The sequence below is a fragment of the Hypanus sabinus genome, chromosome 30, assembly GCF_030144855.1.
Source record: "Hypanus sabinus isolate sHypSab1 chromosome 30, sHypSab1.hap1, whole genome shotgun sequence".
Classification (NCBI taxonomy): domain Eukaryota; kingdom Metazoa; phylum Chordata; class Chondrichthyes; order Myliobatiformes; family Dasyatidae; genus Hypanus; species Hypanus sabinus.
The window spans coordinates 12,339,536-13,492,968 of record NC_082735.1 but is presented as its reverse complement, the minus strand read 5'-3'; the positions used below and the strand labels follow the sequence as shown (position 1 = coordinate 13,492,968).

Here is a 1,153,433-nt window from a genome sequence, read left to right as displayed (position 1 = left end):
TGCAATGTTTATTCACAAAGAGACATTAGCAGACAGTTTTCCAATTTATTGGCCTTCATGATCACCAATTCAATCTTCCAAATTCTTCCATGAAAACTTTAAACAATGGCTACAAGCAGTTTCAGCTAAAGCTTCCATAACATTGATGATTTGTGCAGCTGAAAATTCTGTAGGATCTCATGAATATTATGATGAATGTAATAACAGCTCATGAAAAAGGCTGAACAAAAAAAAAATGGTACAGGTTTAGTGATAAATGCTGTCAAAATCCGCATCAATCTTAGGGCATGAAATTCAGACAAAAGCAAAATGAATTGCATCACAGTACTGGTGTAAGTCACGAGCAGGTCTATCTGATTGTAGTGGTACAAACATTGGAATCAACTTAACTCCTCGATGACCTCACGCTGACATGACTTACAGGTGCTAATAGTTCGTTGTACTTTATTGAGTATTCACTGTCCACATGTCTTTGACAGCAAGTGGCAGAGGCTAATCAAGCATTGAAACTACTATAACCCTTGAACTAAACTCACGCAACTCGTAATTTTCCAAAGAAATACTATTCTACTTTTGATGACTCTCTACTCCGGGGATCCTGAAGTTAATTCGTCTCCCCACTTGTCCTGACTGAGGCTAGAGCAGGTACCAAAGATTGGTTTTAGAGATCCTGGGTTTCTCCAGCTCAGTGCTGCAATGGAACTGCACAATGCAATGCAGCTGCACAATGGAACATCATGGATTCTGAACATTTACACAATAACTAAACATTGATTTTTGAAGTTACCCAATTTCTTTACAAAGTTGAAGCAGCAATTAATCCTCCCCATGTTACACACCAACTACTAATGTCTTGATTGCTGTATTCTTTACCTCATCTATTCCAGTGCATCCCCACCTGTCCTTCCTCATTCTAATCTTCAAAAGTCAAAGTTCAAAGTTTATATACTTTATGCAACCTTGAGATTCATCTCCATGAAACAAAGAGCCCTAATAGAAACCAGTAAAAATAAAAAAAATCAAACACCCAATGTGCAGAGAAAAAGTAATAAAGTTCATGCAATAAGTCAAGACAACAGCATTCAGAACTGAAATTCACAACACTAGGTATCACTGCGGCCAGTTCAGAATTCTACAGAAGCTGACTGAGAAGGACCCAGTCCAGCATGGAGTCAAGCAAACCCTACAGGGCAGCGAGCTGAACCAGTCCGTCTTTCACCTCTGACCCTGACACCCCGACCACTTCAATCTAGCCTGGCGCTTAAATTGTCCAGATCTCGGGCCATCCTCACCCTCGGGCTAGGGCTCCGTGACCTCAATAAGGCCCTGCACCTAACCTTTCCAATTCAGCTCGGCTCTTAAATCGATCAAACCTCAGATGTCTCCTTGCCTCACCTCACCTCCACTGCATCAACACTCACAATTCTTGATGCCAGTTAAAACTGATGCTTATTTCTTATCTCAGACCAGGTCCACCTCACCTGTCACCTCTTACTTGTGTATCTATATTTGCACTCAGTTCGTTAACTCCTGGATCCTCAAATTCTCATCTTAATTTTCAAATCCCTCCTTGATTTACCCTCTCCTTTTGTCTGTAATACACCACAGAACTCAAACTATGAATATCTCCATGCTCCACAAATTCATCACCTGTTTGAATTGGCCCACTAACAATAACCAGAACTTCAGCTGTCAAGACTCTGAGCTCTGGAGCTCCCTCCCTAAACCTGCCCACTAGCCCTTCTTCCTTCATGAAACTTCTTTGAAACTTGTGCCTTTGACCAGCCTCTTGCTCATCCACCTTAGTATCGCTTCGTATAGCTGGGCATTGATACAGCTGGGATAGAACTCCTGTGAATTAACTTGGAATGCTTGCTCTGCATTAACAGCACTGCATGAATCAAAGTTGTTACAGCTGTGAATTTTCCATGCATGGGAGATGTACTGAAGTTCCCGATAGTAAATTTTAAAGCAGAATATTTCTCATAGGTAATCTTAATTAAAGGCAATCTAAGAGAATGGGAATCAGGTTTGTTATCACTGATACATGCTGTGAAATTTGTTTTAGAGTATTGAACATGATAGCACAGTTCAGGCCCACAACTTTGTGGTGACATTTAAAATCAATCTCATGAGTCAATTTTTCTAGGAGACCAAAATTTTGTTGCAGCAGCACAGTGCAAGACATAAAAATTATCATGTTACAAAACAAAAACAAATAAATAGTACAAAAGGTGAACAGGTGGTGCTCATAGGTTAAAGGGCCATTCAGAAATCTGATGATGGAGATGTTGTGAAAACAAAGAGATATTTTCAAATCAAATAGAATTAACATAAAATGCATACGTTTTGTGAATTGATGGTCACACGTAAGATAAACATAAAACTGTTTGAAGTGAGAGTGTATCTGCAATGAAACTTTACTGAATCTGAACTAGCCTCTCATTGCTGGTCTTGCCTTCAGATGTAGAAGGCCTAATCTCTGGAACTTCAGCAAATCTTCTTAACTCACTTCCTCCTTCAATGTGCTCCTTAAAATCTTTGACCAGATGTTGTTCATAGCTCATCATGAAATTTTGCTCCTTGAAGTAAGTCAGAGAGCTTTATAACAATAAAGGTTTTATATACCGTTATCTGAATGATGACTGTGTTGGGAGTGACAGACATAGAGTTGGTGACAAGATGCATGGGAAATCTTTGTTCCCATCCCCTGCTCTTCTGTCCCATGGATCAAATACATAGCTCCACAATCATAAAAACTAGCTCAGATGGATTCCAGGGATGCGAACCTAAACGGTTGTAACCGCAACTTAGGTTGTATCATTCTTATTCACTTTCTCCAGCACACTGGTGAGTGCAATACTTCGTCTTTATTGATGCAACTGATTTCCCAAGCTAGATACCATTCAGCTAATAAGAGACCATTCTTAAATAGGTGTTTTCCAAGCAAATAATTCATAATTACTAAATGTTGAATTCTGACAACTTATATTATACGATTGAAGTTAGAGTTCATTGGTGACCAAACATTGCAACCTTTATTCTAGGGTGATGAGCATAGGTCTAGAGAGCTGAAACAACCTCTCTGACCAGCACCCAAAATCATTTATGATTAGGTTGCCTTCCATTCTGACTCTGAATAAAATGGTTCAGTTCCAGCCAATTCTCTCCAGAGGTCAAGTCTCCACTATCCTCAAATAAGAGGAACTACTCTGGTAAGCTGTCATTGTATCCAACCTAAGGCAAGTATATTCTTTCTTTGAAAAGGAAATAAAAATTGCAGATAGGCCACTAGCTGCCTTCTCAACAAGGCCTGGTATATTTGCATTAAGACTTTATCCCTTTACTTCAGCCCTTTTATAATTATATCTGAAGTACTACTTATGTTCCTAATTCATGCAGCACTTGCATACTAATGATGTGAGAAGTCTTTGATGTGTGCAAGATCCTTCCGAATATTGAAAGCCCCTAGGCTCTCATCTATTCAAACATAAGCTCAAGAACTGGACTCAGAACATGCTTTCATCTCAGTGCTACCATCGAGGAGGAGGTACAGGAGATTGAAGACATGCATTCAGCATTTTAGGAACAATTTCTTCCCCTCTGCCATCAGATTTCTGAATGGATAATGAATATATATACAATACCTTACTATATTTCTGCTTTTATTTTGCACAACTTAATTAATTTATACATATATATACTTCTTTCTGTAAGTTATAGATCTTTTCATGATGTATTGCACTGTACTACTGCTTAAAAAAACAAATTTTATGATAAGTGCCAGTGATATTAAAGCTGACCTTGATTCTTATTCATTTACACATTTTAATGCACAAATCATGACCAGAAGGTGACCATTGTGAAAATGGACAGGCGTATCTGGTGAATACTAACACGATGTTTATCTCTGTTTCCCTGACCTAACCAGAACAGAGCGATAATATGCAATCTCTGACCTTTGATGTTAACTTCCAGTGAAACATGGAGTAATGTCTGTAGCATGATGCAGAACAGAATCAGAAACAGAAAAATATTACAACCAAGAAAGGGGTTGCTTGGTAAGTGGCTGCTGGCATTTGCCTGCCTGAGCTTTCGTTGTTAGGTGGCATCTGGAATTTCCAGTTGGCGGACGATTTCCCTCCACACCGCTCTGTTCCAACACTTGTCCACAACATCCCTAGTCTTGTCCAGCTTGGTCCAATCCTTGATGTTATCCAGCCATGTTGTTCTTTGCCTTCCGCTTCCTTTCCTTCCCTCCACCTTTCCATATAGCAAGTCCGACAAGATGTTACCTCTCTGCGTAACGTGTCCACATTAAGCAACTTTTAACTTCATAATCTTCTCCAGCAGTATCCGTGGTCTATCAACTTCGGACAAAACCAACTCATTTGAAACTTTCTCTGCCCAGCTGATCGTCAACATTCGCCGATAGCACCACATTTCAAAAGTATTAATTTGTTTCATGTCATCCTTTATGTTTCTGATCCATACCTTAGTACTGACCATACGTAACACTTGAGGAAGCAGATTCTACTTTGGATATCTACTTTCCGATTACATAGTAGATCTTTTAGCTTCATGAACTGGGTCTTAGTCATAACAATTCTCCTTCTGATCTCAACTTCCCATCTCCTGTCATCTGTCAGACAACTGCCAAGAAATTCAAACTTTCGCACCTGTTTAGTGTCTTGTCCATTCCCTTGTAATGATACCATCATGAATGAGTCTTTAGTGTTTGTTTTGCTTACCACCATCGATTTGGTTTTCTTAAGGTTGATTTTTAGTTCGTACTCAAGGCTTTTCTCATTCACATTATTCAGCATAATTTCCAGTTCGCATTCTCTGTCAGCTAACAACGCAGTGTCAGCCACATACCTGATGTTATCCACCTTCCGGTCTCCGATAGGAATACCTATCTCCTGATGGTCACGTTCCTGAAAAATCCATTCTCCGTAGAGGTTGAACAAATCTGGCGAGCCAACACAGCCTTGCCTTACGCCTTGTTTAATAGATGCCCATGGTGATAGCTCATTTTCTACCTTGACTCCTGCTTTCTGTTTCCAATACAAGTTCCTTATTATCTGCACAGTCTCCCATCTCAGATTGTACTTGTTCAGCACCTCTATTACTTTCTCGTGTCTTACTTTATCAAAAGCCTTTTCATAGTCAATAAAGCATAAGTAGATGGTCTTTTGTGCCTCAATGCATCTCTCCTTGATGTTTCTCATCGCAAACATTCCTTCCCTTGTTCCTGAGCCTTTATGAAAATCAAACTGTGCTCCTCCAATTTCCATGCTGATTTTACCTTTCATTCTGCCGAACACTATTTTCAACAGTAGCTTGACGCAATGAGACATTAAGCTTATCGTCCTGTGTTTGTTACATTTTATTTTTCTTGGCTTTTTTGATAAGGTGATAAATACTGATTTGTGAAAGTCCTCCTCCTCTTCAGCTCAGCAGATGATTGCATTTGCTACTTTAATGGCTGAAGATCTATTTTATTGAATTGGAAAGAGATGAATGCTCCAACTACATCTCAATAGTTTTCCCAAACCATATCCTGTTTAAATAGAAAAAATTAGAAGAGGTACCTTTGATCCCTTGGTTAAATTTGAAGAAACTTGGAGGCCATTTATCCAATAATTACATAGAATGTAATTTGACCTCTTCCAATTCCTTTATATTATTTATTAATTTGAGTAGAGGAGCAGAATTGATGACATTAATGATTTTATCTGATATAATAGATTAGCCCAGCTTTGTTTAGTTTAGCTTTAGTTCTGTTTAGTTTAGTTTACTTTGTTTTTGATTTTTCAATTTGGGTTTTTTTCCCATCTTTTTATTTCCTTGTATCTTGTCTATATCAAGAGTTTGGGAGGTGGACTATTTTGTTGTTACCTATAATTTCTACTCACATGTATTAATTGCCAACAATGTAATCCCACTCCCTTTGTACTATTATGACCACTATGTATTTGTCTAGAAAAATCCAATAGAAAGATTGGAAAAAGAAAAGAGCAAGTCCTCCAGAAGATTTCCTGTCATATAACTGTTGTTTAATATCGCGAAAAGCTTCGTTTTTCCCTTCAGACCAAGAAATTTCAGAATTTCAGTGGAAATCTTATCTTCGCTGGCTGCCTGAGCTTTAACACTGAAAAACTCGGACCCCACCACTGGGTTTCACAGTATCGTAGGTCTGGGGAGGGTAGGTGCCACTGCATCCCTTGAATTGTGTGATGACTGCATTGGAGAGGGTACAGAGAAGATTGGCTGGGATGAAGTTTTATTTATGAGGAAAGACTGGTTTGTTTTTGTTGGAGGGGGAGGAAGATGGGATTATGTATAAAAGTTATGGAGAAGGTAGAGTATCTAAAATGAGAAAGCATCCATTTGGGTTGAGACGGGTTGAGGAGGATTCTATTGTCCACTCAGAATGCAGTTGGAGTCTGGAACACACAAGTTGATGTTTGTGAAGGCAAAGATTCATTCATTTAAGCAGTATCTGGCCAAACACTTGAATCATCATGAAATACAAGCCTCCAATTTAAGGCTGTAAGACCTAAGTGTTATTGAGGGTGACACAGCAGCACTGCTGTCATGGAGAAAGACTGGGCCCTGCTCCCCCTCAGCTTGGGAGGCAAAGACATTGAAACTACAGGTAACTGCCATTGGGAAATGGCGAAGCTGCAATTAGGTGTGGCAGAAGGGGTGGAAGGAACAAAAACAATTCTTTAAAAAGTAGAATTTCCCAACTCCAACAATTTTAAAGAGATGCTTAACAGGGTGCTAGCTTTCATCCCAACACCAAAAAAGAGTAAACTATTTCTAAGCACTTTGGTCTTGTGGCTCCCTTAGCAAAACAGGTAGCTTCACTTTTATCCATGATAGGTTCTGTCTATGGACTTTATTCTCAATCACTTAGCTGAACAAGCTTCTCTGTAGCATTTTGTTTGTTCTTCAGAGTCATATAGAATCATATAATACTGCAGCACAGAAACAGGCCTTTTGGCCATTTGTTCCATGGCAAACTGCCTGGTTCCATCGATATGCACCCAGACCATAGCCCTCCATAGCTCTCCCATCCATATACCCATCCAAATTTCTCTTAATTGTTGACATTAAACCTGCATGCAACACTTCTGTGGCAGCTCATTACATGCTCTCACCACCCTCTAAGTCAGGGGTTCCCAACCTGGCATTCACAGACCTGTGCATAATGGGTATTGGTCCAAGACATAAAGAAGGTTGGGAACCCTTGCTCTAAGTCAAGAAGTTTCCTGTCATGTTTCCCTTAAACATTTCACCTTTCACTCTTGACCTATGACTAGTTCGAGTGTCACCCAACAGTGGGAAAAGCCAGCTTGCAATTGTCCTACCTATACCCCTCACAATGTTGTATACCTCTACCAAATCTTCCCTCATTTGTCTGTAGGGAATAAAGTCCAACCTTTCCCTATAACTCAGGCTCTCACATCCTGGCACCATTCCTGTAAATCTTCTCTGCATTCTTTCAATCAACTTGATATCTTTCCATAGGTAGGTGACCAGCATTACCCACAATACTCTAAATTAGGCCTCACCATCCCCTTAACAACCTTAACATAACATCCTAACTCCTGTACTCAATAGTTACACCTCACACTTCTCTGCTTTAAATTCCATCTGCCATTTTTCCACCAATTTTTCCAGCTGGTCGAAATCCCATTTCAAACTTTGATAGTGTTGCTTGCTGTCCATTACACATCCAATTTTGCTGTCATCTGCAAATTTGTCAAGCCAGTTTATTACATTATCATCAGAGCGCTGGTATAGATGACAATCTCTGAGGCACACCACTAGTCACAGGCCTCCAGACAGAGAGGTAACTATCTACTACCACTCTCTGGCTTCTCCCACGAAGCCAATGTCTTTTGCAATTTACTACCTCATCCTGAATGCCAAGCGACTGAACCTTCTTAACCAACCTCCCATGCGGGATAATATCAAAGACCTTGCTGAAGTCCATGTAGACAACATCCATTGCCTTGCCTTTATCAACCTTCCTGGTAACTTCCTTGAAAATCTCTATGAGATTGGTTAGACACCACCTACCACACACAACACCATGTTGACTATTCCTAATCATACCCTGTCTATCCAAATGCTCATATATCCAGTCTCTTAATATTCCTTCCAATAACTTACCCACTACTGATGTCAGACTCACTGGCATCTAATTTCCTGGAGAACAACCTCCTCCTCCTCCTCAGTAACCTGTATGTGGTCCATGACATTACTGCTGTATTGCTTTCCTTCTATAGACTCTGTGCCCACTTCCCAAGGAAATATAGGGAAAAATCTATTTAAGATCTCCCCAATCTCTTTTGTCCCCATACTTAGATGATCACTTTGATCAAGAGGACCAATTTCGTCCCTTGCTTGCCTTTTGTTGTATATATTGCTAATATATCTACAGAAGCACTTCAGATTTTCCTTCACATTGTCTGCTGGAGCAAACTCATACCTTTTTTTAGCCCTCCCGATTTCCTTCTGAAGTGTTGACAACTCCGACCATGCTCAACCTTTTGATTCCTGACTTTGTATGTAGGCTTAAGAAAGTCTTTCCTCCCACCACTCCCCATCTGCTCTGATGCTCCGGTTCCTATCCCCCTCTAACCCTAGTTTATACCCTCCCATGCAGCATTAGTAAGCCTTCCTGCAAGGATGTTAGTCTTCCTCTAGTTCAGGTGCAAACCGTCCTGTTTGTACAGGTACTAACTTCCCTGGAAGAGAGCCCAGTGATCCAAAGATTGGAAGCCCTCCCTCCTGCGTCATCTCCATCGTCACTGTATTACCTTCCTATTTCTGTCTTCGCTAACACATGGTACAGGTAGCAATCCTGAGGCCACAACTCCGGAGGTCCTGATATTTAATGTAGCACCTAACTCTCTGAATTCACTTTGCAGGACCTCATCATACTTCGTATTGTGCCATTGATAGCAACGTGGACCACAGCCGCTGGCTGCTCAACCTCTCACTGTGGATTCAATCTGAGATGTCCCTGACCCTGGCAGCCAGGAGCCATCATACCATCTGGGAATCTCATTCTCATCCACTGAATTGCATGTCTGTTCCTCTAACTATTGAATCACCCATCACCACAGCTCACCTCTTCTCCCCCGTACCTTTCCAAGCTCATAAGCACTGCACTTATACTCTGCACTGGCTGCATAACCCCTTTCCTTTGTCCTACACCTTACATGTAACTACCTCCTTGTATCGCCGTGTCGACGAACCCTCAGGCTCCTGAGTGCTCCGGAGTTCATCCAGCTCGAGCTCCAAGTCCTTAATGTGCTTTGTAGGAAATTGCATCTGCTTGCACTTCTTGCAAGTGTAGTCACCAGGGACAGCGGAAGTCTCCCTGCCTTCCTATATCCCACAATATGAGCGTATTAACTCCTTGTCAGTTGTGCACCTTGGTTTTACCTCTACAGTCTAGTATTGGAGAGTGAAGACTTTACCATAGTACAGGAACCCGAAGGATTGAGTAAAGTTCGGTGGTTTTATACAGGATCTTCCTGATTGAATCTTTGTTCAGGAGTGGTGGCCTGCATCTGAGATCAGGATGGTTTGTGCAGTGTTCACTCTCCAGCAAAAGGTCAGTTCCTTTAAGCCGTTTTATTTCCTTCATTGTGAATCCTTTGGACAAGGCATCGCTCGGCATCATGTCTTTGAAGAAATCAGTTTTCAGGGAAGTCTCTCCTTACTGACTGTATAAATCACTTGGACTTTCAAATTTACCATTTTAAGACTGCGTTCGAATTTACCACTTTAAGAACTATTCCCGAGTTTGGCTGTTTGTTAAATTGCCGTATAGCAGTTAACTTCTGGTTAAGTTAGTCCTTTGTTTACTTTTCACTTTTGTTGAGCGGAGTTTAATAAATGTTTATGTTTGTTTATAAAACCTGACTCAATTCAATATTCATTGTTGCCGACCACATAACAATAGTCACACTCAGGACAGCCCAGGGTGCGGCTGAAGTACGCCACAATGCATTCTCCTTGGTTTCCCTCTGGTGACAGCACTACGCTGAGACCCCTGTCGCTGGTGTCTGTGCCAACATTGAAGGGGCATGCTGGATTAGGGTACACCAGCACTGGGGCTTGCATGAAAGCAGCCCGGAGTTTATTGCAGCACTGACGTCAGCCCAATAAAGGGGCCTGAAGTTCTTGGTGAGCTGATGCAGGGAACTGCCGATGGCGGTGAACCGTTAATAAACCGTTGGTAGTATGGCGCCAGCCCCAGGAAGTTGCGGAGCTCAGAGACGTCATGTGGGCAGGGGTGGGCCATTCCTTGACTGCTGCCTCCCTCTCAGGGTCCATCACCACTCCTTCCGCACTCTCCACATGCCCAGGAACTTCGCCTGGTGGCCCAGCAGGCATCATTTTTCAGGGTTGAAGCACCGGTTCACCTGGCAGATGGCGTTAAAGACCCCTTCCAGGTTCTGCAGAGCACCATCAAAAAGGGCAAACATCTTGCTAGCGAGGTCAGACCCAAACCAAAATTGAGATTTTTAAGACAAATCTGTGCTGACCATCAAACACCTATTTGCCCAAATCCCATTCTATTCTTCCCATGCTTCCACCAGATCCTATCACTCACATCCACATAAAGAAAATTTACAGTAAGCGATTAAACTACCAACCCTGCACCTCTTTGGGATATGGGGCAATCCAGAGCAAATGAAGGAAATCCACATGGCCACAGACGGAACATGAAAACTCAACACAGATAGCACTGGAGATCAGGATTAAACCTATTGTGATAATGAGGCAGAGTTCTACAATGTCACACATTTTGTAGATGGAATCCTTGCCACTGTTCTTGTATACTTGTTTGAAGCCAATGCTGTGATCTACCTGGTGGAGTGGTGGGGGGGGGGGGGGTGCTACTACTACATGTAATAGCATTTTAGTCCAATTATTAAAAGTGAAATCAAATTTTTAGTCACTTTTTGCTGCAGTTTTGTGCTCAAGGAGACTCTGGGTCAGCTTATAAATCTCTCACTAGACTCACTTTCCAATCTCAATTCCCTCTTGCAAGTGGGATAGTGTATAATATAATTATAGATTAATAATGCAGAGTTAATAACTTTGTATTGCAGAAAATGTACTCTGGTTGATAAAGACTAGACATGGTTTAAATGAGATCATTAAGGTTCCCCACAGTGATGACGTGTGACCAGGAGGCACCAGTTTAACTTAATTTCAGAGGCATTAGAAGAGCTTGTTCAGTCGTCAGCAGAGGAAACAGTTCTTTGTCACTTTGGTTATTCTGATAAGGCATTTATAAACAAGCAAGTTTACTTTAAGATTTCCATTGAGAATAGAGTATAGGCAATGTGTCGTTATCCAGAGGTGTGACAGCAAATGACAAAAAGGTCACATGATTACAATCTCAGATTCAGAGCAACTTATCATACAAGAATAATAAGTTGCATTCATTTAGCTCCTGCCCCATTGCTAAATGTCTGACAGCTTTAACAAGCATATTGTTCCACAAGGCTTGACACTGAGCTGCACAAGTTTGGTAACAGCTGGAGTGCTGTCTGCAGTTCTTGTGACTACATCATGAAAAGAATGTCGTTCTGTTGGAGATAATGAGAGATGATTGATCAAGATGTTGTCTGTATTAGATCAGAAGGATAGGCTAATCGAGTAGGTTTGTTTTCCTTGAAGTGGAAGAGGCTGACAATAATGCAATAATAGGATACGAAGTTATGAAAGGGGGTAGGTGGGGCATATAGTAAGAATCTTCTTCCCTTGGTGGGGGAGTTGAAGACAAGAAAGCACAGGTATTAATTGAAAGGTAGGAGGTTGTGAGGGGGATCTGCTTTTATTACAGGGAGTGGCTGAAAACTGGAATACTCTGTCAGTAAAGGTACTGATCGCAGGTACTCTCATAACATTTATGAAGCACCTAGATAAGCACTTGGATTGCCAAGGTTATAAACTGTTACAAGTCAAGTTGGAGATAAATGACACGAAAATAGATAAACACAATGATCAGCATAGACATAATAAGTCAAAAGGTCTGTTTCGATGCTTTATGACACCATGATTCTTTGATACTATAAAGAGACAATGGTTGGGTGGTGAAAAGTTCTACCGCAAATGCTTGAGAATCTCTTAGGATGAAAGGGTTTACAAAGGGAACTTCGTACACAGGCAGTGGAATGTCAAATGTGTGAAGCCATTTAAATAAGGATGATTCAGTAGCCAGAATTGAAGGACTCCTGTTAATATTTTAAATCAAAAGCTTAACCAGGGTGACAATAGGAGTCATGGATATTTGGGGGTTGATACGAGTTAAGATTTAGGACATGGAGCATTCAATGAGTTGGTAATTCAGCCATGCTTTTGAACACTTAATGCTAAAATAATTATCAGAGGTAATGTAAAGGTAATTGAACCAAAATTCAAGGATTATCCTGTTAGATAGCGAAGAGTTGCTTTACAGAAAGCTGGTACAGCTTGGGCTCTCGGTCTCTTTTTGTCTGTTTCTGAGAAAGACCACTTTAAGGTTGTGTGACTTGGTTACATCCGGTAATATTCTTTGTATAGAGCCTGACTGCTGGAATAAATATCTTGGTGACTTAATGTAAGAAGCAGCTATGATGATGGCTAGTTCTTCAGTTGCGAAGATCTGGAGGGAAGAATAGTCCGCAAGAGTGACAGTACGGGGGACGTCACGTGATGACGTAGGATCGAGACGCTGGAACTCAGCCCTCCCGTAAAAAAGTTAATAAATTAATGTTTAAGTGAAGAAAAGTCAATCAATACTTTTTTAAGGTTACTCATAAACTACTCTGGATTGTTTTAAGCTATGCCTCATAAACAGAGGATGAAGAAAACTACTTCCGCGAAGACCACTCAAGTTGGAACAGAATCAAGGCCTACTTCTACCGAAGAACCGCGGACTCAGGTACAATACACCACCGGTGAAACAGAACAGGAGACCGCGGCAGCATCGGCCATTTCTAAAGGAAAGGATCAACGAGAACTGCGCATGCGCAAAGGCACGAGCATGCGCAAACGAGTGCAACCAGAACTACAAAACCCAGCAACGACTGAAACCGACAGTGAAAGTGAGTCTGAGAGAGAGTCGGACTCTCTGGAAAAATCAGACGAAGATGGAGATGAAAGTTCCTCTGAAAATACAAAAAAGACATTGAGGCAAATAATGCATAAATTACATGTATTAAAAGTAATTAAAAGAGTGACAGCACGATCCTCTGTGACTGTCGAGGCCAATTCTGAATCTGGAGACTCTGGAAAAGTAAGGACATGGGGACAGTTGGGATGCGGTTACTTGGATAGAAGGATACTTTCTGCATCTCCTCTTCTCTTTAGCAGTAGTTCTTCTGGATTCCTCAAAACTTTTGACTGAGCCATGGATCAGCGTTCTCCAGTGGGCTCTGTCACAAACCTGCTGCTGCCCCTCATTGACCTCGATATTTGGCTGGAGAGGTGCTGCTTAAGTTGGTCTTCGTCCCTATTGTGTGTGGGGCACCACGCTCTCTTTTGGCCTGAGAGAGTCCTCTGTGCAGTACTGCCTTAGATAACCTGGAGTTGTCCACACGAGACACACAGCCTGACCAGAGGAGCTGGAGGGGCAGCGAAGTGGCTTCAATGCTTGGAGGCTGAGCCTTCTCCGGGACCTCACTGTTGGAGACACGACCCTGTCAGCTGATACCCATGATGGAGCTGATGGAAGTGTTCGAGCAACCAGATTTTCTTGCGGTACAAGACCCAGAGTTCAGAGCCATATAGCAACGTTGTGACCATAGCAGCCCTCTGCACCTGAATTTTTATGGACGGATGGAGTTGGTAGCTCTTCCACAGACGTTTATGAAGGCACCCGAAGGCACTGCTGGCTCTGGCAAGTCGATTATCAACGTCCCTTACTACTGTGGCATCGTAGGAAGTGAACTTCTCAACCGTGGTGTTTGTCAATAGTGATCTGAGGTGGATTGTAAATGCCACAATGGAGCTCCAATAGAGGATTGTTGTTTTCCTCTGACTGTTAACCCAAGAGCCCTCGCAGATTTGCCGAACTGAGTGACTGCAGACAGTAGTGCATCTTCTATGTGCATGAGAACAGCACAGTCATCCGCATATAGTAGCTTGAGAATGGGCTCTTGCATTGTTTTTGTTAGGGCAAGAAAGCGGCAGAGGCTGGAGATATATCTGTCAGTGCAGAACTGAATATAAATAATCTCTGAGACGGTCTCTTTCGCTTCCCGTAGCATCATTGTTGAAAAAGATGGCAAAGGGCATTGGTGCCAAAACACAGTCTTGTTTCATGCTGGTACTGATGGGGAATAGGTCAGACAGGTTGACGTTATGTTTAGCCTGACCACTTTGGCCTTCATAGAGCTGCTGCAGGTTGGTGAGGAATTTCACAGGACGGCCGAGCTTTGACAGAATTTTCCAGAGACTAGTCCTGGGTCAGGCCAAGGAACGCTGTGTACAGTCCCATTTTCTGACAGGACGCTTCTCTTGTACCTGCCGGAGGACAAAGATCATGTCCAATATGCCTCTGGTAGCTTTGAATCTGCACCGATTCATTGTGAGGTTGTCTTCAGTAGTGGGAGAGACGATTCTGTCCAAGAGAACTCTGGCGAGGATATTCGCAGTGGTGGACAGGAGGGTAACGCCTTTGTAGTTTGAGGAATCTGATTTCTCCCTTTTGTTCTTGTACAGTGAGACAATTATAACATCACGTAGATCATTTGGGACTGAGCCTTTCTCCCAAAACAGTGTGAACAGGTTTGTGAGTTTGCTCAGGAGAATGTCTCTGCCTGTATTGTACGCTTCCACTGGGAACCTACCAATGCCTGGGGCTTAATGGCATTTCAGCTTGGAACAAGCAGCTTTGACCTTGTCCCGAGTTGGTGGGTCATCAAGTTTCAAACCTGACCTCATGATGAGTGATCATTTCAATGGATGCTTTGTGTACATTGTTACGTACTCGTGACACATGACAGTGGTACCCTTGTCACGTGACTGGGGTTGAAGCTATACTGGACTTGAGGTAATGGTCTTGTGATGGTGGAGTGACGCCATTTTCCTGCCAGTAGAGGTCATGTGACAGGTTTTTTTTACAAGGTATAAAAGGAGGACCCCTCCCTGTGAGGAGGGGGCAGTTCGTGGCTGAATTTGCCATGTTGACTTCATGCCACTGCGTGATTTAATGTGATGACGCAGTTTAGTTGAAGGATGAAGTTTTTATCTAATGCCTAAAGTTTAAAAGGTCATTGCCAGCAGTTTCTTTACAATACTGCTAGTTGAGAATCAGTGGAGAGTGAAGATCGGAGTTCGGGAGTTAAAGATCGAGGAGAATCGATTTTCGACAGTGAAATGGGTTCAACCTTGTTTGATCCTTATTCGGAAGGAATTTGTTGACTGTTCTCATGTTAATCTCTGCGGGATAGCAGAAGATTGAGGACAGTGTGATAAAGGAAAGGTCAGTGCCTTTAAGCCGTTTCGTTTGGTAAATTGTTTGTGGGAAAAGTTCGATGTCGGGGATCGAAGCAAAACGACGTGAAAGAGAATTTAAATCATCTTAAAAAGTCTCTCCTTTAAATGGACTGTGAGCATTCTTGAACTTTTGGCAATACTACTTTAAAGAACTGTTTTTGCAACATCGCTTTAAGAACTGTTTGAGCTGCCACACAGCAGCTGACTTCCGGTTACGTTAGTGTTTGTTTACTTTTGGGGGGTTTGTTTTCAGTGTTTAATAAACGTGTTATTTGTTATATAAACCCTTGCCTAACTCATATGTTTATTGTTGCCTGAATACGTAATGACATGATGTTTCTCCCTGAACAGGCTCTTGTAGTGCTCTGTCCATCACCTCATAATGGCTTCCTTGGCTGTCAGCAGGCTGGAGCCATTGGGTGAGCATAGAGGAGCTTAAATCTGATGAGCCACAGCGCTTCGTAGAAGGCTCGAGCGTCACCGGTGTCTGCATGGTGCTGCATTCCCTCTGCTGGGGCAGTTCACCAATCATTTTGCATCTGTCTCAGTTTGGCTTGGAGGGTGCTGCATGCAGCTCTGTATTCTGCCTTGGCTGCTGGACAGCACCTTTCGATCGGAGAAGTGTTTCTTCTGGAGCAGGTTCCGGACTTCGACGTCATTTTCAGCAAACCCGTCCTTGTTTCTTCTTGAGGAGAACCCATCTACCTTGACAGCTGTATCTTGGCTGGCAGTCTTCAGCTGCTCAAATCACTTTACTGTGCTTGGAGTGTCTATGCTGTCCAGTTTCTCCCTTAGCATGATCTGAAACACAACTCAGAGGCCAAAGATCTTTTCCACGTGGAATCTCTCTGACCATGGTCTCCATTTCCTTATTACTGGCTTGATAGCCAGTCTGACTTTTACCCTGACTAGTCTGTGATCTGTACAACAGTCTGCGCTGGAGTGTAGAACATCTGGCACATCCCTTTGGCGCACCAAGATGTAGTCCAGGAGGTGCCAGTGTTTGGATTGGGGGTGTCTCCAGGTCATCTAGAACCTGGTTTTCTGTTGAAAGAGTGTATTTCTTATAACCAGGCCTAATTCTGTGCAGAGCTCCAGGAGCACCCTTCCGTTGTCATTGCAGTTTCCAACACCATGATGACCTAAGACTCTCGGCCACACTTCAATATCTCTACCCACCCTGGCAATAGTCACCTAGGACGATGATTTTGTCTGCCTTATGTGTTTCTAATAGGAAGGATTCAGCTCCCCATAGAACACCTTTTTGACTGCAGGATCTGCTTGCAGTGTGGGTGGGTAGATGCTCTCAAGGTTAAAAATTGGTTGTCTTGCAGCAGGAGTGGCAGGGACATAAGTTGATCTAAGTGTCTGACCAGTAGGGTTTGAAGCTTATTGTAGTGCTCTCGCTCAGGAGTAACGGAACGCCAAACTAAACACCGAGATAAACCATTGTCAATGAAGACAGGATCACAGTAAGATTAACCGTTTACTGTTCACTCTTCCACATTGACGTATGGTGAAAACTGTTGATAAAACAATACAAGATTTGTACAGCATTTGTTTCCTTCTTGATATTACATTTACATTGTAAATACTTGCAAAAGTAAAACTCCAACAACTACATTACATTAAAGTGCAGCATACAGTCAGAATCTACCTATGCCATTGACTGCTTTAAATACACTTCAACGCAAACTATCCACAACTCTTTAACTAACGAAAACATAAACCTTATCGACCGTCGTTACTTTTAACAGGATCAGCGTTAACATTTTAATTCAACATATCGATTATCTGATAACTTACGGCGTTGCTATCACTATGTTCCTAGTGCGTAGAAAGACAATGTTTCTTGCGCTGGACTCGCACATGTGTGGCCCCCACCTTCCCATTTCTCCAAACCGGTATTTTCCCACAGGACGCGGCAAAACTGGGTGTGATGTCATCGCATGCTGCGATATATCACAGACAACGAATTTACTTTAAGCAATCCTAACTTTAACTAAAATGCTAACAAACGAATTACTAAGCGAAAATATTATAAACTAAATAACTGCCATAAAGGCAACACACTCCCCGCTTGACCTTCGTAGGGTCACAATGAACAGAATACAAAACTTCAGTCTCTAAATCAGTCCTTAGGTAGAAGTAGAATGATTTCTGTAACTGGCCTTCGGTAAATTTTCACATCACCTTGGTTGGTAATTTTCAACTCAACCTTCCTGACACGTCCATCCCTACTAGGGAATGTAGCGAGACCAGAACCGATTTGCCAGAGCCTGGACCGGTCTCCATTGCTTTGTGCACAAATCCTTATCAGAGAAGTCCCCCGGTGGGAGGGGGAGCTCCTGCCTTCTGCGTAAGGAGCATTGATGGCTAGAGTATGAAGGGGTTTTCCGGGTCGGAAGACACGAGTAGGAGTGGTCGTGCATTTATAATGGCTGTGACCTCTGCACAGTACCTCGTGGGTCAATCGGGTGCATTGCTGCATCTCAGGTTTCCTTTTCAAGGTTTTTTGCAAGGGCATGAACCACTTGACTGCCTGTTCTGTGTTGTTTGGCAAGCACTGGCGTGGTTCTCTGAAAGGTAGTGGGGCGACCCCATTATTTGCTTCATCGCTGAAGACCTTGGTGTCCTTTGTTTTTAAGAAAATGGCATCTTGAGTTGATTGAGCAAGTTTATTATCATGCTTAGTTTGAGCGAAGACTGACTGACCCAGCGTCTCGTCAGTTACTTTACATTTGTTAAAGCTTTGTCATGCTTCCTTAATACACGTGACACTTGTGCGGGGTTGAGTGCTCTAGCACATTGGTCTTGAGTGTGCTAATCATCGGCTTGTGAACATTGCCAGGACACACCTCTCCTATCACCACCCAGCCCAGATCCAGGCGTTGCGCAAAGGGGGCGTCGTGTGGTCCATTGACCTGCGGCCTAACCTTGTGCACCCGAAGAACATCTCTTCCTAATAGCAAGAGTATTTCTGCTGTTGGAACCAGTTCTGGGATGTGTTTGGCGATGTGGTGGAGATGTGGCTGGTGTAGAACCGCACTTGGCGTCGGGATCTCAGTGTGGTTATTCAAAATTTCATTGCACTCTAAGAGTGGAGGGAGACAGATGACGACTTTACTATCCAGGGATTCGAGCTGGAAGCCTTCTGCCTTCCTTCCATGAGTTTCCATGTTGCCTGAGCAAGTTCTAAGGTAGTATGGGAACTGCTCACTCTCAATGTTGAACAAGTTAAAGAACTCTGGACTGACTAGTGAGCGATTGCTCTGATCGTCCAGAATTACATAGGCTTTGATGGCCTTGTCTTTGGCTAGGGTACACCTTAGTGAGGCAGATCTTTGAACAAGAACAGCTTGACTGAGCTTGACCGCAAACTTCTGTACAGCTGGAGCTGACAACAGTTGTCCTGGAGTGAGCCTCTCCCTCCCCACCATCCTGTTGTGGGGGTGAAGGAGCGTTGTGGGTTTGCGGTAATGGGCCGGGATGCATGGCCCCATCATGATTAGTGCTATCACATTCCGGACACTTCACGGCGATCATACACTCTCTAGCAAAATGAGAGGTCGAGGAACAGCATTTAAAACATATTCTTTTCTTTTTGAGAAGGGCCATTCTCTCTTCAAGGGGTATTTCCCAAAACGTTCTGCATTTTCTGAGGGGGTGGGGTTTGTTATGCGATGGACAATTCTTGTTAGGGTCATGGTTAGTTGTAAAGACTTCAGTCTTAAGCACTGAGACTGGTTTATTAATGTTGAAATTATTCGAAGAGGATTTATCTGGCTTGGTGTAAATTGTACTGCTTCCTTGACCCATGATGCTAGGGTCGTTTCGCTTCTTCGCCTCCCTGCACACAAACCTAGTGAAATACTCAAAGGGAGGAAATCGACCATTGTGGTCTTCTTTGTACTCTGAGGCAACAGACACCCACCTGTCCTGCAGCCAAATGGAAATTTGTCCACGATTTGTCTAATCCCGGATGGAGTATCTAGGTATACTAGACCGGTTGAGTAACCATCTTCTTTGGAGCCTTGAATCTCCATGAGTAAATCTCCGAGCTCCCTTAACTTAATGTGGAACTTGGCTGACACCTTAGGAAAATTTTCCAGACGTCAGTATAGTGCCGCTTCAATAATTTCAGGGGCTGCATAGCCCTCCTGAAGTCTCTCCCATGCTTTGCTTAAGGCTATCTCGGGGTTGTTGATGTACAAGGAACGTATGCGTCTCACCTGTTCACATAATTCTTTCCCCAGCCATTTCGCCAAAAGATCCAACTCTTAGGTTGCTCTGAGCTGGATTCCGTCGATTGTGTTGGTGAATGTGGAGTACCATGCACGGTAATTTTCAGGTTTATTGTCGAACTGGTACAGTTCTGAAGTGACGAGATCTCGTCGTGCTAAATACTGTGCCAGGGGTTCAATTGCGAGTGGCATGCAGGCTGGGGAGATATGTCGGTGGGTATATGACCGAGGGTGTAACTCTGTTATGGACTTTGCTGTTCTGAATTCAGCCTTTGCCTCTCTTCTCGCCAAATCTGGTAAGTTTGGTGTCGAGAAGTATTTGTCATCAGCTCTTTCATTCTTGACTTCATCGCAAGGGTAAATTGTCTTCCTTGGATGGATCTGATGCAATTGGGTCTCTCTGAGACTCCTCATAACATGGGGTGTTATCGTATAAGTATGAAGTGGAAGAACAAATCTTCCAGTCCATTTGAGATTGGACATAGTCGCTTGTGCGTTCCAACCTGGTCTTTTCTGAAGTAGATTTTACGTCAACCAGATCTTGCATTTCTTCAGCATCTTCTATGAACTCTGCTTCCACCCTGGCAGCTTCTTCTTCTCGTTCCAGTGTCAGCACTTCTAACTCTGTCGCTATCCTTGCCCTTTCCAACTGGTTTTTGGTTTCTCTGGCAGCCACTTCCTTCTGGTTTTCGGCTTCTCTGGCAGCCTTTTCCATTGTCAATTTTGCTTCTCGTTTGGCGTAGCGCACTCGCACCTTGGCGGATTCTGCTTTAGCTCTTGCATGGGCGGCGTTACTTAATGATGCCCTACTGCCCCTGTCGCTGGATGGCAATGACTTGATGTTGGATCGAGTTGTCATTGTAGCAATTGAAACACCTGATAATGCAGCCTTTTCACTGTAGTGTTCTCGCTCGGGTGTAACAGAACACTGAACTAAACACCGAGATAAACCATTGTCAATGAAGACAGGATCACAGTAAGATTAACCATTTACTGTACACTCTTCCACATTAACTTATGGTGAAAACTGTTGATAAAACAATACAAGATTTGTACAACATTTGTTTCCTTCTTGATATTCCATTTACATCATAAATACTAGCAAAAGTAAAACTCCAACAACTACATTACATTAAAGTGCAGCATACAGTCAGAATCTACCTACGCCATTGACTGCTTTAAATACACTTCAACGCAAACTATCCGCAACTCTTTAACTAACGAAAGCATAAACCTTATCAACCATCGTTACTTTTAACAGGATCGGCGTTAACATTTTAATTCAACATATCGATTATCTGATAACTTACAGCGTTGCTCTCACTATGTTCCTAGTGCGTAGAAAGACAACCTTTCTTGCGCTGGACTCGCACATGTGTGGCCCCCACCTTCCCGTTTCTCCAAACCGGTATTTTCCCACAGGACGTGGCAAAACCGGATGTGACGTCATCGCATGCCGCGATATATCACAGACAACATATTTACTTTAATCAATCCTAACTTTAACTAAAATGCTAACAAACGAATTACTAAGCAAAAATATTATAAACTAAATAACTGCTATAAAGGCAACACACTTATTGACGAAGGTGGTTTTTATAGTGGAGCCCACCCCTAAGGGTCTGTTCTCATTGCTGCTTCGGCCTGACCAGGAGAGAGTGCAACCTACACCATACTCTATCAAAGATCCTTGATCAGCAAAACGTACTTCACTTGTACCAGCAATGCCAATGTCCATCAAGCTGGTTCTCCTGCCACAAGTGTTCAGCGTCTTTAGAGTCGGTTACCTCTGTAGAGTCCTGAATTTTGCGGATTCCAACTTTTACTTTTGAGAAATGTTGACTTTTTTTATTTAATGTCCTTTTTCTTACTGCTTGAGTGAGATGCCCATTGGCCATGGCAACCCAACCAGGTAACTGGTGAGGCAAACTTTTTTGGGACCACCTTTTGTAGGGTCCATCTGCACCTACCTGCAGATTTGAGACTGAGATGTCCAGTTTCATCTACCATCTGTCGTTTCACCCATTTTCCATCTGATTTTTCTTCCTGCCTGCTCTCCGCAGGTTTATAGTGAGGATCGGTGCCTTGTGCCAATCATTACTTCTAGAAAGAAGAGGCAGGAGGAGATACTTCACCTTCCTTAAGTGAGCAGGACCACTGTTTGACTTGCCATGCAGCAGCCACTCACATATGTCCTCTCCTGTGCTACTGTGCCCATAGCAAAGCCTACACTGTTCTTTCAGAGTTTGCTATGTCATGGTGCAGCCGAGTATACAGCGGTATAACTGGCCAGGCAAGCTGGGCTCATCAGTTTTGTTTTGCAGCCAGTTTAGGAGAAGGACAACTCAGATTCCAAACCCAGAGAGATGAGACTTATTCACCATGCTAGGCAATGGGCACAGGTGAGTCCTGGGCTGGAGGTCAGAGCTCGTACATAGCAAATAAACAGTAAATTCTCCCTACCAAAAATGCTTCATTAATTCCTTTTTAATTCAGGTTTACTAATTCCCCAATGCTCTAAGAATAGAACATTGTTCACAAAACATCCCTACTTTTCCACTTTTAAATCATTTAAGGTTCTTTAAAGATTCTCTGTAAAACCTAGCTCCTTTCTGTTTTATCTCATTATGTAGATTTTTGTCAAAGTTTTTTTCAAAAACGGTCTTGTAAAGCACTACAAACATTTGCTGCATTAATCATGCTCCATAATTAATCATCTACGAGATGTCCCATGACCCACAGGAACAGAAACTGGGTTGATTGAGATTAAGTGAAGATGTCTTTGCATCTGGTAGTGATCCCCAAGCTGTCCTTGTCACTAAAGAAGGGAATGGTCCCATTTTTACAATTAACCATCCTATTTTCAAGAGGCAAGCAAAAAATACTGATTAAAGTGTATAAGAATGAAGAATCGTGCATTTACCCTGCATTTGGGGGGATATCAGAAGTATATTTTTCACACTGAAAGTGATGTGTGTGGCATACCCTACCATGGATAGTGGTAAAAGTAGATGCATTAGGGACATTTAAGATAGGTATGTGGATGACAGAAAAATGGAATGTAGGTGTTGCAACGAACGAGGCGAACCCAAATGCAGGACACAGGCATGGAGCTTAAGCTAGGAGCAGACATGGGCATGAGCTCTGAAAGGCAAACAGGAGGGAGTGCAGGAAATCAGGAGGCAGGCAGAATTTATCTTGACATGGAGCATAGAAAGGGAAGTGGCAGACAAAACTTTTCATAGCACGGAGAGACGGAGTTAAACAGGTAAACCTCGGTACTGGTGTAAACTTGGAATCCTTAACTTGACACGGAGCAACAGAGTTTTACAGGTAAACCTCGGAACTGGAGTTGAACTTAGAAAACCTACCCTGACTCAGCGAGACTGAGTTGCACCAATAAATCTCAGTACTGAAGCAAAACTTAGAACACATAAACCTAAGTGGCCGGGAAATGTTAATTACTACAATGGCAAAACCCAACGATCTGGCAACTAGTGGGTGCAAAGCTAGGGTTCTTAAACTGCAGGTCTTGAAGAAAACCAGGTGTGTCGCCATCAAAGGAAATTAGGAGAAAATGGGGAATTAACGGTCGGGACTGTGACAGTAGAAGTGAAGAATTAGATTGATCTTAAAGTAGAATGAAAGGTCAGCTCAACATTGTTGGTCAAAGGACCTATACTGTATGTTCTATATTCTACCTAACATTTGCTTAATCTGCAGATGTTCTTCTGTAAAGTTACTGGCTCTGTATTCCAGATTGTGAGATAGACTTGTGTGTGGTCAAACTTTATTAGCAAAACTTGTTAAAGTTTGGAATTGTGATGGGCAGGACCACAATGGGATTACAAGAGTTCTGGTAGAAACATTGGCTCAGTGCATCAACTTTTCTCCTCTAACCTTGCACAAGGGATGATATAATATTAAACAAATGAAAGAGATTAACAAGATATATAATATAGGAGTTTACTGGTTGGCTATTCATGAAATTTGACCGCATTTTGAAACCACTGTAGTTCTGAAAGTATGTACAGGTGATACCTGGATAATAAACAGCCTCCATTTCTACAGATATGTCAATTTTATGCTGAAGTTCGAAAATATCTAAAAATCACTCATGGAAACCAATCTTCATAAAAAGCTCATAAAACTGAAAGAACAATTTCTGAAAGGGGAGAGAGAGAGAGAGAGAGAGAGAGAGAAAGAGAGAGAGAAGGAAATAATTCTGCCATTTGTAAGGAGGGATTCATATACTTATGTTGGACTTTTGAATATAATAATATTATCAGAGCTCACCTGTGTGTAGCATATGTTCATAATCAGGGGATGATCTGTATTGCAAATTCTAAAGTCAATACAATACCAAACTTTCAGAAAATTAAATACATAAAACACATCAGATTTTCAAAAAATCTTCACTCCTTGCACATTTCTTTCAGAGGGTAAACATTTCTCACTCCCTTGCTCAGGAAGCTAGGGTCCTCCCTCAAAACTTAGTGTCCTTACGGGATTGGCTTTATCTGGCAATGGGTCATATTGATGTATGTGTTGTCCAGTTTTGTAACTTCAAAACATTAAAGTAATTAAAAGTAAGTCATGTGTCTGGAAATACAGGTCTAGGTCGAGCTTACTTTGAACAAGGTGTGCACATATGCACGTATCACATCTAGAGCATAGTAAATTTTAAATTGTCCCATTCAGGTCTAAAGATTTAATGGCTGTGGAGGATTTCCTTCTCTTGTGGGATAACATTTTTCCTGATGAGGGGGGGATCTCTCTGCTTGGCAGGTAAGACTAGTGGCTGTGAAACAATCCTGGGTTCTGGGGCCTCGTTCACAGTGGTTGTATGAGTACCTGAGAGTGAACACTTCCTGAGAGTGCAGGAAGTGTTTCTCACAGCTCCAGACACATTTCTTCTCCTTTTCTCTCTTCAGATCTACTTCAATTCTTTTCTTTTCCTGTCTTATGCTCCTTTCTCTTTCAGACCTTTCTCTTCCTTGTTCACATTCTTTCTCTTAGTCTCTTCCCCCCTTTTTCTTCTTCTAATTTGTGCATTTTGATCTTGGGAAGGTCCATTTAGTTTACTGGAGTAATCTTTTATTGCTCCCTTTGTTATCTTATCTCTCCCTGTTGGTTTCCCCAGCCACAACCTCGGCTGAGGAATCCTCTGTTTTCGTATCTCCATTGTCTCTTATCCTTCTGGCCTTCCATTCATCCAGCTGGGCTTATACAAGCAGTTTTTTGTCTCCCAATTGATGTTCATTTGATAAGCTCAATGCACACAGAGTGTATTCTGGTTCTTTATACATACAAAAGCTGGAGGCTTGCATCTTCCCTGAAGATCCGCAAACTCTCTTCCAGCTTAAAAGAAAGCCACATTTCACAAGTAACTGCTTGAAGCTTTCTCAGATACATTGCCTACAAAAACTGTTGCAGTCAGACCACAGCTTTCATCACTTCCACACTTCCTTTCAGCAGTGTGGTTCTTCCTGCTCTCCAACCAGAGATATAGAGGTTAGCACCAATACCTGTTTGTCCTTTATTGGGTGATAGTTCATGGTGTTCAGCATGGTGACAATTGTGGCTAAGGATGTGGCATGCAAGTTGAGGATGGATCTCCAATAAAGTTGTAGATGTTACAGCCAATCATGCCCCTACAATGCTGGTCCTCCTTTTTGTTAACCACATGCAGGCTCCATGTGGCTTGTTGATTGTTGTATTTCACTGGTACGGAGGTGATTCCCACAAGAGTTACCTTTGCCCCAGTAGGTTTTTAGTTGGAGTTCTGCCTGCTTCAGTTTGTTATCTTTGAAATGCTGTTCAGTCATTTTGAGGAATGACTGAAACAGCTGAGTCAGTGTCCAATTTCATTTCAATTGCTTGTCTATTGTTAATTTTAACACTGTTAATCTCAAGGCTACACAGTACTGTGTCACTCTTATCACTATTGTGGTGATATCACGTGTCACGTGTCAGAACATGATTGGACGGAGTTCTGAGCATGCACAGAAATGCAAGAATGATCTAGAAGTGCGGCAGTGTTAAAACGTCGTTGCTGTTTGCTGTTGTAAATAAAAGTTCTAGTTTTAATTCTTCCAGAATATGGTTTGTTCTTAGTAACCTACGGTATGTATAAAGAACACAACATGCTGTCAGAAGTCGGTCTGGAAGAATAAAAAACGTAAACAGGAGAATTGAAGATAATCAGAAGAAAAAGAGCACAAACTGTTTTAGTGTTTGCTAACAGCTTTACAAATGGAAGGGTTGCAACCTCCAAAAACACCAGAGCTGACTGGAAATATAGCTGAAAACTGGAAAAAATGTAAACAGCATTTTGAAGTTTATTTTTCAGCGATTGGAGCAGAAAATAAATCAGAAAAAATTAGAGCTGCCATTCTACTCCACATGACTGGGGACGACACAGTTGAGGTATATAACCATTTTACTTTTGAGAATGGAGATGATTTGAATCTAAAAGCGATAATGGACAAATTTGACACATTTTGTATACCAAAGCTCAATGTGACGTGTGAACGGTATAAATTTTTCAAATGTCCGCAGAGACCTGATCAAACGATTGATCAATTTGTTATGTAAACCACAGTAAAACATGTGAGTTTACAGAGTTGATGGACTCTCTCATTAAAGACAGAATTGTTTGCAGCATTATGGATAATGCTCTGAGAGAAAGACTCAAGAGAACAAGACATACATTTGGAAAAAACTTTGATTCTCTGCAAAGCTTTGGAAACCATAAAGTCACAGGCTAAAGAGCTTTTTATTGAGAACTTCAACGTACATGCTGTGAATAACTGTGAACATGTTATAAAAAATAATGAAGCGACAACAAAACCAACAGAGAGCAAGACGTCATTTGAGAGAAAAAAAAAACCTTGTGATCACTGTGGGTGGCAGCACCAACCTAAGAAGTGTCCAGATACGAAAAAATGTGCAACAACTGCGGTAAGGTTAATCATTTTTAAGCTGTTGCAGAAGTAGAAAGGAAATAAAACACGTAAATGCAGTGCTTGAAAATGAATGTGAGGAATTTTATATAGATGTGCTTTGTGAAAACAATCAAAATAAGAATGACTGGACTATGCTATTGCAAGTGAACCAAAACAATATTCTGTTTAAATTGGATACTGGGGCACAAATAAATGTTCTTGCAGAATTTGAGTTTAAAGTATTAGAACCAAGACCAAAGTTTCATCAGACAAATATAAAAGTGTCTGGGTATTCAGGAGCAGATATTCCAGTTAAAGGAACATGTGTGGCAAAAGTATCACACAAAAATACTGAGCACATGCTTTCATTTGTGGTAGTGCCAAAAATATACAGCCAATATAGGTTTATCTGCCTGTGAGAGACTGAATTTGGTGAAGAGTGTTAGTCCTGGACAGTGACACTCAGTCAGAATACAATGATTTGATGAAAGAGCGAGAGAGAACAGAATTTGATTCCAATGTGGCAAAAATAAAAGAAGTCATAAAGAAAGATCCCCGACCCATCCCGTTGTTACCAGCATCTGACAAAGCATTGCCACCAAAAACAAACTTACTGGTACAGTACAATATGGATCTGAAACCAAAGAGTGACAAGAATCAGGATCCAATGGAAGAATTGAAAGCAAAAGTGAAGAACTTGAGAAGTTTGATTGAAATGCTGAAGTCTCAGCGTATAAAAGAGATTACACAGTTAATGAATGAATTGCAATTTCTTCTCAAAAACCTCAGAAAAGAGCCAACTTCAGAGTTTTTGTTAACTGATGCAGACTAGACGAAACATGAAAATAACAACAAAACACAAGAACTGTGTGAACCACATAGAAGGTCTGCTTGTGTTCATAAACCCCCAGAGAGACTGATAGAGATGTGTTAAATTATGCATTTGTTTTGATTAATGTTGCTAGTTGCTTCTTTTAAGGAAAGGAAGATGTGGTGATATCATGTGTCAGAATGTGATTGGGTGGAGTTCTGAGCATGCACAGAAATGAAAGAAAGATCTAGAAGTGTGGCAGTGTTAAAACGTGGTTGCTGTTTGCTGTTGTAAGTAAAAGTTTTAGTTTTAATTCTTCCAGAATATGACTTGTTTTTAGTAACCCATGGTACATATAAAGATCACAACAATTATTGGATTTTTCATCAACAGTATTCAGTTTATTGACCAGTTAGCCTAACCTCAGTAGTAGGAAAGATGTTAAAGTTATTGTTAAGGATGAGGTGATGGAGTACTTGGTGACACAGGACAAGATAGTTCAAAATCAGCATGGTTTCCTTAAGGAAAAACCCTGCCTGACAAACCTGTTGGAATTCTTTGAGGAGATTACAAGTAGGATAGATAAAGGGGATGCAGTGGATGTTGTATATTTGGACTTTCAGAAGACCTTTGACAAGGTGACACACATGAGGCTACTTACCAAGGCTGCTTGCCCATGGTATTTACAGGAAAGTTACAAACATGGTTAGAGCATTGGGTGATTAGTAGGAGGCAGTGAGTCGGAATAAAAGGATCCTTTTCTGGTTGGCTGTCAGTGATTAGTGGCGTTCTGTAGGGGTCAGTGTTGGGACCACTTCTTTTTAAGCTGTATATAAATGATTTAGATGATGGAATAGTTGGCTTTGTTGCCAAGTTTGCAGATGATATGAAGATTGGTGGAGGGGCAGGTAGTAATGAGGTAACAGGTAGGGTGCAGAAGGATTTAGACAGATTACGAGAATGGGCAAGAAACTGGCAAAAGAAATACAATGTTGAAAAATGCATGATCATGAACTTTGGTAGTAGAGATAGTTGTGCAGACTATTTTCTTAATAGGGAGAAAATCCAGGAATCTGGGATGCACAGGGGCTTGGAAGTCCTTGTGCAGAACACCCGGAAGGTTAACTTGCAGGTTGAGTCAGTAGTGAGGAAAGCAAATGCCATGTTAGCATTCATTTCAAGAGGTCTATAGTACAAGAGCAAGGATGAGAAGCTGGGGCTTTAAAAGGTACTGGTGAGGCCTCATCTTGAGTATTGTGAACAGTTTTGGGACCCTTATCTTAGAAAAGATAAGCTGGTACTGTGGGGGTCCAGAGGAGATTCTCAAGGATGATTCCAAGAATGAAAGAGTTATCATATATGAAACATTTGATGGCTCTGGGTCTGTACTTGCTGGAATTCAGAAGGATGGGGGGGGGGGCATCTCATTGAAGTCTTTTGAAAGGTAGTAATCTTGGGATTACTGCCTGTGCCATGTGACAGTGAGTATAGGAATAGAATGAGGTGGAGGATAAATGCCTGGTTGAGGGATTGGAACAGGGGGCAGGGATTCAGATTTCTGGATCATTGGGACCTCTTCTGGGGCAGGTGTGACCTGTACAAAAAGGACAGGTTACACTTGAATCTGAGGGGGACCAATATCCTGGCGGGAAGATTTGCTAAGGCTTTTAGGAGAGTTTAAACTAGAATTGTTCGGGGGTGGGAACCGTACTGAAATGATGGAGGAAAAGGAATTTGGCTCACAAATAAAGAAAGTTTGGAGACAGTGCCAAAGGGAGGATAGGTAGGTGATTGAGAAGTGACACGCTCAGTCCAATGGTTTGTGATGTATCTATTTTAATGCGAGGAGTATCATGAATAAAGTGGATGAACTTAGAGCGTGGATCAGCACTTGGAGCTATGATGTTGTGGCCATTACAGAGACTTGGATAGTGCAGGGGCAGGAATGGTTACTTCAAGTGCCAGGTTTTAGATGTTTGAGAAAGGATAGGGAGGGAGGCAAAAAAGGTAGGGTGAGGCACTGTTGATCAGAGATAGTGTCATGGCTGCAGAAAAGGAGGAAGTCAGGGAGGGGTTGTCTATGGAGTCTCTGTGGGTGGAAGTTAGGAATAGGAAGGGGTCAATAACTCTACTGGGTGTTTTTATAGTCCACCCAATAGTAACAGGGGCATCGAGGAGCAGATAGGGTGATTCTGGAAAGGAGTAATAATAACAGGGTTGTTGTAGTGGGAGATTTTAATTTCCCAAATATTGATTGGCATCTCCCTAGAGTGAGGGGTTTAGATGAGGTTGAGTTTGCTAGGTGTGTTCAGGAAGGTTTCTTGACACAATATGGAGATAAGCCTAAAAGAGGAGAATCTGTATTTGATCTGGTATTTGGGAAATGAACCTGGTCAGGTGTCAGGTCTCTCAGTGGGAGAGCATTTTGGAAATAGGGACCACATTTCTATCTCGATTACCATAGCATTGGAGAGGGATAGGATCAGACAAGTTAGGGAAATGTTTAATTGGACTAAGGGGAACTATGAGTCTATCAGACAGGAACTTGGAAGCATAAGTTGGAAACAGATGTTCTCAGGGAAATGTACAGAAGAAATATGGCAAATGTTCAGGAGATATTAGCATGGGGTTCTGAGTAGGTACGGACCAATGAGACATGGAAGGAATGGTAGGGTACAAGATCCATGGGGCACAAAGGCTATTGTAAATCTAGTCCAGAAGAAAGGAAGAGCTTATGAAAGATTAAAAAAAGCTAGGTAATGATATGAATCTAGAAGATTATAAGGCTAGCAGGAAGGAGTTTAAGAATGAAATTAAGAGAGCCAGAAGGGGCCATGAGTAGGCCTTGGCAGACAGGAATAAGGAAACCCCCAAGGCATTCTACAAGTATGTGAAGATCAAAGAGATAAGACATGAGAGAATAGGACCAATCAAGTGTGACAGTGGAAAAGTGTGCATGGAACCAGAGGAAACAGCAGAGGTTTTTAATGAATACCTTGCTTCAATATTCACTATGGAAAAGGATCCTGATGATTCTAGGAATGACTTGCAGTGGACTGAAAAGCTTGAGAATGTAGATATTAAGAAAGAGGATAAGCTGGATCTTTTGGAAAACATCAAGTTGGATAAGTCGCCAGGACTGAATGAGATGTACCCCAGGCTACAGTGGGAAGCGAGGGAAGGGATTGCTGAGCCTCTGACAATGATCTTTGCATCATCAATTAGGACAGGATAGGTTCCAGAGGATTGGAGGGTGGCAGAAGTTGTTCCCTTTTTCAAGAAAGGGAGTAGGTATTTGTTCAATTTAGGTTTCGGTTTTATCCCTTCAATATCACCTAGTAAAAATAATATTGGGTTACGTGGAAGTTGTATTCCAATAATTTGTTCCAATAAAGCTCTTAAATTTATCCAAAAAGGTTGAATTTTAAAACAGACCAAGTAGAGTGTAAAAAAGTACCGATTTCTTGATTACATCGAAAATATTGATCAGATAAATTTGGGTTTAATCTATTTATTTTTTGTGGTGTAATATATAATTGATGTAAAAAATTGTATTGTACTCATCTAAGTCAGACACTTATTGTATTTGTCATGCTGTCAAGACATAGTCTTGACCAACTTGTTTCATCAATTTTAATATTCAAATCAGTTTCCCATTTTTGTCTTGACTTATGAATTCCTTGTTTAATTGTTTGTTTTTGAATCAAATTATACATACAAGAAATATTTTTTTAATTTTTCCTTTTTGAATTAAAGTTGCTATTTCATTAGGCTTCGGCATTAACATTGTTTGACCCAGTTTATCTCTTAAATAAGCCCTTAATTGGAAATAACAGAAAAGAAAATATCAGAAAGAATTCATAAAAATTGCATTGGCAGTAGCCAAAAAGACTATTGCAGTTACTTGGAAATTGGATTCATACTTAACTATGGACCGTTGGAATAATGAAATTTTTAGCTACATTCCACTTGAAAAAATTACTTATAATTTAAGAAATAAATATGACATATTTTTGAAAATTTGCCATCCTTACTTACAAAAGATAGGATTAAGTATATAGGTGCTCTGAAGATAAAGTTATTAGCCATCTGGGGAAAGAAATAAATATATATGTTAAAGCTATTTTGAACTCCATGGAGCATGTGGGGATCTTCCGCTATCCTGGCAATCTTTCTTTCTTTCTTCTTTCTTTTTCTCTTTTTTTTCCTCTTTTTTTTAGACAGGGATGTTAAGGGGGGAAGGGTTAAGGGGAGGGGGAAGGCTGATATTGCACTACATTATTCTATCATTCTGTTCATTCTATGTAACTATCTTAAAAATTGAATTAAAAGAATATATATATATATAAAAAGAAAGGGAGTAGGGATAGCCCAGGAAGTCATAGACCAGTGAGTCTTAACTCCGTGGTTAGTAAGTTGATGGAGAAGATCCTGAGAAGTAGGATTTATGAACATTTGGAGAGGCATAATATGATTAGGAATAGTCAGCATGGCTTTGTGAAAGGGAGGTTGTGCCTTACGAGCTTGATTGAATTCTTTGAGGATATAACTAAGAACATTGATGAAGGTAGAGCAGTAGATGTAGTGTATCTGGATTTCAGCAAGGCATTTGATAAGGTACCCCATGCAAGGCTTATTGAGAAAGTAAAGAGGCATGGGATCCAAGGGGACATTGCTTTGTGGATCCAGAACTGGCTTGCCCACAGAAGGCAAAGAGTGGTTGTAGACGGGGCATATTCTGCATGGAGGCTGTTGACAGTGGTGTGCCTCAGGGATCTGTTCTGAGACTCTTACTCTTCATGATTTTTATAAATTACCTGGATGAGAAAGTGGAGGGATGGGTTAGTAAATTTGCTGATGACACAAAGGTTGTGGATAGTGTGGAGGACTGTCAGAGGTTACAATAGGAGATTGATTACATGCAAAACTGGACTGAGAAGTGGCAGATGGAGTTCAACCCAGATAAGTGTGAGGTAGTTCATTTTGGTAGGTCAAATATGATGGCAGAATATAGTATTAATGGTAAGACTCTTGGCAGTGTGGAGGATCTGAGGGATCTTGGGGTCCGAGTCCATGGGACACTGAAAGCTGTTATGCAGGTTGACTCTGTGGTTAAGAAGGCATACGGTGCATTGGCCTTCATCAATCGTGGGATTGAGTTTAAGAGCAGAGGGGTAACATTGCAGCTATATTGGACCCTGGTCAAACCCCACTTGGAGTACTGTGCTCAATTCTGGTCACCTCTCTAAAGGAAGGATGTAGAAACCATGGAAAGGGTGCAGAGGTGATTTACAAGGATGTTGCCTGGATTGGGGAGCATGCCTTATGAGAACAGGTTGAGTGAACTCAGCCTTTTCTCCTTGGAGCGATGGAGGATGAGAGGTGACCTGATAGAGGTGTATAAGATAATGAGAGGCATTGATTGTGTGGATAGTCAGAGGCTTTTCCCCAGGGCTGAAATGGCTAGCATGAGAGGGCACCTGTTTAAGGGTGTTTGAGAGTAGGTACAGAGGAGATGTCAGGGCTAAGTTTTTTACACAGCGAGTGGTGAGTGCGTGGAACGTGCTGCTGGTGGTGATGGATATGATAGGGTCTTTCAAGAGACTCCTAGATGGCTACATGGAGCTTAGAAAAATAGAGGGCTATGGGTAAAGCCTAGGTAGTGCTAAGGTAGAGACATGTTCGGCACAGCTTTGTGGACCGAAGGGCACGTATTGTGTTGAATGTTGAAAGGCCTAGAAAGAGAAGATGTGGAAAGCATGTTTCTCATTGTGGAAGAGTCTAGGACAAGAGGGCACAGCCTTAGGATAGAAGGGTGTACTTTCAAAACAGAGATATGGTGAAATTTCTTTAGCCAAAGGGTTGTGAATTTGTGGAATTTGTTGTCACATGCGGCTGTGGAGGCCAGGTCGTTGGGTGTAATGATAGGTCCTTGATTGGACATGGCATCAAAGGTTGTGGGGAGAAGGCTGGGAACTAGGGTTGACGTTGAGGAGGAGATAAAAGAACAGATCAGCCATGATTGAATGGCGGAGCAGATTTGATGGGTCAGATGGTCTAATTCTTCTCCTATGTCTTATGGTCTTATGGTTTATGATTGAGGTCCTCTAATCCAAACAACATTCTGGTGAATTTCCTCAGTACTCTCTCCACTACATCCTATTTGGTGGAGGGTGATGGCTAAAACTGCACACAACACATGACGTGTGATCTAACTAATGTTTTTTAAATCTACAACATAATCTCCTAATGTTTTCATTCCATGTCCTGACTATGCATACAAGCATCCCATCTGGCCTTTTCATCACCTTATCTGCCTGTGTTACCACTATCAGGAACCTAAGGAATTCACTTTGTTCACCAAATTCTATGGTGCTCCAGCATTACCTGTATATGACTTACCTTATCTGACATTCCAAAAAGGGCTATTGAACTTATAGCAATGAAATTCTATCTTCTAATGCTCGACATAACTTTCAATCTGATCTAAATCCTTCTGTACCTTTGGACATCCTCCCTCACTATCCACAACACCACCAACTTTTATGTTGTCTACTTATTTAGTAACCATGCCTCACACATTTGCGTTCAATTTGTTCATGCATATTACAGTAAATTCCAAAAGACAAGGGTTCCCAGCAGCAATCCCTGCAGTCCTGGTCACAGACTTTCAATAAAAAAATGTATCCTTTTACAAGTACCCTTTGCCTCCTATCATCAGGCCAGTTTTGGATCCAATCAACCAGTTTCTCTTGGATGCCTAGTGCCTTAACCTATTCAACCAGCTTAGATCTGGTACTATGTTAAGCACCCTACTAAACTCCAAATCAATAATGTTTATCTTTCTGTATCCATCAATATTCTTAATTACTCCTCAAAAATGTATTCAAATTAGTGAGACAGATTTTCCTCTTACAAATCCATGCAGACAATATTTGATCAGCTTCCATCTTCCTACTCCTTAGGATTTTCTCCATTGATCTCCTGACCACTGGTGCATGGCTCTCTGTCCTCTAGTTATGCTGCCCTTCTTAAGTCAAGGAGCAACATTAGCTATGATCCAGTCTTTTGGCTCTTCTCCTGTGACTAACAAAGAGGCATACATCTCCATCTGGAACTGGAATTGTTCATCCAACCTTGGATATATAATTGTAAGTATTGTTCACTGACCCACAACAAATGCTACAGAATAATTGAATTATTCATAACATTGGGTAGTTTCTGATGAATTAGTCAGTGATTTGATGATAGGGATGGCTGATAATATCTGCTGATAGTGCTGATTACTTAATGCCTTCAATGCCAGAGGTTTTGTTTCGCACTACGAGACACACAGTGAAGCCTTTTCCCCACCTGAGATGTAAATATAAGCATATCTTCAATATAGGGATGAATTCTGGAGTCTGCTGATCATCCGTACTGGAAAGGAAATGAAACTCTGGGTTCACCTCCCAATGCACTTATCTTAACCACATGGAATTGCTGAACTGTGATTTGGACTTAGAGAAAATAAACTGATGGACAGCAGTTTATGGTATTTATTCAAGGGATGTGCAAGTTCTTGGCAATGAGAACATTTATTTCCCAAACTTAATTAAGCTCCTCCAAGAAAGTCACAATCTTGACGTGGTTTGGAGACTTGTGTGCCTCAGTTGGAGAGATATGTTGCATGGAGTCAAGGTTAGAAACATAGAAAATAGGTGCAGGGGTAGGCCATTCGGCCTTTCGAGCCTGAACCACCATTCAGTATGATCATGGCTGATCATCCAACTCAGAACCTTGTAACTGCTTTCTCTCCATACCTCCTGATCCCTTTAGCCACAAGGGCCATATCTAACTCCCTCTTAAATATAGCCAATGAACCGGCCTCAACTGTTTCCAGTGGCAGAGAATTCCACAGATTCACCACTCTCTGTGTGAAGAAGTTTCTCCTCATCTCGGTCCTGAAAGGCTTCCCTTTTATCCTTAAACTGTGACCCCTCATTCTGGACTTCCCCGACATCGGAAACAATCTTCCTGCATCTAGCCTGTCCAATCCCTTTAGAATTTTAAACGTTTCAATAAGATCCCCCCTCAATCTTCTAAATTCCAGCGAGTATAAGCCCAGTCGATCCAGTCTTTCTTCATCTGAAAGTCCTGCCATCCCAGGAATCAATATGGAGAACCTTCTTTGTACTCCCTCTATGGCAAGAATGTCTTTCCTCAGAATAGGGGACCAAAACTGCACACAATACTCCAGGTGCGGTCTCCCCAAGGCCTTGTACAAATGCAGTAGAACCTCCCTGCTCCTGTACTCAAATCCTTTTGCTATGAATGCCAACATACCATTTGCCTTTTTCACCGCCTGCTGTACCTGCATGCCCACCTTCAATGACTGGTGTACAGGTCTCGTTGCACCTCCCCTTTTCCTAATCGGCCACCATTCAGATAATAATCTGTTTTTCTGTGCTTGCCACCGAAGTGGATAACCTCACATTTAGCCACATTAAATTGCATCTGCCATGAATTTGCCCACTCAACTAACCTATCCAAGTCACGCTGCGTCCTCTTAGCATCCTCCTCACAGCTAACACTGTCGCCCAGCTTCGTGTCATCCGCAAACTTGGAGATGCTGCATTTAATTCCCTCGTCTAAATCACTAATATATATTGTAAACAACTGGGGTCCCAGCACTGAGCCTTGCGGTACCCCACTAGTCACTGCCTGCCATTCTGAAAAGGTCCTGTTTACTCCCACTCTTTGCTTCCTGTCTGCCAACCAATTCTCTATCCACATCAATACCATACCCCCAATACCGTGTGCTTTAAGTTTGCACACTAATCTCCTGTGTGGGACCTTGTCAAAAGCCTTTTGAAAATCCAAATATACAACATCCACTTGTTCTCCCCTATCCACTCTACTAGTTACATCCTCAAAAAATTCTATGGTTTTATGCTTTGGCTTTTGGTAAGGTCACCCATACCAAGCAGGTCCAAGGGTAAAGGACAAACTAAGAGTGGTCCACTGGTCCTCCAGGTTCAGAGGTTTATCTCAGAGCAACAACATCAATTATTATGGAATCCTCCTACATCTGGGTGTGATGGTATTCCCGAGTCTCTACCCAGAACTTGCATGACTGACAGTAGTGAAAACCAAGAGGAAGCAAATGACACCACCAAGGTGAACGAAAGAAGCCCTGAGCACCACAAGAGATGGATGACCTACATTGCTGCCTTAAATGCCAGCGGTATAATGGGCAGAAAGTTTAGTTAAGCTGTGGGAGGGCTGCTTCTTTGAACAGGTGTAGCACCTGGGAGAAGGTACTTTTCGATATGGGGCTCCTGTATTTTCATCAAAAAACATAAAGGAGTGGTAACATGTGTCCAAAATAAGATCATGCATGACTTGTAATTGTCTTGGAAGCTGTTGGATTTCTTGTTCTGTTATACTGAATGGTAAAGCACAAAGGTCTAGGAAATAGTGTCAAAGATTGGTCAAGCCATTGAGACCCTTCCCTGAGTGTGAGGAGATCTCTCATAATTTTATATTTTCTCATGATGTAGAGGGAGACTATTTGGCCCATGAGGGGTATACCAGTTTCAGAGCATCCAAACTCCAGCAGTTCCAATCGCTCATTTAGTTCCTGAAACCAATTATACTCACATGTCAATCAATTCCTTCCTAATTCTCCTACCAAATAGCGACTCTAGGGATAGCTGATTAATCTTTCTGCACATCTTTAGGATGTGGGTGAAATAGGAGCATTGGGGAAGTCCGCATCTTTGCAGGGAAACGTGCACATAATTCCCAACTGCACTGGAGGTCACTATCAAACCTGCTGCGTGACTGTGTTGTCGTCATGTGGTGTACCATACTTTTCAAGTGTGTTCTATGCAGTAGTAGGTTTAAGGTGAACATAAGCCACCTCTCAGAAGGCACAGGCATTCATGACATCTTAGTAGTTTCTTCTCCCAAGCAGTTCTACAATTCTAGCAATTCCCCCCACCCCCCTCTATCACTGCACTGCACTGAAAACTTTTTATCCTCTCTTTACACTGTGGTTTACATTAAAAATACATGCTGGTATCTAGGTATTTATGCACATTTTATTCAATATTAATACTATAAATCTTTAATGTTATACTTTATATAGCTGTTTATACTTTATCATTTTGAACGTTAATTTTTGATCCATATCATGCTAACACACTGCAGCAAATTCCTAATGCATGTTAAACTCCCTGGGAAAGGTTTCACTGCTAACGTAATGGTCGCCCTGGAGAAGCAGAAGCAGTGTTTGGGTTATGGCTAGGGATAACGGGGGCCTTGGAATGTGAGACGTCCAATGAAGGGACTGTGCTTTCATGTTGTGTGTGAGCTGGGTCTTTTGTTTGGTGGGAGATGAAAGGACAAGATGCCGGAGAGAAGAGGTCATAGTACCCGACCCGGAGCGGGGTCATGATTCGATGAAGCCCGGGGAGATCGAAGGAGGATCAGCGAAGCGGGAGCTGTGAGCTCCAACTTTTCCACATTTGACTGTTTTGTTAAAATGAGCCCTTTTCTATTTTTTTTTTGCTTTTTCTATACTAACCCTTTAGTCAAATTAAGAATTATGAAGCTAAATTGTTTAGTTGTATGCGGTGTACCGCCTGTTATTTTGCAGTACTTATTTGTAACAGGGTAACGAATCACGCAGCATCCACACAAACAGGGGGTTCTGGGGTGAGATCGCGCCTCGATCTCACACGTTTGGTGCGGCTAACTTCCCTTAGACTTAAGCAACCAGAGTGTGAATGTATATGCTGAATAAAGTTCATCCTTCATTCTTAAGAAAATAAAAGCCAAATTGAATAGTGGTGCACCTTGCATAATTGGCCAGTAAGTGGTTTTATGTGAAAAAAAATTGAAGAATCAGACCAACCAGCTGAGCAAGAGCAGCTTTCAAAAGCACAGGGCACCAAGTGAAGCTGCACTCCACAGGTTGAGCACAAGGGCTTTCTCAACAAAAGCATCACACTGACATCAATTGATAGCTGGTAAAGGTCAAAGTGTAACAAAAAAAAAGCAATAAATCAAATAATTCACAAAGAGGGTGAACTGGACAGTTTCACTTTAATGTTTTTAATTAAGCAATGCACCAAAGATATTCCGTTTATCTAAAAGCTAAAACAAACCAGCCCATAAAAAAGAATATTGTGCCAGGTCAGAACCATGGTTATTTGATTATTTTTTATATTTTCCAATTTATTCATTCAGCTTAGATTTATTATGGCATTTTTACTCGGTGGTTCTGGATGTAAGGTTACCATTTTTCAAGGTGACAAGTGAGCACAGTACCATGCATCATCCTGAAACACATGTTTAGCCTGCAGGGAAAGGCTGATTATTACTCGTCCATGATGAATGTTTCATCCAAAGTTACAAGATAAGATGCCCCAGTTGGAAAGATTAGGGTTGTGATGCCATGTTCCCTGATGAAGCACCATCCCCCCCCCACTTTCCTTCCCCACCCCTCCCTTCCTCCACCTCTTTGTCAACTCTGGATCTCGGATGTACTGTCAGGAATAGAACGGCAAAATCTTGCCTCCTCAATGTCACACACTGATGTCTCTATTGCGCTAAGTGCACAACGTGCCTACAGCTGCAGTTTTCTGCACCTTTACAGCAAAGAAAAATTAAATGGGAGTTTTGCCTCATTTCTTCCAAGTAGCTTGTTGGTTGCGCACTAATTCACCTTGGGATGAATTGTATTTGAACAACGAATATGTATTTCAGTTATAAAAGGTTTGTAGGATCAGTTCCACCTGGCGGAGGGGTAAAATCTGGGGTACAAATTTAAGGTAATCGGCAGAAGTATTAGAGAGTCGAGTCGATCCAAATAGTAATTTAACGTATTGCTATTGTAGGCCCTTAAGTCCATCGAGTCCATAAGACCATAAGATATAGGAGCAGAATTAGGCCATTCGGCCCATTGAGTCTGCTCTGCCATTCCATCATGGCTGATCCCGGATCCCACTGAACCCCATACACCTGACGAAGGGTCTCAGCCTGAAACGTCAACAGTGCTTCTCCCTATAGATGCTGCCTGGCCTGCTGCGTTCCACCAGCATTTTGTGTGTGTTGCTTGAATTTCCAGCATCTGCAGATTTCCTCATGTTTGCCCATACACCTGCCTTCTTGCATATCCTTTGATGCCCTGACTGATCAGGATACTATCAACTTCCACCCTCCCAATGGACATGGCCTCCACCACAATCTGTGGTAGAGCTTTCTACAGATTCACTAATCTCTGGCTTAAAACAATCCTTCTTACCTCTGTTCTAAAAGTTTGCCCTTCAGTTTTGAGTCTGTGCCCTCCAGATCTGGGTGCCTGCACCATAGGAAACATCCTCTCCACATTCACCTCATATAGTCCTTTCAGCATTCAGTAGGTTTCAGTGAGATCTCCCCACATTCTTCTATATTCCAATGGGTACAGACCCAAAGCTGCCAAATGCTCTTCATATGTTAACCCTTTCATTCCTGGAATCATCCTTGTGAGGAGGGTCTCTGGACTCTGTCCAGTGACAACATATTTCTTTCTGTGATATGGAGCTGTTGACAATACTCCAAGTGCAGCCTGACTTGTGTCTTATAAAACTTCAGTTTTATTTCCATTCCCCTTGAGATAGATGCCAACCTTGCATTTGCCTTCTTTACCACAGACCCAACCTGTAAATTAACCTGCTGGGAGTCTTGAACAAGGACTACTGTGTCCCTCTGACGTTTTAACCTTCTCCCTGTTTAGATCATAGTCCACACTATTACTCCTTTTACCAAAATGCAAAATTGTACATTTCTCAACACTGTATCCCATCTGCCACTTTTTGCTCATATTTCCAATTTGTCTAAGACCTGCTGCAATCGCATTGCTTTCTCAACACTACCTACCCCTCTACCTATCTTCAGATCATCTCCAAATCAATTCTGTTATCCAAGTCAATGACAAACAATGTGAAAAGTAACGGTCCTAATACTGACCTCTGAAGAACACCACTAGTCACTGGGAGCCAACCAAAAAAGGCCCCCATTATTCCCACTTGCTGCCTCCTGCTTGTAAGCCATTCCTCTATCCACACCACTATCTTTTCTGTACTGCCATGCTGTCAGCATAAATCCATGCTGACTATCAAGCACCCAAATCTACACTATTCCTATCCTAACCTATTTTATTTCCTCCACATCCTAATCGTCAACTCTTCTGTACAATGAACAAGAACACGGGATATAAAAACACAAAATCAAAAGGCATATTCAGTTCAGCTCATTGTTCATTATCTGCAGGCCACTGTGACTCAAAATTGCCCAGGATTGGCCAGGAAAACTAGAAGCACATCAGATGTCAATTACAGTCCACAAACTGTGTTGATTAAACCCTGCTCATGACAGTCCCTCAACAGCATCAAGGGAGAGAGAGAGATCACTTGAACACAAGTACGGTCCCTCAGGAGTAGTGATTCAGACAGAGAGAACGACATCCACATGCAAGCACCTTCCTCCAGGTGCAGCGAGCGAGAGGCTGTAGAAGATGCTGAGCACCCGGTCACCTCCGCACCCACCTTGATGATTTTCAGTCTTCCTCAGCGAGACCAGCGAGAGATGGAGTCGGTCATGGGCTCACACCCCGCCTCCAGGTTTCCTGGCTTCCAAGCCGCACGCTTTGCCCGTGGAATCCTCTTGGAGACAGCAAAGCACCAGGTCATCCGAATGGCCTGAAAACACACTGCCCGAAATAGATAACAGCGTCCATCAGTAGCAGGACAACATCTGAAATAAAAGGAAGGCATTGAGGAAGTGAAAGGAGTTGCTCCGTGACCCGTCTTGAAGACGTCACCTTCGGTACGTTGTTTGTTGGCGTCACCTTCTTCTGGAACATGAGGGGCTAGTCATTTAAAACTGAGGTACATGGAAACTTCTTCACGCAGATGTGGTGATTCTCTACTCTAACTGGATTGTTTCGAGTATTTAAGGTGGAGGTTGGTGTATATTTTAGAAAAACATACAAAACCTACAGCACAATACAGGTCTTTCCGCCCACAAAGTTGTGCCGAACATGTCCCTACTTTAGAAATTACTAGACTTACCTATATCCCTCTATTTTACTAAGCTCCATGTACCTACCTAAAAGCCTCTTAAGAGACCCTATTGTATTCGCCTCCACCATTGTTGCCAGCAGCCCATTCCACACACTTACCACTCTCTGAGTAAAAAACTTACTCCTGACATCTCCTCTGTACCTACTCCCCAGCACCTTTAACCTGTGTCCTCTTGTGGCAACTATTTCAGCCCTGGGAAAAAGCCTCTGACTATCCACACGATCAATGCCTCTCATCATCTTGTACACCTCTATCAGGTCACCTCTCATCCTCCTTTGCTCCAAGGAGAAAAGGCCGAGTTCACTCAACCTATTCTCATAAGGCATGCTCCCCAATCCAGGCAACATTTTAGACTGAGGAAGAAGAAGTATGAAGAAGTAAAGTCGGTATAGGTCAGCCGTGATCTTACTGAACTGTGGTGCAGGCTTGATGACCTACTCCTGCTGCAACTTTCTTGCTAACACAAGAGATTCTGCAGATGCTGGAAATCCAGAGTAACTCAGACCACATGCTGGAGGAACTCTGCAGGTCCGGCAGCATCTACGGAGGGGAATAAGTAGTCAACATTTGGACTGAAGTCCTGAAGAAAGCTCTCAGCCAAAAACATTGACTGATTCAGTCAGTAATCAAACCAAAAATAAATGTCAGCTTAATATTTGAATTGAATCTGAACACCAATAAAAAAGAAATGAGATTTCTGTTTTCTTGCAAACAGTTTTGATTAATATGCAGTATTACTTATACAAAATAAACACTATTCATTCCATAATATTTATTTTTTGTTTCTATTGAGACAACATGACATGGTGAAGAACTCACTGTGGATTAGTGTTACAGTTTCTCTTTCAGTTTAGTAGATTCATGCAAAGGACAATGTAATATGGAAGTAAAAAGTAAACAGAAAGTGGTAGAAATGCTCTGTAGGTCAGTGTAGACCTGTGGGAAGTGCAACCAAGTTAATGCCTCAGGCCAAATTCCTTTGTTGGAACTGTAAAGGAGACAAAAGAATGTTAAATGGAGGGTGGGGAGAAGATGTCTCTGATACAGTAAAGGTGGAGGGATCTGCAAACAAGATTATCTGACTATTGAGTGACTGGGAACAGGTAGAGAGTGAGAACACAGGTAGGGGATCTTCAACAGGTAAATGTTGGCATTCCAGAATGCTGAGCAGAAAGACGTGTACTCAGGCTGAACACATCCTCCACTCTCAGAGGGGGAGAAAAAGAGAAAAAAAGGGAGAGGCAAGGAGGGAAAAGGAACAAACACAGTGATCCCAATATCACACATAGACAATTGATACAGAGAAATTCAGTGCCCTGAGGTGGTAGAAAGTCCAGAAGGTGGCATACTCAGTCAGACTCCACTCTGCCCTATTGGTATGTGGCCTCCTGGACTGTTACAGTGAGTCCCAACACAAGGCTGGGGAACAGTACCTCGTCTTCTCTCTGGGCATGTTTCTCTGTTTTTTTCCCCCCCACATATTCACTTCTTTTGTTTTGAATTTCTTGTCTCAAGGGCTATCAGATCTGCATTGGATATTGTGGACTAATACAGAATCCTACAGCTTCAGGTGACATGATTTCTTGTCACAAACAAGAGTGAATCTGCAGTTGCTGGAAATCCGAGCAACACACACAAAACGCTGGAGGAACTCAGCAGGCCAGGCAGCATCTATGGAAAAGAGTGCAGTTGATGTTTCAGGCTGAAAAAAATGCTGAGGAGTAGATTTGGAAGATGGGGAAGGGGAGAGAGAAACACCAGGTGACAGTGAAACCTGGAGGGGGAGGGATGAAGCAAAGAGCTAGGAAGTTGACTGGTGAAAGAGAAATTGTATTTCACTGAAGAAAGTAACTTATATGACTGTGTGGCTAGGTACAGCTCAGTTACCATCTATAAGTTTGCTGATGATACAACCATTGTTGGTAGACTTTCAGAAACAAAGCCAAGAGGCTCACCCGTGCTCAAACACATAAGGACTGGGGTGCTGAACTATAGCAGCAAGTGATCCGGACAGTTGAGTCAAAATTTGAAATTTTGGGCTCAAACAGGATGGAGTTTGTCCATAAAGGAGCTGGCGAGTCCTACGTGGATGAGGGTTCCCTCCAAGTCTGGGGCTGCATTCCTGCAAGTGGAGTTGGTGATCTGATCAGAATTAATGGAAACCTTAGTGCTGAGAAATACAAGCAGCTTCCCATCCATCACACAATGTCATCAGGAAGGTGACTGATCAGTCCCAACTTCATTCTACAGCAGGACAATGACCCCAAGCACAAGGCCAAGGTCATAAAGACCTATCTTCAATGAAAGGAAGAGCAAGGAGTTCTGCATGAGATGGTATGTCTTCCATAGAGACCTAATCTCAATATCATTGAGGCTGCCTGGGATTATCTGGAGAGACAGATGCAAGCCAGGCATCCAAGGACTGCAAGAGAAATGCGGAAAATTCCTCAAGGTGCTTGGAACAACTTACAGGCTAATTTTCTTATAAAACTGCACAACATTGTACCTAAGAGAATTGATGCAGTTATAAAGGCCAAGTGTGGTCACACCAAATATTGATTTGATTTTGTTCTTTTTTACTGTTTAGTATTCTTTATAGTAAGTTTTCGACATCTAGAAACTTTCATTTCATTATTTTTGAAAACATCTTCAGTTTACAGATTTTTTTTACATGTACCTAATACTTTTTGCACAGTACCATCTGTAGAAAGTTTTGCTGTGTTCAGTGACATGCATGTGTACTTACTTGCTGATTTACACTGATACCAAAGGCATTATCTGATAACTTCTTTAGACTGAATACCAATCTGTTTACCAGATTGGTCCATTGATACTTTCCTGTAACCTTCTGCTTTACTGATGACTAAATAGTCAATGTTCTTATTGTAATCATGCCCCCAGATCTTAACTCTAACTCAGTGATATTTGCCACAAAAAGCCAACAGATCTCACTCCAAAAATCTACAGATTTTGGAACTACAGATGCTGGAGACGTTCATTAGTACAGCACAGAGAGACAGCCAAAAACTTGGCTCTATGTTTGTTCATCAGATTAGGAAAGAGAGAAAAATAAGGTAGTTTTCAGTGGGGCTAGGAATGGGTAAGATAGACGGATTAGTCTAATAGAGCAAGTTCATAAGATGCAGATTCAAACACTTTATTGCATGGCACGTGAGTGGTCAGTGCCAGTGCAATCACTTTACAGGGTTTGATTCCCACGGATGTGTGTAAGCAGTTTGTATGCTCTCCCCATGACAGCATGTTTCTTCCAGGTGTTCCAGTTCCCTCCTACATTTCAAAGATATACAGCTTAAGGTTAGTGAGCTGTGGACGTGCTTTCTTGGCCCTGCAGGCACAGGTGAAGGTTATGGGCTGACCTCAACACATTCTCGCTGATATGATTTGATGCTGCATGTTTCGATGTTCATGTGACAAATGAAGGTAATCTTTATACTTTATGTTGACTGTGTCGCATGCTGTAAGTGGTGAGGCTGTGGGATAAGTTAACTAAATAAATAAAGATGATGAAAAACTGATGGGAAATCTAATTTCAATCCTTGTGGAACCCACCTGAAATGAGTCTACTCGTTTCTAAAACACCTTCACCTCTTACTTTTTGCCTTCTACCAGTTTAGGATATGACTTGTGACTTTCCCTCATATTCCATGGGATTTTACTTTTCCCGCCACTCCAAAGCTGTCAAAAACCTTGCTCCACCATGTCCTGCTCCATGGGAGCTGTCAAAGGTTGAAGTTTTCTAAATAGTAACATCCAAGGGTGTGTCCATCCCAGCTGTGTAAAATGGTGAACATGGATAATTCAGCAGGATTTTGACCTGCTTTATAGATTTATCTTCCTATCTGCTAATTAAAAAATAATGTTCTAGATTTAAACAATAAGAACAAAATGCTTTTACACAATATGGAATAGATATGCAGCTGACAGCTAAGAATATGCACAGCCTCAGTTGTGGAGCTGACTTAGATTCATTACATTATGTTATGCTGGTTTTATCCATCTGATTATACAGGAAATGATTGGCTGGTCTTCCCTTGACAGAGTCGCCTCAGCTATTTAGCTGCCATCTGTACTCTTGAATTCTGGATATTGATGGGACATACTTGTAAATTCATTGGACCATCCCTTCCCAAGCTGCCACACAAGTTATTCCAAGGTGTGGGCGCCTTGGAAATGTAAACAGTGCGACTTTTTCTTTTCAGCAGTTCCTGGATTTATCTGAAAAAAAAGAGGAATTTAATCCAGCCATCTGTATATTTAATCTCCAAAGACCCCATCCAGAGATTTCTGTACTAATAACAGAAGAAATGTGCACATATGTAAATTTTCAGGATCTCAATATGGCCCAAATTGTTTTACGTTTAACAAAACTGAGGTATCTTGACTGCCATGATAGAGAAGCCAATCGGCAAACAACAATCTCTAGATCACCTGTTTCAGTGATGTTGGTTGATCTGCATATCTTGACTCAAATACAGGGAAGAGACCTCCCCTGCTCTTGGATGAGGTGTTAGTGTATCTTTGACATTCATCTGGGAGAGCAGATGGGCCATTGGATTGCCATTTCATCTACAAGCAGCAAGAAACTCCCACAATGAGATACAACATTTGTTTCTCTACTAGTGCCAATGAGGTACATTGCAAGTACTTATACTATAAAAGTAAATAAAATTGGTAAACTGTTGTATTATGGTCACATATTGAGGTACAGTGAAAATCTTCTCTTGCATACCATTCATACCGATCAGTTTATTACAAGATAGAGCAACAACAGATTGCAGGAAAATGTTACAGTTCTAGAGAACATGCAGTGCAGGTAGACAGTAAGAAACATGGTCACTATGATTAGATTGTGAGGTTAAAATTCTATCTTATTGGACCAGGGAACCATTCAATAGTCTTATAAGAGTGGGACAGATGCTGTCCTCGAGCCTGGTTATACAGGCTTTCAGGCTTTTGTATCTTCTGCCTGATGGGAGGGTGTAGAGTGGAGGATGCCCAGGGTGGATGAGTCTTTGATAATGCTGGCTTCTTTACTGAGGCAGTGGGAAGTGTAGACAGAGTCCATGGAATGAAATCTGGCTTTTCTGCTTTGCTGAGCCGTAGTCCACAAATTGGGTCTGTTCTAAAGTCACTCTGCTTCAAAGGACCTCAATAAATCAAGTGTACAATGGAAGTATATTTTCACTAAAGACACACATACTGTATAGCTACATCACAATGATTAAACATGAAGTGTAGAACTTAAGGGGAGATGGTCCAGTAACTTTATGATAAAAGTTTTCCAAAGCGACAGAGATCCTTACATTTAGGATCACAAATCAATGAACTTCACTGTCTGCTTTTTGGGAAGTGCAATATGTGCAGTACTGTACAATGGATGAACATTTTGACATGAATACAATCATACAATCATAATACTTACTCCTTCTCTTCTCATCTGCCTATCATTTCCCTCTGGTGCCCTTGCTCATCTCCTTTCTCCCATGGTTCACTCTCCTCTCTAAGCAGATTACTTCTTCAGCTCTTTACCTTTTCTACTATTCACCTTCCAACTTTCTCCTCCATCACCTCTCCACCACCTATTTACCTTCCCCCTATCCTGGATGCACCTGATCACCTGCCAGCTTGTAAAATCCTACTCCTGCACCTTCTTATTTTGTCTTTTTCCTCTTTCCATTCCAGATTTAATGAAGGGTCTCTGCCTGAAATATCAACTATTTATTCCTCTCTATAAAATGCTGCTTGACCTGCTGAGTTCCTCCATCAATTTGTGTGTGATTTTCTCATTCTTCTTGGCTTCTTCAGCAGTACCATTGCACTTAGTACTTCCCTTGTGTTTGCTATCTATATTGGTGATCTAACTCTCCCCAAGCTCTTTGCAATATCTCTTTGACTCTGCACCTCCAACTCATTCTGAATTGCCTCTTCTCCTTATGACTACATGCTGAGCTTCAACCTACACTAAACACCTCTACCAACTGCAGTTTCACCCTGTCGAATTTTCCAGGGGAGAAGCATATGGTCCACATGCACCTTATGCTGCAACTGCCATTAATTTTTATAGAGTAATTCATGGCATCTATACAATGACATTGCAGCTTCAATGTGTCCAGGAGTAGTGAGCACCTTCAGCTGGTTGCCAACCTTGAACCATTGAGCTAACTTTGGAATCTTTGGTTAGGAACAGTCCACTTAGACTTTTCTGCTCCTGTGATCTTCCATCTAAACTGGGTCATATAAGAGCCAGTCTTATACACAGCTGGAAACAGTTCAGCTTCTTCGATGGGGCTTATCCAATGTTGGAGCAAGCATTCATTATACATGTAGGAGGGATGGCATAGTCTTGTGGTCCATGGGCCAATGATATCTGTTATAAAGTCATAAGGTAACAGAAGCTTACAGCACAGAAATGGAAACCTTGACTCATCCCTTTTAGACTAAGCATATTAAGTAACTTAAAGTAACTTTTAACAGTACTTAGTCCTAAACTATGCCGATGCTTGTTTAGACATCTCTTAAATGTTATGAGTGTTTCTATCTCATAGATAGTGTTTCTATCTATTTTCTCTGACATTGCTTTCTAAACTCCAACCATCCTTTAGGTGAGAAAGTGTTCCTTACAAAACTTCCAAATCTCTTTTTATCTTAAACTTCTGTTTTCGGAAACTTTTGTTTTGGGGAAAGGTTCATTACTGTCTATCTGCCCTATCTCTCCATAATTTCTATACATCCATCAGGAATCGTCTTCTCCCTACCCCTCAGCCTCCTGTGATTCAATGAAAAACAGAAAAAGCCTATTCGGGCTCACCTCATAATGGCACACACCATCCTGGCATTTGCTTCCTTCAGCAGTCAAAGCCACATGTTGAATTTCTCCATTGGACATGGCGTGTAAGGGGTGGTGAAAGTGTGCTGAATTCCTTTAATGTGCATGAGTGATCTATAGCTGATCAAAGCCAAAATGTGGATGGTTGTCTGAAACCAACTAACGCTGTCGAGTGAAAGTTGCCAACGTAGGACTGACTGTTTGATTTATGGAAACACACAAACACAATCACACCTCCCAAGCCAGTTGGAGTGACTATCTATCAAGATGAGGAAATAGCTAGATCATACTGGCTATGTTGGCTGAACTGACCATCTCAATGTCTGCGTCAGAGTTTTGGCTGGTTGCAATTCTGGTCAGTAGAATAACTTTTGACTCAATACCTGTTTCCAGCTTTATATAAACACTAGAGATTTTTCAGATACTGGAAACTCGGAGCAACACACACAAGAATGGCCAAGGAACTCAGAATTTTAGGCAACATCTATAGAAAATATAAACATGATGACATGTCTCAACACGAGCTGTCGACTGTTTATTCCTCTCCATAGATGCTGACTATCCTGACCTTGGGCCATCATTTTCATGCTGTTAATCCCCATATATTAAGCAGAAATTTTTACCAAGAACATGGTCTTGCAACTCTGTCAGGATGAATATCACTTCGTACAAATCTGGGTCCTTGTGCAGTCACACAACATCTGCCATGACACTTAAATATCTCTATTGATGCCCTCAGGTCATCTGGGAAGAGTTGGGCAGCAGACTGTCCCTAAAGAAAGTCTCTCTGAATTCCATGGCCAACCTCATTGTCTGTATCCAGCGCTATAGAGATTCCTAGCTTCAAACTACAGACTGAAACTTTGTACAGGACCTGCAACAATATGACTACTATGGCAGTCACTTTAAAGGTGATCACTGCCTTGCGCAGTGGAGCTCTGAGAACAGACTGGCCCAGGACGGTAGCAGGGAAGCTGTCATGGTTGAAATAGCTAATTCTGGACCATCAACGAGCAGCAGAGTTTTGTGGACTGCAATCAAGGTGAATGAACATCAGAGCAGATTATTCCACACATGAGAATTAGTGCCTCCTACTCAGTCTGGGTACAATCTCTCTCACTGGAACCGGGCCCATCCTGGCTGGCTTTACATTTTAGATCTCATTTCTACTGCTCTCCATCACGTTTCCAAGGTTGTTCATTCTGTGATGGTTCAAGAAGAGTTTGTGGTATGGTTTGGTAAAAAAAAATTGTGCATAATATTTATTCATTTAAAACAGGAATGGCATTCAGTGCATCTTTCAGCTCTCTCACAACCACCAAAACTTACAATTGTTCCCACTGGGTCTACATTATTTTATCTTGTATGAGGAAGAATTAATTGTGCATTGTGCTAGCACATCCTCTTCTCCTTGGCCTTTCCTTCTTGGAGTGACGGATGATGAGAGGTGTCTTGAGAGAGACGATGAAAGGCATTGACCTTGTGGATAGCCAGAGGCTTTTTTCCCTCAGGGCTGAAATGGTTAACATGAGGGTACATAGTTTTATGGTGGAAGCAGGTGCAGAGGGGATGTCAGGGGTAAGTTTTTCACACAGAGAGTGGTGAGTGTGTAGAATGCACTGTCAGTGACAATGCTGGAGGCGGATACAACAGGGTCTTTTAAGAGCCTCTTACATAGGTACATAACAGTTAGAAAAATAGAGGGCTATGTGGTAGGCTAATTCTAGGCAGTTTCTGGAGTAGGTTACATGGTTGGCACAACGTTAAAGATGGAACGGCTAGTAATGTGCTGTAGATTTCCATTTTCTATGCCCTACGTTCTATATCCTCATTTCCATATGATGCTATAAAGATGTCACTTTGATTACACAATAACACACACAGTATTCTGAAGAAACTCAACATGTCAGGCAGCATCTATGAAGAGGAATAACCAGTCAATGTTTTGGTCCAAGACCCCGTGGTGAACTACGTGTGCCTGTCTGGACACGCCCCCCGCTGACTGTTCTTGTGGCTCTTCCCACAGACCCCGGTATAAAGGCGATCATGGCCTGAGCCTGGCCTCTCAGTCTCCAGGATGTAGTATGGTGGTCACTCACTGCTTGTTCCTTCTTCCAGTCAATAAACGGCTGACACTCTGGAAGCTGCTCTGCACAACGCTGATGCTGTCCAGCCGGTTCCTGCGAACGAATTCACCAATGCCGCTGCCAGCCGTGATTCCACGAGCTCCCCGAACCCGACCACGGCTGCGGCCCGTCAAAAGCCCATGCTTTGTTATTTCTGTGGAGTCGGAAAACATCCCCGAAAACGCTGCCCGGCGCGAGAAGCGACCTGCTCCCGCTGCGGAAAGCTGGGCCATTTCGCCAAGGTCTGTAAGTCTGAACTACGAGCAGAGTGCAGCGGTGCGGGTGAGACATGGGGGCCGCCATCTTGCATGCCCGGATGTGCGCGGCCATCTTTGTCGGCGTCAACATGCCCGGCCCCCGACCCACCGATGCTTACCGGGTACCCCGGATGTGGGCAGCCATCTTTGTCTGCGTCAGCATGCCCCGCCCCCGACCCGCCGGTGTTTACCGGGTACCCCGACGGCTCAACTCTGGCCACCGTAACCCTCGACCAAAGCGCCCCACATCAACTTGCAAGGTCAATGATGGACATCCTGGTGGAGGGGCACAGGACTAGTTGCCTGTTTGACACAGGCAGCACTGAGAGTTTTATTGACCTGGACACAGTGCAACACTGTGGACTCGTGACACGGCCGGTAAGTCAGAGGATCAATTTGGCTTCTGGGTCGCATTCCACAGACATCCGGGTGGGTTGTGAAGCGACATTGGTGGTGCAAGGCACAGAATATCGGAACTTTGCACTACTGGTCATGCCTAAACTGTGCGCACCTGTGCTATTGGGGCTGGACTTCCAGAGCCATCTCGAAAGTGTGACTATGGCATATGACGGGCCCCTCCCACCACTCACTGTCCGGAATCCTCAGTTTTGTGGGACTTCATCACTACTGACACCGCGCACACCAGGCCCTACACAGACTCCTCACGACACTCATATACCAGGCGCCTCGCACATGCGTGAGGGATCACTGACGCCTAGTGGGCTGGAACCAACACAACCTCTGTCTCCTGTGCAATCACCAATGTCGCCGGCATCTGTGCAATCACAGCCGGTGCTATGTAGATCGCAGCGACAGATTCGACCACCTGATAGACTTAACCTGTAAGAAACTTCGCCACATGGGGACTCTTTTAAAACAAAGGGGGGATGAATGTGGTGAACTACATATACCTGTCTGGACACGCCCTCTGCTGACTGCTCCTGTGGCTCCTCCCACAGACCCCTGTATAAAGGCGTTGGAGGTCTGAGCTCGGCCTCTCAGTCTCCAGGATGTAGTATGGTGGTCACTCACTGCTTGTTCCTTCTTCCAGTCAATAAAAGCCGATATCTCGCCTTACATCTCAGAGAGAGTTATTGATGGCGCATCAGACCCTTCATCAGGCCTAAAATGTCAACTGTTCATTCCTATGCATAGATTCAGCCTGGCCTGCTGAGTTCCTACAGCATTTTGGATTTCCAGCATCTACAAAATCTTTCTTGCTGAAGATTTTCAGTGCATAGGAGCACTTTGTCCATTAGAGTCTGAAGGAACCATACAGACATAGAGGCTAGTAAGGGTGTCAAATACTAATGACTAGCCCAAAAATTGTATTGGATTTCAGCAGTGTTGCTCAGCACTTTAAACCATAATTTGATTATACTTCAGTCTTAATGATCATATCTAATTATTTAAGATTCAGTCAACTATCTCTCACATTCAATAAGAATTACAGAGATTCACTATGCTCACAGTGATGTTTTCACCACCATCCTTGTCACCAGTATAATGAGTTCACTACTTCAATTGCACATAAGTCTAAAGAGCCTCAGACAATCAAGGTAACCTCAAGAGTTATCGTGGCAATCCTTCCTTATCTGCTGCTGGAAGTACTGTACAAGGACATCACAATGAGGAACACAACACATTCTTAAGGTGAAAGTAACTCGCCAACCTGAAGGGAGTATTTAGATTTGTATTTAATGTCACTGTTCAATGTACCACACTCAACAGTGCATGTTACCTGATTTCTTACAACATGGTGATGGATGTAAAGTCTGGCTAGATCGTGAAATCTTATTTAAGACATATTTAGTTTGTTCAGCTATCTACAGGCTGTTTGTTTGTAGCATGTGTTTAGGCATAAATTATGGTTCCTTTACCTCATATAACCATACTGTATACGCAGCATGGAGGGGTGGAGAATCATCTCTACCAAAGGAGGTGTAAGGCGCCTCTTCCCTCCAGTAGCTTGCAGATCACTCTGGGACAAGGTGAAACACTAGCTAAGCCCCCTGATCAGGGTTACATGAAGCCATGGGAGCAGGTGATGGATGGTGCATAAGACGGACAGACAAACAGACAGACATACTTTGTTGATCCCGAGGGAAATAGGGTTTCATTACAGCCGCACCAACCAAGAATAATGAAGAAATATAGCAATATAAAACCATAAATAATTAAATAATAGTAAGTTAATCATGCCAAGTGGAAATAAGTCCAGGACCAGCCTATTGGCTCAGGGTGTCTGACACTCCGAGGGAGGAGTTGTAAAGTTTGATGGCCACAAGCAGGAATGACTTCCTATGACACTTAGTGTTACATCTCTGGAATGAGTCTCTGGCTAAATGTACTCCTGACACTCCTGTGTCTAACCAGTACATTATGGAGTGGATGGGAGTCATTGTCCAAGATGGCATGCAACTTGGACAGCATCCTCTTTTCAGACACCACCGTCACAGAGTCCAGTTCCACCCCCACAACATCACTGGCCTTACGAATGAGTTTGTTGATTTTGTTGGTGTCTGCTACCCTCAGCCTGCTGCCCCAGCACACAACAGCAAACATGATAGCACTGGCCACCACAGACTTGTAGAACATCCTTAGCATCATCCGGCAGATGTTAAAGGACCTCAGTCTCCTCAGGAAATAGAGACGGCTCTGCCCCTTCTTGTAGACAGCCTCAGTGTTCTTTGACCAGTCCAGTTTATTGTCAATTCGTATCCCCAGGTATTTGTAATCCTCCACCATGTCCACACAGACCCCTTGGATGGAAACAGGGGTCACCGGTGCCTTAGCCCTCCTCAGGTCCACCACCAGCTGATGCATCCAACTATGGCAGAGTCATCAGAAAACTTCTGAAGATGGCAAGACTCTGTGTTGGAGTTGAAGTCCGAGGTGTAGATGGTAGCTGGTGCATATCACAATTCCTGGTTATGCAGCCACTGACACTGGGCAGACAGCCTCTGAAGGGTAATGAGAATAGCTGGTATCACTCGACTTGTAACAGCACTGCCCAGAGGAAGGCAATGGCAAGCCGCTTCTGTAAAAAAAATCTGCCATGATCACGTAGACTGTGATCGCCTAAGTCACGTGACACGCCACGTAATGATGATGATGATACACTTATTGGCTATAAAGTGCGTGAGTATCCCATGGCTATGAATTATTTTCTTCCCCATGAAGTTTATAAGATTATGAGAGCATAGATAGAGAAGACAAGTCAGTGTTCTTTTCCCAGCGTCTAAATATCTGATACTCAAGGACATGCATTTAAGTTGAGAGGGGGAGAATTTAACGGAGGTGTGCAGAACACGGTTTTTACATTGAGTGATGGGTGCCTGGAATGTGCTGCTAGGGGTGACAGTGCAAGCAAATGAATCAGAGGCATCTAAGAGGATCTTTAGGTAGGTACTTGAAAATACCTAAATATGTCAATGATCCTGCTGTTACTAAGAACCCTCATAAAGACAATAGACAATAGGTGCAGGAGTAGGCCATTCAGCACTTTGAGCCAGCACCACCATTCAATGTGATGATGGCTGATCATCCACAATCAGTACCCCATTCCTGCTTTCTCCCCATATCCCTTGACTCCACTATCTTTAAGAGCTCGATCTAACTCTTTCTTCAAAGCATCCAGAGAATTGGCATCTTCTGAGACAGAGCATTCCATAGATCCACAACTCTCTGGGTGAAAAAGTTTATCCTCAACTCTGTTCTAAATGGCCTACCCCTTATTCTTAAACTGTAGCCTCTGGTTCTGGACTCCCCCAACATCGGGAACATGTTTCCTGCCTCTAGCATGTTCAAATCCCTTAATATTCTTATATGTTTCAACCAGATCCCCCCCTTCCTTCTAAATTCCAGTGTATACAAGCCCAGTCACTCCAATCTTTCAACATATGACATTCCCACCATCCCGAGAATCAACCTCGTGAACCTAGGCTGCACTCCCTCAATAGCAAGAATGTCCTTCCTCAAATTTGGAGACCAAAACTGAACACAATACTCCAGGTGTTGTGGCAATGAGGGGCATACAGGAGTGAGGCTGATTGGCTGTTGAATAGTTCTGTACTGAACTTCATCAAGACCAAGACATTGATTACTGTCTTCAGGAGGGGGAAGTTGGGAGAATACAAAACAGTCCTCTTTGAAGGATTAAATGTGGAAAGGATGAGCAGCTTCACATTCCTGGACAACAACAGAAGACGATAAGATGTAAGAGCAGAATTAGGCCACTTTGTCCTTTGGGTTACTGTTGCCTTCCTATCAACTTGAAGCAGTCTACCCATTCTCTACTGACCTCTCTCATTAATAAGGCATTTTCGCCCACAGAGCTGCTACTGACTAGACGTTATTTTTGTTTTTTTTTAACAGCAAGACCATAAGATATAGGAGCAGAATTAGGCCATTTCGCCTATCGAGTCTGCTCCACCATCTCACCATCTCATCTCATCATCTGATCCAATTTTCTTCTAAGGCCCAAATATCTTGTTTTCTCCCTGTATCTCTTCATGCCCTAACCAATCAAGAATCTGGCAAACTTTGCCTTAAATATACACAAAGACTTGGCCTCCACAGCTACCTGTGGCAAAGAATTCCACAAATTCACCACTCTCTGGCTAAAGAAATTCCTCCTCATCTACTTTCTAAAAGGATGCTCCTCAATTCTGAGCCTGTGTCCTCTGGTCTTAGACTCTCCCACCATAGGAAACATCCTCTCCACATCCACTATCAAGGCCTTTCACCATTCGATAGATTCCAATGAGATCACCTGTCATTCTTCTGAATTCCAGTGAATATAGGCCCAGAAAATCAAACACTCTTCATGCAACAGGCCATTCAATCCTGAAATCATTTTTGTGTACTTTGAATCCTCTCCTGTTTAAGGGGCCCAAAACTGCTCACAATAGCCTAAGTGAGGCCTTATCAGTGCTTTATAAAGTCTTAACATTACATTCTTGCTTTCATATTCTTGTCCTCTTGATAGGAATGCTAACATTGTATTTGCCTTCCTTACCACAGACTCAACCTGTAAGTTAACCTTGAGGGTATCCTGCACAAGGAGTCTCAAGTCCCTTTGTGCCTGAGTTTTTTTGTATTTTCTCTCCATCTCAAAGGATTCATTGGGGTCAACTGATTGACGCAATCATGACAAAGACACACCAGTGACTCTACTTCTTTGGGATTTTGAGGAGATTCAATCTGTACCAAATCTCCTTGCAAATTTATGTTGATTGAAAGCATGTTCATGAAGTGGTACTGCAAGAAATTGGCATCAATTACCAAGTATTCTCACCATCTGTGACACAGTTTTTTCTTGTTATTATGATCGGAAGGAGGTACAGGAAACTGAAGACCCAACTCAGTATTTTAGGAACAGCTTCTTCCTATTCACCAACAGATTTCTGAATTGGTTCATGAACCTAAGAATACTACAATTTTATTCCTCTTTTGCACCATATATTTATTTTTGTAGCTTATAAAAATGTTTATGTCTTGCACTGTACTGCTGCCGCAAAACAATAAATTTAATGACATACGTCGGTGATTATAATCCTGATTCTTCTTCTGAATCTGAATCTCATTTTGATTCAGAGAATGGAAATATGTAGCTGCTGTGTCGGCAGAAAGGACTAGTTTAATTAGGCTTTTAATTACTGGTTTAATAAATTCTAACACAGTGGGCTGAAGTGCCTTTTCCTGTGTTAGACTATTCTATAAGTCTAGTGATGGCATCAGGAGAGTCTTTGAACTTATTATCATGGTCTTTAATAAGCTCTTGGCACAAATCTCTAGAGATTAGCTGGAGAGAAATCTTATATATATATATATATATATATATATATGTACACACACACACACACACATACATATATATATATACATATGTATATGTGTGTGTGTGTGTGTGTGTGTGTAGCCACCAGCTACTGTAGACACAGAGCTCATCCTGTAATAATGAAACACTTCATTTACAAGCCACTTAAGGACATAGAAGGGATGATGAACAAGTCTCTTTAAAATCTCCCTGACCAACAACTGGAAGTAATAATATCTCACTGACTCTTTGCCAATGAATTCTTCACAGATGCCCTGAGGCGAAATTAGATGGCTTGGGACTGATATAATGTTTAAGTGCTCTCGAATTCAACTTTGTTCCTACATTATCTGATTTACCAGGGAGAAGCACTATCATCATTTGTTTCACCGATAAGGAGCATCCGGAAAACCTTTGACAAAGATAAACTTCCAATCACCTTGAAACTGGAAATGGAGTAAAGTCAGTAGACTGTTTTGTCATTCACATCATATTCAGACTGTAATGCAGGAAATAATTTCATCATAAATTGTCTGATGATGCATTCCTTTCCATTTTCAGAAAAAATCACTTCATCATGTGCATACCACTTAGAGTGCACATAAATTCGATTTATTCTAATAATTTACTGTACTTCACAGCCCACCAGTACAAGGCGTAAGGTGATGAGCAAGAGTCTTAGATTTAACCTAAAACATTAATTCTCTTTTCCTCTTTACAGATTTTGCCTGCATGTCTGCAGCACCTTTTGTTTTTACCAAAGTCTTGCAGTACTATTTTTGCTTTTGGAGAACATTGAAAAGTTAGCACAAAACTTGCTGGAGAAAATCAACAGGTCAGGCATCATCTGTAGAGGGAAACGGACAGCCTGCATTTCAGGTTAGGATCTGGTGGAGCGTCTTTGTGCTGCCTAGTCAGCTGAGTTCTTCTGGCAGTGCTTTATTTTGCTCTCAAACTAACAACTGCATTCTCTTGTGTCCCAATTGAACAAGTGCGATTTTGATTTCGACATTTAAAAGAAGTTTGGATAGGCACATGGATGGGAGGGGTATGTGATGCACTATCAATAATTCCAAAAGACTGGAAGTAGAGTAAATACTGAAAGGCTTTTATTAACAGTAAAACGGAGCACGTCCATGCCAGATGACTGCCCTGGACTGTGGGAGGAGCAGTGACACAATCACCTTTATACAGGGTCTGTGGGAGGAGCCACAGGAGCAGTCAGCAGAGGGATGTGTCCAGCATGGACTAGATGGGCTGAAGGGCCTGTTTCTGTGCTGTAATTTTATAGAACTCAATGACTTTAAGTTGTCACCTTCCAAAGCACAGGAATATTGTCCATGACTGTGAATTTAAATCTCTTGAATCCGGTATTATTCAGGCAATGCTCCTTTCTAGATAGTGCTGTACAGTTATTAAACCAAAAGCTTCATGCCATCTTAGAAGGTTTTTCCTCCAGGCAGTGAATCTGATTAACCATTAGCTCCCTCCTCCATCTATTACCCTCATCACCCTACTCTCCTGTAAACAATTTAAACCACTTTTTTATAATTCTATTTCTGAAACCAGAATCAGAGTTAGAATCAATAAATATACAATGCAGAGTAGGCCTTTCATGCCCTTTGAGCTGCACTGGCCAGCAACCCCCGATTTAACCATAGCTCAACCATGGGACAATATACAACGACCAACCAGTACTTCTTTGGACTGTGGGAGGAAACCGGAGCACCAGGAGGATTTGCACGCGGTCACGAGAAGAATGTACAAGCTCCTTGCAGACAGCAGAGGGAAATGAACGCAGGATGTTGGGTATGGTGAGGGTGAAGCGTAGCGGGAGGGGTGTGGGACGGGTGGCAGAGAAGGAGTGCCAGGGGTGGGACAGGGTGTGGGTGCAGCCGCGTCCAGGCAAGGCCATTTGATTCTGAACAAATGGTTTATTGATCACTACTGAATGTCTCTTTAGCGCTTCCTGCTCCTTCCCACTCTCGGTTTGTAATAGAGACCCATATCAGAATCAGGTCTATCATCACTCAATACGTGATGTAGTAATGAGGCAGAGTCCATGAGTTGCTTCAGTGTCTGTTCAGAAATCTGATGTTGGAGGGGGAGAAGTTGTTCCAAAAACATTCAGTGTGTGCCTTCATTTCCTGTACTTCCTCACTGGTGGTAGTAGTAAGGGGAGAGCAGATCCTGGGTAATGGGGGTCCTTAATGATGGATGCTGCCTTTTTGGAACCATCACCTTTTGAAGTTCTCCAGGATGCTGTGGAGGTTAGTGCCCACGATGGAACTGGCAGAGTTTGCAACCCACTGCACCTTTTCCTGATCCTGTGCAGTGACTCCTTCATACCACGTGTTGATGCATCCAGTTAGAATGCTCTATCAGGTTGCTGGAGGCTTTGGTGACATACCACATCTCCAAATCTGTAAATTCTTCTTCTTCTTTTGCCAGTTATGCTGCTAGTGTTTAGGGAAGCAATGAAGGTCCTTCATCTCTATTGGCTTCACAACTTCCTTCCTCATGTCAACAGTTTCCTCTCCGTTTACTGTCAGTTACGCAAGACCGGTGAGGAGACCCAGGAATATCATTACACACAGATGTAGGAGGATTCTTCATTGCCGTTTCTGTAACAGCTTTGTATGACTAGTCAGGGCTGCTAGCCCTGAGCTGAGTCCCCGAACCTGGAGGATCAGTGGACCACTTGTAGTCTAGTCTCTACCCTTTGACCGGTTTGGCATGGATGACCCCAACAAGAGCCAAAGCTTGAACTCCTGACTCCAGTCAATATAGCTCTCGAGTCACTGAGGCGCGCAAACCTCCAACCATAACAAGTTTATGGTCCTCTTGAAGGAAATCTGTAAATACATGCATTTATTTATTTATACACATTTTATTCTGTATCTCTACTCTGACCTTCTAACTTTATTTCTTTTATATAATTCTTTATTCTTTACAATTGCTGAAAGCAGTTTTCTGCTGCCTATCATGTCCTGACCAACACACCATGGCAACTTCTTAATACATATAAACGCATACGGTGAATAAAGTTGACCCTTGAGTATATTTAATATTAAATTCTTACATTCTTACAATTCCACTGCATATGTCCATATTTTTCGACTTTGTGGCTTCTAGGAATGCTTGGAGCATGAATTTTTCTGTGAAGGAGTTAAATAAAGAACATTTGCCTAATCCAAATTCTGTGCAACTGTTCCTAATTACAACTCTATTTTGAAATCAGAAGATTATTTAAAAGGCAGAATAATCTGACTTTACACAGCAGAATGCCAGCTCTTATTTCTCTAATAAAGATTGCAATGTTTCTGGAAGGCCTGATTTTCTAAGACAGAAATTGAACCAAAAATGAATTTAATGAATAATAGTGTGTTCTTGGGATTGACTGATGTAAATTGGGTTACTGTTAAAACATTCCATGCATCAACTTCATTGCTTACTTACAGGCCTGGAGAATAATTTGAAGATTTGAGGTTGGAAAGTAGAAGTGCTAGAGATACAAGACTGCAAGGTATAAGAGCAGAATTAGGCTATTCAGCCCATCGAGCCTGCTCTGCCATTCGATCATGGTTGATTTATTAATCCTCACAATCCCACTTTTCTGCCTTCTCCACATAAACTTTTTTTTATTAATTTTTTATACATTTTCTACATAACTACAGATAAAAAAACCCCAGATCAAAATGAAGAACATTGATACAGTGCAAAAATAAACATACAATAACAATATGATACAAAGAAAGATAATTGAGAAAGCACCCAAATTGAAGACATGTAAAATTAGTAACCTCCCCAAGCCCCGCAACAAAAAAAAACTCCAGACCAACCACAACACAATATAGAGAGTATAAATCAGGACATTCAAACCCCCAAAGCTGTAAATACACTTAGCAACAGAAGATATTAATGCCTACTACCAAAAAAAAGGAGCTGAAAGCAAGGGACCGAATAAAAATCCTTAGTTAAGAGGAAGGTTATGAAAGTACTCAATAAAAGGTCCCCAGACCTTATGGAACTTTAAATCCGAATTAAGAACTGAATAATGAATTCTTTCAAGGTCTAAGCAGGCCATAATATCGTTAAGCCATTGAGCATGCGTGGGCAGGGCAACATCTCTCCATCTAAGGAGGATTAAACGTCTAGCCAGGAGAGAGGCAAAAGATAATATTCGACACTTAGTCGAACTCAGACATAAATCTGTCTCACCCCAGAAACCGAACAAAGCAATTAAAGGGTTAGGTTCTAGGTGGTGATTCAGAATATACGATAACGTTATGAAGACATCTTTCCAAAATTTCTCCAAGCTTGGACAAAACCAGTACATATGAATGAGAGAGGCCTCGCCTCTTTTGCATTTATCACAGAACGGACTAATGTTAGGGTAAAATCAAGATAATTTAGATTTAGACATATGGGCTCTATGAACAATCTTAAACTGTAAAAGGCAATGGCGAGCACAAAGAGAGGTTGAATTAACCGATTTGAGAATTGAGTCCCAAGTCTCATCAGATAAGGAGGTATTTAAATCATGCTCCCATGCCATTTTAATTTTATCCACAGGGGCCCATCGTAAGGCTGCTAATTTATCTCGAATAAATGATATTAAACCTTTACCTAGTGGATTAATGGAAAGAAATAAGTCCATAACATTTTTCTCAGGCATTTCAGGGAAGTTAGGAATTAAAGGAATAATAAAGTGTCTAATTTGGAGATATCTAAAAAAATGAGCATTGGGCAGATTGAATTTAGCAGAGAGCTGTTGAAAAGAAGCGAAGCGATTATCAATAAAAAGATCTTCAAAATGTCTAATGCCCTTCCTATACCAATCATGGAATGCTGAATCATACGTAGTAGGTAAAAAAAAGGTGATTATGTAAGATGGGGCTAGAAACGGAAAAAGCATGGAAACCATAAAATTTCCTAAACTGAGCCCATATACACAAAGTGTGTCTATCAAGAGGATTAACTATTAATCTGGACAAACTACTAGGGAGTACAGAGCCAAGAAGTGCAGAGATAGATAATTCTTTAGTGGAGCTCAACTCCATTGCCACCCAATTAGGGCACTCGGGTTGGCCATGGAAAAAAGACCAAAAGGTAGGACAGCGTATATTGGCTGCCCAATAATATAAATGAAAGTTAGGTAAGGCCATGCCACTCTCTTTTTTAGGTTTTTGGAGATAGACTTTATTAATTCTAGAGCGCTTATTCTTCCACAGATATGACAAAATAATAGAGCCTAAGGAATCAAAAAAAGATTTAGGAATAAAAATTGGGATTGATTGAAATAAATATAAAAGTTTAGGGAGAACATACATTTTAACAACATTAATACGACCTACCAAAGACATAGATAGAGGTGACCATTGTAACAGACTCTGTTTTATAGTTCATGAAAGATTGGCCAAATTTTCACGAAAGAGATTTTTAAACTTCCTTGTGACTGTAATCCCAAGATAAGTAAATTGATTATGAACTACTTTAAAAGGGAGATCACGAAATGTTAATTCTTGTGCTTCTTTATTAATTGGGAAAAGTTTGCTCTTATGTAAATTAAGTTTATAGCCAGAGAACTGGCTAAACTGGTCAAGATGTGAAAACATTGGAGGTAAGGATATAGACGGATTTGAAAGAAAAAGTAATAAGTCATCAGCATAAAGAGAAACTTTATGCTCAACACCTCCTCTCCAAATCCTGGTCAATTCAGGACAATTTCGAAATGCTATCGCCAAAGGTTCTATAGCCAAATCAAAGAAAAAGGGACTTAAAGGGCATCCCTGACAGGTGCCACGTTTGAGGTTAAATAACTGGGATTTCTGAAAATTAGTTAAAACAGAGGCAGTAGGACACAAATACAGCAATTTGATCCAAGAGATAAAACTTTGACCGAAGTCAAATTTTTCTAAAACTGCAAAAAGGTAATTCCACTCTATACGATCAAATGCTTTCTCTGCATTGAGGGAAATAACACATTCAGGAATCCCAGTTGGAGGTGAATATAAAATGTAAACAAACACCAAATATTTAAAAAAAAGGAAGACGGTTTTTAATAAAACCAGTTTGGTCATCAGAAATAATAGAGGGAATAACACTTTCTAATCTATAAGCCAAAACTTTAGCCAAGATTTTAACATCAATATTAAGCAAAGAAATCGGCCTATACGAGGAACACTCTGTTGGTTCTTTACCCTTTTTAAATAAAAGAATAATAGATGCCTCATTAAAAGAGGATGGCAATTTGCAGTAATTAAACGAGTCAGATAATACTGAGAATAACTGAGGAGAAAGAAGTGAAGAGAATGATTTATAAAATTCTATGGGGAACCCATCAGGTCCAGGAGATTTCCCTGAGGACAACGCAGAAATTGCAAAAGATATTTCTTCTAATGCTATAGGCGCATTAAGTTTGGCTTTAAAATCAGATGAAAGCGAAGGAATATTCAGATTATTTAAAAAATGATCAACAGAGATATTGTCATTCAAAGATTCAGAGGAATAAAGTCGAGAATAGAAATTTTTAATTACGTCATTAATTTCTAAGTGATCCGATGTAAAGTCTCCATTCTCCTTCCGGATCTTTGTTAAATGTTGTTTGGCTTTGGAACGCCTCAGCTGATTGGCTAGAAATTTACCAGATTTGTCACCATGAATGTAAAAGCGACTCTTACTTTCAAGAAGTTGGCATTCGACAGGTTGAGTAGACAGAAGATTAAATTTAGTTTGAATTTCTACACGGTTCTTGTATAGTTCAGGATTCTTAGTTTGAGCATACAGTTGATCCAATTCTTTAATCTATTTAATAAGGTCTAATTGATCTGCACAGGACTTTCTATTAAGATTTGCTGTATAGTAGATTATTTGACCCCTCAGATATGCTTTCATGGCATCCCAGACAATCTGGGATGACACTTCAGGTGATGTATTGGTGTTAAAATAAAAGGTTATCTGATCCTTAATAAATTTTAGAAAATCATCATCCAATAATAAAGTCGAATCAAACCGCCAGTGTTTATTTCTCTGAGGGAGACCAGGAAAGTTTAAAGACAGAGTAATTGGGGCATGGTCAGAAATCAGTATACTCTGATAATCACAAGAATAGACAAATGGAATGAGTTGATTATCGAGTAAGAAGTAAACAATTCTAGTAAAGGTATGGTGAACATGTGAAAAAAAATAACCTGTCTCAGTAGGATGAAGGAAACACTATATATCAGAGATACCATAATTAGAGAGAAACGATTGAATAGCTAAGGCAGATTTAGTAGGTGGTCTAGTAACAGAGGACGATCGATCCAAATTAGGATCTAACCAACAATTGAAATCACCACCCAGTATAAGAGAGTATGAGTTTAAGTCTGGTAGTGAGGAAAAAAAAATGCTCAAAAAATTAATATAGTCAAAATTGGGGGCATACAGGTTTGCTAGTACAACTTTAGTATTATATAGTTTACCAGAAACAATAATAAAATGGCCATTTGTATCAGATATCTTATTATGGAGTTCAAAAGGAATATTTGAGTTAATAAGGATGGAGACCCCCCCCCCCCCCCCAGCTTTGGCGGCAAAGGATGAACGAAAATGCTGACCCGCCCACTTTGACAAAAGCCGGGAGTTATCAAAACAACCAATATGAGTTTCTTGAAGGAAGGCAATGTCAGCTTTGAGTTGTTTAATATGTGAGAAAGCCTTCCTTCTTTTAACAGGGTGATTCAATCCCTTTACATTCCAGCTCACAAATTTAAGTGTATTAGCCATTATCAATTGTTAATGCATAGAAGGCAGCAGGCATATAAAAAGTCAAGCAGTACAATAACAGTCTGGGAGCAAAAATGTAAACATAGATTCATAGAATCAAAACATAGACATGTCCTGAGTAACAAAGGAAAGCAAAAGAAACAGTGAGTAGTGTTAGAACTGGAGAACTTACCTCACCCTCGCAACCCAAAACTAGACGGCTACCAAAAAAAGCAGCTAGCTCTACCAAAAAAATTAACCCAAATATGACTTCCAGATCTGTGTCATTAACAACAGTTCCGTATAAATACTATAGCAAATGGTAACTAGTTTATGCACTAGAAAACATAATTACAAATAGGAACAGCTTCAACAGAAGTATAAAACTTAATACAAAGAAAATCAGAAGAAAACCAAAACTAACCTACCTGCGAAAAATTATAGAAGATTAAAAGAAAAAAAAAGGAGGGAGAAAAGGGGGAAATTATAGATTCGAGGAGAGTACTTAACAACCGTTTACAGAAAAAAAAAGAAGCAAAACTTAAACTGTGAATCAACCAACAGGGAGGCCTTCAATAAAAACTCCAAACCTCCAAAACAAGTTAGAGTCAATTGTAGAACTCTATAGATAAAGTTATACCAGAATAAAATAGATTACACAAGTACAATCTAAAAGTCCGCAGGGAAACATTAAACTCAGATTATCTATTTAGAAAAAACGCACCAAGTCCAGGGAGAGATTGTCTACAGCCCTTAGAGTTTCAATAGATAATGTCTGAATTATTCAAGTAAAGTCTGAGTCCGGAAAAAATAGTTTTACTACGAAAGATACTTATCCACCATTTTAGAAGGTCCGACTGTGTTCCGAAGGAGACTGGATGGCCGGAAGACCTCCAACAAATGCCTCAGCCTCCTTCACTGATTTAATCCACTTATATTCATTGGAGCGTAGAAGGTTGAGGGGGGATTTGATTGAGGTATTTAAAATTTTGAGAGGGATAGATAGAGTTGACGTGAATAGGCTGTTTCCATTGAGGGTAGGGGAGATTCAAACAAGAGGACATGATTTGAGAGTTAGGGGGCAGAAGTTTAAGGGAAACACGAGGGGGTATTTCTTTTCTCAGAGAGTGATAGCTGTGTGGAATGAGCTTCCTGTAGAAGTAGTAGAGGCCAGTTCAGTTGTGTCATTTAAGGTAAAATTGGATAGGTATATGGACAGGAAAGGAGTGGAGGGCTATGGGCTGAGTGCGGGTAGATGGGACTAGGTGAGATTAAGAGTTTGGCATGGACTAGGAGGGCCGAGATGGCCTGTTTCCGTGCTGTGATTGTTATATGGTTATATGGTTATATTCTCCAGTAGTACGCGTAATTCGGAGATCGGCTGGGTTTCGAAGTGAGGGTCTGAGTCCACGATCAAAAAGCCCTTTCATTACACCTTTAATCTCAGCACGCATCTTCAGAACCTGGGGGGCAAAATCCTCCACAAAATGAATGTCTGAATTTTGAAAAGCAAAAGTACCTCTGCAGCGTGCCTCCATAATCAAACGGTTTTTCACCTGGTATTGATGAAAGCACAAAATTACCAGCCATGGACGGGAACCCAGAATTGCACGGGGAAAGTAGATCCTGTGTGCCCTTTCAAGCTCAGGTGGATTCGGAAGAAAATCTTTCCCAAAAATCTCACAGAGAAAATCGGAAAAAAATTTCACGAGAGAGCCTTGTTCGGTGGCCTCTGGCAAACCAAGAATTCGTAGATTGCAACGTTTGCTCCAGTTTTCAAGATCCACTATTTTGGAAAAAAGTTTACAATTCTTCTCCTCTAGACTGGAGCAGAGGGTTTCAAGGTATTGAACACGGCGTTTTAAATCTTCAGAAGTCGAGTCGATGCGAGATAAATGTTCAGTATGTCCGTCCACTCTAGCGTTGATCCGATCCAATTTGACATCCAGCTGGTTGAAAGAAGTTCTAAATTCCTTTAAAATATCTTCTCGATGCTGTTCCAAAGCAGCGAGAATGTCAGCCGGCAAAGCCGTCGAAGAATGCTTTTTCCCGGTTTTAGTACTTTTGGTAGATATTATAAGATAGATGTGTTCGCAGGCAAGTAAAAGAGACCTAATAAAATACCTAACTAAGGTTTAAGAATGGAGACATATAGTGCAAAGATAGGGAGAATGACAGAGCAAAAGTTCGGAGCAGCTAAACAATCGCCATCTTACCGGAAGCTCCCCTCCCCATAAACTTTGATGCCCACAACAGACCAGGCCTCCACAGTCCATCTGTTGCAATGAATTCCACAGATCCATCACACTCTGGCTAAAGAAATTGCTCCTCATCTCTATTCTGAAGGGATATCCTTGATTTCTGAGGCTGTGCTTTCTGGTTCTACACTGCCCCTCTATACAAAACATCATCTCCACATCCACTCCAGGTAGGCCTTCCAATTTTTGATAGATTTTAACGAGACTCCCCCCCCCCCCCAATTCTTCTTCTATTGCTTATTATTGGCGGTGGGCAGACAAGCTAAAAAGATGAATTACTGTCACCTACTGACCTGGAAGATTCAGGAGAGTGGTCCTAACACCTACGACCACCCCAGGAAGATTTATGCTAATAATAAGGATAATAATTGTAACTAACTACCTAACTACATAAATGTCCAATACTATTGACTTAAATTACATTAAACAATCCACCAAGTTTCAAGGATTTAAATACTTGCTTGTGCTTCTGTCATGTTTACCAAGGGCAAATCATGCTTGACTAATCTGTTGGAGTTTTTTGAGGGTGTAACAAGGATGTTAGACGAGGGTAAGCCAGTGGATGTTGTGTACCTAGATTTTCAGAAGGCATTCGATAAGGTGCCACATAGGAGATTGGTGAGTAAAATCAGAGCTCATGGCATTGGGGGCAGGGTTTCAACATGGATAGAAAACTGGTTGGCAGATAGAAATCAAAGGGTAGCAGTGAATGGGTGTTTCTCAGACTGGCTGGAGGTGACTAGTGGGGTACCACAGGGCTCTGTATTGGGACCACAGCTCTTTACGATATATGTCAACAATTTAGATGAGGGCATTGAAAACTATATCAGCAAGTTTGCTGACGATACTAAACTGGGTGGCAGTGTGACATGCGAAGAAGACGTTAGGAGAATACAGGGAGACTTAGATAGGCTGGGTGAGTGGGCAGATACTTGGCAGATGTCATTCAATGTGAATAAATGTGAAGTTATCCACTTTGGAAGCAGGAACAAGAGGGCAGAGTATTGTCTGAACGGTGTAGAGTTAGGTAAGGGAGAAATGCAAAGAGACCTAGGAGTCCTAGTTCATCAGTCAATGAAGGTGAATGAGCAAGTGCAACAGGCAGTGAAGAGGGCAAATGGAATGTTGGCCTTTGTTACAAGGGGAATTGAATACAAGAGCAAGGATGTCCTTTTGCATTTGTACAGGGCCCTGGTGAGACCACACCTGGAATATTGTGTACAGTTTTGGTCTCCAGGTTTAAGGAAGGACATTCTGGCAATTGAGGAAGTGCAGCGTAGATTCACTAGGTTGATTCCTGGGATGGCAGGGCTGTCTTACGCAGAGAGATTGGAGAGATTGGGCTTGTACACGCTGGAATTGAGGAGATTGAGAGGGGATCTGATTGAAACGTTTAAGATAATTAAAGGATTTGATAGGATTGAGGCAGGAAATATGTTCCAGATGTTGGGAGAGTCCAGTACCAGAGGGCATGGATTGAGAATAAGAGGTCAGTTATTTAAAACAAAGTTGAGGAAGAGCTTCTTCTCCCAGAGAGTTGTGGAGGTGTGGAATGCACTGCCTCGGAAGACGGTGGAGGCCAATTCTCTGGATGCTTTCAAGAAGGAGCTGGATAGATATCTGATGGATAGGGGAATCAAGGGATATGGGGACAAGGCAGGGACTGGGTATTGATAGTGAATGATCAGCCATGATCTCAGAATGGCGGTGCAGACTCGAGGGGCTGAATGGTCTACTTCTGCACCTATTGTCTATAGTTTCTTGCCCATACCCCATCAAACTATCCAAAGGAACAATATTGCTTCTCAGGGTCTGCTTTCTGTCCCACTCATATGCCCCACATTCCAGTAACACATGTGGGACTGTCTTTAGAAGCTGACACTGTTTACATTCACCTGAAGTATGTTTACCCAGTCTAAAGAAAAGGGCATTTAAACTAGCATGGCCACGTCTAAGCAGAATGCTCCTCATTCTTCTAAACCTCTGCAAGTACAGGCCCAGAGCCAGCACGCCCTCCTCATGCACTAACCCTTTCATTCCCAGGATCATTCTCATAACCTCCTCTGGACCAGCACATCTTTTCTTAGATATGCGGCCCAAAACTACTCATAATACTCCAATTATGGTCTGAATAATGACTTATAAAGCCTCAGAATTACAACCTTTCTTTATAGCCCTCTTGAAATGAATGCTAATATTGTATTTGCATTTATTAATACAAATCATACCTTGTTACTACTGCTTTAAGAGCATGGTGGGCTGAAGGTCTTCTCTCTATGCAAGGGGTCGGCAACCTTTACCACTGAAAGAGCCATTTCCCACAGAAAAGAAAACACTGGGAGCCACAAAACCCATTTGACATTTAAAATGAAATAACACTGCATGCAACGTTTTTTTTTGCCTTTATGCTATGTATAAACAAACTATAATGTGTTGCATTTATGAAATTGATGAACTCCTGCAGAGAAAACGAAATTACATTTCTGCATGCAACAAAAACATTTTGAACTCCGAAAAAAAAGACGTTGGGTTGAAAGTTACTTTTAAGTAAAATACTCAATGTCTATTTGAGTCCTTCTTGTATTTATGAAAAACGCCGAACTTAAATTGTCCGCCAGCAGCAAACCAAAAATAACATCAGCCAGCTGTCAACCTGAAAAATAAAAGGACTATTTCACTGAACAATAAAAAATATGAATATACGTAAAATAATAGGCAATTAAAATATTTATCATACTTGGTTAATGGGATTTCTGCTCCTGGACCTCAGCGCTCAGCGTCTGCACATCAGGGCTGTATGACATCACCTTCATCTTTACACAGGATCGCAAGCTGTCATCTGTGAGGCGTGCGCAATGTTTGTTTTTAATAAAGTTCATGTTGGAGAACACCTGCTCACATACATATGTGGATCCAAAGATCGACAGGACTCCAAGCGCATACTTTTTAATGTTTACATAAATGTCAGGGATAGCATTCCATGTTTCGAACACAAGTTTGTCCAGTTTGAAGAGGTTTTCAATATCACTCCATTTGTGTTCTGAGCAAGAACGGCCTTCTGATGGGTAACATCTTCAAGGTCTGCCGTCAAGCGTCTAAACTTGGACACCCATATGTCTTTGTCGGCTATGTCGGCCAGTTCCATCTCAAGATCAGGTTGACTCACACCTGCCAATGCAGTCGTATTCAGTAGGGAAGGATCGATGCTTAAGGGAGTGACCGGGAAGGATAATGTGTTTTTTTCCTCTCTGAACTCACAGAAGCATTTCCCAAACAATGTTTGCATTGCGATGATTGCAGAATGTAAATACTCCGAATTTATCATGTTGTGAGCTTGTTTGAACTCTTTCAAATTGGGGAAGTGAGACAATGTGCCTTTCTGTAAATCTCTGGCAAGCACTGTCAACTTGCGCTCGAATGCCAAAACATCCTCCAACATGTGCGGGGCTGTGTGTCCTTTCCCCTGAAGAGCTGTGTTCAGCGTGTTCAGGTGCGCTGTCATGTCTACCATGAAGTGTAGCTTTTCCAGGCACTCTGGCTGTTCCAGCTCAGGAAAGGTGAGACCTTTGCTGCCCAGGAAAGTTTTCACTTCTTCCAGACACGCAACAAAGCGTTTCAGCACCTCCCCTCTTGACAGCCACTGGACTTTGTTGTGCAGCAGGAGATCAGAATATGCGCCTTCCAGCTCGTCCAGTAACAAACGGAATTGACGGTGGTTTAAAATTTATGCCATTATTTTATTGATAATCTGAATGACAACATCCATTACTTCTGTGCATTCCGGAGGAAATGTTTGAGTGCACAGTGCCTCTTGGTGCAAGATGCAGTGAAAAGTCAGCAGCTTTCTGTCCAGCGACTTCTGCAGTAAAGCCACAAATCCCTTGTGCACTCCTGTCATACTTGGTGCCCCATCAGTAGCTACTGACACCAGGTGGGTGGTCTTTATTACTTTGGCTCTTAAACAATTCAAGACAGCCTCACAGATGTCCTCCCCCCATGTTTGGTGTATTAGAGGTATCAACTCAATCATTTCTTCCTGTGGCCCGGCAGAGTTTACATACCGGCAGAACAGCGCTGTTTGTTCAATATCACCTTTGTCTTTAGAATCGGCACAGGCAATCGAGTAGGCCACAGCTTAATTGATGTCTTTAATTTACTGTCTTGTGATGTCTTCTGCCATTTTTATGGTTCTGTCTTTGACAGTCTTTGCAGAGAGGGGCATATCCCTAATTTTCTGCACAATTTCACTCTTGTTTTTAAAGTCCGTGAATAGATGTTCTGAAATCTTAATGAAAGATTCTTTTATATATTCACCATCTGTAAACTGCTTCCCGTGCCTGACTATTTGCTGAGCGGCAAAAAAATAACATACGTAGTTGATTTTCCAGACTTCATCCACTTCTTGAAATGATTTTTGCTCAGATCAACCTTTCGCATCAGTTCCGAAACGGCTTTTTTTCTCTCATCTCCATCCAGATATTTTTGAGCAAAGGCTGCGTGTTTACTCTGGAAATGTCTTGCGACTTTTGACTTTTTGTTGTTTGCTAGTTTCTCATTGCATATTAAGCATACTGGTAAACCAGTCTCGTCAGCAGTGAAAGCAAATGAATCTGCCCACGTATCATTGAACGTTCTGTTTTCTTCAGTAACTGTTCTTTTTTTAGGATTCTCCATAGTTAGCAGACCTTGGATCGAAAAATTAAAGAAATCGCGCACTGGCGGGTGTCAGGCATTGGCAGTAGTGATGTATATTAATAGCGACAAAAAACACGTTTTATTTAGATTGTACAAGATCACCATATTCTTCAAATTTAGAATTACATTTCAAAAACTAACAAACTAACATAAAATACATTTTAATTAAATACTCATCATTTATTTTCCAAAGCCACAGGGAGCCGCAGCACAGAGATGAAAGAGCCGCAGGTTGCCGACCCCTGCTCTCTGCTATCAAACTCTAATGTGGCCTTCTCTGTATTAGATAAATCAAATATAAATTGAGTGAAAGCTTTGCAGATCACATGTGTTCAATTCTTTAGGGAGCTTGAGCTCTCAGTTGCCTGTCACCATAGTTTTCTAAAGCCTACTCCCACTATGACCTCTCTGCCTCTTCCTACAGTGTTGTAACAAAACCCAACATTAATTTGAGAAGCCTTATCTTACTAGTGCTCAACACTGCATTCAACTATTTCAGATAACCAGCTTTTTCACTTCTGATGAAAGGTAATCAACTTGAAATGTTAACTCTGTTTTGTGCTCTCCACAAATCACTACCTGACCTTTTGAATATTTCCAGTACGTTATTTATTTCAGATTTTTTATAGATTATGTTATATCCTTGATGTTATTGTCTGAAATTAAGGTTCCTTTGTGGAACCCCACTGGGGACAGTAAATTGATTTACAAATTTCCCAAGCACTTAGTCATAAACAAAGAACTTTCATTTTTCATGCACTTCTTAAATGAATGATGCATCGTACCGTAGTTATAATGGAAGAAATGTGGCAGCCAATTCCTTCAATGCAGAGTCCCAATGTTATAATAACCAGATAGTTTTCAAGGATTGGTTGAAGGATAATTGGCAAAAAAATGAGGGGAAAATCTTCAAAATAGTGTTATGGAATTGTTGAAGTTCACTTGAGACCGCTAATGATTTACATCTGAAAGACCTTGAGCTAGTAAGATGCTTTGGAATTTTCTTGAGGTCGGACATGAAGTCAAAGCCTTCTAAATTATTATAACACTGTTTCCCCAGCATTTAATTTACAAATTAATTTAAAAATACTAAATCATTCACTTACACCATTATACTTTGTACTGTTTGCATGTGGCCAAGTGGTTAAGGTGTTCGTCTAGTTATCTGAAGATTGCTAGTTCGAGCCTTGGCTAAGGCTTGCGAGTGTGTCCTTGAGCAAGGCACTTAACCACACATTGCTCTGTGATGATACCGGTGCCATATGCGTCTTAATGACGTTCCCTTGGACAAAATTGCTGCCGTGGAGAGGGGAGGCTTGGGCAACTATGGTCTTCCATTAAAAAAAAACCTTGCCCAGGCTTGTGCCCTGGAAACTTTCCAAGGTGCAAATCCATGGTCTATCGAGACTAACGGAGGCCTACTACATATATACTTTGTAATAACGCTATCTTGGCGTTAGGACAAAGCAAAGGACAAATAAAGGACTAAACAAAGGAGAGAGCCCATGGCTTGTCAAAGTGTTGGGAAAAGAACAACATATTTTGATGGATTCTTTGGGGGGCTTTGCTATGGCTGGCATGGTGGGTTGTGGGAAGAGTGTGATTGTTTTGTTGAGACAGGTTGGGGAGGTGAAGGATTGATGCTTTGCTGCTGCTTGTGTGTGGGAAGAAGGAGGGGGTGGCTTGTAGTTCTAACATTTTTCTGTCATTCATTCTTTGGGGTTTCTTTTCTGTTTCGTGGATGTCCATGAAGAGTATGAATTTCAGGTTGTATACTGTATACACTCTCTGATATTAAATTGAACCATTGAACCACTGAATTGAGAACCATCTATCTGTCATGTTTAGTATATTTACATTACCATTTCTAATACAGAACTCAGTTTATCACACAAAACAAAGAGTGACAGTTTCCATTTAACAGGCCCTATTTTACCTACTTTACATCCCATCACAGTCCCAGTTTAATTCCCAACCTCAGTTCTTCACTGTTGTTCAACAAGTCTGAAAGAAAGTTACAACAACTGATATCACAAAATTCACATCTCCCTTTGGAAGTCACTGATATGTTTCTGAAAGAGAGGGAATAGCAATCAAACAGTTCAACAAATAACTGGCAGAATTAAAATCTGTTGTTTTTAATTAAATATAAAAGCAGTTCTCTATGTTAACAATTTCTATATTAACAGTTTGTAGATGTAGGAATCTTAATTGCATCGATTCTGCTGAATAGAGGCCAATTGATTGTTCTGGATGTTTTTGTTATAATTTGATTAATTTCCTTTATGAGTAGAATGGCAAGCAGGTGAAGAAAAAGCATAACATAACAAGATGTTTGTCAAGATCAATTACTTCAGCTGGAGGGGCCTGGTTAAAACTAATTTATTTGATAGACACTCGAGCTGCAGAGTTCTTGCCAAGATTTGTTGTGTTTGACATCATTTGTGATGCTGACTGTGTTCATGAAACTTATTGATTGTAAATGTTAGGTGCAGAGTAAAATCAATGCAAATTGTTTGTGTCTGTTGTGTTTTAAAGACCCAGCATGGAAAGTTGAATAGATGGACTCCATATAGGCTGTGATATTCAATGATGAAATTCATTTCTCTAGAATACTCAAGACATTGACTTTAAGCCATTCAGGATATTCTGAAAAGCTGAGTGTGTTGTCTTTACGACAGTTATTTAGTTTATAATATTTTCGCTTAGTAATTCATTTGTTAGTATTTTCTAGTTAGAATTAGAAGTGTTTAAAGTATATTCATTGCATGTAAAATATATCGGCATGCGATGACGTCACATCCGGTTTCGTCGCGTATTGTGGGGAAATACCGGTTTGAAATTAACGCGAGGGTGGGGGCTCACCACGAGGCACACCTGAGCAGAAGTTGTTTTGCAAGCATTAGAAATCACAGTGAGAGCAACGCTGTAAGTTAATAGATAATCGATATATTGAACTAAGATGTTAACGCCGATCCTGTTAAAAGTAACGACGGTTGATAGTGTTTATGTTTTCGTTAGTTAAAGAGTTGCGGATAGTTTGCATTGAAGTGTATTTAAAGTAGTCAATGGCGCAGGTAAACTCTGCCTGTATACTGCACCTTAGTGTAATGTAGTTATAGTCACCTTTACAAGTATTTACAATTGAAATGTGATATTAAGGAAGGAACAAATACTGTATCAATCTTGTATTGTTTTATCAACAGTTTTCACCATATGTTAATGTGAAGAGTGAACAGTAAATGGTTAATCTTTCTGCGATCTGGTTTCATTGACTGTGGTTTATCTCGACGTTGAATTCGGCGTTATTAGTTACACCCGAAGGAGAACGTTACAGTGAAAAAGCGGCATTATCAGGTGTTTCAAGTGCTGCAATGTCAGCTCGATCCAGCATCAAGTCGATGCCGCCCAGCGACAAGGGCAGTAGAGCGACATCAAGTAAGTCCACCCAGGCAAGAGCCAAGGCAGAAGCCGCCAGGGTGCGACTGTGCTACGCCAGACAAGAAGCAGTTTTGAAAATGGAACAGGCCGCCAGAGAAGCCGAAATCCAGAAGGAAAAGGCCGCCAGAGAAGCCGAAATCCAGAAGGAAAAGGCCGCCAGAGAAGCCAGAGAAGCCGAAATCCAGAAGGAAAGGGCCACCAGAGAAGCCGAAATCCAGTTGGAAATGGCAAAGATATCAACAAGGTTGCAAGTGCTGCAGCTAGAAAGAGAAGAAGAAGCTGCCAAGGCGGAAGCAGGGTACATAGAAGAAGCTGAAGGGACGCATGATCTGACCGAAGTAAGATCTACTTCAGAATGGGCCAGATTGGAACGCACAAGCGACTATGTCCGATCTCAAATAGACAGGCAGGCTCGTCCTTCCTCTCCATACGTATTCGATAACTTCCCAAGATACAAGGAAGACAACTTACCCTCGCGACTCCGCGATGAAGTCAAGAATGAAAGAGCTGACAACCAATACTTCTCGACACCAAACTTACCAGATTTGGTGCGAAGAGATGCAGAGGTCGAATCCAGGATGGCAAATTCCATAAGAAACGTACGGTCTCAGTCATATAGGCGCCAACGTACTTCTCCAGCCCGCATGCCGCTTACAAGTGATCCCGTGATGCAGTATTTAGCACGACGGGACCTCGTCACTTCGGGACTGTACCAGTTTGACGATAAACCTGAAAATTACCGTGCATGGTACTCCACATTCACCAACGCGATCGACGGAGTCCAGCTCAGCGCAACCCAAAAGTTGGACCTTATGGCGAAATGGCTGGGAGAAGAATCACGCGAACAGGTGAGACGCATACGTTCAGTGTACATCAACAAACCCGAGCTAGCCTTAAGTGAAGCGTGGGAGAGACTTCGGGAGAGATATGGGGCCCCCGAAATTATTGAAGCGGCGCTATATCGACGTCTGGAAAACTTTCCTAAGGTGTCAGCCAAAGATCACTTTAAGTTAAGAGAATTCGGAGATTTACTCATGGAGATCCAAGGCGCCAAAGAAGATGGCTACTCAGTTGGTCTAGTATACCTAGATACTCCATCTGGGATTAGACAAATCGTGGACAAACTTCCATTTGGGCTGCAGGACAGGTGGCTGACTGTTGCCTCAGAGTACAAGGAAGGCCACGGTGGTCGATTTCCTCCCTTTAAGCACCTCACTGAGTTTGTGCGCAAGGAGGCGAAGAGACGAAACGACCCTAGCCTCGTGGGTACAGGAAGCAGTACGATTTACACCAAGCCAGGTGGATCCTCTTCGAATGTTTTCAACATTGATAAACCCGTGTCAGTGCTCAAGACCAAAGCCCTTACAACTAACAACGACCCTAGCAAGTATTGTCCGTTGCATAACAAACCTCACCCCCTCAAAGGATGCAGAATGTTTAGGGAAAAACCCCTTGCAGAGAGGACGGCCCTTCTCAAGGAGAAAAGAATATGTTTTAGATGCTGTTCCTCAACCTCTCACCTCGCCAGAGAGTGTACGATCGCTGTGAAGTGTCCGGAATGTGATAGCCCAGATCACGTTGGAGCCATGCATCCCGACCTGTCACCGCAAACCGACGATGCTCCTTCACCCCCACAACAGGACGGCGGGGAGGGAGAGGCTCACCAACAGTCATCAGCTCGAACTGTACAGAAGTTTGCGGTCAAGCTCAGTCAAGCCGTTCTTGTTCCACGATCTGCCTCACTAAGGTGTACCCTAAAGGGGCCAAAGACAAGGCCATCAAAGCCTATGTGATTCTGGACGATCAGAGCAATCGCTCACTAGTCAGTCCAGAGTTCTTTACATTGTTCAACATTGAGAGTGAGCAGTTCCCATACTACCTCAAAACTTGCTCAGGCAACATGGAAACCCAAGGAAGGAAGGCAGAAGGCATCCAGATCGAGTCCCTGGATGGCAAAGTCGTCATCTGTCTCCCTCCGCTCTTAGAGTGCGATGGAATCATGAATAACCGCACTGAGATCCCGACACCAAGTGCGGCGCTACACCAGCCACATCTCCACCACATCGCCAAACACATCCCTGAACTGGATCCAAAAGCGGAAATACTCCTGCTATTAGGAAGAGATGTAATCCGGGTACACAAGGTTAGGCAGCAGGTTAATGGACCACACGACGCCCCCTTTGCACAACGCTTGGATCTAGGCTGGGTGGTGATAGGAGGGGTGTGCCCTGAAGACGTACACAAACCGATGGTTAACACACTCAAGACCAATGTGCTAGAGAGTGGCCGCCATTCAATCTTTCAACCCTGCCCGAGTGTCCCGTGCATTAAGGAAGCACAACAAGATGTTAACAAGTGTAAAGTAACTGCTAGGTCAGTCAGTTTTCGTTCAAACCGAGCACGGAAATAAACTTGCACAATCAGCTCAAGATGCCATTTCTTTAAAAACAAAGGACACCAAGGTCTTCAGAGATGAAGCAAATAATGGGGTTGCCCCATTGCCTTTCAGAGAACCACGCCAGCGCTCACCAGATAACAAAGAGCAGGCAGTCAAACGGTTCACGTCCTTACGGAAAACCCGGAAAAGGAAACCTGAGATGCAGCAATGCACCCGATTGACCCACGAGGTACTGTGCACCCTAATGGCAGAGGTCACAGCCATTATAAACGCACGACCACTCCTACCTGTGTCCTCTGACCCAGAAAACCTTTTCATACTTTCGCCATCAATGCTCCTTACACAGAAGGCAGGAGCACCCCCTCCACCAGGAGGCTTCTCAGATGAGGATTTGTACACAAAGCAATGGAGACAAGTCCAGGCTCTGGCAAATCAGCTCTGGTCTCGCTGGAGACAAAAATATCTACCTTTGTTGTTACAGAGACAAAAGTGGACAGAACCCCGCAGGAATCTTCAAGTTGGAGACTTAGTCCTGCTCAGGGACAAGCAAATCGCCTGCAACAGCTGGCCAATGGCCAGAATCACTGCTACATTCCCTAGCGAGGATGGACATGTCAGGAAGATCAAACTGAAGACTACCGACCAAGGCGATGTGAAAATTTACCAAAGGCCAGTTACAGAAGTTATTCTACTTCTACCTAATGACTGATTAAGAGACTAAGTTTTGTACTCTGTTCATTGTGACCTTACGAAGGTCAGGCGGGGAGTGTGTTGTCTTTACGACAGTTATTTAGTTTATAATATTTTCGCTTAGTAATTCATTTGTTAGTATTTTCTAGTTAGAATTAGAAGTGTTTAAAGTATATTCATTGCATGTAAAATATATCGGCTTGCGATGACGTCACATCCGGTTTCGCCGCGTCTTGTGGGAAAATACTGGTTTGAAATTAACGCGAGGGTGGGGGATCACCACGAGGCACACCTGAGCAGAAGTTGTTTTGCAAGCATTAGAAATCACAGTGAGAGCAACGCTGTGAGTTAATAGATAATCGATGTATTGAACTAAGATGTTAACGCCGATCTTGTTAAAAGTAACGACGGTTGATAGTGTTTATGTTTTCGTTAGTTAAAGAGTTGCAGATAGTTTGCATTGAAGTGTATTTAAAGTAGTCAATGGCGCAGGTAAGCTCTGCCTGTATACTGCACCTTAGTGTAATGTAGTTATAGTCACCTTTACAAGTATTTACAATTGAAATGTGATATTAAGGAAGGAACAAATACTGTATCAATCTTGTATTGTTTTATCAACAGTTTTCACCATATGTTAATGTGAAGAGTGAACAGTAAATGGTTAATCTTACTGCGATCTGGTTTCATTGACTGTGGTTTATCTCGACGTTGAATTCGGCTTTATTAGTTACACCCGAAGGAGAACGTTACACTGAGCATACACTATAAGTAGTGCAGACTGCAGACTTTGCATGAATCTGGAACAGTTAGCAATCTGCTGGTGGAGCTTAGTACGTTGGGCAGCCTCTGTGGGAGAAAAGGGATTGCCAAGGTTTCGGATCGAGACCTTGTATCAAAGTCAGTAGTGACTCGAAACTCCTGTGGATCAGCCACTAAAACAGCATAACTAACAACAACAATTTAGGAACCAGGTATCCTGCCATGAGTGACTTATTCTCTGACACCCCAAAATTCTTCTGCCAGCCATAAATGACGTGGTGGAATTCTGTCTACTTGACTGGATGAGTGCATCTTTATCATCACTCCAGAAGCTCACCACTTTCCAGGACAAAGCAGCCCATTTGCTTGATACCCTATTCACCACTGTAAATAGTCATTTCCTTCACAACAAGTGCAACACAGCTGCAGAGTGTTTTGCCCACAAGTGCATTTCAGTACCCAACCAGGCTGCTCCACCACTGAGAGTGACGATAAGCTCCTCAGGCATGTGGATACACCTGCACACCATCACATTCTATCATTGTTCTGTATTTGTTGTGACAACAGGACGATCTGGTCCAAATAGAGTCAATGGGTAAATTACTCTAATAGTTGGACCCATACCTCACACAAAGGGAGATCCTGTCCTTATGATCTTTTAGTTATGGTTAATGAACGTGTTGTGTTCTAGGTGCAGTGGTCTTCAGTTGCCTCATCAATGAGGTAGAATCATGATGAGTCAGAACTCATTATGGATTACACAACATTTTATTCATTTTCAATTACTCAGCAGAGCCTAGTCAATACACAAGGTAGGGTTCTTTAGATTTCTGGATTATTGGCATTGTTTCTGGTCAAGTAAGGGTGTGAAGGGGGCTTTACATGGGAGGGGAGCTCCAACAGAACCAGATTGGTTCCAACACCTTTGCAGGAGGATTTGTTGGTATGGTAGGGGAAGGTTTCAATTTGACAGGGCAATGGAATGCAGAGTAGAAGTTCAGAAGAGGGCTGTGGGACAGTCAAAGACCAAAAGAAAACAAAGTTAGTTCACCAGGCAAAACCTTACGTGAACTTGATGAGGAACATGGGAAGTCTACAACGCTGTTCTACTTTAATTGTAGCTGAGGGGGTCTGACGAGTAAGATGGAGAAACTGAGGACGTTGGTTAGCAGCTGGGAATATGATATTGTTGCCAGCACAGAGATGTGGTTGAAAAAAAAATGGGTAGGACCGGCAACTCAGCATATTGAGTAGCAAATTTTCAGGAGGAATGAGGGGTGTGATGAGGGTGAAATATAGAGAAGGAGATGGTCTATTTTTAAGGAAGAAAAATGTTAGAGAAAATTCTTCAAGAGTGCTCATATGGATGTCAAGAATAGAAACAGCAGGAGGATGATCACTGTCTGGGATGTACTACAGGGATGACCCTAAAAAAAATCAGTGGGGGACAGAGGAGCAAAAATTTAGTCATTTATTTCCATACTCTGTGATAACTTGAAAATTCATTACCTGTCCTTCATCATTCCTTGGTCTAAGTCATAGAACATTGTGATGGTACCTTCAAAAAGGACCATCTTGTTCACAAGCAAGAAGGATTGTGATAGCTCACACAACCTTCTCGAAGATAGAGAGGAATGGGCAATAAAGGTCAGCTTGACAGTACAGCTTAGATCTTCCAAAATTAATAGTGCTATTAAAAAGTCAGTAAGGTGCCACGGGAAATTGGTTTGAAAGGTCAGAAGGTCACTAACTTGCCTGAGTGTGTAACTAAGTGGTAGAATTCAAAGAATCAAAATACGTTTAAAGAATGCACTATACAGAAATCAACTCTGAGATTTATCTTCCCACAGATAGCCGCACAACAAAGAAACATCATAGAACCTGTTCAAGAAAACATCAGACAGCCAACATGCATACAAAGAACAAACAACACACACAAATTGCTGGAGGAACTCAGCAGACCAGTCAGCATCTATGGATAAGAGTACCGTCGACATTTTGGGCTGAGACCCTTCAGCAGGTCTTGTTTGTAAAAGTAAACAAATTGTGCTAATGGCAAAAAGCGAGCAAACAACATGTGGAATATCAAACATCAAACCAAGAATCAAGTAGTATCCTCCTGCTTCAGTTTAATTCAATTCAGTTCTGCTCTGCTAGCTCGCTGCAGGCTGCAGAGCTGTCCTGTGCTGAAATGCCCCAGTATGCATTGATCACCCAATTAAACTGCTCAAAAACAGTGAACAAAAAGAGTAGCCAGAATTCAGAAATACATGTAACATGAGTCTCATAGTCCCCCAAAAATGAGTCCACAGCCTCACTGGCCAACCCTTGCAAGGTGGCTCCAGCTGCATCTGGCAAGAGGGAAAGGAAGACCGGTCAAATCAAGGCAGACAGCCCATCCTTTTCTTGATGCCTCAGTTGGAGAGAAACCATGGGGCTGATCCTGGGCTTACGCCTGCCTCCAGCCTTTCAAGCCTCCCCACCGCACTCTCTGCTCCAAACCACCGACCTCCCTCAGTGAAGTGCCAGATCACTCAGCTGGCCCAAAGCACTCACAATCAAAATGAAAATCACAGGTTCCAATTGCATGCAGCTTAGTAGCAGAATCATATCTGAAAGAAATAAAAGAAGTCAAGGAAGTAGTTTTGCGAATTGCTTGCAGGACATCGCTATTGGTCGTGGTGTGCCCTGGCACCATCTTGTAGGTGCTGGAGAGAACTGATGGGGAAATTGGGAGTAGAGCGAAGGATTACTATAAACCTGCTCAGTGGTCTGAGAGATTTCCCATGTCGTATTTCTTTGTGACTCTTGAGGCTCCGTGACAAAATTGTGTCTCACAGGTTGGACATCCATATATTACAAAGAGTGAGAAGTGGTTATTGACTGGAAAACAGCACACAGAAATATTGAGATAATGTCCAGATAAGCATACTTGACTAGTGACATACATCCTGTGACAGTGATTAACCATCAGTTATTTATAACCTTTGAAAGACAGAGATCAGCTTCATTTGCCACATAGGTATTGAAACCGAAACATTCAGTGAAATGCATTTTTTTGCATCCATGACTAACACAGTCTGAGGATATGCTCAGGGCAGCCCACCAGTGTCAGCATGCTTTCACCTTCAACACAGCGTAATGCCCTGGTTAAGATTTCTACTGCTATTCGGTGCATATTTCAATTTAGTAGTTTTCTGTAAAAGCAGCGTGTCCTGATGGTAGAGTATTTTGGTTTTGGCTAAAGATAAAGAGCCATGTTATTCAATTTAGGAATGTTGTGTCAGCCAATCAGGATGGTGGGATCAGGAGAAAGTTCTAGAGGGAGCTGGGCGGAGAGCAATTTGTGACAGACAGAGTGGTAGTAACTGTGGTGTTTTGGTGGGAGACGTAGAGAAGAGAAGATTGGGAAAGATGCCCAAGGGTTCAATCTGATGGGAAGATGCAATTTCAAGGAGTGCTTCACAAGATGAAGGAGTCCAAGATGGGCAGTTCCAGTGGTGATTTGTGATTAGTGATCGGTACCGTGTGAAATGGTTACGCCCAGCTTTTGGAAGAGATAAGCTCCACTGTCATGTGCACATTTAACTGTGATGGTCCCTTTTAATTTTTCTTTTCTTTTGTTTGATAACTGTTTGATAAAGCTGAAATTGGCAAATATACTTACTTAATAATTTTATGCTGCTGTATGATTTGTCATATCTTGCCCACCGGTAATTCTGCATGGGCCATATTTACACAGCATTCACTCAAATCGAGGTTCCGTTAATCCTAACCTTCCTGTTTGGTTGAACACCAGATCAGATTGACCCCAGACATGGACTGTTATAAAGATGGCCTTCTCGCTGCTGAGTCACAAGGCTGCTAGCAGAGTTAGCTTATCGAGCCAAGTGTGCATATGACTCCAGTGAAAGTGTTACATTTCTGGAGTACCAATCTGGGTTTTGCTGAATGCTCTCAAAGAATTGATTAAGCGGTTTCTGTGTTTAAGCCAGTGTTTAAACGAATGTTGGGGAAAATTATTAAGATACTTCATTATGGACACCACAGGGATTAAGATCTGGTGCCTTTCGAAGAGATTATCCACAAATAATGCTTTTGTTCTGAGCGGGGTGGATATCAGAATCCCTGATGAACTGCTAATTAGAGTGCTGAGTTCTGTAAATGAATTGGGGAAAGTTACATAGAAGCATAGAAAATAGTTGCAAGAGTAGGCCATTCAGCCCTTCGAGCCTGCACCACCATTCAGTGTGATCATGGCTGATCATCCAACTCAGAACCCTGTACCTGCTTTCTCTCCATACCCCCTGATCCCTTTAGTCACAAGGGCAATATCTAACTTCCTCTTAAATATAGACAATGAACCGGCCTCAACTGTTTCCAGTGGCAGAGAATTCCACAGATTCACCACTCTCTGTGTGAAGAAGTTTTTCCTCGTCTCGGTCCTAAAAGGCTTCCCCTTTATCCTTAAACTGCGACCCCTCGTTCTAGACTTCCCCAACATCAGAAACAATCTTCCTGTATCTAGCCTGTCCAATCCCTTTAGAATTCTATACGTTTCAATAAGATCCCCCCTCAATCTTCTAAATTCCAGTGCGTATAAGCCTAGTCAATCCAGTCTTTCTTCATATGAAAGTCCTGCCATCCCAGGAATCAATCTGGTGAACCTTCTCTGTACTCCCTCTGTGGCAAGAATGTCTTTCCTCAGAATAGGGGACCAAAATTGCACACAATATTCCAGGTGAGGTCTCACTAAGGCCTTGTCCAACTGCAGTAGAACCTCCCTGCTCCTGTACACAAATCCTTTTGCTATGAATGCCAACATACCATTTGTCTTTTTCACCGTCTACTGTACCTGCATGCCCACCTTCAATGACTGGTGTACAATGACACCCAGGTCTCGTTGCACCTCCCCTTTTTCTAGTCGGCCACCGTTCAGATAATAATCTGTTTTCCTGTTCTTGCAACCAAAGTGGATAACTTCACATTTATCCACATTAAACTGCATCTGCCATGAATTTGCCCACTCACCTAACCTATCCAAGTCACCCTGCATCCTCTTAGTATCCTCCTCACAGCTAACACCGCCGTCCAGCTTCATGTCATCCGCAAACTTGGAGATGCTGCATTTAATTCCCTCGTCTAGATCATTTATATATATTGTAAGCAACTGGGGTCCCAGCACTGAGCCTTGCGGTACCCCACTAATCACTGCCTGCCAATCTGAAAAGGTCCCATTTACTCCCACTCTTTGTTTCCTGTCTGCCAACCAATTCTCTATCTACATCAATATCATACCCCCAATACCGTGTGCTTTAAGTTTGCACACTAATTTCCTGTGTGGGACCTTGTCAAAAGCCTTTTGAAAATCGAAATATACCACATCTACTGGCTCTCCCCTATCCACTCTACTAGTTACATCTTCAAAAAATTCTATAAGATTTGTCAGACATGATTTTCCTTTCACAAGTCCATGCTGACTTTGTCCAATGATTTCACCTCTTTCCAAATGTGCTGTTATTACATCTTTGATGATCCACTCTAGCAATTTTCCCACCACCAATGCCAGACTAACCGGTCTATAATTTCCCAGATTCCCTCTCCCTCCTTTTTAAAAAGTGGGGTTACATTAGCCACCCTCCAATCCTCAGGAACTAATCCAGAATCTAAGGAGTTTTGAAACATTATCACTAATGCATCCACTATTTCTTGGGCTACTTCCTTAAGCACTCTGGGATGCAGACCATCTGGCCCTGGGGATTTATCTGCCTTTAATCCCTTCAATTTACCGAACACCACTTCCCTACTAACATGTATTTCCCTCAGTTCCTCCATCTCACTAGACCCTCGGTCCCTTACTATTTCCAGAAGATTATTTATGTCCTCCTTAGTGAAGACAGAACCAAAGTAGTTATTCAATTGGTCTGCCATATCTTTGTTCCCTATGATCGATTCACCTGTTTCTGACTGTAAAGGACCTAGATTTGTCTTGACCAATTTTTTCTTTTCATGTATCTATAAAAGCTTTTACAGTCAGTTTTTATGGTCCCTGCCAGCTTTCTCTCATAATCTTTTTTCCCTTTCCTAATTAAGCCCTTTGTCCTCCTCTGCTGGTCTCTGAATTTCTCCCAGTCCTCAGATGTGCCGCTTTTTTTTTTGCTAATTTATATGTTTCTTCTTTGGACTTGATACTATCCCTAATTTCCCTTGTCAGCCAAGGGTGCACTACCTTCCCTGGTTTACTCTTTTGCCAAACAGGGATAACAATTGTTGTAGTTCATCCATGCGATCTTTAAATGCTTGCCATTGCATATCCACCGTCAACCCTTTAAGTATCATTTGCCAGTCTATCTTAGTTAATTCACGTCTCCTACCTTCAAAGTTACCCTTCTTTAAGTTCAGAACCTTTGTTTCTGAATTAACTATGTCACGTTCCATCTTAATGAAGAATTCCACCATATTATGTTCACTCTTACCCAAGGGGCCTCGCACGACAAGATTGCTAATTAACCCTTCCTCATTGCTCAATACCCAATCTAGAATATCCTGCTCTCTAGCTGGTTCCTCGACGTGTTGGTTCAGAAAACCATCCCGCATACATTCCAAGAAATCCTCTTCCTCAGCAACCTTACCAATTTGGTTCACCTAATCTATACGTAAATTGAACTCACCCATTATAACTACTGTTCCTTTATTGCTCGCATTTCTAATTTCCTGTTTAATTCCATCCCCAACCTCACTACTACTGTTAGGTGGCCTGTACACAACTCCCACCAGCATTTTCTGCCCCTTAGTGTTATGCAGCTCTACCCATATCGATTCCACATACTCCAGGCTAATATCCTTCCTTTCTATTGTGTTAATCTCCTCTCTAACCAGCAATGCTACCCCACCTCCTTTTCTTTCCTGTCTATCCCTCCTGAATATTGAATATCCCTGGACGTTGAGCTCCCACCCTTGGTCACCCTGGAGCCATGTCTCTGTGATCCCAACTATATCATATTCATTAATAACTATCTGCACATTCAATTCATCCACCTTGTTACAAATGCTCCTCTTATAACACACATTGCCTTCAGGCTTGTTTTTACAACACTCCTATCCCTTATACAATTATGCTGAAATTATACAATTTGCTTTTTGCCCTGGATTTGCCTGCCTGCCACTTTTACTTTTCACCTTACTACTTTTTGCTTCTACCCTCATTTTACACCCCTCTGTCTCTCTGCACTTGTTCCCATCCCCCGGCCCCCTGTTACACTGGTTGAATAGCAGTTTGATCAATTTGCTGGTCAGGATGTTATGTTAGTTCAGATAAGCAGTGATATAACTGAAGTTGTGCTGCCTGGTAGGAAAGGGGGACCTTGAGAGGCAGGGTCATGGAATTTAGAGAAGGCAGAATGTAATCGAGGATGAAGACTTTAAAGGCAATTTGTTCTCATTTCTGCAAAGTGAGGGAAAGGAGTTGTCTGATGTGAAAGAGTCTAATGGATACTTCAGCGGTGAATCAAAATTCTGAACTGACTTCAGCTATTAGTGTTGATAATAGTTCAGTGGTTGATAAATGCCAGCGTGTACCTGTGGAGAACCAAAGTTATGGTAGTCTGAGAATGTACCCTGGCAGCAAGCCCACCCTAATGGGGAGGAAGAATATAGGACTTGGGTGGAGCAGACTGCTCAGTTACTGGATGAGTGGCAGTGCTCAGATACTATGAAAAGCGATTGATTGGTAGAGTGTCTAAAAGGTCCAGCTGCTGAGGTGGAGAGGTCTGTAAAGGCAGAAAACCCATTGTTCAAGTCCATGTACTACATGCAAGCATTAGAAAATGTTTTTTGGCACAATGGATTACAGGAAAAGGGGGAGAAACCTCCCACCTACATCTTCAGGCTGGAGAGGCAGTTGCTTGTGCTCTCAAGGGGCCATTCGACTGACTGAGATAAATTGATCAACAATGGGGCAAGTTGTGAAGGGGGCACTATCATGTGATGTAATTGCTTTGAGGGTTTGAATGTCTTATAAGATGTGTCCTCCTCCCTTGTTTTGTGGAGCTGAATCAGAGAAGTAGGGGAGGAGGAAAACACAATGGATAGGAGGAGGCCTCCATCGGCAGTGCAATGTCCTCAGTAGTAGCCCCCGTGTCCAAAGTGACCCCAGATACCATACAAGCGGGGGGCTTTGCAGGATGTAGTGAAAAACCTTCAAGCTGAGGTACCTTGGCTGATGTTGGCTCGTGCTGTCACCAAGTGTGACAAGTCCGATTGGAAACCGGACCCACCGGTAGATGGTACTGAGCAGAGAGATGCAGGGGTCTCTTGATGAGGGAATGCAGCTGGTGTTTTCTGTTACAGCTGTGGTGAGGATGGACATTTCAAGTGGAGTGCGAAGGACAGGAAAACCTTTGGAAAGTAACCCAACAGTTGCTTAAACAGAAAAGGAAGTTGTGAAATTTTGGAGAGACCCGATAAGGGCGTTTCAGAGAGAAAACATTTCAAAAATGTATCAAAGGAAACACTGAAGTCCAATACCATATTCCTGAAGGCTTTGTGGGGCCAAGCTCAGGTGTATCCATACGGATTGAGGGTATTTATGCCTGAGTCATACAGGTTCTCGGGTTAATCTACTCTACAGATACTTTTACAAACGTTATTTGATGCATTTACTATTGACGCCACTCTGGGTCTTAGTACTGATGATTACCCTTATGGTTGTTACTTGTCATTGAAGCTGGAGTTTTTGGAAGCAGGTGATGGAGTAGCAGGGGCTCTTGATTTAAGGGTGTTGGTCTGTCTGGAACTGGTTGAAAAAGATGAAGCTTCCGTTATTGTGGGAACAAATACTCCCATCGTGAGAAGGCTCATGGGAACATGCAAGGGGGGAAACAGAGAAAAAGTTTTGAAAACCTTGTCCATTCATCCGGTGTTCAGAGCTGCTTTTGAGAAGGTGCAAGTTCTCCCTAATCAAGATGATGAGCATAAACAAGGAACCGTGTGGCATACCCAGTCCAAACTCATCGTGTTACATCCTGGGGAAAGGAGCTGGAATGATGAAAAACACCAGGTTCCCAGGAATGCCTGATGCCAAGAACCTCCTGGTGGATATTCCAGTGCATCATGAAGAAGAGCCACGCTCACTTTCTGGTGTGCTGGTGAGACCTGAACTCCAGATGCCTTTGAACGTACAAGTAAACAAGGTGATAGTGATTGTCAGGATCACCTCGGAGAGAGACAGGTCACCCTCAGATGTCTGATACTGATGGCACATCTTTTCCCAGCGTCCATGATGTCTAGTTTTCCAGTGAAAAAACCAGGACAGAGACAATCTCCTGGATTTGGAAAGTTAACAACAAAATCATTCCATGTTGACTCCCCGGTAACTGAGGAATGATAAAGGAGACTAACGGAGAGGATGTTGAAGTTCAATGTCTTTTTCACTGAAAAGTTAGGTATGGGTTACTCCAAGAGTACTTGCCACACTATCTGAGTGACAGAGGACACCCCTTTCAGAGAAAGATCTCAACTGTTAACGTTAGTGGAGGTGGAAGATGCTCCTTCTGCTGAAACTGATGTAAGCTGGAATTATCCCTGAGACACGGAGTCCTTATGCATCACCCATAGTGGTGGTGAGAAAGAACAATGGGAAGGTACGAAAGTGTGTTTGCTATTGGATACTGAACTGGCGTACAGTCCTCGACCAATATACTGTTCCACAGATTGAGGCTGGCCTGCCTGAGTGGAGCAAAATGGTTCAGTGTGTCGGACCTATCTCAACTTCACTCAGATAACCATGTGTAAAGCTGATAAAGAGTAGACAGCATTTATATATCCACTTGAATGCTTTCAGTTTGAAAGAATGCCACAGTGTATATCAGGAGCACTGGCTAATTTCCAACATCTCATGGAGAAGATTGTTGTGGACGTGAACTTGCTTGAGGTACTGGTGTACTTAGATGATCTCAGAATGTTTTGGTCGACACTGCAGGAGCATTAGGCAAGGCTACTGAATGTGCCAGACCACCTGAAGGCTAAAGGGTTAAAACTGTTACTGGATAAGTGCCAGTTCTGTAAGACATCAGGCAACTACATCGGGCAAGTAGTCTTGTAGGATGGCGTGGCTACGAATCCATTCAAGATAGAGGTGGTGACCACCTGGCCAAGGCACAAAATGCAAGTGCTTTACGTTCATTCTTTGGATTCTGTGGGTACTACCAGAGATTTGTTAAGGAATACTCTAGAGTATGCCACCTGAATCAGCTTTTGTGTTCTTACCCTCCCTTGAGGAAGAAAGGGAGGAGAATGAATAGAGATGAAGGCAAAGTTTATCCTAGCCCTTTGGAGATTTTTGGGGAACGATAGGATGCAAAATGCAAAGAGGCCTTTCAGCCACTGAAAGTGTGGCTGACTAAATCACCAGTGTTGGCCTTCGCAAACCCCAGTTGCTGTGTGTACTGCATACCAACGCCAGCCATGAGGGTTTAGGTAGTGCTCTGTATCAGGACCAGGGCAAAGGGCTGATACCTGTTACTTTTGTCAGCTGGAGTCTGTCACCCTCCGAACGAAACTACCCTATGCATAAATTGGAGTTTCAGGCATGGAAATGGCCGTGACAGATAAGTTAAGTGACTATCTATATGGTACCAAGTTCAAGGTGAAGACTGACCACAATCCATTGACTTATGTCCTGGCTTCAGTGAAGTTGGATGCCACAGATCATCATTGGTTGGTGGCGTTGTCCGCTTATGATCTCAGTCTGAAATATCGGCTGGAAAGTGAGAAAATTGATGCAGATATGCTATCCCGATACTCGCGTGAGGTGCTGGAAATGGACAGGGGGTGGGATGGCGCTTTTGCCTCTGGTGATAATGCAATGTGCCAGATTTCCACAGCGGGGACATCAGAGTCAAGGCTATGGCATGATAGAGCTGTGGATCATGTGGGAGCTTTTGGTTGTGTCGCTCCACACGCTTACTGCATCTTGATCGCTTTGGATACGAAGCAGTTGTCAGCCTTGAATACTGTGGAATTGGCAGCAGCCTGTGAGACAACACTGGTCATGGTGTCATTTGGTCATCTGTTGCTCAAGATATGCCTCAAGTATATCCTACCATACCCCTACCGATAAAAGAATGGAATAAACTGGAGTGGAGGAAAAAAATTTTTATATGGGGTCACATCTCCTCCAGACAGGACTCAGCATTCCCAGTTTGTTTTGCCTGAGAAGCATCAGAGGGCTGTGTTAGAATCACTCCATGAAGATTCAGGTCACTTGTTGTTGGGCAAGACCTACATTTGGTCTGAGATTGGTCCTATTGGCCCTGAATGAAGCCAGAGGTTGAAGAGTATTGTAAGTCATACATCCCATATATTCGCAGGACAATGATGCCTCTGAGAGATGTTCCATTATCTCATTATCTCAGAGTGCGGGGCCACTTTGATTTAGTGTGTATGGATTTCCTTCCCATTGAGCCAAATCCCAGCAACACTGCAAATGTCTTGGTTATCACTGATCACTACACCAGTTGTGCTCAACCCTTCCACCCAAGTGATCAGAGGGCATCCACAGTTCCCAAAATGTTACGGGAGAAGTATTTTGTTCATTTTGGCCTCCCAGGAAGGATACACAATGATCAGGGAAGGGATTTTAAGAGTCGGCTCATCCATAAGTTACTGAGCATGTTTGGAGTTGAGAAGTCGAGGACCATGCTCAATCACCCTCAGGGTGATCCCCAGCCTGAAATGTTCAACCGGACATTGTTAGACATGCTTGGATCCCTGGATATCAGCAAAAGGAACAAATGGAGTCAGCATATTAGGCATGTGCTACAATGCTGCAACTGTACACAGAATGAAGCTACCAGATTCTCACCATACTATGTGAAGTTCAGATTGCCTGTAGACTTCTGTCTTGGAGCCGGCAGTGAAGACTTGCCACAGAAGACGTATCACAAATATGATTCTGACATGAGGAAAGAACTGCAAAAAGCTTATGATCTCGCAGTGGTCTCTGCTACCAAACAAAGTCGAGGAAACAAGAGAAGAAATGATCAAAAGATTAGGTTCTCTCAACTTATGCCTGGGCAACATCAGATGCTGTATTTTGAGCCAAAATATCAATAATTCCCCTCCCCCAAAGCAACCTGCAAATGATGCTCAACCTGCTGAATTCTTCCACAAATATTTTGTTGCTCCAGATTCCAGCATCTGCACTCTCTCGTGTCTCCAATGAGTTTGTAATGATATATCATGAAGAATAAATAAACAGCTACATTTATGTGGGAATGCAACTCTACAGTAGATGTAATTTATTGCTCAGATAAACAGAAATTAACCAAAAGTTTTATATCTTAGCCGGCCAAGGAAAGAATCAGAAATGAGTTTATTATCAATGTCTTTCATAACATGAAATATTTTGGTCCATGGGAGCAATACAGACATAAAATTACTATAACTTACAAAATAAATAAATAGTGCCAAAAATAGTTCGAGGAGTTATGGACCATTCAGATATCAGGTGGTGGAGGGGAAGAATCTGCTTCTAAATCATTGAGAACCCCTCATACAAACTTTTCTCCCTCCTGCCATCTGGCAAAAGGTACCGAAGCATTTGGGCTCTCACGACCAGACTGTGCAACAGTTTCTTCCCCCAAGCCATTAGACTCCTCAATCCTCAGTGTCTAGACTGACATCTACATCATTTATTATTATATTGAAATTTGTCCTCTACTGTGCTTATTGTTTGTTTATCATTTATTTATTTATTAATTATTGTACTGCCCTGCACTGTTTTGTGCACTTTATGTAGTCCTATGTAGGTCTGTAGTCTAGTGCAGTTTTTATGTTGTTTTACGTAGCCTAGTGTAACCTTGAGTTGTCTCACATAGTCTAGTGTAGTTTTGTGTTGTTTCATGTAGCACAATGGTCCAGGAAGATAATTGTTTTGTTTTTACTGTGTACTGTACCAACAGTTTATGGTCGAAATGGCAATAAAAAGCGACTTGACTTGACTTCAATGTGGATCTTGCAGAAGATTAACTGAATCAACAATCGATTAAACTATATTAAAGATGAAATTAGGAACGGGACAAATACTTGATCTGAATCTTGACCCGGAGCCAAAAAAGGTCACAGTGTCTCTGCCAGAAACATCAACTGTACTCTTTCCCATAGATGCTGCCTGGCCTGCTGAGTTCCTCCAGCATTTTATGTGCATTGGAACAGTTTTGGTTCCAGTTTTAGTCAGACGTCAGTGAATAATATGGAGTTGGTGACAGGAAAGGGAACTGATGGCAGATAATGAAGAAGGAGGCACGGGCTTGCCAGAATTGTCATAAACTTCCAAGAAATCCCTCTGCCTTTACGCTTTCAATGAGAATAATCAGCGAGGAAAAGGTGAGGGAAAGTCAGGGATACTTCGTTTCCTCTTCATCCCTGTGAATCAAACTTAAACCATCTGGTGAAATTCTCGTAAGGATTGCAGATTGACAGCTAGAATTTGGGATAAACACACCAAGGAATTCTTCAATAAATTATCAAAAAGTGTTCCACTTGTTCCAAGTCGATTATAGTTACAACTATAGAATTGAATTTAATAGTGAGTTAGTGTTTGTATACTTTGTAATATCACAAATTGCTGAATGTTTTAGCATTGATTTCATGACAAGATATTTGCTTAGAAGTAATATAATATCATATTTTAGTGCCTAAATTAGTGCTTTGATGCTCCAGTAGTTTGTCGACTTGGTTAAAATGCATAAGAGCAGCAGTTTACTCACAGAATCATATGCCAGTGCAATTACCATCAGAGGTTGCTTGAACATCACGGTGTTGGTCACCTGACCTTAAAGGGACCATTCACAGGGCAAGTAGTGTCCTGTTGCATCAAGGTTGCAATAGAAATGCTGGAACACACAGGGCAGGTGGACATGGTGAATGTTGATGTGTTTAGGCTTCCTCGACACAAAGACCCATCCTGAGAGAGTGGCCCCGTGATTGGGCAGCACATGGCTCTAAAATGTTGGCCATCAGAAAAAGAAGGCAAGACAGCTCCTTTTCCCTCCTTAACGGCTTGTGTAGATTCAGCATATCACCTAAAAGTTTGACAACTGGCTACAGATGTACCCTGGAGATATTCTAACCGGCCTGGTATGGATACACCAATGCCTGGGACTGGAAACATCGACCGGGACTGGTTGATATAGCTCAGTCCATCACAGGCAAAGTCCACCTCATCAGTGAGCAGATTTACAGGGAGTGCTACTGCAAGAAACCGCATCTATCATCAAGGATCTCCCAACATCCTGCCACCATCAGATTCCTGAACCAGACTGGATAATTCAATCTCCACCTCTCTGATTATGCACTTCCAAGGACTCTACAACTCATGCTTCCCGTACATTTTAGTTTTTTCATTTGCACATTTGTCTTCCTTTGCATATTTGCTGTTTTTCAGTCTTTATTAATGTATCATTTTACATAAATTCTGTTGTATATTTTCCTGTAAATGCCTGCAAGAAAGTGAATTTCATGGTAGCATATGGTGACATGCATATACTTTGATAATAAATTTATTTGACTTTGACTTTGGAACAACTGAGTTATCTGAGTAGAGTCTGCGTGTAACTGTGAGGGATTCCTCCAAAGATGTGGATGTTGGTAGGTTAATTGACCAGGGTAGATTGCTGCTTGTGTGTACAAGAGAAGAGGAATCTGGGTGGATGGGTTCATGAGAATGTGGAGTTCAGGAGATTACGTGAGATTAATGTATGATTAGTGTACATGAATACTGGATGGTCGATAATGCTAGAGGAGTTAATTTGGTGCCAGACTTCTTTGAACTTATCTGTGAAACAGCTTAAAATCTTCTCCTTAATGTCTCTTTTATTCTTTCTATGATGGCTGTGGTCCTGTCAGAGTCCATGATCCACAACTGCACTCAAACTGTGGTTCTATAAGGCGGTGAGTTCCTGCTTCCAGAGCACACTGAACAGTTTAGTGCTTTTGATATCTCCAGAAACAGCATAGAAGATGTGCGCCTCCGGCAGCCCCTGCGAACGACTCGATTCCTCGCCAGTGTCGCCGACTGGAACGTTGCGTCGAACGGAACATTGAGACTGGCGGTGCGGCCTCCACACTTGCAGGGTCGCATTCACTCTCCCTCTCGTTGAGGGAAGGGCGAGTCTGCTGGTTCTTGAATAGACTGATGCACCATCAATAACTCACTCTGAGATGTAAAGGCGAGATATCGGCTTTTATTGACTGGAAGAAGGAACAAGCAGTGAGTGACCACCATACTACATCCTGGAGACTGAGAGGCCGGGCTCAGGCCTTGATCGCCTTTTTACAGGGGTCTGTGGGAGGAGCCACAGGAGCAGTCAGCAGGGGGCGTGTCCAGACAGGTGCACGCAGTTCACCACATAGGTGTTGCTTTAGATTGTAACATCAAAAATACTGATCTGTTGGTTTCCCTCTCGCTTTGGAAGGGTAATCCCTCCCTGGCCTTTGAGAGAGCATTTCAAAGTGCCAGGTTATGGACTGTAGTTTTTATTGAATTGCTGATCATGGGTTCTTTGGAAGCTTTGCTTTTGCTTGCTTGGTGGGTGTTGATGCTTCCTGCTGGAACAAATTGGGGAGGGGGGTTGATGCTTTGCCACTGCTTGTGCATGGGAGGCAGATGGGGGAGGCTTTCTAAAGCTTTCCTGTCATTCATTCTTTAGGATTTTCTTCAGTTTTGTGGATGTCTGCAAAGAGAAAGAATTTCAGGTTGCATACTATATACATTCTCTGATATTAAATGGAACCTATGAATCGTCAAACCATAAAGACTAAGTGGGATGAGGGGCCTGCTTCTGTGCTACATAAACCCATAACTAAGGAGAGGAGATTGCAACACACTTTTTTGTCCTGACTTGTGTAGAAGGCCCATGAACACAGAACTGGTAATTAGTGATGGTGCTTTCGTTATCTTGAGCATTGAAAACTGATGCAAGACAACTATGTTGGAACGGAGACCTTTTTTAATTGATGTTTTAGCACTAATCTTAGTGCCAGTGCCATATGTTTGTGTAAGTGCTCAATAAAGGCTTTAGGTCACACCCGAAAGCTGCAGTTTCTGCTGATAGTGGAGGATAGCGTAGCACGGAACTACTGACATTTCCAGGTATAAATAAAAACTAGGAATATGCCAGTTTCATCAAGGTAAATCTTACGCCAATGTGTCTGGACCGATTTCCCAATGGATGGAATTTCATCCAGAGATGATTGTATAATCTAAGTCAGATTCAATTATTTTGTGCACAATTTTATACACACAAAAACAGGCTCTAATGTTTACAACTTCTAGCCTATTATGTTACTTACTGAGCATGATGTCAATAACTTGCTTTGTTATGAGATGCATCCTACCAAATTAAAAAGTATCACTGGGAATCATTAAGGAAGCAAGTTTGCCTTATTACACCAATTAGCTTCAACAGTTATATAGCCATCTCACTACAATAGACTGACACAGCTGAAATGCAGAATCAGAATAACTATATCTAATAGCTTTCACATTTGTCAATTTCCATTTGTGTACCAGAAAGAAAAAGGGTGAGAGAAAGTAAAATTACGGATCAACACAATTTGCTTTCATTAATCAAGCTGTTATATTCACATCAAAATTGCACATACAGAGTGTTCCTAGTCCTAAATGCCAATGAACAGGCAGTTGGGAACCTGGTTTAGAGGACAGTGTGGCAGGTGACTGTGAGCAAAGATGGCTTTATAACTACACAGCAGGAATTAAAAGTGGCAGAGTTAATAAAAAGATTTTGATTCAGGATGCTTGTTCCCTTAGTCGCAAAATCATTCAGGGAATTGCTGTTACAGATCAGCTCACCTTTAAGGGCTTTGGTTGAAAATGGGTTGGTAATCAGGAGAAAGATCTGTGAGTTAATGGCATAATCCTGTTTTTAGCTATAATGGAAGGAAAACACTATAGCTGTACCTGGGAGGGTTCAAACTGCTTCACACCTTTGACCCTGTCTGCCCCTTTCAGAGCTATTGCTGCACCCCAGTGATGTTGTGTCCAGATTGATAAGTAACACGTTAAGACCTTCATGCTTATTTTGAGATCAACAGCCATATGCGGCTTAAAATGAAATTCCACGGTCTAGTACAATATCAGCAGTGAACCTGTGTGTGCATTTTGCACATCTGTAACTTCTGAGCACATGCTGAGTTGTTGCAATGTTTTGAGACATGCAATTAATAAACAGAACAGTCATTGATCATGGAAGGAAAACTGAATAGTGGAGGCTTATTCCTGTACCATTTAAAGGAAACATCACTCCCTGGACCACTGCGGGGAGTCTGACAGTGGATAATTCTTGTCCCATGTATCATTTTCACCTGAGACCACTTCCTGTCTGTCTCCACTTCCTGCCAATTCACCCCAGCCCAATATGCATAAAACTGCCCTATGCATCCACCTCCAGCAATAACTCTGTTTTCCCTTCACAGCTGTTTGATCTGCTGGGTATTTTCAGCATTCTCACTTGCTTTGATTTCTGCCACTGCTGTGTTCTAAAGTCTGTCACATTTTGCTTTATTTTTGTCCGTCATGATCCTCACTCAACCATTAATCAGACAGCATCAGTGCTTTTTTATTTATTGAGACACAGCACGGATTAGACCCCTCCAGCCATTCAGGCTGTGCTGCAGGCAGCTCAATATAACCCAAATCTAATCACAGGAGAATTAACCTACCAACTGGTACGTCTTTGGACTGTGGGAGGAAACCGGAGCAGCTGGCGGAAAAACCACGCGCTCACAGGGAGAACATACAGACTCCTTACAGGCAACAATGGGAATTGAACCCTGGTCCCTGGTACTGTAAAGCTAACCACTATGCCACTGTGCCGCCCTGCAATATGACTGTGTTACCTGTTCAGCCTTGAACTCCTCCCGCTTGCAGCTGCTCCCGGATTCAAGGACAGCTTCTAACCCAATCTTACACGACTCTCAAATGGTCCCCTTGTACGAAAAGGTGGACCCTTGAACACACAATTTACCTCATTATAGCCTTGTACCATACTGTTTGTCTGCACTGCACTCTCTGTTTAACACTTTATTCTTTATTCTGTTATTGCTTTCCCCTCAAATTGCCTCAATGTACAATGTGATGAAACATTGGACTGCAAAACAAAGTTTTTTTCCATACATGTACACCTCATACATATCTCAAACACAAGTTAACTGTTTACTTTGTCCACGTCACCTTTCCTTGTTGATGTAAATTAAAAACACTTGTTTTTTTTTCGTTCTACCAATTCAAATTGAGAAAGGAAGCTCCAGTGATCATAAAAAAATTCAAGAACAGTTGTAATATGCTCAACCTATGCACCTTGCATATTGGAAAAGGAACATGGGAAATTACAATAGTGTAGGTAGTTTGCCAGCCACGTCAGAGGAGGTACTGTCAAATTGAGATGAGAGAAGTGCTTAGACAGCAAGGCAAGGTTGCTTAGAGTCATGATAGGAGTTAGAATATAGCTCTCTTCACAGAAAAGAAACGTCACACGATAAGCACAGATGTGTTTAAGGCAGAAAAAGAGGTCCACAAATCCTTCTGTGCATACAGGAGTTGTTATCTACAAGAAGGATGTTGGACCTGCTGTCAGGCAGTCCCATGTAAATCAATAATTAATGATCACAATCTACAAGGAAAACAAGATCTTAATGATTTATGGTGCAACTATAAAATCTGCATGTAACTGTAGTAATGGAAATGCTCTAAATTACTGTAAGTGTTTTTGAGTGTTGGTGGAGTAATTTTGAGCTCTCACCCAAAGTGTTTCCCAGTGTTCACAGCAGCAGGGCCAGAGTAAACTGACTCACTCAAGACCCTCACCACAGCTGTGTGAGTTCCTTCACTGTGCTGTCTTGCTCTGAACTGTATTTAGAAAGGTGGGCCCCACGCAAAAGACCGATCTTCAATGTAGGTAAGCATACAAAAAAAAGGAGTCTTTGGCCAGAAACATTAACTCAGTTGCTCTCCTCACAGATGTTGCCTGACCTGGTGAGCATTTACAACATTGCCTGTTTAATTTACGTCAAGATTTGTGTCCAATACTGTCATCACAACCGTACAGGTCCAGAAGGATAGGATTTGATTACAAAGAATGATTATTTTTAGCAATCAGATCTCAAGTACTTCGTAAAACAACAAAGCTCAAGTACATTGGAAAACAGGAAATAGATTCTAGTCAACACAAACAAAATGCAGGAGGAACTCAGCAGGCCAGACAGCATATATGGAAATAGTTCAGTCGCCGTTTCGGACTGAGACTATATTTCATAGATGCTGCCTGGCCTGCTGAGTTCCTCGAGCATTTTGCATTTGTTGCATGGACTTCCAGCATCAGCAGATTTTATTTTTTTTAATGAATAGTGTCTAGTTTAGACCTTCCATGAGGACAGATAGAATTCTGTTCTCATGGTTCCCTTTGGAACTTCCTCGAATAATTTATAGAGCTTGAAAACTACAAATACTGAAAGTTGCAATAATTAAGAAGGAGAATCCAATTTCACCCAACATCTCAGGATTTGATTAATACATTTTGATATTCACTGTACCAATCAAAAAAAAAAATTACCTCAACTGAATTTCTGATTTTGAAGACAGCAATCAGTATGGACACAGTCTTAAAGATGTCAATAAAAGATATTTATGGAGGCTTCCAAACGTCTTGCTTGTTAAGTCACATTGGCCATGAGGTTCAATTCAACTGCACTTATAATGGTCAATCCCTTCATCTTGTACTGAGAGTGGAGAAAACCCTAGGTATCTTTAAATGTTATCTTCTCCTTCATAGTTCTTCTGGAAACTTAGTAAATCCAGTCAATACCTGCTATAATCCCCAGGCAAGGCTTAGTTACTTCAATACAAACTCATTTGAGCTAAGGAATATCTCAAATGCTTATCAAAGTCTTAGGAAGCTGAAATGCTTTCCCATAACTTGACAGAATGATAACTTTCTCCACACATTAATGGTATTTTCTCTCTGACAGGTAGAGAGATTTTTGGAGTTTCACTTGGCTATTAAACTTAAGGATTTCCAAATCAATCACCTAAGTGGCTGTCATTTGTCCAAAAGGTATCATTGTAGATGCTCTGAGAATGGTGAGCACTGAGTAATTTCAGGAGCTAGAAAGTTTTCTCAATCTGGTGCCACACCCCACTTCCCCCCACAGTGTCAACAAGATGTTGACAGGTTCCAGCATTGGAGTTCTGTACAGTTAGGAGGAGCAAGGCCTGATGGCCCCCTGGGTATGCAAGTTGTTGAGACCAGAGTTTGATATCTAAGGTTCGGGGTCCTGCCATTGGCAAGTCTGGAATTTGAGGCCTAGTGTTCAGTGAGTCCTGGGGCCAATGCCAAAGATCGAGGCCTGAGGGTCGACGGAAAGTCTGGACGTCAAGGCCTGTTGGCCGGAGCCCCACATCTGTGAACCTTCGAAATTGAAGGCCCAATTGAAATTGAATGTGGGGAAATTGAAGGCCCAACGTGTTCAAGGCTGAGGGAGTTGCAGGACTGTGTGTGGGTGTGTGCTCTGGAGGACTTGGACTTGTTTTGCTGGTTTCATTGCTGTTGTCATGTTTGTTCTGTTCTGCGTGTGATGTGTCCTCTTCTCACTGTTACCATTGGGAAAGGGGTACAGAAGCTAGAAAGCACACACTCAGCAATTCAGGAACAACTTCTTCCCCTCTGCCATCCAATTTCTGAATGTGCATTGGAGCCCATGAACACTACCTCACTACTTTTTAATTTCTGTTTTATGCACAAGTTATTTAATCTATTTAATATATATATATATTCTTAATGTAATACAGTTTTGTCTTTCTCTCCCTACGTCATCAGACTTAAAACTACACTGCAGTACCAGTACTGGAACCTACCTGACCTCTTTACAAAGATGACTACAGTCACAAAGCAGCCCAGCCGACTTTGGAGAAAATGATGGAGTGAAAGAAGGTGCCCTTGTTTCAAACAGCGATTAAGTGAGTAACTGAGAATGATCCCTGCATAAAATAGCAAAGAGTAGTATTGATTTCCAGAAAGATTATTAAAATATATATGAAAAATAAACTATGCTGCTTGTAGGAATAGAGTTTTAACATGCACCATTGAATTGCCAATATAAAATGCTGGATTTCCATTGAATACCAGACTACCAAGTGTAACCAGAATATAATATTTGAAACTCAAGAGTTGAATTTATATTACTCATGATACATATTAATTTGTGATATTCTGTCCTGAAGTAGTAATTAACAATTCAAATCAAATTCAGTGGTGATTTACAGGAATGCATGAAACATTGATTTGCAATAATGTTTCATGCATTTCTGTAAAATATTTCTCCAATGCTGACCTTGAGATCCTTGTAGAAAATGTGGGCGCGGAAAAGAACGAACCTTCCAAGGACCTCTTAATGTTAATGTTCCTACTTGGCAGAAACTATACGAGTATGGAGTGCAATTCTGTTGGTTTAATACAAAATGCATGGTTTGATGAGCACTGTGGAGTGTAGCCCTCAGTGCCAGCTGTCCATGAGTTTCTAGAGGCTTCTTGGTTTAGACTTTCTTAGCCAGGTGCACATTTTCAGTTTGAGATTGGAACCGTCTTCCTTAAAGGGAGACGAGGGCTGAGTGCTGAACCACATGGAACCTAAACAAGGAAATGAAACTCTGTCCAGATAGCAGTGACTGGAAAATGCAGATAAGACAAAAGATAAAAGAAACTGGACAGAAAGGTTAAATATATTGGCCTTATGTCTCCCCGGTCTGCTGTTTTATTCCCACGAAACACCTGCCTTCCTAAGCACTTTCCCTTACAATCACTGGCAATGGCACACTCGTCCTTTTCCCCCTTCCTTTCTCACCATCCACAGATGCAAACAGTCATTCCAGATTTCACTGTACTTAGTACAGGGTGTACTGCATCCTGCGGTCTTCCTTACATCGGGGAAACCAATAACAGATTGGGTGGTGGCTTTGCAGAGCACCCGCATTCAGTCTGCAGGGATGCACTTGATCGTCCTGTTCCCTGCCACTGTCATTCTCCATCCCCCCCCCCTCCCACTCTGACCTGTCAGTCTGCGCTCCCCCATGCGGTCACAGTGAGGTCCAATGCAAACTTGAGGAACAGCATCTCATCTTCCACCTGGGAACATTACAGTCTTCTGGACTCAGTACTGAATTCTACAGAACTCCTGGTCTGTATCAGCCAGCCGCCTGTGGTATTGGCACAACTATGGTTTTCTTTATGGAAAGGAAGAATGTGCTGGGCTTTTCCTCCTGCACTGTAATTCACAACTCCCACATTCTTTGGATCAAGTCTTTTGTCTGTGTCCTCACTCTCTAACTGTTCCCCTTTACTCAGTGACCAGAAAGCTGTGTTTACAGTTTATCCCCATGGTCACCCTGGTCTCACCCTTCCAGAAACATCCCCTTCCACCATTCCTGCGCTTTTTTCAAGCCTCTTTGATCTGTTTTTTTTTTAACCAAAGGTGTATTCACTAACCTTGGACAAACTTGGAGCATTTGGAAAGTTGTCCACTAACTTGGACAAACTTTATCTCTGGAGCGGCAGAGGCTGAGGGGAGATCTGATAGAGGGTTATCAGATTATGAGAGGCATAGATAGAATAGACAGACTTCTTCCCAGGATTAGAATGTCTCATACCAGAAGGCATGTATTTAAAGTGAGGGGGGAAATTTCAGAGATGTTTAGGGTAAGTTTTTTTTTTACACAGAGAATGGTGGGTGCCTGGAATGGGCTGCCTGGGGTGGTGGTGGAGACAGATACATCAGAGACTTTTAAGGGAAGTTTAGAAAGCGGCATGATTGTGAGGAAAGTAAAAGGATATGAACATTAAGTGGACAGAGCAGATTCATTTAGTTGGCCATTTGATTACTAATTTAATTGATTTGGCATGACATTGTGGGCCAGATGGCTTGTTCCTGTACTGTATAGTTCCATGTTCGATCTTTTATGTTAATCTGCGGAGTTACTTCAACAGTTCTATGTTTCGGTTTAAAATTATAGACCTTGTGACCATAAGACATAGAAGAAGAATTAGTCCTTTCAGCCTGTCAAATCTACTCCACCATTTCATCCGGGCTGATCCATTTCCCTTTTAACCCCGTTCTCCCCATAACCATTCATGCCCTGACTAATCAAGAAACTACCAACCTTCGCCTTAAATGCTGGCCTCCACCGCTGCCCATGGCAACAAATTACACAGATTCACCACCCTCCGGCTGAAGAAATTCCTCGTCACTGTTCTAACTGGACATCCTTCTATTTGAGGCTGTGCCCTCTTGTCACAGACTGCCCGACCGAAGGAAACATCCTCTTCACATCCACTCTACGACATTCAGCGGGTTTCTATGAGATTCACACCCCTCTTTCCTCTAAATGTCAGCGAGTACAAGCCCAGAGCCTTCAATTGCTGCTCATATGATAACGCTTTCATTCCCAGAGTCATTCATGTGAGCCTCCTCTCCAATTTCAGGACATCCTCTCACAAATAAGGGGCACAAAACTGCTCACAATACTCCAAGTGAGGCCTCACCAGTGCCTTATACAGTCTCAGTGTTACATTGTTGCTCTTATATTCTAGTCCTCTTGAAATGAATACTAGCATTGCATTCACCTTCCTCACCACTGATTCAACCTGCAAATTAGAGAATCCCGCACGAGGACTCCCAAATCCTTTTGCACCCCAGATTTTTAAATCTTCTCCCCATTTAGAAAATTGTCTATGTCTTTATTCATTCTACCACAGTGCATGACTATATACTTCCCAACACTGTATTCCATCTTCACCTCTTTGCCCATTCTCATAATCTGTCTAAATCCTCAACAGCCTCTCTACTTCCTCAACACTACCTGCCCCTCCACCTATCTTTGTATCATCCACAAACTTGGCCACAAAGCCATCAATATCATCAACCAAATTATAGACATACAGCATAAAGAAGTGGCCTCAACACAGACCACTTGTAGAACACCACTGGTCACTTGCACAAAGGATCCCTTTATTCCTTTTCTCTGCCTCCTGCCAATCAGCAACTGCTCTATCCATGATAGTGTCTTTCCTGTCATACCCCGGGCTTTTACCTTGTTCAGCAGCCTCATGTGCAGCGCCTTGTCAAAGGCATTCTGAAAATTCAAATACACAACATCCATCCATTCTCCTTTGTCTATCCTGTTCGTTATTTCTTCAAACAATTCCAGCAGATTTATCAGGCAAGATTTTCCCTTAAATATAGGCCTATATTGTCATGTGCCTCCAAATACCCTGAGACCTCATCCTTAATAAAGGAGTCCATCATCTCCTCAACCACTGAGGCTAGGTTAACAGGCCTATAATTTCCTTTCTTCTACCTACTTACTTTTTGAAGAGTGGAGTGACATTTGCAATTTTGCAGACCTCCAGAACCATGCCAGGATCTATCGAATCTTGAAATATACCTCTTTGGTCTCTACAAGCAACTTCTGTTAGAACCCTGGGCTGTTGTCCATCAGCTCCAGGTCTCTTAGCTACCTTCAGAGCTTTCAGTTTCCCAGGTACCACCTCTCTAGTAATTGCAACTGCACCCACTTCTATCCCTTGACACTTTCGTACTTCTGGGATACCACTGGTGTCTTCCACAGTAAGGACAGTTGCAAGCCACTTATTCAGTTCCTCCACCATTTCCTTGTCTACTGTTACAATCCCTCCAGCATCATTTTCCAATAGTCTACTCTTTTTTACTTTTTATGTATCTGAAAAATATTTGGTATCATTTTTAGTATTATTGGCTAGCGTATCTTCATATTTCATCTTTTCCCACTTATGGTTTTTAGTTGCCTTCTGTTGGTTCTTAAAAATTTCCCAATCCTTTAACTTCCCATCAGTTTTTGCTCTATTACATGTCCTCACTTTGGCTTTTTGTTGGCTTTGACTTCCCTTGTCAGCCACAGTTGCATCATCCTGCCTTGAGAATACTTCCTCTTCTTTGGGATGTATCTATCCTGCAGCTTCCAAATTGCCTCCAGAAACTCCAGGCATTGCTGCTCTGCCATAACCCCTGCTAGTGTCCCCTTCCAATCAACTCTGGCCAGCTCCTCTCTCATGCTTCTGTAATTCCCTTTACTCCACTGTAATACTGATGCATCTGACTTTATTTTCTCCCTCTCAAATTGCAGGGTGAATTCTATCATATATGATCACTGCTTCCTCAGGATTCCTTTATGTTAGATGCCTTAATCATATCTGGTTCATTGCACAGCACCCAATCCAAAATTGCTGATTCCCCAGTGGACTCGGCCACAAGCTGTTCCAAAAAGCCATCTCAGAGGCATTCCACAAAATCTCTCTTGGGACCTAGCATGAAATTGATTTTCTCAATCTAGCTGCGTGTTGAAATCCCCCATGACTAATGTAACATTGCCTTTTTAATATGCTTTTTCTCTCTCCTGCTGTAATTCGCAAAACCCATCCTGGCTACTATTTGGAGGCCTGTAAATAGCTCTCATCAGGGTCTTCTTACCCTTGCAGTTTCTTAATCCTACCCAAAAGGATTTTACATTTTCCAACCTATGACAACCTTTTTTAAGGCTTTTATTTTATATATTTTTTCACCAGCAGAGGCACTTCTTCTCCTCTGCTTACCTGTTGGTCCTTTTGATAGATTTATATCCTCAGATATTAAGCTCCCAAGTGCAATCGTCTTTCAGCCATGTCTCTCTGCTACCCAAAACATCATCTCTGCCAAATCACTGACTGTGTTACACGATCATCCACCTTACTTTGTATAATGAGTGCATTATAGTGTCTGTCGTCCTTTTCAATTTTTGCCCCCTTTTACACTGCAGCCCATCCCACTGACTGAAATTTAGCCCCATTATCTGCCTGCCCTTCCTGACCATCTCAATATACATGACCTCTGCTTGAAAAACAACATCCCTATCAGTCCAGCTCCCATCCCCTCATCCAAATTAGTTTCAACCATCCCCAACAGCTTCAGCAAACCTGCATGTGAAGATATTTGCTACCCCTTGGGTTCAAGTGCAGATGGGTCATACATTCTCCAGAAGTGATCCCAATGATCCAGAAATTTGAAACACTGCTCCCTGCACCCTCCTCAGTCCTGCATTCATTTGCCAAACCATCCCATTCTTGCTCTCCTTGGTACATATACAGGCAGCAATCCAGAGTTTGCTACCCGAGAGGGCCTGCTTTCTACCTCGCTTCAAAATCTCTCTTTAATTCTTTCTTTTTCAAAACTCCTAAGATTCTGGATTAGTTCCTGTGGAGTGGAGGGTGGCTAATGTAATCCCACTTTTTAAAAAAGGAGGGAGAGAGAAACCGGGGAATTATAGACTGGTTAGTCTGACATCGGTGGTGGGGAAAATGCTAGAGTCGAATATCAAAGGTATGATAACAGCACATTTGGAAAGAAGCGAAATCATCGGACAAAGTCAGCATGGATTTGTGAAAGGAAGATCATATCTGACGAATCTCATAGAATTTTTTGAGGATGCAACTAGTAGAGTGGATAGGGGAGAGCCAGTGGATGTGGTATATTTGGATTTTCAAAAAGCTTTTGACAAGGTCCCACACAGGAGATTAGTGAGCAAACTTAAAGCACAGGGTATTGGGTGTATGGTATTGATGTGGATAGAGAATTGGTTGGCAAACAGGAAGCAAAAAGAGGGAATAAACAGGACCTTTTCAGATTGGCAGACAGTGACTAGTGGGGTACCGCAAGGCTCAGTGCTGGGACCCCAGTTGTTTACAATATATATAATGACTAAGACGAGGGAATTAAATGCAGCATCTCCAAGTTTGCGGATGACATGAAGCTGGGTGGCAGTGTTAGCTATGAGGAGGATGCTATGAGAATGCAGGGTGACTTGGATAGGTTAGGTGAGTGGGCAAGTTCATGGCAGATGCAATTTAATATGGATAAATGTGAGGTTATCCACTTTGGTTGCAAGAACAGGAAAACAGATTATTATCTGAAAAGTGGCCAATTAGAAAAAGGGGAGGTGCAACGAGACCTGGGTGTCATTGTACACCAGTCATTGAAGGTGGGCATGCAGGTACAGCAGGTGTTGAAAAAAGGCAAATGGTATGTTGGCATTCATAGCAAGAGGATTTGAGTACAGGAACAGGGAGGTTCTACTGCAGTTTTACAAGGCCTTGGTGAGACCACAGCTGGAGTATTGTGTGCAGTTTTGGTCCCCTAATCTGAGGAAAGACATTCTTGCCATAGAGGGAGTACAAAGAAGGTTCACTAGATTGATTCCTGGGATGACAGGAGTTTCATATGAAGAAAGACTGGATGAACTAGGCTTATACTCGCTGGATTTTAGAAGACTGAGGGGGGATTTTATTAAAACGTATAAAATTCGAGTCCAGAATGAGGGGTCACAGATTAAGGATAAAGGGGAAGCCTTTTAGGACCGAGATGAGGAAAAACTTCTTCACACAGAGAGTGGTGAATCTGTGGAATTCTCTGCCACAGAAAACAGTTGAGGCCGGTTCACTGGCTGTATTTAAGAGGAAGTTAGATATGGCCCTTGTGACTAAAGGGATTGGGGGGGTATGGAGAGAAAGCAGGTACAGGGTTCTGAGTTGGATGATCATGATCATACTGAATGGCGGTGCAGGTTCGAAAGGCCGAATGGCCTACTCCTGCACCTATTTTCTATGTTCTTTAGCATTTCCTCTCTTTTCATTCCTATGTCATTGGTACCAATATGTACCAAGACATCTGGCTGTTTACCATCTCCTTCAGAATCTCATGGAAACAATCTTAGATGTCCCTGATTCTGGCACCGGTGAAGCAGCATCCCATCTGGGTGTCTCAATTGTATCCATGGATTCTCCCATTTACTCCTCTAACTATGGAATCTCCTCTGGCCCCTTCCTTTTGAAGCCATAGTGCTAGACTTAGTACCGGTGACCTAGTCACTGTATCTCCCCTGGGAAGGTCATTACCTCAACAGTATACTTGTTTTTGAGGGGAACAGCTGCAGAAGTACACTGTCCCAACTGCCCATTTCCCTTCCCTCTCTTGATAGTCCCCCATTCACATGCCTCCTTCAACCGAGGTGTGACTATCTCCCTGTAGCTCCTATCTATCATCTCCTCAGAGCTGAAGAGCCTTGTGAGCTGAAGGTCGTTGAGTTGCAGCTCCAGTTCTTTAACACGTTCTCTGAGGAGATGCAACTCGGTTGTCCAGGAGGCTGGAAGTTTCCCAGAATTCCCACATCTCACACAAAGAACAAAGCACAGCTCCTGGAGCCATTTTTACTGTCCTAACTGTAAACTTATAGATGAAGAATCTGCAAGAAAAAGCTCATGAAACACACCTGTTATTTCCCAAACCTGCTGAGCCAAAGTCAAAAGTCTATCCACTCTACCACTGCCTTATTCCAACAACGGCCACTCTGCCTGCCCCTGCCTTGTTTTCATTTTAACTTGCCAATGAATCCTGAACTCTGATTGGCTGCTCTTCATGCTCCGAAAAAGCAGCTACACTGCGCTAATTTTTAAAGTTCTCTCCTCGACCTGGGTGTAGGCACCGTTACTTTTCGCCTCCGAAATCTGATTGGCTACTGTTGTGGTTGTGGATAGAAGGTACCATGGATTAATGGAGCAGCCACAAGCTAATGTCAGAATGCAGAATCAACTGTGGAAAGGAAATGGACTCATGGACCTTTCGGAGGATGGTGGGTGATATCCTGCTCAATGATTAGATTTGCAAGATGTCAACAATGAGCTATCAAACATTGTCACTGTGGTTAAGGAACTCATGTGGATACAACAGACTAGCAGAGTGGAATTGGATACAAAGCCAAAGAACCTAAAGTATTGAAAAGCAGTAAGCTGTGCACATTGAGAAGTAACTCTAGTGTCTACACAGATGAGAAGGATGCTGTGCAGAACAGAGGGAATGGAGACTGGGAATAACAACAGCACTGGCTGGTCACTCACTAAAGGAACAGAGAAATTTCAATGTAAAAAAAAAGGAGTAGCAGGATTTATGAGAATTAGGGGAAAACAAGTATAATTTATTTGTATGAGACCAGCATCTGGAGAACATCAAGAGTAGCACAAACCAATCAGAGGCAGCCCAGAGTGGTGAAGTATGCCAATGCGGAAGGAAGAAGGGTTGCAGAAACCAAGCGGTAGGAGCGATCCGGGAAAAAGAACAGTCCACGTGCAAAGATTCAAAAATAAAAGTGGTTCAGATAGTTCCGTTTATTATACAACCTGAAAAACTTGGTCTTTGCAACCATCTGCAAAAAAAAAGAACCCCAAAAGGATGAATGACAGAAAAACATTAGAATCTCCAAAGCTCCCTCTCCACCTCTCTCCCGCACAAGCAGTAACTAAACATCTGCACATCCACATCCCTCCCCCCCACCCACCTCAGCAAAAAGGAGTCAGTGCCCGCCACCCACCAAGCAATAGCAAAGAACCCAAAGAGAGGCGATGATCTGCAGTCAGCAAAAGACTGTTGTTCAACATGCCACAGGCTCCCTCATTAAAAAGGGACAGAGAGATGTCACCGATTTCACAGTGAAAGAGGAGACTGACAGTCACTATTACGGTATTACAGTCTGCCACGTCATTTTTTATTCCGAGATTCTCCGATTGGAGAATTGGCAGGAAGCTGTCACCAGCACTGAGAGAAGGAGAGAGAGAGCGCAACTGCACAACTACTGAGAACACCGTCCATATGTTCGCCACAGCAAAATCCGTATGTTCCTTCTCCTGTGACACCTCAGTCCACTACACTGGCATGGAATCGGTTGACCACAGGGCAGCACTCTGGAGGTACCATCTACCATGCCCTGCCTGGAGAATGTCCGAAAATGGCTAGCTGAGGAGCTGCAGGAACGGGAACTCATCCGCCATGAAAAACAATGCTGCTGTAGAGCAGGAACCTCAATAGCACCCCAGCCAACTTGAAAAGGTAAAAACAGACTTTAAGGAAAGGAGTTTAAGCTATTTCTGTAGATGAGCTTGAAGAGGTAACCACTTGGTTTTCTTACCTCTATCATAATAAACCCAGTGGAAAGACGGAATTTGACCAAAGAGTAGAAGGAAGGTCAATGCTTTATATTTATCCCAGGCTGAGGCTGAACTGAGATTGTCCTAACTGACACTAGATAAAGAAGTTTTCATTTTCTATTTTCTAATAATTTTCTAATTTTCTAATAATTCCTCATTTTTGAAAGATCTTGGTCTGTCAATCATTTCAGAACAAGCAAAGAAAAAATATCAGATGTAAAAAAAATCAATGAAAGTTAAATGACACAATCAGTTTATCAGTGTTTGGGTTTCAAAAAAGTAGATCCGCTGCTACTTTCAAACAGGGTCCATCACATTGGCATAAATTCCTGAGAATAATTCTAAACCTGTGGCTAGTTATTTATTTTTTAAAAATCCATTCTCTGCAATAACAGGGGGCAAAAATAAATACTCCAAAAGGAAAGATGAGAGAGATTAGTTACATAATTAAATGTTGGGCTAATAACTGAGACATTAAAATGACAGAATAAACAATCAGTTGGACAGAATTTTACTTGGGAAGACACAGTGCCACAAAGAGGTATTTTCTACAGAATTTATGATTTATTCCAAGACCTCACTTTTTGTAGTACTCTGATTGGCTGATCTACGAAAAGCTTGGTATGTAATATTCATTATGTAAGACACCCTTCAACATTTAATAAAATATGTCTGTCACTACATATAGTCATTTAAAATCTATGACATATTAGGTACTGGGGATTATGAAATGTAATAAAAGTAATACACCAATTACACAGATGAATTCTTCTTGCTTGATTTAATTTCTGATGCCTACTAACAAAATATATTTTATTGATTGTTAATTCCCAGCTGAATAGGCACAGGAGATGAAAATGAAATGAAAATTGAGAGAAATGTCTAAGATGGCAGCTGATGTGAAATCTACCATTTTGTACCGACATGTACCTTTACTATCCTTCTCTGCCCCCAACCCTCCTGTAGTTTCCCAAATCATCCTGTTACTACGGCAACAAGTTGTGGAAGCCACATCTTGATGCTCCTCACCAGTATCCAGGATCTCCAGATGTTAACAACAGTGTGCCTTTTTGTTTTCAAACTTCATTGTTAATCCAATAATAACCAATGATTGAATTTAAGATGAAACAAAAATTTGTACAGAATGACATATCTCTGAGAAACCCAATCTCTGAGATTGGTTCCCAGAGACTGAAAGGACACTTAACATTGATTTTCTCAGTAAATTCCGAAACCACAAACTCAGAGTGGAGGCAAGAGTCCTTCAGCTGATCGGTTTTCTCCCTGTAAGTAGGGTGGGTGAGTGGGTAGATGCTGAGGTGTTGACCATCACAACAGGTCAACAGCAGATGTCATTCACCCAGTTCTGGAACATCTGGACACTGAAGATGCACTCATCAGGATGCACTTAATTGACTATAGCTCAGCATTCAACGTTATTATCCCTTCAAAATTCTTCACTAAGCTCCAAGACCTGGACCTCATTACCTCGCTGCGCAATTGGATCCTCAATTTCCTCGGTCAATGACTCTTTACAACTCATGCTCTGAGTATTATTATTTTTTTTTATTTGCACAATTTTCTTCCTTTGCACATTGGTTGCTTGTCAGTCTTTGCTTATGAATAGCTTTTCATAAATTCTATTGCATTCCTTTATTTTCTATATGGGTTTATTGATGTGTACGTGAGAGGACGGGGCAAGAAGCCAGTGTCGTGGGGTGGGGGCGGGGGGAGATCAAGACTCTTATTCCGTGAATGTGTTCTTAGGTTACTATTGGAACTATATTTTGGTGCCTTGACCCCATGGTAACTGTCTCATTCGGCTGTGTTCATGAGTATTCATGTATAGTTGAAAGAAATTAAATTTGAATTGAATTCAATTGTTATAAATGCCTGCAAGAAAGTAAATCTCAAGGTAGTATATGATAACTTTGACGTAATCCAGTCCTCCTGTACATTCCTAAAACACGGATCTAAGTTTCTCATTATAGTCTGAAATATATTACCCACTTTCAGCAGACCTGAGCCATGATTCCCAGTGTATAAAGGGGACATTATATTTCTTCAGGACTTTGAACATAAATGTTCCCATTCTCTGCCTTGTAACCTGCATGACTATTACAGCATTTTCACAGTTTGGAGATTATGCATATTTAGCAGGTCACATCAATGGATATGCTCAGTGCTTTCAGGAACAGCATGCATTAATGCACATTAGATAAGTGAAGAAATAGCATTGAGAGCTGACAGAGTCATAGTGCATTTGGTGACCAAGAGTCAATAGAGTTGTTTCGGGCTTGAAGCAGTGCACTGGTCCATTTCAAACCTTACATCTGACATTACTTTAATCAAAGATCAATATTGATGGTTGTTACAACAGCGATTTAATTAAGGCAGCACTGGGTACAAAGTTGCAATTCTTTGAAGAAATAACAAGCAGGATGGACAAAGGAGAACCACTTGATGTTATGTCCTTGGATTTTCAGAAGGTCTTTGACAAGGTGCCACACGTGAGGCTGCTTAACAAGCTGTGAGCCCATGGTATTACAGGAAAGATTCTAGCATGGATAAAGCAGTGGCTGATTGGCCGATGGAGCTCATCATCCTGGGAAGGCAGTCCATCTAAGAGGGGGAAAGGACTGATTTCAAACCTCCACTGCCTTGCGGTCATACACACTCAAGGAAAAGGCTTCGGGAGTAAACCCTGAGGACAAATCCGGAGCTGGAGTCCCTAAGGCAGTCCGACATTGCCTTCAACCTCGCTCTGGCCACTCCTGCGACGTCACTGGTGGCAAGCTATATTGGCCCTTGCCCTTCCCTTGGACAACATCGGTGGCGTGGAGAGGGGAGACTTGCTGCATGGATAACAGCCTGTCTTTCATACAACCTTGTCCAGGCCTGCGCCCTGGAGAAGACTTCCCAGATGCAGGTCCAAGGTCTCATGAGACTAATGGATGCCATACATACATGATTGGCAGGAGGCAAAGAGTAGGAAAAGAGGGAGCCTTTTCTGGTTGGCTTCTGCTGACTTATGGTGTTCCATAGAGGTCTGTGTTGGGACCGATTCTCTTATAGTTTTATATCAATGATTTGGATGATGGAATTGATGACTTTATTGCTCAGTTTGCAGATAACGTGAAGATAAGTGGAGGGGCAGGAAGTAGAAAGGCTGCAGAAGGACTTAGACAGATAAGCAGAACGGGCAAAGAAGTGGCAGATGGAATCTAGTGTTGGGAAGTGGCAGATGGAATATAGTGTTGCAAAGTGTTTGGTGATGCACTTTGGTAGAAGAAGTGAACGGGTTGACTATTTTCTAAATGGAGAGAAAATGTAAAAAACTGAGGCACAAAGGGGCTTGGGAACCCTCGTGCAGATTCCCCAAAGAATTTACTGATTGAGTCAGTGGTGAGGAAGGCAGATGCAATGTCAGCATACATTTTGAGGACTAGAATATAAAAGCAAGGATGTAGTATTGAGACTTTATAAAGCATTGGTGAATCTAAGACCAGAGGATACAGCCTCAGAATAGAGGGGTGTCCTTTCAGAATGGAGATGTGGAGGATTTTCTTTAGCCAAGAAGTGGTGAACCTGTGGAATTCTTTGCCACAGACAGCTGTGAAGGCCAAGTCTTTATGTATGCTTAAGGCAGAGGTTGATAGATTCTTGATTGGTCAGGCCATGAAGGAGTATGGGAAGAAGGCAGGAGATTGAAGCTGAAAGGAAAATCAGATCAGCCATGATGAAATGGCGGAGCAGACTCGATGGGCCAAATGGCCTAATCTTACTCCTATCTCTTATAGTCTTATGGGCAATTTTGAACTCCACCTTAAGAGTGATTTGAACTTCATTTGATTGTTTCTTTTTTTCCTGAGTACTTAATTCTTGTATTAGCAATCACAACTACAAGTGAATTTTGAACAACTGAAAGTTTTAGTTTCCACTTTTGCCCAATATTTCTGAGGGAAAAAAACTCTCCAAAACTTGAATTCCAGAGTTGGGAAATAATGGATAAAGAGCAGACATTGTTGATGTCAAAACAAGAGTGGGATTATTAGAGCTCCGTATTGGGATGGGTAAATGACCCAACATCATTGTGCAATGACTGAGGCAAGGGTGTCAACACTCAAATTTTGTACCATTCTGCAGTAATCTTTTCAAAATTTGCACCTCATTCTTTGCTACTATGTTAAAAATGTACATTTTCTAATCAATAATAACTCACAAATCTCAACATAGTCATGTCATTATGAGTTAAATATCATTTTAATAAAATGTATTAATGGCAACTAGTTAATTTGTGTGGTGTCTAATATTAAGCATTAAGGTTTATCATTTTACATTTTCCAGGGAGATGATTAAAAATATCATTTTTAAAATTTTCTTTTCTCCTTTAGCTAGACTTTTTCCTGTTCTTTATTTCTCTTTCGGTGCTTGATTTGATATCAAATTCATTCTCTTTTTCAGTCCTTCCTGTATTTATTGCCTAAATGTTCATCACTTGTTCAACAAGCCTAACGTGTTGGAGAAATCGTATACATGTTGCTGTGTTCACTCAGGCTCTACGTATATAGTTTCTTTCAAAGCATGGGAATATCTGGAGCGACACCTTTTTGATATGATGTGCAAAAACAACTCATTCCCCTGTTTCAGTATGTGTCATCGAAATATTGAAAGATTAAATAAAGAAATGGGGCAGGCAAAAAATGATGCTGTAGGAAAACTCAATCTTATTTTGTGCTGAAAACATTTCATCAGAACTGTTTTAATTATTCACTTCTAAAAGGTAATGAGGTGGGTTGGACTATCTGAAGGACAGCTCCTCCAGTCAATGTATTATGCACTTATTGCCTGAAAAAGATGGGAGCAGAAGTCCCCAGTATAATATGATGAGCTCTTAGAGAGCTATTACCTTCAAGCTTTTCAACTTAAAGCTTGGATTTAGTAATATTCTGAATAGCTTGTCTTACTGCTAGACGGACAAGATGATGTCAATAATAATAATTACTTATTTATAGAACACATTTCGTAACATCATTGTGATTCAAAGAGCTTTGCAATGGAGTGAAGTGCAAACATGAAAATAAAATAAAAAATAAAAGACAAAAATAAATGTGAAAATAAAAGACAAAAAGATGTTAGTTAAAAGCAAAGTTAAACAAAGAGGTTTTGTGCTCGTGTTTGAAAACGTCAAATGAGCCTGCATCCCTTATAGTTTTAGGCATAGACATTCCATGATTTGGGAGCATAGTTCAAAAAAAGCTGATCTGCTAATTACTTTTTGAGGGAGATTGTTTAGGTTTAAGAGATGAACATAAGAAGACCTGAAAGCACGAGAAAGATTATAAAACAAAAGCGATTCTGTGTTGTACTCCGGCTGCAGACCGTTAAGAGCTTTCAAACCAAGTAAAAGATACAGGATACCAAGGATAGCAATGCAGAGTAGCTAGGACAGGAGTGATAAGTTCTTTCATCCTGGTTTCAGATAAAGGTCCAGCAGTGGCATTCTGAATGAGTTGGAGCTTGTCAATAGATTGCTTTGGAAGGCCTGTTAGGAGTACACTGTAGTACTCTAGTCTATTCGATATAAAGGCATGAAATAGTTTTTCAGAATGCTTACATGACAAAAATAGATGTACTGTGCAATATTTTTTAAGTGTAGAAATGCTACTCTGGTCATAGTCTTTCTGTGGGATTTAAAATTCAAATCAGAATCAAGGATAACACCAGGCTTGTTTTTTTGGAACCAAGTTCCAAAGTTTATCAAGAAATGTATCTCTTTTGGCATTGGGACTAACCAAAAGTGTTTCAGTTTTATCTTCATTTAGTTTTAGGAAATTATTCATCATCTATTTGTTTATTCCAGTCATACCAGAAGTCAGAGAAGATACGGTGTTATTATCATCAGGTTCAATTGAGATGTACAATTATTTGTCATCTACATAACTGTGGAAATCAACATAATGTTCTCTAATGATGTGTTCTCAGCAAAGTAAGTATAAAGAGAAGGGTAGGAGACAAAGACAGCTTCCCTGAGCAACACCAATAGACGCATCGTTCCTCTAAGAAAATCGGTTTCCATGACACAAGAGAAAAGTTTCTCTAAGCTGTGAGTGAAACCAATTAAAGGCACTACCAGAGAGGCCAGTCCAGTATCAAGGCAATCAGGGAGACTGTTGTGGTTAATTGTATTGAAGGCAGCTCTTAGATCTAGAAGAATTAGAACTCTGTTGGCATTGGTGCTGACAATTTTGGTAAGGTACGTCTCAGTGCTAGGGATTGCTCTAAAATCTGACTGAAACTTTTATAGAATATTGTTCTCATTCAGAAAGTTGTTGAGTTGGTTGAAGATGATGTTCTCAAGAACCTTGCCCATAAAGATGTTACGTAACCCGTAATGGGTTAAAAGTACCAGCAGAAATGGAACACACCTGGAGTCTGAATCTTCTGTTAACAAATACTATTTTATTAGTATCTACATAATAAAGTAATACCAAACAAGATAAAGCAAACAGGTTAGCAGAGTTTATGCATGGAAATATAAAACCCCAAACTTCTTCCAGAGTAGGTGGTAAATGATACAGTCTTACAATGGTATAGGAAATTAAGTCAGTTCAGTTCGTGATATTGTGTTAAGTAGATTGAGGAAAGAGAGAGAGGTGATTTGCTTGTCAAGTAAGCTGATGCTGTCGATTCTTCCACATTGTCCTCGAAGTCCTGTTAATGTCACCGACTGTGACCACACAACAGGTACCATCTTCACACAGGCAAGGGTTAAACACACCAATAGCCTTCCACCAGTCACCCCTTTTCCACATTACGAGCAAAACCTACCCTTTCGTGGTCACACAAAGCTCATCCAGTATGTATTTCTTCTGTGTCTCCTGTGTTTCTTCTGTGTTTCCTGTGTGCCTTGTCTGTCTGAAAAGCCAGCTGACCTTGTATACATCCCAAACATGCTGAATGCCAGCTGTCCATCATATAGCTCCGTCCTTCTGTAACCATGGCAACTCATGGACTGTTCGGTGCTCTCTGTCGCTGAATCAGTACACACACACACACTCTTTTTTTAAAAAGAACAGTCCATATTGAATAAACCTTAAGATCTCATCACAAAGGTAAGATGTGATAGATAGATACTTTATTGATCCTAAGGAAAATTACAGTGTCACAGTAGCATTAAAAGTGCACATATATACAAATATTAGAAGCAGAAAGAGAAGGGGCAAAGATGGATTACTGGCACCTTAAAACCAGTTGCTTCGGGCAGATGGGACTTACCAGCCACGGTTGACAGATCATCTAAGTGAAGAAAAGCTCAAACCTCCACTGCCTTGTGGCTATACCCACTCATTGTGAAGGTGTCGGGAGTACACCCGAGGGAAAAATCTGGAGCTGGAGTCCCTAAGGAAGTCTTACATTGAGTCCAATGCTGATTGGCAACTCCTGTGATCCTGCTGGTACCAAACTGTATCAGTCTTTGCTGTTCCTCTGGGTTCATCAGATACATGGAGAGAGCAAGCTTTCTACAAGGGCAACAACTTGCTCTCCGCATCGTACTGCCCAGGCTTGCATATCTAGACAGCTGGCATTCAATATCCATGGTCAACTCTGACCAACGGAGGCCCTCAAGTCAAGTCAAGAAGAGTAGTAAGAAAGAATAAAAAATAAGTTACCTCAAACAGTCTAACAGGAGAAGATCATCATTTCCCCAGCTACTCGTTGACTCAATATAGAGCCTAATGACCTCATGTAGTGCCGTCTAGAGCAGTACAGTCTAATAGTAAAAGGACTCCTCTTTTCAGCCAAGATGGCATGGATAAAGTGAGAAACGTTGTCCAGAATTGCCAGGATTTTCTGTATTCTCCTTTGCTCTACCACAGCCTCCGGTATGTCCAGTGTGACTCCTATAACAGGGCCAGCCTTTCTAATCATAGATAGCTGGTACCTCATTACCAAGAATTGACTTTTTAAGTAGGGGTTTGAAAGCCACAATTTTGAAGGCATCTAGAAGAAACCCCAGTTTCAAGTGATATGTTAATAATTTTCCTAAATATAGTTAGGAGTGCTGCTATAAAAAGGAACATCTGTTATCAAGGATGGCAACCATCCAGACCATGCTCTCTTCTTGCTGCTGCCATGGGGAAGGAGGTGCAGGAGCCTTAGGACCCACATTCAGGAACAGTTATCATTAGAAGACTAGAAAGTTCTTGACAAGAACAGGCCATTCAGCCCAACAAAACTTGCCAAATTCCTATCCCTATAATGTGTTGAAATAATTATTGAGTTTAAATCTATAAATGTCTCAGGTACTACTCTCAACTACACATCTAGGTAGCTTGTTCTATGTGTCCACAACTCGCTGTGTAAAGAAATGCTTTCTGATGTCTGTCTGAAATTTCCCTTTAACCAGTCTCCTCCTATGGCCCCATGTTCTTGTTGATGGACTAATTTTGAAGCAGCAGCTGGCATCCATCTTACTTATGTATACCCTTAAGGATTTTCAACATTTCTATCATGGGTCCTCGCATTCTGTGTCTACTTAGGTTAAAAAAACTTTCAATCTTCCTTCATTGCTCAAACTCTGTAGACCTGGAATGAGTCTCATCACCCTGCTCTGAACCCCTTCCAGTACCTTCACATCCCTCACAAAATATGGAGACCAAAATGGTACACGGTGCTCAAGGTGTGCTCTCAAAAGTGCAAAATGCAGCTTAAGAAGAACTTCTCTAGACTTGAACTCCTCTGAGCACGTTCTGTTAGCCTTCCTGATTGCTTCTGTGTATGGTCTAGATGTTGACAGTAATGAGTCTACCAGGGAATGCAAAACCTTCTCATACAGTACACATTCTAACTTAAGACCCCACTTTCATAAAAATAGTTACGAATATATATGATAGATAGTTATAAAAAGATATAAATATACCCAATGTTACATTTTACATTTATTTACATTAAATTTCTCCTGCCATTTATCTGTCCACATCTGGATTTTGTTTAGATCCCCCTAATTTTGTGTCATCTGCAAACTTTACTAGTTTATTTGTTATGGTCTTATCCAAATCATTAATGTAAATTAAAAACAGCAGTTGTCCCAAAAATGATCCCTGTGGAACCGCACTTTTAACATCTTCTATGTGAAAAATGATCCTCCCTCCAGAACTCATTGTTCTCAATTTTTGAGCAAATTCTACACTCATTTGCACACTTATCTCCTGTAATTTGGTTATTAACTCCATGTGGAGTACCTTGTCAAAAGCTTTCTGAAGGTGAAATTAAATTATATCAATTGCTCTATTGTCATCATAAATTTTAGTTGCCTCTGCATAAAATTCCAGCATATTAGTAAAACATGATTTCTCTTTTCTGAACTCATGCTGGCCTTCTCCTAACATGCCTGTTCTTATCAGCTGCTTTTCCATTTCATACTTTATTATGTTTCCATTATTTTACCTCCAATACACATTAAGCTTATTGGTCTACAGTTACCAGGGTTATTGATGTCATCCTTCTTATATATCTGGACAAAGTTAGCCCATTTCCAGTCCTTAGAGATTTCAGCAGTCTTCACTAACTTTTGAAAAATTCATGTTAAAGGTTAGTATATATAATAACAGACCTCTTTAAGTCTATAGATGTAGTTCTGTTCTATCACTGAACGTTGCAGAATTTCACACTTCCTTAATATCTCTAAAATATTTTCAATTTTCACCTACATTGATTTTATTCCAGAGTACTGATCCACTCCACATTTTTCATCAGACTCCAGCATGACTTAACTAACCAAAGAACAGTGCATGATCATGACAGCCAGTTAGTATTGATTGCATTGATGAGTTATTTTTCAACATTACATTTAATCTGTGTTCAGACCCCTTGTTCACCACATGTGGGACATAAAAAGGTGTAGCAGTTAACCAATGCACTGTTCAATTGTTTTTATTTTAAACCCAGTAGAGCACTGGAGAAAAGAGAAAGGTTCTCAAATTCTGAGCTGCTAGGAGAGTTTCTACTTTGTTCTACTTTTATGCTGTTACCTTTCCATGGGTCAGATCTGGTCTATCAAAAGACATCTCAAAATTCTCTCTCTATTGCCCTTCTAAAAAGTCGCCTATGTTCCATTCCAAAAATTCACCAACAACAGAAGTCTAACTGCTTCCATCTCTTCCCATTCTATTTCCCAGTGAGCCTCCCCTTCACTTCCTCTGTCTCCCCATCAGGCTGGAAAGTTTTGTAATGGAGCCAGTCCTGTAAACTCACCTACAATTAGTAACATGTTTTTCTTCTTATTTTGCCCATTACGCCTGTGGTGAACTATGTGCCTGTCGGGACACGCCCCTGCTGACTGCTCCTGTGGCTCCTCCCACAGGCCCCTGTATAAAGGAGACCTGCGGCCTGAAGATCGGCCTCAGTCTCCAGGACCTTGTATGATAGACACTCACTCCTGGTTCCTTCTTCCAGTCAATAAAAGCCGATATCTCGCCTACGTCTCAGTGTGAGTTATTGATGGTGCATCAACGCCGTTGGCACTTCGGGCAGCGATGGAAGGTCCTTCATCTGTGGCAGGATTCACGTCTTCCTTCATCGTGTCAGTAGCTTCCTCTCGGTTTATTGTCAGTCATGCAAGTCCCGGGCGGAGCCTCAGGAATATCGTCGCACAGAGATGTAGAAGGATTCTTTGTTGCTGTTTCCATAACAGCTTTGTTTGACCAGACAGGATTCTTAGCTCTGGGTGAACCCCTGAACCTGGAGGACCAGTGGACAACTCTTAACCCAGCCTCCACACTTTGACCTGTTTGGCTTGGGTGGCCCCAGCAAGAGCCAAAGCATGAAGCCCTGACACCAGCCAGCGTATCCCTCCAGATTATTGAGCCTCCAAACCACAACAAGGTAGTGATCCTCCTGAAGGTAGGGACATGCGCTAATTTTTTATGACAGGCACTGCTAATAGGACTGGTAGTTTACAGCTCCAGTGGCCCAGGTTCAATTCTGTCTGTGTGGAGTTTACACATTCTCCATCTGACCATGTAGAGTTATTTTGGATGCTCCAGTTTCTTCCCATGTGAAGTCAAGTCAAATTATTTATTGTCATGTTTACAGGTACTCTGAGGCACAATGAAAAACCCACTAGCAGCAGCAAAACAAGCACATAGATTCCATCAACATGTGGAATATAATTTACACTTAAATTACGCATAATTTTTACACTCAGTGGCCACTTTATTAGGTAGACAGTCTCGTTAATGCAAATACCTGATCATGTTGCTGCAACTCAGTGCATAAAAGCATTCAAACATGGTCAAGAGGTACAGTTGTTGCTCGGAACAAACATCAGAATGAGGAAAAAAATGTGGTCCAAGTGATTTTGACCATGGAGTGATTGTGGTTTAGGCATCTCAGATACTGCTGATATCCTAGGACTTCCCTGGACAGCAGACTCTGGAGTTTACAAAGAATGGTGGAATAAACAAAAACAAATCCGGAGAGTGGCAGTTCTGATGGTGAAAACGACTTGTTAATGAGAAAGATCAGAGGAGAATGGCCAGACCTGTTCAAACTGACAGGAAGGTGACAGGAACCATATAACCAGATAACCATATACCAATTACAGCATGGAAACAGGCCATCTCGGCCCTTCAAGTCTGTGCAGAACGCTTACTCTCACCTAGTCCCACTGACACGCACTCAGCCCATAACCCTCCGTTCCTTTCCTGTCCCTATACCTATCCAATTTTACTTTAAATGACAATATCGAACCTGGCTCTACCACTTCAACTGGAAGCTCATTCCACACAGCTACCACTCTCTGAGTAAAGAAATTCCCCCTCCTGTTACCCTTAAACTTTTGCCCCCTAACTCTCAACTCATGTCCTCTTGTTTGAATCTCCCCTACTCTCAATGGAAAAAGCCTATCCACGTCAACTCTATCTATCCCCCTCATAATTTTAAATAACTCTATCAACTACTCCCTCAACCTTCTATGCTCCAAAGAATAAAGACCTAACTTGTTCAACCATTCCCTGTAACTTAGGTGCTGAAACCCAGGTAACATTCTAGTAAATCTTCTCTGTACTCTCTCTATTTTGTTGATATCTTTCCTATAATTTGGTGACCAGAACTGTACACAATACTCCAAATTCAGGTTTACCAATGCCTTGTACAATTTTAACATTACATCCCAACTCCTATACTCAATGCTCTGATTTATAAAGACCAGCATACCAAAAGCTTTCTTCACCACCCTATCCACATGAGATTCCACCTTCAGGGAACTATGCACCATTATTCCTAGGTCACTCTGTTCTACTGCATTCTTCAATGCCCTACCATTTACCATCTATGTCCTATTTGGATTATTCCTACCAAAATGTAGCACCTCACACTTATCAGCATTAAACTCCATCTGCCATCATTCAGCCCACTCTTCTAACTGGCCTAAATCTCTCTGCAAGCTTTGAAAACCTATTTCATTATCCACAACGCCACCTACCTTAGTATCATCTGCATACTTACTAATCCAATTTCTCACCCCATCATCCAGATCATTAATGTATATGACAAACAACATTGGACCCAGTACAGATCCTGAAGGCCCACCACTAGTCACCGGCCTCCAACCTGACAAACAGTTATCCACCACTACTCTCTGGCATCTCCCATCTAGCCACTGTTGAATCTATTTTACTACTTCAATATTAATACCTAATGATTGAACCTTCCTAACTAACCTTCCATGTGGAACCTTGTCAAAGACCTCACTGAAGTTCATATAGACAACATCCACTGCTTTACCCCCATTAACTTTCCTCGTAACCTCTTCAAAAACTTCAATAAGATTTGTCAAACATGACCTTCCACGCACAAATCCATGTTGGCTGTTCCTAATCAGACCCTATCTATCCAGATAATTATATATACCATCTCTAAGAATACTTTCCATTAATTTACCCACCACTGACGTCAAACTGCTAGGTTTACTCTTAGAACCCTTTTAAAACAATGGAATCAAGTGAGTAATACACCAATCTTCCAGCACCATCCCCTTTTCTAATGACATTTGAAATATTTCTGTCAGAGCCCCTGTTATTTCTACACTAACCTCCCTCAAGGTCCTAGGGAATATCCTGTCAGGCCTCTGAGATTTATCCACTTTTATATTCCTAAAAAGCGCCAGTACTTCCTCCTCTTTAATCGTCATAGTTTCCATAACTTCCCTACTTGTTTCCCTTACCTTACACAATTCAATATCCTTCTCCTTAGTGAACACCGAAGAAAAGAAATTGTTCAAAATCTCCCCAGTCTCTTTCAGCTCCACACATAGCTGTCCACTCTGATTCTCTAAGGGACCAATTTTATCCCTCACTATTCTTTTGCTATTAAAATAACTGTAGAAACCCTTTAGATTTATTTTCACCTTACTTGCCAAAGCAACCTCGTATCTTCTTTTAGCTTTTCTGAAATCTTTCTTAAGATTCTTCTTACATTCTTTATATTCCTTGAGCACCTCATTTACTCCATGCTGCCTATATAAATTGTAGATATCTCTCTTTTCCTAACCAAGTTTCCAATATCCCTTGAAAACCATGGCTCTCTCAAACTTTTAACCTTTCCTTTCAACCTAACAGGAAAATAAAGATTCCGTACCCTCAAAATTTCACCTTTAAATGACCTCCATTTCTCTATTACATCCTTCCCATAAAACAAATTCTCCCAATCCACTCCTTCTAAATCCTTTTGCATCTCCTCAAAGTTAGCCTTTCTCCAGTCAAAAATCTCAACCCTGTGTCCAGTCCTATCCTTCTCCAAAATTATATTGACACTAATGACATTGTGATCACTGGACCCAAAGTGCTCCCCAACACATACCTCCACCACCTGACCTACGTCATTCTCTAACAGAAGATCCAACACTGCCCTTTCTCTAGTTGGTTACCTTTATGTATTGCTGCAAAAAACTAGCCTAAACACATTTTACAATCCCCAAACCATCCATCCCTTTTACAGTATGGGCTTCCCAGTCTATGTGTGGAAAATTAAAATCTCCCACAATCACAACCTTGTGCCTACTAGAAATATCTGCTATCTCCTTGCAAATTTGCTCCTCCAATTCTCATTCCCTATTAGGTGGTCTATAATATACCCCAATAAGTGTTACTACACCTTTCCTATTCCTCAATTCCACCCAAATAGCCTCCGGCCTCCAAATAGCCTCCAATTCCAACTAGATGAGCCCTCTAATCTATCCTGCCTGAGCACCACTGTAATATTTTCTCTGACAAGCAATGCAACACCTCCCCCTCTTGTCCCTCCAATTCTATCACACCTGAAGCAATGAAATCCAGGAATATTTAGTTGCCAATCACACCCCTCCTGCAACCATGTTTCACTAACAGCTACAACATCATATTTCCAGGTATCAATCCATGCTCCTAGCATTAAAATAAATGCATTTAAGAATTTCTCCGCCTCTTCCTCTCTGCTTATCTTTAACAGTACAAAGAACTTTACTGTCTTCTTTTTTTTCCTTCTCCCATACATCTGTCCCCACACTTTGGTTCCCCTCCCCCCTCGTATCTAGTTTAAATCCACTGGAGCCTCTCTAGCAAACTTACCAGAAAGAATATTTGTCCCCCTCCAGTTCAGAAGTAAACTGTCCCGCCGGAACAGGTCCCACCTTCCCTGGAAAACTGCCCAATTATCTATAAATCTGAAGCCCTCCCTCCTACACCATGTCTTCAGCCACGTGCTGATCTGCACTATCTTACTATTTCTAAGCCCACCTGCATGTGGCACTGGTGGCAATCCTGAGATTGCTATCCTGGAGGTCCTGTCCTTTAACTTGGCACCTAGCTCCCTAAACTCACCTTTCAGGACCTCCTCACTCTTTCTACCCACATCATTGGTCCTTACATGGACCACGGCATCTGGCTGCTCACCTTCCCTCTTAAGAATACTGAGAACTCGATCCGCGATATCGCGGACCCTGGCACCAGGGAGGCAACAGACCATCCAGGATTCTTGATCTCTTCCACAAAACCTCCTAACTGTCCCCTTAACTATTGAATCCCCTATCACTACTGCTCTCCTTTTTTCCCTCCTTCCCTTCTGAGCTGAGGGTCCAGTCTCGGTGCCAGCGACGCAACCACTTCAACATGTCCCTGGTAGGTCATCCCCACCAACAGTATTCAAAACGGTATACTTATTGTTGATGGGAATGGCCACAGGGGTGCTCTGCTCTTCCTGTCTATTCCCCTTCCCTCTCCTGACAGTCACCCAACTACCTGTCTCCTGTCTCCTAGGGGTGACTATCTCCCTGAAACTCCTGTCTATTTCTGCCTCTGCCTCCCGAATGATCCGAAGTTCATCTAGCTCCAGCTCCAGTTCCCTAACACGGTTTGTCAGGAGCTGCAGCTGGATGCACCTTTTGCAGGTGTAGTCATCAGGGACAGCTGTGCTCACCCTGATTTCCCACATACTGCAATCGGAGCAATCAACTGCCCTAACTGCTGCCTCCATTACCTACTCCTAAACTAATTAGATTAATTAAAGGAGATTACCCGGCCTCACCTCACCTGGAGTGAAGCTCGTACTCAGCCTCTGCTCGCTTTTTAAACTCCCCCGCTGATCTCAGAGGCCAACTTTCACGCACTTGTTCAGTTGTACCCCATTCAAACCTCGCTTCTGCCTGTTCTCGCCGAAGCCTGATCGAGCCAAAGCCGTCCCACTCTGCCTCAATCCACTCCGACAATGGCCGCTATGCCGATGGCCACTGTATATGGCGGTCTTTCTTTTAAACCTTCGGCACGCTATGTCACGCGCCTGCACAGTCTAGCCTCTTTGCCCCGATCAGTTAAAAAAATAACTTCTCTCCGAGCTTCTTTTACCTCTTCCCTCTCCGCCTCTTGCTTCGATTTAAGTCTAACTCAAATGGTGTACAGGAGATCATCTCTGAATGCACAGCACATCAAACCTTGGTGATGGGCTATGGCAGCAGAAGACCATGAGAACACAGTCAGTAGCCTCTTCATTGGGTGCAGGAGGTACCTAATAAAGTGGCCACTGAGTGTAAAAGTCAGCGAAGATTGAAAAGTAAGACATGGGCAGGATTGGTAGACTTAATTGGATACTACCATACCTTGCAACTTGCGTGTAGGTGAGTGGTAGAATCTGAAGGGAGTTGATTAGAATGTGGGGAGAATAAAAATGGGATGCTGTCATTTGAGTGCAAATGTTCCTGGTGGCTGGAAGGGGCTCGGTGGGCTGTAAGGCCTGTTTCTGTGCTGTATGACATATGACATAATAGCATCAGAGTACATTTAAAGCATAGTAGAGTATATTAGACAATAGACAATAGACAATAGGTGCAGAAGTAGACCATTCGGCCCCTCGAGTCTGCACCGCCATTCTGAGATCATGGCTGATCATTCACTATCAATACCCAGTCCCTGCCTTGTCCCCATATCCCTTGATTCCCCTATCCATCAGATATCTATCCAGCTCCTTCTTGAAAGCATCCAGAGAATTGGCCTCCACCGTCTTCCGAGGCAGTGCATTCCACACCTCCACAACTCTCTGGGAGAAGAAGCTCTTCCTCAACTCTGTTTTAAATAACTGACCTCTTATTCTCAATCCATGCCCTCTGGTACTGGACTCTCCCAACATCTGGAACATATTTCCTGCCTCAATCCTATCAAATCCTTTAATTATCTTAAACGTTTCAATCAGATCCCCTCTCAATCTCCTCAATTCCAGCGTGTACAAGCCCAATCTCTCCAATCTCTCTGCGTAAGACAGCCCTGCCATCCCAGGAATCAACCTAGTGAATCTACGTTGCACTTCCTCAATTGCCAGAATGTCCTTCCTTAAACCTGGAGACCAAAACTGTACACAATATTCCAGGTGTGGTCTCACCAGGGCCCTGTACAAATGCAAAAGAACATCCTTGTTCTTGTATTCAATTCCCCTTGTAACAAAGGCCAACATTCCATTTGCCCTCTTCACTGCCTGTTGCACTTGTTCATTCACCATCATTGACTGGTGAACTAGGACTCCTAGGTCTCTTTGCATTTCTCCCTTACCTAACTCGACACCGTTCAGACAATACTCTGCCCTCTTGTTCCAGCTTTCAAAGTGGATAACTTCACATTTATTCACATTGAATGACATCTGCCAAGTATCTGCCCACTCACTCAGCCTATCCAAGTCTCCCTGTATTCTCCTAACGTCCTCTTCGCATGTCACACTGCCACCCAGTTTAGTATCGTCAGCAAACTTGCTGATATGGTTTTCAATGCCCTCATCTAAATCATTGACATAAATTGTAAAGAGCTGTGGTCCCAATACAGAGCCCTGTGGTACCCCACTAGTCACCTCCAGCCAGTCTGAGAAACACCCATTCACTGCTATCCTTTGCTTTCTATCTGCCAACCAGTTTTCTATCCAAGTTGAAACCCTGCCCCCAATGCCATGAGCTCTGATTTTACTCACCAATCTCCTATGTGGCACCTTATCGAATGCCTTCTGAAAATCTAGGTACACAACATCTACTGGCTTACCCTCATCTAACATCCTTGTTACACCCTCAAAAAACTCCAACAGATTAGTCAAGCATGATTAGCCCTTGGTAAATCCATGCTGGCTCGGCCTAATCCTATTTCTGCCATCTAGATGTGCCACTATTTCATCCTTAATAATGGACTCAAGCATCTTCCCCACGACTGACGTTAGGCTAACAGGGCGATAGTTCTCCGTTTTCTCCTTCCCTCCCTTCTTGAAAAGTGGGACAACATTAGCCACTCTCCAATCTTCAGGAACTGATCCTGAATCTAAGGAACATTGGAAAATGATTACCAATGCATCCGCAATTTCCTGAGCCACCTCTTTTAGAACCCTCGGATGCAGACCATCTGGACCCGGGGATTTATTAGCCCTCAGTCCTACCAGTCTACTCATCACAGTTTCTTTCCTATTTAAGTAGATTTAAGTAATCTATATTTAAGGCACAAAATACGTAAGAAAGATCTGCAAGGACCATTTAGTACATAGAAGTGACTGCTGCTTGTTTGGAGTTCAGAGATTTATGAAAAAGTTCACTAGGACTGGAAAACTTTTAGACAAGATAAGTTTGACTGGGCAAGTTGTTTTGTTTGGATCAAAGGAGGGTGAGGAGAGATTTAATTGAGGTTATGAAATTATGAGAGGCTGAGTTAGATTGAATTAAAAGGAGTTATTTCCATTAGCAGAGGAACCAAAAAACCAATGAGCAAAGATTTAAAGTAATTTGGAGAAAGATTAGATGGAAGATAATGATAGAAACATTTTCACATGGTGGGTGTTGGGATCTGGAATTCACTGTCAGAGAGGAATGTTTATCACATTTAACTTTAATTTCAAATTCTAACTGAACTTTAGACGTGGACTTTATATGCATTAGTACAGTGTGTACTGGTACAATAAAGAACTTACTTGTAGTAGAATCACAGGCAATTAGCATTAAAGACAGAACATTTAGAAGAAAAACATGAATTAAACATAAATCATACAAGAAAAAAACACAATTAGAACATTAAAGAGCAAACACGAGGACATTAAAGAGCCAATTTTAGTGCAAAGTTCTCAAACTGGTCATAGTGCTCCTGTATTGAGGCAGCAATTAGAGGTGTGCAAGTTTGTTCAAGAACCAAATGTTCGAAGAGAAGAAATAGTTGAATTTGGGGCTGTAGGACTTCAGCTTTCTAAGCCTCCTACCTGATGGTAGCTATGAGAAGATAGCATATCCAGGATGGTGGAGATCTTTGATGAGGGATGTTGCCTTCTTGAGGGAGCATATCCTTTTGATACTTATGATGGTGGGGAGAAATGTGCCAGTGATACATTGGAATGAGTCTGCTGCTCTGCAGTGGCTTGTGTTCCTGCATACGAATCATTCCATGGATGTCTACTTGTATTGGGCTGCATAATTAGTACAGGAAGGCAAGATTACCACAAGTATGTACACAATGGACTGAATGGACTTCCAGCTTTTGAATAATTTTATTCTCTATGATTTTTGAGCATAGTTAGAATGAAATGAGCATGAGGGATCAATGAACAATGTAAGAGTGACAAGAGCATTCTGTCTAATTCTGTACTGCAAAGCTTTGCAACATAATTTAATTTTCTCTGAAGGTGCCCCCTTTCATTCAGTAAGTTATTGCTGATTTCTATCATAAATTACTTTAACAAAGCCAGCAGACTTTTATAGATTACTCATTATGATTGCGGTGCTTTATTCACAAGTTTCTAATATTAATGGATTTTACCTGATGATGAGATACTACTTAAAATCCTGGGGGGGGGGGTGGGAATGGTGTGAGAGTTGGAGTCGAAGTGATGAGGACACTGTGCCATAAAAGCATAGCGTTCCAACCAGCCAGAAAGCACAGGAGTTGATCAGAAAACTTACTTTACCTCTTTCGAGTTGCATTTGTTGGTCCACCTGCCCAGGTCACCATATAAATAGAAAAAGAAAGCTCAAACTCCATTCATTGGCTGGTATGTTTTGATTTTTCAGATCTGCTACAGTTCACTTACAGAGCCAACAGATCCGTGAATGATACTGTTAACATCGATCTGGACTTCATACCCTGGTAAATAGATCGAAATTCTCTTTGTCACTTTCAGTTTAGTCTTCAAAACCCATCATCCATGAGCTTCTGCAATGGAAACTCTTTGTACCAGGTCCCATCGGCAGGCGAATTGCAAATTTCCTCTCTAACTGGGAGTAGTATGTGAGACTAGGCAAGCACATCTCCACCTCCTGCCCAGTCAGTGCTAGTGTGCCCACTGGAGCGTGTTCTTTCCCCTCTCCTATTTTCTCTATGTGCTAATGGCTGTGTCTCTAGTGATCCAGTAGTTAAATTGATAAAGATTGCGGACGATATTGCAGTCTTCGGACTAATCACCTAAGGCAACAAATCCAAGTGCTGCTAGGGAGTAGACAAGCTAGTACCCTGATGCAATCACAAAAGCTTGGAGCTGAGTGCCTGCAAAACTGCAGAGATGCATATCAACATCAGGAGAAATCTGTCACCTCTCCAACCACTCATCATCAACGACTTCACAGTCCGCGCTGTTTCAACATTCAGGTTCCTGGGCGTCGTTATTTTGCAGGGACTCATGTGGGAGAATCATATCTTCTTCGTTAACTTAAAGGCTTGGAAGAGGATGAACTTCTTGCAGCAGTCGGTAACATTCTATTTTCCCCAGAACGTGTTGGTGTAATTCTACAATACCGTCATAGACAGCACCCTCACGTCAGCCATTTCTATCTGGTTTGGTGCAGCATTCTCTCACAATTGTTACATAACCCGTAACTGGGTGTCTGACCAGCAAAGATAGAAGAATCCGTTGGAGTCTGGTGGTACTATTTTCAAACAGTGTTTATTAGTAAAATATACAAATCAATATCAACAATGCAAATATATAGATAATACACATTAGCAATACTAAACCTAAAAGTGTGGGTAATATAATAATCAATAATAAACAAGTTCTGTCGATGTCTAGGGGGAGAATGAATTGTCATATGTGAATATAAAGTTCAGTTCAGTTCATACGTGCTGAGGTAGTTGTTGGTGGTTTTGTTGTAATTGTTGGAGAGAGAGGGAGAGAGCGAGCAAACAGTGACAGCTACAGTCAGGCAAACCTTCCTTTACGTTCTTGATCTGTCGATGTGCTGTGGCCTTTAAGGTATGACCCCTCTGTCCTTCAGCTAGACCGTTCTTCTGTGGTGGACTCGTCACCCAGGCGAGGGCGGACACACACACAAGCTCCCACCGGCCCTGCTAATAACACTGTGAGTTAAACTGACCAATCCTTTGTTCGGTCTCCGATGCCCCACACCTTCTCGTGGGTTCCAACACTCAAGCAGTGCTCACTAGTGTGTCTCCTGGTGTGTCTGAGGGATGTCTCCCCAGACCTCACTTTTATCCCCACACACAGGGTCTCAGGTGTCAATCAATTTTGAATGGCTTAGCCCATCAAACCGGCCCACTCTGGCTGTCCACTGAGGAATTTTAATGAAAAGAATGGTACCAAGTAAACAGCCCTCTCCAGAGCCATAAGTCTTTCAGGAGTCATAATATAGTGGCTCAACAAGTCTCTCTCTCCCGGTGTTATCTCTCCCTTATCTGAAGCAGATGTTCCAGTCCCAGTATGTTTTCCCTTTGTCTCTCTTTCTCTCTCATTAGCAGCATGGTAACAGTAGCAGTTTGTGATTCTCCCGGGAGGGGGGGGGGGATATGGGCATCTCTGTACCCTTCTGCCCATTAGAGTTGTTCACCCTTCATAACAGAATATACAAAAATTAAAGTGAACTGTCAGGACAGCAGAAAAGGTCATTGGCTGCAGTTTACCATCACTGCAAAGAAGGGGAAAAGGAAAAAAAAAACATTGTGGACTCTACGCACCCAACAAACTACCTTTTCCAAAAGCTCCCACCTGGAAAGCACTATTGGAGGATTAAAATGAAAACTTCACACCATTTTATAGGTTTCTTATCCCAGCAGTTAACCTGAACAATCGTTTTAATTAGTCACCCCAACATCCCCCACCTATTATCTTGGTCATGGCTGTGCACCGTAAACACTTTAAACCACTTTTTATGATGTTGTTTACATTGCAAATACATGCTATTATTTATGTATTTGTGCACATTTTATTCCATATTCATATTGTTAACATTATTTTTCTGTAATTCTTTGTTTTTTAAAAATGTTGAATGTTGTTTTCTTGGTGCATGCCCCACCAATGCACAACAGCAAATTCCTAATAAAAGTAAATATAGATGGCAAATAAACTTAATCCTTGGGCTGTACAACTAATGTTAGCTGTCTTGTTTGCAGTTACAAATGTCCTTTGGGAATGCTGCAAATTGGAATTTGGAGAGCTCCAGTGGCCCGCAGGAAGGATATGCAAGCAGAAGGCAAGGACAGGAAGTCCATATCTTCAGCCTCCAAATAAAAGACCCAAAGATGCTGAATGTCTTCATCAATTTAATTGGTGCTCCTGATGCTGTCAGGGACCAATCCAATGACACAAATACTCAGCACCTGGGCAATAGTCAATCTCAGTGAAAACCTGAAACATTGTGCAGATGATGAAAACCTAAAATAAAAACAGAAAGTGCTGAAAATTCTCAACACCTTCAACCTGAAACAATCACTCTGATTCTGTCCTTTATCTGCTTGAGTACAGACCTCGCAGCACTTTCCATCTTTATTTTAAATAGTCTGCCTATGTCCAAAATTAAAAATTCAATATTCAAAGTAAATTAATTATCAAATTACGTATATGTCACTATATACAACCCTGAGATTAATTTTCTAGTGGGCATACACAGTAGATCCAAGAAACACAATAGATTACACCCAACAGGACATACTAATGTGCAAAAGGCAAAAAACTGTGCAAATACATATGTAACCCCCAAGATCGGTAGGCTGCATTAGTCTAGGGAAAGACCCTCTCTGGCCCTCTCCGATGTGGATGCTACATGACATTTTCCCCTGTTACAAATCAGTAACACGAAATAGCAAACAGTACACCATATGCAATTGAACAATTTAGCTTTATAATTCTTAATTTGACTAGAGGGTTAGTAAAGAAAACAAAAAGAAAACAGCCCATTGAAATAGTCTATTGCACGTGTTGGAACTCACAACTTTCCTGTCCGTTCACTCTCCATTGATTTCACTCGGGCATAGTTGACTCCCGACCCCACTTCACGTCCACTCAGTCCTGTAGTCTACGACCTCTCCATTTGGCACCTACTCTGTCCATCTACCAGTGAACAAAAGCCCGCGAATATCTTCACTCAGACACACAATAAAGAAACAACACGTCTCTCATTGGACGGCGCACTTTCCAAAGCCCCCGTTATCTCTAGTCACATCCCAAACATTGCTGCTACAGAGAAACCATTACATTAGCAGGGAAACCTTACAGAGTGTTAGACACACAAAAATAAATAAATAGATAGATAGATAAATAAATAAGCATTAAATATTGAGAACTTTAGATGAAGAGTCCTCAAAAGTGGGTACATAGGATGTGGGAAGAGTTCAGTGATGAGGCAAGTGAAGTTGTGTGAGGTTATACACTGTGTTTGAAAAGTCTGATGGTTGAGGGGTAATAACTGTTCCTGAACCTGGTGGTGTGGGTCCTGAGGCTCCTGTACCTTCTTCCTGTTTGCAGCAATGAGAAGAGAGCATGGCCTGGGTTATGGGGGTCCTTGATTATGAATGCTGTTTTCCTGTGACAGCACTCTGTGTAGATGTGCTCAATGGTGGGGAAGGCTTTACCAGTGATGGACTGGGCAGTATCCACTGATTTTTGTAGGCTTTTCCATTCAAGGCATTGATGTTTCCATATCAGGGTAGATACAACCAATACTCTCCACCACACATCTAATGAAGTTTATCAAACTTTTAGATGCCACGTTGAATCTTCACAAACTTCTGTGAAAGTAGAGGCACTGCTGTGTTTTCTTTGTAATGGTGCTTGAGTAAAAGGTTGTTGACAACATTCAGTCTCCCTCCTTATGATGATTTGTCACCAACTTTGATTTGTCCATCAACAATGTGTTGTCAGCAGACTTAAATATGGCATTAGAGCTGTGCTTAGCCTGAAAGTCATAAGTATAATGAAAGTAGAGCAGGAGGCCTATGCATACACCTATGCTGATGGGATTGTAGAGGAAATTTTGTTTCCAATCTGAACTGACTGGGGTCTGCAAGGGAGGAAATTGAGGATCCGATTGCACTAGGAGGTTTTGAGGCCAATGTATTGAAACCTATTGATTAATTTTGAGGGGATGATGGTACTGAACGCCAAGCTTCCTGATAGATGTATATTTGCTGTCCAGATGTTCCAGAGATGAGTGGAACCACCTGGAAGAAACTCCATCTGCAGTGGACCTGTTGTTCCAGTAGGCAAACTGGAGTGGATCCAAGTCTCTTCTCAGGCAGGAGTTGATAGGTTTCATCACCAACATCTCAAGAACTTCACCTACTAGATGAATGCCATCGAGGTATATTACCACATTCTTCTTTGGGACTGATAAAATTGAAGGCTACCTGAAGCAAGTGGGTACCTCAACAAGAGGTGAAAGACATTGGTGAACACTCCAGCCAGTTGATAAGCACAGATCTTTAGTACTCAGTCAGGTACCCCATCTGGACCGAATGCTTTCTAGGAGATCCCCCTCGTGAAGGATGCTGTCACGCTGGCCTCGGAAACTGAAATTACAGGGTCCTCATTTAGGTTCCTCAATGTTTCGGTGATCGAAGCAAGCACAGACCTCAGCTGGCTACAGAAATATCTGAGTGGTATGTTGACTTTAAGCCTCACATTGAGTGCACACTTCCATATATAAAGATTATAAAAGTCATTCTAACTCATTTCATCCGTCTTTCCATTCACACTGGTCTCCTTTCAACTGGTATGGTGCTACTAGGACCTCCGGCATGTTCCCTAATGATATCAAACTAACATAAAAGTCCAGATATTAGTCCTGTCTGTAAGGAGTTTGAATGTTCTCCCCATGACGAAATGGGCTTATTTTGGATTGTGATGGATATTTACTTCCTGGGCCTCTTGCTCATGTTTTGCCAAGCTCGCATTGTAAGATCAAAACTGCTGACAGTATATTTTCAACTGTATATATTTGTCACAAACATAGACTCTGCCATGGAGTCTAGGCACCCTCGCAGATGGGCCACTGAATGGTGTTGGTCGTCATGCCCATGAGAACACACATTCTAGCCAATTGGTGGCTGTAATTAACTCCCTTTCTTTCGCTGCACACTATGTCAGCAAGACTTGAACATCAAAGTAGACCCAGTGGAAGGAGAATGGCTGACCTCGGTCCAGAATTACATTGATCAGATAGGGTTGGCAGAGGTGAGCTACACAGTCTGACACCTACGATCGGAGTGGCAAGCCCAGACTAAGTGGGGAGAATAGGTGTCAGCACTCATATCGATGGTTTAGCAGCTCATATCAGACAGCCAGAGTCAGGTCACAGGCATTATTGTTGTGCTGCTACTATACAACAACATTCTGCCAGGGCAGTTCCAGCCCCAACATCAGCACCTCCCATGTCCTCCTCTATGGCAGCTTCTAATGCCCCAATTCCCTTGGCAGCTATGGGACCTGAACCGAGCATTCCTCCACCACACAGGATTCTCCAGGAACTTAATTACCCAGTGTGAGCTGACTTTCCCACCTCAGTCCGGTTGGTTCAGTGATGATGCACATAAACTGACTTACATGGTAAAACTCTTAGCTGGATCCCCACTTAGCCTGTTCACTCACTCCAAGAACATGATTGCCCTGCAGTCCAGTCTTCAAGCAATTCGCGATCAAAAACAAGAGAATGCTTGATCTTCCAGTGCAGGGCCAAGAAGCTGCTCACCGAAAACTGGGCCTGCACCAAGAGAAAGAGACAGCGAGGGTGTATCCGGTAAAATTCCATACACTTGTAGTTGAGATGGGGTGAAACAAGAGATCTCTTATCACTGATTTCCAGTGTGGGCCAAGTGCCGGGATCCAGCTTGAGATAGCGCATGATAAATAGGACTGCCTGGATGAGCTGGTAAGTAAGGCCATTCGAATAGACAATTGGTCAACTGAGTGGCGCAGAGAGAGAATGCCTCCTACTCTTTAGATCATTGTCTGTCTACAGTACACCCTTTCCCTTGTTACCCAGTAACAGTCCACAGAGGAACTCATGCAGGTTGGGGACCTACAGCTCATTCAGGAGGAACAAGATTGGCACAGGAGAAACAGCTGCCTCTACTGTAGCTCCCCAGGACACTTCCAGGCATCACGTCCCAAGCACCCAGTAGAAGAGGATTCCTGTCAGCAAGAAGGGGAATTCTGATGGGTCGATTCTCTCTGCAAGTATCTTCCCCTAAATGAGTAATGCTTCGAACTTCCTTGTCCCAGCCCCATGAGCCTCAGGCACTTATTGACCCCAGGGCTGCCAGAAACCACAGGAATGACTCTCTGGCTCAAAGATGGGGAGTTCTCACACAACAATTAGGAGAGGATATTGATGTCAAGACCCTGAATGGTCTGATAGCACTGACAGTATCCACCTTTCCACAGCACCCCTCCAACTTGTGCGAAAGCAACCATGAACTCTAAGATTTGCACATTGCTTACTACTTGGCTTTCATCTGAGAAGGGACTGAACAGAAGAGCACATTTAACGCACCTCCAGGGACCACAAGGAGTGCCTCATGATGCCCTCGGTCTGGCCAACACCCCTGCTGCTTCTCTGGCACTGGCCAACCATGTGCTCCAGGACATGTTGAATTAATTTGTTTTTGTGCACTTGGAAGATATATTTATCTATTCCCACTTTTGCCAGGAAAAGGTCCAGCACGTCCGGAGTGTGAGTTCCACAAAGAGCAGGTGCTATTCATCGGCTACATCCTCATCCCTTGCACTGTTCAAATGGATCCACGTAAAGTTCAGGCAGTCACAGAGTAGTTCAAACCATCTACGGTCAAACAGGTGAGACACTTCATGGGGTTGAAAACTTTTCTGTCTGCTCCATCACAGCTCCCGTAAGTACCCTGATCAGGAAGACCTCTGCTGGATAAGTGAAGCAGACCAAGCACTCTCAGAGTTTAGGTGATGCTTCACCACCACCGCACTGCTGCAACATCCTGACCCATTCTGCCCATTCATTGTCAAGCTTGTTGCATCAGATGTCATTGGAGCTGTGCTCTCTTCGGTAGATAATGGGCTACACCTATGTACTTTTCTTTCCAGTTGCTTGAATCCTGCAGAGTGTAACGAAGATGCAGGGAGCTGAGAACTTCTGGCTGCCAAGGAGGCCCTGGAGGCATGGTGACCCTAGCTGGAAGGTCAGAGCACTCCTTTCTGGTATGGACAGAGCACAACAGCCTCTCCTACATTCATGACGCCAAGGACTCAACTCCTATCTGCCCTGTTGGGCTCTCTTCTTCATCCTCACCTACCATCCTGACAGCAAAAACACCAAGGCCAATGCTCTCTCCCAGCAGTTTGACTTCTCTGAGAACACCAATCCACGAATATCCATCCTCACTTGTGTATGTCTGCTCTGGTGATTTGAGGAATAGAAGCAGAGGTGAGGGCTGTAGAACAGTTGGTTGAAGGCCCTGGTGGAGGAATCTCCCAATTGGCTGTTTGCTTCTGCGTCTGTGCAAGCCAGAGTATTGAACGAGGTCACTCTTCCCGTCTGGTTGGCTATCCGGGGATTCAACAGACTCTGGAAATAATAAAGAGATGACGTTGGTGGCCACCTATGTCCCAAGGTGCTTGTCTCACTTGTGACCAACACCCTGCTTGTCTGCACTGCCTGTTTCTTGTGCCTCACCACCTCTGGTCCCTCATCACAGGTCTAACTCCGTCAGGTGGGAACACTAGCATTGTGGTAGTTGCGCACTGGTTCACCATTGTTCTCCCCAGGCTCCTATCAGCTCGGGAAGCTGCCACCCTTATGGATCAGCATGTGTTCAGGCTTCATGGCTTCCCTCAGGACATGGTGCATGATTAAAGACCACAGTTCACTTCTCATTTGTGGAAGGCTTTCTGTTCCCTTTGGGAGCCACAACCAGCCACTCCACAGGCTTCCAACCCCAATCTAATGGCCTACCTGAGAGAGTGGATGAGGAGCTGGAGGTAACTCTACACTGCCTTGTCTCTTCCAACCCCACGATCTGGAATTCCCAACTGTGTAGGCAAAGATTCCTCACAATAATCTCCAGTCATTCCCCTACTAGCATGTCCCCGTTTAATGCCAGAAGAGATTCCAGCCACTGCTCTTCCCTTATGAAGTGCTTGACATTGGAGTTCCTGCTGCTGGTCCACTGCTACAAGTGCACATGGAGAAGGGCTAGGGCTTTTCTGCTGGACACTCAAAAACAATATCCCAGCAGGCTGATTAGCTCTGCTGACAGGTGAATCCTCTCCAGCCAGAGGAAAAGATATGGTTGGTGTCTAGAAACCTTCCTTGGAGAGTAGAGAGCCACAAGTTGGCCCCTTGCTACATGGGACCATCTGTAATGGAGAATGGTATCAACAGAACCTCCTACAACTGAGCTTACCATCATCAATGAAGATTCACTCAATGATCTATGTTTCCCTGCTCAAGCCAGTGATCTCCTCCTCTCTTAGTCTATGTGGTGCATCCTGGCATCTTTCCGGGTTCAGACAGGGTCCAGTACCTCATGGATCAGGAAAAGTATGGCCCAGAGGAACTCTCTTGGGTTCCAGGTAATGACATCCTGGATGAGTCTCTCATCTGGGACTTCTAGTGGGCACAGATCTCTGCCACCATAGGAGCTACTCCTAAGGAGAAGTCCCTGTCACAACCACAGATTCTTTGCAGGCAGGCTGCTGAAAGTGCTCAGCAATCAGGCTCGTAAAAATGCATATTCCCACCAATTAGGGTTTCTTGGTAGTTGTATTTAGCTCATTTCAGTCTTGTTGAGCCTTGACCAATGCACAGCAATGGCAATGCTCCCAGCTTACCTTAGTCTGCATTCCAGGAAAGAAGAGGGGTCGGATGGTAGCTTAGTGGTTAGCACGATGGTTTACATTACAGGCAATGCAGGTTCATTTCCTGCTGCTGCATTTTAAGGAGTTTGTATGTTCTCCTCATAACCGTGTAGGTTTCCTCCCACAGTACAGAGATGTACCAGTTGGTAGGTTAATTGGTGATTATAAATTGTCCCATGATTAGGCTAGGATTCAAATTGGTGGATTGCTGGGTGGCACGGCTTGAAGAGCCAGAAGGGCCTTTTCCGCACTGTATCTAAATAAAAAAAATTATAGTTTATATTGACATTGTGAAAGAGCAGTATTGATTTAATATTAAGTTACTGTTTCCAACCCGTAGTGGTAGCATTAGATCTTAGTTTGAGAATTTTAGTAAGCAGCACTGTTGTTTGGCCTAGTGTTTCTTATTTTGCTTTTATTCTGTACGGTTCATATTAAAACTCAGTGAACTGTCCATTCCGCTTCTGTGTCTCTCTCTGCACTTGGGCCATCACCTAACACAGTTTAGTTTAGTTTCTCTTTGTAAATGGGAGTCTGTCTTCAGTTCTTAATATGCAAATGGTAAGTAATAATCAGATTGAAGATTAAAAACACAGCTTTGCAAACAAGCTCTGTATATAGCAAATGTTCTGTCTGCGGAAAGAAAAATGTTAGCTGACTGCACTTAATTTAATGCTGTTCAAGTATACAATATAAGACTATAATTTGGCTTGTTTCAAAATAGACAAGTTGATTAAGTTGCTTTAGTTCAAGTAAGCTTGCAGGTCTGCTAGATTGTGACATTTAGTTCATCAATAACTGATGTGTTTATTCTTGGGAGTTTTATGTACTCAAACAAGTTAGCTTTACAGCATTAGCTGAGAAATATAAAAAGCTTTTAGACCATTTGTGTAAATCGGCTCTCTGAAGATGTAACATTGCAAGGAAATATCATACTCTATGTGCGTGTGAAATTGTCCAAGTGGCAAATGAACCATATAAATGTACAAATCAGTTCAGGAATGGAGCAAAGATCATCAACAACATGAGAGAAACACAGAGTGAATTTGAATCTATTCCCCGGCTTTGATTTCTGCGAAGGTTGATTCGTTCATTTGCATCATCGGTGTGCTTTTTTAGTTTATAGGAATTGTTCCCGTATTTTGGAAATCCTTTGTGTTTAGGAAATGGTTTTTAATTTGAAATGATTTAACTTAGAAATCCTCTGTGAGTTTTAAATGTGTTTTAAGAATGTTGCTTGGATTTAAGCATGGAACAGTGAAAACATATGAACAGAGTTTTAAGCTATTTGTTAGCTGGAAGTATCTTCTCCTTGACAAGGAGAGAAGGTATCAGCAGCTGAACTCACCATGGAGAATACACAGAAGTAAACTAGTCTTTGAAGATTGGTTAGTTACAGGATTATTTCCCTTTATCTGCGTCTCACTGAATGCTTTGATGTACATGTAACAAATACAGCTAATCTTTAATCTTTAATTTAAAGTTTACCATTTTTTGCAGGTACATTGTAAATACCCCCATTGTATCCCACCTTGCATTAATTAGCTCCGGAAGAGGTAAGAGATAATGTTCAGCGTTAACATTGATGATAGTGGTGTGCTGTTGGCTGAAGATTGGAGAGGTGGATGACTGGAAATGATGAAGATGTAAAGGTGGCTTCCACCTGGAGGAAGATGAACTCCTCAGAATCTCTGGCAACAGCCAGGGTAAAGTGTAGCCTGTTATATACCCAGAGGGCATCTTGTGACTGTCTCATGTCCATGATGTAATTGAGTACCTGGTGCGCATGATGTAATTGTCTTGTGATGGTGGGGTGATATAATCTGTTGCCAGTGTGAGGTCACATGATGTAATTTTCCCACCAGTGAGAGTCATGTGGTGGCCTGTTTCAACAGATATAAAATGGGAAAGCCTTGCTGTGACACAGGTCAGTTCATTGTTTAATTCATCAGTTATTCCATTATGCTGTGTATTCGTCTCAAGACTCAGTTTTGTTTTGAAGTGGAGTTTTACTTTCTATCTTAAGTCTCAAAAGTTATTGCCGGTAGTTTTGCCACAATGCTGCCAGCTTTGGTTCCTACCTTTGCAGTCCAGTCTGAGAGTGAAGAATTTACCGAGGTATGGAGACCCGAAGGATCGAGTAAAGTTTTTGTCGTCAGCGGTAATACAGGATCGACCTTATTGAACCCTCATTCAGAAGGTAGTAACCAGCATCCAAGATAGCCCCAGCATTGTGAAAGCAGAAAAGGCTGGGCGCAACATTATTCATCATGGAGAAGGTTAGCTCTTTTAAGCCGTTTTAATTTCCTTTGTCGTAAATCCTTCGGGCAAGGCAGACTTCGGCTGGGATCAGCAGTAACATCACATCATTGAGGTATTCGTTACTTCAGGAAAGTCTCTCCTAATTGGCTGTGTAAATCATTTGGACTTTTGCATTTACCACGTTTAAGAACTGTGTTTGCATTAATCACTTTAAGAACTGTTCGAGTTGCTGTATAGCAGTTAACTTCCGGTTAAGTTAGTCGTTTGTTTACTTTTCATTTGTTGTTGAGCTGAGTTTAAATAAATGTTTCTTTGTTTATAAAAACCTGTCTCAATTCTATATTCATTGTTGCCGTATCATAACAAGCCTTACTTATTGCCCATTATGCTGCTAGCATTTAGGGCAGCAATGAAGGTCCTCCATCTCTGATGGTGTTCAGGGCTTCCTTCATCATGTCAGAAGCTTTCTCTCAGTTTCCACTACTGTCAGTCATGCAAGTCCCAGCTGGAGACACAGGAATATCATCACACTCAGATGTAGAAGGATTCTTCTATTTTGCTATTTCAATAACAATTTTGTTTTACCAGTCAGGGTTGTTAGCCCTGAGCTGAACCCCTGAACTTGGAGGACCGCTGGACCACCCTTAATCTGGCCTCTACCCTTTGACCTGTTTGGCATGGGTGACCCTACCAAGAGCCAAAGCACAAGGCCCTGACTCCAGCCAACATAGCTCGACAGGTCGTAAGGGCATACAAGCCTCCAAACCCTACAAGTTTGTGGTCCTCTTGGAGGAAAGTGTGGACTTACAACCAACTAAAAAATAAGGGACTGCAGTGGTTCAGAAAGGCAGCTCATCACCACCTTCTCAAGGGCAAATAGGAATGGCAATAAATGCTGGCTTAGCTGGCAATGCCCACATCCCATAAATAAATATTTTTTTTTAAAGAAACTGAAAAAAGCCTCAACGCTTCATTTGAAACCTACTTCAGTGATGGAAACCTATGTATATGTTAGAATTTTCTCCAAGGAATATTAAATGAGTGCTGGTCAATTACATGTTAGCAGCAATTACAAACCACTATCTTTTACTCCAATTTAAAAATTTCCTTCAGGCTGAAAAAAAATTACATCCACTAAGGAGCTCACATAATAAAAGTATATCCAATCATTGTATGCCTGACACTGAATTAGCTTCACAGCTTGGAAATAAATGATTCAGAACACTGACTATAGGTTCAAATTCCAACAACTCATCGGCGCTTAAACATTGTATTACTCCTACAAAATTCAAATCCATTAGTTTCTGCTGTTTTGCCGTTGGGTATCTACTTTTGTTTTCCACATTTAGATTTGGTATAAACCAAGAGAATACTTCATCTCCCAGAGAATGCTATCTATGTCACCATTGCAACAAGAATAGTTCCATGCAGCTGGACATTCTTTGATTAACTTAAAACTGTGGTCTTAGCATTTGCCAGATCTAAACCTAGATGCTGATATATTTGTGCAAGTTTATTTGTTATAATTGTATATAAACTGATTTGCCTTATGATATCAGAGTAGCAGTACACATGCTTTCATCAATTTGGCATAAACCAAAGCCTCTTTGGGGCAAAGCTGTCATTTGCTCACTGACAGAAAAACCAGGACTACATCACACAGGGATCAGGAATAAGCTGGCAATGAAAGTTCCGGCTCTCTGGCATCACATTGTGCACAAAGCATCTCCCAACTTCAGTTTTCAATGTTCAATGCTCTAGCCGCATCGGCAGTAAGGAAGTGTTTAACTCAAAGGTGACGAGATTGAGCTTCAAATCTCTACTTGTTATGAGGAAATAAAGGGACTTCTAAATTAATTATTAATGCATGCTGAGAGATGACAGGAATGTGGGAGGTGTAATTGTTATAGAGAGAGATGATGAAATTACCTTAAAATAAACAAAACAGTGCTAATGTAATTGGTCATATGATGATGTTCAAAGTTTAAAGTTATTTTCATTATCAATGTACATATGTGTCACCATATTCAACCCTGAACTTCATTTTCCTGTGGGCATACTCAGGAAATCTATAGAATAGTAATTATAACAGGATTGATAAAAGATCAACCAGAGTGCAGAACACAACAAACTGTGCAAATGCAGATATAAATAAACAGCAATAAATGGTGAGAACACGAGATAATGAGATAAAGAGTCCTCAAAGTGAGATCTTTGGTTGTAGGAACATTTCAATGATCGGGCAAGTGAGTGTAGTTATTCACTTCTATTCAAGAGCCTGATGGTTGAGGTGTAGTAACTGTTCTTGAACATGGTGATGCAAATCCTGAGGCTCCTGTACCTTCCATGTGATGGCAGCAGTGAGATGAGAGCATAACCTGGATGGTGGGGATCTCTGATGGTGAATGTTGCTTTCCTACAATGCTAGTTTGTGTAAATGTGCTTATTGGTTGGGAAGGCTTTGCCTGTGATGTACTAGGCTGAAACCACTACCTTTTGTAGTATTTTCCAGTCAAGAGCATTGGTGTTTCCATTCCAGGCTGTGATGCAGCCAATTAATATACTCTCCACCACACATCTATAGAAGATTGTTGAGGTTTTAGATGTCATGTCAGATCTCTGCAGAATAAAGTAGAGGTACATCTGTGCTTTCTTTATAATTGCACTTATGTCCTGGGTCTAGGAGAAGTGCTCTGAAATAGTAACACCCTGAAATTTAAAGCTCTCCACCTCTGATTCCCCGATGAGTACTGGCTCATGGACTCTGGTTTCCCTCTCCCGAAGTCTACTATCAGTACATTGTTCTTGCTGATGCTGAGTGGCACCACAGAGCCAGACTTTTAGTCTCCTTCCTGTATGCTGATTTATCACAACCTTTGATCCAGCCCACAACAGCGCTGACATTATCAAACTTAAATATTGTGCGGAGCTGTGTTGAGCCACACAATCACAGGTGGAAATCAAGAAGAGCAGGAGCCTAAGCACACAGTCCTGTGTCGTACCTGTGTTGAAAGAGATCATGGAGGAGATTTTGTTGCCAATCGGAACTGACTGGGGTCTACAAGTAAGGAAATCCAGGATGCAATTGCACAAAGAAGAATTGAAGCCAAGAGCTTGGCGCTTATTGATTAGTTTTGAGGGGATGATGGTATTGAATGCTGAGCTGATGTAGATCACGTTCTCCAATGCATCAGTTTCCTATAGTTTGGCTATTAACTAGATTTGCATTCCAACATGACCAGTGACAGTTGGTCCCACAATGCCTGGATCTTCTTCCACAGCTTCTGCAAATGCTAACATCAGAAGCATCGACAGACTCTCCATTACCTTCTTCTCAAAATGGTGGTAAACAAACTTCAGATAGAATGAGATGAAAATAGACTACAGTAATTCTCTGACAAAAGAGTGTAAGAAGCCATCTTATGGCTTTTAAGCAAATGGATAAGATATTACAAAATAAATAAATAGTATAAAAATGAGTAACAACAACGCACACAAAATGCTGGTGGAACACAGCAGGCCAGACAGCATCTATAGGGAGAAGCCTCTGCCATAAAAATGAGTAATAAGGTTGTGTTTCTAGGTTATTGGACCATTCAGAAATCTCATGGTGGAGGGGTAGAACATGTCTCTGAATCATTGACTGTGGGTCTCTAGGCTCCAATACCTCTCCCCAGAAGGTAGTAACGAGCAGCAGCCCAGATGGTGTGGGCCCTCAGTAATGGATGCTGCCTCCTTGAGGCAATGCCTTTTGAAAATATTCTCGATACTGGGGAGTGCTATGCCCATGATGGGACTGGCTGTGTCTACAACTGCTGCAGAGCATATTCTCAATGTTCACTCTGTGAATCTTATATGTTTTAATCAAGCTCTCCCTCACACCTCTAAATTCAAGTACTAATAAGCCTAGCTTTGCCAAGTGTTTTTCATAACAAAGCCCGCTCATCTTTGCCTTTGTGAATAATGCTCTAGGACACGCAGATTTCTCTGTATCTCAGAAATCTATACTCTTTCATAATTTAAAATAATATTTCTTTTGTTTTCTTGCCAAACTGGACCATTTTACATTTTCTCCTTTTGCCGTTCATTTAATCTTATCTATATCACTTCGTACCTTTCTTATGTTCTTATGTTACTGTAATTGCACATTTGAACAGAGATATAACATAAAGATTTTTACTCCCCATGTATTTGAAGCATATAAGTACTACAATTCAATTCAATACTCCTACTGATCTTTGTGCCAACACTAAATTAGACAATCACACTTTTGGTACCTTGCATACAATGTAAAAAGCTAAAAAAGTATTAATCATTGTGTTGTGCCACATATTGCATCTTGAAACCAGAAAAGTGACCCATTAATCTGGAGTCTCTGTTTTCCTGTTAGCTAGCTAATCGCTTATCCTCCTAGACTATTAGTTTTTTTTTCATTATCTTTTGATACGGTGCCTTATCAAAAGATTTTTAGACTTCCAAGTATACTCCACCCACCTGCTCCCTTTTATCCACAGTACGTGTTACTTCTTGAGAGAACTCCAAAAGATTGAGCAGACATGATTTCCCTTTCACAAAATTCACATTGATTTTACCTGCTTACTTTGAATGCCCTGAAATAATATTTCTAATAATAGCTTCCAACATTTCTCGGTTCATATTTTCTCGTTTATCATCTTTTTTTCTTTCTTGCTGCAATCTATCTATCCTCGATATTTTGAAATATTCCCTCAAATGTCTGCCCTAAATCAGGTTACGGAATCAGACAGGTCATTTCACCTGTCTGATTCCTTAATCCAATTTGCAAGTGTTCTATAGCCAGCTCTGTTTTCATCCCCTCATTCTTGTCACACTGATAAAGTGGTATGTGGCTAATGTGGATTGGGAGCACGGGCTATTTGGTAGGACAGTTGAGAAACTGGAATACTTCCAGAGATTTTTTACAGAGCTCAACAAAAGTATATTCCAGTCAAAAGTAAGGACAGTAAGTGTGGCAGAGCCAGCCTTGGATAACTATGGAAATAAAAGATAGCATCAAATTAAAAGCTCATGTGTACAAAGTTGCAAAGATTAGTGGGAGACTGGAGGATTGAGAAAACTTTAAAAAGCAATGAAGAACAACTAAACTTGAAATAAGGAAAGAGAAGATAGAGTATGAAAGCAAATTAGCACAAAATATGAAAACAGATAGCAGAAGTTTTTTAAAAACAATATAAAGCGGAAAAGGGTGGCTAAAGTTGACTGAGGTTCCTTGGAAGGTGAGAAGGGGAAATTGGTTTTGGGTGATAAGGAAATGGCTGAGGCATTGAACGACTATTTTGTGTTGATCTTCATGGTGGAGGACACATCTAATCTGCCGCAGAATGATGTTATGGATGAAATGGGAGCTGAGGACCTTGATAAAATCACTGTCACTAAAGAGATAGTGATGAAAAAACTAGGGGGCCTGAAGGTAGATAAGTTCCCTGGTCCTGATGGGATGCATCCCAGGGTGCTGAGGGAATTGGTGAAGGTTATAGTAGATGCGTTGGTAATCATTTACCAAAATTCTCTGGACTCTGGGCAGGTCCTGGCAGATTGAAAGACAGCAAATGTCACGCCACTTTTTAAAAAGAATGTAGGCAGAAGATGGGCAACTATAGGCCAGTTAGCTTAACATCTATAATCAGGAAAATGCTTAAAGTTGTCATTAAGGAAGAAATGGCGAAACATTTAGAAAGGAGTGTTTCCATTAGACAGACACAACATGGATTCAGAAAGGGCAGGTCCTGTTTAACAAACTTACTGGAGTTCTTTGAGGACATAATGAGTGCAGTGGATAGAGGGGAACAGGTGGATGTCGTATTCTTGGATTTCCAGAAGGCATTCGATAAGGTGCTCACAAGAGACTTATAAATAAGATAGGGATGCATGGAGTCAGAGGCAGTGTATTGGCATGGACAGTGGATTGGTTAACCAATAGAAGGCAAGGAGTTGGTATAAGTGGGTGTTTCTCCGGTTGGCAGTCAGTGGTGAGTGGGGTGCCGCAGGGGTCGGTGCTGGGCCTGCAGCTGTTCACCATTTACATTGATGATTTGGAAGAGGGGACTGAGTGTCGTGTAGCAAAATTTGCTGATGACACTAAACTGAGTGGAAAAGCAAATTGTACAGAGGATGTGGAGAGTCTGAAGAGGCATATAGATAGGTTAAGTGAGTGGGGCAAGGTCTGGTGGATGGAATACAAAGTTAGTCAATACGAGATCATCCACTTTGGAAGGAATAATAGAAGAGCAGAGTATTATTTAGATGGTGAAAGATTGCAGCATGCTGTTGTGCAGAGGGATTTTGGAGTTCTTCTTCATGAATTGCAAAAAGTTGGCTTGCGGGTATAATAGGTATTAATCAGGCAAACGGAATGTTGGCCTTCATTGCTAGAGGGACTGAATTCAAGAGCAGGGAGGTCATGCTGCAATTATACAGGGTACTGGTGAGGCCGCACCTGGAGGACTGTGTGCAGTTCTGGTCTCCATACTTGAAGAAGGATATACTGGCTTTGGAGGCAGTGCAGAGGAGGTTCACCAGGTTGCTTCCAGGGATGAAGGGGTTAACCTGTGAGGAGAGATTGAGTCGCCTGGGACTATACTCTCTGGAATTCAGAAGAATGAGAGTGGATCCTTAGAGAAACATATAGAATTTTGAAATGGATAGATAAGATAGAAGTAGGAAAGTTGTTTCCATTGGTAGGTGAGACGAGAACTAGAGGACATTGACTCAAGATTCAAGGGAGAAAATTTAGGATGGAGAAGAGGAGAAACTGTTTTTCCCAGAGAGTGGTAAATCTATGGAATTCTCTGCCCAGGGAAGCAGTTGAGGCTTCTTCACAAAATATGTTTCAGATATAGTTAGATAGAGTTTTACATAGTAGGGGAATTAAGGGTTATGGGGAAAAAGCAGGTAGATGGTGGGGCAGGCTCAGTAGACCACATGGCCCATTCCTGCTCCTATTTCTTATGTTCTTATAATCTACCTTCTGATTGTTCGGCAATCCCCATGGTTTGTATCTGGCTCATCTCACAAAAATAGGTTCTATTTTCCTTACTCTCCTTAAGCACACCAAGGACCCATTTCTCTATATAATCACTTTGGTTCCACTTCCAATACTCTTTTGAACTCTGTAGTGACTCATTTTCCCACACTCACTGTGCATATCAGCAGGGCCCTGTTCTATGTTCCACTTAAACTTCCTTATTTCCCTCTCTGTTTGAAATCACCAGAGCCTTGTTTTCCACACTCCCTTTAAATTTACTGCCACCCCATTTCTCACAAAATGTAGCAGACTCTAAGAAAAAATTTGTATACCTCCATTTCATTGTATCTGTTTCCACCAATTCCTCTGGCACTGTATTCCAGATATCCACTGTGTTAAAATTGCACTCCTCAGATTCAGAGAGGAGGATATTCAAAATGGACTGACAAGGAACATTATAAATTATATACTTACTTCTTGATCTGCAAAGGACTCATGTTTAAAATGTCTCCTTCAAGGCAAACTTGAATGTTTTTGACATTAGTGTTGATTTTTAGGATCATCTCATTTATCTGGCAAAATTTAATTTACACAGGAGCTGTAGTCTATAATCAAAGGTTAGAACAGGAGGAGGAGCTGGTCAAACCACACAACAGAGTATATCTGCAGAGATGCATCAGTGTATACAATTTATTAAACATAATTGAAAGTTCAAATTATTCCAATCAGCGAAATGGCTGCTCAGAAAAAGCAAGCCAACTGTTAATGCCATTGTCATTTTCAAACTTAAAGGAAGAGGAAGATAAGTCTTCTGCAAAAATGGATGATTTGGCTTTTTTTTTTCACGCGGCTGCTTGCGTGATCTTGCTGTGCATAAAATGACCTTGGCACATTCTCCATTCAGACTAAAAGCCATGAAGAGCTTTCGTACATTATGCGATCGTGAGACACAAAAAAAAAAATTAGGGCTCAGCATGGTGTTTCAGTTGTGATGTAGCTATGTCCTCTCAAAGTAAGCCGAAGTAAATTCAAAAGTGTTAACCTTTAAACAACACAAATCAACAGAATAGATTTTTATTTTTTTATACTCTTCAAGAAAATATTTTTGTACCGTTACACAAAAGTAGCTCCATGGTCATAAAAATGCAGACTAAATCTCATAATACCTTATGTGTGCAATACATTTCTTTTCATCAGCCTATAATCCTCTCCTTATTCTTCTGATTGCCTTATAATTCAGGTGGAACAAGACAATCAACATCTGTTAAATGCCAAAATTTAGCTCATAATTCATAAGGAGTTTTATTTCTTTGCTTGACTTTTCAGTCTACTTGATTTGTTTTTTTTTAAGCCATTGTCCATATCCTGTGAATACAAAAGAACTTCAATTTCTTTAACTTCTTTTTGTTTTGTTTCTGTCAGGGATATATTTGGATCAGTTAAATGGTTGGTAAATTGAAGCTGTGTTTGGAAGTGATAAGGCAGTGCTTTGTCTGATGTCCAAGGCATCTGCCAACGTAAGTGAGATTAAAGCTGAGCTGGCTTTCTAATTATGAAATTAAATTGCTCTTGCAAGGGAAGCAGTCTTCGAGGCATCCATTCCTGATGTGTAGATGAATTCATTTCAGCCAATCAATAAGGAGTGAACAACCTCCCCAGGTTATTACCTAACTTGCGCTTAAATATGCATTGTCTCTTGACACACCAAAGTTGACTTGTTTATAGAGTCATTGAGTCGAACAGCAAGGAATCAGAAACTTCAGACCATTGAATCCTCACCGACCATCAAGCACCACTTGAAATTAATCCTCCATTATTCCTACTGTATCATCCTCACAATCCTATTACTATTCTATCATTCACCTACATACCAGGACCAATTATTCTGTCCAGCTAGGCAGCAGAGGGACAACTTCTCAAGCTGCTGCAATGAGATGGGCTCGATCCAACTCTCTAGTGCTGTCTGTATGTTCTCCCTCTGACCACGTGGATTTCAATTCAATGCAAGTTGAATTGTCATTCAGTCAGACTGAATGCCCATGAATACAGCCAGTGTTACTCCAGGGTCAAGGTGCAAAACGCAGTACCAACAGTCACACACAGCACAAAGCACACGTAGCACACATAAGATAGAAAGATACAGCCACTCAATAAAAACGTCCAAGCTCAAGCCATCCTATGCCACCGAAATCTGCAGACGACCACCACAGAGCTTGTCTTCCGCCGAGCACGAGTTCCAGCCTGAACGCCACGCCACACTGTCTCAAGTGGAGCGCACCGGTTCCAACGCCTCTCTCCCGGCAGCTGTAACTGGGTGACACTGTGGTTTGAGGCCTACTCCTCGCACTGGATGCTCCAGTTTCCTCCCCTATCCTGAAGACGTGTGGGTTGGTAGGTCAGGAGGCTGGTGCAAGTTCAGACAAATGGTAGAATTAGTGGGTAGTTGATGATGTGGGAAGAATAGAACAAGATTAATGTAGGATAACTGTAAATGGGTCTTCGTCATCAGCTTGGACTTGGTAGGCTTAAGAGCCTATCTCTGGCCCAGAAGACCCTATAGCTCCACAGTCCTAAATCATTGGACTATGGGAGGAAACCGAAGCTGTTACATGATGAATATCTAATCTCCACAAAAAGATCAGAATTGAACCAGGCTCATGGTCACAACTGCTTGCTGGATAAGAATGATGTTATATTATACTATGTGTTGGCGCGTGGCCTAGTGGGCAAGACATCAGACTAGTAACCCAAAGGTCACTGGTTCGAGCCTCAGCTGAGGCAACGTGTTTGTGTCCTTGAGCAAGGCACTTAACAACACATTACTCTGCGACGTCACCGGTGCCAATCTGCATGGGTCCTAGTGCCCTTCCCTTGGACAACTTTGGTGGCATGGAGGGGGAAGGCCTGCAGCTTGGGCAACGGCCACTCTCCCATACAATCCTGCCCAGGCCTACGCCCTGGAAACTCCAGGTGTAGATCCACGGTCTCTCGAGACCGACGGATGCCACCACCAATATTATGCCACTCAATGAAGGAACAATTTCTGCTGCATGGTAATATTTACTTTGTCATTTCACGTTCTTAATGTTTTGACCGAATACGTACTAAATCAATAAAGCTGGTTGTGATGTGTACAACCAAAGATCTAGTTTATAATTAAAGGAATATTCCCTCAAACCATAGTGTCAGACAACAATGGACACATACATTTATCAGCAGTTTTCACATCAGTCCCATTGAAAATATTCTATTTGAAAACATGTGCCCCTTGACATTATCACACACTACTGCTATCCACAGCCACTTTATTAAATACAAACAGCAAATATTTAAAACACTCAGCAGATTAATCAGAAAGAGTGGAACAGTTAAACTTTTAGTTGGAGACCCTCCATTAAAACTTTGACTTGAGGTATTGATTGCTTCTCTTTCCAAAGAAAGTATCAGTCTTGCTGAATGTTTCTAAAATTTTCTATCAATTTTTGGCAATGGCAGTTTTTAAAAGATACGTATATATTTCCTTCTTGGCTACAATTAGTCAATGAAGCAGAGGTCTCACTTGGACAGCCTCTGGGAGGCTAGTACAGGAAATAAATGTGCTGTTCCTATATTCTGTGTGCTCCTGTGGCATGTCACTGAGATGAAGCCAAATGAGCTTCTGCATCATTCTTTCTCTGGAAGAGAAAGGAAGAAAAATTTTGCACTTACATAGCACATATTGTGAACCTATGATGTATGGGGTGTCTGGGGTGTTGTAGCATCTCTGGTGTGAAAATCTGTCTTACCTTCCAAGGTAGGTCTTCCACCTTTAGTCTTCACCTGGTACCTACCTCTCACCTGTGGCTAAGTAAGTCATTTGCATGCAACAGTGGCCACACCCCAGGTAACAGCTTTGACAAGATGGCCAAACCAGGTCAGAGTAGCCAACGGGGTGTTTTTTGAACCCTTGGTGACTCTAGGCTTGTCTACCCAAAGCATATGAAGACGGGATTTAGTGGACTGCATGGAGGAAACCACCAGCTGGTTCAAGGGCAGGAAGGCATTTCCCAGTACATGCTGTGAAGCATGAAGAACATGGCATGGCACATAGATTGCTCTGGTCATCCTGACCTATCTCCAGTCACCTTGACTCTTGTCTTGCCTATGGATCCAGATAGACCTGGACGAGAGAGTAAGGTTGACGACCTGCGTAACTCTCCCTTACTTTAATCAAACTTATGCACAAGTCACAACATCTCAGTCACCTCCGGACACAGAAATAACAAACACACCCACCCAAGGATGTCGGTGGTCATCATTGCTCACAATGGACGTATACACACACACACACTTGTAAATTTGGGACTTCTTAACTGAGTAGCTTTGAAGGATAGGAATGGTACCATCCAATCTGTTTAAGATTTTCCCATTGTGACACTGCCACACAATTGATAAAATTATTCCAAGGAATGGGGCAGACGGAATTACTGCTCATATGAGTTTTCTGGCCGCTGTGTGTCTGCTCCTTCCTTCCTCCCATCCTCCGATCAAATGAATGCTACAGGTAGATAAGGAGATTGGGAGAATGTTTCTCAGAAGATTGAGATGAGGTCTTCAGCTGGCAAAACGTATCAGATTCTTTCTACAAGAGTGAATAATGTCACACTAGTGGCAGAGCTTGACCAACAAAGTAAACTGTAAAACTCCAACAATGTTAATCCTCTTTAAAACTTTGCGTTGGCAGATCAGGCACTTTGTTTTAGGAGGTTGGTGAGGTGATCATGCCTGGTGCTAGGATGTTTCTGAAGGAGCAGTTTAGGAGCGTGTGTCACTGTTGAATCCTGCCTGCTCCCTGGCAGGTTTGCCATTTCAGTGTAAGCACTAACCATTAATTGTGTACTCATTGTGGGAACGATTAAATAATTAATAGCCTGATATATTCTTAAAGGGAAAATGCCTCCAAGGACCAAACACAGTGGTGTAGCCTGTTTAGGTGCTGCCTCACACAACTGCTGATCCAGGTTCGATCCTGAGCTCGGGTGTTGTCTGTGCAAAGTTCTGTGACCACATGGGTTTTCCCTTGGTGGTCCTGTCAGTTTTTTTGGAATGTGGGTGTGGTGAACTACGTGTGCCTGTCTGGACACGCCCCCTGCTGACTGCTCCTGTGGCTCCTCCCACAGACCCCTGTATAAAGGCGATCAAGGCCTGAGCCCGGCCTCTCAGTCTCCAGGATGTAGTATGGTGGTCACTCACTGCTTGTTCCTTCTTTCAGTCAATAAAAGCCGATATCTCGCCTTTACGTCTCAGAGTGAGTTATTGATGGTGTGTCAGTGGGAGAAAACTGGAGCACTTGGAGGAAACCCACACGGCCACTGAGAGAACATAAAACCTGCTTACAGACAACGATGGGAATGGAACCCCTGTCTTCCAACTGCTGGCGCTGAAAAGCGATTGTGTTGACCACAATGCTACCATTCCACCTGGCAGGTTAACAGCTGCTGTCATGCAGGTGACAGTAGAGTTGAGGGAGAGCTGCTGAGAATGTGGGGGGGGGGGGGTTCAAAATGGGACTAATATACGATCAATGTAAATGGATGTTTGATAGCCAACAATGGATTCAGTGGGTTGAAAGATCTGTGTCCATGCTGTATCTCTCTCCATGAAGCTATGACCAATTCCGATGAATTTGACTACTCTTTGTTGCAGTCATGTACTCTGTGCTGTACATTTGCTGTGTGTATTACAATAACTGGTCACATTAGTGGGTGCATGGTAAAAGCGGAGGGATTAAGTTACGTGTTCATATCTATTTCCGTGACAGTTTGTAGCGTGGAAGTCATATTTTTTTTGACTGCTGAGATAATGCTCAATAACACTTAGCTGTATGTTTGTTAATTTCTAATCAAGGAATAGGGAATTTGATTCTTTGGAGCAATCATTAGAGCCGTGGGTATGTCACACAAGCGTAACAACTCTGTGTTGTAATTGCTGGCTGGCAGCAATTGTGTTGTTTTAGTTTTGGATCAAATCTACTGCTACGTTCTTGGGACTGCAGCCAGTTCTAGCTACCTGTTCGAGAATAGGAACCCATCAGTAAAGTTGTTCCGCATTGGATCAGCTAGTATCTGACCAAAGCAGAGCATACAGACCAGAAATGACAAATGGTCAATCTCAAAGAATAACCTTGTTTATGCCAACCATTAAATGCACATCCACACTAATCCCATTTACCAACATTTGGTCTTTACCATCTTATGATTCAGGAGTGATTCTAGACCCACAGTATTCCTAAATAGTGTGAGTTGAGCTATCTTAACCACCCACTCAGGCTGTGTAAGTACTCGCTGAGTGAACAGGAATAACTCCTTCAGAGTACCTCTGAAACTTTTTTTTTCCTTTATTCTAAGCTTTTGTCCTCTTGTTATATGGACAAGTTTACAACTATCCACCCTGTCAATTGTCCCCAAGAATTGTGTCTACATTAGTCAGCCTTTTCCAGTCCAGGGTCTTTACTCCCTCGAACACAGGAGAAACAGGGGAGATTTGATCGAGGTGTAAATTTATGAGGGGTATAGATAGGGTAGTAGGCTTCTTCCACTGAGTTTGGGTGAGACTCAAATTAGAGGTCACAGGTTAAGGGTGAAAGTTGAAACATTGAAGGGGACCATGACGAGGAATCTTTTTCATTTTGAGGGCAGTGCGATCGTGGAGCGAGCTGCCGGTGTAAGTGGTGGATGTGGGGTTAATTTCAACACTGAAGAGAAAATTGGATAATTACATGCATGGGACGGGCCTGGAGAGGTTGATGGGACTAGACAGGATAACAGCTCGGTACAGATCAGAAAGGCCAAATTCCTGTGCTGTAGAGCTCTACGACTCTAAGGAAAGCAAACACAGCCTATCCAGTCTCTCCCTGTAGGTGAAACGTTCCACCCCAGGCAACATTGGGGTTAATTCCTTCTCCAGTGCAATCACAACTTTCCTATATCACAGTGACAAGAAAAGCACACATTACAGCAGTCATGGCCTAACTACCATTACTTCCCTACTCTCATATTCTATACCCTACTAAATGAGGCAGATCTCCTATCTCCCCTTTTCACCACCTTGTCTAGTGTGTTGATATCCTCAGAGATCATTGGATTTCTACACTAAGATCCCTCCATTCCTCAATACACATTCCCTAGGGCTGTATCATAATTCATCTCCAGTGTTTAATAGAATAATCAGCACTAACAAAGGTGCTGGAAATGACCAACTTGTCACTCATGAGGGTATAGATGGGGTAAATGCAATGGCTTTTCCATAGAATATTACAGCACAGAAACAGGCCTTTTGGCCCTTCTTGGCTGTGCCTGAACATTTTTCTGCCTAGTCCTACTGACTTGCATCTGGACCATATCCCTCCATACACCTCTTATCCATGTACCTGTCCAAGTTTTTCTTAAATGTTAAAAGTGAGCCTGCATTTACCACTTCATCTGGCAGCTCATTCCACACTCCCACTACTCTCTGCATGAAGAAGCCCCCCTCCATGTTCCCTTTAAACTTTTCCCCCTTCACCCTTTAACCCATGTCCTCTGTTTTTTTTCTCCCCTAGCCTCAGTGGAAAAAACCTGCTTGCATTCACTCTATCTATACCTATCATAATTTTATATACCTCTGTCAAATCTCCCCTCATTCTTCTACGCTCCAGGGAATAAAGTCCTAACCTATTTTACCTTTCTCTGTAACTCAGTTTCTCAAGTCCCAGCAACATCCTTGTAAACCTTCTCTGCACTCTTTCAACCTTATTAATATCCTTCCTGTAAATCAGCAATCAAAACTGCACACAATACACACTTCCACTGAGGTTAGGGGAGACCAGAACTAGAGATCATAGGTTAAGGGTGAGAGGTGAAATACTCAAGGGGAATCTGAGGGGGAACTTCTTTACTCAAAGGCTGTGTGAATGAGCTGCATTTTGACAGTTTTTTAATGAGACATGTCAGAGTCTGAAAGTCTGACTAGTCTTCTGTGCACTGAAAGCCTGCTCGAAGAAGCTATTCGGAATTCATTGGACCCACAGGTGACTATATCCTGACATGAGTTGAAACAAATGAAAAGATAATGAAACAAAATTGAGAAAGCTGGACTGATAGCCCGCAAAAGTGGTTGATTAAAAGTGATCCAGCATTTGAAATTTCCATTAATCTGAGTCATTTAATTTAAATCTCTATCAGATACAGGCACAATCATCCCTTCTCGCTGGCAAGGCTGTCATTTGGCACCAACCTCAATATGTGCTGGCTGATATTCACAGGCCCATGGGTGTACAACGTCTGTGGAAGTTAGAAACTTCATTTTATAACAATGAATTGCAATTAACATTGATTGAAATAAATTCAAATTTGAGACACTAAACGAAGCATAGCTTTTCAATAGTGGGCAGAAATCTATAAAGGATTCAGCAGATAGACCTCTTGACTTTATTGGCCTAAATGAAATTTCCAATATTCACAAGTTTCTTCTCAGAAGGCTTGATGTTGTCACCAAACTGTCTACTACCTACTCATTACCTACATCCTGCTGGCTCCCTAGCAACACCCACCTCCTTCGGACTTTCCATGGGGAGTATAACTTCTGTTTTATAGCAGGTGGCCTCAAAGGCATCACTTGCTACAACTTGAGGGTGAAGATGCTCTTGTACGATCTTCCTCTCCCTTTATTTCAGCCACATAGCGCATCCATTGATGGCAGTCAATTGGTAAATGTTCTACGTCAATACTCAAGCACCAGCCTGAATTGCCTTTGCCCTTTTTGTTCAGTGGGTTGTAAATGAAGGTTTCTAAAAGCTCCACTCTTCTTTTCCAAGGGAAGTGTTATAAATTAGATATTATTTCCTTACATAAACACAGAGAATACTGATGTCCACCTAACTAAAATGTTAACTCCTTTTCTCTATCCACGGATGTTCCTGACCTGTTGAGAATTTCCAATCTTTTCCCATTTTTCAGATTTGCAACATGGCAGAGTTCGTTTTGAATAGCATACACAAAATGCTGAGGCAACACTTCACCTGCAAATTAACTGGAGTTGTCTATCATATCTGGTGCTTCCAATGCAGTCTCCTCCACATTGGTGAGACCCCTTGTAAATTGGGGGACCACTTCATCGAGTACCTTCACTCCATCTGCCAGAAGTGGAACTTCCCGGTAGCCCAACATTTTAATTTCCCATTCCCATTCCCATTCCAGTTCTGACATGCTAGTTCATGGCATCCTCTTATGCCACAATGAAGCCACCCTCAGGTCCTTCCCTTCCCCAGCTCCCTTATTCTATTTTCATTCTGGTCTCTCACCTCTTCTCTACCTGCCTATCTCCTCCTCCTGGTGTGTTTCCTCTTCCTCTGTCCCCTATGGTCCATTCTGCTCTCCTATCAGATTCCCTGATCTCCAATCCTTCCTTTATCTTTGCCACCCACTTGGTTTCACCTATCACCTTCCAGTTTTCCTTCTTCCCACACCCCCTCTTTTTTATTCTGGTGACTTACCCCTTCCTTTCCAGTTCTGAAGAAGGACTCAGCCCGAAACATCGACTGCTTTTTCATTTCAAAAGATGTTGCCTGATCTGCTGAGTTCCTCCAGCATTTTGTGTGTGTGCTGCTTGAACTTCCAGCATCTTCTTGTGTGTTTTATTTAGCATTATTTTTTGGCTATCTCTTTGTTTCTTTTCTCATTTTTTCCTTATTTTCATAATTTACCATTTTTTTAATTTCAGAGTTAGAGCACTGTCAGATTTTAACTTATTTCTCCTTACGTGCCATCACATTTTGCCATTCCTGGGTTGTAAAGGTGTTGTAACTCAGTACTGCAGAAGAAATATAAAAATGAGGGGGGTGGGCGTCACCCATTTTACACATTTGAAATAAATACTTATTCTCGCAATGTCATAGGGCTTTGCAGTTCTCTTCATCAAAGGGTACGTTAAGTATCTTTAAGGCCATGGTAGATGGAAATGCAATGAGCAAAGGCTGTGAAATGTTGCCGCGGGAGAGAAGAACGTAGAGTTAAGGTTACAATCAGATTAGCTGTGATCTTAATACATTGTGGAGCAGGACTCAGGAGCTGAGTGATCAACTGCTCCCTATAAGTTGCAAATTTGAATCACCCTTGACATAAAAAAAAATATATTTTAAAAATGTTGTGAAGAAAAAGGTTTTCAAACAATAAAACTACAGCATAAAAATTGACTAAGATTTCAAGTAAACTGTGGAAAAAGTCTTTACTTCGGGCTTGCAGAGGTGATGTGTTGAAGAACAGATCGTCCTGACCTTTGGCTTTGTCCGTTAATCATGGTGGTGCATTGATAAGAACATTACAGATTTAATCTTTGATTGAGCTGCAAAGCAGTGAACAGAATCCTCTGCACATAAATGAATTTATTCATTGATTTAGTCAGTATGAATTTTCAACAAGGGCTTGGATGACATTCCCACCCTGTTAGCCAAATGTATGTTAATGCGCCTAATAGAACAGATAGCTGAAAAATTAGCAGAAATTATTTCTCCCAGGCTATCTTAATCTGTTGTTCGACAAGACAGCTTGTGTTAAGGACGGCAAAACTGATAACTTCATTAATAGAACGAAGAGCCAGACTATGTTAATTCACTTCATGACCAGAATTAAATAGCAATTACAAAACTGATGTGAATCTTTCCTTAAATATCGTGCTGTTCAATGGATTTGCAACATAATGCTCCAGTGTAAAACAGGCAATGAGGATCTGCTGCTTGTAATAGAAACTAGCTGAATTTCACTTCTACTAATCTCAACATAATGTCAATCTGACTAATAATCTAACAAATAGAAAGCATTCCTTCCATTTTGGTAAACACAAGAGATTGTGTAAACACAATGTGAATAAATGTGAAGTTATCCACTTTGGAAGCTGGAACAAGAGGGCAGAGTACTGTCTGAACGGTGTAGAGTTAGGTAAGGGAGAAATGCTAAGAGACCTAGGAGTCCTAGTTCATCAGTCAATGAAGGTGAATGAGCAAGTGCAACAGGCAGTGAAGAGGGCAAATGGAATGTTGGCCTTTATTACAAGGGGAATTGAGTACAAGAGCAAGGATGTCCTTTTGCATTTGTACAGGGCCCTGGTGAGACCACACCTGGAATATTGTGTACAGTTTTGGTCTCCAAGTTTGAGGAAGGACATTCTGGCAATTGAGGAAGTGCAGCGTAGATTCACTAGGTTGATTCCTGGGATGGCAGGGCTGTCTTACGCAGAGAGATTGGAGAGATTGGGCTTGTACACATTGGAATTGAGGAGATTGAGAGGGGATCTGATTGAAACGTTTAAGATAATTAAAGGATTTGATAGGATTGAGGCAGGAAATATGTTCCAGATGTTGGGAGAGTCCAGTACCAGAGGGCATGGATTGAGAATAAGAGGTCAGTTATTTAAAACAGAGTTGAGGAAGAACTTCTTCTCCCAGAGAGTTGTGGTGGTGTGGAATGCACTGCCTCGGAAGATGGTGGAGGCCAATTCTCTGGATGCTTTCAAGAAGGAGCTAGACAGATATCTGGTGGATAGGGGAATCAAGGGATATGGGGACAAGGCAGGGACTGGGTATTGATAGTGAATGATCAGCCATGATCTCAGAATGGTGGTGCAGGCTCGAGGGGCCAAATGGTCTACTTCTGCACCTATTGTCTATTGTCTATTGTCTATTTCATAGTTGCGGGAAATCTTGAGCAACAAACAGAAAATGCTGGGAGAGCCCAGCAAGTCGAGTAGCATCTATGGTGGGGATGAACAGTCAATATTTTGAATCAAGACTTCCTCATGACCTCAGGTGACGAGTCTTTGCTTAAAATGTCAAATTCAGATACAGATTTGCATTTACAGTATTTAGCACATGTGACAGTGAGATGTGACGTTTACATTAGCACCCATCAGAACCCAAGAACGAGCTGAGGGCAGCCCGCAAGCTTTGCCACATATTCCAGTGCCAACATAGCACGTCCACAATGTTGACAGAACAATGCAACCAATAAAAACAGAACAACAGCAACAAAATAACAACAGTCAAACAAGCCCTGTTCCTCCCTGCCACTCACACACAGACAGTTCTTCAACCCCAGTAGAGGCATTCTATGGCCTCCAGCCTCCAACGGAGTTGCAGACGAGCAGACATTGAGCCTTCAACTTCCAGAGCGTATTCACTGATGCAGTCTCTGGCCATTGGGCCTTGACTAGAAGGGAGCCCTGTTCTTGCTGATCTGCTGGTCTGACGTCCAACCATGAATATCCTATGCCCCATGTCTACATCACTGGCCTTTGAACACAGAACATGAAGTGCAGAGTGAAAGCCTGGACTCTGGCTTGCCCCTGAACCCTAATCTAACCCCCAACTCCTCTCTCTGTCACCAAAATCATCCCTATGAACCTAAAAAACAACAAAATAGAGAGAGTACAGAGGAAATTTACTAGAATGTAACCTGGGTTTCAGCACCTAAGTTACAGAGAAAGGTTGAACAAGTTAGGTTTTTTGAGCGTAGAAGGTTGAGGGGGGAGTTGATAGAGGTATTTAAAATTACGAGGGGGATAGATTGAGTTGATGTGGATAGGCGCTTTCCATTCAGAGTAAGGGAGATTCAAACAAGAGGACATGAGTTGAGAGTTAAGGGGCAAAAGTTTAGGGGTAACATGAGGGGGAACTTCTGTATTCAGAGAGTGGTAGCTGTGTGGAACAAGCTTCCAGTAGAAGTGGTAGAGGCAGGTTCAGTTTTGTTATTTTTTAAAAAATTGGATAGGTATATGGACAGGAAAGGAATGGAGGGTTATGGGCTGAGTGCAAGTCAGTGGGACTAGGTGAGAGTAAGTGTTCAGCACAGACTAGAAGGGCTGAGATGGCCTGTTTCTGTGCTGTCATTTTTATATGGTTATATGTTATAAATCTGAGCCAAAACCTCCACAAATCCCACAGCTTGGTACCATCTTGACCAGATAACAAAATGTCAATCTGTGCATTCTAATTTGATATTTTTGGAGTCGGTGGTGAAAGACTATAATCTACTCCACTGGGTCAACTGTTCAGAAATCCTAAACTGCACTTAAAGTGTCCACTGAACATCAATGGAAAATGAAATCTAGGAATGACCGAAGAGTTCATGATTGAATGCTCAAATGCACTTCTCTATAACTAGGAAACATTTCAGAAATGTCACCCAAATCTTAAGCAGTCTTTGACAAAGATTTAACATCCTAAATGGAAGTTTATCATAACTTAAAAAGGGAACTATAATAGAGAGCTAGTGGGTAAGTGTAAGGGATTTGTAGTAAAACCTGTAGGAAGTCTAATCAGGCCTCTATTAATGGGGCTGGACAGCTGCATGCTGATAAATGACCGTGGCCCACATACTCAGTAACTGTCCAAAGATCTGACTCTCCAGCGTGCTTTGAGAGAACTAAGGCTCTGTGAACAGGAACTGTGAGAACAGGATTAGAGAGTAGCTATTGATGAAGGCTGCAATATTCACAATACACTGTAACATAGCAGATCCATTGCTGGGGTTCTGTCCTAGAACTTTTACAAAAGCTAATAGACTATTATTGAATAAATTTAAATCCTCTGGGAAAAGATGTCAATGGGAGTGTTTGGTTACACAGGGCATTTCATATGCATATGTGATAAGTTTTGTTTGAACCAAGAACAAGTGCTGAAAAAAACTTTTAATGTTTTATTTTCCCCCAACCAGGCATGTTGTTTTATTGTAAATGTGTAAATCTGGTGAAACTATTTTTCCACCTGATAACTTTTGCAGTGGAAAATGCATCCTTGCTATAGCTATGAAAGTTGTGTTTGACCATGTGGACTACGATTCAGAATTCCGATATTGTCATTGTCAAATGGCTAACGTAAATAGCGGGCATGATAGAAGAAAATAACTGAAACCTCCTTTGCAGAAGCCATGAGGGGAGATGGAATAGAACAGGAAGAGTATAGGGTTTACTGTTAAAACAAAGGAGATCCAGCAATTATAGCTGTTTATGTCATGTGGAGTTTTACCTTAAACTTTTAAGGTAAATCCCTCAGCCGTAAAGATGGTACAGGTCAGGGAATATCTGATCAGTCACCAGGAGTCATGCCTCACTGGACAGTCAATAGATTGATCTCTAGAACAGTTTTAAGTGCACTATTCATGGGGTGGAAAGATAGAGAGAAACAGAAGGGTGTATTAGTGCCAGTTGTAAAAGTTACTGATGACAGGGTAAGACATCAGTCCTATAGTCTAAAGCCAGAAAAGATGAAATAGTCAGACATTCCCCTATTGTGTTGCTTTCAGTAAGGAGAAGATCTCCTTGCCCTGTCAGCTAATAATGGGCCAAGTCACAGACTCTGAAAGTTAATTAAACAAGAATATTAATGGACAAACATAATCTAGATGTTAGCAATTGTCCTAACAAGCAGAAGACAAGTGTTTGTCTTCTCTAAAGTAAATTTCACCATTTGAACTTCTACAAAGATCAGGAGAAGAAACCTTGATTGATTTTTGTCTGCTCTCTATAAGGGTAAAACCATTATTTGCAAGGCTTGGATTTGCAGAGCAGCTCTACATGAAAATGTGGTAGCTTGGTGGGAGATTTTCAAACAGCTGGCAGTAAGCTGCAACTGAGTCACCTGCCTCAGAAAGTAGTTACTTCCAGACAGGGCAGACATGATTGGTTTGGTGCTGGCATGGTAGTAGGGTAAGATCAGGGCTGATATTCAGGACACAGTTAAAACCTCTATGTGACAGCTGGGGATGTTAACTTCCATTAAAATTTTGGGATTCATTTGGGGATCGAATATCAAAGCCTCAAGATAAGATTGTTGAAGCTCTTTACCCCAAAGCCCTGGGCCTGAAAGAGGAGACACAGGCAAGTAGCAGGTAAGGCTGTTGTGGTAGTTGAAATAAAATGTCACCGAATTATCAGCTAATTAAATAAAGTAGGACTGCTGCAGGATCAGGTGATGTGCTGTCGCTGCATGATGTTTGAGCTAGTGAATCCCAATGTGACCACATCTGCACCAAGCTTTGGCTGCTCCAGGACCTCAGGCTCAAAGCAGATGACCTGGAATCTGAGCTTCAAACACTGCGGCACATCAGGGAGGGGGAGAGTTACCTGGACTCTCTGTTTCAGGAGGTACTCACACCCTTTAGGTTAGCTGCCTCAAATTCAGTCTGGTCGGGGACAAAAGGGTGTGACTGTGAGTGAGACAGTTAGTGGGATCCAAGACAGAGCTGGAGGAGTCCCAGCCCTTGAGCTTGTCCAACAGATCCTTGCTCCCTGTGTGGAAGAGAGTGGGGGCTGTAAGAAGGTTGGGGAACCAAACTGTGGCACCACAGTTCAGAGAGCCATTCAAGATGGGGGAGAGAAGAGAAATGTAGAGATAATTTGAGATAGTATAGTCAGGGGAATAGACAGAGTTCTCTGTCACAAGGATAGACCATCCCAAAGGCTGTGTTGCCTGCCTGGTGCCTGGGTTCGGGACATCTTAACTGACCTGCAGAGGAACTTGCAGTGGGAGGGGCAAGATCCAGTTGTCATGGACCACGAGGGTACCAACAACAAAGGTAGAATGAAGAAGGAGGTTCTGCTGAGGAAACTTGAGCAGCTAGGGACTAATTTAAAAAGCAGAACCAAAAAGTTAGAAACCTCTGGATTACTACCCAATCCACGTGCAGAATGGCCTAGGGTCAAGAAGATTAGAGAGTTAAATGCTTAGCTCAAGGATTAGTATGGGAGATGTGAGTTTGAATTCATAGGAAATTGGCAGCAGAATTGGGTAAGGAGGGAGTTGTACCAATGGGTCATAACAAATTGTATTACTAGGGCTTTTGATAGGGCTTTAAACTAAGTAGTTTGGGGGTGGGTTCAACGGATTGGAGAAGTATGGATAAAGTAAAAAAGAAAAGTGTGGATAAAGTAAAAGAAAAAGATAAAAAAGAGAAAAATAAGAGTGAAGTAAAGAAAAGTCAAGTGCAAAAGAGTAAAAAATTACAAGATTTTAAAAGCACAACGAGTGTAAGGGTACTTCATTTGAATGCCCATAGTATTCGAAACAAGGTCAGCAAACTTGTGGCACAAATCTGTACAAAGAGGGAAGACTGGGAATTAATATCAAAGGAGATCAGGTAATACAGAACGTTAAGCAGGAAGGTAAGGGAGGTGGGGTAGTGTTCTTAATTAAAGGTGGGATCAGGGCGATAGTGAGAGACAATATAAGATCCTAGGAGAAGAATGTTGAATCCATCTGGGTAGAGATTAGGAATAGTAAGCGGAAAAAAAAAAATCACTAGTAGGTGTTGTCTATTGGCCACCAAATAATAACATTACAATGGCACAGGCAATAAACAGAGAAATATCTGAAGCATGTAAGAATGGAACAGCTGTTATCACAGGGGACTTGTACATAGATTGGGCGAATCGAGTTGGTCGGCACAACCTTGAGGAGGATTTCATAGAATGCATCCATGATGGCTTTCTTGAACACCATTTTACTGAACCTACAAGGGAATGAGTTATCTTAGATCTGGTCCTGTGCAGTGAGACAGGTAAAATGAGTGATCTTGCAGTTAGGGATCCTCTTGGAAAGAGTGATCACAGTATCAGTTTCTCATATAAATGGAGAGTGCAGTAGTTCAACCTAAAATCAGTGTATTATACCTAAACAATGGAGGCTACAATGGGATGAAGGAGGATTTGGCTACTGTAAACTGGGAACACAGGTTCTATGGTGGGATGGTTGAGGAACAGTGGAATACTTTCAAAGTCCCCTGGTCCTGATGGAATGCATCCCAGGGTACTGAAAGAAATGGTAAAAGTTATAGTAGTGGCTTTGGTGATAATTTACCAAATTTATCTAGACTCTGGGCAGGTCCCGGCAGATTGGAAGACAGTGAATGTCATGCCACTGTTCAAAAAAAGGATATAAGCATAAGGCAGGTAACTATAGGCCAGTTAGTTTAACATCTGTAGTTCGGAAAATGATTGAAGCTATCATTAAAGAAGAAATAGTGAGGCATCTGGAAAGAAATGGATCCATCAAACAAAGGCAGGTCCTGTCTGATAAACATATTGGAGCTTTTTGATGATATAATGAGGATAAAGGGGAACAGATGGATATTATTTACTTGGATTTCCAGAAGGTGTTCGATAAAGTGCCGCATAAAAGACTTATCTGTAAGATAAGGATGCATAGAGTTGGGGGTGATGTATTAGCATGGTTAGAGGATTGGTTAACTAATAGAAAGTTAGGATACATATGTATTACTCTGGTTGGAAATCAGTGGTGAGCAGCTTGCTGCAGGTGTTGATGCTGGGTCTGCAACTGTTCATGATATACATTAACAATCTGGAAGAGGGGACAAGTGTAGTGTATCTAAGTTTGCGGATGATACTGAATTGAATGGAAAAGCAAATTGTGCAGATATGGAGAATCTGCAGAGAGATATATACAGTAGATAGGTTAAAGAAGTAGACAAGGCTCTGGCAGATGGAGTACAATGTTGGTAAATGCGAGGTCATCCACCTTGGAAGGAAAAATAGAAGAGAAAATTATTATTTGAATGGTAAAAAGATTGCAGCATACTGCTGTGCAGAGGGATTTGGGAGTGCCTGTGCATGAATCAGAAAAAGTTGGTTTATAAGTGCAGCAGGCTATCAAGAAGGATCATGGAATGTTGGCCTTCATTGCTAGAGGGATTGAATTTAAGAACAGGGAGGTCATACTGCAAATGCATAGGGTACTGGTGAGGTACTTGTTTTCATTGGTGGGTGAGACTAGAGCTAGAGGATATAGCCTCAAGGTTTGGGGGAGTAGATTTAAGATGGAGATGAGGAGGAACTGTTTTTCTCAGAGAGTGGTGAATCTGTGGATTTCTTCCTCAAAAAGTATACTTAAGACAAGATTGGATAGATTTTTGCATAGTAGGCAAATTAAGGGTTATGGGGAAAAGGCAGGTAGGTGGACATGAGTCCATGACCAGATCAGCCATGATCTGATTGAATGGCGGAGCAGGCTCGATGGGCCAGATGGCCTACTCCTGTTCCTATTTCTTACGTTCTTGTGTTTAACCTTCCACAATTTGGTCATCGGTCTCTTTACCTCCATCCATGATAAATGCACAATGTTCTCTTTAATTTGCAGATCCTGAGCAATCGAATAAGCTCATGCATGCATGTAGAAGGGCTGAGACAACATCAGACACGAGCTGATAAATGGAAAGTAACATTCATGCCAGAGAAGTGTAGCTGTTGCACTTTATTCTGCATTGTTATTGTTTCACCTTGTTCTACCTCTGTGCATCGTGTAATTATTTAATTTCTAATAAGAGTATACGCGATTAGCTTTTCACTGTAACTCGATACATGTGGTAATAATAATAAACCAATTCTTATGAGAGTCCGCAATTATCCACCCAACTGTCTTGCATCCTCAGTATCCTAAAAATCAACATTGAACAATCTCAGAACTGGACATTGAAAGCAAAAGAGAGGGCATATAGTATAACAGAAAATTAGTGGGAAGTTAGAAGATTGTGAAGCTTTTAAAAAACAACAGAAAACACCTTAAAAAAAGCAATAAGGAGAGAAAAGAATAAATATGAATGTAAGATATCCAATAATATAAAAGAGGATACCGAAAGTCTTTTCTGATATATAATAAGTAAAACAGAGGTGAGAGTGGATATCAAGACTACTGGAAAATGACATTGCAGAGGTAATTGCTGCAGACTAAGAAATGGCAGACAAAGAATTTGTAGTTTTTGTCAATTTTCACTGTGGAAGATACTAGCAGTATGTCAGAAATTCAAGCATGTAAAAAATGCATGTAGCTAGTATTACTAAGGAGAAAGTGTTGAAAAGTCTAAAGCTGCTGGAAAGCTGAAAGGTCTAAAGTTAAGTAAATCACCTGGCCCAGATGGACTGCACCCCAGGGTTCTGAAATAGCTGAAGAGATTGTGGAGACATTAGTAATGATCTTTCAAGAATCACTAGATTCTGGAATGGTTGCAAAGGACTGGAAAATTGCAAATGTCATGCCACTCTTTGAGAAGAGAGGACAGGAGAAAAAGGAAATTATAAGCCACTTAGTCTGACTTCAGTGAGGATGTTGGAGTCTATTATTAAGGAAGACTTTTTGTGGTCCTTGTAGGCACATGATAAAATAGGCCAAAGCCAGTATGGTTTCCTAAGGGGAAATCTTACATGACTCATCTGTTGAAATTCTTTGAGGAAATAGCAAGCAAGACAGATTGGGAGAATGGGCGCTGAAGTAGCAGATGGAATATAATGCAGGAAAGTGTATGGAGGTTGACGAGAATGATTCTAGGGATGAAAGAGTTAATGTGTGTACTATTTAATGGCTCTAGGTCTGTACTCAATAAAGTTTAGAAGAGTAATGGTGAATCTCAATGCAATGTATTGAATGTTGATAGGCTAGAAAGAGTGGTTGTGAAGAGCATGTTTCCTACAGTGGCAGAGTCTAGGACCAGAGGACACAGCCTTTGAATAGAGTAATGAAAGAACACAGATGAGGAGGAATTCTTTAGCTAGAGGGTAGTGAATCTGTGGAATTCATTGCCATAGATGGATGTGGAGGACAAGTCAATGGTATATTTAAAGCAGAGGTTGATTAGTTCTTGATTAGTGAAGGCCTCAAAGATTACGGGGAGAAGACAGAAGACTGGGTTTGAGAGGGATAGTAGAATAGTAAATCAGCCATGTTGGAACAGTATGCTAAACTCAATTGACTAAATGGCTTAATTCTGCTCCTGTGTCCTGTAAAGATAAATACCCCCTGGTAACAACTCACATCTTGGCACCCTTTCTGTTATCCTCAGTACTATTCACTTGTCTGGATGAGAGCAGATCTAGCAACTCTCGAGAATCTAGACAACATCCCGCACAATGCAACACATCCGGCGCACTAAACTTATTCACCGCACCTCTAACTTAGAATGTTTACAGCACATCTACAAAATGCATTTGACTTAGGCCTCTGGTCTAATCCTAGAGCAACTCCCTAATCTGTCCCTAAATTATCCTCACATCAGAATATATGGCTGGTCTTTCACTAAGCTGTGGCAAAGTCTTTGGATGCTCCCTAAATGTTTCAGTGATATACTTAAATAAAAACATAAATTGCCCCCGAAAAGACAATGTGTAGTTAAACCTGGGGTGTTTAACCTAACCATACATTTATTGCTACTAACCAATGTAACGTATCCCGTAACTGGATAACTTACCAGCAAAAATAGAGAGGTCCGTTGAAGTCTGATGTCACTATTTTCAAACGTTTTTATTTATAAAGGGGCACAAAAGTAAGGTTAATACAAACATTCAGATAATGCACGTCATCAATACTCAATCTAAAGTGCGGGTATAGTAATAATCATCATTAAGAAGTAATCTCGACTGTTGCCTAGGGGATAATATTTTGTCCATTGGAAATATAAAAGTCACTCAGGAGTCTGCAGACTTTAGCCTTTTGGGGAATCGCTGGGTTTCACGTGTTTTAGAGGGATCAGTGAAAAATGAAAAAAACTTGCCCGGGTCTTTATGAAGCCACTCCGTAAAATCAGGGGAACATTGTTTCCCCGTTGTTAGTTCGAAGTCCTTCTTGGTATTATCAGCCACCCGCTCCCCAGGCAAGGGAGTTAGGAGCGCACGTGGCATTGTGGATTCCAGCCACGGGAGCACTGAGCGAGGGTGTCCTTCTAGTGCGTCGCTGGGGTACTGCCTCCTGCAGTCCCCTTTTATCTTGACTTGCAGAGTTGTAGATGTCCATCAAAGTAGGGTGATGCAATCTCCACCCCCACATTGCCCGAGGGTGCCCATATCCATGGTAGCTGTCACGTAGAAGGGATATGCACGTCACACAGGTGCCTCTAAGAACAATGGCCAAAACCGTTGCATTGTCTCTCACTTCCTTGGTCCGAGACCCGAATTAATAGCGATCTTGCGATTCTCCGGAAGGAGGGGGCTGCTCCCGCTCCTTCGGCCCCTCAGAGCTGTGGTACCTTCATAACACCAAGCAGAAGATAACTGCAAACCCTCAACAGCTAGCAAATAGATCCTGGGGTTAAAACCAGGGTGCTTAACCCAACCATTCATATATTGCTACTAACCCATTGCAGAAGATGCCTGCAAGCCCTGAACAGCTAGCAAATACATCCTGTCAGTCTGTCAAATACTCATCAGCATATATGGAGTGTACACAGTGGTTGTAAACTGTACATTTGTTTCCAAACACATCAGCAAACGTTAACGCATATTGGACAAAGGACCGGGTATTAGAGGCTTCTCAAAGGTACGAATAGGCAGACTTGTTTATGGAGGAATCTCTAGAACTCAGGGCCAATGACTGACAATGCAGACCCAAAGGGTGTCTATAAAGCCTTCCACAGGAGGAACAAGGTAAACAGACAGGATACCAAAACAAGGAAATGAGTATAAAGGTATCATTTGTATGGGACTTGTCTGGATGTGGGTTGCAGAATATTTGGGAAAGCATAGTTTGCAAGGAGGGAGCAGTTGGCTAAAACATGTTGATTTAAATTTGCAAGACTAAATAAAATACTCTATTGTTACCATCTTGGTTCCCATTCAAATCAGATTATTAATTTACTGGAAGTCTCACTCAGTAAACCTCTTCTCTTTCCCATCCTTGGCTTTGCCCCATGCATTCATCCCAACATTTGCTATCTGCATGGTGTCAATCACATTGGTCAAACCAATACGGATCATTAAAGGAGAGACCTCATTACAAGTGAAAATTCTGTCAGAGTGGCAATCACATATCCTAGATAAATAAAACCAGGCAACCAGAGATAATGGCGACTAGAATTGGAACTCAGGTTTCCCATTTCATAAAATAAATTCAATCAGTCTCTCAGATGGTGTCAGGAATGAATGGGCAGTGATTTAGTGCAGAGAAACTCCAAGCTGGAAAGAAAACTACTTTGCATGATAATGACACATTCAGAAAATAATTGTAGGCAGAATAAATAGGTCTCTGCTCACGATCTGCAGCTTTCAATGTCTGTGCCCTGAAAATCTATTTTGTCTACAATGTGCATTTTACCTAGTCATTTCCAGGGACAGGACAGTCTTCTATTTCAGGCACCTGATGTTGGTAATGAACCCTTCAGCAGAACTTCAGCGACGCACACTAGACTGGGAGAGGAACGAGTGCCCACAATGCATCACTGTGGCATTTATGATTTTTACACTCGTTACCTCTTTGTCACAGGATCACTTTATTAATATTGTCTCAGAATGAGGATAATATTGATAAAACCTCACTATACACCATTTTCTCATCATTTTAGTAGCTGGCTGTCTTGTGGAGTTAACTCCTGAGGCAAAACAAGTTGATCTCAAAGTCCAGAACTAAGGGTACACAGCCAACAATGAGGCAATAGGAGGAATTCAAAAACCAAGTTCTTTTCCATAAAGGACAACTTGAGGTATTATAATGATTCAACAAACTTGGTCAGAAATGAATACATTTGTTGAATTTGCTATGTGAATGCAAGATCTCTGTGGTTCTTGGGTAACACTAAGACCACAGCCACAACTCCCAAGCCTTCTCTCCAGTGAGTTCTAACACTGATGAAAAGCCAGCTAAAGATTCTGTACATGTTGGAGAATATTACTAAAGGATGGATGCACACCATTGCTGTGACATATTGGGTGCAGCAAATTACTGGAACAAACTGTAGGAGACAAACAAGATGTGAGAGATCTTAAACAGATTTTTGCATCTCCCTTTACTTCGGGGAGTCTATAGAAGGGAGGCAAAGCAGCAGCAAGGTCATGGAATCAGTACAGGTTCCAGAGGAGGAGGTGTTCACTATCTTGAGGCAAACTCAGGTGGATAAATCCCTACAGCCTGTCAAAGTTCTCCCGTGGACCCTGTGGGATGCAAGTGCAGAAATTGCAGGGGCCCGAGCAGAGATATTAGCGACAGGTGAGGTACTGGAGGATTGGAGGGTAGCCAATGTTATAATACTGTTTAAGAAAGGCTTTAAAAATAAACCAGGAAATTATAGGACAGAGAGGCTAACATTAGCAGTGGGCAAGTTATTGGAAGGTGTTCTAAGGAACCAGATATATGAGCATTTGGATAGCTGGCGTCCGATTAGGGTTTGTCAGCATGGCTTTGTGCGTGGTAGATTATGGTAGGTTTTGAGGAAGTTACCAGGAAAGTTGATGAAGGCAAGTAAGTTGATGTTGTCTACTTGGACTTTAGCAAGGCATTTGACAAAGTCCAGCCTGGAAGGTTGGTCAGTAGAGTGCCGCAGTGGTGCTGGGCTTTTGTTGGTTATCATCTATATCAACGACCTGGATGATAATGTGGCTAACTGGATCAGCAACTTTGCAGGTGACACCAGGACTGCAGGTGCAGTGGCTAGTGAGGAAGACTGTGACGGTTTGCAGCGGGATCTGGAACAGATGGGAAAAAAAACAGGCTGAAAAATGGCAGATGGAATTTAATGCAGACAAGTCCAAAGTGTTGCACTTTGCTCGGACCAACAAGATAGGACTTATGGAGTGAACAGTAGGGCACTGAGGAGTGTTGTAGGACAAAGGGATCTGGGAATGCAGGTCCATAATTCTTTGAAAGTGGTGGCACAGGTAGATAGCAACATAAGGAAAGCTGTCAGCACTTTGGCTTTCACAAATCAATGTATTATGTACAGGAGAGAGGATGCTATGTTGAAGTTGTATAAGACATTGATGAGGCTCAATTTGGAGTACTGTGCACAGTTTTGGTAACTACCTACAGGAAAGATGTAAACACATTAGAAACACAGAGAAAATTTACAAGAATTTTGCCAAAATTGGAGGACCTGAATTATAAGGGAAGATTGAATAGGTTAGGACTTTATTCTTTGAAACATAGAAGATTGAGAGGAGATTTGATAAAGGTATACAAAATTATAAGGGGAAATGCAAGCATGTTTTTTTTCCACTGAGGTTGGGTGAGACTGGAACTAAAGGTTATGGGTTAAGTGTGAAAGGTTAAATATTTAAGGGGAAACTTGTTCATTCTAGTGAGAATGTGTAGCAAGCTGCCTGTGCAAATGGTGCATGGACGTTCGATTTCAACATTTAAGAGAAATTTGGATAGGTGCGTGAAGGGGAAAGATGTGAAGGGCCATCGTCTGGTTGCATGTCGATGGGATGAGGCAGATTAATAATTCGACATGGAATAGATAAGCTAAAGGAAGCATGTATTCTATGACTAATATAAGCTCTGAAGAACAAACACAAATGCTGCAGAGAAGTTTGTGCAGCTTAAGAGATTGAAAATTAATCCTTCAGATCGAACTATTGTGGGTAAGTGTGAAGTTGTCATCTTACAAGGCCAGCGTGCTTAAAAATAACTCACTCTTTTTTGGTGTTTGGGTTAAGTTAGCACCCTGTTAAGGTTCTCTGACAAAAACTGTTGCAGTTAGGAAATGTTACTTCTTAAAGAATTATTGGTTTATGCCACCCTGAGGGGGTATAAATTGGGAAAATGCAAGCAGGCTTTTTCCACTGAGGTTGGGTGAGACTGGACCTAGAGGTTATGGGTTAAGGGTAAAAGGTGAAATGTTTAAAGGGAACATGAGGGGAAACTTCTTCACTCAGAAGGTCGTGAGAGTGTGGATCTCTCACGACCTTCTGAGTGGAGAAGCTTCCCCTCGTGTCCAGTGCAAATGGTGCAAGCAAGATCAATTTCAACATTCAGGAGAAGTTTGGATAGGTACAAGGATAGCAGAGGTATGGAGGGCTATTGTCCTGCGAGAGCAGTCAGTTTAAATAGTTCGGCATGGACTAGATGAGCCAAAGATTCTACTTCTGTACTGCACTTCTCTAAGACTCTACGACTCTATGACCAATTGAATCCAATTTACTGAAGTCTGGAACTGATTATAGCATGTTCACTTTAGTGTGGGTCACTTTGAGCAGTCCATTTACTCCTTGGAAGAGTCCTCGGTCAGTTTGTTCCCTTATTACTCGGGGAGATGTTGTATCACCGAAGGTCATCGCTGTGTGCGTCTGAGTTTATTATTGACAGTGCATCAAAACAATTAGATCTAACCACTAATTCCATGAAAAATGGTTGCACCGTGCGATTAGTAAAGGTCAACCTGAAATGCCAACTGATCTGATCCATTGTACACATAAAGGCACTTCTAAAGTCACATTCAGGCCTTGAGTTGTGGTGTGCTCATAAAACTACGTAACTATTATTATGTTATAATATATATCAAATATAATATTAGATAGCATCATGTATTATTACTGCAATTTAACACTTTATGGTTTGCACTTTTTAGCAGATTTTACACTTTATTCTGCAATGTTGTTTTACCTTATTCTAGCTCAACGCATTGGGTAATGATTGATCTGTATGAACAATATGCAAGACAATCTTCTCACTTTATCTCATGCATGTGACAATAGTAAACCAAAATCAATACCATTACCGCATAATGACCATGTATTCCACTATTATAGGCAACTACATGATCATTATGTGCGACCGCAAGAATCATTTTGGCTGTGAACCTGCCACTTCAAACACTAGCCGTTGTTCATGGTCTGCTAGGGAAAATTGGAGAGGTCAATGGTGAAAGGTAGGTTATAGGAATGCTAATCAAAGCACACAAAATGTTGGAGGATCTCAGCAGGCCAGGCAGCATCTATGGAAAAGAGTAAACAGTCGACGTTTCAGACCGAGACCCTTCATCAGGACTGGAGGAAAAAAAAAGATGAGGAATAGATTTAAAAGTTGGCGGGAGGGAAGGGAGGAACACAAGGTGATGGGTAAAACGGGGAGGGGGAGGGGTGAAATGAAGAGCTGGGAAACTGATATTCATTTATCTTTCAATGAAGACCACTCTAGATATGCCATCAATGGTTGGTGCAAATCTAAAGGGCCAGATGTTAATTCTGGTGCAGAGCAGAAGGATATCAGAGTGGATATGTTCTTGATGAGCAAGGGAATCCAATGTTACGAGGAGAGCCTTTGGCAAGAAAATGGAGTTAAGAAAGATAGTAAATAATAAATCAGACCTGATGGAACAGCAGAACAGACTAGATGGAGTGAATGGCCTAATTCTGCTCCTATGTCTTATGATTTTATAATTTGCCTCTTGTACAGATCTGCTAACATCTGCCCTCTATTGCAATCATTACTCCAGTGTGGCAATGCACAGTCATATAAGAATGACATATGAAGAAGGTATTAGGAGCAGATCGACTTCTTCTTTTCAACTAATTCTACAGACGATATCTCCTGCGGAACACTTTGGGACACTTTTAAAGCGTATATACGTGGACAGATTATTTCTTATTCTGTTGGTTTGAGGAAACGTACTAAGATGGAAACTCTTTTATTGGTTGATAAAATTAAAGAGATTGATAAGAAATATTCGATTGCTCCTAGTAAGGAGCTTTACAAACAAAGGGTTGAACTTCAAATGGAACATAGTTTATTACTTACATCCTCGATTGAAAATCAATTAATGAAAACTAAATCTGATTTTTATATACATAGTGATAAATCTGGTAAACTGTTAGCTAGTCAATTGAAGAATGCTTTGGTTAAACGTCAAATCACTAAGATTGGTCAGCAGAATGGGAATCTGACAGTTAATCATGATGAGATAAATAAGGCATTTCAAGACTTCTATACCTCCCTGTATCAATCTGAATTTCCTCAAGATCATAATACCATGTCTGATTTTCTTGGGAAATTAAATTTTCCAAGATTATCATCTGATGATCTTTTGATATTGGATATTCCTATTACGGATGTAGAAATTAAAGGGGCTATTTCCTCAATGAATTCTGGGAAAGCACCGGGTCCAGATGGTTATACAGTTGAATTTTTAAAGTTTTTTTCCGCTACTCTTTCCCCTTGGTTAGGTAAGGTTTTTGAGGAAGCCATTAGATTGGGGAATTTGCCACAATCTTTTTATAGAGCTTCCATTTCTCTAATATTGAAGAAAGATAAAGACCCTTACTAACTGTGCTTCCTATAGACCTATATCTTTATTGAATGTAGACTCCAAGATTTTTTCCAAGTTACTGGCATCTAGATTGGAGAAGGTATTACCCAAAATTATTTCAGATGATCAAACCAGTTGTATTAAAAATTGTTATTCTTTTTTTAACATTAGGAGATTGTTGAATATTGTTTATACTCCCTCACATGACACTTCAGAATGCGTGATTTCATTAGATGCGGAGAAAGCATTTGATAGAGTTGAATGGCCTTATTTATTTAATGTGTTGGAGAAGTTTAATTTTAGTCCAATATTTATATCATGGATTAAATTGATTTATCATACTCCAGTAGCCTCAGTGTTTACCAATAATCAAAGATCTCCCTTTTTACGCCTATTTCGGGGCACTAGACAAGGATGTCCTCTTAGTCCATTACTATTTAACATTGCCTTAGAACCTTTGGCAATTGCCATCAGACAATCACAGGATATTTTGGGTATTAATCGTGGGACAGATATTCATAAGTTATCTTTGTATGCAGATGATTTATTACTATTCATTTCTAACCCGGAGAAATCCATCCCAGCAGTTTTATCATTATTGGCTCAATTTAGTGAGTTTTCTGGGTATGTTAAATATTAATAAAAATGAATTGTTTCCTTTGAATAAATGGGTCCCAATTTATGGAAATTTACCTTTTAAATTAGTTAATGATTCTTTTACTTATTTAGGGATCAAAATCACAAAAAACCATAAAGATTTATTTAGATTTAATTTTTTACCTTAATTGATCAGATTAAAGGTTTGTTTACTAAGTGGTCACCTTTATCTTTATCCCTAATAGGTAGGATTAATGCTATTAAGATGGTTATTTTACCTAAGTTTTTATATATTTTTCAAGCGATACCAATTTTTATCCTGAAATCTTTTTTTACTAATGTTGACTCTAAAATTTCTTCATATATATGGCAGAATAAAAATCCCAGGTTAGGTAAAACATATTTACAGAAGACAAAAAAGGAAGGCAGGTTAGCATTACCTAATTTCAGATTTTACTATTGGGCAGTTAATATTAGATATTTGTTATGTTGGTTGAAAGATGGGGGTGGATCTTTCGGCACTTGTTGGGTGAGTTTAGAAACTAAATCTGTATCAGCTTATGCTCTGGGTTCTACTTTAGGGACTTCTCTCCCTTTTGCTCTTTCTAAATTGCCGAAACAAATTGACAACCCGATAGTTAAACTTACTTTGCGTATATGGTTTCAATTTCGGAGATTTTTTGGGTTGATTCAATTCGTTTTAAATAGTCCTATTGTATCTAATTGTTTTTTCCACCCTTCCATTATAGATCAAGCTTATTCGGCTTGGAAAACTAAGGGATTACTAAGATTTTCTAATTTATTTTTAGACAATTGTTTCATGTCTTTTGAGCAATTATCCAACAAATATAACTTGTCTAGATTTCATTTTTTTAGATATTTACAGATTAGACATTTTTTAAGTTCTGTACTCCCTACGTTTCCAAATTTTGTGCCTTCAGATATTTTGGAGAGTTTGTTTGAATTAGACCCTTTTCAAAAAGGGCTTATTTCAAAACTTTATAATATAATTATGAAGATATGTTCAGAGCCTCTTTATAAGACTAAAAAGGATTTGGAAAGAGAGAGTCTTATTATTTCTAGTGAGAATTGGGATAGAATTCTTCAATTAGTTAATGCATCATTGTTATGTGCCAAACATTCATTAATACAATTTAAGGTCGTACATAGGGCCCATATGTCCAAGGATAAATTAGCTCATTTTTACTCTCATATTAGTCCTATTTGTGATAGATGTCAATCTGAAATTGCATCTTTAACTCATATGTTTTGTTCTTGTTCATTTTTGGAGAAATATTGGAAAGATATTTTTGATATTATTTCTGCCGTTTTGAATATTGATTTACAACCTCAACCTATTACCGCAATTTTTGGTTTACCAATGTTAGACTCACTGCATTTATCTTCTTCAGCCCGTCGAATGATTGCATTTCTAACTCTGATGGCTAGAAGATCTATATTGTTGAATTGGAAGGAAATTAATCCTCCCACTGTATTTAATTGGTTCTCTCAAACTATGTTATGTTTAAATTTAGAAAAAATTAGAAGTGGTACTTTTGAGACTTCTATTAAATTTGAAAAGTTATAGAGACCATTTATTCAACATTTTCATATGATGTAATATGACCCTGTGCCAAGTTCATTTGATTTCCCAGCTTTTAGCTTATGTATTTTGAGAGGACCGGAAGTGACGGCATTGATGAATACTTATCTTTGTGAGATATTATAAACAGCCCTCCTTTTTTTCTCTCTCTCTCTTTTTTTGTTTCTTTTTTCTTCTATATTAGTTATTAGATCAGTAGATTAGCTAGTTTTGCATTATATTTTTTTAATTTTTTTTCTTTCTTTTTTTGTTTTCTTTATATCATATATTATGAAATATTTAGATTTACCATGTTCATACATATATTTTATGGCTTATGTCTTGGTAAACTCATTTATATTGTAACTATTATGTATGTTTTTTTTCATATGTAATGGAATTTGTATGTTGGCAATTTCTTTATCAATATATCATTTGTATTCTGTCCATATTACTAATAATAATAAAAAGATTTAGAAAGAAGGTATTAGTGCCATCTCTTGTGGATTGAGGCAAAGATTTTTATACAAACAAGGCCACATTTGTTTCCATTTATGGATTTACCACTAAGAAGACATAGTAAATTTTGGGAGAATACATTCTCATTTAGATTGGATTGAAAAACATGGATAAACCTCCACTCTACCCCATGCAGACTTGTTCTTGTAGTCCTTGAGCTGTCACACCATTGACATCCACCATCTTGTTTAGTACTAATATTTAAATTTTTAAAAGTAAAGTAATAACTTTACAGACCATCTTTTCTAATATAATTATGTTTGTTGCGGCAGGTTTCCAAGATCAGAGTTTTATGTGGGCAGGAGGAATGAAGGCTGGCCACCCCCCTTGGTATTTGAATTGGCGAGACTATAGTTCGAGGCCTAGTGTTTAGGTTCCGTCATTAGCAAGTCCAGAGATTGAAGACTAGTGTTCAGGATTTTCATCCAGGATCCTCAGTCAACTGGAGAGTCCTGGAGTTGCTACCAAACATCGACGCCCAAATGCTGATCGGGAATCTGTAAGTCTGTGGAAGTCTGTATCTGCAAATCTCAGCGAGACAACTGGGGAAGCTTAATCTCTGCAAGTCCATGATTCCAATGGAGACCAGAGATGGCTTGGCCTGGTGTTGGGGGTCTGTGTATGTTCATGGGTAAATGGGCGGAAGGGAGGAATGGGGCTTGTTTTGTTATGTCAACGCACACAAAATGCTGGTGGAAAACAGCTGGCCAGGCACCATCTATAAGGAGAAGCACTGTCGACGTTTTGGGCCGAGACCCTTCGTCAGGACTAACTGAAAGGAAAGATACTAAGAGATTTGAAAGTAGTGGGGGGAGGGGGAAATGTGAAGTGATAGGAGAAGACCGGAGGGGTTGGGATGAAGCTAAGAGCTGGAAAGGTGATTGGCGAAAGTGATACAGAGCTGGAGAAGAGAAAGGATCATGGGACGGGAGGTCTCGGGAGAAAGAAAGGGGGAGGGGGAGCACCAGAGGGAGATGGAGAACAGGCAGAGTGATGGGCAGAGAGAGAGAAAAAAAACAACTAAGTATGTCAAGGATGGGGTAAGAAGGGGAGGAGGGGCATTAACAGAAATTAGAGAAGTCAATGTTCATGCCATCAGGTTGGAGGCTACCCAGCCGGTATATAACATGTTGTTCCTCCAACCTGAGAGTGCCTTCATCTTGACAGTAGAAGAGGGCACTCTTCCCACCTATGTTCGTGACACTTCTCATGCTTTGAATTTTTTCAATGATTTTAAGTTCCCTGGCTCCCTCCGTCTTATTTTCACCATGGACGTCCAGTCCCTATATACCTCCATCCCCCACTAGGAAGGTCTCAAAGCTCTCTGCTTCTTTTTGGATTTCAGACCTAACCAATTCCCCTCTACTACCACTCTCCTCCGTCAAGCGGAATTAGTTCTTACTCTCAATAATTTCTCCTTTGGCTCCTCACACTTCCTCCAAACCAAGGGTGCAGCCATGGGCACCTGCATGGGTCCCAGTTATGCCTGCCTTTTTGTTGGCTTTGTGGAACAGTTCATGTTCCAAGTCTATACGGATATCCGTCCCGCTCTTTTCCTTCATTGACGACATTGACGACTGCATTGGCGCTGCCTCCTGCACGCATGCTGAGCTCGTTGACTTCATTAACTTTGCCTCCAACTTTCACCCTGCCCTCAAATTTACCTGGTCCATTTCTGACACCTCCCTCCCCTTTCTTGATCTTTCTGTCTCCATCTCTGGAGACGGCCTATCTACTGACATCTACTCTAAGCCTACAGACTCTCACAGCTACATGAACTATTCCTCTTCCCACCCTGTCTCTTGCGAAAATTCTACCCCCTTCTCACAATTCCTCCGTCTCTGCTGCATCTGCTCTCAGGATGAGGCTTTTCATTCCAAGACAAAGGAGATGTCTTCCTTTTTTAAACAAAGAGGCTTCCCTTCTTCCACCATCAACTCTGCTCTCAAACGCATCTCTCCCATTTCCCGCACATCTGCCCTCACCCCATCCGCCCACCACCCCACTCAGGATAGGGTTCCCCTTGTCCTCACCTACCACCCCACCAGCCTCCAGGTCTAATGTATAATTCTCCATAACTTCCGCCACATCCAACTGGATCCCACTACCAAGCACATCTTTCCCTCCCCCCCTCTTTCTGCTTTCTGCAGGGATCGCTCCCTATGTGACTCCCTTGTCCACTCATGCCCCCCATCCCTTCCAACTGATCTCCCTCCTGGCACTTATCCTTGTTTAGCAGGACAAGTGCTACACCTGCCCTTACACTTCCTCCCTTGCCACCATTCAGGACCCCAGACAGTCCTTCCAGGTGAGGCGACACCTCACCTGTGAGTCAGCTGGTGTGGTATACTGCGTCCGGTGCTCCTGGTGTGGCCTTTTACATATTGGTGAGACCCGACGCAGACTGGGAGACCGTTTCACTGAACACCTACGCTCGGTCCACCAGAGAAAGCAGGATCTCCCAGTGGCCACACGTTTTAATTCCACATCCCATTCCCATTCTGATATGTCTAACCATGGTCTCCTCTACTGTCAAGATGAAGCCCCACTTAGGTTGGAGGAACAACACGTTATATACAGACTGGGAAGCCTCCAACCTGATGGCATGAACATTGACTTCTCTAACTTCCGTTAATGCCCCTCCTCCCCTTCTTACCCCATCCCTGACAATATTGAGTTGTTTGTTTTTTTTTCTCTCTCTCTGCCCATCACTCTGCCTGTTCTCCATCTCCCTCTGGTGCTCCCCCTCCCCCCCCTTTCTTTCTCCTGAGGCCTCCCATCCCATGATCCTTTCCCTTCTCCAGCTCTGTATCACTTTTGCCAATCACTTTTCCAGCTCTTAGCTTCATCCCACCCCCTCCGGTCTTCTCCTATCATTTCACATTTCCCCCTCCACCCACTAATTTCAAATCTCTTAGTACCTTTCCTTTCAGTTAGTTCTGACGAAGGGTCTCGGCCCGAAACGTCGACAGTGCTTCTTCTTATAGATGCTGCCAGGCCTGCTACATTCCACCAGCATTTTGTGTGTATTGTTTGAATTTCCAGCATCTGTAGATTTCCTCATGTTTGTTTTGTTATGCGCTGCGTTTTGTTGGGTTCTGTGTTGTTCTACTGAGCACTGTGGGCATATTACATATGTTAACGCCAAAATGTCTGACGATACTTTTGGGCTTCCCCATCACAGTATGAGGTAGCATTGACACTTCATACTATGTTTCAATGTACGTATGATAAGTGAATGAATCCAAATCTGAATCTGTTCTGAGCACAGCTTTTTCCTCTGTTATTAAATTTTAAATACAAAATCAACATTTATGAAACACATTGATCCAAAGGCGTGTGTTTAAATCCATTCATAGTAATTTAATCTTAAACATTCAAATTAAAACATATTATGAATTTATGATTAGTTTTAAAAGCATAAGCAACAAAAAAAAAGCGAGCGATAAAGCAGACCACTAGAGGGACATAATGGGTCAGGCAGTATCGGGAAGCAAATGGACACTGAATACTCCGGGTTGGGACCGTTCACCTTCATTGATAGAAGGGAGAGAACCAGTGAAAAGAGTTGAAAGGAAAAGGACAGCAAAAGATGGCAGATGGATCCATGTGTTGTGTATTTCATATTTCAATCATATTTGAGTAATCTTGAAAATATATATAATGTTTGATTAACCATTACTGTTCATTTAAATAATTAATTATGGGTTGTATGTAAAAGTACGTGAGTTGCATACATCATCACACTATCATGTGATATGTGGGCGTCTTGCTTTAAGTAACGACAAAGCCAGACTCACATTTCCTGACACCTGTGTCTTCCTTTGGAATAATTTAATGCCTTGACGTAGCAAAACATAACAAAAGCAATGAGGTATTTTTTTAAGTGCATCTGAAACGGCTATCAACCTGTCGGAGTGCGGCAAGACGTTCAAAATAAAATAAAATGCAGTGAGAACAACGTCAAATATGTTCTTTGAAAGGGAAGACACGATCGAGTTTAATAAAAGGCCAGAAACGGAAGAATTCAGGGTTCATAATGAGAGACTACCAGATGATAATAATCATTGGTAAAAATCAGAAGTGGCTGGCTACATCAGAAAGATTGACGAGTTTGTTTGCACAGTAGGTAATTGGCTCACATATACTGAGCTATTGGAAGCAAATGAAATAGCCAATGAGAAGTGAGTACCAATTTTGTGAAGTATATTGGATTTAAAGGCATACAGTTTTCTTCAAAGTTTAACCGCTCCAACCAAACTATCAGAAATGAGCTTTCTTCTATTGTGAAAATGATGCAGAAACACTTGGAACCAAAGCCATTGTTGAGTGCAGAATGCTTTTGGTTTCATAAGTGAAATCAAAAGGAAGAGGAATCCATTTCAGCTGAATTGTAGAGATTACCTGAGCATTATCAGTTCCATAATGGGCTTAATGATATGCTTAGAGATCATTTAGTTTGTGGAACTTTAAAATAAAGCATTCAAAAAAGGCTCCTAACTGAAGCACAGCTTACATTCAAAGGAGCCATGGAAATCACTATTTCAATGGAAACCACAGACAGGGGCACAATCAAGTTGTAATCAGGAATGAAAGTGAACGTGAATAAAATTGCAGTGTCTAACAAGAAGTTAGCCTGGCCAAACATATTGTGTTACCCTTGAGGCAGGGGCTCACATACACCAAACAAATGCAGATTTAAAGAGGAAACTTGTAGAAAATGCAACAAAGTAGGATGAATGCAAAGAGTGTGCCAGGCAGACATGCAGACAAAAGATAGATGGACTAAAAGCTAAAAGGTTAAATTGTAGCTTCAAAAAAGAGCACTAATCTGCATGCTGTTGATGAGAAATCTGATAATGACCAAAGTGACACAGTACTGGCTGGACTTGAGATTTACAATCTGGAAACTAACAGTAGACAAGCAATATGGCTTGTACTAGAAGTGAATAGCAAATTAATTAAAATGGAATTGGACACCGTTTCATCTGGTTCAGTCATTCCACAAAATGAGTTTGAATGGCATTTCAAAGATACTAAACTGTAGCCTGCAGATATTCAACTGAAAACATACACTGGAGAGAATATAACTCTGGTGGGAATGAAATTCATAGCGGAGAAATACAACAACCAAAAAGTCAAATTAAGCTTGAGTGAGGTTAAAAAAAAAAGGAGACCAACATTGGCTGAAGCGTGCACAACTTGACAGGAGATCTATCTGCTATATGCAGCAACATCCCCTGCAATGAAGCCATCTGGAAGTGAATTGAGAAAGATACTACTGAAAGATGCCACTACTACCTCCATGTCAAACACCATGAACTGTTGCCCAACAGAGGACAAACATGTATTAGTGCCAACCTCTGTGCCTCTGGTTGGAAAGCATTTTGGACAAAGGAAGGACCGTGCTGCTCAGAGGTGTGATAGTGACAAAATCAGTGGACGACTAGAAACAGTTTTTGAGGGCAATGTATCTGAGAAAGCTTCTTCTATGCTAACAAGTCACTCTTCTGCGAAATGTGGCTTGGCTGTAAGCTGGAAGAGAATTCAAGGTGCTTCAGAAAAGTTGCAAGCATTCGGCTTTTGTGAGTACAGAGTGCTACTCTGAGTGCATTAAGGTTATTGCATGAACTTCAAGTGGGAGACAAAAAGCTGCTAGTAAGAGTAAATGCAAAGACAAAAGCCCAGCTGAATGGAAGGCCAGAAAGAAAGGAGATATGAAAACAGCGGACTTACCAGATGATGTTGTGGAAGAGAAAACCAAGAGGAGAGATTGGATCGTAAAGGGAGCAATAGAAGGATTAATAATAGAATACTCCAGTGAACTAAATGTACCTTCCTGAGATCAAGATGCACAAACCAGAAGAAGAAACCTGGCTACTGCTGTCATAACCACTTATTCCAGTCTCAGAGTCAATGCCGACATCCACCATGGAGGATGTCCCAGAAACTGAGATGGTCTTCACAGCTACAAGTCTCACCTGCCACATAGAGTGACCTCCCCTGTCATGGCACAATGATGGGGAAGGCATCAGGGTGTGCTGTTTCATTCAGATTGTTCAGATCATCTAGATCCTGTTTGACGTTGGCCTGAGGTGGAATGTACACTGCTACCAAAAAGATCACTGAAATCTCCATGGCAGATAATATCGACAGCACTACGCACACTTTACATGTACAGAAATATGCCAAAGTCTTTGATCAAAGGGCTTGATCTTGATCTTTAAATTCACTCTTAAAAAGGACCCCACTCTGCACTATCTGCACCATTATTAACCTCATCAACTCTGGAGATCTCCCATCCACTGACACCAACCTCTTAGTTCCCTGCTCCCTTCTCTCTCCCACCCAGGATCCACAAACATGACTGTTCAGGTAGGCCCATCCTCTTGGCCTGCTCCTGTCCCCCTGAACTCATGTCTACATACCTCAACTCCATTCCATCCTCTTTGGTTCGGTTCCTTCCCATTTACATCCATGTCACTTTGTATGCTTTTGACCTCCTCAGTAACTTTCAATTCCCTGGCCCTAACTGCCTCAGTTTCACCATGGATGTCCAGTCCTTATACACTTCCATTTCTTCATCAAGAAATCCTTAAACCCAAAAATCCCTGCTTCTTGCTCAACCAAAGAAATCCGTAAAGGTCTTTGCTTCTTTCTCAACAGAAGACTGAACAATTTTTCCTTCAGCTCCTCCCACTCTCTCCAAGCCATAGCACCCAGATGTTCCTCAGCTATTCCCTGTCTGCTTGTTGTTTATGTGGAACAGTCCACGTTCCAAACCTTCTCTGGTAAAGATCCCCAGCTGCTTCTGTGCTGTATTGACAACTGCATTGGTGCTGCTTCAGGCACCCATGTGGAGTTCGTCAATTTCATCAACTTTGCCTCCAACTTCCACCATGTCCTTAAATTCACTTGGACCATTTCTGACACCTCTTTTTCCTTTCTTGTTCTCTCTGGCTCCATCTATAGAGACCAAATGCCTACAGTTATCTTTTATAAACCTACTAATCCCTACAGTGCCTTGGCTGTACCTCTTCTCGCTCTGACTTCTGTAAAAATGCTCTTCCCTTTTCTCAGTTCCTTCCTCTCCACTGCATCTGTTCCCAGGATGGACATCAGAGATGTCCTCCTGATTTAAAGTACAGGGTTTCATTTCCTCCTCCATTGACGCTGCCTCTTCTCCAGTTCCCAGACATTCTCACTCACCCCATCTTCCCATCTCCTTAATAGCGATGGAATTCCTCTTGTCCTCACATTCCACCTCATGAGCCACACAATCTAACACATTCTACACAACTTCTGCCATCTTCAATGGGAGCTTATCAACAAATGCATATTTACCTCCCCTCTCTGCTTTCCACAGGGATTGCTCCCTCTGTGATTCCCTGTGTCCATTTGTCCTTCCCCACTAATCTCCCTCCTACTATGTATCCCTGTGAGTGATAGAAATGCTGAACCTGCCCCTTCCTCCCCTCCCTCACTTTCATTCAGGGCTGCAAACAGTCCTTTTAGATGAATCAGTACTTCACCTGTACATTTGTTGAGGTTATCTACTGAATCCTGTGCTCCCGATATGGCATCTTCTACATTGATGAGCCCCGATGTGAACCGGGCTACCTCTTTGTCAAGCACATCCGTTCCATCTGCAAAAAGCAGAATTTCCCAGTGGCCAGCCATTTTAATTCCTATCTCCATTCCTGTTCCAAAATGTCGGTCCATGGCTTCCTCTTCTCCCATGATGAAACCACTCAGGGCAGAGAAGCAACACCTCATTGTCCATCTAGGTAGCCTCCAATCTGATGGCATGTACATCAATTTCTCCTTCCAGTAATTTCCCTCTTCTCTCTTCTTCTTTTCCCCAGTCTGGCCTCTTACCTCTTCTCCTCACCTCCTCCTGGTGACCCTCTTCTTTCCCTTTCTCCTATGGTCCACTCTCTTCTCTTGTCAGATTCTTTCTTCTCCAGCCCTTTCGCCATTTCCACCTTCCCCTCCACCTGGCATCACTTATCGCCTTTTGTCTTCCTTTCCCTCCCATCACCTAACATCTTCCCCCTTACTTTCCAGTCTTGATAAGAGGTCTTGGCCTGAAGCGTTGATTGTTTTTTTCATCTCTGTAGTTGCTCCAGCTTTTTGTGTTTGAAGCTGCTCCACTTTCCAGCACAGACCCTTCAATGAGAACTGGTGCCTGTTCCATAAAGCATAATGAAATCTTTGCCATGTCATTGAGTAATGTAAGAGGGAAGATTTCTGAGGCTTTGGCTGAGATCTTTATGTCCTCTTTATCAAAGGCCATTTCCCAGAGTACTCGAGAAAATCCCGTTTTGTTCCTACATTGAAGTATGGTGATAGGGATAATCCGGAAAATTGTAACCTGGAAAACCTTACATTGGTATTAGGAAAATTAATAGACAAGTTGTTAGCAATTAGATTTGCTTGTATTTGTAAAGACTTGATTCTTGAGCGTGCCTCTATATATTGCAGTACAGGTCTTACAAACATAATTGAGTTTTTTGAGAATTTAACAGCTGACTGATGAGTGTAGAGAAGAAGATATTGTATGCATGGGCTTTAGTACGGCTTTTAATAGGTGGGTTGATTAAGGTAGGATTAACTTTGGACCTCTGTGTATGTGGTGGGCTGATTGGTAAGTTTGCAGCCAACATGAATAATGGTGGAGGTGTGGATAGTGCAGAAGTTTGTCAAAATATAGACCAGTGCATAGATCAGTTGTAAGTTTTCCGGGGAATTGGCATACGGAAGTTAATCTGGACAATGAAGTGTTGCATTGGGGAGGACAAATCTAAGGTTTATCGTTCCAGAGTATAAGAGTTTGGCAGCATGGAAACAGGCCCATTGCCGAACTTACCTAAACTAACTGTGTAACCGAAAGAGCGAGTTTCACCTGCCTATATCCCTCCAAACCTTTCTTATCCGTGGCTTTTAAATGTTGCTAATGGCATTTCTCAAACATTATTTTTGACAATTCACTCCAATAACTCCACACCCTTTATGAAAAGAAGTTGCCTGATGTCCCTTTTAAATCTCTGGCCTTTGATCTTACACCTCCTGCTTTTGGAAGCTTTCACATTGTCTATGCATCGTATGGTCCCATTTACCTCTATCAGGTAACCTCTCCTTCTCCTCTGCCCAGACCCTATATCTCTGTCATGGAGGCTGATGTCAGGCTGACTTTCAGGAGGATGAACCCTCGTAAGGCGGAAGCCTCTGATGAAGTGCCTCGTCAGGCTCAAAAACTTGTGTCAACCAACTGGCGGAAATGATCAAGGATATCTTCAGCCTCTCTTGCTTCAAAAAGGTAACGATTATACCAGTATGCAAGAAGAGTAGTGTGAGCTGTCTTAATGACTATTGTCCAGCGCTCACGTCTCTGGTGCTGAAATGCTTTGAAAGATTTCCACAGGCTTACTCTTCGTGATTTTTATAAATGACCTGGGGATGAGGAAGTGGAGGGATGGGTTAGTAAGTTTGCTGATGACACAAAGGTTGGAGGTGTTGTGGACAGTGTGGAGGGTTGTCAGAGGTGACTGGGGGACATTGATAGGATGCAAAACTGGGCTGAGAAGTGGCAGATGGAGTTCAACCCAGATAAGTGTGAGGTGGTTCATTTTGGTAGGTCAAATATGATGGCAGAATATAGTATTAATGGTATGACTCTTGGCAGTGTGGAGGATCAGAGGGATCTTGGGGTCTGAGTCCATAGGACACTCAAAGCAGCTGCACAGGTTGACTCTGTGGTTAAGAAGGCATATGGTGTATTGGCTTTCATCAATCGTGGAATTGAATTTAGGAGCCAAGAGGTAATGTTGCAACTATATAGAACCCTGGTCAGACCCCACTTGGAGTACTGTGCTCCATTCTGGTTGCCTCACTACGGGAAGGATATGGAAGCCATAGAAAGGGTGCAGAGGAGATTTACAAGGATGTTGCCTGGATTGGGGAGCATGCCTTATGAGAATAGGTTGAGTGAACTTGGCCTTTTCTCCTTGGAGCAAAGGAGGATAAGAGGCGAACTGACAGAGGTGTATAAGATGATGAGAGGCATTGATGATGTGAATAGTCAGAAGCTTTTTCCCAGGGCTGAAATGGTTGCCACAAGAGGACACAGGTTTAAGGTGCTGGGGAGTAGGTACAGAGGAGATCTCAGGGGTAAGTTTTTTACTCAGAGAATGGTGAGTGTGTGGAATGGCCTGTCAGCAACGGTGGTGGAGGCAGATACAATAGCGTCTTTTAAGAGACGTTGAGATAGGTACATGAAGCTTAGTAAAATAGAGGGCTATAGGTAGGCCTAGTAATTTCTAAGGTAGGGACATGTTAGGCATAATTTGTGGGCCGAAGGGCCTATATTGTGCTGTAGGTTTTCTTTGTTTCTATGTTTCTATTAGTCATGGCCAGAATTAACTCCAGCGTCAGCAAGGACCTGGACCCACAACTATTTGCCTATTGTCAAAATAGGTCTCAGTAGATGCAATCCCAATGGCTCTTCACATGGTCTTAGATCACCTGGACATTACAAACAGCTATGTCAGCATACTGTTCACTAACTGTAGCTCAGCGTTTAACACCATCATTCCTACAGTACTGATCGTAAAGCTACAGAACCTGGGTCTCTATACACCCTGCAATTGATTTCCTAACCAGAAGACCACAATCTGTTGTTGTCGAGCTGATACGTAACGAGTGAAAGCAGCACACTGAGTCAAGCAGGGTCTGGTTGAACTCTTTACCGTTTCAATCCGCACGCGCTTAACTGCCCGCTTCCAGCTTCCCCTACTCTTTGCGGGGCGGAAGTGATACCAGCTTCCGGGCTGAGGCCTGCGCTGCACTCAGAGCCCTCTCGGTTGCCGTTGGCTGCGGACTCGCCCGCGACTGTTGGAGCCGGTTCACTTGCCACAAGGTTGAGCTGCCACACGATCCCCCCCCCCCCCCCCACCACCACCCCGGAGTCCACAGCCTGCACACTGTCAGTTCTTTTAGGTGGCCGGCCTCGTGGTGGAGTTGGCACCGCAGCCCGGCGTTCAAGGTCTAGATGCGCCGGTTTGAGATGGTCAATGTAAAAGTCACTTCACGACTGCTGATGTCGAGAACACAGGTCGTCCCATTATGGCGCACCACCTTGTAGGGTCCTTCGTATGGTCACTGCAGGGGTGGTCTGTGTGTGCCTCGGTGAACAAAAACATACTTGCTCTGTTGTAGGTCCTTGGGCACGAAAGAGGGTGTTGTTCCGTGATGGGACTGAGGCAAGTGTTCCAAGCCGCTCCTGGTAGTTAGGACCGCCGTAGGCGTGTCCTCCTGGCCACATGGTGCTGGCATAAACTCACCGGGAACTGTGAGCAGGGCACCGTAAATAAGTTTGGCCGATCATGCGGCCAGGTCCTCCTTGGGTGCCGTGCGGATGCCAAGCAGCACCCAGGGGAGTTCGTCAACCCAGTCTGACCCTCGGAGGCGTGCCATCTGGGCTGACTTCAAGTGCCCGTGGAGACGTTCCACCAGGCCGTTGGACTGCGGGTGGTAAGCAGTCGGTCGGTGGAGCTGGGTTCTGAGGAGTTGTGCCAGTGCAGACCTCAAAGCCGATGTGAACTGCACACCTGTCTGAAGTGACGTGGGCTGGGAGTCTGAACCGTGCCACCCAGGTGGCAGTCAGGGCTCAGGTGCATGTCTCCATGGCCGTGTCAGCGAGAGGGATGGCTTCCGGCCACCTTGTGAACCTGTCCACCATGGTGAACAGCCGGCAGTGAGCCGATGATGTCCACGTGGACACGTTCAAAGCTTCTATGTGTCGGTTGGAAGGGTTGCAGTGAGATCCTCACCTGCCTCAGGATTTTGGAGGTTTGACAGTGCGTGCGTGTCCTGGCCCAGTGGCCGACCTGCTTGTGTAGGGCATGCCACACAAACCTGTCTGCGATCAGCCGGATGGAAGGGTGGGCTAAACCATGCAAGGCGTCAAAAACACGGCGCCTCCAAGCGGTCGGGACAATGGGCCGAGGTTGGACACCGCAAAGGAGCTCATTACCTTCGGGCCCAATGGGTATGTCTTCGAGGCGGAGTCCTGAGACTGCAATTCGGTACACTGGCATCTCGCTGTCCAGTCGTTGAACCTTAGCTAATGCTGTATAATCCACCCCCGGAGACAGAGAGTGCACTGATTGGACGGAGGTGTGTGACAGTGCATCGGCTACCACGTTGTTCTTCCCGGAGATATGCTTGATCGTTGTGGTAAACTCCGAGATGTACGACAGGTGGCATTGCTGGTGGCCCGACCACGGGTCCGACACTTTGGCAAACGTGAAGGTGAGGGGCTTGTGGTCTGTGAAGACCGTGAACTCCCTCCCTTCCAGGAAATACCTGAAGTGCCGGATGACAAGGTGCGGGGCCAGCGGCTCCCTGTCGAAAGCGCTGTACCTCAGTTCCGGGGGTCGTAGGTGCCGGCTGAAAAGAGCGAGCAGCTTCCACTGGCCTTCGATGAGCTGCTCGAGCACACCGCCAACTGCCGTGTCAGAGGCATCCACAGTGAGGGCAGTGGGGATGTCGACCCGGGGGTGGACCAGGAGCGTGGCGTTTGCTAGTATGTTCTTGGCTTGTTCGAAAGCTACCATCGCCGACTCTGTCCAGGTGACCTCTTTGACCTTGCCGGACATCAAGCCGAAAAGGTCCGGGCCGCTGAGGGCAGGAAATGGTGGTAAAAGTTAACCATCCCAACTAATTCCTGCAGGCCTTTAACAGTGCTGGGTCTGGCGAATTGGAGGATGGCTTCAGCTTTTGCTGGCAGGGTCACAGCTCCATGGCTGTCAATCCGGTGTCCCAAGAAGTCGATGGCGGGTAGGCCGAACTGGCACTTGGCAGGGTTGATAGCCAGGCCGTAGACGCTTAGGCGACGGCACAGCAGGTGTAAATGTGCTGGATGTTCCTGGCGGGAGCAGCTGGCAATAAGTATGTCATCCGGGTAGATGAACAGAAAGTCCAGATCTTGCCTTACTGCGTCCATCAGGCGCTGGAATGTCTGCGCCACGTTTTGGAGCCCGAACGGCATCATGAGGAACTCAAACAGGCCAAAGGGGGTAATGAGGGCCGTCTTAGGTACATCATCCGTGTGGTCTGGGACCTGATGATACCCTCGGACCAGGTCAATCTTCGAAAAGATGCGCGCCTTGTGTAGGTTGGCCGTAAGGTCCTGGATGCGCGGTACCAGATAGCGATCGGACGTGGTGGCGTCATTTTGCCTCCTATAGTCACCACAGGGTCTCCACCCTCCCGCGGACTTGGGCACCATATGGAGTGGGGAGACCTACGGGCTGTGAGAACGCGGCACAATCCCCATCTCCTCCATCTTCTTGAATTACGCTTTCGCAAGGCGGAGCTTGTCGGGCAGTAGCCTGTGGGCCCAGGCATGAAGGGGAGGTCCCTGTGTAGGGATGTGGTGCATCACGCCGTGCTTGGGGTCAGTTGAGGAAAACTGCGGCGTGATGATAGACGGGAATTCTTTTAACACTCTGGCAAAGTCATTGTCGGAAAATGTGACAGAGTCCAGGTGCGGGGCCGGTAACCTGGCCTCACTGAGGGAGAAAGTCTGGAACTTCTTCGCATCGACCAATCATCGTCCCTTCAAATCCACGAGCAGGCAGTGCCTGCGGAGGAAGTCCGTACCCATCAATGGCTGTGATACTGCGGCCAGCGTAAATGTCCATGTAAAGCGGCTGGAACCGAACTGCAAGGGGATGGTTCTTGTGTCGTAGGTGTGGATGGTGCTGCTGTTGGCTGCTGTAAGTTCCGGTCCTGTTCTTTTAGTTCGGGTATCGTGGCTCAAGGGGGGTAGGACACTGATTTCCGCCCCTGCGTCCACTTGTCCCAAACGTAGAGGAGGCCATCATGGTGACCCGCCGCCGTAGGCATCAGTGACGGCTGGTCCTGACGTTTCCCAGGAAGGAGCATGGCAGTCGGCAGCGGTGGACCCCGGAACCCCACCTTTGGTGATAAAAACACCAAGACTCAGAAGTGATGCCGAGCCTTGGTGTGGATGTTACGTGCTCCGCTGCTGGGGTGTGGGAGGGCTGGGCTTACGGCCGTGCCGCAGCACTAATTTGGTACCACCGTTTTGTTTGGCGTGCCAAAGCACGTCCGCACGGGCAGCCACCCTGCGCGGGTCTCTGAAGTCTTCATCTGCTAGCAGGACGCAGATGTCTTCAGGCATTTGCTCCAAGAAGATTTGTTCACAAAGGAGGCAAGGCTTACGGCCATCTGCCAGTGCTAGCATGCTACTCATCAGGGCGGAAGGCGTGCGGTCACCCAGGCCGTTTACATGCAGTAACTGCGTGGCCCGTTCGCGGTAGGAGCGGCCAAATGTGCGGATTAACAGGGCCTTGAATGCCTCGTACCTGTCTGTTGCCGGGGGCTGATGCAGAAAGTCAATAACACGGCCCGCTGTCTCCTGGTCGAGGGCACCCACCACGTAGTAATACCTGGTGGCATCTGAGACAATTTGCCTGACTTGGAACTGGGCCTCTGCTTGCTCGAACTAGACCAGGGGTTGAGTGGTGCAGAAGGTTGGCAGTTTAAGGGAAACTGCATTCTGCAGAGCCGAGTCGTTCATGCTGGGTCCAAATGCCGTTGGACCGTCGGGGTCACCAATGTCGTCGCGCTGATATGTAGCGAGTGAAAGCAGTGCACTGAGTTGAGCAGGGTCTGGTTGAACTGTTTACTGTTTCAATCCGCGCCCGCTCCCAGCCTCCCCCGCTCTTTGCGTCGTGCTTCTGGGCCGAGGACTGCCCCGCACTCAGAGCCCTCTTGGTTGCCGCTGGCTGCGGACTCACCCGCGACTGCTGGAGCCGGTTCACTTGCCGCGTGGGCAAGCCGCCATACTGTGCAGATTAGTATTAATAACTCCTCCTCACTGATGATCAACACTTGTACACCTCAGGGATTTGTGCTTAACCCACTGCTCCACTCTCTCTATACCCATGATTGTGTGGCTAGGTATAGCTCAAATATCAACTATATAGTTGCTGATGATATAGCCATTGTTGGTAGAATCTCAGATGGAGATGAGAGGTCATACAGGAGTGAGATATACCAATTAGTTGAATGGTGTTGCAGCAACAACCTTGCTCTCAGTGTCGGTAAGATTGAAGAGCAGATTTTGGACTTCGGAAAGGGTAGGACAAGGGATCATGGACCAGTCCTCAATTTCAAGTTCCTGTGTGTCAAGACCTCTGAGGACCCAACCTGATCCCAACGCTTCAATGCAGGTATAAAGAAGGCAAGACAGAGTTGGAGGAGACTTAGTTTGTCACCTAAAATACTCAAAAACTTCTACAGACGTGCCATGGAAAGCATTCTGACAGGCCGCATCACTGTCTGGTATGGAGGGGTGGGGGCTTGCTACAGCACAGGATTAAAAGAAATTACAGAAAGTTGTAAAATTAGTCAGCTCCACCTTGGCTACTAGCCTCAATAGTATCCAAGACAAGGAGCCGTGCCTCAGAAAGGTGATATCCATTACTGAGGACCCCATCACTTAAGACACACCCTCTTCTCATTGTTACCATCAAGAAGGAGCTAAAGCTAGAGGTAAAAAAGCTAAAGGTACACACTCAGTGATTCAGGAATAGCTTCATCCTCTCTGCCATCCGATTCCTAAATGGACACTGTATGAATACTGTACTACCTCACTTTTATTATTCCTGTTTCTGCACTATTTTTAATTTAACTATTTAATGCGCATATACTTACTGTAATAGATTTACTTTTTTCCTTATATTACCATGTAATTGGATTGTACTGCTGCCGCTAAGGTAATAAATTTCATGAGATATACCAGTGATATTAAACCATGTTTTGCATCTGGAACTATTGTGACTGGTTACATCACAGCTGCCATGGAAACTCAAATGCACAGGAATACGAAGGGTGATAGACTTAGCCATTTCCATCAGGGGTACAACCTTCCCTCCTGATGCACCATCAATAACTCACTCTGAGATGTAAGGTGAGATATCGGCTTTTATTGACTGGAAGAAGGAACAAGCAGTGAGTGACCACCATACTACATCCTGGAGACTGAGAGGCCGGGCTCAGGCCTTGATTGCCTTTATACCAGGATCTGTGGGAGGAGCCACAGGAGCAGTCAGCAGAGGGCATGTCCAGACAGGTATATGTAGTTCACCACATTCATCCCCCCTTTGTTTTAAAAGAGAGTCCCCATGTGGCGAAGTTTCTTACAGGTTAAGTCTATCAGGTGGTCGAATCTGTCGCAGCGATCTACGTAGCACCGGCTGTGATTGCACAGGAGCCGGTGGTGCTTGCACCGGAGACGGAGGTTGTGCTGGTTCCGGCCTAACTGGAGGTGTCAGCCCACTAGGCATCAGTGATCCCTCACGCATGTGGCTGGTTTATACGCGTATGAAACACCCGGTATAGGAGTGTCTTGAGGAGTCTGTGTAGGGCTTGGTGTGCGCGGAGTCACCTCGGGTACAGGGTTCATAGTTACCGGGGAGTGTTCGGGGTCTGCTGCTCCTGAGGGCACCAGGTCGCGGACGTAGACCGTGTCCTCCCACCCATCAGGTAAGACTGCGTAGGCATACTGGGGGTTCGCATGTAGAAGGTGAACCCTCTCCACCAGCGGGGAGTATTTATTGCTCCTCACATGTCTCCGGAGCAGCACTGGCCCTGGGGACGTCAACCAAACTGGTAGGGTGGTCCCAGTGACAGACTTCCTGGGAAAAGAGAATAGGCGTTCGTGAGGGGTGGCTTTGGTGGACGTACATAACAGAGAGCGGATAGAGTGGAGTGCCTCAGGGAGGACCTCCTGCCACCGAGAGACCGCAACCCTTTTGACTTAAGGGCTAAAAGTGTGGCCTTCCACACTGTGGCATTCTCCCTCTCCACCTGTCCATTTCCCCGGGGATTATAACTTGTGGTCCGACTAGTAGCAATGCCCCTATCTAGCAGGTACTGGCGCAGCTCGTCACTCATAAAGGAGGACCCTCTATCACTGTGGATATAGCAGGGATATCCGAACAGAGTGAAGAGCTGGCGCAGGGCTTTTATGATGGACGTGGCAGTGGTGTCGGAGCAGGGAATGGCAAAGGGGAACCGCGAGTACTCATCGATAATATTGAGAAAATAGACATTGCGGTCGGTGGAGGGAAGGGGGCCCTTAAAGTCAACACTCAGTCGCTCGAAAGGGCGGGTGGCCTTGACAAGTTGCGCCGTTTCAGGATGGTAGAAGCGCAGTTTGCACTCAGTGCAGATTTGGCAGTCCCTGGTCATTGTCTTGATGTCCTCCAGGGAGTACAGCAGGTTCCGGGCTTTCACAAAATTGTAAAATCGGGTGACCCCCGGATGGCAAAGATGTGCATGAAGGGTGTATAACTGGTCGAGCTGTGCACTTGCACACAGTCCCCGGGCTAGGGCATCAGGGGGCTCATTGAGTCTGCCAGGCCGGTACAGGATAACATAGTTGTAGGTGGAGAGTTCTATTCTCCACCGCAAAATTTTATCATTTTTGATTTTGCCCCGCTGTTGGTTGCTGAACATGAATGCAACTGAGCGCTGGTTGGTCAGCAAGGTGAACCTTTTGCCGGCGAGATAGTGCCTCCAGTGTCTAATAGCTTCCACTATGGCCTGGGCTTCTTTCTCCACCACAGAGTGCCAAATTTCAGAGCCTTGAAGGGTACGAGAAAAGAATGCTACTGACCTGCCTTCCTGATTGAGGGTAGCAGCCAGTGCGAAATCGGAGGCATCACACTCTACTTGGAAGGGAATGGTCTCATCCACCACATGCATCGTAGCTTTGGCAATGTCCCCTTTAATGCAGCCTCAGGCCTCAGCAGAGAGGGGAAAAGTGGTAGACATGACCAGGGGGCGGGCCCTGTCTGCGTAATGGGGGACCCATTGGGTGTAATAGGAAAAAAAACCCAGGCACCGTCTGAGGGCTTTGAGAGTGGTGGGAAGAGGGAGTTCTAACAGGGAGCGCATACGGTCAGGATCAGGGCCAATGACCCCGTTTTCCACGACATACCCAAGGATGGCGAGTCGGGTGGTTCCGAACACACAATTGTCCCTGTTATAAGTAAGGTTCAGAGCTTCGGCCACTTGGAGAAATCGTTGGAGGTTGGCGTTGTGATCCGGCCAGTCACGACCACAGATGGTGATGTAATCCAGATAGGGAAATGTGGCCTTCGGTCAGTACTGGTCCACCATCTGGTCCATTTCCCTCTGGAAGACAGAGACACCATTTGTGACATCAAAGGGGACGCGCAGGAAGTGATAGAGCCTGCCGCCCGCCTCGAAGGCGGTGTAGGGGCGGTCCTCTGGGCGGATGGGGAGCTGGTGATAAGCGGATTTCAGATCTATTGTCGAGTACACCTTGTACTGAGCTATCTGGTTGACCATATCCACGATGCAGGGTAGGGGGTACGTGTCAAGCTGCGTGAACCTATTGATGGTTTGACTATAGTCCACGACCATCCTATTTTTTTGCCCAGTTCGAACAACAACCACCTGGGCCCTCCAAGGGCTTGTGCTTGGCTCAATGATCCCCGCCCTGAGTAGCCACTGCACCTCTGACTGAATGAAGGCCCTGTCCCCCGCACTGTACCTCCTGCTTTTAGTTGCCACAGGTTTACAGTCGGGGGTCAGGTTGGCAAACAGCGGTGGGGGAAGGATCTTGAGGGTGGAGAGGCTGCAAGTGGTGTCGGTAGCGCAGCTGTCGGCATGGTGCAGGGTGGGATGTGTGGGTCGGTGTGTGTGTGTGTGTGGTCAGTAGCGGGGTATGTGACGAGGTCCCACAAAACTGAGGATTCCTGACAGTGAGTGGTGGGAGGAGCCCATCATATGCCATGTTCACACTTTCGAGGTGGCTCTGGAAGTCCAGCCCCAATAGCACAGGTGCGCACAGCTAAGGCATGACCAGTAGCGCAAAGTTCTGATATTCTGTGCCTTGCACCACCAATGTAGCTACACAACCCACCCGGATGTCTGTGGAATGCGACCCAGAAGCCAAAGTGATCCTCTGACTTACTGGCCGTGTAACGAGTCCACAGTGTTGCACTGTGTCCGGGTCAATAAAACTCTCAGTGCTGCCTGTGTCAAACAGGCAGCTAGTCCTGTGCCCCTCCACCAGGATGTCCATCATTGACCTTGCAAGCTGGTGTGGGGCGCTTTGGTCGAGGGTTACGGTGGCCAGAGTTGAACCGTCTTGGTGCCTGGTAAACACCAGTGGGTTGGGGGCGGGGCATGTTGACACCAACAAAGATGGCCGCGCACATCCGGGCATGCAAGATGGTGGCCCATATGTCTCACACAGGTAGGGGGCAGGGTATGGTGATGCCGACAAAGATGGCCGCCCACATCCAGGCATGCAAGATGGCGGCCGCCATGTCTCACCCGCAGCGCTGCCCGACCCCGCTCGTAGTTTAGACTTACAGACCTTGGCAAAATGGCCCAGTTTTCCGCAGCTGGAGCAGGTCGCTTCTCGTGCTGGGCAGCGTTTTCGGGGGTGTTTTCCGACTCCGCAGAAATAACACAGCACAGGCTTTTGACGGGCCGCAGCCGTGGTTGGGTTTGGGGAGTTCGTGGAATCGCGATTGGCAGCGGCGTTGGCGAATTTGCTCACGGGAACCGGCGGGGAATCGTGCGACTGGACAGTGTCAGCATTGCGCAAAGCAGCTTCCAGCGTGTCGGCCATCTCGATCGCCGAGCGTAAGGTAAGATCGGCTTTTTCCAGCAACATCTGACGCACATACACTGACCTCACTCCTGTAACGAAGGCGTCTCTTACCAGAAGCTCCACATGCTGCGCTGCCGTGAGCGTTTTGCAGTCACAAGTTCGGACAAGTGTCTGTAGGGCTCGGAGAAACTCGGCGCACGATTCGCCAGGCCGCTGTCGCCGGGTAGCTAAACGATGTCTTGCATAGACGTTGTTCATCAGCTGCAGGTACTGTCTTTTGAGGGCATCCAGTGCCCCTTCATAGGTAGGCAGGTCCCTGATAAATGAATAAACTTTTGGGGTGACTCTCAAGAGGAGAATTCTGTGCATAACAGTGGGTTCAGTTGCACTAACCTCCTCCAAGTATGATTGGAAGCATGCAAGCCAGAGTTTAAAGGCAAGAGCTGCTTCAGGGGCTTGGGAGTCCAAATCCAATCTTTCCAGACGTAAAACGGTTTCCATGTTTTAAAACTTCCAGTCAATAAAATTGATGCACCATCAATAGCTCACTCTGAGACGTAAGGCGAGATATCGGCTTTTATTGACTGGAAGAAGGAACAAGCAGTGAGTGACCATCATACTACATCCTGGAGACTGAAAGTCCGGGCTCAGGCCTCGATCGCCTTTATACAGGGGTCTGTGGGAGGAGCCACAAGAGCAGCCAGCAGGGGGCGTGTCCATACAGGTATATGTACAGGTATAAGGGGTTCACCACACCTCCTAACCCCATCGAGAGCATCTGCACTACCAGAGATGAGTGACTTTCATCATCAAGGACCCCATCAACCAAGCCATGCCCTCTTCTTATTGCTGCCAGTGCTTAGGGAACAAAGCAGTGTAAGTAACTGAAGTGGCAGTCAGAGTGCACGTCAACTCTGATGACCAGAATTCAATTAGTTTAAACACAATGATGGAAAAGGATAGGACAGGTCCACGGATTAAGGACCTAAACTAGAGCAGGGCTAATTTTTGGGGGAATTGGGCAGGAGATGGTGTAAGCCTGTTGGAAGAGAAATGAACGACTAGCAATATGAGTATGATAGCAAGTGTTCTGGAACAGCATGGCCTTTTAGAGTGAAGGGTAAACCTAGCAAATTTTGGGAATCTTGGCTGATGAGAAATATTAAGGCTCTGTTCAAGAAAAAGAAAGTAAAATACATCGTATTTTTATGATGACCATGAAAAGGTTAAGAATACTCGTAAATGGGAAATTAGGAGGGCAATGAGGGGGTATGAGATGAATTGGGTATGTTGGGTTAGAGATTCTAAGGCTATATTAATCTGGTAGCCAGGGAGAGTGTAGGTCCTTTTAGAGATCCACATATCTACATATGCCCTGAACCACAAGAGCTGGGTGGGATTTTTAATGAGTTTACTGAGAAGGTATTTTATGTGGCAGAGGTGGCAATAGTGAGGGGAGAATGTGCAGAGGACGAAGAGTGAAATAACTCAGGAAAGGAATGAAAGGGTATCTGGAAGGAAAGAGGAGGTCATGGCAGGGTGAAGGGACAGGACAGCTGACTGAGGGAGGATGGGATGCGGTTAGAGAGCAGGTGGACACTGCAGGAGAGGAAATTCAGTGCAGAAGACTGATACATACTGATGGTTATCAGTACACTCATCTGTTACACTATAATGATTAGCTTTATTTGTCACATGTACATCGACACATAGCAAAATGCAATGTCTATGTCAACAACCAACACAGTCTGAGGATTGAGCTGGGGGCAGCCCATTGGTCTTGCCATGCTTCTGGTGACAATATAGTATGCCCACAACTTGTTAACCCTAGCCCATACATCTTTGGAAGGTGGGTGCATTATGTTCTGTAACTTCAGAAAGAAAAACACAAGAGTCGGGATAAATGTCTACTTAGTTTATTTTCCTTTTTTTTAAGTGAGACGGTGACATATGGCACGGTGGTGTAATGATATATAACAGTCACATACTTCTTACATATAACCCATGATAAATTATGTAAATGAACAGAGAATGCTTAGTTAAACTATGTATTTACAATATTACTCAAAAATTGCAAGGTTTTGATCTGAAGTATCGACAATGCCTTTCATTCCACATAAGCTGCTCCACCTGTTGAGTTCCTCCAGTAGATTGTTTGTTACTCCAGAAATCCAGCTCTGTTTTTGTTCTGTCTATCTCAAAAGGCAGGATTTCCTGGTGGCATTCCATTTCAATTCAACTTCCCATTCCCATTGTGACATGCTGGTCCATGACCAACCCTACTGGCATGACAAGATCTCACGGGCCTGGAGAACTGCACAACATAGTCCATCAGGGTAGCCTCCAACTTGATTGCATGAACAATGATTTCTCTAACTTTAAGTAAATTCTCCCCCTTCTCCTTCTATATCGCTGGTTCCTCTCTCCCATTTTCTCTTCTCCTCACTTACCCACCACCTCTCTGTGGTGATGTTTCCCCTTCCCTTTCTTCCCTGGTCCACTCTTCTCTCCTATCAGACTCCGTCTTCATCATCCCTTTATCTCTTCCACCTATCACCTCCAGCTTCTTATTTCATTCCCCCTCATCCACCTTCCCCTTCACCTGTTCTCATCTATCACCTGCCAGCTTGTACTCCTCTCCATGTCCCTATCTGCTTATTCTGGCTTCTGCCCCCTTCCTTTCCAGTCCTGTTAAATGATCCCACCCAAGGATGTTAACGGTTTATTCTTCTCCATAGATGCAGCCTAGGTCGGTGGTGTGGTGGCACCCTCACCGGACTTTGAGGCAAGTGGTCCTAGGTGGCTCCTTGCACCTTTCCAACCATGCTGAGCCGAGCATTGAGGTAGCAACTCAGCCTTGTAAAAATCAGACAAACGCTAAGGAAACAACGAGGTTGCTGCCCGATGTGACACAAGGCGCGGAGGGGAACAACAACAGTAGGTGCTGCCTGACCTGCTGATTTCCTCCAACACTTTGTTTGTGTTATCCAAGATTGCTTTCTATTTCGGGTTTGAAAAAGCTGAGACAGGCCTGGGCCACATTCACATTTTGTTGTGATCCTGCTGCCATAGACAGCATGTCTGTCTGGCAGGTGAATTGGCTCCCCAAGTGGCAAACAGCGCAGTTGAACTTGGCACCATGTTGGTACAGGCACTGTGAGCTGAAGACCCCATCCTTGTCCAAAACTGTTCACTGTCTGGTCAGAAGACAACCCATCCACGGTCCTCATCCTGAAACCTCTCAGAATCTGTGCTGCCAAAAACCTGCTTCAGTGCATTAACCCTTCTCTGACAGTCAGAGATAATACTGATTGGAATAACCTTAAAGGTCACTACAAATGTTGAAAGAACTGAATTTAAATTAAATTAAAACTACTAATAAATAATTAATAACCAAAAGAACAAAATAGTTTCACTATTTAATATATACTGTATACTAACTGTAATTCTATTTTTTCTCTATTATTACGAATTTATTCTGCTGCTGCAAAGACAACAAATTTTATGACATATGCTGATGATATTAAGCCTGATTCTGATTCTAATAAAGGAAAAAACAAACAAGAAGCACAGTCAGACGTGTCTTCATAATAAAATGATTGGGGGTTGTCTCTCGGGGTCTGAGGAAGACTAAGCACTGTGCAGTCACCTGTGGATACGAATGTGGCTTCGGAGGCCGAAGGCTGGACATGGAATGGCGGTTGTTGGAACAGCTTTGTGGCGTCGGTCTCGTGCTGCTGCAAGGCGCCGATTTCGGTCATCCTCAAAGTGTTATGAATGTACCACAGCTCTGAGGGGCCGAAGGGGCGGGAGCAGCCCCCTCCTTCCGGAGAATCGCAACAGCACTATCAATTCGGGTCTCGGACCCAGGAAAATGAGAGACGGTGTAACGGTTTTGGCCATGGCTCTTAGAGACACTTGTGCGAAGGGCATGACCCTGCTACGTGACAGCTACCACGGATATGGACACCCTCAGGCAACGTGGGGGTGGGGATTGCATCACCCTACTTTGATGGACATCTACAACTCTGCAAGTCAAGATAAAAGGGGACTGCAGGAGGCGGTACCCCAGCGACGCACCAGAAGGACTCCATCGATCAGCACTCCCATGATAGCTGGAAGACATTCAAAAGCCATGTGCGCTCCGTAACTCCTTTGCCTGGGGAGCAGGTGGCTGATAATACCGAGAAGGACTTTGAACTAATAACAGGGAAACAAAACTCCCCTGATTCAATGGTGTTGCTTCGTCAAAGACCTGGGCAAGTTTTTCCGTTTCTCCTCAATCTCTCTAAAACACGTGAAACCCAGCGATTCCCCAAAAAGACTGAAGCCTGCAGACTTCTGAGTGACTTTTATATTCCCAACGGACAATATATTATCCCCTAGACAACAGTCGAGATTATTTCTTAATGATGATTATTGCTATACCCGCGCTTTAGATTGAGTTTTGCCGATGTATATGTTCTGAATGTTTGTTTTAACCTTACTTTTGTGCCCCCCTTTATGAATACAACCGTTCGAAAATAGTGCCATCAGACTCCAACGGACCTCTCTATCTTTGCTGGTGAGTTATCCAGTTACGGGATACGTAACAAAAGTCAGATGCAGCTTTTCTGGTCAGGGCGCGCCACGCAGCCCTGTCGGCTGCGGACTCCTCAAGGTGTCGAGGCTGGGGGTCTCCCCATTTGATGTACGAATTCAAATTGTCTTTGAATCTTTTTTGGGGGCGGCCCTGATTGCGACTGCCACGCTCAAGCTCACTGTAGAGCAGCTGCCTGGGGATTCTTGTTTCACCCGTGTGATCCACATGTGAATAAAATGATTAGGGTTGTGCTAAATGTACCATAAATAGAAGGTATAAATAGAAAGTATACTTCAGCACAGTAAACTATAGGGTCCTTTGGCTTTAATGGTGAAAACAGGAGCAGGGCAAGGGGACATATTTGCCATAGCAGACTCCATTGATCACTTTTTGAAGAAGACAAGAATGCATTGAACCCACAACGCAGCTCACTATATTCTCCATGAAATCACTAGCAAACCACAGCCCAAGGACTCAGTCTCCTCTTCTCTCCAACTTCAAGAATTCCAAAAATTCATAAGCCTTGAGAGAAGAAATTCCTTTACATCACCATGCTTGCGGGTAGTACCAGCTACATGGCCTTTTTAATGCTCTGCAGCAGAAGGCAATTTTAGACAAACATACTTTTTTTTTTCGATTTTCACCCAGGGCACTTCTGAGAGGATATTAACAGTAATCTCCAAGCTGTCAGCAGACAGATGATTGAACCAAAGCATACTAGACGGTATCAGTCTGACCCTTCCCCAGATCGGAAACTTGCTTCTGGCATGACACAGCATGTGATGACATGGTCAGGAGTTGATGGAAACTCGCCCAACCATGCCAAATAAGTTCAAATAACAGGCAGACTTAGCATTTGTATTCCCTACTTTCTGCTTCCATGCCAAGGCACTGATCAAATGTACTAATGGTCTCCCTCCAGTAGACACCCTTGGCAGATTATTATTGTCAATTGCAAAGATATAGAGATTACGAAATGAGGATGTGATCAAGCATATTTCTTACAAATGCATTCATGAGATAAAATCCGTGTGTCAATGGTTCAATAAAAGAAACTCTGCATTATTCCTGCCTGAACTGTATACTGAAAAGGCAGATTGGTTTGTGTCTTGCTGCTAATTATCACTGTTTAGATATGTCGTCAAAATACTTTCAGTGTCTTTTAATAGAATTAATTTCTAGGGATAGGTAGCTTCTCAGCCCAATAAAGAGTGGTGGCTTTGTTTTAACAAAAGTTTGAAGGTGTATGGATTTCGCTTCAATGCACCATTCCACAAAAACTTGTAAAAGTGAAATTTCACAATTTTACTGGCATGAAGGTAATTTTATGAACATCAAAATGAAGTAAGTTTCCAGAAATAACCAGCAAGCCAGGCAAAGCTTACTGAAGGAAAGGTGGCTGAATGATTTGAATGTTCTTATTTGTCCTTTTTTTAAAAAAAGGGAAACATCAAAGTCCAATTTTACTTCATAATTTTGATTTTTTTTTCCACTAGCAAGACGAATTCATCTGCACTTTAAAGTTGAGCGGAACAGGATTTACAACACGCAAATCAAATCGGGATTCGAAAATGAGAGTTGGGGCCAGAACCTTAAATCCTGTTTCCGAGTCTTGACATCGAACGGTTTCACTTTGTACAAAATGAAGACTGAGCAAGCCTTCTCAGAGTTTGCAGGTGTGTAGATTTCATTTCAAAGCAGTTCTTCAACACTTGAACAAAGTCAAACAGGAAATTACAAACTAGGAAGGAATATTTGAGATTTATTGAATCTGCGGAAAATGCACAAGGCTGCCCACAACTTACCAGTAGGAAGAGAGAAACATAAATTTAGAAAACACTGAGAAATCTAAGCACATCAGGTAGCATCTGAGAAAGGAAAAGCAGAGAATAATTTTTCAGGTCGAGTACCCCTTGTTAGAACTGGAAATGGCTTTGGGGGACGATGGGCGGTTAGGAGAGAAGGAACGTCCTTGATAGAGCCATGGTGTTAAGAGATGAAGAATCCATCTGGTTGATAGATTAATGTAGAGTGTGAAGGAGAGAGGGAGAGACGGGAAGGGAGAGAGGGAGGGGGGGAATGGGAGAAAATTAGAGGGGGGGAGGAGAAAAAGAGGGCGCGAGAGGAAGGCCAGTGGGGTAGAAGGGTAGACAGGTAGAAGTTATGGCAGAGAAGACAAGTGGTCATACAAGTGCTATGAAATAAAGATCGAGGCTGTAGAAAATGCCCAAAAGACCCAAATTATGGAGGAAAGCTCGTTAATTGGCATGACAATATACTCTACCATTCATGCTTGTGCATTACCATATTGAGGGTCCACAACAGACTGGAAGACTCAAGTATTAGTGACACTTAAGTGCAGAGTCCTAGTGTGCCATGAGACTAAAACCACTTTGAACATTCCTTTAGAATTTTTTTGAAGTCCCTCCGAGGATACCCATGAGATTGACAACCACAAGGCCTCCTACTGCCACACTCAGGTGTCGAGTGATGTTTCATTGTCCTGCAAAGCCAGCTGAGACATTGTCCAGTAAAATGTGTATGCTGGCAAGTTCACCTGGAACTGGCATAGAGCTGGCCACCATTTTAATTACGGGTTCCAAACTCCACCCAAAATGCCATCCCGGTTTGCCATGATGCCCCTTTTGCTTCTTGGTATAGGATAGGATAGGTAGAGAAGAATAGAATTAGATGAGAGGATACCATCAATTTCGTTGCTGTCTGGGCCAAGGCTGGGTAGAGCTACTGGGATGATCAGTCTATGCAGGAGAATAGAAGCAGCAGGAGGCCACTTGGCTCCTCCCTTTTGCTGATCAAACAGCCAATATCCTTCATGAACCAACGTTCTCTGAACTTACTAGAGTTACCTCTTACAAACAAGAGGAAGTCTGCTGATGCTGGAATTCCAAGTGACACACGCAAAATGCTGGAGGAACTCAGCAGGTCAGGGCAGAATCTATGGAAAAGAGTACATTCGATGTTTTGGGCCAAGACCCTTCAGCTACTGAAGGCTCTCGGCCCGAAACGTCAACTGTGCTCGTTTCCATGGACGCTTCGCTGGCCTGCAGAGTTCCTCCAGCATTTTGTGTATATTTGCCTCTTAGTCTTACAGGGACAGGTTGATTCTTACTAACTCATTTTTATATGCTCCCCATTTATCAGATGTTCTTTTCCCACCTGGAAGATACTCCCAGTCTTCCTCTCCTAGCTTCTGCCTGACACTATCAAAATTTGTATTCTCACAGTTTAGGACCTAACTCGAGCACCAACTTTATCTTTTTCCATGACTATGTTGAAGATTACATAACTATAGTCCTTGTCTTCAAACAGTTCCTTATTCCCAAAGATCTCAAAGAACCAAAACAAATATGAGGAGAACTCTATAAAAAGAGGTGGTGGGGGGGGGGCGGGAAATTTCTGGACACTGGACATAAACCATGGTGCAACAAACATGTTGCCTAAATAGATGAGTAAAATCTCATTTAACACAGTTTTTTTAAACAAATAAATCACAACATGATCCAGTGTTACTTCAACACATATTTGCCATCATAGTTTAAAAAAAAGAAATTCCAAGTGAAATCAAGGAGGGAAAAAAAAGGCTGTGAAATGATATTATGAAACATTTGAGCAACTAATAGTGGTACTTGTTCAAAACCCTTCCCTCAGAAACAGGAATGTAACATGAGCCTTTCAACAAACTAGTTAATTAAGGAAACTTTATTAACTGGTGCTGGAAATCTGAAGCAAGGAAGCAGAAAATGCTAAAAGCATACTTCAGGCCATACAACAAGTGAAAAGAAAGTAACTGTTACAATTTTAGGGATAAAAAAAAATAGTTCCATTGAATGGACTTGCTGCAATACTGATTCTGTTTCTCTTCATCAAGATGCTGCATGACATTCCGAGTTTCATTGTCATGTTCTGTTTAATGCAGATTGGTATTTGAAGCTGAACTACAGGTCAGTTATAATCAAATTGAACAGTGGATCACGGTCAAGTTATTGTAAAACCTTTTGTTGGTCCTTTGTTTCTCCAAGAACAAGGCAAGCAGAACACATATTTAATGCAAACTTATTGAACCATGAAAAGCTTCATGTGAATTGCTAGCCATAACAGCACTGATGAAAAATTACCTAACTCAGCTTTCAGCTCGGATTAATTAGTTTATTATAGTCACATACTGAAGCACAGTGAAAAACTTGTCAACTATATACATTTCAATTCATTACCTAGTGCATGTGATAGTATGAAGGAAAGCAATAACAGAGTGAAAAATAAATAGTGACCGCAACAAAGAAAGTGCAGTGCAGTGAACTGCAGGGTGAAAGACCAGAGCAAGGTAGATTGTGCAGTCAGGAGTCCATCTTATACTAACGAGGTACTCAAGGCTTTAAACAGCTGTCCTCGAGTCTGGTGGTACAACCTTACAGGCTTTTACTTCTTCTGCCCGATGGGAGGGGGGAGAATACGAAGTACACCTTTACCAAAGTGAACTTCCTCAAGGTATTTTACAAGGCTGCCATCAAGCAATTTTGACGCCATTCACATAAGAAGGTAACAGGAAAGACCATCACTAGATTGATGTGAGGGGACTCATAAATGAGGAAAGAGAAAGTTGGGAGTCTGAAAGGTCAGGAAGATAATTCCTGTGGTAGAGTTTAGGCAACTAAATGACTATACACCAAAGCTGGGGCAATGAAAATATAGTGCATAAAAGCTGACAAAAAGAATGCTGGTTGAGGGGGCTTACCAAGATTGAAAGGGGCTAGGGGGATGTGAAAAGATAGTGAATATTTTGAAAATGAATTATTGATATCATGGCCTTATCCAACAGCATGGTAATCCAGCTCATGCCACTACATTCTATTGGTCCAGGAGTTTTGACTTTATGACAACCAAAACTGTTGTGTATTTAATATATCAGTAATATTTGAGTAATATTGCAAATATCTTGTTTGATTAAGCATTCATTTTTGTTTAGCTAATCGTAATGATTATATGTATGAAGTAGGCATACGTCATCACGCCACCACGTCTAAAGGTAAAAATGAAGTTCAACTCACATTCTGGACACCCCCTGTTTTCCTTCCAATCAATTTAATGTTTTGGAGTTACAGAACAAAATGGTGGTAACAAGGAAATTTTAAATGAACTCGAGTGGACTACCTACCTGTTGAAACACAGCAATAAATAGTCCAGTAAAAAAAAGCCCCCCCCCCAGCGAGAAACGGTTGAGTTTAAAAAAAAGCAGTGCAGCACTTTTTTCTTTCCCAGGGTAAAAGTCAGCTGAGCTTAAAAAAAGGCAGGGAATGGACAAATTCACAGGTTTGTAAACAGTGAGTACTAGATAAGACTATTCATAAATTTAAAAGAAAGAGCAGAAATGGCTGGCTACATCTGAAAGACAGACATGTTTAATTGCACAAGAGGTAACTGGATTTTATATACTGAATGGATTGAGTAGGATTTGAAGCAAATGAAATTGCCAATGAAAAGCAAGTGCCAGTTTTGCTGAGTGCATTGAATTTAAAGGCATACAGTTTTCATAGAAGTTTAATTGTTCTAACCAAGTCAGCCAAAATTAACTCTGCTGATATTGTGAAAGCAACGCAGGAACATTTAGAACTGAAAAATATTGTTGATTGCAGAGCAACCAACACACCTAAGAATATGCTGGGGGCAGCCCGCAAGGGTCACTACACATTCAGGCTCCAAAATAATATGCCCACAACGTTCGGCAGAACAACGTGAGCTCAGAAATACAGAACATACCAAGCAGCAAAGTAGCAACAGTAAAACAATGCTCTACACATCATGCAAAATTTGTGGAAAGAAAATGTTAATCTTTCAGGTCAATAAAGTTAATCAAAATCAGTATTTGTAATAACATTTTCTGCCTCTGTGAATCTTCGGTGCTGACTTCAAGTTCAGCCACTTACGAGGCAATTAGTTCCAAAATCCTTTACTTGCCATGAAGTACATCTAAGAGGGAGTCTGTATCAATGATGAAATGCTAAGGGCAGGATATCTGGAAAATAATCTCATACAGCTATGAGGAGTGCTAGTAATTGGACAATTCTTTCAAAGAGCTAACAAAGGCACAGATGGCCCTGTGTGTTTTCTCACTCTGAAAATTGTGTGAGTTCACTTGCTGCCAAGAGATTGAAAATTGCCACATATGGCAGGAGACAGAGCATCTCTATTAATAATAGCTACTTGATAAATATTTACATATTTATTTGGAATTGGACATTTTGAAGGTGTTCACTTCATACGTTTTCATTACCATATGATCTAGAGTTGTTGCAATTCAACATCACAACGTACTCCATCTCCATAAATTCTCAGGTGTCCCCAGAAAAGATAAAATCTGTGAGCTAACTTCATGAAACACCTATGAGGCTGAGAAAATGCTCCATAATGTTGGAGGGTTCACAAATAAATGTAAAATGTGAGAATTGCATCTGGAGGTGCAGCTTAAGAGTAAAGATGGTGCCTAACGGTGACTCCTTTGCTTGCATCTTCAGAAACAGCTCTACTTCCACCTTTACTATCTTTATTTTTTTCCTTTCAAGTTCTTTTGAAGACCCTGACTTGGAGTTACATGCAGGCTTTGGTTCTTTGCAGAAATGGGAACCATTCTCAAGGTTCCATGAGAATCTCAATCATGTTCGGAAGCTTAAGATCTCAGAGCTCTGAAAATGGGCAGATCGAGGGTCGGTGTCACGGCAGGAGACTCGCGTGTCATCGAGGAGGCTGGTAAATCTTTTGCTGTGGGCCCAAAGACCCAATGTGATATTTGGACACAGAGCTCAACAAAAGTGACGAAATGGGCTCTTAAAATCGTAACCATCAGGTTGTTGGTATGTCTCCTGTTCGCTGTGAAAATGGGGGACACCTCCCTCTCCCTTGCCAGAGAGAGAGATAACCCGTGGTTTGTCGAATTCAGATGAAATGCGAAGCTTTTGGGATAACTGCAAGGTCTATGTCTTTGCTATCACTTAGCACACAATTTGGCTCAGGGATTGTACCATTGCGTGCTTATTTTCGCTGGTGGGGGAGGGGTGACGGTTGTTCGCTGCCGCCTACACACGTGAGAGGGGAGCTGGAGGGACTTTGGGGTTCTCACGTTTAACTGTCGTTCATTCTTTGGGGCACTTCCCTGTTTTCGTGGATGCTTTGCCAAAAAAAAATCATTTCAGGTTGCATTTTGTATACATTTCTCTGACCTTGAATTTTGAACCTTTGTCCAGTCCCGAATGACATGGTCTCATGACGACAAACTTTCTCCTCAATGTTAGCAAATCAGGAGAGCTGGTCTATAAATTCAGGAAGAGGGAGTGGTGTACATGCTCTTATTTACATCAATGGTGCTGACGTTGAGAGGGTTGAGATTTTCAAGTTACTAGGAGAGAACATTGTCATTAGCCTATTCTGGTTCATATCACTGCCTAGAAAGCTTCCCAGCACCTCTACTTCCTCAAGAAATTTGACTTCCATTTGACCATCAACGATCAATGCACCATAGAAAGCATTTTATCCAGATGCATCATTGCTTGGTATGACAACCACTCTGCTTGTGACTACATGAAACTGCAGAGTGCTGAGCACATGGGTCAGTACCTGTCAGAGACCAGGCTCCCTTCCCTGAACTCTACACACCTTGCTGCCTTGGTAAAGTGGCGAGAATATTATCAACACCCAACCAATTACCCAACCAATTACCCAACCAAATACTTGGAACTTGGTATCCCAATCAATTTCATTTCTAATCTTTATAACAAATTGATTCTCATCTTGGAAGTGTCTGAACTCAAAAGTGTTTAGGTATACACACATCAAAAAAGGTGATGGTGTTTTATTTTCTGTGGTAGATACTTAGTGTACTGTATCTGTTGAAGCTTCAAGCTTCACCATGTTCTAGTCAGTTTCATTGTTACAAAGCAAACACATTACGTGACTCTCATACACAATAGAATCAATGTACGTCCAAATGCTTAGACATTGAGTACTGTATCTTTTCCCTCTTGGCACTTATTCCCATTATGTAGCTCTTTGTACTTTTGTCATCTCATATGTCTGAAGTACCAACCAAGCAACAAATCCAATGAAAAAGCAGAGAATGAAAATTGGGCCATAAACGTGGAGCCAGTCCTCACTCATATTCAAAAATTTTATTCAAAGAAAAACTTTGGGCACTGGCACTGTCATCTCTGCAATGCATTAACACTGAGATTCATTGATGTTTGATTAATAGAGAATGGATTATGTTAAAAATTCTATTAAGGTGACTAGGCCCAGTAACAGATTAATGAATCAAGAAGTCTTTGAAGAAAAGAAGTACATAAAATACTTATCACTGTTTGAGTTCATACAGTGAAGGAATGGATTGTAGAAATCAGGATATGGTTTGCAACATCATAAGCTAGAGGGTGGTGAATCTGTGGAATTCATTGCCACAGAGACCCGTGGGTGTATTTAAGGCTGAAATTGTTAGATTCTTGATCAATAAGTGGGGGTGTAGGTTCTCTTGTATTGAGGCGAGTTCATTCTAGTGGCCATGCTCCATTCAAGCCTCCTATCTTTCCTCATTCCTTCGCTCCTTCTAGCTCCTAATCCCTCCCTTACATAATTATCCAGTCTTCAATTAAATATATCTGTAATGTTCACCTGAACTACTTCCTGTGGTTACGAATTCCAAGCCTGAGTAAAGCAATTGCTTCTCTGGTGTATTTTGGTGGTGTACTCTGGAGATCTTGGGCCATAAATTTGGTGCCAATCCTCACTCATTTTTAAAGTTTTTGTTCAAAGGGAAACAATAACCCGGACCTGTGCAAGTTTGAATTTTGGTCGATGTGAAATTGTAACCGCAGCTATTCATTGACTCTGGCTCAAAGGAACAGCCATCAAGACTGTTTTTTTTAAACACTTCCAGTCGATAAATAGCCCAATGAAACTCATCCATTTCTATAAACAAGGAATGGCATTTTACAAGTACCCTGGCACTGCAGGACTGGAGTCAGTAATGGTCTTCTAGGGACAAGAGATGGAGAAAAATACTTTAAAAATGATATAGGATTGAGTTGTACCCAGATGCTGACTCTTGAGTGTTGTGTAGTTAATATTACAGTAATACTTGAGTAAGCTTGCATATATATAGTTTGATTAAGCATTCTTGTTTGTTTAAATGATTCATTACAGGTTAGATGTATAAATTGCCTACATCATGATGCCTCCACATGATACTTGAGTGCCTCACTTAAAATAAGCTCAAAGTTAGACCCGTATTTTTGGACACCCGCCTTCATTTGAATTAGTTTGATGCTACAAAGCATAACGTTAAGTACACTACATTTCCTTAGTTCACTTCTTTCACAGAAGCCATATTTGTGCTAATGTTGAAGATATGGGCTTTAGTGATCTTGCCGTTGGATCTTTCCCTGCTGCATCCCTTTCAGGCACAAACCTCACGCGGTGGTTTTTGAATAAGAGCAGATGAACTCTCCAAGACAAATGAATCTGAATGACCAGCTGGGCCATGGCTGGTGAGATATCAACCCCATTACAAAGTAAGAACCAGAGAACATTGGAGCAGGTGTCGGCCACTCCACCCCTTCTGCCCGGCATGCAGTATGATCGTGGCTGATCTACCCAAGGCTTCATCTGCTTGAGACTCCTGCGTAGTGAGCTGAGTGCTTCCATAATGTGAAACCTGGCCTGTCCTGTGTGAGACAAAAAACTGTATTAATTTAGAGTTTAAAGTTCAACACATGCTGGTCAATGTGCTCCAAATCAGTTCACTCCTATCTACCTCCTCGTATCAGCAGATCTTTCTCCTTCATCCACACAGATAATTTATCTCCATTTAAATGTATCTAAGCCACTCACTTCAACTGTTCTGTGTGCTAACATGTCTTGCATTCCCATCTCTTTCACAGGTAAAGAAACAACATTTGAATTTCTGATGACAGGCCTTGACTGTTTACTCCTTTCATAGATGCTGCCTGACCTACTGAGTTCCTCCAGCATTTTGTGTGTGTTAATTTGAATTTCCAGCTGGACTTATTAGCGATAATATATCTTTCCCTAACCTCCAGTTTTAGTTGAGCCTAGAAGTTTATACATTTTCTCTGTGCTTATCTTGAAGTATAATAAAATCTCAGGTGCCCGTGTTATTATCAATTCCATTTTAATCTCATTTTGTCAATAAAACCTGCAATGAGTCTTCTCCTTCTTGCCATGTAAATTAGCGACATTTCAATTTGGTATTTTCCTCCATAAACCTGAAAGCTACACAATGGGGAGATTTGAGAGCAGAAACAGCATTTCATTCTTCACTGTCAGGAAGGGAGAGGGTAATAGCATTCATTTGCTCTTTACTCCCTAAATAATTGTCAACGTGGCAGAGGAATTGTTTGCAGTACAATTTTATTCAGGGATGCAGCTGAGTCTGCTACTGTACAGACCTCAATCAAAAGGAGCAAAACTAGCACATCACAGGCTGCGACTTCTTAAGGAGCTCAGTATCTCTCTCTGTCAATCCTGCCTCTGCTACGCAGGCACTAGATATCTTATCAGTGAAACCGACTGGGCACTGCATTGATTTCCATAACATCTGCAGTCAATGGGATAGACTGACAAAATGAAATGAAATACTTCGTACTCATGAGCATGAAATACCTTTAAGGAAGATGAACATTCATACCACGATTTGTCATTTCCAGCAATACAAGGAAAATACAGTGAAAAAAGACAACCTATTTTTCACTGGAAAATTAACTATTAATAAATGGAAAAGTTGGATATTGGTTCAATTTCAGCATTTAGGAGGAATTTGAATAGGTACATGTAAGGCAAGGATACAAAGGTTGATGACACTAGGCATGGACTAAATGGGCTGAAGGGCCTCTTCCTGTGCAGTCGTGGTCTATGACTTAAACAACTCTAAAAGGTATTCAGCTATAGGAGGAGTTTTGGCTGAGTCCAATCATCCCTTTTAAGGAGGTTCTGTAAACTGGATTGGGATCAGTTTAAAGCCAGGAAGAGAGATCTACACTGAATCTGCCTTCATCAGTCTGGGTGCAGTTACTCAGAATCCTAATGAGATGTGTTATGATCAGAGATTAAGGGAGCTAGGGCTTTACTCTCTGGAGAGAGGATGAGAGGAGACATGATAGAGGTGTACAAGATATTAAGAGGAATGGATAGAGTGGACAGCCAGCGCCTCTTCCCCAGGGCACCACTGTTCAATACAAGAGGACATGGCTTTAAGGTAAGGGGTGGGAAGTTCAAGGGGGATATTAGAGGAATGTTTTTTACTCAGAGAGTGGTTGGTGCATGGAATGCACTGCTTGAGTCAGTGGTGGAGGCAGATACGCTGGTGAAATTTAAAAGACTACTGGACAGGTATATGGAGGAATTTAAGGTGGAGGGTTATATGGGAGGCTGGGTTTAAGGCCTGGCACAACATTGTGGGCCGAAGTGCCTGTACTGTGTTGTATTGTTCTATCTTCTATGTTTGTTCTATGAGATGAGTATTTTGATAGGTTTCATAATTAGGCAACTCTTTAAGAAAGTAGGGGAAAATGTGTCAATCATTGTATGAAATGATGAGGTGAAAAGTTCGTAGAAGTAAAGTCTTAAAAGAAATACTAAATGAAAGATGTTATAATTCTTCTATGAGGATAAAATCTTCTATTTATTTAGTACCTTGTCCCTTTGATGAGTTATCTTTGTCTTGGAGCTTTATGAAAGCAGGTGAAGAATCTATTTATGAAAACAGGTGATGTCCCACTGAGAGAACAGAAGTGGTTACTCTGTGCACTCCTGGTATGGCTGTTTGTTGGCCTCAAACACAAATAGTAAGTAGGCAAGTTTAGTCCAACTTTCACCCCATCCTGATTTTAACTTTTCATCCCAGAGATCAACAGAGAAATAAAATGCTTGGTTAAATTCAGCAACACAGTAAAGGCATGCCCTGTAGATGAAACTACTATTAGTGATGCTATCCTCCATGTATTCCTCTCTCCATGTATTTCCACTTAATGCAAATGAACTAATGACTGTCTTATGAATTCATGTTCAAAGTGTGATATCACCAGTAAGACCACTATTTATTGCCCAACTCTAGTTGTTTCTGGGGTGCTAGTGGACGGCTAAAGGATACCAAATTAAGCTACATGGGGGAAAACAACAAAAAGTAATCCTATGAAACTAAAGGATCAGAAGTATATTTGCATTTTGGAATGGTGCATAACTTGGAGGAGATACGTGGAAGCAATGATACGAGTTTCATACAAACAATGAACTCCATTGTACCTTGGAAATAATTTGGAAAGCATATTGCTTGGGTGGTTGATGGTTGGGTTGAGTTGTTCTCCCATCGTGCCAATTGACTTGCAAACATTTTCTCATCATGTGAGTAGGCATTGTCAGTGTGCAGTTGATTGTGGTGTATCCACTGAATGCTTGGCCTTTATATACGTTTCAATCTGCTGATTGGACGTCATTTCAGAAGCTTAGTTGTGATGTGTGGAGGAAATCTTGTCACTGATTGGCTGTGTGGCGAACTTCTTGCGCTGCGTTCTGGAATTTCGAAGATTGAGAGGGGCATAAATTCGTGAAAGTCATGGTGTAGGCGAACACGTGACATGCATGAGAATCCCTAGAAGCATGATTTTCTACAAAGAATTCTGCAAACAAACACGTGGACCTCAATCCTACTTATGAGCCGATGCAGGCAAAATTCCGAGCCTCCACGCACAAAGTCCACCACGCAGCCAATCAGCAACAAAGCTTTCTCGCCATATCACAAATGTATTTCCAAAATGCCTTCCAGTCGGCTGATTGAAAAGTATATAAAGGCCAAGCGTTCGGAGAACAGACCACAATCAATCAGACTGACAATGTCTCCTTGCACGGTGACAAACGTTTACAAGTAAATTGCCAAGATCAGAGAACAGCTCAACCCAACCTCCATTACACTCTGTTGTATATGAGAATGAAATAAACTGAAACATGGTTCCTCTAAGAGCAATTGGAATGATGGACTACTAAGGAGTACAATATAAAAACAAATCCTTTGATCCAATAAGTCTATACTGACCATGTACTACCCATTCTAATCCTTCACAAGATTTAGGAGATGAGTGGATGAAGCCTTGGGAAGAAGAATAACAAAAAAATGTCATGGTATGTGCTGGCAATGTTGACACCCAGTATGGAAGAAAGACAGACTCCAATGTAGAGACAGAAACCAGCGTTTATCCAGAAGATTTCCGACAGAACATCTGTAGCTCATTCAAGCAACACCACAAGATGTTCTCAATACCACAACTCCCGATTATTGCTAATCAGGCATCTGTTTAATATCATTTGCTGCCTGATGGTTGTTTATTATGGAATATTGAAATGTCTCCTCCAAGAAGACCACAACCTTGTTGTAGGATTTGGAGGCCTGCATGCTTCAATGATATGGAGAGCTTTGCTGGCTGGTGTCAGGGCTTTGTGCTTTGGCTGTTGGTAGGGTCACCCATGCCAAACAGGTCAAAGGGTAAAGGCCAGACTAGGAGTGGTCCACCTGTCACCAGTTCCGGGGTTTCAGCTCAGGACTAACAACCCTGACTGGTGAAAACAAACCTGTTTCAGAATCCTTCTGCATTTGAGTCTCAACCTAGAACTTGCATGACAGACAGCAGTGAAAACCAGGCTACCGACATGATGAAGGAAGCCTGAACCACTGCCAGAGATGGAGAACCATTTTGCTGCCCTAAACATCAGCGTTGTAATAGATAGTAGATTAAAATATCTGTGGAAAACACCTTTGTCCAATGTAAGATACAAATATGATGGTTAATGCCCATAGAAAGAATTCCAAGGCAGAACCACAAGCACCTGAGTTACTGTCAAAGATACAACAGATGCCATGACTGTAAACTGAAAATAGCAAAATGTTTTAACTATGAGAATAAATGGCACATGCTTGCAGCAGGACAGACAGTATCTAAGGAAGGAGAAACAGTTATTATTTCAAATATGCTACCTGACTAGCATTTCCTATACTTATTTCGTGTTTCCGGCACCTGAAGTTGCTTTGATTTTCACAAAAAAAATGTATTTTAGTTTGGAAGCAACTACGATGTCGGGAGTACAAGCTCCTGGCTGGCAGTGCAGTGTGTGATTTGGAGGGTGCTACACTGTAGAAAGTTCCACTTTAATTTGTTAAACCAAGAGCATGGCTGTCTTCTCAGGCAATGTTGAAGGTACGGTGGCATTATTGGAAGTAGAGACAGGAAGTTGTTCCCGGTGTCCTATCAATATGTTATTGCATTAACAATAGGCAATAACTGCCATCAGATAGTTGTTAGTGGGGCCTCAATGTGCTCAGATTAGCTGCTACATCTCCATCACTACAACTACAATAACACTTCAGGGGAACTTAACTGGCTGAAAAAGCACTTAGGAGCATCAAGAGGTTATGAAAGGTGCTACGCGAACACAAATCCTCCTTCAGTCTGCTCAGTCTGTAATTAGTTGCCTTTGTGGATGGCAGCCAACAGAAAGTTCAGTTTGAAACAAAGGTTTTGCTGCAGGCAAGGACCAGCATTGGGAATGGATTTCCCTGTGTACCATCAGGTAAAGGAGACATGTAGCAGCAACCACAGCTGAAAAATTCCACAATGATGTGGCTTAATGATGTACAATGCACTTCCACTGATGTACATTCATCAACTCAAATAGCTCCATCTTCACTTACTCAGTGACCCACCTGAGTGCTTTACAGCTTAAAATGTTTTTTTCAACGTACAAAATGTACAAGATTGTGCTGTTGACAGATTCCTGTGGTTCAGAAGGACATTCATCACTCTGCCTCAGATCTGATTAACTACACCAGAATGATCTCTCCTTCACCGAGGAGATTCACATGTGACAGATGAGGAGACTGGGAGCATCAGAGGGTAAGCAGGAGTCATCTACATGCTGCTGGATGACGTTCTCAAGGTAGTTCAGATTCATCACAATTCTCAACACAATTCCATTTAGGTTAAGTAGAAAGCTAAAATCTAAAGCAGGGATGGTTTTAGCAGAGATGTGTTTGCTACTTGAGAAGGGAATTGGAGTGGAGATTGGATAACCAATCTACTCACAGGAGATGGCCAGTTAGCGAGCCTTTCACCAAACTTGTGTGTATTTTTACAATATGTTTACTATTTTTCAGGAACCTCGCAGAAGAAAGGGCCGTGGCTACAACTAGTCTAGCTGAGGATCTGGCAAGTCAGGGCTGTGCCCTACCTTTCAAAGCACTTTGTAATTCTACCAGAAACCTGCCCTACCCAACTCAAGCTACAGCTGGGATCTCTGCACTGACCTTTCACCCAATATTATATCCAGTCACCAACAATGATTTCTCACTACACCACCGCCTGGCCTCTATGGATCCTCTCCCACTATCCACCAGATGTAACCTCACCTGTTGCTCTGCTGGGATCTTCAGTCTTCCAACCTGACCACCAAAGCAAAACATGGGAAAACATTTAAAGGACATCTGCCAACTGCAGACATTTTCAAGGCTGGCTCTACCTACCTGCAATCCAGATCCAAATACACAGTGACTCAAATATTATAACCACTTCAAAATATACTTTCTTCAGCATCTAGACTCTGCTGGACCTGAGAAGAGTTGGAAAACTATTACACTGATTATTAAATTGAGGGGTATGTTTCTTTAAACTCACAGAGGTATCCAGAAAAAAATTAACAAAGAGATCATGCATGGTACAGCTGTTCCTTTACATTTCCTTTGATACCGGCTCAATTTTGACCTCTAGTGCCGTGCGGAGACTCAACATTCTCCCTGTGACCATGTGTGGTTTCTCGGAACGCTCCAGTTTCCTTCCATGCCCTAAAAAATGTGCGAGTCAGTAGGCTAATTGGCCACTGCAAATTTCCACTAGTGCTGCACATGAGAGGTAGAATCTGGTAGGAGTTGAGAGTAACGTGGAGAGAAAGAAAATAGGATTTATGTTGGATTAATGTAAGTAGGTAATTGATACCTGTGCAGATTCAGTCTCTCAGGATAAGGGCTTTTGGAACACATCCTCAAAGGATGACATAAAAGCAGATTCAATGAATACCTTTAAGGCAGTGGTGGATAGGTTCTTAATAAGGAAGTAGGGGAATATTCACTTGCAGTAGATGGCAATGCAGATTAGGGACTACAATTACACCAGCCGTGATATTATTGAATGGCTGAGCAAGGACAGAAGGCTGCAACCTACTCCTGCATCAGATTAATTTATCTGAATTGTGGCCAGTAGCAGTCTCACTGTCTCTGTGATTGTAGTCACTATCAGGATTTCATACATTTGTCTCATTATAGTCTTGTTGCAGCGAGGAGAGAAAAGTGCTTATTCGATTATATGGGTTTCCCACTGTTCCCTCACTTCCACTCGTGCTTTATTTAAACTATTCATGTAGCAAAAAAAATGCTTTCTTAATCTCATTATAAAGCTTGTGTGAAGGTTCTAGCAAGGAATCAAATAACTACAAATTAATAGCTTATCATATGACGTACAGTTTAAATCCAAGGTGAGCTGAAGGTTCTTCCTGGATCTCAGAAACTAGTGATAACCAGAAGTCACAATTCTGTGTCTTGTATACTTTCACTGAATGTACAGTGAATTAAATAAATTAAATCCAATCACAATTACCACCCTAGTATTCTTGTACTTATTGTAGATTTGCCTGCAGCTTCACTTTAGCATTTCCTTTGGTGTTTGGAGATCTATTGTCTATTTCCACCATTTGTTTGTGCTTTTTGGTTCCACACTTATTATTTTTTCTTAATGATCTTAACACAACATGTCTTCTCACATTGCTTCTTGAACCAAGAAACAGCACGTCTCAATATCCTCTAATGAGTGACATTCAGCTTCTGGGACATAAGAGACAGCAGATGCTAGAATCAGGTGCAATGAACAAGTTGCTGGAGAAACTCAGCTTGTCGAGCAGCATCCGCAGGAGAAAAGAATTGTCGACATTTTGAGATGAAACCCTGCATCAGGGGTGGTCATGACATTCAGTTTCTAATTTGCACCTCTTTAAGCCAAATTTCAATACAAGCTACAATGCCATTCTGGCATGTCTCTTTCAGTGCCTTCAACTAACGTGCTTTATACCCATTGCATGCAGATTTACTTCTTCCCGCCTGTTCTCTAAATTAAGTTTGTTGTGTGTTACAATTCTTCTCATTAATGCCATCTGTTTTTTAAAAAAATCCATTTTTAAGAATAGCTCTTACCTTTGCTCATTTCCCCATACTTTTGCTGAGTCAGTTTAAACCCTTTCCTTTTGCACTCTCAAATCAGCCTGCAAGGATTGTGTCATCTGGCCTGAAACTTCTCTGCCCATATGGATCCATAAGACCATAAGATATAGGACCAGAATTAGCCACTTGACCCATTGAGAGTGCTCCACCATTCTATCATGGCTGATTTATTATCCCTCTTATCCTCATTTTCCTGCCGTCTCTCATTTCTCTTGACACTCTGACTAACCAAGAACCTATCAACATCTGCTTTAAATATATTTATTGACTTGGCCTCCACAGCATGCACAACAGTGAATTCCACAGATTCACCACCCTCTGGCTAAAGAAATACCTCCTCATATCTGTTCTAAAAAGACATCTCTCAATTCTAAGGCTGTGCCCTCTGGTCCTAGACTCCCCCCACTATCAGAAACATCCTCTCCACATATCTAGGCCTTTCAATGTACAATAGGTTTCAATGAGATCCTCTCTCCTTCTTATAAACACCAGCAAGTACAGGCTCAGACTATTAAATGCCCCTCATATATTAACCCATCATTCTCGTGAATCTCTTCTGGACCTTCTCCAATGCCAACACATCTTTTGCTTACAATTCTCCAAGTGAAGGCTGACCATTGCCTTATAAAGCCTCAGCATTACATCCTTAGTCTTTTATTCTAGTCCTCTTGAAATGAATGCTAACATTGCATTTGCCTTCCTTACCACTAACTAAACCTGCAAGTCAACCTGTAGGGAATCTTGAACAAGGTCTCCTAAATCTCTTTGTACCTTTGATTTTTGAACAACTTTCTGGTCTGCGTGCAACACTCCTTCTGTCAACATCTTCCGGTCAGGTCAGTAAACCATTTATTTCACTTTTTTTATGTTGTTTACATTAGTTTTTTTGTCTTGAACGTGATTCTGAAACTGTTGGAATCTGTGATCTGCAGCTTAAAGGTTGCTTGGTTGTTTCAATGCTCTGCAGTCTCCAAGGAAATTCCAGGAAGCACAAGCAATATGCAGGACCCTTATGGTGAGAAGGCTGTGTGCCAAAGTTCTACTCCATTTCACTGATTAAAGTTTCCATTTTTTGCCAATTAAATCAATAAGGGAGATTGAAACGCTGGCTATCTCCTTTTTTATCGCTGGTGGATCACTTTGCTTGGAGATGGGAGGCTGCCTTTTTTTATCACTGATGAAATTGCTCTGCTATGGAATGAGAGAATGTTATCCAAGTTTTCTGTGTTTTGGAGGTGGACTGGGACTGTAGATTTTTTTCAGTCTTTCTGTTTTTTTTGTAATCTGTGGTTTTCACCTGATCTTTCTCATTTTCTTTTGTGTGGGGGAGGGGAATAATAAGGTCCATGAGCCTGTTCCATTTCTGTTAATTTTTTGTGCAGGGAGGATGGATTTGGGGGTTAATGATCGTACTGCTGTTTTCTTTCTTGTTTTGTGGCTATCTGGAGAAGAATCATTTCAAAGTTGCATGATTCTATAATAAATGAACTTTTGAACCTTTGAACCTTTGAATTTTCTCCCCATTTAGAAAATAGTCTACACCTTTATTCCCTCTGACAAAGTGCATGATCATACACTTCCCTATGCTATATTTCATCAGCTGCTTCTTTTTCCATTCTCCTAATCTGTCTGTCTTTCTGCAGACTCCCTGCTTCCTTAAAACTATCTCACTACCTGCCCCTCTACCTTTCTTTGTATTCTCTGCAAAGGAAGCTACAAAGCCATCTATTCATCATCCAAATGATTAACATATAACATTAAATGTAACAGTCCCAATACTGACCCGGTGGAACACCACATGTAACCAGTAGCCAACCAGAATAGATCTCTTTACTCTGACTCTGCCTCCTGCCAATCAGCCAATCTTCTATCTATTACAATTCCTTTCATGTAATACCATGAGCTCTTATCTTGTTAAGCAGCCTCCTGTGCAGCACCTTGTCAAAGACCTTCTGAAGATAAAAGTAAACTATAATAACTGACTCTCCTTTGTCTATCCTGCCTGTTATTTCCTCAAAGAATTCCAACAGTATTTCCCCTTAAGGAAACAATGCTAATTTTGGCTGATTTTATCATGTGCCTCCAAGTACCCCAAAACATCACCCTCAATAGTAGACCCCAACATCTTTCCAACCACTGAATTCAGCCTAACTGGCCTATAATTTCTAGTCTTCTGACTCCCTCCTGTCTTAAAGAGTGGAATGCCATTTGCAATCTTCCAGTCCTCTGGAATCATTCCAGAGTCTAGTGATTCTTGAAAGATCATTACTGATGCCTATAGAATCTCTTCAGCCACCTCTTTCAAAACCCTGGGGTATAGTCCATCTGGTCCATGTGACTTATTTATTTTTAGCCCTTTCAGCTTCCAAGGCATCATCTCTTTAATAACAGTAATTACACTCATTTCTGCACTCTAATATTCTCAGATTTCTGGTGTTCTGCTAGTGTCTTCCACAATAAAGCGTGTCACAGAATACTTATTAAATTTGTCTGTTATTTCTTTGTCTCCCATTACTACCTCTCCAGCATAATTTTCCAGCAGACCAATAACCATCCTCGTCTCTCTTTTATTTTTTATATATCTGGAAAAGAAAACCTTTTGGTATCCTCTTTGATATTATTGGTTTCCTTACTTTCATATTTCATATTTTCTCTACTTATGGTTTTTCTAGTTGCCTTCTTTAGATCCCATGTTCTTCAGTATTGTTCTAACACTCTGAGTTTAAAGTTGCCCCACCCTTCCCTCCAGACTTTCAATATCCTACTTCCACATTCGTTTGTAAACGGCAACGTAAGTAATTCAGGAATTACTTCTTTTGAAGAGCTGCTTGTTGTTCTCTTTCTTTGCTCCCTGCATTATGGATTAATGGAATAATTGCAAATGTGTATAGGATTAAGCATGTCATAATGATATGGTCAGGCTGAACTACAGAGGGTGGGGAGGTGGTTTGCCCCTGCACATGTAGCACGCGGGCTCACAGGTGTGTGGACACGCCCTGGTGCTCGTGAACCAGATCCCCAGCTATGGGTAAATAGCCCCCACTGCCTTGTGGGCAGCCTCGGGAGAGACAAAGGCTACGGGAGTAAACCCAGACAGAAAATTTGAAGCAGAGCCCAGGAGGCATTTGGATGTCATTGAACATCCTTCCAGCAACTCCTGCAGCCGAGCTGGTGCTGAAAGTATTGCTTCATAAGCTTTCCACTGGACTACACTGAGAGGGGGATCTTGATGTCTGGGCATCTCAGGATCTCCATACCTTCCACCCAGGCTTGTGATGATGATGATCATCATCCCCTGTTCTTCGAGACAGATGGATGCCTCCCAACCAACCACTGATATTTATATGATGTCATTTACCTAATCTGTTACTTCCCTTACTATTATTTGTCTCATTAATATGGCATAGAAATAATCCATGCAGTATGCCATGCCCATGTCAAGCAGTGGGCACCCATCTATATTAATCCCATCTTCCAGCACTTGGCTCATAGACCACTATGTCTAAACAATTCAAGTGCCCATCAAGATACCTCTTAAATACCGTTACTCACTCTGCTGTACCAGAAGTGTGTTCCAGCTGAAGTCTATGCAAAATTAGAGGACAATTTAGAATTTAGAATTTATTTAAAATCTTGCATCTATCCCACAATGCGAGGGAGTAAATATCTTTGTGTTATGACTCCATTGCAATGTACAGACTTGTGAATTTAAAAGTCTAATGGCTTGTAGAAAGCGGCTGTCCCATAGCCTGTTGGTCCTGGCATTAATGCTGCGGTAGCATTTGCCAGATGGAAGCAGCTGAAACAGTTTATGGTCGGGGTGACTGGTGTCTCCGATGATCTTCCAGAGCTTCTTTCTGCACCTGCTGCTATAAATGTCCTTAGTGGAGGGAAGTACACATCCACAGATGCACTGGACTGTCCGTACCACTCTCTGAAGAGCCCAGCAATCAAGGTTGGTGCAGTTCCCATATCAGGCAGTGATACAGCCAGTCAGGATGCTCTCAATGGTGCTCCCATAGAAGGTCTTGAGGATTTGGGGGCCAATGCCAAACTTCTTCGGTTGCCTGAGGTGGAAGAGATGCTGTTGTGCTTTTATCGCCACAAAGCCAGTGTGTACAGTCCAGGTGAGATCATCGGTGATGTGTATACTGAGGAACTTGAAACTACTCGCCCACTCAACAGCAGTTCGATTGATGTTGATCAAGCCGAGCCTGACTCAGTTCCTCTTGTAATCCACAATCAGTTCTTTTGTATTTTTGGACTTTGAGGGGAGAGGCTGCATAATGTTAATATTAATTGTATAATGTTAGAGATTTGCATCTTTGTAAGTTTGCACTTGTAGTCCTTGTTGGCTGGTAACTTGTTCACTACTCTTTACTTTGGGTTTCACCACAACCGTAGGGCTCCAGTTTCTCATTTTACAGATCCTTTCTGATCCTTGGCTGTATCCAGCAGTTTCTAATTTTAGCCACACAATAGCTTTGGTTCCAATGTGGATTAAAAAATTCAATTCCAGAGTCATAATGCTATTGGAATTTGCAGGACAGTGCCCTAGACTCAACCTGTATGGAGAGCGTTGGCAATGGCTGAATCCAGTAGTAAAGGAACAGCAGACTCCCATACAGAGAAGGAAACAAGAGGTTATACATAGGAATTCCAACAGAACTTCAGTGGGATGACTGAGTTTCATCGCAAGACAAATCATTCTCCACACAGGGACCCCACGATGAGTTCTAAGGGTGTCTGCTTTAAATCACCACAGAATGTAGAAACCCTGTGCCAGTAACAATTACCTTGACAAAATTAAACAGAAAACACAAGAGCTTAATGACTCTAGTTTTGATAACGATTTGTAAATTCAGGTGCTCAAGAAACATAGAAACCCAACGATCAATGGCATGCCCCAAAGGCCCCCAGTAGCATATGACACCATCATTTTAAGCAACCGAGTCAGTGACCTTTCTCATGGCTTAAGGTGGGATAGAGAAATGTTTGATGATGATTATGCAATGACTATTTTCAGTGGGAGCTCCTAAACTAATTAGGTTTCTGTGACGATTCTTGCTATCAAGATAGCTAAGTAAAATTGTAGTCTATCTATGGGAATTGTGGGAAATGGGTTCACACTTATGTCTAAAAAGATAGTTCATATTTTCAGAAGGCTAGGCTCAGGAACCTGCTACAGTAAGTGAAAGCAGCACAAGAAATACTGCAGATGCTGGAAATCCAAAGCAACACACATGAAATGCTGGAGGAACTCAGCAGGTCTGGCAACATCTATGGAAATTAACAAACAGTCGATATTTTGGGCCTGGACCTCCAACCCACAATGTAGTGTTCTAGAGACAATCATTTTAATTCTTTCCCTCCCACTAAGATGAGATGTTTGAAGATGGTTAGTTTAATATTCAGATTCAAAAATAATTAAGCTGTCTATGCGACATGCAGAAAGGTTTGGATCACAGTTAGGCGGGGGCTAGTAAATGAAAACCTTCTAGAGAAACTCAGGGGATCAAGCAGTGGTTGGGAAGGCAGAGGGATGGTCAAAGTTTCAGTGAACTTTATCCTCATATCTCAACTCTATCATGTCTGCCCTTGTCCAGCCCTTTCCCTCCTACATCTGGGACAGCTTACATGACTTCCACTTCTGATGCAGGATCTCGATCTGAAGTGTCAGCTGTCCTTTTGCCTCCACAGAAACGGCTTGATTTCCTGAGCTCCCCCAGCAATTTGTTGCTCCAGATCTCAGCGACTGCCTTTACATCTCCATGGGCAAGTAAAAGGTGCACTCACTATTCACATCAATCGCAAACTATAGGCAAAAACAGTCTCTAAAAGAATGTTTATTGCCCCTGACTCCAGCATCTGCAGTCTCTTGTCTCTCCTTAGTTACTTCATGAGCAGGTCCAAGGTTGCATATTATTTGTCATGTGACTGACCTTCTGCGCTCCCCCAGAATCTTTCTGGGGTCTACAACTCATAGTGAGAATATGACTAAGTTATTTTCATTTTCCTAACAGTGATTTTCAACTACATTCAAGAAGTTCCCACTGGGCAAAAGAACCCACTGGATTGGCAGCTTGTCCACAAACCTAAGTATTTAACTCAATTGCCTTTGGCACAGTGTGATAGCGTTGTGAGCCATTGTCAAAATACCACGTCTTCTCCAGCTTTTTATCCCCCAAACATGCAGCCTCTACTACCCATAGGGTACTTAAAGATAATACCTTTGTTTGTCCTGTGTACCTTGGAACAATGAAATCCATCATTTTGCATTAAAACACACCAAGTGAGGATTCAGCTGGGAATTCAGCTACACCTTTGGAGCGGGGGAGAAAGGCAGAGCACACAGAGGAAACCCATGGGGACAATGTACCAACTCCTTACAGACAACAGCAGGAATCAAACGCTGATCTTGCAGCCGATGCTGTGATGCACGACACTACACCATAAACACCATCCCCGTGATGCTTGTGAACAACACTGGCAGGTTCCTACACGGACTTGGAAACGATACAGGTTTTCCATTACCACTAGGTCTATACCTCAGAATTGCTTACATTTCAGCAGCCGATCAAGAAACTTGCTCTCCACTGCCTTCTTAAAGACAGAGATGTCCATTAAATGTTAACTTTGCTAACAATATCCGTGAGGGGTAGCGAGAATGCAGCGTAGAAGGTCAGATTGTGACACGCATCCTAATATATCTTCAGCTAAGAAGGATCCAATCACATTTGCACAGAATCAGAAAGTATCCGAGAGAAGCAACCACTGATACGAAACAGATTGCTTCTAGTGGCAGGAATAAGAGTCAATGCTCTGCCTGCTCAACTATGAATTTGTTTAATGCAAGGCAAGATAAAAAGAGATCATACACATTATTTTTAAATATGAAATCATGCTTCCTGGGGAGGCTTTGCTCTGTTTGTGTTTGCCACTCCACTGGGCAATGAAAATGCTATTCATACAAATAGAACATGAAACAGATTCTACAGCAAAGTGCACCATTTTTTTTGGCTCACGTGCAGCCATGCCTGAAGCTCTTTATATGTTAATATAACAAGGCTAGCAGAAGATGAATTATTCTCAGGGTTTAGAAAGCCACCTTGGCATGAGAATATTGGGACAAATAGATATAAGAGCTCGTGTTCATCACGTTGAGCAGAAGACTGGACATTTTCTAATAAACAAATAAAATCTGAAGGATTGTGCAGTTATAGCAATAACATTTTAAGGCTGATGAGGGATAATTCATTGGTCCCTATGAATACCACAGCGAAGCTTACAAGTGACTGGTTGATGGAAGAGAGAAGAGCTCGATTCCTGTCGCTAGTACGTATTCCTATTGGAAAAGCTGTCACAACCCACCGACTAAAGTCAATTGCTTATGTGGTAAAGTAACTCAGAGATAGGATTGAATAATGTACAAACATGACAAGGTGGAGCAATCCTTTAGTGATAGCAGAGTAACATAACTTTATATTAGAGATGTTAAGGAAAATAGTAGAATGATCAAATCCAATTCCCCTTTTCTACTCATCAATTGATGCCGAGTCTCACAAAACAACAGAAGGTTCCCATGCGCTAAATACTGACGCATGAATTCAGTCAGCAAAGAGTCTCCACAAAGATTCAAAGTACATTAACTATCAAAGTATGCATAGAGTACAACCCTGAGTTTCCTCCTCCTGCGGACAGCTACAACCTGAGGAAGTTGGCACTAAGGTGTGAGGAGGTTGCATCTGTCAATGTGTGAGGATTTACATATCTGTAAATTGGACTTTCCCTTTACTTGCTGCAGGGCAACTGAGCCCCGTGCAAGAAAACTGATGTAAGTGTCCAGAAGGGTGTTCAAGAGGATGTTAAGATAGTTTTCATGCCCAGAAGAAGGCAGTGGAAATGGCAAGTGCTATCATTGATGGGATAGCACTCAATCCAACACAGATGCCCACACTCACCCCTTAAAGACATACAGCCAAACAGCACACGCTGGCTGTCAGGGAGGAGAGAGATGATGGGGGAAAGCGAAGCACAGAATTCCTAAAAATCAATGTGTGGAGCTACAAAATCCTAAAGTAGGAAGGTTGTCTTGACTGAGCTGAAATAAAAGCTCCATTTCTTTTTTAACAGTTGCTGCTGAGTGCTTCCAGAAATTTCTATCGGTATATCCTCAGCATGACAATGTAATTGCTACAGTTTATACTATCCTGTGCAGATATGAGGACTGGCCCCCTCTTTCTTCTTCCCTGAAGAGCACAGGGACAGCACAATATCCCCACTACATCATTGCTAAACATACAGAGACTAGTAGCATGAGAGACGAGAGCGATTGGTCAGAGGGATGTGTGCCATTGGTAAAAGTAGTGAGCATCCGCAGGCTGAAGGCAGGAAAAGGAGATTTGGTGCAGGGGCATGCTGGAGGTGGGGTCCACAGGTTACAGGTGAGAAACACGAATGGGTTGCTATCATGACATGGCTAATGTAGGTAAAAGTGAGATAAACCTGTACTGTTAGTCCTGCATTACAAAGGGCTATCTTCTCTGGAGTGGCAGGATTGGATGGGAAAATGGATCGAAGTTCATGAGAAGCAAAGTCAGAGTAGACAGCCAGCATCTTTTCTGCTGGATAGAAAAGAGGGTATGCATTTCGGGTCAGAGGGGTAAAGTTCAGAGATCAAGTTTTTTTTTTAGACAGAGATGGTGAGAAAGGAGTGCTATGGGAGATGTGGGACAGGTGGCAGAGAAGGAATAGTAGGGACAGAGGGTGGTGAGGGTGCATATACACCAACACTGAGACACCAGGCAAGGTGATTTGATTCCACAAAATGGTCTATTGAACATTACAGAATGTATTTCTGTCTGCCTCCTGCTCCCTATCCTCTCCCTTCCCTTTTCCCCAACTATGATTCTCCTCTCCCTGCTCCCTTCCCACCTTCAATCCAGAAATGAGACCCCTAATAGAATCAATTTATCATCACACATATGTCATGAGATTTGTTTTTTTGGTGGTAACAGTATAGTGCAATATATATAATTACTACAATACTATGCAAAAGCCTTAGACATCCTAGCTATATATATGTGCCTAAGACTTTTGCACTATACTGTACTTTCACTTGTTCATGTTTTACAATTTGGTTTAAGGGTGCTTCTGATTTAATAGCAATTGATGCAACAAATGGGGTAATAATGGGGTACCTGTTTACTCAATAAAGTTGCCACACAGACAACATTCATGGACTTCTGCTGCTGCAGCCCATCCACCTCAAAGTTCAATGTCTTGTGCATCCAGAAATGCTTAGCAGGGATGTGATGCTGAGGCTTTATAAGGCACTGGTGAGGCCTCACCTTGAGTATTGTGAACAGTCTTGGGCTCCTCATCTTAAAAAAGATGTGCATTGGAGATGGTCCAGAGGAGGGTCACAAGGATGATTCCAGCAGTGAAAGGGTTATCAAATGAGGAACATTTGTCAGCTCTGGGTCTGTATTTGCTGGAATTTAGAAGGATTGGGGGGGGGGGGATCTTATTGAAACCTTTCAAATGTTGAACAGTCTAGACAGATTAGATGTGCAAAGGATGTTTTCCATGGTGGGGGAGTCTAGGGCAAGATGACACAGCCTCAGGGTAGAGGGATGTCCATTTAAAAGAGAGATGTGGAGAAATTTCTTTAACCAGATTTTGGTTAATTTGTGGAATTTGTTACCACAGGCAGCTGTAGTAGCCTGGTCGTTGTGAGTATTTAAGGTATATTGATTGGACATGGCCGCAAAGCTTATTGGGAGAAGGCTGGGGAGTGGGGCTGAGGAAGGGAAAATGATCTCTTCTGCACATTACTGTTGAAGTGCATAATTATGTGAGTTACTGTTGCCTTCCTGTCAGCTTGAATCATTCTGGCCATTTTCCTCTCTTATTATCAAGATGTTTTTGCCCACAGAACTGCCACTGATTAGCTTTTTCTATATTTTTTGCACCATTCTCTGAACTCTAGAGACTGTTCTGTGTGAAAATCCCAGGAGGTCAGTAGTTTCTGAACTTGTTGTACCACTCCATCTAGCACTAGCAATCATTCCATGGCCGAAGTCACTTAGGTCACATTTTTTCCAATTCTGATGTCTGGTCTGAACAACAACTGAACCTCTTGACCATGTCTGCATGCTTTTATGCATTGAGATACTGCCACATGATTGGCTGATCAGATATTTGCACCAACAAGCATGTGTATAGCTGAACTTAATGAAGAGGCTACCCAGTGTATAGTCTTTCTGTAGTATACGTAAATTCATATTAACTTATGTTTGTCTTGTTATAATGTACTCCTGCTACTGTTGCTGCTGAAAAACATATATTTTCACAGCGTTTATATCCTGTTGGTGTCTATGACAATAAAATTAAACTTAAAAACTGTATACTGTGAACTATATTACTGCAAGACATAAATTTTATGTGGACGTAGTTTCTCATGCATTTCACATGATGCTTACATTTAATGTCATAACTGAGAATATTCTTTTCCACAGCTTGAAGAAATTGTTTAAATTACTTTTGGTAAGTTTATCAACAGCACAGAGTAATGTTAATTTCTTGTCTACTGTTTCCAAATTAACTATCCGTATGTTTTAGAAAGAGAGATTATGGCATTTGACACAGTTTATGGTGTGAGCTGATCATGCTGGAGGTTCCAGGGTTAATGAACCCTTCTTGAGGGTCCTGAATACATCATGTTTATTATGGTTGAGGCGGATAATGAAGAAGTACATACTTTGTGGCCAGCAGTTTCTGAGATACTAAAACCACCCTGTCTGACACCAATAATCATTCCATGGTAAAAGTCACTGAGATCACGTTTCTTCCCCATCCTGATGTTTGGTTTGAACAGCAACTGAATCTCTTGACCGTGTCTGCACACCTTTATACGTTAAGTTGGTACCACGTGATTGGCTGATTAGATATTTGCATTAACCGATAGGTGTACAGGTGTACCTGATAAAATGGCCACTGAGTGTAATTAGATCATTATCAAAAAGGTTTGAATAACCTAAGTGCATATTTCAAAGGTTGACTCAGAGTGAAAGTGAGTGGTGGTTGTCAGCCGTATTAGGTACTTCTTAAAATGAGCATTGAAAGTTGACAGTTTTGTAGTCCTCTCTCTCTTCAGTCTGCAGGGAAGTTAACAGTCTGAACAGCCAATATAATGTAGAAAAATTGCAGCTGAATAATACATAGAAAGCTTCAATAAACAGCGACCTGATAATGACCTAGAAATAATAATAACTTATTTACAGAGCACTTTCCGTCCAAATGATGTAGTCCAAACTGCTTTACATTGGGATAAGGTGCAAACATGCAAATAAAATAAAAAATAAAAGCAAAAATAGATGTGAAAATAAAATACAAATGATGTCAATTAAAAGCAAAGTTAAACAAAGAGGTTTTGTGCTGGTGTTTCAAAGTGTCAATTGAATCTGCACCCTCGTAGTTTTATAATCAGTTGAAAAGAAACTTGTGACCCCCCCTCCCCCCTTAAGCAAGAGCACCATAACATTCTCAACTAACTTAATCAGAATTCAACATCTCTTTCCAATCTAATTTCAATTTCATTCCTTTGGTAAAGTGTGAATGTGTTCAACTCTTCCATGATGCATCTGTTAATTGGATAGTTTCTCAATGGGCGATGTGCCATTGCTATGATTTTAAAAGCTGTTGAATCCTCTTGAACCACGTCGACCATTACATAGTATGCAGCTTCCAAATACCTGAGCATACCCAGGACTCAGTCTTTAATGTGAATTCGCCCTGCATTTTCGTATGCTGGTTATCCTCCTCTCCTACCGCTTTCCTAATATCATTCTGCACCTGTTCTCTGATGTGCCCCTTTCTTGGGCTTCAGGTGAACTTATTCAAAGAGTAAAAGTCTCCCATGTCAACAAATTATTTTCCTGGAGGACTTGGAATTTCTTATTCTATGGAATTGATTGAATCACTGAATATATTCCCAGCTCAGATATATGGATAGGCCAGGACATTTTTCTAGGGCAGTAAGGGCTAATACCAGGGGACATAATTTTAAGGTGATAGGAGGAAAGTATACGGAGGGTGTTAGTTTTTTCACACTGAGAGTTGTGGATGCATCGAATGCCCTGCCAGTGGTAGTGATGGAGGTGGAAACATTAAGGGCATTTAAGAGACTCTTAGGCTCATAAATGATTTTAAAATGGAGGGCAGTGAAGGAGTGAAGGTTTAGATTGATCTTAGAGTAGTTCATAAGGTCAGGAAAACATCACAGGCTGAAGGGCCTCTATGGCATTGTAGTGTTTTACACTCTGCGTTCAGAGAGGTAGAATTTTGGACTACAGTAGAATCAATGTAGAAAAGTAGGGAAGAAAGCAGAGCTGAGGACCAGATCAGATTAGCTCTGGGTGATGGAATACTTCTGTTTCTTTTATGACTATTTTTCAACGTGGTATGGGTATGCTGTATATGATGGTCTTTCGCTACTGCTCCCTTCCCCTAAGTGTCACAGGCTATAAAATTAATTCGATTGGATTAGGCGAAGAAATAGTATCTCCAAATAAAACTATCAATTAATGATGGTCATTTACACTTCTCTGAATTTCAGTGGCACACACATTAATACCAAGCTGTTATCTTCTGCTACATTACTGCAAGTTAATATATAATTCATCTAAGAAAACAATTTTAAAAGAAAATTCCCTTTGATATTAATCAATTGTTTAGCTCAAGAAAAATCAATTGTGAGTCATTTCAAGCATGCAAGGAAATAATTGGTTAAGTCAAACTATTCTATCCTCACTTTGGAGAAATAAGCCATTGAAATTAAGAAGCTTAAAACTTCATAAGACATAAGACTATAAGACATAGGAGCAGAATTAAGCCATTCAGCCCATCGAGTTTGCTGTGCCCTTCCGTCATGGTAGATCCCAGGTCCCACTCAACCTCGTACACCTGCCTTTTCGTCATATCCTTTGATGTACTGACCAATCAGGAAATGATCAACTTCCACTTTAAATATACCCAGAGAGTTGGCCTCCAGCACAGTCTTCGTGACAGAGCATTCCACAGATTCACTAATCTCTGGCTAAAAAAGATTCTGCCTTACCTCTGTCCCCCCTCAGTTTTGAGTCTGGGTCCTCTGGTTCTGGATACCCTCACCATAGGAAACATCTTCTCCACAGCCACCTTACTTACTCCTTTCAATAAGATCCGCCCCCCCCCCCCACATTCTTCTAAAGTCCAGGAAGTACAGGCCCAAAACTGCCGAATGCTCCTCATATGTTAACCCCCTTCATTCTCAAAATCACCTTTGTTAACCTCTTCTGGACTCTGTCCAATGACAGCACATCCTTTCTGAGAAGTGGGGTCCAAAACTTATGACAATAATCCAAGTATGGCCTGACAAATGTCTTATAAAGCCTCAGTATTATCTCATTGCATAAATATTCTATTCCCCTTGAAATAAATGCCAACATTGCATTTGCCTTCTTTACCTCAGACTCAACCTGTAAATTAACCTTCTGGGAGTCTTGCATGAGGACTCCTAAGTCCCTCTGCACCTCTGATGTTTGAACCTTCTCCCCATTTAGAGAATAGTCTGCACTATTGTTCCTTTTACCAAAATGCATTATCATACATTTCCTAACACTGTATTCCATCTGACTTGTCTAAGTCCTATTGTAATTGCATTGCTTCCTCAGCACTACCTACCTCTCCACCTGCCTTTGTATCATCTGCAAACCTTGTCACAAAGCCACCAATTCCATTATCCAAATCACTGATAAACAATGTGAAAAGTAGCGGTCCCAATACTGACCCCTGAGGAACACCACTAGTCACTGGCAGCCAACCAGAAAAGGCCCCCTTTATTCCCACTCATTGCCTCCCACCTGTCAGCATTTCTCTATTCATGCCAGTATCTTTTCTGTAACGCCATAAGATTTTATCTTGTTAAGCAGCCTCATGTGTGCCACCCTATAAAATGCCTTTTGTAAATTCAAATAAATGGCATCCACTGCCTGTACTTTGTCCACCCTGCTTGTTACTTCCTCGAAGAACTCTTAACAGATTTGTCAGGCAAGATTTCCCTTCACAGAAACCATGCTGACTTTGACATATTTTATTATTAGTCTCCAAGTTCCCCGAAACCTTAGCCTTAATAGTAGACTCCAGCACTTTCCCATCCACTGAGGTTAGGCTAACTGGCCTGTAATTTCCTTTCTTTTGCTTTCCTCCCTTCTTAAGGAGTAGAGCGGCATTTGCAGTTTTCCAATCCTCCAGGACCTCGTCAGAATCAAGTGATCCTTGAAAGATCATGACCAATGCATCTGTTACCTCTTCAGCAACTTCTCTCGGGACTCTGGGATGTAGTCCATCTGGTCTAGGTAACCTTAAGACCTGTCAGTTTGTCTAGTCACTTTTCCTTTGAAATAGCAATAGCACTCACTCCTGCTCCCTGACACTCACGGACCTCTGACACATTACTAGTGTCTTCCACAGTGAAGACTGATGCAAAGTACTCATTAAGCTCATCTGCCATTTTCTTTGTACCCCATTACGTCCTCACCAACATCATTTTCCAATGGTCCAGTATCAACTCTCACCTCCCATTTACTCTATATAACTGAAAAAAAAACTTGTAGTGTCCTGCACTCTTGACTAGTTTGGCCTCATAATTCATCTTTTTCCTTCTTGCAGCTTTTTCAGTTGCCTTTTGTTGGATTTTAAAAGCTTCCCAATCATCCAACTTCCCACTCACTTTTGTTACCTTATATGCCCTTTCCTTGGCTTTTCCTTAGCTCCTCTTGTCAACTAGTCAGACTAATGTTTTTTAAACAGTTGGTAATATAAAGTGATTTCTAACGCCAGGACTTTCAGACAGTTATGATATTTAAACAAACTGAATAATCTCAATTTTTTTTTTTGAAATTTCATTGTCAGCCAGAAAACCTGTTAGAAGTACAAAGCAGACAATTCTGATATGTGATAATAAAACATGTGGGATTGGGGATATTCACACCATTTGTACATTGACCGCGTGGGCTCATCCAGTTTTTGGGTGACACAGTAGCGTAGCGGTTAGCATAATGCGGGTTCAATTCAGCTGCCTTGTGTAAGGAGTATGTACATTCTCCCTATGACTGCATGGGCTTCCTCCCACACTGCAAAGATGTATAGGTTGGCAAGTTAATTGGTCACATGGATGCAATTGGACGGTGTGGTCTCATTGAGCTGGAAGGGCCTGTTAACATGCAGTATCTTTAAATGCAAAACTTCAGTTAAAATTCAGATTGATTGAAGACACCATACTCCTCTTGCATTAACAGCCATTGTTAACTCTTTTCCAAGTGAAACAAAATTCTTCAAAAATGATTTAAAACCAGACATTACTACCCTGCAGCTGCAGCTTACAAATGACCAGACCTTGTAGAACAGTTAGAAATTGGCAAGTATGACGTTGTGGGCATCACTGAGTCAAGGCTGAAAGATGGTCACAGTTGGGAGCTGAACATCCAAGGATATACATTGTATCAAAATGGATAGCAGCTAGGCAGAAATAGGGGGATGGCTCTGTTTGTAAAAAAACCCAAATCCCCAGAAAGAAGGGGCATAGCATTGGAAAATGTAGAATCATTGCGGGTAGAGTTAAAAAATTGTGTGGCTAAAAAAAAAAGACCCTGATGGAAGTTAAATACTGGCCTTGGAACAGTAGCCAGGATGTGGGATAAATGGTAAATTACAACATGTGATAGAAAACTCATACAATAAGATCAATTTTAGTCATGGGGAAGATTAGTCATGTGAAGATTGGGTGAATAAGGTAGGTGCTGGATCCTAAGGGAGGAATTTGTAGAATGCCCATGACCTGGCCTTTTAGAGCAGCTTGTGGTTGAGCTACTTGGGGAAAGACAATTTTGGATTGGATTGACCATAAGACAAAGGAACAGGATGAGGTCAATGGCCCATTGAGACTACTCCACCATTTCATCATGGCTGATCTATTTTCCCTTTCAACCCCAGTCTCCTGCCTTCTCCCTATATTCCTTCATGTCCTGAACCGTCAAGAATTATCAACCTCTACCTTAAATATAGCCAATGACTTGGGCTCCACAACTACATGTGGCAGCGGATTCCACAGATTCACTACTCTGGTTGAAGAAATTCCTCTTCAACTCCATGAAGAGGATGCTCCTCTATTCTGAGGTAGTGTCCGCTTGTCTTAGACTCATCCATCACAGGAAATATCCTCTACACATACACTCTGTTGAGGCCTTTCAACATTCGATAGCTTTCAATGTGGTCACCTCTCATTCTTCTGAATTCGAGAGAATGATTCATTTCAAGAGAACGAGAATATAAGTGACAAAATGTAATGCTGAAGCTTTACAAGGCATTGATCAGACTGTGTGAAGTATTGTGAGCAGTTTTGGGCCTCTTATCTAAGAGAGTATATGCTGGCATTGGAGAGGGTTCAAAGGGTGCTCAGAAAGATTCCAGCAATGAAAGGGTTAAATGGATCTGGGCCTAGACTCCCAAGAATTTAGAAGAATGGAGTGTGGAAATCTCATTGTAACCTATCAAAGGACTAGGCCTAGATAGAATGGAAGTGGAAAGCATGTTTTCTATAGTGGCTGAGTCTAGGACCAGAGGGCACAGCCTCAGAATAGAAGGATCTCCATTTAGAAATGAGATGAGGGGGAGTTTCTTTATCTAGAGGGTGGTGAATCTGTAGAATTTTTTTGCCATGGATTTCTGTGGAGGCCAGTTCATTGGGTATACTTATAGCAGAAATTGATAGGTTCAGGATTAGTCAGGGCAGCAAAAGTTACTGGGAGAAAGCAAGAGAATGGGATTGAGAAAAATAATAAATCAGCTATGATGGAACAGTGAGGCAGACTCAATGAGCCAAACAGCCCAATTCTGCTCCTTTGTCTTGTCTTATGTTCTTAAACAAATTCTGATGCCATTAAAATTTACAACATTACTTTGCTCAAAATCTATTAGAGCCTTTAATATAATATCAACATTCAAGGCTTTTCTGAAAGCACAATCTCCAATTGAAATGCAATGATGCATTCTAACTTACACATTTTCACAGAGTCATATGGTATGGGAAACAGGCACTTTGACCCATTTCTCTGTCAGCCTGTCCAAGCTGGTCTCATTTGTCTCTGTTTGGCCAATACCAGTCTAAGTACTTCCTATCCATGTACCTGTCCAAATCTCCATTGAAGCAAGGAAGTTTACTATAGAAATGGGAACGTAGTACTAAACCTAGAAATTCTAAGGTGAAATTTTAGCAGTTCTACGGTTTGTGAATTGGATTCTGTGGTTCACATTGTGATATGTTTTTACCTACTTTATTTTGTTCTTATTTTGGACGATTTTGAATCAGGGTGGCTTGCAAGATAAAGAACACCGAGCTAAACTGAATATGCCTGATTATATCACAAACAAGACAAAATCTGCAGGTACTGGAAAACTAAGCAACGCAGGCAAAATGCCGGAGGTGCTCAGCAGGCCGGGCATCTATGGAAAAAAAAGTACAGTTGACGTTTCAACCAAAACCTTTGTTTCGGCCTGAAACGTCGACTGTACTCTTTTCCGTAGATGCTGCCTGGCCTGCTGAGTTCCTCCAGCATTTTGTGTGTGCTGTGTTTCATATTCTGAGTTTTTTGTTCGTTTTTTTTTTGGTTGCCGTTTGCACGATTATTTTGTGTGTGTGTGTGGGGGGGGGGCGTGTTTGATGCTTTTCCTTTGAGCAGGTTCCATGGTTTTCTTTGTTTCATGCTTGTCTGTGGGGCAAATCTCTGTGTGTATATAGGATACCTACTTTCATAATAAATGTGCTTTGAGCCTTTGAATTTCACAGATGGTTGAAGTCTTCAGGAACTATGTATATGAAACATAGAAAATAGGCCATTTGGCCCTTCGAGCCTGCACCGCCATTTAGTATGATCATAGCTGATCATCCAACTCAGAACCCTGTACCTGCTTTCTCTCCATACCCCCGATCCCTTTAGCCACAAGGGCCATATCTAACTTCCTCTTAAATATAGACAATGTACCGGCCACAACTGTTTTCTATGGCAGAGAATTCCACAGATTTACCACTCTCTGTGTGAAGAAGTTTTTCCTCATCTTGGTCCTAAAAGGCTTCCCCTTTATCCTTAAACTGTGACCCCTCGTTCTGGACTTCCCCAACATCAGAAACAATCTTCCTGCATCTAGCATGTCCAATCCCTTTAGAATTTTATGGTTGCCTTTTGCTGATGGACATTGGTGAATTCATTTCATAGACAGTACCTTCAATTCTGTAACTTCCCTTTCGACTTGGAGGCAATTCGATGTGGCAGAACCAGGCAAGGCAAGGTGTTGGGCGAGCGTAGAAGAGCATGAAAGGTTGGGTATATGCCGAATTGAAGCCAGGGGGTCCAGACAGACCCCAGAGTGTGTCGATGCTACTGGTTGGATATTTACAGGCTGAATTGAGGTGGTGAAATCCAGCGTATCCAGGCAGCAGAATCCGTTGTTCAGACGGAGATTTACATGCCAAATCAAAGCGTTAAGGTCAAGATTTTCCAAGTTCCAGAACCTATTACTCAGACAGATTTGAGTGATTGCCAGATTGAAAGAGTCAGGGTATCGAGGCCTGAGGCGACATACGGCCGGTTCAGGTCGCAGCTCAAAGCAGCAGAGCCCAGTGTTTGGACGGAGAGTTAAGTGCTGGGCGAGGTTGAAAACGTCATGGCGTAGGGGCCCGAGGCAAGGTGGGGGCCGGTTCAGTTCGCTGCTCCATGGCGTTCACTCAGCTCTGCACTGAACTATGGGTCTCTCTTGCAGACCTCATTTCAAAAACACTACTTGCTTGCAGTTACTGTTAGCATGTTTTTTATTGTACATATATATGTATGTATTTATGTATATGGGTTACTTAATGAGTGTCTTTGTTTTACGGCTGCTTGTTAGGAGACAAATCTGAAGGTTGTATAATGTATACATACTTTGATATTAAATGTACTTAGAACTTTGAATTTCTCATGCTTCAATCAATATTGACTTGGGTTCCAATCCATGATGCACTTACACCATGGGATGGCATCATCAGTTCCAAAAAGTTGGAAGGCTTTGGAACATGGAAAAGTTTTGCAAATTTAAAAAAAAAGTGGATTCATGTACAAACGTAGTTTGTGGTAACAAAGAGAAGTTTCATGTATCACTTCCAATTCATGAGCTCAAAGAATAAGCATCCAAACTACAATCAGAGGACTCTGCTCAATGGAGTGCAAATTATTAAAAAACATGTCAGATACAGACAGACAAGTTAGGCCACAGTGAGCTATACACCAAATATTACTGTCAACAATTTTACACTTCATTTAACAATGCATAGCTTTGTACAGCCATTCACTGTCGACAACCAAACAATATTAACAGATAAAGGATAATATGATCTCAGTTAATGATTTTCTAATAATTTTGTAGAATTTCCATTCAATTAATTACAGGAATCTGGAACAAAATGCTGAAATCATTAGTGGTGACTAAGAACTCATTGTTACTTTCTCTTGTTATTTCAAATCCCAAAATTTGTTGCTCTTTCTTTGATTTGTATAGCTTGAGCTGATGTACACTCCCATGGCTACACATTTGATTTGCAGTTACGAGTGGAGCCAAAGAAGAAATTGTTTAGCAGGAATTCTACCAGGCAAAGGAAGATGGGGGGAGAAGCGGGAATGTTAAAGGACTCTGTTAAAGGAAGCCTTGAAGAGCTTACAAGTCATCCTGGTGTGGTGATGGAGGTGCAAAGGGACTGGCCAGCCATGAAAATGAGCCAGATGGGGCCAGCAAGCTAAAAGCTGTCAGACTGGGAGAGAGGTGTTTCGAGTGTAAATGGGAACGGAATAGACAAGTGCAGAAAGAAGACAGCCGAGGTAGCAAGAAATATTCAAAAAGACAAAGTCACGGGATAAATGACAGAAGTCTTTAGGGTGTGATAAAGACCTTGATAGCTAATCACAAAATCAACCATTGGCCTTAATAATTAGCTAAAAAGAGTAAAAAAAATCAAGCCCTCTTCAAGCACTCGTGGAATGTGCTCCACAACCCCAGTAGTAGGAGAATATGCCAACTTGGCCCCACTGTCAATCATTCCTTATTTCTGCTTCAGATTTGCTATCTTCATGGGTCAAAACCAGAAATAATTTCCCCTCACCCACACCCACACCCCCATGCCCATACCTCCCAGGAAGAGAAGAAAATAATTTGATTCTTTCTTTTCTTTGGACCAAGGCTACTGATCCACCCCTTGGGAAAGCAGGTCTTCTTCCTTATCCATATAAACCAGTTTCAGTTATGCCAGTGTGCTAAGCTCTTGATATAGCTAAGTTTATCTTAGTATGTAAGTTTGGTTCTTCATTTTACAGCAGTGACCTGAAAACTTGGCAAAAGTGGGACAATTCAAATCCTCTATAGCTTCAGAACTCAGCTATGACTATGACAGTCATTTGATGTCACAAGGTGATTGAAGCTCAGATGATGACTTCACAGTTGTGGTAATTGTGACAAAGGGAAGACGCTGAAATCAGAAAATTGGTACGTGAATCACCTGCAGGGACGGTGGCAGCAAAGGGAAGGCAGGATGGTGAAAGGAGGAAATGACTCCCACCCTCAAATACCTCTTTGCGTATGGGGTAATTTTAGCAGGCTTGCTGAGAATGACTGTCCACACCAGTGAAGTACGGCAGCAAGCAAATCACATCACAAGAAGCCCACTGCTGGATGACCACTCCTTGGAACAAGAAGTGATTGGCTCTGAGGACAGTCCCGTGAAAGTCTACATCAAGGTACACGAGAGTAGCCCACCAATTCTTTGCGCAACACCACAGCTCCGGAGCATGGAACTGATGGACCCCAACTTCAGCTGGAAAGGACCGAGGGGGATGCGACTTTCCAACAGAGCAGATGTGAAAATATCGCTGACAGGGACACTGACCATTGAAAACTTCCATAAGGAATTATCAGGAGTATATGAATGCACTATATATTTCTACAGTACCAGTACTAAGTCATTGCAGTCCTTGAATCTTAAATATGTCTTGTACGCTTACGTGGACCCTAACTATACCTATGAATTTCAGGCTCAATATCACGCAGCGGACTGTCACAATACATACAATAGCCTTTTCTTAAAGAGGTTGATTACCGCTCTGAACCAGCTGACCACAGACTTGGCCTATACAATTAGTATATATAAGTCAAGGTGCCACACACTCAAAGTGCCTTTGGCTGGCATACAATATGAGCTGTTTCTCACCCTCAAGCTGCATCTTGACATGGCAAAGTTAGCCAGCATCTGCGAAAAGAACTTGAGCGAGTGTGATCACAACTTCCGGCTGGAGAAAGCGCGGCACAGGGTGGAGACCTTCTTCACCAAGCAAGCAGAAACGTACCGCGAGATCTTCGGCCTGCTGCCTTTCGTCTACTACATTGACGGAACGCTGCAGGTGATCCGTGTCGACCGCTGCAAGCCTGGCTTTGGCAAGGACCACAAGAAGCACCCAATGTGCCCAGAGTGCTGTGTGGTCTGCAGCCCGGGCACCTATGGTATTGGCTATCACGTGAGCTGCCTGCCATGCAGTGAAGCGATTGGTTACGGAGAGTCTGACTGTGACATGGATTGAGTGATTTTCCAGTGCACTTTGGGAATCATTAAAAACTTGCCCAGTCATTAGAGATGACTACTTAAAAAAAAACTTTGGACAAGCAAGGATCAGGAAAAAAAGACCCAGGCCATGAGTACGGAAAGGTGGCATGCTGAATTTTCAATAAAAGTAACATGTGCAAGTTGCTTGCTTCCATAAGGTCTGTTGTAGGATTCCATACTGGGGCGGAAGAGGGGAGCGAGTTTATTTTAAAGAGAAATTGATATGAATTTATGTTTATTGCTGAAATTATTCAATCTGTCTCTTATTCCTGAAGAAAAAATAATGTTTTGTTAATAAAACTTAGGAATATAATGTTAGTTGGATGGAGTTTTTCGCATAGTTCACAAAGTCTCAAGTGGGCACAGGAGGTATGACTGTACGTTCATGGTCTCCTGCTGATGTAGCCTATCCACTTCAAAGTTTTACATGTGTGTTCAGAGATGCTCGTCTGCACATCACTATCGTGGCTTGTGTTTATGAGTTACTATTGACTCCATGTCAGCCTGAACCAGTTTGGCCAATCTCCTTAAGGTTCAAAGTTAAAAGTTCAAAGTAAATTCATTATCAAAGTACATTTATGTCACTATATACAACCCTGATTAATTTTCTTGTGGGAATTCACAGTGAATGCAAAAAGCATAATAGAATCAATGAAAGATTGAACCCAACAAGATGAACAAACAGCCAACGTGCAAAAAGCATCAAACTGTGCAAATACAAAAAGAAAGAGAAAGAAAAAATAAATAATAACAAGAATAAATATCGAGATCATCAGATGAATTCATGGCAGATGCAATTTAATATGGATAAATGTGAGGTTATCCATTTTGGTTGCAAGAACAGGAAAACAGATTATTATCTGAATGGTGGCCGATTAGGAAAAGGGGAGGTGCAACGAGACCTGGGTGTCATTGTACACCAGTCATTGAAGGTGAGCATGCAGGTATAGCAGACGGTGAAAAAGGCAAATGGTATGTTGGCATTCATAGCAAAAGGACTCGAGTACAGGAGCAGGGAGGTTCTACTGCAGTTGTACAAGGCCTTGGTGAGACCACACCGAGAATATTGTGTGCAGTTTTGGTCCCCTAATCTGAGGAAAGACATTCTTGCCATAGAGGGAGTACAGAGAAGGTTCACTAGTTTGATTCCTAGGATGGCAGGACTTTCATATGAAGGAAGACTGGATCGACTAGGCTTATACTCACTGGAATTTAGAAGATTGAGAGGGGATCTTATTGAAACGTATAATATTCTAAAGGGATTGGACAGGCCAGATGCAGGAAGATTGTTTCCGATGTTGGGGAAGTCCAGAACAAGGGGTCACAGTTTAAGGATAAAGGGGAAGCCTTTTAGGACCGAGATGAGGAAAAACTTCTTCACGCAGAGAGTGGTGAATCTGTGGAATTCTCTGCCACAGGAAACAGTTGAGGTCGGTTCATTGTCTATATTTAAGAGGAAGTTAGATATGGCCCTTGTGGCTAAAGGGATCAGAGGGTATGAAGAGAAAACAGGTACAGGTTTCTGAGTTGGATGATCAGCCATGATCATACTGAATGGCGGTGCAGGCTCGAAGGGCCGAATGGCCTACTCCTGCACCTATTTTCTATGTTTCCTGTGACAATGCTCTGTGTAAATGTACTCAGTGATGGGAAGAGTTTTACCTGTGATGGACTAGGCTGTATCCAGCACTTTTTGTAGGGTTTTTTTCATTCAATGTTATTAGTGGTCCATACAAGACTGTGAACATAAATGCCAATCAATATAAATGTCACTGCATATTTGTAGAAGTTCCCTGCCTCTCTCATTAACAAAGTGGTTTTGCCCACAGAACTGCTGCTCACTGGATTTTATTTTGGTTTTTTTTTCACCATTCTCAGTAAAATAGAGACTGTTGTGCATGAACATCCCAGGAGATCAGCTGTTTCTGAAGTAGTCAAACTACCCCGTCTGGCACCAAAACTCATTCCACTCCACAGCCGAAGTGACTTAGATCAGATTTCATCCCCTTTTTGATGTTTGGTCTGAAAAATGACTGAATCTCATCATGCCTGCATGCTTTTATGGATTGAGTTGCTGCCACACGATTGGCTGATGAGAAATCCACACTAACAAGCAAGTGTATCTAATAAAGTGGGCACCGGGTGTATATCCAAGAAAGTTGTGCCAAAGTATCTGCTTCTCTGCTGTATAGCTCTAAATCTAGAAGAAGGTGAATGATCTTTTCAAGCCATTCCATCAGTCTGAACTATCTACTTCATCTTCATTGATTTGTTAGAGCACAGACATTCATCAGTTGTGGTCTTGTGAGAGCAGAGATCATTTCTGCTCTCACCAGTTGCCAAATGAGAAGAGTTTCCAAGATACATTAAGGACACTAAAGAAACTGTTAGATGGACATATAGATGATAGAAAAATGGAGGGCTATGTAGGAGGGAATGGTTAGATTAGACTAGTGAAAAGGTCAGCAAAACGTTGGGATGAAGGTCCTGTACTGTGCTGTAATGTTCTATGTTCTACATTGCATTAGATGATTCCCCTGCTCACTCTCTAACCTCCACTGGTCAAAGCAGTCTCTTCCCTACTCTAATGGGTGACCAGAACTAGAATTGATGCTCATAATTGCTCTTGAATTGCCTTCTTGAGGCATAGCATTCTTTGAGGTGTTGGTAAACCCATAATGCTGTTAGAGTGGCTAGGATTGGTAATTGATTGACAGTCCTTTATCATCGCTCATTCGAAAACTGATAAATCTCTCTGTCACAGCACTGTGAGGGCATTTCACCAGAACAAGGAAAACAGCTCACCGTGATCTAATCAAGCACAATTAGTGATGGGCTCTCCTTGCCAGCAATGTTCTGATGCCAAAATATAAAAGGAACATAATATTCAGTTTACAATTCCAGTTGAGATGTTCATTTTTCTGAAGATCGCTTTCTCCCAATGACCTCAAGGAAGCTTAATCCTTGACCCATGAGAGGACTAACATAATAACACTGTAAAAAAAAATCATTGAGTAGAGGTATTGGCTTGGATCAAAACAAGCAGAAAGAGATTGACAAATAAATCTGGTATTACACAATGTTAGCAAGACACTCTGACCAGAGAAGTTGCATTCTAGGTCAATGAGCAAACTGGAAGAGATAACAAGAACTATGACTACAATCAGATGCCACAGAAGGTATGGATGGTTGCAAATTTTACATACTGATATAAGTAAGATATAAATGGATGTAGTTAGGCAATATATAGCCAGGATTGCAGTGAGTGAGGAAAAGATGTTGGATACCAATGTCAGTCAAAAGGCACTATAGGTGTATATACTAAAAAGTAATGTTGACTAGACATTATTAAAGGAAAGCAATATGCGATTAGTGTGATTGAACAGAATATTCCTTAGTATGGGCTAAAGCAAAATCTCTATATATTTATTTAGTGATTCAGCTCTTCCAGCCCAACAAGCCTCATCTCCCAACAACCCACCTTTTAAAACCCAGCCTAATCCCAAACAAGAGAGCACACACTAAAGGCTGCAGGAATTCTGCAGGCCAAGCAGCATCTATGGAAAAAAAGTACAAATGACGTTTTGGGCCGAAACCCTTCAGCAGGACTGGAGAGATAAAGATGAGGAGTAGATTTAAAAGATTGAGAGGGAGGAGAGAGAAACACAAAGGAATAGATGAAGTAAAGAGCTAGGAAGTTGATTAGTGAAAAGAGTTACAGGACTGGAGAAGTGGGAATATAAAAGAATTGAAGGAGGGGGACATTATTGGAAGTTCGAGAAATCGATTTTCTTGCCATCAGGTTTGAGACTACCCAGTTGGAATATAAGGTGTTTTTCCACCAACCTGAGTGTGGCCTCATCACAACAGTAGAGGAGGCCATGGATGGACATGTTGGAATGTGAATGGGAGGTGGAATTAAAATGGATGGCCACTGGGAGATCCCACTTCTTCTGGCGGCTAGAACATAGGTGCTTAGTGAAGCTGTCTCCTAATCTACATAGGGTCTCACCAATATACAGAAGGACACACCAGGGGCACCGGCCACAGTATATGAACCCATGCCCAGCCCTATCACAGTTCAGTTAAAAATGACAAATTAACCTACTAATTTGTGATGTGATGGGAAACCCATGCATTCATGGGGAGAATGTAAAAACTCTTTACAGATGGTATCAGAATTGAACTGTGAACTCCAATCCCCCCCCCCCAAGTTGTAATAGCATCACGCTAACTGCTATACTATCATGACGCCCCAAAATCAATCTATCATATTGAAGTCCTTGTTCCTGGACATTGTGCTGTCCTGCGGGTTCCAACTGGAATGCAATGGAGCAGAATGGATGGCTTCAGAGCACTGGCTGGGAAGTGTGACATTGTGACTGCACTCAGATATACAAGTACAGTAGTCCCATTGAAACCACTGGGAAGAAATGGTGGCCCATTGAGCAGTGGGCAGACTCTTTGATTTGGATTAAGTTAGTGAACCTTTTTAAAGCTTTCAACATTTTTAAAATATTTCACTTTTTAAAAATATATTCCAGTAATTTTCATTTTCACCCATTGTATTGCTGCTGTGACTCAATGTATTTGCTTTCATTAACCACTCCCACAGCTGGTGAGCTAGAGATAGGCTGATTGGTGGGGACTTCCTGGCTAGAAAATTAATTCTTAGAAGTGCTGGTGACCATACTCCCACTAAGCTGGTCATCTGGAAGTTGGCCATGGGGCACTTGAAGATACCAGCTGAAGAGGGTGAAGCACCATTTTGTTGTCAACAAAGAGCCAGCCCCATTACATCTTCTACAATGAGATGATGAACTATGGAATGATCTTCGAAGACATCCAATTTGGTTAATATTAAGAAATAAGAAAGATACTGCCTGTGAGAAAGTATTTGATTTTCAATGGAAAATAGTGAGAACTAGAGGCACCATTCAAAATGGAAAAAAGCCCTTTAAATCTGTTCTGCTGTTCAGTGTGACAGTGGATGATCAGTTTCTTAATTCTATCTGCCTTGTTTGGCTCCAGATCCTTTTATGTTCTTCTAATGTGGTATCTTTAACCTGAAGTATTCTCTCTCCACAGAAGCTGCCTGATCTGCTGAGCTATTTTTTCCTCTTTTTTTCTTTATATTTTCAGCAACTGTATTTTGATTTTTCTTTGATATCCTTGGTTATGGAGTCATACAACAGAGAAATAGGTTCTTTGGCCCATTATGTCCATACCAAACTTCAGGCACCCATCTTAACTAACCCCATCTATCCAATTGTTCAGTGGTTTCTATGTCTTGGTAATTTAAGTATTTGTGCAGATGCTTATCAGTGATTGTAAGAGTATCTGCCTCCACATTGACTGGTAAAAATACATTAATGTTGGATTTTAAGTGATTAATTGATCTAACCCCTTTTGTTGAATTCAGGAACTGCATTCTCATAATGCACTTTGTATAAAAAAGTAAAACAGAAAATACTGGAATTACTCAGTAAGTCCAGCAACGTATGTTGAGAAAGAAGCAGAGTTAATACTTCAGATCAATATCTTCGATTAGGACTCTGCAAGGTCATAATGATAAATATGAGAAATCCTTCAGATGCTGGAAATCTAGAGCAACAGACAATAAATGCTGGAGGAACTCAGCAGTTCAGGCAGCATCCATGGAGAGGAATAAACAGTAAGTGTTTCATGCTGAGACCCTTCTTGAGGACTCTGTCTGTCTCTGATAGGACAGAGACCAAAAGAGAAAAGATGACCACGGTCTGATGAGAGCAGGTGGTGAAGACGTACATTAGCAGATTATCTGACTGAGGGAAAGTGTATGCAGAGGAAGATAAGACCATAAGACCATGAGATATAGGAACAGAATTAGGCTATCTGGCCAAACAATTCCGCTTCATCATAGCTAATCCCTTTTCCCTCCTAGCCCCAATGTACTCACTTCTCCTCATATCCCTTCATGCACTGACTAATCAAGAATCGATCAACCTCTGCCTTAAATATACCCAATGGCTGGGCCTCCACAGCTGCCCGTGGCAATGAATTCCACAGTTTCGCCGCACCCTGGCTAAAGAAATTTCTCCTCATCTCCATTCTAAAAGACATCTTGTGGCGACCCACTTCCTAACGCACTCGAACCGGCTCACAAATAGCCAGCGCACTGGCATAAAGGCCAGTCCCAAAAGGGTGCCAGGTCTGCTTCACTAACAAAGGGAAAAGCTCATGCGGGACTGTGAATATGTGCCCCCTACAGCATCCGCGCCCGGGGAGGCGGGATCAGGGAGGCTTTAAATTGAAGCCGCGAAGTTTGAATAAAATCTTCTTTAACTGCAGTTTACCGACTCCGTGTCGTTATTTCAGCGCTGCGTGTAGCACACCGCTACAATCTCTCTATTCTGAGGCTGTGTCATCTGGTCTTCGACTTCCCCACCAAAGGAAACATCCTCTCCACACCCACTCTGTCAAGGCCTTTCAACATTTGGTAAGTTTCAATGAGGTCATCCCTCATTCTTCTAAATTCCAGTGAGTACTGGCCTATAGACATCAAACACCCCTCATACAACAACCCTTTCAATGCCAGAATTATTTGTGCAAACCTCCTACGAAACTTCTCCAATGTCAGCACATGTTTTCTTAGATAAGGGAACCCAACGCTACTCACAATGCTACAAGTGAGGCCTCACTAGTGCTTTATAAAGCCTCAACATTACATCTTTGCTTTTACTAAGAACAGAACAGAGAGAAAGATTAAAAAAAAATGTAAGGCATATGACATTATAGAAGAAAAACCTGCTGTGGCTGGAAATCTGAAATAAATGATTGAAGAAAACAGCCAGTTAGACAACATTTGTAAAAAGAAAACCCTCTGTTAACATTACACTTGGTGATCTTGCATACAGACTGGAAGGGCTGGTTATATTAAATAGTTAAATTCTACATTGAGTTCTGGAAGCCAAAACATGACTTACTGGAAGATGAGATGCTGCCCATTATGTTTACAATGTGCTTTGTTGGGGGAAGTGTAAGAGACCAAAACGTGAGCCTCAGGAGTCTGTAGGTGCTGGAATATAGAGCAACAAACAAAGGGCCAAATGGTATCTGTGATGGGAAAGGAACTGTTAACGTTTCAGGTCAAAGGAAAGCTCAGTGCAGGATCGAGATGGAGAATTGAAGTGCTAGACAACTGGGAGCTGATTTTAACTTTTCCTCAAAACAGCCTTCCTCTGATTTTATGGTTCTAACCCCTATTCCAAGCAGAACCTAGAGCAACGCTTGGCTTGGTGTTAGCTATTTTTGTGGGTACTGGAGTTATCTATAGAACTTCAAAATGGCAGCTGCAGGAGGGTCTGCACTTCCGTGGGAGGAACCTCACCAACAATATACTTGTGAGAATATTAATACAGGAACAGCAATTGTTTACCAGAAGTCTTTAGAGGATGTCAGTTTGTGAACTGGTGAGTTCTGGGTTATATCTATGTTGTCATCTACACTCAGTGGGCGTTTTATTATGTACTCCCTGTACCTAATAGAGTGGCTACTGAGTTTGTGTGTGTGGTCTTCTCCTGCTGTGCTTCCATCCACTTCAAAGTGCGACATGTCATGCAGTCAGCGATGTTGTTCTGCACACCACTGTTGTAACACATGGTTATTTGAGTTATTGTCAGCTTGAACCACACTGGCCATTCTCTTCTGATCTCTCTCATTGAGAAGGCATGTTCACCAACAGAACAGCTGCTCACTAGATTTTTTTTTCTTTGTGAAGTCCAGAGACTAATATGCATGAAAATCCCAAGACATCGGCAATCTCTGAGGTACTCAAATAACCCCAACCGGCACCAACAATCATTCCACTACACAGTCAAAGTCACTCAGATCACACTTCTTTCCAATTCTGATGTTTGGTTTGAACCTCTTGACCATATCTGCATTTTTTTGTGCATTGAGTTGCTGTTACATGATTAGAAATTTGCATTGATGAGTATATGTACAGGAGCACCTAATAAAGTGGCCAGTGAGTGTATTTCTGCAGCTGAGCTGTATCTGAAGATGACTACATTACGGCATCATGGAAAAAGCTCTGGAACACTGGATGGAATTGGAACACTGCGTCGTTCACCAGTCTGTTGACCTTTGGTACTCTGGTTACGTTTAAAGCCATCACTCATTCTCAGCCTCACAGCTGCTTCCCCTTGCATGGATATCATCTATGCTCTCCTCAGCACGTGGAAGTTAGGTAAGAGAGCATGGTGAAGAACTGATATACCCAATCACCACCCTCTCGGCCGTGAGCCAGTGTAAGATCGGAGTTCGATTCATGTTGCAGCCTGCAAGGAGTTTGTACATTCTCCCTGTAACTGTGTGGGCTTCCGCTGGGTGCTCCGGTTCCCTTGCATTTCAAAACACGTACTAATTAGTGAATTGTCAGCATTCTATATTACCACTGGCAGTGTGGCGACTCTTGTGGGCTACCCAGCATGATCCTCGCTGATTTGATTTGATGCAACACAATATGTTTTGATGTACAATGTGTCAAATAAAGCTGAACTTACCTTCTTAAGCCCCTTCCTCTGTTTCCTCCAGCGTCATTTCCAAGAAATATTGGAACTTCTTGTGTCCCTAAGACTGAGACATTGGCTCAGAAGTTCCTTCTTTTCCTTAGTCTATTGACATCTGACCTGCTCTTGAATATGTGCAGTTTAAGAGTTCCCCCCCCCCCCCAGTCTCCCTTTGTCCTCTCTCTCCCATCTCAGTTTATTCAAAGTGGACTAGTGACAACTCAGCATTCCATCCTAGGTAATGGTTTTGTCTCCTCAGGGATAGCCTTCACCTCTTGAAATCTATTATTACTCCATCGTCAGTAATGAGCCTTGGCTTCCCATTTTCATTGCAAACAACCTTTAACCTTACACTTAATCATAGTGCTTTGTCAAGTGGAAACTAATTTTCAAATTCTTTACCTTGTCTTAAAATCTACCCATGACCTTCCTTTGTAAAGTGATCCGGTCATATCGACCTTCAATATTTTAAATTCCTCACATTCTTACCTCTGGATCACTTCTGAACTTAAATCCCTTCCCAATTATTGTTTGCACCATCAATTGTTGTTGCCTTATGATCTAGAATTCTTCCCTTGAATCTCCTTCTATATCCCTTCTTCAAAACCTACTTTCTTGACAATTTTGATCATTTGTCCTGATGTCTGTGAACAACACTTGAGAGACATTTTATGGTGCTCTTCGATATTACAAGCAAAATGAATCTAAGATATTGTTGTAGATACTCAAGGAGCCAGTATGGGTAGAGGGCCAAATGTCCTCTTATACCTTGTATTTCCATTCTCAATAACTTCAATAGCATTGATCTTGACACTGTTTCTCATTTATTTCAATAGAACTAAATTATTGCCAGCGTGCGTTTGCACATTTGTTACTCCTGTTGATTGACTTCAGAAGAACATAGAAAAAAGTTTACAGCACATTACAGGCCTTTCAGCCCACAATATTGTGCTGACCTTAAAGCTTACTCAACAATCAATCTACCATTCCATCCCACATCTTCTTCTTCTTTAGCCCATCAACTATACTGGGAACAGGCTGCTGGCATCAGCTTGCCAGAGTCCTCAGGCCTAGGCTGAAGGTTTATTGACCCTGGGGTGATGCATCATCAATAACTCTTGGAGACGTGAGTTAAGGTAGGCTTTTATTGGCTGGAAGAAAGCACAAGCAGCAAGCGACCGCCACACAACATCCTGGAGACTGAGGAAGGAGCACTGCCTCCAATCGCCTTTATACCGGGGTCTGTGGGAGGAGCCACAGGAGCAGACAGCGGGGGTGGGAGGGGGGTTGTCCAGACAGGTATATATAGTTCACCACATGGGGCTTCTGCTTTCACCACACGACTTCATACAGCGAAGATCCTTCCTCTCCCAGGAATGAGGTCTTCTGTTGGTGCTTCTGCAGCAATGGGCTTTAAATTGAATACACTCTGCCTGGAAATCTCTTGTTAACCTTAATAGATCCAAGTCCACCCCTCTCTATCTGCCTCAGTGAACTTATTGAAACAGGATTTATCTCTTGTATTGTCTCTTGCAATTTCTCTTCAATATTCTCTTAATGACTTCATGAAAATATTGGTTCTTTCTCTTTCTATCTCTTTTTCTCTCTGCCCCACCCAGCCTTCCTCTCAATCTTTCTCCCTCCCACTCCCATCAATGCACCTGAATATCTGCAGCTTTGAACCAGGTGACTTATGCTACGTGTCCACCTGAATGTGTCCGTGTCCAAGCCAAGTTGCCAGTCCTTCGTTTCCTAGCAGTTCACACAGAAAGGCCTCACAGTCCAGGACCCAATCCAGCCAAGTGCTGTAGCTAATGGAGTTGCTGCCCTATGGGGTCAATGCTGACCTTTAGTGCCCTCTGTATGGAGTTTGCCTGTTCCCCATGTCATTGTGTGGACTTGTCCCAAATCTGGTTTCCTCTCTTGTCTCTGCAGGTCGGTACGTTAACTTGCCACTGTAAATTTCCTCTAGTGTATAGGTTGGTGGCAGATTATGTTGGTGAATTGATGGGAATTTGGGCAGAGTAGGTCATAGGGAAGACCAAAGAGGCAATGGGATGGATTCAAGGGCTATTATATTATAAGGAATTAATGGCATACCTCTGAACACTTTAATGTGTGTTGACCAGGTGGATGTATTCTCCTACAGGAAACTAGAGCTAGTGGAAAACCTAAGTGGTCATCCACTTAAAACAGCTATGGGATAGAATTTTCTCCAAGAGTTGTAAACCTAGTCAGCTCCATCATGAGCACTATGCCTCCACTGTATCCAGGACTTCTTCAAGGAATGGTGCCTCAAAAGGCGGTGTCCATCAGTAAGGACCCCCATCACCCAGGTCGTGCGTCTTTGCTACCATCAGGAAGGAAGTACAGAAGTGTCAAAACACACACTCAATGATTCAGGAACAGTTTCTTCCCCTCTGCCATCTGATTCCTGAATGGCCATTGAACCCTTGAACTCTACCTCACTACTTTTTTAATTTATATTTTTGCACTATTTATTTAATTTAATTATTTTATTCTATACACATAATAAAAAAGTGAATTACAGGAAGTATATATACTTCTGGTAATTCACAGGCTTCTTCTATTATCAGGAATTGCATTGTACTGCTGCCACAACGTCAACAAATTTCACGACACCTGTCGATGATGTTAAACCTGATTCTGATACTGAACACACTTTCTCAAAGGGTGGTCACAGGAAAAGTGCTTTCAGGCAAAGGACTCTTCACAAGCAATGGAGTAAAAGGTTACCAAGGGTAGACAGGGAAGTAGAATTGGCATTGTAATCAGATCAGGCATTTAAATGGTAGTCAATAAAATACCAGGTATTTGAAAGGTGTTTTAGTTTTAACTTGTGTACTTACCTGTGAATTTGGATTTTATTTCAGTTTTGCTGTTTTATAGTTTCCTTGCACCAGCATAATGCATGGTGTTGCTAGCACCTGTGCAATAACCTGATGCGCTAAGCAACAGAACACCTTAAATTCTGTATCTTTAACCAGAAACCAATGGTTAATATTAAGTCTGAGACCTTCCTTTACTCAACATGCTTTCTCTCTCTCTCTCTCTCTCTCTCTCTCTCTCTCTCACACACACACACTCTCTCTCTCTCTCTCTCTCTGTTTCTCTTTCTTTCTCTCTCTGACTCTGCCTGTCACTCTCTCTCTCTCTGTCTCTCACCCTCTGCACACTAAAAAAAGAAAGAATACACCGAGCAATTAAAATATTTTGATGTTTGACTAATTTTCTTTATTAACATTCAAAGCAATATCTAGCTTTGACACACAGTTAATAAATGTGAAATAAATGTCAAAATAAGTTCCCATTTTATTATTTGGAAAACAGTTGATCCAGTTGTAACTATCACCAGAGCTAAATGTGATAGCAAAAAAAAACTTACATAGTAGTCATTAACATATTTGTACACTTATTGAAAGTAAATTAGAAAAAATAATTCCAAGTAGAGTTGAAGTAACAATGGCCCCCAGTAATAATGCACAGAATGTGATCTTGGCGTGTTGTACCTCCGGATTTATATGTACTGTCCTCTTAAAGGCAATGCTTCCTACTTGAACTGCTGCCTTTGATTAACTGATAGCTGTAGAACTAAAAGTTCAGCAATCCACACTTTACCTTCATTATATCATTCACTTCCCTGCCTGGAGAGTACTACCAGTGCCAATTTATTTGGGTATTCCTCAGCTAACCAATTTCCACCCTACCAAGAGGTCCCTTGACCAGATTACTTCAGTGGGGCAAAATTATTTTGTGCTGATGCAGGTGTCCACTGTGCCTCCGAGTAGCAGCGTACTCTCACCAGTATTTGTTAGGCAATATTTTGGGCAACAGAATACAGGCATTTCATCTGAAAACAGCTGTTATCCCATGTACACTGACCCACAAGAAAACTATAAAACATTTTGTGCCACTCCTTGTTGAACATTCCAAATGTGCTCACCTTATCTTTTTAAGAAGGCATAGACTTGCAAATAATATATACTTATGCCTGTCTGTATTTGGAAACCTTAAGTTAAAGCATTCAAAAACAAAGATCTGAAACTCTTTCTCTCTTTTCACTCATACTGAACTGTGTTCCACTTCTGCTTAAAAAAAAGAAATCCTCTGATTTAAAATTATCAGCAGGTGAAAAATATTTAATCAGCTTTCAGTTTTGTTCTTGTTTTGGTATCCTGCATATTCTGATATTCTTATTACCATGATATCACTGTCATGGTAACAAAAATATCAGTGGATACATCACCTATACCCAGTGGGAAAACATAAAGAGAAATTTCAGCTAAAATAATTGACTTGGTCCTGCATGTTTTAAATGATTATATTTGCATGAAGGTCAATGAAAAAGTTTCTTTTCTGTCTCTGCACTTCAGAGTACCACGACCTTGGATTTCAGTTAAAAATACTGAAAGCTATCAACTAAAATTTCATTTAAATTTGTGTTTTTTTTTGCCCAGGTAAATAATGGCTTTGATTAACATGCTATTGAATTGCTCACTTTTCCAATTCGGGTACTTACAAGAGAATCCTGATCAGCTTGTCAGATTTAATAGGAGACTCCCTCACAGGGACTTGCTTTTCTAGAACAAGCTACATCAACTCTTTCTCAATTCTTACACAATAAATATAGAAAATGGAAATGCAATGGTTAAGCTGTTCAGAGTCAGAAATATAAATTCAAAACCCACCAGTGCAGCTCGAAAATTTAAGCTCAGTTCTGAATTCTGAAATGTAAAAGACAAAAGACCTTAACAAAATACAGGTTTATTGCACAAACCCTGTATCTTAGTTCACTATTATCCTTTGGGGAAAAAGCCAGATGTGCATACATAGACCAAACTGGCTCTACGTGACTCCAGTCCTTCTCTTAGCAAAGCACACAGTTTAAGGGCAATCATCAATAGGCCTAAACTGATGGTCTAGACCAGGGGTCGGCAACGTTTACCACTGAAAGAGCCAATATGGACCCATTTCCCACAGAAAAGAAAACACTGGGAGCCACAAAACCCGTTTGACATTTAAAATGAAATAACACTGCATACAACAGTTTTTTTTTGCCTTTATGCTATGTATAAACAAACTATAATGTGTTGCATTTATGAAATTGATGAACTCCTGCAGAGAAAACGAAATTACGTTTCTGCATGCAACAAAAACATTTTGAACTCCGAAAAAAAAGACGTTGGGTTGAAGGTTACTCCATAGTTAGCCTACCTTGGATCGAAGAATTAAAAGAAAGCGCGCACTGGCGGGTGACAGGCATTGGCAGTGGTGATGTATATTAATAGCGATAAAAAACACGTTGTAGCGGTGTGCTTCACGCAGCGCTAAAATAAAGACACTGCAGTCAAGGTAGCTTTATTCGAACTAAACAGCCTTGCTTTAAAGCCTCCCTCAACCCGTCCCCATGGGCGCGGATGCTCCAAAAGACACGTACTCACAAACCCCCGTAGGCTATCTCCCTTAGCCGGAACGGTGGCTAATTGTAAGCCGGTTCGGATGTGCCAGGAAATTGGGTCTCCACAACGTTTTTAGATTGTACAAGATCACCATAATCTTCAAATTTCAAATTACATTTCAAAAACTAACAAACCACGGGGAACCGCAGCACAGAGATGAAAAAGTCACATGCGGCTCCAGAGCCGCGGGTTGCCGACCCCTGGTCTAGACAATGATGCCAACATCCTGCTGGCAAACTAAAATAAAATAAAATGATATACAATCCATAGTCAATTTTTCTACCTTGATGCATGCATTGGGAAATTACAAATATAGCATCATATAAATTCCTGGCTGCTGAATGTTATAGATATAGACTTGTTGTAGTTAGAACACAGAACATGGAAATCTACAGCACATTACAGGCCCTTCAGCCCACAATATTGTGCCGACCATGTAACCTACTCTAGAAACTGCCTAGAATTACCCTACTGCTGAACCCTCTATTTTACTAAGCTCCATGTATGTACCAACCTAAGTGTCTCTTAAAATACCCTATTGTATCCAATAGGTGTCAGGGTGAGCAGGAAGCAGAAAGGTAGGTTGAGTTACAATGGATCATTCTCAACACAGTATGAAAATAGATTAAACTGATAAACTCTCCTCTTATGATATTTCACATAATAAAACTGCAACTTAAATAAATGCAAATTACAGACAACTATTGTCTAAAATATACTCATTGCTGCCTTTGGTCCTTCATAATAGTTAAGAAAGGATGCGTTCCTGTCCTTCATAAAAAAAATACTCCACCATGTGGGCATCTCATATACATCACAAAATGTTGAACCAGCCGTCCATCAACTTGTGTTAAGCATCACATTTTTGTACCTGGGACAAGGGAAAATATGTCTTGACACAGGCTACAACCCACTGAAGGCGAGCAATTTTAAGTAATTTTCAAGCTGATGCATTATTTCACAGGACCACACCATAATATTAGATTCAAAATGACAGAAAAACAGCTGCTGGAGAGGGAAAATGGCTTCGATATGTCAAGTCAACCATGAAGTTTCAATAGCTTATGTTGTATTCAATATTCCATTTATTTTTATTATCGCAAGTCATTAAGTTTTCAGAAGGGGAAGAAAATAATATAATGTTCAGGGCGCAAAGAGTCATCTGACAACACCCACCTCAGGTACTCGTTAAATTAATGCAGATGAGCAGACAGCCAGAATTGGTCAGTTCTGTAAGGGTCAAGTATAATTGAGAGGTTAAAAACAGTGCAAAAGGCCCAAGTTCTTATTTTGGATTCTATGTTAAGGCTTCCTCATATTCTGCCTGATTTTTCTCTCTTCTAAAGTTGAGAATGTCTTTCTAGCTGGATATTCACAGCAAAACCTTGCCCAGTCATTCTCTACAGAGAGGAATTAACTTAGCAGCATATGCAAAATGCTTGAGGAAGCCAGTCAGCTAGCATGGATGGATGGGAACCAATACTGTTCAACAAGCTCAGGAGTTAGAGGCAGCAGCAAAGGAAACCACTACACTAGAGAACATGTCTAATGAGGATGGGCTGAGCAAGCGAGGGCTTTTCTCTTTGGAACGATTGAGGATCAGAGAGAACCTTACAGAGATGTACAGGATAATATAAGGTACTGGTCTAATGGATAGCCAGAGACTTTTTTCCAGGGTGGAAATGGTTAATACAGGGTGCATAATTTTAAGATAATTGGAGGAAAGTATTGTGGGGGGGGAGTGTCAGAAATAAGTTTTTTTTTACAGAGTGTGATGGATGCATGCCTGCCAGGGGCAGTGGTAGAGGCAGATACATTAAGGTCATTCAAGAAAATGCTTAGGCAGGCACATGGATGATAGAACAATAGAGGGCAATGTGGGAGGAAAGGGTGATATCGATCTTAAGAGTAAATTAAAAGGTCGGCACACCATTCTGGACTAAATGATTTGTATTGTGCTGGAATGTTCTTTGTTCTCTGACGGGAGGCAATTTTCATTTGGTGATGTCAAGCTCATGTTGCAAAAGTCTTAAGACTGTAGAAGAGACAAAGGCAGAGGAGAGTAAAGGAATCCCTGGTAGTTAGCGTAATTCATCATCCAACTCAGTTAGAGCTCTTGGAGCTTTAGTAGTAAAAAACTGGGAATTGAGATAAAATCTGGCTAACAGCGAACAGCAAAATAGCAAACAGTGCGGTGGTGTATTTGGTACTCTGCCACAAGCATCCAATGACCAGGGTTCAACCCTGACCTACAGGGTTATCTGCGTGGAGTTTACGAACTATCTCCCACGTGACCATCTGGGTTTCTCTGGGTGCTCCAGTTGCCTCCTACAGACTTGTGGGTCAGTAGATTAGTTGGTCACTGTACTTTGCCTCAAGTGTGTGGGTGAGTGGCAAAACTGTGGTGAATGAGGGCAGAATTAACGCAGGATTAACATAAACGGGTGTCAGGTGGTCAGGCCAGACCTAGTGGTCTGACAGGCCTGTTTTTATGCTGTACGGTTCTAGGACTCTAGGACGGGGCTAGATAAAGCCCTCTGAGCAGATTTTAACTGTATCTTGTTTAAAAACATCAGACAGTCTTTTTACCAGCCACCAACAGTATATTCATTAAATATTTATCTCTTTTCAACCATTCTTGAGGTATATATCCAAAATATATGGTTTTACTCTCTAAGGGTATTTCACATTTAAAGATGTCTTGTAGGGCATTGTGTATCCCCCTCCAATAGTTTTTGATAACAGGGCAGTCCCAAAAAATATGATGATGATTTGCATTTTGATTTCCGCAATTTGTCCAGCAAACAGGGAGGTTTCCTACTTGTACATAGTTATTTTCCTTTTGCTTGTTTTTTCTTTCCGCTCCTTTCTATAAGTGTATATTTCAGATAAATACTTTGTGGAGATTTGTGATATATATGATTATATGATATATACGTACAATGTCTGAAATACATCTTATGGAAATGTTTGTTTGATGATGAACTGCAATAAAAAAATAAATTGCAAAACAAAAACATCAGAGAGAGTAAGAAATCATTTTGATCATTGGATCTGTTATTAATCTTGGTACAATTTGCCAGATAAGAGCTCTGGCTTCAATTTGAGAGGGTTTGGAAACACTTTGAATGATAGGGTTCAAAAGGGAATTGGGCAGAGAGCTTCACAGGAAAATAATTACAGAACTATGCGAAAGAGCATTATTGTGGGATAAACAAACTATCTTAAGGTGAGAGTAGTCAGAACTATGTCTTCTGTTTTATGTTGCTGTTAGGTTAAAACATTTGTGAGGGCATGGGTGATTTAGGAGCTCTACAACACATTAGAGAAGAAATGCAGACCAAGTGTCCTGGTAGATGAAGGTCAAATCTTATAGCTATCAAAGGCTGCTGATCAAAGTGAACGCTGACAACGGGAAGGAAGATAATGCATGCAAAGTGGAGTTATTGGAATAATTGCAGCCAGGGTTGGATGATGAATTGAAGAGGTCAGTGATTTGGAGTAAGAATAAACGAGAAGGCAAGTCTCAGGGGAACCTCTAAGCTAATGGAATATGAGTCAGGGATGAGTCATTGACTATAATACAAAGTAAATCGAGAACAAAATGGATAGTCATGAACATGGCTTTGATGAGAGACCATAAAATGCTAATTCATTTAGTAATGCACCAAATAGCACCCTGTCAAGAGGTTTGCAAGTGCTAAGTGGCTTAAGAGAGTGGATTTTGATGAAAGTTGAATTCTTCTTAACTCTTAGCAATGCACAAATAGGGACAATATCTGATGAAATCTACGAAATGCAGATAAAGTGATAGCAAAGAATTCTTGGAGATCAATGGGTTGACCTTGAATAGAAGATAAAAATGACTGAGAACCATGGGATAATATAGCAAGAAGATAATGACTTGGACTATCACACTCCTGACTACCTGATTAAGCTAGTTAATTTATCCTACATCTCTGGCTTTCACATAACTCTAAGTATTTTCAAGTGAAACATTTGTGGAATTCCCTTTCTCCAGAATTGTGGAATTTTAGAGTGCTGCCTTTGAATAGGTTTTCAAACCCTTTCAATCAATGCATCAGAAATTATGACAGTTATTGGAAAAAAATGTCTCTTCACAGAATCCGTGGTTTTGTCAATTATCATTAATCCGTGTCTTTCAGTTATTAGCCTATCCATCACTGGAAATAGCTCTGTTCTCAAAACTGTTCTCAAAACTATTCACAAAATATTCCCTTAAATCTCAAAGGATATCAATGACAATTTCATAAGTCTCACTGGAGAACTGAAACTCCTCATCCCTCCTACCATTCAGGGTGACCTGCGGTATATCCTTCCCAAGACCATGCCACCCCTTCTAAAGGACAGAGCTCAGAATTTAAGACAATAATCTGACTTGATTTTAACCAGTATTTTATGAATGTTTAGCATAACTTTCTTGCATTGTGCTTTATGAACCTTTATAGAGAAAGGCCAAAAATCCTATGTTCTCCATAATGTGTTACCCATGTATTATTTTATATTTACCTTAATTAATTTAATCAATTAATTAATTGAGATACAGTGTGGGATAGGCCTGCACCACCCAGGGACCCCTGATTTAACCCTAGCCTAATCACGGGGCAATTTACAATGACCAATTAACCTATGAACCAGCTCATCTTTGACAGTGGGAGGAAACCAGAGCATCTTGAGAAAACTCGGGTAGTCACGGGGAGAACGTACAAACTTCTTACAGACAGAGGTGGGAATTGAACCCGGGTCGCTCGTGCTGTAAAGCATTGTGCTAACCACTGTGCTACCATTATTTTTTTAAACAGTCGTCAAAGATAGTTGGACACAACTCCATCGGTAATATTTCTGCACCAATTTTAAAATTTCACAAATGAGTCGATATTACCTTTCATTGTTTTCTAGTAACATGAATCATTTCAAATCCATTTTCATTTAAAGTCATGGAACTCAATGTTACAGATGTTATTATGTGGCATCTTACATCCATTAACACTGGTATCATTTTCAATGCTCTGTAACTCCATAAAGTTAATAAAACATTATTTGCCTTTAATATTCCTGTGCATTTGCTCGCCCATACTTTTCCAAGTTGTGCTGCACATTATTTCCTGAGTATCTCACCCCGTACTGACATTCAGCTGAAAGGTCTTCAGTTGCTGCTTTTACCTTTCTTTCAATGTACAATGATCTATCCATCAATTTGATCATTTTATTGCCAAAGAGGGTTTTGACATTTTATTTCCACTAATTTATTTGGAAATGAATCGGAAAGATAAGGAGATTAAGCACAATCAAAATCTCACCTCATCTGTTCACTTATTGTCTCATGGAAGCAGACTTACAGTTTCAGTTCTTGGCTCCATCTTTTTTCCAACTATCCCTTCCACCTCACCATGTCTTTCTTTTAGCCAACTCCACAGAAATTTCTTCCTGTCTGCATTTTCCTAATTTCCTTCGATTGGCCCAAATTGTGACTGTTTTCTCTTTCCTAACTCTTGATTGTTGCCAGTATAGTCACCACTATGGAGGGCCGTAGTCCAGCTGTGGGTAGATGGGACTAGGCAGAATAACAGTTCAGCATGGACTAGATGGGTCAATGGGCCTGCTTCTGCGCTGCAACAATCTATGAGCCTATAACAAATACTTCAAGCAATCAACAGAACTCAGCTTTCTCTGGATGGACCAATACTACATCCTCTTGCCTTCCAGCAGTTACTTCTGCAACTCCAATCCAGATTGTCTTTCTGTTGATTGAGTACCAATATCATCATCGTAAGGGCAAAAGACAAGAGCCCTTTGATCCCTTGTGCCTTGATGCATGCATGATACATAAAATAACTGACTGTTGACCACACTCTGTTTTCCTATATTATTTCCATATCCCTTAACTCCCTTCATATCAAGACTAATACCTCAAATTTTAATGTACTCCACAACTGAGCCTTCACAATTTTTGGATTGAAAATTCAAAGATTCACCAAACACTGTCTTTGCATCCTTGTCCTAGATGCTCTTTCCCTTATTTTAAGGCAGTGAATTATGGTTCTAGTCACCTTGTCTATGACAAACATTTTCACTGTATCTTTTTTTGGGGAGAATTTAATATGTTCCAATGAGATCACTGGCTTATTCATCAAACTAGAGAGGTAAAATCTACCTTACTCTCATTGTCTCAGGAATCAGGCATGTCATTACTTAGGTGGTTCCATGGCGATCTCTTTAATTGTCTAATAATCACAGCAGGCCCACATCAGAAACAGACATAAAGTTTCTGAATTCACCTGTTGTCAAACTGCTTAGACTTCCATCATTGTAATTAGGTAATTCCCTTGTCCCTCTGCACTCTTTTCCAGCCTCCTGAAGATTAAAAACAACTGCATCTACCATCTGCTAAATGCAGCAGGCATTGTTCAACTCATGAACAATCAGGGAGAATGATTTGTGTGAATTAGTCTTGGCAGCAGATCAACCCAGAGATGTCAGGAACAAAAGAAAGGAAACAGTTCAACTTGGTCTACAATTACACCAGATATCAAGGGTGCTGTGCTTGTTTTTTTACACAAGCACTAATGTTGACATAGTCCTACTCTCACAATGCATAGTTCTATCTCAGACTCTGAGAGTTTACTGCCCTGTAATGCATTTTCGATATAGAGTGATGTTGCAAACAGTGTCAGTTCCCGCTAGACTGTGCTGGTGGAGCAAATAAGTCATAATTCTGGCTCGAAGGTCGTAGAGGGGGTAGGGTGGGGTGGCCTTACAGTTGGTTAACTGGGGAGATTAGGACCTTGAGAGCAAGGTAGGGTCAGGAAGGTGTGCAAATCAGCAGCTGGGAATGAGGGGAAATCATGATCAGATAAAGACTATGGGAGAAGAGTAAACTCTGACTCATTTGCATTCTTTTTAAACCAATTTGTTTTCTTCAATGGAATTGAATTACGTAGGTTGCTTTGACACCATATTATTATATCACCGTATTAAGACTTACAAAGAGAAATGAAAAATGGCATTTTCAGTGATGAGTCCACTTAATGGCAGTGAAAAAGAACATTGTGGAAAGAGATCGGCTCTGTGTCATTCACTTGCATCACTCACTTACACATTGGCCATTCCTACATTTCTGGAGGAGATTATGTTCGCATTCTTCTATCATCTTCATACATACCTGAGCAGCTGGTTAGGTCACCTCTGAATACGGTTAGAAGGAAATCATATTGACATGGGACTGGAGTCACATAGAGAGCAGACACAGTAACAACCGACGTCAAAGTTCCAAACCTCATTGATGGGATATTAATTCTAGTTTATTACTCTGATGATGTAACAACTTTAACATCACAGGTCGATGGTATTTCTGAACCAAGTTTTTCACAATTAATTGACTTGAATAATTAAAAATGACATTTTCGTACACAGTTCACAGGTTTTTCATTGATTAGAAGACAAGATGGGAAACTGGAAATGTCACCAAATTCTGCCTTTGGAAACTGTTCTAACGCAGCCATGAAAAATGTGAGACCTCACTGTCAGTCGTAACTTATTCCTTGTTCTACCTGTTATTGTACATAATGTTACAACATCCAAGTTACTATCAATGAAAGCAAAATGTCCCTTATCATTCTCCTAAAGGCTGTGGGGAGCTCAGCTGGGGCCTTTTCTGTAAACTTCTGCCCAAGAAGAGTAAAATTTAATCTCAGTACTGTGAATCGTCAAACCTTTTTAAACCCTGTACTCTGTTCCTTTGTCTTACAGAGAATAGAAGCTTTGATAGGATTCCGTTTTTAGACGACTCGCGAGATCATATTTCTTCCTAATATTTCCATAAGATTTATTGCGATTCAGTTGAGGGAGGGTTTTACTGGATGCAGCTTGGCACTTCACTGGGATACCATGGAGTGCACATTTCATGATCCAGGGGTTCTGGTGATGGGTCCTCGAAAAAGAACATGTTTGTTTCTCAATCTTTGAATCTCTCATGTTTATTAGCATAAAATGAAAACTTAGAGAAGGAATGAACAAAGTTGTGCAATAACATAATTTCATCCTATTGTTAATAAGTCCCTTGATAATATGTTTATTAAATACAGAGCAGAAGGTTTGATTGAGGCACGTCTGCAGTGAATGTGAAAAATGTTGTAGAGGACGGACAGAGGAAATCATTCCTCATGTCCTACACAGGTAGGAGATCACTGCGGAGTTAAAACAATTCTAGCTACAAAACAAACACAATTAACAATGAACTTCCACATACGCACTCACACAGACTTAAAATCCACACATCGTGCACTGTTTTTATTATATATTGGACCTGCATCGTTTCAGCTGCAATCACTGCTCTAATATCATGTCTGATTTTTATTACCAGCTCTGCCTCCCTCACTCCTCACTGTTCCAAACTCTTGGCACATTTTCAGACTAACACATCTCACACTTCATATTTTTCCCAAGGTCATTACTCAAGCTCCACCTAGATATTATTTTTACCACTGACTCCACCACAATTTATTTGTTTTAATCCATCATCAAATTAGAAAAATATATTGCATTTTTAAATATATATTACATTGTTTCAGATAAAGGCAATGAATATTTTTTAAAAAAACAAGGGAATCTGAACCAATCTGATTTGCAGCATCAGCATGTTATTTCTCTGCTGAAATAAAGTTTAATCTCTGTGTGGGATGTAGCAAATGTCACATGGGTCACTGATCCCATATGCAGAGCGCTAATTATTTCCAGTGATAACCTTGGAGATCTTTGTGCTGTGTATAAGCTTCTGAGTCGCCACAGGGGGAAACCCACTGCCATCGGAAACGCAACTGCCCCCAGAAGTGAGGTCCCATTAATAAAGACGAATGAACTGCTCAAACTGAACAACACTTGGCTGTAAAGTTGGAAATTTGCTTTGATGAAGCCATGGCCTGGGATGCCCATGTGTCATCAATCACTTCCCGCGACTGCACTGGACCAACTCGCGGTAGTCCTGTGTAGTCATCTGGGCAATTTAAGCAGATGCCAGTGCTCTGTTTGTGTTTGACAATGTAACTCAGATTTGTGTTTAGTAAACAAAATATCAGTGCCTAGAAAATAACTAGTCTTTCCAAGTCAAACAGTGAAGATGCTGTTTCAGACCATAAAACACAGGAGCAGAATGAGGCCATTCAGCCCATCGGTTCTGTCTGCTATTTGATCATGGCCGATGTATTTTCCTTCTCAGCCTCATTCTCCTGCCATCTCTGTGTAACCTTTGACAACCTTACTAATTAAGAAACTATCATCCTCTGCTTTAAGTATAATGAAAGACTGGACTTCCATAACTGTCTTTGGCAATGATTTCCATAATTTACCACCCTCTGGCTGAGGAAATACCTCCTCATCTCTTTTCTAAAGGAATATCCTGAGAAGTGTTGTAAAGAAAGACTGAATACCTGGATCTCATCTGCAAGCAGAATTTTTAACCTACATTTAAATTATTCTCTGGTTGGTTAATTTAGATAGATTGGGAATGCAAGGTATGAGTTTGGATGTACAATGCTTGGCCGCAAATCGTTTCACCAATATCTCGACCTGAAACATCAACTGTTAATCTTCCTCCACAGATACTGCCTGATCTGCTGAGTTCCTCCAGAACTTCCCTCAGTGCTTTCACTCGGATCCTCAGTATACTTCCCTTCACCCTCAATGTTGACAGAACCTTAGCTGGAAGTTGCCAAGTGTGGATAAGCGGAATATCAGTAATGGTGAAAACTGATGCTGAAAGCACTCAGCAGGTTTCTGCATTGGTGAGAATAAAGGTTTACATTTCCAGATGACTGGGACCGGGAAGAATATTTTTAAGCCTCAGGTGGGGTTTGGGCATGCCTCTGACAGGGTAGAATCAAGGTAGCCATGGGGATAAGCTGTAAACAAGATTATTTGGTCAGAGAGCAAATGGGAGCAAAAGGAAAGCAAGAAGATGGACAGAAGAACCTGAACAAAGCTAGAACATGCAGAGCAGGAAGACAGGCTGGTCAGGTCAGGCTGGGCATCATGTCCAATCCCAAGGGAAAACAAAGCAATCAAGCTGAAGTAGTACCACTGATGGATGATTCTTACAAACAGAAAAAAAAGCAAGTCAGAATTGAACGTTAAGTCCAGGGGAATGTAATGTGCCCAGGCAGAAGCTAAGGTCCACTCCTTACCATAACAATGTTGGAGGCCACAGACGAATAAGTCAGGGTGGGTGTGGATGGGGGAATTATTGACGTGGGGAGCTCAGAGTCATTCTCGTGAGGTGAGTGCAAGTCTCCCCCATCTGGATTTGGTTTCTCCAATGCAGAGCAGACGGCATTGTGAGGGATGAGTTGGGATTGCTCCAGACTGGATGGAGTGTAAGTGGATCTCTGCTTCACCTGGAAAGTCAGTCTGGGCACCTGTCTGGTGGGAGAAAAGGGGTGAAAAGACAAGCAGTGAGAGGTTGCAAGGGAAGTGACATAAAAAAAGGAGATGGTTGATGGGAATGGACGAGAGGACCAGGGGTTTACAAAAGGTATGGTTCTGATGAAATGCTAAAAGAAAAGGAGAGAGGAAAATGCATTTCGCTTGGTTGGAGGTTGCCTAGACGGAATATGAAGTGTTGCTCCAACATCCTGAGTGTGGCCTCATCACGGCAAAAGTGGAGGCCAGGGACTGACGTGTCGGAATGGGAATGGGGGATGGAAGTTAAAATGGTTGGCCACTGGGAAATTCCCGCTTTTGGTGGATGGAGCGGAGGTGCTCGACAAAGCAGTCCCACAGCCTATGTCAGGTCACATTGGGAACACCAGCTACTATAGACAACCCCAAATGATTCACCTTACGTGGAAGGACTGCTTGGGCCCCTGAATGGAGGTAAAGGAGGAGGTGTAGCATTGGGTACTTAATCTAGTCTTTCCATTTCATTTGCCGAACGAGAGAAAGCTACACCACATAGAGATATCATCTTCTGGGGACATTAACAGAGTATCTTTACTGCTACCCATTTGGACAGACCTAGAATATCAGCAGTGAATGTAAAGGTCGATGTCTGACCAGTTATCCTTCAACTGGTCAGTCATTACATTTGTGGGACTTTGCTGCTCAAATTGGCTGCAAGTGTAAATATATTTAATCGGTTAGCTTTGAAGTGGACTGCTGTACACTGCTAAGATATGAAATAAAACATTATATCCCATTTATGACAATATAAAGACTGCACTCACAGGCATATGTAAAGTAACCACGGTGACACCTAATCACTACTGCCTAATCATTACCTCTTTGACACTGGATATAGGAGCCCAGACCTGTTTAACCTGAGAAGAGGTTAACAAACCAATTGTTCATGCAGTTCTAATGACAGCTCAGGAAGCAAAGGGTTAATATGCAGATGCTGTGGCAATCAATTTGGTTCAGCTTTTAAACAAAAGTTGAATGGTATTGTATTCCAAGGCATCACAATTCTTTTAGAAAACTCCCCTTAGAAAACATACTTTTTTCTTTCAGTCATATACCCTGTGTGCTTAGCAACCATAATAGGAGTGTGCCAAGTCAGCTAACTCCTTGCTAGAACCAACAGCACCCTCTAAATTCTGGTCAAGTTTCACAGAGATTACTGGTCTTGTTGCATGCAACAATCTGAAATGATAATCGGTGAGATAAAGTGTTACAGGAGCCTTTACTTTCCACCATCTTGTAGGCCGTCCAGACCCACATGGAAATCCAGCGTAATTTGACAGTGAGGGACAAAACGAATCATAGGACCAATTAACAGCAAGAAGGAGCAGGAATTTTCACCGTATCTGATTGGGTACTTGGGCAGCTGAGGAAAAAGTATTTCTCTTGAATTGATAAAAAGGCTGAGAAGGCACGAAGACAAATCTGGTGAAAATTGCAGATGTTGCTGGGTGGAGGTGTATTGGGTAAGAGTGGGTAGAGAATCAGAAGCTTTCAAGTCACTTAATGTCCACCATCAGCATACATCAAGATATAATAATCCAAAGCAAGCACCATCAATAATTAAAAAGTGCTACTCTCCACCCGCAGAGCTCTTTAGTTTTGATAAATCACCGCTTTCACATGGAAAGAAAGCTATTAGCTATCCTTGTTCTAATCACTATAAAATGGGATTAGTGTAACACTGCCCACAACTGCTACTTATACTGAGAACTCCTCTAAACATTTTCTTAGTAATGTACATTCACAACAGAAAAGGGAACAGGTTAGGAAGAGGATCTTTGTGCTATATTAACATTTGATATTCAGAAAATCTGCAATATAAATGCATATAATATTAGTATAATTTGATGATCAATAGATAATAGGCAGTATTGTGCACCATATAATAGATTTTCACTTTGAGCCTAATTGGAATAGAATCTCCAACTCTCGGACAATTAAACAAAGGAAGATGAAACTTGTTGCTACTCTCAGTCAAGATACAGACTGTTACCATAATACTGGAGATCACTCCAATTCCAATCTTTTTTTTAATTAAACCAATGCAATACGAGTCTATGCTCTCACTTAGCAATGGTCAGATCTTTTCATCCCTGCTGGAGCGATTCACTGTGAAACACAACTTCCATATGACTTGCTTTGCCTAGGTTGACCAGCTTTCTAAAACATGTAAAATACTATCCTTCTTAAACCAATTGAGAACTTAGATCAAGTTATTACACTGGCCTTGTGATTCATGTTATACAGCCATAGAATGTGATTTATATTATTACACAAATAAAATAAACTATTCTGGAAACATTAAGAACAGAACTAATGTGCAAAGCTTTCTAATACTCATCAGCTGGTCAGTAAATCTTATCAATGGTTGCACTTCTTACCGATTAATTATTTTAATGAATTTGTATTTGCCCAGTGAATGATCAAGTCTCTCAGGAACAACTAATAATATTAAGCATTTTTAATTGGTGTTTTTCCTGCATGAGGTACCCTCACATGTTAAACTGATCCAGCTACAATTAGTGAGGTTCAGGCCAGGGTAACAATAGGATCAAGAGTGGAAATGAAACTGGTATCTCAAACCAGCACGCACACAAAGTGCTAGTGGAATTCAGCAAGTCAGACCAATCAGACACTTTAAAACTTTTTGGCAAAAGACCAACTAAAAGAAAATTCTGATTCAGATTCAGTATCAACGGGAGTAACTTCCTGTCAACTCTGTTTCACATTGGTGTCTTCAGTCGGTCTTGTGCGAGGCAAAGCAGCAAATCATTAGGAAGCAGAGAAGATGGCTGTGGTGAAAATGAAAGCAGATCTTAATTGCCAGAATATCCGAGCATTGTAATGGAGAACTGGCAAATATGTTTCCACTAGTAAAGTGTGATACCAGTGGTAAAGCAAAACCATGGATTGTTTAAGTATGCAATTAGCATAAATCTAAAATGTAATTAAAATAATTTATTAATTCTTCCTCCTTGGGGCAAATGCTTTCTGTTTCCATTAAATATATGGAGCAATGCTTTTATGTTTAATAACACTTTTTTATTCCTTTATGCTATTGGCTCTGCCCATCCCAGTCACCTTTGGAGTGGTGTTGCTGTTTATCAACAGTGTATCATGAGGCTTAATGCGAAGGGGCTCAAAAATTGCCACTGAACAGAGCCTGAATGACATTAATGTTCAGTACTCCTAATGTAGGCTCGACTAGTTCATGTAATATACGCTAAACTCTTAGGATAGGCCCAGGTTTTGTGTCAGAGGAGTGTCGGTAAAAAGAAAAGGGGAAAGATGAAATACTTCCTCTTCATCTTTCTAAAAGTATTAGATTTTCTATTTGATTTTTTTCCTTGAGTCATTGTTTTAGAAACAGGAGATATGAGGTATATTTCCACATTCTGAATGCTGTATAACATTCGGATTTTCCTGCATTGAAGGTCATAAGGTTTATTGCTTAATGACCTATAGGCTGTGACCAAAATGTTAAATTATCCAATCCAGTGAAAATGGTCCAATTCAGGCACATGCACAAATGACCCAGTTAAACCTTCAGGTTGCCAGTGGTTGTCCAAACTCCTGTTGTGACAAGGTGTAAAGACTTGACCAGAAGTTAAATCCCACAATGCACTTGTCGGGCTTAAGGATGGTCGGGCACTTGAGAGATAAATGACTGAAGATATTTCCATAGGTGATTATGTAACATAATCCTGGACATTCAAAGAATGCCAAACAAAAGGCTCAAACAAAATCTCAAGTCCAAGCTTATGTCTCTAGTTCACAGTCTGTTGACACCGAGTCTCCCGCCTATCATAGCGAGCAATGTTTACTGAACCACAAAATGACCAAACAAAAACCGAGCCAATACAAAAGAAAGGTAACCCAGCACTCTTGCCTGCCTCCTGTACTTTTCCTATTTTATCTGAGTTATAGGAATGCCATGTATCCAGTTGTACTAACAACCCATTCGGAAAAGCCCCTTGCTGAAATCACCTTTTTTAAAAAAATATTATAATAAAGACTGGCCCTCTGGTCCTCTTCACCGGCCATCCCACACACAGGCCTCATTTTGCAAACACACTGCTTTCAACCAAGCAGTTTTTGTCGACATCTCGTCACGAATATAACTCGCAGGGAAGATCCAGCTGGATGCCTTTGTCAAACCTGAACACCCCGGCCATGCATTTGTATAACCTGTGCTCGTAGAGTCTGAATGCTGCTCAGGATTTGTTTCTGATGTTCAACGCATGTAATCCCCAGGCTCATTACATCCCTGTGGAAGAAAATCAAACAGAATTTAGTGCTGGCGGCCCATGTGCTCGTGCCTATTACAGTTGCGAGGAAAGAGGACCTTACAGGTGATTGAATGAAAGGACCACCTAAGAATAATAATCATACCAACATAATCAGTCTGTACTTGTTCCCACTTCTGGTGGGATTTCATCCATTAAATTACCTGCCACGACTCTCTTATTGAAATCTCTCACAAATGACCAAAGATGAAAAATCAGAATAGACTCACATCCCATCCGAAAAGACTAACGCTTAAAGGCTGTGCGTTGGTTGATGGCTTCAATTGAGATAGATGAGGCAACCCTGGTATTTGAGTGAGGTGGTGGTGGGGGGGGGGGGGTGGGGGGGGAGTGTGGTCTGATATGTTCCATCAAGGTCAGTCTGATTTGAATGAGATTTATTGCGAGTGATCACGTAATTCTTTCCAGCTGTTTTTCAAATACTGTACTCCAAACCCTTAGTATTCTTTCATGAAATTTGTTCTTCCAAATGTTCCATTCTCTCTAACTTATCATCCTCCACTAAAGTTCCAACTCTGATAGACATTCACAATAATGTTAGAAAGAGTACATCCTGATTTTACCTGCCACTGGGACACAACGGTAACAATCAGCAGTGTGAATATGGATATAGTTTTAAATTCGTCTCTGCATACAGTCAGAGAGAGACACATTCCAGATTTGGTCTCTTCACCTGACTGTCTCCATGCCAATCATTGGTCATTTGTACTAATCCAAGATTCTCGTAAGCTCTTCCCGGATTTTTCCACCCTACAGAGCACCCAGAAGATGTGGATGTGATCACAGGAAGAATGTTTAAACTCCACAAAGACAGCACATGAGGTCAGTATCAAACTCAGGCCACTAGTGTGGTGAGGCAGTGGCTCTACTAGTTGTGCCACAGTGTAATCAATCATCTTCGAAAAGCTTGGTGATCTGATAACCAACTGGCTTTTAGCTTCATGCAGGGTGATCTATACAGATAAGTAGTTACTAACAGTGGAAGAATCAAGGCACTAGGGCAACCAGACATTAATTTATAAATCTGTAAATGTTTTTAAATATCATGACACTCTTTGATAAATTACAAGTCTTTAAGAAGAAACACAAGACGTGCTGGAAAACTTGAGCAGCACACGCAAAGTGCTCGAGAAAGCCAACAGGTCAACGCTGACAGCTCGGGGCATTAGAGTTCAGAGTTCAATCCTGCATTCATTTTCATGAAAATCCTTTGAACCCTCTCCAGTTTCAGCACATCCTTTCCAAGATAAGGGGCCCAAACCTGCTCGCAATACTCGAAGTGAGGCCTCATTAGTACTGTATAAAGTCTAAACATTACATCTCTGCTTTTACATTCTAGTCTTCTTGAAGTGAATGCTAGGATTGCATTTGCCTTCCTCACCACAGGCTCAACCTGCAAATTAACCTTTACAGAATTCTGCACAAGGACTCCCTTTGCACCTCAATTTTTTTTATAATTACTCTCCAGTTAGGAAATAGTTAACCCTTTCATTTCTTCTACCAAAGTGCATGACCATAAACTTCTTGACACTATATTCCATCTGCCATTTCTTTGCCACTCTCCTTCTGTAGCCTCGCTACTTCCTCAAAGCTACCTGGCCCTCCACCTATCTTCATATCATCTAGAAACTTTGCCAGAAAGCAAGCAATTTCATCATCCAAATAATTGACATATAACATAAAAAGAATTGGTCCCAACGCAGATGCCAGTGGAACACCACTAGTAAGCCAACAGCCAACCAGCAAAGGCTCCATTTATTCCCACTCTTTCCCTCCTGCCAACCAGCCACTGTGTTATGCATGCTAGAATCTTTCCTATAATATCATGGGCTCATAGATTGTAAGCAGCTTCATGTGTAGCACCTTGTCAAGGGCCTTCTGAAAATTCAAGTACACAACATCAACTGATTCCCTTTGTCTATCCTGCTTGTTGTGTCCTCAAAGAATTCCAACAGATTTGTCAGGCAAGATTTTCCCTTGAGGAAACCACGCTGACTACAGCCTATTTTATCATGTTCCTCCAAACACCCTGAGACCTCATTCTTAATAATCGATTCTAAGACATTTCTGACGACTGATGTCAAACTAATTGGCCAAAAATTTACATTCTTCTGCCTCTCTCCCTTCTTGAAGAGTGGAGTGACATTTGCAATGATCCAGTTTTCTGGAACAATTCCAGTATCTAGTAATTCTTGGATGATTATTACTAATATCTTACAAATTCTTCAGTCACCTCTTTCAGAAATCTGGGGTGTATATCAGCTGGTCCAAGTGAATATCCACCTCCAAACCTTTCAGTTTCCCAAGAACCTCCTCTCTATTTATGGCAACTTCACACACTACATGCTCCCTGACACCTGGAACTTCGACCATATTGCTAGTGTCTTCCACAGTGAAGATTAATGCAAAATATTTATTCAGTTCATTCACTATTTCATTGTTCCCCATTACTATATCCCCAGCATTGACTCCCAGTGGTCCAATATCCACTCTTGACTCTCTTTTACACCTTATTTAGCTGAATGAACTTATTGGTATCATCTTTAATATTATTGGTTAGCTTACTTTCATATTCCATCTTTATCTTCTTAATGACTTTTTTAGTTACATTCTGTTGGTTTTTAAAAGATTCCCAATATTTTTTCCTCTATCATATGCCCTCTGTCTCTCTTATGTTGGCTTTGACTTCCTTTGTTAGCCACGGTTGTGTCATCATTCCTTTAGAATACTTCTTCCTCTTTGGGATGTATATCTCCTGTGCCTTCCAAATTGTTTCCAGAAACTCCAGTCATTGCTGCTCTACCGTCATCCCTGCCGGTGTTCTTTTCCAATCAGTTCTGGCCAACTCCTCCCTCATGCCTCTGTAATTCCCTTTACTCCACTGATAAGTCTGCCTTTAGCTTCTCCTTCTCAAAACTCAGGGTGAATACAATCATATTATGATCACCTGCTCCCAAGGGTTCTTCTACCTTAAGTTCTCTGATCAATCCTGGTTCATTGTACAACATCCAATCCAGAATAGCTGATCCTTAGTGGGCTCAACTATGAGATGCTCTAAAAACCCATCTTATATGCACTCTAGAAATTGCTCCTCGCGGAATCCAGCACAAACTTGATTTTCCCAATCTAGCTGCATATTGAAATCACACATGACTATTATACCATTGCTTTTCTGGCATGCATTTGTAGACCACATCCTTACTACTTGTATACAAGTCCTATCAGCATCTTTATACCCTTGTAGTTCCTTAGTTCTATTCACAATGACTCAACACCTGCTAATCCTATGTCACTTCTTTCTAATGATTTCATATTTTACCAACAGAGCAACACTGCCTTCCTGCCTGTACTCGACCTTTCCAAAATGGCGCAGTGCCTAGATGGATCAAACCTTACTCCAGGTGTAGGTTGGCGCATTCTGAAACAACTCCGCTTCACTTGCTCTAACTTTGTTTCTGAAATTTCAACTCGTCCACTTCTCTCCATCTTCCCCGGAACATGATTCAACCTCGCTCCAACTCCTGCATACCTCGATCCTCAGATCTGCTTCGCTCGGCTCTTCACTGTTTGCGATGATCGTTTGCCACAATCTTCGATATAAAACGTGTTATTAATAGAATATTTACTCAAATTTCATGCTTTGAAAGCCATCACTAAGCTGTCGCCCACCTTCAGTAGTGCCATCTTAAACCAGATGCAAAAGGGTGGAAGGAATCAATGCTGATGGGAGAAGATCAGCAGTGAAGAGCAGCCTCGGGTGGAACACAGGCTTGATGAGACAAATGGCCCGTTACTGCACTGCGGCACAATGTAATTTCTTCATTCTTCATAAAGTTTTATTTTAATTGACTCCCATTGCTATCCTGGCTTCACAATTATTATTCAACATTTATTGACTTAAATGGTCAATTAATGGGTAATGTCTGGATGATTTGACTTTGGTTTGCAAGTATCCTTTCATTCTATTAATGTGCTAATCTACTGGAAGTACAGAAGTGGTTTTAAAACACTCAGAGGCTGGTTGGGAAACTGCCTTAATGGAGGATGTCATGGTTTGTCAACAGATGCCAAGGCCAAACTGCCATTAAAGACAGCAGCCATGCCTGCGGGTTTTGGCATTAGTCTGCCTACGACTGTTGAGACCTGGCCCCTGTGGGCTTCAGGAAGCCAAGCACAGACCTGTGCCATCTGTTAGATGCCTGGCTGGGGCAGCCAGCCTTATTGTTGGTGGCAATCAAGGTCACGTCCTCCTTTGGCTTTGCTGCTTCCTTGCATTCCATCTCTGGGGTTACAGGTCGGGCGAGTACCACACCAAGCAGCTCAGTTCGACAAGGCCCTTTCCTGCAAGTTAGATGGGTTTCTCCACAAGCACTATATCCTAATTCAGTTGGTCAGGGAAGGCATTCTTTGGCTATAAGATACTGTACACCACAGAGGGTACTTCGACTTTTCTAATAACGTTACGAATGAGACTCTTAATAAAATAAGTGTCTTATTTTCTAAGTAACAATTTGCTAAACCATAGAATTTATTTTAACAATGAACAATTACCTTTTACCTGCATTCAAATCTCAGCTTTTTATATGAATTCTTCATAACTATGAGTTAATAAATCTTAGTAAGTTTTCAGAACATCACTAAATGTAGGAGATCTAGAGCAGGTGTGGGCAAACTTTTTGACTTGTGGGCCCCAAAGGGTTCTAAAATTTGACAGGAGGGCCGGACCAGGAGCAGATGGACGGAGTGTTTTGGTAATACACCTCATAAGAGAAAATAAAATATCATGGGATATGTAGAAAACATGTGCTTTAATTTCAATTGAAAATGAACAAATGTATTACAACAAAATATCTGTCTTTGAAGTCCCATGGTATATAGCTATTTATTGAAATGACTTTTAAAACACTGAAAATTAAACGAATAAAATACAGTTTTTTTTAATAGTAACAGTTATTGTTTTAAAGCACTGAAAATTCTGTTATCCTTCAAGATATTATCATCATCACTCTCCTCCTGACTGTCTTTATTTCAAAAACGGTAGGAGATGCAGGTCTACTTGTCCTGCTCCTTCTTATTCAATTGTCCCCTGTGCCAAAACTCAATAACGACCAGCACAAGGACAGAACAGTGACAGCGTGCCAGTATGCGGAGCGTGTTATTTGATCTGGTGTGCATTTTTTATTTTGAGAACGTACATGCACCTGCGCACTACTCATGTCCATCACTTAACAGAAATGACATGTAACATGTAAGTCTTATTGAAAAAAATATTTTCAAATGCATTTTTTACATAACACAACGAAGAAATTTATTTTTAATTTCAGTGGGAACAGTGTTGTTGGTCTCCCTTTTTAGCCAGCGCATCAAAGTGTGGATTTAGTTTTGTTGTGGCAATTCTCAGGATGGATCTGAGGTGGTGGTCAGTTAACTTGGATCTGTGGCTGGCTTTGTTGATGTTCATGACGCTGAACTAATGTTCACACAAATAGGTCGAGCCGAACAAAGAGTAAAGCGCAAATGTGGAGTAATATGCTGCACCTCAACAAAGGTCAATGTATATAGAGTGCGTCATCTATTGGGAAAACGCCAGAATTGCGGGGAAAAAATGTGAACAAGGTTTATTAATATAATTTCATCAAGTTCTGCGGGCCGCATATGGCCCGCAGGCCGTAGTTTGCCCTTGCCTGATCTAGACTCTAGTGAGGCAAGGTTCATGTGCATTACAACTAAAAATTTGCATACTTCACACACAGAACATTCACACCTCTCAGTGGTGATTCATATTACAATGAGGTTTCAATAATCAAAGAATATTTGCATGCTATTTAGCAGTAAAAATATCCAAATTGTGTGCTAGAACACTACAAAATAACGCCTGTTCAAATTATAGCTTGAAATAGCACTGTACCACCAAGGTATCACTAGCTATAAATAAAATTATGAAACTAGCTTGAACTAAGATTATATTTTGAATGTGATATTATGGTTGTTTTGTTGATAACACTGGAGTAATATGTTAAGATTTTCCAGTTTGACATTATGTAGAGAAAATGCTAGACTATTTTTGAACCTGATTTCCTATAAGTAAGCAGCAACCAATATCCTTGCCTCTCCTCGGGTTGGCTAGAGCTGTTCGGGAGTACAGTATTTAAACTAATTTGGCAGGGGAGTGGGAACTGCCATGATAATGCTGAAGATGAGGGAGCTGGTTTACAAACAGAAGCAACATGTAGTGAGTAGAGGCTGTTGACAGGGCAGAATTGCAGTCGACAGGATAAATTGCAATGTAAAAGGCAGACAAAACCAAAAAGGGCGAATACTGACAGGACTGAAGGTGTCATATCCAAATGCACACAGTGTACAGTATAAAGTAGATGAACTTCTAGCACAGTTATAGAAAGGCTTGTATAAAGTTGCAGGCCTCACTGAACCGTGGCTGAAAGAAGATTTAAGCTGGGAGCTTGAAGTCCAATGATACAGATTGTATCAAAAGGACAGGAAGCCAAAGGGCTGGTGGGCTTTGCTATGTTGGTAAAAAATGAAATTAAATCATTAGAAAGAGGTGACAAGGGGTTAGAGGGTGCTGAATCATTGTGGATAGGGCTAAGTAACTGTAAGATCATAAGGAGCCTGATGGGAGTTGAAACAGTAGTAAGGATGAGATCTACAAATTACAATGGGAGATAGAAAATGCATGCCAAAAGGGCAATGTTACAGTAGTTATGGGGGTTTTCAATTTGTTGGTAGATTGGGAAAATCAGATTAGTGCTGAATATTAAGAGGAAGAATTTTTTAAAAAACTACAAAATGGCTTTTTAGAACAGCTCATGGTTGAACCCACTAAGGGATCAACTTTTCTGGATCAGATGTTGTGTAAGGAATTTGAATTAATTAGAGAGTTTAAGGTAAAAAGACCCTAAGGGGAAAGTAATGCGCTTGAATTCTCCCTGAAATATGAGAAGGTGAAGTTAATGTCAGGTGTATCAGTATTAAGTGGAGTAAAGGAAATTACAGTGGCATGGGAGAGGAGATGGCCAGAATTGAAAGCAAAAGAACACTGGCAGGGATGATGGTAGAACAGTAATGACTGGAATGTTTGGAAACAATTCAAAAGCTACAGAATATATACATACCAAAGAGGAAGATGTAATCTAAAGGAAAAAAATGACACAACTGTGGCTAACAAGGGAAGTCAAAGCCAACATAAATGCTAAAGAGAGAGCATATTATAAATCAAATATTAGTGGGAATTTAGAGGATTGGGAAGCTTCTAAAAACCTACAGAAGGCAACTAAAAATGTCATTAAGTGGTGAAGATGAAATATGAAAGTAAAGTAGCAAATAACATTAAAGAGGACACCAAAAGTTTCTTCAGACACCTAAAGTGTAAAAGAGAGGCAAGAGTGGACATCGGATCGCTGGAAAACAATACTGGAGAGGTAGTAATGGGAAACAAGGAAATGGTGAATGCTCTGAATGAGTATTTTGCACCTAGCCTCACTGAGGAAGACACCAACAGTATGGTGGAGGTTCAAAGTGTCAGGGGTCATGAAGTGTGAGAAGTTAACATTTCTAGAGAGAAGATTCTTGGGAAACTGCAAGATCTGAAGGTAGATAAGTAACCTGGACCAGATGGTGTACAACCTAGGGTCCTGAAAGAGGTTGCTGAAGAGATTGTGGCAGCATTAGTAATGAGCTTTCAAAGAAATCACTAAATTCTGGAATGGTTCTGGAACACAGGAAATTTACAAATGTCAGTTCACTCTTCAAGAAGAGCGAGAGACAGAAGAAAGGAGACTATAGTCCTGTTAGTCTGAGCTCAGTGGATGGGAAGATTATTAAGCATGAGGTCTCAGGTTGCTTGAATGGATTTTATAAAATAGTCTGTAGTCAACATGGTTTCCTCAAGGGAAAATCTTGCCTGACAAAGCTGTTGTAATTCTTTGAAGAAATAACAAGCAGGATAGACAAAGGAGAGTCGATTGATGTTGTGTTCTTGAAAGCCTTTGAAAAGGTGCCACATATGAGGCTGCTTAACAAGCTGCAAGCCCATCGTGTTACAGGAAAGATTCTAGAGCTGATAAAGCTGTGGCTGATTGGCAGGAAGAAAAGAGTGGGAATAAATGGAGCCTTTTCTGTTTGGCTGCCGGTGACTTGTGTTGTTCCACAGGTGTCTGTGTTGGGACCGATTCTTTTTACGATATCTGTCAATTATTTGGATGATGGAATTGTTGGCATTGTTGCAAAGTTTACAGGTGGTATGAAGATAGGCGGAGGGTTAAGTAGTTTTGAGGAAGTAGAGAGATTACAAAAGGATTTAAACAAGTTAAGGGAAGTGCCATATGCTATAGAGTGTAGGGAAGTGTATGGACATGCACTTAGGTAGAAAAATGAAAGGGTTGACTATTTTCTAAATGGAGAGGAAATACAAAAAAAACTGAGGCACAATGGGATTTCGGAGTCCTTGTGCAGGTTTCCCCAAAGGTTAATTTGAAGGTGGAGTCTGTGGTGAGGAACACAAGTGTGACATTAGCATTCATTTCAAGAGGACTAGAATATAAAAGCAGGACATAATATTGAGACTTTATAAAAGCACTGGTGAGGCCTCACTTGGAGTATTTTAAGCAGCTTTGGGCCCTTTGTCCTGGAAAGGATGTGCTGAAACTGGAGTGGGTTCAAAGGAGTTTCACACAAATGATTCCAAGATTGAATGGCTTGTCATATGAAACACGCTTAATGGCTCTGGACCTGTATTCATCGGAATTTGGAACAATGAGAGCTGACCTATTTGAAACCTATTGAATGGTAAAAGGCCTTGGCAGAGCGGAGGTTGAAAGGATGTTTCCTGTGGTGCGAGGTTCTAACACCAGACAACACAGCCTCAGAGCTCAGGGATTTCCTTTTAGAACAGAGATGAGGAATTTCTTTAGCCAGAGAGTGGTGAATCTGTGGAAGTATTTGCCACAGGCAGTGGTGGAGGCCAAGTCTTTGTGTATATTTAAGGCAGAGGTTGATAGGTTCTTGATTGGTCAGGGCATGAAGGGATATGGGGAGGGGGCAGGTGATTGAGGCTGAGAGGAAAATTGGATCAACCATGATGAAATGGTGGATCAGTCCCAATGGATCACATGGCCTAATTCTGTTCCTGTATCTTACAGTGGTTTTATAGTACAATGAACCGACAGGTGTGCTGTCCTCAAAAATCTGAATGAAAATGTCATAGTATGGTGATGTGAAGAGCAGTCAAAGCCTTCAGAGTCATGCACCAGGTAGCGTACATACTGTAGGTCAGAAAAGCTAACTGAATAAGAGACTGGTAACACAAATTAAAATCTCACACGAGGAGATCTGCAGATGCTGGAAATTCAAGCAACACACACAAAACGCTGGTGGAACGCAGCAGGCCAGGCAGCATCTATAGGAAGAAGCACTGTCGACATTTCAGGCCGAGACCCTTCATCACTGTGTGTAGAAGTGGGCATTTAGCTGAGGTGGGGTTAGGACGAACTACTCAACAGATCTGGTGAACCTGCAGTCTCTCTGTGCTATGCTGGCCTGCAAGTATGTAGTGCTTACATTATGTCATTCTCAAATTGGAGAGCAGGTAGATGTACAGAGAGTATATCGGGTGACAATCACCAGGGGTTGTCTTGGTATCATATGAGTTAGTGTAACTCTATTACAGCACCAGTAACCAGGTACGTTCTGCTGCTGTCTGTAAAGAGTTTGTACATTCTCCCCATGACTGCATGACCCCTGGTTTGCTCTCACATTCCAAAGACGTACAGGGAAGTAGGTTAATTGATCACATGGGTGAAATTGGGTGTGCAGGCTGATTGGGTTGGCAAGACCGACATTTCTAAATAATGTCTTCACTTAGAGCTCTCAGTAGAGAGACGGGCAGCTTGCGGATTACTCATCTATGCCCTGAACTGAGGCTGCGGCCTGCAACTAAAAGGCTCTTGGAGTGGCTGTGACTGGGTTTTTGTGGCTGTAAACTCACTTTTGTGAACTTCAGTTCTGAATGATATTTGCTTACTTTTATTGTTTACACTATTTGTTTTTTTTTCTCTGCACACTGGGTGTTTGACGGTCTTTCTGTAATGTGTTCTATTGGGTTTCTTTAGTCAAGGACTTCTGGTCAAGATGGCACCTGTGTCCAATGCTCCTTCGGTTGACATCTTTTGGATAGAACATATATTTCACTTCTTTTATGTCTTTTACGTTTGTTTTTCAACTTGAATGTGACTCTGGAACGGTTGAAGCCTGTGATTTTGCAGTTTGGAGATTGTTTCCAGCATTCTGCGATCTTCTTGAGGATTTCAGGAGACAGGCAGTGTGTGTTAATCTCATGAAGGGAAGACTGCAAGCCCATGTTCAACCTTATTTCACTGATTAAACTGTTCATCGATTAAACAGTTGAGGGAGATTGAGACCTCGAGGTGAATGTGGAAGGTAAGCGCCAGTTGCCTGCTTAATGATCGCTGGTGGGATCGCTCTGCTTTGGAGAGGGGAGACTGCCTTTTGATTGCTGGTGGGATCGCTCTGCTACGGAGAGGGGAGACTGCCTTTATATCGCTGGTGGGATCGCTCTGCTACAGAGAGGGGAGACTGCCTTTTGATTGCTGGGGGACCACTCTGCTACGGACAGGGGAGACTGCCTTTATATCGCTGGTGGGATCGCTCTGCTTTGGAGAGGGGAGACTGCCTTTTGATTGCTGGTGGGATCGCTCTGCTACGGAGAGGGGAGGCTGCCTTTATATCGCTGGTGGGATCGCTCTGCTTTGGAGAGGGGAGACTGCCTTTTGATTGCTGGTGGGATCGCTCTGCTACGGAGAGGGGAGGCTGTCTTTTGATTGCTGGTGGGATCGCTCTGCTACAAAGAGGGAAGAATGCCTTTTGATGGCTGGTGGGATCACTCTGCTACAGAGAGGGGAGACTGCCTTTTGATCACTGGTGGGATCACTCTGCTACAGAGAGGGAAGAATGCCTTTTGATGGCTGGTGGGATCGCTCTGCTACAGAGAGGGGAGACTGCCTTTTGATCACTGGTGGGATCACTCTGCTACAGAGAGGGGAGACTGCCTTTTTATCGCTGGTGGGATCACTCTGCTATGGAGAGGGGAGACTGCCTTTTGATTGCTGGTGGGATCACTCTGCTACAGAGAGGGAAGTATGCCTTTTGATGGCTGGTGGGATCACTCTGCTACAGAGAGGGAAGAATGCCTTTTGATGGCTGGTGGGATCACTCTGCTACAGAGAGGGGAGACTGCCTTTATATCGCTGGTGGGATCGCTCTGCTACAGAGAGGGAAGAATGCCTTTTGATCGCTGGTGGGATTGCTCTGCTACAGAGAGGGAAGAATGCCTTTTGATGGCTGGTGGGATCGCTCTGCTACAGAGAGGGAAGAATGCCTTTTGATGGCTGGTGGGATCGCTCTGCTACAGAGAGGGGAGACTGCCTTTTTATCGCTGGTGGGATCGCTCTGCTACAGAGAGGGGAGACTGCCTTTTGATCACTGGTGGGATCACTCTGCTACAGAGAGGGGAGACTGCCTTTTTATCGCTGGTGGGATCACTCTGCTATGGAGAGGGGAGACTGCCTTTTGATTGCTGGTGGGATCACTCTGCTATGGAGAGGGATAGGCCTGCTGCTGTGCCTGGACAATGCTATTCAGTATTTCTGCATTTTGGATATGTGCTTGGACTATTGACATTTTTTTTTCAGACATTGTCTTTTTATATTCTCTGCTTTTTGTTTGATTTTTCTGATTTTTATGTGCGGGGGAGGGTATTTGTGGGATGTTCCATTTTGTTTGTTTTCTTTGTGTGGGGAGGAGGGATTTGGGGATTGATAATCGTGCTGCTGTTCTTTTCCTTCTTGGGTTTTGAGGCGAAAAGAACAATTCCAGAGTTCTATACTTTAATAACAAATGAACCTTTGAACTTTTGCTTTGTGGCTGCCTGTAAAGTTGTACATGCTTTGATAGCAAGTGTATTTTGAATATCTTAATGACACTACAATCACTAAAGATGTTCCTGAAAGTGTTCAGCTAACAGGCAAACTCCCAAACTTTTAAATAGGCCCAAGGATGGTAGAAATATGGAAGGCTATGTAGGAGGGAAGGTTAAATTGACCTGAGAGTAGATAAAAAGGTCAGCATAACGCCATGGACTGAAGGTCCTGTGCAGTGCGGTAGTGTGTTAAGTTTTATGCTTACAGCTTCAAACCACGGAGTGGAGAAGTCAGATTTGATTCGAAGAATGAAGTCCGCATAAGATCCAATATAGATTGAAAAGTATTCTGGGCATATAAATTAACAAATAAGCTTCAAGTACAAGGGATGTGTTGCACAGGTTGAGTCACACTATACACTTCCACACTCCCACCAATGAGGAAATACACAGGTGGCTGGCAGAGTTACTTACTGCACTGTCATTCTTGCGACGGACTCCAGGTAACAGTATCCTGCAGCGGTGAAGTTGTCTTTATACCTGCTCATCTCAATGGCTTCCAGCCACTCTCCCACCGAGTCAAAGCACGGGAATGTAGCAAAGTTCTGGTCCATGAGAGGAATATGCAGGTTTTGAGGTCTGCTGGTCAAAATAGAAGAGGTGAGATCAACAACAAATCCCTGTAATAGAGAGGACAGTTTTTCAGTGGTCCCTGTACTTCGCAAACAGGATAGTGCAATATGTTCTGCCATTTGTAAGCCATCCATTCCCAGCAGTGTTGCTTGTCGGCTCTGGTTTGTCATATTCCATCATCTACTGCCCTATTTTGCCTCCACTTATGATCTCCTGGCCTCTGTGGCTATTTTCACTCTTACCCCTTCCATCTGCCTCCTCACCTGGATTCAACTTACCACTTGCCAGCCCTTGCCGCACCCTTCCCTCAAAATGTAGGTCTAGATCAAAGGTCCCCAACCTGGGGTCCACTGACCCCTTTGTTAATGGTCAGGTTCTGTGGCACAGAAAAGGTTGGCAACCCCTGATCTGATGCAGAGTGTCAACCTGAACCATTGGCTGCCCATTCGCTCCACAGATACTGGCTAATTTGCTGAGATCTTCCAGTAATGAAAGCAAGCATGCAGGTACAGCAGGCAGTGAAGAAAGCTAATGGCATGCTGGCTTTTATAACAAGAGGAATTGAGTATAGGAGTAAAGAGGTCTTTCTGCAGCTGTACAGGCCCTGGTGAGACCACACCCGGAGTATTGTGTGCAGTTTTGGTCTCCAAATTTGAGGAAGGACATTCTTGCTATTGAGGGAGTGCAGCGTAGGTTCACAAGGTTAATTCCTGGAATGGCGGGACAGTCATATGTTGAAAGATTGGAGCGACTGGGCTTGTATACACTGGAATTTAAAAGGATGAGAGGGGATCTGATTGAGACATATAAGATTATTAAGGGTTTGGACACACTGGAGGCAGGAAGCATGTTCCCGCTGATGGGTGAGTCCAGAACTAGAGGCCACAGTTTAAGAATAAGGGGTAGGCCATTTAGAACAGAGATGAGAAAAAACTTTTTCACCCACAGAGTGGTGGCTATGTGGAATGCTCTGCCCCAGAAGACAGTGGAGGCCAAGTCTCTGGATGCATTCAAGAGAGTTAGATAGAGCTCTTACAGATAGCGGGGTCAAGGGATATGGGGAGAGGGCAGGAACGGGGTACTGATTGTGTATGATCAGCCATGATCACAGTGAATGGCGGTGCTGGCTAGTAGGGCTGAATGGCCTACTCCTGCACCTACTGTCTATTGTCTATTCTGTTTGCTACTTTAAGTCAACAATGTGGTTATGAGATTCTGCAGATGCTAGAAATTCAGAGCAACACACAAAATGCTGGAGGAACTCAGCAGGTCGGGTAGAATCCATGGAGAGGAATAAACAGTCCACACTGGTTAGAACATGGGAGGAAAACAGAGGACCAGGAGAAACAGGCAAACTTCACACAGACAAGGTCAGAAGGGAACTTGTTTGCTGGGGATGTGAGACAGTTGCTCGATCTATAGGGCCTTCAATTTGAAAGGCACAAACTCTCAACTGGTTCACTAACGACCTTCCGGAGGGAATCTACCACCCCAGGACTGGCCTAAATAAGGGCTGAAACCCGTGCTTGCTTTATGTGATTATGTTGCTGGGCTGGTAATTATCTCTCTTAATAAGTCAGAAAGAGAAAAAGAGATCCCTCAAATGATACCTAAATTTTAAACTTACAAAAGTCTGGAAATTTAAAAAATATACACATAGATTCTTTGCTTTGGATAGATTTGATGATTCCAACTGAAAACTAGTCCCATTTTGAAAAGTGTTCTGCATTTGTACATCGGTCACACAGAAAATCTGCACTGATCCACTCAATTGGGAAATATCCTAAAATGTAATTTGGAAGAAATTTGCTTCAGAAGAAATATTTCATGATATATTAAAAGTGATGGCTTGCTAACGTTTGATTAACACAGTTCAAGATGGGATTATTGCAAAATGATAAGCATTTTATACCAGAGCAGGAATCCACCATCTGTGAGAAATCCTATTTTAATATATATTCAAATAAAATTGACCTATTTTTGGGTTAGAATGTGGTGCAGTCATCTGCTCTAAGCAACTGCAAGACAAAATGTTCAATTTAAAAAAATAATTAAATGACTTTACCAAAAAACTCCCTTTTCTTTAATGCCTCCTCAATTTAATGAGTGCAAACTGCAGATGCCAAAAGAGAATCATTCATTCTGAGGTGTTTAGATAATGCCATGAACAAGCTAGCTTCTGATGTAGCCCAAAAGTTACCGCAAAGACCCTGAAAGATCAAGCTTTGTTAAGGACAATAAGCACCTACTATTTGATGAGCTTTTGAGTTGTTTATGCTGATATCAGGGGAATCGCACAAAAGAAAAATCGCCACAATCAAATGGAAACTCCCTAATCAAGTTTTTGTCAAAATGTCAGCAACTATTTCAAATATTTCCTAAGGACACAGGGCATTCAGCCTATTGAGTCAAAGCTTACTTTTAACGTAATTCCATCAATCCATTCCCAGCAATTTTGTCAAACATGCTTCTGAACTTTACATTGACTCTCCTGCCAAAAGCATGCACACTAGAGGCAATCCACACTATTTGGAACGTGGGTGGAAAACGGAGAACCAGGAGAAACCCACACAATCATAGGGGGACGGTGCAAACTTCACACAGACAAGGCCAGAAGTTAACCTGTTTGCTAGAGGTGTGAGCCAGTTGTTCTTCCTGCAGTTCCTTCGACTTGAATGCCACAAACACTCAACTGGTTCACTAATAGTCAATCTCCTGAGGACTGGCCTATGTAGACCTCCAGTTGCATCTTTGCGATTGACCCTCAAACACCTGCTGCATTGCATCTTCCCAGTGGAACTTGGAGTGGGTAATAATTGAATAAAGACAGGCTGTGTTGAGTCAAAACATCGAAGAGTTTCACTATCCCATGCTTGATTTATGTTTGTGAAACTTGTATCTATTGGAGTACCTTGTTGGTTTTCTTGGATGTCGCATAGACCGGAAATCATGATTGGTGCCAAAGACTCAAGGGTGGTTTCACGAGTGAGTAGGAATTTAAAGTCCCTCAACAGCAACCACAATCATGTGGTGACTAAAAATCGAGAGCCCTGAAATCTTTCTGAATTGCTATGTAGTATTTAGTGCTTTCTGTTTCTACGATAATAAATTGGGCTTAAGCTACATTTCTATGCTTGTTGGCTTATTACCACATCACCTAGACACTCAACGTGTTGGGTCTAATTAATCCAGCCCATTACAGCCGCAATTCCTTAAGGATGAGGGGAAGACGAGGACACTGTTAAAGGCAGGAGTAAGTTGATCACCTTGATAAATGGGCATGAGGATTAATGCTCTGCTTTAGGATAACATGACACAGATAGTAAATGTGATAATGTTGACCATTATTCCCTTCCACATTTGCAATTAAATAATATTGAGTAATTTGGGCTCAGTTATCCAAATTATCTTTGACAGCAGAAGAGTTTCAGCTGCTGTTGGAATATGGTAAGCAGTCTTGGGCCCTTTATCTAAGAAAAGATGTGCCAGCATTGGAGAGGACCCAGAGGAAGTTCATGAGAATGATCCCAGGAATGAAAGAGTTAACATAGGAGGGAAATTTAATGGCCCTGGGTCTGTACTCACTGGAATTTAGAAGAATGGGGGGGGGGGGATCTCTTTGAAATCAATCAAATAGAGAATGGCCTAGATATGGAGGTGGATGTAGAGAGGATGTTTCCTGCAGTAGAGGAGTCTAGGACCAGAGGGAACAGTGAGGATGAATATCTTTAGCCAGAGGATTCTGAATCTGTGGAATTCATTACCACAAACGGTTGTGGCGGCCAAGCCATTGGGTATATTTAGAGCGGAGGGTGATAGGTTCTTGATTAGTAATGGTGTTAAAGATTCTGTGGAGAAGCCAGGACAATGGAGTTGAGAGGGGTAATAGATCAACCATGATGTAATGGCAGAGCAGAATAAATGGGCGGAGTGGTCTAATTCTGCTACTCTGTCTTAAGGCTTTGAACAGTCCTGCAGATCATTGTGGCAATGAAGAGAACTCAGAATAATGAGAAACACCAGCAAGCAATATTGTACAAAAACCTTTCAAAGGAGAGTGCCTCAGCTTGCCAGAAACCTAAATGCAGAGATTTAGAATCAAGCTTGCAGATATCAGAGAGATGATAACTCAATAACATTTTTTTGTGTTCAATTTGGAACCATAATAAATAGAACACTGTTAAATCCCACGAGCAGCTGAATTACTTAACTCGTTGTTCAACAGAGCAGTTGTCAGGGTTTAGACAGAAGAATTCAAAGGAAGCTAGGTCACTTACAAGAGAAAGAAAGGATTACACTTATATATCTGGATGGTGAAGCACTGGAGAAGGCTTGAGGGGCACATAAACATCACCATATACATTAGGACTTCCAGGACATTTCTCCACTGTAGACTCAATTTGATCAGTGTACCCCTGGAGTTAGTCAACAATTTGAAAGGCTTAAAAACTGCAAGAGATACTAAGACTTCCTACAAAGGGTAAATTTAAAAAAAATCTCAGGTATTATACTAAAAAAATTCATGAACAAGCACATCACTTGTTACTTTGCAATCAATACAGTAATAGACTTCTAGTCCAGCATTCCGTAAAACATCACATATTAACCCTCTGCTGATACCAGCACCAAGAAAGCACAGAGATCGTTGCAAGTGGCCATCTCTGGGTGACCCCGTTGGCAACTTCTGTGTGAGCTGCAGCATTTTCAGGACCGCAATGTTTTTGATTGGCATGGGAGAGGGATAGAACACAATATGGCTCGAATATTTATTATTGGACGTGAGCACCTGGGGCAGAAATTGCAAGGGAGAAAATGGACACCTTGAATTGACCACTAGGAATAATGACTTTGTTGTAATAACATACAGCAGTATAAGACTATAAGACCATAAGATATAGGAGCAGAATTAGGCCATTTGGCCCATCAAGTCTGTTCTGCCATTTCGTGATGACTGATCCAATTTTCCTCAGCCTGAAACTCATATCAACTCATGCCCTGACCAATCAAGAATCTATCAATCTCTGCCTTAAATATATATAAAGACTTGGCTTCCACAGCTGCCTGTGGCAAAGAATTTCACAGATTCACCACTTTCTGGCTGAAGAAATTTCTCCTCATCTCCATTCTAAAAGGATGCCCCTTAATTCTGAGGCTGTGTCCTCTGGTCTTAGACTCTCCCATCAGGGGAAACATCCTCTCCACATCCTCTCTATCAAGGCCTTTCACCATTCGATAGGTATAAAGTGTAGCTAGTTAAAGTATTGCTTTGCAGTTCAGAAACCTATGTTCAATCCTAATTTCGAATGCAGTCAGTGTAGAGTTTGCATATTCTCCCCTTGGCTATGTGGTTTTCTGCTGAGTGCTCTGGTTTCCTCCCACAATCCATAGATATTCATTTTAGCATGTAAATTGGCCACTGTAAATTGCTCCTAGTGTGTAGGCGTCACGGTCCGGTCAGTGAAGTCTGCATTCCGGTACAACCGGAAAACCCGGTACAATCCGGTCTGTGGATTCCATATTCCAGCTATTCCTTGTTTCTGTTGTTCCGTTGGGTGCCTTTATTGAGGCACCGGATTCTCGTTAATAGCTCTGGGGTCCAGTGTTTCCTTGCTGGACCATCCTCGTCAGAGTCTCCATCAGAACCCACACCCAGAAGCTTGGCTTTGTGTTTTGTATCCAAGAAGGGTCCCGGCCCTGTGTCCTGTGTTCAAGAAGAGTCCCGGCTCTGAGCCCGAGTCAAGTCCAAGCCAAGCCCAAGTCCTAGTCAAGAGCCAAGTCTAGACCTGAGATCCAAGTCATGACCTGAGTTCCCTGTCAAGTTCAAGTCCCAATTCCACGTCCAGGTTTTCCGGTTTGACACTCTATGTCTACATTCATGTTGTCCTTTTGTCCTCGCTCCTTGGCTTCCCTAGCATTCTTTATAAACATAGTCCAATTCCTAGCACTTCGGTGTCTGTGTCTTGCATTTGGGTCCGCTACCAACGCCACCTTGTGATAGTAAGTGAGTGATAAAATCTGAGTGGGGTTGAACCAATATTGGAATATCGTAACATTTATGTAAAATGGCTTAATGTAGAGTTAATGTAGAATGGGTTTATGTAGGGTTAATGTAAAATAGATGATTGATGGCTAGTGTGGGCTTGAAGGGCTGAATGGCCAGTTTACATGCTGCATCTCTCCAAGACTCATCCTTGTAGCCCCTCTCACCAGAGATTTGACCAAGAGCACAGCAAGACTTCACCATCTGGATGACACTGTTGATTTGGTGCATGTTGACTGACATCATCTAACAACCTTTGTGAATGAGCATTGATTAAGCATTGAGGACCACCAATACATATCTGACAAGAGACCATGTGAACGTCAAGTACCCATGGTTAACAATCAACTTGCAACTGAACTCCGTAAAAACATTGGGCTGTCACAATGCACTCCTGACCTAACGTGTTTTTCAGACTGATCTTAGGTCATATTTAATCCTCTTGAAAAAGCTGGTGTCCAAGATGTGAGATAACATTGCTGGGAATGGACTATTCTCTCTACTTATATTCCTCTTTGGCAGTCTGATGTTCTGTCAAATTTTCAGTGTGGATTGTGGGTGACTTAATCCATCAGTCACCCCTAGCACTTAGCTGCAGTCCAAGGTAGAAATCCACAGAACTACACTGCGGATAAGCAAAATACACGGCCTTTCTCACACCCAAAATTGGAGTAATACTGACTAATTGTGCTGCTGAATGAATGTCTTCTGTAGTTGCTAAGATATGGTAATTACTGCAATTTTAATTGCATTAATGATGAGCTAATGGGAACACTGTCCAATTTAACTCCAGAGCAGAACTCTTTGCTTCACAAACAATCATCACTCAGATTAGTTATTCAAGGCTAAATTAAAACTGCCTGAAATCTGGAGCCAATTGAAGGATCTCAAGTGATTAAGAAACTCAAAGCAGTATCCTTCATGTTGACTGATTTATATTTCTACAAATGACTTTGAATAAGAGGTAGTATGATGTTTCCAAATAAGTTTCAATTGGCACCATGGGCATTTTGTCACTTCTGAGGCAGACTTTACACTTGCAAGTCAACACACGCAAAATTGTGGAGGAACTCAGCAGGCCAGGCAGTACCTGTGGAAAAGAGTAAACAGTCGACATTTCGGGCCGAGACCCTTCATCGGTGCTGCCTGGCCTAAGGAGTTGCTCCAGCATTTGCTTGTATTGCTTTAGACTTCCAGCACCAGCAGATTTTCTCATTTGCACACTTGCAAGTGCCAAGTTAGATGCTGTTAAACTGAAGGTAATGGGTAAATTTATTTATTGAGATACAGCATGGAGGAGACCATTCCAGCCCGTTGAGCTACACTGCCCAGCAGCCCTTGATTTAACCCTAGCCTAATCATGGGAGAATTTACAGTGACCAATTAACCTATCAACTGACCCTGTGGGAGGACCCAGAATAAGTCCATGTAGAGACGGAGAGAAAGTACAAGCTCCTTTGAGGCAGTGGCGGGAATTGAACTCTGGTTACCTGAAATGTAAAGGGTTGTGCTAACCACCGTACCACCCTGATTAGGGACTCACAATAGGACATTAATGGCAATCTCTGAATGTAGTTCAACAATTTCCACATGGAGTTCTACAATCTCCAGCCCAAGGCAAAACACAGTGAATCAACAGGAAAACTATCCTTGGTTTGATTGAGTGGTAGACTAGAAACTCAGTAGAAAATCCCAAGGCTCTAGTTGGCATTTACCTGACGCAGCCATTTGGGATGTTTTTCAGGGTGTCAGGATTGCGCCCCATCTTGTTTAGGATGCTGACGATCTGTGCAAATTTGGGCCTGTCATTGCGATCCTTCTGCCAACACTCCAGCATGAGCTGGTGCAGCCGAGATGGGCAGTTCATTGGCGCAGAGAGGCGGAACCCTTCCTCCACTGCTTTGATCACCTACAAAGGCAATACGGCAAGAGTGAGCACCCAAGAGCTGTAAAACTTTACAAGCTGTCATTTAACAAGTTTAACCTGTGTCAAATCTACAATAATTCCACAATTTTGATGCTGCTGTAATGTTACAAGACTCCAGACCAAAATATCATACACTTGTATATTTAGTAATGTTAATAGTCAATTATGGATCATAAATATTTTGGAAGATGGCAATGGAAAATTAGATTATGCAAGAAATATTTAAAGATAGCCAGCAGATCCATGAATGTTGAAATATTATGTTCTATCATTGAGTTTAAAAAATTCTCATCACACTTTTTGTTGGATACATGCCTGAATTGAATATTTACAATTAAAACATCAAACTCACATCTTGATTGGACATGTCCCAGTAAGGTCGTTCTCCATAGGACATCACCTCCCACATAACAATCCCAAAGCTCCACACATCGCTTGCTGGGCTGTATCTGTGGTATTGGATAGCTTCTGGAGCTCCCCATAGGACTAACGTCTTCCCACCCTGTTTCGGAAAGAGTTGCCAGATTCTAAGCCATTGAAATCTCCAACATCTGGTGAATAGCAGATCCTGCACTCAAACGTTTCCTAATTTGGACGCAGAGGAAACTTGAAAGTGCTTGAGCTCATTGAGAGAGGTTCTTAACTTATTTTACCTGGGGAGGATGAGTGTTGCAGTCAGTTCCGAGCACCACTCTCTTGGACGCATATATTGATCTGGGAGCGATAGAAATTCAACAGAACAACACCGTGACTAAAAAGATTGTAAAGACTAGGCTTGCATTCTCCAGAAATAGAAGATCAAACGATGATCTCACTGAAGGGTTTAGATGGTTAAAGGGGTTAATACAACAAGCGGGTTTACCTAAAGATTGGGGCTTAAGGTTTTTGAATGATGTCAGGAGGTGATTGATCACATGGTATGGTAAAGATATGGAATACATCCTAGAGTTAATTGAACGCTCTGAAACCAAAACTGAGTTTGTTAAATGAAGAGCATTCAGGGATGAGAGATAAAGAAAGGGTGTTGGAGTTAAAATTTACGATGGCCAAGATCTAACAGAAATTCAAAGTGGCTTTGAGAGGACTCCTCAGCTTCCTTCTGTACCTGAGATTCAGAGCAACCCCTGTAGGTGTTTTACAAAAAAAAACAATGAGAATGTGAGTAGTGGGAATTAGTCAGGAAGAACTACCTTCAGGAGAAGAAATAGTTTGTTTACTCCTTTACTTTTATATACTTTATAAATTGTTCTGAGAAAACATGTACCAATGCTTGTCTCTTCATGGAACTGATGAAAAAACAGATAAAAAACAATGCAACAAGGGCACAAGAGGAACAGGAGGTTGAGGAGGCGGCAGGTTTGCCTCAGTGTCACTTTACATCTTAAAAAGGGCAAGAGCTCCACTTTCCTGCCAAATGCTTAGTGATCAAGAACCAAATCTTGGATTATATTCCTTGTTCTAGACCCTGCTAGTAGTGGAAGCATCTGCTATCCTGTCAAATCCTTAAGAATGTTTAAACATTGCAATAGATCTCCTCTTAATCTTCAGATTCTAAAGGATATAGCTCATTTTCTTTATACTTTCCTCAACAGACATTTCCATCAATGTAGTGCCAGGGAGCCTTCAAGGTAAATATATTTTTGTATTGTTACTAAGACAAAAGAAGTTCTACTTCACAAGATACTTTTCTCATTGTGTCGTATGTCTGGCACAGAAAATATGTTAATGTCCTACTTAAGCCTTTTCCCATTTTTTCTCATCTAAATCTATCAACACAACCCTCTTTCTCCCTCATATACTTGTCCATCCTCCCCTTAAAGTCACAAGTTCCACTTTTTTTGGGTAAGAAAATCTCCTTTCAATTCCCTGTTCGATTTCTGCGTGGCTGTTTTATCTTGATGCCTTCTCCTCCACAAATAGAATCACTCACTTTGTATTCACTGTCAACAGATTCCATAGTTTAAAAGCCCTCTGTTCTCTCATCCCTTAACCTTTTTATTCTACATCTATTCATTCTTTCCTAATTGGAATGCCCTCTCAATCCTGGTGTCGTTCACTGTTTGTTTTCCTTTGCCTCTATGTTTTATGTTAGGGTGAGCAAAACTGCTTGCAATACTCTATGTATTCTAACCAAGAATCAATGCAGATTTAGCATAACTAACCTATTTTGCTTTTTTTTGCTTTGAAAATAAATGCCAATGCTTGTGTTTTATTTATGGCTACCTACATCTTGAGCAACGTTCCATGATTAATCTGTTTTCAAAGCAATATTCTTTAAAAGCTGGAACCAAAATTTTCACAAGCACAACAAAGTTGAATTTGAAAAGGATATCAACATTACTTGTTTGAAGGGTGGAGATATGCCTTTACCAGAGGAGGTGTAAAGTGCTTCTTCCCTTTGCTGGACTGCAGGTTACACTTGGCCAAGGTTTAGTATCTGCCTTTACCCCCCCCCCCCACCACCCCCAATCAGGGTCATGTGAAGCCATGAGAGCAGGTGGTGGATAGTCATATGAGCAGCTGGTGCATATTACAAATCCATGTTATATGACCATTGACGTCATGCAGACCAAACTCTGAAGAGTATCGATAATGGCGGGAGTCATCGGTCTTGTAAAGCCTTTGCCTAGAAGAATTTGCTAGGAACAAGGAAAAGACCATGATTACCCATGTCATATGAAATGGCACATAACGAACGAACGAGATACTTCAGAGGAGTTGGTCAACAATTCACAAGTTATGGGAACAGTTGTTATTTGGTTGCTGGAACCATTATTTTTAAAAATGGAGCAGTCTCTTTCTAGCTTATACATTCTTGGCATAATGTTGAGTCTTTATTTCCTGTTGCTCTGATTACATCCTTTGACAGAACTGCTTGCTTTTAGAATATAATTTAAACAGGAACAGTTTCCAGCAACAAATGTCTCTCCTTACAGGAATAACCTACAGTCTCAAAGCATGTCTCCTCTGGGTAATCTGCTTTGGGTTTAACGTTCGGCTTTATGAGAGATCAAGGAGAAACACTGCTCAATTAACAGGGTGCAATCACCAAGTGCCCTTAAACCAAATGATATGTAATTTGTTGGCATCAATTAAAGTTTGTGGTCAATCATCAACCAAATGATCCATTAACATTTCTGGATTAAGTAATTAGCCATGAAATCTGCAAATTCAGCCACAGAACAAGCAATAGTTGGCATAACTCTCTAAAAGCCATAATTGAAAAAGCAATTTTAATTGAATTCTCCTTTATTTGAATGATGTTCATATTTCCTTAAGTTTAGAAAGCTGAAATTTGACTTAAATGAGCTGTTTAAGGTTATGAATTTGATGAGGTAGGTAACTATTTAAGAAGCTTAGCAGGAAGAAAATCATTCCAAAAAGATTGAAAGAAGTGGAGAAAATTCAGGAATAGAGGAACAACCTCTTTGCTTAGCATCTCCAGTCTAACATTGTTGATGAATCCCCTTATTCCTGGAATCAATCTGATAAATCTTTTTTGTTCTCTCGATGGGATCTATACATTTTTCCTAAGAGATGGTAACGAGACCAGGAAGCAAAAGTATTGATGTTCCCTAAGCTATGTTTTGTACGGGTTAAACATAACTTCCACTTTTTCCTCATTCCAGCATCCCATGTACCTTGTAACCAAACTAACAATGTGCTCTGCCATCTTAAGCGCTTATGTATCCAGATCCCACTATTCGTGCATGCCCTTCAGAACTAGGCCACAAAATCTATATTCCCTCCCCTTATTCTTTTTTTTTCCAAAGAACGTTCTATCACTGACCTCTACGTTAAATATCATCTACCACTTGTTATGCTTCAACTCTTTTTTTGATTACTTTGGCTGCAATTTTGCTAAAAAGCCTTGAGCATTGGGATTTATCAACAAATGCATGCTGGCAAGACCTGCTGCACCCTCTTCATCAACCATCCTTCTTACCTCATCAAAAACATTCAACCAAGTTTCTTAAAGTCCATTTACCATCAACAAATCATGCTGAAGTTCCTTTATCAACTGAACGTTTCAAAATGGCCACTATTATCTTTCCTGATTATTATTTCTAAAAGCTTCTTCAGATCTTGGTCTACGGTTTGTCTGCCATGTCCTTAACTCTGTCGTTTTGAACAAAGTGTTACTTCTGTCATTTTCTACACACGTCTGATGTCTAGAGAAGGTTAAAAAGTTATGACAACTTCTTGTGCGACAGCCACTCACTCTCTCCCTCAGGAATTTTGGAAGCATCTCATCCAGACCTTACAGCCTGTTCACTTCAAGCAGAGCCAGCAATTTTCACCCTATTAATTATCTCTCCTACCACTTCATGTGCTTGTCTTTCCAAAGGCTAATTAGAAAGCAGCAACACCTTCCTATTCTGACCACACTGTTCGTATTTATACCCAGTTAGAAATCTGAACTGTGAGTAACTCTTAGCAACTGGAGTTATACAGGCTCACAAAGATGGAAACTGGCCCTTTGGCTCACCATATCTATTCTGCCCAACAAGCACCCAACTGCACTAATTTCATTTACTCGCACTTTGGCTGTAGTTTACTGGACAATGACAATTCAAATTTATTTAGACTTCTTATTATATTGAAACAGACTTCTTTATCCCCTTCACCCAAGTTGCCCATCTTTCCAGTACCCTCGCTTGCCTAATCTTTCAGATGCTTGCATTTGCACTCATAAAATATTGCACACATTATGGTCAAGTTTCACAGTTCATGTCAGTAATTACCAAGTAACCAGTTCTCTCTGACCACCTAACTAACTGAGACTCTGTTTCTGACACCAGTAAATAACACGATACAAAAATAGAATTAAGGTTAACTAAAATCTGGGAGCACAATGTTAAATTGAAAGCATAAAGAAGGTAATGGAAGTTTCAAACTTCTTTCTCAAAGGGCTGAAATAATTAACTGAAACATTCAAAGCTATGATTAACAGCTTGGATTAGGTATCCACTTGAAGGAGCATAGAATAATGATACAGTAATATGATTCGGGCAAGATATAACTAAACTGGGTAAAATAAAACAAGGGGTGACTAGCTCCTCCAGCTACTGATCATACCCCTGCACATCTTTCCTAGGTCAGATATTCTCGCTGCTTCCTATCAATTTTATACACGATCCATCACGAGGAGCTAGACTAGGATTCAGTATGACTTTTCTCTTTGTCATACGATCCATGTTCCTCCTATCTCCTGGCTGCTAAAGTGATATGCTGCTATCAGAGGTTTAATGCAAATTCTTCAAAGAGAGGATAACAGGATTTGGCTTACACTGCCTTTGGGGTGATCCTGTCTTAATGTCATCATTAACGTAAGAAATTCTGCAGATGTTGGAAAACCAGTACAATGCAGGCAAAATGCTGGAGGAACTCAGCAGGTCAGGCAGTGTCTATGGAAATGATTAAACAGTATTAGTTTTGGGTTTGTACTCTTTATCATGACTAAATGACAATATGTTAACATCATAATTTGTTTTTGGGTTGAGGCACCTTCTACACTAGAGCTCTCTATGTTCTTCTGTATTTGTTTAGCCTCCACTCTGAAAATATGACCCTGTAGCTCTCCCCTATTCCCCACTGCCCCATTCTGACCTTTCACCTCTTCTCACCTGCCTATCACTTCCCCCTGGGTCCTCTCCCCCTTCCCTTTCTCCTATGGTCCACTCTTCTCTCCTGTAACATACCTTTTTCTCCAGCCATTGACTTTTCCCACACATCTTGCTTCACCTATCACCTTCTAACTCTCCTCATTCCTCTTTGCCCAACTTTTTATTCTGGTCTCTTCCCCCTTCCTCCTCAGTCCTGAAGAAGGGTCATCTGTTTATTAATTTCCATAGATGCTGCCTGACTGACCTGCTGAGTTCCTCCAGCATTTTGTGCATGTTACTTTGAATTTCCAGAATCTGCAGAATTTCTTGTGTTTAGTGTCTTCAAGTGACCTTTTCTTTTTCCACTAGTATATTGCAAATAGCAACAACCAAACTGATTCAAATATGATGGCAGAATATAGTATTAATGGTAAGACTCTTGGCAGTGTGGAGGATCAGAGGGATCTTGGGATTCGAGTCCATAGGACACTCAAAGCAGCTGTGCAGGTTGACTCTGTGGTTAAGAAGACACATGGTGTATTGGACTTCATTAATTGTGGAATTAAATTTAGGAGCCGAGAGGTAATGTTGCAGCTATATAGACCCCACTTGGAGTACTGTGCTCAGTCTCTGGTCGCATCACTACAGGAAGGAAGTAGAAGCCATAGAAAGAGTGCAGAGGAGATTTACAAGGATGTTGCTTCGAGTGGGGAGTGTGCCTTATGAAACTAGGTTGAGTGAACTCGGCCTTTTCTCCTTGGAGCAACGGAGGATGAGAGGTGACCTGATAGAGGTGTATAAGATGATGAGAGGCATTGATTGTGTGAATAGTCAGAGGCTTTTTCCCAGGGCTGAAATGGTTGCCACAAGAGGACACAGTTTTAAGGTGCTTGGGAGTAGGTACAGAGGTGATGTCAGGGTTAAGTTTTTAACTCAGAGAGTGGTGAGTGCGTGGAATGGGCTGCCGGCAATGGTGGTGGAGACGGATACAATAGGTTCTTTTAAGAGACTTTTAGATAGGTACATGGAGCTTAGTAAAATAAAGGGCTATGGGGAATTCTAGTAATTTCTAAGGTAGGGACATGTTCGGCACAACTTTGTGTGCCAAAGAGCTTGTATTGTGCTTTAGGTTTTCTGTTTCTAAACTGAAGTCCAAAGCATCATGCTAATTTCAGCCAAAATATTTAACGTCTATGAATAGAACAAAGCAAGATGGAGTGAAAAACAAGCTGCAAGGACTAGATTAAGTATATGAAACATGCAAAAGGAAAATATATTTAAATGCGGTGAACCAAATGAATTTAATGTAAGAGAGATCTTGGTGTGCTAAGTTAGTTAGAAACTAAACCTGCAGGTATACAAAGTAGATAGGCTAATCATACACTGGTATCCATTGCAAACGTGTTGAAGCAAAAACAAATGTCTTGTAATAATTGTATGTGACTTTTCTGAGATCACGTCTGTGTGAGGTTTGGATCTCCACACCCATAAAAGGATAGAGCAGCCTTGGAGTCATTGCCCTGTCCATTCATTGGATTGTCTCCTGGGATGAGTGATTTGTTCTGTGAGGAGAGGTCGAGGAAGATTAGCCTCTGCTTGGTTGAGTTACATGACATTAAGATATGCAAGATTTTGACAGGGACTAACCAAAGAGATATTGAGCATCTGTTGCCTGTTGCTGGAGATAAGAACAAGAAGACACTGGTTTAAGTGAAAAATTTGACTCATTTTGGATTCATGTTGGAGACATTTCTTTACTCAAAGGCACGTAAATCTTTGATAGCTTCTGCCTCAGATGATCGTAGATGCTCCATCTCTTTGATTATATTCAAGGCCAAACTTGCAAATGTTTTCAATCTTTAAGGAACCGTGGGATTTACAAACAGCAAAATATCATCAGCACTGCTTCGAGATGTGTGACGCAAATCCTGAATCTGTTTCCCATGTCAGAAGCTCGTTTATTTTCACTGTTGTAGATGATGTGAAACTTGTTGTTTTGGTGCATCAGTACCGTGCACAGATATAAAATGACTAAAAATTAGAAAATAGTCAAAAAAATTGTTCTCATATACACCTTCTACATTCTACCACTTCGGTTGGAATAGAGATTAAATTTCAACAATGTCGTACAACCTCTTTGGTGCAGTTAGAGGGTCTTTGTGTGGTCCAGTTAAGACTGCTTCACTTGTGAGCTTGCTGCTGCAAAACACAGGACACTATTAGTCTCAGGATGCCCAATGAAAAGGCAATGTTCACTTTTTGTCCAGTCTGCAAAGCAGCTGGAGCAAAATTCAAGTCCAGGACTTGGGTTGAAATGTGGGGATTCACTGAGCTGGAGAAAATACTGCATGGATACAGGCTCTTTGGCCCAACTCATCAATGCTGACCTAGAAGCCCTTTCTAAGGTAGTCCCACTTGCTCATGTTTGGCTCATATCCCTGTAGCTCTCTATCCATATACTTATGCAAACATCTTTTAAATGTTGTTATTATATCTGCCTCCACCACATCATCTAGCAGCTTGTTCCATATGTATACCTCCTTCTGTGTGAAGAAGTTGCACCTCAGGTCTTTTTTTAAATGCCTCCCCTCTCACCATTAACCTATGCACTCTATTTTTTTATTCTCTTTCCCTGGGGGGGAAACATTTGGGGAAACATTTATAATGGTCCTGAGGGGCAATTTCTTCACTCTATTTATGCCTTCATGATTTTATGCATGATATTCCTTAGTTTCCCACTTCTAAGGAAGAAAATGCTAGTCTGCCAAATCTCTCCATATAACTCAGGCCCTCACTTATCCGTCAGATGTCTGATTGAAGTGTGTGAGGAGATAGGGTGTGTGGTAGAGATTACCCAGAGTAGCAGGGAGGGTGGCCTGTTGGGTTTGGTAGTGAACAGAGGCCAGGATATAGTTCTGAAGATAATGGTGGTGGTCAGCACGTGAGGAGGGGTGAGGACAAATTCCAGGAAAAGCAGTTAAGTTATATATGTTAATAGGGATCTCCTTGGAAGACTTTGCAACCTAGTCCTCAAAGCCCCGGCTTTAAACATGGCTGGTTTCAGAATGAAAAACAATGGTTTATTCTTGAAGCAACAAGACATGTTTTTCCTGGCAGTATTGCTTAGGCAGAGGATAATAAAGTCAATGAAATCCACTGTTATCATCCCGTGCTTTGCTGATACAAAAATGATGCTGTAAGAGTTCTCTGAAAGCACAAGTGTTTGGTTGAATTTCTAGAACGGCCAGTTCAGGCTTATAATGGATGTAATGGCTTTCCATTCTGAAAATTAATGCTTTCCAATGACCTAGTTTTGAATAAATCAGCACCATACGGTATATATTATTTTCTAGTCAATATAGTTAATATGAACTGACTATTATAGTGAATTCAGAGTCATTGACTGAAGCAACAGATCAGAAGTACATGTAACAAGCATTCATAAATACTGATGTTTCAACTTGTTCCATTTATTCTCATAAAGTAGATGTCATTATTTTTACAAGCCAATGCCATTTATTTATTAAGTGAAAAGAAACAGAATTTCCTTGAATACGGCACATTACTCACTAGGAATGGGAAGAATAAGGAATGTGGAAGAGAGGAGAAAATAAGTAAAGAATGAGCTAGATTGGAGGAGGTAGTGCGTTGAGGAAGAAAGAGATAAAGCGACAGAGAGGAAAGAGATGAAGAAGGAAAAATGAAGAGGTATAGGCTCTAGGAAGCAGATACATGGAAGGCAAGATGAGGGATAGTGAGATGAGGGACCACAAAATGTGCTGGTGGTAGATGACTGCCTAACCTTGATATACTTTGCTTAATAGCAACATTTACAGAGGCAGAATGTGTGAATATGGAATAGGAACTGTCAGCAAGATAACAGACATGAACTTCCTACTATTAAATAAATACCATGGAATTTTCATACACTTATGAAGTTAATCCTGATTGTATTTCAATGCGAGCCAATTAAATTACTTGTTACAATGTGCACATTGTTACAAAGTGCAAGCCTACAGTTTGGTTTATGGTTCTACTCACCATGGTGGTGAACACAGAGTCCACTTTCTCTTCGTGTGCTGGTCTGAAGCCGGACACTTTACACACCAGGTTGCTGTTGACCAGGATTTTGTGCGCTGCCAACATTTTGTGAATGTAGCCCATCTCGGAGAGGTACTTCATGCCAGAAGCTATTCCACACAGCATCCCGATCAGCTGAATAACTGTGAACTGGCCTTCGTGTTTCTGAGGGAATAATCCATAATTTCTCAATATCACAAACATTATACAAGAACATCAGTAAGAGTAGACAGAACATGGTAGACACAGCTTTCTTTCTGCTATTATATTCTACATGTCTTCTAATTGGCCAGAGATAGTACCTAAGGATTGAGTTGTTGTTGTGGTGGAACATGTGGTGGAAAATAACAAATGTAGTTTGACATTACTTTTTCACAACTAATTTCGGAATAAAACAAGCAGCAAAACTTCTTGAGCAACAACCAAAAATTTAAGGAGCAGCTGCCTCAGAAATTCAGGTGGGATGCACTCAACAGATTAGATGGGACATACGAAGCAGAATCTTTCATCCCTCTGTCACATTAAATTTGGAACATCAAAAGCACTTCCAAATGTTAACCTTCACAGGCTGAAGTAGATATCTTGATTGTAAGTATACTGGCACAGATTTAAGCAAGATGGATCCTCAGATCTATGAATTCTACCTTATTCAGGAGATGGTCATGTGCACCACATTGTCATTGTCTTGCCTAAGGATCGCGTACATCTGGAAGAGAATAATTGCAGATCTCATTGGCTATCTCTACCTTTTGACCATGGAGAGGGAAGCTTTGACAATGTTTTGAACCGAATAGATGAATACTTTGTAAAGTTGCAGGTGTGCGCATTCCAGGATAATACTACCTTCTAAAATGCGGATAGCCATATTTATAGAAAGTGGAGAATAAAATATATTTCAAATCTTTTACAACACTTTGTTTCCCATGAACTGTTTCCATATGTAACTGCTACATTGTCTTTAAACTGAGCAAAGTTTCCCAAGAGGCTGACCTTCAACACAGACACTACACTTATTTAAAATATTTCCTTCATTGTCATTGGTGTAAATTGCTAGATGCCCCCCACACACAGACAGCAGAAAGTAAGTGCACTGCACGCCCCTGTGGTTCCAGAAGAAGCCCACCCCTTCCTGCAACAGCCAGTAATACAATCTCATCATCAATATCTGCAATCTAAATGTGGAAGGAAATCAATGCATTGAATACACGGTCAATCTAATGTTAGAGGTGTTGACTAAAAGGCAAGTATGAGTGAGGGCAGCTGTGGGTTCTCTCATCTTTTCTAAAATAATGCCATGGGTCCCCTTAATAACCGTTTAAACACCAGAGCAAATAGACTAAGACTCTGTAGGATTCTGTAAACCAGAGTGATAGGACTGAGGATGATGTTTCAAAGAAGCAGTGTGCAGTAGGACTGCTAGCAAGCAGAGAATGCTGATAGGGCAAAAATGCAGCCAACAGGATGAGTTGCAAAGTAAAAGGAGGACAAAATCAGAAAGGGTGAATACAGGACTGAAGGTTTTATATTCAAATGATCGCTGTATTGGGAATAAGCCAAATTAACTTGTAGCACAGATTGGCATGTTGTAGGCATCACTGAATTTGCAGCTGAAAGAAGATTATGGCTGGGAGCTTAACGTCCAAGGATACATATTGTATCAAAAGGGCAGGCAGGTCGGCAAAGGGGGTGGCATGACTTTGTTGATAAGAAAAATTAAATCAGATCATTGAAAAGAGATGCCACAAGGTCAGAAGGTGTTGACTCGTAGACAGAGCTAAGCAACTGCAAGGATAAAAGACCCTGATGGGAGATACATACAGACCCCCAAACAGTAGTAAAGATCTGGTCTACAAATTGCAATGGGAGATACAAAATGCTTGCCAAAAGGGTAACGTTATGGTCGGCATGAAAGATTTCAATTTGCAGGTAGACTAGAAAAATCAGTTTGGTGCTGGATTACTAGAAGAGGAATTTTTAGAATGCCTACGAGATGGCTTTTTCAGAGCAGCTCGTGGTTGAGCCCATTAGAGGATCGGCTTTTCTGAAATGGGTGTTGTGCAATGAACCGGAATTGAGTAGAGAGTTTAAGGCCAATGAACCCTGAGAGACAGGTGATCATAATATGATAGAAATTACTCCACAATTTGAGAAGGAGAAGATAAATTCAGATGTATCAGTATTACAGTGGAGTAAAAGGAATTACGGAGGCATGAGAGAGGAGCTGTCCAAAATTGGTTGACAAAGAACACCAGCAGGGATGATGCAATGGCTGGAATTTCTGGAAGCAATTTGGAAGTCGCAGAATATATACATCCCAGGCAGGAAGAAGTATTCTAAACGTAGGATGGCACAACCATGGCTAACAAGAGAAGTCAAAACCCACCTAAAAGCCAAAGAGAAGGCAAAAATTACTGGGAAGCTGTTAGAAACCAACAGAAACCAAAAAGTCATAAAGAAAGAAATGTTGGAATATGAAGCACCTGAAGAAGATGCCAAATGTTTCTTCAGATACTTAAAGTGTAAAAGAGAGGTGATGGTAGATATAGAACCACTGGAAAATGATGCTGGGGAGGTAGTACTGGGGGACAAGGAAATGGCAGATGAACTGAACAAGAATTTTCGATCAGCCTTCACTGTATTGTGTACTTGGATTTTCAGAGGGCCTTTCACAAGGTGCCTCACATGAAGTTGCTTAACAAGCTAGGAGCCCATGGTATTACAGGAAAGATACTAGCAAAGATAAACCAGTGGCTGCTTGGCAGGCGGAAAAGGGTGTGAATAAAGGGAGGTTTTTCTGGTGGGCTGCCAGAAACTAACAGCATTCCACAGGGGTCTGTGTTAGAACAACTTCCTTTTATGTTATATTTCAAAGACTTGGATGATAGAATCGATGACTTTGCGGGTGATGTGAAGCTAGGTGGAGGGGCAGATATTTTTTAAGGAAGTAGAGATGTTACAGAGGGACTGAGACAGGTTAGAAGAATGGGTAAAGAAGTGGCAGATGGAATACAGTCCCCATTGATAGGAAAACAGTGATTATTATGGTACTGTTTAAAACAGGATGCGAGCAAAAGGTGGGCAACCTCAGGCATTTAGCTTAATGTCTGATTAAACATGAGTAAGTCTGTAGATGGTGGAAATTCAAAGTAACATCAGAAATGCTGGAGAAATATAGCAGGGCAGGCAGCATCTACAGAAAGTAATAAGCAGTCGATGAATTTGGCTGCAACCTTTCTTCAGGTCTGTGAAGGAAGGGAGAAGATGCTGGAATGAAAAGGTGGGATCTGGGGAAGGAGGCTGGCTAGTAGGTTGTGGTGAACTACATATACCTGTCTGGACACGCCCCCCGCTGACTGCTCCTGTGTCTCCTCCCACGGACCCCGGTATAAAGGCGATTGGAGACACAGACCTGGCCTCAGTCTCCAGGATGTAGTGTGGTGGTCATTTGCTGCTTGTTCTTTCTTCCAGCCAATAAAAGCTTATATCTCTCCTCACGTCTCCGAGAGTTATTGATGGTGCATCATAGGTGAAGGCAGGTGGGTGGGAAAAGTTGAGGGCTGGAGAAGGAAGAATCTTATAGGAGAGGAGAGTGGACCATATTTGCCAACTGGAAGAAGAAATCAATATTCATGCTGTCAGGTTGGAGGCTACCCAAAAGGAATATAAGGTGTTGCTCCTCCACCCTGTGGATATCTTATTCTTGGCACAACAGAAGGTCATGGACTAACATGTCGGAATGGGAATGGGAATTGGAATTAAAAAGGTTGACCTCTGGGAAGTTCTGCTTGAGGCAGATGAAGCAGAGGTGCTCATCGAAGTATTCTCCCAGTTTACAACAGGTCTCACCAATGTAGAAGAAGCCATATCAGGAGCACTGGACACAATAGATGACTCCAGCAGATTCACAGGTGGAGTGTTACCTCACTGTTTGGGGCTCTGAATGAAGGTGTGAGAGGAGATGTATGGGCAGGTCACTTGCAGGGGTAAGTGCCGGGAGGCAGATTAGTGGGGAAGGATGAATAGACAAGGGAAATGCGGAGGGGGTGATCCCTGAAGAAAGCTGGGGGGTGGGGGAGGGTAAAGATATGGATCTCTTTTAAAATGGCAGAAGTTGTGGAGCATAATGTGTTAGAACACTTTATTCTCCTTTTTCACAACTCTGTAGTCAGGAAAAAGCTTGAAGCTAATTTTAAGGAAGAAATACCGTAGATTCCGGACTACAGAGCGCACCTGATTAAAAGCCGCACGCTCTAATTTTAGAAAGAAAATCAATTTTGTACTTGTACAGGCCGCACCGGATTTTAAGCCGCAGGTGTCCCACGTTGTAATATGAGATATTTACACAGAAAGATATTACACGTGAGGATTTTTTTAACTTTTAATTAAATCCGTATGGTAACATAAACAAATACATATTGCAAATGCTTTTTTTCGAACAGTGCCTGTAACACAGCTACTTTTAAATATACATACGTATCGGTAACACACAAATTACGTTGCGTATACTTTTTTACTGAACAGTGCACGAACAACATTCCAATATCTCCTAACGACTGGTAAGAAATATATATATACTGCAGCCTACCAGGAAAAGTTATTGATCGCCTTTAACTTAAAAGCTGCATCATATGCTTTTCTTCGAGTGTTTTCCATGTTGATGGGGGTGAGTACAAATGACTGATTTACAATAATTTAATTGTGAAAGTGCGCTTGATTTATCGTACAATTTCATTGGACCTCTGTGAACTACTCATCAATTTTATTGGTCTTGCTATGATCCCAGCCCCCTCCTTTGTGAGAATCGCAAGAGCACCCATTGGGGGGGGGGTCAGTAGACCCAGGAAGTGAGAGAGAGAGAGAGAGAGAGAGAGAAACGTGCCAAATTGCACGTCCCACCCGGGATACAGAATAAGACGACAGTGACTATTGTCTCATGGAGACCACGTGAAAAGCCCTCGGGCAAGGTGGGCTGGTTGAGAGAGAGATTGCATCATCCCAACCTGATTGACACCTGCGACCCCGTGAGGAAGTATAAAGGAGAGTCTCAGGGGGACAGCCCCCTCAGATGCACCAAGAAGACACGAGAGTGTTCCCGCAGCAGCGGGAAGCCATTCTGAAGGAAGCCACATGCGTTAGATTCCGGGATTGGAATTTGTGGCTGGAATCACAGCAAACCGCTTTTAACTAACATCGGGGAGAGGAAACCAACGCTCCCCCGATTTTACGGAAGATTCATCAAGACTCAGCAAGTTCTTTCTCTTCTCCTCCAATCTCTCTCTCTCGGTCGCCCCACGTGAAACCCAGCGATTTTCAAAGGGCTGAGGCCTGCAGACTTTCTGAGTGACTTTTATATTTCCAACGGACAATCTATTAACCCCTAGACAACAGCAGAGCTCACTTCTTAATGATATTACTATACCCACGCTTTAGATTGAGCGTTGACGATGTGCACTATCTGAATGTATGTATTAACCCTACTTTTGTGTCCCTTTATAAATAAAACGTTTGAAAATAGTGACATCAGACTTCAACGGACCTCTCTATCTTTGCTGGTAAGTTCTCCAGTTACGGGATTCATAACAGTCTACTGTTACGAGGCAAAATGTTTTTGGCGGCATGAAAAAAAAACATGCATTAGCCGCACTGTAGTATAGGCCGCAGTGTTCAAAGCGTGGGAAAAAAGTAGCAGCTTATAGTCCGGAATTTATGGTAATAGAGGTAGCATGGATTCACAAAGGGAGTGTACTGTGTGACAAACTTATAGGAGTTCTTTGAGAATGTGAAGAGCACAATCGATAGTGGGGAAATTTAAGTACACTTAAATTTCCAAAAGCTGTCAAAAAGGGTGCAGCATAAATGGCTTATCCATAAGATAAGGATACTGCGCATGGACTTGAGGGCACTATATTAGCATGGATGGACGATTGATTAACTAATGGAAGGCAAAGTGTTAGGATACATGGGTGTTTCTCTGGTAGTCAATCAGTGGAGAATGGAGTCTCGCGGGGTCAATGCTGGATGTACAATTGTTGATGACATATATTAACGATTCGGAAGAGGGAAATTAATGTGGCATACCTGCATAAGAATGACACTAAATTGAATGGAAAGGCAAATTGTGCAGAGGATGCGGAGAGCCTGCAGAGAGTTATAGATAAGTTAAGCGAGTAGAAAAGTCTGGCAGATGGAGTACAAAGTTGCTATTCCACACTGGAGGGAAAAGTAGATGAGATTATCATTTAGATACTGAATCTGTTGTGCAGAGGGACTTGGGAGTGCTTGTTAATGAATCACAAAAAGTTGGTTGACAGGTGCAACAGGTTATGAAAAAGGCAAATGGAATGTTGGTCCTCGTGAGTGCGATTGAGTTTAAGAGCAGAGAGGATATCCTGCAACTGTACAGGGTACGACTGAGGCTGTAACTGGAGGGGTGCAGGCATGTTTGTTTCCTTACTTGAGGAAAGATATACTGGCGTTGGAGGTGATGCAGAGGCGGCTCACCACATTATTCCACAGAGACTGGGTTGCCTGGGATTACACTTGCTGGAATTCAGAAGAATGGGACATTTGCATATGCATTGAAGCATATAACCTGATTAAAGGGATAGATAAGATAGCGGCAGGAAAGTGGTTTCTCTGTGGGTGAGACTAGAACTAAAGTGTGTCGCCTTAAGATTTGGGGGAATGCATTTGGGATGGAAATGAGGAGAACGTGCTTTTCCCTGAGAGGAGAGAATCTAGAATTCTCTGTCCATGGAAGCAGTAGTTGCTCCTTCATTAAAAATACTCAACACACAATTAAATAGATATTTGCAAAGTAGCGGAATTAAGGGTTATGGGGGGGGGGGGGGGGTGGAGGATATAAATGGAACTTAAGTTCAGAGCCATATCAGCCATGATCTTATTGAATGGAGGAGCAGGGTCAGCAAGTAAAATGGTTTACCCTTGCTCCTATCTCTTGAGTTCCTATGACTGATGTTCTATGGTAATCCCACCACACCTCAGCCTTCTCCACACTGAACTCCACCTGAGCTGCCTCTGCCCATTCGATGATTTCCATTTTGTTGATTGTGGCCCACTTCAAACTTCAGAACACACCACCCGCTCACCAGAGGAAATCGTTTCTCTGTAGCTCCCTTATCTCAGACTTTCTACCTTCCCCCAGTCTGCCCATCAAGGAATACAAGCTAACTTTATATTACCTGTAATCATAATTTATTTTATAAAGCCCTGGTATTATTCTGGTTAATCTGTGGTGCAGGAATACACCTCATCCAAGGCCAGTACTTCCTCCCTGAATGCGATGCCCCTCATGCATTACTGCAGATGGGATCATACCAAGGTTTCACACAGCTGATGCACCATGTTAACTCTGCTTCCCAGCACCCATCCAGCAATCTTATTGAGACATTCCATTAGCCTTGATGGATAGGTGACAGAAAACCTTGTGTCCATTTGGCACAGAAAAGAATTGAAGGTGTACAAAGGCAGACTAAAGAAAAAAATGTGAATCGAATTGAAGTAATTAATGAATTAGAAGGAAAACCTCATTGTTCATGTATTAACAGTCTGCTGGCATGCTTCAAGCAAACTGAGTCCTGCCTAAAATATTTAGGCCTAAGCAAAACACGGAGCTGAACATCAGTGAGAAAAAATGAAGCTGCCAACTGGTGTCAACACTTGATCCAAATTTCTTTGTCAGAATTATCTTTCAGCCTAATGAGGGGAAGCAAACTCCATTAGAGAGTGCAAAAGAGGATGAGGCTCTTCTGCAAACAAGCAGATGTTAAAGCGAGCCCGGCCTGCCTGCACAGGTGGTATTATTGGGAAGTAATGGGTACTCCCAGAAGTGCAAGCAACATCACTCCCTGCATTCCAAGGGAAACAGATTACCCAGTCATTTGCTCGAATGTTGTTTGAGACATCTTGCTGAGTACACTTTGTTCAAGAGTTAACCATTGATTGCAAAGCACGTTGGATTTCTGGGACTCTACAGCTGCCGTACAAAAGCAAGCATTTCACTTGCTTTCCTTTATATTTTAATGATATTTAACATCCTTTTAAAGACTCTTGCTTCCGTTCCACTCATTTAATTGGCAAAGCTAAAACTAGTGAAAAGAAGGAAGTCTGTTCTTTCATTAGTGTGTCTCGCTATATTCTAGTATCATGTTCAATTATGAATACTTGGCATTGTCTACCATTAATCTGCTTTCCCACACAGCAGACATGATAATACTTGGAAGTATCAGTATTCCTGCACAATAAAAACATGACAGAGTTTAAAAACAGTGGCTGCTTTTGTGGCAAAGTATTTATCTAATGATCAGCTCGGCTGTAGACTTCAAGGAAATCTTATAGTTTGGATTATATCATATTTCTATATTCTTAAGACACAGGAGGCAGCAATTGAGCCCACTCAGTCTATACTAGCTCTCAGAACAATCCCATCAGACTTATTCCCTGACTTATTTTTCAGTAACATAATATTTTTCTTCCATGCAAATCAGTAAAAGGTTTAGAGGGGAACCAAAGAATAGCTTTTTCTCCTAGAGGGCAATTGGAATCTGGAACCCATTGCTTAACAATAGACTGCAGACACTCTCACAATGTTTAAGGAGTATCTGGGTGAGTACTTGAATGGCCAAGGTACAGAAAGTTATGAAACAAGGAACTTATTCCACTCCAATTTCGCTACCATCACAACATCTCAACAGCAGGTGCCATTTCATTGGCTGTTCACTCAACCCTGGAACAGCTGGACAGTGAAGATGCATACATCAGGATGTTCTTCATTGACTACAGCTTAGCCATCAATAAAGTTATTCCTCAAGACTAATTGATAAGCTTCATAACCTGGGCCTCAATAACCTCTTGCACAATTAGATCCTCGATTTCCCAGTCAGTTCGGTTTGGCAACAACATCTCCTCCAAAATCTCAGTCAGCACAGATGCACCACAGGGCTTTGTGCTTAGCACCCAGCTCTATTCACTCTATACTTATGACTGTGAAGCTAAGGACAGTACCAATGCCATATTCAAGTTTGCTGATGACATCGCTGTTGTTGGCGAAGTCAAAGATGGTGATGAATCAGTGTACAGAATGGAGACTGAAATCCTGGCTGAGTGGTGCCACAACAACATCCTCTCAAAAATGAACTAGTGCTTTGATTGTAAGCAAGGTGGGAGAGTGAAAACCTGATTGGAAAAGGATTAACCAATCAGGAGGGACAGACAACTGTGGTATATATGCCACCAGATTAGGCATGCCTAGGCATGATCCTTGACGAATATGGTAGAGTTTGTCATCGAAATGTTAGTTATAATCGATACCTGATACCGTCTGGAAGCCCAAGCAGTGTTTATTCAACAACCTCTCATTCAACGTCTGCAAGACCAAGGAGATGATCATTGATTTCAGGAGGAGAAAATTAGAGGTCGATGAGCCAGTTCTTATCAGGAGATCAGAGTTGGAGAGGATCAGCAAATTAAAATTCCTCAGTGTTATCATTCCAGAGAATCTGTCCTGGGTCCAATACGTCAGAGCCATTATAAAGGAAGCACAACAGTGCCTTTGCTTTCTTAGAAGTTTGCGATGATTTGGCATGTCATCTAAAACTTTGGCGAACTTGCATAGATGTGTGGTGGAGAGCTGCCGACTGGTTGCATCACAGCCTGGTATGGAAACATCAATGCCCCTGTACTGAAAAGGCGATGTAAAGTAGTCCATACAGCCCAGTCCATCATGGGTAAAGCTCTCTGCACCACTGAGTGCATTTTCACAGAATGCTGTTGCAGAAAAGCAGCATTCATCATCAAGGGCCCCTATCATCCGGGCCATGGTCTGTTCTTGCTGCTGCCATTAAGAAGAAGGTACAGGAGCATCAAGACCCACATCACCAGTTTCAGGAACGGTTATTATTCCTCAACTATCAGACTCTTGAACCAGTGGGGATAACCACTCAACTTCACTCACCCCATCACTGAACTGTTCTCACAACCTACGAAGACTCTTCATCTCTTTGTTCTCTATATTTATTGCTTATTTATTGATTGTTATTATTTTGATTTATTTTTTCTTCTCAGCTCAAGCTGGTAAAACCTAAGGTATAGGCATAGCCAAGCACACTCATTTCTCAAATTTTAGTGTTCTAATGGTGTTAACTATTGTGGATTTCTGAAGATTTATTTAGATATCGTTGTGTAGCCCTAAATGTTTAATGCTATTGTGTAGTGCCTTTGGGATGATACCAATTATAGATATTATATCAGGACAAGTTATGCCTTGTTCATGTTCCAAGGTCCTTCAATTTCTTCTTTTAATTCAGCATATTTCTGGTGGGTTTCACTTATTGATTTCCGTAAGTTATGTGTGTTTGGAACGGCTATATCTATTAAATAAGTTGTTCTTGCTTGTTTATCCTGTACTATTAAATCCAGACAGTTATTATGGATTGATCTATCTATAATAACGGATTGGTTATAATATAATGTGTGGTATTCTGACTTTAAAACTGGATCAGGCTTGCATTTATAGTAAGGTGGGATTACTTTTATAATTTTGTATTTTAGAGGGAGATTTTGCTGAATAATATTTGCCACTTGATTTTGTATTGTAAGTAATTAGATTGTGTTAAACTGCTACAGGATGCAATAATGTGTTGGATTGTTTCTGGGTTTGCTTATCTATATTTGGCAATGGACAAATCTTATCTGGCATTATTTACATTCATCATCTTGAATTTGTTGGTCTTTATTATGTACTTTTGATCACTCTTTATGTTAACCACCTTGTCCTGTATTGCCACGAGGAACCCTTCTGTTTCTGAGAAGAGGTCTTCAACGTTTGATGCTTCCTTGTTGACAAATATATTGCTTAGTTTGTGGGGATGTCTTCCATGAGGATCATGTTCTTCCATCGGTTAACTTTTTCAATAGTGATAAAGGCTTCATTTTTCTGGGTTGTGTTCTCGGTTAAATTTAGTGGTGTATACTTCTTATCAGAATTGTATATGCTTGTATGGAGTGCTGATTCCTGTTTTTCTGTTTTTGCCGATGAATGTATTTCCTTAGAAGTTTTATCTGACTGTTGTGTAGATGCTGAATGTCTGTTATTCTTCTTCCCCCTTTTGTTCAAGGCAGTGTTAATCTAAGGACATTCCAGCGTATGTATAACACTTTCTGAAATTTGTCAGTTTAGTTCTTAGCTTTCTTTGTAAATTTTCCGGATTGGTTTTGAATCAACCTATTATACCAAAAGAAAACTTTAATATAGGTATAGCAAAAGTGTTCATTGCCTTTGTTATATTTTTACAGTTGAGCTCTGTTTGGCAGATTTTCTTAAACCTAGAAGTAAACTCTGTCCAAAGTTTTTCATTTATCACACTATGATTAATTTCTGTCCTTGTTGATATCACAGATACATAAAACTTTCATATTCATCCATCCACTGTATTGTATCCTGCTGCTCTGTTTGTATTCTATTAGCTCTATTGCACCTTTCTTTATGTTTAATGTTCTGCATTTATTCAGTCCAACGTTCATGTTTATATCTTTCAAAAATAGTTCAACTATTTAAATTAATTGCTTTAGCTTGGCTGATGAAGGAGCATATAACTCAATTCATTGTTTCTGATTTGATGCCCAATTTTTATCCGATTCAATAAATTAGAGAACAGGTTTAAAGCTGGACAGATCCATAGAGGGCTTAGAGAGTTACCTTGGAAAATGACTTGGTTTATTTTGATAATGGTGGCTGAGCTTTTTAGGTTGTTAATAGATTAGGTGATCATAATACACCAATGTTTCATCAGATGTTGAAAGAATTTCACAAGTATTGGGTATAGTTTGTACAAATTAAGAACTTCTGTTCACCATGAGTGTGGAACAGAGTTACATGCCTTTTGGTAGTCAATACAGCAACATGAAAGATGTCTGCCTTTCCACTGGGCTTGATTTAGAATTCCAGAGTTTATTATCAGTTGCTCTTTACTTCCTTTTGTACCTTAATGGCATCCTTTCTGCTCTTCTTTAAGTATATTGTGGTTATCTAAATGAGTGGTGATTAGTTTTGAGATACATGATGTTACAATTTTATATACAGTTGGGAAACAAGTAATAGGATGAAATTTTGATGGATCTTTTGTGATTTTTCCTTCAGGTAAAAGGTATGTTTTGCCTTCTGTCAAAAGTTCGGGCAACTTTTCAGGATTTTTAAGAAATTTGTTGATATGCATTAATAGGTATGGATGAACGCTGTAAATTTTTATACCAATAATTATAAATATTATCGCTGCTGGTACCTTTCCAGTTGTGGGTATTTTTTATAACCTCTTTTAACATATCCATTTTAACTTCAGGTATTTGTATTTTGTCAATTGTTTGTGTGCACTCTTTTTACTCCCTAATCCAGTATGCTTCTTGATTGTCCATCACCCTGTTTGAACAGATATTAGACTAAAAGTTAATTATCTCTGTGCTTGTTCGTAATTTGACATTTTGATGCACTGAGCTTTTATTTTAATGAATCTATAAACTCTATAGTGCTTTTGTTCAGTTGATCATATCTTGTACAGGCCTTATATTTCCTCAGAATCTCCTTAGTTGTTCACTTAAATTTCTTGCTTGGGTTCTCTGTTTTAAACTCCATTAGGCAGGCTGTTTCCGATCTAAATGTTTCAATTTTGTTTTTTAAACTTTTCTTCCATTTCAGTGTTTTCACTTCATTACTCAGTTTTGTGTTTCTTTTAATGAGTGCCTCTATGTTGGAGCCCATTGCACTGCACTGCCTTTAGTGCTGCACAGTATGTCGTTGTGTGTGGTTCTTCAAATTTTTCAAGTTTTCCTAAATATTGTGGTAATATAATATTGTTGAGAATATTAACTTACTTTGCAAATTTTGATTACGTGTTTTGTGTTGGTCAGTAGGGTCTTTTTGTTGGGTCAATGCCCATACGAGGGGTGATTGATATGTTTGTGGCCTAAGATAGGAGTCAATTTTAGAAAGCCTAGCATATTTATTTTTCAACATAGTCCTCTCCTACATTTACACACTTAGTCCAACGATTGTGGAGCATACGGATCCCTTCTTTGTAGAAGCTGGCGTCTTGGACCTCCAGAAGTATTTCGCAGCAGGGGTAATTGATAAGTTCATGGCCCAAGGTAGAAGGGGATGAGTTATCCAGCTCTCGTTACATGCACGTGCAGTTCAACTCCTTGAGCAATTATGCAGAAAGTTTGAAGTTAATAACTCATCTCCTTCTACCTCAGGCCACAAACTTATCAATCACCACTTGTATATTCTGTTAAATATTGGGATATTTTGTCTGTAAACTCAGTTTTATCATCAGTATTCTGCAGAGGCCCTGGATCTGTGTTATTGCTGTTAACATCTGATTGTGAAGCAGTTGAAATAATTGTATTTTTATCAGTGCTTGGGTGGGGGGGGTGTTGCATCTTCATTATTTTCTTGCATAGTGTTGTCATGGTCTTTAGGTTGGTTTCTTTCTAGCTTCTTGTGCAACTTCATGTTTTATTCAGTTTAACATGCCTATAGGGATTAAGTTATTTTTTACTATCACTCTACGTTCATCTTCTCCACTGTTTGGAAGTTTATTGTGTTATAAACTGTTGATGAAGTTTGTCTCTGCATCCTGTCACATCAGTCTCAGGCTCCATTGCCTGGTAGTATACACACATTATGAATGTTTTTACTTCTAATTCCGTGCATGTCGTTCTTCTCTTAACTGACGAGTGGTGTCAGTTGTAAGTGGACTGCTCCCCTGGGAAACACTTGCAGCAGTCTCTCTTCCCTGTCTATTTGCAGTTTCATTCTTTGCTGCTTTTCTTTTGCAGATCGGTTATTGTCTATCCTGTTGGGTGCGGTCTTTCATTGATCCTATTGTGGATTTTTGTACTTTGTGATTGCTCACAAGGAAATGACTCTCTGGGTTGAAAATGGTGTCATATACTGTGTGTACTTTGATAATAAATTTGCTTTGAATATTGAAGCCCTGGCAATGCAATTATTACAGATTATTTCTTGACTTCTGTGTTGCATGATTCTAACTTCTCCCTGATTCTCCTACCTTACACCTACACTAATTGGTAATTTATAGTGGCCAATTAATCTATCAACAACATTGTTGTGATTTAAGGGGAAACTGGAGCCTCGGGGAATCCCACTGGGTAACAGGAAGAACTTGTAAACACTGCATAGACAGCAGTGGGGATTGGAATTGAGCCCAGTTTGCTGGAACTGTTTCATCCCTATTCACCGACTTAGCTTCCCGCAGTCTGGGCACTCACTTACCTCTTAATCAAAATTTCCTTTGTTCATAATACAAGAATAAAATATGCAATGCCTTCTCATTGATACGTTGACAGATAATGTATTGTGTAGTGTTTTCTTACATTGCTTAAAACCAATGTTGCTGCGCATGTGACTCTCTGGGGTAGTACACCAACACAATAATTGTGGGACTTTAACACTCAACCTGCCCTCTCTGTCCAGTAGCAGAACAACTCTATACTGTGGTCCTCCTCCACCTAGACCTTGCAGTGTCTTCTGCACCAAGTTTCAGTGGGTCCCTCAGCATGTAATCCCTCAGCCGGGATTGTGCCAGTCAGCAGCATTTCTTTACAGACATCCAAATATGCTAACAGGTCAACGTGTTTTGGGCAGTTCAAAGAATGTCTTTGACTGAGTCGATAATCTTCTAGAAGAACATCCAAGCATCAGGGAGGTATAGAACTGCAGATATGGAAGCTTCATGTTGCTGACTATCTTCACCCTCCATTGCAGAAAAAGTTGATTTATATGTATCTTATGTCTTGGTGATTTAAATGCCTGTCCAGGTCCTTAAGTATTATGAGAGTAACTTTCTTTATCTACCCCTCAGGTAGTTGCATTCCAGATCCAACTAACAGCTAGATGAATAAACTTTGTTTTTAAACACATCCAGTGCTCCTGGTGTTGTCTCCTGCATATCGATAAGACCCAAAGCTGATTGGGAGGCAGCTTCACCAAGCAGCCATGCTCCATCCGCCAAAAAAAGCAGTATCTTCTGGTGGCCACCTATTTCAATTCTGCTTCCCATTTCAATTCCGACACGTCAGTCCGTGGCCTCCAATTCTACCACCCTGAGGCTATACTCAGGTTGGAGGAGCAACACCTTATATATCCATCTGGGCAACCTCCAACCTGATGGCATGGATATTGATTTCTTGAACTTGCAGTAATTCCCCTTCATCATTCCTGATTCCAATTTCCCTCTCTCAACTTCTCCCCTCACCTGCCCACCACTTCCCTCTGGCTCTCCTGCCCCGTCCTTTCTCCCACGGCCTTCTCCAGTCCTTTATGTCCTCCACTAATTGGCATCCCAGCTCCTTACTTCACCACTCTCCCTCTTCTGGTTTCAGCTATCACTTGTACTTCTTCCTCCCCTCCCCCTAATTTCTTACTCCTCATCTCTTTTTTACCAGACCTGATGAGGGGGCTTGGCCTGAAATGTCTACTGTTTGCTCTTTTCCATAGATGCTGCCTGGCCTGCTGAGTTCCTCCAGCATCTGATTTCTTGCATCTGCAGATTTTCTCTTGTTTGAAACTCTTTCTCAAATTCCCTCTGAATCTCTTACTCCTTATCCTGATTGGCATGCAAGCAGATACAGACTACAAGAAGAAGGGAATAGGACTGATAAGAACGCTCTGAGACCTCGGTCATTTGCAATGGTCAGTTTCTGTAATGTAAGAAGATAAGAACCTAGATATGAATACTGCCTGTTATGGGAATTGCAAGGCATCTGACCCCAAGGCACTACAAAGGATTGTGAAGACTGTTGAGAGGATCATTGGGGTCTCTCTTCCACCCATCTCAGGTATTTATCAGGAACACTGCATATGGATCATTGGGCTCTCTTCCAGGGAAGGAGAGGCCTGTTCAGAAGGGATGGTTTGCTCCTGAACCAGAGGGGAACTAATACTCTAGCAGGAGGGTTTGTTAATGTTGCACAGTGGAGTTAAAACTAGAATTAAAGGGGGATGGGAACCAGAGTGTCAGAACAGTTCATGAGGTTGCGGAGGTGGATGTTGGTAAGACCTCGGACAAAGTTAGGAATCGAAAGTTTGTTCACACTGCAACTAGTATCCTGAGCTGCCCATATTTCAATGCAAGAAGTATATTAAGAAAGTCTGATAATAGTGCTGAAGATGAGGTAGTTGGTTTACAAACAGAGGTAATGTGTAGTGACGAGAGGCTGTTGATAGGGAAAAGTTGCAGTCAGCAGGGTGAATTGCAACATAAAAGCGGTCAAAATTGGAAGAAGTTGAATGCAAGACTGAAGGTGTTATATCTGAATGCGCACAGTATATGGAATAAGATGGATGAAATTGCAGCAGAGTTGCAATTTGGCAGGTACGGTGCTGTAGGCATCACCATGGCTGAAAGAAGGTTTTAGCTCGGAGCTTAACGTCCAAGTATACACATTCTATCGAAAGGACAGGCAGAAAGGCAGAAGGGGCAGCATTGCTCTGTTGGTAAAAAAAATATATCAAATTATTAGAAACAGGTGACATAGGGTCGGGAGGTCATTATGGATAGAGCTAAGGAACTGCAAGGGTAAAAAGATCCTAATGGGAGTTATATATAGAGCCCGAAACAGTAGTAAGATGTGGCCTAAAAATTACAACGTGAGATGGAAAATGCATGTTACAATAGTCATGGGGGACATCAATACACAGGTAGATCTGGAATATAAGGTTGGTGCTGGATTTCAGAAGGGGAGTTTCTAGAGTGCCTACAAGATGGATTTTTAGAGCAGCTTGTGGTTGAGCCCACTAGGGGATCAGCTTTTCTGGACTGGGTGTTGTGCAAAGAACAAGAAATGATTAGCAAGCTGAAGGTAAAAGAATCCTTAAGGGTCAAGTGATCATAATATAATTGAATTCATTCTGAAATTTGAGAAGGAGAAGCAGAAGGCAGATGTATCAGTATTACAGTGGAGTAAAGGGAATTTCAGAGACGTGGGAGAGGAGTCGGCCAGAATTAGTTGGAAAAGATCTCGGGCAGGGATGACGGCAGAGCAGCAATGTCTGGAATTTCTGGAAGCAATTCAAAAGGCACAGGATATATACATCAGAAAGAGGAAGAAGTATCCTAAAGGAAAGATGACACAACCATGGCTAATGAGAAGTCAAAGTCAACATAAAAGCCAAAGAGAGGGCATTTAATAGGGCAAACATTAGTGGGAAGTGAGATGATTGGGAAACTTTTAAAAACAACAGAAGACAACTAATAATGTCATTAAGAAGGTAGAGATGAAAAACAAGAGTAAGTTAGCCAATAATATTGATGGGAATACCAAAAGTTTCTTCAGATACATAAGAGAAGCAAGAGTGGATATTGAGAATAATGCTGGAGAGGCAGTAATGGGGAACAAGGAAATGGTGGATGAACTCAATAAGTATTTTGTGTCATTCTTCACTGTGGAAGACACCAGTAGAATGATGGAAGTTTCATGTGTCAGGGTTATGAAGTATGTGAAGTTACCATTACTAGGGAGAAGGTTCTTGGCAAACTGAAAGGTCTGAAGTTAGGTAAATCATCTGGACCAGATGATGTACATCCCAGGGTTCTGAAAGAGGAGGATGAATGAACTTTGTTGGCATTATTAATGACCTTTCAGGAATTAGTAGATTCTGGAATAATAATGTCACTCCACTCACAAGTCACCAGCAGCCAACCAGAAAAGGGTGGATCTGTGATGGTGCCGATTCTTTTTACATTGTATGTCAATGATTTGGATGATGGAATTAATGGAGTTGATTGTTAAAGCTGAGGTCTCAGGGTACTTGGAGGCACATGATAAAATAGGCCACAGTCAGCATGGTTTCCTCAAGGGAAAATCTTGCCTGACAAATATGTTGGAATTCTTTGGAGAAACAACAAGCAGGATAGACAAAGGAGAATCAGTTACGTTGTGTACTTGGATTTTTAGAAGTCCTTTGACAAGGTTCCACACATGAGGCTGCTTAACACGCTACTGGCCCACGTTACAGGAAAGATTCTAACATGGATTAAAGCAGTGGCTGATTAGCAGGAGGCAAAGAGTGGAAATAAAGGGAACCTTTTCTGGTTGGCTGCCGGTGACTAGTAGTGTTCCACATGGATCTGTGTTGGCTCCGATTCTTTTTACATTATATGCTAATGATTTGGATGATGGAATTGATAGCTTTGTTGCAAAGTTTGCAGACTATATGAAGGTAGGTGGAGGGCAGGTAGTTCTGAGAAAGTAGAGAGGCTACAGAAGGACTTAGACAGATTAGGAGAATGGGCAAAGAAATGGCAGATGGAATGCAGTGTTGGGAAATATATGTTCATGCACTTTGGTAGAAAAAAATGACATGTTTGACTATTTTCAAAATGGAGAAAAAATACAAATAACTGAGGCTGAATGGAACTTGGGAGTCCTTGTGCAGGATTCCCTAAAGGTTAATTTGCAGGTTGAGTCTGTGGTGAGGAAGGCAAATGCAATGTTAGCATTCATTTCATGAGAACTAGAATATGAAAACAAGGACGTAAAGCTGAGACTTTATAAAACACTGATGAGGTCTCACTCAGAGCATTGTGAGCAGTTTTGGGCCCCTTATCTAAGAAAGCATGTGCTGAAACTAGAAAGGGGTCAAAGGGTGCTCCCAAAAATGATTCCATGATTGAAAGGCTTGTCACATGAAAACCATTTGATGTGTCTGGGCCTGTATTCACTGAAATTCAGAAGAATGAGGGGTGATTTCATTGAAACCTATTGAACGTTGAAAGGTCTGGATAGAGTGGAAGTGGAGAGGATGCTTCCTATGGTGGGAGAGTCTAAGACCAGAGGACACAGTCTGAGAACAGCGGAGCATCCTTTTAGAACAGAGTTGAGGAGGAATTTTGTTTAGCAGAGAGTAGTGAATCTATGGAATTCATTGCTACAGGTACAGGTACGGAGGCCAGGTCTTTATGTATACTTAAGGCAGAGGTTGATAGAATCTTGATTAGTCAGGGCATGAAGAGATATGGGGAAAAGGCAGGAGATTCAGGCTGAGAGGAAAATTGGATCAGCACTGATGAAACGGTGGAGCAGACTCAATGGGCCAAATGGTCTAGTTCTGCTTCTAGATCTTGTGGTCTTATAGTCTTATATACAATGACCTTAGCATTGTCAAGGATCCTCCCATCCATCACACAGTCTCTTTGACTCTCAAACTATCAAGCAAGAGGAACCATAGCATTATAATTGTTAGGACAGGTAACAGCTTCTTCCCCCAGTTTATGAGACTATGGAATTGCCTGCAGCCACCCAGGACTCGAGTATTATGAAGTGCCTGTAGTGTTATTCTGTATAGTTTCTATCCTGTGTAATAAATGTACCTTCTGCTAAGTATCACTCTTCTGGAATATATTTTATTATTTGTTAACTTATTTGTGGCAATATTACTCTATGTCTTGTGTGTGAGTTATATTGACTCTGTTCTGCACCCTGGTCCAGAGGAACGTTGCTCTATTTGGCGTTATGCATATATACATCTGAATGACAAAAATCATGAACTTGAACAATACTGTATAGTTCAGCCCACAACATCTGCACATATGATCTAATTTGGATCAAGACTTGAGGCTTGGTGAGAACGTGGAACAAGCTATCAACAGAGGTGGTGAATTTGGGTTCAATTCCAGCATTTATGAGAAATTTGGATGGGTACATGGATGGGACAGGTATGAGGGCTATGGTCCAAGTTCGGGTCAATGGGGCTAGACAAGATGGGCTAAAGGGCCTATTTCTGTGCTGTAGTTTTCTATGACTCTTCTATGGCATTCCTAGAACTAACAGGCCAGCTGCTCACCGGGTGAACACTATGCCATAAAAGAAGAGTTTCCACACTTCTATTATGTTAAATCTGTTTGGTGTTTGTACTGTGAAAGAATGCTGATGCATGGAGGTTAGACGCATTTAGACCACCATGGTTCTGTCTTGATGAGATAGCTAGCCCAGTGCTCTCTCACAAGATTTAACCATGGAGATTGGTTCCCAAAATTACAATATTCTCATGAATGTCCCTTGTCCCTCCACCCACGTGAGTGCAAATTTTTCTTTATCTACATGTTCTTTTCTCAGGATATCCAAGTGTGTAAGATATCTCATTAACAGGAGATCCTGATGAAGGGTCTCTGCTGGAAACATCAACTATTCACTCTCCTCCATGGATGCTGCCTGCCCTGCATAGATCTTCCAATATTTTGCGTGTGTTTCACAAACACAAAGTACTGCAGATGACAGCTTGGATGGAGATGCCAACCATGAATAAGCTATTTTACAGACAAGTTAAATAAAACCAATGGTTTACCCTCAGGAAGGAATCCAACACTGCGTTTCCCATGTATTCAATTACAATCATCATGGGTTTACCTGCAAACAGGAAATCAGAGTGTTAACAATGGAGGTGTGGAAACTGCAAATTGCGGAGTTCAGCTGTCAATCAACTGTATTGCGGCACTTGCTTCAGAGACACAAAGATACAGTAAATAAATGCAAACTAAGTAAATTCCAATATTTTGTGCATTGAGCCCTGGACGGCATAATAATACAAATGATTCACTTTCACTCATTACACTGGGGCTTGCAACAATACCCAAAGCTAAGTGTCACAATAGTAAAGTCTGGGTTTGGATTTTAATAATGTTTGGTGTATTTGCTGACGGTTTCAGTAATAAATAATCCAACCCATCAACAGCAGCAATCAAACCTCCATGCCAGCATGGATGGGCCTAAACCCACTCCAGAGGTCAGAGTACAATAGATTGGATAGGTGGTCACAGTCTGTATACCAAAAACAAAAAGGCATGGCTTTAAGGTGGCTGAAGGAGTTTTAAGGGTACCTTTGAGTAACTTCTTTGTTGCACATAGAGTGGTTGATATCTGGATTGCACTGCAGGAGGACGTGGTGAAATCAGACACAATTACTCTATATAAGGGCAACTTAAAATAGCTAAATAACCAGGCAATACTGCCCGTAGGATACAGTCCAGATGAGGGCAAGTGCGGAAGGTCGGCATGAGACTGGTAGACTGCAGGGCCTGCTTCTAAGCCGTACAACCCTATGACTCTATTATCTAAGGCTAGACTTCAGTGTCATACTGAGGCAACGTTTCACTATTTCTAAAGAAACTTTACAGTGCGCCAGCACCTCCCTTTGCTGAGGAACAGCTTTGATGCAGAGTGGATCACTCAACCGATTGAGCCAGCAGTTAACCCACTTTATGTAGGGTTTTTGCATACTGCCTACCATGCTTTCTAGCGTGTTTACATATAAAAACTGTATCCTTTTACTCTGCTCCACAGTTGCTGCTTGACCTGCTGAGTTCCTCCAGCATTCTGTGTGTGTTCCTTTGGATTTCCAGCATCTGCAGACTTTCTCTCCTTTGTGATTTATGCATAAAATGTATTGAATTGACTGAGAATCAATTTGAAATGAACCAAAACAACGAAAGGCTCCATATAAGTCAAAGTTATTTCTTTCCTGAATAAACATTTGTATCACTATCTTGTGTCCCTATAAGATCCATCCTTGCTTCCACTCTTGAACAGTGCTGATGCAGAACAATCATTTCTTTTTGGAAAAGACTAACATGAAATCTGTAAACTTTAATACTGCAAACATTACCAGATCACTGGAGACATTTTTTAGTCTTTAAAAAAGAACAACTGCTTACTGCTCATGCAATGATTTCAAGCAGAACAGGGAAGCCATCAGATGAAACTAAAATCACATGTTAAGTACTGGTATTGGTTTTGGTTTACTATCATCACATAGAGTGAAAATTTGCATATTGTATATAGAAATCAAATCATGACACAGTGTATTGAGTGAGAATATTAAAACAGTAACACTGAAGAATAAAGTCCAGCGCAGGGAAATGATAAAGTGTAAGATGATAATTCAGTAGATGATGAAGCCAAGCATCTATTTTGGGTCTGATTACAGTGGATAGAAACTGTCTTTGAGCCTGGTGGTACAAGCTTTCAGGCTTTTGTATCTTCTGCCTGATGGGAGAGGGGAGAAGAGAAGAACGTCTGCGGTGAGTGGGGACTTTGATTATGCTGGCTGCTTTACTGAGGTAATGGGAGGTGTAGACTTCCCCATAAGGGGAACGTTGATTACTGTGATGGCTGAGCTGTGTCCACAACTCTCTGAAGTTTCGTGTTACATGCAGGGCAATAGCCATACCAAGCCATTATGCATCCAGACCAAATATTTCCCATGAATGCATTTTGTAGACTACTGCAATAAAGAGAACAATATAAAAGTATATATTCCCACCTCTCTTTTGCTGTAGAGGAGGTAGGGGATTCGCAGTAGTATTCTCATCTGTCATTCCTTTTCTCTTGTTCACTTGCTGAGGGAAGTTTTGAGTTGGGGCAACATATTTAATATGGTGATTGTTGAATGATATTTATCTACTCAAATTAAATCCAGTTTGCTGTGTTTCTTTGCCCTCCTGTACTCATAGTAGCATTTCTTGATGCCATACTAATTGCACTACATAATGCAGTTCCTCATAAAGACAAGAGATTCTGTGGATGCTGAAAATCCAGAGTAACACATACAGAATGCTGGAGGAACTCAGCAGGTCGGACAGCATCTATGGAAAGGAATGAAGTGTTGACTCTTCCTCCTTATGTCCTGATGAAATGTCAGCACTTTATTCTCTCCTTTAATGCTGTCTGACCATTGAGTTCCTCTGGAATTTTGAGTGTGTTATATTGTAGCTCCATGTATTGCTCCATAATTGAACATTTATAATTCCCCTCCTATATTGAAATGTATTTCTCCATGGAGATGCAGATCTCCAATTTGTTGTTTCACCCATTGCAAACTCAGATAAAAGGTTGTGTCTGCTGACATTAAAGACCTCACGTCTCAACAGCCAAAAACAGAGCACCCTGGGAGTTCAATACTTGGCATTTCATGTTAGAAGGTGTGGCCCACATAGGGGAGAAAATTTAAAAAAGCACAATTATGTAGGCTGCTCGTAAGTTCTTTACACCCAATGGAGGATTTCAAAGAAGCAATTACTGATATAATCGGAAATGCATCTACAAACTTGCATTCAAAATGTTCCACTGATAATAATGGAAACAGAGACAAGGAGTGTTTTGAACTGTTCCAAAACATTGCATATTGGCCACATTTTCAGGACCTTTCACATTAAATACCTTCTTTGTTCCCAATTGGATGCTTTGCATTGTTACTGAAGAGTTGGATCTTTGGTAATACACATGTTTTCCCAAGGGTTATTCTGTTAGAAGCATTCCTTTAGCTTCTTCAATAAATTTCTCATTTATCTCCTCAAGACTACATAATGATCACCACTTTAGGTTAGATAATACCACATTGTTTAAAACTCAGCAGGAGTGACCAGGAAATAAGGGGTGAGAAGGAAAACCATTTGGTGGGGTGGGGGGATGCTGGACGTGTAAGGCTTGTAGTGTATAAAGATGAAGTGGTACTAAAATTGACAAGGGTTCATGAAGGTGCAACGAAGAAGTGTGGACTGAACTGCAACATTGCTATAGCAACATACACGAAGGCAACTTGTTCAACTGCAGAAATTCCAGTGAAGTAGCCACAAAGTATATCTAGATATCTAATTTACCCAGCTCCAAGGTTCAAAGTTCAAAGAAAATTTATTATCAAAATACATATATATATCACTATATACAAACCTGAAATTCATTTTCTTGCAGGTAATCAGAGAGAAACACAATGAAAGATCATTCCCAACAGGGCAGCAACAAACAATGTGCAAAAATAAACATAACAGACTGTGCAAATACAAAAAGAAAGGGAAAAAAAACTGATGATAATAATAAATAAAAAGCAATAAATATCGAGAACATGAGATGAAGAGTCCTTTAAATTGTGTCCATGGGATGTTGGAACAGTTCAGTGATGGAATGAGTGAAGTTATCCCCTCTGGTTCAAAAGCCTGATGGTTGTGGGGTAATAACTGTTCCTGTTTCTGGTAGTGTGATATATGAGGCCCCCGTACTTTCTCCCTGATGGCAGCAGCACAAAGACGGCATGGCCTAAATGCTGGAGGTCCTTGATGATGAATGCTGCTTTCCTGTGACAGCGCTCCGTGTAGATGTGCTCAATGGTGGGAAGAGCTTTACCTGTGATGAACTGGGCCATATCCATTACTTTCTGTAGGCTTTTCTGTACAAGGGCAATGGGGTTTCCACATCAAGCTGTGATGCAACCAGTCAATATATTCTCCTCCTTACATCTATAGAAGTTTTTCATAGTTTTAGATGTCATGTCAAATCTTCACAAATTTCTAAGAAAGTCAAGGTGCTGCCGTGCTTTATTCATAAGAGTACTTAAGTGCTGGACCCAGGACAGAAACACTGAAATGAGTACACCAAGGAATTTAAAGTTGCTGACTCTCCACACCTCTGATGCCCCATTGAGGACTGACTCATAGACTTCCTGTTTCCTCCTCTTGAAGTCAGTAATCATTTTCTTGATTTTGTTGACATTGAGTGAGAGACTGTTGTTATGACACCACTCAATCAGATTTGCATTCTCTCTCCTACATGCTGGTTCATCACCACCTTTGATTCAGCCAACGACGGTGCTGTCGTCAGCACAGTTGAACACAGCATTGGAGCTGTGCTTAGCTTCACAGGATTTGTTCCTGGATCCATCAGGAAAATAATACACAGAATAACTAGCAGTTGATTAATTATTCAACTAATTCAATTCAAATAATTTCACACTTCTGAAGTTAAATATAGATAATGTAAGAAGACTGGAATAAATTTAAACCAGTTAAAGGTTTTTTGAAATACTTTCTTTAAATGTTTTTAAAATTTGGTTTTGGAAAAGTAAAACTTAGTACCCAGTGGCTGAGAGTTGTCACATATTCACTCATGCTGACATGCCTACCTCTTGTAATGACTCCTTCGAGACGGATAACGTTTGAATGGTCAAATTGTCCCATTATACTTGCTTCTGTCAGGAAGGTACGCTTTTGCTTTTCGGAGCACCCAACTTTCAGTGTCTTGATGGCCACTGGGAGCTCCCTTTTACTGGGGAGTTTAAGGCACCCTTTGCAAACTTCCCCAAATTCCCCTACAGAAGACAAGAAACACTATTAGCATCTGAACACCGGTCTCACTTCTTTCTGTAGAAGCTGGGTCTCAGTATGGTCTTGGGAGGCAAGAGGAGAAGTTAGCATAATTATGACTGTCTGACTTTTTCTGCGTGTGTTTGAGAGAGAGAAAGAAGAGAGACAGAAAGACAGACAGAGATCAAAATGCAGTGCTGGTTAAGGTGTCAAGAATCACCCTGTATGAGTGTTACTACTTCTCTATTCTACATGTTAGGGTAAAACCTATCATTTGCATTGACTTCCTGACTTCACAAGCAGATCCACCACCCAAGAATGGAAAGGTCAGGACACGATGGATTGTAGGGTGGCATGATAGCACAGCAGATAGCATAACGTGATACAACACCACCAATTACAGAAATCAGGGTTTGATTCCCTCCACTGTCTGTAAGGAGTTTGTACATGCTGCCTGGGGCCATGTGGGTTTCCTCCAGTTGGCGCAGTTCTCTCAAGATTTTAAGATAGTTAAGAGTGAGTAAGTTGTGGGCATGTTATGTCGGCACCGTAAGTATGGCAAAACTTGCGGGGGTGGGGGGGGCATCCAGCACAATCCTCAGACTGTGTTGGTCATTCATGCAAATGACACGTTCCACTATATTTTCAGCATGTGACAAATAAAGCTAATCTTCAACCTTTGAAGAATCTCATCTTGCTTAAATGAGTGTGGCTGAAATTTCTAAAGTAAGGACTTGTTCAGCACAGCTTTGTGGGTCGAAGGGCCTGTACTATGCTCTAGGCTTTCCCTCTTCTATGTAACACGTGAGAAGCCAGGCACCATATGGAACAAAGTGGCCTCTTGGCTTGGAGCCCCTCATTGTTTTGCATTCTTTCCCTCCATTACCAGCTCAGTGTGTCTACAATGTATACTACAAAAACTGCAGTTGGTTATCTAAGCTAATCCAACAGCACCTTGCAAACTTGCAACTACCCAATATGAATGAAAACACAGTGACTTCTCCTCCAAGTCACACACCATCCTAACTTGAAAGTCTTTTGTTAGTCCCTCATTATTCTGAATTTAAATCCCAGAACTCTCAACCCAACACCACCATGGAAGAGCCTTCACCAGGTCAGCAATGGTGATTCAAGATGGAATTTCCCCTCCACATACTCTGGGGCATGGAGATCAGCTAATAAATGCAGACTTTGCCCAGCGAAGTGCATTTTCTGAGATTATAAATAAAAAAATGCCAAAGGATTTCATCCTTATTTGCAGAAGTGGGGAAGAAATTTAATGGGCATTATTATACATTTCTGAAGTTGGGTTTTGCCCCACAATTTTGCAGAACAGGGAATGTCAATTTTTTGGTTGCTTGGGTGCAGGGACACATTCCTATGAATTGATTTGTATTAGCAGGTTGCTATTGTTAATGACTTTTAATAGAGGATGAGGACCATTACTTAGCACATCATTTTGTGATGTTCTTGGAGGACAGAATGCTTCATGACAAGGGAATGTCCTCTCATGCTCACAGCACAAAAATAAAATGCAACAAGGATGTGATTTGGATCTAATTATGTAGAGAACATACAATCATGTGTCCTTTCCCATCTCATTCTGAATACACATTGATGTAAATCGGCATTTTCTAATTGCACATCTAGAATTCTGATTTAAAAAAAACATTTAGAAAATTAAGAAACATTTAGAAAAATAAGTTAAGGCTAATTTTAAAATGTATTAGAACTACAAATGAACTACACCTATTTATAGCAATTTTCACAAGGAGAGTAGTGGTATTTTGCCTGAATTTCAGTGGAGAAAATAGTCTAAGTGGGTTTCTCTCCTACTGCGGCACCACTGGTCCATTGATAATGATAATGGGTATAATTCAAGAGAGTTTTTCAATGAAAGCAAATAGCAATAATCCCTGCCCCATTATCACAGTAGCTATCTACTTGCCCATTATTTCGTCTGCTTAGAACCTTGCAATTTACAGAATAATCATTGCAAACTTCTGAATTCAGTAACAAATTGGGCTTCAAAGGCAATATAGGGTATGCAGTTCTAAACTCTAAAAGCTAAGTAGCTTTCTAAACAAAATCAAGTGCCCTAAATATTCATAGGGGTTGCCTAATGTACAGGTAAAAGACAACTATGGCAAGAGCAAGGAAGGAGGAGTGCTGGGTGGTAAATGTTTGGACAATGAGAATTTGAGGTAGAACAGCGGGTGCATCAAAACTAGTGATATTCTAGTGAGACAGCCTGCCATTTCCTGGTGACAGGCAGTTTGGAGTTGTTCTAACACCACTTTTAGGTGCACAGCCCATTGCAAGTTGAGTGTCTTAGAGTAGTACCATAAAAGCAGCAACCATTAATATAAAGCAGGGGTTCCCCAACTCTTTTATGCTATAGAACCCTACCTTTAACTGAGGAGTCTGTGGACATCAGGTTGGAAACCCCTGGTTTATAGGTAAGGTTACAAATTATGCAAAAATTAACCAGTTATTGAGACAGGAGATTCTTTTTCTGATGATAAATTTCTTCCCCAGCCAAAACCTAAACAAGCAACCTTACATTAGAGATCAGTCAATCAGGTATGAGCCACCACAAATATGTGTGAGAAAAATCTGCAGGGTTACTACCTTTCCTCTCAGCACACAAGTATTCAGCCCATAGTCAATGATGTCCTGCAATAAGTTGGAAGGCTTTAAAGATCTCACTGATGGGAAATTGGGAGGACACTTGTCCAGGGTGCACCATTTCTCATTCTCATTCATTTCCTATTAATCAAACAAGGCAAAAACTTCACTCATGAAAGGTCCCTCTTTTCATAAGTGATGCTTGACCTGCTTAGCTTTTTCTAACATGTTCCACTTTATGTTTCTTTTTACTAATATTATTGCAGTTCTTCTTATCCTAATCAGTTAGCCTGGCACGTTCGGCCGTGTCCAAAAGACCATAAGACATACAAGCAGAATTAGGACATTTGGCACATCAAGTCCGCTCCGCCATTTCATCATGGCTGATCCCGGATCCCGTTCAACCCCATCCACCTGCTCTCTCACTATATCCCTTGATGCTCTGACCAATCAGGAATCTATCAAATTCTGCTTTAAATATACCCACGTACTTGGCTTCCACCACAGTCTGTGGCAGGGCGTTTCACAGATTCACCACTCTTTGGCTAAAAAAATTCCTCTTACTTTTGTTCTAAAAGCTTGCCCCTCAACTTTGAGGCTGTGCCCTCTATTTCTGGATACCCCCATCAGGGGTAACTTCCTCTCCACATCCATCCACTGTGGTCCTTTCAACATTAAGTAGGTTTCATTAAGATCTCCCACACATTCTTCTAAATTCCAGTGAGTACAGGCCCAAAGTTGCCAAACACTCCTTATACACTTCATTCCCAGAATCATCCTCCTCTGTACTCTCTTCAATGACAATGCATCGTTTCTGAGGTAAGAGGCCCAAAACTTTTGACAGTTAAGGAGTCAAAACCTTAACATTAGCAACTCATTGCATTCTCTTTCCACAGATGTTGTCTGGTCTGCTTAGATTCTTCAGCACTTTTGTTTCAAGCACCTATTTTCCATCTATTTTGGATACCTTTTCCATGCCACAACTGTACCTTGCTGTGGGTTCTCCCCACAACCCAAGGACATGCAATTTGGTAGGGTTATTGGCCACTTTAAATCACCCCCATTGTGTAGCTAAATGGATAGAAACTGGGTGGGGGGAGGTTTGATAAGGGTGTGGAGAGAAATAGGATTACTGTTTAGTGTAAATTGATGGATGATGTTTGGTGTGGGCTCAATGGCTGGTTTCCCTACAACTTTGTTTTCATCTGATTCACATGGCCTTATTTTGTAATTAGTCCTCAGATTGTTCTGTATTTATTGAAGCTTTTCTAAATTTCTGTGCTCTTAAATCCTGGGCTGTTGATGGGCAAGTGGTTTGGGGTGCTGTCATTGTCTTTTGAGTGCCAAGTGTCAGGGAGTATAAGCATGTTCAGGTAACTCGTTACCTTACTGCTTGATGTACTTAATGCCAATGTTTGTTTGTCATGGCTGTGCTCCAAACACAATTTGAAAGATACAATATGTCCATTGCTCCCTTTCTCTGTGTGCTGGATATAAGTAAATGTTCAATACCTCCTCCAATAACTCTCTCAATTTTGATACAGGAAAGGTCCAGTTCTTTGGCAAAAAGATGCACTGCTTGGACAGGGTCTTCATAGGTGTCTGGATCAATGTAGGTTCTTCGACTTGGGATCTTAACTGTAATAGAAAAATAATCCATGTTCACAGAGCTGTAAACACAAGTTTCCAACATCATCAAAGTACTGTAACTGGCTCCCAAAGGGATCTTGAAGCATCCTGGACAATGAACATCCCTCGGTTGTCACCTACCTAGAATAAATTGCCACTGATACTCGTGCTTTGTTGCCTCCCATGCACTGGAACTGAATAAATAAATAAATTGGCTGTAAAGGACCAGAGGTGCCCAAGCAAATGACCTTTTGTTAAAACTGTAGACTTTTTTCATTCAGTGTACATCGTTGTTTACATATTGCCTTCTATTCAGTCCTCACCCCGCATCCCTCCTGTTGGATTAGACTGTATAATAGCAGTTTTGGTTACTTAGTGTTGTCATAGCTGGGGATGAGCTCCCATTATCTATTCAGTGCTTCCAAAAACATGCACCTCAAAGAGCCCCCGACAATCAAGTCAAACTCCTGGCCTTCACGTGTGGCTTAGTTACTAAGCCTGGCAAAATGGTTTCTACTGACAGGAGAAGGGACAAAAGAGGGATCCTGATGCCATAAAACAAGTCGCTTTGGGCAAGTGGGGCTCATCAACTATGGTTGGCAGCTCATCTAGTAGAACGAAAACTCCAATTTCAAACCTCTGCAGTCTGGTGGCTATACACACTCAAGGGGAAGGCTTTGGGAGTGAACCCTGAGGAAACGTCTGGAGCTGGGGTCCCTAAGGCAGTCCTGTGTTGAGTTCAACACTGACTGGCAACTCCTGTAATGCCACTGGTGCCAAACTGTATCGGTTTCTTCTCTTCTTTTGGATTCATCAGGGTGAGCCAGCTGCATGGAGAACAGCTTGCTCTCCATATCGTACTCCCCTGGCTTACATAGATCGCTAGGGTACAACATCTGTGGTTGACCTTGATCAATGAATGGCTTAATTAATTATTTATGCCTTCTTATGTTTTATGTAATCATTTATATACATGTAACTGCTCAGTATGTTTCCTAGTGGTCACAGAATGTATATGCAATTGTTCTGCGTGTCCCTTAATTCTTTGTATGATTCTGGAAGCTTCTTAGGTATTGCATTATTTGAGTAAGTGCTACCAGATTGGTTAATTCTTATCTACAAAATTAAGTAGAATGATTGGATCTACAGGGTATAAGAATGACTGAACATGTTGCCCCACTGTCTTTAGTCCTTATTCTTTTTCTTTGTTCGTAGATACTAGACTTTTGCAATCCTGCATTTCTAATTGGCTTTGTTCTATTAGTGCTTAATAAAATGAATATGGAGCAAAAACTTTTATACTTTCTTTACTTCCAAAATAACCTTGCACTAAAAACATCATAATCCTACATTCCTTAGTGAGTGATTGAGCTTCATATTGTTTCTAATGAGAGAGAAGTAACTGCTATGCGGGTCCCTTCAGGTGAGGGACAAATGTAGCCGATTCTCACTTCTCTATGACATCCAACTCATCTTTCATTTGGTTGTTTTGGGATTGTTGCTTGAAGTAGAATGGACATTGGTAAGTAATTTGTGATTCTTTATTTTGCCTCCTCACTGTTGCCACCTAAATGGGTCTTAGCATTCTCAACACCCAAGGTTATTTCCTGCGAATCTTCCAATCATGCCTGCCTGCCAAACCTGATCATGTCATTAGAGATGACAAAGGTAAGGATGGTGATCAGCTTGATGGCAGGTTCAGGTTCAAATAACAAGTATTTATTATGTCCCCTGTAAAGACGTTATTCAAAAGGTAGGGATTTCATTAGAAATGGAGTCAATATTTACAAGTGCCAAAAATAATTGCAACAGGCAGAATTTTTTACTCAGAACAAAAGGTGATTTTTAAAAAAATGGTTATTCCTCGGTTTCCTACTCAACATCCCATATAATGCAGAAATAAATTAAATATCTTTTTGCTTGTAGTCTGTCAATATGACCACAAGACATAGGAGAAGAATTAGGCCATGGGCCCATTAAGTCTGCTCCACCATTTCATCATGGCTGATCCATTTTCCCTCTCAGCCCCAACCTCCTGCCTTCTCTCAGTACCCCTTCATGCCCCGACCAGTCAAGAATCTATCAACCTCTGACTTAAACATACGTAAAGACTTAACCTCTACGGTCACACATGGCAACAAATTCCGTAGATTCACCTTCATATTGACAGACATATATAAACCAATTTTACTTATTATTTGAAAAAAAAACAAATAACCATGTCATGTACATGTAGTTAATCTTATATTTGGATAACTTTTAGATTATTTTCCAAATCACTGAATAAGATCAATGACCAGAGATTGCACAGGAACTGAAAAATTATGATAAATGGAGTCATCATAACAAATTCAAGTCTAATAAATTTACCTCTATGCATGACCTGAAGCCAATAAGGTCCGCCTAAAATCTTAACTATGGCAGTGAGTCTTTACTTACATCAAATTGTAAATGAACAGATTTCTCACCTAGACATAATTCACATGCAATCACAGATTGGAAATAGCCTATATTATAGTTGGACAACTAGCCACTAAGCTAAGACTGGATCAATTTACAATCATGTATCTGAACTTCATTAGACACCAGGAGGAAAGGGAGAAAATTAGCAGAGAAAACTGGAAGAATAAAGAACACTTATTGCCAATGGATTCTGTGAGATTTACTTTCCAGTGTCATGTTGTTTTTAAGAAAACTATATTGGTTAACAAGAAAACTGAAAGGAGATATCTTTAGGCATTGAGCTAATTTGATAGGTCTGAATTTCATCATTGTCCACAGGAACATAACTGATTTTTCTTCACCATAATCCCTGCAAAATGAAACCCCTTCCATGGACAAAATGAAACACTGGTCCAGATCGGAGATGAAAATGCACTCCACTCTCCAAGGGCACTGGGGGATTTTGCTATGTTGTTCTTTGATCAGCCTAGATAGACTGAAAAGACAGGGTATTTAGATCTGGGGAGAGAGCCAATTTTGCTCATTTTTCACTTTGGTCACTCCTCTCTCCTTGGTGCTGAGGCTATGGAGACTGCCCAGCTGCAGCCTGCTAATATGATTAAGTAATAAGTGAGGCTTTTGGCTACTCTGGGCTGCTCCAAGGTTCAGATCTGAGGGCTCAGTTTTGGTTGCGATTGTTTGTGCTCACTTCAATTGTTTGCATGATTTGTGTTGTTTCTTCTTTCTCCTGAACATTGGCTGTTGGTCTTTTATTTTTATTATTTATTCTTTTTTTTCCTTTAATTCTTTTTTCAGGTTTCTTGCTTTGTGGCTGGCTGTGAGCAAACAAATCTCAAGGCTGTATAAATGATACATTCTTTGATAAGAAATGGACTTTGAATCTTTGAATCTTTGTAGGGATCAGCAAATAAATATCAAAGTGTCCCATCTATCCCTAATTGTCCTGTGCTGCATCACCAAGGTATGAGAAATACTAAAGAATTTTGAATCTTAAATCATTGTGCTTATTGAATATTTATCTCCAAGGTGAAGTTACAAATTAAACCTAGAATAAATATCTAGTCTTTGCTTCAATGTCACCTGCAAAATTTCCCACTTGCAAGAATAACTATCGAGTCTTTGCTTCAATGTCACCTGCAAAATTTCCCACTTGTAACCTCTACTTTAAACAGTCATTATATGTTAAAATGTAGTACATTGGCACCAAAGCCATTGAATGGACCTGAGGGCAGGAAGGGTTCTGTTCTTTATCAAAGGTTATCCAGGGCTCACGGAGAGCCATACCACAGAAGCAGCTAGAGTGGTGTGGATGATATTGGAGGAGTAAGTGCAGGAAAAAAGGCACGGCAGCAAGAGCTTGACAAATTTGGGAGGATGGTGAGCAGCTGATACATCCAAGTCTTAAAAAAAGAATATATTGTGGCCAGCGTTTGAACCATAATGATAGACCAGGAAGCTTGTTAAGTCAACAACCATTTTACTGTGATAAGAGACCGGGCATCATGGCCGAGAGAGAGAGAACAGTTCAGTTTCACACAGACCAGGAAAGTGACCATCACACACCCCAGCTACAGTTAGAGTGACCCACAACCACACAAGTGAATGACTGTATAACCCAAGCTAAAACATATCAATAAATGACCTGGAATCTCCCAGAATAATTCCATGAAATGATCTTAATTCAAGAACAATAAACAGTGTTGGTCATTCAAAATGCAGGGGTGGGCTGTCGACCACTCCTCCTCCAACCTCATCCCAGAGCGTCACAATATATATCGTACATATTTAAAAAGTCTAAATAAATAACATGTTAATATACACTGACAAAAGCATCCGTCTTGGTAAAAGGAGAAACAGAAAGCGCTTCCGTAGCTACACCTCCCCCCCCCCCCATCATGCTATTCCATACAGATGGAGTCCCTACATATTAGGAAATGTGCCTATTAGTGTACATTTCCTTCATTCTACATGAGTAAAACTGAGGGAAACGGGTGTGCATGTGTGTCTTTTGACCAGCATATTGTATTTTCAAGCTCACATCCCTCATGATAAGGGCAAGAAATCAAAGTAGGTGTAGGTTATGCCACCATTGAAAATGATTCCAGCTGATTTATTTAGAAATAGATGGAATAATTACTATATGGCAGAATAGGGATTTATAAATAGCCACTGCTCATAAAAAATGCCACCAATTATTACTCTTTTGTACTAATTGATGATTTTTTGAAAAGCATTCTAATATGGCAATTTCAAAATGAAAACCAGACATAGTTAAGAAGTAAATTAATGATATCATCTTGTAAACATACAGATGTGACATGACACTTGATATTTAGCTCTTTTGCCTTCAATAAAATTGCATTCAGAGTGTATTCTATAGAAAGTGGCCAATAGAGTTCTTTCTTGTATCCAACCCATGTTCAATTTTGGCAAAAGTATCTGTATTTTATCAGCTACATGAGGCAAAGCCTCACCAGAATGATTCTGAGGATGCTGTCTTTCATTCTTGAAGGGATTAAAAAGAATGGACCTAACTCTATTGAATTTTGAAAGCTGAAAGATGATTTTTATATACAAAGTTCTTTTACAGTACTTGTGAATGTTGATGTAGGGATAATGTTTCTCATGGTTGTAATGTCCAGAACTAGGGTTCAGAGTCGCAAAAGAATGGGTCAGCCATTCAGGACCATGAGGGGAAGTAACTTCTTCACCCACAAGTAGTGAATGTTTGGAATTCTTTACCCAAATGGACATTCGGGGCACAATCACTGAGAAAGACATTCAGGAAAGTGAGCAATCATTTTTTTAAATTTATTTAGAAAGTCAGCAATAATAGATTTGGTGCAGTTAAATGGCACTGAGGTAAAAGATTGGGCATTGCCTTATCAAATTATGTCCTATGCAAAAGAGGTTGAATGTTCTACCAGTTCTGCTTCCTATGTAATTAAGATTATAGCCATGCACTAAGTACAATGAAAAATACTATAAGATCCCAGCTGCATACAGTATAATCAATAAAGAAGAAGGAAGGAATGTTGAAATGTGGTTCAAATAGAGTTTAAACTTTAGAGTTGACATACATGCCAATTGGAAGTCTGCCATTAGTTTACAGACTGACAGCATCTCCCCATTTCTCTGCATGATCCATGATAAAGCTTGCTGAGTTATATCAAAATATTATGGTGTAATGTCCGGTATAAAGCTCCCTAATCTTTCAAAAGCATGTCTGTATTAATGCTGGTGAACCAGTGCAATACTGTCTTACTTTAATTGTGCTGATTAGATCAATGCTCCATTTATATCATCCACGTCTCATCCAATCAATCTTTACATAACAGCGCAATCAATGTTGAGCTCACTAAAGGGCACCCGTGAATGGAAAGTGTTTCATTTGAAATGAAATTAAATCATAATGATTTCATGTGCACCAAAACAAATGCCCTTTCTTTGTCAACCCTCTCTTGTTATTATAACAACACTTTACAGTGCCTATTTGAAATGTTTTTTTTTTAATTTGTCTGATTCATCGTATGATCTCAAAACTCTTTCCCAGCAGCCTGTGATAATAAACTCAATTAAGACCAGAACTGCAGCACCAATGATTGAACTTGCAATGAAATGATACCTCATAATTTCATTAGCTTCACTGCATCATGTTACTGAGCTTTTTTTTTTATTTTCACTAAATAAGCTACTCAAGCTTCTTATAGGAAGCAAAAGTTCTCATTCAGAGTAACATGCTGCTCAAAGTAAGTTATTCGCATATCAGTTTTATTTAAAAATAGTCTGAATATTAAGTGGGTTACTTAGTTTATCCTGAAGCTGAAAGCATTAAGTTCAGAGATTTTCCTCAAATACTGTGTGTTCATATTAATCCATATTAATTCAAAATGACTGGATGAAAAAACTGCCATGCACTCATCCCAAATTTTAATTAATTCAAGGTGATTAATAATGGACAGTTAGATTTGTAGCAGTGTAGAGAAATTTCAGATACATTCCTTATGATTCCAATAATTGACCTTCTTTCTGAGAAAGGAGGCAAAACTAATGTCCAGAGAGCCAAATTCAACTGGTTTCAACTAAAGAGATTCATAGGTGCCTCATAAAAATCCCAGTCTTTCGGCGTGTCAATATAATGCATAAGTTACTTAGGATTTAATCTTTCCTAACTCGCTTCGTGTATGTCTCTTTGTTGTCCAAAGCAAGATTATTGGAGTGGGTCTGTGCTGAGAATGAAAGAAAGGAATGCTCAAAGTGCTAGTTTTGAAATACCATCCACTTTCTGATATTTTATGATGCAGGTTCCATTCAATCAGTAGAAAAAACAAATGGCTGTTATAAGCGCAAGAGTGTCTGAAAATGCTGGAGATCAAGAGACAGATACACAAAATGCTGAAGAAACTTCTCTCTGGAAATGAATAGACAGCCGACAGTTCAGGCCAACAGCCTCCAGTAAGTGGAAAGGAAGGGAGAAGAATCCAGTAACTAGAATGGCTTCACTACATTGGTACTTCATTTTAGGTAAACCCTTTCAAGAACTTAAGTACCTCCCAACTCTTCTCTTCCAAGAAAAATAATCCAATGGCCCCAAAGGCTCCAGACCACAGATACTGCTGTTGCCAACTTTGGTCCCAACAAGCCCAGAAGCCTTCAGATCACAGATTACACAGTCTCCAGCTCCAGCCGTGACCTTGGCACCTCCACCTCCAGGCTGAGATCTTTCTCACTGCCGCTAGGCTCCTGGGTTCCATTTCCCATATATCTGCTCCCCAATCCCTTGTCTTTCAAGCACCCCTACCATTCCTTGGGTCTTCAGAGCCTTCCATCTTCCTCCCTCCCTACCTTCTTTGAACACCTTAAGCCTCCCCTCCTCTGATACCAACTGTATTCCCCCTTCTCTCTAATCCTTGTTGTGTCTTCATCATTCCCTTTGGCCGTTTCCTCTCTGTGGCAGAATGTTCTGTCCTCAGCAGTGGCTTTACTTTTGCCCCCTTCCCCTGCACCTCAGTGAGTTCCGCACCAATCACAAAGTCGAGTTCTTCTTCTGATGCCTCCATCTCCAAGCCCACTTCTTTGATGAGTATTTCCCATCCCAAACAGGTGACTCTCCTTCTCCCGTCTCCAACCCTCCTCCTCTTCTTGGACAACCCACTCCAGTTTTCTGTTTGCTTGTACCTTTTCATCTCTAATTGCTGATATGACACCAACCGGCTTAACTTCAGCATTCCTCTCTCCTCTTCAAACCTTAACCCCTCAGAATGTACTTTTGGCCACTCTCTCGGCACTAATCCAAGCCTCACCATTAAACCTGCAGACAAAGGGGGTGCAGTTGAAGACTTGCACTCTGACAGAGGGCTAAGACCAGAGAGCAACTCTCAGATAACTCCTCTTACTTGCCCCTTGATAAGACCCCTCTCAGGACTATCAAGATATTGTCTCCAGCTGCTACTCTTGTCCATTCACCTCCTCCCTCACTTCCATTCAGGGCCCAAACAAGTCCTTCCAGGTGAGGCGACAGTTCACTTGCGACAGCTCTGTGGTCGTCTACTTCATCCTGTGTTCTCGATATGGTCTACTTTAGATTGATGGATCACTTTGCCAAGCACCTTCAGTATATCTGCAAATAGCAGAATTTCCTGCTGGCCAACCATTTTAATTAAAACTACCATTCCCTTTCCAACATGTCAGACCATGGTCTCCTTTTCTGCCACAATGAGGCCACTCTTGGTTTGGAGGAACAACACCTCATATGTCATCTGATGCTTCCAACCTGATGGCATTGACATAGACTCTCTAACTTCCGATAACTTTTTCTCGTCTCCTTTCCCACTTCTTCAATTTCCCACTCTGGCCCCACACTTACTTTTTCTCCTCCTGACTATCGCTTCCGATTGATGCACCTCCTCCTTCCTTTTGTTCCACGGTCCGCTCTCCTCTCCTATCAGATTCCTTTGCCTCCACTCCTTTTCCACCTATCACCTCCCAGCTTCCTATTTCATCTTACCTCCCCACCCATCTGCTTCACCTGTCAACTTCTAGCTTGTACTCCCGCCAACTTTGTATTCTGACTTCTCTCCCCTTCCTTTCCAGTCCTGATGAACGGCTTTGGTCCAAAATGTTGACTGTTTATTCATTTCTATAGATGCTGCCTGACCTGCTAAGTTCCTCCAGCATTTTGTGCGTATTACTCTGCATTTAATCTCTCGAATCTGATTTGCAATTTGATGACTGATCTATAACCAAACTTCATCCACCTAACCCTATGTCCACTCTAAAAACATTGCCTAGCAAAAACCCACCACTCACTGAAAGTTATTATCATTATTATTCATCAGTTTTAGAATTATTTATCAGCCAAACATATGAGAGAGATTGCCATATCATTCAGAGTTCAAGGAATAGTTCCCTTCCTTGAATGCTTAAGCACTGACTTTCAGGGGCTGTCCTATTTTTTTCTCTAACTACACCATATTTAAGTATTCTTAAAATGCAATTAAATCACCCTTTAAATTTCTGCATTCTGTATAAGGTCAACTTACATAATCTCTCCTGTTAGAGCAACTATTGGTAACATTCCCATAGATCTGTCCACCACTTTATGATCGAGCTGCCTGGTTAGAAATACGTCAGGTCCAAAATGTCTTCTGATTGGCTGTGCTGGTTGACTTGACAACTTGGGAATCTCTATGTTTTTTTGTATTTGTTCTAAATTTGCATGAATTAAAAAAAAACTCTAATCTATCTAATTTTAATCTAAATGCACGATTTCCATTAAAACACTGCATCGCCCTGCTCCTCAATTCATAACTAGATTATTTCTGACTTACATATTATGACTCCAATCTTTACCTCATTGACAAACTTTGATTGTACTCTCTAAGTTATTAATAAAAATAATGAATAATTGAAGTTTCAGCACATATCCATGTGGATCACTCCGAGACATTGTCTTTCAATTCATGTTCATATTCATTTTCCCTACTCCCCCTTCCATTATCCCAGCCAATCTTATAACCAGGTCAATAATTTTTGTTCAATTCCATGAACTTCAATTATAGCTCATAGTCTCTTCTGAGGGACCATATCAAATGCATTTTGACAGACCATATAAATTAGATCCATAGATATTCCCCTGTTTATTACTTTTACTTCTTCAAAATTTCAATTAGTTTTGGAGCACATGACCCACCCTTTACAATTTCACACTGGCCTTTTCTGAGCACTGTAACATGCTCTAAGTACTGAATTAGTCTGCCTTTAATTACAGTCTTCAGTTGATATTCAGCTAATTAGTCTTCAGTTCATACTTCTTTAATTAACTAACTGTATTTACAGTGTTCCAGTCTAAAGGGGTAATTCTGAAAACAAGACATTTTTATGCATAAACCATTCCTGATCTCTTCATTTTTATTTATTAAAAATTTACCCATCGGGTCCTTCAGGAATGATTTCTTTTAGAACCTTTCTTTTTATTAATATAATTTTATAAATTTTCTGTAAACCTTGATATCCCTTACACCATTTGTATTTACATTTGTAGTTTGTACTATCATTTTTATATTCACTATACCTCTCTGAATTATGCTGCTCTCTGCATACTTACAATGTTTTCTTCTTTAATTTTAATGTACAGTTCACCTCCTTTATTTATTGTGGATCTTTCATTTAGCAAATAGAACTCCTATCCCTTGGAGCTGTGTACAAGAATACCACCAATTACAAAAGACTAAATAAACTCGTTTGAAAGACCAGGATGAGTGTATTAAATGTCACACTAGTTTGAAAAAGTGATTAAGTATAGAGCTGCTTTGTTATTGATGCAAATTTTTAGCTATTTATAATTACATCTCATTAATTACCCATCAAATTGCCGTGACAGGACAGTGGCTCAATGTATTATAGTAAATGTGTTGTCCCAGAGGAATAAGACATAAATGCCTTTCTCTGGATTTCGATTCAGATTTCGACACGCGTTGACAACGCGCTGTTAGCACTAACACTCGAGGATGCGCATCTTAACAGGAATGGGTGCCACTCCAGAACCAACATAGGATGTCCTCCATGCTTGACAGAACCCGGAACACAATAAAACAGAACAACGGCAAAGTAGGCCTCATTGCTCTCCAACATTGGCCGGCCCATACATGTACACAGACCTCCAACCCCAGGGCAGGGCTATCTTCAGCTTCCAGCCTCTGCACCATCATAGTTAAATGTACAATTGAAGCTACACATTCCTGTTAAGATGTGGGAAGAATCAGAGCAACAAGCCAGGTCACTCCTGAACAGCAGCTACTACAGCAGAATTTATTGTGTCAATGCTGAACTAAACGATCAGTACAAAAGCAATAAAAGGATCGTGTTCAAGTCTCATAGTTATAGACACGTCAACTCATTGTCTTCATACTAACTGTTCAGAGCCTAGCTGTACTAATCCTATCAATCAACACTTGGTCCTTAGCCTACTATGCTATTATAATTCAATGTTGTGGTCACCACACTACAGGAAGGATAAGGATGCTATTGAGAGAGTGCAGAGGAGATTTACAAGGACGCTGCCTAGATTGGAGGGTGTACCTTACGAGAATAAGTTGAGTGAACTTAACCTTTTCTCCTTGAAGCGACGGAGGATGAGAGGTGACCTGATAGAGGTGTATAAGATGATGAAAGGCATTGATTGTGTGGCTAACTGGAGACTTTTTCCCAGGGCTGAAATGACTAACAAGAAGAAGCGTAGTTTTAATTTCAAAACGTACAAAAAAGCTGGATGTATTCAGCAGGTCGGGCAGCATCCGTTGAAAGAAGCAGTCAATGAAACCCTGATTAAATAGTCAATGATTAAAGAAGGAGGGGGCAGGGGCCCTATAAAGAAGGTGGGGAAAGGGTGGAAAACCAATCAGAGGAAAGATCAAGGGGTGGGGGAGGGGAAGCAGGGAGGGGATAGGCAGGAGAGGTGGAGAAGGAATCCAAGGGGAAAACACTATGGGTAGTAGAAGAAGGCAGAGTCCTGAGAGGTGATAGGCAGCTAGAAGAGGAGACAGAGTGAAGGTGGGATGGGGAAGGGAGAGGGAGGGAATTACCGGAAGTTGGAGAATTCGATGTTCATACCAAGGGGCTGGAGTCTACCCAGACGGTATGTGAGATGTCATTCCTCCAACCGAACTTTGGCCTCATCATGACAGTAGAGGAGGCCGTGTATGGACATATCTGAATGGGAATGAGAGGGAAAGTTGAAGTGAGTGGCAACCGGGAGATCCTGTCTGTTGTGGCGGACGGAGCGTAGGCGCTCGACGAAGCGATCCCCCAATCTGTGTCGAGTCCCGCTGATGTAGAGGAGGCCGGACCAGGAGTACCGGATGCAATAGATTACCCCAACAGACTCACAAGTGAAGTGTTGCCTCACCTGGAACGACTGTTTGGGGCCCTGAATGGTGGTAAGAGATGAGGTGTAGGGACAGGTGTAGCACTTATGCTTGCATGGATAAGTGCCAGGTGGGAGATCTGTGGGGAGGGACGTGTGGACCAGGCAGTTACAGAGGGAACAATCCCTGTGAAAAGCGGAGAGGGGTAGAGAGGGAAAGATGTCCTTAGTGGTGAGGTCCTGTTGAAGGTGGCGGAAGTTGCGGAGGATAATATGCTGGATCCGGAGGCTGGTGGGGTGGTAGGGGAGGACAAGGGAAATACGGTCCCTGTTGTGGTGATGGGAGGATGGAGTGAGGGCTGAAGTGCGGGAAATGGAGGAGATGCGGGTGAGGGCATCATTGTTGACGGCAGAAGGGAAACCACGATTCTTAAAGAAAGAGGACATTTAGGATGTCCTGGAATGGAAAGCCTCATCCTTGGAGCAGATGCGGCGGAGACGGAGGAACTGGGAATAGGGAATAGAATTTTTGCATTTGGCCGGGTGGGAAGAGCTATAATCAAGGTATTATAATCAAAGTAGTTTTAATTTGCAAGGGAGTAGGTACAGAGGGGATGCCAGGGAAAGGTTGTGGGTGCACGGAATGCACCGCCAGTGACAGTAGTGGAGGTGAATATGATAGGGTTTTTTAAGAGACTCTTGGATAGGTACATCAAGCTTAGAAAAATAGAGGGCTATGCAGTAAGGAAATCCTAGGCCATTTCTGGAGGAGATTTCATGGTCGGCACAACATTGTGGGCCAAAGTGCCTGTAATGCACTGTAGATTTCTATGTTCTATGATTATCCAGATACTTCCTAAATGTTTCAGAGTATCTCCCTCTGCCACCTTCCAGCAACTGTCCACTAGGTGAAAGAAATTCTTCCTCAGATCCCCTCTAAACAGATCCCTTCTTTTTGCTTTAAACTGAAAGCCTTTAGTTTTAGACCTCTCCACCATGGGGAGAGGCTTCTTACAAGTACATTATGTTACCAGGTTTGGATATGGCCCAAGTGCAGAGTGAGAAACACTGAAGCAGGTTGATAGTTCACAAGCTTCAATGCGAACAGTGTTAAAGGAAAAATAAAAACGTAAATTCCAGGTCAAATAAGGCCATTAACTAAAACTCTCAAGTGGAAAACAAAGCCTAGACTGCGGCTGAAAAGAAAATGTAAACATTAAACAAATACCACTAGTCTTCAGAGTCAGTTGACTCGACAGTCCAATTTCTCAGGCAAGACCGAATGCAAGCAGGCAGCAAAGCATTGCTGTGCTCTGTCCAAGTCTCAACAAGCACTACAACGACATGTATGGAGTTAAATACCATTACCATTAAATAATAATTAGCCGATGCGTGCATATTCACAAGCACAATTGCCATATCTACTGCGCTGTTGAATCCGTGGTTGTGACACATTATCTATGTTTCATAATTTGGTACATAGCAATTGGCCAGCTTCCACTGCTCCACCCAGCCTATCCAATCTCTTCTCACAGTTCGTGGTGTTTTTCTTTCTAGGATTCATGTACAACACTCCTTCCCACGTACTCCACCTTCTCCTCTACCACTAAATCTTCAACTAGGCTGCAGCACCAAGATATAAACTTGAAAGAAGGTGTCAGTAATCACATTACCACTTGTTATTAGAGATGGGATCATTGGTAAAGAATGCTGCTGTGCACACCATACTCAGGGAAACTGCTCCAACATTCTCCATTGAGGCTTTCCTAAAGATATGTTCCTCTTTTCTGCAGATAGTTGTAATTCACCTTATTGGATCATGGCAATGAGTGGAAGAGTCAGAGAATGAAGGTTTAAATTTCTACTGTCACAATGAGGCCACAAAAGGTTGGAGGAGCAACCACTTATATTCCATTTGGGTAGCCTCCAACCTGATGGCATGAACATCAATTTCTCAAACTTCTGATAATGTTCCTCCTCCCCCTTCACCATACCCCATTCCCCTTTCCCTCTCTCACCTTATCTCCCCATCACCTCCTTCTGATGTTCTTCTCACTTTTCATTTTTCTATGGCCTTCTGTCACTCCTATCAGATACCCCTTCCCCAGCCTTATATCTCTTTCACCAATCAACTTCCCAGTTCTTTACTTCACCCCTCCCCTTCCCAGTTTCACCTATCACCTTGTTTTTCTTCCTCCCCTCACCCCACTTTCTTACTTTGACTTCTCATCTTATTTTTTCCAAAGATGACGTTTTTTAGCCCAAAATGTCAACTGTTCTCTTTTCCATGGATGCTGTCTGGCCTGCTGAGTTCCTCCAGCATTTTGTATGTGTTGCTTGGATTTCCTGCATCGGCAAATTTTCTCTTGTAAAAATGTCTTATTCCTTCACATAACTTCCTGTCAGACAAGCTATAATTTGATGGTCTTTGGACTGTTCTGTGGAAATATATCTGTAACCCTGAAGTCTTAATGAATTAATAACTTTTGTAAAATGTAATGTGACAAAATGGAATCACTGTGATCCCAGAGTGCTTTACTGGTTTGGATGGAGGCTTACAAGAAGTGTGTTAGTGTTATATAGCAGGGGGTGTGTTTATGGTAGGGAGTGGCAAAAAAGAAGAAAATAATATAGCTGTCTTGAGGGGAAGAAGCTTCAAAAGATAAGTGAACTGATTAAAGACAAATGCACAGATGCAGATAAAGAAGGAACACAATTATGGGATGGAACAACCTCAAATACATGAACTATTGGACATTGTAAACATATAAAAATGGCTTGTTTTCTGTTGTAAGATCGAAGCTACCTACCAACAACTTAACATATGGAGGGAGACTTCCCCTTGCAAGTGATAAATATAATTTGATCCACTATGAATTACTTGTAGTTTGTTACTGTGTATTAGAAGGCCTAGCTGAACCGTACACAACAATTCCGTAGGATGTACAAAAATGAAAGACAGCTTTGAAATAGTCAAAATAAGATTTGAAAACTTGTATTGGGTTTGGACATGAAACTGCCTATCCACAACATTCTCCTGTTCCCTCAGCTCTAAATTGGAGAAATGAAAATAATGCAAGATTGCAAATGTTGATTTTCGTTATTAGGTACTATACATCAAAGAGATACAACCTCATGAACATCACATCTGAGAACTGTATATCAAGTCCTGCCTAGCTCCAAATGGGTAAACATTTTAAAAGTAAATTGCAGCAAATGTGACAGCATTTCCATACTCTAAATTGCAGGCATTTACTGCATTTGTCTTTCTTTTTCTGAATGGCCATCAACATTTTTCAGAGCACTCGCATTTAAAGTTGCTGCAACATCCAAATTCTCCAGTCCTGCTCCCTGCACATTCCACATCTTTCCTACACCCTACGATTGGCACTTGTGATGTCAGCCTCCTAGAAGCTAAGGGTTGGATTTATCGCCCTCGGCCTCTTCTGTCTCCTCCTCTCTATTTTAGGTTCTCACATAAACCTACTAAATTAAAGTGTTCATTTTTCATATGTCCTTCCTTAGCACAGCATGTTATTTTATTTTTGTATGGAGAGACTTTAAAAGTGAGACATTGAAATGGTAGACGAGGGGTGATTGATAAGTTTGTGGCCTAAGGTTGAAGGTGTCAATTTTCAGAAAACCTAGCACATCTATTTTTTAACATAATCCCCTCCTACATTTACACAGTTAGTCCAGTGGTCGTGGAACATATGGATCTTGGAGCTCCAGAAAGTGTCCACAGCAGGGGTGATTGATAAGTTTGTGGCCTGAGGTAGAAGGAGATGAGTTATACAGCTCCCTTTACATGCACACGCAAGTCAACTCTTTCAGTGATTATGCAGGAAGTTTGAAGTTAATAACTCATCTCCCATGTTGAAAAATAAATGTGCTAGGTTTTTGAAAATTGACTCCTACCTTAGGCCAAGAACTTATCAATCACACCTCATAAAGTACAATATGAATCATAAATTAACATTTTTAAAATAGCACAAGTAGTGAGGTAGGAAATCTGATGGTGGAGGGGAAGAAGCTGTTCATAAAATGCTGTATATGTGTCTTTGGGCTCCTGTACCTTTTCCCCAAAGGTAGTAATTTTCACATACAGTCTCAGTCCGATGCAGGGTCTTGATCCTTCATTCCACGGATTCTGCTTGATCTGCCGAGATCTTCCAACAATCTTTACTTCTTGCTCCTGATTCCAGTAGCTGCAGTCTTTTCTGTCTTCTATTCATATGCAAAATGGCATTGCAGAAGAATACTCCTCCATCAAGATGCTTTGCATTGGTTATTGATTTTTTTAATAGAACCTCTTTCTAAAGGACCACATATGTTGAGTGGCTTCTAAAACTGCTGAGCCTTGACAATTATTTCTTATCTGTGGTTTGCACAATACAGGAAAGTACTGAAAAGTTTGAGACAGTATTTAAAATTGAAGGGATTAACCTGACAGTTAAAATCCCTTGTGGAGCTAAAACTATTTTAAACAAACCAAAGTGCTGATTCAGCACCCTTTGCTCATCAAAGCAAGTTTCAGGCAACCAGATCTCCCCCACACATTTGTCCAATTAGCTTTTACACTAGAATTGGTTGCACAATAGGATTGAATTGAGTACAAAGTAACAGACTACAATGTTGCCTCGCGATATAAAAGATTGATACAGTAACCATTCCTAGAAGTCTCCATTGGATGGGTTTATAATCTCACTTCTGTTGAAAAGAGGATGCACAAGGAAATAGCCAATAAAGCTGTGTAAATGTCACAAGATGGCAGCTTAACCCAAGTGCTATTCTGCTACTCAATTTAGTGGACTCGTAAGGTTGTGGTAGGTCATATAAAGTATTTTTAGACTGTCATTCTTCAGTAATTAAATGATTCAGGAAGATTTTTAAAGAGAGTAAAATGCTTCTTAAGTAAATTTTGGAAAATGTTTTTCTTGTTAATTAAAGCGATATTGAGAGGTGTTTTCTGTAAATTCTATGTTCTATGTTAAATGTCATATAACCCTTCAGCCGATGAGGTCCATGTTATTAGTTACAATATGTTAGACCATAAGACATAGGAGCAGAATTAGGCCATCTGGCCCACGGCAACTGTTCCGCCATTCAATCATGGCTGATCCTGTTTTCCTATCTCCTCCTCAACTCCAGTTCCTGGCCTTCTCTCTGTAACCTTTGATGCCATGTCCAATCAAGAACCTATCAATCTCTGCCTTAAATACACCCATCAACCTGGTCTCCACAGCTGCATGTAGCAACAGATTCTATAAATTCACCACCCTTTGTCTACAGAAATTTCTCCGCATCTGTTTTGAAAGGGCACCCCTGTATCCTGAGGCTATGCCCTCTTGTCGTAGACTCTCCCAGCATGAGAAACATCCTTTCCACATCTACTCTACCTAGGCCTTTCAACATTCAAAAGGTTTCAATGAGATCCCCCCCTTTACCCTTCTGACTTCCAGTGTCGGTGTGGGCAGTGGAGCGGGAATAAGGAGTACTCGAGGATGACAGATGACTGGAGATCGGAGGATCGGAGGATCAGCCGTTGTAGGAAGGCCAAGACCGTCGGACCTACCTGGACAGTACCTGAGGAGAGGTAAAACTGCGCAGGCACGGGTGACGTAAGCGGCGAGCGTGGGGTTTAAAAAGAGGCACACTTTCAGGAGCGGGCAGTATCGGTGCGGGCAGTGGAGTGTGTAGGAGCAGAGTTCTGGGCTTTGGCTCAGCGGGCTTCGGCGCAAGGGGACTTCGGTGAGAGGAAATCAGTGAGCCTGAGTACGTGCTTGCTGAGGCAAAAAAAGGTGAGGTCAGTAGGTACTTTTTTCATTTATTCTGACTAATCTGGGATCAAGTAATGGGGGAGACAGTTAGAGCAGTGGTGTGCTCCGTATGCTGTATGTGGGAGGTCAGGGTCAACACAGTTGTCCCTGATGACCACACCTGCAAAAGGTGCGTCCAGCTGCAGCTCCTATCAGACCAATTTAGGGAATTGGAGCAGAAGCTGGATGAACTACGGATCATTCGGGAGGCAGAGGCAGAGATAGATAAGAGTTATTGGGAGGCAGTCACACCAAAAAGACAGGAGGTAGACAAATGGGTGACAGTCAAGAGAGGCAGGGGGAGCAGACAGAGAGAGCAGAGCACCCCTGTGGCCATTCCCATCAACAATAAGTATACCGTTTTGGATACTGTTGGTGGGGATGACCTACCAGGAACAAGCTGCAGTGGTCCTATCTCTGGCACTGAGGTTGGACCCTCGACTAGGAAGGGGAGGAGGGAAGAGAAGAGAGCGGTAGTGATAGGGGATTCTATAGTCAGGGGGGAGGATAGGAGATTTTGTGGGGAAGATCGGGAGTCTCGGATGGTATGTTGCCTCCCTGGTGCCGGGGTCTGAGACATCTCAGATCGGGTGCAGGTTATTCTCAAGAGGGAGGGCAAGAACCCAGATGTTGTGGTCCATGTAGGGACCCGTGACGTGGGTAGGATGAGTGAGGGGATCCTGCATAGTGAGTTCAGGGAGTTAGGTGCGAAGCTGAAGGGCAGGACCTCCAGGGTAACAATCTCAGGATTTCTACCTGTGCCACGTGCGAGTGAGGCAAGGAACAGAAGGATTATACAGATTAATACGTGGCTGAGTGGATGGTGCAGGAGGGAGGGCTTCAGGTTTTTAGATAATTAGGCTTTGCTCCAGGGAAGGTGGGATCTGTTCCGACAGGACGGTTTACACCTGAATTGGAGCGGTACTAACATTCTTGCAGGAAAGTTCGCTAGTGCTTCTCGTGGGGGGTTTAAACTAAATTTGCAGGGGGCAGGGATCCAGAATGCGAGAGAGGATAGTGAAATGAAGAATAAAGGACAGGTGGGGACTACATGGTTCTGGAATATTAAGTGTGTAGTACAGAAAGGTGAGGCGGAACAAGTGATAAGGAGGACACATGTACAGAGGGATGGTCTGACAGAACATGGAGTTAAATGTGCAGAAAGAATAAGTAAATTTAGGAAGGACAACAAAATTCAAGGGGCGTATAGCCCGATGGGAGTTCGGGGAGCTGGGTTAAGCATAATAGGCAGCGATTTAAACAGAGAGAGGAGAAATGGGCTAAAAATTCTATATCTGAATGCACGAACTGTCAGAAATAAGGCAGATGAGCTTGAAGCCCAGGTGTGAATGGATAACTATGATTTTGTTGGGATAACGGAGATATGGCTGCAGGGAGATCAGACCTGGGAAATGAATGTACAAGTAGGGACAGAAATGTGGGCAGAGGGGGTGGGGTGGCCCTGTTGGTGAGGAATGAGATTCAGTCCTTTGCAAGGGGGGGACTTAGGATCAGGAGAAGTAGAATCTGTGTGGATAGAACTGAGGAACAGTCAGGGCAAAAAGACCCTAATGGGTGTTGTCTACAGGCCACCAAACAGTAGCATGGATATGGTTGAATAGGTGCAAGTTGAATAGGGAGTTAACATTGGCATGTGGCAAAGGTAACGTCGCAGTAGTTATGGGGGATTTCAACTTGCAGGTGAACTGGGAGAATCAGGTTGGTGCTGGACCCTAGGATAGGGAGTTTGTAGAGTGCCTACGGGATGCATTCTTGGAACAGCTTGTACGAGAGCCGACCAGGGACAAGGCTATTCTGGATTTAGTCTTGTGTAATGAACAGGATTTGTTAGGCGATCTTGAAGTAAAGGAACCATTAGGAGGTAGTGACCATAATATGATAAGTTTTTATCCATAATTTGAGAAGGATAAGGGCAGCTTGGAGGTGTCAGTGTTGCAGTTGAACAGGGGAGACTATGGAGCCATGAGGGAAGAGCTGGCCAAAGTTAACTGGATGGATATCCTAGCAGAAAAGACAGTGGAACAGCAATGGCAGGTATTCTTGGGAATAATGCACAAGGTGCCAAATCAGTTCATCCCCCAGAGAAGGAAGGATTCAAAGGGGGGAAAGGGGCCACAGTGGTTGACAAAGGAAGTCAGAGATTGCATAGCATTAAAAAAAAGGAAGTATGACAGAGCTAAGGTGAGCGGGAGGACAGATGACTGGGAAATGTTTAAGGAACAAAAGAACTTAACTAAAAAGGCAATACGGGGAGAAAAAAAAATGAGGTACAAACGCAAGCTAGCCAGGAATATAAAGGAGGATAGCAAAAGCTTTTGTAGGTATGTGAAGAGAAAAAAGATAGTTAAGAACAATGTTGGGCCCTTGAAGAATGAATTGGGTGAAATTGTTATAAGAAACAGAGAAATGACAGAAGAATTTAATAAGTACTTTTATGGATGGGCCAAGGACATAGGGTAACAGAGGAAATGAAACAGATTGACATTAGGAAGGAAACGGTGATGAGTAGACTGATGGGACTGAAGGCTGACAAATTCCTAGCTCCAGATGGTCTGCATCCTAGGGTACTAAAGGAGGCGGCCCTGGAAATTGCAGATGCATTGGTAACCATTTTCCAATGTTCCTTAGATTCAGGATCAGTTCCTGAGGATTGGAGAATTGCTAATGTTATCCCACTTTTTAAGAAAGGAGGGAGGGAGAAAACAGAGAACTATCGTCCTGTCAGCCTAACATCAGTAGTGGGGAAGATGCTAGAGACCATTATTAAAGATGAAATAGTGGCATATCTAGATAGCAGTGATAGGATTGGGCTGAGCCAGCATGTATTTACCAAGGGCAAATCATGCTTGACTAATCTGTTGGAGTTTTTCGAGGATGTAACCAGGAAGTTAGACAAGGGAGGTCCAGTGGATGTAGTGTACCTCAATTTTCAGAAGGCGTTTGTTAAGGCATTCCACATAGGAGATTGGTGGGTAAAATCAGAGCTCATGGCACTGGGAGGAAGATATTGACATGGATAGAAAACTGGTTTGTGGATACAAAGCAAAGGGTAACGGTGAATGGGTGTTTCTCGGAATGGCAGGTGGTGACTAGTGGGGTGCCACAGGGCTCGGTATTGGGACCACAGCTGTTTACAATTTACATAAATGATTTAGATGAAGGCATTGAGAAAAACATCAGTAAATTTGCTGATGATACTAAGCTGAGTGGCAGTGTGACATGTGATGAGGTGACTTGGATAGGCTGAGTGAGTGGGCAGTTACTTGGCAGATGACATTTAATGTGATTAAGTGTGAGGTTATCCACTTTGGTAGTAAGAACAGAAAGGCAGATTATTATCTGAACGGTGTAGAGTTAGGTAAGGGAGAAATACAAAGTGACCTAGGAGTACTTGTTCATCAGTCACTGAAGGTGAATGAGCAAGTGCAGCAGGCAGTGAAGAAGGCTAATGGAATGTTGGCCTTTATTACAAAGGGAATTGAGTACAAGAGCAAGAAAATTCTTTTGCATTTGTTCAGGGCCCTGGTGAGACCACACCTGGAGTATTGTGTACAGTTTTGGTCTCCAGGGTTAAGGAAGGACATCCTGGCTGTAGAGGAAGTGCAGCGTAGATTCACGAGGTTAATTCCTGGGATGTCAGGACTGTCTTACGCAGAGAAGTTAGACAGACTGGGCTTGTACATGCTAGAATTAATGAGATTGAGAGGGGATCTGATTGCAACATATAAGATTATTAAGTGATTGGACAAGATAGAGGCAGGAAATATGTTCCAGATGCTGGGAGAGTCCAGTACCAGAGAGCATGGTTTGAGAATAAGGGGAAGGTCATTTAGGACAGAGTTTAGGAAAAACTATTTCTCTCAGAGAGTTGTGGGGGTGTGGAATGCACTGCCTCGGAAGGCAGTGGAGGCCAATTCTCTGGATGCTTTCAAGAAGGAGCTAGATAGGTATCTTATGGATAGGGGAATCAAAGGACATGGGGACAAGGCAGGAACCTGGTATTGATAGTAGATGATCAGCCATGATCTCAGAATGGTGGTGCAGACTCGAAGGGCCAAATGGTCTACTTCTGCACCGATTGTCTATTGAGTACGGACCTGGAGCCATCAAACGTTCCTTGCATGTTAGGACATGTTCTGAAGTTAGGTTATATAGCAAAATATTAACTTTGATTACCTATCTTTAGACCCACTTGTGGATTGCAAGTTAAATGTAAAATGCAGCCCTGGAGCTGGGGACATCAATTAATTGAAATGCAGACAATGCTGATTAACATTCAGTTTGAGTGTCAGGAGTATAGGTGCGAAGGAGGAGGTGTGAGGATTACATGTAATTCAAAGGAAGCTTTGTAGGTACAGTGTAACAGTAGAATTGTCCTGCTGCTACCTCTGATCTTTAGCATGTAATATTGGGTCAAACGAGCCTCTTCCCCCGGAGGTGTCTCACTTTGTTGAATAAAACACTTCTGTATTCATTAGCTTCAGTAATGCTCTAATAACTTTGCTCAAATTACAACACACTAGTCTTACATGAACTCATTTTTTATTTTCCTCATATTACCATTGTTCCCCCCCCCCCAAGTTCTGCTGCTCACCTACACAGTAGGGCAATTTACAGTGGTAATTACCTAGCAACCCACACAGTCTTCAGGATGTGGGAAGAAACTGGAGCACACGGGGGAAACCCATGTGGTCACAAGGAGAGACAACTCCACAGCAAAGAGCTGAGGATTTAACCCAATCCCTGGAGCTGTGAGGTAGCAATTCGACTAGCTGCTCTACAATATCACCCAAAATGCAAGACATTGCAGCAGAAGCAGAACATTAAAAAACTTTGGAATTTCCTATACCGGTTAAAAAAATGATGGATGATATTTAACTTTATATTGTCTTTCTCCCCCTTACCTTCATATCCTTTAAAATGCAATGTTGCCAACCTTGCACCGTATACTGGAATAGGATCAACAATCCTCAACAATGAAAAAATTTCTCCTTGCTTTAATCCGAACAGGATAACCCATTATCTTGAATTAATGCATAGTTTTCTCAGCGAGAGATTACAATTCCCCTTCCCATCACAGTCTCTGGAATGTTTACACCTTACAAACAGTTCATCCATCATCCTTCTAATTCCAGACAATAGAAGGCCATTCTATTTATTTTCATCCTTTGTAAGGCTCTTCCTTTCTAGAAATCAATCCAGTGAATATCTGTTGCAATCCTTTTTGAAGGCAGCACATATTACCTGGTAGGACAACCAAAACTCTGCAGAGCAGAGCTTCCTAATTATACTATACACCAGGACTTACCCTCTTTTCTGTGCTGTCATCAGGGAGGAGGAACAGGAGCCTGAAGGAGGAGGAGGAACACACCCTTGCTGACTATCTCACTGTTTATTTCCCCTCCCAAGTTCTGCATTGTTAGCAAACTTACTCTGGCTCCTAATCCAAGTATTAATATGAATTGTAAACAATTCAGAAGCAGGCACTTACTCCTGCAGCAATCCACTAATTGCAGTTCTCCATTCTAACAGGGATTATTTATCCCTACACGTTCAATGTTTAATGCATGTTGATACCTGACTCTAAGTACCACGAGCTGAGCTTGAGAGTTGTACATAAGTAGGAGGGAAGGAAGGAGAGTGGGTGGAATTGTTAGTAACTGATTCATGTACTAGTTTGGGGAACATTATCGGAGAAGGTGAATTACATGGGGAGTTACAGAGTCCTGTGTGTGATTGGCATGCAAGTTTCATCAGGAAAGTAAGCGGGGTGCACACCACAATCTGCCTGGTTGAGTTACTGAAGCTTCTAGTAATAATTGTTATCTTACTTATTTCACTTCAGGAGAGAAAAAGCATCCAATTACAAAGTAATAAAAGTGAAACCAGGATTTTGTATCAGAATACCTAGGCAATGATTTTGCATGGGAACCTAAGAATATACAATAAACAGAAGCAGTTGGAGACCATCTAGCCATTCTATCTTGTTCCAATGTTCAATAAGATGACATCTGAGCTGGTCTTGATCTCAGCTCTGTTATCTTACTATTCCACATAACCTCTAACTGATCCACTTCAGGCTTGTATCCATCCAGTGGTTCAATCTCCACAACTCACTGGACATGCACTAAACTATCATCGTTTCGCTTTAAATGAGTGATCCCTCATTATGGGTCCTGATTCTTAATTCCCATAAAAGAGGAAGCATCCTTCCAGCAACTGTCATGACAAGTTTTGCCGGAATTTATGTTTTCATAAGATACATATGATTTTATATGAATCTCTCATTGTTCTAAATCGCAATGAGTACAACATACAGAACTTTTCCTTGCAAGTTCTTCTTCCCAGGAGTCTCTGATTTGCCTCTAATGCAGGTATATTCCTCCTTAACTGTGACTGAAACTGTATATGGTCCTTAGGATTACAGGTCCAGGTGAAGGGTCTTGATGCCAAAATATCAACTGTCCATTTCCTTCCGTCGATGCCACCTGATCTGCTGAGTTCCTCCAGAACTCCTTTGTATTGCTCTAGATTCCAGCATTTTCACTGGGTCTCTCACAAAAAAAAAACCTCTTACGTCTTGTTACCATGTACTTAATGATAGATTCCGTCATTGTCCCCACAAATGACATGAGGTAAACTGGCCCACTGCCCATCACCTCGCTCTGGTTCCCATATCGTTCTCTCTTTTCCCTGGTTCCCTGTTCTTTCCATCTTCTTCAGCTCTTTACCTGTCCCATCTATCATCTCCCAGCATTTTACATCATCCCCCACCTGCCCACCTTCCCCCTCACTTGGACTCACCTACCAGCTGCCAGCTTGCCCTCCCTCTCTCCCACCACATTATTCTGGCTTCTGCACCCTTCCTTTCCAATCGGAATGAAGGATCTTGGACTGAAATGTTGATTGTTTATTCTCCTGCATTGATACTGCCTGACCCGCTGAGTTCCAACATTTCTACTATATAAATTATCACATAGCTGTCCTGCTATTTACAGAAACATCTCTCAACAACTGGTCACTAATTAATCGTGAGACATTTAATGCAACATTGCAGATTAAACAGTGCTCTATCTTCACCATTCGATACTACAGATTGACAAATCATGTCGATGCTCTTAAGAGACTGGTAGCATTTAAGGTTAATAACTTTCACTTTCTCAACAAGGCAATGCACAAACTGCTCGGGCTCCTTTTTAAAATCGGCGTAGAAAGAATAAATAGTTTTGCAGGTGTTTACATTAATTTGGAACTCAGAAGGTGTTAACAAGAGAGAGGCAGAGCGATAGGGAGAAAAACACAAATTAAATAAAGAGACAAAGATAGACAAACAGATTAAAAAAGGTGCTGGCACAACGTGCAGGCAGAAACAATAGCACCGAAGTGATGTAATGAAGCAAAAGTGGAATGCATAGATGAACGTCAGAGAGAAGAATAAATTGCAGCTATGATCAATGCTAAGCCTGGATTTAACTAGCTATTTCAGATCAAGTGTGTAAGATCTCTTGCTTGTCTCTAAGTATGTACTTTAGGATTACCCAGACTATTCACCTGCAAATGCTCTCTTAATACCTTCTTGCAAGGTCCACAAAGCCAAATCAATATCGCCGAGATGGTGATCAATACTCTGAAATCTTCTACCAGACACAATGACGTTGCCATTAGACATTGCAATACAACACTTTCCCTGACATTCCAGTTGGGGAGTTTACAATTTATAACAGTTACGGTATGTATTTTGTTTAAATTTTCATTGTTGGTCATGGCTTCATTTTTACTGGAATCAGCACACAAATGATAATCCAGCAGCACGGAAGACCTGGATTTGAAAAGGCACACCACTTTTCCCAGTTACTATGTGACATGAATAAATAGTCTCAATTATAAACCCACTCCATCATCCTTATCTCTTCCATCCAATCTAATCTGGAATATTAACTGTATCTCCCTCAATGTTAAAACCAACTAATTGAAGAGCTCTACAATTCTCAGTGCCATGTTTTCTGTTGTTCTTAGCCTGAAATTTCTAACATTACTTCTGTATTCAGTATCATTTAACTACACAAAACATTTTGATGCCAATTACATCCTTCTGTGATTTTACATCCATTTGTGATTCTGCAAATTTACCTATTAAATTGTGTGTATTCATATCCATGTTATTTATATAAATAATGAAATACGAGGACCCTGACACTGACCACTGAGCCGCACCACTGGTCAGCGGCCTCCATTCTGAGAAACAACATTGAACCACCATCTGCAGCTTTGAACCTCTAAATTAATTTGGATCCATCCAACTAGTTCTCCCCGTATTTCTTGTGACCTAACTTACCAGACAAGACTAGTATGTGAGACCTTGTCAAAAGCTTGCTAACATCAAAATAGATAATATCCATCTTTCTGGTTAACTCTTCAAAAATCACAGCAGGGTTTGCCCAATATGTCTTTAAATGCACCATATCATGCTGATTCCGCCTAAACAGCAATCAGACTATCTCTCCATGTGCTGGTAGATCCAGTCCCTCAGAATTCCCTCCAGTATCTTCTCCACCACTGATGCTAGGCTGGCTGGCCTTTTGTTCCCTAGCTCATCAGAGATGTCTTCCTTCTTCAAAGAATAAAGTTTCCCTTCCTCCATCATTGATTCTGTCTTCACCTGCATCCCCTCCGTATCCTAGATATCTACGGTCTTTCCATCTTCCTGCTGCCTTAACAGGAAGAGTTTCTCTTCTCCTCACCTACCACCCTATGACCCTCTGCATGCAGCGCATTATTCTCTTCAACTCCCCCCATTTCAAAGGGATTCTTCCACCAAACACATCTTTACCTCCCACTCCACCCACTTTTTGCTTTCAGCAGGGATCAGTCCCTTATTGATTCCCTTGTCCATTCATCCCGCCCCAGTAATCTCCACCCAGCACATATCCTTGCAAGTGACAGAAATGCAACACCTGCCTATTCATCTCCTCTCTCAACTCCATTCAGGGCCCCATACACTCCCTCCAGATGAGGCAACACGCCACCTTCAAATCTGTAGGGTTTGGCCTCTGTATCTGATGGTCCTGATGGGACATCCTTTAGATTGCTGAGACCCCATGTAAATTGGGGTCAAGCATCGCCACTTCATTGCAAAAAGTGGATCAACCATTTTATTTCCTATCCCCATTCCCATTCTGATATGTCGGTCCATAGCTTCCTTTTCTGTCACGATGAGGCCACTCTGAGGTTGGATGAGTAACCTCTCATAAACTGTTTAGGTAGCCTCCAATGCAATGGCATGAACATTGATTTCTCCTTTCAGTATTTTTCTCCCATCCCCTTCTCTCTTCTTCTATTCCCCACACTGAACTCCTACCTCTTCCCTTCACCTCTCTATAACCTACCCTGGTGCTTCATCTTCTTCCCTCTGACCTGTGGTTGACTCTGCTCTGCTTCCAGATTCCTTCTTCTTCATTCTTCTGCTTTTCCACCTATCACTTTCTAACACTTTACTTCACCCCACTTCCCCCCATCCATCTGACTTCACCTGTCACCTTTTAGCTTTTCCTCCACATTCTAATTCTGGCACTTTCTGCCCCTTCCTTTCCTGATGAAGGGGCAACTGTTTATTCATTTTATAGATGCCACAAACAGCATATTTCCCTGCAAGGGTGGTTCAAGAGCAACCCATCCCTTTGCAGCCCTCACCTCTGACCCAAAGAAAATCCCATATGTCCCAAAACCTGAACCACTGTCCCCTGCACCAGCCTCTCCGCCATCCATCCTATCCTTGCTAGCATACAGCACTAGGAGAAATCTGGAGCTAATGAACCTCAAGGTCCTACTTCACAACTACTTACCTAACTCTCTATACTCATTCTGCAGGATCTCATCCCTTGTTCTACCTACTATATCATTTAGACCAAAATGCAGAATGACCACCCTGGTCACCCTCTCCCTGAAAATTTTCTTCAGCTGCTCGCACTGCTGATTCCTGACTGTGCTGCAGGATTCAGCTCAAACCGTGTTGTCAAGATTATGGACGACAAGATAACACAACGGCGGTTGGCCTCAGCAACAACAACGAGGAGACGGAGTATAACCATATAAGCATATATAAATCACAGCACGGAAACAGGCCATCTTGGCCCTCCTAGTCCGTGCCGAACCCTAGTCCCACCTACCTGCACTCAGCCCATAACCCTCCACTCCTTTCCTGTCCATATACCTATCCAATTTTACCTTAAATGACACAACTGAACTGGCCTCTACTACTTCTACAGGAAGCTCATTCCATACAGCTATCACTCTTTGAGTAAAGAAATACCCACTCGTGTTTCCCTTAAACTTCTGCCCCCTAACTCTCAAATCATGTCCTCTTGTTTGAATCTCCCCTACTCTCAATGGAAACAGCCTGTTCACGTCAACTCTATCTATCCCTCTCAAAATTTTAAAAACCTCGATGAAATCCCCCCTCAACCTTCTACGCTCCAATGAATAGAGCCCTAACTTGTTCAACCTTTCTCTGTAACTTAATTGCTGAAACCCAGGTAACATCCTAGTAAATCGTCTCTGCACTCTCTCTAATTTATTGATATCTTTCCTATAATTCGGTGACCAGAACTGCACACAATATTCCAAATTTGGCCTTACCAATGCCTTGTACAACTTTAGCATTACATCCCAACTTCTGTACTCAATGCTTTGATTTATAAAGGCCAGCGTTCCAAAAGCCCTCTTCACCACCCTATCTACATGAGACTCCACTTTCAGGGAACTATGCACAGTTATTCCTAGATCTCTCTGTTCCTCTGCATTCCTCAATGCCCTACCGTTTACTCTGTATGTTCTATTTGGATTATTCCTGCCAAAATGTAGAGGAAGTGAAGCAGCTGGTGGATCGGTGAGAGAAGAATAATCTTTGCCCGAACGTGAAGAAGACCAAGAAAATCATTGTAAACTTCAGGAAGGTGCAGTTGAACCATTCCACTCTGCATATACATGGCTCCTTCATAGTCAGTACACCAAGTTCCTGGGAGGTCACATCACAGATGTCCTCACCTGGTTCCTTAATATCAGGAAAGGAGTCTCCACTCCACAGAAGACTGAAGCAGTTGCATCTCCATCTTGTATAGGAGCAGCCAAGTATCGGACTGGAAGTCCCTACAAAGGACTGTGAGAACAGATGAGAGTACCATAGGGGTCACCCTACTCTCCAATGGAGATATTTATCAGGATCAAAGGCCTTGGTGTTATTAATGATTCCACCCCATCCAGCTAGCATCCTCGTTGACTTTCTACCATCAGGCAGGAGACAATGATGCACGGAAACAAACACTGACAGGATGGGAAACAGTTTTATTCCCCAGGTCATTAGGCTTCTGAACTCCCTGCCGCATCACATTTGGTGTCACTGGTTAATTTGTTCCGTGCCTTAAAATATTTAATATTAATGCGCTTTAGTATGTTATTTATGTGTGATTCATCTGTAGATTTTATCCTTACCTCCAGAAGTTATAGAGTGCTACTGTGCATTGCACCCCGGTTCGGAGAAACATAGTCTTGTTTCTCTATACATTATATGATTATATATGTTATATTCATCTATATAGTTAAATGACCATAAGCATGACTTGACTTGACTCGATATTCCTGACCCTGGCATCCAGCAGGCAATGCACCACCCTGGCCACAGAATCTCATGCTTGCCCCCCTGCCTGTCGAATCCTCTATCAGTATCACTACTTCTGACTGTTGTCTTTCCCCCTGAGCCTCAGAGATGGTTACAGTGCCAAAGACTTGACAACTGCTGTTAGCCCCTGAAAGATCATAGCCCTCAAGGAATATAGTTATTAGTTTAGGGAATGGCCACATGGGAACCTTGCACTAACTACCTCATCCCCTTATTTTTCCTGTCTGAAGCCTATACCTTGGGTGCGACCACCTCATTAAAAGTCTCATCTATAATGATCTCGGCTTCCTGGATCATTATTAATACATCCATATATCCTCCTGATCTTCACAGATCAAACAAAAAGTCTCTCCCCACCCCCCCCCAGCCTCTTCCCCTATCAGACAGCTTCTCTGTTTCTATATTACATCTTCCCAATATCTTATTTTTTTTTCAGAAATTGGAGCTGACAATGCATTCAGTACTTCAGACCTTGTTAACATATAATGTTCACAGTTTAAGTTCCTGCATTTTAGACCTCAACATGAGTTGCCACTTGAAACTAAAATGGCAGTTGGAGATCTAAGTGAGGTGATCCATCTCTGTAAAAAAATTTCCATCCACACAAGGATAATATGAAATTATCTTCTCAGCTTGATCAAAATGCCAGAAAATATTCTGATTGTAGACATTCTTTGGACAAGCAATTGGGGAAAATATCAATTAGTATAATGGAATAAGGCAGTTGAAAACTTGTCATGACTTGACATATTTTACACTTTTAATACAGCTAGAGGCCGATACCGCTGTCAGCAAAGAAAATACAATCTAAACACATCACTCCCCATCAGGTTAAGGGGCGGCACAGTAGCATAGCGGTTAGAGTAATTCTTTATAGCAGGCCGCCATAAGAACAGGGTTGATTCCTGCCATTATCTGTAAGGAACTTGTACGTTTTCCCGTTTGCCACACAGGCTTCCTCTGAAATGTTCCGGTTTTCTTGCACATTCCAAAGACATACAGGTTAGGGTTAGTGAGTTGTGGGTATGCTGTGTTCGTGACAGACGTGTGGTGACACTTACAGGCTGCCGAGCGAAACCCTTGCTAATTTGATTTGATGCAAAAAAAGTGCATGTCACTTTACGTGTTGATGACAAATAAAGCTATTCTTTAAAACAAAATCAAATTGGAAGTACCATCTCGTCTTGCATTTCTTTCACTCTTAATACCACCAATTATATTCCTGACCTCTGTCATTCTAAGCATTATGTTCCTACTGGTTATGCCACTTACCACTGGCAGGTCATTTAAATTCCACTTCCCATCAGTCCTAACAGAAATAGTATTTCTTCAAATACCAACTACTGAAAGATGTGTCCTTTTGAATAGTTTTATTCAGCGTTTTTGCAACAGAACCAAAGAATGTTTCAGCAGAGGAGGAAGGTACCCAGATCATTTCAGTTTCAACTCTTTGGAAGAGTTATCCAATTAGTCCTATTGCACTGAAAATATCTCCTCTACAAATACACAAACATACCCTTTTGGAAATTTGTTTTTTTCTGAATCTTCTTTCACTGATGTTCTATAAAGCACATTCCAGAATACAATATCTAATCATAGATTTTTTAAAAAACTATCTGTCATTCTGTTTTGGATAATCTGTGAATATCTTAAATCGTTGATCTTTGATTACTGAATATGCAGCCAAAGGAAATATTGATCAAACTGTATCTTTGATTACTGGTATGAACTACGTCTGAGCTGATCAGTTGCTTATTTGATCCCTTGCATTACAGTGTGCTAAAGTAGGTGGAACTGAATGTGCCGAGGTGTGGGATTTTACATGACTCTGAACGAACTTACAAAAGATGAAATATATCTCTGAATCTCTCTGGTGCCATACTCATTTTTGCTATGGTTGGTTTTAGTTTAGACATTTGAGATCCTGACCCTGAGGCCTTACTGCATCTCAGGGAGATCATCGGGGTCTCTCTTCCCGTCATTACAGACATTTACACTACATGCTGCATCCGCAAAGCAAACAACATTATGAAGGACCCCACACACCCCTCATATAAACTCTTCTCCCTCCTGCCATCTAGGAAAAGGCACCGAAACATTCGGGCTCTCACAACCTGACTATGTAACAGTTTCTTCCCCCAGGCTATCAGACTCCTCAATACCCAGAGCCTGGACTGACACCTTACTGCCCTATTGTCTTGTTTATTATTTATTGTAATGACTGCACTGTTTTGTGCACTTTATGCAGTCCTGTATAGGTCTGTAGTCCAGTGTAGTTTTTTTCTGTGTTGCTTTTTACATAGTTCAGTCTAGTTTTAGTACTGTATCATGTAACACCATGGTCCTGAAAAATGTCTCATTTTTACTATGTACTGTACCCCAGCAGTTATGGTAGAAATGACAATAAAAAGTGACTTGACTTGATCCTGTGAGGTGCATGCAAGGCAGGAGAGAAAATGACCATCGGAAGCTCTCCAATACTTCAGCTTCAGACTAATCAGAATCAGATTTAATGTCACCAGCATATACTGTGAAATGTGTTAACTTTGCAGCAACGAGCAATACATGAGAAATATAGGAAAAAAAACTGTGAATTAGATTAAAAAAAAATATATATATACACATATGAATATTAGATTGTTTAATTAACTAAGTAGCGCAAAAAGAGAAATTTTAAAGAGGCAGTGAGGTAGTGCTCATTGATTCAATCTGAAGGCAGTGGGGAAAAAACTGTTCTTGGATCATTGTGTGTGCCTTCAGGCTTTTGATGGTAACACTGAGAAGAGGGCATGTCCGGGGTGGTGGGGGTCCTTAATGGTGAGCAAAATTAGATCAACTCATGTACCTTCTTGTGCTCAGAGTAGGGTTAAAATAGTTCTTATTTCTTTCTTCTTTGTGCTTAGCTTCAGGATAGGCTAGAATGATGACTGTCTCTCTATCCACCACTGGAATACATTTCTGACTCAGCTTTACTCCCTTATGATTGACACCTTTTATTCTTGGTTCCAGGACATAGTGGTGAAGAGTGGGGAAGGAGCAGAGATGAATGGAAGAGCAACTTCAATTTTATAATTTTATATTTATTAAGTAAGATTGAAGAGTTGGGGTCTTTTTATCTATAATATAAAAGTTTAATGGATGATCAGATCTTCATTGATTACGAAGAGGAGTTTCTTACTTTTTTCAGATTATCCGAAACAAAGGGACATAATTTTAAAATTTGTAATTATAATTCCAAAAAGAGACTGCAGGAGAAAGCTGCACACAAGTTGTTAAGAATGTGAAACCCATAACCAAAGAGTTTACAAAACAAGTATCCAGATCCTCCAAAGTGAACCCAGAAGAAAATAATCCAAGAAGGAATGAAAGAATAAGCTGACGAGTTAGACATTAAAGGCACTTCTGACAGGTGAAGAACACCACAAACTATTCATGTCAATATATGCTGCAACATTCATGTAATTTCAAGATCGATGTGTTTGATATCTGGCCCTGCACAAAGGTTGCATGCATGAAACAGAGAGAGAAGGAATTGGGGACAGACTCCATTTTAACAAGCATCCATTCCCCATAATTACAATTAAATATCTGTAATACAGCAACATCCAGTGAAATCATATTCCCAAGAATTGTTTCACAATTATCAAGAATTAAGAATAGGAAGTTGCAGATTGTAAAAGAAAGCAGATAAAAACTCCCAAATGTTTGAAGAACATGAAGACTGAGCATGTGAACAGGTCTACCACTGGCTCAGATAATCTCCAACATCTATTGCATTTAGTTGTATGAATACCCTCCCTGTCATCAATGTACAGAGACTAAGGCACCTGGAGCTATGAAGTTGTTAATGCAATGCAGTCTGGAGTCCTTTATTACAGTCCCACCCAGGTAGCACACATTAGGGGAAACAACAGTGTCCAAAGCACACAGAAACTTCTATTCGGGGAAGCACATTATGAAAACAATATTAAGATGGTAAAACACAGTTTGTATGACTCTGAATATTTACATAATGTTACTTACAGTGGAAATAAAGCTCTTCATCTCCATCTTGACTGGCCTTGCTGTACCCACAATGCCTGAAAGAGATGAATTTCACAGTTCATGTTAAGTGTTATTGATTATGGACGAGTTTCCAGAGAATTTATTTTTAGACCATGAAACCACAAGATATAGGACCAGAAATAGGACATTTGGACCAACAAATATGCTCCACGATTTCATCATGGCTGATCCAATTTTCCTCTCAGCCCCAATCTGCTGCCTTCTCCCTGTACCCCTTCATGCCCTGACCAATCAAGAATCTATCAACCTGCCCCAAAGAATTCTACAGATTCACCACTTTCTGGCTAAAGAATTTGCTCTTCATCTCCAGTCCAAAAGGATGCTCTCCCAGCACAGGAAACAGCCTCTCCACATCCACTCTATAAAGGCATTTCACCATTCAATAGGTTGCAATGAGGTCTCCCCTCATTTTTCTGAATTCCAGTGAATTCAGGTTCAGAGCCATCAAATGCTCTTCGTATGACAAGCCATTCAATCATGGAATCGTTTTCATGAGCCTGCTTTGAACCCGCTCCTGTTTCAGCACATCCTTTTTAAGATAAAGGGCCAGAAAGTGCTCAGAATACTCCAATTGAGGCCTCACCTGAACTTTATAAATACTCAACATTACATCCTTGCTTTTGTATTCTAGTCCTCTTGAAATGAATCACATCACATTTGCCTTCCTCACCACTGACTCAACCTGCAAATTAACCTTCAGGGAATCCTGCACAAGGACTTTCAAGTCCTTTTGCACCTCAGTTTTTTGTATTTTCTCCTTGCGTTTAGAAAATAGTCAACCCTTTCATTTCTTGTACCAAAGAGCATGACCATGCACTTCCCAACACTGTTTTCCATCTGCCACTTCTTTGCCCATTCTCTTAATCTGTCTAAATCCTTTGGTAGCCTCTCTACTTCCTCAAAACTACCTGCCCCTCCACCTATCTTCATATTGTCTGCAAACTTTACTACAAAGCCATCAGTTCCATCACCAAAATTATTGACATATAACATAAAAAGAAGTGGTCCCAACACAGGCCCCCTGTGGAACAGCACTAATCACTGACAGCCAACCAGAAATGGTTCCTTTTATCTCCACACTTTGCCGCCTGCCAGTGTGCTGTTGCATTATTCATGCTAGAATCTTTCCTGTAATACCACAGACTTGTAGCTTATTAAGCAGCCTCATGTGTGGAACCTTGTCAAAGGCTTTCTGAAAATCCAAGTAGCACCATCAACCTATTCTCCTTTCTTTATCCTGCTTGTTATTTCTTCAAAAAATTCCAACAGATTTGTCAACCCTTGAGGTTTAGGGTTAGGGTGACTACAACTTATTTTATCATATGTCTCCAAGTACCTTGTGACGTCAATAATTGACTTCAACATCTTCCCTAACACTGAGGTCAGACTAACTGGTCTATAGTTTCCTTTCTTCTGCCTCTATCCTTTCTTGAAGAGTGGTGTTACATCTGCATTCCAGAATCAAGAGATTCTTCAAAGATCACCACTAATGCTCCACTACCTCTTTAGCCACCTCTTCCAGAACCCTTGGGTGTACACCATCTGGTCCAGGTGACTTATCTACCTTCAGACCTTTCAATTTCCCAAGAACCTTCTCTCTAGTAATGGTAACTTCACACATTTCATGACCCTTGATGCATGGAACTTATCCCTACTGCTAGTGTCTTCCACAATGAAGACTGATGCAAAATACTTATTCAGTCTGTCTGCCATTTCCTTGTCCCCCATTATTAGCTCTCCAGCATCATTTTTCAGTGGTCTGATATCCACTTTTGCCTCTCTTTTACACCTTATATTTATGAAGAATCTTTTGGTATCCTCTTCAATATTACTGGCTAGCTTACTTTTATAATCCATCTTTACATCCTTAATGTTACTTTAGTTGCCTTTCGTTGGTTTATAAATGTTTCCAGTCATCTAAATTCCCATTAATTATTGGCTTTTATGTTGGCTTTGACTTCTCTTCTTAGCCACTGTTTTGTCATCTTTCCTTTAGGATACTTTTCATCTTTGGGATGTATATATCCTGTGCCTTTTGAATTGTTTCCAGAAATTCCAGACATTGCTGCTCTGCCATCATCCCTGCCAGTGTTCTTTTCTAATCAATTCTGGCCAACTCCTCTCTCATGCCTCTGTAATTCCCTTTACTCCACTGTAATACTGATACATCTGCCTTTAGCTTCTCCTTCTCAAATTTCAGGACGAATTCAATCATATAATGATCACTTGTCCCCTAAGGGTTCTCTTACCATAAGCTTTCTAATCAATTCTGGTTCTTTGCACAACACCCAGTCCAGAATAGCTGATCCTCTAGTGGGCTCAACCATGAGCTGCCTAAAATACCATCTTGTATGCACTCTAGAAATTCCCTCTTCTGGAATCCAACACCAACCTGATTTTCCCAATCTAACTGCATTGAAATTTAATTGCATGGGAACAGGAATGAGCCTGGCAGTTCCTCAAAAGAGTTCTGCCATTTCATTAAATGGTGGCAGATCCATTTGCCCACCTTGGTTCCATAACCTGTACTGTTTCACTGAACAAAAATTAATCAATCCAAGTTTTGATTCAGTACAGCCTTACATGTTTTAGGGAGAGAGTTGAAAACCCCAGCATGATTAAATGAGAAAGCATAACCTTCGGTTCACAATAGGCTGAGCCTAATGAGAAGGTTATGCCTCCTTTTTGTGTATTTTATGACCAGGAGACTTAATGTCTCTCAAACTAACCTAACAAACTAATTCCATCTGCTTCTTCTTTGCCCATTCTCTTAATCCATCTAAGTCCTTTGGTAACCTCTCTACTTCCTCAAAACTACTTGCCCTTCTACCTATCTACATATTGTCTGCAAACGTTGCAACAAAGCCAGCAATTCCTTCATCCAAGTCATTGGCATATAACATAAAAAGAATTGGTCACAACATAGACCCCTGTCGAACAGCACTTGCACTAACCTAACCTCTAATCTTCCTTAAATGGATGCATCTAAGACCAAGTTATCTTTGAAAGCTTTCAAAGGTGCATTTAATGTCAGGGAAATGTATACAATATATATCCTGAAATTCTTTTTCTTTGTAAACATCCACAAAAACAGAGAAGGGCCCCACAGAATGAATGACAGTTAAACGTTAGAACCCCAAAGCCCCCCAGCTCCCCCCTCCTATGTGCAATCAGCAGCAGAGCAACAATCCCCCACCCCCACCAGCAAAAAAGCATTGGCACCTCCCCCCCCCCGACTCAAGCCTGCAGCAAAGCATCGATAGCGACACAGACTTGCAGTACCCCAAAGACTACTCGTTCACCTGGTAATTCAACATACCACAGGCTCTCTCTCTCTCTCTCTCGCGCTAATAAGAGAAAAAGAGGTGTCCCCATTTCACAGCGAGAGGGGAAACATAACAAACAGCTGGCTGATTTATGATGTTAGAAGTCTGTTGCTTCACTTCTTCCGAGCTCTGTGCCCAAAGAACTCGAGTCTCTGGGCATACAGCCAGCAGCCATCTTGCTACTTTCGATCTTCTGTCTTCCATGATGCACCAATTTCCGGCTGCAGCACCAACCTCAAGTTGGCCTGCCTCCAGAGCCACAAAGGCCAGGAACCCTGAAGGCACACTAGTCTTCTAGGCCACATTGTGTAACTGGCTTTTAATAATTTTGGCTTTGTACCAGTAGAGTTATCGAATCTGACTACAGCGCAGAAACAAGAACTTCAGCCTATCATCCCCACGCTAATCATCGAACAAGCACTTACATTAATCCTACATTAATGCCATTTCATTGTCCCCACGATCCTGTCTACTCCCTCCCTAAATCTACTTCTCACCTGAACACTTGAATCAATTTACTGCAGCTCTGAATTAACCTGTCAAACAACACGTCTTTGGGATTGGGAGGTAACACAGCACCCTTTGGAGGAAGCTGACATGGTCACTGAGAAAGCACACGAGCCTCCTGGAGACAGGACCCGAGTTCAGGCTCAAACCCAGGGTGCAGCAGCTCTGTTCACTGTGCCACATTTGGTTATGTTTGAGGTCTACTGACTATAAGCCTAATGCATCCTTCCTTGGGCGCAGAGCTTAGACCTTGGTTCTGGAATACAGATACAGTCAAAGCAGGACTCTAATTAGATAAATGAAATATACAGGTGATCCACTGAGCTGGCCCATCAATCGTGCTGTTTATAGCTCACAAAGGCCTCCTCCGTTCCTACTGTAGTATCATCTCCAATGCCTCTCAAGCTCATTTGTTTATCTGTGATCCCCTCGGTACATGAATATTACGTCTAGAAATCACAAACTGGGAAACTGGTTAAGATTCTCTCACACTCACGGTAATGAAGAGTCATTTCATTATTATTGAATTTATTATTTAATGTTTAACAATAATATGCAATAGTTATTCTTATTAAATTTATTGAAATCTTTATTTACACTTTATACTTCTTTACCTTGCAGGTTGAGTCACTGGTGAGGAAAGAATGTTAGCATTCATTTCAAGAAGTCTAGAATACAAGAGCAGGGATGTGATGCTGAGGCTTTATAAGGCACCTCACCTTGAGAGTTTTGTAGTTTTGGGCTCCTCACCTTAGAAGAGATGTGCTGGCATTGGAGAGGGTCCAGCAGAGGTACCAGGAATAAAAGGGCTATCACACGATAAATGTTTGATAACTCTGGGTCTGTACTTGCTGGAATTCAGAAGGATGCTGGGGGGATCTCATTGAAACCTTTCGAATGTTAAAAGCCCTAGACAGAGTAGGTGTGGAAAGGATGTTTCCCATGGTGGGACAGTCTAGGACAAGAGGGCACAGACTCAGGACAGAGTAGCGCCCATTCAAAATGGAGAAGCGGAGAAATTTCTTTAGCCTGAGGGTGGTGAATTTGTGGAATCTGTTGCCATGTGCAGCTGTGGAGGCCAGGTGATTGGGTGCAGTTAGGTTGATAGATTCTTGACTGGACATGGCATCAAAGGTTATGGGGAGAAGGCTGGAAAATGGGGTTGAGGAGGAGAAATAAAGGATCAGCTATGATTAAAAGGCAGAGCAGACTCGATGGACCAAATGGCCTAATTCTGCTCCCATGTCATATGGTCTTATGGTCTTACTCTGGTTTCTTGAAACCATTGAAACACTAATGTAGGGTCTCCTCCAAGCAGAGAAAGATGCTCAAGCTGCTGATATCTGTCAAGTTAATTCAAGTTTCTTGTAAAAGCTCTCACTGCAAAATTGTGCATAGTTTCCCTCCCCCTTCTTCTCTTCTCTCTTCACCCTTGTAGACTGAGGGAACAAGCCAACATAGGCAAATGGGACCTGCTTAGATGGGAATCTTGGCTGGCATGGAGCATTTGGGTTAAAGGGCTTGTTTCCATGCTCTATGTCTCTATAACCAGCCTTCACCAAACTCTCTAAACCAGTGTCATCTTCATCTTGTCATTTAGTGTCTCTTGGTCCCACCTAATCATAGATATTATTTCTATACTCCAATTAAAACATGTTCAGTTTCTAACTTATTTTAGTTCTGGTGAATCGTCTTCAACTTGAAGCACTAACTGTGTTCCCCTCTCCAGATGCTGCCTGACAGACTAAGTATCTCCAGCGTTTTCTGCTTCTTTTTAATGTATTTCAGTTTTCAATCATTTGCAGGCACTGCAATGCTGCTAGCTCACAGTCCAGCAATCCAAGTGCTGGATCTGTGCTGCTGTCTACACGGTATCACTGTGACCACAAGGGTTTCCTCCTGGTACTCTGGTTTCCTCCCTAAAATTTGGGAACTGGTTAGCTTATTTACCACGGCAAATTGACCTGATTGTTTAGGCAACTGGTAGTATCTAAGGAATTGACGAGAATGAGGCAAGAACAAGACACAGGCAAAATTAGTAGGGGAATGGGATTGTTTTATGAACAAGCATTTGCTTGATGGGTCAAAGTGTCCTCCAGAAATTGGAAGGAAACTTGGTAAATATGACATGTGGAAGTGTTGAATTGCATAATGAGTCAGAAAGATTTTTAATGTGGCAAGATGAATGGACGTTCTTCAAACTTAAGTCTGGCTTCATTAGAACAGAGGCATCATGCAGAAAGATTGGAGTGGGACTGGAAAGCAGAATTAAAGTGACGAGATTGGATTGACCTTGCAGCTGCCCTTGCATTCTGCAAACCAGTTCACCCGGTCTGCGGCTGGAAATTAATAATAGGAACTGTGTACACAGGAAATACTCAGCAGGCCAGGCAGTCTGTGCGGGGAGAGAAATGGAACGAACATCTCAGGTCAATGGCCATTTGTCAGGCCATCCGACATTTTCTGTTTTAAGTTCAGTTCACATCATTTGCATTTGCTTTCTCCAATGTGAATGCAATCATACAGAGAGCATCGAATGCAATACAATATATTGGAGGGAAGTTCAAGAGATTCACTGGTTAATATAGGAGGGGTGTTTGGGTCCCTGGATGGAGAGGTGGAAAGAAATAGAAGGGCAAGTATTGCATCTGTAACTAGTAAATGGTAGCAGATAACTGGATCCCACACACCGGATAAGACATCTACAGTATCCTCTGCCTCATTAACAGAAGCCTCACATTCACTGTCAAGTTTGTTTCTGAATGTGTGATTCGCTTTCTGGACTGTGACTGGAGCTCAGTTGAGATGGTAGGCAAATGTGACTGCTTCCCATTCAATGCTAATACAACGTGGTGTATAAGAAAGTCACACGTGCGGATCCATAAGCAAATTGACTTCCTTTGAGAAACATTCAAGAAGTTGCTGATCACTTTTCAGCAATTGATTTTCCAATTAAGTTCTGTCATGCAGTACACACAAAAATTACACCATGTGATAGAATTTCTAGATCCGCATCTCCATACCCATTCCATCAAAGTCTCTCATAATCTTAATCACAATCAGGTCACCTCTCAGTTTTCTCTTGCCTATCCACTCTAGCTTTTCTGAAAGCTGCCAGCTCTGTTATCATACTTGCTTCTGCAATAGTTCCAGTGCATCCAATTGATTTCAATACATGGAAACAATGTTCTAAGTTTGGGCTAGTAACAAGTTTAGTACAAATTCTCTGTATTTCAGTTTTATTCCTTTCAAGAGTCCTGGAGCTTTTTTCAAAGACCTAACTGGAGTTATTATTTTGACTGCATTCTTATCTGCACTTGGATTCCCTAGCTCCTCTACTACAGTTATATCCTTTTCTTACTTCTTTCCAAATTTGAACATCTCCTTTCAATATATTGCCAATTAAGTTTATCACTACTTCTTACTTACTGTCTGTTACTCCGCTGACTTTCAGGGCATTAATGCACGTCCTCCATCTCTGCCTGTATAAAAGGATTTTTCATTGTTGTTTCTGTAACAATTGTTTTTCAATCAGTCAAGGCTGTTAGTCCTGAGTTGAATTCCAAAAACGTGGAGGGCCAGAGACCACTCTTAGTCTTTCCTCTACCCTTTGACCTGTTTGGCATGGGTGACCTTACCAAGAGCCAAAGCATAAGGACCTGACTAGCCAGCATAGCTCTCCGGGTCACTAAGGCACGCAAGCCTCTAAATCCTACAACAAGGTTGTGGTTCTCTTGAGGTGTGCAAGCCTCCAAATATTACAATGAGGTTGTGGTCCTCTTGGAGGTCATCATTACTGATTACTGCTACTTTATGATATAATGATATAGTCACCCAGGTGATTCGCTACCTGCTAATTCAGTGCTGTTTACAAGTTCAATCATTAACTATAGATTTCTCAATTCCCTTTTCATTGCTGTTTTCGTTTAGCAATATGGTGGTTGTCTTTTACTTGATCCAACTGATCCCTTCAGCTGCTTGGGGTTCAATAACGGCTCTCAAGTCCTGATAACGGGTCGCATCCTAAAACATTGACTGTTTATTCCTCTCCATAGATGTTACCTGACCTGCCGAGTTCCTCCAGCAATTTGTGTGTGTTACTCAAGTTTTCTACCATCTACAGAATCTGCACTTTTCAGTAAATAATGTGCTTTTGAACATTCTACACCTTTCAACAGGATAGGAATCAAGGCCAGGATCGTGAACCACTTCTTCTCTCCGCAACACCCAGCCTTGAATACGCAGCTCTGTCTTATAGCCAAGCTGTTTTGCCGACACAGCAGTGCTGGCCATTGTCTGAGCAGAGATCTTTATGGCAGTGTAGAAGATGTCATTTGCTGGAAATGCTCCCACCTAGCATTGAGCAAGAGAAGACAGTAGGAGAGAACAAGGTTGGACTTCAAACTTGTGATGACATTTCTCTTCTTGTATGAAGATTCAATCATAACCTTCCTCCCTTAAATCTTCTGCTGTTCCTAGACAGGACGTAGTAGACACATCACCAGTAGCAGAGAAAGGAACCCACCCCATTTTCCCTAAATGTCCTATAGGATAACTTTTACTCTTTGATCGGATGGGACTCCGGGGCTGTATAATGGTGTGGCACAGCAGGAGGTTGTTCGGTCCATGTAGCCTGCGCTAGCTCTTTCCTCAAGTGCTCTTTGATTGTTAACTAAGTTTTGCAGACAGAAAGGCCTGATCAGTTTTCACAAGTCAACGGGGAGCCATGTCACCTTAAATTGCTTGCTTGTAATAGCTCTGTTAGATTCAGAATGAGCCAGCATTACAATTCATGACATTACAGGGCCAAGTAAATTAACAAAAACATGCAGTGTCAATCTTCATACTTTCTAACAGGGAGAGGAAAAGCAAAGAATTCATTAAGAACACACTGAAAGCAATGCTATTAAATTCCTCAGATATTGCACTCCCAGATCCTAGAGATTTCATTAGTCAAGCAAGCATGTAGTTTATCAAACTGGGTTGATGACACTGATTCTTCCACTCCCCCACCAATGAGTCTTATACTTGGAATCTAACAGTTTCAGCATCCACACTATCAGGTTTAGCATATTCCCCATGAAAATCAAAGGGCTGGTTGGCAGAAGGTCAAAATAGCTTTTCTCTTCATAGGGGGCATCTAGTTAATGAGAGGTGGTAAAGTTCTGATGGGGGTTTCAACAGTACCTTGTACATTAGTCTGTCCACTCAACAACCTTTTCATACCTGTCTGTATTTACCTTCTCCAAATGATGAATCCAAAGACCATTGAGAAGAGAACGATCAGGCCAGCCACCGAAACCACAGCAATGACAATCACTGGATTTTGCTCACTGGATACCATGGCGACTATGGGAAAAAAAATGAAAGCAGAGTGATATACGGTATTCAACATGCACAGGCATTAACTTGAGTAACAAAATGGTGGAGCAGCTTGAGAAGTACAGTTCATTGCAAAACATGAAATCAGTGATTCATTCAGCATGGATGAATGTTCTTCAGCCTAGTGCAATCCTGCCACTCATCAAGCCCTCATTTTACATAAACATGGGATTACTGTATTAATCCCATGTTATTCTCCCTCATTCCCATCAATTAGCTCACTCATACCACTCCACCCCAACTTTAGAGATTCTACCACTCACTACCAGGGGCAATTCATAGTGGAAAATTAACTGCCTACCTCACACATCTTTGGAATGTGAAAGAAAACCAGCTCACTTGGAGAAAACCCATGCAGTCACAAGAAGAATATGAAAATTCCACACGGACAGCAAAGGAGATCAAGACTGAATCCGGGTCATTGGAACTGCACTGCTGTGCCATCCTGAAACTTAAATTCTAGTGCTATGATAAAGGGATTTGAACTCATTTCCCAGTCCCAGCACTACCACCATTATGCTACCTAACACCTTTCACATCAGATTAAAATAAGAACTAAAAGTATAGCAATGCCAGCTGAGTTTTGTCAATTAGCTATAATGCTAAAAATAATGATTTAACTATTGTTGCTAAGGCTACTCTGCTTCCAACCAATGGGAGGGTGGGTTCCTCCACCTCATTGCCCAAAGCAACTTCCTGGGAGTGGCTTTGTCAGATCTGAGTTCAGCAGAAATGTTCATCGGACGTTTCTCCTTCATTTTGACAATTTATTGTTTAATTCCAGATGTCATAGTTGCAGATTTTATGTCACAACTTCACCTTCCTAGAAAGAACAACTTACATTATTAATTCTGTGAAATTACCTTACCTTGACACACTTCATCAAATTCAGTACCTCCACTGGAGTTGCAAGGCTGTAGAGTTATCCCACTGTTGCTAAAGTTAAAACTGTTTAAATATTGACTAATGAATGACCTCAACCATTAAGGACCCAAATCTTTAATTATATGTTTCCTTCTAATATAAATTCATCCATCTCCTCACTCTACAATGCTGCCATTTTAGAATCAGGACCTAAGCTAAGCTGTATACTAAATAGTAGCCTCCTCTTGTGTCAAGAGGAGGCCACCCTCAGGATGGAGAAACAACACCTTATGTTCTATCTGGATACCCTACAACTTGATGGCATGAATATCGATTTCTCCTTAAGGTGAACAAATCCATCCCCTTCCCTCCTCTGTTCTCCTCTCTTCTCATCTGTCTATTACTTCTCCATGGGTCCCCTCTTCCTTTCATTTCTCCAATTGTCTACTCTCCTCTCCTATCAGATTCTTTCTTTTTCTGCTGTTGACCTTTCCCACCCACCTGACTTCACCTATCACCTTCCAGCTAGCCCCTTTCCCTTCCCGTACCTTTTATCCAGTCATCTCCCCCTCCCCCTTCCTTTTCAGTCTTGTTGAAGGGTCTCGGCCCGAAACTGTTTATTTACTCTTCTCCATAGATGCTGCCTGACCTGTTGAGTTCCTCCAGCATTTTGTTGGTGTTGCTTTGGATTTCCAGCATCTGCAGAATTCCTCATGCTTGTGGTACACTAAGTAGCGGTTTGTTACATAACGAGATGAAGGGTCCGATAGATTTTTTTAAAACTAGAGATTAGATGACACAGATTACATTTTCCCGGCATAATACATTCCAAATCTAATGAAACCAAGCAAACATTTCGGTGAAATTAAAATAATTATAAAATAGAACACCACACTTTCAGTCACGGTCTGTGCTATTCTGTCAAATGTTTAATGGTGATAGAACCCTGAGTGATTTGCCCCTCCTGAGTGCACTGTGGCTAAGACCAAGAACCTCTCACTGCCTGATAGCAGATCATTCAGCACACATCACAGATCCAGTCAGGTACTCTTTGGCTCAAATTAGTAACTGAGTGAGTGAGTAAGGGGTCACCGAGGAACAACATAGGTAGAAGTGCATATACTGTGCTCTAATGTTCTATATTCTATGTTCTCTGTTCTATGAAGCACACCTTCAGAAAAGGGACAAGAATTTAGTGTTAAGTTGGCTAGAAAATTTTTCACTATATTGCTGAAAAAAAGGTAAAGTCTGTCCCGAGCATTCTAGGCTCATCAGGCCGGTGCTTATGCCGGTTTCCGTGGCGCAAAGCGATTGAGAGTATGATTCTGCCCCCTGGGTAGGAAGTCAGTCTATCGCGAGGTTAACCCCCAGCATTTGCTGGTGCTCATTTTCAGCTGGGCGGATTGGAGCAATGTGTGGTTAAGGACACAACACGCTGCCTCAGCTGGGGCTCAAACTCACAACCTTCAGATCGCTAGTCCAACGCCTTAACCACTTGGCCAAACGCCACACTATATTGCTGAAATAAGTACAAATTCCTTTTCTATTAACGTGTGTATGTCCAACTGGACAGAAGCTGATTTCACAATCTTAGTCATATGCTTGATATCCGGTACTACTTGGTGAAAAAGTTTTCAATATTCCTTAAAGTTTGGTTATTGTTCTTTGCTGCTAGCCTTCTGTTTCTTGGCTACCACCCAGAAACCTGGTGCGCTCAGAAGGATCCATTAGGTGGCAAATGCAGCAATTATCATCACTTTTCCCCCACTAAAAGCTGGGCCTTATAGAGCAACGTAAGAGGCACTTAATCACCTGGTCCTTCAACACCAACTCTTTAGTCAAGAAAACACAGCAGCGTATCCAATTCCTGAGGAGATTGAGGTGAGCAAAGTTCCGTCTCCCCTCTCCCCCCATTTTAATTCATTTTTACAGGAGCACCATTAAGTGCATCTGTATCAGGTCTGGTATGGGAACTGCAAGGCATGTGGCCACAAGATCCTACAAATAATCACCAGGACTGCTGAGATAATCATCAGGGTCTCTGTTCCACCCAACCAAAATATTTTTCAGCAGCACAGCGTACACAGGGCCCTTAGCAATGTCAATGATCCCTCCATCTCTTTGGCCCTTCCCATCAGGCGGGAGATCCCATATCATTAGGACAAGGACTGTGAGGATGGGAAACTACAGAACTCCATGTCAACACCCAGGTTTCATTACATATGAACCACCAGTAGCATTGTACAGATTACTTTTTAACTTAGAACTTTATTCTAAATGTCAATCTTCTGAAGTATATTATTTGTTAATACTTTTTTGTAATGTTACCTTATATGCCATATGTGAGTTATATGTACTGTGTTGTGTATTTTGGTCTGGAGGAAAATTGTTTCTTTTGGCATTATACATGTGTATATGATTCAATGACAATAAATTTGAACTTGAACTTCAACTTGAAAAATGTCCTACATATCAATTAGAGCTGGCACTGGTTTAGAGAGCGGTAGGAAGGGAAGGCAATAGAGATATGATGGTCAGAGAGTGGTAACTAACAGCCCCATAAGGCCTGTGTTTATATCTTGAAGATCAGCTGGGGAAAGAAGGAAAGAGCTAAGGATACAGCTGATGAGTAGGAAGTAGACAAGGAATTGAAGCCCCTTGGTATGCTCAGTTGAAGGAGGATGGGAAGAGTATGTAATGAAGCTGAGGACCGGAGATGCCGATAAATGGGAAGAATATAAGACAAAGGAGCAGAATTAAACTTTCAGTTCGGCCATTCCATCTTGAGTGATTTATCATCCCTTTCATCCCCATTCTCTTGCCTTCTCTCCATAACCTTTAACAACCTGACTAATCAAGAAACTATCAACTTCCACTTTAAATATACCCATTAACTTGGTCTTTAAAGACATCAGTGGCAATGAATTCCACAGATTTACCATCCTCTGGTTAATGAAATTCCTTCTTCTTTTCCGGATGTGGGAATTACTGAGAGCCTCATCTGTGACTCCATCTTCTCCAATGATTCCTCCACCTATAAAAATATTCCTTCTTGAGGTGGTTTCAGTCAAGGTAGCGCAAGATAGAACTTATATTTTTTTGCACTCCTGACAAAAGGTAAATGTCTCTTCCTTACATAAATCAGGACCACTTATTCTTATTCTTGATAATCTTCCATTTGCTGCAGGCAGAATAAAGAGACATTTTCTTCTGTATGGTGGTATTGCAAAAGTCGCTTGGGCAGAACCATTTATACTCAGCGGCCACTTTATTAGATACCTCCCATACCTAATAAAGTGGCTACTAAGTGTATGTTTGTTGCCTTTTGCTGCAGTACTCCATCCAAGATTTGATATGTTGTGCACTCAGACATGATCTTCTGCAGACCACCATTGTAATGTGTGATTATTGGATTACTGTTTCCTTCCTGTCAGCTTGAACCAGTCTGGCCATTCTCCTCTAACTTCTCTCATTAACGTGGCATTTTCGCACTCAGAACTCCCACTCACTGGATGTTTTGTTTTTCAGTTTCCTTGAGAACTCTTGGGACAGTTGTGTGTGAAAATCCAGGAAATCAACAGTTTCGGAGATACTCAACCCATGCCATCTGGCTCCATCAATCATTCCATGGTCAAAGCCCCTCAGATCACATTTCTTCCCCATTTTGTTGTTTGGTCTGAATAACAACTGAACCTCTTCACCATGTCTGCGTGCTTTTATGCACTGAGTTGCCGCCAAATAATTAGCAGAGTAGATATTTGCATTAATGAGGCGTACAGGTGTAACTAATAAGGTGGACAGTAAGTTCACTGTATCTTCTTGTAATGAATTATAAGAGGGAATTCAGCCCATCAGTTCCATAGTGGTTTCAAAGAGGAGCAACCATATTGAGCCATAACATCTAGAAGCAGGAACCAGGTCCACTGCACCAACCATCAAGTACCCATTTACATTAATTTCATTTCAATTTCCCCACACAAATTCCACCACTCATCTAGGCACTAGGAACAATTCACGGTGACCAACTGTGCACTGTCAGGATGCAGGAGGAAACTAAAGCTCCCAGAGGAAACACAGATGGTCATTTGAAGAATGTGCAAAGTATACATCGACAGCCGTGGAGGTCAGCATAAGAGTGAGCTTGCAGGTTTGCTAACTGTGCCATGTTAATCCCATCCTTCCTTCCCCCATTTCTCTGTACCCCTGCAATTAATTTTCTCTCACACATACCCTTATCCTTTTTGAGTTGCTCTAGGGTTAATTTACAAGACCAATGAACCAACCAACACATCTTTGGGAGATGGGAGGAAAATGAAGAATCTAGAGGAGACCTGGGAGAATGTACAGACTCCACACAGTCAGCAGCTGAGGTCAGGATTAAGCCTGGGTAGCTGGAGCTGTGAGTCAGCAGCATTAACTGCTGTGCCACCATGTCACACTAACTGGAATCTAGGCATTCTGTGGTGACAACAGTTATCAAGCACCCTATTATACTTGTATAAGTAAAGTGTTAACCTGAATCCTGGAATTATCTCTTCAAAAAAAAAACAAGACCTCAGTCCTTTCCATCAACTTCTTGTTCACTCACCTCATAAGGTAAAGGAACTAGTTACAGACCCATCAAGACTAGCCACTGTCAAATCCCCTTCTACTTACACAGAATATCTTGTCAATATGTACGTTGCCAAGCCATCTGGCGAATTGTGTGTAAACATTAAAGACTCGTAAGCCCCGCTTCAAATATGGTGTAAGATACATTGGTTTATTATTGTCACATGGACCAAGATACAGAGAACAACTTTGCTACACTTGGCATCCATTACAACAGCACATTGGTATAGTACAAGGGAAAACAATAACAAAATTCAGAATAAAGTATTACAGTTAAAGAGAACATTATGCTGGGATCATGCTGTGCACAAATCTTTTAGCTTCCTAGGCCAGCTGCTCTGTGTCCACTAGTTCAAGAGGCTTCTGCAAAAGACTGAACAAATGGTCAAAAAGAAAGTCTATGTTGAGAAAAAAATCTACTTTCCAAATACGTCTTCATTTATCGCACAAGCTCAATAAAAAACTGCATCCAACTTCCATTGGCGCACTGCAGTGGTTAGTACAATGCTCTGCAGAAAAGGTGACCCGGGTTCATTTCCTGCTGCTGCCTGTTAGGAGTTTGTATGTGTTCGCAATGACCTTGAGGGTTTCTTCCGGGTGAACATTGAAGAGTACAGCACAGGAACAGGGCATTTGGCTGATGTGGACTTGCCAGAGAAAAGCTGTTCCCAGTTACCGTTCCTTAGTTCCTGCCTTATGCCCTTGTAATTTGCCCTACTCCAGTTTAAAACTCTCCCACAAGGACCATACCTACCCTTGTCTATAGCTATACTGGAAGATAAGGTGTTGTGGTCACTTTTCCCTAACTGTTCATCCACTGAAAGGGAAGTTACCTGGCGACGGTCATTACTCAACACCAGGTCCAGTATGGCTTCTTCTCTCATTGGATCACCCACATACTGATTGAACAAACCTTCCTGGATACACTTCACAAATTCTGCCCCATCTAAACCCCTTACACTAAGAAGGTCACAGTTTATATTAGGGAAGTTGAAATCGCCCGTGACAACAGCCCGATATTTTTTTTCACATTTTCTTAATCTAATTACATATCTGTTCCTCAATAGCCCAGTGGCTATCAGGGGGTCAGTAGTACAATTCCATCAGCACGATTGAACCCCTCCTATTCCTGACTTCCACACAAATGGACTCAGTGTCCGACTTCTCTATTATATCCCCTCTGAGTACAGCTGTGATATTGTCCCTGATTAGTACTGCAACTCTGCCCCCTCTTTCACCTCCTCCTCTATTTTTTCTAAAACTTTGAAAACCTGGTACATTAATCACCCATTCCTGCCCCTCTCTCAATCAAGTTTCACTAATGGCTACAACATCCTAGTTTCATGTACCGATCTAGGCTCTAAGTTCTTCACCCTTACCCATAATATGCCTAGTATCAAAACACTTTGAACCAACCGATCCATAATACCTGTCATTTTGATTTGGACTTTTAATAATTTTCCTGACAGTTACCTTCAAGTCCGATATTTCCTTTACTGACCAAGGGCTCTGGTTCCCAGTCCCCTGTAAAACTAGTTTAAACTCTCCTGCACAGCATCAGCAAACCTCCCAGCCAGGACATTGGCTTCCCTCTAGTTCAGGTGCACCTGTCCCTTTTGTTCAGGCTTCCCCATGAAAGATTCCTATTATCCAGGAAATGGTAACCATGCCCCTGCACTATCTCCGCACCCACTCATTCACCTGTGCTATCTCTCCATTTCCGACCTGCACTAGCTCATGGTACAGGGGGTAATTTGGAGATTACAACCTTGGAGGTCCTTTTCTTCAGCCTCTTTCCTAACTCTATATACTCATGTAGGACCTCCTCCCCTTTTCTACCTAAGTCATTGGCGCCAATGTGCACCAAGACCCCTGGTTGTTCCCACTCCCCCTTGAGAATATCCTGCAGCCACTCTGATACATCATGCATGCTAGAACTGAGGGAATAACACACCATTCTGGTGTCTCTATTTGTGACCACAGAATCTCCTTTCTGTCCCCTAATCAAATCCCTTATAACTACCACACTGCTGGCTTTATCCTTCCCTATCGAACCGGCCACAGTGCCACCAGCCTGGCAGCTGCTGCTGTCATCTGATAGGACATCCCCCCAGCAGTATCCAGAAGGGTATACTTGTTGCCGAGGGGAATCACCGTACGGGAACCCTGCACTGACTTCTGAAACCCCTTTCTTCTCCTGATAATCAACCAGCTACTGTCTGAAGCCTGTACTCCGGGTGTGACCTCCTTTTCAAAAGTCTCGTCTATAATACCTTCAGCCTCCTGAATTATCCTGTGTATATCCAACTCCAGCTCCAACTCCTTAACCCGGTCAGTCAGATGCTCAAGTTGGGTGCACTTCCCATGGATGAGGTCATCAGGTAATCTTATAGATATCCCAAACTCTCACAACTGACAGGACAAACATTCCATCCTGACTACTCTATACCAAAAAAGACTTGCCTCTTCTTAACTGTGCCTTCATGCCGAAGTCTGTTGAGCCAAAGCCTTCACACTCTATCACTGGCACACTCCAACAACGGCCACTCCACATGAGCCTACCTCTTCTTTTATTTGCATCTGAGGTTAGGCCTCTGATACTGATGCTTCCTGTGCCTGTGCAGTCCAAAAAGACTGGCCTGGCCCAAATCTGCTCCTTTTATTTTTTCTCCTGACTTCCATAGGGCTCTGACTGAATACACACTCCTCGCCCTGGAGACCGGCTTTACCCGAGTCTGCTCTTTTTATACTCTGGTGCACTGGTTTCCTCCCAGAGTCCATAGACATATGGTCAATAGCTTACTTGGTCATTGTAAATTGTCCCTAGGATTATATTGGGGGTTATGGGCCAGTATGGCTTGAAGGGCCAGAATGGCCTGTTCCATGCTGTATCTCAATAAATACATTAAACTAAATTTCATCTTCCTGAAAAACACACAGCACAATTTCTGATCTGCCATTTGGAGATGGACGCTAATAAGCTTTCAAATTGACTTGATTTGCTTTATAACATTGAATTGCTAGCTGACCTGATTGAAAGAAAAAATTATTAAAATGAAAGCTGATATATTGTTTTGATTTTAATAGGCATCTGTAAAATAACACATCACTAATGATTCAATTTGATGCTTATTATAGTTTCTAATAATCATGTAGGCAATGGAGTAAAAAAAATCTATTTTAATTTTTAAACTCATTTCTGTTCAGCTTGTTGTGACCAAAACTTAGAGATGGCATGGACTATAATTTGTTAAGTACAATTTGCTATGACATCACATTAAAGGTAGAATCTGACTGAATTGCCTGATAACTTTTAGCTGTTATCAAATGGGTGTCCTCCTTCTGCAGCGGATCCTCTCTATCACAGGTGTCTGCTCTACTCCACTTTTGTGAGGAGTCGAAGATGCCCGTGTATGTTGACGCCACTGTCCTGTGCACACTGATGGTGAGGTACAAGTACATTGAAAATTTGCTTCCAGCAACAGATGTGGGTTCAGACACACGGGATGGAAATGGTCCATAAATTATGCAAGACAGGTGAAGAAACAGAAGTTTGGGGGGGGGGCAGCTCTGTTCGATCCCCCCCCCCGCCCCCTGCTGTCTTTAAGGAGTTCGTTCGTTCTCCCCACGACAGCGTGGGTTTCATCTGGGTGCTTCAGGTTTCTCCCACATTTCCACATTCCAAAGACGTATGGTTAGGGTTAGTGGACAAACAAGGTTAGCGTTGGAATCAAGGCAACACTTGCGGGCAGCCTTGATCAAGGGCAATCCTTGCTGATTCGATTTGATGCAATTGATGCTATTCACTGTATGTTTCGATATTTCAGTGTACATGCGACGAATAAAACTAATCTTCGGAAAGACAGTCCACCGCCAGAGATGAGTGCATGGTGGTGCAACAGGTGGCCGGTGGGGTTCCTCTGCTGGGGTAGGATTATGGTTTGCAGGCTGGGTACAGGAAAAGATCTGAAACTGGTTGGGCTTCTATATTTCTTGCCCAATGATAGCACCAAGAAAGAGGCGATGATATGGATGGCCAAGTTCCTGGATCAGGCAGCACCTGGTGTAGATGCTGCCAGTGGTGGACTGAGCTGTGTCCACTACTCTCTTCAGCCTCTTGCATTCCTGTGCATTGGAACTGCAGTAACAGACCATCAGGAAAACTTCAAATCTTATTTGCTAACGTGCCAGATCTCATTAAGCTTCTAAGGAAGTAAAAGCACTGGAGTGTCGTCACCTCGACTGCATCTAGGTGCTGCCCCCAGGACAGGTCATCTGAGATGTTGTTGCCCAGGAATTTAAAGTTGCGTTCTCGCTCTAGCTCTGACCCATTGATACACAGTTACTTTAGGAACAGTTTTATCCCTTCAGCCATCAGGCTCCTGAACTTGTGTGGATAACGTCACTCGCCTCAATGCTAAACTGAGTCCACAACCTATGGACTCACTTGCAAGGACTCTTATGTGTTTCATTAACACACACAAAAAGATGGAGGAACTCTGCAGTCCAGGCAAGCATCTACGGAAAAGTGTAAACAGTCGACATTTCAGGCCAAAACTATTCCTCAGGGCTGGGAAGATGCCCGAATAAAAAGGTGGGTGGAGGGGAAGGAGGATACCTAGAAGGTGACAGGTGAAGCTAGGCCTGGCAAGGAAGGAATCTGATAGGAGAGGAGAGTGGACCATAGGAGAAAGGGAAGGAGGAGGGGACCCAAGGGGAGGTGATAGGCAGGTAGAGGTCAGAGTGGGGAATAGAAGAAGAGGGGAGGGGGATTGAGAAATCATTATTCAAGTCTTCAGGTTGAAGGATACCTAAACGGAAAAGAAGGTGTTGCACCTCCACCTTGAGAGTGGCCTCATCTTGGCACAAGAGGAGGCCATGGACCGATATGTTGAAATGGGAATGGGCATTACTTATTTCCATAGATGCTGCATTCGACTGCTTATTGATTTCCACATAGATGCTGCCTGACCTGCTGAGTTCCTTTAGCATTTTGGATATGCTGCTTTGGGTTTCAAGCATTTGCAGACCTTCTCGCATTTATGATTAGTCACTCCGACTCAAAACTGGCTCTTAGCTCCACTCATATACACTAATCTTGTATACAGTGCATTTTTTTACATTCCCTGCAGTCTCATCACCTCCTCTCACATTCTACCACTCAGCAACAATCTAGAGGCAATTTGTAGCGGGCAACTAATCTACCAACTCCCACATTTTTGGGAGCTGTTGGTGCAAAAGAGGCAGTCAGAGGACATCAATGGGGAGTCTGAGCAAACTCCACACAGACAACACCCGAGATCAGGACTGAACCTGGGTCTCTGGCACAGTGCAGCAATGGCACTACCTGCTGCACCACTGTGCCAACTACTCCAAGATGACCTCAGAGTTGGAGCAGGCAGGATTGGTGGGAATGGGTAGTGAGGCGATCAGGAGCTGTAGTACTCTGGAAGCCGAAAGCCTCTGATGTCAGAATCAGATGGGTCCATCCACTTAGAAGCTTTTGGCACCTACCTGGAGACTGTTTGAGTGCAATGGCTACCCCACCATTAATTACCTCAGAATCCTTCCAAGGCACAACCAGAATGTTTCAAAGACTTCACATTTGGCTTCCACATCTCCATGGAGTATGATATCCTACCACATAATATTTCTAGGAGTTCTGCTATTTCTTCAACTTTCTGGTGAATAACAAAACTTTGATAAATGGGTGTGCCAGAAGTTATACTGTATCAGATGGATTGTGAGAGTGTGGCGAGTAAGCATACAGCCGATCACTCACACAGTGAATGGATAGGGCCTCCTACATGTGGAAGGCATTCTCTTTGGGGTGAGGGCTTTCAAATGCACGTATTTTTCATCTTGGCCAGACTGTTTCATAGCTCCTGCTATTCTATTCTCGATCAAAACAAAAATGGCCTCTCTACTCCAAGCACCCTATCCATTTAGTGCAACAGCAATGGCAAAACCGACTGCTGGAAGCTGGTTGCAATGGAAGACAACCATCCTAGACTACATCAAACCCCTCCCAATTTAAACACTAGCAGCAAAGCTGAAGGAAACAATGAAACTCAAGGTGCTCCACATGGAGAACTCAGGCAGAAATACTTCAATGCTCTGTGACTACAGAAAGAATCTGAACTAACAGGTGCACTTGAGGCTTTGGACAATGTTTGGAGAATGCAGGACAATGCCTTAATGGCACATTTCAGGTTCTCACAGCTGTGGCAGACTCCCGATGAGAACGTTGATGATTTCATCACAAGGCTGACCCCAGTAGCACAGGAATGCAAGTACAAAGATATTCCCCCGAGCAAGCTTGATGAAGCGATGCTTTTTCCAAACGTTGACTGTTGAGGTACAAGATGGGAGAACACTGGAGAGTCTCCTCTCTGAAGTGCATGATTTGTCCTAGGACAAAGCATGCTCCATAGCTCATTGTCAAGAGTGGCCTTACGCAGATTCATCCCCCTCCATAAAACATCAATATTTGCCAGCAGATACCGATACATAGCCCACAGCCAACATCACGTAAGCAGCCACAGAGATGTCACTGCGGTGGGGAACGTCTTGCTCAATGATCTGACTGCCAGCATCAAAAGACAGTCTGTCTGATCCATTGGAAGGTAGGGTACCTCGAAAAGATGTGCTTCGCTACATGAGAAAATGGCAGAATTCAGCTATCAATACCGCACAAGGGAACAGCCGGAGTGAAGAAGTGGCCACTATTTTCCATACACATGGCACGGGCAACCGAAACCCGTCTCCTTCCTTGATTGCACTTGCAGTAGATTATCAGCCCATGAAATCTGAGCTGGATACGGGGTCAGTTGTCACCTTGCAAAGTGAATTATCCTTATGCCAGATTCCAAAAATTCAACTGCTGAACTTGGTGTTCTGCAGCTTAGTGAAGACGTGTGAGTGTGTAGAAGTGGTTCACCCACAGGGCTTGCTTCACTTAACTGTGCATGGGGTCAGGGAAGGCTCACAGCCTAATTTGCAGAGCAGAAAATGAATTAAGAAGATGCCATCAGTGCTGTCCTTTATTGGTGTGCACTCCACATTGAATTCTCTATTATAAAAGCATCCTCCGATTGATTTTCCAGGCTGACGCTTCAGGCCAATAAGTGGTCAAGCAGCTAAGTTCAAGTTTAAGAAGATCTGCCAGCTGGTGTGGTGGGCCCCAAGGTAGAAGGAGAGCTTGTTCGACTACAGAAAGCTGAGGTGGTGGAGCCAGTGCAGCACCTGGAGTGGCAGCACCGAATGTACCTGTCCTCAAGTACAACAGCTCAGTTCATATCTGCTGATTGATTTCAGACCCCATTACAAAACTGAATGTGTGTGTCCTTCAGCATGGATCATGGATCTGTGCAATGCTGTTGGAAGGTCAACAGTTCTCAACACTAGACTTGAAACATACCTGCAATCAGATCACTCGGGACAATGACTCTAAGGAGGTTACAACAACAAATATACTCAGAGGACTGTTTCAATACAAGCAGTTCCCATTCAGGGTGAGTTCGGCCCCGGGTATATTCCAATGCCTCATCGACAACTTGGTTAAAGATATCCCCCACTTCTGCACTTATCCTGATGATACTTTAATAACCAGGACATCAGTGGCCCATCAGTTCTCAGCACTGTACAAAGTATTTTCCAGTTAGAGAAGGACAGTTTTATTCTAAAGAAGCAGAAATGTATATTTTCGGCTGATTCAGTAGATTACCTGGACTTAATCGACAAAGTGGTTCTTTATCCACAGGAGCACAAAATCAAAGCCTTAAAAGAAGCCCCATGTCCCCAAAATGTGGCACAGTTACGCTCATTCTTAGGACTAGTCATTCATTGGTTCCTGAGTCAATCACCTACCCTGTTTAATCCTTAAAGTGATTACTCCAGAAGGACCAATGCTGGGTATGGTCAGGAAATGAGCAGAAGACATTCAAACAGATAAAAACAGAACTCAATTCTTCATCTGTGTTGATACATTATGATCCAAGCAAAAATATAGTGATGAAATATGATGGCTCTTCATATGGAGGTAGGCTGTCATCCAACATTGAATACCCTGTGGAACAGAAATGCTTGTTGCTTTTGCTTCAAAGACAATGTCTCAGGCAAAGACAAATTATTGTTACAGCTTGAATGAGAAGCCCTTATGTCTGGCTTACATTTGTCTTATTTGGGCATCTGTTCAAAATCTATATAGATCATAAGCCTCTGCTAGGATTAATGGTGGAAACACGAGGTATCCAACAGATGTCAACACCCAGAATGCAACAATGGGCATTGACCTCATCCTCTACACTTACACAGTGTAGTGTACCCCCAGAAAATAAATCAGAGTTGCAGACACCTTACACAGATTACAAAGACACTGCATCCATCACTCCACCATTTGAAGTTTTTGCAAAGGCTAGAGAAATGTCCCACCACAGGTGAAATTAGGTCGGCTGTTACAGGTCGACTGGTCCACCAGCACTCCAACCGTGAACTAAGCCTTCAAGATGGCTGCATATTTACGGGGCCGTTGTGTGAGGTTCCTTCACATAACCACGAGTATGTACTCAGTGATCTGCAATATCTCCAGCCAAGGGTACTGAGAATAAAGGCACTCGCAAGAAGCTATGTGTGCTGGTCTAAAATGGACAGTGATATCAGAAAATGCACGGTGTACATCAGCCCTACGTGTTAGCAGACACAATAAGCATTGCCAAAGACCCCCTTAAAACATAGGCCTGCCTTCATTCCCTAGGGAAACCTCCATTTGATTACTTTGACCATACTTGGGGCATATGTTTCTAGTTACTATGGATGACCATTGGAAGCATATAGAGACGTTACCCACTAATTCATCATGTTCCTCCACAACTATCATCACCAAGCTACAGCTGGTCTTCGCCACATTTGGTATTCTGGAAATGATTGCATCTGACAATGGCCCGGTCTTCACAAGGGCAGAATTTAAGAAGGTTATCAAGAAGAATGGCATTAGACACCTGAAAATGGCTTCATATCACGCAACATCAAATGGCCGATCGGAGCGAGCTGTGCAAACAATGAAACAGGGCCTTTCCAAGCAAACATAGGGTAACCCCAAATGTACTTACAAGTGCATCACCTGCTGAATTAATGTTTAAACACACATTATGCACCAGATTGCATCTCCTACAGCCTTAGATCAGATTTACAGAAAGGGGAGGCCATGAAACAAAAAAAAATATGGTATGTACACCAGACCACAGATACTATGTGTCAGAGACAAAGTCTGCATATGCATCTCTCAGGAAGAAAACCGGCAATCAGCTGTCATACTGCGTTGTCACAGAACTGGAGCTGACAGAAAGATGAACTGCGAGGTGACATTTGGATCAAATACACCACTGAACTTAAGAGGAACCCAGGGAAGTTATGGAAGCATCCTCTGTTGATGAAGCCAGCAACCCAGCAGATGAACCAACTGGCATTTCATGAAGAGAAGAGAAGATCCACAGCCCACTGAACTTGACATCAGCTAACCAGGAAGGCACTGAGAGAGAAGCTGCCCCCTGCCGTGGTCCATGAAGGTGTACCAGCTACTTGACCGGTACCAGGTGGGGTAAATATTTCATCATTTTTCTCAGTTAACCTCACTTATTCCCTTCCTCTGTGGTTCCCAACTATAGGAGTGAGGGATGCACCATATCAGATTGATAGCGCGATCATGGCGAGTGTGAATTGCATGGTGAATAGATTGGGCCTCCTAGACGTTGGAGGCACTCTCCTTTTGGAGCGGAGTTTTAAATGCACTGGTTTTTCAAGTTGGTGAGCTTGCTTTGTCACTGCCACATTGTAAATTGCCCTAAGTTTACTGCTTTGAAAAGCGTTTATCCATTTCACTCCATTGCAGTTCTTGCTCTGCGCATATGCAGCAAGTGTCATTAACTGAACTTCAGGGAGTGATAAGGACAACTCTGCAGAAAGTCATGGGCCTCAAAAGGTTTTACTCCATCAAGGTTCCTCTTCTCAACCAATCCATTGTGCAAGTCTCCGCTGACCCCTCAGGCCACTGTCATTCTGTTCCTCTTCCAGAAGAAGAAATTTTGAGCAAATAATGAGAAGGAAAGAATCCTCTGACCACTTTAATCATAACAATGGGTCATGCTTTATAACTTCACCATGCCCTCAGTAGCTATAATAGCATTGGTGCCTCAAGGAACATAATCATTGATCTTTAAGCTCTGCAATCAATTCTCCATGTGCCTTGCTGTGTCAGGGGAGATGCCTTGTGTTATGTGCTGCACTCTCAACACAGTGTCCTGAATATTAGCAGCCAGTTGCAGCCTACACTACACTCAGTAGGTCTGGAGCTTAATGAGAAACACCTTAAGACTCGTGCTCTGATGAGGAACAGGTGAGCAAAGCTGGGAGAGATGAGGGGCTATAGGTTGAGCTGTGTAATTCAGCTTTCCAATAAAGTAACAACAGCCCTTGTCGTAAATGTCCTGATCTGCTCAGTCATCAAACCCTTCACCCTACATACTCCAAGTATAAAGGCACTCAGCTAACCTTTACATTATAGAGGTAATGAGACAATACTGTGGATTACATTTAAGGAAACTTTTAATAACACTCAAATGCAATCATTACATTGAATGATAAGTCAACTTATAGTGCCTTTACATGCACTGCATCCAGGAACATTATCAAAACAATTCTGGATAAGAACATTCATCTGGTCAGGTCATGGTGACATGGACAGATCAGAAAGTATTATATTGAATAGGACAAGGCAGGTCTTCTGACTCGAAAACAAGTGGAAATTTTCAAGGTACATGAGAGTTATCAAGCAACATATAAGCCTCTGCAATTTGCAGAGTGGACCCTTTTAGAGGATTTCAAGAATTGAGGAATGAAAGAGAACTCTTGACATTTTCTCTGCCACGAGGAAGTCTATCTTAATTTGGGACTGTGAGTAATGAACTTGCGGCTGCCATCATCTGCCACTTAGAAACAACTATCTTAGTAATGGCAAGTTTACTTCTGGTGTTCAGAGTACCAATCAACTTCTGCTGTTTCACCAACAACCTTCCTTCAATCTCAAGGTCAGAAGTGGGGACAATTGCTGATTAGCACATAAAGTTAAAATCCATTTGTGTTTCCTCAGAAGGTAAAGTTGACCATTCTTGCATCTGTCAAGACTTGAACAAAATTCACGCATGGGTTGATAAGTATCAAGCAATTATTATCTCAAGCTAAGAAGAATTTAACCACTCACTCTTGATGTTCAGTGGCACTTACCATCACCGAATTCTCTGCCTTCACATAATGAGGACACCTAATGAAGAGAAGTTCAATAGGACCCATCACATAAAGACTACAGCCACAGTATAAGGATATCTGTGAGGAGACACTTCCCACCATCTACGCAATACAAGTCAAGAATGCAATGGCATAGTCTCTGCTTGTCTGGATGCATATGGCATTACGAACACTTAATAACTCAATGCCATCCAGTCTGCTTGGCTACTAGCCAATCCACTACCCAATTCACCCATTACCCACACCACAGATGCAGCATCTACAAAGTGCCCTGCAGATGCTAACCCAGCTTCTCCAACAGCAATTTCCAACTCTACAGTTTATACCATCAAGGAGGAGAAGGGCAGTAAGCACATGGGAACACCACCACCAGCAGGTTCTGACCAGGAACTATGCTGATATTGTTAAGAAATCCCATAACTGGATCACTTACCAGCAAAGATAGAGAGGTCCGTTGCAGTCTGATGGTACTATTTTTAAAAGTCTTTATTTATGAAAGGGCACAAAAAATAAGATTAATACGAACATTCAGGTAATATACGTCATCACTACTCAATCTAAAAGCGCGGTCTAATAATAACCATCAATAAGAAACAGCTCGATCGTTTGTCTAGGGGATAATATATTATCCGATGGAAATATAAAAGTCACTCAGTTCATGCAGGCCTCAGCCTTTTGGGGGGACTGCTGGGTTTTCACTTGTTGGAGAGAGAGAGATTGGTGAGAAAAAAAACTTGCCCAAGTCTTTTATGAAGTGAATCCGTTGAATCAGGGGAGTGGGCTTCCCCGTTGTTAGCTAAAAGCTGGTTCCCATGGTTCCAGTCACCGATTCCAGCAACAGAATCGAACGCACGTGACTTCCTTCAAATGGCTTCCCGCTACTACGGGATCATTAGCGTTTCTTCTGGTGCGTCTGAAGGGGGTGTTCCCCCAGACCCTCCTTTATACTTCCTCACAGGGTCTCAGATGTCAATCAGTTTGGGATGATGCAATCTCTCTCTCAACCAGCCCACTTTGCCCGAGGGCTTGCACGTAGCATAGTCCCCAATCCACCAACGTGGTCTCCAGGAGACAATGGTCAATGTCGCATTATTTTGCATCGCGGTGGAACGAGGTATTCGGCACGTCTCTCTCTCCCATTTCCTGGGTCTCCTGAACGGACTCAATAGTGATCTTGCGATTCTCACAAAGGAGGGGGCTCCTCCGCCCCTTAGGCCCCTCAGAGCTGTGGTGCATTCATAACACTATTCCTTCATTGGTCAAAATCCTGGAATTCACTCCTCAACAACACAGTGGGAGCACCATCACAAAGATACAAGAAGTGGATCAAGAAAATGGCTAACTGCCACTTAGGGTGGGAAGTTAATGAGGTCTTGCCATCAATGCACAAATTCCATAGAGAATGAAATCAAGGTTCAAAGCAATACATACAACATGCTGGAGGAGCTCAGCAGGCCAGGCGGCATCTATGGAAAAGAGTACAATCAATGTTTCAGGCCAAGACCTGCTGAGTTCCTTCAGCATTTTATGAGTGTTGCTTGGATTTCCAGTTTCGGCAGATTTTCTTAGGTTTGTGATCAAGATCCAAAGCAACCTGGTCTTGGTAATGTTCTTAAATTAGTCATAAACTGTACCTCAAATGGTTATCTTTGGAATGAAATTTGAGTTCCAAGGAATCAATACAAGTGGCTTCCATGGTCCCACCATAAATCTTGTTCTGATTTATTATTGGGTCCTCGAAATATCCCTTCAACTGCAGAGATTCATCATCATCATCATCATTATGTGTTGTGTCGTATGACATAAGCAATCATGATCTCCACGGCCATGATTGTTCTTGGCAAACTTTTCTACAGAAGAGCATTGGATTCTTCTGGGCAGAGCCTTTACAAGCCAGGTGACCACAGCCATCATCAATAATCTTCAGAGATTGGCTGCCTGGCATCAGTGGAAGTGTAACCAGGACTTGTGATATGCACCAGCTGCTCCCATGGCTTCACATGACCCTGATCAGGGATGGAAAACTGCAGGTTATTTCCTCTAATTCTCCAGACCAGACTCGACAGCTCACCAGATCCCTTCAGAATCCACAAAACTGCAATCATATCAATCTTCAACATGTTTTTTTTTGTGTCTCAGTGATAACATGCCTAATTAATGTAACCCCTCATTTTAATCCAAGCCCCTCTGCTCCTCCATTAATTAAGTTGACAAATTTGATTGGGGTTTGAACAAAACAAGCATTTTACCAGGTTCATAGCAGCTCAACCAGATGTGCAATTTCTGATGTTTTCACTGCCTTACAAATCTGTCTTACTTAAACGTTGAATTGAGAAGAGCTGCCAGATTTCTCCTGTCATACAAGTTAGATACATTAATCTGAATATGCTGCATCTGTGGTTCAGACTCTGCACAGTTCTGTTTCTCCATTTCCTTCTAATGGAGCTCAGAAAACCATGTCAATTTACTATCTAATCCTTGTTTCAGGGATATCCGAGGCAGCAAATTGTCTGCTCTGGGGAGATATGCATGACGGCCTGTGCAATATAATGACAATTGATAAAAACCTCTTCACAACACTGTCAATATTTATTAAAATGAGAAACAAAACCATACTTTAGAAAACCTGGATTTTATCCTTCCCCTTCCTCCACCCATACTGACAAGGAAGGTTGCATTATCTACATATTCTGTCCATTTTGAAAATTTAGACCAATTCTACAAGGACATGTCTTGGTTTACATTGGCGCCATTCTTGATTGGCTGGTCGCAACATTGCCTTGCAAGCAATGGACTCTAGAGGCTGGCTGTAGATAAAGTCACTATCTGATTCCAGTCACTGATGTCCCAGATATTGTTATCATGTGGAGTTAATATAAATAAGACTAGGGAGTTAACATGTCCAAGGCTGTCCAAGTTAACATGTTGCCAGATTGATCTGATCTTAAATACTAAGTAGAATGTCCAATTTAATTACTGCATCACAAAGACAGTATTACACTGGAGGAGACACTGCAGATCTATTGAGTGTCTCTCCTTTTTCACAATTTTAACATGAGAAGTTCCTAAACCAAGGCTCTGAAATGATTTACCAAAGACCTTGCACTTTTATTGTTCATAAATCTGAAGAGAAGGCAATGGAAGAATAATAAGTGGGATGTCATTGGTAAAAAGTTCTTATGTACCCTGTGTTGTGTAGTTAATATTTCAGTAATATTTAATTAATATTGTAAATATATTGTTTGATTAAGCTTTCTTTATTGCTTATATAATTCATTACTGATCATATATAAAACTATGTGAATCATATACATCATTACCCTACCACATCAGAAGTATAGTAGTAGATGATCCTTTCTGCATCTTGAGGTACGTCAGGCAGCAACCTACTTCCTCAGCATTCTTTTTTTCATGAGGCCGAGTTGCTAGCTCGACGTTCAGCCCAGCACTGATGGAAAGCACACAAAGAACCGGCCGGATTCGAACCCGGGACCACTCACCTCGAAGTCCGGTGCAGATGGCACAACAGCAACGGCTGGCTATGTCAGAAGTATGCATCCCACTTAAAGTAAAAACAAAAGTGAGACACGCATTCCTGGCAGTGCGTTTTTGCTTTTTAATTAGGTTGATGTTTTGGAGTTACAAAATATAACACCCAGAGTGTAATGGTGATCTGTTGTGTCCACCTACAACAGGGGTTCCTAAACTGGAACCCACAGACCACTGGCTTAATGGTCTTGGTCCATGGTTTATAAAAGGCTGGGAACCACTGCTCTAAAATGAAATGGGTTATATTGTCAGTGTCATGGAGATGGAGAATATGATCAGAGTTTGAGAACTGCAGTGTGACATATGGTGACATGGTGACAGGAGAGGGAGGGTGGTGTAGTTGAAAGCCTGTGATGTATCATGCACTGCACTGCAGAGATACTCCTGGCCTGCTAATTGATCAAAAGGCAGGTTTCTGTGCTCCTGGACTCTTTGACTCTACATCAGCTGAATGAAGGGCATTTTCCCCTTTTAGTTGAATCAGGGCAGTTCTACTAGCGCTCACAGAGCTGAACAACGTTCAGGTCAAACAGCCCACTCACCAACCTATACACTTTGACCCCGTCCATAACCAGAACACCATGGCTGCAGAGTGTGATGTGTGCCTTGTACAAAAGGCACAGCACTTAATTGTCTAGACTACTCCTACTGCATCTCCTAATACAGTGACCTCAAATGCCAAAACGAACAAAAATGGCAAGTACTTAGAACACCAACGACTTCACGTTCCGTACCATCCTGACATGGAAGTATGTTAGTAGCGATTTGTTATTGTCACATGTGCCAAGATACAACTGCTTATACAGATCAAACCATTACACACTACATTGAACGGAATAAGTAAAAACAATAACAATGCAGAATGATGCACCATCAATAACTCACTCTGTGACGTAAGGCGAGATATCGGCTTTTATTGACTAGAAGAAGGAACAAGCAGTGAGTGACCACCATACTACATCCTGGAGACTGAGAGGCCGGACTCCGGCCTCAATCGCCTTTATACAGGGGTCTGTGGGAGGAGCCACAGGAGCAGTCAGCAGGGGGAGTGTCCAGACAGGTATATGTAGTTCACCACACAGAATAAAATGAAAAAGCTATCAAAAAAATTCTATGCAGGTAAACGATAAAGTGCAGGATCACAACAAGATAGATTGTGACGCCATGAGTCCATCTTATTGTACAAGTGGTTCATTCCTGAGTCTGATAGAAGCTGTCCTTGAGCTTGGTTGTATATACATCCAGACTTCTGAATCTTCAGCAAGATGAGAGGGGGGGGGGGGAAAGAGAGAATGTTCTAGGTGGGTGATGATGCCGGCTGCTAATAGATGGTGTCCATAGATGGGAGGCTGGCTCCTGTGAGGTGCTGAAGTGTGTCCACAACTCTCTGCAGTTTCTTGTGGACGTGGCAGAGCAGTTGCCATACCCAAGCCATTGTGCATTTCGAAAGAATGTTTTCTGTGCTGGATCAATAAAAATTGGTAAGATTCACAGGGGGCATGTTGAATTTCTTCATCCTCCTGTAGGTAGACTTCTTAGCGGTGACACCAAAGTGGTTGGAGCAGGACAGGCTGCTGGTGATGTTAACATCTTCATGTTACCATCCTTCACCTTCAATGGATGTAAATCTTGCATCTCTAAACACAGCAAAATCACAAGAATACCTCAGCCAACTGAGCCCGATGATTCAAGACAGTGGATAACCACCACCTCCAAAAGGAATGGACAATGAATACCAGCCTTGTCAGTAAGACCCACCCTGGCATTGCCCATTGACTGTTAAGGAATGGACAATGAATACCAGCCTTGTCAGTAAGACCCACCCTAGCATTGCCCATTGACTGTTAAGGGATGGACAATGAATACCAGCCTTGTCAGTAAGACCCACCCTGGCATTGCCCATTGACTGTTAAGGAATGGACAATGAATACCAGCCTTGTCAGTAAGACCCACCCTGGCATTGCCCATTGACTGTTAAGGGATGGACAATGAATACCAGCCTTGTCAGTAAGACCCACCCTGGCATTGCCCATTGACTGTTAAGGAATGGACAATGAATACCAGCCTTGTCAGTAAGACCCACCCTGGCATTGCCCATTGACTGTTAAGGGATGGACAATGAATACCAGCCTTGTCAGTAAGACCCACCCTGGCATTGCCCATTGATTGTTAAGGAATGGACAATGAATACCAGCCTTGTCAGTAAGACCCACCCTGGCATTGCCCATTGACTGTTAAGGAATGGACAATGAATACCAGCCTTGTCAGTAAGACCCACCCTGGCATTGCCCATTGACTGTTAAGGGATGGACAATGAATACCAGCCTTGTCTGTAAGACCCACCCTAGAATTGCCCATTGACTGTTACTTTACAACATGATTCATTGCACTCCACCCCAGCCCCTTACCCTTGTGGTTCACCGACCGTCCAGGTCCAGTTAAACGGAATTCAGAGAGGTTCCAGGAATCTCTCCTCACAGTTGGCCACATGGCTGCTGCAGCAGATCATAACTGTTCTTGGAAACCTGGGCTGCAACGGCATTTTGTGGCAATGTGGGCATCCACGGGAGCAGCCGCAGTGGAAGCTGCGATCTGCAGAACCCAGGTTACAGAGCAGAGTAACTGATGTTTAACACACCTTGTGCCTCATCCAGCAACCTGTTCAGCCAGCAGTGCCGTTTTCCAAGTCAAGTCAAGTCAACTTTTATTGTCATTTCGACCATAACTGCTGGTATAGTGCATAGTAAAAATGAGAAAATGTTTTATGTTTTTCAGGACCATGGTGTTACATGACACAGTACAAAAAACTGGACTGAACTACGTAATAAAAAAAACAACACAGAGAAAGCTACACTAGACTACAGACCTACGCTGGCTGCATAAAGTGCACAAAAACAGTGCAGGCATTACAATAAATAATAAACAGGAGAGTAGGGCAAAGTGTCAGTCCAGGCTTCCAGAGTCCGGGGATGGTGGATGTCCAGGGTGAAAGAGGGCTCTTGTGCAGCTCAGGAGGGTGAGCCTCCATGTCATACAAAGTGGCTTACTCGTGAGCACAGCCCGGTGATATCAGCTGCCTTTATCCTGTGCCTCCTGTTCGCCTCACTGAGCCCTCTCCATCTGCCACAGGCAGTATATCTGCATTTGCATGTGATTCACATGATGAATGGTGACATTCAGAGTTGCCATTTGTTTTTTTTCTTCATCAAAGAAGAGAACAAGTGGTGAGCACAAGCATATTTTAGATGCTGTGTTATGGCAGATGAAAGCTAATCTTTATACTTGAACACACAGTAATACGTCAAAACACGTACAGCAGATAATTACATTAGAATGATTTCTGACCACTGTAGCACATCCAAACCAACACTCTGAAGCTCATGGAGGTGTTTTGTTGAATATGTTTTCTTTACAAATAGCACAATGTACACATCTATTTGACCTACTACCATCTTTCTTGCTTTGTCTCTTGCATGGCATTTCAGCAATACGTCCAAAATACTGGAGGAACTGGGCAGGTCAGGAATAACCAGTAGAAAACTGCCGATCTCATTGGATTTAATGCATAACAGTCTCTAGGGTTTACAGAAAGTGATATGAAGAATATCTTGTGACTGGCAGCTCTACAGGCCAAAAAGCCTTGTTAATGGGAGAGGTCAGAGGAGAATGGGCAGACTAGTTCAAGCTGACAGGAAGGCAACAGTAACTCAAATAAACATGTGTTACAATAGTGGTGTGCAGAAGAGCATCTCTGAACAGACAATGAACCTTCAAATGGATGGGCAACAACAGAGAAACACAAACATACACTCAGTGGTTTCTGAGTGTGGATCACTAAAGAAGTGGGGCAAAAAGAGAATAGAAATAGTGAGGTAGTGTTCAGGGATTCATCATCCATTCAGAAATCTGATGGTGGAGGGGAAGAAGCTGTTCCTAAAGTGGTGAATGTGTGTCTTCAGGCTCCTATACCTGATGGTAATAATGAGAGAGGGCATGCCCTGGGTGGAGGAGGTCCATAATGATGATTGCTGCCTTTTTGACGCATCACATTTTGAAGAAGTCCTCAATGATAGGGAAGGTAGTGCCCATGATGAAGTTGTATAAGCTTACAACTGTCTGCAGCTTTTTCCAATCCTGTGCAGTGGCCCCTCCAAACCAGTCAATGATGCAACCAGTTAGAATGCTCTCCACCATGCACCTGTAGAAAATTACTAGAGTCTTTGGTGAGGTTTCAAATATCCTCAGATTTCTAATGAAATCTGGCCACTGGCCACACTTTCTTAGAAACTGCATCAGTACAATGCGGCCATGATATGTTTCTTCCATTACACTCGGGCTTAGTGATGTTCTTCTACCATCACTACAGGACTTGTATGTGTCCAAGACAACGGTAAAATCATTGTGCAGACTAACTACCCTGCAAGCTGCCTTTTGCAAAGACTCTCTTCTGGGAATTACTACAGAGCTATTAAAACAAATAACTTCAGGGCATCTTAAAACTTTCCTCCCCCCAGGCAGTTAATCTGATTAACCTTTCTAGCTGGCCCCCAACACCACCTTCTACCCAGTCTGTTGTCACCAGCACAATCTTCTATGCAGTGCTGTAATGGGGCAATGGCATTGGCACGGGTGAGGGCAATGGGCTCAATAAGCTGATTAGAAATGCTGGCACTGTTATAGGGGTCAAACTGAACACACTGGAGGCTATGATAGAACAAAGGACCCTTCGGAAAACCCTGACAATTCTGGACAATGTTGCTCACCCTCTGCATGCCAACTTAGCTGAACAGAGGAGCATTTTTGGTAATAGACTAACACAACTGTGCTGCTCCAAAGAATGCTATATTGTGTCATTCCTACCCTTGACCATTTGGCTCTATAATGAGTCAACCTATAGCCAAGGAAGTGATGACCCCTTCCTGTTAACCTGTTTGAGGTAACTTATTTTTTATTCTTTCTTACTTCTCTTCTAATATTTGTGTTTTTGTATATCTGTGCACATGTAATACTACTCTGGCACTGTAATTTCTTTTGGGATCAATAAAGTATGTATGAATCTATCTGTTACATTAGACACTGCACTGCACTGTAAACATTTAACCCCACTGTTTACAAAGTTGCTTACATTGTAAATATATCTGATATTTCTGTATTTATTTATATTTTATTCCTAACTTTATTTTGTATAATTCATTTTAATGGTTGAATATTGTTTTTTGTTGCATGTTGTGCCAACATACCACAACGAATTCTTAATCCATGTGAATGTATATGGAAGAATAAAATTGATTCTTCTAAACCTTTCCTACCCATGTTCTTATCCAAATGTCCTTTAAATGTGATTATTGCATCTGTAAACATGGTGCACACAAACAGTGCAAGAAGACATTAGTGTAGGTGGGTGTTGGATGTGGAGCACGATGTGTGGAAGTGTTGTTTCTGTGCCATGTGACATTTTGTGCTTGGCTGAATGACATGAGCAGCAAGGCCAAAAGAAAAGCTCACTTCAAAGCCTAGGCAATTATCCAGTGCAGTATGATGAAGCTAAAGAACTCTTGGTAGACTGAGAAAGCCCTGGAAATCCAAAGACTGCAGACTCTGGTGACAGGAGAGGCTTCTTCAGTGTTACCAAAACAGTCTATGGTCCAAGTTACTTCAGAGTGAACCCCCTGCACTCAAAGGATTGGAAGACTTGCTAAAGGATTGGAAAGCTATCAATGGTCATTGGAGAGAGCAGTTTCAAGAACCACTTAAACACGACAGCACTGCTGAACCAGAGGACACTAGCCAAATCCTCCAGAGACCTGTCAGAGGAGATGAAGGGGAGCTTCCCGGTATGAAGGAGGTCCATGATGCCATCAGGAGCCACGGGGCCTGAGAGGATCCCAGTACAGATCCTCAAGGAAGGTGGACCAGCACTCCTGCACTACATAGAAGCCTTGCTCTTGAGAGTCTGAGAAAAGTAACAACTGCCCTCAGAGCTCAGGGATAATCTGATTAAAGAAGGAAGACATGGCAGATTACACCAATTGCAGAAGCAACTCCCTCCTGTCAACAACAGGCAAAGTGCGTTCATGTATACTTGTCAACCAACTCCTTCTGCTATCTGAAGAAGTATTCCCTGAATCACTGTGTGGTTTCCATCCATCTAGAGATAGCACAGACATGATCTTTATAGCTCAGCAATTGCAGGAAAATGCTATGAACAAAGCCAACCCTTGTACTTGGCTTTCATTGATTAGAAAAAGGGATTTGATACAGTAGACCTCTAACACTCTGGTGTATACTATTAAGACAATTCAATTCTGACAAGTACTTAGAAATACTGAGGATACAGCATGATATCATGTCTGCCACAGTACCTATCAATAGTGGGGCTGAACCACAACTCATTGCTGTAAAGATAGGAGTCAAACAGAGCTGTATCACTGCACACAAAATAATTCTCATTTTATTGCTGCCATTCTTCACCTTATTGGCCAAGACCTGCCACAAGGAACCCAAATCGTGCATAGAATAGACAACAGCTCACCCTCAACCAGCTCAAGCCCAAGCACAAGAGCAGCACCACCATAACTCTGCATACTGAAGATGTAGATGATCAAGAGTCAGAATAAAGGGGACTTTTCTGGTTGGCTGCCAGTGACTACTGTTCTGTCACTGAGGTCAGTGTTGCTTCTTTTTACGCTGTATGTCAATGATTTGGATAAGTCCTGATGAAGGATCTCGGCCCAAAACACTGACTTTACTCTTTTCCATAGATGCTGCCTGGCCTGCTGAGTTCCTCCAGTGTTTTGTGTGTGTGTTGCTTGGATTTCCAGCATCTGCAGATTTTCTCCTGTTTGGTTGAAGGAATTGGTGGCTTATTGGCCAAGTTTGTGGATGATATAAAGATAAGTGGATGGGCAGACAGTCTTGAAAAAGCAGGGAGGCTGCAGAAGGACTTGGACAGATTGGGAGAATGGATAAATAAGTGGAAGTGAAGTGTAGTGAAGTGCACGGTCATGCACTTTGGTATAAGGAATAGAGGCATGGACTATTTCATAAATGGTGAGAAAATTTAAAAATTGCAGATGCACCTGAATTTGGGAGACCTTACACAGTTTTCCCTAAAGTTTAACTTGCAGGTTCAGTCTGTGGTGAGGTGGTGAGGAAGGCTAACGCAATGTTGGCATTCTTTTCCAGAGGACTAGAATACAAAAGCAAGGATTTAATGCTGAGGCTTTATAAGGCAATGGCCAAACTGCACGTGGAGTATTGTGAACAGTTTTGGGCCTCTTACCTAAGAAAAGATGTTTGAGCAGAGGCGGTTCATGAAAATGATCTCAGGAATTAAAGGTTTAACTCATTGTACTCATTGGAATTCAGAAGAATGAGGGAAGAGTTCAGTGGAACCTATCGGATATTGAAAGTCCTAGATAGAGTGGATATGGAGACGTTGTTTCCTAAAGTGGCTGAGTCTACGACCAGAGGGAAGAGCCTCAGAATAGAAATATGTCAATTTCTCACAGAGATGAAGAGGAATACCTTTAGCCAGAGGGTAGTAAATCTGTGGAATTCGTTGCCACAAAAGGCTGTGGAGACAAAGTCAAAGATCCAAACATTTAAAGTGGATCTATTATCAATTTATGTTTAAATTATAAAACCTTGAGATTTGTTTGCTGACAGGCAGTTGCAAAGCAAGGAACTTGAAAGTACCCAATAAAAGAAAAATAGACCAGCCCTCAGTGCCCACAGAGAAAGAGAAACAAAAACAAAGCAAATCATGCAAACAATAGAAGTGAGCAACAACAACAACAGTCTGAACCAACTTGAGTCCTTAGATCCAAGTCCCCAGAACAGCTCGGAGCAGGTTCAAAGCCTCGGTTTTCAATTCATCATATTCGTAGGCCAAGTCTCCACAAAGTTTGCAGACACGAAGCACAGCAGCCAATAATAGTCTCACAGCCTTAGCGTCATGGAGAGAGGAGCCCTCAGACTATCTGGGCCAGCATTTAAATAGTCCAAACCTCACTCTAGGAACTAGGCCCCACCACAGCAAATCGCTCTAGCCCTATATTTCACTGCTGGAGAAGGCGCTCTCAACCTCTTCAAATTGGCTCAAGATTTAGAGCAATCCAACGTCGTCCGACTCTCAACACCCTGCCTTTCCAATTTATGTGGGCCGTCATTTAGATTGTCTAAAGAGCATATTGTACCTCGCATTATGACCTGGGACCTGATGTGGTGAATTGCTCCAGGTCTAGAACATGCCACCCAGTGACTTGCTTCGGATCTGGATTTCACTGCTATAGAAGCCATTCTCGATCTCACCAAATCAGCTCAGTGCTTAGAGCAAACCAATCTTGCACCTGGGTAAGTTGGACAGGCATTGGAACTCCTCCGTCCCGTCTTCTCCCCTCTGAATCATCTATGCCAACCAGTGCGGCTCCAGTTCCAAGTGCATTGATATTGCAGTATACCAGCAGGGCACATCTCTCGAGTTCACTTTACCCTCACTTGCCTCTTTGCGCTGACAGTTTACCACAATTCACTTCAAGAAAAAGTGTTATTAATAATGTTTTTAATCAAATTCCTTTGCTTTCGAACTACAAATAAGCTGTCCCACGACTTTGGTTGCACACTCTTAAACCAAAAGTTCACTGGGTATATTTAAAGTGGATGTTGATTGGTTCTTGATTAGTTAGGGCATGAAGGGTTATGGAGAGAAAGCAGGAGAATGAGGTTGAGAGGGCCCCATATTAAATTGGCCATGATGGAGTGATGGAGCAGTCTTGAATAGCCTAATGCACCTATGTCTTATGGCCTTATGGTCTTATGTCTCATAACACTATTGCAGCACACTCTGAATAAGTCCTCCAGTGTGTTCTGAATACCTTTGCCAAGGCATATAGAGCCCTGGGTCTTGCTTTGAATGTAAAAATGATACAGGTCCTACATAAGCCACCGCGTAACCCGCCACTTACCCAGCCCTCCGTAAAAGTTGACAACATAACCCTTGAAAAAACAGACCACTGTCCCTACCTTGTTGCCAAGGCAGAGAAAAAGAATCCAAAGACTGCAACCTTGCAGATCCAAACAAAACTTTTGATCTATAGAGCAGTCATCCTTCCAATGTTACCATATGGAGTTGAATTACCCACAGTAGATGACTGAAAGCCCTGGAATAATGCCGCTGAAGAAGCTTACGAAAAATTTTGAGGACGTGTACAGCAATTCTACAATAGTAAAGCAATACCAACTCTGATGTACAGGTCATGTCATTTGGATGCTTAACTCATGTCTCCCCAAACACATCCTTTACTCCTAGTTGAAGGGAGGTCACTGAGCCTCTGGTGGTCAAAGGAAACATTTCAAAGATAACATCAAAATCTGCCTGAAGACATTCAACATTACATCTAAGAACTGGGATGATATCTTTCTCAATAGATGCACCTGGAGGAGATCTGTTCAAGAGGGAGCTGCGGTACACGACAGCAGCCTCCACCAGGCCACAGAGAACAAGCAGCTGCTGTGAAAGGAGAGAATGCCCCAACCATACGACCCAATCTCTAACTGCTGCCAGCTCGTACCCGTGTCCACAGTGCACCAGGGTATGGGGATCCTGGAAAAGCCTCTATAGCCACCTGAGGACTCAGCAATAGACAACCCCCTGAGGAGAACATCATACTTGAGTCGAGTGATCGCAATACTACGACTTCCAATGTCTCTGCTCTGGAGACCTTATAGACCATAACATATAGGAGTAGGACAAGGCCATTTGGCCTATCGAGTCTGCTCCGCCATTTCATCCTGGCTTATCCATGTTCCCTCTCAGCCCCAATCTCCTGCTTTCTCCCGCTATCCCTCCATGCCCTGACCAATCAAGAATCAATCAACCTCTGCCTTAAATGTACTCATTGACTTGGCCTTCACAATCACCTCCATAGATTCACCACTCTCTGGCTAAAGTAATTCCCCCTCATCTCCATCCTAAAAAGACACCCCTCTATTCTGAGGTTGTGTCCTCTGGTCCTAGACTCCTCCACTATAGGAAACACCCTCTCCACATCCACTCTATCAAATTTGTATTGCTCAAAGTGTGATTGGCTGCTAATTTCCATAGGCACCAGCAAAGTGGAGGAGCCATGTTTCAAATCTGTGCCTAATACACTTTAATAACCCATCAATTATAACCATAAGGTTGTCAAAGTCTCTCTTACTAAGAAAATCAAGTCCAAAATATAAATTATGTTAAATATATATCTTTGTTGCCCGTGTGTCAAATTCCTCTTTTTCTCTACTATTCACTCTTATTTCTACTTTTAGCATGGTACCTTTATTTCTTATAATTCTTTATACATATGCTGAAATATATTGCTTTTATTTTAATAAAGCTTAAGTTATAGCCGTTTGATTATCTTTCTAGCCCTCCATCAAAAGATGAAATAATTTGTCTAAACTGCCTGAACATGCACCTGTCCCCAAAGCTCACTAAATTGCAAAGAACAAAAACTTATTGCTACCTAAATTGCCAAGAAATAGTTAAAGTCTCTATACTGCACAAAGCAGCAGATTTTAATGCAATGAAGATTTTAATACAATGAAGATTTTAATACAATGAAGATTTTAATGCTGCCGTGACCTGAACGCATATTGCTTTAACACGACTGGCATTTTAACACTGATGGTATCGGTAAAAGGCCAATACACAACAGAACCAGGTACCTTTAGAGTTAAGTATCTTCTGCTGAAGACTGATTGAAATGTTTTAAAAAAGGAACTGTAATTGAATGAATATCCACCTCATGCTGACATTCGTACTCTGATAATCTTTGCATAATTCCTGCACCCTAACTCCTATCAGCATCCTCTCCCTAGTGGCATTGTTGGTCAATGTTATCAGAATGCATCAGCACCTAGTACACAGGTATTTCCCTGTCATGATGCTTACAAGAACGATGTGAATGTGAAAACATATATGTATTTTGACTTACTTTGCTCAGCTTCATTATCTTCATAATTAACCAATTCCATTAGGGCATAATCTTTAATCACCAAGAGAATAAACTGCATTTACCCCTGATTTCCAGAATACATATAATACATGTTCGAATTTGAATTGCAAAATATTTGCACAATGTAGACGAAGGCTTTCAGGGGAGACAGCTCACAGCATACCCAGTCAGCATTAGATTAAGATATCACTGTCAGAATAGTTTCCGTCACACAGGAGAGCATCATTCCCTATCCTTTTATAACCACAGATGCCCGGGAGTACATCCAGTGATACTGGAAGACCATCAACTCGGTGAAAGATGCAGGGAAGGACAATAACCTAGGGCCCTTGGCCACTACACATGAGAGGTGACCATCTCAACGGATGTATTGCTAAAAGGGGAATCATGAGCGGCATGTGGTTCATGGTAAGAGTGAAATGATTTCAATGCGCACTGAGGACAAAGAAAATCTTTCTGAATGCGTATCTGCACAACATGAATAGACTCTTGAAATAAAGTAAAGGAAGTTCTCTCTAACCAATCTGAGACTTCACTCGTTGACACAGAAAGTACTAACAAGCTGAGGGAACACTTCATATTACACACTTTTCCCCATTTTTCATTAGGATGTAAAAGAAGATCACTTGAATCCAAAAGGTTGCTCTGGATTTGATGGGCCAAATAGTGCGAAAGAAAAGGTGGCACAGGAGTGTAGTGGTTAACGCTATGGGTTACTGAACCAATGTGACCCAACAGGTAGGCTTCAATAGGTACACTTCATGTCAGAGAAATGTATACAGTATACATCCTGAAATTCTTTCTCTTCGGATTCAATTCCCATCAATGTCTGTAAAGAGTTTGCACATTCTCCCCATGACGGTGCAGGTTTCCTACTACAGCCCAAAGTCATACTGGTTGGTCATTTAATTGGCCATTGTAAATTGCCCCGTGATTAGGATAGGGTTAACAGGGTTTGCTGGGTGGCGTGACTCGAAGGGCCTGTACTGTGCTGTATCTCATTAAATTAGTACATAAATAAATATCCTGGAAGGTTGGGGTCCTTATGCTGTTTGCCTCCTTCTTCAGGTACCACATCTAACGTGGCACAATTGCATTCTCCCTGTGGCCTGTTCTCCTCACTATTGTTCTCCTGTAATCCTCCCAAATTCTAACACTCACCTACACACTAGAGGAAATTTGATATGACCCATTACCTCCCAACCTGCCTGCCTGCCTTTGTGGTGCTGGGAGATACCTGAACACCCGAAGCAAATGCACGCAGTTTTGAGGGAGAAGGTGCAAACTCTACACAACCTTGTCACTGCAACTGTGCGGAGCTCTTTCTGCTAGCAGCACCATTGGTTGGCATGGGGTGAGGATGGGTGGTCTTATGAGAATGTTTCCCTTCATACTCATAGTCATAGAGAAGTACAACACAGAAAAAGGCCCTTCACCCCATCTAGTCCATGCCAAACCACTTAAACTGCCTGCTCCCATTGACCTGCACAAAGACTGTAGCCCTGCCACCTATGTACCTATCCAAACTTCTCTTAAACATTGAAACCGAGCTCGCATTCACCACTTGCACTGGCAGCTGATTCCACACTCTCACAAAGCTCTGACTGAAGTAAATTTACCCTCATAATGCCCTTAAACTTTTCACCTTTCACCCTTAAACCATGACCTCTAGTTGTAGTCCCACCCAAGCTCTATGGAAAAAGCTTGCTTGCATTTACCCCATCTATACCCTTTATAATTTTGTACACTCCTTTCTAATGTCACTTCATCTCCTGAGCAAAACCATCGGTCAATTCAGATGGAAGAGAGCCCAGTGATCAAAAGTCATGACACCATCGTTGAGGCCACAGTGCAATTTAACTTACCTCTCCTACATGACAAAAAAACTGCCTGCTAAACCTAGAGGGGTGCAGAAGAGAGGTTGAGATGGAAAGGACCTTTAGTTTCTATGGCAATTACCAGGATTGTCAGGAGGTAGAGTAGTTCACAAGGTTCCAGAATGTCCCCTTTAGCCCCCTCATTCCATACCTTCCTGTTCCCTTCCTATACCAGACTTGTTTGAAAGAATCTCTCCAAGTCATCTGCATACTTGCCCCACGCTAACTGATGCTCCAGCCCATCCCTAATATGAAGGCTTTGATACACAGATAATTCAAAGCTCTCTGGAAAATCTGAGATCCCATGCCTCAGCTTGTGTTCCCAACAATATATGCAAACCTCCTGAATATCTGGTTAAAAACAGTACCCCAGCTCTGAGTAAATGGAAAAGGCACTCAGTGTAATATAAACACTCACAGAAGATGTACTGTCAACCTAATTGCAATTATTTTGTACTTGGAGATACTTCTCTAATTGATACTGCTATATTTGGAATTTACTTTGGTCTCTAAAAGCAGAATAGTGTAATTAATACAAAGTATCCTTTTATGTGGTGAGTAACAGTTCCACCTTCAAAAGGCCGTGGACTTCAATTGACCTAATGGGTTGTACATTGATGTGATTACATTAAGTTGACTCTAGAGCATCAATAAAGGGAATACTGTCCAATTGATTGTTTTGCAAATGCCTCCTTGCCATCTATTGGCATACCAGTTCCCTCCCTGTCCTTACCTAGATTCCAATATTCACCGTCACTACTCCTCTACTACAGAGTAGTGTTCAAACCTACATATGACATTTAGCATGTAGTAGTTTGAACAGGTATTCAAGCTATCAAATTGTGGAAGAAAATTTCCAATATGGGGTTAAAAGTGCTGCTTGTTGCTAAAGCTTTGTGACCTTGTCCAAATCCTGTGTTTTTCCAATTAAGCTGCAAGTTTGCATAACTAAGATAACTGTGCTGACCACAGGCTCTCCTTAGAGCGATAATCTCACTGCACAAATAAGATAAGTGTAGATGCATGAGCCATGATTCACAAGAAAGGACATTCTGAACTAACACCTTTGTTCTGCTAAGGTCACGCACACTTGTCTGCTACTGATTTCCTTGCAACTCAGAGCTCCACACAAGGCTGTGCCGCATGGCTCCACACTTTGCCATGATATCATGCTAAAGTAAATGGTTCACCACTTGAAGTCTGGAATCAAGCTTTATTTTAAACATTCTCTGACACATATACAAAATATATTATACGTTTGACCATAAGACGTAGAAACAGAACTATTCCATTTGACCCATTGACTCTGCTTCGCCATTCCATTGTGTCTGATTTATGCAATCATGGCATGATCTGGCCCTTGGTAATGGATTATTCTATGAGTGCAACAATCATCTCTTCATGATTGTATTGCTCTCTATAAGATCACCCCTTAGCCATTGCTTTGCTTGTGAAAAAAAAACCCTGAGTTTCCCCAGAGTCCTGAAAACTATAAGCACCCAGAAGGCCATTACATGTGAATTTATAGTAACAGCCTTCTGCAAGGCATGAAGATGAATAAAACAAAAATACAATCATACAGTTTGCCTACCATGCCTTTGCAAAATAACAGAACCAGGCAACTTCATATTTAAAATCTTGCACATTATGAACAGCTCTTCCTGGGAAGGAAAAGGATTTATCAACAGGATACAGATTTCTTTCTCAAGGGGTACCTGCGTTTAGAATAAATTTAGCATTATAGACTTTGCAACATGCAATCAGCCAAACAAATAGGGAATAATAATGTTTACGTACTCAGAGTTTAAGCACGCACAGAATGAAAATCGGGATGTATACTGCGTCTATGCATGTCTCATCAGGCGTGAGTGCAGAAGGTTTCACTGAACTAATTAGCTGAGTGTATGAGGTGACTTCATTTACTGTTTAAAGTACGACAGCCAGAAGCATCTCTTCTGAGCACAGCCAGACTGCAGATCTGAAATTACTGATTTTGAAAAGGCTAAAGCATTTTTTTTGCAGAAGTCGATATAATGAAGATGTGCCCCCTTTGAAGTCCTCATTAGAATTATAATAGGAACTAATTATAGTGCAGATCTAGAGCACAAAAAATGTGGCAGAGCCTTATTATTTTGTTTTTATAAAATTAGCATTTTATATAAAATTATGTTTTTCTCTTGTGTTTAATAAGGACAATTATCCACTAGATATGACACATGATGTAATATTGATCTGACTAGAGACTAGAAGCCAAGGGAAGTTAGACAGATATTACTCACTTGTACAACAAAAGTACTTCACAGTAATGTTATCAGTCAAAATTGCATTAAGCCACATAAGGAATAAATTAGGTAAATGACCGAAGGCTTGTGCATGTTATATTTTAAGGCAGGTCTTCAGAGGAGAGGGAGGTGGCGAGATTTAAGGAGAACATTTTAGAAAAATATATCTTGGTACCTGTTGATAATTGGGAGTGACATACACTAGGGATGATCAAAAAGTCTGAATTGGAAGAGAATTTAATTGGGCTGGTGAAAAATCACAGGGGCAAGGATGGGTGGACAAGGTAGAATTTAAAGCAACAAGATTCATAGCTAAGGCAGCTTTATTATAACAAAAACGGATAAAGGAAAAAGAAACATACTACTCGAGAAACACTTTTTTTTTTCCTTTCAATACTACTTACGCTCCCCTAATGTCTGCACCTCAATACTGGGGCTGTAGTTCCCATAGTTCGTGGTTGAGGAAGCTCGGACTTGGAATACGTAGAGAGTTCCAGGCTTCAGGTTGTTAATGGTCACAGTTGTTGAGGAAGTTTTCACAGTTGAGTAACTCTGATCACTTTGCTCCTGCAGGGAAAACACACAGTTTCAATGACAGGTTTTCCACATTAAATATCAAAGGCAATAATAATAAACAATTATGTATTTATAATCAGGCTTCTGGGTACTTGTCAAGGCACATATGAGAACATCCATGCATACATATATGTGTGAGCATGCTTAAACCATACAGGTATGATGTCAGAAAGCACCAAGGCAAATGGAACACTGAAATCATCGCTTACGAAAACTTGCCTGCACCCTTCCTCGTAACCTTAAAGCTTTTGAAAAACAAGGGATCTCCCAAGTGTGCCATTGAAGGTTGGAGAGATCCCATGATGGAATGGGAAGGGAGATACACAGATGTTAACTGGATTAAAAAAACAATAGTCTGAGGGTGTAGGTCATGACAGCACTTAAGCAAATGGATTATCTAGGCACAGAAGCTGATGGTGCATTGACAGGTTTAAAAGACACCTAAGACAAGAAGAATATTTAAAATATTCAGTGATGGAACGTTTTTTGTAGTTGGAAGAATATCACACATTCAGAAGAAGGACTTAAAATTTAGTTGGTTCAGTTTGTGGTGTGGCAGACTGATATGGGGCAGAAAGATACTATAACAGAGGCTAAGTGATTAAAAATAGATTGTAATGGTTAAATCGGTTTTCCTAGTTCATCAACATTATAAAATAGTTAACTTACAGAAGGTTAGAAACGATAGTGACATCTATTTTGGTGACCTTCCAGAATTATTTTGCACTGGATGCAATTGCAAAATGGTAAAAGTAGAAGCCAGTAAGACAATTCCACAGTCATGAATGGATGAATCTAAACTACAATGAGAAGCATATGAAAGCGGGGAACCTCATAAAGGACTTCTTCCATCCTGCGCACGGACTGTTTGAACTGCTTCCGTCTGGAAGGCGCTTCAGATCCCTCCAGACTAAGACCAATAGGCACTGGAGAAGTTTTTTCCCTACTGCGGTCACTTTGCTGAACAGTTAACTGCCGGTTAACTGTCGGCTAACTATTACTTGGATTGCACTACTTGTATGTATAATCTATATTTTCTTTTATATTTATCATTATTATTGTTATGAGCAGAGAGACAACATCTGCCGGAAGTAAATCCCTTGTATGTGTACAGGTACTTGGCGATTAAAGTCTGATTCTGATTCTGAAGATAAAGGAAAGAAACCTTGGCACAATTAAGCAGTTAGTAGGAAGTGATTCACATGGAGCACGTAAGCATCAAAACTGACAGAACTTTTCTGCCGTAAGGGCAGAACTCGCTATAGTTTAACAAAGCCCTAGTTATCTATTGCATCGGTTTTAATAACTGCCAATGTATACAGAGTGGCCACTTTATTAGGTACACCTGTACACCTGCCCATTAACGCAAAAATCTAATCAGCCAATCATGTGGTAGCAACTCAATGCATAAAAGCATGCATAATCAAGAAGTTCAGTTATTGTTCAGACCAGTATTAATAATGGGGAAGAAGTGTGAGCTAAGTAACTTTGATTGTGGAATGATTGTTGGTGCCAGATGGGGTAGTTTGAGTATCTCAGAAATTGCTAATTTCCTAGGATTTTCACACACAACAGTTTCTAGAGTTTACAGAAAATTGTTGGGGGGGGGAAGCAACATCTGGTGTTCTGTGGGTGAAAATGACTTGTTAATATGGAACGTCAGAGGAGAGTGGCCAGAGTCACTCGAGCTGACAGGAATGCAATAATAACTCAAATCATCACGCATTACAACAGAAGTGTGCAGAAGGGCATCTCTGAATATACAGCATGTTTAACACTGAAGTGGATTTGCCACAGCAGCCGTTGACCATGAACGTACTCAATGGCCACTTTATTATGTAGTGGAGGTGCCTAGTAAAGTGGCCACTGAATGCACTTATGCAATTGATTCCTAAAGATGCATTTGGTAAGTATGCTTCTATTCTAATGAAAATTGGATTACATTTCAATTAAATTAACAGGATTCAGATCTTGTCACAACATTGGACAGGGGAGGACAAGATAAAATATATTAGCCCCAATTAATATTCTTCAAACCCCAGCCTATTGCAGATTCCTCCCTGTATCTTTGCTTGCTTTCTTTTAAAGGCATGCAGCTTTCCATCTGTCTCCTCCACACATGACTGCGGGGCTAATGCTGCAACCAAAATTTTGATTACCTTCTTGAAAGTCTGTTTTTATTGGCTCATGACAAAATATTGTTCCTGATTTCATTTCTGTGGAGTGCTTGGAGATATTTTCCTACATTAGGGGTACGAAGTGTATGCAACATGTAGATTTTACAGCAATTCATACCCTGGACAGTGTTGTAAATTCAATCAACAGTGGTTCAGTGGTCAAGCACATTTTAGCTCTATGACACCAATTGAAAATTGAAGCATTGAGATCAGTACCAGAACAACATTAGTGCTCATTTCATTAACATCTGTTCTTTGAAAGAGAATGAAATTTTTAAGAATGACCCAAACTGATGTTACTGTTACACACCAGAAACTGAAAATTAATTGTTTTAAGAGATGGAGACTCTATAAAGGAACATTTGAATTATGAAGCTGGAGGTGGGGAAGGTAATCAATTATTCAGATAGCTTAACTTCAGGTCACTTTAGCAAAAATTATCTGCCATGACTTGCAAAGTCAATTGCTCATACATTGTACAGTGGATTTGAATGCTGACTATTCTTCGTCAAAAGATTAATCGAAGAAAACAGTTTTTAATCATTTGAATATTTATCTAGAACTTTTTAACTGGGCCCATACATCAATGAAAAATGTCAGTTAGTCACCCATTTTGAGTTTGACTTATCAGAATCGAATCAGCTTTAATATCACCGGCGTATGTTGTGGAATTTGTCAACTTTGCAGCTGCAGTACAAAGCAATACATGATGAATATAGCAAAGAATGGATAACAGCTAAATGTGTATGTTAAATAGTAAGCTAAAATACATAGTGCAGAAACAGAAAAAATCAAAAAAATAGTGAGGTAGTGTTCATGGGTTCAATGTCCATTCAGAAATCGGATGGCAGAGGGGGAGAAGCTGTTCCTGAATCGCTGAGTGTGTGTTTTCAGGCTTCTATACCTCCTCCCTGATGGTAACAGTGAGAAGCGGGCATGTCCTGGGTGGTGGGGATCCTTAATGACGGATGCCACCTTCGTGAGGCACCACTCCGTGAAGATGTGTCGGATACTACAGAGGCTAGCATCCACAATAGAGCTAAGTTTACAACTTTCTGCAACTTACTTCTTATTTAGATTGATATAATCTCCATATGCCAGCTGGGCTGCAGGGCGAGAGGTCCCGAGTTCGAATCCGGCCGGCTCCCTTATACGCTCTCCATCTGTGCCTGGGTTGAGTGTCGAGCTAGCAACTCGACCTCGTTAAAAAAAAACCTGGAGACGGATGGGCTCCACCAGGTTTCTGATGCCCAAGACATGCCGTACGATGAGCAATCACCAAAAAAGATTGTTGTGATGGCACCCCGACAACTCCATCTCTCTCTCTCTCTCTCTCTCTCTCTCTCTCTCTCTCTCTCTCTCTCTCACACACACACACACACAAACACTCCCCATATTAGTTAACAAGCTAAAGATTTCCAATTAAAGTCTTTGAAGCAACAATGACAATTCCTCCATTCAGACAATTATATATTCACTATCTTTCAAGGTGCCTTTTGACTCATCTGACTAAAATAACTTTTAAATCCTTCACTGCAGCATTCATATTGTTCTGGTACAATTCCAAAGATTTAAAGATTTCATCACTAATCCTTGAGAAAATCATTCCAATCATTGGTCACACATTCGGTGAACAATAGCTGTTGATACCTACTCTAAATTTCACTTATCCATGCTCACAATTTCAATTAAAGGATGGTCTCGGATTATCTTTGCATACTGTGAATAATGGTTTGCATTCAAAGTTACAAGACCCAAACGTCTCCAGGTTTTTCCTCATAAGCCAAAATTACAAATAGAAGCTTGAAGAAATAAGTTCATGCTCTTTCTCGATAGATAGGGAATTTGAATTTAGTTAATTGATCAACAATAAGAATTAGAGGCTGGAATTAGGCATGGTACCTGTTAAACTATCCTTTCATCTCTGTGAATGTGCATTGACGGATATGCCATCGCTTGGACAACACGTTGAACAGTTGGTCTCTCAGCCTGTGGCATAATTTAAAAACAGCGCAGGAAATTTTCGGCAGCGACCAAAATTTATCCCTCATCCAATGTCACTAAAACAGATCACCAGATTACTAAAACTCTGCTACTTTGACTGTGAAAGTTCGTATTTCCCTTGTCAGGAAATTGACCACTTCCCTGAACTGTTTCTTTCACTATGATGCAAATTGGAATGTGCTGAGATTGTGCAAGCACTAATCTAATTAATTTCCTTTTGTATCAGATGCTAGATATGAATCTGAGGATGGAGTTTAAGTTCCACTACGGTGCAAGGGAATTCACATTCTAGCAATACGAGTAAATATCTCATATAAAAAGGCAGTAATCTTAATTGTGAAGCAGTAAAGCTATTGGGATGTTGTTTAAAACCCATTTGGTTCACTATCTCCTTTCTGGAAAGAAAATCTGCCATCCATGCTCGGCCTGTGAACCCAGATGGTAGCCAATATGGTTCTAACGTTTTCCTTAATTGGCAAGTCAATCAGATAAAGGATAATTAAGAGTGAGCAATAAGTGATCCACTAACCAGCACCTGCCTCATCCCACAAATTAAATATTTAAAAAGTAGCTAGCTGTTTCAGGAAGCAACATCAGATACTAAAGAGAAATCAAGATGTTCCTTCTTGCTATATCATCCATTAACTTTTTCCTGTGATTCTGTCCCATAATAGCACAGAGCAACTCTTCTGGAAGAGAATCAAAAGGCTACAGGTGATGGAATTGAGAGGGAAAATGAACACAAGCTGCTAAAGGAATTTGATGTGTCAGGCAGCATCTGTAGAGGGAAAATGGACAATCAAAGTTTTGGGTCAAGATGTTCAGATGAAGGCTCGTGACCTGAAACATCAGCTGCCCATTCCCCTCTTCAGGTGCTGCCTGACCCACTGAGTAACTCTTCTAGTAGTTCTTCATTCCTCTTCACCCATCCCTCCCCATCCTGCTGCCAGTCCCAAGTGAATCTCTAATGCAAGATTACAATTGCTATTCCTTCCTTGTTCATGCTCATTGGTCTAAGTAGCTTCATCCTATGTAGTCTGTCATCCCACTTTCCCTTCTGTGAACACTTCCAATCATCTCAGCTTAATGCTCTTGAATCCATTCCTCAAGATCCGGGGACTGGTGTTCATTATGCAAATATCATGAGCAATGCCACCTTCAGCTACAAGGGAAAGGATGATAAGAATGTGAAAATGTGGAGAAATTGGAGCAGGGCTAGATCATCTGTGGTCCTCTCAAGTCTGTTCCATCATGTAATATGATCATAGATGATCCTTCCTCTCTGCACAGTATTTTCAACCTTTTTCCCACATCCTTGAAGTGAATTTATGTGTGGATGGTATGGTTATTTTCTGGTGCACCCACAACAGTTGGTACGCTATCCTGCTTATCTCCTCTGTTGTCAGTTCAAACATCCTTTACAGTTGAGGTAGCGAACCACTTGTGCTCTACACATTTATTGGAGTGCATTTGTTACAGTGAACCCAAAAGAAGATTGTATGACCACTTTGAATATCAGCCTTCCTGAATAGGGAAAATTCACTGTTCACACCACTGTGCTGTATGCTACCACAGAGGATATGAGATGCTGTTCTAGTTTGTATTTGGCCTCACCATGGCATTGGAGAAGACTGAGAGCAGTCATGTCATTGCAGTAATGAGAAGGAAAGTTAAAATGACATGCAACTGGAAGCCCAAGCTGGCCATTGTGGACAAAGGATAGATGCTCCACAATTAACACAAGATGCTGGAGGAAATCATCTATGTTAAAGAGAACAGTTGGTGGTTTGGGTCGAGACACTTCATGAGTCCTGATGAAGGGTCTGATCCCAAACTGTGGACTGTACTCTTTTCCATCGATGCTGCCTGGCCTGCTGAGTTCCTCCAGCATTTTGTGTGTGTTGCTAGGATTTCCTGCAGATTCTGTCTCGTTGGTTCTCCACAATTGTTAATTTAGTCAAGCACTGAGCTCAGTGATCAATGTGTGGGGAATTCAGGAAATGGAGCTTTGAGTATGCTCCTTCAAGGTTGAGATTAATCTACAGGCCGAGTAACTGATAGAACCAAAGGCCTCTTTGGTCTATTGAGTTCAACTGTGTTTGGCTTATTAACTAATGAGCCCTCTAGGGGTAGGAGCTTCTGTTTTAATTGCAGCTGGATTCTGAACAAGTAATCTCCTTTTACAGAGTCCCAGCAAAAGTAGTTACTGCGGAACAGATGGCCAGTTTGTGAATGGCTGGCCTAGTTACAATCATTGGGTTCTACAGCACAGTCCACGGAAGTAGGTCCTTACACCTCATTCACAAGAAAATAGTAAAATAGCAGAAGGACTAGGCCATTTGGCTTCTGCATTCGGTATGAATATGGCTGATATTGTAATTAGAACTGGTTTATCATTTCACATGTTCTGAGATACAGTGAAATGTTGCATGCTGATCACACAGATCAGATCATTATGCAGTACATTGAAGTAGAACAGAAATAAACAATAACAATGTATAATGAAGTATAACAGCTACAGAGAAGGTGCAGGTAAACAATTAGTGGGGAGATCATAATGCCACACACAAAATGCTGGAGGAACTCAGCAGGCCAGGCAGCATCTATGCAAAAGAGTAAACGGTCGATGTTTCAGGCTGAGACCCTTCACCGGGACTAGAAAGGAAGGGAGGAAGTCAGAATAAGTGGTGGGGCGATGACAAGAAGAAGCACAAGGTGGTAGGTGATAGGTGAAATCAGGAGAGGGGGAGGGTGTGAAGTAAAGAGCTGGGAAGTTGATTGGTGGAAGACATAAAGGGCTGGAGAAGGGGGTATCAGATAGGAGGGGACCAAAAACCATGGAGGAAAGGGAAGGGGGAGGAACACCAGAGGGAGGTGATGGGCAGGTAAGGAGATAAGGTGAGAGAGGGAAATGGGAATGGGGAATGGTGAAGGCAGGGCACCATTACCAGAAGTTTGAGAAATCGATGTTCATGCCATCAGGTTGGAGGCAGAATGCTAGGTGTTGCTCCTCCAACTTGAGCGTGGCCTCATCCTGACAGTAGAGGAGGCCATGGACTGGCATGTCAGAATGTGAATGGAAAGTAGTGGAAAGGAAAGGTCATACTAGGTGGATTGTGAATGTAAGAGTCCATCTTATCGTACTAGGGGACCATGCAATGGCTTCTAAGGACCAGGCATTAGCCTATTATCCTATTGTCTGGTATATGAAAATAAATCTATATTGCCTGTTCATCCATTAATCTATTAGTTTCAGACAATAGCACAGTTGTAGTAGTAAAGATTGTGGTTCAGACTAGGTTCATCTTGTTCACAAATGGGAAGCAAGAATGGAATTTTGGCACGTGTTTTCTCCTTCCAAGGTCATTGTGTTAAGATGACAATGGTGCAAATTCTTGCAAGTAGAAGTTAGTATCCTCACATTGGTAATATCTACAGAAAGTTCTGCCTCGAGGGCAGTATCAATCATCAAAGATCTCCATCATCTGCGCTGTGTCTTCTTCTCAGGAGGTACACACCATCATGTTCAAGAATAGTTATTTGCCTTCAACCATTGAGATCTTGAACAGGTTGGCACAACCTCAAGTCAAGTCAAGTCACTTTTTATTGTCATTTCGGCCATAACTGCTGGTACAGTGCATAGTGAAAATGAGACAATGTTTTTCAGGACCATGGTGTTACATGACACAGTACAAAAACTAGACTGAACTACGTAAAAAAAAACACAGAGAAACAAACAACACTAGACCACAGACCTACCCAGGACTGCACAAAGTGCACAAAACCAGTGGAGGCATTACAATAAATAATTAACAAGACAATAAGGCAGTAATGTGTCAGTTCAGGCTCTGGTTATTGAGGGATAGCTTGGGGGAAGAAACTGTTACATAGTCTGGTCGTGAGAGCCCGAATGCTTCGGTGCCTTTTCTTACATGGCAGGAGGGAGAAGAGGTTGTATGAGGGGTGCGTGGGGTCCTTCATAATGTTGTTTGCTTTGAGGATGCAGCGTGTAGTGTAAATGTCAGTAATGGCGGGAAGAGAGACCCCAATGATCTTCTCAGCTGACCTCACTATCTACTGCAGGGTCTTGTGATCCGAGATGGTGCAGGCAGTGATGCAGCTGCTCAGGATGCTTTCAATACTACCCCTGTAGAATGTGATAAGAATGGAGGGTGAGAGATGAACTTTCCTCAGTCTTTGCAGAAAGTAAAGACACTGCTGGGCTTTCTTTGCTATGGAGCTGGTGTTGAGGGACCAGGTGAGATTCTCCGCCAGGTGAACAGCAAGAAATTTGGTGCTCTTAACGATCTCTACCGATGAGCCATCAATGTTCAGCAGGGAGTGGTCACTCTGTGCCCTCCTGAAGTCAACAACCATCTCTTTTGTTTTGTTCGCATTCAGAGACAGGTTGTTGGCTCTGCACCAGTCCGTTAGCTGCCGCACCTCCTCTCTGTAAGCTGACTCGTCATTCTTGCTGGTGGACCCACCACGGTCATGTCATCGGCGAACTTGATGATGTGGTTCGAGCTGTGTGTTGCAGCACAGTCATGGGTCAGCAGAGTGTACAGCAGTGGACAGAACACACAGCCCTGGGGGGCCCCCATGCTCAGTGTGATGGTGTTGGAGATGCTGCCCCCGATCCGGTCTGACTGAGGTCTCCCAGTCAGGAAGTCTAGGATCCAGTTGCAGAGGGGGGTGTTCAGGCCTAGTAGGCTCAGCTTTCCAGTCAGTTTCTGAGGGATGATTGTGTTGAATGCTGAACTGAAGTCTATGAACAGCATTCGAACGTATGTGTCTTTTTTGTTCTGGTGGGTTAGGGCCAGGCGGAGGGTGATAGCAATGGCGTCATCTGTTGAGCGGTAGGGAGGGTACGCAAACTGCAGGGGGGCAGTGAGGGGGGCAGCAGGGTCTTGATATGCCTCATGACGAGCCTGAATCAGAATTAGGTTAATCATTACTCTCTTATATGGCGTGAAATTTGTGGCTTTCTGGCAGCAGTAAACCAAGCCACTACTTCAATACGGCAACACCACGACCACTTAGTTCACGCTGGACTTTTTGTTCTAATTGTTTATTTGTAAAAATTGTGTATATTTAATGTTTAGTTTATGTTTTTATTGTGAACATTGCATATTTGATGCTTATGTGCCTGTGCTGCTGCTGTAAGCATTCTTTTGCATTACACCATGCATACATGTATCTGTGCATACAGTAATAAAGTCAATTTTGACTTTGGCCACAGAGATCACCATGCACAGTGAATTTAATATCAGGTTCAGCAGCAGATGCAAGTAAACTCGGTCTCCATTGTGAACGGTAAAACGCCGTACAACACCAGGATTTACACCATCAGTTTGTACAAACCTAATGTCAGAGCAGTGCTTTGCTCTGATTTTTTTATAAACAGTCTAAGATCCCCAGAGGTAAATTTCTACGAGGCTTTGAAAGACTCTCACTAGTCCTAATAGCTGCCTTTGGTACAAGACTGAGGAAGACAGGAGATGTCGTTTCTGTGTGTAAGGGAAGCTGCTAATCGTCTCCCACAGGAATTATGATAAGGGACCAGGATATCGACTAGAAGCTTTAGAACATGGAATTTGAAACAGGAATACTGAACTATCTTCTCAGAGTCATAAGATCATTAGATATACGAGCAAAACTGGGCTATTAGGCCCATTTTGTCTGCTCTGCCATTTCATCATAGCTGATCTATTTCCCTCTCACCCAAACCTCTTGCATTTTCCCCATATACCTTCATGCCATGACTAATCAAGAAGCTATCAACATCTGCCTAAAAATACATAAAGACTTGGCCTCCACAGCTGCCTGTAACAGTGAATTCCAGAGATTCACCACTCTCTGACCAAAGAAATTCCTCCTCATCTCTGTTCAAAATGGAGGTTCCTCTATACTGAGGCTGTGTCCTCTGGTCTTAGACTCCTCCACCATAAGAAACATCCTCTGCACATCCACTCTAGAGGGGCATTTCAAAAGTTGAGCAGTTTCAATGAGATACCGCCCCTGCCCGCCATTCTTCTGAATTCCAGTGAGTGCAGGCCCAGAGCCATCAAACGCTCCTCACATGACAAGCTTTTCAATCCTGGAATCATTTTAGTGAACCTCCTTTGAACCCTTTCCAACGTCAGCACATGCTTTCTAAGATAAAGGGCCCAAAACTTCTCGCAATGCTCCCAGTGAGGCCTCACCAATGCCTCAATAAAGCCTTAACATCACATTTTTGCTTTTATATTCCAGTCCTGTCAAAATGAATGCTAACATTGTGTTTGCCTTCCTCACCACCGACTCAACCTGCAAATTAACCTTCCAGGAACCCTGCACGACAATTCCCAAGTCCCTTTCCACCACAATTTTCTCTCCATTTAGAAAACAGACAGTCATTCAGTTCAATATCAGACTGGGAACTTCTTATTGTCCCTTTGAGGGGCAATTTGTGTAACGTGTGTGTCAGCAGCTTTCTGGCACCACTGAACACCCATCAGGGTAAGCTAAGGAAAAATTGCAGTCAGATTTTACAGCAGTGTTCTTGCTCTCCCAGGACCTGGCTGACTTAACTGGGCCAACCTAACCATTTTTATTAAATAAAAAGACAACTTCTAAAATTGCCTATCTTCCACTGACTGTGGAAACAATCAGCTAAATACTCAGAAGTTACCTGTTATAAAATGCAGCTTTCATTCATATGGGGGCATCCATTGGTGAGGGAGGTGCCCAGCCAGGACACATAGTAATCACTGAATGAATTAAGGACATACACATGTATGAAGTAATTTGATGGTAGTCAATTACATACAGTATAATCACGCGAGTCATTAGATTGATAGAATACTATTATGTGGTGAATGGCTCCTGAGATTCTCTACTTAAGGAAATATAAGACCTAATAACCAAAGGTTTATCCCGACGTACAAAGAGAAGAAAATCCAAAATTGCACAATCCATAGTAGTGGGACAATGAAACATGACCAGAATCAGATGAGCAAGGATTATCGGGCTGGAAACTGGTACTAGAAGAGATTAGAAGGCTGACGCCATGTACAGGCCTGTAAATAAGGATGGGAGTATGAAAATCAAGGCATCACTTGACTGGAATCGAATGCCAATCACAACTTACTCATCTGGTGACCAACGAGGGAGCTTCGAATTGTCAGTCTGTGGGTAGATCAAAAGTGGAAGGGGATTCCAACAACAGTTGTAGTAGGTTGGTCAGATTTAAGCCAACCATGGAGGTCCTGTACTTTGTTAGTCCTTTTAACACTACTGAATAAGGGAGAATGAACAGAAATATTCATTACAACACTTTTTTTTTTTGACTGTGTGTCATGAAGCTAAAATCCAAAACAGCACAACAGTTTGGTTTGCTTCTTCCTTGGTTTACTCAAGTTATTAATCACCATCTACTTGGGGACATCTAAGCATATTACCTGGGATATTGGTAGATTGTCAGAAATAATTACATCATCTCTACACATCCTGCTATATACTTTATCAGAGGCACTGACCTCATGCATTTGGACAAATGTATCCTGTTAAAGGCCTCCAGCTGTATGCCACATGAGGGTATTTGTTTTCCCAGGTTTGTGGCTTTTGAGAGAACTTATCAGACAGACCCTCAGTTCAGCTGTTTCTGCAACAGACGGTTGCTGTGGGAATTGAAGGACAAGCAGTCACGTCTTGTTTAGCTCTCATGTATCCTCTGAAAAGAGAGGCACATGGCAGGTGGAACAATAGATGTGCATTTGGCACTGAAAACGAGAAGTATCAAAGAATTCACGTACATTTTCCCACATTAACTGTACCCCTCTAACTCTCAGTGCTGACTGTGATTTAATTTGGGCTCGCTAATACCTCAGAAGGCTTCGATTAAGAAATATGCACGCTGCTTGCACAGTATCTCATAGAAGGAAAATGATCACACCTTAACCCCAGAGGATGCTGCTTAATGTCTCCTTTACACAACGATGGGAGGTGCCCCCCCCCCCCCCCGTGCGTTTATTGTGAGATAGGTACATTCAATTACCATTGCACCGTTTGAAAGCCTGGAAAATGAAGTCAGTTCAGAGATGCTTAATATGTTGCTTCCTTCTCCCTATGTAATTGATTCATCAAATAAAAGTGAATGTTCTTCTCACACACAGAGTAGCATACATCAGACAACATCATTTTCCTCAATTGCTGAAGTAGGCTTGGGCTCTGGGTTATAATCAAGAACAAGTAACCAAAAGCATTCTACACTCCTGCACTTCCTTGGCTTTGATCATGTGTCACATATCCTGGCTAGAGCTTCCACTCGTATATTTTCATAGAAGCAGGTTGGTGACACCAGCTTAAGGAAAGATCAATGTAATCTGAATTGCTTCAGAATGGTTTGACCCTTAAAGTCAGAATTTCTTATGCTGTATTAAGGTACTTAAAATCAAGAGAAGCCTTTACAATCTTTTGTTTGAAAGTGGTTTGAAGTTTAAGAGTCTTTTAAGGTTGACAACAGATTTAAGAATCAATGGCTAAGAAGTCGATGAGAAAGCCACGAGAGGAAGGTATCCAACATGGAAAACATATATAATAAAGTCGAGAAAGGTAAACCAAGTGATGCAAAAGCAAAATCAGCAGCATGTGGCATCTTCTGAACTATTATCGTTGCAATTTGCAGCCTTCAATTTCCCTTTAAAAACTTTTGTATATCTTAAACGCAGTCACAATCTTACAGTCCTCGATTAGTATGAAGGACTCGACAAATTTGACTCAGGAATACAGGTTTGGCACCAGATGTCTGCCACCACTCCATGAAAATCAGGTCCTGTGGGTCCTTCACAACAGACTGGAATGACAGGGATCACAACCACTGCTCCCTCGCATCCCCGTGGCCAATGGAGAGCCAGAGGACCTAAGGGCAAGGTCACTGTATTGGAGGGAAATGAGGGAGTGATATGTTCTCTGTTTCACTGAGACATGTCTCAAACCCCAGACTCTGAACCCGAGCTCCAGTCCGAAGGGTTCTCAATCCAGCAGCCTCAGGAAAGGGCAGAGGTTCTGCATTCTGCTTTAAGATTTACTCGTCATGGTGTGTGGACATAACGGTCTTGACTCACTGTTGTTCTCCTGACCTAGTGATTAAGTACTGACCGTTCTACTTCTCCACTGTTATCCTGACTGCAGTTTACAAACTGCCAAAGGCACATGTCAAGCAAGCACTCGATATATTGAATGCTGTGATTAACAAACAAGAAAGTGCTTACCCCAATGCCTTCTACATCCTTATCCTGACCAATCAGGATAGCTTGAAGAAATCCCTGCCCAACAACCACCAGCCCATCACCTGCAGCACTACACTGTGCTCTCAGTATTATTTATTATTCATTTGTACAGTTTATTTTCTTCTGCACATTGGTTGTTAGTCCATCTTTGTTCATTGAATTTTGAATTGAATTGACTATTTCTTACATCCTTCACATACATGAGGAGTAAAACTCGTTATGTTATGTCTCCATTTAAATGTGCAATGTGCAATAATAGTAATTTCTAATAACATAATAAATAGAACAGTCAATGTAATATAGAGTACACTCAAGTCAGCGTGAGTTCATCAGTCTGATGGCCCAGTGGAAGAAGCTCTCCCGGAGCCTGTTGGTCCTGGCTTTTATGCTGCAGTACAACTTCCCGGATGGTAGCAGCTGGAATAGATTGTGGTTGGGATGGCTTGGGTCCTCAAAGATCCTTTTCACACACCTGTCCTTGTGAATGTCCTGAATCGTGGGAAGTACACAACTACAGATGTGTTGGGCTGTCCGCACCACTCTCTGCAGAGTCCTGCGATTAAGGGAGGTACAGTCTCCATATCTGGCAGTGATGCAGTCAGTCAGGATGCTCTCAACTGTGCCCCTGTAGAAAGTGCTCGGGATTTGGGGGCCCATACCAAACTTCTTCAAACATCTGTGGTGAAAGAGGTACTGTTGTGCCTTTTTCACCACCCAGCTTTTAAGCATAGTTTTTCATGAATTCTAATGTATTTAGTTTTTTCTCCTGTAAATGCTTGCAAGAAAATTAATCTCTTTTTCAATCTTTTTATTATTATTATTAATGTCAACAAAATAAAATTGATACATAGATAATGGGATTACAAACATACACATTTCAACTGCACATGAAAGAATACATAAGCAATGGTTACAGTATAAATGAGTATTCCCAAATCATGGACGATACAATTTACAAATAAACAAGGCAAACCTAGATATGTCATAATATATATTAAAAAAAACAGAAAAAAGAAAAAAGAAAAAAATATGCAAAAAAAACTAATCTAATAATCTAATAACTAATAAGAAAAAACAAAAAAAGAAAAAAGAGAAAAAGAAAAAATGGAAAAAAAGAGCTGTTTATAATATCTCACAAAAATACAAAATCATCAGTGTCATCAACACCGATCCTCTCAACATATATAAAATCGAAACTGGAAAATCAAATAGGCTTGGAACAGGGTCAAGAAAATTAATCTCAAGGTAGTATATAGTAATATATACATACTTCTGTAATAAATTTTAAAAATATGTGTATAATGTCACAACACAGAAAAATAAAATTGAAGAGGTGATCAAAACCTGAATTGAAAACAGAGAAGCCCGGAGCTGCTCAGTAAGTCAGGCAGCATCTGCGAAGCGAGAGTTAAGATTTCAGGTCAATGGACTCAACAAGAAGCAGAAGTCAGCAGCCCCATCCGACACAGGCTGGCAGTCAAAATGAGACTTTTGTCTCTTTTCACATTTGTAAGGCATGCAACATGGCAGGCAATATTTGCACGGCAAGAATCAGCATGAAGAAGTATAGTAGGAAGTGAATTGTTTGCATGGTATGGTGTGCGTAGAAGTTAATGTAACAGCACCAGTAATTTCATTTGGGGTTCAATTCCCTGCACTCTGTGTAAGGATTTTGTATGCTCACCCCTGTGTCCGTGTGGGTTTCTTCTGGGTTCTCTGGTTTCCTCCCGCATTTTAAAGGGGAGGGTTAGTAAGTCGTAAGCATTATATGTTGTTATTGGAAGTATGACAACATTTGTAGGCTTTCTCCAACACACCATCTGACAGTGTCGGTTATTGACACCAGCGACGGTGTGTTTCAATGTTTTGATGTAAATCTGACAAATACGTAAATTATCTTTATCATAGAAACATAGACAATAGGTGCAGGAGTAGGCCATTCGGCCCTTTGAGCCTGAACCGCCATTCAGTATGATCATGGCTGATCATCCAACTCAGAACCCTGTACCTGCTTTCTCTCCATACCCCCTGATCCCTTCAGCCACAAGGGCCATATCTAATTTCCTCTTAAATACAGCCAATGAACCGGCCTCAACTGTTTCCTGTGGCAGAGAATTCCACAGATTCACCAATCTCTATGGGAAGAAGTTTTTCCTCATCTCGGTCCTAAAAGGCTTCCCCTTTATCCTTAAACTGTGACCCCTCATTCTGGACTTCCCCAACATCGGAAGCAATCTTCCTGCATCTAGCCTGTCCAATCCCTTTAGAAAGATCCCCCCTCAATCTTCTAAATTCCAGTGAGTATAAGCCTAGTCGATCCAGTCTTTTTTCATATGAAAGTCCTGCCATCCCAGGAATCAATCTGGTGAACCTTCTCTGTACTCCCTCTATGGCAAGAATGTCTTTTCTCAGATTAAGGGACCAAAACTGCACACAATATTCTAGGTGCCGTCTCACCAAGGCCTTGTACAACTGCAGTAGAACCTCCCTGCTCCTGTTACTCAAATCGTTTTGCTATGAATGCCAACATACCATTTGCCTTTTTCACAGCCTGCTATACCTGCATGCCCACCTTCAATGACTGGTGTACAATGACACCCAGGTCTCGTTGCATCTCCCCTTTTCCTAATCGGCCACCATTCAGATGATAATCTGTTCCCCTGTTCTTGCAACCAAAGTGGATAACCTCACATTTATCCGTATTAAATTGCATCTGCCATGAATTTGCCCACTCACCTAACCTAACCAAGTCACCCTGCATCCTCTTAGCATCCACCTCACAGCTAACACCGCCGCCCAGCTTTGTGTCATCCGCAAACTTGGAGATGCTGCATTTAATTCCCTTTTTTTAAATCATTAATATATATTGTAAACAAAGGGGGTCCCAGCACTGAGCCTTGCGGTTCCCCACTAGTCACTGCCTGCCATTCTGAAAAGGTCCCGTTTACTCCCACTCTTTGCTTCTTGTCTGTCAACCAATTCTCTATCCACATCAATACCGTAACCCCAATACCATGTGCTTTAAATTTACACACTAATCTCCTGTGTGGGACCTTGTCAAAAGCCTTTTGAAAATCTAAATATACCACATCCACTAGCTCTCCTCTATCCACTCTACTAGTTACATCTCAGTGAGCCTATCTTTTGATGCTGGCTCAGAGGTTCAAGATGGAGGAGAAAAATTCCACTTCTCTTCTTTAAAATGGCGTGGCTCCATTCTTAACGTTTCCCTGAAGGGGCAGGAAAGCAACCCCTCCTGACATACAGCAATGGGAATTACTTTTGATTTTGTGCTATATGTCAGGAGTGGTGCATGATCACCAGATTCAGGACAGAAACCTGGTACTGAGCCTCAGACAACTCAATAAGCTAAGCATCTCACTGACGTTCACAACATTGTCCATCTGCTATTTGTAATTCCGTTACTTCGTTATGAAACAAAGAACAGACAAATTTTTTGTAGGATTTATTTATGGTTTTAGTAGCAACATTTATGCTTTTAATGAAGTCAAGTTATACTAATTTTGTTTAGGTGAACTGAACAGCACCTGCCAAATATTCCAGCCTGGACACCAAGAATGCATTTTAATTGGATCATGAATATCTTTTGTCCTTGGCTTGCCACTTCGAAGATTCTGGAGGGCATGAAGTCCAGGTTGCTCTGTGCTGCTGTATCAGGGATCAAGCTGATGAAGAGGGGTCAGGGTGAATGTTGGCAGCCAGGGATCAGAGGACAGAGCGGAGGTTAACGGTGTAGTTTCATGCTTACAGCAAGAATGCACACCTCATGGGTGAACCAAAATTGACTGAAATCCCTATCCTATGCTGTGGGGAGACCAGTGTCAACTCTGTTTACTTTTTCAAACTGACTGTAAGCAGAAAGGAAATCCTGGGGAATCTGTCAGTACAAACACATCTTTATCTTCTGGGCTCCTAGTGCTGTAATGTCACCAAAGGTTCCATGCTTAAATAACAATATGGACCCAGTGAGTCTGATTCTGTTGACGTCATTTGAGTAAGACTCGTAAGCAACCATAGAACCACGGAACATTACAGCACAGAAACAGGCCTTTTGGCCCTTCTTGGCTGTGCCGAACCATTTTTCTGCCTAGTCCCACTGACCTGCACTTGGCCCATATCCCTCCATACACCTCTCATCCATATGCCTGTCCAAGTTTTTCTTAAATGTCAAAAGTGAGCCCGCATTCACCACTTCATCTGGCAGCTCATTCCACACTCCCACTACTCTCTGTGTGAAGAAGCCCCCCCAATGTTCCCTTTAAACTTTTCCCCCTTCACCCTTAACCCATGACGTCTGTTTTTTTTTTCTCCCCTGGCCTCAGTGGGAAAAAACCTGCTTGCATTCACTCTATCTATACCCATCATAATTTTATACAACTTTATCAAATCCTCCCTCATTCTCCTACGCTCCAAGGAATAAAGTCCTAACCTATTCAACCTTTCTCTGTAACTCAGTTTCTCAAGTCCCAGCAACATCCTTGTAAACCTTCTCTGCAATCTTTCAACCTTATTAATATCCTTCCTGTAATTAGGTGACTAAAACTGCACACAATACTCCAAATTCGGTCTCACTGTTAACCTTATTAATGCTGGTAATATCAAATCGTTCTTCAAACAAAAGCACCTTTGTTGTGCTAATAACAGGACATCAAACATTTTTAGACTGGACAGTCATTTTCAGATAGTTGGGAAACAGGATGAAAATTCTACATTCAAAACTCAAGTCAATCGAAATGACATGGGTGCGATCGTGGATTTTAAAGTGAAGAATACACTTGGGCAAATTATCTGAAGCTATAGGCTAAAATGTATGACATCTGATTGCAGTGTGAGTCCTGTCCAAAATAATCTCATATAAAACAGTGATGGATATTTAAAATTAAAGAAAAGCTTGCAGGAGAGTAGTCAACAAGGTTAATCACCTCTGCAGAGTTAGGGTGAGATTTTTTAAAATATATGCCATGTGTTACAATTACGAGTTTAGACAATGAATCCACCAATCACACTACTACCAATTGTTTGCTGGGCTTTATCTCAAACCTTGGTAATTTTAGATAACATTTTATATCACATCATTTACTGTGTTTACTTTGATATTATATTGCAGCACTTGCTCAGCTTTTTAAAACAAATACGTTTTTAAAAGGAAAGCTATCCTGCTCTGTGACACTTGACTAGAGTTACCACAGCAGGACAACTTCAGCCCAAACACTGAAGACAGATGTAAGAGTGTGGTTGCTTGGTCCTGCAGTCACAGGTGGAAATTTTCTGTCAATTTTCTGAGGTTCAGTAGTCACAGAGTGAACAAGGGCACTGGAAGATGGAAATCAGGAGTGGGGAATTGTTAGATGAAATGGCTATGAGAGAATAAGATGGCAGAGGAGACAAGATAAACAATAACTTCAAAGTTCAAATGTCACACATCTTATTATCAAAGTTTGTATGAGGGGTGATTGATAAGTTTGTGATCTAAGGTAGAAGGAGATGAGTTATACAGCTCTTGTTACATACACATGCAGTTCAACTGTTTGAGTGATTCTGCAGAAAGTTTGAAGTTAATAACTCATCTCCTTCTACCATAAGCCACAAACTTATCAATCACTCCCATGTGTTATTAACTGATGAGTAATTAACTTCAAACTTTTTGCGTAATCACTCAAAGAGTTGACCTGTATGTGCATGTAACGAGAGTTGTGTAACTCATCTCCTTCTACCTTAGGCAACAAACTTATCAATCACCCCTGCTGTGGACACTTTCTGGAGGTCCAAGTCCATATGCTCCATGACCGCTGGACTAAGTGTGTAAATGTAGGAGCAGACAATGTTAAAAAATGAATGTGCTAGGTTTTCTAAAATCAACTTCTTTCTACCTTAGGCAACAAACTTATCAATCACCCCCCCCCCCCCCCATATATGTCACTAAATGCAATCATGGATTTATTTTCTTGCAGGCATTCACAATAAGACACAACAGAATCGACGAAAAGCTGCTCACAAAGAATGACAAGCAACCAATTCATGAAGGAAGACAAACTGCTTAAATACATACATACATTATACATACATACATAAATATAAAATACTGACAGCATGAGGTGTAGAGTCCTTGAAAGTGAGTCCATAGAATGTGGAATTCTGCAGTGCTGAGATGATTGAAGTTATCCAGACTGGTTCAGGAGCCGGAAAGTAGAAGGGCCTGTTCCTAAATCTGTTGGTGTGTGACCTAAGGCTCCTGTACCTTCTTCCTAATGGCAGCAGTAAGAAGAGAGCATGACTTGAACGGTGCTGGTTCTTGTTTATGAAGGCGGCTTGCCTGTGACTGCGCTCCGTGTAGATGTGCTCAATGGTGGGGAGGGCTTTGCCTGTGATGGACTGGGCCAAATCCATCACTTTCTGGAGACTTTTCCATTCTTGGCCAATGGTGCTTCCATACCAGGCTGTGATGCAGCCAGTCAGGATGCCCTCCACTGCACATCTATAGAAGTTTGTCAAAGTTTTAGATGACATGTCGATTCTGCACAAAGTTTTAAGAAAGTAGAAGCACTATCACGCCTTCTCTGTGATGGCACTTGTGTGATGGTCCCAGAATAGATCTTCTGATATCATAACACTAAGGAATGTAAATTTACTGATCCTCTCCACCTTGGTTCGATCCCCTATCTAGTACTGGCTCATGGGCCTCCAGCTTCTCCCTGAGTAATCAGCATTTTGGTGCTGCTGACGCTGAGCTGTAGTTATTGTGGCACTATTCAATCAGATTTTCACTGTCCCTCCCTCACAACAATTTGTCACCATCTTTATTTGGTAGTAACGGTGCTGTCAACATGCATGTCTGATTAAGCCAAGCAGAAATGGGTTCACAGATTTTTTGAAAACCTGACTCACATGATTTGCCTACAAACTGCCCGGAGCATCTGAAAATTATGATAGTCGTGTCTAGATACTCTTTTGATATCACTGGACCGCACTACGTATTTCCAGAGTTCTCCATTTGTTACTGCACGAAGGAGCTACAATGTAAACTGCAAACTTTAAGAATCACGTGGTAAGCCCTTTGAATTACAATAATAGTTCGCTTTTCAGAGAAAATGTATCATTTAGCGTGCACAAACCTGGTACCCAGTAATCCTATTCAGAGGATTGCACCACGTATTAAGTTGCGGTCTGTTCCTTGTTACAATGCAGACACCGTCAGTTCATTTGAATTGGTCAAAATGGTTATCTTTAGAATAGGTTTTCGAAGGCAGCCATGAGTAAAATAATTACATGTTAAACCCTTCACACAAAGAAATAATTTGCAATTTCTTTCTTGGATTATATACATTAGTTTAAATAGGCGAGGAAAGAAGCTTTAATCTGATATCACCCCGGAACAGAAACTAAATGCTGGGATTTTTCAATACAAGGTGGTGGCTTACACATGATTTACCACACATCGCTGAATTCATTATTTGCTATCAACCTCTTCCTCAATTTCACTGTCATGGATCAACCTGTGATGGCTTCTGTCGTAAGTGACCCAATTTCTCAAGCTGCGGTTCAAAGTATTGTCAACACTTATTAACTCCTTCCAGTTAAACAAAGCCAGGAATCTGAGGGAGAAAGCTGGATTAGGGTATAGAATTATTATTTTTGTTCGTATTTTTCTTGTAGCTCAACAACTCTAAATGTTCCATGTCAAATTACCCATTTTGAGGTTTAACTGTAGATTATGTTGCAACAGTTAATATGTCAGGGTGTTACATTCTACAGAATGGAGTGTGGTGGTTGGGTGGGTGAAGGACATTTTTCCATTCATATTTCGGATGTGAATGGAAAACATTGTTCAACCTTTCCTTGTTGCTGTGTGGCAAAATTATGAAATTATTTATGAAAGAGCCACTTCGACTTTTATATGATGGACTGAGATTTCATCGGGGCTTATAACAAGCAAGCAATCCCTTATATATCACTGTCATTCAGTCCCTCAATGCCAATGCTGAACTTGTCAGTGACCACATTCTGTTTAATGAATTATTTTTTTAAGATTCAAAGAAATCCTTTGATGGGGCAGAATTTTTTTGATGGCAAAGTAATTGACTTCTTTCCTCTCTTGCCCAAAGTAAACTGGCTTCATAAATTATTTTTTTAAAAAGTCCTACTTTCAGACATGTATCATTCTACCCAGTTCATCATAGAGCACCTTTTCGTAAAACTTGATCTCGTACTCCGTGCCATTGCTGCTGGGGTAGTCTGATTCCTGCCACGCCAAGCTGATGCTCTTCTGCTCGATGTGCTCTGCCCTGATATCAGCCACGTGTAAGTTCCCTGGGAACAGGAGGAGACAAATAAAAAAAATTAGCAACCTGAGGCATAAAAATATAGAGATTAGAAAGCCTTTAAGACAGCAAGCTGTTGGTCTCCCCTCTCGCTGTGACAGGATTGATTCCTCTGTCTCCCTTGTTAGTGAGAGACAGAGCCTGTGACTTGTTGGGTGAGCAGTGGTTTTTGACAGACTCTAGATCATGGTCTTTGGGGGTTTTGCTATTGCTTGCATGCTGAGTGGTGGGGGGAGGAGCGGCTTGTGCAAAGGGGGGGTGTTTTGGGGTTTTAACATTTTCCTGTCTTTCATTTTTTGGGGCTTTTCTCTGTTTTGTGTAAGTCTGAGAAGAGTCAGATTGTATATTGTATACATTCTCTGATATTAAATTAAAGATGTTAATAATTATCTATAACAAAATTTGCTTTAGTTGCATTTCCAGATACTTGAAGAGGATGAAATCTAATACTTTGATAAATAAATCCAAACTGCAGTACTCTCCAACACTAAATGTAAAGCAAGATCCTTTTGTGATCAAATAATTAACAGATAGAAAACACTTTTCTCTGTCTACTTTGCATGTTGCTGGGATACACAATTATCTCTGGAGGAGATTCACAGACTGGTGAACTATTAATATTTATGCTTTAAACCTACCCACTTGCTGTAAGTACATCATGCAAAAGGACAGAATATGTATCGTATGAAATTTCCAATAACCTGTTGCTCATTGCTGTTACATTTGTGGCCTCTGCAACTCCATAATCTTTGACCTATTAGAAGAAAGGCGGGTTGGAAATAATAGATTTCAGGAGTAGTTTGTGCATCTGTGTATTTGTTCCTTTCACTGCGAGATACCCCACACAAACCGTGAAGCTCTCGCTGCACCACAAGTGGCCCAGACAACAGCCATCAGCACACTGTCTGACCATTAGTGACCTTCTCTTGACATTAATTCCTGAAAAGGTCAGCAGACGATAATTAGGACCAAGAATCTTGTGTGTTTATAGTGGCGTAATGTCGCACAGTGCAGATACAGGCCTTTTGCGACCCTGTCCACCCCCAACAAGCCCGTAGTGACAAGCAAACACGTTAATAACATAAAAATCTCTATTTTTAAAAAATCCCACATTTCCATCAACTCCCCTCAGATTACACACTCGCACACTCAGGGCAATTTACAATGGCCTATTAAACTAGCAACAGGAAATATAGAACTGTACAGCACATTTCTGATCCTTCAGAACACAATGTTGTGCCAACCTATATCAATCTACTTCACTGTCAATCTAACCCTTCCCTTCTACACAGCCCATAACTTTCCATTTTTTTCTTATATCAACATGCCAATCTAAGAATATTTTAGAAGTCCCTATTGTATCAGCCTCTACCACCACCATGTCCAGTGCATTCGAAGCACCCACCACTCCCTTGTGTTAAAAAAAAACCTACCTCTGACATCCCCCTAAACTCCCCTCCATTCACCTTAAGTGGGTGTCTTCTGGTTTTGGCCATTGTCACCCTGGGGGGATAAAAAAGGTGCTAGGTGTCCACCCTCTCTCTATGCCTCTCACAGTCTTACACCCATGTGAGTTGTAATGAAAACACTCATTCAAATCATAATCACTGTGTGCATAAGCCACACAGCCTCGGAAGTCAAGGTTGAACTCGCCAGCTATATCACCGGTTCTTCCTGCGAGCTCTGTGGCAAATATTAGTGATTTAGTCAACCGCACCATACTTACAGAAAGCTGATCAGCGTCTCTTATGTAAACCTGTTGCTTGCAAATGGTTGTGAGTGATGACTGGAGAACGGTGACCTCCACCATCAGGTTTTTGAACGGTAAATTAACCAACCCAAAATCACTACCCGACCAGTTTAAACAGGAGAAAGCCTGCTGATGCTAGAAATCCAGAGCAACTCACGGAAATTGTCGGAAGTGCTCAGTAGGTCAGGCAGCATCTATGGAAATAAATAGATAATTGATTGTCTCGGCCCAAAGCGTTAACTATCTATTCATTGTCATAGGTGCTGCCTGACGTGCTGAGTTCCTCCAGCATTTTGTCTGTGTTACTTCACTCTTCTGTTCTCTTTCTGCACTATGTATTTAAGTAAAAAAAATTTATACATGTACCTTAATGTATTTCATAGTATTTTTTATGTTACACATTGCTGCTGCAAAACAACAAATTTCATGGCATATGTCAGCGATATTAGAACTGATTCTGATTCTGACCGGATTTAAACAAATAATTAATCACCTCGGATAACAAGGATGTGATTACTGTGTTATAAACGGGAGTCTCTTTAGCCCACTAACCTTCTTGATTTCTGTGACTCGGAACGAAACAATGATGGATTTGCCCGTTGACTCTTGAAGGTTGGTAGGGTCAAGGGTCCATTGGGAGGCAGGTCAATGATCTAGAATGATCTTGTATTGCATTTTATGAAGGCAATTATGCTGGCTGTTCAGGGTGACTCACAGCTGGTTAATTTCTGCTCCAATCACAGAAATTACTTAATAACACTTAAGAGAGAAATAAAGATGGGAAATCCAGAATCATAAACATTATCTTCATGCATTTTTTGCTGCAATCGAATTGACACTATGGGGCATGTGTCCTGAGTTTACAAATCTACTTTTAGCTATAACAGATAACACACCACTCTACCTACGAGAATATACTGTATCAAATGCCTAAGATGTATATTACCTAGCTCTCCAAACACATTTTCCAGAAATGCATCCTTTACTAAATAGAGGAATAACCTTTTAAAAGCTGTTGTAATCAAATAAATGATTTTATAAGTAGAAACATAGAACCTGGGCACCAAAGTGCTATTCAGGGGAGCTGGTTACCATCAAAATTACATAAATTAATGCTAATTCTTTTCAAAAAAGCAATAAAATCATAATAAAACAAATATCTCAAGATTTACATGAATCATTAAACTATTTGATTTGATTTATCCTATCTGGCACTGTTACAATTATAGCAAATTAAAATGGATTTATTTGGAAGAACTTTTGAAAATGGCTTCCACAAATATGGCAGTTTAATGACCTTTTCAAGATACCAATGAACATATTAAAAGTAATGAAATATTTCTGAACTGCTGTCATGTCAAAATATACAAAATGCAGCAAATAATTTGCCAATGAGATCCCTATGTTTTTGTATCCATCTGAGGTGATAAATAAGTTCTCATTTTAATATTCCATTGGCAGGTCAGCATCACTTACGCTGTAGAAATCATTACGGGACAAGAATAGCTGAAGGGATCCTTAAACCTACAATTTCCAGACTCAGAGATATCAGTAAAGCCAAGCAAGACACAGCTAATAAGCTTTCCTTGTCTTTTACTACTCTTTTAGCTGGTCTATCCTAGTAACCCGATGCATCTCCTACACATGCCCCCCCAACATTAGTTTTATCTACAGGAGGTGCTGCCTCAAGAAGGCAGCTTCCATCACCATCATCTATGTCATGTTATCTTCTTGCAGCTACCATTGAGCAGTAGGTACAGGAGCCTTAAGTCTCCCAATACCAGGCTCAAGAACGACTACTTCCCATCGACCAATCTGTTCTGGAACCAACTGGTGTGGCCCTAATCAAGACTTCAGTATAGCAACACTATGGCTACCTTGATCACTTGCGCAGAAGCGGACTATTTTTTGTTATATTTGAGATCTTGTAATTATATTCTTTTTTGTAAAATATTTTATTATTAATTTATGTTTTTATTGTGATTTCTGCTTATATGATGCCATGTGCCTACGACGCTGTTGCCAGTAAGCCTTCCATTGCAATTGTGCATGTAATAACAGTGGTCACATCATTAGGCACCTGTTGCACCGAGTTAAGTGGCCACTGAATGTATGTTGGTGATCTTCTGCTGCCATTGCCCGTCCACTTAAAGTTTTGATGTATTGTGCAATCAAAGATGTTCTTCTGCAAACCACCGTTGTAACATGTGGCCATTTGAGTTACTTGCTGTCAGCTTGTACCAATCAGGCCATTCTCCTCTGTCCTCTCACCTTAACAAGATGATTCCTCCCACAGAACTGTCACTCACTGATTATTTTTTTTCCTTTTCACACCATTCCCCCATTCCCTATAAACTGCAAATACATGCACAAAATGCTGGAGGAACTCAGCAGACCAGGCAGCACCTATAGAAAAAAGTTAAAAAAAAAGGTACAGTCAACATTTTGGGCCCAGACCCTTCATCAGGACTGCAGGAAAGAAAAGACTGAGTCAGAATTAGAAGGTGGGGAGAAACGCCAACTGAACTCTGTTTCCATAGATGCAGCTTGGCCTGCTGAGTTCTTCCAGCATTTTGTGTGTGTTACTCAGATTTCCAGCCCCAGCGATTTTCTCTTGTTTGTAAACTGCAAATACAACTTATTTTCTGAAACAACCAAAAAATTACACATATATTGTATACTCTTGCATAATTTCCAACAAATGGTTGTAAATTGAAGGCCAGTGTGAGAAAAGAAATAAAAAAACTTCTTTCAAATCTTCTGGTATAGATCTAGAAGCCGTTCTACTGCAACAGAACTATCAGAATCAAATTTATTATCACTGATGTATGTCATGAAATTAGTTGTTTTACAATAGCAGGACAATGCAATACATGGAATATTCCATAACTTCTGATAAGAAATATATATACAAGTAGTGGAAAAAGTGATCAAAATAGTGAGATAGTGTTAATGGGTTCATTCACCGTTCAGAAATCTGATGAAGAAGCCGTTGCTAAAATGGTGTGTGTCTGTGTGTCTGTCTGTCTGCTTTCAGGCTCTCCTACCTCCTCTCTGATGGTAATAATGAGAAGAGGGCATGTCTCACTTCATCAAGGTTTCTGATTTCAATGTGGATCAAAATCTTTGCTGGAACATTAAAAACTTTATAAGTCTACTAGTCATTAGGTGGAAATAAAAAGGTTATTAAATTGTTTAAAAATAAGTAATGATGAGTTTTGTTCAGACCTGGGGTATGCAATTATGGATTCCCACACTGACCTTGTATCCACAATAACACGGCAATTATTGGAGTGGATAGATTCCTGTTTCATGCAGTTGCAAACACTCTTGCTTCAGTTAGAAGTGAATGGTTAATGCTGCACTTGAGCATAAACAAGGCTAATGCTCCAGAACAGCAGGAACGACGACTAAAATTGGAAAACTTCCACAATCTTACACTATCACGATTTATAAAGCACCAAATGAAATACTTCTGATTTATAGTACCTGCCGAAATGTTGTAAATCTGAGGCAAATTCAAGATTTGGCTCATAACTCGATAAGCTAATCTTTTATTAATTTCAGTTGAAATACAAATCAATTGCTGGTCGTTAGGCAGAACTGCCAAGTAATGCTACATGGATATTTTATATTTACCTCAGAGGGAAGTAAAGTTCTAAGTTTAACATTTTATTGAAAGAGCATTGAACTAAATGTCATCCTGAATGAAAAGCTGTTTCAGTTAATAAAAAAATACCACTACACAGGGAAAAGACAAAATAACCTACAATTCGGCTTAATAGAAACTTAAAAGTATCAATGGTGCTTGAAATACACAAACCTATTCCGTAAATGCACGACTTAGTGTAGCTGACTGGTAGAATTTATAGCTTTTTTAATGCTATAATTGCCAGTTGGTTTTTAGAACGCAGAATTGCTCGGTGATTGAAGACCAAAGTCCATCTAATGAAGCTGTTGACTAAGCACAACAATCAATCTCTATCAATTAGTCAAGGCAAAATCCAAGGAAAATCCCAGTGGGCTAACGGCTTTGGGAAGCAGAGGTCCAAAGTCACTTATTTCCCCCATACATCTGCAACATCTCGTGTCACCAATTACCCACACCATGTAATACAAAGTATCACTTTATGAATTCAATTTGCATTTGAATGAATCCGTCTCCACCATTTCCATCGAGAGCCTGCTCCACTTGTTTACCATTCTTTCACTGGAGTATGTTTTTTTGTAAATATTCATCAACTGATTTATTTACAACTTTCCACTCTGACACAGAGAAGCACCAACTCAACAAGCTCTCACAGGGTGAATTATGCACATCAACAGATCCTTTGGTTACATGCACAGTTATATTTCTCTACAATTTATAAAACACAAATCACACACAGCTCCAGGTCTATATGAAGCACCTCATATAGTTCTATTGAATGTTAATTGCCAAAACGAAAGGAAATCCTTAGTCAATGACATACATTAGCAAACACTCTCCAAAATGCAGAGCTAGTGGCAATTTATGCATATCAGGCCCGACGAGAAAGTGCACTAAGCGCGGCCGTTAACAAAGTTTAACACCCAAGAAGTAAAATCAGAGTTGTTGGTGGAATGAAGGCTGCTTAGTGAAGGTTTGACTGTCATTTAGTAGGGGATTGTGATCATAATGGACGCATCAGGAGTGGATGGTATCAAATAAATTGGGAGGGAGGAGCAAATGAGCCCATGTTCCCAGAGGGCTTAAATGCTTGGCTTGTTGAGGCAGGAGGAAATATTCTTCCCCCAGTCCTCCTGAACCGTAAAGGCATACACACTTTTCCTTTCACCTGATGGGCTTATTGAGCAGCCTAAGACATCTAGCTAATATAACTTGAAAATGGAAACTTTGATAAAATGGAATCCGTTTGCTCCTTTGAAATGGTCACGACTGATCTTCCACCTGAGAAGATTTACTCCCTGAATCTACTTTGTTCAAAAAAACCTTTGCTTTGAGGAGGGTAAAGTTTATGTATATATTTTTTAACATCTTTGCTTCTCATAAAATGCAAAGCTACCATTCACTGCTTCTTTCTCCAACGTCAACATTGAATTTTCAGACTTCCTGTAATCACACCCTCTCTCTCCCTCCTGATTCCAGAGAAACCCATCACTGTATCTCTCTAACCCTCCCCTAACCCTCCTCATCTGCCCATCACCCACCCACTCCTCCCATTTGTTCCCCCTCCTAACTTCTTTCACTTTATTCCATGCTCCACCTAACTGTTAGATTCCAACTTATTTGACCCTTTGTCAATTCCACCCTTCACCCCCTGGCTTCTGAAATCCTTCCCACTCTCCACACCCCTTATCTGTCCATCAGCCACCCTCCCAACTTGGATCCACCTGTCATTTCTTGATCTACCTCTTCCTCTCCACCTCTTTATATTGACTATCCCCCCTCTTTCAGTCCAGATGAAGGGTCTCAAAGCAAATACTGATGCTTTGTATATATCCAGCCTGATGCTTTGAGGTCCACCAGCACTTTGTGTTTTGTTCTAAATAACAGCATTTGCAGTCTCTTGAATTGCTATTCTCTATTTCTACCCCATTAAATTATTGTCAAAAACATCTGCTAAACCTTTTGTAAAAATAAATTGATTTACAATTTTAGAAATTATTGATATTTTGATGCGGATAATGAATTGTACAATATTTGAGCAATTCCAGCACAAAATGATATTAGATTATGTCATTGAGCCCTTCGTAAACATCTCATTTTTGAAAATTTGAACAAACACAGTGAATTACACTTTGCAAAATGGTAAGTTCATTGAAAGCTTCCCCACTCCACCCACTTAAATGTATCCAGTCTACCTCAGTGACAGTGGAACTGCTGGCTGCTGCCTCATAGCTTCAATGACCAAGGTTCAATCCTGATCTCTAGCTTTATCCATGTGGAATTTGCACATTCCTCTTATGACTGCATGGATTTCCTCTGGCTGCTCCATTTTCCTCCCACATACCAAAAAATGTCTGAGTTGTGGGTTAATTGGGCACTGTAATTTATTCCTTCAGTGATGGGGTAGAGATATATCTTTACCAAAGGAGGTGTAAGGTGTTCCTTCCCTCTGCTAACCTGTAGGTCACCCTTGGGCAAGGTGTAGTACCTCCTTAGCTGCCAATCAGGGCCACATGAAGCCTTGGGAGCAGGTAGTGGTATATATGGGCAGCTGGTGCATGTCACAAGTCCTGGTTATGTGACCACTGACGCAGAGCGGACCATCTCCGAAGAGTATTGCTAACGGCTGTGGTCAGCTGTTTTGTAAGGACTCATCCCAGAAGAAGGCGATGGCAAACCACTTCTGTAGAAAGATTTGCCAAGAACAATCACGGTCATAGAAAGCCCATGATCGCCCATGTCATATGACACAGCACATAACGACCTAAGGAATTTGTGCCTGGTGTACAGATCAGTATTAGAATCTTGGGTGAGTTGGTGGGAATATGAGGAGAATGAAATGGCTTAGAGTAGTGTAAAATGGCACGTGTTGGCCAGTGGGCTGAACAGCAGATTTCTGTGCTGTATCTCTCTAAGGCTTAATCTGTCTCAGCTATGTTTTGTGGCAACAATTTCCTCAATCTTCACACACTCTGAATGGTGGAATTTATTCTAATTCCTTATCAGAATTAGTGAGAATGATCTCCTTTCTGCATTATTTTAGATCACTCTGAAAAATGCAAACCTTTATTTTAACCTATTATATTCTTCCATAACTTTAAGGAAATAAAATCCAAAGAAGCTTTAGACCATCAGTATACTGAGCTCCACAGGGTTGGAATACAAGAACATAGAAATAGGAGAAGGAGTCAGCCATTCAGGCTCACAGGCAAGATCATGGCTAATCTAATCATTGACAATTTCTCTGCTGAATCCCCAGGACCAGAATCAGCCGTGATGGAATAGCAGAGGAGATTTGATGGGCTAAATGGCCTAATTCTGCTCCTATGTCTTATGGTCTTAGGGATCAAAAGCTTTGAGACAGCAGACCTAGTAGCTATATCACGTAAGTAGACTGTATTCATTTGAGGAGGAGGAGCTAATGCTATAATCTGTGTTTCTTCCTATGTAAGAAAATTAAAATGTATATGTTTCTAAAAGGATTTAATTGTATAATTAAATGTTACATTGAAGACTGAAACTGAGCAAATATTGCACTTTTACTGCTCCTACAGTTTAAAAATCTGCCTATTTCTCAGTCATTTACCCTTAAAGATGCAGAACTGTTGAGGTGGGGTGCAGAGGATTTGTCAGCTGCTCACTGTGCAGAACCTCCTCTCTCCTTAGTGTTATGAATGTACCACAGCTCTGAGGGGCCGAAGGGTGTGGGGTAGTCCCCTCCTTTGTGAGAATTGCAAGATCACTACTGATTTGAGTCAGGCGACCCAGGAAATGAGAGAGAGACGTGCGGAATGTCTTGACCCTCCCGGCGATATAAAGCTACGGGAAACGGCCATTGTCTCTTGGAGACGGACTTGTGTATTACAATACTGTGCAACGTGGAAGCCCTCAGGCAAAGTGGGCTGGTTGAGGGAGGGATTGCATCACCCCCAACCTGATTGACATCTGAGACCCTGTGAGTCAGGATAAAAGAGGGTCTGTGGGAACAGCCCCTTCAGATGCACCAGAAGAAACGCTAACGATCCCGTAATAGCGGAAGCCGGTGGGAGGAGGCCACGTGCGTTTGGTTCCATTTGCCCCGGAACCGGTGGGTTTTACCACGGAAGAACGGCTTTTAGCTAACAACGGGGAAATCAACTCCCAACGACTCTCAAAGGGTTGACATCATAAAAGGACTGGGCAAGTTTTAACCCGTCTTTCTCTCAAACCAAAACACTGCAGCTTGAACGAACTAACAGTGACTTTTATATTTCCATTAGACAATACATTATCTCCTGGACAACGAAAGAGCTATTTCTTATTGATTATTATTATATCTGCACTTCTAGATTTAGTATTGATGACGTGTATTATCTGTATGTTTGCATTGATATTATTTTTGTGTATCTTTATCAATAAATACTGTTAAAAATAGTACCATCAGACTTCAACCGACCTCTCTATCTTTGCTGGTAAGTGACCCAGTTACGGGGTTCGTAACAACTTGGGATTCTCGTCTCGGGATTTGATACCAAATTGGAGGGCCAGTGAATCATGCTTGTAAATCCAAACTTGGATCTGGTTACGCGGGTAGCCAGACGGGAAACCAGCAAAGATGGACGTGGGTGAATTTATAGAAAACCCGACTCTGGAGGCGCTAGAGGCGGCCACCAAATCAGAATTGATAAATTTGGCGAAGGGGTTAAACCTCGCAGAGGTGAGGTTGTCAATGAAAAAGTGGAAGGTGCAAAGGGCAATAACTCAGTATTCTATTGGGAAGAATGTGTTTGCAGTGGAGGTATTGGAAAATATTCCTGAAAAGGTACCAGCTAGTGGGTTGGCGAAATTAAGGTTGGAGCATGAAATTAAAGTAAAGCAGCTGGAAGCAGCTGAGAAGGAGAATGAAAGAGACGAGAGAGAGAGAGAGCATGCGCTCCAGCTAAAGGAGTTGGAGGTGAAACGGGAGCAGGAAAGAGCTGAGAAACAAAGAGAGCATGAAATTCTGTTAAAACAGCTGGAAGCAGCTGAGAAAGAGAGGGAAAGAGCTGAGAAACAAAGAGAGCATGAACTTCAGTTAAAACAGCTGGAAGCATCTGAGAAAGAGAAAGAGAGAACCAAGATGGAGAGAGAGTATGGGGAGGCAGAGAAACAACGGAAACATGACTTGGAGATAGAGAAGTAAAGGCAAGGGTGAAGAGATCAAGGGTCAGACAGAGAGGAGTGGTTTAATGTTAGTCGGGAGTTGAGGTTAGTATCTCCGTTCGAGGAGACGGATGTTGATAGTTATTTCTTTCTTTTTGAAAAGGTGGCAGTGAATCAGAAGTGGCCCAGAGATCAGTGGGTGGCGCTGTTATAAAGTGTGTTAAAAGGGAAGGCACTGCGGGCATATACGGCAGTGTCCATGGAGGAGGAAGAGGAGGAGAGTTATGACAAAGTAAAGGTGGCCATTCTCCGGAGTTATGAGTTAGTACCTGAAGCGCATAGACAAAAGTTCAGAACTTTAAAGAAAGGGTGGAATCAGACGTATACTGAGTTTGCCTATGAGAAGGGTGTGCTCTTGGACCGTTGGTGCACAGCAGAGATAGTGGAGGAGGATTATTGGCGTCTCAGGGAGTTAATCCTGATTGAGGAATTTAAAGGTTGTGTTTCGGAGGATATCCGGATGTATTTGAATGAGAAGCCGAATAAGTCCATCTCAGAATTTGCTAGGTTCGCAGATGAATATGCCCTAACCCATAAGACAAAGTTTTCCTCGAATAAAAGTTCCCAGAGAGACCGTGGGAACGATCGAGAAAGCCCGTCGGCTGAGGTAGAGGTCCCGCCGGGAGCTAGTGGTAAGATTGAGGAGGAAAGGCCAGATGGCCAGAGATTACCAGGCTTGACCTGTTTTAATTGTGGAAAGGGGGGGTATTTGATTCCGTTGAAAAGGAAGGCCGTCCTTGTGGGTCAGATAGATTTGGTTCAGTGAAGAAAGGGTTAACCTTGGTAATAGTGGGAAGTGAGAGTTCCCAGGTGTTTGTGCTCGAAGGTGTGTTTAAAGTTAATGCGGATATCAAAAGTGGGGAGATAAATATTATTGTTGAAGGAAACGGGAAATATGTAGTTCCCAAATCGAATGAACAAAATTTAAAGCCCGCGGATCACTTACAGATTGAGTCGGAAGATGGCGGGGGCCCCCCCCACCCCGTGCTATTGTTATTCCAGAGTGTGGTGTGAAAAGGCTGAATTTGAAATGCTGCTTGAACAAAGTGTTTGAACTGAAAACTAATAGCCTGAAGGGTCCTGAAGAGAAAACTAGCAACTGGTGTAAAATTAAAGAATTGGGTGGAAATTCCGAAGATGCTCTAAGTATGGGACACGGTGTTGATAAAATAACTCCTATGAAAGAAGCGGGCGAAAGCCTATTTCGCCAGGGTACCCAAGCTCCCATGTGGGAACTAACCGGAAAAGAGGCGAGGGTTAATGGGGACGCCATTTTAAATAGCAAAAGCTGGTTTTATGGGATTTTGACAAAGCATATGAATAATAAAGACAACCCCATGGAAGCCTGCCTGTTAAGTTTGAAAGCAACAGAAAGATTAGTATTTGCATGAACTTTTGTGGATACACGTAAGCTAAGATCACAACTCCTTAGTTTTTGTTTGCTGAAGGAAAGCAATAAAAAAAAGGTGGTTATTAAATTGAAGTCTGATGCTACAAGACTTTAGTAAGGTACAAGATGTTAAGATATTAAAGGAAGTGACACTGTAATCGTTAACTGTTTAGATGCTGAATTGAATGTATCACTGTATTACTCTGTAGTGAAAAGGATAAGCTTTTGTATTGTGTTAGATTCTAAAATCCTGTAAGACTCTGTACTACTTCGTTTTCGTTGCTGGTGAAAACGCTTTGATGAAAGGGGGTGTTATGAATGTACCACAGCTCTGAGGGGCCGAAGGGTGTGGGGTAGTCCCCTCCTTTGTGAGAATCGCAAGATCACTATTGATTTGGGTCAGGAGACCCAGGAAATGAGAGAGAGATGTGCAGAATGTCTTGACCCCCCCCCCCCCGGTGATATAAAGCTACGGGAAACGGCCATTGTCTCTTGGAGACGGACTTGTGTATTGCAATACTGTGCTACGTGGAAGCCCTCAGGCAAAGTGGGCTGGTTGAGGGAGGGATTGCATCACCCCCAACCTGATTGACATCTGAGACCCTGTGAGTCAGGATAAAAGAGGGTCTGTGGGAACAGCTCCTTCAGACGCACCAGAAGAAACGCTAATGATCCCGTAATAGCGGAAGTTGATGGGAGGAGACCACGTGCGTTCAGTTCCATTTGCCCCAGAACCAGTGGCTTTTACCATGGAAGAACGGCTTTTAGCTAACAACGGGGAAACCAACTCCCAACGACTCTCAAAGGGTTGACATCATAAAAGGACTGGGCAAGTTTTAACCCGTCTTTGTCTCAAACCAAAATGCTGCATCTTGAACGACCTAACAGTGACTCTTATATTTCCATCGGACAATACATTATCCCCTAGACAACGATAGAGCTATTTCTTATTGATTATTATTATACCTGCGCTTTTAGATTTAGTATTGACGATGTATATAATCTGTATGTTTGCATTGATATTATTTTTGTGTATCTTTATCAATAAATACTGTTAAAAATAGTACCATCAGACTTCAACAGACCTCTCTATCTTTGCTGGTAAGTTACCCAGTTACGGGGTTCGTAACATTAGCATTACAGGGTTTGCCAAAAATGGGCCATCAGTACCATCACAGAGGCAGCTAGCGCACCTCCAGATAGTTATGGATCAAGAGTTGTGACCCACGGACCAATGCTGCTGGGATACAACCCAGGGCCTGATCAACCCTGGCTGGGTTGCCTGGACAAGGCTGTCTCATGTTGAAAGTCCTGAAATGCCCGATGACCCTAGGATGCATTACTGATGATGTGTTGCAATGCATCCCGGGATATATCTCAGCATCAACATTCATTACACTCTGAGATAGAAAGTTCCAAAAATCCACACATCCTGAGAGACGAAATTCCTCATCTCATTTAAAATCAGGATCTTTATACTGAGAGAAAACTCCTTTTCTAGATCCCTGCAGCAAGGAAGATAACAGCATCCACCTTTTCAAGCTCCCTCATAACCAAAAATGCTTCAGAAAGATCACCTCTCATTCATACAGACTGCAGGAAGGGCCTCATACGCACAATCTTTCCACAATGAAAAATGCCTTCCATCCCTTCAATCCATCTAGTGCACCTTCTCTGCACAACTTTCAAGGAATCAATTCCCTTCCATAAAAATGGAATTAAAAAATATCAGTCAGTCTTAGTCTTATCACAGCCAGTCTTATCAAAGCTGATCATGCAGCTATAACAAGCCTTCCATCCACTCGCAATAAAGACAAACATTCCATTTGCCTTCCTAATTACTTGCTCTACTTGCATGTTACCTTTTTGAGTTGTACTGTATCTACAATGACATCCAGAACTCTTTGAGCACCAGCATCTGTTCAGTTCGCTTCATTTTGAAGTCCCGGACATGACTCTAAGTGAATGATATTATCAAATGACTGCTCTACAAAAGTTTCCAGAACAAACGGCGTGGGGCTGTTGTCAGCAGGATGGTGTTAATGAACACAGGACACATCTCACTGCCTTGAAAATGAGCCAACATTGCAATAATTATCAAATCAGTCAATAAAAAAAATCCCAGCAACCAAAAATAAATTGATCTAACATCAGTAACAGAAAATCTAATGGAACTGATTATCAAAAGATCTATATTAAAATGACCTCATAAATAAAAGCCAATATGGCTTAGAAGAAAAGGTTCTGGCAAACTAGTCTACATGATGTTAAGATAATAATTCACAAGTACCCATTCACCAGTCTTGATATATATAACTAAATGGACCCTTTTGTTACAATACTGCAATATATGCCTCAAATTCATCCTTCATAATTTAGGGTAGGTAATGCTCTTGCTTAAAAGAGAACAGACAGGAAAGTGTGACCATGGATGTGGATGTTATTTATTATTTATCAGAGATACAGCATTACAACAGGTTCTTCCACCCAAATGAGCCCACAATACCCAATTACAATACCCAATTGTATCCAATTATCTTAATAACCTGGGCAACGGACACAAAATGCTGGAGGAACTCAGCAGGCCAGGCAGCATCTATGGAAAAGAGTAAACAGTAGACATTTCAGGCCGAGATTCTTTATTTCCACAGATACTCCTTGACCGATTGTCCTGAAGAAAGTTTTGGCCCAAAACATCAAGTGTTTACTCTTTTCCATAGATACTGCCTGGCCTGCTGAGTTCCTCCAGCATCTTGTGTGTGTTGCTTTGGATTTTCAGCATCTGCAGATTTTCCCATCTTTGTTATCTTACTAACCTGTACGTCTTTGAAATATGGTAGAAAACTAGAGCAGCCAGATGAAACGCATGTGATTACAGGGAGAATCCGCAAGCTTTTTACAAATAGCGACAGGACGGTACCCAAATCGCTGCCACTGCAATAATGCTGGGCAACCGCGCTGCTCTAAATTTGAATTCCGTGGTGGAATTTGAAATCATATGTTTGTTCCCAGATTCTGATTACTCGTCTGGTAATCTAACCATTATATCCTGACCTGGTTGTTTGAGCATCTGGTGCATACCACAAGTCCTGGTTATGTGACCACTGACGCCATTCAATCTCTGAGGAGTGTTGATTATGGCTGGGGTCACCCGTCTTGTAAAGACCCAGAAGACGGCAATGGCAAACCACTTCTGTAGCACAATTTGGCAAGAACAATCATGGTCAAAGACCATGATCACCCACGTCATACGACACAGCATAAAATGATAATGATGATAATGACACCACTACACAACCACCACTAAAGACAACTGAAAATGATAATGTTCAAGCCACGTTATACTATGGTATAGAAGGAAGCCAACAGGCCCATCTAGTGTAACAAAGAACCCAAAGCGATCTCAGAGTAGTTTAAATAGAAATGTTGGTAACCCAAGTTGTAGTTCCATAAAACTTTTGTTGTACTACATTCAGAGAATTGCATGCAATTCTGACATTCCCCTATGGGAAGGATGTGCAGAGGTTGGAGAGGGTGCAGAAGAGTTTCACCAGAATGTTGCCTGGATTAAAGGAATTTGGAAAAACTTGCATTGTTCATAGGAGTACATGAGGAAATCTTATAGAATTACATAGAATTATGAGACTTATAGAATTACATAAAATCATTCTGGCATCTTTCCCTCTTCTTTTGATCAAGGGTCTCGGCCCAAAATGTCGGCTGTTTATTCATTTCCATAGATGCCGCCTGACCTGCTGAGTTCCTCAAGCATTTTGTATGTGATTCTCTAAAATTATGAGAGGCATAGATTGGGCAGACAGAGACTTCTTCACAGAAATGCATCAGATATGAGAGAACATAGGTTGAAATTGAGAGGGAGGAAGTTTAAAGGGACTTTATGGAGCAAGTGTGTTTTTTAGAGGAAGAGCAGTAGGTGCTTGGAATACCTTTGTGATGTGGGAGGAGGCTTGACCGTCAGTTTGAGGAGTTCAATGTCAGTTCAGGTGAATTGGTATTGTCATAGACACATAAAAACAGTAAATCTACAGTGCATTAAAGGCCCTTTGGCCCACAATGTACTGCCTACTTGAGAAGCTACCTAGAATTTCCCTACTGTATATCCCTCTATTTTTCTAAGCTCCATCTATCTATCTAGGAGTCTCTTAAAAGACCCCATTATATCAACCTTTACCATCTTTGCTGGCAGTGCATTTCTCGCACCCACCACCCTCTGTGTGAAAAACTCTGACATCCCCTTGGTACCTATTTCCAAGCACCTTAAAACTATGCCCCTTCATGTTAGCCGCTTCAGCTCTGGGAAAAAGCCTCTGACTATCCACACGATCAATGCCTCTCACCATCTTATACGCCTCTATCAGGTCACCTCTCATTCTCCTTCAGGGAGAAAAGGTGAAGTTCACTCAACTTATTCTCATAAGGCATGCTCTCCAATCCAGGCAACATCCTTTTAAATCTCTATATTTTCTCCACAGTATCCACATCCTTCCTGTAGTGAGGTGACCGGAACTGAACACAGTACTTCAAGTGAGGTCTAACTAAGGTCTTGCATAGCTGTAACATCACTTCACGACTCTTGAACTCAATCCCAAAGTTGATGAGTGCCAACACACCATACACCTTCTTAACAACACTGTCAACCTGCGCAGCATCTTTGAGTGTCCTATGGACATGGACCGCAAGACCTTGCTGATCTTCCACACTGCCAAGAGTCTTAACATTGATATTGCCATTAATATCACTGAGACATCAGCTGCTGTTGTCCTTCCTCAAGTAAGGTGAGATGATTCACTTTACTGAAAAGAGCCAAAAATGTATCTAGTTGGAGATAGGCATATGATGTTGTGTTGATGTCTGTGCAGATGCCTTAAATTTAAAAAAATTCCCTCATGAAACAGTGGAATTAGTTTGATAATTCATATATTAATTTTGAGAGCAATTTGTTGCTTAGTATACCCAAGGCTGCTTCCTTCTTCCTCCTCAGACTTTGCTCCATAGGACACAAATGAGGGCCCACAAAGCCCTCTACACCATGTGAATGTTGCACAGCTGTACCAGGTGTGTCCTTCACAATGCACTAGAAAGCAGATAAAAGCAGCACTGAGGCGCTGATGGTATTTGTGCACTGACTGCGCACAAGGTTATATCCGGAGGAAAGCTTTTGTCCAGCCAACCCTTGAGACACAGCCAATTGTCAGCAAATGATCTGAAAAATGCCGCTGCAAAGACAGAAGGGTAGTTAAACCATTTGCACAATGATGCTTCTCTTTGATATCATCCGTGCGGTCATTACAGTATTCGGTTAATTCAACAAACCACCTTACACCAATTAATAAAGAATTTAATTACATTCTGTGTGGAGATGCAACATGTTAAGCCTTTTTATGAACGTCCTTTCAAGTTATCATTAAGCAGGAAATCAACCGGATCATTATCTAATTAGCCATTTTCTCTTCTTGTTAAAAATGAAAACAAGTGAAATAGTTCAGTTAGAAGAAGAACATGACCAACTGCGGCTCAGATTCACAAGATTCTCCAGAGGCCAAAGCTGGATCTCTGGCTGGGATTCACCATTTGCTTTTACTGTTGTCTGTTTCCATGTTATTGGATTTTCGTTACGTGTCTGAGATTTCAGTACAAGAGTTACCTAGAACATAGATAATCACCAAATTCTCTGAGCAAGTTTTTGTTAAAGATCCCCCTAGTCTCATAGTATCACTCAGGGTTGCCAGTTATTTCTGGAGGTTTCATTCATTAACCATCTGCTGCTCAAACCCCTCTCTCCTGTTAAGTCCACTTACACCACCTTCCAATAGCCAATTGCATGCTCATTTGCCAGTTGGTTGATTCATAGTCAATAGCCTTACTTCACAATAATTTATAGCTAATAAAATGCATTCCATAAAAAATCAAAAGAAAGACACATTCTACTTGCCTTAATGATGTTACTTACACAAGCCTACAAATTAGGAGCCGGAGTCTAAATCAGCCACTGTGGTGAACTACGTATACCTGTCTGGACAGCCCCCCCGCTGACTGCTCCTGTGGCTCCTCCCACTGACCCCAGTATAAAGGCGATTGAGGTCTGAGCCTGGCCCTCATTCTCCAGGAGGTAGCATGGTGGTCAATTGCTGCTTGTTCTTTCTTCCAGTCAATAAAAGCCAATATCTCGCCTCACGTCTCAGAGAGAGTTATTGATGGTGCATCAGCCATTCAATTCCAAGCTAAGAGCCCCACCATTTAACAATGTCATAGCAGATTCGCTTGTAACCTTAACTCTCACATTGCTATCTACTCACAAACATGCTTCATCCTCATCAAATATCTGTGGACTTCTCTATTGGAAATATTCAACAACTCAGTTACCACTGCCCTTTGAGGAAATGAGATTGAAAGACATCTCCCTAAGAGAAAACATGATGGCTCCCAAAATTATGAGGGGTATAGACAGGATTAATGCAAGCGGGCTTTTTCTACTGAGTTTAGTAAAACTTGAACTAGAGGCCATTGGTTAAGGGTGAAATGTTAAATATTTAAGGAGAACCTGAAAGGGAATCTTCTTCACTTAGAGGTGTGTGTGTGTGTGTTTGTGTAACAAATTGCCAGGTGAAGAGGAGGATGTGGGTTTGTGGGTTGGGTTCACAGACAAGGACAGGAGGCGTGTGGAAATCCTTGGTCCAGGCATGGATTGATAAAACTACGCAGAATAACAATTTGGCATGGCCTAAATGGGCCAAAGGGCCAGTTTCTGTGCCATGTTAGTCTATGACTCTATGACTCATTCATAAATAGGTTTCCCTCATGTTAAATAATGAACTTGTATTCTAATTCCCTCATGGTAAAAACATCCTTTCCTCAACCAGCCTATCAAGATGCTATACATTTCAAACAAGCCACTTCAAGCTCTTGTGAGAACCAACAAGGTTAGCCTGTCCAAACATCTCTTATAAGCAAACCCATCCATTCCAGTTATTAGCACACCCAGCAAGTTTCTACAGACATACCGTGGAGAGAATTCTGACTGGTTGTATCACAGTCTGGAACAGAAAGCCATTGAACAGTATCTAAAAAAGTTGCAGATTTGCAGACTCAGTCAGCTCCTTCAGGGGCACCAGCACTGAGGACATCTTCAAAAGGCAATGCCTCAGAACGGTTGCATTTATCATTAAGGACTCCCATCACCTAGGATGGGCTCTGTTCTTATCATTACCATCACAGCAGAGGTACAGGAGCCTGCAGACTCATTGTTTCAGGAACAGTGTCTTTCCCTCTACCATCAATTTTCTGAATGGACACTATCATTGCTTTCTTTTGCACCACTTATGTAATTTAATTGTTATATTTGTATTTCTTATTGTAATTTATGGATTTTTTTCAGTACTGCTGTAAAACAACAAATTTCATGATATACTGTTTGACAGTGATATTAAACCTGATGTTTACTCTGATTAGACTTAGAAACCTTCTCTAAATGGCTTATCTTCCCTCCTTCCTCCACTAAGGGGACCCATTCTGTGAACAGCACATCAAGCAGTGATCTCAATAACACTATAAATAACTGAATATAATCCTCCTAATTTTTATATTCAACATCTTTGCAATGAACAGGAATCTTATTTTAGCTTCTCCAATTATTTGTAATGGGTCACTGGGATCCCTTTACATCTTGGAGCTCTGTAACCTCACAGCATTTAGATTTTTGAAAACTTTCCTGCTAATTTCACGTTTTCCCTTTTAAACACTAAATTCCAGATCAACTTGAAACCACCTTTCATCTTGCTTACAACTTATTTCCCTACCTAACTGGTAGCATCCTCAAATTTAGCAAACATACCACTGGTGCCTTCATCCAAGTTACTTATATGAAACCCCAAATTCACACCCTGTGACATGACTTGTATGCTTGCCAACCAGAAGAAGGCTTATCCACATTTCCTGATAGTCAGCCAATTATTAACAACAGCAATAATTTACATCCCACACCATGAGCTTCCGTTTTTATTTTTAGCTTTTTTATTTAGAGGTAAAGAACCTTAATAGGCCCTCCTGCCGCGAAGAGCTCATATCATCCAATAATTATTTATTTTTAAACTTATATACACTGTGGAACTGGCCCTTCTGGTCCATCGAGCCATGCTACCCAGAAATCCGCTAATTTAATCCTGATCTAATCATGGGCTAATTTATAATAACCAATTAATCTAACCACCAGAAGCCAGAGCACATGGAGGAAACCCACAGGGACAATGGACAAACTCTTTATGGGCAGTGGCGGGAATTACACTCATGTGGCCAATTAATCTACCGACCCATATGTCTTTGAAACGTGGCATGAAACCAGAACATGCAGAGGAAAGGACAGATAGTCGCAGGGAGAACGTACAAACTGCTGGAGCTGATAGAAGAAGGTTCTGGACCTGAAAAAATTGATCTGCTGACTGTTTCCAGCATTCTTGTTTTGTTTTTACCTCAGAATACGTGCAAATTCCATTCCAATAACTCTACAACATCGCATGATACAGCACAGTACAGGTCCTACAGCCCATCATGTTCTGCTAAGACCTTTCGACCTACTCTAAGATCAATCTAATCTTTCCCTCCTACATAAATTAGCCCTCAGTTTTCTATAATCCATGTGCCATTCGAAGACTTTCTTAAATGCCCCTGAAGTATCTGCCTCTGCCACCACTGCGGGCAGGGTGTTCCATGCACCCACCAGCCTCTGTGTGAAAAACATACCTCTGATGAAAGATCACTCACCTGAACTGTTAACTCATCTTGCCTGACCTGAGGACCATTGCAGACTCCAGGCTGATGCTTCAAATGCATCATCTCCCTGGTCACTTACCGGCAAGGGCAGCATTAAGCTAAGGCCATGTCTTCCATGGCATTACTTGAGGAGCAGAATAAAGGGAAAAATACGTCAATCTGTAAGGAAATTTTACGTTCTCCTCTTGACCATGGGGCTTCCTCTAGGTTCTCCGCTTTCCTCCCATGTTCTGAAGATATTTGGGTGAGCTCTGGGCATATTATCTGGTGCTGGAAGAGTGCCGGCATTTGTGTGCTACGTTCAGAACAATCCTCGGATTGTGTTGGTCATTAATCGCTAAATGCATTTCATTGTAGGTTTTGATGTGCATGTGACAAATAAAGCTAATCTTTAACCTTTAATTAGCTACTTTTACTGCTATCTGCAGGTGGACTATGACTGCAGTACAGACTACAACACATCACGTAGGTGTCTTTGCATCTAAATTTTGGCCATGCCAGGGCTGTGATAGGTGCTTTATAGTAGTGCAAACTATATTATTTTTTGTACAAACATTGAAATAGGCAGGAAAGACAGAGGAGTTCCAGGTATACCATGCAGTTAAAGTCCTGATGTTCTGCAAATGCCACTCTGATTCCTTAGGGAAAGTGGGAAAACCGCTGAGGAACCATATGAACGGCTAATTTCCCATTTATTTTTTCTGCTGTCTATACATCACTGTTCAGAGGCAGCTAAATGAATTATTCATGTTTCTTCTTGCTCTGTGAATCTCAGTGCTCTCCTGCTGGGCCCTTGCACAGACGAAAATGGCTGGAGTTCGTCTAACTGGTTAGTGATGGATCTATGGCTTTTTCAATGGCGCCGAGCCATGCAGAAAAGAGCCTGTGTAACAGTAGGTTTACTGCAGATAGCTTGGGGGTTCTGGGACTGCAGAGAGGAGGGTAGAATTATTGGTGGAGGCATCAGTGGTACCACAGGTACAGGCACAACCCCTTCTGTCAGAGAATCATTACATCAGCAAAATGGTAACAACACAAACTGAGCCCATTCAGCCCACTGTGCCTTTTCTGGTCTAAATAGAAGCACCTATTCTGACCTCACAGTGGATCAGGGCTCCCCAAGTACACTCCATGCTGTTTAAGTGTGATGAGAGTTTCGTCACCTACCATCTTCTCAAGCAGTGATTTCCAGATCCTCAGCACCCACTGACAAACAACCAATGCTTCCTCATCTACCTTCAATGTCTTCTACCAAACACTCGAAGTCTACCCGTCTTGGTTTTGACCCCTCCACTCAGGGAATGAGACCCTCATAAGGCCCCTCATAATATTAAACATCCATATTAAGACTCCTCTCAGCCTCTTGTGTCCTGAGGAAAACAATCCCAGCCCCAGGCGCCATAGCAACAGCGACCATTTTACAGTCTTGGCAACACTTACTCTTGTACAATCACTTCCTTCCTGTGGTGTGATGGCCAGAAACAATCACAGTAAGCTGTACCTTACTTAATGCCTAGCTAATAAAGAAAAACCGGTTATGCCTTTTTAACCGCATTTGACCTATCTTATGGATTGATGGATTCCCCTCCAAGAGGACCACATTGGGTTTGGAGGCTTGCGTGCCTCAATGACACAGACAGCTATTTTGTCTGGAGTCAGGGCCTTGTGCTTTAGCTCTTGATAGGGTCAACCACGCCAAACAGGTCAAAGGTTGGAAGCCAGACTAAGGGTGGTCCATCGGTCCCTCCAGGTTTGGGTGGAGCTCAGGGCTAACAACCCCGAATGGTTAAAAAAAAACTGTTACAGAAACAGCAATGAAGGAATCCTTCTACATCAGAGTGCAACGGTACTCCCGACTTGTATGATTTAAAGTAGTGAAAACCGAGAGGAAGCTATTGACATAATGAAGGAAACCCTGAACACCACCAGAGATGTAGTACCTTCATTGTTGCCCTAAACATCAACAGCATATCGGGCAGTAAGTAAGATGTAGGTTCCAGAAACCCTTGTTAGTTCGCATGATTTCCTCCCATTTACTATGAATATTCTTTTGCCTAGTTGTTGCTTCCTAAATGCATTACCCTTCACTTTCACAATATTGAATTCACGCTCATTCACCCCAGTACAATCACAGCATCATCCATCTCCACAAAGTATTCTGCGCTCTCATTTATGACTCATTCCTACTCTCACCCTCTGCCTCCATACACAGGACACACTCTCAGTCATTCTAGTGACCCTTGCTCATTATGTGCTTATAAACCATATTTAAATCTTATTTAATTTTACTTGTTACTATATTTTCCATAACATCTGGCTTTGTTTTTTGCAACTCCCCCTGTAATTTCACATATACACTTCCTGTTTTTTTCTCTAGATTCTAAGCTCTTACCATCTTGCCTAAACTTGCCTTGTGGGCCTTATCCTGCCTGTTTGCAATCCTGGGTCTCGAAATGTCACAGCTCATTATTTTGCGCTGTGGAATCACGCTTAGCCTGTCAAATCTCTTTCTTTGCCTCCTGTTGATCGGAGACTAATGTTCCTTCATGCAGCCATTTCCACACCATTCTCACTTCATAACATTGGACTTAACAAAAGATAGAATTTACACAATTGTTTTATCCTTTTCCTCAAATTATGCAAAATATATTCAAATTATGATCATGGACTCAAAAATACCAATTAACACTACTTCCGCCTGTCCAGTTTAATCATCTAAACCTCTAATCTGAATTGCAACCACTCTCAACTTGTGGGACATGCTACATCAAACAAAAGTTCACTTGAATGCAGTTTTTGAATATTAGGTCATCCATACCTTTTAATCTGACTATATGTCTGCCCATAATTGAATTCTCCCAATTGCTTTTCCAGTAATGCTGTTGCACTTATGAGAAATGTGCTTACCAATCAGCTTATCTGTGTTCCTTGAACTGTTTACAGATCGATGGTAGACTCTCAGTGTGGAGATTACCTCGTTTTTTTGAACTATAGTTCAACCGATGGAGCTTCATTTGATATTGTCACTTCTGGAAGCTTTGATTGTTTCTTTAACCGATATTGCCAACTTCTACCCTAGATTAATCTCCTCTCTACTGCGTCTGGATACCCTATAAGCAGTTCATCTTTCAATCATCTGCATCTTTAAGCCATACTTATACAATGCTTGCAATATATTTCTGTGATCTCATTTTATTTGCTTTGTTCATGAAACTGAGTATTTAATGATATGTAATTAAGCACAACCAGGTTCTTTCCACTGTCTGTCACCTTCCCCAGAAATCTAAAGCTCTCCCTCCTGCATCATCCATCAGCCACAGGCTGACTGGCACTGAACGTCTGCTTACACTGCACCAGGAGTACCCAGAGATTACTGTCTTTGAGATTTGGCTTCTTCAGCTCTTCTCCTAGCTGCTTAAAGCTACCTGCAGGATGTCATCCTTTTTTTTCAGATTCAGATCTCTTTATCACTAGAGAACAGCTGTCAAGTTTTAAGTTTATATTATTACATGTGCATCAAAACATACAGTAAAATGTGATGTTTGCGTTGACAACACAGCTAAGGATGAGCTGGGAGGGAGGTGGCCCACAAGGGTCTCCACACATTCCAACAGCAACGTAACATGTCCACAAGGGTCAGCAGAACAACACGGAACACAACAAGCAACAAAATAACAGCAAAACTTGTGGGCAGTCCTCCAACTGCATGAAAGGTGTCCAGTCTCCAGGCTTCAGCCATTTTAATCTAACTCATTGGCACTGATGTGGATATACCTGCTGTCTGATTACAAGACGTGTTGCAGTCACTCAATAACCAGTAGGCTGGGTCCAAATTCACCAGTATCACCATCAGCACTTTGCATATTCAGAGCAAAGGGTCTCAGGACATGAAAGGTGACAAAGCAATCTAATGAAGAGGTGTAGGAGTGCCATTATCTTCACGTCAACTCACCAACACTCAAAGCTAACACTGATTTTACTGTCCAGAAGAGCAATATCCCCACATTCTAAATGAAAACTTTCTCTAGGTACGAGTAGAAACAAGAAACATTTGATAGCTCACCAAGTTCCAATTGGCAAAGAGTAGCCATCTTTGAAACTAGCAAAGGGTTGAGAACTTTAACAAAAGTGGTTTAAACTTGTCGTGATTGCCCCCCCCACCCCCGTAAGCATTTACAACACACGGGCATTAATTTGTGGTTGTGTCGATAAGGTGAAGGACATAAATACAAAGGACGATGTAATCTGACAACAATGAGTCTTGTATTACAAATCAATTAGCATACAGCAGTTGGCATTTCCCCAATAAAAAGCGATTGCATCGTGCCATCAATATTGCACTAAACATGTTTCATGTAGCATCAATTTGCAAAGTCCCAAAGGTTCTTTCCAGAGAAGAATGTATTTTTCAGTACAGTCAACCAGCGAGGGACCAAGATGGAACGAGCAAATGATGCACCCCCCCAGCTCAAAATTAAACTCCAAAACACTTTGCTCATTAATGATTTAGTCAATCTCGCCCGACTACTATCCAATAATACATACAGAGAACCATTATATTCAACTCAAAGTAACTCATTAAAGAGTTTGAGATTTGTTGGATTCAGCATCAATGCAAGATATATAAATAGCATCGCTGCTCACAGTCCAGAGAAGAAATGTGTATTATTTAGTTTAGCGAAATAAATCAGTTCAAACATTCCTCTGAAACTGGCAGTCCTGTGGTTATTATGTTTCAATTAGTTTTACCATGGCTCAATGGAGTGAGTTTAATGTTATTTTATTTGCAGAGCCCAAATGTTAAAAAAAACTTAGAATGTAGCAATAAGGCCACACTCAGTTTGGAGGAACAACAACCTATATTCTGTGTGGGTAGCCTCCAACCTGATGGTATTAACATCAATTTCTCAAAATTCTGGTAATTGCCCCGCTTCACTATTCACCATTCCTGTCTCTTTCTCTCACTTTATCTCCTTACCTCCCTCTGGTGTTCCTCCCCCTTCCCTATCTTCCACGGTCTTATGTCCTCTCCTGTCAGATTCCTCCTTCTCTAGTCCTTTCTTTCTTTCACAAATCTACTTTCCAGCTCAATTCTTCACTCCTCCCCTCTCCTGGTTTCACCTACCACCTCGTCCTTCTTCTTCCCTTCCTTAGTCTGACTCCTTCTGCCTTCCTTTTACAGCCCTGATTAAGGGTCTTGGCCTGAAATGTCAACTGTTTACTCTTTTCCATAGATGCTGCCTGGTCTGCTAAGTTCCTTCAGCATTCTGTGTGTGTATTTGTTGCTTTGGATTTCCAGCGTCTGCAGATCTTCTCATGTTTGTGAAACTTACAATATTGTTCTGTTCAGAGGGCACCAAAATCACCCTGTACAATTAGTATTGGTTCCCAGTCAGTGTACTGGTACCAACTCACAGAAATGGAGGGGGTTCGGGTCGAAAAACTTGATAAGATATTTTATTACACCCTCTCAGAAATCCCATTATGATAGTAACATCTCTGTTTGCTGGAGAAGTTGTGGAAATCAAAATGCAAACTATTATCATATTTTCTGGGAATGCCCCGTTATCAAAGCCTATTGCAGTGGGATACAGAATGCCCTACAAGACATCTTTAAATGTGAAATACCCTTAGAGAGTAAGGTCATATATTTTGGGTATATACCTCAAGAATGGTTGAAACGAGATCAATATTTAATGAATATACTGCTGGTGGCTGGTAAAAAGGCCATTACCAGGAAAAGGTTATCACAGGAGAGCCCAACTTTAAGTGCATAGATGGAAATTACAATGGACATTTACAAAATGGAGAAGATAACAGCATCTGTTAATCATAATTTGGAACAATTAGATACATACTGGGAAAAATGGTTTAACTAAGTAACATCTCATAGGCCTAATTTTATTCTCACGTCAATGAACATGTTGTAAAATCACTTCCTACTTTGTACATAGTTTTCTTAATTCAATTGTTCTCTCTCTCCTCTCCTTTCTATACCTCAGATAATTATTATGTGGAGATTTGTGACAAATATGATTATATGATATATAGGTACAGTATCTGAAATGCATCTTATGGAAATGTATGTTTGATGATAAACTTCAATAAAAAATAAATTACAAAAAAAAAAGAAAGTATCCTTACACAGTAACTGGTGACTACAGTGTCAGCATGAAGAGGGGCTTCAGCCTTAAAGACAAACTCACTATGACAGCGGGACAACATTATAGGTGTTATACTTGAGAGCTGGGAGCATGGTGTGCAAAAGGGAGAATATCTAGATTCCTAAACGTCTTGATGGATAAAACCTTTGCTCAGAGGGATGATCTCTGTGGCAGGAGGGCAGGAAAAGCTGCTGGCCAACCACTGTGACTCTTGGCAGAAAACATAGAAACATAGAAAATAGGTGCAGGAGTAGGCCATTCGGCCCTTCGAGCCTGCACAGCCATTCAGTGTGATCATGGCTGATCATCCAACTCAGAACCCTGTACCTGCTTTCTCTCCATACCCCCTGATCCCTTTAGCCACAAGGGCCATATCTAACTTCCTCTTAAATATAGCCAATGAACCGGCCTCAACTGTTTCCTGTGGCAGAGAATTCCACAGATTCACCACTCTATGTGTGAAGAAGTTTTTCCTCATCTCGGTCCTAAAAGGCTTCCCCTTTATCCTTAAACTGTGACCCCTCATTCTGGACTTCCCCAACATCGGAAACAATCTTCTTGCATCTAGCCTATCCAATCCCTTTAGAATTTTATACATTTCAATAAGATCCCCCCTCAATCTTCTAAATTCCAGTGAGTATAAGCCTAGTCGATCCAGTCATCCTTCATATGAAAGTCCTGCCATCCCAGGAATCAATCTAGTGAACCTGCTCTGTACTCCCTCTATGGCAAGAATGTCTTTCCTCAGATTAGGGAACTAAAACTGCACACAATACTCCAGCTGTGGTCTCACCAAGGCCTTGTACAACTGCGGTAGAACCTCCCTGCTACTGTACTCAAATCCTTTTGCTATGAATGCCAACATACCATTTGCCTTTTTCACTGCCTGCTGTACCTGCATGCTCACCTTCAATGACTGGTGTACAATGACACCCAGGTCTTGTTGCATCTCCCCTTTTCCTAATCGGCCACCGTTCAGATAATAATCTGTTTCCCTGTTCTTCCAACCAAAGTGGATAACCTCACATTTATCCACATTAAATTGCATCTGCCATGAATTTGTCCACTCACCTAACCTATCCAAGTCACCCTGCATCCTCTAAGCATCCTCCTCACAGCTAATACCGCCGCCCAGCTTCGTGTCATCTGCAAACTTGGAGATGCTGCATTTAATTCCTTCGTCTAAATCATCAATATATATTGTAAACAATTGGGGTCCCAGCACTGAGCCTTGCGGTACCCCACTAGTCACTGCCTGCCATTCTGAAAAGGTCCCGTTTACTCCCACTCTTTGCTTCCTGTCTACCAACCAATTCTCTATCCACATCAATACCATACCCCCAATACCGTGTGCTTTACGTTTGCACACTAATCTCCTGTGTGGGACATTGTCAAAAGCCTTTTGAAAATCTAAATATACTACATCCACTGGCTCTCCCCATCCACTCTACTAGTTACATCTTCAAAAAATTCTATAAGATTCGTCAGACATGATTTTCTTTTCACAAATCCATGCTGACTTTGTCCGATGATTTCACCTCTTTCCAAATGTGCTGTTATCACATCTTTGATAACCGACTCTAGCATTTTCCCCACCACCGATGTCAGACTCACCAGTCTATAATTCCCTGGTTTCTCTCTTCCTCCTTTTTTAAAAAGTGGGGTTACATTAGCCACCCTCCAATCCTCAGGAACTAATCCAGAATCTAAGGAGTTTTGAAAAATTATCACTAATGCATCCACTATTTCTTGGGCTACTTCCTTAAGCATTCTGGGATGCAGACCATCTGGCTCTGGGGATTTATCTGCCTTTAATCCCTTCAATTTATCTAACACCATTTCCCTACTATCATGTATTTCCCTCAGTTCCTCCATCTCACTAGACCCTCGGTCCCTTACTATTTCCGGAAGATTATTTATGTCCTCCTTAGTGAAGACAGAACCAAAGTAGTTATTCAATTGGTCTGCCATGTCTTTGTTCCCTATAATCAAGTCACCTGTTTCTGACTGTGAAGGACCTACATTTGTCTTGGTCAGTCTTTTTCTTTTCACAGTCAAAGCTTTTACAGTCAGTTTTTATGTTCCCTGCCAGCTTTCTCTCATAATCTTTTTTCCCTTTCCTAATTAAGCCCTTTGTCCTCCTCTGCTGGTCTCTGAATTTCTCCCAGTCCTCAGGTGTGCTGCTTTTTTTTTTTGCTAATTTATATGTTTCTTCTTTGGACTTGATACTATCCCTAATTTCCCTTGTCAGCCACAGGTGCACTACCTTCCCTGGTTTATTCTTTTGCCAAACTGGGATGAACAATTGTAGTTCCTCCATGCGATCTTTAAATGCTTGCCATTGCATATCCACCATCAACCCTTTAAGTATCATTTGCCAGTCTATCTTAGTTAATTCACCTTCAAAGTTAGAAGGCTCACACACACTAGTGGAGTGATGTAGCCTGCGACGTGCAGCAATGTTGGAAAAATATCTGTTGAAGACAACCCATTTACACTGGCACTAAATTAAACACGTTTCTTTTTAAACGTTAGCTTCATTTGCCCCACATACATCAAAACATGCAGTGAAATCTGTCATTTGTGTCAGTTCAAATAAGCGGAAATTGTGTCGGGCAGCCCACAAGTGCCACCACAGTTCCAGTGTCAGTATTGCTTTCACCCAACTCACTAACACTAAACTTTGGAATGTGGGAAACGTCCTGGAGGAAACCCACAGAGTCACAGGGAGAATGTGTAAACTCATGGCAGACAGCAGAGGGAATTGACCGTCAATCTGCGATCACTAGCGCTGTGAAGCGGGGTGCTAACTGCTGTGCTATCGTGCTGCCCTGTACAAACCCCTCCTTCATCACCCTCTCTCTCGCACACATTTCCATGCACACACATACACACGTTATTTAACCACTAAAGTTCAGGATATCATCACGTTCCACCTCTGCACTCAAGGGGGGTGTGGGGTGTTGGGATGGGGTGGGAAGCTCACTCTGTTGCTCTGCATCTCACAAGCCAGGAGACCAAGACAGAGGGCTACAAAAGCCCAGGTTGATAGAATTATGCTCAAGATTCACATCAAATTTCCTATTCATCAAATTAAACCCAACTGGGTTTGTCTATTGTAACCATGACCTTAAATGTGCATGACAATGAACTTCACTGTGGCTCCAATAATGCTGCAAAATGTCGGGTCCTCAGCTTTAAATAGTTTCCAAACCTGGCCAGTAAGATCAGCTTTATTTGTCCACGTACATTGAAATATCAAAAGATACAGTGAAATACGTCCTTTGTACCAACAACCAACGTAGTCCGAAGTTTATACTGGGATTAGCCTTCAAGTGCAGCAACACTTCCAGCGCCAGTATGGAATGCTCACAACTTACTAACCCTAACCCTTACGTTCTCATGGAATGGGGGAGGAAACCACCACACAGAGTCACGGGGAGCACATATAGACTCCTTATATACAGCAGCAAGAGTTGAACCTCCATCGGTGATCACTGGCACGTTAACTGCTCCGCTACCCTATTGGCTCTCGCAGGCTGGGGTCTGCAAAGCCTCGACACAAGGTTGTCTGAACAAAACACTGCCAGGGAAAGGCTCTGTGCTGTGGGTGAGGCTTCTGCATGAGGCATTGCAACTCCTTCCTCCTGCATAGTGAGGGAAAGTCATATCTCCGCATGGCTTTCATTGTAAAATGAGGAATTCTGCCCGAGAGAGCGAAAAGTGAACATCTATCACAAGGATTTCTTGCTGAGTGAGTAATAGTATCTCATTAATTACAGAATAATGAAAATTGATAATGTTTCTCTGTAGCATTCCCTGACCATCATTTTTTGGGGTTTCGTTTAGACTGATGACATTAACTTCATCCCACTGACTAGAAGGAATCACACTTTGATATTTGAGCAGAAATTTAATTTGGAATGGAATTGGAATTGAAACTTGGAAATTATTTATAATTGTCACATGTACCAGCATACAGTGAAAAGCTTGAAACTCTTCATACAGATTTGTCCATTATAAAGTGCATTGAAGCAGAGCAAGGCGAAACAATAACATGCAGAGCAGGTAAGGAGGAAGCGTATTGCAGGTAAACAATAAAGTACAAAATCACAAAAAAGTTTTGGACCGAGACCCTTCGTCAGGACTGGAGAAAAAAGATGCGAAGTCAGAGTAAGAGGTGAAGGAGAGGAAGAAGAGATAGGGTGGAACCAGGACAGGGGGAGGAGGTGACGTAAAGAGCTGGGAAATTCATTGGTGAAGCAGATAAAGGGCTGGAGAAGGAGGAATCTGACAGGAAAGACGAGAGGCCACAGAAGAAAGGAAAGGGGGTGGAGCATCGGTGACGGGCAGATAAGGAGATAAGGTGAGCGAGGGAAATGGGAATGGAGAATGGTGAAGCGGGGGGCAAGTGCTGGAAGTTCGAGAAGTCAATATTCATGCCACCAAATTGGAGGCTACCCAGATGGAACATAAGGTGCTGCTCTCCAACCTGAGTGTGACCTCATTGCAGCAGTAGAGGAAACCATGGCCTGACATGTCAGAATGGGAATACCTGTTTTACTCTTTTCAGTAGATGCTGCCTGACCTGCTGAGTTCCTCCAGCATTTTGGGTAGATTGTGAGGGCAAGAGTCTAACCTATTGTATGATGGAATTATTTAATAGTCTACAGCAGAGGGGTATAAACTGTCTTTGAGCCCGGTGGTACTTACTTTCAGGCCTCTGTATCTACTGCCTGATGGAAGAGGAGAGAAGACGAAAATGTCCTGTGTAGGTGGAGTCTTGGATCATGCTGGCTGCTTTACTGAGGCAACGAGAAGAGTCTATAGTGGGGAGGTTGGTTTTCGTGACGTGCTGAACTGTGTCTGCAGCCCTCTGTGGCTTCTTGCAGTCACATGCAGAACAGTTGCCAGACCAAGCCTTGATCAGTGGTGACTGATGAAACAGTGGCTACAGCCCAGGTCCCGTCCTGTCCCTGCACGCTGTCTGTGTGGAGTTTGCACGTTCTCCCGGTGACTGCACAGGTTTCCCCTCATGTCCTCAAATTTCCTCTCACATCACAAAGATGTGCAGGTTGGCAGGTTAATTGTTAACTGTAAGTTTCCCCAAGTGTGTAGTTGATTGGTAGAATCTGTGGGAAGTTGACAGGAGCCTAGGGAATAAAACAGTTCTAGTGTAGTTTGAGTGCAATTGGATGAGTGCTGATTAGTATAGACCTGTTTCTATGCTGTGAACCTCTTTGACTCTATAATATTATCTATTAGAGATAGCATAATGAATATTATAAATTCCTTTCATTGCTCCCAGCTGCTGTCACCCAATGGGTGAGCTTCAAAGCTATAGAATGATGTTTGACAAATAACAAAAGGCGTTCGACCACTGGATTCAATTGCAGAGCAACTTAGCTGTGAGGATTCTCAAGACAGATTGACAAGGATGCACCCCTTTGATGAGTGAGTGGTCCACAGGTAAGAATAAAGTGAGGGGATGGATCTGGGAGAGTTTCTATTTTGTAATTAAGTTGTGTCAATGTGTGGCAATTTCCAGGTGTTGTGTGCCGGATTGGCTCATTGTATGGGTGTGGAGAAGGGCAAGTTAGGAGATGAAGACTCTGCAGCACATTGTGACAGCCCTACATGCAACCTGCATGTTGCACAGCGTCACAAGATGTGCCAAATTCTATTCCAGTGGGACGTTACAGTGCCTCTCCCTCGTCTGCATCCTCCATCAGTTCTCTGCCTCACATACCTTCAGCTGCTGTGGAGAGACACAAAGAGAAACTTACATCCAGAGTATGCTGAACTTCAGGAATTCTCAACCCAAGAGCAATGGATACTCAGTCACTCAGTTTAGTCAAGGCAGAGGTCAATAGCTTGTCAGATACTATATTCTGTTTGTTCATTTTGTGCTGTGCCATATGACGTAGGCAATCATGGTTTTTCCATGATGGTGATTGTTCTTGACAAATTTTTCTACAGAAGTGTTTTGTTCTGGGCAATGTCTTTACAAGACCGTTGCCCCTAGCCATTATTAATACACTTCAGACGTTGTCTGCCTGGTGTCAGACCAGGCAGTAGTCATAGACTCAGGACTTGTGATGTGCACTAGCTGCTCATACGACCGTCCACCACCTGCTCCCATGCTTCACGTGATCCCGATCGGGGACGAAGCGCGTGCTACGCCTTGCCCAAGAGTGACTTGCAGGCTAGTGGAGGGAAGGAGCGCTTTATACCTCCTGTGATGGAGACGCATCTCCACCCAGCAATCTGCGTCAGAACGTAAAGTAATCCAAAGGGTATATAGTTGATGCTTGAAAGTGGTGCTGAGGTAAAAAAGTAACTTATTGAATGGCCAAGCAGGCACAAGTGACCTACATCTCCTAAGATCCATCATCCAAAACACCAAAGGTACTGCGGGTGTTGAGCAATGCTGGCTTCATAAGAATGAAAGAGTTTCCACAGAACATTGAACTTACAATGGTATAATTTTTTTTGTTATGATGTCTGGCTACATAGATTTGGGAAGGGATATGCCCCTCTGGTTTACAAGCTGAATAGGGCTTTTCAAAAGAATCTGCGATGTGGTGATTGTAGCCTGCCCTTGGGGAGGTTACTGGTAAACCCAGCTGTCCTCCAGGTAAGGGCGATCCAGGAACATCTTTGTTAAGCATAGAACAATACAACACAGGAACAGGCCCTTCGGCCCACAATGGTAAATAAGAAAATCCAAAAACGTATCCCTCCTAACGGAACATAGAACATATTTGGAAGTTATTCCACAGGATGGCAGTGACAACTGGCCCTGCAGACCAGCTTTCTGGAAACATGATATGATCTTGTATTTCTGAAATTTCTCCATAGGTAGAACCTCCTCCTGTGTGTATCTATGCACCCCTCTCCTTAAGGATCAACCCGGAGCATCTAGCTGAGATTCCCATTCAACAAACTGTGATCTTCATTACATTCAGCAGAACAAAAACACTGGACAGAAGCTTCAGATGACTCTGAACAGTTTAGGAGATGTGAGCACAGTGAAATTTGAAACAACTTTCCAATGCCAACCTGAACAAGGCAAAGAGCTACAAAAAGACTCTTTAGCGACAGACAGACAAACAAAGAGTTTTTTGCAGACCCATCAGCACAAACTTGCTCCATTTGAGGATCCCTGGAAATGGAGGAATGTGCAGCCGTACAAGGGTAGGTTCCGACTGGATGTGTCTTTCATACTTCACTGTAACTGGAAACTGCTGGACGTGTGATAAACTCCGGATTTAGTCACGTTTCACCAAAAGGGTGCTAGATGATTGGAATCGATTTCTAGTAAGTAATACTACAATTTGACTGCCTATAATATGCATTGATCAAATAACAAATAATTCCTTGAAACTAAGTAATTACAAAACATCACAAATTTTAAATGAACCTTGTTTTATTATACAAATAGTGACTGGGAAGAAATCCTCCAATTTAATCGGTTCATGTTGTGAGAACAAGCTTAACTTAAAGAGGAAAAATCACTCTAAATTAAATTATGTCAATTAAAGCAAAGCTTATGGATTTCTTGGTTATTGTCTAGAAATTAAGTGTCTGTGCAGGATAAAGTGGCTGGATTATTATATTTTGCTACTATAGTTTTGAAATAGTTGCTAAGTTAGAGCACCAATACATTGAACTTTCACCATTGATGTCTTAGCTTTCAATACAGTTTAGATCCATAAACTTGTCTTTGCTGAAGATTATACAGTTCAGTCTTAGGAGAGGAATCTGGTTTGTGGTGAACCGATGTTGATAGTAGCCAATCAATAGCGGGACACCACATAAAAACCACTGCAATAAATTAAACTACTACTGGAACTGCAGCAGCTGAGAAACAAACTTTTGTTTTTGGCTGGATAAGAAAAAAGAAAATATTACATTAATCAGTAAGCTGTTAAAGTCAATGGTTAAAAAAAACATATATTTCTGAGAATTATGTTAGAATCAGAATCAGGTTTAACATCTCCAGCATATGCTTCATATCCTTCCTGATGGTAACAATGAGAACAAGGCATGTCCTGGGTGGTGGGGATGCTTAACAATGGACAGTGCCTTTGTGAGGCACCACTCCTTGAAGATGCCTTGGATACTACAAAGGCTAGTGCCCATGATGGAGCTGACTAATTTTACAACTCTCTGCAGCTTACTTTGATCCTATGCTGTAGCCCCCGGCCCCCGTATATTGGTCAGAATGCTTTCCAGGGTATAGCTGTAGAACTTTGTGAGTGCACCCAACGCAGAATCATGTTCTTTCCAAATGCATTTCCAAGGTGACAGGCCAGAGCTGGTTGTTGAGTTTGAATGTGTAGGCTCTGGAGTCAAGAGTCTCCAAGCAGAGAAGTACTTCATGCAGAAAATAACAATCAGCACCAGTGCATAAACACCAGGGCTAATTATCGGTGTCATCTCCTCAAGTAAAAAAAGATAAGTGAAACAGATAGATTTTAAATGAGCATAATCATTTTGTACTCAGTGCACCTGACAAACATAAGCAGATACTGATGGATTTTAGGAAGAGAACATCAAAATATTGAAGATCCATATTTCATGCTAATCTGCTCTTCCTCAAAAGAAGGTGGTAACAAGATGATTAAATGGAAAGAAACTGTTTTTGTTTCCAAATATAAAATCTCTCAATGAATGACCTAAGGTTATCTAAGATTTGACTGTTCTTAAAATTGATATAGCCTGGATGTGGTTGTGGGATAGGCTCCCACTATCTTTTAAATGCTCCCAATAGCATGCGTCTCAAGTAGCCTCTGACAATCAAGTTCAGCTCCTGCCCTTCACGTGTAGCTTAGCCACTAAGCATGGTGGAATCATTTCTCCTGACAAGAGAAGGGGCAAGGGCAGGTTATTGGTGCCTTAAAACCAGTCACTTTGGGCAATGGGGCCCATCAGCCATGGCTGGCAGCTCATCTAGGGGAAGGAAAACTCTGATCTCAAACCTCTGCTGCCATGTGGCTCACGGGGAGGTTTTGAGTATTAACCCCAAGACAAAATCCAGAGCTGTAGACTCTAAGGCAGACCTATACTAAGTTCAACGCTGACTGTCAACTCCTGCAACGCCGCTGGCGCCAATCTGTTTTGGTCTCGGCCATTCCTTTGAATTTACCTGCTGTGTGGGGAGGGGGAGCTTGCTTCATGTGCAACAACTTGCTCTCCAATTCATACTGCCCTGACTTGCACATCACGCAGGCTGTTGGGATACAGCATCCATGGTCAACCCAGACCAACGGACAGCCTCAAGACTTACAAATGAGGAGATGATTTGGAAACAACACCCCAGCAGTGAGGGTGGGTGATCTTGGTCAAGAGCCTGATTATTGAAAACCCATTATTGTCTTACATAATCCTTTGGAAGTCTTACTATTTGGTTTAGAGTGAAAACCATTAAAAACAGATCATCTTACAACTGAACAGCAAACAGAGTGGCAAGAAAGGGAATGCATGGTGTGGTAAATAAAGTAATAAAAACTGAAATATAACAACTTATCTCTAGTGATAACGATGTTATAAATTGATGTTCTGCAATTGGATTGCCATCTTAACCTGTTCAATCTGCTAACCGATCAATAAAATGTGATAAAATAGATTTGATATATATGGGGCCTGGTTGCAAAATGGAAACAAATGCCAGAAAGCATACTTACTCCAAAAGGCAGAATTTTTGGTGTTGTTTAAAAGACTGGATTGTATTTCTCTTCTGCTTATATTGCTCATATATTCAAGCAAGTAATTTTAATCTGAGCGTTAGGAAAGGAGGAGACAACAGCGCAAAGTGGTGGCCATCACTGAGATTCCTCTGAGAGAAGCATGTTGCTGATAGTGAGTGACTGCGTAGGCAAAACCTGCTCACCGACAGCAGCGAGGGAGAGTTCATTGAGAGCTTGTTAGCCACACCTCATTAGAAAGATGAAAGCTACTCGTATTGATGTATATTAATCACAGCACCTCAGGCTGCATTTTCTGAGCACAGAACGAAGGATAGACTGGAACCTTTTATCCACAGCAGGGGTTTCCTATTTATTTTATGCCATAGGCCAATAGCATTAAGCAAGGGGTTCGTGGACCCCAGGTTGGAACCCCCAACCCTGAGGGTGTTTGGGATCTGGACCACACAGCATGAAAAAGTGAGGAAGGTGGAAAACTTCATTGTATTTATACAGAATGTAGATGTGTTTCTGAAAAGCTCTGGTCTCCAGGCCTATAGACTCAATGCTGGAAGGTAGACTGGGGTAATAAAACAAAAGAACCAGTCACTGACTTCAGGAAGGGTTGGGGCAGCACGCGTGCTCCTATCATGGTAGAGAGGACTGCAAGCTTCAAGTTCTGAGGATTAAACATCACCAATAGCCCATCTTGGTCTAACCATGAAAATGCCACAGCCAAGAAAATTCTCCAGACTTCCTCAGGAGGCTGAAAGAACTTTAGCACGACCCCTTTGACCCTCACCAATTTTTATCAATGCACCGTAGACGCATTATGTCTTTATGTGGCAACTGTTCCGCCCAAGACTGCAAGAAACTGCAGAGAATTGTAGATGTAGTTCAATCCACAACAGAAACCAGCCTCTCCTCTATGGACTCTATCCACTTAAAGCAACCAAAACCTCCGATTCTCTATTCCATCCTCCCTTCTCTCAGGTAGATGATACAATAGCCAGAAGGCACATACCATCAGGCTCAAAGACAGCTTCTCTCCTGGTGTTATTAGACCATTGATCGGTCCCCTAGTACAGTGAGATGACCCTAGACCTCACAATCTACCTTGCTATAGCCTTGCACCACACTATAAAACTGCACTGTACTTTCTCTGTAACTCTGCACATCAACCCTGCTCGGTCTTCCAGCTGGGTCAAGGTGTTGACTTTAGCCAGAAGGGAAGCCAAAGAACAAGGAAGCCTCACCTTCTTTATACGCAATGATTCAGTGCTGAATATCACAGTGAGCCTACAAAGGACCTGGTGCTTTCCTGACCTATGTGATTCATAAACTCTTCTCAGGCTTCCAGCCGGGTCCAGGTGTTCTCCACAACATTCATCGCTTCGAATCACTGCGTAAAGACAAGGTGCGGCTTCTTTGTTCCTTGGCTTTCCTTCTGGTTAAAATCTACACCTGGACTCAGTCAGAAGCCTGCGAAGAGTTTATGCATCATATCACCCGGGAAAGCACTATATCCTTTTTACACTGCTCTGCATTCTGTCATTACTTTCCTTTGTATTATCTCAATGCAAATGTAATGAAATGACCAGTATAGGCAACATGCAAAGCAAAATTGCAGCACGCACCCTAACCCTCCCCCTAACTGAGAATGATTTATCAGTCCATTTAGACTTAAGTTCTGATCATTGTGTTTATATTCATACAGTAGAGTGGCTTCTGTACTGAGGGTGAAACAGTCGTATATCAGTTAGCACAATGGGTCCAATTGTTGCCAATATCTGTAAGGAGTTTAAAAGTTCTCCCTGTGACTGTGTGGGTTTCCTCCCACATTATAAAAAATGTTTAAATTAGGGCTGGTGAGTTGCAGACACGCTACGATGGCGATACTTGCACAATCCCAGCACAATCCTCGCTGATTCGATTCGATGCAAATGACGCTCTAAGTTTTAATGTAAGTGTGACAGATAAAAATACTCTGTTGTTCAAAGTGCAGGGATCAAATGGCGTACCGGTTTCCAAAGCCAGCCTGCAGAAGCAAGTCTGCACTTACTTTAGATTGAAACTGAACGACTTGCTGGAAACATTCAGGGCTAAGTGCTGCAGGGCGAGCTGTAATTCACTGCGGCATGTACTGGAGATGGGACAAGTTACAGTTAACGCGCATCACTGTCTGAACGTCCTTTGTTAGCTGATCGTTGTCTTTATGGAGGGACCAGGTATAACCTATTCTTTGACAACACAGAAATTGTTACAGCCAGGGAGATGTTAAGTATCCCATCAGTGTCCGGGAGGAGAGGATGGATGGAAATAGATGCTGGGAATCCCAGAACAAAGCAGTACAGTGATGGAAGGTTATCCGATCAACAGCTGGTCAGTATTCTCTGAGAACAAGGTAGAGTCGACTTTAGTTCTATGGACTAATACACTGTCAACATTCCAGCTAGGCAGCTTCCAACATGACACCATAGAACATAAGAAATAGGAGCAGGAGTAGATCATCTGGGCCATCGAGTCTGCTCTGCCATTCAATAAGATCATGGCTGATTTGGCCATGGACTCATCTCCACATACCTGCCTTTTCCCCATAACCATTAATTCCCCTACTATGCAAATATCTATCCAACCTTGTCTTAAATATGTTTTCTGAGGTAGCCTCCACTGTGCAGAGAATTCTCTAAATTCACCACTCTCTGGGAAAAACCGTGAAAATTGGTTTCTCTAATTTCAGGTAATTTCAGTCCCCTTCCCCTTCTCTCTTTTTCCATTCCCCATTCTGGATCATCTCTTACACCATCTCTTATCCTCATCTGCCCATCACCTCCATCTGGTTCTCCATCTCCTTCTCTCTATCCCATGACCAACTCTTCTCTCCTACCGGATTCCTTCTTCTTCAGCCCTTTACCTCTTCCACCTATCATTTCTCAGCTTCTTACTTATGACTCCCCTCCCCAACCACCCACCTTCGTCCTTACCTGATTTAACCTGCCACATGCCAGCTCGTACGTCTTCTCCTCCTCCAACTACATATTATAGCTTCTTCCCTCTTCCTTTCCAGTCCTAATGATAGGTCTCAGTCCAAATGTTGTCTGTTTATTCTCTTCCATAGGTACTGCCTGACCTGCTGAGTTCCCCTGGTATTTTATGTGTGTTGCTCTAGATTTCCAGCATCTGTAGAATCTTTTGTGATTATGATCCCACTCAAAGTTATCCAGGAAATGGAAGCATTTGACATCTTGGGGAAAGGACAGTTTGACCAATTTCAAAAGAGCACAAGAAAAAATGATGAAGTAATTGTGGGATGACACCTGCAGAAACTTAAACCTGTTTCCAAAATGACCGGAACTATAGCTTTGCAAATGGCAATGAAGAACAAAGCCAGGTTTGGAAGACGTGCAAAGAAGTGAAAAAAAAGGTGTCTTATAAGATGACAAGAAACAGCAGCTCCAGAGACCTAACACCAAATTTTAAAAAACCCTAAGTCACGGATGCAGGAAAAACTTACCAAGGTCAATCTCTGACCAGGTTCATCAAGAGGGGTACTATTTGAAAATAAGCAGATTGGTAATGTGAAAATAAACTAAAGAGGTGTGTAATTAAAACAGTTTGAAACTAAAAAGTAATAAATCCCATTTCAATGTACAGAATAAATCTTTGTCAAAATGCTATTTCCTTTTCTCAGTTCCTTCATCTGTTCCCAGGATACTGATTCCATTTCCAGGACATCGGAGATGTCCTCCTTCTTCAGAAACTGAGGTTTCCCTTCCTCTATCATTGATACTTCCTTCACACATGTTTCCTCCATTTCACAAACATCCGCACTCATCCCATCTTCCTGTCGCCTGTTGATAGGGTTCCTCTTGTCCTTACCTACCACCCTACCAGACTTTGAATTCAACACATCATTCTTTGCAGCTTACACTATTTCCAAAGGGATCCTACCACGAAACATCTTTCCCTCTCCTCCTCTCTCCACTTCCTTCTGGGATCACTCCCTTTGTGATTCCGTCCCGGCACTTAACCCTGCAACTGCCCAAAGTGCTTCACTTGCTCATTCACCTCCTTGCTCACCTCCATTCAGGGCCCCTTCCAGGTGAGAAAGCTCTTTACTTGCATATCTGCAGGGGTTATGTATCGTGCCCGGTGCTCCCGATTCTCTACACTGGTGAAACTCGTCGTAAATTGGGGGGCCACTTCACTGAGCACCTCCGCTCCATCAGCCAAAAGCAGAACTTCCTGGTGGATTTTAATTCTGATTCCCATTCCTGTTCCAACTCGCCTGTCCATGGACTCCTCTTATGCCAAGATGAGTCACCTCAGGGTGGAGAAGCAACACCTTATTTGCTGTTTGGGTAGCTTCCAACCTGATAGAATAAATATTGAATTCTCCTTCTGGTATAAAAAAATCCTTCCCCCTCCCCTCTTCTTCTATTCCCCACTCTGACACTTACCTCTTCTCACCTACCTATCACCTTCCCCTGCGTCCCTTCTTCTTCCCTTTCTCTCATGGTCCACTCTCCTCTCCTATCAGATTCCTTCCTCCCCAGCGCTTTACCTTTCCCACTGGTTTTACCTATCCTTCTTCCCCTCCCACCACCTTCTTATTCTGGCATTGTCCCCCTTCCTTTTCGGTCCTGAAGAAGGGTCTCAGCTCAAAACGTTGACTGTGTCTTCATTTCCACATATGCTGCCTAACCAGCTGAGTTCCTGTAGCGTTTTGTTGCTTTGGATTTCCAGCATCTACAGAATTTTTCATATTTATAATAAAACTTTTAAATTGTTTTATTTATTGTGATCAATAAAAGTAATATTAATGTGCTGCATTTAATTCCTGTTGGTCCCCAGAGCTGTTCAGTATTTTCTAATGAAATTCTCTACCAAGAGTCTACACATAGGACAGAAAGATGTTTGCGATATTGGCCTTCCTTACTGACATCTATTTTGCCTTTGCATTCTCAACATCTAGTGTCACTGACGACTTAAATTGATACTAATTGGAACCATAGCACATTGAGCGATCCTTGACTGCACCTGCCTGGATTTATCAAGATTACAATGTCCCAGTTCCAATTCAGGGCCAAATCTTATTTTCCTTTTCAGTTTTCCATTTGCCTTGGGTAGATGAGAATCAGTTTTGATTTTCGAGATTCAAGATTGTTTAATGCCATTTCCTGTACAGAAGTGTAAGGAGGATGAAATAATTGTTACTCTGGATCTAATGCAGCACAAAAAACCACAAAAGATAGAGAATAAAGAATACAATAATAATAAAAAAAACACACAATAAATATAAATAAATTAGACAGCTTATTGTATGTCCATAAAGTGATCTAGGCTGTACTTAAGGTGACTGACATGCAATAATAAAGTAGTGGTGGAGTTAGTGTGTAGAGGTGCTGATCAGTCTGATTGCTTCAGGATTGTAATTGTTTTTGAGTCTAATGGTCCTGGATTAGATGCTATACAGCCTCCTCCCTGATGGGAGTGGGACAAACAGTCCAAGAGCAGGGTGTGTGGAATCAATCATGATGTTTCTGGCCCTTTTCCAGCACCCTTCTCTATATACGAGTATGGACATGCAACGTCTGGCTGTCCTCACCCTCCTCAGAAAGTAAAAGCATTGGTGAACTTTCTTGTCAGTGTAGGATGTGTTCTGGGACCATGAGAGGTTGTGTGGGATGTGCACTCCCAGGAGACTGAAACTGCTTGCAGCTTCCACTGCGGTACTGTCAATGTAAAGGGGGTTGTCAGTGGTTCGAGTTCTCCCAAAGTCAGTGCTGACATTAACGAGAGGTTATTTGCCTCAGGCCTCGAGCTCTTCCACCTGCTCTCCACAGGCTGTCTCATCATTGTTGTGTCATCACCGTCCACTAGCGTGTCATCCGTGAGCTTGACAATGCGATAGCTCAGATGTTTGGCAATGCAATCACGTGTGAGGAGAACGAACAGCAATTTTCAAAACTGTAATGGTGCCATCATCTGGAGCGCATCCCCTTCCTTCCATGTTATGCTGAGAAGTTTTCTGCTTTCTAATTGCGCCAATCAAAATTTTTCACCAGACAGAATTCATAGCTGTAAGTTTTATGTCAAGCAAAACCCTATTACTTAATATAATATCCCTGATAATTTTAACACGTCAGAATAATATTCAAACCTATCCCTGTGAGATTAACTCTGCTAATATAGACCAGAATACTCCACTAAGTTGTAAACTGAAATAGCTGGTTCTGATGAAAGGTTTTGGCCCAAAAGGGCTGCTGTTTATTCACATCCATAGATGCTGTGTGATCAGCTTGAACTCACATTGTGTGTGTTGCTCCAGGTTTACAGTATCTTCAGTACCTCTTGTGTCTAGCCTTTACTTTATATATGGCAGGTGGAGTTGAACACAGATAAGTTTGATAGCTCATTTTGGTAGGTCAAATGTGATGGCAGAATATAGCATTAATGGCAAGACTCTTGGTAGTGTGGAAGATCAGCAGGATCTTGGGGTCCGAGTCCATAGGACACTCAAAGCTGCTATGCAGGTTGACGCTGTGGTTAAGAAGGTGTATGGTGCATTGGCCTTCATCAGTTGTGGGATTGACTTTAAGATCTGAGAGGTAATCTTGCAGCTATATAGGACCCTGGTCAGACCCCACTTGGAGTACTGTGCTCATTTCTGGTCCCTTCACTACGGGGGGGGGGGGACGTGGAAACTGTAGAAAGGGTGCAAAGGAGTTTTACAAGGACGTTGCCTGGATTGGGGAGCATACCTTATGAGAATAGGTTGAATGAACTCGGCCTTTTCTCCTTGGATTGACGGAGGATGAGAGGTGACCTGATAGAAGTGTACAAGACATTGAGAGGCATTGATTGTGTGGATAGTCAGTGGCTTTTTCCCAGGGCTGAAATGGCTAACAGGAGAGGGCATAGTTTTAAGGTGCTTGAAAGTAGGTACAAAGGAGATGCCAGGGGTAAGTTTTCTGTGCAGAGTCATGAGTGTGTGGAATGGGTTGCCGGCAGCAGTGATGGAGGTGGAAACAATAGGGTCTTTTTAGAGACTCCTGGAAGGATACATGGAGGTTAGGAAAATAGAGGGCTCTGGATAAGCCTAAGTAGTTCTAAGGTAAAGACATGTTCGGCACAGCTTTGTGGGCCGAAGGGTCTGTATTGTGCTGTAGGTTTTCTACGTTTCTAATGCTGCACAATAGAAGTTGCTGATGAGTCAATCAGGCAATATAGAAATATACAAACAGAAATAAAGTTGAAATGGAGAAACAAATATGGAGATGAGTGAAGAAAGTGAGAGAGATATAGAGAACAGAGGGAGGTAGAGCAGGATGCCAAGAGGGAAAAGGAGGTAATGTGGGAGATGTAGAGAGCTGGAGAGAAAGAGAGAGGCTGTGTGAAAACTCCCCATGTGAATGTTAGGATTAATAGGCTTTTTCTCATCAATTGCAAAGCTGCAATGTTCCATTAACAAATAACAAACCTCAGCAGCCTGCCCAATGTGTGAGAACATGACTGACTGGAACAAATGCCTGTCACAAAAAAATAGTGGTTAGCACAATGCTTTACAGTACAGTCAACCTGGGTTCAATTCCCACCGCTGCTTGCAAGGAGGTTGTATGTTCTCCATGTGACCACGCATGGTTTCCTCCCGGTGCTCCGGTTTCCTCCCACAGTCCAAACAAGTACCGGCTGGTAGGTTAATTTGTCATTGTAAGTTGCCCTGTGATTAGGCTAGGGTTAAACTAAGGGATTGCTGGGTGGCATGGTTTAAAGAACCAGAAGGGCCTATTCAGCATGGTATCTCAATTAATCATTCACCCACTCAGTCAGTGACTTAAGAACAACTATTAGATTGGATAATTGCTTCCGTAGAAAATTAACTTGTAAATCCTTGCACAATTGAAAGATAACATTTATCCAATTACTTTCGTCGAGGCTTTGCAGAAATTCTTCAGATTGATTACTGGGATGAAGGGCTATCCTGTGAGAATGGATGGAGTGGGAAGGAGCGGAGCCTAGAAAATTGAAAGATGAGCTTCTGAGAGGGATTGGTGCTGTATGGGAGAGACATCTTCCTCTAGCTGGAGAATCCAGAATTAGTGGGCACAATATGGTGACAGAAGTAGGAGTTGGAAGTATTTGGAATTCTCTACCTTAGAGATCTTTGGATGATCAAGGCATACAAAATGCTGGAGGAACTCAGCAGGCCAGGCAGAATCTACGGAAAAAAGTACAGTCGACATTTGAAGCCGAAACCCTTCGGCAGGACTGAAATCCCGAAGCGTCAACTGTACTTCTTTCCGTAGATGCTGCCTGGCCTGCCGAGTTCCTCCAGCACTTTGTGTGTGTTGCTCTGATTTCCCGCACCTGCAAATTCTCTCTTGTTTATGGACGATCAATCCTTGAGTGTGTTTGAAGGATTTTGATAGATTTGTGGACATTAAGGAAATTAATGAATTTGTGGATCAGCTGAAAAAATGAAGTAAGGGATCAATAAGAATCAAATTAAGGAACAGAGCTAGCCAGAGCAGCTGTGAGGGCCACTCCATATCCCTGATTTGCTGAAGGATTTTATTTTTGTTCTGTAAATGCAGAACTAATGCAGTCACAATAATCATAACACACTTTTACACATTCCTCTTTATGCATTTGACATTTACATGTACACAGTACGTAATTGTCGATATTATAATCTGAAGCCCAAAACCTATATCTAATATTAATCTGAATTTATTTATCAAAATTATAATTTAACACGTTTGCATTTGCTGCCTGTGGCATATGCCTGACTTACAGACAAAGCTGCTTTCAGCTTCAAGAAAAGAATGTCTTCATTTATTAAATGCTGGTGCAAGGTATTAAGGTTTCTATCACCTGCCCAGCCAGGAAGGCTCCATATTACTTATAGTTATTTGCTCTGTAATTGAAAAGTGCTACCCATGATATTACATGATTCCCAGCTGCCAGGCAGAGAGATTAGAACTCATGGATGAAAAATCATAGGCATCACGCTTTCAACTCCCAGGAAGTACAGTTAAGAGTCAGATGCGCGGACTGATATCATCTAATGAGAAACATTGTTCCACACTTGATGTATCTAAGACTGCCATTGTATCATTTTGTGTTGCACTAGAAATAAATATCAAAAGGAAAGAAGCATCTTGGGTTTAAGTAGTCTTTTATAAGTTGACGCCACATTGTGGCTCTCACCCAGTATGTGCAAGTATATCAAAGGATTTCAAACCATACTTCAGCCCCAGCACAGTGGGAATGAAATCAAACGATATCCCTTAGCACTGAGAGTGGTAACGTTCTCAGAACCCCGAGGTCCAGTGGTGATATCCTGCTCAACTTAAAAGATCACAACCGAGCACTCGTGACAGTTCAGCAATTATTTTTGATATATTTCTTGTATACAATTCTGACTCACCACTAAACTTCATAAAACAACTTTTTTGACATATTAACAAATTACAACAGTTACAACTGCTTGAAGCTGATGTACTTGTGTACCTTGAAATATCCATTATGAGCTCCCTACAATGTAAACTGCTTGTTTTGCAATCCCCAAGGAGGATACCAATTTCTTTCTGGTTTGTAATTCAAAGTGTGTGATTTGGACAAGCATACAACATGAGGTAATTCTCTAAATAAACACACACTCATTCTTTCTGTAACTTAGAATCCCAGGCCATGTTTCACATATTTTTCAAACTACTTTACACAATAAAGGCCATTTGGCACTCAATAGACGATAGGTGCAGGAGTAGGCCTTTCAGCCCTTCGAGCCAGCACTGCCATTCAATGTGATCATGGCTGATCATCCACAGTCAGTACCCCGTTCCTGCCTTCTCCCCATATCCTTTGACTCCGCTATCTATAAGATCTCTATCTAACTCTATCTTGAAAGCATCCAGAGAATTGGCCTCCACTGCCTTCTGAGGTAGAGCATTCCATAGATCCACAACTCTCTGGGTGAAAAAGTTTTTCCTGAACTCCGTTCTAAATAGCCTACCACTTATTCTTAAGCTGGACCTCTGGTTCTGGACTCCCCCTACATCGGGAACATGTTCCCTGCCTCTAACATGTCCAATCCCTTAATAATATATGTTTCAATCTGATCCCCTCTTATCCTTCTAAATTCCAGTGTATACAAGCCCAGTCGCTCCAATCTTTCAATATATGACAGTCCTGCCATCCCAGGAATCAACCTCATGAACTTACGCTACACTCCCTCAATAGCAAGAATGTCCTTCCTCAAATTTGGAGACCAAAAGTGAACACAATACTCCAGGTGTGGTCTCACCCAGGGCCCAGTATAACTGCAGAAGGACCTCTTTGCTCCTATACTCAACTCCCCTTGTTATGAATGCCAACATATCATTAGCTTTCTTCACTGCCTGCTGTACCTGTATGCTTACTTTCAGTGACTGATGAACAAGGACACCTAGATCTTGTTGTACTTCCCCTTTTCCTAACTTGAAAGTTGATGCTTGCCCTCAGAGCAATCCCATTAGTCCCACTCCTTTAAATCTTAATTTATATCTTTTATCTCTCCATCAAATCCATCTTTACTCCCCTTCTGTATACCAAGGGTAATTTGCAATATTCAATTAATTTACCGAGCAGCACATTTCTTGGAAGGGCAGGAATCCTCAGGAAACTCACAGATAGAAACAGAGCTCAGAATCAAACTTAGGTCACTGGAGCCACGAGGCAGAAGAAAGACCTACTGTGATATTCACCATTATCTATTTCAACAACACTTCCTAAACCTTCACCACCTGGAACTACAGAGCAAATGGGCAGGTACAGTACATCAAGATGCCTAAGTTCTACCAGCCCCAGTGTCTGTTTATTCTCCGACACTGGATGAAAGCACTAGCTTTCTTTAATCTTTAATTTTTCTTTAAGATTAAACAAGATTGGGGAAAGGAACTTAATTTGACTTTTATAACGGAGGACTGGATGCGGATCTTGAAGTTGGTTAACTCTTCCTCGATTTGTGCTAGCCATTCACTGATTCAATTTAAAATTGTACATCGTTACTATTTGATGAAGGAGAAATTGTCTAAAATCTTTCCTAATGTTGATAGTTATTGTGATAGATGTAAAACTGAGACAGCTACACTGACACACATGTTTTGGTCTTGTTCTATACTGGAACAGTTTTGGAAGTCAGTTTTTTCTACAATTTCTAAAGCACTTAAAGTTAATTTACAACCTAACAAATTAACTGTGCTCTTTGGAATAATATCTCAAAATATCCGCGGTTTCCTTTATCTGACCAACATGTTATTGCGTTTGTTACATTGATAGCTCGGAGGGCCATTCTGCTGAAGTGGAAGGATACGTCGTCTCCCACTCAGTCACAATGTCAAGTGATGTTATGTATTAGTTTGGAGAAAATTAGAAGTTGAACCTTCAAACCTATGTTTGATTTTGAGAAAAGATGGGGTTCATTTGCTCGTTACTACCATTTGAGTTAATTGATAGATTTTCTCCACAATCTAATTGTAAATTTTGGTATAATTTTTTTTGCTGGCGGTTTAAGGTTTATCTTTAGAAGCTTTTTGTATGACGCGTGGCTCCGGGGTTGAACACCCAATGGGTTCTTCCTTTTTCTCACATTTTTCTTGCTTTAGTAGGGTTTTTCTGCTTCTCTTTTTTTTTGTGTCACCATATTTTTCAATCCTTATTTTTTTCTCTCTCTTTTAAGACATTGTAAGTGTTACTTACTTTGATGTACTCTTGTATTTTGGATAATAATAAAAAGATTTAAAAAGAAAGAAAGCACCAGCAATCAGAACTGTAACAGACTGCCATTCAATGAGCTGACTGGGCGATAAAAGCCAGACTTACCAGAAGTAACAACAGAATTATTGCAACAAATATTTAACAATCTTAATTACACCATGAATCATTAATAGGGTTAAACGTGGCATGGTTAATCCAGCATTGTATCTTCATGCTGGATCATTATTAACCGATATGTTGCTAATGTTTAGCCGATTGCACTGAAACTATTGATTTCAGAGGGAGAACTGATTTTCACTTTGCATTTATGCATCAACGGTACAATGAGCCTCTCAGTTCAAAGCCTTGAAGAATAAATTGTCATGTATTGAATCACCTTGCAGTCCCAGAGCTGCTAAAATTATTTCTAATTGAGATGCATAATTCTATTTCTTTTTTTGACATTGGCTATCAATCACCACAACTTTACAACTGAGAACACTTAAACAACTGGCACATTTTTCTCCTCTTCCAGAAAGAAAATTGCAGTGGTCAACCCGAAGTTGTTTAAGTTGTTTAAACTTGCAGCAAAAAAAACTTGCTGGATTTTGGGGAAAGGGGAGAAAATCTGCAGGTACTGGAAATCCAAAGCAACACACACAGAATGCTGGAGGAACTCAGCAGTTCAGGCAGCATCTATGGAAAGGAGTGAACAGTCAACATTTTGGGCCGAGTCACTTCTTCAGTACTTTTAGGAAGGTGGAAGGTTATATACTAGTCTTCACTGATAGGTCAGAGGTGGGGGAAGAAAACAGCTTCAAACTCCTGTGTGTTAACTTCTGCATTGTCATATCCTGAGACCAGCAATTAGATGTACCTCCACTTCCTTACATTAAGGAGATTTGAATATATCACCCAATAATTTAACTGAGGTCTTGTCATTGTATAGTGTTATTCCACCCCCCGCCTTCATTTGGGTACAGACACACACAGAATGTAAATTATATATAAATTATACAAGGCAGTGTGCTCTCTGTGCCTCTTTGCCTGTGGTGCTGCTGTAGGTTTTTCATTATACCTGTAACTTGCAATACTTGTACTTAAGTGTAGGTTATATTGTTTCTGATTTAAAATAGCAAACCTTTGGAAAAGAAAATGGGAACTTATGGATGTTGAGGTGAGTGGCATTGTTGTCTTTACTAACACACACAAAATGCTGGAGGAACTCAGCAGGCCCGGCAGCATCAATAGAAAGAAGTAAAGAGTCAACACCTTTATCAGAACCTCAGCATTCCTCCAGCATTCTGTGTGTGTTACTCTGGATTTCCAGCATCTGCAGGATCTCTTGTCTTTATTATTGCCCTTTGCCCCATGGGTTTCCCGGCCAATGAGCAGGCAGACTCCCCTGTGTAGTGCCCCGGTTTGGTTCAGATGGTTCAAATGCATTTCTCTGGTATGCTGTTCTGTTCTGTGTACACTGCCTGTTTGGGTTGCTGTTGAAGATAAGAGATAGGAGAGTTGTAGCCCATCCAATTAGGATGGCCAAATTTAGAGAGGGATTCTCTGGTGAGGGGCACCAAGGTTGGGCTTGGGGCCTTGTTGGGGGAAAATAAAGAAAATGCCGGAGAGAAGAAGTCATAGATGTCGACCCAGAGTGGGGCCGTGATTCAATGAAGGCCGGGGAGATCGAAGGAGGATCAGTGAAGGGGAGGTCATGAGCTCCAACTTGTGCACATTAGACTGTTTGATTAAAATGGGCCCTTTTCTTTTTTTTTGCTTTTCCATTACTAATCCTCCAGTCAAGTTAAGAATTTTAAAGCTAAATCTTCTAATTGCATGCGATGTGCTGTCTGTTCTTTTGTAGTACTTGTTTGTAACAGGGTTGCAAATCGTGCAGCATCCACACCAACAGGGGCTTGCACTTCAGTCTCCCACGTTTGGCAGACCGGAGATGATCTTTCCTGGACTCACACGGCCGACCGAACCGGAGTGTTACACCTGCATGACAGATTTCTATCTCACTACGGGACATCTGTCTGCTCAGTCTGGATGCAGGCTAAGGGAACAATGATCATTCATTCAGCCAGTTCACAATGAATGCTAGTGTGGGAGTCAGAAATGACAATACAGGGATGCCTTGCGAGCTGGGCAGAGCCAGGGTAAAACGGGAGCGTTCCCTGGTGGTAGTCTGCACTACATTTGAATATGTATGTTGTATTGATATTCAGTGTCTTCATAGCACTTAGATAAAAACTAAAGACCAAAATCAACAAATAATAGTTTTCTCCCAGAATTATCTTGCTGTGCAGCCACACATAAATTTAACTCTCTTTTTTAAAATCGCACTCGGATTCCAATGTGCAATTTAATAATTAGCATGCAGTTCAATAATATGAAACATGAACTAAAATTCATGAATGCATAAACTTCACAACTCAAAAACTATATGCAATGTGCTACAGATTGCAAATATATATTTTCTCATAAAATGAAATATTTATTAATAAACATCTAGGAAATGACAAACAGTGACAGAAGAACATCATTTTGTGCTGCAATGGAATACAAGATAAGCATGTAAAGGTGAAATTACAATTAACGAAGGCGGAGGTTAGGAGGGTTAATGGCTCCTAATGGCGACTCCTTTGCTTGCATCTTCGGAAACTGCTCAATTTCCATCTTTACTGTCTCTATTTTTCCCTTTCAGGGTTCTTTTGAAGACCCTGACCTGGAGTTTTATGGTGAATACAGCTCTTTGTGGGGATGGGACCCGCTCTTGGGGTTTCATAACTGGCCGTTGTTCGGCACGCCAAGGCCTCAGCCCAATAGCTCTGCTCGCCTTTGGAGGAGTGACTTTCTGTGGCTCTGGAGACGGGGGGGTTTGGAGGTCAGTGTCAGTGTCCGAGCAGAAGACTGGTGTGTCGTGGGAGGTGGAAGATCTAATGCCGTGTGCCCCGAGACCTCAAATCTTTGGGCGCAGAGCTCAGAAAAAGCGACACGGTGGACACTTAACATCGTAAACCAGCGAGTTGTTTGTTATGTCTCCCCTCTCTTGAAATGGAGACATCTCTTTCTCCCTTATTAGGGAGGGAGAGAGAGCCTGTGGTATGTCGAATGCTGGGTGAACACGCAGTCTTTGGGGTAACTGCAAGTCTGTGTCTTTGCTGTTGCTTTGCTCATGCTTGGGTGCTCAGAGGCGGGTGCTGATGCTTTTATTTGCTGGTGGGAGAGGGGGGGATCGTTGCTTGCTGCCGCTTATGCGTGGGAGGGAGGGGAGCTGGGGGGTGGGACTTTGGGGTTCTAACATTTAACTGTCATTGACTCTTTTGGGTCACACCTCTGTTTTCATGGATGGTTGTGAAGAAAAAGCACTTCAGGATGTATATTGTGTACATTTCTCTGTCATTAAATGTACCTTTGAAACCTTTGAGAAAGGAAAAGTTATTCAAGAATTTCTTCATATAAAGATATTTTAAGCCATTTTATAGGTCTCTGGGAGAATATAATTAAGGGCAAAATAAAATAAGAACAAAATGATCAAAGATGGAGAATGAACCATATGGAACCACTGATATTAACAAGTACTGGAGCACATGGGTTGACATACAAAGAAAAACGCGGGCAAGGAACAGATGCTGAAACTGGGAGCTATATCTATCAGAGTAAACAAATTCAAGGCACGATCAGAAGAGATTGGGAGGGTATTTGGTAAATTTACAGCTGAAATTCACAGAAAGAATGAAAGAAGGTGGATTGGAAATTCTGCAAGAACGAGCTCTGTTTTAGAGTCAGAAATGCGACGCAGAACAAAATATTTGATTTAAGAATGATTTATGAATGGGCAATTCAAATGAAGAACAGAATGCTTCTATGCTTCACAAGTGTTAAGAACACATCTTGACATAAAAAGATTAATGGATGCTTTGCAAGTAGCTGGAGTGGATGGGAAAGAATTTCTTTTTAATGGGAATAGCAAGCCAATATAATGGGGAAGATTCTTCACTCTGAAAACTTAAGGTTGTCAAGGGAAACGCTGCGTACCAGACAAAGGTTCAGGAGTACACTGCCTTGCCACTGTGGTACACTTGGAACCTGTGCAGTTGCAGTACAACATTCACTGCTTCCACCCTTCCTTCCAAACCCACCTTTCCAGCACACAGGACACCACAGAAAGCCAGCACCTCCCAGTCTGCCATCAAGGAGAATTCGCAAAGTGCATCTGAGTTATGACGTCATCACGGAAACCAGCCCTTTGGCTGAAGTAGCCCATCCAACCACAGCACCCTCCCTGTTTACATTCAGCCTATAAGTCTCCAATCTGATACACCGCCCCCCCCCCCGTACTAATCCAAATATTGAAATTGTTCCACCTCAACCACCTTTTCTGCCAGCTCCTTCAGGGACTCACCACCCCCTGTGTAAAGATGACACCTCTCAGGTCTTTTTTAACATCTCCCCATGCTTATCTTGCATTGTACCCTATTGTCTTGACTCCCCACACTCTGGAAAGTGACAATGACTGTCCATTTATCCATAACTCTCTCACAATTTTATCAGCATTTATAAGGTCATCTCTCTCTCTCTCTCTCTCTCTCTCTCTCTTCCCCCCCCTGCCCCCCCCCTCAAAGGGACAAAGATCTAATGTGGCCATCCTCTCCCTCTAGGCAGGATTATATAAATCTCTCCAGATTAACTATGTATTTTCTATATTAGGATAACCCAATCTGTACACAAGATTCCAATTGCATCCTTATCAATGACTTGTATACATATCTGAAACATAATATTCTTAATCCTACACTCAGTACCCTGACTGGATAAAACCAGCATGCTAAACACCTTCTTCAACACCCTGTCACTTACGTGGCTGCTTTTGTAATGGATATTTAAGGTTGATTTATACTTATACATATGGGCTATGCCACAGCCTGCGCCGTAACCCTGATTTTCACTTCTGCGTCGCTCTACGCAGTAGCGAGCATGCGTTGGTGTGTGCCAAAACGCTAGTTGGCGGTGGGGTTTCTATGCCAGTGTGTTGAGTGTCTTTGTGAGAGACATGGACGAAGAAATGCATTTCAAACATTTTTGCATGTGGGCAGGTAGATTTGACGATTTGGTTCATCTATTTCACATCGGTGTACACACAGTCCACAGACACGACAGAGAAGAAGCAACCGGAAATGCGTAGGAGGAAATGCGACGCTACCAAGCGGCCCAATCACAGTTGTTGTGGTCTGCGTTGCCACGACACTTGGGTAGCTTTTCCAGAGAGGTGCACGTCACCCTAAAGTGTAGGGTGCAGCGTAGGTACGGCGTAGGGTACGCGATACCTACAGTGTAGATGCGACGCACAAGTATAAATCAGCCTTTACTGGCTAGAGCCAGGGGTCCTTTTTGGCCAAGCTCAGCAGCTGACACTTACAGGAATCAAAGAGTTGTTTTTGAGTAAGTTAAATTCCCAGCCAATATACCTTGCTCAGCTTCTTGTCATAAACAGTTCTTAAAGTAAATTGAAACCAATAATCGGTCTGAAGTTAAAAGGACAGCTTTTCAAATGAACAGCACTGTCTAGAGCATAGACTGCTGACCTATAAGCACATGGCTGGCTGTTCAAGAGATGTGGTGTACAACAATGGGATTATATCAATTGGGCCTGCAGCAAAGTAAGTTATTTAGCTTTAAGAAGTTTGCCTACCAGACTGATACTCTTACTCAGCGTATCAAATAGCTGATACCAATAATTGGGAGATTTATATACTTACAGCCCTCGCAGCATATATTTGGGGTTTCTGGGATCAATATCCCCAGAAGCCATTTGACCACGTGTGAATTTCCCAAAGAGAAAGATATCTGAAAGAATATCACACCTGTGTGAAGTCACCAAGTAGTGTAAATAAAAAAGGTATAAATATAAGAGAGCAGTCAGACCTGTCAGGAATGGTCAATGAATGATGAGAAAAATGACAAAAAGGTGTGGTGACCTGAATCCATTCCTCTGCCTTCGATTGCTGTGACAGATGACTTGTTCAGTTGCAGCTCGTTGGTATGTCTCTTTAGTTTATTATAATTGTTTCTGTGTTTCAGAAATCTTTTGTGATTTAGAAATCATTTGTAATTTGGAAATATTGTTTTCGATAGAAACCTGCTGTGGGTTTTAAATGTGTTTTAATAATTTTATCTAAGTTTAAACATGCATCACTAAAAATATATGAAGAGTGGTTAAATGACTTTGCTAGCTGAAAGTACTGCTTCCTTAGTGGGGAGGGGAGAACCACCTCTCAAATAGTGGGTATTGGCAGCTAAACTCACCGTGGAGGATAAACAAGGAAGTGATCCAGTCTTTGACAATTAGGCGGCTACAGTGTAACCTCCCTTTAGTGAGGATACCTGTCTCTATCTATATCAGATAGGGCTTATGATCTTTGTTTAAATTCAGGACTTCACAGACAGCAAACCTAATACCATCACACTTTCAGTGAACTGTGCACTTAATCAGCAAACTTGCTACTTGTGCCATATAAACCTGGACCAAAGATGTGATGCCTACAGCCTTAAATGACTCATTTGTTAGCAGGAATGCTTTTGTTTAAAATATCTGAGTAAACTCGCACTGTTGTAAGCTCATTAGATAAACTGAGCAGTGATTATTCTGCCACTATATCCGAATGTTTCCCTTGCACCAATATGCTTTCAAGCATCCTCCTTGACTTTCTACCATCAGAAAGGAGACTCTGATGCATAAAGACAGGAACGGTCAGGATGGGAAACAGATTCTTCACTCGGGCAATTTAGTGTCTGAACACCTTGCCAGATCACTTTCAAACTGACATGGTTAATCTGCTCTGGACTTGACAATATTTAATTTATGAATTGACTTTATTTCTTACATCCTTCACATACACGATGAGTAAAAATCTTTTACGTTACATCTCCGTCTAAATGTACAATGTGCAATTTATAGTCATTCGTAATAAATAGTATGTACAACAGGACAGTCAATATAGCTTAGAAATACAATTGTGTCAGTGTGAATTAATCAGTCTGATGGCCTGGTGGAAGAAGTTGTCCCAGAGTCTACTGGTCCTGACTTTTATGCTGTGGTACCGTTTCCCAGATGGAACAGTTTGTGTTTGGGGTGATTCGGGTCCCCAATGATTCTTTGAGCCCTTTTTACACACCTTCTCTGTAAGTGTCCTGAATCGTGGGAAGTTCACATCTATAGAAGCACTGGGCTGTCCGCACCAATCTCTGCAGAGCCCTGTGATTAAGGGATGTACAGTTCCCATACCAGGCAGAGATACAGCCGGTCAGGATGCTCTCAATTGTGCCCCTGTAGAAAGTCCTTAGGATTTGGGGACTCATGCCAAACTTTTTCAACCACCTGAGGTGAAAGAGGCGTTGCTGTGCCTTTTTCACCACACAGCCAGTATGTGTAGACCACATGAGATCCTCAGTGTTGTGTATGCCGAGGAACTTAAAGCTGTTCACCCTCTCAACCCTGGATCCATTGACGTCAATAGGGGTTAGCCTTGCTCCATTCCTTCTGTAGTCCACATCAACTCCTTGTATTTGCGACATTGAGGGAGAGGTTGTTTTCTGGACTCCACTGTGTCAGGGTGATGACTTCTTCTCTGTAGGCTGCCTCATTATTATTTGAGAAAAGGCCAATCAATTTAGTATCATCAGCAAATTTAATCAGCAGATTGGAACTGTGGATGGTGACACAGTCATGGGTATACAGAGAGTAAAAGAGGGGGCTTAGGACACAGAGCTGAGGGGCTCTGTGTTGAGGGTCAGAGGGGAAGAGGTGAGGGAGCCCACTCATACCACCTGCTGGCGATCTAACAGGAAGTCTAGGATCCACCTGCACAAGGCAGGGTGAAGGCTCAGGTCTTTGAGCTTCCTGTCGAGCCTGGAGGGAATTATGGTGTTGAATGCTGAACTGTAGTCCAAGAACAGCATTCTCACATAAGCATCCTTCTTCTCCAGATGTGAAAGTACGGTGTGTAGAGCTGTAGCTATTTATTTTACTTTCTTCATTTATGCATAATTCATATCTGTAGATTTTATCCTTACTTCCCTAAGTTATTGTGTGTTATGTGTACTATAATGCTTTACACCCTGGTTCAGAGAAACATTGTTTTGGTTGACAGTATACACGTATACAGTACTGTATAGTTAAATAGCACTAAAGTTGACTTGATTTGACTTCAGAACCAATTGTAGTGTCATATCCTTTGTCTCACAATAAAGGACCAGTTGCGTAAAGTCTGCTTTGACCAGAATGCTGAGCAATAGAAAGGATACAGCAAGGAAATGGATCCTGAGGTGCACTGAATCGATGCCAGCCATCATCCGCCCATTTACGCCAATCATACATTAATCCCATCTTTTTATTCCCATTTAGCTGCATAGCAGGCAGTTTTCAGTGGCCAATTAACCTACTCATCTGAATAACTTTGGAGCGTGTGAGAGGAAACTCCAACACCCAGAGGAAAGCCATGTAGTCTCGGGGGAACAAGGAAAGTCCACAGAGGCCGCACCCAAAGTCAGAATTGAACCCAACTCTCTGGCACATCCGGTAGTCGCTTTACTCACTGCACAACTGAGGTGTAATTGTTCAAGTATATCTATTGAAACTGAGTAAATGCAACTTGGAACACATTGGCTAAGTTATTAAATATTCCTCTTGTTTGTCTCTAATTATCTAAATGAAGTTATCCACTCAAGAGAAAGAGCATTGGAATTTATTTTAAATTACAACACATTGCTGCCTCTCAAATTATTTTTAATAACTTGAGAGACAATGTCCTATCAGGTGAGATTACAGTTTAATAAAGTGGGTTGCTTCACACATTGGGATTCTGCCACTTGAGTTATTGTTCCCGCTCTATGATTTTCACTGCACACACAATCTCCATGGCAACAGTTGCTTCCTGTATATATTCTGTCACTGAAGGAGAACGGGCTATGCTTAAGCCATTCTCATCCTTCTGGAAATGGATGATGAGTAAACAGAGCAAAGCTCCCAGTGACAGCTGAAGTGGAAGTGTGAGTGATTGCAGACCTTAAGGCTACGTCCACACTAGATCGGATAAATTCGTAACCGAAGCTTTTCGTTTTGACCCTCCATCCACACTGAAAAGGCATTTTCCTCCCCCTGAAAATGGAGCTTTTCTAAAATGCCCTCCAGAGTGTGTTAATTTGAAAACTCCGCTTGGGCAAGAGTAGTGTGGATGGGGTAACCGGAGATTTCTAGAAACGCTGTCATGACGTGCCGGAACAGATGGTGGCATTTCATTGCTCCCCCCCCCCCCCCACACACACAACCTAACAATTTTAGAACTGACAGCTACGAGACTGCAGCCAGAAGAGTTAGAAATGTACTCACCAAGTACTTTGACCCATAACTTACTGAAAAAATAAGTATACTCACTTTGCCCATTTTCTGTCTGTATGATGGTGGTTTACCTATTTATGCAAGTACTTCTCTGACAATAGATGTGTAACTGCCTAATGTAACATTGTATGGAAATACAAGATAACACTGATGCAGACATGTTTTACACATTTAACAAGGTACTTTATTAATGCAAAAGTGTTAATCAGTTTTTCAATGTTCGTCGTCAGCGGGGTCATACTGCCTGTGAACTCCCTATCGGTTGTCTCCTGTGCGAGAGCCAACAGTTGTCCATTGTTTGGCAATTTCCTTTAAGTTTTTCTAGTCCGTAACTGCACAAACACGCACTTTTTTCAGTGAGATTCGACACCAAACACGTCGCTTGTTTTCTGTAGATGTGCCCTGTGCATGCCCGGTAGGAGACGATTCACCCAAATACCCGTTTTAATGTGGACAGAGGTATTTTCAAAAACGCTTGGTGTGGACGCCTATCATTTTTACGCAAAACCAACGTTTTCAAAATTATCCCATCTAGTGTGGACATAGCCTAACTTTGGTCATTTAATGTGAATACAAATAACGACTGATACAAGCGTCAGCCATTTTATTTGCCCAGGGAATTTCCTGCCATTGTCTAGGTAGTGGGTGTACATTCCACCTCAAGCCAACATCAGACAGTCTCTGGAGGAGCTGAGCACCGTGAACAGCAGTCATGAATCAATACACCCTGATGCCAACTAGATTACAACCAGGACAGTTAGAAGGAGCCTCTGAACAACTATGACCAACATATCTTTTGAGGAACTGGAGGTGCTAACACACTTGGCCACTGTTATATTGCCATCAAGAGCACATATAACGCCCTCCCATGCCCACACTTCGGAAAGTCCGATCTCTGGTTATACTTCTGCTCCAGGCATAAAGTCTGCAACACCAGTGACAAGAGCTAAGAGACTACGGTCAACAGAGGCAGAGGAGTGCTAACAGGACTGCTTTGCGTTGGTGGACTGGATGATATTCAGGGATTCATCTTTGGATCTGACTAAATATGCCACAGCTGTCACCAACTTCATCAAGACCCGTGTGGATGAGTGTGTGTCTTTGAGAACATGTTACACATACCCAAAACAAAAGCTGTGGATAAACCAGGACAGTCATAGTCTACAGAGGGCTAGATCTGTGGCATTCAAGACTGGTGATCTTGAACTACACAAGAAGTCTGGCTCTGACCTAGGGAAAGCTATTTTAAGAGTAACAAAACAATTCGAATTGAAGGTAAGGATAGAATCGGATGCACATCAGCTCTGGCAGGGTTTAAAGGCCATTACTTCTTACAAGGCAAAACTTAACTTCATGAATGGCTATGAAGCGTTACTCCCAGATGAGCCAAATGCCTTTTAAAGCACATTGAAAGGGAAAATAAAATAACACTTATATGAATCCCAGCAGCATGTGGTGACCTTCTAATCCCCATCTCAGAGGCTGATGTCAGAACGTCCTTCATGAGACTGAACTCTTGCAAGGTGTCAGGCCCTGATGCTGTACCTAGTAGGGCATTGTAGACATGTAACAACCAACTGGCAGGAGTGTTCAAGGACATCTTCAATCTTTCACTGCTGCAGTCAGAGGTTACCACCTGTTTCAAAAGGGCAGCATTCTTGCCAGCAGCCAAGATGAGCAGGGTGAGCTGCCTCAATGTCTGTTGGCCAGCTGCACTCAAGTCTACTGTGATGAAATGCTTTGAGAAGTTGGTCATAACCAGAACCAACTCCTGCCTAAGCAAGGAGCTGGACCTGCTACAATTTCCCTATTGCTACAATAGGTCTACTGCAGGTGTGAACTCACCGGCTCTCCACTTGACCTTGGATTCCCTTGACAATAACAATACCCAAGTCAGGCCGCTGTTTATTGATTACAGTTCAGGGTTCAACACCATTGTAACATCAGTACTAATCAACAAGCTCCAAATCTTGGGTCTCTGTACTTCCATCTGCAGGTGAGTCCTTGTCTTGCTCATTAGGAGATGACAGTCAGTCTGAATTGGAAATAAAATCTCCTCCTCGTTGCCAGCCAACACTGGTTCACCTCAGGGATGTCTGCTTAGCCCATTGCTCTACTCTCTCTATGCCCATGACTGTGCGTCCATAGCTCAAATGTCATCTATAAATTTGCAGAATTTCAAATGTTGATGAGAAGGTGCATAGGATAGATCAGCTGGTTGAGTCATGTCTAAATAACATCCTTTCACTCAACATCAGTAAGAGCAGGGAATTGATTGTTGATTTCAGGGAGGGGAAGTCGAGGGACACACACCAGTCCTCATCGAGGAAGCAGCAGTAGAAAGAGTAAGCAGTTTCAAGTTCCTGGCTGTCAACATCTCTAAAGACATACCCTGGGCCCAACGTATTGATGCAATTACAAAGTACAACTGTGGCTATATTTCATTAGGAGCTTGAGGAGATTTGGTATATTCACCAAAGACAATCACAAATTTCTACAGATGTACCTAGAGTTCCTTCTAACTGGTTGCATCATCTGGTATGGAGGGGACACCGCACAGAGTCATAAAAGGCTGCAGAAAGTTGCAAACTCCGCCAGCTCCATCATGGGCACCAGCCTCCCCAGGATTGAGGTCACCTTCAAAAAGTGATGACTGAAAAAGGTGAGATCACCCAGGACGTGCCCTCTTCGCATTGCTACCATCAAGGAGGGAGAAGAGGAGCCTGAAGACACACACTCAAGTGCTTTAGGAAAACCTTCTTCAGCTTCTTCCTCACTGCCATCAAATTTCAGAATAAATCCACATAGAATACCTCACTAATTTTTTTTGCTTTCTCTTTGCATTACTTACTTCAGTTATGTTTGAGGGTGCAATTGTGAGGAGTACTTCATTGGCTGCTTCTAGCATGCTGCCTGATGGAATGTTTTCACTAAGTCTGGGGAGCCTAGTCTGTTGATGGACAGTCGCCAGTTTAGCTACGATCTTCTCTCTGATTGCAGCAGACAGCATGGATATGCCCCGAGGTGAGGTTTGAACTTGCCTGTCCCATGTCTGAGGGGATGCTATCACTTTTGCACCATCAGTGAGCGGGGGGGGGGGGGGGGGGTCTGAACTCTCATTTCCCGATCAGCTGTGTTCTGCAGTGATTTTGCTGAGGAGTAATGTAATTGGAACCTGATACATGCATCAGCAGCAGCTGTCCTAGAAATGCTGGGCTACAAAATGAAATACAGTGGTGAGCACCGTTACCACCCTCTGGAGATGACGATGGAAGCCAAAGTGAAAACGACAAGGGTGGCAGTCAGCAGACTAACTGAAAGGTGGGAAGATCAAAGACTCATCTCGGCTACTAAGGAAGTTCAGAGGTACAGTATGTCCATAGCTAAAGCCCTGGAAACTGACAAGCAACAGTTAACAGCTCTGGCTACCAGACTACAGAGGCACACCAAGGATGCAGAGTCCAAGCGAATAAATGCACTCTTCTCCAAAGAACCAGGAAAAATATTCACACTGTTCCAAAGCAACAACATGCTAGAACCTGAGCCAACCTAAACAGCAACTGAGGGGTGCTGGAGGAGTATATGGGAGAAAGAAGCATCACTTAACAGCAGTTCCCAATCGCTGAAAGACCTACAAGGAGGCCTCTGCAATCTTCCAGAGGAAGAACCAATCACCATCACAGCAGTAATGTCCAGCAGCTGGAAGCAAGTATGAAGAAATGGACATCACCAGGGCCTGACATGATCCACTCCTATTGGCTGAAGAAACCAGCAGTATTACATACACAGCTGGCAGCTCAAGTGAACCAGCAGCTTGAAGCAGGCTCCCACCCTGACTGGCTAACTCGAGGAAGGACAGTACTCACAATGAAGGATCCTCACAAAGGAGCAACAACATCAAACTACTGGCCTATAACCTGCCTGTCAATGACACCAAAACTCCTATCAGGCTGAAGGAGCATGTGTGTAAATTCCTGAGCCCTGCTCAGAGGGGGATTGGTAATGGAACCAGAGGCTTTAAGTACCATCTACTGGTAGACAAAGAAGTCATGCGAGACTCCAAGACCAGGCAAACCAACCTAAATACAGCCTAGATCGACCACCAGAAAGTTTATGACTCAATGCCCCATGCACCGATCCTGGAACGCCTGTCTCTGTACAAAGTCAGCGAAGCACTAAGGACCTTCACCGAGAACATAATGGGCCATTGAAGGACTACGCTAGAAGTTAACAAAAACCAACAGCACAAGTGACCATTGGATGTGAAATACACCTGGGTGAGCTACCTTTCAGTCAGGTCCGCATTCAAGATTTAACAGCATTGCTTCACGCTAGTTTTCTCTAAGTTGGACAATCCATGGTAGGGAGTGCTACCTTTTAATCAGGATGGCAGTCAAGATTTTAAAGACAGAGTTTCACGGCAATTTACAAAAAAGAGTGACCAATCGGCATTTGGGATTGATTATCAAGAACAAATTAAAGGAAGGCAGTCACAAGTGTAGCGGCCGTCGTCCGAGCGGACAGAGTCAACGTGGTCACCTTGAGGCTTCAGTTAGAGAAACAAAAGAAAAGATCTCGGTAAAGTTTTTCTTTCCCTTCTTTACGTCTGCTCAGCTGGGACAGTAGAGATGTTTGGCAGGATAGTGGAATGTTCCTCTTGCAGGATGTGGGAAGGCCGGAAGCCTTCCAGTGTCCCTGAAAACTACAACTGCAGGAATTGCTTCTAGCTGCAGCTTCTAACAAAACTCATTAAGGAGTTGGAGCTGGAAATGGATGAACTCCAGATCATTTGGGAAGGTGAAGGGGTAATAGATAAGACATTTAGAGAGGTAGTTACACCCAAGGTGCAGTACACAGGAAGCTGGGTGATTGTCAGGAAGAGGATAGGGATTAAGGAGCCAGTGCAGAGCAGTCCCGTGGCCATCCCCCTCAACAACAGGTATATCATCTTTTGGATACTGTTGGAATTGAGAGGGAAGTCACAGTAGTCAGGTCTTTGGCATTGAATCTGGCTTTGTGATTCAGAAGGGAAAGGGGGAAAAGTGGCGCACTGTGGTGATAGGGGATTCATTAGTTAGGGGAAAGGACAGAAGGTTCTGCAGGCAAGAGTGAGATTCCCAGCTGGTATGTTGCCTCCTAGGTACCAGGGTCTGGGATATCTCCGATTGAGACCTCAGCATTCTGAAGAGGGAAGGTGAACAGCCAGAAGTCATGGTCCATGCAGGTGTCACTGACATGGGTAGGAAGAGCAACAAGGTTCTGCACAGAGAGTTCAGGGAGTTAGGTGCTAAGTTAAATGGCAGGACTTCCAAGGTTGTGAACTCAGGATTGCCGCCCATGGCTCGTGCTAGTGAGGCCAGAACTAGGAAAATTATACAGTTTACTATGTGGTTAAGGTGTTGGTGTAGGAGGGAGGGCATTAGAATTTTAAATCATTAGGCTATCTTCTGGGAAAGGTGGGACCTGTATGGAGGGGGGCGGTTTTCACCTGAACTGGAGGGGGGCTAATATCCTAGTGGGAAGGTTTGTTGACACTGCATGGTGGGGTTTAAACTAGAGCAGCAGGGGGATGGGAACCAGAGTTCCAGAACAGTTAGTGCAGAAGTTGTGAAGGTAGATGTTGGTAAGACCGCAGATGAAGTTAGAAATTAACAGGTTGAGCACGGTGTGACCTGTGTCCTGAGCTGCAAATATTTCAAAGCAAGAGGTATCAGAGCAAAGGCAGGTAACAGTGCTGAAGATGAGGTAGCTGATTTACAGAGGCAATATGTAGTGAGGAGAAGATGCTGACGGGGCAAAATTGCAGTCAACAAGTTGAGTTGCAACGTAAAAGGCAGTCAAAATTGAAAGGAGTGAATAAAGGACTGAAGGCGTTATGCTGTATTTGAATGTGCGCGGTATACTGAATAAGCTATTCAAACTCAGCACAGTGGCAGATCGGCACTTATGATGTTGTAGGCGTCTCTGAATCATGGCTGAAAGAAGATTATAATGGGGAGCTTAAAGTCCAGGGATACACATTGTATCAAAAGGGCAGGCAGGAAGGCAGAGGGGGCGGCATTGTTCTGTTGGTAAAAAATTACATCAAATTATTAGAATGGGATGACGTAGGGTCAGAATGTACTGAATCTTTGTGGAGAGGACAAAAGTAAAAACACCCTTTTGGGAGTTGTATAAAGAGCCTCAAAAAGTAGTCAGGATATGGTATATAAATTACGTTTGATAGAAAATGCATGACAAAAGGGCAATGTTACAACAGTCAGGGGGATTTCAAAATACAGGTAGACTGAGAAAATCATGGGGTGCTGAATTAGAGGAGGGGGAAATTTCTGGTGGCTATGAGATGGCTTTTTAGAGGCTGAGCCCGCTGGAAGATCTGCTGTTCTGGACTGGGTGTTGTGTACTGAAACAGACCTTAAGGTAGAAGAACCCTTAGCAGCAAGTGATCATAATGTGATCAACTTCACCCTGAAATTTGAGTAAGGGAAGCTAAATTCAGATGTATCAGTATTCTCGTCTTCTTCGGCAGTCCATCGATTTTCGATGATGACTGAAGTCTGGGCAAGGTTGTATCGAAGATTGGCAGTTGCCCATGCTGCAAGTCTCCTCTCCACGCCATCGATGTTGTCCAAGGGAAGGGCACTAGGATCCATACAGCTTGGCACCAGTGTCGTCGCAGAGCAATGTGTGGTTGTGCTTTGCTCAAGGTCACAACATGCTGCCTCAGCTAAGGCTTGAACTAGCGACCTTCAGATCACTAGACGAACGCCTTAACCACTTGGTCACGTGCCACACTGTATCAGTATTACAGTGGAGTAAAGGGAATTACAGAAGCATGAGAGAGGTCAGGAAAGGAGAAGTGAGAAGAAAGAAGGGGAAGAGAAGGAAAATGTGGATGGAGAGAGTGGGGAAAGGAGAGAAAGGAGAATTGTCATCAGTTCTCTTTCTCCTCAACCCTCTTGAAACGGCTGAAACAGGCCAAACTCCCACAAAAGCTGTTGCTTAACTTCTACAGAAGCACAACTGAAACCATCCTGACCAATAGGGCCACAATGTGATATGCCATCTGCACAGCCGCTGAGCGACAAGACCTGCATCGCGTGGTGAAGGCGGCCCAGCGAATTGTCAGGATGGAGCTCCCAGGACTGGACACCATCTATTCCAGCAGACTCAGGAGGAAAGCAATCAACATAGCCAGAGCCACCACACACCCCGGCCACTCTCTGTTTGACCCGCTGCCATCCAGCAAAAGATTCAGGACACTAAAAGCCAGAACAAATAGACTGAGGAACAGCTTCTACCCCAGAGCTGTGGCCTCCATCACACCACTCCCTCAGAACAATGACTGAAACTGTGAGCACACACAAGGACTCAAATACTTGCACAAACGGCACTTTGTGCATTACTGTGATATTCTGGTGCTGCTCCAACTTATTTTCTGCTACTTATCTACTTAATATTGTTTTTCTATTACTGTCTTGTTTCCATCTACTGCTTTATTTAATTACCTGAGAGGAAGCCAAACAAGAGTGTCATCGTATCTATGCATAATGATAATAAAGATCATTCAAACTCAAATTCAAATGATCATTCGAACTTTCTCCCATCTCCATTCTATTCTCCCTCTCTCTCTCTTCCTTCTGTCTTTCCAGTGCTCCTACTGTCCAGAAGAGCGTGAGGAAAGAGTCAGGACAAGGATTGCTACCTGATATCCTGGGCTGTCAGCAAGTCCTGCCAGGTTGAGCTGTGCTTTCACAGGACTGGAAGGCGAAGAGTGACGGAGCCACGCCCAACAACCTGGCGGGAACTCTGACCTTCGTGGCAGTAACTGGGTTAAAAGTGCCCTGCTGATGTCATTATGATTATCTTTCAATGTAAATAGCTGTGTTAACATGAGTGAATAAAGCGTAACAGAAACCTAACATTAACTTTCGATGGATAAAAAGGTTCATCACTAGGAAGGGCATTTTTACGAGAACTCAAGAAAGATAGGACAGAGTTGGCCATGGAATTAATGGGGGGTCCCACTGAAGTGGGATGTCTGATTAATGTTGAGGAATTGGAGCGCCATTTTAAATCTCAGTCAGGTTAATCATGCATGTTATCAGCAATTAAATGACAGCCCTAATTTATACAAGGGCTCCTCTGTGTTCCGGGCTCAATCTCAACCTTCAAAATGCAAGCCACAAGACAAATAGCAAGCTCAACGAGATTCAGCGGAGTTTATATCGCATTCAATGAACGTTTGAATCTGTGCTACACCGAGTCACAAAATAGGTTGAAGTATTACAGCTCACTCAGTCCGGGAGAGCTCAGTTGCAGGGGAGGAGTAAAGAAATGATGATGGAAGTCGAGTCTCGATGGTCGAAGTCCTGGGATCTGTGAGCCTGTCAGTTCACTGGAAAAGTCAGAGCCCCGATGTCCGTGAGACAGCGAGTCCGATGGAGGCAGGAGGTCAGAAGGCAGCCTGTCTGCATCGTGTGAGACAGTGGGATGGAGGGAAAGGACTTGCTTTTGCTGCTGCATTAGTGCCAGAATACCTGACAACACTTGTGTGCTATCGGCAGCACATCCTGAGGCTGTGTTGGCCGTTAATGCAAATGACACATATCACTTTTTATTTCAATGTACACATGATAAATAAATCAATCAATCAATCAATCAATCTGAAGCTGATGGTTTGGTTCACCCTCAGGACTCAGGACTGTCTCCGGATCAACACCGTGCCAGCAAGCAGACGACTCCGCCCCTCTGCTGAACCGAGCCTCATACTGTAATCAAGACACATTCTGCAAATGTAGTGCAAGAGCAGGTTCACTTTCTGTCTTTGTTTCCATCCGTTCCTTCCCACCTCTCTGACCGTGAGTTCCAGCCTGCTCTCTGCCTTATTATTCACATCAAAATCCAACACAACACCACTTTATCTAACCGAAACACTACTGTGCATGGCACAGGCATGTGGCAGCTGATGCAGTGCTCTACGGAGCCATTTATCGGCAATCGGTTTCAGCCCCTGCTGCTGTCTGTAAGAAGTGTGCATGTTCTGCCTATGACTGTGTGGATTTCCTCCATTTGCTCCGGTTTCCTCCCACATTCCAAAGACGTAGAGGCTGGAGTTAGTAAGTTGTGGGCATGCTACGTTGGTGCCAGACGCACGGAGACAGTTGCAGGGCGACCCCAGCACATCCCCGCACGACGCGGTTTGTTGGTGCAAACAACACATTTCACTGAAGGTTTCAATATGCATGTAACAAATACAGATAACGTTTAATTTTTCTTTTAACATCTATCTGACTACAACGCACGACCGTGTTTTTGAGGAGTTTCACTACCACTCCTATTCTCTGCCGTCCAAACAACGCTGGATCTTTCCTGGTAGAAGTGGACACATCTGACGTGTGCGCCGGGGCCATCCTCTCCCAGTGAGGACAGGATGGAGATGCCTTCTTCTTGTTCAAGTGGAACTCTACTCAGCGTCGTTCTGGAGTAGAAGATCGTCAGCTGCTTGCCATCAAATGGATCTTAGAGCAATGGAGACGTTAGGTGATGGGAAACAAAAATGAACCGATGGAAATAGCACAGGGTGTGCAGGTTCCTCATTGACTGGGAGGGGTATGGCCTGGAAGAAAGGTCTTGGGTGCTGTCCGGGTTCATCTTGGATCCAGGATACAGTATGGAGGAGTTCCACCGACTCAATCCACATCATCCTAGGCAATCGGGTGCTGGAAGTAGAAAGGTGGTGGTCCTGACAGGGGTGCACAGGCAGGCACTGTCCTATCTCCAAGCAACTAACAGAAGTCTCCTGCCACTCATTTCCATCTCACCACCTGCAGCCTATTTAAACCCAGCTCCAATCCACAATCCTCCTTCACTCATATGAGCCAGACAGCCCCAACCAGTTGCTCCAATTACTTTGTTACTTGTGAACTTAGAATCTGTTCTCTCTTGTTTTGTGGCCCCTTGTTTCTTATTATTTTATAGTTTATTATTAAAGTTATAACTGATAGTAAATCGTCACTGCTGCCCCGTGTTTGGGTCAAGTCTCCTCTGCATTTCCTGACAAGGGATAAGTGGCCTTTCATTTTGTAAGCTTCCATGATGTCTCTACATGTACCCAGCAAGAATCTGAGGAACGTATTGGAAGTGAAACATCTCCACTTTCCTGCACTGTTACTCTTCTCCTATTGACAGTAGAGCACTCCAGTTTGGGTCATTTGCTAAAACTGTACTTTCTGAATTGTAAATTGCTGCTGTCCAATCTGTAACAGTTTAAGACCAGCTGAGTGGATAATTTCAACAGTATAAAACATATAAAAATCAAGCAGGGCAACATTTTAAGTATATTAATGTGCAATTAACAAATAACACTTCCAAATCTCTGTATCAGTAATAAATTAAAAGCCATAAAACTCTCAGACCAATCATTGCTTAAAAAGAGAGGATAATAAATTCTTAAAATTAGCATACTTCTTGTAGATTCATCAGAGGAACACCAAGATTTAAACAATTTGTTGAATGGAGTTTACCCAGTTTCATTTTCAATACTACCTACTATACACTCAATGGCCACGTTGTTCGATATTTCCTGTACCAAATAAAGTGTCCACTGAGTGTATGTTCTTCACCTGCTGTAGACCATTCACTTCACGGTTCGATGTGGCGTGTTCAGAGAGGCTCTTCTGCACACCAGTGTTGCAATGTGTGGTTACTTGAGTTACCGTCACCTTCCTATCAGCTTGAACATCTCCTCTTACCTCTCTCATGAACAAGGTGCTTTTGCCCATGGAACTGGTGCACCTTGGATGTTTTTTTTCTCACTCTTTTGTTTCCCTGTGAATTCTGGAGGCTGTTGTGCATCAACATCCCAGCGGATCCACAGTTTCCGAGATACTCAGACCACCCCATCTGGCACATACAATTATTCCACGGTCAAAGTCCCTTAGATCACATTTCTTCCGCATTCTGATGTTTGGTCTGAACAACAACTAAAGCTCTCGACCAAGTCTGCATGCTTTTATGCATTGGCTTGCTGCCACATGACTGGTTGACTAGATATTTACATTGATGAACAAGTAAACAGGTGTACCTCATAAAGTAGCCACTAAGTGTATTTCTCCACTGAACTGATCAAACCGACAGTTCTTTTTGAAATGTAATTTGTACAGGCAGTTCCCGGTTTACATAAGGGTTCCATTCCTGAGAACTCTTGGCAATCCATTTTTTCCATTAGTCAGAAATGAACAATTTAAGTTACAGTTGATTAACATGAACAGTAATTTGACTTCCTCTGTGTAGTCACAATAGGACAGAATCAGATCCAGTGATTAGTTTCAATGGCGCAGAGTATCAATGGATGTTACATTGTTTGATGGAGTATTTTATAAATGTTAATTTAACAGATTTTCCCCAGTAATTTCCAAAACAAATATCTCAATTGGTCCCCCACTGTGAATCAGCACCTCTATTCTTAACACACTAGTATTTGTAATTACTGTGGGGTGATTAAACAGTTTTTGTTGAAGACTGGTTGCACAGTGATGATTTGCTGGTAGCAAACAAAACAGATAAAACTATAAATTACTGTATTAATCACACTTTTCTCAGATACGATCACTGCCGTCAGTACCCTGTAACTTTCCTTTTGAAGATGAGCTTTTGAACCACCGGTACGACCTGGCTTTCTTGCTGTGTGAACAGGAGTCTCAAAGGTGCAGGACGCTTGTGGTGCAACGTGTAGAGGCTGAATTGAGGCAGTGGATCCCAGACCTGAGAGCGGGGAGCGAACCAAAGATGGCCTTTGCTAGAGCAGACTTGGAGGTGATTTGATCTGGCAGAAGCGAGTCAAGGCAAATGGAGCCTGATTCCAGGCCTGAGAGTGAGCAGAGGCCGAAGGTTTGACCGTTATAAGCACCGGGCCGAATTGGAAGGGCTGGCTATAGGCCAAATCAAGGAGGTGGGGCCCAGGTCTGAAGGCATATGGAAGTGGCAAGGCCCGGATTAGAGAGCAAGGAACGCTCCAAGGTTTGGCTGATTTAAGTACCAGCTCAGATTGAACTGGTTAAGATGTCAGCACCAGAGGGCTGGACCGGTTTCAGCTTGCTGCTCTGTGAGATTTACTTGTCTCTACACTGAAATGAGGCTGTGGCCTGCAACTAATGGGCTCCTGAATCAGCTGCAGTGATGATTGGTTTCATGGCTGTGAACTAAGTTTCATGAACTTCAGTTCTGAATGTTGATTGCTTACTTGCATGGTTTGAATGTTATTTGCATGATTTGTCTTTTTTCCCTTGAATATTGAGTGTTTGATAGACTTCTTTATTTAATGGGTTCTGTTGGGTTTCTTTATTTTGAGGCTGCTTATAAGGAAACGATTCTCAGGGTTGTACATAGTATACAGTGATATTAAATGTACTTTGAATTTTGTTGGATTAACTAGCTTCCACTCTTATTCCATAACTCTTGAAAATATTTGCACCTCCGCAACTAACATTCCTATTGTGAAAATTTCTTTAAAAGATTATGGGAGAATTTGCATAAAATCAGATTTCCATAAATCAGGATTTCAATAACCTGGAAAATTTGTAAATGCACCTGTGAGCTTGTCACCAGGCACGTATATAAACCTGGCTTGCCAGCTGGCTCCACCAGCAGCCACAGGACTCAGTGATGAGAAAGCCACCTTTGAAAACAATATTTGTCTAGGGTCTGTATGATTTGGGGTTCAACCAGACAGGAACATTGTGATGTTTTGGTTAAAGAAACAACAATCTGAGTGAAAGCTGTGTAAATATCGGCCATGCAGAATTGTCGGGCAGTCAGAAATAACTGATCGTACGTTGCATAAGATTATAAAGAAAGTATATTTACAAATTTCAGCTTTAGCAAACAGTTAATAGGAAAAAGAAAATAAAAGGGCTCATTACAGATAAACCAGTCCAATGTGCACAAGGTTGTTGGACCTCACACTGGAGTTGTCTTTTACTCAAGCGCTGGGCCCGTGGTCTGTGTGAAAGCATGCACCGCACACCGAACTTCCCACAAAGTCCAACTCGAAGAAACTGGCTCCCTCTCAGGAGTAGTGCCCCTTTCCCCTCGGAGCCATCCTCCTGCACAAAGCACTTTGTGCAACAGGGGCTCTACTTCCAACGGCAGCTTCCTTTCCGTCCTGCTCCGCAGCTCCCGCCAAAAGCCCCCAAACCAGACTACAGTCCTTCAGAAAGCTCTTCTCCAAAATCCTGATTGGCTTAAGTTGGGCAATATGTGTCCTTACCTTAGACAAAACCAAAGCACACTTTCTAGCATGGCACAGTGCTATTAGAGAAAATTGCTAATATAAACTACCTCACAGCATTGCAGAAAAATTCATAACCAGGGCATTACACTGCTTTTACATGTTTACAGAAATATAGTATATTAATATCTGTACAATCTCTGTGTAGCTAGCAATAAAACTAAATTTCTATGGTCATATCATCCTAAATGTTTTAATTATAGAGTGATAGAGCAATACAGCACAGAAATAAGCCCTTCTGCTGAAGAAATTCATGCTAACTATGGTACCCAACCAGCTAATCCCAATTTCCTGGATTGGCTACAAGCCCCACTCCCCCATGTACCTATCGAAGGATTTCTTAAATGACAGTAACGTTCTTGCCTTTAACTATTTCCTTTGCTAGTTTGTCCATACGCTCATCACCCTCTGCATGAAAAACTTGTCTTTCAATCCCTTTTAAAATTTTCTCCCTCACACTAATTCTATACCCTCTAAGTTTTGGACTCCCCCCTACCCTGGGGAAAAGACTGTTTCTGTTCACCTGTCTCTCATGATTTTGAATATTTTTACAAGATTACTCCTAATTCTCTTGAATTCCAAAAAAAAAATAAAGACCTACATTGGAGAAAAAATACAAAAAAAAAGAAAGGTAGGAACTTTTCTAAGGGAATGAGATTTTGTGATTTCAAATGAGTCAAGATGTGGAACATGTGGAAGTTATGAAGCCAAAGAAATAACTTCAGCTTGTGCTATTGAACTGTCCTTCAAATGTCCTCCCTTTTTCTTGTTTCAATCATTCAAGACAAAGCTTTTACAACACTTTTTATTTGTGTTTTATTGAGAGAAAACAAAGTCTTTGCCTGTGATAAAATTCTGAAATGAAAAAGAAAGGCATTGGCACCACAGCCTGTGTCAGAAAGAGGCTGGGCTCCTGGAGATCAGTGTCACCACAGCCTGTGTCAGAGAAAGGCCCAGCTCCCGAAGATCAGTGTCACCACAGCCTGTGTCAGAAAGAGGCTGGGCTCCCGAAGATCAGTGTCACCACAGCCTGTGTCAGAAAGAGGCTGGGCTCCTGAAGATCAGTGTCACCACAGCTTGAGTCAGAGAAAGGCCCAGCTCCCGAAGATCAGTGTCACCACAGCCTGTGTCAGAAAGAGGCTGGGCTCCTGAAGATCAGTGTCACCACAGCTTGAGTCAGAGAAAGGCCCAGCTCCCGAAGATCAGTGTCACCACAGCCTGTGTCAGAAAGAGGCTGGGCTCCTGAAGATCAGTGTCACCACAGCCTGTGTCAGAGAAAGGCCCAGCTCCCGAAGATCAGTGGACAACTTACTTACTAATTAGACATCAGTGACAATATGAAAGGTGTGCAAATTAGATGGTTCATCAAAGCATTGAAGGCATTATGAATCAAGATGACACTAACACAATTAGAAAACACATAGCCCTATTACATTAGCAAATCATGTTACAGAATATTGTTACCTACACAAAAGCATGATAAGTAATAAATTACAAGGTGTAGTAGTCAGCTAGACCAGAAAGATATCAGAATTGATTTATATTCTCTGTTAAGTTGCATTCCTCAGTAAGCAGTAAATTTATAAAAGAAATGACCTTGGTGTTCCTAGGGAACAGGCTAATTCACTCAATGTCGCAAAATGCTTGCTAGAAAATGTACTTTTACAAACAACATTAAGTTTACTGTGGATATTGGACCCAGCTTTTAACAACAGATGATTATAGGAATAAACTAAAGGAGACCTTGAGTGGTATGAAATTAGTTACGTAGTGGACAAAAATTAATTAATTCACATAGCATGGTATAAACAAAAGAAAGATAGATCAATTTGGAAACTGGCATAGCTGATTGCCAATCAATCAATTTAAAGATCCTCAACAATATGTTGACACTAATAACACTTTCCAAGCTGTTATTAACAAATAAGCTGGAGATATTGGAGATGATGATCATGAACTTGGAACAAGGTCAATATTTAAGTAACATCTTGAAGGAGCAAAGGACGAGAAGGGATTTGAAAGGGAATTATGAAAGTAAAACATGGCAGGTGGTCAGATTTGGAGGTGTACAGACATATGACATTAGCAAGACGTTAGGGGTAAAAAGGTGAGGACAAGGAGGGAGTTAAACACAAGTGTTAGGGAGTATTCTGGAGTTATGTGAATATAGCAGATGTAAATTCAAACAAAAGCCAAGCTTCAGTCCTTATTGCAAATGTAAATAAGTTCAGGAAGATTCTGATTAGCCTTCAGTAAATTGCAAGAATAAATTGAAGTTAAAAGCACAGGCTGCTCCACAGACTAAGAGACTGCATATGCATCAGCTAAGCATTGAGACAATGGGGTTGCATTAATAGTCCTACATCAAACCAGGCAACATGGGCTAAATTATTTGCACCATTGAGATTAAGTTCAAGCTGACAGACCAGATGGATGTTGCCATTTAGCAAACAAACATGATCACAACTATAGTCAATCAATAGCTTTTGATTACATATGATATTCACGTACTCAAGGACAGCACTGACAACTTTAATTTTGGGTGTGTGGGATTTCTGACCCCAGAAGCTTTTAGACTACTTGTATGAATGAGCTTGTGACATTTGTGTTTGAACATTGAAGCATCTGTCACTGTAGATATCTAATTCAAAGGAAGCATTGTAAACCAGAACATTGAAGGAAACAATGTCATTGTAACTACTGAAATTTTATTGTATCAGCTACTGTTACTTTTGATCTTAAGGTTATATGATTTTGCTCTCCCCTCTGAGTTTGTGGGCCTCCATGAGAATGCCTGTTTGTTGTGATATACATATAAATAAAGACTTCTGTATCACCAACCTCAGTGACCTTGATCACGGTTACCACAATGAAAACATTAAAATTAGATCATTGTTGAATGCACTAGTGAAAGTCAGCAATCACAGTGTTGTCAGGCATCAAAGCAACTTGCAATTCCTGGTTGAATTTGTGTTGGCGGAGGATGAGAGCTGGAAAGCCACCAGGAATCAGTGACAAGAGTCAAACCCAGAGGTAGGTATGAAGGTTTCAGCAGAGGCAGGGTTGCGATAGATAATGTCACTGGGGAGGGGGGCTGAGGAGGTATTTGCTTTGGTGTGGTGTATACATGGCTTCAAATTCACTTCAGGGTTAAATGTAAGAATGTAACACCCAAGTTTCAATCTTCAGCCCATGCTGGCAGTACTGAGGGAGATGGCTGGAAAAAAGTCATGGCCAGGAAAAGAAGGGTTTGTGGCTAGTAGCCAGAGAAGGCAATGGGTGGCCAGGGACTGGAACTTATATTGTGTCCAAAGAGAATGATTTTAATCTCTCCAAACATTTGAAGCTGGCATTGACAAGCAACCACACAGAACTACAGCCACAACCAAGAGGCCTGTTAAATAAAAATGTAGATGTGAATGTAGGCATTTTGTACAGGAATACACTCCAGATCAGGATTAGGTGAGATGACCTTTCAAAGCTTCTCCTCAATTCAATATTATCATCTTTAAACTGCCCCAGGCTTCAACTCCTCTTCTGTGCCACACCCATATCCCCTTCATTGCCAAGCAGTCTCAAACCTAACTATTTTCTCTTTAATACCCAGTGGTTTAGACTCCACAATTCGCCAGTGTAGAAAAGGCCAATAATTTAGCTAACTCAAGTGAGAAATTATTATGCACCCCACCTTTATTGAGGGCCCCACTACCTTGTAACTATACCCCTTCACTTCAGCCTTCCCATCAAGTAGGAACATCTCAATATCTAACCTATAAAGCTTCTTTGGGTTATGTATGTTTCAATAAAATCAACCTCCAATCTTCTAAACTGTCAGTGATAGAACAACTGTTTCATCCCAGAATTTTGCTGACTGAACCTTTTCTGTCTTTCCTCCCATGCTGGTATGTCATTTCTTAAATAATATACTGCATATTGTATTCCCTTTGCAGCCTTACTAACATCCCATAGAGTTGTAACAAAACTTCTTTATTTTCAGACTCCAACTCCCTAGCAACATGCCACTAGTCTTCTTAATGACTGCTTTCACTTTCAAGCTAATCTTTTGTATTTCATCCTCAAGAATACTCAGATCACTCTTTGCTTTTCTCATCTATAATTTATCTCTATTTAGATATCAGCTTACTTCTTCATTCCTCTTAATAAAGTGTGTGATCTTACACTTTCCCAGAATAAACTCCATTTGCCTAGTTTTTGCCCACTCACTCATTCTACCTTTTCAAGGAGGATGACTGGAAAAAAGTCATGGCCAGCAAGGAGTCAGAGACCCTCCCAACAGTTACAGTCAGACGTCATTCTTCTCCGTGGTGGGACCTGCTCCAGGGGTTCATATCCAACGGCTTTTCAGTATCCCAAGGATGCAGCCTAGAAGATGAGCATGCCTTTGGGGTTCTGAAGCTTTGTGGTCTTCTCGACAGGCTGGTTCTAAGCTGGTGCAGCCACCTGAAGCATCAGGGGGAAAACAGGACATCGGGTACAGTGGATCAGCTGTCGGAGGCTCGGTGAATCACTCTCTCTCTCTCTCTTTCTCATTGGTAGGGGAGAGTTTGTTGCCGATTATCGAGTTGGAGAAATCGGGGTGGAACAAAACGACATGTCAGGCTTAATCATCGCAAATCAAGTTAGTTGTTTTGTTATGTCTCCCCTCTTGCTGTGAAAGGGAACACCTCTCTGTCCCTTTATTAGGGAGAGAGAGAGAGAGCCTGTGCTATGTCAAATTGTTGGATGAATGATTAGTTTTAATTGTACTGCAGATCATAGACTTTCTTGGGAGTTTTGCTATTGCTTGCTTGGTGAGTTGGGGGGGTACTGGTGCTTTTATTGCTGTAGTAAGTGGGAGAGGGGGAGGGCAGCTGTTTCGCTGCAGCTTGTGCATGGGGGGAGTGGGGGAGGTTGGGCGTTCTAACATTTATATTGTCATTCATTCTCGGGAGCACTCTTCTGTCTTCGTGGATGTCTGCGAAGAACAAGACCTTCAGGTTGTATATTGTATACATCTCTTTGGCATTAGATGGAACTATTGAGCTGTTTCCTCATCATCAGAGAACTCAGATACATTGAACCTTTGCCATCATCCAGGTCATTTATGTAGGTGGCAAATAGAGTCCAGTACTAATCCTCAGAGCACTCCATCGGTAAAAAAGAGCCACTTATTCCAGTTCCCCGTCCCCCATTAGAACAGTACCACAGAGGAACAGGTCCTACAACCCATAGTAAACAGCCTTCATATTCACACACTTTCCCCAATACTGTGAGTACTCTTTAGTTCAGTAACTTTTTAATGATACACGTTCTTGAATACCTTCTGGATATCCAAATATACTATATCAACATGTTTCCTTCTTTTGATTTGACTTGATAAATTCTTGAAGAACTCAAGCACGTTTGACATATTTTTTTCCATTTCATAAGGCAAATTGACTTGCTTGACAGATAATCTGCTGGAGGCATTCGACGGGCAAAACAGTGGCAGTGGGAGGAGAGGAAATGGCACCTTGCCTCTTCACTCTCAGTCGTGTTGCAAGTTTTTGACCTGAAAAATCGAACATTTTGTTTCCTCCCACAAATTCCGCTCAGTCCTCCAAGCTCCATCAACAGATTGCATGTCACTGCAAATTCCTTTCTGCCTTCATTGACTTAGTTTGATTACAATCTCTTTTAGATATCAAGCTATCTCCTCATTGATTATAGACTCTAGCATATTTCGAACCGCTGAAATTATATTAAGTGGTCTATAGCTTCTCGGTTTCCATCTCCATATGGTTATATGTGTTACTTACCCCGTAACTGGGTCACTTACCAGCAAAGATAGAGAGGTCCGTTGAAGTCTGATGGTACTATTTTAACAGTATTTATTGATAAAAATACACAAAAATAATATCAATGCAAACATACAGATAATATACGTCGTCAATACTAAATCTAAAAGCATGGGTATAATAATAATCGATAAGGAATAGCTCTATCGTTGTCTAAGGGATAATGTATTGTCCGATGGAAATATAAAAGTCACTTTAGTTCATTCAAGCTCCAGCTTTCTGGTTGGGGAGAAAGACAGGTTAAAACTTGCCCATTCCTTTTATGATGTCAATCCTTCGAGAGTCGTTGGGAGTTGATTTCCCCGTTGTTAGCTAAAAGCCATTGTTCCGTGGTAAAGGACACCGGTTCCGGGGCAAATGGAACCGAATGCACGTGGCCTCCCCCCACCGGCTTTCGCTATTACGGGATCGCTAGCGTTTCTTCTGGTGCGTCTGAGGGGCTGTTCCCACAGAACCTCTTTTATCCTGACTCACAGGGTCTCAGATGTCAATCAGGTTGGGATGATGCAATCCCTCCACCAATCTCCCCCTCGGTTCATTGCCTGGGGCTCCGATACATCGTACAGGATGCAATACACAATTCAGTCTCCAAGAGACAATAGCCAGTATCAACGGTTCTGTCTTTCGGAGGCCAGGAAACATTCCAAATTCTTTGTGGATTCTGCATGTCCTTCTCTCATTTCCTGGGTCTCCTGAACTGACTCAATAGTGATCTTGCGATTCTCAAAAAGGAGGGGGCCACGGGCGTAACATATGGTTATCTCCCACATTTATTGGGCAGTCACGGTTTTCCACATCTTCCTAAAAACACACTCATAAGACCTAACAAAGCGTAGGAGCCAAAATAGATATGAGTGAGTGAGGACCGCTGTCGGTCAGAGTTGACCGTGGATATTGTGTCCTTGCTGTCTTGATACTCAAGCTGGGCACTACGATTCGGAGAGCAGGCTGTTGGCCATGTAGCAAGCTCCACCCCTCCACGCAACTGATGAAGCCAACGGAACAGGAGAGACTGATACAGTTTGGTGCCAGCAGCATTGAAGTTGCCAGCCACCATTGAAGTTAATGTAAGACTGCCTTACGGACTGCTGCTCTAGATTTTTCCCTTGGGGTTTAAGCCCGAAGCCTTCCCCATGAGCAGGTATAACCACAAGGCAGCAGTCTGAGATCAGAGCTTACCTTCTCAACCATGGCTGACAAGCCCCATTTTCCCAAGGCAATTGGTTTAAAAGGGCCAGTAACCCCTTTTGCCACTTCTTCTGTTAGTAAAAACAGTTCTACAGGGCTTCGTAGTTAAGCCACACATGAAGGCCAGGAGGTGGACTTGATTGTCGGAGGTCATTTGAGGTTAACGCCAGGGTGAGCATTTAGTATGTAGTGGGATCTTTTCTGCTTTATCACCACCGGCTAGAACAACCTTAAGTTCTACATAGATATACAACTTCCTTTAAATTAATGAAATACAGTATTGGCATTCTTCTCAAATGGGAGAATGCATTTTGGAGGCAGGCTGCTTTCTTTTTTCATGCCTGTTAATGATCTACCCGCTTAGCCTTGAACTTTAGATGATTGTCAGTCTGGAATATGATAAATAATCTTTTCCTTCTGTAGCAGTTTTTACTCAATCTAATTCAAGTGATGAATGGGTGGTTTTAAATATAACATTTAATTTGTGTGGAAATAAAAGGCTTATTCACATGACACCCCATGAAGGGCTGCCGGAAAAGAATGTCAGTGAGAATAGATACCTTCAGGGGAGTGAAAGAAGAAAGACATGAATTTATTGAGCATCTGTCACAACTTCAATGCCTCCCAAGTAGCTTTCTGACTTTGGTACGTACATAGCAACAGTCTCTCAGAACCATTTGTTTAATTAAACCCATTCCACCATTTAATAATCTCATAGCTGATCTAAGAGTAACAATATTCCTGCCACCACATGATCAGCTTTCACCTCTCTGTCCAGCTCTGTCTTTAAAAATATTCAGTCCTTCCATCACCTTTCATGCAGTGAGTTCCAAAGACTCATGATTTTCTGAGAGAAGATATTTGCCTTAAGTGGGTCAGCCCTCATTTTTAAATGGTGATTCTTGGTTGTGCTAATCTCTTCTCTGATTTGCCAACACTTCATCACAGTGTGAGGGGACATCATCAGTGTGCTGTTAATTTATGGCAGTTCACTGATGACATCTCCCCTCAAGCTGATGAAATGCTTGCAGATGAATTGCCAAGATTGGAGCATAACTCAGCCCAACATTCAACCACCTGAGCTACACATTTTCCGAGTTACTTCCAGTGATCTTTGGTTCGAGACTCTCCCACAAATGGAAACACCCTCTCCATAACCAACTTATTGAGACCCTTTTATACATCCCAATCAAAGCCTCTCTCAGTCATCTGAAATCCAGCACTAAGGAAGGGGTGGGTGAACCAATGGCACAAATGCCCAAGGCGGCACACGCAAAAATTTTGTCGGCATGTGGCATGCAGGGCTGCCCCTCGATTCTTTCAACTCCTCTCATAACAGAAAGACACATAATGATTATCCTTACTGGCAAATGAAGCTGCGATTGAGTTATCACAACCAGAAAGCAGGGGGATGTTTAAACAGGAAATGTCTTACTCCAGCTTGGTGACAGCTAGACTGCTTTGAGAACACGTGACATCGTGTCCTCATACGTTTAGATATCCTCGCAGCCGTGGTGTACACATCAGTAGTTGGACAGTCAACAGTTACAATAACAATATTGTTTAGAAATTATGATATTTTTCAATAGCCTTTTTAAAAAGATTAAATGTAATAGCATATATGAACTGGTTTTCTAAAATGTTTCATTTATTTTAATCTGTCTCTGTACACTTTTATTAATAGTAAAACAATAAATACACAGTAATAAGCAATAGGGCTCATCATTATTCCTTACAAAAGGTCCATAATGATTGTTACTAATTCATTAATCAATGATAATCTCTGGTCAAAATTACCATAGCACACGAGAGAATTATTTAGATTATCACCAATTTGGGGATGTGTTCTCAAAAAGGTTTGTTAGTCCTTCCTTATCTAACAGATACAAGCCTAGCCCATTTAATCATTTCTCATAGGGCATAAATTTAGTAGGAAACAAGAGAGCCAACTTGTGCACAACAAACAAAGTGATAATGACCAACTAATCTGTTTCAGTGGAGGCAGAACAGACTGCAGAGGCTGGAATCTCAAGCAAAGTGCAATCTGCTGGGGGAACTCAGTGAGTCTGGCAGCATCTCCAGAGCGAAATGGGTGTTTGATATTTTGGGTCAAGACCCCTCATTGGTGTTTGTTGACAAATCTGAAAGTTACCTGGGATTCCCAGTTGGAGCCTTTATAATCCAGACATTCTTTGCAACCAGGAGTAAAGTGAATGTAAAATGGTAATTTAATTATTATTCACTCTACTGCTTATTTTGAAGTGATATACTAACTCCTTCATCAACAATAATGTTAGTATTTTCTCACCAATATACATAAAACAGTATATAAATGCACAGTTTATTCAGCCCAAAACATTGTGCCCATCTTGATGCAAATTTATACCAAATGTCCTTTCCTGAGGATCATCCATATGCCTCAATTTCCCTTCATATTCTTACATCTATCTAAAAGCATCTTAAATTCCATCAAGCTACCTGATTCCGCTACTAACCTTGTGTGTAAAAGAAACTTATCTCACATCATAGAGGCCCGTTCAGTTGTGTCATTTAAGGTAAAATTGGATAGGTATATGGACAGGAAAGGAGTGGAAGGTTATGGGCTAAGTGCGGGTAGGTGGGACTAGGTGAGATTAAGAGTTCGGCACAAACTAGGAGGGCCGAGATGGCCTGTTTCCGTGCTGTGATTGTTATATGGTTATATGGTTATCATATACACAGAAGAAGGTTAATGCAAAAACAAATATTTAAGTACAGGAGACCATCTTTTAAGAAGCCCCATGAAGTATAGTTCACATCTCTATAACAAGGAAGCACCCTGATTTCAGATGGTTTATTAAAAAAATAAATAACCTGAAATCAGGGCAATAAATAGCTTCTCGATTTACACACAAAATCTACAACAATATCCTAAATATTAAATGAGGAGTAATAATTTAAACATCCAAAAGTTCCGTTAATGATTCTTCTGTGATGTGTAAAATTTAACAAAAGTGGCATTACAAAAATACAATTTGTATAGCAGGCATTGTGCTGTAAATCCATCTCCCTCGTGCAAGGAACTTGCTAGTTTTTGGCTGCTACTTCATCACTCCTTCATTCTGTTCTTTCTCCCCATCTCTTCCCTCAGCAATTCTTCCCTACCATCTCTCTTTCACTCCACCCCCCTCTCGTCCGGTGCTCTAAATAGACGGTTGCCTGGAGAACACCAAACTGTGCATTCCTACCGTGAGAGGATATAACGAGGAAGTGATTGTTATTGCGGATCACTCTGGGAAAATATTATTTTGAAATGAAAGCACTCGATCTATGTATTCATTGCTCACACAACATTTGAATTGTCAAAGCATTTTACTACCAGGATGCACCATGAAAGCTTGAAGGCAATAGAATTTCTGCTGATGACAATATTAGTATTTCAAGCAGATTCCTGTACATAACACTATTGGAGGGGAATTCATTTCTATGCAGATTTTTTAAATTAGTATTGATGCATTGCCTGATTTTTAACTGGTTAGGGTAGGACTTTCAAGAGCCAATGAAGGTATTAAAAGACTAAACAGTCTCTCAGTGCCTGAGATGTCGACTGTTTACCCATGCAAGCATGTCCTGGAGTTCTTGAACAATTAACTGATTCTTGCCAGGTTATCCAACACTAGTTTGCAAATGGATCTGAAACTTGTTAGTTCAGAGGCTAGAAACTTTAGTTGCACACTGATAATCTGCTACCTGACTATTTGGAAATTCCATTGCTTCCTGATCTGGTTCACCACATGCTGTTTGCTGCTCTCCCTATCAACGTACAGAGGTCCCAGTTCCTGTGCTTCCTTTGAACTTATACAGTCCACTGGGAAATTTATGATGTCACTGTGTAACATCTTGAAAAAGTGAATTTGAAGGAATAACATTTGATAGTATAGAAACTCAGCCAGCACAGAACTACTAAAGTCTCAACTGTGCCAGATGATCGGACTGTTTCTATCACCGATTGCAATCAAAATACAAAATCACAAAATATTCCAGAACAGAAAAAGGAGAAATACCAAAAACAAGAAAATGCTGGAAATATTCAGCAGGTCAGGCAGCAACATTAGAAAGAGAAACAGAGTTAACATCTCCTGTTTGAGATACTCTGTCAGAACAAAGAAACATTGGCCCTGTTTCTCTCTCTGCAGATGCTGCTGGGCCTGCTGAGTATTTCCAGCATTTGTCATTCAATTTTGATTTTGCACTGATAAAAGGATTTGGACTTTGGTGCCGGCTCATTGAAACAACTAACATTGCTCTTTCAAACCTTTTCCAAAGTATATATCAATTTCTTTTGAGGTTGCAATTGAATCTTCTGCCTTTGCACTTCCAGCCAGAACATTCCAGAGAACACATCATGAAAAAGAATTCTATTTTGCTCTTCCCACGCAGCAGTCCCTTTGCCCAACTGTCTTAATTCAGCATTCACCACTTATTGATTCACCCATCAAAAGAAGCAATTTCTCCCTGTTTACAATGTAAATCTTACCATGGTTTTCAACATATTTATTTAATCTCTGCTCAAAAGAGAGCAATTCCAGCTGTTCAAGCTATAATGAAGTCCCTTATGCATGGCACAATTCCAGTAGCTCCCACCCACCCCTCCCAACACACTCTGGAATCTCCATATCCTATGTCATCAGAAAAAGAGGTGATTGCTGTGATTGGGCTTTTAGCTGCTGTGGAAACATTAAAGCCAGAGTAGGCTAGGCCAAGGGGGATGTGATTAAGAAAATTGCAGGAAGCCCATTTTCATTTGAAACACCAATAGGAAGGCCTTGCTCGTTATAATTAAATGGTGTTTTAAATTCCTTTCAAAAATTGTTCATTTCTATTAACCTTGGATAGAAAATAGATTGCTATGCAAATGAATAAAATAAGTTGCAGAGGTTTGAGGTAAGAATGTAATGTACAGATTCCAGATGTTTTATGTAGAGTGGTACATTCCTACTGTACTTTGATTCACATCGATTACTTAGACCAACAAATGTAAACATACTACAGAAAGATATACATGTATTTTATAAATTTAACATCGTACCAGTGGCTCCGTCAGCATCCACAATTCTTTTTCCTGAAAATGTTGCTGACCGTCAAAGAGAAGAGTCAGTGATATAATGCTTGGGTATTAACTACCCAGAAAGCTGGTAACAACGTACATTAAATGGCAAAGTAATTAAGGCTCATAATGCAGGAAAATAATTAATATAAGGATTGATTGGCATATAAATCAAAACCATTTAAAACAATCAGATTAAAGTGGCCACAGAGTTCATTCTCAGCAGACACCTGATACTCAATTATAGTCATTAACCGCATAGAAAATAACTTGGCATCTCATGTGACCACTGAGAGGAGTCGAAAATCAAAATGAATTGAAAAAAAAATCATCCTAAAACAAAAAATAATTAAGCTAATATCTGCAGAAAAGCAATAGCTTGATTTTTTTTGGGGTGGAAGGAACATCTATTAAGATTTCAAGGTGTAATCTTGTCACATTGACGTGGAAAGAGTCTATTAAATAGTCAATAAGTTGCAAGCTAATAGAAAGAATTGTGAAATATCATTATCTGAAAAACTATGTAATTCTAAATGGCAACAATGACCTTCGGACCATATTTTCAGCTTCCTGCCGATTTATAAGCAGTGCCATACTTTTTCCATCATCTCTGCTTAACTCCTGCACAAAGCATCTATCTGAAAAAAAACCAGACTCAAGCCAGTAATTGTGACATATGTTCCTTGGATTAAAATTGCAGCTAGGCCCATCACACGTTAGGCTATAACATCTAATGATCCATTCGCTACAATATTTATATGATGATTGAATATGTATGGTCCATCTGTCAGTGTCAGTGATATTAGGAAGCTGATGTATTTACACAGCTGACATATAGACACAAACTGAAGGAGGGCAAACTAGACGAGCTGCAATCAACAAAGAGTGCCCATTATTTTCTGTTTACAGCATTTATGAAATTTCAGAGGGTCAGCTTCAGAATTAATGAATCCACTTTGACATCAGGGATACTGAAGATAACGTGAATAATTTTTAACCCGTGTAGAACAATAAAAATTGTTTTAATGATTAATGGGAATAAACGGGACCTTTTCAGAATGGCAGGCAGTGACTAGTGGGGTACCGTGAAGCTCAGTGCTGAGACCCCAGTTGTTTACAATATATATTAATGATTTAGACGAGGGAATTAAATGCAGCATCTCCAAGTTTGCGGATGACACGACGGTGGGCGGCAGTGTTAGCTGTGAGGCAGAAGCTAAGAGGATGCAGGGTGACTTGGATAGGTTAGGTGAGTGGGAAAATTCATGGCAGATGCAATTTAATGTGGATAAATATGAGGTTATCCACTTTGGCTGCAAGAACAGGAAAACAGATTATTATCTGAATGCTGGCCGATGAGGAAAAGGGGAGGTGCAATGAGACCTGGGTGTAATTGTACACCAGTCATTGAAGGTGGGCATGCAGGTACAGCAGGCAGTGAAAAAGGCAAATGGTATGTCGGCATTCATAGCAAGAGGATTTGAGTACAGGAGCAGGGAGGTTCTACTGTAGTTGTACAAGGCCTTGGTGAGACCACAGCTGGAGTATTGTATGTAGTTTTGGTCCCCTAATCTGAGGAAAGACATTCTTGCCATAGAGGGAGTACAAAGAAGGTTCACCAGATTGATTCCTGGGATGGCAGGACTTTCATATGAAGAAAGACTGGATTGACTAGGCTTATACTCGCTGGAATTTAGAAGATTGAGGGGGGATCTTATTGAAATGTATAAAATTCTAAAGGGATTGGACAGGCTAGATGCAGGAAGATTGTTTCCAATGTCGGGGAAGTCCAGAATGAGGGGTCACAGTTTAAGGATAAAGGGGAAGCCTTTAAGGACCGAAATGAGGAGAAACTTCTTCACACAGAGAGTTGTGAATCTGTGGAATTCTCTGCCACAGCAAACAGTTGAGGCCAGTTTATTGACTATACTTAAGAGGGAGTTAGATATGGCCCTTGTGGCTAAAGGGATCGGGGGTATGGAGAGAAAGCAGGTACAGGGTTTTGAGTTGGATGATCAGCCATGATCATACTGAATGGCAGTGCAGGCTTGAAGGGCCAAATGGCCTACTCCTGCACCTATTGTCTATGTTTCTATTTTTTCTATGATTCCAAATGGAATTAATGCCATGGCAAATCAAATAAATTGGGCTATAGTTTCAGCTTAGAACTAAGTAGTGAGGAGGCTGGTTCTCACTGGTGAGAGGGTAACAGAAGTAAAATGGAACTGTGGATTGTGAGCAGCTGAAACAGGAAATAGCAAGGGAACTCAACAGTTCAGGCTAGATCTGTGGAAGGTGAAATAGGGGTGGCATAGTAGCGTAGTGGTTAGCACAATTGTCTACAATAGTGATCACCAACCTTTTGAAGCCCAAGATCCCCTACCTCGGCCTTAGTGAAAGGCGAGATCGACTCCAAATGGATTAGTTACACGCATGCGCACCGGGGCAGAAAAGACCGGAAGTAAAACCCTGCAACCCAGAAGTAGAAATAATGCATAAGCACCAGGGGTACCCACCCTTTTTTGCACCGTGGACCGGTTTAATATTGACAATATTCTTGCTGACCGGCCGACCGGGGGTGGGGGGGGGGGGGGGGGGTTAAACACGACAGGAATACAGCAATACTCAAAGCAGGTTCCTTATGTCCAGTCTATTCCGCAATTTAGTTTTCACGGCTCTCGGAACTTAGCTGCTGTCCCGCACTACTCACACTTTCTCCACTGAAAAAACTCAACACGTTTGTCTTTCAGTGTGGGGTGCCTGGACTCAGGGTACCGAAGCAGTTTTGAGGGCTTCATTGCCTCATTGGACAGCCTCCTGGCCTGAACTCCAGCCTCCTACCTGCCCGCCGCCAGACGCTTTGGCCAGGTGCAGCTGGTCGTGGGTGGGGTGAGAGGACAAGGTCAGGACCGGAGGTCCCCGTACGGGGGCTGCGGTGGTCGCAGTCTGCAGCGAGCAGCCAAACGAGTGAGGAGAGCGACCGGTCCGCGCCTGCCCCCCTTGTAGGATCTATTGGCCAATAAAAGTTTGTTTCAGTAGATCGCAGCGAGGTAGCTGCTCTGCTACTTATGAAACCTTGAGCCCGAATTAGGTCGGCTGCAATATTTTAGCACCGGGTTTCCCACGAACATTTGGTGTGGTAAACAGGTTTAAAGGCGGCGCCCATCTGTCCGCACTCCAGGCCCATAGCAACAGCACTTCCCGCCAGCCATACTTCGGGCCAGTATCATCGGCACTTCCCGCTGGCCACGCTCCAGGCCAGTAGCATTGGCGATTCTCACCGACCACGCTCCGGGCCAGTATCATTGGCACTTCCCGCTGGCCACGCTCCAGGCCAGTAGCATTGGCGATTCTCACCGGCCGCGCTCCGGGCCAGTAGCATCGGCGATTCTCGCCAGCCGCGCTCCGGGCCAGTAGCATCGGCGGTTCTCGCCAGCCGCGCAAGGGTGTCACTGTGTTTAGGCGACTGATAACCTCGCGTGGGTTCAAGTTCAACATCGGGCGTGACAGCGAATGAGGAAAGGTGCAACTGACTCACATTGTTTCCTCGCGGCCCGGTGCTTGGGGACCACTCAAGTGCCCTGTGTAGTGCGGGGGAGCAATGTGCATGCGCACTGGGCAGAAAGAACTGTACGAAAACCCCGCAACCCGGAAACAATCTCTCAACAGTATTTGTGTATTTATTTTTCATTTTTTTTCGGGATCTACTGGGAAAGTCTCAAAGATCAACCAGTCAATCGCGATTGATGGGTAGGCGACCTCTAGTCTATAGTCACAGAGACCCAGGTTCAATTCCCACTGCTGCCTGTAAGGAGTTTGTACGTTCTCACGTGAATGCATAGGTTTCTTCCGGGTGCTCTGGTTTCCTCCCACAGTCCAAAGACATACCGGTTGGTAGGTTGATTGGTCATTGTAATTTGTCCTGTGATTGGGCTTGGATTAAATCAAGGGATTGCAGAGCGGTACGGCTCGAAGGTCTGAAAGGGCCTATTCCACACTGTATCTCAGTAAATTAATTAATTACTTCAGGTAGATTGATAAAAGTTTGGGTCATTGGCCCTTTGTCAGAGCTGGGGAAGAGAGAAAGGGCACTGCTCGTGCAGGTGGAGCATGGGAACGGAATACAAGAGAGCACCAACAAATTAAGTCAATCCAGGGAACATTTTATGCCTATGCAAAGCTTGAGCAATAATCTGAAACAGTAATCATAACAAGATTAATGACAAGCTTGACAAAATATTCCTGTGTGTGATCCAACTTGTCGGTAGATGAATGTCTCACCATTACTATTAACACACAAACCAAAACAGTGGGATTTAACTTAACTGATTGCTTCTCTTGCTATTACTACCGGAGATTGAAACTCTATAGTTCGGCAACTTTGTGCCTCTTCATCTTCACAGCATCGGGAGGTCTGTTCTTTTAAAGTACAGATACTTCTAGGTCAAAGTTCAAAGTGCATTTATTATCAAAGTATGTATACATTAAACAACCTTGAGATTCATCTCCTGACAGGCAGCCGCGAAACAAAGAAACCCAGAAGAGCCCATTAAAAAGAAGACGACTGAGCAGCGCCTGATGAGCAGAGAAAGAACACAAATCATGCGAACAATAAACGCAAGCAAGGAGTGATCTGAACAGCGGTCCACAAAGCGAGTCCGTCTACAGACCCTAAGTTCAGCGCAGAGTGGAGCAGAGAGCCAAACCGGCCCGGCTCTTGCCTTAGGCCCCGACACCCTGACCTCTTCAATCTGGTCCGGTGGCTAAACCATCATCCGAACATCCGGTTCAGTTGCTTCTCTTCTCTCTGGGGCCTGGATCCCGCCGCCTCAGTTTGGCCTGTTCTTGGCATCTCCAATTCGGCCCAGCGCTTGAGTCAATTGAACCTCGGGCCTTCCCCGCTCTTGGCAGTGGGCCCTCTTCCTTGGTCCGCCACTTTGAATTGCCTCCAAGTCCAAAGGAGGATGCTTGTGATGATCATTTACCAGAAGAAGATTGATTAGCAAAGCATTGAGTTGCTTTCCTTGTTTCATTGGCCACTAGCCAGAAGCCTCTGAGATTCACCAGCGCCATCTTAAGTGGGAAGATGATGGAAGGGTTTCTAATATCCAAAGTTTCTCTAAGTCAGGAAGTGTCATCTGAGATCATGGAATCAGTAAGGTGGTTTATTACTGTTACAAAGCACAGTGAAGAAGTTTATTTTGTGTGCCATCCCTATAGACCCTTTCATCACCCCAGTAACTGGGGTAGACAAAGGAAAAACAGTAACAGAACGCAGAATATACTGTTACAGTTACAGGGAGAGTGCCCCACACACAGGCAGTGAGGTGCGAGGGCCACAACATGCTACAGTTTGAGATTAGGAGTCCACCTAACTAGATAAGAGATCCATTTAGTCTTAAAACAGTGACGTAGCAGCTGTCCTTAAAGCTGGTGATATGTAACTTCAGACGCGTACTTTCTGCCCAATGGTGGAGAGGAAGGAGTGGATGGAGAAGGCAGAATGGCTGAGATTGTTGGAGCTTTTGATAATGCTGCCTGATTTAATGAGGCAGGGAGAAGTGTGGCAGTGTTCACGGAGGTGACACTGGTCTGTGTGATGTGCTAAGCTGTGTCCATACCTCTCTGCAGCTCCTGTGGAGTAATTGTCAGAGAAAGCCGTGATGCATCCAGGCAGATGCTTTCCACGAAGCATCTATAAAAATTGGTCATGGTCAATGGGGACATGCAGAATGTTTTTAGCCTTTGGTGCAATAAAGGAGCAATTTCTTGGCCACAGTGTGTACGTAGTTGAAACAAAGCAGGCTGCTGGTGCTGTTTGTTCTTTTGTTTGTTGACATTGAAGGAAAGGTTGTTTCTATATCACTAGGCTCTCCATTTCCTTCCTGTTCTAGGATTGATGCTATTTGTATCTCACTCAGCATAGTGGTATCATCTGGAGTCATGTAGATAAAGTTGGAGTAGAATCTGGTCACACAGTAGGGAGTAATGATGCAGCCTTGAGGAGTACCATTTGAGGAGAAACTTGCTGAAAGTGTTGCCGCCAATCCTTACTGATTGCAGTCTGTCGGTCAGGAAATTGAGCATCCAGTTGCACAGAAAGGTGTAGAGTTCTAGGTCTTGAAGTTTCAACATGAGTTTGATTGGAATTAGTATTGAATGAACTAATAGCTAATAAACAGTAGTCCAATGTAGGTGAATTTACTGTCCAGTAGGGAGATTGTTTCTGCTGTGGACTTGATTTGGTGGTCTGCAAATAGCAGTGGGATGAGGTTGTCTGGGAGCCTGGAGTTAAGTTGAGCCATGAACAGCCTCTCTAGGTGCTTTGTGATGCATGATGGTGGATATCAGAGCAACTGGGCAGTAGTCATTTAGGTGCAAGACCATAATTTTCTTTTTTACTGAGGCTACGTCCACACTACACTGGATAAATCCATAACTGAAGCTTTTTCTCTTCGTTTTTACCCTGCGTCCACACTAAAGCGACGTTTTCGTCCCCTGAAACCGGACCTTTTCAGAAACGCTTTCCAGGGTGGGTATTTTTGAAAACACTGCTCGGGCAGATCAGTGTGGACGGGGTATCCGGACACTTCTGAAAACGCTATCAGAAGCGTGTTATTTCATTGTTTTCTTGAATGCAACCTAACAATTTCAGAACAGATGGCAACGAGACTGAAGCTATTAGAGTTAGAAATGTACTCACCTAATACTTTGACCCATAACTTACTGAATGCATAAGTATACTCACTTTGCCCTGTTTTCTGTCCTTGCTTGAGTGAAGGTGGTTTACCTATTTATGCAAGTACTTCTCTGACAATAGATGCATTACAGCTTAATGTAACATTGTATGAAAATACAAGATAACACTGATGCAGACGTGTTTTACACATTTAACAAGGTGCTTTATTAACGCAACAGAGTTAGTCAGTTTTTTGATGTTCGTTGTCAGCCGGGTCAATCTGTCCGTGAACTCCTTATTGGCTGCCTCCACACGCTCCGGTATTTGTGTTTTTTTTTACTTTTAAGTCCTCCTGCATGAGAGCCAACAGCTGCTCATTCTTTAATATTTTCTAGTCTGTAACTACACAAACATGCACTTTCACGGCGAGATTTGACACCAAACATGTAGCTTGTTTTTGGTAGATGTGTCCTGCACATGCCCAGTAGGAGGAGATTCACTGAAATCTCCGTTTCAATGTGGATAGAGATATTTTCAAAAACGGATAGTGTGGACACCTATCGTTTTTATGCAAAATCGGCATTTTCAAAATTATCCGGTCTAGTGTGAAGGTAGCCTGAGATAATAGTGATCTTCCAAAAGCTGGTGGATATCTCAGACTGATGTAAGGAGTCATTAGACACGTGTGCAAGAATACCTCGGCTGGCTAATTTGTGCAGGATTTAAGGATGCACCCAGGGACACCATACCACAGCTCCAATATGTTAATTGAATTTGCTGATGATACTACATAGATTGGCCTTATTTCAAATTATAACGAGGCTTCCTCCAGAGAAGTCATTACCCAGACACAGTGCTGTCTAGAAAACAGCCTCTCTCTCAATGTCGCAAAAACAAAGGAGCTGGTTGTGGACTACAGGAGTAATGGTGACGGGATAGCCTCTATTGAGATCAATGGATCTGGGGTTGAGAGGGTGAACAGCTTTAAGTTCCATGGCATTCACATCACTGAGGATCTCACATGGTCTGTATGGTCAGTACGTACCGGCAGTGTGGTGAAAAAAGCACAACAGTGCTTCTTTCACCTCGGACGGTTGAAGAAGGGTTCCCAAATCCTGAGGACTTTTCACAGGGAGCATCCTAACTGGCTGCATCACTGTCTGGTATTGGAACTGTACCTCCCTCAATCGCAGGATTCTGCAGAGAGTGGTGTGGACAGCCCAGCTCATCTGTAGATATGAACTTCCCACTATTCAAGACGTTTACAGAGACAGGTGTGTAAAAAGGGCCCGAATTATCACTGGGGGCTCGAGTCACCCCAGCCACAAACTGTTCCAGCTGCTACCATCCGGGAAACGGTACTGCAGCATAAAAGCCAGCACCAACAGGCTCCAGGATAGCTTCTTCCACCAGGCCATCAGACTGATTAGTTCATTCTGATACAATTGTATTTCTATGCTATATTGACTGTCCTGTTCTACATACTATTCATTACAAATTGCACATTGCACATTCAGATGGAAAAGTAATGGAAAGAGTTTTACTCCTCATGTTTGGGAAGGATGTAAGAAATAAAGTCAATTTAAATCAATTCATTTCAATGCCTTTCTCAGATTTATGCTTTGGAAGATTGATATGACATCTGTAATAGAGATTGTGGGTACAGGCGTATTGGAGACTGCTGGGGTGGGTGGAAACATTCAAATCTTCTTTATGTTTGAAACGTGCATAGAATGCATTGAGTCATTAGAGATGTGTGTGTATATTTGGCAATATTGCCCAACTTTATTTTATAGCATTTTGAAGCTCATTATAGTATAGTTCTGTAACATAGATTGAAAACAATCAGGACCATGGAAGTCAATGGACCACTGAATGTTGGACTAGAGAGTTTTAACCTTTACTACTATGAGGATATTTACTATATTCTTCACAGGCCCCTCCCTCCTTCAGCTGCTGCCCTCCCCACCACGTGAACTCTTGTGACTAATAGCATTCAGGGCTTGAGTGCTATCACCTCCTACAAAGAGAAATCCAGTGACATAGGTGACAACTGGGCTTTGCTTCCAGAGGGGCACGCCGTTTTTTTGTCTTGTTTTGACCATCAAAACATGGAGGAACCATCATGATCTCCCACAGGCCCCTGTGATCCTGTGGTTTTTGGTCTCTGGGGGTGATGTGAGAGCACCCCTCGGGTGGGTGAACCCGTGGAAATCCTGGCCAAAATACTAAGGATCTGTTCAAATCAACTGGCTGGGGTAATCACTGAGATCTTTAAACCGTCACTTTGGCCGTCTGAAGTGACCAGCTGCTTCCAGCAGGTTTCAAATATACCAGTGCCCAAGAAGAATGCGATCACCTGCCTCAATGACTATCACCCAGTAGCACTTACATCCACGGTGATGAAGTGCTTTGAGAGGTTGGAAATAACCGTATCAACTCCTGCCTGAGAAGCAACTTGAATCCACTCCAGTTTGCCTATCAGCACAACAGGTCTATAGCAGATGCCACTTCATTGGCTCTTCATTCAACCCTGGAAGCAAAGATGCAAACACCGGGATGTTCTTTATCAACTATAGCTTGGCATTCAATATAATCATCCCCTCAAAAAAACTCCAAGACCTTGGCCTCAATGACATCCTCATGCAACTAGATCCTTGATTTCCTCACTTGCAGACTCCAGTCAGTTCAGATTGGTAACAACATCCTCCGCAATCTCCATCAGCACAGGTGCATCACAAGACTGTCTGCTTAACTCCCGCTCTACTCATTTTACACTTATGACTGCGTAGCTAAGCACTGCTCCAATGCCATATTTAATTTTGCTGACAACACCACTGTTGAAGGCCGAATCAAAGGTGGTATTGAATCAGCATAAAGGAGAGAGATTGAAAATCTGGCTGAGTGATGCCGCAACAATCTCTCACTCAATGTCAGCAAGACCAAGGAGCTGATTATTGACTTCAGTAGGAGGAAACAGAAGGTCCCTGAGTCAAAGGATCAGAGGTGGAAAGGGTCAGCGACTTTAAATATAATTTCAAAGCACCTGTCCTGGACCAGCACTGTAGATGCAATTGCAAAGAAAGCACAACAACACCTTTACTTCCTTAAGAGTTTGTGAAGATTTGGCACGGCATCTAAAACTTTGACAAACTTCTATAGTTGTTTAGTGGAGAATATATTGACTGATTGCATCACCACTTGGTATGGAAACACCATTGCCCTTGAAAAGAAAATCCTATGAAAAGAAGTGGATACCACCCAGTCCAACACAACTAAAGCCCTCCCCATTATTGAGCACATCTACATGGAGCGTTGTTGCAGGAAAACAGCAATTATCCTCAGGGACCCCAACCACTCAAATCGTGTTCTCTTCTCACTGCTGCCATCAGGAAGAAGGTGCAGGAGCCTCTGGACTCACAATACCACATTAATAAAAAATTATTACCCTTCGATCATCAGGCTCTTGAAACAGAGGGGATAACATCACTCAACTTCACTTGCCCTACCTCTGAACTTTTCCCACAATCTATGGGCTCACTTTCGAGGACGCTTCATCTCATGTTCTTGATATTTATTGTATTGTTTTATTTATCATAATTATTTCTCTTTTTCCTTTCTTTTTGTGTTTGCTCATTCTGTTATCTTTTGCACATTGGTTGCCTGCCCTTTTGATGCCATCGTTCATTGATCCTATAATGGTTAATGGATTGATTTAGTATGCCCAGAAGAAAATACTTCTGGTAAGACGGCGGCGTGTATGTACACAGTAGCCTCTCGAGGGCCAACCAAAAGTGCTTTTCTTTGTTAAAAATGTTTTTATACATAGTAAGACTGTTCTTCACTCTAGTAACTGTCTCTACAGCAGATCCACAGGATCAGTGAGCTGCTTATTCTTTGGAGTAGCTATCATAAGAGTTGGCTGGCAGTTCAGAGCAGGCAGACCAACTCATTGGGCCGAGAGAGTCATGGCAGGCCAGGGAGGTCGAGATGGACTGCCAGGCTGAGGGATTTGAACCAGGCCGTTGGGCCAGGGAATTTGAGTTGGGCCATCGGGCTGGAGATTCAAGTTGGGCCATTGGGCCAGGAGATTTGAGTGGGGCCGCCAGGCCTGAGGAAAAGCCAGATTAGGTTGGAAGAGCTGACCTGGGAGTGGATTATACTGCTACGTGCTACTCGGAGACACTGGAGATGGTGCCTTCAAGTTGGCATGAAGTGAAACCGTGAGAGACCATCTTGGACATTTCTTTTGTGATCTCAAGGCTCTGTTGGACGTTGATTGCTGCAGGCCTGCTTCTCTTGTTTGGTGCTGAGACAGGCAGCAAGGTAGCTGTGACGCTTCAGTTGTAGCGAGGCCTCATCCTCAATCCTCATTGTAGTGTGGTGTCTGTGCTCGGTTGGGGGTTGGGCGGGGTGGGTGGCCTCCCCCTTTGGTGCTGCCCTCCAGTGCCAGATCAGTGGAATTACAGGTCAGGAACGATCAGTTGCTGAACCTGTCGCTCAGGGTCTTGGACTAAAAATGTGCTTTCTTATGCGACTATGTTCTTTTTGGTTACATTCCCGTTATTTTGAATGCGCGGGTATGTTTTTGTACCTTGGCCCCAGAGAAACGCTGTCTCATTCAGTTGCATCCATGTATGGTTTGAATGACAATTAAACTTGATTTGATTGATTTGAATCCCAAGGCTGTATATGGTGATATACATGCACTTTGATAATAATGTCTAACAGCCATCAATGCCTGTCCAGGTATTTGCATGGATAGGGGACGTTCAGAGGGATATGGGCCAAAAACAGGGAAATGGGGTTAGCTCAGTCAGGCCACTGGTCAGTATGGATGAGTTAGGATGAAGGGCCAGTTTTCCTGCATCACTTTAGGGACCAAGGGCAAAACAACAATGCAGAACACTCGTTGTATTCTTTTTCTTTCCCAGACAGAACAGTTGGGAGGGAAGGAAAGGACCTAATTCAAGTGAGTACAATTCAACCAGAGAAGTGAGGCTTTATAATTACATCACTAATTGGGGCTTTGTGTTATTGTAACCTCCGGATGCAGCTAGTGCAGTGCTGAACAAGTTCAGGTCACGGTGTGTCCCAGATGTGGATCTTCTTGAGAATTAAGCACTTCAAAGCTTGAGCAGAGTAATGTGCTTGCGTGCCGATGTGCGATACATTACAAGACAAAGAGATAAATACCGAGGGATAAGAGGTGACCAGAGAGTTGAAACATGTTATGTCCCATTTAATTGATTATAAGTTACCGTTCTTCAGATCCCTGACACAGCCACAAGCTCGCTGCTAAGGCTGCCTGCCTCAACATCCATCACCAGCCCTAATGCATCAGATGAGCACTCACAATTCCCTGTTTGCCTTTTGTTCTCACTCTGTCTTCACAACGCCTCGCTTCAATCTCATTCATCATCCTTGCCCTCCCCCCGTTGGAGCAGATTCCCATCCTCCCATGCTCTAGTCAGCACCATCCCCCACCCCACCACCGCCACCACCCACCCCCCCACCACACAGGAGCGCACAGTTTCCAACAGGGACGCGCTGAATATTAGCTGTAATCAACTATTCATGAACTGTATAATTTATGAGCTAATAATCATTAACTTTGCCTCGAGGTTTCCTGCTGTTCCATTACAACAAGATCACAATCACTCTGAGCCATATTAATAAGGAATTCAGAATTTCAACACCCTCTATAACCTATAAAGACTTAATTTGAAGATTTCCATCCAGCACACCATTTCATATGCAACTAAACATTGAATCTATTAAAACTGAAGCCACTAACCCTTCCAGCAGTTATTTGCTCACTCACCTTCCTAAATCAGCCTCTAAAGCATTGCGCCATGTTAAAGTTTAGTTCTCCTCACCCAGCAGATCTATTAAACAGGGGCCTGTTTTTGTTTCCCAATAACCTGTTAATTTGCAGAATCAGAATCAGGTTTATTATCACTGACATATGTTGTAACATTTGCTGCACTGCCTGTTGAAGGTGTCCTCGATGGTGGGGAGGCTAGTGCTCACGATGGAGCTGACTGAGTTTACAACCATCTGGAGCTTTTTCTGATCTGGGCAGTGACCCCTCCATACCCGTTAGAACGCCCTCCACAGTACATTTGTAGAAATTTGCTAGCATCTTCGGTGACATGCCAAATCTACTCACCTCCTAATGAAATATAGCTGTTGGCAACCCTTCTTCATAATTGCATCAATATGTTAGACACAGAGTAGAGAGTCAGATCTGTTGACAGCTGGGAACTTGAAACAGCTCACTCTTTCCATTGTTGGCCCCTCGGTTGGGATTGGTGTGTCCTCCTGATTTCCACTTTCCCAAGTCCATACTCAATTAGTTGGTCTCACTGATGTTGAGGGCAAGGTTATTGTTGGGACACCAGTCAACTAGCCAACCTATCTCACTCCTGTTTGCGTCTCACCACCATCTGAGATTCTGCCAATGGCAGGTATGTCATTGGCAAATTTGTGGATGACAACAAAAGTTAAGTAAAAACTCAAAGTGTTGATTTACAACCAGACCTAAAGACAGAAAGGGCTGGAAACACTCAGCAGATCAGAATACATCAAGAGGCTCTGATGGAAAGTCTTTGATTTGAAACTTTAACTTTCTTTCTCTTCCACAGAAGCTGCCTGCTCTGTTGACTTTTTCCAAAATTCTCAGTTTTTATTTCGGATTTCCAACATCTGCTGATGAAAAGATATGTTGTATTTGCCACATGCTTCCATTTTTACTTTACGACACAATTACACTACGTATCAGCAGCAATCAGTATCAGCACTATTTATCAGTCTAGGGGCTAACATTGAGATCTGAACCACAGAGTAAAGCTCAAGAACAACAATCTACCAGGACGGGGTTTCCCTACACTATTAAAGCAATGGAACAATACCAATCAGCAAGGGATCCATGGACACCAGGTTGTTGTCTCGAGGAATTCAGTGGATTTAGCAGCATCTGTAAAAGGCAAAAGACTGTCAAGGTTTCCGTGAGAAACCTTGTATTAGGGCATATCAGTTGCCATGTCACATGCAGCACTTCAGCTTGAAAATTTGACAATCCCTTCCACCTGACAGATTCTTAATCAGGACTTACATTTATCCAAATGGAGTCTCACAGTTACTCCAGAAGGTAGTTTATTATAAGGCTCAAGAATTTTTAGATTATCAGCTGGCCAATACGCTTAAAATTGTTGTTGGCAATATACGCTAATTTTCCCATGCAACTATAAAAACTTGGTCATTTCTGTAAAAACAAGTGTTTCCTCAAAAAGGAAACATCAAAAAATGGAAAAAATAAATTAGTTTTTGGAACCTTTACAACTTCAAGGCTCCTATGGCTTTTTGCCACCAGTGAAGAGGACACATGATGTTGCAGGAAACACAGCAACTGCTACATGCCAATGCGATACTGAACTGATGGTTGGATTCTTTATGCATTGTTAGCTGAGAAATAAATATTCCCCAGGATGACGGAGAAAGCTTTCTCTATCTTCCTTAATACCTTATAGAGCAGATGGGGGCAGGTGCTTCATTCAAATGGTTCGCATTTTGCCAATGTGGAACTGGCTCAATAACCCATTGGACCGTTTTCCTAGACTTTGCTTTCAAAAGAATAATCACTATAGGAATGCAATGCTAGGAGGAGCCATGAATCTGATGGGCCATATGGTTCCCTTCTGTGTTGTGAAAGGTAAGTCTCAACACCAGTTTGGTAAATTTCATGGAAAGTGCTCAAAACCATCTCTTCTAACGTAGAAAGATCTACTGAGAATAATAGGCACTTGCTATTCGGTTGGTCTTGGTTCTGTTTCTGATTGGGCTGTGGTGGATCTCCTCACCTGTAGTATATGCTGCCCACTCAGACTAAGTCCAGCTGCAGGGGACCCAGGAAGCCCCCATTCAGAAGACACAGGGCCACCAACATTGAGGTCATATCTAGCCAGTCTTAGCATGGAGCACTGGTTTGTCATGCTATTGTAACATTTTTAAACATGTCTGATGTCCATAAAAGGCTACAAGATAATGTTAAATTATTAAATTAATATTATTTTCAAAAATTATAGCATTGTCATTATGAAATAATAAAAGTTATGTTAAAAATAACATCTATATCATGCTAATTGTCAGCTTTCTCCATTCAGATGGACTTGGGCCCTGACTGTTAGTCAGATCCAACTGGTGCAAGACTGGAGAGGCAGGTCGCAGCAAGGCAAGGGCCAAGATTGGATCTACCTCTAGTCCAGCAACAAGAGCTAGGGAGCAGATTCACCATAAAGCACATCCCTTCTCACAGTAAGTCCACATATCTGGGGCTGACTTATTAGAAGCATGCTAATGTCACGTTCATGTACTGAACACAATTCAACCAAGGCATCATCTATATTTTTTGAGTCATAAAGTACATGACATAAGTAACAGAAAAGTATTTGATGTACTGTACAGTCTGTAGTACTGTGTATCATGTACTACTGCATAAAATTCCTGAGTCTGTATACGACTGAAAGAACAGTGCTTTTTCACTGCTGTGTCCAATGCATTTTTAAGTAAGATAGCCTACCTTTCAGAACAGAATTATGATCTCTGAAATGTTATGACATTCCGATTCAAAGTGGGATTAAAGTAGGATTAATAAAATGGGTGCCTGATGATCAGTGTAGACTCAATGGGACGAAGGGCATGTTTCCAAGCTTTATGATTGCTGTTCCACTGATCTGCTCCAACTCACAGGTATAAATGACTGAAGAATTTCTCCAGAAGGAATGCCTATAATTGGAATTTATAGATGGCAGGATAGAGACCAAATTTAATCTAATCCTACTTTAATTCCACTTTGAATCAGAATGTCATAGCATTTCGGAGATCATAATTCTGTCTGGCACTTAAAGGTAGGCTATCTTACTTAAAATGCCTTGGACAGAGTGGTGATAGAGCACTGTTCCCTCAGTAACATACAGAAACAGAAAGCGGGGGACCAATATTCTCACGGGCTAGTGCTCTTGGGGAGGGTTTAAACTAATTTGGTGGGGGGGTGGGAATTGGAGTGAAGGGACTCAGGATGGTAAAAAGGCAAAGGGAGCATGCAATCAGGCTGTCAGGAAGGGCAGGCAGATGATAGGACAAAAATTGCAGCCAGCAGGGTGAGCATTAAGGATACAGAATCAAAAAGGTAGCAAATATGGTACTCAAGGTGTTATATCTCAATGCACGGAGTAGAAGCAGTAAGGTGGATGATCTTGTTGCACTTTTACAGATTGTCAGTATGAGGAAGTGTCCATGACTAAATCGTGGCTGAAAGATAGTTGCAGTTAGGAGCTGAATGTGCAAGGTTACACACTGTATTGGAGGGAAAAGAAGGTAGGCAGAGCGGGTGGCATGGCTCTACTGGTAAAGAATGACATCAAATCATTAGAAAGGTGTGACATAGGATTGGAAGGTGTTGAATCCTTGTGGGTTGAGATAAGAAAATGCAAGGGTGAACGGACCCTGATGGTAGTTATATACAGGCCTCCCAACAGTAACTGGGATATGGGCCACAGATTGCAATGGTAAATAAAAAAGGAGCATCAAAAGGGCAATGGAAGGTATTAACAGGTAGATTGGGAAAATCAGCTTGACAATGGATCTCAAGAATATTTGTTGAATGCCTAAAAGACGGCTTTTCAGAGCAGTTTGTCATTGAGCCTTTTCCTGGATTGTCACCTTGTCGTGGTAGAGAAGCTTGTGTGGTCCTGAGATCCTGAGAGCGATGTCGTCTGGAGCGTGCTCCTGGTAGGGTCACCCATGGCGGTAAGGTCGAGGGTGAGGTCCCTGACAAAGAACAATCCAACCAAGACCTCAACGGTGGAATAGGCGGACGAAGTTACTTTGAACTCAACAGCTGTGAAGGTGGATGAAGGCTGCAACAAATCCATCAGCTCCAATCGTCATGGTTTCCATGCCATTGGAATCAGTTGTTTGATTTGTGAAGTATCATGTGCTTCTTGGAGTGCAACACTGAGTATACGTTAAACAAATACACGCACAGGCACCTTCACTCTGTGGGCCATACAAGATTGGACTCATAAGCCACTTGAGAGCCTATAAGTAGATGAACAGAATGAAAACCACCATCCTTGACCTCGAGGGATAGCCACGACGACGTCATTGAACCTACCAGGGATCAGCTATACTGGATTGGGTGTTATGTGCTAAACCCGAGGTGATGAGAGAGCTTAAGGTAAAAGAACCCTTAGGAGGCAGTGATCAAAACCTCATTGGGTTCAACTTGAAATCTGATAGGGAGAAAGTAAAGTCTGACATGGCAGTATTTCAGTGGAGTAAAGGAAATTACAGTGATAAAGAGCGGAGTTGGTCAAAGTAAATTGGAAGGAGATGCTGGCAGGGAAAATAAAAAAGCAGCAATGGCATGAGTTTCTGGGAAAGATGGGGAAGGTGCAGGATAAATGCATTTCAAAAATGAAGAAATACTCAACTGGCAAAATAGTACAACCGTGGATGACAAGGGAAGTCAAAGCTAATGTAAAAGCAAAAGAGAGGGCATACAACAAAGCAAAATATAGAGTGAAGAGAGAGAATTTGGAAGCTTTTAAAAGCCTCCAGAAAGCAACTATAAGAACCATAAGGAAGGAAAAAAAAGAAATATTAAAGAAAGCTACCAAACAATATCAAGGTGGATACAAAAAGCATTTTGAAGTATATAAGAAAATAAAAGAGAGATGGGAGTGGATATAGGACTGCTTCAAAATGAACTGGAGAAATAATAATGGGGGACATGGAGATGGCAGATGTACTAAATGAATATTTTGCATCAGTCTTCACTGTGGAAAAGACTAGTACCATGTGTCGAAGGGTGTGAGGGAAAAGAAGTGGGTGCAGTTACTATTACACAGGAGAAGGTACTCATAAAGACCTAAAGGTACATAGGTCACCCAGATCAGATGAACTGCACCCTAGGGTTCTGAAAGGTAGCAGTACAGATCGTAGAGGCATTAGTAATGACCTTTCTAGAATCATTGGACTCTGCCATGGTTCTGGAAGACAGGAAAATTTCAAAAGTCACTCCACTCATTAAGAAAGCAGGGAGGTAGTAGAAAGGAAATTATTAACCAGTTATGGACCTCAGTGGTTGGGAACATGTTGGAGTCAATTGTTAAGGATGAGGTTATAGAGTACTTAGTGGCACAGGTCAAGATAGGACAAAGTCAGCATGGTTTACTTCAGGAAAATTCCTGCCTGATGAACCTGTTGAAATTCTTTGAGGAGATTATAAGTAGGATGGATAAAGGGGATACAGTGGACATTGTATATTTGGATTTTCAGAAGGCTTTTCACAAAGTGCTATACATGAAGCTGCTTACCAAGTTAAGAGCTCATGGCATTTTGAGGAGGGTTACTAACATGATTAGAGCATTGGCTGATTGGTAGGAAGTAGCAAGTAGGAATGATAGGATCCTTTTCTGGTTGGCTGCCAGTGACGTGGTATTTCGCATGGGTTGGTGTTGGGACCACTTCTTTTTATGCTGTATATCAATGATTTAGATGATGGAACAGATGGCTTTGTTGACAAGTTTACAGGTTGAAACGGAGATAGGTGGAGAGGCAGGTAGTGTTGAGGAAACAGAAAGGCTGCAGAAGAAATTAGACAGGTTAGGAGGATGGCTAAGGAAGTGGCAAATGAAATACAATGCTGGAAAATGCATGGTAATGCACTTCAGTAGATGAAATAAATGTGTAGACTATTTCCTAAACAGGAAGAAAACCCAAAAATCCGAGTTGCAGAGGAACTTGGGTGTCCTTGTGCGGAACACTCTGAAGATTAACTTGCAGGGTGAGTCAGTTGTGAGGAAGGCAACTCATAATGAATTTCAAGAGAACTAAAATATAAGAGCAGGGATATGACCCTGAGGCTTTTTAAGTTTAAGGCTCCTTATATTAGAAAACGGAAGATATGCTGGCATAGGAGAGGGTTCAGAGGGGTTTCACAAGGATAATTCTGAGAATGAAAAGGTTAGAAACATAGAACATAGAAAACCTACAGCACAATACAGGCCCTTCAGCCCACAAAGCTGTGCTGAACATGTCCTGACCTTAGAAATTACCTAGGGTTACCCATAGCCCTCTATTTTTCTGAGCTCCATGTACCTGTCCAGGAGTCTCTTAAAAGACCCTATCGTATCCACCTCTACCACCGCTGTTGGCAGCCTATTCCACACACTCACCACTCTCTGAGTAAAAAACTTAGCCATGACATCTCCTCTGCACCTACTCCCCAGCACCTTAAAACTGTGCCCTCTTGTGCTAGCCCTGGCAAGAAGCCTCTGACTATCAATGCCTCTCATCATCTTATACACCTCTATCAGGTCACCTCTCATTCTCCATCGTTCCAAGGTGAAAAGGCCGAGTTCACTCAACCTATTCTCATAAGGCATGCTCCCAATCCAGGAAACATCCTTGCAACAACACACACAAAATGCTGGTGGAACACAGCAGGCTAGGCAGTATCTATAGGGAGAAGTGCTGTCTACATTTTGGGCCAAGACCCTTTGTCAGGTCTCGGAGGGTCTTGGCCCGAAACGTCGACAGCGCTTCTCCCTTTAGATGCTGTCTAGCCTGTTGTGTTCCACCAGCATTTTGTGTTTGTTGTTCGAATTTCCAGCATCCGCAGATTTCCTCGTGTTTGCTCTTTAAACATCCTTGTACATCTCCTCTGCACCCTTTCTATAGCTTCCACATCCTTCCTATAGTGAGATGACCAGAACTGAAAACAGTACTCCAAGTGGGGTCTGACCAGGGTCCTCTATAGTTGTCAAATGAGGAACATTTGATGGGTCTGGGCCTGTACTGACTAGAATTTAGAAGAATAAGGGTGTATCTCATTGAAACCTATTGAATGTTGAAAGGCCTAGACAGAGTAGATGTGGAAAGGGTATTTCCCATGGTGTGGGAGTCTAGGGCAAGAGGGCACAGCCTCAGAATAGAGAGTGTCCATTTAAATGAAGAGTGGTGACCTAGATCACACAACAATGAAATTTCACTCAGCAAGGTCCCACATGACATTGACAATTAAGCATTGTTTTCATAAAATAAGATGCTTTTTGAGGGACTGTTATCACAGAAGAAGTCAGTGAAAACCCTCAACTGCAAGCTGGTGCTAGATCATCTTTTACATCCAGCACTTAGGGCTTTAGTTTAGTGCTGCATTTAAATGATTGCATCTTTCGTTATAGTAATTCCTTGAGTGACTTCTCTATCATATTTAGACGATATCTGAGTGGTCTTGCCCTGACGTGCAAACTGACCTTTCTGGTGCCAGAAAACCATTTTTTTTCTCACTCCATCTCATCTTTATTTTCCTACAACAGCAACAAGGTAGTTATAGCGGGGTCGGGTGTGGTTGTGGGGTTGGGGGGTGGTAGTGAGGATAAACTTCAACTGTTAGATAAATGGCGTGTCATAAATAGCCACTGACAAGCAAGTCCAGCTCCTGGCCTTCATGTGTGACTGAACTACTAAGCCTGGCAGAACAATTTCTACTGACAGAAGGAGGGGCAAAGGTAGGTTACTGGCACCTTAAAACCAGTCGCTTCGGGCAGATGGGGTTTGTCAGCCATAGCTGGAGGCTCATCTATGAGAAGGAAAACTCTGATCCTAAGCCTCCGCTGCCTTGCGGCTATACCAACTTATGGGGAAGGCTTTAGGAGGAAACCTTGAGGGAAAAAAAAATGAAGCTGGAGTCCTTAAGGCAATCCTGCATAGAGTTTAAGGCTGACTGGCAACTCCTTTGACACCGCTGGTGTTAAACTGTACATCTCTGACCCTTCCTGACGAAGGGTCTCGGCCCGAAACGTCGACAGAGCTTCTCCCTATAGATGCTGCCTGGCCTGCTGTGTTCCACCAGCATTTTGTGTGTGTTGTTGTTTGAATTTCCAGCATCTGCAGATTTCCTCGTGTTGTCTCTGTTGTTCCTTTGGATTCATCAGCTTTGTGGAGATGGGGAGCCAGCACTTGAGCTCTTTCAGGCTCTATCGCATTGTCCCGACTTGCGAATCGCACAGACAGCTCGGATGCAACATCCATGGCTGACCCCAACCAACAGAGGGCCTCACAACAACAGGGTTGGAAAGCTCTCGTCTTGTTGCTTCCAATGGAAAGAATCAGGACCATTCTTGGAGCAGAGAAGGTTATGGGAGTATCATTTGGGGTTCAAATTTGAGGGCATTTGATAGAACAAGTGAAAAGAAAATTTTTAAAAAAGGCAAAAACATAAAGTTGGAGTAATTTTTAAATGATGCATAAAATGTGCTCAAAATTAATGTGCAGATACAACAGGGAAGGTAAGTAGTACATTGGCCTTTACAGCAAGAGGATTTGATCAGAAAAGTAGAGCCCTCTTGGTCCATTTATCTGTAGCAACACACACAAAGTATTGCAGGAACTCAGCAAGCCAAGCAACATCAATGGAGAAGAATAAAAATCAAACCAAACCCTTCATCAAGACTGGAATGTAAGGGGGGATGAGGCCAGAATAAGACTGTGGTGGTAGTGGTGAAGGACAAGCTGGACAATGCTAGGTGGGGGTGGCAAGATGAAGTAAGAAGCTGAGAGGTGGTAAGTGGAAAAGACAAAGGGCTAGATATTGGAGAAATCAATGTTGATTGTCCTTCTAGATATTGCCACTCCAACCTGAGAGTGGCCTCACTCCGTAGATGGAGCTGAGGAAGATGATGAAAGTAAAATGGGATTAATCCCAATGGGATGAAGATCAATATCTATTTGTTTGGCTGAAATGCCACTCTCTGTGCTGTAATTACTCCATCTCGGTGATGGTTGTAAACAGTGGAGCTGATGTGAGAGGCTGAACGTGACAGAGGTTAATTTGTTAAATTAATTTCCACTTTACTCCTCCCATAAATGATACTTGACCTGCTGAGTTTCTCCAGCATTTTGTGTGTGTAACTCTCCATTTCCAGCATCTGCAGAATCTCTTACAGACATTAATTTTTTAAATATGTTTTACATTTCTTCTGAGGAAGTATTCGCAATCTGCTAGGAATCAATACTACCGAATGGCCACAGATTTTAAGATCAGAATTTCTTTCATACACAGCAAATCAATAAGGTTCGGGAATGCACTGTCTGGAAGCTAGAAACTCATTCGTTTATAATTCTTGAAAGGAAATTTAGTAAAATGTGAGCATCCTGACAAGCTGCATCTCCCGGCATGCGAGCAGCTGAGCATTGGGTGGGGTAAATCACTGTGTGAATGGCTGAGAGGATCATAGGGGCCTCCATACCATCTATCAGGAGTCCTTGGTAGTAACAAGGATCCCTCCCATTCATCCAGCATCCTATTTGACTTTCTACCATCAGGCAGGAGACTCCGATGCATAAAAGCAAAGATGGGCAGGATGGGAAACAGATTCTTCCCTGAGGCCATTAGGCTTCTGAATTCCTTGCTGCAGAGTATTTGAAGTGTCACTGGTTAATACGTACACTATAAATTTAATTTACTTACTTTGTTTATTTATGCGTAATTCAACTGTAGGGCTTATCCATATTTTCCGAAGTTATGTGTGCTATGTGCACTACCGTGCTTTACACCCTGGTTCGAAGAAATGTCTCATTTAGCGGTATACATGATGATATAGTTTAATGACAATAAACTTGACTTTTAAAGGGAACATTCACGGAGCCGCAGAGAAAGAAGGGGAAGCGAGATTCATTGGATCACTATCTGAAGCGATCAAAACAAGCTCAAATTGTCTCACCCCATCTTTTTCTGAAAGATTCTGTGATTGTCAACCTAAGCCTGGATCCAGGAGGATGAGCACATATAACAACAGACACTGGTATGCAAAAGACTCTTAGAATAGGGAGCAGTGAGTGAGAGTAACAATGCAGGGACCAGCAAGCTCCCAGTTACACAGTCCCCTCCAGCCACAAAGCAATTTACTGCAAAAGGCACCTTTATCCTCGCTCAAGATATTGTAGGAGTATGAGCATATTCTTCTCTCATCACAACTTCGATAATATATTAACTTTTCATTTTAAACGCATTTGAATGGAAGGCAGAGGCAAAGCAATATCAACATTTCATATCCTATTGTAAATGGAATAGAAAAATCGCAACACAACTCTCAAATTGCACAGGGATTTAAAATTTCACAGATGAATTTCCTGATTGTGAAGCTGACAGACAGGAGTTACTTTCACAGAGTGAAATTTTAATAATAAATATACCACATTCGTCCAGTGAAGAATAGATGGGGTCCGTGGAGTAATTCCCATCAGCTTTATCAGATTTCACAAAAGCGGCGGCTTGATACATTTCATTAAATTACATGTATCACTTATTCAGTAGGAGTAACTCTACAGAGTTGATAATTAGACTATCCAACTGACAGTGGCACCAAAATTTGGAGAGGTGTCGAACTTCTAAATGTGCCTTTTTTGTTATTCAATGAATTATAAATATACCCAATGAATGGTATGATAAAAAAATCACAATTATTTTTCTAGTTCTGTTGTGCATGACATCTGCTTTTTCACTAACAAAAGAAAATCTTCACATCTTGGAAATCCAAGCAACACACACGAAAAGCTAAAGGTACTCAGCCAGCCAGGCAGCATCTATGGAAAAACGCACAGTTGACATTTTGGGCCGAGGCCCTTCATCAGGACTGCCTTTTTTATTACCCGTTATGCCACTGGTGTTTAGGGCAACAATGTAAGTTCTCTATCTCTGGCGAAGTTCAGAGTTTCTTTCATCATGTCAGTAGCTTCCTTTCGGTTTTCACTACTGTCAGTCATGCAAGGCCTGGTGAAGACTCAGGAATACTGTCGAACTCAGATGTGAAAGGAACCTTCGTTGCTGTTTTTGAGACAATTGTGTTATATGAATCAGGGTTGTTAACCCTGAGGTGAACCCCCTCTCCCCCGAACCTGGGAGATTAGTGGACCACTCTTAGTCTGTCCACTACCTTTTGACATGTTCGGCCTGGGTTGAGTGTTGACTGCTGTTCGTTCAGAGATGCTCTTCTGCAATCAGCTGCTATGTGTGCTTAATTGAATCACTGCTGCCTTGCCATCAGCTTGAACCAGTCTGGTTATTCTCCTCTCTCATTAACAAAGCATTTCTTACCCACAGAACTGCTCCTCACTGGATGTTTTGTTGCCTTTCACAACATTCTCTGTAAATTCTGGAAACTGTTGTGCATGAAAATCCCAAGAGATCAGCAGTTTCTGAGATACTCAAACTACCCTGTCTGGCACCAACAAACATTGCATGGTCAAAGTCACTTTGATCGCATTTCTTCTCCCTTATGTTATTTGGTCTGAACAACAATAGAGCCTCTTGACCATGTCTCCATGCTTTTCAAAGTTCAACGTAAATGTATTATCAAAGCACATATATGTCACCATATACTACCCTGAGATTGATTTTCTTGCAGGCATACTCAATAAATCCATCATAGAATAATAACCGTAATGGAATCATTGAAAAACTGCACCAACGTGAGCATTCAACCAGTATGCAAAACACAACAAACTATGCAAATACAAAATAAAATAAATAATAATACTAAATAGCTAAGCAATAAATATTGAGAACACTTGATGAAGAGTCCTTGAAAGTGATTCCACAGGTTGCGGGAATATTTCAGTGATGGTGCAAATGAAGATTGAGTGAAGTTATCCCTTTTGGTTCAAGAGCCTTGATTGTTGAGGTGTAATAACTGTTCCTGACCCTAGTAGTGGTGAGTCCGGAGGCTCCTGTACCTTTACTTGATGGCAGCAGCGAGAAGAGAGCATGACCTGGATGGTAGGGGTCCTTGATGACGGACTCTGCTTTTCTGCAACAACACTGCATGTAGATGTGCTCAATGGTGATGGACTGGACCATATCCACTACTTTCTGTAGGATTCTCTGTTCAGAAGCATTGGAGTTTCCAAACCAGGCTGTGATGTAGCCTATCAATATATTGTCCACCACACATCTGCAGAAGTTTATCAAAGTTTTACATGTCATGCTGAACCTTTGCAAACTCCTAAGGTTGTAGAGGCACTGCTGTGCTTTTTTCATAATTGCACTTACATGCTGAGCCCAGCACAGATCATCTGAAATGTTAACAGAAGGAATTTAATGTCGCTAACCCAGTCCACCTCCGATCCTCCAATGAGGCCTGGGTCATGAGCAACTGGTTTCCTTCTCCTGAAGTCAATAATCAGCTTCTTAGTCCTGTTGACATTGAGTAAGAGGTTGTTGTAATAGCATCACTCAGCCAGATTTTCATTCTCACACCTGTATGCCTATTCATCACCACCTTTGATTGATTTGGCTAACGGCAGTGGTGTCACCTGCAAAGCTGAATAGGGTATTGGAACTGAACTTAACCACATTCATAAGTGGAAAGTGAGTAGAGCAGGGAGCTAAGCACGCAACTTGTGATGCATCTGTGCTGATAGAGATCATGGAGGAAACATTATTGCCGATCTGAACTGACTGTTCATCTTATTGTAATTTATACTTATATGTATTGAGTTGATGCCACATGATTTTCTCGACCCCTATTACCACCTTTCCAGCATAATTTTTCAGCAGTCCGATATCTACTCTCGTAATTTTTTACATTTTATATACCTGGTATCCTCTTCAATATAACTGACTAGCTTACCTTTGCATTCCATCTTTTCTCTCTTTATGACTTTTTAGTTGCCTTCTGTTGTGTACTTAAAGCTTCCTAATCCTCGAATATCCCACTAATTTTTGCTCTGTTATATGCCCTCTGATTTTTATGTTGACTTCAACTTTGACCGCTCTGTCAGCCATGCTTGCGTCATGCTACCTTTAGAATTCTTCTTCTTTGGGGTTTATCTATCCTGCACCTTCTGAATTGGTCCCAGAAACTCAAGCCATTGCTGCTTTGCAATCATCTTTACTAGCATCTCCTTCCAATCAGCTTTGGCTAGCTTCTCTCTCATGCCTCGGTAATTCACTTTACTCCATTGTAACACTGATGAACCTGACCCTTAGCTTCTCCCTCTCAAGTTGCAGGGTGAATTCTATCATATTATGATCACAAGCCCCTAAGGGTTCCTTTACCTTCAGCTCTCTAATCATTTCTGGTCCATTTCACAACACCCAGGCCAGAATATCTGATCCCCTAGTGGGCTCCACCTCAAGCTGCTCCATAAAGCCATCTTATAAGCATTCTACAAATCCCTCCTCTTGGGGTGCAGCACCAGACTTAGAGCCAGAGACCTGATTGATGCAGCTACCCCCAGGTAGGTCACCCCCTCAACAGTATCCAAAATGGTCTACTTAGAGGGAAGTGCCACAGGGGTACCTCTATACTGGCTTCCCATTTCCTTAACAGTCACCCAGTTACTTCCCTCCTGCAACTTAGAGGTGACCATCTCCCTTAGCTCCTATCCATTATTTCTTCAGCCAAATGTCATCGAGCTGTAGCTCCACTTCCTTAACACATTAAGGAAAAGTGAGAGGGGGAAGATTTAACAGGAACCCAAGGGGCAGAGGGTGGTGGTACGTGGAGCAAGGTGCTAGAGAAAATGATAAAGGCAGGTACAATTACAATGTTTAGGAGACATTTAGACAGGTATATGGATAAGCAAGACTGAGATGTACGTGAACCAAATTCAGCAGAATGGGCTGGCTCATTATGACATCTGGATCAACCAGGACAGCAAGTTGGACTGAATGGACTACGTCTATGCTCTGTGACTCAAAGTTCTCTTAATTTCTTCTGACCGTGACAGGTAACAATCAACATGCAATGCTATCAGTGACACATAAAAAGGGAGCTAGAAGGGTGGAAAGCGATGGATCTGAAAAGTAACCAAACTCAAGATGCCACATATTTTAGTTTAGTCTTCTGCTCCATACTAACAATGAAAATGGCCAGGGCATATGGGATATTGCTCAACATTGCCCTCTCTCAGCGATTCACGTTCCACTGGTGTTGGAACCAGACGGGCTGATGATTTACGCAGATTCAGAGCAAGTTCGAGGATCCTGTGGCAAGTACTGAATTAATCCAAGGCTCCAATGTAAATTATGAACTAATAAACAGACGTTGGATTGGATTGAGTGAGAACATTTTAAAGGATATTTCCGAAAGAACTATACAATTGCACAAACAGCACACAGAGACATCAAGAACTTTAAATATTTACGAGCTGTTGAAAGCCAGCTAATCACTGAGGAGCTAAGATTGAGCAATAAACCAGCACATTAAGCCTAGTTTAACTTATAAGCTTGGAACCATTTCTGTGCATAGCGTAGTTAGTGAGATTTTTCTCGCAAATGAAAGAATTGGGCCATTACAGCTGCCACCAAAGTCAATATGATGCTGAATAGCTGCAATATAACAAATGGAATACAACATGTGCTATAAAAGTTTAATGTATATATCAAAGAGGAAAAGAAAATTTTCTGTATTGCAGATTTAGTTCAATAAAGTTATTTCCTACGTGATATTCCCATATTAGAAATATAACAGAAAAAGAATGGAAGTGGACACCATTGAAGTTGCATTAAATGCAAAGCCTTATTTCAAATGGTATGTACATGCAGTATATACGTATCTGCAATCTGCAATCTGTATAGCGCATATACATACTGCAAATGGTACATACATATGCTCAAGATGCTTTATTGCAAATGGTATACATATCTCCAAATATTCGGTATTGGAAATATTTTAATTTTGACTGTATCATCGAAAATTAAAATAAGCATTTTTAAAACAAACTTGTTGATCTCTAGGAAAGCAACCCAAGCTGGAGGAACCCAATAAGTCAGGCAGCATCTCGGGAGGGAAATTGTCCCCAAATGTACTCTCTGTTCTCTCCACACCCATGACTTTGTGGCTAGGCACAGCTCAAATGCTGATGATACGACTACTGTTGGTAGAATTCCATATGGTAATGAGAGGGTGTACTGGAGCAATATATATCAGCTTGTTGAGTGGTGTCACAGCAACAACATTGTATTCAATGTTGGTAAGACCGAAGAACTGATTGTCGACTTCAGGAAGGGTAAGACAAGGGAATACGCATCAGTCCTCATAGAGGGGTCAGAAGTGCAGGGTATGAACTATTTCAAGTTCCTGGCTCTCAATATCTCTGCTGCTGCAAAAATTACAAATTTCATGACATATGCCAATGATATTAAACCTGATTCTATTTCTATTAATTTCCTCCCCTCCCCCCCCCCCCCCACTGCCTGACCCACTGAGCTCCTCCAGCATTTTGTGTGTGTTGCTCAAGATTTCCAGCATCTGCAGGATTTCTTGTGTCTGATCTCTTGAAAGCAGATCTAAAGCTAAGCTAGGTGAACTTTAGATCATGAACCTTAGCTTATCCTAAACCCAAACCCCATGGTATTAAAAAGTGTTTCACAAGGTTTGGGCAGGTTCCAGTTTATAGCCATTGAGCTGATTTGTGGGTTTAATGCTTAATTGTAATTTTCAGCATTACTGTTTGTTCTTTTCATAACTGATACAGAAACCGAGTTCTATCTAGGTGAATTCCTTGTTCATGTCTGTTCAGCAGTCCCCTATAATTAATCTAGCTCCTTATGTCAATTCATTAGCATTATTCTACACCCACACTTGTAGAAGGTTGTGCCTGTAGTCAGCAATCTCAGTTAATTTCAACAAATCTCTAATGGGCCTTGATTACATGGCCTTAATGCAGGTCCTGCGGCAAGGAAAGAATCTTCCTGGCGCCAGTGGACGGGGCTGCCATTGCAGTGTTGCAGCTTCAGATGGCGTGGAGCATAGCAGTTAGCACAACGCTTCACAGCGCCAGCAATTCGGGTTCGAATCCCTCTGCTGACTGTAAGGCATTTGTGCGTTCTCCCCACGAACATGTCGTTTTCTCCCTGATTCCTCCAGTTCCCTCCCACATTTCAAAAACATATGGGTTATGACCAGCAAGTTGTGGGCATGCTACATTGGCACCAGACACTTGCCAGTTGCCCCCAGCATATCCTCAGACTTTCTTGGTCATTGATGCAAATGACACATTTCACAGTATGCTTCAATGTCCATGTAACAAGTAAAGCTCGTCTTTATCTGTTGAATAGATTGCCAGCTTTAACACTTAATTGTTTCTGTTGAAAGGTTAACATTCTGAAACAGCAGCTGTTTCTTCTTCCACGGATGCTGTCTGATTTGTATTCCGAGCATATATCTTTTCCCTTTTATGACTGATTCTCTTAAAATAGGTTTTCTAAAGATAACAGGGCAATCTACAAATACTTCTGATGTACATATAAGCTGGAAGATCGTAGGAGCTGAATTCTTCTTCCATAGTGTTCAAAGATTCAAAGATTAAAAGCACATTTATTATCAAACAATATATCAATTATACAACCTCGAGATTTGTTTGCTCACAGCTAACCACAAAGCAAGAAACCCAAGTTAAAGAAAAAATTAAAAGACCAACACCCAATGCACAAGAGAAAGAAAATTAACACAAATCATGCAAACAATTGAAGTGAGCAACAACATCGCAAACTAAATTGAGTCCTCAGATGAACCACGAGGCAGCCGGGAATAGCTAGGCCCAAAGCCTAGTTTATCAGTTCATCATATTAGCAGGCATGAAGCTAGCAGCCAAGGCATCTTTCATAGCCTCAGCGCCATGAAGAGAGGAATGATCATCACGGAGAACGAGCAAAATCACCTCTTGCCTCAGATCCCAACACCCTGTCTTTTCAGTCTGCTTGGGCTGGTATTTAAATTGATCAAACAACAAAACAGCGAAAGGCCCTGGTGCCCTGCAGCGAGGAGTGAACATTTCAGCGAGTGAGTGAAATCGCCTCTCACCTCTGATCTGAGCCGGCATTTAAATTGTCTAAACATTAGATTGTATTTTGCTCTGGGATTTGGCTGCTGCAAAGGGCTCAGGAGCTAGACCACGCCACCCCGCAACTTGCTCCAGGCCCAGATTTCACCACTCACCCAAAGCCGCTCTCAAACTCTTTAAGTCCGTTCAGTGCCCAGAGCGATCCAACCTCACACCCAGGCATTGGAATTCCATCTGTAGCACACCATCTCAGACATCCCACTCATTTCAGGGAGGTAGCACCATCAATTTGCAGAAGACTTCCGGGAGAGGTGGGATGTCTGTAATAGAGTTGCTCCTTAGCAGTGAGCCAGCTAGTTTAAATAACGTTAACTATGCTAATGAATGAATGACACCTGTTAAACTCACCTCAGCAGTGATTTAACCCACCATGGGCAATAGAAAAGTCACTGTTGCAAACAGTGCAACGAGCAACACTGTCGTTATTTTTTACCCCTATTAGGCAAGGGTACACTTTAGTGTAGTCTGGAGTGAAGTACGTTTTATATTTTCTTTTTTTATAACACTCTGACATGGCGCACCGTCTTTCTATCTCTCGTTTGCTCTCTCCCTCTCTCATTTTCTCTCTCTCTTTTGCTCATTCTCTCTCTCTCTCGCTCTCTCTCACTCTCTCTCTCGCTCTTTCTCACTCTCTCTCGCTCGTTTTATCTCTCACTTTTGCTCATTCTCTCTCTCTCTATCTCTCTCTCTCACTCTCTCTCTTGCTCTCTCTCTCTTGCTCATTTTCTCTCACTCTCTCTCGCTCTCTCGCTCTTTCTCACTCTCTCGCTCGTTTTATCTCTCACTTTTGCTCATTCTCTCTCTATCTCTCTCTCTCACTCTCTCTCTCTTGCTCTCTCTTTCTCTTGCTCATTTTCTCTCTCTTTTGCTCATTCTCTCTCACTCTCTTTCTTGCTCTCTCTCTCTCTCTCTCGCTCACTCTCAAAAAATCAATTTCTGGGATATTGTGGGAGACTCCTGGAACTTCCAAGAGAGGTGGGATGTCTGCCATTTTGGCTCCCCCCCCCCAAACTCACCTTGTCATTGCTCACCCCTTCACAGTTTGCAGTGACAATTAAACAGAATTTACCTCAGATCAAGTACATAGTTCCCTGACAGTGGCAAAAAGTGTGATCATTAAAACGCATGGCATATTTGGCTTTATTGGGCAAAGCAATAAGTTTAGACGTCATGTTACAATTGCACAAATCACTGAAGTATTGTGTGTTGTGCTTGTTGCTAGACAACAGGAAAGATATGATCAAGCTAGAGAGAGTGCCGAATAGATTCGCAAGACGTTGACTAGATTGGAGGGTTTAAGTAAAGTGAAATCAGATAGACTGGGTCTGTTTTCCCTGTAGAAGGTTCAGAGGTGATATATACAGGCAGAAAATTATGAAAGTCACAGTAAGAATAAATAGCTTGAGTCACTTTCCCATGGTAGCATTGCCTAAAACTAGCGGGCATAGGTTTAAGGTAAGATAGAGGAGGTATAAAACAAATCTAATGGGTAAACCTTTCACACTTTGAGGAGTTGTCATCTGGAATGACCTGCCAAAAGAGGTGTGGAGAAATAGCAATAACATTTAAGAAGATGTTGCATGAGCAAGGCATGCAGGGATATGGAATTAATTCGGTAGACTGGCTTTGTATAGATGGCCAGAATGGCCAGCTTTGATGCAATGAGTGGCCTGTTTCAATGCTCTGCAATTCTATCACCAAACAAGCGAAAATCTGCAGATGCTGGAAATCCGAGCAACGCACACAAAATGCTGGAGGAACTCAGCAGGCCAAGCAGCATCTATGGAAAAGAGTACAGTCGACATTTCAGGCCGAAACCCTCTGGCAGCACTGGAGGAAAAAAAGATGAGTAGAGTTAAAAATTGAGGAGGGAGAAACACAAGTTGATAGGTGAAGTAAAGAGCTGGGAAGTTAATTGGTGAAAGAGATACAGGACTGGAGAAGGGGGAGTATGATAGGAGAGGACCAAAGGCCATGGAAGAAAGAAATGTGAGGAGGAGCACCAGAGGGAGGCGATAGGCAGGCAAGGAGTTAAGGTGAAAGACAGAAAAAGGGGATGGGGAATGGTGAAAGAGGGGCCATGACCATAAGTTTGAGAAATCGATGTCCATGCCATCAGGTTGAAGGCTACACAAACAGAATATAAGGTGTTGTTCCTCCAACCTGAGTGTGGTCTCATCACAACAGTGGAGGAGGTCATGGATAGTCAAATCAGATTGAGAATGGAAAGTTAAATTGAGAATGGAAAAATTAAAGTGGGTGGCCACTAGAAGATACCATTTTTTCTGGTAAATGCAGCATAGGTGCTCGGCGAAGCAGTGTCCAAATCTATGTCAGCTCTGAATGATACACAAGAGCATCAGACACAGAATATGACCCCAACAAACTCACAGGTGAAGTGTCGCCTCACCTGGAAGAACTGTTTTGGGCCCTGAATGGTAGTGAGGGAAGTGGAGTACTTGTTCCATTTGGAAGGGTAAGTGTCAGGAGGGAAAGCAGTGGGGAGGATCACATGTGCGGGTCCACAATCCCTTATCCGAAATTCTGAAATCCGAAAAGCTCTGAAAACCGCAGTTTTTCCCGTGGAGTGTGGAGTGTGGCGCAACAAGGCTTGTTTTTTTCGCCAACAGCTGATGTCACTCAGATGTGACGTGGCAGCACTAGCAGAGGCTGCCAGACGTCAGTTGTGGCTCAGCGCTCGTACTGGTTCCGCGTGCATTTGCTGTTTGCTGATATTTTGTGTTCGCTGTTGACTTTGTGTTTAATTTCACTGTGAAAATGTCAAAAAGAGCTGCAGATACCCCTATGGGTAACAATGAGAAAAAGAGAAGGAAGCATCTATAACACAGAAAGTGGAGTTATTGCAGAAGCTTGATCGTGGTGTGTCTGTGCGGCGTCTTACTGAAGAATATGGTGTCGGAACTACCACTGTATATGATTTAAAGAAACAGAAGGACAAGTTACTGAAGTTAAAGAGAGATTGCTTAGACATGTAACTATGTTAATGAGACAGATGACACTTGAAGAAGTCTTTAAAAACGCCGTCTGTCGTAGTGCAGCTTCATAACTTGAGAATCCTGATCCTGGCCCATCAGGTACCTGTAGAGTATTTAGGTTTGTTTGCCAGACGTAATGCAACTTAACTAGAGGTACCTGTATGTATTTAGCTTAGTTTGAACCTGTACATGTCCTATGTCCTAGAGTATTTATGTTCTACATTTATTTCAATAAGTCATTTATCATGTGTTTGATTTGGTTCATTTGAAGCTGTATAGTTTTATATTTTATTGAATGTTTTTGTTGGAAATAAAATGTACTAGTGTACTTATGGTCTATAGTTATTCCAGTATTTCATTTATCAGTATATTACTCTATAAATAAACTGTAATAGTATTTGTAAAAGAGCGCGGATCGGGAAAACCCTGAAGTTCTCTCTCCAGCACTCGTTGTTTGAGCATGTACAGACTTTTTTTCTTGACATTATTCCCTAAACAATACAGTTTAACAACTGTTTACATAGCATTTACATAGCATTTAAAGTATACAGGAGGATGCGTGTAGGCCCGGAGCTCCCCCGGGTCCTAAAGTCCACCCGCACTGATACAGGTTAATTATCAATATAATTATCAATTTTTTGAAATGTGAAAAATTCTGAATTCCGAAATGCAACTGGCCCCAAGGATTTCGGATAAGGGATTGTGGACTTGTACCAATAGACAGTGAAACCCCCACCACCCAGGACAAGCCCTCTTCTCATTGTTACCATCAGGAAGGAGGTACAGAAACCTGAAGGCACACACCCAACGATTCGGGAACAGCTTCCTCCCCTCTGCCATCCAATTCCTAAATGGACATTAAACCTGTGAACACTACCTCACTTCATTATTTCTGTTTTGCACTATAATTAACTACTTGATACACACACATGTATACTTACTGTAATTCATTTATTTATTTTTCTATTTTATCATGTATTACATTGAACTGCTGCTGCTAAGTTAACAAATTTCACGTCACATGCCGGTGATAATAAACCTGATTCTGATTCTGATTTGCAACTTAGCGGGTGATATTGAACCTGATTCTGATAATGTTGGTTTTGCTTGCCATGTATATGAATTGTAGAGGAAGCACAAAGGCAAAAGCAATAACTGAATGCAGCACAGTGTTAAAGTGCAGACGCACAATATTGTACAAGGTTGATGAAGAAGTAGATGGCAAGGTCAAGAGATCACTTTTATCATACTGTACAAGAGGTCGGTTCTTGTTTTATGACACTGGAATGGAGCTGTCCTTGAGCCTGGAAAAGCATGTTTTCAACCTTCTGTATCCTCTGCCTGATGGGAAGTGGGGAAAAGAGAGAACGTCTGGGGTGGGAGGGGTCTTTAATTAAGTCGGCTGCTTTCCCCGAGACTGTGAGAAATGTAGACAAAGTCCATGGAAGATAAGCTACTGAGTACTGTTTTAAAGTACATGGATTATTGTGTGGTAATTGCTAGCATTTATAACGCAGCCGGTGCAATTCTTTAAGTGTTCTAAACCTTAGTGAACAGCTAAAGTACTGAATCAATGTCAGCTCAAAGGCGTATGGACCGCATTCCATATTAGCCTAATGCACGGACTACTTTGCAGACCACTGATGTCAGGTTTATAATTGCATCTCAGCAGGAAAGTCCATTTACAAAGCACCACAGCTGTCCCAGGACATCCACATGTTCAAAACAAGCTCTAAAACTATTCTAATGATTGAAGTCCGTACTTCCAGGCCAGATTTTTATCCTTCAGTGACTCTCAACTAGTAACTGGAGGATGGCCAATTTAAGAAGGGAGTAAGGGAGTTAAGTAGGTCGGAAAAGCTGTAAAAATTTTTTTTTTGGTTAACTTAGAAAAAAGAAGTATTTTTGAGCAGTGGGGGAACAATAAATGGTGAGACGGAGTAATTGAATTTAAAACCAGACCTTTGAGGAAAAACCCAGTGGCAGCAGTAGAGGGAGACAGCATCAGTACAAGTGGCTCCTTTACAAAAATGTTTGCCTCTCACAGGAAGGTAGGTGCAGCCTACTTACCGAAGTTCTGAGGTAACTGTATTTGCAACTCTAATGAGGAAACTCTGTGGACGATGAGTGCAGGCCTGTGCTTCACAGCGCCAGCAATCCAGGTTCAGTCCTAACCTCAGTCTGTGCAGGATTTGCATGTTTCCGTGTGACCGTGCGGGTTTCCCTCCAGTGCTCTGGTTTCCTCCCACATTCCAAAGATGTCTGTGTGGTAGGTTATGCGGTAAATTGTCCATAGCATGTGGGTGAGTGACAGAATCTGGAAGGATTTATGAGAATAAAATTATTTTGACACAAGATTAGCATAAATGGTTGTTTGAATACTGATATAGTCTGTTTCTATGTTGCATCCTATTTGATTCTGTGAGGCTTTTTGTTGATAAAATATAGAAGGAGTTAAATGAAAGGCCTTTGTTACAACTTATAATACAAGAAACAGCTTAAATAAAGGGTAGTTAGATAAAGGGAAAACAATGAAAGATGGAATATTAGAATATAATAGGAGTTGACTTGAATGTGAACCCATCAGTCTTTTATCAAAGCAAACAGTGGAGTGATTTGAGACAGAGACTATAATTATCATGTGGAACCACAGAATGTAAGAACATAAGAAATCGGAGAAAGCATTGGATCCTCGAACTTGCATTTCATCTTGCACTTGCCATTCAGATCTGATTGTGGCCCTGAAATCCGCATTCTCCTCATCTTTGTTGCCCCCCCTGTCAATGAGACCGCAGTTGATCTGATTTCTCCTTCTCTGTACATTAACTTTAACCACCAACTCCCCTGCAAATCAACAGTTTGTGTCAGGCTTGAATATATATAGTGGTTCAGAAATTCTACCTCATTGTGTGGTAAACCTTTATTCTGAAACCACGTCTCCAGCCCTGACTGTCGCATGAAGGGAATCAGCACCTGCACATTTTATTCTGCTAAGCACGCTCATTGTTTGCATTTTTCAAAATCACATAGGTATAGGGGCACAATAACAGGAGGTGGGTGGTTTGGAAGTTATAGCAGGAGAATGCACGATTTTATTAAATGCAGGTTGAAGAGGTCAAGTGGCCTATTCCTATTCCTAGACTCTGTGCCTGAAGAGGTAAGTAGTTGACAATTGGCTTAATTGGAGAAGAGAATACTGCTGATGCAGTAGTAAATACGAAGGTAATCTCCATACGGAACTGGATAAAAATAGATGAGTTCACTCCAGAGTCTGGCAGCCAGCAATAGTCCAGCTGAGAAGCATTCTAGACAACTGAGATAACTCATGCTAGAAATTGCTGATGCCCAGGTTATGCGTTTCCAAACCTCTTTAGCTAAGGGCAGTGTCAGACCACTGAAGACTTGTGAACATTCCAACCAGGTTTAAAAGAGAGATTGTTGGGGAGCATTGCATTGACTTTTCTGAGACCTTGAAAGTTCAAAGTTCACAGCAAATTTATTATCAAAATATGTATAGTACTGGGCCAAAGTCTTAGGCACATATATACTGTTCGGGTGCCCAAGACTTTTGCACGGTACTGGAGTAATTTTATGTATTGCACTGCACTGCAGCCACAAAGAAACAAATTTCATGACATATGTGAGTGATGGTAAACTTGATTCTGATATGGTTCACTACCATGGACTGAAAGTGGGAAGGGGGCTGGGAGAAGGGAATGATGCTTGAGCAAAGGGGAAGGGAGAGGTGAAGTGTGGGAAGCACCAGAGAGATATCCTGTAAAGATCAATAAACCAATTGCTTGGACTCAACTGACCTTGTCTGGTGTCTTGCGTGTATTTGCCCCTGGCTCTCTTCTCTTGCCACCTGTCCCACATCTCCTGTGGTGCTCCATCCTTGTCATTCCCAATACCTTTCTGCAGATTTACAATTTCATTCTCCACTCCACAATGATTAAGTACAGGACTGTGCAAAAGTCTTAGTCACCTCAGGTATAAATATGTGCCTAAGACTTTTGCACAGTACTGTATACAGCACTATATACTACCCTGAGATTCATTTTCTTGCAGGCATTCACAGTAGAACAAATAAATACAATGGAATCAATAAAAGTCTACACACAAAGACTGACAATCAATGTGCAAAGGAAGACAAATTGTACAATAATAATAAACAAATAGGCAAATAAATAAGTCTGAAAACATGAGTTGTAGGGTACTTGAAAGGGAGTCCATAGGTTGTGGAATCAGTTTAGTGTTGAGTAAGTGTATCCACTCTGGTTCAGGAGCCTGATGGTTGAAGGGTAATGACTGCTCCTAAACCTGGTGCTGTGGGACCAAGACTCTTCGCAAAGGCAGCAGCGAGAAGAGAACATGGCCTGGGTGGGTGGGTCCTTGACGACGAATCCTGCTTTCCCGTAGCAGTGCTCCTTGTAGGCTTTTCATGTGATAGAATAAACTTTTTTCCATTTTGGACATTGGCGTTTTCATAACAGTCCATGATGCAACCAGTCCGGATAATTGCAACTGTGCACTTTTAGAAGTTTATCTATGAAAACATCTACAAAAGCAGAGGTACTGTCATAGCTTCTTTGTAATGGCACTTTTGTGCTGATCCCAGGACAGATCCTCTGAAATGATAATGCCGAGGAATTTAAAATTACTGACCCCTTCCACCTCCAATCCCCTCGTGAGGACTGGCTCATGGACCAATGGTCACTTCCTCCTATTGTCAGCTCTTTGGTCTTGCCGACATTCAGTGAGAAGTCATTGTGGCACCATTCAACCAGGTTTTCAATCTCCCTTTGTCACCGCCATTGATCTGGCCTACAACAGTGGTATCATCAGCAAACTTAAATATGGCATTGGAGCTGTGCTTAGCCTCACAGTCATAAGTATAAAGTTAGTAGAGCAGGGGGCTAAATACGCATCTGTACAGCTGGTGATTGTGGAACAGATGTTGTTGCCGATCCGAACCGACTGGGTTCTGCAAGTGTGGAAATAGAGGATCCAGTTGCACAAGGCGGCATTGAGGTTTTAGAGTTTCTTGGTTAGTTTCGAGGGGGTGATAGCTGTGGTCAATGAAGAGCATCCTGATGTTTAGATGCTCCAAGGCTGAGTGAGGAACTGATGAAAAGGGACCTGTTGTTGATTTGTTGTGATGGTGGGCCAATTTGAGTGGATCCAAATCAATCCTCAGGTAGACGTTAATAAGGTTCATGACCATATGGACAAAATGCATGGATGTAAGTGCTTCTAGATTATAGTCACTGAGACAGGTTATCATGTTCACAAAAGTCCACTAAATTGATAAAAGGGGAACTAAAGATTAAAGAAACGTGAGAATGCTGGTAGTACTGCTTGTTTCACAGACTGGGGGAGCAAACTGACTGGGATTCTCCAGATGCCAATGCCACAATAGCTATATTTTCTGTTTGAAAAATAAACTCACTGGCCACTTTATTAGGCATAGGAGGTACCTAATAAAGTGGCTATTGAGTGTATGTTTGTGGTCTTCTGTGCTGTAAGCCATCCACTTCAAGGTTCAATACGCTGTGTGTTTAGAGATGTTCTTCTGCACTCCACTGATGTAACAAGTGGTTATTTGAGTTACTGTTGCCTATCCTGTCAGCTTGAACCAGTCTGGCCATTCTCCTCTGAGCTCTCTCATTACAAGGCTTTTTACACCCACTGACCATATAAGGATCTGGAGGTGCAAGTGCAGCACAAAGTTTCAATGTTTGGAGATGACATAAAACTTAAAACAGTAAATGAAGAAGATGATGATAACTGCAAACATCAAGTGACAGGAAACTGAAGAACTAATTAGGTAACTTGCAGATAGTCTTCACACATAAGGTTGTTGATGCATTTTTAGACCATAAGACCATAAGATATAGGAGCAGGAATAGGTAATTTGGCCCATTGAGTCTGCTCTGCCATTCAACCACAGGCTGATCTAGTTTTTCCAGTCATCCCCACTCCCCTGCTTTCTCCCCATGCCATTTGTTTCCCTGGCTAATCAAGAACCTATCTATCTCTGCCTGAAATGCACCCGATGTCTTGGCCTCTATAGCCGCTCGTGGCAACAAATTCCACAGATTTACCACCGATTTACCACTTATTTTGATAGACGAAGAATCACAATGTAAACCTGGACTAATGTAAACCTGGTGGTAAAATAAGATGAAGGGTTTTATAAAGCATTGCAATTTCTGCTTTTATTAATGCGGGCACAGACTGTTAAAGCAAAGGAGAGTCATAGGTTTGTACAACATAGAAAAAGGCCTTTCAAACCATCACATGACCTATGGTCTATCTTTACTAATCCCACTGGTTTATGTTACTTCTATATCCTTCTGTGCCTTACTCATTCAACAGCTTCTTGAAAACTGCTATTGTTTTTCCCTCTGGCAACCCTTTCTTGATGCTAATATGGAATTAAAAAAACTGGATAAAATACGCAGGTGAAGTTTTCATGCCCGAGAACAACAAGAGATTGCCATTCCAATTCATCCTTTAGATCTGCACACCCCTGAGTCAATGAATAGCCTTCTGTCAAACACTCCAGAGACTTAAAATAAAATGACACTGACATCTAAATTGACACTGGAGGATTGCACCACTGTCAGAAATGTAACTTTTCGATAAGGCATTAATTCACTCCACCTGCACTTGGATGGAATAGTGACATTTGGAAATGGAAACATAACAGGTTCTAAATCCATGTTAGTTTGTTTTTCACTGTTTTTCATTCTAGTAATAGCATATAATCAAAGGGCTTTACAAAGGGCCTAAAATATCCATCAACAAGAGAAATAGACACAAGTCAGACTAAAGACTGAAATATTCCCTGGGGCCAACAACCTGAATCCCAGGGACTTAAAGGAGGTTTTTGCAGAAATAGCAGGTATTGTTTGGAACCTATTAAAATCTCTTGGACTCTGAAGAGGGTCCAGAAGATTGGAAAAATGCGAATGTAATTCTATCATTAAAAACTGGACAGAAAGCAGCAAAATATTTACCAGTTATTCTAACATCTTTCTTTGGAAAAATGTTGGAATCCATCAAGAAATGGGTAGTTGAGGAGTATTTAGAAAATCCTAAGAGAATCATACTGACCTAAAATGATTTTTTGAAAGGAAAATTGTGCTTGACAAATTTGCTTGAAGTTCATTGAGAACGTAATAAACAGGGGACCCAGTAGATGAAATACGTTTGTATTTCCAGAATGCTACATAATATGTCATGTCACAGAATACAGAGCATGAGATTGGGAGTAATATACTGGCATAGAGATCGGATGCTTAGAACTAACAGACAGCAAAGAAGTGGGATAACTGGACTACTGGCAATCAACATCAAAGTTGCCACAGTGATTAGTGCTGAGGCCTCAATTAATTACAACATATATTAATGACTAAGGGGATACTAATGATAAGGTATCTAAGTGTTTTGTAACTAAATTGGATTCAGGTGATAAATAGCAAACTGTGAGAGGCATACAGAGAGGGATATAGATAGTTAGAGTGAGTGGACCAGAAGTTGACAGATGGAGTATTCAAAGTTCAAAGTAAATTTTATTATCAAAGTATCTATATGTCACCACATACAATCCTGAGATTTATTTTTCTGAGGGCATACTCACCAAACCTATGGAATATTAACTGTAACAGGATCCATGAAAGATTAACCAGAGTGCAGATGACAATGAACTGTGGAATTGCAAATATAAATAAATACCAATAAATAATGAGATAAAGAGTCCTTAAAATGAGATCATTGGTTGTGGGATCATCTCCCAGAATGGGTAAGTGAGAGTAATTATCCCCTTGTTCAAGATCCTGACGGTAGAGGGGCAATAACTGTTCTTGAACCTGGCAGTGTAAGCCCTGAAGCTCATGCACCTTCTACCCAATTGCGGCAGCGAGGAAGTGCATGGCCTGGATGGTGGGGATCTCTGGTGATGGATGTTGCTTTCCTACAAGAGCGTTTCATGTAGATGTGCTCAATGATTACTTGTGATGTACTGGGCTGAATCCACTACCTCATTTAGATACTTTTTTTAGTTTGATGTAGGAAATACGTGAAGTTATCAATTTAAAAGAAAGAGCGAGTATTTAAAAAGGTTGTGGTGCATGAAACACAAATCTTTAGCATGCAATGATTAATAAAGGTAATGGATTATTGGACATTATTACAAGGAATATGGAGCGTAAACCTAGAGAACCACTGATGCAACTTTCAGAATGTTGGCGAGTCTATGGCTGCAGTAGTCAAAAGATATAATCAATTCCAGGATAATAAATATGACATATACGAAGACATTAAGTATATTAGCTCTATTATTACTGGAACTCAGTAGAATGAGAGGCAATCTCATGAAATTATATAGATTCTGCAGGGTATTTACAAGGGGGATGATGAGAGGATGTTTCCCCTAGAAAGGAAAGTTTAGAGAGTTTAAAATAAATGTTACCCATTTAATAAATTTATTTATTGAGGTACAGTATGGAATTGGCCTTCACCTTCTTTGAGTTGTGCTGCTAGGCAACACCCGGTTTAATCCTAGCCTGATCACTGAACAATTTACAATGACCAATTAACCTACCAACCAGTATATCTTTGGACTGTGGGAGGAAACCAGAGCACCTGGAGGAAACCCACACGGTCACAGGGAGAACGTACAAAACTCCTGACAGGCAAGCAACCTGAATTAAATCCAGGTCACAGGTATGGTAAAGCATTGTGCTAACCTCTCCACTATTTAAGATGGGGTTAAGGAGGGATTTCTTTTTCCCTTTCAACTTTTGGATATTTTCCCCTAGAAAGTTGCGAAGGCGGAGTTATTGATTATATTCAAGACATGTGCTGGCAGATATTTGTACTACTCAGAGGTGAAAAGTATGGAAAGAGAGCAAGAAAGTGGAGTTGAGTGGATTAGCCATGATCCACCTGAATCAAACATTATACTTAAGGACCATTTGGCAAATTATTTGCTTTATTTCTTCCATTCATGCTTAGGTGATCCTATTTTGATCTTAACACCACTATTTTTAAGAAGCACATGCTGTATTAGATCTTCTGCACATTGTGATCTGAAGTTGTGTGTCATGCAGCAAGATTAAAGCAGATAATTTGCCCGTGCTCTCATTCCAGCTTTGGGATCTTGTTAACAGTAAATTGGCTGATGAAGTTCCCTGCATTTAAGCAATGAGGGTATTTAATATGTACCTTAGGATGCACTGAGATTGTCAAAAATGCTCTGAAATCGATATTTGCTATTTACTTGCTTTATGTGACAGATATAACAATCAACCAAACTTTCATAAATGTAATGGGTTGAATTTTCTGGAGTTACATTGTCAACCCACAGGCTCCTGAGTATTCTCACAAGCTGCATCCACCAGAGAAGGTGACAGGCAATTTTCGACACTTCAGAATATCTGGGGCTGTTTATGGTGGGGATATCTCAGCAGACCAGCACCGACAGGGTTGTGTGCACACTTAGGATCTCCCTGCCTTGCTCCCGCCTCACTTCAGGGCAGACTCCCTGCATTTTGCTCCGCTTCTCAAATTTTCCCTTTCTCTCTGGTTTTCTTCGGAAAATATTCATGTCCTCTTAGGACTTAACTTTTATTTCCACACATGCCTGTCAGTACCTGAATGAAATGGTGCCTCGTTTATTTTTGCCCCCGGAAACAGCACCTCATCTGGACTCTAAGGCTTTACATAGAGTGTCCATCACTGTTTTGTTGTAGCTCTTAGGATTCAATATTAAATACAGCTATTTTTGTTTGTGGCTGAACCAGCCAATTCTAATATCCGAATTTAAAGCTATCCGCTCAGCTTACTTTCCCACAGGTATATCTGCTGAATGTTTCCCATGTTCTTTATTACTTCTCTCAAATGCTATACTCTCCTGTCACTGTTCTCCACACCCTCCTCCCCATATCTACAATCAACTTTCATCTTCAACTTTTAATTCTTTGATGGATCAGCAAAAACTTAAGTGCACTCAGTTCCTTCTCTTCGAGAGCACCAAAATCACACGTTAGCTGGGCAACCTTTGCCTGTATCCTATCACAGTCATTCATCTTGTTTGTACCTCCTTTCCGCCTTCTGCTTTTTAAACAACATTTACCTCTCATTTTAAGCACAAGTCCAGAGCAACAAACACAAAATGTTTAAGGAACTCGGCAAGCCTGGCAGCATCTGTGGAGAGGAATAATTAGTCAATGTTCTGGGTCCAGACCTCTCACCAGAACCGGTGGGTCATTTATCTCTAACTTAACTCAGTTTTTCTCCCCATAGATGCTGCTTGACCCGCTGAGACTTTCCAGCAGTTCTGCTTCTATCACATTGATGTCATTATTTATAATGATTCTTCTACTCAACACCTTTATAAGGCTTTCTCCTCTTCTCCCTGTCTCTGTCCTTATAAAGAAACGGCGTGCATCAAAGAAAAGGTTGTTAACTCATTCTCCCTGTCCACAGATGCAGGATTGCCTGCATGTTTATACCTTAAATTTTTGGTGCTTAAAATCCAGAATTCATAGGGCTGTCCAGGGAAAATGGGACAACATCAAAACGGGCATATGCCATTATTACTTTTGACTCAATGAACTAACTGTTGGCAGACTTACACATGTTGTGGCATTAAACAAAATGACTTCTAACGTTTTCTTAATGTCAATAAAACACTAAAGGTACTGATGTAAATCATCAGCACAGAAAGCCTACATAGCACATTTAGGTGTTATAAATTACATTCTGCAGTTTGCCCTTCGGTATGCTCTATACATCATTGAATGATGCTCCCTTAGCCATGCAAGTTAAATCCGGCTTCAACAGTTCTCCATGTCTGTTCTGGTAACAGGGTTAGCTAATAATTACGGTCAGTAATTGTTCACATAACTGGTAGCAGCGTGCGTAATTTGATTCATCACTTTAATAGGGGAATATGACAATGAGAAATGGAACAGTGAACTTCACAATGATCCCTCAAGACACTAGAGCTGTTCAGTTAGTGCAATGAGGAGACATTTTCCAGATGCCTGTAACAATAGTTGCAAAATGCACCGAGGGGCATCAGATAATGCTTATCTGGAGCTTGCTGGAAGAGTGGGAAAAACTCACGCGTAATCAGTCAAATAAAATGATCTGGGTATGCTTGCTTTGCTATTAAAGATTAAAATTGTTTACAAAAAGTCAAAGCTTTTAGTTTCTTTTTGGCTTTTTTTCCCCTCTTTTGGACATTCTGACTTAACCTTCATTCCCCAGCTGTGAGCAACGGGAGAAGCCAATTCTTAAATACGTGAGATTCTGTCGATGCTGGAAAAAACGCACGCACAAATTGCTGGAGGAACTTGAAGATCCTGATGTAGGGTCTCAGCCCGAAACATCAGTTGTTTATTCCTCTCCACAGATACTACTTCACCTGCTGAGTCCTTCCAGCACTCTGTGTGGTATGCAGCCAATTCTTAATCCTCTGGACACTTGATAATTGGTACATAGAGGTTGGGCCGAAGGGTGTTTTCCATGTTGTGTGAGTATCAAACTTACCTGTAACTCTTAGTAGAGTGCACACTGTCCTGAAAGTTCATTGCTCTGTTTATCAAAGATAGATTGATAGATTTACTGCGGCATCATCCTTTGGTAATGCTGAATGCAGTGGGAAAACCATGTCAGGTCACTTATCAGAGCAGCGGTAAAAATCTAGGAATGTCTAAATTATGCAGGTATTTTAGGTAAATCCAGAACACAGGCTTACAGAAGTCAGTAAATAGATTTATATTAAAACCTACTGGGTTACCAAGTCACTTATGACTCTCATGGAAGTAGAAAATGCTAAAAATGCTCAGCAGGTCAGGCAGCAGCTGTGGAAACAGAAACAATGTTTTGAGCCGGGGAATCAGAATCCAGGACGATATTCTGACAAAGGGTCTTTGACCTGAATCATTAACCCTTCACTTTCCCCAGATTCTGTGTGACCTGCTGAGTATTTTAAGCATTTCCTGTTTTCACTCCTGAGTTCTTGCCCCCATGAGCTGCCACAGGAGGTGGCTGAGAGGGGTATCATTTCAGAAGCACTTGGAGAGGTGCATGGAGAGGGCAGGCCCGGAGGGAGAGGGGCCATAAGCAGGAAATTGAAACCGGCCAGATAGACAACGGGGTTGGGTCAAACTGGTTAGTCTGAAGGGCCTGCAGCTGTGCTGAGTTGCTCCATGTTTCCAGTTTTCTTTTACTTAGACAGTTAAAATTGCTATCTATTGGTAACAAAAGGAAACATTATAAGTGAATGTACTTACTGTCTCTTGTGATTAACACACTGGATTGCTTGATTACTGGTAATTCACAGGGGGCAGTCTGTTCCTTCCAGCTTGCAAATCTTCCAAAAGAGAGGCCAGACCTCAACTGATTGGTGAGATTCTGACCAAGAGTGGCTCACTCTGCCTCTGATTCATCTTATCTGCCAAAGAGGGGCCCACAGCTGCTAAGCTGCTGTCCCTGCTGTCAAATGGCCAGCCAGGATATTCCCTTTCATTGTCGATGTAATTAACTCCTGCTGGATTTTTTTTGCCCTTCATTCGAAAGGCCAGTGATGTTGGGGTGGAACTGGACTCTCTGACGGTGGTGTCTGAAAAGAGGATGCTGTCCAAGTTGCATGCCATCTTGGACAATGACTCCCATCCACTCCATAATGTACTGGTTAGGCACAGGAGTACATTCAGCCAGAGACTCATTCCACCGAGATGTAACACTAAGCGTCAGAGGAAGTCATTCCTACCTGTGGCCATCAAACTTTACAACTCCTCCCTCGGAGTGTCAGACACCCTGAGTCAATAGGCTGGTCCTGGACTTATTTCCACTTAGCATGATTAATTTATTTTATTTAATTATTTATGGTTTTATATTGCTATATTTCTTCACTATTCTTGGTTGGTACGGCTGTAACGAAACCTAATTTCCCTCGTGATCAATAATGTATATCTGTCTGTCTGTCTGTCTGTCTGTTCACCTTCAAACACATTATAGGTCTCTCCAAGTTAGAAAGACCCAACTTATAGAAATCTAATTCATCCAAATTCACCCATAAACCTTTTACATGATTTTGACATGATGATCTGACTGAGACCCAGACAACTATCTGACACCTTGAGAGGGAGCCTAATCTCACAGAGAAATCAGAATCAGGTTTAATATCACTCGCAAGTGTTGTGAGGTTTGTTGTTATGTGGCAGCAGTACATTACAATATGTAATAATTCAAAAAACAAGAACTACAGTAAGTATATATCGTCATCGTCGTGGCTATCCCTTGAGGTCGAGGATGATGGTCTTCGTTCCGTTGATCTATCACAGAGCAAAGACGCATGTGCGTGTATTTGTTTAATGTGTACTCGATGTTGCACTCCAAGAAGCACACAATACTTCACAAACCAACCAACTGATTCCAATGGCATGGAAACCATGACGGCTGGAGCTGATGGATTTGTTGCAGCCTTCATCTGCCTTCACAGCCATTAAGTTCGAAGTAACTTCATCCGCCTGTTCCACCGCTGAGGTCTTGGTTGGATTGTTCTTTGTCAGGGTCCTCACCCTCGACCTTATCGCCATGGGTGACCCTCCCACGAGCGTAGTTCCAAATGCCGTCACTCTTGGAATCTCAGGACCACACAAGCTTCACCACGACAAGGTGACATTCCACAGTAAGTGTATGTATATATTTTATAAAAATTAAATTAAATATGTAGTGCAAAAAGAGGAAAAGAAAGTAGTGTTCATGGGTTCAATGCCCATCCGTAAATCTGATAGCAGAGGGCAAGGGTAGTTGAGTGTGTGCCTTCAGCCTCCTGCACCTCCTCCCCAATGGTAACAATGAGAAGGGAGCATGTCCTGGGTGATGGGGGTCCTTAATGATGGATACATCATTATTTTAGGACATAGCTCCTTGCCGATGTCCTGGTTGCTGGGGAGACTAGTGCCCATGATGGAGCTGACTGAGTTTATAACTTGCTGCAGCTTATTTCAATCCTAGGAGGAGGACATTTGGGCTTTGCCTGAATGCATCGATGTAACTCAACTCTGTGTGTTCATATTCCCCAGACCCCACTGAAACTGGGTCATATATCCATACGCTTGGTTTGAAGATGATAATTTTTGTCTTAACACCAGTCTATATTTAAATTGCACAGCAATATAAAACTAAATACATTTAACCACATCTATGTCTGATTTACTTACTGGCCACAACTTAACGTCAAACCTCACAACACCCAGTTATTCTGTGTTATTAGGAGGTGTGAACAAATGAGAGCCTTGCTTCGATTCAGAGGAGGAATGAAGGGAGGTTAGCTTGGACTGGTTGGACCAAATGCCGAAACTTACGATATCTGTGCCAGATATGGAATATAATTCTATGATTTGTTGCATTATTTCCCATTTTACTGTCTAAATGAAATTACAGGTTAAATGCTGTTAAAATCTGCCGTACTGACTGAAGTATCCATAAGTATCAAATGAGTTTGCCATTAACTATCAGCACAGGACATTTTTCTCTGTAATGCGGTTCTACTTGCTCTGCTCATATTGGATGGCCCAAAGTCAGTGCCCTGTAAGAGATGAAGAGGAAGTTCTTATCACAGAGGATTATGAATTCTTGGAACTCTTTACCTCAAGAATTTGTGCTGGTAGAGTCAATGAATACCTATTAAAGATGAAAAGATATTTAAAACACAAGGTAAGGAAATCTAATAAAGTGCTGTTGAGGCCAAGATTGGATCAGACATGATCTAACTTGAACAGCAGAGCAGGCTTGATGAGATTGACCAACTCAAATACCCGTACTTTTAAAGAAGTGGAGCTAAAGATGGCACCAGAGCAACTTCTTCCAGCTCATCTGCGAACTAATTTATCTTCTTTAATATTACTTCCTTCCCTTCAAGGTGGCTGGGGTCCTGTTGGAATCCATGATCTACAGCTGCACGCAAGCTGCAGCTCTTTATGACAGTGGATTTCTGCTCTCAGAGCTTGCTGAGAAGTCTAGTGAACACTGAGGCTATCTACAAGAAGGGGCAGAGCCGTCTCTATTTCCTGAGGAGACTGAGGTCCTTTAACATCTGCCAGATGATGCTGAGGATGTTCTACGAGGCTGTGGTGGCCAGTGCTATCATGTTTGTTGTTGTGTGCTGGGGCAGCAGGCTGAGGGTAGCAGACACCAACAGAATCAACAAACTCATCCGTAAGGCCAGTGATGTTGTGCGGGTTGAACTGGACTCTCTGACGGTGGTGTCTGAAAAGAGGATGCTGTCCAAGTTGCATGCCATCTTGGATAATGACTCCCATCTACTCCATAATGTACTGGTTAGGCACAGGAGTACATTCAGCCAGAGACTCATTCCACCGAAATGTAACACTGAGCGTCATAGGAAGTCATTCCTACCTGTGGCCATCAAACTTTACAACTCCTCCCTCGGAGAGTCAGACACCCTGAGCCAATAGGCTGGCTCTGGACTTATTTCCACTTGGCATGATTAACTTATTATCATTTAATTATTTATGGTTTTATATAGCTATATTTCTTCACTATTCTTAGTTGGTGCAGCTGTAACGAAACCCAATTTCCTTCGGGATCAATAATGTATGTCTGTCTGTCTGTCTGTCTAGTATTTTTGATACCAACAGGAGTGGCGTGGAAAATGCGCACCTTCAGGGTGCAGTCCTGCAGCCCTGCAGACCTGCGTGCGACCCGATTCCTCACCAGTGATGCTGACTGAAGCATCACAGGAGATCGGAACATTAAATCAGCAGCGCACACTGCTGTCGAAATAAGCAACACTGCGGACTGTGACACTGCAGCAGTGAGCTGTTGGCCTCCCCTCTCACTGTGGCATGAGTGCTACCTCTCTCTCCGTCGTAGTGAGAGAGAGAACCCACGGAATGTTGTTGAGATGGACTGTGTTTTATTTGATGGACTCTAGATCATAGACTCTTAGGGGGTCTTTGCTTGCATGGCGTGTGGGGGGCAGCTGATGCATTTTGCTGAAGCGTGGGGGGAAAGGGGCAGCTGATGCTTTTGCTTATGCTTCTGTGAGGGAAGCAAGAAATGGCTTTGGGGTTCTAGCATTTTTCTGTCATTCATTCCTTGGTGGTTTTTCTTCTGCTTTGTGGATGCCTGCGAAGAGTAAGGATTTCAGGTTGTATATTGTATACATCCTCTGATATAGAATGGAGCCATTGAATCGTTGGAATGGGCAGTAGATCAGTTAGTTAGTTAGTTAGTTTTATTACCATTGCTGAGGATAACGAGATTGAAGTGCTTCTCCATTTGGTGCAAAGCAGGACACTGGCAATTCAATTACTCAAAATACAAAGACTAAATTTAAAAGAATGTCTGAGTTATTTAGAACGACATCTAAGTTACAACTGAATTAAAAGCAAACAACTCTAAATTGGGGCATTGTTCAGTTGCACAATAGCCCTGGGGAAAAGCTACTTTTCAGTCTGGATGTCCGTGCAGAGATGTCTCTGTATCTCCTGCTAGATGGTAAGAGATTGAACAGGTGAATACTGGGGAGGGAGGATCCAGCCATAGATATTGCGAGGTGTAAATGGTTTCCATATCTGGTGATTGTGTATATTCTCAATGACACACCAATAAAGGTTTACCAGCAGTTCTTGGGGCAGTTCTGCTCTCTTTAAACTCCTGATAGTATGAGCTATGCTGAGCCTTCCCTACTATAAAGCAGGTGCTAGTGGCCCAAGAGAGTTCTTCTGTGATTTAAGAACATAAGAATATATGCAATAGGAGCAGGAGTAGGCCATTTGTCCCATTGAGCCTGCTCTGCCATTCGATAAGATCACAGCTGATCTGACCATGGACTCATCTCTACCTACCTACCTTTTGCCCATAACCCTTAATTCCCCTTCTAGGCAAAAAGCTATCCAACCTTGTCTTAAATATATTTACTGAGTTAGTCTCCACTGCTTCATCGAGCAAAGAATTTCACAGATTCACAACTCTTTGGGAAAAGCAGTTCCTCCTCATCTGTATCCCAAATTTGCTCCCTCAAATCTTGAAGCTATGTTCCCTAATTCTAATCTCACCTACCAGTGGAAGCAACTTTCCTGTCTCTATCTTTTCTATCCCTTTCATCATTTTATATGTCTCTATCAGATCTCCTTTCATTCTTCTGAATTCCAGTGAGTACAGTCCCAGGGGACTCAATCTCTCCTCATAGTCTAAATCATTCATCTCTGCGCTCAACCTAGTGAAGCTCCCCTGCACCACCTCCAAAGCCAGTATACCCTGCTCAAGTAAAGAGACCAGATCTGTATGCGGCACTCCCAATAAATTAAAGCTGGGGATGGTTTGCACTGCCTCACAATTTATGAGTAGTGGAGCTTGGTCATACGTTTGTGATTTCCCAAAATCAATAACCGCTTCTTTGTTTTGTTTGATGTTGAGTGAAGAGTTGTGATTATTACATCATTCAAATTGTTTCTGCACTTCCTCTCTGTGTTGCTGTTCTGTTGTTATTTATAATTAATCCAGTCACTGCATCTGCAAGTTTGATGATGGAGCTGGCAGCACAGGCAGGGTAACAGTCACGGGTGAACAGATTGGAAAGGAGCGGGCTCAGTCCACATCAGTGTTCAGGATCAGGGAGATTGAAGTGTGCTTGACTGGTCTGACTGTGTGAATGCGATTGTTAAGAAAGCCCAGAATCTAGTTGCAAGTTGCCTTCACCCTGCCTTGTGCAGCTGGTTCCTGGACTTGCTGTCAGACTGCTGGCAGGTTTTAAGAGTGGGCTGCCTCACCCCTGCCCTTCTGACCCTCAATACAGAGACCTCCAGGGTTGTGTTCGAAGCCCCCTCCTTTACTCTCTGTACATCCATGACTGTGTCGCTGATCTGCTGATTAAATTTGCAGATGATGCTCCACTGATTGGCCTTACCTCAAGTAATAACAAGGCAGCCTACAGAGAAGAAGTCACTGCCCTGACACAGTGGTGTCAAGAAAATGACCTCTTCCTCAATGTCGCAAAAACAAAGGAGCTGGTTATGGACTACAGGAGGAATTGAGACAGGTTCACCCCTTTTGAGATCAATGGATGTGGGGTTGAGAGGGTGAACAGCTTCAAGTTCATGGTGCACACATCACCGAGGATCTCACTTGGTCTGTGCATACCGGCTATGAGGTGAAAAAAGCACAACAGCGTCTGTTTCACCTCAGATGGTTGAAGAAGTTTGGCATGAGTCCCCAAATCCTAAGGACTTTTCATAGGGGCACAATTGAGAGCATCCTGACCTGCTGTATCACTGCCTGGTATAGGAACTGTATTTCCCTCAATCACAGGATTCTGAAGAGAGCGGTACGGACAGCCCAGCGCATCTGTAGATGTGAACATCCCACTATTCAGGACATTTATAGAGACAGATGTGTAAAAAGGGCCCAAAGAATCATTGGGGACCCGAGTCATCCCAACCACAAACTATTCCAGCTACCACTATCAGGGCAATGGTACCACAGCATAAAAGCCAGGACAGCTTCTTCCACCAGGCCATCAGACTGATTAATTCATGCAGATGCGATTGTATTTCTATGCTATATTGACTGTCCTGTTGTACATATTATTTATTACAAAATACTATAAATTGCTCATTGCACATTCAAATGGTGACACAACATAAAGATTTTTACTGAAGGATGTAAGAAATAAAGTCAATTCAATTCAATTCAATTCAAATTGATGTATTGAGTCCCAGATTGCGTAGATCAATTGTCTTCTTGCTGGTGAATAGTGTGTTGAATGCAGAGCTGCAGTTGATAAAAAGCATTCTGATGTCGGTATCCTTACGCTCCAGGTGTTCCAGTATGATGTGGAGAGCGATGGAGGTGATGTCCTCGGTTGATCTGTTTGCCTTCTAGGCAAAGTGGTGCTGTTCCAGAGTAGCAGGGCTGGTGTCCTTAATGTGGGACATAACTAGTCTCGCCAGGCGTCTGGCAGCTATGGGGGAATGAGTTCAATTGGTCTGTAGCCACTGAGGCATGTTATCACCGACTTCTTTGGGATTGTCATGATGGTTGACGTTGATAAGGCAGTTGTTATGAAGTGTGAGGCAGAATTAATGTTTCAATCAGTTACTTTTTTTTTACCAGAGAAAGAGATATCGAAAGATGCTCCAGGTTCCAAAGAGCGCAGGGAACAAGTTGATAGGAGTAGGAGGAATAAAATGAAAGGTCTGCGGTGGGGTGGAAGGCAAGAAAAGTTGGGGTTACATTACAAGGCAGTGAATGGTTGTATTTGGATGAAAGTAAACAAAAGATGAGACCAGAGAAACCTAATTGCAACACCACCAAAATCACTTTGAAATGATGGGTCGATGAATAGGAAAGAGTCAAAGAACCAAGTGCAGTAAAATGGGTCTAACTCAGGTAGGCATGTTAGTGGGAATGGGTAAGCTGGCTTGAAGAACCTTTTTCTACGCTGTGTAACTCTATAAACGCTATCCAAAGTACAAACGCAATGGTTATAATAGCTAACTTACTCTTTCCAATCAACATCATAATTCAGTGGGAAAACAGATTATTTTGATTGTACGAAAAGGAAGCCAATAACATTTATAACACAAACTTCAAGAATTTTTATTCTTCAAAATAAATTGAGTAGGTAAGGGCTAGCTGGGTCCACTGCTCAGTGCCACTAAACCATTTTAAGTATCCTCAGCTTCCAATCACAAATGAAGTGAGATTACCTGTCAACATTGGGCACATTTGAGGCAGTGTATTGTCAAGAGCAATGATGTACAAAACAGTGCGATCTTTCGCTTCGAGCCTTTGCATTAATCTTTGTACCTTTACACTAATCAGGATAAGAACTATAGCTCAGTCTACAGGTACATTGCTTCCTTGTGACTACACTGTTATATTACTAATGCTAATGTTATCTCAAGCTCGAAACACAAAATGTTAACTGTGCTTTGCCAATTTGAGCCACTGATGAGATTTAAATGAGTGCAGTTGTTTACGGAACTGCATTGATTGTGCCTCAGTAATTCAACAAAATTAAGCTGTTGTAGGCAAGGTGCAGACGAAACGTTACCAAGCAACACACACACACACACACACACACACACACACACACACACACACACACACAAAATGCTGGAGGAACTCAGCAGGCCAGGCAGCATCTATGGAAAAAAGTACAGTTGATGTTTCAGGTTGAAACCCTTCGGCAGGTGAGAAGAAATAAAAGGGTCATAGTGGGGAATAGAGGGGGGGGGGGAGGGCAGAACTGATCACCAGAGAGAGAAATCGCTATTCATGCCATCATGTCGGAGGGTACCCATATGGAATATATGGTGTTGCTGCCACATCCTGAAGGTGGCTTCAACTTGGAATAAGAAGAGGCAATAAATCAACACGCTGGAATGGTAATGGAATGGGAATTGAAATATTTGGTGACCGGGAATCCCGCTTGTGGTGGATGGTGCAGAGGTGTTTGCCTCCTACACTGGACTCTTATTTTCCTGCTAACAGATTTGGAGTCTCTAAATGGACGCATTTTGAAACAGGCTACTTAAAAATTAAAACACATCAGACAATGCCATTAGATGTTAAAATCAGCATAATCCATGCCATAACGACTATCACAAAGAGGATCAAATCTCATTAAGTGGCCAGGCCAATGCTAAACCCACAGCTATGTCTTCTTTCTGATATATCTACCAGGAAAGATTGAACAATGTTATTCCTGGACGACTGCAGATTGATGAGTGTCAGCAATCAGTTCATACTGGTGTCTCAGGGCAGGGTTAATTGCAGCAACATCAAGGCCTTGTTCCTTGGCAACTATTTCAACTAATTCTCTCTCTTCTTCATTGTCAGGTCTGATTAGCTGAAGCAAAAACAGTAAATCTTGGACAGCCTGTGTGTCGCGTGGCATTTGTGAAAAGGGAAATAGAAACATAGGTCTTTTATCAAATCAGGAAAGATAGAACAGGCAATATTAAATTGCAGAGAAGATGGTGGGAGGAATGGACGGGCAAGTGGAACGTCCATGATTGGATGGGATCAAGTGAAACGGGGCAGTTAGCAGGTGATTATGTTCTTTCTGTCTGTGCTGCATGTTGCTAATTGCAAAGCTGAGTGACATACCAGAAGAGAAAGGAAAACTTATAGGCTTCAGCAACACATACAAAATGCTGGAGCAATTTAGCAAGTCAGGCAGAAACCAGTGGAGGGGAATGAACAGCAGATGTGGGCTGAGACCTTTCAATAGGAGTCCTTAAGATTTCCGTTCTTTAATTCTCCATCCCACTCTGACCTACCTGTCTGTGACCTTCCTGCATTGTTTTCATGAGGCTCATGTTCTGTCCAGACAAATTGCAGCCTTCCTGACTCAACATTAAACTCTCCAGCCCTAAGTATCTCACTTTTTTTTAATCTCTGTATCAGAATTAGCCATTAGTTGCAGAACTGGCCATTTCTGTTGTAAGCCATCTATCTATGAATTTGGCTCAATTTTTCTTACACCCGAGCTAGAGGCCTACTGTCAGGCCTCTAACAACCAATTCCTTAATGTCAACAAGACAAAGGAGATGGATATCAGCTTCAGGACACCTCATACCACTCACAACCTCTTTTCATCGGCAGCCCAGCAGCGGAAATTACGTGCAGTTTCAAAGTCCTACAAGTGCACATCTCACGCAATCTCTTATGGTCCCGGAATGCATCCTACACAACCTGGAAAGCTCATCAACACCTCTACTTTCTGAAAAGGATGAAGAGGGCTAGACGATGCACATCCATACTCAAGTCATTCTATAGATGCCCAGCAGAGAGCATCATAACAAACTGCATCTTTGCTTTGTCTGGAAACTACACTACGGCTGTCAGGAAGACCCCACAAAACTGCCCAGTGCATCGCCAGCACTAGCCCACCCACCATCAAGAACATAGACGCAGAAAGCTGCTGGAAAAGGGTCAGAATGTCATGAAGGACCCCATCCTCCCAGCTCATGGCCTCCTATCAGGAAGGAAGCCACATAGCCACATACACCAGGGCCACCAGACCAAAAGCAATTACTTTCCCCAAGCAGTAAGGGTGCTCAACACCACCAGCCACCTCTCCATGTCTCCAACCACCACTACTCTATTATTTCCTGTCAGTCACCATATGTACAGACACTCCTGTGCCTAGCGTCACTTAATGGACATACAGTCTAACTATTTAAATTATCTTATGTACTTTTTTTGTGTTTTTATTATTATCATGTTCTTCATCTTTTGTGTTTTTTTCTGCACTGCATCAGATCTGAGGTGATAATTATTTTGTTTCCCATTATGCTTGCATATGGGAAATAACATTATACTATCTTTAATCTTGAATCTTAGCCATCACTGAGTAGGTCTCATGGTCGTGCTATAAGCAACGCAGAACACAGAGAGAAAGACAGAAAGGCATCATCCCATCCTATCTGCATCATTAACTCATTTGACTTAATTAGTCTCACCTTAAATACGGCTCTTCTCATAATGGAAGGGTGAGCCAGGGATGGTGGGACAGACCGGGATGGATCTCTGTCTAGCTATCGCGGAGGAGGCAGTGGTCTGGGAGCCAGTGCTGTTGGAGCAGTTAGAGGAGGTTGTCTAGCTGTTAAAGCTCTGAGTAGCTGGGATTGGGATTGGAATTGAGGGTCTAGGGTTGTACTGATGAGTTGGGTTGGGGGTTTAGGGCTGAGATTTGTGTTGAAGAAGGTGGGATGGCTAATAAGGAGGGTTAGATTTATCTTGGAGGAGGTTAAAAGTCAGCACAACATCACAGGCCAAAGGATCTGTATTATGGTATACTGTCCTATGTTCTGCATAGCCACCTCACCACATTTTCTCAGTAAATTGAAATTATCTTTGTTATTTTTGCTCAATTCTGACAAAAGTGCTCCAACCTAACATACTAATCCTGTTTCTCGGTCAGGAGGTGATCCCACTGGTATGTCCTAGGCGCCCTACAGGAGAAGAATTCTGCAGACTGGTTTCCCTGAGCAGACTTTGCAAAGATTTGACAAAATGCCTCATCACCAGAACACTTAAACACATGTAGGTCTTGTTTGGCTGGCAGCATGAGGGGCCCTCACTGTCAGATCTTGTTAAACCCCACCGCACGCTGTTCTTGGGATGGCTCTGCTGGAGGTGAGGTGATCATCCTTCTTCTGTTTTGCCATACGGTCTGGAAAGGAGATGCAGTGGTTTTTTTCGTTGAGGCTCACTCCAAACACGCACCTTGTGGCACTCTTTTCTCCATGGCCTTTTCCAAGGGACACAGACACCTGATACGCTACCTGATTGGCCTAAAACTTGCAGATCTTCAGTGTAAAGAGCTGCCTTTTGCCTGACAGTAGACAAATTGTAGTTCCAAGATGCAGGAATACATGCTGAGGCTATGTTGAAGCTTGGTTCTGTTGGCACCCTCTCACCATTGTACCTCAAAGGCTGGAACCCTGTAAATTTTGCTCAAGGAATGTTCATGAAATAAAACTGATCTCACGTTAATGTACTATAAATAGAATGATATGCACTGGAAACATATAAATAGTCTTTATTATTTATTTGCAATATTTACAAATAAAATAATACTTTGTAATTAAAGACTAAAGGCTGCACACGCTACAACACATCATTCAAAAATTAAGTCTGCTCCATTGAAGGTTTTACTGGGTTCATTTGGGTAGATGCGCAGAAATTATTTTGGCTTATGGGATAGCACTAAGTCCAAGATCAGGAGTTGGGAACCTTCTTGCTCGGGGGAGTGAATAATCTATGTAACTTGCTCATACAAGATGCACAGACTGTGAAAAGCAAGCAGGCAGGAGAACAGCAATGTGGGCAGAGTTGTTTGAAATGGAGTGAGATGACTCTGATGAAGAGTATGATACTGGCGTGCACTATTTGGACCAAATGACCAGTTCCTATACCATAACCATTAATCCTTGATTATCTTCTGATTTTGATAAAGAACACCCATAATGTGGCACTATGTATTATGACTCTACTTTAACATCTGTGCTAACGATTATAGCAGGCAATTTGCAGCTAGTTTGCAATGCTTTTATGTTTAATTTATGCTACAATCTACCCTTAATTCAAAAATCACAGTTTATATTATCTGATAAATTTTTATTTTATGCAGCACAGGTTCCATTTTACATGCTTTATGTTGCTTAGTTCAAACATGTGAGTCTCTCAAATATATTTTAATGGAAAAAAATTACTCCAAGCCACCAGAAGTTGGCTACAATCTCGAGGTGAAGGCTTAAATAGAAGAACTGTGTTCTACAGCACTAACATCCCTTATCTTGATGAATAGAAATAATGCAGTAATTGAGAATAAAGATAGGGATTCAAACCTGCTTCTTCCTCAGATGGTACATTAAACACAATATTATGAAAAATGACAAATTGCCCACTCAATCACTTACTCTGTTAAACTAAAAAAAAGACTTGACTTCAGATGTCTAAACAAGGTTAATGTACTAGATCTCATTGCAGATTCAAACATTCCTTATTAAATTAGGGTTTTTATCATTCAACATTTGGTAATTAGTTGAGTATTTAGTGGATCGTTAGGAAATAAATTAAAGAAATGTAACGTTCTAAGAACTTTTGCCTTCCACGCTAACATCTCTGTGCCATTTTGTAAACTCCTAATCATTAACATACAAAATAATACACGAATAATTCGCATTTTGCTGTTTGGGAGTGGTGAGAAGGGGCAAGAGAATAAACTAAAGTAAGATCGGAATCAGATTCACTGACAGATCAATGAAGTGACAGCAGCTGTACTTCATTTGGAGTTTGAGGAGATTTGGTATATCACCAAAGACACTTGCAAGTTTCTACCAATGTGCTATGGAGGGCACTCTAACTGGCTGCATCACTGTCTGGTATGGGGTGGGGAGTGCTACTGCACATGATCGGAGTAAGCTGCAGAGAGATGTAAACTCAGTCAGCTCTGTCATGGGCACTAGCCTCCGAGGTATCCAGGAGATCTTCAAAGAACAATACCTCAAAAGGGTGGCATCAATCATTAAGGATCCCCATCGCCCAGGTCATGCCTTGTTCTCATTGCTTCCATCAGGAGAGAGGTACAGAAGCCTGAAGGCACACACTCAATGATTCAGGAACGGCTTCCTGAATCATTGCTATAAAAAACTATTAAAAAACCTATAAATTACTATAATATATATATGAATATGAACATCACTTTCACTTTTAAGGCAGATGAAATAAAAAATTATTTGATAAAGTCAGTCTAGATCCTATAATCTGCATAATCAAGGGTAAAATCTGGAGCACCATTTAATCCATTACTGTTGGAAGTAAATGCTTACAGAACAAGATAACAGTAAAGGCATGAATTAATTATGGTCTTGTAATCAAACAGGTCAGGATCTTGCTAGACGTCCCATCAGGAAGCTGCTGATGGATCTACAACACTGCACATGAGAATGAGAAACGGAAGGATTGGACAACAAGGGCTGCAGTCGGAAAAGGAGTCAACCCCGACAGCCCACAGACTCCGCGAGGGAGGCGCATAAGCGGTAACTATCAGCTAGGTTATGGATCTTTGATTTGATAGTGATTTGGAAGTAGTTTAATTGATTTGCCATAGCGAAAAAGTAGCACGCAGTAAGATGTAGCACACCACCTCAATAACCTCTTTACTAAAGCTCATAATTTCTTGCTAAATCACAAAGATGATGGAAAGGTTGGTGTAGCCCTAGTTCCTCATGTATCCCTCAATGGCTGCTTGTATGAAAGGATTCAAAAATGCTGAATCGTCATGTTTGGACAGTCACAGAACATTTACAAGTGGTATTTTCATTCAGACTGGTCTATTAAAGGACTGACACCATCGAGCTCCATGCACAAATTGTGCATGTGCAGAACTGTGCTTCTCAATTACTGCATGACCAACACTCGACAGCTACCGCCCCTCACCTCCCAAACTTCTCTGCTGCCATTAACACAGACACCAAGCCCTTTTCAATATCTCTCCACCAAGTTCCACCTTTGGCCGATGTTCTTTTTCAGATTGTTTTTACATAACTCAAGCAAAATACCACCATACTCCCGATAATGCCTGAGAGCTGTAATTCTGAGTCGATATGGATAGATTTTTAAAAGCGCAGGGTTCTGAAAATTAGGAAGGAAAGGTGGAGTTGAGGGCAACTACTATGATATGGAGTAGATTCCACACTTTCTCCCTCTCACTCTGCCATTCAGGAAGATTATGCCTGATCTGTTTGTAATCGCAATTGCACAATCCTGCTTACTCATGGTAACTTTTGACCACTACCCTTCCACCCGTGTTTGTATATATAAAAGACATGCTTCCATTGAGGACGAGAGCTCCAAAGCTCTCTGATCCTCTGAGGAGAAAAGGTCAGGTAATCTCTGCTATAAAATGAAGAACTCTTTATGCTTTAAACATTTACCATTTGTATTAGATTCTCCTGTGAAAGAAAACACCCTTTCCATATCCACAATATCAAGATCCCTCAGGACCTTAAACATTTCAATCTTCTTTCATTTTCCTTATCCCCAGTGGAAATGAGCCGAGCTTGTCCAAACCTTTGTGAAAAGACGAGTTGCCTTTTCGGAATGCTGGAGGCCTCAGCACATGGGCCTAACTCTGCTCCAATTTCTTTTATTCCAGTTTATTCTTATTATTGAATTAGCTGTTCCTTTTCCTGCATCTCAGCAGCTTGACATTCACTTTTACCGACACCTGATGTAACGCACACAGTTTAGGCAGCATCTACAGAGGGGAATAAACAGTCAACTCTTAGGCAAAGCCCCTTCATTAGGATCTCAGCCCAAAAAGTCTACCGTTTACTCCTCTCCATAGATGTTGCCTGACCTGAAGAGTTCCTCCAGAGTTTTTTGTGTGTTTCTCTACATTTCCAGCATATGCAGAATCTCTTGCCTTTATAATAATTTTTACATCTCAATTTACTCTTGACCTCTCCGTGAAGAAACTAGTAGCATAACTTTTATTGCTATGGTTCGCCATCACTTGCAACGTAGAAGAGCTCTGTATGTTTTTAAAAATAAATAAAATACCGGGAGACTGTGACAGACACTTAGAATTAAGGAGAACAATAAGTTCCCATTTTTACAATCCATTGAACAGTTCTGATTGACCCACGATGTCTGACTACCAAACAAGTGGCTTGGAAGTAAACTGTTCACTTGGAACTGGGTCCTCACAAGATGGCGCGGAAAAGTGGCGACTGCGTGCAGCTCCGACGGGAATGATCAGATACTCCCATTTAGGGAATACAGCTGAAATCCAGAGTCGCAGTCACAGGCTCTTCGGTAAGTTTCACCTCACTATTTTATACTCCATTATTGCGCTATATTTTAATATTCATTTCTTATTGTAATTTATATTTTATGTAATTGCACTTTACTGCTGCCACAAAGCATCAAATTTAACAACCTACCATTTGCCAGCGATAACAAGCCTGATACTGAGCTGAGGGGCATTGGGGAGATTTCTCCTGCTCTTCAATGCAATGCCAAGTGATTTTCGGCATCCAAATGAGTGAGGAAGCTAGGTGTGAGACTTTGTTCAAAAGACGTTGTCTCCAACAGGTATACTTCAGTACTGCATTGTTCAAGGGTATTCCCTCAAATTGCTGGAAAACCACAATTTCCCAAACTGGAGACTGGAATGCAAACACAGTTGTCTCTGGTATAGTTCCTTACAGTCCCAGTTCTATCCCCACTCCTGCCTAATCTTACAGAATAATGAAGAATCACAGCGCAAGTGACAGGGTTAACACCAGAAACAGCAGTTACCACTTTGGGAAGAAAAGAGTGAACTGGCCAATGAGGATTCTTTAGCACGTACATACAAGTTTAATGCCTCTTTCTGGTCTTTACTCTGTTTAATGCACAGATAATGCAAACTCATGCCTCTGATTTGATTTTGGTCTCCTTGAGATTACTACAGAAATCAGAGTACGTTCAGTAATTACTGCAGAATTTTTCATATCTTGTACTTACAATGCATTGTGAGGCAGGGCGGTAGTGTAGAGGTTAGCAACACGCTTTACAGTACAGGTGATACGGGTTCAATTCCCACCTCTGCTTGTAAGAAGTTTGCATGTCCTCCCCCATAAACACATGGCTTTCCTCTGGGTGCTCCAGCTTCCTCCCACGGTGCAAAGACTCACCGGTTGGTAGGTTAATTGGTCATTGTAAATTATCCCGTGATTAGGGTAGGATTAATCTGGGGGGGTTGCTGGGTGACATGGCTTGAAGTGCTTTAAGGGCTTGCTCTGCGCTGTATGCTGATAAATAAATATTGATGTGCAGCTGACAAGAGGCCCAGTTCTGAGCACACGTTCCCCACAGAAAGGTCAGTCCAAGTAATTTGCAAAATTATCCCTAGGGCCTCGATTTAATAAATGCTTCCATTGGCCAGGCTGTGCCACGTCTCCTGAAGCAGCTCTGCCAAATTCATCTCCAAGGAGAATACAAGGGGTCGCAGGGTGGATAGGCAGAAAGTCAAATTAAGGCTTAAATTCACAATGAGCTGGTGATGGTCAAAGCAGCATTGCATGCTTTTTCATCTCTGGTTCTATGTATAGATATTTCATTACTATCTGCAGTCGATGTCTGCCGCTCAAGTTCAATGAATATTAAACAATTGGAATAAAAATATTAGACAATGCTGGCAGGCAGTACGGAAGCGGAATATGTCTTCTTGTCAAAAGCATGTCACATAATTGAGGTTTTAGAAGTTATGGATCTGCCAGGCAGATGGTCTCCTTAGCTAACCTGCTGAGAAATTGAAGTTATGAAAGTGACTTCCATAAATATGCTGCTTTATTATCTGGTATAAGGAACCAACTATTGTGCTATAAATACAAATCTGGGTTACCCGCTATCACATTGAGATTCACTGCTAGTATGCTTGGCTTCTTAGGTTACGACTTCAGGTCCACTCCAGTTTAAAAATTCCGACGAACACTCAAGAGCTGTGCTGATTAATATGTATACGTTAGCCCAGATGATCCAGTCATTATCATACTGCTGTTCGCAGGAACAACTAAACACGGTAGCGTAACAGTTAGCATATCACTTTACAGCTGCAGTGACCCAGGTTCAATTCCCGCTGCTGTCTACAAGGAGGTTGTACGTTCCTGAATTGACTTTATCACTTACATCTTTCAAATGCATGAGGAGTAAAAATCTTTACGTTACCTCTCTGTCTAAATGCGCAATGTGCAATTTATAGTCATTTATATTAGTTGTATGTTCAACAGGATAGTCAATATAACATAGAAGTACACAGTTGTGTCAGCATGCGTTACGCAGTCTGATGGCCTGGTGGAAGAAACTGTCCCGGAGTCTGTCGGTCCTGGCTTTTATGCTGCGGTATCATTTACCGGATGGTATCAGCTAGGTCAGGGTGAATCGGGTCCCCAATGATTCTATGGGCCCTTTTTACGCACCTGTCCTTGTAAATGTCCTGAATCACGGGAGGTTCACAACTACAGATGCGCTGGGCTGTCTGCACCACTCTCCGCATGGTCCTGCGATTGAGGCAAGTATAGTTCCCGTACCAGGCAGTGATGCAGCCAGTCAGGATGCTCTCAGTTGTGCTGCTGTAGAAAGTTCTTAGGATTTGGGGACCCATACCAAACTTCCTCAACCATCTGAGGTGAAAGAGGCACTGTTGTGTCTTTTTCTCCACACAGCTGAAGTGAACGGAGAGATATGGATGATAAACAGGAGGAGAACGTTTAGTATAAATTGGTATCAAGATCAGCAGAACATCATGGTTCAAATCGCCCATCCAGCGCTGTACTGTCTCCAGAGAAAGTGAGTAAGTGAACAAGTGCGATGAAATGTGGGCTTTGTAGCAGAGAACAAGTGAAATTGTGAACCACAACATATGCTCCTGCAACATATTTCACAGTAATCATCTATTCTCTAGGCAGCTGGGACAGGTAATAAATGTGGCTTAATCAATGTCCTGAGCCCAGCCTCACATAAATATTGCTGAATTAACAGCCTCAATTGGCAAACAACAGAATATAATGGATGACAACAAAATGTAGTGTACTGCCCCTCGTAGCAGGCGTTAAGATCAGAGAACATTTTCTTGGAGAGCTGAAGCATGGAGAAGAAGCAATGATTATTTCTGTCTGTACAGTGATAATGTATAATGTAAAATACAGTACAATGCAACTATTGACATAATGCAACAGACTCTAAGGGCATAGTCTGCTATGTAGAATAGTACAGAATAGTCCAGGCCATTCAGCCCACAATGAGGTGCTGACCCTTTAACCTCCTCCAAGATCAATCTAACCATTTCCTCTCAAATCCCACTCTAATCATCTTTCATCCATGCATTAAACATTTTACAGCATCTGCCCAAAGTTAAGGCAAGTTTATCTGTAGGGTTGCACTTTACCAAGGAAGAGGCAAGATTCTCTTTACTTCCTGGAAACAACACACTAAATGAACAAACCAGGAACAGACCCTTCTATCCAACTGATCCTTCTCTGTCCTGCCTCCTCCATCTTCCCAATTTGGTACACCTGGCCATATTCTTCCACCTCTTATGTGGACTACACCACAACTTTTTGCTGGGTGTCTTTTCACGTGGGCTGCAAAAGTGTGCTGACTGGAACACATAGAGTGCATCACACAAAGAAAGGTTGTACGGCACCAAGCCAATCACTCCCCCCCCCCCTGCATTCTTTCATTCCTCTGTTTCTGATGTATCTGCTTAATATTTTGAAGTGCTTCGCTCTGAACGATCGTCTGAAGATTAAAAGAGAGCATCATGTGTATAATTTCATTTCTTTTTTTGGGGGGGGGGTATATTTGACAATTTTGCCATAAAGTTAAGGCTATTGTGATCTGCGCTGTTTTTCTTTCAGAATCAGAATCAGCTTTAGTATTACCAACATATGCCATGAAATGTGTTGTTTTTGCGGGGGCTGTGATGAACTACATATACCTGTCTGGACACGCCCCCTGCTGACTGCTACTGTGGCTCCTCCCACAGACCCCGGTATAAAGGCTATTGAGGTCTGAGCCCGGCCTCTCAGTCTCCAGGATGTAGTATGGTGGACACCACTGCTTGTTCCTTCTTCCAGTCAATAAAAGCCAATATCTCGCCTTTACATCTCAGAGTGAGTTATTGATGGTGCATCAATTTTATTGACTGGAAGTTTTAAAACATGGAAACCGTTTTACGTCTGGAAAGATTGGATTTGGACCCCCAAGCCCCTGGAGCAGATCTTGCCTTTGAACTCTGGCTTGCATGCTTCCAGTCATACTTGGAGGAGTTTAGTGCAACTGAACCCGCTGTTATGCACAGAATTCTCCTCTCGAGGGTCACCCCAAAAGTTTATTCATTTATCAGGGACCTGTTGACCTATGAAGGGGCACTGGACGCCCTCAAAAGACAGTACCTGCGGCTGGTGAACATCGTCTATGCAAGACATCACTTAGCTATGTGATGACAGCGGCCTGGAGAGTCAAGTGCCGAGTTTCTCCAAGACCTACAGACACCCGTCCGAACTTGTGACTGCAAAACGCTCACGGCGGAACAGCATGCAGAGCTGCTAGTACGAGACGCCTTTGTGACAGGACTGAGGTCAGTGTACGTGCGTCAGAGGTTGCTGGAAAATGCCGATCTTACCTTACGCTCGGCAATCGAGACGGCCGACACGCTGGAGGCTGCTCTGCACAACGCTGATGCTGTCCAGTCGCGAGATTCCCCGCTGGTTCTGTGGACGCCTCAGACCCCGCCGCCGGTTCCCGCGAGCGAATTCGTCAATGCTGCTGCCAGTCGCGATTCCACGAACTCCCCGAACCCGACCACGGCTGCGGCCAGGCGGAAGCCTAAGCTGCGTTATTTCTGTGGACTTGAAAATCACCCCCCGAAAACGCTTTTCGGCTCGTGAAGCGACCTGCTCCAGCTGCGGGAAGAAGGGTCATTTCGCCAAGGTCTGTAAGTCTAAACTACGAGCGGGGTCGGGTAGCGCTGCGGGTGAGACATGGGGGCCGCCATCTTGCATGCCCGGATGTGGGCAGCCATCTTTGTCGGCGTCAGCATGCCCCGCCCCCGACCCGCCGGTGTTTACCGGGCACCAAGACGGCTCAACTCTGGCCACCGTAACCCTCGACCAAAGCGCCCCACACCAGCTTGCAAGGTCCATGATGGACATCCTGGTGGAGGGGCACAGGACTAGCTGCCTGTTTGACACGGGCAGCACTGGGAGTTTTATTCACCCGGACACAGTGCAACACTGCGGACTCGTGACACAGCCGGTAAGTCAGAGGATCACTTTGGCTTCTGGGTCGCATTCCACAGACATCCGGGTGGGCTGTGTAGCGACATTGGTGGTGCAAGGCACAGAATATCAGAACTTTGCGCTACTGGTCATGCCTCAACTGTGCGCACCTGTGCTATTGGGGCTGGACTTCCAGAGCCATCTCGAAAGTGTGATAATGGCATATGACGGGCCCCTCCCATCACTCACTGTCAGGAATCCTCAGTTTTGTGGGACCTCGCCATATACCCTGCTACTGACCACACACACACACCGACCCACACATCCCACCCTGCACCATGCCGACAGCTGCGCTACCGACACCACTTGCAGTCTCTCCACCCTCAAGATCCCTCCCCCATCGCTGTTCGCCAACCTGACCCCCGACTGTAAACCTGTGGCAACTAAAAGCAGGAGATACAGTGTGGGGGACAGGGCCTTCATTCAGTCAGAGGTGCAGCGGCTGCTCAGGGCAGTGATCATTGAGCCAAGCACAAGCCCTTGGCAGTCCCAGGTGGTTGTTGTTCGGACTGGGCAGAAAGATAGGATGGTCGTGGACTATAGTCAAACCATCAATAGGTTTACGCAGCTTGACGAGTACCCACTACCCCGCATCGCGGGTATGGTCAACCAGATAGCTCAGCACAAGGTGTAATCGACAATAGATCTGAAATCCGCTTATCACCAGCTCCCCATCCGCCCAGAGGACCGCCCCTACACTGCCTTCGAGGCGGGCGGCAGGCTCTATCACTTCCTTCATGTCCCCTTCGGTGTCATGAATGGTGTCTCTGTCTTCCAGAGGGAAATGGACCGGATGGTGGACCAGTACTGACTGAAGGCCACATTTCCCTATCTGGATTACATCACCATCTGTGGTTGCGACTGGCCGGATCACAACGCCAACCTTCAACAATTTCTCCAAGTGGCCGAAGCTCTGAACCATACTTATAACAGGGACAAGTGTGTGTTCAGAACCACCCGACTCGCCATCCTTGGGTATGTCGTGGAAAACGGGGTCATTGGCCCTGATCCCGACAGAACTCCCTCTTCCCTCCACTCTCAAAGCTCTCAGACGGTGCCTGGGTTTTTTTTCCTATTACGCCCAATGTGTACCCCATTACGCAGACAAAGCCCGCCCCCTGGTCAAGTCTACCACTTTTCCCCTCTCTGCCGAGGCCTGCACGGCCTTCAGCTGCATTAAAGGGGACATTGCCAAAGCAACGATGCATGCGGAGGACGAGACCATTCCCTTCCAAGTAGAGGGTGACGCCTCTGATTTTGCGCTGGCTGCTACCCTCAATCAGGAAGGCAGGCCAGTAGCATTCTTTACTCATACCCTTCACAGCTCTGAAATTCGGCACTCCGTGGTGGAGAAAGAAGCCCAGGCCATAGTGGAAGCTATTAGGCACTGGAGGCACTATCTCACTGGCAAAAGGTTCACCTTGCTGACCGACCAGCGTTTGGTTGCGTTCATGTTCAGCAACCAACAGCGGGGCAAAATCAAAAATGATAAGATTTTGCGGTGGAGAATAGAACTCTCCACCTACAACTATGATATTCTGTACCGGCCTGGCAGACTCAATGAGCCCCCTGATGCCCTATCCCGGGGAGCGTGTGCCAGCGCACAGCTCGACCAGCTGTACACCCTTCATGCACATCTTTGCCATCCGGGGGTCACCCGATTTTACCATTTCGTGAAAGCCTGGAAACTGCCGTACTCCCTGGAGGACATCAGGACAATGACCAGGGACTGCCAAATCTGTGCTGAGTGCAAACCGCACTTCTACCGTCCTGAAACGGTGCAACTTGTCAAGGCCACCCGCTCTTTTGAACGACTGAGTGTTGACTTTAAGGGCCCCCTTCCCTCCACTGACCGCAATGTCTATTTTCTCAATATTATCGACGAGTACTCGCGGTTCCCCTTTGCCATTCCCTGCCCCGACACTGCTACCACATCCGTCATAAAAGCCCTGCGCCAGCTCTTCACTCTGTTCGGATATCCCTGCTATATCCACAGTGATAGAGGGTCCTCCTTTATGAGTGACGAGCTGCGCCAGTACCTGCTAGCTAGGGGCATTGCTACTAGTCGGACCACGAGTTATAATCCCCGGGGTAATGGACAGGTGGAGAGGGAGAATGCCACAGTGTGGAAGACCACACTTTTAGCCCTTAAGTCAAAAGGGTTGCCGGTCTCTCGATGGCAGGAGGTCCCCCCTGAGGCACTCCACTCTATCCGCTCTCTGTTATGTACGTCCACCAATGCCACCCCTCATGAACGCCTATTCTCTTTTCCCAGTAAGTCTGTCACTGGGACCACTCTACCAGTTTGGCTGATGTCCCCGGGGCCAGTGCTGCTCTGGAAACATGTGAGGAGTAATAAATACTCCCCGCTGGTCGAGAGGGTTCACCTTCTACATGCGAACCCCAGTATGCTTACGTGGTCTTACCTGATGGGCGGGAGGACACGGTCTCCGTCCGCGACCTGGTGCCCGCAGGAGCAGCAGACCACTACCTCGAACACTCCCTGGTAACTATGAACCCTGTACCTGAGGTGACACTGCGCACACCAGGCCCTACACAGACTCCTCACGACACTCCTATACTGGGCGTTTCGTACGCATATATACCAGGCGCCTCGCACATGCGTGAGGGATCACTGACGCCTAGTGGGCTGACACCTCCAGTTAGGCCGGAACCAGCACAACCTCCATCTCCTGTGCAATCACCACCACTGGCACCTGTGCAATCACAGCTGGTGCTACGTAGATCGCAGCGACAGATTCGACCACCTGATAGACTTAACCTGTAAGAAACTTCGCCACATGGGGACTCTTTTAAAACAAAGGGGGGGGGGGGTGAATGTGGTGAACTACATATACCTGTCTGGACACACCCCCTGCTGACTGCTCCTGTGGCTCCTCCCACAGACCCCTGTATAAAGGCGATTGAGGCCTGAGCCCGGCCTCTCAGTCTCCAGGATGTAGTATGGTGGTCACTCACTGCTTGTTCCTTCTTCCAGTCAATAAAAGCCAATATCTCGCCTCCCGTCTCAGAGAGAGTTATTGATGGTGCATCAGGGGCAGTACATGAAATACTAAATAACAAATCTATATATATAGTTAAATTAAGTAACTATTGCAAAACAAAAGTAGTGAGGTAGTGTTCTTTCAGAAATCGGATGGCAGAGGGATCAAGCTGTTCCTGAAACGCTGAGTGCCTTCAGGTTTCTCCAACTTCTTCCTGATGGTAGCAATGAGAAGAGGGCATGTCCTAGATGATGGGGGTCCTTAATAACGGGTGCCACCTTTTTAAGGGATCGCTCCTTGAATATGTCCTCGATGCATTGGATGCTAGTGCCCATGTTGGAGCTGACTGCGTTTACAGTTCTCTGCATAGTCCCCCCCACCGGGGGGGGGGGGGGGAACTATGTGTATTTCTTTGTGTATTGGGGGGCAATACCGGGCAGCGATACAGCCAATTAGAATGCTCTCCATGGTTCATCTGCAGAAATTTGCAAGTGTCTTTGGTGACATAATGACTCTCCTCAGACTCCTAATAAAATTTAGCTGCTCTTGTGCTTTCTTTGTAACTACATCAACATGTCAGGCCCAAGGTAGACTGTCAGAGATGATGACACCCAGGAACTTGAAATTGTTCACTCTTTTCCACGTCTGATCCTGCTATGAGGACTGGTGTGTGTTCCCTTGTCTTACTCTTCCTGAAGTCTAGAGTCTTTCCCAAGTTTACTTTTCAAATTCATTTAGTTCCCACAAGACATAAGACACCAACAGACACCACTTAAAAATATATTTTTCTTTAAAAGAACTTCTTAGTATATTTAAACATAATAACTTGCTGGAAAAATGGCTGAAAATGTTATTATCTTAGCAAAATACCTGGTGCAGCGTCTATGAGTTACTCAATTTAAAATAACTGACATGAACCTTAATACAACAGAACAATGTAATGTATGTTGGGGTACAATAGGCAGCAAGTGCAGGATCTGCAGACAGCACCAATCTCTACTGAAAGATGCAAGAAATTTGATGTGTGCTTTTTGACTCTTATTTCCAGTAGACCTTCAGTCTCTTGCAATCAGATTGATTTTGGACCTACTGATTAAGACAATGCAATTGTGCGCAAACTCTGGCTTTAAGAAACGTGGAGATGAACATTTTAATGACATATTGAATCTTCAGGCACTCAGTTGCCTGGTCATTTATCTGACTGCCTGCTTAAAAGGAATTATTTAAATATTGGTCTTGCGCACGTGTGGAAAGAATTATCTAACTGCTAGAATGGCATCGGAATATCCAGAAATGACAAAGGGTCATTATTGTCCAGAAAAGTAAGCGAACAGAAGAATTCATAGCCTAATTTGCTTCTGAATTAGTTACCAATGATTGCATTCTGTAACGGGGAAAGGAACTGGTTTCCTGTTCAATGTAACTAGTGTTTACTGGTGAAGAGACAAATGGTTTTAGTTATTCACTGTTGGGAAAGACTACTTCAGCTTCATTAACGTCACGGCATATCTACGTCTGATAAGGATAATACTTATTTCAATATATAGAACAAACAAAGGCTTGGGAGAAGATGATCGGTGTTGTTGCGCCTGAAGCTTAAAAGGACACAGCCTTGACGAGCCCAATTCGGGCAGACACTGGGAGTAGACCAAATGCTTTTTAGCTTGAAGTTCAGCAAAAGCATCTATTGAAGAAAAAGATTGTGCAAAATCACGAATGCCTGTTTTCAGCTTGAGTAAATGCTTTCTAATTTTGTTTCAACGGCAATACAAGACAGGGCGCTGTTTGGTCTCCTGATTATACTGCCCACGGGATAGAAACTAGTCCACTCACCTTTAATAGACCATTAACCACCTGGCAGCACAAAACCTCTTCTTTAATTATTTTCAGCAGCAATTTATGTAATCACTCTGGCTCAGATCAATAACCCACTTTCGAACCAAGATATATGGATGTCCTGAGCAATTCACAGAGGCTCCTTGCCTTTTGTAGCCTGCATTGGAAGCGTGTGGGCCTGAACTCGTTTAGCAAAAAGTCAAAACCAAACTTTTTTAACCGTTTCGATTGAGGGAGCAGGTTTCATCGGAAGTTCCTAAGGTTCTAAAGTCCTCTTTTATTGGATGAACTACTGTAAGTAGGTCTGAAAACTGACTTCTTACAGAACCTGGACATCAATAGAAACTTAATAGAAAGATTTAAATTTATGAGAGGCAGAGATAGGATAGATAGTAAAAGTGTTTTACCAGGGTGAAACAGAACATAGAAGAGTACAGCATAGGAACAGGCCCTTCAGCCCATAATATCTGCAACAGACACAATGCCAAATTAAACTAACTCTCTTCTGCCTGTGCACGATCCATATTCGTCCATTTCCTGCATATTTGTGTGTCTATGAAAAGCCTATCATCTCACCATAATCACACCCGTTTCCACCATTACCTCTGGCAGTCCACTCCCCGTGTAAAATAACTTGTCCATATATCTCTTCGAAACTTTCCCTTATCTCCTTAATGTGTGTCACCTTGCATTTGAAATTTCTACTCTAGGAAATGGGTGGCAGGGTGGAGGTAAGTTTCCACCAAAGGAAGTGTAAGGCAGTCCTTCCCTCTGCTAGCCTGTAGGCCGCCCTTGGGCAAGGAGTAGCACCTACTTAGCCTCGCCCGCCCCTCTCACGTGAAGCCATGGGAGCAGGTGGTGGATGGTCGTGTCAGTATCTCAAGTCTTGGTTATGTGACGATTGGTGCCAGGCAGACAATCTCTGAAGAGAATTGACAATGGTTGGGGTCACCCATCTTGTGAAGACACTTTCCAGAACAAGGCAATAGCAAACCACTTCTGTACAAAAATTAGCCAAGAACAATCGTGGTCATAGACTATGATCACCCATGTCATCCAGCATAAAATGATGATGGTGGTGATGACTGTGGGAAAAAGATTCTTATTACCCTGTCTGTGCCTTCCTTAATTTTATAAACTCTACCATGTCTCCCCTCAGCCTCTGACACTCTGAAGGAATTAACCCAGACTTCTCCAAATACTTTTAGATCATTAGAGGAATCCTGGTAGACCTGTCCTGCAGCATTTCCAGAGCTTTCACATTCTTCCGGAAATGGGGTAACAATATTAGACACAACATTCTGTGTGGCCTAAACAAAGTTTTACATGCTATACAGTAGCTGCAACATGACTTCCTGCCTCTTAGAGTCAGCACCCCAACCTGAGGAAGCCAGCACATTGTGCACCTTCTTAGTTACTTTATCTACTCGTATAGCCACCTTCTGAAAGCTATAGACCTGGGCCCCAAGATCCCTCTGCACATCAGTGCTCTTAAAGTTCCTTCCATGAACTGGATATTTTTCCTTGCATTTGATCTCCCAAAGTGCAACACCTCACACTTCCATGGATGAAGCCATTTCTCTACCCATATCCTGCTGAACTACCAGCAATCCGAGTGCAAAGCTTTAACTCGAGAAACCAAAGGCATGCAGCAGGGTAGATTAGTTGCCCACTGTAAGTAACTCCTCATGTGTAGGAGATAAAATCAGGGGGAGTTGATGAGGATAAATTGGGATTAATGTAGGATTAGTATAAATGGGATCTTGATGGCTGATGTGGGCTATCAGGCCTGATTTCCATGCACTATGACATACTACGACCAAGTTTCCTCTAAATCCATTTTAGTCATGTCAACTGATAGGTCACAAGAGAAGAACAAGGTTATTGCTGAGCCTGGAGGGAAACATTGAATAGGTTAAGACTTCAGTCCTTGGAACGTGGAAGAGTGAGAGGAGATTTGATAGAGGTAGACAAAATTCTGAGGGGTATAGATAGGGTAAATGCAAGCAGGCTTTTTCCACTGAGGTTGGGTGGGGTTACAATTAAAGGTCATTGATTAAGGGTGAAAAGTGAAAAGTTTAAGGGGAACATGAAGCAAAACGTCTTCATTCAGAGGATCATGAGAGTGTGGAGCGAGCTGCCAGCGCAAGTGCTGCATGCGAGCTCAAGATGGAAGGGAAATGGAGGGCTTTGCTCCCAGTGCAGTTCGATGGGAGTAGGCATGTTAACTGGCTTGCCATGGACTAGATGGGCTGAAGGGCCTTTTTCAGTGCTGTACTTTCCTGTGACTCTCTAACTCCCATTTCAACTCTCGAAAAATTCCACTGAGTCTCCATTCATTAACCCTTCATCCAAAATAAGTCATTAGTACAGTGCTGCACACCCTAAAGTTTCAGTCTGGAATATTACTGTATATCTCTTGACAGTATTAGACCATCTATGCTTTAACAACCACTCTAAAGTAATTTAGGACCTGCAAATGACAATGTATCACAGAAAGTAGCAATGACTCACTACACATCAGATCTTAAAAACAAACATAGCTAAACCTATTTAAATAGATTAGTAATCCAAGTCACCTTTTCCAATTATCAATGTCATTTTAACTCCACTCTCTGACTAAGACAGCAGAGAACTACTTTTTGAAAGTCATCTGCATTTCTGCTTAGACTACTGGCAAGCAAATAGTGATGAGGCAAAAACTAGATTCAAAGTACATTTATCATCAAAGTATGTATGTATTATACAGCCCTGAGATTTATCTTCCTGCAGACAGGCACAAAACAAAAGAAAAACATGGAACATATTCATGGAACATCACCTCCCACCCCCAGTGCAAAAAAGATCATGCAAACGGCCAAAGAAATGAGCGAAAGACACAGAATATAAAACACAATATATGAAAGAGTCCAGTGTAGCGATGTAGAGATGACATGCAGTCGGTAAGTCGTTTCGAGACTAGTTTATTCAAACTTCGCAGCGCTGGCATTTAATCCCTAGCGCCCACCCTCTCCAGGCAGAAATGACGTCAGAGGTGCTTTACCAAAGTGTCCTCCCGCGCGCTGGCTATTTGTGAGCCGGTTTGCCTGCGCAGAAAGTGAGTCGCCAAATAACCCTCCCCCAGAACCAGCAATACACCCCCCAATGTCCACAGTCTGGATCAGCCTCTGTTTGGGAGGTCTGCCTCTGCACCCCGGTGCCTGAACCTCGACCGGCTGCGCCAAGTCCACGTGGGCTGGTTTGAGTCGGTCCACGGTGAAAACCTCCTCTTTCCCCCCAATGTCCAGAACGTACGTGGACCCGTTGTTGTTGATCACCTTGAACGGCCCCTTGTACAGCCACTGTAGTGGTGCCCGGTGTCCGCCCCTTTGTACAAACACAAACTTACAGTTCTACAGGTCCTTGGGTACATGGTTTGGGGTCCATCTGTGCTGTGAAGTCACCATGGGGGCCAGGTTGCCGAGCCTTTCGCGTAGTCTGTCCAGGACTGCTGCGGGTTCTTCCTCTTGCCCCCTTGGGGCTGGTGTGAACTGTCCTGGGATGGCCAGGGGTGCGACGTACACCGACTCAGCCGACGAGGCGCGCAAATCCTCTTTGGGTGCTGTGCGAATTCCAAGCAGGACCCAGGGAAGCTCGTCCACCTAGTTAGGTCCTCTCAGGCGGGCCATGAGAGCCGACTTCAAGTGACGGTGGAAGTGTTCCACTAGTCCGTTTGACTGTGGGTGGTAGGCAGTAGTGTGGTGGAGCTGTGTTCCCAACAGGCTGCCCACAGACGACCACAGGCTGAAGGTGAACTGGGCGCCTCTGTCGGAGGTAATGTGGGCCGGTACCCCGAAGCGTGCTACCCAGATTGCAATCAGTGCTTGGGTGCAGGAATCGGCAGATGTGTCGGTGAGCGGGACGGCCTCTGGCCACCTCGTGAACCGGTCTACCATAGTTAGGAGGTACCGCGCTCCTCGTGACACTGGTAGGGGGCCCAAGATATCCACATGAATGTGGTCGAACCTCCGGGGGTGGGTTCGAACTGCTGCGGTGGGGCTTTAGTGTCCCGCTGCACCTTGGCTGTTAGGCACTGTGAGCACGTTCTGGCCCATTCACTGACCTGCTTGCGAAGTCCATGCCATGTGAACTTGCTGGAGACCAGCTGGACAGTTGTCCTGGTAGATGGGTGCACCAAACTGTGTATGTAGTAGAAAACTCACCACCTCCAGGCTGCCAGGACGATGGGGCGAGGTTGGCCAGTAGCCACGTCGCACAAGAGGGTCCTCTCACCTAGGCCTACGAGGAAGTCCTACATCTGCAAACCCGAGACTGCGGTCCTGTAGTCTTGTTGTCTGCCTGCTGCGCCTCCGCCAGTGCTGCATAGTCCACCCCCAGGGACAGGGCCTAGACAGCTGGTCTGGAGAGTGCGTCTGCCATGACGTTGTCCTTTGCCGAGACATGCTGGATGTCCGTCGTGTACTCGGAGATGTAGGACAAATGTCGCTGCTGGCAAGCCGACCAGGGATCGGACACCTTCGTGAACGTGAAGGTCAATGGTTTGTGGTCCGTGAACACGGAGAACGGCCTGCCTTCTAAGAAGTACCTGAAATGCCGGATTGCCAGATACAGTGCCAACAGTTCCCGGTTGAAAGCACTGTACTTGAGTTCGGGTGGTCGTAGGTGCTTGCTGAAGAACGCCAAGTGCCCCTCGATGAGCAGCTCCAGCACCCCACCGACTGCTGTGTTGGATGCGTCCACCATGAGTGTGGTCGGAACGTCCGTTCTGGGGTGCACCAGCATCGCGGCATCTGCTAAGGCTTCCTTGGCTTTAATGAAAGAGGCTGCGGCCTCCTCATCCCAAGTAATGTCCTTGCCTTTACCCGACATCAGGGCGTACAAAGGGCGCTGAGGGGAGGAAACGGTGGTAGAAGTTCACCATACCAATGAACTCCTGTAGACCTTTGACCGTGTTGGGCCGGGCAAAGTGGCAGATCGCGTCTACCTTGGTGGGTGGAGGTGTTGCCCTGTCTTTGGTAATCCTGTGGCCCAGGAAGTCGATGGTCTTGAGACCCAACTAGCATTTGGCCGGGTTGATCGTGAGGCCGAAATCACTCAGGTGGGAGTAGAGCTGGCGGAGGTGGGACAGATTCTCCGGGTGACTACTGCTGGCTATAAGGATGTCGTCCAAATAGATGAACTCAAAGTCCAGGTCACGTCCCACCGCATCCATTAGCCACTTGGAATGTCTGTGCGGCATTCTTCAGGCCAAATGGCATTCAGAGGAACTTGAACAGGCCGAACGGGGTGATAAGTGCTATTTTGGGGCTGTCTTCAGGGTGCACCGGGATTTGATGGTATCCCCGGACAAGGTCTACTTTGGAAAATATTCTTGCCCCATGCAGGTTTGCTGCAAAGTCCTGTATGTGCGGCACGGGGTAGCAGTCTGGTGTGGTAGTCTCATTCAGTCTGCGGTAGTCGCCGCATGGTCTCCAACCCCCAGCTGCTTTGGGCACCATGTGCAGGGGGAAGGCCCATGGGCTGTTGGACCTCCATACGATCCCCAATTCCTCCATCCTCTTGAACCCCTCCTTCGCCAGGCGGAGCTTTTCCGGGGGGAGCCTTCGTGCACGGGCATGGAGGGGTGGTCCCTTGGTCGGGATGTGGTGCTGGGCATGGCTGCCGTGAACTGCGGTGCCGCGAACTGCGGTGCCGCAATCAATGGAAAGTCCACCAGGATTCTGCTGAATTCGTTGTCTGACAGTGTGATGGAGTCCAGGTGTGGGGCTGGCAACTTGGCTTCACCCAGGGAGAATGTCTGGAAAGTCTCGGCATGTACCAGTCTTTTCCCTTGCAAGTCGACCAGCAGGCTGTGAGCTCACAAGAAGTCCGCCCCCAGGAGTGGTTGGGCCACGGCGGCCAGTGTGAAGTCCCACGTGAACTGGCTGGCACCGAACTGCAGCTGCACTGTGCGGGTGCCGTAGGTCCGTATCGTGCTGCTGTTTGCGGCCCTCAGTGTGGGTCCTGGCTTTCTGTTGCGGGTGTCGTACCCCGTCGGGGGCAAGACGCCAATTTCCGCTCTGGTATCGACCAAGAAGCAGCGTCCTGACTGTTTGTCCCAGACATACAAGAGGCTGTCCTGGTGGCCAGCCGCCATAGTCATTAGCGGCAGCTGGCCCTTACAGGGCGGGCGACAACGGCGGGCTTTTGTGCCCCACTGCTGGTGGTAGAAACACCACTGTTCACTGGCCTCCTCACTCCTGCCTCTGTGTTGTGTGCGCCCCCTGCCAGGCCTGGTCTGGTCTGCTGTTGGGCGCGTGGCCTGGTAATCTGACTGACAGATGCCACGCTCTCCCTCTTGGATTTCCGCAGCACGTCTGCCCGGGCCACTACCTTCTGAGGGTCGCTGAAATCTGCATCGGCCAGCAGCAGATGTATGTCCTCGGGCAGTTGCTCTAGGAACGCTTGCTCGAACATGAGGCAGGGCTTGTGTCCATCAGCCAGGGCCAGCATCTCGTTCATCAATGCCAACGGCAGTCTGTCTCCCAAACCGTCCAGGTGAAGCAGGCGGGCACCCAGCTCATGCCGTGAGAGCCCAAAGGTCCCAATGAGCAGCGCTTTGAATGCTTCATATTTGCCTTCTTCCGGGGGCGACTGTATGAAATCCGCAACCTGGGCGGCTGTCTCTTGGTCAAAGGCGCTCGCCACGTGGTAGTAACGTGTGGAATCAGAAGATATCTGCCGAATCTGGAACTGGGCTTCTGCTTGGTTAAACCACACGCATGGTCGCAGCGTCCAGAAAGTTGGCAGTTTTAGCAAAACTGCGTGAACAGATGAAGAGTCGGTCATCTATGGTCCAAATCCCGTTTGGACCGTCGGGGTCACCGACGTAGCGATGTACTACATACGGAGCTAGAGGCAACACACAGTCGGTAAGCCATTTCGAGACTAGTTTATTCAAACTTGGTGGCGCTGGCATTTAATCCCTAGCACCCGCCCTCTCCGGGCGGAAATGACGTCAGATGTGCATTACCAACGTCCCCCCCCCCGCGCGCTGGCTATTTGTGAGCCGGTTCACCTGCGCAGAAAGTGGGTCGCCACACCAGGCACATTCAGTTCAGTTCAATCCAATCCAGCTAACAGTGAGTTTTGGTCAGATGCAAATTAAATGCGCCTACCTCACCACAATATAACAGCAAGTAAGCTTGCCGCCTCTCTGAATGTAATATTACTTTGGAATTGGCCCACCCCTGTACTAAACACTCTGTATCAGAGCTTGCTACAATCACACTTTAATTCAAATTAAGGCTAGAATTTCAGTCGTTTAACTGGAGGCCTTTTTCAGCTGTTTTTTTTAAGAGAAATAAAGGGTAAATAGAGCAAGAAAGTGGTGGCCAGATAAAGAATCAGCCATGATCTTATTGAGTGGGGGATCAGGCACAAGAGCCATTTGAGCATCTCCTGCATCTTTTATTTATGTCAGCACAAAGTTTTGCTTTATTTAGCAATTTTCTCGGTTGAGTCTAATTCATGCTAAATATTCTAAATCATCCCTGATTGTTGATTGATGTTCCAAAAATTGTGGCAAATTAAGCGCAAACTTTGCTTTGTATACCGCAAAGAAAAATATGATGTCAGTTCGACACCCCACTTGGACCTGACTGGTTCTACCAGCCTAGGATCATTTTCCATTCAAGTAGCATTCTGTTGGGTTTGACAGGATATCTGGGTAGAAATTGCCATCGGATGTATGGCTGCATTTTTAGGTCCAATTTCCAAGTAGAGTCCACAAAGAAAATCGCAGGTGAAGTCTCCTTCCGACGGGTGAGATGGTAATAGATTGGCGTCTGTAATTCCATGCTGAGGGGATGTTGACAAAGTTGTGGATGCTTTGGTTTTTCCTTCCGGTTGCTCTATTACTCAAGGAGAATGTCGAAACCAGTCCACTTAGATTGGGTCTGAAAAGTAACAACATTTCTGAATTGAGAGACATTTCTGGCACCCAGCTGACATTGATCCACAGGAACTCTCAGTCTATTCTTTCTGTTAATATATTGCTTCTTTTAACCCTTAACACTTTGTTGATTTTTTTATATATAAGCAATTCATGACAAATACACTTCCCAATCACTGGTTAAAAGCTCTCTGTTCTCTTGAATTTAACCAATGATTTTTTTCAATTATCCCACTATATAAAATTCTATGGGATGCTGCTTTCGAAAGATTACTTCAGTGTTCTAGCCAGCATGGTTTCTGTGTCAGTAAACAGACTTATTTCTTAATGTACAGTAGGGTCTAGAGATTAAACCACAACTTTTAGAAATGAATTGAATTTGACTTTATTTAATACATCCTACACATACATGAGGAGCAAACATCTTTATGTTATGTCTCCGTCTGAAAATGCAATGTGTAAATTATAGTAATTTCTAATAAATAGTCTTGGTCTTGGTGGCATCTGTCGGTCTTGAGAGACCATGGATCTGCATCTGTAGTTTCCAGGGTGCAGGCCTGGACAGGGTTGTATGGGAGACCAGCAGTTGCCCATGCTGCAAGCCTTCCATTCTCCATGCCACCGATGTTGTCGAAGGGAAGGACACTAGGACCCAAGCAGCTTGGCACTGGTGTCATCGCAGAGCAATGTGTTGTTAAGTGCCTTGCTCAAGGACATAAATCCACTGTCTCAGCTGAGGCTCGAACCAGTGGCCTTCAGGTTACTAGTCTGATGCCTTGCCCACTAGGCCATGCGCCAACACTAATAAGTAGTAGATACAGTAAAATATATAACAGAACAGCCATTATAGCTTAGAAATACAATTGAGTCAGTATGAATTACTCAGTCTGATGGCCTGGTGGAAGAAGCTGTCCAAGAGCCGGTTGGTCCTGGCTTTAATGCTGCGGTACCATTTCCTGGATGGTAGCAGCTGGAACAGTTTATGGTTGGGGTGACTTGGGTCCCCAATGATTCTTCAGGCCCTTTCTATGCACCTGTCACTGTAAATGTCCTGAATAGTGGGAAGTTCACATTCACAAAAAGGGCAATAACACTTTTGACTGACCCCGCAGAATCTGCTACGACTGAACACACTGACATCTTACCAGAAGTCTTCCACTGAAAAGCGAGGTCTTCCGTCAGCGAGTTGCTTGTTGGCGGCGTAAGTGAAGGAATTGGACTGGATGCGTGAAAGAGGCATCGGAGGAGATGGCGCACGAAGGCGGAATGCAGTCTAACAATGAGTGACTGTCTTAGCTTTTCTTGCGATCGCAATGACTCGTTAATGTGGTATGCTGCAAGTCCAATTCACTGATTTATTGGCGGGTGGCAGGATCGGCCAGCGGGGGAGCAGTGTAGCCTTGGCTGGAGCGAGGACTAGGCCTGAAGCCATGGTGTCGCCTGCTTCCAGCTGCCTGGAGAGAGGCAGCAGAGCCAGGGCACTCCATCAGAGGAAATGTGGTGTGGCATCCGAACTGGAGTCAGTGCTGCCCCCAAGTGTTAGATCAGCAGAAGTCAAGCTATATTGTGTTCAAATGCAGACTCCTGCAACATTGAAAAAGGATCTAGGACTCAGGCTCTTGGACTATACTTTTGTTTGTGTGACTGAATTTTACTGATATCTTGTATGTGCAATATGTGCCTTGTGCTGTGTGTGACCGTTGATACTGTGTCTTGCACCTTTGCCCCGGAGTACTGCTGTATTCATGTCTGGTTAAATGACAATTAAGCTTGAACTCAAAATTTCAATTCAGTCATAGCCAAGTGCTCAATGATCTTAAATTCTTCCTCAGATTTCCTTCTGCCTGTACTGTAAGAATATCTTTATAGCAGTGTTCTATCTATATTTCATTACTTCATTTCATCTCCCCTTGGAACTGAATCTGAAATTCCACAACATTTGGAAAAATTAGAATGAACATGTCAGTAGCAAGTTCACTCTTCAGTTTCATTTGCAAAGTGGTGAACTGGAGAGCTGCCAACTAAACTCTGGTGCAGCCATCTGTGTCCACTTCAATCCACTTGTTGGTGCCGATTCATCTCCACCCATCCGTTGATGGTTATGGATATGCCAATTTCTAAGAGATAAGCCGCAACTGTGCTGGAAGAGCCATTCTACTGAGTCTCTCATACCACCTCTGTACACACTTCATGGCTCCATGCTCTTTCTGAAGAATACCAACATAGACGGAACACAATCGTCAAGCTGGCTTAGCATTACCTTTATACAATGTTCTTACAACACCAAAACAGGGCATTTGTCCATGTCAGCATTTATACTGTATATCATCAGGTCTCTTCTCCCTCTCTCAGCATACATTTTGTCCTCAACTATCTCAGGAACAGAAACTAGGAACTTGCATGCTTTATAATTTAACAAATCTATCAATATTTCCTATCATTCTTACGATGATCTTCATCAAAGAACCCAATGTTTCAACTAACCTAACTCATTTTTAAATTTCCTGTCACATTTTTTGGGCATTACGTTTCACATACTTTCTTCATGGTACTAATCTCTCTGAGGTCTTCATTCTCCAATTAGTTACAATTTCCCGTACTCCTTTTCAACATACTTTTACAATAAGAGTAATATATTTGGAGTAAATTAAGTATAAAAATTCACTAGTTCATTCGAAGTGTTTTCACAGATAAGAACTTTATTGCTGTTATAAAGGCTGCATTGATTTTGAATGCTTGCTTAGAATTGGCAAAGTGGCTTAGAGTGGGCTTTCTAAGTCAGGTTTTGTTTATCTGAGTCAGGGGCTGGTCTGTATACAGTCACGAAGAGAGAATCCATCCCTGCAGAATCTGGATTCCCAGAAGGCAAACCCAGGGGACTTCTTCCAGTTTGTCCACAAAACAGCTTTTACTTCTTTTCTGGCCAGGCAGCATCTAGGAAAAGAGTATAATTGACATTTCGGGCCAAAACTCTTTGGCAGGACCCAAAACGTTAATTGGACCCTTTTCTCAATGTTGCCTGGCCTGGTGAGTCCCTCCAGCATTCTGAGTGTGTTGCTCAGATTTCCAGCATCTTCAGATTTTCTCAGGTCTCTCCTTCCATTTCAAGGTGGCTGGGGTCCTTTCGGAGTCTGTGATCTACCAATCTATGCTCCTCCACAGACAGTGAGTTCTTTCTCAGACTCGCCGTGCGGCCTGGCGTTTCAATACCTCCAAGTGCAGCCTGGAAAACGTGCGCCTTCGGGGTGGTCCCGGGGACAACCCAGTCCCTTGCCAATGACACCAACTGAAATATCACGGGAGACTGAAAGATACGTTGTGCCTGCTGCTGGAAGAAGACCCCTGCGCTCAAGCAATCCCTCCCTCAATCTCCCTCTCCCTTTAGCTGGTGAGTGAGAGACTGTCGGGACTCGGACAAGCAGCGTGGTGGACATCGAAATAGCCAGCTGCTGGTTTCCTGCTCTTGTTTGTCGCTGGAGTGATATCTCTCTCCTTTGCAAGTGTGAGAGGGCCTGCATGATATGTCGAAGTGCTGGGATAGACAGTAGTTTTTTGATGCATTCTAGATCATGGTCTCTTTGGGGGCTTGGCTATTGCTTGCATGGTGCATGGTGGGGTGGCTGGTGCAGGTCTGTGCTTTTGCTGGAGCAATTGGTGGGGGGAGGGTTGGTGCTTTTGCTGCTGTTTGTGAGTGGGAGGGAGGAGGGGTGTTTGGGTTTTTAACGCTTCTGTCATTCATTCTTTGGGGTTTTTTCTGTGCTTCATAGATGTCTGTGAAGAGTAAGAAATTCAGGTTGTATTTTGTACATATTCTCCAATATCACATTGAATCATTGATCCATTGAACCGCATTGCTGATGAAACAGACACCACAACTAAAGAGGGAAGATAATCCTGAAGAATACGTGCATTTTAACACTGAAGCTCATAAACTAGGCAACTGTCCCCATCAAAGAAGAGTGTCAGGTCAGGGAATAGACAATAGACATTAGGTGCAGAAGTAGACCATTCGGCCCCTCGAGTCTGCACCGCCGCTCTGAGATCATGGCTGATCATTCACTATCAATACCCAGTCCCTGCCTTGTCCCCATATCCCTTGATTCCCCTATCCATCAGATATCTATCTAGCAACTTCTTGAAAGCATCCAGAGAATTGGCCTCCACCGTCTTCCGAGGCAGTGCATTCCACACCTTTGCAACTCTCTGGGAGAAGAAGCTCTTCCTCAACTCTGTTTTAAATAACCGACCTCTTATTCTCAATCCATGCCCTCTGGTACTGGACCCTCCCAACATCTGGAACATATTTCCTGCCTCAATCCTATCAAATCCTTTAACGTTTCAATCAGATCCCCTCTCAATCTCCTCAATTCCAGTGTGTACAAGCCCAATCTCTCCAATCTCTCTGCGTAAGACAGCCCTTCCATCCCAGGAATCAACCTAGTGAATCTACGCTGCACTTTTCTATCCATGTTGAAACCCTGCCCCCAATGCCACGAGCTCAACATGGATAGAAAACTGGTTGGCAGATAGAAAGCAAAGGGTAGCAGTGAATGGGTGTTTCTCAGACTGGCAGGAGGTGACTCCTATGTGAAGAGTAAGAAATCTCCTATGTGGCACCTTTTCGAATGCCTTCTGAAAATCTAGGTACACAACATCCACTGGCTTACCCTCGTCTAACATCCTTGTTACACCCTCAAAAAACTCCAACAGATTAGTCAAGCATGATTTGCCCTTGGTAAATCCATGCTGGCTCGGCCTAATCCTATTACTGCCATCAAGATGTGCCACTATTTCGTCCTTAATAATGGACTCAAGCATTTTCCCCATGACTGACGTTAGGCTAACAGGGCGATAGTTCTCCGTTTTCTCCTTCCCTCCCTTCTTGAAAACATTAACCACTCTCCAATCTTCAGGAACTGATCCTGAATCTAAGGAACATTGGAAATTGTTCCAATTGGAGCAAGACTAGGATTTCTAACTCTGACAGAGGATAACAGAGGTCCATTTGTAGGAGCCACATACCACTGGTGTTTTAACTGCTCCCCTCTTGCAAGCATTCCATGCCTCCACAGCCCTCCTGAAGAAAACCCTAAACTGGATACAGGGTCCATCTGTAGAATGGAGGAAAACTGAGACAGCAACAGCCTACCAGCAGTGGACAGAAAGAGCTGAATGGTGGTTTCCCAGAACATAAGGTGAGAATCAATGACGTGTCTCATCATTTGGTGCTGACATACTTTCACCTGCTCGGCCCAAGGCCATTCAGTACAAAGTCTCCCAGAATCACTGCAATTCCGTAAAAGATTGAAGAGCATGTTGTTGTCAATTACTGGCCACACGTAACATATCTGAAGCACAATGTCTTAACCAGAAGAATCCAGTCTTCACGTCATCGCACGTCTTATCTAAATACCCCAGAGTAACAGCTTATAGTTAACTTCAAGGAACTACCTGTCATGATTAAGCGTACATAATTCCTAACCTCAAGAAATCTTTCAGATGTTCATTCACAGCATTTCTGTGAAGAATATGATAAATTCTAGATGCGTAACTGGTACAAAAGATACATAGTACAATCAGTAAGCTGATTGGAACTCTGGATTTAATGTTGTCTGGAAACAACAATGCTTTAAGGAGCATTACGCTTGTACATTTAAAGAATACCATATGGTGTACGCTCAGGAGAAAATGCCAGCACTTACCTCCTTGGCTGAGGATGAGAGTCATCTCCACGTATCGCCGTGGAGACAGGCTCAGGCTGGACACTCCGTTCACAGCTTCTATTCTGAAGGTGTAGTTGACGTAGGGCATCAGGTTAACCACAGTGACAGTAGTGTCAGCCAACCCCAGCTGCTGGGGTACGTACCCAACTCGGCCGCCACATGGCTCACAAGACTGTGGTGTCATTGCACACACACTGCACAGAACGTTGTAGGTAATGTCCGTCCGACCCCCACTGTCCTCAGGGGGGTTCCAGTCCAGGCGCACTGCTGACTGTCTCGTGCTGTAACCCAGGGCTCGGGGAGCAGAAGGAGGCTCTGTGGGAGAAATGAGACAGAGCAACTGAGTTAGTACACAGACTGGTCTTCTTTCTTTCCTTTCAAAATCTCCATGGCACCCTTTGCGAATTACCAGCTTGATACATGACCCACTTCACTTGTATTAACTTGTATTGTAAGGGAGGTCATGCTGCAACTATACAGGGTACTGGTGAGGCCACACCTGGAGTACTGTGTGCAGTTCTGCTCTCCATACTTGAGAAAGGATATACTGACTTTGGAGGCATGGCAAAGTCAGTTCACCAGGTTGATTCCAGGGATGAATGGGGTTAACCTGTGAGGAGAGATTGAGTCGGCTGGGTCTATACTCTCTGGTGTTCAGAAAAATGAGCGGGGATCTTACAGAAACATACAAAATTTTGAAAGGGATAGATAAGATAGAAGTAGGAAAGTTGTTTCCATTGGTAGGTGAGACTAGAACTAGGGGACATTGCCTCAAGATTCAGGGGAGAAGATTTAGGATGGATATGAGGAGAAACTCTCTTTTCCCAGAGAGTGGTGAGTCTGTGGAATTCTGTGTCCAGGGAAGCAATTGAGGCTTCCTCACTAAATATACTTAAGAAACAGTTGGATAGGTTTTTACACAGTAAGTTGAAGAACGAGGTGAAAGGTCAAGGTGGTGAGACTTTGCTGCTGATCCTACTGTTTCCATTGAAAGGAAATCGTTCATATAACCCACGAAACGGCTTGCACACTCAATGCAGAAAACGGCTGTCAGCTCAAACAAACATAGTTCTCTACACAAGAGATTCTGCAGAAGTTGGAAATTCAGAAACACACACAAATTGCCAAAGGAACTTTGCAGGTCAGGCACTATGTATGGAGAGGAATAAACATTTGAATTTTCAGGCTGAGGTCCTGAAGAAGGATCTAGGCCCAAAACACCGACTGTTTATTCCTCTCCATAAATGCTGTCTGACCTTTTGAGATCCTCCAGAGTGGTCCTTTGTGACTTGATGTGATGTGGTAATGTGAGGAAGGAAGAATGTGTCTTCCAGTTTAGGTCAGTTCAAGTAAACGGCTCTCCTATTTGCAATTTTTTGGACTGGAAGAGAAACATAATCATGGGTCATGCTGGATTTCCAGATTTGGGAAAGAGAAAAACCCATATGCCCAAAGTGAGGCTCAGGAGAAATGGAGTGGGGGTGCAGTTTGGAATGATTAGCGATGTTAAATTCAGGATGAGTCCTCCAAATTGAGACCTCTCAATGAGTAACATTCAGGGGTAGCCCTCGAGGCCCTAGAAAGTAGGGGATCTCTCAAACACCAACACACCCATGGGGATGGTAAACACTTCATTTCTTAAAAATAATCTTCGAATGCTTCTGTCCAATTAGTTACATGAAAGCCTTTGTAATTGTCCATTTAGTTACATGAAAGCCTTTTGGAATTGAATTAATGCGAATTTAGTTTCCAGTATTAAAATTGAAAATCAGCATCTGCCTGTGCATTGGCTTGTGCAAAGAATAATGCAAAGTCTTTGCACGGTGGTGTGGGGGGGGGGGTGCATGCATTTCCAAGAGGGGAATCTCAAAAGAGCAGAGTTCGAGGTGTGAGGTGGAGCAAACGAAGACATAGGTCAGTTGTGAGACTTTCAAGAAATTGTTGAACCAGAACTGATGACTCTACTCTCCCAATCCTCATCGCAGCTGAAGCAGTAACAATTATGGCACAAACCCATGACTCAGTTGTCTAACCTGCAGAAAGGGGCCCGTGGGGGAGGGCTGTGACTGAGATACAGGACTAGCTAGGAAAATGAAAAGAAAATAAGAAAGTTTGGCTCAAAATCATGTTAAATGTTTATACTTATTTGGCAATAAGTGAATATGTCCAGATGCCATGTGAAAAATGTTCAAGTATGTAAAAAAAAGAGAGATGAGAGTGGATATAGGACCAGTAGAAAATGAGGCAGGAGGAATAATAGTGGGGGACAAGAAGGTGGCTGAAATGCTAAATGAGTATTTTGCATCAGTCTTCACTGTGGAAGACACTAGTAGTATGCCTGATGTTACAGTCTGTGAAGGAAGAGAAGTGAGTGCAGTTACTATTACAAGGGAGAAGTTGCTCAAAAAGCTGAAAGACTGAAAAGTACATAAGTCACCCGGACCAGATGAACTGCACCCCAGGGTTCTGAAAGAGGTCATGTTAGAGATTGTGGCAGCCTTAGAAATCATCTTTCAAAAATCATTGGACTCAGGCATTATGCCAGAGGACTGGAAAATTGCAAATGTCACTCCACTCTTTAAGAAAGGAGGAAGGCAGCAGAAAGGAAATTATAGACCAGTTAGCCTGAGCTCAAGTGGTTGGGAAGATGTTAAAGTCAACCGCTAAGGATGAGATGATGAGTGCTTGGTGACACAGGGCAAGATAGGACAAAGTCAGCATGGTTTCCTTAAAGGAAAATCCTGCCTGAGAAACCTATTGGAAACCTTTGAGGAGATTACAAGTAGGATAGATAAAGGGGATGCAGTGGATGTTGTACATTTGGACTTTCAGAAGGTCTTTGATAAGGTGTCACACATGAAGCTGCTTACCAAGTTAAGAGTCCATGGTATTACAGAAAAGTTACTAACATAAAGTTTCTACCCTCACTAGCGCGTAGCACAGGCAGCCATCCAGAAATTACTCCCTGGAAGGTCCTGCTTCTTGGCATTCTACCTGGTTCTCTAACTTCTCTTTTCAGGACCTCATTGCTTTTCCTTCCTATGCCATTAGTACCAATATGTACCAAGATATCTGTCTCCTTCCCCTCCCACTCCAAAATGTTGTGGACGTGATCTGAGACATCCCTGACCCTGGCACCCGGGAGGCAACATACCATCTGGGTGTCCCATTCACGTCCACAAAATCTCCTGTCTGTTCCTCTCACTGTCGAGTCCCCTTTCACTACCGCTCCCTTCTTCTCTCTCTTACTCTTCTGCACCACAGACCCATGCTTAATGCCTGTAACCTGGTTGCCATGGCATTCTCCCGGGAGGTCGTCCCTCACGAAGGTATCCAAAGTGATATACTTGTTTTTGAGGGGAATGGCCACGTGTGTGCTCTGCTCTAACTCCCTATTTCCATTTCCCCTGACAATCACACAGCTACTCGCCTCCTGTAACTTCAGGGTGACTACGTCTCTGTAATTTTGATCAATTATATCCTCTCTCTCCCATACAAGCCAAAGGTCATCCTGTTGCTGCTCCAGATCCCCAACATGGTCTTCAAGGAGCTGCAGCTGGATGCACTTCACGCAGATGGAGTTCCCCGGGAGACTCTGGTTCTCCCAGTTCACCAACATCCGGCATGAAGAACATACCACAGCCATTTAAATGGCACAGTAAGAGAGGAAAACAAAACAAAATGGAAACCTTAACAGACACTTTACACAGGCTGAAACCTCCTTTGAGCCAAAGTCTGTCACTTCTACTCTCGCCACTGGCCTACTCTCACCAATGGCTGCCCCGCTAACCCCTTTTGTACCTTTATTTAGTTCGTAGAGCTCTGTTGATGCTGCTGATAGGCCATGTACATGAGGCTGCTTACCAAGTTCAGAGCTTGTGATATTACAGCAAAGTTACTGAGATGCTGAAAGCATTGGCTGATTGGAAGAAGCCAGCGAGTAGAAATAAAAGGTTCCTTGTCTGGTTGGCTGCCAGCGTTGTTCCACTAGGGTCGGTGTTGGGACCACTTCTTTTTATGCTCTGTGTAAATGACTTAGATGACGAAAGTTGCCAAGTTTGGAGATGATACAAAGATTGGTGGAGGGGCAGGTAATGTTGAGGAAACAGGTAGATTGCAGAAGGACTTAGACAGATTAGGTGAATGAGCAAGAAAGTAGCAAATGAAATATAATGTTGGAAACATTAGGCAGGCAATTAATTGAACAGTTGTATTCTGCCACCACACAAGTGAAAAAAACTTCCTCAGCACCTCTACAGGTCCCTTGAATCTCACTCCGTGCATTCCAGACCGTTACGCATTTCGGGGTGAAAAGTACCTACCACATCACCTCTCCAGTTCCTATCACATACCCTCTGGTTACTCAGCCTTTCCCCAAGGGAAAAAGTTTTGCCTTACCTTTTATATGCAAAACCTTCTATAGTCTTGAGCTCCTTTGTTTAATCACAATTTAATCCCATTTACTCCAGTACTGCCTTATAACTGAATTCACACATTGGAAGAAAAAGGTTGATCAATGTTTGTTATGATCCTATACTGATTGCAGAATAGAACTTTTTCCACTTACACAAATGTCAGCCAATGAAGACTTTGCCCAGATCCTAAGGAGGGGAAGGAACTAGACACACAGGATGTTGGTAAACTGTCTCTTACAGAAGGATGGATCTGGGCTAGATCACCCCATCCGTTTCAGGAAAGCAGATGTACGGATTGCCACTTACATGAGGGACTGAAGTGTGGAGTTCTTTGGGTCTTGGAGATAATGCGGACACAGAGAATACCAAGGTCATATTGGACAACAATTTTCTGGAAGTACTAGGTAGGCAAAGTGAAGATATGCAGCTGGATGTTGGGGACACCTACACATGCATGTCTGCAAATACACAAACACAGACATGATCTCGCCAGTAAGGCAGTAGCCACAAATGTCTGGGGTCAACATCTTACCTATTGTCTTTTAATATTTAGATAACAGTCCTTCTTTCAGAACAAACACAGCTTTCATTAAACTGGAAGTAACCTCTGAAAGCATATGACACTGATCAGTGGTAGTGTCACTGGCAGACACCTTACACTTCCATTCAAATAACTTTGTGGGAGCCACTTTTAGTGGGTGACATGACGGTGTTCACTGCAGACCTTATCAGCTGCCATTGAAGGTCTAGTCACTCCAGAAGTCTGATCACTCATTTCTAAAGAGGCTGCAAGATATGTACACATTTTCCCATACTCACATAGGGATTCTGTGCTCACACCTGTCAGTCTCACCAATGGATTCAGTGCCTCACAGTCCATTCAGTGGCAACACTGACGTCGCACACCAATTCCTCCAGTTCTACACATGGATTCAGTGTGCACACCCTCAGCACTCATACATCCAATCAGAGGAGTCCATTGTCTTACACACTCATGATGCTCGACTCAGCGTGGGAATTTCCACGCTCAAAACTTAATGCAGCGTGCTCACTCTGCAGTTGCATGCTGGATTTAATACACACACACACACACACACACACACACACACACACACAATTACTGTGCACATTCCCCAGTCTCACAATATTCAGCACGTACTCTAAGCCTTCGAGCATCCATTCAGCATACACACTCACTCATTCAGTGTGTGAACACTCTGAATTTCACACTCAGAATCAGAATCAGGTTAAATATCATTGGCATGTCGTGAAATTTGTTGCTTTGTGGCAGCAGTACATTGCAATACAATATAACAAAACATATATATAACTTACAATAAGAAATAAACATAAACATTAAATTAAGTAGTGTGAGTAGAGAACAAAAAACAAAAGACATTCTTGTGGTCAAGGATTCATTGTCCATTCAGAAACCAGGCAGGGGAAAGAAGTTCTTCCTGAAACATAGACTGTGGTCTCACAGTGAGGAAGCCAAGGATCCAGTTGCAGAGGGAGGTACAGAGGCCCAGGTTTTGGAGCTTGTTGATTAGAACTGTGGGTACAATTGCATTGACCGCAGAGCTGTAATCAATAAACAGCAGCTGCTATTGTGTGGGTGATCAAAGGCCGAGTGGATTGCATCTGCAGTAGACCCACTGCGGTGACAGGCAAAGTGCAGCGGATCCAAGTCTTTGCTTAGTCAAGAGGTGATTCTGGCCAGGACCACCCTCTGAAAGTACTTCTTCAGAGTAGGCGTGAGTGCAATCAGGTAGCTGTCATTTACACAGCTCACCCTGCTTTTCCTGGGCAGTGGTATGTCTGTCGCCCTTTTGAAGCTGAAGCTGAATCTCCAACTACAGCGGTGAGAGATTGAAGGTATCCTTGAACACTCCTGCCAGTTGGTTGGCACAGGTTTTCAGTGCCCTCATCAGGGGCTGATGCCTTGCGGGAGTTCACCTTCTTGAAAAGTACACTGATGTGGGCCCTCGAGACAGGGTCACCAGATGCTGCAGGGATTAGCACGGGTGTATTTTTTGTTCCCCCTTTCAAAGTGAGAACAAAAGGGGTTGAACTCATCTGGGAGTGAAGCTTCATTGCTATGCATATTCATTGTGCAGACTCTCTAGACACACACATAGATTCAGAGTGCATACAGTACAATGAAAAAGTTTTAGACACCCTCGCTATATTTGTGTGTTAAGACTTTTGCACGGTACTGTAATCTCCCCCATCATGTATTGTTTCAGCATACAGACTCTGCATTCTCTCATGTACATTTCCCACACCAGTCTTGCTCACTAATTCAGTATGTCCACTCTCCATTATGCTCTCTCCAATCCCACAAGTCCTCCGAGAGGGGCACAACCTTGTCGTTGGGCTTGGAAGCTTACAACTCTGAGAGTTATGTTGTCTGGAAGCAGGGCTTTGTGCTTTTGTCTCTTGGTAGGTTCACCCACGCCAAACAAGTCAAAGGGTACAGGTCGGACTAAGAGTAGTCCACAGGCCCTTCAGGTTTGGGGGTTCAACTCTGGGCTAACTACTCTGACCGGTAAAACAAAACCTGTTATGGAAACAGCAATGAAGAATCCTTCCAGATGTGAGTGCAACAGTATTTCCGAGTCTCCACCCGGGACTTGTAGGACTGACAGTTAGTGAAAACCGAGTTACTGACACAATGAAGGAAGCCCTGGACACTGCCAGTGATGGAGGAGCATCATTGCTGCTCCAGATGGCAATGGTGTAATGGGCAGAAGAGATTCCCCCATGGGTTCACACTCACTTTCTTCACACTTAGATTTAGTGTGCACATTGTCTGCTCTCACTCAAGCACCTGTGTGCACTTGGGTTCATGTGCACACACATACCAGTGTCTTATTTCCATTCATATTGTACATTACCTCTCTCACAGTTTAACTCAATATTCACACTCTCCAGTCAAACATATCAATTCTTTGTACAACCTGTCACCCCAGGTCAGTGCAGAATATCCAGTCCTAAAGACTCACTGGATTCAACATATATCAGATTATGTATTTCCGCACTTATATTACGTTGGAGAGAGGTTGGAGGGTTTGAGCAGTTAGAATAATCTTATTGCTCTATTGCTAAGGTTTGTAGACACTACAGATGATGGGTTTGTGGCAGCCACGTTCGTTAATATTTTATTTAACATCCAGCTGATAAAATTAAATCAAATCAGCTGTAGTATAAAGAGATTAATATTTGCTCTTGGTCATAAAGTGTAAGGAAGTGAAATATTTATGCATGCAATAAATATTTAATTCTTCTCAGCAATTTTGTCATTTAATCTTAAATCAATATTGTAGAGGTCAAATGATTTCTGTAGAAGTTCCATCAGTATATCCCATTGAGCTATGTTGGGCAGAATATTCAAGGTCAAGTGTAGCATGAACTGTCAATATACATATCTCTCAAACAGCTGAAGAGCACATTTGTACAATGCCAGCCCAGTGTGGGCACAGTAACATAATGGTTAGCATATTACTTTACAGTGTTAGCTGTAAGATTGGGATTCGATTTGCTCTGCTGTCTGTAAGGAGTTTGCACTTTCTCTTCCTGACTGCATGTCTTTCTTCTTGGTGCTCCAACTTCCTTTCCAAAAACACACAGTTAGGGTTAGTGAGCTTTGGGCATGCTATTCCCAGCACAATCCTCGCTGGTTTGATTTGATGCAAACGTCACATTTCGCTGTATGTTTTCATGGACACATGACAAGTGAATAAATAAAACTAATCTGGCTCCGTTGCTGTATACAACCTACAGTTATACACATCCATTGTGGTAAAGAAGGTTTTCTTTGTTCCTCTCCAATGACACAACCTTCTTTATCTAAGTAGTCAGGTCTCGGTCTTCTTACATCGGTAAGGAGGTGAAGGGGCATTACCAACTATTTTCAAAAGAGCACTTCGAGGATGAAGTGAAGCAATTAACAGGTTGACTTGGCTTGTAATAGTTTTTGCAGTTTGATTTCTGTGAAGCGTGTTGTGATTGTCATTACTAGAAGGGTTCTTTCTAGGTGACTGAGAGGAGTTGAATAATTCATGCAAGTAATTATTCAAGCTATTGAATGGTAGAAAGATCGAATGCTGAAGTGAATATGGTTCCACAGACTCAGGTTTAGTAAAACAAAAGGCACTGACAAGCAGCTCCTTTTCAAATTCCCAATGATCGGAGCCAGAAGTCCGAGAGATGGAAAACTCAATAAGATAATTATCGGTTTATCTTTGTCTGCAGTAATTATTGTAACCTAAATACTGTAATTGCCAAAATGTACACCAGTTTTTGTTTTCAAGGCAACTTCTGATACAAAAACACACCAAAATGCTAATACTGAAGAATTTTCCCGTGTAACCATTCACAGATTTTCACAGTTGCACATTTGCATTTGTTGTCAAAAAGCAGCTCAAGATAAAGTAAAGTGATAGAGACAATTAAATAGGAAAGCTGGTGAAGAGAAGTTCTCATACATCTGGAATAGCCTCAAAGACATCTTGGACCATGGAAAGGTTTTGGTAAAGGTGGACAGAGACTAAGAAATGGAGCGGAGGAGGTGGAGTCTCATTATCAGTCTCAGCCTTTCTGCATTGGCAAGGAGGTGCAGTGGACATTGAGGCACCTGAATTGTTAAAGGATCTTTACCAACCATTTTCATATATCTCCTGCAGTGTATTCTCTTCCAGTTTGCAGTTGGCTCAGGAAACCTTCAAAGTGTTAGCTGTGGACAACTCTTGCTCCCTATTAACATAAAGCTAATAGAATGGTGAGTGAGAAAGCACCAAAGAATTTGGACCTGGGTCATTTCGATGCCGAAGGTTGTGTTATTGGGGAGAGGCAAACAGAGCAGGTTTGGCCTTAACACCCTGGGCTGTCAGCATTAAGCAAAAGGAGGGTAGGCACGTAACACAAACTTGAATGAAGTTCAGAGTTTATTATCAGAGTATGCATGTCACCGTATGCTACCTTAAGATTAATTTTTATAAGCATTTACACAAATATAAATACAATAGAATTGATTAATAAAGACTGACAAACAACCAGTGTGCAAAAGAAGACAAATATGACCAACTTCCCCTATTTGTCTCTATCGCTTCACTTTATCTTGAGCTGATTTTTGACAACTAATATAAATGTGCAATGGTTAAAATCTGAGAATAAAAATAAATAGGTAGTTCTGAGAACTTGAATTGTGGAGTCTTTGAAAGTTGAGTCGGTAGGTTATGGAATCAGTTCAGAGTTGAGTGAAGTTATTCAAGCTGGTTCTGAACGTCTGTAATTTCAATGAACTATGAGGAAAGTTTTGCAAAACGGGCCAATTCATCTCCGCAACAGAAGATTTACGTCTGTAATAAAAATTGCAAAGAATTTTATTCATTTCTCTGTCCTCCCTCCTTCTTTCTGGTGTTTTTAACTTTTACTTTTGTGCTTTGCTATAGCAGTTTTCTCAAGAAGACAATCGTATTGGCCTTATATTAAATGATACACAAGATATTCTTTTTAGAGTCAGCACAAACCCCATGGCAGAAGAAGGGGAAAGGACAGACTCCACCTGACAACCAACTAAGCACATTTATACCCTGACTGAAATACTAATAGATTTTGATTAACACACGCACGAAGTGCTGGCAGAATTCAACAGGTCAGACAGCATCTATGGAGATGAATAAACAGTTGATACTTCGGGCTGAGAGCATTCTTCAGGACTGGATAGGAAGGGGGAAGACACCAAAGTAAAAAGGTGGGGGTAGGGGAAGGAGAACTAGCTGGGAGATGATAGGTGAAGCCAGGTGGGTGGGAAAGGTCAAGGGTTGGAGAATCCTAAGGGATCTAATAGGAGAGAAGAGTGGACCATGGGAGACAGGGAAGAAAGGAGGGCATATTGGGAAATCTGATAGGAAGGTGAGGTGAAGAGGTAAAAGGTCAGAGAGGAGAATAGAAGAAGAGGGAAGAGGAAGGGAAATAATTATTGGAAGGAGAAATCGATGTTCATGCAATCAGGCCGGAGGCTACCTAGATGAAATATGATGTGTTGCTCCTCCACCCTGAGAGTGGCCTCATTGCCTCAAAAGAGAAGGTCATGGGCTGACATGTCAAATAGGAATGGGAATAAGAATTAAAATGGCTAGCCACTGAGAAATTCTGCTTTTGCTGGACGGAGCAGGGGTGCTCAACTAAATAGTCATCCAATTTACACTGGGTCTCACCAACGTAGAGGAGGCCTCATCAGGAGCAGGGGATACAACAGATTCATAGGTGAAGTGTTGCCTAACCTGGAAGGGCAGTTTGGGGCCCTGATTGGAGGCAAGGGAGGCGATGAATAGGCAGGTGTAGCATTTTTGTTACCTGCAGGGATATGTGCCAGGAGGGAGATAAGTGGGGAGGGATGAATGGACAAGGGAATCACAGAGGAAGTGATCCCTGCAGAAAGCAGAAAGTGTGGCGAGGAGGTAAAAACCGTGTTTGGTGGTAGAATCTCGATGAAGACAGTGGAACTTGTGGAGAATGATGTGTTGGATGGAGAAGTTCATGAGGTGGTAGGTGACAACAAGAGAGATTCTAACCCTGCTAAGGTGGTGGGGAAATAGGGAGAGCGTGGGTGTCCAAGTAGAAGAGATACGGGTGAGGGCTGCATCAATGGAGCAGGAAAGGAAACCCCATTCTTTGAAGAAGAACATCTCTGACATCCTGACAAGGAAAACCTCATCCTGGGAGCTGATGCCGGCACAGTCGAAGGAAATGAGGAAAGAAAATAGCATTGTTAGAGGACACAGGGTGTGAGGATAGCCAAGAACATGGAGCGGTAATTTGTAGAGCTGCCGTCTCACAGATCCAGCGACTCTGGCTCTAACCTGATCTCTGTCAGCATCCGTGTGGAGCTTGCAAGTTCTTGTTTTGACTGTAGATGTTCCAGCACTCCCCCCCCCCCCCCCACTCTGCCAAACCAAACTTGCGCAGGTCGGTAGGTTAACTGCCCAATGTAAATTGTGCCTAATGTGCAGAGGAATGATAAAATCTGACGGAAGATGATGTGAATGTAAGGAGAATGAAACAGGATTAAAGCTCGATGAGTGCAACTTAGTGCTTGATGGTCAGAACCAACTTGGTGTGCAGACGCTGCTGTATCCAGGCCCCTTGACTCTGACTTTAATCATCATGACTGGAAAAGTAATTGGATCTGTTTCTATAGCAACGTGCACAAAGTGCCGGAGGGCTCAGCAGGCCAGGCAGCATCGATGGAGGGGTATAAACAGTTATTTCTTTGGACTGGGAACTTCATCGTGAATAGTGAGTCCAGATGAAGGGTCTCAGCCCAAAACATCAACTCTTTATTCCTTTCCAGAGCTGCTGCCTGAATTGCTGAGCTCTTCCGCCATTTTGTGCATGCTGCTGAAGACTTCCAGCATCTGCAGAATCTCTTGTGTTTAAGGTTTCTTTCTCAATACGTCAATACATGCAGGAGATAATAATTGCAGGCAGACTTACTCGTGCAAGGAGCCGCTGCAGGGTCCGAGGTCAGCTTGTAGTAGTCTGCCTTACAGTAACACTGGACTGATCCTGCTTCTTCAGTGTAGCTATGCTCAGGACACCAGGAGCATTCAGTTTCTTGAACGGACGACTTATAGGACCCTGGTGGGCATGCTGAAAACAAAGTTGACACGTTGAAGGTGGCCTGTTCAGATACCTCAGGGTTTAAAGCAACTGCACACTTTTTAACTCCACTTACCCATACGCTAAGCCCCCAAACCCTCCACGACATCCCCATCTCAGGTATGTGACAAAAGGAATCTTAAATCCTTCAAACCACTGAGAAATCTCAAGCAGCTAGGAGAGGCACCATGTCATACCACTTCGAACTGCTGACTGCAAGCTCTACCAATGCTGATCATATAGAGTTTTTTTTTACATTCACTCCATGACTACTCGTGTTTCCTCTGGGTGCTCTGGTTTCCTCCCACACCCCACAGAAGTGTGGGTCAGTTAACTGTCTACTGGGAAATAATCCCTTCTTGTCGGTACGTGACAAGAGTGTCAAAGGGGAGTTGGTCAGAATATGAGAGTGAGAGCAAGAGAGTCGCAAGGAAACAAGGGGGGGGAAAAGGAACTGAAAAGATTGTTCTGCTGGAAGCTAGCATTGGCTCGTTGGGCTGAATAGCCTCTGTGCTTTTAGGTACAGATAATAAAAGTGATTTTCATTCCTTCCAACATTGAGGAATCTCAAGGATCTAGGAATACACAATGACTTGACTGGGAGAACTAATATCAAACGTGAGGAGGGGAAAAAAATCACTATGGACACTACTACAGAACAGGTATTGGCTCATTAGTTTAATGCTTTGTCGAAATCACTGATGCTGAATATCATGCTGGCTTTACGAAAGGACCGCGTTCATTTTGGCCCATCGATGCCAAGGTTTGTTGCCTCGGCACCAGGTGCCCAGTGGATCCCAAGCAGCCCTTCCTGTAATGTCCAAAAATACAAATGGTCGACTCCCATTTTAATAAACAAACGCTGTTTCAACACTGCTTCCTCACAGCATGGAGTAAAGCAAAGAGCTGGCAAATCTTTTGTGCTTGCAGAACCTAATCCCCGTGCAATAAAGAAGAACTGGAAATAAACTAAGGTCAAGGGAACGATGAGAAGAATACAACTAAAATAAGAAAGATTCATAAAGAAAATCTTAACAGTATTACAACACATGTTCTGTAAATTAAACAATAAAGAAAAATGTCAGAGCAAGATCAAACACTTTGGAGTGTACCCTCAAAGAAAAAAATAATGTCTGACTCAACTGTAATAATTCCTTGACTACTGGTCCCCTTTTCTCCCCTCACCAACAATTAGACCCTTGCCTTTTATTGACTGAAAAGGTCACAAGAACTGCTGAAGCTCCACTCTGATAACTCAAGATGAGCTGGAAATATATTGTCTCCCTGAAATCGATCCGAACTAAAAGAAGTATCATTTAGCGGGTAACGACCTATTCAGTTGTAACTGGGTCTGGACCCTTAGGCAGACAGCTCCCAGCATGTCTATCTTCAAAGAAACATGGTCTGTATTTACTGATGAATATCTGGGGAAATGAGCTTGTTGAAAATGACAAGAGCACGGGTGGACGGCAATTCATTCGCAGCTTATGACAGTCCTGAAGCCAACAGAATGCAGCAAGTCAGGGCTGTGTGTGAAGTTTTCTTAGAAACCTGAGCAAGTGCATTGTTCTTTATTAAAGACTGGGTTAAAACAGTTCACTCAGTAAATGGCATACAGCATGGTGATTAGTGCGACCAAGAGCATATAATGATGTCTACAGAGGGTTCGGCTTAAATCTAGCTGTGCACCAATTATTTCCTCAAAGCCCAGCAAAGGTTCATAGCAGATCTTACAAGCTTCTTTTTTGGTTACGCAACAGTTGTCAATCTCAAATTATATCCAGTGACCGGAACATAGAGGAGCACACCAGGGTTATTTTGTGGACTCCACTCATCACAGCAGTTGAGGAGTTGTGCATAAGATGTGGTTGTACACAGACGGTGGGGCAGAATGGGTGAACATGGTGTTATCAAATATTAGATAACTTTCAAAGCACACAATACACAAACTTCAAAGACTTGGAGTGACCAACAACTTCTAATGCAACTTTCTTTATGCCATGGACCAATACCATTAAGCAACTGATCCGTGGACTCCCAGTTGAAACCCCAGCTCCAAAGGAAAGAACTACATTGTCATTTTTGCAAAACACGGCATGTGACCTGTATTGTACCAATGTGTCTACAATCTTTCCAGTTTCCTGTCAACTTCCACAACCCTAATTTTGCTTTCAGAACCGAAATGTAATATTAGGTTATAAAAATATAAGGTATGCTCTTCAAAAGACCAAAAGACGAAGGAGCATTTTTGGCCCAACAAAAGGAATGAACACCCACTGAAGTACACAAACAATTATTATGTATTATCTCAGAATTTTCCTTGTTGCTCTACCCCCCAGTCTAGCCCATTTTCCTAATGCCTTCCTTTAATGTAACACTAGACAATATGCTCTCAACTGCCTCAGCCTCAAGCTCTGAAATTCCCTCCATTAGCCTCTCCACTTCCTTTGTGTTTCTATCAGATTATGCTTGCTGACAGCTGGATGAAGATAAGGCTGAAAGAAAGGAATGTTTTTTTAAAATTTTCCGGACCAGCCTTCCTTGAATACATTCCCCAGAACGTGCTTCTTCCAGATATTACCAGGTACAAAATCCTGTACCAGTCCATGGGATGGGCTGAAGGAGTGGGTGAAGGATAGAGAGATGGTGAGGACAGAAGGTGGAATTAAGGATGGGAAGAGGGGTGGCATGACAGATGGTGAGAGAGGAAGGGGGAGGATTTTGAAGGAGACAGATGAAGAAAGATGAGAGATGAAGTGCAGTATGGCAGGAAAGGAGAGGAGAGACATGGAGGGTAGAGAGGAGGTGAGTTGGGTGAGGTGGTGGGGGATGGTGAGGAAGGAGGGGAAGAAGTGAAGAATAGAGAGTTGTGATGGAGGAAGAGAGAAGGGGGAAGCTAAGGTGGAGGGGAAGGGAGCAGTAGTTTTGGATTCAATCAGAAAATTAAAACATGTCAGTCCATGTCCCAATTCAGCCACTGTATTGGTATCAACCATTGACAATACCTCTAATGGAAATTCACCTGCACATTGGACAGACATTGTATTAATATGCAAAAACAATCTTAACGACCTGAAGCAAACTTGCTCCCGATATAGACCGAGGAAGGCTGTCATATTGTAGCAAGACTAGCTTAGATAGGCATCTTGTTGGCATGGATGAATTGGGCTGAAAAGCCTTTGTTTCCATGCTGTGTATCTCTATGACCGAGCAACTTCCTGAGATCTTCATTGTCAGAGTACAACCATCAGCTCCTCATTTCAGTGAGGCAAGAGCCAAATGTATGAGAGCCACAATAAGGTATAGATGGCATGTTTCCTTCCCTAATGGACTTTTATGAGCCAACTGTACTTTTACAATAGTTTTATGGTGCCTCTTACTGACACTAAGAACTATCTTATTTAAAGTGGAAAAGTTGGTTCACTTCTACACACCGCAGTTTCAAATTTTCCCTCTCTTAAAGGAAAATTTGTGCCTCATGTCTCCGAGAGAGATCCTTTTAAATTCTGTTATTAAGAAGTTGAAAGTTCAAAGTAAGTTATTATTAAAGTACCTGTATATATACATCACCATACACTACCCTGATATTCATTTTTCTTGCAGGCATTTACAGTAGAACAAAGGGATCCAATAGAATCAACGAGAAACAATGCACAAAGACTGGCAAACAACCAGTGTGCAGAGACAGACGACCTGTGCAAATACGAAAAGGTAATAACAATGAATCTGTAAATGAGTAATACTGAGATCATGAGTTGTAGAGTCCATAGTTTGTGCAATCAGTTCTGAGTTGATATAAGTAAAGTTATCCACACTGGTTCAGGAGCTTGATGGTTGAAGTGGAATAACTGTTCTTGAACCTGGTGGTGTGCGATCTAAAGCTTCTGTACCTTCTTCCCAATGACAGCTGCAAGAAGAGAGCATGGCCTGGATGGTAGCGGAGCATGATGATGGACAGTTCCGAGAACTATATCAGTGAAAACACTTCAGTCATTCTTTTCGTCTTGTCTTACAACATTGGCGGAGGCCATTCGACCCATCGATCCACACCTGTTCTCAGAGCATTCCTCACAATCCCACTGCCCCTCTTATTCTCCTGCAACTAGTCCCATTAAACTTCTTATCAATACTCTGCTGATTCTTTTGCCACCCATCCATATGAGGAACAAATTTCAGAAGCGAATTAGTGAATTCAGAAGCAAAGACCAACAGGTCTTTGTTGAGCTCATTGAAGAATTGGGAGCACAGGGGGGAAAACCCAGATGGCCACAGGCAGAATATGCAAATTCCTTCTAGTCAGCACCCAGATTAAACCCAGGGCCGTTTGCTGCTGACAGGCTGACAAACAGCCCAGAGCATCACTGAAAATGTAAATAAAAAATGACTGTCCGGAACGTGAAATGTTCTTCATGAGCAGAAAAACATCAACATTCATCATTACGTTGGAGAAATTCCGAAGGTCACCGATGAGTAGTTAGTGGCTGCTGTCAACAGCTCCCCGTTCTTCTGCAGGCTGCAATGCTTCCTGATGTGATTATGCATCTTAAAACTATTGTTGTTGCTGAAAAAAAATTTACAATGTTGTGAATTGTTGAATCAGATTTAACAGAAATACAAAAGATACTACAGATGCTGGAAATCCAGAGCAACAAACACAGCACGCTAGAGGAACTCAGCAGGTCAGGCAGCATCTTTAGAGCAGAATAAATAGTTGGCATTATTTCAGGCCAAGACCCTTCATCAAGCCTGGAAGGGAAGGGGGAAGGATACTGATAAAGGTGGTGTGGGGGGGGGGGGGAGGAGGAAGGAATACAAGTTACCACATGATAGGTGAGGGGAATGGAAGGTGGGTGGGCAAGGGGGAGGGTGATAGTGAAGCTGGGTGGTAATAAGTAGAAGAGGTAAAGGGCTAAATAAGAAGCAACCTGATAGGAGAGGAGAGGTCACCATGGGAGAAAGGGATGAAGGAGAGACACCAGAGGTCAGTGATAGGCAGGTGAGAAGAGAAGAGAAGAGAAGGGCAACAGTTGTGTGTGCAGTAACTCCCATTTCAGCCACTGAAGCATATAACTCCTCCAGCATTGTCATAGGTTTCCTGGTGGCCTCCCTCACTAGTCCCCTCTTGCATGATCACTCAGTTTTTGAGGATGATTTACAGTTGTGCCATATTCTTTCCATTTCTTGATGACTGACTGAACTGTACTCCAAGGGATATTCAGTGATTTGGAAATTCTCTTGCATCCATCTCCTGACTTGTGCTTTTCAATAACCTTGCTGGGAGTGTTCTTTTGTCTTCATGGTGTAGTTTTTGCCAGTACATACAGCTTTTACTGCAATGAATTGAAACACCTTGACTACACACAGGTTCGTATATAGCTGGGACACCTTAGCTAATTATACGATTTCTAAAACCAATTGGCTGCACCAGTGATGATTTGATGTGTCAAATTAAAGGGGGTGAATACTTACGCAATCAATTACTTTGTGTTTTATATTTGTAATTATTTTAGAGTACAGAACTGTTTTCACTTTGACAAAAAAAAGTCTTTTCCTGTTGATCAGTGTAAAAAAACAAATTAAATTGACTGTGATTCAATATTGTAAAACAATAAAACATGAAAACTTCTGGGGGGGGGTGCTGAATACTTTTATAGGCACTGTAAAACTACCATTTCCCATGGTTATATTGACTATATCTCTTCCCAACCTATCTCCTGTAAAAATCTTATTTCCTTTACTCAGTTCCTTCCCTTCCGTCACATCTGTCCTCAGGAGGCATCTTTCCTTTTCAGAACTTCAGAGATATTCTCCTTCAAACAACTAGGTTTCACTATTAATACTGCCCACACCAGTATCTCCTCCATTTCCTGTACATCTGCACTCACTCCTTCTTCCCGTCATCTTAAAAATCAGAGAGTTCCTCTTGGCCTTACCTACCAGCCCATGAGCCTTTGTATCCAACAACTTCTGTCATCTCCAATAGGATCCCACAACTAAACATATCTATACCTCCGCCCCCTCCCCTCAGCTTTCTGCAGGGATCTCTCCCTTTATGATCCCCTTTTGCATTTGTCACCCCCCCCCAAATAATCTCCCATCCAGCACTCATCCCCGCAAACAGTTTAAGTACATCACCTCCCCCCCCCATCTTCATTCAGGCCCCAAACAGTCCCTCCAGGTGAGGCAACACTTCACCTGTGAACCTGCTGGGGTTGCGTATTATCTCTCAATGTAGCCTCCTATACATTGGTGAGACCCATTGAAAATTGGGGTACCACATCGTCGGGCATCTCCACTCCATCTGCCAGAAGTGAAACATTTTAACTCTGATTCCCACTCCCGTTCCCACATGATGCTCCGAGGTCTCCTCTTATCCCGGGATGAGTCCACAAGCAGGGGTCCCAGGGAGAGGTATTAGCCAGACGAGATAAGATAAGAGACCACAGCAGGGAAGAGGAGGAGGGATATTTTTTATATCAGAAGGAGAAATCTATATTCGTGCCATCAGCTTAGAGGTTACCCAAATGGAATATAAGGTGTTGCTCCACCCTAGAGCATAAGGAGGAACACCTTATATTCCATTTGGGTAACCTCCAAGCTGATGGCATGAATATAGATTTCTCCTTCCGATATATAAAAAAAATTATCCCTCCTCCTCTTCCCCACTGTGGACGCTTACCTTATCTCACCTGGCTAATACCTCTCCCTGGGTCCCCTGCTTGTTCCCTTTCTCCTATGGTCCTCTCTCCTCTCCTATCAGATTCCTTCTTCTCCAGCCCTTTATCTTTACAACCCGCCTGGCTTTAACTATCACCTTCTTGCTATCCTCCCACCACCTTTTTATTCTGACTTCTTCCCCTCTTCATTCCAGTCCTGAAGAAGTCCTCTTCATTCCAGCCCGAGACATCAACTACTTATTCTTTTCCATAGATGCTGCCTGACCTGGTCAGTTCCTCCAGCATTTTGTGGGTGTTGCTCCTAATTTTAAGGTGACCGGAGGGAATTATGAGTTAGGGTGTCGTAGACAAGTTCTTCACACAAGAGTGGTGGGTGGGTGGAATACACTGCAGGGGTAGTGATAGAGGCAGATACATACGGGTCATTTAAAAATCTCTCAAATAGACAGAGGGATGATAGAAAAATAAAGGGCTATGTTGGAGGGAAGGGTCAGATTGAAAGGTTAGTAAGTTAAAAGTCATGGGCAGTAAGGCCTGTAATGTGTTTTCAAGGTCTACATTTCATGTACACCTTTGTGGTTCTGATTCTAGTTTCCTAAACTCATTTTATCGGGCTTCATCTCTTTTCCAGCTTTTCCCCATTCTAGAGATTCCACTGCAAGCAAAATGAGGACAAGTGCAAATACATTTTAAAAAGGTCACGAATAAATACGACAAGAAAAATAAGGGTAATTTTTTTTATATAACTCAAGTGTTTCTCTATGAAATTCTGTAAAACAAACCGTAGTTGGATGATGTGCTTGAATGTAGTTGAGGGAGAGCCAGGACATAAGGCTCGATGAAGAGTAGAGGTTGTTTATATGAAAACACGAAGTATTGTTCTTTGGAACGAAAGGCCAGCTTCAGTGCTGAAATTGTTTTGTAATAAGTCCAGCACATCTTTTCTGGAAGTTTTCAGATGATATTCTATTTATCTTAGTTTTCAAAATAATCTAAAACCAGATTTGAAGTAAAGGGGACATTTGGTGATGACTTGTAGATTCTTGATGCTTTGAAATGTACTTTTACAAGCAGTAAATATGTTTTACATAGCAATCTACCAAAGTTGCCTTCAATAATTCTGTATTAAAATGTTGGCTTTTCCCTGACTTTTTCTCAGAAAAACCGCATTAACTGCCATTTAGTTTGGTTAATGCTTAAACTATGAAAGGATTTTCAAAATACTTACCTTGACTGATAAAGGGAAGAACGTTAATATGTTGAATAAATGTTATTCTTGTCACATTTACATATTTCTCATTTATATAATGAAACACAAAAAAATAAAGTAAAGCCTTCTGGGACATGGGAATGAGCAGTTCTCTACAACAAAGTGGCAATGAAATGTTAGACTGTATGCCAGCTTGTCAAAACTAGAATTTCAATCTGTGCATTAAGTTCTGCTCCCTTGAAAATCCAGGCGGCTCCAATTGTATATCCTTTTAAGAAGTGCTATATATATTTTATAAGGTGACGGTATTTTAAAGCTAATTAGAGCAGCTACGTGATACAATAGTGATGAGTGATACAACAATACACCTTGCACTTACGCCTCACATTACTACAATATAGAAAATATGGCCACTGGTTTAGAAAACAAAGGGAGACTATTCAGCCCAGCTTGCTCAAATCTGACAAAAGACTTTTAATAATAACCTTACACTTTAAAGCTCAAAGCAAATTTATTATCAAAGTACGCATATGTCGCTTTATACAACCCTGAGATTTATTTTCTTGCTGGCATTCACAGTAAATACAAGTAACACATTGGAATCAATAAAAGAACGCCCCCAATAGACCAGACAACAACCAATGTGCAAAGGACAACTAACTCTGCAAATACAAAACAAGAAAAGAATAATAGTTAATATATAAGCAATCGAGAAAGTGAGTTCCTAAGTTGGGGAAACAGTTCGGCTAGGCTTTGTGAAGTTCTCCACTCTGATCAAGAGCCTGGTGGCTGTGGGGTAATAACTGTTTCTGAACTGCTGGTGTGAGTCCAATTCCTTCTTCCTGGTTACAGCAGTGAGAAGAGAGCATGGCCTGGGTGGTGGGGGTCCCCGATGATGGGTGCTGCTTTCCTGCAGCAGCGTCCCATGTGGATGGGTTCAATGGAATATTAAGATATTAAGAGGAATAGACAGAGTGGACAGCCAGCGCCTCTTCCCCAGGGCACCACTGCTCAGTACAAGAGGACATGGCTTTAAGGTAAGGGGAGGGAAGTTCAAGGGGGATATTAGAGGAAGGTTTTTCACTCAGAGAGCGGTTGGTGCGTGGAATGCACTGCCTGAGTCAGTAGTGGAGGCAGATACACTAGTGAAGTTTAAGAGACTACTAGACAGGTATATGGAGGAATTTAAGGTGGGGGTATATACGGGAGGCAGGGTTTGAGGGTCAGCACAACATTGTGGGCCGAAGGGCCTGTAATGTGTTGTACTATTCTATGTTCTATGTGCTATGAATGAAGGGCTTCACCCAAGATGAAAGGGACTATATCTACTACTCTTTGTAGGCTTTTCATCTAAGGGCATTGGATGTGTTCATTCCAGGCTGTGATGCAACCAGTCAGTATATTCTCCACCGCTCATCTTCAAAATTTGTCAAAGTTTTAGATGACATGCTGAACCTTCACAAAATTCTAAGAAAATAGAAGAGCTGCCGTGGTTTCTTCATAGTGGCACTTGTGTGCTGGGCTCAGGACAGATCCTCAAATGGTAACTCCGGGAAATTTAAATTTGCTGACCATCTCCACCTCTGATCCCCAATGGAGGCTCCTGGATCTTCAGTGTCCTCCTCTTGAAGTCAATAATCATCTCCTTGATCTTGCTAACATTAACTGAGGGGTTGTCGTTGTGGCACCTCTCAGCCAGATTTTCAATCACCCTGCTATGTGCTGATTTGTCATCACCCTTGAGCTGTGTTAGTCTCACAGTCATAAATATAAAGCGACAAGAGCAGAGCCTTATGATGCAGCTGTGCTGAAGGGAGATGTTGTTGCTAATCCGAACTGAGGTCTGTAAGTGAGGGAATTGAGGATCTGGTTGCACAAGGACGCACTGAGACTTGTAGCTTATTGATTAGTTTTGAGGGGACACATCTTCCTCTTCATGTAGCTCGTCATAGCACGACAAAGATGAGCTCAAGCGCCATATGAAGAACACTGACATAAATGTCAACACCTGGGAGAAAGATGCTTTGAACAGAAGAAGTTGGCACTGCATTGTCAAGAAGTCAATCCCAGCTATCAAGGAGAAAAGGCCCCACCAGGAGGCAGCTTGATCACTAAGGACCTTTACCATCTGCGACATGCCCTCTTCTCATTACTACCATTGAGGAGGATGTCCTTCTTAGTAGCAAGAACACTTCGGGAACAGCTTCTTCCTCTCCTACCAGAGATCTCTGAACAGTCCCTGAACTAATGAATGCTACTTTGTTATTCTTTTTTTTTTGCACTGTTTATTTACTTTTGCAATTTATACGAATTTTACAGTTTTGCACAACAGTACATTTCACATCATGCAGTCAGCGATAGCAATGCTGTTACTGATTCATTTTGCTGATCAGCCCACTATACAGCTCTTAGATGAACACTTTGCTAAAACGTATGAAGAGTTCATCAAATACCCAAATACCTAACAGTATTTCACTAAGGATCAAGAAGTGAAAGATAGTGAGATGGAGACACAAGAAGCTGCAGATACTGGAATCTAGAGCAGAAAACACACTGCTGGAAGAACTCAGCAGATCAGGCAGTATCTGTGGAAAGGAGGAATTAGTTATAATTTCAGCCTGATTACCTGAATCAGTCCTTGGGAGATACAGAGTAAATGATGGGACACTAAGGAATGTTGATAAACTCAGGAACCTTCAGCAAGTCTAGGCTTCCCGAGGTGGCAACACAAGATAGGACAGTGAAGGCTTACAATGTGCTTGCTTTTATGTCAATGTGGAAAGTATAAAAATTAGGACATTATGTTGCAGCTTCAACAAGTACTGGCTAGACCACATTTGGAGTGTTGTGTGCATCTGTGGTCACCATACTAAAGCAAAGATGTGAGATGTAGTTGCACTGGAGAGAATGCAGAAAACGTTTACCAGGATGTCACTTGACTTGGAGGAATTTTGTTATGAGGAGAGATTGAATAGATTGGGTTCATTTACCCTGGAGCAAAGACCTGCTGAGTTCTTCCAACAGTGTGCTTTTTGATCCAGATTTCAATCTGCAGCTTCTTGTGAATCCATCTCGCTATCATTTATGTCCTGATCCTTGGAGATAATAGTACATAACATTTGTAACAGGAATAGATGGGATATATATCAGATTTTCTCCATGTTCAGTGTATTAAAAATAAGAGCACATATGTTTAAGGCAAGAGGAAGGAGTTTCAAAGGGGATTTGAGAGGAAGGCTTTTTCAAATGGAAAGTAGCAGATATCCGCAACTCACTGCCAGAGGATGAAGTGGAATTAGGTACAATTACCACATTTAAAAAAAACATTTAGACAGGCACTTTAAATAGGCTGAGCATGGAAAGATGCAGACATAATATGGGCAAATATGCTTAATGCCAATGGACAAAAAAATGCTCAGTATGGATATAGTAGGTTAAAGGGCCAATTTCTGTTCTGTGTAGCTAAAGTTCTAAATTTCATTAGCTGCCTCCTCAAAAGATCCAATTAAGTTAATCAGATAGTATATTCTATTCAGAACTGCAGTCTTTTATGTCTGCACCCACTGCTATTTAATTCTATAAGTAAAATGAATAAGCACTTAGAAATGTCAGATTAATCAAGGAAAACGATCATGAATTTGTTGTAGGGAAATTATTTTTACCAAATTACATGGATTTTTTTTTAAGGCTGTAGGTGTTCTTTGAAAGCCACAAGTAGCTCAATCCTAAATGATAATCATACCGAAAGATATGCAAATTGAAGCACAGTAAAGAGAAGTCAAATAATGGTCTAACAAGCTGCAAATATGATGCAAACTGGTTGAACTGCTACTTCACAGTTCCAACAACCTCTCACTCAATGTCAGCAAGACCAAGGAATTGATCGTAGACCTCAGGAGAGGGAAACCAGAGGTCCATGAGGAAGTCCTCATCAGAGGTGGGGAGGGTCAGTAAATTTAAATTCTAGGGTGTTGCTATCTCAGAAGACCTGTCCTGGACCCATCATATAAATGTAATTGCAAAGAAAGCACAACAGTAGCTTTACCTCCTTAGGAGTCTGTGGAGATTCAGCATGTCATCAAAAACCTTGTCAAAGATGTGAAGTGGAAAACATATTGGCTGGCTGCATTATGGCCTGGTATGAGAACACCAAAGCCTTTGACCAGAAGATCCTACAAAAGACAATGGATTCTGCCGAGTACCTCACTGGTAAAGCCCTCCCAGATACTGAGCCCACCTAAATGAAAAGCTGTCATAGGAAAGCAGCATCCATCAGCAAAAACTCTCACCAATCAAACCATGCTCTTTTCTCACTGCTGCCATTAGTAGAAGGTATAAGAGACTCAGGATTTACACCACCAAGTTCAAGAACAGTCACTACCTCTCAACGATCAGGCTCTTGAACAAATGACAATAATTATACTCATCTATTAAGATGTTCCCACAGCCAATGATCTCACTTTATGAACTCTTTACCTTATTATTTCATGCTCTCATTATGGATTGCTGTTTATTTATATTTGCATTTGCACTGTGTGTTGACTTTTATGCTCTACTCGATCTTTCATTGATCCTATTTGTCGTTACTATTCTATAGATTTGCTGAGTATGCTCGCAGGAAACAAGGAATCTCAGGGTTGTCTGTGGTGACATATATGTACCCTGATAATAAACTTTACTTTGAACTTTGACCTAGATCATGGCTTGCATGTTATCATGTAGCAGATGTGAAATGGTCAGATCCCTATTCTGACAAATGCAAAAGTTGTCAAGGATGTTTTACAGTCCTGAGATTTTCTATATTCTTCTTTTCCCTGGATTTGGGGAAAGCTCCATAAATGGCAGGGAAATAGGAGGAGATCAGAGACCAGTTGGTTTAAGATACAACAAGAATGTGTTAGATGCTACAATCAAAGACATTACAGCTAGGTATTTAGGAATGCCCAACGTAAATAGAAAGACCACATGATTTGAAAATATGTTTGACCAATTTATTGTAGGTTCTTTGAAGTAACTTACTCTGGATAAAGAGGGAGCCCTCCCAAGCCCCCAGTGGATTCACAATACTTTCAAAGGTACATTTAATGTCAGAGGAATGTATACAATATACATCCTGAAATTCTTTTTCTTCACAAACATCCACGAAAACAGAAGAGTGCCCCAAAGAGTGAATGACAGTTAAATGTTAGAACCCCAAAGCCCCCCCACCTCCTCACTTCCACACACAGCAGCAGCAAAGCAATGACCCCCCCACACCAGAAAAAAGCAATGGCACCCCCCCACCGAGCACTCAAGTGTGCAGCAAAGTATCAATAAAGACACAGACTTGCAGTAGCCCAAAGACTACTCGTTCACCTGGTAATTCAACATGCCACAGCTCCTTCTCTTCCAAATAAGGGAAAAAGAGGTGTCCCCATTTCACAGCAAGAGGGGAGAGATAACAAAGCAACTCGCTGATTTATGATGTTAAAAGTCTGCTGTGTTGCTTTTTCCGAGCTCTGTGCCCAAAGAACTTGAATCTCTGGACACACAGCCGGCAACTTTCATCTCCAATGCCGTATCAGGTAGCAGCACCAGCCTTGAATCCACCAACCCCCAGAGCCACAAAATCCGGCAGCCTGAAGGCACACTAGTCTTCCAGGCCACGTCCTTGCCATAATCAGAAAGTGGCCAGTCATGAGACCTCGAAAGCAGGTCCCATTTCCATTAAGAAATGAAGTGAGTGTGTAACTCCAGGTCAGGGTCTTCAAATTTACTTTGAAATGGGACCACATCAAATACCTTCTGAAACTTGAAGGTTGTGCCAAAATATGAAAGCTTATGATGTAGGAGATTACATATTGGCAAGGATAAAAGACTTGCTGGCATAAAGGAGCAAAAGATGCATAAGTTGGTCAGGGCAGTAGGTACAAGTGGTAAACTCGCCAGATTAGTTATTTTTTAATTTTTTAAAATAACTTTTTTTTTATTGAATTTTCAAATAGGTTACAGAAAGAAAAAAATTATCAACCCTTTCCCCCTCCCCTTAACCCTTCCCCCTAACATATCCCTATAGAGAAAAAAAGAAGAAAAAAGAAATAAAGAAAGAATGCCTGGATATCAGAAGATCCCCACATGCTCCATGGAGTTCATAATAGCTTTAATATGTATATTTCTTTCTTTCCCCAGATAAACAAAAATTTAACCTTGGAGCACCTATATATTTAATCCTATCTTTTGTAAATAAGGGTGCCAAATTTTCAGAAATATTTCATATTTATCTTTTAAATTATAAGTAATTTCTTCAAGTGGAATGCAGCTAAAAATTTCATTCTTCCAATGATCTATACTTAAAAATGAATCCTATTTCTAAGTAACTGCAATAGCCTTTTTGGCTACTGCCAAAGCAATTTTTATGAATTCTTTCTGATATTTATTCAATTTGGATTTTGATTTTATCCCTTCAATATCGCCTAGTAAAAATAATGTTGGATTACGTGGAAGTTGTACTCCAATAATTTGTTCCAGTAAAACTCTTAAATTTGTCCAAAAAGGTTGAATTTTAAAACAAGACCAAGTAGAGTGTAAGAAAGTACCAATTTCTTGATTACATTGGAAGCATTGATCAGATAAATTTGGGTTTACTTTATTATTTTTTTGTGGTGTAATATATAATTGATGTAAAAAATTGTATTGCACTAGTCTTAGCTGGACACTTGTTGTATTTGTCATATTGTCAAGACATAGTGTTGACCAACTTGTTTCTTCAATTTTAATATTCATATTAGTTTCCCATTTTTGTCTTGACTTATGAATTCTTTGTTTAATTGCCTGTTTTTGAATCAAACTATACACACAAGAAATAATTTTTAAAAATTTTCCTTTTTGAATTAAAATTTCTATTTCATTAGGTTTCGGCAATAACATTGTTTGACCCAGTTTATCTCTTAAATAAGCCCTTAATTGGAAATAACAAAAAGGAGCGTTGTTTGATATTTTATATGTATTCTTCAATTGATCAAATGACATTAATATACCTCCTTCAAAACAATCTCCTATATATCTAATCCCTTTTTGAAACCAATTGTATAAAGTCGGTTATCCATTGTAAAAGGAATAAGTTTATTTTGAATTAAAGGTTTCTTTGTTAATAAAGATTTCTTTATCTCATCATCAACATTTATCTTATTCCATAAATCAATCAAATGTTTTAATATAGGAGATTCTTTCTTTTCCCGTATCCATTTAGATTCCCACTTATATATAACATCTTCTGGTATATTTTCTCCTATTTTATCTTGTTCTATTCTAATCCATGCTGGTTTATCTTCATAAAAAAAATGCAATAAATCTAAGTTGATTTGATTTATAATAATTTTTAACGTTTGGAAGTTGTAACCCTCCTAGGTCAAATTTCCATGTCAATTTTTCCAACGATATTCTTGACATCTCACCTTTCCAAAGGAACTTCCTCACACATTTATTTAACTCTTGAAAAAACTTCTGCTGTAATTGCATTGGTAGTGTTCGGAATAAATATTGTAATCTAGGGAATACATTCATTTTTAGCATTTACTCTGCCTACTAATGTTATTGGTAATATCACCCATTTATCAAGATCTTCTTGATTTTTTTTCAATAATGGTAAATAATTTAATTTATATAAATTCTTTATATCATTATCAACTCTTATACATAAATATTTTATATCATTTATCAGCCATCTAAATTGAGTTATTAATTGACATTGACTATAATCTCCCTTAGTAAGGGGTAGAATTTCACTTGTATCCCAATTTATTTTGTAGCCTGATATTTTTCCATATTCTTCCAGTCTAGAAGATAATTTACGCAGCGAATACAATGGGTTTGTTAACTAAAGCGAAACATCGTCCGCAAATAAATTAGTCTTATATTCCTCCTGGTTAACTCTGAAACCCATAATATCTGGGTCTGTTCTAATTAATTCAGCTAATGGTTCTATCGCCAACACAAATAAAGCAGGTGATAATGGACAACCTTGTCTAGTTGACCTTGTTAACTGAAATGATGTTGAAATTTGACCATTTGTCACTAGTTTAGCTTTGGGATTAGTATTTAAGGTTTTAATCCATCTTATAAAAGATACTCCTAACCCATACTTTTCCAATATCTTAAATAAAAAATCCCATTCCAATCTATCAAATGCTTTTTCTGCATCTAAAGCAACTGCCATACTCATTTCCTCCCTCTTTTGTGCCAGATGAATTATGCTAAGTAACCGAGTTACATTATCTGCCGATTGTCTATTTTTGATAAATCCTGTTTGATCAATATGTATCAATTTTGGTAAGTATTTAGATAATCTATTAGTCAAAATTTTTGCTATTATTTTATAGTCAGTGTTCAACAAAGAAATAGGTCTATATGCTGTTGACTTTAAAAGATCTCTATCTTTTTTTGGCAATACTATTAAAATAGCCGTCGAGAAAGATTCTAGAAGTTTATGCGTTCTTTCTGCTTGGTGTATTAACTCCATAAAAGGAGGAATTAGTAAATCTTTAAACTTTTTGTAAAATTCGGGCGGAAAACCATCTTCTCCTGGGGATTTATTACTCTGAAGTGATTCTAGAGCTTCTTTGACCTCTTTTAATGTAAAAGGCACATCTAATCCCTTCTGTTCTTCCAAATTCAATTTTGGGAGAGTTACTTGTGATAAAAACCTTTTAATCGGAAAGTTGTTTTAGTTAATATTTATGCTCCAAACTTTGATTGTCCTGAATTTTTTAAACGTTTATTTACTTCTCTTCCTAACTTGAATGAATATATGTTGATAATGGGTGGAGACTTTAATTGTTGTTTGAATCCTTCGATGGATAGATCTAAACCTATTCGAACTCTTCCGAATAGATCAGCTTTACTTATTAATTCTTTTATGGTTGATTCTGGAATTACTGAAATATGGCGGTTTTTGAACCCTAAAGATAAAGAATTTTCTTTTTTTTCACATGTATATCATAGTTATTCTAGAATTGATTATTTCCTTATTGATCATCGTTTATTAACAGATGTTATTGATTGTAAATACGATTCTATTGCTATTTCGGATCATGCGCCTTTGAAGTTATCTATCAAGATTCCAGACTCTTCTATCAATACTAGATCTTGGAGACTTAATGCTACTTTGCTTCAAGATCCAGAATTTATTACCTTCATAAAACAACAAATTGACTTATTTTTTTCAACAAACTATAATGAAGAGATTGATAAAGGAATACTTTGGGACTCTTTCAAGGCTTTTATTCGTGGACAAATTATTTCATATTCCGCTGGTAAAAGAAAACAAAGATATTCAGATATAGCTTTATTGGTGGATAAAATTAAAGAAATTGATAAGATTTATTCCGTTACTCCTACCAAAGAACTTTATAAGAAGAGAGTTGAGCTTCAAATGGAACATAGTTTATTATTATCTTCTTCAATTGAGAATCAATTAATTAAGACTAGGGCTCAATTTTATATTCATAGTGATCGAACTGGTAAATTGTTAGCTAATCAATTAAAAGCTATTTCGACTAAGCGACAAATTATTAAAATTCGTAAACAAGACGGTAATTTAACTACTGATTATAAAGAAATCAATAACACTTTTCAAGATTTTTATAAATCTTTATATCAATCAGAATTTGACAGTGACCGGTTTACGATGGATAATTTTTTTAATAACTTGAATATTCCTAAACTGATAGATGAAGATTGTAGCTTGCTTGATGCTCCTATTTCTATGGATGAAATAAGAGAGGCTATCTCATCAATGAATTCAGGGAAAGCTCCTGGTCCTGATGGTTTTATTGTAGAATTTTTTAAAACTTTTTCTTTATTGCTTTCTCCTTGGTTATGTGAAATCTTTAATGATGCGTTTGTTAAGAAGAGACTACCTCAATCGTTTTATGAAGCTACTATCTCTCTAATTCTTAAAAAAGATAAAGATCCTACTTTATGTGCATCTTATCGCCCTATATCATTATTAAATGTAGACTCTAAGATTCTTACAAAAATTTTAGCCATTAGATTAGAAAAGGTATTACCACAGATTATTTCAGAAGATCAAACTGGTTTTATTAGGAATCGGTATTCCTTTTTTAATATTAGAAAATTGATTAACATAATTTATACTTCATCACCTACAACCCCAGAATGTGTTATCTCATTAGATGCTGAAAAAGCCTTTGATAGAGTTGAATGGACATATTTATTTAATGCATTGAGAAACTTTAATTTTAGTCCTAATTTTATATCATGGATTAAATTAATATATTATAAACCTGTTGCTTCTGTTCTTACAAATAATTATAGATCCTCTTTTTTTCAATTATCTCGTGGTACGAGACAAGGTTGTCCTTTAAGTCCTTTATTATTTAATATTGCATTAGAACCTTTAGCTATTGCTATTCGTGAGTCTCCTAATATTTTTGGTATTATCCGTAATGAGAAGTTATACAAATTATCGCTTTATGCTGATGATTTGTTGTTATATATTTCTAATCCTAGTAGGTCTATTCCTGTTATTTTATCCTTGTTGGCTCAATTTGGTAGCTTTTCTGGTTATAAGCTAAACTTAGATAAGAGTGAGTTATTCCCTTTAAACGCGCAAACCTTATTGAGTGATAGGATGCCATTTAAAGTTGTTACTGATAACTTTATTTATTTAGGTATAAAAATCACTAAGAAATATAAAGATTTATTTGGACTGAATTTTTTACCTATGCTTCATCAAATTCAACAACTTACTACAAGATGGTCTCCCTTATTTTTATCATTAGTTGGTCGGATTAATGCTATTAAAATGATAATTTTACCGAAATTTTTATATTTATTCCAAGCTTTACCAATTTTTATTCCTAAATCTTTTTTTGATAATATTGATTCAAAAATTTCCTCATTTGTGTGGCAAAATAAAAATCCTAGGTTAAGCAAAAGGCAATTACAAAAGTCTAAAAAAGATGGTGGTCTAGCTTTACCTAACTTTAGATTTTATTATTGGGCGAATAATATTCGTAACCTAATGTACTGGAAACTAGATTTGGATTCACCTGTGTGCCCACAGTGGGTAAATTTGGAATGTAGTGAGGTTAAGGGATATTCTATATTTTCCGTTCTTGGTTCTTTTCTTCCTATTGATTTAGCCAAATTCAATAAACAGATATCTAACCCTGTTGTTAAACATACACTACGAATTTGGTTTCAATTTCGCAAATTCTTTAATCTGAAAAACTTTGTTCTGGACAGCCCTATTTTATGTAATTTTTTTTTCAAACCTTCACTTCAAGCTTTTAGTATATGGAAAAGGAAAGGTATAAAATGTTTTCGTGATCTTTTTTTTGAAGGTACTTTGATGTCTTTTGATCAACTTTCTAACAAATTTGAATTACCTAAATCTAATTTTTTTAGATACTTACAAATTAGAAATTTCTTACATAAAATTCTTCCATCTTTTCCTAATTCAACTCCATCGGATTTTTCAGATTTGATTTTTACTTTTAATCCTTGTCAGAAGGGATTAGTAGCTTTTATTTATAACATGATTATGAAGATACAGCCAGAAATATCGGATAGAATTAAACAGGAATGGGAAAAAGAACTTCGATGTAATATATCAACAGATAAATGGGAAAAAATTTTACAAATGGTTAATTCCTCTTCTATTTGTGCTAAACATGCTTTAATACAATTTAAAATTGTACATAGAGCTTATATGTCTAAAGATAAGCTTGCCCGATTTTACTCGCATATCAATCCTCAATGTGACAGATGTCACTTAGAAGTGGCTTCATTGACCCACATGTTTTGGACATGTCCCACTTTACATAACTATTGGAAGGACATTTTTGATGTCATTTCCTCAGTATGGAATATCGATTTACAACCCCATTTTATTACTGCAATTTTCGGTATACCAAATGAAGATGGCAATCAGCTTTCCCCTTCAATCAGACGAATGATTGCCTTTGTAACATTAATTGCCAGAAGGTCTATATTACAAAACTGGAAAGAAGTAAATCCTCCTACTACATTTCAGTGGTTCTTCCAAACTATTTCTTATCTGAGTTTGGAAAAAATTAGAAGTACTATCTTTGATTCTTCAATTAAATTTGAAGAAACCTGGGGACCATTTATTCGACACTTTCATATGAATTAATTTGGCCTATTTCAGATCCTTTTCTCTACTTATCCTTGTTCAGGTATGGAGTTCCGGAGTTCTTTTCTTGACACCTTCATATATTTATAAAGTGCTATTATTGCCCATGTTAGTTTAGTTTAGTATTTTTTTCAATATATATTTTTCTCATATATAATTTCAATTTTTTTTTTCTTTTTTGATGATTATTTTTGTTTTTTTTTCATATATATCTATATAGACTTGATTGATTTATGTACCTTTTGTTGATTGATGTTTAATAGGATATTATTATCCTATTACTAATGCAATCTCAAGTTTATTGAATTTGTAATCTATTCATTATTATGTGTTGTTTTTTTTATATGAAATTTAATAAAAAGATTGAAAAAAAACCTTTCTATCTCAACATAATCATTTTGTGATTCTGATTGATACAGTTCAGAATAAAAATTCTTAAAAGTTTCATTAATTTCTAAAGGTTTATAAGTAATTTTATTTACACTTGTTCTAATTGCATTGATCGTTTTGGAAGTCTGGTCTATTTTTAACTGCCAAGCAAGAATCTTGTGTGATCTTTCACCTAGTTCATAATATCTCTGTTTAGTTCTCATAATTGCTTTTTCTGTTTGGTTTGTCTGTAGTGTATTATATTGTAACTTCTTGTTAACAAGTTGTCTTCATTTTTCTTCTGTCATATATCTTTGAGATTCTTCTTCTAATTTTGTAATCTCTTTCTCCAATTGATCTGTTTCTACCATATATTCCTTCTTAATTTTAGAAGTATAACATTATCTGACCTCTCAAATATGCCTTAATTGCTTCCCATACTATAAATTTATCATCAACTGAATGTAAATTTGTATCTAAAAAAAACTGAATCTGCTTTTTCATAAAATCACAAAAATCTTGACGTTTTAATAATACTGAAGTAAATCCCCATCTGTAAATCGATTCCTCTTTATCCATCATTATCATTGTCATTATCAAGGGGGAATAATTTGACAATATTCTTGCTTTACATTCCATATTTTTCACTCTGTCTTGAATATTAATTGATAATAGAAAAATTCTATCCTTGAATAAGTTTTATGTCTATTTGAATAGAATGAATAATCTCTTTCTTTTGGATTAATTCTTCTCAATATATCAATCAAATTTCAATCTTTCATCAATGATAAAGTCAATTTTGCTACTTTTGATTTTGTAACAACCTTTGTTGATCTATCTCAAAATGTGTCGAAACAAAAATTAAAATCTCCACCTATTAATATTTTGTCATATGCATCAGCCAAATTCAAAAAGGCCTCTTGTATAAATTTTACATTATTTTCATTTGGTGCGTAAATATTCATAAGAGTCTATAGTTCTAAAAAAAATTTACAATGTATTATTACATATCTCCCCGCAGAATCAATTCATACATTTTGTATTTTAATTGGTAAAGTTTTATTAACCAAAATTGCAACTCCCCTCGCCTTTGAGTTAAATGAAGCTGCGATAACATTTCCAACCCAATCTCTCTTTAATTTCTGATGTTCTATCTCTGTTAAGTGTGTTTCTTATAAAAAAGCTATATCTATTTTCATTTTCTTAATATATGTTAAAATTCTTTTTCTTTTCACCGGCCATTAAGCCCATTAACATTAAAACTTTAAAAATTCAGAAAATTAGTCATTATTTTTAACTGGGTTACTCCAATCTATAATAATACCTAATCTTTCAACTTTCATAGTACCTTGGGGAATCTTTTTAAAATTCTCCATGTTGCTATGTGTCTCCCCCCCGATTTTCCAGGCAAAGAAAGAAAGATGAAAAAAAAACGTCACGTGATGACATAGGATCGAAACGTGGAAATCCAGCTCTCCCATAAAAAAAACAGTAAAATAACATTTAAGTGAAGAAAAGTTAGTAAATACTTTTTAAAAACTACTTATAAACTATTCAGGATTCTCTTAAGATATGTCTTCTAAACAGAAGCAGAAGAAAACTACTACTTTGAAGACAACACAAGTTGGAAAAGAATCAAGGCCGGTCGTCATGAAAGAGCTTCGGGCTCAAGTGCATTTTACTTCTGGCGATACAGAACAGGAAACTGCGGCAACATCATCCGTTTCCAAAAAAAAGAGCAACAGGAATTGCACATGCGTGAAGGAAGGGGCATGCCCAAACACAAGCAACCCAAACTACAAATCCCAGCTACAATTGGAACTCAAAGTGAAAGTGAAGATGAGGTGGAATCAGATTCTCTGGATAATTCAGACGAAGATGAAGAGACAAACAACGAAGAGCAACAGGAAGAGGTTGGAGGTGATATTGAAGACATAAAAAAAATCTTTGGTGCAAATAATGCATGAATTAAAAGTAATAAAAATATATTAAAATATGAAGATTATGTTTGATAAAATGATGAAAAGACAGGACAAAATGGACAAGAAAATTAAAAACTTCGAAGAAACAATGGGAGACACCATTGATAGAGTGAATAAAATGGAAGATAATATTTCTGCCTGGACATCAGAAAGAAAACAATTGTTGGAAAAAGTGGATGTGCTTAAAAATTTTAGCAGACGAAACAATATTAAGATTGTTGGACTTAAAGAATGTTTAGAGGGAGAGGATCCAATAATTTTTTTTTCAAAAATGGATCCTGGAAATTTTGGAAATGGCAAAAGGAACCCAGTTAATTGAAATTGAAAGGGCTCACAGAGCCTTTAGACCAAGACCTCAAGTTGATCAAAACCCACGATCAATCTTGATAAAATGCTTAAGATATCAAGATAAAGGAAAGATCCTGAAGGTGGCTGCCCAACGTGCCAGAAAGAGAAATGGGCCATTGATGATAGCAGGGAAAACAGTTCTTTTTTATCCTGATATAAGTTATGACCTTTTGAAGAGAAAGAAGCAATTTAACCCAGTGAAAAAACTTTTATGGGAAAAGGGCTATAAATTTATATTGCGCCACCCGGCAACCCTGATAATTCTTGTGGATGACGGAAAAAGAAGATTTTTTACTAATTATCAGGATGCAGAAGAATTCTCACAAGAACTCCCAAATATTCGCTAATTACAGTCAAAGATTAAAAAGTGAAACGGATTAAAGATGAAGATAGGGACAATGAATGGAACTGATGGACGTTTAAGGACAGAAGAATATTTAAATATATTCTTAATTATATGATACAGAGGGAGAAAGGTTAAAAATTGAGAAATATTCATTGAGACTAGAGATATTATTTTTTTCTTCTCTTATATATACTTTTTTATGTTACGGGGGAGCTGGGGGAACTTTGGATCGATTGCTATGGGATTCATGTGTGTAATCATGGTGATCGCCATGATCCATACAATAGAGGGGGGGTAATGTTGTGTTTTTTTTTATTCACAACATTAGTGGGGGGGGGGTATTTTGTTATTTTTTTTATAATCCAGTTTTTTTTAGCTCTACAGATTAGTAGGGAGGCCTTAAGTTCTTTCAAATTTTTTTAGATCAGTTGGATGAAAGCATTGAAGGAATGGTTAATTTTTGCTCTACTCTTCATAGATACTTTCCTACATTGAGGGCATGCTACGTTGGCGCCAGAGTGTGTGACGATGTTTGTGAGCTGCCCCCGGCTTTGGTTGTGCTGGTTGTTAACACGATCCATCCATCTCACCGTATGCTTTGATATATGTGAAAAATACCTCTGAGTCTGAATTTGTACCTGCATTGGATTTATTTCTTTCTAAAGATGTACATTGGTTGAGTGGGCAAAGATATGCCAGATGGTGCATGATGAAGAAAAAATGTTAAATTATACATTTTGGCAGGATGAATATTTTTTAAAAAATGCATATTCTCTAAATGGTGAAAGATTTCAAAGCTCTAGAATGCAGACACATCTGGATAACCTAGCACATGATTCCCAAAAGACCAGCAAGCAAACACTGCAATTAATCAGGAAAAGTAAATGAATGTTTTAGGGAATCAAATTAAAAAGTAGGAAGATTATGTGATAATTAAATATTGGAACGGTGAACTGTATTGCAGCTTACTTAAAGTGAGAATGTTAATGCACTGGACACAATTCAGGGAAGGTTCATTAGATTTTCATCTCAAATGGATCAGTTGCCTCATGAGGAAAGTTTGGCAGCTGTAGTTTAGAAGAACAACAGGAAACTTGAATCAAAACATATAAAACCCTGAAGAATCTCGTTAGGTTGGTTGTCGAGAGGATGCTTCATCTTGTGGAAGAATCTAGAACCAATGGTCATTGCTTAAAAATATTAAACCAATCACATAAAAGAGAGATGAAGCCACAAATTTTTAGTTTGCCTGCCACGAGCATTTGCAACTCCCTGCCTCGAAGGGCAGTGAAGACAAAATCTTTGAGTACTTTTTGGGCAACATTTGATTACTGACAAGTAAGGAGAAGAACAGTTACTGTAGGAAGGTAGGAACGTGGAGTTGAGGCAGCAATCACATCAGCCATAAATGGTGTAGAAAGGTTAAAGGACTACATGGCTGTTCAGAATCAGGAGCAGAAACAAGCTTGTTATCACTGATATATGTCAGGAAAGTTGTTTTGTGGCAGTAGTACAGTGCAAGATAAAAGAAAATTACTATAAATTATAATATAAATAAATAGTGCAAAAGAGGAATTGTGAGGTGTTGTTCTTGGATTGTTCAGAAATCTGCTGGTAGAAGGCAATGTTGAGGGTGCATCTTCGGGCTACTGTACCTTCTCCTTGATGGTAGTAAAGAGACGAGGGCCGTTGTGTACAGTGAGGGTCCTTAATGATATCTAACTTCTTCTTGTGGTACCACCCTTTGAAGAATACTTCGATGGTAAGGAGGATGGTGTCCATAAAGGAGCAGGCAGAGTCTACAAAATTCTCCAGTCTCTGTTGATCTGGTGCATTGGAGCATCCATACCAGGTGGTGAAGCAACTAGTCGGAATGAATTCCACCATACATCTGTCGAGGTATTCTAGAATCTTTGGTGACATACCAAATCTCCTCAACTCCTAACGAAATATAGCTGTTGGTGTGCTTTTTCCCTCATGGCATCAATATGTTGGGCCTCGGATAGATCTTCTAAAATGTTGATGCCCAGGAATTTGAAACTGTTCTCCCTTTCCACCACTGACTCCTGAAAGGGCATTGCTGTGTTTTTTTTCTCCTGACTTCTCCTTCCTGAAGCTCACAATTAACTCCTCGGTCATGCTGAAGTTGAGTGCAAGGATGTTGTTGTGACAGCTTTCAACCATCCAATTTACTTCACCCCTGCCGAGCACTCTGGGTACGTTACATTGGCACTGGAATGTGTGGTGACACTTCTGAGCTGCTCCTGGCACACCTATTTCACTCTACGTTTTGATATACATATGATTAATAAATTTGAATCTTAAATCCTGTACACCCCCTCGTCACCATCTGAGATTCTACCTACAGTGGTGTCATCAGCAAATTTATAGAAGGCTTTTGAGCTGAGCCCAGCCACACTGTCATGATTATAACTACTGATTTCTATTCTTGTATGTTTGTATTGTTGTTGACTGTTGAAGATAGGTTGGTAGTGGTAGTCAAGTATAGTGGCTGGTGCTGCTTTCTCTTGGAGATATCAAGCCCTGAAGATCATATCCATTGGTCCTTTTGATGGGCAGAACAGTCACTTTGAATCAAGAGCACATTTCCAGCCACCTGGGAGGTGATAGTTAACATCAACTCCTTTTCTAATCACTACAACCTTTCAGGTATTAAACCAACAATACAGGTAATGTTAATGGTGTTTATGCCCCATAAAGATAGAAATCTCCATCAATAAGATTCACAGAACAATGATGTTCTAGCATAACTCACTGCTGTGTCTGCTTTATCAACAGCTTCTCCTCTTGATTTGTTGCAAGCATTCAAAGCTGTTAGTGTTTGGCCTTGCAGGCAAAAAAACTTTCCATTCAGACTGTAGAAAGAGAAATCACAACGCAAGCAACCAACTTCAACCTAAAGACAAGTAATGCTGCTTAATAAATTGATAACTTCAAAGATGGGAGGATGTAGGAGGGAGCATTGAGCTGAAAAGGGGAATGATTGTTGCTTAGAGGGATCTGGGCAAATTTAGCAAAGAGCGAAGTTAAGGAGATGGTTTCATTAAGTAGTGGGGCTACAGAGACTACTGGGTTGCTACAGTGATTTGCTTCAGGCAGGAGTTCAATTAGAGAGATGTCTTTGAGGGCTAATTATACATGAATACTATCTATGCAATCCAAGTAGACACCTATGCCCTCCTGAGGTACGACAAAAGACCATCTGTTTTTTTCTCTTTGAATATGGAATTTGGGGAAAGCAGCAAATAGTGAGGCATAGCACACATGCCTTTAACGATGCAGAGTTTAGGAAATCGCCGGTAACTCTGTCCTCCTTGGGCAAAGCAGACCAGGCACATCTGAGATCAAAGCATATCACAGATCTGAATGAGGCCAAGGAACGCATATTGAGGGTTCCTCATTTAAACAGCTTGGTTTCAGGGTCATTAAAAGCTGCTGGCTCAGAGAGGTCAATAGTCACAGTGGAGATGAATTTTGCTTTTTGCACTAAGATGTACCTTGTTTGGAGGAGTTTTACTTCAGAGAAGAGTTATGAGGGCTATTAAACCTCTACCCCCATCTACTACTTCAGTCACTGCACTGTAAATACATTTAAATGTTTTATAAAGCTGTCTACATTGTAAATACTACTTGTATTTATGTATGTATGCACATTTTATTCCATATCTGTTCTTTAAGTTTATTTTTATATAATTGTTGGATGCTCTTTTTTGTTGTATGTCATACCAACACACTACAGCAAATTCCCAATATATGTATATAGCAAATCGAGTTGTTTCTTGATCCTTGATAATCCTGCCAAGAAGGCAGAAGTCGAATTTCCTGAAGGGAAACAAGATGTCGAGAAATGGATTCAGCAAGTCTGCTCAGTTCAGCTGAATTTTCATCTGCACACCACTGTTTATTTTTCCAAAGTAATTTTTGGGGGCTACAATATGCAGCATGGAAGCTCTAAGGAAATACTGACTTATAAAGATAAAACTAACTGAGAATGATTTGAGTCCAGGATTCAGAGAGACAAGAGCAGCTAGCCGCCACACACCTTTAAAGCAAAGAACAAGGATGACACTGCTCTCAAGACAAAGGTTCATATAGTTACCACACACTCACCATTACAGCGCAGAACAACGTTTGCACAGCTGTCAAGGCAGAAGTTCAAATAGTCTTCACACACTCACCATTAAAGCAAAGAACAAGGATTACACTGCTCTCAAGACCAAGTTTCAGTCACCACACACTCACCATTAAGGCACAGAACAATGTTTGCACAGTTCAAATAGTCACCATACACTCACCATTAAAGCAAAGAAAAAGGATTACACTACTCTCAAGGCATAAGTTCAAGACCTCACGATAATTATCCCATGTTAAAGGTTGCTTAGTGCAGCACCAGTGTGTGCATCATACACACAGGGCCTCTACGGAGCAGGAAACTTCATTAAATTCATCACTTTTTGACTGGTTCTCATTGAAACAACAAAAGGACAAATCAGGCAGTGATGTGCCCGGGTTACGAGACTAGTAATCCTGTTAATCCTTTGAAACCACTAATTGGCTCCCGGAATGGATGTGAGTTACCACTTGCGGTGGGAAAACTTTAAATCCATCCTATAGCTGATCTGCTCTTTAGCCCCACCTTATCAAGGGTGAACCAAACAGTGTAGAGAAGATCTCCTCAGAATTTGATGCTTTTGCCTTCATTTCATGTTGTGCCCTGACCACCTGGAGGGAATTGTGAGCTATCGACCTCTGTTTCTCTGTAGTTTCCTGCAACGCAGACGCACACTGTGCAATTCAAAAGAAAATTGAACTGTAAATGGCAATTGTAGACACTCTAGAGGTGGTCCAGTTTATTTTTCCTATTCCAGGTGAGACCGGCTGCCAGAAGTGCTGTATATTGTACTGAAGCGATTAGTGTGTAATGAGTCGTCCTCTCTAAATACATGAGGCAAAAATAAAAACATACGTACAAACTTCCACTTCCATAACCATGGGGCAGCACAGTCATTGAACTATTTTGGATGTGCTGCTTCCATGAAGAAAAATGAAGAAACTTTCATCTCCTCTTTGTCACTGAACAAAATCTTTTCTTGTAGTTTACAGGTAGAAAGTTAAATGTGCAATCTTTTTTCGATTCTCCTTGACCCATTGGTACCCTAATGTTGTCAAACATCTTCTACAAGTCTGGATATACTGTAACTAGCTTCTCATTCAATGGCTTAACCATTCCTCACTTTTCCACTGCACGGATGAAGGCTACTTGACCTGGAATTTTAACTCTGTTTCTCCCTCCAAAGAGGCTGCCTGACCTGCTGAGAGTTTCCAGTGTTTGCGTGGTTTTATTTTAATTCCAGACTTCCAACCTATGCAGATTTTATTTGAATTTTCACTCTGGTGTATATTTGAACATATATGTACTTTGATCATAAATTTACTTTGAAATTTGAATTTGAAATGTAAAAAGCAGATTCCAAGTTACCTTTAATCTAGAACCACCCTTGAATATTCTTCATGGGGTGTGCCAAATGTTGCAGATGCTAAAAATCCAAAACCAGAATCAGAAATGATTGTCTACATTCCCAGGACTGGCATCATCTCACACAACTTCTTTGACATGCAGATAAAGCATGCTGCAACAGATTCTTAGGTATGCTTACCCAAATCTTCAATTGAGGTGCTTAATAAATACTTAAGCAAGCCAGATGAAACAAGGGCTGTTGACATAAAATGGACAGTACTAAATTAATAAATGGTTTTAAACTTTGGTGGGTGATTTCCATGTAAATTCAGGGAAGGATGTGGAAACCATAGAAAGGGGGCAGAGGAGATTTACAAGGATGTTGCCTGGTTTGGGGAGATCACCTTACACGAATAGGTTGAGGGAACTCGGCCTCTTCTCCTTGGAGCGACGGAGGATGAAAGGTGACCTGACAGAGGTGTACAAGATGATGAGAGGCATTGATCGGGCAGATGGTCAGAGGCTTTTTCCTGGGTCTGAAATGGCTAGTACGAGAGGGCACAGTTTTGAGGTGCTTGGAAGTAGAGGAGATGTCGGGTTAAGTTTTTTTATGCAGAGAGTGGTGAGAGCGTGGAATGGGCTGCCGGCGACGGTGGTGGAGGCAGATACGATAGGGTCTTTTAAGAGACTCCTGGATAGGTACATGGAGCTTAGAAAAATAGAGGGCTATGGGTAACCCTAGGCAATTTCTAAGGTAAGGACATTTTCAGCACAGCTTTGTGGGTCAAAGGGTTTGTATTGTGCTATAGGTTTTCTACATCTCTATAAAATAAAAATCAGGCGTGGTGTAAAATAGCAGTTCCAATCAGACATGATGTGCTACTTCCCAAGAACCACTTCCCTCCACTGATCCCCTTCATTCTTCCGAAAAGAATATTTCCAGTTTTGAGTTGGACTGTCTGTAATAGTACAAAATAATGTATCCACTGTAAATTGACCCCTTCCTCCATCTGAAATGTGGTGCAGCTTGGGTTATGAAGAAGGTTATTTTCTAACTATTCAACCTAGCATAGAGAGTCTGAGTGCAAGGATGCATGAAAAGTTAGTGTGTTTCTCCGTCTTCCTTTTACCTCTTGCTGTTCACAATAGGAAACAGCCTATAATGGAATTTGCGGGGCAAGGGATTTCCTCACATATCAGATGTGAGATATTTATCAATTTCTGAGACAGCTTAGCAAGTAATCTGTATTTGATCTTTTGAGAAATCAGATGTGCCTAATTCCCTTTACTCATCTTTCATTTCTGTGTCCTAACAAAAGGCATGAAATGAACTCCGATTTTCTTTCTCCATTTCCATAGCCACCAGAATTGCCATGTCTCCATTTTACTTTCTACCTCTGCCAGAGAGGCTGCATTCTCTTTTGTTTAATATTTCCTTAGGTTCTGCAACTCAGCAGGTCAGGCAGCTTCTGTGGAGAGGAGAACAGACTTACCATCGAAATCTGAAATATTTACCCTCTTTCCTCCACAAATACTGCCCAACTTGATAAGCATTTCCAGCATTCTTGGTTTTTATTTCAGATTCTAACATCACCTTTTTTTTTGGCTTTCCATTTTCTATAATAAGCAGCAGTCATTGCTAATAATTTATTTTATTTCAAAATGTCAGTAGTTTGGAGGTCACTGTGGAATTGCTCGGTGAAAAAGAGGCAGGAATTGCATCGACCCTCATTATGATAGAATGCATTAGTTTGCCAATATACTGCCCGACCTGATGGTTACACGTTACATCATGCTTGAGTCTGAAATTTCCACAGGTTCAAAGTCACAGCAATCAGGAAATAATGGCCTAATAAAGCAAAGAATGCAAAACTGGATTCAAGTACTTTAGCTATACAGTATTACATCAAAAAATGTTCAATCACTCAGAGAAAAAGAAACTACAAATGCTGGAAACATTGAAAAAATGATTGCTTTTCTATTCCAGGGTGACAGCTACTGACAGAAAGAGCAGCATGGTAGCGTAGGGGTTAACAATGCTTTACTGTACCAGCAACTGGAGTTCAATCCCCGTCACTGCCCGTGAGGAGTTTGTACGTTCTCCCCCCGTGGGTTTCCTCTGGGCGCTCTGGCTTCCTCCCACCGTCCAAAGGCATACCGGCTGGTAGGCTAATTGCTCATTGTAAATTGTTCCGTGATTGGGCTAGGATTAAATTGGGGGATTGCTGGGTGGCAGGAAGAGTCTATTCTGCACCTGATCTTAGTAACAATAAATAAAAATAGAAGTGCTGAATATTGCAAGAAAGCAATTAGGGAGTAATGATTATTCCTCTGGTAAAAGATCAGTAACCTAAAATGTTAATTCCTTTTCCTCTCTCCACAGAAGCAGCCAAACCTGCTGATCATGCTCAGCATTCTAAGTCACTTAGAGTCATTGAAATAGTGCACTTGTGTTACACATCACTTCCGCAAATCGAGCCTTTCCATTTTCCTAATATTTTTACATACAGCTTTCCCTGAACTTCACACTTTTCCAGATCATGCTGGAGATAATGAGATAGGAAATTCCTGAAGCCAACAAGCAACAGAGTGAATGGTGTACCAGTGAAAACAACTGACTGTGTGTTATAACACGTCAAACATAACCTGCCCCAAGTTGTAAATAAAATAGTAAACATTCAACAAAAGCACATTGAGCTGATAGCAACTAAGCTTCAACATTCTAAAATCCTATCCTATGTAAAATTCCTTTCCTACTGTTCATTCTTTGGAGTTTCTTGTTTCATGGATGTCTCCATGAAGAGTAAGAATTTCAGGCTGTATACTGTATACATCCTGTGATATTATATTGAACAATTTGAAATATTCCTGATATTATTCTATGATTGTTGTTCCTTTAAACAGTGAATAAGGCAGGAGACTGCAAGCAGTAGATAGAGCAGGTATTGATAAATTAAAGTTCAAAGCAAATATATTATCAAAGTACATATGTCACCATTTACAACCCTAACATTCATTTTCCTTCCATATTCACCTCCGTGTAATTTGTTCTTCTGTAACAATTATTCCATTTTGCATTTGCTTAATGTATTGTATTGCAGAATAATTAATGATCATTCTATCAGAGGACAAGCAGAAGGTTATCCTAACGAAATTCCTGAAGCAAAGCTGCTGAATATTTTCACCATGTCATAATTACCAAGATTCAGATATTCATTCTTCATCTATTTCAGGTTCTAGAGCACTTTCCACATTACATCAAGCACTTTACTTCTACAGACAGAGTATCACCGATTTCACATTATATTGCACAGCAAGTTATTTTGCCCATCATACCTGTGATCGTTGTTTGAAACAGCAATCCTTTTAAATCCATTCCCCCTGCCACACTGCCTTATAATTTGGTTCTATTTGGGTATTTAAGTAAAAGTTGGGTGCATCTGGTTTAAAAGAAAACAATAAACAATCTATGTTTTGAGGAGAGAAAGAAGAAATGGGTACAATTCCATCAGAGGAAAGTATTTAGTTCAGGGTAGGAACTCAGATGTGCAAGCTTCCACCACAGTAACAGTTAAGCTTTGTTTGGGTTCAGGTTGAGTGTTTCTCTGGAAACTGTGGACATATGTTCTGAAGCTTCTTTACAAATTCCACTCATTTCACCCAGTTAAGCCCAAAGGAACTGAAGCAATTAAAATCAAGTATTGACTTAAGCACAAGAGATTGTGCAGATGCTGAAAATCCAGAACAACACACACAAAATGCTGGAAGAAACTCAGCAGATTAGTCAGCATCTATGGAGAGAGGAATAGACAGTCAACATTTCAGGCTGAAACACCTTCATCTTCACCTGTTGACCCAAAACATTGACTGCTTATTCCTCTTTCTAGATGGTGCCCAACCTGCTGAGCTCCTCCACTATTTGTGTGTGTTACCAGATATTGACTTCCTCGCAAATCATTAAACAAAGCGCCCTTCAGAGGAACCTTAAGAGCTTGGTCCTTTGCTCCCACAAGGAAGAGAAAAAATAAAGGAAGGTAATGTTCTTCATCATCACTCATATCCCAGAAATATGTCCCATTTTGCAAGACTTCCTGCTACCATGAAAGCCTATAATAATCTTCAGTTCTGTTCCAAGGGTCCCTATGGGGATGGGAACAGCTCAAAGCAAGGCTCCAAAATCTCCTTTTGCTGGATTAATAGAGAGCCATGATACACTACTCCCCTTGAATTCAAATTCCAGGTAATAAACTTAAGACTTAAGATCCGAGTAACATTTCCTTATCCAACCAATGTACACTAGCAGTATAATAACACTGCATGCATCCAATAAGGCTTAAATAGAAGCATGCTTACATCTGTTCTAGGACAATAAAGGTTCAGGACCTACTCCAGTATTGGACATCAACTCTGGTGTAAAATTTTCACTACTGGCTAGATTTTGGAAGACATCTTCTTCTCCTTTTGTATTTTCTCTTTGTTGGTAGTCTCTCAGGATCAAGCATGGATTTTTTATATTCTGATCAGGTCACTGTGGCAACCATAGACTCTTCCACAGTTACAGCATGAGATGTCTGATGGGTTGATGGTTAGCTTATGAGATGCAGTATTGCTGCCATCTAAGCTAGACTCCCATTTGATCGCAACACATGGACCCCAGGTTCTCTTGCATCATGAATATTCCTTCTCCACTTTGAGCAGCCATAGGACAAGAACAGCCAAGAGCTAGTGAGGATGTTGCATATTCTCAGTACTTGAGAAGATACCAAAACACTTTTCTGAGGTATGGGGAAATTCTCTGAAGTGCCCTGATCTGTAATTATCCCTCAGCCAACATTAGGAAACATTATATATTTCAGCATATTTCAATATATTTATAAAAAGCAAGCAGGAAATATCAGTGGATTTACTGTGTGGTGTGCTAATCAACTACTGAGTTTCCTGCATTAGATCAAGTGACAGGTCAAATGCTTGAGGGACCAGGCAGGAAGTTAGAACCCACAACAAGCTTTCTTCTGTTTGGATCTGGTATTAAGCTAGGATTTGGGAAATAACACTTATCTTCAGAATTCATGCTATACATTGAAGGAAAAAGGAAGGAGATTTAGGAACAACATGTTCTCCATAAAAATCACTGCCAAACCAAAAACGTCATGTCAGCTAACAAGTTCATTATTTCTGGGGTGTTACAGAGAGAAAACGTATATTGCCATCTGATATTTCTCGGTCCAGGCGTTGAGGAACAATTAATGCACAATCTACTTCAAAATAGCTTCAGCTTAAAGGGGTCTGAGATATTGGAAAATAATGGATACAAAGACAACATTCCACAGGAACTAGTAATCAAGATGAAAGTATTGGAGATTCAGCAGATCAGGCAACATCACTGGAAAGATATAGAATCAACATTTCAGGATATGAGCAGAAATGTTGACTGTTTTCCTCTTCACAGATACTGTCTGGCCTGTTAGATACCTGCATCATGTTTGGTTAATTTTATTTCCAGTGCTTACATGACTGATGAAGGCAAAATAGGCTGGGTTCAAACCCACATCCCAAAAGTGAGTGGGCAACATTTATTAACGACTCTTGTCTTTCCTGGAGAGTGTCCTCTCCCTTTAGTAGACAGTTGTATCTCAGACCAATGAACAAATAACACACTCTTCTGGCAAGTTTCAGCAAAATATGCTTCTGAAAATAAGCCAACTAACTTCAGCAGATTTACTGTGCAATTCTATTTTGGGTTAGAGGACAAATGGAGGTATGCAGCAAGCTGAATTCTCAGCTCAACATCACAATTTTTAGCTTAAACATTGCATTCCATTGCACTGCCAACTAAAAACCCTTACAACAGCACCAAAACCCCCAATGTAAAGAGCACAAGTCATTGTTTAAACCTCTTCAATCCTTGCATAATACTGTAGTAAAATCCAAAACTGATGCTATCTAAGCAACACACACAAAATGCTGGAGGAACTTTGCAGGCCAGGCAAGCTGCCATTCCTTCAGCATTTTCTGTGTATCGTTTGGATTTCCAGCATCTGCAGGATTTCTCTTGGTTGTGATTGGACCGTCTAAGTAATGCTTCTCACATCAACCCTCCCAATCAGCAATGTTGTTACAAATTGCTAGTATCAATTTAAAACGCAGCAAATTCAAAACTTTAAAAAAAGTGTTATTTGTACAATTGGAGAACAAGAAATCTCGTTTGCTTCACAGATAACAGTGTAACCCAAATTAGCAGAGTGAAATGGGAGGTAGGTTAATCTTCCAACAATTTGCAATATGTGATCCATTTGTTTTCCCATACATCACATGCAAAAATCTTGCTAAAGAGAGCTATAGGTAGAAGCTGAGGACTAATAAGTCCAATTAGGAACTCAGGATAAATATCATGAAGACAAAATTAGCTCTATTTGTCACAAATACATCGAAACATTGAACCACAGTGAAATGTGGTGCTTGCGTCAATTCAAATCACGGAGGCAGCCCACAAGAGTCACCATACTTCTGGTGCCAACGTAGCATGCCCACAACTCGCTAACCGTAACGATACAGCTTTGGAATGTGAAAGGAGACTGGAGCACCCAGAGGAAACCCACACAGCGACAGGGAGAGTGTGCAAACTCCTTACTAGCAGTGGCCGGTACTGAACCTTGATCAGTGATCGCTGGCACTGTAAAGCCATCCACCGTCAGCTACGCTATCATGTTGCCCCCACAACCAAGTAAGGAAGAATTTGAAAGCAAAAGCATAGAGGAATCATTGAGGTGAAGAACACTGGTGGACTTAAGCTGATGCTAACTGCATTCTGGGATGAAGGGATGGAAAGCAGTGCCAATAGGCATGATGATGCGAGGGGAAAGGAGCCCGGCTGGACCCGTCAAATCAGCTTGTAGAGAACTTGAACCCAAAGCAATCCCCATCATAACTCTGCTTTTATTACAGCTGACAGAATGGAGGTGGTTAAATCAGAGGAAGAGAAGAAGCAAAATCAATTGTGGACAGACATACAATCACCTGATGTATTTTTCCAGATGAAATGCGACTCAATTACAGATTCGCAGTAAGGGTGATAGAATCATGGATCCGCCCATCATGGGATCAGCACGTCAGCCCAACTCAGCCATGCCAGCCCGATGGCTTTCTGAATTAGCCCTAGTTCTCTGCACTCGGCCCATGTCCCTCGAAACTTTTCCTATCGATAAAGCTATCCAAATGTTGCAATTGTACCTGCTTCTACCACTTCCCCTGGCAAAAGATTCCATAAGCCTACCACCATCTGTGCGTAAGACGTTATCCATCAACTCCCTTTTAAATTTACCCCCCCCCCCTCCACATTAAACCTATGCCTTTCAGTTTTAGTTTCACCTGCCCTGGGACCATTCACCTTACCCATGCTCCTCATGACCTCATATATCTCAAAACGGTCACCCCTCACTCCAGGGAATGAATTCCTAGCCTATCTGGATTCTCCTTAAAGTGAAACCTTTCATTCCCTCGTCCCGGTTAGTAGGTTAATTGGTCACATGGGTGTAACTGGGAGGCAGTGGCTCGTTAAGCCCAAAGACCTTGTTACTGTACTGAATCTCTAAAAAAATATATTTAGCACCATTTGAATTTAATGATATACTTCCTATAGCTGAGTGACCAGAAGTGCACACTGTGGTCTCACCAAAGACCTTTACACTTGCACCAGGAAAAGTGGTTTATCTATTGGGTGACTGGAGCAATTATATTGAAAATACAAGGAAGAGGCTTTTAAAGTTGATAGAATTAGCAATATACTAGAGGATAGGGAGCATTTTTAACTCTGTAAAGGGAAGACTAAATAAAGGAAGTTAAAATAATAAGTGTAATTTGGCCAGAAAATGACTGTATTAACTGTTAAAGAAATGTAAAAGAAAATATTGAATGCAAATGCGAGTTCTTTCCAGTCGGAGAAGGGAAATTTATAATGAGGAATAAAGAATTCACAAAGGAATTAAATGCCTACTTTATGCCTGCTCTTCACAGACAACTCAGAAAGTATCAGATATACGAGAGAATGTGGAATCTAGGAAGAATAATCAACTGAAGGAATTAAGTATTAGTTAAAAAAAAAAGTACTGGAAAAGCTGGTGAGACTACATGTCGATTAATCCCTAGGAAGTAATGATCAACATCCCAGAGTTCAGAAGGTAGTGAGTGCTCTGGTTATCAAAATAGATATTTCTATTGATTCTAGAATTAACCCTGTGCATTTGAGATAATTAAACCTGACCCTACTATTTAGGGAAGGTAGAGGGAAATCATCGAATTGCTAACTTGTTAGTTTAACATCATTAGTAGGGGAGTCCAGGAGGCTGAACTGAGGAATGCAATCACAGAATTCCTTGAAACAATAACAGGACCGAAAAGGTCAGATTGGATTTCCGAAAGGAAAATTACTGGTCTCATTTGTTGCATGAATCCTTTGATGATATAACTCTTAAAATTAATAAAGGGAAACCATTAGATTTAGATTTCTGGAAGCTTTTAATAAGTTCCCCTAAAGGAAGTTGGCCAATAATGTTAAGCACATGGAGTTGGCGGTAAAATACCAACAGAGACTGAGAATTTGTTATCGGATAAAAGCAAAGGACATGAATATACAAATGTACCTCAGATTGGATGGCCCTGTCTAGTGGGAACAATGCTTACTTGGGTGGCGTCCCTATCAATGATTTGTCTAAAGAGGCTTGATGTTTTATTTTCACATGTGCTGATGGTACAGAACTCAAGGGTATTTTGCTTAGTGAGGCTTCGAGGGGACATTACCCATCCAAGTGAGCGGTAAAAAATGGCAAATACAATACAATATGGGAGAAAATTTATCTACCATAGTGCAGGGAATGCAGCGAAGATTCACTAGGCTGGTTTAGGGGAGGTAGTTTAGCTATATGGAGAAAGATCGAGTAGATTTAGGTCTTTATTCCCTAGAATTAAAAAAAAAGAGCAAATCTTATTGCAACTTTCAAATGCTTGACTTTACAGTGCAGATGTAGGGATGTTGTGTCCACTAGCTACAAAGCCTAGGTCTATAGACCCTGGTCTCAGAAATAGACTAAGCCATTTAGGACTGAGATAGGTTAAACACATCACGTAGCAATGGTGAAATTTGGAAATCTCTACCCCTCAGGGCTATGTTCAAAGTAAACTTATTATCAAAGTACACCTATGTCATCATATACAAACCCAAGATTCATTTTCTTGCAGGCATACACAATAAATATATAGAATAATAACCACAAGAGAATCAATGAAAAACTGCCCAACTTGGATGTTCATTCTGAGTTCAGAAGACAACAAATACACAAAGTAAATAAACACATAAGCAATAAATATCAAGAACATAAGATGAAGAGTCCTTGAAAGCGAGTCTATTGGTTGTGGGAATATTTCAATAATAGGACAAATGAGGTTGAGTGAAGTTATCTCCTTTGGTTCAAGATCCTGATGGTTGAGGGGTAATAACTGTTCCTGAACCTGGTGGTGTGAATCCTGAGGCTCCTGTACCTCCTTCCTGATGGCAGCAGCAAGAAGAGAGCATGTCCTGGGTGGTGGGGGTCCCTAATGATAGATGCTGCCTTCCTTGACAGCGTTTCATGTGGATGTGCTCAATAAGCAATTGGAAGTTCAGTCAATAAGTTCATTCAGAACAGGAAAGATCTCTAGATTTTAAGGGGATAATAGAATATGAGGGTATTGCAGGGAAATGACCCATTTTTAACCCATCTTTCTATTTGGTGCACTGAATTCAGCCGGAGCTGTTGCATCATTGTTTATCTGGTATCTTGTCTGGTTTACATTTGTCTTGAGGTAATTTCGATATGTTACAAAAGTAGGTGTTCATGTTTTCTCATGGTAGGGAAGTCTAAATCTAGAGGGCATGGGTTTAAGGTGAAAGAGGAAAGATGTAAATGGGGCTTGAGAGGCAATACTTTTTACAGAGAGCGTGGTGGGTATATGGAATGAGCTGCTCGAGGAAATTATAGCCATGAGTATAATTAGTATGTTTAAAGGACATTTGGATAGGTTTATGCATAGGAAAATTTTAGAGTGATATGAACCAAGAGCATTCAAAAGGACATTTTGTTTAGTATGGATAACTACTGGGGGCTCTCACATAGTGGACACATCTTTAAAGAACAATGCAAGCAATGATAAAAACCAGTACCAGTCTCAATACGCCTGGACAGCTTGTAGGAAGGCTAGGCGAAATTGTGGTCTCAATCACCAAAGATGAGAGGTCCTAGAATTTTCAATATAAAGTCCTCAAAGGTTAATTGAACAGTTGAATTACATTTTGGTAGCAATAACCTGCCTTTTAATTTGCTTAAATCTTGTATTGTGCAAGACTGTTTTGTTCTCCACATTGGTCTTCAATATCGATTTCACAGAAACATCGATTCAATTAGAAAAAAATATCATGGACTCCAGCTGTGCCTGCTTTTTTGTCACCATCACAAAACAGTCCACGTTCTGAACTACACTGGTAATGCTTCTCAACTTTTTCTTTGCTACATTGATGCTGTTTCCTGCATCCATGCTGAGCTCATCAATTTTTGTCTCCAACTTCTACGCTGCCCTCAAATTTACTTGGTCCATTTCAGACCCCTATCTCTGTCTCTGGAGAAACACTGTCTATTGATATTTTTTAATAAAACTACTGAATCTCACAGCTATCTTGACTATCTTGACTTATCTTCCTACTCTGTTATTTGTGAAAACACTATTCCTTTTCTCAGTTCCACCATCCCTGCTGCATCTGTTCACAGGATGGGACTTTACAATCTGGAATATCTGAGATGCTGATAATTGTGAGGTGCTACATTTTGGTAGGAATAATCCAAATAGGACATACATGATAAATGGTAGGGCATTGAAGAATGTAGTAGAACAGAGTGATCTAGGAATAATGGTGCATAGTTCCCTGAAGGTGGAATCTCATGTGGATGGGGTGGTGAAGAAAGCTTTTGGTATGTTGGCCTTTATAAATCAGAGCATTGAGTTTAGGAGTTGGGATGTAATGCTAAAACTGTACAAGGCATTGGTAAGGCCGAATTTGGAGTATTGTGTACAGTTCTGGTCACCGAATTATAGGAAAGATGTCAACAAAATAGAGAGAGTACAGAGAAGATTTGCTAGAATGTTACCTGGGTTTCAGCACCTAAGTTACAGGGAAAGGTGAACAATTTAGATCTTTATTCTTTGGATCATAGAAGGTTGAGAGGGTACTCAATAGAGATATTTAAAATTATGAGGGGGATAGATAGAGTTGACGTGGATAGGCTTTTTCCATTGAGAGTAGGGGAGATTCAAACAAGAGGACATGAGTTGAGAGTTAGGGGGCAAAAGTTTAGGGGTAACACAAGGGGGAATTTCTTTACTCAGAGAGTGGTAGCTGTGTGGAACGAGCTTCCAGTAGAAGTGGTAGAGGCAGGTTCAGTATTGTCATTTAAAGCAAAATTGGATAGGTATATGGACAGGAAAGGAATAGATGGTTATGGGCTGAGTGCGGGTCAGTGGGATTAGGTGAAAATAAGCGTTCGGCATGGACTAGAAGGGCTGAGATGGCCTGTTTCCGTGCTGTAATTGTTATATGGTTATGAGGCCCCACTGCAGCGTAGCAGTTAGTGCAACGCTATTACAGCTTGGAGACTCCAGCATTTAGAGTTTGATTCCAGTGCTGTTCTGTAATGAGTCTCCATACATTCTCCCCTTGGAAAGCATGGGTTTTCCTCAGTGCTCTGGTTTCCTGCCACGGTCCAAACACTGGATAGGTCATTGTCATTGTAATTTGCCCAGTGAGGAGGTTTGGGTTAATTGGGGCTATGGGGTTGATGGGGTGCCGAGGCTCGAATGACTGGAAAGGCCTCCTCCATGATGTATTGCCAAAATAAACAAATAAATGTCCTCCTTTTTCAAAGAATGAAGTTCCTCTTCAAATAAACTCAAAGTTACCCCCACCAGCATCAATTCCCGCACATCACCCTCATCCCATTTTTCTGTTGCATTAAGGGGAGGAGGTTCTCCTTCTTCTTACATAGCTTTCCATGAACTTCCATGTCTATCACATCAGTCTGTGTATCTTCTGCTGTTTACAATGGGATCCTACCACTTATCTTTACTCCCCTGCCCAATACTTCCATTAATGCCCCTCCTCCCCTTCTTACCCCATCCCTGATATATTTAGTTTTTCTCCCCCCCTCCTCTTTTTTTTCTCTCTCTGCCCATCACTCTGCCTGTTCTCCATCTCCCTCTGGTGCTCCCTTCTCCCTTTCTTTCTCCTTAGGCCTCCCATCCCATGATCCTTTCCCTTCTCCAGCTCTGTATCCCTTTTGCCAATCATCTTTCCAGCTCGCAGATTCACCCCACCCCCTCCGGTCTTCTCCTATCATCTTGCATTTTCTGCTCCCCATCCTACTTTCAAATCTCTTAATATCTTTCCTTTCAGTTAGTCCTGACGAAGGATCTCAGCCTGAAACATCGACAGTGCTTCTCCCTATAGATGCTGCCTGGCCTGCTGTGTTCCACCAGCATTCTGTGTGTGTGTTGCTTGAATTTCCAGCATCTGCAGATTTCCTCATGTTTGCTTTGTAGAGGGAATGTTCTCTACATGACCCCCTTGTGCACTTGTCCCTCTCCACTGATCTCCCTCCTGGCTCTCATCCCTGAAAGTAGGACAAGTGCTGCACCCCACCCCTCCACCACCTCCCTCACCGCCATTCCAGGACACAAGCAGTCCTTCCAGGTGAAGCGACGTTTCAATTGCCAGTTTTTAGGGGTCATACAATGTTCCTAGTGTGGCTTCTTCTCCATCAGTGAGACGGAAAGTAGATTGGGGGACCACTTTGCAAGATCCTTTGCTCTGTCTGCCACAAAGGCCGGGTTTTACTGGTGGCCACTCATTCCCATTCTGACCTTTCACTCCATGGCCTCTCCTGCTGCACAATGAGGCAACACACAGACTGGAAGAGCAACACATCATATTCCTTATAGGTATGAACATTAATGAACTTCAGTCGTGATGAAAGATCACAGCTTAAAACTTTAACTGTTGAATCACCTCCATATATGCTGACTTCTGGTATTTTATACCCCCCTCTCACTTTTCCTTTTTTCCAGTCCCTGTTCTGGTTTCCCTCTCGCCCCTTTGCTTCTCCTCAGCTTCCCTCTGGTCTCCCTTGGCTTTCCATTTATTCCATAGTCCATTGTCCTCTCCTAGCAAATGCCTTCTTTTTCAGACTCAAACCTCTTCCACCCATCACTTCCCTGCTTTCTACTTAATCCCTTGTCACCCAATCACCTACCTTTCTCCTCATTTACGTTCGCCTATCACCTACCAGCTTGTATTCCATCCCCTCTCCCGTCCTTCTTGTTCCAGCTTCTGCCTGCTTCCTGTCAGTCCCGATGAAGGATTTCAGATCAGAACATTGCCTGTAAATTCCCCTCCATAGATGCTGCCTGCCCTGCAGAGTACCTCCAGCTCTGTTTCGCACACAAAATGCTGGAGAAACTCAGCAGGCCAGGCAGCATCTATGGAGGAGTCCATTCGACATTTCAGGACGAGATTCTTCCTCAGGACTGGAGAAAAACAGGTGAGCAGTCAGAGTTAGAAGATGGGAGGAGGGGAGAAAGAGACACAAGGTGGCAAGTGCAAGTGGTGGGGGGAAGGGGTGAAGTAAAGAGCTGGGAAGTTGATTGGTAAAGAGATTCAGGGCTGGAGAAGTAGGAACCTAATAGGAAAGGAGAGAAAGGCATGGAAGGAAGGAAAAAGGGGAGGAACACCAAAGGGAGGCGATGGGCAGGCAAACAGACAGGGTGAGAGAGGGAAAAGGGGATGGGGAATAGAGAAGGGGGGATGTGCATTGCCAGAAGTTTGAGAAATCGACATTCCAAATGGAATATAAGGTGTTGCTCCAACCTGAGTGTGGCCTCATTGCAACAGTAGAGGAGGCCATGGATTGACATATTGGAATGGGAATGAGAAGTGGAATTAAAATGGGTGGCCTCTAGGGGATATCACTCTTTCTGAGCATAGGTACACAGCAAAGCAGTCTTCCAATTTAAGTCAGGTATCATCAATACACAGAAGGCCAGCCCCAGAGCAACAAATATAGTAGATGACCCCAACAGATTCACAGCTGAGGTGTTGTCTCACCAGGACGGACTGTTTTGGACCCTGAATGGTAGTGAGGGAGGAGGTGTAGGGGCAGGTGTAGCACTTTTTCCACTTGCAAGGTTAAGTGGCAGGAGTGAGATCATTGGGGAGGGACAAATGGACAAGGGAGTTATGTAGGGAGTGATCCCTCCGGAAAGCAGAAATTGAGTCGGAGGAAAAGATGTGCTTTGTGGTGGGATCCCATTGGAGACGGCGGATGTTACAGAGAATTATGTACAGGACGCAGAGGCTGGTGGGGTGTTAGGTGAGGACAAGTGGAACTCTATCAGTAGTGGGGTAATGGGAAGATAGGGTGAGGACAGACGTGCACAAGATGGAAGAGATGCAGTTGAGGGCAGCATTGATATTGGAGGGCAATCTTCTTTGAAGAAGGAGGGCATCTCCTTTGTTCTGCAATGAAAGGCCTCATTCTGAGAGCAGATGCAGCAGAGACATTGGAATTAAGAGAAAGGAATGGTAGGGTGGGAAGAGGTATAGTTCAGGTAGCTGTGAGAGTCAGTGGGTTTATAATAGACATCAGTAGATAAGCTGTCTTTAGAAATAGTAACAGAGAGGTTGAGAAAGGGGAAGGAGTTGCAAGAAGTGGACCAGGTAACTTTGAGGGAAGGGTGGAATTTGAGGCAAAGTTGATGAAGTTAATGAGCTTTGTATTGATGCAGGATGCAGCACCAATGCAGTCGTTGATGCAATGTAGGAAAAGTGGTGGAGTGATTCCAGTGTAGGCTTGTAACATAGACTGTTCAACGTAGCCTGGGAACTTGAAATCATTGAAAAGTTCTGGTGTGTGTGAAGTGTCACGGATGTAGGTAGGCAGGGACTGGACTGTGGGGATAAAGCTGAGTCGAGGTATGTAGATATAAGTTCAATGGAGCAGGAATAAGCTGAAACAAAGGGTCTACCTGGACAGGCAAGTTTGTGAATTTTGGGAAGGAGGTAGAAATGGGAGGTGCAGGATGCTGGGACTATGAGGTTGGTAGCAGAGTAAGGGAGCCCCCAGAGCTAATAAGGTCGGTGATGGCGTGGGAGACAATGGCCTGGTGCTCCTTGGTGGAATATTGTTTGAGGGGTAGGTAAAAGGGGAAGTCTGACAGTTGTCACTGGGCCTCAGCAAGGTAGAGGTCAGTCTGCCAGACTACTACAGCAAACGCACCCCCCCCCCCCCCCCCAATCTGCGGGTTTTATGATGAGGTTAGGATTAATGCAGAGGAAGTGGAGAGCACAGAACTCGGAAAGAGTGAGGTTGGAATTGGAGAAACGAGTGGAGAAGTTGAGTCGGTCAAGGCTGGAGTCAGAGTTGAAGGGTGCGCAATCGGCACTTTGTAGGTGTCCGAAGTCATTGGAACTCGTGTTGATGGCGATAGAGTCCGGGTTTTGAATCTGCTCGGGGTCATTAGAGCCACTGAGGTCTGGAGATGTGTGCATTTTGATCAAGATTTCAAACATCGGTAGAATCTCGTGTTTATTATTAGACACTCTATTAGAAACTGAATCAATGCGCTTTGGATCTCACTAAATAATCTAAGACACATTTGGTGTGGAGTTTAAAGGATGCTCTTCTTATAACAATAACAAGTGGTGCTTTCTACGGAGACATAGTGAATAATTGATTCACTTTTCAGTGCACCTGCAAAAGACAAAGTGAATATATATATTTCATCCGTCATAGATTGAAGGGAAGTCAAATATTTCTGCAGCTCTAATTGATCAGAGTCAACTGATTGTTTCTGGCATGACAATAAAGAAAGGCAGCAGATAAGCTTGGAGTCACTTACCAAATAAACGTGATGTAAGGCAGCAGCAACATTAGTACTCTGATGTCAGATCTGCTTTCTGTCACATTAACTTGTCGACAATTGTGAACACACCGTGGCTGATTTACTTTCCTTCTCAGTCCCATTCTCCTGCCTTCTCCCCATAACCTTTGACACCCTGACTAATCAAGACCCCATCAACCTTCGCTTTAAATATACCCAGTAAATTGGCCTCTGCAATCATCTGTGGCAATGAATTCCACAGATTCAGCACCCTCTGGCTAAAAAAAATTCTTCCTCATCTCTGTTGCAAAGGGACACCCTTCTACTCCAAGGAAGTGACCTCTTGTCCTAGTTGCTCCCATTATTGAAAATATCCTCTTAACGTCCTCTTTATCTTGGCCTTTCAATGAGCGAGTCTTCAATACGGCCCCCTCTCATTTTTCTAAACTCCATCAAGTACAGGCCCAGTGCCATCAAACACTCCTCATACACAAACTCTAAAACCCTTTAAGTGTTAAATAAAACAACAATCATAGCATCTACATTCTGAACCTGACCGGAGGCAGAGCAAAGCAACCTCATATCTCCAAGACGAGCTCTCACATTCACTAATCAGCAAGAGAGATAGTCAGCATCACTTGGTGTCACATAAACAATTAGGACAAAGTTTTAGCAATAATGAAAGCAATCACTGGATAAAACAAGAGGTAAGAATGTTGTTAGGGAATCTCACAGATTTATTACGGCACAGAGATAGCTTGTTCAAACCAATGTGTCAGTGCCAATCTTTATGCTCCACACAAACTTACTCTTAGCTTAATTCATTGTAGTTGTTTCTGTCTGCGCACTGTGGCAACCTTGCTGTTTCTTTTGTATTTATGTCTGTTTTTATGAGTTTGATGCTCAACCCAGCACAGATCGAAACTGTGCAAGGAGGCGGCCAAATTCGAACATGAGACCTCTCACCTTAAAGTTTGGTGCGGATGCCACTACACCACCGACTGGCTGAAACTTAAATTCATATCAACTGTCAAGTACATCTTTCTTTACCTTCCTAGTCATCTTCGTCTGGCTCCTTTTAAGTGGAAACATGCTGTTCACCTACATTCCACCCACACACTTTATTGGATTTTTAATGACTATTTCATTTTCCCTTGTTTCTAGCAAGTGCAATCATCTCCAATTCTGTCAAATCAAATAATTTATGATTTTGTAGAAGTGTCTAATAATGAGAGAAAGTTATTACCAAGGTGCATGTAAAATACACCTGGCTGCATTCGTATAACAGGATCATGGTATGTTCATGACCATAAGCTGTTTCCATTGCTTCCGTCTGGCAAATGCTACCGCAGCATTAAGGACAGGACCAACAGGCTACAGGAGAGCTTCTTTCTACAAACTATTACACTTTAAATTCACATATCTCTACATTACAGCAAAGTCATAACTCAAAGATTTAAATCAATTCTAATTCTAATTTTTAATATAATGGACAGTGAAAACACTGTTTTGTTGGCCCAATCCAAGCTTACACTCATAGAAGAATCATTGCGTCATAGAACACTATAGGTCAGAAACAGGCCTTTTGGCCCATCTAGTCTGTGTTGGACTATTGATCTGCCTAGTCCCATTGATGTTACCCCAGAATGTACCCTCCATACCCCTCCCACCGATGTACTTATCCAAATTTCTCTTAATTGTTTATATCAATCCCGAATCGACCACTTCCACTGGCACCTTATTCCAGAATTACACACTCATGTTCCCCTTAATCAGTTCACCTTTTACCCTTAACCCATGACCTCTATTTCTAGTCTCATCAATCTGAGGTGATAAAAACCTGCTTGCATTTACCCTAGCTATGCCCCTCATAATTTTGAATACTTCTATCAAATCTTCCCTCACTCTCCTACACTCCAGGGAATAAAGTCCTCAACTCTATAACTCAGGTTCTCAAATCCTGGCAACATCCTTGTAAATTTTCTCTACACGCTTTCAAACATTTAAATATGTTTTCTATAGGTAGGTGACCAAAATGGCACACAATACTCAAAGTTATGCCTCACCAGCATTTTATACAACTGCAACATAACATCCCAAATCCAGTACTCAATACTTTGATTTATAAAGGCCAATGCAATAAAAGCTTTCTTTATGACTCCATCTACCTGTGATGATGCTTTCAAGCAATTATGCATTTATCTTCCTAGATCCCTCTGTTTTACCAAAATCTTCAGTGCCCTACCACTCACCGTGTAAGTCCTGCCAAAGTGTAACACCTCACAATTCACTACGTAAAGCTCCATCTGCCATTTCTCAGCCCAATTTTCCATCTGGTCCAGATCCCACTGCAAGCTTTGATAGTCTTCTTCACTGTCCACTACACCCTCAATCTTGGTGTCACCTACAAATTTGCTGATCCATTTTATTACATTAGCATTAACAAAAAACAACAGATCCAGCACCAGTCTATGCAGCACTCCACTAGTCACAGACCTCCAGTCAAAGAAGAAATCATCTACTACCTCTCTCTGGCTCCTTCCATGAGGCCAATGTCTAATCAAGTTTCCTACCTCATCGTGAATGCCAGACAACGTAACTTGTTGACTAGCCTCCCACGTGAGACCTTGTCAAAGGCCTTGCTAAAGTTCATGTAGACAACATCCATGTCCTTGCCTTCATCAGCTTTCCTGGTAACTTCCTTGAAATGTCTAAAAGATTAGTTAGACATGAACTACCCCACACAAAGCTATGTTGACTTCCCTAATCAGTTCCTGTATATCCAAGTACTTATTTATCCAGTCCCTTAGAATATCTTCCAATAACTTACCCACTACTGATGTCAGGCTGACCAGACTATAATTTCCTGGCTTATTTTTAGACAGAACAACATCAGCTATCCTCCAATCCTCCAGTACCCCACCTACTGCTAAGAACATTTCAAATATCCCTGCTAGGGTCTCTGCAATTTCTGCAGAGGTCTGAGGGAACATTTTGTCAGACACTGTGAATTTATTCTCCCTTACTTGCCTCAAGATACCAAATAGTCCTCCTCCGTAATCTGTATACAGTCCACGATTTCACTTCTGTTTCTCATCACCACTATAGACTTTTCCTGAATAAATGCAGATGGAAATAATCTATTTAAGACCTCGCCATCTCTTAAGGCTCCTTGCATAGATGACCATCCTAATCTTGAAGGAGACCAATGTTGTCCTTTGTTATCCTTTTGGTCTTAATATATTCTGTATAAGCCCTTGGGATTCTTTTTCACCTTGTCTGCCAGAGCAACCTCACGCCTTCTTTTAGCCCTCCTGATTTCCTTCTTCAGTGTTTTAATTTCTTATACTCAAGTAAGAAACTTGATGAACAGCACCTCCTTATTTTGTCTGGGCATATTTCAACGCCTTAGATTTACTATTGTCTTCAACAGCTCCAGGTAATGTGTTGTGTGCATCAGACCCGACCAGTTATGGCATGGCTCTTCCATTTTGGTTCTTCGGCATCATGGCCTCACCTACTTACGTTCCTACAAAACTGTATTTCCCAGATTTTACATTTCTTTGCTTGTTTTCTTTTTCTATCTGCTGTCGTGGCTTATAAGCTTATTTTATCTTTAACTTCCATTCTCACTCAATCAACCAGTTTATTCTCATCACAACCCTGACACATCCTATCAGAGATCTGCCATTTGTCTTCGTGTCCTTTTATCCTCGACTCTCCTGTAACTTAAAACCAATATATGTTTTTTTTAATGATTTTTGAAGATTTGTCAAAGGGTCTTCCCTCCAAACCATTCACTCTGCTTCGCTTTCCATCAATGCTTTCTGACCTGCCGAGATTTTCCAGCATTACTGTCTTTATTACATTGCAAGTAGTTTATGGATAATATTAGCACTATTCCTGTGAAATACCAGATCATCAGGTCACCTTATTAGCCAAATGAGAGAAGAAAGATTCAGCTGTCAACAATGCAATCATCAAGCTCATTAACATTTAATCATTCTTGTGACAACTGGCACTCAGCGGTGTAATTCGCGGTTACTTCAGTCACTGTCACCTTCCTGTCAGCTTGAACCAGTCTGTCCATTCACCTTGGACCTTTCTCATTAATAAGGTGTTTTGACCCATAGAACTGCTGCTCACTGGAAGATTTTTTTTTGTTTTTCACACTATTCTCTGTGAACTCTAGAGACTGTTGTGCATGAAAATCCCAGGAGATCAGCAGTTTCTGAGATACTCAAACCACCCCATCTGCCACCATCAATCCATAGTAACTCTACAGATACTGAACTGTTCCCATAGCCCATGGACTCACTTTCAAGGAATATTTATTTATTACCATTGTTTTTTCTTTCATATTTTCACATATTCTTGTCTTCTGCAGATTGGTTGTTTGTCCATCCAGATGGATATGGTCTTTCTTTGATTCTATTGTGTTTCTTAAGACTCACTGTGTATGCCCATAGGAAAATAAATCTCAGGGTCCTATATGGTGACACATATGTACTTTGATAATAAACTTACTTTGAAATTTGAAAATTACTTAGATCACATTTCTTCCCCATCCTGATGTTTGATCAGAGCAAAAACTGGACCTCTTGACCACGTTTTTATGCACTGAATTGCTGCCATATGATTGGCTGCTAAGATAGTTTCATTAACGATCAGGTGTACCTAATAAAGTGGCCATTGAGTATGTATATGAAAAATGAACATTCTCAGTTAAGAAACTACAGTAGTTCCAATCATCGTTTAAAATTCAAACATCTGTATTCAATAAAACCTGCAATAAACTCATCATAAAAAAATTATTAGCATGACAATAGCTTATTCCTTATAGTGCATGTATTCAGACTGTTCTGGAAGTATAATCAAATGATAACCCGCAAGAAAGACAAAATTCCAATCACTGTCCAGAATGGAAGACACAGCAAGTCTTAAATGGCAATCACACCTTCATCTCAGGGAGTCTTTTGTGAAGTGAGCAAGTAGAAAGAGTCCTGCTTTCCTCCGAAACAACCTACTGTGCAGGCCAATCACTACACAGAGCAAGCAGTCACAAGAAAGCTCAATCTCATTAAACTTCTACCTGCAAGTTCACTCCTCCTCACAAGATTTCTATTTATTTCAGTCCTTATTTTTTATTCTCCGTGGCTCTGTTATATACAAGCTCAGTTTTGTGAAATTGATTCATCGGTCATTTTTACCTACATAGCACACCTCGACTTCTTGCCTTACAATTCCTTCACCTCTGTTGCAGGTAAATGTACCCACAATGTATCCTTCCAGTCAGGAATCACAATGATCCGTCTAAAATGCAGCTTGGAGAGGACTAAATAGCAGGGTGCTTTCAAGGAGCTAATTTTTCTTTCTATGTTTGGCTGAGATCTTGATTATCCATCTGCTCCAGCATAACTTAAGTGTAGTACATACAGTTCCAAATTCTGTCATCACATTTCGAACAACAGATTTAACAACTGACAGGGCAAGTTTTGAATAACGATCATTGTGACATAAAGTTGCGAGGTAAACATCAGTTTTTTTCTAATTATATCCCACAATCGCCTGCTCTGTCGTGAGTGTGGCAGCTGATGCCTATCCCCTCAGGAGATGAACATTATAAAAATTAGTGCAAAATTAACTAGAAAAAAAAGATAAATTCTGTTCTTATCCCGACAAAAGAAAATCTGAAGTCGGAGTTAATCCCTCACAACCGTGTGTGTGTATGTAAGTGTGCACGCATGCGCGCACACACACACACACATGCACATTCCCTCTAGTAAGAGCAGTCCCACAAACATGAGGATAGATGCTGGAATTTGGAGCTGTAAACAATCTGTTGGAGGTACTCTATGGGTCGAGCAGCATCTATGGGATGAAAGCAATTGTCAGTTTTCAAGAATTTTCAGTCCTGATGCAGGTTTTCAACCCCCCCACCCCCCCAAAAATCAATGATTCCTTTCTCACTGCTTAACTCACTAAATTCCTCCAGGAGCTTGTTAATTGACATGACACTGAGTATTCCAGTGTTACTGTGATTGGGTCTTGATAAAATAGACATGGGAATGGTGTTACAAAGATATCAAAACAGAGCCCTGGCCAGCCTGTCAAGAAGATACTGGAGGCTCAATACTAACCTGTATAGAGGAGTAGTGAGGTTCACCTGGAAGTTGAGTAATCTTAGATATGGTCAATTTTCTTGCGTTTGTTGGAAATTACAGCGGCTGCTGTGCTTATGGACCGCTATTCCGAAGCAATCCAATTTTGGGCTATCTGGAAATTTTAGCTATGCTACCTAAAAAGCTACTGATTACTTCTCTGATGTGTTAAACAAATATGAATTTGGTACAAGAACATGACAAAATAGGAGCACAAGTAGGCCACTCAGCACCTCAGGTCTATCCTCCCATTCAAGATAATTATAACTGATCTAGCCGAGGTCTTAGTTCTCCTCTGGAGAACTAGGCCAGCTCCCTACAGTCTCCAATTCCCCAATCTTTCAAAAATTTAATCTACCCCCACTGTAAATACAACTAATGATCCAACCTCCACAGTTCTATGGGGTAAAGAATTCCAGACAGTCACAAGATGCAATTGCTATGTAATCCCTTTTAAATGACTATCTCCATATCTTAAAACTATGTCCTCATTCGAGTCTTCCCCACTACTGAAAACACCTTAATATTTTCTGTTACACCCTTTTTGGACCTTATAAGTTTCTGTAAGATCACCCCTCAATTTACTAAACTCCAAAGACAACAGACACAGCCTGACTAACGTTCCTCGACAAAACAACTTTCTCATCTTAGAAATTTGTCAGATAAATTTTCACTGGACTGTCTCCAACACTGTTATATCCATTGTGTGTGTTGCTCTTGACTTGAAACATCTGCAGAATCTCACGTGTTTATATCCATTCAAAACTCTATAGTGCTCCAGGTATGGCCTAACAGCATTCTGTATGCAGTAATTGTAACAAAATGCCCCTGTTTCTAATCACTAACGAAGGTCAATATGTCACTTTCCTCTTAACTGCTTGCTGCACCTGCCTCAAGCATTTGGAACACAACTGCAATAGGTGAAGGTAGCTAAACAGCTAAGCTGGCAGAGCTGTTGTGATTCTGTTTCTGATGCCTGGCCAGCGAAGTCAGCCAGATTGATAAAGGGACCAAATAGATGTCCTCAACACTTTGGGAGAGGACAAGAGGAGTGATCCTAATATTTTGCTCTTTTCAATCTTGCCGCTTCTGCTCGTGCAATACGCTGGAGGAACTCAGCAGGTCAGACTCTTCATTTGTACTCAACACATCACATTGGCTCTTTACTCCTCTTCATGGGCACTGCCTGACCTGCTCCAGCATTTTAGACCACAAGAGCACAAAAAATAAGTGCAGAATTGACCATTTGGCCCATTGAGTCTCCTTTGCCATTTCATCATGGCTGATCCAATTTTCCTCTCAGGCCCAGTCTCCTGCCTTCTCCTCTTATTTCTTCATGCCCTCAGCCATCAAGAATCTATCAAACTCTGCCTTAAAAATATATAGCTTCCACAGCAGCCTTCAACAATGAATTACACACACACACACACACACACACACACTCACACACACACACACACAGACTCACTCTAAAGAAATCATCTCCATTCTAACAGATCACCCTTCAATTATGAGGCTATGTTCTCTGGTCCTAGACTCTCTCATTTTGTGTGTGTTGTACTGGATTTTCAGCATCTGAAGAATCTCCCGTATTTAAATTCTGCTCATGGTCTTTGTAAATCAATGACAAATGAGGGCCATCAGCCTTATCAGTGAAGACCATGATGAAACTGACCCCCTAGACTGATGGAATGGACATTTGTTAATATAGTGAGGTAAAGCATGGATACAGCTCCTTCAAGACAACCAAACCCATGCCAACCATTATGCTTTATTATACTAATCCTTTCTATCCAATTGTTTTCTCCTTACCTTCTCAACAAGTCCCGATGAAGTTCTGTCATTCATCTATATACTCGGGGCAATTTACAGTGGGCAATTAACCTACCAACCTGTACAGCCTATAGTACGTGGGAGGAAAGCCAGAACTTTCAGAGGAAACCCACATGAACACAGGGAGAATGTGAAAACTGCACACAGATAGCAAAGGTCAGGAATGATACCAGGCTTCTGGAGTGGTAAGACAGTAACTCTACAAGCTTCACAACTGCACTGACACGGATTCCCATATTAATTCGCTCATATTTGGTCAAACTGAGGGACCCTCTCAATTCGGGATAGCATTGTTGACAAGAAGCATCTCCAGATCATTACTGGATCCAAAGTTACAGTCACTGGACAGAACCTTACTGACAGCAATATTCTTCAAAGGGTTGCACTCTTTCTCATGGTATTATAAAGATTGATGATCTACAGTTAACCAAATGCATAACAACACCCTACAATTGGCACTTTCCATATTAACACATTTTGCATTTAACTTCATGGAGGGAAATGTTCCCTGCACTGATAGGGAAACACACTAGACATAGTAACATTCTTTGCACTTGACGCAAATTATAAGTAGCACCTTTAATTTTGAACAAACTACCGTTCGGCTGTTGGCAGCAGCAAGAAAGGAAAAGAAATTAGTCATAAAGCTCGAATCCAACTGATAAAGATTGTTTCTGAATTGGTGCTGTTTGCTTCTTGTGGCGCTTTGCCACCAAACTGTTGGTGATCAAAAACAGTAGCAACATATTTACAGGCAATGTTTGCCAAAAAGAAAGCATTCTTCATTTTCAGGAGATGAAGGGGGAAAATGTGTCTGGAGCCAAAGTCAAGCATGAGAGATGAGTTTCAAGGACACATTTTGTGAAGAAGGTGGAAACATTGAGTGATATTGAAAGATTACAAATATTCATGTGAGAATTACATAGGATGGATATGAAATGAAATTAATCATGAGTAATCTGAATGAGATTAGTTATATGATTACCGTTTGGGAAAACAATGAGAAGCTAGTGAGAACATTACACAGGAAATAGAAGGAACAGACCATCTGCCCTGTTGCGCGTGCTCCGCCATTCAACATGATCATGGTTAATCTGTCCATTGAATCAGTTCTACCTCCCTACCCTTTCCCCATAATCCTTAATCCCCTGCTGTGCAAAAATACATCTAACTACCTTAAAATATGTTTAATGAAGCAACTTCTACACCTTCCCTGGGCAGAGAACTCCATAGATTCATTCCTCTCTGGGAAAAGCAGTTTCTCCCCATCTCCATCTTAAATCTATTCCCATGAAACTTGAGGCTATGTCCTCTATTCTAGTCTTGCTTTATTAGTTGAAGCAGCTTTCCAGCTTCTACCTTTTCACAACCTTATATGCTTCTTTAAGATGCCCTCGATCTTCTGAATTCCAGTGAGTAAAGTCTCAGGTGATTCAGTCTCTCCACATAGGTTAGCCTCAACTCCTCTCCAGAATCAACCTCATGAACTTCTTCTGCATCAACTCCAAAACCAGTACATTAATCCTCAAGCACGGAGACCAGAAATGCACACAGAGCTCTAGGTCAGGCCTCACCAGTACCCCAACCATTGGCAGCATACCCTCTCTGCCTTTATTGGCAGGTGGAACATGGATGAAAAACGGAATGCAACAAACTCCCAATGCATTGGCAACTAAGCCATTTTTCCCTGAAGAGTCATGGCTACATAGCTGTACATGCTCTACTTTATCAAACTCAGGTTGTGCTCTTTGAGATTTGCTCAAACCCCTCTGATTTGAAGGGGGAGAATCAACCAATCAATGAGAATTGAAGTTGCTTATTTGCTTATTATAGTCACATGTACCAAGATGCATTGAAACTGATCAAGTGCGTTGGGGTAGAACAAGGTAAACAATAACAACGCAAAATAACATGTAACTGCGACAGAGAAAATGCAGTGCAGGTAAACAATAAGGTACAACCTCATCATGAGATAGATTTTGAAGTCAGAATCCAATTTATCACACTAGGGAACAAATCAATAGTCTTATAACAATGAAGCAGAAGCTGTTGTTGAGCTTGATGTTATGTGCCTTCAGCTATTTGTATCTTCTGCTGGATGGAAGTGGTTAAAAGACAACATGTACAGGGTGGCTGGGATCTTTGATTATTCTGGCGGCTTTACCAAGTTAGCAAACATCTTCTGAGTTTAGCTCTGGTGTTGTGCTGGTGAGAAGTTTGTAGCAACTGAAGGGTCAGAGGATCAGTGAAATGGAAGAAGGAACAAAGTACATGAGGAAATTATTAATTAAGATTGCAATAAAATGGCAGATGAATGTTCTTCTTCTGCCCCTTCCACTCAGTGCTGAGATTGCCAATAAAGCTGGAGTATAAAAGAGAAAACTGCCACATGAAAAATCAATTTACAAAAAAAAGCCCAACTGACCGAGAAGAGTATCTTCTAGTAGTGACCGGCCTGCTTAACGAAGAATTTAGACTCCATCGCCAAACTCTGGAGCTGAGATCCTGTGACAAGTACCACATGATCTCAACTGGTGATTCATCTAATACATTTCAGTGTGCTTTTTTTTTTGTTTACAGATATCAAGACTAAAGACAAAGGTCTGAAGAGATCAATGATGTCCGGTTACTATAGAGTGGATAGTTGAGACTCCATAGCACAAAGTCAACACTTCAGATAACAACAGAAGCATATACTACACAGCTGTTATACAACATATTCCTTAAAAGTTTCCATATAGTGGTTTCATTGCAAGTTTTAGTTACAAATAATTACTGTGAAATATCGGCTGCCAAGGATCTACCCAATGAGGCAGTAAGTCATTGCTGCAAATATTCATCTTCTGGATCTCAATATCTGCAGACTTAAAGTAAAGTTGTTGCTCACTGTGCTGGGTAAACCAAAGGAACACGGTGTAAATCTGTTGCCAGCACTGCAAGCTGCGCCAATTGCTGTACACTCTGTTCACACATGACTGCACGGCCAGCCACCTGAGCAATCACATCGCCCGGTTTGCCAATGACACAACAGTGGTGGTGCTTATCACCAACGAAGAAGAGGCAGCCTACAGAGAGGGGGGTGGAAGAGCTCAAGACCTGTTGCCAGGCAAATGACTTCTTCATGTGAACAAGACAAAATAAATGGTTATTGATTTCCGGAGAACTCACAGCACTCACACTCTACACACACCCCCAGCCTTTCCATTGGCAGCACAGCAGTGGTAACTGCAAGCAATGTCGAACTTCTGGGAGTGCATGACACGCACAGCCTGTCATGGTCCCACAATATATACTCCAGAGTCATTAAAGCTCTTAAATACTTTCTGAGGAGGCGGAAGAGAGCTGGATTTTTCATGTCTATACACATGTCATTCTACAGATATGCAGTAGAGAGCATCCTGACAAGCTGTATCACTGCCAGGTATGAAAACAGCAGGCAGGAGAGCTCTACAATGGGTTATCAAAACTGCCCAATGCATTGCCAGCACCAACCTACCTTCCATCAAGGATGTATATATATACATACATACAGTAAAGTGCCCGAAAAGGGACAGTAACTTCACGAAGGATCCAACTGACCCTGCTCATAGACTGTTTGTGCCACTCCCATGAGGGTGAGGCATACGCACCAGGGTCACCGGACTCAAAAACAGTTACTTGCCCCAAGCAGTAAGGCTGATTAACACCTCCACCCACTAATTCAACCACCTCTTTATTATCTCCTGTCAGCAGAGCCTAGCATCATTTTCTGCACATACTGTACAATCAATGTATATAATCTCTTACTGTACACATTAATATGCATTGTGTTTTATTAATATTACTCTGTAAACGAATTTGTCTTTTTTGTGCTGCATCAGATCCAGAGTAACAATTATTTTGTTCTCATTTATGCCTGTGTACAGGAAATGATATTAAACAATCTTGAATCTTGTGTCAGGCCTGCACTGACAGATACTTTCCAGTCTCCATACAGTTAATAGGAGTCATCTGCCACTCATTTCCAATTCATCATCGGCAGCCTATTTAAATCCAGCTCTCATCCACAGTTCTTTGTTACTCATCGAACCAGCCAGTTGCTCCTTGTTCAATTACCTCGAACCAGCCAGTTGCTCCTTGTTCAATTACCTCGTTAGTTTTGCGGACCCTGTGGCTTGTTACTTTGCAGTTCATTATTAAAATATCTTTTACTGCTAAGTCAACTCCATTGCCCTGCTTTTGAGTCAAGCCTCCTTGACAGGTCCTGACAGGATGGATGAACCAAAGATTGACCCAGCAGACTGTGCTCGTCTAGAGGAAGTTGTCCATTGACAGGAGCAGGAAACCACTGACCATCTGCTCACCACTCTTAACCACCTTGATACACCAACCCTGCACTGGTCAACCTCACCACTCAGATTCCCAGATTCTAGTGCCAGGGCACTTCAACAGATCCTCAGCGTAATACCACAACTTCCTGCTCTCGTAAGTCTTAAACTTTGAACTCCAGCCATTTCTGTATTTCGTGGACTGAGGCATCTCTCTCTTGACTAGTGGAGCACTGACTTGGGTCACTGCTAAGTGAGACAATAACACCACCATTGGCAAAAAATATAAAGAATTCACAACTGAGCTGTGTTGGGTTATTAACCATCTGGGAAATGGATGGGTGGGGGGGTGGGTCTCGGTTTTGGATTACACCATAGAACTCAGGACCTTTGCAATAGAGTGTGGTTGAAATCCAGAAGCGCTGCTGGCCCATCATCTTCACCATCTCTCAGACTGCTTGAGAGATGAGCTGTCTACCTGAAAGATGCCCACCGACCTCGAAAGCCTCAGCACTCTGTGCCCTCCAAACTGAGAAGTGTCTCGTGGAATGAACCCTCAGGCTACCGTCTAGAACACAACTGACCCGTTTCCAAGAACACTAAGGTGGACGTCCTGACATGACAGTTCAACCCAACTGAAACAGAGGCTGACCCTCAGCCCAACATTTCATCCTATCCACTTGCAAACATCTCGAATCTTGAACTCATGTCTCGTGTACACTTCCTCATTTCTGATAACTGGAACAGTCATCTCAAGTTCAAGATTAGACATGCTGCCAGTAAATAATTTAAACTGAACCTAATTATGCAGAAGCATTCCAAAGCACAACAAACATTTTTGTAAGTGTTTCTCAGTCTGTCTCCTGAAGGCACAAAGCAATTGGAATTATACTATCCAGAAAACACAACACGGTGTTTCATTGACACAATCTTCAGGCATTTCAGCATGGATGGTGATATCCAAAGCACAAATAAATGTCACTTCCATGACTGCCACCTGGGTAGGCATGGTCATTCAGGTGTGTTTCAGCCTGGTATAGGGTTATCAATGAATATGCTTCAGGAAACTTTTTTAATATAACAAGCAACTGAACAAACTGAAATTCAATGTGACCTTGCCTTCAGGAACATTGATGTGAAATAATGAATAGCAGGTTCAAGGCTCAGAATACAGTCTTGGTTCTCACTTCAATGTTCAATGCACAGGAAAATGAAAGATAATGTTTTTTTTAATTGTGATTTTCCCTGTTCTTTTTATCCATTATTTATTCTTCTTCCCAATCCAGGAGCAGCATAAATTCATGTTCAATGACATGAGAATATTTGTTCAGTGTGTTGATTTCACACCCCAATAATGGACACAAAGCTATTGTTTTCTGTGGATAGTAATAGCTGACTTGTGTATGAAAGTTGTGCAGAACACTTTCAGTATTGGGAAAATAGTTTAGCAAAGTTAAGATCTAATGTTATAAATGAAGTTGTACTTTGAAAAATCTCAGGATTTATCAATATATCAGATTCACTGTATTGTATTTGAAATAGTCATTGCTATATTAAAAGAAATAACTGCTGTTTGGGTGCAGCAAGCTCTCATAAACAATTTGCTGAGCTGACATACCTTGTACTTTAAAATATTTGGTTGAAAAATAGTAGACGCTGGAACATTTAATCTAAACATAAGATCCTGCAAAGACTCAGCAGATCAGGGAGCATCGCCAGAGATGGAAATATTTCAGTTTAAAGTAACTTCATTGAGGCATTCTTGATAAGAAGCATAGATTGTGCAGATAGCCAGAGACCTTTTTCCCAGGGCAGAAATGGCTAATGCGAGGGGCCAAAATTTTAAGGTATTTGGAGGGAAATATAAGAAGGATGTCAGAGGTTTTTTTTTTACACACAATGGTGGAAGAATCTGCTCGGAGTGATGGTAGAGGTGGATACATCAGGAGCACTTAAGAAACACTTAGAAAGGCACTAGGGTGGAAGAAAAATGGAAGACTATATAGAAGGAAGGGTTGGATTGATCTTAGAGTATGTTACAATGCCTATAAAAAGTATTCACCAACCACCCCCACCCCCCCCCCCCCCGCCGGAAGTTTTCACATTTAGTGTTTTACAACATTGAACCACAGTGGATTTATTTTAGCTTTTCTGACACTGATCCACAGAAAAAGAATTTTTTGTGTCAAAGTGAAAACAGATCTCCACAAAGTGATCTAAATTAATTCCAGATATAAACTACAAAATAATTGATTGCATGAGTATTCATCCCCTTTAAAATGACACACCAAATCATCACCAGTGCAGCCAATTAGTTTCAGAAGTCACGTAATCTGTTAAATGGAGATCTGTTTTTGGAGACCTGTGTGCAGAAAAGGTGTTTCAATTGATTGTAGTCAAAATTCACCTGCATCTGGAAGGGTCAACTGCTGGTGAGTCAGTATCCTGCAAAAACTGCACCACGAAGACAAAAGAACATTCCAAGCAGCTCCATAAAAAAAAAGTTATTGAAAAGTACAATTCAGGCGATGGGTACAAGAAAATTTTCAAGTCACTGAATATCCTTTGGAGTACAGTTAAGTCAATTATCAAGAAATGGAAAGATTATGACACAGCTGTAAATCTGCCTATAGCTGGCCATCCTTAAAAACTGAGTCACCGTGCAAGGAGGGGATTAGTGAGGGAGGCCACCAAGAGACCTGTGACAACACTGGAGTTAAAGCTTCAGTGGCTGAGATGGGAGAGACTGTGCCTGCAACAACTGTTTCCCAGGTGCTTCACCAGTTGCAGCTTTATTGGAGAGTGGCAAAGAGGGAACCACTGTTGAAAAAAACTGACATGAAATCTCAGCTAGAGTTTGCCCGAAGGCATGGGGAGACTCTGAAGTCAACTGGAAGGAGGTTCTATGGTCTGATGAAACCAAAATTGAGCTTTTTAGCCACCGGACTAAACATTATATTTGGCATGGGGTGCAGGGGATGTCAGGGAGGGGCAGCACCTCTGGTGGGGGGACATGTCGCATCCTTTTCAGGCTGTTTGTCCAGCTTTGGTCCCCACCTGGCACTCAGCTCTCACCCGTGGCTCCCTGTACCTGTTCGCATGCGACAGCGGCCACACCCCAGGCAACAGCTTCGACAGGCCGGCTAAACCAGGTGACGGTAGCCAACGGGTCTGAAACCCTTGGTAAGATGGGGAGTTGTCTATCCCAGCATGTGAAGACAGACTCCGGCGGATTGAGCAGGTGAGACCAATGGAAGGTCCAACAATCAAGAAGGCGGTCTCTGCAAGCATAATGGAACACGTAGAGCACGACAAGCCGCAGAGGGTGTCCTGGTCATCCACTGTGCCTAGTCCCATCTCCAGACGTCTTGACTCTTGTCTTGCCACTGGATCCAGATGGGAATTGGGAAGACAGAATGAGGCTGACACTGCTCAACTCGCCCTCACTTAAATCCAAATCAAGCGCTAGTCTCGACACCACCATAAAGAGGGTTGGTGGCATAGTGGCATCAGCGCTGGACTTCGGGGCAAGGGGTCCCGAGTTTGAATCTGGCTGGCTCCCTTACACGCTCTCCATCCATGCCTGTGTTGAGCTGGCAACTCGACCTCGTAAACAGTACTAATGTTGTCGAGGTCTTCATCGATGACGATGGACAAATCTTATATTTGGCGTAAGCCAAACACCGCACATCACCAAAAACACATCATCCCTATTGTGAAGCACGGTGGTGGCTACATCATGCTGTGGGGATGCTTCACTGCAGCAGGCCTGGAAGGCTTGTGAAGGCAGAGGGTAAAATGAATGCAGCAAAATACAGGGAAATCCTGGAGGAAAACCTGATGCAGTCTGCAAGAGAACTGCGATTTCTTGGGAGAAGATTTCTTTTCCAGCAAGACAATGACCCCAAGCATAAAGCCAAAACTACACAGGAATGGCTTAAAAACAACAGTTAATGTCCTGGAGATGCTAAGTCAGAGTCTGAACCTCAATCCAATTGAGAATTTGTGGCTGAACATGAAAAGGGCTGTTCACTTATGATCCCCATGTAATCTGACAGAGCTTGAGCAGTTTTGTAAAGAAGAACTGGGAAAAATTGCAGTGTCTGGATCTGCAAAGCTGACAGAGACCTATCCACACAGACTCAAGGCTGTAACTGCTGCCAAAGGTTTATCTATTAAACACTAACTTGATGGGGATGAATACTTATGCAATCAATTATTTTGTGTTTTATATTTGTAATTAATTTAGAACACTTAATAGACATCTGTTTTCACTTTGACATGAAATTATCTTTTTCTGTTGAGCATTGTCAAAAAAGCCAAATTAAATCCATATGAGTCAATATTGTAGAACAATAAGGCATGAAATAAAACATGAAAACATCCGGGGGTGGGGGTGGTAGGTAAATGCTTTTTATAAACGCTGTATATGGTCAGCACAACATTGTGGGCCAAAGGGTCTGTACTTAGTGTTCTATGTTCTATAAAGATTCTCTGTCAGACTATTTAGGTGCATATTTAAGAAGTTAGCCTTTTATTTCCTAAAACATCATTACTATAAGAACAACGCACTGTTCAAAACTAAAACTAGATTGTTTGCAACTGGGACATCTTAATTTACTAAATGGAGATTTAGACATCATAGAAATGGCCTCTTCTCACTTTCAAAACATAGACCATCACTTTGTTTATTGTTTGCTAAAGCCCTCACCTAAACCTTTTCTATCACAATGCTCTACATCTTCAGATACAGGAAATGACCAGTTACTTAAACAATGGAGTTTAGAGAGATGGGCACAGTTATTCTACTGTGTGCCTGAAGGCAGTCAGCTTCTCTACAGAAGTTAAACAGTTTCTGTATAAATTTACACAAAATATTACAAAATGTATTGCAATTGCAGTTCAACTGGCACAATTCTGAATGTACTACCAAACAGGATTAACATGCAACCTCTAAATCTGCCTGATCCAGCACTCTCCTAGCAAAATTTGCACATCTAAATTTCAGCTGCTATTGCAGAAACGTGCATTGTCACCAAGTTTCTCTTCCATACTGACCCAAACTCCAAACAGATGGTCAAAGCCTTGCTTTCAAAAATTCAGAAATTCTCACTTGTTTTCAATAACCTCCATTAACTTCACCCTCACTATCTCTACAACCATCTATGATAATCGCATTCTCTTTTATCAATTTATTCAGAGGACGTGGACACCAATACCACTGCCGGCTCTTATCAGCCAATCCTAATTATCTGTGAACTTAGAAGGTGGTTACTCAGTGGTCACTTTATTAGCTACACCTGCACACTTGCTCATTTATGCAAATATCTAATCAGCTAATCATGTGGTGGCAACTCAATGTATAAACGCATGCAGACATAGTCAAGTGGTTCAGTTGTTCCGACCAAACATCAGGATGGAGAAGAAATGTGATCTAAGTGACTTTGATCATGCAATGCTTGCTGGTGACAGACAGGGTAGTTTGCGTATCTCATAAACTGATCTCCCGGAATTTTCAAACACGACAATCTCTAGAATTTATAGAGAATAATAGGATAAGCAAAAAAAAAAATATCCAGTGAGTGGTAGTTCTGTGGGTAAAAGCACCTTGGTGTTGAGAGAGGTCAGAGGAGAATGGCCAGAATGGTTCAAGATAACAGGAAGGCAACAGTAACTCAAATAACCATGCATTATAATAGCGGTGTGCAGAGCATCTCTGAGCATATAACACATCGAACATTGAAGTGGACGGGTTACAGCAACTGAAGCCCACAAACGTACACTGAGTATAGGTCAGACCAGGCAAAATGGCAAGTTATCTTCACCAAAAAGCACGAGGGGTCCAATGGGCTTTTTACTACAGTGTGCTAACATCATAGCTTGCCGGGACTAACTTTCTTGAAAATAAAATTCCAGACTTACTCATCTTCAAGGTCAAATTAAATTCATTATTAAAGTACCACGTACGTCACCATTTACTACCTTGAGTCTCATTTTCTTACAGGCTTTTACAGGAAAATTAAATAGAATTATGAAAACTGCACATAAATAAAGACTAATAAACAATGTATAAAAGAAGACAAATTGTGCAAATTTTAGTAAATTAATAATACTGAAAACTTGAGTTGTAGAGTCCTCAAAAGTGGGTCTATAGGTTGTGAAATTAATACCAAGTTGAGGTGAATGAAGTTATCCACACTGGTTCAGGAAGCTGATGGTTGTGGGGTAATAACTGTTCCTGAACCTGCTGGTGAAGCACCTAATGCTCCTGTACCTGCTGCCTACGGTAGTGGCAAGAAGAGAGAAGGAAGCATGGAATTTGGAAAACAAAATAAAAGTGCAGATGCTGGATATGGGAAGATAAGCAGACCTGGGTCTGAGTGCAACTTTCTCACTGTTCCCTGAACCCTTGTACCCTAAACGTCTCTTCACCTCAGTCTTGTAAATATTTGACAACTTTGCATCCACAGTTCTCAGAAATGGAAAACTCAAAAGATTTGAAACTATAAAATGAAAAGAAATTTTGAATCATCTCAATTATAAAAGGGAAATCTTTTAACCTCATGCTCTGACCCTAAGGTGTAGATATGTCCAGAAGGGGTACATCTGTCAGCACTTACCTATAAAGTCTCCAGGTACGAAATATTTCAATGAGATCACCTCTAGGATTAATCAAACTAGACCCAATTTCCACCTCTCAGTCAGTAAATATTATTAAGCCATTAACATCAATTTATTCTCAACAGCAGAGGCAGAGACTATGGAGCAGATGCTTTAAATTTAATAAATCTCAGCATGGAAAAAGCTACTGGGGTCCCTGATTATATTAAACATTGCATTAAACAAGAAGCAAAATTATTTTCTCTAATACTTTACCAAATACCTTTTTAACTGAATGTCAGACATCTCAAAGGTAGGAGAGAGCGTTACTAACTGTAGGCACACAGCCACGTCTAATTGCCAGCCTCAACAATTTCAGAGCAGGAAAACCTTTCTGCCATTAGCAGAACTTGCAGTTTACTAAATTAATACGCATCACAATCCTTTTTTTGTCATTTTCATTGGCAATCTCATTGTATGCAATATTGCCCTATCAAAAAGAGGCTTTGCTAGAATTTCTCACAAGAAGTTCTATTATCTATTATCTCAGAAGGGAGAAAAGGATATGACGAAGTGAAAAAGTGCACGAAAGCAACAGGAAGGCAGCTGGCAGAGTGCAGATATTCAAGGAATATTTCCCATTTAATTATGCAGTTGTATCCTTTTAAAGAATCAATGAGCTTAAATGATGGAATTTATGTTAGCCCGTTATGTATCATTGGTTATACTTGTACCCACTATTTTTTTGTTCATAGTTTTTTACAACATAAAGACTGCTTCTGCTCATCAAATCTGTGGCAGCTTTCAGTATGGTAGCATACCACAACCATCACCGTCCCCCCCCCACCCCAATTCATTTTCCCTGTTATCCTTTCCCCCAACACTTGCATCAACTCCCTTCAGATTCCAATCCTATCTGAAAGTTGCAACAATTTGCAAAGGGCAGCTAACCTACCAGCGTGTTTGTCTTTGGAACGTGGGGAATAAAAACGAGCACCAAAGAGGATGAGATGCATCTGGTCAGATGGCAGAAGGTGCCAGCTTCACACAGAGTGGGTCTGAGGTCAGGATTGATTGCGGGTTATCGTAAGAGAGCTGTCCTCTTTCTGTGCTCAATTGTCTGTAAACCAGCAACATGGTCCAAATCCAAGTCTGTACAGTTCAAATTATGTTAATGGCTTGGACATTTTTGTTTAAACTAAACATTTGAAGGGATAAAGCTGCTCAAACTGCTGCACGTGACAAGTAAAAGTGATGGGTGCACAGCATTTGCAGGAAAAGGCAGTGTTGCAGCAGGCCAGATGTGACAGGTGGAAGCTGAGCAAGATGCAGCAAGATGTACAGCTATTGACCAGTGAATCCCTCACTTCCCCAAAGCAATCAAGCTAAGGGACAATCGCTGGTTTACTGAGGAGTGTGAATGTCCAAGCTAAGAGCCGCTGGTGACAACGCTCCAATTGGGGTGGCAACCTGGTGACAGTCCAATGCTGGATTAGATATTTGCTAAGCAACATGCGAGAAAAGCACACCAATCCCATAACTAATAAATCAAATTAAACATCTACAGACTTAACATTTATCATGGTGAATGATACTTGGGAAATTAAATATAACCAACAGATTAATAAATCACGAGTGAATCTGCAGATGCTGGAAATAAATAAAAACACAAAATGCTGGTAGGACTCAGCAGGTCAGACAGCATCTACAGGAGGAGGTAGTGACGACGTTTCGGGCCGAAACCCTTCATCAGGAGTGATTAATAACCAATACAGCACATAAAATGGAGCCCTTCCACTATCATTTAAAGTGCCTATTTATGCTGAACAGAATTTCTTCTCCCAAAATTTCCAAGAACTCCCTCCCCGCACCTGCAGATCCCAGCATTCACCTACATTTTAGGGACAACTTACTGCGGTCAATTAACCTACCTGGATGTGGGATACAGAGTGATGATAGTGTGATTTTCTTGTCCGCGAAGCCTAACTCCAAAAAAGATTTTAAGCCCTATCTGACATAGGTATTTATGGGTACCTTCACTGTACAGAGGATATACTGTATCAACCTACTCTTCAAAGACTAACTTACTTTCTTGTCTAGTCTCTCTGGCAAGGTCTAGCAGCCAATATCAACTGTTCGAGTGGTGGTTTCCCCCGCCCAACCAGGCAGCCAGCTAACAAAGTAGATTAAACAAAGTTAATGTTATTTTTTAAAACTCAAGTACAAATAGTTCCTAATACACATTTAAAACTCACAGAAGAGTTCTGATTTATAAAAGATCTCCAAATTATATACGATTTATAAACTTCCAAACTCCTCCTGTGCTTCTCGCTGTGGGTTTCTATTAAGCGCCCTGTCTGGCCAAGATGAGCTGCTCCGCATTCACAGGGAATCCTGCAAATGTCAGTCATCCTGAGTCTCAGGTCACCTTTGACCCGCAAGAGCTGGGATTTGAGCATCCTTACACGATTATGGATTGTATATATCCTGTATTTCTTCATGATCCTGGCAATCCTTCCAGAAACTGTGGAAATGTAGGGAAGGCAGGCAGTCGTGATGGATTCTTCCTCGCTGTTAAGTTTCCTGGTTTTTCTATCAGTCTTTTTAAGGGCCCAATTGATTTCCTTTGTCATGTAGCCATTCTGTAGGAACATCGTCTTATTTCCTCATGGGTTGATTAAAAATTGGTTGTTCCAAAGACTTTGGTTAAGCCAAAGATTTTCATGATACTACTACTTCCACTTAAATCAAGAACACTTCTTGAAAATTTAGTAGACTAAAAAACTTAAAAAATTGCTTCCCTTGCAAGAGAATTCTTTGATGTGATTGGCTGCTCTGTCATCTTCATCACACCCGATTGGCTGAGTGATAGGAGTCCCCTTGAATGGATGTTTGCAGCACAGGGTGTTGAAAAAGGACATGCTCTCAACGGGGAGACTGGATGTCTAATAAGAAACTCGCTTTCCTCTAGGTCAGGCTGTTTGTGAAGAACAAGCAGCATAAGTTGTTAAGCATAGAAGGGCTTTTGGAAGAATCAGTCTTCTCCCCCTTTTCAATCTCTTCCTGAGCGTCATGGGACAGGGATTCCCATGATGCCCATGAGGCTGTTACATATTTTCACAGAGCTCTTGAGCATGATCTTGAACCTTCAGCTGTCTATCTGTTAATTTCTTACTGCGACCAAGCTCAGAAGACACCATTTAGAATTCTACTGCTGGGAATGTAAGTCGTATACCCTTTCTAATAATAGAGTACAACAAGTGAAAATTGGATCTCAGAGCACACTGAACGACTAACAAACCAAACACTCCATTCAGACAGAATCTGAATCTTGCCCGCTGTCCTGTTCTATCAACTTATACAAACAATGATAAGTGAGAAATGGTCTCCCGATACATCCAGCGAACCTGCATAATTATCGCGGCACATTCTCTTTTTGTGCTCGAGCCCCAAGATTAAATGGCTCCCTCGAATTTACTTTTCTGAAAGGAAAAATCAAACTGGTTGCTAAAAGCATGTGGCTTGTTTGGATCAATGGCCATACTGTAAAGACAAGAGCTGTCAATGTTTCTGTCACTGACGTGCAGGGTTAATGCAAGGGGCGGCTATTGTGATATCACTTCTCATTATTCTCAGAAGTAATTTCCAATCAATTACTCGGAAATCCTATGACCATTGTAGAAAATGCATAGCAGCTGGAAGTAATTACAAGGGAACAATGGACTCCAGGGATTCAAATATCATCAAAGACCACAAGAATGAAAAGTGTAAGTGACATACCATCATAGGACTTCCGAAAATACATGACAACCTGTTGCACTCAAGGGCACTGCTTGTTTCTCCATGATTTATAATTCAGTTTTCTCTAATCTTCTTTTAAGGAAGTCGTGTTGTATTTACCCTTACACTGATGCTTTAGGAAGTGCGAGGCCAAGTTGGAACAATAACAAGCTCCGACCATCTGTTACGACGAATCGTAATGCAGAACTCAGGAATCCCAGCAACAAAGAAAAAGTCTTTGCAGCTAGAGGGATACAGATCGGGAAGACACATGATCTTCATGGTGTACCATTACAAATTGTGAATGCACCATTTAAAAGCTTTGATTGGAGTTTATATTGACATCATGGTTGGCAGAGACATGGGGTCTGTTTCTGTGCTCCACTCTTCTATGTTTTCCCAATGTCACATTGACCCCTCTTACATCAAGCTATATCCCTTCTGCCTCTAATTTCTGTATATTACAACCACTCAGCTCCAAACCAGATCATCCAAAGAACTTTTTTCAGGATTCATATTTAGAAGTTCAGTAGAACTTTTCTACTACACATTCCTATTAGACCTGCAAATGGACCCATACATTCTTATTTTCCTACTAGTGGGGCAATAGTTAATCTTATGCCTTGATACCTCCGAGCTGCTCGTAAATGTAACCTTAATAACTTCTGATTTTCTTCTGACTTCTCTAGTTGTTGGGTAGATTGATCAGGCTATAGGAAAGGATTCCACATCAAGAACTTAGTGCGGATCTTTGGATCGGAACCTAGAGTCATCTCAACCTTAACCACAGTTCCTTTACTCTTTTCAAGGACAGAGCTAGTGTATATTTCCCAGGTTTCTCTGTTTCAATTGGCACTTTTTCCTTGAGTGACCATCTTTGCACGGCTCATCATCTCAGCTGTTTGCCCCTCCATTTTATTTTGTTCATCACATCGTGCGTGGTCTTGCAACCATTTAAAATAAACATTGTGCCACAGATTTAATCGTCATTTTGTAGCATTTGATTTATTTTATTTATTCTGATTGTAATTTATATTTTTCATGTATTGCAATGTACAACAAATTTCACAACGTGTATCAGTGAAAATAAACTTGAGTTCGATTCTGATTCTGAAATATTAAACACGTTGATATCAACCCTCCCAGGAAAGGATGGGAATTGCTAAATAGATCCAAAACCTTCCTTTGGGTTGCTGAAGCCAAACGCTGCTGAAGAATCTCCAACTTCTGTCACAGATATTATCCATCCCATACAACACATCTAAGATCCTTGAAAAGGTTACTGAATTAACCTGCAGGATCTGAATGTCACCACAGTTTCCTAGAACATGTGACAATAATAAGCCAATTACAAACTGTTATTTTTGCCTATCTCTAACTACCTTCCACAGGCAGTGAGTGATATGCTTTCTGCATTCCCTGTGGTGAAGGCACTCCCACAGTTCCTTCGGGATGGTGGGGGAGGGGTGCAAAATTCCAGGATTTAAAACCTGCCACAATGAAAGTCCAGCTATGTATTTTTTAAAAGTCAGGGGAATCTCTAGACATAGTTTTCCCATACACCTGCAACTCATCCTAGTTGGCAGCATAAATTGCAGGTTTAGGAGGTGCTGTTAGAACATCCTGAACAACATTGTGGGCCAAAGGGCTTGTAATGTGCTGTACTATTCTATGTTCTATGTTCTAAGTAACTACAGTGCACTTTAAAAACTATACACAGTGAAGCTATTGTTTTCAAATGGTGAAGAGAATGATTATTTAGAAAGGTCGATGGAGTGTTAATCAAACAAATTGATTTGTGCTGATGGTACAAAACTTCTTGTAAGTTGTTGTAGATGCATTCATCAAGGTGAATAGTGTGCTGCTTGCGTTTAGCATGGCAATGAAGGTCCTCCATCTCTGGTGGTGTTCAGGGCTTCTTTCATCATGTCAGTAGCTTCCTCTTGGTTTTCACTACTGTCAGTCATGCAGGTCCTGGGTGGAGACTCACTCAGACGTAGAAGGATTCTTCATTGCTGTTTCCGTAACAATTTTGTTTCACCAGACAGGGTTGTTAGCCCTGAGCCCCCGAACCTCGAGGACCAGTGGACCACACTCACACTAGCCTCCACCCTTTGACCTGTTTGACATGGGTGACCCTACCAAGTTGAATAAAACCCTGACTCCAGCCAACATTGCTATCCAGGTCAGAGGTATGCAAGCCACCCAACCACAACAAGGTCCTCTTGGAAGACTCCCCTGGGGAAGTGGGAAGTATTCCATCATCTTCCTGACTTGTGCCTACATTTCATAGAGAGGTTCTGGTATGTCAGAAGCTTGAGCCTTGCTCCAGTATCTTCTCTCTGACTTGCTTTTTTAACTGGTCTGTTGGGATTCGGGTCAATAATGAACCCCCAGGATACGATAGAACAGTATAGCACAGTGACCTTCGGCCCACAACGTTGTACTGATCCTCACAGATCTGGGTCAATGGGAAGTGATCCATCCGAGACAATGAAGTGGGATGGAATAAAATCAAGGAATCAAAGACAATGGGTTCAATGCGCCCATTGCTTATCCAAGATTTGATGCTGGATAAACAGCCTGAGAACTTAGATAAAAGGTTCACAGCAGATCAGTGTAATATTCACCTGAATTATCACCTGTATAAAGGTAAGTGTCTATCAGCTGATGCCTGCATGTAGCAGGACCTAAATTGCATTCTGGCATGGGCTGATAAGGGGCAATTGAAATTCATGCCAAAAATGAGCCAAACACTGACCAAGAGAAGGACTAACCACCCACATTCACTCAATTGGCCACCATCCTTTTTGATTGGGACTCATTTTTGACCAGGGCTCAAGTGGACCAGCTACAAATGCAAGGTGGGGCAAGTATTTTACCCCTCAACCTGCTAACAGCCTTTGTAGAATCTACAAGACAGAAGTTCGAAGGGTAACGGAATTCTCTTCACTTGCCAGGACAAGTGCAGCTGCAGCAACTGTTAAGAGTTTGAGAACAAGCATCTGTGTGTCATACACTGGTTGCAAATTTCATTTCAAAAGAATTCAAAGTAATGGGATTTTAAAATTAGCTTGAAGTTCACACCTCTCTTGTAAAAGTGTACATTCCACATGTAATCAACGGTGAATATCTGCCCCAAAGTATCTTATAATTGTGTTGAGTTATAAGCGGATGAATTATTCATTTGAAATATTCATCTAAATTGGTCAGGTAATTAATAATCTCAAATAACAAGTTACTGTATGTTAACAGACAAAATAATTACCAAAAAATGGATGTGATTAAGAATAGTATTCAGTGCGATTTTAATGGATTTGATTTTGAGATGGTCTATATTGAGATATAGCAGTAAAAAGGTTATTTGATGTACCTATTTACTACATATTGTGTCTGAAACTCAGCAGAGGATGGTTCCCAGTTACCTGGACTGTGGCCAGCATAAACTCTCAGGCATACTCCGCTGTCAAAGTCACATAATTCAATCCAAACAGCCAGCAATTGTACTTTTTGCTTCCTCTTCCAGTACTCCAGTACCCAATCACTTCAGTCACTAACTTTTTTCCATAATTTTATATCCAAAATTTTGTTTAAGGACAAAATAAAAATAATAAAAAATAAACACAAATTCTGCATATGGTTGAAGTCCAAAGCAACACACAGAAAATGCTGGAGGAACTCAGCAGATCAGGCACCATCCATGGAAATGAACAGTAGATCTTTTAGGCTGAGACCCTTCTTCAAGGCTGGAAAGGAAGGGGGAGGACGCCAGAACAAAAAGTTGGGGGAAGGGGAAGGAGGATAGCTCGAAGGTGATAGGTGAAGACAGGTGGGTGAGAAAGGTGAAAAGCTGGAGAGGAATGAATCCTTCCAGAGGGTGGATCATAGGAGAAAGGAAAAGAGTGATGGCTGGGGGAGGTGACAGGCAGGTGAGAAGAGTTAAAAAGCCAGAGTAGGGAACAGAAGAAAAGGAGAAGGGAAAGGAATTATTCTTACTGGAAAGAGAAATCGATGTTCATGCCATCAGTTTTGAGGTTACCCAGACAGAGTACAAGGTGTTGCTCCTTCTTTTGCAGGGTTGATGCTAATGTCTTTCATTACAATGTAGGTGGAGAAATGGTAAAAAATAAAGGCAAACTGGAGTGAGCTCCTGGGGAATTGGAATTTAAGACCACGAGACATAGGTGCAGAATCAGGCCATTTGCCCATCAAATCTGCTTTACCTTTTTATCATGGCTGATTTATTATCCCTCTAAACTCCATTCTCTTGTTTTTTTTCCCCATAATATTTGGCTCCTATACAATTCAAGAAGAGGAAGAGAGCAAGCTAGCCAGCAATCAGTCAGCTTTTAATTCTGCAAAGCATGGAAGAGGAGGAATTCACAGAGCTGCAGGAATACAACTCCAGATCCTTCCATGATTAAAAAAAAAATCACAAACGGAATAAAGCAAGACTTTAACAAGTGTCTTGAACAAGGAGTGGCACCTCACTCAATGTCCATCAGTATAACTCAAAAAGCTCATTGGTGTGACCATCTTCACACTGAGCACAACTTACAGCTTCCCGTTCAGTTTATGAGGTCCCTTTCTCCAGTTCTGATGTAAAGAGAGGGCTAATGTCTGACTGGTTGAATATTTCCAGTATTACCTACTTTTATTTTAGATTTGCACCATCTATAGTTTTCAGATATTCAATGTCTAGTTCCTTTCACTTGGCCAAAGCCAGGCAGGAGGCATTGGTACCGATGAGATGAGGCATTCCAGTATGATGCTGGCTTGACATCAGAGATCTTTAGTTTAAGGGTATCAAGTTCACTTTGTAAGATGTTAATAGGACAATTTTCTCTAAAAGGAAGATTATTACATCATTGGGCAACATGTCCTGTGTCAATATGAGGCCCATGAAGAGAACCAAATGGCCTCCACAAAAGGAAATCTCTGCCTCAAGCTGATCAAGGAGCCTACAACAGTGCATAGGAAGACTTGGACATTTTTCTTCTGATTGCCTGACCCTGTTGGACATTGGTAGTGTAGAATACTGTAAGTCCAGTTCAGAGATTCATTGGCAAACCCAAAGGCCCAGGAACAGCATGGCCTCAGTTGTTACACAGACCAAGCCTTCATGACGTTTCATCACCTGTTGCAGTCAACCAAGGGAAGAGGCGCTAGAGGTAATGCAGGGAAGCACAGCGGCACGGTGGGCATGCTAGAGTCCTTGCTGGGTTGAGGGTGGGCCTCTCCTGTCAGCGCTGCTCTCTAGTGTTCACTCAGAAGAAGAACAAGCTGGATAGTGTTCGTCTGCAGCTGCACTAGTGCATAATGAGGAACTGCTGCATGCTTGTTCTTGCGGAAACATGGCTACAGGACAAAATCCCGTGCACCATCAATCTATAGGTCATGACTTAAGCTAATGCTTTTTGTGACTGTATATGCTGTCATAAGTACATGTGCTATGTTTTGTGTGATTGTATGTATCTTGTCTGTTTGTGTGTGATTGCAGTGATGCCTGACATTGTTTATAAATGCTGTTTGCTTACTTTTATTGTTTCCTTTCTCTTTCTGCACAATGGGTATTTGCCTTCGGTTTTCAATAGGTTCTACTGGGTGTATCTTTACCATGGTTTCCTGTGAGGATATGAATCTCAAAGTTGTATAAGATACACATACTTTGATAATAAATGTACTTTAAACTTTGTGTTTTGCACATTGGCCCTGGAAGAACTCTGTTTCTTTTAGCTGCATACATGCATATGGTTGAATGACAATTAAACTTGAACTTCAGAAGCCAAGGTGTAATTTCTGAGGTGGGCAAGAGGGCCTCAGATCCTTGCTCCAGCTCCATGTGCCCTGAAGCTAGTTCATGTCCCATCCAACTGCAGTTTACGTTGAGTTCATTTTGACCCTGGATATTTCATTAAGATCCAGAATTTAAAATCGACCAGTCCCCAACATGTGAACTTGTTAGATTTACAGCCAACTCATACATTCCCGTCCCACTGTACTGCAAATGTGTGGAGGGCCAGAGCAGACTGGGGTGGTGGGATTTGGCATGCACAGGGGACAGTGTGGATTTTGTGGACCATTCCCTATTAAACAGATATACAAAATCAGCTGGGACTATATAGGAGGCTAGCATTATTGTACTCTTGCGAACATTCCTGAAGTATTTGAATAACATATCTAATGGGTTCATAAACAGAAGAGGTTCTGCAGATGCTGGAGGAACTCAGCAGGCCAGGCAGCATCTATGGAAGGGAATAACCAGATGACGTTTCAGGATATGATCCTTCATCAGCATTGATCGGTTCAACCCTCTTGGCGGCTTCTCTGCTGTTGGAATTGGGTTGGATTGTTTCATGTTCAAAATCTGTACCACCTACAGGATAACAAAAGACCTCAGTGGCACAGCCTCCCCTACACAAGACAAAGAGACGACGTGCTAACAAACTGAGTGGAGATCCCAATCTCCCCACCCCCCCCCCCCCCCCGGTGTTATATTCCACATATAAACCTTGAGATCAGTTAATAAAGCAGCATGCCAGGTTAACATGGCTGTGAATCCATGGAGGCACCATGAGTACAAATCCGATAAGCTACCTGGCCTCTACCGGGACCTGCAAATTTGCTTCTTTAGTCAGCGAAACTTCGATAACTATAATCAATAAATAAAGCCCACTCTCTGGTTGTCCTGAGGCACTTCAAAGTCAGTGAAAGGCTTCAGACATCTACATGAACTGCTGCCGTGGGAAAGCAACATCCATCAACAAAGATCCTCACCACCCAGGCCATGCTCTTTTCTCACTGCTGTCATCAGGTGGAAGGTACAAGTGCCTCAGGACTCCCACCACCAGGTTCAAGAACAGTTACTACACCCTCAACCATCAAATTCTTGAACCAAAGGGGTTATCTACACTCACCAGCTCATTTATTGAGATGTTCCCATAACAAATGATCACACTTTAAGGACTATTTATCTTATTATTTCATGTACTCATTATTTATTGCTATTGATTTACATTTCCATCTGCACTCCACTTGATCTTTCATTAAGTCTTATTATAGTTTCTATTCTAAGACGTGCTGAGTACACGCGCAGGAGAAAGAATCTCAGGGTTGTATGTGGTGACGTACATGTACTCTGATGATAAAATGTAATTTGAGCTTTGAACAGAATCCCTTTATTGGATATGGGAAAGGAATTGCATAATACAGGTAACACGTACTTTAAAGAAGGTGCTCGTGAGATATATATCGGCTCAGGTAATGAGAAGAGCTCCCCTGTTATAATTCATTTTGTCCCATGGATACTTTTCCATTCACTCGACAGGACAAATTGAAAGACTCATTTTAACAACTCATTCACATAAGAGCACCTCACTGACAATGCTGTCCTCTCTTTTAATGGCACAGACATGTCAGACGAGATTTGGCATTCTTATCTTTAGAATGGGATTTGATTCCACAAATCTGTCCCTCAGAGGTAAGGATAACCAAGCTTAAGTTAGTACCTATTACATTCAGTACATTGCAAACATCCAAAGGTTTCAATTTGATAGCAGAATTATTTCACTCAATTAGAAGGAAGCAATAGCTGCCCAATGCCCTACCCCCTCCACCCCTTCCAATAGAAATTTTTTGTTGCCAAGCAACAGCATGATAGATTATTACATAATGAGTTCTGCTAAAACGTTTACAATTGAAATAGTGATTTCAGGTGTTCAGCCACAATAAAAATCAAATTGTTTCCTGCAGCAAAAACATTACAGTTGTCAAACATTACTTGATGTGTCAACGTGTTCACAAAATAAAATTTTGTATGAATTTATATAAACATTAGTCATTGTGGCGTTTATAAAATTAATGATATTGCTTATACCCACTCAGTAGATTCTTTCACAATATAACAGTTACGATTGCTAATAATGTTCTTGAGTCCGAAGCATGCAGTGTTCCTGGCAATGGTTGCAGCAAATTGCAAACAAAGGAAAACTGAATCATTACCATTTATGTACAAATGTGACTACGATTTATGAAGCTAACTTGCAGTCCATTGAGCAAAAAAATTAAAAATACTGCTGAGATTAGAAATCAGAAATAAAACTAAATTGCTGGAAGCACTTCCTGGATCAGGCAGCATCTGTAGAAAGAAAAGCGGAGTTAACTATAACAGATGAGAGATTCTTTATGAACTGATACGATAACTCTGTTTCACTTTCCACAGATGCTGTCTGACCTGATGAGTGCTTTTGCATTTTCTGTTTTTATTGGATCCCTCCGAGTCTTGCAAGAGCTTTATTGCTGCACTTTGATATGCTTAATCATAATCACAATAGTTGTGCGTGTAAGTCCCTTAATATCATCTCCCTAAACAAGAAGGCATAGCAGCACCTCCACTTCCTAAGGAGAATGAGGGAAGCAAGGCTTAACTGTATTCTATAGGAGCACCATTGAAGAAATCCTGACAAGTTGCAATTCCATCTGGTATGGGAGCTGACAAGCATCACACTGGAAGTCCTTACAAAGGGATGTGTGAATAGCTGAGAGGATCGTAGCGGTCTCTCTACCCTCCATCAGGGACATTTGACAAGAGTTACTGGAAAAAGTACAGTTTACCCTTCAGCAAGTCTCAGCCCAAGACATCGACTGTACTCTTTTCCTTAAGTGCTGCCTGGTCTGCTGGTCTGCTGGTCTGTTTGGTATTTTCTGTGTGTTTCTATAAATATGTGGTATAGTTCCCACATACTTAATTAGTAAGTGTGTTTAACATTTCTTGTTGTGATTCACATATGGAGAACTGGCATATTTACCACCTGGGGTGAGTGGAATTACTGTGGATATTAAAGATGGGTATGTATCCCCGTGTAGCCATCAGCTGTTGTCATAAAATGGGTTCCCCACAGGAACATTAGTTCCACGGCAGAAGATGGAAATCTGAAGCAAAAATACTTCATGCCGGAAACACTCAGCAGACTGGACAGTAGTTGTAGAAAGGGTTAACACTGCGAGCAAATGCAGTATGCAAATATTAGCCTGAATTTGCACTCAAAATTGAACTCAGTATTAATGCCTCTTTCGAAGCAGAGAAGTGACAACCAGTGATGATAGGATTGTAGGTCAGACCGAATACAGAAATCAAAGTAAAAAATTCAGTAAAGCTGCCTTGAATCAGCCATACATCTGGAGTATAGATACTCCAATGTCAGCAGAAATCAATTTAACATAGTCCAGCTGCAGAAATAATTCTAGGCACTGTATTTATATAGAAAGTAATAGGTGTGTGGAGTACACAGCCAGGAGAGGTGGCACATGATTGATATAAAAATGCAGGGTTGTGTGTGAGGAAATGTTTACGTTATCTCAGAGGAGGTGAAAAGGTCAGGGCAACATCCTGGGCCAAAGGGACTGCACTGTGCTGTAATGTTCAATGTTCTACGTTCAGTTCAGCTCCAGCCTTGGAACAAGTCAGTGGGACTCTCTCAACAGGACCCAATAAATCAAGCCAGTCAAGCAAAAGCAGAGTGTTAAAATGTGAAAGAAATCAAATGAAACCTGATGGGAGATCTCAAACAGTAAAGAGTAAACCCACAGCAGCCAAAGCTGAGTTCAAAGTTCAAAGTAAGTTTATTATCAAAGGACATATATGTCACCATATGCAGCCCTGAGATTCAGTTTTACCTTAGTTCGAGATTCAGTGCAGAACAGGTGCTTCCAGCCCAATAAACCACAGCACCCAGCAACCCGTGCATTGAACAGCAGCCTATATACAATGACCAATTAACCTATTAACCGGTACGTCTTTGGATTGTGGGAGGAAACCGGAGCAACTGGAGGAAATCCACACACTCATGGGAGAACGTACAAACTGCTTGAGCTCCGAGCTCCCGAATGCCCCCAGCTGTAATAGTGTTGCGCTACTGTGGCAAATGGTAGCATAACTGTTAGCAAGGGCAGACTTAATAAATCCAATAACCAAGAAAGGATCAGTGAAAGACCACACCGACCGTGCAGACGACCAGTGTGCAAAAACCAACAAACTGCAAATACAAACAGAAAGAAAGGAAGAGGAGAAAATAATAATAATTAATAAATCAATAAGCAATAAATATTGATAACATAGAGATGACTGTCCTTGAAAGTGGTCCATAAGCGTAGGAACAATTCATTCGAGAGGCAAGTGAAGCTGAGCAAAGTCACGCCTCTGGTTAAGGAGCCTAATGGTTGAGGGGTAATAACTGTTCCTGGACTGGGTGGTGAGAGTCCTGAGGCTGCTGTACCTTCCGCCTGATGGCAGCAGCAAGACGAGAGCATGACCTGGACGGCAGGGCTCCCTGATGACGGATGCTGCTTTCCTGCGACAATGTTCCAAATAGATCTGTTCAATGGCGGTGGGGGGAATTTATCCGTGATGTTCTGGTCCATAACCGTGACTCTCTGTAAGATTCTCCATTCAAGGACATTAGTGTTTCCATACTAGGTTGTAATTCAGCCAGTTAATTTGCTCTCCACTACACTTCTATAAAAGTCTTTCAAAGTTTCAGATGTCATGCCAAACCTTTGCAAATTCCTTATGACATAGACTCACTATGTTCCTTTCTTCGCAATTGCACTTATGTGCTGGGCTCAGGACAGGTCCTTTGAAATTATATCAACGAGGAATTTACTAAGCCTCTCCACCTGATCCTTCAATGGGGACTGGCTCATGGATCACTGATTTCCGCCTCCTGAGGTCAATAATCAGCTTCGGGGTCTTGCTAACATTGAGTGACAGGTTCTTATTGTGACTCTACACAGTCATATTTTCGACCTCCCTCCAAGGTGCTGATTTATCACTACCTTTGATTCAGCCTACGACAGCGGTGTTGTCAGCAAACTTAAGTTCGGCATTGGAGCCGTGCTAAACTACACTTGTTTGTGTAAGGCAAGTCCACATAATCATTCATAAGTGTAAAGCGAGTAAAATAAGTATAGTTAAAAGTAAACACAAGGAAATCTGCAAATGCTGGAAATTCAAACAACAACAAAAATAAATAGTTAAACAAAAACAACAGTTAAAAGTACATTGCTTAAAGATAAATTACACGCTGTAGATTGCAGTAAGAGCAATTCAAAAGAGGAATACTGAGAAGTTTTGTATGTAGCCTTCAGAACATTACCATGATTCACCATTGCCGTGTTGCAAAGTCAAGATTTGCTGTGATAACTATCAACAGGTAACAGTTGAAAAGGTTCTCTCCCATCCTCACCATCAATTATCTCCAAATCATCATCAATCATCTCACATTTTGAAATAAGCAATATAAATAAAGTGATGTGTAAAGCTCAAAGAAATGTGTATCAATGAATAAAATGTTATATGCTAAAATGTTATATCAATAAACTTGAGAATGATCTGGATGTTTTTTGGAATGTACTTCTTGAAAACATAAAGCGAGAGAAATTATCTTGTTGCATGAAGCCAGATTAACTTTTCTTAAAGAGCCTCAAACTCGTAATAGTTTCACACTCCCTCACACCCACCAGGAATTTGTTTCATTTGAGTGATCCTGAATTTTTATTCAGTCTGAGTCATGGAAGAAGATTGCTCAAGCAGTCACACGAAAAAAATCAAGGACAACTAACAGCTGTTCCTCCTGCTCAGATTATTATGATGTGAAAGAAGTCGGATCTTGTTGACCTTGATCTTCACAGTCAGCTCCCATTTGATAAATGGGAAACACTAAACATTTCCAAAATATCAAATGCAATAAAAAAACACTTTAAAGTCATAAAAGCAACAAAATAGTAAGATTTATTTCTTTAAACTTTTGCTTCACATCATATAATCTTGGTATGGAATACGACTCTGTTCACTTCTTCCATGATTCCTTTGTCAGTTTGTCCCTCCCCATTAATCTCCTTCCTGGCACACATCACTGCGTGACACAAATACTAAACCTGCCCACTCACCTCCCCCTTTACCTCTACTCGGGGTCTCAAACAGCTCTTCTAGGCAAGGCAACATTTCACTTGCATATCTGTTGCAGTTGTCTATTGTATTTGGTGCTCCTGATGTGGATTCATCTATATTGGGGAGACCCGGCATAAGTTGGGGGACCGCTTTGTCGAGGACCTCCGCTCCATCTGCCCAAAGCAGAATTTCCTGGTGATCAACCATTTTAATTCCTATACCCACTCCCATTCTGACATGGCCTCCTCTTTTGCCATGATGAAGCCATTCTCGGATGGAGCGCCAGCAGCTCATATTCCGCCTGGTTAGCCTGCAACCTGCTGGCATGAACATCGATTTCTCCTTCCACTATTTTTTCTTCCAAGTCCCTATTTTTCTCCTCCCCACTCTCGCCTCTTAGCTCTTCTCCTCACCTGTCCATCTCCTCCTCCTGGTGCCCCTCCTTCTTTCTTTTCTCCCATGGCGCACTCTGCCCCTCCCATCGGATACCCTTAATCTTTCCCATCCCCCTGGCTTCACCTATCACTTTCTAGCTAGCCCTCCTTCTCCCCCTCCATCTTTCTATTCTGGTCTCTTTCCCCTTCCTTTCCAGTCCTGAAGAATGGTCTCAGCCCAACATGTCAACTGTTTATTCTTTTCCATTGATGCAGCCTGACCTGCTGAGTTCCTCCAGTGTTTTGTGTGCGTTACACTGGAATCACACACAGCATGTGCAGAATCTCGTGTGTAGATGCTTCCACATCTTCTGCCCGTTGGGAGAATGGGAAGACCCAGGCTGGGTGAGCCCTTTCACTATGTTGGCTGCTTTACCAAGGCAGTGAGAAGTGCAGACAGAGTTCATGGAGGGGAGGCTTATTTCCGTGATATGCTCAGATGCGACCATTACTTTCTGTAATTTTGTGTAGTCTCTGGCCAAGCAGTTGCCATACTGATCCAGATAGGACTTTAACAGCAGAATACACTGAACGTCTTTCCCACCTAGTCACTACAGACCACACCATTGTTTATCTCTTTTAATCTCTTGTACCCTGTCGGAGAGATTCCCGTCCCCTCCACCATCCTTTCCAACAACCAGAAATATGCTGTCTTTCTGACTTTTCCCAGTTTTTCCCAGATCTTCCCAGGAAGATCATCATTTCTGTTTTTCTGTCTCTCCACAGATGCTGCCTCATATAAAATGCTGGTGGAACTCAGCAGGCCAGACCCTTCGTCAGGACTCAGCCTGAAGTGTCGACTGTACCTCTTCCTGTAGATGCTGCCTGGCCTGCTGCATTCCACCAGCATTTTCTGTGTGTTGCTTGAATTTCCAGCATCTGCAGAGTTCCTCATGTTTGCTGCCTCATATGCTGAGTCTCTCCAGCATTTTCTATTATTATTTATACCCTATGAGCAGAACCCCAGCAAAGTTCCAACACCAGGAAGTTTGTCTGAGGCAAGCAGGTGAAATGACGATTTCACTCCCCCTGCAAAAGTTACTGATCTTCACACAGCCTCTGATTCAGAACGTTTACAGCATGACCATAGAGTAAAAGTACATCTCAGCCTCTTGCGCGAATTGCTGGGTTTGGTAATCCACTTTGGACATTCAGTTCTCTTGAAGTCAATGAAGACTTGATGTAATGATTCTGGGGGGCCCTATCCTTACATTCGTAAAATGTAGCAATTACAATCAGGAACAAATGCACCTGCATCAGCCTGGGGAGAACTCGGAACAGATTTTACATCTTGCTTCCTACAACCACGTACACAAAGCGGTCAATAAATAGCTAGTGGGAGGTTCAATACCTGCTGAACAGTACAAAGTCTGCAGGATTCTTGCCGTGTGATCTGAAGTTAGCAAGCAGTTCATTACTAGAGGCACTTGGAACAAAGAGAATCATTGGGTTGAATATGATTAGCGAGTTCTTGCTGCAGCAGCAACAGCTTCCAAACAACTGCTGTTCCCCAGAATTTTTCTCTCTCATTCCTCCCTGTTAAAACATGAGTAGGCAACAGCTTGAGGAAGAAATATATTCTGCTGGACAGAAATTTATAGAAGTTTTAAGTGAAGTGATTTAAAAAGAAGTAGATTGTAATTTGAAGGATCTACAAGAAAAATCATTGCTTGTTCGTCCTTTGCCCCACATGGAAGTGTAAACTATATCTAAATCAGCGCTTCTTAAAGGCAGCCCATTGATCTGCTTCAGCTTTGCCTGTCGGCTTTCAGTTCCAGTTCCAATCCTGGCTAGATTCAATCCCATGAACACAAATGATTCTGCAGATCGACACTCAAAGTGTTGATGGAACTCAACCGGTCAGGCAGCGTCTGTGGAAATGATTGAACAGTTGATGTTTCGGGCAAAGAACCTTCTTCAGGATTGGAAAGGAAGGGGGAAGATGCCAGAATAAAAAAGTGGGGGGAGGGGAAGAAGACAAGCTAGAAGAAGATAGGTGAAGCTAAGGGGGTGGGAAAGGTCAAAGCCTGGAAAGGAAAGAATCTGATAAGAGCGGAGAGAGGACCATAGGAGAAAGAGAAGGAGGGCACCTAGGAGAGGTGAGAAGAGGTAAGAGTGGGGAACAAAAGAAGAGGGGATGGGGAGGGAAACATTTTTTTTACCAGAAGAAGAAATCGATATTCATACCATCAGGTTGGAGGTTACCCAGATAGAATATTCCAACATGTTGGTTCCACGGTTTCATTGTATCATAAGAGGAGACTGTGGACCAACATATTGGAACAGGAATGGGAATGGGAATTAAAATATCCACTGTGAAGTTCAGCTTTTGGCGGTTGGAGTAGAAATGCTCGATGAATTTATGATGGGTCTCACCAATGTAGAAGAGGCCATCTCGGGAGCACCGGACTCAATAGGTGACTCCAGCAGATTCAAAGGTGATGTGTTGCCTCACCTGGAAGGACTGTTTAGGGCCTTGAGTGGAGGTGAGGGAGGAGGTGAATGGGCAGGTGTCGCACAATTCAACAGTTGACATAATAGTTGAGATCTGGATGAAGGGTCTCAGCCTAAAATATCAATTGCTCATTCTTCTCCATAGATGCTGCCTGACCTGCTGATTTCCTCCAGCATTTTGTGTGTGTTACTCTAGATACACTCCCACCCCATTGAGAATGAAGTTCCTTTAATTCTTTTCTTTACATTGGATTGCTTCTCATTTCCTTTTACAAACCTAATATATCGATGCTATATTTGTAGTATATATTATTATATTAGTACAATATCACTAAGTTTCGAAAAGAGTTCTGAACTGTGCTGCTCAGTGTCTAGATAAACTTTACCCCACCAAGGTGGATTTCAGACTGAACACATAACAGATATTGGGAAGAGCTACCAACACAGTGATCCGTACCCCCAGCTCTCCCCAAAACATATATGATTACCGTGAGTAGTAAATTCCCAGAGTAGTTCCTATTTCCATTGTTGCTTGCCCACTTTGCCACCCTCAAAACTTGCAAATTTAGGGAGAAGAAAATATCAAGGTCTTGTGGTCATTCTGCGTTCCAACGTGATGTACTCCACTGTCGACCAGTACAGAGAGTTGCTCTCTGTGGAGGAGAAAGCCATCCTGGCCAACTCAGACTGTGCCAGCTCACAGACCAATCGTGTTCCTACGTTACCCTGTAACTTAATGTGCCAACATTTCTGTTACTCCCCCTGTATTTTAATCACTCATCTACATACTGTGGGGCACTCTAATCTGCAGACCCACACCTTCAGACTGATATTCACACTTATTTACCACGTGTGCATTGAACGTACAGTGAAGTGCATCATTTGTGTTAACAGCCAGCACGCTTAAGGATGTGCTGGGTGACAGCCGCAAGTGCTGCCTCACATTCTGGTGCCAACGGAGCACGCCCACGATCCTCGGCCGGACGGCACAGAACACAACAAGCAACAAACCAGCAGCAAAATAAACCCCTCTCCCTCCTTCCCTCCTGCCCACACGGACCGTCCCCCACCTCCAGGATAGGTGTCCATGCTCCAGTCTTCCTGCTTCAGCGACCGAGCTTCGACTTCCTATGGATCAGCCATGATGGAATTGTGGAACAGACTAGATGGGCTCAATGGCCTGATTCTGCTTCTATGTCTTATGGATTTTCAAGCTTCGATCTTTGGTATTGACCCTCAGACTAGCCAACGACAGGACCCCGATCTCCAGGCTCGAACTCTGGGCCCGCCAACTCACCGGCCTTCAAGATTTTCAGAACCCACTAACCTGGGACATCCCAACAACACAGGTGCCTATCGTGAACTCATCCACATCACTGGACTTTGAACGTGGAGTGCAAAGCAAAGGCTGGATCTCTAACTCCTCCACATTTAACTAACCCTCCTATGCCCAAAACTATTCCTACATACCTAAAAATCAACTTGCTCTGAGCAATGATCTCAGCAGAGACCATTGCTCAGCACCATCTTCCACCTTTGTGAAGTGGTAGGAAATCAGAGCACCTGGAGGAAACCCACACAGACGTAGGAGAAGGTGCAGCCTCCACACAGACAGACGGCAAAATTGAACTTGGATCTGTGGAGCTGTGAGTCAGCAGCTTCACCAGCCGTGAAGCTTTGCTGCAGTGAAGCCTGTGACCGAAAACAGGGTGCAAGGTGGATGGGAAGTGTAAATGTTCAGAATGAAACTGCAGGCAGACTTTATCCAGGCTGAAGTCAAACAGCGATAGAGCATTACAGCATGGGTACAGACACAAAATAAAGCAGATGAAATCAATAGTTACTTGTATGAAGGTCACCTTGTCTCGCTTACCATTATTGGATTAATTACGGCAATAATTTATACTTCAGTAAGACAAGGGCGCTATAGTCTAAGATCTTTTCAAGAGTAACTTTATAATCATGAAAACCCAAGTATTAAATAATTATGGAAACTCTAGTATTAAAAGTGGTAGAATACAAATACTTTCACTGTCATGAGAAGAAAACATTTACGTAGAACAGTACAGCACAGGATAAACCTTTAGCACACAATGTCTGGGCCAAACACAGTACCAAATTAAACTGAATCTCTTCGGCCTGCAGATGATCCGTATCCCTCCATTCCTGTGCTACTGCAAAAGCTTTCAGTGTAATGGCACATCAACATAAAGCCTCAAAATTTGTCCACTTCCTAATGAGTCTGTTAAGGTGCCCGGATATTAGGGGTGAGAGGGACGACGATCCTGAATACACTTATTTGTGGTGTCTCGGGGTCAAGTCTTCTTCCACCCTTGGCCACTATATGACTGCTCCCAAGCATTGCAGAGAAGCCCAATAGTTGGAAATTCAGACCTGCTTGACAGCTGGTGCAATTCCATGCAACCCCAAGAACCCAGGCGACCAGATGGGAAAGTAGATTTCCAAGTCATTGGTTTAGTTTCTTTAAGTGCTGGGACGCTAGCAAACCGCAACTTCAAGCAGAAAAAGGAAATGATCCTCTAAGATCTGAGGGGATGGCATAAGAGGACAATAATCACTTGTGCATGAGTCCTCAAGTGAAGACATCAGAGCTGTGGCTGACAGACTGACATACAGGAACAGTCTCACTGCGCACAGTCTGCAACTAACTGAAAGTTACAACGAAATAAAGCCATTGATCCTTTACAGTGCGTTCATGACTGCAGCTTCCGAGGGTGTTTTAGAACTGATCCAATTAAAAAAGAGAGTTTCTTCCTCCACCTACCCTCACCAACAACCCCCCCCCCACTGCACCCCCCCCCCCCACCGTGTCCTGGAGGAAAGTAATGCATGAAAAACTTATGTTAATATACATCATAATCCTACTGGCCTCAATATCACAGCCCAGCCAACTCCGCTAACACCAGATCTGAACAGCTGCAAGTTCACTCCTAATGTTTCAGGCACAGCAGGATTTGAGGTCACTATTGCTGGTGACATAGAGTGATTTTTAAAAACACATTTGCAAAGAGTTCTGTTGTACTTAGCAGCTTATTTACATCCTTGTAAGGAGATAATCTTCCATAATGTTTATGTTTTTAGTAAACACACAAATAATCAAGTGACTAAAAGATGGTTTTAAACCATATTTCATTGCATGAGAAAGTTGGCATTTTGCTGTAACTTAGTGACTTTTAATTCAAGTACTACAAAAGCCTTACCTGTTACTTACCTATGTCTCCTCACCAAAGCCCCAAGTTGCCACTCCTACACTGATCCCCTCACACAATGGCTGCTCTGCTTTGACCCTGCTTTATTTTTATTTACTCCGGTTAAGGAATCGCAAATGGATTGGTCTGCCGCTAATGGGCCAATCCCCACAAAAAACTCCTTTTTTAAACTCTTCTCCCTGTTGTGTGCAAAGCTCTCACTCTCTTCGAATCGATTGGTCCGTCGCCAATGCAAAGTTATGCTCTGCCACGGATTGGGGTGGAGGCAAAGTCCGTGGGTATATGTAAACCAAGTTGATAGTTTCCTGATTGGTCAGGGCATCAAAGAAGGCAGGTGTATGGGGCTGAGTGGGATCCGGATCAGCCATGAAGGAATGGTGGAGCAGACACAATGGGCTGAATGGCCTAATTCTGCTCCTATGTCTAATGGTCTTATGATCCATTCTTCTCCTATCAGATTCCATCTTCTCCAATCCTTTATATTTCACCCTATATCCTCCCTGCTTCTTACTTCTTCCCCGACCCACCTGATTTCTCCTTTTGCCCTTCAGTTTGTACTCCGTTCGTTCTCCAGCCTTCTTATTCTGGCTCCTTTCCCCTTCCTTTGCAGTCTTGATGAAGGGTTTCAGCCCGAAACATTGACTATTTTTTTCATTTCCATAGATGCTGCCTGACATGTTGAGTTCCTCCAGCATTTTGTACGTTGGACTAGGATTAAAGACAGGCTGCTGGGACTATTATGGAGTCATAAGAGGCTGTAGATGTCAGACGATATATATAAAATAACAAATTGCTGGAGGAGCTCAGCAGATTAGGCCGAATCATTAGAAAGAAATGGGTAGCTGGCGTCTTGGACTGGGACTTCACATCTGGACTAGCCCAAACCCAAAACACATCCCATTTCCCCACAGATGCTACCTGATCTCTTGAGGTCCTCCTACAATTTGCTTATTACTGGAACGAGAAAAGCCAAAGTAAATTTATTATCAAAGAACATACATGCTGCTGTCTACAATCTTGAGATTCACTTCCTTGCAGGCATTTAGAAGAAAAAAGAAATATAATTGAATTCATCGACAAAACATAAACAAAGACTGACAATCAACCAGTGTGCAGAAGACAAATTGTGCAAATAAAATAAATAAGTAAATAATTAATTGAGTCGTAGGGTCCTTGTGTAACCCTCTCACTGTGGCTCGTAATAAACTAGGCTCACTTGCTAACTCTGGTTAACAGCCATGTGACTCAGTGTTGCATGGGCAACAGTGAGAACGCCACCTTCAATAAGCAACGCACGTCTAGGGTCGGTATGATTCGGGTTCAACCAAACAGGAAAGTTGGAATGTTCCGTTGAGAGAACAAACACTATAGTAAATGGTGTAAAAATATCGCCCCATCTGAAATTATCATACACCAGGAAATAACTGAACTTACATCGGCAGAAACTTTAAGAGGAAATATATTTACAGATATTTCAATTTTAACAAACAGATAATAGAAAAAGAAAAAAGGCCCTGTTACAGTGAAACCTGTCTAAATGTGTACATAAACTTTGGAGCTCATTTCTGAATAATCAGGTGCTTTGCTTTAATTACTGATTGTTCTGAACCCACGTCTCCAGCCACAGTCTGAACTTTCCTCAAAGACTGTCATCAACAAACTGGCTAACTCAGGAATACTGGCACTTCCTCCTTGGAACCATTCGTCTGCACGAAACACTTCTTACAACGGGGTCTCTCCTTCGAGCGGGAGACGGTGAGCATCTTCCCCCACACTCTTCTCTGCACCCCCTACTTCGTCCAACACCTGGGAACCAAAGACCCAATACCAACCCGCTGTCCCTTAGAATTCCGATCCTGCCAGTCTCTCCCGGATGTTCCATGGCATCCGACTGGTCAGAATGTTACCAAGACTAACCTGAGTGGTTGACACAACATTCCTAAGCTCATCAAAGACCATAAGATATAGGAGCAGAAGTAGGACATTTGGCCCATTGAGTCTGCTCCGCCAATCAATCATGGGCTGATCCAATTTTTCCGGTCATCCCCACTCCCCTGCTTTCACCCCATACTCTTTGATGCCCTGGCTAATCAAGAACCTATCTATCTCTGCCTTAAATACACCCAATGACTTGGCCTCCACAGCCACTGGTGGCAACAAATTCCACAGATTTACCACTCTCTGACTAAAGTAATTACTCCACATCTCTGTTCTAAATGGATTTCCTTCAATCCTGAAGTTGTGCCTTCTTGTCCTAGAATCTCCTACCATAGGAAATAACTTTGCCATATCTAATCGCTTCAGGCCTTTTAACATTCGGAATGTTTCAATGAGATCCCCCCTCATTCTCCTGAACTCCAGGGAATACAGCCCAAGAGCTGCCAGACATTCCTCATATGGTAACCCTTTCATTCCTGGAATCATTCTCATGAATCTTCCCTGAAACGTCTCTAACGTCAGCATATTCTTTCTGAAATAAGGAGTCCAAAACTGCACATAATACTCCAAGTGTGGTCTCACGAGTGTCTTATAGAGACTCAACATCACATCCCTGCTCCTATATTCCATACCTCTAGAAATGAATGCCAACATTGCATTTGCCTTTTTCACAACCAACTCAACTTGGAGGTCAACCTTTAGTGTATCTTGCGCAAGGACCCCCTCTTTGTATCTCTGCATTTTGAATTCTCTTCCCATCTAAATAATAGTCTGCTTGTTTATTTCTTCCACCAAAGTGCATGACTATACACTTTCCAACATTACATTTAATTTGTCACTTCTTTGCCCATTCCCCTAAACTATCTAAGTCTCTCTGCAGTCTCTCTGTTTCCTCAACACTACACGTTCCTCCACCTATCTTTGTATCACCGGCAAATTTAGCCACAAATCCATTAATACTGTAGTCCAAATCATTGACATACATTGTAAAAAGCAATGGTCCAAACACTGACCCCTGTGGAACTCCACTGGTAACCGACATCCAGCCAGAGCAGGATCCCTTTATCCCCACTCTCTGTTTTCTGCCGATCAGCCAGTGCTCCACCCATGCTAGTAAATTCCCTGTAATTCCATTGGCTCTTATCTTGCTAAGCAGCCTCATGTGCGGCACCTTGTCAAAGGTCTTCTGAAAATCCAAGTACACCACATCTACCACATCTCCTTTGTCTACCCTGCTTGTAATTTCCTCAAAGAATTGCAGTAAGTTTTTTAGGCAAGATTTTCCTTTCAGGAAACCATACTGGCTTTGACCTATCTTGTCATGTGCCTCCCAGTATTCTCTAATCTCGTCCCTAACAATCGGTTCCATTTTCATTGCACAAACTTCACTTCCCTGCCACTCTTGAATTTCCAGTATACTGCAGACGTCTTCCACTGTGAAGATTGATGAAAAATACATATTCAGATCCTCTGCCATCTCTGCATCTCTCATTACAATATCTCCAGCATCATTTTGTGTTGGTCCTATATGTATCGTCGACTCTCTTTTACCCTTTATATACTTAAAAAAGCTTTTAGTATCTTCTTTGATATTAGTCACCAGCTTCGTCTCATAATTCATCTTTTCCTTCTGAACAACCTTCTTAGTTTCCTTCTGCAAGTTTTTACAAGCTCCCCAATCCTCTATCTTCCCCACTAGCGCTGGCTTCCTTGTTTGCCTTTTCTTTTGCTCTTACTTTGGCCCTGTCTTCACTTGTCAGCCACGGTAGTGTCCTTCATCAATTCAAAAATTTCTTCTAATTTGGAATATATCTATCTTGCACTTCCCTCATTTTTCACAGAAACTCCAGCCATTGCTGCTCTGCTGTCCTTCTTGCAAATGTCCCTTTCCAGTCAACTTTGGCCACTTCCCCTCTCATCCCATTGTAATTTCCTTTATTCCACTGAAATACCAACATATTGGAACTTAGTTTTTCCCTCTCAAATTTCAATGTGATCACTGTTCCCTGAGGTTTCCTTAACTTCAAGCTCTTTATCACCTCTGGATCATTGCACAACACCCAATCCAGCACAGCCAGTGGGCTCAACAACCTGTTCTAAAAAACCTTCCCTTTGACATTCTACAAATTCTCTCTTGAGGTCCAGTACTGACCTAGTTTTCCCAATCCACTTTCATGTTAAAATCCCCAACGATTATCATGACATTGCCTTTCTGACAAGCCTTTTCCATCTCCTGCTGTAATTTGTTATCCACATCCCGGCTGCTGTTTGGAGGCCTGTATACAACTGCCATTAGGGTCCTTTTACCCTTGCCATTTCTTAACTCAACCCATAGAGACTCTGCACTTTCCAATCCTCTGTCATCTCTTTCCAAAGGACTCTTTGTTTTACCAGAAACCTAAATACTAGACTATGAACACACTGTGTTTTGCAGAAAAGTTACAGAAGTAAAAACCAAACAGCTTAATAGTAGGAATACAATTAAACATGTTCTAACCAGGGCATTACACTTGAAAGTGCATCTGTAGTTGTGGAATGAGTTCAGAGATATGGTGAGTGATATGGTCAGATCCTCGGATATTGTAATAACAAGGAATTTAGTAACTCAGAGGCCCTGTTAGATGTATCACTCTTACACTTTGCAGCCCCTTACTTAAGAAAGAACGTGCAGCCAGTGGAGAGGCTCCAGAGAAGGTTCACAAGAATTAACCCAGGAATGAAAGGGTTAACATATGAGGAGCGTTTGATGTCTGTAAGCCTGGACTCACTGGAATTTAGAAAAATGAGGGGTGACTTCCTTGAAACCTGTCAGATGGTGAAAGGCCTTGATGGAGTGGATGTGGAGTGGACGCAGGCGTTATTATGTTATTAAGCGGGAGTCTACGACCAGACAGCACAGCCTCAGACTACAAGGTCGTCACTTTGGAACAGAGATAAGAGTGAATTCCTGTGGCCAGAGGGTAGTGATTCTGTGCAAGACATTGCAACGAATGAATGTGGAGGCCAAGTCATTGGGTATATTTAATGCGGAAGTTGATAGGTTCTTGATTAGTAAGGACATCAAAGATTAGAGGGAGAAGGCAGGAGAAGGGGTTGAGGGGGATAATAAATCAGCAACAATAGCGTGATTGAGCAGACCCAATGGGCTGATTGGCCTGATTCAGCAGCTATATCTTAAGGTGTGAATTGGATCAGGAAAATTCTTGCTCCATAGTTTGTATGAGTACAAATCCAAAAATGCTTTGTCCAGAAGCAGAGCTTTAAATACCAATTGAACACAATGGTCTAAACATGTCACGAAACACCTAGATCCAATCCTAAATTTCAATCCAAGGTCAAAGTTTATTGTCACATGCAAACATACACAGTGTATATACAGTATTGTGCAAAAATCTTAGGCAAATATATACTGTTCGGGTGCCTCAAGACTTTCGCACAGTACTGTAGTAATTTTATGCATTACACTGTATTGTTGTGACCAAAAATAACAAATTTCATGAACTATGTGAGTGATGATAAACCTAATTTTGATAGGGTCTCTATTGTGGGCTGAGAGTGGAAAGGGGACAGGGAGAGTGGAATTATGGTTAGGAAATGGAGAAGGGAAAGAGGTGGAGTGGGACTCACCAGAGAGACATTCTGTAATAATCAATAAACCAATTGTTTGGATTCAAATGACCTTGCCTGCTGTCTCAAGGCAGGGTGTGTCTGTACTCAACCCCTGGCACACTTTCCCTGTCACCTGCCCCACACTCCTCACGTGGCGATCCATCTTGCACTCCCAATAACCCATGCTCCCGCCAGACTTACAAACCCACTCTGTGCTCCACGTTGACAAATGCAGTACCGTGCAAAACCTTAGGCATTCTAGTTATGTATATGTGCCCAAGGCTTTTGCAAGGCTACAGCAAAAAGTTAATTTTTATGGCATTTACAGCATTGTGCAAAAGTCTTAGGCACATATGTATAGCTAGGATACCTAAGACTTTTGTACAGTACTGTAAGTACCATAAAAATTATCTTTTTTGCAGCAGCAGTGAACTATATGGCAAGCATGACAGACAGTAAGTTAATATAACATCTCCAGCTCTGGAAGGAAGGTCAGAGTTTAATTTTCACCAACTATGCCTGCCAGATATGAACTGCTTTACGCTCAGGTTCCATCAAATTCTTAGGCAGTCCTTAGGGATCGAGAGTGGCTTGCTTCAGCTCTAATTCTGGGGTTCCAAAAATGGCTGAAAAAAAAGTGTAAGAGTCGCAGTTTCTGCCACTTGTAGGGCAGATGTCTGATTGGTTAGGCAGGTGGGCGACTGCGCACTGCCTCTTATTGTTTCTGCTAAGTGTCCACTGTGGAGAACTCAAGGAGTTCAGTGCCTTGCCGTATGTTCAATGGCAGAATCCCAGATCGTCATGTTACTGCAGGCTCTTCACCGGAGCAGATTACCAGAAGAAATTACACACACAAAATGCTGGAGGAACTCAACAGGTCAGGCAGCATCTCTGGAAATTAATAACAGTCAATATTTCGGGACAAGACTTTTCAGGACTGAAAAGGAAGGGGGAAGATGCCAGAATAAAAAGGTGGGGTAAGCGGAAGGAGGCTAGCTGGAAGGTGATAGGTAAAGCCAAGACGGTAGGAAAGGTAAGGAACTGGAGAGGAAGGAATCTGCAAGGAGAGAGGGTATCTGCTAGGAGACCATAGGAGAATGGGAAGGAAAAGAGGACCTTGGGGGAGGTGATATTTTGGTGAGAAGAGTTAAGTGGCCAGAAGGGGGAATAGAAGATGAACGGAGGTGGAGGGAAAATTTTTACTGGAAGGAGAAAACAATATTCATGCCATCAGGTTGGAGGCCACCCAGACTGAATACAAGGTGTTGTTTCTCTACTGGGGGTGGCCTCATTGAAGCATAAAAGGAGGCCATGGACCAAAATGTCAGAACAACAATGGGAATTGGAATCAAAATGGTTGGCCACTGGGAATTTCCATTTTTAGTGGAAGGAGAGGAGGCACTCGACGAAGCAGTCCCCCCAATTTCTGACTGTTCTCACCAATGTAGAAGAGGCTGTATTGGGAGCACTGGAAACAATAAATTACCCCAGCATATTCACAGGTGAAATGTTGCCTCACCTGGAAGGACTGTTCACGAGTTCCAAATGGTAATGAGGGAGGAGGTGAATGGGCAAATGTAGCACTTTGGCCACTTGCAGGGATAGGTTCCTGGAGGGAAGTTAGTGGGGAGGGATGAATAGACAAAGGAATCACAAAGGGAGAGAGATTGGCGGGAGGTATGGTTATGATTGGTGGCAGGATCACTTTGGAGATGGCAGAGGTTGTGGAGAATGATGTGTTGGGTGCTGAGAATCATGAGGTGGTAGGTAAGGACAAGAGGAACTCGATCCCTGTTAAGATGGTGGGGAGATAGGGTGAGCATGGATATTCAGGAAATGGCGGAGTTGCAGGTGAGGGTAGGATCAATGGTGGACGAAGGGTAACTCTGAAGGAGGAGGACATATCTGATGTCCTGGAAAGGAAAACAGCATCCTGGGAGCAAAAATTTAACTGCCTTGGCATGATTGTCATGTTGACATCTTCAGATGCTTTACTGAGAAAATGCAACAACCTTGAGACTGTCGCCCACTCAAAGTGAAGGTGGGATGCCTTGCGAGACCAGCAGAAGAAGCACACCATGTCATAACTACACAACACTCCGAACCCTGTCTGGCACTTCCTCTCTCCACCTCTGGGACCACCAAGGTTCTCACAGAGACCTCAATCACCTCAGACATAACAGAACCGGAATCACTAAATCTCAAGGAACTGCCTACGAAAGAGTCTATGACTCCAAACCGCCTAGCATGTTGAGGATCAATACTGACTTGAAGATCCTGAGTGTTGCACATTTTGATCTTCACACACTGGTGGTGGTGAGTATTTTATTGATGTTCCATTGGCTGAGACTTGGCTCCTGAGATAAGAAAAGGAGTTTACAATTTCCCCAGATCTTCCACAGTAGATCTGGAGATTCTCAAAACATCAGGCAGCAACATGTTCACCAAAGCTTTGGATTCAGTGAGGGAGTCATTGGCAATTTGAAGCTATTTCTGTGTGTGCACATATAATTAAGTGACTGAAGCTGGCTCAGTCTTGGTTCTGTGCTGAAAGCACCACAACTTCCCAATTTGTCCTGCGATTGTTTCAGGTCACGGAGTAACAAATGGAGAATGATAATGAGGACCAGGGAAATATAAATTTGCGAAAAAAGGAATTCTCCATAGCACCTTCCTGTTGATGGAGTCGTAAACTTGTGTGAGGATGACGAGGACCACTGCAGCATGTGGTAAGCTATACCTTTTGCCTCGAGTTGCCTTGTTCATTCTGAGCTTGTAGGGGTTGAATTCACCTTGCAGTGAGGATCAGTGCGATGAAAGTCCTGAAAGGTACAGGAAGAATCTTTGAAGATGGTCAACATGACACTTTCCCTGAGCAGTCATGGCATACTTTCTTCCAAAATGAAAGAAGCAGGTTCCGCATATTCCAAAATATTCTGCATGGAATTTAAACTGGAGGTGGCAGTGTGGACTTAAGAAGGAGATTTTTGAAGAAGAAGAGCTATCTTAAATTTAATTGGATTTGATTGTGTGACTATGGTAGGATGAAGGTTATTCCATGCCTTAATTGTGCGTGGGAAGAATGAATTGCTGTATACATCTGACTTGGTAGTTGGTATTTCAAATTGAAATGAGTGCCCTCGTCTGCTCCTAATAGGTTTGGGTTTGGTGTGGGATCGGTAGTCTATGTCAAGTTGACCATTTAACAGTTTGTAAAAGCAGGTCAGACGGTGTGCTTCATGTCTACCTTGGAGAGTTCCACTTCAATGAATTCAAAAGTTGGGTAACACTCTCTTCTCTCTCATAGGGATTTGTGACAAATTGGGCTGCCTGTCTTGGGACTTGTTTGATGAAAGTAGTGTTTTTGTTTGTATATGGATCCCATGCAACAACAGCATATTCCAGATGTGGCCTAACAAGGGTGAGGTATAACTTTTCCTTGACAGAAGTTGAACAATGGTCATGCATATGCATATTTCTGCCACGTTGTATTAACTCAGCTAGAATTTTTCCTGGTCCAGTGGCCTTACTTTTTCACAGAAATCTCAGCTTTTACAACTGCCTGCTGACTGAAGGTGAACGGAATGTGTTGAGATAAAATCAAGGACACTCACACAAATTGCTCAATTAAGGAAGCCATTGAGTGTATCTCTGTCCTTGTTCAGCTGTCCTCCAATTCTTGCCTAATAACAGAAGAGGAACATGAGTCATTCAGGACCTAGATTGTTTTGATGGTTCAGGTGGTTGTCATGATCGCTGGTGAGTTGTTGAATAGAAACACAGAAACACAGGAAACCTAGAGCACAATACAAGCCCTTCGGCCCACTAAGCTGTGCCGTACACGTCCTCGCCTTAGAAATTACCTAGGGTTACCCATAGCCAATGTTCCCTCTAATTTTTAGTAGTCAGTGTGCGCAAAAATCCTACGTTGTGCAATTTTTTTTTCCTGTGACAAAAGTATGTGCACTCTGAAAGCACACATGGCACAGTTTATGTAGATTTACATAAATTTGATGTAAAACTGCACAGAATAGCAACAAAATAAAATACATATTTAAGTCACTCAGTTATTTTTTCTCTCCTGTCTTCGGCATTTACCCATTCTATGTAAACTCTATCTAGACTAATAGAACTTCCATCCAATTGATAGCTTTTGATTCTCATTAACATATCCAAATGACATTCACCTAAACAGCTTCTCAGCTTGTTTTTGAGTTGATTCATTAGGCTAAAACTTTGCTCACAGTCTGCACTAGACGAAAGAAAGGTTCCCCCAATGTCCATCAACTGCGCAAGGTCGCAAAACTGTTAATTTCAAAGTACAAATGCCACCATTTGAGCAAAATTTGAAATCAGTTTGGATTTAGTTTTTTCTTGCACAGAAAATTTGAAAACAATAAACTGTCTAACTATTACAGTATTTTCAGCTAGAATATTAGACATGATATTTTAGACATTTTAGACTTTGATCTCCTCTGGGTTTGATCGTTTTCACTCTTGCTCACCTGCACTCAACCTTAACATGCGTAAGCACTCATGTAACGGGTAACGATGGGTTCTGTTGCTTGAGCTTTTGTACACCATCCAAATGCGATGTACTTGCCAAATGACGCTTCAAAAAGTCAAGTTTCCAAATATCATCCCACTTCTTTCCACTAGCAAATTCTCCAGCAATTTTCGCATCACGACAATACAATCAGATAACTCCAGTTTCCGAATCATACATAAATATTTCTCATCGCTGAAAGTTCATGACCTCATGAGCTTTTGGTGTAGTGTTTTCTATTATTTTGTTAAGCCATTCAACTTTAAACAAATTTGCTGTTTTTTTGTGCTTCACACCCTTCATTTCTTTTGAATTCGGCATAGTGAATCAATATTCTTTTCAATTAAAACTTAGTAAGCTATCAACAGGATTTGAAACAGATCTTTGTAAACTTTACGATATGAACACTGTCGGCCAAAGATGGCTGCTGCCGTGATGCAACTGTACAAACTGGAACAGGAAATGTGAGGTGACGTAAATTAGTGACGTGCATTGTGGTATTTGAAAAACCAACTAACTAGTTAACAGGAACATTTAGCTAAAAGACTATTTTAGAGAGTACAGAGGAGATTTACTAGAATGCTACCTGGGTTTCAGCACCTAAGTTACAGGGAAAGATTGAACAAGTTAGGCCTTTATTTTTTGGAGCGTAGAAGGTTGAGGGGGGATTTGATAGAGGTATTTAAAATTATGGGGATAGATAGAGTTGACGTGGATAGGCTTTTTCCATTGAGAGTAAGGGAGATTCAAACAAGAGGACGAGTTGAGAGTTAGGGGGCAAAAGTTTAAGGGGAACACGAGGGGGAATTTCTTTACTCAGAGAGTTGCAGCTGTGTGGAACAAGATTCCAGCTGAAGTGGTAGAGGCAGGTTCGGTATTGTCATTTAAAGTAAAATTGGACAGGTATATGGACAGGAAAGGAATGGAGGGTTATGGGCTGAGTGCGGGTCAGTGGGATTAGGTGAGAGTAAGCGCTCGGCACGGACTAGAAGGGCCGAGATGGCCTGTTTCCGTGCTGTAATTGTTATATGGTTATATTTTCAATAAATGTGATTATTAATTACTACATTATTTTAGGTAACTAACCCTTTGTGCGCACATTAATCTCCTTTGTGCGCTGGTTGAAAAACGTGTTCGCGCACGCACACGTGCACAGCTGAGAGGGAACATAGCCCATAGCCCTCTATTTTTCTGAGCTCCATGGTACCTGTCCTGGTGTCTCTAAAAAGATCCTTTTGTATCTGCCTCCACTGCCACCACCGGTAATCCATCCCACGCACTCACCACTCTCTGCGTAAAAAAACTTACCGCTGACATTTCCTCTCTACCTACTTCCAAGCACCTTAAACTATGCCCTCGCATGCTAGCCATTTCAGCCCTGGGAAAAAGACTCTGACTATCCACACGATCAATGCCCCTCATCATCTTATACTCCTCTATCAGGTCACCTCTCATCCTCCGTTGCTCCAAGGAGAAAAGGCTGAGTTCACTCAACATATCCTCATAAGAAATGCTCTCCAATCCAGACAACATCCTTGTAAATCTCCTCTGCACTCTTTCTATGGTTTCCACACCCTTCCCATAGTGAGGCAACCAGAACTGAGCACAGTACTCCAAGTGGAGTCTGACCATGGTCCTATATAGCTGCAACATTAACTCTCGGCTCCTAAACTCAATCCTACGATTGATGAATGCCAATGCACTGTATGCTTTCTCAACCATGGAGTTAACCTGCATAGCAGCTTTGTGAGTCCTATGGACTCAGACACCAAGATCCCTCTGATCCTCCACATTGCCAAGAGTCTTACCATTAATACTATATTCTCCCATCATATTTGACCTACCAAAATGACCCACTTCACCCTTATCTGGGCTGAATGATCTGCAACTTCTCAGCCCAGTTTTGCATCCTATCAATGTCCCACTGTAACCTCTGATAGCCCTCCACACTATCCACAACACCCTCAATCTTTGTGTCATCAGCAAATTTACTAACTTATCCTACCACTTCATCATCAAGGTCATTTATAAAAATCACTAAGAGTAGGGATCCCAGAACAGATCCCTGAGGCACACTGTTGGTGACCGACCTCCATGCAGAATATGACCCGTCTACAACCACTCTTTGCCTTCTGTGGGTAAGCCAGTTCGGGAACCACAAAGCAACGTCCCCTTGGATCTCATGCCTCCTTACTTTCTCAATAAGCCTTGCATGGGGTACCTTGTCAAATGCCTTGCTGAAATCCATATACACTACATCTACTGCTCTACCTTCATCAATGTGTCACATCCTCAAAAAATTCAATCAGGTTCGTAAGGCACAACCTGCCTTTCACAAAACCATGCTGACTATTCCTAATCATATTATGCCTCTCCAAATGTTCATAAATCTTGCCTCTCAGGATCTTCTCCAACAACTTACCAACCACTGAAGTAAGACTCATTGGTCTATAATTTCCTGGGTTATCTCTACTCCCTTTCTTGAATAAGGGAACGACATTCACAACCTTCCAATCCTCCAGAACCTCTCTCATCCTCATTGATGATGCAAAGATCATCACCAGAGGCTCAGCAATCTCCTCCCTTGCCTCCCACAGTAGCCTGGGGTACATCTCGTTGGGTCCCGGTGACTTATCCAACTTGATGCTTTCCCAAAGCTCCATCACATCCTCTTCCTTACTATCTGCATACTCAATTTTTTAAGTCCACTGTAAGTCATCCCTACAATCACCAAGATCCTTTTCTGTAGTGAATACTGAGGCAAAGTACTCATTAAGTACTTCTGCTATCTCCTCTGGTTCCATTCACACTTTTCCACTGTCACTGTTGGTTAGTCCTATTCACTCATATCTTATCCTCTTGCTCTTCACATACTTGTAGAATGCCTTGGGCTTTTCTTTAATCCTGTCCACCACGGCCTTCTCATGGCCCCTTCTGGCTCTCCTAATTTCTTTTTTAAATTCCCTCCTGCTAGCCTTATAATGTTCTAGATCTCTATCATGAACTAGTTTTTTGAACTTTTTGTAAGCTCTTCTTTTCTTCTTGACTAGATTTACAACAGCCTTTGTACACCACAGTTCCTGTACCCTACAATCTTTCCCCTGTCTCATTGGAATGTACCTATGCAGAACTCCACGCAAATATCCCCTGAACATTTACCACATTTCTTCCGTATATTTCCCTGAGAACCTCTGTTTCCAATTTATGCTTCCAAGTTTCTGCCTGATAGCTTCATATCTTCCCTTACTCCAACTAAACACTTTCCCAACTTGTCTGTTCCTATTCCTCTCTAATGCTATGGTAAAGTAGATAGAATTGTGATCACTATCTCAAAATGCTCTCCCACTGAGAGATCTGACATCTAACCAGGTTTGTATACAAATATCAGATCAAATACAGCCTTTCCTCTTGCAGGCTTACTACATATTGTGTCAAGAAACCTTCTTGAACACACGTAACAAATCCCACCCCATCTAAACCCCTTGCTCTAGGGAGATGCTGATCAATATTTGGGAAATTAAAAGCTCCCACCACACCAACCCTGTCATTATTACCCCTTTCTAAAATCTGTCTCCCTATCTGTTCCTTGATGTCCCTGTTACTATTGGGTGATCTATAAAAAACACCCAGTAGTGTTATTGGCCCCTTCCTGTTTCTAACTTCTACACACAGAGACTCCATAGAAAATCCTTCCATGTCTTCCTCCTTTTCTGCAGCCATGACACGATCTCTGATCAACAGTGCCACGCCCCCACCTTTTTTGCTTCCTTCCCTGTCCTTTATGAAACATCTAAAGCCTGGCACTCAAAGTAACCATTCCTGCCCCTGAACCATCCAAGTCTCTGTAATGGCCACAACATCATAGCTCCAAGTACTGATCCACACTCCAAGCTCATCCGCTTTATTCATAATACTCCTTGCATTAAAATAGACACATCTCAAACTATCAGTCTGAGCGCATCTCTTCTGTATCACCTGCCTATCCTCCCTCTCACACTGTCTCCAAGCTTTCTCTATTTGTGAGCCATCTGCCTCTTCCTCCTCTCTTCAGTTTGGTTCCCAACCCCCAGCAATCCTTGTGTAAACTCTCCTCAATAGTCTTAGCAAACCTCCCCGCCAGGATATTGATCCCCCTGGGATTCAAGTGCAACCTGTCCTTTTTCTACAGGTCACGCCTGCCCCCAAAGAGGACCCAATGAACCAGAAATCTGAATCCCTGCCCCCTGCTCCAATCCTCAGCCATGCATTTATCCTCCACCTTACTCTATTCCTCTATTCACTGTCACGTGGCACAGGGAATAATCCTGAGATGACTACCTTTGTGGTCCTGCTTCAAAACTTCCTTCCTAACTCCCTGTACTCTGTTTTCAGGGCCTCCTCCCTTTTCTTGCCTATGTCATTGGTATCAACATGTAAGATGACCTCTGGCTGTTCTCCTTCCTACTTCAGGATATCGTGACGTGATCAGAAACACTCCAGACCCTGGAACCTGGGAGGCAAACTACCATCTGTGCTTCTTTCTTGCATCCACAGAATCGCCTGTCTGTCCCCTTAACTATGGAGTCCCCTATCACTGATGCCATCCTCTTCCTTTCGCTATCCTTATGAGTGATTGCCTACTCTGGTCTTTATTGCTATTCATATATTTGTAAATCTGTTTGTTTCCAGCCCTTGAAGCATAATTGTTTTTCAGTCCAAGATCTCCTTGCACTCCAGTTCAAATGTAACTTCGCTGAAGAGTGTTATATAACCATCATTGACAGGCACGTAGCATTGAGTTATAAAACCAAGATCACAAACCTCTGTGCTGTACGACTGAATGTCCTTAGATGGTGCCAAGGACCTTGCTGTGGAGAAACATTTCTCCCATTCTGTACATTAAAGCAATTTCACTCGGCGGAAACAAAAGCAAGCTGTCTTATGCTTTCTGCATGGATGACTCACAGACAAATTGGAAAGAAAAGGAAGCTAGAATTCTCCGGAAAGTCTGATCTCTCCATTCCAGATATTTCTCAGGTTTCACTTTTGACAAGTTTAAATTAGCTATCATCAATAAGAGTCACTTTACTTTTATGTGACAAGACAAAAATGAACCAATACATTGGTTGTAAAGTGCTTCCGGTGCAAAGCACTGTACAGCTATTATTGTCAGTACAATTGAAACAATTCTACTAATATAGGATAAAGCCAAAAGGTCTTCTAACAGGCCCCCTGGGCAACTGAAGGCATGTGACTTCAGCACTCACTATTATTGTATTTCTTCTGAAGGCCCACAGTGCGGGAACATAATTAATGTTGATAATTATTGAAGATTTCACTAGAACTTTGTGCTGTAGTTAAAGGGATTTAATTTCTGACATCCAGTTAACATGAAGAGTTGAGCCTCATATTGTGCAATGTTAATAAGGTACAAACTGAGACAGCCTGAATAATGCAGGACTTACTGTCATGAGTATCTCTTAAAGAATTAGGAACAAAGGCCCATGGGGGCACCCTGAATATGGAATTTTCAATTAGATAGATAGATACTTTATTCATCCCCAAGGGGAAATTCAACATTTTTCCAGTGTCCCAACACTTATTGTAGCAAAACTAATTACATACAGTATTTAGTGTATTAATGAGGCAAAATTAACACAAAATATAACTCTCATCTTGTTTAAACATATAAACTCTAGCTAAGGTTGCATCAACTACGGGTAGTGTTTTGTGGTTCGGACTTTAAACAGAAAGAAACAAAGTAGAGTTTACTGTCATCTGCAGAAGTATGTGTATGCACTTGCTGTATTGGCACAGGCACGCAGCATTAAGAAGAATAACAAGTTAAGCATAAATTAAAAATCTTTAACCAAGAAAGAAAAACAAAGTCCAAAGTGACTGTAAAACTCTAGTGATTAAGCAACACACACAAAATGCTGGAGGAACTCAGCAGGTCAGGCAGCATCAAAGAAAATGAATAAATAGACAACATTTCAGGCTGAGAGCCTTCATCGGGACAAGCGACCAATTTTCTAGCGATTAAGGTTGTGCCAGTTCTTTCAGGAACCAATAGTTGAAGGGAAGGAGCTGTTCTTGAACAGCTACTTCTCTTGCTTGAGTTAAAAATGGAGAATGCTAGAAATACTAATCAGATCAGGCAGTATATTTGCAAAGAAACAGAGGGAACATTTCATATAAAGCGCTCACAATCAGAACAAGAGGGAGAAATGGAAAACAAGCTTGTTTTACAGCAGAAGAGTGAAGAGAGCAAAGGGAAGGTTTGCAGAATTGAATGGCACATGGCCCATGAAGCTACAGATCTCGGGAAGAGTCATAGGGAACCTTTGGCCCACTTAGTACATGCTACTTAAACTGCCTACTCCCACTGGCCTACACTAGAACCATAGCCTCCATTCCCCTAACATCCACGTACTCATCCAACTATCCTTAAACCTTAAAATAGAAATTATGCTGGCTGCTTATTCCACACACTCATGATCCTCTGAGTGAAGAAGGTTCTCATGTTCTCACCTTAAATTTCTCAACTTTCACCCGTAACCCATGGCCTCTGGTTGTAGTTCCACCCAATATTAGTGGAAAATACCTGCTATACCCCTCGTAGTTTTATATACTTCTACCAAATCTCCTCCCAATCTTCTACATTCCAATGAATACAGTCCTAACCTATGCAATCTTTCCTTACAACTCAGGCCCTCTGGAGCTGGGAGCATCCTTGTAAATTTTCCAATCTTGTTTACAACTTTTCTGTAGGTAGGTGACCAAAACTGCACACAATACTCCCAATTAGGCCTCAACGTCTTATACAACTTCAGCGTAACATCTCATTTCCTGTACTCATTGATTTATGAAGGCCAATGTGCCAAAAGATTTCTTTATGAGCTTATCTACCTGTGACGCTAATTTTGATGAATTATGTACCTGTATTCCCAGATCCTTTGTTCAACCATGCTCCTCTGTGCCCTACTGTTCAGTGTGTAAGACCTACCCATGTTAGTCCTTTCGAAGTGCAAAACCTCGCACTTGTCTGGATTAAATTTCATCTGCCATTTTTTAGATAATTTTTTCAGCTGATGCAGACTGCTCTGCAAGCCATGATAGCCTTCCTCACTGTCCACTATACCCCTACTCTTGGTGTCATCTGCAAATCTGCAGATCCAGTTGACCACATTATCATCCAGATCATTGATATAGATGACAAAAAAAAAAGAACTGAGCACCAATCCCTGAAGCACACCACTAGTCACAGGCCTCCAGTAAGAGATACAACCCTCTGCTACCACTCTTTGGCTTCTCATACAAAGCCAATGTCTAGTCCAGTTTACTACCTCATCTTGAATGCTGAGCAACTGAAACTTTTTGATCAGCCTCCCACACGGGTCCTTGTCAAACACCTTGCTGAAGTCCATGTACACAGCATCCATTGTCTTGCCTTCATCAACATTCTTGGTAACTTACTGAAAAAACTCTATAAGATTGGTTAGACATGACCTACCATGAACAAAACCATGTTAACTATCCTTAATCAGTCCATGTCTATCCTTCAATCAATAGGCATCCATTAGTCTCGTGAGACCATGGATGTGTTCCTAGGAAGTTTTCCAGGGTGTAGGTCTGGGCAGGGTTGTATGGGAGACCAGCAGTTGCCCATGCTGCAAGCCTTCCCCTCTCCATCCCACCGATGTTGTCCAAGGGAAGGGCACTAGGATCCAAGCAGCTTGGCACTGGTGCCGTCGCAGAGCAATGTGCTGTTAAGTGCCTTGCTCAAGGACACAACACGCTGCCTCAGCTGAGGCTCGAACCAGCGACCTTCAGATTACTAGTCTGATGCCTTATCCACTAGGCCACACGCCGACACAATCTATCCTAATACTTATATATACAGTCCCTTAGAATACCTTCTAATAACTTTCCCACAACTGATGTCAGACTCAATGGCCTATAATTTACTGGTTTATGTTTAGAGCCTTTTTTAAACAACAGAACAACATTGGCTATCCTTCAATCCTCTGGTACCTTTCCTGTGGTTAAGTATGTTTTAAATATCTCTGCTAGAAACCCAACAATTTATGCACTTGCTTCCTATAGGATCCAAGGGAACACTTTGTCAGACCCTGGGGATTTCTCCACCCTGATTTGCCTCAGGGTAGCAAACACCTCCTCCTCTGTACAAGGTCCATGCTGTTGATGCCATTTTGCCTCACTTCTATATACTCAATATCCATCTCCTGAGTAAATACAGATGCAAAGAATGCATTTAAGATCTCCCACATCTTTTTTAGCTCCACACATGGACTACCTTTCTGGTCTTCCAGAGAACCAATTTTGTCCCTAGCAATCCTTTTGCTCTTAACATATCTGTGGGATCCCTTTGGATTCTCCTTTCTGTTGTTTGCTAAGACAGTTTCAAGCCTTCTTTTAGCCTTCAGAATTTCTTTCTTAACTGGTCTCTTGCATTTCTTGTACACCATAAGCACTTAATTTGGTCCTACTTGCCTATACCTGCTACGTACCTCCTTTTCTCTCTTACCCAGGTCCTCAATATCTCTTGAAAACTGGTCTTTCCTAACCTGTTGTCTTTGCCTTTTATTCTGACAGGCACATACAAGCTCTGTACTCTCAAAATTTCATTTTGAAGGCCTCCCGCTCTCCAAGTACACCTTTGCCAGAGAGCAGCCTGTCCCAATCCACATTTGCCGTTTCTGATACCATCAACGTTGGTCTTTCTCCAATTTAGAATCTCAACTCACAGGCCAGACCTATCTTCATACTTACTATGAAACTAATGGCATTGTAGTCACTGGATGCTAAGTTTTCCCCTGAACAAACTTCTGTCACCTGCCCTGTCTCCTTCCCTAATAACAGATCCAGTATTGCACACTTTGTCATTGGGGCTTTTACGTTCCGATTAAGGAAACTTTTCTGAACACGTTTGAAAAACTCTTTCCCATCTTGTCCTTTTACAAAATGGGATTCCCAGTCAATATGTGGAAATCTAAAATCAGCTACTATAACAACCTTATGTTTCTTGCAACAGCCTGCGATCTTTTTACAAATGTGTTCCTCTATATCCCTAGGACTATTGGGTGGTCTATAATATAGCCCCGTTATCATGATCATACCTTTCTTATTTCTCACTTCCATCCATAGCACCTCACTAGTTGAGTTCTCCAGTATATCCTGATGGAGCACTGCCGTGACGTTTTCCCTGTCTAGTAATGTCACCCCTCTTCCTTTAATCCCTCCCACTTTGTCACAACTAAAGCAATAGAACCCTGCAATATTGAGCTCCCAGTCCTGCACCTCCTGCAACCATGTCTCACTAATGGCTACAATGTCATAATTCCAGTTGTTGATCCATACCCTGAGCTTATCTGCCTTTCCTACGATACTTCTTGCCTTGAAATATATACAAATCAGGACACCAGTCACACCATGCTTAACTGTTTGATTTCTAATTTCGTCTGACATCTTACCATCATCTGCCTCCACTAACTGTTTTGGCACTCTGGTCCCCATCACCCCGAAAGTATAGTTTAAACCCCACCGTGCAGCATTTATAAACCTTCCTACTAGGAAATTAGTCCTCCACCAGTTCAGGTACAAACCATCCCTTCTGTACAGGTCCCACTTTCCCTGGAAGAGAGCTCAATGATCCAAAAATCTTATGCCCTCCTCCCTATACCACTCCTTAGCCATGTGTTCTGACCTCACTAACATGCAGCATGGGTAGCAATCCTGGGATCACAACCCCAGAGGTCCTGCCCTTTAACAGAGAACCTAACTCCCTGAACTTCCTATGCAGAACCTTGTCACTCATCCTATCTATGTCATTGGTACCTACATGGACCATGAATTCTGGCTGTTCACATTCCCACTTTTCTTTGATTTCTCTGACTGAAGCCTTTCTTCATTGAAACCTTGAAGAGCTAAAACCTCAAGATCAGCACTCTGACCTGATCAGTTTAGACAACGGCTGCTGTGATGATGGAGGTTTAACTAGGCATACACATGTCATGTGGTAGCGCAATGGCACATAAAATTTAAAACATTTTTACATATTACATGTAATTAATTATTTAAACAAAAAAGAACACTTAATATGTTTGCAAGATTATTCAAATATCATTAAAATGTTGAATACAACAATCCGGTCGAGTTCCTGCCTTTCAGTTTAAAATAGCTGGAGTGGCTGTTTCCTAAATAGTTTGCAGTTAATAATTAAGGAGCTAGTTGCATGCAGTAAATTTTGTTAAGAAGTTTGAATGTTGATGCTTTGCTAATGAAAATCAGCTTGCTACAATACAAAAGAAGAATTTGTGAATTTCAACTAAACTGCTTTAAAATCAATATTTCTGGGGAAGCAAACTGTAAACAAGCTGCACATTCTTTAGAGGCGATTTGTGATTTAGAATAGGATCAATGATAACAAGTGCCAATTATTATGAATCCCCACAAGCACCAGAAATACTGCAGATGATGGAAATCCAAGACTAAAACCCAAAATGCTGGAGGAGCTCAGGAGCTCATGCAGCTTCTATGGAAATAAATAAATGAATCTCCACAGCTGTGTCAGAAGTTTCAAAGGTGCAAACCTTCAAGCCCAATTTTTGCCAACCAGTGCATATTTCAACCAGGCCAACAGGTAATTTAATTGAACAAGATGGAATATAGGAACTGAATGAGCTAAATCTCTAATGATTGAATCTAGACATTTTGGACAGAATAAGAGACATCTCCCACCAAAGGTCACTGTAAGCAATAAACTAAACAGGTCTTGGAAAAAAACTTTGGTTTAGATCCCAAAAGAAATAAGTCAATCATACAAGACGTTGCACAATTTGGTGTGAATTGGACAGTTATCCTAAGGTTAGAAACATGAAAATGTTTCTGTGACTGCTGCTTTTCACAACAATTGCTTGGAGCTTTGCAGTACAATTGATCCCTGTGGTGGCCTATCAAAGATGATTCACTGTGTTGCTGAATAAAAGACGTAAGCATGAAATGGTAATTGTGCTTAATTGAATTTTTGAACTGAAGTTTTTATTACTGTAAAATGTGGTCCACATTTAGTCTTCAGAGCTGTCAGAGGTGATGATATTAGATATTCAGAGAATCAATAGATATATTGTAGAGCAGGAAAGTGGCATTGAGATAAAATATCAGCCATCGTTTGGCTGAATTATGAAGCAGGCGTGAGTGATTAAATATAAACACGGAACTTTGCAGATGCAGGAAATCTAAAGCAACAGGCACAAATGCTAGAAGAACTCAGCAGGTCAGGCAGCCGTTATGGAAATGAATAATCAGTTAACGTTTCGGTCTGAGATCCTTCTTCAAGACTGAAATGGAAGGAGGAAGATATCAGAAACAGTTAAATAACCCATTCCTGTTTCTGTTTCCCCCCATCCTTATCAACCAATATTCAGATGTGAACTTGGTTTTCAATCTTTGTAACACTGGCCATTAGCCTAAGTCTGACATCAAACTTAACTAAGATCATGCAGCCATCAATATATCTTCACTGGGTGGGCCTCAGGCCCTGCTCCTTTTTTGAAAGGGTTTAGGCACAGTGTTCAATTAATTTTGCTTTGGAGTGAGGAATACTCCTACCATTTTTGTCTTTATGAAGACTCACTACACAGAAAATTAAATTTCAAGTTGCTTAGTAGATCTATGATACAATAGAATTCTGGGAAGACTCTTGCGAAGTCCCAAACATTCATGAACTTATTAGAGAAAAGATGGACAATTGTTCAACTTTTGGACGTCTATCAACAAAGCATAGGGAGTTTGCGTGCATGGGAAAACATCACTGCTTTCAGAGTCTTCAGCCTCTAACTTCATAAGAGGTGGAAATGGATAAGGCCAGCCAACAGGGCTCTGGTGAAGCTGTACAGTATATACAATGGATTACAAAAGCATGAATGAACTCCAACTATACCATCGACCTTAGAGGATGATGAAGATGGGAGGTCACTGATGGCCTATGTTCCAATGGGAGTTAGGGACCCGAGCAAGTTTCTAAACCTATGTAGAGTGCTCTGCAGCAGAGCTGAAATGGTGAGGAGGAGCTGACAATATGAGTACGTGCAGCCCCTGCAAATGAATGCAAAGTGCTCTAACCTGCACTCATTGTATAAAGGCAATACTGAACATATGAGCCTAGACTAATTGTAACTACTGAGACTCAGCTATAGAACAAACAGACACACTTCACCGTGAGTTTCTAACAACCGTCTTGTTAAACAGAAGCAATAACGAGCCAGTGCTAATGGATTAGGTGAATGTTTTGGTCTATTAGCAATTGCCCTCCATTAATTAATGCTTCTTTGAATGATTACATTAAGAAAGAGTCATCAAGAGTATCTCCCTGTACTTAAAACATACATACTAGTCATCAATTAATTTGCATCTAAATTATTTACTGAACATCAGTTACTTTCTTATTCAATCTTCAGAAGAGTGCAATCTTCATCCAGCAATGACTAAGAATGCTACTAGAACATAAATAAAGCTGATTAAGCTCATTTATTCTGGGGCACTAGACAAGGCTGTACTCTTAGTCCATTATTATTTGATATTGCTTTAGAACCCTTGGCAATTGCTATCAGAGAATCACAGAATATTCTTGGCATTAATCGTGGGACAGATATACATAAGTTATCATTATATGCAGATGATTTATTATTATTTATTTCTAATCCTAAGAAATCCATTCCTGCAGTTTTATCATTGTTGGCTCAATTTAGTGATTTTTCCAGGTATAAATTAAATCTTAATAAAAGTGAATTGTTTCCTTTATATAGACAGGTTCCAATTTATGGAAATTTACTTCTTAAATTAGTTAATGACTCTTTTATTTACTTAGGGATTACAATCACAAAAACTATAAAGACTTATTTAAGGTTATTTTTTTTACCATTAATCAATCAGATTAAATGTTTGTTTACTAAGTGGTCACCACTATCTTTATCTCTGATAGGTCGGATTAATGCTATTAAGATGGTTATTTTACCGAAGTTTTTATATATATTTCAAGCGGTACCAATTTTTATTCTGAAATCTTTTTTTGCTAATGTTGATTCAAAAATTTCCTCATATATATGGCAGAATAAAAATCCTAGGTTAGGTAAAATATATTTACAGAAGGCAAGGAAGGAAGGTGGATTGGCATTCATTGCCTAATTTTAGATTTTATTATTGGGCAGTTAATATCCGATATTTGATATGTTGGTTAAGGGATTGGGATATATCTTTTAGCCCTCATTGGGTGAACCTGGAAATTAAATCTGTACAAGGATTTTCATTGGGTTCTATTTTAGGGACTTCTCTTCCCTTTGCTCTTTCTAAATTGCTGAAACGAATTGACAACCCGATAGTTAAACATACTTTACGTATATGGTTTCAATTTTGGAAATTTTTTGGGTTGACTCAGTTTGTTTTAAATATTCCTATTGTATCCAATTGTGTTTTTTTATCCTTCTATTATAGACCAAGCTTATTCAGCTTGGAAGACTAAAGGATTACTACGATATTCCGATTTATTTTTGGATAATTGTTTTATGTCTTTTGAGAAATTATCTAATAAATATAATTTGCCTAGATTTCATTTTTTTAGATATTTACAGATTAGGAATTTCTTAAATACTGTACTTCCTACTTTTCCAAATTTTGTGTCTTCAGGTATTTTGGAGAATTTGTTTGAACTAAGCCCTTTTCAGAAAGGGCTAATATCAAAACTTTACAATATAATTATGAAGATACGTTCAGAATCCTTTTATAAGACTATGAATGATTGGGAAAGAGAACTTAACCTTACTATCCCTATTGAGAATTGGGATAAAATTCTTCAATTAGTTAATATATCATCTATATGTGCTAAACATTCACTAATACAATTTAAAGTTGTGCACAGGGCTCATATGTCCAAGGATAAATTGGCTCATTTTTACTCCTATATAAATCCTATTTGTGATAGATATCAGTCTGAGATAGCGTCTTTAACCCATATGTTCTGGTCGTGTCCACTTTTGAAAAAATATTGGAAAGATATTTTTGATATTATCTCTGCGGTATTGAACATTGATTTACAACCTCATCCTATTACTGCAATTTTTGATTTACCAATGATGGACTCACTCCATTTATCCTCTTCCGCTTGTCGAATGATTGCATTTCTTACACTAATGGCTAGAAGATCTATTTTGTTGAACTGGAAGGAAATTAATCCTCCTACTGTATTTCATTGGTTTTCTCAAACTATGTTATGTCTAAATTTAGAAAAAATTAGAAGTGGTGTATTTGATACTTCTATTAAATTTGAAAAGATATGGAGACCATTTATTCAATATTTTCATATGATGTAATATGACCCTGTTCCAGGCCTATTTGATTTTCCAGTTTCGATTTTATAAATGTTGAGAAAATCGGAGTTGACGACACTGATGATTTTGTATTTTTGTGAGATATTATAAACAGCCCTTTTTTTTTCTCTTTCCATTTTTTCTTTTTTTTTTCCTTTTTTCTTTTTTGTTTTTTCCTTATTAGTTACTAGATGATTAGATTAGGTCTTTTTTTTGCATAATTTTTTTTCTCTTTTTTTCTTTTTACTGTTTTTTTTATCATATATTATGATATACCTAGGTTTGCCTTGTTTATTTGTATACTGTATTGTCTATGATTTGGGAATATCCCATTTATACTGTAAACATTGCTTATATATTCTTTCATGTTCAGTTGAAATGTGTATGTTTGTAATCCCATTATCTATGTATCAATTTTATTTAGTTGATATTAATAACAATAATAAAAAGATTGAAAAAGAGAAAGAGGTGAAAGCTGATTAAGCAGATCATTAGACCTTTAGGATTCACAGAACAGAGGGTCACAATCCATTGTCATGTACCTCACTCAACAATTACCCTTTGCCCTGATGGCCAGCTTCCAAAATAAACTCAACCCTGGAAACATGGAGATTCAAAGGTATCATTAAATCAAAAGACTAAACTTTCAAAATTGAATCCATCTCCCTACCTTCGCCCACCCAAGGTTGGAGCTGCTGGTGTGTTATCAGGATGGAGACAGACTAAAACTGATCTCCCTTCTACAGCCACCAGCTGCCTCACCATTTTCGCCAGCATTTTTCTCACTTCCCTTCCATAACCACCGAGCCATGGTCGCGTAGCAGTGAGCGCAACGCTATTACAGCTTGGGAATTGGTTTGGAGTTCAATCCTGACGTCCCTTGTAAGGAGTTTTCATATCCTCCCTGCGGAATGTGTGGGTTTCCTCCAGGTGCTCTGGTTCCCCCTCCACAGTTCACGACGTTGCGATCAGTAGGTTAATTGTCCCATGACTAGGCCAGCGGTGCAGCTCGAATGGCTGGAAGGGCTTATTCCGAGCTTTAGCTCTAAATTAAAAATAAGTAATAAATTTAAGCCCTCTCCAAATCCAGCTTGTGTTTGTCATAGGGTCAGAGAGAGATACAGCTTGGAAGCATGCTCTTTGACCATGTAGTATGCATTATCTTCCAACCACCCGTTTCATACCAAAGGTGTTGGTCTGATTCTATGACAAGCCAGAGAATAAGATCAGCATGGACTGAATGGGCTGAAGGACCTATTTGTCTGTTGTTAAGCTCTTCTATTCTTTTGATTTAATAATATCACATATACCAAGATACAGTGAAAAGCTTGACTTGCATGCTGTTCATAGAGATCAAATCATTACACAGTGCATTGAGATAGACTAAGATGAAATAATAACAATGAAGCTAAAATAAAACATCTTGATAAGGTAGGTTTTGAATTCAACTTATCAACAAGAAGTTTGTTGAAGAGGCTGATAACAGTGGGATATAAGCTGTCATTGATCCTGGTGACACCAACCCCACAAACTTTATTCTCCTCACATTCTCTTCAACTACACCCTGATTCTACCACCCCCCTGGTACACGTTGGGGAAATTTTACGGTGACAATTAATCCACCAAACCACGAGTCTTTAGGATGTAGGAGGGAACTGGAGTACCTGTAGGAAATCCACTTGGTCACAAATTCTGTGCAGACCGTGCCCAAGATCAGGACTGAACCCAGATCTCTCGAGTTGTGAGGTAGGAGCTTCAGTGACTGTACCACTGTGCTGCCATTGTCTATCAGAACCCATTTGACCAACTGTAGCATGTCCATAATCCGACTAAACTACCGACTCATCCCTACCTGATTTCTATGTTAGCTCATATGGATAATAGCTGTTGCTGCTCAAGTAACAGTGTTCCCCTTTTACATTTGCAGCCTTCATTTACTTGAACTGCTACAAAACACATGCTGTTGGTATGCACAGTGCAGCAAAAGCTGAACATTACAAGACAAAATTGTCCAATATAACAATACTACCCAATACTGGAAACTTTAGAGAATACTCAAATAGGATTTACTAGGGGACATGTCTTATGAAGATAGACTGAGTGAGTTAGGGCTTTAGTCTCTAGAGCCAAGGAGAATGAAAGGTGACTTGTTGGAGGTGTACAAGATGATAAGAGACAGAGATCAAGTGGATAAGCCAGAGGCTTTTTTCCCTAAGTGGAAATGGCTAATACAAGAGGGCATAATTTTCTGGGTGATTGGCAAAACCATAGGGAGGATATCAGAGATAAGATATGCAGAGAGTGGTGGGTATACGGGATGCCCTGCCGGGGTTGGCAGTAGAGCAGCTACATTAGGGGCAATTAAAAAACTCTTTGATTGGCACGAATGATAAACAAAAATGGAGCGCTATGCAAAAGGAAGGTTTGGATTGATCCCAAGAGTAGATAAAAAGATCATCACAACATTGTGATTCCGAAGTCCTGCACTGTGCTGCAATGTTCTATGCCCTATTGCGAGTAAGAAAAATATAGCAGGTCTGGCTCGATGGGTGATATTGAATAGGATTGGACAACTTCAGCTGGGGGTTTCTGATGTGTACCGGCATACTCAGCCCATGGAACTCTGTGGACACTCAAAGCCTCAAACAGGCACTGGGCTTGTGTACGGCTTAGCATCTACCATTGCCATCCCAGGTAAAGAATAATTCTGCTCACTTAAACAGGCTTTTGTTCAGAACACTGTACAAAGTGAGTCACTGAATCAACAGCAGAACTTCACAGCAATAACAACAGCGACTTTGGAAAAGATTAATTTGAAGTTCAGAACTGTGAAATACACGTCAGTCCTGCAGAAATCACAGACTGTACCGTCCTTTTATCTCATTCATTTGTAGCAAAGAAGTTAAGATAAGGAGCTTGACTGCGTAGGGGCTCCCTCCATTCCTGAGAAGTGTCTTAAGGATGCTTTCTCTGCAAATCTGAACTCTATTTTCCATAGTAACCCATATCATATCAGTCTAATTCCTTAATTTTATTGAATAATCTGCTGTCCATAATGGAATATATATTGGATCTAGTCATTAATCCATAACACAAAACCTCTCATTATTATTAACCCAAAAAATACTTTTAAAATTTCTGGGAGAATTTATGGAAAGTCAAATTTCCATAAGTCAGGTGATTCATAACCTAGAGAATACTTTTTACTCGAACTATTCCTAGGCCGTCTCTAGAGTGGGTTACATGATCAGAACAACATTGTGGGCTGAAGGGCCTGTAATAACCATATAACCATATAACAATTACAGCAAGGAACAGGCCATGTCGGCCCTTCTAGTCTGTGCTGAACGCTTACCCTCACCTAGTCCCACCGATCTGCATTCAGCCCATAACCCTCCATTCCTTTCCTGTCCATATACCTATCCAATTTTACTTCAAATGACAATATCGAACCTGCCTCTACCACTTCTACTGGAAGCTCGTTCCACACAACTACCACTCTGTGAGTAAAGAAGTTCCCCCTCGTGTTACCCCTAAACTTTTGCCCCCTAACTCTCAACTCATGTCGTCTTGTTTGAATCTCCCCTACCCTCAATGGAAAAGCCTATCCATGTAATGTAATGTAGATTTCTATGTTCTATGATGTGCCATTTCTTTATGTGGAAGGCCCTTTAATCTACAGATATACAGGAACATCGGACATGCATTGATAGTCAGTTGTTCATGTCCCGCAGCTGTTTTTCCAGAAGTACTTGTCAGCAATGGTAAGGATCAGTGGGTGTTTTATGGAGAAAGGTATCTTCAGGGTATAAAATACTGCAGATGCCGCAAATCTGAAATAAAATGAGGAAAAGATAGATATACTCAAGAGGTGAGGCAGCATCTATGGAGGGGGAGATGTTCAGAGTTGACCATGTTCAGCACAAGGTCCTTGCTTGATTATGCCTGTAATTTAGTGAAAAGGAAAAACATTGCAAGAAATGCAAATTTAAAATAATGGGAATATGTTGGAATAATGTTTTAAAGCTTCTGGAAGGGATCATTAAATTGTAATAATCTGCCAAAGGTGTTCCAACATAATTTTGTCAATGGTACCCTGAATGGGGAGTGAGCAACAGAGAAACATGAATCGAGAGGGAGGAGAGGGCAGCAGGGGGCAGGACCAAAGGTGGTAGGTGAGTGTCAGAGGAGGAGGCAAGGCTAGAATTGGGGCAGCTAGGGCAAGAGGAGAGAAGAAACCAGCGATCCACATGGTAAGGTGTAATAGACATACCTGGAAGCAGCCACCTTGGCAAAAGCATGTATATAAGTTTTGTGATACTTGTTTTGCATGTCAGTAAGTACTTCTCAGCATTGGATATACAGTAAAAGAGGGATCATTCGGCCAACTGGGTTTATACCAGCACAATGAGCCTCCTCCGATCCTTATAGATTTCAATCAATGCGACCTGATGATCCCTTCTCCCCCGTGAGTATATCTTGAGGGAGAAGGGATCATATCTTGCCTCCCCTTGTACACCTGTGGAAAAGAGTGCAGTTGACGTTTCCAGCCGAGACCCTTCAGCAGGACCCTTCAATATCCTGCTTCAGAGTCTCGGCCCAAAATCTCGACTGTACTCTTTTCCATAGCTGCTGCCTGGCCTGCTGAGTTCCTCCAGCATTTTGTGTGTGTTGCCTAGGATTGCCAGCATCTGCAGATTTTTTCCTGTCAGAAATCAACGTCTTTAGGATGAAGCATGAAATCAAAGAACCTGAAGGAAACCCACACATCATTAAGGAGTCCTATCAGCCAGGATGTCCTCTCTTGTTATTACTACCATCAGGGGGGAGGTACAGAAGCCTGAAGACACACACTGAATGTTTTAAGAACAGCTTCTTCTCCTCTGCCATCAGATTTCTAAGTGGACATGAACATTACCTCACTATTTTAGCTTTAATTTTGCATTACTTATTCAAAAAATAATATATATGGTACATAAACTTAATGTCGATTTATGCTGTCTCAGAACAACCAATTGCATGACGTATGTCATGAAATAAATCTAATTTTGATTCAGTCATAGGACATATGTTCAAACTTCCCCAAGGAAGCACCTGAGGTCAGGATTGAACCTTCAATATTGGAGGTGTAAGTCTGCTACACTTCCTGCTGCTCCCCCCGTCTCTCTCTGTCCACTATGTCCCCACCCCACCTCAACAAATGGAAACAAGCTCTCTGTATTCACACCATCAAAAATCTTTATAACTTTTGAAATCTTGATTAAGTTAGCATTCCACCAAAATGAGAGTCAATCTGATTACCCATTCTTGATGTCCGCACCTGATACCATGCCAAGAAAGTCAAGTGTGGTTTCCTCCTGACTGAGATAGATCACAATCCATACTGCTCATCCACAAAATAAATATGAATAAAATACTGGTGAAAAATATGGGATTAAATTTCAGTGAACAACATCAGTAAAGCATAATTCTAAACTTAGAATATTGTTAATACTACATATATTGTTAACATATACAGCAGACTGTATATACTTACCTTCTGAAACCAATACTTGTTCAATTACACATGACTTGATAAAGGTTTGCTTAAAAATGAACCAAGTTCCCATACGTTGTGCTGTTTTGCGCTGACAGCAAGATTTGCATTAGGAATAATTCAAATGTCATGAGGTCAAAGAAAAATCCTTTGGCAAATGGTCTCACGTTGTTTCAAAATGGAGCTGTAAAATGTCAACAGCTTGGTGAGAAGGCAAAGAGGTGAAGAGAACCGCTTTGAGTTTAATTTGAGTTTAACCCTCCAAATGACTGTAAAAAGAAATCAAAATATATAATTTAAACTGGCCACTACCATGTTAGCTCTGGCTGAATTATTTAGAACACATACTTTTATTCCCTGCCACTTTATATAACTTCTGAGAATTACAAAAGTATCCTTTAGTTTATGATGAATTATGGTGAATAGGGGAGTAAAACCCATATTTTTCAGCCAGCATTCCCTGAGCAAATGCCCTTACTAACTCCTTGATGATAGTGAGGCAACAATGATATCAGGAGGAAAGGAATATGCTGCCTTTGTATTTGGGCTCGTGCTAGGCTCAAACAGTAGCATTTCTTCATCTCAGTCAGATAGAAATTGGGTCAAGGCCCAGTAGAATGTATGTGTGCCCAGCCCCGATTGACAGAATATTGCAGCACAAAGGGTGAACCACCCTGGGGAGGGAGGTTGAACCAGAACTCCCCATTACCTTTCTCACTGGTGTGAGAGAGTGGCTCTGAGATATAAAGAACACTACTGCTGTCCCAGCAGGGTTTAATTAACATCAACATGAGCTGGAGGTATCCCGCCAAGAAAACAAAAGCTGCTTATTCCCTCTAGCATTCACTTATCACACTCTGCTGATTGCCCTTGAACTGTGTGGCCCACTACATCAGGAGGCTAGAGTTATAGGCCAGGCTCAGTAACAGATTTCCTTCGCTGAAGGTGAGTGAGCCACATGGATCACTCCAACAATCACTGAGACTATTTCATTTTTCATGGCTGCAATGGAGGATTTGATTTCCAATCCCTGGATCATTAGATCAGGGCCTCTGTTACATGGACGCTGTGCCATACCCTATCGTAATTACACATACCACCACATTAACAAACTTGGTAATCATCTCCCTGGACGAGGGAGTGGAATTGTTATTTGTCTTTTATTTCCCATAAAGTTTAACTTTGCTTACTTGTAGTTTTACATAATTACCCACATACATGTAAATGCTCCGTGAATTTTCCAGCAATTATGGTAGAGATGCTTCTGTATTTTTCTCAAAGTTTCTTAATTTTATATAGCAGGCGTTATACCATTATAACCTAACTATTTTTTAGGTTAATTGTTATCAGTGGAATTTTTGTTTATCCGTAGTCTGAGTGTGAAACGGCCATGACTGCCTTCTTCTTTTCATTGTTCCCTTGGCACTCTTTTGCTTGTCCCTTCCCCTTTTCCCAACCATGCTCCCCTCTCTCTGCTCCCCTTCCCACAATAGAGGCTCATATCAGAACCTGGTTTATCTTCACTCACATATGTCATGAAATTTGTTTTTTTTTGTGGCAGCAGTACAGTGCAATACATAAAATTACTGCAGAGTACTATACAAAAGTCTTGGGCACCCCAGATAAGACTTTTGCACAGTACCATATCTGATTTTGATGTTTCCAGTCTTCCATGGGATTAACTGCAAGCATTGATTTTCTCCTCCACTGAGGGTGTGATATACGCTTAGAAATTCAATTGCAAAATGCTGTTTTCTGTTATTATACAAACAAGTATATATTTTTCATTGAATCATTCCGTAATCTGCTGTGTTGGAGGTTATTACAAACAAAAAGCTCATGATGTGGGGCTGGATAAAAGTAGTTGTGGCTGGGCTGCAGATTGGAATCTCGTGCATGACATGGACAAGAATGTTCAGCACTCATTGGGTCAGCTCTGTGTTCATTTCCAGATTGATTTGAAACGTTTGGGAAGCCTGCCCAAGAACAGAAGCCACTCTTTGACACTCCAATTCACTGATGGAAAGCAACAAGGAGAACATCAAGAGGACTTCATCCTCAAAGATATTCAGAAAGTATTGAGGAGAATTGTGTGAATTCCAGACAGACTTGCAGAAACTTCTGTTTCTGCATTTAGAAGGGGTGGATGTGAGAGAGGACCATCAAGTGGAGAAGATCCAAAATCGTCTTCGAATCTAGCAGCCTGAAATACCGATCGTTTGCTCTTTTCCATGGATGCTGCCTGGCTGAGTTCCTCCAGCATTGTGTGTGTGTGTGTGTGTGTGTGTGTGTGTGTGTGTGTGTGTGTGTGTGTGTGTGTGTGTGTGTGTGTGTGTGTGTGTGTGTTGCTTGGATTCCCAGCATCTGAAAATTTCTTGTCTTTCTTCAAATCCACAGTTTGCTTTGTGGAGCAGATCAAGGTGGGTTCATGCTTTTTCTTCCAAAGGGTTTACAGAGCTTTGTGATCCACAGTCTCAAGGAACAGACTGGCTCCATAACATTCTCAGAGATAGATATACTAAGGCTCTGCAGGTCCTTCCATGCAGGACTGTTTGAAAGAAAGCCTACAGATAAACACAGCCTCCCAGACCTTCCTATCTTCCATCACAAAATGACAGTAAGCGGGTATGTCTGGATCAGCCAATGACCCTGGAAGAGGAAGCTGCATCTACCCTTTCCCTGGGCATGAATGAAACTCCCAGCAGCAGCAGCATACCAACAGGGTTGTACTCAGCTCTGTGGGATTGGATGGGCCGAGACCTGCTGGAACTGCACAACATTATGCTTCTGCCTGGCCGCTTCTCAGACTCCATGCTGAAGGGCATCTTCTCGCACCTTCTCAATAAGTGGAAGGAGCGATGGATGACATCAGGAATTGGAGACCCATTTCACTGTTGACTGGGTACCATAACATCCTGTATCAGGGGTGGATCAGGTCTGGGCCTGACGTCCCACTCACCCAGGGAAAGTGCACTTGAGATAATAACCAACAAAACCTATGATGTACAGATTCCAGTGCCAACGTAGCATGCCCACCACGTTCACCAGAACAACAAATGGCAGCAAAACAAGCCCCGATCCTCCCTCCCATCCACTCACACACATCAACAGTCCTCCAACCCCAGGACAGGCCTCTTTGGGGCTCCAGTAGACTCAGATTCATAGACATTTGGCCTTTGACTTTTCCGGAGGACTTTGCAGTTCCAGGATTCCAGATTGATCTTTGGTGTCAATCCAGGATACACTGATGATGTCAAATCAGAACCATGGATTAGCATCCTGAAGTCCAGGCCTCAAAAACTAGGCTTTTCAATGACTGGGTCTCCAAACACTAGGGCACAAACAACAATCTCTACTGATTCACGTAGAGGGACACCATCTCTCATGCTTTTTTCCCAGAAGGAACTCCAATCCCGGAACCTGCCAGTGACTCACTGACCTGAGGGCTTCCAGCCCTTATCTTCGATGGTCTGCTGACCCAACAGATGGCTTTTGTTACATATCACCATCACTAGCCTTCGAACATAGATCAGAGGCCTAGACTCCAGCCTGAATTCAAATTCCTCTACATCACTGTCCCTAAACCCTGCCCTGACCCCAAAATCACCGCCTGTCCCCAACAGCTTTCCTACAAACCTAGAAGACAATTAAATCTGAGCCACAACAGGAACGAGACTTCAGCTCAGGCCATCTTGACTAACTTAAGATGAGAGGACACATCCTTTCCAGGATCACAGTTACATTGATCAACAACTCTATCACCAGTTACTGAATATTTTATAATAAATAATAAAAATTAGAAGCTGGATACACTGCACATTAGCGTAGTTCCACAACACAGTTCGGGAAGGCTGAAAGCCAAGAATGAAAAACGAAAACCTACAGATGCTGGAAATCTGAAATAAAAACAAGTGCCGGTAACTCTCAGGTCAGGCAACATCTGCAGAAAGAGAAACAGTGACAACATTCCACGTAAAATAAAAACCCTTTGCAGAATTGGGGGAAGCAAGACAATAAGTTAGTTTTAAGAGGGCATGGGAGAGGAGGAAGGCAGAGTTACTATTGGCATAAGTTTTGATGAAGCTATGGGGGAACACACAAACAAAGGAAACTACAAGAGAGGTAGAGAGGTGAAAAGCTGCACACACACACAATTATATGAATCATGAAGTGCCCAGCATACCATGTTGTGTTAATGGGGAGTAAAAGCAAAGTTGAGCCAGTTTTATACATATTTCATCTTCTGTACTGTTATTATAAAAAAAATTGCATTTCCTGCAGAAGTTGAATTGAATATAGAATCCGAAAGGCTGTGAAGGGCACAGACGGAAGATGAGTTATTGTTTCTCAAGCTAACATTGAGCCTTTCAACAGCAGAGGAGCAGGTGAGAGTTGAAGTGGGATGGTGTAGCACAACTGAAAGTCTACTGATGGCCAAGGTCAACCCTGTGGATTGAACATTTTGCAAAGCCACAGTGATCCATTTCACTATGGCAGAGCGGATCACATTACCAACACTGAATATAGCACACTTAATTGGAAGTGAGTCACTGCTTCACCTGGAAAGACTGTTTGGGTCCCCAAGTGTTGGAAAGGGAAGTGGCAAAAAGAACAGATGTAATGAATCAATAACTTTTACCAAATTTCTGAATAATTGATATTCTTCAAGTCATTAGCAGTTTAGGACTGTACTGCATAAAACCTACATCTGCCTGCCCAGCGGAATCCTAATTCTTTCAAAGCCAAGCGTGTAAATCGATGATCAGTCAGATTCGGAAGTTATACAAATTTAAATATTCTGTGCCCGAACATCGGACCTTTCATCATTTGCTGTAGATGAAGGATCTTGACCTTCTAGGGAATGTTGAGGTCAGCTACTGTATCCAGAGTTCCCATTGCAGTCTCCTCTACATCGGTAATAGATACACTGACATAGATTGGGGGACTGCTTCATTTAGTAAATTCACTCTGCCTGCTAGAAAAGGAGGGGATCTTTCCCTTTGGCCACTCTTGCCAATTCGACTTCCCATTCCCATTCCGACGTGTCGGTCCGTGGCTTCTTCTATTGCCACAATGACACCACACTCAGGTCAGAGGAGTAACACTTACCATCCCATGTTAAATAGCTGCAGGGCACGTCGAAGGACTCACCATGGGTCAAATGCAGCCATGGAGTTGGACACTTGGCTGCCCCTTCTGCAGACAGGTAGGCCTGAAGGAGCGCAGTGTGTCCAGGAATATGCCTGAAGTCTTGCGAGACCAGTGAACAGAGGAGTACAAGAGAGCACATGGAACACCAACAACTTTTATTCATTTTAGTATCTTTCTTTCTTTAAAAAATGCTTTTGTTCTTGTAATCGTGTGCTGCTCTTAAAAACAGGCACTAGGTTTATGGGTTTTTGTTTAATGGCATTAAGATAACCTAGTGCTTCTTATTTGTTTATTCAGAAAAGGCACAAAAACGTGAAGATATCCAGCACACTCTTTAGACTGTGTTGTCCATTAAAGCCCAACAACATACTTCACTGTATGATTCAACATACATATAGTATGACAAATAAAGGTAACTTATTTTCTATTTAAATATGTAATCATGCTTCAGCCCTTTGCTTTTGATGCACCATCAATAACTCTCGGAGACGTGAGGTGAGATATCAGCTTTTATTGGCTGGAAGAAAGAATAAGCAGCAATTGACCACCACACTACATCCTGGAGACTGAGGCCGGGGCTGTGTCTCCAATCGCCTTTATACCGGGGTCTGTGGGAGGAGCCACAGGAGCAGTCAGCGGGGGCGGGGGGGGGGGGGGTGTCCTGACAGGTATGTGTAGTTCACCACAGCTTTTCATTTTGTCCCTTTGCTTTTGCTTTTGTAGAAAGCAAATATCCATTTTAACAAATGCTTAATTGACATTATAGAATATAACAAAAACCATTGGAATAACTAATAAAATTATTAAACACAACAGGTACCATGATGTGAATACTAAATTGAAGCATTCATTTGAGTCATATCGCATCCTATCCAATCGATCTGTCATACTGGACATGGGTCCTTCTGTGGGAACTATACCCAACATGACAGATCAACCCTGACACCTACAATGGTACTGTGTCTCCATTCATTTGACAGGATACAGCTCCCTTCCGTTAAATCTCCCTGAAAATTTGCATAACCAACTGACCAGGTTAGAACCAATTTGATAACAGTTCTGGCTTGATTTAGATGTTGCAGGATACAGTTTGGGATCTCACAAGGCTCTGAGGAAACATTGAATAAAAAGTTTCGCTTTTGGTTGGCAAACATTAAAGCCTACAGGAGATTGACCGGCTGATAAAAGTTTGTTTCCTAACTTTTGTCATTAACACATACACATTAATAATATACCGGCTGCATAAGGTGCCATATTGTTCACAGTGCCATGGACGTCTGAAAGGAATCAACAGCTTTACAAAAGGAGAGAAGGTCAGCAAGAGAAAAAGCAAACTCTAGTAAATAGAAGCTGAAATGTGTTCGATTCAGGTTGCTGTAGTTAATGGACTGGTCAGCAGGAAGCCAATTGCTATTATACTTCGAGAGAGAGCACAAGAGAGAGAAGCATCTTCACTTTGATTGAAAGAGCAGCAGCAAAAACTCTAGCAAAACAGATTTCTATTTTAATATTAATGGTATTCTTCACAACTGATATATTCTCAACGCTGAACCAAGAAGTTTGATTAAAAAGTAAATGCTGAGTTGATATTGTAGACAACAAAAAAGCTCCTAGACAGAGCTTACTAATTAATAACATTTTTAAACACAACGGGTATGATATAGTGAATTCTAACATGGAGCAATCCTTATTACAGTCATAGAGAACAGAAATAGGCCCACCTGCCCATCTAGCCTGTGCAAACTATAATTCTCCCTCATCCCATTGATCTGCACCTACACCATAGCCCACCCCTTCCCATTCCCCTCTCATCCACATTGTTATCCAGACCTGCACCGTAGCCCACCCCCTCCCATTCCCCTCTCATCCACATTGTTATCCAGATCTGCACCGTAGCCCAACCCCTCCCATTACCCTCTCATCCACATTGTTATCCAGACCTGCACCGTAGCCCAACCCCTCCCATTCCCCTCTCATCCACATTGTTATCCAGACCTGCACCATAGCCAACCCCCTCCCATTCCCCTCTCATCCACATTGTTATCCAGACCTGCACCTTCACCATAGCCCACCCCCTCACATTCCCCTCTCATACACATTGTTATCCAGACCTGCACCATAGGCCTCCCCCTCCCATTCCCCTCTCATCCACATTGTTATCCAGACCTGCACCATAGGCCTCCCCCTCCCATTCCCCTCTCATCCACATTGTTATCCAGACCTGCACCATAGGCCACCCCCTCCCATTCCCCTCTCAACCACATTGTTATCCAGACCTGCACCATAGGCCTCCCCCTCCCATTCCCCTCTCATCCACATTGTTATCCAGACCTGCACCATAGGCCACCCCCTCCCATTCCCCTCTCAACCACATTGTTATCCAGACCTGCACCATAGGCCTCCCCCTCCCATTCCCCTCTCATCCACATTGTTATCCAGACCTGCACCATAGGCCACCCCCTCCCATTCCCCTCTCATCCACATTGTTATCCAGACCTGCACCGTAGCCCACCCCCTCCTATTCCCCTCTCATCCACATTGTTATCCAGATCTGCACCATAGGCCACCCCCTCCCATTCCCCTCTCATCCACATTGTTATCCAGACCTGCACCATAGCCCTCCCCCTCCCATTCCCCTCTCATCCACATTGTTATCCTGACCTGCACCGTAGCCCTCCCCCTCCCATTCCCCTCTCATCCACATTGTTATCCTGACCTGCAACTTCATAATAGCCCACCCCCTCCCATTCCCCTCTCATCCACATTGTTATACAGATCTGCACCATAGGCCACCCCCTCCCATTCCCCTCTCATCCACATTGTTATCCTGACCTGCACTGTAGCCCTCCCCCTCCCATTCCCCTCTCATCCACATTGTTATCAAGACCTGCACCATAGCCCACCCCCTCCTATTCCTCTCTCATCCACATTGTTATCCAGACCTGCACCATAGCCCACCCCCTCCCATTCCCCTCTCATCCACATTGTTATCCAGACCTGCACCGTAGCCCACCCCCTCCCATTCCCCTCTCATCCACATTGTTATCCAGACCTGCACCATAGCCCAACCCCTCCCATTCCCCTCTCATCCACATTGTTATCCTGACCTGCACCATAGCCCACCCCCTCCCATTCCCCTCTCATCCACATTGTTATCCTGACCTGCACCATAGGCCACCCCATCCCATTCCCCTCTCATCCACATTGTTATCCAGACCTGAACCATAGCCCACCCCCTCCCATTCCCCTCTCATCCACATTGTTATCCTGACCTGCACCATAGCCCACACCCTCCCATTCCCCTCTCATCCACATTGTTATCCAGACCTGCACCATAGCCCTCCCCCTCCCATTCCCCTCTCATCCACATTGTTATCCTGACCTGCACCATAGCCCATCCCCTCCCATTCCCCTCTCATCCACATTGTTATCCAGACCTGCACCTGCACCATAGCCCACCCCCTCACATTCCCCTCTCATCCACATTGTTATCCAGACCTGCACCGTAGCCCACCACCTCCCATTCCCCTCTCATCCACATTGTTATCCAGACCTGCACCGTAGCCCTCCCCCTCCGATTCCCCTCTCATCCACATTGTTATCCAGACCTGCACCATAGCCCTCCCCCTCCCATTCCCCTCTCATCCACATTGTTATCCAGACCTGCACCGTAGCCCTCCCGCTCCCATTCCCCTCTCATCCACATTGTTATCCAGACCTGCACCATAGCCCACCCACTCCCATTCCCCTCTCATCCACATTGTTATCCAGACCTGCACCGTAGCCCTCCCCCTCCCATTCCCCTCTCATCCACATTGTTATCCAGACCTGTACCGTAGCCCTCCCCCTCCCATTCCCCTCTCATCCACATTGTTATCCAGACCTGCACCATAGGCCACCCCCTCCCATTCCCCTCTCATCCACATTGTTATCCAGACCTGCACCATAGCCCACACCCTCCCATTCCCCTCTCATCCACATTGTTATCCAGACCTGCACCATAGCCCACCCTCTCCCATTCCCCTCTCATCCAAATTGTTATCCAGACCTGCACCGTAGCCCACCCCCTCCCATTCCCCTCTCATCCACATTGTTATCCAGACCTGCACCATAGGCCACCCCCTCCCATTCCCCTCTCATCCACATTGTTATCCAGACCTGCACCATAACCCACCCCCTCCCATTCCCCTCTCATCCACATTGTTATCCAGACCTGCACCATAGCCCTCCCCCTCCCATTCCCCTCTCATCCACATTGTTATCCAGACCTGCACAATAGGCCACCCCCTCCCATTCCCCTCTCATCCACATTGTTATCCATACCTGCACCATAGCCCACCCCCTCCCATTCCCCTCTCATCCACATTGTTATCCAGACCTGCACCATAGCCCTCCCCCTCCCATTCCCCTCTCATCCACATTGTTATCCTGACCTGCACCATAGGCCACCCCCTCCCATTCCCCTCTCATCCACATTGTTATCCAGACCTGCACCTTCACCATTGCCCACCCCCTCCCATTCCCCTCTCATCCACATTGTTATCCAGACCTGCACCGTAGCCCACCCCCTCCCATTCCCCTCTCATCCACATTGTTATCCAGACCTGCACCTTCACCATAGCCCACCCCCTCCCATTCCCCTCTCATCCACATTGTTATCCAGACCTGCACCGTAGCCCACCCCCTCCCATTCCCCTCTCATCCACATTGTTATCCAGACCTGCACCGTAGCCCTCCCCCTCCCATTCCCCTCTCATCCACATTGTTATCCAGACCTGCACCATAGGCCACCCCCTCCCATTCCCCTCTCATCCACATTGTTATCCAGACCTGCACCATAGCCCACCCCCTCCCATTCCCCTCTCATCCACATTGTTATCCAGATCTGCACCATAGGCCACCCCCTCCCATTCCCCTCTCATCCACATTGTTATCCAGACCTGCACCATAGCCCTCCCCCTCCCATTCCCCTCTCATCCACATTGTTATCCAGACCTGCACCATAGGCCACCCCCTCCCATTCCCCTCTCATCCACATTGTTATCCAGACCTGCACCATAGCCCACCCCCTCCCATTCCCCTCTCATCCACATTGTTATCCAGACCTGTACCATAGGCCACCCCCTCCCATTCCCCTCTCATCCACATTGTTATCCAGACCTGCACCGTAGCCCTCCCCCTCCCATTCCCCTCTCATCCACATTGTTATCCAGACCTGCACCTTCACCATAGCCCACCCTCTCCCATTCCCCTCTCATCCACATTGTTATCCAGACCTGCACCATAGCCCACCCCCTCCCATTCCCCTCTCATCCACATTGTTATCCAGACCTGCACCATAGCCCTCCCCCTCCCATTCCCCTCTCATCCACATTGTTATCCAGACCTGCACCATAGGCCACCCCCTCCCATTCCCCTCTCATCCACATTGTTATCCAGACCTGCACCGTAGCCCTCCCCCTCCCATTCCCCTCTCATCCACATTGTTATCCAGACCTGCACCTTCACCATAGCCCACCCCCTCCCATTCCCCTCTCATCCACATTGTTATCCAGACCTGCACCATAGCCCACCCCCTCCCATTCCCCTCTCATCCAAATTGTTATCCAGACCTGCACCGTAGCCCACCCCCTCCCATTCCCCTCTCATCCACATTGTTATCCAGACCTGCACCATAGCCCACCCCCTCCCATTCCCCTCTCATCCACATTGTTATCCAGACCTGCACCATAGGCCACCCCCTCCCATTCCCCTCTCATCCACATTGTTATCCAGACCTGCACCTTCACCATAGCCCACCCCCTCCCATTCCCCTCTCATCCACATTGTTATCCAGACCTGCACCGTAGCCCACCCCCTCCCATTCCCCTCTCATCCTCATTGTTATCCAGACCTGCACCATAGCCCACCCCCTCCCATTCCCCTCTCATCCACATTGTTATCCAGACCTGCACCATAGGCCACCCCTCCCATTCCCCTCTCATCCACATTGTTATCCAGACCTGCACCATAGCCCACCCCCTCCCATTCCCTTCTCATCCACATTGTTATCCAGATCTGCACCATAGGCCACCCCCTCCCATTCCCCTCTCATCCACATTGTTATCCAGACCTGCACCATAGCCCTCCCCCTCCCATTCCCCTCTCATCCACATTGTTATCCAGATCTGCACCATAGGCCACCCCCTCCCATTCCCCTCTCATCCACATTGTTATCCAGACCTGCACCATAGCCCACCCCCTCCCATTCCCCTCTCATCCACATTGTTATCCAGACCTGCACCGTAGCCCTCCCCCTCCCATTCCCCTCTCATCCACATTGTTATCCAGACCTGCACCTTCACCATAGCCCACCCCCTCCCATTCCCCTCTCATCCACATTGTTATCCAGACCTGCACCGTAGCCCACCCCCTGCCATTCCCCTCTCATCCACATTGTTATCCAGATCTGCACCATAGACCACCCCCTCCCATTCCCCTCTCATCCACATTGTTATCCAGACCTGCACCATAGGCCACCCCCTCCCATTCCCCTCTCATCCACATTGTTATCCAGACCTGCACCATAGCCCACCCCCTCCCATTCCCCTCTCATCCACATTGTTATCCAGACCTGTACCGTAGCCCTCCCCCTCCCATTCCCCTCTCATCCACATTGTTATCCAGACCTGCACCTTCACCATAGCCCACCCCCTCCCATTCCCCTCTCATCCACATTGTTATCCAGACCTGCACCATAGCCCACCCCCTCCCATTCCCCTCTCATCCACATTGTTATCCAGACCTGCACCATAGCCCACCCCCTCCCATTCCCCTCTCATCCACATTGTTATCCAGACCTGCACCATAGCCCACCCCCTCCCATTCCCCTCTCATCCACATTGTTATCCAGACCTGCAACTTCATAATAGCCCACCCCCTCCCATTCCCCTCTCATCCACATTGTTATCCAGACCTGTACCGTAGCCCTCCCCCTCCCATTCCCCTCTCATCCACATTGTTATCCAGACCTGCACCTTCACCATAGCCCACCCCCTCCCATTCCCCTCTCATCCACATTGTTATCCAGACCTGCACCATAGCCCACCCCCTCCCATTCCCCTCTCATCCACATTGTTATCCAGACCTGCACCATAGCCCACCCCCTCCCATTCCCCTCTCATCCACATTGTTATCCAGACCTGCACCATAGCCCACCCCCTCCCATTCCCCTCTCATCCACATTGTTATCCAGACCTGCAACTTCATAATAGCCCACCCCCTCCCATTCCCCTCTCATCCACATTGTTATCCAGACCTGCACCATAGCCCACCCCCTCCCATTCCCCTCTCATCCACATTGTTATCCAGACCTGCACCTTCACCATAGCCCACCCCCTCCCATTCCCCTCTCATCCACATTGTTATCCAGACCTGCACCATAGGCCACCCCCTCCCATTCCCCTCTCATCCACATTGTTATCCAGACCTGCACCGTAGCCCACCCCCTCCCATTCCCCTCTCATCCACATTGTTATCCAGACCTGCACCTTCACCATAGCCCACCCCCTCCCATTCCCCTCTCATCCACATTGTTATCCAGACCTGCACCATAGCCCACCCCCTCCCATTCCCCTCTCATCCACATTGTTATCCAGACCTGCACCTTCACCATAGCCCACCCCCTCCTATTCCCCTCTCATCCACATTGTTATCCAGACCTGCACCATAGCCCACCCCCTCCCATTCCCCTCTCATCCACAGTTATCCAGACCTGCACCATAGCCCACCCCCTCCCATTCCCCTCTCATCCACATTGTTATCCAGACCTGCACCATAGCCCACCCCCTCCCATTCCCCTCTCATCCACATTGTTATCCAGACCTGCACCATAGCCCACCCCCTCCCATTCCCCTCTCATCCACATTGTTATCCAGACCTGCACCATAGGCCACCCCCTCCCATTCCCCTCTCATCCACATTGTTATCCAGACCTGCACCATAGCCCACCCCCTCCCATTCCCCTCTCATCCACATTGTTATCCAGACCTGCACCATAGCCCACCCCCTCCCATTCCCCTCTCATCCACATTGTTATCCAGACCTGCACCGTAGCCCACCCCCTCCCATTCCCCTCTCATCCACATTGTTATCCAGACCTGCACCTTCACCATAGCCCACCCCCTCCCATTCCCCTCTCATCCACATTGTTATCCAGACCTGCACCATAGCCCACCCCCTCCCATTCCCCTCTCATCCACATTGTTATCCAGACCTGCACCTTCACCATAGCCCACCCCCTCCTATTCCCCTCTCATCCACATTGTTATCCAGACCTGCACCGTAGCCCACCCCCTCCCATTCCCCTCTCATCCTCATTGTTATCCAGACCTGCACCATAGCCCACCCCCTCCCATTCCCCTCTCATCCACATTGTTATCCAGACCTGTACCGTAGCCCTCCCCCTCCCATTCCCCTCTCATCCACATTGTTATCCAGACCTGCACCTTCACCATAGCCCACCCCCTCCCATTCCCCTCTCATACACATTGTTATCCAGACCTGCACCATAGCCCACCCCCTCCCATTCCCCTCTCATCCACATTGTTATCCAGACCTGCACCATAGCCCACCCCCTCCCATTCCCTTCTCATCCACATTGTTATCCAGACCTGTACCGTAGCCCTCCCCCTCCCATTCCCCTCTCATCCACATTGTTATCCAGACCTGCACCTTCACCATAGCCCACCCCCTCCCATTCCCCTCTCATCCACATTGTTATCCAGACCTGCACCATAGCCCACCCCCTCCCATTCCCCTCTCATCCACATTGTTATCCAGACCTGCACCATAGCCCACCCCCTCCCATTCCCCTCTCATCCACATTGTTATCCAGACCTGCAACTTCATAATAGCCCACCCCCTCCCATTCCCCTCTCATCCACATTGTTATCCAGACCTGCACCATAGCCCACCCCCTCCCATTCCCCTCTCATCCACATTGTTATCCAGACCTGCACCTTCACCATAGCCCACCCCCTCCCATTCCCCTCTCATCCACATTGTTATCCAGACCTGCACCATAGGCCACCCCCTCCCATTCCCCTCTCATCCACATTGTTATCCAGACCTGCACCATAGCCCACCCCCTCCCATTCCCCTCTCATCCACATTGTTATCCAGACCTGCACCATAGCCCACCCCCTCCCATTCCCCTCTCATCCACATTGTTATCCAGACCTGCACCGTAGCCCACCCCCTCCCATTCCCCTCTCATCCACATTGTTATCCAGACCTGCACCTTCACCATAGCCCACCCCCTCCCATTCCCCTCTCATCCACATTGTTATCCAGACCTGCACCATAGCCCACCCCCTCCCATTCCCCTCTCATCCACATTGTTATCCAGACCTGCACCTTCTCCATAGCCCACCCCCTCCTATTCCCCTCTCATCCACATTGTTATCCAGACCTGCACCATAGCCCACCCCCTCCCATTCCCCTCTCATCCACAGTTATCCAGACCTGCACCATAGCCCACCCCCTCCCATTCCCCTCTCATCCACATTGTTATCCAGACCTGCACCATAGCCCACCCCCTCCCATTCCCCTCTCATCCACATTGTTATCCAGACCTGCACCATAGGCCACCCGCTCCCATTCCCCTCTCATCCACATTGTTATCCAGACCTGCACCGTAGCCCACCCCCTCCTATTCCCCTCTCATCCACATTGTTATCCAGACCTGCACCGTAGCCCACCCCCTCCTATTCCCCTCTCATCCACATTGTTATCGACCTGCACCTTCACCGTAGTCCTCCATTCCCGTCCCATCCATGTAGTTATCCAAACTTCTCTTAAGTGTTGAAACCGAACCCACATTCCCACCACAATCTGAGTGAAGATCACTCTCAAGATTCCCCTTAAGTCATTCACCTTTCATCCACCACCTATGACATTTAGCTCTAGAGTCACCCAACCTCAATGGGGGAGAAAACCTACTTGCTTTTATTTTTTTTTCTTTGAGGGACGTAGATAGGGTAAATGCAAAATATTAAGTTACAGTCACTATATGAAAGGACACAAACTACTACCACAATTCCACTCGGCCACAAAGGAGCCTGAAGTAAAATAAAAAGTCAGAAGCATGTACAGAGGAGGGCAGCTTCTTGCGGAATAGATACCACCTGCTGATTCATTATGTAGACAATTCTGGGAAAGTTATGTCTAAAAATGCAGCATAATGGAGTAACTCACTCTGCACTATATCTACTTTGTTGCCTTGGAGCTGAGGTCTCACTCCAAAAGGGAGAACATGCTCATTTGAAACTGAGCAGATCGGTCCTTTAATTCCTTTAGTGCCAGATCCAACCTTGCGAAGCAGTTGTGAAGTTATTTTAGAGAAGTCAAAATGGAGAATGGTGCCAAGATGAGGCAGAAAGCAGGAATGCAGATGCAAAACCTCTCCCACTTGCAGGCAAGACCTGGTCGCTCGGCTTGAGGGGCACATTGATTTACAACTGGTGTGGCCCATCTGAACTGCTGACCACCAGAACCAAACTCCATTGTCTGAAGATCAATAATGAAACATGCCTGCAGATACACAGTGTAGAAATCTTCTGCTATCTAAAAGAGGAGTAAGTGAAGCCAACTTGACCTCATCCTGTTCTTAAGTGTGACTGCACCAAATTGTGCAGGACCATGGGTACAGAAACACCATGTGCCACAGCCTGTTGAGGTTCTATATACCTCCTTCTTTTCAAAGACAAGATTTGGTGGAACTTCCCTTCAGTTGCACTGTGACATACTGTTCACCTCATCCCTCAGGAAAACTCGTGCAGAAAAACATCTTTGGCCATGTCAACCAGGCAGTGGTCTGAACAGAATGTTCTAGATTGTAGAATTGTACAGCATGAAAATAGCATACCATAATGTACCAGACATTATGTGCATTAGTCGCGTACGTTAACAACAGTAACATCACGTACAGCCCTTGACCTACTTTGTCCCATTCATTCGCACTAACAAGTGGGCACCTTATCCTAATAACACTATCACACAGCACTTGGTCAATAATGTTCTAGACCTAAGTGACTCATGTACTCATCTAAACCTGGGGTCCTCAGACCCTTTTCTTAACGGGATTGTTCAAGGCATTAAAAAGGTTGGCAACCCCTGATCTAGTTGCTTAAGTGCTGACCGGCTTGAACGACTCTTCTCCGGCATGTTCTAGGTGAAGGTGACCCCCTCACGTTCGCTCTTAATCTCTTCCTTTAAAACAATGTCCTCTGGTTTTAGCTACCTTGTATAAGATGAATAGTTTTCCCTATCTAAGCCCTCATAATTTTATTTAGATCAACCATGTCCATCCCTTAAGCTTAGGGGAACAGACCCAACTTGTCCAGTCTCTCATTACTGAACTGCTTCCCCAGCCAATATCCCAGTGAATCATCTCTCACTCTCTCCAGAACAATCACATGCTTCCAGTACCATGGTGACCAGAACCGTAAGCAATATTCTGGCTGAAGCCTGACCAGGGTTTTATAAAGCTGGAGCATGATTTCCCTACTTTCTGTATTTAATGCACTGACTCCTGAAGTCCAGCAACTCAAATGCCTTTGCCATAACCATGTAGTTACCTGCATTCCCTTTTCAAGGATCAATGCACTCCACTCCAAGGTGCCTCTGTTCCTCAAGACCCTAAAATTGATGGTGTATGTCCTAGCCCCTTTCATACTCCCAAACTGCATCATTCCACATTTTCATGGATCAAACTCCATTACCCATTTTAAGCTCATTTCATCAAAACATTGAAATCTCTCCAAACAACCTTGACACCATCAAGAGCTCTGCCAATGTTTATACCATTCGCAGAGTTACTGATGTTGCGTCCCAAATCCACATCAAACAGCAAGAGTATGAGCACCGACCGCTGAGGGACGCCACTAGTCAGAGACATCCAGTCACATCACAACCGTCTACCAATACCCTCTGTTGTCTACTGCCTAGCCAAGCCACCAACCGGAGAGGACAGCAGACAATGTGTCCTGTCAGGTGGTTCTCCGAGCAGATTGTAAAACATTACACAGAACGCCCTATAACCAGTGCTTTCAAAAAAGCACCAAGCCCTGGCATCAGGTAGACAGGGTCCTTCGTTCATACACAGCCAGACACAGTGTTATCACATTCTACCTCCAATCCAGCTGTGGTATGGGTAAAATTATATTTATTTAGACATACAGCAGGGTAACAAGCCCTTCTGACCCAGCAAGTCCACACCACCCAATTACACCCATATGCCTAATTAACCTATGAACCTGTATTTCTTTGGAATAATGGAGGAAACCCATATGGTCAAAGGGAGGATGTACAAACTCCTTACAGACAGTATCAGAATTGATTTCAGGTTACTGGTGCTGTAATGTTGTGGGTCAGCTTACTATTATGGTAACTGCTGTGCTGGTTAGCCGAGTTCTTCTGGAATGTGTGTTCAATATGAGCCGAGGAGAGAAGCGTAGGTCTTGGTCGAGGTTCACCCTGAATGGTTGTGTAATCAGGACTCTGGTCTGCAGACCCTCAGTAAGAGGGGCCCCATCAGCAGCTGGTGGATCATCAACTCAGTAAAAAACATACCCTGACAGCTGCCAAAATGCACTGGTTTTTCACTCAGTGAGGCAACCGTGTTGGAAGAGCTGCAGGTGAGCACACTCAGTAAGGTGAAGGGACACACTGGAGCTTGATGCAGTTATTACTAAAGCTCCACTGGAAAGCCCTCCCACCAAAGGAAATTGAGGTGGTGGAACCCAATATAATATACCTTGGACTGTTTATGTAAATGAAAACTGATGTCATGCTGATGTAATATCAAAGAATGAAATGGTTTATAGTGAGAGTGACAATATAGGTGCTGTTTTAAAATCACAGTTTTTGTGAATAATGTAATTTATTTGAAAAGTATATTCAAAGAGGTGAGTCACCTTCTTAAGGACCATTAGAGATGCACATTAAGCACTAGACTTGCTGCTGACACCCGGGTTCCATACCGTTAAAACAATTTATGGAAGGGAAATGAACCATAGATGTAATGAATGTTTTGCTAGGAAAACCAGAATTTTACTTGTTAGAATACAAAGGAAAATATTTATTAAATGATAAGTTATCCTGACATTGATTTCACACAAGTCCTTCAATCAACACTCTGAAAATGGAGTCCCATTAAATTCAATGTGACTAGGACAACATTCTGTAAGTTAGAACACACTAAATAAATATTATCTTGAAGTACATTAGCTCACATAAAATGCAATCAGAGCTTGATTATAGAAGAATTTATGGATGCTATGAATAAATATTAATTGTAATCTCCCTTAAGACACTGGTCTCTTGGGAGTGACAATTCCTGTTCTGACTTTTTTTTATATAGCTTCCTGCTCAAACATCACAGCAGATCATTGGGACAATGAGCATTGTTAATCTTCTAGGCAGCTTAACCCATAGTTCAACATTCATAACTATACATTTTTGTTAATGGGCCCCATCAATGCCCTATTTAATACACTTGAGCTCATTCACAAATACACCGATGTCCCCCAGCGTGGCATCTAGTCATTCTTCCATGATTTTAATCCATACTTATCTTCATATTCACTCCAAAGTGAAGAATCACTTATTGTTCTCAATCTTACATTTATCTTTTGCTAATGTAAATCCAAAGCTTATTTAACTTGCAAGTTAAACATTGTCAAGTGGTTTTATGTAATGGTATCAAGAGTAGATACAAAGGGCTGGTTGACTCTCAGTGCCACAAGATCCTATGATTCCTTTTCCACTAAATTTGCTCTTTCTATGTCTTCAAACATTTTTTTACAGCTATTCTACAATTAACAGCATATCTTTTCCAAAAGAAAATCAAGGTAAATACACAGGGTGAGTTCGGGAGGTTGTATAAATTACTCAAAGGAAAGTAGAATGACACAGCTTAAGGCCCAAAACCTGAGCTTGAAATAAAGATAAAGCAGACACATTTGAAAAAAAAGCTATTAGGGAGAAACATAAGCTATCAATTTCTATTAAAATTGGACACAAAGTTAGTAATATCATGCATTATGCATTACCTTGGATTATAAATCAATACTACAACTAAAACAAAAGTTTGTAAAAGTTAATATAGGAATATTCTAATGCATTAAATGAATGAGTTCAATTGTTCAAAAAGAAAACTGCACACATTCCTAAATCTTTAGAATTTATCGGATAAAGGGGAACAAATGAAAAGTAAACTACATGAACCAAAATTATAATTTCTCAAATACTTCTGTAATCTAGAGATCCATCATCATAATTTGCCTTACACTTACAAGCTGTATAAAACATTCACGTTAACTCCTGGGGACCTTAATACCTTACTGAATTGGCTACTAGTCTCTGGAGTGACAGGATAATCATGTGAGCAGCTCATGGAGAACTTTGAGAAACCATCAATCAGTGGGAAAGGAAGAAAGCCTGAGGCTGCCTACGGTGTGTGTAATACCTCGGGGTAGGATGCGGGTGGGGTCTGCTGCCATGGACACGTGTTCTTCTGCCTCACCGAGGAAGGATTGTAGCAGGTCCTGCAACCCGCTGACAGGCACGCTCCCAGCTAAGTTTTAATTACTCAAACTCAGCAGTTAACCAGTGGGGTTTGCTGCTGATTGTAACCGCTCTGCGGCTATTGGTCGCATCCCACAAAACTTCTGCTCAGAATCATCTGGGAACATGATTCTTGTACATTAAGTTCCCAGTTTGAAAACATTTCCTTTATGATATTCATTTTATACATGTTGTTTATGTACAGATAAACACATTTATTGTACATTGTGCACAGCAGTCATTTCGCCTTGAACAGGGAACCCCAAATATGCCAATCGTGCAACTCTTGCCCATCTTATCTTTTCAATCCCACATTCTTTGTTTCCTCTTCTCCCCCATGAGAGTACAAAGCACAACCATTCAAACCTGCCCTGCCACTTAATCAAATTGTGACCAAGGTCTGCTCTCCTCCCTGCTCTCTATTATGTGCCCTCCTCTGCAATCCGCATCTCTGTCCAAGCATTGACCCTGTTTGATGATTCAGTCTCCGCAACTCAATGACTCCAAGGATGTGAGACCCTCATAAAGGAAGTTCGTCTTCACGACCATCCCTCATGAGTGTCCCCCTCAATCTGTATATACACTCGGAGAACAATTTATTAGGTGCACCATTCTGGTATTGGGTATGACCCCACCCCTTTAGCCACCAGAACAAGCTGAATTTTTTTGGCGTGTAAACAATTAGTATTACGGGGACTAACGTGCTCCAAGGAAACATTCCCTGCATCATTACACCAGCAGCAGCAGCCCAATCCGTTGGCGCAAGGTAGGATGGATCCATGGATCCATGCTGTTTATACCAGATTCCAACTCTACCATTTGCATATCACAGCAGAGGTCGAGACTTGTCTTCAACTGTTCAGTTTTGGTGAGTCTGCGCCCACTGTAGCCTCAGTTTTCTGTTCTTAGCCGAAAGGAGTGGATCCCAATGCGGTCTGCTGCTGTAGCTCATCCACTTCAACTTTCGACATGACGTGCATTCAGAGATGCTCTTCTGCTTGGTTCCTTGAGTTACTGTCGCTTGCCTGTCAACTTGAACCAGACCGGCCACTCTCCTCTGACCTCTCTCAGTAACAAGCTGTTCTTGCCCACTGAACCGCTTACACATTGGATTTTTTTTGTTTGTTTTTTTGTACTATTTCTGTAAACTCTAGACACTGTTATGTGGGAAATCACAGGAGATCAGCAGTTTCTGAGATACTCAAACCACCCCTTCTGGCACCAACAATCATTCCGCAGTCAAAACCACTTAGATCACATTTCTTTCCCCAGTTCGAACAATTACTGAACTTTCTGACAATGTCTGTATGCTTTTAATGCATTGGGTTACTGCCACATGTTTGGCTGATTGGATATTTGATTAATGAGTAGGTATACAGGTGCACTTAATAAAATGGCACTGAGTGAATAACCTTGTTCTAGATTCTACCCCTTCCCCCACAAGGAAGGGAAACATGTTCAGAGCATCCTCTATGTTCATTCCCCCTGAGAGTTTCAAAGGCTGAATCAGCTGATTCAGGATCATGGAGAACTTGAAAGGATGATAGGACATGATCAGGTTCGTATGACAGGATCAGCTGAACTCCGATGAGTAAATGCCCAGCCCCTTCAATCTTCCCTTTAGTCCCTTTATTCCAGGAATCAACCAAATTAATCTTCTTTGTACTGTTATCACTGCAGGCATATACTTTTTCAAGTAAGGAGCCCAAAACTGCACTAAGTGCCCCAGGCAAGATATCAGTAACATTGAGCCAGACTTCCTCACGTTTCTACTGCACCAGCCTTCCAAAGATCCTTTTTCTCACCTTTCCTTCCCTCCTTCCTGTTTAAGATGGCACTGGTGAATCTCAGCAGCTTTTGGCTGATGAAGCAAGGAAAACAATTAAATACTTAGTTAATTTATCTTTTTTTTCCGGCAAACAGTCATCGCAAATAAAAGTCTGCAACTTCCCTTAGGACTTGGAGGCAATTTGACGAGGGAGAACCAAGGCGTGGTTGGGGACCCATCGCCAAGGGCAAGGAAGACCCGATGTTTGATTGATTTAAGCACTGGGCCAGATCAGAAAGTGTGGGTGCAGGCCAAATTAAGGTGGTGGGGTCCTGATTCCAGAGAGTATTGAAGCAACTGAAGCCAATGTTTGAATGGTTCAGGGGCTGGGCCAGAGTGAAAAGGTCATGGTTTCCTTGTGGACTTCAGTTCAAAGTGCTATTTGCTTGCGTGATTTCTCTCTCTCCCTCTTCCTCTCCTCCTTCCTCTTCCTCGCTCTCTCTTCCTCCCCACATTGGGAGTTTGATGGCCTTTTTTAATGGGTGCTTTTGAGTTTCTTGCTTTTGTGGCTGCCTGTTAGGAGATGAATCTTGAGGTTGTAAAATACATTTATACTTTGATAATAAATGTATTTTGAACTCTTCTTTCTACTGCTATAGTTCTCTGCTCAGCATTAAATGCCAGTGTTTGTTGTGTTAGATCACATCTGGAACCCAGTCAACCACTATGTTATTGTCAGGAAATTATAGCCGAGAGCATGGTTTGTGCATCAATGAGCTGATTTCGGACTCACTGGTGGGAGCATCACTCCCCACCCCGTTTCCATCATCTCTCACGCTCAAGGATCTCTGTTCTCTCAACCAACTGCAAATACAGCTTACTGTTCCTCTCTTGGCTTGGGATTCCACCTTTATAGTCGGTGCAATGGGTGTGGTGAACTATGTGCCTGTCGGGACATGCCCCTGCTGACTGCTCCTGTGGCTCCTCCCACAGGCCCCTGTATAAAGGAGATCTGCGGCCTGACGCTCGGCCTCAGTCTCCAAGACGTTGTATGATAGACACTCACTCCTGGTTCCTTCTTCCAGTCAATAAAAGCCGATATCTCGCCTTACGTCTCAGTGTGAGTTATTGATGGTGCATCAATGGGTCAGGAAAATTATGAGCCAGGGTTTTTCCTTTCCACTCTCATGTAGTTCAGCTGCTTCCCCATTAAAACATAAATTGCTTCTTACAATCTATTGGCAATTCTACTGTAGAGGATATTGAGTAGGCTGAAGAACCAACTCTTGAAAAAATGTGCTCTTATAATGCTTCTTTTCTCACCAAGCTTCCAGCCACATTGTTATCTTCTTTGTGCCACCCTAACTTCAGCCTCTTGTGCTCTATGCACAGAAGGGAACAACATTTGGAATCCTCTATCCCAGATGGTGCCAGGCTCTCAGCAGTATTTGAACAGAGGAATATATTTCTGAAAGATCAAAGATTGAGGGCACTGAAAAACAGGGGAAGCTAAGGCTTGTTACAGATCGTATTGAGTGGCAGGGTGGGATTGGGGGGCCAAGTTGCCTACTCATGCTTGTACTTTCTTATGTACAAACTTCTCACAGACAGCCGTGGAATTGAATCTGTGTCGCTGGCAGTGTAATAGTGTTAACACTAACTGCTGAGCTACTGTGCCGCCACAGCACATATTTTCTTATGTTCCTATGTACCCTGTTCCAATGCAAGTTCAAGAACAAGAATCAAATTATTGCAGTTTTCTAAATTCAAACATTCTGGTTAATGATGTTGCTTTTCCCATTTACATCTCCTCTACACCAAGCTACTTTGATTCTCATTCCATTACGAAGTCTTTGGCTTGTACAATCTTAGCCTTTTCCAATTTAATCTTTTCTGGCTTCCACCCTCCAAGATGCCCCTCCACATGCCACCCTTTCACAGCATCTTAATTCCTGGGTTATCTCCAAGCTTTGACCAGTTCTGATGAAATACATCAATTTTATCCTGATGTACAACCCACGGATTTCTAGCATCTATTTCATTTCAGACTGCAAGTTTACTTTGTTTTTTTTTATGAATCTTGAATTAAATCTAATAGCTCGCTCCGTGCCAACATTAAAACATAAAGCAATAAGTTGGAATTTTTTTTTTTAATTTACTACCCCAAATAAATAAATCATTCTGAAATTTTTGCTTTTGGTTTTGTTCTTAAGTCCAAACCTGATTGCAGAAAGAGAAAAACAAAACACTCCAACGACCAGTGTTGAAATGTGTTAATGGATGTGTCTGGAGCAGGGTAGCTGAATTTGACAGCTTTGTTGATGGTTAATATGCTATTAACTGCTCTCCGAAGCTGCTCATGCCTTCAAGTTACATCCAAATCACAACAGCACTCTTCATTTTCAGCTCTATGTGTCTTCCTACTCCTTGTTTGTAAAAGAGTGATGAATAGAATTTGCATTTAACTCCACAAACTGATCTGATGTTTTTTTTTCCACTTCTTAATTAAGTGCACATTTAGTATTCCAAGACCAAGGATTAAATTCTACATTTTACTCAGCTGTTTGATGATCCCAGGGCATGTGTGCTGCACAGCTGAACACAACAAGACAAATTCCTCAGAATACCACAATTGAACCTGGGAAATAAACTTCTGATCTTGCGTTAGATTCAGCTGGCTCATGTCCAGAGGGCCTACTGACTGACAGGGTTATGGGGGAAGAAAGGCAGGTACAAGATGATTTCCTTCTGAGTTTTAAAGTCGATTTAGAGTGCGTATTAATTGCTTTTATTATGTTTTCGAATTGCATATTTGAATGTTTAATTAATAAGAGTGATGTTGAATTTATCTAATCTTTTGAGAGCTATGGAAAGTTAGCTAATGTGACAGACAATCACAATGACATCTCTGGCATCTGGATGAGTCTTGGCAGTCATACAGCCAATCTCAAGGTATGGAATGGGTGGTCAGAGCCTCTCACTTATGTTTAATGGTACCCTGTTTTACAAAGGATTTTTGTTTTTTCTTAAAAGGAATTCAGTTTCAGGATCTGTATATCACTGGTGAGACTAGCATCTTCTTGAACTACTACAGTCCTCTGGTGAAGATTCTCCCACATTATTGTTAGGTCACAGGCTCCAGGATTTAGACGGAACAACACTGGAGACCTAAAGACATATTTCCAAGTCAAGGTGGTGTGTGATGTGGAAGGGAATCTCCAAGTGACGGTCTGCGCATATGCCTTTGTCCTTTTTGATGGTGGAGGTTACGAGTAGCGGAGGTGCTTTTGGTGGAGCATCACTGAGTAACTACAGAGTTTTTTTAAAAAAAGGATCTAGTGCTTTTACTGATACACATTGCAATCACCGTGTGCTGGGATGAAGAGAATGAATGTTTAGGGACATCAGTGGGACACCAATCAAACCTGCTGCTTTGTCCCAGATGGTGTCCAGCTTTTCGAAAGACGCTGACACTGCATTCATCCACACGTGTGAAGACTGTGCCATCGTGCTCCTGGTTTGTGCCTGGCAGATGGTGAAAACGGCTGGTGCCAGCAGAGGAGTCATTCATCACAGGATACCAAGCTATTGAGATGCTCACGTGGCCATGGTCTTTATGGGCCTGGTTCAAATGAGTTTCTGGTCAACAGTCAAAGACTCAGCAATATTGATTCCATTCCATGTCTAGAGTAGATGGTTAGACTCTCATTTGCTGGAGATGGTCATTGCCTGGCAACTTACTGTATAGCACAAATATTAGCACACCTCATCAGCCTACGTCTGAAAGGTTGAGTACATCTGGTTATTTTATTTGCTGAGGAGTTAGAAATCGAGTTGAACATTGTGCAGTCAGAGAACATTCAAAAATCTGCTCTTGAGAAAAGTAATTATTGAAAGGGTTCAAGAAAGTTGGGTCAAAGAAATGGCCACGAGGAACTCCTGCAATGATATCCAAAGGCTGGGATGATTGTTCTTTGCTGGCTACTGTCATCATCTTATGAGTGACCTAGAGGTCCAACCAATGGTGAAAGTGACAACACTGGTCTATAGATTGGTTGCACTCAATCTGGAAGAGAGCTGTTCAAGAGCAAACTGTGCTACAATGACAACGACCTCTGCTACACCACAGGGAACAAGCATCAGATGCAAAAGAGGAACTGAACAACCAAAAGACCCAGCAACTTGCCTAGATCAGGCTTCAGAGTCACCTGAAGACTCACTAATAGACAATCCCTTAGGAGAAAATTGTAGTTTACATGAGTGATTGTACTCAGCTTGGCCTCATGCATCATGCTTAGCTTCTTAGGTCAGAACTTAAAATATAAGCAATCAACAGTACATTGTAACTTTACAAAACATTAGAGTATTGTCTGCGGTTGTTCGTGCCACACTCTAGGGAGGATGTTATTACACTATAAAGGACACTGGACACTTACCTGGATGTTGCCTGCATTGCAGGGGTTATAGAGAGAGATCGGATAGGTTAGGTGTGTTTGCACAGAGCAAAGGAGCCAAAAGGCAACCTGAAAGATAGCGAGGCACTGTTCAAGTTGTAGTCAAACTTTTTTTCCCATGGTAGGAGCATCAAAATCAAGAGGGCATAGGTTTAAGGTGAGAGGAAAGAGTTTTAAAGGTGTTCTAAATAAAAAATATTTCAGAAGAGGTGGTGAATTGTGTTTTAAAGTCATTTATACAAACATTTAGGTATTTAGGCCTAATATGAGCAAATGGGATGAGTGTAGATGGGAATAAAAGATCACCATGGATACGATGGGCCAAAAGGCCTGTTTCTATACTGTACAAATCTGTCTACATGAATCCAATTTTTCCAAAATGTGCCCCCCCCCCCCCCGTGTCCATCAACTGTTTTTTCTTGAATAGCTGAGGAGCAGCCATCCAGATAAAGGCACCTGAGCACTCACTCCAAGAAAATGCAGTCTCTGAGATAGGTGCTGATGGAATCTGCCAGTCGATGGAAATCCAACTTGCCGATTTTTGCAATGTGCTCTATCTCAACCCGGGCTCCATGCAATGACGGTGGGGACATTGGCCATAAACTGCAGAATTGACACCGTAGCAGTCCTTCAGGAAAGAGGAACAATCAGAGCTGGGAAGTCTGCATTGTCCTCAGTACCACATTTGCCCCAAAGAGTGCTGTATGAGGTCATTCTTTCCTTCAGCCATTAGGTTCTATAATGAGTCAACCTATAGCTGGGGAAGTGAATACCGCTCCTGTTAGACTGCTCAAGGTAACTTATTTTTTACTCTTTTTGCTTCTCTTCTAATATTCATATATCTGTGCACTTGTACAGCTACTGTGACACTAATTTCCTTTGCGATTTATAAAGTATCTATCTATCTATCTTAGTCTTAAATCCTTTAAATAGACTAGTTGAGTTTCTAAAGTTTTGGATTATATACTTATCTGCGATATTTCAATGTATCTGGATCTATAACAGTTGTCATGGTTACAAGAGAGTGAGTGCAAGACTGTCCTTGGTATCCATTCATCTAGCTGAAACTTGTCCTACCTTGGTCCAAACAGCTGAGGTTTTAGTGAACCAATCCCAAACTGCAGCCCATATAAGAGTTTAACAACGTGTTGAATTTCCATCCAAATTTCTGTGTCATTACTGTTGATGTGAATTTGACTACATAACTTCTATTATGAATTATCAATCCAACATTTGAGTTCAGGAAGAGATGGTAGTTACTAATCATCTTTTTTACATCATCACCTCCGCTTCCCTCATTCATGGCCTCACGTTTCAAGATGGCTAAGGAAATACCTAAACAGTGAGATAAACTTCAAACTAACATGGCTGGATTGTGAACAAGACAAGCAACATTACAGATAATAGTCATATTATGAAATACAGTAACTTTCAGAAGTTATTAAGCATATTCATTTCTGGGGGAGGAGAAAACGTTAAACTATATATATAAAAAGCTTCTTCTTTAAAACCTTTAACCTATGCCATCAAACAATAACACTCTATTTCTGCAGCTAATTATATATCAATGCACAGAACTTGATTGACTAGTTCATTCCTCCTATTGAGGGATGAGATTGGTTTGGCTGTTTGGCTGATGGAGTTCATTATAAAACACGATTGGATAGGTAAACAGCAAGCCTTTAGAACTGAGGAGAAGAAAGGCTAAAACTCTGAGAAATGCTGAGAGGAGGGCAAAGAACATGGAAACTGCTGCAAGGGAGAATGGTGACTGGGAATGGGAGAGAGAGGCTGGACAACACAGCCCATTGGGTAAAAGCCTCATATTTCAGAATCAGCAAACAGGGCAGCTTTTGAAGCTCTCAAATTTGGCTGATCGGAGCCAAGCCTCCTCCGTCAAGCATCAAGTGAACCTTCCTGTTCCCATAGTACTGGTGCACACCTCAAACTTTTGTCAAAAGACACTCTACTCAAGAAATGCATTCAAATTAGCTCTCCTACACAAAAAAAATGCACTCCATGAGCTGGTGACTGAGAATACAGATCTGCATACTAACCAGGTATAATAATCATATTCGGTCTTGATTTCTGTCCAAACAGCATTCATAGCTGATATGTTTCATGAAAAGGCACAAGAAAGATAGGCAGATTGATTATCCTTACGCCCCATATTCCCACAATTCTTCAAGGAATGACATAACAGAGAAAGCTGCACATTTTGCAAACAAATGGAACATGCTCCCATTTTCGTAAAGAGGAAAAAGTATTGGCTAAAATTACAAGGCTAAGTCACTGATATACCATTTAGGCAATTGAGAAACGTACTTACCTTTGGGTGGTGAGTATGTGAGCCTCAGTACCACAGGGGACGTTGAAGTCACTGGACAAAGACCATTCAATGTAGATACTGTTAGCTTTGATCTTATTGCTGGCGTTGTGACTTTCAAAGCTCATAAACGTGATTATGAGCTGAGTTAATGCACTTGAAAGTTATAAGACAACACAGACAACTCCCTGTGCAATAACTACTGATGTGCAATTTTTCATCTGTTTCATGAATAACGCTGTTACATTTCCACTGCAGATTCCAAAATGAATTGTGGCTCATGAATACAATCTAGATAGTTTTTTTGATGCTGACGTTCTTCTAAATCACAGTGGTACAGTCCCTTTGGCCCGTCATGATCATGCCAACAGTCATAACCCATTTACAGCAATCCTATGCCATTTTCACTTTATGCCCTCAACATTCCTGTCAACTACCCAAGTCCAATCCTACCAATTGCCTATACTTACAGAGGCTAATTATTGTACCGATGCAAATGTCTTTGGGTTATGGAAGGGAGCAGGAGCACTTGGGTGGGATGTGGAGAAAGATCACTCAGTCAAAGATGTAATGTGTAAACTTCACAAGGACACCACCCGAGGTCAAGACTGAACCTGAGTAAATAGAGCTACACCCGCAGTACCAGCTGCTATGCCCATTGCCTGTTTGCTGCAGAAATAGGTAGGTCTGGGCAGGCCCCAGAAGCATTTAAGAGAGTGACTAATGACCCTGGAAGCAGCAAAGAAAAGTCAATGTCAATATCAAATTTATTGCCACGTGCACAAGCCTATGTCTGCACAGGTGCTGTGAAAAGCCTATTTGCAGCATGTCAGTGGCATCCTTTGGGCTCCAACCTCAGGTCTAGATAACGGCATCTAATTCTTATATAGAATTACAGTGTCTGTAACTCAGAGATCGGTCCAACTGGTCAATGGAGTTTTTTTTCACTCAGAGAGTGGTGGAGGCCTGGATTACACTCCTAGGTATGGTGGTGGAGGCAAATACATTAGTGGCTTGTAAGAGATGCCTAGTAGGCACATGAACATGAGGAAGGTGAACAGATATAGATATTAGTTTTTGGGTGTTTTTGATTTAATTTTTAGCTGGTTTGGCACAATATTTTGGGCCAAAGGGCTCGTCCCTGCTCTATGTTCTATGACCTGTGTCACCCCCATGTTCACTTCACCCTACAGCACATCCTTTCCTTTTGGCAAGCCCTGATATCTTCAAGTGTATTCACCCCGCTGATCCCCAGCATCCTCTGACACTGTGTGCAGCCTAAGCACACAAAATCATTCAAACAGACTCAGCAAGTGCTTGGCAGAAACAAGTTATCTAATGGACACAGCACTATCGCCATAAAGAGGCGCTGGCAGGGAGCAAATGCCAAGCAAAACACTCAACTGCAAACAAAATCTCTGGAATCTACTTGCAGACAATCCCACTGAGTGATCGCTGAAGAAATAAAATTTATACATATGATCATCAAGGATGAAGATAACCTGTTCCTGGATTTTATTTACCTGCTAGGTTCAAGTACTTTATGACTCATTGGCAGTACTTTGAAACTACAGCTCAATTAAGAAGTCTTTATTTCCATTTAAAGATGCCCATTACAGGTTTAAATAATATTTTTAATCTTGTAATGACTTCATCAAACATTGTACAAATGCTTAAATACCCCATTCTGCCATTTAAGACTCCAGAAATCTCCCATTTTATTACTAGTTAAATGTTTAACATTATTTCAGTGGGGAATTAGGTTGGAAATACTTCGGGTCATCTTTCATTACTGTTTTGCCTGTAACTCCACTAATAAAGAAACACGGACTGATTCTCGTCTAATCAAAAGTAAAATCAACTTGCTACCACCAGGAAGAAAACTCCACAGGGGCCCTGGCAATAAAATTATAGGCTCACAATGTTAAATGAAAACATTATTTTAGTAAGCTCTGGTGGTTTTAAGGATATTCAGTGATGTTCTAACAGATTGAAGGTTAGACAGATGCATTGGGTTTCTGATGGAACATTGCCACGGCTAGACCTATACCTGGAGGTATACTTTTAGGCTACTAATCTGAGGGGATAACAGCAGCATAGTGGTTATGTTATTGAACTAGCTTTTACAGGCTGAACTGGCAAATATCGATCCATTGGGTTACTATAACTAACGCCCAAATCCTTCAAGATGAAGTCTCTGGTGGCCTTGCCTTCACATACCCCCTGACCCACAGGAGTAAAACTATTCCCTGAAGTATTCTAGCAACTCATCCAATGATCACCACTTCCTGGAAATGAAAAAAATCACCCCTCCCCCCTCATCATTGGTCATTTGAGATTTCAGTCATCACGATGCATCATCCTCCTAACCAATCAGAAAGCAAACACTCTTAATACAGACAAAGTACTGGAGGAACTCAGCAGTTCAGGCAGCAACTATGGAAATGAATAGATAGTCGAAATTTCAGACAGAGACCCTTCTTCAGGACTGAGAAGGAAAAGGGAAGACGCCTGAACGACAAAGTTTGGGAAGAGGAAAGAGGCTAGCTGGAAGGTAAAAGGTGATAGGTGAAGCCAGATGCGTTGGAAAGATCAAGGGCTGGAGAAGAAGGAATTTGATGGGATAGGAGAGAAGAGTCAACCATAAGAGAAAGGGAAGGATATAATAACCAAACTAGATTTTCTTTGAACAACTCTGTAAACCCCCTTCACCTCCTCAGGCATTTTTCTGACAGAAAGAAGTCCCTTCTCCTGAGTGAATCAAATACTTGACATTTTACTGTCCAATAATTATGAAGTCTGAATGACTTGGCATGATGTTTCCTATTCTCCCTTTGAATCCACTTGGGTCCCATTTCCCACATCTCCTTTAAACCCACTTGAAGAATTAAAATCACTGCCCTCCTAACATGTTAAAAAAAAAGCATGTAACATATTAAAAAGGTGGAATTAAAATTAGTTTCAGGTAAGTATAGGACAGATATCTGAATTTAGCCAGTGTAGAGCTACCTCCAGGCTGTTAAGATAATGGTGTTTTTTGTATAAAGTTGGAAACTCCAGCATCAGGCAGATTAACCTACTATCTGTGATGCAGCCAGTGGACTTGTATCAGTAATTAGAGGGTTAATGATATTCATCATGATACTGAGTATCTGTCGCACTGTCTCCCTGAACAACAGTAGACTATGTTGGCATCAAAAGTTCTAAACTATAAATAAGCAAATAGCAGGCCAGGTCTGATTGGAAATGTCAGTCCTAGTAATCCCACCTAATCCTCAATCTATTCCCTGCCACTTGCTGGGATGCCTAGCTCCCTTTAAAAGGCAATTTCTCTTTAGCAACCCACTGAGCACCAAAGCAATTTCATGAAGTTTTGAAAAGAAAAGAAGTTATTTCACAGATTTAATGTCACTAATTGAACAGTTATAGCCGGGTGAATTTCGTGGAGCCTTTTACAAATAACTTTCTCTGATCACACACGCAGTGCCAAGTAAATAATAGTTTTATTTCCAGGTGCTATGCCTCTTTATTCTAGCTTGTAGCCTGGAGCTATAGAAGATTGGTCTCCTCACTACGTGCACAATAACTTTCACAACTACTACTTCACAGCTTTAGACTATAAGCAGAATCAATACTGCTAAACATGTTTTAGAGGAATGCAGTAACACACTTATCAGGAGAGAATGCAGCCTCAACTTCAATCCAGTCACAGGGGAGTTCAATTTTGGTATATATCAGAATATGATGGTACTACTGCTGTTAAAAGATCCCCCTCTCTCTTTTCATAGAAGCTGTTGTAGTTGAACTTGGAAAAATAGAACTGTACAGAACAGTAACAGCCTTTGGCCCACAGAGGCTGTGTTGACCACAATGTCAACTGAAACTAATTCCATCTGTCTGTACATCATCATATCACCAACTCCCTTCATCTCGACATGCATCTCAAATGCCACTATCTGCCCCACCCCGACACTGTCTTCCTAGTAACAAATACTTAAAAAAATATATATGCCCTAGGCTTTAAATGTGCCTTAATAAAAATATGCCTTAAGCTTTTCCCCTCTCACCTTTAGATTATGTCCTCCAGTAGTTGACATTTCGGAGATAGCACTGAGCATTTTTAGAACTTTATATTTCTGTAAAGAAGTAGCGATGCAAGTTGGAAGATCGAGCTTGAAGGCAGGGTACAAGTTTAATGACAGGATGCTTGGCAGTGTGAGGAGTAGAAGTACATTGGGGACCAAGTCCATAGACCACTCAAAGTTGCCACACGAGTTGTTAGGGTGTTTAAGATCGCATATGCATTGTTCTTCATTAGTTAGTGGATTGAGTTCAAGAGCTGCGAGGTGAACTTATGGCTCTATAAAATTCTAGTTAAACCATACTTTGCAATTTTGTGTTCACTTCTGGTTCCCTCTTAACATGAACTTTAAAGATGTTGCAGAAGAGATTCACCAGGATGCTGCCTGGATTAGAGAGCCTGTCTTATGAGGATAGGTTGAGCAAATATCATTTACAAAGTAAATGGCAGGGGTTCTTGGAAGTGTGGAGGAGGAGAGGGATCTGGGGGTACATGTCCACTGATCCCTCAAAGTTGCCTCACAGGTAGATAGGGTAGTTAAGAAAGCTTATGCAGTGTTAGCTTTCATAAGTCGAGGGATAGAGTTTAAGAGTCGCGGGGTAATGATGCAGCTCTATAAAATTCTGGTTAGGCCGCACTTGGAGTACTGTGTCCAGTTCTGGTCACCTCACTATAGAAAGGATGTGGAAGCATTGGAAAGGGTACAGAGGAGGTTTACCAGGATGCTGCCTGGTTTAGAGAGTGTGTATTATGATCAGAGTTTAAGGGAGCTAGCACTTTACTCTTTGGAGAGAAGGAGGATGAGAGGAGACATGATAGAGATTTACAAGATATTAAGAGGAATAGATAGAGTGGACAGCCAGTGCCTCTTCCCCAGGGCACCACTGCTCAGTACAAGAGGTCATGGCTTTAAGGTAAGGGGAGAGAAGTTCAAGGGGGATATTAGAGGAAGGTTTTTCACTCAGAGAGTGGTTGTTGCATGGAATGCACTGCTTGAGTCAGTGGTGGAGGAGGATACACTAGTGAAATTTAAGAGACTACTAGACAGGTATATGGAGGAACTTAAGGTGGAGAGGGTTATATGGGAGGTGGGGATTAAGGGTTGGCACAATATTGTGAGCTGAATGACCTGTACTGTGCTGTATTGTTCTATGAACTAGGGCTCTTGTCTATGAGTGGAGGAGGATGAGAGGTAATGTGATGGAGGTGTAGAAGATTATAAGAGGCAAGGGCAGTGTGGACAGCCAGAGACTTTTGTTCCCAGGGCAGAAATGGCTAAAATGAAAGCATAATTTTCAGATGATTGGAGGAAAGTATAGCAGGGACATCAGAGGAAGGTTTTTTTTTACACAGAGAGGGGTAAGTGAATGGAACTTGCTGTCTGAAGTGCTGGTAGAGGCAGATACATTATGGGCATTTAAGTCAGTCTTATACGGGCACATAAGTGAAAGTAAAATGAAGTTCCACATAGAAGGGAAGGTTAGTTTGATCCTAGAGTAGGTTGAAGATTGGTATAGAGCCATGAGCCAAAGAGACTGTATTGTGCTGCTCTATGTTCTATCCACAATATTTTGCATTTGAAGTAAAAGCCTAATTTTGTACCACATATCAAAACTACAGATCCCAGTTCCTTCAAAATAACAATAGACATTGTCCCTCTGTTTTCTTGCTGCTGAAATTAGAACGAGGCACAAGAGCTGAGATGTTAGAGGCTCTTCACCTCTGGTGCAGTGGGTAACAGGTTCGCCTCCAGCCCCTTGCCGTTGGATGGTCAATCCAATGGTAGTGAGGAGGAATGAGGAGTGGGGGCTGTGGGGGACAGCAATGATACGGCACTGAGCACCTTCTTCTTCCACGACAGTATGGATTAATAAGCTGGTTAAAAGAAACAAATGGAAGCAGAGCCAGGCTTTGTCGGGGGGTTTGTCTGCACAGCTCAAGTGCTGGAATCGGCAGTGCAGGGTCCCTCAAGTCAGATGCAGTGCAGTGAATCTGTAAGCAGATTACGTTCTTCAAGCCTCAAATGTCCAAACTGCTGGAAACTTATGCAGCAAGGCTGAAATCTGTTCAATTGAGTTATACATAGTTGTTCAAGTAATTTTTTAAAAAGAATTAAAATAATTCATTTAATGTGAATATCATTTCATGTTGAGGAAAAATTGGATATTAAAGACATACAGATGTGTTCAGTTGAGATTTCTGAGGATCTGTGTGCAAGGTATTCCCTTATAGTATTGAGCGCTGACTCTGCAATTGACTCCAATGGGATCTCACCACCAAAAGCATCTTTCCCTACCCCCAACTTTCTGCTTTCAGCAGGAATCATTCCCTACGCGACTCCCTTGTCCATTCATCCCCCCCATCCCTTCCCACCGATCTCCCTCCGGGTACTCATCCCTGTAAGCAAAACAAGTGCTACACCTGCCCTTACACTTCCTCCCTCACCACCATTCAGGGCCCCAGACAGTCCTTCCAGGTAGGCAACACTTCACCTTTGAGATGGCTGGTGTGATATACTGTGTCCGGTGCTCCCAGTGTGGCCTTCAATATAATAGTGAGACCTGACGCAGACCATTTCGCTGAACGCCTACGCTCTGTCCGCCAGAAAAAGCGGAATCTCCCAGTGGCCACACATTTTAAATCCACTTCCCATTCTCATTCTGATATGTCTATCCATGGCCTCCTCTACTGTCAAGATGGAGCCACACTCAGGTTGGAGGAACAACACCTTATATTCCATCTGGGTAGCCTCCAACCTGATGGCATGAACACTGATTTCTCTAACTTCTGTTCATGCCCCTCCTCCACTTCTTACCCCATCCCTAATTTTTAATTTTTTTTCTCTCTCTTTCCCTCTCACAATAACTCCTTGCCTGTTCTCCATCTCCCTCTGGTGCTCCCCTCCCACTTTCTTTCTCCGCAGGCCTCCTGTCCCATGATCCTTTCCCTTCTCCAGCTCTGTATCCCTTTTATCAATCAAATTTCCAGCTCTAGGCTTCACCCCACTCCCTCCTGTCTTCTGCTATCATTTTGGATTTCCCCCTTCCCCTGCTACTTTCAAAATCTCTATTACTATCCCTTCTTTCAGTTAGTCCTGACGAAGTGTCTTGGCCTGAAATGTCGACTGTGCTTCTTCCTATAGATGCTGCCTGGCCTGCTGTGTTCCACCAGCATTTTGTGTGTGTTGCTTGAATTTCCAGCAACTGCAGATTTCCTTGTGTCTGCAATTGACTTGTAAAGGCTCGAATTCAATCTTCAGCATGTGATTGATTGCTCATGCCTGCCAGAATGCCTGTTTGCGGGGGTTCAGTACACGCGGTACTCATTCACCAGAAAGTGACTGATGCTTGAACGTGACAGTGTTGCTATTTCATTTGTCTCCTCTTTTCAAATAGGGAAAGAAATACAGAAAATAACCAGAGTTTTAAGCAAATTGGGACCTTGTTAAGTATTTTAATTACTTTTTTCTCCAATTGTATAATTCTTCGAGTTATATGTTTGTTTGAAACCATGGGGAAAAAAACCTGTTTTCACCCAAGTGGCTTGTATGAGTGAAGTGTATAATTTGGATGGAGATAGTGCCATAAGCACGCCGTGTAACTATTTGGATGCATAGTATTGCTGTGGCCCCAATGCTCTACTCTCTCTATACCCAGGACTGTGCAGCTAGGCATAGCTCAAATACCATCTATGAATTTACTGATGACACAGCTATCTCAGGTGGTGACGAGAAGGTGTACAGGAACAAGATAGGCCAACTAGTGGAGTGGTGTCGCAGCAACAACCTTGCACTCAATGTCAGTAAGGCGAACAAGCTGATTGTGGACTTCAGGAAGGGTCAGACAAAGGAAAACACACCAATCCTCATAGAGGGATTAGAAGGGGAGAGAGTGAGCAGTTTCAAGTTCCTGGGTGTCAAGATCTCTGAGAACCTAACCTGGTTCCAACAGATCGATGCAGTTATAAAGAAGGCAAGACAGCTTCATTAGGAGTTTGAAGAGATTTGGTATGACAACAAGTACACTCAAAAACTTCTATAGATGTAGTGTGGAGGCTACAACACTGTCTGATATGGAAGGGGGTTGCTACTGCACAGGACCAAAAGAAGCTGCAGAGAGTAATAGATCTATTCAGCTCCATCTTGGGTACTAGCCTACAAAGAACCCAGGACATCTTCAAGGAGCTGTGTCTCAGAAAGGCAGCGTCTATTATTTAGGACCTCCAGCACCCAGGGCATGCCCTTTTCTCACTGTTGCCATCAGGTAGGAGGTACAGAAGCCTGAAGGCACACACTCAGCAATTCAGGAACAGCTTCTTCCCCTCTGCCATCCAATTCCTGAATGAACATTGAACACGTGAACACTATCTCACTTTTTTAATATATATTATTTCTGCTTTTTTGCACGACTTTTAAGCTATTCAATACACGTATACTGTAATTGATTTACTTATTTATTTTTTTCTTCTTCTATATTATGTATTGCATTGAACTGCTGCTGCTAAGTTAACAAATTTCATGACACATGCCGGTGATAATAAACCTGATTCTGATTCTGAGAAGATGATAGCTTATTGGAATATTTTTCTATTTTGATCATATTATTGAATGATAGTCATATTATGACTATCATTATATTTTTGATCATTTAGAATTAAAGTGATATGTTCTCCTGGAATAAAAGAAATTATAGTTAAATCAAAAAAAAGGACTGAATGTTAAATAAGTAACAGTATAAACAGGAAAAGGACTGAACTTGATTTAATGCACATTGCATTGCCTATTGTTATACAGTTAACTGGATATGCTGTAATTTAATTCAGTTTACAAAAGTTACTGATGCATGAATATTACAGTGTTTAGGTTACATTTGTCTCCCCTGTTCGGGGTACTAAAACCACAAAGCCAACTAACCGGCAGTTCACAGTGTGGCAAGATGTTGGCAGATGCTTCGCCGCAAGTATTAGGGTGGCAAGGGACTACAAGTTATCGTGTGGTTTTGAATAAAGTTGACATCTCCTCCACAATCTCCGTCAGCACAGGAACACCACAGGGCTGCTGGCTTCACACCTATGGCTGTGTGGCTAAGTGAAGCTCCAATGCCATACTCAGATCTGCCGATGACACCACTGTTGTGGGTTGTATCAAAACTGGTGATGAATCAGCATACAGGAGAGAGATGAGAAATCCAGCTGAGTTCTGTAATTACAGCAACCTCTCACTCAATGTCAATAAGAGCAAGGAACTGATTGTAGAATTCAGGAGAGTGAGTTTTCTTGTGAATTCTATTGTGTTTTTTTGTCTTTTGGTTGCCTGCAAGAAGATGAGGTACCTATCTGCTTCAAGCAGACTTCAGTTATATCTGTGCCTAAGAAGAATGTGCCAACCTAGCTCAATGACTATCGTTCAGTAGCACTTACACCCAAAGGGATAAGGAGTTTTGAGAAGCTGATGATGGAACACACCAGCTCCTGCTTCAGCAGTGACTTGGATTACTTTCATTTTGCCTACTGGCACAACAGGTCCACAGCAGATGCACTTCATTTGCTCTTCATTCAACCCTGGAACATCTGGACAGAAAAAATGCATGCATCAGGATGCTGTATCAACTGCAGCTTGGCATTAAATATTATCACCCCCTCAAAACTAATCAATAAGCTTCAAGACCTTGACCTCAAAACCTCCTTGTGTAATTGGATCCTCAGTTTCCTCACTTGCTGACCCCAGTCATTTTGGATTGGCTACACCATCTCCTCCACAATCTCCATCAGCACCAGTACATCACAATGCTCTGTGCTTAATGCCCTGCTCTACTCACTTTACACTTACGACTGTATGGCTAAGCACAGCTTCAATACTATACCTAAGTTTGTTGACGAAACCACTGTTATAGGCTGAATCAAAGTGGTGATGAATCAACATGTAGGAGGGAGATAGAAAATCTGGTTGCATGGTTCCAAAACAGCAACCCCTTACTCAATGTCAGCAAACCAAGGAGATGATTATTGTCTTCAGGATGAGCAAACCAGAGATCTATAATTTTGTCCTTCTCAGGAGAATCTGAGGTGGGGAGAGTCAGCAACTTTAAATTTCTCAGTGTTATCATTTCAGAAGACCTGTCCTGAGCCCAGCACGTAAGTGCAATTACGCAGAAAGCACGGCAGCACATCTACTTCCTTAGAAGTTTGCAAAGATCCGGCGTAACTTCTGAAACTTTGAAAACCTCTGTAGATGTTTGGCGGAGAGTGTATTGACTGGCTGCATCATAGCCTGATAAGGAAGCACCAATGCCTGTGAACATAAAATCCTATAGAAGTAGTAGATGGGGCCCATCGCGGGTAAAGCCCTCCCCATTATTGAGCACATCTACATGGAGCGTGTCTTAGGAAAGCAGCATCCATCATCAGTGACCTCCACCAGCCAGATCATGCTTTGTTCTCACTGCTGTCATTGGGAAGAAAGTATAAGAGCCTCAAGACCCACCAGGTTCAGGAACAGTTATTACCCCTCAATTACTAAGCTCTTGAACCACAGGGGATAACTTCACTTGCCCCATCACTGAACTGTTCCCACAACCTGTGGACTCACTTTAAGGACTCTTTATCTTACTTTCCTGATGTTTATTACTTTCTTATTTATTATTTCCTTTTCTTTTTTGTACTTGCACAGTTTATTATTTTTTGTACACTGTTGGTGCTGTCTTTCGTTGATTCTATTATGGTTATTGGATTTATTGAGTAGGCCCACAAGATAATAAATCTCGAGATGGATATGGTAATATATATGGACTTTGATAATAAATTTACTTTGAATTTTGAACCTTTGTTGTTGTTCAGTTGTTAAGTCGAGTCCGACTCTTTGTGACCTCATGGACCATAGGGTCCACATGGCAAGATACGGAAGCAGATTGCTAGGCCTTTCTTCTGCGCAGGTTGGGACCCACCTGGGTTTGAACTCAGGACCATCTGCCTTGAAGTCCAGTGCTGATGCCACTACACCACCTTTGAACCTTTAGTCCTAGTCAATCCCAGGGAGAAAGTGTAAACTTCTCACAGACTTCACCTGAGTTCAGAATTGAACACAGAAGCATCAGTCCCACCAGCTAAGGTAACATGCCAACCCATATTACAGCCTGGCAGTGTGGCCTAATCGCTTTCACTTCTGCTTGCAAGTGCCAGGGTGTAAGGGATGGGAAGCAAATGCCAGTGACATCCATATCCTTTGAACAAGGGCTATCAGAGTTCATATTTTCAAAACATATTCAGCATGCCTTGTGGCCTGTATACATTGACCCTCAATCAGATTTTCCAGCTGAAACATCGACAATTCTTCCCACCCCCTCCCAGCAGATAGTGCTCAGTCCACTGAGTTCCACCAGCAGTTTGTTTTTCATAATCCAGCATCAGCAGCCTCCTGTGTCTCCATGCTCACTGAACTGCATCTGTCTAATCTGTCTCAGCTCCAGCTTCCAGCTTTGCTCGTGAAACATCCGTGTTGGAACAGGTGAGATGGACAGACGGCAGTGCTACGTTGCCCAGCGCTTAATTAACTAATGACCTGATCTACGAAAGTTCAAACACCATCTGTGCCTGGAAAGATCACACCGTTTACACCCTGATTCAGTGGGAGATAAACGTTTGCTGCCACAAGATGGGCTAATGACACCACATCAGTATAAAAACTAACCTCCCCCCACTCCCCACTTCCCACCATCTACATCCAACATTTTCCTGGCTGTTGGCCCTTTTATCTGTCCTCCTATTGGAATGCGTAATGAATTAGTACCCTTTGCCACTTGTTAGATTTGGAAAAGCAGATTAATAGTTGCCCACCTGAGTGAAAATCCATTAATTCATTGTTTTCCAAAAACCAAGTGATAATTACTACATAGAAAAATAAATGAGGGTATTGTGTAGAAGCCTGCTTCATATGGCAGTGGAGCAACCCCATCTCCCATTGTAGCCCTTCGTTGACTTTGCACAAACAAGGCAAAAGTAAAAATTGATTTTATATAAGGCGTACTTAGATTTCTGCATAAACCGCTTCCAATATTACTTTCAAATTACATACTGTATGATTGTGTTTTATTGTGCCTTGCTGTTAAACTTCAATATTTTATGTGTAAATAATAACAGAACTTGTAGCATTTGTCAGGGTACTTCTGGTCTTGGTTTGCGTTAATGCACATAAGTCTGGTTTGCAATAATGTCATCTATCATCTGGACCATTTACAGCGTGCATTTCATTTGGGAAGAAAGTCTGTTCATTACTTACGAATGTCGGGCCAAAGAACTGAAGACCTGTGACCCAAATGACAACTCTATTTCTCTCCTGACTGACCAGTTGAGTGCTTCCAGCATTCTTTGTTTCGAACTGTCATGTTGCATGCAGTGGCCACTAGATTAGGTCATCTGTTGATGCAAATTTCTAATAAGCCAATCATGCAGCAACTCAGTGTCCAGACATGGTAAATAGGTTCAGACAGTGTTCAGACCAAGCATCAAAATGGTGAAGAAATATGATCTAAGTGACTTTGCCTATGGGATGATTGTTGGTGCCAGATAGTGTGGTTTGAGTATGTTTAGAAACTGCCGATTTCCTGGGATTTTCATATACAACAGTCTACAGTGGGTGGTGCAAAAAACAAAAAGACATCCAGTGAGCAGGAGTTACAGTTACAGTATGTAGGCAAAAATACCTTGTTAGTGAGAGAATGGCCAGGCTAGATCAAGCTGACAGAAAGGCGACAGCAGCTCAAACAATCATGTACAAGTGAAAACCTGAAGGTGCCAGAAATTCAAGCAACACACACAAAATGCTGGAGGAATTCAGCAGGCCAGGCAGCATCGATGGAAAACAGTACAGTCGATCTTTCATGCCAAGCCTCTTCATCATCAATGCTGCCTGGCCTGCTGAGTTCCTCCAGCATTTGTGTGTGTTGCTCCAATAATCATGCATTACGCCGGCAGAGCCACTCTGAATGCACAACATGTCCAACCTTTAACCATATAGTCCACAGCCGCACAAGGCCACAAACATACACTCAGTGGCCACTTTAATAGCTACAACAGTTACCAAATAAAGTGGCCACTGAGGTAATGCTTCCGAACAGTGACCACCTCACAGGTAACTAATTTAACTCCTGTGTCCATTCCAGTTAAAGGGGAATGCTAAGTTTGTTCCAACTTGGTAAACAAACTTACCCTATAACCATCAGCCTAATGAACCAGTGTGGATAAATTCATTCACCTTAACTATAACTTATGCCACGACCTACAGGCTCCCTTTCAAGGACTCTACAATTCATTGTCACCAGTATTATTTTTTATTTGTACAACTTGTCTTCCTGTATTAGTCATTATGTAATGTTTATCATAAATTATATTGTATTTCTTTATTTTCCTATAAATGTCTGCAAGAAAGTGAATCTCAATATATGGTGACCTACAGGTACTTTGAAGACCTTTCTGCCATTTGAACATCTAGCATGACACTTGCCTCCATGCCCCATCTGAGCTTGCGTATATGCGAAAGAATGCAGATCAGTGATCATTCCACAATATGATACTCAACCGGTCTTACACTTTCCTCTCTACCGTACGCATAGGTTTTATCAAAGGAGAGATTTAGAGTGAAGGCTGACATGAAAATCAATGTCAGAGCATTAACATCAAAAAGGAAACACTAACAATGCTCAAGAGATTTGGAGTCATGCAGGACTTGGCAGCGGACCTGATAGCAATCTCACCACAACCTTTCATTCATTCCACCATCAACAAACAGTGGCAGCAATTTACACCATCTACAGCAACTTGACAATGCTGGTGAGCATCAAATCCTTAATGTTTCCTTGGATAAGTACCTTCTGACAGTGAGGCACTTGATGCTGGGAGAAAGGATACCTAGCAGACATGCAGATACACAAAATCAAACTGTTCACTGACATTAGAGGAAAGCTTGCTCAAGGCTATGGAGAGCATTCTACTGGCTGTATCACTGTCTAGTATGGGGGGGCACTGCACAAAATTGAAGTAAGTTGCAGAGAGTTGTAAAATTAGTCAGCTCTATCATGGGTACTAGCCTCCGTAGTATCCAAGACATCTTCAAGGAGCACGACTTAGGAAGTTTGCATCCATCATTATGGACCCCCCACCACCACATGTCCTCTTCTTATTGCTGGGAGGGAGGTACAGAAGCCTGAAGACACACACTCGACAATTTAGAAACAGCTTTTTCCTCTGCCATCCGATTTCTAAATGGACACTGAACCCATGAACAGAACCTCACTATTTTTTATTTCTGTTTTTTTTTTGCACTATTTATTGTAACTTAACTATTTAATAGACATATGTACACACTGTAATTCAGGTTTTTCTCTATATTTATTTATTATGTATTTCATTGTACTGCTGCCATAAAGTTATCAAACTTCACAGCTTATGCTGGTGATATTAAACCTGATTCTGAAGAGTCGGTAGAAACTCGCACATCTTCTGCATTCATGACGTACATAGTTCCTGCAGGGGAGTTGCCTGTGTTACTCCAGTGCTCAAGAGGAGATTCCCTCCCCTCCTGCTTTGTGAGGTAGTGGAAATCAAAGGCTTCCCTTTGGCTTGCTCATAGTGTGCTGAGGGCAAACCTTTCCCTGATTATTTGTATTGGTTTATTATTGATACACCATAGAGCTTGGCTGGCATACTTCTTATCATATTTTTTATCAGATCATTATACAAAGCGCTGAGATGGAGTTGAGACAAAAAAAAACAGGCCCTTCAGCCCATCTAGTCCATGCCAAACTATTAATCCACCCAAGTCCATTGGATCTCCACACAGACCATGGCCCTCCATATACCTCTCATCCACGTACCTATACAAATTTCTCATGTTAAAAGTGAACCCACATCCACCATTTCCACCCACCGTTCATTCCACAACCTCACCACACGCTGAGTGAAGTTTCCACTCATGATCTACTGAAAAACATTTCACCTTTCACCCCAACCCATGACCTCTAGTTGCAGTCTCACCCACCCTCACTGGAAAAAGAATAAATGTATTTACCCTGTCTAATTTTGTACAGCTCTATCAAATCACCCCTCATTCATGTACACTCCAGAGAATAAAGTCCTGCTCTATTTTGCCTTTCCCTGTCAACAGTCTTGTAAATTTTTTCTGCACTTTTATCAATCTTTTTGACATCTTTCCTGTAGGTAGATGAACAAAACTGCACGTAATACTCAAATTAGGCCTCAGCCACATCTTACACAAATTAAACATCTCCACTCCTGGACTCAAAACTCTGATTTGTGAAGCCCAATGTGCCAAAAGAACTTCCGGTCAAAATGGCGCCAATGAACAACGATTCTTCCAGACAGCAAATCTCTTAAATTATTTCACTTGTTCTACACCTTCTGCTTGTTCTTTTGGTCTTGTTTTTGTTATGGATACTGTTGTGGCCTGTGATGTGCTGTTTAGAACTTGATCGAATGATCTAGCGCTCTCTGCCTCTTGGAGATCAGAGATGAGAACCCCAAAAGGACCGAGAACACGAGCTGACTTGGGGAAAAGATGGGATAAGGGCTATGAATAACTCTATCTTGAAGCTGTGAGGAAGATTGAATTATCGAGGTGAATGGAGAGGGGGATCAGTGATCGCTCCTGATGGAGGCCACTGGGTTGGTGGCATTTGGACCCAGTCAGTGATTGCTCCCAACGGAGGCCACTGGGGCATTTGGACTAATCACGGAAGGACTGTTTAGTGTTCTGAGATTTATGTGATTAGACAGTATTTTATGTAATTTTCCTTAAGATTTTCTTTTCTTGAGGCCGATTGGTGGGTTGGCAATCTGTTCTTTGTGTGTGAGTGGTGGGTTGGGGGTCGGGGTTGCTGTTAATGTTGCTGCTTTTTTCTGAGGGGGAGGAGTTTGGGAGGTGTTGCTATTGTCACTGTCTTTTTTTCTGCGATTGACGGGGTCGGGGATTGTACTGTCGCTGATCTTTTCTCCGCAGGTGAGCGGGTCGGAGTTTGTTATTGCAGCTGTTCTTTTTCTGCAGGGGAGGGGACGGAGGTTGCTGTTTTTTCAGCGGTGGAGGGGTGGGGGATTTTGGGGTCTGGGAGTTCTGTTTATTTTTCTTTTTTGTGTGGGGCGATTTGATGTATGGCTATTTGGAGAAGACAAATATCAGAGTTGTATTGTACATGCATACTTTGACAATTAAATGAACCTTTGTAAAGTTTTCTTCATGATCCTATCTACCAGTGATGCCACTTTCAAGGAATTACGGCTCTTTATTCACAGATCCCTCTGTTGCACCACCTCTGTTGCCCTACTGTTAACAGTGTAAGTCCTATTCTTGTTTGTCTTTCCAAGGTGCAGCACTCCACACTTGCTTGCACCAAATTCCACCTCCCATTTTTCAGCCTATACGTCCATTTGGTCCAGATCCCCCTGCAAGCTTTGCTGTCCACTACCCACCAGTCGAAATGCCATCCGCAAATTTACTGACCCAGTTTACTCCATTACCATCCAGATCATTGATATAGATGACAAGCAACAATGAACCGATCCTTGCAGCACACCACTAGTCACAGGCCTCTAGCCAGAGAGACAACCATCTACTCTCATTCTCTCGCTTCTCTTGCAAAGCCAATGTCTGATTGAATTTATTACCTCGTTTGAGTGACAAGCAACTGAACTTTCTTAACCAGCCTCCCATGCGGGACCTTGTCAAAGGCCTTGCTAAAATTCATGTAGACAACCTCCCACTGCCTTGCCTTCATCAAATTTCCTAGTAACTCCCTTGGAAAAATTCGACATGACCAACCATGCACAAAGGCATGTTGTCTATCCCTAATCATTCTATGTTTATTTATATACTTACATACCTGGTCCCTTAGAATACCTTCCAGTAACTTACCCACTACCGATCTCAGGCTCACTGGCCTATAAGCTCCTGATTTATTCTTAGCTAATGGAATATCATTAGCTATCCTCCAATCCTCCAGCACCTCACCCATGACAAAGAATGTCATAAACACCTCTGCTAGGGTACCAGCAGTTGTTGTAATAGACTTCTACAGGGTCTGAGGGAACACCACATCAGCCCCTGGGGATTTATTTACTCTGGTTTTCCTCAAGAAGCAAATACCACCTCCTCTGTAATCTGTATAGGGCCCATAAAGTTGATGCCGTTTTGCCTCACTTCTGTGTCCATGTCCTGAGTAAATTTGGATGCAAAAAAAAATCATTTAAAATCACCCCTCATCTCTTTCAACTCCATGCATGGATGACCACTCAGATCTTCCTGACGACCAACTTTTTCCCTTGCTCTCTTTTGCTCTTAATACATCTGTAGAAGTCCTTGGGATTCTCCTTCATCTTGTATGCTAAATTGACCTTTTAGCTCCTCTGACTTCCTTCTTAAGTGTCCTTTTGCAATACTTATATTCTTCAAGTACCTCATTTGCTCTTTCCTGCCTACATCTGTTGTGCACCTCCTTTTTCTTATCCAGGGTGTCAAAATCTCTCAGAAACCAAAGTTCCCTAGACTTGTTATCCTTGTCTTTTATTCTGACAGCAGTATACAAGCTCTGTACTGTACCATCAAAATTTCAATTTTGAAGGCCTTTTCCAGAAAACACCCCAATCCACATTTGCCACAGCTTTTCTCACATGATAAAAATTGGCCTTTCTCCAACCCAAGGACCAGACCTATCACTCTCCATAATTATCTTGAAACTATGGCATCATGATCATAGTTGCAAAGTGTGCTCCTACTTAAACTTCTGTCACCTGCCTTGTCTCACTCTCTAATAGAAGATCTACTATTGCACTCTCTCTAGTTGGAATGTCTATGTACTGATCAAGGAAACTTGCCTGAACACATCTGAAAAGCTCTACCCCATCCAGCCCTTTTACAGTATGGGTGTCCCAGACAATATGTGGAAATTTAAAAATCACCTACTATAATAACCTTATGGTCCTTGCAAGAGATTTCTATCTCTCTAGATCACAGAGCTAGATTAAGGTAACATAAAAATCAGAATTAGAATCGGGTTTATTATCACCGGCATGTGACATGAAATTTATTAACTTAGCAGCAGCAGTTCAATACAATACATAATCTAGCAGAGAAAAAAAATAAACAAGTAAATCAATTACATATATTGAATAGATTTAAAAAAATGTAAAAACAGAAATATTGTATATTAAAAAAAAGTGAGGTAGTGTTCAAGGTATGAATGTCCATTGAGGAATCAGATGGCAGAGGGGAAGAAGCTGTTCCTGAATCGCTGAGTGTGTGCCCTCAGGCTTCTGTATTTCCAACCTGATGGCAACAGTGAGAAAAGTGCATGTCCTGGGTGCTGGAGGTCCTTAATAATGGACACTGCCTTTCTGAGATACCGCTTCCTAAAGATGTCCTGGGTACTTTGTAGGCTAGTACCCAAGATGGAGCTGACTAGATTTACAACCCTCTGCAGCTTCTTTCAGTTCTGTGCAGTAGCCCCTCCTTACCAGACAGTGATACAGACTGTCAGAATGCTCTACAAGGTACAACTATATGAGTTTTTGAGTGTAAGTTTTTGTTGACATGCCAAATCTCTTCAATCTCCTAATAAAGTATAGCCGCTGTCTTGCCTTCTTTATGACTACATCGGTATGTTGGGACCAGGTTAGATCCTCAGAGATCTTGACACCCAGGAACTAGAAACTGCTCACTCTCTCTACTTCTGAACCCTCTGTGAGGATTGGTATGTGTCCCAGTGCAGAATAAAGTGTAAAAGCTACTGAAAAAGTGCAGTGCAGGAAAATATTACATTTCAAGGACATACAGCTGGTTGTGAGGCCAAGGGTCCATTTTATTAATGATAATTAGATGAAATTTCCTTGCATATTGAAACTTATGGCATCCAAATCATTACCTGCAATAGAGCACATTGTCACTGTTTTTAAGTGCACAAGCTGTGCTTTGGAAACGTCATGTATTTGATCTAGTTGCACTCATTTCTGTTGGTGTTACCTGTTATTAGTTTGGGCAGGCAGCACGGGTATCTGTTCTCCACTGCATTTCCTGAGGACGATGACATCGCCAATGAGTTCATGAAATAGTTAACAACAGGAGAGGATAACCAGACCATGATTTTTAACTTTCATGAACCTAGGAACTTGTCAAGCTGAATATAATGAATCTCACTTGATTTACACCGTTCTTTGTGAGACATCATTTAACAGTTTATAGATCCTCCCTCACCAACGCCATAACCCAGGTCATTTCGCAACTTCCAGTGGGCAGGATGTACAGGAGTCTTAGATCCCACATCACCAGGATCAGGAAAAGTTATTAACCTACCACCATCAGGCCCTTGAACCAGAGTGGATTATTACACTCGCCACCACCCTGAACTGATTCTACAGCCAACTGACTCACTTTCAAGGACTTTTTACAACTCATGTTCTGACAATTGTTTTCCAGATACTGTATTTGCAAAATTGTTCTTCTTTTGCACATTGGTTATCTGTCAGTCTTTGTTTATGTACATCATTTATGTAAATTCTGTTGTATTTCTTTATTTCCCTGTAAATGGCTGCAAGAAAACAAATCTCAAGGTGGTCAGTGTTAACATCCACATATTTTGATAATAGTTTTTACTTTGACTTTGAAACACATTAAACTTCACTGCAGGCATTGGAATGCCACTGATATCTTCAACTCACTGTTGCCTCAGCTCTGATTTTGTTTAAAGTTCAATGTAAGTTAATTATCGATGTATATATTTGTCACCCTGAGATTAATTTTCCTGCCGACACTCACAATAGAACAAAGAACTGCAAAGAATGAATGAAAATCATTGAATGAATTATTATCAATGAAAACTGCACACAAATAAAGTCTGACAAGCAACAAATGTGCAAAAGTCGCTAGCCGGGGTGGTTTGAGCTCACTATTTTACCTTATCCATAGATAGCCAGATGTGTAGCACCAGTGATGCTGTGCAGTAGTGTGACAGGATGACATTACAGTGATAAAACACACAAAATGTTGGAGGAAATCAGCAGGTCAGGCAGCATCTATGGACAGAAATGTTTTGGGACAAGGGCCTTCATCTTCATCAGGACTGGATGAAGGGTTTCATCCAGGGATGTCGACCATTCCCCTCCATAGATGCTGGCTGACCTGCTGAGCTCCTCCAGCAAGTTGTTGTTATGTGCATTGCTCAAGATTTCTAGCGTCTGCAGATCCTCTGATGTCTCTGATACTGCAGTGGTGCCAGGTCATGGCATTGAATGCTCCAGTTAAAGGGTGGGGCCACCATCGTCAAGGCATTAAACCCCTCCCTACACTGATTTCCCTTCTCTTGCCTTCCTCCACCATCACTATCTCCCTGACCCACTTCTTCTCGTCTCCACAGCATGATTGCCGCAAAGAGTTCCCTTTAACAGAGCCAGCCTGCTTCCTCACAGTTAGTGTGTGGCTGAGCTCTGAAACAGCAACCCGCTGGAACTCACCCGTTGGATTTTAATAATTCTTTAAGAGAATAAGCATAACAATGATTTGTCAAAGGGATGATGACCAAAATTTTAGAATTCTAAAAACTGGTTTCTTGGTGTTTGAAGCAGGCAGCAGTAAAATTGAGTTTTCTTCCCACTGCCAAGTGTGCAGTTATTCCTACATCATGGTTTGGCAGCTCCAGGTAATTTTATAAACAATCATAAGAAGATGAAAGCAGAAGATACAAGTTTCAAATTCCCCGTTAGTCATGAATAAATATTGAAGTATTTTCATTGGGAGCCTACAATACACTCTGTTATTGAGCACACAGAACACATTGAAACTACAGACCAAAGTCATCTCCACCTATGAGAAGGTGCAGGTCCGCCAGGATGCTGACTGGACTAGAGAGTACTAGCTCCAAAGAGAGACTGGACAAACTTGGGTTGTTTTATCTGAAATATCTGAATGGTGAGTTTCAGGGGGATGGGAAAGAAGCTGCCAGAAGAGATCGTGGAGTGGTTGCGGAGAAAGATCTTGTTAAGCCTATGTACAAAGTCAGGAATCAAAAGGCTGAGCAAAGTGGGACTAACGCTCTGAGCTGTGTATATTGCAATGCAAACGGTATTATAGGAAAGACGGATGAGCTTGGGGCATGGACCAGCATGTGGAATCATGACATCGTAGCCATGAGTGAGACTGGGTTGCAGGAGAGGCAGGACTGGCAGCTCAATGATTCTGTTGTATTAGATGTGATAGAGTGGAAGTGAATAAAGGGGAGGAATGGCATTACTAGTCAGGTCATAGCAGCGTTCAGTCAGAACAGACTGGAGAGCTTGTGAAATGAGGCTTTATGGATAGAACTGAGAAATAAGAATGGTATGGGCATATTAATGGATTATATCATAGACCACCCAACAGACTGTGGGAATTTAGAGGAGCAAAATTGTAGAGAGAATGCAGACTGTTGCAAGAAGCATAAGATTGTAATTGTAGGTGATTTAACTTTCTACACACTGACTGGGACTCCCATACTGTAAAAGGGCTGGATGGGAAAGAATTTGTCAAATGTGTTCAGGAAAGTTTCCTTAATCAGCACGTAGACATTCCAACTAGAGAGAGTGCAATACTAGACCACCTGTTAGGGAACGAGACACCCTGGTGACAGAAGTTTGTGTAGGGGAGCACTTTGCATCGAGTGATCACAATGCCATTAGTTTCAAAGTAATTATGGAAAAGGATAAGCCTGGTCCTTGGGTTAAAATTCTAAATCGGAGAAAGGCCTATTTTGATGGTATCAGAAAGGATCCAGCAAGTGTGGATTGGGACCATTTGTTTTCTGGCCATGATGTCCTAGGTAAGTGGGAAGCCTTCAGAATTGAAATTTTGAGAATACTGTGTTTGTATGTTCCCATCAGAATAAAAAGCAAAGATAATAGTTTTAGGGAATATTGGTTTTTGAGATATATTAAGGCCCTAGTTAGGAAAATGAAGGAGGTGCACAACTGATATGGGTAGGTAGGAATGGAGGAGTTTAAGAAATACAAGAGGGCACTTAAGAAGGAAATCAGGAGGGCTATAAGAAGATGTGAAGTTGATCTATCGGACGAGGTGAAGGAGAACCTAAGAGCTTTCACAGAAATGTTAAGAGCGAAAGGATAGCAAGGGACAAAACCGGTTTTCTGGGAGATGAGAGTGGAGCTGAAAGAGATGGGGGAGATCTTAAATGGATGTTTGTATCTGTGCTTACTCGGAAGACACGGACTCTATAGATATCAGGCAAAGCAGCAGTGAGGTCATGGACCCTATACAGATTGCAGAGGAGGAGGCTTTTGCTTAAGGCAAATTAGGGTGGATAAATCCCTTGGGCCTGACAAGATGTTCCCTCAGGAGCTGTGAGAGACTGGTGCAGAAATTGCAGGGGACCTAGCTGAGATATTTTTAAAATCCTTAGCCACAGGAGAGGGACAGGAGGATTGGAAGATAGCTTGTGTTGTTCCATTGTTTAAGAAAGGTTCTCAGAATAGCGAGGAAATTATAGGCTTGTGAACCAGAAATCTCTAGTGGTAAAGTTACTGGAAGGTGTTCTAAGTAATATATATAAGTACTTGCATAGACAGGGACTGATTAGGGATAGTCAACGTGACTTTGTGTATGGTAAGTCATGTCCAACCACACTTGTAGAGTTATTTTCTAGGAAGTAATCAGGAAAGTTGATGAAGGCAAGGCCGTGGATGTTGTCTGCATGGACCTTAGCAATGCCTTTGACAAGGTCCCGCAAGGGAGGTTGGTCAAGAAGGTTCAGTCACTTGACATTCAGGATGAGGTAGTGAATTGGATTAGACATTGGCTTCGTGGGTGAAGCCAGAGAGTTTAAGTAGATGGTTGCCTCTCTGACTGGAGGCCTGTGATTAGTGGTGTGCCACAGGGATTGGTGTTTGATCCATTGTTGTGTGTTATCTATATCAATGATCTGGATGATAATGTGATAAACTGGATCAGCAAATTTCCAAATGACACGAAGATTACCGATGTAGTGGACAGCAAGGAAGACTAACAAACCTTGCAGGGTTATCTGGACCAGCTGAAAAAAATGGCAGATGGAATTTCATACAGACAACTGTGAGGTGTGGTACTTTGGGAGGACCATTCAAAGCTGTAGGATACTGAGGAGTGTGGTAGAACAGAGGAATCAGGCAATATAGATCGATAATTCCTTTAAAGTGGTGTCACAGGTAGATAGGGTCATAAAGAAAGCTTTTGGCACATTGGCCTTCATAAATCAATATACTGCGTACAGGAGTTGGGATGTTATGTTGAAGCTGTATAAGACATTGGCAAGGCCTAACTTGGAGCATTGTGTGCAGTTTTGGTCACCTACCTACAGGAAATGTGTCAATGATATTGAAAGAGTGCAGGGAAAATTTACAAGGATGTGGCCAAGGCTTGATGACCTGAGTTATAGGGATAGGTTGAATACGTTAGGACTCAACTCTCTAGAATGTAGAAGACTGAGTGGAGATCTGATAGAAGTATACAAGATTATGAGGGGTATGGATAGAGGAAATGTAAGCAGACGTTTTGCATTGAGGTTGGGTAAGACTACAAGTATAGGTCATGGGTTAAAGGTGAAAGGTGAAATGTTTAATGGGAACATGAGTGGGACCTTCTTCACTCAGAGGGTGGTGAGAGTGTGGAACAAGCTGCCACTGTAAGTGACGGATGTGGGGTTGATTTCACAAAATTTGGATAGGTACATGAATGGGAGGGGTATTGAGTATTATAGTCCAGTCGTAGGTTGATGGAACTAGACAGATTAGTGGTTTGACATGAACTAGATGGACCTGAGGGTCTGTCTCTGAGATGCAGTGGTCTGTGACTCCATGAATCTATCAGAGGTTGAGTGGTTAACTTACAGAAGAATATTAAATCATGAGAGAGAGATATAGGGCCAAGAGTGTTTTTTTTTCCCTCATGGTGAAATGGTGGTGGGGGGGGGGAGAATTAAAGGAAATGTTTTGTTATGTTTTACATTGAATGCATTAGCTACCTGAAATGCACTGCCAGGGTCGGTGTAGAGGCAGCTACAATAGTAAGAGGCATATCATCAGACACATGAACAGGCAGAGAAAGTACAGAGATGGGATAGTTAGACTGGCGTCATGTTCGGCACAGATACGATGGACTGAATGGCCTGTTCCTATGCTGCACTCTTCTATGTACTAATCAATCATCAATTTTCAATACTAATAAGTAACAACCAATCAATGGGGTCTCCCTCCCCTCCTATTTGTGACATTTACTGTTGTAGACGAAGAGCCCAAAGCATTGTTGAGGCTCCCTACCACCCATCCCAAAATTTCATTGCCTCACTATCATGTGGAAGGAGGTACAGGAGCATCAGGATTTGGACTGCCAGACTGAGAATCAGCTTCTTTCCTTAAGGTGTGTGACTAATGAATACACTGAAATCTCATCACTAGGACAACGGGCTGTTTCCTGTACTATTTTATGGTTTACTGTTTACCTAAGCTGTACACTACATGCGTTAAGCTTGAACTTGAACTTGAAGTATTATTTTCTGCTGGGGTCTCAGGACCTGCTATAATTTTCCAAGAGGATGGCAATAAAATTTAATATCCTGCTGTAACTTAACAATAAAAACCTGCCAAACTGCAAATTGCCAAGCTACATGCAACCAAGAGTGCGATACCTAATATGTCATAGCAGTAAATGTGTGTGGGGCAAATGAAGAGTAATTGCATGACGAACGCAAAGCCATGTTTGCAATTAGAGCGGGGAAGAACATTAAAGCTGTATCTCTTTGTACATATTCACAATGTTAGTACTTGCATTATAGAACATCCAATACGATAGTACGAAAACACAATGAGTTTCATCTTTCACTTTGCCCGCAGGCACTATTACTTTCATGTCAAAAATTTATTGTGAATTAGTAAATGCCACAATGAGGACGTATGGCCAGATTCCTTTGCAAATAACATTCCAATGATAAAGGAATGGACACTGTGGACAGAAAAGGGAGTGAGGAAGAAATTAGGCAAATCGGTGCAGATCAAATGTAAATAGAAAGCAAAAGAGACCGAAAGAGACAAAACAAATAGCGTCTTTTAAAACCTCCAGGAAGAAAAATTACTGCCCGCAGGACTGACATTCCGCAGTCAGAACTATTACTTTCCTGGGTCAGGGAGGTTGTGTTTCATGTCAAGACCATAAATCAGGTCATTAATAGACTTCTTACAACATGGAGAAGCAGCAATAAATATCTGCTGTGGGATTCAGTTGAAATTACAAAGCAAATCTAGAGATTTCTTGAAGCTCAAGGGGAGACTGGCATTTAGCTGCTGTTTTTACAGGACTAACACTGGAGTGGGGCAATGCATCCAGCAGTGTGCTGATTCACAACTCACAGTGGATCTTTGGCTTGTCTCAAGCATCTGGGCTTTTCGTGCGTCACCAACAGCAGATGTCAGAAAGTTCGCATTTTCTGCTCAAGGTATCTTTTGGTGCCATTTAACCCTTGAGAAATGTCGATATAACAAAAGGAAACTAGAGTAAAAAAAATCAGAGTATTAACTATTGCAGCTATAAGCTAACCTTGTGAACAAACTTATAAAGTCAATATTATTTGCTGAGAATAAAAGCAGAACACGCTGGAGATAATCAGTGAAAGAGAAGAGGTGAAATGAGTATACAAATATGTTTTAAGGTGCAGAAAGGAAAAGGGGTGATCTAGATTGCTGAGGTAATGCGCTAATGTTAGATCACTGTCTCGGAAAGGAAAATGAATGGTTATACATTGTAGGACCAGATGTGTCTGGAGGAGAGTAATGATACAAAGTCATCAACTTTAACAATCACTTAGTTCTTCTCTTTCCACAGATGCTGCTCAGTCTTCTGGGTATTTCCAGCAGACGATGCAGGGTTTTGACCCAAATGCCAGCAATTCCTTCTCCCCCACAGATGTTGCTCGAGATGCTGAGTCCGTCCTGTAAATCATATGCATTTCTTTTATTTCATATTTACAGCAACTGCTATGTCCTACACCTCACATTGCCAGAACATTATTTTCTCTCTCTCTAATGACCATCATCTTACTTTTTTTCTACTCCAGACTAATCTACTATGATGTCCAAGTGTTTATCTCCCTCTCCCAAATGACGATTGAAAGACAGTCAATAATTTGTGATTGTTGGAGACCCTTGATCTCCATCCTATCGCAAACATTCCTGTGGTTCTCTCCACTCCCTCCTCTCTCACAACATAAAGTACAATGCGATTACTTTCTCACTTCTTCAGTTCTGACAAAGGTTCATTGGCCAAAAATGTTAACCTGGAAACTTAGTTTCTGTTATTTCTCTACCACATCATTCTCTCAATTTGGTTACGTGACTGAGTTACATTTTAAATATTCAAATATTCCATGAAACCTCACTTGATAAGTTGTTTGTTCAGATGTTTATTGTGTAGTCCACGATTAGGATCAGCCCTTCCAATTTGACTACAAAGCCCAGTGTCATACAGCATAGAAATCAGCCCTTGAGCCCACACAGACCATCAAGTACCAACCATGTTAATCCCATTTAGCAGCCTTTATACCTGAATGATTCATTTTGATATTTCTTAAATGTTGTGAGGGTGTCCATCTCCACCGTCCGCTCAGGCAGTGCATTCCAAACTTCAAACTCCAAACAGCCTCCAGGTCAAATAATTCTTCCTTGTATCCTCTCTCAATCTGTTACTTCTTAAGCCTTTTACTTTTGGGACCGCTGCTATGGAGAGAAGTTATCACAGTCTACCTTACATAAGCTTCTCATAATTTTGCATAGCTCCATTGGGTCTACCCCTGAGCCTCTTCTGCCTGAAGGGAACCAAATCCAGACAATTCAGACTCCTGTTGTAAGTGAGACACACCATCGCAGGCAACATCTTGGTAAAAATCCTTGGCACCCTCTCAAAACTAGTATTAGCCCACACTGAATAAACAGTAGATGAAATAGCGGTTTGTATATTTGATGGTGAATCCCATGTCTGTTTCTTGCCAAAACCAGGATTTATGCTTGTGCTTTTAGTGCAGTTGCTAGCCGGTGGTGTAGTGGTACTGGACTTCGAGGCAAGTGACCCTGGGTCCGAATCTAGCCCCCTCCTTGTACACTTTCCATCGGTGCAGGGATGAGCATTGAGTTAGTAATTCGACCTCATAAAACCAGACAAATGCTAAAGAAGTTGTAAGGTTGCCTCTCGATGTGCCACAAGGCACAGACAGGAACAACTTTTTGTGTAAATAGTCATGCGCACAACTAGAAGGAAACCAGGGACTGGTGGTGTTCCTCAGGGATCAGTATCGGAACCGCTGCTTTTCACGTTGCTTATCAACGATTTAGATAGTGGAATTGATGGCTTTGTGGCAAAGCTTGTGGATGATACAAAGATCAGTGGAGGGGTAGGTAGTGCTGAGGAAGCAATCTGATTGTAGCAGGACTTAAACAAGTTTGAAGACTGGGCAAAAAAGTGGCAGATGGGATACAGTGTTGGGAAATGTATGATAATGCATTTTGGTAAAAGGAACAATCGTGCAGATTATTTCCTAAATGGGGAGAAAATTCAAGCATCAGAGGTGCAAAGGGATTTTGGAGCTCTTGTGCAAGACTCCCGGAAGGTTAATTCTCAGGCTGAGTCTGTGGTAAAGAAGGCAAATGCAATGTTGGCATTTATTTCAAGGGGAATGGATTATAAAAACCAGGAGATAATGCTGAAGCTTTAAAAGACACTGGTGAGGCTTCACTAGGATCAGTTTTAAGCTCCTTGTCTCAGAAAGGATGTATTGTCATTGGAGAGAGTCCAGAGGAGGTTCATGAGGATGATTCCAGGGATGTAGTGGTTAGCATATGAGAAGCGTTTAGCAGCTTTGGGCTTATACTCACTAGAATTTAGAAGAATACAGGGTATTCGCATTGAAACCTACTGAATGTTTAAAGGGCTAGATAGGGTGGATGTGGAGAGGATGTTTCCTCTGGAGGGGGTATTCAGAACTAGAGGGCACTGCCTCAAAATTGAGCGGTGACCTTTTAGAACAGAAGTAAGGAGGAATTTTATTTAGCCGAAGAGTGGACAGACTGCGGTGGAGGCCAAGACTGTGGACAGATTCAAAACAGAAGTTGATAGATTCCTGATTGGTCGGGGTATATGCTGAGGGGGCAGGTGTTTGGGGTTGAATAGGATCCGGGATCAGCCATGATGAAATAGCAGAGTGGAATCGATGGGCTGAATGGCCTAACTCTGCTCCTATGTCTTATGATCTCAAAACAAATTTGCAATAAATAGGTCTTTATTGTAAATTTACATTCTTAAATTGACATGCTTAAACACATTATCCATGCAATAGAAACCAGCTGTGCGTATAATTTTTTACAAATTGTAATGAAGCAACAGTACACAATGTGGATGATTATGGATAGTAAGAAAGACGAAAACAAAAAACACATTAACATTTTTGACAATCATGAATACAACATTGTAGGTAGTGTAGTTGAGGTTTTCCAATTAGAGGCTTTGTCAAAACTCCCAGGAGAGAATTGTAATATTATTGTCTCCTTATTCGTCCACAACAGCCTCCCACAAGAGATGTTATTCCTACTTCAACCCTTAAAAGTTATTAGCGCACAGTGATAACAGGATCATACTTCCTTGCTCCACTGTTTCCCACAGTACAGGATGTTTGCCATTCCACAAGCTTAGGTCAAAGTCAAAGTAAATTAATTATCAAAATAACTATATGTCACCATACACTGCCGCCTTGTAAAGAGGTTGCACATTCTCCCTGTGGCCACATGGCTTTCCTCTAGGTGCTCTAGCTTCCTCAAACGGTCCAAAGATATATGGGTTGGCAGGTTAGTTGGTCCTTGTCAATTGTCCTGTGATTAGGCTCTGCTTAAATCAGGAGGTTGCTGGGCAGCGTGGCTCGAAGGGCCGGAAGGACTTATTTTCCACCATATCTCAATAAATAAATAAATATGCTACCTGGAGATTTATTATGTTGCAGGCACTTACAGGAAAATAAAGAAATACAATAGAACGTGTGAAAAACTGTACATAAGCAAAGACTGAAAAAATCAATGTGCAAAAGAAGACAAATTGTGGAATAAAAATAAGTAAATAAACGATAATGAGAAAATGAGTTGCAGAATCCTTGAAAGTGAGTCCATCAGTTGTGGAATCAGTTCAGATTTGAGGTGAGTGAAGTTACTCATGTGGTTCAGGGGCTTGATGGCTGCAGGTGGCTAGTACTTAAACAATCTACTATTCACTTCTAAATTCATTTCCAATTACATTCAGAGCACAGACTTCGAAACTGGCACTTCATTTCGATAGGAAATAATATCGAAGATTACCTCATGCTTCATTTTTTTTTCTCTCCTGGTGCTTCACAATTGAAAGAGCTTTACATTCTGGGGCAGAGCGTATTTTAGCTCTTCAAACTGGAAAACTGAAAGGATGGTCTAGCTCAAGTATTCACAGATATCTTACTGGCTTGCCATGCAACAACGACCGCTGTAGAAACCGATACAGACCCCCCTTCTCCAAACCAAGAAAAAGATGCACAAACGACCCAAGGCACAAAATAGTAAGTCCGACCATCTTCTTCATGTCCAGTGTACACCCTTCCACCTGTGGATTCCATACGTTGTTGTTGTTAACTAAATCAACTGCATCCTTAGATATTGCTTGTCTTATAAGTAAATGGAATGATGTGTCTCAGAGATCATTTGCTTAAAGCAACAATTCCACATCAAATTTCTTTGCTTTCTGGAACTAATAGTAGTCATGTGCCACTGAATATTTCAAACAGCAAGAAGAAGCAAAATCTTTGCAAATCAGCTACAGATGTAGCAATTCCCAGGCTAATGAGACAGCTGCTGAAACTTATGAATAACCATGCGAATGTTCCATTTTCAAGATGAAGATTAATAAAAATAATCACAGCCTATAATCTACATTTGCCCCTTTCACCTTTACAATTCCTTGTTACCCTGTAATTGGAATCCAAAACTCTTCAGCGCTATCAAGATCACATTAAATCCCCAGAACTGTAATATGCACCGCGAAGGGGCTCAGCCTAATTCGATTTTTATTGACAGTCACGATATTGCCACTTGCAGACATGTCCCTCGACAAAGCAGGGACGTTTGACTGGTGAACTTGTGAACCAGGAAACAATAGCACTCAGAGCAACAAAGAAACACTGCCATGCTGAGTTCCACTGCAGGAAGCTGAGTGAAAAGTGTGGAGTGGTAACCACGCTATCATTAAACTGTAATTTACAATAAATAATTTAGAGCAATGAATTAGCCTGCCCACTCAGGTATTTATCCCTGTGGGGCTGAATAAAGAAATTCCTTTCAGCTTTGATGTTCATATTCTTCCAGCCTGCCGATGCTCGGACTCCAGTTTGGTGGGATAGGCTGGATGGAGCTGTCTGAACTGCTTGCGTATTTTTTCATCAACAGCAACCAAAAGTGCACCTAAACAGCACACCTAACCTGAAATAATCTTCTGGTAGGTAAGTACGTCATTAGGAAGCAGAAGATCACATTTTTTGAAGAATATAGTTGATCCGAGTGAGTTGAAGAAAGGAAATCTGAGACTAATCTTTCGTAGCAATGGAAAACCTATTGGAAGAACTCAACGGGTCAAGCAGCATCGGTGGGAGGAAAAGAATTGTCAACGTTTCGGATGGAAACCCCATATTGTCCCTAAAAAATTGACCACTAAAATTCTTAAACTTTCCTTTTCCGACACTGAATAAAACAGGGATATAAAATGCTTTGCAGGGCTGAGACAATATTTTAAAACTCCCTCTGGTGGAGTTCTGTCCATGGCTCCCACATCCAAAACCCTGTAAGAACATTTAGTTGGATGGGTTTCCTTCTGAAATATTGCTACTCTCTACATGCTGGCTATACTACAGACACTCTCAATTTCATGCATGCTTTCCAAGATAATAATCCTTAATAACACATAATTTTGAGTAGGAAGAAAATAAGAGGCTCTTGCACAAGCCACTTTCTGCACCAGATCTGTGGCTGGCATGGACCATTGGCTCATTCATTATTTCATTGTGAAGCTTATGCTGTCGATTATCTGGATACGTAAACCAATTCCACTTCCCCCCCCCCCTGCCCCATTTAACAGAGGATGGGGAAGGATGAAGAGAACAAACTTAAGTTAGCGTAAAACAAATAAAAGTGCAGATACAGGAATCTGAAGTCAAAACAAAAATGCAGGAGGAACTCAGCCAGTCAGCAGCCTCTGTAGAAAGAGAAACCAATTAATGTTTCAGGTCAGCTACCCTTCCTCAGAGCTAGGGAGAGGTGAAGCAGGGAAGCGTGTTAGAAGACAAAAATCTATATGGTGATAGGCTAAGACATGTCACATGATATGGAGCAGGGTGACTGTCTGTTAGTGAGGTATTTTAAAGAAACAATGAGAAAGAAATAAGTATGATTGGTAATTGGTGAGAGAATATTTACAGTCAAAGTAAATTTATTATCAAAGTATGTATATTTTGCTACAAAATACCGTGAGATTCATTTTCTAGCAGACATTTTCAGGAATATAAAGAAATAGAATATCATTTAAGAAAACCTATACACAAATAAAAGCTGACAAACAGTCAATTTTTAAAACAACCTGACAAAGAGGACAAATTGTGGACGTAAAAATAATGATGCCAAGAGTCCTTGAAAGAGTTCATAGGTTGCTCTGAGTTGAGGTGAGTGAACTTATCCTTAATGGTTCAGGAGCTTGATGGCTGCCGGGTAAAGTCTGTTTCTGATCCTGCTGGTGTGGGACCTAAGCCTGCTGTAACTCTTGCCCAATGTTAATGGTGAGAAGAAACACAACTTGGATAATGAAGGTCTTTGATGGAGAATGCTGTTTTCTTGTAGCAACACTCAATGTAATTGTATTCAATGGTGCAGAAGGATTTGCTTGTGATGGACTGGGCTAAATTTACCACTTTCTGTAGCCTTTCTGGGCATTGGTGTTTCCATACCAGCCTTGATGCTACCAGCTAATATACTCTTCACTCTGCATCTATAGAAGTTCCTCAATGTTTTAGATAACATGTCAGAACTAAGCAATCTTCCAGGACGTAGAGGTGCTGTCATGCCTTCTTTGTGATGGCATTTATGCACTGGTTCTAGGACAGATACTCTGATATGATAACAAAAAGGAATTTACTGATCTTCTCCACCTTTGATTCCCCCAATGAGGGCTGGCTCAGGGATCTCTGGTTTCCTCTCCCGCAGCCAATAATCAGCTCTTTGGTTTTGCAGATGATGTTGTTGTGGCACCATTCAACCAGATTTTCAATCTCCTTCCTGTATGCTGATTTGTCACCACCTCTATGTTGTCATTGAAAAGTTAAATATAGCATTGGAGCTGTGCTTAGCTTCACAAACACAAGTATAAAGAGAGTAGAGCAGGGGTCTAAGCACACAGCCTTGTGATACACCCGTGCTGATAGAGATTGTGGAGGAGATGTGGGTGCCAATCTGAACTGACTGAGGTCTTCATGTGAGGATATCGAGGATCCAGGTGCACAGGGACATACTGAGGCTCAGTTCTTGGAGCTTGGTGATTAGCTTCGAGTGGATAATCATGTTGAATGCTGAGCTGCAGTCAGTGAAGAGCATCCTGATGCATGTATCTTCGTTGTCCAGAGCGGAGTGAAGGGCCAATGAAATGGTGTCTACTGTTGACCTGTTGTGATGGTAGGCAGATTGGAGTGGATCCAGGTCACTACTCCGGCAGGAGATGATCTGCTTCATGAACAACCTTTCCAAGTATTTAATCACAGTAGATATAAGTGATACTGGTAGATAGTCATTGAGGAAGGTTACCATGTTCTTCTGGACACCAGATTGACTGAAGCCTGCTTGAAGCAGGCAAGTACCTCACACTGACAAATTGAGAGTTTGAAGATATCTATAAACACTCCAGCCACTTGATTAGCCCAAATCTTCACTACTTGGCCAGGTATGGCATCTGAGCCAGAGGTCTTCTGTTGGAAGTTGGAAAATTCAATGTTCATTTCAGAGGGTTAGAATGCTAAATGGAAGTTAAGATATTGGTTGTCTCACCGATGTTGTCCTTCACTATGGCAGTGGCAGAGGCTGTAGACATAGTGGTTGGGAGTGTGACCTAGAATTAAAGTGGCACGCAACAGAAAGTGGATTGGGTGCAAGTGCTCCACAAAGAGATCAGCCAAGCTGCATTTCCTTTCTCCAGTGTAGAGGAGGCTACATTATGAACACCGAAAGAAGTAAACATTGATTGGTTTCTCTTTCTACACATGCTGCCTGATTACCTGAGTTCTTCCAGCTTTTCTGCTTTTGAAACTTATGCTAATGTTCTGGCTACAGCAAGAATACAGTTAGCCAGCAGAAAGGATTACCTGTAGTTTGTTTTCTCCTCTAGCAAATGCGTCAAGTTCCTTCATTCTGGCTGGATGTAAATCTTGGAACTCCCTCCCTAACAGCACTGTGCAAGTACCTTCACCGGATAACAACCACCAATAGGTACTCAGGGACAAGTAGAGAAAGAGGTTCTAGGCAATATGAGATGGCTAATAAATGCCCAGATAAAAAAAAAACAAGCTGAATATAAAAACTAATTGTTAGCTTAAAGGATTGTGGAGCGGCAAAGTTGTCTTCTCTTTGGAGACTTCTGGCTCTAGCTCTGTGTATCTTCTTTCTCTCCACACTTCACAGGACAACACAGTAGCATAGCAGTTAGCTAACACTATTGAAGTGCCAGTGATTACTGATCAGGATTCAATTACTGCTGCAGTCTGAAAGGAGTTTGTATGTTCTCCCCATTGCCTATTTTTCTCTCTGGGAAGGGAGGTCATGCCAAATCAAATCTTGTGGGTGCGTCTTCCTGCTCTGCGTTTCAAAACTCCCTCGTTCTTCTGTCCACGTTCTCACTCCCTAACCATTCCCATTCACTTACTGACTGGATAACCTTGTTTATAGCTCAGTTTTTCCCTGCACATTAATACATTTTGCATTGATGACTACCTGTCATCAACCTGAAATATTGACTGTTTCTCTTCCCACAGATCTGCTGAGTATTACCAACTTTTTTTTTGCTGGTTTTTATTTGTTTGTTCACATTTGCTGACTAAGCAGACTCCACCCTCCATCGATTCAGGTGCAAATTTTACCCCAAGTTTCCATTTGTCCGTTACCATAATCCTCTGCCTCAGTCTCAGTACAGCCTCTTCACCCTCTGATATCTCAGTGAATTTCAATTTTAGCTCTGTAAAGAGAACCTTACATTGCAGATGGGCACACTGTAATCTTTCAGATGCAATACGAGATTCACAAATTGTAGATATTCAACAGCTGTGTTATTTTAATTTCAGATTTTCAACATTACTCTGGAAACTGCAGATAATTACTCTCCATTAACCTTTCCTGTGACTGCTTTGCTGTGCACCTTTTTTCACCTTCTGCAGTCATTCCCTGCCTATTAACCTCTCCTGATCCTGATTGAGTCATACCTTCCCCACCGTTCTCTCCTCCCTTCCACCTCACTTTTTCTCCTTTAAACCCAGTATCACTCTGAAGTTACCCCGTTCCTATAAAAGGTCCTTGACCAAAAACATTCAGTCACTTTCTTCACAGATGCCGCCTGACCTTTGGAGAATCTCTGGCATTTTACTTGACAAATGCATTGAATTCCTTTAATGCTCACAAATTTTTAAAAAAGCACAAGGGAGAGTGATTTCTGGATAAGGCTTAATAAGGACAGCATTTTGCCAGGTTGCAGGAAAAATCATCATGAATAACAGAAGAACAATTGTTTATTCAACTACTAAATAATACATGCCACTTGGAAAGTACTTGGCTTGCTTCAATACTATAAAAGAGAAAGATAAGATTATGCTTTAGAATTGTGAAGGCAGATGTTAAAAGAAATCCATATGTTGCTGTCAAAAGTACAGTTGTCAGAAACCAATAAAGCTTCCATCACATTAATTCAAGGTCTGCTTCCAGTCCTCTCATTTACAAAATGGCAGGTCTGCAAATATTAACCTTGTGCCTCATTGAAATTCTCCTTGCAAATGAACAAAAAAGGACTCATATTTCACAACAATACAAATGGTGTCAATGAGGAGAGGAGCCAGGGGGAACAAGATGGAAACATCCTGAGCGTTTACTCTGACGAGTACAGTCATTTCATCTCTATTTATTTGTACGACAGTTATGTGCAGTCAAGTCACCAGAACAGATAAACTGATGCTCCTTACAAACGTTAGTCACTTTGGGGTGAAATATTAGAATTATAGTTATTTATTGTGCCTGATTACATTGTTCTATTCATGAATATAAGGATTGCAGTGCTGTAAATAGAGATGTGATATCTGCCAAACTCATTGAATGTCTCCAGACATCATTGTGCAACAATAAAACAGCTGTTTTGTCATTTAATTGGTGTAAACGCGGCACCAAAATTAAATATGCAAATTGAGGGTCTGCTGACTCAACACAATCGCCAAGGTCAAAATGTGCACAGAATTACGGAGAGTTTACAGCAGCAGCTGTCCCGTGATAAACTTTCACCCCTGCAAAAACAAATGCACATTCACCATGAACACCTCTCACTACATCCACCACAATGAAGAAGAACAGCTGGATGACAGTAGGCATCGGAATGATGTTAGGACTTTACTTAGAGAAATACTCCCAGTATTTAAAACATTCTGTTGAAGGGACACAAGTGGGTTGGACAACGACTGTGGGGTGGTGAAGGTTATGTGGGGGAGGTGTGTTGTGTGGGATGTGCGGTGGGGGGGAATGGAATTATTGATGTTTTGGGTCAAATGAATGCATCGGGATGGGGTTCAGCCTGAATTGTCGGCAATTCCTTCCTCCCCGCCTCCACTGATATTGCTGAGCTCCTCCAAAAGTGAAGTAAATTGAATAAGAATATTGCAGCTGGATTAAGGATCTGGAGATGCAAGTTCAAGTCCTATATCAGCACTTAAGGAACTTAAATTCAGTAGGTTAACTAATCTGCTACCAGAAGGTCAGAAAGATACAACATTTTGAAAGGGATAGATAAGATAGAAGTAGGAAAGGTGTTTCCAGTGGTAGGTGAGACTAAATCTAGGGGACATTGCCTCAAGATTCAGGGGAGAAGATTTAGGATGGAGATGAGGAGAAACTGTTTTTCTCAGAGAGTGGTGAATCTGTGAAATTCTCTGCCCAGGGAAGCAGTTGAGGCTTCCTCACTAAGTATATTTAAGATAGGTTTTTACATAGTAAGGGAATTAAGGGTTATTGGGAAAAGGCAGGTGGATGGAGCTGAGTTTAGGACAGATTAGCCATGATATTATTGAATGGTGGAGCAGGCTCGATGGGCTGGATGGTCCACTCCTGCTCCTATTTCTTATGTAGATCAATATCACTGTTAACGAATGGATAGAATTGCCATAGAAACCCATCCAGTTCACTATTGCCCCTGATGGGGAGAAGTATCTATCCTCACTATATTGGGGCGATATGTGATTCCAGATCCACAATAGTTTGTTTCTAATGGTTCATTAAGATAGCCTATCAGGTCATTCTTTTGGGCTCAAACATCAAGACCTTGATCATCCCAACAGCAAATGTCAAGGAAGGTGGCTCACCACTACTTAAAGACAATTAAGGGATAGATTTTAACGGCAATTTTGTCAGTGATCCCATTAACAAGAAATTCTGAAGCAATGTGAAATGCAAGGCATCAGACTCAAAGCTGGACAGATGCTCAGTGATAACTGCATCTTGTTTCAATGGTGGCTGCTAAACACTGTACAACGACTGCACAGTTTGGCTTCATGGGAAGTTTGATGCCCAAATGTCAAATTTTGTATTACAACAAAAACACAACCAAATTGAGATGACATTGTACCTAGACCTTGACATTTCAACCATGGTTCAGCGTTAACATTCATTAAAACAAATAAAAAATGCAACAAAGGTAGCTTCAGTGTGTTGACAAATGGTACACTGTCTGAGCTTAATGCTGATGTTAACTTGGATTGGACCACCTTCAATGTAGCACTGTCTGCAGTAAGAAGAGAAACCCAAGGACAGAAGCAATGACATTAACCCATCCCTCTGCTCATAGCAGCCACTTATGCATGTGTACCAATTGCATTTTTTGATCCAATGCTGCCTTAAAAGAATGATGTCAAATCTCACCAGGCTGACTACCACACTGTGCACATTGCCCTTCATGATTGTGTACACCTCGATAATAGCACCCCTCTTTCTCCTACGCTCCAATGGATAACAGCCCAACCTGATCAACCTCTCTCCATCATTCAATCCCTGGAGATCCAGAAACACCCTCTGAAATTCCCTGTGTGTCAGAACATATTTTGGATTTAGGGTGTATAGGAAAACACTTAACGTCAATAAATAACTTCAGCCACCAATCTTCAGGTCTGAATATGTACTGTGGATTAAATTGAAAATGCAGCTCTGGACGTTAGTTTCCTAAGAGCCGTGAACCACAGTTAACTGGAAGACCAGACAATGTTTGGTAGTACAAGTGCAAAGAAGGAGGTGTGAAAGTTACACATATTTCAAGGGAAACAATGTAGATGCATTGTAAATATGGAATTGTCCTCTGATCTCTAGCATATAACATGTCATGTAACATTGGGTCAAGCAGGCCTCTTGCTCCGAAAGGGTCTCAATATGATGCCTTCTGTGTCTCACTTTGTTAAATAATGGGACTACTTCTACCTACATCTCTCTGGTGACTTTGTTCACACGACAAGATTCTGTACTCTTTACAGCTTAATGGCATCATTAAGCTGGAAAGAGTACAGAAATGTAAACAATATTTTTTTAAATTTCAAATTATTAACAACATCCCACAGCTGGCTCTGCAGTGTGGTCCCACAGATATTGGCAACAAAGTTTGTACTTCTCAAAGTTTCAAAATTAAAAAAGCAATTTCTGGCAGAAGAAAATATGTGATAGGGAGCTAAAAGCTTGGTCAGACTGGTGGGTGTTCAAGTTGATATTCGAAGAAGAGTGAAAAACTGGATTGTAGAGGAACTTGGAGATTGGCTTCTCAATGGTGTCTGCAAATCCAGAACTTCCATGGCATCGTCAAAAATGGGCAAAGAATTGTCCTGATTATTCTGCAACTGATGAATCAGCACTCCATAATACTGAAAAATGTCCAGAAGGAGCAACAAAAGTATATACAGCAGAGAATATACTGTGGGCAGGCTTCAGTGTCATTTACCAGGAGAGACTTGGTAGCAGCAGCTCAAACCAAGCTAGCTAATTCCTGAAGAACACAGCTTCCAGGATAGATCTGTGGCAGGCAGAGAGTGAACCAATGCAAGAGATAATCTATTTGAACTCATCATCACCTGTCAGGTGCAGCGGATGGCCCACAGCGTCCACCACCACAATCTCACGTGCCAGGATATCTCTCTCTCCACTATTAATACTAAACCAGGGGAGCAACCTTAATTCATTGATTGTTTTGATTAGCATGCTGAAAGCAGCACCTAGAATATCTAAAAAAGGATGAGATACTAGCCAATTAATGCTGAATATAGGATCATATTGATATGAAACAGCAAACATCGTATGCAATAAACTTATCTGCGATCTTACAAAGTTCCAAGTTTGAAATAAATTTATTATCAAAATACATGTATGCTACTATATACTGCCTGAGATTAATTTCTTGCAAGCATTCACCGTAGAACAGAGATGCAATAGAATTAATGAAAAACTATACACAAAGACTGGCTAACAATCAGTGTGCAAAAGAAGACAAACTGTGTTGGTACATACATAGACAGACAAGCAGACAGATAGATAATACTGAGAACATGAGCTGGAGAGTCCTTGAAAGTGAGCCCATAGGTTGTGGAATCGGTTTAGAGTTGAGGTGAGTGAAGTTATCCACACTGGTTCAGAAGTCTGATGCTTGAAGGGTAATAACTTTTTCTGAACCAGGTGGTGAACCAGCCTGGGGCTTCTGGACCTCTTTCCCAATGGCAGCAGTGAGAGGAGAGCATGGCCTGGATAGTGGGGGTCCTTGATGGAAGCTGTTTTCTTCCTTGTGGTGATGATAGTTGAATTGGAATGGATCCAAGTCACTCCTCATGCAGGAATTGATATATTCATGACTAACCTCTCAAAGCACTTCATCACAGTGGATGTGTGATGAGGCAGGTTGCCATGTTCTTCTTGGCCAATGGTATGACTGAAGCCTGTCAGAAAAAGAGATGTTAAAGATTTCAGCAAACACTGCAGCCAGTTGATTAGCACAAGTCTTCAGTCCTTGGCCAGGCCCACAGTCTGGGCCAGAATTTTTCTATGGGTTACGCTTGTGAAAGATGCTCTCAATCAGCCTCAGAGACAGAATCACTGGGTCATCAAGGGCTGTGGGAGTTCATGAAGTTGCTTATTGTTGCTTTATAGGGGTTGGTAGCTTCCAAGCCCTGCCACAGCTGTTGAGCATCCTTCTGTGATTCAAGTTTGATCTGGAATCGCCACTTCACATGTGAGGTGGCTTTGTGGAGTCCATACCTGCTCCTACTGTACTTCACTGAGTCACCAAATCCTGAATGCCGCTGACCTAGTCCACAGCAGACTGCAGTTCTTTTGGTTCGTATACAGTAGGACTTCTGGTCCACAATCAGAATGAGGATTAATATCATTGGCCTATGTCATGAAACTTGCTTTGCAGCAGCAGTACATTGCCATATGTGATAAGAAAATAAAATAAGAAATATATATAAATAAATAGTGCAAAATGAGAGAAAAAGTAGTGAAAAGATGTTCATTGTCCATTCACGAATCTGAAGGAGGGTGGGAAGAAACTGTTCCTGAAACATTGAGTGTGTGTCCTCAGGCTCCTGTACCTCTTCCTCAGCGGTGGCAATGAGAAGAGGGCATATCCTGGGTGATAGGGACCCTTAATTATGGATCCTACCTTCTTGAGGCATTGCCCATGATGGAACTGGTTGAGTTTATAAATTTCTACAGCTTTGTCCATGCTGTGCAGTGGCCTCTCCATACGAGATGGTGATGCAATCATTAAGACTGTTCTCCACAGTACATCTGTAGAAATTTAAGAGATTCTTTGGTGACATACAATACCAAATCTCCTCAAACTTCTAATGAAATATAGCTGCTGTTGTGCCTTCTTCGTAATTGCATCAATATGTTTAGCTCAGGATAGACCTTCAGAGATGTTGATACTGAGGAACTAGAAACTGCTCAACCTTTTCACTGCTGATCACTCGACAAGGAATGGTCAGCTTCCCTTGACTTCCTTTTCCTGAAGTCTTACTGGTCTTACTGTGCAAGATTGCTGACGTGACACCACTCAACCAGCTGATTTGTTTTGCTCCTGTACACCTCCTTGTCACCATCTGAAGTTCTGCCAATAGCTGCGTCATCAGCAAATTTACAGATGATGTTTAAGCTGTGCCAAGCCACACAATCATGGGTGTAAAGAGAGTAGAGAAGTGGGCTGAGCATGCATCCTTGAGGTGTGCCAGTGTTGATTGTCAACAAAATGGAGATGTTATTGGGGGAGACTCCGAATGATTATGTGGGAGCACACTCATCCACCATCAATATATCAGATCAACGTTCTACCATACCAAGGGAAAACATCCGATGGTTGGAGTCAAAACTCACACAGCAGAATATAGAGGTAGTCATTGGAGGTCATCATCCCAACACTCAGGCATCAATGTACAGGTAGCTTAGAGCAGCGTCCTAGGCCAGTGAATGTCCTTCCATCAGAAGTTTCAAAGTAATAATGCTCACTGATTATAACACAATGTTCAGTTCTACTCTCAGCTCCTCAGCAAATGAAGAAATGACAACTGTACCCAGCAAATCCTGGACATGTATGGACAAGTGGCAAGTAAGTTTCATGCCAGGCAATGGTGATTTCCAACAAGAAAGAGTCCAAATAACTACACTCGACACCCAGTGGCATTGTTAGCATCCAGTTGTTCACCAACAACACCATGGGGATCCCAGTAACTAGAACTCCAACTGGATGAACTGCATTAACACAATGCTACAAGACACTGGGTATCCTGCAACAGAAATCTATATGCTGACACATAGAAACATAGAAACTAGGTGCAGGAGTAGGTCATTTGGCCCTTCGAGCCTGCACCACCATTCAGTATGATCATGGCTGATCATCCAACTCAAAGCCCTGTACCTATAGAAACATGACATCTTGAATCCTTTCTAAAATCTACAAGGGACAAGTCAGTAATGTGCAGGAATATTCTCTACTTATCTAGATGAATCCAGCTCCAATAACTCTGAAGAAACTTTACACCTTCCAGGACAACATAATTCATTTGACTGCCCCCCCCCCCTACACACGTAACCCTAAAATTCGTCCTTCCACCAGTAGTGCACAAAGGCCACAGTCTGTACCATCTACAAAATACACTGCATATACTGTAACAGCACCTTCTATACCTACAACCTCGATCACCTGGATAGACCAAGGTCAACAGGAATATTGGCTCCCTCACGTTCCCCTCCAAGTCACACACCAACCTGACTCAGAAGTGTATCACTCACTGATCCTTCATTGTTATTAGGCCTAAGACCTGGAACTCCTGACCCAAAAGCATTTACTGTAGGGAGATACTTTCATTGGAAGCTCTTCATCTCTGCCCAAGGACAATTATTGGTGATAGTCAGATTTTAAAATGAATCTTGGAAAGAAAGGGTGGTAGCCATTATAAGAGTCTGTTAGTCAGCATGGAGGAGAATCTCCCTGCTGTCTAGAGCAAAAATCTCCAGGCATGTGGGCAATAGCAGTCTGTGTAGCAACATACGCTCAATGGTCACTTTATTAGCTACACCTGTATTACACTTGCTTATTAATGCAAATATCTAATCAGCCAATCATGTGGCAGCAACTTGATACATAAAAGCAGACTTGGTCAAGAGGTTCAGTTGTTGTTCAGACCGAACATCAGAATGGGGAAGAAATGTGATTCAACTGACTTTAACTGTGGAGTGATTGTCAGTGCCGGACAGGGTGGTTTGAGTCTCTCAGAAACTCCTGATCTCCTGGGATTTTCATGCACAACAGTCTCCAGAGTTCACAGAGAATCGTGTGAAAAATGTTTTAAAAATATTCAATGAGCAGCAGTTCTGTGAGTAAAAATGCCTTCCTAATGAGAGAGGTCAGAAGAAAATGGCCATAGAACATAGAACATGGAAAACCTACAGCGCAATACACAAAGCTGTGTCGAACATGTCCTTACCTGAGAAGACTGGTTCTAAGTTGAGAGTCAATTTATTATCAAAGTAGATACTATGTCTCTATATACAAAGAACCCTGAGATTCACTTTCTTGTGGGCATACTCAATAAATCCAATAACCATAATAGAATCAATGAAAGACGGCACCAACAGGGCTGACAAGTGTGCAAAAGGGAACAAGCTGTTTAAATACAAAAATAATAATAATAATAAAAATAAATAGCAACATGAGGTGAAGAATCTTTCAAAGTGTGACCAGTTTAGTGATCTGGCAAGAGGCAAGTGTATTTGTGTTATGTTATCTCTGCTGGTTCAGGAGCCTGATAGTTGAGGGGTATTAAGTGTTCCTGAATTTGGTAGTGTGAGTCCTCAGGCTCCTGTACCACCTTCCTGATGGCAGCAGCAAGAAGAGAGCATGACCCGAGTGACAAGCCGACACGAAGGCGGCAGTAACTCAAATAACCACGTGTTCCAAAGGCGCTGTACGGAAGAGCAACTCTGAGTGCACGACATGTCAGAACTAGAAGCGGATGGTCCCTAGCAGCAGAAGGTCACAAACATGCATTCAGTGGCCGTTGGTATCTAATAAGGTGGCCGTTGAGTGTCATATCTGGAGACAGGAATTAGAAAAGAATCTTCAAATTCGTTTCCCACTGAATAAAGCTGCCACAATTTGCACTCAGTTTGTAGATCAGTAAGAAATCCGGTCAAGGCAGTTTGAATGAATGGCGGCAGCTCAGAGAATAAATGGTGCTTTGTGTGTTCCAGCAGCCCAGGCAGCAAAAAGAGTAAGAAAACAAAAACACCTGAATCTAGAGTCACTAACATGTTATACCTTAAGCCAAGCAAAATTTATGAACTGCAGGACTTAGAAGTATATTGTTGAAATCATTCTGACTTCCTTGCAAGTTATCCTTTTATTATCCTTGGTTTAGAGACGAGTTTTCCCCAGAGCTCTTATATTGGCCAATTATTTCCCCCCAGATGACTCCTAAAACACATCATCTCACTGTCTAGGGGCACTTGCTGAATGCAAATTGTCTGCTGTGTCTCCTCCTTGACGAGAAAGACTGCTTTTCCAAGGACGTCATTGGATGAAAATGCTGAAGTTACGAAAGGTGCTGTATTAATGCAAATGAACTCTTTATTAGATCTGAGAATTCAGAGGTGACAACCATCAATCAGGTCCTTGATGGCAGGTTACATCATGCATCCTTGACCATACTTTCTTCAGAATCTGGTCAGTACTGCGATGCCAGCATCTTTTGACTGTTTCCAATTGCCCTTGAGAATGTGTTAGAGAACTTCCATGTTGAACTGCAGCATTCCTTCTAGTGAAGCCTCTCTGATGGAACTGTTGGGCAGTGTGTTCCAGAATTTTGATCTAGCAATGACAAGGAACTGATGATATACGGTGTTTCCAAGTCAATTTAATCAGACAGAAGGAAACACCATCTACAAGTGGTGGTGTTTCTGTTAAGCCATTGCTCTTGTCCTTGGTGGTACAGGCTGTGGTTTTGGGAGATGCTTTTGGAAAAGCCTGGGTGACAAACAGCAGTTAATCTGTGGATGCTAAACATTGTAGCTACTGTACACCGACAGTAAAGAGCATGCTTAAGTAGCTCAATGAGATGTTGATAGGGACCTAATCAAGTGGACTATCTTGTCCTTGATGGTGCTGAGATTCCCAAGAGTTGTTGGCAAACAGAGATTACTCCGGCATGCTTTTAACATGTCTTGATGATTTTGGCAGGAGATAAGTCACCAAATCCAGACATTGACCTGTTCTTGTGGCTACAGTGCATATGTGGCTGGTCCAGCTGAGTTTCTGGTCAACAGTAATTCCTGCCCCTCAGGATGTGGGTGGTGATGAACTAAGTGATGGCAATGCCATTCAGTCTCAAGGGTGAGCGATTAGGCTGTTGTTGAGATGACCATTTCATGGCAATTCTATCATCACCTGAAATCGGTTAGCCTGGTCATGGAGGTGATTGGATTGGAACTGCAAAAGGTTAAGGACAGGAGTGAATCTTCAATGTGAATAAATGAAGGCAAGTTGACAACTGATAAAGAACCAGGCTTATAAATATCACACAATGCCATATGAACTGCCAGGGCTGAGGTCACCACATATTGCAAAATGTGATATAGTATTGCAGATTAAAACGCTTGCAATAAGGATAACACTGGCCAATAGGTCAGTCTCTTTGGCACAGGAGGAGATCACTGGATCTATTTCCAATCCTGCATCACACCAGTGAAAGGTCAAAAGCTTTGGAAGGTTAGGGCTTTGTATACCTATATTAAAGTGCTCAAAGAATGCATGTACCACATAACATCAGAATTTGACATCTGCAATTCATTTTTGTCAAAAAGCAAGGCAGGGCATTGAATGTAAAGTGGGATGTCATGCTGCAGTTGTATAAAACTCTGATTTAGAGTACATTCAGTTCTGATTGCCACACCATGGGGAGGAAGTGGAGGCTTTGGAGAGGGCTCAAAACCAGTTCACCAGGACATCACCTGGATTAGAAAGTATTAACTATAAGTAGAGGTTGCCCAATCTTGCATTGTTTGATCTGGAACTTTGGAAGGATGTGTTATTTTTAACATGACCAGTGCCTGGAATGCACCGTCAGGAGAGGAGATGGAAACAGGTACAAAAGCATTGCTTTAGAAACAGTTAAACAAACTGAAGGACAATCCGAGGGGATTGAACCATACCCAGACAGGTAGGATTAGTTTAGACTGAAATGGTGGGCAGAGTGGTCTGTTCATGAGCTGAATGGTTCTATGTTCATGAAGTAATACATATCAGAAGATGATTTTACTCTCATCTAATATTTTCATAACCAATTCATCTGTTCAACGTCATAACAAAATTAATATTTTTACTCTCATTTTTGATTTTTCTCCCTGCAGCTTGCAATAGGTCCAGGAGATTGCCTAAAGATTCTGAGACACTGCTGTAGAGTTAGGATGTACAAATTCAATCAAATGGCTGACACCAGTCCATTCAAGCAAGAAGGTGAGTTCACAGCTGCAAGTAGAACATGGACCATTGAACAGTACAGGCCTTTCGGCCCACAGTGACACTCTAACCTACTCCAAGATCAATCCAAACCATCCCAATCACATAGCCCTCCTTTTCTCTATCACCTATGTGCCCATCTAAGAGTCTCTTAATTGTCCCTCATGTATCTGCCCCCATCACCCCTAGCAGCACATTCTATGCACCTAACACTTTCTGTGTTGGAGCGTGGCCTAGTGGATAAGGCATCGGTCTAGTGATCTGAAGGTCACTGGTTCAAGCCTCAGCTGAGGCAGCGTGTTGTGTCCTTGAGCAAGGCACTTAACAACACATTGCTCTGCGACGGCACCGGTGCCAAGCTGTATGGGTCCTAGTGCCCTTCCCTTGGACAACATTGATGGCTTGGAGAGGGGGGACTTGCAGCTTGGGCAACTGCTGGTCTCCCATAAAAACCCTGCCCAGTCCTGTGCCCTGGAAAAACCTTCCAAGGCACAAATCCATGGTTTTTTCGAGACTAATGGACGCCTATATAAAAAAAAACACTTTCTGTGTAGGTTTTTATCCCTGACATCTCCCTGTACATTTCTTCCAACACAATAAGATTATGCCTCCTCATTTCCACACTGGGATAAAGGTCTCTGACTGTCCACTCCATCTGTGCCTCTTATCATCTTATGCACCTTCATCAAAGTCATCTCTCATCCTCCTTCTCTCCAAAGACAAAAGCCCTACCTTATTCACCCAATCCTCATAAAACATGCTTTCTAATCCAGGCATCATACTGCTAAATCTCCTCTGCACCCTCTCTAAAGCTTCCATATCCTTCCTATAATGAGGGGACCAGAACGGAACACGATACTCCAATACTTGAAAATTTCTGCCTAATAAGTTTTCTTTTCGCATATTCTAATTTTTGCATTAGGTTTGCTATGACTCTGAAAGAATAGACTTACATGTCCGTTGCACCACTGCCAGAGCCAAGATTACCAACCTTCTCTCTATCGTCTCAAACCATAGGTTGCCTTTGATCTATGACCTCCCCTTGTTGTAGAATGTAGCTGGGCCTGATAGGGTTAGATTATTTCTCTTCTTACTGAGTTGATGCAGAGCACAAAGTGAGGCAAACAAAGAAACTGTTAAAACATGGCTTGTCTGGAGAATGAAATCTTCACACTGGTGAGAGAGAGGTGCTTCTCAATGGATGACAGAAAGGTCCTGGCTAAACACTAGGCTCTAGTGCAGGTCTCACACAACAACTAATCAACCTTAGTGACTCAGTTTGCAAATATATTGATCAAAAAGGCAGAAAGAATGAACCATATGGTATTGAATCCAACTATGTAGATCTATTGTAATTTTTCAGTGGCTGCTTTGTCTCCCATTTCCTCACGACGAAGCCTCTTGAGGCAATGCCAACTGTCCTTACAATCCCTTTCCTGGCCTTCTATTTCTCCATGCATGTCCCTTAACACACCCCTGATCCTGTCTCAGCACCTTCATTAAGAACAATTTACAGTGGCCAATTAATCTACTAAGCAGAATGTCTTTGAGAGACCTCTTGGAGGAAACCCACGTGGTCACAGGGGCAATACGCCAACTTCCCACGGACAGCATCTGAGGTCAGAATCGAATCCCGGTTGTTGGAGCCGTGCGACAGCCGCATTATATGGAAGGATATTGGCCACCACCCCACTCATGATTGTAAACCTATCAACTGTAGTCTAGGAGCTCTCCTAAGCAGGAAGCACATTGCTGAGAATCAGGGAAGAGTTGATGTCAAACTGTTGCTGAAACTAGTGATAAAAGTGCCAGTGCACTGTTGGAACAAACCAGGTGTAATGAGCACTGGAAATGCCAGTCTGTTTTAGATGGTCAGGTGCCTCGGTTACTTCACCCTCTAACACATGATACAATTGGGTTGTGGGGTAGAGATACATCTCTACCCTCCACTAGCCTGCAGGGCAAACAAGGTGGAGCACCTGCTTAGCCCCCACCCCCGATCAAGGTCGTGTGAAGCCATGGGAGTAGGTGACAAATGGTTGCATGAGCAGCTGGGTATACGACCACTGACGCCAGGCAGATGATCTCCGGAGAGTGTTGATAACTGCTGGGGTCTCTCATCCTGTAAGGGCAACACTCAGAAGAAGGTAATGGCAAATCACTTCTGGAGAAAAATTTACCAAGAACAATCATGGTCATAGATAGACAGCGATCACCTATGTCACACGATATTGCACATAATGATGATGATGAATCCAGGATTGTTGACACATTTTTACATTGTCTTTTGTTTTATGTGTTCCTGTATTTCATCCATCTCAAGTTCCTGTCAACAATTAAATTAAATCATTAATTTAAGGAGACTCTAGGATAACATTGCAAGTCTAAAATCCCACCATTTATCTAGATCATTGCTGATCTTCTACCATTTCTCGGCATAATTCACTTATTCATCGATTTCCTTAATATCCAAAAATCTGATGACCTCCATTTTGACACCAGAGTTCTACAAGTCAAGAAATCAAAAAGAGCCTTTGAGAACATTCCTGAATCCTTTCCTCAGTGTTCCTCAGAAGACAGGCTGATAATGGACATCTGAACAACTTAATCACCTGATGGAGTCAGCTGAATCCACTGCCCTCTGTGTGGGGAACTAGTCTCCCCATTACTCTGATGCTGTATTTGCTGTTTATGAAATGAACAAGTACAAAAACTTTTCTTGCAGTCCAGAATTAGAGGCCACAGTTTTTCCAGAACTAGAGGCCACAGTTTTTCCAGAACTAGAGGCCACAGTTTTTCCAGAACTAGAGGCCACAGTTTTTCCAGAATTAGAGGCCACAGTTTTTCCAGAACTAGAGGCCACAGTTTATCCAGAACTAGAGGCCACAGCTTATCCAGAACTAGAGGCCACAGTTTTTCCAGAACTAGAGGCCACAGTTTTTCCAGAACTAGAGGCCACAGTTTTTCCAGAACTAGAGGCCACAGCTTATCCAGAACTAGAGGCCACAGCTTATCCAGAACTAGAGGCCACAGTTTCTCCAGAACTAGAGGCCACAGTTTTTCCAGAACTAGAGGCCACAGTTTTTCCAGAACTAGAGACCACAGTTTAAGAACAAGGGCTAGGCCAGAGGTCGGCAACCCACGGCTCTGGAGCCGCATGCGACTCTTTCATCTCTGTGCTGCGGCTCCACATGGTTTGTTAGTTTTTGAAATGTAATTCGAAATTTGAAGATTATGGTGATCTTGTACAATCTAAAAACTTTGTGGAGACCCCATTTCCTGGCACATCCGAACCGGCTCACAATTAGCCACCGTTCCGGCTAAGGGAGATAGCCTATGGGGGTTTGTGAGTACGTGTCTTTTGGAGCATCCGCACCCACGGGGACGGGTTGAGGGAGGCTTTAAATCAAGGCTGTTTAGTTCGAATAAAGTTACCTTTGACTGCAGTGTCTTTATTTTAGTGCTGCGTGTAGCACACTGCTACAACGTGTTTTTTATCACTATTAATATACATCACCACTGCCAATGCCTGACACCCGCCAGTGCACGCTTTCTTTTAATTCTTCGATCCAAGGTAGGCTAACTATGGAGTAACCTTCAACCCAACGTCTTTTTTTCGGAGTTCAAAATGTTTTTGTTGCATGCAGAAATGTAATTTCGTTTTCTCTGCCGGAGTTCATCGATTTCATAAATGCAACACATTATAGTTTGTTTATACATAGCATAAAGGCAAAAAAAAACATTGTATGCAGTATTATTTCATTTTAAATGTCAAACGGGTTTTGTGGCTCCCAGTGTTTTCTTTTCTGTGGGAAATGGGTCCATATTGGCTCTTTCAGTGGTAAACGTTGCCGACCCCGGGCTAGGCCATTTAGAACTGAGATGCGGAAAAACTTTTTCACCCAGAGAGTGGTGGATATGTGGAATGCTCTGCCCCAGAAGGCAGTGGAGGCCAAGTCTCTGGATGCATTCAAGAGAGAGTTAGATAGAGCTCTTATAGATAGCGGGGTCAAGGGATATGGGGAGAGGGCAGGAACGGGGTACTGATTGTGTATGATCAGCCATGATCACAGTGAATGGCGGTGCTGGCTAGAAGGGCCGAATGGCCTACTCCTGCACCTATTGTCTATTGTCTATTGTTACCATCCTTCAATAGCCCAAACCAACTTGTCTCACTAAGTAGCTGTTAAAATGGAGCTGCTTTCGAAACAGCATAATTTTACAGATACAGCCAAGATCCCATATTCATATTTGCTCACAGTTCAGCGAACGTCCTGACCACTGGGTTACTCTAATGAATTTCAATTAAGGACACCCATTTAAGAATGGGTGTAGAGGTGGAGAAAATTAACGCAATGCTCTTGAATACAGGAGACTGGCAAAACAGGTAGTTCTCAAAATTCACAAGCTACCACTACAAGAAAATGTTGAATGAACAGGAAGACTATTCTTTCCAGCACCCTCAACCCTTTCCGTCTTTGTTTCTATCTTTTAATAAGCAATTTAAGACCAGGAGATCAATCAGTATCACATTGGAAATCAAAGAGGCACCACTTAAGATTGGGCCAATGTTAATGAGTCATGCAAAACAGGAAACTCATTAATTTGGATGTCTGGGCTATGCCCACTGACCTTACTGAGGATGGGCAATTACACACTGTGTGGCTGCTATGAAGAGCTAATTTTTATTGCATTGTACCCTGAGTATATACAGCTGCAGCAGCAATTCCTCCAGCCTACTCAAGATAGTTCCCCTGTCCTCAATGCAACCGTGTTTGCGCTCAGGACCTGGACCCCACGGCCATACAGCTGAGCTGCACAGAAACGGCCATCATCATTGGACACAATGGGCAGCCATCGTGTATGCCCAAGAAACTAAACCATGCTGAAACCCAAAGGGAGATGCTTAAAATTAGCAAAGGGTTTAGCGATGAAGAGGTAAAAAGTTAGCTGGGTCACCAATACTCATCAGTATCCAGGAATTCCACCCCCCCCCCTCACTTAACCACCAAACAACTGAAATTATTTTATTATGCATATATTTATTGAGAGATATAACAGTGGAATAGGCCCGCCAAGCCACGCTGCCAGCAAGCCACGATTTAACCCTAGCCTAATCACAGGACAATTTACGAGGTTCGATTAACCTACTAATCTGTATGTCTTTGGGCTGTGGGAGGAATTGGAGCACCCACACGTTCTACGGGGAGGACGTACGAACTCCTTATGGAGGACACCAGGATTGAACTCCAAACTCTGATGCCCTGCGCTATAATATCATCGTGCTAACCGCTACGCTACCGCCACATCCCGGCAATTATCAAAAGCAAAATGAAAGCAGGATGATGAGCAACACCCACTCTATACAGCTCTGGTTGTCCGGACTTGAGAGCCTGAATTATAGGGAGAGATTGGGCAGGCTAGGGCTTCTTCCTTGGTTAAAAGAAACTGAGAAGTGACCTTATTGAAGGGTATAAAGTCATCATAGGGTGAATGCACACACTTCATCCCAGGGAAAGGAAACCAAAAACTAGAGTTCACAGGTTTGAGATGAGAGGAGAAACGCTTAAAAGGCAACTTCCTCACACGGAGGGTGTCTATATATGGAATGAGCTGACAGAGGAAGCAGCCATAATAGCAACATTTAGAAAATATCTGGACAGATAGGTAGAGGAAATGAGTTTAGAGAGATATGGGCCAAATGTAGACGCATTAGGGTCCAGTGTCTTATTGTTGGACCGTGGAGCCAGGATGAAAGAGGATCTTTATTCTGATCATGTTAAGCACAACTTTCATTTTCTCAGTGAACCTCGATTCTGACCTCGATTTTGAATCGGAGATGATACATTCTGAAAAATTTTCTGTTAGTTCTATAGATTCGGTTAACTCCAGCAAAAACCTTGTTGAAAGTTTGAGGCTGAATGTTGCACAGCAAAAGACTTGAAGTGTTAGAACGACGATTGACTCAGGTTGCCACTGAGATTAGCTCTATTATTAACCACTGATTAGGGTCATAGTTCGTGAAGTAACCACTATGAAGAGACTAATCAAACTTGAAGTTGGCGTACCATAAATCCATGGCTGATAGAATTAAAAGATTTTAGTGAGTTTGAAAAATTGCCATGGATAATGATTGGTGTTGTTAACAGTTTTTCATTGGCATTGTTATGTGGTGAACTCAGTGGGCACTGTACCCAGGAATGGACAGATCCCACACAATACTGGGAGCATGTAATTGAGGATGACACTGGCAATGACAGAAGGGGAGACCCCTCTGTAGTTGGCCCTATAACATGTCTCCTTTCTTGAAGGTGGTCATCTTGCAGTTACTCTGGCACAATGTTATTTCTTCTCACCATCCATCAAAAGAGCGTAGGTTGTTGGCAACTGACTGGTTCAGACGCATCTATGAATACTGACCACTAGGGGGAGACACTGGTGCCTCTACTCCAAATTAATGGCAAATGCTTTTGAACGAGAATGCAAAAGATTTGAGGAGAGAAACTGAAATCAATGATATTATTACAGAAACACCTCGTGACCTTTAGTCAACACAAGTGGGGTTGACATTATGACATTATGCCAGTGAAAGGCAGGTGAATACACATTCTGTTTTCAATCTCTTTCAAATTATATTGATTACAGTTCATTGCCTAGAAAGCACATCCTTAGACATTTGGCACTCTGAGTAATGCAAGGCATTATGTAAATATATGGCAGGAATTGTAGCAACAAGATCACAGTGACAGGTAACACAGTCTGCAGACATTTTAGTGCAGCATCTAAGCAGTTGACAATGTAGGTGTTAATTTGGGACTGAATGGTAAACCTGCTACATTACATTTGAGATCTTAATTCCAAAGAAGACTAACAGCATGTGACACACACAAAACGCTGGAGGAAATCAGTAGGCCAGGCAGCTTTTGGGTATAAGATGAGGGTAAGGGTAAGGGTAACTGCCAAGCAGATCCTTTACTCCCAGTTAAGGGAAGGTCTGCAAGCCCTTGGTGGGCTGAAAACGCTTCAAAGATAACATCGGAATCTGACTGAATAAGTTCAACGTTACATCTAAAAACTGCGCTTAATAGATGCACCTGGAGAAAATCTGTTCAAGAAGGAACTGCGCCACAGGACAGCCAACTCCATTGTGCCGCGGAGAGCAAGCGGCAGCTGTGAAAGGAGAGGCTGAATCACCAAGAGACCAAACCGCGAGCCATCCACCGCTTACTCTTGCCCACACCGCACCAGAGTATGTCGATCGTGGATTGGCCTCGACAGATGACCTACCGAAAGACAACCCCCATCATGCTCGATTTGAGTGATCGCACTACTACTAAGGAATCAGATGTTTTGAGGGGTACAAGGACAGACATTTTATATTCCAAGGGTGGTTGCAGTCTGGAAAGCACTGCCTGAGAGAGTGTTGGAGGCAGAGATTCTCACAGCATTTAGGAAATTTCCATAGTAGGAAACTATGGGCCAGTAAATGGGGTTGGTGCAGATGGATGCTTGATGGTTGACGTGAACATGATGGGTCAAAGGGTGTATGGCCATGACTGTAGCATGGTTAAAGTGACACAATTTCTGATGACATTGGTAAAGTGGGCTATAATTCTAGCTGAATTCCTAATCACAGGACACCCCACAGGAAATCAGCTGCAGTCAACATCACTGGATTAAACAGACTATGTTCCCCAGGTGCTGGAGGGAACAGCTGTGGCGGGCACAACTGCAACATTTAAAAGTTGGGTTCATGGATAGGGAAGGCTTTTCAGGAGGTTCCATCATGGGGTCCACAGACCTCTTGCTTAATGGTATTGGTCCAAGGCATAAAAAAGGTTAGGAACGCCTGGTCTAGAGGGATGTGGGCCAAATTTAGGCAAGTGTGACCAGTCCAGGAAGCCATCTTGGTCAGTATGGATGAGTTGAGCCAAAGGAGCTGTCTTCTTACTGAATAACCCGATAGCCCCATAAAAGGTGCATTATTAGCATCGCCTGTTATGATGTAGCTTTTATGAATGCAACTGCCCGTTTAAGTGGAATAAGTTCAGTTTTAAGGGTTTGAATAAAAATGGGTGGTGTGGTGAACCATGACACCAATAACATCCGCAGCAATGTGACCTACTCCCTCTTGTCTCACTCCACTCTACAAGAATAATCAGTAACTTTATTCTGATTGAAGCCCAGTGGGCACCAATGAGGACCATACAAATGAAGGAATACGCAAACACAAGGGAACCTGCAGATGCTGGAAATTCAAGCAACACACACAAAATGCTGGTGGAATGCAGAAGGCCAGGCAGCATCCATAGGAAGAAGTACAGTCGACATTTTGTGTGTGTTAAATGAAGGAATAGGTCGGAACCTTATCTGTGATTTTTCCCGTTCATTTCATAAAATTAATCAATCGGAACTCTTAAAAATAGTAATATTTTGATTATCACAGGTATCTTTATCACCTTATAAACTCTTCTGTTCCAGGCCCCGAAGTTTGGTGCCATTTGGGGTTGGGTCAAGTATATGTCAGAGCAAGAGTTAATTAGATAGTAGCTATGAGTGTAAATTAGTTGTTTATAACTTAGTTGGTATTGATCATGTTAGCTAGTTTGTACAAATGAATAGAGCATTTAGCTCTGTGAAGGTCACCCTATCAAACATCTCCACTTAACAAAAAAAATTTTTCAGCAAAACAATTCTTCGTGAATTGACAGTTTTAAAAGAAAGTATTTTTCATTGCAGCGATGGAAATGCTGACATATTTTAAGGAAGACGTTTTATTGATTTGTGGCAAATTTTGATTTCACTCAACTAAATGAATGGGTTCATAAAAACAAGCTGCTAAATTCCAGTTGTAAAGATTAGGATGCAACAGATGAAGGTGCAGAGCCAGCTTGTCAGCCGTACCCCACAGTTTATTACTTTCTTTCAGAGACAAGTAAAGCAGGGCATTAGCTGGTCTTTGGTGTATATAAAGTTTACAGAACACAGGAAAACTCTAATATTCTGCCATCCGATAAATCCTGTTGGTTTAGCATCTGGCTCACCAAATGAATCTTGTCGCTCTCCCTCCTCATTCACCAGGTCTTTGGTTACCACAAGCCTTTCCAGTTTAGCAGGCCCTGGTTCCTGCATTCCTCTAAACACAGGAGCCTCAGTTACTGGCTCTCTTTAAAGTCACTAGGGCTCCAGTTCCTGGACTCTATTTAAACTTAACTAATTCATCGGAAATTTCATTATCTATGTAACCAGGTAACTGTTGAATATTATTTTCTTGTTGTTAGAGTGCACTTATATATTCACCTTGGTAATGCTAAAATAGCTGCTTGTGCCTTTAAGAGAAAATGGTGATGTCATTTTGCATGGGTGGAGTAGAACAAAGAGTTGCCATGTTCCAGAAAGGACGACATTCCAATGCTTTTCTCAGGTTTCCTGAAGAAAGATTTTTGTGAGTAAAATTGATCGACGCTGGAATAGCGTGATTGCGAAGTTCCTTAATCAGCCTACTAGTGTGAGTGAGGAGAACTTTTCTTTAGCCAGAGTGTGGTGAATCTGTGGAATTCTTTTCCACAGGCAGCTGTGGAGGCCAAGTCATTGAGTGTATTTAAGGCAGAGATTGATAGGTATCTGAGTAGCCAGGGCATCAAAGGTCATGGTGAGAAGGCGGGGGAGTGGGACTAAATGGGAGAATCGATCAGCTCATGATAAAATGGTGGAGAAGACTCAATGGGCCGAATGGCCAACTTCTGCTCCTTTGTCTTGTCTTATGGTCTATCTCATTTCAAGGTCGAGCCTATATGGGTTTGGAAGTTAAGCACATGTGTGCCAAATATGAGTATATTTCTTAGTTAAGATGTGTTTTTTCATATTTTTGATGTTGTGTATAAGGTACAGGGTTGGTGGGATTCTAATATTGTTTGTATCTTTTTTAGAATTGCCACTACCATATTGGTTTTGTATATTTGGATTTAGTTATTTTCATATTGCATATGTAACAAGAGTGTGTGGTCTGAAGTTAAGCTGAGATTGCAATAGTGGAAACTTCTTAAAATTTATTTTGTCGATTTTATTTTGATACCCTCTATCTGAAGATAAACAAAACATCTAAAACAGATAAAGGAATTTAAGACCCAAAACTGTACTTGTTGTCCTGCGTGTGATTTTCCCCCAGGCTAAACATAAAAGAAATTGAATGGATCTAATAGTCTGTAAGACCTACTGTTGGAGCTGTACCCTACCCAGTACTCGTTAATAATCAGTTCAGTTTGCACCACTTGTCTCCTTCTGCCAAATGAATGCAGCTTCACCGTTCTGAAGGAGCTCAACTCCAACCATGTCAAAGCAACTCGCTCCACTGCCACCAGAAAGACTGGCCTCTCCACCATCAGCACACAACTATGGCTGCAGTGTACAACAAACACTGCAGTTACTCATCTAGGGAACTCCCAAACCCACCACGGACAAGAGCAACAGATGCTCAGCAAGACCACCACCTTCAGGAATTTGCATTATTGAAAGTGGAGTCCAAACAAGAGAATGAAGCAGGATTATGACAACAGTGCATCAGAGAAAAACATAAAACCAAGTCAAAATGTCAAAAGGCTGAGGTTAAAGGTACTTCACGAAACATTCATTACAAGACTCACACCAACTGCGCGTTATAAGCCAAGTCAAGACAAGTCACTTTTATTGTCACTTCAATCATAGCTGCTGGTACAGTACATAGTAAAAATAAGACAATGTTTTTTCAGGAGTATGGTGTTATATGACACAGTACAAAAATTAGACTGAACTACGTAAAAAACAGCACAGAAAAAAACTACACTAGACTACAGACCTACCCACGACTGCATAAAGTGCATAAAACAGTGCAGGCATTACAATAAAGAATAAACAGGACAGTAGGGCAAGGTGTCAGTCCAGGCTCTGGGTATTGAGGAGTCTGATAGCTTGGGGGAAGAAACTGTTACATAGTCTGGTCGTGAGAGCCCAAATGCTTTGGTGCCTTTTCCCAGATGGCAGGAGGGAGAAGAGATTGTATGAGGGGTGTGTGGGGTCCTTCATAATGCTGTTTGCTTTGTGGATGCTGCGTGTAGTGTAAATGTCTGTAATGGCGGGAAGAGAGACCCCGATGATCTCAGCTGACCTGACTATCCACTGCAGGGTCTTGCGATCCGAGATGGTGCAATTCCCGAACCAGGCAGTGATGCAGCTACTCAGGATGCTCTCAATACAACCCCTGTAGAATGTGATGAGGATGTGGGGTGGGAGATGGACTTTCCTCAGCCTTCGCTGAAAGTAGAGACGCTGCTGGGTTTTCTTTGCTATGGAGCTGGTGTTGAGGGACCAGGTGAGATTCTCCACCAGGTGAACACCAAGAAATTTGGTGCTCTTAACGATCTCTACCGAGAAGCCGTCGATGTACAGCGGGGAGTGGTCGCTCCGTGCCCTCCTGAAGTCAACAACCATCTCTTCTGTTTTATTCACATTCAGAGACAGGTTGTTGGCTCTGCACCAGTCCGTTAGCCACTGCACCTCCTCCCTATATGCTGACTCATCCAGAATACTTGGAAAGTTTGAAGGACAAAAAATGAAGGAAAAAAACAGTAAGTTCCTGGATAATATAGAGACTGTAATGCAGGCTCAGAAGTTAAGGATGGAGGAGCAGTACACACATACATGGATGAAAGAGGAGGAGGGGTATGGTAAAGGTATGGGGAATAGGCTGAATGACAATTTCGCACTGACTAGTTACGTCAAATGAGCTACATGTGCATAGCAGTGCTCTATGGCTCTCTGTTCAAAATAGATGGAGAAAACAGACAAGAGATCAAAATAATTGTGGACATAGCTTTTGAATGATAAATGCTCCACATGAGACACTTCAACCAAGAAAGAAATGGGGAAAAGTAGAGAGACAACATGTTGGCAACATAGCTTGGAGAAAAAAATTATAAAATATTGTTGCACTACAATATAGGAGAAAGCTGATCAGGAATCCAGATCTTTTGGTGTGTGATGTACCGGATTAATAAGTGAGCTCATTATGAGGAAACTTTGATCGAGGTAGGGCAGAATTTTACCTTGAACTTGACAGTATTTGAAATTAGATATTAAATAAAGACAATTGCATATGTCCAAATTGCAAATTGCTTAGTTTGAGAAAGTGGAGTAAAAGGTACTTAAAAATATAGCAAAGACTGCAGAGATTCTAGGAAGACTCAACAGTTCAGGCAGCATCACTGGAGGGAGACACAGAGGTCAAAGATAGAACTGAGGAACGGGAACATTTTTAAATTGCAGAGCTGGGGAGAAGTGGAGAGAACCAAGGGCTGGAGACCAAGGACATATAGGGTATACAAGCTGTCTAGTCAATAGATAAATGGGGCAATTAGTGAGAGATGAGAAGATAAGAGAACGTGTTAGAGCTGTGAGCCACAGAAAATATAAAATAAAAGGGAATGCTGGAAAAATTCAAGTCAAGTCAAGTCAAGTCAACTTTTATTGTCATATCGATCATAACTGCTGGTACAGTGAATAGTAAAAATGAGACAACGTTTTTCAGGACCATGGTGTTACATGACACAGTACAAAAACTAGACTGAACTATGTAATAATAAAATAAACAACACGGAGAAAGCTACACTAGACTACAGAACTACACTGGACTGCATAAAGTGCACAAAAACAGTGCAGGCATTATAATAAATAACAAACAGGACAGTAGGGCAAGGTGTCAGTCCAGGCTCTGGGTATTGAGGAGTCTGATAGCTTGGGGGAAGAAACCATGTCAATCAGCATCTGTGAAGAGAGAATATGTTAATGGCCAATTCAGACATAAATGGGAAAAGCTAGTGGCTTGAAATTGCTCAGTTATTTTCATATAAATGAAAGACTGTGGGTGAGTGGAAGTGTCCCTCAAGCTTACGTTGGACTTCACTGGAACAGTGTAGGAGGACAAAGACAGAACATCAGAGTGTGAATGAAATAGATAATTAAAGTAACTGGAAGCTCTGGGTCACTCTTGCATACTGAACAAGGTGAAATAGTCACCCAGATTATATTTAATTTCTTCAATATACCTCTCAACTCTACTAACTTGGTTACATTTTGACCACTGTACTCCCTGTGACTGTGTGGGCCTCCAATGGACACTTTGGTTTTCTTCCATGCCTCAGAGACACGCTGGTGAGTTGCTTGCCTACCGCGCATTACTCTACTGGTGAGCAGCAGAGGCGAAACTGTAGAGAAATAGGTTGGGGTGGGTAATGGGATTGAGGATCTGAGAACCAGCATGGACAATGGGCCAAATGGCTTCCTTCTATGTCACAAGAAGGTACACAATAACGTGAAGTACGAGAGTCAAAGGGACTACATACTGAGTACTAACTGCATCACACTGGATTACAAATAATGAGACTGACTTGCTGCCTTCACCTGGAAGGGCTGTTTGGATCCCTGCTTGATGGGAAAAGAAGAGGCAAAAGGACAAAGTTGCAACAGAACATGTCATGAAAGGGAGTAGTTAATGGAGATGGAAGAGTGATACAGGGGTTCATTGAGGGGAACAGAAGGAGAAGATCTCTCTGGTGCAATCTGTTGAAGGAGATTAAAATTAAAGATAACTGTATATTTGTGCTGGCCAGATTTATTGAATCCCTGGTTATATCCCGTCTTCAGTGCTCTCTGTATTGAGCTTAGACTTTCTCCCTGTGACCTCGTGGGCTTCCTCCAGATGATCTACTTCCTCTCACATCCTAAAAATGTGCAGGTTGATATGTTGACTGGCCACTACAGATTGCTCCTAGCGTGTAGGTGAGTGATGGAATTTGGGGGGTGGGGGCAGAGGTGGAGAATGTGGGAAGGATAAGAAATGGGATTGGTATAAGATTAGTGTAAATTGGAGATCAATACAGACTTGGTAAGCTAATTCCTGCTCCCACATTGTATCTCTCATGACTTTTAAGGAGAGGACAGGGGGAATCCTATCCTTACTCGGAGTGGAGGAGATCAAAAGTGCAAGAAAAACAAGAAACCCCAATCAACTATGGCAGAGGGGATGGCCTGATTAAGGAAAAATATACACATCTTAAATGAACAGATGTAGAAAGTCATAGAGATAGGACAGAGGCACAAGATCTAGTGGAAAAGAATTGGGTCCTTACAGCATGTAGGGTGGTAGAAGTTGTCCTAGCCATGGATATTGGAGTGTTCATAATGGATAGTCTCAAGGCTATGCCCAACAATGAAAATGGAAGACAAGAAAGGAAGAGTCTCAAATACAAGGGATTCTACGAATGCTGGAACTCCAGAGCAACACACACAAAATGCTGGAGGAACTCAGCAACAACCATCTCCTCCTTCATCAACACGTACAACAAGCTGGAGGAACTCAGCAGGTCAGCCTGAAACTATGTCTGCTCGTTTCCACGGATGCTGCCTGACCTGCTGAGTTCCTCCAGCTTGTTGTACGTGTTGATTTGACCACAGCATCTGCAGCGTACTCTGTGTTTATCTCCTCTTTCATGGCACTTTCCAATATAACATATAGAAGATCTCAGTAAGAGCAGGGTGGGAACTGAAAGTAAAAGTGATGACACAACTCTCTAATTCAGAGATCAATCTACCAGGAAAACCAATTGGGGAAGGGGCTCTGAGTGTGAATAAAGCAAGAACTGCTTCACATACCCCACAAGGAGACAGGTATAATTCAGGCGATGCAAGTTCCTGTAACTACACTTACTGATTTGGAGAAACTGAAGAAGGTATTTAATGCAAAGAAGAGTTCAGCCAGGTAAGTGAGTATAGTTGGCACACAAGAGACAGCTGACATTGAAAACCAGGAACAACAAACAATCTTCTGGAAGAACTCAATGAGTCATACAATACTTGTGGAAGGAAAGGATGTATAGACCCAATGTAGACTGGGAGACCGCTTCGGTGAGAACTTACGCTCGTTCCCCTAGAAAAAGCCGGATCTCCCAGTGGCCACCCATTTTAATTCCCATTCCTATTCCAATGTGTCTGTTCATGGCCTCCTCCACGGTCATGATGAGGCCACACTCAAGTTGGGGGGACAAGACCTTGTGCTCTGTCTGGGTAGCCTCCAACCGGATGGCATGACCATCGATTTTTCAAGCTTCTGTAATGCCCCCCTCCTCCTCTTTCAACATTCCCCAATCCTTTTCCCTCTGTCACCCTATCTCCCTGCCCACCCCTGCCTCCCTCTGATGCTACTCCCTTTCTCTTTTTTCTAAGACCTTCTGAACTTTTTTATCAGACTCCCCCTTTCTCCAGCCCTGTATCTCTTTCACCAATCAACTTCTTTAATTCATCCTTCCCCCTCCTTTTAAATCTATCCCTCAGCTTTTTTTCCTCCAGTCCTGCCAAAAGATCTCAGCCTGAAACGGCGACTGTACTGTTTTCCATAGATGCTGCCTGGCCTGCTGAGTTCCTCCAGCATTTTGTGCGTGTTGCCTGGATCTCCAGTATCTGCAGATTTTCTCCTGTTTGTGATAAGTATCAAGAATACCTTTTCTCCATAGATGCTGCTGGGCCTACTGATGTTGTCCATTAGATTGTATATTCAGCATAGAGGATAACGTACACAAAATTCTGGAAGAACTCAGCAGATTAGACAGCATCTATTTCAGGCTGAGGCCCTTCATTAGTTCAGTCCACAGGTGTTGTTTAACTTGCTGAGCTCTTTCAGCATTTTGTGTGTGTTGCTCAAGATTTCCAGCATCTGCAGAACCTCTTGCGTTTGCTGAATATTTTGCTTGCTGTTGAGATAAGGACCTTCCGGTCCTTTGAGACACTCTGTCCAGCAATCCCCATGACTTAACCCTGCCTAATTACATGACAATTTACAATGACTAAGTAAGCTACCAACTGGAACATCTTTGGGCTGTGGGAGGAAACCGGAGCACCCGGAGGAAAGCCATGCAGTCACGGGGAGAACGTACAAACTTCTCATAGACGGCGGTGGGAATTGAACCTGGGTCACTGGTACTGCAAAACACTGTGCTAACCACTACACTACCACTCCGTCCCTTAACCCTTATAGTGATGGGTTCTGTTCTAGGAAGACATTTTCTTTCCTTGCCTAATTCCCTCACCTCTCTGCATGAGAATTCACACTTCTATTCTCACATCTCCAGATCTGAAGGGTCATTGACCTGAAATATTAACTCCGTTTCTCATTTCACAGTTTGCTGCCTGGCCTGCTGAGTCTTCCCAGCACTTTCTGCAGATTAAAAGGTAAATCACTTGATTGACAAATCCACCAAGAATATGCAATCTTCTGAGAAATAAAAACAAGAGAAAAGCAATCACTCGCTAATGGAGTTAAAAAACAACAGTGGAGGGGAAAGTCTTACAATGTTGCCAAAAAAAGAGAAGAAAACACAATCATTGGGAGGGTTTTTAAGAAAAAAAACAACTGAGGATGTCCAAAAATAATATGACAGAGGAAGGAAAAAATGAAGAACAGATTTGCTCTTGTTTCTGTACATTTCCGAAAGTAATAGTAATTAGATCAAAGGTGGTTAGAGGATGAAACAGAGGTTTAATAAGTGTCATAGAAAATGGTGCTACATGTGAGCTCACAGTTTCAAGAATCAACTCTTTTGACCATATACATTTAAAGCAATGCACTGCAAAACGCTGGAGGAACTCAGCAGGTTGGGTGGCATCTGTGGAAATGAACGAGCAGTCCACGTTTCGGACCGAGACCCTTCATCAGTACTGGAAAGGAAGGGGAAGAAGTCCTCCCTCAGTGTTTTGCATGTGTTGCTTTGGATTTCCAGCGTCTGCAGAATCTTATGTGTTTATGATATACAGTTAAATGTGTTAGGAGTTTTCTGCCTTATGTTGGTGCAACGTGCAACTAAAAACAACAGCGCTCAACAAGTATAGGAATAATGAATTATATTAAAGAAGTTAAAGGTTAAAGCATGGATATGAAATAAAAAGTGCATAAGTACATAAGTACCATGATGTATCAATGTCACATCTTAAAGATGGAACGATCAGAAATGCAGTACTCTCTCAATGCTGCACTGAAGACATTGCATTGAACCAGGAGCTTAACCCACACCCTGAAGAGAGCTACAACTTATAGAGCAGGGAAACCATGGGCAGCACAATAGTGTGGTGGTTGGCACAATGCTTTACAGTACCAGCAACCCAGGTTCAGTTTCCACCACAGTTTATAAGAAGATTGGACATTCTTCCTGTGACCACGTCAGTTTCGTCCGGGTGCTCTGGTTTCCTCCCACAGTCCAAAGGCATTCCAGATGGTAGGATAATTGGTCATTGTAAATTGTCTTGTGATTAGGCTCAGATTAAAAATCGGGAGATGCTGAGCGGCATGGCTCCTAGAGCCAGACGGGTCTACTCCATGCTGTAACTCAACAATTACATACGTGTCCCACTCCAAGAATCCATTTACACTAATCTTACAATGATATTAATCCTATATTTAGCTCTCTATATGTTTCCATCGACTCCACCCAGTTTCTACCATTCACTTACGTGATAATGGCCGTTTACAGCAATCAACTAACTAACCGACCTACACGGTTGGGATGTGGGAAGAAACTGGAGAACTTGGGGAAACCAAAATGGTCACAGGGAGAACATGTAAACTCCATTCATAAAGCATCCAAAGTCGAGATTGAACCTGCGTTAGTGGAGTTGTGAAGTAAGACTCACCCAACTTATACCCAAAGGGATTTTACTGAATCAATACAAACAATACCCATATATACAGTCCAGAGGCATTTCCAGAGATAAACAGAGGAATTATCTCAGTTCATTTGAGGTCAGTAGAAAATACAGTATTAGTTTGTTTGGTAAATTTCTTCCCACTGAAAGCTTTAAGCTTCTGCAAGGATTTCCCAATATACAGAAAACCAAAAGTATGTGTTAATTTCTTTGTACCTTGATGTGGAGATTCTGAGTACAATGAATTCCACACACATCAATATCAAGCCTGTTAAATCAAAGAACAAAACCTTCTGGCTATCATGATCAATTGCATCTTTAAAAAAAAACATCCTTTAATACTTACCCATCCACGTCGAAGAAGATAAGTTGGAATCCTTTCGATAAGTTTGCATCAAGATTGGCATTTTTATACTCCAATGCTTTTCACGGTAGCAGCTTAGCACATTGTATCAGTGATAGGAAGCATGGAGAACAGAAATTACAGCCAACACAGTAGAGAATTTTAGATGCTGATGAACATTCTAATGTCAGGAGAAGGCAGTTTAAAAGGTTTTCGGCATTGACTAGACTAGACGGGCCGAAAGGGCTGTTTCTGTGCTGTACTTCTCTGCATTTCGATCAGTATTCATCAAACAACAAGGTTAACAAGAAAGATTATTGTCCTTGTTTATTCTTTAACCACAAACAAACAGTGATAAATAGAGAGCTCACTCACATTTTGGATTTTTATAAGATCTTTATGATTTTTGAATTTATTTATCAAATTTGTCTAATCACTTTTAAATGTGATTAGTGTCACCGTAGAATACTTAGCAACCCGTACATCTCTTTCTTTCAAGTGATTTGTTTATGTCAGAGTAGATAGACATTGCTGTCCAATATGGAACTGTCTCTTCAACAACAGATAGAAATCACTGTCTCAATAAATAGGCTTCCGTATTCACTCAAGAGACAAAGTATAATTCATATGCAATTATCCTTTGATTGTAAATCAAGTAGAAACCACTTAACTCTGACTTCCTACTTTATTCTGAAATCAATCAATTGAAGGTGAAAAAGCCTGGTCTTTCATGCAAATGAGTTCTGGGTGGAGTTTAGGAAGCCATCTATTTGATATTTTGTTCAACACCTTGAGATTATGTGAAAGGTTAAAGGGGTCAGTGCAAAGCTGTGTGCTCCCAGATCCTCATTTCTTTCAAGTGCATGAAGTGGAGACTGTGTCCGTCTCTCAGATAAGCTGCATGATAGCAAACAGCCCACGCTCGGTTTTGATAGGAGCGACCTGAGAATTTCAAGAATTTCCGAAACCAAGTGAGAATTTCACACTTTATGCTTTTAAGTTGCACCATTTTTGAGCGTGCTTTCTGATGATTTGGGAAACACAGCAGGCACATGTGAATTAGTGAGCTAATTTCTCGTTAACTCATCGGGTGAAATAGTATTCAATATGCTGGCCATGGAGGGAATCTAAATAAGGAGACTGTTAACAAGATTTCGATTCCCAATTTGTATAAAAGTGTTGAAGGAATTTACGCAATGATGTAGGAAACTTTTTGAACTGATACACCCAAATTAATCTTCATTTTCAAAATGAAATCAACTTGTTATTGAAGAGGAGATTGCATGTAGATGCAAAATGACCTGAAAGACCTATTTCTTGACATAATTGTCTATGATTCTAGTTGCAATGTTAACAGTCCAGATCGTAATTTCTGATGAGTTAGTATGAATCAAATGCAGTCGGCTGGCACTCTTTCCTTCAGACTCAGTGACACAGGTTTCAACATATTCTTAAAGTTAACCCTTAAGAATCCAGAAATAGCTTGTTAATTCTATTTCACTGTACTTTTACTAACATACATTCATGGTTTATGGGAGCAAATTCAACAATTAAACAATAACTACATCATTGTCCTATCTTTTTACATTGCTTATATTTTGAATATTGATGCAACAAATATTTGGAACGCAAGCTTTGTGACTGATATTCACTTTACAGAGCCCGAGAGGCTGACTGCTAGCCAAGCTTTCTAGGAGAGCACCATGACCCTTCTAAAGGATCAAAGTTGATTGTGACAGAGTAAAACTTCAAACAAATAATCCTTGATCGGCTTTTTGTTGTAACCAAGAAGCAGTGTTCAGTTCTTACTGTCAGTCAGTTCAATGGTTAAAGCACAACTCGTGTTTCAGTGCACAGGATGCTGGCCAACAGTGGGGGGTGGCTGCTAAGGGATGTGGTTTGCATCAGGCTTCTTGTGTACATTATACAAATCAAGGTAATTGGGTTGTGTCAAAGATCAAAGTTCAAAATAAGTTTATTATCAAAGCATATGTATGTCACCATATACAACCCTGAGATTCTTTTTTTTTGGCAGCAATCACAGTAAGCACGAGAAACACAATAGAATCAATGAAAGACCACACCACAACAGGACAAACAACCAATGTGCAAAAGTAACGCACTGTGTAAAGACAGAAAGAAAGAGAGAAAAAAAGAAATAATAATAACAATAATAAATAAATAAGCAATATATATCGAGAACATGAGATACACATTATTTAGCACATCAAACTGGGTCATAGCTAAGATTAAACAATGGTTGGGATATTTGTTTACTCGGAGTGTTAGCTCTCACAGAATTAACTTTGGGTGTTTGGGATCTCTATCCCCAGAAGCTTTTAGACCATCACTGAGAATTACTTTCTCACAGCAAAGATATCTGAAAGCCATCACTTGCAGATAATCTCAACATGTAGCAAAACTGTGCAAATGTTAGATGCATTGGGATTGTTAGGGATGACAAGGAGAATGACAAAAAGATGGGATAACAGAAAGAAGAACTGGAATTCATTCCTCAACATTCATTTTCTACAATAGATGACTCGTTCATCTGCAACTCACTAGTAAATTTTAGTTTGTAAGAATTGTGCTTGAGACTGGAAATCCTTTGCAGTTTATAAACGTTTTGTAACTCAAAAATCTTTTATAAATCAGAAATCCTCTGTGAGTTGTAAATGTGTGATAACATTTAAACGTGTATTGTGGCAACCCATTTCATGGCACATCCGAACCGGCTCACAATTAGCCAGCTTTCCGGCTAAGGGAGATAGCCTACGGAGGTTTGCGAGCACAGAGCTTTGGAGCCTCTGCGCCACGGGGTGCAGGTTGAGGGATGCTTAAAAGTGAGGCTGAGGATTTCGAATAAAGCTTTTTCTGCGACTGCAGTTACCGACTCCATGTCGTAATTTTAGCGCTGCGTGTAGCACACCGCTACAGTATCATTAAAAATAAAATAAACTGCATTTAAACTACTTTGTTAGCTGGAAGTATGTTCTCCTTAGAAACCAGACAGGCAAGTATACTTGTCCTTGAAGCGTACATGGATACAGGATCACCTCTCTATCGTGAGGGTATCTTTAGATATCTATTTCGAATAGGGCTATATTGGTTAATTGCAGTGGCTTCTTGGATGCAAAACAAAGGGCAATTTTTCATCCTTTATGTCTTTTAAATGATCACAAGGTACTGCTGGATATTAAGAACACCAGGTAGTGCCGGTCTACACCATCAGCCTGCAGCTTGATAGCAGTGGATTTGGACTTGTTCTTTATCGTGTTGCCTGCTACAGCCATGCAAGGAGGAAGGCATCAGAGGTGGTGTGCAGTCCAACAAATGGGGCAAATGATTCTCTGGTGTGTTTTTCTTGTGACCCCAAGACCCTGTTAGACATTGGTCATGTGGAATACTGCAAGCCTGGTTCACCAGTTCATTAGTGAGGCCGACCGCGAGGGGACTGCATGGCATCGGTTATTGCGCGGAACAGGTCTCCTTGCCGGGGGTTGTGGGAGGAGAATCGCTTGTTGCACCTGGAGGAGGTGGTGTGGCATGGCTAGGTTAGGGTTTTGCTCCCCCCGTCATTGCTACCCTCCAATGCTCACTTGGTAGAAGACAAGCTGGATCATGCTCATCTGCGACTGCACTGGCACGTGATGAAGAACTGCTGTGTGCTTGTTCTTGCAGAAACATAACTCTCGGACAATATCCCTTGCACCATCAATCTATAGGCCGTGACACACCGGGACCTGGGCTATATTATTTCTTTCTTGTGAGAGCATGTTTTACTGCTCTCCTAATATAAACGTACTATATTGCTTGTGTTGTGTGTGACCGTTGGGACTGTGTTTTTGTACCTTGGCCCCGTAAAAAAGCTGTTTCGTTTCACTGTATTCATGTGTATGGTTGAATAGCAAATGGACTTGAATTTACAATCTCCTTTAGAGTTTAGGGTTTTTGCGAACAGTGACCCCAATATCATTGCAGTTTTATTGACAGCAACAAGAAGGGCATTTTATTCAAAGTGTCTAAATTAATCAAATCAGTTTTCCCACAATTGGTAAATGCTATAAATTTCTGGCTATTTCAACATCACCCTCAAACTGTTCATCTCTACATAACTGTTCCAAAGTCAGTGGCGAAAGCTCTGTAATATCATAATATATCAACTTACTCTGTTTCTGTGCACAAATTATTAAGTGTCGGGAGTCTCCCTCTTATATATTAAAATATAAATGCAAGAATCAGGAAGTCAATGGAGAGCCTTTGTGTGAAGCAAGGCTCTCAGAGGGATTAATAAAAGCGGAGACTGACAGGTCTAACTCTGGAAGTGCAGGATTTCGGAAGCTCAGTTAGCAATGATTGTATGGAGCTTTCAATCAGTGTCCAAACTATCAGCGAAGTGCCAATTAGTTGCTATCACGACAAGGACATCTGAAATTCTGTCGAGGCACAGGACTGGTACGTCAATGAACTGCAATGGTCAGCTGTAGTCTGAAAGGTCACTGCAGTCCCAATGGTAACTGGCAAAGAGTAGCCGAGCGTGTGACCTTTCTCATACAGCAGCCTTTCCTCCTGAATCTCCACGCTAACAGGTTTTGAGCAATTCTGGCAATTTCATGGCCTGCTTGCAAGGACAGAGACTTCATCTCTTTTCGATCACTTTCCAACTCTCTACATTTTTGGCTCTGGCGAAGGATTTTAATGGACTGTGACACCTTCTGAGCTTTTTTTTTCCTCCTCTCCAAGGCTTTGCAATTTGTTCTACTTCACTGGCACCACTCCCGGTTCGAGCTCAGTTACATTCAGCTTTCTCTCCACCACTGGCTTGCTCTGGGAACTCATTCAAACCTGCACCTGGAGACATTCATAATTGTGACCATGAATTAATCATCTGAAACTCTTCACGAGCTGCACACTTCCAGCCATCCGCTGGTCTAAACTGCACCCATATTGTTAAGTTATAGCTATGCAAATATAAAATGGATTTCACATTATGCTAAAGAAGGTAGTTAGATAATTGCTGGGACAGCATATCCGAGAAATCTATCCCACAGATCAGCGTCACACCAGCTGCACTGTGTCCTTAATCCTTGCAAATTAAACAGAGCATAGCATAGCCTGACCTATAGCACATTTGGCAACTCCTCACACTCACAGGGTGACACAGGCTACAAGCCAATGAAGATAGAAAATGATAGAGCACCCTAAACTCCTTCCTATGCTTCTGCGGAATATTTCCTTTTTTTGTCAAAGAAGGATAATAGCGGCATTTAAAGAGCTTTCTCTCTCTTATTCCAGGATTTAAGAAACCATGCCATAATCCTCTTAACATTATGGCAAATGTTACTCGACTGATCTGTGGTGAAATGGAAAAGGAATTATCGGCATTTCCACTTTTCACGCGGTGTTATCCTGAAGAATTCTCTGTGTAGGAATCTGTGTTTTGCTTTGCATAAATGCAACTAAAATGAAAGCTTTATTAGACTCCAGCTTCCTTCACTGTGTCGTGTTAGAGAATGATCACCGAGGGGACAAACACCCTATTTAATAAAACTATTCATTTAGTCAGAGCTACTCTGCATTTCCTCAGCACAACTCTCTGATCATCCCCCTTCCAGATATTTAATATTACTGTTAAAACTATCCAGGTAGTTGTCCTCACAATAACGCAAAGCATCCCTAAATACTTAGCCATATCCCAGAGAGCAAATGGCTGTTATGAGAGAGCAGCATTGTAGGGTCACTGGAGGGAAGTAGAAGGGAGATGTTCAAGGTTTTTTTTAACACAGGGAGAGTAGTGGTGCATGGAATGTGTTGCTAGGGTGATGGTAGAGGCAGATACATTGGGGACATCTAAGAAACTTTAGATAAGCTCATGGACGTAAGAAAGCTAGAGGCCTATGTGGGAGGAAAGCGTTAGATTGAAATGTCAGCACATCATGGCTCAAAGTGTACTGTTCTGTGTTCTAAGTATGTAGAATGTTCAACAGCCATCAAAAATAGTTTGCCCATTCTGGCTCAGTAAGGAACTTTCTTAATACAGGAGTGGTGTGATGGACAGGGGAGGGTGCAAAGGCAGGTTACCAGGCATGGCAGAGTTAGTCGAATGGCTCCCTTGCAACTCCAGAGACCCATGTTCAATCCTGTCCTTGGTCGCTGTCTAATCACGATCCCCTTGTGACTGTGTAGGTCTGCCCCAACCGCTCTGATTTTCTCCCTCATCCCAAAGTGGTCGGCTAGTTGCCCAAGATAAATTTCCTCCAGGTGTGCAGAAGAGTGGTAGGGGGAGGCCAACGGTGGGCAGCAGTGGGGTTCATGGGTTAAAGGTTGCAAAGCTCAGTCCTCCACCTATTTGCCTATTGCCTATTTTCTTTCCCCATGTTTAGCCAACATTGCTCTGTACCTTTCCTACACAAACCAGCATGAATGTCTTGTAAAGTAAGTAATTGTACCTGCCTCTATCACTGCGTCAGGTAGCTTGTTTTACATTCCCACTGCCATCTGTGTGAAAAGGATGCAACACAGATCTCTCCTCCCTCAGATTAGGCCCATACTGTCTAGTTTTAGATGCCTCCACCCTGGAAAAAATATAAGATGACCATCCACCTGATCTTTGGCCCTCATGATTATATATACTCCTCTGAGGTCACCCCTCACGTTACTAAACTCCAGGAGGAACATCTCATCCTAGCCGATTTCTCTTTGTACTTCAGCCCTGGAATATGAGGATATTAAAATAGGTTAAAGTACGATTAGTGCTTGATGGCCAGCACAGATTCAATGAGCCATTGAGTATAGTCTTGCCGCTGTATCTCGCAGTGACTTTGTCACACTATATGGAAAATTATAGCTCATGAGCAAGGATTTAATATTCTGAGTTTCTCTTCAATGGAGGCATCAGGGAGCCTTAAATGAGATGCATGAAATTACAAAGCCTCAACACAGTAAAGAAGATCATAATATCATATGACATAGGAGCAGAATTAGGGCATTTGGCCCTTAAGTTTACTCTCATTTAATCATGACTGATTTATTTTCCTTCTCAATGCCAGATATCCTTCTGTTCTGAGGCTGTTCCCTCTGGGCCGAAGCTCCCCGCTGTTGGAAACACCCTTTCTACATCCACTCTGTGTAGGTCTTTCAATATTTGATAGGTTTCAATGAAATCCGTCCTCATTCCTCTAAACTCCAGTGAATACCAACCCAGAGCCATCAAGTTCTCCTCATACATTATCTTTCTGTTCCTGCAATCATTCTCTCAAACCTCTTCTGAAACCTTCCTCAGATATGGGGTCTAAAACTGCTCACAATACTCCAAATGCAGTTTGAGTATTTCCCTTAACAGAGGGTTCAAAAAGCAGGGGTGGGGGGAGGTGGAAGGACAGTTTGACTGAAGAAAGATTACTGGAGAAGCGAAGGAAAACTTTTTCACCCAGAGAGTGGTGGGAAATAGAACTCACGCTCTGAAAAGATAGCCTCAAACCCTCAGCGTATTTAAACAGTACCTGGATGTAGACTTGGTAAACAATGACCTGCAGGGTTAAGGACATATTGTTGGTCATAAGGACATCAGAACATAAGAAACAGGAGCAGGAGTAGGCCATCTGGCCCATCGAGCCTGCCCCGCCATTCAATAATATCATGGCTGATCTGTCCGTAAACTCAGTTCCATCTACCTGCCTTTTCCCCATAACCCTAAATTCCTAAATGTAAAATCCTAAATGTAAAAACCTATCTAAATGTATCTTAACTATATTTAGTGAAGAAGCCTCAACTGCTTTCCTGGGCAGAGAATTCCACAGATTCACCACTCTCTGGGAAAAACAGTTTCCCCTCATCTCCATCCTAAATCTTCTGCCCTGAATCTTGAGGCAATGTCCCCTAGTCGGGGACATTGGTCGGTGGGATCAATCTGCTAGTGCTTTTAGTGAACAGCAAAGACTATGGGCTGAATGTCCTCTTTCTGTCTCATAAAAATACACAAATTAAAATGTTAAAATGATTAAAGCCTAAAACTCAAAGCACTTTTAAGAAATTCGAAAATGAACCAAAATTGGTGCTGTAAAATACTTCATACCATGCTCTTACATTACCCTATGTCTCTTTGTTTGAATTGCTCCTGCAGCAGATCTAACCTGGCACAGGAGCAGTCAGCAGATGGTCCAGCATTAAGTGCAGATGAAGGTGCTGCACTCTGCTCCACTGGTGGGCCCAGACCCCAATATTGGATTGCAGTTAGGTAGTGCCATAAAGGAATTGGCAAGCACAACTCCTGAATACAGCAGCAATGCACCCTTACCCTTCAATTACCAATAACCTCTGCAACCACACAGCTACGTTATAAATATCAGATTCAGGTTTATTATCATTAACATGCAGTATGTCATGAAATTTGTCGTCTTACGGCAGCGGTACAATGCAATACCTAGGATATACTATAAATTATAGTAATAATTATATTAAAGAAGATAAATAAATAGTGAATAAAAAGAGAACAAAAATTGTGAGGTAGTGCCCATTGGTTCATTGTCCTTCAGAAATCTGGTGGTGGATGGAAAGAAGTTGTTCCTAAAACATTACTTGTATCCCTTTAGGCTCCTACACGTCCCCTCTGATGGTAGTAAGGAGAATCGGGCATGTCTTGGGTGGTGGGGGTCCTTAATGATGGATGCCACCTTTTCGAAGCATCACCTTTTGCAGATGTCCTCGATGGTGGGGAGGCTGGTGCCCATGGATGCAGTTCACTCAATGATGCTGCTGACGAGATCAGCTTTGAAGTAACTGTTTCACTGGAAAGGATGGATTTGCCACAGAGAGAGTACGGCAATGTTTTGCCAGACTGGTTCTGAGGACAGATGGCAAGCCTAATGAAGACAGATTAAGAAGAATGGGGCTGAATTGCCCAGACTTTATAAGAATGAAACATAATCTCAATGAAACATAAAAAAATTCCTACAGGGCTCAACATTGTGGATACAGGAATGATGCTTCCCTTTTTAAGAGTCTAGAACCAAAGATAATGGTCTTAGAATAAAAAGTAGGATTTTCAGGACTAGTGTGAGAAGAAATTTCTTTAATCAGAAGGTCATGAATCATTGGATTTTTCTGGAGGGCTGAGGAGGCTCAGTCATTGAAAACATTTTATTTCTATCCCCGTCCCTCACAGTTTAAAATACTGAGCAGAAAATTTTAACACATAGCTACATTAAAATTCATTGATCTTTGTCAGTGTCAGCTACTAAATTGATTAAATCGTTTGAATAGAATCAATCTCCCTTGCCTCCCTCTTCATGGCCACACAGCTAAGTGTAATGGAACATAGACAAAGTGCTGGAGGAACTCAGCAGGCCAGGCAGCATCTATGGAGAGGAATAAAGAGTCAATATTTTGGACTCAGACCATTGACTATGGTATTCTGTGACCAACAGCCTGCAGAAATTCACTACCTTTTGCCTTGGTCCAGCAAGACAAAGTTGGTCCCATCAATTGGCATCAATTGATACATCTCAAAATATTTTTTTAAAAATCCTGGATTTCACCTGTTTTTAATGCACTGTGACTTCATTGCAAGTTGAGCTGTGACTGCACAGGGTTTCAATGCTCTGGCTGGTAGGGTATTAAGTTACATTAAGTTACCCTTAGTGGTTCATTGGCTATATTAAGAGGGAGTTAGATATTGCCCTTGTGGCTAAAGGGATCAGGGGGTATGGAGAGAAAGCAGGTACAGGGTTCTGAGTTGGATGATCAGCCATGATCTTACTGAATGGTGGTGCAGGCTCGAAGGGCCGAATGGCCTACTCCTGCACCTATTTTCTATGTTTCTATGTTTCTATGGAGGTGGGTAAAGTGCTTGGAGAAATAGATTATAGGGAAATGATTGGGAAAGGGAGTAGGATGGGATTGATGGGAATAATCTGAGAGCTGGCACAGGGCTAAAAGTTCTTCTGCCTCTTGAGAACCCCAGAGGAGGAGGGGAAGGATGAGTCTATCCCCAAGCTCTCACAGGATGTTGTGTGGAGCGAGGGGACATTGACCTCCAGTCTGGAACTGATGCACATTTCTTTGCAAGCACTTTGGCAATAAGCACACTGAATCCACTGCTGCAGGTGACCGTTCTTCCGATGAAGGTCACCCCGAGTCTTGCTGTTTCTACGTGGTCTTACACTGAACCAGTTAGAGAACCGGTTCCTGTCATAAGGCTGCAGCTGGCAACTCCAGTGCAATATATTCCTCCAACGAGCAGCCCACAAGATGGTTATGTCTGCAGCTAAACCATGGAGAAGCAGTCCCCTGTTAGCTTAGCTTTAGTAATTGCTGAGGTAGCTGATCAGGCAGGCTCTGAGTTCGGAAGCTGACCAATCAGGAATTTTCTGCAATCAGCTGAGTTTCCCTTTATTTATTTATTTGGAGACACTGCAAAGAATAGGCCCCTTCCGGCCTTCCAAGCTGTGCTGCCTAGCAACACCCCCGACCTCAGTTAATGCCTAGTCACAGGACAATTAGCAATGGCCAATTAACCTACTAACCAATACAAGCGGAAACTGGAACACCTGGAGAGAACCCACACATTTTGTGGGGAGGACGTACAGACTCCTTACAGAGGACACCTGGATTGAACTCTCAACTCCGAAGGCCTGACCTGTAATTGCATCATGCTGACCACCTGGTCACCATGGCACACACTTTAATCCATTGGAAAAGCAACAATGTGCTCCTAGTTCAGATGAGAATTTTCAGTGCCGCACTACTCACTCCAGCTGACGACATTTTGGGCAAAAATGGGTGCTGTATGAATATTGATGTCAGTCAGTATTGTGCCTGATGTCAGGCACACTGAGAACAGTTCGCTATCAAGTTTGGCATGTTTTCCCCTTTAAATGATCAGCAATTTCTACAGGTAAAATAGATTTTGCCAGTTTAACTTCGAAGTAGCGGGCAGACATGATCAAATCTCAAGGCTTTTATCCATAAATGCAGCTCCCTCCTCACTGTTACAAGGTCTATATATAGGCCTTAGAAAGGGTGTTAGCCAAACAACTCCACTGCATAGGCTTAGGCCCCATCAGTTTTTTTTCTCCAAATGGAGGAAGATTAGCGAGCAGACAAAACAAACAGAGAACAATTAGGAAATGCAAACCTCTCCCAAAGGCTCAGCGGGTTTATCCAGTGAGGCAGACAATGTAGTATGGCACCAGGTAAAGTTCCCCATCTGCTCCGAGTTAGTTGCTCTCTGCCAGGACAGTGCTGGAGAACCATTGCAGACCTCAGTGCTCCTAGAGTTCCACCTTGACCGGTAGCCACTGTCATTTTGAAAGCATGCACACACAGACAGAAGATGGCGACTGAGAGGACTTGGCAACGACACTGATCAAAAACACTGTTGACAGTCAGTGTCATTGTTCACACATAAACAACTGCCATCAGGCAAGGCGCCAGCCAGAAGTCAACATTTTCACACAGAGATACTTCTCGTAGGGTGAAAACAAAAAGAAATGCAAATACAAAATCTGTTTTCCTAACATACAAAAAGAAGATACCGCACGTCTACAATCAAGCTTTTGGTCTGGAAGCTCTTTCTAAGCTACAATTGTGTAAAACTCCAATAATTCTCACTGGCAGACTGGCATGCTATTTTCAGCCAAATTCGTAACAAATGGTGGGTATACTCAGTGCTGCTGACACATACACATGGGCAAATATTCTGCCAGTACCCAAGTGAATGCTGATTTGGAATCCAATGAAAACAAGAACCTTCTTATTTCAATTTGGGATGCATTTCAACCAGGATTTAAGTACGTGAAATAATTTTAAAGAAAAGATCCCATCCCAAATTGTTCTCTTCAAAAGATGTGGCAAACATTTTGGCAAGACATTTTTAACCTGATTGCTTCTGAATTTTAGTCCCCATAGGTAAACGTAGCTCCTTTAAAGCAGAAAGTTAATTATAGCAAATAAATTATTGCTAATATTTTCCTCTGGAGAATATGATTATTTACATCCAATACAAAGAGCTGTGGAAGCATTACAGAAGGTCTCAAGGGACACCACATAAATCCTTCTGAAACAGATGGCTGCTGAAGGCTGTCTGCCAAGTGAGCGTTGGCTGTTGAAAATGATAACAAGATAGAAAGCTGTTTTTATTTATTAAATAAATGCTATTACGGTGCATTGTGCACAAGAGGGTTCAATAAGGTAACACATACAATAACATAAACAGACAAATTAAATCAGGAATCTCAGAGTTTTTTGGGATTCTCAGTTTGCAAGGTACAATGAGATGCAACATGAGGTCTAGTGGAGTTACTGAGTGGATAGCTGCATAGGTTTGTGAAATACCAAGCCAGGCAGGAGGAATGCTCAAGGCCTATATTGTATTGACGCAGTGCAGTATATGGAAGAGACATTCCAACTGACATCATCATCTTTCCAATGGAATGGTTAGAGAAAGAAGGAACGTACATGCCTTGCCTTGGTCCAAGGCTGCCAAAGATATTGATACTTGATGTTTCATTGACATAGTGGACTGAAAGGACTGTTTCTGTGCTTCAAGTCCCTATGAACCCATACTTAGCTTCTTGTAAACTCATTAAGCCACCACATGTATAAATCTATAATCTCTTACTACATCAGTCAAGTTTAGAGAATGTGCTGTCAAAAGTATTCCATGTTATCCAAAGAACTAGCACACTAATCAGGAATGATGAACATAGAACATTACAGCACAGTACAGGTCCTTTGGCCCATGATGTTGTACTGACCATTTAACCTACTCTAAAATTAATATAATCCTTCCCTGCTATATAATATTTCTTTTTATTAGAAACATGTTCCCATTATGGGTTAGTATAAAATTTGATTAAAAAATGTTAAGAATCTGAAGTGGAGTGGTACCATGTGTGCCTTAACTCTGAGATATCGGCTGAGTTTTGACCTTCCGTTAAAGGCTGAGTGAAGTGAGTGGCGGGGGGTGGTGGGGTGGGGGTCAGTTTCCTGATCTCACTAGTCGCTCCACTTTTCAGCTTCTGCAGTCTCCTTGCATCCTCACCAGGAAGTTATTAACGATGTTAGAATTCTCCAATTTCAGAGAAACTGCTCTTTTTCTCTCTCCTCCTGAGATATCCTGTTCCTCTTAGATTAGATTAGATTCAACTTTATTGGCATTGTGCTGAGTACAGATACAAAGCCACTGAAATGCAGTTAGCATCTAACCAGAAATGCAAAGAATAGTGTTATTTACAAAACAACTGTGAATAAAAAGTAAGTGCTACAGCACTTAAAGTACTGAGACAGTACAATACGGGTGCAATACTGCTTAGCGCTGTGATGTGAGGTTCAGCAGGGTCACAGCCTCAGGGAAGAAGCTCTTCCTGTGCCTGCTGGTGCGGGAGCAGAGGCTCCTGTAGCGGCTACCAGAAGGGAGGAGAGTAAAAAGTCCATGGTTAGGGTGAGATGCAGCCTTGATAATGCTTTTCGCCCTGCCCGGGCAGCGTTTATGGTAGATGTTCTCAACGGTGGGCAATTGGGTGCCGATAATCTGCTGGGCAGTTTTCACCGCATGCTGGAGTGCTTTGCTGTCTGATATGGGACAATTGCCACACCAAACTGAGATGCAGTTGGTGAGTATGCTCTCAGTGGCATAGTGGTAAAGGTCCATCAGTATCCTGGGACAGAGGTGAGCTTTCTTGATGCTCCTCAGGAAATAAAGGCGCTGTTGCACCTTTTTGATCAGGATGGAGGAGTTCAGGGACCAGGTGAAATGTGGACACCAAGGAATCTGAAGCTTGATACACGCTCCACTACAGCGCCGTTGATGTAGATGGGGACGTGAGTGTGGCTCCTAGCATGCCTGAAGTCCACAATGATCTCCTTGGTCTTCTGAGTGTTAAGGGCCAGGTTGTTGTCGGCACACCACACGGACAGGTGCTGGACCTCATCCCTGTAGGCTGTCTCGTCATCCCCTCTGATCAGGCCAATCACCGTGGTGTCGTCTGCGAACTTGATTATGGAGTTAGAACCATGTACAGGAACACAGTCATAGGTGAAAAGGGAGTATAGAAGAGGGATCAGCGCACAGCCTTGAGGCACACCGGTGCTCAGGGTGAGAGTGGAGGAGGCGAGGTTGTCTAACTTAACAGATTGGGGTCTGTTGGCCACCATTATCTGTTTTATCCACATCTCTATCCACTCCAACTGCCTTTCACCCACAGACTCTTTCCCTGCTGTTCCCATCTGCCTTCTGCACCTCCCAAATTTGGTTCCATGCTCCACCTTTCTTTCCCATCAGATCCCATCTCCTGCAGCTCTCTGTTGCCTTTACCTATCAGCTCCTAGCCACTGTAACTAATTCTACTCTTCTGTCCTCCCTGTACTGTCCTCTACATCATCTGTCAGCTCTTGTTCTATCCCTTACCCTCACCTCTTTAATACCACTATCTCCCCTCTATCTATCAGTTCAGATGAGGAGTCCCCCGCCAAAATGCTGAATGTCTATTTCCCTCCTGACCCGCTGTGCTCCTCCAGCATTTTGTGTGTTCTTCCAGATTCCAGCATCTGCATTCCCTTGAAATTCTGTTGATTCTGTATTGATTAGGCTTGGCCAGAGGTCGGCAACCTGCGGCTCCGGAGCCACATGCGGCTCTTTCATCTCTGTGATGCGGCTCCCCATGGTTTGTTAGCTTTTGAAATGTAATTCAAAATTTGAAGATTATGATGATCTTGTACAATCTGAAAACTTTGTGGAGACACCATTTCCTGGCACATCCGAACCGGCTCACAATTAGCCACTGTTCTGGCTAAGGGAGATAGCCTACGGGGGTTTGTGAGGACGTGTCTTTTGGAGCATCCGCGCCCACGGGGATGGGTTGAGGGAGGCTTTAAATCAAGGCCGTTTAGTGCGGATAAAGTTACCTTTGACTGCAGTCTTTATTTTAGCGCTGCGTGTAGCACACCGCTACAACGTGTTTTTTTATCGCTAGTAATATACATCACAACTGCCAATGCCTGACACCCGCCAGTGCGCGATTTCTTTTAATTCTTCGATCCAAGGTAGGCTAACTATGGAGTAACCTTCAACCCAACATCTTTTTTTCGGAGTTCAAAATGTTTTTGTTGCATGCAGGAATGTAATTTTGTTTTCTCTGCAGGAGTTCATCAATTTCATAAATGCAACACATTATAGTTTGTTTATACATAGCATAAAGGCAAAAAAAAACCTGTTGTATGCAGTGTTATTTCATTTTGTGGCTCCCAGTGTTTTCTTTTCTGTGGGAAATGGGTCCATATTGGCTCTTTCAGTGGTAAACGTTGCCGACCCCTGGGCTTGGCGATTCATATTAAAAATCAATAAGGCTTTTATGGGAAACTTAAGAAACTGGGAGATAAACTTCCTGTTTTTTCTGATGCAGTCCTACGAGGCAAGTCAGGAAAATGTATAAAGTGCTTTGGTTTACACTAATGAGAGTTCCAGAAACAGTTATAAAATGTTTCCTGGGATTAACATGTTCATGTATTGACAAATTGTACAACTAGACCATCAGCTGTGAATGGAGTGATAGTGGGTATTGAAGAAACGGCTGAGCAGCAGGAAGGTTTGACAGTATTGGGAAAACAGATCACATCAGGCAAAGTCTTCAACACTGAACCCATAGGGTTCTTCATTCAAAAGAAATTGTGAAAAAATGCGGACACTAGAAGCATTATTTTTTTGCCAAGAAACAGAATGCAACACCTCACATCATACAAAACAACCTTTTTGGACAAAGCAAGAGACTTTCTTGTGCTCAGACAACAAACACCCAATTTCAATTTAGAAACTTTTGATTAAAATCCTGTTTGAGACCCAAGGGCAAAAACACAGACTGATGTTACACTGGAGGATGAAGTAAGTATTACAGTGTGGTCAAAAATTTATCAAGGCTCTTTATGCCACCTTAGCTGGGCAAATAAAAATTGAACAGCACTATTTTGAACAAGTACAGAGAAGTGCTTTCTGGTGTCCAGGCAAATAATTACCTCATGAAGAGCATCACAAAAACAGATAATCTGGCCATTATTGCAATGTATTTGTAGGTGTTTGCCATGTACAAATTGTCAGTGTTGTAATACAGTCAATGAATTGAAATTATTTCATTGACTGAAGTGTTTCAGGTGACCCTTGAGGTCGAGAAAGGCACTATAAATGTAAATCTATCTTTATGATTGATTGCCTCTCAACGTCCCCCGATATGGAGGTCTCCTTGTGTCCTTCATTATTTGTGAACAAATTATGTCAGCAAACAGCAGCTCTGGCTTGTTCTTTCAAATTGCACAAGACCTAAACAAGACAGTCTGTGTATTATCGGACTATAAATTGTATTACTGTTAGCTTCAGATCCGTGGGTGTCTGCAAAGATAGTTTAGATAATAGTATGGTTTTCCAATATCTGGTAGCAACATTCATTTTGAAGAATGCTGCGAAAAGTTAGAGAGTATAATAAGAATGCCAGCCAATTAAATGTACCCCTCTCCAAATGAATGGATTGGAGTGTTCCTTCATCATTTCAAAACACTTACAATTTAATATCCTGACCAGGTTTCTACTTAAGTAATTTATAATCATTCAGAATTTAGAAACAAAATCCAAAAGTAGCATAAAGATTGAGCTCATTCATTGCTCAAAGTTATTCAAAATCTCTTATTCATTAATCAGTTTAAACTAATACACCAGACTGAGAGTTTAAAGCACAGAACAGAGCAGCAGATGGCCTATGAAGGGCAGCAGATACAGTAACTGGTAAAGACAGTCCATCAGAGGCTGGGGCTAAAATACTATCATGTGATCATGCAGAGAATTTACAAGCTAAGTGAAACAATCTGAGTACGTCAACATATATGTGTAAAGGACACAGAACATATGAAATAAAAGGGGGAGACCCCTCAGATGACTCAATAGAATCCTAGCTGATCCTACATCTCAAGTGCACTTTCCTGCCTGACCTCCATACCCCTGATTGGCTTCGTGTCCAAACTGGAGCATTCACAACCCTCTGAGTGAGAAGATTACAATAATTTATAAACCTCTGCATGAAGGAGCTCCTTCTCACCTCAGCCCTAAATAACCAAGCAGTTTTCATAAGACAATGCGCTTGTAACTCCAGATTCCTCGAACAAAGTGAAACACAATAGGTACCTACACACTGTAAAGCACCCTTACAGAACTGCTTGGGGAATTTATATTTTTAAAACAACAGAAAACGCCAAGTAATGCATTTTCTCCTCAATTGTGAATTCATAGTTGTTCGAATGACATTTTCTTAAAAAATAGATCTGGCTTTATTGTTAGTGGAGTCAAAGTCGAGTTTAATATGTAGAGTTAAAAGGTCACCTGCGGCTGCAACACTGGCACTTGGCATTACAGACACAACATTCACAAGATAAATATAAATTAGACAGTGATTACACAAAATTATGCAAAACAGAGCACAGTTAGAACCAATGACGCCAAAGTACATTGAAGCGCAAAGTGGTCATAGTTTTGCTGTACTGAGGTAGCGATTAGGGTTTTGCAGATCAGTTTGAGAGTTGAATCGTTGAAGGGAAGTCACCGTTGTCAAAACTGCTGGTTTTTGGACCTCAGGATTGTAATTAGGGACATTTATTTTGTCAAGAACTCTATTTAGGAGATGTGAGTAAAGAACAGGCTAGGCTATGCCTTTCATTTTTTAGGTTTTGGGCATCGTTAATATTTCTTGTCCATTCCTAGTTGTCCTTTTAGAAGTTGACAGGGAGCTGCCTTCTTGAACAGCGCAGTCCTTCGAGTGAAGATATTCCAACATACCTGCTGGGGAGGTAGCTCCAGGATTGGGATTCAGTAACAGTCAATGGCTTACAATATATTATAAGTCAGGATAGTAAGTAGCTTATGGTGAGATACTGTATATGGTGATGCTCACAACGTGTTCACTGTCCAAGATCATCTTTGAGGTAGAGTTCAGGGGTTTGGGAGGTATTTTGGGGGTAGCTTACCAGAGTAACTACGCTGCATTCTGTAACCAGCCATGATGCTTCAGCGGAGGAGGGAAAGGATAGGGTGGCTAAGTGCACATCAAAGGGATCGCTTTGACCTAAATGATGCCAAGGCTTCATAAGTGTTCCTGGAATTGAACTCATTAAGGCAAGTTGAAAGTATTCTATCGTACTCCTGACCCATGTCTTACGGGTAGGAAAAGACCTCAGGGTTAGGAGTTATTTCACTTTTTAGCAGGATATCCAGCCTCTGAACTGCTTTTGCAGTCACAGTATTTATGTGGTTGGTCTATGTGAGTGTTTGCTCAGAGATGGTGACAATAAGGACTCAGAGGCTGTCAGGGAGAGGTAATCTGTGTAGTTCAGATTGACAGTACAAATTTGAGGAACTGAGCAGATTTCAATGAATGCAATCATCTTTCTTATGTGGTACTTTTTGCTTTGTATTATCAAAACTGGATAATTGCAACAAAGGCTCCAGCAATTTAGCACGCTGCAAAATGCACAATCTGCCTGAACCACTTGACATGAGGAAGAAAGGCTTCACAATTTCCTTAATGCCTTCTAGCAAAGACTGACAATGTATTGCAAATGGTTTGTACATATTGTGCTTTCAGCCGGGGAACAGAGGTCTAGCTGAGAGCTCCTAATGCTTGTGAATGTCTTTTAAATTTCAATGACTAACAAAAATACAGACAAATGCTGACAAAATGGATGGGGGAATGGTTCCAAATATCCGAGCCTTCAGCAGTAGTAAAATCTTTCCAACTCTCCCCATTTCTCACTCTGGGAGTGGTGTGGGGAATGAACTAAATGAAAATAAGGAGATTCCCTTGACTGAAATTGAAAGAGTCAAGGCTTATTATCCTCAGAAACTATAGCAATTTTATGGGAATGAATGGACACTCTGCGCCCATATCATATTTTAAAATACAATGTGTTTTAATCAAAATCAAGTCAAAGTAAACTTATTAGCAAAGGACCCATATGTCACCACATATTACCTTGAGATTCATTTTCTTGCAGGCTTTTACAGGAAAATACCGGTAGATAATACAATAGAATATAATGAGATCTATGTATAACTAAAGACTGATAAAAAAAACAACATGCAGACGAAGAAAAAATTTACAAATTAAATAATAGTACTGAGAACATGATTTATAGAGTCCTTGAAAGTGAGACTATAGGTTGTGGCATCAGTTTGGAGTTGTGGTGAGTGAAGTTATCCCTGCTGGTTTAGGAGCCTGATGGTTCTAGGATGATAACTGTTAGAACATAGAATTGTACAATACATTACAGGCCCTTTGACCCACAATGTTGTGCTGACCCTCAAACCCTGCCTCCCATATAAACCCCCCCCCCCCACCAATTCCTCCATATACCTGTCTAGTAGTCTCTTAAACTTCACTAGTGTATCTGCCTCCACCAGTGTCTTCGGCAGTGTACTCCACGCACCAACCACTCTCTGAGTGCAAAACCTTCTTCTAATATCCCCCTTGAACTTCCCACCCCTTACCTTAAAGCCATGTCCTCTTGTATTGAGCAATGGTACCCTGGGGAAGAGGTGCTGGCTGTCCACTCTGTCTACTCCTCTTAATATCTTGTATCATGTCTCCTCTCACCTCCTTCTCTCCAAAGAGTAAAGCCCTAGCTCCCTTAATCTCTGATCATATTGCATACTCTCTAAACCAGGCAGCATCCTGGTAAATCTCCTCTGTACCCTTCCCAATGCTTCCACATCTTTCTTATAGTGAAGCGACCAGAACCGGACACAGTACTCCAAGTTCAAAAAAATGTTGATTGTCCTCTTTTCTCACATGAGTTTCTTGTACAAAGACAATATGCGCATTCAGTCTTTGGAATATTTAAAAAATCTTTTTCTGTTTAATCGGATGGTTTAAGCCATTAGTATTCCAAGAGACAAAATTAATGGTCTGAGCCATATTTCTAAAATCAACCCTTTGGTATATAAAGAGTTAACCAAAGTATGAACTCATGCACCTGGAAGAGGAACAAAAATAAGGGGAGGACCCAGAAATGATGACACGGCGGACATTTTAGTAGTTTGAAATCAGCCCAAATGAAAAAAACTAGAAAAACTAATAAAAAGAGCAATAGAATTAGAAAGGAACCCCCCCCCCCCACCCACCACCCACGGAAAAGAGACCCTCCTGGGGAGTCCAGGTGAAAAAGGTGTGAGACTAAATGTCTCCAGAAGGCGACTCCAGATATATAAAGGAGAAAAAAAAGATCCACCCAAAATCCTAAAAAGTAATTAACTCTATACTAAAACAGACTTCTTAATATAATTGCCAGTAAGAAAAAACAAAAAGAATATAAACACTGGTAGCTTATAAATCGGGTTAAAACCCGAACAAATAAAAGATAGGATGTGATAAGAAAGGCATTATAGGAAGAAGACGACAAAAAAAAGGCGAAATTAAAAAAAATGCAAGAAATATTTTAGAAAAGAAACCGCCATCTTAGTTACACAAAAAATGAAAAAGATATATATCAAAACGTTAAAAAAATTGCCTTCAAAGGATTAATAATAATGAACAAAAATAAAATACAATGGTTAAAGTAAGTAAGTAAATGTAGGAGGGGACTATGTCGAAAAATAAATGTGCTACATTTTCTAAAATTGACTCCTTCTACCTCGGGCCATGAACGTATCAATCACCCCTCATATGATAAACCAGTCTGAATCTGAATCAACCTCATCCTTCCTCTATAGAAGCATTAGTGGTGTCAAAATTTGCCTTGTCACTCACTTTGGAGTCCACAGTACTGCAAGAGAAATAAGTCCCCTTAGAGTGAATACCAAAGTCTGCCTCCAGTGAACCAATGGGAAAACTGAATAGTGTATGGAATTATGGAATACTCAGCTCCTCAAGGGGCTTTCATAAAGATAGGCACCCACAACACCTTGGAATGTGCTGACTAGAGATAACATTTAAATATTAGGATACAGTCATCAGAGTAACATTCTTCCTAGGGTCTGAAGATCATGGGTTCAATCATTAGTACGCAGGTGACTTGGTACTCCAGACCAAAAGTTCAGTGTCGTGCAGAAAATGTACTGTCTGAGGAACCAACCTCTTAATTGGAGGAACCAACTTCTATTCATTGGAGGATGCAAAAATCCTGTGACTTTATTTCCAAGGACAGGAAAGCTGTGACCAGTGTCATGTTCAACGTTTACAAGAGAAAGTCTGCAGACACTGGAAATCCAAGCAACACACACAACATGCTGGAGTAACTTAACAGGCCAGGCAGCATCTATAGAGAAGAGTATAGTCGACGTTTTGGGCTGAGACCCTTCAGCAGGACTGGAGAAGGAAAGATCAACATTGGCCAAAACCTATAGTGGCCTTTTGTTTATTTCGATTGCATCCTGCTTTACACTTACTAGAAGTCAAAGCTGCGTAATTGATCTGAAAGCACTGAGATATCCATGACTGCAAGAGACACAGTATTAATTCTAGTTTGTTCTTTCATCTCTGCAGTTACAATAGTCTGCCCTGGAAGCACCAAATCATCATACAAAAGAATTACACGTTATCATGAATACACACAAGATGGAGATTAAGTGTTCTGCATGGCCAAAAATAGCATCAAAGCAGAATGACATCCAATTCATAAAGAGTTCGAAATTACAGTTTGTGAAAACTGCAAATGTATATATTCCCATGGGTACAGAATAGTAGGCTGGGAGTTTGGATTTTTAATTTGCTTTCCTTGAATTCACCAGGATCATGCACAGTAGGATTTTTAACCTGAATGTCTGTGACCTTGAGAAGTGTACAGTCAGAGATGTACCCACTGAGTATCAAACGCCAGTCTGCAGCATTTATCCATCCCAAAGATTGTACAGACCAGACAAGCTACTATGGTAGAGAAGTGGGGTGCCAGTTAATTAAAGTGATAAATTCTCACCGATATTCAGTTGTAAAACTTGCATCACGCAGTGCCTTTTCACAGGATTAGGATACCCAAGTTCCTCACTTATAAATTAGGGAAGGAAACTGAGTTGTGAAGGCAGCCTTACTCAGAGCAAATGAGATGAATGTGCTGTCTATCTGGGTTTGGTAACCTGAGTGAAAAAAAGAATGATACGTAGAACACCCAGTAAAGCTCTGACTCTTCCTCAATGCTGTATAGAGAATCTTGATGTGTATTTAATATTTCTGTAATATTTGAATAATATTGTAAATGTATTGTTTGATTAAGCATTCTGTGTTTACATAATTCATTACAGTTATATGTATGGTACATGAAGGTATGTGTTATTATGTTATCGACAGAAGCGTGTTCCATTAAGAGCATTAGTATGATGCAGAGATGAGCTCTGTTTCTTGGAGGACACAATTACCAGATTAAATTCAAGAGGACAGCTAATCATGAAAATATTGATGCATTGTCCCATTTATCTTTGGAAAGGGATGTTCTGGAGAAAGTTAGAAAAAAAGACCCTTCTCTTGATGTATTCGCCCTAAAACAAATCAAAATTCTCCCTCTTACTGCAGAGGTGACCCAAAGGGAAACCAGAAAAGATATCACACTGTCTCAGGTCTACACGGCCATCTAAAAGAGCTGGAATGTGCAACAGAAACTCCAATTCCCCCATTTTCGCAGCACTCGGATGAACTTGCCTTCGACAGGGTTTGGCTCATGTGGGGATTGAGAGCTGTTGTACCATCGAAACTGAGAGCTAAAGTGTTGGAGGAGCTACATGCTGGTCATCTAGGAGTGGTCTGAATGAAAACATTGGCTTGAAATTTGTCTGATTGATTGGGATAGATCTGCAGCTCGAGCAGCTTGCCATGCACTGTATGAGATACCAGCAAGTCCAGAAGATGCCAAGCGCAGTGCCTCTCCAACCCTGAGACTGGCCTTCACTGCCCTGGCAGAGGACTCACGGAGATTTTGCTGGACCATTCATGGGCACAAATTTCTCGGTAGTGGTGGATGCAGCTAAAGTGGCCAGAAGTGTTCCCAATAGCCTCCACTACAGCCTTGCACACTGTTGAAGGGTTGAGAAAACTTTCTTTAAGAAGTAGTTTTCCAGAACAATTAGTTAGTGACAATGAACCACAGTTTGTTGCAGAACAGTTTCAGTCATTCCTGAAAATGCATGGAAATTATATCAGCCCTGTACCATTCAGCTACGAATGGCTTGTTGGAAATGTTTGTCCAGAATCCAAACAACAACTGCGAGCAACACCAGCGGAACACACGACACCAACACTGAGTCAGAATCTCGCCAACTTTTTCCTTGCATATTGTATACCCTCCATAACCAACAGCTCACCAGCTATGCTGTTCCTGTGTTGCCCCTAGCAGGCAAGTGGATCTGCTCAAGCCCAATCTCAGAAGGAGTCTTCCAGACAAACAGCTGACTGACATTGAGGGCTCCTCAGGCTTCTCTGTTTCACTCCTGACAGTCCTTGCGAGGGACTAAGAGATGTTCAAAATCGGGTACTAGAAAGATTAAAGTCAGAACTGAACCACTCTGCCACACAGTGGAGATTGTGTTTGGTGTCATTTGGAGATGACAGAGGAATCAGGTGAGGGGAGTAGTGTCAATTGTTAGAGAAGAAAGATATTCAGAGGTGACAGAACCAACCTCCTGCAGTCTGACAGTCAGTTCCTACAACTAGTATGGAGGAAGCTCCACAACCTAAGACTGCTTTCAGTCACAAGTCTCACCTGCCAAGCGGAGTGACCCCATCCCCCTCCTTGCCAGCAAAGACATTACTATATAATATATAATTATATATATTACATACACACACACACACATACACAAATACACATATGTGTGTGTGCGTGTATGAGCAATTCATTACATATTTGAGTTGAGATACATTCTATATTGAATTGGAATTTATAGCTAAGAAGGGAGGAATGTTGTGTACTTGATTTTACAATAATATTTGAGTAATCTTGTAAACATATTGTTCGAATGGCATTCCTCATTTGCTTACATAATTCATTATGGTCATATGTAGTAAGTATGTAAATAACGGGTGTCATTATGCCTCCACGTCATATACGCACACCTCACTGAAGTAAAATGAATTATGTACACGAGCATTGCCCTCCTCCTGTGTCTTTCTTTTAACTTGTTTCTGGAGTTACAAAAGATATCATCTCTGAGCGAACAAAGGCTGTGCACATAAATTCTGGCTTGGAACACAAGAACGAAACTGGTGAGAAACAAGATTTTCTACATATCCATCACATCTTCAAAGAACATGTGATGAGCCCAGAGGTTATGACACCCAAGTTGCCTGCAGAGCATTAATCTGATGAATTTCCCAGTGTCTATTCCATGATTCCTAGCCAAACTGCTTTTGACCACTTCGTTCAAGCATTTGTCAATAAAAGTCCTTGGTTAATAGAGTCACAGGGACATAAACCCAGAAGCGGGTCCTTTGGCCCAGCTCATCCATGACATGAAGGTGCCTTCTTGAGCTGGTCTGGTTTGCCTGCACTTGGTCAATATCCCTCTAAAGCTTTCCTATCCACGTGCCTGTCCAAATGTCTTTTAAATGTTGTAATCGCACTCACCTCTATCATCACATGTTCTCCGTATCCCCACTATCCCCTGGGAAATAAAACAGACTTTCAAGTTCCTTTATGTACAATGTCCTGTGTATGTTACTCAGAATGGCCTCTTTGGTTTGTTACGAGTAGGAACGCTTCTTTGTCGGATAAGTGTTTCTCTCACCATTGTTTCACTTTAGAATGGCTGATATGGTAATTGTATTCATTTGTTAATCAATGGGGAATGTTATTGTGTCTTGTGATGCTGGGAATTTGGGGGAGGGGTTTTTTTCGCGGGTTTTTTTGGTGGAAGGGAGAGGCCAAGGAAGACGCTGAGGAAGGTGGACGTGTGCTGGACTGCTCGTAAGACCACCGGGGTGGTCCCAGGTGCGACAGCCGGATGGGACGATTGGTTCGTTGATTGAGCTCCAACGAGTGCACTAAACAGACTGAACTTTGATAAGTTGGCGCCTTTTGTTTTTTTCCTTGTATATATATATATTGTATTGCCTACTACTTTTTTTAATTTTAGTAAACTCTTTAAAGTGTATTTCATAACGGTATTTGTTGTGGGTTTGATACTGTTGGCGGGCGCGAGGCATTAACTCGATTCTCACAGCACCTGCGTGTACGGGAGGTGGGTTGGAGAGTGGCTGGATCCCCTTTTTCCCCTAGACATATACCAGCCTGTTGGGTAAGGGTTACATTTACATCACTCACCTCGAAGCATAAATCTATGCCCTCCAGATTTAGCCTCCCCTTCCTCGGAGAAAAGACTGCTACCATCCATATTATCTTTGCCCCTTGTAATTTTCTATATAAGTTCACCCCATCAGCTTCCTTTGCTTCAGGGGAAAAGGAATCCCAGCCTATCCAGTCTCTCCTTAAAATAGCTAAATAAGATGTTAAGAGATTCTTTTTCAGCATTTTCCACAGAGGTAACATCAAAAAGCGTTTACTGTTCATTCATTTACAGTTTCTGCTTTTTTTTCCCAGAATTTGATTTTGTGCGTATTGGTTCCTAGTGGTGAATAATGAATATATGTTTATGTATTTCCATTGATTCAATAGACTGGGGATATAAATATCATAGTTTGTATTCTTTGAATTCACCTGGAAGGACTCTGGAGCAACAAAAGAAAGAAAAAATTACGACAATGCTGTTTTCTCCAACACTCCCCAGTGTGTAATTAATGATGAAATTGGGACGAGTTAGCTGTAACATCTTTTTTGGATATGCTGTTTACTGTTAGAGAAGCAGACAAAGACAAATTTATCTCCCATACGGAGTGGAGAGCTATAATGATACCTCATTGACTGAAGGCCATATCCGACCACTGAGGGTAAAAAGAACACATTGATTTGCCTACCTTACTGTTTGTACAGTACAGTGTTTGTACAGTGAGGTGCCTTATCCATTCCCTAATCCTTGGGCAAATAGCAACAGGAAACAGTTTCTGACAAAGGATTGGGAACCAATTCATTAACCGCTTACCTTTCCACAGATGTTTTCAGACTTGCTCTACGTTCACAGCATTCTCTGCTTTTATCTCGCATTTCAGGCATCTGCGGATTTTTTGTTTTTCTTCTATGGGAGAATACTGAAACTGACCTCACTGAGTAGCGACCAGCCTGCAATATATTGTACTTTAACAGGTCTGCAGAGACCCACAGAGACAGAATAATGAAATTCGTGAGAGAATCTGGCCCTCCACATTCACAACATTATCAATCCATAGGCCTCTGCAGCTTTGATGTAAATGAGAATCCATACAGGGATTGAGTTGATGGTGCATATCCTCCAGTATTCCATAGTGATCCAACAGGAATACTTGGAATGACCCAAAGAAGAAGCTCACAACTTCCCGCAAAACTATTTCCAATCTCCGACCCATGCTACACAGTGAAAATGGCAACACGTGCTGAATCCCACGGAAGCAATTGCCACTTTCTCAACCAGTGGAAAGTTAAACCTTCTCTCACATGCACCTGTAGCTAGAAAGCAGGATTCCGAACTGCATCACAAGCCACAGTACAATTCTGTCAGTCTTGGCTAACTTATCACGTAACCTCTAAAGCCAGCATACTTTGACGTTTTCAACATAAGTGGCCAACAGAATGACACTCTGCTGGTCTCAAATACATCAGCCACTCTAGCTGCAGTACGAGTTGTGTACAAGGTGATGACCAGCAGGTTTTATGCTCCAAATTTGTTACATTTCTGCTGTCAAGGACGACAAAATAACCATTTCTACATCAGCATTTCTTCTGTGTTCCTCACCACTCAAGCAGGATTGTGTGTTCATAAGACAATGTCCCACAAGAGAAGACTTAGGCAGTTGGAAATGCACAATAAACACAGCTTTACCTGTATTTGAATCCAGCATTAAAACAGATCAGGCAGCATTACCACAAATCCTAGTTGGACAGGTTTAATTGCTGAATTTCTACTTTATTAATTTGAAGCTTGCATGCTCTGGGATGGTCACCATGACAGACACCAACTGATCTTACCTTCACACCTGCCAGCTTTCTCCTGATACCCAGCACTGCAAGTACATTTCCCAATCGGTACCAGCCAGTCGCCTTCTGCACTGCAGTGCATCCTTGGAGGGTTATCCATTTCCGCTTCAGAGTCATTGATACATGATCCTCGCACTTCAACCAGGGTCGAAAAGGCAGCTTCTGCCACGGTGTCTGGGAAGACGGCCAAACTTTGCACTGTGGAGAGACAGGTTTTGTAATAGACTCTTACTGAAACAAGGGCCACACAAGCTCCCACATCCTGGAACCCGAGATGAAATCCTTTCCTAACAAGGTGCTCAATCTCTCGAACCTCGGTATTAAGTTTCATTTTGCGTTCACCGAGGTCTCCTTGTGTGAAGCTCTCATCTGCGGCTATGGTGTCAATTTTCACGTACTTGGTCTCCATAATGTTTCTGCCAATGTCCTTGTCTGACTCAATATAGTAGAGGTTGAAGGTCTCTTTGCATGTCCCAACCACGCCTGGGATGCTGTTGCAGTCTCTCAAAGTGAACTTCAGTTCAATGAAGATTCTCTGTCCATTCCGCCGTGTAATCCATCCCGTCTGAAGCCAGTTGTTTTGATTGGAAGACATGACGTTACAGACTTGATAAGTGCGAATTGGTTTATAGTTTTCGTCTACGCCACTGATCTCTTCCCACTGAAGAGAGAAGACAAACAATAAATTCTCATAAAACAAGAAAATCAGCAGTTTGCAGACACAAGAGGCTGCGGATCAAAGTTTAAAGTTCAAAGTCAATTTATTATCAAAGTATGCTTATCTCATCATATACTACTTGAGATTCATTAGGAAGTAAATACAATAGAATCAATAAAAAACTATACACAAAGAAAGGCTGACAAACAACCGGATGCTGGAATCTGCAGCAGGAACCGAGCTGCTGAAGGAACTCAGCTGGTTGAGGAGCAGGTATGGAAAGACATGGACAGTTGACACTACCAATCAGCATCCTTCGTCCGGATGGAAGAGGTGGGGGGGGGGGGGGAGATGGCCAGTACAAAGAGGTAAGGGGGAAGAGGTGGAACAGATGGATAGATGATTGGCAGAAGGTAAAGATGGGAATAAAAGAGGCCTTGTCTGGTTGACTGCTGGTGACTAATGGTGTTCCAAAAGAATCAGTGTTGGGTCCACTACTTTTCATGTTATATGGAGTCATAGAGTTTTAGAAAACTGCAGCACAGAATCAAGCCTGTTGGCCCATCTAGTCTGTGCTAAACCATTAATTTGCCTAGTGCCATCAACCTGCATCCTGACCATAGCCCTCCATATCCCTCCCATCCATGTACCATTCAAATTTCTCTTGAAATTGAACCCTCATCCACCACATTACACACTCTCACCACCCTCTGAGTGAAGAAGTTCCCTCTCATGTTCCTCTTATACATTTCGCCTTTCACCTTTAAACCATGACCTCTACATGTAGTCTCACTCGACCTCAGTGGAAAAGGTCTGCTTGCACTTACCCTATCCATACCACTAATAATTTTGTAACCCTCCATCAAATTTCCCCTCAATCTTCTACGTTTGTGGGAATAAAGCCCTTACCTGTTCAATCTTTATTTATAATTCAGGTTCTCAAGTCCTGCCATATCCTTGTAAATTTCATCTAAAATTGTTCAATTTTATTTACATCTTTCATGTAGGTAAGTCACCAAAGCAGTACAAAATACTCCAAATTAGGACTCACCAACATCTCATATGATTTCAACAATACGTCCCAAATCCTGTATTCATTGCCTTGCTTTATGAAGGCCAATGTGCCAAAGGATTTCTTTACACCCCTATCTTCCTGTGACACCACTTTCAAGGAATTATGGATCTGTATTCCTAGATCCCTCTGCTCTACTGCGCTCTTTAGTGTCCTATCATTCACCATGTAAGCCCTATTGTAGCCCTATGTTCCAAAGTGCAACATCTCACAATTGTCTGCCTTCAATTCAATCTGTCATTTCCCAGCTGGTCCAAATCCCACAGCAAGCTTTGGTCATCTTTCTTGTACAAATCCCATTCTTAGTGTTATCTACAAATTTACTGGTCGTTTTCCACATTATAATCCAGACTGTTGATATAGATGACAAACAACAATGGCCCTGCGACACAACGCTAGTCACAGGCGTCGAGCCAGAGAGACAAACACCTACCACCGCTCTCTGGCTTCTCCTGCACTGCCAAAGTCTAATCCAATTTACTACCTTATCTTGAATGCCAAGCAGTTGAAACCTCTCAAGCAACCTACCATGTGAGACCTTAGAAAAGGCCTTGTTAAAGTCCATGTAGACCACATCCACTGCCTTACCTTCATCAACTTTCCTGATAACTTCCTCAAAAACTCTTTAAGATTGGTTAGGTACAGCCTACCCATGCACAAAGCCACATCGACTATCCCTAATCAAACTCTGTCTCTCCAATAACATATATCCTGTCCATTAGAATACCTTCTAATAATTTTCCCACTACTGATGTCAGTCTTATCAGCCTATAGTTTGCTGATTTATTCTTACAGTCTTTCTTAAACAATGGAACAACATTATCTATCCTCTAATCCTCCAGCATCTCAGTCATAGTGAAGGGTGTTTTGAATATCTTTGCTTGGGTTCCTGTTATTTCCGCACTAATCTCACACAGGGTCTAAGGGAATATCTTGTGAGACTCTGGTGATTTATCCACCCTAACTTGCCTCAGAACTGCAAACACCTCCTTCTCTGAATCTGTATTGTGTCCATGACCTCCCTGCTGCTTTGCCTCACTTTTATAGACTCTATGTCTGTTGTAATGTGAGTATTATTAAAAGTAAGTTAATACTAGTCAGGGAGCTGTTGGTAGCAAGAGGCGGGATCCGGGGCTGGCGGGGTCTTCACTTCCACTCTTTTTACTCCCAGTATGCATTGTATATAGTTCCTCCACCAATGCCACACGAGGTACCTGGAAGCCTCTGTATTGTAAATATCATTTGCCGTCCCAAATAAAGATGCTCTTTTGGCCATCAAGTTGTCGAGCGGTCTTTTTGTAAAGTAGAAATGTCCATCTCCCGAGTAAATATAGATGCAAAAATCCATTTAAGATTGCCCCCATCTCTTTTGGCTCAACACATAATTTACCATTTTGAACTTCCAGAAGACCAGTTCTGTCCTCTGGTATTCATTTTATGTTAATGTACCTGTAAAAAACTCTTAAGGATTCTCTTTCACCTTGTCTGCTAGTGCAACCTGATGCCTTGTTTTATCCCTCCTGATTTCCTTCTATGTTTTCTTGCATTTCTTATACTCATCAAGTGCCTCATTTGTTCCCACCTGCCATGCACCTCCTTCTTTTTCTTAACCAGGGCCTCGTATCTCTCAAAACCAATATTCCCCAAACCTGTCATTCTCGCCTTTTATTCTAATAGAAACATATAAACTCCATACCCTCAAAATTCACTTTTAAAGGCCTCACACCTTTGCCAGAAAGCAACTTCTCCCAATTCTCACATGCCAGATCATTGCTAATACCATCAAAACTGGCCTTCCTCCAATCGAGAATCTCAAACCAAGGACCAGACCTATCCTTTTCCATAATTACTTTGAAACTAATGGCATTATGATCACTAGATGTAAAGTGTTGTCCTACACAAACTTCTGTCACCTGCCCAGTCTCATTTCCTAATAAGAGATCTAGTATCACATTCTCTCTCATTAGAACTTCTAAGTACTGATTAAGGAAACTCCCCTGGGCACAGTTGACAAGTCATTCAGCCTTTTTACGATATGGGAGTCCCAGTCAATATGTGGAATGTTAAAATCACCTACTATCACAACCTTATGTTTCTTACTACAGTCTGTGATCTCAAGAAATTTGCTGCTTTAAATCCCAGAGACTGTTGGGTGATCTATAATATAATTCCATTATATATAAAATATAATCTATATTATAACATCTATAATATAATCCCATTAACAATTTTCTAATTTCTCAGTTCTACCCATACAGCCTCATTAAATGGGCTCTCCTGGCTGTCCTGTCTGACTACTGGCGTGAAATTTTCCCTGGCTAGTAATGCCACCCCTCCCCTTCTAATCCCTGCCATTCGATCACATCTAAAACAAAGGAACCTTGGAACATTGAGCTGCCTGTCCTGCCCCTCCTGCAACCAGGTCTCACGAATGCCCACGATGTCATAATTCCATGTACTGATCGATGCCCTAAGCTCATCTGATTTTCCTCCAATCCTCCTTGCATTGAAAGATATGTATCTTTGAACATTAGTCCTACCACGCTTAACCTTTTGAATCCTGACTTTGTATGTAGCCTTAACAACATCTTTCTCCACAATCTGTCTGATGCTGTGGTTCTCATCTTCCTGCAACTCTAGTTTAAACACTCCTGTGCCGTACTAGCAAACCTTTCTGCCAGGATATAAGTCCTCCTCCAGCTCAGGTGCAAACCGAAAGGATATGTTAGCAATCTAGATGACAGAATTAATGATTTTTTGGTCAAATTTACAGTAGATACAAAAATAGATGGAGGGGCGGGTAGTGTTGAGGAAGCAGGGAGTCTGCAGGAGGATTTGGACAAGCTGGGAGAGTGGGCAAAGAAATGGCTGATGGAATGCATCTTAGGGAAATATATGATGAACTTCAACAGAAGGAATAAAGATGTAAGCTATTTTCTAAACGGGGAGCAAATTCAGAAGTTGGAGTGCAAGGAGACTTAGGAGTCCCAGTGCAGGATTCTCTATAGGTTAGCTTGCAGGCTGAGTTGATGGCAAGGCAAGGAAGGCAAATACAGCATCGGCCTCCATTTTGAGGGGACTAGAGTATAAAAGCAATTCTGTAATGCTGAGGATTTATAAGGCATTGGTCAGACCACATATGGAGTATTGTGAGCAGTTTTGGGCCCCTTATCTAAGAAGGGATGTGCTGGCATTGTAGAGGGTCCAGTCAGGGCTAAGGAGAATGTTCCTGGGAATGAAATTGTTAATGTATGAGGAGCATTTGATGGCTTTAGGCCAATATTCACTGGAATTTAGAAAATGAGAGGGTATCTCATTGAAACTTACCAAATATTGAAACAACCTAGATAGAGTGGGCATGGAACAGATGCTTCCTACATTGGAGGAGTCTAGGACCAGAGAACATGGAGACATCTCTTTAGAGCAGAGCTGAGGAGGAATTGCTTTAGCTAAATCCGTGGAGCTCAACGCCACAGATGTTATGGAGGCCGCCACTGGATATATTGAAAGCAGAGGTCGATAACTTCTTGATTAGCAAGAAATTATAGGTTATGGGGAGTAGGCAGCAGAATGGAGTTGAGAGGGAATAATAAGTCAGCAAAATGTAGAACATATTTGATGGGCTGAATGGCTTGTTTCTGCTCGTATGTCTTAAAGTCTAAGAGCTAACGAGTGATAATGGATTCAGGTGAGCATGATGTCAAGTGGAGCAAACAAGTGAAGATAGTGACAGAGGCTTGAAGATGATAGGTGTGGGTGGTAAAGAGCTGCAGATGATGCAGTCTGCTGAGAAAGATAGTTGACCATTGGAACCAAATGATGAAGGTATGGTGGGCATCTGCGAATGGTGGGGAGGCTCAGTCAGAGGATTGTGTGGGTGATGGGTAGATGGAGCAGATGTTTGCAGAAAAAAGAAACTGGGAAATTTAGAAGGGAGGGAGTGGTGTCAGGAGGAAGGGTGTATATGAGAGGACCTGGGCAAATCAGAAGGAAGGAAAGAGGGATGGAGGCAGAGCAGGTTAATTTAAATTGGAGAATTAATTCGGTCATAGACTACCCAGGCAGTACAGAGGTGTTGTTCTTCTAGCTTGCACTCGGCCTCACACTGGAAGTAGAGGATGCCAAAGACAGGCAGGTCAGTGTAGGAATGGGAAGGGAAATTACATTGATTAGCAAGCTGAAGATGCAGATGGTCATTGCAGACAGATTGCATGTGCTCAGCAAGTGGTCACCCAATCATCTGCAATTCCCCTGCCTCTTTTGTCACACTTAAAGCTTTTAATAGAACATCATTGTCAAGCATTTGTGTTTTAGCTAACAAAAAAAAACCATTAAAAAATGTCTGTAAAATCATCATGTTTAATGATAAATCTGTGCGGAACTTTGCACAGAAACAGAAGATATCTGAAAAACACAGCAAGTCAGTCAGCATCTGCAGGAAGGAAATGTAATTTTCAGGTCAAAGGCATGATGAAAAAACAGAATTAACCTAAAATGTTAACTCTGTTTCTCTCTCCATAGATGTTGTCTGGCTGGCTGCATGTTTCCTGCATTTTCTATTTTTATTTCAGATCTCCTGCATCTCCGGTTCTTATTTTTAGGCCTTCAGTCCCATTGATTTTCTTTTATTAATGTAGCATATGGCATTCAAAATGTTTCTTTAGACTGATGACTGACCTCACTGTTCTGTCAGATGAACTGCTCTGCTGTTTAACAGAAGTAAAATCAAATCAAGGAGAGAAGGTATGGTTGCCATTAAAACGCAAGGCAAAAGAGTACATGACCACATGAACAAAAATGAAAGTTTTATCAAAATAATAATAAATATAAAGCCCAAATTCATTTTAACTTGAAATTCAATGTAATAGTGCTTTATAGAGACCAAAAGTTAACGCATCTGTTTTGGTTTAAGTAACCAAAAATATCTAAATTTGTGAACACTAATATAAAACAATAAAATGTAATTCAATAATAAGAACTGAAAGAATCAAGCCCTAGATATTGCTGTCATATTCTTGTGTCCACATTGAGACACATATCCAGGATTTCAGGAACGATCCAATGTAGACATTTTCGATGAAAAGCTTTGTTAGTATTGTGGGGTACGTTTTACTTTGACCAGGGAGGGTAAAACGATTAGACAAACTGTTAATATTACAGCCAGCCTTTGAAGAGGTGACACACACACACAAAATACACTGGAGGAACTCAGCAGGCCGGGCAACGTGAATGGGCCAAGACCCATCTTCAGGAGTGAGAAGGAAGGGGGAAGATTCCAAAATAAAAAGGTGTGGGAGAGGGGAAGGAGGCTAGCTGGAAGGTGGTATGTGAACTCAGGTGGGTGGGAAAGGTAAGGGCTGGAGAAGCGGAGAGTGGATCATAGGAGGAAGGGGAAGAGGAGGGGATCTGGAGCAAGTAGTAGGCAGGTGAGAAGAAGTAAGAAGTCAGTGTGGGGAATAGAGGAAGTGGGGGAGAGGTAGAACTTGTTTACCAGAAGAAAAGTTTGATATTCATGCCATCAGGTTGGAGGGTACCCAGATGGAATACAGTATAAGGTTGTTACTCGTCCACCATGGTACATTAGGTGGCCACAGACCGACATGTTGGAACGGGAATGGGAGTCAGAAATAAATTACTGGCCACCGGGAAGTTCCACTTGTGGCATACAGTGCGGACTTTCTCTACGAGGTTGCCTCCTGACTTACAACGGGTCACCCCAGCGTGGAGGAGATCGCACCTGGAAAGCCAAACACAATAGACAGCCCCAGCAAGTTCGCAGGTGAAGTCTTGCCTCACCTGGAAAGATTGTTTGGGGTCTGAATAGAGGCGAGGGAGGAGGTGTGTGGGCAGGTGTAGCATTTAGGCCAATTGCAGGGATTAAGCGCTGGAGGGGAGGTTAGCGGGCAGGGATGAATGGATGACAGAATCACATGGGGAGCAATTCCTGCTGTAAGTAGAGGAGGGAGGTAAAGAATTAAATAGATGATGTGGGAAAGGACTTCACTCAGAGCATAAACCAGTTGTTAAGCTCAAACACAATTGACAGTGTTGTTTTGCAAGGTCAATTAGAGTTATGGAATGGGGAAAATTGATGAAGCTACATTTATACAGTAGAATGGGCATAATTTAACTGAAAGGGATAAATTGGGGTCAAGAACCATTCACCTCCCCTCTCCCCCCAATATCATGTGTCTAATCTCATCTCTGTATATACAGTACTACAGAATTCCTTCAATAAACATTCCACGAGATAGAGTGTACTGTATTCAAATTCCTTTTTCCACAGTTCCTAGAATGTTAGTTAATTTTTTTGCTTTCATTTTTTTCCAGGCAAAATTTTCTTATTTGGTACTCAAATAGCAATACTATGCAATTTTTACATATCGTAATTTGGGCAGAGTATTGCATTAGAGTCTGAGTCCCATAAGAAGCATTATTAGGATTGAGTGGAGGGAGCATGACATTGTACCTACACATTTTGTGCTTCAGTATGGAAAAAGTGTGATTACAATCAAATGAAATAAAGTTTTACTGGCTGTAAATGCTTTTCCCTATAATCAGCCTGTGAAGCCTCAATCACAGGAAAATCAAAATCATCAACTACTATCATGACCATGAACTCTAAAATTCTCTTCTGCTAATGACTCACTTCCATAAGTCCCCTTTGTTAATTCCTCACCCATTATTTCACTACTTATTTAGCGGCAATTTCTTTCACCAAGTTGCTTGAGAACTAAATCACAAAAACAGAACATTGCAATATAATGATAGTTGCAAAAGTTTTGTGGTATTTTGCTCCACTGAAGCCCTTCTACTCTCCCTCCGTGAAATTAGCTTTTTCTTCCATTTCAAATTTACAACTTCAAAGTGGCTTTAACTATGACAATAATGTATTCAATGAACTTTCTTACGTTGTATTCACTTTTCAAGATTAAGTCTGATGATACACTGAAATAGAAATAAATTATTCGATGCGCTATAATGGACTATGTTATTCAACTATGATCCAACTATATTGCCATCAGTTAAGGAAGTCGAACTGCTGGTGAAATTAGGCTCTGATTTCATCAAATTTTAACTGTTCTTTGGTCACTAAATTTGGTGAAATAGAAAGCGTCTAAACTAAGGGCAGTATGAATATTCTATCTGTTAATTCTTGTCCATTTAGGGAGTGTAAACACGTTAATGTTGTAAGCTTTGGGATGCAGACTTGGAGTCTGCACAACACCGGTCTACTCTGCATTTGCAAAAGCACCACTGGAGCTCCAGTTTTTCAATTACCTGAAAATATAGGAAAAATGCTACTTCAGCCTGTGGAGTTTCTGCCAGCTCAAAGCAGTGCTTTACTCCAGTGATTCTCAATGGAACCTATTCTCCACATATTCCTATCAAACCCCACTTCCCCAACCACACCCCTCCCACCCCGTCAGATTCAATCACTCCCTGGCACACTCAGAGTTAATTTACAGCAGCCAATTAACCCGCCAATAATAAACACAAAGTACACTGCAGATGCTGTGGTCAAATCAACACGTACAAAAGCTGGATGAACTCAGCAGGGCGCGCAGCATCCGTTGAAATGAGCAGTCAACGTTTCGGGCCGAGACCCTTCATTAGGACAGAAGAAAGAGGGGGCAGGGGGCCTATAAAGAAGGTGGGGGGAGGGTGGAAGGTGCCAGGATGAGGGTTTCCGTTCCAGGACATCTCAAATGTCCTCTTTCTTTAAGAATCGTGGTTTCCCTTCTGCCGTTGTCAATGATGCCCTCACCCGCATCTCCTTCATTTCCCACACTTCAGCCCTCACCCCATCCTCCCGTCACCACAACAGGGACCGTGTTCCCCTTGTCCTCCCCTACCACCTCACCCACCTCCAGCATATTATCCTCCGCAACTTCCGCCACCTTCAACAGGACCCCACCAGTAAGCACATCTTCCCCTCTCTGCTTTTCACAGGGATCGTTCCCTCCATGACTGCCTGGTCCAAATGTCCCTCCCCACAGATCTCCCACCTGGCACTTAACCCTGCAAGTATAATGCTCAACCTGTCCCTACACCTCATCTCTTACCACCATTCAGGGCCCCAAACAGTCCTTCCAAGTGAGGCAACACTTCACTTGTGAGTCTGTTGGGATCATCTATTGCATCCGGTGTTCCCGGTGTGGCCTCCTCTACATCGGTGAGACCCGACGCAGATTGGGGGACCGCTTTGTCAAGCACCTCCGCTCCATCCGCCACAACAGACAGGATCTCTCAGTTGCCACCCACTTCAACTCTGCTTCACATTCCCATTCGGATATGTCCATACATGGCCTCTTCTACTGCCATAATGAGGCCAAACTCAGGTTGGAGGAGCAACACCTCATATACCGTCAGGGTAGTCTCCAGCCCCTTGGCATGAACATCGAATTCTCCAACTTCTGTTAATTCCCTCCCGCTCCCTTCCACCATCCCACTTCCACTCTTCCTCCTCTTCTAGCTGCCTCTCACCTCTTTCATGATTCTGCCTTTTTCTACTACCCTTAATGCTTTCCCCTTACATTCCTTCTTCACCTCTTCAGCCTATCCCCTCCCTGCTTCCCCTCCCCCACCCCTTGATCTTTCCTCTGATTGGTTTTTCACCTGGCACCTTCCACCCTCCCCCCACCTTCTTTATGGGGTCCCTACCCCCTCCTTCTTCAGTCCTGACGAAGGGTCTCAGCCCGAAATGTTGACTGCTCCTTTCAACGGATGCTGCCCGATCTGCTGAGTTCATCCAGTTTGTTTGTACGTATTGATTTAACCCACCAATAATGTCTGTGGGAAAGTGGGAGGAAACTGGATCAGCCAAAGGAAACCTCATAGGAACGTGCAGCCTCCTCTCTGTTAGCATCCAAGATGAGGGCTGAACTTAGTGACGCAGCAGCTCTGTCACCTGTACAACCCCGGCTCACTGACTCCTTCAAACAAAGTACGTATAGTCTGGCTGGGATTTATCCATGGAACACCACAAGTAGGGACTCAGTGTATAAAGTCACTATTGGAGCAGTAGAGAGTCTAGGTTTCCCAGGGATTGAGAGTAGCAGGGTGGGGAGGGGGGATGCAGGGAATTGCAAAGGAGTCTGCTGAAAACTAGAGCCCACTGTAGTCGGAAGTTCCACCATAATCGATGAAACATTTCCTTTCTCAAAAGCCTTCTCTACCTCCGGGTGCATTTTGTTCTCCCTACCCGGAGTACCATTCAGATGTCTGTCCAGAACTCCCAAAATAGTCTTTACTTCTGCAGTTCCTCAAGTCCACCCCCAAAGATTCAACAACCTCTGATTGCAAATCACTTCTTGCTATCGATTTATTTTCATGTTTTACCGGCAAAACTACCACTCCTCCTCTGCCCACCTGCCTGTCTTATCCTTGACTGTTTAGCTCCCAGCTCTGATCATCTTGCAGCCGTGCATCTGTAATGTCCACAAAATCATACCCACCAATTTCAATCTAACCTGTTAGATAATTTAACTTGTACTGCACATATTGAAATGCACAATGATTCAATAGCTCCATTGCCTCCCTTCTTAAAGTCATCTGCATCCCGCCAGAAGTTAGATTCTCATCCCCTTCTAAATGTTCTGCTACTTGAATTAGGCCATTTTATACAGTAGGTTCATTGTTATCAATGGATTTTCTTTCATCTCTAGTCTGAGCATGAGATGATCATCATTGATTTTTCCTTTCATGTTCTTTGTTCTCTCAGTTCTTTCTTTTTTCATTCTTCATTCTTGTAACACTTAACAAAATAACCGCAAGCTTTGAGTCTTATGCCACGCTCTTGACTTCCGCGGAACTTCTGGATCACGGGAGTATCCGGACCCAACAGCTCGGTTGGATCTCCCAATTAGCAAATCCAACTGTTGCAGCACTCTGCTCTACCTCCTGCCTTAGAAATCCCACCGATCAGCAGGGGTGCTTCACTAATGGTGTGTTTGTAAATTTGCTATTAAATCGAGTGAGAAATAAAAAATGGATTTGGTTCATCTGTTTTACACTGCTAGCAAAATAGACTTGAGGACAATGGCTTACAGCTTCTATATGCAGCCTAAATGGGTTTGTCAAACACAGCTCAACCACAACATTATTCTTGCTGTTAGTGCCCAGGATTAAAAACTATTTAATCAAACAGAATACCTAAGTAAACAACAGCATTTATTTAGTGATGTGAAAATCAATAAAAATGTAATTCCTAAAAGTAAATGTATAAAGATGATAAGTAATTATTGTGGTAAAGATTTCTCAGAAAATTCTAGGAGGTTCTTTAAAAAAATGTGATTATGGTGCTATTGAAAGGCCTGTGTGTGATTTATTGCATGAACAACAGACAGAGATTTGTTTGCAGTGCGAAAGCTTTCCTTTGCAATAGGTTAACCAAATGATAACAGAAATGGAGCCACAATATAGAAACCCCTCATATGTGAGAGAGGATTCAAGGTTTCTGAGTGACAAATGGAAAAATGGATTGTGAATGAGACATATTCGTGTGGTAAAGTAGTGGATGATTATTTTATATGATGAGTGAATCGGAAACTTGCACAATACCACAGAAACAATTCAAGTATCACCATGACATCACAGTAATACAAGGAGAGAATTGTTCCTATGGTCCTCTCAACAGTAATGATGACTGGTCATGGCATGGGCTACGTTAGAGATTGCCTTGTCAGTTTCCAATGCAAATCCTTTCAGAGGCCAGTAGCAGAGGTTGGAGGCACAGAGTACAGTGGAATCTTATTGTCTTCCAGCCCGCATCTTAAATGGTGATGTACACTTTTAATTGCAAACTGAATATAGGTAGGTTAGTTTAATGACATAATAATCATGACAAATAACTGTGGTTGTTTAGGTTTTCAATGTGCACTTAAACTTGCTGGGGCTTATTTCAAATATCTTGAGGATAAATAATAGGGAAAACCCTTAAAAAACTGCTGGAGAGCAAAATTAACTGATCAAGCTAAGTAACACCACCTAATCTGAGCATGCATCAGGAAATGTAAATTAATATATATGTTATAATATTTATATATATATATATATATATATATATACATACACACACACAAAGTTTATTGTTTCTTTGCTATTCTGTGGTTAATTTTTCATTTTCCCCATCTAAATTCCACAAGAGCAAATTTTATTCCCTGTCTTGGATTTTGGAGTAACGATTTATAACGTGGGAGACATTATAGGGGTATATAATATCATGAGGGCAATAGAATGGTCAATGAATGCTCAAGGTAAGAAGAGATACTCAAAAGGGATCTCAGGCAAAATTTTTCCACATAGAGGATGATGGGTATATGGAATGAACGTATGGTCAAAACTGTAGAGGTGGGTACAATTACACAGTTTATAGGATATTTAGACAAGCACATGGATAGAAGGATTAAAGGGATATATACCAATTGCAGGCAAATGGCAAATGCTCAAATAGAGATTTTGGTTGGCATGAAGAGTTGGGCTGAATGTTCTGAATCTGTGCTGTAGACCTCAATGATTCTATGACCACTAATCTACCAAAATAATAAAATCCCACCTGGTTTAATTATGTTCTGCAAGGAGGAAATATGCCATATTAATATGGATACCTACACCTGCAACCCTATAGTACTGTGATACATTATTATCATCAGGTCTGTTGAAGTGTCTCAGCCCAAAACGTTGACTGTTAACTCTTTTTCATAGATGCTGCCTGGCCTCCTGAGTTCCTCCAGCATTTTGTGTGTGCGGCTCAATTATATTCCTGTGAAAAGCTGTTAAAGTATACCATTAAACTATATTGTTATAAGAGTACTTGCATCATTCCAATCCATGAGTGGCAAGAATTTCTAAACTGAATATAAACATTTGTCAAGGACAATGTACTGTAAGTGTGATTTCTCAGAATCTGAATCCTGGTATTCAGATAATATTCCTAGCATTGAATATTTCCTATTTCTAAAAGGAAAATGATATGGATGCTGGAATTCAAATACATCTCATACTCCATCTGGCTATTCTCCAACCTCTTGGCAAAAACATAGATTTCTCTAACTTCTGGTAATTTTTGTCCCTTCTCCTTCTCTCTTCTTTAATTCCCCACTCTGGCTCCCCTCTTACCTCTTCTCCTCGCCTGCCTATCACCTCGTACTGGTGCCCCTCATTCTTCCACGGTTCACTCTCTTGTCCTATCAGATTCCTTCTTCTTCAGCCCTTTACCTTTTAACTTCATTCACACCCCAAACCCCCAACCATTTGGCTTCAGCTATCACCTTCTAGCTTAAACTCTTTTCCCTACCCCCACTTTTTTATTTTGGTTTCTTCCCCCTTCCTCTCCAATCCTGATGAAGAGTCTCGCTCTAAAACGTCAAATGGTTATTCCTTTCCAAGATGAGTCCTGACTTGTTGAGTTTCCCCGGCATTACATATATGTTACATTGGCCATATAGGATTTGCTATCCTATCAGAAGGGCAAGGGGTGCCTCTGGCTTCAGTCTGTAATTAAATAACTCCGTTTACTTTTCCAGGGTTGGTGGTGATGATAGCCCCTTGCAAGATTTTGTCTTTCAGGAGTCACCAAAGTGCAAGGTCATCAAACCAGGAAACACGAAGGAAATAGTTCATTACTTACACCATCAGATGGGTGAGCAGTCCATCCCAGTTCAGCTTGTGACTCCTTAGAATCCAACAAAACAACTAAAGTTTAAACATAGAAAAAAGAAGAAAAATTAGTAAAACCACAAAAGTCGATTGAGTGTTTTTTATTGAAATGGCCTTTCAAAACTTAATCGCATCATGGAGAACTTCACAGTTTGAGAATAGGAATAAGGCAAAGGGGAAAAGAATGGGTAGGAGAGACAGTAATTTGAGTGTTTTTATTTTCCTTAACAATACTCCAGTTTCTAAACTGTAGTTCAACACACAGAAATATCAGAACAGTGGGGTATATAGAGTACTGTGCAAAAGCCTTAGGTGCATATATATAGTACACAGTACTGTATTTGTCAACATGGAGCACAGAAAGTGTTTGTAAATCAGGCGGGAAGAAAGGACGTTGGGAATGGAGCACCGCAGGAGAGTTGTGGGACAGGTGGGAGGGAAGGAGTGCCTGGGGCTGGTGTCTCAGGATAGGCACATCCAGCTCTGAGACATCTGGCAAGGTCATTTCATTCCAAACAATTGTTTTATTGATCATTACACAATGTATCCCTGGTGCTTCCCATTCACTTTCATTTTTTTCCACCATTTTTCCCCTCTCCCTGCCCCCTTCTCACTCTCAGTCCACAACAGAGACCCACAATACAATCAGGTTTACCATCATTCACGTGTCACGAAATTTGTTACATTTTGCGGCAGTAGTACACTGCGATACATAAAATTACTACAGTACCGTGCAAAAGTATTAGGCACACTAGCTACACAGATTGTATGAGCCGAAATCATTTCCACAGTACTGCATCTGGTGACTATTTGCCTGCCCAAAATTACTCTGATCAATTCCAATGTAATTCCCTTGTGCAAATCATTCTACTGGCTTAGGCTTGAGAAATAATTCCTGGCAATACAAACTCCGCAGCTTTGTTCTGTGTATGGCTTGCTTTACTTTTATAAGAACACTGGGAATGTATTTCAGGAATTATATTGCTATCCAAATGGAGTAGGCACTTTGCCTTAACTGTGTGATATATGAATGGGTATGTGAAGTGATATTATTGTGACAAGGGCCTATTGAATATTGTCCACAGATCTGTAAGTGTAAGCACTTCATGGCAAAATGATATGCAAGGAGATGGTTTGGAATAATTTCTGATAAAGGATTTTGTAACAGCAGCCATTCATTCTAGTAGGGTCAAACTACTGCTGAGATAACACACTGTGTTTCAGCTTCAGAAAGAATCGAGCACCAGTGGCAATGGGGTAGTAAACGTGTGCTCAAACCCAACATGCGGAGTGGTGAGTGATTTCTCTCCACTACCTCTCAAATTTAAAAACCATTTGAGAAACAGCCTTTAGCAGCAGGTGCAGATGGACTTTAAGCAGGGCAAAAGAAATCAAAGTAGCTTCTCGGTCGCTGATATTAGAGGCATGGCTGGGAAGTTACGGCTGCACTAACGCACCTTCCAAGACTGAGATCTGAATGCCAGCAAAATAAAACAGCAGTTTAAGTTGGCCCAACTGACGCGGAATTACGTTATAGACATTCTTAAAATGTGAGCGGATGACATTCTGTATAGAGAAGCCCTCCTCTTCGCTGAGTGAGTGAGTGCGAGGGGACAGAAGGTAAAGTGTGACAAAGGTAAATGGCAAGAGATTAAACAAGGAGTGAAGGCAGGAAAGGCAAAATCAGAGAAGCCATGCATGTCTGTGATCTATGTATATATGTGGCTACTTTATTAGATACATCTGCTCATTAATCTAAATATCTAATCAGCTGATCATGTGGCAGCAACACAATGCTTAAAAGCATGCAGACGGTCAAGAATTGCAAAAAGAGAGACACCTTTATAGAATACATAAAACTGTTGCATTGAAGGGGGTAAAACAAGAAGGGAAGGAATTATATTGACTCAGCTTAGAACTGGGCATATTATGATTAATTATTCCTCACATCTTGTTGGAAAACATCACTCTAGGGTGTGTAGGTGTCATCATTATGAAGCAGTTAAGCACATCCTTTCACAATGCAAAGCATGTAAGGTTGAAAGAAAGCAAATTCAGGCCACACTACTCTTTGGCGCTTAATAGTTTTCATTTAAAAACTTTACTAATTTAAGGAATGACTTTAATTCACAATATTGTCTTTCATTATTTACAACCTATAGGGCTTTTTTTGGGGTAACTTAGTTCTCATTTGATTAAGTTCTACGAAGAGTTTTATTTCCCAAATCTCCACACTACACTCCAATCCAGTTGGTGGCAGTAATGCACCTTTAAGTTGGACTGCCAATTGCCATTGGAAGTCAGAAGAAGGAAAAGAAGATCAAGAACTTCAGTTATTCATACTAAACATCAGAATAGGGTAGCAATATGATCAAAGTGACTTTGACCGTGGAATGATTGCTGATAGCAGAGTAGCTCAGAAACTGCTGATCTCTGTGGATTTTCATATCTTAAAATTTTCAGAAAAAGCTGCAGATAACCAAAAAAAAATCCAGTCAGCAGCAGTTCTGTGAGCGAAGATGCCTTGTCAGAGAGGGGTCAGAGGAGAATGTCCAGACTGATTCAAGCTGACAGGAAAGTGTTGGTGGCTCAAATAACCACACTTTACAACAGTAGTGTGCAGAAGAGCTTCTCTCAATCCACTACATGTCGAACCTTGAGGTGGATGGGCTATAGCAGCAGAAGACTACACTGCACCCAACCCTCTACCTAACAAGGTGGCCACTGACTGTAGATAACAAAATGTACATAGGCTGAATAATAAGATTGCGGATGATACAAAAATTGTAGGGTGTGTGTATTGAAGAAATATACAGCAGAGTATTGATCAGTTGTAAGTATGGGCACAGAAATGGCAAGTGCCGTTTAATCCAGATAAGCATAAAGTGTTCTATTTTAGGAGGTCAAGTGTAAGGGAAAATATATAGTAAATCAGAGAATCCTTAAAAGTATTTATATCCAGAGCGATCTTTGGATCTCTGTCCATTGCCTCCTGAAGGATCTAAAGGTGGTAAAGAAGGCAAGTGGCAGCTAGCCTTCATCGGTCAGGGCATTGAGAATAAGAGCCAGGAGGTATTGTTGCAGCTGTATAAAACTCTGGTTAATCACATTTAGAGTGCTGAGTACTATTCTGCTCCCCCAATTACAGTAGGGATGTGGAGGCTCTGGAGAGCGTGCGGAGGTGGTTTACCAGGATGCTGCCTGGATCGGAGATTATTAGCTAAGAGGAGAAGGATCTACATGGAGGATTTTGAGGAGATGATGTTGAGCTCATTGCTCTTCTGTCCCAGATGTTTCTTCAGATATGTCAATGACACCTTTGTAGTGTGGCCACATGGAGTCCCGGCACCCCAACAGTTTCACAACCATCTACAGCTTCATGAACAGCACACACCCAAATATTCAACTGACGATGGAGAGGGAGAAGAGTGGTTGTCTCCCATTCCTGGACATTCTAATACGACAGACACCGAACAGTAGCCTCAGATGTCTATCAGAAGCCCACTCACCATGGATTTATACCTCAATAACGACCACCATTACGCCTACTTTGATTAACCGTGCAAAAACTATTTTGCATCTAGACAGTCTCCATGAGAAAATAAGAAGATTATGCATGACAATCGTACAGAATGGTTATAAGGTGAAGGAAATCAATTGGGCCCTTAAAGTGGCCAGTGGGAAAACCAAGAAATCTAACAATGAGGAGGAACCTGAAGCCATCGCCTGGCTTCCTTAAATTTCCACAGTTTCTGCAAGAATCACCAGAATCCTGAAGAAATAGTGGATAAATACCATCCACTAGCATGTAAGAAAGCTCGAATCCCAGTTTATTCAGGTGAAGGATGACTTTTTATTCAGGGCAGCTGGCGTTTACAGGACTCCCCATGAATGAGGAGCAGCACAAGGTGGAAACCGGCATCAAGGAGCACAAGAGGGGTATCTGTTTGCGTTACCCAGAGAAACCAGCAGTAGCAGAACTTTGCATACGCAATGACCGCAGGATTGACTTTGACAACACAAAACTGCTGTTCTGCGCCACTGACTTTTGGGACCTCCTGGTGAAAGAGGCCATTGAAGCAAGATTAGAGAATAAGGATTTCAACAAGGATGAACATTTCACTCTAAGTAAGACTAAAATATGATTTTAAACAAAGTGGGACAATGGAAACCTGATTGGTTGAGGACTTGACAAGCAGGAGGGACGAACGACAGGAGGTGAGTATGTATACCATTGGGCTAGACACAGCTAATGATGAAGATGGTGGAGTTTGTCATCGAAACATTGGTTATAATTGACACCTGGTCCTGGCTGGAAGCCCGAGAAGAGCTTATGTGAGTTATAAGGAGAGTTTGGACAGGCTTGAATTGTTTCCTCTGGACTGCTGGAGTTTAAAAGATTAGAAAATTATGAGAGACACACATAGGGCAGACAGTCAGTGGCTCCTTCTGAAAGCAATATGTCAAATACTAGGAAACATGTGGTGAGGGGGTTTAAGGTGAAAGAGGTTTGCTAAGGGAGATGTGCGGGGCAAGTTTTTTTTTAACCCTGCGACTGGTGGGTGCCTGGGGTGGTGCTGAAAATGGAAATGACCATGGTATTTAAAAGGAACTTGGGCAGGCAGAAGCATGACTATGAAGGATATGGATGATGTGCAGGCAGATGGAATTAGTTTGACTTGGCAAAGCTTGTCAGGCCAGCCATCATGGGCTTGAGGGCCTGTTCCTGCACTGTACTGCTTTATATTTATAAATTACCTTTCAATATCCCGGGATTTCCCAAAGTCAATTAAATACTTTGGAGGTGTAATTGTGGTTGTAATAAAGTGAACTTGCCAACTTGCGCAGAGCAAACTCCACAATCGACAATGAGATAACGAGCAGATGGTCTGCCTAAGTGCTGATTACAAGATAAAACTTGGCCAGGATACGACGCCAAGCCTCCCTGCTGCTCTTCCAACATGTCGTGTGACCTGTTGCCTTAAGCAAAGGGCAGACAGGACTTTGAGTTAATGCCTCATCTGAAAAAAAGGTGTCCATAATTGCACTGCTTCTCATCAGATGTGAGAACCTGAGGGGATCCAAATGAAACTTACGTAATTCTGAGAGAAATGAGGCACTGGATTTGGAGAGGATCTTTTTCCTGGCTGACATGTCTTAAAGGAGGGGCCATAGTTTCATGATACAAGGGCAGGGATCCCCAACCTGAGGTCCACAGATCTCTTGCTTAACGGTATTGGTCCATGGCATAATAAAGGTTGGATACCCCTGAGACATTCAGGAGAAGATATTTATTCACTACTGCTAATTGAGAAGGGGGTGAACCCCTGAATGTGCCCCCAGAAGGCTATAGTAACCAAGTCACTGAATATGTTAACGAGAAAGCAGTAGGTTTCTAGATTCAAAAGACATCCTGTGGAATGGAAAGAGTGTAAGGATCTAGTATCGGGACTGAGAAACAGCCAGGGTTGTAATTGATTGTCAGAGCAGAGCTGGAGGGAGTGACCGTCTACTCCAGCTCATAGTTCACATGTTTCTATGTTTCTATGTCTCTTGAATGGAATGAGGCCAGGAGCTTCTGACCAAGAGATTAGCGCACTAGAGTTGGTCAGGTCAGACACTTGCACTGTGAAAGACCTTAACATTCCTGTATCTGGTCAGGTGGGTCATTCTGCACAGATGCATACACAAAAAAGTGCTGATGGAGCAAGACCATCAGCTGTCACAGTCTAAACCATATCACAGTACAACCTCCAGGTGAGGTTACACCGATCATCTAACACAGTGCGGCTGGCAATTATGGGGAAGGGTGAAGTTTAACTTTCAATCTCTCTGTAAAGGAGAGTCCTTCCACTTTTCGGAACTGGGATTTGGATGGGCTTGATGACTAGGGATGAGGAGGAGGATTGGTGGAGAAGAGAGAAATGAATTTCCTGGTAGTGGGTCAGATGTTGCTCCTCACTACTGATTTTACATTCATACTACTCCCAGCACCTTGGAACATGCTCAAGGATCCACCATCATAGAGCAGCCTTATAAGCACCTCATATCTTTTGCGTAAGACATGAGCTCCACGCCTATGTTGTTGGACATAGAGCTGCACCCCGGCTAGAGAGGCTGATATAGAGCACGAACATCTTGCATTTGCATTGCGAACACCAGATAGCGTATCTTCATCGCAGAATCGTAAACACATGACTAACCATCATGTAATGACCAAGATGGTTGGTGTTGAACTCTCAGATTAGATTAGTTTTATGTATGATGAAACATCTGGATGGCAGGGTAGACAAATATCTCTACCTGAGCAGGGGGGTGTAGGGAAATCTCCTTTCCCCCACTAGCCTTCAGGTAAGATAAGGTGTCCCACCCACTTAGCCCTCCACCCCAAACCAGGGTCACATGAAGCCATGAGAGCAGGTGGCGGATGATCGTACGAGCAGCTGGTGTGCATCACAAGTCCTGGTTATGTGACCACCGACACCAAGCAGACAGTTTCTGAAGAGTAATGATAATGGCTGCGGTCACTATCTTGTGAAGACACTGCCCAGAAGAAGGCAATTGCACTTCTGTAGAAAAATTTGCCAAGAGCAGTCATGGCCATGGAAAGACCATGATTACCCACATCATACGACACGGCACATAATGAATGAACATTGAAGCATACAATGAAATGCATCATTTGCATCCAATCAAATCAGTAAGGATCGCGTGAGGCAATCCACAAGTATTGCTATGATACCGACACCGACATAGTATGCCCACAATGCACAAACCCTCACTGTGTGGCTTTGGAATGTGTGAGGAAACCGGAGCACCCGGAGGAAATCCATGTAGAGAAAGGGAGAAAGTACAATCACTTTATAGGCAGTGGCATTTCTGTAAAATTTTGTGCTAACTGCTACTATACTGTGCAGATATGTTTGATATCTCTCAGCCAGTTTGCCTCTAAATTCACTCCAATGGAAAGCATAATCATTTGAGATGAGCAATTCAGCAGCCAATTTAAGGTACACCTCAATGTTAAAATGTGTTCTAACCTGCATTTTACACAGGAAAGATATACTTAATCATTGTCACTCATAATCAAGACAACCCCATTCAACAGTCAGTCTGGAGCAACTAGACTGAGCTCAGTAATAGCAGGACTTTGCACTTGGGGAAAACATATTTGAAAATAAAGTCATGGAGTCATAGATGCAATGCATTACTAAAGCAGGGCTCTCAGCCCGTTGTGTCTAGCAGCAATCAAAAATGTAGTTCTACCAATTCTATTCAACAGTACTTCATCCCTAGCCTGCAATACTGTGGTGATTCAAGTGCTATTTGAATGCTTTAACACGTTATGACAACTCCTGCCTCATCCAACACCTCATGTGACACATTCCAGATTTCAACCACCCTCTAGGTAAAAAAGTTCTCTCAGATCCCCTCTTAACACCTGATGGCTCATATAAGCCTACTGTATCTCCTTGAGTCATTGGCAATATGTACAGTGAAGAATGCACAGTGTAGAGTGATCCAAGGCAAGTTAGGCAAGGAACTGCTCTAATCCATTGGTGGACCTCCTGACGCCTTTCTGGTAAACATCCGGCCAAAATATTTTTAAAAACCTGCTAGAGCCTCCCAGTGTCGAGAAGGAGATCTAAATCTCTGCTGATGATGAAACTGTCTTCCAATTGTGGAAGGTGCATCAGATATACTGTACATGCTAAGGTGCTGTCTACAGTGAAGATAAAGTGTGGTTACACTGAGCATACTGTAGATAATATATTAACAGTGTAGAGCAAATGCAATTCAGGCCCAAATTTAAATTAAAAAAAAATCCTGCTTTGATATCGTCATTATAAATTTTGATGTTCAAATTTATATCAGTACAATGAATTCTATGACCTTGGGACGCAACGAGCATTTAGAACGGGTATTTTTGAATTATGGTCATTACTGGAATGTGGGAAAGATTCCACTGTTGAGGAAACTGTTCCTCAACACTGTTTTAGCTGAAGAGTGAATTCTGGCTACGTAACCAGAGAAAACATCCTTGCTTTCTTTAAAATATATTGTGATATTTTGTGTACACATAAGAAAACTGAAGGAGCTCTGGTTTATGATCTCTCCCGCAAAATGGGACAAATAATCAATTAATTTCAATATTTATAGCACTGTTTTTCTCCTTTAGAAATATAAAGTAACAACATTTTCCCTGAATTTGTTGCCAAATATATAGAGAGCCATAGAGTTACACAGAACAGAATCAGGCCTTTTGGCGTTATTGGTCAATTTTAACTAAGATGCCCCATCCAAGCCAAAGTTTGGTCTATAACCTTCTAAATCTTTCTAATCAATGTATATCCAACTGCCTTTAAAAGTTGTTTTTGTACCTGCCACAACCAATTCCTCTGGCAGCTCATTCTACACCCACACCAATCAGTGTATAAAATAGTTGCCTCTCAAGTTCCTTTTAAATCTCTCCTCACTCATTTTAAACCTATGCCCTCGGGATTTTGATTCCCTAAATCAGGGGAAATGACGGGCAACAGTCAAGCAAAAGGCAAATATGGGCAGTAGTTCAAAGCTTATCAATTCCATCCCACAGATGACGTTAACCCTTATAACATTCCGATTCATTCTTAACCTATTTTTGTTCATTTAAGAAAAGTTATTTTTCAACAGGGGTAAATTACATAAAACTGCAAACAGAATTATTTATTCTAGTCTAATTAAATATATTAACTTATACAGAAGTGCATCAGATTCCAATAAGAAGATCAAAGTGAAAGCACATATATGTCACCATATATTACACTGAGATTCATTTTCCTGCATACATTTACTAGAAAATATCCATATTTGCCTGAAATATAATTAATTTAGCATTTCTGTGATAGCGATCCTGTATTTTGAATCTGTATTATCAGCTTTGCTTGGCTACAATGCACAGAACTTGAGCTTTTTTATCCACTGACACTGGTAAACCGAACAGTGAAATCAATGCTTCCCTTAGCAACAAATCCAGCGACGATCAAATTCCTAAACCTTCGCATAAACATGTTCTCTTTCTTTCAGTAAGCAACTGATGACCTCAAATAAGCCTCAGAGTTGTATATGATGACATAGATATACTCTGATAAGATTTACTTTGAACTTTGACTCCCCCAAGATGTTTAGCAACAATACTCAAGAGCTCCTGCAAATAGCAAACCAGGAAGCAAAAAAAATCAATTTTTATTTGACTTTAAAAATCATAAAAAGAGATGAAGAAGGCAAAAGTTGAGATGGATTGTTATATTTAAATCTTGCTCATATCAAAATACTAGTTTAAGTCAACTATAATATACATGTAACATGCTGTAAGGTTTCACTGCTAATGTAATGGCCTCTCTGTAATGTTTCACTGCTAAAGTAATAGTTTCTCTGTAGCAGCAATGTTTGGGTTATAACTAGAGATAATGGGGGTTTTGGAATGTGAGTATTCCAATGAGAGGCAGGTTGTTCTTTCTTGTGGGTCTGGGAGCAGGGATTTCGCAGTCTTTTATCGGCGATAGATAAAGAGAGAAGATGCAAGTGGAGAGAGTTGGTAGACTGCTGGACGGAGTGGACTGGTAGCGAGGGTCTGAAGGTCGTTGATGCTCGGAAGAGGTTGATAGGGAATGAATGGATGAGCTCCAACATGCACTTTAGACTGTTTCATTAAAATGGGCCTTTTTTCCTTTTTATTTTCTTTACTAACCCTATAGTCAAATTAAGGTTTATAAAGTTCAATCGATTAATTGCATATAGTGTACTGTCTGATATTTTGCAGTTCAGATTTGCAACTGGGCAACACATCAGGCAGCATCCACACGAATGAGATTTCTCAGTCTGGTTCGGCCAGAGGCTGTCTTTCCCTAGACTAACATGTGCTGGCTGAACCTGAGCGTTACATACATGAGTGGAATTAGTTTTGTTTTATTATTGAGATCTTTGTTAAACTGCATTTAGAGGAACATTAAAAATCTCACAGAGACATCAAGCGAGAAAGAACAGGATTTTCACAGACGGGTGCAGAAAGTTTTGAACAGCACAACCACCGGCAGCAGTTTCACAACTTCTATATAAAACTAATCCGTGTATATCCAACTGTGATTAAAAGGTGTTATTGTACTTAACTGCTGGTTTTGTTCAGTAATGTCAACAATTGCTAGCCGTTTTGCCATCAGTGGAACTATAACATTCCAGATCATTATGCCTGGGTAACGTCTGGATGTGTAATTCTCTGCACTCAGTGTTCCTGATCCAACCATATACTACAAATCCCAAACTGGGATTTAATTACAATTTCCATTTGTGATGTAGTGTTGCCCCAGTCCACATTTGTGGCCTTTGCTTGAGCAAAACGTGCATTTTTCTTGATTTCTTCCGTTTGTTTCCTCCACTGGAAGAAATGAGTATGACAGGATGTAATTCTAAGATAAGCACAGCAATGTAAAGCCTGAGTTGTGGAAATATTTCATACAGAGGGCTATGAATCTCAGAGAAGAGTCAGGCTAATTATCACTGATATATCATGAAAACTGTTTTACATCAGCAATACAGTACAATACATAAAATAAATCTATGTTACAATAAGGAACATAACAAATATAGTGCAAGAAGAGCAAAATATAACAGTAATGGTCATAGGATCATGGTCCGTTCAGAAATCTGATGACAGAGGGGAAGAAGCTGTTTGTAAAATGTTGAGTGTGTGTCTTCAAGCACCACTACTCCCTCACTGGTGGTAGTAATGAGAAGAGGGCAAATCTTGGATGGGCAGGGTCCTTAATGATGGACGTTGTGTTCTTGAGGCATCACCTTTTCAAGATGTCCTCAGTGATGTGTGTTATGAATGTACCACAGCTCTGAGGGGCTGAAGGGTGTGGGGTAGCCCCCTCCTTTGTGAGAATTGCAAGATCACTATTGAGTCAGTTCAGGGGGCCCAGGAAATGAGAAAGAGACGTGCGGAATGTCTCATTTCCCTGGCGATGTAAAGCTACGGGACATGGCCATTGTCTCCGGAAGGCGAATTTGTGGATTGGAGACTATGCTAGGTGAACGTCCTCAGGCAAAGTGGGCTGGTTGAGGGAGAAATTGCATCACCCCCCAACCTGATTGACATCTACAACCCTGCGAGTCAGGATAAAAGAGGGTCTGTAGGAACAGCCCCTCAGATGCACCAGAAGAAACGTTAAGTGACCACGTAATAGCAGGAAGTCATCTGAAGGAGGCCTCGTGCGTTCAGTTCCATTGCTGGAATTGGTGGCTGGAACCACGGAAAACGGCTTTTAGCTAACAACGGGGAAACCCATTCCCCTGACTCAACGGATTGGCATCATAAAAGACCTGGGCAAGTTTAAACCGCCTCGCTCTTAAAACCAAAAATGCTGCAGCTTGAACGAACTAACAGTGACTGTTATATTTCCATCAGACAATACATTATCCCCTAGACAACAATAGAGCTATTTCTTATTGGTTATTATTATACCCGAGCTTTAGATTTAGTATTGACGACGTGTATTATCTGTATGTTTGCATTAATCTTATTTTTGTGCCCCTTTATCAATAAATACTTTTAAAAATAGTACCATCAGACTTCAACAGACCTCTCTATCTTTGCTGGTAAGTGACCCAGTTACGGGGTTCGTAACATATGGAAAAGAGGACCCATGATGAAACCCTGGAATGATGTACTCAGAAGATTATGGAAGTGATATCATTGCAGAGGTTTGAAGTAAATTATTAAAAAAACTGAACTGATAACTCTGTGAAACTTGCAGAGTAGAAGAGTAAAGGCCTGGGGCAAATCAATCATGATTATTTTGAATGGTAGGACAGGCTTGAGGGTAGTCTATTTCTCCTCCTATTTTCCTGTGTTCACTTGGAAAGGATCCTTCAAAATCAGTCTTAATAAACAATCCACACAGGTTGTATGTTTCCACATTTCTTTGGCTAACGATTCACAATCAGCTTCTTGTTCAGTCTGCTCAAATCATGATAGGTTCTTCCTAATCAAACTTGAAAAGTACGATGAGCAGCCGAACAGAACACTGCACTTTCAAAACACTGATCAAATTTTTAATGGATTTCAGAAGTATTCAGCAAACTCTTCAATCTTGATGAAATTTGATTTCCGCATCACCCATTAAGACTTCAAACGTAGATCAGGATGCATTTCTTAACAATGCAAGATCAGGCTGGCTACATGGAGCCCACATTTCTTTTTGGTATTCCTACTCCCTAAAGGCATCAAAATTTATTCTTACCCATCTTATGTATAGGTCTTTAATGTGCAAAACTGCTTTGTTTCATAATTGTTCCATTAAGTACATCACAACTCTTACTGTTTGCCAAGTGACTTTCACAGTATGATTAATGCTTCACACTTACTGACAATTCCCACTCTTTCAAGTTTTCTTCCCTCATGTTTTGAATCAGCACAATTATCGAGTCTGAAAGACAGTGTTGTGTATGAAGTGGTATTGACCATCTCTGTAGCGTTTCCTGATTTGTGCAGAGGGAGATAGGAGATCAGCAGGCTGCTGCCTGTCACTGGGCTCAGCTAGTTTTCTGACACTGAGGCACATTTTGGTGGGGCAGTATGGTAGTAGAGGAGTTAGGGGTTAGGAATACAACACCATCTTCCTTCCCTCTTCTTCCATTCCCCATTCTGGTTCCCCTCTCCTTGCTTCTCTTCTCCTCATCTGCCCATCACTTCCCTTCAGTTCCCCTCCTCCTTCCTTTTCTCCCTTCCTTGATCCACCCTCCTCTACTTTCAGATTCCTCCTCCTTCTGCCCCTTACCTTTTCCACCTGTCACCTCCCTGCTCGCCCAGCCTGGAGTGGAGGGATGACTGCACAGGATCAGAACGAGCTGCAGAGAATTGCAAACTCAGTCAGCTCCACCATGGACGCTGGCCTCCCCAGCATCAAGGGCACCTTCAAAAGGCAATGCCTCACAAAAGGTAGCATCCATCATTCAAGGCCCCCATCACCCAGGACATGCCCTCTTCTCATTGCTAATCAAGGAGGAGGTACAGGAGCTAGAAGACATACACTCAACATTTCAGGAACTGCTTCTTCCCCTCTGCCATCAGATTACTGAATGGATATTAACCCACCAACACTACATCACTACATTTTTGCACTACTTATTTAGTTTAACTATCTTTATATATATGCGTGTGTGCCTACAGCCAGCCCTCCTTATCTGTGGGGGATTGGTTCTGGGACCCCCCGTGGATACCAGGAAGCACAGATGCTCAAGTCCCTTATTTAACCTGTCTCAGTGCGGTGGACTTTAGGACCCGGCGCAGCTCTGAATCCGCAGTATTTCTGTTCACAAAAGCAATCACGATTACAATTGAAAATAAAGTGGAAGTAATAAAGCAATCGGAAAGAGGTGAAATGCCATCAGTTATTGGAAAAGCGTTCGGTTACAATTGGTCAACGATCGGAATAATTTTAAAGGATAGAGTGAGAAAGGCCCTATCCTGATGAAAGCTACAATTATGGCTAAGCAACACAGTGGTTTAATTATTGAAATACATATGTTTCTTAAGTGTTTTATATGCATAGAATGGTTAAATATATACTATATCCTAAGACAAACGTTTGACTAACTGATGCTAAATAATACTGGACGTACCTGTTCCGACTTCAAATCCGACTTAAAGACGGACTCAGGATCGGAACTCGGTCATAACCCGGGGACTGCCTGTACTTTTAAATCATCTCTAGATTACTTATAATACCTAATACAATGTAAATGCTATGTAAATAGTCATTATACTGTATTGTTTAGGGACTAATGACAAGAAAAAATAGTCTGTACGTGCTCAAATAATGAGTGCTGGAGAGAGAACTTCCAGGTTTTCCTGATCCGCAGTTGGTTGAATCCACGCATGCAGAACCCGCGGATAAGGAGGGTATATACACACATACATACTTCCTGTATTTCACAGTTTTTCTTCATCGTGTATTTCATTGTACTGCTGCTGCAAAGTTAACAAATTTCACAACATGTGCCTGTGACCTTAAACCTTATTCTGACTTTGATTCTCGTTCTCATTCTGATTGATATATGAGAAAACCATCACAGCAGCGATAAATCGAAATCCAAAATTCAAACAGCGTGCTTCATTCCGCAAGAAATCCACACTAATATTGACACAACCTTTGTTAGAGTGGAATGCATGCTGACGTATTCTAGTGGGAGATTACCATTTCGAGATTCAAAATTCAAGGTGATTTAATGTAATTTTCGGTACACGAGTGTAAAGGAGAATGAAATAATTGTTATTTTGGAATTAACGCAGCACAAAAAAACCACAATAAGACACAAGTATAAACACATCAATAGATATACATAAGGCAGCTTATACATTCAGATTGACTGTAGCTGCATAAAGTGATGCTAGACTCAGCTGACACCCCTAGGGAGCATCTGTGTTGAGGATGCTGGGAAGAAAGTTGTGCAGTACCCATTTACAATGGGAGAGCACCATTTATAGCCGCGTGCTAATTGCAATGCAAATTTTAAAATCTACACTATGCTCAGATCTCCAATTCCATTTCATAATCACTACTATTTAAAGGATTGACCTTATATTCAAGGAAGTAAAATTTATTGGCACAAGTTTCAAAACTTAAATGCATTGAGCACATCTACACAGAGCATTGTCACAGGAAAGCAGCGTATATCATGAAGGTCCCCACTATCCAGGGCATGCTCTCTTCTCATCAGTACCAGGGAGGTTCCGGAGTCTTAGGTCCCACATCACCAGGTTTTTATCCTACACCAACCAGGCTCCTGAAGCAACATGGATAACTTCACTCACCTCGACTCTGAACTACAACAACCTACAGACTCACTTAGAAAAACAGGCCCTTAGCCCATCTAGCCAAACCGTTTAAACTGCCTACTGCCATCGACCTGTACTGGGACCATCACCCTCCATATCCCCTACCATTCATGCCCCTATCCAAACCGCTCTTAAACTTTGAAATTGAGCTCCCATGCACTATTTATGCTGGCAGCTCATTCCACCCTCCCATGACCTCTGAGTAAAGAAGTTCCCCCTCATGTTCCCTTAAGCATTTCACCTTTCATCCCTAAGACATGACCTCTAGCTGTATTCCCATCCAACCTTGGTGGAAAACACTGCTTGTTATTTAGCCTATCGATACCCTGCACCTCTATCAAATCTCCTCTCTATGTTCCAAGGATTAAAGTCCTAACCTATTCAGACTTCCCTTATGATTCAGGTCCTCCAGACCAGGCAACAAACTTGTAAATTTTCTCTGTACTCTTTCAACATCATTTACACTTTTACTAACCCTACTGCACACGATACTCCAAATTAGAATTCAACAATGTCTTACACAACTTCAACATAGCATCCCATCTCCTGTAATTAATACATAGATTTATGAATGCCACTGTGGCGAGGGTTGCATACCATCGCAGACTTCAAAGCCAAACGTTGTGCCGCCAACATCGCGGCCTCTCTTCTAAATGAGCTCAACCGCTATTATGGTCGGTTCAATGTCGCTAACTCTGAGCCTCCAAGGAAAGCCACATCTACAACTTGCAACCTGGTCCCCTATGAGGCCGAGGTACACAGATGTTTCCAATGAGTGGACAGTCGCAAGCCTGCGGGACTGGATGGTATCCCAGGGCGAGTACTTAGGATGTGCACAGCACAACTGGCAGGTGTGTTTGCAGGCATCTTTAATCCTTCCCTCTCCCAGTGTAGTGTGCCCTCCTGCTTCAAATTATCCACCATTGTCCCTTTACCAAATAAAACTCAAGGTAACATGCCTGAATGTCTGGAGTCCTGTCGCACTCACCTCAATAATAAGCAAGAGTTTTCAGAGACTGGTCAAGGAAAACATCTGTAGCTTGCTATCACCTAAACTGGACCCCCTACAATTCACCCACTGACACAACCAACTGACAGACGATGCAATAGCCACTGCTCTACACACCATCCTTACACATCTGGAGAAGGATGCTTATGTGAGAATGCTATTCTTGTTCTACAGTTCAGCATTCAAACCCATAATTCCATCCAGGCTTGACAGGAAGCTCAGGGACCTTGGCCTTGACCCTGCCTTGTGCAGCTGGATCCTGGACTTCCTGTCAGATCCCTGGCCGGTGGTAAGAGTGGGCTCCCTCACCTCCACCCCTCTGCCTCTCAATACAGGAGCTTCTCGGGGCTGTGTACTAAGTCCCCTCCTTTACTCCCTGTATACTCATGACAACGTCACCACCCACAGCTCTAATCTGCTAATTAAATTTGCCGATGACACTATATTGATTGGCCTAATCGCAAACAATAACGAGGTGGCCTACAGGGAAGAATTCATCTCTCTGACACAGCAGTGTCAAGAAAACAAGCTCTCCTTCAATGTTGCAAAAGCAAAGGAGCTGGTTGTGGATTACAGGAGGAATGGAGATGGGATAACCCCTATTGACGTCAATAGATCTGGGGTTGAGAGGGTGAACAGTTTTATGTTCCTCAACATTCACATCACTGATGACCTCACGTGGTCTGTACACACCAGCTGTGTGGTGAAAAAGGCACAACAGCGTCTCTTTCACCTCAGACGATTGAGGAAGTTTGGTATGGCCCCCCCAGATCCTACAGGGGCATAATTGAGAGCATCCTTACTGGTTGCTTCATTGCCTGGTATGGGAACTATATCTCCTTAATCGCAGGACTCTGCAGAGACTGGTGCGGACAACCCGGTGCACATGTAGTCATGTACTTCCCATGATTCAGGACATTTACAAAGACAGGTGTGTAAAAATGGCCCGAAGGACCATTGGGGATCCGAGTCACCCCAACCACAAACTGTTCCAGCGGCTACCATCTGGGAAGTTGTACTGCAGCATAAAAGCCAGGACCAACAGGCTCCGGGACAGCTTCTTCTACCAGGCCATCAGACTGATTAACTCATACTGATTTGAGTGTATTTCTATGTTACATTGACTGCTCTGTTTACTATGAATTATTATAAATTACTATGATTGCACATTGTACATTTAGACAGAGATGTAACATAAAGATTTTTACTCCTCATGTATGTGAAGGATGTAAGAAATAAAGTCAATTAAATTCAATTCAAGCTTTCTTTACCACCCTATCAATCTGTAATTTCAATGAATTATGGACCTGTGTTCCCAGGTCCGTTTGTTCTACCACATTCCTCAGTGCCCTACTGTTCACTGTGTAAGACTGACCTTGGTTGGTTCTACTGAAGTGCAAGACCTCACACTTCTCTGAATTAAATTCCATCTGCCATTTTTCCAGCTGGCCCAGATCCTGCTGCAAGCTGTGACAGCCTCCTTCGCTGTTCATCACACCCCCAATCTTGGTGTCATCCGCAAATTTGCTGAGCACATTGTCATCCAGATCATTGATATAAACGACAAAACAACAATGGGCCCAGCACAAATCCTTGTGGCACACCACTAGCCACAGGTCTCCAGTCAGAGAGACAAATATCTACTACGCTCTCTGACTTCTCCCACAAAGCCAATGTCTAATCTAATTTACTACCTCATCTTGAATGCTGAGCGACTGAACCTTGCTGACCACTCTCCCAGGCTGGACCTTGTCAAATGCCTTGCTAAAGTCCATACAGATAACACCCACTGCCTTGCCTTCTTCAACTATCCTGGTAACTTCCTCAAAAACTCGATAAAATTGGTTAGACATGACCTACCATGCACAAAGCCATGCTAACTATCTTTAATCAATCCATTCTATCCAAAATCTCACATATCCAGTCCGTTAGAATATATTCCAATAACTTTCCCACTGCTGATGTTAAGCTCACTGACCTACGCTTTCCTGGTTTATTTTTAGAACATTTCTTAAACAGCGGAACAACCTTTGGTGCCTCATCTGTTTTAAAGGATGATTTAACTATCTCTGCTTGTGCACCGGCAATCTCTACATTTGCCTCTCACAGGGTCCAAGGGAAGCTGGTCCCTCAACAACAGCTCCATAGCAAAGAAAGCCCAGCAGCGTCTCTACTTTCTGCGAAGGCTGAGAAAAGTCCACCCCACCCCCCCCCCCCATTCCTCACCACATTCTACAGGGGTTGTATTGAGAGCATCCTGAGCAGCTGCATCACTGCCTGGTTCGAAAGTTGCACCATCTCGGATCGCAAGACCCTGCAGTGGATAGTGAGGTCAGCTGAGAAGATCATCAGGGTCTCTCTTCCAGCCATCACTGACACTTACACTGCACGCTGCATCCGCAAAGCAAACAGCATTATGAAGGACGCCACGCACCCCTCATACAATCTCTTCTTCCCCCTACCATCTGGGAAAAGGCTCCGAAGCATTCGGGCTCTCACGACCAGACTATGTAATAGTTTCTTCCCGCAAGCTATCAGACTCCTCAATACCCAGAGCCTGGACTGACACCTTACTGCCCTATTGTCCTGTTTATTACTTATTGTAATGCCTGCACTGTTTTGTGCACTTTATGCAGTCCTGGGTAGGTCTGTAGTCTCGTGTAGTTGGGTTTTTTTTCTCTCTGTGTTGTTTTTTACATAGTTCAGTCTAGTTTTTGTACTGTGTCATGTAACACCATGGTCCTGAAAAAACGTCTCATTTTTACTATTTACTGTACCAGGGGTTATGGTTGAAATGACATTAAAAGTGACTTGACTTGAATTGACTTGACTTATCCACCATAATTTGCCTCAAAATAGCAAATAACTCCTTCTCTGTAATCTGTGTAGGATCTATGAAGTTGATGCCATTTTGCTTCACTTCTATAGACTCTGTATCCATCTCTTGAGTAAAGACTTATGCAAACAGAAAGCAATTTAGATCTCCTCTATCTCTTTTTATTCCACACATGGATTCCCATTCTGATTTTCTTGGGGGCCAGTTTTGTCCTTTGCAGTCCTTTTGCTCTTTACATACTGGTCAAATCCCTTATGATTCTCCTTCACTTTGTCTGCTAAAGCAACCTCATGTCTTCTTTTAGCTCTCCTGATACCTTTCTCAAGTGTTCTCTTGCATTTCTTATACTCCGTAAGCAACCCATTTGTTCCCGCCTGCCTATATCACATTTTTTTCCTTAACCAGGGCCTCAACATCTCTTGAAAACCAAGGTTCCCTACACTTGCTATCATTACCTTTTATTCTGACAAGCTTTATACTTTCAAAACCACTTCTGAAGGCCTCTCACTTACCAAGTGCACCCCTGCCAGAAAACATCCTGTCCCATTCCACACTGCCAGAGCCTTTCTGATATCATCAAACTTGGCCTTTCTCCGATTTAGAATCTGAATCTGCAGACCAGACTTAATCATTTTCCATACTTACTTTGAAACTAATGGCATTATGATAACTAGATGCAAAGTGTTTCCCTACACAAACTTCTGTCACCTTCCCTGTCTCATTCCCTAATAGCAGATCAAGAATCACACAGCTTCTCATGGGGACATCTACGTACTGATCAAGGACACTTCCCTGCACACATTTGACAAACCCCATCCCATCTAGTTCTCTTACAGTATTGGATTCCCAATCAATATGGAAAGTTAAAATCGGTTACTATAATAACCTTACATTTCTTGTAATAGTCTGCAATCTCTCTATAAATTTGTTCATCTAAATCCCTGGGATAGTTGGAGGGTCTGTTTTATAGAGCAGTTAATGTGGTCATAACTTTCTTATTATTCAGTCCAACCTATAATGCCTCACTAGATGAGTTCACCAGTCTGTCCTGACTGAGCACTGCTGTAACATTTTCCCTGACTAGTAACACCACCCCTCCTCCTTTAATCCCTGTAATGTTTAAAACATTGGAAGCCCAGAATATTGAGCTGCTAGCCCTGCCACTCTTGCAACAGTCTCACTGATGGCTACAATATCATAACTCCAGGTGTTGATCCATGCCCTGAGCTCATCTCTGTTACTTCTTGCATTGAAATATACACAGCTCAGGACATTAGTCACACCACGCTCAACATCTGTGTCCACAGCCCCTCCATTATCTGTTCTGGCACTTTGGTTCGCATCCCCCTGCAACTCTAGTTCAAACCCCAACGTGCAGCACCAGCAAACCTTCCCGCAAGGATATTAGTCCGTTTCCAGTTCGGGAGCAAACTATCTCTTCTTTACAGGTCCCACCTTCCCTGGAACAGAGCCCAATGATCTAAAAATCTAATGCTCTCCCTCCTACACCAACTCCTTAGCCATGTGCTAAACTTTATAGTCTTCCTACTTCTGGCCTCACTAGCACATGGCACTTCATACAGGACAGAAGTAGATATATAATCAATATGATATATACTATTGTGGAATGTGATTCCAGGAACACCACTGAAATACCAAAATAATGATCTAGGAAACTAATATTTCTGCTCAAAGTATTGCAGTGATAGTGAGACAGAAGCAAACAGTAAACAGAAGAAATAACCCAAATTTAAATACACTGATGTATAAACCAACATTTGGAACTAGGTAAATCTCTGAACGGTTAGCAAGTCATCAGTCTCTAATACCATTATTTCTTTAACTAATTTGCAAGTGCCTTATAAATTTAAGGAGACTTTAATGAGAAATGGACGACACAGAGCTGGGTTTCAAAGCCAATTACGGAGACAGCCTCAATAATTACACTGCACATAAATCGTCTGATACGCATCATGCTGAATTAAATAGTCTTTAAATTCATAAAAGCCAATTTCACATGGTAAGATACACACATCATAAAATGATATGGAACTGAAATTTGGTGTTCTGGGGACCAATTTGTTCAGTCACAAGAATATGGAAGTTGTTAACTCCCATTAAATTAGTTAAATACATTTTAACAGCATGGAATAATGGTTCACTAATCTAGTGACAATGGCAAACTTCAGTAGACATGTGGAGGAGAGGTTACATCACAGCCTAGTATAGGGAACACCAATCCCCTAGAAAATAATATTTTGCATAAAGTAATGGATGCGGCCCACTCTATCACTGGTAAAGCCCTCCCCTCCATTGAGTGAATAGATCGAGGTTGCAGGTAAACAACGTCCATCATCAGGGACCCTCACCATCCAGGTTACACTCTCTTCTTGCTGCTGCCATCAGGAAGGAGGTAAGACAGCCTCATGGTTTGCACTACCAAGTTCAGGAACAGTTATTACCCCTCAACCATCAGGCTCTTCACTCAAATTCACTTGCCCCATCACTGCACTGTTTCTACAACCTATGGACTCACTTTCAAGGGTTTTTCAGCTCATTGTTATTACTTATTTATTTATCTCTTTTTTTCTGTTTTCTATTTACATGGTTTGTTGTCTTTTGCACATTGTTTTTTTTTGTTGGATGTGGTCTTTCATTGATTCTATTAAGATTGTTAGATTTACTGAGTATGCCCACAAATAAAAAAGAATCCCGGGATTGTATATGGTGATATATATATATATATATATATACACTCTAAGGCAAGTACACTTTGGCCCAAGTAAGCGGCTGCTCCAACTGGCTGAAATTTCATGGAAGTAGTTAAAAGGCGTAAAAAAGACAAACTTTAACTGAGAATTATGTACTTAAACACAGAACAAATTAGACCACTTGCAATATCTTCACATAACTTTCAATCTGCGCATTGGGTCCGAATAGTTATCAATAGAGGAATTCACTTGCTGTGCTGTGTTCCTTGACTGTAATGAACAAAATCAGTGCTGATAATGATCTGCCTTCATAGAATGCTTTAGGCGATTGTATCCTCCAAATCTTCATTTTCGTGGTAACATCTGAGATGATTGTTGATACCTTCAAATTCTTCGTGGTTCCGAACTTTCTGAAGTAGTAAAATAGTTTAATATTCATTCCTGGTGATTTCTGGCAACTCCAAGCCTGAATGCTCAAAACCACAGTGAGCAAAACAGTTCCAAATTGTCTTACTGTTTATTTCTTGCCAACCATCAGTGAGAAAAATCACTGTCTTTGAACACAAACACACACAATTGATGTCATTTAAAAATTATTCACACTAAGCACAGTGAAGTGCAAACACGAGAAAATCTGTAGGATCTAATAGGCACGCAAGCACACGCAACTGACTTGAGTCAGAATCTGTTCGGAAACAGTGTCCTGACCCAATTAAGGGGCATAGTGCCCCAAATAAATGAAGCATCTCCCAGATATCTTAACAATTTTGTTTTTGTTCTTTAAGGATGATCCCTAATAAGTGGCTGTTCTGATTAACTGATTACCCAATTAACCTGAATCCACTGTATATGTTTTACCAGTAAGTAACTATGAATGACTAGTTCTATAACATTGCTTTGTATTTTTCATAAAATATTGTGAAGAGCAGCCTGATTTCACCTCTAGTTACTTCGGCCATTATTATCAGATTCCTCTTGCTCTATCTTCTCCCTCTGCTTCATCAAATGGCACTCATTCCCAAGTTCCCTACTAACTCGACCTTATCCCAACCTCTCATATGCTACATTTAATGCCTCATCTGCTGTTCTGGACCCTTGGTCACGATCTGAATACTTCCCCATTCTCTCAAATTATCCCCAGAATAGCCTAATTTCCTCTCTCTAACATCCCATCCCTTTCATTCTCATTCCTCCCCTCACAAATGCTAACACATGTTGGCTCTTCATGTTTAAAGATTTGTGTTATTTATCACATGTTTGTCAAAATATACAGTGAAACGGTTTGTTCCTCAAATTCAGAACACCGTATTGAGCTCCAATTTGCAATATTTAGATAGTTTTGGCATTTCCTTCACATTCCATTGGTAAGCATGCCGGTCAGAGCAAATTTGTTTAAATTTGTCCAAGCATTTCCAAGAGTCCATACATTTACATAAGACACATCCCCAGCTTCCCACCCCATTCCAAGATTACCCTTTGAGTGCCCACTGTCACTACTACCTTTATCCACTCCTTCTTACAATGTAGCTACGTTACCAACATCAACCATGAACATAAAGTTAATTCCTATTTGAGCACTGAGAAACCCCCTGCTTAATCTCACTATCACTTCTCTGGACTTTAACTAGTCATTATTTGGTTGAAGTGGAGTGGAAAATTCAATGATGAGAAGATGAAAGCCACCCCCTTCAGATCCAGTCACGAATTCCGTTCCCTCGTCACCCACTTTGCCTTTCTTTCTGCTGATTCATTTCTATTTCTGGCAACAGTCTGAAATGAACTGTTTGCAACAACTGAGTCATATTAGACACCATGATGAACCACAGTCCACATCACCCCCAAAGACATGGACTAGTTCCAGCCAACCTGAAATTTACCTGCAAATCAGTTTCCTACAGTTTTGCATATTTCAAAGCATACATGACTAGCCTCAAAGTGTTTCACACTGTAAACTTCAGCTCATCAAAAACTCTGCTGCCCACTACATAAGTCTGCTTACTCACCTCCTATGTAATTGTGAATATGCACACAGTGGCTATTTTATTAGGTACCTAATGAAGTGGCAACTGGATCTATGTTTGTGGTCTTCTGCTACTGTAGTTCATCTGCTTCGAGGTTCAAAGTGTTGTGTATTCTGTTGTATTGCATGTTTACTTGAGTTACTGTCACCTTCCTGTCAGCTTGAACCAGTCTGGCTATTTGCCTCTGACCTCTCTCGTTAACAAGGCATTTGCACCCACAGGACTGCTGCCCACTGGATATTTTTTTCACCTTGTGCGCCACTCTCTGTAATCTCTAGAGCCTGCTGTGCGTGAAAATCCCAGGAGATCGGCAGTTTCTGAGATACTCAAACCACCCTGTCTTGCACCAGCAATCATTCCACGGTCAAAGTCACTGAGATCACATTTTTTCCCCATTCTGATGTTTGGTCTGAACAACAACTGAACCTCTTGACCCAACACATGACTGGCTGATTACATATATGCATTAATTAGCAAGTGTATAGGTGCATCTAATAAAGTGGCCACTGTATATACATTTGTTTCCAGTTAAGCAACACCTCAGTTTTGAAATTCCCATCTGTCTTTTCAAAGCCATCTTACCTTTCCTTGTCTAATCTCATCTAGACCTTTCACACTCCAAGAACTCTGTACTTGTTCCCTCTTGTAGATTCCACAATGTAATCAGTGACAACTCCTGCTGTTAAGCATCCAGCTAATGAAACTGATTAATAAAGCCATTAATAAAGGGGAGTTTATAAATGACACCATTAATAACAAGGGTGAATCAATCTGGCTTTTATCATCCACATGCAGAGTATCCAGAAAGTAATTTCTTCACTTGGAAACTCCCGCTTGGAAAGTTATAAAATGAAGAATATTCATTGAATCTTCATAAACAATGGAAGAAATTTCCAAAATCAGTTGCAACACACACAAGATGTTGGAGGAATTCAGCAGGCCATGTAGCATTTATTGAGAGGAGCAAACAGCTGACAGTTCAGGCCGAGAAGCTTCATCAGGGCAAATTCAGTTTTGTGTTTTCTCAGCATATTTTATATGTACAGTAGATAATGTACAGGAACTTTTTTTTTACAGATAATTCAAACTCTTGGACAATAATAAAATAATAACTTGGGTGGATATTTCAGGGCAGTACCTAATGCCTGAATCGAACACATTAAGGGATAATCAAGTTAAGAAGACAATAAAATCCTGCATACTACCATACGGAGATTTATCGAGAATATTTACACATGGTATCACTGGAACTGTGGAGCAGATCAGTAAAATCAGAATAAGTCCACAAACAACTACTGAGCATTACCCCTTGAAAAATGACTTTGCTTGTTGAGTCAGGAAGATGACAACTGTGATATGTTACAAATAAAAGGAGTTGGGTTCTCCACTAATTGAATGAATTGCTAGCTGTGTGCATGGCAATGAGATGGGCACACATGGATACATATTCATTTGAAGTGCCCGCACCGGTAGAAACAACTTGTGTTTTTGTAGAACCTTTAATCATTCAAACTGCCACAGAGCAAAGGTGACTTGAAATTCTGAAGGAGAACCTAAAAGGCCAAGTCAAGACTAGAAGGTGAACGATGGACAGAATGCATGTTAAGGGAAATCAAACAGGATGGTATGAATATCGAGTTTTACTTCTGGTGAACAAATTTCTCCACCACTTCCTCTATTCTCCACTCTGCCCTTTCACTTCTGCTCACTTGTCTATTACTTCCTCCAGGTCCTCTCCTCACTCTGTTTCTGCTTATCCTATGGTCCACTCTCCTGTCCTATCAGATTCTTTCTTCTCCAGCCCTTGACCTTTCCCACCCACCTGGCTTCACCTATCACCTTACAGCTAGCCTCCTTCCCCTCCCCCCACTTTTTTATTCTGGCATCTCCTCCGTTCCTTCTCATCCCTGCAGAAGGGTCTTGGCCTGAAACTTGGACAGTTCACTTTTTTTCCCACAGATGCTACCTGACCTGCTGAGTTCTGCCAGCATTTTGAGTGTGTTGCTTTGGGTATACAACACCTGCAGATTTTCTTGTGTTGAAGGCAATGTAGAGTAAGGGGAGACAGACGCAGAAACCAAACATTTTGAGCAACACTTGTTCACATGCTAATGGTACCATTTTTCTCACACGCTGTTCCAGATTGTTGAAAGCAACATCCAAGCTTGCTACCAACTGGGACACTAAATCTGGGTTGGAGCTAATGACAGAGTAGCTGGTGTGCACTACATTGTAGGTTTGTGTCTATGTGCTGGGGTTACACGTCACAGTTTTCACAACACCATCTGTTTGTGATGGAGAAGCAAACAATCCAGTGAAGAAAAAGAATAGATACATGTATTAAAGAATGAAATCAGAATGGGTAGTCTTCGTCTGCAAATGTTCATCAAAGGAATCAACACTTCTTTGTGTTTGGCATCCCTCTATGGTCCCATCTTGTATTCGTAAGTAGGTGAAGACCTGACCTTACACAACCCTGCACAGTCACCAGACACTCCGAGTGCATCACAACTAATGACATCTGGAGTCCTTGTTACGATAAAGAAAGAGGGAGCAGCCCAATTGCACGCCGCATGAGGTTGGGGCAACAGTAAGATAATATAATCAGCCTTTAGTGGAGGCACAGGCAGCAGATGGTCTAAGGAAAACTTGCGTTTTTCACAACTTTTAATTTGGGGTTATCTATATCCACACAAGAGGGAAAAGGCTAACTACCTGGAAAACTCCGCTCAGTCAGTCATTCAACGGATTTGTTGTTTAACCATAGCCCATTTTGTGATAGAACGTTAGAGATTCTCTGAGAAGAAAACAATTCCCATGTCACTCCTGCACTCTCTAAAGTGACATTGAGTCTGATCTTAAGCACAGCCTTGAACTTCACAACTCTCAAACTCACCACAGTTTCCCCTCCGAGATCTAATTCAGCACCACTACTCCCTGAAATATCTGCAATACTTAAGCTTAAAAATCCCCAAAGATATTATTTCTGCCAGGTACTCACGCCAAGACCCCAATTTCTCTAATTCCCCTCTCCAAGACACTGAACCTCTCTTTCTACCATTAAAATATGCCTCCCAGCTTACCTCTTTGATCAAACTCATGATCATCTGCCTTAATCTGGCCTGACTTTTATCTGAATACATGCTCTGGGACATTTCTTTTTGCTAGTGGCTGACGGTGCTTTTTCTAAAGCTTTGGTGATGTCTGATAAATGGGATTACTTTTGATCAGGAGTATGTACTGTTAACCCAATGGTCATATTAAATTTAAAAATAACATGACACAAGGGCTGCATCTCTGTGTATTCCTGTAAACATACACAGCAATATCAGAGAAAGCTGCTTGAAGGAGTCACGGTTTCCAGTAGCCTGAGCTTTAGTGAAGTAAAAGTAGAGAGCGACATAAATTGGCAAATAGCAACCAAACTCATCAAACAGCAGAGACAGTAACGCAGGGGCCACACACCCCACTGGCATCAAACAGTGCAAGTTTTCTACACATTGCACACAAAATCTTTTAAACTTTTAAAAATGTCCAATTACTTGCAAAAAAGAGTTATTGGCAGAAATGGAATGTCTAACAGTCACAGTTAGAGATGAGAAAAAATTAGATGTTACAATTTTGAGAAAACAAGCGTCCACACACAGACCACTACCTCTCATCACTCGCAGTTAATCTCAGTGTAGCTCAGTGTTCGATTTCTGTGCTCGCTCCAACATAGACAAGCATTTGTGAAGGATTTTTTTAAGTAAGGTGCATTTATAAAAATACTGGCTAAATAAGCACAAGAGATTCTTCAGATGCTGGAAATCCAGAGCAGCATACACAAAATGATGGAGAAACTCAGCAGGTCATGCAGGGGAATGAACAGTCGATGTTAGGAAGATAAAATAAATTAATGTCACAATCTGTGTACATTGAAAATATACAGCAGGGGAAAAAACACACAGGTCAAAAAATGTCTGGCTCGTATTCAATTACCTATTTAAAAATCACAAACAAGGGAGAATCCGCAGATGCTGGAAATCCAGGCAACACACACAAAATGCTGGAGGAACTCAATAGGCCAGGCAGCATCTATGGAAAAAAGTACAGTCAACATTTCGGGCTGAGGCCCTGCCGAAGAATTTTGGGTGTGTGTTACTTAAAAATATTTATTTACTGGATCTGGGCATTTGTACGTGGATACTGCCTTTCTCAGCAAAATGGAGCATCCAATTCTGTCTCATCTCTAATTGCGACCAATTTAGACATTTGATATCTGAAAACAACTCTTTTGCAAGTAATTGAACATTTTTTTTTAAAGTTCAAAAGACGTTCTTTGCAATTTCATTTCAGAAAGAGTGCGCTGATGATGACAGCTGGGTTACTGTCTCAGCTGTCTGATGAGACAAATTACTAAACCCAGTCCATGTTGTTCTTGTCACTTCACAAGAGTGAGTACATTCCATACAATTGCTCCAGTAACAACACTTCCATCACTTTGCTAATATTTGAGGTTAGACTAATTTGCAGATGATTAGCTAGATTGGATTTCCCCTGCTTTATGTGGACATGACACTCCTGGGCAATGGTCCACTTAGCTGGGTAAATGCTAGGGACAGGTTAGGGGAATAACTAGTATGAAATGTAAGTCCACTGCTCTCAGCCCTTGCTTTGAAGGTACTCTATGTGATATAAATCAAATTTGTTGCAGACCAGCTTCTGTGATGGTAGGACCTCAGAAGGAAGCTGAAATAGTCCTTGCTTTGCTTCTGCACTTCAAGGAAAACATGACTGTCAGTACTTCATCCTTGACTTCAGTACTTACGGGCTAGGTCCTAATATCATCGCGGGTGGGGACATTCTCCTGGCCTCCTCCTCTTTTATGGTTTGCTCAGACCATAAATAATCCTGGGAGAAAATGCTGCCCCTTTGTTGCCAGTCTGAAGACTAACTCAAGTGTTGAAATGTAGCTCAGGGCTACAATACAATCACTTAATGTCTGAACTGAATCCAGTCACATCCCTGTTATTAACCAATGGGCCACTTTCCTCCAAGATGTCAGGAGTAACATCAGACTACATTTTCTTCATTACACAGCTGGACCCCACTATAGCATATGTACTTACAACCCAAATGAGGATGCCAACATCTGCAGGACTGGAAAGCCAATCAAGAACATAATCTCACTCTACAAACTCAGAAGAGCCTTGAGAGTTTTCTCCATGTAGAACATAGAACACTACAGCATAGTACAAGCCCTGTGTCCCAAAGCATTGTGCTGACTTTCAACCTACTCTCAGATTCACCTAACCCTTCCATTCCGCAAAGGCCTCCATTTTTTTTTATCATTCATGCACCTATTAAAGAGTTTCTTAAATAGGCCTAATCTATCTGAATCTGAATCTATGTGACACTGAATCTCAAGTGATGAGATAAAGAAGCACAAGAGAGCTGACTTGCCCACTGCCCGAATAATCTCAACCTAACCTCAAAGTGTCACGCTCCTCATTCCCCCAGTCCATGAAATGCCAATAAAAAGGCCGAGATACCCAAAAGGTGAGAGGGAACCAGTAAGTTAAACCCAAGCTGCGTCCACAGAAAACAAGTCACTACTAACCTCAGTGACAGGGTGGAGTGACACTGAATGCCCAATAAACACTGTCAATTTTCCCATGCAATCCCAGGCATACAGATGCCAGATAATGATGCTTCAAAATATAATTACCCTTAGAATTACATGCCTCTCATTCTCTTGGTCCATGGGATAAACACAAGCTGGGCCTGATCAACCCTGGCCGGGTCACCTCGGAGAAGGTGTCTGATGATTAACGACCTGAAGCACCCAATGACCAGAGGGTGCGTTACTGATGATGAGTCCCAGTGCACACCTGGTTCGTTAAACCAAGTGGTGTCAGACCATGATAATGAAGGGCATGGGTCAGATCAAACTGGCTCCACTACACAACCCTATCTGCCATAGCACCTCATACTTCACCACACAAAACTCCACCTCTCCCAGCCCCACATACACATCCTACCCTCAAACCCAATCCTAAAGACCAAGGGGGCACACACCCCCACTAACCCTAGGCACACCTGATTAACCTTGGCCACACCTCCACAAACCCAATGACATGTGTAAGGAGGGGAAGATCCAATAAAGGCAAGTGTTGGACCTGGTTAATGAAGACGTGTGCCCGATCAAAATGGCAGGGATCACTGAACCTGAAGTGACGAGATCAAGAAGCTCAAGAGGGCTGATTCGTCCACTGCCCGAATAACCTCTTGACAGTGCATTGCATATACTCATCCCTCTGTGTGGAAAAAAACTTAACCTCTATACGTTTCTCCAGTCACCATAAAATTATGGCCCCTGGTATCACCTATTTCCGCCCTGGGAAAAAGTCTCTGGCTGTCCACTCAATCTACGCTTCTTCCCATTTTGTACACCTCTATTAAGTCCCCTCTCACCTCTCATCCTTCTTCACTCCAAAGAGAAAAGCCCCAGCTGTCTCAACCTATCCTTATAAGACACTCTCTCTAATCCAGGCAGCATCTTGGTAAATCTCCTCTGCACTGTCTCTAAAACTTCTACGTCCTTCCTATGATGAGGTGACCAGGAACAATATTGTATGCGTGGTCTACCCTGGGTTTGAGAGCGTTGCAACTTTACCTTGTGGCTTTTGAACTCAATCCCCAAATGAAGGACAGCACACCATACACTTTCTGAACCACCCGATCAATTTGCACACAACTTTGAGGGATCTGTGCATGTGGATTCAAGCAGGGTACCCTGCCAGGAATCCTGCCATTAACCCTGTATTTTGCCTTCAAATTCAATCTACCTGAGAAAATCACCTCAAACTTGTCCAAATTGAGCTCCATCTGGCACCTCTCAGCACAGCTCTGGATTCTGCCAAAAGCCCATTGTTTCATATAACATCCTCTACACTATCTACAACTCCACCAACCTCCATGTCATCTGCAATGTTACCAGCCCGCCCTTACATTTCTTAGTTTGAATCATTTATAAAAAATCACCAAGAGCAGGGGACTCAGAATAGGCTCCTACAAGATACCACCGGTCACCGATCTCTGGGCAGAATATCCCCCAAATGCCCTCTAAGTGCAAGATAATTCTGAATCCACAAAGTCAGGTTTCCCTAGATTCCATGACTCCTGACTTTCTGAATGAACATACCAAGGGAAACTTTATCAAATGGCTTACTAAAACCCATATACACCACATCCACTGCTCTACCTTCATCAATGTGCCTTGTCACATCTTTAATTCGATCAGGCTTATGAAGCATGATCTGCCTCTCTCAAAGCCATAACTATTCCTCATCAGACTATGCTTCTCCAAATGCTCATGAATTCTCTCTCTAATAATTTTCCCACCACTGAAGTAAAAATCACTAGTCTTTAATTCCCAGGGTTATCCCATCTCCCTTTCTTGAATGAAGAAATAACTTTTGCCATCCTCCAATCACCTGGTACTACTGTTGCAGAAAAGGAAATTGTTTTTTTTTTCTCTCAAAAGCAGCAAATTCAAGCTGAGAAATCTGCTCACCATCTTCTGGGACATCAACATTACCAAGTGACCAATATCTCTCATTATCATGTATGCAAATCACTATTGAAAATCAGATTGCCTGGGATAATGTACAAACCCCATTTCCAGAAAAGTTGGGATATTTTCCAAAATGTAATAAAAACAAAATTCTGTGATATGTTAATTCATGTGAACCTTTATTTAACTGACAAAAGTACAAAGAAAAGATTTTCAATAGTTTTACTGACCAACTTAATTGTATTTTGTAAGTATACACAAATTTAGAATTTGATGGCTGCAACACACTCAACAAAAGTTGGGACGGAGGCATGTTTATCATTGTGTTACATCACCTTTCCTTTTAATAACACTTTTTAATCATTTTGGAACTGAGGATACTAATTGTAGTAGATTTGCAATTGGAAATTTTGTCCATTCTTGCTTGATATAAGAGTTCAGCTGCTCAACAGTCCGTGGTCTGCGTTGTCTGATTATCCTCTTCATGATGCACCATACATTTTCAATAGGAGACAGATCTGGACTGGCAGCATGCCAATCAAGCACACACACTCTGTGCCTACAAAGCCACGCTGTTGTAGCCCGTGCAGAATGTGGTCTGGTATTGTCCTGCTGAAATAAGCATGGACGTCCCGGAAAGAGACGTCGCCTTGATGGCAACATATGTCTCTCTAAAATCTTAATATATGCCTCAGAGTCAATGGTACCTTCACATACATGCAACTCATCCATGCCGTGGGCACTGATGCACCCCCATACCATCACAGATGCTGGCTTTTACACCTTTCACTGATAACAATCAGGATGGTCGTTTTCATCTTTGGCACGGAGAACTTGACGCCTGTTTTTTCCGAAAACTAGCTGAAATGTGGACTCATCTAACCACAGCACACAGTTCCACAGTCTTTCAGTCTATCTGAGATGAGCTCGGGCCCAGAGAACTCGCCAGCATTTCTGTATAGAGTTGATGTATGGGTTCCTCCTTGCATAATACAGTTTCAAGTTGCATTTCTGGATGCAGTGACAGACTGTGTTAAGTGACAATGGTTTTCTGAAGTACTCTCGAGCCCAGGTGGCTATAATTGTCACAGTAGCATGACGGTTTGTTAGGCAGTGCCGCCTGAGGGCTCAAAGATCACGCGCATTCAACAGTGGTTTCTGACCATGTGCTTTATGCACTAAGATGTCTCTGAATTCTCTGAATCTTTTCACAATATTATGTACTGTAGATGTTGAAAGACCTAAATTCTCTGCAATCTTGCATTGGGAAATGTTCCTTTTGAACTGACTAACAATTCTCTCATGAATTTTGGCACAAAGGGGTGAGCCACGACCTACCCTTGCTTGCAAAGACTGAGCCTTTGATGGATGCTACTTTTATACCCAGTCATGATACCTCACCTGCTACCAATTAGTCTGCTTAATGTGGAGTCTTCCACACCGGTGTTACTTGAATATTCTGTGCACTTTTCAATCTTATTTTATCTCTGTCCCAACTTTTGTCGAGTGTGATGCAGCCATCAAATTCTAAATTTGTGTATATTTACAAAATACAATTAAGTTGGTCAGTAAAACTATTGAAAAGCTTTTCTTTGTACTTTTGTCAGTTAAATAAAGGTTCACGTGAATTAACATATCACAGATTTTTGTTTTTATTGCATCTTGGAAAATATCCCAAATTTTCTGGAAATGGGGTTTGAAGTTAATAAATATTAACTACTAAATATATACTTAACTACTTAATAAATATTTACTAAACACAAAACTGTATCGGATAACCCCCTCAGCACTATAGTATCAAACAGTCAAATGAACAGTAGTTTTCTGTAAACTAGAATAACAAATGAGCCATTAAATTGAAATTAAATTGGCCATAACCTTACCAGATCACTCTTTGTCAATCTTCAAAAGGTGGAATTTCTCAAAGGCCAACTGTTTTAATTTCTATCCCCATTCCCATTCTGACAAGTTAGTCCATGACCTCCTCTTCTGCTATGATGAAGCCACTCACAGGGTGGAGGAGCAACACCTCATATTCTGTCTAAGTAGCCTCCAACATGATGGTATGAAGATTGATTTCTCCTTCCAGTAATTTTCCCCCATCCCCCTTCCCTCTTCTTCTCTCTGCACTCAGGCATCTCACCTTTTCCCTTCACGTGCCTATCACCTCCCCCTGGTGCCTCTTCTCCTTCCCTTTTTCCCATGGTCCACTCTCCTCTCCAGTCAGAATTTTTTCTTCTCCACGTGACTTTTCCAATGATCACCTCCCAGTTTCTTACTTCATGTCTCCTACCATCCCTGCCCCTCCTGGCTTCACCTATCACCTTCTAGATTATCCTCCTTCCCCTCCCTACAACTTTTTATTCTGGCATCTTCCCTCTTCCTTTCCATTCCTGATGAAGGGTCTCAGCCTGAAAAATTGATTGTTTATTCATCTCCATGGATGCCTCCCGGCCTGCTGAGTTCCTCCAGCATTTTGTGTGTATTGCTCCAGATCGTTATTTATTTTTCTTCTTATCTCACTCTAACGAAACGTATCCCCAAAGATGAACCTTCTCCTGGTTCTTACACAAACCTCTAGAAGTTCTCTCTTAATGAGTGAGTTAACTTTCTCTCATCAGGATTGACAACTGAATCTCTCTTTGCATAAATTAAAGCCTCAGAAATCAATTTCTTTAAATATTGGACATGAGAGAATGTGCTTTGTAATCTTAAGTGCTGAATCCAAGTCACAACTAGGAGCAAAGGTATTCTGTAAGAAATATTTTGCAATAAAATTAAGCTAGACCAGAGGTAGCGCAGCTTACTGCTTTGATACAGTCATAACAACATGCTGTAAGATTATGCAGAGAAGACTATTGTTTTGGGATTTGAAGTTGATATAGGAATACCCAGGGCTGACTACAACCTGCTGAGTGTGACAGGGAGTTCACTTAGAAGCAACACAGCCGATAACGCAGTTACATAGAAACATAGAAATCGACAATATTGTGCCGACCATGTAACATACTCTAGAGTTACCCTACTACAGGGCCTCTGTTTTTCCAAGTTCCGTGTATCTATTTAAGAGTCTCTTAAAAGACACTATTGTATCTGCCTCTACCATTGTCACTGGCAGTTTCCTCAATCCTGACCATGGGTTCCAGCTGCTTAGAATTTGCACGTTCTCCCTTCAACTGCATGAATTTCCTTTGGGTGCTCTGGTTCCCTCACACATCAAAGACGGGTAGGTTAGTGGGTTAATGACGCCTTCTGAGTGAGCTGTGAATGTGAGGGAGAATAGCTCATGAGGAAATAAGTGGGAGAATTGTCATCAGAACGCTTAGTGAGCTGGAATAGGCCTAGTCTAATGGCCAAGACATAAGGGAGACTAGTGAGAGATGCGGAAAGCTGGATCAACACACAAGACGCTGGAGGAACTCAGAAGATTTAGGCAGCATCTATGCAGGAAAAGGATCAGTCCTGACCTGCAGAGTCCCTCCAGCATTTTGTGTTTATAGACCTAATGGCATCTTTCTATGGCATAAGAAAATATGAAGAATTTGGCTCCAGATAAATATAGTGACACCCCACTGGGGAAGTAAATATGTGAAGTGGAGTCTTCAAATTATTCTGTTTCCTGGATAGGAATTTCTTGTTCCTATTCCTTATCCATTTCTCCTCCAAAAGCATACCTGGCTGCCTAATAATAAAATTAAACAACTCATTGAGAGAGTAGCTCATCCACCATGTTCCTTTCTATTCACAGGAAAAGGTACAGACTGAGACCATGCTTAACTGTCCTTCATTGTTACCGGGTCTAAGTCCTTGACAAATGCACTGAGGCAGGAAATTAGGCAGACTATATAAGATAAATCTTATATTTCTTTTTTTTTCCAGTTTTTAGCTCCTGCTACAGATCAGGTATTCCAGTCAGTATTACAGGGCAGCCACATAACATTCAATGGGTTCACAAACAGTTCACACGTGTGGGTATTCAGAATTCAGCGTGTAATGCAGAGCACTCGGTAAACACACTCCTTACACACAGACATTTACACACACACACACACACACAAACATTATCTTATCATCCTGCTGCCGTTGTGGTGCGTGTACACACTTCAATATCTTCCCCAGTATATTCTGATAAAGGGCTCTAAACCGAGCTGATGTGCTCAGATTGGCTCTATGGTGCCTTTCTTGTCACACCCAACAGAATATTCCATTTCTTTAGTAATGAGGATATATAAATACATAAATGTTGTTTGGATACTGGATTTAAGGTAGATACTTCTGTTTATTTTGTAATATGATTGTAACTACACTGTGGGGTGCATCGTATTCTAATTCATGTGTAATTTTAAGTTAACTAGACAAAGTTTAAAGCTATTTTTGTGCTTTCTGCTAGGTAACTTTTTGTAAATATTGGCAGTTTTCTTTTCACTATTGTCACCAATTTTTGAAGGTTTGACTTTTCACACACCTAATAAGCAGTCTGACAAACAAATGCTAAGTGACTCCAGCCATCTTTTCTCTTCGGTCATAATCAGTGTGTGCCTACATCCAGATAGAGCTCCTTAACAGACTACAATATTGTTCAAGAGAAACTGGATAGAGACTCCAACATCTCAGGTTTTCTAGGAATGGAAACTTACTGAGAATAAACATTGCAAAAATATGTCCTTGGTTTAAAACAACATGGAGCAAACTATTTTAATGCTATGGGAATATTAAATGGATTGATGATTAGGGGATTGTGGTGGCTCTGTTATTTTCTTGCTGTATTTGTTGTTTTGTAAGATGTGGACATCACTGTTACTGGCAGCATTGATTGCTCATTCCTAATGGTCCTCAGCTGAAGAGGTGATTACGAGTCAATCATATTGGTGGCTCGGAAGCCATATCCGGGCAGACTGGGTTGCTATGACGCCAATGACTCTGCCAAATGTATCCTCTGGGCTGGCACAACAATGTCACTCAGTGCTGGCGCCTCACAGTTCCAGTGACCTGTATTCATTTCTGACCTCCAGTGGAGTCTGTGTGAAATTTGCATGTTTTCCCCCAACATCATAAAGATGTGTTGGTTTGTGGTTTAATTGTCCACAGTAAATTGTTTAAATATGTAGGTGTGTGGTAGGGATGTGCAGGTGGGAAACTGAGAAAAAGAAGTTGTAGGGAGAATTAGAACTGATCTGTGAACCAGTACAGACTCAAGGGATCAAAATAGCATCCTTCTCAGTATCATGACTCCTGGGTTGAAGAGAGCGTTAAGCTTCTAGGCTTTTTGAGCACCTATGTAGTCTAATCGTTATCTTAACTAGAGTTGTTAAGTCCTTGTACTTTTAGTTTAATCTTATCAAGTTAATTGTGACTGCCCCGTGTTTCCTGCATTCTATGATATTTAAAGAGGACTCTAGTTTAGGGCACTGAGTTGTTGTGTTGGAGAATGAGTCGTCTTGTAATATTGTGTAGTCGCTCCTCCAAGACTCTGTTGGGATTCCTATGTCTGATCTCTTGTTTCTGGTCTCTTTGTGGAGAATCGGCTGCCCTCCGCTCCTGGGTTGAGTCGTGAGCCTGCTACCTGCTGCTTCTTCGTTGAGTCAGTGCCAGCGACCTCCTGTGACGGAGAAAGCTTGCTGTTCCTCCACACTTGGGTGCAGTTCTCCGAGAGTATACTACGACTCACTGTGGTAATGGAGGAGATTTCCAGATGCCACAGGAGTGAATAACTTCTCATTTCTAAACAATGATTCATTCTTCTGAATACTAGTCCAGTCGCTTTCCAACATGTGACTCTACTATCATGAATCTATGTGCCTTGGGTCACAAATATACATAGGCTTGGTTATGCAGTAAGGAGTTAGACTCATCTGAAGGTTACTGAAAAGTTGATAAAATCACTTTTATTAAATTTTCCCAATAGTAGGCAAAGATATCTCCAAAGATGTTGCACCCTAACATTACCTTCCAAAATCCGATTTTGATCCACATAAGGAAATAGTCCAGTGGATAACTGAATGCTTGATTAATAGCTTTACAAGGAGAGGTGAAAGATGATGATAGAGAGATGTTTAGGTTACAGTAGGCAAGATTGCCAAGGTCTTCGGCAGCTTAATTCAGAGACAATCAGGATATCCAAACTGGCAGAGTGAAGCTCAGCCAGAGAACTGTATAGAGACACTAGAGCAAATATATCAGAGGAATTAAAAACCAGGAACCACGGGACATCGGCTGGGACTCAGTGTGAGTTGGGAAATAGACAGCTGAGTTTATTTAATTAAACTGGGAAGAAGGGAAAGCGTAAACAACAGCCAGAGATAACAGCAACATGAATATGTGGCAACAGTACTTGAGCAGAGTCAGACAGTGTGTCAAAGTAGAAAGAGGCACGAGTAGTGAGAGTGTGGATGTGCCAGCTGAACACCATCAGAGGTCAAGTGCAAAGCCAAAACCAAACGTTTTCAGGTTCACTTTCAGCCAGTGTTCAGGGAGAAGGCTGAAATCAATGAGTGGGACCCAGACAAAAGGGTGAGTGAGTAAACTTCTGCTAGATGGGACATCAAACAGTTAAAGACAACAGACGGTTGAGCTGGTGGAGAGTAAAGGCCAGTACCTTATGGTGTACTATAGCACAGAAACAGCACAACCCTTCATTGGAGAAAGACTACAGAGAGTTTCAAGATCAGAGAAACAAAAACATACATTCCTTGACTTATGAAGGGGATGCATTCCTGGAAATATTTCAAAAAGCCAGTACAAAGAACTGAGAGAAGTGCATTGTGGGTATTTCAGTATGGCACTTCTGCATGGATAAAGGTTAGGATGCTATTCATTTTAGTGGAAAAATAGATTTATAAGTCAAAGATATACACCTTAAACGGTCAACTGAGTCACACCAAAGAGTTATAAATGGAACTGTGGTAAGTTGAAAAATACTTGTCAGTTATTTGATCCTTCATCTCTGTTCGATCATTCAATAAGGTCATGGCTGATGTTACACAGTGAAGCCGGTTTCCTGCACTAAATCTATATCCCTTAATACCCGGAAATCTATCATCTGCCAGGATCGGTAAAAGAGACTCATTCATCTAACGGAGGTGCCACTTAAAAGTTCAGTGTGTCCAAGGACCGTGACTTCAGTGGGGGGAGATGTTTCCATTCATACTCTGTCCCTTTTATTTTTGAGGGAAAGAGATTTCAGATGGGCTCGGAGTGGGGACGATCCAGAGAGGTGCTGTGGGTCAAAGGGGAAAACAGCTGGCTGCTGGTAACCAGCAGGAGATTGCTGGTTGGGGCTGAAAGAGTGCACGGAGTCTGGGGCAGGGGGAAGAAGGAGATCACCGGCACAACAACTGAGAGGTCCTGCGTTGTGAGTTGGGGTCGGGTTTGGGACATAGTCATTGAGCGGGGGTTTGATAGCCAGGGTTGAGAGCTGCAGATGGGAAGCCTCAACGTCAGAAAATGGGCAAATTATTTGAGGCTCCTGGTGACTGGGTAGGTCCTGCTCTGGAATGGTGCAGAGAGTAGATCTAAGAAATGGAAATGGCTGCACCTCCACAACCGGAAGTCTTGACAAAGGTATGCATCACAACCATGTGGGCCAACTAGGAGAAGACCCTGCCATCAACTGAAGTAGATGACAGGACCTCCGCAGACATATAATTCATCATGGCAATCTTTCAGCACATCGTTAATTCAACTTGGACATGGTTTTAATCACAACCCACACCAGACGTTCAAGTGTAGAACACTGAAAAAGAATATCACTCAATCAACTTCCCAGGCCAGCCTATTTTATATACAGAGACCATTGGTATTTTGGCAAAACTACATTGCAAACATCATGAATACTTGATTCCTAACTACTGATCAGTATGAGTAAATACACTCACTTTCCCTTTTAAACATTGCATGCTACTAACAGAGTTGTTAATAGATTTACAAGGTTGGTCAAAGACTTCTCTGTACACTATCAACACATACAAACACACTGGAGGAACTCAGCAGGTCAGGCAGCATCCATGGAAATGAGCAGTCAACGTTTCAGGCTGAGACCCTTCATCAGGACTGATTTCAGAAGTTACAGTGACTTATTCATGAGACAGCTAAATAATATCCCAGTCTTCTTGCGGATGGGAAGATTGCATTCAATCTTCTTTTCCTTCATGCACCTCCCTAACTTGCTCTGCATAGCTTCCATTTATATCCTATTCTTCCTCATTGGTGTAGTGGTTGGAATTCCCACCTGTCATACAGGAGAGCAGAGTTCAATGCCCCGATGGGGAGTTCTTGATATTTTGGGGTGGCATGCTGGCATAGAGATTAACACAATCACTTCACAATGCCTGTGATCACTGACCAGAATTCAACTCCTTCTGCTGTCTGTAAGGAAGTTTGTACATTCAATCTAAACTGTACGGGTTTACTCTGAATGCTCCAGCTTCTAAATGCATAGAGGTTAGGGTTATTAAGTAGTGGGCATGCTACGTTGGCACCATAGTCCATGCTGGTTTGACATAAACAATGCACTTCACTGTATGTTTTGATGCACATATGACAAGTTAAGCTAATCTTTATGTCGTTAGCATTTACAGTACTCTGATTGTTTCAGCGCAACCAAGATCTGTAGCCTAGTCCATGAAAGTCTGGTGCTCCCTTGTTGTCACCTTAACCCCTCTGGTGCAGTTAGAGGGATCCGTATATTCAGAAGCTCTCTTAATGCCAAGCAAGATCTTGCATAAATAACTGTGATGGATTAAGAACAGCTGGACTTGGCTAGATGTAGTGTCTGATTGAACATTACCTTGTACACTCTGCTTTTATTTGTGGTTAAGATCTTTTTCCTGAACAGTTTTCAGACTAATTTATTCTTGAAGGGTCAGAAGTTAAATATAATCTAGTTTCAAGTGTTTTAAGTGTCAAGTTAAGGTTAAAGATGAATTTATTGTCAAATGCAGAAGCACATGCATGGGCAGTTGCAGCAATGTCACAGGCATATAACGTCAGATAACATAAAGAAAAACATAAAATAAACATATATTAGAGCTAAAAAACTGACACGTCTTATTGCTGTTTTGGTTGCAATGTTTAATGTGTGATAATATTTAGGCCTGTTCTAAAGGCATAGAGAAATAACACAGAGTTCCCTTAAGTCACCTGACAAAGATCAGCTTAATATTAAAAGTGAGCAAGTAAGCTCTGTCAAAAAGCAAAGAGAGACATCCAATTGATATACAATGAAGTGGGGAAGTGTACTAATGAGGGTAATGCAATGAATGCAGTTTACATGGACTTAATAAGGTCTTTGACAAGGTCCTATATGGGACACTGATCATAAAGGTTAGCACCCATAGGGTCCAAACTGGATCCAAGCACTGGTTTGATAAGAGAAGACATAAGATGATGATAGAGGGTTGGATTCCTGTGTCTAGTGCTGTTCCTCTGGAACTGTAGCTGGGAACCTTCACTGTAAATGGTGAATATTTTGGATGAGGATGTAGGAGGCATTATCAGTAATGAGTGGACCTGTTAAGTTTTCATAAGGCAGGGTTCTCGACAGATTTGGTGGGTTTTATTTTTAAACACAGCATGTGTTTATTCCAGACTAGTTCCACAAACAGTCTTGGTTGGACTAGAACTGACAATGAATTCTTTGTTTGAGCACTACTGTAACAGTTGGACTACCAGACGGGTCCTTCAGCATGCTTTTGGAAAGCTAAGACATTCTGAATGAGAACTAGAGCCCCTGACAGTCAGTCGTCACTTCCTGACACAGTAAGAAAGATAGCATGGTCTTGCATAGAAGAAGTAGAGAACAATACTTGCAAGCTATTTGACAACCTATTTGTATTATGTCATCATTGTATCCAACATAATGAATCCTCACTGTCAGACACCACGAGTCATTTATTTTATTACTTTGTTAGAGGTCCAAATGCTAATTGTTTATCTGCATAGAGACAGAGCCTTTCAAAATTGAGTAAAAAATCTTTTATATTACAATTTCTCCAACAACTGTGCGCATTTTGTAATGACAAAGATTAGTAATAGCTTTGTTGCAGATTCAAATGCAAAACTGGGTGCAGGAAATGAGGTTCATTGAAATGCTCGGAGCTTCAGCTTCAATTATTTAATATGGCAAGGATGTAGATTAAATATTAATTTATACCTGGTTGATGAAGTGACCTGTCAACAATAATCTGCAGTTTCTGCAGATGCACCAGCAACCTTGTCCTTGCCTTCCATTGTGGTGTTCTCTGAGAGTAAGCTTGAGTCAAATTTGCACAGTTGTCGGCCAAGGCCAAAATAATTCCCTGGGGTTTGGTATCACTGGAAACATGGGATGTTTCACCTGTCCTTGCTTCTCCAAGGATACTTCGGAGGCATCACTGGTGTGGGGCTGAGGACACATAAAATCTATACTGGGAAAGGGTATCAGATTTCCTTTGCTATACAAAAGTGTACAAGTTCTAGTGCTGCACCAACAAAGAAGATATTGCCAGTTCAGATCCAAAAAGGAGTGTTTGGTGAAGCAAAGTCAGAGTCAGTTAGGTTTATTATCACTGACACATCATGAGATTAGTTACAAGAAGAAATATTTTAAAAAGTATTGTAAAAAGAGAGTAAAAAAAAAGCCAAGAAGTGTTCATTGATCATTCAGAAACTAGATGGCAGAGGGGAAGATGTTGTTTCTGAAGTGTTGGGTGTAGGTCTTCAAGCTTCTGCACCTCCTCCCTTTTGGTAGAAATGAGAGGAGGACATGTCCTGGATATTGAAGCTATAAAATGTTGCATGTGTGTCTACCTTGTTTACACTTATCATGAGAATAATCGATAATATTAGTACATTCAGGCACACAATGATTCAGCATCGAACCCGATACTTACTTTCCACAGTTTCACAATGTTTTCTCATTAAAAATGCTGAAGAAAGCTTCCAGCTCGTGTGACTTTTAAGAAGCTGTTTAACTCCCTGACTAGCTTTGCGCACAATGCACTGAAGGCATTAGATTTTCACTTCCTGACACTGTAATCCGGCAGCCACTCCTTTGCCCCATTGCCCTAATCTGTCCTTCCTATCTCCTATCTCCTCAACACTATTGCTCTTTGTATCATCTTCAAGCTTGGTCACAGAGCCATTAATTCCATCATCTGGCTTATTAACATATAACATGATAGGTAGCAGAACCAACACCAGCCTCTGCAGGGCACCACTAGTCACCGGCAGCCAACCAGAAAGAGACCCCTTTATTCCCAGTCTGCCTCCTGCCGGTCAGCCAAACTTCTGCCACGCTAGTATATTTGTGTAATGCCAGTGGCTCATATCTGCTTTAGTAGCTTTATGTGGGGCACATTGTCAAAGGCCTTCTGGAAATCCCAGTAAACAACAGCCACAGACTCTTCTCTGCCTATCCTGCCTATTTCTTCCTCAGAGAACTTCAACAGATTTGTCGGGCAAGATTTCCCCTTAAATAAACCATGCTGGCTTCGCTCTGCTTTATTGTGTGTCTTCAAGCACACAAAAAACATCCTTAATAACGGACTCTAGTATCTTGCCAACCACTGGTCAAGTTAACTGGCCCATAATTTCCTGTCTTTTGCCTCCCTCACTCCTTAAAGTGTGGAGAGATACATTTATAATTTTTCAGTCCTCTGGAACCATTCCAGAATCTAGTGATTCTTGAAAGATCACTGCTAAAGCCTCCACAATCTTGTCAGCTACCTCTTTCAGAACCCTGGGGTGTAGGCCATCTGGTCCAGGTGACTTCTACTTTCCAGCTTCTGGGGCAACTTCTCCTAAGCAATAGTGACTATCACCTTAGGGTGAGCAATGGAACAGCTACGAAAATAGCAAATGTTCAGCAATCAGCAAATAGAGTTAAACTGCTCTCACCACATCCCTATGCTTGGTTACCCTGCTCCTCCATCAGTAGGTATTATTTTCAAAGGCTTAATGCGACAGATTACTTGAATGCTTATTTGCTTTATCATTTTTCATTCAAAAGAAGTCTCGGTTAAACTGTAACAAACAAGGAAAAGACTGCAGAGGCTGGAAATCTGAGCAACACACACAAAGTGCTGGAGGGCTCTCAGCAGGGCAGGCAGCATCTATGGAATAAAGTACAGTTGACGTCTCAGCAGGACTGGAGAAAAAAAGGTGAGGAGTGGCTTTAAAAGGAGGGGAAAGAGAAGCGTACAAGCTGAAACCCTTCGGCAGGACTGGTGAAACTGCTAAACTGTGGCTGAATAAATCATCTGTATATATTCACAGTTTTTACTGGCAACATGCCATGAAGTTTTACATGATCATATATTTGGACAGTAGTCTCAAACATATGAAACCACCTGTTCACGCTACATGTTGGGAGCAGGTCTTTACAGTACCATTAACTCCAGTCTGCAACAAGGAACCTTCTTTACAAGCTCCCGATTGCTTTCCCCATGATTTTGACAGCTCAGGCCAAAAGGCAGATTTTGAGGGTCAATGGGAGGACTTCACTCAACATAGGACAAGATGTACATTGGGTACCACAGACAGCAAACAAGAGCACCATGATAACGTAGAGGTTAGCTCGATGCTTTTACAGCTCAGGGTGGGGGGGATCAGAGATCGTAGCTCAGTTCTGGCACTGGCACTATCTGTAAGAAGTTTGTTCGTCCTTCCAATGAACATGTAGGTTTCCTCCAGATGCTCCAGTTTCCCCCCACATGCCAAAGACAAACCGGTTAGCAGGCTAATTGGTCATTGTATATTGCCCTGTGATTAGACTAGGGTTAAATAGATGGGTTGCTGTGTGATGCAGCTCACTGAGCCGGAAGTGCCTGCTCTGCACTGTATCTCCAAATAAAGAATAAATAAACAAATCAGCATGGCCTTATAGGATAAAAGAACAAAAATCGGATGTAAAACTGTAGACTAGAGACATTGTCTAATCAAGTTCATGGTGATATGCACAAGTGCATGCCTGCACAGATGTAATGGAAAGCTTAATTGCAACTTAAAAACTTATTTGGGTCACGGCATCAGATAAGCCGCATTAAAAAGAAAAAGCATAAATGAAACATAACTTGTACACAATTTTTACAAGAAAGAACACAATCAGAATAAAATAAAAGTTCATTTGAAGTGCGAAGTATTCAAAGTGGTCATAGCCTTGCTATAACTGAGGCAATGAATAGAGTTATGAAGATTGGTTCAAGAACCAAATAATCGAAGGGAAGTACCTGGTTGTGGGGACTTCAGGCTTCTGTACTTCCTTCCTGATGTAGCTTTGAGAAGATGGTATGGCCTGGATTGTGGGGATTTTTGAGGATGGATGTTCCTTTCACGAGGTAGCGCCTCCTATAGGTATTTTAAATCATGACGAAAGATGAGGGCCTGACGGATTGGGCTGTGTCCATTACTATGTAATGGGTTGAGTCTGCTCATTTAAATCGCTATACCAGAAAAAATGTTACGGAACCAGTCACAATAGATTACCTGAAGAAGTTTGTTAGAGAGCTTAGTGAAAAATTGAACCCCCTCAACCTCTGAAGAAATTAAGGGTATTGTCATGCCTTCTTTGCAATTGCATCTATATGCTGGCTCCAGGACAGGTTGTCGGATACAGGAATTTACTGTGTTTATTCACTCCATTACCAATGTAGACTGTTCATGTTCACCCTTCTACCCTTTTTCTGAAGTTAAAAGCCAGCTTTTTAGTGTTTCTACAGATTTATCAAAGAACTAGAAATAGAAGCCAGAAATACATTCTTGGCTGCTGTGCCATTTATTAAGAACACGGCTGATCTTTTATCCTGCTGTTGCTTTGTTTCCCGGCCACGTATTCCTTGACATGCTGGAGGAACTCGGTAAGCCAGGCAGCATCTATGGACGGGGATAGACTGCCAACGTTTCAGGCTGGACCATTCATCAGGACTGGAAAGGAAGTGGGCAGAAGCCAAAATAGAAGCTGGCTGGAGAGGAAGGAGTACATGCTGGCAGCTGATAGATATGACCAGGTGAGTGGGAAGGTGGGTGGGTGGGGAAAGGGAGGATGAGGTAAAAAGCCGGGGGGGGGGGCGGTGATAGGTGGAGGAGGTAAGGGGTTGAAGATGAAGGAATCTGAGAGGAGTGCACAGTGGACCAGAGAAGAAATGGTGGGAGGAAGGGAACCAGAGGGACATGATGTATGGGTGAGAAGAAGAAAAGAGATGAGAGGCAATTTAGAATGGGGAACAGAAAAAGAGAGGAAGTGGAGAGGGAGTAATTACCCTAAGTTAGAGAAATATGTGTTTATATCATCATATTGCAGGGACCCAGAAGGAATGAGGTGTTGATCCTCCAATTTGAACTTCCCCTGATCATGGCAATAGAAGAGGCCAAAGAACAGGAATGAGAAATTGAATTGGAATGGCTCATCACTGGGAGGTCTTGTCTTTTGTGGCAGATGAAGCAAAAGTGGTCAATGAAGTGGTCCCCCAGTCTGCATTTGGTCTCACTAAGGACACAAGGTACATAGATGACACTGAGAAACTCAGTGAGTTGCCATCTCACTGGGAAAGCCTGTTTGGAGCCCTTACCGGGGGTGAAGTGGGGGCTGTGTCAGAGCAGATGTAGCACTTATCCTGCTTGCAGGGGTAAGTACCTGCAAGGGGATCAGCGGGAAAGGCAAGTGGGCAAGCGGGTCTCTTACAGACAGAGAGGGTGGAGATGGGAGAAAGATACGTTAGTGCTGGAATCCCATTGGAGATGGCAGATCTGATGAAGAATGATGTGCTGAATATAGCTTGTATGGTGGTAGGTAAGGACAAGGTGAACACAATCCCCGCTATGATGGAGGATGTGCAGGAAATGAAGGAGATACAGGTGAGGGCAGCATCAATGGTAGTGGAAGAGAAACCCCATACTTTGAGAAAAGGTAACTTCTCAGATGCCTCATCCTGAGAACTGATGCGACGGAGACAGGTGAACTGAGAGAAGGAATTGCAGTTTTACAAATGACAGGGCAGAAAGATGAATAGTTAAGATAGTTATGAGAGCCAGAAGGCTTGTAAAAGTTGTCAAGGATAAGGGAAAGAATGGCTCTGATTGCAACATGTACATCAAAGCATTGAAACATGCTGTGAAAAGCTTTGCTTGCATCACATCAGTGAGGATTTTACACCCCACAAGTGTCAGCATCTTTTCAGCCCTAACATAACAAACCCACTTACTAAACCCAACCAAACCCGTATACCTTTGGGATACAGAAGCAACCTGGAGCACCGAGAACAAACCCGCGTGATCATGGGGAGAGTGGACAAACTCATTGCAGACAGCAGCAAGAATCAAATGCCGTTTCGATGATTGCTGGTGTTATAAAGTGACTGCGCTAACCATTATGCCACCATGCTGTCAAATAGTCTTTCCCCAGATATGAAGAAATTGAGAAAGGGGAGAGAAGTGTCAGAGTAGACCAAAAAAATTTGACACATTCCTCAAGTCCCTTAATGTCTAAATTTATTCATACGTTAACATACACACTGCTTGCAGAATAGTGTTCTGTCATGTAATTAATTCTATCACAATTAATTTCTCCATAAGATAGTAATTGGATCTCACTGTTTCAGTAATTGAACAGTGCACTGACATATCCTGTAAAAACATCTACATGAGCAATAATCCTTGCAGGAGGTGGCTGTAACAAAACCGCAGCATGAAATGTAGACTTTGGAACATCTACTGTGAAACTGTGAAAGAAGAGTAATAAACAGACAGGCACTACAACAACTTATCCCTTTTATGCACCACATATCACAAGGTGCTTCACCGAAGCACCAATCAGAAGCAGTTGGCACTAGAGATTCTATAGTTGTTGGAAATCTGGATTAACATCAGATCTGGGCACCTCGGTAGTATAGTGTTCAGTGTGATGTTAATATAGCCCAGGGAGTCCGAGCTCAGAATTAAAATCCAACGGGACCTATAAGGAGTTTGTCCATTCTCCCTGTGACCACATGGGTTTTTCTCCAGGTGCCCTGGTTTCCTCCGCATTCCAAACATGTACTGATTAGTGAAATACTTGGTTATTTTTAATTTTGGGCCAGAAGGGCTTGTTGCACACTGAATCTCTAAATAAACGCACCCAAAATGAAAAGTCAATGGTTCGAGTTGAGACCTCTCATCACTGAATATCTTGAACACCCTTCGTCAGTTCAAGAATGGTGAAAGGCCTCAGCCTGAAATGTCCACAGTTCAGTTTTCTCCGTAGATGTTGCATGAGTTCCCCAGCATTGTGTGTGTGTTGAATTAATATTTCAGTTGCTGACATGGTAGGTTTTAAGGTACATCTCATGGAAGAGAAAGGTAAGTGGGATTTAAGATGAAACTGCAGTTCCAAAGGTCCATCCTGTCAAAGCAAGTTTGCTGACGGTGGAGCAATACATGGGAGGCTGGAATTAAGAGAGTGTATGGAGGATTCTGCTCATTTATTCATTTTTCAGAATGTGGTTGACACATTCTGAAACTGCTGAAACTGTTGGTTATTTCACATTTTTAACTGACCTTGAGAAATGGGGGTATACTGCCTTTTCAAACCTCTGCAGACCTTCTGGTGAGGTTACTGTTGTTGGTGAGGTTGTTTCGAGATTTCGACCCAACAACCAGGAATCGTTGGTGATATGCAGCACTGTATTTTGGAGTTGCATGCAACTTGGTCTATATTTGCATGTAAAATGGGAGAAGAGAAAAGGTAATTTTATAACCACTCAATGGGTACATTTCAAAATAAAATAGATGACCTCAATCCCATTTAATTTAGATAGCCATCAGTTCATTTTCTTTGTAGTTGAAACACACCTCATTTTCAAAAGGGGCAGTTCACACTCTGCCTGACTCACAACCAAGAGATTTACGAGGATGGAGAGAAGTGACTGATCCCACAAAATTCACTTTATTATCTTGATTTGTCATAAGCACATCGTAACATGTACATGTGCCTCAAAAAGGCGGTGTCCATCGTTAAGGAACCCCTCCACCGAGGACATGCCCTCATCTCATTGTTACCATCAGGAAGGAGGTACGGAAGTCTGAAAACACACTCTCAATGATACAGGAACTGCTCCTCCCAACCCCCACCCTGCTAACCAATTTCTGAATGGACATTGAACCCATGAATATAAGCTCACTATTTTTTAAATTTCTAGTTTTTGCACTGCTTATTTAATTTAACTAATATATTCTTTACTGTGATTCACATTTTTTCTATGTTATCATGTATTGCATTTTACTGCTGCTGTAAAGCTAACAGGTTTGATGACATATGCTGGTGATATTAAATCTGAATCTTGATGGTGAAGTACAGAGAGATGCATTGTTTTGTGCCAACAACCAATACAATCCAGTGGCAACATAGCATGGCCACATCTTCCCAATATGTACGCCATTGGAACGTGAGAGGAAACCAAAGCATCCACGTGGTCCACAGGGAGAACATACAAACTCCTTACACTTAATGGCAGAACTTAACCCTGATACCTGGCACTGTAAAGCGTTACACTAGCTGCAATGCTACTTCTGCTGTCCGCTGAAAGACTGGGTTTAAACAATGTAAACGTGGAGAGCCCACTGAACACTTGTCATCTGAACCAAAGCTGCAAGAACATAAAGGCAATCAGGAAAAAAAAGATTATTTCTGAGTTAATTGGCTATCCTCTTATTACACTGCAACATGAATTTCACCACCCAACTGCTAAATAAGCTCATTCTGCCTGTAGATTAAGTGCTTTCATTACATATTACAGATAAAGTGATTAACAGCTATGCAGATATGACAGCTTCCTTCTAGTTGACCCCAATGACACCAATTAGCTCCAATAATGATCCAGGAGAGGACAGGAGTCCCGATACGCTACAAACCAAACAGGCATTTGATACTACTCTACCTCAACAATTTAGTCAATCAGTGCAATTTATGAAAACAATTCGAGATGATTAAACTCAGATAACGTGAACTCCAGTCAAATGTGGTTCCACTCATTAACAATGGAAGGGGATCTAGTTTTCAGCAAAATCTCACACACGGGAGACCACAGGCACGTTGCCACAGGAAAACTTGCTACTACTTTGAGTCAGGTGAAAAAATGTTGTAAATATTGACTTACAGACAAAAACTCCTGCAGCCAGCAAGCAACCCTTGTGCTTGAGGCAGTGCCAAGCAGTTAGTCAATGGGGCGAGGGGCATGTTAGGTTGGCACTGGAAGCATGGCGGCATTTACAGGCTATCCGTAGCACATCCTCAGAATGTGTCTGTCAGTGATGCAAATGATGTGTACACTGTATGTTTTGATGCTTTGATGTATATGTAACGAATAAAGTTCGAGAAGTTTTGGTATGCCAGCTATAACACTCGCAAATTTCTGTAGATGTACCATGAAGAGCATTCTAACTGGCTGCATCACCATCCGGTATGGGAAGGGGGGAGGTGTTACTGCACAGGATCAAAGTAAGCTGCAGAGAGTTGGAAACGTAGTCAACACCATCATGGGAACTAGGCTCAATAGTATCCAGGACATCTTCAGGGAGTGACACATCATTAAGGACGCACATCACCCAGGACATGCCTTCTTCTCATTGCTGCCATCAGGAAGGAGGTATAGAAGTGTGAAGGGACACACTCAACAATTCAGGAACAGCTTCTTCCCCTCTGCCATCTGATTTCTGAATGGACATTGAACCCATGAACACTACCTCACTACTTTTTTTTAAATTTCTATCTTTGCGCTATTTATTTAACTATTTAATTAATGTATTTCGCAGATTTTCTTCTTCTTTTCTATCATTACATATTGCATTGTACTGCTGCCTCAAAGTTAACAAATTTCACGATACCTGGCAGTGATATTAAACTTGATTCTGACTCTTTAATCTTTAAAGTTTGAGGCCAAGGCACTGAACGTATTTAAGAAGGAATGAAGTAGATCTACTGACACAAAGTAGTATTAACGAGCATGAGGAAGAAACAGGAATGCCGTAGTTAGAATGAAGGTACTCCATGGTTGTCTTGCTTGATGGCAAGGGGCTGAGGGGCTGAGTGGTCCATCCAGCCATGTTTCTGTATTTCAATTAAAGAGCAAGTCAAACCAAATCTCTGGAGGAAGAGAAAGAGTTAAAATTTCAAAGTAATCATATATTAACATTTTTTCTTTCTCCACAGATGCTGTCTGAACTGATCATATCCAGCATTTTCCATTTTATTTCAGATGTCCAAAATCTACGTTATTTTGTCCACAGTTATTTCTGAAGCACACGCAATCACAGGTTGTCTGACTGAGCAGTCAACCCCTTCCCAAAGGATTTAGTTGTGCTTCCAGGGGGAATTTCTCCAGAGTAGAATTGCAGCCAGGTTTTAAAATACACTATTCTAAAAGCAGATACAACACAAGAAAAACACACTATAAAATGTATGTTAATGGAGCTACCATCTTCCACCTCTCCTCCCCTCACCAGCCATCCTCCAGCATGTTGATAGACAAACAATGACCCCTGATTGGAGGGAATGGAAAGTGCAAAGCTAGCATGCCTCTCAAACCAACAAGCTTTAAGAGCTTTTACGTTCATTTGCTTCCATTTAAGAAAAAACTATGACCAAACATGTTGTACTTACTTGTTAGTGATTAATGTAAATGTTTTGATCTGAAGCTCTTACAAACTAAAGTTTAACAGGATTATTCTTCCTTTCGGGCTCTGCAATAGGGCATGTGGAATGTGGAATGCTTTATACCTACATTTCAACACCATGAAGTGGTTACATAAAGATGTAGGGAGTGCTTACAATGCTGGTGCATGGCTCTTGAAGAAATGGCAGTTGGGCATTTGTGTGTAACCTCACTGAGGTTCTGGCACGAACACCAAGTCCACCAGGTCTTCTCTTTAGTCAGCTGCTTTGCATTTCCAACACGTTTACGTTCCCACCATTCCCCCACAAACTTTCCAAAAGAGAAAGTCCTTTAAGTTCAGCAAATGCAGTCTTCACCTCTCCTTTATATTTTCCCGGCCCTGTCTGCAAGTTATTATTCAGTACCTCAACCATACCTTTTCTATAATTCAATATTTTTCTGTTAATTACTTTGCAGGACACTCAACCTAGCAAGCTGCTTTGTTAATAGAGATTTTTATTCCACTCTCCCTCTCCTGTGTCCCTGATTCTAAAGTACTTCTATTATCTGGAGAAGTTTAGTGTCTGAGAATTGCATTATACAAATATCACTGGTTGTTTCTCGGCCCAAGGCCAGTCTTGATGCATATAAAATACAAACTGCTTCATTCACCACTGAGCTGGTTCTTGCTTGACTTCTGAAGCGGCCCAGTGTTCACCACTTCCTTATGATTCAATTATAATTTTATGTAAAACCACATCTCAAAACTTCTGAAAAAAAAGTCCTGCCAGGTTAACCAGTGAGCATAAGCAAATCATGTCTTCATCCCACACCTTGTTCATCTCATTCCCTTGTCAACCAAATCCTTTCACCTGGTGCAAGCTAAGATTGTGATGTACTTTCTCACTCTTACAGTTCTTCAAATCTGAATCACCATAACAACAGGAGAAGGGACAGAGTACCTCCAGTCGTCCAAGTAACAATATTTTTTCATTGCTGATAACTCAGGTTTTGAATATGAAGACGCATACAATACTGTGCAAAAGTCCTAGGCTCATATATATAACTAGGGTGCTTAAGACCTTTGCATATTTATGGAATGGAGAGCAAGTTTGTAAAGCTGGTGGGAGCAACGGATGTTGGGAATGGCGTGAGTGGGGTGCTGGAGGCGGGTACGGGGTGTGGGACAGGTGGCAGAGTAGGAGTACTGGGGCAGGGGTTGGCACAGGTGTAGACACACCCACCCTGAGACACCAAGCAAGGTCACTTGATTCCAAACAATTGGTTTATTGATGATCGCAGACTGCATCTCTGGTGCTTCCTGCTCCGTCTCCCCTCACTTTCCCTTTTCCCAACCATGATTCCCCTCTCCCTGTCTTCTTCCTAGTCTCTTTTCACAATAGAGACTAATATCAGAATCATCACTCACACAAGTCAGAAATTTTATTTTTTATGTGGCAACAGTACAGTGCAAGATATAAAATGTTGCCACATAAAAAACAATATTTCTGACTGCGCAAAAGTCTTGGGCACCCTACCCATATGCTATATATTTTAAAAAGTTAACAATCTAATAATCAAAGCACACACACACGCCTCTCAATATAATATATGGGTGAGCAAATAATGAAACAACAAACATAATCCACTGGAAAAGTTTTGTAAATTATGAGTGTCGCTGAAAAAGAGAAAGAGAATGAATAAGTGACTCATTCTTCTCCGGATGTCTGAGCCAAAATCATTTTCTCATCCATTACCCAACATCTGATAACCAACAATGTTTTTAAAATAGATCCCCTATCTTTCTCTCTTGAATGTGCCAACTGTTGCTGAACAATAATTACAAGGGTATAAGATGGCTCTTGGCATCTTGCACCACATGGGCTACTGGGTGACTGAACTACAGCCATAGGTTCGCCTTTCATCCACACATTTCAGCAATGGGGAGAAGGCAGGAGATTGGGCTGAGTGGAAAATTGGACCAGCCACAACGAAATGGAGGAACAGACTTGAGGGGCCAAGTGGCTTAGTTCTGCTGCTATATCTTATGGGTCTTATGAAGAGAGTCCAGGATGGTGAGTGACTTGGAGGGGTTTATGGTTCCCTGTCCTTTCTAGGCCATTCTGCAATAAAACGCACATAGAAGTCTGGATTTTTTTCTTTTTCTTACTTTCATTATAGTTATTCTACCTATAGTATCCATACGAAGAAAATCAAACATCACATGAAAAATTACCAGCTTTATGGGAATAAAATTCAGTTAAGGTCATTTCCTGATAGAGATTTAAAAGCAGTTCATAAGCGCTGCTTTGAAAAATGCTACCAAGAAATCTGCTTTAATAAAAATCAGATGCAGAGGACAGTGAAGAATTACACAATACTGAACCAGTTGATAATGATATGTGGATATACAGAGTGTCTCATTAGTATTCTCTCCACATGATGTTGTGGAATTTCTGCCAAAGATTCAGTATCAAGGCAAACAAATATGAACTATTCACCAGTGCTGGCAACAAAGAAATTTGAGCAGATGTGAGATTCATGCCATTATTATTAATAGCATTTAGGCTTTTAACATCCCACTGTAATCGTGATGTAAGGCAGGTGAAACACAAATGAAATTAGGTTCTGCACAGACAGGTCAAATGTTTAAAATGTCTAAAATGTACCAGTGATTGCCAAACTGCTATATTGCCAAGAACAGGGGAAATTTAGAAGAAAATGTGATTTGAGGTCTTAGGTCTCATAATCAGTACATAAAGTAGCCAACCAGTAATTCTAAATGACAGCAGAAAAAGTGCTTACCCAACTTGAGTCCTGTAACAGGAGTGAAAAGGACAACGCATCTCTTGAGCCTTTTCGGGGGAGCTTACCTGTGGAACCTTCCTAATACAGTCTGTGTGGGACTGAGGTTAGATTCCTGATCTGAACAGGTTAATTTATGTTGAATCACCCTCAGAAAATTACACATCTTCTAAGCACACGTTGAGAGCAACAGGTGCACACCGGCATCCCGGTGCTGTAGAGATCCTTTCTGCTCCGGTGGGCATTGTAACATGCCTCAATGGTCTCTGCTGTCTAGCAGAATAGGTAGGATAAACCGGCATTTCAATTAGTTGCAGTAATTTGTAGAACCAATCTAAAATGTTCTGATGAATGGATAACAACCTCAAACATTAACTCTGTTTCCCTCTCCAGCAGAAGCTGCACGGCTTGCCAAATAATTGTAATTTCCCATTTTACTTTCGATTTTCATAATAACCAGATATTTGCATTAGTGTTTCGAAGAGCCAAATTGTCTTCAAGTAGTAAATGAAGGACAACAAATACTGCAGATGCTGAATATCTGAAACAAAAACAGGCAATGGATATGATTCACAGCAGGTCAGGCAGCATCTGAAGAGAGAGTTAATATTTCAATCCTATGTCAGGTCAATTGAAAAGTCATACAGATGAAAAGCCGTTGAGCTGAAATGTTAGCACTTTTTCACTGTCCATGAGTGAATATTCACTCTCCAAGGTGTAAGAGAAGTTTGGATAAGTACATAGATAGTAGAGATACGGAGGGTTATGGTCCCGGAGCAGATTGATGGGAGTAGGCAGCTTAAATGGTTTTGGCATGGACTTAGATAGGCTGAAGGGTCTGTTCCTGTGCTAACTTCTCTACCTGTATCTGTAGAGATACAGCTCTATCACAGGCTGTTCTGCGCCAACGAGTCTGCACCACCCAGTTACACCTATGTGACCAATTATTCTGCCAACCTACATCTTTGGAATGTGGGAGGAAACCGGAGCACCTGGAGGAGACCTATGCAGTCAAGGGGAGAACGTACAAACTCCTTACCCAGCAATTATGCTTCTCCATAAGTATCGCTGAGAAGTCAAAGATGAGTCACCGGCTTGAACCATTATAGTTCCTCAGGTGAAGTGCTTCTACAAAGCTGCCAGTGAGAGATTTTAAGTATTTGAAATGAAGGACTGGTGATACTTGTCCAAGATAGGTTGGTTGGTGACTTGGAGGGGAAATGGCAGATAGTGCTATTTCCAAATACTGGCTTCCCCTGTGTTAGAGATCATCGCTTTGGGTGCAGCCATTAGAGAAACGGAGCTGAATAATTTCAGTACAATGTGTAATAGGTAGTTCACAATCACTGAGGGTGGGTAGGATGAATATTTAGTCTGGTGAATGGTATGAATCTTCCTAAATGCTGAGCCCAACTAGCAAGTGGAGTGAATCCCACATATTCCTGACTTTCCAAAGTGTACTTTGGGATCACTTGCATCTCAATTTACTTTGTACTCCACCTCGCAGCTCAGTCTTGCATTTAATTCTGATTCCAAACAAGTTTGGCCTTCAAGAATTAAGAAAGAACATTAAGTCCTCATTCTTAAAGCTACTAATTGACAGCCAAGAGAATCAGAGTGAAGAGGAGACATCAGATTTAATAGGGGTTATCATTAGCACAGAGGACATAAAAACTATTTGTTTGATCCAACTCAGAGATTACAGTAGTGCAATAGAAAAATTGTTGAAGCAGTTCAAACATTGATAAACAACAGCTCTTTCAGAGATATAAAGGCTGCAAAACAAAAAGTGATTGTGATGAGGCACTGACAAAAACAGAGCTGATTAATGCAAGGAACCAAAAGGAGAGTGAAAAGGAGTTCCTGGAAGGTAGAGCAGCCGACGTATAATTGAGTGAATTTTGAATTGTATGTTGTTTTGCTCTGGCAGAATACTCTGCAAATCTCCCAGGACAAATGGAAAGCAACATTTTCTGAAGGCTGGAGACACTGCGATTTGACAGCTCAAAGCAGAGCTGCACTTGCGGGGGAGAAATGCAAGATGTCAGGAATGAAACCAAACAGCAGCAACAGGCTGTGATGCCCAAGTCACTGTTATATGTTACATGACTCACACTCACATATCTGCCAAATATTTAGCTCCATCGAAATGAAAAGCAAGCTTGTTGGATAACAGCTGGTAAAAGTCACTCCAACTGCTTTATGCCAGAGCCCTCATTCAACTTCATTTCCCTCCCCTGTTCTCATCCTTAGTCTCTAAATTATGACCAGAATTTTTTGGAATGCACCAAAATAACAGCAGAAATTTATTAGCACAATGTTAAATCAATCTCTGCAGATATGATGATGGGAGGTCAGTGAAATCTGCCCATATATTAGCATGATGATTTGTCCAGTATTTATCTTTAAAAAAGGGGAGAACCAAAGTTGTCCTGGACCTTGCAGAGTGAGAAAAATACCAAAGGATAAGTGATCAAATCCTTGTCTTGAAGCAGGCACTCAGAGGCCACTTCGTTACGTACCTCATGTACCTATTAATGAGGCCACTGATCTGCTGCAGCTGTACCCCATCCACCTCAAGATTCAACACGTTGTGCATTCACAGATGCTCTTCTGCACACCATCATTGTAACACGTGGTTATTTGAGTTACTGGCACCCTCATGTCAGCTTGGACCAGTCTGGCAATTCTCCTCTGACCTCATTCATGAACAATTTGCACAGAAATGCTGCTCGCTGGATGATTCTTGTTTTTCACACTATCCTCTGTAAACTCTGGAGTAAGTTGTGTGTGAAAACCTCAGGAGATTAAGAGTTCCTAAGATACTCAAACTACCCCATCTGGCACCAACAGTCAAAGTCACTTGGATCACAGTTCTTCCCCATTCTGCTGTTTGATCTGAGAAACAACTAAACCTCTTGACCTTTATGCACTGAGCTGCTGCCATGCGATTGGCTGATTAGATACTTGCCTTAAAGAGCAATTGTACCGGTGTACCTGATACATGAAGAGCGATAAATGAAAAGGATAACAAAAGCAACATTAATGTTTGAAGTGTGATTTGTTTGTTATTGACATTCAAGAGTGGGAAATAAAAATCCATGTTTACTTTCACCACAGAAGATTACTAATATGTTTAAAATTTTACGGAAACCTGGCATAATATATTCATTCTGAAAGCCTTCTTTCACATTCTGCCCAATTCTTAAAAAAAACTGAATATGGAAAATACTTCTCAGACTATTAAAAAATATATTTTATTGTTAAATTTGTAGAGTACTAATTCATTGGCAGCACCATGTCACCTTCAAATTCCTAAATATTCAACAGTACCTTGAAGTTCAATCTATGCCTTTGGAAATTAAAATTGCAGAAGTTAGAACAAGATTAGAGTATCAGAAGGACATCAGGAATGGCTGTGTGCTTTGCTTCACGGAGACATGGTTCATACCCTGCACTTTGGACTCAGTGCTTCAGCCTGAGAACCTCTCCGTACACCAGATGGAATGGGCAGTGGTGACATGATTAACTCAAGATATGGTGGGTCTGTCTCAGGTGTTCCGGATCCCCCAAGCAGGAACATCTGGTGATCAAATGTCACACATTCTACCTTCTGAGGGAGTTTTCTGCCATCATCCTGGTTATGAGTGTACATTCAGCCCTGGGATAATGTCATACTGACACTAGAGGAGCTAAACACCATCATCAGCTGTCACGTCCCGCTGCCTTCGTGATCACTGAAGAGCACATCTTGGAAAAACTCTATGACTAGCTACCACCAACATGATGCCAGTGGAACCCGAGGAACCAACATACTCTTACACCACCACCTGGGTCGCTTTCCATGCCATCCCACAACCGCACATTGGCAAGTCCAATCAGCCGGCTGCTCTTCTACTTCCAGCGCATAGGCAGAAACTGAATGCTCCAGCAAAAGTGGTGAGGACCAAACGCTGTGTTCTAGCGAGGTGGAGTAGCCTTACAGGGATGCTTTGAAATGGTGGGCCAGACCATATTCAGTGATTCGTCTTCAGATCTGGATGAATACGCCATGGATGGCACCGACTTCATCAAAGTTCAAAGTAAAATTTATCAGAGTACATACAGTCCACCACGCACAACCCTGAGATTTTTCTTCCTCTGGGGGTATACTTAGCAAATCTATGGAACAGTAACTGTAAACAGGATCAATGAAGAACTATGCAAATGCAAATATAAAAAAATAACAAGAGCATGAAATAACAAGATAAGGAGTCTTTAAAGTGAGACCATCAGTTGTGGGAACACCAGAAATAGAATGAATGTAGTTATCCCCTTTTGTTCAAGAGCCTGATGGCTGAGGGGTAGTAACTGTTCTTGAACCTGGTGGTGCAAATCCTGGGATACCTGGACCTTCTATCTGATGCAGTCGTGAGAAAAGAGCATGGTCTGGGTGGTGAGGATCTTTGATGGTGGATACTGCTTTTCAATGGCAACGTCTCACGTAGATGTGCTCTATAGTTGGGAGGGTTTACCCATGATGTACTGGGCCAAATTCACCTTCTTTTGTAGGATTTCCGCTTAAAGACATTGGTGTTCCCACACCAGGCTACAATGCAGCCAGTCAGCACACTTTCCACCACACCTCTAAAAGAAGTTTGCCAAGATTCTTGATGACATGTTGAATCTCTACGGACTTCTGTCGAAGTAGAGGTGCCGTTGTGATTTCTTTGCAATTTTATTTATATGATGGGTCCAGGACAGATCCTCTGAAATAGTGACACCCCTGAATTTAACGTTACTGACCCTCTTCACCTCTGATTCTCTGATGATTACTGGCTCATGAATCTCTGGAAGTCTACAAGCAGTTCCTTATTGAAATTGAGTGAGAGGTTATTGTTCTTACACCACTCAGCCAGGTTTTCAGTCTCTCTCTAATTTTGATACAGCCCACAACAGTGGTGTCATCAGCAAACTGGTCTATGGTGTTAGAGCTATACTTAGCCACACAGTCATAGGTGTAGAGTGAGTAGAGTAGCAGGCTAAGCACACATCCCTGGGGGACGTCACGTGATGACGTAGGATCGAGACGCTGGAACCCAGCTCTCCCGTAAAAAATCAATAAATTAATGTCTAAATGAAGAAAAGTTAGTCAATACTTTCTAAAAGTTACTTATAAACTACTCCGGATTGTTTCAAGTTATGCCTCACGCGGGCAGCGTCGAGCGGGCAGCGGAGTCCGTGGGAGCAGAGTCCTGGGCTTTGGCGTAAGGGGACTTCGGTAAGGCTGTGTGATTGCTCACTGAGGGGAAGAAGGTAAGGTCGCTAGGTGCTTTTTAGACATTCTATTAATTCAGTTCAGGTATGGGGGAGACAGTCAGAGCAGTGGTGTGCTCCGTATGCAGTATGTGGGAGGTCAGGGTCAACACAGTTGTCCCTGATGACCACACCTGCAAGAGGTGCGTCCAGCTGCAGCTCCTATCAGACCGAGTTAGGGAGTTGGAGCAGGAGCTGGATGAACTACGGATCATTCGGGAGGTGGAGGCAGAGATAGATAGGAGTTATCAGGAGGTAGTCACACCAAAAAACCAAGAAGTAGGCAGATGGGTGACGGTCCAGAGGGGCAGGGGGAGCAGGCAGAGAGAGCAGAGCACCCCTGCGGCCATTCCCATTAACAATAAGTATACCGTACTGGATACTGTTGATGGGGATGACCTACCAGGAATGAGTTGTAGTGGTCCTGCCTCTGGCACAGAGGTTGAACCCTCAACCAGAAAAGGGAGGAGGGAAGAGAAGAGAGCGATAGTTTTAGGGGACTCTATAGTTAGAGGGGCAGATAGGAGATTTTGTGGGGCAGATCGGGAGTCTCGGATGGTATGTTGCCTCCCTGGTGCCAGGGTCTGGGACATCTCAGATTGGGTGCAGGCTATTCTTGAGAGTGAGGGCATGAACCCAGATGTAGTTTTCCATGTAGGGACCAATGATGTAGGTAAGGTGAGTGAGGGGGTCCTGCTTAGAGAGTTCAGGGAGTTAGGAGTGAAGCTGAAAGGCAGGACCTCCAGGGTGACAATCTCGGGATTGCTACCTGTGCCACGTGCGAGTGAGGCGAAGAATAGAATGATTATGCACATTAATACGAGGCTGAGAGCATGGTGCAGGAAGGAAGGGTTCAGGTTTTTGGATAATTGGTCTTTGTTCCAGGGACATTGGGATCTGTTTCGAAGGGATGGTCTACATCTGAACCGGAGGGGTACTAACATTCTTGCAGGAGTATTTGCCAGTGCTGCTCGGGGGGGGTTTAAACTAGATGTGCAGGGGGCAGGGATCCAGATCCAGAGGGTTGGTCAGAAGGTGCATGGGGTTAAATGTGTACAAGGTTTGGGTGATCTTGAGAAGGTCATCAAAATTCAGGGTGCAATTTGCCCGATGGAAGTTCAAGGAGCTGGGTTAGGTACAGTAGACAGTGTTTTAAGCAAAGAGAGGAGGAATGGGCTAAGAATTCTATACTTGAATGCACGTAGTGTCAGAAATAAGACAGATGAGCTTGAAGCTCAGATGAAAATGGGGAACTACGATATTGTTGGGATAACGGAGACATGGCTGCAAGGGGATCAGGCCTGGGAATTGAGAGTACCAGGGCATACGTGCTATCGTAGAGACAGAAATATGGGAAGAGGGGGTGGGGTGGCCCTGTTGGTGAGGAATGAGATTCAGTCCTTAGCAAGAGGTGACTTGGGAACAAGGGAAGTAGAGTCTGTGTGGATTGAGCTGAGGAACAGTAAGGGTAAAAAGACCCTAATGGGTGTTGTGTACAGGCCCCTAAACAGTAGCGTGGATATTGGGTACAAGTTGATTAGGGAGTTAACATTGGCATGTGCTAAAGGTAATGCAGTCGTTATGGGAGATTTCAACATGTAGGTGGACTGGGAGAATCAGGTAGGTGCTGGACCCCAGGATAGGGAGCCTGTGGAGTGTCTAAGGGATGTATTTTTGGAACAGCTTGTGCTTGAGCCAACCAGGAACAAGGCTATTTTGGACTTGGTGATGTGTAATGAACAGGAATTGATAAGTGATCTTGAAGTAAAGGAGCCATTAGGAAGTAGTGATCATAACATGATAAGTTTTTATCTACAATTTGAGAGGAATAGGGGCAGATCAGAGGTGTCAGTGTTGCAATTAAATAAAGGAGACTACGGAGCCATGAGGGATGAGCTGGCCAAAGTTAAATGGGCAGATGCCCTGGCAGGAAAGACAGTGGATCAGCAGTGGCAGATATTCTTGGGCATAATACAAAAGATGCAAATGCAGTTCATTCCAATGAGAAGGAAGGATTCAAAGAGGGGGAAGGGGCCACAGTGGTTGACAAAGGAAGTCAGAGATTGTATAGCATTAAAGAAAAAGAAGTATGACAGGGCTAAGATGAGTGGGAATACAGATGATTGGGAAAGTTTTAAGGAACAGCAGATCTTAACTAAAAAAGCAATACGGAGAGAAAAAATCAGGTATGAGCTCAGTCTAGCCAGGAATATAAAAGGGGATAGCAAAAGCTTTTTTAGCTATGTGAAGAGAAAGAAGATAGTTAAGAACAATGTTGGCCCCTTGAAGAATGAATTGGGAGAAATTGTTATGGGAAACAGGGAAATGGCAACAGAATTTAATGCATACTTTAGATCTGTCTTCACCAGGGAGGACACAAGCAATCTCCCAGATGTATGGATGGGCCAGGGTCATAAGATAGCAGAGGAATTGAGACAGATTGACATTAGGAAAGAAACTGTGATGAGTAGACTGGTAGGACTGAAGGCTAATAAATCCCCGGGTCCAGATGGTCTGCATCCGAGGGTTCTAAAAGAGGTGGCTCAGGAAATTGCGGATGCATTGGTAATCATTTTCCAATGTTCCTTAGATTCAGGATCAGTTCCTGAAGATTGGAGAGTGGCTAATGTTGTCCCACTTTTCAAGAAGGGAGGGAAGGAGAAAACGGAGAACTATCGCCCTGTTAGCCTAACGTCAGTCACGGGGAAGATGCTTGAGTCCATTATTAAGGACGAAATAGTGGCACATCTAGATGGCAGAAATAGGATTAGGCCGAGCCAGCATGGATTTACCAAGGGTAAATCATGCTTGACTAATCTGTTGGAGTTTTTTGAGGGTGTAACAAGGATGTTAGACGAGGGTAAGCCAGTAGATGTTGTGTACCTAGATTTTCAGAAGGCATTCGATAAGGTGCCACATAGGAGATTGGTGAGTAAAATCAGAGCTCATGGCATTGGGGGCAGGGTTTCAACATGGATAGAAAACTGGTTGGCAGATAGAAAGCAAAGGATAGCAGTGAATGGGTGTTTCTCAGACTGGCTGGAGGTGACTAGTGGGGTACTACAGGGCTCTGTATTGGGACCACAGCTCTTTACGATTTATGTCAATGATTTAGATGAGGGCATTGAAAACTATATCAGCAAGTTTGCTGACGATACTAAACTGGGTGGCAGTGTGACATGCGAAGAGGACGTTAGGGGAATACAGGGAGACTTGGATAGGCTGAGTGAGTGGGCAGATACTTGGCAGATGTCATTCAATGTGAATAAATGTGAAGTTATCCACTTTGGAAGCTGGAGCAAGAGGGCAGAGTATTGTCTGAACGGTGTCGAGTTAGGTAAGGGAGAAATGCAAAGAGACCTAGGAGTCCTAGTTCACCAGTCAATGAAGGTGAATGAGCAAGTGCAACAGGCAGTGAAGAGGGCAAATAGAATGTTGGCCTTTGTTACAAGGGGAATTGAATACAAGAGCAAGGATGTTCTTTTGCATTTGTACAGGGCCCTGGTGAGACCACACCTGGAATATTGTGTACAGTTTTGGTCTCCAGGTTTAAGGAAGGACATTCTGGCAATTGAGGAAGTGCAGCGTAGATTCACTAGGTTGATTCCTGGGATGGCAGGGCTGCCTTACGCAGAGAGATTGGAGAGATTGGGCTTGTACACGCTGGAATTGAGGAGATTGAGAGGGGATCTGATTGAAATGTTTAAGATAATTAAAGGATTTGATAGGATTGAGGCAGGAAATATGTTCCAGATGTTGGGAAAGTCCAGTACCAGAGGGCATGGATTGAGAATAAGAGGTCAGTTATTTAAAACAGAGTTGAGGAAGAGCTTCTTCTCCCAGAGAGTTGTGGAGGTGTGGAATGCACTGCCTCGGAAGACGGTGGAGGCCAATTCTCTGGATGCTTTCAAGAAGGAGCTGGATAGATATCTGAAGGATAGGGGAATCAAGGGATATGGGGACAAGGCAGGGACTGGGTATTGATAGTGAATGATCAGCCATGATCTCAGAATGGCGGTGCAGACTCGAGGGGCCGAATGGTCTACTTCTGCACCTATTGTCTATTGTCTATTGTCAAACAGAAGATGAAGAAAACTACTACTGTGAAGGCAACGCAAGTTGGAACAGAATCAAGGCCCACTTCTGCCAAAGAACTGCGGGCTCAGGTACATGATACCGCCGGCGATACAGAACAGGAAACTGCGGCAACATCGACCATTTCTAAAGGAAAAGATCTACGAATACTGCGCAAGCGTGAAGGAAAGAACGTGCGCAAACGGGAGCAACCAGAACTACAAATCCCAGTTACGACTGAAACCGAAAGTGAAAGTGAATCTGAGAGAGAATCAGATTCTCTGGAAAAATCAGACGAAGATGGAGGCAAAAGTCTTTCTGGAAATATGGAAAAGACATTGAGGCAAATAATGCGTAAATTAGAAAAATTAAACGCATTAAATGTAATCAAAAGAAAAATGACAAATACGGAGATGATGTTTGATAAAATGACAAAAAGACAGGATAAAATGGAAAAGAGAATTATAGATTTGGAAACTACAACGGAAGACATTGTTGAAAGAATGATTAAAATAGAAGATGATATTACTGCCTGGACATCAGAAAGAAAACGATTTATGGAAAAAATTGATAAGCTTGAAAATTTTAGTAGACAAAACAATTTTAAAATTGTTGGACTTAAAGAAGATGTAGAAGGAGAAGATCCAATAATTTTTTTTCAAAAATGGATCCCTGAAAAATTGGAAATGGAAGGAGAATCTCTAATTGAGATCGAAAGGGCTCATAGAGCCGTAAGGCCAAGATCTCAAGCTGATCAAAATCCATGATCAATTTTGATAAGATGCTTAAGACAACAAGATAAAGAAAAGATCCTGAAGGCGGCTGCCCAATGTGCCAAAAAGAGAAACGGGCCACTGATGATAGCAGGGAAGGCAGTTCTTTTTTATCCTGATATAAGTTATAACCTTTTGAAGAGAAAGAAGGAATTTAACCCAGCGAAAAATGTCTTATGGGAAAAGGGTTATAAATTCATAATGCGTCACCCAGCAACGTTGATAATTTTTTTGGAGGAGGGAAAAAGAAGATTTTTTAATGATTATCGAGAAGCGGAGGAGTTCGCACAAAAACTTCCACCCATTCGCTAATTATACATAGAGACTTCCAAGCGTGATGGATTAAAGATGAAGATAGAGACAGTGAATGGAAGTGATGGACATTTAAGGATGATACAGGGGAGAAAAGCAAAATTTCAGAAATAATAATTGAGAATAGTATTTTTTTTCTTCTTTTATATATACACTTTTCTATGTTGCGGGGGGGCTGGGGAGCTTTGGATCGGTTACTGCGGGATACACGTGTGTAATCATGGCGATTGCCATGACCCATACAACAGACGGGGGTAGTGTTGTGTTCCTTTTTTTTAATCACAACATTAGTAGGGGGGTATTTTGTTTTTTTCTTTATATTCTATTTTTCTTCTATCTTTCTGCCTGGATGATTGGTGGGGACACACATAGCAACATGGAGAATTTTAAAAAGATTTCCCAAGATACCATGAAAGTTGAAAGATTAGGTATTATTATAGCTTGGAGTAACATAATTAAAAATAATGACTAATTTACTGAATTTTTTAAGTTTTAATGTTAATGGGCTTAATGGACCAGTAAAAAGAAAAAAGAATTCTAACATACATTAAAAAAATGAAAATACATATAGCTTTTTTACAAGCACACATCCCTGTGCTGTTCCTGTGCTGATAAAGGTTGTGGAGGAGATGTTTTTGCCAATACGAACTGACTGGTGTCTGTAACTGGAACATCCAAGATCTAATTGCACAAGGGGATATTGAGACAGACAGACATACTTTATTGATCCTGAGGAAAATTGGGTCCAAGGCCCAGGTCTTGGAGTTTACTGATTAGTTTTGAGGGGATTATGGTATTAAATGTTGAGTAGTAATTGATAAAGAGCACCCTGATGTGTGCATCTTTGTTGTCCAGATGTTCTAGGGTTGAGTGAAGAGCCAATGAGACGGCATTTGCTGCAGCTCTATTGTTTTGGTAGGCAAATTGGAGAGGATCCTCAATCGCCACTCAGACAGGAGCTGACGTGCTTCAACACCAGCCTCTCAAAACAACTCACCACTGTGGATGTAAGTGCCACTGGACAACAGTTATTGAGGCAGGTTACCACACTCCTCTTGGGCACCAGTATAATTGAAGCCTGCTTAAAGCAGGTGGGTATCACACACTGCTGGAGCTTATGTGAATGAATACATGCCTTCCAGAACATACCAAATATACCCAAAGCAAAGCCATGTGTGAATCAGGATATTCACAGTCTACTATGGGATAAATCTGTGGTATTTAAGACTGATACCCAGAACTCTACAAGAAGTCTAGGTATGACCTATGGTAAGCTCTCTGAACAATATTGCAGATCAGAGGGAAATTGGAAAAGGATCTGGCTAGGTTTTCAGGCCATTTTATTCTACAGGGAAAAACCGAACAGCAATACTGGCTTTGATACTTCATTCCCAGATGAGCTCGATGCCTTTCATGAATGTATTGAAAGGGAGAATAATACTTGTAAAAATCCCAGCAGTATCCTGTGACCCTATTATGTCTTTCTAGGAGGATGACATCAGAACTTCTTTCAAGAGGGTGAATCAGAAAACCATGAGACATAGGAGCAGATTTAGGCCATTCGGCCCATTGAGTCTGCTCCACCATTCCATCATGGCCGATTCATTTGCACAACCCCATTCTCCTGCCTTTTCCCCATAACCTTTCAAACCTTTATTACTCAAGAACCCATCAATCTCCACAGACCAGTGAACTGGCCTGCATTGTCATCGGTGGCTATGCAAGCCACTTGTGTGATGCTTCTCTGGACCCTCTCTATCTGTTCTTATATAGGGGCTGAAAACTATTCACAACACTCTGACCAATTCCTTATAAATCCTCAGCATTACACCTTTGCTTTTGTATTCTAGTATTCTCTCAAAATGAATGCTAACATTGCTTTTGCCTTCCTTAACTCCAACTCAACATGCAAGTTAACCTTTAGAGAATCCTGCATAAAGATTCCCAAGTCCTTTTACTCTTCTGAGTTTTGAAATTTCTACGTTTATTCTTTCTGACTTTATTATATGACTTTATTCTTTCTGCCAAAGTGAATGGGTATGCACTTCACCACACTATATTCCATCTGCCATTTCTTTGCCCATTCCCCTAATCTGTCTAAATCCTTCTGCAAAAACCCTGCTTCCTCATCACAACTCATCCCTCTGACTATCTTTGTATCATCTGCAAACTTGGCCACAAAGCCATCAACTTCATCATTCCAAGCATTAACATATTACGTGAAAAGAAACTGACCCAACACAGACCCCTGCAGCACACCACTAGTCATGGGCAACTAACCAAAAAGACCCTATTTATTCCCCCAATTTGCCTCCTGTCAGTCAGCCAATCTTCTGTCTATGCTGATACCTTTCCTACAATACAATCGGCTCTTACCTTATTAAGCAGCTCCTGTGTGGCACCTTGTCAAAGGATTTCTGAAAATCAAAGTGAATTATATCACTGACTCCTGCCTATTATTTCCTCAAAGAATTCAACAGGTTTGTCAGGCAAGATTTCCCCTTTAGAAAACCTTGCTGACTTTGACCTACTTTATCATCAGCCTGCAAGTACACGAAACCTCATCCTTCCAAATACATTGTTCCAACCACTAAAGTCAGGCTAGCTGGCCTATACTTTTCTTTCTTCTGCCTCCATCTTTCCTTAAAGGGTGGAATGACATTTGGAATTCTCCAGTTCTTAGGAACTATTCCAAAATCTTTGCAAGGATACTGTAGGGCACCGAAAACCTGTGCCAACCAAATGGCTGAAGTGTTTGATGACAGCTTTAATCTCTCACTGGTTCAGTCAAAGGTTCCCACCTGCTTCGAAAGGACATCAATTATATCTGAGCCCAGATGAACAAGGTGAGCTGTCTGCATGACTATCACCAGGAAATGTTTACAGCTATTGTGATTAAGTGGTTTGAGGGGTTGGTCATGGCTAGAATTAACGCCTGAGTGAGCAAGGGCCTGGATCCACTGCAGTTTGCCTCCTGCCACAACAGATCTACAGTGGATGCAATTTCATTGGCTCTCTACTCATCCTTGAACCATCTGGAAAACAGCAATACCTACATCAGGCTGCTACTTATTGATCGTAGCTCAACATCCAACACCACCATCCTCTCAGTACTTATCAGTAAGCTTCAAAACCTGGGCCTCTGTATGCCCTTCTGCAACTGAATCCTTGACTTACTCATTGGGAGATCACAGTCATTACAAATTGTAAATAATATCTCTCCTCCTCGCTGACGATCAACACAGGTGCACCTCAAGGACTTGGGATGTGTGCTCAGTCCACTGCTGCACTCTCTTTGCACTCATGACTGTGGCACAAAAGGCACATATAAATTCTCTGGTGACACAACGTCTGTCGGCAGAATTTTAGATGGTGACGACAGACAGACAGACATACTTTATTGATCCCGAGGGAAATTAGGTTTCGTTACAGCCGCACCAACCAAGAATAGTGAAGAAATATAGCAATATAAGAACCATAAATAATTAAATAATAATAAGTAAATTGTTCTAAGTAGAAAAAAGTCTGGGACCAGCCTATAGGCTCAGGGTGTCTGACACTCCGAGGGAGGAGTTGTAAAGTTTGATGGCCACAGGTAGGAATGACTTCCTATGACACTCAGTGTTGCATCTTGGTGGAATGAGTCTCTGGTTGAGTGTACTCCTGTGCCTAATCAGTACATTATGGAGTGGATGGGAGTCATTGTCCAAGGTAGCATGCAACTTGGACAGCATCCTCTTTTTAGACACTGCCGTCAGAGAGTCCAGTTCCACACTCACAACATCACTGGCCTTACGAATGAGTTTGTTGATTCTATTGGTGTCTGCTACCCTCAGCCTGCTGCCCCAGCACACAACAGCAAACATGATAGCACTGGCCACCACAGACTCGTAGAACATCCTCAGCATCCTGTACGAGCATACGTACAGGAGTGAGATAGATTGGCTGGTTGAGTGGAGTCACAATAGCAACAAACAGAAGACCAACCCATTTTGGTCTTTAGAAAGGGGAAGTTGAGGGAACACACAAATGTCCTCATTGAGGGATCAGCAGTGGCAAGAGTGAGCAGCTTCAAGTTCCTGAGTATCAACATCTCCGAAGACCTATTCATGGCTGAACATATTGATACAATGATGAAGAAGGCACAATCAACTACGTCCGCATGCTGTTCATTGACTATAGCTCAGTGTTTAACACCATCATTCCTACAGTCCTGATCAGTAAGCTACACAATTTGGGCCTCTGTACCTCCCTTTGCAATTGGATCCTTAACTTCCTAACTGGAAGACCGCAATCTGTGCAGATTGGTAACAATATCCCCTTCTCACTGACGATCAGTGGCGCACCTCAGGGGTGTGTGCTTAGCCCACTGCTCTATTCTCTCTATACCCATGACCGTGTGGCTAGGTATAGCTCAAACATCATCTATAAGTTTTACTGATGATAAAACCATTATTGGTAGTATCTCAGATGGAGATGAAAGGGCGTACAGGAGCAAGATATACCAGCTGTTTAAGTGGTGTTGCAGCAACAACCTTGCACTCAGCATCAGTAAGAGAAAGAGCTGATAGTGGACTTCCGGAAAGGGTAAGATGAGGGAACATGAACTAATCCTCACAGAGGGATCAGTTTCATGTTCCTGGGTGTCAAGGTCTCTGAGAATCTGGTCTGGTCCCAACATATCAAAGCAGCTATAAAGAAGGCAAGGCAGCGGCTATATTTCATGAAGTGTTTGAAGAGTTTTGGTTTCTTACCTATGACACTCGAAAACTTCTATAGATGTACCACAGAGATATTCTGACAGGCTGCATCACTATCTGGTACTGGGGGTGGGGTTGCTACTGCACAGGAGCAAAAGAAGCTACAGAAAGTTATCAAATCAGTCAGCTCCATCTTGGGTACGAGCCTCCGTAGAATCCAATACATCTTCAAGGCTCAGTGCCTCAGAAAAGTGGTGTCCATCATTAAGGACCCCCCATCACCCAGGACATGCCCTCTTCTTATTGTTACCATCAGGAAGGAGGTATAGAAGCTATATAATTTCTGTGTTACACTATTTTTAATCTAACTATTTAAAATACATATATATACCTACTGTAATTGAGTTACTTTTTTTTTCCTTCTGTGTTATCATGTATTGCATTGAACTGCTGCTACTAAGTTAACAAGTTTCATGACACATGCCGGTGATAATAAACCTGATTTTAATTCTGATTCTGGATGCTCAGCATGGAGCGGGTGAACTAAAGGACCATTTTCATGCTGTACCTCTCGATGCCCGATCCACTTACTGATCTGAATTGCTTGTCAACCCTGGAATTCTGATTTTGTCCCAACAAGTTAAACTAGGTAAATTGTTTTGCTTCAATTCCTATACGCTTAAGGGTGGTCTTACTGTATCAATGCAAACAAAAAAATCCCTGAAATACACATGAGGGAAATTCGATATTCAGTCAGTACAATTGCCCTTGATTCTGTAGTGTAAGAGAGACCGAGAGAAAAGAAAATAGCTTCTTTCTAATCATTGTCCAATAAAATTACTAGAAATGGCAGCAATCAGCTTCTACTGTTATGCTCAGATTCTCTCCCTCTTTGATTGAGCCCTTTCAGATGTTTAAGCTTATCATGACTCTTGAACCCTGGCTCCTACTCCATTTTGCCACAGTGGGTTCTAATAGAAGACATTAGTTGGCTCTCCAAATAGGCACCCAGATGTTTTTCAATCTCTATTTCATTTTATTTTCAATCAAATACAGAAATCATTTTCACCAGAAATGGTACTTGTATTTAATATAACTGTCAAAAAATAAGTGATTGTAATAAACCCAGACATACCCAGGGTGCAGCACTGAGTGGATCCACTCCTGACACTCGATTGCAAAACAAAAAGGAGCTGAAGCATCAGCCAGCATGTACTGCCCGGTTCACAATAGCTCCGACATGTCGGGTAGATGCTTTTGTGTCTTTGCCAACCCTGAGCTATCAAGCTGGAGATACCTTCCCTTGGATGAAATGAAGATGCAAAGCCCATCTGCCTTCTCGGGTGGGGTGTAGTGTAAATATCCACACAACATCACTTCAACGGGCCAAGGCTTTCTTCTGGTCTCCTTCCACAATATATCCCTTATCCAGTGTCTCTATGATATTATAACTAATCATTTATCCCATTTGAATTTATGTGCAAATTGGCTGGCGTACTTTACAACATCATAATTTCAAAAAACTATAAATTGGTTGTGGAATCCTTTCTGACATTAGGAGATTCTGAAATACATTCTTACTTTTCTACTTCCTTTCTCCCTTCGGTACATTTAACTGAACAAATCGTATTGGCTCTATCTGTTGCAAAGAGCTTCGATTCTACTCCTTCAGTTCTTGGTTCAAAAACAGAGATTAAACTGCATTCATGGCACATATAAGCATAAAATTAAGTAGGGTAGCAGGTTTGATTTCTTTTTCAAAAAAAGTCATAACAGGTTTTAAATTATTTATGGATGTAGAGTGTATTTAAAGATTTAAAGGCACAGCCACCCCAAGCCAAGCCTACATAAACAAGTTTCTGCAGATACTGGAAATCCAGAACAACACACACAAAATGCTGGATTAACTCCATAGGACAGTAGGCATCTATCGAGAGGAATAAATGTTAATGTTTTGGGCTGGGACCCTTCATCAAGACTTGCAAATCCTGATGAAGGGTCTTGGCCCGATAAAACCAACCGTTTATACATTTCTATGGTCGCTGCCGGACCTGCTGAGTTTCTCCAGCTTTTTGTATGTGTCACTCTAAGCAATCAAAAGATTCAATTTGTCCGACACCCATGGATTAGATCCTCCACCAACACCACAAAACAGATTCCCTTTCATCTTTCAAGTCAGGTATCCTTCGCTGGTTCTGCATCCAGTTACCCAGACTGATAGCCAGCAGACTAGAGATGCCAGGAACTTCCCAGAGCAGCTCAGAATCTTACAAGTCCATTCTGGGGCCATTCAGGAACACACAATGCTCCATCTTCTCATCAAAGCCAGAAGACACCAGGCTCCAAATGCCTTAGCTGCTGACCTGCCATCCAATTGTAAAGGGGGTTTCTTCTTTTTTCTTTGTTACTGTTGGGAAAGGGTTTCTTTGTTTTGTTAAAAGCAGGAAGGTTTCTTTGTTGCGAGAGAGTGCTGGGAAAATTGTATTCCTTTGTAAACCAAATGGGGATTAATGTTCTTTCTTCTGAGTCTGTAAGCTTTTGTTGACGGGCTTTCGGGCAGATCGGCGCGAGGGGGTCGAGAGAGAGGATGCAATGCTGTAAGCTGGGCGAGAAACGGACCCCAAGCGGGGGTCTGAGGCCCGGAGGTACTCCAAGGAGGGGGAATGAAGCTAGAAGTGCTTGGTTGACCACTTCGGAGGGTCCTGAGCTGCGAGTCGAGGAGTTCGGAGGGGATCGAATGGTGGCCAGAAGACTTCAGTAATTGAGCTCCAACGGTTGTGCACGAAGTGGTTTGGACTTTGATAAGTTTGGCGCCTTTTCTTTATTTTTTCTCTTCATATATACTGTATCGTTATTAATCACTTAGTTATAGTAACCTTTATAAATTGTACTCATTTAATCGCTTATGGTGTACTGTCTGTTTTTGGGCGAGGCGGGGACATCTCACAGCATCCACACCAGCTGATTACCCAGTTTGGCGGGGCCGAAGGCTGCTCCCCCTAGACGAGAATGAGCTGAGCGAGCCTCAGGCGACCCAGGGGGTTACACAATGTTAACCTTTCACACAACATTCCAACCTTAGTCGCTGTGCACAAAAGCCCTTCAAGCCAAACTTTAGATGGTTAAACTATGCTATCCTCTTTATAATCATTATAAACTCTAGTTAGGCCACACTTGGAGTACTGTGTCCAGTTCTGGTCACCTCAGTATAGGAAGGATGTGGAAGCATTGGAAAGGGTACAGAGGAGATTTATCAGGATGCTGCCTGGTTTAGAGAGTATGGATCATGATCAGAGATTAAGGGAGCTAGGGCTTTACTCTTTAGAGAGAAGGAGGATGAGAGGAGACATGATAGAGGAGTACAAGATATTAAGAGGAATAGACAGAGTGGACAGCCAGTGCCTCTTCCCCAGGGCACCACTGCTCAGTACAAGAGGACATGGCTTTAAGGTAAGGGGAGGGAAGTTCAAGGGGGATATTAGAGGAAGGTTTTTCACTCAGAGAGTGGTTGGTGTGTGGAATGCACTGCCTGAGTCAGTGGTGGAGGCAGATACACTAGTGAAGTTTAGGAGTCTACTAGACAGGTATATAGAGGAATTTAAGGTGGGGGATTATATGGGAGGCAGGGTTTGAGGGTCGGCACAACATTGTGGGCCGAAGCGCCTGTAATGTGCTGTACTATTCTATGTTCCTATGTTCTATGTTCTATTACATTATAAGGAATCGCTTTATAGTCATTGGTGACTTTGGTGCAAAGTTTGCAGATGATAGGTGGAGGGGCAATAGTTTTGAGGAAGTCGAGAGGCTAAAGAAGGACTTAGATTAGGAGATTGGGCAATGAAGTGGCAGATGGAGTATAATGTTGGGAAGTGTATGGTCACAAACTTCGATAAAATAAATGGAAGGATTGATCATTTTCTAAATGGAGAGAAAATATGAAGAAAGGAGGTGCAATGGGACTTGGAAGTCCTTGTGCAGAATTCCCTAAAGGTTAATTTGTAGGTTGAATCTGTGGTGAAGAAGGCAAACGCAATGTTAGCATTCATTTCAAGAGAACTAGAATAGAAAACCAAAGATGTAATGTTGAGACTTTATAAAACACCCATGAGGCCTCACTTGGAGTACTGTGAGCAGTTTTGGGCCCCTTACTTTAGGAAGGGTGTGCTGAAACTGGAGAGGGTTCAAAGGAGGTTTGTGAAAATGATTCCAGGTTTGAATAGCTTGTCATATGAAGAGCCTTTGATGACTCTGGGCCTGTATTCACTAGAATTCAGAAGAATGAGCGCTGACCTTGTTGAAACCTATCGAATGGTGAAAGACCTAGATAGAGTGGATGTGGAGAGGATGTTTCCTATAGTGGGAGAATCTGTGACCAGAGGACACTGCCTCAGAATAGAGCAGAATCCTTTTAGAATGGAGTTAAGGAGGAATTTCTTTAGGCAGAGAGTGGTGAATCTGCGGAATGTGTTGCCACAGGCAGCTGTGGTGTCCAAGTCTTTGTGTATATCTAAGGCAGAGATTGATAGATTCTTGATTGGTCAGGGCATGAAGAGATGTAGAGAGAAGGCAGGAGATTGTGGCTGAGAGGAAAATTGGGTCAGCCATGATGAAATGGCAGAGCAGACTCGACGGGCCAAATGGCCTAATTCTACTCTGATATCTTATGGTCTTATAGCTTCATTACTTTTGTCACTTGTGCAAACTGAGCTTGAAGGAGCAGAAACGTCCTGCACCCAGACACTAAAGGACTTAAGTACAACTGGCCCAAGTATGTCAGACATATTGCCCTACACCTGAGCTTTTGATCTTTTCTAAAGTTCAAAATTCAAAGTTCAATGTATACTTACTATCAAAGTACATACATGTCACCATATACAACCCTGAGATTTATTTTCCTGTGGACATGTTCAGCAAATCTATAGAATAGTAATTATAACAGAATTAATGAAAGATCAACAAGAGTGCAGATGACAGCAAACTGCGCAAATGTAAATATAAAGAAATAGCAATAAATAATGAGGACATGAGATAATGAGATAAAGAGTACTTAAAGTGAGGAAATTGGTTGTGGGAACATTTCAATAATGAGGCAAATGAATGTAGTAATCCCCTTTCATTCAAGAGCCTGATGGCTGAGGGGTAGTAACTGTACTTGAACCTGGTGGTAGGAGTCCTTAGATTCTTGTAATCTAAGCGAGAAGAGGGCATGACCTGAGAGATCTTCTACTCGTCTGCATTAAGTCAAATGCATGGCAACTCCTTGTAATAACTCCAGCTCCAGATTTGGCCTTACACGTTCAGGAATTTCCTGTGACCATGCTAGTTTAATATTAGGTCTAGAAGTGCTGTACAGTGGGGACAAAGTATTTTAAGAATTTCATTCACATTCCATGAAGTGTGAAGGCCTTAATTGTACACACAAAAGGGTGAAGGAACTAAGCAGGTAAGGTAGCGTCTATGGAAGATCATAAGCAGTCAATATTTCGAGCCAAGACCCTTTGGCAGGACTGGAAAGGAGAGATGAGAGCTCAGAGTGAGAAGGTGGGAGAGAAGAGGAAGGAGTACAAGGTAGTATATGATAGGTGAAACTGGGAGAGGTGGAAACGGATGGACTAAAGGCAGAAATGGCTTGCTACTTATTGCAAAAAAGTGCAAATTTTAAGATTTCCTGATGACATAAAAGTTATTCCGTCCATTATGACCATGCCAGCTTTCAAAGTAATATTGCTCCCCTGCTCCCCACCCATTTCCCTGAAATATACTCTCTGTCCTGTGCCCATCAACTTCTCTCCAGCTACATCAGCGATAACTTGCAGTGTCCCTTTCAGCATTAACCCACCGATCATCATGTCTTAGGAACGTGGAGGAAACCACAGCACCTAAAGGGCACCCACATAGGGTGAGAACGCAGACTTAACACAGACAACATTAGAAGTCAGAGTCAAACCCAGGTCGTTGGAGCAGTGAGGCACTGGCATTGACTGAGGCTGTGCCACTTTTGAGGGAACATTTACCAAAGACTCTTTGGTATTATATCAAACATCTGTAAACCAAACGTCCACAAATTGAGTAACTCCTAATATGGTGCATATTTACATCCAGGGCTATTCCATTTCACCATTTGGTGTACCCAGGATCACATATCCAAAAGTTTATCACTCCCTGAGTAAAGAAATACCCTCTCGTGTTTCCCTTAAACTTTTGCGCCCTAACTCTCAAATCATGTCCTCTCATTTGAATCTCCCCTACTCTCAATGGAAACAGCCTATTCACGTCAACTCTATCTATCCCTCTCAAAATTTTAAAAACCTCGATCAAATCCCCCCTCAACCTTCTACGCTCCAATGAATAGAGACCTAACTTGTTCAACCTTTCTCTGTAACTTAAGTGCTGAAACCCAGGTAACATCCTAGTAAATCGTCTCTGCACTCTCTCTAATTTATTGATAACTTTCCTATAACTCGGTGACCAGAACTGCACACAATATTCCAAATTTGGCCTCACCAATGCCTTGTACAATTTTAACATTACATCCCAACTTCTGTACTCAATGCTCTGATTTATAAAGGCCAGCGTTCCAAAAGCCTTCTTCACCACCCTATCTACATGAGGCTCCACCTTCAGGGAACTATGCACTGTTATTCCTAGATCTCTCTGTTCCACTGCATTCCTCAATGCCCTACCACTTATACAATGATATTAGATGCAAGACTTTTAATCCTAAATAGAAATCTAATTGGAATAGATTAGGAGGAAGCTGTTCACCACAATAATCTCTCCTCTTGCTTGTTAGCTCAGGACACTCTGCTATCACTGCAACAACAGCTCTCAGATCCTCCTGGGATCTAGGTTTGTCCCTTGATATTCAAGCCCAGCGAGTTACTAAATGAAGGAGGGCTGCACTATCAAACCTGATCATACCCTCAGGCAGTCAACCACATATTTATAAAGGGAGACATGACACCCGTCAGAAATGGAAAATGAGGCAGGAGTGAGAGTGATGATTGGTATCCATTCAGCATTTTCAGTATAGGCTGGATTAGAGGAGTGCAGATATCTTGAAGAGTAGCAAGATCAGGGGAGGTTACAGAGATACTGAAAGTTGGGCAGTGGAGGGATTTAAATAGAGTAGGAGTTTTACAAGTTTATGATGTGTGAGTGGGATAGACTGAGGTAATGAGAACCTGAGGAAGGCCAGAAATCAGCACAGAAATGTTGGATGTGGGTTTCAGAAGCAGGGAAGTTTAGGTAAGGGAGGGGAGAAGAGAGTCAGCAGCCTTTACGGTGAGTGGAATTGGTCCAGAATTCATCACAAGATACGCAAGTTTTGCATAGCAAGGAGCAACAACTTTGAACATTTAGATACTTTAGCTACAACATGGAGCTCCTGGAAAGGCTCACCTTCTGAATGGTTAAGACTACACCACGCTCCTACAAAGTGGTGGAGGAAGTACAATTTAAAACTCTATTGGAAAATATGGTTCCTATTCTACTTAACGTAACGGACTGAGGACATATCGGCTCCCTGCTGCTTTTGTTTGTCAGCCTGGACAACTCCCAAGGCAAAGGATATGCAGAAAGTAGCCAATCCTGAAAAGCCTCAGCTACTAGGCACTGCTCCAGGGAACATCAAGAATACACTGTGTGGTAATATGCAATTGAAATCTGCTTCTCAAGGGGAGGAGTGCACACCCCAGTATCAACTTTGTGTCAGACTGGTTCCCACACCCTCTCCTCTTCAAATCAGCCAGCTTAACTGAATGAGAACGCTAGTTCTACAAGTTGTGTGGTGAGACACCACTTACAGCCTAGTAAATAAACAATAGTATTCTATATAATGCCTTTCATAACATCCCAAATCACTCTAGAGACAACTAATTGTTTTGTGAGTGTGCTCAATGATTTAAGTATGGCACTAATTTGCTCATAACTGGTTTCTATAGATATCAAATTATTTAGGAGGCAAAAGAATGCTCTTAAGAATTTGGTCAGGTTTCTACATTGGTTTGAAATTATATTACAGGATTTTTGCACCATCTATGAGGACATGGTACATGAGATATTTGCATGGATGGCCTGGGTATGGAAGGCTATAGTTTGATTGCAGGTTAATGGGACTAGGCTATTTAAATGGTTCAGCATGGACTAGATGGCCTATTTCTGTTCTATAACTCTATGACATCTGGATCCACAGATCAGTCACCTCCTCCCACACTGCCCAGATTCTGTGTGCAAGTCACTAGAGTTGGACTTGAAACCCACCCTTCTGCCTCTGGCGCAGACCACCAAAAAACTGGCTCATCAACGTTGGTTTAGACTCCATCGGAACTGGTATAAAATAAATTATCAAACCACATTGAAGAATAAAACAATCTGATTCACCTGTGTGTGAAAGATACACCTCATAATGGTGCTCCTGGCCCTGAGGTTGTGGCTGAGGTAGACACTCAAAGTTCACCTTCAATTTACTTATGTTGCAACTGGTCAGGGGTTGCTGACACCAGCACTGACTGCGTAAACAGTAACGAGTTCTTCACCCCGCAGTAGTTCCCCTTGCTTGAGATACTCTATACAAAGACTTTTTTTTCCATTACATTTGCACAGCTTGACTTAGATCAGTCCACACTCAAACATTACCAACAGTCCGAGACAAGACATCAGCACTTACATTGTGCCCAACTTTGAGAAGATGCTTAAACCTGCAGGACTTGTAGTTCCCCTAAGTATTCATTAGTAACTACAGCAGCAATTGTGAGCAACAGTCTAGATCCTTCTGGTTTTCTGGAGGGTCTACAACTTACATTGAAGTTAGCAGGAAATTTTAACCTTATTCACACAACTGAAACTGGGCAAGTAAATAGTGGAAGGTGTTCAAGTTTGCCCAATAAATCAGTAACTGTAGGGAACTCACTCTTTCAAAATCCATATGAGTAACAGTACAGATGGTTGCATTCTTAAGGGTTGCACTAAAATCTCAATAACCTCACGAAGGACTGAACTATATATATTTTTTAAAACTGATGCTGCATGCAGGAATATTTGTACATGGTTTTTGAAAGGTTAAAGCATCAGGTCAGTGATAAAGGAGTCCAGGCGCAAGCAGGTAAGTTGCTCCCTGAAACAAAAATCAAGGAATGATGGAAATGCACAGCAGGTCAGGCAGCGTCCATGGGAAGAAGTCACCATTTCACATCAATGACCTTTCATCACAACTGGGGAAGGGAGAAGACAAGGATTACTAAAGATGCAGAGCGCAGGAGGTGGAGAGAACGCAGGGTAGTTGCAAACCAAAGTAGTCAAGGCAAGATTTACTTTAAATGGCCAATAGTTGGAACAAAATGATGCAGAACTTCTATAAACCTAAAAAACTTTAGCTGCATAGTGGCACAACTAACAGAGTTGCTGCCTCACTGCACCAGAGACCTCGGTTCAACCTTCAGCTCTGATATGGTCTGTCCAGAGTTTAAAGTTCTCCCTGTGACTGGGTGGGATTCCCCTCAGTGCACCAGTTTTACTCCCACATCCCAGAAACGTGTGGGTTGATAGACTAATCGACTTCTATACATTTCCCATAGTGTATTGGCGAGTGGTAGATTCATGTAGTTGACAAGACTGGGGGGAAGAATAAATATCTGGATCTATGTAGGATTGGTGTCGATGGATAGTTATGATTAGCTTTTTAAAAAATTGGAACAGGAAGGTTCAGCCACACAAGTAAATTTAAGAGACATTTTGTCACAACCACAGATTCAGCAGCGCATCAGATTCGGCAGTTGCACTGGTGAATATGCACCTGTCAGCTAATTATTATTGCATTGTGATAGTATTTAACTCCATTCATTCCGTCGTAGTATTTGTCAAGACTTGGACACAGCAGCACCCTGCTGCCTGCTCGCATTCCGCCTTGCCTGAGAAATTGGACTGCTGAGTCAATTGACTGTGAAGACTAACAATATTTGTTTTATTGTTAGTTGTTCTTTTCAGCTGCAGTGTAGGCTTCATTTTCCATCTGAGCATTTTAGTTAACGGCCCTGTTTTGTTTTCCCTTTAACACCGTTTGCATTGACGTCTGTGAACTATCGACCTGTTTCAGTGTCTCTCACTCTGCACTTGGGCCATGTCCGAACCAGGTGACACATTTACCTGTCACTGCTAAACACGAAGGTTTTAAGTGCCCAACCAGAAGACATGGAGCTTCTGCTGCAGGCACAAGAGACTGCGGATAATAGAACCTGTAACAACACTCGAAGTGCTAGAGGAATTCAACGGGTCAGGCAGCTTCCACAGTGGAAATTTGGACAGTCAACATTTTGGATCAAGACCCTGCATCGAGAATGTCCATTTCTCTCCATAGATGCTCAGTGGCCTGGTGAATTCCTCCAACAAATTGTTGGCTTCTGCTAAAGACATCTTGCATAAAGTAGCAAGCCCGAGCCTGATCTGAAACTGGGAGTGGAGCAGATACTGAAGGTGAAAGGTAACAGGAAACTGGAAGCTTTGTGGTTTTCAAGTTATTTTGTTGGCTCATTTTTAAACTTTGTCCTTGGAGCCAGGCTTGAGCTAAATTTTGGGACACGGAAGAGGAAAAAGATAAGGCCATAAGACCATAAGATATTGGAGCAGATTTAAGCCAAAATTTCATCATGGCTGATCCATTTCCCTCTCAGTCCCAATTGCCTGCCTTCTCCCCATATCCATTCATGCCCTGAACAATCAATAATCTATCAACCTCTGCCTTAAATAGGCATAAAGACTTGGCCTCCACAGCTGCCTGTGGAAAAGAATTCCACAGATTCACCACTCTCTGGCTAAAGAAATTCCTCCTCCTCTCCATTCTAAAAGTACACTCCTCTATTCTGAGGCTGTGCCCTCTGGTCTTAGACTCTCCCACCACAGGAAACATCTCCTCCACATCCATTCTATCAAGTCCTTACACCATTTGATAGGTTTCAATGAGGTCATCCCGCATTCTTTTGAATTCCAGTGAATAAAATCACAGAATCATTAAATGCTCTTCATATGACAAGCCATTCAACCCTTGAATCATTTTCGTGATCTTTCTTTGACTCTCTCCAGTTTCAGCACATTCGTTCTAAGATTAGGGTCACAAAACTGCCCTCAGAACTCCAAGTGGGACCTTACCAGTGCTTTATAAAGTCTCAACATAACATCCTTGCTTTTATATTCTAGTCCTCTTGAAATGAATGCTAATGTTGCATTTGTCTTCCTCAGACTCAACCTGCAAATTAACCTTTAAGGAATCCTGCACAAAAAATACCAAAACCCTTAGTGTATCACATTTTTGTACTTTCTCTCCATTTAGAAAATAGTCAACCCTTTCATTTCTTCTACCAAAGTTCATGACCATACACTTCCTGTCACTGTATTCCATCTGCCCATTCTCCTAATCTGTTTAGGTCCTTCAGTAGCCTCTCTTCTTCCTCAAAACTACCTGCCCCTCCCCTTATCTTTGTATCATCTGCAAACTTTGCAACAAAGCCATCAATTCCATCATTCAAAGTATTGACCTATAACACAAAAAGAAGCGGTCCCAACACAGAACCCTGTGGAACACCATTAGTCACTGGCAGCAAATCAGAAAAGGTTCCCTTTATTCCCACTCTTCTAGTTTGATTCTGGAGATGAGAGTGTTAGCTTATGAGGAGAGATTGAATCGCCTTGTACTACTGTATACTTGCTGGAATTCAGAAGAATGAGAGGGGATCTTTTAGAAAGAGTTAGATAAGATAGAGGCAGAAAAGTTATTTCCACTAAGATGTAAGGGAACTAGGGAATATAGCCTCAAGCGTTGGGGAGGACATTTACATAGAGACATAGAAACAGAAAACCTACAGCACAATACAGGCCCTTTGGCCCACAAAATTGTAGTGAACATATCCCTACCTTAGAAATTACTAGGCTAACCTATAGCCCTCTATTTTACTAAGCTCCATGTACCTATCTTAAAGCCTCTTAAAAGACCCTATCGCATCCGCCTCCACCACCGTTGCCGACAGCCCGTTCCATGCACTCAGTTTAGGATGAAGATGAGAAGAAATGGCTTTCTCCCAGGGAATGATGACACTATGGAATTTTTCTGTCCAAGCAAACAGCTACCTCATTAAATATATTTAAGATAGTTTTTTTTTATACAGTAGGAAATATAAAGGTTATGGGGGAAAAGACAGGTAGGAAGTGAATCGTGATCTTATTGGATGGTGGAGCAGGTTCAAAGGGCCAGATAGTTTACCTCTGCTCCTATTTCTTATGTTCTTACAACACACGGGATCTGCAGTAGCACTGAGTGCAAACAGCATGTTCGTCAGTCATGGGGAGCAGAATCTAAGTACTTTCCCAGTAGGAGAGATGGGAGAGGCATATCATTGTCTACCCGTGCCCCGGGGTATGTTAAACTGCTTGGAAGCAATTGACCTTCAATAAATGGAGTGTTTGCAAAAAGCATTTCGGACTGAAAGGTATGTCAGTTCAACACCCTGCCTTAAATCCACAAAGAGCACACCCACTCTGCCTGATGTACTGTGAAGATTAACACAAGCCAGCAAAGAAACAACCACTAGGGCCCTCTAGTGGCTCAGCGGGTAAGCACATCCCACATCTGGTGACTGGCAACAGCAACCAGGAATTCAATGATTTCTAGCATTGGCCTCTCTCAAGTTACCTGTGTTTACCCTTCTCCTTGCTAATTGGCCTCAGTACCTTGTTGGCAGGGTAAAGAAAAGAAATATCAGCATGCTCTTACAATAATTTGCCAGAAAATCCTGCCGGAAAGCTATGTTAATAAATGATAATATTCCTTATTCATAAGATAAGGTCATCATAAGCGGGTCCATCTCATCAAGTAACATCAAAAAAGGGAATGAATACAAACTGCCCCTACTGGGTAGGGGCAACAGCTCTTCCTCCGATGTTATTTGAACTAAATTCTCCTCTACAACACTCCAGTCATTCCATGATCATCATCGCACAGACTAACTTTTCATTCTAGTTTTATTTAGCCACTTGTATTTGAATTCCCTTGTTGCCATTGTGGATTTAAATCCATTTTCAGATCAATAGTTTGTATATCAGTCCAGTAAATTAACCTCTATGCAGGCAGAAACAGAACCTGAAAATGTATGAGAGAACAGAACTGATGTCCTGTTTATAAATAGTCTCTCGCTTGCCACTATCAGAAATAGCAAGCTATCCCGGAGAGAAATCCGTGTACCTGGTTCGGCCTCCCATCAGGAATGTCTGAGGACTGGCAATCCCAGCCAAAGGTGGGGAATTCTAAATCAAGTTCTGTCACTTCTGAGCTGCATTTTAATTTCCAAAGCATCAGGACAACACTCAGGTCTCAACAGGTGTACAATTAATAATACATACAATGAGAACATTGCTAAATGTTAGTGGATGACAGTTTCAGAGAAACTGATTTGTGCACTTGCTTAATGTACTTGGTTATTAACTCGAGCGTGGCAGAGGGGAGGCGTTAAATTTCAATGATTATCTCGTCTATATTAAACGCCCTGTTATTCTGTCTCCCTTCCAATATGTTCGGTATCTTCCCCAAATATTAACATTCAACTACTGTTCACAAAAAAATGATTAATTAATAAACTCTTAAAGGTTCTCAGAGCAATACTCGCTCCAAGAAAGAACTTAGTGCATAGTACAGAACAGGACAGGCGCCTGGTCCACGAAGTTTGTGCCAAACAGAATGTTCAGTCAAACTAAATCACCTCAGCCTGCACATGCTCAGATCCCTCCATTCCCTGCATATTCATCTGTCTTTCTGAAAGATTCTTGAAAAGAACTTTTTCTTTCAGACTTAAAGTTTTTATATTTTGTGTTTTCAGCCGTACTTTCTCATTTTTTGTGCAGGGGAGGGGGATTTAGGGATCACTGTTCTTGTGGCATTTTGTTCAGGGATTGGTGGGGGGGGGGTCCTGGGTTGATGTTCCTGTTGTATTTTGTGTTACTTTTTTTTGTACAGGGAGAGGGAGATTGGGGGGGGGGGGTTCTTGTTACATTTCATGCAGGAAGAGGGGTTTGATGATTGTGTTGCCGTTCTTTTTGGGCAGACTGGGGGGGGGGGGTTATTATTTCTCTTTGAATGACCACTATTTCATATGCTTCATGGCTATCTAGAGAAGAAGAATCTCAGAACTGTTTACTGCATACATTCTTTGATAATAAATGAGCCTTTTTCTTGAACACCATCTTTCTATCTGCATCTACCACCTTTAAAGGACATTCGGCTTAGTGAATGCATAGGAAAGATTTAGAGGGATATGGGCCAAATAAAGGCAAATAGGACTAGCCGAAGAGCCTTTTTCAAAGCTCTATTAGACTATGATCCTGGCAGCATGTTCCAGACACCAGCCAGCAGGTGTTTAAAAACTTGTCCCACACATTGCGTTTAAACCTTCTCTCTATTATCTTAAAATGCACTTCAGCGTTTGTCCTTCCTCTCCGGGGTAGAAGATTTGAATGTCAACCCTATCTTTGCCTCCCTCGATTTTATAAACTTCTTTCAAGTTTCCCCCTCAGGTTCTAACGCACCGGAGAAAACAACCCGAACGTTGTCCAACCTCTCCTTAAACTTCATTCCCCCGAAACACCAATGTCCTGCAGATGCTGGAAATCCAAAGCAACACACACAAAATGCTGGAGGAATGCAGCAGGTCAGGCAATTATATTTGTATTTGGCATTTCTAATTTAAAATGAGAAAAGGTACTCAGGTTAGCCAATATTGTTTTTGCCTCTTACCCTTGCAGAATTATTGTCCGCTTCTTATTCACGAAACCATTAATCACCTTGAATCCCCAAAGGAAAATGTCAATAGGCTACAAGACCATGAAAGATTACATTACAACCATCTGGTTCTGGTTCAATGTCTGCACACTACCTTTCCTGGGGATTTCTAGGAAATGATCCAGATACAGGAATAGGGAGCTGCTAAATCTTCTTCCCTAAATAAAACCCAGAATGGGAGATGAATAAACTATAGATTGCACAGTTTCTTTGCTATGTGGTGGTAGGAAGGAGGAGTTGTAGGAATAAGAAATTAGTTGCTTGTTAAAGACATATGATTCCCCACCTGGAGTAGGCGCACATGGTCTCAATCAACAAAGCCAGTGGGACCTTTAAAAGTGTTTGTCTTTCAACGGTACCACAGAAATCTCTGAAGCATAAACTGATGAGATCAATTAGAAATAGCTACTCAGAATGACTCAGCAGGTAAGGCTCAATCTGCAGTGGAACAGTTAATGTTTCAGGTAGAGAGGCCAACCATCTTCGTCCTTCAATTGATGCAGCTTGACACTCTGGTTATTTGGAGCATTTTTATTTCAGATTTACAGCATCTGTGGTATTTTGCTATCAGACCTAAAATGTCTCACTCTTCCTTCACTTATTTCATGTACTGAAAGTTGCTCCCTTCATAAGGCCAGTTAAGTAAATACTAGCAACACACACAAAATGCTGGTGGAACACAGCAGGCCAGGCAGCATCTATAAGGACGTCCTGACAAAGGGTCTCGGTCCGAAATGTCGACAGTGCTTCTCCTTATAGATGCTGCCTGGCCTGCTGTGTTCCACCAGCATTTTGCATGTGTTGTTCGAATTTCCAGCATCTGCAGATTTCCTCGTGTTTGCTAAGTAAGTACTAGGTAAGCTTGCTTCCTGTACACTGAAAAGCCTTTTGAAGCTCATTGTCATTGTGTCCCACCAAAAATCTCCTACTTTTGCACAAAACAGATTGGATTCAGAAACACATCTTCTCCTTCTTATGTCAGCTGTGGAACTAGATACCCACCACCAGCTTGTTCCCAGCAGAATGTTGGACAGAACCAGAATTTCCATTTCTGCCAGATTCAGCTTAAAATGAAGCCGATATTAAATCAGTGCAGACTTACGACAGAGTGAGGGAGGAGACAGGAGAAAGGTGCAAAAGCAGTTAAAACCTAAAAGGAGAAACAGCGATCACATGGGAATCAGTCGTGAATCTGTTCCATCGTGTTAACTCTTCTGCATGCTAATTCATCGACTTCCCATTCTGGAGTTCCCCCACCTTTAGATTTCCAACATCTGTGACTTTCTATTTGATTCCGGTCCTTGAAAATCCTTTTGCCCCATTCAGCCCATCATTTGTGGGAAAGCAGAAAATGACCCGCGGCAACAACAGAGAGGGAGAACATATTTAAAAATCTTTATCTGCACCTTAAAGGCAAGATAACCCAACTACACACATTTAAGAATATCCATGTACGAGGAATTAATGTTTGCTTTGTGAGGGGGCTGTTATTATAAGCAAGTAATTAACAATGGGTAATCCATTACATTACTACTATCTGATTACTACCCTTCAGATGATTACTACTATCTGATTACTACCCTTCAGATGATTACTTCTCTGATTACTACCAGAGAGGAAGTACACGGTCCTGAATACACACACCATCAGATCTCTGAACAGATATTGAACACAATCTCACTATTTTTCCTCTTTTTTGCACCATACATACGGTATACATATTGCAAATTTATACTACATTTTATGTCTTGCACTTTACCGCTTTCAACAAACAACACATTTCACGACACGGCTCAGTGTTAATAAACTTGATTCTGATCCCGAGCTGAGTAATCAGAGGTTTGGTTGCTGAATTCCATACCCCAATTTACCCACGCAATACTGTACTTGAGCAGCTTGACCGACATGTTATGTCCTGGACGTTACTGTTATGTGACAAACAGTCTGGCATTTCTTGCATCTTCTGCTAACTGGTACTATCAGAAAAAATCCTCCCTTGGCACAATGGAGATACCATTGAAGGCATTTCTTGTTTAATGTTTCAAAGGAATAGGGTAGCTCAAGTTAATCTGCCAACTCACAAATACTAACATTTCAACTAAGCCAATGCATCAACTGAATTTATTGTAGTTCTGCATAATGACATCCATTACATTCTTACCCTTCTATCATTCCACAGAGAGCAGCTTCCAGTTTAACACTTAGGATATTTAAAATACATTTAGCAACTATGCCTGCAATACTTATTGCTCCTTTAGGTGGTGCCACAATAGATAATTTCATTATAAAGGTGCCACACATGTTTCTTTCATAACTCGAGCATACCAGATTATGCTGGTTGACCTCAGTTAAAAACACATTCTGAAAATGCTTCAATTTGCTACACAAAGTGGTCAGGGGATCCTAACTAGAATGTATTTTTTACAAACATTCTAAAATTTGTTTATATAAACTGTTAATGCCATTTCTCCTTCCACACTTCATCTGGACCATCTTTGCTTGCTCCATATCTCTTCTTCTTCTTGCCATGTAAGAGTTCTGTTTAAAGGTTTAATTGATCCAGACTCAGCAGCCTTTTTGGGACAAGTGCTATTATATTTGACAGTTTATGCCCCCAGGTTTCAAGAGGATGGCCCCATCATTGCCCTTTCAAACCCCACCAGCCATGGAGTTAGATAGCCCTTAAGCTGAATTTTAGATTACGCAGATCTGATAGGTTCAGTTTCCCTAATTTCCAGAAGCTACTATCCACGCCAGAAAACTTCTGCTCTACAACTGTCTTTCAAAAAAAAACAAAAGGACCATATTTCAAAAGCCCTACCAAGATTATCTTGATGAATTTAAAGGCAGGTGAAAGTGCTCAAGTGGCCTGAGTACTCAAATTTAACTTCTCTCAGTGCTCTTTCTGGAGTGCACATATTGAAAATACCTTTGTTACTGGTAACCCAGAGAAATACAAAAAAATACACTGGGAATACTCATGTTAGGCAGAGACGAAATTATCATTCAACTCTCTGATCTGATGCCTGAACTGGGAAAACTGGAGATAACAAATGTGTTTAAAGGTCAGAGAAAGGAGGGAACGGAGGAAGTAAAAGGAAGCTGGGATTGGGTGGAAGGCGGGCAAAATTAAAGGATGAGAAGGCAAAGTAATAAAAATCAGTGAAAGGAGAAGCAGATCAATGTGAGGTCATGCTTAGTCTGCTGGAGAAGGAAGAGAGGGTGAAGAAGGGTTCTGAAGAGCAGGGGTAGCAATGACAAGAAGCAGTGGTGAAGAGAAGGGATGGTGGCAGAGGAGGGTGGGGGAAGAGAACTGGACAGGTTCAGACCCAAGTCAAGGAAGAAATAAAGGCTCGTGCTGTCCTGGTGGGGAACTGAGATGCAGAAGCGTTGGCTGTTCATGATGAATATGAAATGGGATTGTGTTAAAATCCCAGAGGACAAGATGGCACTGAGCTGTGATGGCCGCTGAGGTTGTGACTCAGACAGTTGATATTTAGGTTCGTAGGGATGATTTTGGAGCGCAGGGAGTTAGGGGTCAGGTTAGACTTTTGGGACAGGGATGAGGAGAGTGAGAGGTCAGGGGCAGCGTAGGGGCCAAGAGCTTGTGTTTGGGGTCCAGGTTGCAGTCCTCTGTGGTCAAAGGTCAGTGATCCCAAATACGGGGTAGGCAGGAGCTTAGGAGGCCAGTGGTCTCCAGGCTGTAGAGTCCTGGGAGAAAGATCGGTAAGTGGGGCAGGAGTCATCAGGTTTGCCAGTCTGTGTGAGCTTGGAAGTTGAATCTCAAAACCATGATTGGTGAGTCCTGGGATCAAGGCCCAAAGTTCAAAGTACCTTGATCAGTGAGCCCTGGATTTGATACCGAGAGGTCAGTGAGGACCAGAAAGGAGGTCAAAGGTTGTCATCCAGAGGTCAGCGAGTCTGGAGGTAAAAGCCAGAAGGTTGAAGACTGAAGTCAACAAGTGTGGAGATAGAGACCGAAAAGTTGAAGCTGCTAGGTGAGCTTATGCAGAGGTCAGAGGTCTGATCCATGATGGAGAATACAAGAAGCAGCTCTGTTTTGTAAAGAGGCTTGGCTCTTACAGGGTATGGGCTGGAAATTGGCACAGCTGACTGGCTGATGATGACGTAAATCAGCCAATAAAGAAAGAGAGGGGTGATGGATGCAACCAGTCAGACAGGGATCAATGAGCAAAATGAAGGGAAGGAGTCGGAGAAAGCTCGGAGAAGCTTTTCTTTTCATCATATTTGTGAAACACATTGAACTTCAAAAGTTAACAATGCCTCTCATGGAAGACAAAGGAAATGGAAAAGCAGTGATAATTGGCTTTGATTCTGTTGTATAGACTGGCAGGAAATGATAGAATGGGTGGGCATTCAGCATGCCCGTGGAGCGTGGTGGGGTAGGACATCAGAACAGAGTTCTCAGACAGAAGGATCTCTGGGTTGTAGTGGATCTGAGAAGAGAGTTGAAGAGAGTGTGATGAAAAGGAGCTGAGAGACCTGGGAAGTGGTCACGTGCAGCCTCGGCTGAGTAACAGGAGAGATGTGAATGGCAGAACCAAAACCACAAAGTGACTATAACTTCTGCAGAGTTTGTCCGGGAAGGTACAAGATGAGTGGAATCTTGAATTACCACAGTAATGCCCTGCAGTTCATGATGCAACAGGCAGCTTTTCCCTTCCTGACCTTCCTTCTCTGCATAGGGAATCAAAACTTTTTCACAATGGCATGACCCCCAGTGGAAATGCCTCATGGCAGTTATGTGAATCACCCTAGGGCTCTGCAATGTAACGTAACAACACCTATTGCTCTGAGTGGACCCACCTTGGAACTAGACTTCCTTAACGGGAGTCAGCAACTCCCGACAGCCTCCTGCTTACTGCTGTATCATTTAATATGTCTCTCAACCCAGAATGGATCACAATTCTCAATTGGAAGATCAGGTTCTTTCAAGCAGCACTTATGGAAAGATATTGCACAGATTAATTCTGAATTAAGTAATTAATTCCTTGATTTATTAAAGAACAGTTGGTTGGTTACACAAGCATTCTGCATTCAGCCGAAATCAGGCCCAAAAACAAACACACGTGCACAGGCCATCAGTAACAACAAACAGACGACTATAAAGCAAGCGTGTGGAATTGTACTCCAGGCAGTGGTAGCCATATGGAATAAGCACATTTCCTAAGGAGCACGGGGAATGTGGCATTATTAGAATAGCAGTCAGAGGGCGTGTTTACAGCTCAGGGGCGTCAGAGTTCAGAGTTCAGTTCTGGCATCCTCTGTAAGGACTTTGTACATCCTGTGAACTGGTGGGATTTCTCCCACAGTCCGAAGACATAGCATTTAGTAGGTTAATTGGTCATTATAAATTGTCCCTCAACTAGGCTAGGCTTAAATAGGTGAGACTGTTCTGCACTGGATCTCTAATATAAAATAAATTTTAACAATCCCTCTTGCAATTCAACATATGAACAGTGACAGGCAGTTCAGGCCCTTGAGACTATCTCACTGCTCAATAACAAGCAATAAAGGTCTGGTCACCAGTATCTAACCCAAGGCTTTGAATAATCCTCAGCTTTACTCCATCTGCAGCCACAGTCAAACCAGACTTTGTTTTCAAATCCAAATGGGGGACGCGTGTGTGCTGGCGAAGAGTTAAAAAAAACAGATCGATTTTATTGTCTCGCTGCCCTTTCTCCTCTTGAACGGTGTAGTGAAGAATGGGAACTCTTACCAAGGAAATAATTTTGAAGCAGCCGGTGATTAAATAGTCAACTACACCTGAGTACACAGAGTCCACGGTAAAATAATATGGAGTTCTAAACCGTGACCTCATGGATGACAACAGCTCAGGATGTGGTGACAACCCTCAGAAGTAATTCAGGCCACGTGGTTCAAGTGGATTCTACCTGATCATCGTACCTTTCCAAACAAAGAAGGGCACCGCCTCGCACTTGAGTTAATTTTATGCTAACGTTCCTGGCGGGATTACTGCAGTGCAAGGATGGCAGAAATTACATCCTAATAAATCCACAAAGCAACCTCATTCAAGAGTCCACTATCAATACAACCTAATGAACTGTGGCAATGCCTTCGTTTCATAACATGCTGTCTGAATGAGCATTTATTTTCAATCTACATTTTAAATTGAATACTGAAGTCTGAGGTGATAGATTGACGTCTGACAAACCATGATGCAAGGTGATTGCTTTGATAAGTTACTTGGGGTTCTGTGAGACAGAATCACACTCAGCTCATGTTTTTATTTTACAATTTAAATCGGTGCATTTAATTAACAATCTAAAGTAGTATTTTAATTTTTTTTTAGATAAACTTGATCATGAACTCTTCAACACAGTGCTTAAAGCATATATTTTCCTTTTGTCAAGTTCATCGTATTTGACTACTTACATGTATACTGTTAAATGAGACATTGTTTCTCCGAACCAGGGTGTAAAGCACAGTAGTACACATAACACACAATAATTTGGGAAAGTAAGGATAAAACCTACAGATGAATTACACATAAATAAACAAAGTAAAGAGCATAAATTAAATATTGTAAAGTACATAACAGATTAACCAGTGACATTTTGAATACGATGTGGCAGGGAGTTCAGAAGCCTTATGCCCTGAAGGAGGAAACTGTTTCCCAACTTGACTCTTACCATCAGCATCTCCTGCCTGATGGTAGACAGTCAAAGAGGATGATGAATGGATGTATAGCATTCTTGATAATACTAATGGCCTTGTGTATGCAACGCTTCTGATAAAATTCTCCAGTGGGTGGTAGAGAGCCCCTATGATCCTCCCAGCCATTCTCACACCCCTTTGCAGGGACCTCCAGTTTGATGCTCAGCTGCTCCCATACCAGATGGTGATGCAGCTTGTCAGGACGCTCTCAATGGTGCAAACTAATCTGTAGCAAAATGAACATAATTTAGAATCTTAAAACTTCCGCTATGTACCTTTTATGATTATGAGAGGTTTCCTAAAAATTCTGTTAGTCAAATTTACAGAATTAATCTTTAAGTATTCAATTGAAAGTCACGATAAAGTTAAAGCTGCTGTCCTCCACCATGTGGCAAAATAAAATGCTAGAACTTGTGACTTTAATGTGCATTTAAATGTCTCCTGAGGGCAGTGTAATGACATGGCATACTGCAGCATCAGTTGAGACAGAAATCTCCTCACACTGTCACTTTGCTCAATCTTTGCCGTGGTGGCTGAAAGACAGCCAGCTGCCAATTCACTCTCGCACCTCACGGAGCATCTGACAGCAAACTGGCACTGACAGAGGGTAGGAGGGCAATTATACGCCCGCTAGCACCATGGCACAGTGTCTGCCTGATGGTTTTGATAAAAAAAGGTCATCCTGCGAGAATGCCAGACTGCATTTTGCAGTTGCAACAACCGCAAGACAATCAGCCCTTACTGTCACCGAAGAATTAATCGTGCAGTACCTTCTGATGAATGAAATTGAACAGCTAAGCAAGGAAATTGGGAGGTTTGATATTCAGTTTGCCAAACTCTTTCATGAGCTCGCATACACAGATTCAACATTCAAATATAGGAAGGGCATGAAACTGGATTAGTTAACCAGCAGAAAATCTTGGTGCTTGTCCATTTATTCTGGAAAAAAACTTATAGCCGCATGCTAAAAATGATGGCCCACCTCCCCTGCACAGGAAAATTAAGTTTATAAGAATATTGTACCTTCAGACAAATTTCTGTTGAAGATTTAACCATCTGTCTGCCTCTTCTCTACTTCAATCACATCTTTTCCTCTCTTACATTTTTGATCACCAATTTAACACCAGAGTTAAATATTCTAACTAATATTTTCTGCACGCTGCATTATCTAAAAGGATTTGTCGGTTAAGAGGGATGCAGTCACTGTGTTTCTTTTGCCCTGTAGGAGAGGACAGGTGCTTTGGTGAAATGTGGATGGAAGTTCCACGGAGAGTCTGTGGGCAAAGGCAGTGAAGAGTGAGCAGTATTTGTCCACCATTGGCCATGAATCTTTCCTCCCCCTAACGCTTGCTGACTTGCTGCATGCTTTCAACCGCCTGCTTGAAATTCAGGTTTGCAACATCTGCAGCAATTTCATGTGCGTTATGTTGCAAACTGGATTACGCACATTCATTAAATATCCCTATGTTACAGAGCAATTTAAGAATGGCACGATTCTTATTTTCATCCTGCAGACCACGGCTGAAAACTCTCTGCCATTGGAAGAACCCCAATTACAGTTTATCATCCCTTGACCATTATGCAAGCTTGCCTGTCACTTCTGACAGAATGCTCAGTTGAAGGTGTTAAGCTAAGTGTGACCTTTCTTGCCCTCAACGAGTTAATTTCCCAAGTAACCTTGGTAAAGATCAAGGCCAAAAACATTCCACCAGAGATATACAGCAGCATAAGTAATACTCTGGCACAGATCAGTGTGAACCACCATTACTAGGAATCAGATAACACTGCCATGATTTACACTGAATGAGCCCGCACTCATCAGGGCATCGGCTGAATATGTCAGCGGGATTTATAATGTAGTTATACTCTTGCCCTCTTGTACTGATGTCCATCAAAACACACTCCAAACACAGGAACCCAAACTCCGAGAAATACGATTGGGAAGCCAAGAGGAGTTTACACACATGTAAAAGAAAATAAATTCACAAACTACAGGGAAATTGATTGGGTGAAAGGGATTGATGGGATTTGCTGCTGAGAGAAGGCATGGGCCAGATTGGCTGAATGTCCTCTTCCTGTGTTTTAAGTATCTCTTTCACCTGTCACAGGGATTGTTTTGAAATCCCATTCAAATGTAGAAGGAGGCTATTCTGCCCATCAACTCAGCACTGGCTCTTACAGTATGCCCATCAGTATTAGTATCAATACAAGGAGATCATTGTGGACTTCAGGCATGCTAGGAGCCACACTCACGTCCCCATCTACATCAACAGAGCTGTAGTGGAGCGTGTATCAAGCTTCAAATTCCTTGGTGTCCACATTTCCGATGATCTCACCAGGTCCTGAACTCCTCCATCCTGATCAAAAAGGTGCAACGGCGCTTTTATTTCCTGCGGAGCATCAAGAAAGCTCACCTCTGTCCCAGGATACTGACAGACTTTTACCGCTGTATCATTGAGAGCAGACTCACCAACTGCATCTCAGTGTGCTATGGCAATTGTCCTGTATCGGACCACAGAGCACTCCAGCATGTGGTGAAAATTGCCCAGTGGATTATCAGCACCCAATTTCCCATCATTGAGAACATCTACCATAAACACAGCCTGGGCAGGGTGAAATGCATTATCAAGGATGCATCTCACCCTAACCATGGACTTTTTACTCTCCTCCCATCCAGTAGGCAGCACAAGAGCCTCCACTCCCACACCAGCAGGTACAGGAAGAGCTTCTTCCCTGAGGCTGTGACCCTGCTGAACCTCACATCACAGCGCTAAGCAGTATTGCACCCGTATTGTACTGTCTCAGTACTTTAATATTTGTGTGTTGTAGCACTTACTTTTTATTCACAGTTATTTTGTAAATAACACTATTCTTTGCATTTCTGGTTAGATGCTAACTGCATTTCATTAGCTTTGTATCTGTACTCGGCACAATGACAATAAAGTTGAATCTAATCTAATCTAATCTATTCCCCGCAACCCATTCCCTCTTGCGTTTCACAACTTCACTCTGATTCACTTAACTCTACCCAGAATAGTGGTGCTCCATTAAACTGTCCGTCTTTGAGATGTGGGAGTAACACCCAGGGGACGCTCACACATCACAGGGAGAAGGTACAACACTGCACAGACAGCACTAAAGGTCAGGATCAAACCTAGGTCACCAGAGACATGACGTAGGTCATATTTCAATTATTTATTTCATTTCTGCCTTGAATAATAACATTTAACTGAATATTGGATTTTGATTACGTCCAAAGCAGCTATTGAGAAACTTCAGGACCTTTCAATGGATCTAATAGCTAATGAGGTACTTTAAGCATAGTGACTAAGTGGGAATCTCAGCATGCTCACTGATCAGTGACCTATAGAGATACAATAAACACATACATTAAGAAAATAAAGGATTTCAGGTTGCTGCTCTTCTTTGAGTATTGCACTGGGAAAATTTACATTCACTCAAATACCAGGCTTAATATTTGTCCAATAAGTGACACTACATATGAATTCATGAGATTTAATATTCACATTCCTGGCATGGAATGTGAAAGCCTGATCTTTTGATTCAGTAACAGTACCTGCCCAGCGATCTCCAACACTGAATGAGAATTCAGAGTAACCTCTCTCTCTCTCTCTCTCTCTCTCTCTCTGTTGATTTGTTTATGGATGTGGAAATGGCAGAAAAATTGGGTTTAGAAAAATGCCCAGCTCAGAAGCATTACTGGTGATGACATAATGACAATAGTCCAGCGGGTTATGTATCATTTATTCACTGTAATTACTTGCAAAGAGCAAACAGCTTAAAATACAAGATTGAAGGAAGATATAAATTTCATATGAAAATAAACTATGCAAGCAGAGCTGACAATTTGTATAAACACTGCCTGATGGGATAAAGGAACACATTATTGGAACAATGAGTAAATATCACAGATGCAAAGCTCAGAATAATGATTCAGAGTAAGTGTTGTGTATATTTAGAAGGAAGCTGCAAGCAAGGCAAGGCAGCCATTGGGTTGTAAGGATCAGCCAGCATCAACCCATCAGGAACCGAATAAATGTGAATATGAATCAGCGGAGATTTAAGGTCTATTAAGACCATCTGGTCGAAAGTAGAGAGATTATTATAGAGTAATAATGTCAACAGAAACAAGGAGTAATGCGATCTATCTGTGTTTGCTCTCCAGTAACATGAAGTCAGAGAGGTTATAACTTTCATGCTTGGTCATTTACTTCTAAGAAATGTCTACAAGATAATAATGTGTTGGATAAGGTAAATCCAGTAGTGATGTTGCTCATGGTGGGGATAACATAAAAACAGATGATCACTAATAAATGTGATAAAGTATTCAGAAGAAAACTTATTATCCCAGACAGTGGTCACCACATGCACACTGCTACTTTACTCATCCAAATAAAGATATGTTGAAGAGGCAGGTGGATTTGCCATGAAGGTGAACCAACAAAGCAAGATGGAAGAGGATCTTGTGCAGTAAAGAACAAACGCCCTGTCTACAATTTAAGGTGCAATAATAGTGGGTAAAGTCTGGCCAATATTAATCTAACATTAATACCATAGTGATGAAACATTTCATAACTGTATTTATATTTTGGCAGATCATTGAAAGTGAACATGAAACTAAATATGGAAGAGTATTTTCTCTTTGTTTCATAGTTAAAGATTGTTAGGAGCTGATGGAAAAATCAACCGATTCCTAATGGAAAGAACATAACCCACAGCTGGAGACTGGTAACTAAGTTGAGCAGGTGGCATTAGAGTATCAAAGCTTCTGCACATGGCTGTGAGTGCAAACTCACAGATATGTCTGGGGCAGTGGGTATTCTAGTGCAAAGACTCCTGTGTACCTTAAAATGCAGGCTGGGTATCTCCATGCCACCAGCTTACACTACCTTCAAAACGTTCCTGTTCTCCTACAGTCAAACTATAGAGCTGCAGAAGACACCAGAGACTGCAGATGCTGGAATATTGAGCAACAAGATGTTGGAGGAATTCATTGTGTCAGGCAATGTCTGTGGCAGGAAAGGAATTTTTGATGCTTTGCTTCGAAACTCTGCAACAAGCCACAATGTTGCAGTTGTAATACAGGGTTTTGACCCAAAACATTGACAGTTCCTTTCCTGGCACAGATACAACTCAACACGTGTCTGTAGTGTATAGCTGAAGCTATGGAAATGTGTGATGGTCAGATCTACTAGATGTTGATTATCTGTGACACCTGAAGAGATGATAGAACTCACCTTTTTTATGATAAAGCATCTATATCTTGACCAGCATATCTAACACTTTGTACTTACTGCTCATTTCACTGCTGGTGTTAGGTCAGCAATGAAGGTCCTCATCTCTTTCTGGATAGAAGAATTTTTCATTGCTGTTTCTGTAACAATTGCTTTTTTTCTGACCAGTCAGCATCGTTAGCCCCGAACGGAGCTCCTGAACCTGATGGACCAGTGAACCACTCTCAGTCTGGCCTCTACCCTTTGACCTGTTTGGCATGGGTGACCACACCAAGAGCACAAGGTCCCGACTCCAGCCAATGTCGACCTCCAGATCATTGAGGCATGCAAGACTCCAAACCCCACAACTAGGTTGTGGCCTTCTTACAAGTTAGGAGCATAATCTTCTCCTGGCATCTGTGCAGAAATGTAGCCTGGAATGAGGTTCTTCAAATTTTCAGAAGGTGCAAGTCAGAAACACAGCCAGTAGCATCAAATGTGAACCGCGCGATGGGAGGCTAAACTGGGATAAGTTTATGTTGTGTTTCACAGGGTATTCTTCCAACTGTAAGATCCAGACAAGAAAATGAGTCTTACAGGTTGTCTGCAGCAACAACCAAGATCTGAAGGTAACCCACTTTCCTCCCTCTTTCTCAAGTCGTTATTTCCTGGCAACCTCAGCAGCCTATCCTGCACTTCAATAATAATAATGAATAGAAAATTATCTTTGAAAGACAGTGAGGGACATTTAGAACAAAACTGCTGATATTGGAAACCTGAAAGAAATAGGATACGTTGGAAATATTTAGCAGGATAGGCAGCAGCGGCAGAGAAAAATAAAACACGGTTAACATTTCAGGTTGATGACCCACGGATGCTGCCTGACCCGCTGAGCATTTCCAGCGTTTTCTGGTTTCGTTGGGAAAAGCGGCGTCTGGACCGCTCTGGAACCTCTTTCGCCGATTGTTCCTGGAGCGTCCCCGGCAGCAATCTTCGGGGCCGTTCCTCTTTCCGTGCCTTGTCTGGACTGATCGCCGGCTATTTTAAATGACAGCTTCTAATCGCCATGGGACGAAAGATTAGCCCGAACATCACAGAGATGTCGGGCAAAATCAGCAACTCTATTCAGAATATGACGTATTAATAAAGTACCGAATCGACAGGGCATCTGCCTTTGTGAGGGAGGTCTCGCTCGCGTTGCAGAGTAATGAGAATTGTTAAAGAAACCGTTATATTGATAAAAAAAAACTGGTACGTAAGCTGCAGAGAGGGGAAAAAAACGACTAACGTTTCCCTTCTCACCTGTTCATCTGTCATGACTCAATTATAATGGGAGTTCAGAGACAAAGGACAACTTATTTACATCACGTTGCTTTTGACAGGATACAAGGTAACCTCTGACCGGAAAGAGACAGGTGAAGTTTCCGATATAATCCTTCTCATTACCACCTACCCGACCATCGCACCTCTGTCCATCTTTTTCTCAGTTTTATTTTACAAACTGAAAATATTCCAGCAAGCCAACACAGATAGCGGTACAATTCTTGGACGGTGTGTGTGTGTAAAAAAAAAGACTCTTGCCTACGATATAAAGCGATCTGTGGAAATGAGCATGTTGGAAGAGAGCAAGCCAAGAAGCTTTGTCAGGTGCACTTCTGTCCAGGCTGGATTCTGACTAGCAGTTAATTGGAGTATTCAGAAATCCAAAAAGTTTCACTCTATATATGCTAAGAGAATGTCTTCTAAGCAACTCTAGTCCCCATCTGACCGGCATTTATTTTTCTAAAGATTGAGAAAAATAAACCTTGTAATTGACTCTAATTCCACACACTGCACACGCTATGCATTCTTCTTGCTTCCATACTCACAGTACACCCCATTCATTCACTCTCTCTTACACACTGCACTGTTTGCACCGTGCATTCTCCTCTCTGGCACAGACTATACACGCCATTCATTCTCTCTCTCTCACACCTTTCATTCCCCATCTCAAACACAATGCCATCCCCACACTCCCTCTCTCTCACAGGCTGCACAGACCATTCATCCTCTCTCACGCACATATTATACACACTGTCTTCTCACAGTATACACCATCAACTCCCTCTCTCACACACGCGCGCATCCCACTCCATTCGCTCTCACACACAAACATACCATTCACTCTCTAACAGAGAAACATCATTCTCACACACGCAAACATACACAAATTCACAAGATTCGTCCTCTCTTATTCTCTCGCACAAAATCAAAATTGCACGCTTGCATACACACCATTCACCCACAAACCTATAAACGGACTATTCTCTCTCGTCCTCTCAGACAAAATTGACACTCACACGCATACCACAATGTACATCTCTCTCTCTCTCTCTCTCGTCTCTCTCTCTCTCTCCCCCCCTCTCTCTCTCTCTCTCTCTCTCTCTCTCTCTCTCTCTCTCTCTCTCTCTCTCTCTCTCTCTCTCTCTCTCTCTCTCTCCCCCTCTCCCTCTCCCTCTCTCACTCTCTCTCTCCCTCTCCCTCTCCCTCTCCCTCTCCCTCTGTCGAATCTAGGACCGCACCGACTTGACTTGACACTGAACATTCGGACCCCCTCTGCCGCGGAGCCCCGCGAACTCGCACCCTCTCACACTCTGCCTGGACAGGTAAGTGAGTGTCTAACCTGGGCGACCTGCAGAGGGAACAGGTCCCGCCGCTTTTCCAGCCCTGCCACCTCCGCCCGCTCTTTCCTCGTCTTCCCCTCCCCTCTGTCCGCACTCCCGGCCGGTCGCTCACCTTCGTTCGCGGCGCTGCGGCCACTGTGCAGGAGAAAGTTGAGCAGGACCAGCCGGCTGAAGCGCAGGCGAGCGCTCCACACAAAAGTCATTCTAAATTCTTGCCCGGACTCTTGTCTCCACCGCCAGCTCCCGCCAGTCTAACGACTTGCTGCACTTGATGCTGGTAACTCGGGATCGCCACAGTTACCCCTCTCTCCTTCCTTGATCCTATCTTTTATTATATTCCGGCTTCTGCTCCCATATCATCAACCCAGGTGGATGCCTGGCGCCCCGGAGAAAAGGCGTCGGGACCGGATTGGCAGCTCTTTTGGCCAATTGTAACCTAAAGAAGGCGGTCGCCGAGGCCATTGAAACTTTGATTGACACCATATTCTCCAATGATACAGCCCTCTTTGTTAATTAAGGCGGGGCCTCTAGCTTACCCGGCCAATAATTCACAGGGGGGTGTGGGATGTTTGACAGCCGGGCTCGCCCCTTTCGTAGTGATTTTAGCCACCCCAGGAGCACAAATTGATAATAATTATTATTATGATTGCTGTTAACCGCTTTGCATTCAAGCTGTTGAATTTAATTCTATCCAGCTAATTTACACCATGCAATCTTCAAATAACAAAAAAAAAATGAGTTGGGAAAACTGTCATTTCACAGTTTAATACAAACATTAGAAAACTGCAACACTTCACGCGGATTAAATGGAAAATATATGAGTCGGACTCAGTTTAAATGAAGATCACGGTTGCAAAAAGAGTAAAATTATGTCACACTCATGTTGAAGATTCTCGGTACATGAACTGTAAATATTTAAAGATATTTCAAGGGTTCCCACCTCTTAAAAGCAACTAGGTTTTGTCTAATTGAGGTTTTTCAATCGAATATATAAAGAGAATCCAGTAGATCTAGAATAAATACATTCTCGAAACGGTTCCATAAAGTGTGTCACAACAGGATTGCTTGAAAAGGCCAGAACGCATTAGAAAAATGGGGCAGAGTGAATGGAAATTTAACTGACGGCTTGGGAAGTTGTGGTAAATGGGATATGGCGAAAAACTGGTCAAGTGTGAGGTGGTTTCGACTTTGGTGAATCGGTGTTTAGCGTTTGCAGTGAGTGAAATCAGCATTTGATAAAGAGGTGGCAATAAAATGCAATCGGAAAACAACCAACATTTTGTTGGCAGCTGTGATTTAGGAGAAGGGATACATGAAAAGACATTGAAGGGAGCTGATTAGCAGCGAGCTTATATTGTGTTTTAGCTGAGTGAAATGTCATGGATGGATGCAGAAAAGTAACTGACAGTAAGCAAAGCGAGGATGACAACGCTTGGCAAATAGGTTTTAGAAAAGTGACTTAAAATAGGGGAAAAAAAACGCTTGTACTTTTATATATCTTTCACAAATGCTTGAAGGTGAATTAAATTCCTACTGCTGAAATGTTAGCAACATAGCAAGCAATTTGTACGTAATAAACTCACACAAGTACCATATGACAATGGCCTTGTAACAATGATTGAGAGACTGAAATTTGGTGATTTCTTTGCTCCTTAAACTGTTAGCCTGGGGTATTTTGTGTCCACTTTAAGGAAGACATTAAGCCATAGCTTTTCATCCTATCTTAAAAAAGGTATGACGAGCAAAGCTCTGCTTCCATTATGCCACTGATGTAAGTTCACTGTGAATATTAGTTTTCTTTCCTACATATTAACATTGATTTTTCGTTAGCTGCAAAGCAGTTAGTGACAATCTTAGATTATGAATAATGCTATATTGATGTACCTTTGTCTTAGCTCTTTTGACAGAATGCAGAATTATTCCACTGATGTCAGTATAACCCAGATTAGGTGTTTAAGAGAGTTGTAAACTTAGCCAGCTCCATCATGGGCACTAGCCTGCGTTGTATCCAGGTAATCTTCAAGGAGCGGTGCTTCAGAAAGGCGGCATCCATCATTAAGGAGCCCCACCATGCTCTTCTCATTGCTACCATTAGGAATGCAGTACGCAAGCCTGAAGGCACACTCAACAATTCAGGACCGGCTTCTTCCCCTAACCATCTGATTTCTGAATGGATGTTGAACCCATGAATACTATCTCACTACTTTTTTTTAATTTCCTTTGCTTTGCACGACTTGTTTAATTTAAATATATATATATATATTTAATGTAATTCAATGTTTTCTTTTTCTCTCTGTTATCATGTATTTCATGACATATTAAACCCGATTCCAATTCTGATTCTTCAGTTTTTAAAGTGGAGTCAGAACCACAGAAGCAATGACTGGACCTTAAAAGTTTTTGCCTTAGCACTGGACCAGTTCTCACTAAGCAGGAAGTTTCTGGCTTCAAGTGCGCTTTCAAAACACAACATTAGCTGACACCTAAAGTCCGCAAATTAGAAAGTGCCGAATCGTCACTGAATTTCAATTGAAATAAAATCAAGAGTTATTTTGAATGTTCCGAATTATTTCTCTGACAACCTCATAACAAACAAAATCACTCATTATCACATAGCCTTCTTTGGAAATTTGCTGCGAAGGTTTTTTTATTTCCAAAATTGGTTCTTCATTAGTTGCAGTTAGGGACATCTTATATTGCTATAGTGATGCGTGTGTGACTTTACGTATCTGACAGTATGCAGAATTATACCACTGATGTAATATTATAAAGACTTAATTTGTATTAGTTATTTGTTTTGAAAGTTGACACATATTTGTGATGTGAATGCAACAATTCACAGAAGTTTTTAATATCATAACTAGAAGTAACTATTTTAGGGAATGACTAGGGAAAGAATATTGTCAATAATTTTGTGGCCACCCAGTAGTGATAAACCATGAGTTGTTCACTTCTTCCAAAATTTGGTTACAATGGTTGATGGAGCTAGGTTTCAGATAATGGGTAGGAAATGTAAAAACTATTCTAAAGCATAGGGAGCTCCAAAAACCAAGATGACCTTTCTAGATACAAAATGCTGGAGGAACTCAGCAGGTCAGGCAGCATCTATGGAATTGAATAAACAGTCGACATTCCAGGCCGAGACCCTTCATCAGATTTGAAAAGGAAGTGGGAAGAAGCCAGAATAAGAAGGTGGGGGAGGAGGGGAAATAGTATAAGATAGAAGCTGGTGGGTAAAGCAATCTGCGAATCCGTTGAGGTTGTCTACTGTTTCCGGTGCTCTCAGTGCGGCCTCTTCCACATTGGTGAGTCTCGACACAGACTGGGGAGCCACTTTATGGAGCACCTTCCATAAAACAGGTTTTCCTAGTGACCAACAATTTCAGTTCCAACCTTACTGCCATTCCAACATGCTGGTCCACAGCTTCCTGTACTGCCACGATGAAGCCACTCTCTGATTGGAGGAGCAATGCCTCATATTCCGGCTGGGTAGCCTCCAACCTGAACACTGATTTCTCTAACTACTGGTAATATTTCCGCTTCCCCATTCCATCCTCTTCAATTCTCCACCCTGGTCTCTCTTTCACCTGTTCTCTTCTCCTCATCTGCCAATCACCTCCTCCTGGCACTGCCCCTCCTTCCCTTTCTCCCTTGATCCGCCCTCTTCTCCTCTCAGATTCCGTCTTCTCCAGCCCTTTACCTTTTCCACCCATCACATTGTAGCTTGTACTCCTTCCCCTCCCCCCACTTCCTTATTCTGGCTTCTTCCCCGTTGCTTTCCATTCCTGTTGAAGGGCCTCGGCACAGAATGTCAACAATATCTTTGGGTAGCTAAGCTTATTTGTTTACTGTATGTTATTGAGATAGAGTGCTGAACAGGCCCTTCTGGCCCATTGAGTCGTGCTGCCCAGCACCCCCCCCCCCCCCCCGATTTAACGTTAGCCTAATCCCAGGGCAATTTACAATGACCAATTAACCCACTAACCGCTATGTCTGTGGACTGTGGGAGGAAGCTGGAGCACTCGGATGAAAACCCATGCATTGCATGGGGAGGACATGCAAACTCCTTACGGATGGTGTCAGAACTGAACTCCGAACTCCAGCACCCTCAGCTGTCATAGCATCGGACGAGTTACTACGAGTTCCTCCGGCATTCCGTGTGTGTTGCTTTGGATCTCCAGCATCGGCAGAATCTCTTCTATTTACCTTTATAGACATTAATCTTCTAAATAACATATTCCAAGCAGCGGAAGATCAAAAGGCTAAAGGCCAATATAAATAGATTTCAAATCACTGAAGGAACAGGGCCAGAGTAAAGGTGTTCACTGCTTGGGGTAATGGTTAATTAACACAGCCCATAAAGAGCTGTTTTATCAGATTTTCACTCTGCCGGCTCCTCACTGATAGCTTGATGTATCACTTGCTAAATTGTGGCAAGCTGTGTCATAGGTGCAGGAATTAGGGGTGAAGCAGGTGTGGCCGTACCCCCCAGGCACAGAACGATTGCTGATGCTGTCACATGAAATTGGCATTGTGATAAATGACATTCAGAACCCCTACTACAAAAATGGCTCCAGCGCTCTCAAGCTGTGTATTCTATTCACTGTTCCTTTTTAACAGCTATGTGACAGCTTTCTAAATACAGAGTATAAATGAAATACTCATGTGGCTTTGAGCTAGTCATTTAGCTTAAGAAAGAGGTAAAATGTCCAGAAAGCTTCTGTCTGATTAATGTTAGGCTAACATCTTTTAAAAGTGACTTTGTTTGCTTTTCTATGCCACGTATTTGCAGTGGAATAAACTCCACTAGTTCTGATAGTGTGTGCACACATTTAAACAAGTGTGTGTTTATATTTAAGCACATCTAAGCATTCATCTTAATTTGTTATCTTGTCCAAGGATCGATATAGATAAAGGTAATTTTGTTTTAATTATGTGTGAAGTATTAGTGTATGAAACTGTTAAACATAGAATACATTTTAGTGACATTTAAGCATACTCTTTACTTAGTGATATATGTTCAACTCTGATCATGAAGTCAACACATGATTGCTTTGGTTGCAACAGGAGCATAGTGCTGTGTGACCTCATACAGTCAATGGCTAATTTAATCGGTACCTCATGTACCTAATAAAGTTGCCACTGAGTGCATGTTTGTGGTTTCTGCTGCTATAGCCCATCCACTTCAAGGTTCAACATGTCATGCATCCGGAGATGCTCTTCTGCACACCACTGTTGTAATGCATGCTTATTTGATGTCAGCTTTAACCAGCTCGGCCATTCCCTCCTGACCTCTCAGAACTCCTACAGAACACCTGTTCACTGGATGTTCTTTTTATTATTCACACCATTCCCTGTAAACTCTAGAGACTATTGTGTGTGAAAATCCCAGGAGATCAGCAGTTTCTGAGATACTCAAACCACCCCATCTGGCACCAACAATCATTCCACAATCAAAGTCACTTAGATCCCATTTCTTCCCCATTCTGATGTTTGGCCTCAACAACAACTGAACCTCTTGACCATGTCTGCATGCTTTTATGTATTGAGCTGCTGCCGCATGATTGGCTGATTAGATATTTGCATTAACGATCAGGTGTACAGATGTACTTAGTAAAGTGGTCACTGAGTGTATATTTAGCGGATGATTATAATCAATTTTAGTGTTCTGAGTTTAATACATTGTGAAAGTATGTGTTTCGAATTGCGTGAATGTACTAATTTGCTGTTAATATCATGAATTCTTTACTTAGAGGGTGGTGTGAGTGTGGAATGAGCCACTGACAGATGTGGTGAATGTGGGTTCACTTTCAATATTTGAAAGAAGTTTAGATAAGTACACGGATGGAAGGGGTATGGAGGGTTGTGTTCCGGGTGTAGGTCAATGGTTTAGTATGGACTAGATGGGCCAAAGGGCCTGTTTCTCTGCTGTAGTGCTCTATGACTCTGGTTTCATGTGCGTTTTATATTTATGGCATTTCTGAGGGGCTAAATGGGATTGTGCTGTAAAGTGTGAGCCATTACATTCTGCAGGGAATAAGCTCTTCACACTTTATTTGGGGCAGGTAAGACAAAATTCATGTTGAGACTTCATCTGGGTTTGTTCAGCAAGCAGGTAACCTATATCTACACGGCCCATTTTTGTGAGCAGATCGCTCCAGTGAGCACTGACTCAAGCCAAGCTGGTGACTTGTAAAGAAGAGGTGCTGTGGCTGAACTTACTTGTGCAAGTAAAGCCCCTGACTTGAGTTTGTACAAAGACCTGACTGATCAAGGGTAAGATCAGGCATCACGTTAGAGGCTTTATTAAACAGGTTGGGAAGGAGGGGAATGGTCGTCCTTCCACAGGGAGTGAAGGACCCTATACTCCAGGCAGAAATAAGAGGTAATAAAAGTGGTGAATGGGAATGAAGCCCATGGACATGAATCATGTGCCATGATAAAAGCATTGATCTTAGCCTTTCAAAATCATTGATAATCCATTAGATAACACCTCTCAACAACTGCACCGGCAAATTCACTCAATGTTCACTTCATACATCTACTAAGCTCTTGAGCCAAGAAGCTTTGTTAATCCACATATTAACCAAGCACGTATATGCCTTGTCAGGCCTTCACACGGCATAACTCCAAGTACATCTCACTGCTTTCAAGCATAGTCACCTATTTAACTATACAAGTTACTTCTCCCCAGTGCATTGCAAGACACAACACATTTTAACATCTTTCTTCAGGAAAATGTTAGAATATTTTCATTGCCAACAGCTCTACTCTGGTGTGTGGAGGCATGGTTTCATTTTTCGTAGTGTAACATGCTAACTATTATTAAAAGAGCTGCCAAAGTCCGAGACATATAGCCATTGAGTATTACAGCTTGAAAACAGGCCCTTTGGCCCATCTCATCCTTCCTGACCAAGATGCCCAGCGAAGCTAGTCCCATTTGTCCACGTTTGATCTGTATCCCTCTAAATCTTTCCTATCATGTCCCTGTCCAACTGTCTTTTAAACATTGTTATTGTACCTTCCTCATCCAACAGTTCCTTCTGATGACCGTGTGAAGAAGTTGCACTTCTGATTTTTTTTACCTTAACCTATGCCCTCTAATTTTTGACTCCCTTTCCCTTTGTAAAAGACTATGTGCATTCCACCTACCTTTGCTCTTTATGATTTTATACACTCCCTCAGTTTCCTATGGTCCAAAGAATAAAGTCTCTGCTTCTGCACTTCTCTCTATTGCTTTGAGCACTGAGTTCTTGCAACATGCTCCTGGATCTCCTTTGCACTCTTTCCATCTTAATATGTTTCTCCCTTTATAATCTTGTGCAGTTGATGTTTAATTTATGTTTTTTTCTGGTGAATAGTGTGTCTCTAATGCTATGTGCCCGAAATGCTGTTGCGGGTAAATTTTCCATTGCACCTGTGTAGACATGTGCATATGACAATAAATTTGACTTCAATATTGAAGTGTCTGTCATCCCAGAATCTTCTCTCATTTTCACACTGCAAAACTAGTTAATGCAGATACCTCCAATACCATCACCCGCACTTCAGAAACTCTATGATTAGTGCAGGACGTGGAGAATGGTAGGCAATTAGGTTCTAGGATTCTTGCACAGTCTTCCCTGAAAAGCTTCAACACAGCACCCTGTATGTTATGAAATATGCATGTAATCGCCTATGTGTGTGTTTCGTGGAGTTCGAAGACAATATCTGTCATGTTTGCTGGTCTCCAAAATAGGTTCAAAATTGCCTCATGTAGTTCTCTCAAAAGAACACGGGGAGAGGTGGCTCTACTTATGCACTGTGGTGGTACCTTGTCTTTCCTCATCGCCATGAGAGTATGAGGAGTTGCCACAAAATATCCACCACACCTCCAACAGACTGATGGCCAGGGACAACACTGAGACCACGCTCAATGTTCCCAACATCCACAAACATCCCCAAACTTCTCATGGCTATAGCAAGGACTGAAAACCATGCTACAATATATAACGATGAAACGGCAGAGCTGGGAGCCAACGTTCCCTCTCGTAGCCTGAAAATGGTGCAGCACTTTAAATGTTTAAATTTTAAGAAAATTCCAGCTGTGATGCAACAAAGGCTGTGTGCGTGGAGCATTTCCGTTACAGCACGGCCACGTACACACACAGCTTAGAGGGAATGGTCGTGGGAGTGCAGGGGAAGAGAAAGTTGTGGTGATGCACCTGGGTCATTGCCCTTTTCTCAGTTCAAATTTTCAAATACATTCTAGGAACTTAAAAGAAATTCAACAGTCACAAATTACGTTGGTGTTTTAACCTTTGCCCATCACTGGAGTTAAAAAACCAGCAGCCAGCGCAAATCTCATCCTCGTGCCAATCTCTCCCAGTGTAAAGTTCACATGCAAATGTGAGTGTCTCCCAGCGTAAAATTGCAAGTATCATCTCAGGGTGTAAAATCCATCCTCGCACAAGTACCTCCTGGAATAAAATTCATCCTGTCACAAGTGTTTTGAGGGGAACTCAGGGGCTAAGTGAAGTGATCACCTTATTACTCCCACACAAACAAGTAAGTTATAAATGAAACACGAGCAAACTATTAACTACAACTCTGGAACCGCCTGGGAAGTCTCCAGCCCTTGGTATGAACATTGAATGCTCCAACTTACGGTAATTCCCTCCCTCTCCCTTCCCCCATCCCACTTTTACTCTGTCTCCTCTTTCAGCTGCCTATCACCTCTCTCATGATTCTGTCTTCTTCTACTACCAATAGTGCTTTCCCCTTACATTCCTTCTTCACCTTTCCTGCCTATCCCTTCCCTGCTTCCCCTCCCCCACCCCTTGATCTTTCCTCTGATTGGTTTTTCACCTGGCACCTTCCACCTTCCCTCCACCTTCTTTATAGGGCCCCTGCCCCCTCCCTCTTCAATCCTGACCAAGGGTCTCAGCCCAAAATGTTGACTGCTCTTTTACACAGATGCTGCCCGACCTGCTGAGTCCCTCCAGCTTGTTTGTACGTGTTGATTAGACCATAGCATCTGTCGTGTACTTTGTGTTTACTCTGGAACCTTTGTGCTTGAGTGGAAATCCTAAAATTGCACATTGTTCAGGAGAAAATATTGGCAGTTCCTCCAGGAATTACTGATGTTTCCTTCCAAAAATCTGTGTCAATAAATTATCTGTGTATGTTTAATGGAGTATAATAAATAACTTGCGTGTTTATCAGTACGTGAATATATTAAACCTGTGTAAGAGGGAGTTTAGTGGTGTGTGAAAATAATGGATTGCCTGTGCCTCTATGCTTGTGATTTTGTTTGTGATATTGTTCTGATACGGCATAGAGAGAGCCCATGCACCAGTGGTTAGTTTGTTAATGCACCATCATGTTACCAGCTCTCTCCAAATCTTTAAACAGAGAGAAACAAGCAAACATCCCCTTTCCAAATGTTTAAATTACTGTTTGAAAAATGTTATTGAAATATCCGTTGTTCTTCCAGCCAGCCCTTCCTGTTCAAAATAACTCGCCCTATAATTTTTCTTTCCTTCTGTCACCTCAGGTTTTTTTCTCTAATTACCATAAATTTATGTCTTCTGAGAACCAATTATTTTTAGCCCACTGGAGACACATTGGGCTAAAAGTCCATTTATGTGATGTGAGGATTTTAATATTTCTATGAGTAAACTGCATAAACACAGTAAAACTATGCTCTTTTATGCAGCCCACATATTGGGGGTGGGGGGGGAGGGTCTGATATTTGCCGAACTGAATTTTTCTCGTAGGTATTACAACATAACAAGCCAGAACAACTTGAGGCAGGAGCAAAAGATCTGATTTACACAAGAAATGTGGTGTCCCCAGATGTAAGTGTATCTTTAAGAACTATAAGTACTGCGTGTTACCGCTTTCAATTGTTATCCAGGTACAATACTTAGTTAAGAGACTGAGTCACTGGACTGAGAAACAGGGAAAAAGTCACAGCATTGGACTGGTGGAGTCCTTATGGAGTTCTTCTGCATCTGCACTAATTGTAGAGTTTTTGAAGTGCTGGAGGTCTCTGCATTAACCAGCAGATCAGAGGAAGTTCCAGCATGAAGGATATTGCAATGTCAAAGTCAAGTTTATTGTCATATGCACCAAGTGCATGTCTGCACGGGCGCAATGAGACATTTCCCCACGGCTGAAATTGCTATTATGAAGGTGGCTGGAAGAAAGTACAAGGGGGATGTGAGAGGTCTGTTTTGTTGTACACAGAGTGGTGAGTGCATGGTACACTCTGCCAGGGATAGTGGTAGAGGCAGATACATTAGAGGCATTTCAGAAAGTCATAGGCACACAGATGATAGAAAAAATAGTTGGTTATATAGGAACGAAGGGTTAGTTACATTAATCATAAAGTAGGTTAAATGGTCTGCAAAACATTGTGGGCTGAAAAGCCTGTACTGTACTAATCTATGTTCTATGATAAACTTCCAGCAGCACCCAAACAAGCCGCTGGAAAAATATGAGAGAGCACGTGTCTTTAGCTCATAAATATTGGGCACCAGATGACAAGTAACAAAATAGTCAACACTTTAACCTACTTTAAGCTTAATCTAATCCTTCTCTCCCATCTAGACCTTCGTTTTTCTTTCATCCAATACTTCTCATCTGTGTTCATCAGGGAGAAAGGTGTAGAGACTGGAGAGTTCAGGAAAAGGTATTCTACATTCTGGAGTATGTCTGCATCAGGACAGAGGAAGCGCTGGGAATTTTGGAGCAGATCAAGCTGGATAATCCCTAGGACTGAATGGGATCTATCCCAGGATACCAAAGAATGCAAAGGAGAGTTCTTTTTTTGCGCTCAAATGACGTTTTTTCTGAAGAAAGCTGAGAACAAAGGCCACTGGTAAAGGCAAATGGTGGTGAACGAGAAAGAAGGCATTCCCTGAAATGTGGAGAATGAGCAACATCCACACAAAAAAAATATTTCTGTGATATAGATAAAATGTAAAACCCCCTCACCCAGGCAGCATGGAGTAAAGGAATTGCTCGAGGAATATAAAGAATGTAAAAGGAATCTTAAGAAAGAGATTAGAAAAGCTAAAAGAAGATACGAGGTTGGTTTGGCAAATAAGGTGAAAGTAAATCCGAACAGTTTCTACAGTTATATTAAAAGCAAGAGGATAGTGAGGGATAAAATTGGTCCCTTAGAGAATCAGAGTGGTCAGCTATGTGTGGAACCGAAGGAGATGGGAGAGATTTTGAATGATTTCTTCTCTTCGGTATTCACTAAGGAGAAGGATATTGAATTGTGTAAGGTGTGGGAAACAAGTAAGGAAGTTATGGAACCTATGACAATTAAAGAGGTGGAAGTACTGGCACTTTTAAGAAATTTAAAAGTGGATAAATCTCTGAGTCCTGACAGGATATTCCCCAGGACCTTGAGGGAAGTTTGTGTAGAGATAGCAGGAGCTCTGACGGAGATCTTTCAGATGTCATTAGAAATGGGGATTGTGCCGGAGGATTGGCATATTGCTCATGTGGTTCCATTGTTTAAAAAGGATTCTAGAAGTAGGCCTAGCAATTATAGACCTGTCAGTTTGACATCAGTGGTGGGTAAATTAATGGAAAGTATTCTTAGAGATAGTATTTATAATTATCTGGATAGACAGGATCTGATTAGGAGTAGCCAGCATGGATTTGTGCGTGGAAGGTCATGTTTGACAAACCTTATTGAATTTTTTGAAGACGTTATGAGGAATGTTGACGAGGGTAAAGCAGTGGATGTAGTCTATATGGACTTCAGCAAGGCCTTTGACAAAGTTCCACATGGAAGGTTAGTTAAGAAGGTTCAGTCGTTAGGTATTAATGCTGGAGTAATAAAATGGATTCAACAGTGGCTAGATGGGAGATGCCAGAGAGTAGTGGCGGATAATTGTTTATCCGGATGGAGGCCGGTGACTAGCGGGGTGCCTCAGGGATCTGTTCTGGGCCCAATGTTGTTTGTAATACACATAAATGATCTGGATGATGGGGTGGTAAATTGGATTAGTAAGTATGCCAATGATACTAAGGTAGGAGGTGTTGTGGATAATGAGGTGGATTTTCAAAGCTTGCAGGGAGATTTATGCCGGTTAGAAGAATGGGCTGAACGTTGGCAGATGGAGTTTAATGCTGAGAAGTGTGAGGTTCTACATTTTGGCAGGAATAATCCAAATAGAACATACAGGGTAAATGGTAGGGCATTGAGGAATGCAGTGGAACAGAGAGATCTAGGAGTAACAGTGCATAGTTCCCTGAAGGTGGAGTCTCATGTAGATAGGGTGGTGAAGAAGGCTTTTGGAACGCTGGCCTTTATAAATCAGAGCATTGAGTACAGAAGTTGGGATGTAATGTTAAAATTGTACAAGGCATTGGTAAGGCCAAATTTGGAATATTGTGTGCAGTTCTGGTCACCGAATTATAGGAAAGATATCAATAAATTAGAGAGAGTGCAGAGACGATTTACTAGGATGTTACCTGGGTTTCCGCACTTAAGTTACAGAGAAAGGTTGAACAAGTTAGATCTCTGTTCATTGGAGCGTAGAAGGTTGAGAGGGGATTTGATTGAGGTATTTAAAATTTTGGGAGGGATAGATAGAGTTCACATGAATAGGCTGTTTCCATTGAGAGTAGGGGAGATTCAAACGAGAGGACATGATTTGAGAGTTAGGGGGCAAAAGTTTAAGGGAAACACGAGGGGGTATTTCTTTACTCAGAGAGTGATAGCTGTGTGGAATGAGCTTCCTGTAGAAGTAGTAGAGGCCAGTTCAGTTGTGTCATTTAAGGTAAAATTGGATAGGTATATGTACAGGAAAGGAGTGGAGGGTTATGGGCTGAGTGCGGGTAGGTGGGACTAGGTGAGATTAAGAGTTCGGCACGGACTAGGAGGGCCAAGATGGCCTGTTTCCAGTCTTAAGGGCAAAGGGTGGTTGCTCCAAATATTGATGCGATTTACTGTTTATTGCTTTTGTAGTAATTTTTTGATATTTTGAAACTTTTCATTTCATTATTTTTGAAAGCATCTTTGGCTTACAGACTTCTTACAGGTGCCTAAGACTTTTGCCCAGTACTGTAGGTGAATGATTGGATTGATGGGAATGCAAGGTTACAAAAAAAAATAATGGGGTTATGGGGGTTGCTCTGTGAGCCCATATTTACTTGATGGACTGAATATCTTCTATTTCGTAAGGAAATAGTGAGAATATGAGGAACATTCTCTAAGGGAGATGGGCTCACAATGCTGATCACTTGGCCCCTGGTAGTAAGGACTAGACACTTGCCTATTTCACAACAGGTTAGGGAGCAAATCAGTTATTGCATCATAATGCTGGGGTGTACAGAGCTGAAAGGGTCAATTACAAAATCTCAAACATCAAAGCTGAGAAACAGACTCACAAAGCTGGTCACAGAATTAGACTCGAGTAAGACCCCTTGACTGAGGTTCAATCTGTTGAGAGCATCACCTGTACAGTCGACAGCACTTTCAGAAGAGTGGGACTATTCATTAATATTGATGACAAGCAACTTACAGAAAGAGTCCTTAATCGGTTTGAGCAGTGTAGTAGTCGTAGTGCAATCACTCGAGTCGAGTATGGTGTTCTCGTCAGGGGTTGTCCATCGGTGAGTCCTCATCTGGTTGTAGAAGCCAGTCTAGGATCCACATATTCTGAAGCAGTGTGGGGAAGAGTTTTCCAGACCTCAAAGTCCTGCTTGGTCCCCCACTTGCTGATCACCACGGGATTTAACCTAGGGTGTTAGGGTGGATTCCATCAAAGGACAACGCTGGTACGTGACTTTGTTTCATGTGGGCAGCCTGATACACAGGCCTTGATATCAGGGTCAGGATCCAATGCAAGATGACTGGCGACCTTTCTCTGCTTTCACTGCCATTGTGATGTGTCACCATCATCCAGCAGCTTCACCGTTGAGTTCTTAGTTGGACCTCTCTTTGTCTGGAAGCTCTCCCTTGACATGGATGACTCTAACAGGAACTAAGCACCAGATAGTTAAACTCTGGACATCATCACTCCTGGGATTTCAGGAACTCCACTATGACAAGACGACAATCCACAGTGAGGACAAATGTTATGTGACAGCCAGTTCACAATAGTTTCAAGACAATGGCAATACAGCAAGCTGGTCAAGAAACAAAAAGTCTAGTTGCAATGTAGTAATATCAGTTGAAGTTGGCACAGACAACACTGACGGAGAAGTTGAGAACGTGTTGGGGTGGAGCTCAGACCCTTCAGCTGTTTAAAAGAAATACTGATTGAACCCATATTGATTTGAATGCATTAAGTAAGGACTGTGTTGAAACGTGGAGGTAGGTTAAAGCTCTGAAGATCTCGGGAATTGCAGAGGAGGTGTGAATTTACAGAGTATTGGAAGATCGGAAGTAGCCATGACAGAATTAAACTTCAGAGATAATGTAAAAGGGAAAGACAGGCCCGATGACTTGGTGACTTCAGAAGAGGCAGCAGGAAGGAAGAAATGTGCAGGGTAGGCGTCGAGAGTCAAGATAGGCTGGAAGCAGAGGCACAAAGATGGAGAGGCATAAGAAGAATTTAAGGTAGAAGTTGCTGTGACTGAGCTCGTGATACCTAGTTATACAAAAAGTTATGCGAACCCTCCCATTGTCTGAAAGATGCTGCCTGAATCTCACATGAATTATTGCTCCTGTGTGTTTGCTTCAATGCTGGTACGCTCAGCGCAGGTCAGCATAAGCACCGTCAGAGGACAAGCTGCTGCATAGATAACCATCGAGGCTCCATCCTGTGCTTCAAAGGAGCCTGAGTATTTGCTGCCAAAGAGAGTTTGTGAAGCTTTGCTATTCCCATTTGTTAACATTCAAGAGATATAGTATCAGAATATCATTAAAGCAGTTTTGTACATTTGATATGTTAAAAGCACACCCAAACACTTGAGTTCATTTAATCATTGAATCATTGTTGAACTACTCACCAATTTCAGCAGAGCTGATGTTTCTCGGTTTCTTCAATGGGGACTGTTATGCAATTTAGCCCAGCGCGACCCGCACAAATGCTGTAAGGTATGTTGTTGGGTTCACATCGGGAGCCCTGTATTCCACAGTCCAAGGGAAGAGGATATCTCAGTAACATCCTCACAGACAGAAGTGCTGAGGACCTGCAGATCTTTCTGTGCCCATCTATATGGGTGCTCCACGGTAGTGTAGCGGTTAGAGCAGTGCTATTGCAGCTCAGGGCCACTCTGATGTTCCGAGTTCAATTCCGGCACTGTCCTGTAAGGAGTCCCTAACTGCCCTCCCGTTGGAACATGTAGTTTCTGTCTGGGTCCTCCGGTTTCCTCCCACAGTCCAAAGACCTACTGCATAGGTTAGCTGGTCACTAGAAATTGTCCTGTGATTTAATTAGGGTTGTGGGGTTGCTGAGGCAGTGTGGCACAAAGGGTTGGAAGGACATACTCCACATGGACTGTTAAAAAAACTGACAGGAAGTCCATAACCAGAACAGCCCCTGAGGATTTCCTGTCCCCTGTCACAGAGGTGCTCGCAAGATAACCTGGATCTAGTGCTGACCCAGGAGGCTCCATCCACTCTCTTTGCACAAATAAAACTCCTAGGGGCAACTGCTCACCGGCAGAGATCAACTCAGATCTGTGGGATTGGATGGGCATGGTCCTGCTGGAAGTGTCCAATGCTCTGCTTCTGGTAGGCAGTAAGTTAACTCCATGAGGAAGGGCATAATCATCCTCACCAACAAGTGGCGGGGTGGGGGGTGGGGGAGAGAGGACTTCAGGAATTGAAGACCAACTTCAATGTTGAACGTCTAAGGCCACTACCATCTGGGTCTAGTCCCCTCTGGGATCAGTGATCCACGTAGATCAAACCTGCACTGTGCCAAGCTCTGGGATACCATCCCACTATGTTCAGAGAAGTGGATGTCTGCCTGGTTAGCTTGGACCAGAAGAAGCCCTTTGACGTGACATCGCACATATATATGACGGACACGGTCTCCAAAAAGGGTTTTGGGGAGGGAATCAGGCATTGGATTAAGCTGCTCTACATTGATATTCATAGTGCAGTCCAAATCAATGAGTGGAGAACAGATAGGTTCCCCATCAAGTCTAGTGTCAGATAGGGTTATCTACTCTCCCCTGCCTTGTTTATGTGTTGCGGTAAATACTTCATCAGAAAGGATAAGACATAAGAAGGGTGATGATATCAAGTGGTGGAAGCACCCAAGTCAAAATCTTCCTCTGCATCCTTTATATCCCATGGACCCCTACCATTAACCGAGGGGTCTGGGGACCCCAGGTTGGGAACCCCTGCTCAACATGGACAATGTCACTGTCTTCTGCCTGGATCCACGGTCAGTTCACAGAGTGATCAGCATCTATAACCAATCTGATTTGGGAATGGAAACCAGAGTCAACTGCAAGGAGCGTGAGGAGTGTGCTCTTTGGAGGCTGACGGAACTGATCCAATGTCTCCTTTACCATCATGTTTTACTATAAGCAGGTGCTGGGGACCTAGTTCTGAGGCCGAGGTGTGTATAAGGTTGATCCAGAGCAGATTGGGAAGGTAAAACAGAACCTGTGTCTGTGGAAATGTGATTTCTGGCGTAAACTGGAAGAACTGGGTCATCAGGTGCAATGTGTTCTTGGAGATGTTGTACTTGGCGCAGGTGTGGCCTGTTCCCCTGGCCTGGTAATATGTCTTCCAGTTTATCTAGCGGTCCCAGATAGAAGGAGTCCATCAGGATATATTGTACAAGTCCCCAGAGAATGAGGGGTTAAACTATACCCAACACTGCCCTCATACTGATGATCATCTTTGTGTATGGATATATCAAACGGTGTATGGACTAAAAGTAAAGTACATGGGCAAAAGGTGTCACTGCATGCTGAGTTTCTTCCTGTCCCCGGTGTTGTGGAAGATAGGCCTTGCCTCTCTGCCATGCAATGCCCCTGTCATCTGGCGTTGCCTCAGTATCTATCCTCTGTGGAAGAGTTCTCCATTAAACACTTTTCTTTCAATATTTTTATTAATTTCTACATGGAATAATACAGAGTACAGTAAGATATATAAGTCAAAAAAAGGATTAAATATTATTAAATACATTATATTTGAATCACACTTGGAATCTCATTACCCTATATTCATGTAAATTAAATTAAATCGTAATATTGAAATGTGATAATTTTATTATAAAAAAAAAGAATCTAGTCCCACTACCAAGACCAAAGCTGTTTGGTAAAGAAAGAAAAAAGGAAAAAAAATCCTTATCCTTTAGTGAAATATATTATTAGCCAACATCTGTACTTTAAGAGCAAATCAAAGGTTTTGAAAATGGTTCAAAAATGGTCCCATATTGTTTGAAAGGCTTGACTAGATTCAGAAATTTTCTAAATTTAAGCATGTCATAACATCACATAACCACTAAGTGTGAGCAGGTGGAACAACATCCTTCCATTTAAGCAAGCGCGCCCTCCTAGCTATAAGAGAAATAAAAGCCAAAATGTGCAAATCAGATGTCTCCAAAATAATATCTTTTCCTCCAACAATACTGAACAAGGCAATCAAAGGGTTAGGCTTAAAACTTACTTTGAAAAGTACAGAGAAAGTTTGGAATACTTCCTTCCAGTATTTTTCAAGACTCAGACATGTCCAAAACATATGAATCACTGAAGCTTCTCCATCATTACATCTATCACAATAGGGAGACATATCCGATTAAAAACGAGATAGCTTATTCTTGGTCATGTGAGCCCGATGAACCACTTTGAATTTTAGGAGGGAGTGACAGACACATAATGATGAAGAGTTAATCAATTTAAAAAATCCATTCCAAGATTCCTCAGAAATTGAAATCTGTAAATCTTGTTCCCAAAGATTTTTAATTTTGACTAAAGGCACATTTCTCATTCCCAGTAACATGCCATAAATATTAGGTATTGAACCATTATGAAAAGGTTTCAAATTAGAAAACACATCTAATAAGTTCTAATCTGGATTTTTAGGAAATATGTATAATTGCGATCACAGAAAGTCTCTAATTTGCAGTTATTGAAAAAAGTGAGTTTTTGGTAAGCTGACAATTGCTCAAACGATAAGAGACTTCCTCCAACAAACAAATCCTCGAAGCATTTAATATCCAAACTATCCCATTCGTTAAAAACTGGATCGGTCAAAGAGGTTTAAAAAAAACTAGAAAAAATGGGACTTGAAAGAGAAAACACTTTTGACCACAAGCACATCAGACAGTGGTCAGTGTGAAACCTATTGCATATATTGTGTGGCAGGGACACTATTGATTCTGTGTGTTTGTTCATTGAGAAAACGGTCCAAACCATCTGGAAGAATGCCTCATCGACAGATCTGACCAAAAAGCACTTGACTGGCACTGAGCGGTGCCCTTCCAGTCAGAGCCTGGCTCTTCAGGAGACATATCACCTCATTATTCATTGTCCTCAGGATGGTTGGGGTGGGAAGGGATAGTCACTCCCCTCCTTGCAGATTGTGGGTTTGCCTAGAAGCTGTGGAGAAGGATGCAAGAGTCTATGTCCCAGTTCACACCAGCAGCCACACTATTTCAAGAGCTGTTCCCAGAGAAACACACAAGGACAGACTTCACGTGATGCTGGAAGGTCATCAACATGGTGATAGAAGCCCTTTGGTCTACCCAAAACTTACTGTTCTTCTACCATAACAAGATGTCCACAAGGGAATGCTGCCGACTGGCACAATCCAGGCTGCAGGAGCACTTGCTGAGGGGAGCACTAAAGCTTTGTGCAGCCAACGGAAAGGCTCCATGGGGAAAAACTACCACCACTAGACATGGAGGAGCAGCGATGACTCAAGAGACCTTGAACACTGCAAAGGGCGTATCACTCCCTGGGGTCTCATGAGTGGCATGATGCTCTGTTTACTTGATTTTTCCCTTTTAAAAAATAAGTTGCACTACCAATTCATATTCAGATTTCGTATTTATTTGCCACATGAAAATGGAAACATACGGTGAAATGCGTCATTTGTTTCAACAGCCAATGTACCTGGGGAATGCGCTGGAGGAACCTCACGAGTGTCGGCACACATTCCGGCACCAACATAGCAAACACACAATGTTCGTCAAGAAAGCAGAACAAAACAAGCAACAAAACTGGACCCTACCCCCTCCCACCCACCTGAATCCACCCTGAATGTATCAACCACAAATGTATAAGTTTCCTTTTTGCACTTTTCTTCCTTAGTATAAAGTTTTTTTTTACTATGAATAAAATCTATTTTTTAAATAATAAAGTGCCATTGCCAGAATTTATGGATGAGTACCAAGACGCCTTTTGGCTGGCAGTGAGAGTTGCATTCCCCGTCAGATCCTTCCTGTATATTTGGGTTCTTACTCCCACAAGCACTGTCCTCAAGATGGTAATGAGACAACCATCCTTCTCTTTGTGGACTGTGTTTGCCAAGAAGTTGCAGAAAAGGGTGCTGAGGACTATGAAGAGATCCATAATCTATCTGCTGTTCCCAAGGACATATCCTGAGACAAATATCGTGCTGCTGGAAGATCATCAACTGGGTGAAAGAGACACTTCTGCCGTCCCAAAACTTACAAGATGATCTAAGGGAAAGACATGAACTTCAGGAGGAAGGATGTGATTACACTGGAGTATGTGCAGTAATGATTCCTAAGGATATTGAATGGACTGGAGGTCTGGAGTTATAAAGACTGGATAGGCTGAGAGTGAAGGAGGCTGAGTGGTGACCTGAGAGGGATTTCTAAAATCAAGTGCGATACAGATAAGGTGAATGGACACAGTCTTTTTTCCTTGGTAGGGAAGACAAAAATTAGAAGGCATAGATGTAAGTTCAGAAAAGAATGATAGAAAGGGGATTGAAGAAGAATCTGAGGGGCAGGATTGTGAGTGATGGAATGAGCTGCCAGAGGCAGAGGCAGGTACAATTACAACATTTAAAAGGCATTTTGACAGATAAATGAATAGGAATAGCTATGGGAATGTCAGCAGGCATACAGGTCTAGCTTAGGTAGACACCTTGGTTGGTAAGGATGAGTTGAGTCGAAGACCGTTATGTCTTATGATCTTATTGAGGAAAATAGATCAGCTATAAGCAAGTGGAGGAGCAGACTTGATGGGCCAAATGGCATAATTCTGTTCCAATGTCTTATGGTGATAATAAGACAATAAGACTATAAGATATAAGAGCAGAATTTAGGCTACTCAGCCCACTGAACCTACACTGCCATTAACTCATGGCTGATTAACTTTCTTTCTCAAAGTCTTTCTCATGCCTTCTCCTCATAACCTCTGATGCCCTTACTAATCAAGAACCTATCAACTTACGCCTTAAGTATACCAAATGATTTAGCCTTCACTGTCATCTGAGGCAACGAATTCCATAGACTCATCACCTTCTGACTATTGGTTTATAATTTTTTTTTCTGAGATGTTTAACCGCATTTTTTAAATCGGCTTTCTGTGGTAGGGAATTCAATAGGAATAGGTACACTAATACCCTTGAAGAGAAAAGCCTGCAAAAGGTATAGGATACAGCCCAGTCCATCACTGGTGAAGCCCTCTCCACCACTCATATGCTGTTGCCAGAATGCAGCATCCATCATCAAGGACCCCTACTGTACAGAGCATGATGCTCTCTTCGTGCTGCTGCCATCAGGAAGAAAGTACAGGAGCCACAAGACCCACACCACCAGGTTCAGGAAGAGTTATAACTCCTCAGCCATTAGGTTCTTGAACCAGATGTTCAAATTCACTCACCCCAACCTGAATTGTTCCCTCAACCTACGGACTCACTTTCAAGGACTCTTCAACACATGTTCTTGATATTTAGACAGTAAGACCATAAGGTATAGGAGCAGAATTAGGCCATTTGGCATTGAGTCTGCTCCGCCATTTCATCATGGCTGATCCATTTTTCCTCTCAGCGCTAATCTTCTGCCTTCCCCCCACATCCCTTCATGCCCTGACCAATCAAGAATCTATCAACCTCTACCTTAAATATACATAAGGACCTGGGCTCCACAGCTGCCTGTGGCAAAGAATCCCACAGATTCACTATTCTTTGGCTAAAAAAATTTCTCCTCATCTCTATTCTAAAAGGATGCCCCTCCCATCAGACGAAACAACCCCTCCACATCCACTCTATCCAGGCCTTGCACTGTTCCATAGGTTTCAATGATGTCACCCCTCATTCTTCTGAATTCTAGTGAATACAGGCTCAGAGTCATCAAATGTCCTTCATATGACAAGCCCTTTAATCCTGAAATCATTTTCATAAACCTCCTTTGAACCCTCTCCTGTTTCAGCACATCCTTTTTTTAAATATAAGGGGCTCAAAACTGCTGTCAATACTCCAAGTGATACCTCACCAGTGGCTTATAAAGTTTCAACATTATATCCTTGTTTTTATATTTTAGTCCTCTTGAAATGAATGCTAAAATTGTGTTTGCCTTCCTCACCACAGACTCAAACTGCAAATGGAATCCTGCACATGGACATTCAAATCCCTATGTTCCTCAGTTTTTTTGTATTTTCTCTTAATTTAGAGAAATAGTCAACCATTTCATTTTTTCTGCCAAAGGGCATGCCCATACACTTCCCGACACTGTATTCCATCTGCCACTTCATTGCCTATTCTTCTATTCTTTCTGTAGCCTCTCTACTTCCCCAAAACTACCTGCCCCTCCACCTACCTTCATATCATTTGTAAACTTTGCAACAAAGCCATTAATTCCATCATCCAGTCATTGACATATAACCTAAAAAGTTTCAACTCCAACCCAGAACTCTGGAAAACCACTATTCACCGGCAGCTAACAAGAAGTCTTCCTTTATTCCCACTCTTTGCTTCCTGCCAATCTGCCACTGCTCTATCCATGCCAAAATCTTTCCTGTAATACCATGGGCTCCTAGCTTGTTAAGCAGCCTCATGTGTTGCATCTTGTCAAAGGCCCTCTGAAAATTCAAGTACACAACCATCGATTTCCCTTTGTCTATCCTACCCGTTATTTCTTCAAAGAATCCAACAGATTTGTCAAACAGGATTTTCCCTTGATGAAACCATGCTGACTATGGCTTGCTTTATCATTTGCCTCTAAGTACCCCAAATTTGTTGAAGGAATATTTATTGCTTATTTGTTTTTATTATTATTATTATTATTATTATTATTATTATTATTATTATTATTATTATTATTATTATTATTATTATTATTATTATTATTATTATTATTATTATTATTATTTTATCTTTCTGTTTTGGCACAGTTTTTTTGTCTTTTTTGTATTGGTATTTGTCTGTCTTGTTGGGTGTAGTCTTTCACTGACTCTATTGTGTTTCTTTGTATTTACTATGAAAGCTCACAAGAAAATGAATTTAGGACTATGTGGTGGCATATGTGTACTTTAATCTATGAATTTTTGAACTTACGTTCTGCTTTCCCTGGTTGAAAATCTCTCCTCGTTTCATTCTTAAATGGCTTGCTCCTTCTGGTTTGAGACCTTTCCCTCCACTGGGAACATCATGTCTGCATTTAAGATGTCCAGAGCTGGATGAATATGTTATGCAATGCAGATCATATTTTTACATAGCCATGAAGACATTAAACGTTGAATTAGAATTGTAGAACAGGCATGTGTGGTGTCTATTTGAAAAAGTGAACCACAGGAATTATCAAAGGGGTGGATACATTGGAGATGATAATTGTTGGTGACATCACTAATCACTACAGTTTAGCCACACCTCAACCACGTCGGTTACTTTGCACTGAAATGGACTTTGTTTGATTTTCATTCTAATAGTCTTCTTTCCATATCTGTGGCAGGAGATTGGTGGAAAGTTTTCAGGGTATCTTCTTTGGTTAGGGGGGCAGATAAATTGTTTGCAGTGCCAGGGGGATTGGTCCAGAGGATCAGCCCCTCCCTCAGTTGTTCAGGAAACTTAGAGGAGGCCCAGTGGGGGAACGGCTTGCGGTCTCTGGGGGGACACGTTCCCAGCTATGTACCAGGGAACTCCCAAAAGGAACAGACCCTATTCCTGAAGGCTTAGAGGGACCACGCACTCAGGTGTCGTTACGGATGGATGGAAGGGGCGCTAAAGCCATCCTCGACACCAGGGCGCAGGTCAAGTTGCTGTACAGTTCGTTTTATAGCCGGTATTTGAAGTATTTATCCTTGATGACATTAAGGGCACTGGAGATTTGTGGTACCAGTGATTAGCTAGACGACGGTTATTGGTCAGTGAAAATGGAGTTCTTGGAGGCCAATGTGGGGGTGACTGAGGTTTGTGAATCATTAATGCTGATGTGTCTGGACACTGTTGAGACGGGCAGCATTTCGATTCTGGAGGGGACCAACAGCTCGCTGGTGAGGAGGTGCATGTGGGGCCTGCCAGGAGGAGGCGGGTGAGAGCTGTTTGGAGGCATTGTCGATGCAGCCAGTGTTTCGAGCTGCTTGTGTATCTGAGGGTGAGACCCTCTTAGTGGATGCTGCAAAATACCACGAGGGAGGGGAGTTGACCGCTGAAGACACCTCAGTGAGAGAGAGGTCGCGGCGACTGGCCCCTGCAGCCGTGGAAGACATAGGCAGCGTGTGTGTGGATTATAGTACTCTGAAGAGGCGCACTGTCAGTGACCAGAATATGGACCTGAGGGCTGAAGAGGCGATGGCCTGTCTGAGTGGTGCAAAGTGGTTCAAGGTGCTGGATCTGAGGAGTGGATGTTGCCAGATCCAGATGAGTGAGGCCGACATGGAGAAGGCAGCTGTTATAGGTCCCCTAGGATTCTTCCAATCCGAAAAGATGCCACAGGGCATATCCGGAGCCCTTGCAACCTTCCCGCGGGGTGTGAGGAAGACCTTGGGGACGTGGAGGTGTTTGGAGTTTTGGCATATGTGGATGATCTCCTGGCATTTGGATCTGCCTCAAAAGAATATGAAGTGAGACTGTTGCAGGAGCAGCTGAGGACTAAAGAGTTAAATCTTTCTCTGGACACGTGCCAGGTCTGGCAAAGGTCACTGCTACTGGATCAAGTTTGAAGTGAAGACGGAGAGACTGAATTCTCAGCAGAGACTGGAGAAAGTGATCCAGAACCAGTTGGAAAACTTGCAAGTTGGGGATGACAAAGAAAGATGTCTGACTAAGGGCAACAGAAAACCGAGAGCCCAGAGAGGGGAGTTTGAGGATGTGAAGCAATTGCGGACAGATCTCGGAAGAGGGAAGCAGAAGCTTGAAGGGAACCTGAAGATGACCATCAACAGTCTACATGAAGTGGAAAACCTGAAAGTTGGCCTGGAAGAAGTCATTAGGAAAGAAAAGCTGGAAATAAGTGCAGAGAATACTGAACTGGTGGCTGACTCATCTTTAACTGCTGCTTTTCAGGTTGGGGTGGAAGAAGCTGGTGGAGTAGTTGCGTCCCAGAGTGAGATGGCCAGGAAGTGTGAGTCAGAACTGCTGAGACTGTGTCAAGAGTTGGAGGAGCCAGAGAAGAAGCTGATGCCTCAATTGCAGGAGGCTGAAGAGGCTGCAGGAGCAGTCCAGGCCAAGTGATTCCGTCTGGAGGAAATCAAACAGCAGCTACCGATCGAGGAAATGAGGAAGAATACGGATTCGAAGGATGATGTGCTAATGTGTGGTACATGCTGCCTTTTGCTAACTTCCCCTTAATTGAGGAAGAGATCTTTGGTCCTTCTCCCACTGTGTCAGGTGTAGTGGGGAGGGCTAGCTGTGCGCAGCTTGGGTTACAGTGGGGCCCGGGACACGGGACGGGGGCTCCAAGTTGCAGTGGGGGCATGATTGAGAGAGAAGTTGGCAAGTGGACCCGCGGTATCCCTAGTTGTGTCTGAGCCTGGAGGGTTTAGGTGAGGGGGTACGGAGGTGTCGGAGGGTTAGGGAACTCCCAGATAGGTTGACCTATGTAGTACCTGAGGAACAGGGCATGAGGTCTACTGTTTGGAGAGCAATGTCACTGTTTGTGCCTGGATTAGGTTTTGTGTTTGCAGGGAGGGTTGGCGAGTTATTTAGCAGTCATGAGGACATGAATAAATTTGGTGGGAGGAGAGTGTAAGGGGGTTTCTTTTTTATATGTTACTGCTTCTTTGTTAAAAGTAAAAATGCTTCTTTGTTATGCTAACTGGTGAGACACTGCTTTCTCTCGAAGCTTGTTTGGGTTCTGATTGCTGATAATGGGAATTGTATTCCTTTGTTAACCAATTGCGATGGATGTTATTCTTTCTTGTGGGTCTGTGAGTTGTGGTTTCGCGGACTTTTGGGGAGACGGCGCGAGGTGGTTAAAGGGAGAAGACGCGATGCTGTAAGGTGGGCGACAGAACTGCCCCGAGCGGGGGGACCGAGGCCCAGGGTTTTCGGTTAGGAGATGAGACGAGGACAGATTCGTGCGGAGAGTCTGGTCGACCACCGTTCTTGGTCCCAGCCGGCAGGTCGAGAAGATCGGAGGGGATCGAATGGTGGCAAGAAGACGTTGTTAACTGAGCTCCAATGGGTTGTGCAGGAAGTGGTTGGACTTTGATAAGTTTGGAGCCTTTTACTTTTCCTGTTATATTGTATCTCTATTAAGTACATAGTACATATTAAGTACATAGTAAGATCTATAAAGTGTAATCATCTACCTCGCATATGGTGTACTATCTGTTATTTGGCGCGGTGAGGACATCACACAGCATCCATACAAGCTGATTACCCAGTTTGGCGGGGCCGAAGGCTGCTCCCCCTAGACAGGAGTGAGCTGAGCGAGCCTGCGGCTTACCAGGGGGCTACATAAAAACGTGTATAATTGTGAATTTAGAGCTTAGTCACGAAGGATAAAAATGGCGACTCCTTTGCTTGCATCTTCGGAAACAGTTCTATTTCCACGTTCAATACCTCTATTTTTCCCTTTCAGGGTTCTTTCTGGAGACAGGTGGATCATAGGTTGTTGTCCCGGCGGGAGATCAGTGTGTCATGGGAGTCAGAAGATCTATGGCTGTGTGCCCAGAGACCTGAGATCTTTGGGCACAGAGCTCGGAAAGAAGTGACGGAATGGAGTTTTAACATTGAAAGCCAACAAGTCGTTTGTTATGTCACCCTTCTCGCTGTGAAATGGAGACACCTCCTTCTTCCTTATTAGGGAGGGAGGGAGGGAGGGAGGGAGGGAGGGAGGGAGAGAGAGAGAGAGAGAGAGAGCGCCTGTGGTATGTCTGAATGCACAGTCTTTGGAGTAACAGCAAGTCTGTGATGTTGCTGTTGCTTTGCTCACGTTTGGGTGCTTGGTGGCGGATGCCGATGCTTTTTTTTTGCCGGTGGGGGGAGGGGGATCGTTGCTTGCTGCTGCTTGCATGTGGGAGAGGGAGAGCTGGGGGTGACTTTGAGGTTTTAACATTTAACTGTTAATCATTCTTTGGGGGCACCCCTATGTTTTCGTGGACGGTTGAGAAGAACAAACATTTCAGGATGTATATTGCATATATTTCTCTGACATTAAACGTACCTTTGAAACCTTTGTTGTGAATGCAACTTATATGATGTATTTGCCTGTAATGCTGTTGCAAGTAAGTTCTTCCATTGCACCTGTGCAGACAGGTGTTTCTGTATACGGCAGTAAATTTCTCCCTGACTTCGTCTTTCTAGATGGACCTTCTTTTCAACATTCCATTCGCAGAACACTGCACTCTCACCCTTGATTTCTACAGTCTTAGCCATAGCTTGAATCCCTAAATGAAACGTGAGTCATTATTTGTGTTAACTTTGCCTGACTAAGAGAAAATTTGATATTCAGGATATCTTTTGTAAGTTTGATCTTGTTTCTTTGGGAAGCACCCATGACTATTAGACCTGTGTTATAACTGTGTTATCTGTACCTTATTAACATCACACAACATAATACTCAACACTTTATGTTAACTAGATGTCAGAAATTAAATATTTTTAACCACAGCGTAAGGTTTTTGTACAAACCCCAATAATATCAATAAACTTGACTTTTGACTTTTTAGTTTCCTTTGAAGAATTAAATGGGCAAAGAAATCAAGTAATTGAATTAATTGAGTTTATAATTATTACAAAGTGTACAGTAGAAGTAGTATCTATGGTTGTTATAGCTGGGGTGGTAATGGGGTAAGCTCCCACTACCTATCAAATGCTCCCAACGGTGTGTTCCTCAAATAGCTTCTAAAAACTATGTCCAGCTCCTGGCCTTCATGTGTGGCTTAGCTACTAAGCCTGGCAGATCCATTTCTACTGAGAGAAGAAGGGGCAAAGGTGGGTTACTGGTGCCTTAAAACCAGTCGCTTCAGGTAGATAGGGCTTCCAGCTATGTAGGAAGCTCATCTAGGAAAACTCTGATCTCAAATCTCCACTGCCTTGCGCCTATATGCACTCATGGGGAAGGCTTTGGGTGTAAACCCTGGGGGAAAAATCCAGAGCTGGAGTCCTACGTTGAGTTCAATGCTGTTTGGCAACTCCTGCGATGCTGCTGGAGCCAGACTGTATTGGTCTCTGCTGGTCCTTCGGGTAGAGAGGGGGAGCTTGCTTCATGGGCAACAGCTTGCTTTCTGTATTGTGTTGGCCAGGCATGTGGATCTAGACAGCTAGGACACAACGTCCATGGTCAACCCTGACCAATAGAGGCTCAGACAGTAAAACTCTTCTACTAACTGGCCCTTGAGAAGTCCTGGTGTTTTGGCATCTCTGTCTCCAGATAATAATAGTTGTGTTCCTTTCCACTCACCAAGGACCTGGATCTTTCTTTCACTTCCAACCTTCTAGGGCTCTAATTCCTGTACTCCTTTCCAACACACTGGCCCTGGGTCCCACCTTCACTTCCAGGTCACTGGGCTTTCAGTTCAATGGACCAGCATGCTGTTTCCTGTGCTCCCTTTTATCTTGGGTTGCTCGCTGGGAAACTTACCATAATGCCGAGCAACACCCAAGGAAGAGTAAATCGCAGATGTGTTGAAGTACTCAACAATCTGGAAAAATTGTTCATCCTGGCACCAAAGTCTCAAGTGTCCATGATTATTGAAGTTCTAATGTGAACAGTTGACTGCCTAAGCTCAAATGGTAGGTAGTTAATTTGTGTAAGTTTTTGTTTTGAAGGGAAAGCTATATACATGCCCTTCCTTAGTTACAAATAGCTAAATTAAGAATAAGGTCCTGTAACTATTATTAGATTTAAACAAGAGCCAGCTTGGAACAAAAACTTTTACGTGTAACCTGCCTGCAGCAATCAGACACCATTATCTCTTAAGAACACAGGCAACCACTTTCACCACAGGGGCCAGTTAAGAGAGCTGCTTTAGAAATTAACAAGCCATCACTGCTATTGCTGCTTGTGCAACAAATACTCTATTGAACAATGTAACATTGTTTCATCAATCCTGGAATTGAATTTAGGAGCCAAGAGGTAATGTTGCAGCTATATAGGGCTCTGTTCAGACCCCACTTGGAGTACTGTGCTCAATTCTGGTCGCCTCGCTACAGGAAGGATGTGGAAACTATAGAGAGGGTGCAGAGGAGATTTACAAGGATGTTTCTTGGATTATGGAGCGTGCCTTATGAGAATAGGTTGAGTGAACTTGGCCATTCTCCTTCGAGAGACAGAGGATGAGAGGTGAATTGATAGAGGTGTATAAGATGATGAGAGGCATTGATCGTGTGGATAGTCAGGGGCTTTTTCCCAGGGTTGAAATGGCTAGCACGAGAGGGCACAATCTTAAGGTGCTTGGAAGTAGGTGCAGAGGTGATGTCAGGGGTAAGTTTTTTACTCACAGAGTGGTGAGTGCATGGAATGGGCTGCCGGCGACGGTGGTAGAGGTGGATACAATAGGGTCTTTTAAGAGACTCCTGGACAGGTATATGGAGCTCAGAAAAATAGAGGGCTATGGGTAACCCTAGGTAATTTCTCAGGTAAGGACATGTTCAGCTCAGTTTTGTGGGCTGAAGGGCCTGTATTGTGCTGTAGGTTTTCTATGTTTCTAACATGCTCTGATACTTCAAGCCCATCCTGTGAGCGTGGAACATCCTGATTCCGTGTAACTGTACAAGGCAGAACAGGACAATAAATAAATATTCATGTTAGTTGACTGTCATGAACACCATTCACAGCAAAACTTTATCACTGTATCATTTGCGCATTCTCTCACTTACGGACAAAGTCGATATGGATATCTGTTAAAATGGAATATGGTCACAAACCTGGGACAACCTTTAAGTGGTTCTTTAAGACTTGACTAAACTAAGATGTGATCTTTGATAAATTATCGTACCAGGCACTGCCATTAAATAGATATACTGCCTTCAGTAAAGGGTATGCTGACTCTACCCCTCATTAGTAACACTACAGAGTCAATTAGCACAAAGTAGGTAGTAAAATTTATTATCAAAGTACATACATGTCACCACATACAACCCTGTGATTTTTTCTTTTTTGGTGGGCATATTTAGCAAATCTACAGAGCAGTGACTGTAAGCTGTAAACATCAGAAATTGCAAACTGCAAGCAAACCGTGCAAATGCAGATGTAAATAAATAGCAATAAATATCAAGCATAATTATAAATATAACAGATCCTGCTGAGATATAACAGGATTCATGCACGTACAGTGTTAATTCACCAATAGGTATTCAACATTTGATAACAGACAAAGTATTTACTGCTCAAGGAATATGCACACTCAGGTTAAAACTGAGAATGTAATGAAAATCAGTGAGACTGGGATGAACAGCAGTAGCAATATGAAAGACAGGAGAATTGTGTGAGAGAGAAAATAAATTGACGATAAACGTTGGGCCAGAATAATTTGGCAAATGGTCTAATTCTGCTCCTATGTCTTATGGTATTAAGATCTTAAAAGAGATGCTGGAGGAATGGAACAAGCTAGGTCACATCTATGCGGGGAAATGGGCCATCAATGTTGAGAACTTCATCTGAACTATGAGATTTCCACCTGAAACATTGACTGTCCACTTCCCTCTATAGATGCCTCCTGACCTGTTGGGTTCCTGCAGTGCCTCTTTCGCATTGTTCTAGGTCCCAGCATCTGTAGTTTCTCGTGTCTCTATACAGGAGCAGTTTTCCTGCAATGTGCCAGATTTGTGAACTGCAATAAGGAGAGGTCTCTCTTACTCAGTCAACGGATATATTGGTGAATATGCCGTCTTATTTCTTTGTATGTTTTGTGACATGTGAGTATACTTTCCAATGCGTGTGTAAGGTTATTGTTTGTGTCAGTACGTTTAATGAATTTGAGTGTGTATCGTATTGAGTGAGGGTGATTGGTGAGAGATAGTGGGTGAAACTTGAATGACCTTGCAGTGTGTGAATATCAGTAGATCTGCAGCAACCAGCTTCCAATGGGTTGCCACGCTCCAGCACCATCTTACTTGTGCTGGAGTATGGTGAATATGGTCAGTTTGAACATGGTTGGCTGCATTTAATCTGAACGTGCTCAGCTCTGTGCATGCAATGATTTGCTTTTAGTATTTGTTGGAAATGTAAACTTGAGTTTTATTGTTATTATATTTCGTCATGCAAGCTTTATGATGTGTCGGTATATTTAGTGCTGAGTAAGTGCTTAGTTGCAATAGTCTACAACGAGAGATGCGCATCTTTGTTCAGTTAGTTGTGAGTATTTGTGGTAAATGAGCACGTCCGGCAGTATCGTGTGAAATGAAACTGATGCATGTGCACATGTTCAGTAACTTGTAAATGTTCAGCGTTTCTTGAATATGTTCATTTCAGCATGTTTATTTTGCATGTGTATTTAGTGAAAGATGCTGTTCAAGATCTATTAGTGTTCTTTGTGAGACCTGAATCTGTGCTCAGTGGCCACTTCATTAGGTAGACCTGTACACCTACTCGTTAGCGCAAATATCTAATCAGCCAATCATACGGCAGCATAAAAGCATGCAGACATGGTCAAAAGGTTCAGACCAAACATCAGAACGGGGAACAAAATGTGATCTGAGTGACTTTGGCCGTGGAAAGATTGTTGGTGCCAGATGGGGTGGTTTGAGTGTCACACAAACTGCAGATCCCCTGGGATTTTCATGCACAACCGTCTCTCGAGAGAATGGTGCCAGAAACGAAAACTCGTCCAGCAAGCGTCAGTTCCATGGGCAAAAGGGCCTTGTTAATGAGAGAGGTCAGAGGTGGAGAGTAGCCAGGCTGGAAGGTGACGGTAACTCAAATAACCATGTGTTACAACAGTGACATGAAGTGAAGCATCGCTAAATCTTGAAGCAGTTGGTCTCCAGCAGCGGAATATATAAACATACAGTATAGGAGGTAGCTAATAAAGTGGCTACTGATGTATGCTCAGCAATGTGGGTATCTTTAGTGATGCAGGTTTGGCGGTATGAGCATATCTGGTGGTGTGAGAAGTTTAATGATGTAAGTTTAGTGGTATGAGTATATGCAGTGATGTCAGTATATTTAGTGATGTTTGTTTAGTGGTGTGAGCATGATTAGTGGTGTATGCCTAAAGGCAAGCAGGTTAACATTGTGTGCACATTTATTGATGTGCGGTGCAAAGATGGGTATTCAGGCTGTGGCTGGAGCAGTTTCAGCAACTGGCAATCAATTGCAAAACTTGCCACCAAATTCTCTGGGAATTAAGCCATAATATCCTCTGGAAATACTCTGCGGTGAGTATAGGCTTCATTTAACGAGATAGTTAGATGTTTCACCAGAATGAACACTTAATTACTCTGCTTATTTGGGGGCTCACTGCCAGTGGAGTTTTCTGTTTCAGTTGCCAACGTGGTTACAAATCAGGTCTAATCCGGTCCCATTCTCTCCCTACACCACTCCCTTCTCCTGCTGCCATTTTGACACATCTTCTTGTACAGAGACTCAAGTCAGTGACAGATTAATTAAATCAGCACATCTCACAAAGCCTGGCGTGGATGCCACATAGCCTCCTCCCTGATGGCAGTGGGGCAAACAGTCCATGGGCAGTGTGGGTGGTATCATATAACCATATAACCATATAACAATTACAGCATGGAAACAGGCCATCTCGGCCCTTCTAGTCCATGCTGAACTCTTAATCTCACCTAGTCCCACCTACCTGCACTCAGCCCATAACCCTCCACTCCTTTCCTGTCCATATACCTATCCAATTTTACCTTAAATGACACAACTGAACTGGCCTCTACTACTTCTACAGGAAGCTCATTCCACACAGCTATCACTCTCTGAGTAAAGAAATACCCCCTCGTGTTTCCCTTAAAATTTTGCCCCCTAACTCTCAAATCATGTCCTCTCGTTTGAATCTCCCCTACTCTCAATGGAAACAGCCTATTCCCGTCAACTCTATCTATCCCTCTCAAAATTTTAAATACCTCGATCAAATCCCCCCTCAACCTTCTACGCTCCAATGAATAGAGACCTAACTTGTTCAACCTTTCTTTTTAACTTAAGTGCTGAAACCCAGGTAACATCCTAGTAAATCGTCTCTGCACTCTCTCTAATTTATTGATATCTTTCCTATAATTCGGTGACCAGAACTGTACACAATGATATCTTTCCTATAATTCGGTGACCAGAACTGTACACCTTTATGATATTACTGGCATTTCTCTGGCACCCTTCTGTATGCTGTATATGTCCTTAATGGTGCCTGTGATGCACTGGGCAGTTTTGCCTACTCGTTTTAGCGCCTTCCTGTCTGCCACAGCGAGGCTGCAGGAGAAAGGTAGCAAGCGGGGCTCCAGTCAAGGGCTACAGAAAGAAAGAGAAGGGAAGGGAACAGTCCAGCCTCAGGGTAATGGCAAAGATGGCCTAGCTTACCCAACAAAGGCAAGGACAGGAAGGGACAGATTCAACCGTAGGGTAACAGCAAAGATGACCTGACTTATCCCATGGAGGTTAGGACGGGATACTGACAAGACAAACCAGACGCTACACTCGAACCCAGATCCACTTACATTCTCATCCCCAATATGAGAATCAGGTGCCTGTGATTAAGCCCAACTGAAACAAGGGACAGCCAGAGGACCCGGAATCCGGAGTCCACGGACCGGACCGTGAACCGGAACGAGGACTTCACGGACCGGACCATGACACTGTTGTGTCATTGGCAAACTTGCCAATGTGATTATTCGGGTGTTTGGCCATGTAGTTGTGTGTGAGCAGAGTGTACAGCAGTGGGCTGGGCACACAGCCTGGAGGGCACCTGTGTTGAGGAGTGGTTGTGCATCCTGACTTATTGGAGGTCTGTTGGTTAGGAAGTCCAACAGCTAGTTGCACAGTAGAGCATTTGGACTGAGGAGTAGGAGTCGACCAGGGTCTGTGGGACGATAGTGTCAAATGCCAAACTGAAAAGCAGGACTAGCATTCTGCAATCCGACAAGGGTAGCTGAGCTTTCAGCTGCTCCTGTCTCAACCTCTGATAATGTTGACACCACGCCACATCTTTTTTTAAAACATTCCTTGAAATCTACCCGCACATCCCTTTACAATGTCAGTTTTCCCTGATCCGGGTTCTGTGCTGGCCGCTGTCTGGAAGGAGTTTGCAGGTCTTTCCCGTTAGCAAGTGGATTTCCTCCCGTGTGCTCAGGTTTCCTCCCACATTCCAAAGCTGTAAGGTTACGGTTAGTGAGTGGTGTGCATGCAGAAGTGTGGCAACATTTGCCGGCTGCCCAGCACGATTCCTGCTGATTTGATTTAATACAAATGGCACATTTCACTGTATGTTTCAAAGTACATATGACAGATAAATCTATTTAAGTGTTTATCTACCCAAATATCCCCAGTGTGGCTCAATGTCAAATTTAATACCATTGTTTAATTTGACAATTTATAAATACTAGATAAAGCTCCTTGTACCTAAATATGCAAAAGTGAGTTGGACACATTACCTGGCATCGAACTACGAGCATGCAATTCAGCTGAGAGCTTTGATTTGTTTACAGTTAGAGTGATATCTCCCAGCTCCAGTCAGCCCGGTTCAATCCTGACTTCAAGTTCTGTCAGATCACAATTTCCATATTCTCTCTTTAGCCGCTTGAGTTGTCTCCAGCTGTTGTGGCTTCTTCTCACCTCCCAAAAAGCTGTGAATTGATTGGTTATTTCCTCCTGTAAATTTCCCAAAGTGTGTAGGTGGGGTTAATTGATGGAAAAAAGGGAGAATATGTTACAGGAAAGAGATAATTATGAGGGATAATATTGCTCTGCAAGCCAGTATAGGCCAAATGGCCTCCTTCCATGTGAACCAAAAAGATGGAACAACTCATCTAATAAACCTTGAGAGTGCAAAGGCAGCTTTATAAAGATAAATATAAAAATTAGCATTGAAACACACAGTGAAATGCATCATTTGCGTCAATGACCAACACAGTCCGAGGCTGTGCAGGAGGCAATCGCTTGTGTCGCCATGCTTAGTAACCGTAACCCTTAGGTCTTTAGAACATGGAAGGAAAGTACAGCGTCCAGAGAAAACCCATGGTCGGAATGTACAAACTCCTTATAGATAGCGGCAGAAATTAAATCCCAATGTCAAGAGCCCTGCGAACCCTGTGGCTTCCTGTAGAGCCCTGAGCTTCTACCGTTCTTGAGCGCCTGAATTTGCTAATCATGACCTTAATTGGAGTGGTTAAGCCCTTGTCCTTTCGCTTTAATCTTGTCAAGTTAATTGTGACTGGCATGTGCTTCCTGCATTCTCTGAATAATTAAAAAGGACCCTGTTTGGTTCATTGTGTTGGAGAGAATGGATCGTCGCGCAGTGTCGCTTGGTCACTCCTCCAAGGCTCTTTTGGTATTGCTGTCCCTATAATGTGTTGTTTCCATCTCTTCATGGGTACTCTGTCATTCCCCTGCTCTTGGGTTGAGTTGTGAACCTGCTGCCCGCTCCTCCTGCATACAGCCAGTGCCAGTGACCCCCATGACAGAGAAAGCCTGCCATTCCCCTGCCCTTGGGTCAAGAACTCTGGCAGCACACCATGACCTTATGATCGCTAACTGCGAACATGCCACTCGATATAGGACAGAAATAATTAATGTATAGACTTGATAGGCCAAATGATCTCCTGCTATTTGATCAGGAAAGATGGCAACTTACTGAGAGTGCAGAGCCATTTTGTATGAACCTTCAGATTAAACTTCAGCTGCCTTTCGATGAAGTCAGCTTGTACTTAAAGGTATATAGCCTCAGACACCATAAAACTTTACTAAACACGATCAAACAGAATGGAGAGCACAAGGGGATAAGGGGAGGATTGCAAGCAAGGCAATAGAAAAGCTTCCACTGGGTACCACTGCATTGAAAAAGGGGATGAGAGATTGCACAGATGTACTGTAGGTACATCCAGATGGCCATTAATCTTTGTTACAATACATCTTCACCTCGGGGAGCTGCAGAGAGGGAGAATGGGATGCTGACATTCATGTTTGAAAATATATCTATTGTGCTTTAATGCCATTCTATTGAAGCTGCCTCTCTTTGAAATATATCTGACAAGATCTCTCTTTTATTAACTGTTTACTTTTGCTGGGATTATACTATGAATGTTCACCTCGTCTCCTGAGGGAGGGCAACATGGCTGCATGAGCTGGAAGAAATTATAATGGAAGGGAAACAAGAGAGGCAGTTGCTGATGATTGGACCACATACGGTCCCACCATCACTGTTAAACATGTTTAACTATGGGTCTTGTTTAATTAGATTCAAGATGAAGTTCTTCAGCTGCATCCTAGAAGAACAAATGCACACATCATCGACTTCCCTTTTACCCATTCCCACTAATCCACACAGTGAGACTGTCAATTGATTGCTCATTAATTGAGGTTACTAAACAAATTAGTAACATTTATCGATAATTAAACGATTATCTCAACAGGGATTCAGGTTAAAGTGAAGCTCGAACAGTGTGAAAGTAACCAATGAATCCCAAAGAAGAGACTGGTCTGCAGAAGCAGTCCCTGTATAATTCTGAGGTGGAAATTCGAATTTGTTTTGCTATTAATTCTTTTAACAAAATGTTTGAGTTGCTCCTGTAAAGCAAGTCTTTCACCACCTGTCACAAGCTAAAAGAGTGTTAAGATGTAGCCACTCATGTAGTGTATGGGGTGTCTAGGGAAGGGTAGCACCCCTGGTGGGGGGGGGGGCCTGCCATGTCCTTTTTCAGGACAGCTTGTCCACCTTTGGTCCCCGCCTGGTGCTCAGCTCTCACCTCTGGCTCCAAGTAGCTGTAACACGCGCAGCAGCCACACCCCGCTAACTGTCTCGGCAGACGGGCCCAACCAGGTGAGGGTATCCGACGGGTCTTCAACCCTCGGTGAGGTACGGGATCTGCTTATCCCAGCGTGTGAAGTCTGGCCGGGCAGATTGAGGAGACTGATTAATGATCCAGCGGTCAAGAAGGCAGGCCAGCAGGCGTTGTGGAGCGCTGAGAGCACGACAAGACAGGTAGACGTCCTGGTCATCCACTGCAGCCGGAGAGGTCTCCAGCCATAACGGTTGTCCATGCCACTGGATCAAGGTCTCTTCTGCCGAGAGAGTGGGATCGCCCTGTGCAACGGCTGTTCCACTGGAAACTCCATCACGCACAGGTTTCTGTTGTGTGGTCCAACTCGTCAAGCCCTGTGGCGATGGGGGAGTGGTGAGGCAACAGCTGGAGATGACCACTGGCAGTTGTAGTCACAAACCCCCACGTAGGCGGCCTCTGGACCAGTGGCCGTTCGTCTCTGTACCCCGGGGCAGCAGAGGCATCCAGCAGCATCCAGGGCAACTGGGCAGCCCTTTTCAATACAGCACTGTCCACCCTCGCATGAGGGAGGGGGTTAGCAAAGGTACCCTAAATATTGCCTGCCCCACAATATCTGGCTAGCAAACCGTGGCTGGCAGATCATCTCCATAGTGGTCAACAAGCGTCAAGAAAAAGGAATCAAAGAAAACTCATCTTTGGAGCCAGAATGTCTGCACTTTGCTGGATAGAGACGAGGTGGCAAGGCCTGAAAGACGAACAGCACTCCTAGCGGCCGAACTTTGCCGTTATCGCATTGACATCGCTGCACTCAGCGAGACCAGGCTTGCAGACGAGGGTTCATTACAGGAAGCAGTGAGTGGATATACGTTCTTTTGGAACTGGAAACCGCAGACTGACGACAGGATCCACGGAGTAGGTTTTGCAATCAAAACTCCTCTGCCGAAGAACATCCCTACACTACCCACTGGAATAAATTAGCGTATGGTGAAGTTCCGCTTTTCTCAGCAGGCCCCGGTATATCACCATTGTCAATGTCTATACACCAACTCTCGTGAGTCCAGATGAAGATAAGGAAAGTTTCTACAAGGACCTGGACCAGACTATTCGTGACAAACACATCATCTTAGGCGACTTCAATGCTAGAGTGGGGACAGACAGCGGCACCTGGGACGGAGTCCTTGGGAGACGTGGGGTGGGAAAACTAAACCGTAACGGTCTGCTGCTTCTGATCAAGTGTGCCGAGCACAACCTGTGCATCACTAACACGACGTTCAGACTTGCAAACAAGTACAAAACAACCTGGACGCATCCCAGGTCCCAACACTGGCACCTACTCGACTATGTCATAGCACACCAGAGTGTCCGTCAAGATGTCACCATCACCCGGGCCATGCGAGGTGCTGAGTGTTGGACAGATTGCAGGCGGGTTTGGTCAGTCCTCAGCCCCTCTGCATCGTAAGCAACCACAGACTGTCAGAGTGTCATCCAACATCTGCAAAGCCCAGGTCAAGACAACGTCTCCAAGATGTGCTTAATGAAAAACTCTCCGGCAATTCACCACTTGAAGGAACCAGTTCTGAAAAGTGGACACATTTCAAAGATGTCTTCACGCAGACTGCAACGACTCTGCTCGGACTGAAAATCCGAGTGCATCAAGACTGGTTTGATGAAAACCACGGGACCATTTCAGCAGCCCTTTAGGCCAGGAACAAGGCCTATGCAGACTGGCAGAATGACCCGTCATCTGTCTCAAAGACAGACAAATTTAAACAGCTGCAGTCCAAAGTACAGGCGGAACTGCGAGAAATGCAGGACGAGTGGTGGCAGAGAAAGGCTGAGCAAGTGGAATGCTATGTGAACATGCATGCCTCCAGAAAATTCTTCAGTGCCATGAAGTCAGTTTATGGTCCTTCTAAATCAGGATGCTCCCCCTTGCTGTCATCTGACGGGGCGAGCCGGTTCAAAGATCAGGAAGGACTGAAAAACTGCTGGGCTGAACACTTTTCCAACCTACTCACTAGGCCGTCCACCATTGATCCTGATGTCTTACAGCAGTTCCCTCAGCAGCCAGTCCTGGACGACATAGACCTGCCGCCCTCTACTGATGAGATCAAGAAAGCGATCTTGCAGATGAACTCAAATAAAGTAACAGGGCAAGATGGCATTCCTGCTGATATCTACAAAGCATTAGGCCCAAACGCCTTACTGGCATTCCAAGACATCCTGGAAGATATCTGGATCACAGAGGAGATGCCTGATGACTTCCGCGATGCGCTCATTGTTGCTCTCTTCAAAAACAAGGGAGGTAAATCAGACTGCGGAAACTAAAGGGGTATCTCACAGCTGTCCATCACAGGCAAGATTTTTGCCCGCATTCTCCTGAACAGACTTGTCACTGTCTCGGAAAGGAACCCCCTGGAGGTGCAGTGTGGCTTTTGGCCAGAACGGAGTATAGTAGACATGATATTTGCGATGAGGCAAGTCCAGTAGAAGTTCATCGAGCAGAACAAGCCTCTTTACTCTGTCTTCACTGACCTGACAAAGGTGTTTGACACTGTAAACAGGGAGGCTCTCTGGATCATCCTGAGACATTACAGATGCCCAGGGAAATTCGTGAAGATGATTCAGCTGCTCCACAACGGAATGACAGGACAGGCCCTTTGCAGTGGTGATACGTCAGCTGCATTTGCCATTTCCAATGGGGTGAAGCAGGGCTGTGTACTTGCCCAAGTCCTGTTCAATCGGTTCTTCACTTGCATGTTGTCACGTGCTGTCCAAGGTCTGAAGGAGGGAGTGTGCATCAGGTTCCGATTGGATGGCTCTCTCCTGGACCTTCACTGCTTGAACACACGGACAAACCCTCAAGAAACCCTCTTTGCTGATGACCGTGTTGATGCTGAACAAATTCTCAGACGCTGCTACGCCCTTTGGTCTATCAGCCTGAACAAGACTGAAGTACTTCACCAGGCCGTGCCAAACACTACCCCCATAGAACCAAAAATCACTGTTGATGGCACCCAGGTGACAAACGTAAACAGCGTCAAATACTTGGGAAGCATCATCTTGAGTGACGGGTCTTCGGACAAAGAATCGACTCCAGGATCAGCAAGACCAGCCAGGCTCTGGGGAGGCTGCGTGCACAATGTCTGCAAATGAACATCTACGGAGCTGTGGTCATCTCTCCTCTCCTGTACCGATCTGAGACCTGGACTCTATACCGACGACACATCAGACAAATGGAGAAATTTCACATGCGCGCCCTCCACTCCATCCTCGGCATTCGTTGGCAAGAACATACCTCCAGCCTGGAGGCCTTGGATCATGCGGAGTCTACCAGCATTGAGTCCCTGGCCATCGGAGCCCAGATGTGGTGAGTGGGACACGTCATCAGAACGAACGACCACTGTATGCCTCGCCAGGTGCTCTACGGTGAACTGGAGACCGAAGAGACCCTCAAGGTCGTCCACGCAAGTGCTACAAAGACTCTGTGAAGGAAACCCTACACTACGGTGACATCCAGCCAAAGGAACTAGAAGCTGCGGCTACTGACAGAACCCTCTGGCGAGCCCTGTGCTATGAAGCCAATGCCGGTTTTGAAGACAGGCGCTGCCAAAAACTGATGGAAAACCATGAGCGGCGTCACAGAACAGCAGCCACAATTATTACAACAACGGACTTCCAGTGCTCTCATTGTGCTAGACTCTGTGCTTCCAGACTGGGACCGCAGAGCCACCTCCGTGTCCACAGATGAACAGCACAATAGCGTGTCTTCTTCGAGTCTGAAGGACCACCACTACAACTGCCCACATAATGATGGAAACACAGAACAATTTAGTAAATAAACCTTGAGTGTACAAAGACATTTTTACCTGAACTTTCGGATTAAACTTTAGCTACCTTCTGCGTAATGACAGCTTGTATTTATATAGACTGTTTTTAATGTCATAAAGCATCCCCTTGAAAATGGTCAAACAGAAATGAACACGGAGAAACAACAAGGGTTGCAAGCAAGGCAAGAGAAGGGGTTCCACTAGATACTACTGCATTGAAAAGTGGGGGGGGGGGCGATGAGAGATTGAGCAAATGCATTGTAGAATCAGAATCAGGTTTAATATCACCGGCAAATGTCATGAAATTTGATAACTTTGCGACAACAGTACAATACAACACCTAATAGAGAGAAAAATAAAATTTTGAATATAATAGTATATATATATATATCTATGTATGCATATTAAATAATTAAATTAAGCAAGTAGTGCAAAAATGTAAATAAATAAAGCAGTGAGGTAGTGTTTATGGGTTCAATGTCCATTCAGAAACCAGATAGCAGAGAGGAAGAAGCTGTTCCTGATTGCTGTGTGTCCCTTCAGGCTTCTAGACCTCCTTCCTGATGGTAGGAATGAGATAAGGACATGCTCTGGGTGATGGATGCCATCTTTTTGAGGCACTATTCCTGGAAGATGACCAGGATACAATGGAGGCTAATGCCTATGATGGAGCTGACTAATTTTACAACTCTCTGCAGTTTTATTTGATCTTGTGCGGTAGCCCCCACATACCAGACATGATCCAGCCAGTTAGAATGCTCTCCATGGTATATCCATATGAAATTTGCAAGTGTTTTTGGTGACATATCAAATCTCCTCAAACTCCAAATAAGGTATAGTCGCTGTCTTGCCTTCTTTATGACTGCATGGATATGTTGGGTCTAGATTACGTCCTCAGAGATCTTGTCACCCAGGAACTTGAAATTGCTCGCTCTCTCCATTACTGATCCCTCTATGAGGATTGGTGTGTGTTCCCTCATGTTACCCTTTCTGAAGTCCACAATCAGTTCTTTGATCTTACTGACGTTGAGTGCAATGTTGTTTCTGTGACACCGCTCAACTAGCTGGTATAGCCCACTCATCACCATCTGGAATTCTGCCAACAATGGTTGTTTATTTATAGATGGTATTTGAGCTGTGCCTAGCCACACAGTCATGAGTAAAGAGAGAGAGTAGAGCAGCAAGCTAGGCACACATCCCTGAGGCGCACAGTGTCAACTGTCAAGTAACAGTCAGGTGTAGTTAGTGCGTAGCAAACTCTGAAAAACAGATAATTGGTTTCTTGTGATAGCAATTGTATGATGCATGTTAACCAAGATTAAGGACAAATCTCACACTATTCTATAAAACACTACAAGGAAAGTGGTACATCCACATGGAGATGAACAGAACCCAGAAGAAGGCACTTCTGAGAGTGCTGTAGTCCATCAGGAATGGCTGGCTTTACACACTAAGGTCTCTGGTGTGAAATGCCAGAAGAGCACTGAGTGATTAAGGGTGAGGATGATTAAAAAGCTTATTAGCACTTCAGAGGGCAGAACTAAATAATGTTGGGGAGATGGAACAAAGCATTGGGGAGAAGATGAGATCCTGCTGACACAAAGTATGCATTTACTTACGATCTCCTGCTTTCATAATTCTTATTTCATTCCGTTTGTTGCTTTTGCTTTTGTACTTTTCACCCAATCACCTTCCCACCTTCCCACACAATGAACATATCAATCGCTCTGTTGGAAAAAAATAGAGGCTGTATCACCTATGACAGTGACTCACTGTGGTTTTCTTCACAAGTAATAAAAGACATATGATTCAGGAGCTCAGTTGGTGTGGGCGAGCAGCAATGGGTTTTTGGCTAGAGGGAGAAGAGACCTGCTGCTTCCATTCTCTTGTTTATTAAATGTAAAACATATAAAAAGCCTCTTAAATCATGCTCAATTTTACTTTAACACTTCATAGCACTATCCTCATTACATCCTCCTGTGAAATATCGAATAGAATTATTTTGCAGTAATTAAATTAACAGTGAGATTATTCCACCTAAAATCGAGGAGAATGACTGTGAAGCATGAAATCCATCTGCTGCCACAACCCACCAGCATCATACAGACATACTGAGAAGTAATAAGTGATGGTTTAGCTCAGTGGTAATACTCTCATATCTGAATCAATTCAATCCCCATTACAGGCATAATCTTGGCTGCTATTTCAATGTAGCACTGAGAATGTTATGCGTGATTATCGGTGCTTGCCGACAAGTTTAATCACCCTTGTCTTAAAGCAATTGAACTTGGAATGATCTTGAGATGAAATCACTAAAAACAGGGCTACTTGGTGGGAGTTGCATACTTTGGAGAATTCTACGACTGTTAAGCTACACTCAGTGACCACCTCATTAGGTACACCTGTACACCTGCTCATTAATGCAAACGTCTAATCAGCCAGTCGCGTGGCAGCAACTCAATGTATAAAAGCATGCGGACATGGTCAAAAGGTTTGGTTGCTGTTCAGATGAAGCATCAGAATGGAGAAGAAATGTGATTTAAATGACTTTGACCATGAGGTGATTGTTGGTGCCAGACGGGGTGGTTTAATTTCAGAAACTGCTGATCTCTTGGGATTTTCATGGACACCAGTCTCCAGAGTTTACAGAGAATAGTGTGAAAAACATCCAGTGAGTGGCAGTTCTGTAGGCAAACGTGTCTTGTTAATGAGAGACGTCAGAGGAGAATGGACAGACTGGTTCAAAGCTGACAGGAAAATGACTGTAACTCAAATAAACATGCTTTGTAACAGTGGTGTGCAGAAGAGCATCTCTGATTGCGCAACAGGTTGAACCTTGACGTGGATGGGCTACAACAGCAGAAGACCTCAAACATACACTCAATGGCCACATTATGTACCAGAGGTGCATAATAACGTAGTCATTGAGTGTATTTGCTTGTCGGTCTTGCTAGGTATTGTCATTTATCATTCAATGCTAGTTTACTTTGACAGCAAAAGGTTTTCTGCTTTAGAAAAGTAATTGAGAAGTCAAGGGGACTACTTGCTTCCAGTAGTGAGTTTTCCAAGCTCAACACTAAAACATGTTGTAGCCATACACTGAACAGTTTCCAATTTGCTGGTGTCACCGTACCACTTGGTGTCACACCAGTCTAAATGTAGAGAAGAGTTGGTAGACTAGAAGAAGCCCCGCCACAAAGCTACTGACATATTAGTTTTTTTTTCACATAGAGAGTGGTAGCTATGAGGAACACAGTGATAAAGGCAGAACCGTTAGGGGCATTAATGAGACTCTTAGATAGTTACATGGATAGTAGAAAAATGGAGGGCTATGTGGGAAGGAAGAGTTAGATTGATTTTAGAGTAGATTAAAGGGTTGGCACAATATCGTGGGCCAAAGAGACTGTACTGTGTTATACTATTCCATCTTGTAAGGGCAGCCAAGTAAGCCATGCCCAAGGCTCAACAAACGTTGAACCAGAAGTACCTTCACATTCAAATAATGCTAACATTTTTGAAACAATTTAACATTTTCAGTTTTTGAATATTAAACTGTAACACATAAACAATTATAAACATTCAACTGAGTTTATTTAATAAAATGAAACCTGTTTATTATTTGTGCTTTTTGCTCATTACGTGTAAGAGCTGGGTAACCACTGCAAGCTTATTCTTTGATTCAAGAACCCCTGAGGAGTCTAACACTGGAGCACAGTTGGCAAAATCTTTACGGAGGGCAGCTAGCAAGTGAAGGATCAACAGGTGGCATATCGGGAAGAAAATTAGTCAGCTTGACAGTCTGTTTTCAAATATTCCATTCAATCTCACAGAGATATCTAGCACAGAAATATAACCCTCAATGTAATGGTTGTGCTGACCATCAAGTTTTCATTTACATTAATCCTATATTATTTTATTTTCCCCATGCTCTCATCAATTCCCCCCACTCATTAATGTAATTTTCAGAAGCCAACTAACCTGCACGTCTGTGGGATGTGTGGAAGGGAACAGGAACGACGGATGAAATGCATGCAGTCATGGGGAGAGCATGCAGACTTCATCTAGCAAAAGTCAGGAGTAATCCTGTTTTTCCAACAGTGCTGCTTGTCCATTGTGTTCTGCCTATTGCAGCCTGCTGCAAAACATTCAGGTGGTTTACTGAGTGTTTTATTTCATTTAAATACGTAATGTGTTACTGAGTTATCTTATACCCTTTTTCACTATTTCCGTGAAACTTTGGCCAATTGGGGCAGCTGCTTATTTGGGCCAAAATGTACTAGTTTCTATGTGTCCCAATTAACCAGAATCCACTGTGTTTTATAATGTACAGTATGTAACTTCCATTGCTATAATCAATTAAAGTGTGTTCAGGATACTCGCATGCCAACTTTTACATGCTTAGCTGGAAGTGCGGAACGGTCTTGGTAACCGAAGACCCCACTTTAGCTTGGCGAGTCTTTTGGGATGTTGTAGCCTTGTTCTTGTAAGTTGATTTTAATGGTTCAGTAGCGGAGTTGTCATTGTTCCAGTGACGTGGCATCGTCCCCGAAGAACCAGGGTGGTGAGGGGTGTCAAAGGGCAGCTGGGCAAATAGCAGCAGCAGGGGAATGAGCAGGGTATGTGTCTGAGCGCAGGCTCATGTCATGTGCGCGCGTGTCTAGTGCTTGTCCGTGCGTCTCTGTGCCTGTGCGTGTTTTGCATTTCTCTGTGTGTGTGTGTGATTGTGTGCATTTACGTGTGGCGAGGTTTCTGAGGGTGTGAGTGGCGCTGTGGCGTGCCTGTTTTGTGGCTGCATATGAGAAGTACAATTCTGAACCGGGTGGCTATCCATGACGCATGAACTCTTCTCGGGCTTCCAGCCGGGTACAGGTCTCAATTTCAAAATGACGTTCCCACGACAATAAACGCTGCTCCGCATTCACAGGGAAACCTGTAAACGCCAGCCACCCCGAGTCCCGGGTCATCTTTGACCCACGTACCCTGGGATTTGAGCCCTGTGAACGCGGAGCAGCCTGTTTTGTACACCGGGACCCCACATCTAGCAGCATGAGGAGGTGAACCCGTTCGGGTTACCCGGAGATAACGGTGCTAGCAGAACATTGCGTACACAACGAGCACAGAATTGACTTCGACGGCACAAAACTGGCTTTTGGGATCTCCTGGTGAAGGAAGCCATTGAAATAAAACGAGCGACTCAGAATTTTTAACAAAGGCGAAGGTCTCGCTCTAAGAACTGGAATCTGACTTTAACAATAAGGGACGGTGGAAACATGATTGGTTGAGGACTAACCAATAAGAAGGGACGGACGACGGGAGTTAAGTATATATACCACCGGACTAGACGTGCCGAGGCATCAGCGCACATGAACGTGGCGGAGTTTGTCACGGGAACATCGGTTAAAGTTGACAGCGGTTCCCAGATGGAAGCCCGAAAAGAGTTTATTCGTCATGTATGTCAGGAAAGCACTAGATCCTTTGTTGTGAACGACATATCATATCGAGTCACAGCGTGTACTTTCTCAGCTCTTCCCAGATTAGCTGTGATCTCCACAGTCATTTCCCACCAGACCCAACTCTGCGCTGGAATCCAGCATCCCAGGAGTGAGCAGCACGCCCATTTCACTTCACGCGTGCTGAAGTGTCGGGCATGCTCTCTATATGGCCTCACTTCCAAACACCTCAACAGCCAACAAATTAAATTCTTCTTTAGGAACATCGTGACCTGATGGAAAATATTCGTTGAGAGCTTGCTCCGTAATGTCTTTGGGACCAGGACGTGTACTGTGTTGATACTGAGGCATTAAGCCAGTTCAGGTGCCTGCTCAGGTACAGTAAGTGTAAATATTGGTCTACCATTACAAGTTGAAGAGCAAGAGAGATTTTTTTCAGTACGCTGACAGATTCATCCTACGCTCAGTCTCATCAGATTTGCTGATAACTTTTCCTCCTTAGGGGCTGGTCTGATGTCAGTCTGTAAAGATTAGCTGCTACCTTTGACCACAGAAAGTAATTGTGGAACAAAATGGAAGTCCAATGGAAGTCTTACAGGTACCTCCGAGTGTGATCTTTATTTCTGCTGCTCCTGTATAAACTGATTTTCTTTAAATGATTTCTTGAAGATAATTTATTATCTAAAATAAGTAGCTTTATAACTTCAGTTGTTAAAAATTAAAAAAAAAACAAAGTCAACAAACCATAAAAAGGTCCTTTACTATTTGTAATGAGTTAGGAGGTAGCATAAATAATGGTCAAATATCTGAGATGTTATCTGTTTTTCTTTCTCCATAAAATGACCTCTGACTTGTCCTACTGAGTTTTTCCAGCATTTTCTGTTTATTTAAGGCTGTCATGGTCCGGTCCGTAAACTCCGCATTCCGGTTCACGGTCAGGTCCGTGGACTCCAGACTCCGGGTCTTCTGGCTGTCCCTTGCTTCATTTGAGCTTGATTGTAGGCACCTGATTCTCGTCTTCTGGGGCCGGGAATATAAGTGGCCCTGGGTTCGATTGTAGGTGCTGGTTTGTCTTGTCATTATCCAGTCCTTGCCTCTGTGGGGTAAGTCAGGCTGGCTTTGCTTTTACCCTGCGGTTGGATATGTCCCTCCCTGTCCTTGCCTCTTTTGGGTAAGCCAGGCTATATTTGCCATTACCCTGAGCTGGACTGTTCCCTTCCTTTCCCTTCCCTTCCCCTTCTTTCTGCAACCCATGCCTGAAGCCTTGCCCGCAACCTTGCCTGTATTGCTGTCAGGTTCAGCCGCCAGAGTGAGACCAGAGCCTTGCCATGCCAACAGAAGGAACTATCTATCGTTGAGCTTGGAACTGTCTCTTTGTGGCCCTGTGTTTAGTGTCCGTGTATGAGTCCTGGCCCTACATCCTGTTCCCAAGGAGGGGTCCCGGCTCTGTGTTCTGTTGTTCCCGTGCTCATGTCCAAGGCTCCAAGGAGGTTCCAGTCCGTCTCCAAGTCCAAGCTGTAGCCCAGGCCCTGAGTCCTAGTCTTGTCCAGGACCAGTGTCCATATTCCAGCTATGCCTCTCCTCACTTCTGCTTTACTCATCCTTGACCTAGGCTCTGCATTACTGCTCTCCCTCGACCAAGACTAAGTCTGAGCTCCATGTCCTCATCCAGCCCTGTAGTCCCATGTCCTGCCCACCACGTTAGTCCTCACCTGGGTCCGGAGTCAAGACCCAGGTTCTGGGTCCCTGTCCAGCCTCTGACTTGGAGTTCTTGTCCAGGTTCCTAGTTCCTCATACAAGTCCCACTGTCCTTGTCTAGTCTTGACCAGGCCCTGTATCCTAGTCTTATCCAGGACCTGTATCCTAGTCTTGTTCAGCATTGTTTCTCCCCCACTTCCCTTGCTTTCTGACGCACCAGGTCCCTCCTCAGTGTCTGTGTCTTGCATTTGGCTCTGCTCTCAATGTCCACCTTATGACAAAGTCATGATAATCAACCCATTCTTCAGCCAGCAATCTGTTGCAATAGTTTTTTAAGAGGCAATGCCTTTTTTTAAAACTGGTTGGCATCCATCTGTCTCGAAGGACACAGCCTGGGCAGAAGATATGAGATGCCCAGTTGTCAAGATCCCCCGCTCGGCCTCACCAGTATAGTCCAAAGGAAAGCTTATGAAGCACCAGCTTGGCTGCAGGAGCTGCCGGAAGGATGTTAAATGACATCCAGCTGCCAGAGGGTCTCTACTCTGGATTTGCTGTCTGGGTTTACTCCCATAGCCTTTGTTTCTCTCGAGGTTGCCACAAGGCAGTGGGACTATCTACCGATAGCTGGGGATCTGGTTCACAAGCACCTGGACATGTCCACACACTGGTGGGCCTGCGTGCTACGTGTGGAGGGGCCAGACCTCCCTGCCGTCCTCTTCAGTTCAGCCTGAATCCAAAAGGAGTTCAGTTTCTGTGTGTTACCAGTGAGGAGGAACAACGTGAGGCTTGCCGTTGCAGTCTTGCAGGGAGAGACTTATACATTCAGCTCTACTTTTCACAAGACTGCCAGCCTGTGAGAGTGACATACACTACCCTCTACACTACCATACTAGATGCATCACAACAAACATTTTGTCACCATACAAACATATAACATAGGATCTGGTCATACGCAGCTTGTTGTGTATTTAACTTTTAAGGAATACTGGAGTAATATTGTAAATATATTGTTTGATTAAGCATTCGCTGTTTGTTCACATGATTCATTATGGGTTATTCTTAAGAGGTACATGAATTGCATTCATCATTACACCACTACATCATAAATATGCACCTCACTAAAAGTTAGAATGAAGTGTAGACCCATATTTCTGGCTCTGTGTTTTTCTTTCGATTAGATTTATGTTTTGGAGTTACAAGACATTATGGTGGTGATGAGTAAGATTTAAAACAAACCTAAGACAACAACCTACCTGATGAACTACGGTGAGAAATTCCATCTTAAAAAAAAGCACAGCATACGGTTTCTTCGGCAAAAGAGGGAGACAATCAAGTTAATGAAAAAGAAAGCAGATGAAATTCACAGGTTCATAAACTGAATGATAATTATAATGAATTTAAATTTGAAAAAAAGCAGAAATGGCTAGCTACATCAGAAAGATCAATACATTTCAACTGCACAACACTCAACTTGAATATATATACTGAATGAATTGAACAGTATTTTGAAGCAACCAAAATAGCCAATACAAAACGAGTGACAGTGTTACTGAGTGTAATTGGTAGAAGAGCATACAGTTTGCTTAGAAGTTTAATTGCTCCAACCAAACCAGCCAAAATGAGCTTTGCTGATATCATGAAAGTAATGCAGAAGCATTTAGAATCAAAACCATAGTTGATTGTAAATGCTTTAGGTTAATTTGCGGAATCAAAAGGAAGGGATGTCCATTTCAGTTTATCTGGCAGAATTGAAGAGTTTGCTGAGCATTGTCAATTCAGTGATGGGTTTAATGACACACTGAGGGTTCATTTAATTTGTAGAATGTTACGAGAAAGCATTCACAAATGGTTCTTAACTGAAGCTCAAATCAGATTTAAAAGAGTAGTTGAAATCGCCGTATCAATGGAAACTGCAGGCAGAGAATGAATCAAATTGTAGTCAGGAGTAAATGTGAGTGTGAACTGTTACAAATGTGCCACAACTCTGAGGGGCCGAAGGGTACAAAGTTGCCCCCTCCTTGTTGAGAATCGCAAGATCGCTGTTAATTTGGGTCTGGGACCCAGGAAATGAGAGAGAATCCTCAAGGTTTGGAATGTGTCCTGGCCTCAGCAAGACAAAGCCACGGATAATGGCCATTGTCTCTTGGAGACGGAATTGTGTATTGAGTACTGTACTATTCATTGACACCCTCGGGATGACCAGAGTGGGTTGGTTGAGGGATTGCATCATCCCAACCTGATTGACATCTGAGACCCCATGAGTAAGGTTAAAAGAGGGTCTGGGGAACAACCCCTTTAGACGCATCAGGAGAAACGCTAGAAATCCCGTGACAGCGTTTAATAGCGACAGCCGGTGGGGGGCTCGCGTGCGTCCTTTTCCCTTGCCTGGGAATTGGCGGGCTCCCCACAGAAGAATGGTTTTAGCTAAAGGAGAGGCCATAAGTGACCGGCCACAACAACGGAACTCTCAAAGGATCGAAATCATAAAAGGAAAAGCCGGCAAGTTTCTAAAAATCTCTCTCTTGACTCCAACCAAAGGCTGCAGCCTGAATGAAATGAGTGACTTTTATATTTCCATCGGACAATATATTATCCCCTAAGACAACGATAGAGCTATTTCTTATTGATTATTATTATACCAGCACTTTTAGATTTAGTATTGACGACGTATGTTATCTGTATGTTTGCATTGATATTATTTTTGTGTATTTTTACTAATAAATACTGGTAAAAATAGTACCATCAGGCTTCAACGGACCTCTCTATCTTTGCTGGTAAGTGACCTAGTTACGGGGTTCGTAACAAAGTGGGGGCTTGTCCGGGATTTGATACTAGATTGGAAGGCCAGTGAATCGGGCTTTTAAGTGCAACTTGGATCTGGTTGCACGGGTAGCCAGACGGGAAACCAGCAAAGATGGATGTGGATGAATTTATAGAAAACCCGACCAAAAAGGCGGCCACAAAGTCAGAATTGATAAATATTGCGAAAGGACTAAACCTCGCAGAGGTGAGGTTGTCGATGAAAAATCAGGAGGTGTGGAGGGCCATAACTCAGTATTATATTGTGAAGAATGTGTTTTCTGCTGAGGTATTGGAAAATATCCCTGAAAAGGCACCAGCTAGTGGGACAGCTCAGTTAGAGTTGGAGAAGTTAAGGTTGGAACATGAAATTAAGTTAAAACAGCTGGAAGCAGCTGAAAAAGAGCAGGAAAGAGCTATGAAACAAAGGGAGCAGGAAATTCAGTTAAAGCAGCTGGAAGCAGATGAAAAAGAGAAAGAAAGGGCCGAAAAGGAGAAGGAGAGGGCAGAGAAAGAGAGGGAAAGAACTGAGAACCAAAGGGAGGCGGAGAAACAGAGGCAACATGACTTGGACATGGAGAAGTTAAGGCAAGAGTGAAGAGTTCAAGGGTCAGACTGAGAGGAGCAGTTTAATGTTAGTCGGTAGGTTAGGATATTACCTCCGTTCGAGGAGACGGATGTTGATAGTTATTTCTTGCATTTTGAAAAGGTGGCAGTGAGTCAGAAGTGGCCCAAAGAGTAGTGGGTGGCGCTGTTACAAAGTGTGTTAAAAGGGAAGGCACAACGGGCATTTGCGGCGTTGTCCATGGAGGAGGAGTCGGAGAATTATGAGAAAGTAAAGGAGGCCATTCTTCGGACCTATGAATTGGTACCTGAAGCCTATAGACAAAAGTTCAGAAATTTAAAGAAAGGGTGGAATCAGACGTATACCGAGTTTGCCTATGAGAAGTGTGTGCTCTTGGATCATTGGTGTGCAGCAGAAATAGTGGAAGAAGATTTTTGGCATCTCAGGGAGTTAATTCTGACTGAGGAATTTAAAGGTTGTGTTTTGGATGATATCCAGATGTATTTGAATGAGAAGCCGAATAATTCCATCTCCGAATATGCTAGGTTCGCAGATGAGTATGCCCTAACCCACAAGACAAAGTTTTCCTCGAATAAAAGTTCCCAGAGAGACCGTGGGAATGGTAGAGAAAGCCCACCAGCTGAGGCAGAGATCCCACCGGGAGCTAGTGGTAAAATTGAGGAGGAGAGGCAAGATGGCAGGAGAGGTCCTGGCTTGACCTGTTTTAATTGTGGAAAGGTGGGTCTTATTGCATCTAAGTGCCTTGCTCCGAGGAAGGAGACAGGAAAATGGAGAGCAACGGTCCCTATAGGATGTGCTGTGGTGATCAGTAAATCGACGACAGAGCCCCAGGTAGACAGTTTATGCGAAGGGTCTGAGAAATGTATTTCAGCAGGAACCGTGTTTGTGAGAGAGGGAGACCCACCAATTCCAGTGTGGATCTGGAGAGACATGGGAGCTGAGCTGTCATTGATTAGCAGTAAGGTACTGGATTTTGGTCGCAAGGCTGCAGAGGTAGCTTTGAGAGGCATAGGAAAAGGGACAGAAGTGGTGCCCTTGCACAGGATCATTATAAATTGTGAGCTGGTATCTGGACCAGTTGAAATAGGGGTGCGATCAGAATTCCCGAGAACTGACGTGGATGTCCTTCTTGGTAACGATTTAGCCAGTGGTAAGGTTTGGTCAGCAATGAAGCTGCCAAGCCCGCCTGTAAGTGTTGAGGTCCCGCCCCTAGGTTCCAAGATCTATCCTGCATGCGCGATCACTCGCAGCATGTCGAGAAAGGCAGCTGAGAATGAGACCAGTTTAAATCTGACCAGTATCGATTTGGCCGAGACGTTTTTACCAACCCTGTACCAAGAGGGTTTAGAGGGTGGTAAAACGGAGAATAGGAAAGGGAAAGAGAGTAAGGGAGAGGAGGTAGTCCTGCCCTTAGCCAGGAGGAAATTTATAGAGGCACAAAATAAAGATGAGAAACAGATAAGGCTATTAAAAAGTCCAGGGTTGGACATGGATGATCTGTCTGGTTTGGCAGAACTGTTTGAAGAAGTTGAAAATTCTAAGGGTGTTTCCGATAATGAAATGAGGGCAGTCCTAGATGAAAAGGATGCGATTACCTTGAAGCAGTCTGCTGGGTTGGCAGATGAGGTTGTTTCAGCCCGCGGGGTTGAGTTTACTCCGGAAGGGAGTTGTCCAGAGAGTAACTGGGAGGATCAGGGGAATTTAGAATTTGAAAAGGGTACGGGTATTGAAAGCCTGGAAAAGGCAAATGTCCCTTTTGAGTGTGTCCAAGATGTAGATGCATGTGGTACTGAACCTAGTAATGGAGCTCAGAATAAGTCTGAGGTATTTGATTCAGTCGAAAAGGAATGTAGTCCTTGTGGATCAGATGGACTTGGTTCAGTGAAGAAAGGGTTAACCTTGGTAATAGTGGGAAGTGAGAATTCCCAGTTGTTTGTGCTCGAAGGTGTGTTAAAAGTTAGTGAGGAGATAAAAGGTGGTGAGGTGAATATTATTATTGAAGGAAAAGGGAAAAGTGTAGTTCCTAGATTGAATGAAGACAATTTAAAGTCTGGATTGATGTCAGAAGCAGCCACCAGGCTACAGAGACAATGGCTTGGTAACGCGGTGCCTGCGAATCAATTACAGGTTGAGTTGGAATTAAAGGTGCTCCACACGCTATTGTTATTCAAGAGTGGCTGTGAAAAGGCAGAATTTGAAATGCTGTTTGAACAAAGAGTTTAAACTGAAAACTAATAGCCTGAAGGGTCCTGAAGAGAAAACTAGCAACTTGCTTAAAATAAAAGAATTGTGTGGAAATTCGGAAAATGGTCTAAGTTTGGAACACGTTGTTGATAAAATAACCCCTATGAAAGGAGCAGGCGAAGGCCTATTCCACACTGGTGCACAAGCTCACCACGTGGGAGTTAACTGGAAACGGGGCGAGGGTTGACGGGATGCCATTTTAACTAACAGGATCCGGTTTTAAGGAATTTCGACAAAACATGTGAATAATAAAGACAACCCCATGGAATATTAACTGTTAAGTTTGAAAGTAACATAAAGATTAGTATTTGCATGAACTTTTGTAGTATACACATAAGCTAAGATCACAGCTCTTTAGTTTTTGTTTGCTGAAGAAAAGGAATAAAAATAGGTGGTTATTAAATTGGAGTCTGATGCTGCAAGACTTTATTAAGGTACAAGATGTTAAGATATTAAAGGAAGTGACAATGTAATTGTTAACTGTTTAGATGCTAAATGGAATGTATAAATGTATTACTCTGTAGTGAAAACAAAAACTCTTTTTGTATTGTGTTAGGTTCTGAACTCCTGTAAGACTCTGTATTAATTCATTTTTACCAATGGTAAAAACGCTTTGAAGGAAGGGGGTGTTACGAATGTGCCACAACTCTGAGGGGTCGAAGGGTACAAAGTCGCCCTCTCCTTGTTGAGAATCGCAAGATCGCTGTTAATTCAGGTCTGGGACCCAGGAAATGAGAGAGAATCCTCAAGATTTGGAATGTGTCCTGGCCTCAGCAAGACAAAGCCACGGATAACGGTCATTGTCTCTTGGAGACGGAATTGTGTATTGAGTACTGTACTATTCATTGATGCATCATCCCAACCTGATTGACATCTGAGACCCCGTGAGTAAGGTTAAAAGAGGGTCTGGGGAACAACCCCTTTAGACGCATCAGGAGAAACGCTAGAAATCCCGTGACAGCGTTTAATAGCGACAGCTGGTGGTGGGCTCGCGTGCGTCCTTTTCCCTTGCCTGGGAATTGGCGGGCTCACCACGGAAGAACGGCTTTAGCTAAAGGAGAGGCCACAAGTGACCGGCCACAACAACGGAACTCTCGAAGGATCAAAATCATAAAAGGAAAAGCCGGCAAGTTTCTAAAAATCTCTCTCTTGACTCCAACCAAAGGCTGCAGCCTGAAATGAGTGACTTTTATATTTCCTTCAGACAATACATTATCCCCTAGACAACGATAGAGCTATTTCTTATTGATTATTATTATACCCGCACTTTTAGATTTAGTATTGACGACGTATATTATCTGTATGCTTGCATTGATATTATTTTTGTGTATTTTTACTAATAAATATTGTTAAAAATAGTACCATCAGACTTCAACGGACCTCTCTATCTTTGCTGGTAAGTGACTCAGTTACGGGGTTCGTAACAGAACAAAATCACACTGTCCAAACAGAAAACTGCCTGAGCAAACAAATTGTATTACCATTGTGGCAGGGGCTCTCGTACACCAGACCAATGCCCATTTCAGGGTGGATCGTGCAGAAAATGTAACCAAGCAGGACACATACAAAGAGCATGATTACCACACAAATATAAATGGACTGCACAGGAAAGAGAAAAAGATAAAAAGTCAAGATGCAGTTTCAAAAAGAGCACAAATCTGTGTACTGCTGAGGAAAAATCTGATAATGAAAGTGAAACAGGACTGCATAACCTTGAGATTTACAATGGTAAAAATAACATGAGACAAACACTGTGGCTTACACCAGAAGTGTACAGCAAATTAATTTAAATGGATTCTGACACTGGCTTGGATGTTTCAGTCATTCCACAAAGTGAGTGTGAATGACATTTCAAATATACTAAACTGAAACCTGCAGATATCCAACTAAGGAGTTATGCTGGTGAAAAGATAACTTCTATTGGAATGACATTTGTAACAGTGATATACAACAACCAACAAGCCACATTGAGCTAGTATGTGGTGAAAACAGAAGGGCAAGCATTGTGGGGTTTTGATTGCCTGAGACAACTACGACTTGATTGGAGATTTATCCTCCGTTTACATGCCCCATCCCCTGCAACTGAGTCAACTGAAAGCAAATTATGAGAGGTACTGGATGATTGCGTAGCAGTGTTCAAGGATGGCATTTGAAAACTCAAACATATCAAGGGTAAAATACAGTTAAATGAGTTTATGAAATCTGTCCAATTCCTTAAACCATCTACGATAAAGTAGCCAGTGAGCAAAACCACATGGAGGCTGGAGGAATTCTTTCAAAGAATGGGTGAAGCACGTGGGCAATGCCAGTGGTCCTAACAGCCAAGGAGGAATGGTCTATCAGGATCTATGGTGGCTTTAAGGTCACCATAAACATGATACTGAAAGTAGATCAATATTCTCTGCCCAGGGTAGGGGATATTTTTGCAAAACTTTCTTAAGTGAAAACACATCAGCAAAGTAGATTTAGCTAAGGCTTATCTAAAGATGGAAATGGAAAAAGAGTCCAAAGTGTTTCTCAGCATAAACACTCACAGAGGGCTTTTTACCGTAATAGACTTACTTTTGGAGTCACTGCTGCACCTGCATTTTGGCAGAAAGTATGAACCAGGTGCTAAAGGATACCCGGGCACTTAGTGTTACTGGTAGGGATGACAAGGAACATCTCCAAAACTTCAGCCAGTGTTAAAAAGATTAGTAAATTACACGCTCAGAGCACAATGCAACAAGTGTGAATTCGTTAAATCAAGCATCACTTACTGTGGGCACTCTGTTGACACACAAGGATTATACAGGTGTACTGAGAAATTTCAAGCGGTGGTGCTTGCCCCGAGGCTAAAGGACGTGCCACAGTTGAGGTCCTTTTTAGGATCTGTGAATTGCTGTAACAGGTTTCTGCCAAATCTGCCCACCCCTTGAACTCATTGCTACAGATCAGGAAGAAATGGCAGTGGACAAAGCAATGTGAGGTGGCTTTCCAAAGGACAAAGGAAATGATTATGTCAGACACGGTACTCGCACATTATGTTTGACTTTGTCCAGTGAAGCTTGCCTGTGGTGTCTCCCTTTAGGTGCAGTCATGTCACATGTTGTGAGTGATGGAAGTGAACGCCTCATAGTCTTTGAGTTACGTTCTGTTACTGCTGCAGAGAAAAATTACGCACAGATTGGCAGAGAGAGCTTGAGTCTGGTTTGGAGTGCAAAACGTTTCAACCAGTACTTGTTTGGGAGGGGATTTAGCCCCAATACTGATCATCAACCACTAGTGTTCATTTTCAATCCAGAGAAGGGTGGTCCACTAATAGAGGCTGCACAAATACAGAGGGGTTCTATTTCTTGAAGTACACAATTACAAGATCGAATTCCAGAGGATGACTAATGATGGAAATGTTTATAGATTGTCCTGCTTACTCTTGGAAAAGGAAATACAAGAAAATTTATAGAAGAGGATACTCATCCTAACGTATTTTCCCTAATGCAAACTGAACATCTCCTTATTATGGCAGAGATGACTCAAAGGCGAAACAGAAAAGGCTCCACACAGTCTCAGGTCTACATGGTAACCTAATATGGAATGTGCAGCAGAAATTCCAGTTCCCCCAATTTACCAGGACCAGGATAAAGTTGCTGTTGACAGTGATTGCTTTATATGGGGATAGCGAATAGTTGTACCATCCAAGCTGAAGTGAGCTATGTGCTGGTCATCTAGACGTGGTCAAAATGAAAGCAATAGCTCAAAGATTTATCTGGTGGCCTGGGATAGATTAGTAGATTGAGCAGCTTGCCATGCACTGCTCGGGATGCCAACAGGTCCAGATGATGCCAACAGCAGCACCTCTCCATCCTTGAAAATAACCTGCATTCCCCTGGCAGAGGGTTCATGTATATTTTGCCAGATTATTCATTGTCACAAGTTTCTGGGTAGTAGTGGGTTCAGCTGCAATGTAGCCAGAGGCGTTACCAATAGCCTCCACCACAGGCTTGTACATGGTTAATGAGCTAGAAAGCCTCTTCTCAAGGACTGGTGTTCCAGAACTCTTAGTCAGTGGCATTGGACCACAGTTCGTCATGGAAAAGTTTAAGTCATTCTTGAAAATGAATAGATTTAGATATATTACATCCACACAGTACCACTCAGCTACAAATGGCTTAGCAGAAAAAGTTTATCCAGAGTCTAAAGAAGGCACCGTGAGCAGTATCAGCAAAACACACACCACACTAACACCGAATCAGAAGTTCACCAACTTTCTCCTTGCATATCCCCATGCAACACACTCCACACCAACTCCACAACTGTGCTGTTCTTGGTCACTACATCATAAGTGCATGCCTCACTAAAAGTAAGGAAAAAGAGTAGTCATGTATTCCCGGCGCTGTGATCTCCTTTCAATCAGTTTTTATGTTTCAGATGAACAGAACTGGATTGATTTTAAGTTTTTTTTAATTTCTTAATGTATCTACTGGAGAAGAGTAATCATAATATGATAGTATTTTACATTTAGTTTAAATGTCATAAATTGATGTCTGGAATTAGTTTTAAAGCGATTTTTCAAGGAAATGGCATGCATATGCGGGCTAATTGTGCGAATGTAGATGGGGATTTATATTAAAAGGTATTCAAATGTAGGTAAGCAGTGGAAAACACTTCAAAAGTATTACAGCAATTCTCAACTAAATCACAATCTACTGAGAAATAAAAATTCCACAGGAATTATTCTTCCGATCCTGAATCAAGAAGTTAAGAATGAAAGGGAACATTTTTAAAGTTAGTAGAATAGCAGCTGACCTGAGAATTGAGAGAATAGTATAAATCAGGAAGAAGTGATTAAAATTGACAGAGGTGGACAAAATAAAATATGAAATTAGTGAATCATTTGAAACAGCATCAAAAGTGTGAAAAGGGAAAGATCTGTGAAAGTAAATGCTGATCTCCACAAAATCAGAGAGAGGACTTCTAAGGGAGAATATATTAATGACAATCACATGAAACTAAAACTTTGCATTAGTCTTCAAAACTAAAGACATTAAAGCAACTCCCCACACCAGGACGTAATAGTTAGCAATAGGAAAGCCTGAAGTGAGGCTTATAGGAATGGTTGTGAGCCAGAAACAGCCAGCAAGTTACACAACAAAGCACCCCATGATCTACTGTATCTATTCCCTCCATCTGATGCTCAGAACACAATCAGATTATTCTGAGCAGCCTGGGACTTCTCCACACTCATTACATATCCTGTCACTACCCCAACTACTTCCAGCCCCAAGCCTCCACTTTCTGACATGTTCTGTTGAAAGGCCCACCTTTCTTGGAGAAAGCCATTCTGTCACACTGGATGCCAACGGATGGAATTGTTGAGGAACATTTAAAGACTGCAAGAAAATTATAAAGGCTGTATCAAGATATATATCCCTGTTCCCAGTTTGGAACTCCATTCTCCTTTGCATGGTCTAAGTATACAGTTCTATTAATACTTGGGCATTCAGCTTTATATGCGAGTCTCAACGAAATCAAGGCGCTCCTTTATCTATTGATATACTTTCTGTTGCAAAAGAATGATGGCAAGCATGAACCAACAAGAAAGCCATTCTTCTTTATAGTGTTGCCATCTGACCATTCCCAGTCACCTTCAACCACTCGTCCCACATGCCCACCAATAATTCTCTAATCTTTACATACTAAAGCAAGAGCTTGATTTAAGGTCACAAGACATTCAAAGGTGTTTTACATAATCTTCAGTGAATCAAGTTTGCAACAGTGCCCAGTACTGGAATGGGTCGCCACTGATGGTTTAAAGCAGCTGCTTGTTATTGTCATCAGCTTGGCTAAGACCTCTGTAAGCAATCAGTTTTCGGATGATGTTTGAACATAGATTCTTCCACAGTCAGTTTTAATGTGGGAGATACTTTTCCTTCATTCTTTCACCTGTTAGCTTTCCATCTTGTCCACCCTAACCCCACCTTTCCTACTCGACTGCAGCACCATCTACACTCCTCACAAAAATAGCTTGAATGGGTTAACTCCTTTGCTGAGGGCGGGCAATTCTGTCGGACAAGGCTACCTTTAAGTAGCTCAAAGATGTCCCATGCAAAACTAATCAGTGCTCACTGACTTTGAGACCATCACTAGCAGACCGAACCCAATTTCACCTCCCTCATTGCAATCCCAAATTGCTATCCCTGGCTTTTTCAGCCCCATCTTATCTAATAACAGTACCTCCTTAACTCAAAAGCACAGGAGCCAGGTAAGGTATTTGGTATCTAATTGGTTTGAAAAGTCAATATCTTTGTTATGGTTGGAATCTAACGATGAACTGAAGTTCTAATTAATATTAGCTTATATCATAATGAAGGTAATGTTTCAACCTATTGTTGATGTTCCAAGGCACTTTACAGGGTCCTTTTTCAAACTTAATTCTAAACTGAGCCAATTAAGAAGAACCTATTGGAAGCTTCCAAACACATTGTGGAAGCGTTAAGGGGAATCATAAAGCTGAGAGGGAGAATAAAAATTAATTTAAAAAAGGGAGCTTGAAAGCTCATAGCAATGGAAATTCCCGAGATTAACTACCTAACAGTGGTAGGGTGGTTATCGTAGAGAGATGGAAGAGATGATTGTACAGTGAGAGGAAATGAAAGCATTAGACAGGAGGCAGGGACATGAATGGGATTATAAACAGGAATGAGAATTTTTAAAGCAAGAAGTTGCTGAGAGTTGTGCTTTGTTTGTGTTATCTGTCAAACTTATTCATTATAAAGTTCTGCCCACCTTAATTGTTCAAAGTTCCCGTTGACAGCCAGTTGGGAATAAGAGACTTATCCCAATGCATTCATCCAACAATAAATATGGTTTTGCAAAAGGGAAGTCAGCAGCTGACAGAGAATGACACAGATAGCACAAAAAAAATCAAACCATCTGTATCAGCCTGCCTTGGCTTCAGTAGCTGGATGCATTTTACTTCACATTTCCAACACAAACAGCTATTAAATCCTAAAAGAGAAGCAACAGATAACTTCACTCACAGGAACAGCCATTAGGCACTTGACAACCTTCCAGTACTGAGCTCAGTTCTGAGTTCAATCACTTTTGACAGTGACTACTGCTCCAATTTCCTTAACCAGCAGATGTTGACAATAGACTCATTGGGAGTTTTAACAGTATCTCCATTTATGTGTCTCAATTATACCCTTTTATTACCTCATAAGATCTCTCTACAAGCCCATCTCGGAAATTCCCTATAATTCTCAGATATAGTGCAAAATCTGTATTGGAGGTGACAGAGAAATGCACTGACAGTCAGATGTTGTCATTTTTCCAAGGTAGGCGGCATTTTAAATAAACTTTGATTATCTGACTAATGGCATTGTATTTAAAGGTTTGACGATTATTTTAATTTGAATCACAAAAGTTGTCTGAAGTGCCTTAAGGAAGGGAAATGGATTACCTTTGTATTAAGATAAAACACTTTTGCCATTGCTTTCATGATTGGTTGAGAACGTAAAGGGTCAGATTTAAAAGCGCACGTGTTAATTGAAATGTGGATAGATACATCTGAGGTCAAGTGACAGCATGCTTGCCCATGAGTCACAGGTTAGGTATTAAGTCACACTCTAGGGATTTGTAAGTGGTTTCTAGGCTGATACAACACCATAGTGATGGAGAACTTCACCATTGTGTGGAACCATTATGAATAATCCTAATCCACTATTTCATGAAAAACCAGATAACCACACGTGATGCTTATCAGTTAGAATCACTAAAAGGAATGATCCCATCTTTATGACATGGAACCTAGATTGCTTTGTCAAAGTCACTTCTATGTGCCTTACTTTAAGAAGTCACTGTGCCGCAAACACATTTTAATTTTCGCTTTGCAAGTACACATTTGTTCCTTTCCTTTCTGGAGAGTTAACACAGACAAATAGAGCTATTCCAACCTGTGATGGATATAAGCCTAAACCAAGCTGTACAAAACCAGTTTGTTCATGGTTTGAATACAAAGACAGCAAATGAGATGAAAGAAGACAAGTAGATTTGGTTTGGATATGAGAACAAGAAGCTTAAGAGCAATTTCTATTCTTAAAAGAAACTGACATTTCCAGAGACAAATTCCTCTATAACTGTTTACCTCTGGTACTCAATCTTTACCATGTTCTATTGTGAAAATTATAAGCCCTCTGGTTACCGCATCTGCTGCTTCTGTTCCATTGCACCAGAATTTGAGAGTTTGAGAGTGAGATTGCCACTTGCATCTGATCTGATGAAGAGCCTTCGACCGGAGAAATTCATTCTGTTTCTCTTTCCACAGAGAGCACCTGATCTGCTGAATGTTCCCAGCATCTTAATTCCTGTTCTTATCATTTGCCAATGTATCTGAAGATTTTAATTATGGTGTAAATCCGGAGTCACCAACCTCAACAAAAAGTGATTTAGAAAGAAAATAAGGATATCATAGACCATTGTGTATCCCCTTAGTATGGCCTTGGAGAACAGCTCCTTGTGCTGGAGGAAGTGTGAATAAGATTCACTAGTGGTGTTGACCGGAATAGAGAATGTTAATTATAAAGAGCGATAGAGCAGACTATGCTTGTATTCCCTGCTGGGAAGGAGGCTGAGGAGTGACCCGTTGAAGTATGTAAATTATAAGAGGTTGAATTCAAGAGCTGTGAGGTATTGTTACAGCCATATAAGATTTTCGTTAGACCCCACTTAATGTACTATGTCCAGTTCTTGTCAGCTCACTAGAGGAAGGATGGGGATACTATACGATACAGAGGAGATTTACAAGGACATTGTCTGGATTGGAGAGAGTGCCTTTGATAGTAGGTTGAGTGAACTTGACCTTTTCTCCTTGGAGCGATGGATGATGACAGGTGACCTGATAGAGATGTATAAGATAATGAGAGGCATTGATAATGTGGAAGGCCAGAGGCTTTTCACAGGGCTGAAATGGTAAACACAAGGGAGCATAGTTTTAAGGTGCATGGAAATAGTTACTAAAGGGATGTCAGAGGTAAGTTTTTCACACAAAGAGTGGCGGGTGTGTTGAAAGCACTGCTGGCAGCAGTGGTGTAAACGGATACAATAGGGTCTTTTAAGAGACTTACATGGAGCTTAGAAAAATAGAGGGCTTGGCAGTAGGGAAATTCTAGGCAGTTTCTAGAGTAGGTTACATGGTCAGCACAGCATTGTGGGCCGAAGGGCCTGTACTGTGCTGTAGATTTCTATGTTTCTAAGAGATATAGATAGGGTAAATATTCAGAATCCTTTTCTCATGTTGAGGGTATAAAGAGCAAGAGAACTTTGGCTTAAGGTGTTTTAAAGGGGAAAAGAGGAAAGTTTTTACATAGAGATTGGTGGAGGAGATGGCAGAAGCAAGTACAATTAGTCATTTAGGCAGACACAAACTGGCAAGACAAACAAGGCAGGGTCCTAATGGTGGCAAATGGGATTTTCATAAATGGGCAAAGAGAAGGGTGTGTATGTGGCATGCCAAAGGGTCTGTGCTGTATGACTCTATAACTCTAATAGCCTCTGACCTACAGGACAGTAAACCACTAGCTCTGAGTGGTAAGCCACTATACACTAGAGGTCAAGAGAAAATACTCCAAGTAAAGCCACAGAGAAATTCTGTCTTTCTGTCTCTGAATGAAAGCAAAGAAAGATTGTGTTTGCAATGACTGCATTCTCGAAGCAGGTCAAAGAGTAACTTAGACTTTGTAATAACTAAAATGTCAAAATCCTTGTACAAAGCTTAGAAAAACTATCAAGGACAAGATGGATAAATATAACCATGGCATCAAGCAATACATACAAAATGTTCAAGAAACATATTGTAAGTTCCAAGTACAAAGTTCAAGGTAAATTTGTTATCACAGCACGTATACTGTATGTTGTGGCGATCCACTTCCTAGCGCACTCGAACCGGCTCACAAATAGCCAGCGCGCCGGCACAAAGGCCAGTCCCAAAAGGGTGTCAGGTCTGTTTCACCAACAAAGGGAAAAGCCTGCGAGGGATTGTGAGTATGTGCCCCTACAACATCCGCGCCCGGAGAGGGCAGGATAAGGGAGGCTTTAAAGCAAGGCTGTGATGTTTGAATAAAATCTTTCTTTAACTGCAGTTTAGCGACTCCATGTCGTTATTTTAGCGCTGCGTGTAGCACACCACTACAATTGGTGACCCCGACGGTCCAAACGATTTTTGGACCGGAGATGAACGACGCCGCATCTGTTCATGCGGTTTCGTTGAAACTGCCAAGCTTCTGGACGCTGCGACCTCACCTATGGTTCCAGCAAGCAAAAGCCCAATTCTACATTCGGCAGATAACCTCAGAGGACACACGTTACTATTATGTGGTGAGCTCCCTCGACCAGGACACAGCGGCCCAGGTTGAGGAGTTCATACAGCCTCCCCCAGCGGACGGCAAATACACGGAATTCAACGCCCTGCTCATAAGGACTTTCGGACTCTCACGGCGCGAGCGGGCTGCCCGTTTACTGCACCTGGATGGCTTCGGAGACAGACCTCCATCGGCTTTAATGAATGAGATGTTGTCTCTGGTCGACGGACACAAACCCTGCCTCATGTTTGAGCAGGCATTCCTGGAGCAGCTGCCCAAGGACATACGCCTGCTGCTGTCCGATGCGGATTTCAGCGACCCCCGGAAGGTGGCAGCCCGGGTGGACTTGCTGTGGAAAGCCAAGAAGGTGAATGGGGCGTCCGTCGCACAGATCACCAGGCCACACTCCCAGCGGCAAACCAGACCAAGCCCGGCCGCAGAGCCCGCTAAACCCAGAGGCAGGGGTGAGGAGACCAACGAACAATGGTTCTACCACCAGCGGTGGGGAGCAGAAGCCCGCCGCTGTCGCCTGCCCTGCAAGTTCCCGGGAAACGCCAAGGCCAGCTGCCGCTGATGGCTACAGTGGTTGGCCATCGGGATAGCCTCCTGTATGTGTGGGACCAGAGGTCGGGACGCCGTTTTTTGGTTGATACTGGTGCCGAGATCAGCATCTTACCTCCGATGTGTTATGACACCCGCAACAGGGCACTGGGTCCCCCCGAGGGCCGTGAACGGCAGCACAGTAAGGACCTACGGCACCCATACGGTGCAGCTACAGATCGGCTCCAGCAGGTTCATGTGGGACTTCACAATGGCTGCCGTAGCCCAACCGCTTCTGGGTGCGGATTTTTTGTGGTCTCACAGCCTGCTGGTCAACCTGCTGAGGCAGAGACTGGTCCACGCCGAGACCTTTCAGACATTCTCCCTGGGAGAAGCCCAGTTGCCAGCCCCACACCTCGACTCCATCACGCTGTCCGACAGTGACTTCACCAGAGTCCTGGCGGATTTTCCATCGGTTCTGGCACCGCAGTTCACGGCAGCCATGCTCCGACACGGTATACAGCACCACATCCCAACCCAGGGACCACCCCTTCACGCCCGTGCTCGGTGGCTTCCCCCGGACAAGCTCTGACTGGCGAAGGAGGAGTTCAAGAGGATGGAGGAATTGGGGATCATCCGGCGGTCCGACAGCCCATGGGCCTCCCCCCTGCACATGGTGCCCAAAGTGACAGGGGGCTGGAGACCATGCAGCTACTACTGCAGGCTGAACGAGGCTACAACACCGGACCGCTACCCTGTGCTGCACATACAGGACTTTGCAGCAAACCTGCACGGCGCACGGATCTTCTCCAAGGTAGACCTCGTCCGGGGATACCATCAAATCCCGATGCATCCAGACGACGCCCCCAAATGGCTCTCATCACCCCATTCGGCCTTTTTGAGTTCCTCCGCATGCCGTTCGGCCTGAAGAATGCTGCACAGACGTTCCAGCGGTTAATGGATGCGGTGGGACGCGACCTGGACTTTGCATTCATCTATTTGGACGACATCCTCATAGCCAGCAGCAGTCGTCAGGAGCATCTGTCCCACCTCCGTCAACTCTACGCCCGACTGAGTGAGTATGGTCTAATAATCAACCCAGCCAAATGCCAGTTCAGGCTCGACACCATTGACTTCCTGGGCCACAGGATTACTAAAGATGGGGTGACCCCTCTGCCCACTAAGGTTGACGCGGTCCGCCATTTCCCCCGACCCACCACGATCAAAGGCCTTCAGGAATTCGTAGGTATGGTCAATTTCTACCACCGCTTCCTCCCTTCAGCTGCCCGAATCATGCGCCCCCTGTTTGCCCTGATGTCGGGTCCGGGCAAGGACGTTACCTGGGACGAGGAGTCTGCCGCCACTTTCATTAAAACAAAAGAAGCCTTGGCAAACGCCATGATGCCAGTGCACCCTAGAATGGACGTCCCTACTGCCCTCACAGTGGACGCCTCTAACACGACAGTCGGTGGGGTACTGGAACAACTCATCAAGGGTCACTGGCAACCCCTGGCGTTTTTCAGCAAACACCTACAACCACCTGAGCTCAAATACAGTGCTTTCGACCGGGAACTGTTGGCGCTATACCTGGCAATCCAGCATTTCAGGTACTTCTTAGAAGGTAGGCCCTTCACCGCGTTCACGGACCACAAGCCACTTACCTTTACGTTCACGAAGGTGTCCGACCCCTGGTCGTCCCGCCAGCAGCGCCATCTGTCCTACATCTCCGAATATACGACGGATGTCCGGCACGTCTCGGGTAAGGACAATGTTGTGGCAGACGCGCTCTCTCGCCTTAACATTCATGCCCTTCCCCAAGGGGTAGAGGCACAGCAGGCAGACGAGGAGATCCAGAGTTACAGAACCGCAGTCTCCGGTTTGCAGCTCCAGGACCTCCCCGTAGGCCCAGGTGAGAGGACCCTACTCTGTGACGTCGCCACCAGCCATCCCCGTCCCGTCATCCCGGCACCTTGGTGGTGACACATTTTCGACACTATTCATAACTTAGCACACCTCTCCATCAGGACAACCGTCCGGATGGTCTCCAGCAGGTTCGTTTGGCACAGATTCCGCAAGCAGGTCAGTGAATGGGCCAGAACGTGCATGCACTGCCAGACGGCCAAGGTGCAGCGTCACTCCAAAGCTCTGCCACAGCAGTTCCACCCCACCCACCGGCGTTTCGACCACATTCATGTGGATATCCTGGGCCCCCTGCCAGTGTCGTGCGGAGTGCTGCAGCTCCTGACTATCGTGGACCGGTTCACAAGATGGCCAGAGGCGATCCTGCTCACCGACACCACATCTGAATCTTGCGCCCGGGCACTGATCGCCACCTGGGTGTCCCGCTTTGGTGTACTGGTCCACATTACCTCCGACAGAGGCGCCCAGTTCATCTCCAGCCTGTAGTCAGCTATGGCCAGCCTTTTGGGGACACAGCTGCACCACACCACTGCCTACCACCCACAGTCGAACGGCCTGGTGGAGCATTTCCACCGTCACCTAAAGTCGGCTCTCATGGCCCGCCTGAGAGGAGCTAACTGGTGGACGAGCTTCCCTGGGTCCTACTCGGCATCCGCACGGCGCCCAAAGACGATCTGCACGCCTCATCGGCCGAGTGGGTGTATGGCGCACCCCTGGTCGTCCCCAGGGAGTTCATACCAGCACCAAGGGGGCAAGAGGAAGAACCCGCAGCAGTCCTGGGCAGACTATGCGAGAGGCTCGGTGACCTGGCCCCCATACCCACTTCGCAGAATGGGCAGAACCCGACCTGCGTACCCCAAGACCTGCAGAACTGTAAGTTTGTGTTTGTACGAAGGGGCTGGCATCGGCCACCGCTGCACTGGCCCTACAAGGGGCCGTTTACGGTGCTCAGGAACAATGGGTCCATGTTCGTGCTGGACGTTGGGGGGAGAGAGAAGGTTTTCACAGTGGACCGACTCAAACCGGCCCATGTGGACTTGGCGCAACTGGTTGAGTTTCCGGCACCGCGGCGCAGAGGCCGACCTCCCAAACAGGGTCCGGCCCAGACTGCGGACATTGGGGGGTGTGTTGCCGGTTCTGGGGGGGGGTGTTATGTGGCGACCCTCTTCCTAGCGCACTTGAACCGGCTCACAAATAGCCAGCACGCCGGCACATAAAGGCCAGTCCCAAAAGGGCGCCAGGTCTGCTTCACCAACAAAGGGAAAAGCCTGCGGGGGATTGTGAGTACGTGCCCCAACAACATCCACACCCGGGGAGGGCGGGATGAGGGAGGCTTTCAAGCAAGGCTGTGAAGTTTGAATAAAATCTTTCTTTAACTGCAGTTTACTGACTCCATGTCGTTATTTTAGCACTGCGTGTAGCACACCGCTACAATGTCACCATTTACAACCCTGAGATTCACTCTCCTGCAGGAATGACAGACAGACAGACATACTTTATTGATCCCGAGGGAAACTGGATTTCGTTATAGTTGCACCGACCAAGAATAGTGTAGAAATATAACAATATAAAACCATAAATAATTAATAGGTAATAGGTAAATTATTCAAAGTAATGTTCCGTAAATTCAAGAACCATAATGGAATCAATGAAAGACTACACCCAGCAGGGCACACAAACAACCAATGTGCAAAAGACAACAAACTGTGCAAATGCTAATGAGAAAAAAAATTATAATTGTCAAATAAATAGGCAATAAATATCAAGAACTTGAGATGAAGTGGGTCGATAGCTTGTGGGAACTTTTAGAGATGGAGCAAGTGAATCTGAGTGTAGTTATCCTCACTTGTCCTGATGGGTAGGGGGTAATAACTGTTCCTGAACCTTGTGGTGTGGGTCCTGAGGCTCCTGTTCCTTTATCCTGGTGGTAGCAGTGATGTTGCTTCCCTCGACGACACTTCATGTAGATGTGCTCAATGGAGGGGAGGGCTTTACCCATGATGGACTGAGCCATCTCCAATACTTTTCGTTGGATTTTCCATTCAAGAGCAATGGTGTTTCCATACCAGGTTCTGATGCAACCAGTCACTACACATCTGTAGAAGTCAGTCAGCATTTGGAAAGGAAGTGCAGAGGTGTTTTCTGGATAGAACTTCAAAAAGAAAATTGAACCTATCTATTTTTGTCTCCCATCAATAAAACAACCTAACTTTTATCTTAGATTTCTACAACCTTGATTTTCATGCAGCATTAACCCACAAGTCAGCTAGGAGGTGAAGAAGTAGGAAGTTCAACACCAATGGGTTCAGGAATAGCACTTTTCCAGCTACCTTCCACAGATTGTTGAACTGACCTGCACATCCTAATCCTTCCCCAGCAGTGGAATACTACGTTCACATTGGCATCCACCAAGGTTTCACCACTCAGCTATGTGCTGCGAGCAATTTACAGTGGCCAAGTAACCTGACAACGGGCCTGTTTTTGGTTTGTCAGAAGACTCTAGTATGGGTTGCACTGTTGCACTGGATCAAAAAAAGTTGTGAGCTCAATCAGCTCCATCGTGGGCACCGGCCTGTACAGCTCGCAGGACAATTTCAAGGAGCAATCCCTCAGAAAGTTGGCATCTATCATTAAGAACCCTTATCACCCAAGGCATGCCCTCTTCTCATTGCTGCCATCAGGAAAGAGCTACAAGAGCCTAAAGGCAAACACTGAATGACTCGGGAACAGCTTCTTTCCCTCTGCTATCAGATTTCTGAATGGATATTGAACGCAAGAACACTCCTCACTACTTCTTTTGTACTACTTATTTAATTTAATCATTTATTGCATACATATATATTTATTGTATTTCACAGTTGTTATTATTATGTATTACAATGTACTACTGTCACATAGCAACAGATTTTGTTACACATGCTGGCGATATTGAACCTGATTCTGAAACCCATGCAGTCACAGTGAAGACAAGCAAAGCTCCGTAACGCCAGCCTCAGAGGTCAGGACCGAACTCGCGGAACTCAGCTGTGAGGCTGCAGCTTTGCGAGCTTTTTGAAAATCTTTGCTCTCCTGACATTGCTTTTAATAGTTATTGTAAATATACTGTCCTCTGTTTACCTTTATATCGTCATGTTGTGAATTTTATTCACTCATTGTCGGAACAGTTTCATTTGCATTTTACATCTGTGATCACAGGTCATTTAATCACACGTCAAATTCTAAACACCCCCCAACCTCTTTTTTTCTTTACTATTTGTCTTATAGTTGCAGTCATAGAGTCATACAGTGTGGATTTCGGTGCTTCAGACCAACGGGTACCTTGCCGACCAAGATGCCCCTTGAAACTAATCCCATTTGCCCACATTTAGCCCATACACTTCCTATCCATCGACCTACACAAACGTCTTTTAAAAATCAATATGTTATGTTACATCTTGTGTTACATGTCATCACATCAAACAAACTAGAGATTCTAAATGATTCCTTTTCTGGGAAAACCAGTACAGTAATTGTTCTGCTTTGGTGGAAGGTAACACAGACTTCCATTGTTGGTACCTTCACTGCTGGATGGATTCTGGTGTGTGTGTGTGTATGTGTGTGTGTGTGTGTGTGTGTGTGTGTGTGTGTGTGTGTGTGTGTGTGTGTGTGTGTGTGTGTGTGTGTGTGTGTGTGTGTGTGTGTGTGTGTGTGTGTGTGTGTGAGAAACTTGTCATTGTGTGTATGTGTGTGTGTGTGTGTGTGTGTGTGTGAGAAACGTCATTGTGTGTATGTCTGTCTGTGTGTGTGTGCATTTGTGTATATGTGTATATGAGAGAGAGAAACTTGCCACTGTGTGTGTGTGTGTGTGTGTGTGTGTGTGTGTGTGTGTGTGTGAAAGAGAGAGACTGGATTGCTGTGATTAGTTTGTAGGTGTAGCTGTGGGTGTTGTGGCTGTCACTCTTAACTTAGCCAGACATGTGAATTCATCAAATCTATCCCAGCACTGGCATAGGCAAGCTGGTCTCCTTCACCACCAGAGCTTTCAATTCAATCCTTTCCAAATTGTGCATATAGGGTACAACGTAACTGCTACCTGTTAGTGTGAAGTCACCTTTCCTTCTGACACCTCTACTCTTGCCCTCTGTGGTTTTGACCCCATACATTCACGCCCTGTTCAGTTCACACCGAATTGCTGGGTAATAAGTTATCCACTGATCACTGATAATTGTACCCAGCACATCACCATGGACCCAAGTGGACTGCCAACTCTTCCTGTTGTAAAAACAGAATCTCAGACTGTAGCTTCACATATGCTCAAAGAAAAGTCTTCCAGTCAAGATGGCGCCTGCGTACAACTCTCCTTGGGTCAACATCTTCTGGGTATATCATGAAATCATCTTTTTCACTTCTTTTATGTCTTTTATGTTTATTTCTCATCTTGAACATGCGTCTGGAACTGTTGGAGTCTGTGTTTTGCTGTTTGAGAATCGTTTGGGTGCTTCAGCACTCTGCATGCTCCGAAAGAGTTCTAGGAAACAGAGGTAGCGTGCGCACACCTCGTGTTGAGAAGGCCCACAAGCCGATGTTTGACCCCATTTCATGGACTTCATTGTTCGTTGATTATAGCAACGAGGGAGAGTGAAACATCAAAGTAGAGATCGTTTGGGTGTTCCAGTGCTCTGCAGACTCCAAGAGCATTCTAAGAGGCGGAACCAGAGCGTGCAAACCTCCTCGCATACAATGGTGTTTGGCTCCACATCACCGATTAAAGTTCCCATTGTTCACTAATTAAAGCAATGAGGCAGATAGCAGCATTGAAGCAAGCGCAGAGGAGTTTGCGCCCGTTTTTTGCCTTTTGATTGGTGGTTCTGTACCGGAATGGGGAGAGCCTGCCACTGCAGGTGGAGAGTACTGCCCAGGGTTTTTCTGTGATTTGGATGTAGACATTGGACTATAGACTTTTCTTATTCCTATTCTTTTTATATTCTATGCTTTTTCACCCAAGCTTTGCATTTTTTTTATATACAGGGAGGGGGATTTGGGGGTCGTTGTATCTGATCTGTTTTGTTCATTTTTTAAAAAAAACGGCAGTTATGTAATAACGCTGCAAGCTAAGCCTTAAAAGAAAGAACTGATCATTCAGAATCTGACCAAGGCACCTGCTTTGAGGTGAACTGTGAAGCAGAAATGGGTGGGGTGGCGGTGGGGTTGAGAGACGTTAGGAATCCAGATATTTATATTGAAAGATCTGTTTAATTTATTAAAACTCTGGAGGAACTTGTGATTAGTGAAGTTATCAACTAATGCCAATCAGCTAATAGTAATTACATTGCGCTTCAAGGATTAGCAATGAGAGGGCCTGAAGTAATGAAATGGAAGTCTGTAATGAGTCACATGCTAACAGTCGCAGTAAGAATTCCACACACATTTGCATTACAATTAACAAAACATTATTGATTTATTACCCATCACTGTTTTTATTATAACTCCGAAGTTAGGAAACTAATATTGTAAGTAATACAGGCAGAACTAACTACATTAATGATACTAATGCCTGTATCTGAAGTAAGGTATCACAAAGGCTTTCTGACTCTCTTTACTGAATTGTTCTTTGACAGAATAAGTATTACTGTAAAAGGTAGCCTCTTCTTTTTGTGCAGGGTTTCAGTCATTTTTATCTCTCGGGCCCTGGACAATTCAAAATTAGTGCTTTAGGGAGCCTTTCAAATCAACTTCTGTCACTCTCTCATTGCTGTTCAACACTCAGGTCGGCTGAAAGTTTAATCAAGGTTGGATCTCTGTATCTTTCACCGGCCTTGAGAAAATTTCCATCAGGCTGCAAGATGCCAGGGTTATAAAATGAGAAACTTTTGGCTCAGTTGGGATTCCTATCACTGAGAGTAAAACATCAGGACCTGCAAAATTATTGGAAAGGCTGTGCCGTTTGACTATTGAGTTCGATTTGACAAATGTGTCATATTTTCTTGCAGAAGTCTGAATAGATACCCTCTTGTAAGCTGACTTTGTCTGTTTAACACTAGTTTCTATAAGTAACTTAGAATTGAAGCAATTTACCATTTAAGTTCTGCAAAAGGCCTGGTATCATCTGTTTAGTAATGTGATTCAATAACAAGTTTGGAATAAAAATATTACATGGAATGCAATTTGCTGTTTTCCAAGGATTAAATATCTTTGGTTACAGCAGGGGTTGGTAGCTCATCTATAGAGTTGCCTGTTGCCTCAGATATAAAGGAAAAGCAGACTGTAGATGGTGGAATTTGGAGCAGCAAACAATCTGCTGGAGGAACTTAATGGGTCAAACAGCATCTGTGGATGGATAGGGATTAATGCAGGGTTTTGACCCAAAATAGTGGCAAATTCCTTTCCCCTCACTGGGGGTACCTGGGTTCTTCCAAAAGACTGTTAGTTGTCTCAATTATTGCAGTGCTTTCTGATGCACCATCAATAACTCCCGGAGACGTGAGTTAAGGTAGGCTTTTATTGGTTGGAAGAAAGCACAAGCAGCAAGCGACCATCACACAACATCCTGGAGACTGAGGAAGGAGCAGTGCCTCCAATCGCCTTTATACCGGGGTCTGTGGGAGGAGCCACAGGAGCAGTTAGCGGGGGGAGGGGGGGGGGGTGTCCAGACAGGTATATGTAGTTCACGACACATTCATCCTGGGAACACATTGGTTTCAGAACAAGGGCACTCTGATTTCCTCCCACATTCGCAAAAGGCATAGTTCGGGTTAGTAACTTGAGGGTATTCTATGTTGGTGTCAGAAGTGTGGACCCTTGCTGACTTGATTTGACATAAACGATGCATTTCACACCATGTTTCAATGCACGTGTGGCAAATACGGCTAGTCCTGATCTTAAAACATAATTTTACAAAAGGGATACAGGAAGGGATACAGTAAAGAGAATTTTTGAGGCATTATCTTGAATTCACCTTTACTCTCACATGCATTCTGGAAATACACTGAGGAATTCCCTAAAAGCGCTGTGCCAACCTATTTCATTAGACACCTATAAGCATCATCAGACGAGTGTCAGAACTTCAGGGAAAATCCTGGGAACTACATACTGGTGAGTCTCATGCCCATTGTAGGGAAATAGCTGGACAAAATTCTTAGAGATGGGATATATGAGCACTTGACCTAATTAGGGAGAGCCAGCGTGCTTCACCTTTCCATTGCAATTCAAATCCAGTTTTATTTATCACATGGACATCAACACATACAGTGAGATGTGTCATTTTCATTAATGACAAACACACCCAAGAAATTTCTGGGGGCAGCCTGCAAGTGTCAGCATATGTTCTGGCACAAAATGCCCACCATGCTTGGCAGAACAACACAGACACAGAACATACCGATCAACAAAGCAACAAGAGCAAAACAAGCCTCCATCCCCCCCCCCCCCCACCCACACGCAGACACAGTCCTCTAGCCGCAGGAGAGGCTACCTCGTTCAGCCTCCAGCAGAACTGCAGATCCACGCACACTGGGCCTTCGACTTCCCTAGCAAACCTGCAGAGATTCATAGACTTGAGGCCCTGGCCATTGGGCCTCAACTTTGCAAATTCAAATTGAAGTTTGAGCTTCAATATGGAATTCAGATTGATCTTTGTGCTTCGATTTGGACCTTTTAATACCGTTGACCCCTTGAATTTTCAATCCAGATAAAGGGTCTCGGCGCCAGGCACGGTCTTTCCATTTCCCTCCATTGACGCTGCCTGACACACTAAGTTGCTCCGACACATGCGCGTTGCTCCAGATTCCCACATCTGCAGTCTCTTGCGTCTCCAAAAGAATGTAGCTGAGAATCAGAATCAGTATCAGGTTTAATATCACTGGCATGTGTCGTGAAAATTGTTGTTATGCAGCAGCAGTACAATGCAATACATAATAATAAATGTAAATTACAGTAAGAGGTATATATAAATATATATATATATTTTAACACAAACACCTATATATGTGTGTGTGCTAAATTAAATAAGTAGTGCAAATAGAGAAAATAAAAGAAGTAGTGAGCTAGTGCTCTTGGGTTCAATGTCTGTTCAAAAATGTGATGGCAGAGGGGAAGAAGCTGTTCCTGAATCATTGAGTGTGTGCCTTCGGACTCCTGTACTTCTTCCCTGATGGTAGCAATGAGAAGAGTGCATAACCTGGGATCTAATGATGGAGTCCACCTTTTTGAGGCATTGCTCCTTGAAGCCATCCTGGATACCACGGAGGCTAGTGCTCTTGCTGGAGCTGGCTGAGCTGACAACTTTCTGCAGCTTATTTTGATTCTGTGCAGTCACCACTGCCCCCTCCCCCCATACCCAACAGCCAGTTAGAATGCTCTCTGTGGTAAGTCTGCAGAAATTTGCAAATAGCTTTGGTGACATACCAAATCTCCTCCAACTCCTAATGAAATATAGCTGCTGTCGTGTCTTCTTTGCCACTGCACCGATATTTTGGGCTGTAAGATGTAGATCAGGAAGACATACCCAGCAGGTCACGGTGCTCTGCAAAGGAAATGAAGGAATCTTTGTGCAAAATCCAGATTTTCAATCAGATCTTTCCACCGAGCACAGTATGTTTTCCTTCCTTTCATCACTTGGTGTTATGTACTTAATTTTTTTAGCAACACACACAAAATGCTGGAGGAGTTCAGCAGCACAGCAGCATCTATGGAAAAGAGTACAGTCGACATTTCGTGCTGAGACCCTTCGGCAGGATTGGAGAGTAAAAGATGAGGAGTCGAGTTAAAAGGGGGTGCTCTCATCACGGTGAGGCGACAGTTCACTTGTGAGGTTGTTGGGGTTATATGCTGTGTCCGGTGCTCTTGGTGTGGCCTCCTGTATATCGGTGAGACCCAACATAGATTGGAAGACCAGTTCGCACAGCACCTACGCTCTGTCTGCCAGAAAAAACCAGGATGCCCCAGTGGCCACCCATTTTAATTCCACTTCCCATTCCATTTCTGATATGTCTATCCATGGCCTCCTCCACTGCTGTAAAGAGGCCACACTCCGAGGAACAATACCTTATATTCCGTCTGGGTAGCCTCCAACCTGATGGCATGAACATCGATTTCTCGAACTGCCGGTAATGCCCTCCCTGCCTTTCACCATTCCCCATCCCCTTTTCCCTCTATCACCTTATCTCTTTGCCTGTCCATTACCTCCCTCTGGTGCTCCTCCCCGATTTTCTTTCTTCCATGGCCTTCTGTCCTCTCCTATCAGACTCCCCCTTCTCCAGCCATTCGCCCTTCTTCCCCTTCTCTTTCTTTCACCAATTAACTTCCCAGCTCTTTACTTCACCCCTCCCCCTCCCAGTTTCACCTCTCACCTTGTTTCTCTCTTCCCTCCCCCCACCTTTTAACTCTACTCCTCATCTTTTTTTCTGCAGTCATATTGAAGGGTCTCAGTCTGATACATCAACTACACTCTTTTCCATAGATGCTGTCTGGCCTCCAGCATTTTGGGTGTGTTGCTTGAATTTCCAACATCTGCAGATTTTCTCTTGTTTGTGGTTATTTTCTTGTTCCATTGGACAGAATTATTGGTGGCCAAATAGTGCTCACAGAATTTATAGAAACAGGCCATTCATCCCACCCAGTTTGTGCTGCCATCAACCACCTCATGTTGTATTTCCTATCCTAACCCATTTCATTCTTCTTATTTTCCTACTAACTTCTTCAAGGTTCTGCTATCCTCTAGGGGTATCGGCCAACCAGCCGATCTATCTGCATGTCTTTGGCTAAGGGGATCAGGGACCCTTGTGGCTAAAGGGATCAGGGGGTATGGAGAGAAAGCAGGTACAGGGTTCTGAGTTGGATGATCAGCCATGATCATACTGAATGGTGGTGCAGGCTCGAAGGGCAGAATGGCCTACTCCTGCACCTATTTTCTATGTTTCTTTGGGGTATTGGGGTGGGTGGGGAGAACTGCAGCACGAGGGGAACCTCACATGGACAGCCACAGTCATCAGGAATGACAGTGAGGATATGAGGATCCACTGTGAACATCTCCTCTCTGTACAGCAAATCCACATGTTGATTATTGGAAGTAAAATATTACCCAGTGAACAGCAAAATTATCAATTTATGCCAATCAAATATGGTTAATTGCATTTCATTTTACTGATTAGCAATGAGGCAGCAAAAGGCCATGAATTGGAAATCTATTAATGAGATCATTAACACAGACCGTAAAAGTTCTGTGTATAACTATATCGCAATTACCAAAATGTTATTGATTTATGTATGCCACCGTTGCTTTATCTTATATTTGATATCAGAAAATTATCCACTGAAGTACTGTGAGTTGAATTATCTAGTGACCTGGTGGTGATTTTGCAGTTGTAAATTTGACTTAGTGAAATCAGAAGGCCACTTGAAAACTTTTTGGTGATTGATAAGTAGATTTTCTTAGCATTTCGGTTTTCACTGGCTTATGTGACGGGATTCTGTAATGTTAGCTTGTTACGAATGTGCCACAGCTCTGAGGGGCTGAAGGGTACAAAGTAGCCCCCTCCTTTTTGAGAATCACAAGATCACTATTAAGTCAGTTCAGGAGTCCCAGGAAATGAGAGAAAGACATGCAGAATCCACAAAGCGTTTGCAATGTGTCCTCGCCTCTGAAAGGCGGAACCATTGATACTGGCTATTGTCTCTTGGAGACAGAATTGTGTATTGAATCCTGTACGATGCACCGAAGCCCCAGGCAATGAACCGAGGGGGAGGTTGGTGTAGGGATTGCATCATCCCAACCTGATTGACATCTGAGACCCTGTGAGTCAGGATAAAAGAGGGTCTGTAGGAACAGCCCCTCAGACGCACCAGAAGAAACGCTAGAACTCCTGTAACAGCGTAATAGCGAAGGCCAGTGGAAACAGCCCACGTGCGTCCTTTTCCATTTGCCTTGGAATTGGTGGGTCTTGCCACGGAAGCACGGCTTTAGCTAACCACAAAGGGGAGACCAGTCCCCCAACGACTCTCGAAGGATTGACATCATAAAAGGAATGGGTAAGTTAAACCTCTGTCTTTCTCTCCAACCAAAAAAGGCTGCAGCCTACAGCTTGAATGAACTAAAGTGACTTTTATATTTCCATCGGACAATAATGATCACCTAGACAACGATAGAGCTATTTCTTATTGATTATTATTATACCCGCGCTTTTAGATTTAGTATTGATGACGTATGTTATCTGTATGTTTGCATTGATATTATTTTTGTGTATTTTTATCAATAAATACTTTTAAAAATAGTACCATCAGACTTCAACAGACCTCTCTATCTTTGCTGGTAAGTGACCCAGTTAAGGGGTACGTAACAGTTGGGGTTCTCGTCTCGAGATTTGACACCAAATTGGGAGGCCAGTGAATCGGGCTTGTAAGTCCAAACTTGGATCTGGTTACACGGGTGGCCAGACGGGAAACCAGCAAAGATGGACGTGGTTGAATTTGTAGAAAACCCAACTCTAGAGTCGCTAGAGGTGGCCACCAAATCGGACTTGATAAATCTGACAAAAGGGCTAAACCTCGCAGAGGTGAGGTTGTCCATGAAAAAGCGGGAGGTGCGAAGGGCAATAACTCAGTATTATATTGGGAAGAATGTGTTTGCAGCTGAGGTATTGGAAAATATCCCTGAAAAGGTACCAGCTAATCAGACGGCTCAGTTAGAGTTGGAGAAATTAAGGTTGGAACATGCAATTAAGTTAAAGCAGCTGGAAGCAGCTGAGAAGGAGAAAGAAAGAGCCGAGAGAGAGAGAGAGAGAGAGAGAGAGAGAGAGAGAGAGAGAGAGAGAGAGAGAAAGAGCTGAGAAAGAGAAAGAAAGGGCCAAGAGAGAAAGAGAGCATGCGCTCCATCTAAAGGAGTTAGAGGTGAAACAGGAGCAGGAAAGAGCTGAGAAACAAAGAGAGCATGAAATTCAGTTAAAACAGCCGGAAGCAGCTGAGAAAGAGAAAGAGAGGGCCGAGAAGGAGAGAGAGTATGGGGAGCCAGAGAAACAGAGGAAACATGACTTGGAGATGGAGAAGTTAAGGCAAGGGTGGAGAAATCAAGGGTCAGACTGAGAGGAGCGGTTTAATGTTAGTTGGGAGTTGAGGTTAGTACCTCCGTTCGAGGAGACGGATGTTGATAGTTATTTCTTGCTTTTTGAAAAGGTGGCAGTGAATCAGAAGTGGCCCAAAGAGCAGAGGGTGGCGTTGTTACAAAGTGTGTTAAAAGGGAAGGCACAACGAGCATATACGGCATTGTCCATGAAGGAGGAAGAGGAGGAGAGTTAAGACAAAGTAAAGGCGGCCATTCTCCGGAGTTATGAGTTAGTACCTGAAGCATATAGATAAGAGTTCAGGAATTTAAAGAAAGGGTGGAATCAGACGTATACTGAGTTTGCCTATGAGAAGGGTGTGCTCTTGGACCGTTGGTGTACACCGGAAATAGTGGACGAGGATTATTGGCGTCTCAGGGAGTTAATTCTGATTGAGGAATTTAAAGGTTGTGCTTTGGAGGATATCCGGATGTATTTGAATGAGAAACTGAATAAGTCCATCTCAGAATTTGCTAGGTTCGCAGATGAATATGCCCTAACTCACAAAACAAAGTTTTTCTCGAATAAAAGTTCCCAGAGAGACCGTGGGAACAATCGAGAAAGCCCGCCGGCTGAGGCAGAGGTCCCGCCGGGAGCTAGTGGTAAGATTGAGGGGGAAAGGCCAGACGGCCAGAGATTACCAGGCTTGACCTGTTTTAATTGTGGAAAGGGGGGGCATATTACATCTAGGTGCTTTGCTCCGAGGAAAGAGACAGGAAAAGGGAAAGGAGCAGTCCCTATCAGATGTGCCGTGGTAATCAGTAAATCAACAAGAGAGCCCCAGGTAGACAGAGTACGAGAAGGGTCTGAGACTTGTATGTCAAACTGAACCGTGTCTGTGAGGGAGGGAGACACACCAGTTCCAGTACGGATCTGGAGAGACACGGGGGCTGAACTATCATTGATCAGCAGTAAGGTACTAGATTTTGGTTGCAAGATGGGAATGGTAGCTGTGAAAGGAATAGGAAAAGGGACGGAAATGGTGTCCTTGCATAGGATCATTATGGATTGTGAGCTGGTGTCTGGACCAGTTGAAATAGGGGTGCGATCAGAATTCCCAAGAACTGACGCGGACGTCCTTCTTGGTAATGATTTAGCCGGTGGTAAGGTTTGGTCAGCAAGGATGCTGACAAGCCGGCCGGTGAGTGTTGCTGTCCCGCCCCTAGATTCCAAGATCTATCCCGCATGCGCAATCACTCGCAGCATGTCGAGAGAGCCAGCTGAGAAAGGGAGCAGTTTAAATCCGGCCAGTTTCGATTTGGCTGTGACGTTTTTACCGACCCTGTACCACAAGGGTTTAGAAGGTGGTAAAACGAAGAGTAGTAAAGTGAAAGAGAGTAAGGGAGAGGAGGTAGACCTGCCCTTAGCGAGGAGAAAAGTTCTAGAGGCAGAAAATAAAGATGAGAAACAGATAGAGCTGTTAAAAGGTCCAGGGTTGGACATGGATGATCTGTCTGGTTTGGCAGAACTGTTTGAAGAAGTTGAAAATTCTAAAGGTGTTCCCGATAATGAAATGAGGGCAGCCCTAGCTGAAAAGGGTGCCCTTACCTTGAAGAAGTCTGCTGGGTTGGCAGATGAGGTTGTTTCAGCCCACGGGGTTGAGTTTACTCTGGAAGGGAGTTGCCCAGAGAGTAGCTGGGAGAATCAGGGGAATTTAGAATTTGGACTGGGTACGGGTATTGAAAGCCTGGAAGAGGCAAATGTCCCATTTGAGTGTGTCCAAGATGTGGATGCACGTGGTAATGAACCTAGTAATGGAGCTCAGAAAAAGTCTGAGGTATTTGATTCAGTTGAAAAGGAATGCAGTCCTTGTGGGTCAGATAGACTTGGTTCAGGGAAGAAAGGGTTAACCTTGGTAATAGTGGGAAGTGAGAGTTCCCAGGTGTTTGTGCTCGAAGATGTGTTAAAAGTTAATGCGGAGATCAAAAGTGGGGAGATGAATATTCTTATTGAAGGAAACGGGAAATATGTAGTTCCCAAATTGAATGAAGAAAATTTAAAGGCTGGATTGATATCAAAGGCAGCAACCAGGCTACAGAGACAATGGTGTGCTACCACAAAGCCTGCGGATCACTTACAGATTGAGGTGGAGGGTGACGGGGCCCCACACGCTATTGTTATTCCAGAGTGTGGTGTGAAAAGGCAGAAATTGAAATGCTGTTTGAACAAAGAGTTCGAACTGAAAACTAATAGCCTGAAGGGTCCTGAAGAGAAAACTAGCAACTTGCGTAAAAATAAGAATTGGGTGGAAATTTAGAAGATGGTCTAAGTTTGGGACACATTGTTGATAAAATAACTCCTATGGAAGGAGTGGACGAAAACCTATTTCGCCAGGGGGCCCAAGCTCCCCACGTGGGAATTAACCGGAAAAGAGGCGAGGGTTAATGGGGACGCCATTTCTAAATAGCCAAAGCCAGTTTTACGGGATTTCGACAAAGCATGTGAATAATAAAGACAACCCCATGGAAGCCTGCCTGTTAAGTTTGAAAGCAACAGAAAGATTAGTATTTGCATGAACTTTTGTAGTATACACGTAAGCTAAGATCACAACTCTTTAGTTTTTGTTTGCTGAAGGAAAGAAATAAAAATAGGTGGTTATTAAATTGAAGTCTGATGCTACAAGACTTTAGTAAGGTACAAGATGTTAAGATATTAAAGGAATTGACACTGTAATCGTTAACTGTTTAGATGCTGAATTGAATGTATAACTGTATTACTCTGCAGAAAAAAACTGTTGTATTGTGTTAGATTCTAAAATCCTATAAGACTGTATAACTTTGTTTTCACCGCTGGTGAAAACGCTTTGAAGAAAGGGGGTGTTACGAATGTGCCACAGCTCTGAGGGGCCGATGGGTACAAAGTAGCCCCCTCCTTTTTGAGAATCGCAAGATCACTATTAAGTCAGTTCAAGAGACCCAGGAAATGAGAGAAGGACATGCAGAATCCACAAAGAGTTTGGAATGTGTCCTGGCCTCCAAAAGGCGGAACCATTGATACCGGCTATTGTCTCTTGGAGATGGAATTGTGTATTGAATTCTGTACGATGCATCGAAGCCCCAGGCAATGAACCTGGGGGCGGGGGGGGGGGGGGGGGGGTTGGTGGAGGGATTGCATCATCCCAACCTGATTGACATCTGAGACCCTGTGAGTCAGGATAAAAGAGGGTCTGTGGGAACAGCCCCTCAGATGCACCAGAAGAAACGCTAGAACTCCTGTAACAGCGTAATAGTGAAGGCCAGTGGAAACAGCCCACGTGCATCCTTTTCCATTTGCCTTGGAATTGGTGGGTCTTGCCATGGAAGCATGGCTTTAGCTAACCACAAAGGGGAAACCAGTTCCCCAATGACTCTCGAAGGATTGACATCATAAAATGAATGGGCAAGTTAAACCTCCGTCTTTCTCTCCAACCAAAAAAGGCTGCAGCCTACAGCTTGAATGAACTAAAGTGACTTATATATTTCCATCGGACAATACATGATCCCCTAGACAACGATAGAGCTATTTCTTATTGATTAGTATTATACCCGCGCTTTTAGATTTAGTATTGATGACGTATATTATCTGTATGTTTGCATTGATATTATTTTCGTGTATTTTTATCAATAAATACTGTTAAAAATAGTACCATCAGACTTCAACAGACCTCTCTATCTTTGCTGGTAAGTGACCCAGTTACGGGGTACGTAACAAGCTGAAATCACACAGTTGAGCTATTAGGTTAATATAAGACAGACCTTCACTGTGCTATCTTCACTCCTTTTTGCCATTCTTAACTCTCAGTTCAATAGATACTCAGGCAAAATCACCACTTTCGCTATTAGCTGCAGGAGTCTTCACATCACACTGTATCCCAGTATGAGATAATTCACAGCTTTTTCTCAGTTAAGAGTTACCGCACTGCAGACCAATGTGCTGGGACCTAACCCTCTGGGTACATCCACATAATTCCTGCAAAGGCTGCAGTCCATGATCACTAAGGTTTCTCAGAATTGTGTGGCATGAATTTCTGCCAGAGGCTTTTAACGGATCTTTTCTATCTGAGCAGATAGTCTCTCTTGAACAGGTTTAAGTTTACTTCACTTGTTTCAGTCTTATAAATATTGTAAATGTTGTGGTTCCGATTTACCCGTTTAACCTGTATTGAAAAATCGTCTGTTCTGCTGATAATGCAAAGATGATGTATTGGAAAATGCCAGGACTTGAGAGCCCGAGTATACAGAGAGATTGGGCGGGCTAGGACTTCATTCGTTGGAGAACAGGAGACCTTATGGACATCATGTGGAGCACTGATAGGGTGAATGTAATCTTTCTCACAGGGAAAAGTGAAAGGGCAGAGATTTACAAGGGACTTTAGGGCAACTCCTTCACTCAGAGTGTCATGCATGTATGGAGTGATGCAGGTAGGTTGACACAATTTAAAAGAGACTCGGACAGGTATGTGGATAGGAATGTTTTTGTGGGGTGTGGACCAAATACAGGCACATGGGACTAGCTTGGATGGGTATCTCATCACAAGCAAGAGAAAATTTGCCGATGCTGTTGAGTTGTGAGTGTTGCTTGGCCAGGCATCTTGGACCGGACAGGCCAGTTGAGTCAAGGGCTTGTTTCCTTTGGCTGTTTTACTCTTTTGACTTTACAACATCCATTGCTGCTGGTATGATGTAAACATATTAGAGCAGCAAGTTTACAATAAATTAAGTATTGTTTACATTGTAGTGAATTTCAAATATTAAGTATTAAGAGTAACAATTAGTAACTCAAAACTCACACTTACAGCTTCCTATTGCAGAGGTTAGCATTCTCCAGATAACAGGGCTGAAGTATAAGAAGAGATTGGGTCAATTAGACCTATATTCAGTGGAGATTAAAAGTATGAGGGGATTTCATTGAAACTTATGAAATTCCCACAAACCTCAATGGACAAGATGAAGGAATAACTTTCCCCATAGCTTGAGAGTTCAGAACCAGCAATCACAGATTTAGGATATAAGGTATACCATCTGGAATCAAGATTAGGAGACATTTCTTCATGCACAAGCAGGTCAGTCCATGGAATTCTCCAGCATAGGAGGCAGTGGAGACCAAGTCATCATACAGATTCAAGAAGCAGGTAGACCTTTCTCCTAATGATCCAGGGATATGGATATTGAAGTATATGGGCAGCCAAGCTCATATTGAAGATTGGAGCAGCCTAGACTGCTGAGTGTTCTACTCCTATTTTCTATGTGTCTATGTTTAATCAGAGAATTCCTCACCTCCATATCCTTTCCTTCCAACCATTGTTTAAAACCCATGCAAGTATTAGAACTTGAAAACAGATCATTTGGAAAATTACAGTGTTGATTAGAAAGTCAATACCTATTCATAAAAGGTATATTAGAAACATAGAACATAGAAAACCTACAGCACAATACAGGCTCTTCGGCCCACAAAGCTGTGCCGAACACGTCCCTACCCCAGAGCTACCTAGGCTTTACCCATAGTCCTCTATTTTTCTGAGCTCCATGTACCTGTCCAGGAGTCTCTTAAAAGACCCTATTTTATCCGCCTCCACCATTATCGCTGGCAGCCCATTCCATGCGCCACCATTCTCTGCATAAAAAAACTTATCCTGACATCTCCTCTATACCTACTTCCAAGCCCCTTAAAACTGTGCCCTCTCATGCTAGCCATTTCAGCCCTGGGGAAAAGCCTCTGCTTATCCACATGATCAATGCGTTTCATTATCTTGTACACCTCTATCAGGTCACCTCTCATCCTCTGTCGCTTCAAGGAGAAAAGGCTGAGTTCACTCAACCTACTCTCATAAGGTATGCTCCCCAATCCAGGCAACATCCTTGTAAATCTCCTCTGCACTCTTTTTATGGTTTCCACATCCTTCCTGTAGTGATGCAATCAGAATAGGGCAAAGTACTCCAAGTGGGGTCCGACCAGGGTCCTACGTAGCTGCAACATTAAGAGCTCTCAGCTCTTAAACTCAATCCCATGATTGATGAAGGCCAATGCACTATATGCCTTCTTAACCACAGCGTCAACCTGTATAGCAGCTTTGAGTGTCCTATGGGTTCGGACCCCAAGATCCCTCTGATCCTCAACACTGCCAAAACTCTTACCATTAATGCTATATTCTGCCATCATATTTGACCTACCAATATTGTGTTTAATAAAAAAGAATGGTTTGTGAATATAATCATTGGTATAGTTTAGAAGAAATGTTGGATCTAGATTTACCAAGCTCGTTTCATAATGCACCACAGATATAAGCAATGCATTAGTCAAGTTCAAGAGTTTGGGCTTACTACATTAAGCAAGGATTGAGGACCGATAAATGCTAGAATGACACCTGTACGTAGTTACATTTCACTGTCATACAGCAATAGGATATGAACACAAACCTTATTGATCAGCACCTTTTACCTCATTGCTCCTTATTTTGTCAATCAGACAAAGTTTGTGATGTCTTTTCCAATATGTAGTCCTTGAATTCCTGTTGGTTGGAATTACCAACTGGGACATCATGCAACCAGTCAGGATACTTTCAATAAAGCTGTTGTAAATGCTTAAGGAGAGGAATACTTATCTCAAAGGTTTTACAGAAATGGGTGTTTGGTCCCGAATTTAAGGTCTTGATTTGGGGAAGCCTGATTTCGATATTCAATGTTCAACTTCAACAAGTTTGATCTCAATATTTAAGAGAAATTAGGAGATGTACATGAATGGGAGGGATGTAGAGGGCTATGGTCCAGGTGCAGATTGATGGGACCAGGCAGAATAATAGTTCAGCATGGACTAGATAGGTCTGTTTCTGTGCTGTAGTGGTCCATGTACATTGTGCTATCTCCATTCATTGTAAGGAAGATAGTGCTGGCTTAGGCTCATGCAGACAATAAAAGTTTTCAATCCCAAAGATATACCTAAGTAGCTGACTCGAGTCACAGGACCAGCAGCAAGTCCAAAATCCATTTTAGGGATCTCTGGAAGAGTGTCCAGAAAGAAAACTTTTTCATTGCCAGTGGCAAAAGTGAAATTATCCTGTAAGAGATGTTAATGCAACATTGATTGTGGGTAGAGATGTGCCAACAAGATGACGAGTGGTTGCCACAACTCCAGAGTCATACACAATGGCACAGAATCACATGCCTTCTGAAGCACATGTCTTGTGTTTATTCTTTTCCCTACTGCACTGTGGACCCATACATACGTCATTCACTGACGTGTCCTGTTACTTCAGCCCTCTTCTTAAAAGAAAAATCAATTCAGATATTAACAATATTTATAGATTTAAAATGCTTAAAATGTCTGAGCCTTTATGCTTGCACTGATGTATCCAACTCAATTCCTTTGACTCAGTTCAGTAGAACCTTGTGTCACTTCTTCCAGACTCCACTAGATTCCATTTTTAGAATAATCTTTCAATATTCTCTTGCATGTATTTAGCTGGAGTTGAGTGACTTCTCTTTTTTATCCCTTATCCAGACAGGTTGGTTAATGGAGTGGAGATACAAAGGGTATGTAAAGTGCTCCTTCCCTCCACTAGCCTGCAGGTCTAACCTGGAGCAAGATACTGCACCTACTTGGATCAGGGTCACGTGATGACATGGTAGTAGGTGGCGGATGGTCGTATGAGCTGCTGGTGTGTATCACAGTTCCTGGTTGTGCAACTGCTGATGCCAGGCAGACAATCTCTGATGTGTATTGATAATGGCTGGGGTCACCTGAATTGTAAAGATGCTGCCCAGAAGAAGGCAATGACAAAACTCTTCTGTGGGATAATTTGCCAGAAAACAATCATGGTCATGGAAAGACCATGATCGCCCATGTCATACAACACAACTCACAACTAACAAACAAGCCAATCAGGCGTCCTGTGGATCACGTTCTTCAAAATCCCATTGCCATCTCAAATCTATTAATGGCATCAACACACAAAACCTATTGTGTGGTTTAATTATTTCTCTCCTCAACTTGAGTCATTACTTTGCTTTTGTTTTAATAGCCTTTCTTCCACTCGCCCTTCAAAATTTGTTTGACATAATCATGTTCTAATTCTTTTAGGTATTAATAATTGAGCAACTCAGCAGGTGTTTGTATTGTGACATTTGGTGGTTTAACAATAGCTTTGTTCATCAATGTCTCTTTGTTGCACTGGAGCTCTTCACAGGGATTCTCATTGATATGTTCATTGTACAAAACAACACTGGTGAAAGAAGCATTTTGCTTCATGAAATATACCTTACAATCCTGATGAATTATTTGAGGAACTGACAAAACATATTGATGATGGCAGAGCATTTGATGTGGTGTGCTTAGATTTTTAGTAAGGCATTTGACATGTTTCCCCAAGCATGAGTATTTGAATGCTTATTCAGAAATTCGAGAGGCTGGAATCCAGGAAAAATTCTCTGAATGGATTCAGAATTGGCTTTTATACAGTAGGCTGAGGGTGGCAGTGGATGGAGTGTATTCCGCCTGGAGGTTGGTGACCATTGGCATTCCTTAGGGATCTGTTCTGGGACTCCCTGCTCTTTGTGGTTTTTTATAAATGACTTGGAGGAGGAATTTGAAGGGCAAGTTAGTAAGTTTTAGATGAAGGTTAGTTGTTTTGTGAATAGTGTAGAAGGTTGCCATAGGTTACAACGGGACATGGATAGGATGCAGAGCTGGGCTGAGAAGTGTCAGATTGAGTGAAACATGACATGATTCACTTTGGAAGATCAAACTTGAAGGGTTAACCTTAGGATTCTTAGCAGTGTGGGGGAACTGAGGGATTTTACGATTAGATTCCATTAGGTTTTAATCTGAGCACAAATTAACGGACATTAAGGAGGCATACAGTATGCTGTATCTCCCTTCAATAGTCAGAGAATTGTGTTCAAGAGTTGTGAAGAGTTATTGCAGCTCTATGAAATTCTGGTTAGACCACACTTCAAGTATTGTATTCAGTTTTGATTGTCCCTTTATAGTGTAACACCTGGTAAAGGCTTCACTGCTAACATTACAGGGTGGTTCGTGTAATGGTCTTTTGGTAGAAGCAGTGTTTGGGTTAATAGAGATAATGGGTGATGAGGAATGTGAGACATCAATCAGCAGGGAAGGCTGGGGAAGTGGGTTCTTTTTTTGTGCCTGATGCTGGTGTGAACTTTTGTCTTTGTTTGGCAGGAGATGAAGAGAGAAGACACTGAGGAGATTCGGTCATAGGATTTGATCCAGTGGGGACTGTGATTCGACGGAGAAAGGTGGAGGATTGATGAAAGTGACTTTTGGAAGAGTTGATCTCCAACCTGTGCACATTTGACTGTTAAATTATAATGGACCCTACTTGTTTTTTTTGTACTTTTCATTATTAGCCCTTTAGTTAAGTTAATATTGATAAATATACTTCCTTTAATTTTATGCAGTATGCAGACTGTTATTCCCCAGCAACAAGTAGTATCAGGACAGTAAGTCCACAGCATTCACACAAACTGGAGCTTGTTTAGGAGAGACATCCCAATCTCACAGATTTGGCGGGACTGGAGTGTGTATTCCCCTCACGTACATGGCCAGAGAACAGCGGGTCTTTCGGCACTTGGTTGGGTAACTCCTGGCGAGGGCCAACGAGCTGTTTTGCTAAGATGCCCTAGAAGAAAGGAGGTTCAATAGGAAGGATGTGGAAGCTTTAGAGAGAGTGCAGAGCAGATTTACCAGGATGCTGTCAAGATTAGAGAACATGGGTTATGAGAAAAGGTTATACGAGCTGGGGATTTTCCATTTGGAAAGGAGGAATGAGAGGAGATAGAGGTGTACATGGTGATAAGTAGCACAGATAAAGTGGACAGCCAGGGAATTATTCACAGGGTGGAAATGGCTAATTCAAGTAGGCATAACCATAAGGTGTTTGGAGAAAATTATGAAGGGGGAGTTCCGAAGTGAGTATTTTTACTCAGCTGATGGTGGGGAATGGAATATGCTGCCAGGGGTTATATACAGGCAGATACGTTTAGAAATTTAACAGACTTTTAGAGACATGGATGATAGAAAAAACAATGGCAATGTAGGAAGGAAGGGGCAAGATTGATATTGGAGAAGGTTAAAAGGTTGGCTTGACATCATAAGCCGAGGAGCCCGTACTATGTTGTGTTGTTCTATAAACACTCAAGTAATGATTCCCAATGAGGATGGTTATGTGTCCTAAGGGGGCATTAGAAGAAATGGAAGTCATCAGGGGCATTCAAGATTCTGGGCGGGGGAGGGTGCAATGAGCAGTACCCTACAATGAAGCATGAAACCTGACCGACTGTTAGACCAGGCACTTCCAAAAAAAACGATGAGGCACTGGAACTCAAGAGGAACCATAGCTCTGCAGGCAGAGAGCTCATCCAGCATTACCAACCAAACAGATATTATCGGGGATGAATAAACTAATAACCAGGGTGCCAAACAGTTCACCATGACTCTCAGCATGAAATGAGTTCATACAATTTAACAGTTGGTATATCAAGTACACCCTCTCAACTTTCTCTACAGATCTCTACAAACCCATGCAAGGCTTATTGAGAAAGTAAGGAGGCATGGGATCCAAGGGGACATTGCTTTGTGGATCCAGAACTGGCTTGCCCACAGAAGGCAAAGAGTGGCTGTAGACAGGTCATATTCTGCATGGAGTTTAGTCACCAGTGGTGTGCCTCAGAGATCTGTTCTGGGATGCCTATTCTTCGTGATTTTTATAAATTACCTGGATGAGGAAGTGGAGGGATGTGTTAGTAAATTTGCTGATGACACAAAGGTTGGGGGTGTTGTGGATAGTGTGGAGGGCTGTCAGAGGTTACAGCAAGACTTTGATAGGATGCAAAACTGGGCTGAGAAGTGGAAGATGGAGTTAAACCCAGATAAGTGTGAGGTGGTTCATTTTGGTAGGTCAAATATGATAGCAGAATATAACATTAATGGTATGACTCTTGGAAGTGTGGAGGATCAGAGGGATCTTGGGGTCCGAGTCCATAGGACGCTGAAAGCTGCTGCGCAAGTTAACTCTGTGGTTAAGAAAGCATACAGTGCATTGGCCTTCATCAATTGAGTCTAAGATTGAGTTTAAGAGCCGAGGGGTAATGTTGCAGCTATATAGGATGCTGGTCAGACCCCACTTGGAGTACTGTGCTCAGTTCTGGTTGCCTCATTTTGGGAAGGATGTGGAAACCATGGAAAGTGTGCAGAGGAGATTTACAAGGATGTTGCCTGGATTGGGGAGCATGCCTTATGAGAATAGGTTGAATGAACTCAGCCTTTTCTCGTTGGAGTGATGGAGGATGAGAGGTGACCTGATAGAGGTGTACAAGATGATGAGAGGCATTGATTGTGTGGATAGACAGAGGCTTTTTCCCAGGGTTGAAACAGCTAGGATGAGAGGGCACAGTTTTAAGGTTCTTGGAAGTAGTACAGAGGAGATGTCAGGGGTAAGTTTATTATACAGAGAGTGATGAGTGCGTGGAATGGGCTGCCAGCGACGGTGGTGCAGGTGGAAACAATAGGGTCTCTCAAGAGACTCCCAGAAAGGTACATGGAGCTTAGAAAAATAGAGGGCTGTGGGTAACCCTAGGTAATTTCTAAGGAAAGGACCTGTTTGGCACAGCTTTGTGGACCGAAGGGCCTGTATAGTGCTGTAGGTTTTCTATGTTTCTACTTACAGAAAACTGATTCCACAAAGATACAGCTCTGGCTGGAACCGAGCAGTGAAAGCAAGTCATCGTTCCATCCATGTCAATTCGCTGCCATTGTCAACATCCGATAAGCATTCCCGTTTTGTGTTAACTTTTTATTTTAATTCATCCCCATTAATGATGGATAAATACATACGGCACAACCTCATTGAGTTTGAAGGTGGTGAGGCCTTGAATTCTAATCCTGCTAAGAAACAGAAACTACAGAAAGTGCATCAACATGGTATTACATATCTGGAGTATGGTTTGATTCTATTGCCATCAGCTCAGCGACACACCATGTGCCTTATTTGTAATACTGTAGTGTCTAATGAAGCCACGAAACCATCAAAATTGCAGGAACACTTCCGTAAAAGACACCCTGAAAAGGCTACTTATGGTATTACTCAGTTACAGAAGATGAAAGAAGCATTTGAAATGCATTGCACACTCGAGTCATTTGCCAAGAAAGCTAAAAATGACATTGATAGTGTTTCTTATGACATTTCCATAATGATAGCAAAGTGTGGGAAATCTCACATAATTGGTGAAAGATTAATAATGCCTGCTATATCAGAAGTGCTCACCACTGTTCTCAAAATGGATACCAGATTTTAAAATCAATTCCTCTGAGGAAGAACTCTGTAGCTCATTATATTGATAAAATGAGTGAAGAAGTTGAGTATCAACTATTCACAGGGCTACAAGAGACAGATTTTTGAGATAGAACTGGATGAGTCAACTCTGCAAGACAATGAGGCATAACTGATGGCATATGTATTATCAAAAATGGAAAAGTTTATGAAGAGATTCTCCTTTGTAAAAAGTTAAAAACAAATATCAACAGAGATTGAGTCTATGACGACTTCCAAATGTATATTGAGAATAAAGGTATTCTGCTTAGGATCATGATTTCTTGTGCAACAGATGGAATACCGTATATGACAGGTCACCATGCTGGTTTAGTGGCATTTATGAAAAAAGAAATTTCAAGTCTGTTTGCAATCCACGTTGTAATTCATCAACATCTTGCAGCCAAAAACCTCAACCAGCGACCTTTTTCAAGCCTGACTCTAGTAGTATCTACTATCAACAAAATTAAAGATCATCTAGTAAATAACAAAAAGTTTGGCCAGTTGTGCCAATATAACGATAAAGAGTTTGAAAATGTTTCTTTCATTTTTTTGACACTGGTTGAATTTTTGCTCAAAGTCAACAAGAACTTGGAAAACAAGATTGAACTTTTAAGTGGAGATGTATATGGACAGGAAAGGAGTGGAGTGTTATGGGCTGAGTGCAGGTCGGTGGGACTAGGTGAGAGTAAGCGTTCAACATGGACTAGAAGGGCCGAGATGTAATTCGTATATGGTTATATGTGGTCTACCTAGCTGATCTGTATGACTTAATGAACATTCTAACTATGAAACTGCAGGGTGAAAATTTCAATTTATTCCAGACAAAATGAGCAGAGTCCACTTTTATTGAAAAATTGGAAATATATAAACAAAATATTGGGAGAACAATGTTCTTACAGTTTTCCTGCTTGGAATGTATGACACTGTCTTTCACAAATGGTGATTTGCAGGAGTACTGCTTATACCTGCAGTCACTGAAGAAGAATTTTCAGAATCGATTCAAGAATGTGAATGATCTGGAAATTCCGAATTGGGTAATTAACCCATTTCTGTGCAAGGTGAAAGACAGCTTGCAAGAAGAAATGATCAAAATTTAGAATGATGAAGAAGCAGACATGCTTTTCAAAAAATTCCAGCTTTTGTGCTATGTAGCTACACTGTCATATGAAGTTGCCTGGTCTTTGGAGAAGAGCCAACTGCTCTTCATTGCATTTCCATCCTCTTAACTTGTTGAAAGAGGCTTCAGAGCAGTGAACCACATGCTCACAAAAAATAGAAACTGCTTGGACGTTGTAACACGTGGGGGCATAAGACCTTTGCTGTCCCAACTTGAACCAAGTATTTCAACTCTTGCTAAAAACCATCATGCTTAAGGATCACATTAATATCAAAGCTGCTGCACAGAGCACAGGTACTGTGTAAGCTAGATTTAAAGACAGTTTTCTCATCTTAGCATATGATAGACATGTTTTTACATTATGGGGGTGCTGGAAAGCATATTGCTCCTAAGAAGGGTGTTAGCAAGTATGAAGGTGCTTTGGGGGGGGGGGCATTGGTAAATATGAAAGTGCTTTAGAGCGGAGCATTGGGCTAAAAATGGTTTGGAAACACTGCCCAATTTGAATCAAATGAAACCAAGCATTTTTACCACAGAATCACTTTTCTGTTAACTCACAATGTAAAAAAATTCTTTGATTGCAATATTGTAGTGTAGGGCAGATATACATTCCAAATGATTATCGATGAGACAAGTGCAAGGTGCTGCACTTTGGTAGGACCAGCCAGGGTAAGTCTTACACAGTGATTGCTAGGACACCAAGGGGTGTGGTAGAACAAAGGGATCTGGAAATACAGGTCCATAATTTATTGAATGTAGTGTCAGAGCTAGATAAGATCAATTAAAAAAAAAGCTTTTGGCATATTGGTCTTCATAAATCAAAGTATTGAGTACAGGAGATGGGATGTTATGTTCAAGTTGTGTAAGATATTGGTGAGGCCTAAGTTAGAGTATTGTGTGCAGTGTTAGTCACCTACCTACAGGAAAGATGTAAATAAAGTTTAAAGAATACAGAGAAAATTTACAAGGATGTTGCTGGGTCTAGAAGACCTGAGTTATAAGGAAATTTTGAACAGGTTAGGACTTTATTCTTTGGAATGTAGAAGATTGAGAGGAGACTTGATAGAGGTGTACACAGTTATGAAGGGTATAGATAGGGTAAATGCAAGCAGGCTTTTTCCACTGAGGTTAACTGGGACTACAACCAGAGTTCATGGGGTAAAGAATGAATGGTAAAATGTTTAAGGGGAACATGAGGGGAATCTTCTTCATTCAGAGGGTCATGAGAGTGTGGAATGAGATGATGCATGCAAGCTCGGTTTCAATGTTCAAGAGAGATTTTGATAGGTACATGGTTTGTAGGGGTAGGGAGGGCTATGGTCCTGGGTGCCAGTCAATGGGAGTAGGCAGTTTAAATATTCTTAAATATTCTGGCATGGACTAGATGGGCTGAAGGTTCTGTTTCTGTTTTGTACTTTCTATACTCTCTGAGTAATCAGACATTATCAATGCCCACTTCACAATAATCAATGTTCACTCTTTGTACTAGTCTCATTGATCATGTCCAACACAGTACATATTTCTCTGTTCTCCTGGGTGAAGAGTACACTTACCTAATTTTTTTTTTGAAGGTTTTTATTTTACTCTGAGCAACAGACACAGAGTCTGCCTATTAACGCCACATGTATCATATCAGAATATTAGAATATTCCATGTCAATCTCTTCAAAATAACTTGATATTACAGCTTTATTTCCAGATTTAAAACAACCTAGTTTCACTGACAGCTTCCGTTGTCAGCTATAATATTATCAAGATAATTGTCTTTTTTGGTCCATCCTTTCAACTTCATTTCATAGATTTATTTTAGAACAGTATCTTTTTGTTCCCCTCGGTTATCTCTATTGTTGTAATCTCAAAATCTTTTCTGTTATTTTCAATAGAAGATCAGGATTTCTCTGTGGTAACCTTGACAACGGATTTTCTTTTGAGCTTCTATATTTGATCGTGTAACCACATTGGGATCAATGTTACTTTCTGGATGGAGTCAGTTGTCAGCACTACCAACTCAGGACAGAGAGGTGCTGATAAAGGTTGGTAGTCTGCGGCCAAATTGAGAGATCTGGACAATTAGAATTGATAAAACTTATGAATCCAAGTATAACTTCTAATGCCTCTTTCGCAATTTATACAGAGCTTCTCTCAAATACTCAATATGCATGAATGTGACAGATTTCTCTTGACTGTCGCCTATTTGTCTCACAAATAGTTGATACCCTTACTTCAAAGTTTAAGGTTCAACTACTTGTCATCTCATAGTGAACTAACAATGATTCACTTCTTACCTACATTATAGGCTGTATCCCTTTTCTTGTCCCAGTTCCATTTCTCATTTTTCCCTGGTAACATCACACTGTACCATGCCTGGGAATGAGTTAAGTCTGGCACAGTTTCCGGGTTTATATCTATCTTTTCTACTTATTGTTATAATTCATCTTTGTATCCACTTTTACCACAAAATAAAAGACTTCTTTCTGTGTAAATGCTTTTAATGTGTTATCGTATAGAACACAGAACAGTACAGCATAGGGACATAATGCTGAATTAAACTAATTATTTTTGCCTGTACATGATTCATACCTTTCTATTCCCTGCATAAACATGTGTCTATGTTATAGCAGCCTCTCAAACCCACTATGCATACCTCTTTCCACCTCTCTCTTCCATTCCAGACACATCCCATTCTCTGCATAATCCACTTTCTGCGATCTACCTGAATATTTCTGCTTCTATTGCCATTGGGGCACAGGCTGCTGACATCAGCTCAACAGAGTCCTCTGTCCTGGGCCAGTCCTTCAAACTGTCCCCAGCTGTAGCCCAAATTCAAAGATCTTTCCCTTCCCAAGGCTGAACACCCAAGCTGATGTGATCATACATTGATTCTCTGATGGTTATTATTCTATTATGGATTTAGTATGCCTGCAAGAAAATAAATCTCAGGGTTGTATATGATGATATATATGCATTTTGAGAATAATTTTACTTCTGAACATTTTGAAGAGTAAATATTTTTCATTTGGTTAATATTTCAGATTAAAAGATCTTCTGTCAGTTCAATCTGAAATGTTAACTTTCTCTGTCCACGGATATTGTCTGGCCTGCTGGTGGTTCCAACATTTTCTGTTCTCTTTTCAGATTTCTAGCAACTGCAGGTTTTGGAAATTTACTTACAATCAAGTTTATACTTTGCATTAGACAAATTCCTTTAACATTTATTCACTGATGTCAAAATTGTGCATTAAGAAACAAGATTCTTTGCATTTAATCACTTCAGCTGAATGTGCCCATTAATTAAACCAGAAGCATACTTACCACTTGGCAAAAGGAGGTCATGTTGAGACGGGTCTTTCGGGGCGATAGAAAACAGAACATAGAGAACATAGGACAAAACAGCAAAGGAACTTATCCAATCTATTTGCATTTGGTCTTTATTCCTCCATTCCCTGTTGTTCATATTCCTGGCTTCTCATTTAAGATGGTGAATCTCAGTGACTTCTGGCTGGTGGTCAATCGAACAAAGAAAGCAATTAGTTAATCACTCTCATCCTGCAAAATGATCATCGCAAACAATAGCCTCTAACTTCCCTTTGGGCATGGAGGCAACTCGTGTGCAGAATTGAGGCAAGACATGGCAGCATGCCATTGCCAAGAGCAAGGAAGACCCAACGTTCAATTGACTTAAGCTCTGGGCTGAATCAGAACATCCGGGAAAAGACTGAATTGAGGTGGCGGGGTCGTCAAAGTGTGCCGAAGCAACTGAACCTAATGTTTGGATGACAATTTAGACAACAGGCCAGATTGAAAAGGTTAGGGTGGCAGGGCCCGAGGTGAGGAATGAGCCGGTTCAGCTCGCTGCTCCTCTCTGCACTGAGCTGGGAGTATGTGGACAGACTCTGTTTGTGGACTTCAGTTCAGAATGGTCTTTGCTTGCATTTATTGTTTGCATGATTTGTTTGTTTTTTTCTCTCTGCACATTGGGTGTTTGAGAGTCATCTTTTTATTTCAATGGGTGTTTGGGGTTTCTTTATTTTGTGGCTCGCTATTAGGAGACAAAACTCAAGGTTGCATAATGAATATGTACTTTGATAATAAATATACTTTGAACTTTGAAAATAGATGATGTACTTCCTAGGTTGAAATTCTAATCTCTCCACAAAACATCTGACTTTTTAGGATGGGAAAAAAAAATTGAAACTTTTGCATTAGTTCATTGAATAGAATATCCTTTGCTTTTTGCAGCAATGAAATGTTTGGCAGTGATATGAATGTTCTGAGCTCATTCTCGATAGAAGATTGCTTTTCTTGCTCGTCAGTATAATAACCTTTCATTCTCGTCAATACAATTTCTACGTAGTTGGTTGTTCTGAGAAGCAATTTTGTGTGTTATTGGTACAGGAATCCCAGTGTGTGTGCCAAAGCTTCCAATATGACTTGAGCTAAGTAGTCACTTTATTTACTTCTGAAGCTATTCCTATCCTGAGGACATAATATCTGAATACACTAAATTTTTCAGTTTATCACCAGTTTCATTTAGTCACTGCAGCCACTAGTTCATTAAACTTACCTTTATTTTCTCTACAATTTCTAAAGTTTTAAAAATTAATTTACAACCTAATAAATTGGCAGTTCTGTTTGATATAATCCCTCAATATATTCATGGTATTTCTCTATCAAACCAACATGTAATTGCATTTGTTACATTACTGGCCAGAAGGGCGATTTTGTTGAAATGGAAAGATGCTTCTGCTCCTAATTTGATACAATGGCTCTCTCAGATGATGCTATGTTTTAGTTTGGAGAAAATCAGGTCAAACTTTTGATCCTCAATTTGATTTTGAGAAAAGGTGGGGTTCATTTGCCCACTACTATCATCTGATTTGAGTTAATTAATATGGTTTCCTTCCAATTTTTGTTTAAATGGATTTGAGTTGGCGGATTGATGATTTTCTTCTATGGAAGCTTGTATGAAATACAGCTCTGGGTTTGTGCTCCCAATGGGGTTTTTATTGTTTGTTTTTTTTAAGTTAGTAGGGTTTTTTTTCTCTTAGTTAATAGGGGTTCTTTTTTTTCTTTCTTTTCTTTCAAAAATATTCTTAATACTTCATTTTTCCTTCTTATTATTGATATATTGCTTAGCTTTGTTAATCAGTTAGTTGCTAACTTAATTCTTCATTGTACATAATGACATATTGACTTGATTTCCTTAATTTTTTTGGTTGATCTTCAATAATAATTAATAAAAAAGATTTTTAAAATGAAACTTACCTCACCAGTTTCTCTAGACTGACTCCCATGCAACCAAAAAACTATTGGGAACTTTGAATTTCTGATCCAGACGCACACACGTTCCTGACGCAAGAGATTCTGCAGATGCTAGAAATCCAGGACAGCACACACAGAAAATGCTGGAGGAAAATAGCAGGTCAGGTAGCATCTGTAGAGGGGAATAAAAAGTCAATGTTTTGGGCAGGATCCTTCATCAGGACTGCTCCTGATGTCCGTTAATCCTTACCTCAGGTGTTGTCTGTGAATAAGCTCCACCTTCTCAAAGTTCAAAGTAAATTTATTTTCGAAGTACATATGTGTCACCATATAAACCCAGAGGTTTGTTTTCTTGCAGGCATACTCAGCAAATCCAGGAACCATGATAGAATCAATGAAAGACTGCACCCAGACAGGGTGGACAAACAACCAATGTGCAAAAGACAACAAAGTGCAAATACAAAAGAAAAAAATAAATAATAATAATAATGTTATGTGTCTGGCAACACTAAGTCAGATTTTTTATAAACAAATAAACATTTGTTAAACTCTGCTCAACAAAATTGAAAAGTAAACTAACGACTAACTTAACTGGAAGTTAACTGCTATACTGCAACATTAGAACAGTTCTTAAAGGGGGAAATGCGAACAGTCTTAAAAGTGGTTTATACAGTCAATTAGGAGAGATTTTCCTGAAGTAATGAATTCCTCGACGACGTAACGTTACAACAGATCCCAGCCAAAATATGCCCTGTATGAAGGATTCATGATGAAGAAAATAAAATGGTCTAAAGGAACTGACCTTTTTCTTGGAGTATAGACACTGCACAACCCTTTCTGCTCTTACAAGCAGGGGTTATCTCAGATGCAGGTCACTATTCTTGAACGAAGATTCAATAAAGGCGATCCTGTATTGAACCGCCAAACGACACCAACTTTACTCGATCCTTCAGGTTCCCGTACTTCAGTAAGGTCTTCACTCTCCCATAGTTAGATTTTTAAATTATCTGAATGGTGTAAAGGTAGGTAAGGGAGAAATACAAAGAGATCTAGGAGTCCTTGTTCATCAGTCACTGAAGGTGAATGAGCAAGTGCAGCAGGCAGTGAAGAAGGCTAATAGAATGTTGGCCTTTATTACAAAGGGAATTGAGTACAAGAGCAAGGAAATCCTCTTGCATTTGTACAGGGCCCTAGTGAGACCACACCTGGAGTATTGTGTACAGTTTTGGTCTCCAGGGTTAAGGAAGGACATCCTGGCTGTAGAGGAAGTGTAGCGTAGATTCACAAGGTTAATTCCTGGGATGTCAGGACTGTCTTATGCAGAGAGGTTAGAGAGACTGGGCTTGTACACGCTGGAATTAAGGGGATTGAGAGGGGATCTGATTGTAACATATAAGATTATTAAGGGATTGGACAAGATAGAGGCAGGAAATATGTTCCAGATGCTGGGAGAGTCCAGTACCAGAGGGCATGGTTTGAGAAAAAGGGGTAGGTCATTTAGGACAGAGTTAAAGGAAAACTTCTTCTCTCAGAGATTTGTGGGGGTCTGGAATGCACTGCCTCGGAAGGCAGTGGAGGCCAATTCTCTGGATGCTTTCAAGAAGGAGCTGGATAGGTATCTTATGGATAGGTGAATTAAGGGATATGGGGACAAGGCAGGAACCAGGTATTGATAGTAGATGATCAGCCATGATCTCAAAATGGTGGTGCAGGCTTGAAGCGCCGAATGGTCTACTTCTGCACCTATTGTCTATTGTCTAAATCAAAGACACATCAAACAAAACTGGCAGCAACTGGCAAAAGTGACGGCACAATGATTCTGTACCTTACAATAGAAAATAAAACACTTTAAAAACAAAACTGCGTCATGAGACAAATACGCAGCATAATGGAGTAACTGATGAATTAAACGACAACTCAACTGCGTAACAACAGGGGTTTCCCATTATATACCTGTTGAGAACATGTCATCACGTGACCTCACACTGGCAGGAAAATTACATCACCCTGTTATCACAAGACCAGTTACAGCATGCTCACCAGATACTCAAATTACATCATGGTCATAAGACAGTCACAAGATACCCATGGGGTATGTAACAATAATAAATAAATAAGCAATAAATATTGAGAACATGAGATGAAGTAAGCCCACAGCCTGTGGGACAGCTCAGTGATGTGACAAGTAAAGCTGAATGAAGTTATCCCCACTGGTTCAAGAACCCGATGTATGAGGAGTGATAACTGTTCCTGAACCTAGTGAGGCTCTTGTACCTTCTTACTGATGGCAGCAGCGAGAAGAGGGCATGGCCTGGCTGGTGGGGGTGCCCGATGATGGTTGCTACTTTCCTGTGATAGTGGTCCATATAGATGTGCTCAGTGGTGAAGATGACTTTATCCATGATGGACTCGGCCGTATCCACTACTTTTTGTAGTATTAACAATTTAAGTACATAGGTGTTTTCATAACAGGCTGTAATACAACCAGTCATGCTTATCAAAGTTTTAGATATCATGCTGAATTTTCACAAACTTCTAACAATGTAGAGACGCTGCTGTGCTTCCTTTATAATTGCGCTTATGTGTGGAGCCCAGGACAGCTCCTCTGAAATGATAACAGACAGACAGACATACAGACATACTTTATTGATCCCGAGGGAAATTGGGTTTCGCTACAGTCGCACGAACCAAGAATAGTGTAGAAATATAGCAATATAAAACCATAAATAATAATAAGTTAATCATGCCAAGTGGAAATAAGTCCAGAACCAGCCTATTGGCTCAGGGTGTCTGACACTCCGAGGGAGGAGTTGTAAAGTTTGATGGCCACAGGCAGGAATGACTTCCTATGATGCTTAGTGCTGCATCTCAGTGGAATAAGTCTCTGGCTGAATGTACTCCTGTGCCTAACCAGTACATTATGGAGTGGATGGGAGACATTGTCCAAGATGGCATGCAACTTGGACAGCATCCTCTTTTCAGACACCACTGTCAGAGAGTCCAGTTCAACCCCCACCACATCACCAGCCTTATGATTGAGTTTGTTGATTCTGTTGGTGTCTGCTACCCTCAGCTTGCTGCCCCAACACACAACAGCAAACATGATAGCACTGGCCACCACAGACTCAGCATCGTCTGGCAGATGTTAAAGGACCTCAGTCTCCTCAGGAAGTAGAGATGGCTCTGACCCTTCTTGTAGAGAGCCTCAGTGTTCTTTGACCAGTCCAGTTTATTGTCAATTTGTATCCCCAGGTATTTGCAATCCTCCACCATGTCCACACTGACCCCTTGGATGGAAACAGGGGTCACCGGTGCCTTAGCCCTCCTCAAGTCCACCACCAGCTCCTTAGTCTTTTTCACATTAAGCTGCAGATGATTCTGCTCACACATGTGACATAGTTTCCCACCGTAGCCCTGTACTCAGCCTCATCTCCCTTGCTGATGCATCCAACTATGGCAGAGTCATCAGAAAACTTCTGAAGATGGCAACACTAAGGAATTTAAGGTTACTGACCCTCTCCACCTCTTGATCCCCTGATGAGGACTGGTTTCCTCCTCCTGAAGTCAACAATCAGCACCCTTGTTTTGTTGACTTTGAGTTAAAGGTTGTTGTCATGGCACTGCTCAGCTAGATTTTCAACCTCACTCCTATATGCTGATTCATCTCCATCTTTGATTCAGCCCAGAATAATATTGTCATTAACAAATTTAAATATAGCATTCAAGCTGAGCTTAGCCACACAGGAGCTGAATCAAAAACAGTAAGTCTGATAAAACACAGAAAATGTTGAAAATACTCAGCAGGTTGGGCAGCATCGGGAGAGAAAAACTGAGTTTAAATTACTCTTCATCACGTCAACTGAAATCTATGTCCATCATTTTCTTTTGTTATTAACACCTACCCTGTGTTGTCTGCAACCTAGTGTCTAGCCTATGGCAGAAGTGGAATTAATGATGATGTAGAAAGGTTGTCCCCTCTTTGGACAACAATCCAGAATGTTGGAAAATCAGCTACATTGTCTCAAAGGTGAGTAGGGGTGTGGCATAGCATGTCTGACACTCCATATCTGCAGATATCAGTGGAAAAATCTGCTAAATGTTATTTTCCTCACAGCTGTTTTCCCTCTTTATCTGGACTCAGTGTTGGGTGCAGGGCTGGTTGCCAATTATACTCCTGCTCTTCAGATCTGACCTCCGTTGTTAGCTTTTCATCAGCCATACACAGCACATCTAAAAAAAATTACTTGAATGTGGTACCCGGCCTTCTTTATAAAGGCTCACAAGTTTGTTCTTTTCATTTATTTAAGGGTTTCATTAATGTATTTATGTTTTAGCTGTATAGACTTCTTTAAAGTGTCTGGGATGCTCTAGCGGAGTAGCAGTCGAGACTGATACATTTGGGACATCTAAGGAACTCTTCAATGGATGTAATAAGAATGGACAGTTTTGTCTGTATAGGAGGAAAGGGTTCGGTTGGACATGGAGTGGGTTAAAAAGGTGGTACAACATCTTGGCATAAAGGCCTGAACTGTGCCACCCTGTTCTATGTGATCTTCATTGCTTTGAAAATTCTTTTTATTTATTTCAACTGTGCCTAAATAATACTGATCTTTAGGAAGAGGGCATTGACAGTAAGAGCTGCCAGAAGGTTATTGGGTTACTCCGAGCACAATCTTAGCTTCCAATTCCATAGAACCATAGAACATTACAGCACAGAAACAGGCCCTTTGGCCCTTCTTGGCTGTGTTGAACCATTTTTCTGCCTATTCCCACTGACTTGCACCTGGAACATATTCCTCCATACCCCTCTTATCCATGTACCTGTCCAAGTTTTTCTTAAATGTTAAAAGTGAGCCTGCCTTTACCACTTCATCTGGCAGCTCATTCCACACTCCCACCACTCTCTGTGTGAAGAAGCCCCCCCCCCCCAATGTTCCTTATAAACTTTTCCCCCTTCACCCTTAACCCATGTCCTCTAGTTTTTTTCTCCCCTACTCCCCTAGCCTCAGTGGAAAAAGCCTCCTTGCATTAATTCTATCTATACCCATCATGCTTTTATATACCTCTATCAAATATCGCCTCATTCTTCTACGCTCCAGGGAATAATGTCCTAACCTATTCAACCTTCCTCTGTAATTCAGTTTCTCAAGTCCCGGCAACATCCTTGTAAACCTTCTCTGCAATCTTTCAACCTTATTAATATCCCTCCTGTAATTAGGTGACCAAAACTGCACACAATACTCCAAGTTTGGTCTCACCAATGTCTTATACAACCTCACCATAACATTGCAACTTTTATATTCAATACTTTGATTTATAAAGGCCAATGTACCAAAAGCTCTCTTTACAACCCTATCTACCTGTGATGCCACCTTTAGGGAGTTTTGTATCTGTATTCCCAGATCCCTCTGTTCTACTGCACTCCTCAGTGTCTTACCATTTACCTTGTATGTTCTACCTTGGTTTGTCCTTCCAAAATGCAAAACCTCACACTTGTCTGTATTAAACTCCATCTGCCATTTTCCAGCCCATTCTTCCAGCTGATCCAAATCCCTCTGCAAGCTTTGAAAAACCTTCCTCACTGTCCACTACACCTTCAGTCTTTGTATCATCAGCAAATTTGCTGATCCAATTTACCACATTATCATCCAGATCATTGATATAGATGACAAATAACAATGGACCCAGCACTGATCCCTGTGGCACACCCGCTAGTCCCAGGCTTCCACTCGGAGTAGCAATCCTCCACTACCATTCTCTGGCTTCTGCCATTGAGTCAATGTCTAACCCAATTTACTACCTCACCATGTATACCTAGCGACTGAATCTTCCTAACTAACCTCCCCATGCGGGACCTTGTCAAAGGCCTTACCGAAGTCCATGTAGACAACATCCATTGCCTTCCCTTCATCTACTTTCCTGGTAACCTCCTCGAGAAACTCTAATAGTTTAGTTAAACATGACCTACCATGCATAATTCCTGAGGTCTATTTGTGCATTACCCTACCTCTCTGGATACCCGTGCCATCAAAGACTCTTGAACATTGGGAACTACTTGTCTGTAATTAGCTAATGTGATTGTAGCACTATGGCAAAAAGAACAGGCCATCTTGAGTCAAAAACATGAGTAATCTACAGATGCTGAAAATCATTTGGGAGAGCACTTTGACGAGCACCTTTACTCCATCCATTAGAAAGAGCAGGATCCCCCAGTAGCCACCTATTTCAATTCTACTTCCCATACCCACTGCAATACGTCAGTCCATAGCTTCCTCTATTGCCCCATTGAGGCCACACTCAGGTTGGAGGAGCGACACCTTATATTCTGTCTGGCTAGCCTCCAAAATGATGGCATAAACATCAATTTCTTGAACTTTCAATAATGCCCCCCCCTTCACCAGTCCTTATTCCCATTTCCCTCTCCCACCTTATCTCCTTACCTGCCCATCACCTCCCTTTGGTGCGCCTCCACTTTCCTTGTTTTCATGCCCTTCTGTCCTCTCATATCAGATTTCCCCTTCTCTAACCCTTTATCTCTTTCACCTATTGACTCCCCAGATGTTTACTTCAACCCTCCCCCATCCCAGTTTCACTTATCACCTCTCACTTTGCACAATCCCCCAACCTTCTTACTGTGACTTCTCATCGTTTATTTCCAGTCGTGAAGAAGGGTCTCAGCCCGAAACGTCAACTGCTTACTCTTTTCCATAGAAGCTGCCTGGCCTGCCAAGTTCCTCCAGCATTTGTGTATGTGTTCCTAGAAAAGAAATGGACATCAGCAAGACGTAGAGACGAAATGGTCAGACACACAGCAGGCAAAATTTAACACAGGAAAACACGAAATGATACATAGGAAGAGCTGAGAGCAATTAAGTGATCCAATACAGGGCACATTAGCTAAAGATCTGGGGTGGGGTGATAATAATTACATAAACCTTCCAACATATAGCAAAGTAATACTGATGAAGCAAGCTCGGAACTTTGGTGGTAGATTCACAGACAAAGGATAGGCTGGCTGAATACGAGATAGTAGGGTGCAGGGAATCAGAAGCTGTCAAAATGGTGGAGGGCGTGCAAGGTTTCTTGGATATTGATGGGAAGTGACTAAACAAGTAGAGGGAGGATAGAATCAAGGTATGAGGAGGTAAGTTCAGTGGAGCAAGAGCCCCACTACACACAAAGTCTGATGAACAACCAAAATGCAAAAGAAGACAAAATGTGTAAATACAAAAATTACAAATAATAACAACAATAATAATAATAAATATGTACATCAATAATAGTGAGAATGTGAGCTTAGGCTCCTTGAAAGTGAGTCCATAGGTTCTGGAATCAGTTCAGTGTTGAGGTGAGTGAAGTTATCCACACTGTTTCAGGAGCCTGATCATTGAAGGGTATAACTGTTTCTGAACCTGATGGTGTGGGACCTAAGTCTCCTGTATCTCCTTCCTGGTGGCAGCATTGAGAGTAGAGCATGGCCTGGCTGGCATGTGTCCTTGATTGTGTTCTTTCTTGTGGCAGTGCCCTTTGTAGATGTAATGAAACAGTGCACTGAAATAGTAATGGAACAGTGTACTGGAATAGTACAAGAGAAAGCAGTCACAGAATGCAGAATAAAGTGCTCAAGTTACGGAGAAAGTGCAGTCTCTTATTTGCATCAAAATCCAAACACACTTCAACACTTTAATTGCACTTTTTTATGGATTGTAAGCACTAGCACAATAAACTTTGCATTGAACCTGAAGAGCTTAACGTGAACGGGTGAGTTCAAGTAAGTTCTTTTTGAGTTTGAAAGGAGTGCAGGAGCTGGGGTCCAATGTGTTTAAAAGGAGCACCAAAAGTGGGATACAGTTTTCAGGGAGAAATGGGAAATGGGGCCCCAGTAAGTTTAAAGAGAGAGCAGATGGAACATGTGGGGAATAATTGGATGATATAATCAATGTAGTTTATTCTGTAGACAGACAAGTTGAGAACTTTGGTTAAAATGAACCTTACTAGATCCATGTTCTTTATTGGTAGGGGAAGAGATTACAAAAACAGAATTCATGCTGGACTTTTGGAAAGCACTTGGTCATCTCTGCAGAATGAAAGATGAGAATGTATCTTGTAAGGGAAAACTACAGCTTCAGTGGTAGTTTGGACAAAGCATGGATACAGCAGTGGCTGATTAGCAGGAGGCGAAGAGTAGGAAGAAAGGCAGCCTTTACTGGCTGGCTGCTGGTGACTAGTGCTGTTCCACAGGGGTCGGGGTTGGGTCTGATGTTTTTTACATTAAATGATTTGGATTATAGAATTGATGGCTTTGTTGCAAAGTTTGCAGATGATATGAAGATAGGTGAAGGGTCAGGTAATTTTGTGGAAGTGGAGAGGCTGCAGAAAGAGTTCGACGGATTAGGGAAATGGGCAAAAAAATTGGCAGATGGAATATGGTGTTGGGAAGATTATGGTCATGCATTTTGGTAGAAGAAATTAAAGGGTTGATTATTTTCTAAATGGAGAGAAAAAACTGAGATGCAAAAGGCCTTGGGAGTTCTTGTGCATGATTCCCTGAAGGTTAATTTGTGGGTTAAGTCTGTGGTGAGCAACATCAGTATTGACTTCAAGAGGATGAGAATATATAAGCAAGGATATAATATTGATATTTTATAAAGCACCAGCGAGGCTTCACTTAGAGTATTATGAATGGTTTTGAGCCCCTTATCATAGAAAGGATGTGTTGAAACTGGAAAGGGTTAAAGGGCATTTGATGGCTCTGGACCTGTATTCACTAGAATTCAGAAAAATGAGGGGTGAATTCATTGTAACCCATTGAATTGACAGAGTGGACGTGGAGGGGTTGTTTCCTATGGTGGGAATATCTAAGACTCGAGGACACAGCCTCAGAATAGAGGGGCACCCTTTTAGAGTGGAGATGAAGAGGAATTCCTTCAGCCAGAGAGAGGTGAATCTGTGGAATTTGTTGCCACAGGCAGCTGTGGAGGCCAAGTCTTTATGTATATCTAAGGCAGAGGTTGATCGATTCTTGATTGGTGAAGAGGTGCAGGGATACGGGAAGAAGGCAGAACACTGGGGCTGAGAGGAACATTGGATCAGCCATGATGAAACTTTGGGACAGTATCAATGGGCTGAATGGTCTAATTCTACTCCTATATCTTATGGTCTTATGGTATCCATTAGTGGAATATGAAAGCATCTAGAGTTGCTGACAGTGGACAGAAAAAGAAAACACTATACAGTTTTCTCTCAGAACATTTATTTCTAATTCTGGCCTTTGCTTTCAGAAGCCTTCAGGTGAGGGATGGAGGTATGGACATTTTTGTGAAAGTTAGCATTTTAGTACTAGAACCCTGATATAGTGGAGAGGGATACAGTAATGCCACAAAATAAAAATGAGAGAAGACTGGACAAAGGAAAATAGAGTAACAGCATATTTGGAAGAAGTTATTTCAATCGGGACAATGGGTTGTAGGAAGAGATCGAATCAGGTTGTGCATGACAGGAGGCAGATGTGATTTGAGCAAGGATCTCCAGGGGAAGTGAGGTTAGTTATAATCTGGAAAGAAATTGTTTGATGTTTGGTGATGGGTCATATAACAAAGGGAGTTACAAGAAATATCCGAAAGTTAGCATACAGACTCTGTAAGATAAAGATTTGTTTGCCAAGCAAAGTAACATTTGTTAGTGTTTGTCTCAACAGTGATAGAGTAGGATCATAGTGAATGGAATACTCCAAGTCTAAGTAGCATGAATTGGAATGAATGAGATGGTAGAAAATTTGCCATGTCTGAGTTACCCTGTTAAGAGGCAATGAGTAGATCTCAAGAGGGTCAGGAACCAGAGGAAGGATCCTGAATGTTTGAGAGTTCATAAAGACAAGAGTTCTGGTAAAATGGCAGCACACTCAGTTGCCACAGCTTCTACAGGGACAGGCAAAGGTGCTGTTGTCTCTTTTAAATGTATTTTTTTACAATTATAAGATCCTGTTGGGTGTCAAGAACTTACAGTATTGCAGATCTACCCCGTGAGCAAGCTGCTTGTTAGCAGAGAGTCTGAAGGAGTTGGACTTGGTGCCAGACATGCTGCTCCTGCGTCAGAGAGCCATCAGACGGGTTGGTGCACAAAGGCAAGTCTAACAGCAAGTGATCATCTTGGTCACTTGTTTTCTTATCACAAGATCCTGTTGGACATTGTTAATGTGGAATGCTGCAAGCCTGATTCACTGATCTACTGGCAGGCAGCGGGGGAGCTGTGTGGCATCAGTTGTAGCAAGAACTAGGCAGGCGCTTTATGTATGGTTCAATGACAATTAAATTTGAACCTGAACTTGAAGAGATTCTGAAGATGCTGGAAATACAGAGCAACACACACTAAATGCCGGAGGAACTCAGCTTCTATGGGCTGGACTAAGATGCTTTGAGCTGAGACCCTTCATTAAGACTAGAAAGAAAGGAGGAAGAAACCAGAATAAAAAAGTTGGGGTAGGGGAAGACGTACAAGCTGGCAAGTAATAGTAGAGTGTTTTAGCTATGGTGTTTATTGCAAAAGGCTTAGAATGGTTATGTTAAATAAAAAATGTACACTCAAGTGTGAAAGTAGATAAATGTGTGAAGTAACTCAGCTGGTTGAAGAAAGACTTAGCCCAGATGGATTGGAATCAAAGCTTGGAATAATGAAAGGCGGGAAATAGATAATATAAAGCATCAGAGAGATGGTTCAGGTACAAACCAGTATCATTCTAAAGAATGAGACAAGAATGGAAACCACGGATATGGCTCTTTGAAAGACCAAAGTTAAAAAGGTTAAAATAGAATAAAAAATATTGACAAAACTTATGGTTTAACATTGTAGAGAATCAGACTTGTTAAAATAGAACAGAAAAAGAATATTGTTGAGAATTTGGCTTAGTATAAAACTTCAAACAAAATCCATAAGAAAGTCACAAGGTTAAGCAGGATGATAGATCAGTAGCTATCTTAAAAGGGAATACATTTGTTTTAGTTACAAATACTACAAAGTTAATCAAAGAAGGGGTGTGACTATTTGGGTGAAAGAAAGGAAATCTTGTGAAGACAGAGGCAAGAAAGGCAAGCGTCAAATACTAAATGTGTACTTTATGTTTTTCTTCTTTAAGATCTCTACTAATGCTGCAGTGGTGTTGGAGGCCCTGGAAAAAGATCGAACACAAAATGTAAGTGGACAACAAGATGGCTGTGTTTAAAGAAAAGAACTTACCAAGATCTAACTCTATTAACTGAGAGAAGCAGAGTTGGATGTATAATCTCAACAGCCACAGATCCATTTACTCTCCACATTTCAGATTTGTGAACGATGCCCACAAAACCCTGCATAACATGAAGTACACCATAACGTGGAAACTAGAGAAGTCATTGAAATTAAGCACAAATGGAAATAAAATACAATGGTAAGTGATTGTACTTCTAGATTTCTTGGTAATAAGTGAGCGCTAAGTTAAAGTGCTTTTTCCTCATTCAAACAACTTACCTCACTTATTTTTTCTGAAGACATTAAAATCTAGCTGAAGAAATACTCAATGACTATTGCTTTCTCTTTGCCAACTTGCCTGAGTTTATATTCTTTATTCAAGTTGAGTTGGAATATTTGATTAGAGGAGCTCTCACTCAGCCTTAAATTTGCCACCACCTATTTATATTTTACATACAAATAAATTGTGGACTGAGATTTTCCTCTAGGAGGTTTATGTATCGTCTTTAAGGTTGCAATTTGCACATTTGCTAAAAGACTGTCTTCAGGATCAACCAGAATGATGCCTGCTGAAGATCAAACACTGACACAAGTATAGAGCATTCAACAAACATACCTTTACTGGCTTGGAGGCAATAGCTATGATCTTTATACATCCTATACTTAACTATGTTACTGCATTCTCATCCTTTACCATCAAATTCCAAAATATTTAACCACATTTTTCCAGTACACTGGGGATCTCATCGCCCTGGTAGACCAATCTTCATTAGAACAACTTGCTTCACAGTTTCCTTCCTTGCAGTGGGAACCTCCTCTGGCCTACTCATCTCAGATGTCCCCAGCACTTCCTCTGAACAGCTTACAGAGGGTGTCCAATTCTCCAAGGTACTTTAAGAACTGGTCATGCTTTGAGCCCGTGATCATCCACTAAACCTTGCTCATGGATGGTTTGCATGTCATCAGATAATGTCCATTTCCCAGAATGGTCAGACATGAGAAGGACCTGGTACTATGCTCAGCCACAACAGGAAAACATTTTTATCCAAATCTACAGTTATGATCATATAACACATATCGAGTTATAAAGCTCACTAGTTCGTTTAGTACTAGTTTATCAGTACTTCAGTCCTGGTATTATTTAATTATTAATTGTTTGTCCTGTATTTTGGTTTTCAGGTAGGGATGCTGGATCCTAAAGCTGACCTCAGTGACCTTGGCCTAAATAGCCAGGTAGGACCATGTAGATTGTAATACGCAGACAGAAGAACACTGCCTCCTTGTAATTCGTCGATTCCTTCCTTGAAAGTCTGAACAACTGTCTTCTCTAATCTGCCGCAGGAAGGATGAAGATGTTGCGTGACCAATGCAATTCGGTTTCAAGATTTATACCAGTTTGTTTCATGAAATCTTTAGATTACCCACCTTCCAGGATTGATATTAACCTATGAGATTATCCATGGACACAGGGACTTCATCCAAGCTTTCCTATTGTGGGACTTAACTGCAAAGTCTCCATAATAGACATGTTTATCCACTTCAAATTAGCTTCAGCCATCGACAGGAAGTCACCCTATAAAGATCCAACATATTCGATGCAATTCTGCTCCCTGATTGCCTGGACTGTTCCCAAGGGTGCCACAGCAGCCATTGGTTTTCCTGACCTTTCTGCAAAGCTGCACTTCTTGTCCAGTATCCATTTTATGCCACCTTGTGTATGCGGCGGCTAACCCTTTCATGCCAATAAAGCCTGGGCCTGTCTGTTATTGTTTCAGGATCAATGCCCAACTTTATTAGGGATGACAACTATTTCCCCATATGATTCATTCATCCCTAACACTCACCCCTGAGTTCCAGGAATGGTACGTTTAAACTGTGGTTCTTTCCCTTTCGGCCACCCTTTCACGGTTTGCTAATTCAGATTTAGATCTATTTACCACATGTACATTGAAACTTACAGTGAAAACAAACCAGCACAGCCCAAGGATGAGCTGGGGGCAGCCCACAAGAATCGCCACACATTCTGGCGGTGACTGAGCATGGCCACACAGGCTTGGCAGAGCAACACACAGCACAACAAAATGGAACCTGTCATGTACCATCTCACAAACCTGAGACAGCACAAGATCTTTAATTGTCCATTGGCTTGCACAGTTGTCACAATGTGCGCTGGCAAAATTAGAACCCAAGTGCAGGAAAACGACAGACTGTGATGTAGGGATGACAATGAGAGTTTCTTCATTATAATTACAAAAGAATATCACTGGCTCAGCCAAGCAACACAACAGGAAGGTATATTCTCAAAACTAGGACCCTGCGATTAGCGCTAATCTGGCATCCGCTTAAATAATACAAGTAACCCGGAATCCATGAGCCCATCAAAATAAACTGAACGAGCTTAAACAGAAGGCACCAGGAGTCCGCATTACAAAGAGCAAATCATGTGAGAAAAACACAAGGAACTTTACAGGACTGTCTTTAAGCAAAAATTAACCAAGCCAGGCGCTCTATGAACCCTGGAGCCCAACACTGTCTGGCATCCCACACAAGCCTGAAGAACTCACTACAACAGTAGTCATAACAGTGTTCAGACAGTCCATCGTCCACACCTGGCCTTATGTTTCTTCATTGGAGATGGTCATTTGCTGTAGAACCTGACTGTGTTGCCCAGCTTTGAAAGCAATAGTGTCTTCGTTCCATCTCAGGATGAAAGGCCACCGTTGAGCTTGTCAGGAAACTACTTGAAGCTTCCTCAAGATCACAAGAAAATTGTGTTGCAGGAAGGGACAGAAGAAAATAGGAGCAACATTAGACACCTCAGCCCTTCAGCTTTACCTCACCATTCAATATGATCATAGCTGGCCTGCCTCAGACATCCTCCTGCCTTTAAAGTCCTGATGAAGCCGACCTGAAATGTTGACAGTTTATTCTCTTCCATAGTTGCTGCCTGACCTGCTGAGCTCCTGCAACAATTTATGTGTTGCTCTGGATTTCCAGCATCAGCAGAATCTTCTGTGCTCGTGATTTGCTGCTCCACTGGGAGGTCTCTTTGAGTTATGGCTGCCCTGAAGAAGTTTAAATCTCTTCTCTGAAGGAAGTTCAGTGAGAATCTCACTTACTGTTCCTCCTCTGTAATTACTGCTTTTTTTCCGACTCTTTGACCATGTGTTCACCCAGACTCGCTACTGCAAACGTGAGTAGTTACTGGGAACTTGTCTCTGCAGCTATCTAGCTCCTCATGACTTCCAGCTCTGTTTCCAGGCCTCCTTTATTATGGGACCAGCAAGGATCCCAGCCATCTGCATTTTATTATCCCACCCCTCCACCTACCTTCTTACTCTGGCTTCTTCCCCCTTCCTTTCCAGTCCTAAAAGGAATATGGGTCTTGGCCAGAACATCGACTGCTTATTCCCTTCAGTAGGTTTTCCAGACCTGCTGAGTCCCTCCAAAATTTTGTGTGTGTTGCTCTGTATCAACTCAGCATGATCCTGAGTGTCTAATCCCTGAAAAAAAGTATCTTGGTCCCCCCCCCCCCCAGCCTTAAGCTTCTATAGTTGCATCACCTCCACTGCCCTCAGAGCTGAGAATTCCAGAGGTTAATCAACTTCCATGAGAAGCTGACAAAACGTTGGGACACAAACTCTGCTGGCTTTCCAGAGCCATCGTGAGTCCAATGTGACAGCACAGCTCAGCACTGCTTGATAAGATTAACTCTCTACCTTAGACAAAGTGGACCAGATCATAAGCAAACTGTAACAATTTGTTCAAATGCACAAAAAAAACATACCTTGGGCTTCGCTCTGCTTGCGCCTCACATCCTTTTGCAGCGACAGGGCCAAGGGTGTTCTCGGAATTAGCGAGAATTAATTATTATAATTTGTCAATATCAGATTTGTCTTTATTTTTGAGCAGGAGCGCTGGTAATGGCACTTACTTCTTTTCATCATCATAGCTTGTCACACCAGACAGCCAGCCATGCCAGTGTTGTTTGGTTGACGTTGAGCGGGTCAGTGTCTGCTAAATCAGGTGAGAGTGGGCAGTTGCGCAGAATGCATTCAATGTTCTGCGCCCTTTCGCCACACTCACAGGATTCGCTGGTCTATAAACCCCAGTTCACCATATTGTCTCCCATCCTACAGACTCCCGCTCTCGATTTTTTGAGAGTGCACCACCTCCGTCGTCAAGCAGTGCCCCATCCGGCAACATCTCTGTGGGGTTTAGTTAGCACTGTATTGTTTGGTGGGGTTCTGGCTTCCGTTTGTTGCCAGAGGTCAATTTTGTATGTTTGGGGGGGGGGGACATTCCTCCACTTGTAGCAAAGTTTTTCCTTGATTTTAGGCGGTTGGAAACTGGCACATGATGATGTAGCGGGTGCTGTGGATCCAAGTTCTATTTACCTTTTTCAATTTTTGTTGTAGTGTGTTTTGGATCTCTGGGGGAGCAATGCTGGCAATTCTGTAAATGATGTTAGGGGTGTGGAGCACAGTGTGCCTGTGATTATTTGGCAGGCTTCGTTAAGCAACGTATCTATTTACTTCTCTTGATCTTGATAGTTCTTTTGCACCCAAAACATTGGCCTTCATTCACCGAGGAAGTATCCTCACTTCTCTGTAAGTGCCAGCCTTCTATTTCCTGTCTGCTGAGAGCATTTTCCCAGATTCTACTGGTGTTCACCTCATAAGGATCTTGTAATTAGAATATCAGCCAAGTGTACAGTGATCCCAGAAAGGTTCTGCCGTAGCCCCTCTGTGGTCCTTTGAATGGTAGCAAATGCAGATGAAACTCTGATAGGTAATATGTTATACACACCAATAAAGCAAAAGAGCTGAAGAATGGTTTCAGACCAAAGTGTCAACTTTTTATTCATTTCCGGAGATGGTGCCTGACTTGGTGAGTTCCTCCAGAATTTTGTGTGGGAAACTAAAGAGCTGATCATTGATCATTACATTTAGGGAGGGGAAGGAGGATGAGAGTGCAACAATTTACATTGGCGAATCAGCTGTTAAAAGGGTCAGCAGCTTCAAGTTCTTGGGAATTAACATATCAAATGATCCGGGTCCAGAACATAGCTGCAATCACAGGGAAGGCACAGTAGGTGTTTACTTTCTTAGCAGGTGAAGGTGGTTTGTTTTGTTACCCAATGATCCAATAAACTTCTACAGCTGTAGAAGTTTACACTGGTTGCTTCACAGTCTGGTAAGGGAATTGAAATGTGCAGGAATGTAAGAAGCTGACTTTGATGTAATTATGCCCATGTGTTGTTGGCCATCAAAATCTTCTTTACAAGTGCCATTGCTATCATGACTCATACTTAATGTAGTGAACAACTGTCCTGACAAAACTGCATGGAAGTCTTCTGTTCTGGGAATAGTTTTCTATTCCAGGAAACAATATTCCATTTACAGACAGTTTGTAATTTCCACAAATCCTGAAGGGCCCATTATGCTTTAAACCTGAGCACTTCCCATTCAGAGTACTCGGAGGTTTAATTACTTACCTCTAAGAAGCCTATCAATTTATGCATTTTTGGTTTTCGTTTCATTGCATGAGCTAATATCCTTGGCTTGGTGAAGCATGGTAAAATGTCACGATTCAAATGAATTTATGCTAGTTGCCCACCAATGTGGCCAGCTCAGCTTTGGAAATTTCTTCATCTTTTAATGAACTTCTTTTAATGATCCAGCTTATCAATGTTATAATAAATGTTCCACTAATTCACCTTTTTATTCCTTCAGCCAGGAGCTCTGGAACATGCAAGAATTTTGGGTGGTCTTCATTATTCACTATTTCACTGTGACATTAGCTGCTCCAATGTAAACGTTTTATGCAGTGTTTTATGACTAGCTGATTCCATACCAGGCCTGGTTCATCAGTGTGGTGTTGGACCCTGTGTATTAGTGATGCCAATATTATGTCTCTGTCATTTGTTGTCATAGCAGCAGTCATTGGTTTTACCATAGCTGTGACCATTTTCCTTTCTTTATTTTTAAGAGCAGGTTGTTGTCAGACTTTCCATCTGTCTTTGAAAATGCTTCTCTTCCGACTGAGAGAAACATTTTCCTCGTCATTAAGATGTGAACATACATAAAGATGAGGGCTGAATTCCGTTCTTTAGGAAGTTGACTTATTTCCTTCAGGCTTGCTGAGTAAACAGTGAACAGGGTCCTTCTCGGGATCCACCAAGATGCCAAGGACTAAATAGTCACATGTGATAAACTTTCAAAAAAGCCCCATGACTCTGTTGACTTAGAGAAGAATGTGCAATTCCATTCAATTCTATATATCTTTCTGTATCAGTTCTATACATTACTATAATAGAGTGTACAATCCAATGTGTCAGTTCCCTAGTAGAATAAATTGGACTCTTGACCTCACAATCTCTCTTGTCAAGATCTTGCATCTTGCACCACAGAGAGTGGTGAATCTGTGGAATTCTCTGGCACAGGAAACAGTTGAGGCCGGTTCATTGGCTATATTTAAGAGGAAATAAGATATGGCCCTTGTGGCTAAAGGGATCAGTGGGTATGGAGAGAAAGCAGGTACAGGGTTCTGAGTTGGATGATCAGCCATGATAATACTGAATGGCGGTGCAGGCTCGAAGGGCTGAATGGCCTACTCCTGCACCTATTTTCTATGTTTCTATTGTTTACCTGTATTGCACTCTCGCTGTTACACTTTATGCTGATGGTTATTATTTTACCTTGTTCTGTTCTCCCACAATGAACTGTATGAAGGGTAAACAAGAAAAACTTTTCACTGTATCTTAGAATAGGTGGTGATAATAAAGCTATCCCACATCCACTTCCACTTTGGGCAGCAATCCGGAGATGATGACGAGCTGCAGGTTGCTTTCCAATTGGACTGAGATCAGCTGACTCAGGATGGACCCGTCGGAAAGCCAGGACATTTGCTTTAAATGTACCTAGACTGAAAGGTTAGGGGGAGACCATTTGTCCAACCCGTCCTTGTTCTCTCCGTTCATCCTGCAGAAGCTGCAGTATCTCCTATTCTATTTTGTTTTCTCTGACAAATAAGCACATCCGTTAAACTTGAATGAAATAGTACAGTTACTGTGGCTGGTAATGAGCCTGATGATTATAAAGCAAAGAAAATACTTTATGCAGACAGCAGCTCACACATAGTAACAGCTTTATTATGGAATTACATAAAATGTTAAATTATAATAACTGCACGTGCTGTGTGTATGAGCTAATCACTAAAGGGATAATTAATGTTTCCCTACAGGAACAAGGCAGACAGGCGAAAATCTCCAGATGCTGGAAATCCAAGCAACACACACAAAATGCTGGAGGAACTCAGCAGGCCAGGCAGCATCAATGGAAAAGAGTACAGTCGACGTTTCAGGCCAAGACCCTTCATCAGGACTGGAATGGAAGGGGGCAGACACTGGAATAAGAAGATGAGGGGAATGGAAGAAGATAAGCTAGAAGCCAGGTGTGTGGGAAAGCTGAGGAGTTGGAGAAGGAAGAGTCTGACAGAAGAGGAGAGTGGACCATGGGAGGAAGGGAAGAAGGAAGAACAACAGGGGATGGTGATAGGCAGGTGATGAGAATAGGTATGAGGCATGAGTGGTGAATAGAAAAAGAGGGATGAGGGAGGGCTGGAACATGGAATGTTCCATGTGGCCAACAAAATGACAGGCATAACTGGTGCCCATGCGGGTGCCTATGACTACTCTTTTGAGTCTTGAGAAAATGGGAGGAGCTGAAGGAGAAATGGCCAGGGTAGTGACCAGTTCTGCTAGATGGAGGATGGTGATGATGGAGGAGAAATGGTGGGGTCTTCTATTGAGAAAGATGCTGAGCACTTTAAAGATCTCCTCTAAGCAACATGCACAAAATACTGGAGGAACTCATTAGGCCAGGCAGCATCTCTGAACAAGGCTGGGTGGGGTGAAGGATTTATTTTGCCCTTTTCCCTGATGGAATATATATGATATTCAAATAGAGAGTGAAGTTAATATCTATATTGAACCCACTCCATTTCAACTGCTGAGTTACTATCTCCCAGTGCATGGTTTCGCTCCTAATCCAGCAACATCCTGATGAACTTCACCAGCATCTTGTCCAAAGCCTCTATGTCCTGTAATAGGCTGAGCAGATCACAGCACAGTGCTCTAAATCTGAACCAACCAACCTTTTATACAGCTGCTACCTGCCTTCTTGACTGACTGCTTTGAGCAAGGTGGGGATGCCTTTTGTCCATCTCCTCTGGAGATGTGAGGCAACACCTCCACCAGATATACCACCACAATGCTAATAGAGGGGAAATAAGGTATCTTACTTATCTTTATCTGATTGTTTGAGTTTCTAGGATAAAGCATCTGAAAGCACCATAGAGTCAGAAGATTAGAAACAAAACCATGCACTGTAAGAAAGCTTTAAGTAACTATGCATTTGAAATGTAGAGTACAACACTGAAACAGGCCCTTTGGCCCATTTAGCCCTTGCCAAAACCATTTAAACTCCCTACTACCATCGGCCATAGCCCTCCATATCCCTACTATTCACATACCTATCTTTAAATGTTGAAACCAAGCTTGCTTGCACCACTTGTGCTAGTTGCTCATTCTACACTCTCACAACCCTCTGAGTGAAGAAGTTGCCCCTCATGTTCCCCTTAAACTTCTCACCTTTCACCCTTAATTTGTGACCTCTGGTTGTAGACCCACCCAACCTCAGTGGAAAAAGCCTGCTTGCATTTACCCTATCTATAACCCCTCATAATTTTGTATCCCTCTATCAAGTCTCCTCTCAATCTTCTACCATCCAAGGAATAAAGTCTGAACCTATTGAATCTTTCCTTATAATTCAGGTCCTCCAGACCTGGCAACATCCTTGTAAATTTTCTCTGTATTTTTTCAACCTTATTTACATGTTTCCTGATGACCAAACTGCACACAATGCTTTAAATAAGGCCTGAGCAATATCTTATACAACTTCAACAAACCATTCCATCTCCTGTACTCAATACATTGATTTATGAAGGACAATGTGCCAAAATCTTTCTTTATGACCCTATCTACCTGTGAAGCCACTTTCAAAGTATTCTGGACCTGTATTCCCAGATCTCTTTGTTCTCCTGTACTCCTCAGTGCCCTACTGTTCACTGTGTAAGATCTACCCTGGTTGGTCCTTACAGATACTGTTATGGATCTTGCAACCCATCCGTGTTGTAGGAGTGCTGTACAGATGAGCGTTGTACCAATTACCACCATCTCTTAAAGAGTCCCTGGGTTGTGGCAAAGCTGTCTTGGGTCTACTCTGCAATGTTGTCTGCCCATCTCTTCCTCTGTCTGCAACTTTTTCTTTTCCCCTGCACTGTTCCCTGAAGAATGGTCTTTGAGAATCCATTTGATATTGTTATGTGACCACACCATCGCAGTTTCCTCTTCCTCACAGTGGACAGTGGATCTTTGTAGTGTCAAATATGTTGGGTAATGGTTCTTCATACTTTGTTGTTTAAAACGTGGTCTGGAGATGAGATGCCGAGGAGCCTTCTGAAGCATCTCATTACTACTGCCTGGATCTTCTTTTGCAGTTCTGCTGTCAAAGACCATGATTTGGATTCATACAAGAAGATGGCGAGCACAAGCACATGCAGGCATTTCAAATTGGATCTGAGAGCGATGTTATTGTCTCTAGATTGGTTTTAGTTTAGCCAGTGTTGCTGTTTGGGCTGTCCTTGCAAGGACTTCAGGCTTTGATCTTTCTTGTTTGATGATGGCACCAAGATACTTGAACTGTTTGACAGTCTCCAGTACTTGTCCACAGACTGTGATGTTAGTTGTGATTGCCTCCTCACTCTTTCTCATCAGCTGAACAGTGCTCATCAGAAGAAATGAGCACCGAAGAGCAGGCTGAACTCAGAAGTAGAACAGAACAGATATTCAACCTGTGAGAACTATGCGAGAAATACAACCAACATCTTCCACGTGAACATAGTCTTCAAGAAGGCATTCAATAGGGTGTGGCATGATGCTCTCTGGGCCACATTGAAGTGATACAACATGGACCAGAAGCTGATCCAAACCATCAAGCAGCTCTACACCAAAGCTAGCAGTGTGCTACTTGTTCAACGCACAGTTGGAGAGTGCTTCCACACATCAGCGGGAGTCCGACAAGGCTGGATCCTTTCACCACGCGTTCAATGTTTTCCCGGAGCAAATAATGACAGATGCTCTGGAAGAGCATAGTCAGCATCAGAGGACTGATCATAACCAGTCTCAGCTACACCGATCATATTGATGGGAGGCCAGTAAGTGAGGATGAATTGGCCTATAATTTTCTAGTTTATGTTTAGAACCTTTTTTAAACAGTGGAACAACATTGGGTATCCTCCAATCCTCTGGTACCGCTCCTGTCACTCAGGGTGTTTTAAACATCTTATTTTGAGCCATGACAAATTCCACACTTGTCTCCCATAGGGTCCCAGAGAACAGCTTGTCAGGTTCAGGGGATTTATCCACCCTGACTTGTCTCGGGGTACAAACACCTCTTCTTCTGTCTCAAACAAGAGAAAATCTGCAGATGCTGGAAATCCAAGCAACACCCAAAAAATGCTGGAGGCATTTAGCAGGCCAGGCAGTACCTATGGAAAAGAGTACAGTCGACGTTTCAGGCCAAGACCCTTCAGCAGGACTGGAGAAAAAAGAGCTGAGGAGTAGATTTAAAAGGTGTGGGGAGGGGATGTAGAAACACAAGGTGATCGGTGAAATGGGGAGGGAGGGTGAAGTAAAGAGCTGGGAAGTTGATTGGTGAAAGAGATACAGGCCTGGAGAAGGGGGAATCTGATAGGAGAGGACAGAAGACCATGGAAGAAAAAAAATGGGAGAGGAGCACCAGATGGAGGTGATGGACAGGCAAGAAGATAAGGTGAAAGAGGGAAAAGGGTATGGGGAATGACGAAGGGGGGGCATTAGCAGAAGTTTGAGAAATCGATGTTCATGCCATTAAGTTGGAGGCTACCCAGACGGAATATAATGAGTTGTCCTCCAAGTCATCGCGACAATAGAGGAAGCCATGGATTGACATATCGGAATGGGAATGGGACATGGAATTCAAATGGGTGGCCACTGGGATATTCCACCTTCTGGTGGACTGAGTGCAGCTATCTCCCAATCTACGTCAGGTCTTGCCAACATACATGAGGCTACACAGGGAGCCCCACCAAGCACATTATTCCTTCCCCCCACTCCACTTTCTGCAGGAATGTCTCCCTACGTGACTCCCTCGTCCATTCATAACTCCCTCCTGATCTCCCTCCTGGCACTTATCCTTGGAAGCAGAACAAGTGCTACATCTGCCTCTGCACCTCCTCCCTCAGTACCATTCAGGGCCCCAAACATTCCTTCCAGGTGAGGCAATACTTCACCTGTGAGTCTGTTGGGGTCATATAATATTGCCGGTGCTCCCAGTGTGGCCGCTGTATATTGGTGTGACCCATTTGGTCTTCCAGAGGATCAATTTTGTCCCTTGCAAATCTTTTGCTATTAACACATCTATAGAATGCCTTAAGATTCTCCTTCACCTTGTCTGCTAGAGTAAATTCTTGCTATCTTTTAGCCATCCTGATGTCTTTCATATGTTCTTTTGTACTTGTTGTCTTTCATAAGCACCTCATTTGTTCCTCTCTTAAACAGGGCCTCAATATTTCCTGAAAACCAAGGTTCCCTACACTTCCAAATGCTAGTGGAACACAGCAGGCCAGGCAGCATCTATAAGGAGAAGCACTGTTGACGTTTCGGGCCGAGACCCTTCATCAGGATGTTCTCCATCTATAAGGAGAAGCCCAAAACATCGACAGTGCTTCTCCTTATAGATGCTGCTTGGCCTGCTGTGTTCCACGAGCATTTTGTGTGCATTGTTTGAATTTCCAGCATCTGCAGATTTCCTCATGTTTATTCCCTACACTTGTTATCTTTACCTTTTATGCTGGCAGGCACATACAAGCTTTGTACTCTCAAAATGTCATTTTTTGAAGGCCTCCCACTTTCCAAGTACACCTTTGCCAGAAAGCAGTTTGTCCCAATCCACACTTGCCATTTCTAATGCCATCAGCTTTGGTCTTTCTCCAATTTAGAATCTCATCCTATGGACCAGACCTATCTTTTTGAATACTTACTTTAAAACTAATGTCATTGTGGTCACTGGATGCAATGTGTTCCCCTACACAAACTTCTGTCACCTGCCCCGTTTCATTCCCAAAGAGCTGATCCAGTATCACACATTCTCTCATTGGGACTTCTACGTATTAATGAAGGAAGCTTTCCTGAACACATTTGGCAAACAGTATCCTATCCAGTCCTTTTACAGTATGGGATTTCCAATCAATATGTGGAAAGTTAAAATCACCAACTATAACAACCTTATATGTCTCGCAAAAACTAAACTGAGGTCTTAGAACACTTAATCTCTTCCCTCCATCCTCCCTCATTACCAGATAGTGAGGTAGCATTTGTAGAGACACATGCTCTTATATCAATTTGGAAACGTGCACAAGGTTTGGTACAATTTACGCACCAGAAGGGATGCTGGTAGATGTTTGAGATCTTTCCCCTTCCCATGTCACTCTGACATTTAGCGCTGTGTGTTAAGGACTTTTGGAACTGACTAACTAACTGACATAGGAAGCAGTTGGGTAGATTCTCCTGCACCATTTACCACTTTCATTGCATGGTCATCAAAATAACCTGCCCTTTCAATCTTTTGCTATTTACCGTAACTCATTTGGAATGTGAGAGAGGCATGAAAGGGAGAACCCTAAAGTTTTGATGCAATGGTTGAAAGCAATATTGAAATAAGGAAAATGAGGGATACACAAGACCAAAATTTGAGGAATGTTGAATGTTTTAAAGGTTAAAAATAGACACTGACAAGGTTAGTGCTCCTATGCAAGGATGGGAATTTTAACATTGAGCTGCTAATGAATTGGTGTACATTGGTGTTGGACATACGAGGTTATGGTAGTGCAAGAGAGTTTTAGGGGTCAGATTTATGTATGGTGCAGGAGAGGTCCTGCATCATTGAATCCTGGAATAGCAAAAGCAGACTTAGCTATCAGAAGTGCAATCTAAAATTTCTCCATAAAGTGGACTGAATTAAGTGGAAGAGAACCCAGAAGTACTGGCAGCAAGCTTGAATGAATCAGATCACATGAACAGTAAAGTCTCAGGATATGGCTAGGGGCCCTTCTTTGACGTACCTGGCTATTGCTAATGACTAATGTTTGGAAAGAGGACAACATCAATATTTTTAAGAATGTAAGGATTCTTCTTCAGAATCATGATGCACAACAAGTCTGAGATTTCCACATTTGATTATGTGAAGACTTTCTCAATGTCTCCATCCAAAATGTCTCAATCTGATGTGACAATCCATCATTACCCAATGGTACCACTGTTTGTTGGTAATTATTCCAAATAATGCAATTTCTTTCCTTTGGATGTAACTTAAGTTGGAGCCTGATCTCTCTGAAGTTGACATAAAAGGACTCATAGCACTATCTTAAAGATGAGTAGAGGACTGCTCCTAACAACACACACAAAAATGCGGGAGGAACTCAGCAGGTCAGGCAGCATCTATGGAAGTAAATAAAGTGAATGTTTTGGACCGAGACCCTTCATCAGGACTGGAATGGAAGAGGGAAGAAGCCAGGATAAGAAGGGGGTGGGAGGGCTGCCTCCTAGTTGAGTGTTCCTAACACTCATCTAGCTCACTTCAGGACAAAAAGGCAACAAAGAGGTGGAGCTGGCAGAGTTGCTACCTCACAGCTCGAGCAGCCTGGGTTCAATGCCCACCTTGGGTGCTGTGTTGCCTCTCTACATCTGTGTGTGTTGCCTTCAAGTATTATGGCTTCCTCCAACACCCTTAAGACATGCAGTCTGGAAGGTGGATTGGCCACTGCAAATTTCCCCTCTTGTGCTCTAAGTGGGTGGTGGGATCTGAGGGAAAGTTGATGGAAATGTGGGAAGAATAAAAGTGCTAATGGGTGATTGATGGGCAGTAAGAACTCGAGTTCAAGTTTAATTGTACACATGAGTACAGTCAAACAAAACAGTTTTCCTCTAAGGTCAAGGTGTAAAACACAATTCCAACAGTCACGCACAGCACACAGCTGATAGAGCACATGTCATTATTATAGCAGACAAACATATAGTTACAAAAAAATTAAAAATAATAATATATCCCAAGTTCCTGAGTGGCATAGATGGTGCATGGAATGCTATCCTGAAGCCATGTTTCTGCAAGTCAAGCCCAGAGCAAATCTCATCTCGCACAAGTGCAGCCACAGACAAATGCAATCCAGTTAGTTTTCCACTGAGAGAACACTGGAGAGTAGCACCACTGGGGCTGGGGGACCAGCCCCTACCCAGTGCGTAATCCAAAGGGCAAAAAGGTTTCCATGCACTGTCCATTTGGGACTCTGTAACCAATTATTTGTCTTTGCCAGTTCTGGAAGGAGTTAATTTGAAAATTGGTTTCTGATGTTGTAACAGCGAATATACTTCAAAAATGCGTCACGGTGTTTAAAAAAAACCTTGACACATCCTGAGGTCATGAAATGTGGTAAAAGATAAGTATGGTCTTTTTGTTAATTTTTTTTTTTTGCTTTTTTTTTTCCTCAGTAGTCTCCTGATCTGGCTTCCACATCAAGGCGTGTGTTAGATTATTTAGTAATTACATCCTCCAATGGTGTGGATTGGACCATGTGAATATTAGTGCGGCTTAACCAGATAATGAATTATTATTAACCCGTTGCTGCCCATAGCTAAGAGCTGACGACCTCACAGATGAAAATAATTAAGATTTCAACCTGGTGGCACTACGCATTAAGTTCCTCACATAAATTTGAAGAGGAAAATAGAAAACCTTGTCACTTGACCTTTAATCAGAGTTATTTGTGCAATCAATCAAGTGTAGGAAAAGCTACTTTGTGCCTGAAAGATGACCTTTAAAATTGTAGTGCTCTAATATGACACAGCTCACAGACTGTAATATATGGGATCTCACTTAGCAAACCCTGAGGGGGTACAACAGCAGGATGGCATTTAATATTTATTCAATGGATTTTACGATTGTGAGTTCAGTGAGAGATATTTATAAGGCACATACTGGAACAGATCAATTCAAAGGGTTATTGTAAAAACACTCTGAGAATGAACTCCTTTGCATCAGAACAGACTCAGCAAGAGATAAACAGCATATCTGTGTGGTGTGCAGCGTTACAGGTTCTCAGCTAAACTCTCAAAAGGAATATAGCTTACAAGATCAACACAGGATGAAAGCAGAATAGAAGGTAACTAATCAAATCATTATACCTGATTAGTGCTTGTGACAGGAACTATTTGCAACAACTACAGAAAGCATAGGGCATCAGAATGTTATCCATTCAGCTGCAAGAGAAGTTTCTTAATATCCGATCATCAAAACAAAAGAGGTATACTTAGTAAAGATTAAAGAACAAGGTTATTATAATTGATGCCTACAGTCACTCATGTTTATTTTATAGCTTGCTTTATTTTAAAGCTCTTAAAAACTCACGTGATTTTATTTGGTTTGAGGATCCTGGCAGGAAGACTCAGTTTGCTTAAATTCGTAAGTAATATGATGGATCTTTTAAATAAAATAGTGATTAGGAAGTTAATTGAGTTCCTTTTCTTGGAGTCTTCAGCCTGCCTCATTTTTCTACATCAAAACAGAAATCCGGGAATATCATTTTTAATCGGTCTGCACCTGGTCCAAATGAGTGTCTTATGTCCTCAGTGTCTGCAAACACCTCCAAGGGGACGACGACCTCGCTGCAGGATACATACCACAATGACCAAGACAGCTATGCTGGCTGGAGTCAGGCTTTTATGCTTCGGCTCTCGGTAGGGTCACCCGTGCCAAATAGGTCAAGGGGTAAAGACCAAACTAAGAGTGGCCCAATGGTCCTCCAGGTTCAGGGTTCAGCACAGGGCTAGCTACCCTGACTGGTCAAACAAAATGTTTGCAGGAACAGCAATAAAGAATCCTTCTACATCTGTATGTGTCAGTATTCCCGAGTCTACTTGCATGGCTGATAGAAGTGGAAGCTGAGTGAAAGCTACTGGCACGATGAAGGAAGTCCTGAGCACTGCCATGGATGGAGAGCATTCATTGCTGCCCTAAACAGCAGCGGTGTAATGAACAGTACGTTGGCAAGCAGCGATGGCTCTAACTCATCAAGAACCACTTGGAAGCCGCAGCTACAAGAGTGCCCCTCCTGTGCCTCTACTTCCTCAAGAGGCTAAAGGAATTCGACACGTCCCTTTGGACCCTCAGCAGTTTTTATCAACGTACCATAGCTGTTCTCAGGAACACACACACGGAGATGGACACCAAGTGTTGTTGCCAGATCATCAACTTGGATGTCCTTTGGACTGCCTGGAACTTGTTGGTCTGCCAGAACATTTGAGATGTCTGTAGAGCAGGGGTTCCCAACGTTTTTCATGCCATGGACCAAAGTCATTAAGCAAGGGGTCTGTGGAGACCAGGTTGGGAACCCCCGCTGTCAAGGCATGCTGTCAACTGGCACGTCCCAGGCTGCAGGAGTACACGCTGAGGGACGCACTGCAGTTTGGTGCAGCCACCGCAATGGCTTGGTGGGGAGGGACCACAGTATAGAGTTCTTCTCCTACTGGAGAAGGAGGGGCCAGGTTGGGGGAGGAAGCCCCTTAATTTTGTAGTGGTGTACCACCCGAGGGGTGATATGAGTGGCAACAGTCCTATTGGTTTTAATGAATTAAATAAAACTGGGTTCAAAGCATTGACTATGAATATAAGAATGGAAAGGCATTTCATGGTTTATTCTTGTGAATAATGCTTTTGCGAATAAAGTTTATTTTGGTAATTTAAAAAAAAAACACTTCTTGGTATGGCAACTACTCTGCTTGTGACTCAAGGATCAGCAGACTTGTGGACATAGCTGAACACGTCAATTGAAACCAATCTCCTCCCCATGTACTCAATATATATTTCTTATTGCTTTGGTAAAGCAGCCAACATCATCAAAGACCCCACCCTCACTGGATATTCTCTCTTCTCCCCTCTCCCATCAGGCAGAAGATACAAAAACCTGAAAGCTTGTACCACCAGGCTCAAGAACAGCTCCTACTACACTGTTCAAAGACTATGGAACGGTCTTCTAGTACAATAAAACAAAATATTGACCTCACAATCTACCTCAATACGGCCTTATTTCTTATTGTCAGCCTGCACTGGATTTCTTCTTTAACTGAAGCACTTTATTCTGCATCTTGTTTGTACATTCCGTTAATGAAATGATCAGTACGGATGGCATACATAACAAAGTTCCTCACTGTATCTTGGTACATGTGACGATAGCAAACTTATTTCCCTACTAATCAATCTACCAATTGCCATGCCGTGAGTTACTAAAACATTTTAGCAAGCATTCCACTGTGAACAATAACTACAGTATAATGGAATGATGGAAGTAAAATGATAAATGCAAAAAAACCCTTGCGTTTGGGGAATAGATTAGAATGCACTGTAGTGTAGCAGTTAGCACGACACGAATACTAGTTGGAGCGCCAGAGTTTGGAATTCAATCCCTGCATCCCCTGGAAGGAGTTTGTACATCCTCCCTGTGGAATGTGTAGGTTTCATCCGGGTGCTCTGGTTCGCACTTGCTGTCCGAAGACATAATGGTTAGTAGGTTAATTGGTTATTGTAAGTTGTGCCGTGATTCAGCCAAGGATAAATTGGTGTTGCTGGCCACGCAGCTCGAAGCACCGGAGGGACCTATTCCATGCTGTATCTCTAAATAAAATAAATAGGTTAGGAAGATTCTGTCCTCTTGAGCTTTGTTTGTAGACTAAAGATGATCCGCACAGTAACATCACGGAGGAAAGAAAGAAAGGAACATTTGTATTTGGATGATTCTTTCATGATTTCCGGATGCACTGAGTCTATGCAACCCATGAATGATGGAAGCGTTTGAATCAGGCAACATATAGTGAGGGCAGACAGTAGGTGAAGCAGTCGGAGGGGGACTGGCAGGAAAAAAAAGGCACAATTACCCAGCCAGTCTTCTCCTGGCTCAAGTCACTGCTTGTGTTGAATTGACAAGGAGCCACATACTGTAAAAAAACACTTCAATGCACTGGGCTTGGATGAGGCTTGAATCAGAAATCCTGATCTCCTATAACTAATAAATAAAAGATTTCTCTGATAAACCCTAACTCTATTTGGCCCCTATAATCTGTACAGTAGATAAGAATAGTGTTATGGCTTACAGAGCTGCCACATCAGTCAAACCTAAAATCTGGAGATAAGAGAGCACCACCGATATTAAAAGTCTACATGGAAATGGCAAAAAAAACATCCTCTGTGAATTATTTTTAGTGCTGATTAATGAATCGTTTATTGTTTCAGGCAAATGCTGATTGACTCCCTGTGTAATCACCAAATGGCTCAGCTCATCTGCTCAATTTCACCCAAAAGATAGGTCAATTTCCAAATTTTATTCAGATAAAGCTCTATACATTGTTGTAATGGCCCTTAAAACACCATAAACCATCATTTATTCTTCCTTCAATGAAAACTTACAAAAGCAGCAATGTGGAAAAATGCTGTTTAGCCTGACTGACTCCATAATGTCAAACCTGGGCATTAAGTCCTCGCCTTTAATAAATTAATTTCTAGGAACTGGGTACAGCAACACACCTATCCAATCCATTTGAGTTTTGTGAGCAATGAGTTGCAGAGGTAGATCATGAAGAAATATTTTCAGTTTAAGTATAAATGCCTGAATTGAGTTGTTGTTTAAGTGAATCCAGCTGCTGCTCTTTTCCCTGTTCATCAGTGCTCAGAAGATTGACTGCAGTGTGAGACGACAAAGCAATTTCTTTTAATTGGTGCCTCTACAGTAGAAGATGCCATCACCATATTTTTTTCGCAGCATTCGTAACCACAGGTAGTTCATTCCTTAGCAGTGTGTTATTCTGTCCTAAGGGGAGCAATCACTTAAAGATCTATTCTTACGCATCAATTGTAATTTGTACCAAGAAATGTTCATTATCACTTACCTCAGCTTACAAACGAAGTAGTGAGTATGACAGAAGAAAGTCTTGTATTGTTATAGCATCTTCCACAACCTTAGGGTGTTCCAAAGCACTTACAGCTATTGCAGGGATGTTTAAAGTGAAGTCATGATAGTACTGTAAACACAATTGCAGCAGTTTATGCACAGCAAGGTTTTGCAAATGGCAATTTGCTAACGACTAACTGTTTATTTTTCAGTGGGGCTGGCAGAGGACATGAGAGAAATATCCAATACTCTCCTTTGAATGGTGCCATGGGATCACAGGAGCTTTTAAGTTGACCTCAGAGAACAAGACGGGGCTTTCTTTTAACACCTGTTCTGAAAGGATAACACAGCACTCCCTCAGCACTGAGCTAAATGTCAGGCTGGATCTTATACTCAAATTTCTAGAGTGGGATTTGAGCTCCCACCATCCTGAATCCTGTGATCCACAGGTCACACTGATATTTGGCCTTGGATTCTTTAGCAGCCAAACTTCAATTTGCTTTCATTCTCCTTGTTCAAGTCTCCATCTTGCAGAAGCTACTTCACCAAGAACGGAGATAAGGCCATGCAGATTTAGCTTTGTGATCTTTACCGGGGGGGATCAGACTGAACTCACTGAGTGCACATTGCCTTACTGAGCTCAGAGAACGACCATGGCAAATTATGGGCGTGAACGTTAGTCATCTGCCACCCCGTTGCAGAACAGATGGCAATCCTATTCCAGTTTGGAGCTCGGAGTGAATAAATTAGAAAAGGAGAAGATGCAACGATGCTTCCTCGCTGCATGGTACTGAAGCAGGAGCATTTCAGATCCATTTAGAAAAGAAAGAGCAAAGCAAGCTCTTCAGATCAGAATCTGGGAAGGAATAAACAGAGCACTCGCTTCCATTTTCACCTCATACCTGCTGTTTGATATAACCATATAACCATATAACAATCACAGCACGGAAACAGGCCATCTTGGCCCTCCTAGTCCGTGCCGAACCCTTAATCTCACCTAGTCCCACCTACCCGCACTCAGCCCATAACCCTCCACTCCTTTCCTGTCCATATACCTATCCAATTTTACCTTAAATGACACAACTGAACTGGCCTCTACTACTTCTACAGGAAGCTCATTCCACACAGCTATCACTCTTTGAGTAAAGAAATACCTCCTCGTGTTTCCCTTAAACTTCTGCCCCCTAACTCTCAAATCATGTCCTCTAGTTTGAATCTCCCCTACTCTCAATGGAAACAGCCTGTTCACGTCAACTCTATCTATCCCTCTCAAAATTTTAAATACCTCAATCAAATCCCCCCTCAACCTTCTACGCTCCAATGAATAGAGACCTAACTTGTTCAACCTTTCTCTGTAACTTAATTGCTGAAACCCAGGTAACATCCTAGTAAATCGTCTCTGCACTCTCTCTAATTTATTGATATCTTTCCTATAATTCGGTGACCAGAACTGCACACAATATTCCAAATTTGGCCTTACCAATGCCTTGTACAACTTTAGCATTACATCCCAACTTCTGTACTCAATGCTTTGATTTATAAAGGCCAGCGTTCCAAAAGCCCTCTTCACCACCCTATCTACATGAGACTCCACTTTCAAGGAACTATGCACGGTTATTCCTAGATCTCTCTGTTCCTCTGCATTCCTCAATGCCCTACCATTTACCCTGTATGTTCTATTTGGATTATTCCTGCCAAAATGTAGAACCTCACACTTCTCAGCATTAAACTCCTTCTGCCAACGTTCAGCCCATTCTTCTAACCGGCATAAATCTCCCTGCAAGCTTTGAAAATCCACCTCATTATCCACAACACCTCCTACCTTAGTATCATCGGCATACTTACTAATCCAATTTACCACCCCATCATCCAGATCATTTATGTATATTACAAACAACATTGGGCCCAAAACAGATCCCTGAGGCACCCCGCTAGTCGCCGGCCTCCATCCCGATAAACAATTATCCACCACTACTCTCTGGCATCTCCCATCTAGCCACTGTTGAATCCATTTTATTACTCCAGCATTAATACCTAACGACTGAACCTTCTTAACTAACCTTCCATGTGGAACTTTGTCAAAGGCTTTGCTGAAGTCCATATAGACTACATCCACTGCCTTACCCTCGTCAACATTCCTCGTAACTTCTTCAAAAAATTCAATAAGGTTTGTCAAACATGACCTTCCACGCACAAATCCATGCTGGCTACTTCTAATCAGATCCCGTCTATCCAGATAATTATAAATACTATCTCTAAGAATACTTTCCATTAATTTACCCACCACTGATGTCAAACTGACAGGTCTATAATTGCTAGGCTTCCTTCTAGAACCCTTTTTAAACAATGGAACCACATGAGCAATACGCCAATCCTCCGGCACAATCCCCGTTTCTAATGACATATTAAAGATCTCCGTCAGAGCTCCTGCTATTTCTACACAAACTTCCCTCAGATTTTTACAGATTTTTACAGATTTTATGTATATAAAATCTGTGCTTTTACAAACACAGATAAGAACTGAGGCCTGACCCACCCCAGAAAGAAGTAGACTATCTTGAGCATATCCCTGACCCTGAAGCTTACAACTTGCTCTAGCTTTGGACTCCAGGGAGAGCTTCCAGCCTGAGCTTTCACAGCAAGATTGATCCAGAGTAGTTACAAATGGTGGCAACAACCCTTGTGTGCATGAGGTACGTTTCACAGTCCCACCATCTGTCTTGATAACAAAATGCTTTGTAGAACAAGCTTCTTAAACAGTCACACATGTTCTCCTAACTGAGCCTAGTCAAGGAGCTCTGAGTATAGTAGACATGGTAATACTTTTGGAAAGAGTGATCACAATTTTTTATACAAATGGAGGATGCATAATTTGATCTAAAATCAGCGTGTTATGCTGAATTAAAAGAGACTACAACAAGATGAAGGAGCGGCTGGCTAGCATAGAATGGCAAGACAGGCTTTAAGGTGGGACAGTTGAGGAACAGTGGAAGACTTTCAAAGAGATTTTTCTCAGTGCTTGCCAAAAGTACATTCCAGTTAAAAGCAAGAGCAGTAAGGGTGGGGGGTGCCAGCTTTGGATAACTAAGGAAATAAAAGAAGGTGCTAACTAAAATCTAATGCGTACAAGGTCCACAAGAGCAGCGAGAAACTGTAAGATTGGTGTTCCAGCGAGTCGGAACAGATAAAGCCTGCTGGTCGGCTGACAATTAACTCCAGGCTGACTTCTTCCAATTGGCCATTGCTCCTAGCAACGCCTTGAATATTCTTCGTGAAACACCCCAGTTTCTTCGGCTGTGGAAGTCTAGGAAAGGCATCCTCCGGCCCCGCCAAATTTGTGAGATTGAGGCGCGTTCCCACCCCAAACCCCTTGTTTGTATGGATGCTGTGTAATTCACTACCCTGTTATAAATTGGTGCCATGAAATAACACACTGCATACGATTAAAGGAATTATATTTATGAATCTTTACTTAACTAAAGGATTAGTAAAGAATAGCAGAAAGAAAAAAGCCCATTCTAATTAAACAGTTAAATGTGCACAAGTCGGAGCTCGTCTTGAACTTCTCTGTCACCCACGTGCTGGACCCTCATCAGTGTGAACACCCACACCGCTTTCCAAATGTTGCTCACAATCCATCTCGATCAGACAGGTCTCCCACTGGATCGTGAGCTGCAACCGACTCTCACCAGCATCTTTTCTCTTCATCTCCCACTGAACAAAGGCTCCAGACCAACCTTATTGTCACCCACCAAGAAAACCTCTTGCTATGTGGATGCCACACATTCCACATCATCCCTCATCTTCAATAGGAACCCAAACAAGCTGCTCTCACAGAACTGCCAAAATGAAATACAGACAACATAACAGTAAAGATATGAATCAGGTCTTACACTTGTAAACTATTTAAATAGTTGTGCTCTGAGTGAACTGTTGAGTTCCGTAGCTACATGGTTTTACTGAATAAAAGTTTATTTTGTGTTCCACTTTTGATCTGTTTCCTGGTTCCAGCTCTCATCGGTAATTAAAGCAAATTCAACAAGTGGGTGACGATGTGCTTTATTATGTCGACATGGTAATTATGTGCATCCTACAAGTATGGCAAGCTCAATTTGAGATGGCCCAACTGAAGTCAGTCGAAACCTTGACCAGCAGGCTATCGGTGAATCCAACATACATTGGTGTGAACAGTGAACAGAACTCATACGAGTCAGTTGTGGCTTCATTAACAACCTGAAACACAATTCCAGCCCGTTGGAAAAAAACCTTGCCAATGTGTTTCCCAGTGGCCCATAAACCATCAGTCAGCAAGTCTCCGAGCATTCAACCACAGGTGGTTGGAAGTGTAGTGCATGGTATTATGTGGAGTAACCTTCAGACAAAAAAGGAAGCCTCCTAATGTGTATGGGGTTCATTATAGATGAGCAAGGCCACTCCCTAGATCCAGTAGACATCACTGCTATCTTAAAGATGCCTTCAGCACCTTACGATAATTTTTGTGCATGATCAATCATTATTTGGCATTCCTCCCGACAATGCATCAGCTAAATCAGGCACTCAATGCCCTGCTCAACAATGGGTGCCAAGTGACAATGGACCAAACAATGCTTTTTGATCACGTGTTGTCTGACCTTCCCTTGATGCATTTCAACCCAGAGCTGCCAGTTATCTTCACGATGGATCCATCCAACCACAGGGTGGGTGCTGTCATATCCCATTTCTTCCCCAATAAAGCTGTCGTGCACGCAGACCGAACACTGACCGCAGCAGAAAGTAACTCTGTGCAAGTCAAGAAGGAAGTCTTGAGAATCAGCTCTGCTCTGAAGAAATTCCACAAGATGTTTAGGGCAGACACTCCGCTCTCCATATTGATTGCAAAGCACTGTTTCTTCAGATCTAAGAAAGGCATTCTGATATATATTGCTAACCATGAACAAAGGTAGGCAACAAAATTATGAGCCTATAATTTTGAAATCGAGTACTCAACTACACAGGAAGTTGGTCAGGCAGATGTCTTCTCCAGACTTTTGAATCAACAGGGTACTAAAAAAGAAGACGCGGTTGTGGCTGCAATTTCAGTTTGATTATGAGGTCCACTGGGTTAGATGCTGCTGAAGGTCTACCAGTCACAGTCAACATGGAGAAGGGAGAAATGGCAGCAGGTCCTCTCCTTCAACGTTTCTCCAGATATCTTGTTGATGGATGGGCCAGTCAAAGTTTAGGAAGATGCCATATCCTTCTCCAGACATCAAATATCATTCTCAACTGTGCATTCCTTCCTGCTATTTGGAGACAGAATAGTGATTCCACATGCAATTTGATGAAAAATCCTGAAACGATTCCATGTGGTCATCTGGGCATCAATCAAATGAAACCCTGGCAAGAAGCTTTGTTTACTGGCCGGGCACAGACAAAGATATCACATCTGTATGCAAGCAGTGCCCTTTTGCAGCTAAAACCTAATCAGAGCTGGTCTACAGCCATGGCCTCAGGCGAAAAAGCCTTGTAATTGAATGTATATGGACTTTGCTGGCCCAATCAATGGAGCAATGGCCAATTGGAGGAAGTCAGCCTGGAATTAATTGTCAGCCGACCAACAGGCTTTAGCTGTTCCGACTCGCTGTAACACCAATCTTCCAGTTTCTCGCTGCTCTTGGGAACCTGGTATGCATTAGATTTTATTTAGCACCTTCTTTTATTTCCTTAGGTATCCAAAGCTGGCTCTTGGTGCACCTTCCTTGAACTGGTTGATTCCTCTTCCAAATGGCCAGAGGTATTTTCTGTGAAGTCAACAATGACAGAGGCTACCATTCATTAGGGGCAGCAGATCTTCAGCTGCTTCAGATTGCCAGTTGCACTTTTTTTCCTGACAATTCCACCCAATACAGTGCACAGCAGTTTGCGGTATTCTGCCGGAACAGCAAAAATTATCCTCATCGGCTCGCTCCTGTATGACCCACACTCCATCAGCCAAGCGGAGAGCTGTGTGGCTACCTACAAATGGTCACTCCTGAAATTAAGGAGGAAAGAAGCATCTCAACATATTTCCACTGACATGTTGAAGTACACCGCATTCTGGCCTCGAGAGGATGTGACCAGCTGAAGTGCTTTATGGAAGGAAACTGAGCACAGTGGTGGATAACGCTGTCACAGCATCCAACATGCTATGACAGCAGATGTTCGGGTGCAAAGACGTGACGGCTTACAACCATGAAGAAGGAGTAATTAGCAAAGCAATCCGCTCATTCTAATCTAACCAATACGCAGCTCAAGTTCTACAGATAATCATCTTCAAAATGAGTCAAAATACCCAATGCTTATTGTTCAGGGAGAGTTTCCAGCCTGTGCAATCTGAAAGCTTTCACCAGTTACACAGCAAGATTGACCCACAGTAGTTACAAGTGGTGGGAACCACCCTTGTGTGTATGTGGTGTGTATCATAGTGTGTGTTATAATCCTGTCCCGTGTCTTGATAACATAGATTATTCTGCAAAATAATACATAGAACAAGCTCCTTAAACAGTCACGCATGTTCTCCCAATGGAGTCTTGTCAAGGAGTGCTGAGTATGGTGGATATAGGAAAGGATGATCACAATATGCAAATGGTGGGTGCATAGAATGATCCAAAATCAGTGTATTATGCCTAAATAAAGGAGACTAGATTTGGGATGAGGGAACAGCTGGCTAGTGTAGACTGGGCCGCAGGCTTTATGGTGGGACAGTTGAGATATGGTGGAAGACTTACAAAGATACTGTCCACAGAGCTCACCAGAAGCACATTCCAGTTAAAAGCAAGGACAATAAGAGCGGGAGGATGAAATAAAAGAAAACATCAAACTAAAATTACATGCATGCAATGTTACCAAGAGTAGTGGGAAAATGGAAGATTGGTGTTACAGTGAGCCAAAACAGCTAAAGCCTATTGGTTGGCTGACAACCAATCCCAGGCTGACTTTCACTGATTGGTGTTGTCCCTAACAATGCCTCGAATGTTCATTGTAAACCTGTTAAATAGTCGTGCTCTGGATGCTCTGTTGAGTTTATTGGCTGTGTGCTTGTACTGAATAAATGTTTATTTTGTGCTCCTGTTCTGTTCTGTCTCCTGGCTCAGGGTCTTATCAGTAGTTTTTAGGCGAGTGAACACATCAATCGGGAAAACTTTAAAATCACTAAGCAGGCAATAAGGAAAGGGAAGATAGATTATGAAACTATCACAAGATATAAAACCTGATATAAAGTGTATTTTATATATTATATAAAACAGAAAAGGCTAGCTCAAGTGAACATAGGTCCCTTGGAAAAGGAGAAGTGGGAGTTAATATTTGGTAACATGGAAATGAATACCAATGAATTGATCCACTTGACCCGAAACAGGAGTGTGTGGGCCATGGCAGTCAAAGCTCAGACTGGGCACGGCACCTGATGATGATCATGATGAACATGGAAATGCCTGAGACCCTGAAAGAATATTTTGTGCCATTCTTCATGGTGGAGGAAACATCCAAAGAGAATGGTTATGTATGCAATGGAAAGTGAGGGCCTCCATGCAAATGCTATCATTAAAGAGGTAGTGATGAGCAAACTAGCAGGCGTAAAGGTAGGCAAGTTCCCAGAGCACTGGAAGAAATGATGGAAGTTATAATGTATGTGTTTGTGATAATTTACCAAAATTCTCTGGACTCTGGGCATGTACCAGCGAATTAGAAGATAGCAAATGTTAAGTCACTGGATGTAGGTAAAGTGGGTAACTATAGGCCAGTTAGGTTAATATCTGTAGTCAGATAAATGATTAAAGCTATCAGTCAGGAATTATGTAGCAAGCATCTCAAAGTTCAAAGTAAACGTATTATCAAATATGTATATGTTACCATATAATACTCTGAAATTAATTTCTTGTAAGTATTTATCGGAAGAATAAAGAAATTAAATAATTTACAATAAAAACATAAACAGAATGACAAACAATCAATATGCAAAGGAAGATAAATTGTGCAAATAAAAAATACTGAAACAAGAGTTGTAGAAGCGTCCTTGATAATGAAACTGTATGTTGCTAAATCCATTTGGGGTTGTGGTTAGTGAAGTTATCCATGCTGGTTCAGGAGCCAGGATGTTGGTTGTAGGATGATGACTACTCCTGAACCTGGTGGAGTGGGACCTAAGGCTCCTGTACCTCCTACCGGATGGCAGGAATGAAAAGAGCATGGCCTGCTGGTGGGGTCTTAAATGAAGGTTGTTACTTTCTTGTGGCAGCGGTCCATGTAAATGTACTCTATGGTGGGGAGGGCTTTGCCTGCGATGGACTGAGATGCATCCACCACTTCTGTAGCCTTTCCCATTCCTGTGTCATGGTCTGGTCGGAAGTCCGCATTCCAATTCACGGTCCGGTCTGCAGACTCTGGACTCCGGGTCCTCCAAATGTCCCTTGTTTCGGCTTGGACTCAAGCATTTGCACCTGATGCTCATCTGGTTGGCTGGGAATATAAGTGGCTCGGGGATTGAGTGTAGTTGGGGGGTTGTTCTGTCAGTAATCCACTGGTGGAAGGTGAGTTCTTTTGGTAAGTTATTGGACTTAGCTGTTCTGTAGTCTGCTGGGGTTACTGGCTGTCTTGAGTCTTGAAGCCACCTCAGACTGATCTCCCTTCCTGTCCCTTTCCTCTGTTGGGTAAGCCAGGCAGGTTGCTGTTGCCCTATGGTTGGTTCTGTCCCTTGTGGTTCCTTGCCCCTGCTCAGGTGTCCTGTGTCCTGCTCAGGAAGCTAGCTCCAAGAACCCCCAGCCTGTAGCTGAGCCTCAAGGCCCCCCAGCATCAAGTCAGGCCTCAAGGCCCTCCAGGATCTCCAGGATCCTCACAAATGCCACAAACTGTGACCTGTCCTGCCCTTTAGCTTTGTTCTGCCCTGTTCCTAGCACTTCGGTGTCTGTGTCCTGCACTTGGGTCCAGTCTCAATGCCCCCCCCCCCATTTATGACATCCTGAGCATTTAGGATAGGTGTGTTTCCATCAGGAAAACACAGCATAGATACATGAAGGGCAAGTTCTGTTTGACAAACCTACTGGGTTTCGTAATGGATAATGAGTTCAGTAGAAGGGGACAGGTGGATATTGTACACTTGGATTTCCAGAAGGGGCTCGGTAAGGTGCCATCTAAAAGACACCCATAAGATAAGGATGTATGGTGTTGGGGGTAATATATTAGCATGGATAAAGGATGGATTAACCAATAGAAGGCAGAGAGTTGAGATAAATGGGTGTTTCTCTGGTTGGCAATCAGTGGTGAGTGAAGTCCTGCAGGGGTTGGTGATGGGCCCTCAACTGTTCACGATATATTTTAATGATTTGGAAGAGGTGATCAAGTGTAGCTATCTATGTTTGTTGATGACATGAACATGAATAAAAAGTCAAATTGTGCATAAGAAACAGAGTCTCCAGGGGGATATAAATAGGTTAAGTGAGTGGGCAAGGATCTGGCTGGTGGAGTATGATGCTGGTAAATGCGAGGTTATCCATGTTGGAAGGGAAAATAGAAAATCAGTATATTATTTAAATGGTGTAAGACTACAGAATGGTGTTTAAGATTCAAGATCGTTTAATGTCATCTCCAGTACACAAGGGTAAAGGACAAGAAAATAATTGTTGCACAGGGAGTTGGGAGTATTTGTGCATGAATTGCAAAAGGTTGGGTTGCAGGTGCAATAGGTTATCAAAAAGGCAAATAGAATTCCTTAGATTCAGGATCAGTTCCTGAGGATTGGAGAATGCCTAATGTTATCCCACTTTTTAAGAAAGGAGGGAGGGAGACAACAGAGAACTATTGACCTGTCAGCCAAACATCAATAGTGGGGAAGATGCTAGAGTCCATTATTAAAGATGAAATAGTGGCATATCTAGATAGCAGTGATAGGATTGGGCTGAGCCAGCATGGATTTACTAAGGGTAAATCATGCTTGACTAATCTATTGGAGTTTTTCGAGGATGTAACCAGGAAGTTAGACAAGGGAGAGCCAGTGGATGTAGTCTACCTTGATTTGCAGAAGGCATTTGATAAGGTCCCACATAGGAGATTGGTGGGTAAAATCAAAGCTCATGGCATTGGGGGGGAAGACATTGACATGGATAGAAAACTGGTTGGCAGATAAAAAGCAAAGGGTAGCGGTGAATGGGTGTTTCTCAGAATGGCAGGTGGTGACTAGTGGGGTGCCACAGGGCTCGGTATTGTGACCACAGCTGTTTACGATTTACATCAATGATTTAGATGAAGGCATTGAGAATAACATCAGCAATTTTGCTGATGATACTAAGCTGGGTGGCGATGAGGATGTTAGGAGTATTCAGGGTGACTTGGAAAGGCTGGGTGAGTGGGCAGATACTTGGCAGATGACGTTTAATGTGAATAAGTGTGAGGTTATCTACTTTGGGAGTAAGAACAGGAAGGCAGATTATTATCTGAACGGTGTAGAGTTAGGTAAGGGAGAAATACAAAGAGATCTAGGAGTCCTTGTTCATCAGTCACTGAAGGTGAATGAGCAAGTGCAGCAGGCAGTGAGGAAGGCTAATAGAATGTTGGCCTTTATTACAAAGGGAATTGAGTAAAGAGCAAGGAAATCCTTTTGCATTTGTACAGGGTCCTGGTGAGACCACATCTGGAGTATTGTGTACAGTTTTGGACTCCAGGGTTAAGGAAGGACATCCTGGCTGTAGAGGAAGTGCAGCGTAGATTCACAAGGTTAATTCCTGGGATGTCAGGACTGTCTTACGCAGAGATGTTAGAGAGACTGGGCTTGTATATGTTGGAATTAAGGAGATTGAGAGGGGATCTGATTGTAACATATAAGATTATTAAGGGATTGGACAAGATAGAGGCAGGAAATATGTTCCAGATGCTGGGAGAGTCCAGTACCAGAGGGCATGGTTTGAGAATTAGGGATAGGTCATTTAGGACAGAGTTAAGGAAAAACTTCTTCTCCCAGAGGGTTGTGGGGGTCTGGAATGCACTGCCTCGGAAGGCAGTGGAGGCCAATTCTCTGGATGCTTTCAAGGAGGAGCTAGATAGGTATCTTATGGATAGGGGAATCAAGGGATATGGGGACAAGGCAGGAACCGGGTATTGATAGTAGATGATCAGCCATGATCTCAAAATGACGTGCAGGCTCAAAGGGCCGAATGGTCTACTTCTGCACCTATTGTCTATTGTCTATAATGTTGGCCTTTATTACTAGTTGGATTGAATTTAACAGCAGGCAGGTTATGCTGCAACTGTACAAAGTGTTGGTAAGGCCACTCCTGGAGGACTGCATGCAATACAGGTCTCCTCCCTTGTGTAAGGTCATACTAGCTTTGGAAGTGGTGCAGAGAAGGTTCAGCAGCTTGACTTTGGAGATGAGAGGGTTTGCCTATGAGGAGAGACTGATTCACTTTGGACTATAATTGCTGGAATTCTGAAGAATGAGAGGGGACCTTATAGAAAGATATAAGATTATGAAAGGGGTAGATAAGATAAAGGCAGGAAAGTCATTTCTACTGGTAAGTGAGATTGGACTAGGGGACAGTGACTCAAGATTCGAGGAATAGGTTTAGGATAGTATTGGGAGGAACTGCTTTTCCCAGAGAATAGTGAATCTATGAAACTGTCTGCCCATGAAAGTAGAAGAGGCTACTTCTTTAAAGGTATTTATGACATAGTTAGATACATAGATTGCGTAGCAGGTGAATTAAGGTTATGGAAAATGTCAGGTAGGTGGAATTGAGTCCATGGTTGGATCAGCCATAATATGATTGAATGGCAGAACAAGCTTGATGGGCCAGATGGCCGACTCCTTCTCTTTCTTATGTTCTTAAGTAACGCTGTAGACACATACAGAACATTTTTGAACAGTAAATCAGCTTCTATTCCTTTCCTGTCCAAGGTGTTCTCAATCATAGATTCATTCTCTCTACTTGCCTAAGTGTGTGTTGTAACCTCCAAGGAGGCTCCTGACCTGGTGGAACTTTCATACCCCCTGACCCTCAGACAGTGGAAGCCTCTGGTCTGGCTATGTAACATCTGTTTCTGGTCAATAGGTAGGCATAATACCATTGTTAGATATTACATCGTTTTCTTCTGATTGAGTTGACCAGAAATAGCTGTCATGTGACCTATGTTTACCATCCATGGACCTGCATTGGAACTGGACTCTACAGATCTTGAGAGTCTTGTTACTCTCCTTACAGCCCAGCCTTTGTATGTTGTCTGGCACTGTACCATTGACATTAAGTTGTCCTTCTTTCCCCTTCCTCCACTACAGCTCATGGCTGGGCTTGAGTAACACATAACATTGCTTGCTTCTCAACTCAAACTTATCTTCAGCTCTATCTTAGTCTGACCACTCTACCATCTGACTCTCCCTCCCCAACATGGCCTGTGTTGTGGAGTGACAGGAGCAGGCAGCAATATGCCTCTCCCACTCAAATAATTTTCCTGCTTTCTCAACTACACCACCGACACAAAAGCTCCAACATTCAGCTTGGTTTGCCTTATTCAAAAGTGGAGTGTTCCCGATCTCACCTTTTCATATCGAAGCCAGTGTTATCGTCCCAGTGGGTCAGCTGTGGAAGGACTGGGTCACAGACTTTAAGAGTTACATTTTCCACATATGCTGCCTGACCTGTTATATTTCAAACATATTATGCTTTTGTTTTGGATTTACAGCATCTTCAATTTCTTTTTATATTTTCATTTATTATAAATTCACTGTTCCTTCTCCTCTTGAGGAGTTCTGACAAAGCGTCTCAGAATTTAAACATAGCTGATTCTCTTCTGACAGATGTTGACTGATCGGCATTTTCTGATTTGCATTTGGATTTCCAGCATCTGCAGTTTTCCTTTTGATTTTCAGGTAGATGTACACTCGTTTGTGGCCGGTCACGTTCTGTAAGTAGCTTGTGGGTATAGCTGTCTGCCAAGTTCAAAACTTCAACATGACTTTCCTTGAGCAATTCACTCTGTAAGCGAGGCAAACTTACAAAGTCCACAGGTGCAGACATCTAATGTGTTGTCAGTTATTTTGGTCCTCACTGTACTTGGTATAGATTCCCCCTGCTGGCAAAAGAAACGATGATGATTCCACCTTCGACTTTAATGCCCTGCCTCCGTTTCTGTGCTGTTTCTGTAGTCTCTTTCCTTTCAGAATCACACTGTGCAATTTGTCCATCTTTGGGGCAGGAATTCTAACCTCACTAACCTCTTCAACAATATATGCCATATCACCCTGGGTGATCTTGAATGGCAGATCCCTGAACAACAACGTTCAGACATCCTGCTTACTTTGTTGGCAGTATTACTGACTCTGCTGGGAGTATTCTGAAGTTTGGCTGCATGACTTGAAATCCTGTTTCCAAATTCTACAGTTCCAAATTCAACCCAGCCAAATTCCCTATTAATTCTGTTTCAGCTGAAGTTCCCTTTTACTATAGCATCTGTAATTTTCTAACAATTAAATTTGCAACAAATAGTCAACAAAAAGCACAGATACCTGTCTGCTGCTGCTGCTATGGATGATGCATCTTTTAAGCCATGCAGGGCAGTACAGTAGCATAGCAACAAGAGTAATACTTCACAGCACTAGCGATAAGGGTCTGATTCCTGCCACTGCATGCAAGGATTTTGCACGTTCTCCCTGTGACTGTGTAGGATTCCTCCAGGTGCTCTGGCTTCTCCTCACATTTGAAAGACAAGGGTCAGTAAGGGCTTGTAAGCTGCGGCCATGATAATTTGGTGCCAGAAGCATGGTGAGGCTTGTGGGCTGCCTTCAGCACATCCTCAGACTGTGCTGGTAGTTGACACAAATGAAGCATGTCACTGTTTCAATGTACATGTGACAAATAAAACAAATCATCAACTTTTTCCCTGTTGCCCTGCCTTTGCCATCACCACGTTTGTCACTTTGCCTTTCGAAGTCTCATGCTCAGTTAACGTCACTTCTAACTGTGATCCTAGAGCGTGTCCTCGTGGACTCCTACTTTCTGGATTTTCAATGCCCTTAGTCAATCCTTCCTGTTAGAGGTTTACATCCTGCGCAATTCATTAGGACAAAGGACATCCCAACCTATTATCCCGTTAAAACGTAATGAATTTTACCTAGAGCAGGATATCCACTGCTGATCCGATCCTGGTTGTAGGTTTGTCAGTCTTCGATTTTGTGTAGTTTTTCATTGATTCTATTATATTTCTTTGTTCTACTATGAAGGCCTGAAAGAAAACAAAGCCTAGGATAGTGTTTGTGACATACAGTACATGTACTCTGATAATAAATTTACTTTGAACTTTGAACCTGTGAATGCCTGTTTTTACAGCAGCTAAGTGATTCAGACACCTCTTGCCATTCCCAGTTTCATTTTTCTCTTTGACCGTTATTCCAGCAGTGATCTCCATCTTCAATTTCACTGCTAAGTAATTCAAACTGTTCCAACCACGTCATGCTACATGCAGCTTCCCTGATCTTGAGCTGTAAATCTTCGTGCCTTTGGGAACAGTGTTACTGCTTTGACATGTCACTTGTTTCTGCATCCACATTCTGCAAAACTATGTCTGCTCACACGGCAACAAGCCTAGGCGTACCTAGTGGGTGATTAGCATTTGGTGATGACAGAAGTGTGCACCATCAGGACTCGTACAGTCTCGACCCTGTTCTGAAATTAAAACCTTTGACAATGCAGCCCAACTGCATCTAGGGCTGGGCTGGATTAAATTCTCTTTTCTTTATTTCAGCTGTGTTTATTGTAACAAATCTTTTAACAGCCAAGTCAAACATGAGGCCCAGTGTACACAATAATTTTGATTAAATCTTGTCATCATGCAGCCCAAATATTAATATAGCTTAACCAAAAATTAATTCAGATTACCATGCTTCAATAACTCTGGAACTGCGGTTGTACAGTCATGGACAATTTCACCAACTTTGATTTTCCTATACCGAATTCATAACTTCTAAAGTTTCATAAGGTTGGATCGAATACTCACCTGACTTCTGAGTTACTTCAGCAAGAAGAAACATCGACAGACATGGGAAGGAGATCTTGAGCTCTTAATGTGTACATGAGTCTAGGATCTGGGGGTTGTTGATGGGGCAACAGACGAATATAACGTGGAATTAGTATTCATGCATGCTTGATGTTCAGCATGGATTTGAATGGCCAACGGTTTTGATATCATGCTCGACGACTCTATGGCTCAATACTTTGGGCCAGTCTCAGTGAGCAGGATAGTTTCCTTATTTCCTGGACCATTTGCTGTAATGCCTGAACGCCATCTGCTCTTTCTCCAACTGCTGCAAGTTGACAGGAGATGCCCAAATGCAGAGGGAGAAACGTACTGCACAGAATGAAGTGTTCACTAAGTTTAATAAAAACTGTACAATGCAAAGACAAATAATAAACACTAGGTCAACAGGGCTGCTGATTTAAAATCTCTCAGAATAACTAAAACTTTATGCTGTCACACCAACTCAAAAGCAATATCCTAGAACGAAATTAATACTGCTCCTTTAACAGCGTCTATCTAAATCAGTAATCTTCTTTCTAGGACCGTGGACTAAAGTAAGCAGGGAGTGTTGTCACTGCTTCGATCAAGACTTGACAAGACTGAAACCAAAAAAAAGATAAATACAATTATAAAGGAACGTTAGTTGGCTGGAATGTATGCATTCTCACGTTCTCACACCTGCGAGAGCATCCAGACTCGGTGGTAGTGTCCACAGTTGTGACAGCAATATGATTTACTTGGAAAAGCATTTCCATGAGCTAATTTTTTTGCTGTGAATGATGATGTCCTGTATTCCTAATGCTAGCCTTCGATGCTGCTGCCACCATATTATTCTGGTGTGTTTGAGAATGACCTTTATTCTTAACCCAGTATTTCATTTTGTTCAACTTGATTTCAGTCTAAGTGATCTTGATTGTTACAGCAAGTCATCCTACACATCTCCCTCAGTCTCTCTAGCATCAAGCGGTGTCGGCCAGCATGTGGACTTGGTGTTGTCGCTTGCTGACCCATTGGAAGCTGCCTGCCACCAATAACCTGCAACAATGTGATTACCCTTCCTGTCAGGCACCAAAGAATGGGTATCACAGGAGAACCCACCCAAAAGCTGCTACCCATGGGTAAAATTCAAATTCTTCATTGCTGGTGTGAAGCACTCATTATTGACTGTGCTCTAGTCTTCAGGCCAGATTGGAAAAGTAATACCTCACATTCCTCCAACCAATGGCATGAACATCAATTTCTCTAAATTCTGGTCATTTATCCATCTCTTCCTCCTTCTCTCTTCTTCGTTCCCCATTCTGGTTACCCACCCACTCCTGCTCTTCTCTTCACTTAGCCATCATTTAGCTATGCATCCCCTCCTCCTTCTCTTTCTTCCTTGATCCACCGCCTTCTTCTACTGATCCTTTCTCCTTCAGCCTCTTACCTCGTCCACCTGTCACTTTCCAACTTCTTACTCCTCCCCCATCCCACCACCTACCCACCTTTCCCCTCACCTGATTTCCCCTATCACTAGCCTAGTTTGTACTTCTTCCCTTCCCCACCTACTTATTGGCTTCTGCCCCCTTCTTTTCCAGTCCTGATGAAGGGTCTCAGCCAAAAAACTTTGACTGCTTTTTCCCCTCCTTAGAAGCTGTTGACTTTCAGAGTTCCTCCAGCATTTTGTGTATTCCAGTCTTCCTACTTGTCTTTTCCTACTGCTTTTCTCATTATGGAACTGAACAATTACATAAAACAGAGCGTGTGTAACTATGTCAAGTTATGTAAATAATCATGGTGGAGTCATATCACACTACATCGAGAGCTCTCTTCATGCAACAGACACACACACACAGAGGAGTTTTCACCAACAATGTTTGTTTTGTCTTCATAGGGCTGCCATATTCCCCACTTGGGTTGTCACGGTAGCAGATGTAATGCTTTTGCAGCACCAGAAACTGTGCCTGTTTCCTCCCAAATTCCTAAGATGTTTGGTTTACTAAGCTGTGGGTGTGCTATGTTGATGCTGGAAACCTGGTGATACTTGCTTATTCAATATTCTTGGCTAGACATGAAATAATTTTTGGTCAGAGTCTGCAGTCTCAGAGCTCCCCAATATCATTTGGACCTAATAGCACTTTAACCACTTCCTCATTGAATCTGTTCCGATGCACCCAACTGACTAATCCCTGGCTGAAAAACAGTGAAGCTTCTTAGAAAGTTTCTTTTGCTGATGTAGAAGTGTTTCTCCAGACCCAAGTGGGCCTTCTTAATCGTTGAGCCTTTTGCCTTGATCTTCCTCAAACACAGTCAGCTTCTTCACTAGCTAAAGTGATTGCTATACCGATGAGTCCACACAATTGCTTTGGCAGTGAGAGGCTTTATTGTTGAATTCTACATTAGCTCAGGAGCTATGAGCCTTGGCAGTTGTCTCCAAGTCAGGCTGCCTACAGAATCAAAGTTCACTCATCCAACAAGAGGAGCTGAGGATGAAAGTTTTAAGGCAAATTCATGGACCAAAATGTGACAACATTGCAGATTGAGCAATAGTTTCATTTGTTCATAAACAGACATGTAAACATTTATACCAAATATTCCTCCTATATGTCTAATTGCAAGTCAATAGGTTGTTCATAACAATGCCTGAAGAAATCAGTAAGATCCCTGGCTTATCAATGTATACTATTATTACAATTTGGATCTTTGATTGATGGCAGTGAACATGTCAACACTGGACCCAACTGAATTATTTGTGATTGAGAATCTACATAGAAAATTGATGCAGGTAAATGGCATTGATGAACTTCAACATGTTATTCATGAAGCAAAGCCAACAATAGCAAGCAGGGTGAGGCTGCTGTAGTTTGTTATAATTCACCAGAAGCCGGATAGCTACTCACTAAGTAGACCCAAATGTGCAATGCCTAAGCTAGTCAGCTGTCATTTTATTTCATATTACCTGCTAAAGGACAACTGAAAGGATAGGTTTATATTTGGCTGCCTTTTTCACTTTTAATACATATAGTTAAGATTTACTGTATCTCCTTCAAGATTCAAGTTTATTTGTCACACGTACATCAAAACATGCAGTGAAATGAATTCCCTGTATTAACAACAACACACCTGAGGGTGTGCTGTGGGCAGCCCACAAGGCCCTCACAGATTCTGGTTCCAACACAGCATGACACCAATGCTCAGCAGAACAACAAAACAGCAAGAGCAAGACCCGATCCTCCTTCCACCCACACACGTACACAGTCTTGCAACCCTAGGACAGAGCTCCAGTGGACATATCTGCAGACACCAGGCTTCAACCTCCCCAGCAGACTTGCAGAGATTCACAGACTCAGCTCAGGCCCAAGGGCCTCAAATTCCAGACTTCCACTTTGATCCCAGAACATACCAATCACCACACCAAATATAGGACTCAAACTCCAGACTTCGTGATAATGGGACCCTGAATGCTAGGCCTTGAACTCAGAGAGACTGGGCTTGTACATGCTGGAATTAAGGAGATTGAGAGGGGATCTGATTGTAACATATAAGATTACTAAGGGATTGGACAAGATAGAGGCAGGAAATATGTTCCAGCTGCTGGGAGAGTCCAGTACCAGAGGGCATGGTTTGAGAATAAGGGGTAGGTCATTTAGGACAGAGTTAAGGAAAAACTTCTTCTCCCAGAGAGTTGTGGGGGTCTGGAATGCACTGCCTCAGAAGGCAGTGGAGGCCAATTCTCTGGATGCTTTCAAAAAGGAGCTAGATAGGTATCTTATGGATAGGGGAATCAAGGGATATGAGGACAAGGCAGGGACCAGGTATTGATAGTAGTTGATCAGCCATGATCTCAGAATGGCAGTGCAGGCTCGAAGGGCTGAATGGTCTACTTCTGCACCTATTGTCTATTATCTCACCAATTCACAAACTCGGGTGATCATTGGAATTTGTTCCTTCTGGCCGCATGGAACTATAGCCTTGGAACCCACCACACCTATCTGACCTGGGCTTCTTTTCCACTTCCTGCAGGTCCAACATCTGACCATGGGTGCCCCATGTCCACATTGCTGGTCTTCAAACGATTACAATTTCACACAAATACAACAGCTATCACCTGCTAAAATCTGAAGCATATTGTGAGCCGTGGGATCTTCTTTGTCTGCAAACTTAGTCTTTCAGTATCAAACAATCAGGGGCTTTGTTCCATTACTGGAGTGATATATTTTCATCTGTCATCTCTGTATCACCCACTTCATTTCCCCCTTTTACTGAAATACCTCACCAAGTGACTCTTGTTCCCTCTAGTCTGTTTTCCCTTCTTTGCCTTACTTTTAATGTAGATCCATTTCTCTTTCATCCATGGCATATCTCCCATTTCACGTCACCATTACAGTTGGACGCATCAATGAAGATGTGCAGGACATTCAGTTTCTCCAGACTCTGCTGTCAAATGTTTGCATTGGGATTGATCAAAACCTTAACCCCACTTACCCGCCTTGCTTAAATATCCTTGTCTACAGTCTCAACTCCAGCTTCGAAACAATCCATTTATCTAATTTTTATCGAGGGCGTGGGTGAAGGGCAAAGGGTGAGAGAGTTCCAGATTTCCAATTTCCTCATTCTGAGGAAACACTTTCTGACCTCATACTGGAATCACATGGCTCCAGTTATAATGCTGGTAGTTCCAGAAAGCTGAAACTTCCAAATGGCTTCTGGGATATGGCGACTGCTGTGTCTGCAGCTTCTAGGCAAAATAGCGGCAGGAGTGGCCAGATTTCAGGGACTAACCATGCCCTTCTGCCAAGCAGTTAATAGAAACCTGCTGTTGGATGGCCTTAGGAATCTGACAAAGCCACCTAATTGATGCAGCATTGTTGCAGAATTTAGGTTAGCAGCAGACCCTGTTCAGTTTTTCAAGCTATAAGTAGCCTGGCAGGTGAATGACACAGTAACGTGTGTGCCGTTTTAAGCGAGAACTCATGTGGATCACCCTGTTGACGTACTGGTGTGTCATATAGAATATGGAAATGAGAACAGGGAACAGTTCTGCACAGTATGGCCATGATATTGCAGCAATCTATATAAACCATGACCAAACTAACTCTTTCTACCTACACAGACCAAAACCTTGCATTTTTTATCCATCCATGTACCTACCTAAGAGTCCATATTGTACCAGCCTCAAGTACCACTCACAGCAGTGTGCTCCAAGAACCTGTGTAAGAAAACCTACCTCTCGCATCTCCTCTAAACTTCCCTCCACTCACTCTCTAGACCCATGTAATTTGCTCAGGAGACAGACTCACCTTTTAGTGATGTTGCTGGGAAGCATGTGGGGTCCCCAGAGCTTAATTTCTTCTGGGATGCGTTCCAAGGAGCTTTTCAATTCTTAGTTATATGGTGTTCACTGGCACAATCATCAGGAGACATATTAGGTACACCTGTACAAATGCTTGCTAATTCAACTATCTAACTGGCCAATTGTGTGACATCAACTCAATGCATAAAATCATGCAGACGTGGCCACGAGATTCAGTTGTTGTTCAGACAAAGTGTCAAAAATGGGAAGAAATGGGATCTAAATGACTTTGACCATGGAATGATTGTTGGTGCCAGATGGGGTGGATTGAGTATCTCGGAAGCTGCTGATCTCCTGGGATTTTCACACACCAGTCCCGAGAGCTTATGGAGAGTAGTGTGAGAACAAAAAAGCATCCAGTGAGTTGCAGCTGTATGGATAAAAATGCCTTGATATTGTGTGAGGTTAGAGTAGTTTAAGCTGACAGGAAGGCAATAGTAACTCACAGAACCATGCATTATAACTGTGATGTGCAAAAGAACATCTCTGTAGACACGACCTGTAGAACCTTGAAATGGACGGGTTGTAGCAGCAGAAGACCATGAAAACACACTCAGTGCCATTTTATTGGGCATCGGAGGTACCCCATCAAGTGGCCACTAAGTGCACCTGCTTGTTCAATTAATACCGGGGTTGTTTATGAGTCGCAAGAACCACTCTTCATAATAGTGAGATAAAACAAGGATGTTTGGGTGTCTGTATTTGTCCTCAGAATCTTATCTCAACAATGGTGCTAGTTGTGCTTGTCACTGAAGGCATCCTCCCACTGTAAATGTAAAATTTTATTTGACCATTATGCTAGCCTCAGAGTGGTTCTTCAAATGCCAATGGATGTTATATGACGACATTCGCAGATCCAACTATTAGTGCTGTTACACTCGTGGCCCCCTCCTTTTTGAGGATCGCAAGATCGCTATTGATTCAAGTCAGGAGACCCAGGAAATGAGAGAAAGACATGCAGAATCCATAAAGAATTTGGAATGTATCCTGGCCTCCGAAAGGTGAAACCATTGATACCGGCTATTGTCTCTTGGAGATGGAATTGTGTATTGAATCCTGTACGATGTATTGAAGCCCCAGGCAATGAACCAAGGGGGAGGTTGGTTGGGGGATTGCATCATCCCAACCTGATTGACATCTGAGACCCAGTGAGTCAGGATAAAAGAGGGTCTGTGGGAACAGCCCCTCAGACGCACCAGAAGAAATGCTAGTGATCCAGTAATAGCGAAAGCTGGTGGGAAGGCCACGTGCGTCCGTTTCCATTTGCCCCGGAATCGGTGGGCCTTTACCATGGAAGAACGGTTTTCAGCTAACAACGGGGAAATCAACTCCCAACGACTCTCAAAGGATTGACATCATAAAAGGAATGGGCAAGTTTTAACCTGTCTTTCTCTCCAACCAAAGAGCTGCAGCTTGAATGAACTAAAGTAACTTTTATATTTCCATTGGACAATACATTATCCCCTAGACAACGATAGAGCTATTCCTTATCGATTATTATTATACTCGCGCTTTTAGATTTAGTATTGACAACGTATATTATCTGTATGTTTGCATTGATATTATTTTTGTGTATTTTTATCAATAAATACTGTTAAAAATAGTACCATCAGACTTCAATGGACCTCTCTATCTTTGCTGGTAAGTGACCCAGTTATGGAGTACGTAACAGTGCTAAATTTTTAGTTCTTGGGGCCATACTATTTGATATTCACATCTGATGTTAAACATTAAGTACGTCGAAGCAAATCCTAGAATTTAGCATTTCATACTCTCCCTGCCTGGAAGCTAAATTTAATTAAAAGCATGCTTCACCGACTGGAGTGAATGGATAACGCAAGCTTTACTCATTCCCCAAAATACCAGTGAGACAGCAGCTTGCATTATAGCGCCTCTAGTGTATGTAGGTTAACCGCTCAAGCACTTTATTGAGGAATGAACAACCACAGAGACACTAAGCTATGAGTACGTTATTTAGGAGCAGTGTATAATCACAAAGTGCCTTGAAAGAGTGGAGGGGTTAGTGGAGGGAGAGTTATTAAAGAAGGGGAATTCAGAAAGTGAGAGTGGGGCATGGATGTGAAAGTTTCCTGAATTTTTTTGGACTCTGGGAGACCTCACTCTGTTTATCAGCTTCTCATATTTTTCAAGGATGTATGGTTCAAGGAGGAAATTAGAGTGGTGTCAATGAATGACACCAAAATAACGTACTGTTAGTACGAAGAATGTAGAGAAAGATGAGTAGTGACTATATTTACTGTATTTATTATTGATGAAACATGTTCTTGACATAAAGTGAAAGAGTTAGTGGGGGCCCTCTAGCTTCTCCATATCCTTACAGACTGCATGCTTGCCAAGAAATGCTGGAAAGGGACCCAATGGTCCTTGTTGAAGTTCACCCAAAGCAGATGCTTAATCAAATGATTCTCTGCTCTGTGGGTTGTTCCAAGTGACGCACACTGAGACGGATATCAAAGGCTGCTGGCAGATCGTCAGCTTGATTAATGGCATACTTTGCCCAAAACCTTTTGGCTTTCCTATGGAAGTCAGCGTTGCCAGTCTGCACAGTCCAAGCTGCGGATGTACATGCTGAGGGAAGCTCTAATGCTCTGAAGCTTGTTGCAACCATTGCAAAGACTGCATGGGGAAGGACTATATTCCCAGAGTCCGAGGGGAAGTTCATGAGATTAAGCATGGGAATAAAAGGTTTACTGTATGAGAGCGTTTGATGGTTCAGTGTCTGTACTCTCTGAAGATGAGAAGTTTGAGGGAGGATCTCATTGAATCCTATTGAATAGTGAAAGGTCAAGATCAAGTTCAGGTAGAGAGGATCTTCCCTGTAGAGGAGGGACCTAGAACCAAAGGGCTCAGACCCGAACTACAAGGACGTCCCTTTAGAATAGAGATGGAGAGGGATTTCTTTAGCCAGAGGCTGGTGAATCTGTGGAATTCATTGCCACAGACAGCTACAGAGGCCAAGTCATTGCGTATATTTAAAGCAGAGGTTGACAGGTTCTTGGTTAAAGATTCAAAGTACATTTATGATCAAAGTATGTAGGCAATATACAGCCCTGAGATTCATCTTCCTGCAGACAGCTAGGAAACTAAGAAATGCAATGGAACCCTTTCAAAGAAAAGATCAAATGCCCAACATGCCAAAAAAAAGAACAAATCCCGCAAATGGCAAATAACAGGCAAAAATAACACAGAATATAAAACATCAGGCCATTGAAACAGTCTAGGAACGTTCATAAAATTTGGTTCAATTTAGCACTGTGTTGTTCCTAGACTGCAGGCCTCAGAACCAGTCCGCCCAATTAGAATCACCCAAAATAGGAAAAATAAAGGAGCAACAAAAAGCCAGTATCACATAATAATTTGAACTACAAAGTCCAAACCACAAACCACGTTGTTAAACCAAGACTCTGGTACCTTCCTCTGGGAGCAGCGAGCAAGAGAGACCAGTCAGACGCAGGCACTTCCCTCCATCAGATGGTGCTGAGCACCCGTTGACCTTCTGCTCTCATCCACGTTGATTTAAATCTTTCTCTCTGCTTGAACTGGTGAGACCGGTGAGCAATGGAGTTCGCTGTGGACTCGCTCCCTGTCTCCATACATCCTGGCCTCCAGGCCGCGTACTCTACTCAAAATCTCACGGAACTCCCTCGGAGACAGCAAAGTGCCAGATCGCTCAATCAGCCCGAAAGCAAAATGTAAATCGCAGGTCCAATAGTAGCTGAATCATATTTGAAACAGATGAAGAAGCTAAAGAAGTAAAAAAGAAGTTGTTCCATGAATATCTGAAGGTTGCATTGTTCACTGGCACTGTTTTCTTCTGATTAGTAAGGACATCAAAATTTAAGGGAAGAAGGCAGGAGACTGTGGTTGAGATGGATGATAAATCAACCATGACAGAGCATACTCAGTTGGTGGAGTGTATTAATTCTGTTCCCATATCATATGGTCTTATGGGCTAATGGACACTGAGAGTGGCGCCTAATGCTTCACTGGTCCATTGCTTGTGATTAGCAATGAAGCATGTGGTACCAAACGAATGGTATAGTGGATAGTGAAGAAGATTGCCGATGATTCTACAGTACCTAATTTTATTTTAATTTGGCAGGGGAATGGGAAACTGAGTGATAGGGCTGAGGATGGGGCGTTTGGTATGCAAGCAGAGGCAGTACGTAGTGAGACTGTCAGAAAGGATGGGCAGGCGATGGGGCAGAATTGCAGTCAGTGGAGTGGGACAAAATCAAATAGGGTGATGAGCACAGGACAGAAAGTGTTATATTTGAATGCACGCACTATACGGAATAAGGTAGATGATCTTGTAGCACGGTTAGAGATTGGCAGGTATGACACTGTGAGCGTCGCTGAGTTGTGGCTGAAAGAAGATCGTAGTTGGGTGCTTAACATCCAAGGATACACATTGTATCAAACGGACAGGCAGGTAGGCAAAGGGTTTGGCATGGCTCTGTTGGTAAAAAATGAAATTCTTAGAAAGAGGTGAAATAGGGTCAGAATGTGTAGAAACCTGTGGGTAAAATTAAGAAACAGGCCTCTGAACAGCAGCCAGGATGTAGGCTACAAATTACTGCAGGAGATAGAAAAGGTATGTCAAAACTGTAATTATACAATGGTCATGGAGAATTCAAGATGAAAGTAAATAGAGAAAATAAGATTAGTTCTGATTTAAGATCCCAAGAGAGAGAATTTGCTGAATGCCTACAAGATAGCTTTTTAGAGCAGCACATGGTTGAACCCAATAGGGGATTATAGCTTTTCTGGATTGTGTGTTGTGTATCGAACCACATTTTTATTAGGGAGCTAAGAGTAAGGAACCTTTAGCAGGCAGTGTTCATGGTATGAAAGAATTCACACTGCAGTTTGAGAAGCTAAAGTCAGATGTATCAGCATTACAGAGGCATGACAGAGGAACTGGCCAAAGTTGAGTGGAAGGGAAACCTAACAGGGATGATGGTAGAGCAGCAATGGCTGGAGTTTCTGGGATCAATTAGGAAGGCGCAGGATAGATACATATCAAAAAAGAAGTATTCGAAAGGCAGGATGACACAACCGTGGCTGACATGGGAAGCCAAAGTCAGCATAAAAGCAAGAGTGGGCATATAATTGAGCAAAATTTAGCAAAAAAAGTTGGAAGATTAGGAAGATAGAGGTTTACAAAATTATGAGGGGTATAGACAGAGTAAATGCGTCACTTAGATTAGGAGAGATAAATACGAGAGGACATGGTTTTAGGGTGAAAGGGGAAATGTTTAGATGGAACATTAGGGGGAAGTTCTTCACTCAGAGTGGTAGCAGTGTAGAACGAGCTGCCATCTGACATGGGAAATGCGGGCTCACTCTTAAGTTTTAAGAATAAATTGGATAGATACATGGATAGGGGAGGTCTGGAGGGTTATGGACTGGGTGCAAGTCAATGGAACTAGCGGAATAAAGTTTCGGCACAGACTAGAAGAGCCGAATGATCTGTTTTCTGTCCTGTAGTGTTCTATGGTTCTATGGTCTTAAAAACCAACAGAAGGCAACTTAAAAAAAAACCGTAAGGACAAAAAAGATGAAACATGAAGGAAAGGTAGCCAATTATATCAAAGAAGATAACAACTTTTTTTCAGATATATAAAGAGTAAAAAAGAAGCAAGGGTAAATATCAGATCACTGCAAAATCATGTTGGAGAGGTAATAATGGGGGGATAAGGAAATGGCCGATGAATGAATAAATATTTTGCATCGGTCTTCACTGCTGAAGACACTAACAGTGTGGTGCAAGTTCCAGGTCTCTAGGGTCATGAAGTGAATGCAGTTGCCATTACTAGAAAGAAGTTACTTGGGAATCTGAAAGGTCTGAAGGTAGATAAGTCACCTGGACCAGATGGACTACACCCCAGTGTCCTGAAAGATGCAGCTGAAGAGATTGGCGAGGCATTAGTAATGATCTTTCAAGAATTACTAGATTCTGCAATGGTCCTGGAAGACTGGAAAATTACAAATATCACTCCACTCTTCAAGAAGGGAGGGAGGCAAAGGAAAGGAAACTATAGGGCAATTAGTCTGACTTCAGTGGTTGGGAAGATGATGGAGTCGATTATTAAGAAAGAGGTCTCAGGGCACTTGGAGGCACATGATAAACTAAGCCAGAGTCAGAATGGTTTCCTCAAGGGAAAATCTTGCTTGACCAATCTTTTGGAATTCTTTGAAGAAATAACAAGCAGGATACCTGAAGGAGAATCAGCGGATGTTGTGTACTTGGATTTACAGAAGGCCTCTGGTAAAGTGATGATTATGAGGTTGCTTAGCAAGTTAAGAACCCATGGTATTATAGGAAAGATAGTAGCATGGATCAAGCATTCGCTGATTGGCAGGGGACAAAGAGTAGGAGTAAAGGCAGCTTTTCCTGATTGACTATCAGAGACTAGTAGTGTTCCATTTGGATCAGTGTTGGGACCACTCATCTTTATGTTGTATGTCAGTGATTTGGATGATTGCATTGATGCCTTTGTTGCAAAGTTTACAGACGGTACGAATGCAAGTTGAGGAGCAGGTAGCATTGAGGAAGCAGAGAGGCTGCAGAAGGACATAGACAGACTAAGAAAATGTGCACAGAAGTGGCAGATGGAATACAGCATTGGAAAGTGTACTTTGGTAGAAGGAAAAAAAGCGTAGACTATTTTCTAAATGAGGACAAAATTCAAAAAATCTGAAGCGCAAAGAGATTTGGAAGTCCTTCTGAAGGATTCTGTAAAGGTTAACTTGCGGGGTGAGCAGGTGGTGAGGAAGACAAATGTAATTCATTTCAAAAGGACTGGACTATAAAGACAAGGATGTAACGTTGAGGCTTTATAAGGCACTGGTGAGGCTTCACTTTGAGCATTGCGAGCAGTTTTGGACTCCTCTGCGAAGAAAGGGTGTGCTGGCATTGTAGGGGGTTCAGAGGAAGTTCACGAGAATGATTCTGGGATTGAAAAAGTTATTGTATGAGGGTTTGAAGCCTCAGGGTCTGCACTGACTGGAATTCTGAAGAATGATGGGGGAGCTTATTGAAACCCATCGAATGTTGAAAAGGCTAATTAGAGTGGATGTGGACAGGACATTTTCTATAATGGGGGAGTCTGGAACCAGAGGGCACAAGCTCAGAATGGAGGGACATCCATTTAGAATGGAGATGAGGAGAATTATTTTTAGCCAGAGGGTGGTGAATCTGCGGGATTTGTAGCCACAGTGGCTGTGGAGACCCAGGTCATTGGGTGTATTTAAGGTGAAGGTTGATAGATTCTTGATAAGTCAGAGCATGAAAGCAGCAGGAGTTTGGGGTTGAGAGGGAAGTGGATCAGCCATGATCAAGCGGTGGAGCGGACTCGATTTGATGAATCACCCAATCCTGCTCCTATGTCTTTTGGTTTTATGATCTAGATCATGGGGAAAGTATCAAAGGAAGGGAAGATGAAATCAATTCCAATAAATGTGAAGTGATGCATTAGATTTATACCAGGCCAGGATATACACCGTGAATGGCAGAGCTCTGAGGAGTGCTGTTGAACAGAAAAACTTAGTCATTCATGCACTATGTATAATTCCCTGATCTTAGCAACACGACTAGACAGGTTGTTGAAGAAAGTGGCCTGTTTGCCTTCATCAGCCATGGCACAGAGTAGAAATGTTAGAACATCATGCTACAGCTGTACAAAACATCACTTAAACTACACTTCAACTGGTGGATGTTTTTCTGGTTGCCACACTACACGAAAGATGTGATTAAGTTGCTGACGGTGCAGAGAAATTTCAAAAGGACATTGATTGGAACCAGAGAGCTTGAGTTATATGAGGGTTGGATAGACTGGGGTTGTTTTTCCTGCTGCAAAAGAGCCTGAACTTTATAGAGGTTTTTTTTTGAATTATAAGAGATATAGACAAGATTAAAACAAGACGGTAATGGTTTAAGGTGAGGAGAAAGATTTAAAGGTGATCTGAGAAGTGACTATTTCACTCGTCGGTGCAGGGTGTTTAAGCTGTGAGAGGAAGGTACAAATACAATATTAAAAACATTTGGACAGATACATATATAAGAAGTTTTACAGTAATATGGGACAAACTCAAGCAAATTGGATTTGCTTAGAAAAGCATCATGGTCAGCAAAAATGAGTTGAGCCCAAAGACCTTTTCATAGAGTTATCTGTGCTGGATAACTCTATGAATCTAATCTATGAAGCACTGCAAGAGAATGTATTAAACCTACAAAGAAGAAAAGGTGCATACTGTTTTTATTAACAAGAGAAAATCTGCAGATGCTGGAAATCCGAGCAACACACACACAATGCCGGAGGAACTCAGCAGGCCAGGCAGCATCTATGGAAAAAAATACAGTCAACGATTTGGACGAAAACCCTTCGGCAGGACTGGAGAAAAAGGAACTGAGGAGTAGAGTTGAAAGGTGGGGGCAGGGGAGAGAGAACCACCAAGAGATAGATGAAGCTCGGAGGGGGAAGAATGAAGAAAAGAGCTGGGAAGTTGATTGGCGAAAGAAACAGAAAGTCATGGAAAAAATAAAAAAGTTGGGGGGTGGGATGAGCACCAGAGGGAGGCGAAGGGCAGGCAAGGAGATAACATGAGAGAGAGACAAGGGCATGGAAAATGGTGAAGGTGGGGGGTGGGGACTTTACTGGAAGTTTGAGAAATCGATGTTCACGCCATGAGGTTGGAGGCTACCCAAGTTGAATATAAGGTATTATTCCTCCAACCTAGGTATGGCCTTATCCTGACAGTAGAGGAGGTCATTGATGGAGATAAAGGAATGGGAAGTAGAATTTTGCTTCATCTCTCCCCCTCCAAGTTTCACCCACTGCCTGGTGCTTCTCTCTCCACTCTCCCCCCTCCTTTCGAATCGACTCCTCAGCTTTTCTTCTCCAGTCCTGCCGTAGGGCTTTGCCTGAAATGTCGACTGTACTTTTTTCCGTAGATGCTGCCTGGCCTGCTGAGTTCCTCCAGCATTTTGTGTGCGATACTCTTTTGATTTACATATTTATGGGGTGTCCATGGAGGGGCAGCACCTCCAATGTCCATCTTGAGGCAGCTCGCTGACCTTTGGGCACTCATTTCTCACCTGCGGCTCACCTAGAGCTGTTTGCATGCAGCACCACTTTGACAGGCGGACTGAACCAGCTGAGGGTAGATGGCAGGCCTCCTACCCCGGTGTGATAAGAACTTGCCTGCCCTGGTATGCGACATCGGACCTGGCCGACTAGGTAGGTGAGATCCACAGTGATATCTAGCAGCCAGGAAGGCAGTTCTGCAATACTTCACGGAGATGATAAACCACAGAAGATGTCATGGCTATGCACTTCAACCAAGGAGGACCCCAATTGTGATGACTACTAGCACCTCCGGACCTGAACCACTTCAAAATCTCTCCTGGACATGTTCCCTGTCATTGACAGATTCAACAGACATAAATAAAATATATCAGTGTAAGAGAGAGGCTCTAGGGTTGAAAGAGGTAATGGGGGAATGAGCATATCGAAGCCTTGAAAGTACTGGCAAGAATTTAGTACCTGTATCATGAGCTCAGCAGTTGCAATGCACAGCAAGGTAACAGTGAATGCGATTTGTTAATTGTGGGGATGAAGGTGGAGCGATGGACAGGAATGGTTAGACAAATGAGAAAATGGATATGGTTAGGGTTAGGGTTTCCAGAAGATAGAAGGGTGCAGAATAAATCAGCAATATTTTTCTGATTGAACACCACAGCTTTAATGCTACTGACCCAACCCAGCATTCTGACACATCCTTATGGCAAAGGTAGTTTTCATGAAGAGAATATTTTACCTCCAAAGTTTCTCAGACAGAAGGCCATCCTTTTGCAACCCAACTTCACTTGTTCACCAGAGTGAGGGGATGCAATGTGTAATATTATAGCTATGGCTGTGTAATATTACATCCCCTAACTCTCCAGAACAAAGCCTTGAAGTCATAACATGCTGACAGCGGAGTGGCATGTCAGGGAAAGGGCTAAGAATGTGCAAGTTTAGCAAGAACACAGAATCATCTGATAATGGGAATGTCGATAATGAACACGACAAATGATGCCTAGCAAGTAAAGGATACGGCTACGTCCTCAGAAGGTAGCTGCAGAGGACATAATGCTCCAGATAATCTCTCACAAAGCACATATTAGTGTAACCAAATTAAAATGGCACATCAAGTGACATAATTTCCATACAATGCTCCCTTTAGGGAAATCCAAGGAAAATTAGCCCTTGTTTTCCTCGGAAAGCAACAATGGTTTTATATTGGAACCATAGTTACAGAAATCCCACACTTCACTTCTATCCTTCAAGTCCCTAATCCCATCTGTTCCCCAACACCAAAACCCATACATTCATTGGGATGCTACCCAAGGTCCATGTACAAGGTGTTGTTGATGCAGATGCCTGCTATTCACACCAGATGAGCTTTAGGGCCAAATCCCTGCCGAGTGTGTGGAGATGAGATCATTGTCAAAACGAGACGAAGCTGTATTTTGATTGGTCAGAGGGTAACAATGTAAGTTTCACTTTGTATATTTTTAAATGAAATTTCAGTTTCCATTTACAGAAGCAGCTTTATTTAGTTGAGAACCAAGCAGTAGTCCGGGGTCTCCAACAGACATATTGCTATTAGCTAAAGCCTACCTTCATAGCTACAGTTCTCTGCTGGGTTAAGCCAGCTTGGACTTGACTGTATCATTCACAAAAAAAATAGTGAATGAATTGATATTATCATCTCCACTAAACTATACTCTCATCATTTCAAATACATATATTTTATATAATTATATTATAGTTATATGTGATTATATATAAAAAGATAGTATATGTATAAATTAGCGTTATTCATTTTATTCCATAGTCTCTTTCATCAGGGCAGAGCAATGCATGGGTGAGTAGTGACTACATTGAAGATAAGGAAAATCACAGACAATACATTGAATTATTAAATGGTTTTTATGTTTCATTCCTTGCGTCTTAGGCAAAAAGATGCCGCTGGACAAAAAACACAATGGAATTATTCAGATGCAAGTCAATTAAAACTAATAACTGCTTACACACAAAAATACTAACTCTTGTCATTTGATTTATTCTGTTTGGAAAAATGAGAATCCTTTTAAAATTGCATTCTGACAAAGAACCTATAAATTTGATTAAATATTTTTTCTCTGGCTAGGATTAGACTTAGTTCAGGATTTTGGTATGCTGGACTGAATAGAGGTGGCAATTTTTGCCTTTGGGTCCTACAGGCAGAGAAAGTGCTCTCAACACAAACAGAAGAAGGAAAATGATAGATAAGATGATCCATGGAGACTGGAGATATTGAAAGAAACAGATGGGCCTTGTATTCCATTTACAGGTTTTTGCAATATTAAAACAGGGATTTTACAAGCCTTGTGAAACAGGACAAGCTCCGGCATGAGGATGTTACCAGGCACCAACAGAGATACCACTTCAATGAAAAAGTTCATTGGGAAATTGACACTTCTAATTAACAAGCCGCCTTTGGTCTTTTTTTTTTGGAGAAAAGCTTGTTTTGTTTTTCACTTAGTTGCCAGGAAAAGGTAAGAAGCATGCACTATGATCAAGGTTTAAACAAATAACAATTTTTATTCCCCATTCCAACACAGATCAATTTCTATTCCCCATTCCAACAAAATACCTATTTCTAGTCCCGATCCCAACAAAAACCAATTTCTATTCCCCATTCCAACATAGACTAATTTCTATTCCCCATTCCAACAAAGACCAATTTCTATTCCCCGTTCCAAGATAGACCAATTTCTATTACCCATTCCAACATAGACTAATTTCTATTCCCCATTCCAACAAAGACCAATTTCTATTCCCCGTTCCAAGATAGACCAATTTCTATTACCCATTCCAACATAGACTAATTTCTATTCCCCATTCCAACAAAGACCAATTTCTATTCCCCGTTCCAAGATAGACCAATTTCTATTACCCATTCCAACATAGACTAATTTCTATTCCCCATTTCAAAAAAAGACCAATTTCTATTCCCTATTCTAACAAAGGACCTGAATTTATCAGAGCAATATATGCTGACAGAATATAGATATATTGTAACAAATTATATTACTAGAAGCAATTTTTAAAATTTCAATGTATATTCCTGTTTTTAATGATCTAACTAACCATAATCTGGTGTAGTTAAGTTTATTTTATTTATCTATCTGTCTATCTATCTATTTATTTATATTTTCAACCTTTCTAAATTTCTCAGAACAACTGATTTGCATGTAAACCATGACAAGTCCAGCCAGGATTCTGACCTGTCAGAAGGCCATCAAGAGAATCTGTGGGTGGGGCTTTATTCCCCCCCCCCCCAACTTTCCTGCCATAGTTGAGTCTCTGTGGGCTGATAGTAAAGGTGGCAAAGACAGCTAAACCTTGCAGTCTAGTGGCTGAGAGCAAATTAGTACGGCCAGAGTTAACATGGGAGAAACTGTAAGGCATAAGCCAAGAGTGATGACCTTTGAAGCAAAGTAAGTTCTTGAGCAAAGATATGGAAATGGTCCATTTCTGAAATGGAACGACTTAGGGAGAAAGTAATATCCGGGAGAAAGCCACACTGACCCAAGAGCAGTTTAGAAACTGAACACTGTCCGATGAGATCCCATAGCTTTCCATGGAGCTTTGAAAACTTTGATAAGCTATTCTATAATCTCTGATATATTGCTGAATAGCTATGTGAAAAGCCCTCTCTCAGAAGAATGGATCTATCCACTTCGGCTGCTATGGAGCAGTTTTGCAGTTGTATCATCAGGGTGTCCCTCAAGAAGAAAAGGACAGGCAGGAGAATCATAATGGACCTTAGACATGGCAATGGTCATAGAATAGTGGGGTGTATCTGAAATAACAGTGGGCTGAGAGAGAATTAAAAGAACAAATTGAGTGATTTAGCAGTAACACCGGAGTAACACACAAGAAAATAGGAGCAGGAGTAGGTTACTTGGCACCTCACTTACTCCACCATTTAAGATAATCAAAGCCTCATCTAGCCCAGGCATCATCTCCTCCTCTGGAGGCACAAGAGACTGCAGTGGCATGGTGGTGTAGTCGGTAGCGCAAAACTTTTCGAGTATGTCCGCTGTAAGATCAGGGCTTGCTTGTCTGTAAGGAGTTCGTCCATTTTCCCATGACCGCATGGGTTTCCTCTGGGCGCTTCGGTTTTCTCTCACATTTCAGACATTCAGGTTAGGGTTAGTGAGCTGTGGCCCTGCCATGTTGGCACCAGAATTATGGCGAAACTTGCAAGCTGACCAGCATAAACTTCACTGGTTTGATTCGATGCATACGACGTATTTCACTGCATGTTTCAATGTACATGTGACAAATAAAGCTAATCTTTAACTTATAATTACTTGCTGTGTCAGCGTGCTAACTTTCTGTGTGTTGTGTACACGGATATCCAAATCCCATGTTCAACAGCAGAGTGTGGTCTGTCGAGGCTCTAATCTGGAGCAATATACAAAGTGCTTGAAGAAACTTAGCTGGTCAAGACAGCATCTAAATGGGCTGTCAATGTTCTGGATCAAGCCACTCTGTCTGGACACAGATCCCCACCTCTATGCCAGTTTCACATTGTGCTCAACCCCCTGATGTGCCAAAAATGTACCCACTTCCTACTTAAATATGTCCAATTAGTTATCAACTCTGCCAAGCCTGGTTTTGATAGGAGGGGGTTTGATCATGGTCTAGCATCACCATCCTGTAGAAACCCAGAGTCACAGAAACACTAACAGTAGCTCCAAAGAGCTTATCCCTGGGAGAGGAAGAGCGATATGGAGAGCAAACTGTTACCCATGCGGCAGGCTCCCACTCTCCATGCAGCTGATGAATCTAAAAGAATGGCAAAGACTGATTTAGTTTGGCACAATGGCATCGTAGAAGTTGCCAGTCAGTGTTGAGCTCAATAGAAGTCTGGCTTAGGAACTCCAGAGCTGATGAGCCTGAATCGACTGGTTTTGCCTTTGCCCCTTCTCCTGTCAGTAGAAATGGTTCCACCGGGCTTAGTAGCAAAGCCACACGTGAAATCCAGAAGCTGGACTTGGTTGTCAGAAGCTATTTCTGATGAACGCCATTGGGAGCATTTAATAAGTAGTGGGAGCTTATCCTCACCAACTTCCCCAGCTATGACAACCTTAAGGAACTAGATAGGCACATGAATGATAGAAAAATGGAGTGCCATGTAGGAGGGAAGAGTTAAATTGATCGTAAAGTAACTTAAAAGGTCAGCACAATATTGTGGGCCAAAACTGCCTGTGTTGTTTTACAATGTTCAATGTTCTATGGTCAACAAGATATCACACCATGTATGACTGAAGTGAAGATAAAAAATTGCTGAAAGTGTTCACTCTGATTCTGTCTGCAGAGAGGCTGCCTGCCTAGCTGACTATTTCCAGTATTTTTCTGTTAGCATTCATGACTTCCAGCATCTTCGGTGGCTTGCTCCTGCTTACACAACAGGTCCCTGTGTCCATGGAGCTGCAAGCAGCTCCGTGCCCCCGAGGAGACTCAGCACAACCCAGTCAGTGTTCTCCCCTGGGGCAGTTTGCTGTGTGTTGGAAGCTCTGCTCCTAGAGCGGAGAGATGCCACCCAGAGACAGATTGCTTGCTACCAGGAGCAGACTGTTGTTCTGTGTGAACAGACAGCTGACACCAGGACAACAGGGAACAAACTGCTTTATTGGATCTGTAAACTGCTTTATTGGTCAGCTTTGACACAAAACTAGGGTTTTGAGACTTGGCTGGCACCAGGGCAGGAATGGATTCTCAATATTCCTGGATTTCAGTGCTTTAAAAGGGATAGAGAGGGGGGAAAGGGGAGGAGGGTTGACGTTACTGGTCAGGGATACTAGTACAGCTACAGAAAGGGTGAGTAATGTAGCAGGATCCTCTTTTGAGTCAGTATGGGTGGAAGTCAGAAACAGGAAGGGAGCAGTTACTCTACAGGGAATATTCTATAGGCCACCTGATAGCAGCAGAGATACCGAGGAGCAGATTGGGAGACAGATTTTGGAAAGGGGCAAAAGTAACAGGGTTGTTATCATAGGTGACTTTAACTTCCCTAATATTGATTGGCACCTGATTAGTTCCAGTGGTTCAGACAGTGCAGAGTTTAAGGGTGTCCAGGATGGATTCCTGTCACAGTATGTTGACAAGCCGACTAGGGGGAATGCCATACTAGATCTAGTATTAGGTAACGAACCACATCAGGTCACAGATCTCTTAGTGGGTGAGCATCTGTGGGACAGTGACCACTGCTCCCTGGCCTTTAGCATTATCATGGAAAAGGATAGAATCAGAGAGGACAGGAAAATTTTTAATTGGGAAGGGCAAATTATGAGGCTATAAGGCTAGAACTTGCAGGTGTGAATTGGAATGAAGTTTTTGCAGGGAAATGTACTATGGACATGTGGTTGATGTTTAGGGATCACTTGAAGAATGTTAGGGATAAATTTGTCCCAGTGAGGAAGATAAAGAATGGTAGGATGAAGGAACCATGAGTGACAAGTGAGGTGGAAAATTTAGTCAGGTGAAAGAAGGCAGCATACATGAGGTTTAGGAGGCAAGGATCAGATGGGTCTATTGAGGAATATAGGGTAGCAAGAAAGGAACAAGAAGGGGCTGAGGAGAGCAAGAAGGGGGCATGAGAAGGCCTTGGCGAGTAAAGGAAAACCCCAAGGCATTCTTCAATTACGTGAAGAACAAAAGGTGACAGGAGTGAAGGTAGGACCGATTAGAGATAAAAGTGGGAAGATGTGCCAGGAGGCTGTGGAAGTGAGCGAGGTCCTCAATGAATACTTCTCTTCGGTATTCACCAATGAGAGGGAACTTGATGATGGTGAGGACAATATGAGTGAGGTTGATATTCTGGAGCATGTTGATATTAAGGGAAAGGGGGTGTTGGAGTTGTTAAAATACATTAGGATGGATAAGTCCCCGGGGCCTGAAGGAATATTCCCCAGGCTGCTCCATGAGGCGAGGGAACCTCTGGCTAGGATCTTATCTATGGATATTGTCCACGGGAATGGTACCGGAGGATTGGAGGGAGGTGAATTTTGTCCCCTTGTTCAAAAAAAGGGAGTAGGGATAGTCCGGGTAATTATAGACCAGTGAGCCTTACGTCTGTGGTGGGAAAGCTGTTGGAAAAGATTCTTAGAGATAGGATCTATGGGTATTTAGAGATCATGGTCTAATCAGGAAGAGTTAGCATGGCTTTGTGAAGGGCAGATCATGCCTAACAAGCCTGATAGAGTTCTTTGAGGAGGTGACCAGGCATATAGATGAGGGTAGTGCAGTGGATATGATCTACATGGATTTTAGTAAGGCATTTCACAAGGTTCCACACGGTAGGCTTATTCAGAAATTCAGAAGGCATAGGATCCAGGGAAGTTTGGACAGGTGAATTCAGAATTGGCTTGCCTGCAGAAGGCAGAGGGTCATGGTGGAGGGAGTACATTCAGATTGGAGGGTTGTAACTAGTGGTGACCCACAAGGATCTGTTCTGGGGCCTCTACTTTTCATGATTTTTATTAACGACTTGGATGTGGGGATAGAAGGGTGGATTGGTAAGTTTGCAGACGACACAAAGTTTGGTGGTGTTGTGGATAGTGCAGAGGATTGTCGAAGATTGCAGAGAGACATTGATAGGATGCAGAAGTGGACTGAGAAGTGGCAGATGGAGTTCAACCTGGAGAAGTGTGAGGTGGTACACTTTGGAACAACAAACTCCAAGGCAGAGTACAAAGTAAATGGCAGGATACTTGGTATCCTGTGCAGGAGCAATGGGATCTGGGGGTAAATGTCCACGGATCACTGAAAGTTGCCTCACAGGTAGATAGGGTAGTTAAGAAAGCTTATGGGGTGTTAGCTTTCATAAGTCGAGGGATAGAGTTTAAGAGTCGCAAGGTAATGATGCAGCTCTATGAAACTCTGGTTAAGCCACACTTGGAGTACTGTGTCCAGTTCTGGTTGCCTCACTATAGGAAGGATATGGAAGCATTGGAAAGGGTACAGAGGAGATTTACCAGGATGCTGCCTGGTTTAGAGAGTATGCATTATGATCAGAGATTGAGGGAGCTAGGGCTTTACTCTTTGGAGAGAAGGAGAGAAGGAGGATGAGAGGAGACATGATAGAGGTGTACAAGATATTAAGAGGAATAGACAGAGTGGACAGCCAGCGCCTCTTCCCCAGGGCACCACTGCTCAGTACAAGAGGACATGGCTTTAAGGTAAGGGGTGGGAAGTTCAAGGGGGATATTAGAGGAAGGTTTTTCACTCAGAAAGTGGTTGGTGCGTGGAATGCACTGCCTGAGTCAGTGTTGGAGGCAGATACACTCGTGAAATTTAAGAGACTTCGAGACAGGTATATGGAGGAATTTAAGGTGGGGGTTATATGGGAGGCAGGGTTTAAGGGTTGGCACATTGCAGGGCCGAAGGGCCTGTATTGTTCTGTACTATTCTATATCTTCTATGTGTTTTAATGCCAGTGATATGATCCAAGTCAAAACAGAATGTTAACTTGTCATCAGTAAATCATACAGCCCAAAAGGCCATTCATCCCATTGACTTTATACTAACCCATCTTACACTAATCCTTTATTGTACCCATTTTATCTTCTTCATATTCCCATTACCTCCTCCCTAGATTCCACCACTCATCTATATACTAGAAAACATTTACAGTGGCCAATTCACCAATCGAAATTTACTACACAAAGTGCTTTATAATGGGATAAAAGTACAAACATTAAAATAATAATAAAAATAAGCATGAAAATAAAAGACAAAGGCACTTTAGTTGAAAGCAATGTTAAATAAATAGGTTTTGAGGTGGCTTTGAGAGTAGTAGAGGCAGGGTCCAGGCAGCAAATAGGCAGTTTACTGTTTGTTACAATCTTAGAGAATTCCAAATCAGAAGTACTTGTCAATTTTGACATAATTATCGTCTTTTTAAGAGATTGTCCGTAGAGGTTACTGAACTATCTGGAGCTGTTCTCTCCCTAATTGAAATCATTTTGCTGATTAAAAATGTTATGAAATCCTCATCCTCATTGGTGCTTGACTGAACGTATTACTAGTTGGGCCAGGGTTCCACAGTCAGTATGAAACATGTACAACGATATGACTGAACTTGTATGCTGCTGTATACTACATTACTGTATGGAGCATGTATTCTACTGAACCTATACACTACTGTACGGCATTCTTCAGTGACGCCATTGCAGCCGTGTCTGCTCTTTAACTGAGTACTTTGCAATTGCGGTTGATATTAGCAAGAGATAACTCCAAACCCTTCTGGTCTCTGGTGAGAGCTGGGAAACCTGCCCAGAAGCCTAGGCTCGGGATGGTCCCTGGTGCTCAGATCCAGCATCGCCTGGATCCTGGCCTTGACCATGTGACACACAGGCCTGTCATCTTGTGCGATGTGGCTTGGCATCTGGGCACTGGAGGGGAGTGGGGAGTCAAATCCTTATTTTAATTCTTCAGCCACGGCCTCCACGTTTGTGCTGTCTGGTAATGTTGTCCATGGCTCTTCATAAGGACTTCTAGCTACTCAAGTGTCCAATGCCCAACCTCACTGCCTCTGTTGGTTTTATTTAGAAATCGTGCCCTGTTTCAATGTTGCATACAATTTCCTTTCAGATGTTGATATCCAGAATAGCAGAACTACTGGGCAACTGACATCAGCTGGTTTGATATGGTCCATGGCTGCTGTCATGTAGTGATAGAGTTATCCAGTGCAGAGACAGGCCCTCCTGCCCACTGAAGTGCATCGACAGTAAAGCACCCGCTAATCCTACACTAATCCCGGTACATTCTAACAACATTTCTCTCGCCCGCCACCACAACTTCCACGCACCCACGGTTCCACCAACCGCCTACCTCAGAGACTATGTAACAGTGGCTAATCACTAATCAATGTACCAAGCCACCTGGATGAAACACATGCCCATTGCAGGGAGAACATGCAGATTCCATTCAAGTGATATCTGAAGCCAGAAATGATCTTGGATTGTTGGAACTTTGAGCCAGCATGTTAAAGTCTATTGTAGGTTTGAAGAAGACATTGAATTCATATTTTTTTTAAATTTAGAGATACAGTACAGTAACAGGCCCAATGACTTTGCGCTACCCAATTACACCCTTTTGACCAATTAACCTACCGACAAATATGTTTTGGACTGTGGGAGGAGACTGGAGCACCTAGAGGAAACCCATGTGGTCACGGGGAAAATACACAAACTGCTTACAGGCAGAAGAGGGATTTGAACTCACATCGTTGGTGAGGTAATAGCATTATGCTAACCGCAGCACTACTGTGCCACCTGTTGCTGTAGCTGAATTAAAGCATTGCCTGCAAAAGTGATCACCTACGGACAATGCTGACAAAGCCATCGTTCCAACACATTGTGGGAGATAAAGTTTAAAGGTACATTTAATGCCAGGGAAATGTATCCAATATACATCCTGAAATGCTTTTTCTTCAACAAATTCATCCACAATTTCCTCATGCACTGGAATCACACGGTCATAACCCATACCAACCTTTTATATAGCCCTTGCTATATAGCCATTGTTAATCCAGAGTCGATTTATGTTAAGTCATAAATGGTTTATTTGACAGAGTTGAGTCTACTAACATTGGCTGAGTTCTCCTAGTCTTAACATGGAATATTAGAGCCAGGTGCAAAATTAAATGTTTAACTTATCGTTTTGTCTGACTTTATAACCCATGATTCAGAGGTGAACAGCCCCCACCAACATGGAATACTCTTTTGAGGCTGGAATGCAGTCAAAAGAAATGAAACTCAATCTGTTCACTCAGCAGAATCCAGTTACTAGGTTAAACCAAAGCATGAGCTACCGTAAGGTGCCTAACCAGGAGTGGATCTCATTCTTCGGCATTTATCTCTCTCACAGAGATGCAAAGAAACTGAAAATAATTAGAGTTCAAAATATCCTTCATTGCACTGATGTAGCTCTCAGGATCTAAACGGTAAGATGGCTGCATGCTTGAACGCAGAGGTCACTCCAGATCAAACCAAAGGTGTAATCATTTGCCATTTGTGTCTTTCTTACAATTGCAAGACACTGCTGGCTATCAAGAACATCAAATACTATGGTACATAATAATGGCACTTATTACACGCCATCTAGACTTGTTGCATTCTGTTGTTGCACTGAGGTAGTGTGTGTGTGTGTGTGTCCAAAAAAATGGCATGAGTGATTGTCTTGGATGTTTCTCTTGTGATAGCAGGACCCTGTTGGAGAGTGGTGATGTAGAGTACTGCAAGTCCGGTTTCTGGGTTCACTGATGAGACCGGTGGTGGGTGAGCTACGTTGCCCAAGTTGTAGCGAGAACTAAGCCCTCAGCTGCTTAGGACAGGAGGCATCAGGGTTGTATGGGAGAGCAGAGGCCTCAGTGGGCAAACTGGAGTCTGTGCTGGGTTGAGGGCCGTCGTGTCCTGTCAGTGCTGCCCTCTGCTGGTCACCTGGTGGAAGCACAAGCTGGACCATGATAATAGACAATAGACAATAGGTGCAGAAGTAGACCATTTGGCCCCTCGAGTCTGCACCGCCATTCTGAGATCATGGCTGATCATTCACTATCAATACCCATTCCCTGCCTTGTCCCCATATCCCTTGATTCCCCTATCCATCAGATATCTATCTAGCTCCTTCTTGAAAGCATCCAGAGAATTGGCCTCCACCGTCTTCCGAGGCAGTGCATTCCACACCCCCACAACTCTCTGAGAGAGAAGAAGCTCTTCCTCAACTCTGTTTTAAATAACTGACCTCTTATTCTCAATCCATGCCCTCTGGTACTGGACTCTCCAACATCTGGAACATATTTCCTGCCTCAATCCTATCAAATCCTTTAATTATCTTAAACATTTCAATCAGATCCCCTCTCAATCTCCTCAATTCCAGTGTGTACAAGCCCAATCTCTCCAATCTCTCTGCGTAAGACAGCCCTGCCATCCCAGGAATCAACCTAGTGAATCTACGCTGCACTTCCTCAATTGCCAGAATGTCCTTCCTCAAACCTGGAGACCAAAACTGTACACAATATTCCAGGTGTGGTCTCACCAGGGTCCTGTACAAATGCAAAAGGACATCCTTGCTCTTGTACTCAATTCCCCTTGTAATAAAGGCCAACATTCCATTTGCCCTCTTCACTGCCTGTTGCACTTGCTCATTCACCTTCATTGACTGATGAACTAGGACTCCTAGATCTCTTTGCATTTCTCCCTTACCTAACTCTACACCGTTCAGACAATACTCTGCCCTCTTGTTCCTGCTTCCAAAGTGGATAACTTCACATTTATTCACATTGAATGACATCTGCCAAGTATCTGCCCACTCACTCAGCCTATCCAAGTCTCCCTGTATTCTCCTAATGTCCTCTTCGCATGTCACACTGCCACCCAGTTTAGTATCGTCAGCAAACTTGCTGATATAGTTTTCAATGCCCTCATCTAAATCATTGACATAAATCGTAAAGAGCTGTGGTCCCAATACAGAGCCCTGTGGTACCCCACTAGTCACATCCAGCCAGTCCGAGAAACACCCATTCACTGCTACCCTTTGCTTTCTATCTGCCAACCAGTTTTCTATCCATGTTGAAACCCTGCCCCCAATGCCATGAGCTCTGATTTTACTCACCAATCTCCTATGTGGCACCTTATCGAATGCCTTCTGAAAATCTAGGTACACAACATCCACTGGCTTACCCTCGTCTAACATCCCTGTTACACCCTCAAAAAACTCCAACAGATTAGTCAAGCATGATTTGCCCTTGGTAAATCCATGCTGGCTCGGCCTAATTCTATTACTGCCATCAAGATGTGCCACTATTTCGTCCTTAATAATGGACTCAAGCATCTTCCCCACGACTGACGTTAGGCTAACAGGGCGATAGTTCTCTGTTTTCTCCTTCCTTCCCTTCTTGAAAACTGGGATAACATTAGCCACTCTCCAATCTTCAGGAACTGATCCTGAATCTAAGGAACATTGGAAAATGATTACCAATGCATCCGCAATTTCCTGAGCCACCTCTTTTAGAACCCTCGGATGCAGACCATCTGGACCTGGGGATTTATTAGCATTCAGTCCTACCAGTTTACTCATCACAGTTTCTTTCCTAATGTCAATCTGTCTCAATTCCTCTGATATCTTATGACCCTATAATATAATATTCCATACAACATCCTTCTACAGGCCAGGCCAGTCAGGAAATTGGGTTATATCTTTTGCTGGACTGTATGTTTTTTTTCTGCTATCACAACCATACGTGTTATGTGCTGTGTGCTGTTGGCAATGTGTTTTGCACCTTAGCCCCAGAGGTATGCTCTTTTGTTTGGCAGTATTCATGTATGGATGAATGAAAACTAAACTTGAACTTGAGTTTGATGTATTATACCCAATTTCCAAAACTGTGCTCCATTAATTTCAATAGCAGGCAACACCCCAATGGGACATAGGCCAATTAATTGCAGCTTTGCATTTGCAAGGCCAAACGTTGATCGGCCCTGTGCTTTCTGCTTCCATCATACTACTTCATACATCTAAGCGAAGATCCTTCCTGTTCCAGGGATGATGATTTTGGAGCTTCTGTTGCCATTCCTATAGCTCTGAGCTTTTACAGAATGGGGTTCCTAGGCCGATGTCCAACCCTTCTCCTTTCACAGACAGGCTTGGGACCATCCATGGTGGAGTTATGTAGCATAAAGATGAATTTCTATGCCAGGGTCTCTTGTAAGTTTGGATACCCTGAGTATCAATGCATATAGCATTTGAAAGCCATTTAGCATAAACAGTCTGAGCCAGTATTTATCCTCCATACACATGAGAGGCATCGATCGTGTGGACAGTCAGAGAGTTTTTCCCAGGGCTGGAATGGTTGCCACAAGAGGACACAGGTTTAAGGTGCTTGGGAGTAGGTACAGAGGAGATGTCAGAGGTAAGTTTTTTACTCAGAGAGTGGTGAGTGTGTGGAATGGGCTGCCGACAGCAGTGGTGGAGGCAGATATGATAGGGTCTTTTAAGAGACTTTTGGACAGGTACATGGAGCTTAGAAAAATAGAGGGCTATAGGTAACCCTAGTAACTTCAGCACGTTTCGGGACATGTTTGGCATAACTTTGTGGGCCAAAGAGCCTATATTGTGTTGTAAGGTTTCTATGTTTCTACATCCTAAACTCAATTTATCCTCAATACCTCCTATTCCATTGAGAGTTCTGCTGCTACTCGAGTCGCCCTTGGGGTCAGATCCCTAAATGGACATTGAAGCTTTGGACAGTAACTCACTTTTTTTAACATACAGTATTTCTGTTTTCGCACATTTTTAAAAAAATGTGTTCAATATACGTAATTGATTTACTTGTTTATAACCATATAACCATATAACAATCACAGCACGGAAACAGGCCATCTCGGCCCTCCTAGTCCGTGCTGAACTCTTAATCTCACCTAGTCCCACCTACCCGCACTCAGCCCATAACCCTCCACTCCTTTCCTGTCCATTTACCTATCCAATTTTACCTTAAATGACACAACTGAACTGGCCTCTACTACTTCTACAGGAAGCTCATTCCACACAGCTATCACTCTCTGAGTACAGAAATACCCCCTCGTGTTTCCCTTAAACTTCTGCCTCCTAACTCTCAAATCATGTCCTCTCATTTGAATCTCCCCTACTCTCAATGGAAACAGCCTATTCACGTCAACTCTATCCATCCCTCTCAAAATTTTAAATACCTCGATCAAATCCCCCCTCAACCTTCTACGCTCCAATGAATAGAGACCTAACTTGTTCAACCTTTCTCTGTAACTTAAGTGCTGAAACCCAGGGAACATCCTAGTAAATCGTCTCTGCACTCTCTCTAATTTATTGATATCTTTCCTATAATTCGGCGACCAGAACTGCACACAATATTCTAAATTTGGCCTTACCAATGCCTTGTACAATTTTAACATTACATCCCAACTTCTGTACTCAATGCTTTGATTTATAAAGGCCAGCGTTCCAAAAGCCTTCTTCACCACCCTATCTACATAAGACCCCACCTTCAGGGAACTATGCACTGTTATTCCTAGATCTCTCTGTTCCTCTGCATTCCTCAATGCCCTGCCATTTACCCTGTATGTTCTATTTGGATTATTCCTGCCAAAATGTAGAACCTCACCTCCTACTTTAGTATCATTGGCATACTTACTAATCCAATTTACCACCCCATCATCCAGATCATTTATGTATATCCAGATCATTTATTTATTATATTTTATTTTATTTATTATTATTTTTTCTCTCTCTGCTAGATTATGTATGGCATTGAACTGCTGCTGCTAAGTTAATGAATTTTGCGTCACATGCCTGTGATAATAAACCTGATACTGATTCCTTTCCTCTTCTGTTCTTCTTCTCAATAAGTATTTCTATTTTATCCACATCAGCTACTTTTAATTTTAAGATCCAGTCTCTGAATTAAAACAGTAAATTATTGGATGGAAGTTAGTTTGAATGTCAAAAGACCCCATGGACAGAGGGTTGAGAAGAACTTTTCCCATTGAGTGTGTTTGGAGTCTGGAGGACAATGTCTGAATGGGTGATGGAAGCCTAAACTATCATTACGTTTACCAACCAGAGTCTCACAGTCTCCTGTCAGTATCTTGTGCACCATTCTCTGGAAATTCTGCAGCTGAAGCTCATAATCAACAGGACAAGTATACAAAATATTGACAGGTAATTGAATTGAGTTGCCCAAACCCAGAAGGGTATGGACCACCAGGTGTTTATAGATGAGATTAATATAGATGTGTCAACATGCGCTCAGCATAAACGTGGAAAGCAAAGGGTCGGATTTTGTACTGTAAGACTCCAGGAGGCTGTGAGAGGTGTGACCCTCATATGGTGACACACTGGGCTTGTAGAAACGGCAGAGATTAAGGATAAAACAACACACAAGAGGGCAAGGCACCATGTAAATTCACTGTGTGGCTCATATTCTTTAGTCCAATGCCACACGTTTGTTTCCCATGAAGATTAAAGTACTGGGAAAAAAATCAAAGCATTAAAGATTGCCGGGAAGTCATCTATGGATATATTGAAGCACTGGCTGTGTTTTTACATCACCTGGATATTGATGGAGTTCTGGTAAAGGCAGTCTTCATATCTGCCCCCCACAGAGTGAACTACATTCAATCACTGGAAGCTCGTTCAAAGGGAAAACCTGCTAACCCAGCAGAGCCTCAAGCCTGATTCTCTTTGGGAAAAAGCTCCAAAACTAAATTAGCTCACCTTGAATATAGAGAACTGATGACCATCCTTATAGAGTTGTGAACAACAAAGTGCAAAAGTCCAGAGGAAAGTCTCAGCCGAGATGTCAATTGTCCATTTCCCTCAGTAGCTGCTACCTGACCTGTTGAGGCCCTCCAGTATTTTGCCTGTTTTGCTCCAGATTCCCAGCATCTGCAGTCTCACTTTTGTCAAGATTTTTCTAATATGTCCCAGAGCAAGAGGAAACAATGATCAGTGTCATGGTCACATTCACACCCTCTGACAACATGATCCTTTCCCAGTCCATGGATAGTGCTGTGACCGGAGTTCAGGTTTCCATGACTTGTTGAAGTAAAACATCCGCAACATTGGCCATGAGGTTTCTGCAGAACAGCAGGATTCTGGGATATTGTAGCCTTCTTTCAGGAGCTCTTCATCTCTGTCCCCTTCCCTCTTGCCTTGCCTCCTCAGCAGTGTGTCCATCTCCAAGAGAAAGAACCGCAGGTGTTCTGTGTGAGAGTGAACAGGTTTCAGAGAAGCTTGTTGTGCATCATTCTCTGCAAACTCTGCAGCACAAAGCACCCTGTTCATCCTGTTCCACGTTTTACCAATGCAAGATTAAGCATACATCAGCTGGAGTTTGAAGCTCCAAGTGACGAAACCAGCGTTGTATAATGGTCGACATTATGGTCTTCTGGCTGAAAATAGCAGCATTCACCAATGCCATTACCAAGGCAGCTCATCTCAGAAATATCGAGTATGCATTGCTGATTCGGTTTTGGATTCTAACCATCATTTATCCACCTGTTCTTATCTGTTTCATTAACTACAAAGGTAAGAGAGAGATTGAGAGAGAAAGAGTGAGAGAGGGAGTCAGGGAGAACAGGAGAGAGAGAGGGAGATGGAGAGAGAGAGCGGGATGGAGAGAGGGAGAGAGGGAGGGTGGTAGAGAGAAGGAGGGAGAGAAGGAAGAGAGAGGGAGAGGGAGATGGAGAGAGAGAGAGCGGGATGGAGAGAGGGAGAGAGGGAGAGGGAGGGTGGTAGAGAGAGGGAGGAAGAGAGAGAATGAGAGGGTGAGGGAGAGGGAGAGAGCGAGAGATCGGAAGGTGAGCTCTCTGACAAATGGACCATTCTTGGAGGGCCATTCTTGCACACTACAGAAAGACTTTAAAGAAAATACCGAAGCAAATAGTTATTGAGTTTGAGAGAGTTGACAGCTTTGAGTTCCTAGGTATGAACATCACCTGTCCTGATCCAGCCAAGTTGACGTCGTGGTCAAGAAAGCTCACCAGTACCTCTACTTCCCCAGGAGGCTAAGGAAATTTTTCATGTGTCCGCTGACCCTTACCAATTTGTATCAATGCACCACAGGAAACATTCCATCTGGATCTATAACAGCTTGGCAAAGCAGTTTATCCTGCATGTGACCACAAGAAACTACAGAGTTGTGGACACAACTCAGCACGTGATGGAAGCAAGTCTCTCTTCAATGGATACTGCCTACGCTTCTCACTGTCTCAGTAATGAAAGAATCTCCCTTTGTTCCTCTCCCGTCCGATAGAAGATACAAAAGCTTGAATATACATAACTCCTAGCTCAAAAGCAACTTTTACTTCACTGTTATCAGACCCCTGACATCACAATCTACCTTGCTATGATCTTGCACTTATTGTTTACCTGCACTTTACCTGCTCAGTAACTTTTACACTTTATTCTGCATAGTTATTGTTGTTCCTCAGTGTATGAACAGCAGGTCAGACAAGCTTGTCACCATTCCTTTGATAGATGTGACAATAATAAACCAACGCCAATACTATTTGAATCTAAAATTTAAAGTTTAAGCAAACGATGCAAAATCTATTTTGCCCCAAGATTAACACCAGAAGAAGAAAGAAAAATGACAGTGACCCACTTAATCACAAACAAACAAATATCAGCAGATGCTGGAAATCCAAAAACACACACAAAATGCTGGAGGAACTCAACAGGCCAGGAGGTGTTTATGGGAAAGAGAAAGCAGCGGAAGTTTTGGGCTGAGACCCTTCATTAGGACTTGATCATATTTGAAGGATCTTGGCATGAAACATCAACTGTTTACTCTTTTCCACAGATGCTACCTGGTCTGCCGAGGTCTTCCAGAATTTTGTGTGTGCTGTGTGACCCACTTAATAGATTTTTCATAATGAAACACAAGCATCGTGGAAGCCAGTCCTAATCCTCGACATTTGAGAGGCAAGACTATACAAATTTCTGAAATTTCCTATTTTATATTTTGGTAGGACTAATCAAAATAGGACATACATGATAAATGGTAGGGCATTGAGGAATGCAGTAGAACAGAGTGATCTAGCAATAATGGTGCATAGTTCCCTAAAGATAGAATCTCATGTGGATAGGGTGGTGAAGAAAGCTTTTGGTATGCTGGCCTTTATAAATCAGAGTATTGAGTGTAGGAGTTGGGATGTAATGTTAAAATTGTACAAGGCATTGGTGAGGCCAAATTTGGAGTATTGTGTACAGTTCTGGTCACTGAATTATAGGAAAGATGTTAACAAAATAGAGAGAGTACAGAGGAGATTTACTAGAATGTTACCTGGGTTTCAGCACCTAAGTTACAGGGAAAGGTTGAACAAGTTGGGTCTTTATTCTTTGGAGCGTAGAAGGTTGAGGGGGGACTTGAGAGAGGTATTTAAAATTATGAGGGGGATAGATAGAGTTGACGTGGATAGACTTTTTCTATTGAGAGTAGAGGAGATTCAAACAAGAGGACATGAGTTGAGAGTTAAGGGGCAAAAGTTTAGGGGTAAAACAAGGGGGAACTTCTTTACTCAGAGAGTGGTAGCTGTGTGGAACGAACTTCCAGTAGAAGTGGTAGAGGCAGGTTCAATATTGTCATTTAAAAAAAAAATTGGATAGGTATATGGACAGGAAAGGAATGGAGGGTTATTGGCTGAGTGCAGGTCAGTGGGACTAGGTGAGAGTAAGCGTTCGGCATGGACTAGAAGGGCCGAGATGGCCTGTTTCCGTGCTGTATTTGTCATATGGTTATATGGTTAAATCAAAATCAAAACCTGTGCATTTATCAACCACGAAAACTATCAAAAGCATTTCATTAGCTGTTCAACATTTTGAGACAGTTTAAAGTCATGAAAGACACTGTATGAATTCAGGTTTGTTCTTCAAATAAGCCTAATATGTCTTACAGACTTTTTCTTGTGTTGTCACCTGTACACAGAGCTTAATCTACATGAACCTTGCTGACATTTTGTCAATCATTCAATGCTGAGTTCAGTCGTTTTTTATTAGTCAACGCTGAGTTACTCCAATAAGTCTGGAACTAATGTAGTCAGTTGTATAGTTGGTGCAGTCTTCTTTAAATGCTGTGAGCTGCATTATTATTAATGCAATAGTTAAAAAAAATTATTTCATTTTTGGGCTTCAGATTCCCCTTTTACAATTTTGCAATGAAGACATTAACTCAGTTCCTTTTCAGTTTTTTCTGATGATATTTAATTCTGAAAACGGCAGTCAGATCAGACTAATTGACCCATGTCAGTGGCCATTCCCAGGGAAGGAATCAAAAACTTCTGCAGACCTTGTTGGTGCATGGACATTCGGGTTATGACGACTTCTTGTTCCTTTGACTTAGAACAGCCAATAGTTAAATGCGGACCATTCTATTTGCCTCGGGTGTACTCATACACGATCCTGACTGCAGTTTACATACCGCCAGCCTCCGATTTTATGCAAACACTTGCAAAACTACACAATGTTACCTGCAAGCTAGAAACAGCCCATAATAGCAAAGAAAGCACGACAGTGCCTCGACTTCCTCAGGAGTCTGTAGAGATTCAGCATGTCATCAAAAGCCTCGGCAAACATTTATAGATTTGTGGCGGGAAAGCATGCTGCCTGGCTTCATTCAGGCCCAGTATGGGGACACCAATCCCTCTGAGCGTAAAATTGTATGAAAGGTAGTGGGTTTAGCCCTGCACATCATGGGTAAAAGCCCTGGCAACCATTGAGCACATCTATATGAAACATTGCTGTAGAAAAGCAGCATCCATCATTGAAGATCCTCACCACCCAGGCCATGCTCTTTTCTCACCGCTGCCATCATGTAGAAGGTACAAGTGCCTCAGGATTTGCACCACCAGGTTCAAGAAGAGTTAACACCCCCTCAGCCATTAGGCTCCTGAACAAAAGGGGCTAACAACACTCATTCTACTTCTGGTTGTCTCACTTTAAGGACTCTTTATCTTGTTATTTCATGTCCATTATTTATTTCTGTTTAATTATTACAGCATTTGCACAGTTTGTCATCCATTGATCCTGTTTACAGTTACTGTGCTATAGATTTGCAAAGTACGCTTGTGGAAAAAGAATTTCAATGTTGTCTGTGGTGACATGTATGTACCATAATAATAAATGTAACTGTGACCTTTGAACTTTGACCTGCTGGTGACCTTCTATCTAGGTAACCTTTCTCTACCATGGGACACAACATGAAATCAGGTGTGGCAGCCTAAAGACAGATGAACAAATGGAAATGGGAGCAAGAATAGGCCACCTGCCCCGCCCCCCCTTACCATTCATGGCCGATCAGCTCGAGGCTTCATCTTTTCTGTACCAGTTCCACAAAGCCCTTAGTCCTCCAGTCTTAAAGAAGTGCATCTACTTCTTCTTTAAGTTCTTCTAATGATTCAGCCTCCACAATTACCAAGAGCAGGGAACTCTAAAGATCCACTACCCTCTGTGAGAAGAAATTACTTTGTTATTTGAATTTAAATGGAAGGCTTTTTATCTGCAAACTTGTCTTCTTTGTTGGAGCTTTTCCCACTAACAAAAACATCTCAGCATCTACCCTGTCATCTCCCTTGTGATCTTTAATCTTTTATTAACATTACCCAAAGGGGACAAAGTTTGAAGATAAGAGGCCGGTCATTTAAATCCAAGTTACAAAGAAATTTCTTCTCACAGTGGGTAGTGAATCCCTAGAGATCTCTAGTCTAGATAATTGTAGAGACTGAATCATTAGAAGTACTTAACATCACCCTTGAATCTTCGATAGTCCAAAGAATACAGCCTTTGAGTGTTCTTGTGGAGCTGTGTCTTCAATCCCATGTCGGTCAGACCACGTGAGGGAGAGGCGACACCACACATGACCATCTCCCCGCCCAGCACGTCCTCTCTTAACCCCTTGCACCACCCTCCACTGCACTGATTTGAATAGGATTGTTAGTCCTACACTTCAGACAGAAAAAAAACCAGTTCTGATATATATTTATAAGAGATCCTGCAGAGCAACCAAAATCCAATATGCTTCATGATTTCAAAGGTCAGGGAGCATCTATGGAGAAGAATAAACAGTCAATGTTTTAGCCCAAGACCCTTCATCAGGGCCAGAAAGGAAAGGGGGATGCATCCATCTTGGGGAGGATAGATAAAACCAGGTGAGTGCAAAGGTGGGTGGGTGGGAGAGGAGCATTGAAGTGAGAAGCTGGGGGCTGATAGGTGGAAGAGGTCAAAGGCTGAAGAAGAAGGACTCTGATAGGTGAGGCCAGTGGACTACAAGGGAAAGGGAAAGGGGTGGGATTTCAGAGGGAGATGACAGGCAGGTGAGGAGAAGAAAAGGAGAGTCAGAACAGCGAAAGAAAAAAGCAAATTGGAGCTGGTGAAAATAGCAATGCTTTGAGGGCCACTTGCAAAATTTCTATATATACTTCTTCTGAATTCCTCTCACTACTTTTTCACTATTTACACTAATTTTCACTTATTTTTGTAAGTCTGATTTTTGAAACACCTGATAAACATTCTTGCACCAAAGGGCTAGGTGACTCCAGCTATTTTTTTTCTTAGGCAAGATTAATGGACATAACCTGCATATTAAAAATATGGCCAATCACAAAAGGGTGCACGAAACCTGGGGAAAGAGTGGGATTGCAGTCCCAGCTCAGGAAGCTTCCTGAGGCGGAAAATGGTCGATGCCTGGGGACCTCAAAGGAGGAAGAAATTCAACCCAAGGTCAAACTCAGGCCAGAAGCAGAAAGACCTTCAAGTGGCCCCACTTTTGAACCCTCCCTGCTAGATCAGTTCAGAGACATTTTGTCTGCCCAGCAGAGGTGAGATGCTGCTTTTAAAAAGGGACTCCACAGCCTCTGCTGAGGTCAGCGCCCAGCCTGAGTCACCGGTGACCCCCATCTGTCCAGCCCTTCAGTCCCCTTGCTTTGCCATGGAAGGGTCACAAGTTGCCTTCATATCGACAAGGTGATGATACTGAGAACTATCTGCTCAGGTTTGAAAGGCTGGTATGAACATGGCAATGGCCAGAGGAGGGGTTGGCCTGCCAGCTAGTGCAACTAATCACAGGTTAATGCTCTCGAAGCCTACACTGCAATGGATGAACAGAGGTGCAACAACTATTCAGGCCTGAAGGAGGCACTGCTGACTGAATTTGACATCTCCACAGAAGCTTATCGTCAACACGTCCTGTTCCAGTACTCTACCAACCGCTTAGAAACATAGCCATTCTGAGGCGTCTCTACTGATCAGAGCAGAAGTCCATCAGGGAGGTTGGTGAGGCCGTTATTCTGGGGCAACTGCTGCAGGTTCTTCCTCCAGGGTCTGAGGGCTCGAGCCAGAGGACGGACTCACTTGCCCTGCAGTACCTCAATGCTCGCAAGGGGGCAGCATCACGGACATCATTCCAAAGCAACAGAAACTCCAACCCTCCAAATGACTCTAAGGGCAACTCTGCAGAACTGAGGGGAGGGAGAAAAGAGGGCAAAAAAAACCCCTTCGGTAGCTTTATTCTAAAACTTTTATTTGCTACCATTGTATGTCCTCTGTGTGTCCTCTCAAGAAGCCCAAATTGTCAGGTATGTGTTATGTATGAAGAGAGGGAGAAGGTGAAAATGATGATAATGACTGTAATAATTTTGAGTATGGTAATGAAAGACAAGCAGAATGTGAGGAGAAAGAGCCTATGTTTATAATAATGTACTTAGTAAGTGGGAGGCCTTCAAAAGTGAACTTTTGAGAGTACAAAGCTTTTATGTGCCTGTCAGAATGAAAAGTAAAGATAGATGCAGGGAAAATTGGTTTTCAAGAAATATTGAGGTTAAGAAAAAAGAACAGAGGTGCATAGCAGGTACTGTATAGGCAGGTAGGAACAAATGAGGTGCTTATGGTGTATCAGAAATGTAAGAGAATACTTAAAGAAGTAATCAGGAGGGTAAAAAGAAGCACAAGGTAGCCTTGTCAGACAAGGTGAAGGAGAATCCTGGGGACTCTATAGATATGCTAAGAGCGAAAGGGTTGCAAGGGACAAAGTTGTTCTTCTGGAAGATCAGAATGGTAATCCATGCACGGAGCCAAAAGACATAGGGAGATAGTAAATTAATTTTTTGCATCTGTATATACTCAGCAGACTGACACAGTCTACTGAGGTGAGGCAAAACACCAACAACTTCATGGACCCTTTACATAGGAAGAGGTGTTTGCTGTCTTGAGGCAGATTAGGGTAGATAAATCTGCAGGGCCTGACAAGGTGTTCCCTCATCCTACGGGAGGCAAGTGCCAAAATTATTGTGTTATGTTACAGGATTGCTTTGAGTCAGTATTCAAGCACTTTTTTGTGGATCAGTATAACTACACCAGGATTGTAACAGACTTCACTAAACCGTGAGTAGATGAGTGTGGCCCCATGAAATCGTTCAGAGCTTACCCGAACCAGAAGCCCTGGGTGAACCATGGGATGCAGAATTTGCTAAGAGCCAGATTAGGGGCATTCAGGTCTGGAGATGGAGAAAGCTTCAAGAGGTGCAGGTATGACCTCTGGAAAGCCATTGCACAGGCCAAGTGGAGATTCCACAAATAGACAGTTGTGGCAAAGCTTGAATGTCACAACCTCCCACAAAGTTAAATCAAGTGACGTGGGACATAGTAATCTGGAAGCGCTGGGCGCAATGTCTTCTATGCTCGCTTTGACCACCAGAAAAGGGGGGAATCATCGCACCCCCCCCTACAATAGCAAAGTCCCCAAGAAAAACCATGATCTACAATACAACAAAAACCAATCATCCCCCTGACATTTCAACATACCACAGGCTCTCTGTCTCCCTAATAAAGGTGTCACCCTTTCACAGCAAGAGGGGAAACAAACAAAACAACTCGCTGATTTAGAATGATAAAGTCTGCTGTGTTGCAATTTTTTTCCAAGTTCTCTGACTCAAGAATCAGCAACAAGCTTCCCGCCACCAATGAGAGCGTGTGATTTGTCTAATACAGAGCGTCCGACAGCTAATCCGCTGTTCCGGAAGTTCTGCTTTCTCCCGTGATGCTTCAGTCAGTGGCACCAGCCTAGAATCAAGTTGTCCCCAGGGCAGTGAGGCCTGCACCCCAAACACGCACTCACCTTCTAGGCCATGTTCTCGGAATTTCACAAAACAGCTAGTCGATGAGCCTCAGAAGCAGGTCCCACAGCCGCAAAGAACTGAAGTGAGTGTGACTCTTGGTCACGGTCTCCAGCAGTACTGCATCCATATTGTAAAGGGGAACGAGAGACATTAAAGGTAGAAATTACATGGTTTCCGCAGATGTTATTGAAGGAGTCACTTCGAGCGCCATCTTAGCGCCGTTACCCTCCCCGTACAGATCGGGCGAATGAAAGCAGGCTTTCTCCACTGAGATTCGGTGGGATGGCAACTAGAATTGATGGATTAAGGGTGAAAGGTGACAAATTTAAGGGGAAACTACCATCATTCAGAGGGTTGTGAGAGTGTGAAACAAGGTGCCAGTGCAACTAATGCATGTGAGCTTATTTTAACGTTGAAGAGAAATTTGGATAGATACATGGATGGTAGAGGTATGGAAGGCTGTGGGCCCAGTGCAGGGCGATGGGGGTATGCAGTTTAAATGTTTCATCATAGACTAGATGGGCTGAAGGGCCTGTCTCCAACTCTTTGCTCTGTCTGCATTTATAACTAATCATTGGCTTGTCATTCCTTGCATTCATGTTATATCCATTATCTACTTGTAAACCTGCTGGCTCATCCTCAGCTCTATCATCCTGGTTCCTACCCACCCCCCCCCCCCCCCAGCCATATTTGTTTAAACCACTCCCAACAGCTCTAGAAAACCTGCCCACAAGAATTTCGGACCCGCTCAGATTCAAATGCAACCCATCCCTTTTGTACAGGTCCCGCCTGCCCCAGAATGGGTCCCAATATCCAGAAATCTGTATCTCTGCCCCCTGCTCCAATTCTTCAGCCACACATTGATCTTGCATCTCATTCTATTCCTATCCTCACTGTTACGTGGCACAGGCAGCAGTCCTGAGATTACTACCTTTGAGGTCCTGCTTTCTGTTTTCACTCCCTGCATTCTGTTTTCAGGATCTCCTCCCTTTCTTTATCTGTGTCATTGGTACCAATATGCACCATGACTTCTGACTGGTCACCCTCCCTTTTCAGGATATTGTGGAGGTTTCCAGAAACATCGCAGACCCTGACACCTAGGAGGCAAACTACCAACTGTGTTTCCTTTTTATCTTCACAGAATTACCTATGTGTCCCCTTGACTATAGAGTCCCCTATTACTGTTCCCTCCCCTTCAGTTCCCTACCCTTCTGAGCCACAGAGCCAGACTCAGTGCCAGAGGTGCAGCCGCTGTTGCTTCCCCCAGGTAGGTCAAACCCTCAACAGTACTCAAAATGGAGTACTTACTGTTGAGGGAGATAGCCACAGGAGTGCTCTCCGCCATCTGACATTCTCCCTTCCCTCTCCTGACAGTCACCCATTTATCAGCCTCTTGTTGCCTTGGGATGATTACCTCCCTGCAGCTCCTGTCTATCACTGATTCACAGACAGACAGACAGACATGCTTCATTGGTCCCGAGGGAAATTGGGTTTCGTTACAGTCGCACCAACCAAGAATAGTGTAGAAATATAGCAATATAAAACCATAAATAATTAAATAATGATAAGTAAATTATTCCAAGTGGAAATAAGTCCGGGACCAGCCTATTGGCTCAGGTTGTCTGACACTCTGAGGGAGGAATTGTAAAGTTTGATGGCCACAGGCAGGAATGACTTCCTATGATGTTCAGTATTACATCTCGGTGGAATAAGTCTCTGGCTGAATGTACTCCTGTGCCTAACCAGTACATTATGGAGTGGATGGGAGACATTATCCTGGATGGCATGCAACTTGGACAGCATCCTCTTTTCAGACACCACTGTTAGAGAGTCCAGTTCCACCCCCCATAACATCACTGGCCTTACTAATGAGTTTGTTGATTCTGTTGGTGTCTACTACCCTCAGCCTTCTGCCCCAGCACACAACAGCAAACATGATAGCACTGGCCACCACAGACTCGTGAAACATCCTCAGCATCATCTGGCGGATGTTAAAGGACCTCAATCTCCTCAGGAAATAGAGATGGCTCTGACCCTTCTTGTAGACAGCCTCAGTGTTCTTTGACCAGTCCAGTTTATTGAAAATTCATATCCCCAGGTATTTGTACCACCATGTCCACACTGACCCCTTGGATGGAAACAGGGGTCACCGGTGCCTTAGCCCTCCTCAGGTCCACCACCAGCTCCTTAGTCTTTTTCACATTAAGCTGCGGATGATTCTGCTCACACCATGTGACAAAGTTTCCCACCGTAGCCCTGTACTCAGCCTCATCTCCCTTGCTGATGCATCCAACTATGGCAGAGTCATCAGCAAACTTCTGAAGATGGCAGACTCTGTGCACTTTCCCTAACAAGCTGAAGGCCATCGAGCTGCAGCTCCAGTTCGCTAACCTGCACTCTAAGGAACTGCATCTGGATGCAGCTGGGGCAGATGTGGCCATCGGGACAGCTGGAACTCTCCTGGAAACCCCACATCTGACACCCAGAGCAGAACACTGGCTCTGTAGAAATGCACACTATTCTCTCAGGATTTAGACAAGAAATAAGGAATGAAACAACACTCACAAAATGCTGATGGAATGCAGCAGGCCAGGCAGCATCTACAGGGAGAAGCACAGTCGACGTTTCGGGTCAAGACCCTTCGTCAGGACTAACGGAAGAAAGAGATAGTAAGAGATTTAAAAGTGGGAGTGGGAGACCCAGAATGATAGGAGAAGCCAGGAGGGGGAGGGATGAAGATAAGAGCTGGGAAGTTGATTGGCAAAGGGATACAAGTCTGGAGAAGGAGGAGTATCATAGGATAGAAGGCTTTGGAAGAAAGAAAGGGGGAGGGGAGAACCAGAGGAAGATGGAGAACACTCAAGGAGTTATTGTGAGAGGGAAAGACAGAAAAAAAAATTAGGGATGGGGTAAGAAGGGGAGGAGGGGCATTAACAGAAGTTAGAGAAATTAATGTTCATGCCATCAGGTTGGAGGCTACCCAGACGGTATATAAGGCGTTGTTCCTCCAACCTCAGTGTGGCTTCATCTCAACAGTAGAGGAGGCCATGAATAGACATATCGGAATGGGAATGGGATGTGGAATTAACCTTGCCTCCACCTATTCTCACTGAAGCCCTGTTGAGCCAAACCCTTAGTACTCTGCCTCAGGCTACTCCGATGACAGCTGCTGCCATGACCACCGTTCTGGTAGGCAGCACCCCTCTTTCATAGACTGCGTTTTAAAGCTCTTCGCTGGACCTGCACGGGAACACTTCTGCTGTGTCAGAGCAGCTCTCCAAACAACAACTCTCTGAAAAACTTACTGCTCTTTAAAGATCAGGTAGAGCAGGTAGAATTGAACATCCTGTAGATTTTAAACAATATCCACTCAAAATGCTGGAGGATCTCATCCGTCCTGATGAAGGGTCTCAGCCCAAAACATTGACTGTATTCTTTTCCATAGGTTCTGCCTGACCTGCTGAGATCCCCCAGCAGTTTGTGTGTGTATTGTTTAAATTCTACAGGACTTTCTCTTGATTGTGATTGGACTATAGACTTTAAACTTTACATTGCAATTAGCACATGACAATTAAATTGCATTCTCCAATTGTAAATGGATACTTGCTCAGCTCCTCCTTCCCTTCCATCAGCCTCAACACAGGTGCCTGTCAGGGCTGTGTGCTGAGTCCAGCATCACTTTATGGACACACATTCAATTTATGCATTTATATTACTGTGTTTTATTTATTATTACATTCTTTATCTTATTGTGGTGTTTGTGTTGCATCAGATCCTGAGTAACAATTACCTTGTTCACCGTGCACTGGAAATGAGATTAAAATATCTTGCATCTTGAAATGATACTCTCCTGTCAGAATATCTCAGCATCACTCTGACAAAGATTGTGTCAATTTTAGTGTGGATTTCTTGTGGAATGCAGCACTATGTTTGAATTTTGGATTTAGATTTATTGCTGCTGTGTTCGTTTTCTCATATATCGATCAGAATGAGAACGAGAATCAGAATCAGAATAAGGTTTAAGGTCACAGGCACATGTCGTGAAATTTGTTAACTTTGCAGCAGCAGTACAATGAAATACACGATGAAGGGTTTCCGGTGACATCATCGTCAAGAATGGCAGCTTAAGTCACTAGCTCCTCCGGAAAAACGCCTATTAAGCCCCGTTAACCCATCAAATATAATATTTTTTGAAAAATATTTGAACTGAAAAAAGGGGCAAGAATGGAGAGAAGAAATGGAAATAGAAAAAGCGACACTGCAGAGCCTGTGTCTGAGAGGAGTGCAGTGAGCGGCTCTCTGACCCGACCGCCTGCTAGAGAAGCGGCCGCTGGGCCTCATTCAGTCGAAGCAGCAAATGTCTTTGAAATCCTGAAAGAAATTATGGAGGTCCAGAAAGATATAAAGCTGCAGCTCCGTGATATTGAAGCAGAGCTCGCCAGCGTTAAACAAAAAATAGCAGCGGCCGAGACTCGAATTGAGAAGGTGGAAGATCGCATTCAAAACGTAGGACGAATACTGAGCAAGACAATAAAAATGATACATCACCAAGAAGGTAAACTGCTTGACCTGTTTCCATTGAGAGTAGGGGAGATTCAAACGAGAGGACATGATTTGAGAGTTAGGGGGCAGAAGTTTAAGGGAAACACGAGGGGGTATTTCTTTACTCAGAGAGTGATAGCTGTGTGGAATGAGCTTCCTGTAGAAGTAGTAGAGGCCAGTTCAGTTGTGTCATTTAAGGTAAAATTGGATAGGTATATGGACAGGAAAGGAGTGGAGGGTTATGGGCTGAGTGGGGGTAGGTGGGACTAGGTGAGATTAAGAGTTTGGCACGAACTAGGAGTGCCGAGATGGCCTGTTTCCGTGCTGTGATTGTTATATGGTTACATGGTTATATGGAAGATCATGGAGGAAAAATATCAGAATCTACAATGTTCCTGAAGGAGCGGAGGGCTCGTCCATGACGGAGTTTGTCGATAAGTTACTGCGGGATGCGTTGGATCTTCCCCTGGCTATGAAGCTGTAGGTCAAAAGAGCCCACCACGCATTAGTCCCAAAATCTACCCAGGATAGAAAGCCATGCTCAATAATAATTAAATTCCTTCGGTACAGCACCAAGGCGGAGATTCTATGAAGGGCCTGGGGTAAGAAGAGAGTGTTTTTAGAGGATAAATTAATATATTTCGACCAAGATTACCCCCACCGCGGACCTCCAGAAATGTAAAGAATACTCTGAAGTAAAGCGAGTACTAAAGCAAAATAAGATTAGATTTCAAACTCCGTACCCTGCTAAACTTCGAGTGTTTTATGACAACGGGACGTGGTTGTACCAGATAGTGGAAGAGGCGACTACAGACATGAAGGCCAGAGGGTTGCCCGTCAGCATGACCAAAACAAGTGAAAGCCTAACTCAGGAGTTATCCCGCTCCGCTTGGGAAATAGTGCGAAAATCAAGAAGGCAGGAGACAGGAGGAGGCTGAGAGAAGTATATCAGGAAGAGACCGGGAGCTTCCCAAAGACAGTCCTCACCCCCTTCAGAAGAGCCATGAGGTTTGCCTAACTTTAAAAATGTTGAGAAGCTAAAGGGAAGCAAAAGTACACGGTGATATACCTATCTCGAGAAATACTTATTATAATGTGGATTTTATATTACTTAGTTGTTATTCTTTATTCGCTCACTTACTCCTTTTTCCCCACCAAAATGAGAATATATATATGTGTGAATATATGTGTACGTGTGTATGTGTGTATATATGTATGCATGTGTGTATATATATATGTATATATAGGAGATGTACACAGGGAAATCTTTTCTGTGTAATGGATTTGTTCACTGGCTTTTATGAATACTGCAATGGGGGCCCTCAACTCACAAGTAGGAGGGGTTATCCCCCACAGCTAGACATTTCCTCTGGATCAACGCAGGGTCATCTACTAGAGACCTCAGCCTTGGAATCACACGTTTGTTGCCATTTTTGTTATTATTTGTGTTTCTTGGTTCTTATTTGTTCAGGGAGTAGATCAATTAAGTTTTATTCTAATTTCAATGATACATTGACAGATGAATACAGATTGCTAACAACAAGGTAAAATTCATTTCTTTTAATGAAAATGGGCTACTAAATCCAATCAAACATAAGATAATTTTATCCAAAATGAAAAAAAACAAGCCCATGTAGTATATTTACAGGAAACTCATTTAAGTGATAATGAGCATAAAAAACTAAAGTGAATGGGCTTCACTAATCTTTTTTTCTCCTCATATAAATCAGGACATAGGAGAGAAGTTGCTATTCTTATCTCAAGTAGGCTAAATTTTGAAAAAGTATTTGAAATGGGAGATAAAGAGAGCAGATATATTCTGGTAAGGGGGAATATAGATGGCAATTCAGTTACTCTATTGAATCTATATGCACCCCCAGGAAGTGATATTGGTTTCTTTCAGAAAATTATTGATATCATGGTAACGGAAACAGAAGGTCTCCTGATATGTGGGGGAGACTTAAATTTACAATTACAACCAAACTTAGAATCTTCCAAATAGAAGAACCTATGAAACAAAATCTTTACATAAGAAGGTCAATACACTTTTTGAGGATATTGGTTTAAATGCTATATGGAGGGACATTTTCCCTGACAGAAGGGATTACACTCATTATTCTGCTCCCCATTCTGTATGTACAAGAATAGACTATTTCATAACATTTGGAAAAGACAAAGACAAAATAAACACCTGTGGAATTGGGACAATAGATGTAAGTGACCATGCACCTATATATTTATCTGTTGATTTTGACCGACAACCAAAGATTACTATTTGGAAACTAAATTCAAGTCTACTCAATGATCCGTACTTTAAGGAACAAATTTAAAAAAAATTGGTCTCTACTTAGAATTTAATGATAATGGAGAGGTTTCACCTCCCATTTTATTGGATACTCTGAAGGCTATCTTAAGAGGGAAAATTATAGCGATATCTTCATATAAGAAAAAAAAAAGGAATAAAACATTAGAGGAATTATAAAATAGGCTGAAGGAACTAGAGAAAAACACAAATTGAATTTGGCACAAGATACATTAGGGGAAATTAAAAGAATTAGGAATGAAATAAATAATTTGGCTACGCAAGAAATCAGGAAAAACTTAATGTTTCTGAAACAGAGACATTATGAAAGTGGATCAAAATCTATGAAAAAACTGGCGTGGAAACTGAAAAAAAAGATAGCAGAAAACACAATTCATAGAATTAGGGACCCAAGAATGAAAATAATAAAAAATAAGCGAAGTGAAATTCAAGAAGCTTTTGAAGTGTTTTACAAAACTCTATATTCCAAAGTTCCAGGGGGAAGCATAACCCAAATTGACACCTTCTTGAATTCTCTAGAGTTACCCACTTTGTGAAGAACAAAATAGAACGATGACTACTGACATAACTGAAGTTGAATTAAAAGCTACAATTAGTAGGCTTAAATTAAGCAAGTCATCAGGATCAAATGGGTATACGGCAGAGTGGTACAAATAATTTAAAAATGAGTTATTTCCTGTTTTACTCCCCACACTGAACTGGGCTCTAAAACAGGCACAAATGCCACCCAGTTGGAAGGAAGAGATAATCTCAGCTATACCAAAAGAAGGCAAGGATAAAATGGAATGCATGTCATTTAGACCAATGGCCGTTCTTAATGTAGATTATCTGTTATTTACCTCCATCATGGCCAAATGATTAGAGGAGTTTCTACCTATACTGATACATAACGATCTGACAGGTTTTATACGACAATGCCAGACACAAGACAATATACAAACAACACTTCACATTATGGATCATATACAAAAAAATAAAATCGAAGCAATAGTGATAAGCGTGGACACAGAAAAAGCATTTGATTCGGTTAATTGAAATTTTCTTTACAGAGTTTTACATAAATTTGGTTTCCAAGACACAATTATTAAAACTATACAGACACTATATGATGATCCTACTGCTAGGATTAAAATCAATGGATATTTATCAAATAGTCTTACCCTAGAAAGGGGCATGAGACAGGGTTGTGCATGGTCACCACTACTCTTCGTGTTATATCTGGAACCATTAGCTCAATACATCAGACAAAATGAAGATATCAGGGGAATTACTATGAAAGAGACAAAGCATAAATTGGCTTGTTATGCAGATGACATTTTGACCTATCTGGGGCAACCAGCATACTCTTTACCTAAATTGATGCAATCCATTGAACAATATGGTCAATTATCAGGATACAAGATCAACATAGATAAAACCCAATTACTTTCATATTGCTATAGCCCACCAAGAGAAATTGAAAATCGCTACCCCTGGGCATGGCACACAGAGTCTTTCAAATATTTGGGCATCATTATGCCAAAAGATTTGGCAAAATTATCAGAATGTAATTATCAGCCTCTATATAAAAAAATTAAGGAAGATGTGGCAAGATGGAACCTGATTCCTTTTTTCAGTCGCAGTTCAAGGATTGAGTCTATTAAAATGAATATACTGCCCAGACTGTTATATCTCTTTCAGACCCTACCAATAGAGATTAATCAAAATCAATTCAATGAATGGAACAAGATGCTATCAAAGTATATTTGGCAGGGTAAAAGGCCTAGAATTCATCTCAAAACTTTGCAATTAGCAAAAGAAAAAGGGGGATGGGGCTTGCCTTCTCTTAGAGATTATTATTTTGCAACACAGTTGAGAGCTGTGATATGTTGGTGCAACCCATCAGATGACGCTCAATGGAAAAACATTGAGGAGTGGGTACTTCCCATCCCCATTAAAGCAATTTTGGCTGATAACAACCTGCAAAGGTACATAAATGCTATTGATAACCCATGGGTGAAATTGACTCTTAAAATATGGAAAACTACTATAAAAGAATATAATCTAGAGGGAGATACTGCAATTCTTAAATGGTTTGCATATGACTCAGATTTTACACCAAATAAATTGGATGCTCGATTTAAGACTGGACAGCTAAAGGAATAACAGTTCTTTGCAACATAATGAAAGAAGGAACGCTGTTCAGTTTTGAAATGCTTGAAGAGAAATACTTATTAGAAAAACAAGATTTTTATCGGTATTTACAGATGCGATAATATGGTAATAAGACGCTTAAAAATGTAACCAAGGCAAATACATGCTTGATAGAGCTCTTTAGAAAAGCATATAATTCAGATAATGGTAGTAGAATCATTTCAAGCATGTATAAGGGGTTGTCAAATCTTAAAACACATTCAACTTCATACATTAAAACAAAATGGGAGAAGGAAGGAGGGATAATTATATCTGAGGAAGAATGGACAACAATATGGAGATATCAATGGAAGTGTACCAGTTCACAGAAATGGAGGGAGTTTAGATGGAAAAACTTGATAAGATATTTTATTACACCCTCTCAGAAATCCCATTATGATAATAACCTCCCTGTTTGCTGGAGAAATTGTGGAAATCAAAATGCAAATCATTATCATATTTTTCGGGACTGCCCTGTTATCAAAAACTATTGGGGGGGATACACAATGCCCTACAAGACATCTTTAAATGTGAAATACCCTTGGAGAGTAAGACCATATATTTTGGGTATATACCTCAAGAATGGTTGAAAAGAGATAAATATTTAATGAATATACTGTTGGTGGCTGGTAAAAAGACTTACTAGGAAATGGTTATCACAGGAGAGCCCAACTTTAAATACATGGATGGAAATTACAATGGACATTTACAAAATGGAGAAGATAACAGCACCTGTTAACCATAAGCTGGAACAATTTGAGTCATACATAATGCTTCATAGGCCTGATTTTATTCTCACAAATCAATGAATCTGTTGTAAAAAAAAGATCACTCCCTACTTGTACATAGTTCTTTTCTTTTGCTTGTTTTTTCTTTCCACTCTTTTCTATAAGTGTATACCTCAGATAAATACTTTGTGGAGATTTGTGATATATATGATTATATGATATATATGCACAATGTCTGAAATACATCTTATGGAAATGTTTGTTTGATGATGAACTTCAATAAAAAATATTGCAAAAAAAAAGAAATACACGATAAAGAAAAACTGTGAAATGCAGGAAGTATGTACGTGTGTTACCGACAAACATGTGTATATATATATAGTTAAACTAAATAAGTAGTGTAAAAATGTAGTGAAGTAGTCTTGGTGGGTCTAATATCCATTCAGTAATCTAATGGCAGAGGGGAAGAAGCAGTTCCTGAAATGTTGAGTGTATGTTTTCTAGCTCCTGTACCTCCTCCTTGATCAGCAATGAGAAGAGGGCATGTCCTGGGTGATGGGGGTCTTGAACGATGGATGCTACCTTTTGTGAGGCATTGCCTTTTGAAGGTGTCCTTGATGCTGGGGAGGCCAGCGTCCATGGTGGAGCTGACTGAGTTTGCAACTCTCTGCAGCTCGTTCTGATCCTATGCAGTCATCTCTCCACTCCAGGCTGGGCGAGCAGGGAGGTGACAGGTGGAAAAGGTAAGGGGCAGAGGAAGGAGGAATCTGAAAGTAGAGGAGGGTGGATCAAGGAAGGGAGAAAGGAAGGAGGAGGGAAATCAGAGGGAGGTGATGGGCAGATGAGGAGCAGAGAAGTGGGGAGAGTGGGGAGAATGGGGAATGGAAGAAGAAGGAAGTTGGTGTTGTACAGTGATTATGCCACCTAAAATGTTTCCCTTTTACCATTAACCCATTACCTCAGGTTGTCGTCCCACCCAACCTCAGAGGAAAAAGTCAGCTTGCATTTACCCTGTCTCTACCCTTGGTAATTTTGTATCCCTCTATCAAATCTCCCAATCTTCTAGTTCCAAGGAATAAAAGTGAATTTATTCAATCTTTCCTTATAACTTAGGCCCTCTAGACCCAGCCACATCATTCTAAGTTTTCTCTATACTCTTTTAACCTTATTTACAGCTTTCCTCTAGGTAGGTGACCAAAACTGCACACAATACTCCAAATTAGGACTCACCAATATCTTGGTCTCATCCACAAATTTGCTGATCCAGTTTACCACATTATCATCTAGATCACTGACATACTGTAGATGGCAAGCAACAACAGGCACAGTAACAACTACTGTAGCACTCCACTAGTCACAGTCCTCCAATTAGAGGGGCAACCATCTACTACCACTCTCTGGCTTCATCCTCAAAGCCAATGCCAAATCCAATATATTACTTCATCTTGAGTGCCAAGCAACTGGAACTTCTTGACCATGCAGGGAAATGCCTTGCAAAATACCTTGCTAAAGTCCATATAGCCAACATACACTGCCCTGTCAACATCAACGTTTCTGGTAACTATCTTTATAGGCAGGTTTGCTAGAGCTGTTTGGGATGGATTAAACTAATTTGGCAGGGGGATGAATACCGGAGCGCGAGTCCTGAGAATGAGGTAATTGGTTTACAAACAGAAGCAGTACATAGTGAGACTGCTAGCAAGGTGAGGCTGATGATAAGACAAAATTGCAGTCAACTGGATGAGTTGCAATGTAAAAAGTAGACAAAATTGAAAAGAGTGAATACAGGAATGCAAGTGTTATATCTGACTGTGTGCAGAATACAGAATAAAATAGATTAACTTGTTGCACAATTGCAGATTGGCATGTATGATGTTGTGCTCATCACTGAATCATGGCTGAAAGAATATTATAGCTGGGAACTTAATGTCCAAGGCTACACCTTGTATTAAAAGGACAGACAGATAGGCAGAAGAGGTGGCATGGCTCTGTTGACAAAAAAAAAAATGAAATCACATCATTAGAAAGAGTGGAAGTGACATCTATGTGATTCTAAGTGACTCTAGTCGGAAGGTGTTGAATCATTGTGAGTAGAGCTAAGGAACTGCAAGGGTAAAAAGATCATGATGTAAGTTATATATAGACCCCAAAACAGTAGTAAGGATGTGATCTACAAGTTACAATGGGAGGTAGAACATGCATACCAAAAGGGCAATTTTGCAATAGTCATGGGGTTTTTCAGTCTGCAGGTAGATTGGGAAAATCAGGTTGGTGCTGGATCCCAAGAGTGGTAATTTCTAGAAAGCCTACAAGATGGCTTTTCAGAACAGCTTGTGGTTGAACAGACTAGGGGATCAGCTATTCTGGATTGGCTGTTGTGTAATTTACCGGGATTAATTAGATCAATTAGAGAGTGTAATTTAATTAGATTACTTAGAGATTAATTAATTACCTTAAGAGCTTAAGGTAAAGAAACTATGCAATTTGAGAAGGAGAAGCTAAAGTCAGAAGTATCAGTATTATAGTGGATTAAAAGGAATTATAGAGGCTTAAGAGAAAAGCTGGCCAAAATTGATTGGAAAAGATCTCTGGCAGGGATGATGGCAGAACAGCAATGCCTGGAATTTCTGGGAGCAATTCGGAAGGCATCCCAAAGAGGAAGAAGTATTCTGCAGGCAAAATGACACAAGAGAAGTTAAAGCCATCATAAAATGGAGTTTAGGAGATGATGGCACCTACTAGCGATTCCTTTGCTTGCATCTTTGGAAATAGCTCTATTTCTATCTTTATTTTTCCCTTTCAAGGTTCTTTCGAAGATCCTGACCCGGAGTTACACGCTGACTTTGGTTCTTTGCGGGAACAGGACACGCTCTTGGGGTCTCACGACAGGCATGGTATAGCAACTGCTTTGCCCGTGACCACAAGAAACAGAAGATTTGTGGACACAGCCCAGCAATCACAGAAACTAGCCTCCTCTTCATAGGTTCTGCTTACTCTTCTCACTGTCGCGGTAAAGCTGCCAACATAATCAAAGATCCCAACCACCAGGAACATTCTCTTTTCTCCCTCTTCCCATTGGGCAGATGATTCAAAAACCAGAACAAATACACCTCCAAGCACAGGATCACCATTCCACTATTATAAAATTATTGAAAGGAGCCCTAATACAATAAAGTGGTCTCTTAACTTCACAATCTACCTTGTTATGGTCCTGCACCTTGTACTGCACTTTCTCTGTAATGGTAACACTTTATTCTGCATTCTCTCATTGTTTTGACCTTGAATTAAAGCAGGTGGAAAAGTTAGTGGGAAGTTGAATGATTAGGAAGCTTTTAAGATCCATCAAAAGGCAACTGAAAAAGCTATAAGAAGGGAAATGATGAACTATAAGGGCAAACTAGCCAATAATGTAAAGCAGGATACTAAAAAAATTTTCAGCTCTGTTAAAGAATAAAAAGGAGATGAGAGTTGATATTGGACCACTGGAAAATGATGCTGGTGAGGTAGTAATGGGGGACAAAGAAATGGCAGATGAATTTAAGAAGTACTTTGCTTCAGTCTTTACTGTGGAAGACACAAGCTGCATGTTAGAGGTCAGTGAGTGGCAGGAAGCAGGAGTGAGTGCCATTACTATTACAAAAGAAAAAGTGCTAGGCCAATCCAAAAGTCTTAAAGTGGATAAGTCACCTGGACCAGATGAACTACATCCCAGAGTCTTGAAGGAGGTGCTGAAGAGATAACGGGTGCATTGGTCACGATCTTTCAAGAGTCACTTGATTCTGGCATGGTCCAGGAGGACTGGAAAATTGCAAATGTCACTCTACACTTTAAGCAGGGAGGAAGGCAAAAGAGAGGAAATTATAGGCCAGTTAGCCTAACCTTAGTGTCTGGGAAAGTGTTGGAGGCCATTATTAAGTATGAGTTTTCAGTTTACTTGGAGTCCAATGATAAAATAAGTCAATGTCAGCATGGTTTCTTTGACGGGAAATCTTGCCTGACAAATCTGTTAGAATTCTACAAGGGAGTAACAAGTAGGGTAGACAAAGGAGAGGCAGTGGATGTCGTTTACTTAGATTTCAGAAAACATTTGTGAAGGCATGGATAGAGGTTGACAGCCAGGAGGCAGCGAGTGGGAATAAATTAGGCCTTTTCTGGTTGGGTGCTGGCGATGAGTGGTGTCCCTCGGGGACAATATTGGAACTGCAACTTTTCACATTGTCTGTCAGTGATTTGGATCATGGAATTGGTGGCTTTGTGGCAAAGTTTGCAGATGATAAGAAGACAGGTGGAGGGGTAGGTAGTGACGAAGAAACAATGCAATTCCACAGAACTTAGACAAATCGGAAGACTGGGCAAAAAAGTGGCCAATGGAATACAGTGTTGGGAAATGCATGATAATTCATTTTGGTAAAAAGGAATAGCAGTGTAGATTATTATCTAAATGGGGAGAAAACCCATACATCAGAGGTTCAACAGGACTTAGGAGTCCTTGTATAAGACTCCCAGAAGGTTAATTCACAGATTGAGTCTCTGGTAAAGAAGGCAAATGCAATGTTGGCGTTTATGAGGGGTGATTGAAGTTCATGGCCTAAGGTAGAAGGAGTCAATTTTAGAAAACTTAGCACATTTATTTTTCAAGATAGTCCCATCCTACATTTACACACTTAGTCCAGTGGTCGTGGAGCATATGGATCCCTTCTTTGTAGAAGTTGGCGTCTTGGACCTCCAGAAGTGGTCCACAGCAGGAGTGATTGATAAGTTTGTGGCCTAATGTAGAAGGCGATGAGTTATACAGCTCTCGTTACATGCTCTTCGAGTGATTATGCAGAAAGTCTGAAGTTAAGTTCACAAGTCTGAAGAGGCAGATAGGTGGGTCACGGTCAGGAAGGGGAAGAGGCAGGTACTAGAGAGTACCCCAGTGGCTGTACCCCTTGACAATAAGTACTCATGTTTGAGTACTGTTGGGGGGTACAGCCTTCCTGGTGGAAGTGACAGTGGCCGGGCCTCCGGCACAGAGGACGGCCCTGTAGCTCAGAAGGGTAGGGATAGAAGAAAGAGGACCATAGTAATAGGGGACTCGATAGTCAGGGGTTCAGACAGGCGGTTCTGTGGAGGTGATCAGGAGTCCCGGATGGTAATTTGCCTCCCTGGTGCCAGGGTTCGGGACGTTTCTGATCGCGTCCAAGATATCCTGAAGTGGGAGGGTGAGGAGCCAGAGGTCGTGGTACATGTAGGTACCAATGACATAGGTAGGAAAGGGGAAGAGGTCCTGAAACAAGAGTATAGGGAGTTAGGAAGGCTGTTAAGAAGAAGGACCGCAAAGGTAGTAATCTCGGGATTACTGCCTGTGCCACGCGATAGTGGGAGTAGGAATAGAATTAGGTGGAGGATGAATGCGTGGCTGTGGGATTGGAGCAGGGGGCAGGGATTCAAGTTTCTGGATCATTGGGACCTCTTCTGGGGCAGGCATGACCTGTTCAAGAAAGACGGGTTACACTTGAATCCTGGGGGGACCAATATCCTAGCGGGGAGGTTTGCTAGGGCTACAGGGCAGACTTTAAGCTAGTAAGATGGGGGGGGGGGGCGGGAATCAATTTGAGGAAGCCATGAGAGAGGAGGTTAGTTCACCAGTAGAGCAAGTAAATAGACAGCATGTGAGGGAGGAAAGGCAGGTGATGGAGAAAGGATGCGCTCAGCCCGAAGATGTAGGGAAGAAGAAAGAAAAGGATAATAAATTTGAATGCATTGTTAGGGATGAAAAGTGAGGAGGGGGTGGAGAGTATCTTAAATGTATCTATTTTAATGCTAGGAGCATTGTAAGAAAGGTGGATGAGCTTAAAGCGTGGATTGATACCTGGAATTATGATGTTGTAGCTATTAGTGAAACATGGTTGCAGGAAGGGTGTGATTGGCAACTAAATGTTCCTGGATTTAGTTGCTTCAGATGTGATAGAGTAGGAGGGGCCAGAGGAGGAGATGTTTCATTGCTTGTCCGAGAAAATCTTATGGCAGTGCTTTGGAAGGATAGATTAGAGAGCTCCTCTAGGGATTCCTCTTGGGTGGAATTGAGAAATGGGAAGGGTGTAGTAACACTGATAGGAGTGTATTATAGACCACCTAATGGGGAGCGTGAGTTGGAAGAGCAAATGTGTAAGGTGATAGCAGATATTTGTAGTAAACACAAGGTGGTGATTGTGGGAGATTTTAATTTTCCACACGTAGACTGGGAAGCTCATTCTGTAAAAGGGCTGGATGGTTTAGAGTTTGTGAAATGTGTGCAGGATAGTTTTTTGCAACAATACATAGAAGTACCGACTAGAGATGGGGCAGTGTTGGATCTCCTGTTAGGGAATGCGATAGGTCAGCTGACAGATGTATGTGTTGGGGAGCACTTCGGGTCCAGTGATCACAATAGCATTAGCTTCAATATAATTATGGAGAAGGACAGGACAGGACCTAGAGTTGAGATTTTTGATTGGAGAAAGGCTAACTTTGAGGAGATGCGAAGGGATTTAGAGAGAGTGGATTGGGTCAAGTTGTTTTATGGGAAGGATGTATTAGAGAAATGGAGGTCATTTAAGGGTGAAATTATGAGGGTACAGAATCTTTATGTTCCTGTTAGGTTGAAAGGAAAGGTTAAAGGTTTGAAAGCACCATGGTTTTCAAGGGATATTAGAAATTTGGTTTGGAAAAAGAGGGATGTCTACAATAGATATAGGCAGCATGGAGTAAAGGAATTGCTCAAGGAATATAAAGAAAGTAAAAGGAATCTTAAGAAAGAAATTAGAAAGGCTAAAAGAAGATACAAGGTTGGTTTGGCAAATAAGGTGAAAGTAAATCCGAAAGGTTTCTACAGTTATATTAAAAGCAAGAGGATAGTGAGGGATAAAATTGGCCCCTTAGAGAATCAGTGTGGTCAGCTATGTGTGGAGCCGAGGGAGATGGGAGAGATTTTGAACGATTTCTTCTCCTCGGTATTCACTAAGGAGAAGGATATTGAATTGTGTAAGGTGTGGGAAACAAGTAAGGAAGTTATGGAACTTATGACAACTAAAGAGGTGGAAGTACTGGCGCTTTTAAGAAATTTAAAAGTGGATAAATCTCCAGATCCTGACAGGATATTCCCCAGGACCTTGAGGGAAGTTTGTGTAGAAATAGCAGGAGCTCTGACGGAGATCTTTAAGATGTCATTAGAAACGGGGATTGTGCCTGAAGATTGGCGTATTGCTCATGTGGTTCCATTGTTTAAAAAGAGTTCTAGAAGTAAACCTAGCAATTATAGACCTGTCAGTTTGACTTCAGTGGTGGGTAAATTAATGGAAGGTATTCTTAGAGATAGTATTAATAATTATCTGGATAGACAGGATCTGATTAGGAGTATCCAGCATGGATTTGTGCGTGGAAGGTCATGTTTGACAAACCTTATTGAATTTTTTGAAGAAGTTACGAGGAATGTTGACGGGGGTAAGACAGTGGATGTAGTCTATATGGACTTCAGCAAAGCCTTTGACAAAGTTCCACATGGAAGGTTAGTTAAGAAGGTTCAGTCATTAGGTATTAATGCTGGAATAATAAAATGGATTCAACAGTGGCTAGATGGGAGATGCCGGAGAGTAGTGGTGGATAATTGTTTATCGGGATGGAGGCCGGTGACTAGCAGGGTGCCTCAGGGACCTGTTTTAGGCCCAATGTTGTTTGTAATATACATGAATGATCTGGATGATGGGGTGGTAAATTGGATTAGTAAGTATGCCGATGATACTAAGGTAGGAGGTGTGGTGGATAATGAGGTGGGTTTTCAAAGCTTGCAGGGAGATTTATGCCGGTTAGAAGAATGGGCTGAATGTTGGCGGATGGAGTTTAATGCTGAGAGGTGTGAGGTTCTACATTTTGGCAGGAATAATCCAAATAGAACATACAGGGTAAATGGTAGGGCATTGAGGAATGCAGAGGAACAGAGAGATCTAGGAATAACAGTGCATAGTTCCCTGAAGGTGGAGTCTTATGTAGATAGGGTGGTGAAGAAGGCTTTCGGAATGCTGGCCTTTATAAATCAAAGCATTGAGTACAGAAGTTGGAATGTAATGTTAAAATTGTACAAGGCATTGGTAAGGCCAAATTTAGAATATTGTGTGCAGTTCTGGTCACTGAATTATAAGAAAGATATCAATAAATTAGAGAGAGTGCAGAGACGATTTACTAGGATGTTACCTGGGTTTCAGCACTTAAGTTACAGAGAAAGGTTGAACAAGTTAGGTCTCTATTCATTGGAGCGTAGAAGGTTGAGGGGGGATTTGATCGAGGTATTTAAAATTTTGAGAGGGATAGATAGAGTTGACGTGAATAGGCTGTTTCCATTGAGAGTAGGGGAGATTCAAACGAGAGGACATGATTTGAGAGTTAGGGGGCAGAAGTTTAAGGGAAACACGAGGGGATATTTCTTTACTCAGAGAGTGATAGCTGTGTGGAATGAGCTTCCTATAGAAGTAGTAGAGGCCAGTTCTGTTGTGTCATTTAAGGTAAAATTGGATAGGTATATGGACAGGAAAGGAGTGGAGGGTTATGGGCTAAGTGCGGGTAGGTGGGACTAGGTGAGATTAAGAGTTCGGCATGGACTAGGAGGGCCGAGATGTCCTATTTCCATGCTGTGATTGTTATATGTTATATGGTTAATAACTCAGCTCCTTCTATCTTAGGCCAAGAGCTTATCAGAGATCTTGACACAGAGGAACTGGAAATTGCTCATTCTCTCCACTTCTGATCTCTCTATGAGGATTGGTTCACGTTCCTTCGTCTTACCCTTCCTGAAGTGGTGAATCAGCTCTTTCGTCTTACTGACATTGAGAGCAAAGTAGTTGCTGTGACACCTCTCCACTAGCTGGTATATCTCACTCCTGTACACCCTATCATTTCCATCTGCGATTCTACCAACAATGGTTG

At 42.2% G+C, this 1,153,433-nt stretch overlaps 3 protein-coding genes and 1 long non-coding RNA gene across 15 annotated transcripts; 2 read left to right on the top strand and 2 right to left on the bottom strand.

Annotated features, from left to right (window-relative positions):
• Positions 1 to 238,644: 238,644 nt before the first annotated feature.
• On the top strand, positions 238,645 to 239,670 carry LOC132383438 (zona pellucida-binding protein 1-like). The gene has a single exon (XM_059954397.1). It carries the CDS (start codon positions 238,645 to 238,647, stop codon positions 239,668 to 239,670), a length of 1,026 nt encoding a protein of 341 aa, XP_059810380.1.
• Positions 239,671 to 261,063: 21,393 nt separating this feature from the next.
• Positions 261,064 to 954,284, bottom strand: LOC132383416 (ephrin type-A receptor 7-like). 12 transcript variants are annotated; one of them, XR_009508677.1, is made up of 18 exons: positions 954,021 to 954,284; positions 855,896 to 855,960; positions 841,526 to 842,195; positions 607,186 to 607,341; positions 595,250 to 595,585; positions 428,502 to 428,626; positions 406,674 to 406,836; positions 370,647 to 370,755; positions 361,532 to 361,587; positions 328,051 to 328,176; positions 323,730 to 323,915; positions 319,125 to 319,186; positions 298,706 to 298,909; positions 289,411 to 289,560; positions 288,847 to 289,040; positions 280,933 to 281,100; positions 268,186 to 268,465; positions 261,064 to 261,296 (listed from the first exon to the last, which is right to left on the bottom strand). XR_009508677.1 is itself a non-coding variant. In XM_059954340.1 (17 exons), the coding sequence occupies exons 1-17, from the start codon at positions 954,109 to 954,111 to the stop codon at positions 268,351 to 268,353; spliced, it is 2,976 nt and encodes a 991-aa protein (XP_059810323.1). In that variant the 5' UTR covers positions 954,112 to 954,284; the 3' UTR covers positions 261,066 to 268,350. The 12 variants fall into 12 exon arrangements, 10 of the variants coding, with proteins under 10 accessions (XP_059810323.1, XP_059810324.1, XP_059810325.1 ...); XM_059954340.1 differs by having other exon boundaries at positions 261,066 to 268,465; XM_059954341.1 differs by having other exon boundaries at positions 261,066 to 268,465; positions 280,933 to 281,097.
• Positions 700,692 to 707,580, bottom strand: LOC132383418 (uncharacterized). Its single transcript, XR_009508679.1, has 3 exons — positions 707,515 to 707,580; positions 701,783 to 701,851; positions 700,692 to 700,990 (listed from the first exon to the last, which is right to left on the bottom strand). It is a non-coding gene; the product is annotated as an uncharacterized LOC132383418 (long non-coding RNA).
• Positions 954,285 to 998,725: 44,441 nt separating the features above from the next.
• LOC132383417 (uncharacterized) lies at positions 998,726 to 1,007,293 on the top strand. The gene is made up of 2 exons (XM_059954351.1): positions 998,726 to 999,781; positions 999,908 to 1,007,293. The coding sequence occupies exon 2, from the start codon at positions 1,004,708 to 1,004,710 to the stop codon at positions 1,006,709 to 1,006,711; it is 2,004 nt and encodes a 667-aa protein (XP_059810334.1). The 5' UTR covers positions 998,726 to 999,781; positions 999,908 to 1,004,707; the 3' UTR covers positions 1,006,712 to 1,007,293.
• The last annotated feature ends 146,140 nt before the right edge of the window (positions 1,007,294 to 1,153,433 follow it).

Excerpts from the sequence above, each read along its gene's own strand:
- LOC132383438 (XM_059954397.1), top strand. The coding sequence starts at position 238,645 with ATGACTCCCACCCTCAAATACCTCTTTGCGTATGGGGTAATTTTAGCA.
- LOC132383416 (XM_059954340.1), bottom strand. The coding sequence starts at position 954,111 with ATGACTTTTGTGTGGAGCGCTCGCCTGCGCTTCAGCCGGCTGGTCCTG. Across the intron at positions 595,586-607,185 it reads TGCAGCGGCTCCTTGCACGA|AGCCTCCTTCTGCTCCCCGA; the intron begins GTAAGTCTGCCT and ends TTTCTCCCACAG. Across the intron at positions 370,756-406,673 it reads GGTGCAGACATTAGGGGAGC|TCGCCATGGTATCCAGTGAG; the intron begins GTAAGTAGTATT and ends TTTTTCCCATAG.
- LOC132383417 (XM_059954351.1), top strand. The coding sequence starts at position 1,004,708 with ATGGAGGAGGAGTCGGAGAATTATGAGAAAGTAAAGGAGGCCATTCTT.